Below are 1153433 nucleotides of genomic sequence, written 5' to 3'. Positions count from 1 at the left end.
TCGCAGCAATTTGTCTCCTTGGAGACTATTTCCACAAAATTCTTATCAGTGTGCTCCGTACACAACAGCTTGTTTGCACTCCGTGTACAGGGGTCGGAAATAGTTTCCATCGAGTAGGAACTGTGGAAACACATACCCATAGCAGACAGAATCACTGCCGAACGAGGGAAGTACTACTTGCGGAGGGGATACTTAACGGCGGGACGTACCTGGCAGCAAAGCTGAAATCAGTGGAAGCAGTGCGAGGGTGAGAGGGTCGACGCTTACACGTTGGCTGGGCACACCAGCGGCGGAAAAAACCCTTTTAATTAAGGACATTACGGACCAATTACATCCATCTTTGAGCGGCGGCGGTAGGCAGGGACACAGTCAAGGCGAATGGGTAATTGGGCCGGGCAATTAAGTGCCGAATATACTGGCGGCGGTTTATTTGCGTGTCGGCGGGCAATCGAAACAGCGGGGGTGGCGCCGCCCTGCCGCCGCAGGTGTGGGTGAGATGAGGTTCGGGGAGGGGAGGGGTGGGGTAGAAGCCAGGCGCTTGAAAACACGCCGAGCTGGCGCCTGCCGTAGTAAGAGGTGGGCTACTCGGCTGTCACCGTAGGCGAAAAGTCAAACCCCTAGATCTGCTTTGTGCTTGGCCCAACAGCTGCATTAAAATTCTACAAAGAATTTATTATTCTGCGTTAGAATCATTTTAATGGCTACACGTACGTACTACAATCAGCCACAGTGTTTAACGATTATTAATATTATCGATTACAAACGACGATTTTCGATACACCACTGCTCGCATTCAGGCAACAAGGCATACAGTCTCCATCTCCATATATACTCCGCAAGCCAGTTGGTCATGTCGGAGGGTAACATGTACCGCTACTGCTCATTTCCTTTCCTGTTCCGCTCGCAAACAGAGGAAGGGAAAAACCGCTATATGTATGTCCTACTTTCTCTTATCTTCGTGGTATTTGGGCTACATGTACGTCGGCGGCAGTAGAATTGTTCTGCGGTCAGCCTCAAATGCCGGTTGTCTAAATTTCCTAAATAGTGCCTCGCGAAACGGGTGTCGTCTTCCCTCCAGGTATTTCCACTGGAGTTGGCGGAGCATCCCCAGAATACACGTGTGCTGATCGAACCTGTCGGTAAAAAGTCTAGCAGCCCGCCTCTAAACTGCTTCGATGTCTTCCTTCAATCCGATCCGACGGGAACTCCAAACGTTCGAGCATTGCTCAAGAGTGGGTCGTACTAGTGTTTTATTCGCCGTCTCCTTTACCTAAGACCTATACTTTCCCAAAATTCTCCCAACAAATCAAAGTCGACCATTTGCCTTCCCTTCTACCGCCTGTACGTGATCGTTAGGCCTGGACAATCAATCAACGTGACTGTGTCAAACAGCGCACTACTAATGCTGTATGTTACCATTATCGAATTATTTTTCATACTCATCTACATTAACTTACATTTTTCCGCAATTAGAGCAAGCTGGCATTCATCACACCAACTAGAAATTTTGTCTAAATGATCTCGTACAGCCACTAAACGACGATACTTTCCCGTTCACCACATCACCACCGTCAAACAGCCGCAGATCGCTGCTCACCATCTTCGTCAAATCATTTATACATAGAGAGGGTATAAGAGGGGTCCTCTACTACACTTCTCCACGAATCAAATAAATATTTCTTAAATTGTTAGGGTTACTAAGTAGATTATCGCTATTTCGTTAGTAGAACTGGAGTCAAAAAATGGCTCTGAGTACTATGGGACTTAACATCGGAGGTCATCAGTCCCGTACACTTAGAACTACTTAAACCTAACTAACCTAAGGACGTCACACACATCCATGCCCGACGCAGGATTCGAACATGCGACCGTTGCAGCAGCGCGGCTCCAGACTGAAGCGCCTAGAACCGCTCAGCCACAGCGGCCGGCTAGAACTGGGTGTTCAACGGGTCTAGATCGTATGCCTCCCTAGACAGAAATAGAATAAGAAATGTATGGTGTGTTTCTTGCCAAAAAGACTTGCTGACGTATAATAATCAAGTTAATAGAGAAAGAGACCAAGAAAGGAATACACTAAACAGATTCAGAAGGATGTAGGGTGCAACACTAATTCGGAGATGAAGAGACTTGCTCAGGATACAGTAGCATGGAGAGCTGCATCAAACCAGTCTCTGGACTCAAGACCACAACAACAGACATCCTAAATTTGAGGCCCCATGTGTCTCAAATTACTTGTCTCAGCCTCATCTACGTCGCTTTTTGAACGTCAATAATAATCACCCTGTGCAAAGGAAATGGCGCTGACAAAACAAGATTCTGAAAAAAAGGCATTTTTAACACTGATTATAATTATAAGTTTGATAATACTAGAAAATGAAGAAATTAAGTGAAGTTTGTTCTACGGCTGGGACTTGAACGCCCGTCTCCTGCTTACTAGGCAGATGTGCTAACAGTTACATAACCATAGAAGTACGGTTAACACAGCTGTGCAGACTAACCTAGCCCGATGTCGTTCTTAACACAAACTTCAATTCACTCTTTCAGCCCATTTTTCCCTTCCTTAAATCGTCAGTATTGACAAGGCTGTCCAGTGTTGAATAGCACCCAAGCCTTGTACATGATAGGGAAATCCTGCCTGTACAAAGCTGGGGTGCTATTCCAATACCAGACAGCCTGGGCAGTCCTGACGAAATAAGAAGGGGATAAGGGCTGAAGGAGTGAACTGAAGTTCGTGTTGAGAACGACATCGGGGTAGGGTAGTCTGCGCGGCTGTGTTAGCCATACTTCTATGGTGATGTAATGATTAGCACATCTGCCAAATAAGCAGGAGACGGGGGTCCAAGTCCCACACAGAGCGCAAGTTTTAATTAATTTCTTCAGGTTCTATAATTTCTTTCTTTCGCTGGTGCCTTGTCCCGCGGTTTCGTAGGGTCGGCACGGTTAGGAACGGATATGGGGAGATAGTTTTAAGGGGTGGCCGGATGCCCTTCCTGCCGCCACCCCGTCACCCCGGGACGGAATTAGTGTACCCCAGCTGTCTCCGTCTAGTGTAATTCATGGAATAGTGCGAATGTGTTCAGATGTCTGCGAGCCGTGTAACTGAGGTGGAACGTGGGGACCAGCCCGGTATTCACCTAGCGGGATGTGGGAAACCGGCTAAAAACCACATCCAGGTTGGCCGACACACCGGCCGACGTCGTTAATCCGCCAGGCGGATTGGATCCGGGGCCGGCGCGCCTACCCGAGTCCAGGAAGCACCGCATTAGCGCTCTAGGCTAACCCGGAGGGTTTCTTCAGGTTCTCTCATTATCGAAGATAAAACTGAGACTCGTATGTCTCAAGGAAGATGCAATCCCAGCAGATCAATAAATTTAAGTATTGGGAAGTCATTTTTAAAGGTTTTTGTCGTATTTGTCTGGAGCGTCTGTAGTTTCCCCCGTAAGTGAAATGTGGTTAATAAATGGTTTAGGTTAGAAGAGAATAGAAGCTTTTGAAATGTGTTGCTACAGAAGAATTTTGAGGATTAGATAGGTAGAGGGGACAACGAATGAGAAAGTTCTGAATTGGCTCGGTAAAAAAATATGGCACAACTTGTCTAGAAACAGGGCTCGGTTGGTACGACACGTCGTGAGACATCAAGGAATACCAAATTTTGAAACGCACAGCCCGCAGTCGCGAACACAATTAATTTGTGACCTAGGTTTCGGTGTCACAAGGGACACTTTCTTCGGACGAAATTAAAACTAAATGTTACAGCATAACGCACCAAAAAATACGAAAGCTGCGGTCACACCTGACAGCGTCAGATAGTCAGAATTAAAATGAAATACAACAGAGGTGCAAACCACTAAGGGCTGCCATGTGTCCTCTGCTACAGTCAACACAAAAACTTTGTTGTCCGAAGAAAGTGTCGCTTGCGATACCGAAACCTAGGTCACAAATTAATTGTGTTTGCGACTGCGGGCTGTGCTTTTCAGAATTTTGTACTATACAACAGTCGCTGATTGACAGCCATGTTAAAAACCTTAACATCAAGGAATTCTCAGTTTGATAGTGGAAGGAAGCGTTGGAGAGACGGGGTTAATATTGTAGAGGGAGACTATGGATCGACTATGGTAAGCAGGTTCAAGTGGATGTGGATTCTAGAGGACGACAAACTTGCGCAAGATAGTCTACAACACACAGCTGCAACGTAACAGTAGTAAAACTAAAGGCTACAGCGAGAACTACAGGGTGGCGCACGAAATGTGTTACCAGTTGTTTCTTTCACAATTTACGACGCTCATTAGATATGCCGCTGAGGTCTCTACAGCACTACCAGCAGAGTTTGGAAAAGCAAATGAGTTACGAACTGACGTGTAATTCACGATACTGCCGCTAGGAGACTAGTGAGCAGCAATGGCTGACAATGGAAGACTGACGACACAGCAACGATAGGAAATTGTGTTACTTTTTCATGAAACGAAAAGCCTTGTTGTGACTCAGAGGCGTTTTCGACAACAGTTTAACACAAGATGGGTCCCTTGCAAGAAGACCATCCACAGGTTGTACGATAAATTTGTACAGGAAGGAACAGTTTTGGAAGCGAAGCGACCTCGGCCCAAGCCTGTTTGTTCGCCGGAGAATATTGATGCGGTACGAGTAGCTGTACAGAGAAGTCCCGGGAAATCGTGTAGAAAGGCAGCAGTGCGACTGGGAATATCCAGACGCATTCTTAAAAGTGACCTCCATATCTACCCATACAAGATGACCTGTGCACAGAACCTCACTGAAGAACACAAGCAGCAGAGACTACTGTTTGCTCAGTGGGCGGAGGATAGGGAAGAAATTCTCAACAACGTTTGGTTTTCAGACGAGGCACATTTTCATTTAGACGATATGGTTAACAACAAAACGAACGCTTTTGGGCCACTGAAAACTCACAAGTGCTTCATGAACGACAACATTATGCTCCGAGGATTACAGAGTGGGCAGCAATTTCCAGTCACGGACTTATTGGACCTTTTTTCTTTGAAGAAACTGTGAACAGCGAGCGTTATTCGAGCATGCTTCGCAATAGCTTTATTCCACAGCTTCTTGCTACTGGCTTGCCCTTCGACACGCAGTGGTTCATGCAAGGTGGAGCAAGGCCACATACTGCAAACACTGTGTTGGAGTTCTTACACGGGCATTTCGACATGCGGATCATTTCACTCAGGTTTCCAGGTCGCTTCAATAACGGACAAAATTGGCCCCCCCAACAGTCCAGACTTTTTTCTTTTGGGGTACCTAAAGGAAAAAATTTTCGCGAAACGTCCGCGTGATTTAATGGAGCTCAGAAGATTTATTCTTCAAGCTTGCAGTGAAATTACGGAAGACATGTGCCGTAGGGTAATCATTAACTTCAGTGTTCGTTTGAAGGAAGTTAGGAAACGAAATGGTGGACATATTGAGCATGTGCTGAGTTAGAACGAATCTCCATGCACGGCTCTTCATTGTAATATATGTTCCTTTCAGATTGTATTGACAATAAAGTTTATATTCAAAAAGAAAATGGTAACACATTTCGTGCGCCACCCTGTAGTTTGTTCCTGACTTCATTCAACTCCATTTTATTTTGGAATGCAACTTATTTTAAAATATTTTCAAAATTGTACGGGTCGGTGAGAATCGACAAGTTGGTGGTGTAAATGCTTCGGGCTGCCGCTGGAGCGTCAGAAACGCAGTTATTAGAAACGCTGCGGGAGTAAACGTTGTCGTTTGTCGGCGGCGGTATTGTGCCGGCTAAACGTTATAACGGCGGGACTGCTGGGCAAACCGCGAACGGCGCCGCGCCGCGAAACAGCACACAGCGCGTGCGCGGGGGCCGGCCGGCTACAAAGCCGAAGCGGCGCGTGGCGCCGGCCTGTGTCGTCTGCGTGTAAACAGGGCGGCCGAGCCGGCAGCCGTGATGACAAGGCGCAGGCGGGGCGGTGGGCGCGGACTGGTGGCCACTCGGCCCGGCTTAATTAACGAGGGGCCGCCCTGTAGCCCGCACACCCAGGGGCGCGCTTCTTGCTCTCGGGCCGGACCGAGACGCCGCGTCCTTCGCAAACACCGCTGCACTGTCCCCGCTCGGCCCAAAGCAAATACTTGTGTACTACATCACTCCGAGCTCGACCTTTCTTACCCGCTTTCGTGGTAGTACTAGCATCTTCTCCTTCTTCGCATGCACTTCATCTACATCTACATGATTACTCTGCAATTCACATTTAAGTGCTTGGCAGTGTGTTCATCGAACCACAGTCATACTATCTCTCTACCATTCCACTCCCGAACAGGGCGCGGGAAAAACGAACACCTAAACCTTTCTGTTCGAGCTCTGATTTCTCTTATTTTATTTTGATGATCATCCCTACCTATGTAGGTTGGGCTCAACAAAATATTTTCGCATTCGGAAGAGAAAGTTGGTGACTGAAATTTCGTAAATAGATCTCGCCGCGACGAAAAACGTCTTTGCTTTAATGACTTCCATCCCAACTCGCGTATCATATCTGCCACACTCTCTCCCCTATTACGTGATAATACAAAACGCGCTGCCCTTTTTTGCACCCTTTCGATGTCCTCCGTCAATCCCACCTGGTAACGATCCCACACCGCGCAGCAATATTCTAACGGAGGACGAACGAGTGTAGTGTAAGCTGTGATTGCGTTGGGAGTTGCCCGCGCCCTTTGGTTGTATCAAATTATTTTGTTATTATATTTATTGGTTGTGTGTTGCGCTTCTTTCATTTTATGCTGCCGAGCGCCATTATCATAAGTTTTTATTTAATCATTTTAAATTGTAATGCCAAGTTAACTTATTATTGGATTTTGTCTTTTGGATAAACTCTAAAAGCACCATTGTAAAAGGTTCCTGATTTTATGGTGGCAAGCTGCCGTTGTTGTTTTTTAAAGCTCACTCTTTAACCATTAAACTTTGTAAGTTATATGAATTTGTTGTTATTTAAAGGAGTTTAGTATTGGTAATTTAATAAATTGTGTTCAGAGTCTGCTGTTTGGATATTATTGGGTGGAACTCCTTGGATAGTTGTCCTATAAGAAAGCACATTTCAATGGTCTGTGACTTTTCACATGATATCTTACGAACCATGGATGAAGGGTATCAGACGGATGCAATATTCCTTGTCTTCTGGAAAGCGTTTGACTCGGTGCCCCACTGCAGACTCCTAACTAAGGGCCGGCCGTTGTGGCCAAGCGATTCTAGGCACTAGGCTGCTACAGTCAGGTTCGAATCCTGCCTCGGGCATGGCTGTGTGTGATGTCCTTAGGTTAGTTAGGTTTAAGTAGTTCTAAGTTCTAGGGGACTGATGACTTCAGAAGTTAAGTCCCATAGTGCTCAGAGCCATTTGAACCATTTTTTTTAACACGTCATCTGTGGTAACACAGAGGAGATCGCCGTACTAGTACATCTTTATCTCGAAAAGAAAGTGGTGGACTACGTCTTTTTTGTAGGCTTTCGTTTCTTCTTTGTGTTGTTTAACAATAAAAGCTCCTTTTTGTGGTGTTGGCTTTTGGTTCGTTATGTGGTTGGTTGAAATAGAAATTTCTTGCGTCTTGACTACACAACTTTATATGTTCCTGAATGCCTGCAAATTTCCCATAAGGTATCGCCAGGAGCTCTGAAAATGTACCACTAGAATTAGTTAATTGCGAAACACTCGCGGCTACCTTACAAAAAGGTTCGTATTACAAAACACCGTTAAATGCTCCATGAGGCCATAAGAATTTGTTAGGTTCCTGTGATTTATATCAGGCTCGACGTCAATTTGTAGACCATCAAGGTGCTCCAAATCAACTGGTGTCCTGCGTCCATTCGAACCCAACATGTATCTGAAAAGCTTACCTTCCTTTACAACCAGATCTCTGAACGGTCATGTTTTCAAATAATACTTCGGATTGTAACATGATTTTAGAGGGTCGCCCAATGTCGTACAATTTCATGTTGAACTGGAATGACTTTAAGAAGTCATTCCAGTTCAACACGGATTCACTTTCGCGGTTTGAGAAGCTCTAAACAAGTCTTTTGGTAAGTTGCAGTGTTAGTTGTCCTTTATCAAACGGAAGTTTTTATCGCATTCCATGTAAGAGTGCCCTCTTACCGCAAATACTATTTTGACAGTACCTAATCACGTAATGATACGGAGACAGTGAAGGTAGAAACACTATAGATCCCATTCTGTCCTGAGCACGAATATTACAAGAATCGTTGCTTTTGGATCAAGAATTTCACTCACAAGGGGAGGCCGCCAATTGTGAAATTCAACGGCTGAGAAGTGCATCTTGATGCTTTGCCACATTACACCTCTGGCCATGAGCTTTTATTATGCGCAGTATGAATCGAATCTGAATTTCACAATTGGCGGCCTCCCCTTGTCATACAAGTGTGCAAGAAACTAATAACTTCATTCGCTCCTTTATTCCCTATATCTTCAGTGTAAGTACAAAATATTACATCACTGTAGGACATTTGATGAATGTTGAAACAGCGAACGATAAATTCCACCGAAAGCAATGAAGACATTCTGGCAAACAGGAATTTCACTCATGATATCATTTAGTTTGATTATTAAGAGCCGGCCGTTGTGGCCGAGCGATTCTAAGCGCTTCAGCCCGGAACCGCGCTGCTGCTACGGTCGCAATCTACGTCGAGTTGGCCCTCCCTGCTGTTGCCATGGTCTCTCCCCCTTCATTACCAAATTAATAATTCATTGATGCTTCAGCATGTCTCATAACGAACCTCTCTGACGTTTTTTGTGAAGACACACCATACACTGTTCGCCACTGTAGCTGAGTGGACAGCGCGCCGGCTTATCAATACCGGCGGGCCCGGGTTCGATTCCCGTTTGGGTTGGAGATTTTCTCCGCTTAAGGACTGGGTGTTTGTGTCGTCTTTATCATCTTCGTTTGCTCCTCATCGACCTGCAAGTCGGTGAAGTGTCGTCACCTCAAAAGATTTCCACCAGGCGATAGGGCCTACCCGCCGGGAGGCGCTCGCCACACTATATTTCATTTCACCATACATTTCTTTTCTCTGCGACTCGATACAGTACTTCTTCATAAGTTATCCGATCTACCCGCCTAATCTTTAGTATTCTAGTGTAGCAACATTTCCAGAGGTTCCCATCTTCATTTGTCTACTGTTTATTGTCCACGCTTCGTTACCATATATAACTGCACTACAAACACTTTTAACTGACCTTTCTCTGTCTTCCCTTTTTGTCAGAAAGTCATGAATAACCCATACGGCTTTTATTATTTCTCCCGGAACTTTCAACTTCCTTTCCAAATTTGATATAGAGTTTGGTAATTGCTTATGTACAGGTTGAAGCATGTGGGTGACACTATTTCTTCCCTCTAAAGTTCAGCTTCCTTATCGTTTCCTTCGTCTCTCATAACTGCAGTCTGGTTTCGGTACACAAGTCTTACATAACCCTTCGCTAACTGAATTTTATGGTTGGTTGGTTGGTTTAAATATTAAGGGGACCAAACTGCAAAGGTCATCGGTCCTTTGTTTCATAAAAACACAGAGCATATTGAAACCATACAGCAGCCAGGCGAAGCACTAAAATAAAAATTCCGGGGTACGAAAAGCCCCGAGGTCAATGGTAAGACAACGTGGAAATCTGTGCACAGCAACAAAAACAACATGTAGAGGAAAGGATGAAGGAATTAAAACTGTACAGCAGAGGACCGTGGCTGGCTGATCACGAAAATAAAAGGATGAGCCAGCCACTCTGCAACACGTTAAAACCGCCAGCCTACAAGATTAGGGTGGAGTCGAATTACAACACAAAACTAATTAAAAGGTACAGCTGAAAAGAGGGTGATGTAATGAAATTAAATGGACCTATAAAAGCCGCTTCCGCGAATAAAGCTTAAAACCCGATCTGCCATAGAGACATTGTCACCTAAAAGAGATGATAAATCACCCTGGAGATTAAAAGTTAGCTTGAGAGCGGTTAAAAGAGGACATTCCAACAACTTATGGGCCACCGTCATGGTTGCACCACAGCGACAACGAGTGGGGGGGGGGGGGGGTTTCCTCTCGACGCAGCAGATGACCAGGCGTCGGCCAAGAGTAACCAATGCGGAGCCTACAGAGAAAAACAGAATCCCTGCGAGAGGCCCGCATGGAGGAACCCCACACAGTCGTGTTCTCTTTCACTCGCCGCAGCTTGTTGGGTACAGACACAGTGCGCCATTCCTCTCCCCACATCCCATCGTCTCCCCACATCCCAAAGACCCGACGGCGCACTGAATTTTATATCGGTAACTTGAGAATTCCGGAAATTGTATTCCGATAGATATTTTCGAACTGTTTTTCTGTATCTACAAATGTGGACTTGCCTTTGCTCTGCGTATCGTCCGTCGTATGTTGCAGGAATGGACATGTATCAAAGAAGAGAAATGCTTCTGTTGTGCCACCTCTGAACTCGATTCTGTCAAGTGGTGAGAGCGGTTCTCAGGGAGAGGGGCGGGCGTGCAGTCAGCAGCTGCTGCTACATGACACCAGTTGCGGCACAAAGGCCCTCTAGACAGCCTGACAGCACAGTCGAGGGCCGAGGGCTGAGGGCGGAGGGCGGGTCGCGCAATTTTCGCGCGCTCCCGCCCGGCGTCACGAAGCGTCAGCTGCAGGCAGCGCTAGGCTGGCAGGTACGTAGGTGAGAGGGGCGGGCGGGTGGCCGGCCTGGCAGGAGTGCGCCGCGTCGCCGCCGTATTGGCAACCCTGGCGCCGGGGGTTCCCCCGCCTCGCCGCGTGTTGTTTCCGGCAGGGTTCGCGCCAGCCGCGGGGCGTCGGCAGGGGAGCAACAGGCGCAGGCGGAACCCGTCTCTCTCTCTCTCTCACACACACACACACCAGCCTGGGGACCGAGCCCAACACCTGCTGCGCGCCGCCTGCCACTTCGCCCTCCTTGACAGGCGTCCCGCTCACGGCTACAAAGCCGCCTACCGCTCCGACTATTTTGTGACAGTAGTCTCTCTCTCTCTCTCTCTCTCTCTCTCTCTCTCTCTCTCTCTCTCTCTGAACACATGGAGAACTAAAGTTCGAGACCTTATACGAACATACAATGACAAATATCCTGTGTTTTATCTCAATTAGCAGTAGACTGATTTTCAACGTGTCGATACCGCAGTATCCCCACATGCCCTTCGGGACGCAAGTCAGCTGATGTATTATCGCGGTAAAACAGTAGTGAGATCTCGGGATTCGATTACAGATGTAACACCTCTTCCTCATTTACTTTCAATAAAGACATGACAATGAACAAAAGAGGTGAACAAAGAAAAACTGGAAGAGGAAGAAAGAAAGGAAAATACTCTGAAAAATTTTAGGACCACAAAAAAAAAAAAAAAAAAAAAAAAAAAAAAAAAAAAAAAGCAAGATAACAATTGGGAGAAAAGAAGATATGAATATCTATAGAGAGACGTAGAAACAATCACAGACACAATAAGGAAGAGGAGATCAAAGTTTCATGGTGATACGTAGAGAATGAATCACAATAGGCTACCGAATTTTTAATTTCATTTCCAACTTAAAAAACACCACAGGATAACTGGAAGAGACAAACGAGATTTGTATAAACTTAACATCACAGAAGACACCATACAGAACGGAACATTTCAAGACTCTGATCAATGCTGCAAAATTTCCTATCCAACAACAAAAACAACTTACGAGGGTGATGCCAAACGAACAGAAGCATGCCACCAACCATCGCATACGTGCGTGTATGTATGTATGTATGTATGTATGTGTGTGTGTGTGTGTGTGTGTGTGTGTAAAATAGGTGAGTAAGGAGTAGGAGATAATAGAAAAGATAACGAATACGAGCAGATTTTATTTATTTGTGGGTAAACGTATAACTGAAAAGCCAGTACCGTAGTCAACAACTTAGCATTAGGGAGGGCTGAGCGAATCATTTATTGTCGGCTCGAGCAAGGAGTTGGTTCCTGCGACCCACAGCCGAGCGTGCATCTACGTCGTTGGGATGACCGTGGTGGCTGTCTGTACAGCCTAATGTTGCGTCTGTGTTGAGAGGAGGATTAGAGGGAACGGGAAACACGGTACCGGAAAGAGGCCGACATTTCTCGAATAGCATCAAGGTGGCCGCCCACCTTCGCATCCGCATGCGAGTGCCCAACACTCCTTGGGTCACTGCGGAGAGACTGAGGATTTAATGACGACACTGGCGCAACATCTAATGACAGAGAACTTAAAGGCGCCACCTATCTCTCCTTGCTGGCTAAATATTGGAGTTAAAATTTTCTTTCGCCACCCACGATTCGAACCGGCTACCACGGGAAGCGAGCACCATCGGCGACCTTGCCGAAGGAAGGACATGGTCTCCGTTTCTTAAGAAATCAGCAATTAAACATGAGTAGTAACCACTCAAGCGAAAACCCACGTGTCTTAACTAACCCATGTAGGAATACAAGCAACACGTCAGGTATTTTTAGCTTGTGATATTCTCGAAAAAAACCTCATTCTCAACTGCAATGGATATAAGGGAGCAGGCAAAATGGGAGGGAAAAAAATAGAATATTAATAACCAGTCATCCAATCCCCTCCAAAAGTGAAATACGCTAGTGATATATTTTTGTATCGTAAAGTGATTACTGTGGTCAATTCAGTAATAAGAGATTAAGTATAATCCAAACAGACAAGTAAGTTTGTTATCCGGTGAATTTCTACTCATTAGTATTGTGAATTAGCCACACTATTCTAATTACTTTAAAATACAGAAAATGAGCATTTTCGCTTTAGGAAAAAAAGAGCGGCCAGAAACAAATAAGGCCTATCAGAAAATATCAAAATTTATTTTTGTAATAACATTTTCGGAGAGTAAAAATAATGTACCATCTGTGAACGTCATGGAATGCGGCCGTTCAATCCCATTTACCGATAGTCAATATTAAATCCTAAAGGAGAGTAGACCAAAGTTATGTCGTAATTTCCGGAAGTCGATAAGAAATTGTAGAACCCTCTTCGCCAGCATTTCGCAGGACACGCAAGATACCCAATACGGCTGAGAGCTTCCGATGCAAATCAAATAATTGTGGAGCCTCGCTAGGAAATCTCAGTTCCGGACAGATCTACAGCGTAATAATATCGCTAGAGCCTTGGTTGTTTCCTCGCTAAACGGCCGCCCCACTCACGCAAAGGTCGACCCTGCAGCGAGGCGAGCGCTCATGCAACACGAACACTCGCCTGCCACCAAAAGAAACCGCTCCAGTGCAACTCGCTGACCAAAGTTTGTCTGGAGCACCCTCTGCTACAGTCTGTTTAACATTACTTGATAACTGACGTCAGTCACGTGCGACTTGCCACATCGGCTGCCGCTCTGTTACAGACGCCGCGCGGGGTAGCCGTGCGGTCTAGGGCATCTTATCACGGTTCGCGCGGCTCTCCCCCGTTGGAGATTCGAGTCCTCCCTCGGGCATGGGTGTGTGTGTGTGTGTGTGTGTGTGTGTGTGTGTGTGTGTGTTAGATTAATTAGTGCGTAAGCCTAGCGACCGATGACCTCAGCAGTTTCGTCCCATAGACCCTACCACAACTTTCCTTTGTGACAGACGACATACGGCGCGTCATTTCACAAGTGCTGTTAACAGGCCTGCACACTTTCAGTATTTATTGACAATAACATACTTCAAAATATTAAAACGAACCTCACACCATCAAAAATACTGTCAATATTGTCAGTGGGCAACGCGATTTTACAAGGTTATGTATGCTTGACATTATTCCACTCTAGCGGGATCTACAATGATATGAAAGCAGAAGTAACAAATTTCAAACTGCCATGATAGTTTTTGTAGAAGGCTTATTCGGATCATCAGTTTCGGCAAATTGTGTAGCCAGAAGTACTAAGGGATGACGAGATACGCTTGTAGTTCTCGAAGGCTATACATAGAGCAATACGGAAACTCTCAGTAGGCAGTGGAGGAATGGACATCTCTCAAAAGGGCAATCACAGAAGTAATTGCGAAGAAACTATGGGTAACAGAAGTAGTACTTCATTTGATAATGAACGAAGGAAATACAAAAATGTTCAGGGAAATTCAAGAGCACAGAAATACAAGTCGCTGAGGAATGAAATAAATAGGAAGAGCAGCAGGGAAGCTAAGACGAAATGGCTGCATGAAAAATGTGAAGAAATCGAAAAAGGAATGATTGTCGGAAGGACAGACCCAGCATAGGAAAGTGGAAAACAATCGTTGGTAGAATTAAAAGCAAGGGTGGTAACATTGAGAGTGCAACGGGAGTTCCACTGTTAAATGCAGAGAAAGAGCGGATTGATGGAAAGGGTACACTGAAGGTCGGGGGAAGATTTGTCTGATGTGACAGCACAAGAAACAAGACTCGCTTTAGAGGAGATACGGGATCGAGTATTAGAATAGAGCTTTGGAGGACTTAAGAACTAATAAGGCAGAAGGGATAGATAACATGACATCAGAATTTCTAAATCATTGTGGGAAGTGGCAACAAAACGGTTATTCACGTTGGTGTGTAGAATGTACGAGTCTGGTGAAATAATATCTGAATGTTGGAAAAATATCCGAAGACTGCAAGAGTTGACTGGTGCAAGAATTACCACCCAATCAGCTTAACAGCTCATGCATCCAAGCTGCTGACAAGAATAATACACAGAAGAATGGAAAGGAAAATTGATGATGTTTTGGATGACTATGAGTTTGGCTTTAGGAAGAGTAAATGCACCAGTGAGGAAACTCTGACGTTCCGGTTGATAATGGAAGCAAGGCTAAAGAAAAACCGGGACACGTTCATAGGATTAGTCGCCCTGGAAAAAGCGTCCGACAATGTAAAATGGTGCAAGATGTTTGAAATTCTGAGAGAAACAGGTACAGAATATGTTCAAGAGCCAAGAGGGAATAATAAGAGTGGACGGCAAAGAACTAACTACTCGGATAAAAAAGTGTGTAACACAAAGACACAGCTATCGCCCCTGCTGTTCAATCTCTACATCGAAGAAGCAATGATGGAAATAAAAGAAAGATCCAGGAGCGGAATTAAAATTCACGGTGGAACGAAACCGATGATACGATTCGCTGATGACACTGTTATCCTCAGTAAAAGTGAACAGGAATTACATGATCTAATGAATGGAATGAACAGTCTATTTAAAACAGAATATGGATTGAGAGTAAATCGAAGAAAGACGAAGGTAATGAGAGGAATGAGAACAACGAGAAACTTAACATCCGCATTGATGGTCGCCAAGTAGATGTAGTTAAGGAATTCTGTTACCAAGGCAGTAAAATAACCTAAGACGGACGGAGCAAGAGGACTTCAAAAGCAGACTAGTACTGGCAAAAAGGGCATTCCTGGCCAAGAGTAGCAAACACAAGCCTTTATTTGAGGAAGAAATTTCTGAGAATGTACGTTTGGAGCACAGCATTGTATCGTAGTGAAACATGGACTGTGGGAAAAGCGGAATAAAAGAGAATCGAAGTATTTGAGAGGTGGTGCTATAGACGAATGATGAAAATTAGGTGGACTGATAAGGTACGGAATGAGGAGGTTCTGCGCAGAATCGGAAAGGAAAGGAATGTGTGGAAAACACTGATAAGGAGAAGGGACAGGATGGGAGGACATCTGTTACGACAACGTGGACTGACTTCCATGGTAATAGAGGAAGCTCTAAACCTGTAGAGGAAGACAGAGATTGGAATACCGGGTGATCAAAAAGTCAGTATACATTTGAAAACTTAATAAACCACGGAATAATGTAGATAGAGAGGTAAAAATTGACACACATGCTTGGAGTGACATGGGGTTTTATTAGAACAAAAAAAAAAAAAAAAACAAAGTTCACAAAATATCCGACACATGGCGCTGGACAGCAAAACGTCAGTGACTGCGGATGACAATCGTCATGCTTGGCCTCGCAGGTCCCCAGACCTCAGTCCGTGCGATTATTGGCTTTGGGGTTACCTGAAGTCGCAAATGTATCGTGATCGACCAACATGTCTAGGGATGCTGAAAGACAACATACGACGCCAATGCCTCACCATAACTCCGGCGATGCTTTACAGTGCTGTTCACAACATTATTCCTCGACTACAGCTATTGTTAAGGAATGATGGTGGACATATTGAGCATTTCCTGTAAAGAACATCATCTTTGCTTTGTCTTACTTTGTTATGCTAATTATTGCTATTCTGATCAGATGAAGCGCCATCTGTCGGACATTTTTTGAACTTTTGTATTTTTTTTTTTGTTCTAAAAAAAACCCCATGTCATTCCAAGCATGTGTGTCAATTTGTACCTCTCTATCTACATTATTCCGTGATTTATTCAGTTTTCAAATTTATACTTACTTTTTGATCACCCGGTGCATCCAGCAAGTAGTTGAGGACGTACGTTGCAGGTGCTACTCTAAGATGAAAACGTTAGCGCAGGAGAGGAATTCGTGACGGGCCGTATCAAACCACATAGGAGACTAATGACTAAAAAGAAAATGCAGCATTGTATGGTTAGCTCACTATGATTGTTCTCTCGTCCCCTTCCGTTCCCTGCAGTGTGAAAGTGCCTTGACAGGTGGAAGCGAATGGAAGACAGCACTGTCCGCTAATGCTCGGTCGCTTCCAATATTGTGTTGCAAACGAGGCCTAACAGAACTGAGAATGTGAAGCTGTAGTAATCTGAGCGACACGCATACCGAGACTGGAGGGTTGCTCAGCCGGTGCCGACACCTGCTGATGCACGGAGGCGTCCGGCCGATCGCGGTCTCGCGCATATCGATCACGCCAACTTTTAAGCGGATTTAATTATTTATTCAGGAGCGCGCAGGCAGAGGAGACCAGGGCGAGGACGAGTCTCTGGAAGCGATAAATTATCCACGGCGGCGGCGGCTGGGGACGGACGTGGAGCCGGCGGCGGCTCATTAACACGAAAGGAGACGCCGCCACGGCCGCCGACGCCGACGCCGACGCCACTTTTCACGGCTCGCGCGCCGCTGCCGGCTATATTCCCGCGGCCATCTCTTACATTACCGTCGTAAAGGCAATTAATTGCGGCTCTAAATAATGACGCGCAGCTGAGCAAAAGAGCCGGGGGGCAGCCATTTCTCGTGCCGGCGAAGCCCGCGCCCTGCGAATGCCTGCGACGCGTCGCCACGCGACTGTCGTCGCTCACGCTGGCGGCCTTCGAGATACGAACGGCTTAGGCTGGTTGCACATTACACGATTTCGCCTGTACGGGAAAAAACCGTCCGGTTTCAAATCGTATTCAGTTCATTTTCACACTGAACGATTTTTAAAAGTTAAACAAGAACATCAGTTCCCTTCAAAGTGTGACCTGGTACAGTTCTCATTGCGTTATGGATACTGTATCAAAAATGGTTCAAATGGCTCTGAGCACTATGGGACTTAACACCTGAGGTCATCAGTCCCCTTGACTTACAAGGGAACCTCTCCATCGCACCCCCCCTCAGATTTAGTTATAAGTTGGCATGGTGGATAAGCATTGAAAAACTGAACACAGATTAATCGAGAAAACAGGAAGAAGTTGTGTGGAACTATGAAAAAAATTAGTAAAATATGCAAACTGTGTAGACCATACGCAAGATAAGCAACATCTAGGAGAATGTGAGATCAGGAGCGCCGTGGTCCCGTGGTTAGCGTGAGTAGCTGCGGAACGAGAGGTCCTTGGTTCAAGTCTTCCCTCGACTGAAAATTTTACTTTCTTAATTTCCGCAAAGTTATGATCTGTCCGTTCGTTCATTGACGTCTCTGTTCACTGTAATAAGTTCAGTGTCTGTGTTTTGCGACCGCACCGCAAAACCGTGCGATTAGTAAAGGACGTGCCTCTCCAATGGGAACCGAAAACATTTGATCGCAAGGTCATAGGTCAACCTATTCCTCCACAGGAAAACATGTCCGATATATTCTATACGACACTGGTGACGGAATGTGCGTCACATGACAGGAATATGTTGTCGACCCACCTAACTTGTACAGCTAGCGGATGGGTAAAAAGATTGTTCTACCTTGCCCGATTTAGGTTTTCTTGTGGATGTGATAATCACTCCCAAAAAAGTGATGAAAACATAAGTGTGTCACATAAACTGAAAATAAAAAATTAAAATTTTCACTCGCGGGAAGACTTGAACCCAGGACCTCTCGTTCCGTAACTGCTCTCGCTAACCACGGGACCACGGCGCTCCTTGACTGCAATTGTCCTTGATGTTGCCTATGTTGCACATGGACTACTCAGTTTGTATATTTTACTAATTTTTTTTCATAGTGACACACAATTTCTTCCTGTTTTCTCGATTGATCTGTGTTCAGTTTTTCAAGGCCTATCCACTGTGCCAACTTATAACTAAATCTGAGGGGGGTGCGATGGGGAGGTTCCTTTGTTAGTCCTACTTAAACGTAACTAACCTAAGGACTTAACAATCATCCATGCCCGAGGCAGGATTCGAACCTGCGACCGTATCAGTAGCGCGTTTCCGGACTGAAGCGCCTAGAAGCGCTCGGTCACAGCGCCTCGCAACCGTTGACCACTTACGGGCATTTGGGGCCTTGGTCTGAGCACCACTCCAACTCCCTCGGTTCGAACGTAGTAGGACAGAGATCTAGTCCGTATGCAGTAGTTTTTCGGTGGCGTCAACAAGTCTCGAGCCGGCAGAGTAGGTAACGGTGAGAGGAGATTGGAGAGGGCGGCGTTACAAGCCGTGCCTGGCCGCTGCCGCTGCAGTCCCGCGAGGCGCGACAGCGACAGCCGCTGTGAAGGCGACGGCGCGCAAATTGACAAGCCCGCCGCCGCCCAGGAAGCGGACGTTTCTGCATTATTAAGTCGGACGCCTGCGACTAACCGAGCTCCGCCCCCACCCGCAGTCCACAGGGCGCCAGGGGGCTAAGCGCCTGCTACACTAGGACAGCCGCCTCTGAAACTCTTCTCACGACAAAACGTGCGACTGGAGACAAAAGAACAACACGCGTATTTTAACTAGGGCCGGGATTCTTCCACGGGATTCTTTCCCGGATGGAACGGTAGAAAAATGGTCTGAAAATGGTTTATGAATCTTTTGCTAACCTCTTTAAGCCTGATTTTCGGAACCAATAGGTAGATTTCTGTCGATCAGAATCGGACGTGCATTTATTACTCGCTTTAATAGCGTACTTCACGTTGACGCGACGGGGCATCTGAAGCCCGTACTTCCCGAATGCGAGTACGAAACCTTAACTACTGTACATCATCGCTCAAGCCGGCTAGTGTGGCCGAGCGGTTCTAGGCGCTTCAGTCTGGAACCGCGTGACCACTACGGTGGCAGGTTCGAATCCTGCCTCGGGCATGGATGTGTGTGATGTCCTTAGGTTAGTTAGGTTTACGTAGTTCAAAGTTCTAGGGGACTGATGCCTCAGATGTTAAGTCCCATAGTGCTCAGAGCCATTTGAACCATTTGAAACGAAATAGGAATGAATAGCGTGGCATTTTCATATTGGCGTCAGGCAACCGCACCCAAAGTTGCACATTGTGAATAAAATCTTCCGCACTCACTGTTAAAATATTTTTATTAAAATTTCTCGTCCAGTTTCGTGTCAGTGGAGATGAACGTTCAGGTGACAAATTTCTTTAGCTGTTAAACAGTCATGGTGTGGCAAAGTGAATCCTTCGAGCCAAATCCATCGTTCGTCGTCAAGATCAAACCAATAGCGCGATAAAAGCGGTTGTCTATGATCAAACTGACTGGGATCGCACCGCACCACGCCGCAGTTTTCATAGCAGTGGCCGCCGCGCCAGCCTTAACAGCACTGATCATAGACAATGACGTTTAGCCCGTGTAATATCTCTTTATATTCTACTAATTACCCTGCACAATTCTATGAGTGAATTACGTTTCCTACTTGACCATCTATATATTCGCAGAATCGATGCGAAAAGTAGTACAGTACTATTACTATTCCATGAGCGCATAATTACTCTTTGTAATATTCTCTCTGGTGTATGTTGAGAGGACTTCTAGGATTTCCCCGTGCCGAAAAGCCGCATTGAATAATTGTAATTTTGCTATCTAGATTACTGGAAGAAAGAGATTGGAAATATATTGTATGCTAATCAAGAGAATATATAGTGAGCATTTACATCAAAGGTCTGTAACGAATTTCCTTATATATTTATTCTCTAATTGGAAATTTGCACGGAGGTGTCATTTTATTTGGTAATCAGAAGGGAACTTCCGATGAATTGGAAACGAACCTGCAACTATTAGATCCAAGAGCTCCATTATCTAATCGGATAATTAAACTCTATCAAAGAAAACTTTCCGCTTGGTCTGAGGTTTCCCGACTGACTACCCATCGCAAGAAAACCAAGACATTTTATTTACACAGCATTGCAGATCGCTTCGAATCATCGAGACTGCGGACAAGGAGAGTCATCGTCCGATTCTGATTAAACAAGTAAAGCTTAATTATAACTTGAGCGACAGTGATGACTGTGATATGGTTCAAACGGCTCTGAGCGCTATGGGACTTAACAGCTGAGGTCATCAGTCCCCTAGAACTTAGAACTACTTGAACCTAACTAACCTAAGGACATCACACACATCCATGCCCGAGGCTGGAATCGAAACTGCGACCGTAGCGGTTGCGCGGTTCCAGACTGAAGCGCCTAGAACCGCTCGGCCACCAAGGCCGGCACTGTGATATGGCTGCTTATGAATGAGGTCATTAATAAAATACTGATAACTAAATTTCCTCCTCACCAGCAACCAGTATAAACACGATATTAATTAAAATTCTACCAGATCTTGGCTTAATCTTGAGGATGAACGATGGGACTTGGCTCTAGCATTTACTTTACTACGCCATGAAAGTTGAAAAAAAAAAAAAAAAAAAAAAAAAAAAATAAACCGTGTCATCTGAACCGGTCGTGACTTGTAATAAATTTCTTTTTAACAGCCACTGTAGTAGATTTTATTCACCATGTCACCATGTACGAGGCCTATTCAGAAAGTAAGGTCCGATCGGTAGAAAAATGGAAACCGCCGGGAAAATCAAAAATGGTTTATTTGCAACAGTTAGCTACGCGTTCCAGCTACTTCCCTACGTAGTCGCCTCTCCGATTTACACATTTATCGCACCGTTGTACCAACTTTCCAGTACCCTCGTCACAGAAGCAAGCCGCCTGTGTTTCCTGCCAATTCTCTATGTTGGCCTAAAGATCGCTGTCTGTGCCAGAACGTTGTCTTCATAGCTAGCGTTGATGTGACCAGAGATGAAACTCGGAGGCATCCGATTATGGACTGTGTTGTGGCTGATCAAACACTTCCCATCGAAAACGCTGCAGGAGCATCGTCATTGTCCCTTCAGAGTGTGGCCGAGAATTGTCAGGCAGAAGGAAACGTATGACAGTAATGTTATGTGGGCTGTATGACGTCACGCGAAGTCTCATACCAGGCCCTCGTAAATGGCGGGAGACACTACTGTTCTAAGCATCTTTATGTGCTTACTGTGCACTCAGAACTGAAAAGAGCGACCTGACGCAATCGACGAGCGTACTAGAAGCATATGTACAAAGCTCCATCGGATTTTCCTGATGTTTCCATTTCGCATCCCATCGGATCTTATTTTCCGAACAGCCCTGGTAGACCTTACTTTCCGAATAGCCCTGGTATATATTATAGACCAAGATCTGATAATTCGTTCGACAAGAGACGCAATAATATAGTTTTTTTATTTTAAGAGACGAATAACTCTGTAACTCCTGAATAACTAACGCCCATATTTGTGATGGAGCTCATTGATCGATATAAGTGGTTATGAAGTTTTTCATCCACGTCTAATTGTATCGCAAATAGTGTAAATCTGTTTTATACTTCCTCCACCTGTGGTTGGTGGGAACTGTACAGTAACAAGGAATATAGCGAACAGTTTTAGAGCAATACTGGTCTACAAAAATTTACTATGTCTGCGGCTGCACGTAAAACTAAAATTATTGACACTTCTGTTGTATGCGCGATTTATATTGAGTTCACGGAAGTTTCGAGATGTGGGATTGCGTCCACGAAAAATGCAGAAACAGCTTTCAAATATGTCATGTGAAGCGATGGGTGGTTCAAAACCGTGCGTCCTAGTGGTTCCAAAGTGAAACCACCTTCTTAAAACATTTCATTGTTTACTTTTTGCAAATATCTTATTGTATGCGTCTGATTGTTTACTGTTTGTCAGTTTGTCCTTTTATACGTTGGTTACTATGATAATAAAGCTCAATTTTTTGAAAAACTTGAAAATTATATATTTTTCATATTGTTGGGACATACGACCACCGCACACGTTCTCGTCTGGGATACAAGAACTGCATAGGTGCACAGCACTTGTACACGCCTACGTATTTGTCACAGCGAAGTGTCACCTCTGCGGTAGGCGCGGTGGCTCGGCTCGAAAAACGGCACGACCGTGTAGCGTCAGCTTTTTAAACTTTTTCGGGCCAGTGAGACGTTTATGCAGAGTCTGGTGGACGCACGACGCATCAGAGCTCGTGCCGACTTGGCAGCGCACGTTTTAGTGCGTGCTCCCGATGCGCCGTTCTGCGCAAAAACAGTGCACACGCAATGGCCCGCGTGTTTATCTCGGTGACAAATATGTTGCGCCGTATTAGGAACAAACTCGCCAGCGAAAATTTTGGCGTCGCTCCTGTACGGGAGCAAAATTTGTCATCCCGAGTCAAGTTCCCGGACGGCGCATCAGATGTAATGCTCTTCAGCAGTTTCACTCGTGCGTTGCAAGCAAATCTCGTAGCTATGATGTGAGAGAAAATACTCGTACGTAACTGGAATGGGCTACCAGGGTTACATTGTGCTGCGGGCTGGCGCTCTGATAAAACTTCATGTAAGTCAGAGCAGTGGGAGTCAGTACAAAACAGCAATGTCGTTGCGAGGGAGATAGGTACCCAACTAATTAGCCTCATTCAACAAAGCAGGATTCATTATTTATTACACTACTGGCCATTAAAATTGCTACACCAAGAAGAAATGCAGATGATAAACGGGGATTCATTGGACAAATATATTATACTAGAACTGACATGTGATTACATTTTAATGGAATTTGGGTGCAAAGATCCTGAGAAATCAGTACCGAGAAGAACCACCTCTGGCCGTAATAACGGCCTTGATACGCCTGGGCATTGAGTCAAACAGAGCTTGGATGGCGTGTACAGATACAGCTGCCCATGCAGCTTCAACACGATACCACAGTTCATCAAGAGTACTGACTGGCGTATTGTGACGAGCCAGTTGCTCAGCCACCATTGACCAGACGTTTTCAACTAGTGAGAGACCTGGAGAATGTGCTGGCCAGGGCAGCAGTCGAACATTTTCAGTATCCAGACCGCCCGTACAGGACCTGCAACGTGCGGTCGTGAATTTTCCTGCTGAAATGTAGGGTTTCGCAGGGATCGAATGAAGGGTAGGGTCACGGGTCGTAACACATCTGAAATGTAACGTCCACTGTTGAAAGTGCCGTCAATGCGAACAAGAGGTGACCGAGACGTGTAACCAATGGCACCACATACCATCACGCCGGGTGATATGCCAGTATGGCGATGACGAATACACGCTTCCAATGTGCGTTCACCGTGATGTCGCCAAATAAGGATGCGACCATCAAGATGCTGTAAACAGAACCTATATTCATCCGAAAAAAAAGACGTTTTGTTATTCGTGCACCCAGGTTCGTCGTTGAGTACACCATCGCAGGTGCTCCTGTCTGTGATGCAGCGTCAAGGGTAACCTCAGCCATGGTCTCCGAGCTGATAGTCCATGCTGCTGCAAACGTCGTCGAACTGTTCGTGCAGATGGTTGTTGTCTTGCAAACGTCCCCATCTGTTGACTGAGGGATCGAGACGTGGCTGCACGATCCGTTACAGCCATGCGGATAAGAGGCCTGTCATCTCGACTGCTAGTGATACGAGGCCGTTGGGATCCAGCACGGCGTTCCGTGTTACCCTCCTGAACCCATCGATTCCATATTCTGGTAACAGTCATTGGATCTCGACCAACGCGACCAGCAATGTCGCGATGCGATAAACCGCAATCGCGATAGGCTACAAACCGACCTTTATCAAAGTCGGAAACGTGATGGTAGGCATTTCTCCTCCTTACACGAGGCATCACAACAACGTTTCACCAGGCAACGCCGGTCAACTGCCGTTTGTGTATGAGAAATCGGTTGGAAACTTTCCTCATGCCAGCACGTTGTAGGTGTCGTCACCGTCGCCAACCTTGTGTGAATGCTCTGAAAAGCTAATCATTTGCATAACACATCATCTTCTTCCTGTCTAGAGCACGTCATCTTCGTGGTGTAGCAATTTTAATGGCCAGTAGTGTATTTAATCTGATGTTCTAGAAACATTTACCCGGGAATCAAGAGGGCGAGAAAACTAGGCAATAAACTCCTGTTACCCATACAAAATAACAACCTGACTGAAGAACCGCCTTGTAAGTTAAATAGAACAGTTCGTGAATCACGTATGCTGACCGAAAAGCGTCATCCAATAGGAGGCGAAAAGCTTCTAAATGCGGAATATTGTACCGAGGCTGCATAGCTTACATGTAGTGTGACGTCAAGTGGTTACACACAGTTCTGTCTGCAAATACAGCACAGTCTACAGAAGACTGCAATAGAGTATACCACTTAGAATACGGATTGCAGAAACTCAGGAACTTTTATTCATTAATTATAACTACGGAATGTGGGGCATTCAACAACAGAACAAGATCCAAAGTATAGGAATCTCGCCCTGAAGGTTTCTTTCGTTTTTTGCGAGGTACAGAACGGTGCAGTTATGTGGTCGCTTGTGCCTGAAATAATACTATGGACACGTGTCGCCGCATGTGTGTGTGTGTGTGTGTGTGTGTGTGTGTGTGTGTGTGTGTGTGTGTGTGTGTGTGTGTGCCCATTTTTTCTAGAAAATGCCACTCTAACCTTTCTTCCTCCTCCAATACTAGGATCAACCGAATCATATTAAAAATAGTAAAGATAACTATATTGGTACATTCATAGTTAACTGCTTCACTACTCCATTCTCGGCAAATTATGGGTGACGCACAGATACAGTATTCGACGTTTCAGACCAACTTACTAAAATGTTGAACCATTTAGCCGGCCGAAGTGGCCGTGCGGTTAAAGGCGCTGCACTCTGGAACCGCAAGACCGCTACGGTCGCAGGTTCGAATCCTGCCTCGGGCATGGATGTTTGTGATGTCCTTATGTTAGTTAGGTTTAACTAGTTCTAAGTTCTAGGGGACTAATGACCTCAGCAGTTGAGTCCCATAGTGCTCAGAGCCATTTTTTTGTTGAACCATTTAAAGCGAAAAATCTTGGCTACTGATAGCGACTGTCTCCTGTCATAAGCTGCAAAATAATTTTAAAGCACACGTTACCCGCGCCAGAATAAAGAGGCCAAGATTTGATTATTCGTTTGACAGTTCGTCCATATTTATATTTAAAAAGGCATCCGTTGGCAGAATACTGCTATGTACTTACTTGGCTGTTCTAGTTACGGTTAAGAGTAGTAAGAGCTTACGAGGGAAAAAAAGAGGACAAAGAAATGCGTCGCCCAACGTCCAGAATTGTCTGCATATTTGCAACAGAACGATACTCTCTGAATGTTTCTCGACATCAAACGATAGCCTCAAAAAGAAGCGCCCGTGAGATGAGAGGAACGAGTTATTTGGCGACCAAATTGAAGTCGCGCTGATGAAAGACTATAGCCGGTTTTTATGTGGAGAGGAGCGAAAATGAGGTGTAAGGAACAGGAAATTAGCTATTTGGTTGGTAGTTCGGACAGCGTGTCGAGCATCAAAGAATTACTGTTAGCCACGAGAGCCGGCGCGACATGAAGAGGAAGCACTGGACCACAAAGGAAGACCGGGAATCCTATGGCCGCAGGGAGCGGCGTAACTCGCTCCACCCTCTCTGGACCACTCGCGCGCTGCCTCCCCACTGGTCGCTTTGGTCCTCCAGAAACAAAGATCACGCTTCTCTCACGCGGTGTAATTTGTTATTTAATTTCTGGCATTTTGGCGTCTGGTAGGTTAGTAACTCGTGCACCTGGTCATCAGAAAAACGCTGATGCAAAAATTAGCGCGGAAGTCGGCGAAATTGCGCAACCGGGAGGTAAAATATACGTTCTGAGAATTCACGCTATGTGATGAAAAGTATCCGGTCAGCCCTAGAAACATATTAGGTGCATTGTGCTGCTAGCTGCTGCGAGGTACTCCATTTCATCATCCTCAGTAGACTTTAAACATCATGAGAGAGCAGAATGGGGCGCTCTGCGGAACTCACGGTCTTCGAACGTGGTCAGATGATTGCGTGTCACTTGCGTCATACGTCTGTACACGAGATTTCCAGAAGTCTAAACATCCCTAGGTCCACTGTTTCCTATGTGATAGTGAAGTGAAAACGTGAAGGGGCACGTACAGCACAAAAGCGTACAGGCAGACCTCGTCTGTTGACTGACAAAGACCGCCGGCAGTTGAACAGGGTCGTAATTTGTATTAGGCAGACATCTATCCAGACCATCACACAGGAATTCCCAACTGCATCAGAATCCAATGCAAGTACTATGACAGTTGGGCGGGTGGTGAGAAAATTTGGATTTCATGATCTAGCGGCTGCTCATAAGCCACACATCACGCCGGTAAAAGTCAAACGACGCTTCGCTTGCTGTAAGGAGCGTGGACGATTGAGCAGTGGAAAAACGTTGTGTGGTATGACAAATCACGGTACACAATGTGGCGATCCGATGGCAGAGTGTGGGTATGGCGAATGCCCGGTGAACGTCATCTGCCAGCTTGTGTAGTCTCAACAGTAAAATTCGGAGGTGGTGGTGTTATGGTGCGGTCGTTTTTTTCATGGAGGGGGCGTGCACCCCTTGTTTCGCGTGGCACTATCACAGCACAGGCCTACATTGATGTTTTAAGCACCTTCTTGCTTCCCACTGCTGAAGAGCAATTCGGGGATGGCGACTGCATCTTTCAACACGATCGAGCACCTGTTCATAATGCACGGTCTGTGGGGGAGTGGTTATACAACAATAACATCCCTGTCATTACAGGCCTGCACAGAATCCTGACCTGAATCCTATAGAACACATTAGGGATGTTTTGGAACACCGACTTCGTGCCAGGCCTCACCGACCGACAGTTATACCTCTCCTCAGTGCAACACTCCGTGAAGAATGGGCTGCCATTCCGCAAGAAACCTTCCAGAGCCTGAACGTATGCCTGTCCTCAAGGCTAAGGGTGGGCCAACACCGTGTTGAATTCCAGCAATACCGATGGAGGGTACCACGAACTTGTAAGTCATTTTCAACCAGGTGTCCGGATATTTTTGATCACATAATGTAATAGAATACAAAAGAAATACAGCTGCGCTACTTCTAGGATATCCTCCAGGACTTCCATTTTACAGTGAAAAGTTCCAGTAAACTTCAAAAATGCAATGAACAGTTTTATTATGTACGAGAAATTTGATTTCCCGCCAAATTGAGTTTCTCGCGTCGACATAGTAGTATACAAACCACAATTAATGAAACCTTTATTTCTTCTTTTTCCTAGCCTCTATCCCTCGTCATCATGTGGTCGCCATGTTAATCTGCGGTGGAGGGTGACTAAATGCTCTTGGTGTTACCAACCATACACTCCTCAGCCCCAGAAAACTGTGTACTCCATCTGTTTGCGACTAAAGCGTGAGAGCTTTTTCCCAATTTTTGCGAATCGTTTAAGGCGGTACGTGCGTACTACCCTACCATTCACCTAGTGACATGTGGGAAACCGGCTTAGAAGCCACATCGAGGCTGGCCGGCACACCACCGGCCCTTCTCGTTAATCCACCGGACGAATCCGATCCGCGGTCGCCGCTTCTCCCTGAATGTCAGAAGTAGCAGGCTGAGGCACGCCTGTCCAGGCGGGTCTTTACGGCTTAGTTTCTAACAAAGAAGCACACCAACTTGACGTCACACACTGAAGCGCCAATACAGTGATATGTAAACGGGCAGAATACGGCACTGTGGTCGGCGACGCCTACATAAAACAAGTGTCTGGCGCAGTTGTTAGATCGGTCACTGCCACTACAATGGCAGTTTATCAAGATTTAAGTGAGCTTCAACGTGGTGTTATAGATGACGCACGAACGATGGGACAAGCCACCTCCGAGGTAGCGATGAAGTGGGGATTCTACCGTACGACTATTTCAGGAGTGTACCATGAGTATCAGGAATCCAGTAACACATCAAATCTCCGATAACGCTGACGCCAGAAAAATATGCTGCAAAAATGGAATCAACGACGACTGAAGAGAATCGTTCAACACGGCAGAAGTGCAACCCTTCCGCAAATTGCTGCAGATTTCAATGCTGGGCCATCAACTAGTGTCAGCGTGCGAACCATTCAACGAAATATCATCGATTGGGCTCTCGCACCCTTGATAGCTGCACGACACAAAGCTTTACGCCTCGTCTGGGCCCTTCAACACCGACATTGGACTGTTGAGGAGTGGAATCATGTTGCCAGGTCGGACGAGTCTCGTTTAAAATTGTATCGTGCGGATGGACGTGTACGGGCATGGAGACAACCTCATGAATCCATGGACCCAACATATCAGCAGGGGACTGTTCAAGCTGGAGGACGCTCTGTCATGGTGTGGGGCGTGTGCAGTCGGAGTGATATGGAATCCCTATTAGTCTAGATACGACTCTGGCAGGTTACAAGTATGTAAGCATCCTGTCTGATCACCTGCATCCATTCACGTCCATTGGGTATTCCGACGGACATGGGCAATTCCAGCAGGACAATGCGACACCCCACACGTCCAGAGTTATTGCAGAGTGGCTACGGGAACACTTTTCTGCGTTTAAGCACTTCCGCTGGCCACCAAGCTCCCCAGACATGAACATTATTGAGCATATCTGGGATACCATGCAACGTGCAGTTCAGAAAAGATCTCCACACCTTCGTACTCATACGGATTTATGGACAGCCTTGAAGGATTCATGGTGTCAGTTCCCTCCAGCACTACTTCAGACATTAGTCGTGTTGCGACACTTCTGCGTGCTCGCCGGGGCCCTACACAACTTCAGGCAAGTGTACTAGTTTCTCTCGCTCTTCAGTGTATTTTAAGGAGGAAAAAAGGACACTTGGAAGATATTAGCCCCGGCAACCGATCTCGCACGAAAATTTGGGCCATAATAGTACACAGTTATGACCTTCTGAATGTATAGCTTTTAAACTTACGCGTACTCTGTTTGTTCGTCACTCGCTCCCTCCCACTGCAGCCGGCTAATGACCAAGAGTGAAGTACAATGGAGCGACAACCAGAGCCGTCCTATTCGGGAGATGTCGAAAGCGAGGGAAGTGGTGGATACATCTGCCCAATGTGTCTTGAAATCTTGTTCGAGAAGACTTGTTATTATACTCGAAAAATAGTAACATGAGTACGTAATATGGCAACCTCGCGTACGTATACGTTCAATATCATTCTAACAGTAATCTCATGTTGACATTCTGCTGCCATATATATGCCTCAAAATCAAAATGAATAAGACTTAGCAACTAAAGAATTATTATGAAATGATGTTAACGACTTTCCATTTACAATTTAAGCAGGTCAGTTACGTCAATCACAGATCTCTTACAAATATACTTCACTTTTACAGTGCCTGTTTCACGATACCACGAAAATAACGTATAACAGCGATGTTAATCATTAAAAAGCGCTTCGCCACTTGTTTAATGACATAGTCTTTCGTTTCATTCATTTACACTGCATTTGTGAACTGCTACACAAAAACTTTCACAGCAAAGAAATGTTTGGCACCATCTGCAGCTTAGAAACAGCGCATTTTGACACAATGAACAAACCGTGCCACCATTGTCAAAATGGCATTTCACGAACTTTTTACTAATTCCACTTCACAGTACTTCGCGCTCGGTCGTTAACATCTAGACAGATGTGATGGTTGCACACATTTGTCAGAATTTTATTAACAGCGTTGCACTCACCCTGCCCTACGAGCATTCCTCTGTGACCTCTAAGAAAATGCACAGTATTGGGGATTTTGTCTGAGTTTCTTTTTCGGAATACATTTAATGCACTGCTGGGATTCTGACTGCTAACGCCACTCGTTCCTACGAGCGTATTTTTCAAGCGGCAAGCGCGTGGTGTGGCGACTGCCCATCTCCACACCGCACTATCTGTCAAATGGTTCAAATGGCTCTGAGCAGTATGGGACTTAACATCTGAGGTCATGAGCCCCCTAGAACTTAGAAGTACTTAAACCTAACTAACCTAACGACATCACACACATCCATGCCCGAGGCAGGATTCGAACCTGCGACCGTTGCGGTCGCGCGGTTCCAGACTGAAGCGCCTAGAACTCCTGGGCCACAGCGGCCGTCCACTATCTGTCACTGCCGAGTTCACGACGTCAGTTTGTGGCCAGCGGCGGTCGCGTAAGCATGGGCGTCTCACTCGATTCTTCCCCATCAAGTGCGAACTGCGAAGCATTATTCGTTTCCTGCAAGCAGAACGGGATTGTGTATCTGGAATTCACCGAAGAATGAGCCGAGTGTGCGGCGAAAATTGTATGAATAATGGTGTTGTGTGATCCATGACAACGTCCGTCCTTACAGCTCTAGTGCAACCCAACGGCTCCTTGAGCAATTTCAATGCTTTTTCGATCGCCCGCCATATACTCCCCACGTAGCGCAGGATGACTTCGATCTTTTCCGTGAACTGACGAAGTGGCTATGATGGCAGCACTTCCCAACGAACGAGGTGTTTCCAGACATTGTCGAGACTCACTTCAGTACATTGGCAGTAACATTTTACGAAGAGCGTATAGAAAAAATTGTCAACAGGTACAACAAATGTCTCAATCGTTAGCGTGACTAAGTCTAAAAGCAACCATAGGTGGCCTTTCGACGAAAAACGTGTGGATAGTGGTCTGTTTATTACAGTAATAATAATAATAATAATAATAATAATAATAATAATTGTACATACATAACCCACTTCCTTAAATGATTAGTGGTTCCTAATTTTATCCAAACATTAATTGCAGCTAGATGCAGATTTGATTAATTTGTAAGCTACAGCTGCAACTAGATAACAATGGGCAACTAATTTGTCTATTATTATTTTTAATATTAAATGTATATTACCTACGCTTAACTAAACTCTATTGCCTGCAGCGTCACAGTTGTGTCAGTAGTTCATAAACCTACTTTTTAGAGCCTTGCCCATAGAGCTAATGCCGATGGGCATGCCCCTGACACTGTGCAGGCCAAGATGTTATTCGCTGAAGGTTCCTAATAGCTAATTTCCTAATCTAAGTCCTACTAACTAGTTCTAATCTAAGTCAAGTCCGGTGCTTTGTCCTGTATCGGTGATGATGTACTCCACTCCCCCTAATCCTGTACGCGGCGGATTCCAGACTATGAGTAAAGTCGGCCTGTCTGCGCGCAGGCGGTATGGGAATAGGGAGTCAGTATTTGGTAAGTCTCAAATTATTAAGTTAGTTTATGTACCTCAGGTATTCCTTTAGCACTTTTCGTGATACCTCATCTGCCATTTGGTTAAGAGTTTGAAAAGTGTCTTCTCGTCTTAGTAAGTGGTATGTGTCATGGTCAGGTAATTGGTCACGTAATGTGGATGCTACATCATTGAAAAGGGGGCACTCATAGACCACATGATCAGGGGTACCCTTTAATCCACCACATTCACACGCGGTTGTGGCCCTTTTCCCGAACCGACATAAATATGTCGGGTATGGCCCATGACCAGTGAGAAAATAGATCAGTCCTCGAGTAGGTTCAAAGTATCTCATGTTCAGTCGTTCCCTGACGCTAGGAAGAAATTCAAAAGTTCTTCTGCTTCCCATCATTCTCGCCACAGTTGCTCGCCTCTTTGCCTTATCACACCCTCATCCTCAATCCCAGTGCCTAATATCTCTTGTCTTCGCGGTATTCCCTTTCTAAACCCAGAACCACGCAGCCTGTTCTCGAATTTTCATGACCAGGGGGCAAAGCCCCACTATGACTAATAGAGCCCGATGACTAATACATACTGGATTGTTTGCAGCAATGATGTAGGCAAGTCTTTCGGAATACGTCTCGTACACGGCCTGAGATAACCGACAAACAGAGAAGCTCGGCAAAGAGTACGACTGGAACAGCCCACTTCACGAAAAGGATCTCCCTGGAGACGAGACGAGAGGCAGCCCAGGAGGCCGGAGCTGCGCAGAAATCCGGCCGCCGCGGTGTATCGGAGGGCCATCTTAACGCGCGGAACAACACACGCGGCGCTCATTTCACGCTCCGCCGGGCTGCCGCGACCGCTGGTCGGACAGCCCGTGGCATCTGGAGTCGCTGGCAGCTGAGACTCCAGCGAGGTGGTCACCAACGGGACGTTGTGTGTGTGTGTGTGTGTGTGTGTGTGTGTGTGTGTGTTCCAGCCAGCTCTCTTAGTTCACGAGACAAGAGAGCGCCGCATGCATTGACCCCCAGGCGGATGTTATGTTACATGACTTCAGGAAGACATATAGAACTGTCGTTCAGTGAAAAAATACGAGCTTACCGAGTACCGATGCAGGTTTGTGAGTGCAAAAAAAACTCATCGTTTTTAACGGAACAAAATCGACAGATGAACAGGCAATTTCAGGAGCACCCCAAGAATGCGTGTTAGGTCCGTTACTACTTACAGTACCACTGGAAACGGTAATATACACTACTGGCCATTAAAATTGCTACACCACGAAGATGACGTGCTACAGACGCAAAATTTAACCGACAGGAAGAAGGTGCTCTGATATGCAAATGATTAGCTTTTCGGAGCATTCACACAAGGCTGGCGCCCGTGGCGACACCTACAACGTGCTGACATGAGGAAAGTTTCCAACCGATTTCTCATACACAAACAGCAATTCCCTGGTGAAACGTTGTTGTGATGCCTCACGTAAGGAGGAGAAATGAGTACCATCGCGTTTCCGACTTTGATAAAGGTCGGGTTGTAGCCTATCGCGATTGCGGTTTATCGTATCGCGACATTGCTGCTCGCATTGGTCGAGATCCAATGACTTTAAGCAGAATATGGAATCGGTGGGTTCAGGAGGGTAATACGGAATGCCGTGCTGGATCCCAACGGCCTCGCATCACTAGCAGTCGAGATGACAGGCATCTTATCCGCATGGCTGCAACGGATCGTGCAACCATATCTCGATCCCTGAGTCAATAGATGGGGACATTTGCAAGACACCAACCATCTGTACGAACAGTTCGACGACGTTTGTAGCAGCATGGACTATCAGCTCGGAGACCGTGGCTGCGGTTACCCTTGACGCTGCATCCCAGACAGGAGCGCCTGCGATGGTGTATTCAACGACGAACCTGGCTGGACGAATGGCAAAACGTCATTTTTGCGGATGAAACTAGGTTCTGTTTACAGCATCATGATGGTCGCATCCTTGTTTGGCGCCATTGCGGTGAACGCCCATTGGAACCGTGTATTCGTCATCGCCATACTGGCGTATCACCCGGCGTGATGGTATGGGGTGCCATTGGTTACACGTCTCGGTCACTTCTTGTTCGCATTGACGGCACTTTGAACAGTGGACGTTACATTTAAGATGGGTTACGACCCGTGGCTCCACCCTTCATTCGATCCCTGCGAAACCCTACATTTCAGCATGTTGCAAGTCCTGTACGGGCCTTTCTGGATACAGAAGATTCTCCAGATCTCTCACCAATTGAAAACGTCTGGTCAATGGTGGCCGAACAACTGGATCGTCATAATATGCCAGTTACTACTCTTTATGAACTGTGGTATCCTGCTGCATGGGCAGCTGTACGTGTACACGCCATCCAAGCTCTGTTTGACTCAATGCCCAGGCGTATCGAGGGCTTTACTACGGCCAGAGGTGGTTGTTCTGGGCACTGATTTCTCAGAGTCTATGCACTCAAATTGTGTGAAAATGTAATCACATGTCAGTTGTAGTATATTATATTTGTCCAATGAATATCCGTTAATCATCTGCATTTCTTCTTGGTGTAGCAATTTTAATGGCCAGTAGTGTACCTACGGGCAACCATGCTGAGCGATCTAACATGGAATGGCTGCACAGGGTGTTCAAAACAAAAAGTGTAGAATACTTTGAGATGTGGTAGTACTCATAGAAACAGGAAAAATATGTCCAATAAACATGGGTCTGGAAACGCATACTTTCTACGATAAACACATGTTTACAGGAGGTGTTCAACGTGACGTCCATTCACGACAACGTACTCCTCTGCCCTCCGGCGTAAGGAATGACGCACCCTTTGAAGACGCGTCCCTGTAGTGTTAGCACATCGTTGATTGGCGTGGCGTAAACTAATTACCCATAAGCAAAATTCTAGGCGAGCAGGCCAAGGTGTGGGGACCACCTCACCCCCCCCCCCCCCCCCCACACACACACACACACCTCGGACCAATTCAGCGGTCTTGCAAGGTCTGCGTCAGATGTTCGCGCACATTGTGACCAAAGTGTGTTGTAAGCAATACATTAATGTCCTCCTGCTTAGTTGGGTGGTAACGTGCTTGCCTGCCATGCACTGGGTCCAGGTTCGATTCTCGGCCGGGTCGGAGATTTTCTCCGCTCGTGGACTGGGTGTTGTGTTGTCCTCATCATCGGCCGCAAGTCGCCAAATGCGGCGCCGAATCAGATAAGACCTGCACTTGGCGGCCAAACCCGAAAGGCACATCCTGGCCAAGAATGCCACACGACCATTTCATTTCAATACATTAATGACAGAGTCCAGACAATGCGCCTCAGTTAACTTTTGTGCTAGCACATAAGGCTCATTAGTCTATGGCCAAGTACGCCTGCCCATATGTTGATTGAGAATTGATCTTTACGCTCTCTTTCCTGAATTGCTTGGGGCTACATCTGACCATACAGGCTGGTTAGGCAAAATTAACAACACTATCTCTTGCGAAACCTGCCTCGACGGTAAAAAAATCTTGGATATGAAACAGATTTGCGGCACACTTCTGCAACAGCCACTGACAGAACCTTAGAAACCTGTATTTCTGGAGGAGGAAGTTTGGATAAAAACAAAAAACCAAAAACACGGTACTACCGGCTGCCGTGTCATCCTCGGCCCGTAGGCGTCATCCGACGCGAATACGGAGGGGCGTGTGGTTAGCACACAGCTCTCCCGGCTATTGTCAGTTTTCGTGACCGGTGCCGCTCCTTCTCAATCAAGTAGCTCCTCAACTGACTCCACAAGGGCAGAGTGCAGCCCGCTTGCCGACAGCACCCGGCAGGCCGTTGGCAGAAAGATTTGATATGTGACGCACAACTCCTGAACGCCTGGAGATTTCTTAACAGATGTTGGTATACGTGCAACATGCTATCTGGATAAATATACTGTGCGGCTAGGATGCCCCTACCACTCATAAGGATGTGGCTGGTGCTAGAGGAGAGAATGCGCGATATGTTAGAATAAATCTGCAACGTTTGAGAATTTCGAAGAATTTAGTACAGTATTAGTAAATAGACGATACGTAAAAATTAATGAAAGCGACTGATATTAGCGTGAAGGGGAAACAAAAATAATATATATAATGAAGTTTTGTGTTAACTGTTACTGCAATGAAGGTATAAAAGTTTTTTTAACACTGTAGACAAGACTGGGATGAATAAGTAAGCGGACAACACTGGGTAATGTCGTAGTCATTAAAATAACAGAGTAAATATCGTGTTATGTCCTAGAATTGAAAAGAGGCATTCTATACCCACAGGTATTCTGTGACCCGCGTGACGGAAATGTTGAATTGTTACTAAACGACATTGTTGCTTTATGTTCTTTATATTCATGTATGTGAATTGTCTTGTTCGTATCTAGGAAAGTATGTTTCTTTTCCAGACCGATGTTTGTCAACGGGGCTAGTTTATGTTCTACGAGATGTAATCAAAAAGTTTTACAGATCACCTCGAAAAAATAAAGTTACAAAATTAATTTTTAGTCTCTTTCCAGGTACGTATCTCCAGTCCTGGTGCACAGTGAAATCTCTGTTCCAGGACTATAGCACGCCGTTCGAGCAGACAAACGTAAATGGCGCATGAAGAGGAGATACACTGTAGCATTTTGTTTTGGCCTTCAGTGCCGCAACGTGGGCCGGCCGGAGTGGCCGAGGGGCTCTAGGCGCTACAGTCTGGAACCGCATGACCGCTACGGTAGCAGGTTCGAATCCTGCCTCGGGCATGGATGTATGTGATGTCCTTAGGTTAGTTAGGTTTAAGTAGTTCTAAGTTCTAGGGGACTGATGACCTAAGAAGTTAAGTCCCATAATGCTCAGAGCCATTTGAACCATTTGAACCTTCGGTGACGTGACGTGCTATTGTGGAGTGAATAAATTTCCTATCAGCACATCTTGACGCGTTATGGTGCGTAATATGACATTGTCGACCAGATGCCTGTCGAATAAAAAAATAAAGAAAGAAAAAGCCAACCCAGATCCTCTCTTCATGTCTCCAGTAGCTTAGTAGCTGGTGAAAGAATTCTGCTCGGTGTTTCAAGAGAAAAACTGCAGTTGTCTGGGTAACATAAATAACCGCGAAGAGAAACTCGATTTTTATCTCTTTTACGTCTAAACATGACCAGTTATCATACGCCGACGGTCAGTGGCAGCTGCGTTTGCGTCATGCAAAGTCCATACGTAGCGAAAAAAATGGGTAAAGCTACACTTACTCAAAATCTCTTTTGAAATTAAAACGTTTTGATGCAGCTTCAAAATGCAGCTAATAATGAAATCTGGAAAAGCGTGAAGGCTTCTTCACTGAAACGGAGCAGAGAAACACACAGCTGTGTTCTCCGGTCCGACCTCAGCACTTCCAGGTTTTCATAGAGAAAGTACGGCTAAACAGGCGGTGTTCTCGGAAGAGTGTGCAACGAAAATTACCGACGCAAAGAGAAACTGCTGTATTACCGCTGCACGGAAGGGAAAAAACACGCTGTGCTACACACTGGAACGCAGAAGTTTCCCTTCCGAGAAAGGTGTGGGGTGGCGCGGGCAGCGGGTAGTGGCGGCGCGGCCCGGGTCCTAGGGTGGGATGGGCGCGGCTGAGGAGAAGAGGCAGCCAAACAACTATTCATAAAGTGCTCCAGTTCTGTCACAAAACTTGACAATCAAGAGACGCCGGAAGGGCTTCGGTGGAAAAGTACTTTTCTCTCTGCGCGCACCCGTAAAAAGAACAAACTTCCTCCCGAGGAAGGAAGACCGCGCCGTGGCGGGGAACCCATAAGGGGTGCCAGGTGGCACAGGGCGCGGAGAGAAAGGGGGCGTGCGGACACGCACCGCCTGCGGACGCCACAAATTGCCGTCGAGGAAGCCAAGAACTGCGTGGTCCGGGAAAACCGTTACAACTGGAACACAATTCTGAAATTTATAAATGTAGCCGCTTTGCCAAAGCAGCTGGCCCGCTCTCCATCTGCATCTCCCACTCTCCAGTGCTCCCCCCCCCCCCCAAATTCCACCCCCGCTGCCCGCACTATTCCCCCAAAAAATCTTAAACACAAACACATCTTTTACGAATAATATTACGAGTATAATGCTTACTTCCCGTTACAATGTTATATAGTAGTATGCGTAACAGGATCAAACAGAACAATAAAAATGGCACTAAGCACTATGGGACTTAACATCTGTGGTTATTAGTCCGCCAGACTTAGAACTACTTAAAACTAACCAACCTAAGGACATCACACACATCCATGCCCGAGGCAGGATTCGAACCTGCGACCGTAGCAGCCGCGTGGTTCCGGAATGAAGCGCCTAGAACCGCTCAGCCACTGCGAGCGGCTCAAACAGAGCAGTGAGCTGTACCAATGCGCCGTCCGAAGTGGCTGTGCTTTTCTAGGCGCTGCAGTCTGGAACCGCGAGACCGCTATGGTCGCAGGTTCGAATCCTGCCTCGGGCATGGACGTGTGTGATGTCCTTAGGTTAGTTAGGTTTAACTAGTTCTAGCTTCTAGAGGACTAATGACCTCAGAAGTTGAGTCCCACAGTGCTCAGAGCCATTTGAATTATTTTGTACCATGTCCAAGAAGATATAATCATATCTTTGAAGGAAAGGACACCGGACTTCTACGGTCACCTGACCCATTGAACCCTTGCAGACTCATGAACACGATCTTCACCACGACAGACAGAAGAAAAGCATCCCACAACAAACGAATCACCACAGTAAAATCGGGCTTGAAGCTACTTTTAAATTCCCCTGGAAACCGTAGAGGTCCGGTGTAAATTCGACCATTTTACTCTGCAACGGATATTTCCATTGTTCTTCACCAGCAAAGAGAGCACAGGGACCAGCACACTGAAGTGGGCAAAGGAGAGGAAGCTCGTAAACTGCGAGAAAATAAAAAAATTCTGGAAGAGGATCAAACAGAGGACCCGTGGAAATTGCCAAAACGAACCTCGTGGTCCTAAGTACGTCCAAATGAAAAGAATAAGTATGTGATTTATATTTGGCAACAGCCCTGCCGCAGTGGATACACCGGTTCCCGTGAGATCACCGAAGTTAAGCGCTGTCGGGCGTGGCCGACACTTGGCTGGGTGACCATCCAGGCTGCCATGCGCTGTTGCCATTTTTCGGGGTGCACTCAGCCTCGGGATGCCAACTGAGGAGTTACTCGACCGAATAGTAGCGGCTTCGGTCAAGAATACTATCATGACGACCGGGAGAGCGGTGTGCTGACCACACGACCCTCCTATCCGCATCCTCCACTGAGGATGACACGGCGGTCGGATGGTCCCGATGGACCACTTGTGGCCTGTACACGGAGTGGTTTTATGTGATTTATATTTGGGAAGACACACACAATGATGAGTCAAAACATTACGACCAAACATCCTAATAGCGTGAAACTTCCTAACAGATTAAAACTGTGTGCCGGACCAAGACTCGAACGCGGGACCTTTGCCTTTCGCGGGCAAGTGCTCTAAAGCTGTGAGGACGGGGCATGAGTCATGCTTGGATAGCTCAGTTGGTAGAGCACTTGCCCGCGAAAGGCAAAGGCCCCGAGTTCGAGTGTCAGTCCGGCACATAGTTTTAATCTGCCAAGTTTCATATCAGCGCAAACTCCGCTGCACAGTGAAAATATCATTCTGGTCTAATAGCGTGTTGGTCCATCTCTGGAGCGCAGCACAGCGGCGATTTTCTGCAGCGCGGATTCAGCAAGCCCTTGGAAGGTTTCCGGAGGTATATGGCACCAGGTCACGCAATTCCTGTAAACTGCGGGCCGGTGGTTCGTCGGCACGGAGCTACCGTTCGATGGCGTCCAGATGTATTCCATCTGGCTGAGATCAGGCGAATTTGGTAGCCAATACATCAACGTGATAATCAATAATATGCTCCCTCAAATCACCGTAGCACGATTCTCGGCATGTGAGTGGAATATTTACTCCGTTGGAAGACGCCATCGCCGTCGGGAAAGGCATCTAGCGTGTGCTCCATGCATGTGACCTAATCATAGGAAACCTAATGGACTCGCAATGATGTTCACGTTGCCGACAGTTGTCATGATACTCTCGATCGCTACCACAGGTACCGTGGATGCCCTTGTGAATGTCCCCCAGAGCATAACACTGCTCCAATCGGCCTGCGTCAACGTCACGGAGCAGCGCTCGCCCGGACGACGTTTATCCGGGCACGACTATCGGCCTGATGTAACACGAAACAGACAAGTAGACATTGCTCTCAACGAAACCTGCAGGTTGATCACAGGTTGCTTAAGACCTACACCAACTGATAAACTCTACTGCCTGGCTGGAATAGCGCCACCATGGATACGCAGAACAGTGGCTGCCAACAAGGAGAGACTGAAAGTGGAACAGGACAGCGCCCATCCACTGCACGGACATAATCCACCACAGCAACGGCTGAGATCGCGAAAGAGCTTCCTGAGAACATCCGAGAAGCTCACCATTTCACCAGAGAAGGCAAGGCTGGAGTTGTGGAAGAAGTCGACGCCTCACCTGCAGACGCCAGAAGCTGAAGAACTATCACGTGGACACAACGAGAACTGGCTGGTGTGGAAATTTTTAAACAGATTACGTTCAGGAGTTGGACGATCCAGAGACAACCTGAAGAGATGGGGCTTTATAATAGAAGATACGTCCTGTGATTGTGGACAAGAACAAACCGCAAGCCACATGCCCCAGTGCCTTTTGTGCCCTACATCCTGCACGAAGATTAGTCTCCTGCAAGCAACTCCAAGCGCCTTGGAGGTTGCAAAGTACTGGGCACATGTAATATAAATACAATTTGTGTATGTATATGTACATATTTATTGATGTGTATGGCTACTGTAAATTTGTATGTTTCTGATTCGAGAATAATAACACGAAACTTGACTCATATGACCTAGCGTCACGTTTTCATTGATCTATGGTTCAATCTCAATACTTCCTGCAGTCGTTACTGACGACTAGTCAACACCGGAATATGCAGGGGTCGCCTGCAGCTGGCCCCCTGTTCTACAATGTGTGCTGTACAGTGTGCTATACGCCTCATGTGTTTCGCAAAGCGGGTCAGCCTCCAGTCCCCACGTTTCGTGATGAGAGCTGGAAGTTCAATATCACGTCACCCACTCGTGGTTGAATCACCTTCCATAGCTGCTCTCGAAAGTAGTACGCCAGCAGCCGGTCAAAATTGTCGTCGCCGAGGTGCTCGTTCTCACCCGCCCGGCAATAACAAAACGCTCTTTGTCATAGTCCTTATCTACTTTCATTACACCGTCGCGTTAGTGTAACACCACCAGGCGGTATTCAGTCCTGCGGTGAGCAGTGTCCTTAATGTTTCAGGTCAGGGTACAACCGCAAATAAATACTTGTTGAGGTACGGGCATCTTACTAGCTGAGATCACCGAAGTTAACCGCTGTCGGGCGTGGTCGGCAGTTGGTCGGGTGACCATCCAGGCCGCCATGCGTTGTTGCCATTTTTGGCCGGCCGGAGTGGCCGTGCGGTTATAGGCGCTTCAGTCTGGAACCGCGGGACCGCTACGGTCGCAGGTTCGAATCCTGCCTCGGGCATGGATGTGTGTGATGTCCTTAGGTTAGTTCGGTTTAGTAGTTCTAAGTTCTAGGGGCTTATGACCTCAGCAGTTGAGTCCCATAGTGCTCAGAGCCATTTGAACCATATCTTACTAGCCTTATCAACACTCTACCTCCATGTTACCGTTTATTTTTACGAATGGCGTCCAATACGTACTGAAACCATTTTTATCCTCGTACAATTTCGGTTGAAAAAAAAAAAGCGGAATTTGTTGTGGGACGTCGTGGAATATTGCCGCTTCAGGTCCAATAGTTGCATGAAGTTCCGATAGCTATACGCAGCCTTTAAAATGGCGTCTGTAACGGAGCTCCAATCCAAGAAGGGGGCTGTCGTTGAGTTTCTTTTGGCGGAAAACCAGAGCATCGCAGATTTTCATACTCGCTTGCAGAATGCCTATACAGACCTGGCAGTGAACAAAAGCACGGTGAATCGTTGGACGAGACGTCTGTCATCATGGCAACAAAGTCCGAGCTTCCGTGTACCGACCAGCCGCACACAGCTGTGACGCCACCAATGTTAGAACGTGCGGACACTCATTCGAGGTGATAGACGGATCACAATCATGCTGCTCAATTGGACGTCTATGTTCGTAGTGCTGACACGCTCGCCCTCTCGTTGGGGTGCTCAAAGGTGTGTGCCCGCTGAGTATCTCGCCGTCTAACACGAGACCATAAAGAGCAACGAAGGACCATCTGTGCGAAACTGACTGCGCATCAGGAGGCTGATCGCGGCAAATTTTGGCCGAAGTCGTAGTATGATGGCAAGTTCACTGATGCGGTAAGACGGTGGCTCCGACGTCGAGCAGTAGAGTGGTATCATGCGAGCATACAGGCCTGCCAGTATGGTAGCGTAAGGCCATAGCACTGAACGGAGGTTCTGTTGAAAAACAGGGTTTTGTAGCCAAAAGAACTGGCAACGATTTGGTGTTTTAAATCTCAGATAAAACCAACCTGTTTTCAGAAAAAAGACCGTGTTGTATTACTTATCGAACGCCCTTAGTAATTTCTTACTAGGTGCAGTTGGCTGCGAACTGAGTCTTACGGCTGAGATGCTTTACTCAGACGTAGCACTTACTACTGTCACGGGCATCAGCAGCCATTCCATAGGCGTCAGTTTGAGGTCGCGCTGCCATCAGGCAAAGAGTGCAGATTCTATGGAGTGTGAACAACGGAAACAAGGAAACGGAGGGCTATTACTCGACGCGTGAAATAGCAGATACAGTTTTCTGCTATGGATTACACAGCCCGGACAATAGGTTCAACGCCGCATTCTAACTAAAAAAAAAAAAAAAAAAAAACGCGAAGAAAGTTGTTTCACAGACATCCAGACATGAATTCAATTGCAAAGAGGAGAAGGACCTCATCAAGTTGGTACGTCGGATATGCAGGAGCTAATGTTACGACAAACTGGCGATGCTGAAACCTTAAGCAACGCTTTTGCAGCTCTGTCTTGTACGGCAGGCTCCCTAACCCCTATCACTATCACTATCACTATCAGAGTGCACAAGCATTCTCAATTCACAAGGCCAACGTACCAGATTACATTTCTGCCTACGTTTCCTATTCGAAGCGCTGAAGAAGCGCATTGTGTGTACGGACGAGGCGGTATACATACACAGTAGGATAATAAATTACCACAATAACCGCGTGTGGGCGGATGCAAATACTCAAGCGAAGCAACTTATCACGTTCCCTTTGGTATCAATGTGTGGGCGAGAATTGTGGCTGACAGGTTTCAAGGACATACAGTTTAGCGGATAAACTAAATGCTGGTGATTATCGCCGTGTTATTAGAGAACGATGTCCTTGCAAGGAAGACAACTGATACCGTTTATGCACGACGGCGCGCCACCCCATTTCCTACGGTGCTACGGCGGCACCGAACACAAACGTTTGAATGAAAGAAGTGTTGATCGAAGAGGTCCCGTAGAATGCCTTCCCCGTACACCTGACTTAGTGCGTCAGATTTCGCTGGTCTATTCTACACCGATAGACAATGCGCACCGATTACAGTAACGAGCGCTCCATGTACGTGACCTAATGGTAGGCAGCCTAAACGATTCGCTCGAATTCATTACCCTCGGGTGGGGGGGGGGGGGGGGAGGGGGGGCGGCGGTGCAGAAATTTATACCGTTTAAGGAAGTGTATTGGATACTAAAATACTTTAGTGAGGTTGTGTATCAGATTGTACAATACTGGTTGCAGCGCATCAGGTAAGAGACGACAAGTTTGCACCCTGAAACATCCACAAATAACACCCGTAGACGAAGGAATACGCATCGGAATAGTATCTCGAATATTTTTGTAAGTATATTACTTTAAATGGCAAGTTTATATTTCTGTGGGTTAGTAAGAGAAAGATAGGTACACGACTAACAGTAATTACATTTACTCCTACATTCCTAAAAAATATCCTGACAAGCAATTTAAGAGCGACTACTGCCTGATTTACTTTAACAATAACGACATCTCGCGCAAAAAACATAAAAACCAATCAAACTACGAAAGAATACAAATCGGCACAAATTATGAGGAATCATTTAGCTTCAAAATTTAAACATTTATAAAAATCATCACATTTCGATAATTTATAGCTCATGGGAAAGCTTGGAGGAGGTAATAAACACGATGCGCCTTAGACTGCATCAAAACAATTATGTTGGGTCAAAATTTAAGTACTGAAAACATAAAGCGCACCTCAGATCGGTTTAAAACACACTCAGTTCTCACATCTAACGATAAGAAAATCATATTTGAGTTTTTGTACCCCTCAACAATATAAATACTTCTAAAGATTTGTTCAGGTAAAAGTCAACATTAAACATAACTTTGGTTTGACGAGTCTCACAACAACTGCCATTGGAGTTGCATGATCTATTAAAGAAAAGGAACGGCAAATTATATATTTACAGAATACGACCATCTTAAAGATGTAAAAAAATATTACATAAATTATAATTTCCTACATCTGTTTAATGTTTAACATAATTTTGTGCGATGATTATTGGCCTGCATGAAGACACTAAAATGTGAAGGTTGAACTGATTTTGAACCAAATGCGCGATGTCTGGCACCGAAATTCAGAAACGCTCTTGTTGTGGAACTGCGCAGTGTTGGCGGTTATGTTGAAACGTTCATGATTTTGAGTTACATGTGAAATAAGAAGCTTGTATAAATTATGAAAATCATTTAAATTGACGGCTGGAATTTCATTTAACGCATTTAAATTTACTGTGACATTGTCTGCAACGCTGAGATTAAGAGCCTGGAGATAATAAATACGGACTTCTGACTTCTACGAGACCCTCGAGAACAAAGATAAGTACCCTGTACAAGCTTGTTTTGAACCACGTGGGAATTAAAAATGCTGAACTCACTACAGGCGTTATGGCGTATGCTAGATCCACAGTCATGAGTCGCAGTGACGGTCACAGTACGTAAGATTGAGTAGTAACCACACCGGGCACCTCCAGAACAGATAGATGGCTGTCATGGAACAGTACGGCCGATACCTGAATAAATATTTGTTTATGGACACATGTTTACAGGATATTCTTTTGATCAGTACTGCCTCCTTTGAGAATGTGGCACGCTTTTTGTGCCCGGAGCTCTCATATGGCAAAGCGGCAAAGGCAAGTTATGCTTGTTTCCCTAATTTAACTCACGATTTTTTATTTTAACGTCACCATCTTGCACAACCATATTAAAACATCTATAAATGACATAAAATCATTATAGGAGTCCGTTAACGTTGATCGCTATTTTGATCTTTTTTATAAATTATACACGTTAACGCGTTTCGGCCATATCCACCATCAGAATCTATCAGATTAGAAAAAGATGAGTGGTAGTACTTCTTACAAGTATTACAATAATACACATAAAGGATAAAATGTAGACATACCACATTTAAAATTACGATGCACTGTACATTGTCAGTTCTTATTTACAACTGAACCACAGGCTAGTGCTGTTTAGTAGGGCAGTCTACTTTAAAAACAATCTGTGGCCCTTAGGGTACTTCTAGAAATAATGTTCTGCTTGGTTCTATATCAAAGCGACAGATTATGATGATCGCTACGGCCGAACGCGTTAGTGTATAATTTTAAAAAACACAATAAAAATAGGGATGATAATGGTCACATTAACCCTGCTGTTCTGTTCGGGTCTATATGACCCGAAACGAATATGAACGTTATTTTACATTATGTAAATACCAATATATATTTATGAAACTTTGTGACTTTGTCTGAAAATGGATGAGCAGCATGTGTTTTAAAAGGTTTTAAAAAAGTTTAAGAAGTTTGGGCTTCAACTGTAATAGTTGCATATGTAATGTTCGGGTCATAATGACCCGACACAAATATGTTTAGTGTAACTCGTATTTATTTCTAAAATCTGGAAATGGCGAAAATTATTTTTGTTGTGTTGTGTGGGAATAGTGACTGCATCATTCCAACTTACTCTCAACAATCACCTAAAGCTCCATGCGTTCACAACAATGGGCTTGTTTGTTGCTTTCCCCAGGAAATAATAATTGGCAGTTCTCAATAATTGGAATGCTTTGTTTCTGCCCAGTTTGACTTGTGACACCATGGCGATGAGACCATTGAATGATCGTGAGTTGGAAGAAATAGTAAATGCCTCACCAGATGAAGGATCACTTTCTGAGTTTGAAGATCACATCAGCAATGCATCTGAAAGCGAGTGTTCCGATGACAGTTACGACAGTCCACAGCCCATACAAAATAGTGTAGAGACTTTTCTTTCTAAAAATGGGAATATAGAATGGCAGTTGCATCCACCAGCACAACATGGTCGCCTACCAGCTTCGAACATCATCAAGAGTACCCCAGGAGTTACCAGGTATGCAGTCAGCAGAATATCTGATGTAAAATGTTCATTTGAAGCAGTATTTCACACAGCGCTTCAAAATGAAATAATAGAGATGACAAATATTGAAGGGCAGCGAGTTTATGGTGAACAGTGGACAGATATTGATGGTTCTGTTTTCCATGCATACTTAGGACTCTTACTCCTAGCGGGTGTATATCGATCTCATGGGGAGTCTACAAAAAGTTTGTGGGATAAAGATACTGGGCGAAACATATTTCGAGCAACCATGTCTCATGAAACATTCTGTAAGATATCACGTGTCCTGCGATTTGACAAGAAATCTACTAGAGAGGAAAGACGACGTACTGACAAACTTGCCGCAATTCGTAGTATTTGGGAGAAGTGGGTAGAGGTCCTTCCTAAACTGTATAATCCAGGAGAAAATGTTACTGTTGACGAGCAGTTAGTAGCATTTAGAGGTCGCTGTCCATTCAAGCAGTATATCCCAAGTAAACCGGCAAAATATGGGATCAAAATATGGACCATGTGTGACAGCAAAACTTCATACGTACTGAAAGCCCAAATTTATACAGGAAAGGTGAGTGGAGCGGCACCAGAAAGAAATCAGGGAATGAGGGTGGTATCTGATCTCACTTCTGAGTTACGTGGTCAGAATATCACGTGTGACAACTTTTTTACGTCGTACAATTTGGGGCAGCTGCTTCTGAAAAGGAAATTGACTATGTTGGGAACTATACGGAAAAATAAGCCGGAGCTTCCACACAAAATGACCAACAAGGAGGTACACAGCTCTTCATTTTACTTCACAAATGACACTACTGTGGTTAATTATATTCCTAAGAGACACAAGAATGTTGTACTTATGAGCACTCTCCACCATGATGCGGAAATCAGTGACAGGGCTGATAAGAAGCCAAAAATGATTTTGGACTATAATTCAACCAAAGGTGCTGTAGACACGCTTGATCAGTTATTAGGTACATATACATGCAAACGAAAAAGTAATAGGTGGCCAATGATAGTTTTCTACAATATTCTTGATGTTTCTGCTTATAATGCATACGTTTTGTGGATTTCGGTTGACCCTAATTGGAATGCAAGCAAATTGACTAGAAGGAGAATATTCTTGGAGGAACTTGGAAAGTCACTGATAAAAGAACATATTGCATCAAGAACGCATTTCCCAAGAACAGAAGATTCTTTGAGAATGGTCACAAGCATCCAAAACCCGAATGATGTGGGTGGTGTGTCAGAATCGGTAACAACAAGAAAATCTACAAAACGTGCACGCTGTAAGTTCTGTCCATCAAGTAATGACAATAAAACAAACATGGTGTGTGGAAAATGTAGTAAACATATTTGCAAGAAACATGTAACCTACTTGTGTCCACAGTGCAAGCAGTAAGAAAAGAACTGTAGTATTTTATAAGATGATTGTATTGAAAATTCTGTTGTTTCAAATTTATGTGAATACTTGTGCCTAAACTACAATCAGTAAGAAGAGAGGATTCTAAAGTTGTAGTGCTTTCTATGTTGGAATGTAATAAAAAAACTGTAGTGTGTTCTGTACTGTAGTGTGCTCTAAGATGAATATCTGTAATGACAACTGTCTGTTGTTAGAAAATGTCAATACTTACGTCTAAACTGTCAACAATAAGAATAGAAGTATGGAAAAACTGTAGTGCTTTCTAAGTTGAATGCCTGTAATGGAAACTGTCTGTTGTTTCAAATTTATGTGCATATTTAAATGAAAAATATCCCTCAATAAAGTTGTATGCATTGTTATTATTATTATTATTACCATTATTATTATTATTATTATTATTATTATTATTACTAACAAGGTACTGGAATAGAACAACAATGTCGATAGCTAAAACTGTACCAAAATTTATGTTTCTAAAGCATTTTGATATGTCGGGTCATATTGACCCGAACAGTATATATGTCAAGTAAAAGTGAACAGAACAGCAGGGTTAAAACAACCACCCAATCCAACCAATGAAACTAAATGAGTGGTTGATTAATGCGATGCACGGATTCCAAAGGTCTAAATGGTTCAAATGGCTCTGAGCACTATGGGACTTAACATCTGAGGTCATTAGTCCCCTAGAACTTAGAACTACTTAAACCTAACTAACCTAAGGACATCACACACATCCATGCCCGAGGCAGAATTCGAACCTGCGACAGTAGCGGTCGTGCAGTTCCGGACTGAAACGCCTAGAACCGCTCGTCCACCGCGGCCGGCTCCAAAGGTCTACAACTAACTCATTTAGGGAACTAAGATTGCGGGTGAGCAGGGATACGGTGAGCAGAGGACTGGCACCGTTGTGTATGCTTTTCACTGTTGCAGGCTCCAGATTCACGTACATACAGCCCGTGAGCTTTCTTCTTTAGTACTAAGGTTGATGGACTCTCAAGCAGTCCATTACGATTCGCAAGGGGTTCGGATGTGTGTCGTAGCGACCCCGGACTCTTACAAGAAACGCGGACTTCCGGAGCATTTCTGCTGCTCGCCTCGGCGCAGAAGCCGCGCGGTATCACGCGCAAACCGCCCGCAAGCAAATCCCGGGGATTGAGTTCGTTCGTTCGTTTCCGGTGCGGCCAGCTCCTCGGTGATGAGGACTCTGCCTCCGAGTTAAATTAATAATTTTCCGCGGATTCTCCCGCGCCCCTCCCACGACCCAGGAAATGAACGTACTTCTCTCTCTATGCATAATACATGAAGGTGCGGTTTGAGTGTTTAATTACCGCGGCCCCCCGCCCCCGCACCGCCAGCCTGAAGAGCGGACAAAATAATTACGCCCAAAACAAGACAGAGAGAACGAGCAGCGCGATATTTTACTTGCTGGGCGCACTTTAAAGTTGTGTCGGAGAGCGCCTTGGGCTGCGGAACACTCCCACCGTATCCCAGCGGCAGTTAGGCAGGGGGCTTCTAAGCCTTCAGACAATGGACAGCACAATTGCGTTGTTGAGTTTATTAACGCGTTTGTGCTTTATAGTCCACGGGGAGAAATGGTCACCAGTATCCGTAAGTGATTTGCTGTACTGGACCTATTAATGCACAGACATTAAATGGAATAGCTTATCCATCCCACTGGAGGGTTCCTAACTTCATAACACTCGCAAGTGTTGCCAACTTTCGCGCGAATGATGCTCACGTCTTGGAACAAATGCAGTCAGTCAGTGATCCACACTGTTGTTTCCGCCTGGTAGTCTTTTTCCCCGCGCACACGTATGCCGTGCGGGCAGCCGCCACGCCAGGAGGACGTGCGTAAATGGTCTCCTCAAAACAGAGATTTTTTCCTGGGCTGCTTATCAGGGAGTTACACGTCATCTCCACACAGCAACCTCGCCGACAGGCAGCGTTCCTGTCACAGCAGGGTGTGCTGTCAGCAGTGCACTAGTTTCTTACGCCACGTCACATTGCTGGTCTGCGCCACGCAGATATCCATCCGCTCCCGACGATTTAGGCCACAGCTGGACCGTGCGAAGTCAGTTACGCCCCTCGCCTCAAGTCCGCAGTAGAATCAGTTGAGTCTCAGCACTACATGAAGGCAGTGCCAGCAGTTTCGTCTCAGCGATCGACACCGGCGGACATGGTGCACTAACGGCCCCGGTCTTCACTCCGCCACCTACTGCGGCTCTGAAGTTCGTCATGCCGGCACGTCACAGACAACGTCACAGGAGAGTCATTTCGGTTGTATGAAGTTGTGTGGATATTCATCCAATGACATTATAATTCAGTTTCCTTTTGTTAATAAACAGTTATTCTCTCAAACTGTCTGCGATCACTCGTCAGTACAAGGATACTTTACGTACCAAAGTACGTCACATGAACAAAATTAAGTTGAAGCAGAGAAGCTGATAACGAAAACACCCACTTCGGTATTCGTCTGTAAAATACGACAATACTCGCTCAGCCTTCACTAGTGAGAGTTCATCACCACAATACGGACAGCACAACACTCTTACAGAATTTAAAACAACCAGTGCATAGTTCCTATCCAGCATTCCCAGGATTAACGGAAGACATAAAGAGGAGATCCATAGAAGAACGGTCCGTTTCGTCAGGGGTTTACGAAGCTCCAGACACACCAGCAGACTCCTCTCGCATACGCTACACGACAGGCGTGATGCATCACGGACAAATTTACTACTAAAATTTCTAGACCGTATGTTCAACAATGCTAAAGCAACATATTACTTCTTACCACACATATCTCGTGAGACGACCATTGCGCGAAATAATCAAGGAAAACAGATCTCATTCGGGGATTCATTGACAGGTGTTCCTGCCACGAACTATTAGGGATTTTTCCAGAATGAATTTTTCACTCCGCAGGGGAGTGTGCACTGCTTCGAAACTTCTTGGCAGATTAAAGCTGTGTGTCGGACCGGGACTCGAAACCAGTACTTCTCCCATTCCTGGGCAAATGGTCTACCGACTGAGTTACTCAAGCACGACTAACGACCCGGAACTTGCATAAAGATGTAGAGCAGAATTGTAAGGCTCGTCATCTAAAATGCTCTCTGGTCTCATAGCCTACCACAGAGCCGATAATTCCAATGAACTGTTTCCAAAGTCATTTTGCCTAATCGACCTCTATACGTTACAGGATCAGTAGGAATAACAAAATAGAGGTGTGAATGTTTGTTGGCTAAATACTTCCGACGACCTGCTGTAGAAAGTTAATTGTTGAATGAATGGTATTCGACAGTGAAAGAAAGACATTTTGCTCACAAAAGCATATTTTTAAATTCACCGTCTCTTTACTATTTTTGGAAACAACCTATAAAAGTAAAACAACGAATGAATAAACGAAGCATAAACACACATGCGAAAGAAACAGTGCGCAACCGAATGCTACTTTCTCCTTATGATGTGGGCGCTTATTCAACGCAGATGAAGTTAATGCTTTTGAAATTTCCTCTCTTTTCAAGTTGTCCGCAGTCACTCAATGCAAAAGCTACTGCCTGTCGTAACGTTGTTTTTTTTTCAGTTTTTTAACAATTTAGTGGCCACAGAACAGATAAATAAAAACGACGATTTAACCCGTGGGATAGAATAATCTCGTCCTGTAACAGAGTCAGCGCTCGCGTATAACCCTACTGGCAGATAAAGTGAAAAAAATACACGCTTTTGGTTTCCCCAATTAGTTTCAAAAGTTAAAATTTACTTTGAAATAAACAGCAAATAGAAGCAGATGGATATGAAATTAATCGAGGGAGAATTCTTTACTTCTCTCTCTTTCTCTCTCTCTCTCTCTCTCTCTCTCTCTCTCTCTCACACACACACACACACACACACACACACACACACACACACACACACACTGCTCACTTAATATCAAAATACTCGAAGATATAATATGTACAAACAAATCACTTTGAGGAGTGTAAACCTTCAGTTCCTGTAATATTTGTTTTAAAGTTTACTGGAATAGTTTCTGCCATTACAATGCAAACACTATACAGTATCAAACGTTGAATGGCCTCTCAGATTTGAACGATTCTTCAGTAAATGACGTACAGCAGTGCTCCCAGACGCTAGTTACAGATTAAATCTTTGTATGTTCGTCCTTGTGTTAGATGGTTACAAGAGCTTCGGCTGTTCAGTATCAAGTGAAAATTAAAACACCTGCAGTATTCTCTTTTGCATTTAATTTACTTACGCACCCAGTTTCGGTGTTCCAGCGTAAATTGGGAGGAATCCAATCTCGTGTGCAGTGACAACAGGAGCCAGTATTACATGACCGGTGTCTGTACATCTCTGGTCTACACGATACTATCACTTCGTTTATCAACCGACGTCGAGCTGATAAAGGAAACTGAAGATGGTGCAATGGAACACCTAAACTGGTTGCGTAAATAAATTAAACGCAAGAGAGATGGCTGCAGGTGTTTTAATTTTCATTCCGTTACAGATTAACGTGGCAGGTAAAATCGCTAACTAGGACGCCCTGCGAAGAATGGCAAACAAAGGTCAATTAGTAGAACAACAGAACGAAGAATACACGAATGGATTAGACACATAATACGACATAACCAATTCCTTGTAAAAGCGCTAGAAGGAATATGGAGAAAGCAGCTTCTGATAAATCGAGGAGGAGAACTGTCAAGCAATCAAAAGATTGCTGATGAAGGAAATAAGGAAACATGGTCAACACGGTAAGGCCGGCGCACTGAACGGAGATTATGTCGAAAAACAGAGTTAATTGTATGGTGTATTGGAATTCCAAATAAAACGAAGCTGCTTTCAGAAAGAAAATGTGTTGCATTATTTATTGAACGCCTCTCGCACTGCCTGCAGATTTACTAATACACACTATGAACAGCGCGGGTCCCAACACACGTCCCTGAAGCACTCCCGAAGATACTTCTATCTGTCGATGATTCTTCATGCAAGATAATATGGTGTGCCTTTCCTACCAATAAATATTCAATACGTCACAGATTCCGGTTGATACTGCATACGATTATACTATAGGTAATAAGTGTTTCGAAATTCTTCCCCTGAACTATTCCTCAAACTTTTTATTGTTTGATGTTTCTCTAATAACTGCAGTATTTTGAGGTTCTGACATCTTTCCTTCAGGATGAAGAATTATCTTAACACTTTCACAACCAGTTTTAAGAGTGAACGACATTAAATGTACGGTTACTTTCATGTCGTAGTCATAAGTAACAATACGAAAAAAAAAATCACGTCGTTTCGCTTCCTATTTGAAGAGGTTTGCGACGACAAGGGTATTGATAAGTACGGCCTACCTTCGGAGTTTCAGGAGACGGCTGTACAAAAGCTATAAAACACACGGGAAACGCAGCTCAGAGGGTGCAGCGTCTCTTCACGTCCGTATCTTGTTGGTTGGTTGGTTGCGGAGGAGACCAAACAGCAAGGTCATCGATCCCTTCGGATTAGGGAAGAATGGGTAAGGAAATCTGACGTGCCCCTTTCAAATGAACCATTCCGGCATTTGCCTGGAGCGATTTAGGGAAATCATGGAAAACCTAAATCACGATGGCTGGACGCGGGTTTGAACCATCGTCCTCCCGAATGCGAGTCCAGGGTGCTAACCAATACGCCACCACGCTCGGTAGTTCGCATCTTAGATGATCGACATGGGAACCGTTCGTGACGCGGCAAACGTCAGTACGTGCGTAGATGGCGTAGATGGCTCTGAGCACTATGGGACTTAACAGCTGTGGTCATCAGTCCCCTAGAACTTAGAACTACCTAAACCTAACTAACCTAAGGACATCATACACATCCATGCCCGAGGCAGGATTCGAACCTGCGACCGTAGCAGTCGCGCGGTTCCGGACTGCGCGCCTAGAACCGCGAGACCACCGCGGCCGGCTCAGTACGTGCCTGCAGTTGATTGACACGAAGTGGTCTTGTTGTGAGTGTTGCTGACTGTCGCTCAAGGGGCCCCGGCTTCGATTCCCAGCCGGATCGGGGATTTTCTCCGCTCGAAACTGGGTGCTAGTGTGTTGTCCTCATCCTTTCATGATGATCGAAGCACAAGTAGCCGAAGCGGCGTCAAATAAAAAGACATGCACATGGCCGCCGAATTACCTAGAAGGCAACTGAATTTCAATGTAGACAATTGTAATGTGCTGCAAATACACACAAAGCAGTTAATTCCATAAATTATCTGGGAGTAGACATTAGGAGTGATTTAAAATGGAATGATCATATAAAATTAATCGTCGGTAAAGCAGATGCCAGACTGAGATTCATTGGAAGAATCCTAAGGAAATGCAGTCCGAAAACAAAGGAAGTAGGTTACAGTACACCGGTGTAGGATCCACACCACATAGGGTTGATAGAAGAGATAGAGAAGACCCAACAGAGAGCAGCGCGCTTCGTTACAGGATCACTTAGTAATCGCGAAAGCGTTACGGAGATGATAGATAAACTCCAGTGGAAGACTCTGCAAGAGAGACGCTCAGTAGGTTGGTACGGGCTTTTGTTGAAGTTTCGAGAACATACCTTCACAGAGGAGTCAAGCAGTATATTGCTCCCTCCTACGTATATCTCGCGAAGAGACCATGACGATAAAATCAGATCGATTAGAGCCCACACAGTGGTATACCGACAATCTTAATTTCCACGAACAATACGAGACTGGAATAGAAGCGAGAACCGACAGAGGTACTCAAGGTGACCTCCGCCACACACCGTCAGGTGGCTTGCGGATGATGGATGTAGATGTAGCTGGCGGATCCCGGCCACAAATGCAACACGCACATTTCGTTTCATTGGTGCGAATTGTCGGGGAAGGCTCGACAGCCACCCGCTTTGCAAATCTGGTCGTTGGGTTGCCTAGATGCAGGCGAGAAGTAATTCGATGCTACAATAGAGAGAGGAGCTTAACAGCGAAAGTACAAACTATATGAGGAAGCTGTAATTACAAGAATTCTGTAGACCATTAGCATATTTCCCTTTACCCATGGGACATTAATACGAGTACATAGCTAAAGCATACAGAAAATTCCCACTAGCTCGCTGATGGGATATACAGGATGTTACAAAAAGGTACGGCCAAACTTTCACGAAACATTCCTCACACACAAATAAAGAAAAGGTGTTATGTGGACATGTGTCCGGAAACGCTTAATTTCCATGTTAGAGCTCATTTTAGTTTCGTCAGTATGTACCGTACTTCCTCGATTCACCGCCATGATTTCATACGGGATACTGTACCTGTGCTGCTAGAACATGTGCCTTTACAAGTACGACACAACATGTGGTTCATGCACGATGGAGCTCCTGCACATTTCAGTCGAAGTGTTCGTACGCTTCTCAACAACAGATTCGGTGACCGATGGATTGGTAGAGGCGGACCAATTCCATGGCCTCCACGCTCTCCTGTCCTCAACCCTCTTGACTTTCATTTATGGGGGCATTTGAAAGCTCTTGTCTACGCAACCCCGGTACCAAATGTATTGTGGACGGCTGTGATACAATACGCCATTCTCCAGGACTGCATCAGCGCATCAGGCATTCCATGCGACGGAGGGTGGGTGCATGGTTCAAATGGCTCTGAGCACTATGGGACTCAACTGCTGAGGTCATTAGTCCCCTAGAACTTAGAACTAGTTAAACCTAACTAACCTAAGGACATCACAAACATCCATGCCCGAGGCAGGATTCGAACCTGCGACCGTAGCGGTTCGCGGTTCCAGACTGCAGCGCCTTTAACCGCACGGCCACTTCGGCCGGCGGTGGGTGCATGTATCCTCGCTAACGGAGGACATTTTGAACATTTCCTGTAACAATGTGTTTGAAGTCACGCTGGTACGTTCTGTTGCTGTGTGTTTCCATTCCATGATTAATGTGATTTGAAGAGAAGTAATAAAATGAGCTCTAACATGGAAAGTAAGCGTTTCCGGACACATGTCCACATAACATCTTTTCTTCATTTGTGTGTGAGGAATGTTTCCTGAAAGTTTGGCCGTACCTTTTTAAAACACCTTGTAGTGAGATACATACACGCCGATAGCCTTCCTGTTCCCCTGATCTCTCGCCTATCGAAAACATCTGGTCGATAATTGCAGAACGACTATCCCGCGGCAGACCACCCGCTACTACACCCCAACAACACATCCAGAGTCTCTTTGATTCATTGCGGAGGCGTGTAGCAACAGTTACAGCCAGAAATGGCGGCAAAAGTCAATTATGATTAAATCATTTTCCTCACTTCACATGGGGCTGTATGTTCAACCATTTGATCTTCGTACAACGTGTTATCTCCCAACTCAATTTGGCTGTGATATCTCCGGTCTTTGTTCGTGTTGCATTCTGGGTGGCCAGCAGTGTAATTTGGAGACAGCAGAACCTACAGTTGCAAGATGTAATTATAAGAATTCTGTAAACCGTTAGCAGTAGCAGTAACATGCAGAAAATTCCCATTGGTTCTCTGATAACATATGGCGGGACATAGGTCGTGAAAGGCTTAAAATACACTTAATAGTTAATTTGAATGTCGTAAATAAAAGTGAACACTTGAGAGTGTACGGTTCAGGAACTCAAGGGCAAATCAATAAAATTTCTCGGCTTCATGATTTGTCGTGCCACCGACGGCAGAGCAGAGTGTGTAGGCGGGCAGTCGGCGGAGGCGGCTGAAGCGAGTATCGGCAGCGGCGTTGGCGGCGCCGCACGTGATCAGCAAGCGGACGGCGGGGCTCATGAAAAATACACGGCGGCCGGTCGCCAGCCGCCTGTACACATTGCCGCCCACGACACGGCCGGCAAATCCGCTGCGAGTCGCACCAGCACTGCACTGCTCCGCCAATCGACCCTGTCGCACAGGAGCAGCGCTCTCTCCGAGAAACCACGTCGACTCCTCAAGCTGACGCCACTTTTTCAAATCAGACGTTCAGTACCGGCACACAACCTACGCAGCTAATGCCCAACGTCGAGGCCAACTGTCACACGGGAAAAAAGCATAGCGCACCAAGGATGATTTATCCGAATGGGACGGAAATCAGTAGATGTCATGGACATGTACAGACAAACAAGTGGTTACAATTTTAAAACAGTTAAATTATTTGCCGGCCGGAGTGGCCGAGCGGTTATAGGCGCCACAGTCTGGAACCGCGCGACCGCTACTGTCGCACGTTCGAATCCTGCCTCGGGCATGGATGTGTGTGATGTCCTTAGGTTAGTTAGGTTTAAGTAGTTCTAAGTTCTAGGGGACTGATGACCTAAGAAGTTAAGTCCCATAGTGCTCAGAGCCATTTGAACCATTTTTTAAATTATTTATCCAAATTAATATTCGGTTTGGCATCGATTGGATAGGATTCTTTTGTTTCAGGGCACAAAAACAACTGGGGTCACACGCGCCCAAGTAAAAACTATAGAACTTGAAGACAGAGAGGAGTGCAAAAACGACTATACGTCAGTCTCAGTCAGTAAGAGAAGACAGTTATAAACAAGGACGTGGAGAAACGTCTGTAAAATACACTATAGACAAGTGCAGGTCCAGAAGAAAAAATTAAACGGCCTTCGCCATACTGCTACGAGCGATAAAAACTAAAACGCGGTCGACAGGCCGCGCGTCGTTCGCTAAAGCGGCTGATAACTCAGACAGCAAACGCAAGAGGGAACGTAAAAGCTTAAACCTTGGGCATTCTGTCAGGAAATGGCGGACAGTTAAAACTAGGGTGCAATGTGCACAAAGTGTTGCGGGAGCGCCACTTGGTTCAAATGGTTCTGAACACTATGGGACTTAACATCTGAGGTCATCAGTCCCCTAGAACTAGTTAAACCTAACTAACCTAAGGACATCACACACATCCATGCCCGAGGCAGGAATCGAATCTGCGATCGTAGCGCTTGCGCGGTTCCAGACTGAAGCGCCTAGAACCGCTCGGCCACTCTGGCCGGCGCCACTTTGTTAAAATGACCTCCTCCAGGCGGAAGGAACGAGAGGAGGTCCTCCAAGCCGCTGGGAGAGGGTTAATAATATGGAGCTTGTTCTCATGAAGGGAGGACCAATGTCAATGCCAAAGTGACACCACCTCCTGACAGACGGGAACACAGAGATCATTGGAGGGAACATGGGAACTAGTGGGCTGATGTACCAGCCTTGGCAGCAGCGTCAGTAACCTCGTTTCCTGCCAGACCCAATGACCAGGAACCCACATAGACATCACAGTGGCTCGATCAAGCGTGAGCAAGTGACGGTTCTCCTGGACCCATTGCACTAGTGAAGAACTTTGAAGGGCGCTGAGAGAGTCTGAGCAGAGGACACAGTTGAGAAGGCTGGGCTAATGTAAAAGGCGCCAGTGGCCAAACGGAAGCCACGATGGCGGATAGTGTTGAGACGCCGTAAAAGGGATGGACGTGCAGATGCACAAACAAAGCACCCAGAGTTTACTTTCGAACGGACAATGGACCGGTACAAACAGAGGAGGGTGGTTTGATATGGTTGTCCTCCTGAGGGACACCAGGCCAAATTCTGTCCAATTGGGGCGTTCGCCCGTAAAATCCTGATATGATTGAAGGGCCCTGCCCATAATGCCCCAAATGTTCTCAGTTGGGGTGAGGTCCGTCAGCCTAGCACTCCGCTCACCCATCCCCCCGATTAGAGTTTTTCATGCATGAAAGCAAGCAGTAGAAACTCTCGCTGTCAGAAGGCGGGCATTATTTTGCTGAGTCCAGGATGGTTTGTTATAAAGGGCTACAAAATGGGACGTAGATTATCGTCGACGAACCGCTGTGCTGTAAGGGTGCCGTGGATGACAACCACCCAAAACGGTCACTCTTGGTTGTTGGGTCATGTGGCGGGCGACAGGTTGGTATCCCACCGTTGTCTGGGACGCTTACAGACATGGCTTCGGCCTCGAATCTCATTGACTGAAGTAGAATTCTCTTCAGTAACGAGTCTCGCTTCGAACTGAGCACCGATGACCAGCGTCAACTGGGCAGGATTTTGGCAGCATATCGCTCAGGATATTTTGTACTGCTACAGAAGAATGCTGAAGATTAGATGGGTAGATCACGTAACTAATGAGGAGGTATTGAATAGGATTGGGGAGAAGAGAAGTTTGTGGCACAACTTGACTTGAAGAAGGGATCGGTTGGTAGGACATGTTTTGAGGCATCAAGAGATCACAAATGTAGCATTGGAGGGCAGCGTGGAGGGTAAAAATCGTAGAGGGAGACCAACAGATGAATACACTAAGCAGATTCAGAAGGATGTAGGCTGCAGTAGGTACTGGGAGATGAAGAAGCTTGCACAGGATAGAGTAGCATGGAGAGCTGCATCAAAACAGACTCAGGACTGAAGACCACAACAACATCGCTCAGGATGATATCCAACAACTCAGTCAATGCCAAGCCGAATAACAGCTCGTATAAGCACCAGAGGTGGACCAATGCGTTACCGAGTTGCTCAATTTGTGAATCTCTTTATCTTGAATAAATCACCAAATTTTTCGGAAAACTTAACCATTTTGAATTCCCCAAAATTTTAAAAAAGGTTCGTCTAAACCTTTTTAGACTGGTGGCAATATTATGCAAAGCGCCATTTGCGTATTTTCAACATTTGATGAATTTCCTGCATCACTATCATCAAATAATTGATCACTGCTGTCATTTTCGTGTTCCTCAAATATCAATATCTTTGCCCGGTTACAAGATTTCTACGTCACAGCCATGTTGTATTCATACAAAGACAAGAACATTGCCGGCCACGGTGGTCTCGCGGTTCTAGGCGCGCAGTCCGGAACCGTGCGACTGCTACGGTCGCAGGTTCGAATCCTGCCTCGGGCATGGATGTGTGTGATGTCCTTAGGTTAGTTAGGTTTAAGTAGTTCTAAGTTCTAGGGGACTGATGACCACAGCAGTTGAGTCCCATAGTGCTCAGAGCCATTTGAACCATTTTTGAGCTACTGTGGAACACGTCCATTCACCTGAACAAGTGCTCCTATTAAGGTACACATTTTAGAGCTTTACTAAACTTTTTTTCCTTGTTTTGGTCCGTACTACCAAATGGTTCAAATGGCTCTGAGCACTATGGGACTTAACTGTGTTCAAATGTTCAAATGTGTGTGAAGTCCTATGTGACCAAACTGCTAACGTCATCGGTCCCTAAGCTTACACACTACTTAATCTAACGTAAACTAACTCACGTTAAGGACAACACACACACCCATGCCCGAGGGAGGACTCGAACCTCCGACGGGGCTAGCCTCGCGGACCGTGACAAGGTGCCTTAGACCACGCCGCTACGCCGCGCGGCTGGGACTTAAACTTCTGAGGTCATGAGTCTCCTAGAACTTAGAACTACTTAAACCTAACTAACCTAAGGACATCACACACATCCATGCCCGAGGCAGGATTCGAACCTGCGACAGTGGCGGTCGCGCGGTTCCAGACCGTAGCGCCTAGAACCGCTCGGCCAATCCGGCCGGCTCCGTACTACCATCTCTGACAGTTTTTTCGCTAGAATTCTGGTTAGACCTGCATTGCAGACAATTGCTTTCTGGTAGTTCACATGACGGCACTTGCTGCCAGCATATAGTGCAGTTGAAACCACGACATAGAGTGTGATCAGATTAATTCTCACTAACTTGAAGACTACCATTTCCTTCTGCTGACCCCTTCAAACATTCCCACCCCCTAAACCCACAAAGACGCATACTCTCTTGTCCCCGCCAACTGGAACGACTACGAAGCAAAGCGGACCCAACAAGTCCTTCCCACAATCCATCACGCCCCCCCCCCCCCCCCCCAGGCATCCGCAGCAAGTATTAGTTCCAGTACCACCCGCAGGCGACATCCGCGGCGCACCCAACATCGCGCCGGCTTTCTGTATTCAAGGAAACGGCCGCCATAACTTAGCGCATTTTTATCGAATCTAATTTCCAGATACGAATAACTCTTCCTGGCGAGAAAGAGATGAGACCGGCGGGACCAATCGTAATTCACTTTTCAATCATGTCGCGCTACACTTGGGCTGCGCGGCGCCCCGCCCCTCTTTCCAATCGCAAGGATGGAGATAATAAATACTCACCACTTCTTCTCTGCGGCGCCACCGGTAAATCACATCCTGCTCTATTATCGTAGCGGCGGCGGCGCGGCGCATTTATTTCAAATTAAACGACTCCCTCGCAGCGGATTCGTCACGCTCCAGGCGCTTCCCGCTAAGCGCCAATACGCATCGCCTCACTCTATGACCATTCCCCAGCCCACTTCGAGCCTGCAGAGGTTCGGTACCGACATGGCGCAAACACTGTTGAAGCACTCGCGGCCAGCATGTCTCGTCCTGCGGTTACACAGCAAGAAGTTATCTCCCCCATCACATACTAACTAACCTATTCATGGTGCTAATACAGCTATGACGCTGCTCTTTGAACACACGATGCCAAATTGCAGATACCGAGCAGGTATCAGTGGCTCCGGCGTCCATCTATTGCCTATAAATGTAAAATCCACGTAACTGTTATTGCAATATTCCGTCCCTCCCGGAAACAGGAACTGACACGATGTGCGAATATGCCTTCAAGTAAATAATATTCTGCGTCAGACACCACTTTTATTTACGATACACGACCTGGAAAAAAGTCCGTCTATAAATGTTGAAAATGCAGTCGAATTGCTATTTCGGGTTATACCCGGCGGAAGTTCGTACACTGGCAGAAAGAAAAATCGCTACACAAAGAAATAATCAATGCAGTGTAACGATATCTCGCGAATACATTTGTCTAGGTAACGTATTTAAATGATTAACATTTGAAGATCACTAGTTAATGTTGGCCGTAGATAAGCCATTGCAAATGTGAAATGCTGGTACACTAATAAGCGGTGGAACAGCCAGAATGGTGGATGCATCGTACTGTACAGTTGCCGGATGTCAGTTTGTGGGTTGGAGTTCGTTGCCTGTTGCATTTGGTCGATCAATACAGGGACGGTTAATGCTGGTTGTGGATGACGCTACAGTTGTCGTCCGATGATATCGCATACGCTCGATCAAAGACATACCCTGTTCTCCAATGAGCTCTCGCTTGACACCACTAAAGTCGCAAATGGCAGTGGTTTGGGCTCAGTCGAATGCAACGCTATAGCGTTTGGATCGGAGTTATTCTTGAAGTAACCGATTTGTAACAGTCCGTTGTGTCACTATGGTACCAACTGCTGCTCAAATTGCTGCTTCAGATTCAGTACGATGCGCCAGAGCCATACTTCGGTAGTGCCATGTGGCCGTCCGTCGTCTCGTCTTCTTGCGGCCGTACATTCTCGTGACCGCCGCTGCCAGCAACCGTGGACAGTGGCTACATTGCTGCCAAGTGTTTCTGCGATATCCCAGAAGGAATATCCAGCATCTCCTATTACACGATCATGTTCAAACTCAGTGAGGTACTGATATTGGCGTCTCCGTCTTCTTGACTAACATCAACCCACCATGCTCAATCTCAAAGATAGTTACAGTGTGTGTTTAAAACAATCTGATTTGCATCCTTATAGTGGCGCTACTAGGACCACTCTTATACGACTGGCGCGAAATTTGAACATACATCATCTCTCAGATGAAACACGCCAAACAACTTTCGTTTATGTTGCGATTTTTTTTTTCCGTCGGTGTATTTCGTATAATTCAAATGCATTTGTGAGGTGCGTACGAAACAGGTGTGCGCGTGTATGTGTGTATTGTGTGTGGGTGTGTGCGGACGGGGGCGGGGGAGAGAGAGAGACAGAGAGAGGGGAGGGAGGGAGAGAGGGGGGGAGGGAGGGAGAGAGAGGGAGAGATAGCGGGAGGGAGGGGGAGGGGGGAGGGGGGAGGGGGGAGGGGGGAGGGGGAGGGAGAGAGAGAGAGAGAGAGAGAGAGAGAGAGAGAGAGAGAGAGAGAGAGCGGTGGGAGGGAGAAAGGGAGAGGGGGTGAGGGGACAAAATCGAAATGACCACCTCACATGAATCTCTAACGTTGATTCTCTTTTGTGGATTCTCGGAACGTGAGACCGATACAAACCTTAACGAACTAGCAACAGAGGCATATGAAAAAAGGGGCTATGGCTATATCACGGGCTCTGATAGGTGAAGAAGATCAGGGTTTAATGTCCGTCGACAACTAGGTTATTCGAGACGGAGGACAGGCTTGGATCGGATTGGACGAGGACGGGAAAGCAAACTGGTAAGAGTTTCAAAGGATCTATCTTGCACTTTGGCTTAACGGGTTTGTAGGAACTACGAAGAAATGGGCAGTCGAGGATTTTAACTACGCTCCATCCGAATAACAGTCGAGTGTACTATGCTGTTTTGCTGTACTGACCTGACTCGCGGTCAAACTTGCCAGAGAGCAAACCACGACCAGATTCTGAATATCGGGCGGCACGAATTTCCCCACACAGTTTTTAGCTCTGACCTGGCTACTGGTGATATTTCCACGACAAAGTTATGAAGCTCGTCCGATCCTACGATACATCTCTTACAACAGACAAAAATGTATACCGACACATGTAGTTCCATATCCAAAAAATACCGTAAATACTAGTCCTTGTGAAAGATCTCTCCCTCTTTTCCTATATGCACTTTGTTCTAGTGGCATATACCTTTTCAGTTCACGCGCTGATCATCAAGGGCCCTTATTATTATATTTACATCTGTGTACTGGTTGTAATTGGATGTACACTCTGCGTTTTGCAGTCGTGAGGAGCAGTATGATGCAAACGAACACAGACTAGCTCAACAATTGCACCTTTATTTATAAGGGGACAAACATAACACCGCTGCAACTACCAAATGCTACAATAAATTACAGCTAGATGTGGAGGCCATTGTTTTCATTTAGTGTTATCTGAAAACAGCTATGAACACTACATTAACAAGAAATGCTGTTTCAGTGATACGAAAAGTTTGGAGAACAATACTGAGTCACCTTCAACTTTTCCTGCCTCGTGCTGAACACATGCTTCTGGAATTAGTACAAAGTATTTAGAATCTGTCAACTGAAATGTAGGAATTGCAACCATACAATCACGCTTATACAGCGTACAGTACCCCAAGACTTTTATAATTTTCATCGAGTGACTAGTTCCTGAATATTGTTAGTGTTTGCATACAATGTGTTTTTGGTACTAAATGCGTCTTCGTCTTAATTTTGAGATTTTATACAGTCTGCCAGGTATATAATGATTCATATGGGGATCAAGACAGTTTATAAAAGATTGCATTGCTATATACATTTGCGTCAGTTGTCATGTTACATTAATACGTCTGCAGTGTAGGATGGAGGGAACATTCAAAGCTTTGGGCTTAAGGTGTGACTTATCGCGACTAATAAACCGAGTACCTGTTAGGCACACGACTAACACACCGAGCATTTATTAGGCATGGTTATGGTACATAATTCACTCTGAATTAACATGGGTATCTGCTACAAGCAATTTTGCCTCTTTTATTGCATTAAGAAGTCTGTTACGATCGCTATAACAATGCCGACCTCATCTAAAAATTCAGATTCGTACCTTTCCGTCACCTGAGCAACGCCTTGAGTCATTATTGTCAGAGGTTCTGGCCTTGCAGTGTGTGTCTCGCAACACAGGTGAAAAAGAATCAATTGTAAATCGAGAGTTGTAGCAATAGGCATGAGCTAGCACGTGCGAAAACTTGGCACACGTGTAGAATCTTCGGCCGGCCCGGGGTAAGAGGGTTCGCCCTCCATCGCGACACGGCCCGCGAGGCAACGCTAGAGGACAGCACCGAAACTTCCGGAGCCGGCAGGGCTGCGGCAACGAAGGTGGGGTGCGTGCGACCCAACGCACTCGGGATGTTTGCGCAGCTCTCGAGTAATATTTCCCTTTGGCGACTACCTGCGCCGCTTCTCCGTTTGCCCAGTGCACACAGAAGCGCCCAGTACTGCGACTATTGAAATACGTGTGATTCAGTCTGTTACACGTAGCCAACAAATTCTGGTGACCTGCGCATCGCACGTCTAATTCAGAAGAGCCAGGAGGAGAAAAAAAAAGGCAGACGAGATCTATATTTTCTTTTCGGTCACCAACCCGACGGTTGATTCGGTACAATTCCCCGGCTCCTCTGTTTTCCTGACCATATCCTTCATTTTAACACATCTGCGTTGTGTAGTCATATACATACCTGCCCTGCTGTTCTCTCTTTCCTGCTACAGTTTTCGCCAGCTACTCATATAGTAACACTACCCAACTATTTAATTACGGAAATTAGGTTCCCCCTTGAGCAAACACGAATTCTTCTTCTGTAACACCCAAACATATTTCAGTGAAACTTCCTGGAAAATAAAAACTGTGTGCAGGATTGAGACTCGAGCTCGGAACTTTTGTCTTGCGCAAGCAAGTGCTCACCGACTGGGCTATCCTACTACGACTCACAATCTGTCCTCACATCGTTACTTCCGCCAGTACTTGATTTCCTATCTTCCACACTTCACAGAAGTTCTTCTACAAAAGGCAAAGGTCACGAGTTCGAGTCTCGGTCCGGCACACAGTTTTAAGGTACCACTCCGCTGCAGACTGGACAATTCATTCAATGTTTCTCTGAAGTTTCACCATTATTAGTAATTTATTTTCTATCAGTTAATGTATAAAAATTTCGCTTGTTATTTATAACGATAATTATAACGATATTTATATGCGCAACTTCCGTGCCAATAATGAAATTGTAAAACCATCGTGGGTCATCTGTTTGAACAGGCTAATCTCCAAAACTACTAGACGAATTTTCACAGAGTTTTCACAAAGCTTGGGGCAATGTATACGTTTTATTTCATCGATGTCGGAACACAGTTCAGTTTTATCTAAAACCGCCTGCTCAGCGTAGTAGTTCGGATGTTAAGCCATCATGGCGTAATACACAAAACGGCAATATTAGTTTCGTTGTACAACAAAGAGTCAATATAGGGCAGTGTTCGTCCTTTAAGTCAGTGACAGATGTATTTTAGGAAGTTTACTTCAGTTACAGAATTAAGAGCCGCAATCTTATCTTTACCAATACAAAGTAATAGCAAATTTACTTTAGCTGGGCATACGAATTTCCTGTTTTTGCTTTGTGTATTAAAAACCTAGGATATACGAATTTACTGATTTCGCTTTGTGTAATAAAAACTTAATGACACTTCTTCAACAGGTTTTATTTATACTGTTTGCTAGGAAAAATGAATTTATTAAGTTTGCTTTGTGATCTGGATGCCGACTCATTACATTTTGATTTCGTCTCGATTACGAATAAAAATGCCGAGAAAACAGTGTAGTTTTCGGAATCAACCAGAACGGCTAAAAGACTGAGGACTATACTGTCGCCAGAATCCAATGAAGATCGTGAGGCTAGACTTGCTGCGGCTCGAGAACATCAAGCTTTAACCCGCTCTTTGAAAACTCGTTCCTAAAGTGAGGCGCGACTTAATTCTGGTCGAGAGCAGTATGCATTATCTCGCTCCTCGGAACTCTTCACTCACAGAGGCTTAAAGTTACCTCTGGCCAACGTAACATCATAGAAGCGGAAATTTTGACGGGAAGTGGCTTTGAAGGGCGAGCTTTTACGCATCGAATCCCGCTTATTCCTAGCAACTTCCCATTTCGTACAGTCCCCGGTAAGACTGTGTTGCGCCGTGACCATAAACAAAGCACAAGACCAGAGGCTGCATGTTGCGGGTGTAGACCTGAGCGTTAGTCGCTTTCCGCACGGCCAGCTATACGTGGCTCTCCCCCGTGTTAGGGAAGCAAACAAGCTCTTCGTTCACGTCATCAATCATACTACTCAAAATATTGTGTACAAAGAAGCTTTGCAAGTCAAAAATACATTCTACGTTTACGAAGACTCGGGTACAGCTATAAATAAATACCCGGGCAGTGCTGGACTGGTCAGTTAATCAGGATTTCTCAACAGTGTGTTCTATGTCTACATGGATATTCTGCAAATCACAATTAAGTGCCTGGTACAGAGTTCATCGAACCACTTTCCCGATAATTCTCTATTTTTCCAATCTCGAACAGCGCGCGGAAGAAACGAACACTTGTATCTTTCCGTGGGAGTTCTGATTTCCCTTATTATCCTCCTATGTAGGTCGGCGTCAACAAAACATTTTCGCATTCGGAGTATGTTGGTGACTGAAATTTCGTGAGAAGATTCTGCCGCAACGAAAAACGCCTTTGTTTTAAAGATGTCCACCCCAAATGCTGTACCACGTCAGTGACACTCTTTCCCCATTTCGCGATAATACAAAAACGTGCTGCTCTTCTTTGAACTTTCTCATGTACTTCGTTAATCCTATTTGGTAAGAATACCAGATCGTGCAGCAGTACACCAAAAGAGTGTCTTTTCAGTAGATCTGTTACATTTTCTATGTGTTCTGCAAATAAGACGCAGTCTTTGATTTGCCTTCCCCACAACATTTTCTATGTGTTCTTTTCAATTTAAGTTGTTCGTAATTGTAATTCCTAGGTATTTAGTTGAATTTACGCCCTTTAGATTTGACTAATTCATTGTGTAACGGAAGTTTAACGGATTCCTTTCAGCACTCATGTGGATGACTCACTCTTTTTATTATTTAGGGTCAACTGCCAATTTTCGCACCATACAGATGTCTTTTCTACATCGTGTTGCAATTTGCTTCGATCTTCCGATGCCGACATCTTGTTCATTCGTAGTCAATTGTGCAGGTTGTAGGAAAAATGGGAACTTTCGCGTCGTGTATGGCGTCTTCTTTCGAGAGTCTGTTGTTTAAGATTTGCCAACATTTAAGGTCAGCTCTCTCGGCAGTCAAACAAGCCTCTGGCAATTTGCAATGCCTTCTTATCATACGCTCGATGTTCTCCTCTAGCACTAACTAATAAGGGTCTCCCGCTCTTGAGCAGTATTCAAGTATACGCCGTACGAGTGTTTGGAAAGGGATCTCTTTTGGGGACAAGATGCAGTTTCCCAGTATCCTAAAAATGGCATTTGCTTTATGTAGGTCTGAGCCATTATGATCATTCCACGTCACATGTCTACACGTTGTTACGTCCGTAATTGAGTACGGGGACAAGAGCAGTTCTCTGACAGGGATACTTCGGCAGACTGAATTCTGTCGACAGTTGTTTGCGGTAAGTCTTGTCGGGAGGAAACAGTCTCGGTACAAACAATTCTAAAGTCTCAGTGGCCTCGCTAGATGAGAAGACGTCGTAGTTAGCGTAAGCATCACTACCTTGGCTTACCACGAATGAATTCCTACAGCTGCCTATTGTGCGACCGCTTCAAGCAGTAAATCCGTCCATTTCGCCCAAACTTCGGGACAAGTTGCTGCAATTAAGTCGCCATTAACCGGCATGTTCTTAACCCTGGCTCACCGGATAATTTAGCCCGCACTCCCTGACTTTCCTTCCATTAGAAACACTTCCAAAGAACCGGCCATAAATCGCTACTTAGACAATCGTGCGCGGTCGCGGTAGACAGCTCACGGAAGGACCGAGGAACGGGAAAACCTCGCGCAGCCTCCGCAAAGTATGGAACAGCGACGAGACTTATCACTTGTACTGCGGAAGTGCCACAGCTTGTATCCGTGAGCCAAATGATAAACCAACGTACGAAAGGCATATGAATTATTAATGTACTAACTGAGTTTGTGTGTGTTATTCCCAGGTTGAACAAAGCTCGTGTATAAACTATTAATCAAACGAGAGCAGACAGTACTACTGTGCTCGCTGAGACGCCACTACTACAGAACAACTGCAAGCAGAAATCGCTGCACGAAAAAGAGAGGCTACTCCGCACCTTTGGGGCACAACACAGTCTAATTTTACAGCACCTTCCCTTCTGTCTAGTGACTTGCAAATGTTTATCCTTGTGTGCCCTCAAGTGCACGTCATATTTTTCAACGCAAGAAACATAAATCCAAGAACTTTACACTACAAGAACGACTCACTTCCCCTCTAACAGCATTCAGTGCCACCGCTGTCGACAATGTGAAGCGGCTACAACATGTAGGACTCAAGCAAAAGCCTGCAACCTGCAAAGGGAGTACCGATTTTCCGGTCAGAGACAAAGGCGAAGCGCTGCAGTGCACCCGAGAACTCGCGGCCACAATATACGCTACAGCGTAACATACGAAGGAACAAATGAAAATCCTATACACATCATGAGACAATACCAAGACAGGTTTGAATATTAAGAATTATCAACAATGTTCCGTGCAAGGAGTCTCCTTTATACTTACCAGTTATTTAAAAACTGACGCTCAGTATTGTTATCACTGTGGAATAGTTCACACAATAAATACGACGCGAATATTTTGGAAAACGAAAGACGACATCCTTATGTAACAGTTAATATGTGATTCAATCATCCTGATGATGTTTTTTGTTTTGTATTTTTAAACTCTGCCTTCTGCAAATCATAATGTATTTTTTTCCATTTACCGAAAAATATTTCAAAACCTATGTGTAACATTCCATGGGTCTCGATTCATTCCTGAAACAATATTTCTAAAACGTTCATGGTGTTTTCCCTACTTTTAAATGCTACAACACGTTTGCTTTTCTAATTTGTATTGATTGCTCACCTGAAATAACATTAATTGGATTTCTACATCTACATCCATACTCCGCAAGCCACCTGACGGTGTGTGGCGGAGGATACCTTGAGTACCTGTATCGGTTCTCCCTTCTATTCCAGTCTCGTATTGTTCGTGGAAAGATTGTCGGCATGCCTCTGTGTGGGATCTAATCTCTCTGATTATATCCTCATGGTCTCTTCGCGAGATATACGTAGGAGGCAGCAATATACTGCTTGACTCCTCGGTGGAGGTATGTTCTCGAAACTTTAACAAAAGCGCGTACCGAGCTACTGAGCGTCTCTCCTGCAGAGTCTTCCACTGGAGTTTATCTATCATCTCCGTAACGCTTTCGCGATTACTAAATGATCCTGTAACGAAGCGCGCTGCTCTCCGTTGGATCTTCTCTATCACTTCTATCAACCCTATCTGGTACGGATAGCAGTATTCAAGCAGTGGGCGAACAGGTGTACTGTAACCTACTTCCTTTGTTTTCGGACTGCATTTCCTTAGGATTCTTCCAATGAATCTCAGGTACAGGTTCGTTTCTTTGTGCCTTTCTTATGATTTGACAGCATGTCACAGTCAAAGTAGCCAGAATAATTTAGTTAGAAAGACACTAATTTCGAAATGCTATTTCCGAGAGTAGTAGTAATAGTAGTAGTAGTGTACGTCCTGTACTGTAATTAGGTTTTCTGCCGTGTAACGCATCTTTTGAGTGTTTTCTTTTTGACTGTGCTCACATGCACTACTTTTAACACATTGTTGATTCTTAGGATTTTCCCTTTAACCCTATAACCTGAACAGCACGACGCAAGACTCTGTAACAATTGCCAGTATAGTTCGGGCACAGTGTAAAGTAATCTGGAATCCACTCTGTAGCCATACCATTTAACTTGGCACAGTCGTAATATACGTACGCTGCAGGAAGAATCAGCAAAGACCACATGAGATGAAATCCTTGTCTTAGACAGTTGCTTCTACTCCGCTGTCAATGTGCGTAATGGTACCTGGGATACGATTAAGTTACAGATTCTAAAATCCACCTCTCAGTTGTGTTGTAAAACTCAGTTCCTGGAAAAGCAATAAAGTCAGAAATTAAAAATCGTGCTTGGCGAATCTGATACGTTGCTTCATAAATCAAAATATACCATCTGTATATTCATGTCTGCGTAAGCAACTTCCACGGTAAACCGCAAGCTACTGTTATTGAGAACGCAACGGTGAACCCAGGCCTACACATCGTTAAAGACCTAAAATTGAGAACTAACACAACAGGGTTTCTGACGCATATACTCGTACAAATAAGTGCTTCTGATAATGAGCGCATTTACTTTTTGAATACGTCCATTTTTTTTTTTTTTTTTTTTTTTTTTTTTTTTTTTTTTTTTTTGTTAAGTATCGTCCACTCATTCGTCTGCGGAGGTGCACTAATAGATTCACCCGTCCACTACAGGGAGCTGCGTACACTTCTGTTAACAGAGATACGAGCCCTTTGTACGGTACTTGTTGCTGTATTCTCTCTAAACGAGGCTGTAAATCTTTTCGGAAAAAATCTCTCTACACGATACCGCACATTGCTAACGCCAGGTCTATTCAGGAGGCGGCTAGGGTGCCCGTCAGACGTCATTACATAACGTACGGCAAGTGCAAATTATGCTCTGTCATCATACGAATGACCGTGGGTTGAGTTCGCCGTAGGCTTAGAAGCAAGAGTGTATATGTAACGGCGCAGTGCTTAAAGTGGATAGTGGCTGTTTTTCAATCGATGAAAAGCAGCATTATGGTGGGGTTAGGAAGATTCAAACCGAAGGTCAGACACATCAGCATCAATAGACAAGACATTAGCGCGCCTACCTAGAGTTAGAACTTATAGACCTACACTGTGGCAGGCAGTAGTATGATAAATTACGAAATTAAATAAGTCTTGCAGACTCATATAAAGGCCGGCCGGAGTGGCCGAGCGGTTCTAGGCCCTTCAGTCTGGAACCGCAACCGCTACGGTCGCAGGTTCGAATCCTGCCTCGGGCATGGATGTGTGTAATGTCCTTAGGTTAGTTAGGTTTAAGTAGTGCTAAGTTCTAGGGGACTGATGACCTCACCTGTTAAGTCTCATAGTGCTCAGTGCCATTTGAACCATTTGAACTCAAATAAAATTTTTCCTCAACAGAAATTCCCACTACTTCACATGATACGATTATGTCTATATTTGGAGCTACGTACTTCAGCGAGCAATATTTTCCGCACTGGTGAGAACGAAATCCACCCACAGAAGCTCACTCACAAACTGCGACTTAAGAGCTTATCTTAGAATTACTAGTGCTCAGACAGTGATACCAGACAATGATGCTTGAGTGAAAAGCAAAATATGTAGAATTCATCGACATCTAATATTTTTATGTTTAACATGTGTATAAATTAGTCGCGAAATACAAGTCGATGTCCGTTTAAACTTCGTCCGAAACGACATTCACCATCAGGCTGAATCAGTCGTAAATTTGCCACAAAATGCATTAATCTTCAACAGCAGAACGATACATCACCGTAGAACTGACATTAGTGACTCCAAAACAGACTCGTTCACAAGCCGACCGGTTGCTCACTGCTGAAGTGTGAGCGCGAGCCAGCTCGTGCAAGCATATCGGCGAACACGCCTCGTCTATGCAACCTCCGAGAAATAAGTTTCTGTGGGCTACTCCACGAGTCAGCTGACAATAGCTGCACAAATAGTTGAAAGCGGTGCTTACATAAAATCGGCACACGGGACGCATTCTATTGTCAATGGGATGACTTGACAATTGGTGATGTAAATCACAGCCTCTTTCAGTGCAAGCGCTATGAGAAAAGTCGATCAGTAGTTTAAATCGGCTTACAAGACCTTGTCACTGCCTGCCATTTCTTGGCGACACAATAAGCAACGCATATGACACCATAGCCAAGTTCGCACCAAGAGAAAAAGTAAAAGTAAAAATTTAAAAGTGATGATGGAAATTGAAATTAATACACGAGCTGAAGGAAATATTTTAATAGAAATAAGTGGTTAACTATCAATTTATATGTAATAGTGCAATTGTATATATGCAACGAATTTCAGTTGAAAAAAAAAGTGTGTCCTTTAAGTGCATGTATGAGGGGCATTCAATAAGTAATGCAACACATTTTTTTTTCTCCAGCAGTTTCCGTTGAAAAGAAATTTGTTGCGGAACATCGAAGAACATTCCCGCTTCATCCCCTATAGTTTCATGAAATTTCGACAGATGGCGCCACTATAAGTAGCCTTCAAAATAGTATCTGTAACGGAGGTATGTTCCAAAGAGAAAGTTCTCACTGAGTTTCTTTTGGGGGAAAACCAGAGCATTATGGATAGTTATAGGTGCTTGGAGAATGTCTAGGTAGACCTGGTGGTGAACAAAAGCACGGCGAGTCGCTGGGCGAAGGGACTGTCATAGCAATAAGGTTCGACCTACCCCACGCCCGACTCCTGCAATGTTGGAACCTGTAGACACTCTCATTCGCGGTGATCGACGGATCACAATCAGACACGTTGCTGCTCAAGTGGACGTCTCTACTGACAGTGCTGACACACTCGTCCACCAGTTGGAGTAGTCAATGGTGTGTGCCCTCCGTATTCCTCACCGCCTAATAGAAGACCATAAAGAGCAACGAAGGATCATCCGTCTGGAATCGTCCATGACAATGCAAGGCCCCACAGAACTCATCGGATCCGAGAGGAGCTCACGAACCTTCATTGGACTGTTCCTCCTCATCCACGCAAGAGCCCGGATCTCGCACCTTCCGACTTCCGTCTCTTTGGCACAATGACGGATGCACCCCGCGGGAACCAGTACGTGGACGATGGGGAGGTTATTGACGTAACAAGAGGTTCTCTCCGACGTCGATTAGTAGTGTCACACCATGCGGGCATAAAGGCCCTCCCAGTGAAATGGCGAAAGGCCGCCATATTGAAAGTAGATTGAGTTGAAAAATATAGTTTTCTACCCAAAAGAGTGGGAAAATAATGTGGTGTTTTGGAATCAAGAATAAAACGAACCTGTTTTCAGAAAAAATTGTTGCTATGCTTACTGAACGCCTCTTGCATGAAGATGGTTAAATGTTACTTTGACAACCGGCCGGAGTGGCTAAGCGGTTCTAGGTGCTCAGGCTGAAACCGTGCGACCACTACGGTCGCAGGTTCGAATCCTGCCTCGGGCATGGATGTGTGTGATGTCCTTAGGTTAGTTAAGTTTAAGTAGTTCTAAGTCCTGGGGGACTGATGACCTCAGAAGATAAGTCCCATAGTGCTCAGAGTCATTTGAACCATTTGTTCAAAAACGGCTCTGAGCACTATGGGACTTAACACCTGTGGTCATCAGTCCCCCAGGACTTAGAACTACTTAAACCTAACTAACCTAAGGACATCACACACATCCATGCCCGAGGCAGGATTCGAACCTGCGACCGTAGCAGTCGCGCGGTTCCGAACCATTTGTTACTTTGACATACTTGTAAAACCCATTAATCTGTGACGGCTAAAAAGATATGTACGCTAAAGGCAATAATAAACAACTAGAAAAAACAGTTGAAAATGCATTCAGCAAGTGTGTTCGAAAGCTGCACTACAGCTACGTTATGCACCGTGACTATCGACTCGACGTCCTATTTAAAACTGGGAATCAACGGCTCGATTATCGCACAGTAATGTAGCGAAATAGGGCTCGCCCGTCCTTGACCGGTGGATCTCATTTCATCCCGCGCTACACCCATTTATACACGCTCCGCACGCCCTAAATAAAATTCTGTTAATCAGTGTCGTAAATAAGGCCGCCAGATTGCAGAAATCGACAGGCTACGTAAACACTCGAGTGATGGGAAAAGAACGTTGCGTGGCGGTTAGCGGGGAAAAAAAGGGGAAGAAAAAAGACGGAATATCTTGCCTGTGTGCAACGCCAGTGGCGGTGCGGCGCCGGGCCGGAGATCGATCAGCGATATACGGCGGCGCAGCATGTTTTATCAGAAAGCAGACAATTTCCATTACGCTCGAAGCAGTGGCGGTAGTAATTTATTCGAGCGCTGCAGGCTGCGGCCCCGGGGACCGGGGGTGGAGGCGCAGAACCCCGGGGCTCGCTGATAGCGCCGGCGCCGCTCCAGACCGGGGGCCCCACCCTGGATGCTTGTTTTTGGGCCGTTCCGTTCGGTTCCGTTCCGTCCTATCGCCCGGGCGCTACCAATAACGGCGACAGGCTGCCGCTGGCGGGATGGGGGTGAATTGGCGCGCGGGGTGCGCCGCGTCACACAAAAGTGCTTGAATATTCATGACCGCCGGAACGAGGGCACGGCGCGGTCAGCTAGCTAGCGGGCGCCGGCGCCGTCTCATCCACTGCCCGGCCGATTACGGCCGCCGCAGACGCCGCCCGCCGCGGTCACCTCGCGTCGCGCGGCCACCGCTACCTGCTGCCGCCTTCAGCGCCAACTCGGCTGCGTAGTCTGACGACCAGACTCGCCCCGGACACAACCAGACCGCACGGGCAGCGCTACTTGCCATCACAAAAAAAGTCGGAACTTCTAATTCTCTAGAGTCTGACGTTTTATCTAAAGCTGAAGGATCAGTCGAGACTAGCGGCAAGGAAAACATTTACCGCAGTTCTCTCAGGCGTAAATAGTACCCGGGCTACCAGTTTAATACGCCTCGGTTGCGAAGTACTAACACGAATTCTTTACAGAAGAATGAAAAACCTCGGGGAAGATCAGTTTGGATTTCGAAGAAATGTAGAAACACGCGATGTAATACTGATCCTATGCCTACTCTCAGAAGCTACGTTAAAGAAAGGACAACTTACAGTATTTTTAAACTTGGAGAAAGCTTTTGACAATAGTGCCGTGTGCTCCTGCGATTTGATTGTTCCGGTATAGTGTGTTCGATCTCTTTCTATTCGCTTTGTGGTGGTGGTGCGCGGGTTGGTGCGCCCTCTGCGATTCCGTGCGCGAAGCCGAAACGGAGTCTCGGGCAGAGAGAGAGAGAGAGAGAGAGAGAGAGAGAGACGAGCGGGCCTGGGCGGAGCGACGCCGTAAGACCGCGGAAGTCGCGTTGGCAAGTGGCGTGAGTGTGGCAGCTGCATTGGGGCCGGCCGAGCGGAACTGGAGGTGCTGCAGTGACTCGCTGTCGTTAGTTCTGTTTACGAGTTGAACCTTCCTCACGCTGAGGCTACGGGCTGGTGTTATTCTGGCCATTAGCTTATTAGCGGCATTTGGATTAATATTGTTAAAGGTGAGCTGTTAGTTTGGTGCATCTTCATCTGGTGCAGTTACAGCGAGACTTCTTTCTGTCGTATTCTGGCTTGCGCTGCTGAGCAGTGAGTGTTCCCACGTCGTGTGTCGAAATACTGACTTGTCCCCTAGTTGATTTACGTATGAACTGGAGTGCCTATGTGGGCGTGTTTGCTTAAATTGTTGATGAAGTGTTTCACAATACTCTTACTTGAGTGTCTTTAAATTGCATTTCAGTTTGTTACTGAACTTACATCAGTTAAGGGACGCCCAAATTGTCACGCTAGTCAAGTAAAGTTTAAGTCTAATGTGACACCACTGTTTCTAGGAATAATTCAAGACTAATTTTAAGTGCCGTGTGTGTGGTTTTTTTTTTTTTTTGTCGTTTTCTCTTATTCACTACTGTTGAGTGTTAAACTGTTTTGGAAACCCCTTTGACGTCATTTCACGGTGTGGTTTTAGAAAGAGTTCTGTGCGTACTGTTGTTAACGGCTCCAGTTGCAACGGGATTTCTGGCCTACACAATACATCGCACGCCAGCGGTTTAGTGCCAACCGCCAACTGTGCGGTAACTTGTTATCAATCCTTTTCGAATCACCGTCTGGTCTACGACTATTGATAGATTTCTGCGGTAAAATTCAAATGGAAGCACTGTGTTGTTAACTTGTCTGAACTGAATGTGCTTGCCTTGTGAAACAGTTCATTACTGATTCTGAGTAGTTTAATCAGTGGTAGGGCACTCGTTATTCTGGACCAGACTGTACCTGCCATTAATTGCATTGTCTTGGTGAATCGGTGTGCTACGTAAGATTATAACGCAAGCGCCATTGTGGGTAATATTTACCATTTAACTACATGAGTTGGTTCTGTGAATCATTGTGGCACATAAGGTCACGTAAGACAGTGCTGTAGTGGGCAGATATTACTATACGTCTGTGCTATTATTTCCTGTAAACCATTGTGCCCCTTAAGTTATGTAAGACTTAAATACAGTGACCAGTTTGGTAATTTTCTGTGTTTCGTAATAACATTTTACAAGCATTAAATTTTTGGGAAAGGTTTAAATCTCATATTTGCAGATTGTTTGATGTTAGATAACTTGACGATTCATGTTAAATCAGCTGATGTACATTTAAACTGAACAAGTTATATATCAATATGTTGTTACCAGTACCTTGCATGAATTTCCTTGCGTAATGAATTTAAAAAAAAAATGGTTCAAATGGCTCTGAGCACTATGGGACTTAACTACTGAGGTCATCAGTCCCCTAGAACTTAGAACTACTTAAACCTAACTAACCTAAGGACATCACACACATCCATGCCCGAGGCAGGATTCGAACCTGCGACCGTAGCGGTCACGCGGTTCCAAACTGACGCGCTTAGAACCGCACGGCCACACCGGCCGGCAATGAATTAAAATTTATATTCTATCCTCAATTTGTTGCTCAGCCTTCCACTCCAGCAGCCCCTGTATCCTGCTCCCAACCATATCAACAATGTTTACTCGAACAATTTCTTTCCAATTCTGAAGGCAGCACGGGTAAAATACAGGGCGGCGCGAAACGAAATTTGCGACATATGCAGAAACCAAACGGCAGTTATAAGAGTCGACGGGCATGAAAGTGAAGCAGTGGTTGAAAAGGGAGTGAGACAGGGTTGCAACTTCTTATCGATGTTATTCAATCTGTTCAATGAGCAAGCAGTAAAAGAAAGAAAAGAAAAATTTGGAGTAAGAATTAAAGTTCAAGGAGAAGAAATGAAAACTTTGAGGTTTGCTGGTGACACTGTAATTTTCAGAGACAGCAAACGACTAGGAAGAGCATTTTAATGAAACGGACAGTATCTCGGACTGAGGATGTAAGATCAAAACTAACAAAAGCAAACAAGTACAATGGAATGTAACTTAATTAAATCAGGTATTGCTAAGGAGATTAGATTAGGAAAAGACATGGCTTTGCTGTATGAGCAGTAAAATAACTGATGATCGCGGAAGTAGAGAGGAAATAAAATGTAGGCTGGCAATAGCAATAAAACTGTTTCTGAAGAAGAGAAATTTGTTAATATCTAATGTAAAGTAGGATGACTTTCCTGAAGGCATTTTCTAGTCTGTAACCATGAAACATTTAAGGGAAAAACAGAGATGACGCTTTTAAAATGTGGTGCTACAGCAGAATTCTGGGTAACAAGATGCGTAGATCGAGTAACGAATGAGGTGCTGAATATAACTGGGAAGAAAAGAAATTCGTTATACAACTTGACTAGAGCGAGGTGTCAGTTGACAGGACACATTCTGAGACGCAAGGGGTCACCAATTTAGACTGAAAGGAAGTGTGGGACGTAAGAACTGTAGAGGACACCAAGAGATGAACACAGGAAGCAGATTCAAATCAATATAGATTGCGGTAGTTATTCGAAAATGAAAAGGCTTGTACAGGATAGAGCAGCAAGGAGAGCTGCATCAAACCAGTCTTCGAACTAAAGACGACAACAATAACAACAACGGCAGCAAAACATTTAGAGAAATGGGATCAATAGAACACAGAAGTTTCTGCAGTTTATATGAAAGCAGTGAAACAGATTTATAACTGTAATAAAAACGGAGTTATGGCACGCATCGAAAATTAATTTGCTGTAGAATCCTTGTTGATGAACCATCGCTCTACACCACTTGATAGGTACTCTGTCAGCTGACATCGTCAACAATATAGGTGCTCTCCATGAAAATGTCATCCTAGACATTAGAGTGCGAAGTGGGTGCAGCACGATGGTCACGCATACCAAATCCGGACGTGATGATGGGCAAGACCTTTACAACAGATTTCCTAGAACATGGTTAGCACGCCTTGTTACTCAGGAATGGCCCACATGGTCCCCGATTTAACACCAGATTTCTTTTTGTAGGGATATCTAAAAACTCCAGATTACTTCAAACAGGGCGTCGAGGAAATTCGTTGCTCCGTGACATCAGCAACTTTATGCACAGCGTGTTGAATACGTCCATAAAACTTTGAACGCTTTTAAGTCCCTGATTAAAACTGATGGAAATTTGATTTAAACTGATGTGCACACAGTTAGTTTAATTAAGTAATAACAAATCTAAGCAGCACGCCTCTGAATTCCTTCGATCTTCTCGTTTCATCCAACCTGTTGATGATTCCAAAGGTTAGAGCAGTACTACATAATAGGTCGCAGAGTAATATTGTGCTACATATGAAAATGCACACTTCCCTGTCATACTATACTGATGAAAACTTTTCAGGTTTTCTCCGACGAATGGCAAAGTCGTCTTGAAATAATGTTTCGGCGAGCTTCCCCGTCGTCATCTTCAGATGAAATGTTGTGTTCCTCTGGAATGAAATCGAACACTTCGTCTAGGGATCATAAGTAGGAACCTCACTAAAACAAAGCTTCCGGACGACTACGCTATTCGGCTAAAAACCCCAGAAGTTTTCGTCAACAATGTTCTCTGACTTCTCAGCAGATAAACTATTGTTCACTAGACTTTTCGTGCGTTGTCCCAATAGGTCCAAGTCGTCCATTTGCCTTCTCTTTAAACTTATTTTGTGTTAACCTCACATATCCCACCGTTACACATAGATATGTAACGGATGCGAGGAATTCCAGTATTTTTCGATGTGCTGAAAAGTTAACGATCTTATCTCACACATTATACTGTAATTATTCACAATTAAGGAAAGCTGCCATCCATAATGCGAAGTGGATATTTTCTCGAAACCGCTGTGAATCTGCTTACAGTTCCACTGAGTTACTATTTTCCTGCTCACAACTACGTCGTAGCAAACAGTCCCAAACTGGACTAGGTTCACCAAGCGTTTGAACCGAAAGCAACTACAGTTAATCGGTACTACTACCTTCACCACGTGCTGAATAGATTACATGTGCTAGAGCAGAGAGAGAGAGAGAGAGAGAGAGAGAGAGAGAGAGAGAGAGAGAGAGAGGGGGGGGGGGGGGGGACACAACAGGTTATAATGTGGCGATGAAATGCATGCTCACACAATGTCGAGCGACAGCAGTTTTTGGGCAAAAGATCAATGGCAATGATTTCGCATCACTTTTACAAAAAAAATGGTTCAAATGGCTCTGAGCACTATGGGACTTAACATCTGAGGTCATCAGTCCCCTAGAACTTAGAACTACTTAAACCTAACTAACCTAAGGACATCACACACATCCATGCCCGAGGCTGGATTCGAAACTGCGACCTTAGCGATCGCGCGGTTCCAGATTGAAGCGCCTGGAACCGCTCGGCCTCTCCGTCCGGCTCGCTTTTACACTCTGGATCAACGCCCAAATTAGATTTTATTATTTTCTAGAATGACAGATTTATAGGACGTTAAGATGGGAATCTAAACTGGAGGCATTATGTCACTTAACATAGGACTACTCTAAAAACAAATATTGTATCATTGTTTTACAGCTCTATCTTAACATCTCTGTAGACCTCTGAAGTGTATGACAAAGAGTCAGGAAGTGCTTCCTATTGTCCCTGGAATTAGGGTTTCTTCCCATTCCATTCCCCTTAAGGAGCGCCTCAGCGCGCACTGTGATTAGTCGTACATTTCCTGTCGATCCCTACGAGAGCGATTCATATGGCGTAGTAGTACATGTATAAATTCATCACTTAAAGCTGGTTGTTGAAACTTTGGACATTCAACATCTCCTATTCGTCATGTTTGGTACGGTTCCTACACACTTCAGCAGTGGGGTCGTACGAGCGTTTTGCAAGCAGTCTCCAAGTAGAGTGATTGCATTTCCCTTTCCACCAATGAAGCTGATGATACTCCGAGAATGCTTTGCTGCAGCTGAATCATACTGTATCCTTTCCATTCGCCGTTGCACTTTCTTTGTCCTCATATAAAGTGATAAAGCAATTCGGAACTGATTTTCCTGGGAGACCCTCAAGGGTTTCTTGCGTATGCGTATGTCGTTAGCGTTTTCCTGGAAAGAGAATGAGTGTTATGTCTGCAATATAACGTTCGCTGGTGATGACATGAGCGTGTGTGAAGCACGCAGAATTGTACACTACAGGCCATTAAAATTGCTACACCATGAAGATGACGTGCTACAGATGCGAAATTTAACCGACAGGAAGGAGATGCAGTGATATGCAAATGATTAGCTTTTCAGAGCATTCCCACAAGGTTGGCGCCGGTGGCGACACCTGCAACGTGCTGACATGAGGAAAGTTTCCAACCGATTTCTCACACACAAACATCAGCTGACCGGCGTTGCCGGTGAAACGTTGTTGTGGTGCCTCGTGTAAGGAGGAGAAATCCGTACCATCACGTTTCCGACTTTGATAAAGGTCGGAATGTAGCCTATGGCGATTGCGGTTTATCGTATCGCGACATTGCTGCTCGCGTTGGTCTAGATCCAATGACTGTTAGCAGAACATGGAATCGATGGGATCAGGAGGGTAACACGGAACGCCGCGCTGGATCTCAACGGCCTCATATCACTCACTAGCAGTCAAGATGACAGGCATCTTCTCCGCATGGCTGTAGCGGATCGTGCAGCCACGTCTCGATCCCTGCGTCAACAGATGGGAACGCTTGCAAGACAACGACCATCTGCACGAACAGTTCGACGACGTTTGCAGCAGCATGGACTATCAGCTCGGAGACCATGGCTGCGGTTACCCTTGACGCTGCATCATAGACAGGAGCGCCTGCGATGGTGTACTCAACGACGAACCTGGGTGCACGAATGGCAAAGCGTCATCTTTTCGGATGAATCCAGGTTCTGTTTATAGCATCATGATGGTCGCATCCGTGATTGGCGACATCGCGGTGAACGCACACTGGAAGTGTGCATTCGTCATCGCCATACTGGCGTATCATCCGGCGTGATGGTATGGGGTGTCATTGGTTACACGTCTCGGTCACCTCTCGTTCGCATTGACGGCACTTTGAACAGTGGACGTTACATTTCAGATGTGTTACGACCCGTGGCTCTGCCCTTCATTCGATCCCTGCGAAACCCTACATTTCAGCAGGATAATGCACGACCGCATGTTGTAGGTCCTGTACGGGCCTTTCTGGATACAGAAAATGTTCGACTGTTGCCCTGGCCAGCACATTCTCCAGATCTCTCACCAACTGAAAACGTCTGGTCAATGGTGGCTGAGCAACTAGCAGAGGTGATTGTTTTGGGTACTGACTTCTCAGGATCTATGCATCAAAACTGCGCGAAAATGTATTCACATGTCAGTTCTAGTATAATATGTTTATCCAATGAATACCTGATTATCGTCTGCATTTCTTCTTGGTGTAGCAATTTTAATGGCCAGTGGTGTATTTCTGTTGTCGATTATGGGCATATGTGATTCGAGAGGTCAAGTGCACTGCCGCCTCTCCGTCATAGGGACCCGACGACCTTGGCTAAGCTCTTTGCCACAGCAGTGTTGCACGCCGTCAGTCTGCAACACACTGTGGACATATTGCTAAACAGTCCCGACATTACGTGCTGTGTGCAGCTGCCTCCCCTGCAGGGAAAATTTCTTTCAGTGCCGGAATTCGAATCCGACACATCCAGAATCTAGTGCCAGCGTGTATTAGCATCAGCCACTAAGGCGGCAATCGCTGAGCACCACAAAACGCAGAGTGGGACTGCCCCGCGCTATTGGGTTCCAGCGCCGCGCGCCGCCCGGCACTTCCCGGCTGCAGCCACCGCGCCGCTGGGGCGTGCGATTTCATTTCCCGGGCAGCGTAGCATTTGCGCTCGGGCCACATTCCCGCGGCCAATATATTTCCACCGGTCCCGTGCTCGCCGATATCAATATCGATATGCGTCCACTTTTAATGGCACTGGCTCCGAATCCCTGCCGCCCGTCCACTTCTCTCTGCGACCATCTCCCTCCAGTAGGGGACAGACGATCGCTGCGCTCGTCACTGAAAGAGACAGGGTGGCGAACTACACTTCGCCAAGGCTCACTGCATCTCATGGCGAACAGCATGTACAACACTTCCACAAGAAACAAAAAATAAGAAAAAAAAAAGAAAACTGTAGTTAGCGTTACGGAGATGTTTAACAAACTCAAGTGGCAGACTCTGCAAGAGAGGCGCTCTGCATCACGGTGTAGCTTGCTCGCCAGGTTTCGAGAGGGTGCGTTTCTGGATGAGGTATCGAATATATTGCTTCCCCCTACTTATACCTCCCGAGGAGATCACGAATGTAAAATTAGAGAGATTAGAGCGCGCACGGAGGCTTTCAGACAGTCGTTCCTCCCGCGAACCATACGCGACTGGAACAGGAAGCGGAGGTAATGACAGTGGCACGTAAAGTGCCCTCCGCCACACACCGTTGGGTGGCTTGCGGAGTATAAATGTAGATGTACATGTAGAACCTATTACGTCTCCTCAAATAAAGAGGAACGTGAATGGCCTCAAATAACATCGCTACCACCAATGCTGTACGATCCCTTGTTATAGTAAGTGGTTCGAATGGCTTTTTCATATGCTGCTGTCTCTTAAACAGCAGGAGCCATTCCACAGTCGAAGGGTACATCATTTATACCTGAACAGCTTTTACAACTTTCATACCGACTTACTAGTTGTCGGTTTCTCTCTCTATTCTACAACTCCCGGTTCTTTTCAGTCAAATCGCAGAAGTTGCAACGGGGCGAGTGGGGTTCCTAACTGAGAATACTGTATTTGGGAAAAAGATTGCCATTTCCTTTGTCAGAGGTACAGCCACAGGAAACCACATTCGAAACTGGTAAATTGGGACAAGTTTTATTTTGTTTCTGAACATGCGTCCCAGACGTGCGGCGTGCACTGCAGCTGTAGCGGTTATAAGCTAAGTACTGACAAACTTATTTGTGCTCTGTAATACAGTTATTAAATTTAATAGATTTCAGCGGTGTTGCGTGGCGTTTGGGGCGAAATAACGACTTAATAAACTTTTGTAATCGTTCGCTCGCTGTGTTTTAGAGAGTTTTCAGTGTGTTGAAGTCGTTAGGAATTTTCGTGCTTTAGTTTTCAACTGACGTTTATTGTTCTTTCTAGTGAAATATTTCAGTAAAATTTTCATATAGTGTTTTAACTTCGCTTAGTGTTACAGTAGTAGTTTTAATTTATTTGTTGTAGCTAATAATTTTGTGAAGTTTTGCTGGTATTGGTATCGGCTGTGTTGTAGTAGTATTAACACAAGTAGCTGCTTTCTTAGTAGGCAGAGAATTTCGAGACCATTATTGTTAGTTCTTAAATAGTTATACTGGTGTAACTGAACTTTGGTAACGCAGACGTATAGTTTTTTTTCAGTAACTGTAAAATTTACCATTAGTGAAAAGTGTGGGCTCTGTCGTAGGTTTATGAGTTGTGGATTACGGTGTGGGATTTGTTCAAAGTATTTTCATTGGGGGGAATGCAGTGGGGAAACCAGTGGTCATTTTAGGAGATCCTCTCCTGGGAATGTAGAATCTGGAGTAGAAACAAGTTAATAGAGGAGCAGGAGCGTAAGATCTGTGCCCTTCAGGTGCAGTTACAATGCGCAAAGGAGGAACTAGATAGGTTGAGGAGGGTGAAGGGTAGTGGGGAATGGGAACTGGCAGTTGGCAAGAACGCAGCTAGGAAGAGGAGGTACTCAGACAGTTTTACTTTGCACACATGCAATAGATACGACCAACTGTCAGAGTTGAGTGGAGAGGAGCCTCGTGTAGCCGTAGATGTAGGTAACTTGCAGCAGTCCTCAGCAATTAGGAGGCCTAGGTTAGTTGCAAAGTCTAGCAAAAAGAAGGTTCTGTTGCTAGGTAGTTCCCACGGTAGAGGTGTGGGCCAGCAGTTGCAGGAAGTGTTGGGGAGTTAGTACCAGGTCACCAGCATTGTGAAGCCTAGTGCAGGGTTGGCTCAGGTGACTGAAAACGAAAGAGGATCAGGTAGTGATAGTGGGTGGAGCAGGGAACAGTCTCGATAGGGACGGGGAATATGATGTCAGTGGTGACTTGGTTAAGATAGCTACTCAAACTGGTGGTACTAATGTGCATTTCGTGCAACTGTTTCAGCGTCATGATCGGCCTCACCTTAATGCGGCTGTTAGGCGCGTTAATGTGGGGCTGGGGGGGGGGGGGGGGGCACTGATGGTGGAGGGCATGGATCACATCTCAGTGGTGCCAGTTGGGTCTATCAGTAGATCGGGTTTCACTACGCATGGCCTGCACCTCAATAGGTATGGGAAGGGGAGGCTGGCTAAGCTTATAGGTGACAGTGTAGTGGGTGGTGGTGGTATCACTCATGGAAAAATTCCTATAGTAGTTGGTGTTAGAGCTGCACCTTTTTTAGACTGAAGTCAGCTGATAGCTATACCTGCTTAAAGGAAGTGCCTCTAACTAAGGGCTCACCTCCAGAGGATGTAATGTTTCCAAGTAGAGAAGGAATTAGCATATTTCATCAAAATATAAGAGGTATTACTGATAAAGTTAGTGAACTGCTAATAGATGTTAACTCTGAAATTATTGGTATATCAGTGCACCACTTAAATAATTTGATAATTCAGAGGCTTCCTTTACCAGGCTACAGATTAGCTGGCTGTTTCTCAAGGAGTTCCTTGCGGGGTGGGGGAGTGGCTCTGTACGTAAAAAACAGTATTTCATTTGAGACCATAGACGTATCACGACACTGCACTGAACAGATATTTGAAAGTTGTGCAGCATTAGTTGAATTTAGTGAAACTAAACTTCTAATTGCTGTTGTTTATAGGTCCCCTAACTCCCGACTTCAGAGCATTTTTGCTTAAGCTAGAGAGGGTTCTTTATTCACTTTGTAAGAAGTACCAGAAAGTAGTTCTATGTGGTGACTTCAATATTAATTTTGTACCTGATTGTGCAAGAAAGCCGGCCGGAGTGGCCGTGCGGTTCAGGGCGCAACAGTCTGGAGCCGAGCGACCGCTCCGGTCGCAGGTTCGAATCCTGCCTCGGGCATGGATGTGTGTGATATCCTTAGGTTAGTTAGGTTTAATTAGTTCTAAGTTCTTGGCGACTGATGACCTTAGAAGTTAAGTCGCATAGTGCTCAGAGCCATTCGAACCATTTGTGCAAGAAAAAGGATGTTGGTAGATCTCCTAAATTCATATGATCTGATGCAAACTGTGTTTTTCCAACTAGGGTGCAGGGGAACAGTAACACAGTCATAGACAATATTTTTATTCATTCTTCATTACTAGATGGGCATTCTGTTAGTAAAAGGGTGAATGGCCTTTCAGACCATGATGCACAAATTTTAACACTAAAAGGTTTTTGTACTCTAACAAATGTCGTATTTAATTACAAACTACGTAGGAAACTTAATCCAACAGCAATAGAGAGTTTTTCAAAACTTGTCAAGGAACAAGAGTGGCAAGATGTTTATAGTGCCGATAATATAGATGATAAATACAATGCTTTCCATAACACATTTCTCATGCTCTTTGAGAGTTGCTTTCCATTAGAACATTCTAAACGGGGTACTATCAGTAATGGACAGCCCGGTTGGCTGACTAGTGGGATAAGGATATCATGTAGAACAAAGCGGGAATTATATCAAGATGTTAGAAGTAGTCACAATCAAGCTACTGTAACCCATTACAAACAGTATTGTAAGGTGCTTAAAAATGTTATTAGCAAGGCAAAAAGTATGTGGTAAGCAAATAGAATAGCTAATTCACAGGATAAAATTAAAGCCATATGGTCAGTTGTGAAGGAAGTGTCTGGTCAGCAGCACAAGGTTGACGATATAAAGTCAGTTCGCAGTAATAATATTTCTGTTACTGATAAATCAGATATATGTACAGTATTTAACAACCATTTTCTGAGCATTGCTGGTGAATTAAATAAAAATTTAGTATCTACAGGAAATAATATAAATTTCTTAGCAAATGCCTTTCCGAGATTGACGTCCGAAATACTCCTCTGTGATACAGACACGAGGGAGATTGAGACAATAATCAAATCACTGAAGACTAAGGACTCTCATGGTTATGATGGAGTGTCTAGTAGAACATTAAAGTACTGTGCTGCACATGTTAGCCCTGTATTTAGCCATATTTGTAATTTTTCCTTTAGGAATGGTCAGTTTCCTAAGCGATTAAAGTACCCAGCACTAAAGCCGCTTTATAAAAAGGGAGAAAGGAATAATGTAGATAATTTCAGACCTGTTTCTATGCCATCAGTGTTTGCAAAAGTTATCGAAAAGGCTTTGTATGTAAGGTTAATTGATCATTTTATATCACACGATTTGCTATCAAATGTACAGTTCGGGTTTAGAAGTCGTTTGACAACTTCAAATGCTATATTCTCTTTTCTCTGTGAGGTACTGGATGGGCTAAACAAAAAGTTTCGAACGCTTGGCGTATTTTTTGATTTAACAAAGGCATTTTGACTGTGTTGATCACACAATATTGCTCCAGAAGTTGGACCATTACGGAATAAGGGGAGTAGCTCACAATTGGTTCACCTCTTACTTTAGCATCAGGCAGCAAAAGGTCATTTTTCACAATGTTGATAACGGCTGTGATGTGGGATCTGAGTGGGGTACTGTCAAGTGGGGGGTGCCCCAGGGATCAGTGTTGGGGCCACTCGTGTTCCTTATTTATATAAATGATATGCTGTCTAGTATTATGGGTAACTCTAAAATATTTCTGTTTGCTGATGACACTAGCTTGGTAGTAAAGGATGTTGTGTGTAACATTGACTCGGTTTCAAGTAGAGCAGTACATGACATCAGTTCATGGCTTGTAGAAAATAAACTAACGTTAAATCAAAGTAAGACTCAGTTTTTACAGTTCCTAACACACAATTCAACAAAACCTGACGTTTTAATCTCACAGAACGGGCATATGATTAGTGAAACTGAACAGTTCAAATTCCTAGGTGTTCAGATAGATAGTAAGCTGTCGTGGAAAGCCCACGTTCAGGATCTTGTTCAAAGACTTAATACTGCCATTTTCACTATTCGAACGGTATCGAAAGTGAGTGATATTTCGCCACGAAAAGTAGTCTACTTTGCTTATTTTCATTCACTTATGTCGTATGGTATTATGTTTTGGGGTAACTCTTCCCATTCTAGAAGGATATTTTTGGCCCAGAAACGGGCGGTTCGGGCAATAAGTGATGTGAGTTCACGAACCTCTTGTCGACCTCTTTTCACGAGTCTGGGTATTTTGACATTGGCCTCTCAATATGTATATTCCTTGTTGTCGTTTCTTGTTACCAATATTAGTTTATTTCCAAGAATAAGCAGCTTTCACTCGGTTAATACTCGGCATAAATCAAACCTCCATTTGGATCGGGCTTCCTTAACTCTTGTGCAAAAAGGTGTGCAGTATACTGCTGCATCCATTTTCAATAAGCTGCCACTCGAATTCAAAAATCTTAGCAGTAATCCACGCGCTTTCAAATCGAAACTGAAGAGTTTCCTCATGGGTCACTTCTTCTATTCTGTCGAGGAGTTCCTTGAAAAATTAAGATGATTCTCATTGTATTGCTGATAGCGTTTGCTTAAACTTATGGACTGATTTTCTTTCAGGTTCATGAACATTTATTTTTATTTGTTATTACTTTTTATGTTTGTAAGTTCATGTACTGACACGTTCCATGACCTTGGAGATTTGCTCCTCAATTTGGTCCTACGGAACTTGACATTTAAATAAATAAATAAACAAAAAATGAAGGTATTTGTCAGTGTGTGTAACAGAGTTAAATTGTTGATCATGTCAGCATTGAACTACCAGCGTTTCTTGCGGGTGACTTTGCCCCCCCCCCTCCCCCCCTGCTGGAAGAAGTGCCATTGATGATTTGAAGGTTTATGTGGCTGCTACATGAAGGTGCTCCAGCCCACATCGCCGTTAACGTCCGCACGCATCTGAATCGTGTTTTCCCTGGTCGATGGATTGGACGAGGGCGTCCCGTTGCATGGCCCTCTCGATCACCGCATCTCAACCCGTGAGATTTCTGGTTACGGGGTCATCTCAAAAACATCGTGTACGCAGAGCTCATTCCGGATGCAGAGAGACTGGAGCAACGTATTGATGCTGCCTCTGACAATGTTCGGCTGTAGCCTGGTCGATGCTAAGACGCGCACACGCATTTGTTGAGGCACACAGAAACCGTTTTCAACACATACTGTAACTGTGACTGCATGGTACAGCGCGTATTGGACCGCAGTCCCTGTAACAATGTATGTCTGAATAAATGGTCTCTAGCATGGAAACCGGACATAAGTTCACAAGACCTTTTCTGTTTCGCATCCTCTCGTCGATCAATCCCAGAGTTTGTACACGATGGAAACAATCACCCAGTATTGGAGGGGCTTACGAGGTTCGGCATCCGCCATTAAGCTCAGAACAAAACGAAAACCTCCAAGAAATCTTAGTCAGAACCGAGAAATTAGAGCTGTTTTTAATTTGTTTCCGAATAATATGTCCCTAACAATAACACGGATACCAACAATGTGTGTGTGTGTGTGTGTGTAACAAACTAAAATAGATGACACGCACGAAATGTAATGAGACTGCTGGTTTTAACTTTTACATTCCAGTTCGTTCAGTCGTAAGTGCCCTAAAAAAGGAAGATTTTTCTTGCGCGGTGAAACCACAACGGAGTGTAAAGTTTCAAGTAACACACTTTTCTTGTTTCGATTACCAACCACGTCATATCCCACAGCTAAGAAATTCCCGCAACATGAGTACAGCGTGTGATCAGTTCCGTGGTAGTCTTTAATCTCTTGACTTACCGTCGTTCAAATGCTACTTCCTTCTTTACTTTGTGATAGCCTAACCGTCTATGCGCCGTCGTTACTGTCGTCAAACAAGCAACAACATTTCACTTACGAATCTTATTTTCGTCGTAATATTGCTCTAAAGCTTCTCTTCAAAATTAATGGAATTTCAGAGCAAAACATCCACACTGACGGTAAAAAGATCCAAAGCGTACTTCCTGTCATGTTTATCGCCAGACATTCAGTCTTAATCGTCTCAGAATTTTTAATGGTCTCCTACCATTTAAACGTACGAAGCTATCCTGAAGACATCAGCACAGACCACCCCCTACAACCATTTAAGTACAAGAGAAATATCCATCTTCGTCAGAATATTCTCCGCAGCCCTGGGAGAATCCTACGTACAAAGTAGCGGCTAATGTGTCGCCATTGGATAATAACAGATTTTATGAAGACTTACCTTTACCTGGTGACAGTGGCTCTTTCAGGACAAACATACAACGTTTATACGACCCCCAATCGGGTCGGTCTTAACTGATGGAAAACCGGCAAGACCTTCACCGAAAACTCCTCATCATACTGTGCGAGACCAGTTAACGCCATGACAGCTGGTGCTTGTGATACTTACCTGAAAGCAAATAAAATACATTGTTCAGTAAACAAATATGGACAGAGTATGGTTAGTATGGTTTTGAGGAAAATAAGAAAAAATATCAACCGGGAGCTCAGATTTTCTTGTTACTTCATGGTATCGCAAAAACTTTGACGTTTTCCTAGACAAAAATTTTAAAAAGAGCATTCTCCTTATTTACCCTTCCTAAAGTGAAAAAAAGAAAAAGAATTGGCCAGTGCGTTTTTGGCAATATCCAGTATGCCATGTTCTACCATTTTTGAAAATTTCTGACATTAAAACTGCGTATCAGACAGTTACTGCAACCAAGAACCTTGCAGTGCAATACCCTCAGCGACGGAGGTATCTAGGCACAAAATCGTGAGGTATCCACGCACAAACCACGACAAGAGCCCACAATTCTCTCATAATCTTTCTTTTAAAAGAACTCGTATATTCCTGAAGGCTACAAATATTTTTTTAAGTTCACTTTATACTCTTCCAACTCCATAAAAAATTACTGTATTTTGAACTGCAAGCTGTTATTTGGCACTTTATACTGGTGCCAAACACACTGACAACAAGACTTGCAATTAACCCACTACAGAATGACCGAGCGAGGTGGCGCAGTGGTTAGCACACTGGACTCGCATTCGGGAGGACGACGGTTCAATCCCGTCTCCAGCCATCCTGATTTAGGTTTTCCGTGATTTCCCTAAATCGTTTCAGGCAAATGCCGGGATGGTTCCTTTGAAAGGACACGGCCGATTTCCTTCCCCATCCTTCCCTAACCCGAGCTTGCGCGCCGTCTCTAATGACCTCGTTGTCGACGGGACGTTAAACACTAACCTCCTCCTCCTCCACTACAGAATGACAAATCTGCTGTCTTTTGTAATCAAGTATGAGTGTCGAATTTTACCAGATACTGTCTTACCAATACGTTCACATGGAAATGTTCCTAAAAAATCACAAGTGGTTCTTGCACGGGTCAGGCCATACTGTATATTGGTTTGTAAATGTAAGCGGCGTCCTTGTTCTGAACTCGATGCGACTCTCATTTTTTCTTCCTACTCACGAATTTCAGTGAGACATGCAACTGAATTAGGCCCTTCCAGGACTTACAACATCCGTATATTACTTCGTAATTAAGTTAACATTCACATGCAGTTACGTACACGGCGAACAGTGCACGATTGTAGCGCAGTTAAGCCTTTGTGACACTGACCATTACTTCCTGGAATCCACGGTCTTATACGTCCACATTACGAGCACACAGTATTCTTTCATATAGGAGGACAAAATTACTTTGTTTTTAAACTCAAATTGAGACAAACTGTGCCCAAGAATAGTCTTAACCACAGAAATCACGAAACTCAAAGACGGTGTACTTAACAATACATTTACGACCTTCCTTTTTCGCGATTAAGAGTTAAAAAAGGCTATGCAGTCAAAGAAAGCGTCCAAAAAAAGCCTGTCCGACCAGTTTAGCGCAGAGGATGAAGCCTTTATCGAGAACGAGAATCTGACGGAACTATGTCAGAGGAAGTACTGAAAGCACAAATTTTGTCGTATTACGTAAACCAGTAAGATGGATAAATAAATAACTTACAGATATCAGAAGCCAAAGAAAAACTACTGTTGCGACAAAGTAATGTTTCTGGCGGGGCTAACGAGAATAATAAGCGTAGGGTATATGCAGCGAATGTTATGAAGTTGTTATATAACGACTTGGGAAGTAATCGACCAATCTCTCGTGGAAAACTATGTCGTTGTTCAGCTAAAGGGGTCTAGGCAAAAAGACAGGAAGCAGAATTAATCGAAGTAGGATTTGAACATGTCTCCTCCCAAATGGAAATCCAATGTTTGAGCTTTGTGTTAGCTCGCTCGGTAAATCTCAATAGTTACATTATTACATGTACATTTTGTTGTTTCCCGCCAAATATTTACGCAGACGAGAAACTGAGTAATAACAGCGGCAGAGTTAGCTGACCTCAACAACTGATTCGTAAACTATCACTTACCGTTACCGTAACGATGCAAATACAAACAAACATACACATACGTATGTATAAATACACGTACTGGCAACTAAGTGGGACATATTTAATGAGATGCATCAGCAATTATTTACACAGTATTCCATCAAGCAGTCTAGGCTCCATCCATTAACGGAATTACCTGTGAGACCTTGGACGCGGAAGGTAACCAGGCTCGCGGTCATATAATTATGCCACGTGCCCATTAACATTTTGTAATTGGCGCATCTCTCGTAATTATGAGAAAACAAATAATGATGAAGCCAGAGCGCTACATTGTACTGCGGATGTTGTGTATTGTGTGCCAGTTCTAAGAAGCAGTTGAGGTAATATCAACTCTGGGTAACAATTACTCAGTAACTAATTAGTGCACCATCGATCGTACACTCAGATACGGCCTACACAACTACTCCTTAACTGATCCGACCACAGCAGTATAATACGAAGTTTCCTCGAGATCTGATACCGCGAGACGACGGAACCAAAGGCTTCTGTATTCAGCCAGAATAATAGGGTATAGGACGAGAAAAGTGTCGAAAAGCAGCGCAAACCCTACAGTTCCATGTCAACAAAACGAGTGCGAAGGATATTTCCCACAGGAGCTGAAAGTAGCGCCGTATATGTTTCAAAACTACCCTGACGCCGACATTACTCTAAAGTCTACATGGGTTAACTTCTTTGAAAAGAAAGCACTACGAAAGAAAAAACAATTCCTCTTTTTTGTTTGATTTTTCAGAAAAAAAGTCGTGTCTGGCCTCCACGGATGAAGACTGATAACAAATTGCTGCAAATGTATTACTTTTAGTTCAAAAGCAGTCATGACATTTTCACTGCGTACTGCAAAATTCTGAACACAAAAAACATAAATAAATAGACGAATAATGACAATTTCTGACTTCTCCATTGCACGTCATTCAAGATATGCACCACTAGCCACGTTTACATCTACCACCACAAATGAAATCACACTATAATTAGACAAGAAATAATTGCGTTCAAGGAGCTACTAACGCCCACAAAATCATAATATTATATCTTTGGGGTGGAGGGGAGGGAAAGCGTGAAAGTGGGGTGGGGTGCGGCGTGGGAGAGAGGCTACCACCAGGAACTACTTTGTCTGCGGTAGCTACTGTCTTCCACGAACGAGTATAAAAGAAGAACATTAATATTCACAGGCCGTAAGAATAAAGTTTTTGTGGGGAGACATTGAGAGGACGGAAATCTAAATAAACTCCTTTTCGAGCGGACCGCAAGAACTAAGACTTGATTACTCCGTTGCGTTGCCAGAGAGCATTTTTGTGGCAGGGTTGACTTATTTGCGTCTTAAAATCCAATTTACATTCCACGTAGCCAGCTGGGAGCGCCGAACAAGAAAGTAATTAAGCGACGGCGGGAGATCAATGTTTTCCATTAAATGTTTCGTGGTTTTTTTTTTTCCCGCCTGACGCGCACCACGATCGGAAATAAACGGATTGCGCGACTATTGAAAGGGGTCTTCGCAGAAAAGTCATCAAGTAAATACGCTCGTGAGATTATGCGCGCCAGATTAAAGTATGCAGTAACTGCGTATCGAATACTAGCGACTATATTTCAGCCGAAATCGAATTATGGACGGGTGAAAGTGATTACTTCGTCTCGCTGATAGCATTTATTAATTGATAAGGCAGAAATATGGATGAATCCAAAAGATTAAAGAAGAATGAGTTGTGGCGACAGAAGACGAAAATCCGTCCACAATCCGTATTTGCCTCTAGAAGTTATATGAACGTTTATATGACCGCAAGTCCATTTTTATTATCACACTAAGTTTTCTTAACAAACATCGTATTAAAACGGGACCATGACTTCAACGATCCATTTTTTTACATGATGCTTTAACACTAGCTGTATTTGCAGAAAAAATTATGTGAACTGGGTTTCGCTTGTTTATGCAGTATTAATGGCTCTGAGCACTATGCGACTTAACTTCTGAGGTCATTAGTCGCCTAGAACCTAGAACTAGTTAAACCTAACTAACCTAAGGACATCACACACATCCAAGCCCGAGGCAGGATTCGAACCTGCGACCGAACCGGTCGCGCCGGCCAAAGTGGCCGTGCGGTTCTAGGCGCTGCAGTCTGGAACCGCGAGACCGCTACGGTCGCAGGTTCGAATTCTGCCTCGGGCATGGATGTGTGTGATGTCCTTAGGTTGGTCAGGTTTAACTAGTTCTATGTTCTAGGGGGCTAATGACCTCAGCACTTGAGTCCCATAGAGCTCAGAGCCATTTGAACCATTTTGAACCGGTCGCGCGGTTCCAGACTGAAGCGCCTAGAACCGCTCGGCTACTCAGGCCGGCTGCAGACCACACAATCCTCTTCTATTACTTGTCTTGTCCAAACATGACATCGTCAGGGGAGTCTGTTTTCGTTATTGGTTAGGCAAAGAATAAATTAGTGACAATAGTTTATACCGTTTTCTCTGTTATGACAGCTACTGTGAGAGTCAGCACCAACACTAACAAGGAAGGAAAGAAGTTGTGATGACCGGTGGCATGAATATAAAATGACCTGTACATGAAGCTTTCTAATTAACAGGACACTTTATTTTTAAAAAGAGTTAGGTTAGGTTAGGATAGGTTAGGTTATTAAGCTTCCTTATTAAGAGGACACTTTATTTATAAAAATAACGCTGGCTAAGTATCGACTTACCATTACTCAGTACTTATGCTCTCTAAGCCTGTGACCGTACTGGGACGACCAGTGATGGGCGATTGATTAAATCAGAGGTGACAGGGGGCGTGGAACTCTCTGTCTTTTGGAGGCGTGGCGCTGCCCACTCTTTCCATTGGCACGGGGGTCAGCGCCTTCTCGATAAAGTTTAGTGTCGCTGCGGTCATCACTGTGCACTCGATGCTTTAGGACTACAGAGTCTCCACATTTGTTCATGTCTTGCGAGATGGAGGTGCATAAATAGTACACATATTTTCGTAACCCCACTCACATAGTTCTGCTACCTGGAACTTTCAGTGTAGCTGAAATGGACACTGCGAGAAATCCTGATACTCGTCAAATTGTCAAAAGAGATGAGAGAAATACACCGAAAATTTAACGTTGGTTAGCCAAAGTACCGGACCACCGGTCGCTGCCAAATCTCGTTCGAAGCATTGAGCACTGGGAAGGGCGCAGTTACACTACTGGCCACTAAAATTGCTACACCACTAAGATGACTTGCTAGATACGCGAAATTTAACCGACAAGAAGAAGATGCTGCGATATGCAAATTATTAGCTTTTCAGAGCATTCACACAAGGCTGGCGCCGGTGGCGATACCTACAACGTGCTGACATGAGGAAAGTTTTCAACCGATTTCTCATACACAAACAGCAGTTGACCGGCGTTACCTGGTGAAACGTTGTTGTGATGCCTCGTGTGACACGGAGAAATGCGTACCATCACGTTTCCGATTTTGATAAAGGTCGGATAGAAGCCTATCGCGATTGCGGTTTATCGTATCGCGACACTGCTGCTCGCTTTGGCCGAGATCCAATGACTGCTAGTGACTGCTAGCAGAATATGGAATCGGTGGGTTCCGGAGGGTAACACGGAACGCCGTGCTGGATCCCAACGGTCTCGTATCGCTAGCAGTCGAGATGACAGGCATTTATGGCTGTAACGGATCGTGCAGCGGCGTCTCGATCCCTGAGTCAACAGATGAGGACGTTTGTGAAACAACAACCATTTGCACGAACAGTTCGACGACGTCTGCAGCAGCATGGACAATCAGCTCGGGGACCATGGCTGCGGTTACCTTTGACGCTACATCAGAGACAGGAGCGCCTGCGATGGTGTACTCAACGACGATCCTGGGCGCACGAATGGCAAAACGTCATTTTTTTCGGATGAATCCAGGATCTGTTTACAGCATCACGATGGTCGCATCCGTGTTTGGCGACGTCGCGGTGAACGCACATTGGAATGGTGTATTCGTCATCGCCATACTGGCATATCACCCGGCGTGATGGTATGGGTGCCATTGGGTACACGTCTCGCTCACCTCTTGTTCGCATTGACGGCACTTTGAACAGTGGACATTACATTTTAGATGTGTTACGACCCGTGGCTCTACCCTTTATTCGATCCCTGCGAAACCCTACATTTCAGCAGGATAATGCACGACCGCATGTTGCAGGTCCTGTACGGGACTTTCTGGATACAGAACATGTTCGACTGCTGCCCTGGCCAGCACATTCTCCTCACCAATTGAAAACGTCTGGTCAATGGTGGCCGAGCAACTGGCTCGTCACAATACGCCAGTCGCTATTCTTGATGAACTGTGATGTCGTGTTGAAGCTGCATGGGCAGCTGTACCAGTACGCGCCATCCAAGCTCATACGCAATGCCCAGGCGTATCAAGGTGGTTGTTCTGGGTACTGATTCTCAGGATCTATGCACCCAAATTGGGCGAAAATGTAATCGCACGTCAGTTCTAGTATAATATATTTGTGTAATGAATACCCGTTTATCATCTGGATTGCTTCTTGGTGTAGCAATTTTAATGGCCAGTAGTGTGTACGACACAGCTCTCATATATCGATACGGAAAGGGGCGATTGTGCGCTGCGGAAAAAAGCCCTTTCCGACTCGGCGGCTGAAGCTACGCCTTGCATCTCCCGGCCAGTCACGCCACACGACTGTTCCTTACCTTACGTTATAAAAACAAAGTGAAGGCAAGGCAGTCAAGCATGGAGTAACAGCTATACTATGCCATCGCAGATACCGGGTAAGCAAGGAGCGTTGTCGGTTCGGCACGTGTTCCCAGACGGGCAGAGCCACTGAACCAGCTCCGCACGTTGGTGCTGTGCCGCTGGACAAGTAGCGGGTCGGCAGAACGCTAGAGCGCGCCACGTGTAAGCGGGGAGACCTGCGCAGCGCCACCCTCGCCCGCCACTGCGGCTCGCCGGCGCGTGGGCGTGTCCCGGACAGGCTAATGAATGCGTTTTATGCGGGGAGCGGTGGCGGCATTATGCAAGGAAATTATAAATATTAAAAGGCCTCGGGCGGCGTGGCCACGCACGGAACGCCATCTCCAGCAGGCAGGCGGGCAGACACGTCTCCCCGAAAAATCCGCGCCCGCACGCCTGCCGCGGCACCTCATCGCGCCAGTAAAAACCAGTGTCTGGCCTCGTGCAGAGTAGCTGACAGGTACACACGCCAGAGGACTCTAAAGCCGTCGGCACACGGGCCGTGCATCCGAACGTTGAGCGTGCCGAGTTTCTGACGTCATAGCGTGGAATAGCACATTCGGGAGTCTTTCCGAACGTGCAGAGCAATATCGGGCATGTCAGATATTCTGAGCGTGCGTCTGGGCGTTCACCAATGAGATGGCACAACGCCGCCTACGTCACACGCACGACGTCTCCCTTCAGCACAGAGTTGTGAGGCGCCATATTGGGGTTCATTTCAAGCCTATATGTATACAGGGTGATCAAAAAATCAGTACAAATTTGAAAACGGAATAAATCACGGAATAATGTAGATAGAGAGATACAAATTGACATACATGCTTGGACTGAAATGGGGTTTTATTAGAACCAAAAAACACAAAAGTTCAAAAAAGTCCGACAGATGGCGCTTCATCTGATCAGAATAGCAATAATTAGCATAACAAAGTAAGACAAAGTAAAGATGATGTTCTTTACAGGAAATGCTCAATATGTCCACCATCATTCCTCAACAATAGCTGTAGTCGAGAAATAATGTTGTGAACAGCATTGCAAAGCATGTCCGGAGTTATGGTGAGGCATTGGCGTCGGATGTTGTTTTTCAGCATCCCTAGAAATGTCGGTCAATCACGATACATTTGCGACTTCAGGTATCCCCAAAGCCAATAATCGCACGGACTGAGGTCTGGGGACCTGGGAGGCCAAGCATGACGAAAGTGGCGGCTGAGCACACGATCACCACCAAACGACGCGCACAAGAGATCTTTCACGCGTCTAGCAGTATGGGGTGGAGCGCCATCCTGCGTAAACATCGTACATTCTAGCAGGTGTTTATCAGCCAGGCTGGGGATGATGCGATTCTGTAACATATCGGCGTACCTCTCACCCGTCACGGTAGCAGTTTTGCTGTCCAGCGCCGTCTGTCGGACATTTTGTGAACTTTGCTTTTTCTTTTGTTCTAATAAAACCCCTTGTCATTCCAAGCATGTGTCTCAATTTTTACCTCTCTATCTACATTATTCCGTGGTTTATTAAGTTTTCAAATTTATACTGACATTTCGATCACCCGGTATATATGCCGTTTCTGAGCACCAGCAAATTGAGAATCACTGGAAAGTCCGTTGTTAGTTGTGTGATTCATTCCAATAAAATAATGAGAAGCATCATATTCGTGGCAAAAGAATTATTGTACCTTGCGTGTTATGAGAGTAGGCTATTTGAAGGCAGCGAAACACTGAAGATCCACCCAAAACGCATTGTTCTTGGTACAATTTGTTATAATTAAATTTCAAATAGTAACATAATTATCTACGATTAACGTTTTTAGCAAAGGGTAACACAATATGATTAAGTACGAGGAGCCTATTGTTGGTTTAGCGTAATGAGTAACATGTTACAATGATGTCGGCACGGTAGCTCAGCGTGTTCGGTCAGAGGGCTGCTCGCCCTCTGTAATAAAACAACTGAGTTAATGGATCAACGATGAACTGAAACGGGTGTCTTGCGACGTCCGCACCGACCAGATGCAACGAACGATAAAAAAAAAGGGTAGCGTCTCTGACTAATAACGAGTCTTTGTTGGGGCGGTGGTTCGCGTCTTAACACTTCCAATCTTTTTTCCTAACATTCGCATATTTATTAAGTTCTGATACTTTATTATTAGTTTAATGTAAGTATATGCTATAATATTTGATGAAATAAGTTCACCTTTTTTTAACTTTGTTCGATTGGCTTAATCCACAGGACAGCTTGCGCTACTTGTATAAAGATATTTTGCTCCTTTACCTTTTACGCTTCGTAATTCACATGTTACAATGATTCTGCTGCTGGGTAGGAACAGTGATCAAGTAGGACTGACTTTGGGGTTTTACTAGAATGTGGGAATGATGAAATAATGTTTATCTTATGCGGAAAAGCATTCCAAATATGTACCGCACTCTTTGTAATGGAACTTTTATCAGCCTGCGCCCTTATTGAATGGACATGGTACTTTCCTTTTCGTGGACGATGCAGGATATGTGCGTTTTAACAGAGCTAATGTGGGAATTTTACGCGCGCCTGTTGAGTAAACAGTGTGATTTACGAACTAGAAACATCCCTCAACTGCCGCTGGAGTGTGTTGCGATTGCGTATAGCACGTTGGGGCCCAAGTACCGTATGCACGAATCGCATCGTTCCTGAGCGTTCAGCAGCTCGTTGAACTTGGCACGGTCAACGTTAACGTTCGACAGCACGGTCCGTGCGCCGACGGCTTAAGGTAACCACTCTTAACTCTGAGAGGTTTATGCTCGTGTAACAGTTCCAGCGATTACTACACGTCAACTAAAAGATGCCACCTCTGTAACGTCTCATGTTATCGGTCGCTTATTCAAAAAAACAGAAAACACTAGTTCCCAAAATTTACTCAATAAAGTTTCACGAAAACGACATAGTCTTTCTTCCAGATATTCATACAAAATTAACCGAGCATCTGTGACGTCCTTTCTCTTTTAAAATACTGATTTTTTTACGATCCTATCAGCGACTCTCCGAATTTTTCCGATTCGGCTACGATGCCTACATGATAAGGACACAAAACGCTTTAACAATTCTTCTGAAGTGTCGCACAATACGATTTCCTTTACAGGTGCTCCGCTCTTACAGGTACTCTTCCAACACATGTAAGTTTTCCACTCGTCATCGTCCATAGGGTTTCTACACGTTCGTTCTACACTCCTGGAAATTGAAATAAGAACACCGTGAATTCATTGTCCCAGGAAGGGGAAACTTTATTGGCACATTCCTGGGGTCAGATACATCACATGATCACACTGACAGAACCACAGGCACATAGACACAGGCAACAGAGCATGCACAATGTCGCCACTAGTACAGTGTATATCCACCTTTCGCAGCAATGCAGGCTGCTATTCTCCCATGGAGACGATCGTAGAGATGCTGGATGTAGTCCTGCGGAACGGCTTGCCATGCCATTTCCACCTGGAGCCTCAGTTGGACCAGCGTTCGTGCTGGACGTGCAGACCGCGTGAGACGACGCTTCATCCAGTCCCAAACATGCTCAATGGGGGACAGATCCGGAGATCTTGCTGGCCAGGGTAGTTGACTTACACCTTCTAGAGCACGTTGGGTGGCACGGGATACATGCGGACGTGCATTGTCCTGTTGGAACAGCAAGTTCCCTTGCCGGTCTAGGAATGGTAGAACGATGGGTTCGATGACGGTTTGGATGTACCGTGCACTATTCAGTGTCCCCTCGACGATCACCAGTGGTGTACGACCAGTGTAGGAGATCGCTCCCCACACCATGATGCCGGGTGTTGGCCCTGTGTGCCTCGGTCGTATGCAGTCCTGCTTGTGGCGCTCACCTGCACGGCGCCAAACACGCATACGACCATCATTGGCACCAAGGCAGAAGCGACTCTCATCGCTGAAGACGACACGTCTCCATTCGTCCCTCCATTCACGCCTGTCGCGACACCACTGGAGGCGGGCTGCACGATGTTGGCGCGTGAGCGGAAGACGGCCTAACGGTGTGCGGGACCGTAGCCCAGCTTCATGGAGACGGTTGCGAATGGTCCTCGCCGATACCCCAGGAGCAACAGTGTCGCTAATTTGCTGGGAAGTGGCGGTGCGGTCCCCTACGGCACTGCGTAGGATCCTACGGTCTTGGCGTGCATCCGTGCGTCGCTGCGGTCCGGTCCCAGGTCGACGGGCACGTGCACCTTCCGCCGACCACTGGCGACAACATCGATGTACTGTGGAGACCTCACGCCCCACGTGTTGAGCAATTCGGCGGTACGTCCACCCGGCCTCCCGCATGCCCACTATACGCCCTCGCTCAAAGTCCGTCAACTGCACATACGGTTCACGTCCACGCTGTCGCGGCATGCTACCAGTGTTAAAGACTGCGATGGAGCTCCGTATGCCACGGCAAACTGGCTGACACTGACGGCGGCGGTGCACAAATGCTGCGCAGCTAGCGCCATTCGACGACCAACACCGCGGTTCCTGGCGTGTCCGCTGTGCCGTGCGTGTGATGATTGCTTGTACAGCCCTCTCGCAGTGTCCGGAGCAAGTATGGTGGGTCTGACACACCGCTGTCAATGTGTTCTTTTTTCCATTTCCAGGAGTGTATTTCATATTGCTTCTTGGTATTACCCCTAAATATTCTATACCGTGACGTAGTCCCAATGTTAGTGACGATTTTTGTAAACAGATATTGAAGGCTTCCCCTTTCCCTTACAGGCATTACAATGCGGTGACAAAAGTCATGGGACACCTCCAAATATCGTGTCGGACCTCCGTTTGCCTGAAGTGGTGCAGCAACTCGACGTGGCATGGAAACATAGAGCCACGCTGCCTCAGCAGTTGCCCATAACTGCGCAATTGTCGCCGTGTACGATTTGGACATCCATTCGACCATTTAGGGACATAATCGAGAGGTCAGTTCGTGCAGAACTTCCTGCCCGGCAACACTTTCGCAATTATGGACGGCTATAGAGGCGGGGTAAAATACAGGGAGCGAAAGGCTATTTACAATTTGTACAGAAACCAGATGGCAGTTATAAGAGTCGAGGTTCGCCGATGACATTGTAATTCTGTCAGAGACAGCAAAGGACCAGGAAGAGCGGCTGAACGGAATAGACAGTGTCTTGGAAGGAGGGTATAAGATGAACATCAACAAAAGCAAATCGAGGATAATGGAATGTAGTCGAATTAAGTCGGGTGATGCTGAGGGAATTAGATCAGAAAATGAGACACTTCAAGTAGTAAAGGAGTTTTGCTATTTGGGGAGCAAAATAACTGATGATGGTCGAAGTAGAGACGATATAAAATGTAGACTGGCAATGGCAAGGAAAGCGTTTCTGAAGAAGAGAAATTTCTTAACATCGAGTATAGACTTAAGTGTCAGGAAGTAGTTTCTGAAAGTATTTGTATGGAGTGTAGCCATGTATGGAAGCGAAACATGGACGATAAATAGTTTGGACAAGAAGAGAATAGAAGCTTTCGAAATGAGGTGCTACAGAAGAATGCTGAAGATTAGATGGGTAGATCGTATAATTATTGAGGAGGTATTGAATAGGATTGGGGAGAAGAGGAGCTTGTGGCACAACCTGACTAGAAGAAGGGATCGGTTTGTAGGACATGTTCTGAGGCATCAAGGGATCACCAATTTGCACTGGAGGGCAGCGTGGAGGGTAAAAATCGTAGAGGGAGACCAAGATATGAATACACTAAGCAGATTGAGAAGGATGTAGGTTGCAGTAAGTACTGGGAGATGAAGAAGCTTGCACAGGATAGAGTAGCATGGAGAGCTGCATCAAACCAGTCTCAGGACTGAAGACCACAACAACAACAACAACGACAACAACAACATGTCGATTTTGTGTCATCAAAAGCGACATGGTTGAGTTCTGCCTGTAAGGCAGTCAGGAACCCTGTCATTGCTCTGGTCCGATATATTAGGTAAGATCGAATTTGGTTGACTAAAGGAACTGTATCGATGCCTTCCGACAGTGAAGGAACACAGCATCAACCTGAGCGCTCAGTATGCACTCTCCAAACGATTCGATTAGAAGGCTAGGCAAAGTTAGTTGGTGTGACGTTAGCGACAACACTGCGCACACGCGCAGTGGTGTGAGGTGGAGGTGGACGTGGGTGGACAGGGGTCGCCGCTTCATTAGGCCCGGCTCCGGGCGCCAGGGCACGGCGCGGCGCGGCATCGCGTGGGGCGGGGCGGGAGGTTGTGGCGCCGACACGTGGGGCTGCCCGGCCCGGCCCGGCACAGCGAGCACTTTTAATCAGCCGGCGCTCTCAATTAGCGCCGGTAAACAAGGAGGGCGCGCATTGATCCGTCCCTCTCCGGCCGCGCAGCCTCGCCCATTGTCACGCCCCGCTGACCGCCCCAGCACGGATTGCCCGCCTCACTGTCTTGCGCTCGTCTCGTCACACTACTTCCCTTGACTGCCCCGCACTGCTTTCTCTATAGTATCGGCAAAGGAAAGCTAGCTATTTCTGTTGCACATATCTGCTATTTTTTATACGTTTCTACACTCATTGCCTCTTAAAAGACAAATACCTGAAGGTAACATTGGAGATATGACGCTGCCTGACGTGACAAAAGCACACCTACTACTATTGTGTCGCACCTCCTTTTTGCCCGGCGCAGAACACCAACTCAATCTGCTATGCACTCAACAAGTTACTCGAAGTCACTTCGCACGAAGTAATGGCCGCTATCGACAGGGGATCTCAAGTTGATTCCGTATTTCTAGATTTCCGAAAAAGCTTTTGACACCGTTCCTCACAAGCGACTTCTAATCAAGCTACGGGCCTATGGGGTATCGTCTCAGTTGTGCGACTGGATTCGTGATTTCTTGTCAGGAAGGTCGCAGTTCGTAGTAATAGACGGCAAATCATCGAGTAAAACTGAAGTGATATCAAGTGTTCCCCAGGGAAGCGTCCTGGGACCTCTGCTGTTCCTGATCTATATAAATGACCTGGGTGACAATCTGAGCAGTTCTCTTAGGTTGTTCGCAGATGATGTTGTAATTTACCGTCTAGTAAGGTCATCCGAAGACCAGTATCAGTTGCAAAGTGATTTAGAAAAGATTGCTGTATGGTGTGGCAGGTGGCAGTTGACGCTAAATAACGAAAGGTGTGAGGTGATCCACACGAGTTCCAAAAGAAATTCGTTAGAATTCGATTACTCGATAAATAGTACAATTCTCAAGGCTGTCAATTCAACTAAGTACCTGGTTGTTAAAATTACGAACAACGTCAGTTGGAAAGACCACATAGATAATATCGTGGGGAAGGCGAGCCGAAGGTTGCGTTTCATTGGCAGGACACTTAGAAGATGCAACAAGTCCACTAAAGAGACAGCTTACACTACACTCGTTCGTCCTCTGTTACAATATTGCTGCGCGGTGTGGGATCCTTACCAGGTGGCATTGACGGAGGACATCTAAAGGGTCCAAAAAAGGGCAGCTCGTTTTGTATTATCACGTAATAGGGGAGAGAGTGTGGCAGATATGATACGCGAGTTGGGATGGAAGTCATTAAACCAAAGACGTTTTTCGTCGCGGTGAGATCTATTTACGAAATTTCCGTCACCAACTTTGTCTTCCGAATGCGAAAATATTTTGTTGAGCTCCACCTACATAGGTAGGAATGATGATCAAAATAAAATAAGAGAAATCAGAGCTCGAACAGAAAGGTTTAGTTGTTCGTTTTTCCCGCGCCCTGTCCGGGAGTGGAATGGTTGAGAGATAGTATGACTGTGGTTCGATGAACACTCTGCCAAGCACTTAAATGTGAATTGCAGAGTAATCATGTAGATGTAGCTGGAGAAATGCCGTTCCATGGTGCATTTATAGCCGTCCGTAATTGCGGAAGTGTTGCCGATGCAGGATTTTGGGCACGAACCGATCTCTCGAATAGTCCCATAAATAATCGCGATGATTCATGACGGGAAATTCAAAAATGGTTCAAATGGATCTGAGCACTATGGGACTTAACTTCTGAGGTCATCAGTCGCCTAGAACTTGGAACTACTTAAACCTAACTAACCTAAAGACATCACACACATCCATGCCCGAGGCAGGATTCGAACCTAGTTTCAGACTGTAGCGCCTAGAACCGCTCGGTCACTCAGGCCGGCTGTCGGGAAATCTAGGTGGCCAAATCATTCGCTCGAATTATCCAGAATGTTCTTCAAACCAATAACAAACAACTGTGGTCCAGTGACAAGGCCCATTGTCATTTACAAAAATTACATCATTTTTTGGGGACATCACATGAATGAATAAATGGCTGCAAGCGGTCCCCAAATAGCCGAACATATCCACTACCAGGCAATCAACGGTTCAATTGGAACAATAGAGCCAGTCTATTCCATGTAAACAATGTCCACACCATTATGGAGCCACCACCATCTTGCTCAGTGCCTTGTTGAACACTTGGGTCCATGGCTTCATGGGCTCTGCGACACTCCTGAGCCCTACTATCAGCTTTTACCAACTGGAATCGGGCTCTTCTGAACAGACCACGGTTTTCCAGTACTCTAGGGTCCAAACGATATGGTCACGGCCCAGCAGAGGCGCTGCAGGCGATTTTGTGTTGCTAGTAAGGGCACTCGCGTCGGTCACCTAACCCCACAGCCCATTAATGCCAAATTTCGCCGCACTGTCCTAACGGATACGCTCGTCATAGGTCCCACATTGATCCCTACGGCTGTTTCGCGCAATGTTGCTTGTCTGTTAGCACTGCCAACTTTACGCAAACGGCGCTGTGCTGTACGTAGTGAGACGTAACGCCTTAAATTTGGTACTCTCGCAACACTCATGACACAGAGGATATCGGAATACTGAATTCCCTAACAATTTCCGTAATGGAATGTCCCTTGTGTAACACAGTTCCGCGTTCTGTTAATTCCCGTCGTGCGGCCACAATCCCGTCGGATGCTTTTTCACATGAATCACCTGAGTAGAGTCCGCTTCTCGTGGTCTCGCGGCAGCGTTCTCGTTTCCCGCGCACGGGGTCCCGGGTTCGATTCCCGGCGGGTCAGGGATTTTCTCTGCCCAGTGATGAGTGGATGTTGTGTGTTCATCGTCATTTCATCACCACTGACGCACGCAAGTCGCCGAAGTGGCGTCAACTAAAAAAGAACTTGCAATACGGCCGCAGAACTTCCTCGCATGGGGGCTCCCGGCCAACAATGCCATACGATCACTTCACTTCCACCTGAGTAGAAAAGACAGCTCCGACAATGCACCGCCGTTTTATACCTTACGTACGCTATACTGCCGCCATCTCTATATATCGATTTCGCTATCCAATGACTTACCACTTCAGTGTATTTCCCAAAGTTCTGAAAGACGATATACTTAGAGAATTATTGAGGCCCTTGCGAAAGACAACCATGACGAAATTATTCCGCCTGCTGTGCAAGATATATGATACTCCCAAAATATATTCACACTACAAGAAGAATGTAATAATCCCAATTCTAAAGAAGTTAGCTGCTGACAGGTGTGAATGCTAGCAGTTTAATAAGTCACAGTTAAAAAATACTGACAAGAATTATTTACAGGAAAATGAAAAAAAATGGGGAAACCGACTTAGGGGTGGGTTCCGTTGAAATCTTATTACGTGGCATGTGTGCTGATATTAACAGAGAATATAGCACTTGTTTGCCCAGCACTACATTTCTTCAGTGACGCGGTTCGATGCGTTGATAGTGCTAAGAACTCTGGTTATACAAAGTACGTAATATTCATACGAGGGTCACTCCAAAAGAAATGCAGACTATTTTTGTAAAAATACAGTTTTAATTTTGCATGTGCGAAAGTTTTACAGTGTGTAGATACATCCTTCCCGCTTGTTTTCAAACTTAGTTCAACCTGTTCCCGAGAGTGGCGCCGTCACAGCATGTCTTCAAGATGGCCGCTACACTTGACGATCGTTAGAAGGAACGTGCTGTCATAGATGTCCTGTGCTGTGAAAAAGAAACAGTGGTAAACATACACAAGAGGTTGAAAAAGATGTATGGAGATGCTGTTGTCGATCGCAGTACAGTTAGTCGGTAGGCAAGCGTGTTACGTGACGAAAGCGGGCACGGCAATATTGAGGATTGTCCTCGCAGCGGCAGGCCTCGTACTGCACACACTCCAGATAATGTGCAGAGAGTTAATGAATTGGTGACTGCTAACAGACGCATCACAGTGAACGAATTGTCACGCTACGTTGGGATAGGGGAAGGAAGTGTTTGCAGAATACTGAAAGTGTTGGCGTTAAAAAAGGTTTGTGCCAGGTGGGTTCCTAGGATGTTGACAGTGGCTCACAAAGAAACAAGAAAAACTTTATGCAGCGAACTTTTGGAACAGTGCGAGAATGGTGGAGATGAATTTGAATTTCTTGAAAGAACTGTGACAGGTGATGAAACATGGCTCCATCATTTTTCACAAGAGACGAGGAGGCAATCAATGGAGTGGCATCGTTGTGCACGCAGCCAAACAGTGGCTTCAACAGGTTGGTCCAGAATTTTACCGTGCGGGTATACAGGGGCTGGTTCCAAGATGGCGTAAGGCAGTTGAGAGGGATAGAAATTATGTGGAGAAATGAAAATATTGTTCCCGAAGGATGTGTCTACACACTGTAAAACTTTCAAACGTGTAGAATAAAAGATGGAATTTAAACAAAATAGTGTGCATTTCTTTTGGAGTGACCCTCGTATTAAAGGAAATGTAGTCAACCCGTATCGGGTCATAATATCCAAAATAACTGTATCTGTGATACGTGTAGTTTTAAGTTAGAAACAGTGGGTACTGCGTGTTGTCGTTTCCTTCTGCACCATGGGTTCAGGCACGCTGGAGCAACGGCGGCGAACTTCCTTCAACAAGGTTAGACGTCTTTGACTGTCGGTCACCAAACGCGCGAAGCTGAAAGACGTCGGCGTTGGGATAGCGGCCTTTGATTCTTATTAAAAAACATATTGTATTGCAATGTATTGTAGAAAGAAAAAAGACGGAAAGCTTTTTATGATCTTAACTCAGCTATCAGCTGTTGCCTGGTTGGGCTGGTTGTCTTCGCAGTATTAAGTCGCGCTCATACGCGTGAGCAACCAGATTTTGTGCTATTACAGTGACGATAGAAATGTACTATGAGTAACGAATAAAAACTGAACAGAAGATGCTGTCAATGGAAATTTAAAACCTGTGTTGAGAAGTTATTTGTTGCAAAAGTGTTTGTGCTAGACCCTCACCGTGTTAAATCTTAAAGCCGAATCATGAAATGAGTGAGAGTGACAGAAAGGGAAGCAGTCCATCTTCTAGACTGATGATATCCGATGAATTTACTTTGGGCGTTGGAGGTAGTAGTAACATACACGATCAATTCTTAAAGAGTATTATAAGTTCACCAAGTGACCTACAGTTTTCGAAAGTGAAAAGGTGCCATAACTTCTGACACAGCCGTAACGTTAGCTCACAGATACCAGTTAGATACTTGCGCTCATGAGTGAACTAATATCGGTGGTTGTCTTAGCAACGAACGACAACCAGTATAAGGTGAGCTGCAAAAAATACTTTATTCCTTGAGATTATGAGCAGATTTATTCACCATAGTTACGCAGTTAATGCCGAATAGTTCTATTAAACAAAAACCTGCTGCGATACAGTATTTCTGCGGAAGAGGCGACGGTGATATCGACCCAACCAGTACTTTCGGAACAGCGTGCAACTTTCTCATAGAGTTAAGGCCAGGCCTTAGCAGCTTACTAATCTTCACACAGGCTAATAAGACTATCCTGCAAAGAGCACTGGAAGCCAGAATCTGTGAACATGTAGCATCAGAGTTGTCAATATCGCTGGAAACATATTGTTATTAACGAATTAGATGGTCAAAACTATTGATAGACACGGTGAAGGAACAGTATGTGGACGTCGACCCGCCGCACAGGCGAAATTTGCAAAAAATGGCTCAAATGGCTCTGAGCACTATGGGACTTAACATCTGAGGTCATCAGTCTCCTAGAACGTAGAACTACTTAAACCTAACTAACCTAAGGACATCACATACATCCATGCCCGAGGCAGGATTCGAACCTGTGGTCGTAGCGGTTGCGAGGTTTCAGACTGAACCGCCTAGAACCGCTCGCCCACACCGGCCGGCTTGAAATGTGCAGATAAGCGATATGTTGTGTTACAGATGTGTTTGCAGGAAAACCCTCCATAGTCAAGATCGCAAATGTAATTTTATTGGTTACTATTTTCGGGTTATCTACAAGTCATCTTCAGCTCATAGCGAAATACGGTGATTAGTGGAGGACTGCTAAACGGCGGGACACTTCGTCTGGAGACGTGTAGGAAGACGCGAGGACATACTGACCATACGACATATCTTAGAAAATACACTGAAGAAAGACAAATCTACATTTGCATGATTTGCACATTTAAAGAAATATTTTGAGAGAGTTGATTGGAGGACATTCTTTGAAACTCTGATCGCAACAGAAACAAAATACACGAGTGAAAAATTATTTACAACTTGCACAGAAACAGAGGCAGTTATAAGGGCATAAAAATTCTCCTTGGTACTGTGCCACTACAACACATGAAACGTACATTCATGTCTCAATCAACGTCCGGTTAGGTATGTAAACTCTGTGTGACCGATGTACAGTACGAAATACAAGAATTTCAGCGGCATAATGCAGCATATGTGACTGGTCTTCTTGCACTGTAAATACCTTTAGTATCTTTACACTATCTGCTATGCCATGTACGTTCTGTGGTTAATTCACTTCATTATTGACAGTACAAGTGACAATCTAACTTCTCGGTCGCCCCATATGTCACTGCACAAAATCGTCAATGCTTACCACTAATAACAGCCACGCAAATGACGCCTTCCGCTTCATTCTCATTAACAGTCGCACGCTATAATGGATGTAACAGATAGGGAGTCACATGTTGACATAACAGTAACCGGGCAACGCATAGAAATTACACTACTGGCCATAAATATTGCTACACCAAGAAGAAATGCAGATTATAAACGGGTATTCATTGGACAAATATATTATACTAGAACTGACATGTGATTACATTTTCACGCAATTTGGGTGCATAGATCCTGAGAAATCAGTAATAACGGCCTTGACACGCCTGGGCATTGAATCAAACAGAGCTTGGATGGTGTGTACAGGTACAGCTGCCCATGCAGCTTCAACACGATACCACAGTTCATCAAGAGTAGTGACTGGCGTATTGTGACGAGCCAGTTGCTTGGCCACCATGGCCAGACGTTTCCAATTGGTGAGAGATCTGGAGAATGTGCTGACCAGGGCAGCAGTCGAACATTTTCTGTATCCAGAAAGGCCCGTACAGGACCTGCAACATGCGGTCGTGCATTATCCTGCTGAAATGTAGGGTTTCCCAGGGATCGAATGAAGAGTAGAGCCACGGGTCGTAACCCATCTGAAATGTAACGTCCACTGTTCAAAGTGCCGTCAAAGCGAACAAGAGGCGACCGAGGTGTAACCAATGGCATCCCGTACTATCACGCCGGGTGATACGCCAGTACGGCGATGACGAATACACGCTTCCAATGTGCGTTCACTGCTATGTCGCCAAACACGGATGCGACCATCATGATGCTGTAAACAGAACCGGGATTCATCCGAAAAAATGATGTTTTGCCATTCGTGCACCTAGGTTCGTCGTTGAGTACACCATCGCAGGCGCTCCTGTCTGTGATGCAGCGTCAAGGGTAACCGCAGGCTACAATACGACCTTTATTAAAGTCGGAAACGTGATGGTACGCATTTCTCCTCCTTACACGAGGCATCACAACAACGTTTCACCAGGCAAAGCCGGTCAAGTGCTGTTTGTGTATGAGTAATCGGTTGGAAACTTTCCTCATGTCAGCACGTTGTAGGTGCCGTCACCGGCGCCAACCTTGTGTGAATGCTCTGAACAGCTAATCACTTGCGTATCACAGCATCTTCTTCCCGTTGGTTGAATTTCGCGTCTGTAGCACGTCAGCTTTGTGGTGTAACAATTTTAATGGCCAGTAGTATAGTTAGTACCAGACAATTCTGATACAGATTCTGAAAATCTAGAGGCTACAAAAAGCACAGAAAACGATCTTAGCCAAGTACCGTATCAGATGACGCATGGTACCTCTAGTGTTTCTTCGAGACTCGCAGTATCTTTTTGTTTTTAGAGTACTATCCATAGCATAGTTGGTATCGGAAGCGTTTTGTTTTCCGCAGGCAACCACAGAGGAGTTGGCGAAATTAACGGCCAGCAGCGGCCAATACCTGTCTGACGCGACCCGTAATGCAGACAGCACGGGGCGTGACACAAGAACACGCCCCCATGCGTCAAAGCACTGTCAAAATAGAAGGGCTGTCCGCTTCGAAACATGTCCAAGAGCCGCTGCCGGCTGCCTCTGTTATTGAGTTGAAGAGAACTGAGTAATTAAATTGCGGGCCTTCGACCCTTCCTCTGACCTCCCTCCTTGCTCTCCTCTTCGCTGTGTGTGTGTGTGTGTGTGTGTGTGTGTGTGTGTGTGTATGCGCGAGCGCGCTGTAACGGTGTGCAGGTAACATTGATTTTCACCGCCATCGACCGTCGTGACTTCTGACTACCTCACGTGGCACGAAACAGCTTTGAGTAATTAGCCCCCCCCCTTCCCCCACAACCGTTCCCCTAGCTGAAATGCAAGGAACGTGAATAAATTCTCTATTTCAAGGGAAAGCATGGCAACTTCCTGTCGCCAAAATAATTCATTCTGCTCTCCTGTCTTCGTCTTTCTAAGAGGAAGAGCACTGCAATAGCAAAATCCACCAGCGGAGGAGGAGACAACAACACTCAAAAGGTATTGCGTTTTTTTTTCCATTCTGTTCGTTGGAAACGATCGCAAGCAGGTGAGTGAAGCTTTATATCTACTACCTCGGTGGTGTCGCACGCGGGGCTTTGCCGTCGAGCCCCATTTTCAGTCGTTAATTTGCGAATTAATTTATGCACGTGCGTCATCACTAGATATATTTGTTCGAGAAAGTAACACATAATTGTTTAAATGAAACTTTGTTTTTTATTCCCAAAAGTAATTTTAACAGTTTTTACAAACATAACTTTTCAAGAAAAAGGTACAATCCTGATTAAACAAACCAATCTTTTCCCGATAAATAACCGCTGTGGCGTTTCGCATTGACAAACACACAAAAATATAGGAAAGAATATAGATAAGACGAAAGAACACAAATGTCGACAAGGTCATGATGGCTGAGCATGGCAATAAATTATGCATAATCTCATCTAGAAGAGCAGAGTATTTGAAAAATCATTTAACACAAAAAATAAACATCCTATCTTCTGTTCGTGTTTTTCCAGAAGGGATAATGCACAATCAGGAATTTAAGAAAAATTGGATAAACAGGTTTAGGGAGTTTGATTTTGCACATTCCCACTACCGCTGTCTGATCGACAAATCATTCAGACACAGACCTGAAACCGCCGAGGTGTTGACGGAGCCGTTCCTGAAACAATTTTCCTTTTCTACGTGTAGAATGAACAACAACAACAACCAAGTGTAATGATAGCGACAGACAGAGCAGGATGGCTACATCACCAGTGTAATGATGGTGACACGTAGATGATTTACCTACCTCTTTCCACAGTGAAATATCCGCACTGTATTTCGTTATCTCAACTCATAGTGAAATTGGCCTCAAGCTAAATTTCATACGCCTCAGGCGTTTGTTATTACCATTTTTTTTTTAATTGTACGAAATTATATACATTTAAGTAAAGATAGACGACCTAAGCCGCAAACCATTTATGTCAATATATCTGATGCACGAGAACGTAGACGAGGATGAGATGTGAATACGATACTGTGAGAAAGTTTGACAGGACATTAAGGGACTTATGTCGAAACAAGGCGTAGGGAATAGACGACATTTTGCCAGAACTTGGTTGGCTCTGAGCACTATGAGACTTAACATCTATGGTCATCAGTCCCCTAGAACTTAGAACTACTTAAACCTAACTAACCTAAGGATATCACACAACATCTATCCATCACGAGGCAGAGAAAATCCCTGACCCCCTCGGGAATCGAACCCAGGAACCCGGCCGTGGGAAGCGAGAACGCTACCGCACGACCACGAGATGCGGGCAGAACTTGGTTCAAATGGCTCTGAGCGCTATTGGACTTAACATCTGAGGTCATCAGTCCCCTAGACTTAGAACTACTTAAACCTAACTAACCTAAGGACATCACACACATCCATGCCCGAGGCAGGATTCGAACCTGCGACCGTAGCAGCCGCGCGGTTCCGGACTGAAGCGCCTAGAACCGCTCGGCCACCGTGGCCTTGCCAGAACTACGATAGCCTTGGGAGAGCCACCGATGACAAAGCTCTTCATTTGGTGAGCAACATGTGTGAGACAGTTGAAAAGCCCTCAGACTTTAAGAAGAATCTAATAATTCTAATTCCAAAGAAAGCATTTGCTGGAAAGTGTGAAAATTACCGAAGTATAAGTCTAATACATCGTGGTTGCAAAATATTAACACGAACTCTTTACAGAAAAATGGAAAAACTGGTACAAAGCGGTCTCGGAGAAAATCAGTTTTGATTCCGGAGAAGTGTAGGAACACGCGAAGCAATACTGACCCTACGAGTTATCTTAGAAGATAGATTACGAAAAGGCTAACCTACATTTATTGCAGCTGCAGACTTACTGAAAGTTTTTGACAGATTTGAGTAGAGCACTATCTTTGAAATTCTGAAGTTAGCACGGGTAAAATACAGAGAATGAAAGGCTATTTACGACTTGTACAGAAACTAGACGGCAGTCAATGTGTCAAGGGACATGAAACGGAAGCATTGGTCGAGAAGGGATTGTGACGGAGTTGTAGCCTATCGACGATGTTATTCAGTTAGTAAACTGAGCAAGCAGGAAACGAAAATAAAAAAAAATAAAAAATAAAAAAAATTCCAGTAGGAATTAAAGCACAAAGAGAAGAAACAAAAACTTTGCATACAACAGAGTCACCCGTTGAGGGTGAAGAGACTTCCCGATCGCGAAATGCGAATTTTCAGTCCCCCAAATGCACCAGTTTTGTTTATTGACGAACCCATCGAAATGAAACCAGGCTTCGTCGCTACAAACAAACCATACACTGCATACTAACTCCCATCATGCCCTACGTCCAACTGTGCAGTTTGAACGTCCTAACGCAAACCGTTCAGAAGTTACGACAATTTTATTTCGTATAGTTCAATAATTGTCACCCTGTACTAAGTACCGTAAATACTTCTGAAGTAACTTGATCCTTTTGGAAACACCCCTGTATTTGGTTTACACGTGATCACCGCTAATCTGCATGCATTTTACGAGCGTCAATGACAGATTTCCACTCCAACGCCGCAGAAGTTCTCTCAACAACTTCGTTACCATCTCGTGTATCCCACTGCAGTCTTTGCACTAGGCGATTCAGTCAAAACAAACACGGCAACACTTTGGTCGCCATATTAGTCCAGAGGATTTACCAAAACTTCTTACCGGAAGAACTGCACGAGCATCATGCGGACTGGAATAATAGTGCAGTAATCAAATTTCCACTACAGCAATCCCAGAACTATTATCTGACGTATTAATAGTATGAAATACATGCGAGAATCAAGCGAGAATCGTCCCCAAAACTACTTGCACTGGTTCTCTGTCGTTTATTGAGGTTTCTAGGTTTATTTTTGACTCTCGAGGAGGGATGGGATGGACACCATTCTGTTGATTTTCAGGTGTGAACAGAGCTACCCAAGTCGCGACGCGTTTCTGAGCAGTCTTTGCTCGTTTCATCGCATCCTTAAGTTAACATTCAAATTCAGCAGGACCATTATCCGGCCTACGAATGCCACAGCTGCTGAGGTCCAGTGTAATATTTCACGCAGCACACAGAACAGTGGGAACGGCAGTGCAATATCAACAGTTGATTCTTTCTCATAAGTTTAAGGGATTATGCAAACTGTTGCAACTATTCTAAAGTCGTTCGCCCGAGGTAAACGTCCTATTACGATACATCAATGTGCAACGGGAAATTTTTCTGTTACTGTCAAAAGTCTCGTCGCAATTTTTATATTAGTAAGCCTTTTAAAATTCTGTTCCGATCCGCGCAAGCTATTGTTGCGTAGTAAGTTGCCTTTCACCCTTTCCATAATGCCCGATTTCATCATCTCTAACCTTCCACAATGACTGAAAGGAGAAACTGATGAAAATTAACGGGATCAGATGGTGAAAATTCCTCAGAGTTCGTATAGAAGTATGTTGACATATCATTTAGATAAAGAAGTCTGCATACTTGCTGCGTAGAATAATGCTTTCTGGCTTAGCTGCATTTACATTTTTTCCCCAATTCTTTTTATTCCCAAGAAAACTGGCTATGCCAGATGCTGCTACTGCGTTGTTCGACTACGGCGCCGTTGCGTAAAGAACACCCACGTTGTCTGCGCTGCCCTTTCGTTTGCCTTCCCTTCTGGGGCTTCATTTTATTGACCTCAATCTGCTGGTTGCGTGATGCGTCCACTGGGAGGCCTCGTTTCCACATAAAACTTGACAATAAGGATCCGAACCGTGGAAACCTAGTGACAGAGTCAACGCAAAAGAAAGTTACGATGTCACAAAAATATTTACGAAAATAATTCGACAAACACTGATTTGCAAGTTCTGTAATATTTTGTCTAGCATCCGCTCCAAGCTTAATGGCGTTCTGGGATAAGAAAAATCCAGTTCTTTGGTTGAGAATTATTAGACACATGGTGAAGAAAAACCAGACAGAGTTCTGCTCTTTCTAGTTATACGGGACACTACTTGTGCAGAAAATATTTTAAACGGCTTAATTTGTGAATGGAAAATGTGCAAAACGCCATGGAGAGCGGTGTGCCAACCACATGCGCCTCTGCTGCCGCATGACGCCGAAAGGCAGAGGATGACAGGGCGGCCGGCCTGGACAAGGAGCTCACTATTTTCATTATAACATACATTCAAGAGTAGTGCGTTAATGTTTCTTTTTTAAATCGTGAATCGTTGTAGAGCGAATTTTTATTGCTTTATCGGCATTTAACAGCTACGGAAGTTAATTCACTCCGAGTTTTAGATCAAAAGCGGACGAAAAGTCATTAGGAGTGTGTAGATCGGTGCCGAACACTTTGCCTTATTTGATAATACAAGAAAACGGTCCAGCTTTTTCTGATTTCTATCGTAAATTCAGCGAAGCTGAATACGCTCTCTTGATTTATAGATAAAAAAACCACTTGTTTCCGTATTTTATCTCCGAATCAGTCACGCAGATGCAATCAGTCACAGTGGAAGTAAGTTGGTAACCGAATGATCGACACTTACGTTAAAATGGACATCCGCACTAAAAGGTACCAAATCCCATTTTAATTTCCCAACATTATTTCGTGGCTCTGAAACGCTTTCCCAAGTAACAGGAAGCATTCGCGAAAAATCACAGCGGATTCGTCGTCCTGCAACTGCTGTCGGTCATTATCGATTATTCACAGACCGTCTAGATAGATATGTTGGTTATGAACATTATTAAAAATGACCATTAGGTTGTTACATAGAGCAGTTGTTGCGCGTCGAAAGATGTCTGCGAGTGTCCCAAGTACAGTAGTTATATTAGGACGTTTGAGTGGTGAATGCGAGTTTACTTAGCTTGATAACGGCGGCAGACACATCTCGGCTGTTAGGTGAAATTTGTTGTAATGCTGAGATTTGTGCACGGGAAGAACTGAGCTGCCTTACAGGCCACCCATTGTAGTGTGTCGCTGCAAACCGCTTCGTGGTTTGACGGGATCAGTGGCCCGTAGTAAGAGACATATTGTCCTCAAATATCGGGGCATCTGTTTGTAACGCAAACGATAAAAAACACCATTCACCAAACAGTTGCGGCATTCGTGACCACTTTCTGATGTCAGTTACCTAGAGGTGATATTTAGAAGCAGTACGAAGTGGGCATACAGAAAACTTCAATTTTTTGTGAGAATTTTGTGGGAGGGTGCCACTCCGGTCTGTAATATCCTCACCAAGTTAGTGCTGAAGGAATAGCTCGCGAAAAAGTAAATTAATTCTGTTGTGTTACAGGTGTGTTTTAAAGAAAAACCTTCAGTGTCAAGATAGCAAATGTAGTTTTATTGCTTACTAGTTTCGGGTTATCTACATGCCATCTTCAGCTCATAACAAAATACAGTGGACAAGTGCCAAACGGCGGGACACATCGTCTGGAGGCAGGGATGCTTAAATCGAAAACGGTAGAAAAGTTAAAATTCTCCACGTTTAGTTCTTGGATATACAGGGTGTTACAAAAAGGTACGGCCAAACTTTCAGGAAACATTCCTCACACACAAATAAAGAAAAGATGTTATGTGGACATGTGTCCGGAAACGCTTAATTTCCATGTTAGAGCTCATTTTAGTTTCGTCAGTAACCTGATCAAATTGTAAATTTTCACAATCAACATGTGTGGGCTGACGAGTATCCGCACGCAATTGCGCAATCACGTCATCAACAGATTTTCTCTGAACGTTTGGGCAGACATTGTTGGTGATGTCTTGTTTGGGCCCCATGTTCTTCCACCTACGCTCAATGGAGCACGTTATCATGATTTCATACGGGATACTCCACCTGTGGTGCTAGAACATTTGTCTTTACAAGTACGACACAACATCTGGTTCATGCACGATGGAGCTCCTGCACATTTCAGAGGAAGTGTTCGTACGCTTCTCAACAACAACAAAAAATGGTTCAAATGGCTCTGAGCACTATGGGACTTAACTACTGTGGTCATCAGTCCCCTAGAACTTAGAACTACTTAAACCTAACTAACCTAAGGACATCACACACATCCATGCCCGAGGCAGGATTCGAACCTGCGACCGTAGCGGTCACGCGGTTCCAGACTGTAGCGCCTATAACCGCACGGCCACTCCGGCCGGCTTCTCAACAACAGATTCGGTGACCGGTGGATTGGTAGAGTCTGATCAATTCCATGGCCTCCACGCCCTCCTGACCTCAACCCTCTTGAATTTCATTTATGGGGGCATTTGAAAGCTCTTGCCCACGCATGCCCGGTACCAAATGTAGAGACTCTTCGTGCTCGTATTGTGGACGGCTGTGATACGATACGCCATTCTCCAGGGCTGCATCAGGGATTCCATGCGACGGAGGGTGGATGCATGTATCCTCGCTAACGGAGGACATTTTGAACATTTCAAGTGTTTGAAGTCACGCTGGTACGTTCTGTTGCTGTGTGTTTCCATTCCATGATTAATGTGATTTGAAGAGATGTAATAAAATGAGCTCTTACATGGAAAGTAAGCGTTTCCGGACACATGTCTACATAACATATTTTCTTTCTTTGTGTGTGAGGAATGTTTCCTGAAAGTTTGGCCGTACCTTTTTGTGACACCCTGTATTGACAAAATCAGTGCGCCAGATAAACTGTAAAACTGTTCTGCGTACGGGGCGGACGGAGTAGCAGTCATACAGAATTTGTCATCTCTCCGATGCCATTTGATAGGGAGTACTAATTTAAAATAGATAAGGATGGACCAAGCAGTCGAGACCAAAAGCAACGTAAATTAAGCAAGAAATCACAAGGAACCCGAACAGTATGTCTGCTCTGATCCCGTCTCCACTTCCGCGATTGTGACTGCAGTATGTTAGTAGTTGCGCCAATTTATTCGGTAAGAAAGATAATACGCGTGGTGGCGCATGTAGTCAATCGCTTTTCAGCCCAGTTTAGGTGACTGGGCCATATTAACATGAACTGCCTTTGGATATTCCCATTGCAGTGGGTTCGAGAGAATATATGCAGCTGTAACGGTTGAGAGGCGGCTGGCCGAGGTCGATTGTTAATCAGAGAGTCCGTCTTGGGCAAATATGTAATCGATGTGCCAGAAACGGCAGTCGTGCGCCACACTGAATGTTGGATTAGCCCCTGGAACGCCGCCTGTGCGTCCGGTCTGCACTCTGATTGTGCTGCCATCGACCCGTTCCGGCCAGGCAAGAATACAAAGAAGCGAGCAGCAGCTGAAGTGAAGCCGCCGCCGCTGCCGCGTCCTCATGTCCCAATTTTCGGGCCACCGCCGTTTCTTAATATGACGGAACAATCTGATAAAGAGCGCCGGACGCTCGAAAAAGTTTTCAAATTTCCTGTTGGAGTTTCCTAGCAAAAACTTTTTACGCGTTAAGTATACTCAGACGGGATTTCCATTAGGGAGGACTCAGCACCCTTTCGGGCTTCCGCTTTTGCGAGAACTTTTTGGTATCTCCCCCTCACAGAACAGCGCGAATGAAAATAATTAACGACAGTCTGCCATGGGTTCGGGCTTTTTTCTTTTCTCTTTTTTTCCACGCCATGAACGCTGCTCCTTCGTTGGGACACGTGTGTCACGTGTTATCTGTCCGGGAGCATAAGCTTGAAATGGCAGTAATCAGACTTGTTGTTGTAGTCTTCAGCCCGAAGACTAGTTTGATGCAGCTCTCCATGCTACTCTACCCTGTGCCAGCCTCTTCATCACCGAATAACAACTGCAACCCACGTTCTTTTGAATCTGCATACTGGCACATATCTCTTGGACTCCCTCTACGACTTTTACCTTCAACATTTCCCTCCAGTACTAAATTGGTGATCCCTTGATGTCTTAGAATGTGTTCTTCTTTTACGGAATTTCCGCCACAAAATTCTTGTTTCCCCAGTTTAGTCAGTACCTCTTCACTGATTATATAGCCTACCCACCTAATCTTCGAAATGCTTCTGTAGCACAACATTTCACGTCTGAACTATTCCTCGTTCATCTTTCACTTCCATATGTGGCTACACTCCAGACAAATACTTTCAGAAAACATTTCCTAACACTTAGTCATAGGCCGGCCAGAGTGGCTGAACGGTTCTAGGCGCTACAGTCTGGAATCGCGCGACCGCTACGGTCGCAGGTTCGAATCCTATCTCGGGCATGGATGTGTGTGATGTCCTTAGGTTAGTTAGGTGTAATTAGTTCTAAGTTCTAGGGGACTGATGACCTCAGCAGATAAGTCCCATAGTGCTCAGAACCATTTGAACTTGGTCATAAAATCGATATTAACAAATTACTCTTCTTCAGAAACGCCTTTCTTGCCATTGTCCGTCTACATATTATATCCTCTTTACTTCGGCCATCATCAAATAGCAAAAGTGATCTAATACTTCATGTGTTTCGTTTCCTAACCTTACTTTGTCCGCAGCACCTTACTTAATTCGACTACATTCATTATCCTAGGTTTGCTTTTTTTAATATTCATCTTACATCCTCCTTTCAAGACGCCATCCATTCCGTTCGACTATTCTTCCAGCTCCTTTGCTGTCTTTCACAGAAATTGAGGTTTTGGGAAAGACACGAAATAATCGGTGCTATATTCCTTGATGACACGGCGACTACCGAACGGTACGTGAGGGTCATGGAAGTTGGTTTCATTCCCATTATCCAAAGTGACTCTGATTTCGATAAGATGTGGTTCATGCAAGACGGAGCTCGATGCAATGGAAACAGAAGAGTGTTTGGCTCTGAGCACTATGGGACAACTTCTGAGGTCATCAGTCCCCTAGAACTTAGAACTAACCTAAGGACATGACACGCATCCATGCCCCAGGCAGGATTCGAACCTGCGACCGTAGCGGTCGCGCGGTTCCAGACTGTAGCGCCTAGAACCGCTTGGTCACTCCGGCCGGCCATAAGAGTGTTTAATGTCCCGGTGGAGCACTCTGGGGACCGCATTCTGGCTCTGGGGTAACCAGAGGCCACTGGAATGGGTCTCGATTAGCCGCCACATTCACCGGATCTGAACACATGCGACTCCTTTTTGTGGGGCTACATTAAAGACAAGGTGTACAGCAATAATCTCAAAACCATTGCTGAGCTGAAAACAGCCATTCACAAGGTCATCGACAGCATCGATGCTCCGATACTTCAACGAGTCATGCAGAAATTCGCTATTCGTCTGTGCCACATCATCGCCAATGATGGCAGGAATATCGAACATGTCATAACCTAAATCTGAATATCTGTAGTGGCGTTTACAAGTTGAATAACTGTGTTCACGACCTAGTTTGTAACTAACGTACTTTTTTTTTCGTGTAGTTCAATAACTGTCAGCCTGTATCTTCATTCTGTTTTACAGATCGGGCAACCCAAGCCAAAATTCCACGTGGTGAGTGCAATATTCTGCTCTGGCTGTTAAAATACTTTTATTGAAAAGTCACTTCGGTTTCGCATCAATACTGGCGCGTCTTCAGGTGACAGATTTTTTAAATAGACACGGCACGACAAAGTGATTGCTTGGAGCCAAGTCCCATCGTTCATCGCCACACTTTTAGCGTGCTATCTTCTTTTATCTTGAAAATGAACGAGGGGACTTGGCTCTAAGCTGTCACTTTGTCGCGCGAAGACAGTTTAAAAAGCCTGTCACCTAAATACGTATCTCTACTGATGTGAAACCGGCAGTATTTTAACAGGAAACATTTCATTCACTAGTTTCAGAATAACATTTCGGAGTGAGATTAAACCGCTGGGTTCTTGCCTGCGTACCCGTCAGTTCGCGAAGCCAGCCAGCTACGTAATCGAGCACGCGCCCGGTCTACCAGACGAACTGAGCTCGGTTTATGGAACGGAACTGGAACCTTATGAGAGGCGCGGCAGCCTCGCGGCCACAAAAGCAATAAATTCGAAGCCCCGGCCGTCGCTCCTACAGACGCCCTCGCTTACACCGATTGTGTAATTAAATTACTTCTCCCGCCGGGGTTCACACACGGCCGCATTTCACTTCGCCCCGGCCTATACCCAGGCCGACCTGGCGAAGCCGCGTCAAAGAAACATCGGGCGCGCGAAAGCAAAACCGTGAGGGGGGAACCCCTGGAATTGCGCGCCAGACCGCAGCACACGCACCGGCAGCCGTATTGGAATTTAAGCCGAGCCGTCGGCGCAGCCACGCGCTGCAAGAGCTCCGGAAGGCACTAGGGCAGCCCCTGAAGACGCCGCGGAACTGCGTCGACGCGCTCCCCGCCCATTCTGAGGGCTGATACGACCCGCCGTGGTACTCAGTACCTGCGATTCCGATCATCGAAAGCTGCCATTCGTTGTAAATGTGAGCCACGGGATGCTGATAAAGTACACACAGAAACCCCTGCTTTTCCACGCCCCACGATGGCAAGGCTGACGGCACGTGGTAAGGTAACGACTTCTCAACCAGAGCTATCTCCAGATGCTAGAAGTGGAACGAACGATCCTCGACAGGATTTAGCTGCCAAGATAAAACCTAGCCACATGCAAGTCATCAACACCGGAATGGTACTAAGTACCGTTACTTCAGAATCACTACTGTGGCATAGAAAGTTAGGGTACGAAATGTTATGGACCACCACTACTGTATCAAGAAAATGAACAACTTCTGAGCGTACGACAGTCCGTTTTGCATCCGGAAGGGACCTAGACCTATTTTGCACACTCCTCGAGGGCCTCATGACCGAAACCCGGACTCTAGAGTAACTCATGAAACTGGTTGAAAATCCGGCCTTTTAGGCTGTACTAGACTGCCCCTCAAACGTTGATACCAGCTAATGGGAACTAAAAGAAATACTACTGTCAACGAAGGATGTCATTCCCAGCCGGCCGCGGTGGCCGAGCGGTTCTAGGCGCTTCAGTCCGGAACCGCGCGACTGCTGCGGTCGCAGGTTCGAATCCTGCCTCGGGCATGGATGTGGGTGATGTCCTTAGGTTAGTTAGGTTTAAGTAGTTCTAGGGGACTGATGACCCATAGTGCTCAGAGCCATTTTTTATTTTGTCATTCCCAGTCTCCCCACTCCTGTCAATCAAATAAAAAGTCAAAGGCGTTAGTGACAAACTAAATGTACGTTAGGTTGATTTTACCAAATGGCTACAAACTGTAGTAAGCACTCTATGTGAGGACAGGCATCAAAAAGGGTCACATGGACACATGGCCAGCAAGGCGCTCCAAGGAATGTACATCCTCTTCAAGGTAAAAGATCTTTTACAATTTAGGTTTAAATGATTGAAAGTGTGGTGTCACCGACAGACACCACACTTGCTAGGTGGTAGCCTTTAAATCGGCCGCGGTCCATTAGTATACGCCGGACCCGCGTGTCGCCACTGTCAGTGATTCCAGACCGAGCACCATCACACGGCAGGTCTAGAGAGACTTACTAGCACTCGCCCCAGTTGTACAGCCGACTTAGCCAGAGATGGATCACTGACAACTACGCTCTCAGTTGCCGAGACGATAGTTAGCATAGCCTTCAGCTACGTCATTTGCTACGACCTAGCAAGGCGCCGTAGCATTTGATATTGAGATTATAACATGTACCGTCAAGAGCGATGTACACCAATTGTGGATTAAAGTTAAATATTATATCAACTACGTACTTTATTTGCTACTATTAATTCCCTTAACTGTTCCAGACCTCGCGCCAGTCAGCGTGTAATTAAACGCGTGCATTTCGGCCTCCTCTAGCAACACAGTGTTGGCTCTTCTGCCAACACCTCAGAAAGCACACTTCAAAGCATACTAGACAAGTGGGGATGTTGTGTCAGTATTAAAGTTTTAGCTCCAAATTCAGGAGATCAGTCAGCTGGAGCATGTAGTAGCCACACCACTCCTCATACCGCACAGGCACGTCTTCCAGCAGGGGACGGAGGATCACCCGATTTAAGATGTTGTGGGAGGGTGTCTGGTTCCACGAAGTGGTAGCTAATAATCTCCGTTCACACACACAGGCTGAACCGGAGCTCATGCTTCGCTGGCGTTATATCACCGCCGGCCGCAGTGGCCGAGCGTTTCTAGGCGCTACAGTCTGGAACCGCGCGACCGCTACGGTCGCAGGTTCGAATCCTGCCTCGGGCATGGATGTGTGTGATGTCCTTATATTAGTTAGGTTTAAGTAGCTCTAAGTTCTAGGGGACTGATGCCCTCAGAAGTCCCATAGTGCTCAGAGCCATTTTAAGCATTTGAACTATATCACCGGAATTCTCCGCAACCAACAAGGGGATGTTGTGAAGATTGATGATAAGACCCTTCGTAGCTTCATCTGTTAGCAGAATGGATGACAGAAATCCCAACGCAGTTGCGGCCTATGCGACAAACTAATAACAAAAGCACAGCCACGGAGAAGGTAGGAGGGCTTTCACTAGTTTCAAGTGATATGGATAGTGACAGTCGTCGTGAGGAATGTTTCACAAGGTCATTTGGCTTACCCCACGCTGATGGGCCACTTGCCAGCTGCTAATACCGTATGACCTTTCATGTTCTTAAGGACCGTTTCCCGGTAGTTCGCTCCCATTTAGCAAAATCTCCCTTTATACAATCTGAACTACTAGTAAGAGCAAGAAATACGTGTTAAGAAGTGTGTAAGGTAGCTGTTCGGCTAGTACGTTGAATAAGTAATAAAATATGTCCAAGAGTAGTAAGGGCAATAACAATACTAGACGCCGATGCGAAGATTCGCAGAAAACGTAGATAGCCCCATTCAAAGGAATGGACAGTTCACTTAGCACATACTATTGATTAAAGATGAAAAAAGCGAAAGACCAAAGTGATGAAGAATAGCAGAAGAGCAGGTATCACTAGTAGGCAAACAAAGCTTTCTTCGGTAAAACAGCTCTACTGGTGAGAAAATCAAATTTTGATACGCGGTTGTGGTAGAGGGTCCAGGAATGTATGTCTTGCAAGAACGCCCCACTCGTACTATACCTCCCGAAAAGTCTCAGATTAGTCAGTGAGTCCGTAGAGGATGGTATAAGAGGCGCACAGTATGAATGGCCTTGCTTTTTCATCCGATTTCTGCGGAGATCAAGGCAATCCGTCCTTGGACTGTATTAGTCAGTCGGCGTGTAGCATTCTTTCCACCTGTTTTGTCTAGAAGCTCTCAAAGTTTATGTCCGTCGCAGCGCCGTCCGTTTCTCCGTAAAGTGCAATTCTACTTCTTGTGATTCTAAGCAATTAAGCGGGAAGCTACATTACTCGGAATAACGTACAAATGCGATGTAATTGTAATGTATTTATTCACTTAACACCATGAACTGATAATATCGACACAATTAATAATGATTAGTTGAGAACTAACAATTTCCACAACTGGATCCGACGATTATGGCGCGCAGCCTGATATTTCGTAGCCGTCCGTACATTTTAGTTAGCTTAAACATTATTAATATGATTAGATAGATGATATGATGACATTATGATAGATTTCGGGTGCTGTAATATTGTTATAAAATGGTTCAAATGGCTCTGAGCACTATGGGACTTAACTTCTAAGGTCATCAGTCCCCTAGAACTTAGAACTACTTAAACCTAACTAACCTAAGGACAACACACACATCCATGCCCGAGGCGGGATTCCAACCTGCGACCGTAGCGGACGCGCGGTTCCAGACTGTAGCGCCTAGAACCGCTCGGCCACTCCGGCCGGCTATTGTTATAAGAAAGTACTTATAACCTGTAGGGTTCTCCTATTACGTGTATTAGAAAAGTGACTTTTATTGGTCAATATTTATTAAGCAAGATTACTTGCTTTGCGCCAGAATAACTGTGGGTTTCCTACGTAGCTAGCTGCTGAGGTAAAGGGCGATCTCACGTCTGGCCACAGCGGCTCACACCACAGTCATCTGGCAAGGCAACGCCATACAGTCCACCGGCTACTTCAGGTAGTGTGGGAACTGAAATCTCACTCACGAAACTGTGCGTTCTCCAGTACCGCTTTACTCTCTGAATGCTACATGATACGTGCAGATGCGATACAACTGGTAAAACCGGAAAATAAGGAAATAAAATGTGGCGTGAACGGAAGGGTGTCTTACAGTCTTTAGAAATTTAAAGCATCGGAAAAGTGGAAAAGATGAAACTGGAAGCGTTACAATTGCGATGCTATTGAAGACTCTCACAAATTAAGTGGACAGATGAAGTATGAAACGGTTAAATACCATGCGGGGAAAAAAGCTAACATGGTGCTGGATGCAGGAGGGGGAAAATGGTAGGGGCAGGCCAAGAGTGGAATTTGCAAAACATATTTACAGATGGAGGTGGACATAAAAGTAACGGAAAAGTTAAAAGATTAGCACAACATACGATAAAAATGGAGGACAGCATCAACGCAGCAGTGGGGCGAAAGCTGGTCTATTAAATAACATGGCGATGTCACATGTCGGCAGAAAATTCTATTTAACAATACCTGTTCAAAAAACCGATTGCAAGTGAGGTCGCTAACACTACGCTATTCACCACGGGCTTCTTTCCCCCCACATTCCGTCCAACAGTTCTCGAGCCAGTCAAAGGGTACGTCCTCTGTACAGATTTGACGCTGGTGCGGCTGTCGAGCATCGCGCGTGCGCAGCAGCCTGTGACGCCCCCCCCCCTCCCCCCTTACCCCTTTAGCCATCCACTGGGCTGGCTCGACTCACACAAATAGCATCGCAATGATGTTCCAGCAGCGGCAGCGACCGAGTCCCTGCCCGTTCCCGCGTTTCTGTTCACGATTATCGCCTCGTTTCCCGGCGCAGTAAGCGAGCGGGTAATGGATTTAGGAGAGATGGAGACGGCCGCCCCGCCGGGAAAAGGTACCCTCTTAGAGGCGGTAACAGAAGCGTGAGCGACGAAAACAGCTTTTAACGAATTGGGCCTGCAGGCTGTTGCAGGTCCTCTGATGAGGAGAAGGGCGCAAGTACCGAGGGCAGCGCACAGGCACAATAGCAAGCTATTTGCGCCCTCCAAGGACCCACAAAAAACGCACCGAACAAAAATAAGAAATTCGCTTGAAAGGTGCATTTCACATTTAGCTACTACCCAATGTTCAGACTGTAGAATTAACGCTATGAGCGTATTTCGTCAGCCTTGCTTTTTCATAGAAAGCTGCCCTCAAGACGATGACTGGATTCAGCAGCGTAATTCTTCACTAGGCACGGTACTACACTACTGGCCATTAAAATTGCTACACCAAGAAGAAATGCAGATGATAAACGGGTATTCATTGGACAAATATATTATATTAGAACTGACTTGTGATTACATTTTCACGCAATTTGGGTGCATAGATAATGAGAAATCAGAACCCAGAACAACCACCTCTGGCCGTAATAACGGCCTTGATACGCCTGGTCATTGAGCCAAACAGAGCTTGGATGGCGTGTACAGGTGCAGCTGCCCATGCAGCTTCAACACGATACCACAGTTCACCAAGAGTAGTGACTGGCGTATTGTGACGAGCCAGTTGACCAGACGTTTTCAGTTGGTGAGAGATGTGGAGAATGTGCTGGCCAGGGCAGCAGTCGAACGTTTTCTGTATCGAGAAAGGCCCGTACAAGACCTGCAACATGCGGTCGTGCATTATCCTGCTGAAATGTAGGGTTTCGCAGGGATCGAATGAAGGGTAGAGCCACGGCCGTAAGACATCTCAAATGTAACATCCACTGTTCAAGGTGCCGTTAATGCGAACAAGAGGTGACCGAGACGTGTAACCAATGGCACCCCATATCATCACGCCCGGTGATACGCCAGTATGGTGATGACCCCAAACACGGATGAGACCATCATGATGCTGTACACAGAACCTAGATTTACACAAAAAAATGACGTTTTGGCAATCGTGCACCCAGGTTCGTCGTTGAGTATACCATCGCAGGCGTTCCTGCAGCGTCGAGGGTATCCGCAGCCATGGTCTCCGAGGTGACAGTCCATGCTGCTGTTCGTGCAGATGGTTGTTGTCTTGCAAACGTCCCCATCTGTTGACTAAGGGATCGAGACATGGCTCCACGATCCGTTACAGCCATGCGGATAAGATGCCTGTCATCTCGACTGCTAGTGATACGAGGCTGTTGGGATCGAGCACGGCGTTCCGTATTACCCTCCTGAACTCATCGATTCCATATTCTGGTAACAGTCATTGGATCTCGACCAACGCGAGCAGCAATGTCGCGATATGATAAACTGCAATCGCGATAGGATATGATGGTTTCCATACTCTCCAGCCCTAGGTCCCAGGTTAGGTGAGATATAAGTTTGTGCACAGGCTTTCGCTGTCAGTCCACATCTCCCCTATTGCGCAGTGACCGTTCACAGCACAGCCCCCACCACCTATGTCCTGCCCTCCCCTTACGTGCCGTGCCGTCTGCGCAGCTACAGTCCAGCTTCTTTACTGCCGACTCTACGTCTACTTACTTGTACCTACCCCACAAGAAACCACACATAGCATGGCGTAAGGTAATTTCTACTACTGCAGGTCATTCCGTTTCCTCTTTCACCTGCAAATGGAGTGAGGAAAAATCGACTGCATGCTTCCATGTGAGCCCTGATTTATCTTGCCTTCCCCTTCCAGTTCTTATTTTAGGTGTACTGTGGGTTTAAAAAAAAAATCTGGATACACCAAAATGCAGAGATATGTAAACACGCAGAAAATGGGGTTGCGATCGGCAACGCTCGTTAAGACAACAAGTGTCTGGCGCAGTTGTTAGATCGGTTACTGCTGCTACAATGGCAGGTTATCAAGATTTATGTGAGTTTAAACGTGGTGCTATAGTAGGCGCACGAGCGATAGGACACAGCATTTCCGAGATAGCGCTGAAGTGCGTATTTTCCAGTACGACCATTTCACGAGTGGTAGGTAAAACATTAAATCTCCGACATAGCTGCGGCCGGAAAAAGATCCTGCAAGAACGGGACCAACGACAACTGAATAGAATCGTTCACCGTGGCAGAAATGCAACCCTTCCGAAAACTGCTGGAAATTTCTAGGCTGGGTCATCAACAAGTGTCAGCGTGCGAACCATTCAACGAAACATCATCGATGCGGGCTTTCGGAACCGAAGTCCCACTCGTGTACTCTTGATGACTGCATGGCACAAAGTTTTACGCCTCGCCTGGGCTCGTAAACACCGAAATTGGACTGTTGATGACTGGAAACATGTTGCTTGGTCGGACGAGTCTCGTTTCAAATTGTATCGAGCGGATGGACGTGTATCGATATGGAGACAACCTCATGAATCCATCGAATCTGCATGTCAGCAGGGGGCTGTTCAAGCTGGGGAAGGCCCTGCAATCGTGTGGTGCGTATGCAGTTGGAATGATATGGGACCCCTCAAACGTCAAGATACGACTCTGACAAGTGACACGTATACAATCATTCTGTCTGATCATCTGCATCCATTCATGGCCATTGTGCATTTCGAAGGAATCGGGGAATTGCAGCAGAACAATGCGACACCCCACACATCCAGAATTGCTACAGAGTGGCTCCAGGAACAGAGTTTAAACACTTCCGCTGGCCACCAAACTCTCCAGACGCGAACATTATTGAGCATATCTGGGATGCCTTGCAACGTGCTGTTCAGAAGAGATCTCGACCTCCTCGTACTCTTACGGATTTATGGACAGCCCTGCAGGATTCATGGTATCAATTCCCTGCAGAAGTACTTCAGACATTAGTCGAGTCCATGCAACGTCGTGTTGCGGCACTTCTGCGTGCTCGCGGAGGCCCTACACTATATTGGGCAGGTGTACCAGTTTCTTTGGCATTTCAGTGCATGTTCAAGTATATATTACTCTGCGGTGTTTCCAGATTTTTGTCCAATCGAGGCATATTGTTCGTCGTAGGATCGTTCTGCAGTTCGTCGCAATGATCGTTTGTCTATTCTGAACAGGGTGTCGCGAAAAGAACGTCTTTCTTCCCACCAGGGATTTCCATTTGAGTTCACGAAGCATTTTCGCAATACACGCGAGTTCAACAAACCTATCGGCGGAGAGATGGAGATCTCGTGTGGCTAGGGCCCCCAGTCGGGTAGACCGTTCGCCTGGTGCAAGTCTTTCTAGTTGACGCCACTTCGGCGACTTGCGTGTCGATGGGGATGAAATGATGATGATAAAGACAACACAACACACAGTCCCTGAGCGGAGAAAATCTCCGACTCAGCCGGGAATCGAACCCGGGCCGTTAGGTATGACATTCCGGCGCGCTGACCTTTTTTCTTTTTTTTTTTTTTGTAATCTCATTTTGTTCGTTTTCGTTCGTTGCATCTGCTCGGGACAGACGTCGCAAGACACCCGTTTCAGTTCGTCGTTGATCCATTAACTCAGTTGTTTTTATTACAGGGGGCAGCTAACCCTCTGACTGAGGGTCAGAGTTACGGTGCCGGCTTAAAAAATGTTCAAATGTGTGTGAATTCCTAAGAGACCAAACTGCGGAGGTCGACAGTCCCTAGACTTACACACTACTTAAACCAACTTAGGCTAAGAACAACAGACACATCCACGCCCGAGGGAGGACTCGAACCTCCGGCGGGAGGGGAGACCACTCAGCTACGAGGGGCGGACAAAAAGAAGAATGTAAGAGTTATACATGAGTTTATTAATAGCATGTTTCTCTTTTTTACGACGCGCGAATTTGTGCTTTTCTTCCCAATTAAATACGTAAGACTTCTGTCCATGTTTACCTACGCTGAACCGCCAAAGAAACGTATAGGTATGCGTATTCGAATACGGAGATATGTAAATAGAATACGCCGCCGCTGTCGGCAATGTCTATATAAGACAACAAGTATCTGGCGCAGTTGTTAGATTGGTAACTGCTGATATAATGGCAGGTTATCAAAATTTAAGTGAGTCAGAACGTGGTGTTACAGTCGGCGCTCCAGCGATTGGACACAGCATCTTCGAGGTAGCGATGACATAGGGAACTTCCTGTACGACCATTTCACGAGCGTACCGTGAATATCAGGAATCGGTAAAACATCAAATCTCCGACATCGCTGCTGCCGTAAAAAGATCCTGCAAGACCGGGACTAACGACGACTGAAGAGAACCGCTAAACGTGACAGAAGTGGTAATAGATCCAGCAGCACGCCAAGTCCAGTCGTCCGTGTGCTCGCAGCTAAGCCGCTGCCGTTTCTGTCACTTCCGCCTTGGAGTGACTTCCCGGATAGTGCAGACACCACTTTTATTATCCGCTCAGGTCTCTGCGGGCCTTAGGAGGGTCGGCAGCAAGATGGTGTGCCGCCACGTAGCGGATACGTCAGCTGGCGGCGCGCGGACAGCGCAACGCAGAGCAGCGGGGCGGAGCGAAGGCTCGGGGCGCGATGGCGCGGAATGCCGCCAAGACGAATGCGGCGGCGGCGGCGCCGGCGCTGCCGGTTCCGCTGGCGTCGGCGTCGGCGTCCGAGCCGTGGGCCGGAAGGCGGGCCGCGGCCGGAATAAATCACTGCCGGGGGAGGGGGTGCCGAGTCGCGCGGCTCAAGTGGCTGCCTCGCCTCGCCTCCCGCTATCCCCTACCCTCTAGTCCGCGCGCCTCGACAGCTCCCCGCCGTCTGGAGTAAATCACGACCGCCCCACGAGGGCATCCAATGACCAACACACCATTCCTCACACTCTTCTAATAACTGGGACAGCGTCTCGAAGGAGAAAAAAATAGGGCCTTTGTCGGCTTACCCAGAAAACAAGCACAGGGGGGGAACATCAGGTTGCATCTACGATAGCTCCACAAAATAACACGCAGTTAATAAAGAAGATGTCGCGACACAAGACAGCGCGCTGTTAATAAAGATGACGTCGTGACAGTATTTGTATAATCTGTTGTTGTCTTCAGTCCTAAACGGCGCATGAACTCCCAGGTGGCGCCCCTTACTGACCCTACAACCGTAAGTCAGGAACTCAAGATGCACTAACCCATTGTTGTTGTTGTTGTTGTTGTTGTTGTGTTCTTCATTCAGTCCAGAGACTCGTTTGATGCAGCTCTCCATGCCACTCTATTCTGCGCAAGCTTCTTCATCTCCCAGTACCTACTGAAACCTACATCCTTCTGAATCTGCTTGGTGTCTTCATCTCTTGGTCTCCCTCTACGATTTTTACCCTCCACGCTGCCCTCCAATACTAAATTGGTGATCCCTTGATGCCTCAGAACATGTCCTACCAACCGATCCCTTCTTCTAGTCAAGTTGTGCCACAAACTTCTCTTCTCCCCAATCCTATTCAACATCTCCTCATTAGTTATATGATCTACCCATCTAATCTTCAGCATTCTTCTGTAGCACGACATTTCGAAAGCTTCTATTCTCCTCTTGTCCAAACTATTTATCGTCCATGTTTCACTTCCATACATGGCTACACTCCATACAAATACTTTCAGAAACGACTTCCTGACACTTAAATCTATACTCGATGTTAACAGATTTCTCTTCTTCAGAAACGCTTTCCCTCCCATTGCCAGTCTACATTTTATATCCTCTCTACTTCGACCATCATCAGTTATTTTGCTCCCCAAATAGCAAAACTCCTTTACTACTTTAAGTGTCTCATTTCCTAATCTAATTCCCTCGGCATCACCCGACTTAATTCGACTACATTCCATTATCCTCGTTTTGCTTTTGTTGATGTTCATCTTATATCCTCCCTTCAAGACACTATCCATTCCGTTCAACTGCTCTTCCAAGTCATTTGCTGTCTCTGACAGAATTACGTCATCGGCGAACCTCAAACTTTTTATTTCTTCTCCATGGATTTTACTACCTACTCCGAATTTTTCTTTTGTTTCCTTCACTGCTTGCTCAATATATAGATTGAATAACATCGGGGATACGCTACAACCCTGTCTCACTCCCTTCTCAACCACTGCTTCCCTTTCATGCCCCTCAACTCTTAAAACTGCCATTTGGTTTCTATACAAACTGTAAATAGCCTTTCGCTCCCTATATTTTGCCCCTGCCACCTTCAGAATAATCTACAACTAAGAAATGGAGCAAGGTAACTCTTAAACACACAGACGTACACACCTAATTTTTTTAATATTGGGAAAAATTTCGTCATGCGGCTTACTACACTTTCCCACTGTTCACGCCCCTGTCCCTAAAATATATGGAGAAGAGGTAGTTGGTAGACACATGCCTGCAGTAGGTATTCGACACAAACTAAAATACGAATATTAATGCTCATTATATAAATTATGTAATGTTTTATTATTATTGTAAACTACGATTTGTAGAGCTTGGCAACATAAAAAGGGTTAGTGCGTAGATGCAACTTTCGAATTTGCACGCAGTTGTAATTAGCCAGCAAAAAGTCTCTAAAGAGCGCATATTCCTCTGCAGTGTGAACCTTTCATTCTGGGATCTCTTCCCTATATATAAAAAACTATCAGCATCGATTTTGGTACTGAAACCAACCTTTACATAGGTTTCAGCCCAAGTAATTGAGCCTTCTTCAGAAGATAAACCTGATTCTATATTATGTCTACGAGGGCACGGTCTAGAAATAAAACTGAAACAGCCTGAATAGGCGTAGTCACATTTTAAAAAAGCGGTACATAGGTACGAAGTCACCGCATCGTGTCCATGGACGCCGTGCGTGGGCCTCCGGAGCTCACGTGAAAGTAAGTAGACCTAGATGACGCGCTGCATATCAACATGGTGACTTAGTACCTATGTACCGCATTTTTAAAATGTGACTACGCCTATTCAGGCTGTTTTATTTCTAGACCATGCCCTCGTAGACATAATATAGAATCAGGTTTATCTTCTGAAGAAGACTCAATTACTTGGGATGAAACCTAGGTAAAGGTTGGTTTCAGTACCGCAATCGACGCTGATAGTTTCCTATACATCAGATTATCACGATTGCTGACTGAGCTGCAATGCTGAAAGTACTAAAATCTCTTCCCAATGATTTTGCCAACCATCTTTGATATTAAAATTGTCAAAAGGTAGTTTCCTGACTTTTAGGTACCGATACGTTCTGAAACGAAATATATCGATACCCTAAAAGTAGGACAGTTGAAGAATGGAGAAAAAATGATTACATTGTATTTCATGGTCTACTGCGATAAAATTATTGTTTTGCCGTACTCGGGGGTGGGGTAATCTGGTTGAGTTCAGGAAGTTAGGCATAACCACTCCCCTCCTCCATCTTGTCTCATACTGGCCTCTCTCTCTTCTACCGTGTGCTACCCTTTCCATCTCTAGTTAACTCCTCCACCCAGCATATCCACGATACCCTGGACATAGCCTTATGCTATAGATAACGCCTGACGAAGATGGACGCGAAACTTCGAGCTAGGAACAAGTTACTCCAAAACGCTCTGTAGAGCAACGTGAAGACCCCCGGCTTCCCTCCAAATTTGAGCACTGAGTCTGCTGCGGAATATACTCCACCAGTTTGGCTCAGTAGCGCCTGTAGCATTGAAGTCTTGTGATCTTCACGTCAGTGGTTCGAATACCGCTAGCACCAAAATTGTTTTACTTTCTTTAAATTCCATATGTGCTAACAAATGGAAACGATAATTAGCAAATAATGAATCACAATAGTAAATAAAAGTAATACCTTTTAATTTTTAATTACTGAGCAGATGAAATGCCACAACGTTAATGAAATAGATTATATTAATAACACTGTTGAGTCTAGATGTTTCGCACTGATACAGCGAATTTTAATTTAATGTGAATATTCAAATTTTCATGGGTTAGTAATGAATAATAGAAAAGTTATATTAAAAATACCATTCAATATTTGTTAATTAACACTTGTAGTCGTTAACACAAATGTCGAATTTAAGGAAAAGTTAAAACAATAGTTGTTAGCAAGATTTCAATCAGTGACATTATTATTATAAGATTTTTACCTTTCGCACGCAGGTACCGACGACATTGTTGCTAATGTCGAAATATTTTGTAGTTAGGAGCGTACTGAGATCTTCTACTCTTCAAATGCGATTCTGTATTGCGTGGTACTGATAACGGAATTACGAGGGCTATTCGGAAAGTAAGGTCCTTTCGGTCGCGAAATGAAAACCACAGCGAATATAAAAAATGTTTTATTTTCAACAGTCTGCTGCACCTTCCAGCTACTTCTCTACAGGGTCGCCGCCCAGACTTGGATATTTGTCGTAGTGTTGTACCAACTTCCCAATACCCTCGTCCAGAAGGCATCCGCCTGTGCTTTCCGCCAGTTCTCTACGCAGCTCTGCAGTTCGTTGTCTGTGCCAAAATGATGTATTCACAGTCATCGGTTCATATGAGCAGAGATGAGCATCAGAGGGAGCCAAGTCCGTGCCGTGTGGTAGGAGATCAAACACTTCCTATTGAAAACGCTGCAGCGGAGACCTTATTGACCCTGCAGTACGCGGTCGAGAATTGTCACGAAGAAAGAAATGCAAGATGTACGTTGTGTGGGGTTGCCTGCAATCAGGCGCAACCGCACAGCTTGGCCGATGCTGCCGATGAACACTATTGTTTTAGGCATCTTTACGTGATCAGAACGGTAAAAAGCGACGCGCTGCGATCGACAGCCGTACTAGATACACTGCCCAACGCCATCTGTGCAAAGCTTCATCGGGATTTCACTGCCGTTTCCATTTAGCGATCTATCGTACTTTCCCAGTAGCTCTAGTATGTCTGTGCAGGGGTATTCAAATCCTGTCAAGTATGAAGTAAATCCAAGAGGGACAGTGTGGTGTGTGTACTGAAAGACCTTCAGTACACACACCATCAGATTATTTGACTTGTCGCTCTAACGAAGTAGGCGAGTGTCAACAATATGTCTCGTGGTCTTATTGTGGCGTGTTTATCTTCTGCCGTTAGATCAGACGATAGAAATGCCACTTGCACGCTTAGAGCATCAGATTGACAGTGACCAACTTTAAACAGAACTTGATTAATTTTCACACACATTTATTAAAATAATAACAAGCATAGAAATTACTTAACTTGGTTCTGTATGCTATTTACAATTGACAGTCTGAAGTTCCTTTGGTATTGGTGCGTTAATCTTATTCTCACATATATCTCTGATACCTGACACAAGTGTCTATACATTTATCTTCATGGCTCTGTACAGGAATATGGTACTCTTATTAGGCGCAGAATGAACCTTGGCTATAGACTGGTAAAGACAAATGTAGAACTCGTACAGAGTGGTACAGACAAATGCAGACTGACTAATAGGAGGTCTGTACACTGGTTATAATACCTCGCGCGTTCCTGTATCACTGCGCGAGTGTGATCGGCGAGGAGAAAAGGTTCTATGTTAGCAGCTATCTCATTGGCTGCGTTACATATTAATACGCGGATCGGCGGAAGCAGAATTTGGTCCGTCTTTATGGCAGCGCCATCTCGTAGTGCGGAGACGGACGAGCATTGCGCCTGCGCTGTTGTGCTTAGCGGGCCGCGCTCTAGTGGGAAAGTTGTGTACGCGCTGACTACGCGGAACTAAGTACACAACAGGCAGTTTCTGAGGTCGCCTCGTTAACTGACAAAAGTCAGGGTATTCTGTGACCTCACAGCTAACCAATGATGCCCGAGGTTTGTGTAATCCTGGTTGTCGACAGCTGGCCGTCGATGTGAAATTAGTGACGCTCCATCTTTCTGATGTTGCCTTCGAGTTGCACGTCAGTGAAAAGGCGACAGTGCAGAAAGCGGAATACGTGTTGGTCGGGCTCCGGCGTTGAAGAGGCAGAAGCAGGAGGAGTGCGCTGGTGGCAGAGCGAGCTCCGGATCGGAGCTGCGCGTAATTGAGTATTTCCTCGGCTCGCTTTCCCTGCGACTGCGGCAGTTCAAATAAATTACGGCGTTTCCTCGCGTCGGCAGAAACCACCCAGCCGGCGCCGGCGCCGGCGCGGCTGGTAATTAGGCAAAGCAGCTGAGTCGCGCGCCGTCCGCAACGTTTTCCGTATAACTTGCCCGCTGCGAAATTGAGCAGCGACGTGGGCAAACACTTGAGGCGGATATATCCGAGGTGTTCGATATGTGTAAGCAAGTACTCGCCCGGAGATTACTAAATTAATTGTGTTTGCGCACCGCGCCGAAGCGGCCGTTTTAAATTAAACAGCCCGTTATGCCCGGACAGGTGGGGGCGCGCCCGCTGTAAACACCGCGCTGCCTTTCTTGGCGTCCTGCTTAGGCTGTTCGTCCGCCTTTATAGTCGCCGTAACAGGAATTGTGCGAGCCACAATGGCCGTCATCTGCTTTACATAGGACCAGCTTAGTTTATCCCGCTAAACGATAAGAAAACAACGCTGGATCTTCCACTTTCGGCGAGTTTCACACAGAGTGGCTTTCAACAAACGCAGCGATGATAGTGTAAGCATCGCAAAGTAGGCACGAAAATGCAATCCGACTGTAATGCCGACTGTGCCATTCAAAATACAGTGTTATTCGCAGGTACACCTGGGCTTTTAGAAGACGACTGCGCGAATACTACAAGACATGCGAGGTGTGATCAAGAAGTAATGGGAATTCTTGTTGTTTCGTAAGTTATCTTTATTTATTCATCAACATCAACTTTGTCCGATTCAAAGTAATCCACTTCAGATTCAACACGCTTGTGCCAGCTCCTTTTCCATTCTTGGAAGCACCCTTGGAACTCAGTTTTCGTTGTGGTGTTCAGCTCCTTCGGCGATTCCGTTTTTATCTCATCAGAGCTGCTTCGGATTGCTTTACATAAACGGCGCATGAACTTCCAGGTGGCGCCCCTTACTGACCCTACAACCGTAAGTCAGGAACTCAAGATGCACTAACCCATTGTTGTTGTTGTTGTTGTGTTCTTCATTCGGTCCAGAGACTGGTTTGATGCAGCAGCTCTCCATGCTACTCTATCCTGTGCCAGCTTCTTCATCTCCCAGTACCTACTGCAACCTACATCCTTCTGAATCTGTTTAGTGTATTCATCTCTTGGTCTCCCTCTACGATTTTTGCCCTCCACGCTGCCCCTCAATACTAAATTGGTGATCCCTTGATGCCTCAGAATATTCCCTACCAACCGATCCCTTCTTCTAGTCAAGTTGTCCCATAAATTTCTCTCTCTAATTCTATTCAATACCTCCTCATTAGTTATGTGACCTACCCATCTAATCTTCAGCATTCTTCTGTAGCACCACGTTTCGAAAGCTTATATTCTCTTCTTGTCTAAACTATTTATCGTCCACATTTCACTTCCATACATGGCTACACTCCATACAAATACTTTCAGAAACGACTTCCTGACACCTAAATCTATACTCGATATTAACAAATTTCTCTTCTTCAGAAACGCTTTCCTTGCCATTGCCAGTCTACATTTTATATCGTCTCTACTTCGACCATTATCAGTTATTTTGCTCCCCAAACAGCAAAACTCATTTACTACTTTAAGCGTCTCATTTCCTAACCTAATTCCCGCAGCATCATACGATTTAATTCCCGTTGTAATAGAAGAAAACAGTGAGAAGAAGCTTGACATGTGATCGAATTTGTCGAAGTTTTTCGGTTTTCATAGGGAGGTTTGGGCCTTGGTTTCGACGACAAACCCGCACACCCATCTTTCGTCACCTGCCATAACCTTCTTTAGAAGTTCTGGATCGTTGCCGACTTCACTGAGCAATTCCTGGGCGTCGTTTTTGGTCGAAATTCAACAATTTCGTAACAAATTTAGCTGCTACAAATTCCATGCCCAAAACAACCGAAAAAATTGCTCGACATGTGCCAAACGATGTGCTGATATCATCAGCAACTTCTCTGATGATGATTTCGCGATTTTCCAGAACAACTTCTTTACTTTTTCCACGTTGTTGTTAGCAACTGATATACTAGGGTGGCCAAGGCGTCGTCGTCTTCAACGCCTTCTCGACGCTCTTTTGATACGTTTATACCTTCGTAAACCCTTGTCTAACTCGTAGCACATTCGTCAAAAGCCACAGTCAGCATGTCGAATGCTGCACATGTTTCAAGCAAAATTTAATGCAGATTGTTTGATCCATCTTTTCTGAAAGTAAGATTCCGCCGAGCACTCGAAAACTTGTATAACCTTCCGGTTTTTGTCAATAATAAACTAAATATGCAAAAATTGTTCAAATGACTCTAAGCACTATGGAACTTATCATCTGGGGTCATCAGACCCCTAGACTTAGAACTACTTAAACCTGATTAACCTAAGGACATCATACACATCCATGCCCGGGGCAGGATTCGAACCTGCGACCGTAGCGGTCGCGCGGTTCCAGACTGTAGTGCCTACAAAGAGGGTCTAAGATAAATTTTACACTCATTTTTCACTCACAATATAATTACTCTATGAAGCGTATTAAAGGTTGCTGACCATCGTAGTCAGTGAAAGGCTTTCTTCAGCATAAGCTAATTTAAATATTTACCTAGAATGTACAACCTCAAACTCCAGCCGTGTCTTTTACCGTCACTGGCTAAGTAGAAAACCCATACAGCACCAGTCCAGTACAATATAACTAAAGTAGCAGAATGAATTTGCTGTTGGAGGGATAGCAACTGAGAACCCGTCCTACTCCGATCGTGAATGTGTTCGTTTTATTTTTCTTCAACGAGGCTAACTAAGACGGTGACACCGTACGCCCGTAAGAAAACTGAGCATTGTTTTTTGTAATAAATTGAGTTTCATCGAAGTGTTCGGTAAATGGTGCAAAAAGATGAGAATTATAGATTTTTATTCGCCCTCTGCCGCAGTATTCTTAGTTGCCACTATACAGACCAGACACATCAGAGAAATTTGGGAGCAGTTAAAAGAGAACAATGTAACAGCCATACAGCGTGTGTAAAAGATTGCACTCATCCGCTAATATCATCTGGCCCCGCAGCGAAACACCGGACGCACGCTTTCATTAAATACAGTAATTTGGTCACCGTTATCTGTGGAACTAGTTACTGTCAGGCACTGCGCAGAACAACAGTAACAGCGAGTACACGCGGTGAGAATGTTATTCGTGCAGCTACATCGTAGCAGCAGAAATGTCGCACTTGTGAAAATTGTTTCCGGCACGCGATTTTCACTAGCGCAAACAGTCTACACACCGTGATAGACACAGCTGCATTATGGATGTGGACTCCCCACTAGATAACCATCTTTTATGCAGGAAAATTTAGTACCACTTCCCTGCAGACACGGTTACGCTGCCTACAGTGTGTTGTTCAAGCTGGAATAATCGGAACTGGCAGAAATAACGCTTCACGGGTCTCTAGAAGGAGTTCTGGTGATAGTACCGACCACGCTTTACTTCTAATGCAGCAATGCGGCGACTGCTATGTCCTCACCGTTACTGGCCTACTCCGGTGTGCAGAAAGAAAACTGATTATGACGTGAGATCAGGGTAGGAAACGTCGAACCAACTAAAATTTGTCATATGACCACGGATCGTAAAAGCGGCTTAAAACAGCGACGAGCGCCCGACTGTGTATATATGAACTAACTTTCACCAGCTAATAGCTGTCGTATGGAAATGTAGTTTCTGGTTAAACTAGCTCAAGGTAACTGTTTACGCTTAATAGTCAAAGTAGACAAACTTTAAACTCTGTCCATCTCCAATTTCCGCATGTACATTGGCTACAGCTTAACTACTAAACGGACTGCGTAAGAAGCATTGTAACGCGATCAATTTCTTAAGACAATAAGCTTCACTGGCGGTTATCTTGTGACGTTGTAAGATGCAACCATTTTAATTATGACATCTAAACGCCACGTGTTTTAAGTTTTTGCCTCCCCCTCCCACCCCACCCCCTGCCGACAGTCCTCGCAATTACTCGAAATTTCTGCCTCTGACATCTCTACAAAGTTGACATCCTCGAACAGATGTTCGATTGACCCTCAGGAAATGTCCTGGTGTGATGGTTAATGACTGACGCAGTCTCAATGAGTCCTGCGATCAGCTCTTCAGGCGTGGTGACTTCCGCGCGCTCACCACTGGCTGCCGCTGCCGGCCTGGGTGGTCGAGCGGTTCTAGGCGCTACAGTCTGGAACCGCGCGACCGGTACGGTCGCACGTTCGAATCCTGCCTCGGACATGGATGTGTGTGATGTCCTTAGGTTAGTTAGGTTTAAGTAGTTCTAGGTTCCAGGGACTGATGACCTCAGAAGTTAAGTCCGATAGTGCTCAGAGCCATTTGAACCATTTTTGGCTGCCGCTTTGTGGCCACAGCTCATCATCGCTACATTTGCGATACACCGTCATCTGGTAAATCCTGCTCGATTCGACGCCCTCTATATACTGCCGACCTCTATCGTTGGTTTTCTTTCCTGCTTGCTACACATTTAGTGGAACTCGCTAGTGGAACACCGGAGGCAGCTGACTGACTGAGACCGCGCGACTCGTTAAGCAACACGACAGGACTTTTCCCGAGGGTCAATCAAGCATTTCTTCGAGATGCCAACTTTGTAGCGCCGTCAGAGGCAAAAATATTGAGCATTTGCTACAACAACCCTTGTCAATTTCATGAATGTCTTCGAGACTACTGTAGACCTAGAAAACATACAAGGGCCATTCAGAAAGTAAAGTCCGATAGGGCGCGAAATGGAAACCATTGTGAAAATCCGATAAGGCTCTCCACAGATGTGTTGGGCAGTGCCTCTAGTATGTCCGTCGATCGCATGACGTCGTTCTTTTCAGTTCTGAGCGCACAGTGAGCACGTAGAGATGCCTAGAAAGTAGTGTCTCCCGGTGAGAAATTTCGCCTGACATCACACAGTCCACATAACTGTCACGCGTTTCCTTCTTCATGACAGTTGGGGGTCACACACTGCACGGGCAGTGAGGATACTCCGGCAGCGTTTTCGATGGGAAGCGTGTGATCACCCACGATACAGTCCGTACTTGGTTCACCCTGAGTTCCTTCTCTGCTCACATGAACCGTTGGCTATGAAGCCAACACTTTGGCACAGGCCGGCGCAGAGAATTGGCGTAAAGCGCAGGTGGTTGCCTTCTATGGCTTGGCTGTTGCAAAGTTGGTACAACGCTACGACAGATGTCTAAGTCGGAGCAGTGACTATGTAGAGAGGTAGCTCGAAGGCGTAGCTAACTACCGCAAACAATACATTTTTCTTTTTACATTTCGCGACCGATCGGATCTTACTTTCCGAATTCTGTTGACTCTCTACTAGAAATAGACGAAAGTCGCCAAAGGGTGTGGGATCTACCTTGAAAAATAGTTGGGATAGTAATCTCGAAAAGCTTGTGAATTGCCTGCGCGAAAAACCTGATGCATCGAGAGTAAACGCAAACGTTTTGCTTCTAGTCAACGTTAACAGAAGAAAACAACTAGATCGAAACATGAGATTCCCCGCATTTTTTCCGTGATACCTTCAAAATTTCAAAGATTGTAACGAAAAGGAAATCGAGGTAGGTAGGCCATGTAACAAGGTAAGCAGTAGATGAATCAAGGAAGCTCTTGGCCGGGACTGGGCAGAAAAGAGCAAACCAATGATATGAACCAACATAAGGCGGGCAAATGACAGAAAACATGCAGGGCAAACATGGATATGAAAGCCGCAGGCCTATATCCAGTAGTGAATGTCAAATGGCTCTTAATGATGGCATAACATCTCCGCATTCCAACTTTCCATCTATAAGAAACCACTGATGATGGTAGAATATAATAAATCACATCGGATAAACACGAATAACAGTGGTAAAAACGTAAACATATTTCCTATAGTCAATAGCTCTTTTTCTGCGTTTGTGACCGCATTGTCAATATGTAAAACGTTTCGGTCACTGTTCCAAGTGACCTTCTTTTTACACAAATACACTGTGAAGAATGTCACCTGCAACAGTGACCGAAACGTCGGTAGTTTTACATACTGACAATGCGGTCACAAACCTAGAAAAATTTTATTGACTGTGACAATGTCCGCGGAAGCCTACATTTATATATACAGGGTGTTTCAAAAATGACCGGTATATTTGAAACGGCAATAAAAACTAAACGAGCAGCGATAGAAATACACCGTTTGTTGCAATATGCTTGGGACAACAGTACATTTTCAGGCAGACAAACTTTCGAAATTACAGTAGTTACAATTTTCAACAACAGATGGCGCTGCGGTCTGGGAAACTCTATAGTACGATATTTTCCACATATCCACCATGCGTAGCAATAATATGGCGTAGTCTCTGAATGAAATTACCCGAAACCTTTGACAACGTGTCTGGCGGAATGGCTTCACATGCAGATGAGATGTACTGCTTCAGCTGTTCAATTGTTTCTGGATTCTGGCGGTACACCTGGTCTTTCAAGTGTCCCCACAGAAAGACGTCACAGGGGTTCATGTCTGGAGAATAGGGAGGCCAATCCACGCCGCCTCCTGTATGTTTCGGATAGCCCAAAGCAATCACACGATCATCGAAATATTCATTCACGAAATTAAAGACGTCGACCGTGCGATGTGGCCGGGCACCATCTTGCATAAACCACGAGGTGTTCGCAGTGTCGTCTAAGGCAGTTTGTACCGCCACAAATTCACGAAGAATGTCCAGATAGCGTGATGCAGTAATCGTATCGGATCTGAAAAATGGGCCAATGATTCCTTTGGAAGAAATGGCGGCCCAGACCAGTACTTTTTGAGGATGCAGAGATGATGGGACTGCAACATGGGGCTTTTCGGTTCCCCATATGCGCCAGTTCTGTTTATTGACGAAGCCGTCCAGGTAAAAATAAGCTTCGTCACTAAACCAAATGCTGCCCACATGCATATCGCCGTCATCAATCCTGTGCACTACATCGTTAGCGAATGTCTCTCGTGCAGCAACGGTAGCGGCGCTGAGGGGTTGCCGCGTTTGCATTTTGTATGGATAGAGGTGTAAATTCTGGCGCATGAGACGATACATGGACGTTGGCGTCATTTGGACCGCAGCTGCAACACGGCGAAAGGAAACCCGAGGCCGCTGTTGGATCACCTGCTGCACTAGCTGCGCGTTGCCCTCTGTGGTTGCCGTACGCGGTCGCCCTACCTTTCCAGCACGTTCATCCGTCACGTTCCCAGTCCGTTGCAATTTTTCAAACAGATCCTTTATTGTATCGCTTTTCGGTCCTTTGGTTACATTAAACCTCCGTTGAAAACTTCGTCTTGTTGCAACAACACTGTGTTCTAGGCGGTGGAATTCCAACACCAGAAAAATCCTCTGTTCTAAGGAATAAACCATGTTGTCTACAGCATACTTGCACGTTGTGAACAGCACACGCTTACAGCAGAAAGACGACATACAGAATGGCGCACCCACAGACTGTGTTGTCTTCTATATCTTTCACATCACTTGCAGCGCCATCTGTTGTTGAAAATTGTAACTACTGTAATTTCGAAAGTTTGTCCGCCTGAAAATGTACTGTTGTCCCAAGCATATTGCGACAAACGGTGTATTTCTATCGCTGCTCGTTTAGTTTTTATTGCCGTTTCAAATATACCGGTCATTTTTGAAACACCCTGTATATCTCCTATAGTCACTAACTGTTCTGGTACGAGTCGATAACCGTTGTCTTCCGAGGAGGCAAATGTTATGTCCTATTGCTACTTATAAATGGGTGAAAGGTTATCAAAGTGATCTGTTGCTGTAGGAAACTGGATAGCCAAGCAAAACATTAAGGACGTGCGTCCATATACACTGGTTGTTTGCACAGTTTGACGTTCGGTACCAACTATCGACACGGAAGTGGTCTCGACTAAAAATAATCTTGAACTATAAGACTGGTGCCCAGTTGCTCGCCGGCCGAAGTGGCCGCGCGGTTCTGGCGCTGCAGTCTGGAACCGCGAGACCGTAACGGTCGCAGGTTCGAATCCTGCCTCGGGCATGGATGTGTGTGATGTCCTTAGGTTAGTTAGGTTTAACTAGTTCTAAGTTCTAGGGGACTAATGACCTCAGCAGTTGAGTCCCATAGTGCTCAGAGCCATTTGAACCCAGTTGCTCACCGCTTGTAACATCTCCTGGTGGTCCTCACTGGTCGGCGGCCTGAAGGTGGCGATGTTCAAAAACTGCTCGTGGTGCCAGCAGGAATCTTCGAGGCATTGGATTTTTTATTTCAACGCACGATGCATTCCAGCGTTAGGGGCTCATCTTCAGGTGTTTTGACAGTTTGTTTCTTTTTTTTTTTTAACCAAGTTAGTACCAGTCTTGCTGAGAGGCCATAGATTTACACTATAAAGAGGATCAGCAGTAACTTGTTTTCAAGAAATGATGTTAACTGATCACACCTGAAGTGGAGTCCTTAGTGTTCGAAATGCACCGTGTATTGGACTAAAAATCACACAAAGTAATTTTTTACGGAAGCAATACAGTCACGGCAACACTGACAATGGACAAAAACAAGTAACAGTGTTTCACGGGAAGGCTGTGTTTGCAACATCTACTCTGAGTAAAATTTTGCAGTTACTAGATGGGGACGGAGCGAAGAGGTGCAGAAGTGCGAGCGCGGCCACAAGGCAGTGAAGGGATGGGAACCCCTGAAGGTGCCTCCCGCCTCCGCGGCGGCGGCGGTTATCGAGCGGTCACGCACGTGACGCCGCGGCCACCAACTGCGTGGCGTCCGCGTGAATGGCGCGCTCAACGGCGGCGGCTGCCGGCAGCGCACGCGACGGCGTGGGCGGCGGCGGCGGCATCGCCTCCGTTCCCCTGCATCCTCCAACTCTCTCCACAAGGCAGAGGTCGCGGCACTGGGAGCGAGGCAACCAATTACAAAATATACAAATGCGGCGTCTAGTCGGCTGTGCACAAGGACGTGCTAGAGAGCAGAAAGCGCGTGGTTCACGCCGTTCTGACAACGACACCTCACGGTTTGGCCCTCTTAGATTTTCTTCTACTTATAAGATTTGCTCAGGGACCAGCCAGCAGTACGGCGTATTTCTAAAATCAAATACCAGAAATAAGAAGCGTCGAAAAAATGGCATATCTGTTACATACACAAAGCAGAGTGCACGGATGTCTGTATATACGTCCGAGATCTCCTCCCAAACATCTGAATCTACTTCAACCAAATACGGCACAGAAACAGCAGGCCCCAAGAGTATCACCACCGGGGGGATGGGGGCGGGGCGGGGGGAGGGGATGTTATAACCGCCTTGCTCCAATAGAAGCGGCGATACGGACAAAAACACTGTTTTTCCAACCCCCGGATGCCCTGCAGAAGAGGCTTGTTGTCTGAGAACAGTATTGGCTTTGCAGGGCGGCCCACATGTCAGGGACTAAAAACAATTAAAAGTGCAATGTCGGTCTGCTATAATGAACTATATTCCTGGGTCTACACATGCGGATGAGCGTCGCTGGTGAAAGGTTGAGATACATAGAGGAGGGGATGGAGAGAGAGAGAGAGAGAGAGAGAGAGAGAGAGAGAGAGAGAGAGAGAGAGAGAGGAGGAGGAGGAGAGGACATGAACAGTGAAATGGGAGGTAGGGGAGAAGCATGAGGCAGGTTGAAGGTGTAGACGGGTAGTGAGCAAGTGGAAAATGAAAGGGGGGGGAGGTGGAGAGAGAGATGGGAGGGGGGTATGGTCAGAGGAAGGGTAGAGGAACATTTGGTTAGGAGGAGGAAGATTTGGTTAGAGAGAAGGTGTGGAAGATATGGTCAGACGCAGAGGGAGGTGCAAATGGTCAGTGAGAGAGAGAGAGAGAGAGAGAGAGAGAGAAAAGGAAATGGACAAAGGGAGGGGTTTGAGGAGATGGAGAGAGAGAGGAAATAGACAGACAGAAGTGGGAAGATGATGTGGACAGACAGAGGGAGGAAGAGGTGGTCAGGGGATTAGGAGGAGGTGAGTTCAATATATGTGTCAAATGCACACACAGGCAAAGCCTATGGGGAAAAGGCTAGTATACAATGCAATACTTTTTTATTCCTAGAGACTGAACTGTAGTATTTGTATGTACACTTTTTTCATTTAACAGTAAAGCATTTCCAAAGTCTGTATCAAATTTTAATTTACTGTCATACAACCAGCAATTAAAAATTAAAGTTTTTTATTAAAAAATGATTCAGTATTTATTAATAAAGATTACTATTTGTTAATAAAGCAAGACTAAAAAGAATGTAGCTATTTGTGAGATTTCGAACCAGTAAGTTTGTGATCACAGAAAAACTACGCTACACACTATCTACTGACAACTACATTAATAAGTTACCAATTTTTATAATTAACAGCGCTCAAATATTTTAACATTCAACGGTATTTTTCTGACATACTTTTTTTCAGATTTACGTCTTACGGCTCTATGAAATTTGTGTCGGAGCAGTGAATCTCAAATTCTGTAACTATAAATAAAAGTAGGCCAGTTCAGAAGGTTCCCCTAGAAGAGTTTTTTAGGAATGCAATCGGAACTATAACTAGAATTGATTAGGAATGCAATTTCCCTGAACATCCTGATTTTCTAAGTTTTCCAAGTAACAGCCTTTCCTGTAACTTATAAAAATTCCATAACATCACCCAAAGGAAAAGAAAGTTCAAATGGTTCAAATGGCTCTGAGCACTATGGGACTTAACTTCTGTGGTCATCAGTCCCCTAGAACTTAGAACTACTTAAACCTAACTCACCTAAGGACATCACATACACCCATGCCCGAGGCAGGATTCGAACCTGCGACCGTAGCAGTCGCGCGGTTCTGGACTGAGCGCCTTAACCGCGAGACCACCGCGGCCGGCAAGGAAAAGAAAGAATGAATGAAGACAAACAGTTTGAATTTAGGAATGGTAAAGGAGCAAGTGATGCAACTGGATTACTAAGAAGCATACAGAAGAGATATAAATAAGTATATCAATTTATACTGTGCTTCTTCGCTTTGAAAGGCTTTTGGCATAGAACGAAGGAACAAGTTAATGAGTATTTAGAAGAATAATGGAATTAATTGGAAGGAGACGAAACTAGTAAACAATTTATACACAGAACGGAATACAAGAGTAAAGTTCGAAATGAAATGTGTGAGGGAAATATGATCCGAAGGGCAGTGAGACAAGGCTCTTTCCCCATTGCTCTTTACCACAAATCTAACAGAAATGATTGAGAAATGGTCAGTTGTAAAAGTGTAGTGTGTTGGTGCAAGGACTATAGCAAGGGTACCATTTGTAGTCGATATGGTGTCATTAGCAGGAAGTGGTGGAGCAAACAATATGTTAGAAAATTGGATATTTGTGATAAGTTCTATGGGACCAAACTGCTGAGGTCATCGGTCCCTAGGCTTACACACTGCTTAATCTCACTTAAACTAACTTACGCTAAGGACAACACACACACCGATGCCCAAGGGAGGACTCGAACCTCCGACGGGAGGAGTCGCGAACCGTGGCAAGGCGCCTGCGACCGCACGAATACCCCGCGCGGCAACAATATGTTCAAATACCATAAGAGACCTTTGAAGCATACGATATGAATATCAGTAAGAGAAAAAAAAGTGCGTGGTAATTATCAAAGAACATAAAACACCTAATGTTGAGAGAGGAAAAAAAAATTAGATAAGTGACAGATTTCAAGTAATTAGAGAGCATACTATAAGAAATCTAGGGAACCACCACGACGTCAAAGCTCCAATTGCAGTAGCTGCGAAAGCTTTCAATGGTGGAAAGCTAGATACAAAACTGAGGAAGAAAATGGAAGGAAAGATTATCAGAGTTTAAGTTCCCGTCGACAGTAAGATCAGCAGAGACGCAGCATAAGCTCGGACTGAGAAAGAATAGGGAAGGAAGTCGGCCGGGCCCTTTTCAAAGGAATCATCCCGGAGCTCAGGAAGAGACTAGGCAAGTATTTTGTATGGGGTGTGGCACTCTATGGTAGTGTGACAAGGGCAGTGAGAACACTGGGCGAAAGGAAGTTGGAAACATTTCAGATATGGATGTGCAGGAGATGGAAAGGCTTAGCTGGGTATAAAGTGTGAGTACGAAGAGGTACTGGAAAGAACAGAGAAGAAAATACGACACCTGAAAGCAATAGGAAAAAAAAAAAAGAAATGGGCTTGCCCCACATGTTGAGACGGGACTACTTGACGGTGAGTGCACTAGAAGGAGTGAAGAAGTGTGTGGCAGGATGAAAGGCAGGAGAAGATGTAAGATGGTGGACGATAGCAAAGGAAGTGGACGTTATGTGGAAATGGAGAACAACAATGTCAAAAAATATGCAATAAAGTACTGCACGAGCAGCTTTGGAGTAGATCAAAGGCAAAACAGATAAAGAAAAAAAATCTGTTCTTGGTTGCCCAACGGTACCCTAAAGAAGAAAACTGAAGGACTGATTTCTGCTGCCACAAACAAGTCACAGCAACTGTGTCTTCCGCGAGGTACGATGTACAGTCGTACACTCAGAGGGCGCTATGCGGCAAGGCCAGTCTCCCGTGTCGCGCCACACTATTATTGTCGGGTGCCATAAACGGCGCACATAACGGATTGTACTGTTCTTCCGTCATCATTCAGATAGTCCTATTTATCCGCAATAATTACGGTCCGGCGACATAGAGAGCGTTCTAAACACGGTCTACATCCTTTTGCCGCCTAATTTCACACAAATAGTTCGCAAATGAACACCTGCCAACAGCGGATTTGAGCAAACGCACAGATACACTCAACCGTGTCTTTCAGTCTGTGCCTCCAGAGTCTCTCAACGTCCCAGTATCCGCCATGTGTTGCAGTGTGCGTCAATCAGCAGTGCAAGGACTTTTCTGTTAGTTTAGTCAGTCATCGTCCACTGGAATCAGAAACTGTAACAGTGTTCGAAGTTATAATTGTGATACAACTTTACCATACTTGTCACACCTCAGTATCATACTAAAGTCAAGTACTTATAAGGTTCTTTTAATAAATCATTGTTAATTGTCACTTATATGTGTTGCCATCATCACTTTCTCGCTTTTCGACTACTACATCAACTTTGCCTTGTGACACAGCTGATTAGTTGCTGCGTGTTTATTAAGTAATTTAAAATAAAGCAACTATTATCTGTTCAAATGGCTCTGAGCACTATGGGACTTAACATCTGTGGTCATCAGTCCCCTAGAACTTAGAACTACTTAAACCTAACTAACCTAAGGACATCACACACATCCATGCCCGAGGCAGGATTCGAACCTGCGACCGAAGCAGTCGCGCGGTTCCGGACTGAGCGCCTAGAACCGCTAGACCACCGCGGCCGGCAACTATTATCTGTGGTAGGGGGTTCTCTTCCTGCCACCTTTATGTCGGACACCAAACATATTTGGTTATCGCCAACAACAACTAATGCCATCAAAGTCAGAATCGAGAAATCAGCAGAAGACCAAAGATGAGGAAACGGAGGACCATATTTTGAGCTGTTGCAAAAAAGATCACTCAGACTGCTTACAATGCTGTGGCACGAATGATCCACTCGACCTTATACCAAAACTACCATTTGCCGGTGGGAAGGAACTGGTGGGACCAAAAGCCTGAAAAAGTTGTCGAAGATCAACACGCCAAATTACTGTGGGACCTCCGACTTCAAGACAGATGGAAAGCAGGCACAATACACCAGACATCAAAACTGAGGAGAAATCGTGTTTATTGAGATTGTCATCCCAAGCGATGGAATGGACAAGAAAAATCTTGAAAACATGCAAGTTATAAGAACTAGAAAATCAGTCTTTGATGTAGGGTAGTGAAAGTCGTCCCTATGGTTTTCTTGTCACTGTGAGCGGTGCAAGAGATCTTAGTGAGCACTTGAAAACAATTAACATCGACAAAATATCCACCTGTCAACTACAAGAAGCCGGTCACTAGGCGCTTTGGAAGTGTCGACTAGTGATAAAACACGAAATCCAGCAGAGTGATCTCCTCAACTGTCGTAAGAACAATAATAATAATAATAATAAGCTACTAACTCTGCGTACTAGACTTGCAAGTATTCGAAGCTCTCAAGGGAAGAAGACGGATGAGCTTGTACCGCCTGTAACAAAATACTGGCTCTTCTTCTGAAACTGCCAGTGTAAAGGAACTGCAGCCCCATCTGATAAAAATCTCCAGAATACTACGGGAGTGCCCTGGCACTATACGAGGTGCATTCAAGTTCTAAGGCCTCCGATTTTTTTCTCCGGACTGGAAAGAGACAGAAACATGCGCATTGTTTTAAAATGAGGCCGCGTTCAGTGTCAATACGTCCCAGAGATGGCAGCACCGTACGGCAGATGGAATTTTACCACCAGCGGCGAAAATGAGAACTGTTTTAAATACTTAAAATGGCGACGTTTTCCTTACTTGAACAGCGTGCAATCATTCGTTTTCTGAATTTGCGTGGTGTGAAACCAATTGAAATTCATCGACAGTTGAAGGAGATATGTGGTGATGGAGTGTTGAAAGTGCGTTCGTGGGTGCGACAGTTTAATGAAGGCAGAACATCGTGTGACAACAAACCGAAACAACCTCGGGCTCGCACAAGCCGGTCTGACATGATCGAGAAAGTGGAGAGAATTGTTTTGGGGGATCGCCGAATGACTGTTGAACAGATCGCCTCCAGAGTTGGCATTTCTGTGGGTTCTGTGCACACAATCCTGCATGACGACCTGAAAATGCGAAAAGTGTAATCCAGGTGTGTGCCACGAATGCTGACGGACGACCACATGGCTGCCCGTGTGGCATGTTGCCAAGCAATGTTGACGCGCAACGACAGCATGAATGGGACTTTCTTTTCGTCGGTTGTGATAGATGAGACGTGGATGCCTTTTTTCAATCAAGAAACAAAGCGCCAGTCAGCTCAATGGAAGCACACAGATTCATCGCCACCAAAAAAATTTCGTGTAACCGCCAGTGCTGAAAAAATGATGGTGTCCATGTTCTGGGACAGTGAGGGCGTAATCCTTACCCATTGCGTTCAAAAGGGCACTACGGTAACAGGTGCATCCTACGAAAATGTTTTGACGAACAAATTCCTTCCTGCACTGCAACAAAAACGTCCGGGGAGGGCTGCGCGTGTGCTGTTTCACCAAGACAACGCACCCGCACATCGAGCTAACGTTACGCAACAGTTTCTTCGTGATAACAACTTTGAAGTGATTCCTCATGCTCCCTACTCATCTGACCTGGCTCCTAGTGACTTTTGACTTTTTCCAACAATGAAAGACACTCTCCGTGGCCGCACATTCACCAGCCGTGCTGCTATTGCCTCAGCGATTTTCCAGTGGTCAAAACAGACTCCTAAAGAAGCCTTCGCCGCTGCCATAGAATCATGGCATCAGCGTTGTATAAAATGTTTACGTCTGCAGGGCGATTACGTCGAGAAGTAACGCCAGTTTCATCGATTTCGGGTGAGTAGTTAATTAGAAAAAAACCGGAGGCCTTAGAACTTGAATGCACCTCGTATAATCAGAGCTGCGCATGTCATAGCGCGTATTTAAAAACACAGGCGCTGCGATCACCGTACAGGCCGGCTCTGTGCAGTAACACGTCTAGATAGCGAAACAGCTATTGCAATGAACCAACTGGCCGCTAAACTCTCAACGCACACCAGACTTCGTTCTTCCCCTTCAAACTGTGAAACACACTTTACTCCGCTTAAAATCATCAAAACAATACGGACTCGGCAAGGTGCATGCGTCTATTGAGAGGTGAACTTTGCAAGCATTACTCTGCTCAATGGAAGCTTTTCATTCAGCCCAAACACGCGTTTCATTGCAATAGACGAGTCCCAACCTGTTAAAAAAAAAGTCGCTCTTCTAGTCCCACGCTGAGCCTCTTAGTAGATTGCTTTTCGCGCCGAGGAGTACTAATGTCCAGCCCCATTGCTTAGACTTTTGCAAATCTAAACTACTTCATCAGAAAGAAAATAGTTTGATAAATAACCTCAAACCGGACTCCGATATCGACATTAGGAGAATTTCAAGGTACTGAAAAGCAAAATGCAATGCAATAAAAGAGAGAAAAAAATGCAATCAGTCTTTAGTTTTTCCAACAGAGTACATGCACAGGCAATTTTCCTAAGTCGCTTACTACCGAACTGTCAGTTTCCTAACTATGATGCATTAACGTCGATCTGTGCTCCGCATACTCTCCTTGTCTACTAACAGGTAAGTAGCAGCCCGCCTACTGCTTTATTAGGAGTCCGTAACTGCTACTAATACTTCTAGACCACACTGCCATTACCGTCAACTATGCACGATGCAGAAGAGACTACTATAAAAAAAACAAAACAAATACACGTTAAAAAAATTGACCAGACTATGGGAACAAAGCAGCTGCTGAGAATTTCGCCGCTATATCACCGTAAAAATGGCAGTCCCCTTCAATACATCTCTATTGGTTATTAGAATGAAGAGTGCGCAAACTGAGGAAAGTTCTCGTCAAACTTTGTTATAACTTGGCGCACTTCCTCATCAACGAACGTATAACTTCCTACAAGCCCTCCTTTACCGAGCAGGCTGTATTTCGGTTGCACGTTGCACAAGCTGGGAGTCTTTTCAAAACAGGAACAGTTATACATAAAGTACTAAGAAAGTATAGCACGCTGAAACTGCAGGTAGATAAGCCACATCCATACTTTTATCAGCCCCACTTGCCGTCTAACGAAGACGAGATGCTTGAATGGAAAAATGAGCAGTTCTGAGATGTTAGTTCTTCTCGACAGCTGGTGGAGGATCACTGCTTTGAAAACAGTCTAACAGCGGGCAGCACGAGTGTGATTTAAAGTACTGTAACTCCCGCCCTGAAAATACTCCTCGCTCACTTCAGTATTCTTCTTCGCTCACTGATAGGATACTGATGCAATATTGAAACTTACAAAGAAACTGGGGTGATAGAAATATCCGACCATGTGTGCCTTGTCATCTTGTTTACAAAGCTAGACTAAAAAGTGGGAGCTTAGTCATCTTCGGAATCACATCCGTGTATAGATGGTAAAATCCACGTTTCGTAGTGTAAATACGAAAGTGGCTCATTTGCTATTTCAGGAGTATTGTTTCAGCCGCGGAACACGATCAGACGTCTGACTCTTCACACGAAGCATTTAAAGTCGAACATCTGACGAAATACTACGCAGTAGTCACCAGATAATTAAACAACAGCTGATCACTGTGTCATCAATGTTCCTACACCCTAAATATCGATATTCGAGAATTAATCACCTGTGACGTGAAGCGAGAATGCCTAGCTAGCGTGGCAGCCTGCATCTGTAGCTGCGAATCTCAGCGCATTAATCAGTGTCTCTGCCTAAATGGGTGCCCCACAATGGAGACATCCATCATTTCTTGTCCTCAATGACCCCGTTAATCTCTTCCGACTTGGGTATGCCGTTCAAGATGCCGAGGATTTTTATTTTTTTCGTCAGATGTAAGAGTTTCAGGATATGATGGTTATTTCTGAAACGTCGTCTGCATCGATTTCTTGCTATTGTTCGTATGTTCATAAAAATAATGAACCAAATTTATTCGAAGCTTTTGTTTGCATTTATAAAGTTAAAAGATCACCTCAAACATACATAGGAAGATGTGGATCTGTAACATTGGACAACGAACGATTACAAAATAAGTAAATCCACAGGAGTTGTGGATCTGACAATCTATAACATTAGTGAGGGCTAGAATAAATGTCATTTATAATAAATAATAGGCAGATCTCAAAACTGAAAACGTTACGACTGGAATGTGTGCAGCACAGATCAACAGATGACAAGAAAAATTATTAGTCTCATGTCGCAATGTGCGGACACCAGAAAGCAGTACCTGCATAAGAACGCATACAGGATAGTAACACTGCGTCACATCTGTACTGGTCTTTAGGGAAGTTTAACCACCTCCCCACGCACAGGCGAAACCGTCATAACTGACGTGCTACCTTTCCTTTTTCACATCTTATTACGTATAGCATATCTGTTTGTATGGTGTAACGCACTGGGCGTTAGATCGCGAAACGGGAGTTGAGTTACATTCGGATAGAAGCTGTTACGAGTGTAGCTTTTAAGAGTATTTCCATACACGTCTAAGTAAATACCCGGCAAGTTCATTATCACTGCCTAAGCACACAAACATGAAAAAACATGCTGGAAATATTTTCACTGACGTGTGGAAATGAATAAGGCAGCATCACTGAGACAGAAAGGTTACTCAACTGCTGAAACAGAGCGTTGTTCAATACCCTCTATCACATTTCGAACTCGAAAAGTTTGTTTCACGGATTCTTGTGACAGAGAAACCGACCGCACGGAAGGTTACATACATTAGCCAAGAAATAAATTGCTAGCCACTATATACATCTGGCGTACTGGGAAGTTTGTACTGAGAACCGTCAGCAGACGTTCTGCTTTACAACTATCGCGCAAGTAACAGAAATGACGAGAAGAGGGAGGGTAGTAAGGCTGGAGCAATATGTAGGTCAACTCTGAGCTAAACACACAGAAATACATTCTCCTGAGAAATTTTTAGAATGTGAAACTAATTTCTATTACTTTGACCTGCTTATTTTGTTTCTCTTTGACATAGTGGGAGACAATCAAATCTATTGTCAATTCTCAATGGTAAACATCTTCCCTTTCACGGAGGAAACTCTCTGAGGTTGCTATCCATACACCAATAGGGTTTGAAAGTTCCGAAGTAACTAATGCTAACTCGTACAGAAGAGAGGACGAGTGTGTATCCTGAAAAGGCGCAAATGGATACCACTGATCCGAGCCCTTTCCAACACAGATATAACCTGTCAAGAAAGTCCATATGAAAAACTTCTTCCCGTGAAATGCTATTATTTGACGAGTCGAATTAAGAAAAAAGTACTTGTGAAAGTATCTCAAAGACAAATAAGTCGCAGGTCACTGAGAAAACGCTAGCGTAGCAGTATCTGCACTAAAATTTGAGTCAGAATTATAAGCAAGTGGAAAAAACTGCATTCCAGTTTTTTTAAAGTTGACATCATCCGATTCCACTGGAGAAGCTGTTGTGTTCTGAACAACAAGCTTACGAGACTGCAGTGCTCCAACTTTCTATACATAGTGTCGCCCTCAATACAGAGATGTATATTCATTCCGTACAGAATGGCACACAGGACGACATAGAACATGAAAATAACACGCAACTCACCCTCTATCAAGGGGCAATTTTTAACAGTTGACCTGCGTTCCCATATGCTAATGCTGCTGGCGGAGATTTAAAAGGACGGTTCATTAAATATGCAAAATGCGCCTGGCTGCGAATTCACGAGTACAGTACATTTTGAACGAAAAAAGAATCTCAGTTGCCGCCAGCGACTGACAGTTTTCGCAAACAATACTTCCCTCTGCATCACACAAGAGCGATTCGAAACCCAGAACTCTACCAGAGGCTACTAATGAAATCTTAGAAAACACGAGCATCCAACTGAAGCATATAGCTCTATTTATTGTTTAATTTCTTTTTTTGCCAACAATGACATGAATGCCGCGTTTTGGCTGAAGCCGTTAGTGAAGTGCAAGGAAGCGTCACAGATACAGAAGGCTTTGAAATAGGCGTGGAATAGGCTAGTTTCAATCGTCCTGCGAAAGTAATGTTAGTGTACAGCATTGGGTACACATAAACAGAACTGAAAACTGCAAAGTGTTGGGTGAAGTGATACTTTTGAGTTGATGAATAAGCCCGCAGCGTTTTTCCATTTGTTTAACAAACTCAACAGATAAAAATAACAGAAACGTTAGTTATCAATAATACGAGGGCTGTCCAGAAAGTAAGTTCCGATTGATCGCGAAATGGAAACCACAGTGAAAATCAGAAATGTTAAATTTGTAACAGTTAGCTACACCTTCCTGCTACTTCTCTACGTAGTCACAGTTCTGATTTAGACATCTGTCTTAGTGTTGTACCAACTTTCCAATTCCCTCATCATAGAGGACAGCCACCAGTGCTTTCCGCCAATTCTCTACGCTGGCCTACAGCTCGTTGTCTGTACCACAATGTTGTAATCACAGCCATCGGCTCATATGAGCAGAGATGAAACTCAGAGGGAGACAATTACGGGCTGTATTGTAGGTAATCAAACATTTCAAACTGAAAACGATGCAGGAGCATCTTCAGTGCCCCTGCAGAATGCGGCTGCGAATTGCCTTGAAGACGAAACCGCACGATAGTTATGTAATGTTGGCTGCATAGCTTCAGGCGAAATTTCTCACCAGGCTCTCGTACTTGGCGGGAGACACTATTTTCTAGACATCTTTACGCGCTCACTGTGAGCTCAGAAATGACAAGAGCTACGTGATGCTATCTAGGGTCATACTAGAAACACTGTCTAACGCATCTGTGCAAAGCTTTATCGGATTTTCATAGTCATTTCCATTTCGCGACCAATCGGAACTTACTTTCTGGACACCCCTCGTATATTCTCCTTTAGTATTTACAACAGTTTGTCAACGCTGGAGTAACTTCACGATTCAGGGACTGCAGAAATCACGTGGTTTTGAGGCAAAGGCCTCGTCGAGCTATGTTCGAAGCGCATGTAAGATTGGTCGACAAAGAGCGGAAAACGTGATAATATGAGAGCGCAATATCAGGAGAATACGGAGCCGTGGACGGTAAATAATTTAGACAAGAGAGGAATAGAAGCTTTCGAAATTTGGTGCTACATAATAATGCTGAAGATTAGATGGGTAGATCACACAACTAATGCGGAGGTATTGAACAGAATTGGAGAGAAGAGAAATTTATGGTACAACTTGACTAGAAGAAGGGATCGGTTGGTAGGGCATATTCTGAGGCATCAAAGGATCACCAGTTTAGGGCAGCGTGGAGGGTAAAAATCGTAGAGGGAGACCAAGAGATGAATACACAGATTCAGAAAGATGTAGGTTGCAGTAGGTACTGGGAGATGAAGAAGCCTGCACAGGATTGAGTAGCACGGAGAGCTGCATCAAACCAGTATCTGGACTGAAGATCACAACAACAACAACGGAGCCGTGGAATGACTTCCCAACTAAACTCCTGTACAGTGTTCCTTGTTAGTCTAACAGAATGCGGGCGGGTGTTGCCTCACTTCAGGCAATCTTCCTGGTCGTTGTTCTTCGATTTCGTCTGCAAAGCGTCTCACTCGGTGACAGTAAGTGTCTGCTGTCACGGCTACATTTCGGGGAAGCAATTCGTAGTACGCCACCAAAATGCATACCATATCTTTTGTGGGCGCGCGCAGGTCTTTGTACGGTTAGTTGCTGCTTTGTATGGGGTCAACAGTTCCTTTCTTTCCCTTATGCTAGTATAAAGATATCATTTCTTGTGACCAATAACGATACAGGATGGGAATGGTCGGTGTTGTTACGGGCCAACTGATGACGAGCAAGCACAGATGTAAACATGGTCACCCGCTGATTTCTGTGACTTTAGCTTAAAGCGATACGCGTGATTTTTGAACCTTCCCCATTGCATGCAAACGTCGCACGATGGTGGAATGATCACAGTTCATCATATTTGCCAGTTCTCGAGTACACTGACATGAATCACTGTGGATTAATTCGTTTAAACGATCTTCATCTACCCCCGAAGCTATTCCCGAACGTGGAGAATCACCAATGTCAAAACAATTCTCCTTAAAGTCATTCTACTGTCGTGCTCTGTCCAATAGCACTATCCCCAACTACGACCTGCACTGCAGGAGCCGGCCGTTGTGGCCGAGCAGTTCTAGGCGCTTCAGTCTGGAACCGCGCGACCGCTACGGTCGCAAGTTCGAATCCTGCCTCGGGCATGGATGTGTCTGATGTCCTTAGCTTAGTTACATTTAAGTAGTTCTAAGTTCTAGGGGACTAATGACCTCATAAGTTAAGTCCCATAATGCTCAGACCCATTTTTTTCCAACGTTATCAACTAGATGATTTAGATATATTGTAAACATTTATACTCCACAACCCATCTTGCGGTGTGTGGCGGAGGATACTTTGTGAACCACTGCCATCCCCCCCCCCCCCTTTTCCTGTTCCACTCGCGTATCGTTTAAGGGAAGAACAAATTGTCGGTACGGCTCCGTGTGTGTTCGAATCTCTTTAACTTCACCTTCGTGGAATTTTCGCGAGATATACGTGGGAGGAAGCATTATATTGGTTGACTTTTGCAAGAACGTCCGCTCTCAGAATCATAACAGTGGCCCACACGTGAAGCAGAACGCCCCTCTTGCACGTCTGTGACCCCTTCGCGCTTACTGAATGAACCTGTCACGAAACGTGCTACTCTTCTTTGGATCTTCTCTATTTCCTCTATCAGCATATCTGGTACGGATGCGATACCGACGACCAATATTCAATTACCGGTCAAATGAAGGTTTTGCAAGCAACTTTCTTTGTTGATAGGCTACGTTTCTCGAGGATTCTTTCAACAAATCTAAGTTTCTCTCTTTCTTCGCACTCCACAAGTTACCTTTACATCTGTAGATTTCATGCAGTTAAGAACTACGTGTTATTTAGTACTTTATTCATCGTCAGCAACTGAAGTCGTATACAACGAAGTAATAAACAACCAATAGGTTTGTTTATAAATAAATAAATAAATCTTCTGCTACCAGTCACGATTTTTCTTTATTTTACTTTTCGAGAAATAATTCCCATTTTCAAGTGCGTTTTTTGTGTGTATTAAGCCATTTCTTTTGATGGTGTCACTGTGTGTGAGTCTGCTTCATTTAGTTGACTTTTGCTGTAATACATAAGAAACACACGATTTTTTAGTTGGGTATCAATTCTTTTTGTGAAGTTAGTGGCTAAATTTTAGAAGAATTTGTACTTGCAGTTTTCTGATGGTCCATTTGTGTAGAGTCTCACACACACGTAACATCACACACAATTTGTTGTACACTTTACGCATCGAAAATATCTTATATAAACAAAACAGTTCCAAAGATCTTCTTACAGGTAGTGTAAGGTAGTGCAAGAAGATCTTTGGAACTGTTTTCGATGTGTAAAGTGTACAACAAATTGTGTGTGATGTTAAGTGTGTGAGAGACTCTGCACAAATGGACCATCAGGAAACTGTAAGTACAAATTCTTCTAAATTTTAGCCACTAACTTCACAAAAAGAATTGATACCCAACTAAAAAGTCGCGTGTTTCTTATGTATTACAGAAAAAGTCAACTAAATGAAGCAGACTCACACACACTGATAACATCAAAAGAAATGGCTTAATACACACAAAAAACGCACTTGAAAATGGGAATTATTTCTCGAAAGGCGTCGTGCGAAAAGTAAAATAAAGAAAAATCGTGACTGATAGCAGAAGATTTAATTATTTATTATAAACAAACCTATTGTTTCTACAGTCGCACGCTTTCATAAACCATTTATAATGGATCAAATCAGAATAAACAACCAGTTGTGTAAAAGAAAGGTACATAGTTCTGAAGAAGGGTACTAAGTTCCCGAAACGTGTGAAAAAATCAAATTTATTTTATGCAAGTGTTTGCTCATTATTTCGTTATGACTACGTACTGTGTTCTCTTTCTTTGGACGTCTCGAATCCAGTCACAAATCTGCTCCGATACTCCAAAAGCCAACTTGTTGCTGAGAAGCCTGTGAGAAAAACGGGATTTCGGAAGACTGGATGTAGGTGGGGCCTCGCTGCGCTGCGGATTCAGGTCACAAGAGGCGCGCCGCGGAGCTGCGCTGCGGCTCGACTGGACAGGAAGCTGGCCGCAGTTGCGGCGCCCATTAGGCGAGCGGCCGCTCTCGTTACTCGTCCGTCAATTAATTTATGTGTAAATTATACTGACGAGCGACGGCCCGGCCCGGCCGGGCCACCACCCATCAAGTGAGGGCGGTGACTGCCTCGCGAGTCCATCACGGGCGCGCCGCCGCGTGCATTAACCGGCCGACAGGTGCTCCAGCTAAAAGGCCCTATAAATTCTACTTTGCCGCTACCGAACCGAACACACAGTGATACATTTCGCATCCCATCCACATGTAATATTTCATCCGCGCAGAGTCGCGATGCCGTAATTGCGGCGAGTCGTTAATTACGGCCCGCTGTCACGGCCCTAATGCTCCGCTCAAAGGCAAGTTGTAGTTGGTACAGGAAACACTGCGACCTCTACTGGTGGCGTACTGCCGAACGTAACACAGCCAAGCTTCCGCCGTCAAGATACAAGATACTGCGCTAGCAGAGACGTAAATAGCGTCCGAATAAAAGTCGCGAGGTGAAGAGTGCAACACAGCACGAAGGAACCATCCGTCAACAGCATTCATCCCACCGCACCACAATTTGCGAACAACGATTAAACATCCTCAAGCATTCATTTTTATCGGTAGCTCTTCTATGGCGACGTAGTTAATCGAATAAGCCGACGTATCGCTACATGAATACCTTTGTCAGTAACTATAATCTGTAAACGACTTATTTCTTATTCAGCGATTCTGTTCTTCGAAGCCACGCCTAACAGCACGAGCACCGGATCTTGCCTTTCTAAATATGGGGAAAAGAAATACGTGACAGCGCGACTGGACTGAAGAGTTACTAGCAAACTGGACACTGCATGCCGTTCTTAACTGAGATAAACATTCCGACGCAAAGTATCTTATTTCCTACGCCAAGCGAGTGTTACAGGACCATTGCTGTTCACAATACGTATAAACCATCTAGTGGACAAAGTCAGAGACTCTTCGTAAAGTACCGGGTGATCAAAAAGTCAGTATAAATTTGAAAACTGAATAAATCACGGAATAATGTAGATATAGAGGTACAAATTGACACACTTGCTTGGAATGACACGGGTTTTTATTAGAACCAAAAAAAAAAACGTTCAAAAAATGTCCGACAGATGGCGCTTCGTCTGGTCAGAACAGCAATAATTAGCATAACAAAGTAAGACAAAGCAAAGATGATGTTCTTTACAGGAAATTCTCAATATGTCCACCATCAATCCTCAACAATAACTGTACTCGAGGAATAATGCTGTGAACAGCACTGTAAAGCATGTCCGGAGTTATGGTGAGGCATTGGCGTCGGATTTTGTCTTTCAGCATCCCTAGAGATGTCGGTCGATCACGATACACTTGCGACTTCAGATAACCCCAAAGCCAATAAATCGCACGGACTGAGGTCTGGGGACCTGGGAGGCCTAGCATGACGAAAGTGGCGGCTGAGCACACGATCATCACCAAGAGATCTTTCACGCGTCTAGCAATACTTGTTTTTTTTTTTTTGTTCTAATAAAACCCCATGTCATTCCAAGCATGTGTGTCAATTTTTACCTCTCTATCTACATTATTCCGTGGTTTATTAAGTTTTCAAATTTATACTGACTTTTTGATCACCCGGTATGTCGTTCCATACAGATATATCGGTACGCTAGAATACTGTAACGAAATGCAGGAAAGCCTGCCGGCCGTTGTGACCGAATGGTTCTAGGCGGTTCAGTCCGGAACCGCGCCGCTGCTACTGTCGCAGGTTCGAATCCTGCCTCGGGCTTGGCTGTGTGTGATGTCCTTAGGTTAGTTAGGTTTAAGTACTTCTAAGTCTAGGGGACTGATGACCTCAGATAATAAGTCCCATAGTGCGTAGAGCCATTTCATTTCAGGAAAGTCTACTGGGCGTAAACCTATAAACAGAGAGAAACCCCAGCTATAGTTTGGGTACACGCTCCCGAACAGTCACGGGCTACATTCACATCTATTAAAAACGTGAGTGTAACCGAACAGAACCGAATGAAATGTCCACGTAAAACTAAACGCTGATAGATGCCAAACTGAGATTCGTTGGAACAAGGCTCAGGAAGTGCACACCACCTACGGAGAAAACATCTTGCGAAACATTCGTTCGAGCGCCATTTGAGTACTGTTATTCTGTCTGCGACCCTTACCACGCAGGATTCACACAGGAAACGAGAGAACCCGCAGAAAGAGCAGCGCGCTTTGTCACGGGTTCGATTAGTATGCGCGAACGTGTCACAGAAATGTCCATTAATCTTCGGTGCCATACTTTACAACATGGTGTGTTTTACTGTTATAATTTCGAGAGCATATGTTCCTAAAACAGCCCACCACTATACTGATATCTCGTGCGTGTATCTGGTGAAAAGTCCGTGTCGGTAAAATCAGAGAGAGTCGAGCTCGCAGTGGTTAGACACTGGACTCGCATTCGGGAGGACTACGGTTCAATCCCGCGTCCGGCCATCCTGATTTAGGTTTTCCGTGATTTCCCTAAATCACTCCAGGCAAATGCCGGGATGGTTCCTCTGAAAGGGCACGGCCGACTTCCTTCCCCATCCTTCCCTAATCCGATGAGACCGATGACCACGCTGTCTGGTCTCCTTCCCCAAACCAACCAACCAACCAACCAACCAAGAGTCGAGCTCACACAGTGGCTTACTGACAGCTGTGTTCCTTTGGCGATTGTAACAGGAGAAGGGCGGACATGACGCTCATACATGAACTACCCTCCACCACATACTGTAAGGACACCGAGCGAGGTGGCGCAGTGGTTACACACTGGACTCGCATTCGGAAGGACGACGGTTCAATCCCGCGTCCGGCCATCCTGATTTAGGTTTTCCGTGATTTCCCTAAATCGCTCCAGGCAAATGCCGGGATGGTTCCTCTGAAAGGGCACGGCCGACTTCCTTCCCCATCCTTCCCTAATCCGATGAGACCGATGACCACGCTGTCTGGTCTCCTTCCCCAAACCAACCAACCAACATACTGTAAGGTGGTTTGCGGAGTACAAATGCAGGTGTAAGTGATGGGGTCGAAAACGTGAGACCGTTCAGGAACTTGTACCATTTACTCTTCCAACTCTACTCACTGGCGTCATCTGCACGTGGACTGGGTGGATGGTTGACGAGGGGGAGGGGAACAAACAGCGAGATGATCGGTCCCATAGGATTAGGGAAGTATTGAGAAGGAAGTCAACCGTGCCCTTTCAAAGGAACCAACCCGCCATTTGTCTGAAGCGATTTAGGGAAACCACGGAAAACCTGATTCAGAATGGCCGGATGCGGGTTTGAACCGTCGTTCTCATCTGAATGTCAGACGATGTAATTACGCAGGAAATTTAAATTTACATAGTGCATCCAAAAGGTAGGCATGACACATGAATTACCAGTACCCACGTAAGCATCAGTATACTAACAATTAAGCTGTGATAACAATTGTAAGATTGTTATTAAATACATGGTAATTTTACTTCTGGGTGTTACTCTATACAGTATACGTAAATCAATAGCCATCTGTGCATGTATCCAGTGTAGTACCCAATTGCTAGGTGACGCTGCGAGTCATCATACATGCACTTGCTCATTTGTGTATCAGGTAAATCTGAGTGTTGGAGGGTTTATCACAGGCTGGTAGGCAGAGAAGCGTTAATACAGCCGGATGGGCGTTTCCACACTGGTCAGCCCCATCATTAGTCGCTTACAGCACCATGGGTGACAGATGAGGAAGAAACCTGGCATTCAAAAACACAGTACGGGGACGGCCACACATTCTACACCCAAAACGGATTTTTTTAATAAGCATCTACAGAAAAGCTATTACTGTAAATTACAAGGACAGAGGGAAGACCTAACCTGAGACTGTTAATGTTGCAGCACATTAAAATGCAATACTGTTGATGCAATCGCATTGTAGTGCTCTTTCAGAGAAGACTTCCGGAAATATAGGACGAGGTATTTGGCTGGCTGCAGTTCGCCAGAGCATAGTTCATTCGGGTGAATTCTCAGACTAGGTCATATCTTCATGTTACGTTTCGTAAAATGTGTCCTGAAATTTATTTATTGACAATGTGTTGAACAGCACAGTCTGCGTCACTGGTTTCTCTCTCTGTATCTTTGTAATTTCGCAGTGTTGAAAACTGTTCAGTTTAGTAAAACCACTACTCCAATTAAATTGCAGTCGAGGGGCCCTTATTTGTGATGTACACAATTACGAAAAATAAAAATGTCCCTGTTTCCTGATGACTTTGTAGGACAACGATGTGTGGACTGGAAATGTTTCTAGGAAAGCAAAAGTTGAGAAGATTGGCAGTATTTCCAACTACATTCCGTAATCCAATCAAGAGGATATATATTTAACAGATTTCATCAACAACTTTGTAATGGGAAAGCTTTATATTTTTGCAGCGCCAACCATTCAGAACCGACCATAAGGATAACATCTTATTACTTGCAGCTCGTAAGCAGGAATGAGTGCAGTGATTCTCGATATAATGAGATAATCATGAATAACATAATGTATGGTAAAAAGTTAAGTGTTACACTCTATTGTTATTGCAGGTTTTGCATGTGGTACATAAAGATATCATCTTCGTTCGGATATCATTTCGTCATATCCGCTAGACGCTGAACCGAGAAAATGCTAATCGTACGTCTCCAAGAGTCCATAAGAAATAACCCAGTGGTTACTGGCAGCACCGCAGCCGCGGATGGTCAGACCTACACAGAAGGAAGCAAATCAGAACGTCGATTACTGGCAAAAGCGGTCGTTAGACCTGATGCAGGCCTTCTGACACGTTTCTGATAGAATACACACAAAGAGACCTGCTGCTGAATTTCACAACGACGCTCGAAGGAAAGAAAACTTTCATAAATCTATTGGCCAAGTTCGGAACCCGCACTACCAAGCCAATCGAGCTAATGAAGGCAATTTCACGTAATTTGTAGGCGCACTCTCTCATTGCGGTGAGTCACGAACACTTTGTTGCTCTTCTAGTTGCATAGTTTCTTAAACATTCACGTAAAGAAAGGAACGTCTAAAGAGACACATATAAAGTTTTTTATTGGCAACAATTTGAACAAATGCACGTGGCTGTCACGCTTTTTGATAACCCTTAGCGTTTGTGATGACGATGATGATGATGTTTGGTTTGTGGGGCGCTTAACTGCACGGTCACCAGCGCCCGTACAAAGCCCCAATTTTTACACAGTCCAATTTTTTCATCCAATCCAGTCTACCCACTGTCACGAATAATGATGATGATGATGATGATGAGGACAACACAAACATCCAGTCCCCGGGCAGAGAAAATCCCAAACCCGGCCGGTTTAGCGTTTGTGTTAGTCATTCTGAGGACAGTGATAAAGTACTCACATTTATTACAGGATTTATTAGATAGGCGTACAGTGATGCAGTAACCGATAAGTAATCGGTGCTGTCCATAAAATGTAGATGTCCCGATAATACTGTTTAATATAATACATATTCGAAGAAGTTCCGGGCTTGCAGCAGAACACCGTTGGCTACGCTACACAATATTGAGAAGCTGCCATTCATCTTCAGGTGCGTCCTTCCCGCATTTCACCAGCGTGTTGTGTGTATTCGCGCATGCGTCACGATCACGGTGACATATCGAGTACACTACCCGGCGGGCAAAGATTGTATTTAGTGCATTTACTTACATAATAAATGCTCTATTGTTTCGAGTTTGTTTTTTGAAAATTAAACGTCATAACTGACTTTCCGCGAAATTATAAAGATATATGATAGCTGGAGCCGGAGATGTCAAAAATCTGTGTCAAAAACAATTTTACCGAGATCACACAAGTACGCGGAAATAACGTGATCATAACATAACAGAAAGACAACTGACACTTGCGCTCCAAGACGCAACACAGACCGCGTCATACCAGCTAGGAAGTAAGCAAAATGTGCCATACGTAGACGCAGAAACTAACAAAGATGTAACGAACAATATTATACCTAGACGTAAGGGACAATATTATACCTATTATACCATCTGCACTTGTACATAATGGTAAAAATGCCGAAACGAGCTCGTTGCGTAACTTTGTAATCACTACGAGTAAATAAATCAATACTGCAGCAAAAACCTGTACAAAAAATAGAAATCTTCCTTCACTGATTTCAGGAGGCCTGCAGTCTCAGATTGTGGGCGAAAAACCACTCTAACCCGAAATTTGCAAAGGGTTTTAGTTATATTGAATGAAATATTGCCCACAATGGGAAGAAACGCTAGGGATTTTGCCGGCGTATTTCTCCGCTTTGTCCACTTACTGATTTTTGGCTTTAAATGATAGTTTCTTGTCAATCTGCCGGGTAGAATAACCATTTTCTCGGCACACTGTCTTTACGTAGGCGAGTTATTTAGGCAAACTATCTGGATCCGAGACTGTGTGAGCTCTGTATGCAAACGTTTTAAGCGCAGTCAGTCTGCGACGGATGCTGACGACTCGACGATTTTACATACAAATTGTAAGTGGGCTGACAATGAACTCCACGCTCCAGAAAACTTAACATTCACGCAATATAATAACTGATTGTCACCTTCAAAGCAATTACCACACGAAAAGATGACGGAATGTGCAAGATATATGGAAACTAACTATGCAATTTAAGAATTATCTCACAGTTGCAGACAGTAACAAATAACAAAATGTTTTATTTCAAAAACCCATGCTTTCCATGTGAACCGAATAAAGTTTCACGTATCTACGGTAGTAAGACTTTTGTACCTGTATTGCAGATAAAGATTCAAATCAGCATTCGATGGTTCTAATTAAAAATTTCGAAGTTTTTTCCTAATTACCAACGACGGAATGGTTCGCCCAGAAATGAAACGACAGAATCTTAATCTGAACCCTCCCTTTAATTTTCGACAAAACTAGTTCCAAATGATCTCTCTATGAAACAGAGCGTTAAAAGCCGAGAAAAAATTAATTTAATGCGTTTATTTGTGTATCACAGAAGAAATAAATGGATCGGCAAACGGCTCGGAAGCGATAAACAGATTTTCCAATATTACGGCAGTTGTTCTCTACGACTACATCAAATCATAGCAGTTATTTCGGAATCTACGTTACACGTAATCCAGGGGGCTTCTGGCATGAAACATTGAAACATGTCGGGGCTGGTGTAAGCTTTGTGCACTCTCATTCGCTAGTATCAAACGTATTTATGCTGAATCACAGTACTTCTGCGACGGTTAATGCAGTTGGGTAATCTTCAAATCTTTACACGGCCGATAAAAATCCTCCTTTCTGTTACCATGGAGGCAGGAATTTTCGAGGGGTCTGATGGTGAACCTAGGAGATCCTGCGCAAACTGTTGCGAAGGGGATTGTCTGTGTTACACTGCAAGCATTATTCACACACACACACACACACACACACACACACACACACACAGAGAGAGAGAGAGAGAGAGAGAGAGAGGGGGGGGGGGGGGGGGAGCGGAAAAGGCAAGTTCCTGCACCTGAGTAGCACAAAGCCGGATATGTAAATTAATCTTTGTCAGATTTTTTCAACGAAGGAACAATAGTTGCGTTATGTACATACTTTAATACGGATGATGTGGTGGAGTAAACACAAAAGTAAGGTACATTCGCAAACGCACGATGCAAAGTATATTCCACACTGCGGAACGCAATATCTTTCCTAACTTGGGGCAAGAACTGGAATGAGTAAGTAAAGAACAGGTATGAAATCCTGCTGCCGGCCGAAGTGGCCGTGCGGCTACAGGCGCTGCAGTCTGGAACCGCAAGGCCGCTACGGTCGCAGGTTCGAATCCTGCCTCGGGCATGGATGTTTGTGATGTCCTTAGGTTAGTTAGGTTTAACTAGTTCTAAGTTCTAGGGGACTAATGACCTCAGCAGTTGAGTCCCATAGTGCTCAGAACCATTTGAACCATTATGAAATCCTGTTAACGACGGGATCATTAGAGACAGAGCAGAGCTAAGATTTAGGAAGGCTGTGGAAGAAATTCGGCTACATGAACTTTACGTTTAAAAACGACAAGAACAGACTTCAAATGATATGGTGTGTGATTTCCATGTTTTGTTTGTGTTTTTTTTTATGAAAAGTTCATGTACCTATAAAAAGCTGAAATTCTCCGCAAATATTATAACCTTATTTTATTTTACTTATTTATTTTTCAGCATTCATGTTCACGCAGTATTTACCCATACATCGACTGTATTACATGTAAACAAAAACAAATAATATCTCTAGCAAAGTGTGTTATATCTTCGTATGAAGATCTTTGTAACGAGCAACAGTTGCACAGCACATACCGGATACTGGCAAAGTTCGTAACTGCGGTGTATATACATACATATTATGTGAAATGTGAACGACGTGTTACCAGTTGCCAATCACATTGGAAGCTGATAGAAGGATACTGTCGAAGCAAGTACAGAATTCATTTTTGGATCAAATTACTCATGGCGACATATTAAAGCATATTCCATCTTCTTGTCGCAGAGCCTGCACCAAGTCATTTACCCTTCTGTGCACCGTCTGGAGGTGAGCCCGAAAAGTTTCGAAAACCGATTTAAGGATTGAAAAAGGTGACTGGTTGCAGTTGGCTATATCTGTGTTGTGTATAACCTTTCGCTCCCTGTATTTTAACCCAGCAATCTTCATAATTTCAGGCCGGCCGCGGTGGCGGAGAGGTTCTAGGCGCTTCAGTCCGGAACCGCACGACTGCTACGGTCGCAGGTTCGAATCCAGCATTGGGCACGGATGTGTGTGATGTCCTTAGGTTCGTTAGGTTTAAGTAGTTTTAGCTTCTAGGGGACTGATGACCCACAGTCCTCCGAGTCATTTGAACCTTTTTTTTTCATAATTTCAAAGAGTGTATTCCAGGCAATATTGTCAAAAGCTTCTTGTAAATCTACAAATTCTAGAAAGGCAGATTTGTCTTTCTTTAATCTAACTTTTAAGATTACTCGTAGGGTCAGTGTTATCTCGCGTGTTAGTACATTTTTCCGGAACGCAAAGCGATCTTCCCCGATGTCAGATTCTACCAGTTTTCCGTTCTTCCGTAAATTATTCGGCTAGGTGCATGTTTTAGAGGGAGGAGGGGGGGGGGGAATGAGTAATTTTCGTAGCTATAAATGTCATGTTCGCTAAAACCCAGATAACTGTGGAAATAGCACGTGACGGCCTTACCCTGGTGTTTACATTTCGCTGTTAGCACAGCGGCACGTTGAAACAGGTAATAAAGACAGCGGCGCGCTCTGATGGCAGGTAATGAAATGAAGTCGCGGCGATGCGCGCAGCAAAAACAATGGAGAGCGGCCAGCGGCCGCGAGGCGGCGGCCAGGAGCGCGAGAGAGCGCCGACGACAGCCGGGCCGCGCAATATTGAATCCGCAGACTTCATTAAACTCTAATTAGCTCCGCACTCCGGCGGACGGGCAAATTATATCGCGTCAAATTAGCACCGGAATGTGGACAGCGCGGACCAAACAAGCGTTATTACGCGTCTCCTGGGACGGCGGGGGGGCGCTTTGCGCCTGAATACCGAATGCTGCGCCGGCAACTTGCCGGCCGGGGGCTCTTGCTGACGCGGGCCGCCTGGGGACCGGCCGCTGACGTCACTGGTCGCGGCCAATGAAAAATGCAAACTGCAGCTCCGAGGAACGCGACGCGGCGGACAATTTGCTCGGCTCCACTGCGTTACAGAGGCAAAAGGTCGCGATTACGGTGGTAAGTAAATATGTACAATGAGGTGGCAAAAGTCATGATATGCACATATACAGATCGCGTACACAAGGTATAACACGGCAGCGCACTGCCGGAGTTGCCATTTGTACTCAGTTTCCGACCTGATTATGGCCGCACGACGGGAATTAACAGACTCTGAACGCGAAATAGTAGTTGGAGCTAGACGCGTGAGACGTTCCATTCCGAAATCGTTAGGGGAACAAATATTCCGAGAGCCCCAGTGTCAAAGACTGTACCAAATTTAAGGCATTAGCTCTTACCACAACCAACTTAGGGGCCCACGGCTTTCACTTAACTACCAAGAGCAGTGGCGTTTGCTTCTAGTTGTCAGTGGTACCAGACAAGCTAACACAGAAGATAATGTTAATGTGATACGTACGACGAACGTATCCGTTAGGAGAGTACGGCGAAATTTGGCGTTAATGGGCTACGGCACCGGGTGACCGACGCGAGTGCCTTCGCTAACAGCAGGACATCGCCTGCAGCACATCTCCTGGGCTCGTGACCACATCGGTTGCACCCCAATCGACTGGTAAACCGTGGCCTGGTCAGATGAGACCAGATTTAGTTGTTTCGAGTGTGGCGCCGACCGCACGAAGTCTTGGATCCAGGTTGTCAACGAGGCACTATGGAAGCTTGTGGTGGCTCCATAATGGATCCTTTGGTCTGTTCGGCTAGCCGGCCGGAGTGGCCGTGAGGTTCTAGGCGCTACAGTCTGGAGCCGAGCGACCGCTACGGTCGCAGGTTCGAATCCTGCCTCGGGCATGGATGTGTGTGATGTCCTTAGGTTAGTTAGGTTTAATTAGTTCTAAGTTCTAAGGGCCTGATGACCTGAACAGATAAGTCCCATAGTGCTCAGAGCCATTTGACCCAATTTTCTGTTCTGCTATTTGGAGACCATTTGTAGCTATTCATGAACTTCATGTTCCAAAACAAGGACGGAATCTTTATGGATGACAACGCACGATATCACCCGGCCACAATTGTTCACTGGTTTGAAGAACATTCTGGACAATTCGAGCGATTGATTTGGTCAGCCAGATCGCTGGACATGAATTCCATGGAACATTTATGTGACATAACCGAGAAGTGAGTTTATGCACGAAATCCTACACCGTCAACACTTTCGCAATTACGGATGGTTATTAGATGGGTAGATCACATAACTAATGAGGAGGTATTGAATAGAATTGGAGAGAAGAGAAATTTGTGGCACAACTTGACTAGAAGAAGGGATCGGTTAGTAGGCCATATTCTGAGGCATCAAGGGCTCATCAATTTAGTTTGAAGAGCACCGTGGAGGGTAAAATCATAGACGGAGACCAAGAGACGAATACACTAAACAGATTCAGAAGGATGTAGGTTGCAGTAGGTACTGGGAGATGATGAAGCTTGCGCAGGGTAGAGCATCATGGAGAGCTGCATCAAACCAGTCTGTGGACTGAAGACCACAACAACAACATAGAGGGGACGGGACTTCCAGCGACTTGTTGAGTCCATGCCACGTCGAGTTGTTGGTCTACGCTGAGCAAAAGGAGGTCTGACACGATATTAGGAAGTATCCCATGAGTTTTGTTGGCTCAAATGGCTCTGAGCACTACGGGACTTAACATCTGAGTTCATCAGTCCCCTAGAACTTAGAACTACTTAAACCTAACTAACCTAAGGACGTCACACACATCCATGCCCGAGACAGGATGGGAACCTGCGATCGTAGCGGATGCGCGGTTGCAGACTGAAGCGCCTAGAACCGCTCGGCCACTCCAGCCGGCCTTGAGTTTCGTCGCCTCAGTGTATTACGAAAGGACAGGTCAGTACAGCTACTAGAAGACCAACCGTCTGAAACATCAGTTACTGGACCTACTCTGCATACTGTGTACAGCAAACAACATTTGTCCCCCTTTCCTGACTGGAAGTGGTTTCTTGGAGTGGAAAGCCAATGTGCTAGAGCTCTTTTGGTTACTTCCCCCACGTAGGCTGCTGAAGAAGCCACCTACTAGTTTAACAGGCGGACCATAGCGCCGGCTTTTAAGATGTTTTCCTGGAATACGGATACATGGCTCAGTGACTGAATACTGTTCCAGTCTAAGAAGCGAGGAATCTAGACTATCAGGCTGTGTCCAGCTAATATGTGAATGACGGTGTGCACAACGGTTGGCTGCACTCTACCGGAATGCCGCAGAAAAACCGTAGCTTCAGTGGGCCAGAGGACGGGAAAGTGAAAAAGCAGACGTCTTCGGAACAGGTGAGCCTACGGACGCAGACCGAGCAACTCGGCGCGCAGGCGAGACCTGGAAGAATGCCGGGAAGCTGGGCGCAACATTCACCAAATTCCCGGTGCAGGCCTGGCGGGAACTCTGGAATACCGACGCGTGCGGCGCCGCGGCGATGGAGAAAGGAACGGAAGCCGACGCCAGCCGGCGACTGCGCGCGCAACCTCTCGCAAAGCTGGGCGTCCAAATCCGCGCGACGTAGTCTCACCGATCGGCTGTGTGCCTGGGCTGAACTTAGTCTTTTGACCACCAATGTGAATCTTTCTCTCCCTTTCGTAACCAAACATAGAAGAGACTAACAAAAATAAAAACAGAATCGTACAGCATTTAGGTCACCAGACTCTAAACCAGAAATACCCTTTCAGATAGCCAGGATGTCAGTGAAGCCCTTGGGAACTGGCCAAGTAGTGAATCTGAACTAAATATAAATACACTACTGGCCATTAAAACTGCTGCACCACGAAAATGACGTGCTACAGACGCGAAATTTAACCGACAGGAAGAAGATGCAGTCATATGCAAATGATTAGCTTTTCACAGCATTCACACAAGGTTGGCGCCGGTGGCGACACCTAGAACGTGCTGACATGAGAAAACTTTCCAACCGATTTCTCATACACAAATATCAGTTGCCCGGCGTTACCTGGTGAAACGTTGTTTGTGATGCCACGTGTAAGGAGGAGAAATGCGTACCATCACGTTTCCGACTTTGATAAAGGTCGGATTGTAGCCTATCGCGATTGCGGTTTATCGCATCGCGACTAGCTGCTCGCGTTGGTCGAGATCCAATGACTGTTAGCAGAATATGGAATCGGTGTGTTCAGGAGGGTAATACGGAACGCCGTGCTGGATCCCAACGGCCTCGTATCACTAGCAGTCGAGATGACAGGCATCTTATCCGCATGGCTGTAACGGATCGTGCAGCCACGTCTCGATCCATGACTCAACAGATGGGGACGTTTGCAAGACAACAACTATCTGCACGAACTGTTCGACGACGTTTGCAGCAGCATGGACTATTAGCTCGGAGACCACGGCTACGGTCACCCTTGACGCTGCATCACAGAAAGGAGCGCCTGCGATGGTGTACTCAAGGACGAACCTGGGTGCACGAATGGCATTTTTTCGAATGAATCCAGGTTCTGTTTACAGCATCATGATGGTCTCATCAGTGTTTGGGGACGTCGCGGTGAACGCACATTAGAAGCGTGTATTCGTCATCGCCATACTGGTGTATCACCCGACGTGATGGTATGGGGTGCCATTGGTTACACGTCTCGGTCAGCTCTTGTTTGCATTGACCGCACTTTGAACAATGGACGTTACATTTCAGATGTGTTACAACCCGTGGCTCCATCCTTCGTTCGATCCCTACGAAACCCTACATTTCAGCAGGATAATGCACGACCGCATGTAACAGGTGCTGTTCGACTGCTGCCCTGGCCAGCACATTCTCCAGATCTCTCACCAATTGAAACGTCTGATCAACGGTGGCCGAGCAACTGCCTCGTCACCGTACGCCAGTCACTACTCTTGATGAACTGCGGTATCGTGTTGAAGCTGGATGGGCAGCTGTACCTGTACACGCCATCCAAGCTCTTGTTTGACTCAATGCCCAGGCGTATCAAGGCCGTTATTACGGCCAGAGGTGGTTGTTCTGGGTACTGATTTCTCAGGATCTATGCACCCAAATTGCGTGAAAATGTAATCACATGTCAGTTCTAGTATAATATATTTGTCCAATGAATACCCGCTTATCATATGCATTTCTTCTTGGTGTAGCAATTCTACTGGCCAGTAGTGTACAATGGCGCCAGTTTTAAGGCCTCTTCTGTCGTGTGAAACGGGTGACGACGCCCTTCAGTGCGTGACGCCTAGGTGCAGGTATAATCTGTGTTCGCAAATGTGAGTGCTGTATTTCTGTTTCAGGATAAAAATCCAATAAAAACACTCTTGTTGCCTGAATAGTGGACTAAGGGCACCGAATATTATTATAATTAAGTTGCGCCTCGCCTACAGACGAATTGCTAGCGCTGTTGGCGTTCTGCCCCGTAATACAATAATCCGTGAAACAGCCGAAATCTACTCAAGAGCTAGAAAGAGTTCAAGGGATATGAAAAATGTTACATTATTTCACATTTTGTTATACAGATGCTAGGAATGATCGGAAACAGGTAGATGAGTGTCTGGCTACCTTCCCAGCGTATCAAAGATTAAAGAGTCTTTATCACTTGAAAGTAGTAATAAACTTCGTCGCGCAGATGGGCAACATCCGGTGTATTTACTCGACGCTGGAAAAAGACCAACTAACGACTATCTTCACTGTGTTACAGTGCGGACACGTGAGCACACTGTATACGAGTGTCACTATTAACTGTGGACAGGCAGCTATTAATAGAAGAAACATTCAGAAATTACTGCACGACTGGGATAAGTGGACGACATTCTCAAAGATTTTGCATAACATGGCTGACTTTACTCACTGGAACACAAGAGATAGAATTAACTATGAAAACATAGGAGTGAGAAGGCCCGTGAGGTTGTGCAGGTCTAGTGACAACACACTGAACAAGACATTACTAACATAGACCGTTCTGTTGGACTGGTGCGTTACAAACACCGGATTGTTTACGAGGTGTAGCAGATACTGAAAAAAATGAAGGTGACACATCCGTTTATTGAAAAATCGATTAGAAGTTGTAAATGAAAGCAGTAAATTGGTGGCTTCCGTCCATTCTGCAATTTAACCAAGAACATTTTGATGTTTATTTCACAGCGCTACCTAGAACGAGTCTTTAAATTATCACTGCAGACAGATGGCTTACAAGTAGTATCAGTTTCATTTATGTAGTAAAGATATTGATCGTAGACTATTTAAGTGGTTTCCTAGCCTCTTTGCCGGCTGGTGTGGCCGAGCGGTTCTAGGCGCTCCAGTCTGGAACCGCGCGACCGATACGGTCGCAGGTTTGAATCCTGCCTTGGGCATGGATGTGTGTGATGTCCTTAGTTTAGGTAGGTTTAAGTAGTTCTAAGTTCTAGGGGACTGATGATCTCAGACGTTGAGTCCCATAGTGCTCAGAGCCATTTGAACCAATTTTGGAAATACATTCAGTCGAATATGTGGGTACTATCTGTAAAATGTGTTGCGAATAGAATTAGTGTTATAAAGAACAAGTAAATTGAACGTCACGTCTGATGGTATGAACAGGGCAAATGGTAATCAGCAATAAACGTCTTTCCTGTTTATTTTGCGAGGTAACAGGGGGGAAAATTTCGAAAATCTCTGCATTGATATATCAAGCGCTCTCATCGTCAAGTAGTGATTGAATATGGTCTGGGTAATTTGTACGCCGTGAGTTACGCTGCCTCGAGACATACACACAGTATCTAACTGCAATACTTATATTAGTATGTGAAATCTTTAACGTATTATTGTGCCTTAACGAGTGGATAATGAAAGCTTTTTAATCAGATTTTTGTTGCCTCTGAAAGGCGTTAGATAGGCAACTTGCAACTGGGATTGTGTGACCGTTTTAGTCGTTTAATAATATAGACAGTCACTGTTTATGTTTATTGTTCTGTTCATTTGTGTACGTCTTCGTTGACGTCTGTGGTAAATTGTGATTTCTCTTCACTTTAAATGTTTTCTTGTCGGTGTGCTAAAATCACGTGTACGGCTAACGACAGGGTAGTGAGCTACGGCGGGATCAGAGACCAGAGCTAAGCCTCGACAAACTGTGTGAACGCTGCGCCGCGCCGGGCCGGGCCGTGGGTACATGGCCCGAATCCCCGCCGCCGTTGAACTCGCTCCCGCCCAAACTTTGGTTTGCGCAAAGGGCGCAGCAGCGGTTCCATTTGCATTTGTAAACACGCCGACAACGACACATCACGTCACAAGCAGCAGAGGCGGCGAAAGGGAGGGCGCGGCGAATCCGGCGCGCGGCTGCCCCAACTTCCAACTTTACGCACATTTCCTGTAATCCCCGTGTCACTGCTCCGCGATGGGCTTTCCGGGCGGACAGACGGCAAACGAGGTGCTGTGGCAGCGGCCGCCCGCGCCGCTCGTATTGCGTTACAAGGAGCGCGAGCGGCTCGCGGCTCTGCATTGGAAAACTGCTCGTGCGGCAAAAAGTTGTCTCGTTTCGCAGCGAGCGCTTTGTCCAACAGTCTGTCACATGTTTACACCGAAGCTCCCTCTGTTACGACGTTAGGACGAATTACACAATGGCCTTCTGCCGGGCGAGGTGTTTCCGTCCCCGTGATCTCAGAATTAACCCATTAACCATAAGCTTGTGCATGTGGCGAGCCAATGATTGTGTGACTTCACCGCGAAACCCATCATATGCCAAATCAGTGTCACTGTTATTTTCGGTGTAGTGCGACCTCCGTCGATTTCTGCCACTCTTAGTGGGGGCCAAATGTCAACCTCTCCTCAAAAGAGTCAGTTTCGAAACTTATCTAAAGGAAGTAGAGAAATGGAAATAACACCTTGGGTGGCTGCACAGTCTCTTCAGCATTTCAACTCGTTCCATTCCTCAGCAAACTTTAAGCGTTATTTCAGAACTTTTATAAACTTTTTCATTAGTACAAAGGTGAATAGTTCGAACACAATAAACAGACATAGAAGCGCTATTCTGGAAGCTTTGCACAGAACTGACGGGCAGTGTCTCTAGAATGGCCGTCGATCGCGGCACGTCGCTCTTTTCAATTCTGAGCGCACAGTGAGCTCGTAAAAACGCTTAGAAAATAGGAGTGGCTGTGAGAGAGTTCGCCTGATTTCATGCAGCCCACACAATGTAATTGTCATGCATGTGAAAGTTGCTGGATTTGGACGGGTTACTCCTCTAACTGAAATATCAGATCTGAAGATGGTTCTGAACGAACCAAAACCAGTCCTATTGTGATTCCCAATGCCCCACACCCACGCTCCTGGGAAATTTGGATGAAAGGTTCAAATGGTTCAAATGGCTCTAAGCACTATGCGACTTAACTTCTGTGGTCATCAGTCGCCTAGAACTTAGAACTAATTAAACCTAACTAACCTAAGGACATCACACACATCCATGCCCGAGGCAGGATTCGAACTTGCGACCGTAGCGGTCGCGCGGTTCCAGACTGTAGCGCCTAGAACCGCACGGCCACTCCGGACGGTTGGATGAAAGGAAGTGCAAATCTTTAATGGGCCAGCCGGTTTGTGTGGCCGAGCGGTTCTAGGCGCTTCAGTCTGGAACCGCGCGACCGCTACGGTCGCAGGTTCGAATCCTGCCTCGGGCATGGATGTGTGTGATCTCCTTAGGTTAGTTTTGAGTAGTTCTAAGTTCTAGGGAACTGATGACCTCAGATGTTAAGTCCCATAGTGCTCAGAGCTATTTGAACCATTTTTATGGGCCAGGTGTGAAACAACACGCTCTACTCCTTGGAGTAGAGCAGAGGAATCCAAAGTTTTAGCTTGCCTGGACCACACTGGAAGAAGATGAGTACTTCTGGGCAGCAGATAGTACACTTAACACTAAGCATCGAGGAAAAAAGAAAAGAAAAAAGAAGGTGGCTCGAAGAAACATAGTTAACACACTTAAGTAATAATGAATTTATGTTTCTTTCTATTAAATAGCAAGATGGAATTAATGTGATGTTTTATATATGAGATTTCATTAATAATTTTGTGTGTAAGTAACTACAAATTTTAGAATTAATGTGGCATTTGATTCTGGATTTGGGAAGCTAGCTTATCAGTATCAGGCTTTAATCTGAGATTCTGGTTCTACTTTTACACTTTAAAACAACTGTCATAAACATACGTGCTTCGAAAGAAAGGTGAGGTATATAAGGTTTGACAGTGCAGCAAAGGCTATTTGTCTCTGGGCACTAATGATTTGTGAATAGATATAGTATCAATTTTTTTCTTTTAGCTCGATGCTGGACTGAAACTCTACGTAAGGTACCGCATAAATAGAAAAATTGTATTTTTCCAAAATATTAAAATCGGTTTTCAAATAATTGCATCAGATCGAAAAGTACGACCGCGTGTTTCATCCTGTCTTTAGGATTACGGCCGGCCGGGGTGGCCGAACGGTTCTAGGCGATTCAGTCTGGAACCGCGCGATTGCTACAGTTGCAGGTTCGAATCCTGCCTCGGGCATGGATGTGTGTGATGTCCTTAAGTTAGTTAGGTTTAAGTAGTTCTACGTTCTAGGGGACTGATGACCTCAGAAGTTGTCCCATAGTGCTCAGAGCCATTTGAACCATTTAGGATTATGTTTCAGTTTATCATAACTTAACACAAACGGAATTTTGTGTGTTCTTTTTCTTTTTACCGATCGTGTGATAAATGCTCAATTCTTGGGCCGTGTTGCACCTTGCATTGGGTCGCATGCGGCCCGCGGGTTGGATACCCTGGAGCACAGACTGAAAACAAAATTTAAACGGGGGTAATAGTTTCGGATCTTCCTTTGGAAAGGAGCACTTGAAACTGGAGTCGAGCGTTCCTGCTTTAGCTTTTCTATAGTTCAATTCTTTTATCTTGACGGTTCGCGCATGGCCGCCCAGACGCGGGAGATTGCTGCGTTGCCAGTTGTACGCGTCAAGAGAAGCAGCGCCATATTATAGTGTAGTCCGCAAACTTACGTTTAGGGGAAGCGCGCAGTTTATGAAGTAAAGCCACCACGGCCGCATTAACCCTTTCGCTGCTACAGAGACGTGCTCCCCGCATTCCGCTTTGTGCGAGATTTTGTCATCACTGCACTGCTCGCCTGTGCAGACACATGGTGTTTCGACTGCTTTGAAACATTTTATCATTCGATTTCACAAAAACTATTTGGCTCAAAAATTTGATTTTTAGACATCTTCTTGACTGATGCCTTCCCCACACAAATGACTTAATTTTGTTTCGATGTTCAACACAGTTATTGTGCAGCATTAGATGTAGTAAACCACTGCACGAAATTTTGAAGAGTTTGCAGAGATAAAAGTCCATAGCGTATACTTTCCGTATGGTCGATTTTAGTTGCCACTAGAAATTTCAAAAAATTACATTGAAACGAATAAAATTCATGAAGTAAGACACTTCGATATTGTTTTAAAATAAAGAAAATATCAAGCACAGAATGAGGTTTGAACTCAGAACCTTTCGCTTAGTTGCCAAACTTTTTTTTTTTTTTTTGTAATCTCATTTTGTTCGTTACTGTTCGTTGCAACTGTTCGTGGCGGACGTCCCCTGACGCCCATTGAAGTTCGTTATTGATCCATTCACTCAGTTTTTTATTACAGAGGGCGGCTAACCCTCTGACCGAACACGCTGAGCTACCGTGCCGGCTGAACACATTAACCATTACGCTAACACAAGTCGTCGTTTCATAGACCTTCCAAAGGACTTTAACATAGCATGCAAAATACCGACAAACACTGTTGGTATGACTATGAATTACTCATCTTTCGTCGAAGTACAATAGGAAATAAACAATTACCGCTGTTCTTTATTGCGAAAAAGCGGTTAGTGAGAATGATACAAACACCTTTCCTTGCTATTGCCTGAATTAGGAGGCTTATTGCTTGTTTGGTTTAATGAATTAATAGAATATGAAGCAACTGGTATAAAGAATGCTTTTTCCAAACTTTCTATAAAAGAAAGTCTGCTATCAAGACATTGCTTTTGTTCAATTACTTTATTTATGACTGAACGTTTCTAAAACTGAAGACACTCGTCCATGCTCTGCACTGCAGTCGAGATCTGGCAACGTCGTTCTCTGTTCATTGGCTGACTGTGTTTTGTGACGTCAGATGCGCAGAACGAACCTAAACTCGGCCGCACTTTAGTATCTATGTTCGTGGGATCGTGGATCCCTTACAAGGTGCAACGTTCGACCCCCAGTGATTCGTAGGATCTTTTTCTGTTATTTACAGCTTCTTTCGCGTGTGCCGAATGATTTGTTAGTGTGAAAAGTGGTAAGTTGGACGGCGATGTAGGTGTGTGGTTAACTGGCAGAGTAAGCATCGCCGTAAACGAATTTCGATAGAGATAAAATTTTCCGCACTCGTCGAACTGAACGACAGTCCGTGCAGGAAGGAGCGTAGCGTGTCAAGTCCCCGTGTGTCGCTGGCGAGGCGCTCCGGCAGCACGACCGCCGCGGCAGGCGCCGTCTTAATTGGACGCATCACACAATCAGGGCGTGCGCCGCAGTATTGGTTCTGTTAATGAATATTTGTGTGCGGCCCTGCGCGCGCTGTTGACCCGGGGACCGCGGGCCCTGCCGGCGAACACGTGGCGGGCTCCCACGGCCGGTACCTGCGCTGCCGCAGCGACCCAGCCGAAGAGAAAGACGTACTACCGCCGTGTACTCGCAGGTTTCCCTGGCACTGACGGCGGGGCTAAAGTGCGCGTCATTTACGACGGCCGCCGAGTTTAGGTTCGTTCTGCGCATCTGACGTCACAGAACACAGTCAGCCAATGAACAGAGAACTATGTTGCCAGATCTCGGCTGCAGTGCAGAGCATGGACGAGTGTCTTCAGTTGTAGAAACGTTTAGTCATAAATAAAGTAATAGAACAAAAGCAATGTCTTGATAGCAGACTTTCTTTTATAGAAAGTTTGGAAAAAGCATTATTTATACCGACTGCTTCATATTCTATCAATTAATTAAACAAAACAAGCAATAAGACCCCTAATTCAGGCGATAGCAAGGAAAGGTGTTTGTATCAATCTCACGAACCGCTTTTCGCAATAAAGAACAGCGGTAATTGTTTATTTCCTATTGTACTTCGACGAAGCGTGAATATTCATAGTCGTACCAACGGTGTTTGTCAGTATTTTGCGTGACGTGTTATACTTCTCAAGGAGCAATGAACACGGACGAGCTGCGTTTGCGTAACGGTGAAGGTGTTCAATCCTTGTCAGGTGCATAATATTTTCTTTATTTAAAAACAATATTGAAGTGCCATACTTAACGAATTTTATTCGTTTGAATGCAGTTTTTCGAAATTTCTAGTGCTTTGTCTCTTCATTAACCCTTTCGCTGCTGCAGACACGTGCTCACCGCATTCTGCGCTGTGCGAGATTTTGTCATCGCTGCACTGCTTGCCTGTGCAGACACATGGTGTTCCCACTGCTTTGACACACTTATCATTCGATTTCACAAAAACTATTTGTCCAAAAATCTGATTTTTACGCGTCTTCTTGACTGATACCTTCCCCCCATAAATGACTTAATTTTGTTTCGATGTTCAACGCAGTTATTATGCAGCATTAAATGTAGTAAACCATTGCACGAAATTTTGAAGAGTTTGCAGAGGTAAAAGTCTATAGCGTATACTTTCCGTATGGTCGATTTTAGTTGCCACAGTGTTGAGAATGAAATGTGGACAAGATACCTAAATTTCATATCAAATTTACTGTATAACAACATCTCATTTAATTTAAGTACCACATAGGTGTCGTATGTAATATTGAGAAATATTCCGTCTTTCGCGACTGTAATAAAAGTTTTATTTACACCGGGCGCGTTTGGCTTTATTTAGTTGCCGCTTGGACACTAAAATCTAGCGAATAGATCAAGAAATGGGAAGAAACAATACCTGTGTCTTGTTGTCATTCGTAAACCAATATTTTGTCTCTCTAGAGACATAATGAATGATTAGTTTCTTGAATTTAATGAAGTTTCTTTTTAACCAATTACGTATAAAAGGCACGTGTATGATACACGATTTTCCAAAAACACCTCTCGTTAGTGAGTTTTGTATGTTCCAGTTTTATTTACTCTCACAATGAAACTAATATGATACATATTTTTGTTTATCATAAAAATTTAAGTTACTGTAAAATATTGCCACACGTCATAAAGAAGGTTGAATAGCGTAATTGTATGCCAAGATTTACGGAAGTAGTATGATTGAAAATGAAGTATACGAAAACCGAATGCAAGTCACTAGACAATGGCGAAAGAGATATAGAGAGGCACTAAACAGGAATTATGTCAGTGCAAGTTTCTAGATTGGTTCTCTCTCTCTCTCTCTCTCTCTCTCTCTCTCTCTCTCTCTCTCTCTCTCCACGCGCGCGCGTGTGTCCTGAAGAAAGCCTATTTTGTTTAAAGTTATGAAAAATGTCGTGCCACTTTAAAACTATGTTTCTGGTTAGTAAAGAGCAGGCGTCTGATTGTAAGTCCACTTATAGCGACGCCGTCACTCACATTATCGCGTTCGGCCTGAGGCTAGAGCACGTATCGTCCTTAGTCCAGATATTAACCGTAATCAGAGAGTGTTTGGGCGCGGGCCCTGGGCTGTATGATTTAATACGAACTTTGGCGCACATAGGTAACACCCTGTCGTTAACACGTTGCGCTGCAATTAAGCCCTTGCGGAACTCCGGCAGTCACTCCAGAGCAGAGCAGAGAAGAACGAGCTGAGGCTAAATTATGCACACCGACGCCAGGCGCAACCCGTTCCTTCGCTACGCACCGGCTTTCTGGGACGGAAAAGTTCACAACGGAAAGCAAACAAGGCGGGGATTATGCAGAATCATCACTTATACAGCAGCGGTAGCTTTCGACCACTTGCGACCGTAATCATTTAAGTGTACTACGAAACTTCTTCAGATGAACGTATTTTTCGAGTCATGATTCCTTGATATTGCTAAATTAAGAAAAAGGGGGATTTAATGACGACTTCCCGAAAAGTCGAATTAAATAATGCATCCTCTATACCAATGATAGCATTTTCACATTTAGTGCGTACTTAATAGCACGTACATTTTACTGAAATTAAAAAGAAAAAAAAAAGATACAAAATTTTGGACGACAGTGTTAAGAGCCCATGCTACAGGAAATGTGAAATTTAAAACAGTACGTAACGAAGAATGCAGTTTCAGATTAATGACATTATTCCCAAGAAAGCTACACTTATACTTGCAACATACTGTTTGCATAAAATCTAGCTAACAAATGACATATCAAGTTCACCTACGATTTTCAATCTTCATTTTAACTAAAGTTAAGCGATAGTAATGAACTCAATCAGTTAAGATGATCAAGCTGAGAAAAATTCCACAACTGTTCTTCGAAACAAACGCTCGACCTCGTCAGACGATTGCTGCCCGTATGTCGCTGAGTTAGACTGCGCGGAAACCACCCAGGAATTACTCTCGGGACACATTTTAGATGAAATGGCCACATGCAAAACTAGGCCGGTTCCAGACGCAGAGTCCTAATGCCTCTTATTAAAGCCTCGTTCGTTCAATTCTTTAATATTCTTAGTCGTTCTGGAACTCTATAGAGATAGATTAACGAAAGAGATAGAAAAGATACAAAGGACAGCTGCATGGTATTTTTGGTCGCCGACAGAGAGTCACAGAAATGCTCAACAAACACAAGCTACAAGAAATACGTTTGCATAGCGGAGAACGTTAAGGAAAAGTAATTAATCCACAAAAGAAATAGTTTACATAACATTTGTTCGACCGATTCTTTAGTATTTTAGCATCGTTCGTCAGTTTGGGATCCTGGCCAAGTAGGATTAACGAAAGGTATACAGACAGAAGTTGTAGCGACGAACATCGGGATCGATTAGTTAGTAAGTACGAGGGCGCTACAGAGGTGCTCTATAGACTCCAGTAGCAGTAGCTGCCAGAGAGGCGTCGTTCGTTGTGTATCACCGAAAAGGTACTGTTAAAATTTGACGAGCCTAAGTTACAAGTAGAGATGGGCAACACATTACATCCTCCCACCACGGGAAACACGACGCAGAAAAAAAAAGAGAGAAATCAGAGCTCGTACGGAAGTTTGCTGACAGTGATTACTCCAACGCACATTTCGAAAAGGGAACCGAGAAAGGGGCAAATGGTAGTCATACCAAAGATACCCTCCACCACACGCCATACGCTAGCTTGTGAAGTACAGAAGTGTATGTAGAGAGCTCAGCTCCAAAAGGTCCTGACAACCCACGTTCCGAAACGAGCGAGAGCGATACCACCAGTCTCTCTTCCCAAGTACCAGCGGCCAAAGATATACACCGAAGCGGCAAAGAAACTGGTATAGGCATGTCTATTCAAATACAGGCAAAACACAGCGCTGCGGTCGGCAACGCCTACATAAGACAAGTGTCTGGCGCAGTTGTTAGATCGGTTACTGCTGCTACAGTACCATGTTATCAAGATTTAAGTGAGTCTGAACATGTCGTTATAGTCGGCGCACAAGCGATGGGACACAGCATCTCCGAGGTAGCGATGAAGTGGGGATATTCCCGTACGACCTTTTCACAAATGCACCGTAAATATCAGGAATCCGGTAAAACATCAGATCTCCGACATCGCTGCGGACGGAGAGTGGTCCTGGAAGAACGGGACCAACGACGACTAAAGAGAATCGTTCAACGTGACAGAAGTGTAACCCTATCGCAAACTGCTGCAGATTTCATTGCTGGGCCATCAGCAAGTGTGAACCATTCAACGAAACATCATCCATATGGACTTTCGGAGCCGAAGCCCCACTTGTGTACCCTTGATGACAGCACGACACAAAGCTTTACGCCTCGCCTGAGCCCATCAGCGCCGACATTGGAAACATGTTGCCTGGTTGGACGAGTCTCGTTCCAAATGGTATCGAGCAGACAGACGTGTATGGGTATGGAGACAACTTCATGAATCCATCAGCCCTGACCGGCCGGAGTGGCCGAGCGGTTCTAGGCTCTACAGTCTGGAGACGTGCGACCGCTACGGTCGCAGGTTCGAATGCTGACTCGGGCATGGATGTGTGTGATGTCAAATGGCTCTGAGCACTATGGGACCTAACAGCTGAGATCATCAGTCCCCTAGACTTAGAACTACTTAAACCTAACTAAGCTAAGGACATCACACATATCCATGCCCGAGGCAGGATTGGAACCTGCGGCCGTAGCGGTCGCGCGGCTCCAGACTGAAGCGCCTAGACCCGCTCGTCCACCCCGGCCGGCTGTGTGATGTCCTTAGGTTAGTTAGGTTTAAGTAGTTCTAAGTTATAGGGGACTGATGACCTCAGAAGTTAAGTCCCATAGTCCACAGAGCCATTTTGAACCATGAGCCCTGCGTGTCAGCAAGGGACTGTTCAAGCTGGTGCAGGCTCTGTAATGGTGTGGCGCGTGTGCAGTTGGAGTGATATAGGACCCCTGGCACGTCTAGATACGACTCTGGCAATTGACACGTACGTAGGCATCCTAGCTGATGACCTGCATCCATTCACGTCCATTGCGCACTCCGACGGACTAGGGCAATTCCAGCAGGACAATGCGATACTCCACACGTGCAGAGTTGCTACAGAGTGGCTCCAGAAACACTCTTCTGCGTTTAAACACTTCCGCTGCCCACCAAACTCCCCATCAATGAACATTACTGAGCATATCTGGGGTGCTTTGCAACGTGCTGTTCAGAAGAGATATCCACCCTCTCGTACTCCTGCGGATTTACTGACAGCCCTGCAGGATTCCTGGTGTCAGTTCCTTCCAGCACTACTTCAGACATTAGTCGAGTCCATGCTAGTCATGCTGCGGCACTTCTGCTTGCTCGCTGTGGCCTCACACGGTATTAGGCAGATGTACCACTCTTTGGCTCTTCAGTGCAGGAAGGGGGCGAGGAGAGGGAGAGAAACTGGTTCACTGTGTACCTTTCGGTGTACAACAAACAGTGGCTTACGGATCAACGTGTATGTCTGTACTAGTAAGTGAGTGAAAACAGCCTCTAAGAACAGAGAGTTTAAGGGGCTTTCGGGACGCGGCACGTATGGAGAATAGCGACTGCAGTGTTCGGTGCCGGTGGGCGCAGTAGGGGGTGGCGGCTGGAATAATGTCACCGGCGACTAGGCGGCCGGCCTTGGTATTTAGCGCGCAATAAGTCACGGGCAATAAGCCGCGAATAGGGGGGGGGGGGGCTTCAGACAGCCACCTGGGGTGCGGCGCTATCGGTCAGCGCACGGTACAACGCCTTAAAAGCACAGCCGCTTCTCCCTGCCAACGGCGAGAGCAGACACCACCACATTTGTCTGGCCGCTGTCTGCCGCCGCCTCTGCTCGAACTCGCTGCCTTCTTGCTATATAACAAGCAGAGCAGGTTTCGAATTCACCACTCTGCCCATCACCAGTCTAAGGGCCCGTAAAAGTAAACAAGTGCTTTACTAGACAGCAGCTGTGCGTCCAGGGTCCAGTTCAAGGGAGGGGGTCACAGTTTTTTACTGTCTCTTCTCCTGTACCCACAAATTTTACCAGCAAACGATGACTACCATTTTAATAATGATAACAATAAAATATATAAAATGTTTGAATCCAATAATAATAATTTGTTTACTCAGGTACCGAGTACTTCACTTTAGCTTAACATCCAGGAAATTGCAGTTCGGACGAAAATAGCATTATAAAAGCACTCCGTCTTCAGGCCACGAGTGGCCTACCGGTACCATCCGACCGCGATGCGAATAGGAGGGGTGTGGGGTCAGCACACCGCTCTCCCGGTCGTTATAATAGTATTCTTGACCGAAGCCGCTACTTTTCGGTCTAGTAGCTCCTCAATTGGCATCACGAGGCTGCGTGCACCCCGAAAAATGGCAACAGCACATGGCAGCCTGGATAGTCACCCACCCAAGTAACGACCACGCCCGACAGCGGTGATCTCACGGGAACCGGTGTATCCACTGCGGCAAGGCCGCTGACAATTAGAAAAGCAATCGTTCGAAAATTTGAGATGATGATGTGTCACGTAATTAAGTTTAGGACTGTAACAGTTACAGATTCTCGCATGTCTGACGACGTGATAATTCATGCAATGTAAAATGAAAGTGTGTACTCACCATAAACAATATGTGACTGGGTATTATGACTGCAAACGCAGGTCGGAAGAACACTGCCATGGAGGGTGGAAATGAAAGGAACGTTGTTTCTTCTAAGTCGTTTCCGCTTACGTTCGAGAAGTTAGATGTCCTGGTTTTTCTCCCTTACGAGTGTCTTTCCCTTTCTGGTTTCCTTCACGCATGCACAGCTTCCTATGGTTTGTCGGTTCTGCCTGTGGGCTTACGAACCGTTTCGGATTGGTTGCTGATAGCAGGGACGGCCAGGCTGAGAATACGCGCCTTCAGTAACGCTATCCTCAAATCCCTCACTCAACCAAGTGCTAAGTGCCATGTGTTAAACGTACCTTGTAATTTGAGGAATTCCTCAGAAAGTTATCCTTGGAACTTGTAAACTGATGAATGTAAAAATATAAACATAATTCTATAAACCCCTGTCCCCCCCCCCCCCACCCCACACCCCCCGCCCCGATCCGCTTCTATAGTGGACGTGACTGTATTGAAGTATACGGTATATCCAATCAGTTCGTTTACACGGGATGCCGCCCTCTTTTTGTTAGCAGAACACGAGAATCTGCACAATTACATTCCATTTCTATTCTTCAAGAAATTAATAAACTGCGTATTTTCGTAATTACTGTCACTGTTCTCAACTGTATGTTCCAAATAACCATACATTACTAATAAAGCCTTAACTAACACCGACCGCGGCAGATAACATGTCTGTCCTCAGAGGCTACCCAACCGGCTCTGATCTTACAATCGAACCACTTAGCCCGCCATCCAAGTTAGGGGCGATGCGAAGATCACCTAAGTGCTTCGTCTGCCTTTTCGTTTAGCAGTTGTTTATTATTTTGCTGGTTAGTAATTCTTGTGAAATAATGGAATGATGGCACGTTATTGACAGATGCTTTAATTTGAAATTCAAGTAAATACGCTGTTTAGTTTTTGTAATATTAATAATGGGTTACCATGTGGTATATTTTCGCTTCCTACAACAGTTCAGTACTCCACCTCGTCTGATGGCTGGTTCAAATGGCTCTGAGCACTATGCGACTCAACTTCTGAGGTCATCAGTCGCCTAGAACTTATAACTAATTACACATAACTAACCTAAGGACATCACACACATCCATGCCCGGGGCAGGATTCGAACCTGCGACCGTAGCGGTCACGCGGTTCCAGACTGAAGCGCCTTTAACCGCACGGCCACACCGGCCGGCTCCACCTCGTCTGATTCCGTCCCTGGCAGGAACTCAACTTGCGCTCATTTGTGAAACTTTAAAAAATGTGAGACTTATGCTTCCATTTTCCCGATTACCGTCAGTACTGTTCCACCTCCCATCAAATATTGAACAGACATTTGACGACTCACGCACGCCTCTCTTCCTCCTGTGAGAATTTACCTTTGTCTTCTTTGCTCCCTTATTCTTTTCCTCCATTAATTTGCTTGTGCATATACTTAATACTCGTTTGCAGCGTTATAATTCGAATGAATACAGCCACATTTTCTACTACATTTCTCGAAGAATAATTGTCGTGTGTAATAAGTTTTCTGTTTCAGATACGCGTATTATCTGGAAATTATTCCGTGGTCCTGTGTCATAGCATGACATGTACTCTTCCCCACGAAGGTGGTAGAGCAATGCTCTGGGAACGTAAGTTAAAGTCCCTGGAAGAAAGACGACACTGTTAACGCGAGACCCTGATAATAGCGCTTGTCAGGGGAGCAGCGAAAACTGTGCTTTGTTTGCAAGTGCTAGCATTCAGTACCACAATAACACGGTCTAACCCGACGGCAACTGGCATTAGAAAGGATTCTAATTATTGTAGGCTTCAATTTGAATCACCTGAACGATTATATATGACACGTGTAACAGGTTCAAATATCATGATGATGAAAATTAGTCTAACTAGCGACTACGAAATTCCCTCCAGGTAACATCAAGAAACTGCATTAGAATTTTATGTTACTCGCTCTTTTTTATATTGTAATCCTTTTCCTCTCTTAAATAATTTACTGATAAGAATAAGTATATAATTCACACGTGTAGTTAATAACAATTATGTATAACTTTATTCGTAAGTATCGTTACCATAATGCATTCCTTATAGCTACATTGCAAAAACAAATTAAACTTATGAGCTGAAATAATTCTGAAGATACATGTGTACGGACTTCGAACAAAAACTTTTGATCGCATCTTATATACTCAGTCGCAAAAGTATTCGGACAGCACGTAACGGCGCATAATTTTGCAGTTTGCCGCATGAACAAATACAGAAATTACACTTTGTAATGTATTTGGGACTCTGGGTACGATGTCGCAATGTGAAACACGCGTCAAATACGAAGAATTGTTGTTCGAAATGTATCTGTTACGTAATATTTCCTGAAAACGGCATGGGAAGGTGCAATGAAAGTATTCGGACAAAGGCGGACAACGTGAGAGAATAGTTCAATCCGAGAGGCACAGAGGGTGAAGCGACTGCAGTGTGTCCGACATTTCCGCGAGATGATAGCGATGATTAGTAAACACGTATCGCGAGCCTGTGCAGGTCGACGATGGGACGCAGAGGGAAGTGTTCTACGTTAGAGCAAAGGCAACTTGTTTATCATCACGCGAAGGGGAAAACCTGCAGGGAAATTGCCGCAATAGTGAACATGAAGAAAAGTACAGTTCACGACATTATTAAACGGTTCGAGAAAGAAGACCGATTGGAATTCCGTTGCAGTAGAGGACGGCCACGGAAATTTTCACAGAGAGATGAACGCGAAAGGTACAACAGAATCCGAAAATATCTGCCACACGAATTGCAAGTGAGGTGGAGGGAGACCTTGGTATAAAAGCTCATCCCGAAACCGTGCGGAGAGTACTACGACGATCGCAGTACCATGGTCGAGTGGCACGGCGAAAGCCATTCATAAATGCACTGAACCAGAAGAAACGTATGCAGTTTGCGGGGGAATACGCCGAATACCATCAGGCTTGGTGGAATCGGGCGATATTTTGCGACGAATGTAAATTTACATTATGGCAAAGCGACCGAAAGACAAACGTGTGGCGAAAGACCAATGAAGAGCTGAATCCCAGGAACCTTAAACCAACAAACAGTAAAGTTTGGAGATGGGAGCATCCTGGTGTGAGGATGCATTTCCGGGAATGGTGTGGGTGATTTAGTGTTCATTGATGATACGATAAACAAGGAAGCGTATTTAAATATACTGCGAGGACATTTGAAGCAGAGTGCACGACATCTAGGTATTGCGAACAACTTTCATTTTTATCGGGATAATGATCCCAAGCATACAGCGCATATTGTACAAATGTGGTTGCTCTTCAGTTGCCCTAAAGTATTGCACCCCCCTCCCCAATCACCAGACCTTAACCCAATCGAGCATTTGCGGGATAAATTGAAACGGACCCTCCGCGCGGACAACATCTATACGAAGGAGACCTTGAAAGAGAAACTGCGCCAAGAATGGACAAATACAGGCCCAGATTTCACGAAAAAACTCGTGGAAAGTATGCCTAGCAGATTGGAGGAGGTACTGAAAATGAAAGGTGGACCCACAAGGTATTGAAATTTTCGTCGTAGAACTTCTGAACGTTTATCGGACAGTGTCCGAATACTTTTGTAGCAGCAGGGTGTGCAGGATGTTTCATTTTTGTTGTTAATTTTTCTGTTATTTATGTTTTGGAAACGAAATAATACAATAATTCTTTTATAATTAATGTTGTTACGCATATATATTGCTAATAAATATGTTTGGGTTTCACAGTCAGTGTTTCTCGAGTACTCATTGTGAAACTTCCCACTGTCCGAATACTTTTGCGATTGCGTGTAAACCGAAGAGTATTCTCGAAGCGGCCTGCAAATGTATGCTCCCAATACGCAGCTGATCGAGATTGGTCTCAGCATAACGACGTCATGCGCGGTATATATCACCTGTGAAACCTGCGGCAGAAGGCGCTGACCGCCGCGTCGTCCTAATAGCCGACGCGCCGGCCGCGACGGTAGCAATCGATACGGCCGCCACAGCGCGGCACGCACTCTCCGCCGCCGACGACAATCGATACACACACATACCACATACACACACACGAACACAAACACGAGGCGACGGCAACACTTCCCTCCGTGACCCGGTCACATCCATTAAACACGGCGCGCGCCCTCTGCTCGCGTACATCGGGTCCTCCCGTGGGGAAAAAGGCCGGAGTTGCAACATGGCTCCAGCGACACACTGGACGAACATTGTAATTCGACAGGAACGTTAACAGAGGCCATCGGACGAACTGCCGCCTCTTCGGTTACAACTCAAGGTTTTGGTAATATCAACACCTGCGTCTGCATTCTGCGAGCCTCAGTAACACTGCTAGGACGTTCCACATAGTACCAGAATCTTATACCTTCACCTTCAATTCATTGCATTGTGCACAGAATTAACAACTGATACCGACTGCTGTGCGCTCCTAGAAACATTTTCTGTGCAAGGGATTTCAGTGCAGGTGGTTGAAGAGGAAACCGTATGATAAAGGATTCAAGATAGTACTGGAAAGACGAAGGGACAAGATGTACATGACAGGAAACGGGGGGAGAGGATGGAGGGTGAGGGGGGTAGGGTTATTTCTGTCGTACTATCATACACGAATTTTTAGCACGAAGGTAATTTATTTCTTCAGTGTACTTTTGCCAAGAGCCGTAATAAGTTACGTCAGTACGTATTGAAAGATTACAAACGAAAATATATTGAAAACAGTGCAAAATTGTTAAGATGTAAATACGAGAATATTTAAAAAAAGCGTCTGCAATTTCCGCTCTAACCATAAGAGCAGAGTCTATCAGAACGCTTTCGGCGAATGTTGCGAACCGAGACTCGAATTCGAAACATTGCCTTTCGCGGCGTATGCTGTTACGGACCTAGCTATCTCGTAACGAATGACAACCCACACATATACACTACAGGCCAATAAAAGTGCTACACCAAGAAGAAATGCAAATGATAAACGGGTATTCATTGGACAAATATACCAGAACTGATATGTGATTATATTTTCACGCAATTTGGGTGCATAGATCCTGAATCAGTACCCAGAACAACCACCTCTAGCCGTAATGACGGCCTTGATACGCCTGGGCATTGAATCAAACAGAGCTTGGACGGCGATAACAGGGGCAGCTGCCCATGCAGCTTCAACACGATACCACAGTTCATCAAGAGTAGTGACTCACGTATTGTGACGATCCCGTTGCTCGGACACCATTGACCACACGTTTTCAATTGGTGAGAGATCTGGAGAATGTGCTGGCCAGGGCAATAGTCGAACATTTTCTGTATCCAGAAAGGCCCGTACAGGGCCTTCAACACGCGGTCATGCATTATCCTGCTAAAATGTACGGTTTGGCAGCGATCGAATGAACGTTAGAATCATGGGTCGTAACACATCCGAAATGAAACGTCCACTGTTCAAAGTGCCGTAAATGCAAACAAGAGGTAACTGAGACGTGTAACCAATTGTACCCCATTTTTTTGCCATTCGTGGACCCAGGTCCGTCTTTTTGTTGAGTACACCATCGCAGGCGCTCCTGTCTGTGATGCAGCGTCAAGGGTAACCGCAGCCATGGTCTCGAAGCTGATAGTCCATGCTGCTGGAAAAGTCGTCGAACTGTTCGTGCAGATGACTGTTGTCTTGCAAACGTCCCCATCTGTTGACGTGGTTGCACGATCCGTTACAACCATGCGGATAAGATGCCTGTCATCTCGACTGCTAGTGATAGGAGGCCGTTGGGACTCAGCACGGCGTTCCGTATTACCCTCCTGAACCCACCGATTCCATATTCTGCTAACTGTCATTGGATCTCGACCAACGCGAGCAGCAATGTCGCGATACGATAAACCGCAATCGCGACAGGCTACAATCCGACCTTTATCAAAGTCTGAAACGTGATGGTACGCATTCTCCTCCTTACACGAGGCATCACAACAACTTTTCTCCAGGCAACGCCGGTCAACTGCTGTTTGTGTACGAGAAATCGGCTGGAAACTTTCCTCATGTCAGCACGTTGTAGGTGTCGCCACCGGCGCCAACCATGTATGAATGCTATGAAAAGCTTATCATTTGCATATCACAGGATCTTCCTCCTGTCGGATAAATTTCGCGTCTGTAGCACGTCATCTTCGTGATGTAGCAATTTTAATGGCCAATAGAGTAATTCAGCCAATAAACTACCACTACTTCCTAAACTTCACAGACGCTCATCTATATACCTTTCGGGACTAGAACTCCTAAGCTATCGCGGTGAAATGGCTCAATCGCAGCCTATGTCTTTTCGCAGAATGAATTTTCCACTTTGCCGAGAAATGATACTCTGGATTTGCTGCTCATCTGTACCGCAGAGAGAAATCTAACTGCATACGATCAGGGATTTCGACTGCCAGAGAAGATAACGCTGAGAGCTACTGATCGTTTAAGTACGCTCTTTTATAATAAAAAATAAATAAATAAAAGTTACCGATAAAGATACAGGGCACAGACAAAAATATGGAGAAATGCATGCTGGAACATAAATGTACGAGGGTAAGTCAATTATTACCCGCAAAGTAGTTATAAATTGTTATTGTAATTAAATAGGAATGCACCGCTTCTTTCGCTGCTTCGTCCGGCGCAAATCGACGGTCCCCTTAATGCCTCCAGAATGAGATTTTCACTCTGTAGCGGAGTGTGCGCTGATATGAAACTTCCTGGCAGATTAAAACTGTGTGCCCGACCGAGACTCGAACTCGGGACCTTTGCCTTTCGCGGCCAAGTGCTCTACCAACTGAGCTACCCAAGCACGACTCACGCCCCGTCCTCGCAGCTTTACTTCTGCCAGTATCTCGTCTCCTACCTTCCAAACTTCACAGAAGTTCTCCTGAGAACCTTGCAGAACTAGCACTCCTGAAAGAAAGGATATTGCAGAGACATGGCAGGTTCGCAGGAGAGCTTCTGTAAAGTTTGGAAGGTAGGAGACGAGATACTGCCAGAAGTAAAGCTGTGAGGACCGGGCGTGATCGTGCTTCGGTAGCTCAGATGGTAGAGCACTTGCCCGCGAAAGGCAAAGGTCCCGAGTTCGAGTCTCGGTCGGGCACACAGTTTTAATCTGCCAGGAAGTTCCCTTAACGCCTGTTTGAGTGGACCAAACAAGCGATAGTCAAAAGTGGCAAGATCGGGACTATATGGAGGATGATCCAGTACTTCAAAATGAGTTTCTGGAGCGTTTCAGCGGTGTGGGCAGCAGTATATGGAAGGGCATTGTTGTGCAACAACGTAACACATTTTGACAGCAATCCCGACGTTTGCTTCGAATTGCAGGCTTTAGCCCGCCAGTAAGCATCTCACTGTAACGTACACTTTTTATTGTTGTGCCCCTTTCCCCATAACGTTCAAGCACTGGACCTTGTGCGTCCCAAAAACTGTAAACATCAGTTTTCCTGCGGACGGTTGGGTCTTGAACTTCTTGCACTGCGAATTTGGATGTTTCCATTCCATACTCTGCCGTTTACTCTCCGGCTCGTAATGATGAATCCATGTTTCGTCACCAGTAATGATCCTGTCTAAGAAGTTGTCCCCTTCGTTGCCATAGCGATCCAAATGTTTTTTGCACATGTCCAAGCGCGTTTGATTATGCAACTGTGTGAGTTGTTTTGGGACCCATCTTGTACAAACTTTATGGAACCCAAGTCCGTTTTGGATGATTTCGTAGGCAGAACCGTGACTAATTTGCAGACAATGTGTCACTCCGTCAATAGTTAATCGTCTGTCTAAGAGAATCATTTCACGTGAACGCTTAATGGTTTCTTCATTTGTGGCGGTAAACGGTCGTCCGGTTCCTTCATCTTGCGTAACACTTGTGCGACCATTGCGGAATTTTTCAATCCATTCGTAGACACTCTGTTGTGGCAAAACACCGTTCCTGTGCTGTACCGGAAGTCTTCGATGAATTTCGGCCCCTGATACGCCTTCTGACCACAAAAGACGTATCACTGAACGTGGCTCTTCTTTGGTGCAAATAGACAGCGGAGCAGCCATGATTAACAGCACGGCAGCGACAACGAAACTAATCTAGCAGCTTGAAAACTGCAAAGATACAACAACAAATTAGCAAAGCATGCGTCATCAACGTAAAACGACAGTACTACCAAAATAAACAAAAATATAAGTAAATTGCGGATAATAACTGACTTACCCTCGAATATGCTAGCGAAGCCTGCAAGTTGCGCTGTTGTACGTATTTGACCCCGATCGGCACCTGTGCAGTGACCTCAATACGCTGCATGTGTGAGTCGTGTTGTGTGAGTTTGTGAGTGCATTATGTCAGAGTTACGTGAATTCGAACTTCGGCGTTGTGGTGCTTGTTGGTGGCTGCTTCCATTATCAAAGGGAGCGAAAGTCTTTCGTGTTTCAACAGGCACCGTATGTAATAGTTATATCGCACGCAGGTAAAGCGGGAAATGTACTCCGCTGGTAAGTCACAACGCACACGACAGTGTGTGTTGAGTGGTCGTGACGAAGATTAAGAGGGAAACACCTCCAAAAGTCACTACAGAATGTGATGCAGCTCCATAAGCACAAACTGCAGAGCGAGCTGGAATGCCAAAAGCACTCGTCAGTTACGCAAATAGCCGTAAGCGGAGAACACTGAAGCCTGAACTACGGAGGAATGGAAGAAAGTCATTTGGTCGGACTTGTTTCCAAAGTTTCTAACTTCTGGCCGAGTTTATGTCTCTAGAGTGGAACATGTTGGGGATCGGTAATGACTTTGAGCAGCCATATTGTGGTGTTCCATATGCCCCACGTTTCCTCCACAAAATCGTATGACTGCCAACGATTGTGTGCCCATTTCGGATGATCATGTCCATTCTATGGTACGATGTTTCTTCCCCAATGGTGACGCTGTGTTCCCAGACCACAGGCCCCCTGTTCACACAGCTTACATCGTACAGGATTGGGTTTGTGAGCACGAGGATGAATTATCGCTTGTCCCCTGGCCACTAGAGTCACCGGATCTCAGCTTTGTTGAGCCTTTGTAGGCCACTTTGGAGAGGAAGGTGCGTGATCGCTGTCCATCTCCACATTGTTACCAGATGGTGGTGGTGGTGGTTAGTGTTTAATGTCCCGTCGACAACGAGGTCTTTAGAGACGGAGCGCAAGCTCGGGTTAGGGAAGGATTGGGAAGGAAATCGGCCGTGCCCTTTCAAAGGAACCATCCCGGCATTTATCTGAAACGATTTAGGGAAATCACGGAAAACCTAAATCAGGATGGCCGGAGACGGGATTGAACCGTCGTCCTCCCGAATGCGAGTCCAGTGTGCTAACCACTGCGCCACCTCGCTCGGTATTGTTACCAGAATTTTCCACTATGTTGCAGGAACAGTAGTACACCATTCTCTTGAAAACCATACGGGGCCATTATTTATCCATTCCGAAACTACTTGCAGTTGTTTTGAATGCCAGCTGGTTTCGTACACCGTATCAATGTACTGTGTTGTTTTTTGCCGTTTCCATATTTTTGCCCACCCCCTGTATCAAAAAAAAATGGCTCTGAGCACTATGGGACTTAACTTCTGAGGTCATCAGTCCCCTAGACTTAGAACTACTTAAACCTAACTAACCGAAGGACATCACACACATCAGCCGGCTGGAGTGGCCGAGCGGTTCTAGGCGCTACAGCCTGGAACCGCGCGACCGCTACGATCGCAGGTTCGAACCCTGCCTCGGGCATGGATGTGTGTGATATCCTTAGGTTAGTTACGTTTAAATAGTTCTAAGTCCTAGAGGACTTATGACCTCAGCAGTTGAGTCCCATAGTGGTCAGAGCCAGCCATCACACACATCCATGCCCTGTATCTCACTCCTTGGCGGTTAATTACAGTCACTTCTCAAATAATCACGTGAAATACGACGACTGAAATAACAAAGAGTTTATTTGTTGCTTCGTTCCACGTGCGCCTGCTTTCTCTTATGTCTCATACATAGTTTTGCTGATATTTGGAGAAATGAACAGCCGGCCGCGGTGGCCGTGCGGTTCTGGCGCTGCAGTCCGGAACCGCGAGGCTGCTACGGTCGCAGGTTCGAATCATGCCTCGGGCATGGGTGTGATGTCCTTAGGTTAGTTAGGTTTAAGTAGTTCTAAGTTCTAGGGGACTTATGACCTAAGATGTTGAGTCCCATAGTGCTCAGAGCCATTTGAACCATTTTTTGAGAAATAAACAGTTGCTCGTCCAGTGTATTTTCATCCATCTTTGACTGATAACTGTACAAATAAACTACAATGTCAACGCAGCTGAAAATAAATTCCTTAAGGAAGTGAAGGGGAGAACTCAACCGAAAGAATAGATGTAGATAATAGCGAAGTGCCTTGCTAGACGTCCAGGGCGAAAACCCGGGGCGCTCTGGAATAGATGCGGCTGCGTGCGCCTTCCGGCAACAGAGGAAGAGGAAGGATGCATTATCCGTCGGCCAGCCTTTTACCTCCTCTGCAGATATTAAACTCCCTCCAGCGACCTCCAGAGCAAACACGGGCAGGAGAGAGGCTCCCTTATATTTCCAGTTCGGAACGAGGCGCTCTATGTGAACTACTTGCGAACCCGTATGCTCAAGATAGACGGGGAAGTTCGTTACAGATTATGAGACGAGAAGCTAAACAGGTAATGGTGACTACAATTATAAAATGCCTGAGATTTTATAAAATTACTTTTATCTTAATAATATGAATATTTATATATGTGTTTGGAGAGAGAGAGAGAGAGAGAGAGAGAGAGAGAGAGAGAGAGAGAGAGATTTTTGATTGAGATTTTTACTTTAAGTCGTAACTGGTACCTTAATTTTGGTTGCTGCCCCCTTGAATGATCAGCTTCTGCACCAGTTGGTGACGTATTACAATTTGGAGGAATTTTATTGTTCTTTAAGGATTAAAATACGACTCTGTTAGTTACTTGGCCGTATTGCGGATAGCTTTGAGCCCAAGTTTTCGTAGCTTTTCATACCTAAGAAACCACTGTTGTAAGTAAATAAGATCAAACAGCAATCTGCTTTCCGTGAGAAAAGGAGATTGCTTGGGACACAAATTTCCTTCAAACTACACGTCCTGCTACATCAAAATTGGTCAGTGGAAATGGCTCTGAGCACTATGGGACTTAACATCTAAGGTCATCAGTCCCCTAGAACGTAGAACTAATTAAACCTAATTAACCTAAGGACATCACACACATCCATGCCCGAGGCAGGATTCGAACCTGCGACCGTAGCGGTCACGCGGTTCCAGGCGGAAGCGCCTAGAACCGCACGGCCACACCGGCCGGCTGGTCAGTGGAATTCAGCACCATACTATTGTGCAAGAACATAATCCGATTACCGTAATTAATCAGTTATGAGAGGTTGTTACTTACTGAATGGAAACTGTAGAGAATGCATTTCCTTGCCTGTATTTTAGTGAACTTTGTACACTTACAATTCTGTCGATTGATAGACGACGACGACAATGAAGTTCGCCTCCTTTTCCAAAAAAAAGATATTTCTATTCTTCACTACCAGAAAATTTGTATAAATAAACGTTTGGCAACTCTTACACATACTTTACTCGGTTTTATCACTAAAATATCAATTTTCATTAAATGTAACAATACGTTCTGAACGGCGGCCTCGTAGCACGCCCTCATTCCACAAGATACAGATTAAAAGTCCTCTTTCTTTGATAAATCAATTGTCTTTTTTTTTTAGAGTCAAAGATTCACAACTACTATCGTTGCGGGGATTGTGCGCTAAAGAGTTTCTTGCTGTGCAGCTGCGCTTCACTTCACTTCAAGTACTTTTCGAATCACATTTACATTTACGGTATTTACATACATTACTGAGCTTCTCAGAAAAAAATCAGGCACAAATTAGTTTAAAAAAAGCAGTAAGGCACACACAACTTTACAATGTTCACATAAAATGTTAACAACACGTCGCGTAAACTGTGAGTAGTAACTGATTTTTTTTTTCCAACAAACCGTTCATTCTAGGGTACTGTTCACACTACAATGTCTGACAAAAGGTGTGAAGCTCCCAGAAGACATGGTCGTATGTCAACATGACTTCATACATGTACACAACTCCGGCGGATACGTAAATGATTAAGAGGCCAGCAGTGTGCATTAGTGTTGAACGTGTTTAATGCTGTTACCAGGCCTGATAGCGTACATAACAGGCGTGAACGGCGTCACATGTTGAGCGATCGCGGTGAAGGACACGGAGATGCCGCGTACACGTGTGAGACAGCGTTATCAGAACCAGAGTTTGAAGGGGACCTCACTGTCGGTCTTCATTCCGCTGACTGGTCAAATCATGCAAAGTCGAGATTTGTGGAGCATTCGGATGTGACGCAGACCAAATGTTGGACTGCATGGGAACGTGAGGGTAGATATGTCCCTCGCCAACGTTCCGACCAACTACGTCTGACCACCGGTAGGGAGGATGGCCGTATTGTAGACCAAACACTATGTAACCCCTACACATCTGGGCTTGCTAGCGGGGAGCAACTAATTGGCACTCTGAACATTCTGTGTCCTCACGTTACGATGCGTAGCCTGCCGTTAACACCACAACAAATAGCTGCGTTGGGAGCGGTACCAGGAAGAATTTATTGCCGACGATTGGACCCACCCTGTCTTCAATGGAGCGCTATTCTGCGCAATCCCGGATGACCATCGTTGGTGGGTACAGCAACAGCCTGGGGCGAGGTCCCATTTTTTTTCAATATTTTAGAAGGCATAGGGGTGTCACTCTTGAAGTCACCGTGTGGGGAGCCATTGGACATGGCTGCTAGTGAATGAGGGAACTCTGGTGGCACAATGGTACGTCACCGACATGCTGCATCCTCACGTGTTACCTCTCACGTGACACTATCGTGGTGCTAATTTTCAACAAGACAATGCTCATGCACACACGGCACGTGTGTCTATGAACCGCCTGCGCCATGCTGAAATACTTCAGTGGGCAGCAAGATCCCCAGGTCTGTCCCAGATAGAACATGTGTGGCGCCATCTCGGACGTCAATTGCATCCCATCGCCGACATCAAGGACATATTACAACAGTTGTGGGCCCGTTTCTCTGAGCAGAAGGTACAACGATTATTTAAAGGTCTGGCAACTTAGTCCGTGCGTGCACGTAATATCCCACAGATAAGTCGTCTCATACTGCTAATTTCTTTAAAAATTTAACTTCATGTTGTAACCACTTAAATAACATCATATGCCCTCTCAATGTGTTTCATTGCATTTCCTCTCCTCTCTCTTGGTGCTTCACTTTTTTTGTCAGGTAGAGTAGAAATCTGGCATCAAGAAAAAAGTAAATTTTGTACTGTCCACAAGTAAATTCAATGTCAGTACTATTCACGATCGCTGTTTAAATGCAGTAGACACACTGAATACCTCTGGAGCTTCATTCTATGCGCTACAAACACTACAAGAAACAATGTGCTAACGAACCTTTCGAGAGATGACATAAAGGGGGCAGACGTACTGGAAGCAAAAATCAAGTGCAGCGAAGCAGGAAGCTTTTGCCAACACTTTTGCAAATCATTTGTTGTAAAACATTACGCCTATTACAGCTACGTTGTCTTCGCCTCTCTGAATTCGCTGCGATGACCGGTCAGAAAATGCGAGGAAGTGGGTTTCACTCGTCATTTCGGTCTACTGTATCGTAAGTTAAATTATTCATACATCTATAAACAGAATCACGAAAGTATAATGTCGTGAAGCAATGATTCCATAGTTTCATCCATAAGTGGGAGGTAGTTCGTGCAGAGACGATTTTAAGTACTGAAATAATGAAATAAATGTACTGTTATTTGGTAATTAGAGATAAATAAAAGGTAAATAACTGTAATAAAAAGAAGGAAAAGGAACTGGATTGGACATAAATTAGTAAAGATTAAGGGACTTATAAAAACAATCTCAGACGATTTGTGGATGGGAGGTGAGGGAGGAACAGATTCTAGATCTTCGATGATGTGCTCGACTGCTGCACGTAAATACCAAGACTAAGAAGGAAGCAATGGATTGCAAGAAATGAACATGCAAAGGACCTGCAAGTATAGCAGAAAACTTAGGATTATGATGAAATGTTCCAAGGTTCCACGAGAATGAATCCCCGATTGCTGGTGTTTCCTTCCACTGCAATTCTGCAATATGACGTGAAAGAACGGATAGAAAGGAAAGAGATCTCCTTGTATAGTCCTTATCACCCGGGCACTTATAATGACAAATGAACGCACGGAAGGAGCCGGTCTGGTACCGTCCTGAGATATTTTTCCGTTTGCCTCACATTTTTCCTATTCGTTAAGAAGTAAAAGGAGAAATTCTCTAGGCTTTTGCCACTGCCACCGAGAGGGGAAAAATGAAAGGCGTTTGCAAAACACTTAACGAATTTATGAAATAAATAGCAGAAGTACATAACGAGCTTATTGTAATACAATACAGTTTCCAGGTCAGCAATTACAATCTGTTCTTGCTCACTTGTACAGCAACGTTTTCACGTTTTATACACAATAATGGGAAAAGAAGGATCTGTTTGCAGAAAGAATCTACTGAATCTTGTCTCTACATTGCGTTCAAAATGCAGTAGTTCTACAGAAATATACCGTTATTATGGAGCGGCTCGTTCCGCTACGAGGCAAACAGCTTTAGAATCTGAAGCATGTCGACCACTTTTATTTGATTCGAGGAGTCTTTACGACAAGAGATTCGGATTTTTAGACCCTGATGTGTGACGGGAACAAAGAAAACGCAGGGATCATTAAAATATAATTACGACGGTGTAAAGCTGAGATTAACTTCTTTCACATTTAAATTACCCACGGAATCGTGTTCTGTGCTTGATTTAATAGCGCCGGTCACGAAAGGCCCAACGTCGCTTGAATACTGGAGCCATGTTTTTCTTCTCAACACGAGGCGAACCTGCTTGTTGGGTTTTTTATGCACTTATTCTTTACAGAAGGCCAAGTGCGAGAATCTTCTGCGAGACTGTTGCTATGCTCAAAATCGCATCTCTCTGAAATGCATCAGGTGCGTCACACACGAAATCAAAAGCCCCTTACCAAGTTTGCGAGTAATGCAACACCATGAAGCCAAGTAAAATATAAAAATATATGAGTATATCTTTTGTATTCTGGAGTTTACGCGACACAGGACAGGAAATTTCAAACATGAATCACCTCCAATGTATTTGACAATACGTATATAGTTTCTGTATCCAATACGTCAATTGGGAAGCTAGTAAAAATTAAAGCAAAAGTATACACGATTTTTACAATTCGTGGAGCTTTGTATAGAAGAGATAATAATGTAACTTCTGTGGTAGTTTATCATAACCCTGCGCGTCAAAGTGGTAAACAGCAGGAGCAAACCGCCTTACCACCACCGAAAGAGCTGAGAGATTTCTAAAAACATCACCAACAAAATGTTATATTTATGGACACTATATTGGTGGAATACTACATTATTTCAGTGGCGGCTACATTCTTCTACAATTTTTTATATTACTGCACAGTACAACACCAGTTTTCCTTTATGTATTACCTAATAAAAATATATCCTTAAAAGCTTCGAAATTTTGAGAACGATATATGTTTTGAGATCGATATATTTGTCCTTTTCACTTCTAAGCTTAGATTTTATGAATGAAAAGTTTATATCTATGATAAAAACATTTTTCTGGGGCAAAATATGATTAAAATACTAAATTAAAAAAAGGTGTCACTAATTAAAAGTTGGATCCTGTTCAAAGTGAATATTATTTATCTTAAAAATTTCCGAAACATTTGCAATACTCAGAAAACGTAATATTAAACAGTTAAAAATTATGAAAACAATGCAAATGGAAGGTGGAAATGTAAGTCGTTGACATCGAAAAAATAAAAATGAAAAAAAAACTGTCACTGTGTTGTTGTGATGCAATGAACAGTGACTTACTCGACAGCGCAGAGCATATATTGCAGCATGTTCGAAAAACATTATAGTTCAACGTTACTGAAATTAAACAGAATGTGCTTTTATTTCTCGAAGACTGCGACTGGCACTGCGATAAACAGCTTCCCCCCCCCCCCCCCCCCCCCCCCGAAAACAAGTGGTGAACTGAAGGCCCATTGTGAAAAGTATATGCTACAAACAATCACAGCGAGTTTAGTTTATTCCGTGAGCCAGAAAAAAATGGATGTAGCATTTATGATACGTAAGGAGTGACGAAGGCCGGGGTTTAGCGCTCATCGATGCGAAGTCATTACCGACGAAAGACAATCTAAAAAATCGTCGGTGGCGTTGTCAAATGAACCATTCTGACTAGCGAAATCGCGAGAAAAATCCGATGACCAGACGTGGATTCGCACCTGCTCATCCCGAAATCGAGACCAATTTCTATACCATTGCGTCATCACGACTGATCCATCCAGTTAAGAATGGTGAACGTTCTACACCACTGCACGAAAATAGTCTACGGTCACAGTTATAGTAACAACGTCCTTTTCAAGAACTTGCCAAAGCACCAACCACAAAGGAAAAAAAAAATGTTCTACTACTTTGGATTGTCCACCTTAGGTCTGCGGGTCGCCGTTGGCGCGAAGTTTCCCAGTTTTATTCTAAAACCGCTGCTAATGGCTTACTACTTAGCCGGTAAACAAAAATGATTAAAGTAATTGCCATAACGGCTTAACACATTGTCATAAAATTTTGACTGGCAACATACATATAGAATGTATAGGTGGAATAACTTGACATATCGTTCAATTAGAACCAAGATCAAGACAAAAGGGCTTATATTGTTAAAACTACTCACTGCAGTACTGGCCACATGTGTTTACTTGATGTGTATTTCGAATATCATATTACTTGTTACTGTATTCGTCGTTGTATCTTCGCATAACACGTCGTAGTGGCGAAGACTGCTATGAGACCATATAAGGGCGAATTAAATGTGTCAGTTATTACGTTTTAACGATATAATGCGTTAGTTTTATGACCTTGCTTCTGATTGTTTGTATACGAAAGATATGTCAAGTTATTCCATCTATACACTCTGTATTTATGCCATCGCTCCGCAGGAAGATCTGCAGCGGATAGGCACTTGGTGCAGGGAGTGGCAACTGACCCTTAACATAGACAAATGTAATGTATTGCGAATACATAGAAAGAAGGATCCTTTATTGTATGATTATATGATAGCGGAACAAACACTGGTAGCAGTTACTTCTGTAAAATATCTGGGAGTATGCGTGCGGAACGATTTGAAGTGGAATGATCATATAAAATTAATTGTTGGTAAGGCGGGTACCAGATTGAGATTCATTGGGAGAGTCCTTAGAAAATGTAGTCCATCAACAAAGGAGGTGGCTTACAAAGCACTCGTTCGGCCTATACTTGAGTATTGCTCATCAGTGTGGGATCCGTACCAGATCGGGTTGACGGAGGAGATAGAAAAGATCCAAAGAAGAGCGGCGCGTTTCGTCACAGGGTTATTTGGTAACCGTGATAGCGTTACGGAGATGTTTAACAAACTCAAGTGGCAGACTCTGCAAGAGAGGCGCTCTGCATCGCGGTGTAGCTTGCTCGCCAGGTTTCGAGAGGGTGCGTTTCTGGATGAGGTATCGAATATATTGCTTCGCCCTACTTATACCTCCCGAGGAGATCACGAATGTAAAATTAGAGAGATTAGAGCGCGCACGGAGGCTTTCAGACAGTCGTTCTTCCCGCGAACCATACGCGACTGGAACAGGAAAGGGAGGTAATGACAGTGGCACGTAAAGTGCCCTCCGCCACACACCGTTGGGTGGCTTGCGGAGTATCAATGTAGATGTAGAAATATTATGCCGTTATGGCAATTACATTAATCATGACTGCCAGGAAGTTTCATATCAGCGCACACTCCGCTGCAGAGTGAAAATCTTATTCTGGAAACATACCCCAGACTGTGGCTAAGCCATGTCTCCGCAATATTCTTTCTTTCAGGAGTGCTACTTCTGCAGGGTTCGCATGAGAACTTCTGTAAAGTTTAGAAGGTAGGAGACGAGATACTGGCAGAAGTAAAGCTGTGAGGACGGGGCGTGAGTCGTGCTTGGGTAGCTCAATTGGTACAGCACTTGCCCGCGAAAGGCAAAGTTCCCGAGTTCGAGTCTCGGTCCGGCACACAGTTTTAATCTGCCAGGAAGTTTCATATCAGCGCACACTCCGCTGCAGAGTGAAAATCTCATTCTGGAAACAATAAGATTTGTTTCCGATGTTGACCTCGAGGATTGTTAATCCATAATAATAATAATAATAATAATAATAATAAAAGGGCCCTTTGCTTTTCCAACCATGTCACGACACGGACGAAAACACTCAGAGCACACATGTCTACCGTAGCTTTTTTACCTTCAGCTTTACTTAGGCATCCTAGAATTCGGGCGTTTTGTGGTACTCTTTTTACGGTTCAATAAAATGAGGATAAACCAAACGTTGCACAGAAATAACCTCAAAATCATTAGTACAAATGAATGACGATAGACTGATTAGTAGCTATGCCCTAAATAGCATATAGAAGACTAAACCATTTGACGCTCTTAAGATAAGAAGTGAAAGAGGGGGGGAGAAACAGTTGGCAGACGACTGCTTATCTGCGGCAGCTACGATTAGTGGAGAGAATGTTTTCATGCGGTCGCCAGCACTACGCTAGAACGTGAGAAGAATCGTCTGGCCAAAAGGACCGCTGAGCGACAGCTGTGTAGTTTGCTGCTAAACTGCCTTCAGACCAGAGGATACGCGGCCGAGGCGGCGGCGTTGTAATTGCCGGGGGCGCGGGTCGATATTGTGGCGGCCCGGAGAACTCTTTTCGTTAGCGGCGAGCCGGCGGAGGGCACGCCAGGCGGAGGAAGCAGAGGGCGGAATAATAAGGGCAAAATAAAACGCGGCTGCGGCCGGCGCGACTCGCGCTGTCCGCGCCGCGCCGCGCCGGCGTGAACTCTGCCGCAGGGCTGCCAACTGACACTCGCCGGAGAGCTCAACAAGCAACGTCCATAATACAGAACAGCCTCACTGCCGTGTTTATGGCAGACGAGAAACACAGTGCCAGGTACAACTCTCCCACTTTAATGTCACTCTAGGGACTTCAACTCATTTAATTATCTGCGAGGGTTACTAGGAAAGCGAGGTCCGATCGTGCACGAAATGGAGAACACATGATGAAGCTTCGCACAGATGTGTTGGGCAGGGCTTCTAGTATGCCCGTCAATCGCGTCACGTCTCTCTTTTCAGTTTTGAGCCCACAGTGACCAAGCAAAATGCCTTTGGTTTAGCTCTCCCGCCCAATATGATGGCCTGGCGAGACATTTCCCGCGAAGTCAGGCAGCCCACATAACGTAACTGTCATGCGTTTCCTTCTTCATGACAACTCGGCTGTGCTCTGCAGGGGTAATGAAGATGCTCCTGCAGCACTTTCGATGGGAAGTGTTTGATCACCCACAGTACAACCAGACTTAGCTGTGACGTTCATCTCTCTTCACATGAACCACTAGCTACGAATACAACATTTAGGCACAGACAACGACCTGCAGACAAGCGTAGAGAAGTGGCGGGAAGCAAAGGAGGGTGCCTTCTATGACGAGGGTATCGGAGAGTTGGCGCAACGCTACGACAAGCGTCTAACTCGGAGCAGTGACTAGTAGAGAAGTAGCTGCAAGGTGCAGCTAACTGTTGTAAATAAAACATTTTTGATTTTGAGAGTGGCTCGCATTTCGCAACCGATCGGACCTTACTTTCCAAACAGCCTTTGTATAAAGGCTGCTTAACACCACTAGAGATAAATCTGAGGTATTTAGAAAGAACAGTACCAACTAGAACATTTAACCGCTAGACAAGTGCGATGCGGTCGTAAAACATGTGGCGATCCCACTGACACACTTACTACATCTTTCACAGTAACTCGGATAGGGGGCAAAACTATAGGAAAGAAATTTATGCAAACAATCAGTCCCTACTACTCGAAAGATGAACAAGCCGAGAGATACGGAAAATTTGTTCTCGCTATTTATGTTACCGGGCCGGAAAGATTAGAACATCATGTAGCTGTGAAAAGTAAAGACAATGATAAGTACATCTAAATACTGCAGCGATTGTCATAATGTTAATACTAAGCGGCCGAGAAGACAAACCTCTGATTAGAAAGGCGGTCACAGACGTATCAGCACAGAGGCGACTCGTATACCACACGTACATTATGTCAGTTACGTAATCGTGCAGTGACGGTAAGGATTGTTACTCACCAAGGATTGTTACTAACCCACAGCATTTGTAACTTCAATCTACATCATGAACTAAGGACACCTGTATATCTGTCGGATGTATCCAGCTTGGACGTAAAAAATCAATGAAGAAAAGCCACTTGAAAAGCGTCGACATTCAAGTTTGCCGCGTATCGTGCCGTGTAAACGAACATGTCCATTTCATTAACATGTACACTAGATCAAAATGATACTTTCCGCAGTCTGCGTCAGTTGGGGAGAGGAAGTGGAAGTTTTCCCTCCGCTTCCACTGAGGCTTCGAGAGAGAGAGAGAGAGAGAGAGAGAGAGAGAGAGAGAGAGAGACTACTAGAAGTTGTTTATGGGTGCACAATGACTGCTAAACTCTGACTATACAGCGTACAAATGCCTAAATGATCTGTATATTGTAGACGGGTGGTTAAGTGCCAATCTGTTTGAAATTATGATAAACTTCTAATTATAGATAGCGGATTTCCTTAAACTTGTTCTATTGTTTTATGCTACATATTGCAACCCGAAACTTCACTGTCGCTTAGTTGTCTTCATTGTTTAGGCTTTAGTGTAGGGCTGTGTGGCTCTTTGCATTCAGTATATCTACGCTATTCGTTAAAATATGCAGTAAAATGATAAATAAGATATTAATTCCTCTGAATTTGTTCTGAACATCATTTTCACGCCTCTGGGAGAAAATAAAAATGGGAATATCTAATACAGAAAGATCTAGTTAAAGTTACTGAAAATTTTCAATAAATTTACCTACTGACTTCATGACGTTGTAATAGCATACAGTTGTAACTATGCAGCAACAGTAACTATGCCTCAATAGTAACTAATATGTCGAATGTTAAGTTTAGTTGTATTTTAGGAGACATTTACATTCGGAGAAATGTTACCTCGTCAACAAGTCCTTTTCCACTGCAAGGTTTCTGAAATGATGCCCGTATCTGCCTCCCTACACATTCCGTCAACATCTATTCAGTATCGTCTGCGTTGAGCATAACGTTATTAAATATGTGAACAAACAACATCCACTAAATTCACCAATGCTGTTCCACATTGCATGTACGCACAAAAAATCTCTTTTGTTTATTCCGATTGCTCCGTCCAAGACTGCCCCTGAACTTCATGGAAAAACCGGAGAGCAACGATTAGGATACGGCGAAATGAAAGCACTGGTAAAGCAAGCCTGGGGCAGAAAATATCAAACAGAAAAGGACACACAAGAAGAATAAGAAGAGCTATTTCTCTGCATGGCAAATTCCTTCTTGCACCTGTAATAACGTGTTAACACAGCGCGCGATTTTCTGACGTATCGTCCGGCCCCGGTAGCTGAGTGGTCAGCGTGACGGAATGTCAATCCTAAGGTCCCGGGTTCGATTCCCGGCTGGCCGGAGATTTTCTCCGCTCAGGGACTGGGTGTTGTGTTGTCCTAATCATCATCATTTCATCCCCATCGACGCGCAGGTCGCCGACGTGGCGTCAAATCGAAAGACCTGCACCAGGCGAACGGTCTACCCGACGGGAGGCCTTAACCACACGACATTTCATTTCATTTCTGACGTATCGGACCTACCTTATGTAGAATTTTTTAATTTGTTCGGAAGAACTGTCCTGAATTGAACCCGATGAAACCTGTAAAATAACAACGTGATTTAATTAATTTCAAAAACGTAAAGCACACATCGTAATTATGAATCTGAACTGACATGTATAACGGCCCCCTTTCTGCGTTTACATTCGCATGATTTAGCTGGATAATTATCTGTCACGGCAGTTATGCCATTTAGCAGCTGGAAAAATTTCGCAGGGCAATAACACATGCACCGGCTGCAATTAGTCCACAAACGAGCGACGCTACACGTATAAGTAGCTTCCCATTGGACATTTTTGTGGACATGATAGAAATCTTGCATATTTTTTGAATACACTCATCGCGGAATCTCTCTTGACCGATTTAGGGAAAATCTAAATCTAGTTGGTCGAACGGGGATGTGAAGCCCAGTCCTCCCGAATCCGAGTCTAAAGTCTGGGATCTTAATCACTGCGCGAACGAAACTCCGTATTTTTTTTAAACAGAACAAGCTATGTACAGAATGTGACAAAAAGTTACTCTCCAACTTCGAGGAAAGTACGGGGTGACTTCAGGACAGAAACCTATATGAGGAAATGTCAGCCAGCAACGCTACAGAGGGTCGAAAACGTTAAAGAGGAAAACGCCCGCCGATAGGACATCGTTTCAGCACAAAAAGCTGGCGGACTGTAGGCCGAACTCCTCGCTACCGGACTTGATGTTAGCTCTAACAGCAAGCGCCTCCGCATTTATCGCAACACTGTAGCACAGTGACTGAAGGGCGTTAAAATTACAGCGCTTTCTTTGGGACCTTTTCAACCACCCAACCCAGACACCCTACCTCGCACCTAGCGATTACTATCTCTTCTTGCACCTGAAAACAGCTAGTGCACTGTCACGAAAACTGCTTGGGAATCAAAGGCGATCACTTGGGAAAACGAACTGGTTTTCTCGGAAGATAAAACAGCCAGTCAGTTTTTTCTAAAATATGTTGTCACTGAAGGGGCCTTCTACATCTACAGTTGCATATATTACTATTCGGATAACAATCCGAAACGTCTGACGGTTAGAACTACGAATTTAACATTGGAGTACGACAGCAACACGATCCCCATTCTGTATTTTTCCATATAGCGCAATTCACAACAACGGAACGATGAATTACAAGATATTTTGACGAAGAGTATTTTTGTTTTAAAAGTCAGCTCTGCAGTATACAAATTTGTATCTCTGTACCACTGGCACATTTAAAACTCACTAGCATGCCGGCTCTGATCCTAGAATTCAGCTTTAAAGGTAACCTCGAAGGTTGGTTTTGGACACGGCAGTGTTTTACTAGGGGTGCTCTTATCGTATGTTGTATGCGCCTGCCTTCTTCCGTAATCTAAACTTCCTTACCAAGAGCGTAATGAGTGAATGGCTCTGATCACTATGGGACTTAACATCTGAGGTCATCAGTCCCCTAGACTTAGAACTACTTAAACCTAACTAACCTAAGGACATCACACACATCCATGCCCGAGGCAGGATTCGAACCTGCGACCGTAGCAGTCGTGCGGTTCCGGACTGAAGCGCATAGAACCGCTCGGCCACCGCGGCCGGCCGTAATGAGTGAAGCTACAGCTTAACGCCGGCCGCTGTGGCCGAGCGGTTCTGGGGGCTTCAGTCTGGAACCGCGCGATTGCTACGGTCGCAAGTTCGAATCCTGCCTCGCGCATGGATGTGTATGATGTCCTTAGGTTAGTTAGGTTTAAGTAGTTCTAAGTTCTAGGGGACTGATGACTTTAGATGTTAAGTCCCATAGTGCTCAGAGCCATTTGAACTATTTTCTACAGCTTAACGTAGAGTCCGAACCACGACACCGCTCAGCATTTTTAACATACGTAAATCATTAACAGCGGTTAAAGAAGCAACAAGCGACACAAAAAAATTCTTTGGACCGACCGGAGACTGAACCCCGATCTCTTCAATTTGTAATTTGACACATGCGTTTTTAACGAAAATTTTATTTCCCTAATTACAGCCTTTTCACGTAATTACATCCAATTGCTAGAAAACAGACTCATTCACAAATAATTGTGCATACTGTAACACATTCACATATCAGTGCCGATACCGATGTGTACTATGTGTGACTAGCCTTTCTAATACTTCTGCAGCTTAATTGTCTTCTTTGAGACTGGAGTCTATTAACGTGGTTTCTTTCCATCAACGTTACGTTTGTATAGTTCCATTTCAGGGTTTTTCACTAATACTGAATTTATCTATAATTTGATAACTTAGAATACCATTATTAATATAAAAAAATCTTGCGAAATTTCGACAGTACTTCTTATGTTTCTGTATTTCCTTTATGTTCTGCGCTAATATAGTATCAATACACAGTGTTTCCCATCTCCATTAGGAAAAATAAAAGTCATGGATTATGTTCACAAAATAGCTGTACTTATTCAAAACAGTCTCCCCCGGAATCAATACACAGGTCAAATCGTTTCAATCGCGTTTTGAAATAGACACTACAGTCCTTTTTTTGAAGTACATTTAGTACTGCAGTACAGTTTTCTTGGATGTTCCCAGCTGCATCGCAATTGTGTCCTTTATTGCCAGCTTCAATTCGGTAACGAGCAGAAGTTGGTTGGGACCAAATCCGACGAATACGCCGGATACTCCAGGACGGTGATCTACTTGCTGGCCAAAAACTCGCACACAATCTTCACTTTGCAGGCTGGGTCATTGTCGCGGAGGAGCGGCCAGAAACCCACCTCTCGGTAGTCGGGTCGAACTCGATAAATTCACGACCACAAACAATGGAGGACTCCAAAAACTTGATGTTGCCTCACTGCTCCACCACAGTTTTTTGACGAGTGTCAAAACACGTACTGTTACATTCGCGGTCAGAGGATGCCTGCTGCAGCTTTGCTGTCGAAACTTCAAGGATCATATCGCCACAACTCGCCACGAGATAGCACTGCAGTCCTGACAGATCTGGGACACACTGCGTACGATAGGTCTGCCCCCTCTGTCCACCGTATCACGTTGCATGCACATTTGACCAGCAACCACTAGTACGCGTTCTCTGGTACAATGTCTTTGTCAGCAAGTAGTATACCTTCTCAAGTCATTCCTTCAAAAATCAGGCATTTTTTTGCCATACGTCACACGTAGTTCAAGCTGAGGTCCCCGAGCCCAAGGTTCTCCACAGCCGTAATTTTCGGAGGAAAACTATTGGCTGGTAGTTTTGGAAATGAGAATAACAACACCGTTAAGGATTATGCGGCTGTTATTGTAAAGTATTGTAGAAAATTGTTATAATCGCCAATTTTTTCCTAATTTCCACACCGCCGGTGTTTTGTTTTAGCCACCAAACTACAAGCATCAGGTTTACGAAATAGCAACGCTGTTGAGGAACGATGGAGGTCTATCCGTATAAACAGGGACGTTGAAGAGGAAACAATTCTTGCACCGTTTGTATTCGAAACGTTTAGTTGCAGGTCGAGTGCCTTCGTCCTCGCCAGTTCTAGAACACTAGCGGACGAAAGTTGGTACTTACGAAAGTAGCATACTGATATATCTATCACACTGCATTAATGACGGTATGGCGAATGCCCCAGATTGAAAACGCTTGTCTGATGTCAGCGTAAAATATTCTCATTTTTAGCAGGAAAGATTCCTGTCGAGAAGGCTGAGACTTCGTTAAAGTCCATCAGTAGTAATGCGCGAGATGGAGGAGAGTTTTCATGAGCAAGGGCTCCATTTCCAAGCGAGTTGATAAAGAGGCACAAGGCTGCAGGTTTCCGGGACCGTCGTCCTCGGCGAGTCTCGCGGAGCAGCAGCAATGGGGTGGGGGTGGGGGTGAGTGCGGGGGTGGTTCACGGTTGGCGGCGGCGGCAGAGGACGCGACGGCAGCCGCCTTTGACGTCAGCGATTAGATCTGGGCGGCCGGCCGCGCCGCGGGCAGGCGCCCCCTTTATGCCGCTGCGAGACACCGCCCCAAACGACATCACATGGATTTCGGAGACGAAATCGCTTCGCTCCGTCCGAGGCCCGAGTAAGAGCCGATGCCGGCCGCTCATTGTTTGTTCTCTACTCTCTGTGCAGATAAACCCAGACAATCCCATAAAACGAAATTACTTACAGGAACCAACCTGGCAAACAATGTTGTTGTTGTTGTTGTTGGTGGTGGTGGTGATAAAACTGTCTGGGCGCACAACATCGAAGTCTTTAAAGCACGTACTGTAGCCTGGTCAGAAGAGTGTGTTTACAATGAACAAAGGTGTTGAAAAATTGTACTAGAATAAAAATCAAATCTGTCCTAAAACTTAAAATCTTGCAGACGATTTTGTAACACTTTCAAATAATCCAACACAAGTAATTACTAAAATAAATCTTCTGGTAACAATAGCTAGTAGAAGTGGAATAAAAATTTCAGGCGACTGTGCTTAGTTAACAAAATGGATAGAATACATCATTTGACAAAAAAATACCTACAACAAGATATGCGTATTCCATGAAGTTTCGAGACTGCAGCCGGACGACGCAGACTTCTTGCCCACGAGAATTCGGCCGACAATCATTCGACCACCTTCAAGTGACCGTTTTGCACTGGAGATTGTTAGTTCACGTCGCTAACTTTACACCAGGAATTGGCTCGGAGCTTCATGCGTAAAGGCAACAGCTACCTGAGCGACCTCTGTCTAGTTTCGAGCACCTTTCAAATGACGTTCCATCTATGCGGCGCACGCACATCCGTAGTGGTGATACCACATGCACCCTCCCTGTCGAAATGTGCACTCGAGGAGTGCCCGAGTTGCCAGAGTTAACGAAATTAGCTGTCGCTAAACGTGTCATTGGCCATAAAATGTTTTGTTTCTAATGAAATTAAAGACATCACTGGGTCCTACGCCTCATCCAATTGAAAGCCGCCACCACGATTAAGAAGATTTTCCATAAGACCTTCCGCTGAATGTATTTCCACCGATTCCTTAATAACTGAGTCCCAGAAGAATCTCTTCGAAGCCAACATTTCCGTGGCAGAATAATCCATGGAATTTCCTGTGCTCCATTATGGCTGAATTACTGAGCAGCGAAAAGGAAGTCTGGCGATTGTGTCCAACGCGCTTTTCACACATTATGCGCGTTGTCTGACCAGTATACGCTTTGCAACACTGACAATGTATTTTGTAGATGGCCTTCCGCAATTCCAGATCGCCATTTGCGAACCGAGAAGAGCGCATGTCATTGTAGGTGGGCGGAAGATTACTTTGGCATATTATTTCCTTAAGATTCTGGCTAATTTCGACGAAATATTGGCGACGTGCTGAAGTAACGCCCTGGACTTCAACCGTTCGTTTTCCTCTTGATCTTGTGGATGTTCACGTTTCTTCTTCCTTAAAACTGCGCCAATCTGATGTGCAGAATATCCATTATCTTTGAACGCTGATTGCAGGTGCAAAACACTTACCTGAAAATGGCTGAAAAGTTGTCAGTCGAAATATCGTGGCAAGAAGGCGACGTAATCCGGTTGCAATTCCGAAACTTCATGAAATACTCTTTAGGTGGGGAAAATTTCAAGACTCACAAGACACGCGTATCTTGAAAAACAAATCTAAAGTAGTCTAACAATGTGTTAATATCAGAATTTTTATACGCATGTGAATCCTTAGCGGAGAACTATAAGCCGGGGAAAGCTGAGGTACGTATCTGAAAAAAATGGTTCAGATGACTCTGAGCACTATGGGACTTAACATCTGAGGTCATCAGTCCCCTAGAACTCAGAACTACTTAAGCCTAACTAACCTAAGGACATCACACACATTCATGCCGGAGGCAGCATTCGAACCTGCGACCGTAGCGGTCGCGCAGTTCCAGACTGAAGCGCCTAGAACCGCTCGGCCACACCGGTCGGCCGTACGTATCTGAAAGATGGATTATTAGAGAAATAATGGGAGCAATACAAACTTCATGACTGAAAAATCAGAAATAACGAGATGTACGAAAATATAGAGAAAATATCAGAGGTAGTGGACACCTCTATCGAATGAGTGGGAACAGGCTAACGAAACAACTGTTCTCGCAGTTCTGGAAAAATAACTACAAAGAAACAGCATCAAAGAATTGAAAGTGATAGAAAAAAATATTAAATTTAGAAGACATTTAAGGAGAAGAAATGAGAAATTTGCAACAACATTGGCAGAAGAAAGGAAAAGACAACACGGGAAAAAGATGAAGGAGTACTGCAAAAGCAGAAAAAAACAAAGAACAGGAATTGATGTTTTTACGTAATCCTTGTTGGTCAATACGGAGATAAAATTTTTATATGCCAAATACCTTTAAAAATTTGGAATTAAAGCAAGCACAGACCTCAAAGAATATACTACTATACATACTGTATATAAAATACTACAACACATACACATGGCAGGCTGATCATTACACCAATAACGAAAGAGCCAACACAACAAAACCCCCAACCTACCCTGCGACTCTAGATTGGACACCTGGCAATTTCCAAATTGTACGACGCGCACCGCTATCGGATTATCGGCAGGTAAAACAGCGAACAGATCTTCACTTGAATTTACTCACCTTCTCTCGTCAGAGAACACAGTTAGTCAAAAAGCGGCGTCATGGAATTCATAATCCACAAATTTGTGTAGCGGCTCGGAGTGGAAAGCCATAGTTAAGAGGGCAATGAACTCGATGACCTGTTAACGGAAAATTCGAAAGACACTACAAGAGGCGAAATAGGATACGTTCATGGCACCCTGGCAAAATAAAAACATACGAGTTACAACCAATATCACGATTATTCACGGAAAATTTATTGTTACTCGGAGACGACTTACTGCAGTCTTCCTTGTTGGAGGTGCTAAATATTACATCAAATACGATACTGTTGATTCGCTTGTAAAGTGATCATCAACCTCTTCTCTAGCTTTAATCAAAACCCACAAATAAAGTAACAAATTTTGCTCCACAAATAGCATTAGTAACAAGTTAGTTTGCGTGGCCATCCTCCGCAGCAAGTACAGAACTACTTGTCTTCGCAGACGCGTTTCGCCTTTTTCTTGACCTGGAAATGGAAATGAGCGTTTGGCGTCATTGGCCGGGAGGCCCCTCGCGGGGCAGGTCCGGCCGCCTTGGTGCAGGTCTTACGACATTCGACGCCACATTGGGCGACCTGCGCGCAGATGGGGATGAAATGATGATGAAGACAGCACAACACCCAGTCCCTGAGCGGAGAAAATCCCCGACCCAGCCAGGAATCGAACCCGGGCCTGTAGGACGGCAATCCTTTACGCTGACCACTCAGCTATCGGGGCGGACTTTCTTGTTCTAAGGCATCATCAGTGGGCTCTATAACGATACAGTTTTGTTAGTTTTCGATTATATTTACTGATTGCGGTTCCTCTCATCTTATTACTGAAATACAAGGACAACTTTTTAGGAGAAACGTGGTGAAAAGTGTGAAGACGGTCAGAACGCAAAGTTGTGCTTATGTGTCAGTAATAAAGTGGTAGTGCGACCGCCAGACCAGATGAGTGGAAACGCAGATCCGAAAATAGTAAGTAATTACTTTTCTACATAAAAATCGCGATGTGAACTGTTTAATAATCTAAAACTAACAAAACTGTATCGTTATAGATGCCATTGATGATGTCTTAGAACAAGAAAAACGCGAAACGCGTCTGGGATAAATAAAGTGGCAGCCGAAAAAGGCGATTTTATTTACGAAACAACTATTGAAATTAGTGTCAAATGGTTCTGAGCACTATGGGACTTCAGATCTGAGGTCATCAGTCCCCTAGAAAGAACTACTTAAACCAAACTAACCTAAGGACATCATACACATCCATGCCCCAGGCAGGATTCGAACCTGCGACCGTAGCGGTCGCGCGGTTCCAGACTGTAGCGCCTAGAACCGCTCGGCCACCCCGGCTGGCCGAAATTAGTGTCAATCAGCTCCGAAGCTCGATATGATCAAGATTATTTCTTTATAAAATAGTTACTGACGGGATAGTAGTCCCTCTTTGACACTACTCTAGCTGCTGATAACAAGAATGGTTCGTAAAATGCAACGTAGGAAGAATGAAATTTCCTCTTTTCGTCAGTTGTACGGAAGTAATCAGAGCCGTTCCACGACGAGGCCCGGAAACCATTAATCAAATGCTGTGGCGTCTGCAAGCTTTTACTGAAGCGCATAGAAAAGCGTGTGCCCGCGTTTGTGCTGTGGACAAATGCGCCAGTTCCTTGATTTGTTTTACACCAAACGGAGGGCACAAAGGCAGGCTTCCAACTTCCGCCGCTGGCAAGAAAGGGCAAACACGGGACGTGTAAAACGGCACAGTTCTGAAAAGCGGCGGGCCAGTGAACTGATTGCTCAGTAAACACCGCTCCCTGGCCGCTTCTCTTTGTTTATGAGCCACTCGGTCTGAAGCGGCCATCAGCCTTGCCTTTGCTCGCGACTATCGATCCAGAAGTAAAGCAAACTTCGAGAAAGCCTTCCGATTAACTTCTTTTGTAGCCATACAGTTGACCTTAGTTTTCCTTTTTTAACACCAGTTATTCCGAGCTATGCGAAAGTTGGTTACATCTTCGACGACGCCTTAGAGTCAACACGGTGGCTACAACTGTGGTTCCTTTGAATTATATGAGATTAAGGCTAATATTCCCTGATTCAAACCGTCACGTAGTGACACGGTACGTTTACGCAAGAATGGAAACACCAGCGTGTTTTGTGGGTTTTAAGCATTCCGAAGACCCCGCCCAAAGAGTGTACAGAATCCTGTTCAACTGTCTCACACATAGAATTCAACCTTGGCATGAACAGTAATGGTGAATGCCACGGTTGTTTCCAGCCAGGAAGATCAAAAGTAGATCACATCTTTCTTTTCCGTCAGTTCACTGAAAAGCTGGACGAACACGGCAAAGTACAGCAAATTTTGTCTCTTGATTTCAAGAGGGTCTATAATTGCATACACCGCAAGAGAGCTTGGGGTGCCGCAGGAACTCATAAACATAGCAAAGATCGACCTCATTGGAACAAGCGGTAGGGTAAAGATGGGACACCGAGAACAGATGACTTTCAAATTGGGACGGGTGTCAGGCAAGGAGATGGTTTATCTCCTACTTTGTTCACTTTTGCTCTTGAAAGGGATCCAATTCGAAGAGAAGAATCTGACATATCTGGCCTACGCAGATGATAACTGCACACACTACACTTCTTAAGAGGAACTGAAGTAAGTGACCAGGGCAATGGAGATGGTAGCCAAAACATTTGGGCTACTCATAAACGAAGCGAAGGAGGTTTCTCTTCACGAGTCGTGGACAAGGTCAAGATACTGGAAAATTACAGTCATTGCGGGCTGGAGACCAGTCGTACAAGAGAGTCCATGAATTTAAATGCCTGGGAACGCTTTTCACAGAGCACTCGTCATGCGAAATAGAAATCAACGCAAAGGCCCAGGCAGGAAATTGATCCTTCTACAGCCTACCACAACTGCTTCGGTCCAAATGTCTGTCGAGAGGGTTCAAGATTCAGCTATATAAAACCGTGATCATACCCGTAGTACAATAGGATTCCGAGACGTGGAGTATTCGAAAGCAAGACTTTCGTAAACTTCTTATATTTGAGGGAAACGTGCTGAAGACTTTTGGTCCATTCTTGAGTTCAAACACTGGTAAATCGGTAAAAACGGAACTCTTATAGGATCACTTGGTTGTCCGTGTCTGTCTGTCCGACTGTTAAGACCGTTTTTCCCCAGGAAAGGCTAGAGGTATGATGTTGAAATTTGGGTCACATACTAAGGTCTACGGTCTCTTGGCGATGCAAAAAACTTAATCTTCTAAATAAATGCAATCAAAAGACGAGGTCATTTATGTCAGATATTTTGATATCTTACATATATGTGTGGTGTGTGTTCCGACGGACAGAGTAGACACCATTTAAAGCGCGTATGTAGAATATCTACACGCATGACAGCCTTGATAACTTCATCGCGGATGCACAACAGAATTTGAACCTCTTTAGGTAATACGGGACTGGCTGCGAGCAAGTAAGTGAATCAACGCTACTAGCGTGTGACAAGTTGAGAATTTGGATCGGACGGAGGCGTGTCCGGATGGTCGACGCAGTTAAGGCAACTGCTCGCATTAATCCGGAGTTCCGCGTTCGAGTGCCAGTCCTGTACAAATATTTAAAAAAATTGTTCAAATGGCTCTGAACACTATGGGACTTAGCATCTGAGTTCATAAGTGCCCTAGAACATAGATCTACTTAAATCTAATTAACCTAAGGACATCACACACATCCATGCCCGAGGCGGTATTCGAACCTGCGGCCATAGCGGTCACGCGGTTCCAGACTGACTTCCGTGGTCATCAGTCCCCTAAAACTTAGAACTACATAAACCTAACTAATCCAAAGACACCACACACATCTATGCCCGAGGCAGAATTCGAACCTGCGACCGTAGCGGTCGCGCGGCTCCAGACAGTAGCGCCTAGAACCGCTCAGCCACTCCGGCCGGCAGTTGGTATCTCCTTTGAAACTATATATACCTTACTTCTTGCCAAAATTTATGATTCACCTCAAATAGACTACCGGCCGTTAAAATTACGACACGACGAAGATGACGTGCTACAGACGCGAAATTTAACCGACATGAAGAAGATGCTGTGATATGCAAATGATTAGCTTTTCAGAGAAATCACACAAGGTTGGCACCGGTGGCGACACCTACAACGTGCTGACATGAGGAAAGTTTCCAACCGATTTCTCATACACAAACAGCAGTTGACCGGCGTTGCCTGGTGAAACGTTGTTGTGATGCCTCGCGTAAGCGGGAGAAATGCGTACCATCACGTTTCCGACTTTGATAAAAGTCGGATTGCGCCCTCTCGCGATTGCGGTTTATCGTATCGCGACATTGCTGCTCGCGTTGGTCGAGATCCAATGACTGTTAGCAGAATATGGAATCGATGGGTTCAGGAGGGTAATACGGAACGCCGTGCTGGATCCCAATGGCCTCGTATCGCTTGCAGTCGAGATGACAGGCATCTTATCCGCAGGGCTGTAACGGATCGTGGAGGCACGTCTCGATCCCTGAGTCAACAGATGGGGACGTTTGCACGACAACAACCACCTGCACGAACAGTTCGACGATGTTTGCAGCAGCATCGACTTTCAGCTCCGACACCATGCCTGCGGTGACCCTTGACGCTGCATCACAGACAGGAGCTCCTACGATGGTGTACTCAACGACGAACCTGGGTGCGCGAATGGCAAAACGTCATTTTTTTCGGATGAATCCAGGTTCTGTTTACAGCATCATGTTGGTGGCATCCGTGTTTGGCAACATCGCGGTGAACGCACATTGGAAGCGTGGATACGTCATCGGCATACTGGCGTACCACCCGGCGTGATGGTATGGGGTGCCATTGGTTACACGTCTCGGTCACCTCTTGTTCGCATTTGACGGCAATTTGAACAGTGGACGTTACATTTCAGATGTGTTACGACCCGTGGCTCTACCCTTGATTCGATCCCTGCGAATCCCTACATTTCAACAGGATAATGCACGATCGCATGTTGCAGGTACTGTACGGGCCTTTCTGGATACAGAAAATGATCGACTGCTGCCCTGGCAAGCACATTCTCCAGATCTCCCACCAATTGAAAACGTCTCGTCAATGGTGACCAACTGGCTCGTCACAATACGCCAGTCACTACTCCTGATGAACTGTGGTATCGTGTTGAAGCTGCATGGGCAGCTGTACCTGTACACGCCATCCAAGCTCTGTCTGCCTCAATGCCCAGGCGTATCAAGACCGTTATTACGGCCAGAGGTGGTTGTTCTGGGTACTGATTTCTCAGGATCTATGCACCTAAATTGCGTGAAAATGTAATCATGTCAATTCTAGTATAATATTTTTGTCCAATAAATACCCGTTTATCATCCGCATTTCTTCTTGGTGTAGCAATTTTAATGGCCAGTAGTCTATTTGAGTACAAATTTGTAAGAGAGCGTGAGCCCCACAAGTTATGTCGCCACACATCATAGTCGTACTCTCACTGCGCCACACGTACGAGCTTCACTCGGCACACACCGAGTGTGCCGCAGCGAGTCTCGTTATGAGATAAGGCAAATGAATGTAAATAGCAGGATTATGGAAACCGTGCGACCGAGCGTCAGTGCGAGTAGTGAGCAGCTGCCGGCGGCTACTGACATGTCACAGCGCTTCGCACAACTCACGGATGCGGAGACGCCGGAGAGCAGTCGCAGTAGGCCACCGGGATTTATAGGTGCGCGACGAGACGCGGTAAATCTAAAGGCGGCGAGTCTGAATTTCTATGTATAATGCATGGCCACGGCCGGCCGAGCCTTTTACGAGCCGCCGCGGCTAACAAGCGACAGCTGAACAGCGAGCGTTGCCTGCAAGAAGCAGCCTGACGGACGGTCTACTTCCCAGGCGTGGCGCTGACAACGCCTGACGCACAGCTCCGTTCTCTTTCACCGGCTCTTGCCGGCTGCTTACCCTCGCCCCGTTTACACATTCACATATGCCTGACCAGTCGCCGTCTTCAGAGGCGCCAAGAACTTCATCTTCATTTTGAAGATTTGAATTTTTTTTAATCTGTTGAGTTTTACTTCTTTTGTTACTACATCACACTAGTTCAAAAATGGTTCAAATGGCTCTGAGCACTATGGGACTCAACTGCTGAGGTCATTAGTCCCCTAGAACTTAGAACTAGTTAAACCTAACTAACCTAAGGACATCACAAACATCCATGCCCGAGGCAGGATTCGAACCTGCGACCGTAGCGGCCTTGCGGTTCCAGACTGCAGCGCCTTTAACCGCACGGCCACTTCGGCCGGCTCCACATCACACTAGTAAACGTACCTCAAAGGAAATCAGAAAAATTAAACGCAATTTGTGAAAATATATAACAAACACATCGGAGCACAGCAGTGACTCACACACCATGCTTCGTTTGCAGAACACCTTCAACAACATTTACACAAGAACACGAATATGAACGAAGCCATTACCAACATACATTTCCTCTCCTTCCGGGAAAGTTACATCGCACTCAGAGACTTTACAAACGACAAACATCGTTTTAACGACCACTGCAAGTCAGACACTGTACAAAAGTACTGAACGCATACCAGAAAGAAAAACGGAAATACGATGAGTTATATTCTTGCCCTTTATCCCAGTGTAACACATGCACGAAAGAAACAATCACGTTTAAAATAAAAGTTGCCTTCGCCTCATGCATTCACTGGTTCCCGTCCGATCACCGAAGTTAAGCGCTGTCGGGCGTGGCAGGCACTTGGTTGGGTGACCATCCGGGCCACAATGGGCTGTTGCCATATCTCGGGGTGCACTCAGCCTCGTGATGCCAATTGTGGAGCTACTCGACCGAACAGTAGCGGCTCCGGTCAAAGAAAACCATCATAACGACCGGGAGAATGGAGTGCTGACCACACGCCTCTCGTATCCGCATCCTCCTCTGAGAATGACACGGCGGTAGAATGGACCCGATGGGCCACTTGTGGCCTGAAGATGGAGTGCTTTTGCCTCATGCTGTGTCAACCAGAGATACGAGATACAGCCACACACAGAAAATAGATCAAAACAAGAAAACACGTAACTAAACTAACATAGCTATGTGAATGTAATACAACATTTAAACGTCTGCATCATGTGGAATATATTTAGTACGCGACATAAAAAATCAGGCAACAGAAACAGGACTGAGAGTCATAATTCTCATGAAAGGTGCATGCACAAAAATAAAATTAAAATCCCCATGTAAGCAGAGACTCTTTTCAGACCAGTGACAATGTTTTAACTTATGAAACAAACAGCGCTTTGTGGCGTAAAAAAGTTAATTTAGTAGTTTCAATTGAAGGCATGATCAGCGATAACGTATTTAAGTCACTACGGATTACATACTTTGAAAAGTCGTGATTTAACGTTACGACAGGGCGTCTGCGAATACACAATCGGAGAACTTGTTAACAGGAGACGATGTTCGCGTATGATATAAGAATAAATTTGGATTATCCATTCAGCTTGTCTCTCCTGATAATTAAGTTCATATATAGTAGGAGTCGCACGAGATCATCGTATGTTTAAAATCAATAAATGTAAAGTAACTGAGAGGCAAACTCGGCAGTGTTCTGTTAAATTATTTTAAACTGTTTCAAGCAGCTAAGAATAATCGGGAGATGATCCGTGAAGATGAAAACCTACGAGACTTACGAAGCGCCAAAATAGCTGGGAAGCTTGGACAATTAAATTTAGAAAAATGTTAGGTTGGTGCATAAGTTTGTAGCGTTTTTGTTTTATACGCTTGTATTTCGTTTGCTAAGTGTTTATTTAGCTATTGCCATTTTTTATTTTTAGTTCACTATTGCTACTTGAGTTTACATATTGTCATTTTGTCATTTGCAGATAGTGCAGAGCTGTGAACGCTAGACAATGGATGGTTGGTTGGTTGTCTCGGGGAAGGAGACCAGACAGCGAGGTCATCGGTCTCATCGAATTAGGGAAGGACGGGGAAGGAAGTCGGCCGTGCCATTTGAAAGGAACCATCACGGCATTTGCCTGGAGCGATTTAGGGAAATCACGGAAAACCTACATCAGGAAGGCCGGACGCGGGATTGAACCGTCGTCCTCCCGAATGCGTAGACAATGGAGTGCCAAATGAATAAATCGGAACATTAAGGACGTATTCTTTAATTTTTCAATAGAGGGGTAACAGCAGTGGAGCTAGCCAGAAACATTTGCGCCCTGTATGGGGATAATACCATTGGTCAGAGCATGACAAGAAAATAGGTTTCGAGTTTTAAGAAGGATCGTTCTGACATTAGTGGTTCTCCACGTTCAGGAAGACTTTTGGGGTTTGATGGAGTTCGTTGAAACGCATTAATCCACATTGATCCACGTCACTGTACTCGAGAACTAGCAAATGTGATGAAGAGTGTCCATTCCAACATCGTGCGACATTTGCATGCAGTGGGGAAGGTTGAAATGTCGGGTGTATGGGGACGGAATCCAAAATAACAAAAATCAGCGAATGGCCGTATGCGCATCTCTGTTCTACATCTACATCTACCTCTACATGATAACTCTGCAATTCACATTTAAGTGCTTGGCAGAGGGTTCATCGAACCACTATCATACTATCTCGCTACCATTCCACTCCCGAACAGCGCGCGGGAAAAACGAACACCTAAACCTTTCTGTTCGAGCTCTGATTTCTCTTATTTTATTTTGATGATCATTCCTACCTATGTAGGCTGGGCTCAACAAAATATTTTCGCATTCGGAAGAGAAAGTTGGTGGCTGAAATTTCGTAAATAGATCGCGCCGCGACGAAAAACGTCTTTGCTTTAATGTCTTCCAACCCAACTCGCGTATCATATCTGCCACACTCTCTCCCCTATTACGTGATAATACAAAACGAGCTGCCCTTTTTTGCGCCCTTTCGATGTCCTCCGTCAATCCCACCTGGTAAGGATCCCACACCGCGCAGCAATATTCTAACAGAGGACGAACGAGTGTAGTGTAAGCTGTCTCTTTAGTGGACTTGTTGCATCTTCTAAGTGTCCTGCCAATGAAACGCAACCTTTGGCTCACCTTCCCCACAATATTATCCATGTGAACTGAAGTTGTTCCTAATTTTAACATCCAGGTACTTAGTTGAATTGACAGCCTTGAGAATTGTACTATTTATCGAGTAATCGAATGCCAACGGATATCTTTTGGAACTCATGTGGATCACCTCACACTTTTCGTTATTTAGCGTCAACTGCCACCTGCCACACCGTACAGCAATCTTTTCTAAACCGCTTTGCAACTGATACTGGTCTTCGGACCACCTTACTAGATGGTAAATTACAGCATCATCTGCGAACAACCTAAGAGAACTGCTCAGATTGTCACCCAGGTCATTTATATAGATCAGGAACAGCAGAGATCCCAGGACGCTTCCCTGCGGAACACCTGATATCACTTCAGATTTACTCGATGATTTGCCGTCTATTACTACGAACTGCGACCTTCCTGACAGGAAATCACGAATCCAGTCGCACAACTGAGACGATACCCCATAGGCCCGTAGCTTGACTAGAAGTCGCTTGTGATGATCGGTGTCAAAAGCTTTCCGGAAATCTAGAAATACGGAATCAACTTGAGATGTGAGAATGTGTAATAAAAAATGGAGGTTCCTATTTTCCAGAAACGCAGTTGATATCCGTTTGACGTATGACAGCGCCATCTAGCGGGCCAACCATAGCGCCATCTGGTTTCCCCCTTCAAGCTAGGCAAGTTTCGTACTTTGTAGTTTTTTCGTTTGACGCTTATTTCGTAAGATATTTGGCCCGGTCACGATCAATGGACCACCCTGTATTACTGATGTCTAAAGTCTCTGTGATGTGTATCTGATGTGTTTATTACACTTGGAAAAATGCTCCGAACTTAATGCACCACGCTAATAAGAAATAAACTGGAGACGTCAGAGGGCGTATTTGCACATTCGTTCACGGTAACATAATACAGACGAGTGTGGCAATTTGACCAGTGGTGTTCGTGCCGCTGCTGCTGCAATGCGCACCCCCCGCTCTATTTTAATCAACGACGACTCTTTCCGCGCGCAGACCTGCAGGCAAGGCGTGCCCCCCAAGATGAGGCGGTAAATCATGCCATCTGCAGTGTTTGCGCGGGGCCGGAAACAAGCGCTGGAAACACGCGGCTCATTTGCCGGCCGACGGCGCGTATTTATACCCGGCCGGGGCCAGAGCGGCCGCGGGGTAATATGGAAGGCTCCCAGCAGAGAGCGGCCTCCAGACGTGGAGTAATGCCGCTGCGGCAATTAGTTTGGCGCCGTCTGTTCGGTGGGGGAAGAGCCGCCGGCGCAACAGCGCCGACGCATAACCACATCTCTGCGCGCGGCTCGCGCCGCGCCGCGCCGGCCTTCGCCCCTCGGCTTTTTAATCTACATATACAAGAAAAATATAATGAAGTTTAATTCGCGCCAAGTAATGAATTCATGCGCGCCGAGGGCCGGGCAGGGAGCGCACACTGGAGTTCCATTAGCCCGGCCGCCGCCTTTGCAGATAACGCCCGCTTTAATAGGCTTCCGGGGGCGGCGCGATGCGCAGAGGCGGGTCTCTGCCGACACCTCGTCTTACCCGCCGGCAGGGACACTCCTCTGCAATGACGTTCCCCCTTTTTTAAAAAAATATTTCCGTTGATTAGGATTCATCCGGCTTTTGAAATGAAAATGGCAAGACATTCTTTTTGAGGCGCAGAACCAATTACGTTGTATTCGTTGAATACAAAGATAATGTCAAGAGTGCCCCCCTTCATACACTGAGGTGACAGTAGTCATGCGCATATGCAGATGGCGATAGTATGGAGTACACAAAGTATAAAACGGCTGTGCATTGGTTTTGGACGGATTAAATACAAGGTTGCGAACGCTAAGTGTTTTCTTTGATTTAACGAAGGCTTTTGACTGTGTTGACCACAAAATATTACTGCAGAAGTTGGACCATTATGGAGTAAGGGGAGTAGCTTACAACTGGTTCACCTCTTACTTTAAGAACAGAAAGCAGAAGGCAATTCTTCGCAATATTGAGAGTGGTAATGATGTTAAGTCCCAATGGGGCACTGTTAAGTGGGGCGTTCCCCAAGGGTCGGTGCTGGGGCCACTGCTGTTTCTTATTTATATAAATGATATGCCTTCTACTATTACAGGTGATTCAAAAATATTTCTGTTTGCTGATGACACCAGCTTGGTAGTGAAGGATATTGTGTGTAATATTGAAACAGTATCAAATAATGTAGTTCATGAAATAAGTTCGTGGCTTGTGGAAAACAATTTGATGCTAAATCACAGTAAGACTCAGTTTTTATAGTCTCTAACTCACAATTCAACAAGAACCGATATTTTGATCAGACAGAATGGGCTTATTATAAGCGAGACCGAACAGTTCAAGTTCCTAGGCGTTCCGATAGATAGTAAGTTGTTGTGGAAAGCCCATGTTCAGGATCTTGTTCAGAAACTAAATGCTGCTATTTTTACCATTAGAACAATATCTGAAATAAGTGACAGTTCAACACGAAAAGTAGTCTACTTCGCACATTTTCATACGCTTATGTCATATGGTATTATTTTTTGGGGTACTTCTTCTGATTCAAAAAGGGTATTCTTGGCTCAAAAACGGGGTGTTCGAGCTATGTGTGGTGTAAGTTCGAGAACCTCTTGTCGACCCCTATTCAATAGTCTGGGAATTCTGACATTGCCCTCACAGTATATATTTTCTCCAATGTCGTTTGCTGTTAGCAATATTAGCTTATTCCCAAGAGTTAGCAGCTTTCACTCACTTAATACTAGGCAGAAATCAAATCTGCATGTGGAATGTACATCCTTGACTCTTGTGCAGAAAGGAGTGCAGTATTATGCTGCATCCATTTTCAATAAGCTACCACAAGAACTCAAAAATATTAGCAGTAGCCCAAATACTTTTAAGTCTAAACTGAAGAGTTTCCTCAGGGCTCACTCCTTCTATTCTGTCGAGGAGCTCCCGGAAGAGCTGAAAAATTAAGCAAGTTCCAGTATTACATTATTGATTTTCTTTGTTCAAGCTTACGAATTGTTTCCTGAATATGTTACTTATATTTCATTTTATCTGTTTCTACTATCGTGTTATAATTTCCTGTATTGACTCGTTCCATGACCATGGAGACTTCTCCTAATAAATAAATAAATAAATAAAAAATAAAACTGATATTCGCACTCAGGTTAAATGGTTCAAATGGCTCTGAACACTGCGGGACTTAACTTCTGAGGTCATCAGTCCCCTAGAACGTAGAACTACTTAAACCCAACTAACCTAAGGACATCACACACATCCATGCCCGAGGCAGGATTCGAACCTGCGACCGTAGCGGTCGCTCGGTACCAGACTGAAGCGCCTACAGCCGCTCGGCCACACCGGCCGGCCCCCATGCTGAGTTTCGCCTATCTCGAGTAGCCGTTTTCGTTTACATGTGCGCACCAAAACTGTGGTGATAGTCCTGTGCAGCTTGGCATCTGAATGATGAAAGGGGAATTCTGAGGGACTATTAGTTTTACGAAAAAATCTAAATGTAGGAACGACCAACGTCAATTTAGTTATTTAGTCACATAAGCAGAATTCATGGTGGACCTTCTGCCAAAGGACGTGTAATAAATTATCTACACTCCTGAGAACTGAAATAATGGGAAACCAATCGTCCAAACATTTTGAAACATGCACGTCTATTTGCTCGAGAAAATATATACTTGCAAACACATAAATTAGTATCCAGAACGTAGTAAACAGCGCCTTGTTAACTTTATCCTTTGAATCTTGTTTCCCTGCCAAGTTCCAAATATAATGGAAAATCATTTTTCTTGTAAAATAATACTAACTTTTTCACTGTTGAAGTAATTTTCATTAAAACACATTTACCTTCTGACGTTCTTATTCATGCAGAGTGCTGACCTTTTCTCTGTAAAATGTATACACTTTTTTACTTTCAGATACTTCCTCTCTCTTGTTGGAGACTACTAGCAGGAGAAGTACCAGGTTTTCGTACATCATTTTCATTTTACAGGGTGAAAAGTATTTAAACCGACAAACTCTGGAAGGTTGTAGGGAACATCAAAACAAATATTTTTCCCTAATGTCATTTTTTCCTATGAGGAGTATTTAAACTGGTAGAAGAAGATTTCTCTGGCGGCAAATTAATTGAACCAACAAACACTTTTCCATTTTTTATGACCAAGAGACAACACATTGACACAACCCAGTTTCAATTACAGTAGATTTTCAAAAATGCCTCCATTGACACGTAAACAAAGGTTACACCGTCGGATCATGTTCTGTCTGACACGGGCAAAAATCCCAGGAGTATCCTGAATTGTTCTTGCAACTGCTACTATCCGAGCAACCAGATCCTGTTGTGATGCAATAAGAGTTGCGTAAACAAGGTTGCGCATCTCTCCCCACACAAAGTAGTCCAGAGAGGACATATCTGGGGATCGAGCAGGCCATGGTACAGGACCACCTCTGCCAATCCACGTTTCTGGGAACCGTCGATCCAGGAATCGTCACACACGACGACTGAAATGTGCCGGCGCCCCGTCATGTTGGAACCACATGCGTTGTCTTGTAGGGAGCGGGACGTCTTCCAGCAATTCTGGCAATGCTCTGGCGAGAAAATTGTAATAGTGCCTGTCATTTAATGGCCTAGGTAGCAGATACGGCCCAACTAAACAGTCCCCACCAACACAGACCCACGCATTAACGAAGAACAGCACTTGATGAGCGCTAGTAACTGTGGCATATGAGTTATCCTCACTCCAAACATGCGAATTGGCGAATTGTGCCTGTCGAAGACTCCATCATGTCCGAACGCTTCTTCATCGGTAAACAACACAGAGGCTGGAAATGTAGGATGCATTTCACACTGTTCACAGTACCACTGCAAAAACTGCGCTCTGGGTGGATAATCAACTGGTTCTGGGTTGTGGACACGCTTTAAGGGCAATGGACGTAACAATTGCTCTCGAAGGACTGTTCTTACATTCGTCTAATTCGTCTCCATGTTACGTGCAATTGCACGAGGGCTAATTGAAGGATCCCGCTCCACATGCTGCAAGACAGCTTCCTCAAATTGCAGCGTTCTTACCGTGCGACGGCGTCCCTGTCCAGGTAATCTGCTAAATGACGCAGACGTTGGCACACAGCAGCAAAGGTCGTATGGTGCGGGATACGGCGATTAGGAAGTTGTTGTTGATAAACCCGCTGTGCAGATCGTCCGTTGTGGTGCGCTACGTAGTACGCACCAACCGTATCAGTGTACTCACTTCAGGTGTATCACTCCATTAGTAAACAGAGACAATGCACTACTACACTGGTGGACAGCAGTTGCCTACAACTGAAGAGCGTAATACGCCCTCTAACAAGTGAAGATCTTAATATGGCCTCTAACGACTGAAGAGAGTAATACGGCCTCCACCGGTTTAAATAATCCTCATAGGAAAAAATATTTGTTTTAATGTCGCCTACAACCTCCCAGAGTTTGTCGGTTTAAATACTTTTCACACTGTATCACGAAAACAAACAACACAATAAAAATTAAGAAGACAAGAAAGCAGAAGATTCATTTCTATAATAGGAGTGAGATCGGCCAGAATAGGTTAACTTGCGATTCTAGCAGACTCCGGCATAGGCCCTATTTCTGCACCTGCTCAGTGTGCAGTATACTCATAAATATAGAACTCCACACTCGGCACAATCTATAGTTCACTGATGTCATAGACACACTCGTGACGTGGTTGACTTCTGGTTTAGGCACAGGCACGTAAGGCGGAAACTCTTCGAGTAGCCGATTTTGGCCCAAAGTCGTTCTTGCAAAACGGGTTTCACTTGAATAAACTGTACCGAAATATGTCGATAAATAGAAGGCAGCGATGAAACGTCATCGGTCGAATTCTGGCAATGCGTGTTGCGAACAATGCCGTGTCCACCACAACTGCACACTTACGCGGGAGCTTTGGTTCACTTTGCCCCAGCAGAAACCTATCCCCGTTAGTATGAACAACAACACTATCGCCGCTGCCGGTTCGCTTGTAGTCTTACAACGAGGCAGGGCTAGGCAGCTCTCTAACGGCCGTTCTGATTAATACCGGCGCTATATTTGTTATCTGCGGCCGTTATACTTGTTGTGGGCGCGCCTGCGCTTGCGCAGAAGATTTACGCAGTCCAGTTTTATCTGTCGGCCGCTGGCCATCAGATGTGGTGCGGCTGCCCCCACATTTCGCGCGTGAACGACCGCCAGAGATGGCAGATAACGATAGCGCCGGCGTGTTTCCAGATTGCCGATTAAATTAGTGGCGAGCGCGGCGCGCCAGAAGACTGCCCGCATCTGCTCTCCGGCGGCAATTACGCTCCTCAGCTCCGCCGCCGCGATAAGACTAAAGCCTCGTAAAGCGAAGCGCTCTATGGTGTGGCCCGCCTGCGGCAAATACGCAGCCGTAAGCATCCCCGTCGGAGTGTGTATTGCTATTGCTTGTCAGGGAAGCCACAAACGTTACTTTACTAATACAGTCAATCTCATCTAATGAATCTGGGAAGCTCTTGGAAGCCATCAAGCTGCGGCACTCCACTGACATCAAATGAGGGTTCTGCGAAGTTTAAGTTGCCTTACGAACAACATCAAGTCACGTCTACTGCTAAAATCAATTCATATCTTTATATATGTGGTGTCTCTTCTTTTGGAGATGTCCGAAAGAACACATATGCATCTAAGGCGAGGGCACCCAATTGAACACTTCAGTGCACATGCACACCATGTTCGAACGCTTACGGGAACTGGCGAAATGCTGCGAATAACGAGGTTCAAAATGGTTCAAATGGCTCTGAGCACTATGGGACTTAACTGCTGTGGTCATCAGTCCCCTAGAACCTAGAACTACTTAAACCTAACTAACCTAAGGACATCACACACATCCAGGCCCGTGGCAGGATTCGAACCTGCGACCGTAGCAGTCGCGCGGTTCCACCTACAACCGCTCGGCGAGTAACGAGGATAATGAGTAAGGGACACTACATCAGTAATGTGTGTACAAGCTGACAATTTGGGTCTGATGGGAGGCGTGTTAGGATTGTCAGTGCAGTTGCGATGACCACTGTGGTCAGCGCATCTGCGTAGTAAGCAGGAGACCTGGGTTCAAAAATGGTTCAATTGGCTCTGAGCACTATGGGACTTAACTTCTGAGTTCATCAGTCCCCTAGAACTTAGAACGACTTAAACCTAACTAACCTAAGGACATTACACACATCCATGCCCGAGGCAGGATTCGAACCTGCGACCGTTGTGGTCGCGCGGTTCCAGACTGTAGCGGCTACAACCGCTCGGCCACCCTCGCCGGCAGACCCGCGTTCGTATCCCGGTCTGGTACATACTTTTAACTATTTCCAGTGATCTAAATCAATGCCCACCCGCAGTTAATGTCAGTAATTCCTTTATGTTTTGAGGTAACTTCGAAGAATTAGAGACGTGTGTCTGCAAAGTCTTATTGCCACGATGTACCAGTGGAGGACTTTCATGCTGGTAGTAGAAACTTGGAATACAGGTAACTAAGATTTATTCTGTTTATTTTCCTTTTTATGGAGGAGGGGGGATGAGACTTTCATCGTAATATGCCGTCTTCGAAGTACGGGGTGCCCGAGACGAAACGCCCTAATATACAACAAACACTATACTGAACATAATAAACGACAGAGACAATTTTCTTAGGTGTTGGATGGTAGATTACCAGTGGAATTTTATTATTTATAATGTTATTTCATTTTTAATTTTATTCACTTTTCTCACTTCAGTAGCTGAAACTGAAGAAACAAAGATTTTCAAATAGTTGCAAATGACAACGAATTCTGAAAAGGCACAAACAGAGTGGTGCTATCAGAACTGGAGTCCATTATTGCAGTTCTACGATGTTTCTGAGCAGAATAACACAGAAATCTGCCCGATGTCAAGAAAATCAGAGAGTGGAAAGCAGCGTTCGTGGAGACGGGATGTGTCGCTAGGAGGCATAGTAGTGGACCATCGAGAACATTAGCGGAGACTGTTAATAGCATTTCAGATGCGTCTGCAAGCAATCCTACGAAGTCCGTTTGTATGGCGCCACGTGAGCTTTGTGTCTCAAAATCAAGTATCCACAACGTGCAACAAAGCGGCTAGAAGTTAACGCATTGCAATTGTTACATCAGGTGAAAGCCTACGATGAACCCAAACGAGCAAAGTTTGCCGAAGACATTCTTCCGCGCGTCGACATACACGACAGATCCTTGGCTAAGTTTACCTCCTCCAATGAGACAGCATTTCACCTCAGTGGATCGGTCAACAGACACAATGTGCGAATTTGGGGTGGTGAAGATCCTCAGGAGGCCATGGAGTATCACTGAGAGAGACTAAAAGTCAAGTTTTGGTGTGGCTTAATAGAGGCTGACATTATTGGACCATTTTTCTTAGCAGAGACATGTACCACTGATGTCTCGTACCTTCCATTGTTAGTTAATTTTCCGTTCCCTCGGATAAGATATAGACACCTACACTGCTGTTCTAGCAGGATAGAGCACCAACAAACTTGTATGTGAAAGTTCGTAACGCGCTGAGTGATAAATTCCCACAAAGATAGGTTGGCAGAGGTGCTCCAGTACCATGGGTATCCCGATCACCTGCCATTGCTATCCCGGACTTCTTTCCGCAGAAGTATGTTAGGGACAGGGTGTACTGCTAACATAGCTGCTAGAAACATCGACCCAAACGAAATTCCGTGAGAATCATGTTTGAAAGAAAGAACTTGAGAAATTCTGGGGACAGACGAAGAAAACGGTATCTGGAGGAATAGATTCAACTGTGAAAAGTATAATCTATATAATGAACCAGATATCGTCACATTCATTCAGATTAAAAGGCTGGAATTTGCAGGACATGTAGTATGAGATAATGACAGACTCGTTGGTAAGTTATTCAGCGCAGAGTCTGAAGGAACCAGGAGGGCTCGAAGGCCACAGCTAAGGTGCAAGGAAGGTGTCAGAGAGGGCATAAGGAAAATTGCAATGCTAAATTGGAGGAGTTCGGTACAAAATAGAAAAGAATGGAACAACCATCTACTCTAATGCATGGCTACCAAAGGGCTGTAGAGTCACTGATGATGATGACGAAGATGGAAGAAACAGTGCAAATACGTGTACAATCAGGAAGCGTGTTTCATCAGTACCAGGTCAAAATGGTTCAAATGGCTCTGAGCACTATGGGACTTAACTTCTGAGGTCATCAGTCCCCCAGAAAAGAACTACTTAAACCTAACTAACCTAAGAACACCACACACATCCATGCCCGAGGTAGGATTCACACCTGCGACCGTAGCGGTCGCGCGGTTCCAGACTGTAGCGCCTAGAACCGCTCGGCCACCCCGGCCGGCAGTAACAGATCATGATTCCAAAAGTTTCCAATTATGTCATTCATTTGAAGATTACCTGTACATCTAGTCCTTCCTGATTCAATGACTGACTTCAAAACTACATTCTAGTCTTCTTTTTCATTTCTTACTTGCTTCTCCCAATGGAAGAATACCGGGAACCATTTGGAATATGAGGCTACAGACGGACTGTTTAAGTACATACATGCAATGTAGCCAAAAGCTCAGGGTTTGCTCTACGAAACTGGTTAGGGTGAAACTGTCAGACCCTAACAACTCATCGACGTCGATAAAATTAGGGACGCCCAAAAAGCACAGACTGAACAGGGAAGGGACAAGAATTTGCCTGAAGTGAATTATAGAATTCGTAAGCATCCAAAATCTGGATGACCAGACAATAAATGCTACACAGTTCAGAGCCTTTAGGAGTGGCAGCTATTCAGTCATTCTAGAACAGTCGAGGTCTAATCGTGTACCAATTCATTTTCCCCAGATGACCCTAAGCGAGGAGAGACGAACGATTCCTTCCTTCATTTTTGATCAAATGTATTAGCACTAGCATCAAATCCCTGTGAAAATGACCGCAGAAAACAATGTGTGTTGATTTTACCTTATGGGCACTGTGGACTTCATTTCTACTTCTTCCTTTTCCAAGGGGTTACAACGAGACCTTTACATATTTCACAACAAGTGTCCGTGTCGGTTCGTGCGGCGCCTCCCAACACCAGGAAAGGGAGCAGGCGAGGCCACAACAAGCAGAATCTGCAGGATCCTCGTGCAAAACTCGCAACGCCCCGCAAGCGCTTTGCGATTTTCGCGGTAGGAGTTAATCCAGCAGCCCTTTTGTGGGAGCTTTCAGCAGAAGCCCTTAAATACTCAAGTTGGCGAAACCTGTGCATTCCAACTTTGTGCTAAGTATATTACCGTCCAGCGCAGAACTTGTAATCCACGTTAATGGCTTTGTTTGAGCAGCACACGCCGCGGCTATTAGAGGAACGGTGTCGGCCGCAAGTCACTTAAAAAGTAAAATTTCTCCTCATCCCTTTTCACTTTTCAACGTATCAGGCGCCAACATCCGCTGAAAATCCTTTTGCCGAAATTATGCAAACGACGCAAATGGTACGATGTATATAAGTACTCGGGTGCGAATTCTTCGGAAGCTATCACTGACGTTGCTCGTATTTTTTATTATTAATAGTGAACCATTATCGTGTTTAACGACAGTTCCTCACAGTTATTCCGTCAATAACATTTATGTTTCCAAAAACAACAAACGAGACAATTTCCCCTTATTGCTTGTTTTGCGCACGTAAGCATAACCTGTGATAAGTAAAAATTGTGTCCAACACTATACATAGAGGAAGGAGCTAACGAGGATTGATTTGTGGTTGAAAATAAATGCACTGATAGTACATATTTTCTTAACGTTAACAAACAATCCAAACTAAATTAATTTTTTACAAATCACAATGGCTTAATATGGAAGGCTAAAATTTGAACCTATGGTACTCATTGGCTAGAGATATGGTCATGAGCTTACGCCATGTTCGCCACCACATTTCTATACTGTCGTAAAAGGCCTTATGCTGCCTGTTGATCGAAGGATGGATTAGTCTCAATTAACAGGTAGCAGTGTTCACCTATCCAAAGGTTGGCCTAAATGGCACGGTGATATGTATGATCCCAGTGGACCTTGTGTGATCTTCCTTTCCTCCGACGTAGAACTGATGAATGCGATATTGCACTGCCTGTGTTGTTCAAAAGTAGAATGTAATGTTCCTTTGGACATATATGCATGTCTGAAGCAACAGGCACTGCGGTGAAAACAGCCATGACGACATACATGACATGTACTCACATATGCGAATGCGAACGACCAAAAGCTGTATAATAGAAAAACGACAATCTGCCGGATCGGGAGTCGAATACAGATTTCCCGGTTATACGAGCGGTCGCCTTACCTTCAGGCTGTCCGAACACGCCTCACAACTACACTACTGGCCATTAAAATTGCTACACCAAGAAGAAATGCAGATGATAAACGGGCATTCATTGGACAAATATATTATACCAGAACTGACATGTGATTACCTTTTCGTGCAATTTGGTTATATAGATCCTGAGAAATCAGTACCCAGAACAACCACCTCTGGCCGTAATAACGGCCTTGATACGCATGGACATAGAGGCAAACAGAGCTTGGATGGGGTGTACAGGTACAGCTGCCCATGCAGCTTCAACACGATACCACAGTTCATCAGGAGTAGTGACTGGCGTATTGTGGCGGACGAGCAAGTTGCCCGGCCGCTATTGACCAGACTTTTCAACTGGTGAGAGATCTGGAGAATGTGCTGGTCAGGGCAGCAGTCGAACATTTTCTGTATCCAGAAAGGCCAGTACAGGACCTGCAACATGCGGTCGTGCATTATCCTGCTGAAATGTAGGGTTTCGTAGGGATCGAATGAAGGGTAGAGCCACGGGTCGTAACACATCTGAAATGTAACGTCCACTGTTCAAAGTGCCGTCAATGCGAACAAGAGGTGACCGAGACGTGTAAGCAATGGCACACCATACCATCGTGCCGGGTGATACGCCAGTATGGCGATGACGATTACACGCTTCCAATGTGCGTCCACCGCAATGTCCAACACGGACGCGACCATCATGATGCTGTAAACAGAACCTGGATTCATCCGAAAAAATGACGTTTTGCCATTCGTGCACCCAGGTTCGTCACTGAGTACACCATCGAAGGCGCTCTGTGGTGCATCGGATAGGGTAACCGCAGCCACGGTCTCCGAGCTGATAGTCCATGCTGCTGCAAACGTCGTCGAACTGTTCGTGCAGATGTTTGTTGCCTTGCAGACGTCCCCATCTGTTGACTCAGGGATCGAGACGTGGCTGAACGATCCGTTACAGCCATGCGGATAAGATGCCTGTCATCTCGACTGCTAGTTGATACGAGGCCGTTCGGATCCAGCACGGCGTTCCGTATTACCCTCCTGAACCCACCGATTCCATATTCTGCTGGATCTCGACCAACGCGAGTAGCAATGTCGCGATACGATAAACCGCAATCGCGATAGGCTACATTCCGACCTTTACGAAAGTCGGAAACGTGATGGTACGCATTTCTCCTCCTTACACGAGGCATCACAACAACGTTTCACCAGGCATCGCCGGTCAACTGCTGTTTGTGTATGAGAAATCGGTTGGAAACTTTCCTAATGTTAGCACGTTGTAGGTGTCGCCACCGGCGCCAACCTTGTGTGAATGCTCTGCAAAGCTAATCATTTGCGTATCACAGCATCTTCTTCCTGTTGGTTTAATTTCGCGTCTGTAGCACGTCATCTTCGTGGTGTAGCAATTTTAATGGCCAGTAGTGTAGACCCAAGCTTCCATATGTCGTCAACCATGCGTCTACAGCCTGCACTTGCACATCCATTACGTATTTCACGTACACGGGTGGCATTTTTAATTGACAGTCGCTTGCCCGGTGATGGCGGATAAATTTGTTATTGCGTTGACTCAGATGTTCAGGAGTACGACACATCGTTCCTTCGGACACGCACGCATAAAAAACCCATGAAACTCCAAAGCAAAGTCTTATCTGCCCTTGTGAATGATATTTGACATCCTTACGCCGATAAAGTCGTCAAAAAGCCATTAACGATCAGTAGGCCAATTAGTGGGCGTCAGCCTCTGGTGGGACGAACCTTCATTTAGGCCACGTTTTAAAATTATTATTCGTAACTGGGTTCTTAGCATCTCACTTCGACCTTTACTTGGTAGGTATTTTGGTTTCGATGTGAATGGCTCTTCAAAGATTCCCCAAGGGGGTGTGATGCTTTCGAGGGACATCGCGTAATAACGCAGCTCATTATCTGCAGAATATACCTTTCCCTGTTAGCCAACGGATCGAAGCTCTCCGTTGTAACGAGAAATCAATGGCGCCTTCATTAATTCGCAACGGCCGCGTACCTTCTAATCGTGAAACAAGGTTCACAGCTCTGATGCTATAACGCATGCTCTGCGGTTTGCAGACGGTGAATTTTAAGACCGCACGAAGGCGCTGGGATGGGTCCAGACATAAGGAATGTACGACAGCGAAGAACAAACACATTCGTCACCGCAGAAGAGAGGTAAGTTTTAAATCGGAGCAAGGGTCTGGTCACTTTTTACACGTACGCCTGTGGGTATAAGACCGATATGGAACCAACCGGAACTCAAAACAATTTTTTAGTTAATAGTTCAACACTGCGAGGGGGACAAAATAAAAAAAAAAAAAACAAGGGGAAGCAGTCAGAATCGAACAGGAGCCGACGAACTGCAGTGGTTGCGCCAGACCACTGCGCCACGTCAGAGTGTTGCTCATGAATTCCACATACTCTACCCGTAAATCTTCAGAGAACGTCTCACCTTTCCCAAGGCGGACTCAGGCGAAACATTCTACGACCCTGAAAGAGTCATCTACCTGCTTGTATTCACATACCTTGAGTCAAATCGGTGAGTCCCAACCCACGCTCTCCCTTCGTTAGATTTCAGTTTGGAGTAGGTCTACCTAACTCTTTAACTCTCAGTTTCTCCTCCAAAGATCTACTGAAAATGTGTCTCTTAGCAGCTGATCTACGGAATTCGCCACCTTCACTGCACAATGATTTACAAGCTCTTTCATAGATAAACACTGACCTGGTGTTGTGACCAACGTAGCATCCTTAGTGCTGGTATGAATGACGTCACATCAGAGCATGCCCAGTCGAAAACTAATTGCGCCCCTTCTCTTGATTTTACCGTAGGGAGGACGATCATATTCTCAGTACTAGACACTGGTTTCTATTTATTGCAGGGAGAACACTACAAAACATGTTCTCGTCCATTTTATTTGCATACCATCACGCATTCGAACAGAAACTGCCGAATTTTAGTGTGATTTCGAGCACGTATTCGAAGAGAAATGGGTAATTTTGTGCAATATTTATACTGTGCTGTGGCACATAAGCACACGACAACCCGCTGCCATGCTTAATATAAAACTTAAATTTAAATGTTAGGACGTCTTTTCTGAAGGTAATTGTCTGGAGTGTAGCCTTTGTATTTTTAAAATAAAGTCGTAATGGCATGAACGTGGATTGAAAGCTCGTATAAATGAAATATATTTGGGCGTTTCCCTTGAGCTTGCAAGAAGAAGTGTAAAAAGGGACAAAGAAAAATTAGCTTTGGTACTCCACTTTCTTTCACTTTGTCCTTGGCGTTGTTCTAGTAATAAATAACTCTGATTTCAATTGATAACTTACCGACTCATTGTTGTTGTTGTTGTGGTCTTCAGTCCTGAGACTGGTTTGATGCAGCTCTCCATGCTACTCTATCCTGTGCAAGCTTTTTCATCTCCCAGTACTTACTGCAACCTACATCCTTCTGAATCTGCTTAGTGTATTCATCTCTTGGTCTCCCCCTACGATTTTTACCCTCCACGCTGCCCTCCAATACTAAATTGGTGATCCCTTGATGCCTCAGAACATGTCCTACCAACCGATCCCTTCTTCTGGTCAAGTTGTGCCACAAACTTCTCTTCTCCCCAATCCTATTCAATACTTCCTCATTAGTTATGTGATCTACCCATCTAATCTTCAGCATTCTTCTGTAGCACCACATTTCGAAAGCTTCTATTCTCTTCTTGTCCAAACTATTTATCGTCCATGTTTCACTTCCATACATGGCTACACTCCATACGAATACTTTCAGAAATGACTTCCTGACACTTAAATCAATACTGGATGTTAACAAATTTCTCTTCTTCAGAAACGCTTTCCTTGCCATTGTCAGCCTACATTTTATATCCTCTCTACTTCGACCATCACCGACTCATAATAAAAGATAATTTGAGATTTCCTTCCGAGTAGGGCTATGCTCAAATAATGATTATGGCCTCGACTCCTCCATAAGGAATTAAGAAGTAACCAACTACAGATTATTTTTCAGAATAAAATCTGCAGTGATGTTATAGCTCTCTTGTTCTTAGTACTGAGATCACATAAAATATAGGGTGCGGCGTAGGAACTACCTCTTTAGGAACGTGAACGACACAGCGGCCGTTACTGATGTTGTGTGGGGTTGAGCGCATTCGAAAAGGGGGACCTAAAGCTTTTAATTTTTTTTATAAAGATTAGCTTAGTAGTGAACTTGCAGTTATAGAGAGAGACGCGCACCTTCGGCATGGCCGTTCGGTTATAGCAACCCAGTGTGCATTCAGGGAACAGTTTAATATCGACCCTGCAGGTCGTGTTTCTGATCGGAAATCAATTGTTACGTGGGTGGATACGTTTATCGATACTGGTAGTGCGCACGAAAAGAAGAGAACTTCCAAGTACCACCATGACAACAGGTAACGTCGAGAAAGTAAGGCGGGCGATTTTGATCCCCCCCCCCCCCCCCAACCGATATGCAAGCAAACATGCAGTTGCTCTTGCAATTTCAGATCGCACAGTGAGACGAATTACCGTATTCATGAAGAGACAGAATTTCATCCACAGAAACTTAATCCACTCGATTTTGTTTCACGAAAAAATGCAGCCTTGATCGAAAACCTTCCTCATGACGGCCTTGTGTTCTTCAACGACGACGTAGATTTTCATTTGTGTGGATCACTGAATAAACAAAAAAAAAAAGGTGATACTAGAGTGGTACGAACCCCCGAGAACTTCAGGAGCAGCCCCTTCATACAGAACGTGAGACTCTTTGGTGTACATTATCTAAAATTGACATTATTGGCCCATGGGGTTTTCGAAGGAAACGATAGATGGTCACTTCTGAGCGTTGTGTCCAGGTTATTGAGGGTTTCTTTTCTTCACGAACTTGAAGAAATGGATGCGGGGGATGTCTGGTTCCAAAAAAAAACGACGCCACAGGTCACACGGCACGCACGTCAGTGACTCTTGGGTGGACATCTGTCCACCGTCTCATCTCCTTGGGGATTGGAAGGGGGGGATCTTCAGTGGCAGGAAGCTATCTTAAATTGTTGGTGTATAGCAATCGTTACGGACCCTGGGTGAGCTACATCTATCTACATCTACATTTATACTCAGCAAGCCACCCAACGGTGTGTGGCGGAGGGCACTTTACGTGCCACTGTCATTACCTCCCTTTTCTTTTCCAGTCGCGTATGGTTCGCGGGAAGAACGACTACCGGAAAGCCTCCGTGCGCGCTCGAATCTCTCTAATTTTACATTCGTGATCTCCTTGGGAGGTATAAGTAGGGGGAAGCAATATATTCGATAAGTTATCTAGAAAAGCACCCTATCGAAACCAGGACAGCAAGCTACACTGCGATGCAGAGAGCCTCTCTTGCAGAGTCTGCCACTTGAGTTTGCTAAACATCTCCGTAACGCTATTACGCTTACCAAATAACCCTGTGACGAAACGCGCCGCTCTTCTTTGGACCTTTTCTACCTCCTCTGTCAACGCGACCTGGTACGGATCCCACATGACGAGCAATACTCAAGTATAGGTCGAACGAGTGTTTTGTAAGCAACCTCCTTTGTTGATGGGCTACATTTTCTAAGGAGTCTCCCAATGAATCTCAACCTGGCACCCGCCTTACCAACAAATAATATTCGTGCTGCTAATGACAACACAGAGACATGCTGCACAAAGTGTGACCGAAACTTCCTATTTGGACTCTCCAAATGCACTGAGCAGAACGGAGACAACCTTCAACGTATAATTTTCAAAACCTACCGAAATAAAACTTTAAAAGTACTCCTATGTATAGGAAAGAGAACTAAATTGCTATCTCAATTACTTCCTGTTTTATTACTTTTTAAAATAAGGAAGTTCCCGAGTCACACTCTTTATATATTGTCGAGACCATGTAACGAGGAACGCTATACCTTTTACGGAGGGAAACGTTCAGGCGACGAAAGTTTCTGAAATGACTTGCAACAGAAGAATCCTGAAGACTCTATAGGTTGATCGAGTAACTAATGAGGTGGTACTGAAGCGAATTTATGGCACAAGTTGACTAAAAGAAGCAATCATTTGATAGGAACCAACCTGAGAAATCAAGGAATGGTCAGTTCGACAATGGAGAGAAGTGTGGCGTTGGGAGGGAGTTAAAAATTGTAGGAGCAGCCCGAGGGACGAATACAGTAAGAAGACTGAAACAGGTTAATGTTGCAGCAGTTACTCAAAGATGGAATGGTTTGCATATGCTAAGACTACTGTTTACAGCTTCACCAAATCATTCTTGGGACTGAAGACGACAAGAACAATTACAAATGTGATTAATATAAGTTAGCTTTCGAAGTTATCAACCGATCATTGATGATCGGCTTCTTACAAAGTGCTACCAACAAGTTATTGGCTACAGCAGCATCAAATAACCGTGAGCATCAAATCACATTATGTCCGTGGTAACACGAGTGTAGCAATGAGTGAACCAGATTATGAAACCCTCCCGTTGTTCAGTGTGAGTGTGAGTGCGCCGCGCAGCAGCCGCCGGATTCGAACCGAGCCGACCCGGAGCGTCGGTGTGGGCCGGGGGCAGACGGAGCGCGGTCGGCCATCCGTCAGGTCGGCGCCGGCGCTACATCACGGCCGCCCGCATTCATTTGTCTGCCCGCTGCTGGCGCTGCCGCTGCCCGGACCACAGCCGGCCGCCTGCCCGCTGCTTGTTATTAGGACAAACTGCTGATCGCGCGCCACAACAGCCCTCTCTACACGTGTAGGGCCGCCACCGCCGCCGCCCCCGCTGCTGCGCCACTAAAACACAGCACGCCCACTCTTATCGCGTCTGCTGACATCGCCCACAGTTCTCGTTTGATTTGTTTCTCTTAGCAAGTACCTCGATGACTGAAGTGAGCTCGTACATACACCACTGACCATCAAAATTGCTACACCAACAAGAAGCGCAAATGATAAACGGGTATTCATGGGACAAATATATTATACTAGACCTGACATGTGAGTACATTTTCATGCAATTTGGTTGCATAGATCCTGAGAAATCAGTACCCAGAACAACCACTTCTGGCCGTAATAACGGCCTTGATACGCCTGGGCATTGAGTCAAACAGAGCTTGGATGGCATGTAGAGGTACAGCTGCCCATGCAGCTTCAACACGATACCACAGTCCATCAAGAGTAGTGACTGGCGTATTGTGAGGAGCCAGTTGCTCGGCCACCATCGACCAGACGTTTTCAATTGGTGAGAGATCTGGAGAATGTGCTGGCCAGGGCAGCAGTCGAACATTTTCTGTACCCAGAAAGGCCCGTACAGAACATGCAACATGCGGTCGTGCATTGTCCTGCTGAAATATAGGATTTAACAGTGATCGAATGAAGTGTAGAGCCACGAATCGCAACACATCTGAAATGTAACGTCCACTGTTCAAAGTGCCGTCAATGCGAACAAGAGGTGACCGAGACGTGTAACCAATGGCACCCCTTAAGATCACGCCGGGTGATACGCCAGTATGGCGATGACGAATACACGCTTCCAATGTGCGTTTACCGCGATGTCGCCAAACAGAACCTGGATTCATCCGAAAAAATGACGTTTTGCCATTCGTGCACCTAGGTTCGTCATTGAGTACACCATCGCAGCCGCTCCGGTCTGTGATGCAGCGTCAAGGGTAACGCCAGCCGTGGTCTCCGAGCTGATACTCAATGCTGCTGCAAATGTCGTCGCACTGTTCGTCCAGATGGTTGTTGTCTTGCAAACGTACCCATCTGTTGACTCATGGATCGGGACGTGGCTGCACCATCCGTTACAGCCATGTGGATAAAATGCCTGTCATCTCAACTGCTAGTGACACGAAGCCGTTGGGATCCAGCACGGCGTTCCGTATTACCCTCCTGAACCCACCGATTCCATATTCTGCTAACAGTCATTGGATCACGAACAACGATAAACCGCAATCGCTATAGACTCCAATCCAACCTTTATCAAAGTCGGAAACGTGATGGTACAAATTTCTCCACCTTACACGAGGCATCACAAAAACGTTTCACCAGGCAACGCCGGTCAACTGCTGTCTGTCTAGGAGAAATCGGTTGGAAACTCTCCTAATGCCAGCACGTAGTGGGTGTCGCCACCGGTGCCAACCTTGTGTGAATGCTCTGAAAACCTAATCATTTGCATATCACAGCATCTTCTTCCTGTCGGTTAAATTTGGCGTCTTGAGCACGTCATCTTCGTGGTGTAGCAATTTTAATGGCCAGTAGTGTACGTTCATCCAAAGTAAATAAATATTACGTATCACTACCACTGCCACAGGCTACGTTATACACACGGTTCTGAGCTTTTCTTTCTTATCGATGCAACGTCCATTTAGACGTCTACGTTTCAGCATCCCACTATTCACTCTCACTCTGATGGACTTCACGGGAGACCGAAATCGCTGGGCGGCCACGTCTAACTAAAACTGCTCAGATGCTACTTGCATCGCACAGAAATGAGTCAGAGCTAGGTTCAGAACGCGTATTTCTCGTTCGATTACGTGTCAAGACGATCGAAGGCTCGTCGCCCTATGTGCCCCATACTTAGCATGCATTTGTCGCGGAACTTTCGCCCAGCGCAAAGTCCATGGCTACTGAAAAAAAGCGCAGGTGACTCCTGTATATGTTGTTGTTCTTGTTGTTGTTGTGGTCTTCAGCCCTGAGACTGGTTTGATGCAGCTCTCCATGCTACTCTATCCTGTGCAAGCTTCTTCATCTCCCAGTACCTACTGCAACCTACATCCTTCTGAATCTGCTTAGTGTATTCATCTCTTGGTCTCCCTCTACGATTTTTACCCTCCGCACTGTCCTCCAATACTAAATTGGTGATCCCTTGATGCCTCAGAACATGTCCTACCAACCGGTCCTTTATTCTTGTCAAGTTGTGCTACAAATTTCTCTTCTCCCCAATTCTATTCAATACCTCCTCAATAGTTATGTGATCTACCCATCTAATCTTCAGCATTCTTCTGCAGCACCACATTTCGAAAGCGTCTATTCTCTTCTTGTCCACACTATTTATCGTCCATGTTTCACTTCCATACATGGCTACACTCCATACAAATACTTTCAGAAAAGACTTCCTGATACGTAAATCTATACTCGATGTTAACAATGAGGGTAAAATTAAAGACCAATATCCTTAACATCAGCTTGCTGTAAAATTCTTGAAATTATTCTCAGTTCGAATAAAATAAGGTTCAATGAGACGGAACAGCTTCCGTCCACAAATCAGGACGGTTTTAGGAAGCATCGCTCGTGTTAAACCCAGCTTGCCCTTTTTACACACGATATCCTGCGAACACGGATGAAGGGCAACAAGCTCATCTCATATTCCTAGACTTCCGAAACGTGTTTGGCACTGTGTCGCACAGGAGAGTGTTAACGAAGCCACGAGTATACAGAATAGATGTGAGTGGCTCGAAGACTTCTGAAGTAGTGGGGCGCAGGACGTCGTCGACGGCGTGTCTTCATCACAAACAAGGTTATCGCCACGAGAGCCCCAGGGAAGTTTGGCAGGACCGCAATTATTCTCTACACACACAAATGATTTGGCCGGCACAGAGGGCAGAAATCTACGGTTGTTTGTTGATGATGCTGTTGTGTACGGTAAGTTGTTGTCGCTGAGTCACTGTAGGAGGACACAAGGTGACTTAGACAAAATTTATAACAGGTATGATAAATAACAGCTAGCTCTAAACGTAGAAAAATGTAAGTTAATACTGATAAGAAGGAAAAATATACCCGTACTGTTCGGATATAGCAGTAGTAGTGTCCTGCAAGACGCAATCACGTAGTTTAAATATCTGGGCGTAACGCTGCAAGGCGATTTAAAATGGAATGAGCATGTAACGAGTGTAGTTGGGAAGGCGAATAGTCGACATTGGTTTACTGGGAGAGTTTTAGGAAGTGTAGCTCATCTGTAAAGGAGACTGCATATACAGGGTGTTTCAAAAATGACCGGTATATTTGAAACGGCAATAAAAACTAAACGAGCAGCGATAGAAATACACCGTTTGTTGCAATATGCTTGGGACAACAGTACATTTTCAGGCAGACAAACTTTCGAAATTACAGTAGTTACAATTTTCAACAATAGATGGCGCTGCGGTCTGGGAAACTCTATAGTACGATATTTTCCACATATCCACCATGCGTAGCAATAATATGGCGTAGTCTCTGAATGAAATTACCCGAAACCTTTGACAACGTGTCTGGCGGAATGGCTTCACATGCAGATGAGATGTACTGCTTCAGCTGTTCAATTGTTTCTGGATTCTGGCAGTACACCTGGTCTTTCAAGTGTCCCCACAGAAGGAAGTCACAGGGGTTCATGTCTGGCGAATAGGGAGGCCAATCCACGCCGCCTCCTGTATGTTTCGGATAGCCCAAAGCAATCACACGATCATCGAAATATTCATTCAGGAAATTAAAGACGTCGGCCGTGCGATGTGGCCGGGCACCATCTTGCATAAACCACGAGGTGTTCGCAGTGTCGTCTAAGGCAGTTTGTACCGCCACAAATTTACGAAGAATGTCCAGATAGCGTGATGTAGTAATCGTTTCGGATCTGAAAAATGGGCCATTGATTCCTTTGGAAGAAATGGCGGCCCAGACCAGTACTTTTTGAGGATGCAGGGACGATGGGACTGCAACATGGGGCTTTTCGGTTCCCCACATGCGCCAGTTCTGTTTATTGACGAAGCCGTCCAGGTAAAAATAAGCTTCGTCAGTAAACCAAATGCTGCCCACATGCATATCGCCGTCATCAATCCTGTGCACTATATCGTTAGCGAATGTCTCTCGTGCAGCAATGGTAGCGGCGCTGAGGGGTTGCCGCGTTTGAATTTTGTATGGATAGAGGTGTAAACTCTGGCGCATGAGACGATACGTGGACGTTGGCGTCATTTGGACCGCAGCTGCAACACGGCGAACGGAAACCCGAGGCCGCTGTTGGATCACCTGCTGCACTAGCTGCGCGTTGCCCTCTGTGGTTGCCGTACGCGGTCGCCCTACCTTTCCAGCACGTTCGTCCGTCACGTTCCCAGTCCGTTGAAATTTTTCAAACAGATCCTTTATTGTATCGCTTTTCGGTCCTTTGGTTACATTAAACCTCCGTTGAAAACTTCGTCTTGTTGCAACAACACTGTGTTCTAGGCGGTGGAATTCCAACACCAGAAAAATCCTCTATTCTAAGGAATAAACCATGTTGTCTACAGCACACTTGCACGTTGTGAACAGCACACGCTTACAGCAGAAAGACGACGTACAGAATGGCGCACCCACAGACTGCGTTGTCTTCTATATCTTTCACACCACTTGCAGCGCCATCTGTTGTTGAAAATTGTAACTACTGTAATTTCGAAAGTTTGTCCGCCTGAAAATGTACTGTTGTCCCAAGCATATTGCAACAAACCGTGTATCTCTATCGCTGCTCGTTTAGTTTTTATTGCCGTTTCAAATATACCGGTCATTTTTGAAACACCCTGTATAACAATAGTGCGACCTTTCTTCGCCGCGCGGGATTAGCCGAGCGGTCTAGGGCGCTGCAGTCGTGGACTGTGCGGCTGGTCCCGGTGGTCCAGGCGGAGGTTCGAGTCCTCCCTCGGGCATGGGTGTGTGTGTTTGTCCTTAGGATAATTTAGGTTAAGTAGTGTGTAAGCTTAGGGACTGATGACCTTAGCAGTTAAGTCCCATAAAATTTCACACACATTGAGATTGACCTTTCTTCAGCACTGATCGAGTGTTTTGGATCCCCATAAAGTCCTATTAAAGGAAGACAAACGAAGCAATTCAGAGGCGGGCTGATACATTTCTTATCCGTACCTTCGACCATCACGCAAATATTGCGGAGATGCTTCACTAACGCAAATGGGAATCTCTGTACATAACGCGACGTTATTTTCGAGGACCGGCATCGATGCTGTTGCAGAACTATCCTACTGCCGCCAACGTGGTATTTCGTGTAAGCACCACGAACGTAAGATAAAAGATATTAGTGCTGGTACGGAAGTATACGAACAGCCGTTTCTCCCTCGCCCTATTTGTGACTGAAGCGAAATCACTACTACTGGCACAACGTGTCCGGCGCCACGCACCATGCGGTGGTTTGTAATGTACAAGTATATAGATCACCGCTAAGTGCCCGAGCATTGGAGTGCTGCATTATCTCGGTGATGAAGTCACACATCGTCGTAGATGCTGTATTGTTCACCAGTGAGAGACAGTGGCAAACGTATCACAACTGCCTGAGTGCGCACTATAGGTAGGTGAGAAGCATCGCCGCATGTGGTTTTCGTGGTACTGGGATCTGGCCAGTGGCGTGCGTCCTCTTGTACAGCAACCCACCAACCCAGGCTACATTTGGGTGGGACGGCTGTGGGAAGGTCGGCCCCCATCGCATGCACAGTCCCGGAGACATGGCTACCCCCACCCACCCAGTGACCCGATCATTTCTCTCACCTTATTTTATTATTGTCGTTCCAATCGATGTCTGTCACGTTTTTAGCCTTCTCACTTTCATTATTGCGAATCTCCCGGATAGAAGAAATTCTTTACCCTGTAGCCGTCTTCACCCCTTAATCGGGTTGATGGAGGGTTGGACGCGGGTGGGGTTTCTGTTTCTGCAGATGAGCCCAGGGAGACCCATAGTCTGTTCTAACCTACGTACCCGCCCGTCTCAGCTCTGGCATCAAAACTGATTTCAAGGTCTCGATTTTACCACTCGTACGCGCTATCATAACTCAGTTAACATTCCGATTGTCGTCACTAGGCAACGATTAAATCTCTCTTAGCCGAGGGAGTGATGATCTCGCTGTTTAGTCCTTTAACTCCCAAATAACCAAAAATGATATCTTTTTCGTGCTTCAGCGTTCCAGTGAATATGTTACAGCGCCAGTGTTAATCATTGTGCCCACTGAAGACAGACGACGGGAAGGCGATGCCTTCTGTAACCCAAGGCGAAGCGGTGGTAGCAGGTTGCGTGGGTAAACGCCATTTATTGGGTGTCAGCGTTGGATTAGAGGAACATTTTCATCACCGTGGCCTACCCGGCGTTGTTACAACTCACGACAGTAGCTAGAGCCCGTGCACGTAGCGACATTGGAATCGGTGGTCATCCTAGAGTCGAGGTACGCACGTTATAACCCTGTCGTGGTGGCACACGGAAAGGCCAGCGGCCGCAACACCTCGTGAACACAATTTCCGAGACCTGGCCACAACCAAACGAGCTACTGCGCACATTGCTCCTTCTGCGCTCTACGTCATGCCGTTGGCCAGTGCAAGGACCGGCGACATCGAAACCAAGTGAAACGGGGCGACAGGTGCGCTCACATTCTGATGCAGCAGCTATTTCCAATTCAACTGTTGATGAGTAAGAACAACATCGGTTTTGGGATAAATGAATTACTTAGCAATACAACGAAGTATCGGATGAGACAAGGTGAGCTAAAGTTTTGAACAGTTTATTTGACTCTGAGGAAGCGTAGCACCATTCGAAAGTCTGGCGCCAGTTCTAATCACAGTTGTGAGCTAACCACGTTTTAACGTGCGTCAAATGGATCAAAAACAGTAGCTCTCTCGTTCTTTTGTGAAATGTAGCAGGAAGTACACTTCCTGTTAGCATATGCAACATCGCTCTCCATGCAATATATTCTTAAATTTTCACTGTCAATAATTACATATGTCTTACGGCGGAGTAGGATTCGTTGCCGGCCGGAGTGGCCGAGCGGTTCTAGGCGCTACATCCTGGAACCGTGCGACCGTTACGGTCGCAGGTTCGAATCCTGCCTCGGACATGGATGTGTGTGTCCTTAAGTTACTTAGGTTTAAGTAGTTCTAAGTTCTAGGGGACTGATGACCTTAGATGTTAAGTCCCATAGTGCTCAGAACCATTTGAACCATTTTTAGGATTCGTTCCAGTTCAGTCGTAGACCCACACATCCTCCGGTTGTGAAGGAATCGTGGGAAAAATAAGTGTATTAAACTGACTGACTTCTGTTATCTGTCAGCAGTTTTAATACACATGGAAACAAAACTCTTCCGAAATTATCGCTATACGACGCCTTTCTGAAGAACAAAAGATAATTCCAGATACACAAGCCGACTGTAGGAGAGTGCATTCTGTCATTGGTCTTGTAAGTAGGCTGTTTAGGTTTTTATATTGGTAACGCCACATAGCGCTCTGTATGAAAATACCTGGCTGTGCTGTGTCCAGTCTGTGGCTAGTTTGCATTGTTGTCTGCCATTGTAGTGTTGGGCTGTTGGATGTTAACAGCGCGTAGCGTTGCACAGTTGGAGGTGAGCCGCCCACAGTGATGGATGTGGGGAAGTGAGATGGCGGATTTTTGAGAGCGGATGATCTGGACGCGTGTCCATCAGAGACAGTACATTTGTAAGACTGGATGTCATGAACTGCTATATATATTATGGCTTTTGAACACTATTAAGGTAAATACATTGTTTGTTCTCTATCAAAATCTTTCATTTGCTAACTATGTCTATCAGTAGTTAGTGCCTTCAGTAGTTTGAATCTTTTATTTAGCTGGCAGTAGTGGCGCTCGCAGTATTGCAGTAGTTCGAGTAACGAAGATTTTTGTGAGGTAAGTGATTTGTGAAATGTATAGGTTAATGTTAGTCAGGGCCATTCTTTTGTAGGGATTTTTGAAAGTCAGAGTGCGTTGCGCTAAAAATATTGTGTGTCAGTTTAGTGACGACCAGAATAGGTAAAGAGCGAAATGTCTGAGTACGTTCAGTTCTGCTCAGTTGTTTGAAAATCAAATAATGTAAGAGATTTATCAGCACAGTAATTCACTAATTTTTCTAAGGGGACGTTTCAGCCTTGTACTGAGAATATCGCAATAGCAATATAGGCTTACCTTACAGACTGCCCATCAGTTTTATATTTAGATACAGAGCAGGCATTCGACACGGTGTGGCACTCTGGACTATAATACAAACAAATCACTTTCGAAATTCTTGACCATAACGCGCAATTCTCAAGTCAGTCCTAGATGATAGGCCCACAACCGTCATAGTGGGCGACAAACATCATGAGATTTTTTTTCGCAGAAGCTAGAGTACCACCGAGAGTCATCTTGTCCCCATTAGCATACAGTATCCCAGACCATGTAACATCTGGGGTAGACTACAAGCTGACGATATACATCGCCCAACTCACTAGGACGGACTTTTAGCGTTATGCGCTATGACAACGCATATCAATGTCACGAAAGAGCAACAACAGGCATAAAACAAAAGAACATGTGATACATCAGCGAACTACAAAAATGGCTCTTATATAATCTATACAGCCAAAAAACGTCAACCTGGTATCTTCAAACAAAATAGTACAAGAAATATAACATAAACAACAGGAAGCATAAAGTCTTGGGGAGAAGAAATAACTGCATAAACGAAAGCTAAATGTCTCGGAGTGACTACTGGTACTACAATATATTGGAATCCTCACATGAGCAACCCCATAGATAAATGAAGACGACGACTCGGACTTTTCAAACTAATTAAAAGACGCATTAACGGCACATGAAACGAAACATTAGCTCACACATGCAAGATCTTCATTACATCAGTTCTCGAATATGCAGTGCCTGTCTAGATGGCTAACCCAAACCAACCAAAAAAACTGTTCAGCACAGAAAGACGAATCCCAGGAATAGGCACAAGGTCTATGCCACATACGAAATAGCCAATGTAAAAGTCTTAAAATTGACTCAGCCTAAAATTTCAGTACGATTACCCACCGCATACACCAGCCCGATACATAATAAAAACAAAAGACGGACAGCAAACATGATTAGCCATCAACATCAACCATCTCTTAAACAAAAGAAAAAAAAATATCGTTTAGGCATACTGTTCTCAAGACATTCCCAAGTGAGGCTTTAAAAGGGTATACCTCGCCTGTAAGACAAATGCCGGGATAGTACCACACTCCTTATTATTGCCGGCCGGAGTGGCCGAGCGGTTCTAGGCGCTACAGTCTGGAACCGCGCGACCACTACGGTCGCAGGTTCGAATCCTGCCTCGGGCATGGATGTGTGTGATGTCCTTAGGTTAGTTAGGTTTAAGTAGTTCTAAGTTGTAGGGGACTGATGACCTCAGAAGTTAAGTCCTATAGCGCTCAGAGCAATTTGAACCATTTTCTTGACACCATTAGTAGAGATAGTGGCCAAGAGTTCACAGTGCCGAGGGATTCAGCGATCGCGAAGCTGAAGCAGGCACATCGAATGCGGAATCAACGTATGCCATATATGTGGTTACCGCGGACACCAGTGACGTCACAGCCGGCAGCTCGAGGTCCACCAGAAAGATAGGTAGTGCACGTTACAATATAGGTGTTACGAGCTGCAGCAGAAAGCGAATTACTATTTGAGACCATTTTTAAACTTCGTAGCTGCGCGTTTAGACAGACTCGTGCTCTCAGTAACATGTGACAAAAGTTAAGGACTCCATTGCGTGCCTTTTCATTGCTACACTGATTGGCCCCGGACATAGCCGAGCTTTCGAGATGTATGTCGGGTAAGGCGACTAGTGTGACGTCACAACTTCGTTGCGGGGCCCGTATTTCCCGCGGCAGCAGGAGTACATAAGGGCGTACCAGCGGTCAACCAATAGTAATTCCTCTTGACAAACGCCAAAGAGTACTTGGCCGAAAGGTTGTGGAACAAAACCACTTGATATGGCTGGAAACCGGAGAATATATCATTCAACAGACAATAAATTCAAAATTTCCCTTTCTCCCAACCTAAAACCGAGTAAACAGTGCTGCCAAACCTGTAGTTGTGAAGTGCACAAGCTCCCTCGCGAGACAGCTCTGCCGGCCGGAGTGGCCGTGCGGTTCTAGGCGCTACAGTCTGGGACCGCGGGACCGCTACGGTCGCAGGTTCGAATCCTGCCTCGGGCAAGGATGTGTGTGATGTCCTTAGGTTAGTTAGTTTTAAGTAGTTCTAAGTTCTAGTGGACTGAACCATTTTTTTTTTTTAGACAGCTCTCTCCGTCTTAATAAATAAATAAAAAAGAGCTCCGGACAATAAAGACTCGGACGCCCATGTTCGGCTGGTGCCAAGGATATGGTACCCTCAACACAAGTTCAGTACGTAGAGTCCTCGAGGCAGTGGAGAGGGCGAAGCGGCGGTGTGGGGCTACGACCGCAGCGCGGAACAGGCGAGAAAAGCGCTGGGGATTACGGGCGGCTGTTCGCGGGGCCGTGTTTACCCCGGCCGGGAATCACTTTGGCCAGACAGTTTGGCGCGCCCTCGAGGGCGGCGTCCACTCGACCGCGGCCGGTTCAAGAGCCAGCCGGCCCGCCTTGGCGAATATCGACCGGCCGGCGCGGTGTAAACACTCAGCGCTCGGACAGCCGCCTCTGCTCTCGCCCGACAAGTGCTCGGCCGGAAACATTGCTCCGCTCACCCACTTGACCGACTCCAGCAACTCCCCACAGGCTTCTCTCCGGCCGCCATCCCAGTCCCACTGACGCCGAAACTCTAGCAGTGTGACTTTTCTCTTTGCTTTTGAGGTCGTCGCTCTTTCGACTGGTTTGTTCCTGTTCGTCTTTCCCTATCTTCAAAAAATTGTTCAAATGGCTCTGAGCACTATGGGACTTAACTTCTGAGGTCATCAGTCCCCTAGACATAGAAATACATACACCTAACCAACCTAAGGACATCATACACATCCATGCCCGAGGCAGGATTAGAACCTGCGACCGTAGCGGTCGCGCGGCTCCGGACTGTAGCGCCTAGAACCGCTCGGCCTCCCTATCTTCTGTTAATCTTTTCGTCCCTATGTAGCCGCAAATGTCCTCCACCAACTATTTTGCATTTTCTTGTTTCTGAATCCCCCTACTGTTTCACCTCCAAACTGCTTTCCTGCACCAGCAGAATGCAGTAGCAGATGCACCACTGTTTCTTCTTCTGCGTCTACATCCATATTCTGCAAACCATTGTGAAGTGCATGGCGGAGTGTCCATACCATCGTACCAGTCGTTAGGGTTCCCCTTTCCATTAACGAGTGGATCGCGAGAAGCATGATTCCAGAATGAGATTTTCACTCTGCAGCGGAGTGCGCGCTGATATGAAACTTCCTGGCAGATTAAACCTGTGTGCCGGACCGAGAAGGTAGGAGACGAGGTAACTGGCAGATGTAAAGCTGTGAGGACGGGGCATGAGTCGTGCTTGGGTAGCTCAGTTGGTAGAGCATTTGCCCGCGAAAGGCAAAGGTCCCGAGTTCGAGTCTCGGTCCGCACACAGTTTTAATCTGCCAGGAAGTTTCAGAAGCATGACTGTTTAAACGCCTCTGTGGGCTCTCAAATTTGTCTAATCCTGTACTCACGATCTCTACGGGGGCGATGGTTAGGGGTTTGTAGTATATACCTAGATTAATCATTTAAAATTGGCTCTTGTAAATTTCTAAACAAACTTCCTCGGGATAGTTTGCGGTTATCTCCAAGCGCCTGCCACTTTCTTCAGCATCTTCATGATCTCTTCCCATGGATCAAACAAACCTGTGGTCATTCGCACTGGCCTTCTTCGTGTACATTGTTCTGATGTTGCGAGATGCGATCCTCTTTTGTTTTGATGGTTGTAGAGGCCTCTGCTATTTTTCTGAGAGTGCGTTTATATTTTTCAACTGTTGTGTGTGTGTCTTTGGTCATTTATTATCTGTTTCATTTCTGTGATTGGCTTTCCTATTTGAAAATTTTATCGCAGTGCAAGTAGATGTTTTTTGTTACTGGGTCCGATTATTTTCATGCCTGCTTCCATGTACGTATTTTAGTACGGTGTGAATAGCTCGTGGCATCTATCCATGCTCTTTTATACTCAAAGCAAAACAAAAGACGGACTGCTGCACTGAGTATGCCTTAAAACAAAGGGAAACGCATATTATCTGAATAAGACCTTTATTACAGTAGCAAAAGGCTGTATATAACCTATATTAGTAGTGTAACTGCCATTGCGGAAAAAGACGCTTAAAAACAAAAAAACACAACCCGTAATTTCAAATGTTGCACTCACGTGCAATTATTATTAATAAATGTACGAGACTGAGTCTAAAAGTAAAGAACGTTTCGATCTGATGAGGCGCGTTATGTTTCATCACAACCGCCGTTATGTCACTCACAAGGGAACCTCCCCATCGCACCCCCCTCAGATTTAGTTATAACTTGGCACAGTGGATAGGCCTTGATAAACTGAACACAGATCAATTGAGAAAACAGGAAGAAGTTGTGTGGAACTGTGAAAAAATAAGCAAAATATACAAACTGGTCATCAGTCTTGGCCACATAAGCAACATAAAGGAGAACGTGAGCTCAGGAGCGCCGTGGTCCCGTGGTAGAGTGAGCAGCTGCAGAAGGAGAGGTCCTTGGTTCAAGTCTTCCCACGAGTGAAAATTTTACTTTCTTTATTTTTGCATAGTTATTATCTGTCCGTTCGTTCATTGACGTCTCTGTTCACTGTAATAAGTTGTGTGTCTGTGTTTTGCGACCGCATCGCAAAACCGTGCGATTAGTAGACGAAAGGACGTGCCTCTCCAATCGGAACCGAAAACATTTGATCGCAAGGTCATAGGTCAACCGATTCCTCCACAGGAAAACACATCTGATATATTCTATACGACACTGGTGACGGCATGTGCGTCATATGATAGGAATATGTTGTCGACCCACCTAACTTGTACACTTGGCAAATGGGTATTAAGATTCTTCTACCTTGCCCGATTTAGGTTTTCTTGTGGATGTGATAATCACTCCCAAAAAAGTGATGAAAACATAAGAGTTTGTCACATAAACTGAAAATAAAAAATTAAAGTTTTCACTCGATGGAAGATTTGAACCAAGGAACTGTCGTTCCGCAGCTGCTCACGTTACCACGAGACCACGGCGCTGCTGCGGTCCCAGAGTCCTTAATGTTGCCTATCTTGACATGAACTACTCAGTTTGTATATTTTGCTTATTTTTTCACAGTTCCACACAACTTCTTCCTGTTTTCTCGATTGATCTGTGTCCAGTTTTTCAAGGCCTATCCACTGTGCCAACTTATAACTAAATCTGAGGGGGGTGCGATGGGGAGGTTCCCTTGTCAGTATCCTGATCGTTGATACGAGTCTGGCGCTAACAGTGAGCAAGAAGTACGCTTTTTCCTGTTTATTTGTGCGATTTTAAAATTCTTGACAAAAATAAACATCCCGTCAAGTGTGAGGTTCTTAGTGTAATACGGTTTCTGAATACAAAAGAAAAGTCTAACCTAACAAAATTTAAAGACAGATAACCGAAGTTTACGCAAATGTGATGAATAAAGCTTCAGTTCAAAAATCGTGCGCCATGTTTAACGGCGAATAGTCATTATGCAGAACAAACAGGCCGATCTGCATCTGTTAGAAATAAGCTAGAAATATCTCGATACCGTTGTACCCGCGCCCGACGTGTGTCCGCTTCAATGCCAATTGTCGTGTGCGGTCGCTTAATAAGTATCTCCCAGATAAACATAGTTTAAATGTATACCGGTAATATACCGTTCCATATATATTTTATTTATCTTTCAATCTTGTGTCGTAGTTGCCTTTCCTTTTTATAGCTGCCGTGTGTGTTTTTTGTTATCAAGTTATAGCATTTTCGGATTTAATGATTTCATATTTGAAATTGTTTTCACATTACTGTTGTAACATTACTGTAAATCTACACAATAATGAGGAAGTTCTGTATTGAATCGTATTATTTTTTCTTTCTTTTCATGTCATATATATAAGCTAATGTAACTGAATGAGCTATAAACGAAAGACACCGCCAAAGGTAAATTAACGAGTTGTTTTGTGGCAAGGATAGTGTTTTGATACATCGTTAAATATCTGTATGATACAAAGTAAGAAATACGCTCTTCAATTTGCTAAATCAGGTATCTTCAGCCTTTTGTTTCGGAAAGTGGTGGCGAACGGACGTGGGCTTGGATCCGTTGTACCAGCACTGTTAAAAATATGTATTTCAACCGTTCATTAAAAGTATTATAAAAAGTTATTAGAAAAGGAATATTTATTCGCACGGTTATTAGGTCAGCTCCTACCAGTTCATCGTTTCACTCGCCGCCAAGATCGTGCATCAATATGTTCGGTGCAGACAAGAATAATTCACGCGGTATATGGAGGAGCGTTCCTGCGTCGACATTGCCCAAGACAAAACACAATGGAATGGGAAGGTAATCAAGAAATGGTTCAAATGGCTCTAAGCACTTAACATCTGAGGTCATCAGTCCCCTAGACTTGGAACTACTTAAACCTAACTAACCAAAGGACATCACACACATCCATGCCCTAGACTTGGAATTACTTAAACGTTACTAACGAAAGGACATCACACACATCCATGCCCGAGGCAGGATTCGAACCTGCGACTGTGGCAGTAGCGCGCTTCCGGACTGAAGCGCCTAGAACCGCTCGGCCACAGAATCGGCGGAAGGACTTGATAGGCACCTATTAAACTTGGTTTACTTATACTAAAAATGTGTGACAAATCGACAATTTCAGTGGTTTCGGTGATTATTTGGTACTGCACTGTGGGTGATGCAAATTATGTATATTGAGCTCGAATGTGATGATATTAAAGTTCTGTTGATACTGGTATCAGTTAAAGTCCAAACAAGATTGTGCACAGACTCATAAATTACCTTACAAATTTTTTCAACTATTCTTTCTAATCCTTTTTTCCAATTTCTCAAGCATTTATTAATCCATCTGGATTTCCATGTGCGAATGGAAAAAAAAAGAGAGAGAATCTGGTGAATGCACTGATTTTGTGCACCATGCATTGAGGATTTCGAAGAAAATACTTTTTCGACAAATATTGGTGCAGGGTAATAACGTACATTAAAAACGATAGAACGTCTATTTGAATTGTTTCATTATCTTATCTGTTACCGCTGCAACTGTATTGATTCAGAAATATTAAGTTAATTTTTTATTTTCCAAGGCGGTGTTTCACCCCCTTAGCGGCCGAATGGACACACACAAAAAAATTTGTCTCACACTTTGCTCTACATTACACGTTCAGAGCGGATCAATCTCTAAGTGTATGAATTGAGTAGGTTTATTCGTGAGTATGCTGCTGGACAGGAAAGCTCGTGGAGCACTGCTTCGAATGTGAAAAACTGAAGGACGACTATGCAGAAACACAGCTCAGATGTCACAATATGTTGTTTATAAGTTTTCTATCATTAAATCGATTAAAGATGTCAGTAGAAATAAACGTCCTTCACTTTGGGGGCCATAACTCTGGCAGAGTGCACCGCACTACATTAGACGGGGCGGGCCGGTGAATTTTTTAAGTGGGCGCCATGCCGGCTCGGGCCGCGGGTGGTAAACAGCGTCCCAGACAATGGGCGGGCAGAGGCCCGGGCGCACGTGGCGAGTATTACGGCGCCATTGTGGCGCCGCCAACATACTCCTCATTAGGGCCCACAATGGCGGCCGGCCGGCCATTGTGGCCTTCCCTTACCCCGCGCGCTACCGCGCCGGTAATTAAAGCGAATTTTCTTCTTCGTTATCGCCCGCCACGGCCCTCTGTTATGCCGGCGAGACACTTCCCGCACTGAATGCCGCTGCCCGGTCAAAAGCTTTGCTCTCTGTGCTCCACCTCGGCCCTGTCAACACCCACTGTCTTCACGGCCAGGTGGACACCGGGCAGTGACTCGTCGACAATAAGCGAGTTACTTCGCTCCGTCGAGGTGAATCCAGCGCAGGCAGCTACGTGTCGAGTGTAATAGGAGTGGAGTACGATATTATTGCACCTCCGAGTGAGGGGGTTTCGATCGGCTTACCGCGACTTCTTATCATGACATGTCACGAGAACGCACCGAGAAACACTTGATAGTGTATGCGCTTCCGTCTTGAAATCATTTACAGTGCCATGGGTTTACCTTCTTCACTATCGTACTTGTTCACTCTACAGTGGGGTGACAAAAGTCATGGGGTAGTTAAATACCCACACAAAAATGGCGATAGCATCACGTACACAAGGCACTAACGGGCACTGCGCTGACGCAGCTGCAATTTGTACTCAAGCGAGTCATGTGAGAAGATTGTTCAAATGGCTCTGAGCACTATGGGACTCAACTTCTGAGGTCGTCAGTCCCCTAGAACTTAGAACTACTTAAACCTAAGGACATCACACACATCCATGACCGAGGCAGGTTTCGAACCTGCGACCGTAGCGGCTACGCGGTTCCAGACTGTAGCGCCTAAAACCGCTCGGCCACTCCGGCCGGCTTGTGAGAAGATTTCCGAAGTGACTATTGCCGCACGACGGGAATTAACAGATTATGTACGCGGAATGGTAGGTGGAGCTACAAGGGCGAGATATTCCATTTCAGAAATCGTTACGGTATTCAATATTCCGAGATCCACAGTGTCAACAGAGAGCCGAGAATACCACATTTCAGAAATTACCTCCACCCATGGACAGTGCAGAGGCCAACGGCCTTCACGACCGAGAGCAGCAGCGTTTCCGTAGAGTTGTCAGTGCTAGCAGACAAGCAACAGTGCTTGAAATAACTGCAGAAATCAATGTAGGATGTAAGAAGAACGTGTTTACATCTACATCCATACTCTGCAAGCCACCTGACGGTGCGTGGCGGAGGGTACCTTGAGTGCCTCTATTGGTTCTCCCTTCTATCCGAGTCTCGTATTGTTCGTTGTCGGTATGCCTCTGTGTGGGCTCTAATCTCTCTGATTTCATCCTCATGGTCTCTTCGCGAGATATACGTACGAGGGAGCAATATACTGCTTGACTCTTCGGTGAAGTTATGTTCTCGAAACTTCAACAAAAGCTCGAACCGAGCTACTGAGCGTCTCTCTTGCAGACTCTTCCACTGGAGTTTATCTATCATCTTCGTAACGCTTTCGCGATTCTAAATGATCCTGTAACGAAGCGCGCTGCTCTCCGTTGAATCATCTCTTCTATCAACCCTATCTGGTACGGATCCCACACTGGTGAGCATTACACAAGCAGTGGGCGAACAAGTGTACTGTAACCTACTTCCTTTCTTTTCGGACTGCATTTCCTTAGGATTCTTCCAATGAATCTCAGACTGATATCTGCTTTACCGACGATTACTTTAATATGGTCATTCCATTTTAAATCACTCCTAATGCCTACTCCCAGATAATTTATGGAATTAACTGCTTCCAGTTGCTGACATGCTATATTGTAGCTAAATGATAAAGGATCTTTCTTTCTATGTATTCGCAGCACATTACATTTGTCTACATTGAGATTCAATTGCCACTCCCTGCACAATGCGTCAATTCGTTGCAGATCCTCCTGCATTTCAGTACAATTTACCATCGTTACAACCTCTCGATACACTACAGCATCATCCGCAAAAAGCCTCAGTGAACTTCCGGTGTTATCCACAAGGTCATTTTATATATATTGTGAATAGCAACGGTCCTACTACACTCCCCTGAGGCACACCGGAAATCACTCTTACTTCGGAAGACTTCTCTCCATTCTGTTATCGAGGAAATCTCCAATCCAATCACACAATTGGTGTGATAGTCCCTATTCTGTTACTTTGTGGGGAACTGTATCATACACCTTGCGCAAGACAAGAAACACGGCATCTATCTGGGAACCCGTGTTATGGCCCTCTGAGTCTCGTGTACAAATAGCGCGGGCTGGGTTTCACACGATCGTCTTTTCCGAAACCCATGCTGATTCCTACAGAGTACATTTCTAGTCTCCAGAAAAGTTATTACACTCGAACATAATATGTGTTCCAAAATTCTACAACTGATCGACGTTAGAGACACATCTGTTCGACATCCCTCCTTGAAAACGGGGATGACCTGTGCCCTTTTCCAATCTTTTGGAACGCTACGCTCTTCTAGAGACCTGCGGTACACCGCTGCAAGTAGGGGGACTAGTTCCTTCGCGTACTCTGTGTAAAATCGAACTGGTATTCCATCAGGCCCAGCGGCCTTTCCTCTTTTGACCGATTTTAATTGTTTTTCTATCCCTGTGTCATCTATTTCTATATCTACCATTTTGTCATCTGTGCGGCAATCTAGAGAAGGAACTACAGTGCAGTCTTCCTCTGTGAAACAGCTTTGGAAAAAGACATTTAGTATCCGTTTGACATGCGGCGAAATATGGCAGCAGACGAGCGACGCGACTGCCTCTGCTAACAGCACGACATTTCTTGCAGCGCCTCTCTTTAGCTCGTGACCATATCGGATGCACCCTAGAGGACTGAAAACCGTGGGGTGGAGAGATGAGTCCTGATTTCAGTTGCTAACAGCTGATGGTAGGGTTCGAGTGTGGCGCAGACCCCACGAAGCCATCGACCCGTGTTGTTAAGAAGGCATTGGGCAAGCTGGTGGTGGTTCCATAATGTTATGGGCTGTGTTTACAGGGAATGGATTGGGTCTTCTGATCAAGCTGAACTGACTGTTGACTGGAAATTTTTATGTTCAACTACATGGAGACCATTTGCTGCCATTCATGGATTTCATCTACCCAAACAATGAAGGAATTTGTATGGATGACAATGCGTCATGTCACACGGGCCACAATTGTTCGTAATTGTTTAATGAACACCCAGATCGCTCGACGTGAATGGCATCGAATATTAATGGGACATGATCAAGAGGTCATTTCGTGCACAAAACCCTGCACCGACAACACGTTCGGAACTACGGACGGCTAAACAGACAGCAAGGCTCAATATCTCTGCAGGGGACTTCCAGCGACTTGTTGAGTCCACGCCACGTCGAGTTTCTGCACTACTCCGGGAAAAAGGAGGTCCGACACGACAGTAGGAGGTACCCCGAGACTTTTGTCAGCTCAGTGTGAAGACACGCCACGTTTACGTTGACGGCCACGGGAGGCCAAGTGCTATACTATCGAGGTGGGGTAGTACCTATTCCTGGCATCGTTGCCGTGACACTTTTTCAAGCAGCTCTCCTTCCTAGTCTACCTTGCGTGTTTTTCTCTCTTCATACCTTCTGAAAATTACATCCACTTGAACCTGCTTATGGCAACGCAGCCGCCGGCCGGTGTGACCGAGCGATTCTAGGCGCTACAGTCTGAAATCGCGCGACCGCTAGGGTCGTAGGTTCGAATCGTGCCTTGGGCATGGATGTGTGTGATATCCTTAGGTTAGTTAGGTTTAAGTAGTTCTAAGTTCTAGGGCACTCATGACCTCAGAAGTTAACGGACTGGATACAGAAGCTCTTTGTCAAAGACTGCGAAAATTAAAACAGCTGATTCGTTGACACAAGTTACTTATAACACAAAAGTGCTCTTACCGTAACATCAAGCCACTTTTACTATTAAGACTCTCATACGCGGGTTGTGCATGAAGACGAAACCCTACTCCATAGCGCCAGTTAAGGACATCTCTGACAACTGAAAAAAGAGCGTTAACCAGACCAGATTTTACTTACAAAATACAACAAAAACAGTAAAACAAAGAAATAAAAGGAGGGCAGCTATATGCAACAGGAGGACACAATTTTACTGCCTGGTCAACCGACTGGGATGCAGAATGTGACTGAAAAATTGATGCCTTTTCGATACAAAATAAAATATGAATAAAAAAATATCACGATGCTCCAAAGAAAATCTCTGTACAACTGCAGCGAAACCGGGAGGTGAATCATACAGAGCTATAAACCTCAAAAGTTTATTGGCAAAGGTGGGAAACCTCGTCGAATAATCAACAATACTATGCGATACGCTTTGAACGGCGGAAAGCAATTATGGCTAATTAAAAGGAAGAAAAATGAAATTGTAAATCAAAAAGGGTGACGCTCACTACAAAATGTCATACCGTTTTAAAAAGAAAAGTTACCTCTCTCGCATGATATTGAATAACTTTATGTTTTAACCGGTGTCTCAGAGAGGCAGGTTGCATAACATTGCCACGACTTTGGAGAGAAGCAGAGCTATTTTCAGTTTGTTACAGGGTTGAGAGATCGCTTTATGCAATTCGCTGTAGTCGTCTCACGAGACAGCATCATAAAACGCGTGGTACTATAAATGCGCCGAAACGAACACAGCGGGAAAGGAGCTCACATTCGCGACGCAACGAGATTACGTCTACGGCCGGACGAGACTTGGTTCTGCAAGAGGTACGTAATAGCTCGGGCTAACGAGCTTTTCACGGGCAAGGGATGTGAACCACTACATTTTAAAGACTTGTTGGAGATAAAGGCTCGGAGCGCACGACGAACAGAACTTAGAACGGGAGGGCGCAGCGAGAGCCCCGCGCCGAAAGCGTTTGCTACAGAGAGCCGGGGGTGGCTACAAAATTGCTCCAAGACCGCTGCAGAGAAGAAAATCCGATTATCAGGCGAGCCACACGTTTGCACACTGAAGACGACGCAACGACAAAAGAAATGTTTTTGATACTTCGCTTCAAAGGCAGAACTGAAAGCACTAGTGGATTTGGCAAGCTATTTGCGAGACGGCGACTCAAAATGAAACACTGATTGGTGTCCTGTGAATGTTTATTCTCAAAATGTCCACACTCGGGTTGTCAGCAAACAGAGCTGATCACACCTACGGATTTGTTAAGTCGGCGTTTTTCATTTTTTGCTTGGTTTTTTTTTTTTTTTTTTTTTTTGCATGACCTTGCTTCTCATCGAGATATTTACAGGTGTGTGTGTGTGTGTGGGGGGGGGGGTGCGCTTTCCAGCATAGTTATCGAGTGCCTAGACTAGGAATTTCAATGCGACTTGATACACACCTGATGTACTACCTGGAAACATATACAGTTATGGTAGGACAACAGTAGTCATTTTCACACTCATGGATTAACTACGGTGATTTACCAGATATTTTTTGCGGCGCGGTCTTGGGCGCCTTGGCATGGTTCGCGCGGCTCCACCCGTCCGAGGTTCGAGTCCTAACCTCGGTCATGGGTTTATGTGTACCGTCCTTGGCGTAAGTTAGTTTAAGTTAGAGTAAGTATTGTGTAAGCCTAGGGACAGATGACATGAGCAGTTTGGTCCCATAGGAGCTTACCACCACCACCAGGTTTTTAGGATCGGCGACTGTACTTTATACTGCCTTACTCTAGCACTCGGGACGTGCCTTAGCTACTACTAATGTCATTCTGGCTAACTGACGTTTTCTGATTCAGCAACAGCTCCCAAACTGTGAAGGCAAAAAGGAAAACCCTGCCTCTCGTAAGCGAATCTTTTGAACTGACTTGTTTACCTAAAACGAAAAACCTACGCTGAAACAAAACGTTAGCTGTGAGGGGGTCAGGAAAGGAATGATCATGAAACTTTTGGCATTTCCCGTTACAAAATGTCCCCCCAAGAAAATTCGTTACGGGAGATATGCTAGAATATTCTGGACTACTTACATACGGTAAGTGGGAGACCAGGAAAATATGAAAATTTTGCTAAATTTTTCATGATATATGTACATAGTGTATCTGTGTCTGGTCGCTATTTTTTTGCTGCTATATCATAAACAAGTATGTATTTTCCATAGTACTTTACAGATGGTTCTGTTTTAACAGCTTATTAATTTAATCTAGGTGTACTATCTTTAAATTGTTGTTAACAACTTAAAACAAATAAACCTGGCCGAGGTTAATAAGCTGTAGAAAAAGAACCAACTGTAAAATATTGTGAAAAATACATACTTGTTCATGATAAGACAGGACGAAAGTAGAGACCAGGCACAGATGTAATACGCTACTAGGGTAGCAGAGTACGTGTGGCGTGCACACGGGGGTTTTTTAGGTTAGAGGGACCCCCCCTTGGGCGAAACGATAAAATACCTGACGGCTTACCAGAGAGGACATTATCATCGTTGATAAAGAACGTTCGTCCTCAGAGACCAAAAACAGGAAAAGTTAACGTAATATTGGTAAACTGCAGGAGTATCCAGGGCAAGGTTCCTGAATTAGTATCTCTTATTGAAGGAAATAGTGCACATATAGTATTAGGAACGGAAAGTTGGTTAAAACCGGAAGTGAACAGTAACGAAATCCTAGACACAGAATGGAATATATACCGCAAGGATAGGATAAACGCCAATGGTGGAGGAGTATTTATAGCAGTAAAGAATTCAATAATATCCAGTGAAGTTATTAGCGAATGCGAATGTGAAATAATCTGGGTTAAGTTAAGTATCAAAGGTGGGTCAGATATGATAGTCGGATGCTTCTATAGGCCACCTGCATCAGCAACCGTAGTAGTTGAGCGCCTCAGAGAGAACCTGCAGAACGTCGTGAAGAAGTTTCGTGATCATACTATTGTAATAGGGGGAGACTTCAATCTACCAGGTATAGAATGGGATAGTCACACAATCAGAACTGGAGCCAGGGACAGAGACTCTTGTGACATTATCCTGACTGCCTTGTCCGAGAATTACTTCGAGCAGATAGTTAGAGAACCAACTCGTGAAGCTAACGTTTTAGACCTCATAGCAACAAATAGACCGGAACTTTTCGACTCCGTGAATGTAGAAGAGGGTATCAGTGATCATAAGTCAGTGGTTGCATCAATGACTACAAGTGTAATAAGAAATGCCAAGAAAGGAAGGAAAATATATTTGCTTAACAAGAGTGATAGGGCACAAATCGCAGAATATCTGAGTGACCACCATCAAACGTTCATTTCTGAGGAAGAGGATGTGGAACAAAAATGGAAAAAATTCAGAAACATCGTCCAGTACGCCTTAGATAAGTTCGTACCGACTAAGGTCCAAAGCGAGGGGAAAGATCCACCGTGGTATAACAATCATGTACGAAAGGTACTACGGAAACAAAGAAAGCTTCATCATAGGTTTAAGAGTAGTCGAATCATAGCTGATAAGGAAAAGCTGAACGAAGCGAAAAAGAGCGTAAAGAGAGCAATGAGAGAAGCATTCAACGAATTCGAACATAAAACATTGGCAAACAATCTAAACAAGAACCCTAAAAAGTTTTGGTCATATGTAAAATCGGTAAGCGGATCTAAATCCCCTATTCAGTCACTCGTTGACCACGATGGCACCGAAACAGAGGACGACCGAAGAAAGGCAGAAATACTGAATTCAGTGTTCCGAAACTGTTTCACTGCGGAAAATCGTAACACGGTCCCTGACTTCAGCCGTCGCACGGACGCCAAAATGGAAAATATTGAAATAAACGATATCGGAATTGAAAAACAACTGCTATCACTTAGTAGCGGAAAAGCATCCGGACCAGACGAGATACCCTTAAGATTCTACAGTGATTATGCTAAAGAACTTGCCCCCTTTCTATCAGCAATTTATCGTAGATCGCTGGAAGAACGTAAAGTACCTAGCGACTGGAAGAAAGCGCAGGTCGTTCCCATTTTCAAGAAGGGTCGTAAATCAGATGCGAATAATTATAGGCCTATTTCGCTTACGTCAATCTGTTGTAGAATAATGGAACATGTTTTGTGTTCTCGTATTATGACGTTCTTAGATAATACAAATCTCCTTCATCATAACCAACATGGATTCCGCAAACAGAGATCATGTGAAACTCAGCTCGCCCTATTTGCCCAAGAAATTCACAGTGCCGTAGACACTGGCGAGCAGATTGATGCCGTATTCCTGGACTTCAGGAAGGCATTTGATACGGTTCCGCACTTACGTTTAGTGAAAAAAATACGAGCTTACGGAATATCGGACCAGGTTTGTGATTGGATTCAGGATTTCCTAGAAGAAAGAACACAACATGTCATTCTTAACGGTTCAAAATCTGCAGATGTAGAGGTAATTTCGGGAGTACCGCAGGGAAGCGTGATAGGACCTTTATTGTTTACAATATACATAAATGACTTAGTTGACAACATCGGTAGCTCCGTGAGGCTATTTGCAGATGACACGGTTGTCTACAAGAAAGTAGCAACATCAGAAGACTCGTACGTACTACAGGAGGACCTGCAGAGGATTAATGCATGGTGCGACAGCTGGCAGCTTTCCCTAAACGTAGATAAATGTAATATAATGCGCATACATAGGGGCAGAAATCCATTCCAGTACGACTATGCCATAGGTGGTAAATCATTGGAAGCGGTAACGACCGTAAAATACTTAGGAGTTACTATCCGGAGCGATCTGAAGTGGAATGATCACATAAAACAAATAGTGGGAAAAGCAGGCGCCAGGTTGAGATTCATAGGAAGAATTCTAAGAAAATGTGACTCATCGACGAAAGAAGTAGCTTACAAAACGCTTGTTCGTCCGATTCTTGAGTATTGCTCATCAGTATGGGACCCTTACCAGGTTGGATTAATAGAAGAGATAGACATGATCCAGCGAAAAGCAGCGCGATTCGTCATGGGGACATTTAGTCAGCGCGAGAGCGTTACGGAGATGCTGAACAAGCTCCAGTGGCGGACACTTCAAGAAAGGCGTTACGCAATACGGAGAGGTTTATTATCGAAATTACGAGAGAGCACATTCCGGGAAGAGATGGGCAACATATTACTACCGCCCACATATATCTCGCGTAATGATCACAACGAAAAGATCCGAGAAATTAGAGCAAATACGGAGACTTACAAGCAGTCGTTCTTCCCACGCACAATTCGTGAATGGAACAGGGAAGGGGGGATCAGATAGTGGTACAATAAGTACCCTCCGCCACACACCGTAAGGTGGCTCGCGGAGTATAGATGTAGATGTAGATATGTAATGAACAACGTTGTAACAGGAAATGGGAATAACGGAAATTTTGGAAATTTGTGGCAAGTTCTATGGGACGAAACTGCTGAAGTCATCGGTTCCTAGGCTTACACACTACTTAATCTACCTTAAACTAACTTACGCTAAGGACAAGACACACACCCATGCCCAAGGGAGGCCTCGAACCTCCGAAGGGGGGAGCCGCGCGAACCGTGGCAAGGCGCCTTGAACCGTGGCAAGGCGCCATAGACAGTGGCAATAACGACCACATAATATTACAGTACGAGAGAAAAATATGTTAAGCAGCTAACAGCAAAGAACTATTCATTAAAATGTCGTACTGTAACCTGCAATACAGTGCAGGCCCTACGGTCCGCACGAAAAAAGGACACTTTTTAATATTTATTCGTAATGCACAAAACTACAAAAATAATTTTCTGGTGCGTCATTCCCCTGCAGTGAGTGCGTGTTGGCTGTTCCTGGCACTAAACATTCCTGCGTTGAACATCGATCAAATAATTAATATTTTACTGTTAAGTAATACGGAAATAGTTGAAATCTGGCTTTTTTTCTTGTGTTCCATTGCTTATACCGAGGGAACTTGACTTCCTGCTTCATATGCAATATGACAATTGTTTACTGAGACGTAAACCTATTCCAGGGATACACTTCGATTTTGATCGACTTTGAATATGTGGTAGTGTAGATCAGAATAAGACACACATCTTTTATTATACGTGGTCATACAGCCGTTAAGGAGGTGAAACACCCCTAGAAACAAAACTTAAATATTTCGAAACGAATACCGTTGAAACGGCAACAGATATTTTAAAAAAAGCTTCAAATAAAAGTTCTATCTTTCTATTGTAAGTTACGGCGCTGCATCCACATCAGTCGAAAAAGTCACTTTTTTTTTTTTAAATCCCCTCCCCTACAGTATTTTGTTTTTCATTTCGACATTTGACTAATAGCAAAACGTGTAGCATCGTTAATAGCACATTCAATCTTGTATGATGTTCTACTCCAAAGATGCATTTGTCAGAAACAAGCTAAAATTTTTTCTGCATCGCTGCACGCATATTCTATATGTGAAGGGCTTATTTCAATAGTGGAACAAGTCCATTACTTCCACTTTTCAGTCTACAATGATTCTGAAAGTAACGAGCCAAACAAACAGAAAGAAAGGTTCATATCTAGCAAAAAGCCATATGCTTCAATATTTCTGGTATCTCAACTGCAGATTTTTTTAAACTGTAGGACTCTGTATCTCAATATGAAAAAAAATGGACTTGTACCACTATTGCAATACGCCCTTCGTGTGTCCGCTTCAGTGCCAGTTATCGTGGTCGGTTATTTTACAAGCCTTTCCCATATAAAAATACAAACACCAAAAAAAGTTTTGCATCACCCCGGTTCCCAAAACTCCTGAAGATAAACGTTGACGATATTGTATCACGGACACAGTCCCTTTGACCGTTCAGAGACGTCACTAAATCCGCCCAAAGATTTAAACAACCGTGCTTGAGCAGCGCCTATTAGACGGAGGGGGCCTGACAGCCGATCAGTTCCAGTCATTCCACCAGGAAGGATGTACACGGCGCGTGTTGTCTGCAGTTCAACCATTCCTAGACGGTCAATATCGCGGTTCGATCGCATCCGCATTGTTACTTTGTGCCAGGAAGATCTCTCAACGAGGGAAGTGTCCACGCGTCTCGGAGTGAACCAAAGCGATGTTGTTCGGACATGGAGGAGATACAGAGAGACAGGAACTGTCGATGGCATGCCTCGCTCAGGCCACCTACGGGTTATGGCTCAGACTAACCCTGACAGCAATGCCACCGTGTTGAATAATACTTTTCGTGCAGTCACAGGACGTCGTGGTACGACTCAAACTGTGTGCAATAGGCTGCATCATGCGCAACTTCACTCCCTACGTCCATGGCCAGGTCCATCTTTGCAACCACGACACCATGCAGCGCGGTACAGATGGGCCGAACAACATGCCGAACGGACCGTTCAGGAATGGCATCACGTTCTCTTCACCTATGAGTGTCGCATATGCCTTCAACCAGACAATCGTCGGAGACGTGTTTGGCGGGAACACGGTCAGGCTGAACGCCTTAGGCACACTGTCCAGCGAGTGCAGCAAGGTGGAGGTTCCCTGCTGTTTTGGGGTGGCATTATGTGGGGCCGACGTACGCCGCTGGTGGTTATGGGAGGCGCCGTAACGGTTGTAAGATACGTGAATGCCATCTTCCAACCGACGGAGCAACAATATCGGCAGCATATTGGTGACGCATTCTTCTTCATGGAAGACAATTTGCGCCCCCATCTTGCGACCCACCAACCACTCTGAAGGATCTACGCCGAATCGCCGTTGAGGAGTGGGACAATCTGGACCAACAGTGGCTTGATGAAGTTGTGGATAGTATGCCACGATGAATACAGGCATACATCAATGCAAGAGGACGTGCTACTGGGTATTAGAGGCAACAGTCTGGACCACCACCTCTGGCGGTCTCGCTGTATGGTGGTACGCAATGTATGGTTTTCATGAGCAATAAAAAGGTCGGAAATGATGTTAATGTTGATGTCTACTGCAGTTTTCTGTACAGGTTCCGGAACTTTCGGAACCGAGGAGATGCAAAACTTTCTTTGATGTGTGTAAATGTGTATTTCACCTATATCGTTTTGTATATCCATTTTACTTTTGTTCTATTGTATCGCTTGAGCCTTGTCCCGCAGATACGCAGCGTCAGCCATCGTTAATCGGATTCGGCATGTTAATGGTTAATGGGTGCCCGGGTGCCCTTTCTGCCACCAACCCGTACCTCCCGGGATGGAATTAGTGTACCCCAACTGTCTGCGTCGAGTGGAATCCACTGAATAGTGCGAAAGTGTTCAGATCTCTGCGAGCCGTGTAACTGAGGCGGAACATGGGGACCAGCCCGGTATTCACCTAGCGGGATGTGGAAAACCGCCTAAAAAGCACATCGAGACTGGCCGACACACCGGCCCTCGTCTTTAATCCGCCGTGCGGATTCGATCCGGGGCCAGCGCGGCTCCCGGAGTCCAGAAAGTAGCGCGTTAGCGCTCTCGGCTACCCTGGCCGGTTATTTTCCTTTAATTTTATGAAATATAAAAATATTTTCTGTTGTATTTCTGTTTTCTCTTTAAATTTTGCGCAATTTCTTTTTTATTTTCAAGTTGTAATCATTTCAGATTTAATTATGTTATATTTGAAACTGTCTGTACATGACTGTTGTAACGTTATTGTAATTCTGCACAGCAATAAGAAAGTGAAGAATTCATAAAGTCAAAAAATGCTGAGTGGGAGGAGATATTGAAAAACAGACTTTTTCGACAACCCTGGTTGCACAGTCGTCACGGACATTAAAAACCGTAGAACATTTATTTGAAGCTTTTTTATATCTTTTCTATATATGTTTCATTATGAAATTTTAGACTCAGGTTCATTTTTCCAAGTGGTGTTTCACTCGCTTAACAGCTGTATGGAGACGTATAGAAAATTGCTCTACATTACAACACATTCAGAGCCGATCTGAATCGAAGTGTATCCCTCGGTTAGGTTTGCTTGTTTGTCACACACCGTAAGGTATCTTGAGGAGTACAGATGTAGATGTGTATCAGAGACACAGGTGCGGAACCACACAAATTAGTCGGAACAGCGTTGTCGCCGCCCCGCTGCCCCGCCCCCACTGGCTAGACGCCCCGAGACACCGCCCGCAGCCCCTGGCTATCGGGCCACCCACTTGGGCCGGCGCCGCCCCCGCCTTAATGGTCCCCTGGTCCTCCTGCGCGTGCCTCAGCGCCGAGCCCCCGCCGTCGCCGTTTGAAAGGCCCGTTATTAATGACGGCGCAGAGACGGCCGGCATTGTTTCCGCGTCACTTCATTAATAAATTAGCCTCCGGAGGAGACGGTGACGCCCCTGGAGGCAGCTGTGCGGGTTCACTCCGCCATTATGCCCTGGCATTACCAGTCACAATCGTCTTTATGAGCGTCATTAACTCAGGATGCAAAAGACTCTTAAAAAATAAATGACGATGCTCACTCAAGCAACTGTGCATTCCAGTAAGTTTAACATTTAACACACGAAGGCATTATGCATTTAGTTAACTTACAATTGATACCAAAGTTACACTACTGGCCATTAAAGTTTATACACCACGAAGATAATGTGCTACAGACCACGAAGATAATATGCTACAGACGCGAAATTTAACCGACAGGAAGAAGATGCGATGATATGCAAATGATTATTCATACACTAATATAAGTTGACCGGCGTTGCCTGGTGAAACGTTGTTGTGATGTCTCGTGTAAGGAAGAGAAGTGCGTACCATCACGTTTCCGACTTTGATAAAGGTCAGATTTTAGCCTATCGCGATTGCGGTTTATCGTATCGCGACATTGCTCCTCGCGTTGGTCGAGATCCAATGACTGTTGGCAGAATATGGAATCGGTGGGTTCAGGAGGGTAATACGGAACGCCGTGCTGGATCCCAACGGCCTCGTATCACTAGCAGTCGAGATGACAGGCATCTTATCCGCATGGCTGTAATGGATCGTGCAGCCACATCGCGATCCCTGAGTCAACAGCTTGGGACGTTTGCAAGACAACAACCATCTGCACGAAAAGTTTGACGACGTTTGCAGCAGCACGGACTATCAGCTCGGACACCGTGGCTGCGGTTACCCTTGACGCTGCATCACAGACGGAAGCGCCTGCGATGGTGTACTCAATAACTGACGCGGGTGCACGAATAGCAAAACGTTATTTTTTCGGATGAATCCAGGTTCTGTTTACAGCATCATGATGGTCGCATCCGTGTTTGGCGACATCGCGGTGAACGCACATTGGAAGCGTGTACCGTCATCGCCATACTGGCGTATCACCCGACGTGATGGTATGGGGTGCCATTGGTTACACGTCTCGGTCACCTCTTGTTCGCATTGACGGCACTTCGAACAGTGGACGTTACATTTCAGATGTGTTAGGACCCCTGGCTCTACCCTTCATTCGATCCCTGCGAAACCCTACATTTCAGCAGGATAATGCACGATCGCATGTTGCAGGTCCTGTACGGGCCTTTCCGGATACAGAAAATGTTCGACTGCTGCCCTGGCCAGCACATTCTCCAGATCTCTCACCAATTGAAAACGTCTGGTCAATAGTGGCTGAGCAACTGGCTCGTCGCAATACGCCAGTCACTACTCTGGATGAAATGGTATCGTGTTGAAGCGGAATGGGCAACTGTACCTGTACACGCCATGCAAACTCTGTTTGACTCATTGCCCAGGCGTATCAAGGCCGTTATTACGGCCAGAGGTGGTTGTTCTGGGTACTGATTTGTCACGATCTATGCACCCAAATTGCGTGAAAATGTAATCACATGTCAGTTCTAGTATAATATATTTGTCCAATGAATACCCGTTTATCATCTGCATTTCTTCTTAGTGTAGGAATTTTAATGGTCAGTAGTATCTATTCATGACCAATAATCATCCCAACGCACAAGAAATACAGTAAAAAATGTTCTTTACAAAGAATAAAAAATTGTGACCATATCCGTCTTGCAAGACCGAATCACACAATATTAATAAACTATGAAATCAGAGTTCAAAAATATGAAACGCCAAAGTGAAATTTAAAACTGGAAAACCTTGTGACAGATGACGGTTGTCTGTGAAAATGGTAATTTATTTATATGGCAGGCGCCTATTCTATGTAGGAACGATTACTGTAAGGAGCGATCTAAAAGTTTCCGTTCGAACGCCGTACAGTCCAGAAGCGGTGTGCCGATCAGGCAAAATAGCTCCTCGAAGGCCTTTTTTGAGGGACCGAAGGCGTGATCGAATGGGAAGGAATCGAGGCGACTGGGCCGGTGCTCTAGTGCCTTCCATTTGAGTTAGAGTAATATCTGCGGTACGACATTTACGATACGGGGACGTGCGTATCATGGTGCACCACCGCTTCTCACCGTTTTCTCGGACGTTTCCACTTAATTGACCGATACACATTCTTCGACGGACGTCTTCCAATGTTTGCCCTTCGCGGTCACGATAACAATAACAGCACGTTGGTCATGCTTGGACGCATAGCTAATAACGTCGCCATAGTTCACTATTCCGCATTTACCGCACGCACACTGGAAATCCACGAATGCTACATGTCGGTGCTTATATACCCGCATCGTAGTCGCGCTACTTTGCACATACACTGTAGTAACACCCTTAAACGGAAACGGTTTGATCGCCCCTTATACAACAGAAAAGTAGTACAAAGGAAATAAGATTCTCATGTATTTAACCTACGAATTGCAGTGCAAATTAGACAGTAATTGCTCTGAATTTGACAACTGTCCACAAATTGCTGTTAATTGACGAAATGCAGTGACGAGGCAGCGAGAATTTCCAGTCCCTTTCGTTACGTCTTGATCGTCCCTTATACAACAGAAAAACAGTTCACGGACTACACTGCGATTCTATCGATGAGAAAAAGATCATGATGTCTCTTCTACAAGATGATTCTCTAAGCGATGTCTAACCACCTTAGGACCCGAAGGGAGACTGGCGTAAACAGCAGTAAACAAGTGATTCCATTTAGTTTGAATTAGTGCGCATCTGCTAGCACTGATGTCATTAGCCCTAGGGGGGACGACTGGAACTGGCAACAAAGAGAGACGCAGCGCCAGTAACGAGGCTTGCAACAGAATTCACTTCCGAAATCGGGCGAAAATCATTATGTATGTATGGGAAGACAAACACCAGGTAAATAAAAAACCAACGAAACCTCGGTTTCTTCAGTATTATCTGTTCCATTGCCAAGTACCGTGTCACGCGTCCATGCGGTCTACCGTTTCCGTCTACAAATGGCAACATTTTCTGCCATGTTACTGTTATATGGGAGCTGCATTTCACTATTTTGTCATCACAGTCCTTCTTTATGACAACGCAACGTCCACGCCTCTTGATCTCTCGGAGTCTCATGGTGTTCTACCTTCATGGTCCATAATCTGATCAAGCGAAAAGCCTAATCAGCAATCTCGATTTGAAACTACTTGAAGCGCTCCTTTCTTATTGTTCTGGAATTTCTCGTATATCAGAAGTTGGAAGGACGAAAAACTAGGACTGAGCGTACCGTCGACGACAAGAAACGGAGCACGGAAAGCTGGAGGAGGAAACTGTCCATCTGGTTGCGAACAGAAACCATTAGGCGATTACGGAAACCATCATGAGAGAAGAATCCGAGAGGCTCCAGTACGTTATCTTGGATTTCCTTGTTTTATTTGCGCTCACTAACGTTCAGCTGCACCCGTTTTGGTTCAAATGGTTCAAATGGCTCTGAGCACTATGGGACTCAACTGCTGAGGTCATTAGTCCCCTAGAACTTAGAACTACTTAAACCTAACTAACCTAAGGACATCACAAACATCCATGCCCGAGGCAGGATTCGAACCTGCGACCGTAGCGGTCTTGCGGTTCCAGACTGCAGCGCCTTTAACCGCACGGCCACTTCGGCCGGCCACACCCGTTTTCCTCCCACGAACAACACGGGAAATTACCGCCCTTGCTGTGTAGCACACACTTCGTTTGGTACAGCTACGTCTTGCTTCATGGCAAGACCGAAGCAAGCAAAAAGTGCGTCTCGTCGATTCTAATGTCATCGGGGAGGCTGTAGTGACCCCGTAGCACAAATAAGGCTATTTAAAAAACAGTGGCCCATTTCACGAACTGCCACAGAACTTCGTAAATCGCTTATGGCACATCCCAGTTTGATTATCTAAAAACTACGATTCGGTCCCCCATCCTTCCTCGACCCACACTCGTGCTCCGCCTGTAATGAGTCTGTCGTAGGCGATACATTAAAACCTAATGCTCCTTCTCTTTTTCCTGTGGAATAATGTGAATTAAATAGTGAAATAAGTTTATACGGAGAGAGAGAGATGCGATGTAGTTAAGACACTGTACTCGCATTTTGGAGGATGGCAGTTCGCATCTCCTTCTGGCCGTCCAGATTCAAGTTTACTATGATTTTTCTAATTTGCTTATTATGAACGCCTGGGTGCTCCGTTTGAAGGAGCAAAGCCGATTTCAGTTCTCAACTTCCACCACCCCGTGTATGTGTATCACCTGTAATGACCTCGAGCATTCTATCACGGAGAAATCCAAAGTAGCACTTTCTTGGAAAAGGGGGATTTTAAGGGAGACCTGAGGCATAGAAGGGACTGAATAACGGCACTCATCGGAAGGAGTGTGTCCGAGCGAAGTGGGACACAGGTTAAGGCACTGGAGTGACATGCAGGACGGCTGGTCCCGGCGGAGGTTCGAGTCCTGGATTTCTCCGTGATAAAATGCTCGAGGTCATTACAGGTGATACACATACACGGGGTGGTGGAAGTTGAGAACTGAAATCGGCTTTGCTCCTTCAAACGGAGCACCCAGGCGTTCATAATAAGCAAATTAGAAAAATCATAGAAAACTTGAATCTGGACGGCCAGAAGGAGATGCGAACCGCCATCCTCCAAAATGCGAGTACAGTGTCTTAACTACATCGCATCTCTCTCTCTCCGTATAAACTTATTTCACTATTTAATTCACATTATTCCACAGGAAAAAGAGGAGCAGCATTAGGTTTTAATGTATCGCCTACGACAGACTCATTACAGGCGGAGCACGAGTGTGGGTCGAGGAAGGATGGGGGACCGAATCGTAGTTTTTAGATAATCAAACTGGGATGTGCCATAAGCGATTTACGAAGTTCTGTGGCAGTTCGTGAAATGCCTCCCTCGGGCATGGGTGTGTGTGTTTGTCCTTAGGATAATTTAGCTTAAGTAGTGTGTAAGCTTAGGGACTGATGACCTTAGCAGTGAAGTCCCATAAGATTTCACACACATTTGAACATTTTTTGACATGCAGGAGAAACAGGGTTCAATTTCCCGTCCGTCCATCTCGCGAACCATGGATGAAGGACAACAAGCAGATTCCATATTCCTTGAATCCCGGAAAACGTCACTCACATTGTCTCACTGCAGACTGTTAACGAAGGCGCGAGCGTACGGAATAGGCCTGAGGTATGTACGTAGTAATAGTGCACTGTCCTGGACGGCGAGGGTTCATGAGAGACGAAGGTATCATCAGGAGGAGTGCCCCAGGAGACTGTGATAGGACCGTCCTTGTTCTCTGCAGACACAAACGATCTGACGGATGGGGTGGGCATCAATCAGCCATTGTTTGCTGATGATTCCGTAGCGTACGGACAGTGCCGTCTTTGAGTGATTGGAGGAGGATACAGGAGACTTGGAATTTGTTTTTATATGATGAATGTCAGCTTGCTAGAAATGTGGAAAAATTTAAGTTAATGCAGATGATTAGGAAAAACAATATTGTAATGTTCGAATACAGTATTAGAGGCCCGGACGGAGTGTCCGAGCGGTTCTAGGAGCTTCAGTCCGGAACCGCGCGACTGCTGCGGTCGCAGGTTCGAATCCTGCCTCGGGCATGGATGCGTGTGATGTCCTTAGGTTAGTTAGGTTTAACTAGTTCTACGTTCTTGAGGACTGATGACCCCGGATGTTAAGTCCCATAGTGCTCAGAGTCATTTGAACCAGTATTAGAGGTGTGCTGCTTCAAACAGTGACGTCGATTAAATATCTAAGCGTAACATTTCAAAGCGACAGGAAATGGAACAAGCATGTAGGGTCTATACCAAGGAAGGCGAATAGTCGACTTCGTTTATTGGGAGAATTCTTAGAAAATGTTGCTCATCTACAGAGGAGACCGGTTTGCAGATATGCGACCCATTATTTAGTACTGCTCGAGTGTTTTGTATCTCCACCGAGTCGGATTAAACGAACACATCGGATCAATTTAGAGGCGAGGTACTGACTAGTTAACGGTAGGTTCAATAAACACGCGAGGATTACGAAACTGCTGCACGAACTGAAATGGAAATCCCTGTTGTTTTCGTGAGACGCTATTGAGAATATTTAAAGAACTTGCATTTGAGACAGACTGGAGGATGATCCTAATGCCACCAACATACACCTCGGGTAATGTCCGAGAAGACAAGAGAAACCACAGCTCGGATAGAGGCATAAGACAGACGCTTTTCCCTCGCTCTGTTAACTGGGAGTGGAACAAGAAAGGGAATGATGAGCAGTGATACAATGGACACCGTGCCATGCGCCGTATGGTGGCTTGCACACTATGTACGTCGATGTAGGTTTTGGCTTTCCCTGATCTGTATTTAGATACCGTGGCCGACTTCCTGCGCAGTCCTTGTCGAATCCCAATGTCGTGCTCCGCCGTCAATAACCTCGCCATCGATGGGACTTAAAGCCCTTCCGCGCTTCCTCCAGAAGTGGGGCTGGGACGCGCAGACCGCGGCGGCAGGCAGGCAGGCCCCGCGATGAGGGGACAGGGGCTCTGAGAGCGCGGCCGGGCTCCGCGGCTAATGACGCGGCCTGCCCTGGGATCGATGTCCGGCGTGGCGGCCCTGTTTGGCCAGCACTCGGCTGCCCCGGCGACGGCCGGTCGCGGGGAACTTCCTAACTAGCCTTCATCGTCCCACACACTGAGACAGCCCTATCTCTGACGAGCCGGCTGGGCGAACTGCGGCTCGCAGCACGCAGCTAGCAAGCGCACTGTCGGCTAGCTGGAGCACTCGGCACACGGACCCATCAGAACGTTGACGGTTGAGCGTGCCGAGTTTCTGACGTCATAGCGTGCAATAGCACGTTCGGGAGTCTTTCCGAACGTGCGGAGCAATATCTGGCGTGTCCGATATTCTGAATGTGAGTCTGAGCGTTGACCAATGAGATGGCACAACGCCATCTACGTCATATGCACGTCATCTCCCTTCAGCACAAAGTTGTGAGGCGCCATATTAACATTCATTTCAAGCCTACACGTATATATGCCGTTTCTGAGCATCAGCAAATTGAGAATCACTGGAAAACCCGTTGCTAACTGTGTGATCCGTTGCAATAAAATAATGAGAAACATCATATTCGTGGCAAAACAATTATTGTAAGTTGAGTATTATGAGAGTATGCTATTTAAAGGCAGCAATACACTGAGGATGCACCCAAAACGCATTGTTCTTGCTACAGTTTCTTATAATTAAATTTCAGTTAGTAACATAGTTACCATTAAAGCTTTCATCAAGTGCTAAGATCAGTAAGATCCTAGGAATGGCAATTAATGTCAAATTGTTGGTTTAGCGGCCGGCACGGTAGCTCAGCGTGTTCGGTCAGAGAGACGGTTGGCCTCTGTAATAAAAAAGTGAGTTGAAGGATCAACAAACGAACTTGAACGGATGTCATGTAACGTCCGCAACGACTAAACACAACGACGGGAAAAAAAAAAAAAAAAAAAAAAAAAAAAATGTGTTCGGTCAGAGGGTTAGCTGCCCTCTGTAATAAAAAAACTGAGTTAACGGATCCACAACGAACTGAAACGGGTGTCTTTCGACGTCCGCCCGGAGCAAATACAACGAACGACAACGAACAAAACGAGATTTTAAAAAAAAAAAAAAAAAAAAAAAAAAAAAAAAAAAAAAAAAAAAAAAAAAAGCGTGGTGAGTACCGTCAGTGAATTGTGAAATTTTTATGTTTGGGCGGTGGTTCGCGACTCGCCAGTACTTAAATTATTTTTCCTAAGATTTGCGTTTTTATTTGTTTCTGTTACTTTATTATTAGTTTAATATAAGTATATACTATAATTTTTCATGTTATGTAAATATAAGTTCACCTTTCTTTGGGTGTTCTATTGGCTTGATCTACAGGACACCTTGCGCTACTTGTGTAAAGCTATTTTGCTCCTTTTTCTTTTACCCTTCGTAATTCATGTGTTGCAAAGATTCTGCTGCTGGGTAGGAACAGTGATCAAGTAAGACTGACCTTGGAGTTTTAGTAAAATGTGGAAATGATGAAATAATGTTTATCTTATGTGAAGAAGTATTGCAAATTTGTATCGCACTGTTTGTTATGGAATTTTTATAAGCCTGTGTCCTTAATGATTGGACATGGTACTTTCCTTTTTGTGGATAATGGAGGAAATGTGCATTTTAATAGAGCTAACGCGGGAATTTTACGCGTGCCCGTTTAGTAAACAGTGTGATTTACAAACTAGAAACTTCCCGCAACTGCCGCCGGAGTGTGTTGCGATCGCGTGTACCACGTTGGGGCTCACGTACCGTATGCACAAGTCGCATCGTTTCTGAGCGTTCAGCAGCACGTTGAACTTGGCACGCTCAACGTTGACGTTCGACAGCACAGTCCGTGTGCCGACGGCTTTACCACCTTTCCCTGTCCCTTCTCTGAAAAACTGTAAACTGTCCAGGAATTATCGTCCATTTCTGTTCTCGTGTCGAGGCAATAACACACCCGGTTTTGACTTTCACATGTCCGCTAACTTGGCCGAATACTAGTCATCAGGAACCTAGGTGCCAAATTTTGTTTCAGTACAAACATCCATCATGCACATCCGTTGCGGATGCCCAATTTTTGAGACCGCTGCAAGACGTGCAGGAACAGTGTCACCGGGATTCTGGAAGGTACCGACACGGACGTGGAGCGACGCCTACTCCAGTGGCCTCGCCACCTGTGCCGTGTTTCACGGTTGCGGATACGTGGCACGAACAGCCCGCGCGAGGTGATCCGGAAGATTCTCGATTGGATTAAAATCCGACGAGTTTCGTGGCCATGGGCGTACAGTAAGCTCATCCTGGTACTCTTAGAACCACGCGTTTACACTGCGAGCTGTGTGACAAGTTGCATAGTCTGATGATACGAGCGTCACTCCAAAAGAAATGCACACCTTTTTTTTTAAATCCATCTTTTATTCTACATGTTTGAAAGTTTTACAGTGTGTGGGTACATCCTTTAGAACAATATTTTCATTTCTCCACATAATTTCCACCCCTCTCAACTGCCTTACGCCATCTTGGAACCAGCGCCTGTATAACCGCACGGTAAAATTCTGGACCAACCTGTTGGAGCCACTGTTTGGCAGCGTGCACAAGGGAGTAATCATCTTCAAACCTTGTTCGACGAAGAGAGTTTTTCAGTTCCCCAAAGAGACGATAGTCACATGGAGCCAGGTCAGGACTGTAAGGCGGGTGTTTCAGTGTTGTCCATACGAGTTTTGTGATCGCTTCCATGGTTTTTTGACTGACATGTGGCCGTGCATTGTCGTGCAACAGCAAAACATCCTGCTTTTGCCGATGTGGTCGAACACGACTCAGTCGAGCCTGAAGTTTCTTCATTGTCGTCACATATGCATCAGAATTTATGGTGGTTCCACTTGGCACGATATCCACAAGCAAGAGTCCTTCAGAATCGAAAAACACCGTAGCCATAACTTTTCCAGCAGAAGGTGAGGTTTTGATTTTTTTTTTACCTTGGGTGAATTTGCATGATACCACTCCATTGATTGCCTCTTCGTCTCTGGTGAAAAATGATTGAGCCATGTTTCATCACCTGTCACAGTTCTTCCATGAAATTCATCTCTACCATTCTCGTACTATTTCAAAAGTTTGCTGCATACCGTTTTCCTTGTTTCTTTGTGAGCCACTGTCAACATCCTGGGAACCCACCTGGCACAAACCTTTTTTAATGCCAACACTTTCAGTATTCTGCAAACACTTCCTTCCCCTATCCTAACGTAGCGTGACAATTCGTTCACTGTGTTGCGTCTGTCAGCAGTCACCAATTCGTTAACTCTCTGCACATTGTCTGGAGTGTGTGCAGTACGAGGCCTGCCGCTACGAGGACAATCCTCAATATTGCCATGCCCGCTTTCATCACGTAACCTGATAGCCCACCGACTAACTGTACTGCGATCGAAAGCAGCATCTCCATACACCTTTTTCAACCTCTTGTGGATGTTTCCCACTGCCTCGTTTTCACAGCACAGGAATTCTATGACAGCACGTTGCTTCTGGCGAATGTCAAGTGTAGCAGCCATCTTGAAGACATAATGTGACACCGCCACTCGGGTGAACACGTTGAACTAAGTTTGAAAACAAGCGAGAAGGATGTATCTACACACTGTAAAACTTTCACACATGCAGAATGAAAACGGTATTTTTACAGAAATAGTGTGCATTTCTTTTGAGTGACCCTCGTAGATGGCATCGTGCCGAGAAAAATAAACTGCATGCACGGGTGGACAAGATCTGATTTTGGTTTGATTTGGTTCACTGCTCATATAGATATCTGTTGCCTTACATTTTATAACAGATCGTTCATTTTACAGCTCTTCATGTACATAACAAAACATCTTCCGTATCACAAACAACAATTATTTTTTTCAGCAATTACATTGGAATGTAATAATACAATATACAAAGAATACATATCCCAGACGCGGTCCCCAATAATAGATACATACTTGTGTATATCCACCGTTCCTTCCCAAAATGACGAGATCACCCAGAGAGTGGTCGAAAACATAACGTCCCCTCCTCCGGCCCGGTCCCTTTCGACAACTGTTGCATGGAGTTTGCTTTCAGACGTTTCACGCCGTACACGTCAACGGCCATCTGTCCGATAGAGCATAAAGCATGATTCGTCCGAAACGTCGCCTGTCCTGCCTCAATGGACGTCCAGTGGCGGTATTGGCGTGCAAATACCAGCATTCGTCGCCATGAACGACGAACAGCTTGGGCGCGTGAACCAGACACCTGCTGCAGAGGCCTATTCGCAGCAACGTTCCCTGAACGGTCGTTGAGGATCATAACGTTTGGGCTTTCAGGGCCGGCATCTTCATTACTTAAAACTTCCAGGATGAGAGGCCGGTCGATCTGTAAAACTACTTCTTCCTCACGTTTCGTTGCCACCTGTGGGCAACAAAACGTCAGGAAGAAGAAGTTTCACACATCGATCACAGAAGTTTCAACAAATGGGTTGATGAGGAGACACTCTTGCTAGCCACTTGGTTCATCTGGGCTGCCAGTTGCTGAAGAGTAGCACGTCTATTCGCCCGCACGCGTCTCCGCAGCCATCGTTCATCTATGTCAGGGGACTCCAAACTTTTTAGTCCGCGGGCCACATTGACTCCTCCACGAAGTCATAAGGGCCAAGATCTACCTAGTGGGATTAAAGCACCCTATTACTCCACGATCACCGTAATGTAAGGCTAAAGGAAAGATCAAATCGCAAAAATCTGAGGTTGTGGGCATATCTAGCACTGAAACCAACTACGATTATTATTTAATTACATAATTTTGATTGATGGACGTACCTGACCGAAATTCTGGCGTATTTTACTCTGGCGAGTTTCACCGACAAAAAAGTATGTCACTGCACAGTCTTCACGAAAGCGTATGCAAAGTTAACGAAATCTCAAAACCATTGTTAGCAACACCATTACTGCAAGACGTAACAGAGGTAGAGTATGTCAACGCATTGTTATTTCAAGCGGCGCACCAATAAGTTTAGTTATGTAGTCTTGTAGCGAGTAGCAGAGCCAATTTCGCAGTGTATTGGTCGCTCAAACTCAATAGTTGGCAGTATAGGTACCACCTCAAATATTTGGCGGGCCGGATACCGGGGATGTCCAGCCAGCTAACGCGGGCCGGTTTGCCGACCGTCGCGGGCCGGTTTCCGCCCGCGGGCCGTAGTTTGGAGACCCCTGATCTATGTCATCTATGGCCTGTAGTGCGCCACAGCTGCCTCAGGGCCAGTTTGGGATAGCGTCATTTTCCCTTGCGTGGTATACTTCAACCACGGTGACACATGAGAAGTTTACTTTTTCGGAAATGCTTCCATCCTTGGCCCGAGAGCTTTTTGGATGTGAGATATATCCCTCCGTTTCTGCATTAGGAATACGACTGCACTGTTTATCCCGTGAACCCCCCCCCCCCCCCCCCCCCCACACACACATGCTTTATACATGTTCCACCGCTAGTGCTGCCACCTCCCGTCTGTGAGTGGTCTTGCATGTTGACGTCTGATGCCTAACACAGGTAGTGGTCACAGTAAGATGGCTGAATCGTGAAGTCGAGCATGACAACAGAGCACCACCTTTCAATTCATGAACGGTTCCGGGTAATGAACCAAGGTTTTCCGTAAATTATAGCATGCAGAGGGCCACGTAACTCTGTTACGTGGTTAATACCCTTAACTTTGTATCAGCGTCTTATTCTCAGCATCCCTATGCCAGATACACAAAAAAGTGTCAACAGAACTTTCGTGACGACTCCCCAAACCCAAGGTCCTTGGCGGTACTTTTGGGGCAGCCACCACAAATTGTATAAAGCGTGGGTAGCGACCAGGATGTAGCTATGTCTGTTGGCCGAAATATAATTAATGACAAGAATTGCGCCAGTTAGAATGAAGAGATAACTTACCTTTATTTCTGACGAAACGTGCACCAGTATTACAAGTCCAAGTAATATCCAAGAGTAATCCGTGTACTGAGCCTGCCCGCATCTCGTGGTCGTGCGGTAGCGTTCTCGCTTCCCACGCCCGGGTTCCCGGGTTCGATTCCCGGCGGGGTCAGGGATTTTCTCTGCCTCGTGATGGCTGGGTGTTGTGTGATGTCCTTAGGTTAGTTAGGTTTAAGTAGTTCTAAGTTCTAGGGGGCTGATGACCATAGATGTTAAGTCCCATAGTGCTCAGAGCCATTTGAACCATTTTTGTACTGAGCCTAGTCGAATACAACAGCAAATATCACACTGCAATGGCTCCGCTATAAACTCCACGAAAGGCTAACAATAGACAATCGACAATAGACAGTCCGTGTCGGCGCCAGCGCTCCTCCTTAAATGCAAAAGGCAGAGGGCGCTGCGGATCCGAGCTCAGCCATGGCGCGACCTCTTCCGTCGGCGGTAACGCCCTGAGACGCCGACGGCCGCGACAGGAACTGTGGCCAGCGATGTCACGGTCAGGGCGCGCGTGCGCGAGTCGCTTGGTTGGTTGGTTGGTTGGGTCCGTGGATACAACAAGCACTGTGTCACTTTCTTCTCAGAACAACGGTTCTCTAAACTCTTCCAACAGGATTTCGCCATAACAGCATCGCCTATCATTCCAGAATTCTCACTTTACTTCTCTGGGCATCTCCATTCCACTCTCGTGTGGATTATGCTCGCCTAATACGATCGTAAGCAGCATGTTTCTAAATTCGTTCTGTGCCTGCCGTCGGGCTTGCTTGCAAACGCTGCAGGGGAACTTTATGCAGTTACAGGTACACTGTGCATTTCGTAAGGTATAAAAATAACTGATGTTTTCATCTATGATTACTTGACCAAATTTATGTTATTACTTGTCCAAATTTATGTTTCACCTGCCTCAGTGCATGGTTTTATGTGCACCATTCCCGAGATTTTATAGTGGCTGAAATGACTGCGTCCGTAATAAGAATTATATAGGCTGCACACGCGATGGCGAAAATTATTTACTTCTCCTGGCAAATCTTTACACATATTAGAAGTGATGCAGAAGTCGAAAATAAACCTGAGAGGCACACTGCATCATGCTGTCACTCAAGCAAGAGCATTTGCTTTGGGGAGCGAATTAATCAACGGAGCCACTATCAGTCCACACACGGAACGGCTGATTTACATTTCAGATTCGTGTGTACCATTCAATCGCAAGGATGAAAGCGTAGATAGATAGAATGCCGCCATGCACACACACACACACACACACACACACACACACACACACACACACACACACACACAGAGCGAGAGAGTGAGAGAGGGAGAGAGAGAGAGAGAGACTGCCGGTTCATCAGCAAGCCGTGCCCACCACTCGCCACTGGACTCGGTGGAGGAGCGGCCTTTGATGCGTGACGCCCCACTTTTTACGATGTATTAATCGACAGTTTTCAATAGCGCAAGGGTCAAATGACGTCCCGCAGAATAACCCTACCGGCAGCACGCGGCAGTATAAATTTCAAGCTGTAATGGGACGCGCTGATGGCGCATGCACTGCACTGCTGATGCTCGAAGCAAATTGGGCCGTTGCTTAATGCGACTGCTGCAGCTGACGTCAAAGTTTGCTACACCAATCTAAATTATTTTAACATGGCCATTCTGTTGTCGATAGGTCATATATAACATGTATTAAAAAAAATTCGATTGCCACTGGTAATGATCACGTGGCAAGGAAAAGAGGCGCATCCAACCAATCCACACGTTGACAGAATTTCTAATATCAGTCCTCCGCCTCTGTTTCACCAAACCTACAACCTGCAAATGTTACTTAATAACGAGTTCGCCTACAAATAATTAAAAGACGGTATAGCGTCCAACGTAACGCAAGGAAGACTAGGGTTTAACGTCCCGTCGGCGACGAGTTGATTGGAGACTAAGCCCAAATTCCGGTAGCGAAGAAACCCGGCCGCGTCCTATTCGAAGGGCCCATCACTGAATATGCCTAAACTGATTTAAGGAAATCATGGAAAAGCCAAACCCGGATGGCCAGACGGGGTTTTAACTGTCGCTCTCTCGCATGCGAGTCTAGTTAACAACGGTGCCATATCGCTCCATGATAAACGTAATGGAGCGAAGTTACTTTCATTGCGGCTTGGAACACAAATTACACTGAAGCGCCAGAGACACTGGTACAGGCATGTCTATTCAAATACAGAGATATGTAAATGGGCAGAATAAAGCGTTGCGGTCGGCAATGCCGCAGCCATCCTCTCCGAGCTGATAGCCCATGCTGCTGCAAACGTCGTCGAACTGTTCGTGCAGATGGTTGTTGTCTTGCAATCGTCCCCATCTGATGACTCAGGGACCGAGATGTGGCTGCACGATCCGTTACAGCCATGCGGATAAGATGCCTGTCATCTCGACTGCTAGTGATACGAGGCCGTTGGGATCCAGCACGGCGTTCCGTATTACCCTCCTGAACCCACCGATTTCATATTCTGCTAACAGTCATTGGATCTCGACCAACGCGAGCAACAATGTCGCGATACGATAAAAACCGCAATCGCGATAGGCTACAATCCGACCTTTATCAAACTCGGAAACGTCATTGTGCGCTTTTCTCCTCCTAACACGAGACATCACAAGAACGTTTCACCAGGCAACGCCGGTCAACTGCTGTTTGTGTATGAGAAATCGGTTGTGAACTTCCCTCATGTCAGCACGTTGTAGGTGTCGCCACCGGCACCAACCTTGTGTGAATGCTAATCATTTACATATCACAGCATCTTCTTCGTGTCGGTAAATTTCGCGCCTGTAGAATGTCATCTTCGTGGTGCAGCAATTTTAATGGCCAGTAGTGTACATTTCACTTATTAAGTAACTGTTGTAGTCGCCGAAACGCCTGTTTCTTCGGACATGCACGGATGTCTGAAGAAACATTACACCGTGATTCTGAACAACACAGGCACTGTAGTACTGTATTTAAAAATAGTCCGCCAAAAGCCAAGCAGCACATGAACTTCATTACGAGGTGAGCGCTATCAGCGTATCCACGCCAGTGCTACATCTTAACTACGGAAAACGTGACATGAGTGGAAACAACATTCGCGACGTGTGCCTGGAGTGTACAGCACCAACACCGACTCAAAGGAAGGGCTCGGCGCTTGTTGGTGACGTCACGTCGGCTAGGCATGGCGAACGCTAGGTCTGTTGCAGGCAGAAACGCCTGGGCGTGCTTATCACTATAAATCTCTTATTTTTGGACAAAATGGTTGGTATTGTTTAGGATTCTGCAGTTTTATTTAGATGAAAGATTTTCTTACTATCTTAAAGCTACAAATGAAGATCATAGTTCAGTATTACTGAATCCTGTCGAAACAAACGTAGATCAATGTGAGCAGATGCTTTGCCCCATTGCAAGCTTCGGAAATTTTAGATACAAGTAACTATATTTACTTGATCCATTTTGTTATCGAAACTTACCCCAACCCCCTTACAATGAACTCGTTTCTTTTATTTATTTATTTATTATTTTCGTTTGACATCGCCACTGGAAATGTGAACTAATTTACATGTGTAAATGTCCAATGTTGCCAGTCATTAGATTACAGTCGTTTTCAATGAAAGGAATTCTAAACAGGAAACAAAATAGCTTCATACATCGAAAATACTGCTGAACTTAAACTTTTTTAAACATGCACATTAGAAAAGATATGTTTTGGTTGCAGGAGAGACAACACCGTGTTACTAGAAGGAGGCCGAAAGGCACGCGTTTTAGCTCACGCAGGCTGGCGTGAGGTCTGGAACACGACAAGGAAATTAGAATTTAGAAAAACGTACGTAGCTGGTGGAATCCGAACTTTAATCCGTTAATGAAGAACGTCGGTCTTGACGGTACAATATCAATAGTAACTGATAATGGCGCCTTGCTAGGTCGTAGCAAATGACGTAGCTGAAGGCTATGCTAAACTATCGTCTCGGCAAATGAGAGCGTATGTTGTCAGTGAACCATCGCTAGCAAAGTCGGTTGTACAACTGGGGCGAGTGCTAGGAAGTCTCTCTAGACCTGCCGTGTGGCGGCGCTCGGTCTGCAATCACTGATAGTGGCGACACGCGGGTCCGACGTATACTAACGGACCGCGGTCGATTTAAAGGTTACCACCTAGCAACACCACAAGATAAATACTCCTCTCTTGCAACTGAAAGGAGAAACTTTATAAGATAAAAAAAATTCATTTGATAGAACAAGTATCTCTCTTTTGCCTCTTCTTCTGTCCCCCACCCCCTCCCCCAAAGTGTACAATCGCAAGATATTTCATTAACATTCAGTGCTCCTCACCCCATAGTCGACCAAGATACCTAAAGAAGAGCACCAATATGTTCACAGTTTCTTGTAAGAGCAACCCAGTACAAACGTAGCTTCCTCAGATTTACAAATAAGGTAAAGAAGCACGAATTCTGTTGCTGCTGGACCATGAAGTTGTTTTTGTACGTCAATCCTTAAAACAGATGGAAAATTAAATTCAGGGGTACACTATTTGTTTAGAAGTGTAATAAATTGCACAATTAATTGATTGCAGAAATCTCTCAGAACAATGTGAGTTGGTCAGCTACCGCCAATAATTTCACATTTTCCTGTGTCAGAGAGGGAGACCACCATTATGAGTATGCCTGCAACAGACCTGGCGTTCGCCGTGCCTAGCTGACGTGACGTCACGATCAAGCGCCGAGGCCTTCCTTCGAGTCGGCGTTGACAGCAGCCGCGTGAAGCGTCTGGCTGTTACAAGCAGCCCGGATCACCTCGCTTTCGCCAAGTAATCACGAGACGAGTAGTCGCCCAGGGTACAGTAACAGGCCAGCCCCGTGCCTTTTTCTCCCCACTAACAGGCCTCGCAGCCGGTTTCGGCAGTCGTAGCGGCCACCTACAAACGACAACCCTTGCGGTTTGTATGTTAATGTGCCAATTCAATCAGGGCGCAGCTGCGCTCTGCCGCCGCCCGGAGAGCCGCGGCCATTACAACAAGTTGGGAGGCCGGGCCCCGCCTCCTAGCGGCAATTAACTCGGCTTTAGTGTCCCCGCCAATAGCGCCGCACTCGTTCCCGCCAGCATTACCGATCCCTAATAAATACGCCGAGCGGCCAACTTTAGCGCCTTTTCCAGGTCGTTACACGCTGCGGTGAAATTATCCACGAACCGGGAGCATAAAGCTACCGGTTAATGTGATACATCTTCGCTATCAATACTTGTATGGCTTTTCGAAAAAACATTACGCGTACTAACCAATACTCCGCACGAATTCAATACAGGATTATTCGTAACTACATCCGGGGTTTCAGAAGACGATTGAGTGAAAATTACGAGACAAACAGAAAATACACCCGTATCAGTGGATCGGACATCTCTCAAAGTTTTTAGCTGATGTAACAGGTGCTCAGTGTTGGCACAGTTTGTGACTGCAAAAGTCAATACGGGCAGAAGAGCTCACGGAAGAGTTCACGGAAATCGCTGCTGCCTGCGATATTTTATTTATTTATTTCTTACGTAAAGACCTGCTGCTTGTTGTTATAGAGGGTTTAATTAAGTCCGGGTACTCTTCCAATTATTTACTGCACAAGAACCAAACATTGTACAGATATCAAACATACGTCATTTTGAAGAGAAACCCTGAAAGTTTTTTTTTTCATGTATACAACCAAAGCGTAGTTTGCTAATTTGCCAATAGCGATAATCGCAAACATGGCGAGTTCATTTGCGGAGCGAGATTTCTGTGTGTTGGAGTTCGACAAAAACAACGTGTGCTACAGTTGTTCAACGGATGTTTAGAACAAAGTACGGTAAGAAGCCACCAAAACAAGGAAGGCCATTTACCACTTGCACAACAAATTCGTAACGACGGGTTGCTTGAGCCGGCAAAGAGAATCGGACGTCCCAATGCAAGTGAAGCGAATGTGGAGCGCGTACGAGAGACATTCATAAGGAGTCCCAAGAAATCGGTGTCTCGTGCACCCCGTGAACTCGAAATGGCTCCAATGACAGTGTGGAAAGTCCTGCGGCAGAAGCTGTCTATGACACCATTCAAATTGGAGCTAGTGCAAGAAGCTCAATGACGACGACAAAGATAAGTTTTGTTCACAATTGCAACAATTGAATGAGGATGCGGATGGCATTGTTGATCGCTTAACTTTTAGCGACGAAGCCAGTTTTTATACTAATGGGAAAGTGAACAGGCATAATTGTCGCCACGTCGAAAACTGTACGGGCCATTCTTCTTCGCCGAGAGCACTGTCACTGGATATTCCTACTTGGACATGTTGCAGCAATGGCTGATGCCTCAAAAGCAATCGTGAAGTTCGTGGGTACCTGAACACGGAACTGCCGCATCGATGGATCGGCCGTGCTATGGAAGGGGACAGCTGTTTCATGAAACGGTCTCCCCGATCGCCAAATCTCACTCCGTGTGACTTTCTTCTGTGGGGACACAGACTCTGTGACTGCACATTTTGTGATTTCACACGTTATATCATACAAATTCAGTTTTATTACTAGTACATTTTTTTGAGAATTTTACAAAAGGATAAAATAAAAAGTAAAAAACAGGGGTAGTCGCAAAGGCAGAGTCGTTGTTGAGAATCTGTTCTCTGCGTTGGCCGGCTGCAAGAGCGAAATAATTTCGTGCAACGATACGGAGCGTATGATTTGTTTACATATTCCGACACGCTTGTCGCCTACAGATAAGCTCTGGAACTACGCCACAGCGCGGATTACGAACCGAATCTTCGAGAGATTCTCTATCCACTGACGTGAGTCATTTTTCATATCACTATTTCTTTTCGTACAGTCGTCTTCTGAAATCCCACAGGTATCTACGAATACCCTCGTATGAGGAAAGGTGTGTCTCTGTGACGGTTTCAGCAGGTAAAACTGAATCATGCAAACTCCGACGAATTAGTATGACCTACAACACTGTATTTACGAAGCTGCAGTAGGATGAAATATCCACCTCCGTACTGGAGTGGTACGCGTACACGGCTACCATGCGCAGGTCCCAAGTCCGACCGAGCGAGGTGGCGCAGTGGTTAGCACACTGGACTCGGATTCGGGAGGACGACGGTTCAATCCCGTCTCCGGCTATCCTGATTTAGGTTTTCCGTGATTTCCCTAAATCGCTTCAAGCAAATGCCGGGGCGGTTCCTTTGAAAGGGCACGGCCGATTTCCTTCCCCATCCTTCCCTCACCCGAGCTTGCGCTCCGTCTCTAATGACCTCGTTGTCGACGGGACGTTAAACACTAATCTCCTCCTCCTCCTCCCAGGTCCGTTTCCTGGTACTGGCAAGGATTTTCCTTAGTGGGAGGACTGGAGTCTGAAAAACGGCCGGAAGAGCGGTGCACGAAACTCATGTCCCTCCATACCGCAGCCGCATCATCCTGCAAGGCAGAAAATGACACGGCGGACGGTAGACGTCCTTGGGCTTTCACGTCTTGGATGAGGAGCTCTTTTAGTAGGATGAAACTGTATATTAACTTCATAATTTCCATCACCTAAGTAACGAATAAAGCGAAGATTAAGGACGTGAACGATCTAAACGGAATTTAATATCACCACTCTAGGATTTTACTACAGCCCAGTAATATCGCCGCTCACCCCGAAGATCAACAACAAACACTGTATAAAACTGTCATCAATTGGAAGATTGCGTTGAACGCCACAGGCCTTTACTTGTAATGGTCCTTTACCTAACTCTAACCTGACTTACTCAGGCCATGCAGTTAACGTGGACTCCGAACAAACCAATGTCAGGTCGAAAAAACAGTAAACAACGGAAAAAAAGTCCTGTGACCAACAAAGTATTGAACGCCGGAACTTTCGATCAATAGTCGGCCTCGTATCCACTGAACCACCTAGTGAACAATCTTGTCTTTAGTAACGAGGCCTTCACAAATAATATCCCAAAATCAACGAAAGTCGTATATAATATTCTTTATTTTTTTTCTTTAAAATGAAGTTGTTCTGTTTCACGGAAACGCATTTTAGACCAAAATTAGCGATGCTAACGTGTAATACCGGCACTCTATATTCTTTGACGTATGAGCAATATCAAAGAAAACTGTTTTGAGACTGAATTTTTTCAGAGGAATTGTAAGTTTAAGGCAGCTATGTTCGCGACACCTCTTGTTCCTTTTTTTTTCCAAAGTGCAACGGTTCAGAATGTTGACTGCGGCCATCGACTGAACAGAGCTACTGAAACATGTTTGTGTTTTTAAAAAGTAAAGAAATGTGTTACTGTGAGAAGACAGCTCCTCACTAGGGATGGATTCGACAAACGCGGGAATTATTTCGGTTGCCAAACACATTTTTTTAGTTTGATTAAATTTATCATGTCCCGTGGGACTTACGACGAATCTACTTGAGTTATCGAACGAGTCAATACATAATTCACACAAAGCTGATAGCAAAATTTGAATTCGAAAAAAACTAGGACACAAATTACTGAATGACACTTTTGTATATAAAAAGTATGTTACAGAGCAAGGTTCTAAAGCACTGTGAGGCACTTCTGTACAGAACAAAAGCTATTTACGCCAAGAAAGGCTTTCAACTTAGATTTCAAAAATCTTTAGTTTGCCGTTGAACATATATATTTACTTCTGCTGGAAGTCTCCTGAAAATAAATCGTTTAGAATAGTCAAACCTCTCCGTATAATGGCTAAATAATTGTTATACAAACATAATACGTGTTTCTGTATGTGTCGTTCAGTGAGACAAGTGGCAAGATCTCTTTCAATGAGTTCATATCATTACCTGCGAGTCCTCTGACGGAGTTAGTCTGCTGGAATGAGAGAATCAACTCTCAGAAACGGTCTACAGTGAGATTGCCTGCTTTCACAGAGATTTCGGTATCTCATCAGATAACGAATATTGACGAAACAAATGAGTCAACCTCTGACGTCAACTATGTGAAATCGCGATTCAAAGAACACACTGACTCAGACGCCAACAAACCGGGCATTTCATTCGCGATGTGGTTATGACCACGTCCAAACATAACAGCTCCTTTCTGTGATTCTGTCACGTCTCAATGTCGCCCCTTCTTACTGCTGCCAATGTCATATAAACTACTGGCGGGCACGCACGCACGCACACACAAATGGGTTCAAATGGCTCTGAGCACTATGGGACTTAACTTCTAAGGTGATCAGTCCCCTAGAACTTAGAACTACTAAAACCTAACTAACCTAAGGACATCACACACATCCATGCCCGAGGCAGGATTCGAACCTGCGACCGTAGAGATCGCGCGGCTCCAGACTGCAGCGCCTAGAACCGCTCGGCCACTCCGGGCTTCCCCCCACCCCCCCCCCCACCCCCCCACCCCAACACACACACACACACACACACACACACACACACACACACACACACACACACACACACACACACACACACACACTTCACCGCCATAACTTACAACAGCGGTCGAGCCTCAAGAGCCGGCCGCGGTGGTCTCGCGGTTCTAGGCGCGCAGTCCGGAACCGCGCGACTGCTGCGGCCGCAGGTTCGAATCCTGCCTCGGGCATGGATGTGTGTGATGTCCTTAGGTTAGTTAGGTTTAAGTAGTTCTAAGTTCTAGGGGACTGATGACCACAGCTGTTAAGTCCCATAGTGCTCAGAGCCATTTTTTTGAGCCTCAAGATGTACAGTGCTGTAAAGCATCCAGCGTGCACTTCTAAAGGACTAAAGGGATGGCTAATGTTATGTGCCATGGCAGAAGGCAACACATCGAATTGTATCGAAGCGTTCCCCTTTATTAGGAAAGATCGGGAAGTAGCTGGACCCGATGACGCGGGATAATGTTCAAAAAAATTGAATGCGAGGAATTCATGATGAAGTTATTTCAGTGGATCACTTATCTTGCGCCACCATACGTTAATCTGGCTGACTCGATGCCATCGTTATGCAAATAACCCGCAACCATTCATCGGCGTTGCCTCATTTCAGCGCTAAAACCTCATCGTAAATCAGGTAACGCAAAGTTACGAGAGGGTGGCTTAGCAGAGATTAACTAACAGAGCAACGATTGAAGGCCCGTGGCTGGTTGTCGCGGGTCTTTTAAACACGGTTCTGATAAATCTGTAAAGCAGTGTTCGCTGTCAGCTTTGGAATTAATAATGCACGGCCGCCATAAGTGAAATGGGCACGCGATACACGCGCCGCTGAAAATAAAAAAAAGAAGGGAATGTAGTGAAGGGAGGGGGGCGGCGGAGGGAGGAGTGGGGCCAGAGCCAGGGTGGGGTATATCATACCTGATAAATTATTAGCTGCTGATACAACAAAAAAAAAAGATAAACCAGCCCTATGTGACGTCACGAGAAGAGAACATGATTTTTAACGGCGCACGCTATTAAAAAAAAGCAGCCCAAAGGGGAGAGAGAAGTGCCACTGTTGTGGCAATGGTGGCTGTATGGTGGTGGCGACGGGGGAAGGGGGGGGGGTATATGGGAGCGCCCAGGAAAAACACTGCATAGGTATTTCGGTCGAAAATCCACCCAAGCCGTTGCCGTTGTTTTGACGAGCATATTGTGTACGAGGGCGTTCGCATTGTTGTCGGCGCTCGTGGGCAAAGTGCGCGCGGTGAGAGGCCGCTTTAGGACAAGCCGACGATTGCAGCAGCACAGGCAATGAGGGGGGGGGGGAGGGGGGTGGACAGTGCACGCCGGCCGCGAGTGGAAATGGCCACGCCGCCAGAGTAGGGGGGGAGCGGTGAGCTCGAGTGCAGAAATTTAAAATGCCAGCGGCGGGTGATGGCCCAGCCAGGCCGGGCCCGTTATGATGACCGTACGGCCGGGGTCCAGATTAGGCCGTTAAAAGCATTAACCCGGCCGCCGCGCTCTGCCCCTGACACTTGTCGGACCACCCCTCCAGCGGTAAACGCGCCGCTCCGGCGCGGATCCCAACCCCCTGCCACGCTGTCGCGCGCCACCGCTTGCGCAGCAGGCTTTTAATCATACTTTTCCACGCCGCCAATGGCTTAAGTGAACATCATCCGCGCCCCGATTGTTTAGGAGTCCACATCAAAGCAGCGTCACACGTACTCGTCAACTGCAGGTGCGATGAACTTTTTGGATGCCGGCTACGAGCCTCGTTCGCTATGTCGAATCAGCACAGGCCATCTAACCATCAACCGACAACGATCGGCACTTCTCTGTGTAGTTGTACAGGAAACGTGTACACTGACCCAAAAAAAAATTCCTAACACTAAGGCGTTGTGCGACATAAACGGAGGTTGGTAGGAGTGTTTCTACTTCACAATTTCACGCCAGTCGCTTAAACTGCCGTGCTGATAATAGCGCCTCTGGGGGGTGCAAACCAGGCTTGCTTGAAACACACGCTGTAACAGTCGCGAGTCTTACCTTTGAGAGCGGACGTGGTGAGATGATCTTAGCCAAGGAAACTTTTAAGGCGATAAAGACAGCATTATCAACACCTCGCTGAGATTGAACAAGATCGTGTATTAAGGCTACGAGAACTGGATGTTCCTTCTGCGGTACTACAGAAAGAGATGTCACGAATGTAGCCACTGTACGTAATTGCTGACACCGGTGATCACGAGAATTTCTACTACCCCCTACGTAATTCACTAGCAACAGTGATGTAGATTAAATACTTTTTTTCCATATTCAAACTGGCACCAGGTTAGTACATGTCGCATATCGCCTCAAATTCGACTTGCCTCGGGAAAATTGCTGCAGTGTCGGATTCTGTGAAATTTTCCTACAAAATATTTTTGTAATATACATACAAGGCGAGGTCACGATGTTGGGATCACAGATTTATTTCAAATTTTATACACCTTTGGTAGGCCATTGAAACAATATAATGTACAAGTCGTAAGGTGGAATACTCTGGCAATTCCGAGAAAATCGCAGAGGGAGTTTTAAGTGTCGATTATGTAGCTGATGTGTCTCTACGTAGCTGCTGGACGTTAATCGTACTCACTTGCCCGAGGCGACGGTCCGACACCCGCTCAAACCTTCATTTTTGTACTACAAGTGTAAATTCTGGGATATTCAAAGAAATTGCGCCCCTACACTATTCGTTCTTGCTAAATTAGCAACGTCTCAACGCTAAGCAGGTTAATTGCGAAATGGGGCCTGTCTCTGTCTGCAGCTCGAAGCTTTGAGGTGCAAAGTAGTTCCGCGTACCTTATCAGATAGCACGTATAAGGGATTTCGCAAATCACGACAGGCATACATTTTCAGGAAAACTCTATGCGTTTCTTCATTTACTCGTCGATAGTTATAACTCTGTTTGTTCTAATAACTAAATTTAATTAAAAATATGTAGTAGCCAAATAACACGAAATTCACTAAAATTTCATGCAAGTACACGAGTTTTTTTTTTCAAATTATGTTGTCTCTCAAATGCCATACAAACTAAGTAGTATGAGCAATGATGAGAAAAGTGTAGATTAAAAATTAAGTTTGAGTGAGAGTCGAACCGTTGCCTCAGGCACGTTCGCCTTACGGAACTCTTGTTAACCACTTGCCCAACATGAACTGTGACGTCCGGCACTTACGCACAGATATAATTCCAATCTCAAAGAAAGCAGGGGTTGACAGATGTGAGAATTACCGAACTATCAGTTTAATAAGCCACGGCCGCAAAATACTAACACGAATTATTTACAGACGAATGGAAAAACTGGTAGAAGTCTACTCGGGGAAGATCAGTTTGGATTCCGTAGACATGTTGGAACACGTGAGGCATTACTGACCCTACGACTTATCTTAAAAAACAGATTAAGCAAAGACAAACCTACGTTTCTAGCATTTGTAGACTTAGAGAAAGCTTTTGACAATGTTGACTGGAATACTCTCTTTCAAATTCTGAAGGTGGCCCGGGGTAAAATACAGGGAGCGAAAAGCTGTTTACAATTTGTACAGAAACCAGATGGCAGTTATAAGAGTCGAGGGGTATGAAAGGGAAGCAGTGGTTGGGAAGGGACTGAGACAGGGTTGTAGCCTCTCCCCGATGTTATTCAATGTGTATATTGAGCAAGCAGGAAAGGAAACAAAAGAAAAATTCGGAGTAGGAGTTAAAACCCATGGAGAAGAAATAAAAACTTTGAGGTTCGCCGATGACATTGTAATTCTGTCAAGATAGGAAAGGAAGTGGAAGAGCAGCTGAACGGAATGGACAGTGTCTTGAAAGGAGGATATAAGATGAACATCAACAAAAGCAAAACGAGGACAATGGAATGTAGTCGAGTTAATTCGGGTGATGCTGAGGGAATTAGATTAGGAAATTAGGCAGTTAAAGTAGTAAAGGAGTTTTGCTATTTGGGGTGCAAAATAACTGATGATGGTCGAAGTAGAGAGGATATAAAATGTAGACTGGCAATGGCAAGGAAAGGGTTTCTGAAGAAGAAAAATTTGTTAACATCGAGTATAGATTTAAGTGTCAGGTAGTCGTTTCTGAAAGTATTTGTATGGAGTGTAGCCATGTATGGAAGTGAAACATGGACAATAAATAGTTTGGACAAGAAGAGAATAGAATCTTTCGAAATGTGGTGCTACAGAAGAATGCTGAAGATTAGATGGGCTGATCACATAACTAATGAGGAGGTATTGAATAGAATTGGAGAGAAGAGAAATTTGTGGCACAACTTGACTAGAAGAAGGGATCGGTTGGTAGGGCATATTCTGAGGCATCAAGGCATCACCAATTTAGTATTGGGGGCCAGAGTGGTGGGTAAAAATCGTAGAGGGGACCAAGAGATGAATACAATAAACAGATTCAGAAAGATGTGGGTTGCAGTAGGTACTGTGAGATGAAGAAGCTTGCGCAGGATAGAGTAGCATGGAGAACTGCATCAAACCAGTCTCTGGACTGAAGACCACAACAAAAACATATCAGTTACAAAATGGACGCGTAAAACTTCTCTTGCAATTTTCTCGGAATTTCCAGGGTAGTGCACTTTACTACTTGCACAATATGTTGTTTTAATGGTCGACTAAAGATTTAAGTAAATCGGTGATCCCTATGACGTGTCCTCCCTTTGTTAGATACTTGCTCACTGTCACCTTTCCTTTCGCCCAAAATTGTCAGAAAACGCTTTTTTTAGGCCATTACAATGATGTTAATCGTTAGCTTTTTCAGTGTGCCCCACCTTACATGGGGTACAGTGAAAGGAATGCAGATTTAAGTTAGACCAAAACTATGCGAAGCATAATTTCTAAACTGTAAAAACGGTGTCCTGTGTTGTGCTACTAAGTACTCTGTCAAGCTGTGGGCTGACGTAGCATTACAGATAACTTTGTACTTTTCGTCTCACTGTGCCGCAGCCTCCTCTGGCAGCGGCTTGTCGCCTGGAGAGGCCCGCGGCCCGCGACGCGAGGTGTAACGAGCGCTGGCTGACCACGCCCGCCCCGTCGCGTCCCACTCGCATTAACAAGCCGGCCGAGCAGAGCGCGGCGCAGCGCGGCGCGGCGTCAAGTATCGAGCGGCCGGCGTCTTCCGTCCTAATGACGGCGGCTGGCACTAACAATACCCGATACACTTGACAGCCGCCGCGCCGTACAATCGACCTGCACCACTAGGCCGGCGTGGAGAGCCCGGGAAGGCATTCACTTCCCACGTCGAGCACGCCCTACACTTCTGCCGCGGCCGACCACTGACCGAGATACAGTAACGGCGGCCGAGTGGCCGTAACGGCGCCCCGTCACCACCTTACTCTTAACGACGTGTTTCACCAGAGATACTTTTGTTTCTACTAGAACATGTGCGACTGTCATGAGTTTACTTACAGCTCGAAGACTGGGAAAGAGCGGCGCAGGACAGATATGCAGACTTCTCTCATACGTATCAAACTGTATATCAATGAAGCAATGAAGAAAATAAAAGTTCAGAAGTGGGATTATACACTACTGGACATTAAAATTGTTACACCACGAAGATGACGTGCTACAGACCCGAAATTTCACCGACAGGAAGAAGATGCGGTGATATGCAAATTAATTATTAGCTTTTCAGAGCATTCACACAAGATTGGCGCCGGTGGTGACACCTACAACGTGATGACATGAGGAAAGTTTCGAACCGATTTCTCTTACACAAACAGCAGTTGACCGGCATTGCCTTGTGAAACGTTGTTGTGATGCCTCGTCTAAGGAGGAAAAATGCGTACCTTCATGTTTCCGACTTTGATGAAGGTCGGATTGTAGCCTATCGCGATGGCGGTTTATCGTATCGCGACATTGCTGCTCGCTTTGGTCGAGATCCAATGACTGTTAGCAGAATACGGAATCGGTGGGTTCAGGAGGGTAATACGGAACGCCGTGCTGGATCCCAACGGCCTCGTATCACTAGCAGTCGAGATGACAGGCATCTTATCCGCATGGCTATAACGGATCGTGCAGCCACGTCTCGATTCCTGAGTCAACAGATGGGGACGTTTGCAAGACAACAACCATCTGCACGAACAGTTCGACGACGTTTGCAGCAACATGGACTATCAGCTCGGAGACCATGGCTGCGGTTACCCTTGACGCTGCATCATAGATTGCGATGGTGTACTCAACGACGAACCTGGGTGTACGAATGGCAAAACCTCATTTTTTCGGTTGAATCCAGGTTCTGTTTACAGCATCGTGATGGTTTCATCCGTGTTTGGCAACATCGCGGTGAACGCACATTGGAACCTAGTATTCGTCATAGCCATACTGGCGTATCACGCGGCGTGATGGTATGGGGTGCATTTGTTTACACGTCCCAGTCACCTCTCGTTCGCATTCGCGGAACTTCGAACCGTGGACGTTACATTTCAGATGTGTTACGACCCGTGGCTCTACCCTTCATTCGATCTCTGCGAAACCCTACATTTCAGCTGAATAATGCACGACCGCATGTTGCAAATCCTGTACGGGCCTTTCTGGATACAGAAAATATTCGACTGCTGCCCTGGCCAATACATTCTCCAGATCTCTCACCAATTGAAAACGTCTGGTCAATGGCGGCCGAGCAACTGGCTCCTGACAATACGCCAGTCACTACTCTTGATGAACTGTGATATCGTGTTGAAGCTGCATGGGCAGCTGTACCTGTACACGCCATCCAAGCTCTGTTTGACTCAATGCCCAGGCGTATCAAGGCCGTTAGTACGGGCAGAGGTGGTTGTTCTACGTACTGACTGCCATACAGCGGGCACGGTTTCGATTCCCGGCTAAGGCGGAGATTTTCTTCGCTCGGGGACTGGGTGTTGTGGTGTCCTCATTACCATTTCATCATCACCGACACACAAGTCACCCAATGCGGCATCAGTTGAAAAGGCTTGCAACTAGGGGGCCGAACTTCCCCAGGTGGGGACTCGCGGCCGTCAATGCTTTACGATCTTTTTTTTTTTCAGTGATAAAAGTCGCCGATGACAGTGCTATCGACGGTAAAAGTGAGGATGATATGAGAACCTGTTGAATGAAGTGAACGACATCCTGAGACCAGAACACGGATTCAAAATAAACCCAAGAAAGGCCAAAGTCTTCAGGAGCATCAGAAATTAGAATATCTTTTGTCGCCCATGTTGAACTGTGATTTGGAAATTATTATTGTTTATGAGACAGAAGATAAAACATTGATTCGTGTTAGTCACTTCTCTTTTCTTCTTAGAGGGCTTATCTTCCGCTGGATCAGAGTGTAACGTTACAATTTCTCTTATTAGATGTAGCCAGTTGTGTGTTTTGAACTTCGTTTCAAGATCTTCCAGCAAAAAGAGCCCCGAGGGTTCGTCATGCGTATCGATACATTTTGATCATTAGATGACACACAAACACGGAACAACAACCCAAACAGTCCTGAGATGGGACTGATCTAGGAAATTCTTGCTCGAAAATCTTCGAAATTAAGTCCCAAATAGAAAACTGGCTACATCCAGGAAACTGATCCACCTGATGGTGACGGTGTAAGCCCTCGAAACGCGTCGTGGGTGATGATAATAGCTACTGCAAAAGAAAAATGTTTTAATTTACTTTTAGAAATAAATTTAACATCAAATCTCTGAACGTTGTACTACACGAAGTGGAACAGTTTTAGTGCATTGGACGTAAAATAACATATGACGAAAGAAGTTAATACAAGGTAATAATCAGACTATCACGGAAAAAGAGAGCATTCTCCAACCAAAGATTTATGTTACTGTCACCCATAGCCCCAAATTTAAGAAATTTCTGATAACGCAGCACAGAGTAGTGGCTATAATTAATGTGCTGCTACTCACGGAGGTTCCAGTGAGGAGTGTAATTATCGTACGGCAGCGAAACTTGGCAGATATTGTAATGCATGAATGTAGAACCGATTTACGTTGGAAAAAAATTCGTTCCAATTTCTGACACCAGGTGCAAATCTGACGCGGTATAGCATCCTGCCGACGTCTCCGGCATGTGTAAGACACCAGGGACTAACTTACAGCGTACACTGCGATCTGTAAGGACAGAAATTGCAGAGGAAAACAGAGGTCTGACTAAAAAAAAGTAATGCTGAGCTCAACCCTATGATTGGTTTAGCAGACAGCATCAAACCAATAGGATGACAATGTCCCCGCATTCACAAAAGAAAAAAAGAAGTAAGATGCATCTGCAGCTTTCTTCTTTGCGTAATCACCAAGGCAACTGAGGCACTTTTCGTGTCACGCCTACGCTCCAAAGCCAGTAAACATTGACAAAGACACGTATCTTGCATCAACTCTTCGGGGACAGGCGTGATACGCATCACCCCCATTTCCTAAAGACGTCAAAACATGTGGAGAAGACTTCCCGAACCAAAAGAATTCATAGGTACAGCAGCTATGGAATCAAAGGAGTGTTCCGGTCGTCGGTTTAGGGAAATGTGGACAACACTGCCATCACAGATTTGAAGTAACGTTTCAACCTTTCTTCTTAGTGCTATATGGCTGAGTGCAGAGCTAAAATCCTTCACTGTGAAAAATGGAGTTTGTCAGTCGAGGACAGGAGTCGCGGTTCAAAGTACGCACCGCTGCAGCTTTTGCACTGGAGTGGATGGAAAACGCAAAACAAATGAAATCTGTCCGCGGTATCCGGAACTCCCTAGACGGAGCCTAGTTCCCGCGTAACGCCGGCGAGGCGCATTTGTGTGGTTTCTGTTGTTGTTGCCGCAAGGGTTTCGCGCGCGTCGCAGCGCTTGAGGGAAACGGAGCCGAGCCGTGCTCGCAATCGATACGACCGCCGAAATCCTCTCAAGCACGCTGCCAACGCGACTACGAGCCACCAGCGAGCTTCCACGCGAGGTTCACAAAGGCCTGCCCACATGAAACAGTGCTACTCCCAGGGCAGCGCCTCTGGTGTCCGTAAGTCTGGTTTCTCTGGTACATGGCGCACCTCACCTGCTCACCATTATTATGTAATGAATAATGCAAAAAAATCCCGTCCTAGCTCCTTAGATTTACAGCATCTATTGTACTTTTAGTGGGTACGTATACAACGATTGTTTTGACGAATTAGTTGTTCGACAATATACCGGGTGATCAAAAAGTCAGTATTAAATTTGAAAACTGAATAAATCACGGAATAATGTAGATAGAGAGGTACAAAAAAAAATGGCTTTGAGCACTATGCGACTTAACTTCTCAGGTCATCAGTCGCCTAGAACTTAGAACTAATTAAACCTAACTAACCTAACTAACCTAACGACATCACACACATCCACGCCCGAGGCAGGATTCGAACCTGCGACCGTAGCGGTCGCTCGGTTCCAGACTGTAGCGCCCAGAACCGCACGGCCACTCCGGCCGGCTAGAGAGGTACAAATTGACACACATGCTTGGAATTACATGGGGTTTTATTAGAACGAAAAAAATACAAAAGTTCAAAAAATGTCCGACAGATGGCGCTTCATCTAATCAGAATAGCAATAATTATCATAACAAAGTAAGACAAAGCAAAGATGATGTTCTTTACAGGAAATGCTCAATATGTCCACCATCATTCCTCAACAATAACTATAGTCTAGGAATAACGTCGTGAACAGCACTGTAAAGCATGTCCTGAGTTATGGTGAGGCATTGGCGTCGGATGTTGGCTTTCAGCATCCCTAGAGATGTCGGTCGATCACTATACACTTGCGACTTCAGTTAACCCCAAAGCCAATAATCGCACGGACTGAGGTCTGCGGACCTGGGAGGCCAAGCATGACGAAAGTGGCGGCTGAGCACACGATCATCACCAAACGACGCGCGCAAGAGATCTTTCACGCGTCTAGCAGTATGGGGTGGAGCGCCATCCTGCATAAACATCGTACGTTCCAGCAGGTGTTCATCAGCCAGGCTGGGGATGATGCGATTCTGTAACATATCGGCGTACCTCTCACCCGTCACGGTAGCAGTTTTGCTGTCCAGCGCCATCGGTGGGTTCAGGAGGGTAATACGGAACGCCGTGCTGGATCCCAACGGCCTCGTATCACTAGCTGTCGACGTGACAGGCATCTTGTCCGCATGGCTGTAACGGATCGTGCAGCCGCATCGCGATCCCTGAGTCAACAGATGGGGACATTTGCATGACAACAACCATCTGCACGACCAGTTCGACGACGTTTGCACCAGCGTGGACTACCAGCTCGGAGACCATGGCTGCGTTACCTTTGACGCTGTATCACAGACAGGAGCGTCTCTGATGGTGTACTCAACGACGAACCTGGCTGCACGAATGGCAAAACGTCATTTTTTCGGGTGAATGCAGATACTGTTTACAGCATCATTATGGTCGCATTCGTGTTTGACTTCATCGCCACACTGGCGTATCACCCGGTGTGATGGTAAGGGGTGCCATTGGTTACACGTCTCGGTTACCTCTTGTTCGCATTGACGGTACTTTGAACAGTGGACGTTGCATTTCAAATGTCTTACCCCTCATTCGATCCCTGCGAAACCCTACATTTCAGCAGGATAATGCACGACCGCATGTTGCAGGTCCTGTACGGGGCCTTTCTGGATTCAGAAAATGTTCGGCTGCTGCCCTGGCCAGCACATTCTCCAGATCTCTCAGCAACTGAAAACGTCTGGTCAATGGTGACCGAGCAACTGGCTCGTCACAATACTCGTGATGAACTGTGGCATCGTGTTGAAGCTGCATGGGCAATTGTACCTGTACACGCCATCCAAGCTCTGTATGACTCAATGCCCAGGCCTATCAAGGCCGTTACTACAGCCAGGGGTGGTGGTTCTGGGCACTGATTTCTCAGTAGCTATGCACCTAAATTGCGTGAAAATGTAATCACATGCCAGTTCTAGTATAATATATTTGTCCAATGAGTACTCGTTTATCATCCGAATTTCTTCTTGGTGTAGCAATTTTAATGGCCAGTATAGTATATTTGGAATCACCACTAACTGGCAATGCTGTAGGACCGTGAGATGACTTTGGGGTGCCTATTTCCGTGGCGACCGCTGTAGCAAGTGCGGAGAGAGGTCCGCAGGCGGTGGACAGTCTGGGATCACAGTGTTGGCCAGGCCCTCGCGGCGACGCCATCCCTCACGTGGCGAACGAGGCGGGCGACGCGGCCAGCAATCACCGTCGTCATTAGCCGGCCGCAATAAAACACCCGCCCGCGGGCGCGCACTTTGTCCTCGCCACGCGTCGCAGCAGCCCGGCCGGGAGACACGTGCGGCCAAACAGCGGCGCGGCTACAGTGCACAGTGGGGACGTCTAGCCAGCGAGCGTCCTGACGCACAGCAGTTTTAACGCCAGCGTACACTACCTCCGAAACTGACGAGACTATGTAGCGAAGTAGGCTCTCCGGGTTTCGATTGGGATCATATTGTTAGTACAAAGAGATATCTTAGAACAGCGCCCTGAATTCTGAAGTGAACGTGTCCCGGAAAGCCATCGAATTCGGAGCAAATGTAGTGATTTACCACACGTTGAATTTTCACTATTGCCAAGATATTCGTCGCGAGAGATTCAGCAACTGTTTTGACATTTACAAACACATCGTTTACGTTGCCGTCTCAGTTGCATAGTTTAAATTAGGGTTCCATATCGGAATTGGCAAAACCGGAACCCTTTTAGGATCGCTTTGTTGTCTGTCTTTTTGTCTGTCCGTGTGACTGTTAAAAACCCTCTTCTCAAAAAATGGTCAAATTTAGGTTGCACACTGAGGTCTATGGACCCTTGGCGGTGTCAAGCATTCAAGCTTCTCAGCCGACAGAATCAAAAGATACGGTCATTTAGGTGAAAACTCACTCATCAAAACCTATAGAGTACTTCCCGTTTCCCTACAGTCATGAAAGTTGGTAAGAAACAAGGTTCCACAAAAAATGGTTCAAATGGCTCTGACCACTACGGGACTTAACATCTGTGGTCATCAGTTCCCTAGAACTTAGAACTACTTATACCTAACCAACCTAAGGACATCACACACATCCATGCCCGAGGCAGGATTCGAACCTGCGACCGTAGCAGTCGCGCGGTTCCGGACTGAGCGCCTAAAACCGCTAGACCACCACGGCCGCCAAGGTTCCACAGTACAAGCAAAGGAAAAGATCCGAAAATCTTGAATTTGTAATTGTATCGCATGAAAAATATTTCTTTTGCCATTTTTTATACGAGGTCAAACTTGAAATTAAAACGATCAGTAGTTTTGCATTCAACCTGAGTGGATCGCAGTGGTAGCAGTCACACATAGATAAGGAGAGCCTATATTGCTCATATGACGCGTTTCGGAATTCACCCATCATCAGCCCACACACTGCCCACGAAAATCAAAGTGCTCTGCACGATCTCTGGACTTGTCTCCAATCGAGCATCTATAGGATATGATGGGACGAGAAGTGACTCATGCGACTCGTCAACCAACAACTCCTACTGAACTAGGTGAACAGACGGTGCAGGCGTGGCATAAGTTATCCCAGTACAGCATTCGCCATGTGCAGGATTGATTGGACTGCTCTTCATAATAATATGGGTGTTTCAGCATGGGTCGACACCTGCTACCTCTGTGCCGCTGAAACAATAAATCTTGAGAGAATTGGAAATCTCTACAGGGATGTTCCATTTTTTTTTTCCAGCAGTGTAGTCTGTAACTTCATAAAGTGCCGAATGGGTTGCTGTGAGAACTTCAACACAACTGTTCGTTGTAACAGCAGGAAACAGCCAAATTCATAGAAACACGAGGCAAATTCTCTTGCAAGCAAAGAGGCAACAAACAGAAATTGGCATGTACTGAACTCCACTAAGACTGATTCTCTTGGCAACATTCATTAAATTTTAGAAAAGTCCAAGACTTCAGAATTTCGAAAAAATCATTCGTCGTCGTTAAGACGAACAGACGTACAGCAGCCAGAATTGACGCCCCACAATGACAGGTATGCCAGGTAGGGGGCTGGTGCAGAGGGGCGGGGGGGGGGGGGAGGGGGAGGCAGCTTCGCTTGTTAGGGCGGCGACCCGCGCCACGGTAACGAGACAGGTCTTTATGCGGACAGCGATTAGCAGGGGGCGCGGAAATCAGCGCCGTCATTACATCCCGCACCGGCCGACGTCATCGTCATTATCTGCCTCCAGCGTCGCATACGACTCAGTAGACTCGCGATAGGTGATCTTACTCATAATGACGGGTAAGTACGCCTAGTTTCCCTTTATTATCAATTATCACGCATAAATGTTACACAGTCCAACTTCTTTATATTAAGAAATATAAACTCCCCCTCCCCGAGACGTGGATTCGATTCTTTAAAGAATCGAATTCCTATATATAAAACAGCTTCAAAGGTTTGTTTCTTTACAATTGAGTTACTGTGTTAAATATCCGATGTTAAGCGTGTGAACCTTTTAAAACAAGACAATGTTTAGAAACTGAAGTTACGTTTAAAATTTGTTATATAATGGCGTGTGAGGAGGGCCTCCCGTCGGGTAGACCGCTCGCCTGGTGCAAGTCTTTCGATTTGACGCCACTTCGGCGACTTGCCCGTCGATGGGGATGAAATGATGATGATTAGGACAACACAACACCCAGCCCCTGAGCGGAGAAAAATCTCCGACCCAGCCTGGAATCGAACCCGGGCTGAAGTTTTGCAGCATGAACAGCGAAAATGTAGTAAATGACACATTTTTTTCGTGCTCCTTTCATTATTATGTGCGAGTGTCGAGAAAAAGTTACGAAAAACTTCGAAATTCTGTGTACGATTTGATGGAAGTAGCCAAGTGCACTAACGAGCAAATACAGAATGAATGAATGAAGTTTGGGTAATTTGCATGCAGTGAGTTACGCGCCCTCAATACAAGCACGCAGCTACTAATTGCAGTACTTGCCTTATTTTATTAACAGGTTTATAGCGGGATGATCCTGGAAAGAGCCGTTTGACATGTCTTGTGACAAAGCCATTTCAGCCAGGAGACCTTTGAGGTTATCTGGCTACCTCTGCTTCTTAGCAATAGCTATCAAACCCAAAACTTTCGAAACAAGTGCAGAAATCGGATCTTTTAATCTAGACATCATAATCCAATTCTTTCGTAAGTGGAGATCGCAACCTAACTGAAATAATGCAGAAGTTGCATGTTTTCATCTATCCATTACAATGGCAAACAGAACCCTTAATGGCTATTTTGAAGGAGACCAACTTAGTCGTTACATACACCCAAAATACCTTAGGATCACGTCAGACAAAATACTTTCCTTTACGGAACACTTGACCCCAACTTCTGCGTTCTCCACAAGATCCGTGGTACTAGTTGGCGACTGACAGCACTGTCCGGGTATCGACACTCGAATTGGTATACTCAGCAGCAGAGTACTGTGCGTCCGACTGGCTTAGCAGTCCATATGTGCAAAAGACGTATGTGCAACTTAACGAATCAGTGTGCAGTGATAGTGTGTCAATACGATCTACTCCCACATACTGATTACCTATCTTGAGTCACACTGTACTTCCTGATATCAGACGGAAGACTGCGCTTCCAGTATCGAATGGTTTATTCCTATAATAACAAGGATTCTCAGTGAAAACGAATTCAGTGTCATCGATGAATGGAAACGCTGTAGACGACAAAACTGTCCTCCGCAATATCTGAAACAGCTCTACATCCAGGACCAGCCCCGCGGATGTGACCAGCCACAGGCAATTTGTAGTACCCTGAACCGCATCCGAATGGGCCAGGAAAGATGTGCAGACACTCTCGACAAGTTGGACAAAACTTCATCAGCATCTCGTGACCGGTGCTGAACGACAGACAGTTATTAATGTTGTAAGTGAAAAATTTAGACACTTTACACGAGCTACGTGATGGTATTTAGCAACTGTAATCAGAATTCCTATTCGTTTTGTAGTTTGGAACATCCACCTCGTTTGTTTACAAATGTACTTACGAATCTATATTACTTAACGGCTATTTATTGTCACGTATCCCAGTTGCAGGTTGTCTGAAGGTTTCAGGGCCGACAAAAATTTGATCCCGAGTACTTGATGTAATCGTTGACTGTATTTAAAAAGGTAAAATGTTGGCATCACATACTTAATAAGAGGTATCAATTTACATCAAAGGTTGAGCACAATTATTAGCCTATTTATTTATCATATGGCATAAATTAACAATTTTTTAATCACAAGGATAGCTGACATTAAGGGCAAAAATTGGACGCTAAATACGAATAAATGTTCGGCAAATATGTTGGCCGTAGTAATGGAAGCACACAGAGACTCACGCCATTCTAACAACACAAAATAAAGTTATGATGGTTCAAATGGCTCTGAGCACTATGGGACTCAACTGCTGAGGTCATCAGTCCCCTAGAACTTAGAACTAGTTAAACCTAACTAACCTAAGGACATCACAAACATCCATGCCCGAGGCAGGATTCGAACCTGCGACCGTAGCGGTCTTGCGGTTCCAGACTGCAGCGCCTTTAACCGCACGGCCACTTCGGCCGGCAAAGTTATGATGTTTAAAAATTACAAACTAACATTTAATGTAGAAAAGTGCTCCAATTTTCTAATATCAGTGCATAAATTTTATCATTAAACTACACTCTGTCGAATAGTGAAAAGAATTGTGGCAAACCAAAGATTTCAAACCACAAGAGGAGGAGGATATTAGCGTTTAACGTCCCGTCGACAACGAGGTCATTAGAGACGGAGCGCAAGCTCGGGTGAGGGAAGGATGGGGAAGGAAATCGGCCGTGCCCTTTCAAATGAACCATCCCGGCATTTGCCTGAAGCGATTTAGGGAATTCACGGAAAACCTAAATCAGGATGGCCGGAGACGGGATTGAACCGTCGTCCTCCCGAATGCGATCAAACCACAAGAAACTGTGTTACATATGTAATATGGGTGGTAAATATGTCATAGATCAGATACTTCATAAGATACGAGAGGAAGATATCAATACAACTTACGATTAAATCATTTGTTCTTAATCGGCAGACAACTAATCGACTTCGACCAGTCCCAAATTCATAAAAATGGCTCTGAGCACTATGGGACTCAACTGCTGAGGTCATTAGTCCCCTAGAACTTAGAACTAGTTAAACCTAACTAACCTAAGGACATCACAAACATCCATGCCCGAGGCAGGATTCGAACCTGCGACCGTAGCGGTCTTGCGGTTCCAGACTGCAGCGCCTTTAACCGCATGGCCACTTCGGCCGGCCCCAAATTCATATTTCATATAATTTCTCTCAAATTTATCTACACGCTACCACCACATTTCGTTGCAAACATTATTCTCCAAACAGCCTCACGCATATCCATGATTTCGATTTGCAGCTCCTTGTGTTGACCGTGTTGGCAGTTAAAATTGTAGGATGTGAGGTCCGCCAGTTATGCAAAACACCGTTTTTTCTCAGTACCCAAACATGTTTCAGCACCACTGTGCCATCATCGGTGGGTTTCCGTTTTATTTACCCTTTACACTTGGTGTGCATGATTTTTCCGGATCACTTGTGTATTATTTACTACAGGTAGCTTGTCATGTTTTCGTGGGGCAAGGCGTTTTATTCTCCGCATCATGGTGAGGTGTCCTGATGCACACGTAAATATAACACGTATTTTCGACGAATAAGGTCGTAAAAGCACTTTTCACTTCACAAAAACGCAGGGTCAACAGATCGTTAGGCCAGCTGTGGAAGAGAGAGCAATGAATGTCATGGGTTTGCAAAAGTCTATCATCTTTGGAATGGAAAGTGTTCTAGGGAAAACGCTACCCAGCATTACTGCAGCTGTTCAATCTGCTGAATTTTATTCAAGAGGAAGATGTCACATCTGTTTGAAGACTAAAAACTCTAAAAAGGAAAAAGACAAGATGATAAAAGTGTCTATAGCTTGTTTCAGGTGTTCCTAGTATGTGTGTTCCATTCATTCTGCAAAAACAATCATATGCAAAGGTCCGCAGCTCGTGGTCGTGCGGTAGCGTTCTCGCTCCCCACGCCTGGGTTCGATTCCCGGTGGGGTCAGGGATTTTCTCTGCCTCGTGATGACTGGGTGTTGTGTGCTGTCCTTAGGTTAGTTAGGTTTAAGTAGTTCTAAGTTCTAGGGGACTGATGACCATAGATGTTAAGTCCCATAGTGCTCAGAGCCATTTGAACCATATGCAAAGGTTGTGACATTGAAAGCGAATAGGAATGAAAAACTCAACTGTAATTTCTGACCTTGATTTTCTGTTTTCTTATTTGTGCTTTGCTATTGTACGTTCTTTTATGATTTCTCAATATAAGTCTGATGTATATGGAAGTGTTAGTTTCATGATAAAAATATATTAATATTTCTCATATTCATTACTTTATTTATTATATTTGTACATGTTATAATGTTCCTGATAACTATGGAAAGTGTGTTGCAATCTAGTAAAGAAATTCCTAGTTCATTAATTAATCAAAACAAAACAAAAAATGTTAAAAAGTGAAAAGAATGCGAGCGCAATCCCCCCCCAGACGTACTTGTGACAGATCCGAGCTTAGTGAGCAGTTATTCAAGTGCATCAAAATTTCGTTGCCCTACACCGCCAATCTTTGACACTGGTGAACGTGTGTTCCCACTGAAAACCGATTTCAGTTATCTATATATCTTGTATAAGGTCGAGCTTAAGACCACTGTTGCCGAAGGAACGACAGCATTGCAACAAATAAAAACAGAGGAAGAATACTCCTGAGTATCAGTAAGTATCGTATTGGTGATATAGAGGAAGAATATAAGAGCACACGCAGCATCAAAACACAACAAACAGAGCTTCCTTCCATACAGTCCACTATTTCGAGCTCTGCAATACTGTTACTATGACTTAAAAGAAATATACATCATTTTTACTTATCCGTAGCGTAATTTACAAGAAAATTAAGAGGTCTGCAATCATCATTTAGAAGCTAGACGTATGACAGTCAAAATGAACTCAGGTATTTCGGAGGCTTTGAAGTAACTGCAACTGTCTCGTGTTATTTATCGGTAACATTTCCATCAAACAGTTTCTGCTTTGACAGAATTATACCCTCGTTTGACGATTAACGGCTTATCTCAGCGACATTTTTCAAAGCCATTCAGAGATGGCCTTAACCCTCTCAATCTGGTTATGTAGTGTGTGTGTGTGTGTGTGTGTGTGTGTGTGTGTGTGTGTGTGAGAGAGAGAGAGAGAGAGAGAGAGAGAGAGAGAGAGAGAGTGGGGGGGGGGGGGGGGGGAGACGTAGATGACGAGAGGTGCATGTAGGATTTGGAGGATCCACGATGCAGAGGGAAGCAATATTCGATTCGGTAATGGTTTCTCGTTTTTCTGCCTTTATTGTGCTTATTCAGCAGAATGCAATAGGTCTGGCGAGGCACAGAGAAAACACGAGTATCAGAACAGTTCTGAAAGGCGGAAATATTTACGGATATTTCATTTTTTTAAAAGGATCTGCCAGCGCAGCAGATGTTCCCCGTCCCGTTTTCAGTGAATCAAATGCCTGCAAATTTCACAGCGTTTTGTATCACGCAGTCTTTTAACGGGGCAGATAAAAGGAGATGGATGTGTGTGATGTCCTTAGGCTAGTTAGGTTTAAGTGGTTCTAAGTTCTAGGGGACTGATGACCTCAGAAGTTAAGTCGCATAGTGCTCACAGCCATTTGAACCATTTTTGTATTTCCTAAAGCCTCGGATAGCTCAAATGAGAAACACACACATTAAAACGTAATAAATTAAAAACTAACAGTTTGAACTCGGCTGTTATTCAGCAGCCACATATTAGTTTCAACATAGGATAAAACAGACAAACGGTTGCACATAAACGGTAGGTACATTGGCCTACGTTTTGACACCTACTACGGGTGTCTTCATCAGAATGAAATCTTGCTAAATCTCAAAATTGCTACAAAACAATAGCAGAATTTCGAGCAGATATGCTTATGTCAAAAGTAAAATATAACGTTCTAGCATTTGCCACGTGTGCCCAGCTGGGAACAACATCAGACTAACATTGGCTTAGGAAGTGGCGCACCGTCGGTGGTTTGATGCCGTGAGTGCAAAATGGCTCGGGGTGGCCGCTTAAGAGATGACGATGGCTGGGAAAGATTTGTAATATATGCAACTAGACCGTGAAAACAAAATTTCATGAAAAGTAGAGGTCCCGTGTCTTTCGCGATATGTCGTCAACTACCATATTAAATTTCGTTTTTTTAAAGTCAAATAACGATGCAGCATTTCTGCACCACAAAGCGTTACCTTCTTGTCGACAGTGGAATTCGGAGACGGAGCTCTACCTCACATTGGCTTGTGACCTGAATGGGGTAGGAACATGGTTTCTTGTAAGAGGTTGTGCCATTTTCGCCCGGAACGAATGTGGAGGAAACGAGAAACTGCTGGGAGCGGTTGCAACAAATGTAACCAATTGTCATCCCAGTAGTTAACGGCTGCGCCGCTTCGGTCGGCAGCTCGTGCGGCCGATCGCAAACACAGACAAGTACCCGGAAGGAAGGGGAGACCGATAGCCGCATTCCTGGAGCAAACGCGAGGAAGACGCCGCATAGCTGACCGGCGATAACGGGCCCGTTTGTCTGGCCCGGCCGGCAGAGCAACTCACATTAGAAGACATTACGGGGCGGCGAGATAACGTGCCCAGGGCGATCGGATACTCGGAGCGGGCAACCGGCCGCGCGGCCAGCTTCTTGTGCGACTGAACTAAGTCGGCCGCCGTTATCTTAGTAATTTATACGAGGCGCAGTTCCTTCCCATTGATTGGGAAGTTGGCGGAGGAGCTTATCACCGCGTGGTCGGCCGCTTACCGGCGGGAAGTCGACAAACTGCTGCTCGCGGGAGAGGCAAAAGGGGGGCACATCGCCTTCTGGCCGGTGACGCCGGAGACGGGAGAAGTTACCTACGACTACAGAAACAATACGGTGAGCACACGCGCGCTGTACGTGACTCCATAAGTGCACGCACCAAGCGAAGTGGCGCAGTAGCTAGCAACTGGACTCACATTCGGGACGACGACTGCTCAAACCCGCGTCCTACCGTCCATATTTAGGTCCTTCGTGATTTCCGTAAAGTCGCTCCACGCAAACACCAGGATGGTTCCTTTGACAGGGCACGGCCGATTTCCTTCCCCATCCCCGACACCATCCGATCTTGTGCTCCGTCTTTAATGACGACGGCACACACAAACACTAGATGATGATCTCCGGCGCGCGAAAGTTCACTATACGTGTACGAGTCCGGGGACCTGCCAAAAAGGGGGAAACGTGGGGGAGGAGGGAGAGGGGAGGGTGTAGAGGCCAGTGGCAGAGGAGATGGGAGAGGGAGGAGAGAAGGTAGGGGGAGTAGGGGAGGCCCTTGGGGAAAAACACAGCTGGTGGATGGGGAGGATCAAAGTTGGTAGGAGGGGTAGATGGAGGGGATGAGGGCACCATCAGGGAGGGGGAGTTGGTGGAAGCCACCTTAGGCGAGGGTATGGTGAGATGGAGAGCAGGTGGGATGTGGGAATGCAGGGGCGGCAGCAGACGGCGGTGGGAGAGGATGGGAGAGACAAGCAGGTGAGGGGGATCAAGTTTGCAGGAGATGTAGAGGATCCGTATCCGTTCGAGGAAAAGGACTAGATGCGGGAACGGGATGAGGTCATATAGGATCCGCGTGGGGGATGGGAGGCGGATGCAATAGGCGAGGCGGAGCTCATGACGTTCTAGGATTTGAAGGGATTTGTAAAATGTAGGAAAGGCGTAGAGCCAGGCGGGATGAGCATAGCAGAGGACAGGGCGGATGAGGGGTTTATAGGTGTGGAGGATGGTGGAGGGGTCCAGACCCCATGTGCGGCCAGAAAAGAGCTTGAGGAGACGGAGTCGGGAGTGTGCCTTGGCTTGGATAGTCCGGAGATTGGGGGTCCAGGAGAGGCGACGGTCAAGGGTGAGTTAAACACAATCTTCCTTCCTCCCTTTTATAAGCGCAAGCGCTCGCGCGCGCGCGAGAGAGAGAGAGAGAGAGAGAGAGAGAGAGAGAGAGAGAGAGAGAGAGAGAGAGAGAGAGAGGAAGAGAGAGTGGGGGAGAGGACGAGGAGGAGGATGTTATGACGTCATCCAGCCCGAAAGCCGGCCGCGGTGGCCGAGTGGTTCTAGGCGCTTCAGTACGGAACCGCGCGTCTGCTACGGTCGCAGGTTCGAATCCTGCCTCGGGCATGGATGTGTGTGATGTCTTAGGTTAGTTAGGTTTAAGTAGTTCTTAGGGGACTGATGACCTCAGATGTTGAGTCCCATAGTGCTCAGAGCCATTTCCAGCCCGAAACCAACCACTGTTCACTAAGGCGACAAGAGAAAACACCGTACTTCGTCTTAGCCAATCGTTGTAGTGGGATCATTCAGTGCAGAGAAACAGACGCCTCAGTACTTACAGAACGAAATTTTCACTCGGCGGCAGAGTGAAGGCTGATACGACACTTCCTGGCAGATTAAAACTGGGTGCCGTGTCGAGACTCGAACTCGTGACTTTTGCCTTTCGCGGGCAAGTTCTCTATCAACTGAGCTACCCAAGCACGACTCACGACCCGTCCTCACAGCTCTACTTCCGCCAGCACCTTGTCTCCTACCTAAGCAAAGCTGTGGGCGCGGGTCGTGAGACGCGCTTACATAGCTCAGTTGCCAGAGCACTTGCCCGCGAAAGGCAGACGGGCTAAGTTGGAGTCTCGGTCTTGCACATTTTTTAATATGCCGGGAAGTTTCGCCTCAGTACTTCATTCAAAGTGTGTGGCATTTGGAAATGAGACCACAATACGTGAAGTGAGTGACGGTCACCTCGTTCGCCGCGCCACTAGGAGGGGGAGAGTGGCTATGCCATGGCCCCGGTAGCCTTTCACCCCAGGAAAGACCTCTAGTCAGCATGTAGAGTGGACCCGGGTCGCTCCGGAAGGACTGGAACGTTGAAAATTACCCGCTCCTAAACATGATCTCCAAGCTGGAGTCCAGCGCTCTACCCGCTACACCAACACGGCCACAAATGAGACCCAGTTTCAGCAAAAGTAACAAGGGCAATGCAGTGTAGTCGAATTAAATCAGGCGTTACTGAAGGAGTCAGATTAGGAAATGAAATACTAAAAGAAATAACTGATAATGGCTGAAGCGGAGAGGATAAAAGACGCAGACTGACAACAGCAAAGCAAGCGTTCCTGAAAAACGGAAATTTGTTAACATCATCAAATACAAATTTAAATGTTAGGGAGTCTTTTCGGAAGGTATTGTGCGGAGTGTAGCATTATGCAGATATGAAACGTGGACGACAAGCAGTTCAGACGAGAAAAATATAATCTCTTGAAATGTGGCGTTACAGACGAATGCTGAAGATCAGATGTGTACATAGTGTGTAACTAATGAGGAGGTAGTGAATAGGACTGGGGAAAAAAGAAATTCGTGGCACAACTTGACTAAAAAAAGTGATCGGGTGCCACGATGCATCCTAAGACATCAAGGAATCACCAGTTTAGTATTGGAGGGAAGTGTGTGGAAGGTAAAAATCGTAGAGCGAGACCAAAAGATAAATACAGTAACCAGATTCAGAGGGATTTAACTTGCAGTAGTAATCAGGAGATGAAGAAGATGAAGAGGCTTGTACAGGATAAAACGAATCTTCGGAATGAAGACCACACCAACACTTATCGTCTCAGTATCAAAAGAAAAATACCTCCAACAGGCACGACAGGTGAGTGGCCCATCAACACCACGAATATTAAATCATTATCACGATTCTGTTTACTTTAAAATTAATTTTATTGCAAAAATGATTACTGCGCTGTGCAAATATCACTACCAACTGCATTGCAAACTGCGACATCTAAAAATCAAACAAGAATGAGATAAAATTCCCTGCAAGGTGCGGGAACAGAACAGAGTCTTCATGTCCAGGATGTGTGACACTGACGATTCGGCTACGAAGAACAAGCTACAGAAAAGGGTAATCGCCATGGTCTTGCTCTGAACATTTTCATAAGATGCTTTTCGGGGCTTACGGGTCTGGAAACACGTTTTGTGCTTACGGTTACTGCGCAGCGCACTCCGACGACGTTTTTTATAGCTTAATATGACATTTGCACATTGACAGGGTAGGCAGTATCTTAGGAATGTGCAGCTAACTTTGTTAGAAGGTATGTTCCGATTCAAAATATGTCTCTAATGGCTCTAAGCACTATGGGACTTAACATATGAGATCACCAGTCCCCTAGAACTACTTAAGCCTAACTAACCTAAGGATACCACACACATCCATGCCCGAGGCAGGATTCGAACATGCGACCGTAGCAGCAGCGCGGTTCCGGACTGAAGCGCCTCGAACCGCTCGGCCACAGCGGCCGGCTATGTCATGTTTGTTGCATACATTTATAACTTGTATTCGTTCAAATGGCTCTGAGCACTATGGGACTTGACTTCTGAGGTCATCAGTCCCCATCAGTCCCCTTGAACTTAGAACTACTTAAACCTAACTAACCTAAGAACATCACACACATCCATTCCCGAGGCAGGATTCGAACCTGCGACCGCAGCGGTCGCGCGGCTCCAGACTGTAGCGCCTAGAACCGCTCGGCCACCTGAGTTTTTCGACGCTTGCTGCGGTCGCTTGAACACTGGAATGTTTTAGGAGGTTGTCCCAAATTTCGTGTGTGTGTGTGTGTGTGTGTGTGTGTGTGTGTGTGTGTGTGTGTGTGTGTGTGTGTGTGTGTCGCAGATCAATAAGTCAGTTCAATCGAAGATTTAAGACATTGTCATTTATTTGCAAGAAACGTTCGTGTTTGTAACTAGCGGCTATCCATTTTTCTTCTTGAAGTCTTGAAATATCTCAAAACACGGAGTAAAACAGCTAAACATTTCAAAATTTCTGCAAGTGTTCCTCCCATGGACGAAAACTTCTCCTTCATTCTGTTTCTTTTAAATTGCTTCAAAATATCGTATGAAGCTCTTCTGGTAAATTTCTTGATTGTTTCAAAAGGGTCTATAACAGAATAAACTAGAAACTACTGTGTTCCAATACTTTAAGTAATTTAACTTTCGACTTAAGAAGAAGAAAAATCAAAATGGCAGATGAGGGCGTCGAATGTTACTGTGTTAAACAATTGTCATCGGTCTAAATTTCATGCCTGTAAAATGAAATATTGCTCGACAAAACTTGACATGCAACTAAAAACATTGAAACTCAAGATTCTGGAGTAACAAAAACACCCACAGAAATACTGTGTATAAATGTACAATTTAAACAATAAAGGTATAATGCAAGATAAAGGACATACCTTCCAGTTCCACATTCAGTACGGTAGGCGTTTTTATACAAATTTAACCACAAAGGCGAGAGAAATAAATTTCACAGTCAAGAGCGCACGGACAAGCACATGTATTTACCACGTGTCTGGTTTGCGAGTGACTTTGCGACAGTTGGCGTGAGCGAAGAGGCAGGTTCTGGTTGCCGAAAAACGGGGAGCTCGTCGTTCTTGAGGATTAACACATTTCGAAGGATTTAAAAATAACTCGGCCATTTTGATTTTCGACCATTTTTAGAGTGCATATACTCGCACGTGCAGCGTCGCAGTGTGCGGGAGTGACCCAGGACAGTCCGCCCGCCGCTAAGCACAATCGCCCCGTGTAAACACGGGGAGCCGATGTCGGCAGGCCTGCGATCGTCGCCAACCTTTCATTCGCTGCCACTTCCTTCATCTAACTTGCGAGTTTAAATTTAGTTTGCCGACTGTCAATTATACGCAGAACTCGCCTCTCCATTTAATTTACACTAGAAGCAATATTAAACTACTAACCGCGTCCAATGGCATCAATATTAATGTCTCTGAAACAGCCGACAGCGAGAGAAATTCTCTCAAAATTAAACGCCGTCATTATGTGCGAGAAACAGCAGTCGGAAAGCTAAACAAATTAGCTCCGACAGTCAGTGTGACCGATGTCTCGCGATCTGGCTTCCTCGCATATTTTTTTCATCGCACCAACCAAGAACGCGTTACACAGAATAAAAACACTATTGCTCGTCCAGGTTTTGAAAGCCACCGGCAGTTTGCAGACGTCCGTAGGGGTAAGCTCCTGTGTGTGGAAAAGTGCCGTATGTGTTCAAAATGGTTCAAATGGCTCTGAACACTATGGGACTCAACTGCTGTGGTCATAAGTCCCCTAGAACTTACAACTACTTAAACCTAACTAACCTAAGGACATCACACACATCCATGCCAGAGGCAGGATTCGAACCTGCGACCGTAGCGGTCGTGCGGTTCCAGACTGTAGCGCCTTTAACCGCTCGGCCACTCCGGCCGGCGCGCCGTATGTGTGAAAGGTCTAATAACCCTACCACAACAAGGTAAAATTTAATTATGATTGTAGTGTTGCTCACGCTGCTAAATATTGCATTTTCGGGCAACAACAAAGTTACATTATGTGGCAGGTGTCATTAGAGCACATTTAATAAAGTCATTTCATGAAATAATGGATAAACTAGGCACTCATCTTTTCGTGTTTCCCGCGCTGGTCTCGTTGTGAACTCATGGCTCACTCGTCTAAAATCTAGGTAGTGATGATTCCACGCTCGGATGCAAAGAGGCCTAGGTGTTATTCTGCGACATTCAAAAGTTTTATAGATGTGCTTCACAAATCATTCTTGAAGATTAAACTTCTGCAAGTTAGGACGATGGTGATGTAAAAAAGTAATCAGCACTTCGAATTTAAGTTACACTTCTTTTTTATTACTTTTGTTGCAATATCACGTAACTCACAAAACATCGCTTCACAATATAAAACATACTTCAAAAAATCTTCCTCGCTGTTGAAGTTCACATTTTATGAACTGACTACAATTTGAGTCTTTTCAACATGACGACCAAGACCTGACTCTCTAATAACCGCTTATGCGCCCAAAAATCAGAGTTACAAATACGTCAAAGATCATAGTGACAAAAGAAAGAATACACACAAGAATAATATCATTGCAATATAAACATATCGATGTATCAAAGTACCTCTACATTAATGAAATCAAATCTGAATGTTGTCTCAGAAATATGTTAGCTACTTTACATAAACACAGTAGAATATTGCTGGTATCGAGAGGTTGAGTTGAGGTGCTGTAATGGTTACGTAATTCAAGTACCATTACAACGGGTATGTATGACTTGCGCAATAATGTTACGAGTAGCCCCGCAAACAAAATTTTTATCTCCGAGAAAGTGCCATGCGAAACAACTTGTAAAAATATACAAATACATCCTGAAAAGATGTCGACTTGGAACAATTGGTCTTAAGCATACAGAAATATAAAGCTATACTACTGACGAAACGTAACATTAGTAATATTGGACTGCACATTAATGAGTCACAATTCGAGCAAATTGTCAGTTGGCGTCATATCTGGATTCTACATATATAAGTGGCAATGTTGATACCGTAACCCGGGTTCGATTCCCGACGGGGTCAGGGATTTTCTCTGCCTCGTGATGACTGGGTGTTGTGTGATGTCCTTGGGTTAGTTAGGTTTAAGTAGTTCTAAGTTCTAGGGGACTGATGACCATAGATGTTAAGTCCCATAGTGCTCAGAGCCATTTGAACCATTTGATACCGTAAAGTGATCCGAAATTAGGGTTTAGATTCTACGTATTGCGATATTCCTATGTAAATGTTTTTATATTTGTACCAAGTTGTGTGCGGTGTGGTTCAATAAAACCAGGTCCAATTACAAAGTTCGCAATACGCACCACGCAGTCCGGGTGTACAATCGCAAGCTGATAAAGAGTTCAGACTATCTGTCCGATTGCAATTATTTTTATTCCGTATTCGGTTTGTTTCGTTACTGCAGGTGACCACCATTCTTGTTCAGTAGCGTGATGAGTGCAAACACAAAATAGCTCGCTCGATACTCGCCACAGTTAACTGAGTAACGAAACAAGTTGAGCGTACCGCCGTATGCAACCCCCCGCACAGATAGTCGGCGCGGTGCAGGTAGTAAGCACCGCAGCGGTGTGGCTCTGCCGTGTCGTCACCGCCCACGCAGAGCGGCCAGCGGCTCCTGTACTGTGCTGTTTTACCCTGCGCAACTCGCCGTCGGCGACACGGGGTCGCATGTGCCTTTAACAATTCACGCGAGTTCTAAACAAGAACGCCTCGGGCGACACGCCCGGCTGCAGAATTTTTAAGTGTCCTTCCGCAACAGGGACACGCAAGCGTCCAGCTGCCGCAGCAAAGACAAAAGGCGGCTCTTGCAACAAGCTACGGGTGTACAGTCTTGGCAGAATTTTTCTACTTGTCCCTGCGAAATTTTCTCCAATCTGGAATATGATCAGACGCCGAAGGTTTGAAAATTTGGCTGCTGCAATTTCGTAACAGTTTTCCCGTACCAGGAGGTTGCGAGATCTCCTCGCTTCTAAACTGATACTGTTATCACTCAGCTTAGCCGCGAGTCCGTAGAGGGTGGTTTATGTGACGTACAGTATAACTGGTCAGCATCTCTACTCGAAATTTGCGAGTGTAAGTCGGACCTTCCTTGATCCGCCTTGGTGGGTTGTGTCGTCGGGTTTCCTCCTACCTGTGCGCGGTGCAGCTCTCGTAAATGTCGTCCCGTGCAGATTCTTCATTGGCGCATTGGATGTTTCTGTCGGTAGAAACTAATTATCTGAAATTGCTGTCGATCAACTTTGGGGTATCTATTTACTCGAAATTAACATTCAGAATGCCATAAAACCACTTTTATTCTTATTAGATCAATAATAAAACTCTCATGTCACAAACTACTCGTAACCGAGAGCATGGCTAAGATCGAACAAGACAGGAAGAGCTCTCAACGCCGACTGCCGACTTTGGCGCGCAGTCCGTATCTCTTACTAGTTTCGTCACAGTTTGTGGATTTCCGATCAAGTTCGTACCTGCTAAGATATGCATTTGTTAATGAACGGGTGTGAATTTTAACGAGGCAAAATTATGATAAATAGTTTTAAACATCCAGAGGCCCCTCCTAGTATTCAAGTTGTCATAAATGACTTTACTTATTAAATATAAATAAACAAAATCGGTGACCTTGACACCAAGATGGCGGTACTTCCCGTCATTTATATTTCCCAGGCTGACGCTTGTTGCTACGGTCCAGCGCCGAGCCCCACCCCACTACGCGCGACATATGGTCGCGTCGTCACCTAGCCAGCCAGCGTGGGAAATGCTCTCCGACTCATGGCCGGCTACGGACTACAGCACTTCCTAACTATCGTGAATACATCAATAAGAGACAATAATTTATTAAAACTGGTAAAAATGTCTTCCTCACGTAAGAGGCACCTTACAAGGTACATATGCGAAAAAGGGGGAATCGGTAAATAAAAATTTCGAAGTATAGGAATGAGCCAGAATCATACATATCTATGGTAGCTAAACGATATATGCTACGACGCGCAAACACCGTCCTGTCAAATGAATAATCTCAAATGTCGACCCTGTCCTTGACACTGCTGCCGAAACAAATCTAAACACACATCCATACAATGGAAACCACTATCAAGTCGATGAAAGAGGGTATTCCACTGTAGCATCTATTGGGTTTATTATCATTCCATTCGCATATGGAGCACGGTAACAATAACTGCTTGAATGTCTGCGTGCGCGCTGTAATTGATCAGATCTTGTCCTCACGGTCCCTATAGCAGCAACATGCACGGGTTTGTAGCATATTGCTAAGTTCATCACTCAATACTACTTCTTGAAAATTTGTTAGTAGCATACGGCGAAACAGTTGGCACCTGTCTTGAAACGTTCGCCAGTTCAGATTTTCCAGCTTTTCTGTGATGCTCTCTTGCGGATTACACAAACCTGAGACCATTCATGCTGTCCTTCACTGAATACGTCCAATGGCTCCTGTTAGTCCTACTTTGCGTGAATCTCATACAACTCAGAATATTCTAAGACTGGACGCACATGTGTTTTGTAAGTAGTCTGCTTCTTAGACCGACTGCGATTCCCCAGTATGCTACCAAAAAAAGTCTGTTACCGACTTTATTTGCCACTGAGCACATGTGATCATTACATTTAATATCCCCACAAACTGTTACACCTAGCAATTCGTTTGAGCTCACTGTTAATGGCCACTATTACGTAATAGGCCATCGATATTTCGATACACTTCTTCGATGAACCGATGACCGACTATGATCCTTTTTAAAAATCGATATATTGTATTTTCGATATTTTTAAAAATATCAACAAGTCCTATGCGGGACCTCTTGATGATATGTCAACACAATCCTAAAAACAGATTGCACCTTATATGTAAATAGTTACCAGCACCTCCATGTCTAGTAAGAGCTTAAAGCTAGGTACCTCTTCAAGGGACCTACGCCTTCCGTTAAGAGGCAGCGCACAGTCTGGATGAATGGATCTTAATTGTGGTCCCTCTCTTTTGAGCCCAACCCGACGGATATCTATGGTAGATCGGGGAAAACCACCGTTCAGGCTGTATTGCTGGCGGGGCCGGAATGTGCTAACTGCCACACCACGTATCATTGTAAGTCTCATTGGCTCAGTGTGAACTGTTTGTACAACCAACCTACACCTATACCTAAACCTCCACGACACTAATAACTTCCGATCTGAAGCTTGAAGTTAGGCACCTCTTCAAGCGACCTACGCCCCCTGGTAAGAGGCGGCGCACGGTCTGGATGGAAGGATCTTAATTGTGGTTCCTCTCTTTTGAGCCCAACCCGACGGATACCTATGGTAGATCGGGGAAAACCACCGTTCAGGTCGTGTTGTCGGCGGAGCCGGGAGGTGCTTGCGCCTGATGTACTCTACTAGGAGCCTTGTAGGCTCAACACAAACGGTTAGCGTCATTACGTTAATACTTTTACCACAAGTACCCTTTTATTAGCAACTTTGAGCCAACCACAAAATCAGTTGCCTCTCTATTGTATATCGTAAACAGTTTTGCAGGCAACATGGAGGTCTTAGTCTTAGTTTCTAGCTTTAACGTACCCTAATCTCTTCTAGTTAAGTTAGTTTTTAGGATGGTAGATGTTAAAGGCATGGTGAGCGACGGCCAGCGTCTTGAGGGTCATTCCAAGACCCGAGCCGCCGCCCACAATCATGTGACGGGCAATATTATACCTATCTCTTCTCTATTCAATTCTCTTCCTCCCTTCTTTCTAAATATTTAATTTCGTTTTGTTTACTAATACCTTACTTGATTTTGTATTAGTTATAAGTTTTTCTAATGCTGCACAAAAAAGATATCAAATGGATGTAAACAAATAGAGCCCGCCTCCACGTGGCGGGACACGGGCAACGGTGTGAGTGGGGACGGGAGCCGGGGTGGTGTTACCTCCAGTCACTCCGGACCCAGTCACAGCGGCCAAGTAGCAACATACGACCCACCATAAGAAATTAGACCGTGGGTCATAAAAATATAAGCAGCTAGTGAAAAAAAAAGTGTTACGTCGACGTGTTCATTTCTCTTTATCCCCGCCTGCCCATGTAACACATAAGAACAACTGGAAAAAAGTTGCGAGAGTACGACACTCTTAGCAACGATACGGTGGGAGTGAAGTTAGGGCCCGGGAGGGATCTAAGACTGGGGGAAACAACGAAGTGGACAACGCCGTATAATCAACAGACAGTCATCGAGTTCAGCTGGTGTACCCGCTAGTTTTCTTCCGCCGTGTGTATGAATGGCGGCCGGAGTGAGCCGCGCGCTGCTGACTCAGAGCCGGGGCGGGACCGCCGGCAGCCCGCATGCTACAGAAATCCCAGAGTAATTCCGGAAATGCCGCGCCAGGAATGCGGGCGCCGACGCCGGGACAACTTCTGGCGGGCGCGCCGCACCCACGAGTTGGTCGCGCCGCGCCGCGCCGCGCAGACTCCCTTTCAAAGCCGGCCTCGCCTCCCACTGCCCGGATGGCCCCGCCGCTTAATGGAGACACACCAGAATGTCGCCGCCACTTGCTGCGGCGCCACTCCACAGCCGTATCTGCACCCCACGGGCCACCACACGGCTCCTGGTGGAGGGTACCTCTGGTGCCACTACTATCCCCCTTCAATTTCTCTGTTCTATTAGCGAATGGTGCGTGGGAAGAACTACTCTCAAGAAACTTCAGTATAAGTTCCAACTTCTCTGACTTTTCCTCGCGGTCATTTAGAGAGACATCTGTGGAAGGAAATGGTAGGTTTCCCAACTCCTCTTCGACGCCCCCTTCGAATGTACGCTCTCACTGTGACTTTCTTAGTCGAACACGACGCCTCTCTCGTATGCGACTGCCGCTGAAGTTTATTAACCGTCCCTCTAACGCTCTCAGGCTTACCAAGCGACATAGTGACGATACATGCTCTTCCTCGTTGGATCTTTTCTGCATCTTATGTTAATCTTATTCAGTGACGGTCCCAGACTGATGAACAACACAACATTTTCGACAGCCACAGAGCATTCGTGTCAAATGACAACGCCGATGAACTCTGCCGAAAATCCATTAACATTTAATCAAATCTTAGGGCTACAAAATCAATAACATTTTGAATATTTCCTTTGAATTGTCGTTCACATCTGGTATAAAATCATCATGTCGACTCGATTTACACTACTGGCCATTAAAATTGCTACACCACGGAGATGATGTACTACAGACGCGAAATTTAACCGACAGGAAGAAGATGCTGTGATGTGCAAATGAATAGCTTTTCAGAGCATTTACACAAGGTTGGCGCCGGTGGCGACACCTACAACGTGCTGACATCAGGAAAATTTCCAACCGATTACTCATACACAAACAGCAGTTGACCGGCGTTGCCTGGTGAAACGTTCTTATGATCCCTAGTGTAAGGAGGAGAAATGCGTACCGTCACGTTTCCGACTTTGATAAAGGTCGGATTGTAGCCTATCGCGATTGCGGTTTATCGTATCGCGACATTGATGCTCGTGTTCGTCGAGATACAATGACTCTTAGCAGAATATGGAATCGGTGGGATCAGGAGGGTAATACGAAAAGCCGTGCTGGATCCCAACGGCCTCGTATCACTAGCAGTCGAGATGACAGGCATCTTATCCGCATCGCTGTAACGGATTGTGCAGCCACGTCTAGATCCCTGACTCAACAGATGGGGACGTTAGCAAGACAACAACCATCTGCACGAACAGTTGGACGACGTTTGCAGCATCATGGACTATCAGCTCGGAGACCATGGCTGCGGTTAACCTTGACGCTGCATCACAGACAGGAGCGCCTGCGATGGTGTACTCAACGACGAACCTGGGTGCACGAATGGCAAAACGTCATTTTGCGTATGAATACAGGTTCTGTGTGCAGCATCTTGATGGTCGCATCCGCGTTTGGCAACATCGCGGTGAACGCACATTGGAAGCGTGTATTCATCATCGCCATACTGGCGTATCACCCGGCGTGATGATACGGGGTGCCATTGGTTACACGTCTCGACCACCTCTTGGAACAATTGACGTTACATTTCAGATGTGTTACGACCCGTGGCTCTACGCTTCATTCGATCCCTGCGGGACCCTACATTTCAGCAGTATAATGCACGACCGCATGTTGCAGGTCCTGTACGGGCCTTTCTGGATACAGGAAGTGTTCGACTGTTGCCCTGGTCAGCACATTCTCCAGATCCGTCACCAATTGAAAATTTAAGGTCAATGGTGGCCGAGTAACTGGCTCGTCACAATACACCAGTCACTACTCTTGATGAACTGTGGTGTCGCCGGCCCCGGTGGTCTTGCGGTTCTAGGCGCTTCAGTCCGGAACCGCGGGACTGCTACGGTCGCAGGTTCGAATCCTGCCTCGGGCATGGATGTGTGTGATGTCCTTAGGTTAGTTAGGTTTAAGTAGTTCTAAGTTCTAGGGGACTGATGACCTAAGATGTTAAGTCCCATAGTGCTCAGAGCCATTTGAACTGTGGTATCGTGTTGAAGTTGCATGGGCAGCTGTGCCATGCCCAGGCGTATCAATGCCGTTATGACGGCCAGAGGTGGTTGTTCTGGGTACTGATTTCTCAGGAACTATGCACCCAAATTGCGTGAAAATGCAATCACATGTCAGTTCTAGTATAATATATTTGTCCAATTAAATGTAAATGTCGTGTGACAAGAGCCTCCTGTTGGGTAGACCGTTCGCCGGGTGCAAGTCTTTCGATTTGACGCCACTTCGGCGACTGCGCGTCGAATTTGTCCAATTAATACCCGTTTATCATCTGCATTTCCTGTTGGTGTAGCAATTTTAATGGCCAGTAGTGTTTTAAGGTATTATTTTAAGGTATTGAAAAACAAGCTGAGTTGTTTTCTCTTAAATTTGACATTTAAATCGCTTCATTATCTTGATCAGATTTTCGGTAGCGCTTGTTCAAAATCCTGGCACGCTTTTAGGAACACCCTGTATTGCCGGTTTTGGATTACAATATATCTCCAGATCTGTCTTGCGGGGGCGCGGACGTTCTTACGACAGTAGCACGTACAGAATATCCGAGTATTTTATTCGCCGCGGCCACGTTAAAAAACTCGTCGCCACGCAGCAGATTGCAGCCGAGATACCTGTACGCTTTCATAGTAACACGTCCCCCGTTCGGCCGGCCAGAACAGATTCGCCAATACCGCAGCGTGGCCGCGCCATTCCCCTTCGGTGCGAGATGAGTGGCAACCTTATCAGCGGGGGTACTTGTATCGAGTGGGGATTAATTATGGGTAGTGGGCGATGCGCTATCTGGCTGGCCGGCGGCGCGTTTGGCGCTCGCAACAGCGTGCGTAGCGCCGGCGCGGTACCTCGGTCGCCGATGCGAGGGCCCGTTAATCTGGGAGCAAGCTGCGCCGGATTTCGTGCCAACCAGCCGTCCTTTTTGCCCTTTTTGGCACACGCGCCCACACAGTCAAAAAAGCGCTAGGGGGACAAGGGGATAAAAAAAGGAAAATACAGCAGAAGGCATCGGGTGGGCGTGAAAAAAAAAACTAAAAAAAGAGAGAGAGAGGGACAGAGCGGCGGGGAGGGCAGTACAGAGATTTGGAAGCGCGCGCGAGTCTTTGATTTAGAGTTCACACGGTGGGCGCTGGTCGCGTAACGAGCTTGATAAGCTCGAAACAAAAGAGGGGTAAAATAGGCGGGCCAGCGAGCAGACGTTCCGGGATATACGGGCTGGGCGGCGCAGCCCTTATTAGCAGGGTCTCTCGCCCCAAAGCCCGTCTGCCTCACTCGTCCTCGCTGCAGTCAGAGCATTCACAGCGCACCTTCCCATTCTAACACGACCAAAATTATGTTTTTCCCCTCAACTCACCGACTTCCACTCCATACGTCGTGAAGAACACTCAGTACGTCCTGACCACTTATATCCCTACAGAAACGTCGGCACCTGTTCGACAGGTGTAAAAGCAACTTTGGATAGTGTTACAAGGCTGTTAATGCTTATGCCACATACATACGATGGTTTGCTGAAACGTAATACTTCCGAATGTTTTACGTGAAAACTGTTAAACCTTTTTTTTAATAAAACATACGTTATTAACATTCTACATCTTTACGGAAAATATGTAAATGTCATGTGACTAGGGCCTCCCGTCGGGTAGACCGTTTGCCGGGTGCAAGTCTTTCGATTTGACGCCACTTCCGCGACTTGCGCGTCGATGGGGATGAAATGATGATGATTAAGACAACACAACACCCAGTCCCTGAGCGGAGAAAATCTCCGACCCAGCCGGGAATCGAACCCGAGCCCTTAGGATTGACATTCTGTCGCGCTGTCAATCCTAAGGGCTCGGGTTCGATTCCCGGCTGGGTATTACAGTGCCTATGTTTGATTACGATGCTTCAGTGACAACTGTCATGTTGGATTGTTTCTTAAGTGTTTCCCAGATAAATATATTCTAAATGCATATATATATACAACACGACAATTGTCACTGAAGCAGACACATATCGGTAGCGCTTACAGCGATATAGAGATATTTCTAGCTAATTTCTGACTAATACTAATAATATGAAGAATAAAGTATTTTGTGTTGTATTTGCGTTTTCTTTTTACGTTTGATGTATTTTTTACTTTTCACGTTGTAATCTTCATCATACGTGGTTGAATTTGGCATTAAAGATCCTATATGTTTTGCTACTAGCCAAATGTCGAAATGAGAAACAAAACAGTGGAGAGGCTTTTTTCAGAAGTCTGGGCGCATCGTTGTAACGTGCACTAAAAACCACATAACGTTTAATTTCTTTCACGTGTTACCGTTTCAACGGTATTCATTCATAAATATTTAACTCAGTTTTTTCAAGCGGGTGTTTGGCATCCTTGATGGCCGTACGGGCACGTATAAACAAATGTGTGTCTTATTTTTCTTTACACTAAACATATTCAAAGACCATCAAAATCGAAGTGTATCTCTTGGGTAGGTTTACTTCGTCACTATTTGCTGTAAGGTACTTCTTGCTAACCCTCTCAGAAGTTTGAAAATACCGGCGATCCCCTGAATATCAGCGGGCATCCCCTGAAAACAACGCGGTCGGTCCAGACAACCATACACTTAGATGGATTAAGGAAGACGAGCTCGTGACCTCCATGCTAGAGAATAGCAAGCCCCTTGTCCCGTAAACCGGAAAACTGGCGTTCGTGTTCACAACAGGGATCACCAGGAGCTGACGGACGCAGCCGGGCAATGATACGTCACGAGCTGCATCAAACCAGTTTTAGATCTGAAGATCGCAACAACAACAACAACAACATCAGCAACAAAAACAACAACCAGAAAAATAACACAGATATTCTGGAAGTGATATTGTAAAAGGCGACGGCACAAATTCAGATGGAGTACTTTGCTCCATCTTCAGTGATCCGTGTACGCAACACATTACGGCGTGGCGACCGCTACCATGTTCGTCAGAGGTGAAGGGGTACGTCTAGCGGCAAACTCGCTGCCGCATAACCATCTCGCAGCCGCTAGAGAAAGCGGAGGCCAGGCCGCGGCGCAAAACGCAACGCGCGCGCTCCGTCCGCAAATACGGCGAAACCGCGAAACTGCAAATGTGCTCGCAGAATTCAAATGAGCCTCGGCGGCCGTTTCGGAAATGTCCCGGCAAGCGCGTTCCTGCAAAATACCGAGCGTGGCGTTCAAAATCGTCCACACAGACTACTCAATTTCACAGGGCCATATTCTCGCTTCTAACAAAAAGATAATTACTTGCAGCAACAGACTTTTATTTCTTGTTTGTGACCAGGTTCTGACTGCGTGACTCTTTCCCGTCATCCTAAACTGAAGGAAAATCAATGGCAGAACGGATCTCATTATCTTTTGCGGCCAGAGCAGTGATCTTTACGACGACATGGCTTTTACCAATTTTTAACCCAAAGTTTGCTTCGGGCGACCGCTCAAGGTTCTCTCAACCTCATCAACACTGATGATGCAGCCCCGCTGACACAATAAGGGTCATTTTAGAACACACTTGTGCATTTTTTTGTGAATTTCCTGTGAAAGAATAATCTGTGCGCTATTTAAAAACTTGAACGACTGCGTAAAATACGTTTTAATTACATATAATTAGGCAGCATAGTTAAGTGAAATTTGTAGTTTCAAATGATGGGAAAACCTAGTCTTTTTACTGCACTGACTTATTTTTTAAAGCGTAACTGCACAAGCGCTTACAGGAAAGTATATGATAGGTTTTAAAAATTTGGCAAGTATGGACCCAACGTACATGGGTATACACAAAAATCAAGCAGCACCGAAAAAAAAGAAAAAGCAAGAAATAATCATTTGGACTAAAATATTTGCCTGGTTTTAAAAATAAACAAATTCACTTGATTTCGATGTCTATCCAAACTAGCCGCACTTTGCTCCTATTATTATGCCTCCTGAAACAAAGGTAGCGTTACCCAAGTTGCACAGCGTTACCACTTTAGTTATTATTTATGACATAGGCGTAGCTGTGTACATGTTTTGAAGTGGAACAAATTTATGCCAATGGCTGTGATAGTATTAACTCTTGTCACTACGATGGTTGAAGTGTGTTTATCACACTTTTTTTCACTGGACAAATATACGAAAATTGTGCACCAAAAATGGCCATCATATACTGTTGAGTACGTAAGTTCACCGTCGCAAACAGAGACGCTGGCATCTACACGCAAAAACAATACTTGATGACTCCAGTTTTATAGCTCTGACCCATACACGCACGTGCTGGCAAACCCACCAAATCTGCCGAAAACTGTCCGACGGGTAATGAATGTAGGTGCAAGCATAGAATAAAGAAGCCAAAGTGGAAACCAAACACGATACATAAGATAAGCGACAAATCGATAAACCCGATGAAAACACAGAACTACGAAGGGAGGAAACGTGATTGGATGGTTCAAATGGCTCTGAGCACTATGGGACTCAACTGCTGAGGTCATTAGTCCCCTAGAACTTAGAACTAGTTAAACCTAACTAACCTAAGGACATCACAAACATCCATGCCCGAGGCAGGATTCGAACCTGCGACCGTAGCGGTCTTGCGCCTCCAGACTACAGCGCCTTTAACCGCACGGCCACTTCGGCCGGCAAACGTGATTGGATCCAAGGTCTGAAGGTTCATTTAATAGAACCATCAATGAAAATATTTTTGCAAAAATTCTAAAAAGAATGAGAAACGCCGTGATAACAGAAAAGCAAGAAATAGAAGAGGCAGCACAATTTGGTAGGAGCTGGAAGACATTACTACTTCATGCTACACATCAACAGTATTCCACGCCCTCTACAGCGATAATGAGTGAATGTAGTTAAAGTCAACTTGCAACTAATGCAATTAAAAGAAAACTGCCACGACTCCCTACGTCAGTTGTGTACGTGCATAAATGTTGTTTTTCCCAAATATTACATTTCATTTACACCGTCGACAGAATCGTATAATTTCATCTCTTCACCCACAAATGTCAGTTGTTTCAGATCAGCCTGTGTTCGGGCAGAAAACAGAATGGGAAATGCTAGTATCAAAAATAGCACTGCTGAATCAAACGCAGTGTTTTTAAAAGTCATTTTATTTATTGACAATCCAAAATAATTTAAAAAAATATCATTTCACAATAAGAAATTAAATGCACTCATCGGTGTTATTGGCAGAAAATACGTGTACAAGAAAGTCGTATATTTTGTTGATTCTTAAAACTTATTGGCCCTTTTTCTGTAGCTGGGACAGGTAATGGCTCACACTTGGGCTACAAAACACTGACAAGCACTCAACATCATTTTTTCATGTGCTCGGCGTTTTGGCGAAGTTAGACGCCACCTTAAGGCCCAGACGTCTCGGGAATCGAGTTTGTGACGTTTCTGATACTGAACGTTCCTCTTCTGATGCTGTAGCGACATCTTGAGTACGTTAACACATAGTTGAATATTATAAAATTCTTATTGAAGACAGAAATATGTTAATTTTCGAAATTTTGGTTCATCGCTATAGCGATGAACCAATATTTCAAATCCAGCAAGATATTCCGCACAGAAAAAACACATTATTGGTCGGTAAACCGCGCGCAAGACCGTCATGGTACGATCATGGATCAGTTACGAATTAATACATAAAATACAGGTTGAAACAAAGTTTTATATATCCCTTGACTGTCTTCATGCTATGGTCATGTATCAGAACTGCACTGCTATCGTTGTGGGGAATCTTGCTGCTACATTTGAAATTACAACTCACTGCCATTCAGATTAGTGTAAAGTTAATACCTTTTTAATTATGTATATTACATGAAACTATTGTGTATTAAAGGATACTGGAATTAATGTTCAATAGGTTTTAGTAACTTTAGTTTTAGACTTTACCTGTTTTACACACTACATCAGTTCAACGAAGCTGTTACCTAACGTACTAGTATGTATGACAACTCCTTTCTTCTATGCCACGAAAAAATGCGCCGGGATCGAGACCAATCAACATCACACGAAAGCAAAAACGTGTGAACAAAATGTGTAAACACTTATCGCGTCTGCTTGATTGGGTGTCTCCGGTACGGGATGTCGAAATGATGTGCGAAAACTCCACTCTAATTAAAACTCTGTGGGTTTTAAATTAAATAAGCTTCGATCACAAACTAAGTGAAAGACGTAACGCATACCCGGCTCATGACACATGATATACTTTAGAAACTGAAGATACTGTTTTCCGATCCATTCGCTGACAACTTCCAACCACAGGTGAGTTACATTTCTTTTTCCAACAGTAAACGAATTACGCCCACAGTAGGTCTCAATTTTTAGGCTTATTTACTTAGAACAAAACATGATGGATTAATTAATTTCATTGTCATATAATACTCCGTGCTGGAGCGGCGCAAAAAGTTGCCGGTACACCAACAAGAAAATACCATAGGAGATGGCAGAGAACGTTCACCAAACATTGATAGGCCTACAGTCGTAATAATTTTTAAAATTAAAAACTGTGTTCCCAGCCTTTCATTTCGCTACTGTAGGCAACTGAGGTGCAAGAGGTTATCTGAGTTATAGGAAAGGCTTTCTTTCCGTCCTATCTTCTGAAATGCATTTGATACATGTACATCCGTTTTCTATTCTTTTGCTTCACGAATTACAATTTCCTTCCCAACACAAAGCGCAGCTTCCTCTCCAATGCAAATAACTGTTTCGCTTATTAACGCTTCATTATATGTATCGAATACTGTTGAAAACGATGCGTGATGCCATACATACAACAAGATGAAAACTATTTATCCTGAAAGTAAAGATATAGATGGAACTGTGTGTTATCGAGTTCCACTTTTGGCAAACTGGTTTCGGAAAAGTTATTCTCATTTATGACGTAATTTTTGACATGCTTCATATTACTAAAATGGCTGGAACAAAAAGTATTTTTCGTCACGTTTGGCGTTAAGTTTTGGTTAGCATTTCAGATTTCACTCTTTCTTTCTCGCTTTATATTTCACACCCATTAATGCGCATAGTAGCGGAGCTTCGGAACACTGTCACCCAGAAGTAATCTATAACCAAGTTTCCACTAGGTCGCTGGTCAGCAGCAATGTTTCAGCGCTATTTATCAGGTAGTACTTGACCATCGCGACACTAACGCAGTAACGCACCGGTACATCATCCGAGCCGGATGTGACTGGGTGCGGTGTCATTACAAGACAAGTGACATGTACACGACAAGTTGCGAGAATACGCGACGTGCATCCATGTAGGATGTCGTGGGATACAACTGCAGTCGTCACTAACACAGTACACTTGAAAATAGTTGAGACCAACGAATAGCCGATTTGTTTCATTTCCGTCAAATTTATCATTCTTGCTTTTACAGCAATGAAGCGAACTTCGTGTTCAAGCTGACAGGTTTTCCTGACGTCACTTGAGCCATAAACACACATTTTCATACACAGGAGGCTGTCAAACATTAAAGCTATCAACTGTTCGTTGGTCGAAAAATATCAGCTTACGGCGCTTAGGCGGACGTATCAGTACTGCGTTCTAGATCTTAAATCGTATACAAGTAAACCTACTAGATGCAGTCTACAAGCTCCTCGTAACTGGTTGTTTCGCGTCATTTCCCCCGCGGTTCTCTCTGCAAATGAATTGAATGACTCTTCTTTACAGACGCACTCAAAATTCTAGTCACAGAAATTTCTCAACAATCCATCGCAACACAATTCAGTCGCAGCATTTTTTTACGTGCAATCTGCGAAACAACCAGCTACGAGGTGCAGACTATACTAGACGCCAAAGGCCGTCCGCACGCCTATTTTACAAAGACATGAAGTGAGCTCCAGCAAACGTCCCAAAAAGCCTTAGAATGAAAACATTGTGCTCTGAACCAAATAGTGAAGTATATTCTATCGTGCAACGCGAATCCCCAATATTTAATTATTATTATATTAAAATCAAGATTGAAAACCGCCACAAGCACTGCGTTTTCTGGGCCAGCATTAAAAAATGTTTCCACGAATCATGAAAAGAGTATTATGAGCTGTGCGATACGCCGCAGTACCTTGTAATTAATGCGGAAGCAATACGTATGGGATAATGAAGCAGAACTAGCACTCACTCTGTATCTTAGGTGGTATTTATGCCAATGCTTTTAGTTGTATGAAGATTAAGTTCATGTTCAACATTACCACCAATCGCTACGGAGCGAAAATCGCCTCCGACACAAAAAAATATTCTCCTCGACAGATCATCCTTGGCTAGTGACTAAGCTGCTTCATGTGCCTATGGATAATGTGTTTCTTTCAGTTCGCATTTATCGAAAAAATATTCTTCTTGAATTTATATTGCTTCTATACAAACACTAAGAAACAACACTAACTATATAAATTTATTTTGGATCTCTCACTGTGCTCACAATACCTACTTCACGCCCAGTGGAATTTTTTTTCATCTACATCTACATCTACGTGAATACTCTGCTATTCACAGTTAAGTGCCTGGTAGAGGATTCAATGAACCACCTCCAAGCTATCTCTCTACCGTTCCACTCTCGAACGGCGCGCGGGAAAAAAAAACGAGCACTTAAATTTTTCTGTGCGAGCCCTGATTTATCTTATTTTAACGAGATGATCCTTTCTCCCTATGTAGGTGGGTGCCAACAGAATGTTTTCGCAATCGGAGGAGAAAACTGGTGATTGAAATTTCACGAGAAGATCCCGTCGCAACGAAAAACGCCACGCCGCGTTACGAGTCACAAAACACCTTCTTTTCCAAACTGGTTTACACGAGCATGAATCTACATGCCCATTTTAAAATCCCGACTACCAAATGAAGAAGGGCACTGACAAAGTAGTACAGGGCGTTACAGTTGTGTAATACAATCCTATTTACTAACGAACGTTTTCAGGACGAATGCTCAAACTCACTTCATTTTCTAAAAGACTTTTTGAGTTATAAATGTTCCCGGTACAGTAGTCGTGGTAATTCATTATAAAATTCGAGCTTTCGACAATACGTATCACTGTCTTCGTGGGCAAAGCAAGTGTCTGGCGAAGGCTCGATATCACACAAATATAAAGCGCCCGAGTGCAACCGGGCACATCGTATCAGAAGGAGGGCCATGCTCCGCATTATTACGCTGACACCGACGGGGCGAATGACGTTTTATAGTTGGCGCAAATGTGCTCCCGTGTTGCAGTTAGCATTACTGCGTCAGTTAGATCTGATTGACTCCGTTACTTCTCGACAGTCAGTCGCTAGGTGAAGACAATGATACATAACGTCTAAAGCCCTAATTTGACGTGACCAGTGAACCTGTAACACGTAATACAACAAATCCGTCGAGAAACGCATCTTAAGTATCGAGTGCAAGCTGATAACAGCATGCGCTATCATAAGCATCTACAGATAATGTTGAGAGCAATAATGACAACCTGACGCGGCAACGACAGAAACAAGAAAACATCGCTCGAAAATAGGGTCAAAGTGCACTCATAATCTAAGACACAGCGCATGGATTGAGATTATCGTTACAACATGGCACCCATTCGAAAAGTGCCGTACCGCGAAAGGCGTGGCATCGTCGCCGTAGGCGCTGACCACCCAGCACAATCGGTCTCGAGAACAGCACACGCGGCATCGTTTCACGCCTGCAGACGGGGCCCGCTCCCAAATGGCCGAGCACGTACTCGGGGCTTATTTTTGCGCGTCGTGCTAAAGTAACACTAACAACGCCCTTTTTAATTCCTTTTATGAGAATGCCGTAAACGTAAGGCGCAATGGGGGAAAGGAGTTGTAATAGACCGAACGAGCGCGTTGCGGGTTCGTTATCGCCTCGTCGTGCGCCGGCCGGCAGGCAAATTTTCCTGGAAAAAGCGAGTTGTCCAGTGAAAGAGGAGTGGCTCTGGACAGGAGGCCCCACACGCGCGCAGAGCATCTGCAGGAATGCGGTCGCCCGCGTGCGTAAAACCGTGCCGCGCGTCTGCCATTCTCGAACGACTCGCACACAAACTTTCTGGATTCGCTACACCGTATACAGAGTAAAGAAGAAATAGCGCGGAGGAGATCTATGGGACAGAGAGCATTTGAAAAGATAAAGTAGTTATTAACATCTGGAAGAATTCGAACGGAGATGTGAAAAAGATTTGCTAAATGTTATGCCCGGACTGTGATGTTACACAGCATTGAATCATGGCCAGTTAAAACGAAGGAAAAAAGTTATTTAGAGCGTTTTAAAATACAGCTACAGAGAACAATGGTGAAGTGGACTAACCAACTTAACAATGAAGTAGTAATGAAAAATGTAAGGAAGAAGATTATTGCAAGCGACCAGAAAGAGGAAAAGTTCTTGGCTGGGACATATACTCCGCAGAAATTGTCTGCCATAAAGAATTATAGGGGGATAAGTGGAAGGAGTGAGAGAAGACGGAGGAAGAGAATTGCACTGATAGGTGACATTAGAAGAGGAAGAACATAGAATGAGATGAAGGAAGATGCTCACAAAAGGATACGATGGGGAGCCTTCATTTCAAAGCAGACACACAGGTATGCTAAAGAAGGAGATGTAAAGTTACCTTCGTGTTTCCTAGGCCTAGGGTTTTTACAAAATGACAAAATATACCATTATTCCGACACCACTCTTTAATGTGACTTACTTCATGAGATGTGATAAGCATAGCATTATTTTAAGTTGAAGTTGGTTCCTAGTGTCAAATGCCGAGAGTTTCATTTACTTTATTTGTTGACTTTCCCGTTCTCATGTGGTACGCTAAACTGTTCAAGCACGACCATCTCCTGAAGTATCGTTAGACGCGCAAAAGTCTCGTCTCGACGCCGCGTTTCTATCAGTTTCACCGACGTCGCCCTCTGGCAGTACTCTTAACTTGTTCAGGAGCATCTAAGCTAATTAACAATATTTTTCTGTCATGTGGACAATTCCTGTCTAGATTCACTAGCGATAGTTCTGGTACCTTAAAGGATGGGTAGTACCAGGTAAAAAAAAAATTTAAAAAAATGCGAACTCATTCCAGATTAGCGTTCATCATCTCGTTCTAGTAATAATGCTATCTGTTAGCGAATGTAACATTTCAGTGTTAGACTGAAATTTTTCGACTGTGCCCGTTACATTCATTGTCAGATGTTGTCTGACCATCGAATAAAAAGGGTTGAAACCATTTCAGAAACACTTAATACAGTTTTGTAGGGAATCCAGGAAGTTTGTGTTTAACCTACTCTTAAAATATATTTTCAATTTTACAGGCGGAATAATTCGAATAAATGAGGAATTAATCCCCGTGGGAAGTTTGTTCGTTTCGCCGAAGTTCGTGAAGAAAGCTACTACAAAATTTACTACCAAGGTACGTTGCAACGAACAATTAGATACTTCCGCATCATTTAGTAATAGCTGTCGTTTACGCCGGAACTAGTATGAGATTAGGTTGTTCTCCAGAATCGTGAGTCGAGCAGTACGAAGGCTGGACCAGACACTGTTCCGCAAGCAGTGTCTGGCGAGCAGAAACTGCGGCGGCCTTAGTAGCTAGGGAAGAAAGGCGCAGGCGGCGACACTTACCCTCGGCGGCGACCCGAGAAAAGGCAAACACGAGTAGCAAGGCAGTGACGCAGCGGATCTGGCAACGTGGCATGGTGAGGCGAGCGCCGGCCCAGCTCCACCTGTATCCGGGACAAGGAAAGAGAAAAAAATAGGAGAAAAGCATTGAAAAGGCTTAATGGGGAGGCATCTCCCCTGCGCTGCTTCCGCGTCGCTGGCGGGCCCTGGAGACTGCGAGGCGAGGTGACGACTTCACGTGGCGGCGGCTGCAGCGAGGACCATCTCCAGGTGCGGCGTCACGTCGCGTCCGTACGCTGCGCTACAGCTACCGTCGTCGGATTCACACGCGAAGCACTCGAATTTAAATGCACAGAATCTGAAACGGATGGCCCTAGTAAAGGACCGACGTTAGACGGCAGGCGATACTGCTAAGCGCTAAACATTACTAATGCCCTCGAGAAAAAGGGTAGACGAGACCTCAGTTTCACGGTATCGGAACTATACAGAAGTTATTCTACCTACGCCTAACACTCGTCAACAAGCGAAGTGGAACGGCACGGTATCTCGATCTATACTATCTGCGAGGGACGATTTCTTCCTATGATTCCAACAATAATTACTACGGTGTTGGTAGTCCCAAGGCAACATTCCAGACACCTTGCCAGTTCTCTCGGAACGGTAAGAATTTTGAAGAGCCCCCGAAAACCAGACTCGTGTCCCCCCCCTCTAGAACTTTAGTGGGACTAGACGGGAGATAGAAACGTCAACGTGGATCGGGAAAGTGCAGCACGTGTTCAGGTGGCCTAGTGTGGCTCGCTTGTTAAAACGGAGCGACCGCGCGGTTACTGCGGTCCAGTGCTTTCCGACATACACGGTGGCGAGGAACTGCCCGGATCGTACAGATCGGTGGGAGAGCGCTGGAGGCAAAACCGCGGCGTAGCCGGCAATCCATCGTCGGGGAAGTCAGCACGGCAGGCAGCGGCGAGTGCGGGCGCGTCGCTTCTACTAGCTGAGGCGACGGCGTCGGCGTCGAAGTCGTCGGCGGCGGCGGGGGCGGCATTAACACGCGGCGGCGAGCTGCGCCCAGAGGACGGCGTGGCGGCGGCGGCGGCGGCGGAGTCGGACGCAGGCGGCGGGGGCGGGCATGCTGCGCCTCCGGTCGGCGGCCGCTGGCGCCACGGGCGCTCGCAGAGGCGGGGGCGGCGGCAGAGGTGTGCGAGGGCGGCTCGGGGCCCGCCGGCGCCGCCGCCACGGGCTCGCTCGCGGCGCGGGCTCGCGCTCACGCGCACGCACTCACGCACGGCGGACGGCGGACGGCGCGGTGACGCAGGGGGGCACGCACGCAGCGCGGGGCTCCCGGGCCGTGGAGGGTCGCGTCGCGGACTGACTGCCGCCGGCCTCGGCCGGCGCCGCCGACGCCGCGCCGCGACGCCGACACCTGAGGCCTCTGGCGGGCGCCGGCGCAAGCTGCGCGCACAGGTGGTCGCACCGCGGCGGCCCGGACGCGTTCACTGCGGCGCCCGCCATACCGTACTACGCGCATCAGTAATTCACAGGCCCCGACACCGGGTGTGCACTCTTCGCCCGCTGCTTCCGCCTGCGGGGCCACTACCTACCGAGGGGATGACGCCGCCGCCACCGCCGCAGCCGCCGCCGCCGACGACGACGACCGTCCACTTGCGACGCGAGCCTCCCGCCACCGTGTCATCGATCTTCAAACAACAAGTTGACCCTCTTATCTGTGATGCGTTTTGCTCCTCACGCAGATAAAGTGCGCGGGAACTGTGCAGAACGTCTCATCTCATCGCAATTGCACTGTAAGTAATGATTGCTCATACGTACACGCTCTTGATAATTGACTTAGCAATTTGGTTGAATTTTCTCATGATGAGAAATTAGAAGGAGCGATCTCTTTTCCTTGGTAAAAATATTCTAGAGCCGAGATCGCATCAATATTTCTTTATATATACTAAGACTTTCATCTGTCCCCGTTGACGTATGTCAACGCCTGTATGCAGCTAAAGGGTGTTCATTTAATTGTAATTTCATTCTAACGACCTGCATGGTAACCGATGGTATCTGTTCTTTCGCACATGTCCGAAAGAACAGATACCATCTTAGTATACACAGGGTGTTACAAAAAGGTACGGCCAAACTTTCAGGAAACATTCCTCACACACAAATAAAGAAAAGAAACGCTTAATTTCCATGTTAGAGCTCATTTTAGTTTCGTCAGTATGTTCTTCCACCTACGCTCAATGGAGCACGTTATCATGATTTCATACGGGATACTCTACCTGTGCTGCTAGAACATGTGCCTTTACAAGTACGACACAACATGTGGTTCATGTACGATCGAGCTCCTGCACATTTCAGTCTATGTGTTCGTACGCTTCTCAAGAACAGATTCGGTGACCGATGGATTGGTAAAGGCGGATCAATTCCATAGCCTCCACGCTCTCCTGACCTCAACCCTCTTGACCTTCATTTATGGGGGCATTTGAAAGCTCTTGTCTACGCAACCCCGGTACCAAATGTAGAGACTCATCGTGCTCGTATTGTGGACGGCTGTGATACAATACGCTATTCTCCAGGGCTGCATCAGCGCATCAGGGATTCCGTGCGATGGAGGGTGGATGCACGTATCCTCGCTAACGGAGGACATTTTGAACATTTCCTGTAACAAAGTGTTTGAAGTCACGCTGGTACGTTCTGTTGCTGTGTGTTTCGATTCCAAGATTAATGTGATTTGAAGAGAATTAATAAAATGAGCTCTAACATGGAAAGTAAGCGTTTCCGGACACATGTCCACATAACATATTTTCTTTCTTTGTGTGTGAGGAATGTATCCTGAAAGTTTGGCCGTCCCTTTTTGTAACACCCTGTACATAGTTAAGGCTCACCGGCCACTGTCCGAACTCTTACGGCAATCGGCAACGCGCCGCGAGTAATGAGTATAATGGGCGGGGGCACTACGAACGTAGTGAGGGACAATACGTTGAGAATGTGGCTTTCGCGGGAGGCGTGCCAGAGATAAATCCTTGCAGTCGCGCTATCCTCTGTGTCCTCGGTGGCTCAGATGGATAGAGCGTCTGCCATGTAAGGAGGAGATCCCTGGTTCGAGTCTCGGTCGGGGCACACATTTTCATTTGTCCCCGTTGACGTATGTCAACGCCTGTAAGCAGCGAATTGTAATATTTCTTTAGTTACAAACAACTGGTTTGGACTTCGCTGTCATTGTCAGGTCTTAAAAAATTTATGTTATAAATTGTGTTTACTCTGTGTTGAACCTAACCTCACGTTGTAATGTGGATAAACTGTAGCACATAACTTAAGGGTATGTTATAAACAAAACATTTAAACTCAAGAAGTACCTTGTCAACATGGCCATGTCCGTATACGTAGCGCTCACAGATGATTGTTACTTCCGTATAGGCCGTCTAAGGTGGTTCAAAAATGGTTCAAATGGCTCTGAGCACTATGCGACTTAACTTCTGAGCTCATCAGTCCCCTAGAACTTAGAACTATTTAAACCTAACTAACCTAAGGACAGCACACACATCCATGCCCGAGGCAGGATTCGAACCTGCGACCGCAGCAGTCGCTCGGTTCCAGACTGTAGCGCCTAGAACCGCACGGCCACTCCGGCCGGCGTCTAAGATGGATCTTCAATGATTAGAATATGTCCATCTAACGTTAACAGATGTCCTACTGGGGGCTTTATTGTATAATGTGTTTTTATGATGGCTGTGCGGTTCTAGGCGCTTCAGTCCGGAACCGCGCGACCGCTACGGTCACAGGTTCGAACCCTGCCTGGGGCATGGATGTGTATGATGTCCTTAGGTTAGTTAGGTTTAAGTAGTTCTAAGTTCTATGGGACTGATGACCTCAGATGTTAAGTCCCATAGTGCTCACAGCCATTTGAACCATTTTTTGTTTTTATGACGTAACAATCATCTGTGACTGCAACGTATACGTACATGGCTATGTGCACAAGGTGCTTCATGGGTTTAAACGTTTTATTTACGACAAACCTTCATTTTATGTGCTGCATTTTATCTACAGGACAACTTGGCGTGAGGTCCAGCTCAAAAGGAACACATTTTATACCACAAAGTTTTGAAGACCTGAAGACAGCAGCAAAGTCTGTCGAAATAGGTAGTTTGTAAATAAAAAAATATATACGCAGTCTTGGCTTTAGCAAGTAATAAAGCAAACTCCCGTGTTAATGTAAGGCAGAGACTACACCGCGAACCATGATCCAAAATTACATTTTTTCAGGAAACTGCAACTCACCTTAAATACAGACCACGGTACATGTCACTTTTGAAAGCCCACTGCTTTACTTACATGTTAGTCAGCGGAAACGGACAACTTATTTACGAATTTATACTTCAAATACTTCGTACCGCTTGCTGTTAGTTCACTTTTGGGAAACAACAGTTTACTTTCTTTCCAGGTCCTGGTTTAGAATCACTTATTTCCTGACGACGTTCCTCATTCTCTAGAGAGCATTCGTTATATTCAAACGAATTTTGTCCTGCATACATTTCACTACGTGTGCGCAATAAAGGAGCATTCACGTACATACTGATACAATCTAAACTAAAATATTGATTCGAATTATAACGCAAAATTTCAGGTCTGGTTTCTTCCTTTTTTTCCCAAATGGCCGACCTATGCACGAGTAATCTGCAGAATCTGCAGGTCAAATAATCGGAAGCTTGCTGTACTTCATACAATTATTTCATGTGAATCATACCTGGTCTCTGGATGGTGTTAATTCCTCATGATGGATGTCAGGCATCCGAATTTGAGCTTTTGGTCCAGGTGCCTGTGATGAGAGCGAGTGTCTAGACGATCGTATATTCCCCGAGCCACTGCGCCGTGCCTACAAGATGGTATTTTTCTCTGTTCCATTCCTGTGTGAAATGAGGAAAAATCTGTCTTCTGCACCCTCCCATGTTTTGTTGGAATCTTCATGCCGAAAATCGGTTTGATGCAGTTCTCCATGCTATGCAGCTCTCCGTGCTACTCTGTCCTCTGCAAGCTTCATTATCTCTGCTTAACTACTTCAGCATGTTCGCTATAGTAAAGCCTTTGTCATCCTCGAAAATTTAACCCTTCATTCTTCCGTTCGCTACCAACTTAACTGTTGTTTGATGTCCCAGGACGCATCCTCTTCCCAAGTTATAGTATAAAGCTCTCTTATCTTAAATCCGTTTGAGTACCTCTACATCTGTCAACGGATGTACCCATTCATTCTTCTGCAGCACCATATTTCAGAAGTTTCTATTCTGTTCTTGTCTGTACCAACTATTTTCCAGCTTTTACTTGTACTAGCAGTACGCTCCTGACACATCCTCTCAGGGACGAGTCCTGACACGAATATATGACACTAAAGTAGTTTTATTTTCCAGAAAAATTGTCTTGCTACTGCCAGTTAGTCTTTTATAGCCTCTTAATTTCTGCCGTCGCTAGTTATTTTGCTGCCCAAATGGCGAAACCATCTGTTACATTCTTTCCTAGATTTATTCTTTCAGCGTCACCTGACTTAATTCAAATACAGTAATTACTCTTGTTTTACTTTTACTGATGTTCAGCGTAGAACTTCCCTTCAGGACACAGTTTATTTTGTTCATCTTACCTTTCATGTTCTTTGCCGTCTCGGAAAGAATTAAAATGTCTTCGGCGAACCTTGAAGTTTTTATTACTCCCCCAAGGACTTTTAATCGGTTTTTTTAATTTCTCCCTGTTTCCTTTACTGCTTGTTCTGTTTAGAGAATGAGTAATATGAGGCATTAGCTACATCCCTGTCTCGCTCCTTTCTCTCTACTGCGGCCTCCTTTCAGTCTCCTGAGACTCATATCACTACAGAAATTCTTAAGCGATGTACTTGATGTAGGTTCCAATGGCTCTAAGCACTATGGGACACTCTATGAGATGTGCAGAGCGGAGTGGAATTTAATCCACGACACTGGTTCAAAATGGCTCTAAGCACTATGGGACTTAACATCTGACGTCATGTCCCCTAGACTTAGAACTACGTAAACCTAACTAATCTAAGGACATCACACAGATCCATGTCCGTGGCAGGATTCGAACCTGCGACTGTAGCAGTCGCGTGGTTCCGGACTGAAGCGCCTAAACCGCTCGGCCACAGCGGCCGGCTCAGGACAATGGCAAACAACTTGATGATAAGAAAATGTACGCCGACGCCTTCAGTTTCTTCTTCTTGCCGACCAAATTTAAGTGATGAATATTTCTTCCACTTCTAGGATCCGAACTTCGAGAAGGATCCTGGATGTACCTCTCACCATATGAGTGTACGTCCAGCATTTTCGAACATGAGTGTACGTCCAGCATTTTCGAACATGCGTGTTTTGGTGATCCGTGAGTTACGGTGTGGGGAGGCATAATGTTTCTTTATTACATAGTAACATCATTTTGTCACGTAGTACTTCACGAGTTAGGTCTATTGCTATGTTCCGGTCCACAGTCCACATCATCTTTGCTCTACCCAAACATCTTTTGTCCATCGATCGGTATTCAGAAGGTTGTTTGGGTAGTACCTCACAGCCCTTTCGAAGGACATGGTTGTGCCATTTTTGCCTGTACTCAGAGGATCTTCAATTCACGTCTGATGTTTCCCTTGATGATGCCATGCAGTCTGGTTAAACCTCTGAGTCACCTGAAAAACTTCGTATTGACTTGGGTTTCCGCTATTGGTTTACAGGATCCTTGTTTCGCTGACGCAAAGATGAGCTGGGACTGACATTGCCTTGTAGAAATTGTTTTGAGTCCCTAGGCAGTAGATTTTGAGAGAGAGTTCTCGTGGTCGTATCGCTCCTCTGTGCCTCTGGATATCTCCTATGTGCCAAGCAAGATCGTAAGAGATGGAACAGATGTGCAGAACTATAGACCTATATCTCTAACGTCGATCAGCTGTAGAATTTTGGAACACGTATTATGTTCGAGTATAATGACTTTCCCGGAGACTAGAAATCTACTCTGTAGGAATCAGCATGGGTTTCGAAAAAGACGGTCGTGTGAAACCCAGCTCGCGCTATTCGTCCACGAGACTCAGAGGGCCATAGACACGGGTTCACAGGTAGATGCCGTGTTTCTTGACTTCCGCATGGCGTTCGATACAGTTCCCCACAGTCGTTTAATGAACAAAGTAAGAGCATATGGACTATCAGACCAATTGTGTGATTGGATTGAGGAGTTCCTAGATAACAGAACGCAGCATGTCATTCTCAACGGAGAGAAGTCTTCCGAAGTATAAGTGATTTCAAGTGTGCCACAGGGGAGTGTCATGGGACCGTTGCTGTTCACAATATACATAAATGACCTGGTGGATGGCATCGTAAGTTCACTGAGGCTTTTTGCAGATGATGCTGTGGTGTATCGAGAGGTTGTAACAATGGAAAATTGTACTGAAATGCAAGAGGATCTGCAGCGAATTGACGCATGGTGCAGGGAATGGCAATTGAATTTCAATGTAGACAAGTGTAATGTGCTGCGAATACATAGAAAGATAGATCCCTTATCATTTAGCTACAAGATAGCAGGTCAGCAACTGGAAGCAGTTAATTCCATAAATTATCTGGGGGTACGCATTAGGAGTGATTTAAAATGGAATGATCATATAAAGTTGATCGTCGGTAAAGCAGATGCCAGACTGAGATTCATTGGAAGAATCCTAAGGAAATGCAATCCGAAAACAAAGGAAGTAGGTTACAAAATGGTTCAAATGGCTCTGAGCACTATGGGACTTAACATCTTAGGTCATCAGTCCCCTAGAACTTAGAACTACTTAAACCTAACTAACCTAAGGACATCACACACATCCATGCCCGAGGCAGGATTCGAACCTGCGACTGTAGCAGTCCCGCGGTTCCGGACTGCAGCGCCTAGAACCGCAAGGCCACCGCGGCCGGCCAGGATCATTTAGTAATCGCGAAAGCGTTACGGAGATGATAGACAAACTCCAGTGGAAGACTCTGCAGGAGAGACGCTCAGTAGCTCGGTACAGCCTTTTGTTAAAGTTTTGAGAACATACCTTCACCGAAGAGTCCAGCAGTATATTACTCCCTCCTACGTATATCTCGCGAAGAGACCATGAGGATAAAATCAGAGAGATTAGAGCCCACACAGAAGCATAAAGACAATCCTTCTTTCCACAAACAATAAGAGACTGGAATACAAGGGAGAACCGATAGAGGTACTCAGGGTACCCTCCGCCACACACCGTCAGGTGGCTTGCGGAGTATGGATGTAGATGTAGATTCATGCGTGATATTGTACCCTAGGTAGTTACGCCGACACGCGTACCAGCTAAACATATTTTCGAGCTTATAATTTCTTCTCCTTTAGAGGCCATTTTGGTTTTAGTTTTTGAGACTTCGTCTAGACTACGTTACGCGACACGTAGACTGTTTTCTGTAAGTGACCTTGCGAGGCGAGGCGATAACAGTCTGCTCATCGGCAAAGAGTAGGCTTTTAACAGTTTTAAACTGTTGAATAAATATGTCTGACGAAGATACTGAAACGCTCCGTGCCTCGTAGCTTCCACTGCTATTATCTGTACTTCTACAGAAGTAAAATTAGTCTAGGTAAATGTCGCGAGCTTCGATTTGGTCCGCGAGATGGAGTTATACTTCCCAACACTCCAAAGTCTGAGACTGAAAGCCCGCAGTGGCCTAACCACTTTCAGAAAGATGCCGAGATCCGCCCACTGGACTGGAACAGTTCAAAACACGGCCTCCGACACTGTCCCTTAATCTTACACAGACAATCTGCACAACAACAAAACAAGAACACAGTTCAACGTCAACAAGGGCTGGGGGGGGGGGGGGGAGGGGGGGAAATCACACAAAACGCCAAACTTTCCACGGAAACAAACGTAATTTATTGGCTTCTGTTGAAACTCCGGAATTCAAGTTTGTTTTACATTTACACGGTTCATTTCTGGACATGGGACCCTTATCAAAACTGTATCTACTAAGTCCCCTCTACAACCCATGGAAATCTTTAATACGAGCGGTCAAACGCCCTCCAGAGCACTTGCACGCTAACTGAGATGCAACACACGCCAACAAAAATGGGGAAACGATATAACAGAGCTACTCACCTGCTAACGACTATTTCTCATAGTATTTCCGTATTTGAAAAATAACTGCGCTGATTTTAATTATTTGCGTTAAAATGTTGTAAATGAATTAGTATGATTTCTGTTGCCAACTTTCATATTAATAAATGTATTTTAATTTTAATTTTACCACTGTAGCCAACATAATTATTGCACTTACAGCTTGCAACATGTCATGTCATTATATAAACGAGTACGAAATTTAAGCTATATAAACCTGACAGAATCTGATTTATGTAGCACCTGAAATATTTATTCCAACGCATGTATTCGACACCTCAAAACACAGAACTCCAAAATCCTTTAAAACGTATTCCGTAATAATATTCTTATGATGTATATTCTTTTTACTTTGTGATAATGTTTCTCTTCTGCTATATGCTCCTTGAACCTAACAGTTTCCAGACGCCATCTTTGTTTGCAAAATATGACAGTATACAGTACTTCGTCTCCTACCTTCCAAAGTACTGGGCAAGTAAAGATGCGAGGACGGGTTGTGAATTGTGCTTGGGTAGCTGAGATGGTACAGCACGTGCCTGCGAAAGGAGAAGGTCCCGAGTTCGAGTCTCGGTCCGGCACACGGTTTTAATCCGCAAGGAAGTTTCGTATCAGAGTGAAAATTTCACCCTTCCCCCACCACTACGCCAAGCTGTCTGACCACGAGGAGCGGAAGAAGGGGAAGCAACGAACGCGCCACTTCACATTTATCACATCATAGATCAAAATAAAACAAATTTTCAGTATTTTTGGCACGCTGAAGACAAAATTCTACGTTTATCCGGTGAAAACTGCAGGCAAACTGAATTTCACAGATTTTCGCTCTCAGATTTCCACGTCATCGTAACTCATTTCGTTTCAAAATCGAAAAACGGTCTTTCACACAAATATGTCGACAGAAATACAGTAGCACTTTTGCAACCATTTTATTGAGACGGAAACTCTGCCTGAGGAAACCAACAATTTTAAAATAAAAGGAATATGTCTTTAAACCGAGAATTACTTTGCAGATCAATCAATTACAGCTGCACATGCTCAGTGGCGCTTTCATCTGAAACGGCAAACGGTCTCGAAAACAGATGCACAGTGTGACAATTATTGAGCATATAAAAAAAGACGTAAATCAGTTACAAACTACGGCGTGCACACACTTTATTCAACACGTAAGCGTCATTGCAGATATTCAGATTTAGGTTATGACATGTTCGATATAACTGCCGTCATTGGCGATGATCTGCCGCAGACGAATAGCGAAATCCAGCAAGACCCGCTGAGGTGTCGGAATATCGATGCTGTAGACGACCTCCTGAATGACTGTTTTCAGTTCAGCAATGGTTTTGCCGTCATTGCTGTACACCTTGTCTTTTATTTAGACCCACAAAAAGGCGTCGCATGTGTCTATACCCGGAGAATATGGCGGCCAATCGAAGCCCATACCAGTGGCTTCTGGGTATCTCAGAGCCAGAATGCAGTCCACAAAGTGCTTCTCCAGGACATCAAACACTCTCCTGCTTCGATGGGGTCGAGCCCCGTCTTGCACGAACCACGTCTCGTAGAAATCAGGGTCACTTCGGATAATGGGGATGAAATCATCTTCCAATACCTTCACGTACCGTTCGGTTCTCACCGTACCGTCAAGGAATATCGCACCGATCATTGCGTGACTGGACAATGCACACCACAAAGTAACACGTTGAGGGTGAAGAGACTTCTCGATCGCGAAATGCGGAGTCTCAGTCCCCAAAATGCGCCAATTTTACTTATTGACACATATCCAAATGGAAGTTGGCTCCGTCGCTAAACCAAACCAATTCCCGATATGCCCGCGGCAAACCGCGCAGTTTGAACATCCGGATGCAATCTGTTCAGAAATTAAGACAATTTTATTTCATATATTTCAATTGATGTCACCCTGTAAGATTGGCAGTGTCCTCAAAACGTGTAGGAAACTATCCTTGCAATGCTTCCAAAGCCACAACGAATTCTTAAAATCTCACGTATTCTTTAACACCAGTGAGCTTATGGAACTGGACTGTTTTTGTCAGCGTGTGTTTCTTCAACAAGCCAATTTTATTTTTAAATGCATCCCCATCAAATCAGAAATAAGTTGATTTGCACATGGCAAATGTCTTACTGGGGGTAGTTTGCTGTCAGGTCCACTTAAAATGCAATGTCGGCAATCCATTCAGGATGTTCTACTTTGCGTCCCTGTACTCCTTTTTCCATCATAAAGTCAACAACAGCGAGTTTTGAATCGAAAAATCGTTCCAGGCATGCCCCTTGACTTAACCAACGTTCTTTACAGTGACATATTAAGTCTCGATACTCTTCCTTCAGTTCCACCGAAAACTGTTCAAACTAACAGTGGAATGATGTATGCGACTTCAAAAAATTTACTTTTCGTATACCATCAACTTCTCCATACGTGCTGCACGGCTGCAGATTTAGCACTTCTTGATGTAGAGAACAATGAATCCCTTTTCACTATCTTGTAATTTTTTGTTATTTCATCGTCTTTAAATTCTTTCTGCACGGTATTGTAATATACACTACTGGTCATTAAAATTGCTACACCAAGAAAAAATGCAGACGATCAACGGGTATACATTGGACGAATATACTATACTAAAACTGACATGTAATTACATTTTCACGCAATTTGGATGCATAGATCCTGAGAAATCAGTACCCAGAACAACCACCTCTGGCCGTCATAACGGCCTTGATACGCCTGGGCATGGCACAGCTGCCCATGCAGCTTCAACACGATACAACAGTTCATCAGGAGTAGTGACTGGCGTATTGTGAAGAGCCAGCTGCTCGGCCACCATTGACCAGATGTTTTCAATTGGTGAGAGATCTGGAGAATGTGCTGGCCAGGGCAGCAGTCGAACATTTTCTGTATCCAGAAAGGGCCGTACAGGACCTGCAATATGCCGTCGTGCATTATCCTGCTGAAATGTAGGGTTTCGCAGGGATCGAATGAAGGGTAGAGCCACGGGTCGTAACACATCTGAAATGTAACGTCCACTGTTCAAAGTGCCGTCAATGCGAACAAGAGGTGACCGAGACGTGTAACCAATGGCACCCCATACCATCACGCCGGGTGATACGCCAGTATGGCGATGACGAATACACGCTTCCAATGTGCGTTCACCGCGATGTCGCCAAACTCGGATGCGACCATCATGCTGCTGTAAACAGAACCTGGATTCATCCGAAAAAAGGACGTTTTGCCATTCGCGCACCCAGGTTCTTCGTTGAGTACACCATCGCAGGCGCTCCTGTCTGTGATGCAGCGTCAAGGGTAACCGCAGCCACGGTCTCCGAGCTGATAGTCCATGTTGCTGCAAACGTCGTCGAACTGTTCGTGCTGATGGTTGTTGTCTTGCAAACGTCCCCATTTGTTGACTCAGGGATCGAGACGTGGCTGCACGATCCCGTACAGCCATGCAGATAAGATGCCTGTCATCTCGACTCCTAGTGATACGAGACCGTTGGGGTCCAGCACGGCGTTCCATATTACCCTCCTGAACCCACAGATTTCATACTCTGCTAACAGTCATTGGATCTCGACCAACGCGAGCAGCAATGTCGCGACACTATAAACCGCACTCGCGTTAGGCTACAGTCCGACCTTTATCAAAGTCGGAAACATGATGTAGGCATTTCTCCTCCTTACACGTGGCATCACAACAACGTTTCACCAGGCAACGACGGTCAACTGCTGTTTGTGTATGAAAAATCGGTTGAAAACTTTCCTCGTGTCAGCAAGTTGTAGGTGTCGCCACCGGCGCCAACCTTGTGTGAGTGCTCTGATAAGCTAATCATTTTCATATCACAGCATCTTCTTCCTGTCGGTTAAATTCAGCGTCTGTAGCACGTCATCTTCGTATTGTAGCAATTTTAATGGCCAGTAGTGTAGTTTGTTAGCGAATTTGCAGTACCCGTCGCTCATTCGACTGTACAATGTATTGAGAACTCCCATCGATCTCTTCCGTCTTTCCCACTCACTTCTACAGCCTTGTGACAGTAGATCCATAGAGTGTTTCTTTTTGTGCAAACAGTCACTGGACCTGAGAATTTTCTTTACGCCACGTACAAATTGCGAAGTTTAAACAGCGCTGACACCAGGATTCTGCCGAACTCAAGAGAGTCGCGCGCACCAAGGATTACCACACCGCGATACTCAACGAAATATCACGTTGTTCCAGGTACTTCTGAGAAGCACCGAACTAGCTTGAGAGAGACCGAGCCGCGGCCCGCACACCTTGCACGCGTGAAGTTTGCAACGCCTGGCAAGTCCTGGTGTAGAGAAAAGCAGAGATATACACTACTGGCCATTAAAATTGCTACACCACGAAGATGACGTGCTACAGACCCGAAATTTAACCGACAGAAAGAAGATGTTATGATATGCAAATGATTAGCTTCTCAGATCATTCACACAAAGTTGGCGCCGGTGGCGACACCTACACCGTGCTGACATGAGGAAAGTTTCCAACCGATTTCTCATACACAGACAGCAGTTGACCGGCTTTGCCTGGTGACACATTGTTTTGATGTCTCGTGTAAGGAGGAGAAATACGTACCATCACGTTTCCGACTTTGATAAAGGTCGCAATGTAGCCTATCGCGATTGCGGTTTATCGTATCGCGACATTGCTGCTCGCGTTGGCGAGATCCAATGACTGTTAGCAGAATATGGAATCGGTAGGTTCAGGAGGGTAATATGGAACGCCGTGCTGGACCCCAACGGCCTCGTATCACGAGCAGTCGAGATGACGGGCATCTTACCCGCATGGCTGTAACGGATCGTGCAGCCGAGCCTCGGTCCCTGAGTCAACAGATGGGGACGTTTGCAAGACGACAACCATCTGCACGAACAGTTCGACGACGTTTGCAGCAGCATGGACTATCAGCTCGAAGACAATGGCTGCGGTTACCCTTGACGCTGCATCACAGACAGGAGTGCCTGCGATGGTGTACTCAACGACGAACCTGGGTGCACGAATGGCAAAACGTCATTTTTTCGGATGAATCCATGTTCTGTTTACAGCATTTGATGGTCGCATCCGTGTTTGGTGACATCGCAGTGAACGCACATTAGAAGAGTGTATTTGTCATCGCCGTACTGGCATATTACCCGGCGTGATGGTATAGAGTGCCATTGGTTACACGTCACTTTGAATAGTGGACGTTACATCTCAGATATGTTACGACCCGTGGCTGTACCCTTCATTCGATCCCTGCGGAACCCTACATTTCAGCAGGATAATGTACGACCGCATGTTGCAGGTCCTGTACGGTCCTTTCTGGATACAGAAAATGTTCGACTGCTGCCCTGGCCAGCACATTCTGCAGATCTCTCACCAAACGAAAACGTCTGGTCAATGGTGGCCGAGCAACTGGCTCGTCACAATACGCCAGTTACTACTCTTGATGAACTGTGATGTCGTGTTGAAGCTGCATGGACAGCTGTACCTGTACACGCCATCCAAGCTCTGTTTGACGCAATGCCCAGGCGTATCAAGGCCGTTATTACGGCCAGAGGTGGTTGTCCTGGGTACTGATTTCTCATGATCTATGCACGAAATTGCGTGAAAATGTAATCACATGTCAGTTCTAGTATAATATATTTGTCCAATGAATACCCGTTTATCATCTGCATTTCATCATGGTGCAGCAATTTTAATGGACAGTAGCGTAATATGGATTACATGACCTTCGCTTATCTTTGTGACGATGTGAGAAGTTGAACTGCAGTAATTTCAGTATACCTAGCAAACGGTGAGTTGCAGAAAGTAAGAATTTTCACTTATGAAGAATCTGGGGATCGGAGTTAACCCAGAGAAGCGAGGACAGCGTCTGCAAAGACAGGGTGCGGGCGGAGGCGGCCATAAAGCGGAACAATACGGCCGCAGGCGACAAGTAGAGAGCGGCACGCCCCGCGCCGGCGGATGGCCAATCCCGCGCCACGGTTACGACGCCTCCCGCCAGTCGCGACCCCTCGCATCTCGTTAGCGCGTTTTATGAATACTCACGAGGCGTCGGGCGCCTGTGCTTCTTCTAAGAAACCGGATAACGATGCGCCGCGAATAGTTTTCTTCGTGGTTTGCAGCTTTCGCACTTCGTTTATTTGCCACTCGGTTTCGTACTCCTGACGGACACTCTGACAGGAATCCCAAGTATACCTTATTATGCAGTCTCTTCACTTTTACTGTTTAGATTCTGTTCTTTTTGGACTTTAACGTCATGCCAGTGACGAGTCTGTCAAAAACGGAGCAGCGGTTTGGTAGGTCACATAAGACAACATGAATCGATCGTACGTCTTCTCAATATGGTAAACATAGAACGGCCGCCGGTCGGTGTAGTCGAGTGGTTCTAGGCGCTTCAGTCTGGAACCGCGTGACCGCTACGGTCGCAAATGGTTCAAATGGCTCCGAGCACTATGAGACTTAACATCTGTGGTCATCAGTCCCCTAGAACTACTTAAACCTAACTAACCTAAGGCCATCACACACATCCATGCCCGAGGCAGGATTCGAACCTGCGACCGTAGCGGTCGCGCGGTTCCAGACTGTAGCGCCTAGAACCGCTCGGCCCTATGACAGAATGCCGGTAATCTATCGATGGCTGACCAACGTCAAAGAAGAGCGATACACTGCCTTCCTTTCCTTCATTTTGAAGTTCACGTCCCTGTATATGTTCGAATAGCTCTGTCGATGTCTCTGTCCAAAGGTGGTAACATGAATGGATCATCGATTTGGCAATAGAAATGTCTCGGCTTCAGACTCTTAGAACTCCTAATATTGCCATGACCAGAACAGATGTGAAGCAAAATATTGCATAGAATATATTATGTACAGCTAACTACGAGATTACAGTCGCTGTACGGACAGATAAAATGTTTTCTGTTTTCAGTAACTAGCTGTAATTACCTGTTATTTTAACTCAAAACTTCTTTTTTTTTTCGAAAAAGGTGAAGTGTATCATAAGGACCACAAGCTAAACTTTTTGACTGAGCAATGTATCGTAGCCAGAGAGACGCGTACTATGTGAGACATAAGCCTGACAATGCCTTGTAAGCTCGTAGTGCCTTGGAAAAATGCAACACCAAGGAGACGCCTGGAGGAAATTACCATAAAAAGGAATGAGGTCCCAGAATTAATCTGAGTTTATTGCTGCTCCGTGCTTCGTTTCAGTACTGGACGAAACCCGTACACGACTGTCGTTAAACAATGTTCTGTTGCACATCAGACGTTGAACGCGAAATCAGATAACCGTTTAAGTTAATGTCGAGAGAATGAAGTTGGTCGTACACAGAAATGTGGAACGTACCGAACTAGGTAATGAAAATTAAGTGCAAAAGTTCGTCTGAAATGTACTTATTTCCGCTAAACTGCGTCTAAATACAGAAGATAAATGCCCTCTCATTACTTACCACGTCTACAATAATGACAGAAGTTCTCAGGCTCCCGTGAGCAAATAATGTTTGTCAGTGGACTGCCGCTATTGCCACAATGCACATAAACAATCAGAGGACAAATTTTCTGTCGACAAGAACGGTCCAATCCCGGCCGGGCCGGAAATTTTCTCCGTTCGGGGATGAGTGTTGTGTTGCCCTGCGTATTGTTATAACTGACACGAACATCTCTTGCATAGCGTCACATGACAAGACTAATATTCTTCTGAATTGCCCAAGCACACTGTCGTATCGTCTATCCACTGTTGAGATAACTAAAAAAGACAGAGAGAGAGAGAGAGAGAGAGAGAGAGAGAGAGAGAGAGAAGAAAGGTCAAAGTGTTGCGTACGGAGTATTTATCTGCTCTTCAATGTGACACTTTCTGAGACACGGACTTTTTTTATACAGACGAAAACTTGGTCTCTTCCCTCTAGTCCCCAAGCTGTATTAGCCCAACAGAAGAGCATTATTACACTGACGTTAAATCTCACACGGCTGGTATTAACATCCTACACGACCATCTTTTTTGCTAAAACGGAAGACGTAATGAACCAGCCCACGAGAATTCCGAAACAAGCTCAGTGAGGGCTCTATGCAAACACTCGACTAATTCCTTCTTTTTGCTCATTTACTCCTCTTTTATTTTTATCTCTTGTCCAACGCTTGTAAGATTTTCGTTTATTTTTCTCCGTCTTGCGGAAGATATTCCCGTGCACACACCACACAAATCTACACATGTCCACTAACTAAACCGTGTTTCAACGAACACTCGACAACTTGTTTTCTCGTTTCTGTAATCCATCTTGAGTAACTGGTATGGGACGAGACTAGTCGAAGACATGAAGAAAAAATATACCAAAAGCAGTAATTTTATTTCATAATTTTATTTAGCTCCCAGTTTCGGTGCCTCACTCGCCCCATCTTCAGGCCCATATGTACGAGGCGTGTTTCTTAAGTAAGGTCCGTTTGAACATAAGTACACAACGAAATATTATTTCAAAAAAGTAAATTTATTTTCAGAAAGTACAAGCTTCATTCTATTTTTCGACATAGTTTCCAAGTTTGTTCAAACACGTATCATACCTCTAAACCAATTTTAAAATACTCTCTTCATAAAAACTTGCCGCCAGCTCCGATAACAAAGAGTTCACTGCAGTTTTCACGTCGTCATCATTGTAACGGTTGCCACTGAGGTGTTGTTTGAGGTGGAAGAACAGATGGTAATCGCCCGGCGCAAGATCAGGACTGTAGGGCGGGTGGTCTAAAACTTCCCAGCCAAAACTGTCCAATAAATCGCGGGTCTGACCTGCAGTGTGAGGTCTTGCATTGTCATGGAGAAGGACAATTACCTTTGTCAGCATGTCGCGTCTTTTGTTTTGAATCGCCCTGCGTAGCTTTCTCAGGATTTGGCAGGATGCTTCTTCATTGATAGTGGTTCATTGTTGCATGAAGTCGACCAACAAAACACCACGCCTATCCCAAAACACCGACGCCATGATTTTGCGCTGGGACAGAGTCTGTTTGGCCTTCACCTTTACAGGCGAGTGAGTGTGTGTCTCCATTCCATGCCCTGTTGCTTCGTTCGGGCATGAGATGCGAAACCCATGTTTCGTCTCTAGTTACGATCTTACTCAAGAAGCCGTCACCTTCTTCGGGATAACTAGTCAAGAACTTCATCGCACACTCAAATCTTTGCTTTTTGTGGTCGTCTGTTAGGAGTTTCGGGACCCAACCGGAGCCTAGTTTCCTAAACTCGACACGTGAGGAAATTCGTTTGAGAGACCTGTTCTCACGAATCCTCGCTTCAACTGAGGCCACCAAATCGTTTGTAATCAAAGAAGGGCGACCGGAGCGGTCCTCATCATGGACGTTGTTACGGCCATCTTTGAATTCTCGTACCCACTTACGCACTTTGCTTTCACCCGTAACAGTATCACCGCACACTTCGCAAATCTTCCGATGAATTTCTGCAGCAGACAGGTTCCTTGCTGACAAAAAGCGTATCACTGAGCGAACCTCACACGCGGCGGGCGAGCTGATAAGTCTTAAACAGTTTGAAAGCACAGAACAGAACCGTACACGTTAACTACAGAGCTGAAACTGAACACGGTTGCTCCTGAGGCATGCCGGTACACAACGCACACGCTCGTTGCGATATGCGCGCAAACTACTAGTGTCTAGAACAAAACGGACCTTATTTAAAAAAACACGCCTCGTACGTAGCTAGTTAAGTCATCCAAACGTTTGTGCTATTATTCAAACCGTTATATCCAATTGGATCCCGTTGACTTCTCGGTGGATGAGGGCTCTTGACAGCTCTACTACAGCGTTTGTTACTCAAAACCGAAAATATTTAACTGTAATTTCATAGTTAGGTTTACATAAATTATTTTACATAATTTTCTGCTTCACATCAGTTCTATTCATGGGACGCTTAAGCAAGACTAGGAGTTCGGGCGCTCTGTTTGAAGCTGAGTCAGTTCTTTTACCACAGCGATGATGCATTCATATTACAGCCTCCCGCGGGGAACTGTTTGAACTTACAAAAACGGGTAAATTTCAAAATGTAGGAAAAGAAGGCGGCGTACCGCCCTTCTTTGACGTTCTCGACCGCCAGAAGCTCAGAGGCATTGTGTCAAAGACTTACACAGTCTGACTCCTTAATGGGCACATTCGCCTTCATACACTATAGGAAAGTGTCTAGTTACGTGTATAAGGGCCTGAAGATGGTGCCAATGACGCACCGGAACTGGTAGTTAAACAGAATCGTGAAATAAAACTACGGCTGTTGGTATCTATTTTCTTCAAGACTTGTTTCCCGTTAAGTGAACTTCCTAAATCCCTCGCTACTACTCTATTATGAACTGGCCCTTTGTGGCTAGAACACGGCGTAACCAGGAAAATGGATGGCGTGCAGAAGCGGGCGGCAGGAAATAGATGCTATTTTGTGAGTCCAATCATATGCTCCATTATAGCGGCAGCACACAGTAAAACAATGCCGGGCTCGTAACTTGGTAGCGGCGCCGTTTACCACAGGTTTCGGCGGCCTCTGGTAGGGTAAGCGCCGGTGGGAGCCACGTGCTGCGTGAAGCGCAATGGCATGCTTTGGCACAATTGGCGCAGCGCGGCATTCCCGTGATTCGATTGCCGTGCCAACAACGCTTTTAAATTGGATGATAAACAATTGGTTTAAGCCGCCGTGGAAACACTGACCTGAATATTAAAAATGTCTTTAATACGCGTGGCCCGTATATCGCAGCTCGCAGTAATGTGGTACTTAGGCCCGTGAATGGGCGTGCCGTTATTACCGCTGCTCGTTGCCTCTCTCTCCTGTCGATACCAGCAGTAGGCAGCTCTCGAAGCTTCGAAAACCAACCGACCGCTCTACACTAAACGCCCCCACCAGGGTACTGGACAAAAAAGGAAAACACATAAAGTGCCAATTGATAACAAAGAAGCGTCAGCTGGACAACAACGTGACATCGTGTGTTTGGTGGCGATGTCTGAACTTCAGCAGCCCATGGCGTCGAATGCAGTTTATATACGCTGCATTCTTTATGTCTGCAAACAAGATTTATTCAGACTTCGCACTTCAATTATTATTTCGCAGCCCATCTCTACGACCCTCGGGACTACAGCTTATTAATTCCCTCGTCTTTTTAAAATCTTTCGCCCTTTCTCAAGTTTGTGTTCGAATGCAATGGAATTAATTAGTTCTGATTACCAAGCTTTCTGAAACTACTGGTAATTTCTGCTACTGATAACTTCTTTTTCCCAACTTCTGGGACGGCTGGTTATCAGTGATTTCGTAACAGAATTACGTACTTCTCCTGTACTTCCATTTCTCACAGCCGCGAAATGTTACCACTAACTTTGATCATTAATTTACGTTAGCCTTTACGGAAAGTAGATTTCAACAAGTATTGGACCTAATAAGGACAAACTTTTAACAAGAACACAGCTCTATCTGCCCTATCAGCGAGGGGTAGAAGGGGAGGGGGTGGTGGCAGTGGAGGACGGCGGATCAAACCCGTGTCCAACCATCCACATTTAAATTTTCCGTGATTTCCCAAAAGTCGCTAAAATAAAGGTGAATACTGAGACAGTTCTTTCGAAACGACCCGGCCGAGCTCCTTTCCAGTCCAAGCTAGCGAACCATTCCGTCGTCGACGGAAAATTCGACTCCGATCTGCCTTGCTTTGTTATACGCCCTGCCGCTAGCTTCTTTCCTTTTCGACAATTCCTTTTCATATTTTACTTTCAGTCACATACTTACACAACGCGGAATCGGCCAGAATATCGCTGCTTGTGCAAATGAAAATACATTTTCAGACTACAGCTATACACTTCAATCGCAGTTCTTTCTTTAATTGTATAAAATGTTTCCCGCGTTTTCATAAAGTGTTGATGATAGACATATCGATTGTGGTGTCACCGCCAGACACCACACTTGCTAGGTGGTAGCCTTTAAATCCGCCGCGGTCCGTTAGTATACGTCGGACCCGCGTGTCGCCACTGTCAGTGATTGCAGACCGAGCGCCGCCACACGGCAGGTCTAGAGAGACGTCCTAGCACTCGCCCCAGTTGTACGGCCGACTTTGCTAGCGATGGTTCACTGACAAATTACGCTCTCATTTGCCGAGACGATAGCATAGCCTTCAACTACGTCACTTGCTACGACCTAGCAAGGCGCCATTATCATTTGCTATTTATCTTGTGATGCATGTACCGTCAGACCGATGTTCACCAATTATGAATTAAAGTTAAGTATTACCGCAGCTACGTACGTTCTTTGCTGCTATAACTTCCTTTACCTGTTCCAGACCTCACGCCAGCCTGCGTGAGCTTAAACGCGTGCCTTTCGGCTACCCGTCACTGTGGATTGGCTGTCTTGTCAGTCCACAACATTGATCATACCTTTTCACACACGAGAAATACGTTTAAGTGATGACTTCGCCTTGTGATCAGTTTCTAGCAGAGTACAGCGTAATCTAACCTTGTCGAACTGCATTGAAATTTAGTAACAATCCCAGAAAGCTGGAGAAAGGTCTATGCGGCCGTTAACATAAGCCATGACTGGTACGAATAGGATTTGAACCCTGTGCCAACAAAGTAGTCTACCATAGCAACTCTACCACCTTGCTCGGTCAGTACAGTCGGAATAGTATTAAGTGAACGTTATCCTCACTTGTCTGTTTAAATTTATGTGTATTTTCTCACAACGATGAAGAAATTCCTTTCAAATGAACAGGGGAAAATAATGTTTTCTCAGTAAATATTTGTCGACGGAGATAGTCAAGTTACGTGATACTTGTCTCTTCTTCCGCAGTCGTCCCTACAGTCTTGGGTTTCTCGGAACAAGATCGTACCAAGGCGTCCTAGGAGCGCAAACAAAGACTTCAGTATTTTAATGAGGGGCATTCTTTCCACTACTAAGTAATGGAACTCAGTTTAACGCTTTTCCGCGGACAGTCAATGTTTTATGGGGCTCTCAAGTTTTCCTATTCTCTCTTATCCTCCCTTTCTTTTTCCGTGTATCTCTTGTCTTCCTTTTATAAAATCGCCGAGATATCTATTTACGATATCCAACAGTTTTAGCGCAGTAAAATAGCTCTTAGTAGACTTTAATTGTTTCAAATCTTTTTCACGCGTCAGAAGATGCAAGTCCATCATTTCAAGCTCCATGCATAAAAATTAGTTACAAGGCGGCCGAACTATTCGTTTCATTAAGAGCATTTCCTATTCCAAACGTTCTTTATACTTCACATATGCTTCTAGACGTTTTACTACCATTACTTCCTACAGTACGCAAAAAAGATCAAATGGTTCAATGGCTCTGAGCACTATGGGACCTTAACCTCTGAGGACATCAGTCCCCTAGAACTTAGAACTACTAAAACCTAACTAACCTAAGGACATCACACATATCCATGCCCGTGGCAGGATTCGAACCTGCGACCGTATCGGTTGCACGGTTCCATACTGAAGCGCCTAGACCCATAGGGCAATAGACACGGGTTCCCAGGTAGATGCCGTGTTTCTTGACTTCCGCAAGGCGTTCGATACAGTTCCCCAAAGTCGTTTAATGAACAAAGTAAGAGCATATGGACTATCAGACAAGTTGTGTGATTGGATTGAAGAGTTCCTAGATAACAGAACGCAGCATGTCATCCTCAATGGAGAGAAGTCTTCCGAAGTAAGAGTGATTTCAGGTGGGCCGCAGGGGAGTGTAGTAGGACCGTTGCTATTCACAATATACATAAATGACCTGGATAACATCGGAAGTTCACTGAGGCTTTTTGCGGATGATGCTGTAGCATATCGAGAGGTTGTAACAATGGAAAATTGTACTGAAATGCAAGAGGATCTGCAACGAACTGACGCGTGGTGCAGGGAATGGCAACTGAATCTCAGTGTAGACAAGTGTAATGTGCTGCGAATACATAGAAAGAAAGATCCTTCATCATTTAGCTACAATATAGTAAGTCAGCAACTGGAAGCAGTTAATTCCATAAATTATCTGGGAGTAGGCATTAGGAGTGATTTAAAATGGAATGATCATATAAAATTAATCGTCGGTAAAGCAGATGCCAGACTGAGATTCATTGGAAGAAACATAAAGAAATGCAGTCCGAAAACAAAGGAAGTAGGTTACAGTACACTTGTTCGCCCACTGCTTGAATACTGCTCACCAGTGTGGGATCCGTACCAGACAGGGTTGATAGAAGAGAGAGAGAAGATCCAACGGAGAGCAGCGCGCTTCGTTACAGGATCATTTAGTAATCGCGAAAGCGTTACGGAGATGACAGATACACTCCAGTGGAAGACTGCAAGAGAGACGCTCAGTAGCTCGGTACGGGCTTTTGTTGAAGTTTCGAGAACAGACCTTCACCGAGGAGTCAAGCAGTATATTGCTCCCCCTACGTATATCTCGCCAAGAGACCATGAGGATAAAATCAGAGAGACTAGAGCCCACACAGAGGCATACCGACAATCTTTCTTTCCACGAACAATACGAGACTGGAACAGAAGGGAGAACGGATAGAGGTACTCAAGGTACCCTTCGCCGCAAACCGTCTGGTGGCTTGCGGAGTATGGATATAGATGTAGATTGTGAGAGTAAGCCGTCCCAAAGAGAAAAGTACAAAAAAATTACTTAACTACTGGCGTTGGTAAGCTAGGGCTGTTAATTTTTTATTTGCACAATGAAAACCATACACATTATCACAAAGAACAAGGACCCTTCGCTAGCCTTATTCAGCGGCGGGACCAAAACCAGACGTCAACGGCTTGTGACATAAGAACGGTTTGCCCCCTAATTTATCAATGCTGACAAGGGGACCCTCCATACTGTAAATCACGGATTTTGATGCGCTTCAAATATGTTGTAGAGGCACTTACCCTGGGTACCTGGCTATCCGGTTTTTTTAGCGACGGGCCTTAGTTTTTGGTAAAATCGATTTTGAAGTTCATTGCGCGCTCTGTATACCTGTAACACTTCGCAAATTTCGAGCAAGTCAGCGTAGCGCAGTGGTAAAGGTTCGCGGGTACCGCGCTGGATGTACCGTGTTCGAATCCTGCTCGCGTACTTTTTTTTCCAAAATCGACCGAATATTTCAATTTTCTTTGAAAGAATATCAACAAACAGCGTAAGGTGTGCAAAATTATAAAGATATATTCAGTTATTAATTTTCTCAAATATTCATTCCGTTTGTGGTTCGCATCATATTCTCACAATTCATCTTCTTCGTTGAAATACATCAATTCATCATCAATAATGATCTGTCTTTCGGCCAAGAGATATGTATTGCGATATATATCTCATCGCCAATTGCAACGGAATTGGCAGAGATCACACTAGGCGGTGTATTCGTTACGAGGTTCAAATCGCGAAGTAGATTTTCGGCGTATTTAACGGCATTTGTGATTTCGCCGTTTGATTCTTCGTTCAACTCCTCTATTTGTGCATCTTCTTCTGGCTGCACTACTACAGAAACACTTGCTTCTTCCATTTCACAGAATTTTTCTAACACATTTTTCTAACACATGGCACTAGAGACGCTTTGCGAGCAACTGAAGCTGTAGTCGGATGCGAACATAAAGGACTGCAACTCGCATCGTCATTGGGCTAGGAGCTGGGGTTCCCGTTACGGCTAACGGTATTCATGGGAGAGGGGACGATAATGGGTGGAGATCGATTTCAGGTAATACAAGAAGCGACTGTTGTACGAACATTTGGAACTCCAACTGCGAACCACAAACGGAATGAATATTTGAAAAAATTAATAACTGAATGTATCTGTACAATTTCACACACCTTACACTGTTCGTTGATATTCTTTGAAATAAAACTGAATAATTTGGTCTATTTTTAAAACAAAAACAAAAAATTAGTACATGAGCAGGATTCGAACACAGTACCTCCAGAGCGGTAGCCGTGAACATTCACCGGTACGCTACGCTGACTTGCTGGAAATATAAGTAACTTTACGGGTATACAGAGCGCGCAATGAACATCAAAATCGATTTTCTCAATTTTCTCAAAAACAGGGCCCGTCGCTAAAAAACCGGATAGCCAGGTACTCAGGGTAAGTGCCTCTAGAACATATTTGAAGCGCATCAAAATCCGTGATTTACAGTATGGAGGGTCCCCTTGCGAGTCAGGGATGTCCGGCGCGCCGGTTCTCATGGGCAGGCGGTCACCTGCGTGCGCGAAACCCGAGCCGGGCCGAGGCGTGGTGTGTCTGCGAACAAGGAACGCTGCTGTGGTTCGGCGTGAGGCCGCACTGCCACCGGCGACAGCCGCAGGCACATTTCCTATTCGCCGCTGGCGCGAAATAAATAATAGAGGCGCGGGACCATTTCCGAGGGCGGCGCCGAGCGAGCCGTGATTGGCAAGGCCAGCGCGCCGTTTAAATAAACAGGTGGCGCCAGATGCGGGTGGGCGGAGAAAATGCCACAGTCGAGTCTCAGGCTCGTGCAGGCACGTCGTCTCTCTTCGCACTTCATCGCGTCTGAATCTTACAACAGCACTCTTGAAATTTCCGAATCTAAAACGAGGCATCGTCATCAGTTCCCTATTTCTGCAATTCTGCAGTCTTGTTTATTGTATAAAAGAGGCGTAAGGAATTTTAATACCACGTCAAAGATTAAGATCCAGAATGAGATTTTCACTCTGCAGCGGAGTGTGCGTTGATATGAAACTTCGTGGCAGATTAAAACTGTGTGCCGGACCGAGACTCGAACTCGGGACCTTTGCTTTTCGCGGGCAAGTGCTCTACCAACTGAGCTACCGAAGCACGACTCACACCCCGTCCTCACGGCTTTACTTCTGCCAGTACCTCGGCTAATACCTTCCAAACTTAAAAGAAGCTCTCCTGCGAACCTTGCATAACTAGCACTCCTGAAAAAAAAGGACATTACGGAGACATGGCTTAGCCACAGCCTGCGGGATATTTCCAGAATGAGATTTTCACTCTGCAGCGGAGTGTGCGCTGATATGAAACTTCGGGAGCTTTGAAAAAGTCCCGAGTTCGAGTCTCGGTCCGGCACACAGTTTTAATCTGCTAGGAAGTTTCAAAAATTAAGATGTTCACAACTCCGGCAACAATTGGCTTCTGCTATTCTCGACGGAATTCCAGTGCCATATTAGAAAACGAAAAGTGTACCTTAGGATGTGAACATCAATAATTTGGCAGAAAATACCGTCGCCACATACAGGAAGACTTGCCCTTCATTCTATATCCTCAAAACGGTTCGGAACACATTTACACAGGAAGTGAAACAAGCCGAGAGGTCTAGGGCGCTGCAGTAATGGACTGTGCGGCTGATCCCGACGGAGGTTCGAGTCCTCACTCGGGCATGGGTGTGCGTGTTTGTCCTTGGGTTAATTTAGGTTGAGTAGTGTGTTAGCTTAGGGACTGATGACCTTAGCAGTTCAGTCCCATAAGATTTCACACACATTTGAACTTTTTTTTTTGAAGTGAAACAAAGTTGCGCAATTACTCGTTTTACCGAAACTTCACTACAGCGATGTAATCCAATAAGGCGCGACTACTGAGAACACTACACGGTCAGAGATGACGCTGAATGAATGCTCGTGTGTATCACGTTCGTCTACTTGACCGTACGCCAAGTTAGTTCGGATGTGGCGGAACAAGTTACGCGATTACAACACGTTACGCCCATTTCAAAGCTCCTCCGTGCGCAAGCACCCCAGTATGTCGCATCACTCCACACTCCACGAGTGGCCTACCGAGACCATCCGACCGCCGTGTCATCCTCAGTGGAGGATGCGGATAGGAGGGTCGTGTGGTCAGCACACCGCTCTCCCAGTCGTTATGATGGTATTCTTAACCGAAGCCGCTACTATTCGGCCGAGTAGCTCCTCACCCGGCATCAGGAGGCTGAGTCACAGATTAAGTAATTTCATCATAATCGAAACAACGTTTCACTTGTCTAGCCCCCTAATTGTGGCCATTCATAAAAGAAAAACTTGCGCAAAGTACTCCTCTGTTGCTGCTGTCTGGCTCTGAAACAAGCTACTGTGTTACTCTGCGCACAGTTCAATGCACTACTGCATTCACAAAAAACTGAAGCACTTCTTTCTCTCACCGTCATAAAGTTTCTCAAGTTTCCCTCACTCACACTGTAAAACAAATGCTCCAATTACTCCCATTTACGCTTCCTTCTATTCTCATTTCTCAAACAGACACTGCACTAATCTCCATCAATGGTGTTTTATCACGTCCATTCTTCTCTTCTCTAGCTCTTCCACGACTCTCCTCTCACCTCCATTGCTGCTGGTTCTTACAGTTTAAATCTAACTGCCTGTAGTTTCTTTTTGATGTTAAGTTTCTCCTGAACGACTTTAAAGCGCGTTTTTCTGCAATATAGTAATTTCTAAATAACGTATTCTGTATCAGATATAACATATACTTTGTTTATAGCAATGAATGTAATGTACTATATGTAGAATATCCTGTTACAGCCGGCCGGAGTGGCCGAGCGGTTCTAGGCACAGGTTCGAATCCTGCCTCGGGCATGGATGTGTGTGATGTCCTTAGGTTAGTTAGGTTCTCGGGCACTGATGACCTCAGAAGTTAAGTCCCATAGTGCTCAGAGCCATTTAAACCATTTTTTACCCTGTCACATGTAAGAGAGGACTTGATGGGCCCCTTCCTGCAGCAATGAAAAAAAATCAATAACAATAAATAAAGTTCGCCGCATGCTATAGATGAAAAACATACGGGTTGAGAACCCCAAGATGAACACCACTTTTATTTCGTGAATAGTCAAATGTTCAAATGTGTGTGAATTCCTAAGGGACCAAACTGCTGAGGTCATCGGTCCCTAGACTACAGATTACTTAAAAACTAACTTATGCTAAGAAAACACATACACACACACACACACACACACACACACACACACACACACACACACACATGTACGAGGGAGGACTTGAACCTCCTGCGGGAGGGGCCGCGCAAACCCGTGACTTGGAGCTTCTAACCGCGCGGCCATTGCGCGCGGCCCGTGAATAGTCCTAGATATCGAAACGAGGTTTCTGCAACAAGATAGTACTCAGAAGCGCACTTGACTTTATTACGAATTTTTCCCTCTTTCGTCAACGGCAGAAAGCGCTCTTCGAGGATGACCCATGTTAGAGTCGTTAGGTATCTTGAAATAAATATCACGAGAGCTGGTTATGTGATGGAGGGAATCGAAACCTATGTTACTAAACAGGTGAAACACTCACTGCGCGACACCGTCCTTAGATATTTAAACAGAATAGTTGGGCCATAGCTCACTAGCTCTATCCGTACATTTCCAGACCCTCAAGATTTCCTCGTTTCCATTCCCGTAGCCTAGTTCTTTTTATTTCGTTGTACTCCATCCATTCTTCTGTTGCAAGGCCCGTAAAATACTTCTCCAACCATCAGACAGATAGTCGACAGCTCTGCTCTTTTTTTCAGCTCTATCCTCCGCCAAGCAACCATTTTCCACGTTGCCGCCAATTTTGTGCCCGCCATACCCCAACCAAGTTCCTCGCACTTACCCTGCCATATTTCATTTCTCCTTTTACAGATGTCCTTTTTTACTTCTCTATTCATTTTAACATACGTGGCTGTACCCTGTATGTCCCTTGTTCTCAACCAATTATTATACTTCGTTTTTAGGTTTATCTTTTCTTCATTGCTTTCTTTCTTCTTTTTGCTGTCCCAGTGCTTCAAATACTGCTTCATACGTGCACTTTTTAATTTCTTGGTACATATGCTCCGCCGTTCCTATTTAAAAGTTAAAACTCGTTGCTGTAACTCTCTGCAATTTAGATAGATAAGCTATGTTCGTGACTCTGCAGAAAGAGTAATTTTCCTTATGTTTTCCTTTCCAGATACAAATTGCTTTCACTTATTATCCTGTAAGTTAGAGAAATAAACAGCTCATTTAAAATATCCTGCGTATTACATTCGTAGTATCCTGGTCGCTTGGATCTCTTGTGTTTATTTTCCATGAATGAGGGGGGACAGAAAAGTGTAAAAATCAGCATCGATATACAGCAACAAAAACACCTTCGAATTTAGCATCCAAAAAGACGAAAGTGTCATCATCAACTGTCTCATATATTACTTCAGTCTATAGGACCCTTTTGGCAAAGCTGGATCTTTACACAAGAGCGCGGGCTTATAATGAGGTACGGCCCTAACTTCTCAGAAACAAACAATGCATATTTCCTTCACTACCAAGAATTTAACAGGGGGCCTCCAAGGCAAAACTATATTTAACAGCACTGTTACTTAGTCAATTCGTGTTACAGTGTACTTATCACCAAATGCAGGTATGTTAGTGAAAGCCGATAATGGCACGCAAGGCCATGATGATGAAAATTTCACTCAAAACCTCCCCTAGGAAAACGAATATGTCTTCTGACGTCACCTAAGCGCTCTTAAATTCACCAACATCCTAGAAATGAATCAAGCAGATGGACGAAAGGAATATCAATCCTGGTAAAAGCAGACGACGTCAAAACAGAGTAGTTACATGCATATTTCCACAGTTTCGGAACACTTTCTTTGCTTTTTTCTCGAACACTCCTCTATTATAATTCGCCGATTACTCTAGCTCCAACTATGCCACCTGTCATGAAATGACACAGTTGGAAGTCGCTGGCCAGTCAAAAACAGTTGAGGATTCCTCAAAATTTAATGAGCAACTGAAATTACTAATAGACAGTACCAACACCACAGAGCTTTTCCTGGAGCGCAGCTGCGATCGGCGACCTACATCTATCATCGGTGGGAACAAACGTAGCGAATCATCTAGAAATCTGGTGCAAAATCGGCTCCGTAAGCGCTGCGCTGTCTCCACTGGGCGCCAGGTGTGAGCAGAGTGCAGCCAGTAAAAAACTGGAAAAATAAAAAATTGGAGGGTAGAGTATGGCAGCAAAATCGACCGCCCCCAGCTAACCCGCTTCGCCCTTCATATGCGAGCTTCCCCACTCGAATTACGTGAGCGCCATTCCCCGTGTCGCAAATTCAGTTAAAAGCTACACGATGGCCTCGATCCCATTAGTTAGAGCGCGACCTTATTTTGGGGGTACGGTAAACAGGCTAAAAATAAGCCTCGTAATTCGCCAGAAGGGCGCCCGTCTAATGAACGAGTTCCGTCCAGCGTGGGCTCACCACATCAGCACCACATGCCGCGACGGGACGACACGTGCTATCAACATTGCCCCGTTATGGCGAAAGCTAAGAGCCAGCGGGACGACATATTTTCCAATCCCGCATAGGTGTCGTACTCCAATCGCTACTTGCTGCTGCAAGAAACGCCAGAGAAACTAGGATACCAAATGACTAAAACGAACACTTCTTACCAACTGACCATTACTTGAGTAATGTGTGGGGACGACAGCCTCTCAGAATAATATGGGACAAAAGATGCATGGGACAAGGGAGGCCATAATATGACGTTGGCTTTTTGTTGCTAGGTGGGGTCGAGTCAGAGGTAAGGCAGTCAACCTTTTTTTTTTTTTTATAAATGGGATGTTATAGTTTGGTACTTATTTTCTGATACCGGCTATCGAGACGAATCCAATCATGTGTAACAGTAAGGTCTTTGAAGGTCAAAGAAGGTAAAAAAGGTGGCATGAACGTTCATTTACAGAAGGCGTTCAAAGTGACGACCATTGGTATCAATGCAGAGTTGCAATTTTCTTATCATGGACTGCGTGGTATTCCTTATCACATCGGCACTTATCGATACACATGCTCTGACAATTCTCTCTCGCATATCTTCACGTGTAGTTGAAACGTCTTTATAAAGAATGTCTTTTACGAATCCCCACAAGAAAAAAACCAGAGGTGTCAAGTCTGGCGAACGAGCGGCCACGACACATCTCCTCCGCGTCCAATCCAAATATTTGGGAATTGTCTCTCCAACTCATTTCTATCGATCAGCGAAAAATGTGCCGGACACCCATAGTGTGCATACCACATTCTGTTCTTTGTTCCTAAAGGTATTTCTTCCAATAACAGACCTAATGTTTCTTTCTTCCTACCATTAAGAATTGCTTTGATGAAATAGGGGCCTATAATTCTGTCCTCCAGAATCCCACACCATAGTTTTATTAATCAATTAATGATCTGCTCACACGGAAACAACACATCATCATGCAGTTACAGTGCCTCAACTTTGGGGTCACTGAGTGGTGGCAGCAATCTGAAACAGAGAACGGGCGGCACGGAGTGTTCCGAATGATGGCCACTTTGAACAACCAATACATGGGGATTGGCGTCCTACTTTCCGCATCCTTTTTATAACTACTCTACTGGGAGTTTATTATACAGTAATTAATGTAGGTTGCTAATTAATAACGAGATCGGTACAAGAGTGGCCTTAGGTATCTCCCCGCCATGTCAGTATTGGCTCTTGAACAAAACACAACTTTACGACCACTGTCTTAAGTTACGCACGTTGGAGCCCATACTTACTAGACTTTCTTGTTTTTGTTTGGTCCACACTATCACCTCTGAATGTGGGCTACCCTATAATATTAGCAACAACATTATCGGTATATGCATTCCGCTATCAGACGCATCAGATCGATTTTCGCTCATAACTTTCGACTCAGTCTCATTTCCTGACCAGGGTCTTTTACCTCAAATTGATACACTACTGGCCACTAAAATTGCTACACCAAGAAGAGATGCAGATGATAAACGGGTATTCATTGGATACATATCTTATACTAGAAGTGACATGTGATAACATTTTCAAGCAATTTGGGTGCATAGATCCTGAGAAATCAGTACCCAGAACAACCACCTCTGGCCGTAATAATGGCCTTGATACGCCTGGGCATTGAGTCAAAGCTTGGATGGTGTGTATAGATACAGCTGCCCATGCAGCTTCAACACGATACCACAGTTCATCAAGAGTAGTGACTGGCGTATTGCGACAAGCCAGTTGCTCGGCCACCATTGACAGGACAATTTCAATTTGTGAGAGATCTGGAGAATGTGCCGGCCAGGTCAGCAGTCGAACATTTTCTGTATCCAGAAAGGCCCGTACAGGATCTGCAACATGCGGTCGTGCATTATCCTGCTGAAATGTAGGGTTTCACAGGGATCGAATGAAGGGTAGAGCCACGGGTCGAAACACATCTTAAATGTAACGTCCACTGTTCAAAGTGCCGTCAATGCGAACAAGAGGTGACCGAGACGTGTAACCAATGGCACCCCATACCATCACCCCGATTGATACGCCAGTATGGCGATGACGAATACATGCTTCCAATGTGCGTTCACCGCGATGTCGCCAAACACGGATGCGACCATCATGATTCTGAGAACAGAACATGGATTCATCCGAAAAAATGACGTTTTGCCATTCGTGCACCCAGGTTCGTCGTTGAGTGCACCATCGCCGGCGCTCCTGTCTCTGATACAGCCTCAAGGGTAGCCGCAGCCACGGTCTCCGAGCTGATAGTCCATGCTGCTGCAAACGTCGTCCAACTGTTCGTGCAGATGGTTGTCGTCTCGCAAACATTCCCATCTGTTGACTCAGGGATCGAGACGTAGCTGCACGATCCGTTACAGCCATGAGGATAAGATGCCTGTCATCTTGACTGCTAGTGATACGAGGCCGTTGGTATACAGCACGGCGTTCCGTATTACCCTCCGGAACCCACCGTTTCCATATTCTGGTAACAGTCATTGGATCTCGACCAACGCGAGCAGCAATGTCGCGATACGATAAACCGCAATCGCGATAGGCTACAATCCGACCTTTAGCAAAGTCGAAAACGTGATGGTATGCATTTCTCCTCCTTACACGAGGCATCACAACAACGTTTCACCAGGCAACGCCGGTCAACTGCTGTTTGTGTATGAGAAATCGGTTGGCAAATTTCCTCATGTCAGCACGTTGTAGGTGTCGACACCGGCGCCAACCTTGTGTGAATGTTCTGAAAAGCTAATCATTTGCATATCACAGCATCTTCTTCCTGTCGGTTAAATTTCGCGTCTGTAGCACGTCATCTTCGTGGTGTAGCAATTTTAATGGCCAGTAGTGTACAATTACTCTTCTCCACCACCCCTGAAAGTTGTAACATCATCACGGAATTGCCCGGTATGAAAATAATGTCGTGCAGTACCCCGTAAAATAGCTTCTCCTTCCACACTGAAACTGATTTTACGGTGGATGCTGTTAAGATAGCTGCGTAAATATTGCAACTTAACCACTTGATGAAGGCGCGAGCCTCCTCAATGTCCTCCCCTCCATCTTCACCTAAATGGAACCCTACTCCTCTGGTGCAGAACCGCCAAGTATCTTGGCGTAACCTTGGACTCTCGTCTCACGTGGAAACCCCACATAGACGAGGTCCACAGGAAGGTCTGCGCCAGAATGTCCATCCTACACCCTATCCTGAGCTCAACCAGCTCCCTTCCATGCCCAGTAGCAGTAAACGTGTACCTGGCCCTGATCCGGCCAGTCATGGAGTAGGCAAGCCCTGTCTGGGGATACGCGGCAAAGCTGCACCTGGACAAACTCCAGAGGCTGCAGAACCGCGCCCTCAGGAGGGCATTGCATTTGCCCCTTGGATTCCTCATAGATGATCTGGACGCCGCAGCTGAAATCCCACTCCTAAGAGAGCGGTCCCAAGATCTGGCAAGGGCTTACTATGAAGGTTCTTCCAGATCAGGAAACGCCCTCGTCCACTCCCTAGGTCGGTATGACATGTCCCGCAATAAGCACAAGCGCCCTATGACGATCTTCGACGATTAAGTCGAAGAGAAAATCCCAACACCCAATCCCTAATCCTGTTCCTTCCTAAATAACACCAATCATTCGCCTACCTCAGGCAAGTACCAGACACATACAGAACAATCATCACATATCACAGACACCAAAAAACTATAGAAAAATCACACACACACGTTCACAGGGGAGTAAAAGCCGAAAGGCTACAAACTCCCCACTCACACTGCCCCAAAAAGGGAAAGTAAGAGATGAGAGCAGCAGCACTTGATGTACCCAGACGAATGTAGTATCTCTCTCTCTCTCTCTCTCTCTCTCTCTCTCTCTCTCACACACACACAAGCAGTCGCACAGAGAGGGGGTAGAGAGGGAGTGCCCGTGAGTAGGGGGTGGGCAGAGGGGGAGATCGTGTATCGCTCCTTGCTCTTGTGCACCACAATAGTTCGATTGGACGAACATTTGGGACAGGAGCACGATCGAAAGGAGGCAGAGCAGCGTTTGGGAAGGCTAGTGTGCGGCAGCAATTAAGCGGCGCGGTTCGACCTACCACGTCGCGACTCTCCCCCACCCACCCCACCGTACAGGATCCTCCTCCCCCCTCCCCAACACACACACACACACACACACACACACACACACACACACACACACAGAGTCGCCAACGCTGGCAGGTGCGGAGCGCGCGTTCCTCACACAGGCGGAAAAAACGGTCGCCAGGGGACGCGGCGCAGCCCAAAGAATGGATGAACTCTGCAAGGGAGCGGCAGAATAAATTTGACCACGGCGGGCCAGGACAGGTGGCGGGCGCGGGTGGTAATTGGAATGAAATTATCCCGGCCCTGGCGGCGCGCTTTTTTCCCTCCCTCCCTCCCTCCCTGCCTTGCTGCGGTGCCTGACACTGGCGCCCTGCGAGGCCCACTAATTACGGAACACCCTCCCCCACCCCCCACCGGCCCTCATCAGACGCAGTCTCCGGGGTAGAAGCGGCCTCGTCGCACAGACATCTGCTCCGCTGGCACTGGCGAAACTAATTCACAGGCCGCAGTTCGTTCGTCCCGATTTTCTTTCTTGTGATTTTTAGTAAACAATTAAAGGTAAATTCCGGCCAAACTTTTTAACGAATGCGGAGGCCTAGTCCTTTATTGAACCACCGGAACGGAAATTTAGTACTTTTACTTACACTGTTAGAAGAATAAAGTCTCGTCTTGCCTCAAGTACAGCATTGTATTGAAGTGCTGTTGGAAAATAAGCCAACTGGTACTACTTGGATCTCTTTGTTGTACAGGGTGCCACACGGGAGACAGACGGTTTTTAATGAAATAATACTCAACCACCTTTAAAAGAAATGAATGTTATTTACACAAAATCAGAGCCCATTATTTGCCATTTTAGTTAACAAAGTAATTTGTGAAAAATAATGTCGTCAAGGTGATGTCCATCATTTCGAATGCAGGACTCAAGTCTCTTCTCAAAATCCTCCATCACACGGACTAAAATCTCTGCAGGGATGGCAGCAATTTCTTGAATGATTGCATTCATCGACTCGCCTAAATTTCGTGATTTGTGGTTATGGACACAGTTCTTAAGGTACCCCTACAGAAAAAAGTCGCATACTAACAAGTCGGGAGACCTGGGAGGCCAAGGAACATTGCCAAAAAGTGAGATAATCGGGCCAGGAAACATGTGCGTAAGAACTGTCATTGAAGTGTTTGCGGTGTGCAATGTTGCCCCATCCAGCTGGAAACAAACGCGTTTTAAAGGGATTCGTCGTCTTCTTAGTTCTGGTTTTAAGAATGTTTCAAGCATATGAATGTAACGAACCGAATTAACAGTAACTGTGGCCCCGTTCTCTTCAAAAAAATAAGGTCCAATAATGCCAACAGAGCCAAGAGCACACCAGACTTACTTTTTCTGAGTGTAGAGGACGCTGGTGGATAAGGTGTGGATGCTCTGGACACCAGTAACGTAGGTTTGGCTTATTCACGGTCCCGTTTAAATGAAAATGAGCTTCATCGCTCATCAATAAAATTTCATTTTCATTCGATCCCAAAATCACTTGCATTCTGTAAGCGAAGTCTTCTCGTACAGCAAAATCAGTTTCCGTAAGTTGTTGGACAATGAGCATCTTGTAGGGATGGAATTTTAATTCTTTATGCAAAATTCGTCTAACCGATTCACGATTGATTCGTAACTCACTAGCATGACGTCTAGCTGACCGTCCTGGGCTTCTGACTGGCGCTTGCCTGACCCTTTCAACATTTTCTGGTGTCGTTTCTCTGCGTCTCGGGCCAGGATGCTTCTTATCCAGTATGTTTCCAGTTGATCTGAAGTTTTCCACCCATCTGAGGATTGTGTTACGTCTCGGAACAGCTCCATGTCGACCGACACTAAACCGCGCACGAAACAATCGCTGCGTAGCAATAATAGACTCACCACTTTTCACGAAACTGTCATAGACAAACACTCGACGTTGCAAGTCCCACTGCTCCATAAAGACTGAGTAAATGAAATGGCGTCTTGTGAGGATCATAACTATCCCCACCACGACCACCTCCCACCACCGCGCCCTCAGTACTACGCAGTTTAAGACCGTCCGTCTCCCGTGTGACACCCTGTACTATCAGAGCTACAAGATCAACATCAGCTCACAAGGCGTACTTTTGGCCTATGGATGTGAAATCCGTCATGATTTCGATAATGATCATTCAGTCTCGAGTTTAAAATACGTAATGTCAAATCTGCCTATAAACTAGAGTAATACACTCCTGGAAATGGAAAAAAGAACACATTGACACCGGTGTGTCAGACCCACCATACTTGCTCCGGACACTGCGAGAGGGCTGTACAAGCAATGATCACACGCACGGCACAGCGGACACACCAGGAACCACGGTGTTGGCCGTCGAATGGCGCTAGCTGCGCAGCATTTGTGCACCGCCGCCGTCAGTGTCAGCCAGTTTGCCGTGGCATACGGAGCTCCATCGCAGTCTTTAACACTGGTAGCATGCCGTGACAGCGTGGACGTGAACCGTATGTGCAGTTGACGGACTTTGAGCGAGGGCGTATAGTGGGCATGCGGGAGGCCGGGTGGACGTACCGCCGAATTGCTCAACACGTGGGGCGTGAGGTCTCCACAGTACATCGATGTTGTCGCCAGTGGTCGGGGGAAGGTGTACGTGCCCGTCGACCTGGGACCGGACCGCAGCGACGCACGGATGCACGCCAAGACCGTAGGATCCTACGCAGTGCCGTAGGGGACCGCACCGCCACTTCCCAGCAAATTAGGGACACTGTTGCTCCTGGGGTATCGGCGAGGACCATTCGCAACCGTCTCCATGAAGCTGGGCTACGGTCCCGCACACCGTTAGGCCGTCTTCCGCTCACGCCCCAACATCGTGCAGCCCGCCTCCAGTGGTGTCGCGACAGGCGTGAATGGAGGGACGAATGGAGACGTGTCGTCTTCAGCGATGAGAGTCGCTTCTGCCTTGGTGCCAATGATGGTCGTGTGCGTGTTTGGCGCCGTGCAGGTGAGCGCCACAATCAGGACTGCATACGACCGAGGCACACAGGGCCAACACCCGGCATCATGGTGTGGGGAGCGATCTCCTACACTGGCCGTACACCACTGGTGATCGTCGAGGGGACACTGAATAGTGCACGGTACATCCAATCCGTCATCGAACCCATCGTTCTACCATTCCTAGACCGGCAAGGGAACTTGCTGTTCCAACAGGACAATGCACGTCCGCATGTATCCCGTGCCACCCAACGTGCTCTAGAAGGTGTAAGTCAACTACCCTGGCCAGCAAGATCTCCGGATCTGTCCCCCATTGAGCATGTTTGGGACTGGATGAAGCGTCGTCTCACGCGGTCTGCACGTCCAGCACGAACGCTGGTCCAACTGAGGCGCCAGGTGGAAATGGCATGGCAAGCCGTTCCACAGGACTACATCCAGCATCTCTACGATCGTCTCCATGGGAGAATAGCAGCCTGCATTGCTGCGAAAGGTGGATATACACTGTACTAGTGCCGACATTGTGCATGCTCTGTTGCCTGTGTCTATGTGCCTGTGGTTCTGTCAGTGTGATCATGTGATGTATCTGACCCCAGGAATGTGTCAATAAAGTTTCCCCTTCCTGGGACAATGAATTTACGGTGTTCTTATTTCAATTTCCAGGAGTGTAGTTTGAAAGTTTGCCATGGATGTCACTATGTAGCGACTGATCTGTAGATCATGACTCATATTGAATGAAACTGAGGAAATCACTGTTTCGCTACCAGACCTCGCCTCTCAAGATGCTGTCCCTGCACCTCGGAGACTTCTTCACTGAGCACGTGTTTCACCACCTCACTGATTAATTTAAAGAAAAAGAGACAGAATAATAGCTACTGAACAGTTATGGCCAGTAAAAGCGACTGAATTTTAGTATATGCGATGGCAATTTTTTTTCAACCATCGAACAAAAAAATGGTTCAACCTAAGGACATCACACACATCCATGCCCGAGGCAGGATTCGAACCTGCGACCTTAGGAGCAGCGCGGTTGCGGACTGAAGCGCCTAGAACTGCTTGGCCACGCCAGCCGGCCAACCTTCGAACAGTCGCGAAATAGAAATCACAGCGAAAATCAAAAATTAATCTTTATCATATTGAGCACAGCAGCTGAAACTAATGCTGATGATTAATAAAATCCATCTCAACTTTATTATTACACATTTATTGTGCTACGAATGGTTTCGTTCGTTGAACACCTTCAGGTTGCCGAGCTGTCATGGCTTTAGCACAACGTGGCAACCTGAACGTGTTCAAGAAAGGAAACGGATCGTAACACAATAAATGTGTAATAATACAGTTGAGGTGGTTTTTATTAACAATTAAAAACAAAAATGCTTCATTTGCAACAGTTTGCTGCACCTCCCAGCTACTTCCCTACATGCTCGCCACTCCGACTTAAGACTTTTACCATGGGCAGTACCAACTTTCCAATATCTTCGTCATAGAAGGCAGCCGCCTGTGATTTCCACCAGTTCCTTGCGCTGGTCTGCAGCTCGTTGTACGTGTCAAAATGCTGCCCTCATAGCCAGCGGTTAATGTCAGAGAAGAAATGAAAATCAGAGGCAGCCAAGTCCGGGCTCTATGGTGGGTGATCAAATACTTCCCATCGAAGACGCTGCAGGCGCGTCTTCGTTGTGCTTGCAGTGAGAGGACATGAGTTGTCACGAATAACGAAACCCATCACTGTTAGGTTATGGGCTCAATCTATCGATGGGCTCTGCATGAAATCGAGCGAAATCCCTCAGCTGGAGACACTATTTTCTAGTCATCTTTACGTGGTCACGGAGCGCTCAGAACAGAAAAGTGTCAGACGGAGCGGTAGACGAGCATACTAGAGGCTCTGTGCAGCTACGGGTACACAGGCTGGTTCGAACTTAACTTACCACATTGTGATCAGTGGAGTAGAGGTGCCGGATTCTCACCACACCTCTCTGTTGTCGTTGCAAGGGAACAAATATCGATACCGTTCAATTTACATCGTCAGATGTTCATAACTAGCCGGCAGGTGCGGCAGAGAGGTTCTAGGCGCTTCAGTCAGGAACCGCACGACCGCTACGGCCGCAGTTTCGAATCCTGCCTCGGGCATGGATGTGTGTGATGTCCTTAGGTTAGTTAGGTTTAAGTAGTTCTAGGTGCTAGGGGACTGATAACCTCAGAAGTACCATAGTGCTCAGAGCCATTTGAACCATTTTTTTGTTCGTAACTATTGAAGAGCAAGATGTACCTATTACCTCTGCTGTTATTTGGAAAGTCTTACGTTCAAATCAAATAACCACTTTCACAGTACAATTAAGAGATTCACTTAGCAGCTGTCAGTTCAAATGGTTCAAATGGCTCTGAGCACTATGGGACTTAACAGCTGAGGTCATCAGTCCCCTAGAACTTAGAACTACTTAAACCTAACTAACCTAAGGACATCACACACATCCATGCCCGAGGCAGGATTCGAACCTGCGACCCTAGCGGTCGCGCGGTTCCAGACTGAAGCGCCTAGAACCGCTCGGCCACGCCGGCCGGCGCAGCTGTCGGTGTGTGTTCCAAATTGACTTTCATAAAATGCACGTACGCTACAAATGCTTATCGAAAACATTGCTCCTTGTGACTCTTCATTGTTCCCGCTATAGCAGACAATCAAAGCATTACAGCACTCTGACATAAAAAAGGAATGGAAGAAGATGCGCGACACATCTAAACATAGGAATCGTAACATTGTAACAGATTTGTACGACAGAAGGCTTCTACCTCACCAGAAAATTGTAGATGGTGTTGACTCGAAGGAGAACTGCGATGGACAGATGCAAGAAAATGAGTACGGCGTGTGGGACCTACAACACGACCCACTATGTGACTTATGATAAGTGCAATCGAGGGAACACTTACTAGAGTACAAGGTGCACGGGTTCGACAGAGACATACCAGATTTGCGCAGATGCCTAAGTAAAACGCTGAAATGGCTGAAGAAAGTTGCAGTACAGAATTTTTATTTCCATTTTTACACTATTTATTTTACACTGTGCCTTTGTGATGCGGGATCAGTAAATAAGTAGATAAGTAAACCAAATTAAAACTGTTACTCCCAACGTTCCTTACTGGGTACTCGTAATGAAGAGAGAAATACGTCACAAGAAGAGACGAAGACACTGCAGTACAACGAAGCGAAGTAAGGCAATTAGCAACGTCCTTCTCAAACAATGGAAACCGATTTTCACGCCGCTGTTGGGCTGCGGTCTGTGGCACGGCCTGGCAGCTTTCCATTCTTTGGCCACGTTCCCGAGCAGAGGAGGCCCTGCAAATGAAGAGGCTTTAGCACCGGACTCCATCCAGACCTCGGCTCCCAGTTTCGCTTTGTGTTATTACGGTCTTATTAAGGCCCAATTAATTCTTGTTTCTGACGGGCTCTGATGACGGAGAAACAGTGGGACTTCAAGGCTGTCGTTCAAAAACGGCGTGTGTTCCGACTTCAAGAATTTACTGCAAAACACAAGACGCGTCATAATTGAAATTCATACATTTAATGTAGAGGAATTGATATACCTATTACAATACACAGTTTAACATTCGTTAAAGCTTCAGCTATACTGTAATTCTGTGTGTAGTCGTGTTATCTTACAGCCTTCGTATTTTTACACCAAAAGACATTACACTCACGTACATTACCGATTAAAAAATGCAGGCCACACAGCTCTTTCCTCTACACTGCTCTCTCTTATGGTATTCCCGCAGCACGGTTCCAACGCATGAGTTTCTCTGCAGATCCTTGTTAGGATCGCTGTGATGTTTACCATCTACTGGTTTTCAACGCTCTAATGTTGCGGTTACCTCCCCAGTCTATCGGGCTGTTGCAGGCAATAATGCTGAGAGGTTTCCTTTCTTTTTAACGGGAATTACGGAACAAGTAACCTCCTTCACAAAAATATCAATTCTATCCCAGTCCCAACTATCTGGGATTTGGTTACAATGAACCAAGCATTATCACTGACACGCTCTAACTGTCGGGTTGCAGAATAAAGGCTAAATAAAAAACATACGTAACAGTAAAATCAAGCAAACTACGCACAGCTTTGCTGTTTTTGTGGAGGGCAACGTTATTCCATAAACATATTCGAAACAGTCCCTATCAATCAGTCCCGAGCAACGCTTTCGGGGTGTTTCCTTTAATTACTAGGCAAACACCGAAACCGGTAACCGCGTCCCAAGTCTGCCCAACTGGAAACCACTTTCTCCGACTTCCAGTACACTTTTTTTGGTTGTTGAAAAGAAACAAAATCTTTATACCAGTTTTTATCAGTAACCAATTACATGTGCTACGAAATTCAGGAGATCAATGGGACTGCATAATGCGTGTATTTTATTACATTTCATGCTACCTAGAGATGGAGGACTGCATTCTACTTTGGCGATTGGTGTACCTTTTTCAGCGACTGGGGTAGATTTCAAGTTTTATGATTATTAGTATTAAGCCATCTCCTGTGGCATTACCCAAACAAGAGTTCGGGAGCGGTAATGGATCCACTATATGTAGAATGAAAATCATGCGAGGCACTGGACAGCACTGTATATCGAGGTTTCGTTGGTGACTCCGTCACGTCGAGGTATGCCTTCTGACTCGACTGCACTTGGGCTGCGACGGCTAACAAGCTATCGATCATACTTGTGATGCCCCTTATTTACAGTACGGTAACAGCTACTAATTTCGTGTTAGCAGACTGTCCTGTCACATAGCTTCTACTTTCACTTCCTGATTTTGAAGTTTCTAGAGCTGGAGTGATTTCCAAATATCGGGTAGTTCACAGAGAGAGAACACATTTCAATTGTTTATTACCGACAATTTATAAGGGATACAAACACAATGCGAGTCACTGGAGAGAGGAAGGTTCAAAGTTTTCGCGCAGCTACGATCGATAGGGAAGACCGTCGTGTTACGCGTATGGCAGTGGCGCATCGTAATGGGTCTGCAACAGAAATTCGAGCAGCACTTGGCACCGCAGCGCCACAACGAACTGTTAGAAACCGAATACTTCAAGGACAGCTCTCAGCCAGATGGCCTGTAGCATGCATACCACCGGAGTCAAGAGAGCGCTCACTGGAGGGCAGGATGAAGGTCTGTTGTGTTTTCTAATGAAGCCTGCTCCTGCCTCGATGCCGCTGATAACTGTGTATTTGTTAAAAAGAGGCCAGTTGAGGGCCCGATCTGTGACGCGATTTAGTATGGCAGCAGAAGCACTCTCGTGGGTTATTTCACGCACCTGCGATGGTGTACTCAACGACGGACCTGTGTGCACGAATGGCAAAACGTCATTTTTTCGGATGAATCCAGGTTCTGTTTACAGCATCATGATGGTCGCATCCGTGTTTGGCGACATCGCGATGAACGCACATTGGAAGCGTGTATTCGTCATCGCCATACTGGCGTATCACCCGGCGTGATTGTATGGGGTGCCACTGGTTACACGTCTCGGTCACATCCTGTTCGCATTGACGGGACTTTGAACAGTGGACATTACATTTCAGATGTGTTACGACCCGTGGCTCTACCCTTCATTCGATTCCTGCGAAACCCTACATTTCAGCAGGATAATGCACGACCGTATGTTGCAGGTCCTGTACGGGCCTTTCTGGATACAGAAAATATTCGACTGCTGCCCTGGCCAGCACATTCTCCAGATCTCTCACCAATTAAATACGTCTGGTCAATGGTGGCCGAGCAACTGGCTCGTCACAATACGCCAGTCACTGCTCTTGATGAACTGTGGTATCGTGTTGGAGATGCATGGGCAGCTGTACCTGTATACGCCATCCGAGCTCTGTTTGACTCAATGCCCAGGCGTATCAAGGCCGTTATTACGGCCAGAGGTGGTTGTTCTAGGTACTGATTTCTCAGGATCTATGAACCCGAATTACGTGCAAATGTAATCACATGTCAGTTCTAGTATAATATATTTGTCCAATGTACACCCGTTTATCATCTGCATTTCTTCTTTGTGTAGCAATGTTGATGGCCAGAGGTGTATATACTACCAATGAAATGTGACAGCCGTGACAAACCTGCGCCGCCTGGAAAGAGCCTCAAACATCGTAATGTGGACCACCTGGCGGAGAAGAATAGGCGCGGCCCGGGCAGGAGGAAGAGTAGGGGGTGGGGTGGGGGGGCAGGGGGTTGCGCTGCGGCAGCACGCGGCTGATTGCCGGCGTGTACGTATGCGCCTGCTGAGGCTGGCCGCGCGCCTCGCTGAGTAATCACGGCCGGGCGTCGCCCACGCGGGCCATCCATCTCGTGAGGGGGACGGGGCGAGGGCGAGGGAGGGTGTGGGGCAGAGGGCGCTTAACTCGCCCGGCCCGCGCTGACATCCGTAATTATCGACACACAGCCCAACTCACCACCGCCTCAACTGCCATTAAAGAAAGCCGGGGCCTGCTCTTGGAAAATAACAATTCGGCTAATGGCAACATTAAGAGACTTTAGGGAGTGCCTAATTCTTCTTCTTCCTTCTTATCCGCATGCCCCCTCCCTTTCCCCTGAAGCTTACTCAAAGTCGCCTGTATTAATCCTTACCCAGTTTCTTCTCAGGAACTAAAAACAATCACCCGTTATTATGAAACCTCGGTCACGCCATGCGAGGAAAGGGAGTAACAACAGAAGGAAAACTGCTACACAAACGAAGGACCTCCCGGTAACGTATGATATCGATAGCCCAGTCACACACAACACGGATACGGTCATGCTAAGAAAGTTACCATTCTGAAACCATTGAATACAGAGCTTATACAGCGCATTCTGAAACCATTGAATACAGAGCTTATACAGCGCCTGGAGAAATATTTTACCTACTCTGGACACTGGTAGGTTGGTAGCATGGCAATTTGTATCTTATACTGCAGTAAAATAGTTTCCTTTAGTTACTTAAAGCTGAGTAGTTTGTGTAAAAGTGAAGATTGTTCTGCGGTCTGTAGTTCATGTCTGACAGTTACAGTGGGCAGGGCGCGGCATCTTCGCGCGTCTACCTAAAGCAATAGCGTGACGTGATTTCATGAACGTCTCTATGGCGACGCCACAATGTTGTCGCACCTCGTCAGAACCCGTAACAAACTTCTAGGACTTGTAGATAGGAGTGAGTAGATAAAGAAATTTCTCGTGTACTCGTTGACGGGTTCTTTTCAGCGTGATGGAGTACGGCCTCTTTCAGTTCGTTGGTGTACCACAGTGACGCTTGCTGAGGGTGAAGGTACGCCTTCTCGAAGCTGTTGTGTGATTGTGGCGAAAAGGGTTTGCGGTGGAATGGGACGTTGTGGAGGACGATCCTCATAAAGCCGACGAGCAGCTCTTCCATTACCGCCATTCAGAAGGATCATGTTGGCGAATGTCCGCGGCTCGTGGTCTTGCGGTAGCGTTCTCACTTCCCGCGCACGGGGTCCCAGGTTCGATTCCCGGCGGGGTCAGGGATTTTTTCTACCTCGAGATAACTGGGTGTTGTGTGTCTTTCATCGTCATTTCATCCTCATTCACTCGCAAGTCGCCGTAGTGGCTTTAAAGAACTTGTGGAGCGGCGGTAGAACCGCCCCGCGAGGGGTCTCCCGGCCACCAATGCCATACGCTCATTCATTCATGTCGATGAATTCTGCAAACGTGTACTCAATTATGTTCCTCTAACACTCACAGATCCGAACCACGCCAGAGAGGTAGGGCAGACGTCAAAAGGCATCAGCCGCCACCCCTCACGACTGGGCCAATAAGATATACGGCCCTTCAACGAACTTGTTACGTCACGCTAGTCGGCTTCTCCGCCATACCTCGTGAACGCCCGGCACTGTGCAGGCCCCATAGGAAATCAATCTGTGATTGAAAAGGTACCCACTAAAGGCTTTAATTTTAACGCGTGTTATCGAGAACTTGAATGCAGTTAAACACGCATTCAGGAATTATTAAATTCATCTTAAGTAGTTACGCGCTCCCCGCCGGAGATGGCTGCCGGCATTCGTAAGACTTACCATGGCTACCCCTTTGCATATTTGCCCAACAAAGAGCTGTAGCACGGAAACGGTACGTTTCCGGACATGGGTTCCTATTCAAAATATTATGTACTTACTCCCCCCTACAAGTCCTAGACTTTTGTAGCGGCAATTTCTGAAAACCCCCGCATAGACGCTGCCGTTAGCGCTTCGCAGCTGGAGTCTGGCAACAGCGCTGCGTGCTCTCAGGGATTACCTTACGCAGTCTCGGCTAGAGCTTTTCCTTACGCAGTCCAGGCTAGAGCTGTTCCTAATTTTTTTCATACAGACGACGTTGATAATGTAAGAAGGTGAGGGCGAAGTCCGTGTTAACACACAGGACCACGTCTCGAAAAGTACCAAGGGATTCCCATCCGAAGGATAGGTCATCATTACTTACTGCCACATGCCGTCTCTACATGAGAGACTTCAGAGAACTTCGGAAATTAAATCACAGTATCGGCGCAGAGTCCGCTGATCAGAAATTTTACGCCGTCACTGCCTCTATCCCTGCGCTGAAAATGTGTTCACAACCACGACTCGAAGCGGCTTCCTCCGAATCATGAGGCCATTCACAAGTGAGAAGTAGCGATCTCTGCTACAGGAGAGTATTATAGTCTAATAATTAGCTTCCAGAAATTCCCCCCCCCCCCCTCTCTCTCTCTCTCTCTCTCTCTCTCTCTCTCTCTCTCTCTCTCTCTCTCTGTGTGTGTGTGTGTGTGTGTGTGTGTGTGTGTGTGTGTGTGTAAAGTGAAGCACGGAGATGTTGAAGCGGGAAAATTCGACCGTGAGGAAGATAAAACTTTGATTTTATGACACAATGAATATCACTCGACTGGTGTCGATTAATCTCACGGCAAGACCAATTTACACAACTGAATCACCTATTTTGATTTTTTCCTCCGGATAATAAATTCTGGATACACATTAGTCTCCGAAGAGCTTGAACAGTGGTTACCCAGCAGCCTCCCTCGTCTTGGAAATAACTAATTCGAATTAGTGGCTGGAATGATCTAGTGATTTTCGCACGTCAGAACTTGTAAGGCTACTACCATCGATAGTGTTACGACGTGGTCAATCGTAGCCCTCACGCATCGCTGATTCTCTGGGACATTCGGAGCTGAGCGCGCCTTTTCCGGCTGAAGGCACTGTGTGTCTGTTCCGTTCAACAACGTCAAGCGCTACGACTCACGAGCCTTTACGCGACACGTGACACTCACGGTGAGATTCGTTCACATTTCGCGTTGAACGGTCGCATGCCGTCGAGTCCCGTGACTGAGTAACTAAATTTAACTGTTACTACGAACATGGGTGAGTCTAGCCATTGTTAGGGAGTGTGTTCCGTGTCTACATTTACATATATACCCCGCAAACGACCGTATAGTGCGTAGCGGAGGGTACATTGTACTACTAATAATCATTTTCTTTCGCAAATGATATGAGTGAGAAACTATGTGTCTATATTCTTCCGTACAAGCCCTAATTTCTCTGATCGTGCTCCTTCTTCGAAACGTACGTTGGCGGCAGTAGAATCGATCTGCAGTGAGCTTCAAATGCCAGTTCTCTACATTTTTTGAATAGTGTTGCTCGAAAACAACTTTGCCTTCCCTCCAATAATTCCCATTTCAGTTCCTGAAACATCTTCGTAATGCTTGCTTGCTGATTAAACCTAGCGGTAACAAACCTAATGCAGTCCGCCTCTAAATTGCTTCTAAGTGTTCCTTTAATCTGAACTGGTGGGGATCCGACATACGGGGCCAGTATCCAAGAATGTGTCGCACTAGTGTTCTATATGCACTCTTTTTTACAGATGAACCACACTTTCCTAAAATTCTCCCAATAAACCGAAAAGCAAACAATGGAAAGCAGGAAGGTGGAAGGAGTATATAGAGGGTCTATACAGGGCCGATGTTCTTGAGGACAATATTATGGAAATGGAAGAGGAGGTAGATGAAGATGAAATGGGGGATATGATACTGCGTGAAGAGTTTGACAGAGCACTGAAAGACCTAAGTCGAAACAAGGACCCGGGAGTAGACAACATTCCATTAGAACTACTGACAGCCTTGGGAGAGCCAGGCCTAACAAAACTCTGCCATCTGGTGAGTAAGATGTATGAGACAGGCGAAATTCCCTCAGACTTGAAGAAGAATGTAGTAATTCCAATCCCAAAGAAAGCACGTGTCGACAGATGTGAAAATTACCGAACTATCAGTTTAATAAGTCACAGCTGCAAAATACTAACGCGAATTCTTTACAGACGAATGGAAAAACTGGTAGAAGCTGGCCTAGGGGGAAGATCAGTTTGGATTCCGTATAAATATGGGAACACGTGAAGCAATACTGACCCTACGACTTATCTTAGAAGAAAGATTAAGGAAAGGCAAACCTACGTTTCTAGCATTTGTAGACTTAGAGAAAGCTTTTGACAATGTTGACTGGAATACTCTCTTTCAAATTCTAAAGGTGGCAGGGGTAAAATACAGGGAGCGAAAGGCTATTTACAATTTGTATAGAAACCAAATGGCAGTTATAAGAGTCGAGGGGCATGAAAGGGAAGCAGTGGTTGGGAAGGGAGTGAGACAGGGTTGTAGCCTCTCCCCGATGCTATTCAATCTGTATATTGAGGAAGCAGTAAAGGAAACAAAAGAAAAATTCGGAGTAGGTATTAAAATCCATGGAGAAAAAATAAAAACTTTGAGGTTCGCCGATGACATTGTAATTTTGTCAGAGACACCAAAGGACTTGGAAGAGCAGTTGAACGGAATGCACAGTATCATGAAAGGAGGGTATAAGATGAACATCAACAAAAGCAAAACGAGGATAATGGAATGTAGTCGAATTAAATCGGGTGATGCTGAGGGAATTAGATTAGGAAATGAGACACTTAAAGTAGTAAAGGAGTTTTGCTATTTGGGGAGAAAAATAACTGATGATGGTCGAAGTAGAGAGGATATAAAATGTACACTGGCAATGGCAAGGAAAGCGTCTCTGAAGAAGAGAAATTTGTTAACATCGACCTCGCTTGCCACGCCCGGGTTCCCGGGTTCGATTCCCGGCGGGGTCAGAGATTTTCTCTGCCTCGTGATGGCTGGGTGTTGTGTGCTGTCCTTCGGTTAGTTAGGTTTAAGTAGTTCTAAGTTCTCGGGGATTGATGACCATAGATGTTAAGTCCCATAGTGCTCAGAGCCATTTGAACATTTTTTTGTTAACATCGAGTATGGATTTAAGTGTCAGGAAGTCATTTCTGAAAGTATTTGTATGGAGTGTAGCCATGTATGGAAGTGAAGCATGGACGATAAATTGTTTAGACAAGAAGAGAATAGAAGCTTTCGAAATGTGGTGCTATAGAAGAATGCTGAAGATTAGATGGGTAGATCTCATAACTATTGAGGAGGTATTGAATAGAATTGGGGAGAAGAGGAGCTTGAGGCACAACTTGACTAGAAGAAGGGATCGGTTGGTAGGACATGTTCTGAGGCATCAAGGGATCACCAATTTAGTACTGGAGGGCAGCGTGGAGGATAAAAATCGTAGAGGGAGACCAAGAGATGAATACACTAAGCAGATTCAGAAAGATGTAGGCTGCAGTAGGTACTGGGAGATGAAGAAGCTTGCACAGGATAGAGTAGTATGGAGATCTGCATCAAACCAGTCTCAGGACTGAAGACCACAACAACAACAACAACAACAACAACAAACCGAATTCCATCATTCGCCTTCCCTGTTACATGTCTGGCATGCTTGTTCAATTTCACAGCGCTTTGCAACGTTACCCCTAGATATTTTATCGACGTGACTGCGCCAAGTGGACACTACTAATGCCGTATTCGAACGTAAGTGTCCGCAGCTCGTGGTCTAGTGGCTAGCGTCGGTGCCTCTGGATCACGGGTGCCGGTTTCCATTCCCGGCCGGGTCGGGGATTTTCTCCGCCCGGGGACTGGGTGTTTCTGTTGTCCTCATCATCTCATCATCATTTTGGTAGTGGCGAGACTGGAGATGGAAAGACTGGAACTTGGACGTGCACTGATGACCACGATGTTGAGAGCCCCACAAACCAACATTATCATATTCGAACTTTATGTGATTGTTATTCCTACTCATCCTCATTAACTTAGCTTTTTCTACATTTACGGCTAGCTGCCATTCATCACACCAACTGGAAATTTTCCCAAAGTCGTCTTGCACACTCCTACAGTCACTCGACACCTTGCCGTACACCCCAGCATCATCAGCAAACGGCAGCAGATAGCTGCTTACGCAGTTCGTCAGATCATTTACGTAAACAAAGAATAACAGCAGTCCTGTCACACTTCGCTGGAATAGTCCTAACGATACCCTTGTCTCTGATGAACACTCGCCGTGGAGGACAACGTAATAGTTTCTATTAGTTAAGACTTCGAGCTACTCACATATCTGGAACCTATTCCGTATTCTGGGAAGCTGTTCGTATCTTCGTTAAGAGTCTGCATTGGGGAACCATGTCAAACGTTTTTCGGAAATGTAGAAATATGGAATTATCCTGTTACCCTTCATCCATAGATGTTCAACAATTCTCCAGCAAATCGACGTTAAGGAGATTGGTCTATAATTTTGCAGGGCCGTTCTTTTACCCTTCTTATACACAGCAGTCACCTGCGCTTTGTTCCAGTCGCTTGGGCCACATTCAATAAACGAATTAAATGGTATGAACTGTTATTGTTTCAATGCAATCTTTTGCGCTTAAAACTGAATAACTTAAATATTTTAGCAACACGGTCAGATTTTGTACCAAGCGAGTTCTCTCTTTTATCCATACTCCTACACTACCCATGTCCGACCGCCGCTAAGAAAACTGTTTCGATTAAGAATCAGCAAATTATAGCGGCAGGGAGGTTATAAACTGAATAGAAAATGAAAGGCAATGGTACTAACTCGTACCTGCTAACTGTAGTTAATCTCAAATATTTACCCAGTGTATTAGCGATGCATCAGTACAATGGGAGTCCTCACCCCTGTAACTCCATTATTCATTCCTTTCCTCTAGTTCCAATACGGTGTGCCATATTATACCATTTGATCAGACACCCTTACGACGGTTGCAATGATCGTTTTCTGTACCATCATAGTGTTTCTGCTGGATACGGATAAGCCATGTCACACGCATTTTATTATTGTTCAGTAAACTTAAGCACAAGATTGACAATGTATATAATTATGAACTGGGGTTAAAAACAGTCACGTTCATGACATCAGACCCTCATGGTAAAAAGACACGTGTTTCCCATCTGACTTTGCATGGTCTGCTTCGATCATAATTTTTGTGCGAAAAATGTCCCGCCTGGTGCTGCAAAGCCACCTTAATTCAAAGGAGGAACAGATGCGTAGGCCGTTAGACTGGAAATCGAATTACTCTTCCCTAAGTGTATTCGTGTTCACTGTGTGTGTGTGTGTGTGTGTGTGAGTAGAGAAAGGTGCAGCTGCCATCAACCTGCAGGTTCGTTTGAACACCACAGTACTTTATCAGCCACTGTCTTTTGGAGTTGGTACGCCGTTGCCTTGCTCCATCCGATATGTGCACTGACCTACCCTGCTAGATATAGAGGATGCTACAATTCAACGTACTCTCCGAACAATGGCGGAATGGGGCGTTTTATACAGTGCGAGAAGTGACAGACTATTATCCTTGGAGTGGCTGGAGATCCAACCTGTGACTTCTGCATTTTTGGTATGGCACATTCTACTGAGCTACCGAGACCCTCTTGTGCGCTGAGTATTAAGCAGAAAAGAACTATTTCCACATTTATCAAAATGAGGGCGAGGAAATCGTCACAAATCATCCTCTATGCAAACCATTGATGGTTAATCCGCAGACTACCTCTCAATGATCACTCACAAAAGACGACTTTAAACAGAACATCATTCTTTAATTTCAAGGCACTGCCGAAAATTTGTATTAATTATAATGCACATACTAAGAGGCGAAATACGTTGTAAAGCATTAGGTGATATATGTCTTTTGTAGTCCGTTCCTGCATATATCCTCCTAAGAGTGACTACTTACCCGATTATATCTATATCTCCGTGAGAGGTACTTTCCGGATTTGATAGACCGCAAGTGTCCTGTATCAAACTGTTCCATCTCGACTTCTTCCACACCACCACGTACGTTGTGAACAGTTGTCGTACACACGCTGTATACTGTTTTTAATTTGGGGAACATGAACTTTATTTCCATGGTGAACAGAAAAGAAGGTACAGTATTCTCATTTTGTCGCGATAATTTAGTGCACTGTCCCGTTACTTGATTGCTGCATGAAGCTGTGACAAATAATGACACTCTGACTTGTCATCTGGTAGTCTTTGGTTGTTAGCGGCATTTGTAGCAGCGGAGCCGGCCGCTGTGGCCGAGCGGTTCTAGGCGCTTCAGTCCGGAACCGCGCGACCGCTGCGGTCGCAGGTTCGAATCCTGCCTCGGGCATGGATGTGTGTGATGTCCTTAGGTTAGTTAGGTTTAAGTAGTTCTACGTGACTTACGATCTCAGATGTTAAGTCCCATAGTGCTCAGAGCCATTTGAACGTTTTTTCAACACAGTCAGATAATAATTCTAGGGCCCCGAATTCTTGTACTAGTAAATTAAATTTTCCAGGTATTCTTACTTTAGGTCCCTTATTGCGGTGGTTCACCACATCAAAATTATTACGGTGCGGAACTTACAGCGCTTGAGGCACTAATTAACTTTTACATTCCATTTTTAAGGGTGGGCGCCGCCACACACTGGAAGAAATAGATGGTGGTTAGAATTAAACTTTCGCCACTTTAACCAGCGTAGACGGAAAACAGTGTGTAGCAAGGGTCCCAGCTTTACAGCAATGATGTTCAGACGTGCGCTGTAGTACTTGCATTGTTAATAGTGTAACGTGAGTTGCCATTAGGCGCTGGTACTGGTACGCCGACGTAGGACCGAAATGCAACCATGAGTTTGCATTACAGTTGCAGACAATGAAGATGCGTCTGGACAAGGTGGGCACGGCTGTTTGATCAAAACAACAGCGAACAATGCTGCTGCTCCTCGCGAATTTTGACACATTAAAGAAGTACGGAGAGGGCCTTCTTCCCCACGGGGATTGGAGAACATGCTTCGGAAATCCGCATTGACAATCTGGGAACTTCTCCTGGCAGAAAATGGCTCTGAGCACTATGCGACTTAACTTCTGAGGTCATCAGTCGCCTAGAACTTCGAACTAATTAAACCTAACTAACCTAAGGACATCACACACAACCATGCCCGAGGCAGGATTCGAACCTGCGACCGTAGCGGTCACGCGGTTCCAGACTGAAGCGCCTTTCACCGCACGGCCACACCGGCCGGCTCTCCTGGCAGAGGCCGACGGCCAGCTGCGCCACAAACTGCTGAAGAAGCTATTTTGCTATGGCTGAGAGTGCTATACGCAATGTGCCTTCTTCGAGCAGTGCAGCAACTCGGACCCCAAGGACAAGCAGCGTGAACGGCACCCGTTACTGCGATCTCCTTCGCCAACATGTGATCCCTGCTCTACGGGAGAGAGATACTTTGGACTCAACTGTTTTCATGCACCTCATATTCCTCATGAGGTCATTTGCTACTCCGTAACACATTTGGAGGAAGCGGAATCAGTGACCATCGATCAAATACTGCATGGCCACCAGGATCACTATATTTGAACCAGTATGATGTCTCGCTGTGGGGTTACCCGAAGGAAAGGGTTCATCAACGGGACAGTAACACATGTTGGAGGTCGAACATCAACGTAGCAAGGTAGGTAACGAACATCCCATGTTTCAGGCAGCCGTAAAATGGTTCAAATGGCTCTGAGCACTATGGGACTTAACATCTGTGGTCATCAGTCCCCTAGAACTTAGAACTACTTAAACGTAACTAACCTAAGGACATCACACACATCCATGCCCGAGGCAGGATTCGAACCTGCGACCGTAGCAGTCCCGCGGTTCCGGACTGAGCGCCTAGAACCGCTCGGTCACAGCGGCCGGCTCAGGCAGCCGTACAGCAATGTCTAGTGCGGTTCCAGGCTGTCGCGGATGCAGAAGGTCGTCACGTTGAGCAAAATTTGTAACTTGGAGCGTAAACATGGTACACAATTAACAAATTTTACCCCCTCAGTTGGAAATTGCTTATTTTAATGGTTTACTCATTATTTCTGTCCCGTGTGTTCCTACAAATGTTTCCACGAAGTTACTTTTCCTACGATCCTTTCAAGCAGCAAAAGGTCAATTAAGGCCAATATGTTGAGTATATCCACTTTGGAAAGTACGAGAACTGACTGTTAAACTGGAAACTACTCTTATGTATACTGTTCAGTCCTTTACGTTACCGCCGGCCGGGGTGGCCGAGTGGTTTTAGGCGCTACAGTCTGGAACCGTGCGACCGCTACGGTCGCAGGTTCGAAGCTTGCCTCGGGCATGGATGTGTGTGATGTCCTTAGGTTAGTTAGGTTTAAGTAGTTTGAAGTTCTAGGGGGCTGATGACCTCAGAAGTTAAGTCCCATAGTGCTGAGAGCCATTTGAACCTTCACGTTACCGTTCCCGTCACGGCTGTAAAGATAAAATAAGACAAACAACTGGCAAAGAGGCGTAAAGCCATTACTGTTCCCAGGTTTCATCCGTAAATGAAACAGGAGAAGTCTTCAAACAGGAATACCCTTCAATAAAGACAAAGAACTACCACAGCTCGATCATCAAAGAAATTAATTTCAGACGACCAGTTTAAGCGCAACACTTACGCCATCTTCAGGTCTCCTACAAACCAAAACAGTATTTTCACTCCTTGACGCATGTATCGCAGAATGCTTATAATACTAGGAATGAAAGTTAATTTTAATAATGAACTGCCTCCGTTGCACCGTTTACCTACAGCACTCGTGGCTGCCGCATCGAGGTCGCGAAGTGGGGCCGAGGCAGTGCCAGATAAGTTTTACAGTCTGACGATAATTTGTGGATTTGTAGTTTTAGCTTGACGATGTCCACTATGGACAAACGGTAGATACTGTTATTCTAAAGAAGGTTGGATTATCCCGACTGAAACCTAGGTAAATTCTAGAAAACGGTGCAACTGAGGCTGTTCATTATTAAAATTAAAATTAATATTTATACAGTTGCTGACAGGGCCGCAAAATGTTGAAGATATTTAGGAATGAAAGTACTTTTCTGGTTTCGAGCTGAAGAAGACATAAGTTTTACGCCGAAACTAGTCATTTGAAATAAATTTCTTTGGTTATACGGCTGTGGTGGTACGTTTTCTTTCTTTATGTCATCGGCCTCTGTCCCACGTCCGCGAGAACGATGGACTTCCACAAAAAGTACTCTTTGTCACACACTGAAATCTAAGACGCCCACTCTAAACGTTGACCCCTCACACTACAGCGACAAATAAGCACGTGACCTCAGAACGAAATTCGCTCGCTCTGGACTGTCAGTCACGCCAGGAGCGCCGCCATCCAAAAAGCACGAGAGAAACGCGAGCGGCTGACATTCGCGCCGCGACAGAAATCGCACAGTAGCAGCGCGCGCTGCGCGGCGTGGCGCTCTGACGTCACGCGGGCAGGCATCTATTATGCAGCGGCCGGCATCGTTAGCCGCGAATCTGTCGCTCACCGTCGCCTGAATCTTTCAGCCGCAGCGCGCCACACCGCGCCGCGACAGCCAGCCAATCTCTGCTCGCGCGGACGCCCGCTCGCCCCCGCTATTGACCGATGCTCCCTGTTGAAATATTACAGCGACGCTGACACCTGACAGCTAGGGTCACATTATTATGACCGTCTCTAGCAGCGTCACGCTCGTTCGGTACGTCACAACACATGAACTGGTCTTCGTCACACTTAGCACTCGTCGATCCATCGGCAAAACGGGTCATTTAAACAATTTAAACTTCTGATACAAAAAAAACAACATTATCGGAAAAAGGTAGTTTATGACATACAATGACGAGGAAAAAAATCGCAACACCAAGGAAGAAGTTGTGGGTCACAAACGAAAGTTGGTGGGCGCGTTTCTACATCTGTAACATGACGTCTATTCATATTTCGCACCAATCGGAGGGGAGTGGCGCTAATAGCGCCACCTAGACGACGTGAATCAGGTTTGCTTTAAGCACACGCTGTGACGATCGTGAGCATTAGTTACCTTTGAGATTGGACGTGGTGAGATGGTGTCAGTCAAGAATACCTTTAAGGCCACAAAGACGCCTATATCAACACCTCACTACTGGCACACCAATTCCAGGCACGAGAATATTAAGTTCACCATGGAGATAGAAGCGGATGGGATGCTCCCTTTCCTAGATGTTTTCATTAGAAGACGAGCTGACGGCACTTTGGGCCACAGCGTATATAGGAAGAAGACGCACACCGATTTGTACCTACATGCGGATAGTTGCCACCACCCGGCACAAAAGAATGGCGTGCTCAAAACTCTTGTACCATCTCCGATAGGGACAGTTTCCAACAAGAACTGGACCATGTGAAGACCATGTTTCGGAGGAACGGTTACAAGGAAGGGCAAATTCGGAAAGTTCTACATCCCACTCCTGCAGCACCGGCGGAAACTGAGGATGAATCTCAGGAGGCGGCGGCCTTGGCTATTATTCCATTTTGTGGGCCTTATCCGGAAAAATTGGACGCATTTTACGTAAACACCAAGTGAAAACCATCTTCCGTCCTCCAAGCAAAACCAAGAGCCTTCTTGGTAGTGTCAAGGACAACCTCGGTCTACGTAAATCAGGCGTTTACCAGATACCTTGCCAATGCGGGAGTGTATACATAGGTCAGACCATTCGTACCACTGAGGACCGATGCCGAGAACATAAACGGCACACTGGACTACAACAGCCCAGTAAGTCGGCAATCGCTGAGCATTGCGCCGTTTACAGCAGAGTGGTCTGTCCGCAAGACGTCCATTGCTTCGTTTACCATTGACGCAGAACCACAGACGTCTCCGTCGCCAATGGTGTGATGACAGACGGATGTGGACGGCAGAATGGAATGACGTTGTCTTTACTGACGAGGCACGCTTCTGTCTGCAGCATTGCCTGTCGGAACTCCACACCATGGATTATGACCAAACCAGTCCTGACACAGACTTCCAAATACTGGGACTGTGTCATCAAAGAAGCCATAGAGATCAGAGTAAGGGAGCCACATCTAAACCGTGACAGCGGTTACATCCTTGGCAAGGCGTGGGAACCCGCGATCACCCGGATTAAGAAGAAAAACTGTGCCGACTTCGGGGGAGGAGGGAAGAATAACGAGAGCGGTGTCGGCAGACCCTCCTGAACGAGAAGACCTAGGACGCAGCGCCCAGACGGCGGGAGAACGGACGCTGTACCTGGACCGCGTGTGGTGCGCCGACCGCACCGACTCGTAGGAAGCGCCTGAGGGAGGAGCGGGAGGGGGATTGTCCTATATACACCTGGCGCCGGCCCACCTGATGGTGGCAACGTGATCGATTGCTAAAATATTGTATCTTAAGCACACTCAAACCAGGCTGTTCACCCGAGATTTATTTCGTCAACACCTCACTCAGTTTGACCGAGGTCGAGTAACAGGGCTTCAAGAAGTTGAATGTTCCTTCTGTGATATTGCAGAAACACTTGGGTGGAATGTAGCCATTGTACGTGACCGCTAGCAGCGCTGGTCATGAGAATGTACGGTTTATAGGACTCCGGACGGTCACGTGGCACTACCGAGAGGGAAGACCATTGTGTTCGGTGCATGGTTCTGGTGCATCTGCAGCAGCGATTTGAGCAGCGGCTGGCACCACAATGACACAACTAACTATTAGGAGGCGACCTGAAGGCCTGCAACCAACCTGTCTGCGTACCAGACACACTGAGTGGACTTACACCTGGAGTTATGGTATGGTGTGCGATTTCGTATGTCAGCAGGAGCACTCTCATGGTTATCTCACGCACTCTGACTGTAAATCTGTTCACTCTACCTGTTGTGCTGCCATTCAGCAACAGCATTTCAAGGGCTGTTTTCCAACAGGACACCGCTCGCTCTCATACTACTGGTGTAACCCAACATGCTCTAAGAGTGTCAACATGTAGCCTTAGCCTGCTCGATCCCCAGGAATGTCTCCAATCGGGAACATATGGGACATTATCGGCCGCCATCTCCTGCGTCATCCACAAGTGTCTGTGTGCTTGTTTATAACGTATTTGTTGTGCTTGTTTACACAGAAGCGTATCGTGAAACGAACAATGGAATCAAGGCGTATAATTCATGTAATGCGATATCGAAAGAGGAGAACACTGCTTACAGATTCCTGCATTGATCGACCAAGTACAACAGGCAAGCCAAACTGACATTCGGTAACTGTACAACATAATGCATGCACATTTGCACGGCAGCATTCAACTTTCTTGTTGAAGTACCACCATTTAACATTTGCAATGGTTTATCTCGCGGCCGGCCGGAGTGGCCGAGCGGTTAAAGGCGCTACAGTCTGGAACCGCACGACCACTGCGGTCGCAGGTTCGAATCCTGCCTCGGGCATGGATGTGTGTGATGTCCTTAGGTTAGTTAGGTTTAAGTAGTTCTAAGTTCTAGGGGACTAATGACCACAGCAGTTGAGTCCCATAGTGCTCAGAGCCATTTTGTTTATCAAGCGCTTGCATTAATCCGTGATCTTGCAATATTAATTACTTAAGTATGTTACCTAGGTAAACGTATTACCAAAATTTCATTACACTACATTAATTATTTTTTGGTGTTGCGATTTTTTTCCAACAGAATATATGTGTGCTTGTTTATGACGTATTTGTTGTGCTTGTTTACACAGTAGTGTATCGTGAAACGAACAATGGAATCAAAGCGTATAATTCATGTAATTCGATGTCGAAAGAGGAGAACACTGCTTACAGATACGTGGAAGGACCACCTAGAATATTACAAAAGATCAGCGCACAACTGAAATGAACCACGAGCGGATCCAAATGAACATCTGCACTGTTCAAAAGCCACACTGGTGTTCCTATTCCTTCGACGTAATGGTCACTTGAGACTGAAGGTGGAGTAGAACCGGTATTTGGACAAGGAAAGGAAACGGGGCGTGGTCTTCTGATAGCAGACGACCAAATCTCAGCAAAAGTCATTTTAGGCAAACGACGAAAATCTGAATCAGGAAGGTCGGCTCCCTATTTAACACTGTTCCTCGCGAAACTGATATGAGAAGTGCAGCACGAATGATCACAGGTTTGTCTGAGGCTTGAGAGAGTGTCTGGAGATGATGCAGAATACCAACTGGCAGACACATGAAGACAAATTCAAACTATCCCGTGCAAGCCTACTTACAAAGTTTCAAGAACCAGCTTTATATCACAAATCAAGGAGTATAATGAACCCCCTACGTATCGATACCGTAGAGAACGCGAGGACAAGATTACACTACTTACAGGCGTTTAAACAATCATTCTTCCCGGTCTCCAAACGTGAAAGGAACGGGTAGAAGCCGAAACAACTGGTACAATGGGAATTATCTTTTGCCATGCACTTCACAGTGGTTTGTAAAGTACGGATGTAGATGTAGATAACATGTGCAGTGCCCGAACCGCAGTGCCATCTAGCTTGGTAATACTGCGAAGCCATATTTTCTTACAGGAGTATAGGCAGGAATATCCTTCTGCCTGTACACCTGTAAGAACATATGGTGGCATGAACAGCCGCGAGTCTGTCGAATTGTAACGAAAATGCACTGAAGAGGTTATTTATAGCCGAAATATAGGATTGCAAGAATAAACAAAACTAATGGGATTGCCTTTATAGTCTACGCTCGCTGTGCACAATGGTTCCTGATGGAATCAAACTTGCTTTATGTCTTCACAGAGCGCATGCTGTTATTTGAGGACACAACTGTGTGTTGCAAAGAGGCACCGACTTCCTCCTCCGACTCATTAGTCATCATGTTCTGGTGAACATAATCTTCGTACACGGGAACACTGCCGGCCGGTGTGGCCTAGCGGTTCTAGGCGCTTCAGTCTGGAGCCGCGCGACCGCTACGGACGCAGGTACGAATCCTGCCTCGGGCATGGATGTGTGTGATGTCCTTACGTTAGTTAGGTTTAAGTATTTCTACGTTCTAGAGGACCGATGACCTCAGATGTTAAGTCCCATAGTGCTCGGAGCCATTTGAACCATTTTTTGAACCATCTGAACGGAACCACTCTGAAGTCGGTCAAGAGTGGCTTTTAGGTGGGCTGGACCGACGATTCTAGAGAACGTGAGGCAAAAATTTCTCTTCAGACCACAATGCTGTTCCATCCACCTTGCTGACATCCACCAGTAGTTACTAAATTTTCCGACGTTTGTCGGTGAAATCGCCGAAAAAAGGAACTCCGATACCTAGTCAATCACACAGATGGTGAAAAGGAAAATACGCTACTACGCCGTCGATTTGCTACGGATTCACGCGGTTTCTGAAGCTAGTGTGAAAAATAAGCTGGACGTAAAGTATCCTGAACACTGAGGCTAGTTACGATTACTTAAAAATACACATAGTAATACTCGCGTAATAACAGTGACAAAAAATCTCTTTCTTATTGTGTTTTTTTCCTATTCTTTTTTCCTATATGCCCTCTCTATCTCACTTTATGTTAGTGTTAGTTTTCTTCTTTAATATTGCTATCAATTTTTTCTATTGTAATTGTAGATTATCAGTAGTTATGAAGGGTAAATTAGTAACAACTACATCAAGTAAACAGCTTTTCTTGGTAGTAACTAGTGTAACAATGTAAAAAGGTTTTCTTACCAGAAACGAGTGTAACATGTCATTCCCAGCTACGACTTGGGATCTTTCTCTCGGCTCCTAGTGACACCAAGAGCTGGCATCTGGCACAATCCAGAATCCGCCTAATGGGTTGCTATACCCTAATCCATCTACACACATCAAAAAAAAGTTTTGCATCATACCGGTTCCCAGAACTCCTGAAGATAGACGTTGCCTGTGGATATTGTATGGTTCAAATGGCTCTGAGCACTATGGGACTTAACATCTATGGTCATCAGTCCCCTAGAACTTAGAACTACTTAAACCTAACTAACCTAAGGACATCACACAACACCCAGCCATCACGAGGCAGAGAAAATCCCTGACCCCGCCGGGAATCGAACCCCGGAACCCGGGCGTGGGAAGCGAGAACGCTACCGCACGACCACGAGATGCGGGCGAATATTGTATCAAAGACACAGTCCCTTTGGCTGATCTGAGATGTCACTAAACCCGCTCACAGACGTAAACAACCATGCATGAGGAGCGCCTATTAGACGGAGGGGGTCCGACAGACGATCAGTTCCAGTCATTCCACCAGGAAGGAGATGCACGGACCATGTTGTCTGTAGTTCAACCATGCCTAGACGGCCGGTACCGCGGTTCGATCGCGTCCGCATGGTTACTTTGTTCAAGGCCGAACTCTCAACAAGCGAAGTGTCCAGACGTCTCGGAGTGAACCAAAGCGATGTTGTTCGGACATGGAGGAGATACAGAGACACATTAACTGTCGATGACATGCCTCGCTCAGGCCGCCCAAGGGCTACTACTGCAGTGGATGACCGCTACCTACGGATTATAGCTCGGGGAACACTGACAGCAACGCCACCATGTTGAGTAATGCTTTTCGTGCAGCCACAGGATGTCGTGTTACGATTCAAACAGTGGGCAATAGGCTGCATGATGCGCAACTTCATTCCCTACGTCCATGGCGAGGTCCATCTTTGCAACCATGACACCATGCAGCGCGGTACAGATGGGCCCGCTCAGGACTGGAATGACGTTCTCTTCACCGATGAGCGTCGCGTATGCCTTCGACCAGACAATCGTCGGAAACGTGTTTGTAGGCAAGCCTGTCAGGCTGAACGCTTTAGACATACTGTCCAGCGAGTGCCGTAGGCCGACGTACGCCGCTGGTGGTCATGGAAGGTACGGCACGACTGTACGACACGTGAATCCCATCCTCAGGCCGATAGTGCAACCATAGCGGCAGCATATTGGCCTGGGATTCGTCTTCATGGACGACAATTCGCGCCCCCTCATGCACATCTTGTGAATGACTTCCTTCAGGACAACGACATCGCTCGACTAGAGTGGCTAGCCACACATGAACCCTATAGTACATGCCTAGGATGGATTGAACGGACGTGATGCACCGACCACTCTATGGGACTGACGCCGAAACGCCGTCGAGGAGTCGGACAATCTGGCCCAACAATGCCTTGATAGGATAGTATGCCACGACGAATACAGGCATGCGACAATGCAAGAGGACGTGCTACTGTGTATTAGAGGTACCGGTGTGTACAGCAATCTGAACCACCACCTCTGAAGGTCTCGCTGTATGGTGGTACAACATGCAATGTGTGGCTTTCAAGAGCAATAAAAAGGGCGTAAATGATGCTTATGTTGACCTCTATTGCAATTTTATGTACGGGTAACGAACCTCTCGGAACCGAAGTTATGCAAAACTTTCCTTCGGAACCCGAGCCGATCTTCCTCGAGATCAGATTTTACCAATTTTTCCGTTCTTCTGTAAATAATTCGTCGTAATATTTTGAGGCTATAACTTATTACACTGAGGGTTCGGCAGTATTCATACTTGTCTATACCTGCCTCCTTCCGAATTGGAATAATTACATTCTTCTTGAAATCTGAGGGTATGTCACCTATCTCATATACACTACTGGCCATTAAAATTGCAACACCAAGAAGAAATACAGATGATAAACGGGTATTCATTGGACAAATATATTATACCAGAACTGACATGTGATTACATTTTCACACAATTTGGGTGCATAGATCAAGAAGAATCAGTACCCAGAACAACAACCTCTGGCCCTAATAACGGCCTTGATACGCCTCGGCATTGAGTCAAACAGAGCTTGGATGGCGTGTACAGGTACAACTACCCAAGCAGCTTCAACACGATACCACAGTTCATCAAGAGTAGTGACTAGCGTATTGTGACGAGCCAGTTGCTCTGGCACCATTGGCCACACGTTTTTAATTGGTGAGAGATCTGGAGAATGTGCTGGCCAGGGCAGCAGTCGAACATTTTCTGTACTCAGAAAGGCCCGTACTGGACCTGCAACATGCTGTCGTGCATTATCCTGCTGAAATGTAGGGTTTCGCAGGGACCGAATGAAGGGTAGAGCCACGAGTCGTAACACATCTGAAATGTAACGGCCACTGTTCAAAGTGCCGTCAATGCGAACAAGAGGTGACCGAGACGTGTAACCGATGGCATCCCATACCATTACGCCAGGTGATACGCCAGTATGGCGTTGACGAATACACGCTTCCAATGTGCGTTCACCGCGATGTCGCCAAACACGGATGTAACCATCAAGATGCTGCAAACAGAACGTGGATTCATCCGAAAAAATGACGTTTTGCCATTCGTGCACCCAGGTTCGTCGTTGAGTACACCATCGCAGCAGCTCCTGTCAGCGATGGAGCGTCAAGGGTAACCGCAGCCACGGTCTCCGAGCTGATAGTCCATGCTGCTGCAAACGTCGTCGACTGTTGGTGCAGATGGTTGTTCTCTTGCAAACGTCCCCATCTGTTGACTCAGGGATCGAGAAGTGGCTGCACGATCCGTTACGGCCATGCGTATAATATCCTTTTCATCTTGACTCCTGGTGATACGAGGTCGTTGGGATCCAGCACGGCGTTCCGTATTACCCTCCTGAACCCACCGATTCCATATTCTGCTAACAGTCATTGGATCTCGACCAACGCGAGCAGCAATGTCGCGATACGATAAACCGCAATCGCGATAGGCTACAATCCGACCTTTATCAAAATCGGAAACGTGATGGTACGCATTTCTCCTCCTTACACGAGGCATCACAACAACGTTTCATCAGGCAACGCCCGTCAACTGCTGTTTGTGTATGAGAAATCGGTTGGAATCTTTCCTCATGTCAGCACGCCGTAGGTGTCGCCACCGGCGGCAAACTTGCGTGAATGCTCTGAAAAGCTAATCATTTGCATATCACAGCATCTTCTTCCTGTCGATTAAATGTCACGTCTGTAGCACTTCATCTTCGTGGTGTAGCAATTTTAATGGCCAATAGTGTACATTCTTCTTGAAATCTAATGGTATGTCACCTGTCTCATATATCTTGCACGTCCTGCCTGGTTCTCCCACTATTTCAGTATTTCTGAGGCAGTATCGTCTGCTCCAAGTACCTTGTTTCCACTTAGGTTTTATTAACGTAAAAGTAAATACCTCTGCCCAAGATGGCAGTAAAATGATTGGACTGTGCAGTCATGTTTTTGCTGCGATTCGTGCTCCTTTTTGAAGACGTCGGAGCAGGTCTGGCGTGATGGGCAGAGCCCCCGCTGAAGGGACCCCGGCGCCCAGAGTGGGGCCATATCACAGGAGAGAGACGCCGCGCCCGGCCAAAGGCGGGGCTCCCTCGCCAAGAGGCGAAGCGTGGCCGGGAACTCCCCCCGTCCCTCTGAACACCGCTCGGCTCCTCCTCGGTATACATTTGCATTAGCGGTAATTAAGTTAGGAAAGAAAGCCGTCCCAGCTCATCCGAAAGCTCTTAGGGCCGGCAGCAGGTAAAAATCTCATTACGGGCCGCTCTCAGACGCGCTAACGCCGCCCCGTCCCTGCTCTGCACGCTTTAATGGCCGGCTACTTGCAGAACGCGACCCGCCGCCTCCTGCATAAGCTACGCCGCTATGCGTACGTGCGCCACGCAGGGAAACGGACAAGTTGGGAAAACGCCGGGGTGTGCTATCCGAAAGTTTCACCGCGCTAATTCACAAATAAGATGTGCTCACGAGAAAGCTTTGCTGAGGTCGCAAAAAACTTCCCCCCGTTCACTGTCTCGCTTCAGCTTTTGTGTTTTCTTGTGAGATAATTTAACGCTAGGCGGCACAAATGTATCGGCTCGTTACATGTCTAACGTCTCAGAATGGATTATCAACTAAAGCCGGACGCACAAAAAAAGATTGTAAGTAGGCTGTTTAGGTTTTTATGTTGGTAACGCCACGTAGCGCTCTGTATGAAAATCACTGGCTGTGCTGTGTGACGTCTGTGGCTGGTTTGCATTGTTGGAATTAGCTATTGTAGTGTTGGGCAGTTGGCTGTTAACAGCGCGTAGCGTTGCGCAGTTGGAGGTGAGCCGCCAGCAGTGGTGGATGTGGGGAGAGAGATGGCAGAGTTTTGAGAGCGGATGATCTGGACGTGTGTCCATCAGAGACACTAAATTTGTAAGACTGGATGCCATGAACTGATATATATATATATATTATGACTTTTGAACACTATGAACGTAATTACATTGTTTGTTCTCTATCAAAATCTTTCATTTGCTAACTATGCCTATCGGTAGTTAGTGACTTCAGTAGTTTGAATCTTTTATTTAGCTGGCAGTATTGGCGCTCGCTGTATTGCAGTAGTTGGGGTAATGAAGATTTTTGTGAGGTAAGTGATTCATGAAAGGTATACGTTATTGTTAGTCAGGGCCATTCTTTTGTAGGGATTTTTGAAAGTCAGATTGCGTTGCGCTAAAAATATTGTGTGTCAGTTTAGTGATGATCAGAGTGAGTAAAGAGAGAAACGTCTGAGTACGTTCAGTTCTGCTTAGCTGTTTGAAAATCAAATAACGTAAGGGGTTTACCAGCACAGTAATTTAATAATTTTTCTAAGGAGACGTTTCAAGATCAACACCAACAATACATTTGGCGTCTGCCTCGAACTGATGATAACTCATCGTTGTATTTTTCTGGTACTAGATATTACATTGACCTTTACTTGAATAAAATACATGATCGATAGGAAAATTTCTAGTGCAACTATTACGCAGTGAACGACACATAAGGCAATGGTTCAGCATAATAGACAAAGGGCATAAACCAGTAATATTTAATGTTAATAAGAAACAGCGTACTGAAGGAAGCAAGCTCACCAGACGAACAATGAGACACCTTATCGTGAGGAAGAGGAAAATTTCGCGAAAGAGTTAACGTGAAAAATAACGCGAAATTTGTGGTTTTTAGTGCGATTATTACGAAATATTGTGAACTTTGTCATTCTCCCGCACAAAAAATTTACTAAATCTGAGATCAAGAGTACAGCAATATTTGTAAATCATAGTTACTAAATGGTGGAACTCATTTTGCCTTCATTTTCCTTCAGGCTGAGGTTCATGTATTCCTATAATCTGAAAATTACGATTCATTTCCCACGTAACCAACTGTGAAATGATGTGAAAAATAGCACCAAAAGTGTCCAAAAATGAACACCAAAGTTTGAGGCCGGCCGAAGTGGCCGAGCGGTTCTAGCCGCTACAGTCTGGAACCGCTCGACCGCTACGGTCGCAGGTTCGAATCCTCCCTCGGGCATGGATGTGTGTGATGTCCTTCGGTTAGTTAGATTTAAGTAGTTCTAAGTTCTAGGGGACTGATAACCTCGGAAGTTAAGTCCCATAGTGTTCAGAGCCATTGGATCCAAAATTTGGCACAAATTACATCGAATTTGGTAAAAGAATCACTGAATCTGGCAAAAAAGCAAGGCACAATATGGTAAAACAGTAACACCGAATCTGGCCCAAAATAACACGGAAAGTGGGACCAAAAAATAGCCCCGAAATTAGAGAAAATAAACACCTAAGAGGGAAAAAACGTAACACTGTAATGGGAAAAAACAGCGACATTGACAAAAACACCAAATGTGTCAAAAATAGCACATAAAGTAACAAAAAATTACTCTAAATTGGCAAAAGATAAAATCAAAATAGACAAAAGTAACACCGAAGGTCAAAATAGGCAAAAATAACACCGAACTAGCCAAAAAATAACTCCGAACATGGGCAAAAATAACACCGAACATGGCCAAAAATAGCACCGAATTTGTTGCGGAAATTTAGCAAGGGACACCGTAATTGGAAAAAAAGGTCATTCAGAAACAACGAAATTGGCAACAAAATAGTACTGAATTTAGCAAAAGATAGCACCAAAATTGGCTAAAAACCACCCGAAATCGGCAAAAAGGAAAGCCGAATTAGTCAAAATATAACGACGTGTTTGGGCATAAAATAAAACAACTTTTTCCTGTCCCTACCTATCGCACATCGATTGGCCCCCTAAATCTCACTGTTTTAACTCTATAGTAAATGTTTATGGCTATCTGGAACAAAAGGTGAATCGTAGTCATCAACATCTAGTCAGCAATAAGCGACTTCAGCTGTATATGGTATACCTGAAGAACCATGTGGCCCTCTTCCTTGCCGAATTGAAGCCGTTATGAAGGCTAGAGGTGGTGTGGCGCACGATGTCCCTGAGGAGTATGGTTATACTCCACACAGCGACAACATATCCCCTAAAGCAGAACTGTCGCCAGCTTTCAACTGCGAACAGCAAAGGGCTACCACAACACTGACTGAAGACCACAGACAACTGCCTAACGATGCGGCAACAGTGAAGCGTTGCCACAGAAACATAAACAAAACGGCGTTACATGGTTGGTCTTGGGAGACGAGCGAATTATCCGCGCCAGGCCCACTTTAACCGTCAGGGGTCTTCTCTTGCCCCAGGACTACACGTGTTTCTCTCTATCAGGTTAAGTACGAGTTGACAGCCCTTAAAACACATACGCAGCGCTTAACGTTTCTTATTCTCTCTCCAATTAGTGGAAAACTCCCTTGCTATACAATAGGCTATCCCCGCAACGGTGAACATAACATGTCATGTAAGAATGTGCTGCATCAGCAAGCACACGCCACATCTATTGCCTACTGGTGGTCCTCTCGATGTCGTAGCTAGGCGCTTGTTTGAGGTGGAGGTTCATAAGGAATGCTTCGACGAATGTATTACGTTTGAAGGAGGTGAACCATGGTCCGATAGTCGATTTCACTGACAGTAATTGTTTGCCCCTAATTTCTGCCTCCGCTCATCACTCCTGATTAACAGGGACATAACGCGCAGAGAGACGTTACATTGTTTCGTGGACTATGTCCTTGGTAAAGACGTGCGAAAACGACCGAGTAGCTAAAACTACCCCACTTACTTTGGCCGTTTAATACACACAATTTCTTGTCTGTATGCGTTGCTTGGTGGGCAACTGGGTAAGAACCAAATCACAAATTCATGGGTCTGACGGTTTATCTATAGTCAGTGTACTATTCATCAGTCATTTATCGCTCCCCTGACCCCTGAAAATGATTTGTAAATGTGGAAAATGCACAGCTGCACCATCGCTCGGAGTACACGGTACACTGTATGTCCCTACGTCCCTCTGTTGCCGGCCGCTTTGGCCGAGCGCTTCTAGGCGCTTCAATCTGGAACCGCGTGACCGCTACGGTCGCAGGTTCGAATCGTGCCTCGGGCATGGATGTGTGTGATGTCTTTAGGTTAGTTAGGTTTAAGTAGTTCTAAGTTCTACGGGACTGATGACCAGGGATGTTAGGTCCCATAGTGCTCAGAACCATTTGAACCATTTTGAAACCTCTGGTACTGAGCAAATCAGTTTATAAGTTGGTCTTTCCCCAGGGAACCAATGCCATGTTCAAACGAACCTTGGAATTGAAAACAACTTTGTTTTTAAAAGCATGTATTTGTAATGGTTTTAGAAAATACATTCCAGAAAAAGGCACACGTGTTTCTGAACACAGCATTCGTCGCATCCTGCTTTGGGTGTTGCGTTGGTATCAGTTGGGCATAGCATTAAGGGGTGTGAAATGCTGTTACATACTTGTGCTAGTGCGTGCAGATTCCGTCAGCTGTGGAATCCAGTGGACGAAATCATATCTGTTCCTGACCTATATTTTCAACTCTGTATACTGGATGCACAGAGCACTGCACACAGCAGGGTGCAATAACATCAGGAGGAAGTTGTAATGCCAAGTTAACCAACGCGTCCCAACCCGAAATAAACAACGCTACGTCATTTATGTAATAAACTTCGTGTGGTCTAGTTTGATGAGTCTTCTCCCACAGAAATCAAAGAACCTACAGTTGCGGCCGGACGAAAGTAGTTTCATCTGGTCACAACACTAACCTCCCTTTTTTATTTTTACTGCGCTTATTTAGAAACATAGAAAAGATAGCCACGGACAGGACAGCGGTGTTCTGAGAATACATGAGGATCCCGTCGAAATTTCAGACGTGAAATGTGTAGCTGCATGGAAAACAGGAAATAAAAGCAGGGGCAGTACGTTATGAGACGGGGCAGAGCAAAGAAAACGTCGTACGGATGGAAATGAAGCTGAAATATAGGCGGAGTAATGCAGGGAAGTGGATGTCCTCCACGGCGCAGACCTTTGCCAGTACAGCCAGATATATTAGAGCGGCCTGGAGCACCTAGAAGGATTGCTGAGTGGGCGTCTCCCGCTCTTTACAGCCGTTATCGACACGCGGCAGGTCGCCCAGATAGCGAGTCCATTCGTCATACCCAGGGCGCCCTTCTCTTCTCTCTCCTCTCTCTCTCTCTCTCTCTCTCTCTCTCTCTCTGTCTCTCTCTTTCTCTCTCTCCCTCCCTCTCCCTCTTCCTCGTTTCGCGAAACCTTCGATGACACATAGTCGATAGAGCTTAAAAGGCATTTTTAATATAAAAATCAATGTTGTACCGATGGCGTGTTGGCCTGACGGAGAGGCTATTTTGCGAGCTTACTTATTCATAACGGAGGCGATCTATCAAGGGGGAGTCAGAAACAAAGTGAGCCGAGAGGCGCCTTGAAGGGCCTTTCATCATGGTGCAGTGCGCGCCCTCTGCGCTACGTGCCCAGGTGCGGGCCGAACTGAATTACGGTGGTGCTCCAGCCGAAGCCGAGTCCCCCGGGAGATCGCAGCGCGCTCTCCAAATTCCAAACGCGGCTCAATATGTCCGCTGGAACCCCTGTGCCCTTCCATAAACGTTATCGTGAAACGAGAAACATCAATCTACACAGGCGGTTGTGTAGTATGTGCAACGAACTGGTCCATACATCACGGTGGCAGTCACGATGCTAGGAGGGTCAAGGTCACTACAGCACTGGCAGTTAGTGACAATTTCAAATGGTACTAAAAAATTCGAAAAAAATATTCGAGCTCTGTACAAGCACTACTCACAGTCACCCACACGACACAGATGCAATGCACTCTTCACCCTTCATAACAGGTCGGAGAAAGGCAACTGTAAACCCCCTCCACTAGCACCTGACCATGAGCGGTGGCGCACGGTTCCTGCATCTCCTCCCTCTACGCTCAATCGATAAGTAAGGGACTTTTTATTACTACATATGACGGAGTAATTCCAAAATACAAATCTTGTCACTGGGTACGAAGAGAAACTAATGCGACAAGAAATTTTCAAGCAAAATACTTTTTTATTTCAATTTGTGGAAAAGGCGAGAATCACAAGTGTATTCTGGCTGAAAAATTGTGTACAGTCGCGCCATAAATTTTTGTTCGTGAGATTTTGGGAAATCCAAGTTTGGTCCAGATAAACCACAGGCCTACTGTTCTCCGTAGGTAATAACTAATAAACATACAGCCGTCAGTCTAGCTCTCGAGGCAGCACCATCGCTCCGATCCCTAAGCAGGATGGGTCCACGGTTATATTTTCTGATCTTCAAACCAAAGTATTTGAGTAGGCGAAGAACGGACGTTTCCGAGCCTTCACACTCAATTTTATGTTATAGTTGGGAACGGATGTTAGAGACCCGTACGATACTCTCCTCCACTGTATTACTATAACTCAGTCCTGTGGACCAATTATTTATTAAAATCGACCGTCTGAGTAAGTCTAGGTTCCCGTTGACATGCTTCGGCTGGCGAATTGAAGACAGCACTCACTCTTGCAGCCCATGAAGACGTTATGATTCCGCTAACACGTTGTACCGTCTTTCCTACGCCACATGCTTCTGTCGTCGGTTTTTGTGCTTGCGAAATGTTATCGCTCTGTCTAGCTGCTTCTTCACGAGAAAGTTTATTTTGTTACAAATCCAGTCACAGATCACAAATGTTTATCAAACAGGTTCTTAATTTCCGTCAACGATGACCATTTCAGACATGAGAAGGTGCTGCATACTACTAATATCGCAATCATTACGTATGCTGATGGCGCAGTCATAATATTAGCAACACAAGCTCATTTAAAAAGTTAAAACTTTAAGTATTCAGTACAATTTTTATACTCCTCAGAATATTTGCGACTTATATATATATTTGTCGTATATTGTATCTACTCGGGTCTGAAGACGGTCATCACTGAGAGAAATTAATCTGTGGTCTGTGATTGGAACTATAATAAATAACTAGACTCGTCTCCAAAATTGAAACAACAAACCGCTATTTTCCCGTCCTGTATCTAATTCACTATGTAATCATGCAGACCCGCTGCGTAGACAGACACAAGACGGTGCATTATGGCACAGAGAAGACGCCTACCAGACTCTCTGCAGTGAAAGGCCATAGGAAGAATGGATGCAGGACAGTCGCAACCTGATGTAGCCCAATGACTTAATGTGGATCGTTCTGTTGATTCTCGGATGTGGCGACAGATTACAGTGACCGAAACAGTATTCCGAAGACCAGGACAGGGCTGACCACTTGTGACATCAGAAAGAGAGGACCGTTATTTGGGTGTAAGGGCACGACGGTACCGCCTTAGAACTGCACGGCAACTCGTATCTGACCTCGCAGCATCCACTGGACGTGTTGTATCGAGGCAAACGGTGTACAGAAGGCATTTGCAGAGTGTCCTCCATTGTCAGAGACCTGGTGTATCCGTACCTATCTCGCGTCTTTTCAGAAGGGGACGTCTAGAGTGAAGCCGTCAACATGCTATCTGGACGGTCGAGCAGTTGGCCAACGTTCTTTTTCACAGATGAGTCCCGATTCTGTCTGGAGAGAAATTCTCGACGAATTCACGTCTGGAGGGAACGTGGAACACGATTTCGGGAGCCAAACCATGTGAAAAGAGATCGATATCGTGGAGGATCCTTAACTGTGTGGGCAGGGATTATGTTGACCACACCAACTCCTCTTCATGATATTGTACAGGTTAATCGGCAATATTTAACTGGTGTTAAGTATGGTGACGATGTCTTGGGACCTCATGTGCGGTTGCTGCGAAGTGCTGTGAGCCGAGACTTTGTTTTGATGGACGATAATGCTCGACCTCATACAGCACGGGTGGTTGATGTTTTCTTGGGAACGGAAGATACTGCACGTATAGCGTGGCTTGCTAGTTCTCCCACTTTGAATCCCATAGAGCATGTCTGGGATGCACTAGAGACGAGGTTGCACCACATCAGCATCCACTAACCACTCTCCAAAACTTGCGAACAGCTCTGGAGGAAGATCGCTCGATGTTGCCTCAACGTGAGATTGATGACACCCGACCTTGTCAGACATGTACTGCTGCCAGACGTGGGCATACCCCATAGTGAGCACATTAACCAGTTGTCGGAATGTGTGCAAATTCGATAAGTTGGAAAAGAAGAAGAATATTTTCGTCTACATTTATGCATGTTGCAGTTGTTTACGTTCTGAATTCTTAATATTGTTTCTACTTTACTATCACCTTTTTAAATTGTTGATGACACCTTCGTTATTTGGCTACATGGCGAAGAAGAGCCACGAAATTTCCACCACCATCTGAAACAGCAGCATAGCAGAATACAATTCATTACGGAGGCAGAAAAGAGTGGCGTGCTGCCTTTCCTCAAGGTGGAAGTTTGCAGAAAGCCTGATGGTAAACTGAGCCATAGAGTATATAGGATGCCAACCAGAACTGACAGGTACCTACATGCCTCCTCTCATCAAAGTCCGCTCCGCACACTTTAACCAAGAGGGCTCACAGGATCAGCGATGAGGGACATCTAAAGGGTGAACTACAAAACCTCAAGTCCATTCTTGGTACCAGTGGTTATAGGATGAAACCACTAAATATAACTTTGGCGACAAAGAATGAAGGCAATAGAGGAGAGCAGAAGGAAGCACAAAACAGCTCTAATACCGTATGTTCAACGTGTCACTGAACGGATGGGCAAAATTATCTGCTGAGCAGGCGTCCAGCCGATTTTCCGAAACGGCAACAGAACAAAAGATATTCTTCGTACAACGAAAGATACAGTTGACAAACTACATGCTGCTGGAGTTTACGACATCAAGTGCGATTGTGGATTAGTGTATATAGGCGACACGAGGCGACCCAACAGCACATGAATATCTGAACACGAAAAATATATCCGACTAAGACAACACACCACGGCAACGGTGGCACAACACCAGGATGAGTGCGGCAAACAGATTGATTTTGGTGAAGCTCGCGTGCTGGCGAAACAGCCTCTTACTTTCAGGAGGGAGACTAGAGAGGCAATAGAAATAGCCTAACCACCCGCCAACATGAACAGAGAACACGGGTACCGACTTCCGACGTCCCAACAGCGTTACGGGACGACAGCTCACGAGAAGCGAGGAGACCGCAGGTACATAGAGTAATGGCGCGTCACAGCCGGCACTAGAAAGCAGGAAAACAACGCTACGGCACAAATGCCGCCTGGTTTTCCATTCGCCGATATCCACGAATCACAAGCAATAATACAAACACGAATCAAAACGTCGGGCTTCCAGCAAAGAAAAGAAATAGTAAAAACTTCTAACATCCCTCCCCTTCATCCTTAACAGCCTATCAGATTTAGATAACAGCCGCGTCATGCAGGAATATAAGAAACAAAGATTTCTCACTCCGCAGTAAACAAAAACATCGTGTAGGTCACTTGCATCAGTGACCGAAACGTCGGTAGTTTTACATACTGACAATGCGGTCACAATGCGGTGCGGTTTTGAAGCTTGGGCAACGTTATTGCTCCGTCTAGCTTCTTCGTCATGAGCAAGTTCACTGTATTACAAATCCAGTCACACACCACAAATGTGTATCAATTAGGCCCGTAATTTCCGTCAACGATGACCATCTTCCGACCTGAGTAGATGCAGCATATATAGATGGCAAAGGCATAATATCAGAAATACAAGCTCCATTAAGAAGTTACAGTTTTAAATATTCAGAACAAGTATTTTAGTACTCAAAATTGTGATTTACGACTGTACCATATATATATGTAATTATACGATATTTGTAGTACACTGCATCTACTCGGGTGTGAAGACGGTCATCACTGAGCAAAATTAATCTGTGGTCTGTGATTGGACTTACAATAAATAACTGTTTTCTAGATGACTGGAATATCGCAACGTGTGGATGAGCATGTTTGTTGAAAAAGTTAAAGGCGTTATTTATTTAGTATGTTTTCTGAAAGTGCATTCGATCCCTGCATACACCACGAAGACGTTGATTAGTAACTATGCTATGCACAGAACACCGTTCTTTAGCGCCACACACAAATATCTGTACAGCAGAACGAGTTCCCGGAAAAAAGCGAAACGAGTCACACGGAAGTGGCGTACTGTGACGACTGATCAGCCGGTACCTGACACTGCGTTAGTGAAGGGCTGGGGGCGAAGAGAGACCGACAGCCCAACTTTGAGCGGTGGCTACAGCTTTACACTGTGAAATAAATTCTTCGAGGTAATGTATAAAGAAGGCAGTATTGTATACTGCTCTTAAAGACTGGCATTGTATTCAGTGACATGGAGGCTCTAATGACCATCCAGTCATCCTGATTCAGATTACTTAAGGTTTCCCCAAAGTGCTTCAGACAACATGTCGAAACGGCTCCTAATGTAACGACGGGGCCGACTACCGGCCCCATCCTTTCAAAACTATCCTGCAACTATGTAAATCCCTGTATATATGAATAAGTTTTCTTGTGCTGAGCGTACGATACGTTCAGTATCCCTTTAAAAGGGTTCCGCAGATGAACAAAGCTGGTACTACTACGCTGTAATCCCAGGTTTACCAAAGCCGTTTAAAATTGTACAGTTCTTGACTGACAGAACCACGGAGTTTTTAACATGGGAATGCTCGCCAGAAATAAAGCTCATTTCTGCCGCGCTTCCCGCTCCATACAGTCCACATAAACAACCAGTCGAACAGCGTGAACAATGAACTCTGATTACTGTTGACGACAACCACGCCTACAATTTCGGTCTTTGATCATTTTCAAGCAAAATATTGCGACCGCAGAGTGTACGCATAAAATTATAGTACTTCTCCGATGTACTGTCATCTCAAATGGCGGTTACATTTCCGAAAGGCATGTTACATTTCGTCCTTCCACGCGAGTCAAAATTCAAAAATATCAATGTATAACGAGTCATGGTCACATGGTTCATTGATGTTTTCATTTCACTGTTATTTACATTTCCTCCCCTAGGCGTGAAAGAGCCGCCGGCGCCCTTCACATTTTTAATAAAGTAGGCGAAAAGAGATTGGCCACGAGTAAGAAGGACTCACGCTCTGACTGTTCAGTAGAAACTGAATTTTGTATATAAATAGCAGTTCAACCATGCCGGGAATCGAGGATCTAGACGATTTTTGCATGTTAGCGACATTGATATTGGCAATATATAGGTCCCGGAAATTCGAAGACTTTCGAAAATGTTTTAAGTCTGAAGCTGGCTAAAAAAGACAGAAGAAATATTTTTTTCTTGTGATACAATTACAAATTTACAATTTTCTGATTTCTTTAATTTTACTGTGAAACTTTGCTTCATGTTAAATATGTCGCGTTTCTAGACCAACACAAAAATGGTTCAAATGGCTCTGAGCACTATGAGACTTAACATCTGAGGTCATCAGTCCCCTAGAACTTAGATCTACTTAAACCTAACTAACCTAAGGACATCATACACATCCATGCCCGGGGCAGGATACGAACCGGCCACCGTAGCAGTCGCGCGGTTCCGGACTGAAGCGCCTAGAACCGCTCGGCCACCGTGGCCGGCTAGACCAACACAAATTACCCTATACGTTATGATGAGTCAGCTTGCGTGTATCAAAACACGTGACGCAAATCGCCGTATATTCTGACTACACTGACAAGCTCAAGTTTTTTACACCGCCAAGGGACTGTAGATTTTAGTATGCGACATAAATTTAAGTTCGATACATCTACTCGTTCCTGAGAAACAGGCTTTTTTAACTGTCGAACAGACAAAAGACCGGAACCCTAAAACCGCTGACTTGGCTAAAAAACGATTATTTTAATTCGATAAGCTGGTGATACGTATGGCTTGAATTTGAAAGCATGGTGTTGTGCATGATTCATCTCCATACGCTGTGTATATAACTGAAAGAATGTGAATGAGGTAGGCGAAAACGAGAACGTGTGTAATAAAAGTGGCGAACACTGCACGCATAAAATCTATAGTGTCCTTCATACAAATAACAGCAAACACTGGACATATTTTCCATCCGATAGTAAATGACGCTGTTGGTTATTCAAAGACCATATTCTGTCTCCATCGTTAGAGAACATATGCTACAGAGAATACATTCGCTGAATGCTTTGACAACTTACAATATTACTCTAGTTCACAGAAATAGTTAAGTCAGCGTACTGTATTCCAGTGCAACTACGTAACTCCGGGAAAGGAACGGGTAATTTATTTGACATGCTATCAGATAGCAGAATACAAGTCGCTACAATTAAAAGATCTTACCAAAGCTACAGAGCTTGCAACTTACAGCAAACCTGACACTAATGATAGCCTATACAGCTTCGCCCTTGCATAAACTGTAACAGAAAATTTATGCAACAGTAACGCTGTATGGAGTGTCGTTACTGCCAGGTCTTTTCATGCCAGTTAAAACTTTTATATGACTGAGAAACCTCACGCAAGGAATGATAATCAGATAGTCACTGAATATAATGTACTTCAAATGTGGATAAACAAAATACAATGTTCACTTGTAGGACGATTAACTCGTTAAGTTGTTCACAACACAAAGCTTGGTTTCAACGCCACAAGTGCTACACCACACATGGTCCGCCTTTGAACTAGCTTACTCGTTCTGTCATGGGGGGCCTACAGCTTAACACGGATCCAAACCACGAGTCGATTAAATCAGGGATAATATTAGGCAGCCAGAGGAAACTGGGACGGACAGAAAAAGTCAGCTGCTGGAAGGGCAAACTGACAGCGTAGATTTACTCTCAAAATTCTAGGGAGGTATAGCGCAGATGAGTAGGAAGTCGCGGTCACGATTATTGTGCATCCTATTAGTGAGTAATGCTCAGGTATTTAGAATCCTCATCATGTCTGACCAATTTAGTAAGCTGAAGATACTCAGAAGAGTTTGGCATGTTTAACCGTTTTGTATACCCAGCACGAAAACGTTACGTATACGCTCGAATTATTCTTGGAAATCCACAGAACAAACTGCATCGCAAGCACTTTACGCCCTCCGCTAGACGTAAGTGAAGAACGAAAAATTATCTCTATACCTAAACCGCTTGGATAGTTCGTAACGGGCGAATACTAGAGGCCAGACGGTGACGTGAACCAATTGACCATGAAGTTGAATCAACTCCTACAACGATCTCTGTGCACAACAAGAACGTTTACCAAGTTGGCCATAGACACATTTGGAGCCCAGTTACTTTCCACATACTAACTTAGGCAAAGCAGTGTGATGACTACTCCATTAACGATATAAATGCTCATTCGTTTTACGGTTGTGGTGCCTCCATATAATCGACCACAAAGCCTGAGGTTTACTATTTCGGATGGAGTAAAATAAATATTTCGATGCAAGCACAAATGTTTGTGGACCAGCTGTGTTCAGCTTTACCTGTATTTCGGCGAAACAATGAGCAGCACTGCAGCTACCTCGGGAGCATTTACTTCAACAATTTGTTTGCCGTTCCAATTGAAATATTAGGCTCAATGCGATTTATTATCCGCAGGCGCACAAGAGCTAAAACAACGGGCTCCTTTCAAAATTCGGAGCGCATAAACATTTACTGCTATTCATTCAATAAATTCCTGCGCAGATATAGCTAATAATAATACTGCAAATTTTAGTGAACTGTGTTCTCGTTAACGTAGAAACATAAAAGCATCGTTTTTCCCCGTATAACCGTATAATTTGCAGGCGGCGAGCGGTAACGTGCGAACTACTTATGCCTCACAGATCGACAGCAAAATATGTGACTAACTCTCCAGATGACACAGATACATTTCAGGATACGACGGCATCGGAGATTAGAAATCTCAAGAGCAGTTTTAAAATTGTGTGTGTAAAATACACACACACACACACACACACACACACAAATACTACGGTCGTGGCAATCAATTAGCACTTGACCAACAAGGATATGAGTATTTTCAGAAGCTCCAGTACAACAGGCAGGGCCTGCACGACAAAAAAATTTCAGATTCGCTTTCCTCCCTTTTTTTCTTTAAGGGCTGATAGAAAAAATTGTAAAACATGGGAATCGTCTACGAGGAAAACGAACAAGATATGTTTGTGAATGTTAGAAGTGGCTTCAGTATGAAGGTGACGGGAAACATATAAGGTCTGTCCAGGTTCACCGAGCGAGGTGGCGCAGTGGTTAGCACACTGGACTCGCATTCGGGAGGACGACGGTTCAATCCCGTCTCCGGCCATCCTGATTTAGGTTTTTCGTGATTTCCCTAAATCGCTTCAGGCAAATGCCGGGATGGTTCCTTTGAAAGGTCACGGCCGATTTCCTTCTCCATCCTTCCCTCACCCGAGCTTGCGCTCCGTCTCTAATGACCTCGCTGTCGACGGGACGTTAAACACTAATCTCCTCCTCCTGTCCAGGTTCAAGAAAATTAACCCTTTGCATACATGCGGTGCCCGTAACTTCCCCATCCGATTTCACTCCCTTAGCTTTCTTTCCTTGATGGCGAAACCAAATGGTGACTTCCAAAATTTCGGCATTATGATTCACGAAAATAATGATGCAAACACATATGTGCCACGTGTCACAATACTGTAGTATCTCAATTTCTGGACCGCATCTGTGTGGTTCTTCATGCGCCTATTGTCTACGGCGGGATCGGTTTCTGGGGCAAGGGGTTTTCTTCAGCCGGCAGCTGATAGGTCGCTCTTTCCCTAATCCTCGTAAATGGTTCAAATGGCTCTGAGCACTGTGAGATTTAACTTCTGAGGTCATCAGTCCCCTAGAACTTAGAACTAATTAAACCTAACTAACCTAAGGACATCACACAAATCCATGTCCGAGGCAGGATTCGAACCTGCGACCGTAGCGCTCGCTCGGCTCCAGACTGTAGCGCCTAGAACCGCTTGGCCACTCCGGGCGGCCCTCCTAAATGGATTGGCTGGCTTATAGGGAAAGTAATTTTCCCTATGACAACCAGTGTTTCCAGCATCTGTTGCGGAAAAAGTTCTAAAAGTCCTGTCAGCAGACACCATCTTACAGAAGCAGTGTAAGCAGGAACAGGAAATGTGCCTAAATTCTGCTCCAGATTCTAATAGGCTGGAATGCTAAAAAATTAAATGAATTCGTGGAGTGTTTTGAGGGCTCCCGAAATTGGGGAGTCGCCCGCAAGCCGTGGACGCTGTTTTCCTCGGCTAATGTTGTGGGTTATCGAGCGTGCTCTTGTTCGGTAAAGAGAGGCCGCTAGAGCGTCGAGTCACTGGCTAGATGGAGGTGGTGTTGGATAAAAGTGATGGGCTTGCCGCAGGTCAATTCGTGCCAATAAATTTCATTTGTTGCCGTGAACATTTGAGAGTGGCGCTTATGTGGGAGTTTTTTTTATTTATTGCGATTGAAATGTATTCCTGTTTTGTTGTACTGAGCCGGCCGAAGTGGCCGTGCGGTTAAAGGCGCTGCAGTCTGGAACCGCAAGACCACTACGGTCGCAGGTTCGAATCCTGCCTCGGGCATGGATGTTTGTGATGTCCTTAGGTTAGTTAGGTTTAACTAGTTCTAAGTTCTAGGGGACTAATGACCTCAGCAGTTGAGTCCCATAGTGCTCAGAGCCATTTGAACCATTTGTTGTACTGAAGAAAATCGGCAAGAGTGGTTAGCATCCATCAGGAGGCAGTGTACGAATTACTTGCAGTGTACATATTCCAGTCCAGTAGTCACATTTCGGAATCTTTCGGTTAGTACAGAGTATGCAGCGGAGTGCCTCATCTCAAAATTAAATATCTCGAAAATTATGACCGATAGGCGAGTGCAACAAAAGGCATGTTTATTCTGAACGCGGTAAGAATTTTACAGAAAAGTTACAAAAATTTTTCGAAATAATTCGAAAAGCAGCAAACAGATTGAGCCGTGGCTAGCTGATGCTATGCGTTGGATTAAACCTTGGTTGCTATTCTGTGTTTAGTCTCCCACGGTTATCTCGATTATGCTGTTATCCTCCCTTTCCGCGGGTGGCAGCAGTGGTGTGTATCGATATTCGCACCTTTGGCTATCTTTGGCCTGGCGCTTATAGCCGGCCGGAGTGGACAAGCGGATCTAGGCGCTACAGTCTGGAACCGCGTGGCCGCTACGCTCGCAGGTTCGAATCCTGCCTCGGGCATTGATGTGTGTGATGTCCTTAGGTTGGTTAGGCTTAAGTAGTTCTAAGTTCTAGGGGACTAATGACCTCAGAAGTTAAGTCCCATAGTGCTCAGAGCCATTTTTTTGGCGCTTATAGTTTCCGGCTGGGCTGTGTGCGGGCAGTTGGTCTGTTGGCGTGGAGCAGCGAGGAAATCTCTGCGGCGGTAGCCTCTATGCGGTGTCGGAGTGTGTAGTGCTGTCCCCATTGCTACGAGGTTCGTGGCTCACCGATACTGGATATGAAAGTTGAGTTTTGACTTATTCTACCAGCAAGTCACGACTGTTTACATTGTGTCGTTTGGAGTTTGTTCTCGGCTGATGGGATATTCCCGCGAGCAACAACGTGTGTTTTCAAGTTGGCAAATTTTAGCCACCCTTCGGTGGAGTTTAACTTACTGTACTTGGTTATTTGAATTGAAGTGCACCAGCGGAATCTTCTGCCTTGTGGCCGTTAACGTTCCGGTTACCTGCCCTGGCCATTGACGTAAATTCAGGCAGTGTATTTCCAAATTAATGTGTGTTGTTTTTTTTTTAATTTCTTGGCTCTTGTAATGTTTGATCAAATAAAAGGTTGTATGTTCGAGTGTAGCTGACAGCCGCTTATTTTGGCCCCTTTCCACAACTTAAACTACCTGTCCTGTCCTGCGGTTTTAGCAGGGCGTCTCAAAGATGATCAGCTAGTACAGTATCAGCGTGCGTAATTAAACTCGTCCTCTCAACTAACTAATCTTTAACAATCAGGTCACAGCCTTTTCGATATGTCCACGACTCGCATTAAGGAGTTCGCGCAAAGGAGTTCGCGCAAAGGAGTTCGCGCAAACGAGCAATGAAATTTGCCATCACATCCCGTAGTGTCTGAACGGAAATGGATTCATATGCCACACACATCACCGATTCACGCTGGTACACCGTTGTGGGGCGGTTCCATTAGTGTCTTTCAACGTACACCACATAAGGTAGTCACAAGGAGTGACATCGGCGAATATGGAGGCCAATCCATCCTTGCACTAGAAAATTTGCAACACTCGAATGCAACGACTCTATTGCCTAAGTACTCATGAAGATAACTAAACATCTGTTCGGCGTGTTGTGGTTTGGTCCTGTCTTGTGTAAACCACTCGGTGCCCGGTCGATCTTCCAACGCTGTTGGCGACAAACTGCTCCAAAATTGCAACGTAACGTTTACTAGTGATCGTTTCTCGCATGAAAAAGGGTCAATAATGCCTTTGCTCCGTACCGTAGACCAAACAGTAACTTTGGGAGAATACAGTAGTTTCGCTTCACACAAATGGGGATTTTGGGAAGCCCAAAATCAACAGTTTTGTTTATTCACGACTCTATTAACGTGGAAGTGTGCTTCATCTGAAAACCAGACACAGACAACATCAAATCCTTTATTATCAATCTCCGTGAGGATCTAGTTCGCAAAGTTAGCCCTCTGTCGCACAGCCGGTGCACATATGGTCTGACGGCTTTGGATGTTGTATCGAAACATGTGCAGGCTCTGTCTCAGTGTTTTACGCATGTTTGAACGCTTCAGAACAGTCTCTACTGCAATTCTTCGGACAGATCTCCTTGGATTTTGCTGAATAATTCCAGAAACTGTGGCGACATTTCCAAGAGTAACTACATTTGTCTCGGGCAACCATTCGCCACTAGATCATCAGCCACGCTACATGTACGTTGAAATTTGGCGAAAAGCTTCCGAAAGGTTGTCGCAACGCGTACTTTCGGGACATTAAATCGTGTCCAAAAACTGCGTCTTGTTGCCGTAAGACTGTTCTAACCTGTGATATCATTGTTCCAGAAAATCACGTTGTTCAGTGCAATACATATCACTCTCTTCATTCGGTACGCTAATTCCCTTTCATGTTTGGCCGGTGGAACTGACCACTCTGGGCTGCGGCGCATTATTTACAGGAACTACGTATTGCGATTGCAGCCACATCTGTTAACAGCTTTTCGAACTATTTCGAAAATTCTGTAAAACGCGTGTATATCATTGTTACAGCTTTCACAATAAACAAACCGTTTGTTGCACTCGTCTATCGATCTCAGTTTTCGAGACATTTAATTTTGAAACCTGGGACTCCTTCACCGGACACCCTGTATTTGGACTACTGTACAGCATTAATTTATGACTTTGGAGAAGTGAGAAGCTTAATCTTGTCTCGCGGGTGAAAGCAAGACCGGTGGCTCTTGCCGTGCAGCAGTGCACTGAATTAAGCCAGGCCCGACAGTAAATGTGTCCAATTATATCTGCGGTGCAGTACACCGCGTTCTTTTTCTCGCACGTTGCACAAAGCCAAGAGTGCGTTGATTGAAGCGGCGGCAGCGACTAGGACTTTGTGCGACGCCGCGAAAGCTCCGAAGCAGGACGAAAGAAACTTAACAATCCTCATAAGAGAATGTTCACTTACATTTCGAAGCCTCAGAAGAAAGAGTTGGGTAATGGTTCTTCTCTGAACTCTACTGGTCTTCGGTCAATCAGTGCAGAACTCAACTTTTCTAGAACGAAAGACCCAAATTACTTCCTGCGGTGTTGCCATTTCAACCACACGTTTGCCTTTTGTAATGAAGTAGCCAACTTTTTTCTCGGTCCTTACAGGACAGGCATTTCGAATGCTTGCTGTAATAGGCTGATCTTGGATGCTAACGTTCCCAACTATTAAGTGTTTTAAGTGATCTACTAACAGAGCTGTTGCCCCTGTGCCCCTATAAGTATGCACGCTGAAGTCTGAGGTGGATTTCAGCAGCAGACTTTTCTTCTGTAACAAGGAATTCAATGACATCCTGTTGTCGAAACGAAACATCGATATCGGCGGTTACGTAAACCGCCTGTCGTCCCTTTGAAACACTCCCGTTTAAATTCCGTCGATTGCTAATAACCGAATAGCAGCCTACTTTTAATTCTGATGTGAAATTGACCTGAAATGCAAGTGCTAATCAGATTTAGTTGCTTCGGGAGTCGTTGCTCTTCAGAATGCTGCTCCTCAACAATGTTAAACACAACGAAGAGTGGCTTTTTCAATTTAAAAAAAAAAAAAATCAAGATTTTTGCACTATTTGATCGATATATTCTGTTTGGACACAATTAATTTGACGCAGACACTACTTTCGTCTTACGGTTCTGATTACGATTAATCTCGTCGCAGGTCAATACTTCGGTATATGTCACAATGGTTAATACTCATTACCCTGACTGTGATCCAACCTCTGGTCGGAGCGGTTGACGCGAGTGCGACCATTCGACACACTGTAAATTGTTGAACACTTATGAATATTACTTGTCAAGTTTCAGTATAATGTTTTACTGAGGGTAAACAGCCGGCCGAAGTGGCCGTGCGGTTAAAGGCGCTGCAGTCTGGAACCGCAAGACCGCTACGGTCGCAGGTTCGAATCCTGCCTCGGGCATGGATGTGTGTGATGTCCTTAGGTTAGTTAGGTTTAAGTAGTTCTAAGTTCTAGGGGACTGATGACCTCAGATGTTGAGTCCCATAGTGCTCAGAGCCATTTGAACCATTTGAACTGAGGGTAAACACACGGCGGTGTGGGGGACACTCAGCTGATACGACACCACGGCTTACGGCTCCGCCCAGACTACTGTAACATCCATTCGCTTAGCGCTCGAGGCGTTTGACATTTGTTTCTGCCTACCATGGACCCGTGTAAGATAAAATCTGTTTATCTCACAACTTGATATGTTGCTGAGGTAATGATGTCTTAACACAGTGTAATGTCTGTCGATTACGATAATGCAGTCGTATTTATTACATTTTGGTTCAAATGGTTCAAATGGCTCTGAGCACTATGGGACTTCTGAGGTCATCAGTCTCCTAGATTTAGAACTAACTAACCTAAGGACATCACACACATCCATGCCCGACGCAGGATTCGAACCTGTGACCGCTGTGGTCGCGCGTTTCCAGACTGTAGCGCCTAGAACCACTCGGCCACTCCGGCCGGCTACATTTTGGTATCGATGTCGCTCAGAGCGTTGTTCACAACTTTCAGTATGACCCCTGTAACAGCACCGACGTCGTCAGCTTATGATTTTTCTTCAGCCAACGCGTGGCGTGTGACGTTCTCGATGCTTGACTGATCCAAGAACTTATTTTTTTTCTGCGATCTCATCGAAGTTATTAATGGGATATGGCACGCAAATGGGAAAAAAGCTTGGGGAAAGCCTGTGGGGTTCGCGGGCCACACGGAAGAATTTTTATAATTTACAGCCTTCTGCTTTTTGTGGCTTACAACATTTGTCCATTACGCGCCACCTTGGCCGCGCAGATATTTTCGCAGCGTCACGGGCTGTTTCCAGCGAGAGCTTAGCGATAACACGAGCCGCCCATCACGCGTGTGCGCCAGGCATACGTTCCCACGCAGGGGTTGCCGCCCAGCACAGTCGCCCTGTCAGTGTCGGGCTGCCAGCGAAAACTACGCACCAAACTGTCAGTAGTTCAAAGACAGTGACAGTTTATTTGCAGATGTCTGGGACAGGAATGCTGCAGAGTATGCGGTCAGGTCGAAACTGCGATCAGCAAAGGATGGTTCGACCAACATGCCTCTGCAGCCATCGCAGTCGAGGCCAGCTGCAATGGGAGCCGTCGTCTGCAAAGCAGCCAATACGAGCCCTGGTTCCAGTACATGGTCGGCCACAGGAGGCGGCGTTAACGCACCTCACGACCAGAATAAGCCACAACATCCTGGATTACAATACAAACTACTCCGAACTGTCTGATTAAGCGAGGACATTTGATAATGTTGACGATGATCTTGCGTCGGGTAGGGAAGTTAGATTCAGTTTACCTCACGGTGCTATTCCGAGAGAAGATTGCAAAGCGAACACACCTTGGCGTGTTTTACGGACTAGAAGACGCATTTTTGTCTCCGAAAAATTGCATCCAAAATTCATGTGTGTGTTATACTCGAAATTAATACAAAAATTAATTACATTTGAATACATTATGCGAGTATACAGTGATCAATGTGTTACAAATATTTACTACCAAAAACAATCTTGATCACAATTTATTTATTACGGTGACCGGTTTCGGCCACTACTGTGATCATCTTCAGACCAATGAGTAGTGATTCTCCAGCAGAAGGAGGTTCTTCCTCACTGGTCTGAAGATGATCACAGTAGTGGCCGAAACCGGTCACCGTAATAAATAAATTGTGATCAAGACTGTTTTAGATAGTCAATAATATAAAAATGTATAGTGTTTGATTTAAAATTCCCGCCCGTCTTAAAAATGGCCGCGGGTTCTGGCAATATTGGATTAAACTGCCAGCACCCACGCACCGAGGCGACGGACGTGAGTTGCGGGAATTCACAAGCTTGCTGACACTGTCTCCCTCACGCCGCGCCATACCACTGTCTAACCTACGATGCGTTATTGCAGTCTACGGTGTCAGTCAACTTGAACTGAAATGGTTTTTGTTAGCGGTAACAGAACAATATTTATGTTAGTAGCTAGGTTCGTAATGATGACGACTATAAATTGAAAGTAATAGCATACGCAAAAACCAGCAGCTGAGCGGAATTTCGGCCCTTCACCAACAGAAAAAACCATTCGAGATTGGCGGGCTAGTAAAGAAGAACTAGAAAAAAAACATGGAAGACTAATTGTACAAATAGAGGACTGAATGCAAAAGGGCCAAAACTAGAAGATGACGATTTTCAGGGATTTTAAAGGTCAGGTCGGTTTTATAAAAAACGAACATTTTTTTAGTCCGACTTTGCAATCTAATAATGAAAATAGTAAAAATGTTATTTAAAAAAATGCTTAAAATTTAAGGTGCGTCTTATAGTCCGTAGCGCCTTATAGACCGTAAAATACGGTAATTCACCCTCAACATAACTTCCACTTTACCACTCAATTATAACAACACTAAACTGCGCAATTAATCTTTACAGTCATCAACATAACACGGTTAGTCCTGACGGTCCAGAGGCAAAGGGTGTGCCAGGAAACCTAGAGGTCGTGGGATCAAACCTGGCCGGAGCATGGATTTCTCAGTCTGACATTTATTTTGCTGTCCAAATAGCGAAACTCTTCTTCAACTTCTAGCTCACCATTTCCTAATGTAGCTATCCCAGTACCACTTGATTTAATATGACTTTACTTCATTAGCCTTGATTCATTGTTTTACGATCACCTGACAGCCTATTTTTCAACACGCTATCCATTGCGTTCAACTTTATCTTCCAAAACATATGCCGTCTCTGACAGAGTTACTATGCCATCAGCATGCAACGTTTTTATTTCCGATCTCAGACTGTAATTCATTTTCCCAATTTCTGTTTGGTTGCATTTACCGCTTGTTCAGTGTAGAGATTGAATATAATCTGGGACAGGCTACAACCCTGTGTTACATTTTGCTCTAGTAATGCTTCCCTATTAAAACTACAGCCCGATTTCTGCATACGTTGTAGATAACGTTGTCATACCTTTATTCTATTTCCGAAAACTTCCAGAATTCGACAGGACAGACTGTCTGAAACGAAAGAATGAAGGGTTTCTGAGAGGAGAAGATAATAACGCGTTTGCGGTTCATTGTTGGTCAAATTCAGATTTTCTTAAAATAACTGTCTTGTTGTTTGGAAACCAGCAAATAACTTATTTTTCCATCTTCCATCCATTCTTCTGGCACCATGTTTCGCTCACATTCTTGTACTATTACGTCTACCTGTCCATTCTGTCATCTGATTAATTTGTGTGTTTTCCCGCCTCTCCTACTAGGTCTCAAGATGCAGTAAGTCTACAGTGCTCGCGAGTCACCCACAGAGTTTAAAAACGTTTCTAGCGATTAAATTTCATGTCCTATTCTTACAAATTAATTGCTCTAAATAGAAGATGTCAACAACTGGTTCTGTGCCTTCATTGTTAATCTGTATTATCTTCTTCTCGATGTCTCGAGTATTCATTATTTTAGCGTAATTATTATTGTTTTTCGGTCATACTTTCAAGCGTTCTCTGTCAAGATCTCCATTTTGTTACTGCAGAACGGACAAACAATGTCGCTAATACCATGCCGTAACACAAGACTAGTATATTAACTACACCACTGGCCATTAAAATTGCTACACCACGAAGATGCTGTGATATGCAAATGATTAGCTTCTCAGAGCATTCACACAAGGTTGGCGCCGTTGGCGACACCTACAACGTGCTGACATGAGGAAAGTTTCCAACCGATTTCTCATACACGAACAGCAGATGATCGGCGTTGCCTGGTGAAACGTTGTTGTGATGTCTCGTGTAAGGAGGAGAAACGCGTACCATGTTTCCCGACTTTGATAAAGGTCGGATTGTAGCCTATCGCGATTGCAGTTTATCGTATCGCGACATTGCTGTTAGCGTTGGTCGAGATCCAATGACTGTTAGCAGAATATGGAATCGGTGGGTTCAGGAGGGTAATACGGAACGCCGTGCTGGATCCCAACGGCCACGTATCACTAACAATCGAGATGACAGGCATCTTATTCGCATGGCTGTAACGGATCCAGTCAACACATGGGAACGTTTGCAAGACAACACCCATCTGCACGAATAGTTCGACGACGTTTGTAGCAGCACGGACTGTCAGCTCGGAGACCATGGCTGCGCTTACCCTTGATGCTACATCACAGACAGGAGCGCCCGCGATGGTGTACTCAACGACGAACCTGGGTGCACGAATGGCAAAACGTCATTTTTTCGGATGAATCCAGGTTCTGTTTGCACCATCTTGATGGTCACATCCGTGTTTGGCGACATCGCGGTGAACGCACATTGGAAGCATGTATTCGTCATCGCCATACTGGCGTATCAATCGGGGTGATGGTATGGGGTGCCATTGGTTACACGTCTCGGTCACCTCTTGTTCGCATTGACGGCACTTTGAACAGGGGACGTTACATTTCAGATATGTTACGACCCGTGGCTCTACCCTTCATTCGATCCCTGCGAAACCCTACATTTCAGCAGGATAATGCACGACCGCATGTTTCAGGTCCTGTACGGGCCTTTCTGGATACAGAAAATGTTCGACTTCTGCCCTGGCCAGCACATTCTCCAGATCTCTCAACAATTGATAGCGTCTGGTCAATGGTGGCCGAGCAACTGGCTCGTCACAATACGCCAGTCACTAATCTTGATGAAGCTGAATGGGCAGTTGTACCTGTACACGCCATCCAAGCTCCGTTTTACTCAATGCCCAGGCGTATCCAGGCCGTTATTACGACCACAGGTGGTTGTTCTGGGTACTGATTTCTCAGGACCTATTCACCCAAATTGCGTGAAAATGTAATCACATGTCAGTTCTAGTATAATATATTTGTCCAGTGAATACCCGTTTATTATCTGCATTTCTTATTGGTGTAGCAATTTGAATGGCCAGTAGTGTACAAGAAAATAGAAGAGCGGATCGGAGATGATGAAGAGCGAATACGTTTTTACGTAAACGTTGACGCAAAGTTAGAGGAACTTACTTTAAGAACTAGACCATTAACCACTTCCTGTTGAGGATCTGCTGTATGAGGGTACTTTTCTGAGCCTGGAAGAAAATAACAGCGCGCCCGCATCTCGTGGTCGTGCGGTAGCGTTCTCGCTTCCCACGCCCGGGTTCCCGGGTTCGATTCCCGGCCGGGTCAGGGATTTTCTCTGCCTCGTGATGGCTGGGTGTTGTGTGATGTCCTTAGGTTAGTTAGGTTTAAGTAGTTCTAAGTTCTAGGGGACTTATGACCACAGCAGTTGAGTCCCATAGTGCTCAGAGCCATTTGAACCATTTGAACCAAAATAACAGCGCGTCTGTCCGTAAAAGTATTTAGTATCCTCGAGATAACGAAACACGCGCAGTCTTCGACGCCACTATGAAGTAGTAGTTAGCCATCTTCGCTACAGGAAACTACACGCAGTTTTGTAACGTCGCCAACACAGCATCACGCAGTGGTGTTTCGGAATGTCTTCGCCACATAGTGGCATTTCACCTTAGCAAGATCGTCGAGTACAAACTTCACGGCCTGGCTGTGGCGCTGTCCCAGTGGTCCTGCAGGAGCGAACGGGTCGCGGTGGGGCGCGCGACTTGTTGGGCAGTGTGTGGCGGCAGCAAGTGTCGCAGCGGCCGGACAGGCAATCCGGCCTGTCTCGCTGAATCCCTCCGCGTCCCACCGCCCGCATCAGCTCACCGTACCAACCCGATAACAGCTTTCACTGTTACCCCTTTGAATTCGTCTTTTGCAGCACCCGTGCGATCAGATCGTGGCTGAAAAATTTCCGCTCTTCTTGCTTACCTATCGCTTCGTGTACCCTGTAACTTTCAGGTTCAAATGGCTCTGACCACTATGGGACTTAACCTCTGAGGTCATCAGTCCCCTAGAACTTAGAACTACTTAAACCTAACTAACCTAAGGACATCACATACATCCATGCTCGAGGCAGGTTCCGGACTGAAGTGCCTAGAACCACTCGACCACCTCGGCCGGCAACTTTCAGGCTAATACACAACTTCTTAATGATCTTATTAATTACCACGAGAGTATCTTGCTGGAGTATTGCTAACCGATTATCGTCACTTATTCCTTATTTGGCGTGTTTTGCTTTTAAATACGCGTTGAATTTACCAGACCTGAAGAAAATTTGTGCTATATACGTGCAAAAGACGACATAGAATATCAATTCGGAAAACGAGAAAGAAAACAATTAGGTCAGTGTCTAATTTCGTAGCGGTTATGTTTCGCATGCTGGTATTCCGGTTGCTATGGGTTCATTCATCGACTGTCATTTTTTATTTGTAGTTTAGTGTTCCTACTTGAGCTCACATATTGTCATTGTCGTATGGAAATAGTGAGTAGATCTGTGGACTATAAAATGGAATGGCAACCGCTTGTTGGTTTTTGGTGCTGCAATACGTACGTCTCTTAAGCGCATCCCGCACGTGCTCTGTGTGTGTGTGTGTGGGGGGGGAGAGGGAGGGAGGGGGGGGGGAGTCAGGCCAGTCCAACCCACAAATACCTTCTCGTTCCAAGTGCTCCTCCCAACGACGCAGTTCGATGCGGTCGCACAAAGGAAGTGTGTGTGTGTGTGGGGGGGGGGGGGGGGGGGGGGGAGGGAGGGGGGGGGGGGTCAGGCCAGTCCAACCCACAAATACCTTCTCGTTCCAAGTGCTCCTCCCAACGACGCAGTTCGATGCGGTCGCACAAAGGAAGTGTGTGTGTGTGTGGGGGGGGGGGGGGGGGGGTCAGGCCAGTCCAACCCACAAATACCTTCTCGTTCCAAGTGCTCCTCCAAACGACGCAGTTCGATGCGGTAGCACAAAGGAAGTCAGACCCGAATGTACACCTGAAATGACGCGAATCGGATAAGGAGTAGAGTGTGACAACAGCGTTGACCATTGAATGTAATGTCAGTGCGCCCATGCAACATTATGCCTCCACACATCATAAAACCTGGGCCAACAGGACGATCATCTCCGACAATGACCGACGTAACCACATACGGAAAGAGGTGGGAACAAGTAATGCACCCTGGAATCCGTTAAATAATTGTAGGACGGTGTTTCGGAGCGAAAAGAATCAAGACAAGACAGCACGCAGTAAAAATGTTAAACTGGAGTCCCTGGGCCCACCCTGCCGGCTCTATGCATCCTCCTCAATTTCGTACATCGGCTGGAAGGGAAGTGTGCAGCGTGTCACAATACCGGCTGGAGGTCACCGTCACTGCCACATAGACTTGGCCACTGTTTCTATGTTTCGATACAGTGTATCGATACGTGGAACTGTTTCAGTGTTTCGGAACGGCTACGGTTCACTGTTTCGAAACAGTGGTGTTTCATTCCACCCCTGTCTCAGATAACTGGACCAGATTCGGTCTCGAGCCAGACACAGAAACTGTATCATTGTTTCAAAATAAGGCTGTTTCAGTCCACCAGTGCTTTGAAAGGACTAATTGTATCGAAACAGTGATTTCATTCCCCTCTGTGTCGGACGAGATTCGGGCTCGGCACAGGTACTGAAACACACTTAACATACCTCTTCATACAACACTTTCAAGAGTGTCGAAATCTTCTTGACAAGCAATAGCATGAAGCTTAAGATATCCGAAAATAAAGCTTCGTTTCTAGCTGACTGTCATATTCCGAAATGGCGTAACATGCTTTATAAACACTAACAAAGCAATAAAACAACGCATACTATTCACATTCAAAATAATAAATATGTGAAAATCATTCAGTTAAATTACACTTTTTGATAACATACGCTTGTCTGTTCATGTACAGTAATCATATTAAGAAACGTAAGTAAGCCTACAACATTTTGAATAAAAAAAGGCGTAGAGTGACAGTTATTAGACATATACATAAATTTGATGTAGGTATAATTGCAAGCAATCTGTCTGACATATCACTGATAGTGCAGTGGTGAACGGGAAGGACTAGGAAGCATGGTGAATTTATAGTAACGGTTCGAAACACCTTGAAAGACAAAATTTTTTTCTGTTATATTTTGTTATTTATTCGAATTATTTGGCGTTATTTGTGAGTCTATAGTCACTGTGCCTATTATCCCCAATGATTCCCTTTGTGTGCATGGAAATTAGCAAGATGGGTATATTACCCATGCTAACGGAATGTGGGAATCCCAGTAGCATATCCGTTGTTTCTGCAGTTTTCTCCCACCTCCAGTTCCGTTCGTGGTGGCTCTTCTGTCTTCAGCTATGGCTGTCCTCAGCCAACTGAAAAGTATGAAAGTCACACGACACGAAAGCAGCGCATTTGCTACAGAAATACGAAACTGCCAAGACGCCTAAGTGATAATTTCATACTTTCTGCGATATGATTAGCGCTCTCGCACCTCATTTATGTTTATGTGGACATACTTATACAGTAGACAGTCAAGATGACAAAATGTGTAGGTTTATTAGACTACAAAATACAAACTGTTTCACTGTTTCGAAACAGCGTATCGAAACATTACATTGTACTGTTTCATTTGCTTCGAAACAGTTACGTGTTTCAGTTTGCCCATCTCTACTGCCACACCTTCTTCCTCCCACACGTTTAATCCAGTTGTGGCGCAAGTCCGTTACACGGAGAAACGCCCTGATCTAAGAGTTTGTGGTGCACATGAACGTACGGCTCATTGCTGAACAACACAGCGCCGTGTAATGGATGAAGGTCGACTGTATTTAAAAGTAATTGGTCGACGTTACCATTAAAAAGAACTGACAAAAGTTGAAACGCTTGCGTTTTAAATAAATAATGTCGCTTTTTGTGACTATTGTAGGTTTTGATTTTTTGTTGCTCTTTCCAGATGTTGGAGCTATTTTTGTCGCAGAGTGTGGAAACCGATGGAGCAACGCTACGAGAGATCTGCGTTTCGGTACAAAATACGGGGAGGTGGGCCGTTTCACTGCTAAATACCTTCCAGTGCGGATGCACGGAAAGGTTTGCGCAGTCGGAAACTTCATTACGCAGAGAGAAGACGAGGCGCGCGCCTCAGTGCAAAAGCCCGCGGGACCATGAGCGCGGGAAGTTACATTAGCGGTATTGAATTTCCCTTCATGTATAAGCATATTACTGCGCCAGAACCGTCTCTGTCTGAGAAATGTTTCCAACGCTGTCGGAATTCTGTGTTTCCCGCCACAGAAGAAGGTAAGTATGATTAATGTCTGGCGGTGTTCAAAAGGCCTGTCTTGTACGCCAGTGTTACAAAAGACTTTTTTTTTATTTTTTCACACTCCAGTTTCCCCTTTGAGTATCAGTAAAAAAATTTAAATGTCGATTCCTACATTTCAGTTGAAAACTTTGGCAAAGTCGCTAAATCTTACTCGAAGGAAAACAGGCGCAGTATCATATAATAAGTCGAAAACGCTGTTCGTCAGAATTGTGGATGGCGAAATGTGAAACTCGAATTAGAGCTAAAACATAGCCAGGAAACGCTTTATGTATCTCATGTTCACTCGCCATGAGTTTGTGTTTAAATCAAATCTTGTCATATGCGGCTAAGCTGTAGTGTAAAACACCTAACTGGGCCATAGTTATGCATATTCACGCCGGTCCTAACTTAACAGTGCTGGAGTATTTATACCACAGTAAAGCACAGGTGTTCTCCAACCAAAAGTCTGTTGCAACACCGCGTTGCTTTACTACATGTGGTTTTCATTTATTTGTTTGTTTATTTATAGCCTCGCGGGATTAGCCGAGCGGTCTGGGGCGCTGCAGTTGTGGACTGTGCGGCTGGTTCAAATGGTTCAAATGGCTCTGAGCACTATGGGACTCAACTGCTGAGGTTATTAGTCCCCTAGAACTTAGAACTACTAAAACCTAACTAACCTAAGGACATCACAAACATCCATGCCCGAGGCAGGATTCGAACCTGCGACCGTAGCGGTCTTGCGGTTCCAGACTGCAGCGCCTTTAACCGCACGGCCACTTCGGCCAGCCTGTGCGGCTGGTCCCGGCGGAGGTTCGAGTCCTCCCTCGGGCATTGGTGTGTGTGTTTGTCCTTAGGATGATTTAGGTTAAGTAGTGTGTAAGCTTAGGGACTGATGACCGCAGCAGTTAAGTCCCATAAGATTTCACACACACACATTTATTTATAAATAAATAAAATAAGTAAATAATTAATAAAGATTTACTACATGTGGTCCTACTGGAACTGGTACGACTTTTCCTGCCACCGGTTACGCGACTGGACTAATCCAGCAAGTTATTCGCGGTCCCTCAATTTAATGTAACAATAGTACCAAAAGGCATGGAGAAAAGCGTCCGGTTAAAATTCATACCGGAATTTTAGTTCTGAATAACCGGTATTTTTCGCTGTTTGTTTGGACTCAATTATAACAGGCGTTTTCTTTATTTTTTACTAATAACCGAGTAAAAAAAAACGATGCATCAATTAGCCATAGTACCAGTGCTAAAATTTATCGTTTTTAAGTAAACTTTTTTTTAAAATGAGTAATTTATATTCAGAACATTCGTATTGGTTTGAAATATTGCATTATTATAAAAAATGACAACAGCGATCAGTGCTATTTTAAAAGCAATGCCGACAGGAACGAGCAACAAACATATGGCGTAAGAACTGTTACAACACTACTCAGAAAATAATGTGCCCGCTGCCGTGTGTCGAGGCATAACCCTAGCAATAATACCGCATTTCGCATAACGTGTAGTACCAAGGGGCGGGGGGTGTTGATTTAATGTGTGCCCAGCACCAAAAGATCTAAAAAAAAATTCGTTAAATGTGTTTAAGTTTTATTAACAACATAAGTTTTAAATAGATATGGTATGGTAAAGAACCTAAAAATATCTTTTAGCATATGATTAGCAACACCAACGCATTTTCCGTAGTGTTAACACCGAGTGGAGCGGTACTTTATGACCACAAAACAAAAAAAAAATCAATAAGAGAATAATGGTGAGATTTTTTTTTAAGAGAATACCATTTATCGGTTTTCGAGAAAACTAGCGAATGGTGGACAAACTAAGTTTTCCTTTATTTGCCTTTCTAGTTTAGTATTTTGATTATATGTATCTGGAAACAGAGAATAAAAATTTTTCAAGCTTCTTTCGAATTCTAAGTTTATTACAGCAAATAATAGAAATAAAAAAAACAGAAAATAGTTATTCCAGAAAGCGGTTATTATGAGCGGTTTTAACAAACTGGTGTGAAAAAACCGATATAACAACAACCGATTGTTTCAGCGATAACCGCCATCCCTGGTCCACAGTGCAACTCGGGGTTTCTCACATTAACAAATAATTTCCAGATGTGAAAGACGCAAAAACCGACAAAACAGTAGTAGGGACGACTGGAGATTAAACCCTGGATCTTTGCCTCATCATCTTTTTCTTACATTTGTTAGCAGCAGCTCGCCACACTTTTCTGTCCTCAGCCTTCCTCTAGAGAGCGATATAGGTAGTGCACACAGCTGGTATCCTCCGTGATCCAGTTGATGTATTCCAATAAGTTGCCTTTAATTTACGTCTATGGTCACAATCTTTTTTGTTTAACAGATTACCGGTTTCGGTCTTTAATGAGCATCATCAGATCTGTTTCATAAAAACAAAGTCCTAATGTACTGCAGCCATTAGGACTTTGTTTTTATGAAACAGATATTATGATGGTCATTAAAGACCGAAACCGGTAATCTGTTAAACAAAAAAAAGTGTGACCACAGACGTAAATTAAAGGAAACTTATTACATACACGGGTCACTGTGTTTTTTCGCGACGATGTCGCAGCTTGTGATGTATTCTAGTCTCAGTGTGCCCCCTGTGGTCTTCCCTTCACTGTCCGTTCAATGATAAAAAATCTTTGCAGCAAAAGTAGAAATTCACAGAGATCCAACTCAGAAGTTCCAGACTGACCTGCGTAAAAACACACGCTCCCAGTTTCTTGTTACCGATTATGAACAGAAATCGCTTAAAATAATGAATGCTAAACTTCGCCATCTCAAGTTAAGATACATAAAGATGGAAATCCTGTTCGTACCATTGTGAACAACAAGCCATCACCATGCTATAAACTAAACACGTTTATTAACAATAAACTTAAAACAGTTTACACGTTCGATACGTATTATGGGGTTAAATACATTTCGGAGCTTGAAAATTTAATCAGCGGTACACATATACCAAATAAGGCGGCATTAGCATCCCCTGATGTAAGAAAACCTTAACAGTAATACCCAGAAAAAAGAAATTATTGGACGTAATCTGTTAACAACCACAAGCCCGTACTACACAATGTACAGAACTAATAGAATTTTTAGATTTTGTTTTTAAAATAGAATTTTTACCTTCAGTGACAAAATATATTTTTAAAAAGATGATCTTGGAATGGGCAATAGTCTGGCTGGTACTTTATCAGATATTTTTGTAAGCGAATTAGAATGTAAATTTTATGCCAATTTTCCGCAGCTAAAAGTGCTTAGTATAATGGTATGTTGACGATATTTCATTATTCACAGAGGGTTAACATCAGTGAGGTTAACGCAAGCAATAGGCAGCACGCACCCAACCATAACTTTTACTGCGGAAGTAGAAGAAGCGAATTCCATTAACTGCATTGACCTTACTATTAAGAAAGTCGACACCAAGCATACATTTTTGATTTTCAGAAAACCTACATTAGAAAACGCCACTTCCTGTCAGCCTCTTTCGCCACAGTGATTCACTGGTTCTTTCGTTTCGTGGCCGAAAGTGAAATACGTCAAGAACTCAGTATTTTACAGCAAATTCCGATAGCTAACGGTTTTTCTATCAGCGATGTCATGCGCCTTTACAATACGTTAAAGGAACGAAAAATGAACAGAGGGCAAACGCCCACTTACCGAGGAAACAGGGCTAATAAAGAAAAACTCAAAACCATTCCAATGAAATTTCACGGCAATATTTCCCAGAAAAAAGAAACGATTCAGAAAATCTAATGTTAGATGTGGCTTTCAAGTTAAAAACACACTAAAACTTCGATCAAAATATAAATTGAAAAGTGCGTATGCCAAATTTGATGGCTCTGGAGTATACAGAATTGATTGTAGTAACTGTGATAAATGTTATATCAGCAAACCCTGCTGCTCTTTTAATGTACGCTTTAAGCTGCATTTATCAGAAACTGATCATGCTATAGAAATTATTGACATGCAAAACGACGAAGCTCTCAACTTGGTGGAAGAGCTTGAAGTTTATGAAGCTTAGAAACAAGAGCCAGCAAGAGCGTTCTATGGGCAAAACGGTTTTGTACCCAATGCCTACTTCGATTTATTTTTTTGATAGGACACGTACTGCGATATCAAGATATCGTCAACATGGTAATGGAAGGAAGTATGTAGGTAAAAGCTGTATGATGTGACAAGTGCTTCATACAGTAAGCAGGTTCAAATTCAACGATGAATAGGCTTGCACAGGATAGTGTAGTGGGCTGCAGCACACTAGTCTTCTGAATGGAGACCTCACAACAACATTATCGTTTACGCTATTTAGAACAATAAACAACATTAGAGCAAACATCGGTCTCATGCATAGGGCTCCTATAGCAACAATGAAGATAAAAATTGTTCAGTAGTTCACACGGCAGCAGATAACTTTTTGTTAAGTGTATGCTCCACTCATGAAGAGAATGGGAGGAAGGCTTTAACATTCAACAACCTCTAGTAGTTTTCTTAGTGCATAAACATGTTTGGATAACACACATACATAAATACTACAACGGCAAACTTTCCTACATTCGCCCATATTTCGTCATCTATGGGGCAAATGAGACTTGCGGTTCGGATGGTGTATTATAAACTAAAACCTTTCGTTTAGAAGACAATTAATGGAATTACAACAAAGAATACGTCGCGCAATTTCAACAATTCGATGTAATCTACCAGTAATCCTGGAATAACTGCACAGAAATGTGAAAGTCCACAATACACTTACCGGACCTCCCTTTGGATTCTGTTCGTTTCCGCACATGGGACAGTCGATTCCATCAGTAATTGTCCACGGCGGACGTTCAAACAGGACATTCCCACTCCAAATTCATATCAGCTTCCACCGTGCATCACGCACGCAAAGCAACAATTTACCGCCAAGTAATTAACATCATACTGTCTCCACATATCCTCGCGTATCGTGCTTTGTCTCGTCTAAACAAACGCTGCTCATATTTCGAAGCTACAATTCTGTAGAAAATTGCTGCACTCATAAATTTAACTTTTATGTTGTATGTAAGAACAATCCATTGCAGCTTCTAAAAATTCTTACGTCAATAACAACGAGAAATTCACAGATATAGTTTTAGCACATCCTTCTTTTATTTCGTTGGCAGCGATATTATAACATGCCACCGCGCGAGCCACAGAGGTTGCTATTCCCTCTACATATTAGACTTGCCCAACATACATTTATCGTTTAGTCTCATCAAACTCTTTTCAACCTCAAACTTATTTCCCCTGTTCCCTACAGCAAATGGAACGGTAAGGACATATAATAAGGGACACATTACACCGCTCTGTGTAAAAGCTTACAGGGACCGTGTTTTACTTGACAGTTTGCGTCTTGGGCTGCGTGGCACGATCTATCGAAAAATTCTTTCAAACTTTCCAGGACTAATATGAAAATTAAAAAAAGCCTTCTCAGTACCAACAGACAAGCAACACTGCGGGAATAACTGCAGGAATCAATGTGGGACGTACGGCGAACGTATGCTTTAGGACAGTGCGGCCAAGTTTCGCGTTACTGGGCTGTGGCAGCAGACGACCAACGCGAGTGCCTTTGCCAAAAGCTTTATATCGCCTGCTGCGCCTCTCCTGGGAGCGTGACCATATCAGTTGGGCCACGGACGACTGGAAAACCGCGGCCTTGTCAGATGAGCCCTCAATATCAGTTGGTGATGGTAGGGTTCCAGTATGGCGCAGATCCCAAAAACCCATGGACCAAAATTATCCACAAGACACTGTGCCAACTGTTGGTGGCTAATGGTTGGGCTGTCTCTACATGGAATTCACTGGTCCTCTGGTCCTGGTAAACCGATCATTGACTAGAAATGGTTACGCCCGACTACTTGGAGACCACATGCAGCCACTGCTGAAATTGAATGTTATGGATAACAATGCGCCATGTAAGCGGGCAGTGGCCGAGCGGTTCTAGGCGCTTCAGTTTGGAGCCGCGTGACCGCTACGGTCGCAGGTTCGAATCCTGCCTAGGGCATGGACGTGTGTGATGTCCTTTAGGGGACTGATGACCTCAGATGTTAAGTCCCATAGTGCCCAGAGCCATCTGATTCATTTTTTTCGCCAGGCCACAAGTTTTTGCAGCTGCTTCTGAACAATTCGAGCGAAAGATCTGGCCCCCAAGACCGCCCGACTTGAAGCGCGTCAAACATTTATGGGACATAATCGAGGGGTGAGTTCGTGCACAAAATCCTGCACCGGCAACACTTTCACAATTATGGACGGCCATAGAAACAGCGTGGCTCAACGTTTCTGCAGGGGACTTCTAACGACTTGTTGAGTCCACGCCACGTCGAGTAGCTGCACTACCCCGGGCGAAATGAGGTCCGACACGGTATTAGGAGGCATCCCATGACTTTTGCCACGTCAGTGTATGTATTGGCACATAAGAATAGGAATCTCTAGGTTTGTGAAGAGGCTTCTGCAAATGTCTGCTCATCAACGAAACATAATTTTCTTACTGCATGCTTCTACAGGGTGGTCCATTGATCGTGACCGGGCCAAATGTTTTGCTTGGACCACTTTTTTCGCTTTGTGACAGGTGGCGCTGCAATAGTCACAAACATATGGCTCACAATTGTAGACGCACAGTTGGTAACAGGTAGGTTCTTTAAATTAAAATAGAGAACGTAGGTACGTTTGAACATTTTATTTCGGTTGTTCCAATGTGATACATGTACCTTTGTGAACTTATCATTTCTGAGAACGCATGATGTTACAGCGTGATTAACTGTAAATACCACATTAATGCAATAAATGCTCAAAACGATGTCCGTCAACCTCAATGCATTTGGCAATACGTGTAACGACATTCCTCTCAACACCGAGTAGTTCGCCTTCCGAATGTTCGCACATGCATTGACAATGCGCTGACGCATGTTGTCAGGGGTTGTCGGTGGATCACGATAGCAAATATCCTTCAACTTTCCCCACAGAAAGAAATCCGGGGACGTCAGATCTGGTGAAGGTGCGGGCCATGGTATGGTGCTTCGACGACCAATCCACCAGTCATGAAATATGGTTCAAATGGCTCTGAGCACTATGGGACTCAACTGCTGAGGTTATTAGTCCCCTAGAACTTAGAACTAGTTAAACCTAACTAACCTAAGGACATCACAAACATCCATGGCCGAGGCAGAATTCGAACCTGCGACCGTAGCGGTCGTGCGGTTCAAGACTGCAGCGCCTTTAACCGCACGGCCACTTCGGCCGGCTCCACCAGTCATGAAATATGCTATTCAATGCTGCTTCAAACGCACGCGAGCTATGTGCCGGACATCCATCATGTTGGAAGTACATCGCCATTCTGTCATGCAGTGAAACATCTTGTAGTAACATCGGCAGAATATTACGTAGGAAATCAGCATACACTGCACCATTTAGATTCCCATCGATAAAACGGGGGCCAATTATCCTTCCTACCATAATGCCGCAGATGTTCCACTTGTCGCAGCCATCGTGGATTTTCCGTTGCCCAATAGTGCGTGTTATGCCGGTTTGCGTTACCGCTGTTGGCGAATGACGCTTCGTCGTTAAATAGAACGTGTGCAAAAAATCTGTCATCGTCCCGTAATTTCTCTTGTGCCCAGTAGCGGAACTGTACATGATGATCAAAGTCGTCGCCATGCAATTCCCGGTGCTTAGAAATACGGTACGGGTGCAATCGATGTTGATGTAACATTCTCAACACCGACGTTTTTGAGATTCCCGATTATTGCGCAATTTGTCTGCTACTGATGTGCGGATTAGCCGCGACAGCAGCTAAAACACCTACTTGGCCATCATCATTTGTTGCAGGTCGTGGGTGACGTTTCACATGTGGCTGAACACTTCCTGTTTCCTTAAATAACGTAACTATCCAGCGAACGGTCCGGACACTTGGATGATGTCGTCCAGCAGCATACACAGCACACGCCCGTTGGGCATTTTGATTACAACAGCCATACATCAACACGATATCGACCTTTTCCGCAATTGGCAAACGGTCCATTTTAACACGGCTAATGTATCATGTAGCAAATACCGTCCGCACTGGCGGAATGTTACGTGATACCACGTGCTTATACGTTAGTGACTATTATAGCGCCATCTATCACAAAGCGAAAAAAGTGGTCCAACTAAAATATTCAAATTTCCATACGCACTACACGAATATGTAATAAAAATGAAGGTTCCTATCTAAAAAAAAAAAAAAAAAAAAAAAAAACGCAGTTGACATCCGTTTGACCTATGGCAGCGCCATCTAGCGGGTCAACCATAGCGCCATTTGGTTTCCCCGTTCCAGCTAGACAAGTTTCGTCCTTTGTAGTTTTTTCGTTTGACGCTTATTTCGTGAGATATTTGGCCCGGTCACGACCAATGGACCACCCTGTATATAACAAATACTTTCCCAGTTTAGCTGAACTGTCCCAGAAGGTTATGGCACAAGATAAGCGTGCGAGTCTGGAGGTGAACACAACGAGACACATTTGCATGTGCAAAGCAGACGTACGGCACATTCAGTCCGTCACACGAGTGTTCGGCTGTGTCGGCTGCTGCGGAATCTAGGAGCGTGCCGCCTTCAGCAGCTCGTCCTCGCTGCCGGGACGACGTTATTCCGGTTCTCCAGCCGCCGGCAGGAGCCGAACACGAGACGGGCCTGCTTTGTGGGCGCCGGGGAGAGGACAGGTGGACAGAGGGAGCGAGCGGGCTGCCGGCCGGTGTTGTGTTAGCCGCGCCGGGTCAGTTGGCGCACAGAGAAAACACTTTGCGAGGCGAGAGCTGCCGCGCAATGCGACGCCGGCGTGGAGTGGGCGGAGCCCGCAGCCTCGCAGACGACGCCGCGTTCCACGTCGCCCAAGAACCCCCCTGTGACACCCGAGGTCCGCCGCTTCCGCGGGCTCCGTCTGCGCTCTACCAGTCAGCGCCACGTAGTCTTCATTCAGAAAAGCAGTTTGCTAACCTACCCAGTGTAAACATTAGGACCACTTGCTTCACAGGGATCGGTTAAAACAAATACCGGTATTTCAGTTCTGAATAACCGGTAATTTTCGGTATTTCTTTGATCAACGTTATCACAGCTATTTTCTATTTCTTACTAATAATCGAGTAAAAAAACTGAAACACACTACTGGCCATTAAAATTGCTACACCACGAAGATGACGTATAACAGACGCGAAATTTAACCGAAAAAAATGGTTCAAATGGCTCTGAGCACTATGGGACTCAACTTCTGAGGTCATTAGTCCCCTAGAACTTAGAACTACTTAAACCTAACTAACCTAAGGACATCACAAACATCCATGCCCGAGTCAGGATTCGAACCTGCGACCGTGGCGGTCTTGCGGTTCCAGACTGCAGCGCCTTTAACCGCACGGCCACTTCGGCCGGCAAATTGAACCGACAGGAAGAAGATGTTGTGATATGCAAATGATTAGTTTTTCAGAGCATTCAGACAAGGTTGGCGCCGGTGGCGACACCTACAACGTGCTGAGATGACTAAAGTTTCCAACCGATTTCTCATACACAAACAGCAGTTGACAGGCATTGCCTGGTGAAACGTTGTTGTGATGCCTCGTGTAAGGAGGAGAAATGCGTACCATCACGTTTCCGACTTTGATAAAGGTCGGATTGTAAGCTACTGCGATTGGGGTTTATCGTATCGCGACATTGCTGCTCGCGTTGGTCGAGATCCAATGACTGTTAGCAGAATATGGAATCGGTGGGTTCAGGAGGGTAATACGGAACGCCGTGCTGGATCCCAACGGCCTCGTATCACTAGCAGTCGAGATGACAGGCATCTTATCCGTATGGCTGTAACGGATCGTGCAGCCACGTCTCGATCCCTGAGTCAACAGATGGGGACCTTTGCAAGACAACAACCATCTGCACGAACAGTTCGACGACGTTTGCAGCAGCATGGACTATCAGCTCGGAGACCATGGCTGCGGCTACCCCTGACGCTGCACCACAGACAGGAGCGCCTGCGATGGTGTACTCAACGACGAACCTGGGTGCACGAATGGCAAAACGTCATTTTTTCGGATGAATTCAGGTTCTGTTCTCAGAATCATGATGGTCGCATCCGTGTTTGGTGACATCACGGTGAACGCACATTGGAAGCATGTATTCGTCGTCGCCATACTGGCGTATCACCCGGCGTGATGCTACGGGAGGTCATTCGTTACACGTCTCGGTCACCTCTTGTTCGCATTGACGGCACTTTGAACAATGGACGTTACATTTCAGATGTGTTACGACCCGTGGCTCTACCCTTCATTCGATCCCTGCGAAACCCTACATTTCAGCAGGAAAATGCACGACCACATGTTGCAGGTCCTGTACGGGGTTTTCTGGATACAGAAAACGACTGCTGCCCTGGCCAGCACATTCTCTAGATCTCTCACCAACTGAAAATGTTTGATCGATGGTGGCCGAGCAACTAGCTCGTCACAATACGCCAGTCACTACTCTCGATGAACTGTGGTATCGTGATGAAACTCCATGGGCAGCTGTACCTGTACACGCCATGCAAACTCTGTTTGACTCAATGCCCAGGCGTATCAAGGCCGTTATTACGGCCAGAGGTAGTTGTTCTGGGTACTAATTTCTCAGGATCTATGCACCAAAATTGCGTGAAAATGTAATCACATGTGAGTTCTAGAATAATATATCTGTCCAATGAATACCCGTTTATCATCTGCATTTCTTCTTGGTGTAGCAATTTTAATGCCAGTAGTGTATATAGTTACTTGACCGGTGTCAACTTCTCTAGGCGGGCCAATCACGTGCCTCCAGAAAAGGGTGCCGAGACGCGCGGCCGTTTGTGGGGGATCCCAGCTCGGCTCTGGTACTGGCGTCGAATCCTGGTCGTCGTCACCTTCAGAGCGGAGCATTCCTGACGTATCTTCTCAACCGCGTAATCCGCTATCCGGAAGCAAGTGACTGGCCCGCCTGCAGAAATGGACGTCAGTCAAGTAACTATATAGATATGTGCTGCACAGCAAACCGACACCCCGCTTGTGGATTGTGGGTATGAAAGTCATCGAAACGTTGTGACAAGACGACGCCATCACTGGGCTGATCACGCAAGAAGAGTTCATAAGCAAAAATACTGTCAAATCCTGTAAGTCTAATGATACATCTACATCTACATTTATACTCAGCAAGCCACCCAACGGTGTGTGGCGGAGGGCAGCCTCCGTCCGCGCTCGATTCTCTCTAATTTTACATTCGTGATCTCCTCGGGAGGTATAAGTAGGGTGAAGCAATATATTCGATACCTCATCCAGAAACGCACCTTCTTGAAACCTGGACAGCAAGCTACACCGCGATGTAGAGCGCCTCTCTTGCAGAGTCTGCCACTTGAGTTAGCTAAGCATCTCCGTAACGCTGTCACGCTTACCAAATAACCCTGTGACGAAACGCGCCGCTCTTCTTTGGATCTCCTCTATCTCCTGTGTCAACCCAACCTGGTACGGATCCCACACTGATGAGCAATACCCAAGTATAGGTCGAAGACGTTGGTTTTTAGAAGTTCTCTGTATTTTTATAGAAACTGCAATATAAATGTTGGTCTATTCGGTGAGCAAGTAATTATCATCCTTACTGGCGTTAAATTTTCCCTCTGTGGTAAATAAACATGTTAAAAACATTACTTTCTTTCTGCTCAGCAGCTTAACACACCCAAATCCTAGCTCCCTATTCTTAAAAAATGGTTCAAATGGCTCTGAGCACTATGGGACTCAACTGCTGTGGTGATCAGTCCCCTAGAACTTAGAACTACTTAAACCTAACTAACCTAAGGACACCACACACATCCATACCCGAGGCAGGATTCGAACCTGCGACCGTAGCAGTCGCACGGTTCCGGACTGCGCCCCTAGAGGCACGTGACCACCGCGGCCGGCCCCCTATTCTTAAGCTGTGAGCAGGTCTCGAACCTTGGGACCAGTGGAGCACCGAGGAGTCCCGGGGCGGCGGCCCGGCTGACCGAAGTGGGAACGAAGCGGCGGGGGGCCCCGACGCGGCGCGGCTGGCGTGGGTGCGCCGGGCCGGTGCGGCACCTGGCCGTAATCCCCGGCAGATAAATCACGCCGCAGGGCACAGATGTAATAACTAAGGGATGAGCGGCCGCAAAATGAAGTTGGCAATAACCGGCGGCGGGCGCGAGATTGAAGGCGCCGGGGCCGAAGGGCAAACAGGCGCGCCGTAGCTCAGGGAGGCGCCGGGGGCCCGCGCCGGCTGGCTGGCTGGCTGGCTGGCGCGGCGCTAATCCCAGCCAGCCTCGCAGCCCGCCCGCGCGACTCCGCTCGCTTTGTTCTCTAATTTCGCCGCAACTGCGTTAGGACGGCGCCCCGGGAGCGTGGGTGCGGCGCCTCCGCTGCGAAGCGCTGACAGGGCGACGAGATGAGGGCGGACAAAAAAAAAAGAGAGACAGAGGGAGGCAGAGCACACACAACAGCAGTCTGCTTGAGATACGCGGCAAACAAAATTCACTTGCGGCCCGGCCTCGCGACGAGTCGATAGCATCGGGCGCTGCTGTGCCGGCCTCTGCGTAACGAACGCTGCTTTCTATTCCGCGCCGGCGCCGACAGCGGCGGCTATTTCACGGGAAATCGCTTAGGGACGAAAGAGGCGTAGCAACGTAAATGACGCAAAGGCGACTGCACACAGTCGTCGCGTGGCGATGCTTCCTGTGTGGTGATTCTCCGTGCAGACCGTGCGAATAAATGCCTGATCTGGTTGTGGGCGCACTGCTCTGCAGCTGTCGTTTTCCAGTCCGGGGAACCTCCATTCGCAGCCCCCTCATATTTAGTTATAACTTGGCACAGTGGATAGGCCTTGAAAAACGGAACACAGATCAATCGAGAAAACAGGAAGAAGTTGTTCAAATGGCTCTGAGCACTATGCGACTTAACTTCTGAGGTCATCAGTCACCTAGAACTTAGAACTAATTAAACCTAACTAACCTAAGGACATCACACACATTCATGCCCGAGGCAGGATTCGAACCTGCGACCGTAGCGGTCGCTCGGCTCCAGACTGTAGAGCCTAGAACCGCACGGCCACTCCGGCCGGCGAAGAAGTTGTGTGGAACTACGAAAAAAATAAGCAAAATATACAAACTGAGTACTCCATGCGCAAGATAGACAACATCAAAGATAATGTGAGCTCAGGAGCGCCGCGGTCCCGTGGTTAGCGTGAGCAGCTGCGGAACGTGAGGTCCTTAGTTCAAGTCCTCCCTCGAGTGAAAAGTTTATTTCTTTATTTTCGCAAAGTTCTGTCCGTTCGTTCACTGACGTCTCTGATCACTGTAATAAGTTTAGTGTCTGTGTTTTGCGACCGCACCGCAAAACCGTGCGATTAGTAGACGAAAGAACGTGTCTCTCCAATGGGAACCGAAAACATTTGATAGCAAGGTCATAGGTCAACCGTTTTCTCCACAGGAAAACACGTCTGATAAATTCTATACGACACTGGTGACGCCATGTGCATCACATGACAGGAATATGTTGTCGACTCACCTAACTTGTACACTTGGCGAACGGGTAAAAAGATTCTTCTACCTTGCCCGATTTAGGTTCTCTTGTGGATGTGATAATCACTCCCAAAAAAGAGATGAAAACGTAAGAGTTTGTCACATAAACTGAAAATAAGGATAGTAAACTTTTCCCTCGAGGGAAGACTTCAACCAAGAACCTCTCGTTCCGCAGCTGCTCACGCTAACCACGGGAGCACGGCGCTCCTGAGCTCACGCTATTCTTGATGCTGCCTATCTTGCGCGTGGACTATTCAGTCTGTATATTTTGCTTATTCTTTTCATAGTTCCACACAACTTCTTCCTGTTTTATCGATTGATCTGTGTTCAGCTTTTCAAGGACTATCCACTGTGCCAACTTATTATAACTAAATCTGAGCGGGGGGGGGGGGGGGGGGGGTGATGGGGAGAGAAGAACAGTCTTGTCCATACCTACAGCACCAGAGGAAAAAGTGGCCTTCATTACGTATTATTAAACACGTTAGTGGTTCAGAGAGAAGTTCAATACTGCAGCAACAATTTTTTGTTATTATTTACACAATAACAAACGTCTCACACATAGCAAAACGAATTTTAAATCTGACGTAAATTCATAGCTCCCAGACAACTCCTTCTATTCCATGGATGAATTTCTATTTACAAACTGGTCGCCTGTAAAAGCAAAAAATAAAATCTTGTTTCAAATGTACTTGCATGAGTATGAATAAAAATAATTTTTTCATTAGTCTTAACACTAATAGTGTAAAAATATCCTGTGAACTGACTCGCTCCACATCATTTCGATAAAATAATCGTTCAGATCACCTACGCAACATGTAACCAACCAACTCGTTTTGCACAATCAAAATCGATGGTGACCACCTCTAGCGACTGAGTAATTACAACGGTAAGAGAGATTAGCACATCGAGAGGAACACCAGCACCTTCAGTAAACTGCACGCAAGCGGTCTTTCGGCTGTATATTCTTTTGCAGCGTCAAAAATTTGTTAGCAGAACGAGATCCTACAATGTAAGTTAAAACCTGGAGAGAAGCTCTTTCCTCTGATATGTGTCTACTGTCCGTATGTTTTCGTGCAAAATTACGCTGTAAACATCTCGTATTCTACTGAACATCCTTTCGGGAAAATAAATTTTTCGTTTTGGTTCAAATGGTTCAAATAGCTCTGAGCACTATGGGACAACTTCTGAGGTCATTAGTCCCCTAAAACTTAGAACTAGTTAAACCTAACTTACCTAAGGACATCACACACATCCATGCCCGAGGCAGGATTCGAACCTGCGACCGTAGCGGTCTCACGGTTCCAAACTGCAGCGCCTAGAAGCGCACGGCCACACCGGCCGGCCTTTTCGTTTTGGCTCGCCGTTCCCTTATTAGTAACCGCACATGTTAATAGTCACTGCAAGGAGCTGAAGAGGGCAGAAAACTTGTCAACAGAAAAGTAGTAAGCTTGAAATACAGCGTGCAGAAAAGGATGTGTCAGGAACTTCTGGGATTTATTCTTGGCATCAAAACATTACAAAACGTTCACGTGAATATAGGTTCGCAAATCCTCCATTAGGGACATACCAAAGAAATTCCCTGTCGTCACTTCTGGTTGAGCAATTTACCTCAAATATGCTTTTTTTACTTGACCCGCCCCGAACGCTAATACGCTGCTTCCTGGACTCGAGTAGGCGCGCCGGCCGCAGATCGAATCCGCCCGGCGGATTACAGCCTGGATGTGGTGTTTAGGCGGTTTTCCACGTCCCAATAGGTGAGTACCGGGTTGGTCCCCACGTCCTGCCTCACATACACGACTTGCAGACATCTGAACCCGTTCGCACTACTCCATGCATTACACTAGATGCAGATAGCTGAGGTACACCAATTCCATCCCGCGGGGTTCGGGGTGGTGGCAGGAAGGGCATCCGGCCACCCCTTAAATAACCTTACCAAATCCGACCCTAACCTTGCTGACCTTGCGCAACTGCGGGACAAAGACACAAGCAAAAGAAGATGATTTTTTTTACTTGCTTTTTTCAATTTGATCATGCCATTTGCTTTGATTTGCCCGACTGTCATTTGTTGTGTTTTACCATAATTTCTATCGGAACACGTCATACCGATGTATTCAGTGACTGAAATGACTCATACGCTGATGAGCCAAAATACACTCCTGGAAATTGAAAATGGGGTCAGATACATCACATGATCACACTGACAGAACCACAGGCACATAGACACAGGCAACAGAGCATGCACAATGTCGGCACTAGTGCAGTGTATATCCACCTTTCGCAGCAATGCAGGCTGCTATTCTCCCATGGAGACGATCGTAGAGATGCTGGATGTAGTCCTGTGGAACGGCTTGCCATGCCATTTCCACCTGGCGCCTCAGTTGGACCAGCGTTCGTGCTGGACGTGCAGACCGCGTGAGACGACGCTTCATCCAGTCCCAAACATACTCAATGGGGGACAGATCCGGAGATCTTGCTGGCCAGGGTAGTTGACTTACACCTTCTAGAGCACGTTGGGTGGCACGGGATACATGCGGACGTGCATTGTCCTGTTGGATCAGCAAGTTCCCTTGCCGGCCTAGGAATGGTAGAACGATGGGTTCGATGACGGTTTGGATGTACCGTGCACTATTCAGTGTCCCCTCGACGATCACCAGTGGTGTACGGCCAGTGTAGGAGATCGCTCCCCACACCATGATGCCGGGTGTTGGCCCTGTGTGCCTCGGTCGTATGCAGTCCTGATTGTGGCGCTCACCTGCACGGCGCCAAACACGCATACGACCATCATTGGCACCAAGGCAGAAGCGACTCTCATCGCTGAAGACGACACGTCTCCATTCGTCCCTCCATTCACGCCTGTCGCGACACCACTGGAGGCGGGCTGCACGATATTGGGGCGTGAGCGGAAGACGGCCTAACGGTGTGCGGGACCGTAGCCCAGCTTCATGGGGACGGTTGCGAATGGTCCTCGCCGATACCCCAGGAGCAACAGTGTCCCTAATTTGCTGGGAAGTGGCGGTGCGGTCCCCTACGGCACTGCGTAGGATCCTACGGTCTTGGCGTGCATCCGTGCGTCGCTGCGGTCCGGTCCCAGGTCGACGGGCACGTGCACCTTCCGCCGACCACTGGCGACAACATCGATGTACTGTGGAGACCTCACGCCCCACGTGTTGAGCAATTCGGCGGTACGTCCACCCGGCCTCCCGCATGCCCACTATACGCCCTCGCTCAAAGTCCATCAACTGCACATACGGTTCACGTCCACGCTGTCGCGGCATGCTACCAGTGTTAAAGACTGCGATGGAGCTCCGTATGCCACGGCAAACTGGCTGACACTGACGGCGGCGGTGCACAAATGCTGCGCAGCTAGCGCCATTCCACGGCCAACACCGCGGTTCCTGGTGTGTCCGCTGTGCCGTGCGTGTGATCATTTCTTGTACAGCCCTCTCGCAGTGTCCGGAGCAAGTATGGTGGGTCTGACACACCGGTGTCAATGTGCTCTTTTTTCCATTTCCAGGAGTGTATTATGACCACTCGCTTAATAGCTTGCTGGTCCGTCTTTGGAACGAAATGCATCAATGATTCTGCGTATCAGGAATCCGACAGTTTTTTGGTAGCTTTGTGGAGGTATGTGGCATTAGATGTCTACGCACAGGTCATGCAATTCGTAAAAATAACGCGCCGCTATTTACGTACGCGGTGATGGCGCCCGATAGCGACCCAGAGAGGTTCCATAGGATTTACATCAGGCGAATTTGGTAGCCGAGACGTAAACGTGAGTTCACTATAACGCTTCTCAAACCACTGCAGCATGGTTTAGGCTCCGAGACACCGACAATTATACTGCTGAAAAATGACATCGCCGTCGGGCGAGAAATCAATCATGAACGGATGCAGATGGCTCGCAGCTGTCAGTGTGTTTTGGATTACTACCACAGATCGCACGCATGCCCAAGAGAATGTGTCCCATTGAATAATACTGCTCCTACCTCCGTGGCGCGTTGTACGTTACGAGCCGACGTTCACCTCGATGACGGAGTTTGTGGAGACGACCATCGACCTGTTGTTGCAAAAATGTGAATCACCCGCAGAGTCGACACGTTTCCGTTGATCAATCCCGATGGCCCAATGCCCAGTTGAATCGTAAGTGACGATGTCGTTGGGTCAACATCTGACCAGGTTGGGGTGGTCTGCTGTGAAGCTCAATGTTCAACAATTTACGATGTACGGTGCGCTCCGAAACACAGGCGCCGGCATTGTGTTCTTTCAGCAGAGATACCACAGACTACCATCTATCCCATTTTACAGAGAAGGCATGCCTCCGAACTGCACGTTCTTTGAAGAGTCGTGAACGTCCGACTATTTAGCGCCTAGCGGTAGTTTCACTGTACTTCTACCTCACGTGAACATTCAACCAGCTTCGCCGATTTGAGATACTAGTTCACAGGGTTTCTGTGTAATAATAATCTGCCATTTATGAAAGTCGCTTATCTCAATGGACTTCCCAATTTGCAGCCCATAGCTTCGCCAGGATGTCTGCTCCGCTTCCATACTTTCGTTACCGCGTCAAGTCCCACAACGCCACCCAGTAGAATCCAAGTTTGCGGTGGGTAGTCGGCATAATGCTCTGACTAATCAGTATATATATATATATATATATATATATATATATATATATATATATATATATATATATATATGACCTAGCAGATGGCAATGAGAACGCAGCAAGTCAACTTTCTACTAGATGTAACCCTCGGAGGCAGTAACCTTGTGCAAGAACATTGGTACGACTCAACGCTTGTGAGGGACAAGCTGGCTTGAGAACAAAGTTGTAGGTAGTGAAAGACCACACGACGTATAAACGCCTAAGCTTGAACAACGGAGTTCTTCGTACTGTGCATCAAACCTCACGAACTAGTACAAAGAGAATTGTGAGAAGCGAGGGCGTAATTGACATGATGATAAGGAACATTCTGCATGAAACTTCCTAGCTGATTAAAACTGTGTGCCGAACCGAGACTCGAACTCGGGACCTTTGCCTTTCACGGGCAAGTGCTCCACCAACTGAGCAACCCAAGCACGACTCACGCCCCGTCCTCACAGCTTCACTTCTGCCAGTACCTCGTCTCCTACCTTCCAAACTTAACAGAAGCTCTCCTGCGAACCTTGCAGAACTAGCACTCCTGAAAGAAAGAATATTGCGGAGACATGGCTTAGCCACAGCCTGGGGGATGTTTCCAGAATGAGATTTTCACTCTGCAGCGGAGTGTGCGCTGATATGAAACTTCCTGGCAGATTAAAACTGTGTGCCGGACCGACACTCGAACTCGAGACCTTTGCCTTTCGCGGGAAAGTGCTCTACCAATTGAGCTACCCAAGTACGACTCACGCCCCGTCCTCACAGCTTTACTTCTGCCTGTAGGAGACGAGGTACTGGCATTGTGAAAATGGCTATCCCGGACGCACACTGTAATCTTACTAGCAGTGCGCGCCGTCCGGGAAGGACCCATCAACCCGACCCCCTATACCGCCCTCCGTGTTCATACACATACACAATGCTGTTGCTATACAGGGTGTTACAAAAACGTACGGCCAAACTTTCAGGAAACATTCCTCACACACAAAGAAAGAAAATATGTTATGTGGACATGTGTCCGGAAACGCTTACTTTCCATGTTAGAGCTCATTTTCTTACTTCTCTTCAAATCACATTAATCAGGGAATGGAAACACACAGCAACAGAACGTAGCAGCGTGACTTCAAACACTTTGTTACAGGAAATGTTCAAAATGTCCTCCGTTAGCGAGAATACATGCATCCACCCTCCGTCGCATGGAATCCCTGATGCGCTGATGCAGCCCTGGAGAATGGCGTATTGTGTCACAGCCGTCCACAATACGAGCACGAAGAGTCTCTACATTTGGTTCAAATGGTTCAAATGGCTCTGAGCACTATGGGACTCAACTTCTGAGATCATCAGTCCCCTAGACTTAGAACTACTTAAACCTAACTAACCTAAGGACATCACACACATCCATGCCCGAGGCAGGATTCGAACCTGCGACCGTAGCGATCTTGCGGTTCCAGACTGTAGCGCCTAGAATCGAACGGCCACTCCGGCCGGCTTTACATTTGGTACCGGGGTTGCGTAGACAAGAGCTTTCAAATGCCCCCATAAATGAAAGTCAAGAGGGTTGAGGTCAGGAGAGCGTGGAGGCCATGGAATTGGTCCGCCTCTACCAATCCATCGGTCACAGAATCTGTTGTTGAGAAGCGTACGAACACTTCGACTGAAATGTGCAGGAGCTCCATAGTGCATGAACCACATGTTGTGTCGTACTTGTAAAGGCACATGTTCTAGCAGCACAGGTACAGTATCCCGTATGAAATCATGGCGGTGAATCGAGGAAGTACAGTACATACTGACGAAACTAAAATGAGCTCTAACATGGAAATTAAGCGTTTCCGGACACATGTCCAGGTAACATCTTTTCTGTATCTGTGTGTGAGGAACGTTTCCTGAAAGTTTGGCCGTACCTTTTTGTAACACCCTGTATACAGTAATTCTAATAAAAATGATAACAATGAAAGACTTTGTAGCAGCACGTGACGTAGAAGCTCGCACTAGTCGTTGCGGAAGAGTCGGGCAGTGAGGAGCGGCGACGTGCACGGTGAAGTCCTGGTGGTGGGGGCCGGATATTAGCATCCGCCTGTCAAGACGGCCATTACAAATTCAATTCAATTCATTCCGAGTCGATACGGCGCGGCCGAACAAACAGGCAGGCAGCCGCCTAGAGCCGGCCGGCACCTGTTCGATTTGCTACGGCAGGGACGGCGCGCTACACGTGGATCCCACGCGCCGCCGGGTCAGGGCCTGCTGCGCTGCGCTGGGAATTGACCGACGCCGACGCCGCCCCCGCCGCTGCCGCCGCGGCGCCGTGTCGCGCCAATCAGCAGCGGGCCCGGCGCGCTCCCCAGGCGGCCGTAACGCCGCCTCGTCACGCCGCTACACGACACACCACTGTGCGCCGACGACCATTAGTCCGAATGTGGTCGCGGCGCGCGCCGCGTCGAGCCGCGCCCGCTGTCTCTTTCACTAAGTCATCGTCCCGGCGCACACGACTCTGCCATCCCTCCCCGTCAAACAAAAAAAAAAAAAAGGTTCAAATTGCTCTAAGCACTATGGGACTTAACATCTGAGGTCATCAGTCCCCTAGACTTAGAACTACTTAAACCTAACTAACCTAAGAACATCACACATATCCATGCCCGAGGCAGGATTCGAACCTGCGACCGTAGCAGCAGCGCGGTTCCAGACTGAAGCGCCTAGAACCGCTCGGCCACAGCGGCCGGCCCCGTCCAACATCCTCGGCACACACGGCGTTCTCCAACTGTCACTAATAACTGGTTTAACGAGCGAGTCGATAGGCGGCCGTTTCTATCAAATACACCACGCTTCATAAGTCCATTAAACTAATAAATACATCTAACCTAAATTACTGATAAAATTTCCTCGGGCTTCCAGCCACGTCCACTGGTTTAAAATGCACGAGCTTTCGGCCGAGCTCTCCTCGGCCATTACCAAGTGGTGACTGTCGAATGGCTGCTGCTGCCGTCCCTATATAGCCGCGCTGTCTCCAGTGACGTCACTCGTGCTCGTTCCAGCGCCATAATGGTAATGTTTTCATTTGTATCCGTTATAACTATCCGGACTGTTATGCCGTGGTCGGTTGATGAATTCTGTGTCAGTTCCCAACGTTTCGTCCCCGTCTGCGGAGGACATCTTCACGGGGTCTGTAGCACGATGGAAGGTCCAACACACCCACTGGCTCGCTACTGACTGCTGCTAAATTCCGTTTCCGCGCGCTCCGCGCCGAGGCGTGACGTCACGCATTTTGAAAACGTCAATGCAATTGGCCGCTGCCCGCTGCCGTCGATCGCCGTTGCCATCACCCAGTGGTGGACGGGTGGTACACACCTTCTTCGACTCCGGCATCCATACACCGTTTAATTTCACGCCCAGCTCCTTTTAACTGAAATTATTAGGGTGTTTGGCGATTTAGATTGCCTCCCTGTAGAGCCTTTCGTAATATCCGCTTGTGGCCGCTAGTACTTGCGTCTCCTCGAAACGAGTATGGTGGTTACCTGGCTGGAAACCATGCTCCGCAACAGCGGATGGTTCCGTTTCTCCGCTTCTACAATTGCCCTTGTGCTCTTCCAAACGTTTTGAAACCGTTCTTTTAGTGGTACCCATGTTTTCATTGCACGCTTGCCGCCCACTTCAACTTTCCGATGGTTGGGTTTCAAGCTCTGCTTAGCTGCAGACCTCCTTCTTCATTGACGGTGTTGTCAGAAACGTTTAACTAGATCGCTTCTTTTATAACACTGTCCAAAAAACTAGTGGCCGGCGTAATAATGGAAAATTTTTTCAGTATACTGGGTGATCAAAATGTCAGTATAAATTTGAAAACTTAATAAACCACGGAATAATGCAGATAGAGAGGTAAAAATTGACACACATGCTTGGAATGACATGAGGTTTTATTAGAACAAAAAAAAAAACAAAGTTCACAAAATGTCCGAGAGATCTCTTGCGCTCCTCGTTTCGTGACGATCGTGTGCTCAGCCGCCACTTTCGTCATGCTTGGCCTCCCAGGTCCCCAGACCTCAGTCTGCGCGATTGTTGACTTTGGGGTTACCTGAAGTCGCAAGTGTATCGTGATCGACCGACATCTCTAGGGATGCTGAAAGACAACATCCGACGCCAATGCCTCACCATAACTCCGGACATGGTTTACAGTGCTGTTCACAACATTATTCCTCGACTACAGCTATTTTTGAGGAATGATAGTGGACATATTGAGCATTTCGTGTAAAGAACACCATCTTTGCTTTGTCTTACTTTGTCATGCTAATTATTTCTATTCTGTTCAGGTGAAGCGCCATCTGTCGGACATTTCTTGAGTTTATACTGACTTTTTGATCACCCGGTATATCGCCGCGAAACTATGCATTTGTATAATCTAAATTAATTTCCATCGAGAAATTTAGGTACGACTGTTGATAAAGTTAATGTCACTGCTCAAATTCCACGCTAATTTCTTCTTCTGAAAGATTACTTAACTGAGTACTTGAGAGTCTCTTTGAATGCACGTTGAGTGAAGCGTGCTGGAGCAGAGACGGCAGAGCCAGTGTGGGGCCATTAATCGCGAGGGGGCCACAGGTCCTTCTCAGAAAATGGCACAATTCGATTTTGCAATTACTGAAGTAACATCATTTACCCTCTCACGCGGTAAATTTCCATTGTGTGTCCCGCTCTCCTTGCGTGCGCTTTCCTTTTCTGTCTAACAGTGTATATGAAAATGCCGTGTGGCTAGGGCCACCCGTCGGGCAGACCGTTAGCCTAGTCCTTTTCGAGTTGACGCAACGTCGGCAACTTGCGTGACGATGGGGATGAAATGATGATGATAAGGACAACAAAACACCGAGTCCCTGAGAGGAGATAATCTCCGACCCAGTCGGGAATCGAATCCGAGCCGTTAGGTATGGCATTCCGTCGCGCTGACAACTCAGCTACCAGGGGCGGACAGAGAGTATATGGTGAGTGTGCTCTGATTGGACTACTTCTCATTTGTTTCTTTCTTACCTGACAGACTTGTGATGATAGCTTAAGCCAAAAGGCGTTAAGTTTTCAGTTCATAAAATTAAAAAAGCGATCAAAGATGATATAACTATTTTGTTAATTACATTAACTACAACTTTCTTGAGCCCATATTATCATCTCTGCCGTTTGTTCAGTACGGTGTTCCAAATACAAATCGCAACTATCAGGGATCTTAACACAGATAATGGTAAGCGATTAGGAGACGGTGATGTTCCTGAACGAAACCTACATCCTATTTTGTTACGCTGATGCTAACCACATGAACAGAAGATACTCGTTTGCTTGTCACCTAGCTAAATGTGAAGATAGAATGAGAGCTTTTTATATATATATATATATATAAAAAAAAAAAAGAAATCGGTAGACTGCTACACCTCGCCAACGAATCAATAGGTTTCACACCTTCACTACGCAAAAACCGAATAACAGAACGCTGTTCTTCCCTGGTGCAAGTCGCAAGTGGGGCGACCATCTTTATACTCATACCGCGACGGTATGTGTGCATCTGCACCATGCTGCCACCCACATGCTATTCTGCACGCTGTTTGTAGCACGCTTACCAACTTACAGGATAACGGCGCGAAATTTCGATTTGTTATTACAAATTTAGGTTTTCACTTGACTCACCGTCGTATTTCTTTGTACTCAGGTCTCAACCTTGTTGTTGCGATATTCATAAACAGTAGAGTATATTCGTATATTCAAGGTTTCTCTGAACACTTTTTGTTGATCTTCTTTCAAACTGTGAACGCTGTTTCGTTTTTGAACTTGCCGACAGTTCAATCCACAATATTAAGGGTGTTCGGAAAGTTCTATTACAAAATGGTTCAAATGGCTCTGAGCACTATGGGACTTAACATCTGAGGTCATCAGTCCTCTAGAACTTAGAACTACTTAAACCTGACTAACCTAAGGACATCACACACATCCATGCCCGAGGCAGGATTCGAACCTGCGATCGTAGCGGTCGTGCGGTTCCAGACTGCAGCGCCTAGAAGCGCTCGGCCACACCGGCCGGCAGTTCTATTACAAACTTGTAGGACTTGTAGAGAGAAAGAGTACAGTACATAATATTCTGAAGAGGAACCCAAGTCCACAAACGTACTGTTTCGGTTCTACGACGGTTTCAGTTCAGATGTTGAACTCATCCACTTCTGCTTGGGGAACTGAATTAGACGTGACGCAGCGTACTTATTAGGTAACAATTTGAAAGGAAACATAACGAAACATCCATTATCACTTAAGCACATTTGTTTCTATTAACACTTGAACATTACGTCTTTACATTACAATATTCCAAAACAAGAAACAACCCAGCGTACTGCACGTACAGAACACTACTGATGCATTACGAAAGCTGCTCGATGTGGCGACCACCAACATAGTTACAGTGTAATGTACAGTGCTACACACTCTATATCTCACCTGCTGTCTCTTCAGTTTCTGGCGCAGCTGCCAGAACTTGACAGGAGATGTTTCTGTGTCTCTACAGGTGTCTAGTAAATTAAACTTGGCATACATGTGACATCAAGTGACCGTCTGACATACTGTGGTACACGTCATTCTGTGTGCCCTACTGCATACCTGAACAAGCAATTCCGAGACTTTTCTCTTTTCCTCAGCAGACCTGGACGCATTACACATCAGAATTGAAACCGTCGTATAACGGAACGGTAAATTTCCGGACATGGGTTCCTATTGAAAATGTTACGTATTCACTCACCCCTACAAGTCTTAGAAGTTTGTAACGAGTATTTCCGAACACTCTGTATTGCGTCGGCTCTCTGCCTTTAGCAGGACGTTACGAATGTTGAGGGGCTTTGGTCTCGGTAACACTCATTGTTATACAGGCCTATACAAAGGAACGAAAGCCTGTAAAGGAGGAGGAATGGAATGGGGCGCAGCGGAAAGGAAGGGTAGCCGTGTTCTCGGCCCTCCGCGGTCCTCATTAACTGAGGCAACAATATCAGTTTCTCCGCCAGCTGAGGGCCTCTTCCTACCACCGTCCGACCGCCACTCCGCACGCGTTCGCTGCCTGCTGCCGTTTCGCTATTTCTTTTTTCCGCGAGCGACTCCTTTCGCAAAAGAATTGTTTTGTCGAGACACTAAAGATTTAACTGTGTTGGCCGATGAAAGAGACGGAACTTGTCCTCCTGACGATAAAGACATGGAGATAGCCAGCGGCGAGGTTTGGAGGCGGAGACAAAAGCCCATTGTGCTGCCACTGGCGGAGCAGGCGGCGGCGGAGTAGAAACGCCACCGTGTCCCACTTGCCAGCCTCACTCCAGCAGGAATGTAAAGATGTTCCTCCTGGACAAGCTCTCCAAAGTAAAAACGAGAAAGACAACCAGATGCCACTACCATTAACGGGCGCGGGGAACAATGGCCTTACGTGGTATTGTTGTCGCTGCAGGAGATGAGTCTCCCACACTCAGGCAAACCTCATATAAGAATGCTTACACATTAGTTAACAAAATAACTGAATACGGAGTCCAGTATTTATTTATTTCGAGAGCTGTGTTACGATTCTTGTACGAAATTTGCTTGAGTAGTTAATCTCCTGAAGTAAGTCTTTCATTTCTCATGCTGAATAGTATTTACAAGCATATTAGTTGAAGCTGACTGAAAAAACTTTAATACATCTCCCATACACGTCGTTCGGTTGATAAGCTAAACAGAATTTCACAGCACTGTAGTTGAGGCAGTCAGAAATAACAGTAATACATCATCTCCATCCTCGGGCAACACCTCTTTCACTAGTATTCACTAGCACACCAAACCTTCCTAAAAGCATGTACGACACCTACAACCGTGTTCCAGAATTGTGTGTATGGTGTACCAGCATCGTTTCACTGCGCCGGCCGGAGTGGCCGAGCGGTTCTAGGCGCTTCAGTCTGGAACTGCGAGACCGCTACGGTCGGAGGTTCGAATCCTGCCACGGGCATGGATGTGTGTGATGTCCTTCAGTTAGTTAGGTTTAAGTAGTTCTAAGTTCTAGGGGACTGATGACCTCAGCAGTTAAGTCCCATAGTGCTCAGAGCCATTTTTCGTTTCACTGCCTTCTTATCCGAACTGCGGATAGCACACGGGAAGAAATGTCAGCACAATTCCATAATAGCAAAAACTTCTGTAATTATATTATCGTCGTTATTATGTGAGATGTATACGGAGGAAAACAAAGTTTCTTAGCTCGTCCAAGAACTTGTACTGATATATTTATTTAAAGGCCCATACTGGGAAGTCTAATTAGTGTTGATTTACTAACTGTAAAATAATAACGCCTGAGCTTCACAGTTGCTGCGCCAACTGCACGAACGTAAATACACTGAACTGCAGTCATCTTATTTGCATTAAGCGTTCTGTTCTGGACCTCAGCTAATTAATTTCAGTTATGTTAACTGCTCTTTCGTCGCTTCTTGGTAGAACAACATAACTATAAATGAAAAAACAAAAGCGCGTATTTTTTTTAAAAAAAACGAATCAAAGCATTAAATTAAGTATTACCATTGTCAAGACAAAATATGTAACATGTAATCGTAAACGCAGAAGGTATAATGGGAAGAACTTTCACACGACATCTAAGTCAAATTGCCATCTACTGTTTCTTCCATTAAATACACTTTTACTTTTAATTTAAAATACATCCACATCTATCTCTTTTGTTATCATTACGTAAGTTAGCAACAAGTTTAAACAAAATTGTCTATATGCATTTGTTTGCCTTTCTTAATTTATCCTTTCGCAAAATTTTCAACAAAAAATACTACTAATAAAACTGAATTTGTATGATATAACATGTAAAGTCACACAATGTACGACCTGTTATATAATAACAGGCAGCAGGTCTTTACTTGAGAAATAAATAAATGAAATTTCTTCTTAAAATGACATCATATTAGCCGTTGATTGTAAAAATTATTTATTTCACAATATTGCAACTTCAGTCTCAGCGCCATGTTCAAGTAGTACTGAAAAATATTTTGTTTCAGCACATGTCACGCTTTAAAATCCTCCGACACGTATACATGTCATCGTCAAAAATGAGCCCTTTCACAATCCTTCACATAAATCACTACAAATCAGTGTTCTAACACACTGTTTACAATGACCTTAGTTCACAAGCCATTCTTTGCTAATCTTGCAAAGTAGGCCTACTAATTTTATTTTATTGGGACTCTTAATTTAAATTGTTATATAGGCACTGTTTTCGAGATATTGTTAAAGTTATACCCAGTTTTTGATAAACTTTCACCTTTTTAAATTGTGTTACCGTCCTACTGTCAAAGATGACATCTGCTGTGTGTTAGTGCCTCAATCTATATGAGTAACATATTTTCGAATGTTGTTTCCAAGTATTGTAACTTCTTTGATTACGATAGCCAGTTACAACCTGTAAGCTGAAAAATGGTTAACTAAATGAATAAACCTGTAGCACACACATAATATTGTGCTTTTCATTTATAATTTACATAACAAAAATACCAAAGGATTAATATCTTCTCATCAATATGATTACAATTAAAAAACTTAGTAAGCCTATTATACCGGGTGATTCCGCTACGAGATACCGGTATTGTAATTCTGTTTCCACCTAAATGAATTGTGAAAAAATCACAAAATGGCATATAGTCCCTCGTCATACTTATCTTAATTACAGAGAAATTAGTATGAACTTTGTTTGCTTAAATGGAACCATGGTAATTTCCGTTGGTAGCATCTTAGCGCTGAAACACGTTTCACTCATCAAAATCCATTTAGCAGTGCCAAAGAAATTACAATATTTAGAACTTACGATTAATTGTTTCGGACATGAAACCACTGCTCTTTTATGCGAAGTTCGTGTTGCTCTACGTAACTGTCGCGTCGGGATGACGCAGCTAAGGGAGTCTGCCTAAAAAAGCGGAATAGTGGAGGAAAGTTTAATTTCAAGGTGAAATGAGCACACTCGACTGTATGTGATTAGATCGACACACCAACCGGAAGGTAACGGGCGTAGCATCTAATGAAGACTCACGCGCTAACTACGGGAACAGTTACGCTCTTCTTTCTCGTAAAACCTTGAAAGTAAGGTAAACGTCAAATATTGAATGAATCTGTGGAGCAGGGAACTGAACAATAAAGATGTGGATCCGGCCGAGGTGTCTGAGCGGTTCTAGGCGCTACAGTTTGGAACCGCGCGACCGCTACGGTCGCAGGTTCGAATCCTGCCTCGGGCATGGATGTGTGTGATGTCCTTAGGTTAGTTAGGTTTAAGTAGTTCTGAGTTCTAGGGGACTGATGAGCATAGAAGTCCCATAGTGCTCAGAGCCATTTGAACCATTTGAATAAAGACTGTGGACTAACAACTTCGCTCCATCAGTTTTTAATGTCAAGATACACGCACTGCAGTGTCCCAATAACAAGTTTTTCCATAATCCCTGAATTGTCATTCTTGCTGGGCACTGTCTGTCGGGATACCTTCGTGCGTGAAACTCAGCTGTTTTTTTCGCGTTCCCTCAGCGTTCTTAGTAAAGAAGCACTCGTAGTGTCTTTCGGTTTGTGAAAGCCATTTATTTTTTCAAACTGACCAGCGATACAGACAGAACAGATGTCACATTTAGTACTGAGACAGTGCAATACTGTTTCCTCCTTGTCCAAGGTCGCCTATTTCAAATGTTCAAATGTGTGTGAGGGACCAAACTGCAGAGGTCATCGGTCCCTAGACTTACACACTACTTAACGTAACATACGTTAAGAACATCATAAATCACCTGCCGTCGGCATGGAGCTCTCTCTGATTGAGGAACAGCGCGTCAACATCAAGTTTCTTGAAAAGGTAGGCAAGAATGGCCGTGAGATTTTTCAGTGTTTGGAACAGGTTTACGGAGACAATTATCTAAAGGAACCAACCGTGAACAAGTGGTTAAAAAGGTTCCGGGATGGCCGAGAAGAGGTGAACGATGACCCTCGCCCAGGACGCTCGTCGACAGCGAGATCCGATGCAAATGTTGAACGAATTCGGGCTTGTGTTCTTAAAGACCGCAGATTGACAGTCAGAATGATTGCTGACGAGCTGTCAAACCCCAAAACAATCGTTCACGAAATCCTGACACAAAAACTTGAAATGAAGAAATTGTGTGCGAAAATTGTACCGAAGCTTCTGACGCCAGAACAGAAAGCAAAGAGGGTTGAGTGCTGTGAGGATTGGTTGGAAGCTGAGGAACGAGGGGACTTTCTCAACCGAGTCATCACTGGAGACGAGTCCTGGTTTTACCAATTCGATGTGGAGCTCAAATCTCAAAGCAAGGAATGGAAACTAGCAGGAGAACCGAGAACAAAAAAGTCGCGAAAATCAAGGTCCAATGTGAGGACAATGTTGATTGTTTTCTTTGATTCTAGGGGCATTGTTCACAAGGAATTTGTCCCTCCCGGCCAGAGAGTGAACGGAAATTTTTACATTGAAGTTCTGACACGTCTGAGAGCTCGTGTGGCTCGTGTGACCGGAGTTGGCAAAAGGGGGCAGGTGGATCCTTCAAAAATGGTTCAAATGGCTCTGAGCACTATGAGACTTAACATCTATGGTCATCAGTCCCCTAGAACTTAGAACTACTTAAACCTAACTATCCTAAGGACATCACACAACACCCAGTCACACGAGGCAGAGAAAATCCCTGACCCCGTCGGGAATCGAACCCGGGAGCCCGGGCGCGGGAAGCGAGAACGCTACCGCACGACCACGAGCTGCGGACGTGGATCCTTCATCACGACAATGCGCCCGCTCACACGTCGCTCGTTGTGCGCGAGTTTTTGGCCCGAAGCTCAATCACCGTGACAGACCACCCGCCTTATTCATCCGATTTAGCCCCATGTGACTTCTTCATGTTCCCGAAATGCAAAATGGTGCTTTGGGGCGGCACTTGGGAGATGTGGAAGCCAAGGCGGAAACGACACGACAACTGAACAACATCACAACTGAAGAGTTTCAGCAATGTTATCAACAGTGGAAACGGCGTTGGCAGAAGTGAATCGCGTCTCAGGGCGAGTACTTTGAAGGAGACCATATTCTAATACCTGAATAAGTGTAAAATAAAGTTATTATTCAACTTTTATGCGTATTTTCCGGACAAACCTCGTATAAGTCCGATCGGCAAAGAGAACGTGGGTACGGGCCCGGGACGCTGTCAAGTGCTGGACGGCCTGGGCTACCGCAGCGCTTGTGCCCGTCAGTGCCACTCAGCCCCCTAGATTAAGTGCGCGCCCTATTTCTTATTCTGTTTACGTTGGCCCCGCTCGTGCATTTATAATGAGCAGCTCTCCGGCCGGCCGGCGCGGCGTTAAGTGAAAGTGGAATTGTTTGAAGTGAGCCGCTAACTTGGCGGCCGGCACGCGCTCTTGCCAAAATAAACTCGCCGCCTTTGCTTTTCGCCGGCGCACCTCGGCCCAACCGGCTCGACTATGAAGCCGTCCGCGGCTGTTAGCATATCCTCGCTCCCATTGTGCGCTGCGGGTTTCATTTCGTATCGCCGCGTGAGCGGGACGAGGCCGGGCCAGCTAGTACGCGCCACCACTGTGCGCTGCAGGTTTCTGTTTAATTTCGCGGCGCCGCGGCTGAATTGTGGGACTGATTTATTTCGGGTTTTCTTGCGTTCGCAGCTCGGAATAATGGAATGAAGCGTAACACAGCGACTCTTCCCCACTCCCCCTAGCCCCCCTCCCTCTCTCTCACTCTCTCTCTCTCTCTCTCTCCGAGCAAATACTATTTTTCGAGCGTAAGCCGCCGACTGGCGTACGTTTCGCATCTGCAAGCAGACGAGCTTCCGAAACTGTTGTGGAGTTTGCTTGGCTGCCTGCCGCTTCCTGTATGCAGCTTACGAAATTTAAAGTGCTCCGCTCCGAGCATCGTCCGATCCCTTGGGGTTAGCACGGGAATAATGTGTGCTGCCGCATTCTCAACATGTGCATCCATTCATCCTGTCGCTTGGCCTAAATTCAGTTGAAGTTCATGCGGAAGCGTGCGGGCTGCGATATCTGTCTCTAAGTACACACCTTTTTAGATGGACAATGCTTGCAAACTCCACGCAAAGATTTTATTTTTATTTGAATATCCGTCGGCGTCGAGATCACTGCAAGTCGGACACTAGACTGGGTCAGTCAGAAAATTGGATGATATGGCGCCTTGTCTAGGTCCGTGCGGCTCCCCCCGTCCGAAGTTCGAGTCCTCCCTTGGGCAATGTCTGTGTTGTCCGTAGCGTACGATAGTTTAAGTTACATTAAGTAGTGTGTAGGCTTAGGGACCGATCACCTCAGCAGTTTGGTCGCATAAGACCTTACCACAAATTTCCAAAATTTGATATGGTTCGTAGAAAAGACGGCTCCGTGGGTCACAGTGTATTTCGGAAACTGATGTGTTCCTGAGAGCGTCAAGCTGTCCTCGCGCATCCCAGCACAGCGGTGTATCATGGAGGGCTCGAGCTAACTTCGATACGGAGAGCTTGTAAGCAGAGCTTAGAAAATTCTGGTCTGTGTTCGTCCATTTCAGAACGGGTACTGCGGTAAGCAGACTCGAAATGCATTTCGACCAGCACGCGTCAGACCTCACGACACGCTGAAAGGAAAGGAAAACTCCACTAGAATGGTTTTCCTACCATATGTTGGCAGTGTGTACTTCATGATCGGCAAGCTCTTCAACCAAAACTCTGGCTCGAGTACAAATGATGTTTTCCGTAAAGGACGACCGTAAATCTAAGGTAACCGAGAACATACGAGACCCGTGTCAGTGTGGGAAATACTGCTCTGATCAGATGTGTTGCAGTTTTCGAAGGAGATTAGAATTTCATGCGCCCACGTTGCTACAAGAGAAATATACAGAAGAGTGGAAAAGAAAATTGAAGATCTGTTAGATGACGTCAGTTTGGCTTTATGAAAGGTAATGGCACGGAGAGGCAGCTCTAACGTTGCGTCCCGTAATGGGAGCAAGACGAGAGAAGGATCAGGATACGTTCATACAATTTGTTGACCTAGAAAAGGCGTCCGACAATGTGAAACTGTGCAATATGCTCGAATTCTCAGAAAAATACTGTTCGGACTTCTGATAAAATCATGATTAAGTTATAAGGAAAAAAGGACAATACAATATGTACAGGAAACAAGAGGTAACAATAGGAATGGAGGACCAAGAACGAAGTTCTCGGATTAGGAAGGGTGTAAGAGAGCGATGCAGCCTTTCGCCCCTGCTGTTCAGTTTATATATCGAGGAGGGAATGACGGAAATAAGATAAAGGTTCAAGACTGGGATTAAGACACAGGGTGAAAGGATATCAAATGACAAGACTACAGATTGAGAGTGTGCCGAAGAAAGACAGAAGTAATGACGAGCAGCAGAAATGAAATTACTCATAAACTTAACAACAAATAGGGGTTCAAGAAGTAGACGAAGTTAAAGGACTGCTACATTGGAAGTAAAACAACACGTAACGGACTGACATAAAAAGTAGAGTAGCGCCCAGTATCAAACGTAGGCCTCAACTTGCGGGAGAAATTTCTGAGAACGTACGTTTGGAGCACAGTATTGTGGTTAGCCACGGACTGTGTAAAGGGTGAACACTGTGGAGACAGACAGAGGAAGGAATACATCCAGCAAATAATTGAGAACGTAGGGTGTAAATGCTTCTCTGAAATGAAGAGGCTGTCATAAGGGAGGAATTCGTGGCGGTCGGCATCAAACCAGTCAGGAGACTGATGACGCGAAAAAGTCGACTTAACTAACAGTGACGGAGGTTTTCAATTCAGGAAAGCATGGGAGTCGACACCCTGGCGGCACCACGGCATCGTCGGCCGCAGACAGACGAATTCAGCGAGATAACGTCAATAGAGAGTCGAAGCCAGGACGGCAAAGCCGGGCAACAAATTGTCAGCAGCAGGGTTTTGCCGTGCCGCGCATGCGGCTATCCTCGCCGACAGAGGGCCCTGTGTGACAACGACCCCTCCGATGACAGTCCCGCCACTCGGCACCTGAGCTTTTCCAGGGTACCGATGTATAAATTGGCGAGCCGCGACAGACAGCCGCAGTTGAACCTGTAAATGACGACTAGCTGCCTTATGGAGGTATTGCGCAGGATAGACAATACGATCCGGTGCTATGCCAGAGAAAGCTTCAAGCACGTATTACGTTCGGAAAGCCTCAAACAGCATATGGCGAATAAAGGCGGCTGTTTCCTTTTTCAGGCATTCGTCGTACTGGAATCGGGGACTGTGAGCAAAATCTCTACCTGCAAGCCTGGAGCCGCGCGGTCTTGGGCACCTTGCCACGGTTCGCGAGGATCCCCCCGTCGGAGGTTCGAGTCGTCCCTCGGGCGTGTGTGTGTGTGTGTGTGTGTGTGTGTCTTGCCCTTAGCGTAAGTTATATTAAGTAGTGTGTAAGCCAAGGGATCGATGACCTCAGCAGTTTGGTCCCATAGGAACGTACCACAAATTTCCAAATTTGGAAGCCTGGACGGGGAACCGAACTCCGCCCCTCACGAATGTGAAGAGTCCCGCATCTTACGAACTGACCCTCCTTGTTCTGTTGGCTAGGATTTAATAAGTGTTCAACATTCTGGAAAAATTTCGGCGGGGTATATTGTCATAAAGAAATAGTTTAATGATGTTACAGTGTTCTGTTTTTCGTATTTCAGGGATATACTCACAACTTGAGTGCTTGAAGAAAACTTATTACCAAAGAAATTTCGCAGATCAAACTGACGCTTGAGTTACTTTATTGGGTAACATGCCAAACGTGCTGTCTCTGTGGAAGGCGAAAAACCGTGATCTCGTTCCTACTTTTTCTTAGTTGCTAATGGAATAAAAAAAAAACAAAAAACAAAAAAAAATAAACAAAAAAGCCACGAGCGCCCGCAGCAAATTATCTTGGGAAGGGGGAGGGGAGTAAATTATCATTTTTTATATAAATGACTTGGTCAGTTTCGAAACGTGTCATGCCACAACAACTACATTTTATAAGTGACACAAAACAACTTACTAAATCCTTTAGAACTTGTCCCCTCGACAACTATGCCATTAGAGGCGGAGCACAAGCTCTAGAACTGATGGTTACCCACTCAGTTCTAGAAGTGTATGAGAATTCAGTAATGAATAAAAGCTCTGAACTTCAGATTCCAGGGAAAAGGGACAAATGCCCCGTCTATTGCGAACGGGCTACGTGTAGCACAGTGTTTTTTTTTCCGTGACAGTAATGCGAGTAGATCAGGGGTAAACGTTAGACATGCAAGACATCATTTTGAGAAGGAATCACTGACAATGTGATACTGTGGCTAGTGTGTGGGGCATTTCGAACCGTTTTACAAGCCAATTAATTTTGCTGAAAGTATTATTTAAAAAGAGAATAACACGTAAAACACAGGACAGCTATCCATGGACATTGTTACGTCTTAACGACGGACAAAAAAAAAATGAGGATCACTCACGTAAAGTGCTGCAAATTAATAGTGTTATTCTTCAAGAATTTTCCTTTACCCACAGATCAGTACAGAAAATGAAAACTAATACTGAGTGAGCTACAGTCGCCTAACCTGTTAAGTGTGACAAGTGAACACGGCACAGCCGGCCGCTGTGGCCGAGCGGTTCTAGGCGATTCAGTCCGGAACTGCGCCGCCGCTACGGTCGCAGGTTCGAATGCTGCCGCGGGTATGGATGTGTGTGGTGTCCTTAGGTTAGTTAGGTTTAAGTAGTTCTAAGTCTAGGGGACTGATGACCTCAGATGTTAAGTCCCATAGCGCTTAGAGCCATTTGAACACGGCACATCTCATCTAAGTACCGCCTCATGAGCTGAATGTGTAAACAAGTCACATGCAAAGAAAGGATTTTGTGGGTCAGAGAAAAATGCTTAGTATACGTTAGCTGAAACAGACTGGAGTTTTAGTACATCGATAATAACGAAAATTGTATGAAACGACGCAGGGAGTTGCCTTTTCACCGAAAGTAAAATGGTCTTACTTCACGCAGCTATTAAACTTTCGGAAATTAAAGAAGTTTCTCGCCTCAGACCATAAATTCCTTGTCAGGAAGACTAATAATCAAATGTCATTTTTAGGTAGGAAAAATACTGTTTTAGGACTGCAAACGTGCAAAACGTAATAACTGAAAGTATTTGGTGCAATTAATTCCGTGCTGTATCACATTAACACTGTTGCAATGGCTTTTGTATTAATTTATTCGATACTTCGTTTTGCGAATAACTGCACAAATTTACATTCTAATATTCGACGTCGGGACCACGGAACCTGCTCTTAGTTGTGTTACAATATACGATCCGTTACCACATAATCCTTTCCTAGCATAACAAATATTTTGTCCTCTCAGTTAGCCGTGACACATTGATATTCAGACTTGTGTAATATGAAAGTCTTTCTTTTTAATTTTGATTTGTAAAATACAGAAACAGGAAAACGAAAAAAGTGCGGGTGACAGTGAAAGTCGACATTACATCGGATTTAGAGGATTGTCTTTGTGTGGATTTCACATTGCGACACAGGTACCTTTACGACTTCCATTTAATACAGTATTAAAGCAAATAAACGACGCACCACGACGGAACTATCCGAATGGGACGGAAAAAGATAGGTATTATGTACATGTACAGACAAATAAGTGATTACAATGTAAGAAAAATTGGATGGTTTACGCAAGAGAAAGAGCTTCACATACTGAGCAGGTGAATAACGCGTTGGTACACCCCTGCATTTATTAGGCTCGGACGTCCTCCTACCAGTAAAATGTGAAAGCGACTCTGGTAGTAATGGATTAGTGCGACTGGAGCAGACGTGCAGGATGCCTCGTAGACGTATGTGTGAATCTTACCGTCAGATCAGTGAGTTTGAAAGAGAGCGCATTGTTGCCATATTGCCATGAGACAATGTGATGCATCCATCTGGGAGATTGCTGCTCGTGTGGCACAAAGCATTTCAGCAGTGCAACGGGTGTGTGCATAATGGTTCACGGAAGGCCGTAGAACAAGACGAGATGGGTCAGGTCGCACCACCCAAACACCCCTCGAGAAGATGGACACCTACTCAGAATGGCATTACAGGACAGATCTGCGTCCTCCTCAGCTCTGGCACAACAGTGGATCATTGTAACACATCGTACACAGTCTGTCGCCGTTTATCACGGCGTGCGTTACGCGCGCGTCGTCCACTCCTCCGCCTACCTTTGACGAATGTGCAGAAACGTGCTAGACGGCAATGATGTGAGGAACGATGACACTGGGGACAGGCATGGCACCAGACTATGTCTTCAGACGAATCGAGTTTCTGTTTGTTTGAAAATGATGACCGCATTTTGGTGCGCCGCAGACAGGGGGAGCGGCGTTACAGTGACAGCATTCGCACAAGACGTACTGCGTCAAGTCAAGGCCTTGTGGTGTGGGATGCTAATGGGCACAACCTCAAGTCCAGTTGGCGCAGGTTCGAATCCTGCCTCGGGATTGGATGTGTGTGACGTCCTTAGGTTAGTTAGGTTTAAGTAGTTCTAAGTTCTAGGGGACTGATGACCACAGAAGTTAAGTCCCATAGTGCTCAGAGCCATTTGAACCATTTGAACCAGTTGGCGCATGTCAGGGCATTGTGACCAGTGTGAACTACGTGAATGACATCCTACGACCTGTAGCCATACCCTTTCTGCGCAACACCTTACAGGAGAGGCCATTTTTCGGCAAGACAATGCACGACCACACGTTCCTGCATGGACACATGCCTTCTTGGTGTACAGGATATCACCCTTTTGCCCTGGCTCGCCAGATCACCAGACTGGTCGCCAGTCGAAAATGTGTGGGATATGGTGAAATGACGGGTGCAGCGCTGTGGCCCAATGCCTTACCAGCACAGGTGAGCAATGTAATGCAGCATGGACGACTGTACTACAGGACACCATTCGCGCCTTATACGCGTCGATGCTATCACGCATGGAACAAGTAATCAGGGCCCATGGCGGACCCTGTGTCTACTAGACAACAGGACACATACTGAACTGAGGTGACTGAAACGGCAATCATTTCTGCAGAACATACTGTTGCAGCCACATGTAGTAACCATTGCTTCACGCAGTGGAGAATGGTAAAACAGAGGCACGCCGGCGACCGAGACGTTGCGAAGTAGGCAAACACAGATAGCCTTGCTGACGGCAGCAGTCTACCAACAGGCTGACGCAAGGACGCACACAGACCGATCGCCGAGCGAAGCCTGGAGAGTGCTGAGTAAGGGGAGGTGAGGCGAGCACGCTAAGTTACGCTGCAATATACTGCGGGAGTAATAACAAAAAGCTACCACCGAGGGTAAAAAAAAAGTCCTCCTGCCGGATATAAATAGTGGAGCGCAGGCAGCAACAGACAGAAGCCATTAGGAAGCAGTTCGGATCTGAGGACGGCCGTGGTCCGTGTCTGAATGTTCAATCTTCGTAGGTGACGATTCCGGAAGTCTGTTCCAGCTCGCAGGAGTCATACGTTCGCCGCCAGATGTCAACTGTAGCTCTGGAGGTCGGCCTCAGTTCGGTCGGCACCATGGCTGACTAACTATAGCGCCGCCGGGGACTGACGCCCGGACTTCACGGCAACCCGGCCCCACGGCGCGTGGTCCGTCCATGACGGGAGCTCGCGCACATCGCGACTGACGGCTTCCCAACCGCCAGTGCAGCAGGAGGCGGCAGCTGACCTCACGTCGACGCGGCTCCGTGGGCGTGCCCGTACTGGGGCGCCGAGCGGCGACGAGTTCATCTCTACCACAGGGCATCGTGGCTTCGGCGGAGCACTGGTGGCCTGAAGCTCCAGAGTGCGATCAGCGGCGCGCGTTGCGCGCATTGTCGGAGAATCTACACAGCAGCAGCCAGGCGGAGGGATCCGCAGGGCTGGGCAGCGACGACGAGGGAGAAATTGTAAACAAAGTTCAATAAATAATTGTAAAACTCCACGCCGTCTCAGTCTTTGGCGCAGCTACTGTGTCTGCTGCTAACAAGTGGTGCAGAAGTCGTAACAATACTAATGTGAATATGAACATCCCATCTCTAACCGTTCAAGGAGTTCTGGTTTTTGAATACGAGTGTATATACAAAATAATATAACTCCTAATCGATCATTCATTGTACTGGCGTTGGTACATTATAATCGTCATGCCCAACAGTTGCTTACGTAGCGGCCACGGCGCGAGTCCGCGGCAATGCTTGCGAACTCGTGTACCCGCTCTCCTTCCTACGCGCACAGAGTCCGCTTGCACCCGACAACGGACTCACGTGACGAGTTTCCAGTTAAATGGGCAGGGTAGGAGACCGGCAATTCCAGTCTACGAACACAAGGGGATGGCGACTTCGGGGCTGACGTCGTAAGATTCGCTGGCGAGTTCAGAGAGAGTGTACGGAGCTCGTTTCTTACTATGGAACGTCTTGGAGAGATCTCTGAACGTAAGCCCCAAGCCATTTATCATTGGGGAATTTGAGAAAAAAGTGCGTATGAGTATTATTCAAAAATACAAGACTGTAATTTACTATTTACTTTTATGTCTCTTACGCTTTATATGCGTCCACTAGATCTCGGGTGAGTGCTTCACGACTCAAACGTCTTTGATAATGTTTCAATTAACTGTACGTCACAACTTTTCAGTTCACTGCACTTAGGCTTCCTGCTAGGTTAACTGAGGCATCGAGGAAACTGGAGAGGATAGCATTGAGTGGGATGTTGGGATAGGAATGTAATCGAAATTGCTGCTGTGAAATACTACAAAATATTTAAAAACAAAATACTTGCAGTTAAGTACACAACCCTCTCTTTCCTTAATTCTTTTTAGACCACTGAAGACTGCTGAGGCTATCAAGTGAAACACGTTAACTTAAAAACAATAACATTCACTCGCGAAAGACGATTAGTAGCTATTGTTATCTGCAAGATATATAGCGTTAAAATAGCAGCATAGCAAGAATGGCTGAAAATATTAACAATATGAATAAGTAGTGTAGCAGCATTTTTCTTGCGATAGTGTATTATCTTTATAAACATGTATCCACAAAAAAAGTGTTGTACATATCATTTAAGTCCTTTGTCAGATAATCCTACCATTAATAATATCATTGAACGTATGAATTAATGAAATGTTTTAATTTTTATCTCATTTTATTATGGTTACTTGTCAATAACCAAGGAGTAAATGGTCTGTGAATGTCACTCTGGCCGGCCGCGGTGGCCAAGCGGTTCTAGGCGCTTCAGTCCGGAACCGCGCGACTGCTACGGTCGCAGGTTCGAATCCTGCCTCGGGCATGGATGTGTGTGATGTCCGTAGGTTAGTTAGGTTTAAGTAGTTCTAAGTTCTAGGGGACTGATGACCTCAGATGTTAAGTCCCATAGTGCTCAGAGCCATTTGAACCAATGTCGCTCTGTTTTGCCTCGTTATCTATAGTGTGCAGTGGCGGAACGTAACCATCCTGAAAATTTAAAGCTTTAAGATACATAACATCGCACAAACTGTATATCCGTGTGCTTTACTCACATAATTATCCTGTTTGAAATAGCGTATTCATTTTTTGAATACCGGGTAGGTACCATGTTTCATACATACAGTATGCTGAAAATGGGCAAACGAGGACCTACCTTCACAACCTTTCAAGGGGTAGGGCGATTGTGCCTATCCACAAGCTCACGTGATTGAAAATATGGGTCTATTTTCACAGAAGCCACAAAACACTGTATCTCCTGGACGCCAAGTCTGTTACTTCGCTCTAGCGATTTTGTTTTATGTTCTCCAGTCCGTTTTCTCACAGTTACCAAACATGCCATTCTTCTGTATAGCGCAACAAGCTAAAAATTTCCCTCTGAAACAAACTTTCACCTGTCGGATCAGTGAAATGTAAAGAGCCCAGAAACCGATTTCCAGCGCCGTATTAACGCACGAATCACACGGTCTTTGCACCAAGTTCATACGGAGAGCTACACATAACGAGTCTTCTGCAATAGTGGAGCCACCAACCGCTCAAAAACGTACTCAATGAAGAGCTGAAAAGCGAGCGAATCGCTTTGGATTGTACAGTCGAATTCTGCGCTAAACAGAGAAATAATATCCATTGCTCGAGCATATTATCCGCTCAGACGGAGCAAACAAATCTGTGAACAAAGATGTGAAATATTTTTCTGTGGTTATGAAAGTGATGTTCTCGAAAAACGCAAAGAACGATTTTTAAAAAATCAGCAATATTTTGCTATACCACACTCTGGGTGGTTTTTTACGCACACTTGAGGCGTAATGGGCACTCACTTGTTAGTATATAAAAATTTTAACACATTGCTTACATCCCTTTCTGGACAGAGTATGTGTGTGTGTGTGTGTGTGAGAGAGAGAGAGAGAGAGAGAGAGAGAGAGAGAGAGAGAGGAGAGAGAGAGAGAGAGAGAGGAAGGAAGGCACCCTTTGACTCTTTTCTTTTGACATTAACACAGTTTCTCTGCATGTTTCTCAAGCACTTTACCCAATCTTTCTGAAGCCGTCTCCGATTAGTATTGTAAGAGAGCAACTCCTCTCAAATCACACTGCCTAATGTGGTCTAAATATAGGCGCATCATAACGTCCTGTTAAGCATTTTCGAAGAACATAAATTTTACGAACTAACTGTCCGAAATTTCGCCTCGGTAAATGGCGGAAAGCATCAAATCCCACAGTGTACTTTAAGAACAGCATTCATTCTGTGGTATAATTCAGACTGTGATGCCATACCAAAGTCAGAAATATGCATCGATAACACAGGCATTAGCGACGTCTCACTGCAATCCACTGCGGCGAATGGGAGGCACACCTGACGACACGTCACATAGCACCGCAGCGCCACCACACAGAGGTAGATATAGAGCCGAGTATGCAGACCTAAAGCATCGACTGCACACACAGCAGCGAAGCGCCACGGAACGGTATCAAGAAGGCGCTGACCCGCGCACCAATGGAACGAGCGGGCAGAGCCAAACCTCCAGGAAGCCAAGAGTTCAGCTCCTCTATCAACGCTGATTTAACCAGCCGCCTATCGCTGGTCACCCGGTTCGGTCGCAGTCTTCAAGAGCATCACTACTGAGTAATAGGAAGACAATACTTAGCCAGCGGCCTGCGAGTAGTAATACACTGTCAAGTACTTACACATAGGAGACACAACAAGTTAAGTAACAGTTCACTTCTTTGTAGAAATAAAACGTTATACACTGAAGGGCTAAAGAAACTGGCATAGGCATACGTATTCAGACAGACATATGTAAACAGGAAGAATACGGCGCTGCGGTCGGCACCGCCTATATAAGACGATAAGTGTCTTGCGCATTTGTTAGGTGCTACAATGGCAGGTTATCAAGATTTAAATGAGTTTCAACGTGGTGTAATAGACGGCAGACGAGCGATGGGACACAGCATCTCCGAGGTAGCGATGACGTGGCAATTTTCCCGTACGACCATTTCACGAGTGGTACCGTGATTATCAGGAATCAGATAAAACATCAAATCTCACAATCCGCTACGGCCGGAAAAAGATCCTGCAAGAACGGGAACAATGTGACAGAAGTGCAATCCTGCCGCAAGTTGCTGCAGATTTCATGCTCGGCCATCAGCAAGTGCCAGCGCGCGAACCAGTCAACAAAACATCATAAAAACGGGCTTTCGGAGCGGAAGGCCCACTCGTGTACCCTTGTTGACTGGAGGACACAAAGCTTTACGCCTCGCTTAGGCCAGTCAACGCCGAAATTGGACTGTTGATTACCGGAAACATGTTGCCTGGTCGGACGAGTCTCGTTTCAAATTGTATCGAGAGGATGGACGTGTATGGGTATGCAGACAACCTCCTGAATCCATGGACCCTGCATGTCAGCAGCGGACTGTTCAACCTGGTGGAGGCTCTGTAATGGTGTGCGGCGTGTGCAGTTGGAGTCATATAATACCCCTGACACGTTTAGATGTGACTCTGACAAGTGACACGTACGCAAGCATCCTGTCTGATCATCTGCATCCATTCATATCCGTTGTGCATTCCGACGAACTTGAGCTATTACAGCAGGACAATGCGAGATCCCACACATCCTGAATTGCTACAGAGTGGCTCTCTTCTGAGTTTAAACACTTCCGTTAGCCACCAAATTCCCCAGACATGAACATTATTGAGCATATCTGGGATGTCTTGCTATGTTTTTTGACAGCACTGCAGGATTCGGGGTTTCAGTTCCCTCCAGCCCTACTTCAGACGTTAGTGGAGTCCATGCCACGTCATGTTGCGGCACTTCTGCGTGCTCGCGGGGGCCCTACTCGATATTAGGCAGGTGTACCAGTTCCTGTGGCTCTTCAGTGTATTAATGAACGTGTTACGTAGAGATAATTTTGGATTCCCGCTACCGGCCACTGCAACTTCTCTCTCTCTCTCTCTCTTTCTCTCCCCCTTGTTTGAGTCGGTGTTGACTCGCGCAGTAGCCTACACAACATCGACCATCGACTCACTCAGTTCGTGACCTTGATGAAGTAGTCGGCATCATCTAGTTAGGAAAGCAGTCCTATTGAAGTCTCAGACGGAATTGTACTACTGTAAGTGTTGAATTTCTACTATAAGAGAACTACAAGAGAAGTGTTTCTAGTTGTGTGCATCAAGTGATGCTTTACTGTTCAAAGTCAGTGGTAAATATTCGACACACTCCTGTGGCAATGGACTGTATAAAGTTAGGTAAATCTTTTTATCGTTCATTAATACAGTCAATTAATAGATCATATGTTGTAGTTCGGATCAAACATCTCCAAGAGCAATCAAAGAACCCACTATTATGACCAGACGACTGTAGTTTGGTCAGGTCATAACATGTACCATAAAGTCATACCAATTACCATAACTGTGATTATCTGAAGTGCAGTAACTATAAAGTGTTATCACTGGATGATTACTGTTAGCGTCTGCATAGCCTGTCAAACTGTTATTACTCAGCCAGCAGTACTAGTCTCTCTGAGCTATTTCCCAAGTCAGCTGGAAACTCGAGCACTTTCTGTTAGTTCAACTGGCCGAGAAAGCCAATGCGATAGCATGAAGTTGGATATAAGTACTGGCTATTGTGATGAATTTCTAAAGTAGTATCTGCAGCTCGTTGTCTAGTGGCTAACGGAATTGCCTCTACATCGCGTGGTTCCGGAGTCGATTCCCGGCAGGATCAGCGATTTTATTCACTGAGTGTCTTTGCTGTCCTAATCATTTCAACTCATCTTCATCGACGCGTAAGTCACCGAATTGGCGTCAAACAGAAATACTTGCACCAGACGGCAGAACAGCCTGTTAGGTCTCTGACTAACAATACCATATGATCATTTCATTTCTAAAATAATGTTACCTATTTAAATCGCAAATATGGGCTGAATGACAGTACCTACTGTAAGAAAAGGAACTAAAATACTGAAAGAGCAATGCACTTGTTATGTAAAGCAACCACACACTGCAAGAATTAGTAGTAAGCAAGATTTGCTAGAAGGAGCTACAAGTAGAGGAAGAAAATGCAGGAAAATCAGGTAGAACGATTCAGCAGCAGCCTCAATACACGATAATTTACAAGGATACAGACATTGCGTTAGTGGCTATGACCCCTGCCGAACGCACCGACAGCGAAATAAATGGGTCTTCCCGTGATAAGTGGGCAAGTGTTGTTGTACGAACCTCAGAGGACGACCCTGACCTTAAAGTTGCGATGCAAAGCGTCTTCATCAGAGCTATAAGGCTTTACAATATTCTACGGCACAGTAAGTTGTGCGAATTAGTACGCTGGCATGAGAAATGGCAGTGAAACGAAGGCTGCTTGCCTGTCAACGCATGTCTGGTACTGATCGGATGTCAACGATATTTAAGAGGAAACAACACTCTTAAATTGACAGCTGCCAAGCAACATTGAAGATAGTTACATCACATATTAACGACTATTGAGGCGGCAGCTGTAATCATGTGGATAGTACAGAGTGGTAAGGTTTATAGCAATCACTGTCAAATACATACATATTCATCTTAATTCTAAATATTACAGTAGTAACGAACGGTGAAGATAATGAATGATACCGTCAAGGCAGTAAGCTCTTCACTCCCCAGTACCGGGAGAGCCCGTACAGGCTGCAAACGCTAATACTGCTGTGATGCATCAGTTTCTGTATTTGTTACAAGCACGAAATATAAAAGTTTATTTCTGTTACGACAGATAGTTAGACTGAAAGAAAAATAAGAATTTTTCAGAAATATCTACCGTTTCATATAAAAGCCTACATTCCGCTTGAGAATGAAAAAATGATTTTGGAAACAGCCGTGGCTGAACCACTGCGATATATTTTCTCCCTGGGGTGCATCTCCTACAAGGTATGCAGGAGAACCGTTGAGCAGTTTAATAGGTTTTATTTATTTCTCGTTCGATCTGCCATATACATTTTACAAACAACAGATAAGATTAATATAAATCACAATAAACGTTTGGAACTTACAATGTGGAAACAAATTATATCAGTTATTACATTACAATTATGTCAGGGAATCTACATTATTTCATTAAATGGAACAATAAATTGAAGACAATTAATTACACAGTAACATTAAGATTATGGAGCCATTTCCTGGCATTGTCCGTCAACTTGTGGAGCGACATCAGAGAACCGTCTCTGAAAGCATGAATGTTACAAACCACAAGATGGTCCATTGTATCTCGCCACAGTCACAACACGAATCGTCTGTATAGCCCCATTTGGTTGTTTGCTGTCTGCATCGTCCAACTCCCGTGCGAAACCTGTTTAGAGCCGACCAGTGTTTCCTGTTGAGATTGAAGCCTTCAACCCTTTTGGTTGGGTCGTGGATTAGGTGATGGTTTCCCACGACGCCTCCTCTCCGACCCTGCCATGCACTCTTCCATTCAGCATCGAGACCCTCTGTTCCCAATGTTCTGCTCCAGAGGATAGGTTTCCTGGACTTGAGTCTCGTGGGTCCTCCCATGTCGGCATGTATGGGTAGCCTCGGGTTTGCTTGTTTTTTTCTACTACGTCCTGGGTTGCTTTCTCTCTACGTATGGAAGCAGGAGCGATGTCTGCCAGCACCGGAAGCCACTCAACGGGGGTTGGCCTGAGAGTGCCGGTAACGGTTCTCAGAGTGGCATTCACTTTTTTGGCGTGCGGGCGTCTGCTGCAGACTGGGTCACAGTATTCTGCAGCGCTATACACCAGTGCCAGTGCAGCAGTTCGTAGAGTGGCAGCATCACAACGCCAAGTGGTGCCTGCCAGTCTGTTGAGCAGGTTATATCTCGTCTTTAGCTTTTGGACAGTATCAGTTAGGTGTTGTCTGAAAGTCATGCTGCGATCTAGCTTAAAACCGAGATGTTTTGGGAAACTCTCGTGGCTGACAGCTTTACCATTTATAACCAGGCGCAGTTCCCTTCTCGGTTCCTTGTTGTTCAGATGCATGACTGTCCTTACTGTTTTTGTCACATTGATTTTTAGATGCCATGTGTCATAGTATTTTTTCAGTGTAGCTACATCTTCATTTGGTGTTGACTCTAGGTTTTCAAACTAGTTACTTTGCGCTGTAATAGCTAAATCATCTGCGTAGGCAAATTTAAGTGAGCGCAGATCAGGCGAGTCTGCTATACAGATGTTGAAGAGCCAGGGAGCCAAGACTGATCCTTGCGGAAGACCATTTTTTAGGGTATGGCACTTGCTGGTTTCACCATTTAATTTGACCCTGAACTTCCTTTCGCTCAGCACGTTGTTCATTAGCTTCAACGTTGTTTTGCAGTTTAATAGGTAAAGGGAGAGGTACTGACACATTGAAGCTGTGAGGTTATCTACGACGCATGCCTCAACAGCTCTGAAAGTAATGGCGACAGTGCAAAGCGAAAGGAAGTTTAAGCTTCGTGTTGAGCATTCGTTACTTTTCTCTTCAATTAAGTATGGGAGCTATTTTACAGAAGAGCAGGAATTATCCGAGTATGCGACGAAATATTGTGTGAGAATAAAAAACATGTATACCACAGAAAGGAATAGCACAACTTGGCGACCGTGACAGGACTTCGATTCTTCATACTTCCTCCTTCAAACTTCCACTCAACTTCTAGCAAATAATTAATTAGAGAATATGATACGGCGTACAAGTGCCGCAGCTGAACTAGTGCAAAACCGAAGTGTAACACAGTGAATCCTTACATCAAATAAAGTGACTCTTCCGCCTGCAAATTTCACGCCCTATGTGATAATTGAAGGTAACCTCGGCGTCAGCGATCTTCCTCTTCAAGAGCAGCATCACTTACTGGCGACAAGATCGCAATACGTCGTTCTAATTATTTATGAATTTGAACGGACTGATTACTGTCGCGGTCAGGAGCGCTGTGATAATATAAGGGCTTCGAGTGACGTCGAGTGATTGACCGAAACCGCCCGCCAAAGTAGCGTCGCCATAAAACCGCAGAGCCGTTAAGGGGCCTCCCACTGACTCGCAATTAAAGGAGGCCCCCACCCACGCGTCCCCCGCGGCGTGATCCCCGCGGGCGTGCCAGTTTATTGCGACCCATTTGCCTCTCAAAGTGGGAGGTTAGCGTCTGCAATCACAGCCAACGCCGGCGCCGACGCCGTGGGCCTCCAGGCGCCGAGTTTCTGCCCAAACTTGGACCAGTGTGTTTTCCCTTTGTGTAGCGCCGGCGCAGGCTCCGTACTGTGCAGCAGAGAGTTTTCTCCCGCTCGCTGAGAACTTGAAACTGACATGTTGCCAACACGAGAGCCGCCACCCCTCTCAGACCGCATCGCTACACAAGAAACGACGACGACGCTAGGAAGAGTCACAAATCACCTGTCGTAATATCTGCGTCTAGTCGCCCCTGGATTCTTGGGGAGGGAAATGAAAGTCATTTATTCGCAGAAAGAAGTTCTACTTGTGCACAGGACATTGTACGGGTATTTCCACGAACTTGACAGGCCCAAGCATTTCCGTGTACGTTATAGTGAACTGGCTATTACTTTCATTCTTCACCCTTTATCACTACACAGACGGTTGCAAAAAGAGCATCAGACTTCCTCCAAAAGCTGTTGTTTAAGATGTCGCTAATGTCACCCCACGCCTTTGTCTTGTCTACTTAAGTTTGTAAGACAGCAGATCTAGCACACAGGATGACTCACGAGAAGGTCATTTCCTGGTTGCGCCTTTGATCTCCTGCTCTCACTACTGTATAGACTGAAAAGAAGGAAGTAATCATACAATGAAGGCTTTCACGACCGGATGGTACTGTTGTTGATAATTTTTCCGGGTTATATGGCCGTGGTCCATGGAATTCTTCTATTCCTAACGTTTCGTCCAATACTACGTTGGACATCCTCAGAGGTATGGCTGGTCCTGCTGAGTCCTGCCGGCTGACGAGTCGGGCGTCGGAGAGCTGTCCACATATTCCAGTCCATTTTTCAGACCTCGAAATCTTCTAGAAATTAGAGAGAGCAACATGGCTTATAATTATTGACTTTGCAAAAATGACAATTTTAACCCTGCGCCGACAAAACGAGGATGGCGACCCTTATTTTGACTCATCTGATAGAACAACAATGAAGATGATTAATTCGGATCTGCCGATAAACATTTCTGAGAAAACCTGCTGAGCAAACGCATCGAGTCACGTGTCCTGCGCGCCGCACATTGCAAAGACAGTGGATTCTGGCCATGCAGATGATGAGATATTGCACGAGCCTGCGGACACTCCATGGACCATAAGGAAGGTTCATTTCACAAGTTCATCAGTTCGCTATGCTTTTCATTAATAATAGATGTAACGCGAGTGAAAGAGGCCATTTAATACATTGATCTGTTATTTGTACTTCCGCACAGTTACTATACATTAGTTTGAAATATGTACACTCATAAAATTGTACAATTCTGCCGCTCTATCTGTTGGGGGAAACCACTATTTATTGCTATTAACGTTTTTGTTAAATGCAGTTCAGATAATTTGCGCGGCGCTATTACATAAATTAGCGCGTCTGCATCACGCTCTAAAAGCAGTAAATATTGTTTACTACACGTTACTGAATTGCCTATAAGCTATTCAATGCCAAGCATCCAATATTAATGAATATTACTCCTCCGCGTCACCCCCAAGGTACTCTCCATAGCATACAAAGAATAAAATGACGTCATCACGTTTCGCGGTCTCCGCCTGCGTCATCTTTTCTTCTATTGGATAACCTAACTCTCCTCTGCCTAGCGCAGTACTACTTTTTTTGACCCCCCTCGATAACGTCCAGTTTCACTGAAACGTGAAGAATTTCCACGGAACACTTAGTACCCGTAATAGCCAATTCGCTTCACACAATATCAACGGCAGAGACATGGAACCCTCATACTAGGTTCGACCACCAATCACAAGAGAGGAAATAAAATCTCTGAAAATGTTGATACCGCTAGGAAGAATCGAGATAATTTTGTATCTAGCTTTGTTATGGACTTTGGAAAAAGGGATATGGAGAACGTCTGTACCACCATCTGTTGAAAAGTGTGTGAATCGTGGCGACACGTAAACCACAGCTTATTACAAGGGCTAAAATGAGGCAGAGTGAAGTGCGCGTTCTACTCAAAATTACGAAGACATCAAAAACCACGAAGACATTCTTTTCACTATCAGCCAGAACTACACTAAAACGAGATTTTTCTAAAACAGTAAGGGCAATATTTTGAGAAAAATTGGTGTTGGGTGTCCATTATTTCTAGAAAACGTCTGAAGAGTACTTTTTCCTTCGACACGATTTGTAAGGGTGCAAGTAGCTTTTCGTGTACAATTGCGCGGAAAGCAACCGCCGCTTGCTTCAGAATGAAATACTAGTGTATTTACCACAAAAGTATTAGTAACGTAAAGTTTTCGGTTAAGTCCCCATCTACGTGGGCTCACATTTGAGACATAGCCAACCCTAACAAGGAATATCATACTACTTTCCATTAATATGCAAAACTGCACTCGCCTCTGTAGTGGATTACGGAGGTTGTACAATTCGCCGCTACAGTTCTTCCAGTGTATCAATGGAGATGCTGTACACTTCACTTTCGAGAGGGTTGGAGTGCTTCTTGCCGAATTTCATGATACTAGGTCAACGGGAAGCACCCTACAGTATGTGATAAGTGAGTTTACGAGAGTCAAATTGCGCGACATAAATGACCGCACCTATTGATTGAAGGGACAACAGACGTGACGTAAATTAAAACTAGATACACCAAGTAACTGCTGGCCGCAGTGGCCGTACGGTTCTAGGCGCTGCAGTCCGGAACCGCGGAACTGCTACGGTCGCAGGTTCGAATCCTGCCTCGGGCATGGATGTGTGTGATGTCCATAGGTTAGTTAGGTTTAAGTAGATCTAAGCTCTAGGGGACTGATGACCTCAGATGTTAAGTCACATAGTGCTCAGAGCCATTTTTGAACCAACTACTTCCTGAGAAGAAGGGCTCTTAACAGTCGGACAGACACACAGCAAATTGAGCCTGTAAAGGTTCCGTTTTCACAGATTGAGACTGGGCGGTTAAAAAATTGCATGTATCAGTGGAGAGAGAATTTCTCGAAGTTTGTGCTCGTAACACGCGCCATCGTGAAGTTGCTCTCGGGGACACGCGTATCAGAACTGGAGAGCAAACTATCCACTCGAATCGCACTGAATTAGTTCACGTCTGCAGATGCTAAGCAAACCAACGGATTTCGGGAGCAGCTGCTGTTGTCCCTTTCCAGGCAATTACTGTCAGTGGCTTCAATGAATTTCGCGCATCTATTGACGTTGGCTGTGTTGCCAACGGAGCACACACTGAGTGTGGCGTCACCGCCAGACACCACACTTGCTAGGTGGTAGTTTTAAATCGGCCGCGGTCCATTAGTACATGTCGGACCCGCGTGTCGCCACTGTGTGATCGCAGACCGAGCGCCACCACAAGGCAGGTCTCGAGATACGGAATAGCACTCGCCCAGTTGTACGGACGACATTGCTAGCGACTACACTGACGAAGCCTCGCTCCTTTGCCGAGCAGATAGTTAGAATAGCCTTCAGCTAAGTCCATGGCTACGACCTAGCAAGGCGCCATTAGCCTTACATAGCAATTGATACTTATCGTATAAAGCATGTCTCATCAACAGCGATGTATACAACAAGGATGGATTAAAGTTAAGTATTCCAAAAGCTACGTACTTTTCTTTATAGCATTCATTACGTATCCTGTTTCAGACCTCACGCCATCCTTCGTGTGTTTATAGCGTACATTGCGGTCCCCTCAAATCACACTGTGTCGGCACTTCTGTCGACACATCACTGAGCAACGTGACTTTAAAACTTGGAGAGATTCTCTATCCACTGATGTGTGTGTGCTTTCTGTATGTCTCGTAGTTTTCGCACAGTCATCTTCTGGAAACCCGCAGGTAGGCTATCTGTGAATAATCATATACGAGGGCTATTGGGAAAGTAAGGTCCGGTAGGTTGCGAATTGGAAACGGCAGTGAAAATCCGATGAAGATTTGCACAAATGTTCTGGGCAGTGTCTCTAGTATGTATGTCGATCACGTCACGTCGCTCTTTACAGTTCTGAGCCCACAGTGAGCAAGTAAAGATGCCTAGAACAGTAGTGTCTCCAGCTAAGTATGGATGCCCGCTGAGAGGTTTCGCCTGATTTCATGCAACCCAACACAACGCACCTGTCTCGCATTTCCTTCTTCATGACAATTCACGGCCGCGCACTGCAGGAGCATGGACGACGCCCCTGCAGCTTTTTGGATGGGAAGTGTTCCATCATCCACTGTACAGTCCGAACTAGGCTCCCTCTGATGTTCATCTCTGCTAACACGAACCGCTGCCTACGAAGACGCCATTTAGGCACAGACGAGCTGCCGTAGAGTGATGGTGGAAGGCACAGGCGGCTGCTTTCTGCGACGAGGGTATTGGAAAGTTGGTACAGCGCTACGACAAATGTCTAAGTAGGAGCGGCGGCTATGGAAGAAAGTACACTACTGCCCATTAAAACTGTTACACCACGAAGATGACGTGCTACAGTCGCGAAATTTAACCGACAGGAAGAAGATAAATGGTTAGCTTTTCAGAGCATTCACACAAGGTTGGCGCCGGTGGCGACACATACAACGTGATGACATGAGGAAAGTTTCGAACCGATTTCTCTTACACAAACAGCAGTTGACCGGCATTACCTGGTGAAACGTTGATGTGATGCCTCGTTTAAGGGGGACAAATGCGTACCATCACGTTTCCGACTTTGATAAAGGTCGGATTGTAGCATATCGCGATTGCGGTTTATCGTATCGCGACATTGCTGCTCGCGTTGGTCGAGATCCAATGACTGTTAGCAGAATATGGAATCGGTGGGTTCAGGAGGGTAATACGGAACGCCGTGCTGGATCCCAACGGCCTCGTATCACTAGCAGTCGAGATGACAGGCATCTTATCCGCATGGCTGTAACGGATCGTGCAACCACGTCTCGATTCCTGAGTCAACAGATGGGGACGTTTGCAAGACAACAACCATCTGCACGAACAGTTCGACGACGTTTGCAGCAGCATGGACTATCAGCTCGGAGACCATGGCTGCGGTTACCCTTGACGCTGCATCATAGACAGCAGCTCCTGCGATGGTATACTCAACGACGAACCTGGGTGCACGAATGGCAAAACGTCATATTTCGGATGAATCCAGGTTCTGTTTACAGCATCATGATGGCATGGCGTCACCCGGCGTGATGATATGGGGTACCATTGGTTACACGTCTCGGTCACCTCTTGTTCGCATAGACCAGGGCTTAACAACTGGCCGGTTTTGAGCGCGAGTACTCGCGTCTGCTCAGGCACGTGCTCGCGAGCAGGTGCAAGGTCGCGGAGTAGGGAGGGAGGGGAAATGCGCGCGCACGTTTGAATGTGATCTCGCGTTCTTAGCAGATTTAACTAGCCATCTGAATGCTTTGAACATTTCACTACAAGGTAAAGATCTGCTAATTACTCATTTCATAGATCGAATACGAGCTTTTAAAATGAAATTCACTTTGGGTGAGTCAGCTGGAAACAGGAAACCTAGCTCATTTTCCTAAATTATCATCCATGCAAGATGTTCACAAAGACTGTGAACGTTATACACATAGCTTAGTTGATCAGCGCTTTCAAGATCTGACAGCACTAGACAGTGATTTTGATCTGTTCTCTCCATATTCAGCGAATATTTAAGAGATTCGTCCTGAGCTGCAGCAAGAAATTATTGACCTGCAGTGTGACAGACAATACAGAGACAAATTTCAGAACAAGAAAAACATTTTGGAATTTTACAGACACTTCCCTCAGGATAGATTTCCTCATTTGCACAAACTGGCGGCTACAATAATATCAATGTTCGGTTCCACGTATATTTGTGAACAACTGTTCTCTGCAATGACATGTAGCAAGACGCGCCTGAGAAACGCATTGTCTGATCGAAATTTAAACTGCACGCTGCGCCTAAAATGCACAAGAACAATTACTCCGAACATAGACGCAAAAGTACAAGATAATCGAGAATCCCACACTTCAGTGACACCTTTTATTGTGTAACAGTTCAAAACTTAATGCGAATGTAGAGGCATACACTAAGCTAATAAAATTATGTGGCATGTGTACATTCACCTTTATTTGTTTCATTTGTCGCAGTAATAATTCGTGAGTGATATCCCTGCAGGTGGCCGCGGATTTACATTTACTGGCGGCAGCTGTTGTGTGCCCCACGTCACTTTCCCCACTCTCCGCTCTGATCCGGTAGTGGGGGTAGCATGCTCGCGCTGCTCCGTGCTCGCGCCTTGCTGCTCACAGCTTGCTCCGCGAGCACGTATGTTGTGAAGCCCTGGCATAGACGGCACTTTGAACAGTGGACGTTACATTTCAAATGTGTTACAACCCGTGGTTCTACCCTTCATTCGATCACTGCGAAACCCTACATTTCAGCAGGATAATGCACGACCGCATGTTGCATGTCCTGTACGGGCCTTTCTGGATACAGAAAATGTTCGACTGCTGCCATGGCCAGCACATTCTCCAGATCTCTCACCAATTGAAAACGTCTGGTAAATGGTGGCCTAGCAACTGGCTCGTGACAATACGCCAGTCACTACTCTTGACGAACTGTGGTATCGTGTTGAAGCCGCATGGGCAGCTGTACCTATACACGCCATCCAAGCTCTTTTTGACTCAATGCCCAGGCGTATCAAGGCCGTTATTACGGCCAGAGGTGGTTGTTCTGGGTACTGATTTCTCATGATCTATGCAGCCAAATTGCGTGAAAATGTAATCACATGTCAGTTCTAGTATAATATATTTCTCCAATGAATACCCGTTTATCATCTGCATTTCTTCTTGGTGTAGCAATTTTAATGGCCAGTAGTGTATTTGGAACGTGTGGCAAACTGCTGCGATTAAAATATTTTCGACTTTTCACTGTGGTTTCCATTTCGCGACGAATCGGGCCTTACTTTCCGAATAGCCATCGTACATAGTACCTTTGAATAGAGTCAATATTCTTGTTTTTGATCAGGACATTGTTGGGAGTTGTCGTTAATAGCTGACCCAGGTGTCGATCTCTGGAACTCTGGGCACCTCCGCCCTTCTTAAGACTGCGGCCGCATACCCTACGGGTTTCGCATTCAGACGACGGCGCCCTTCGCGCTGAGCGACGCTGCGGCAGACGAAGCGGATTCTGGCAGCAGCAGTTGGCACACACTACCCTTGACGCGGGCCCGCTAAATCACCCCGCCGTATCGACACCCTAAACAAACTGCCGCCGCCGCCAAGATACATAACGCGACAGTGGGAGGACCGCCGCCAGCCGGGAAGGGCGCAATTACTAACTGCCGCCGGCGTGATATATTATAAACACTCGCCGACCTATTTCTCTACTCTTATTTTCAATAAAACGCGTGACAAATGCCCCAGGTGGCGCGGCGCGCTCCATCGCCGTTTAGCGTCAGCCCCCGCTGGCTCCCATATACAGTCATGTGTCAAAGCCGGGGGGAAGACGCGGAAGCGATAAAGAGATGAAAAATACCCCTGGGCGGCCGCCTTCTCGGATACAGGCGTCCTCGCGGTCGCGGCGCCACTGCGTAAACTGCAGACCGCCCGCAGGGGGGAGGGGGGGGGGGCTATAAGCGCCATAATGCGCGGAGAGGCCGCAGCGCAAAGTGAGGCACTTTTTAAAGCCCGCCAATGCCTGCGTTCTTTGGCCATACACTTGCCAAGGTTCGTGATGCCTTCAAAACAACACTCTGTATTGGCTGGAAGCTCTGTCCCGAAGTCTGCTATTCTTTTCGCACACAGGTTTATTTTCCTCGCGTTGAAGAACGTTCTTTTGTGTGGCTCTTGGTGGCTTTTCGCAAGCTGCAGGTAAGAACTCCAATGATTCGGTGTTTTATCTGGAACATTTATGCAAGTTCTGTGTATGTAAAACGCTCAAAGGCCCATCTGTTTAGACAGGGTGCCTACTCAAACTTGAAAATAAAATTATATAAATTCCCTGAGAATTTCTAGCTTTTCCAGGTAAGTATTACGAACTTCCACAAAGAAATGTATAAGTAACAATTTTATGGTCCTTGTCAACAAGGGAATGGAACTTTAAAGCATAAAAAAAAATTTCACCAACTGCGATATGGTCTGAGGTGCATCAATTCATGGACTGTGCGGCTGATCCCGGCGGAGGATCGAGTCCTCCCTCGGGCATGGGCGTGTGTGTTTGTTCTTAGGATAATTTAGATTAAGTAGTGTGTAAGCTTAGGGATTGATGACCTTAGCAGTTAAGTCCCATAAGATTTCACACAATTTTTTTTGCGACATGGTCGCGTATACAAACAGTGATCCAATACTGTCAAATATTTTTTATTCCACTCTTTGACCACAATATGAATTCTTTAGACGATGACCGGTTTCAGTCCGTAATGACCATCCTCAGATCTTTTTTACACCATGTCCTAAAGTGATAAGGCCATAATGGCACCGTCAAAACATATAAATATAATCAGCATAGCATCTTCAGATAGATCTAAAATAAGGTGTAGAATAGGCCGCACCGTCCACACAGTCATTATTGCAACTGGCTACTCATCCTGTTGCAATAATGATTGTGTGGACGATGCGGCCTATTCTACACCTTATTTTAGATCTATATGACGATGCTATGCTGATTATATTTATATGTTTTGACGATACCATTATCGCCTTATCACTTTAGGACATGGTGTAAAAAAGATCTGAGGATGGTCATTATGGACTGAAACCGGTCATCGTCTAAAGAATTCATATTGTGGTCAAAGACTGGAATAAAAAACATTTGATTAAAAAAATTTGTAAGAGCTACGAATTCCTATAAAACAGTACAAAGACAATAGGTTTATAATGTTGTGACAGCTGATACAAGCCACTCAAAACAAAAGAAAAATTATTCAACTGAGAGCAATCTAAACTTAAGCAGGCATACAACATAACAGAATTTTCTGCTAAAAATCAAAGAGTTTAAATAATTTACAAAACGAGTTTTAGATATTATTTTTTAATGTTTCGTTTATGCAAGCCCCAATGATTTATTGAAACATCAAAGACCCAACTCGAAACACGCAATACGTGTAGGAATTTGGCACAGGCAGAAAAGTTTAATTTTTCGAGTAATTTCACTATACCAGTAGTTTAACCGAGGTATTTAATCATCGATAGTTCACAAGCAATAATATTCATATGATCAACATTGTCTTGAAGATTAAGTATGGTCTCCCCTCCATGTGGGGTCTAGGAAACCTGCGTACTCGGTTCGCTAGACAAACATTTCAAACAAATCGTATTAATGAGGTTTATTACAAAAAGTGAATGACAATTCTTAACTTTGCCAATTACACAGATGTGTCGCAAGCAAAGGGCGACATACACAATAACGAATCTTCTTCAGTAAAAACAATTCCATATCTGAACTACATAAAGTGTACAAGCGAAGTAACGATAGGTGTCGCTGTTATACAAGTGCCTAATCTTGAGGTTGCTATTCAGCCGGGCCATGACCACTCGGTTGCGGCGCTTATGTCCTTTTCACATGCGGGCCGCTGTTGTCGCGTTGTCGTCCTGGAGAGGGGTATGTCAGCTTGCGATTGACTGACGTCTTGTCACAGTCTTCTCTCCCCTGTCGTTCTCGATTTGGCGTGCCGGCGCTGACTTTACGTCGTAACAATGAGTGCTTTATAATTTGTGGTTTATAAAGCTACATAAAAAAATGCTAGGTTTAAAAGTATAGAATTCCAGACATTTTATGACATTCCAAGAGATTTTCCTCATTTTTCAGGTAAAATGTAATATCCTGAGAATTCTAGGTTTTCCAGCAAAATCACCACCTGTTAGAATTCTGCGTTTAGCTGTAAGCCATCCCCCCCTCCACCCCCTCCCCTTGTAATTGTCTGGGTCACCATGTACTCTAATCAGAGGCAAAATACACTCCTGGAAATTGAAATAAGAACACCGTGAATTCATTGTCCCAGGAAGGGGAAACTTTATTGACACATTCCTGGGGTCAGATACATCACATGATCACACTGACAGAACCACAGGCACATAGACACAGGCAACAGAGCATGCACAATGTCGGCACTAGTACAGTGTATATCCACCTTTCGCACCAATGCAGGCTGCTATTCTCCCATGGAGGCGATCGTAGAGATGCTGGATGTAGTCCTGTGGAACGGCTTGCCATGCCATTTCCACCTGGCGCCTCAGTTGGACCAGCGTTCGTGCTGGACGTGCAGACCGCGTGAGACGACGCTTCATCCAGTCCCAAACATGCTCAATGGGGGACAGATCCGGAGATCTTGCTGGCCAGGGTAGTTGACTTACACCTTCTAGAGCACGTTGGGTGGCACGGGATACATGCGGACGTGCATTGTCCTGTTGGAACAGCAAGTTCCCTTGCCGGTCTAGGAATGGTAGAACGATGGGTTCGATGACGGTTTGGATGTACCGTGCACTATTCAGTGTCCCCTCGACGATCACCAGTGGTGTACGGCCAGTGTAGGAGATCGCTCCCCACACCATGATGCCGGGTGTTGGCCCTGTGTGCCTCGGTCGTATGCAGTCCTGATTGTGGCGCTCACCTGCACGGCGCCAAACACGCATACGACCATCATTGGCACCAAGGCAGAAGCGACTCTCATCGCTGAAGACGACACGTCTCCATTCGTCCCTCCATTCACGCCTGTCGCGACACCACTGGAGGCGGGCTGCACGATGTTGGGGCGTGAGCGGAAGACGGCCTAACGGTGTGCGGGACCGTAGCCCAGCTTCATGGAGACGGTTGCGAATGGTCCTCGCCGATACCCCAGGAGCAACAGTGTCCCTAATTTGCTGGGAAGTGGCGGTGCGGTCCCCTACGGCACTGCGTAGGATCCTACGGTCTTGGCGTGCATCCGTGCGTCGCTGCGGTCCGGTCCCAGGTCGACGGGCACGTGCACCTTCCGCCGACCACTGGTGACAACATCGATGTACTGTGGAGACCTCACGCCCCACGTGTTGAGCAATTCGGCGGTACGTCCACCCGGCCTCCCGCATGCCCACTATACGCCCTAGCTCAAAGTCCGTCAACTGCACATACGGTTCACGTCCACGCTGTCGCGGCATGCTACCAGTGTTAAAGACTGCGATGGAGCTCCGTATGCCACGGCAAGCTGGCTGACACTGACGGCGGCGGTGCACAAATGCTGCGCAGCTAGCGCCATTCGACGGCCAACACCGCGGTTCCTGGTGTGTCCGCTGTGCCGTGCGTGTGATCATTGCTTGTACAGCCCTCTCGCAGTGTCCGGAGCAAGTATGGTGGGTCTGACACACCGGTGTCAATGTGTTCTTTTTTCCATTTCCAGGAGTGTATCAGTCCCATGAAGCACTACATTATTCACCATGGGCAGCAAGACTCAAGAGTACCATAAAGTCCGACGCGATGAGTCAATTCTATTAAGTGTAGTTGACATACATGAGCACTTAACACATACACGACTGAAAATTACTATATTTTTTTGAACACGTCGCTGAAGCTTTTCTTGTGCTACTCGTGTCTCTAAATTTCTCGCTATCAAAATTTTAGTGTGGGGCTGAGATGATTTCAATCTCTGACGATGATTAATTTTAATACAGCAGCTACAGAGCTTTCCAACTGTACAAAATTAACTATCTGGGTAGTACTTTGCGTAGTCAGATACATTAGGCGTTTCGGCAGGACATCATCGGATCAAAACACAAAGGGGAAAACAATACAGTGTACCAAGTCAGAAAAATGGTACGAGCAGACTGAGCTGTTTCAGAATTTGGGGAATCCATGTTGATTGTCACAGAGATGTTTTTCGTTCTCCAAAATGAGAAAAACTTGTTACTTAATTTTACAACTGATAGACGTCTGTATAAGCATAAAACCTCCTACATTCGTAAGATATGTTGGAGAAAACTAAGTATCCAAATAGAGGAATACGAACAAGACACATAAGAATACGAATTTTAAGTGGATTTGCTCATAAATATGGATGTCGTTTTATCACAAAAGTCACGTCCTCTCACGGCTGGGGGACTTCATTCATGCAGCCAGTAGCGACCGCAGGTTTCCTGTCCGCCTCATTTTTTTTCGTGAAAGAAGGAACGCTGTGGGCATATTGATCGTTTTTACAGCTTTCGTCACGCAAAAATCTGTTAAGGAATGACGATCGAGATGCACGGCAGACGGCAGTTAAGGAGGGCGTAATTGCAAACAGTGTTATCTGGATTCGCGCGCCGCACGTCACACGCTCCCGGTAGGGCGGGCACGACACCGCCGCCGCCGCCGCTGCCGCTGCCACCGGCCGCGCCTGGACGCTGTTCTGGTCCCCTCTGGCGCCGATAAAGGCCGCTGCACTGGCCGGCGTGCGAAGGGTCACGGCCGGGGCGCCCTGCCACCGCCAGCAGTCAGTTTGAAGGCTCACAGCGCAGGTGCCGCATCGGAACTGGCAACGTCCCTTTGCACTCCCTCATGCTAACTTCTTCTTACGCAGGGCCGTATTTAGGATCTATAGACGCCTAGGCTGAACCTGTGCTGAAGGCCATACCAGCACAAACTGTAGTAAGAACGCCCCAGATACAGAGTGTCCCGCCGGCCGCGGTGGCCGAGCGGTTCTAGGCGCTACTGTCGGGAACCGCGCGACTGCTACGGTCGCAGGTTAGAATCCTGCCTCGGGCATGGGTGTGTGTGATGTCCTTAGGTAAGTTAGGGTTAAGTAGTTCTAAGTTCTAGGGGACTAATGACCTCAGATGTTAAGTCCCATAGTGCTCAGAGCCATCTGAGCCATTTTTGAACAGATTGTCCCGGGAGGAATGGTTCATTCATAGATACGACATGAACCACCATTCGAAGCAAAACAGTATAGGAAACATGTGTTCTAAAATACATACCTTGACAGCTAAAAGCACTTGCTCATCTTCGATAGTGTAAAACACGTCTCTTCTGCTCAGTGGTCGCCAAACTTTTTTGTTGAAGAGCCAATACTGACATGGAAGGCCGACGCCTCGGGTCGCATACCTACCGATCCCATTGCCAACTGGTAACCTACATAAGTTCCGTTAGAACTACTGGGAAATCCAGCCGTGACAAAAGTCTTCCATCTGGTGAGCAAGATGTATGGGACAGGCAAAATACACTCAGACTTCAAGAAGAATATGATAATTCCAACCCCAAAGAAAACAGGGTGTTGACAGATGTGAAAATTACCGAACTATCAGTTTAACGCCGGCGACTGCTACGGTCGCAGGTTCGACTCCTGCCTTGGGCATGGATGTCTGTGACGTCCTTAGCTTAGTTAGGTTCAAGTAGTTCTAAGTTCTAGGTGACTGATGACCTCAGATGTTCCGATAGTGCTCAGAGCCATTTGAACCATTTATATCAGTTTAACAAGTCACGGCTGCAAAATACTAACACGAATTCTTTGCAGAAGAATGGAAAAACACGTAGAAGAAGATCTCCGGGAAGATCTGTTTGGATTCCGCAAAAATTTAGGAACACGCGAGGCAATATTGACCCTACGACTTATCTTAAAAGATAGGCTAAGGAGATAGCTTTTGACAATTTCGACTGGAATACTCTTTTTCGAATTCTGAAGGCGGCATTCATACAATACAGGGAGCGAAAGGCTATTTACAAATTATACAGAAACCAGATAGCTGTTAGATGAGTCGAGGGACACGAAAGGGAAGCAGTGGTTGAGAAGGGAGTCGGTCTAGGGCGCTGCAGTCATGGACTGTGCAGCTGGTTCCGGCGGAGGTTCGATTCCTTCCTCGGGCATGGGTGTTTGTGTTTGTCCTTAGGATAATTGAGGTTAAGTAGTGTGTAAGCTTAGGGACTGATGACCTTAGCAGTTAAGTCCCATAAGATTTCACACACATTTGAACATTTTTTTTTTTTTGAGAAGGGAGTGAGACAGGATTGTTATTCAATCTGTGTACTGAGAGGCATTGAACGGAATGGACGGTGTCTTGAAAGGAGGATATAAGATAAACATCAACAAAGGCGAAACAAGGATAATGGAACGTAGTCGAATTAAATCATGTGATGCTGAGGTAATCAGATTAGGAAATGAGACAGTTAAAGCAGTAGACGAGTTTTGCTATATGAAAAGCGAAATAACTGATGGTCGAAGTAGAGAGGATATAAAATGTAGACTGGCTATGGCAAGGAAAGCTGTTCTGAAGAAGAGAAATTTGTTAACATCGAATATAGAATTAACTGTCAGGAATTTTTCTGACGGTATTTGGAGTGTAGCCATGTATGACAATGAAACATGGATAGTAAGTAGTTTAGACGAGAAGAGAATACAAGCTTTCGAAACGTGGTGCTACAGAAGAATTCTAAAGATTAGATGGGTAGATCACGTAACTAATGAGGACGTACTGAATGGAATTGGGGAGATGAGGAATCTGTGGCACAACTTGACTAGAAGAATGGATCGGTTGGTAGGACACGTTCTGAGGCATCAAAGGATCACATATTTCGTATTGGAGGGAAGCGTGGAAGGAAAAAATCGTAGAGGGAGACCAGGAGATGAATACACTTAGCAGATTAAGAAGAATGTAGGTTGCAGTAGGTACTGGGAGATGAAGAGGCTCGGACAAAATAGAGTAGCGCGGAAGCCGCATCAGACCAGTGTCTGGACTGAAGACCACAAGAACATCATCATCATCAACAACAACAACAACAACAACATAAATAAGTTTTCTGTGATCCCTCAACGACTAGCTGTGGTAACGGTGCGATAAGGTGGTCGCCGGTCTCCAAGCACTGATTGTTGAAAGTCGGAACCTTTCGGAACACTTTGTATCGGCTGCTCTGTTATCCCGATTGCTGCTACCGTCAACGATCCAAAAGTTGTTACACTGTAACTGTCTGGCGATGTGGTGTTAGACAGCGTCTGTGAGCAGATGATTAACTGATTCATAACAGTAACCGTACTTACATTTTAATGTGCTACGCAATATGAGACACGAAGAATAGAGGTTTGTGGCCTTTGAGCAAAAGTAATCCTTCCTATATCTCAGATAATTTTCTACTTTCCCCTTATTTTCCGTTCTGTCCTTATCGTGTGCACAATCTAACTAAATTACCAATCAAGTATACGAGAACAGTTGAAATTCTTGACGATTAGGGAGTTCCTTTTTTGTTGTACCCCCGATTTTCAGTTTCTCATCTCATGAAAACTGTTTTCTGCGTGGTATTGTCACAATCGTGGTTTATGTACACAAGCCACACTGTCGCTAGGGGTGCCAGTTTCCTATGTGCAGTATAGGCACGTACGCACACACGAACACCGACTGCCTGTATACCGAGATCCACTCTACCACCAGAATTGTTGATGTCTTGTACATGCTTTACTACAGCAATCGAATGCGATACTATTTGACTGCAGTTGTCGGTATAATGGATTTCACACTACTGTGGATACACTGTGCGCAACTATTCCAACCGACAATGCTAATTTTCCTGCAAGTACGCACCCCTTTATACTGATTGCCACTACCGTAGATGCAGATGCAAGGAGCGCCTGAGCAGCCGAGCGCCCCGTCGCAGGTCTGGTATGCAGTCCGGCAGACTGGCCCGGAGGTCTCTGCCGACAAAGCCATTCTGGATGGAGGGGAGCTCATTAAGGGCGCGTCCTGGGGAACGCCGCGCTACAATGGCTGGCTACTGTGCGGCTTAACTGGGAGGGGGGCGTTGCCTTCGCCGGCGTGTCCCAGGCACCCGCTGTACCGGCTCCAGCCCCCGGCACCGCCTCTCCCAACAGATCGAGGCGCCGCCGGGATAAAAGCTGGAACGACGCCTTATTTATGAGGGACTCAGTATGATCATCGCTGGCCAGTTTGCTGTCAGACACAACTCTCGTCTCTAGTGTTAATGGAACCGAAGTTACCAATACAGAACATCGAGTGTCGCGAGATTAGTTTCTGAGAAACGAACTTTCGTGTAAACAATTACAGACTTGGATTAAAATTTTAAGTCATTTTCGTCTTCACACAAACCACCCGTCTCTTCTTAGCTCCCTCGACCATTCGCCTCACATACACTTTATAATCTAAAGTTAATTTGAGAAGCCTTCTGTTATTCATCCCTTGTACGTATCAGTAATCGTTCCGGTGCTTATTTTCTCTTGTGCTGCCTCCATTTATTATGCACTACTGGCAATTAAACTTGCTACACCACGAAGATGACGTGCTACAGACGCCAAATTTAACCGACAGGAAGAAGATGCTGTGACATGCAAATGATTAGTTTTTCAGAGCATTCACACAAGGTTGGTGCCGGTGGCGACACCTACAACGTGCTGACATGACGAAAGTCTCCAAACAATATGGAATCGGTGGGTTCAGGAGGGTAATACGGAACGCCGTGCTGGATCCCAAAGGCATCACCAACAGTCGAGATGCATCTTATCCGCATGGCTGTAACGGATCGTGCAGCCACGTCGCGATCCCTGAGTCAACAGATGGGGACGTTTGCAAGACAACAACCATCTGCACGAACAATTCGACGACGTTTGCAGCAGCATGGACTATCAACCACAAGACCATGGCTCCGGTTACCTTTGACGCTGCATCACAGACAGGAGCGCCTGCGATGGCGTACTCACGACGAACCTGGCTGCACGAATGGCAAAACGTCATTTTTTCTGATGAATCCAGGTTCTGTTTACAGCATCATGATAGTCGCATCCGTGTTTGGCGATATCGCGGTGAACGCACGTTGGAAACGTGTATTCGTCATCGCCATACTGGCGTATCACCCAGCGTGATGGTATGGGGTGCCAGTGGTTACAAGTCTCGGTCACCTCTTGTTCGCATTGACGGCACTTTGAAAAGTGGACGTTGCATTTCAGATGTGTCACGACCCGTGGCTCTACCCTTGATTCGATCCCTGCGAAACCCTACATTTCAGCAGGGTAATGCACGACCGCATGTTGCAGGTCCTGTACGGGCCTTTCTGGACACAGAAAATGTTCGACTGCTGCCCTGGCCAACACATTCACCAATTGAAAACGTCTGGTCAATGGTGGCCGAGCAACTGGCTCGTCACAATACTCCAGTCACTACTCTTGATGAACTGTGATATCGTGTTGAAGCTGTATGGGCAGCTGTATTTGTACACGCCATCCAAGCTCAGTTTGACTCAATGCCCAGGCGTATCAAGACCGTTATTACGGCCAGAGGTGGTTGTTCTGGGTACTGATTTCTCAGGATCGATGCACCCAAACTGCGTAAAAATGTATCATATGTCAGTTCTAGTATCATATATTTGTCCAATGAATACCCGTTTATCATCTGCATTTCTTCTAGGTGTAGCAATTTTCATGGCCGGTAGTGTACGTTTTACCAAGATTAATTTCGGCTATTATACAGGCTGATTCAAAAGGAAATGCAAACACCTCGTGGGTGTAGCGTATGCATCAAAATATCCAGAAGCGCCAATCAAACTGGGATACATATACAAATACAAACTTATCTAAACAGGCAGAATATGGTACTGCGGTGAGCAACGCCTATATAAGACAAGTATCTGACGCACTTGTTAGATCGCTTACTGCTGCTACAATGGCAGGTTATCAAGATATGAGTCGGCGCACGAGTGATAGGACACAGCATCTCCGAGGTAGCGATGAGGTGGCAATTTTCCCGTACGACCATTTCGCGAGTGTACCGTGAGAATCAGCAATCCGGAAAAACATCCAATCTCCGACATCGCTGCGGTAGGAAAAAGACCCTGCAAGAGCGGCAACAACGACGACTGAAGAGAATCGTTCAACGTGACAGAAGTGTAACTCTTCCGGAAATTGTTTCAGATTTCAATGCTGAGCCTTCAAGAAGTATCAGCGTGCGAACCATTCAACGAAACATCATCGATATGGGCTTTCGGAGCCGAAGGCTCATTCGTGTACCCTTCATGACTGCATGACACATTGCTTTACGCCTCTTGAGCCCGTCAACAACAACATTGGATTTTTGATGACTGTAAACATGTTGACTGGTCGGACGAGTCTCGTTTCAACTTATATACAGAGGATTATGGAGACAACATCATGGGTCCATGAACCCAGCATGTCCATGAACCCAGCATGTTCACGCTGGTGGAGGCTGTGTAATGGTGTGTAGTGTCTGCCGCTGGAGTGATACGGGACCCTAGATACGTCTAGATACGACTCTGACATCTGACACGTACGTAAGCATCCTATCTGATCACCTGCATCCATTCACGTCCACTGTGCATTCCAACGGACTTGGCCAATTCCAGTAGGACAGAGACACCCTACAGGACCAGAATTGCTACGGAGTAGCACCACGGACATTCTTCTGAATGTAAATGTTTTCCCTGGCCAAAAAACTCCCCAGGCAAGAACACTCTTGAGTATATATGGGATGCCTTGCAACGTGATGTGCAGAAGAGATATCCACCCCCACCCCCCCTTGTACTCTTACGGATTTATGGACAGCCCTGCAGGATTCATGGTGTCAATTCCTTCCAGCACTACTTCAGACATTAGTCGATTCCATGCCCCGTCGTGGTGCGGCCTTCTGCGTGCTCGTTTTGACCCTACACGATATTAGGCAGGTGAACATTTTCTTTGACTCTTTAGTGCAAGAGTAAGATGTTACATAAAGTTTTGTCTGAAATTTATATATTTCCGAGCTGTGATGCATAATTTAATTTGAGGTCGGCACTACATCTTAGGAGATTGCAGACTTCAGGCGTGTCGTGCTCGCCTGCACGTCGACTGATGACGCTTTGTACACCCCTGATCGGTTGCTTCTGGCACGAAACGCCTTTGTTTACGTGGCTTGGGTGTGGTTCGTTGTACCTGACGTGGTGTAGCGGCACCAGATTGTCGTCGGCAGTTCACTGACGGCAGTCGTTGTGTATGGTACGTTGGCGAACTCAAACGCTGAATGCGTGGTTATGCGTCTCCTTTACGGAGTAGCAGAGGGCAACACCCGAGCAGCATGACGGTGGTGTATGGAAACGTTTCCAAACAGGAGAGTACCACCAAACCATCAGACTTTCACAGCTGTGGACAGGCGATTAAGGGAATACGGCTTTCGTGATGCGCCACGGTCAGGTCGTGCTCATCTGGATGGAGTGGGTGTTCAGAGCAACTTGGAAATGGTAGATGAAGATCGAACAATAAATACCCGCTATAGAAGTGCCACTGTAGGGCGTCCTCAATTGACTGTATGGCGTCTGCATCGGAGACAGCAGTCCCACCCACTTCACCTGCAGAAAATACAGGATCTGGTACCTGTGGGCTATCACTGTCGTCAGAATTTCTGTCAGTGGTTACTGGAGCACCTTGCTGCCGATTCAATGTTCAGTCGTCGGGTACTGTTTACGGATGACGTAGCGTTAACGTCTGCAACACGCACTTGTGGAGTATCAGAATACTCGTGTAACTACAATACGAGAATATCAACATCGTTTTACAGTGAACATCTGATGTGGTATAGTGGACAATCAGTTACTCGGAACAGTTTTTGGAACATGAATTGGGTAGTCTACTATTTGGTGTCCCACTCGCTACACGAACTAACATACAGTTTATGCACGACTGTGCCTCTGGATATTTCAATCGGGAGGCAAGCTACTGCTTATCCTGATAAGTGGCTTCTCCGGACCTTAAGCCCCGGACATTTACCGTTCGGGCAGTCTCAAGGAGCTCGTGTATGGTGTTGCAGTTGAGAATGTTTCACAACTACTGCAGCATACTGAATGAGGCCGCGCAGATGTGCAGAATGAGATAAACGGAGCCAGCAACATTGCTGGAGCGGCAAGACGCAGGGCATGTCACTGTCTTCATCTACGTGGACATCATTTTGAACAAGTTCTGGGGCAAATGTACAGTACGTAGTTATGTGGAATTTCGGATACCTTAGTATAGTTGCTTTGTGAAAAGAATTATTTTTGTGTTGTTTGTGTTGCACTTGTGATCCCTACTCTACTGCATAACTCTGAAGTAAAGGAATGCCACATAACACTTTATCTAGCATTTTACTCTTATTTTGATGCATGCATTACAGACACGATGTGTCTACAGTTACTTCTAAATCACCCTCTAGAGACACACGGGGACAATTCAGCTTCCGCACCGAGTGAAGTGGCTCTGAGCACTATGGGACTCAACTGCTGAGGTCATTAGTCCCCTAGAACTTAGAACTAGTTAAACCTAACTAACCTAAGGACATCACAAACATCCATGCCCGAGGCAGGATTCGAACCTGCGACCGTAGCGGTCTTGCGGTTCCAGAGTGCAGCGCCTTTAACCGCACGGCCACTTCGGCCGGCTACCGAGTGAAAAAAATGACTCTAAGCACTGTGGGGCTTAACATCTGAGGTCATCAGTCCTCTACACATAAAAGTACTTACACCTAACTAACGTAAGGACATCACACACATCCATGCCCGAGGCAGGATTCGTACCTGCGACCGTAGCAGCAGCGCGGTTCCGGACTGAAGCGCCTAGAACCGCTAGGCCACAACGGCCAGCTGCGAGAGAGTAGAGTTGCAGCCTCCAACCTATTGCTTCCGTAGACACCTCGTAGATAAGATTACACTGATAACAACGCGCACAGACGCCGATGTTCCCGCGCTCCGCTCGCTAACGGAACGGGAAGAGACGCTAACTCGTGGGACAGCTGGAATAACCGTGCACCGTGCATGTTTAGCCCCACAGTGCTCAGAGCCATTTGAACCTTACTCAGTTGCTGTTGGCGTACTGGTTATTCTTACTGTTTTACTCTTTCTGTTAACACAAGTCGTTAGTAACATTCTGTTTGCAACGAAAAGTAAGCCAATGATACATGTCGACACTGGGCGTTGCATGAAAGACGTGATGGGCACTATTAGATTACAATGAAATGAACACCATTAGTTGCTTGCAGGCGTTGACACACGTCAACGGGGACAGATGAAAATGTGTGCCCCGACCGGGACTCGAACCCGGGATATCCTGCTTACATGGCAGACACTCTATCCATCTGAGCCACCGAGGACACAGAGGATAGCGGGACTGCAGCGATTTGTCTCTGGCACGCCTCCCGCGAAACCCACATTCTCAACGTATTGTCCCGCACTACATTCGTAGTGCCCCCGCCCATTATACTCATTACTCGCGGCGCGTTGCCGATTCCCGTAAGAGTTCGGGCCCTGTTTGTGCATTCGCACAGAAGAAGAAGATGGTGAAGTGGCCGGTGAGCCTTAACTATATATACACTGCTGGCCACCGTAAATGCAACACCAAGAAAGACAAGAGGTAGCACAACAAAATTTATTTTGTAGATAACATGTTGACCAAGTATCAAATAATTACGTTTACAGACGTCTGTGACATGTGGTTCCTGGCAGAATCAGTAGCCAGACTAGCTGCCATTGTTGGAGATCACCGCTGCCACATGTCTCGGCATTGAGTCAAAGAGACGTTGGATGTGTTCCTGGGGGTACAGCAGCCCAAGCAGCTTCCACACGTCGCCAAAGATCATCTGGTGTGGCAGCTGGGGATGTAATCTAGGTCACTCGTTGAGCAACCATGGACCACATGTTTTCTATCGGCGAAAGATCCGGAGAGCGAGCCGGCCAGGGAAGCAATTCAATCTGGTTATTGACGAAGAACCTTTGGACAATGCGTGCCACGTGTGGTCGCGCATTATCCTGTTGAAATATGGCTGTGGCCGAGCCCTGAAGGTAAGGAAGGACAACTGGCTCCAGCACCTCGGATATGTAGCGCCGGCTATTTAAAGTACCGGCAATGCGTACTAGAGGCGTGCGAGAGTAATATCCAATACCGCCCCATACCATAATACCCGGTGCAAGACCAGTGTGGCGGTGCATAATGCAGCTGTTCAGCATCCTCTCTCCACGGTGTCTCCACACTCGAATCCGACCATCGTGGTGCTGCAGACAGAAGCGTGCCTCGTCAGTAAAGACAACGTCATTCCATTCTGCCGTCCACATCCGTCTGTCATCACACCATTGGCGACGGAGACGTCTGTGGTTCTGCGTCAATGGTAGACGAAGCAATGGACGTCTTGCGGACAGACCACTCTGCTGTAAACGGCGTCGAATGGTACGCGCAGACACTGGATGATGCGTTACAGACGCAATGTGCTGTGCTATGGTTCGGGATGTCACTGAGCGATCCGTCACTGCCATGCGCACAATTTGCCTATCAGCACGTGCAGTGGTGCACCGAGGTGAATGCGATCGACCACGTCGGTCCGTCGTACCCTCCTGCATCCAACGGTCACATATCCGCATTACAGTTGTTTGGTTTCGTCCAACACGACTAGCGATTTCTCTGTATGATAATCCACAATCTTGGTAAGCCACTATCCTTCCTCTGTCGAACTCGGATACTTGATCAAAAGATGTTCGCTGTTGTCTACGAGGCATAACTGATCGTCTTGTGAAACAACCACAAGGTAAACACACGTGCCGAACGTACACTCGTCGAAATCGCCAAGCCTTAAATGCCGCTATGAGGTGGCGCCACAGACGCGCGTGATGTGCGTCTGCGCTGAAATTCTAATCAGTTGCATATCTAATCGCTGCAAAACCATGGTGTAAATTTCACTTGATTCGGATGCTTCCTTCAGGGTGTTGCATTTACGGTGGCCAGCAGTGTATATACTAAGATGGTATCTGTTCTTTCAGACATGTCCGTAAGAACAGATACCATCTTAGTATATATACTATTAGTTTGCATTGACACGATTCAAACAATCCAAACACGACATTGAAGATACATGCCGAAACATTTTGAAAAATAAATGATTTCTGAAATTTTCGCATGGGATTACAGTAGGCGCAGAAGATGGGCTACACAAAACCCTCACGAGAGCGGTGGGGGGAAGACATACGACCAACCTCTATCACTAACATTGCTAAATCCAGATTAACATGCCGACGCTGATCCCGTGAGGACACGGGATAGGGCAGCAAAAAGGAGAATTAAGGTTCACCCTGTATACAGACTGCCACGTTTGGCTTTTATGAAGCGCATGTGAAGTATTCTGCACGTCGACATAACATTTGGCAGCAAGTGCGTACCACGCTGCAGGCTATATCGCCTCCTAGGGAACCGCCCAGTAGCAGGATTCGCTTTCGGCTAGAGACGGTTTGCGGCCCGCGGCCCGGCCTACAGCGAAGATGCTCCAGCAGGCTCTGGCTTTGGTTCTCATAAACACAAAGTGGGTCGCGCTGATTCCCGGCGCCGGGGCTGCGGACACGTTCCGCGGCTCCTCAGCCCCTCCAAGCTGAAACCCAGCCGTCGTGGGCGCCTCCTGTGTTTCCCTAAGGCGTCCTACTTACCCTCCGCCGTCTCTCACCTTAGCCCTCTTTCTTCCATTCTGCGTAGCAGCGAATCCAGAAATCAAACGCTATACATTCCTGTACTGTGAACTGACCTAAAGGGGAGGTATAAGGCGGAGAATATTAGCACAGCGTCTTTTGAAGATCACTGTGAACTGTGCGCCTGAGGATACCTCTTACTATGGCGTATACCGCGCTGTAGGCAACGCCTACACAAGACAATAAGTGTCTGCCGCAGTTGTTAGATCGGTTATTGCTGCTACAATGGCATGTTGTCATGATTTGCCGGCAGGTGTGGCCGAGCGGTTCTAGGCGCTACAGCCTGGTACCGCGCAACCGCTACGATCGCAGGTTCGAATCCAGCCTCGGGCATGGATGTGTGTGATGTCCTTAGGTTAGTTAGGTTTAAGTAGTTCTAAGTTCTAGGGGACTGATGACCTCAGAAGTTAAGTCCCATAGTGCTCATAGCCATTTGAACCATTCTTTTGTCAAGGTTTAAGTGAGTTTCAACGTGGTGTTATAGTCGGCGCACGAGCGATAGGATACAGCCTTTCTGACGTAGCGAAGAAGTGGGGATTTCCCTCTACGACCATTTCACGAGTGTACCGTGAATATCTGGAATCCGGTAGAACATCAAATTTGACATCGCTGCGGCCGGAAAAAAAAATCCTGCAAGAATGGGACCAACGACGACTTAAGAGAATCGATCAACGAGACGGAAGTGCAACCCTTCTGCAAACTGCTGCAGATTTCAAAAAATGATTGAAATGGCTCTGAGCACTATGGGACTTACCATCTGAGGTTATCAGTCCCCTAGACTTAGAACTACTTAAACCTAACTAACATAAGGACATCTCATACATCCCTGCCAGAGGCAGGATTCGAACCTGCGACCGTAGCAGCAGCGCGGTTCCAGACTGAAGCGGCTAGAACCGCTCGGTCACAGCGGCCGGCTTCAGATTTCATTGCTGGACCTGCAACAAGTGTCGGCGTGCGAACCATTCAACGAAATATCATCGATATGGGCTTTCGGAGCCGAAAGCCCACTCGTCTACCGTTGATGACTATACGACATAAAGCTTTACGCCTCGCCTGGGCCCGTCAACACCGACATTGGACTGGAGATGATTGGAAACATGTTGCCTGGTCGGACGTGTCTAGTTTCAAATTGTATCGAGCGGGTGGACGTGTACGGGTATGGAGACAACCTCATGAATCCATGAACTCTGCATGTCAAGATTCTGACAGGTGACACGCACGTAAGCATCGTGTCCGATCACCTCCATCCATTCATATCCCGTGTGCATTCCGACGGACTTGGGCAATTCCAGCAGGACAACGAACACCTCACACGTCCAGAATTGCTACAGAGTGGCTCCAGGAACTCTCTTCTCAGTTTAAACACTTCCGCTGGCCACCAAATTCCCCAGACATGAAAATTATTGAGCAGATCTGGGAAGCCTTGCAACGTGCTGTTCAAAAGAGATCTCCACCCCCTAGTACTCTTACGGATTTATGGACAGCCCTGCTGGATTCATGGCGTCAGTTCCCTCCAGCACTACTTATTAGTCGAGTCCATATCACGTTCGTGTTGCCGCACTTCTGCGTGCTCGCGTGGGGCCCTACACGATATTAGGCAGTTGTACCAGTTTCTTTGACTCTTCATTGTATAAAGGTATCTTCACGTCCCAGTCCCAGATGGAGCGTGAGAAGGGAGCATACTTCTGTGCTATAGTGATACAGAGAAACGGCGCTAAGCCCCTAAATCAGGGTGGCTCACCTGGCAGTTCAAGTCTCACGTAATCTACATCTGTGACCAGTCTCCTGTAACCTACACCCATAACCTCCTACATCTTACTCGTCAAATTTTATATGCTCGGTCTCTGCAGGAGAGGTGCAAATGGAGCTTAAGAGCATCAGCAGTTTCTGCTCTGAAAGACTGTTCTTGGAGTTTCCTAAACGATATGTCCGGCTTCTTTCTTCGAGTGTCTGCCACGTAAGATTTTCAATATTTCTGTTAATCTCTCTCCAAGGTGAAACAAAGCTGTGACCATTCGATGGGTACGTGTTCGCGTTCTCTCAATATTTGCTGTTAGTTCGAGGTGATACAGATCTCATACACTTTAGTAGCATACAAGTGTACGGTGAACAAAGTCTTTTAGTGGACAAACTGCAGTTAAAAGGAACCTATCAATGAACTGTAAGGAACCACTTGCATTTTCTACATTTGAACCTGTGTAATCTTTCTTCCTCATATCTCCGCACACTGCCATTGTGATTCATTAATGGGTTTTGTTATCAATGCTGTGACTGGTTTACTGGTTTCTTGCGGTTTGCCACCAGTTCCCTTCTTACATTTTCCCTTAGCTTACATGTAGGGAAATCTCTGGGGAATGAATAGAGGACTTTAAAAAAAGCAGAAAGTTAATATATACATACGAACAAATTTTTTTTATTTTCTTATTTGCAGAAACGTTTGTACTGTTACGTGTTTCCGTTCTGTCTTTTTGTTTTCAAATTTGCTGCTTGGTTCTAGAGATATCTGTATTTTTCGTTTCAAATGTTGTTTGTGCAGGGAAGTGTTAAGTCAAAGTCTTCTTCTGTTTACCTTACTTGTCATGATACTAATAAATAAACAAACCCTTTTATCATGGAGAACACGATCAGTAGTGGAAGCTTCCTCTACACTTCTTCTTCGACTGGTATTCAGCACGTACTGAACAGCCTTCCCCTACCACGCATCGAACGGCTATTTTCGAGACAGGCGCCAAAGGACAAGCGTGCTTTAGCGCCGTCAACTCGAGAGCGACATGTTGTATATGACGCGTGACGCCCGCTTGGCCGTATTCTTACTGGACTAGTGTGTACTTTTCATTTCTGGGTAAAGTGTATTGTAATCAGCAGAGGCCGAACAATAACACGTTTCACAGGATACATGAACGTCTTGAAGAGACCAGCTCTCCTGAAAACATTTCACTGTGGAAGACCCAACAGTGTCAGAATAGCTGATTCAGAACATTGAGTACCTCGTCAGATTGAGGACAATGATAGCCGCAGTACCAGGCAAACAACAGCAACTGAGAATGTGACTCACGTGACAGTGTGGAAAGTGTTAGCAGAACAACTCCTTTATCTGGGCTATCTTCATAGACTGCAACGTCATACTGAAACAGATTTTAAGTCCAGACAACCTTTTTGTTGTTGGTTACTGGGAATGCGTGACCAGGACCAACACTTTCTGAACACCATGTCATTTATTGATGAAGCGAAGTTTACCAGAAATGGAGTGCCGAATTTATTCACGTACGGGCGGATTAGAATCCTTTTGCAGTTTTGGAAACGAGACAACAACGGTTTAGCGTTAATGTATGGGCTGACATAACTGGAAACGGATTAACTGTAACATTTCATTTTCCGTGGAGCACTGGCTGGAGGATCATATGATGAAATTTTAATGAAGCTTTTAAATGTTTTGCTGAAAGACATCCCACTACACTTACATCAGAACATGTGGTTATGAACGACTGGGCGTGTGACCTCACTTTACCCTGCAGACGAGAACAATTTTAAATCAGCTCCTTCGAAATAAATGGGTAGGTCATGAGGCAATAACATCCTTGCCTGCTCGATTTACTGATCTCAAGCCATTGGACTTTTATTTTCGGGCGCAGACACTGTGTATGTAAGACATACTGCAAACGTTGACGTTCTTCGCCAGCTAGTTCGAGAAGGATTTCAGCAGATACAGAAGACGCCTGGAATGTGGGAGGGAGTAGGCATATCAATGACATGGCGTTTAGAAGCTTGTGTCAGAACTAATGATAGACATTTTGAGCACTTCGTTTAGCCATTAGAAGACTAAATTTGAAAAGAAAAAGTGCTTGTAGAAGCAAGCCGAAAACCTGAAAACAAAAATATAGAAACGAAGCAAACGTGTAACAACAAAAAAGTGTCTGTAACTACGAAAATAAATAAAAATTGACCATACGAACTTTTTTGATGCTTTGTGAGTCCTCTATCCATTCGCCAGAGCATTCCCGCACATAAGTTAACACACTGTATACTTTACTCTCTGTCATCCTCTTCACTGCTCCCTGCTGCATATTGTAACATACGTCCTACCATACCGTCCTGACTAGTCAGTGCTTCCCACACATTCCTTTCCTCGCCAATATTGAGGAGAATCTCCTCATTTATTATCTTTCCATTTCATTTTAAGTACTCCACCTAGCAGCATACTCTATTCTCTTCTTTCCCAATTTTTGCACATTCCTTGATTCACCTCCATACAATGGTACACTACACGGCCGGAGTGGCCGTGCGGTTCTAGGCGCTACAGTCTGGAGCGGAGCGACCGCTACGGTCGCAGGTTCGAATCCTGTCTCGGCATGGATGTGTGTGATGTCCTTACGTTACTTACGTTCAATTAGTTCTAAGTTATAGGGGGCTGATGACCTCAGATGTTAAATCCCATAGCGCTCAGAGCCATTTGAACCATTTAAGCGGTACACTACAGAAGTACATTCTCAGAGGTTTCTTTCTCAAATTAAGACTTATGTTTACACAGGGTGCTCCGAATAAAAATGGCTCAGAAAGTATTTCATGCACCGTTAGATAGGCAAGCGAACTTACTTCATCCTTACCTGGGGCAGATTATGTAAGTTAAGTTGCCTACCTTAAAGTGCATGGATGGGCCGGTTTTGTTACGCCTACCCTGTAGCAACAGGCTTAATTTGACGAGGAATGCTCCGTTTGTTTGATCTCCTCTGTATGTCTTCCATGTTTGGTCCAGCATGCGTTGTTTTGCTTCCATTTGTTTGCACAATCTGCTTATTACGATGGGCGTTCAATAAGTAATGTAACACATTTTTTTCTGAAAGTTGGTTTTACTTAGGATTTCAATGCACTATAGTAGTTTCCATTCTTTTGGCTACAAAACCCAATTTTTCGGCATAACCTCCGTCCAGTGTGACGCCCGCCACTTCACTAAGAAGGTTTGTATGGCCATATGTTATCACTATGCTGGTCGACGTAAGAGCCAACCTCTTGTATCAATAATCATCCAAACAACCACGAACTGCTTCCCACAGTATGCATCCTTCACTGGGATTAACAGATGGAAGTCAGGGAAGTGCGAGATCCGGGCTGTAGGATGGATGAGGAAGAACAGACCAATGAAGCTGCGATGACAGACGTTTCGGCCAACGACTCATCGTGCTTTTGTTCACTGCCAGATCTCTGTGCACATTCTGCAAGCGCCTGTGGATATCTGCGTCGCTCTGGTTTTCCGCCAAAAGAAACTCAATGGCAGCTCTCTGCTTGGAACACACTTCCGTTACAGAGGACATTTTGGAGGCAACATATAGGGCTGCGATCTATCGGAACTTCGCGAAGCGCGAATTGTAGAGTCTTGTACCGTAAGGAAGAGGATGTTGTTATGGGTGGCCGGTATCCACTTTCTACAACATAAAGGCACACTTGGGTTGATACAGTTCTTTTATTTACATGAGTCCATGTGTTTTGGTACAAACTCTTCAGTATTAGTCTTCACATCGGCCGTGGTGGCCGAGTGGTTCTAGGCGCTTCAGTCCGGAACCGCGCTGCTGCTACGGTCGCAGGTTCGAATCCAGCCTCGGGCATGGATGTGTGTAATGTCCTTAGGTTAGTTAGGTTTAAGTAGTTCTAAGTTCTAGGGTACTGATAACCTAAGAAGTTAAGTCCCATAGTGCTGAGAGCCATTTGAACCATTTTATTAGTCTTCTTGCAGACAATATTGGTAACCCTGCTGTTACAAGCTTTAGTCTCGCTATAGTCACTAATCTGGTCACTATGCACTGTCATAGCCTGTCACGAAGTCAGCCCGCTCTGCGATTGAATGACAGACGCAAAACTGAAATGTGTGAGTCAGTGAGGCCCTCCGGTCACCGGCCTTGGCGTAAATACTTGCTGTCGAGAAGGCGTTGGCGGCATGTTGCTTGTCGGTGTGTCTCTGGCCTCTCTCGTGGGAGGCGCGCTTGATCCAGAGCCTACTATCGATCTTCGCGCTACATCTTTGCCAACTGGTGTGTTGGCGACAGCTTACGCCAGCACAAGAATATTTCACGATCTCCCACAACAAACTCCGCATTTTGCAACTGAAATTGGCCTTGAAAAAAATGTGCTGCACTACTTATTGAACGCCCTCGTACGCACCAACATGAATTTCTTATTATTTCATGCAGCAATAGTCCCTTGTGTTAGCATAAGAATCGTAGCTGTTTCGCCAAGTATTCAATAACTTCCGTGCTTATTGAGTCATTGGAAGAAAGCTGGTAAGATGAGGGTGATGGTGATATTTAGCTGTCTCATTTATCGGCGGTCTGCCAGAGTGACTAGCGCTACTTCATCCCCGGTAACACACGGCTTCTCCTGAGAAGCGACCGCTGCCTGCGGAGGTTCCGGCTGAGGGCTCTCCCGGCAACTGCCGCGCAGATTATCTCCGTTCGTTTCCTCGCTGCGCTCAACTTGGTACCCTGGGGTGGGTTGTAGTGGGCGAGTGGGGGGAAGAGGTTGGAGGGGGGGTGGGAGGGAGAGTTGGGCGTAATCCCGCGCCGGCCCGCCGCCGGTTCCACCGGAAGGCTGCGTCGCCCCTCAGTTGTAATTAATTGCGGAAGAAAGCAGCTCTAATTAGTTGGAGTCATTCCTGCTGCCGCCGCCCGACCAACCCCCCACCCGGCGTCACCTCTTCCCTTCCGGAGCTAGTGAACCGCGGCCCGGGCACCTACGAGCAGCCGAGGCTGCGAGCAGCGCGGTGGTGTTGGTTGTACTGCGTATAAGGATATCAGAGGCGTCCGAGGACCGGAACTCCGCCACACTATGGCCGACAATTGTACCATAAATCCTGTTACGTTGTCATTTATACTCATCAGCAATCGGATGAGAGATAATGTCGGTAACAGAGCGTCCCCGTTACAGCGACGAAACGAATACTTGAGCATCTCGCACTCAGTCGCCAATAAGAGGCCGTCGGCGTGATACCAGAGTACGATACCAGCTCGCCTGACGGCGACCACATCGCGGCTGTCTGGAGCACAGCACACGCCCATAACAGAGCTCGTGCGAGCTCTGGGCGTTTTGCGAGACACCCGGCCAAGCGTAAAGAGTGAATGTCACGATACGCCACATCCACCAGAGACAGTCGCTGTGGCTAGAATAGTGGGTCCGGTAAACTGGCGAACAAGTCTAGGTGCGGATGAACGATTTTTCAGTCGGCAGATCACAAATTTTTTACTTTGCGTCTTCTGCTTTGGTAGCTGGTGAAATGGACTCTGCCTGAAACCGAATAAAATAAATGAAAGAAAGTCTTGCGCCTGGTCTGAATGGCCACCCATGTGCCAACCTATTCTTTTCAGAACAGCTCTTGCACCCCACGTTCTGTTACTTGTTGAATCTCTCCTAATCTCTGCCTTCCCCTACAGTTTTTACCTTCTTCAGCTTCCTCTAGTACCATGGATGTTATTCAGTGATGTGTTAACACATGTTCCACATCAACATGGCCCCGCTTCCTGTTAATGTTTAGCATATGTTCTTTTCTTCGCCGTTTCTGCAGAAAACCTCTTCATTTCGTATCTTACCAGTCCACCTAACTGTCAACATCTCAAACCCTTCGATTCTCTTATTTTCCGTTTTTCTCACAGTCTGTGAGTCAGTAGCATACAATACTATGCTCCAGAAGTACATTCTCAGAACTTTCTTCCTCAAATTAAGGTCAATATCGGATAGTACAAGATATCTTTCTGCTAGGAGCACCCTCTTTGCCCGTGCTAGACCACTTCTTATATCCTATTTACTTCTTCTGTTTTGCATAACTTGTCTTCGAAGGTAAGACAATTCCTTAACTTCGTCTATTTCGTGGTCCTCAATCTTCAATTTAAGTATATCGCTGATCTCATTTCTGGTAATTCTCATTACTTTCCATACTCTTTCTTCGGTTTTTGTCTCAATCCATATTCTGCACTCACTAGACTGTTCATTCAATTCGACAGAGTCTGTAATTCTTCTTCGCATTCACTGAGGATAGTAATGTTATCATAGAATCTTATCATTGATATCCTTTCACCCAGAACTTCAGTCCCACACCAGGACCTCTCTTTTACTTTACTGCTCCTCTGAAGTACAGCCTGGAGGGTTGGGTTCCTCCTGTTTCTTATACATGTTATATATTTCCCTGTAGCTTAGACCTATTTTCGTAAGGATTTTGAACACGCACCATTTTACATCGCCAAACACTTTTAATAGGTCCACGATTCCTACGAAAACGTCTTGATTCCTCTCAAGTCTTGCCTCCAATATCAAGTGCAACCTCAGACTGGCTGTCTTGGGCTTCCCTGAATCCGAAGTCATCGTCATCTAAGAGATTCCCAGGTTTTTCCATTCTCCTGTATATTGTTCTCATGAGCAAATTGCGTGCGTGTGATGCTAAAATGGTTGTGTAATAGTTCTCGCCCTTATCTGCCCTTGCTATCTTTGGGATTCTGTGGAAGACGTTTTACCGATAGTCTGACTGTATATCCCCAAACACAAAGACTCTTCAAACCGAATTTAATAATCGTTTGCCTGCCACTCTCTCAAAAATGGCTCTGAGCACTATGGGACTTAACTTCTCAGGTCATCAGTCGCCTAGAACTTAGAACTACTTAAACCCAACTAACCTAAGGACATCACACACATCCATGCCCGAGGCAGGATTCGAACCTGCGACCGTAGCGGTCGCGCGGTTCCAGACTGATCTCCACCCCCTTACGGATTTACATGCACAGTCATGGTGTCAATTCCCTCCAGCACTACTTCAGACATTAGTCGAGTCCATGACACGCCGTGTTGCGGTACTTAATGCGTGTTCGCGGGGGCCCTACACGATATTACTCAAGTTTACCAGTTTCTTTTGCTCATCAGTACAAATATTGCTTAATTTTGTACTCAACAGGATATTCTTCATAATAATCAAAGGCAAGAGTTTCTTGGTATTATTGATAAATGCGAAAGTTGTTTATGAATAACACAAACACACAGTATGACGAAGTATGTAAGCCATGCTTGATATATTTTTGTTTTGCGTTTTCTAGCGCTGCGTGATAAATCTGTATCGTTTTCTTTATTTTTGATATAACACCCCTCTGTTTCACGTTACAAATCAACAATTTTCGAATAAAATCTGAATCAAACGTTAACAATCTCAATTTTGCTATGAATACTATTTACTTTTAACTACCAGACAGGAGATAACTACGAAGAAAAAATTGTTCTGTATGTTACCTGGCACTTTATACATCCCTACTCAGTTTCTCGACAGCTCACCACTCCCAGTTTCGAGGTGAGCCCAGTGAGACACTCTTCGCATACGTAAAGAAAGTGATCGTTATGAGGTAATGCCCGATAGGTATGCAACACACCTGACGTACAGGTAATGCGTGTACTAGGTGTACGTTTGTGTTACTACTCTAGTGTCCTGCATCGTGACTTTTGGTCAGCTCCTCTCCAACCGACCGCCGCCTCTCCCCCCACCCCTCCATTTCCTCTCCAGGACACCTGCTGAATGGGCAGCACGAGCCTACTCTCAACAGGAAAGGAGAGCCGGGTGCGACCTTGGCCACCCACGCGTCCCGAGGCCGCGACCGTTCGCAGCGCAGCGCGGGCGGCGTGCGTTGCTCCGGCAGGCGGCGGCGGCTGTGGGTGGCGGCGCCGCAATTACTGCCGCGGTGGTCGGTAATGAATGCGGGCCGCGACCACGGCCAGGGCCGCCGCGGCCAGACGTTTAAATTAACGCCGGCATTCCCCGCATAACACCGCTGCCGGATTAACATACAATTCGTTACGCCCTGATTGCGAAAACACCGCCGCGGAATTAGGTCCGGCTTTGCCATTTACGCCGAGGTGAGGTGCGGTACGGTGCGATGTGGCGCGTCCGGCCGAAACGGAGTCAGCCTGCAGTCGTCATAGCCGATCTGCAAACCTGCGCGGTGCGGTGCGATGCCACGCAAGGACTTGACACCGTTCTGACCCTCGTACGAGAACCAGTATGCACGAGAATAAAAAAATTAAATAAACAGACTTGCAGCCATCGTGTAAAGAGAAATACTGTTTCTATGAGCGCAGTGCCTGACAAGGAAAGTTTACAGCCAACGGATCATCCATTCGGCTTTTCTTTCATATGATTGTAGTACACACAATGGCACCTGATAGATTTGTCTAGACTCATGGATTATCTTTACTTACTAAACTAAAAATCTTTCCAGATAGTCCCTCGAAGGCCCGGCGGTGTCATCCCCAGCCAGCAGGCGTCACTGGATGCTGATATGGAGGGGCATGTGGTCAGCATACCACTCTACCGTCCCTTGTCATCTTTCGTAACCAGAGCTCCTCAATTGCACTCACCAAACGCTGACATCCAGACCTCCAGGTGTCAGACTCTCAGATGTTACAACTAACACCAAAACTACGAAGCAGAGAAAAAGCGTGTCTGTGAACAAATAGTTCGCAAATCTCGTGTCGGTGAGTGGGTAGAGCCTGAGATCTTCGTAATAAAGGTCCTGCGTTCAAAACCCATTGATTTCAATTTTTTTTTTACTGTTTACGCGTGAAACTGGTATATGGGAGAACATTTTCCTGGCGTGTAAAAGTACTTTCGGAGTTTGTAGCAATGATATTTTTGCAGTTAGCTTTCGCATCGTTAGTTGAAGGTAGCAAACGTATAGAGTACACTTGTATAAATAGATATGATGTTCTGTCGGACATGTGCGACAGAACAGACACGACTCGTCATGAAGCAGATAGTGCATTTGTAGTTTCACAGAATAAACGAACCCGGCGGGGTCAGGGATTTTCTCTGCCTCGTGATGGCTGGGTGTTGTGTGCTATCCTTAGGTTAGTTAGGTTTAAGTAGTTCTAAGTTCTAGGGGACTGATGACCATAGATGTTAAGTCGCATAGTGCTCAGAGCCATTTTTAGAATAAACAAAAACAATTGGAACTGCAGAGTAAAGAAACAACTGCATCACACGTGCCGAAGTAAAAATGTGTGTGTGAATTCCTAAGGGACGAAACTGCTGACGTCCCTAGATTACACAACTACTTAAACTAACTTATGCTAAAACCAACACACACACCCACGCCCGAGGGAGGACTCGAATCTCCGGCGGGAGGAGCCAAGCAATCCGTGACATAACGCCTTAGACGGGGCGGCCACTCCGCGCGGCCCTAACGAAATATTAATGCGTTAGAGTGAAGAGTCCAGATCGCAAAAATATTTCTTTATTGACCGGTTCCAGCTTATATACAATACATCTTCAGAATTTCTTGGCCCCCTATGGTTGGTGCTGACGGCCCCTAGGATTTCTCGTGGTACCACGATCGTACACTCCATGGTACCACAAGAAATGCTAGGGGCCGTCAGCACCAACCATAGGGGGCCAAGAAATTCTGAAGATGGCTTGCATATAAGGTGAAACCGGTCAATAAAGAAATATTTTTGCGATCTCGACTGTTCATTCTAACACAGATATAAATCAGGTCGCTGCTCTCCGTAGACTATGTCGTTAAAATTATTAATACTCTCATGTAACACTTTAACGCATAATACAGTAAAACCATTGGCACAATTGGGATTTGAACCCCAGACCATGGGTACGACAATCTAACGCTCTACAAATTTCGCCACGGAATCTATATTTTTCAGTTACTCACAGTTATACTTTTCCCTTTGCTCCGGAGTCCTGGTGTTATTTTTGTTTAACGTTTACGCCTGTTCAGCTGGACGACAGCTCATAGCACGAACTAAATCCGAGTTTTGGTTGATACCCTATCGACATACAACGTTCGATACCGATCTGAGTGACTGACGTCTGGAGGTTTCGGTGTGAGTGCACCCCGCTTGCCAACAGCGCTCGGCACATCGGGACAATCACTCATCAAAATCCCAGCCAAGCTCGACAGCGCTTAATTTTGGTGATCTGACAGGAACATGTGCTACTTCCGTGGCAAGGCGACTGGCGAATCCCTTTATACTTACAGCATTTGAAGGTCAGTCCATGACCACCAATATACCAAAGAAGTACGTCGCAATTATTAAAAACACTCGAAAAATCGCTTTTGCAGGTTAGATTTCCGGCCGCTTTTAAGTACAAAACGTTTCAGGATTATTTACACAGTCGAAGGTAGCCCAATGCCACACCTTATTCTAATGTGAAAAGAAATGCTGCAAATTAGCTAAAAAAAGGTCATACGATTAACAACACTCCACAAGTAGAACATTAGAGAAGGTAAGACTTCTGGATGTACCTGACAACGCTTCATCATAAGTTACAGAAAATAAAAAAATTACAAGGAAAGATACGTTAAGTTTTTAAATAAAACTGCTGTTACGACAAACGCAGAGTGCTGTAATTAGCGCCAAAAATGTAGGGGAGAGTAGCCTGCATCGTACAGCCTCCTAATTTGTACCACTACTACAAAATGCGTACCTCTTGTACTGCCCGACAGTGAGATAAGTGTGAATTACGACTTTCTTGTAGCCATATTACCGGCTATGAGCTCTTGTGTGTTCAGCAGCAGGTCGTACGAACACAGCGCTGATTTTGTTGCAGTTTTCATCTGACGAAAGGGAATTACTGTTTTAAGATCTGTGACAACGCAATGTTTTATTTATGAGTGCATATGCTGTGTTGTCCGAAGAACTAAGTGCCATGTCAAAGATGGTGCCTCACGACGGAACCACAAGTTAAGGACAGTCGCTGCCAGACGCAGCAGCGAATGAGAGACGCCGACGTAGGCACGCAGTCAAGTTCCCGTACGCCGCCGCTGCCGCTGCCGAACAGTCAGTTACAGCAGAGCACAGCGCCGCTCAGCCCAAAAGTAACTTCATTTGCATACATTACACCCACGGAGAGTGTACAGTGAGTTTTGAATCGTATTGTATAATGAGCACTAAAAGGGAAAACTGGAGTATAACGTAAAAGTCTCATAAAGTCGCTGGTTCGAATCTTGCTAGCAACAAGTTTAAACCAGATATTAAACAATGGAAATATTAATTAAAAAATACTGATTTACAGTTTTATAAATAAAATTAACATCATTCTATTTTTAATTATTAACTGCTTGAAAATGCGAGTATTCACAATACATTAAAATTTGGTTAAAAATGCGAAACATCGAATAAAAAGTAAAAGTTTTTTATTGTTAGAAACTGAATAGAATCGCGGACATACAAAAAAAAAATTTCCACCAATAAGGCAGTTTGCATGTTTGTAATAAATTTTAATTTCTTTTCATGTGAATAGTAACTAAAAATCGTTTTATTTTTTAAAATATTATTTAATAGTTGTAGATTAACATTTAAATTTGGTAAGAAATAAAGAATTCAAGAATTTCACGTTGTGCTCTCCGCTAGCTACGACTGTGTAAATAAGCTTGACATGTTTTGTACTTAACAGCGCTCGAAAATCTAACCTCCAAAAGCGTTTTTCTCTAGTTTTTCTGAGAACTGAATCGCTCTGCTATAGGACACTGACGTTCGAATTGTACGAGTGAGAAAGAAATAGAAAAGGGCCTGTGCCTGCCATCCCCTCGTCAGATGTAACAAGTGCTGCCCTCGTACGATGCCCGTCTAACAAGTTTTCGAGAAATCTTGGTTCACAGTGTCACGAGCCGTCTGAATACAACAGGAGAGCAGCGGTGTTAGCACAACCGACTGAGGCGGCTTTCGAGTCACGTCATTTTTTTTCCCACTCCTCCATTAAACAAATGGTTTAAATGGCTCTGAGCACTATGGGACTTAACATCTGAGGTCATCAGTCCCCTAGAAAGTAGAACTACTTAAACCTAACTAACCTAAGGACATCACACACATCCATGCCCGAGGCAGGATTCGCACCTGCGACCGTAGGTGCAGCTAGGTTCCGGACTGAAGCGCCTAGAACCACTCGGCCACAGCGCCCGGCCCTCCATCAAACACTTGCACCGCTACAGCGAATCATATTTCTTCTGAAATGAACAACATCAACAACAACAATAAGAATTCAAGAGCGTTTGAGTGCTATTGTAAGGCAGAAACGATATCCCACGCTGTACCGACATCCAATATTATTCCGGGATGCAAAATCAATTATGCTGTGACCCGATATTAACGACGCTGTAGTGTGAAGATGTGATTTACGCCGCCAGAAAAAAATTAGTACACCTGCAAAGACAAAGCAGTTTTTCATCCGATGCCATCATACGCCACCTGGGAGATAGTAGATGTACTGATAATGGTTTCAACGTCGACCGCCCACAGATAGCGCAGTGGGATAGCTACCAGTTCGCCGTCTGTGTCTACCGTTTAATAGGGAATGCTCACAACCAGAGGGACCAGTGCGGTGCAAACGTGTGAAGCAAGTAGCCAATAATCACGCGTGTTTCCTATAGCCAAGTGAGCGAGTTTGAAAGGGGCCATTTTGTGTGGTCTTCCGAGCGGGGGAATGGTCCTTTCGGAGAACTGAGTCTGTTGTGCTACGATGCTGGTATCAGTGGATCACATAAACTTTCTCCCACCCGTAGAAGATGTTCTGGACGTCCACGCAGCACGGACGCCCGCCAGGGTCGTATTGTAAGGGCAGCAGTGGCAGATCGTACAGCTACCACAGCACAGACGTATCAACACGAAATGTTGCGAATCGGTTATTAGCACAGGGACTACGGGCACGCACATCTCTTCCACTCAAGTCATAGCATCGACGTGCAGGGCTCGACTGGTGCCGTCAGCCAATCACTCAGAACATGGAATGCCGCGCCGTGGTCTTCAGCGTAAACCTGGTGAGCGCTGTGTCGTGGAATGCATTCGTCCAAGACAAACAGGCTGCATCGTCTGGGGCGCGAAGAGCTACATATCTCGTTATCGTTCGGTGTTTCTGGAGGGGATGCTGAACAGCACTCCGTACGTGCAAAATGTTGTTAAGATTCGTTGTTTTGCCATCCTCGCAACAGAAGATGACATGCTGTTACACACTTCTCGTGGAACTCAACGTGGTGCGCAAGACGTTCAGCAATTTCCTTGGGTAGCGCGATCTCCGCACCTGTCTCTAGTCGAACATGTATGGGGGATATGATGGGACGAGAAGTGACTCATGTGACTCGTCAGCCAAGGACAGTATTTGCCGTCTGTACGATCGACTGGATACCAGAGTCAGCGCCTGCGTTGCCGCCCGCGTAGGCTACACAACGTACTAGTATGGGAGTATCAGCATGGGTCGATACCTGGTACCACAGAATCGCTTTTGCTGTTGATCTGTAAATGTTATCATTTCATGTACTCCATATGCACTTTTGCAACAATAGATCTTGAGTGAACTGGAAACTTTTATAAGGGTATTATTTACAAAATTATTGTCTCATTATGTTACGTTATCACTTATGGGCCTTAGTTTACATTTATTAAGAAAATTCATTTTTTTTATTGAAATTTCATTTGTCTGGTAAATGTGGGTACCAAAGAAGACATATACTAGTAGAAATAGTTGAGTGGCCGAATGTTAATGGCAGGCCCTGTATGTAATTGTTTGAGTGTGATAATATCCAAACAGTTACACGCACGCTTGAAAGAACACACATTGTTGGCGACACATAACTATACGAAATATTTCGAAATTAATTAGCTAACTGCAAATTCCTCGGTGTCAGCTGTTTTAGGTATAGATGTCCTACTCAACAATGCAGTACGATACATGGAATTGCAAATTTGTGGTAAGGTCTTATGGGACCAAACTGCACGTCATCGGTCCCTAAGCCTACACACTACTTAATCTAACATAAACTTACACTATGGACAACACACACACCCATGGCCGAGGGAGGACTCGAACCTCCACGAGGGAGGGGGGGGGGGGGGGGGGCGCAGGGACCGTGACAAAGCGCCTAAGACCGCGCAGCTACCCTGCGCGGCACGATATATGGATGTATTAAAAAGCTAAAAACCCGCCTCGATTGCGAAAAAAGCACCTAGTGCTAAGTGTTAACCCAGGTTTCGGCGTAGATAACTTCAGCTTCTTCAGAACAACAATAAAACCCACAAGTGCCTAAGAAGACCTTTGTCAATGTTTAAAAGAACACCATAGCTATACATTTATAAAAGAAAAAGAAAAGGAAAACACAAACAGTATATATGTACAAAGTCAAAACCATTACTTAACTTAATGGTGTACGCTCCACCTCACACTGGTCACCATTAAGTTAAGTAGTGGTTTTGACTTTGTACATATGTACTGCTCGTGTTTTCCTTTCTTTTTCGTTTATAAATGTATAGCTTTGGCGTTCTTTTAATCATTGACAAAGGCCTTCTTAGGCACTTGTGGGTTTTATTGTTGTTCTGAAGAAGCTGTAGTTATCTACGCCGAAACCTGGGTTAACACTTAACACTAGGTGCTTTTTTCGCAATCGAGGCGGGTTTTTAGTTTTTTAATATATTAACCAACGATTGCTGACGCGCTGCGATGTTGAAGGTTCGTATATGGATGTGGGCATTGTGACATATGCAAGTCTGGGAAGGTCAGTGAAGCGTGTATAGACAGCCGAAGTGGTGAAGGCGACCGCTCGGAATACGCGGGAAATCGGGGTTCGAGTACCGGTCTGGCACAAATTTTCTTGTGACACCACAGTGTATTAGATCTAACACCGCTGATGTCAACGAACTCGCAGTCAGCGAATTAATTTAGAAATATACAAATTGCTAGACATCTAGAAGTCAAAATAAAACTTGCATAATAAGTGAGATGACGGAGCCGCCGGCGCGGCTCCCCTACCCTGCACAGAGGCCTCTTGCATTCCATTGCGATGCGAGGGCCTGCGCGGTGGGTCATCGATTGGGCGAAATGCGACCGCATCGCTGAAATTTACATCCCCGCGCCTCGCGCCGCCCGCAAACGCCACACCGCAGCCCTCTCCACTTCCGAACGCCAGCAAACACTGGGGGGCCGGCCTACCGCGCCGACCGTGTGTTTCCATTTATTTACCCGCTTAATTCATTTATCTTATTAAATGGTGTAGCGGGGTAATTGTGAAAGGTTGGCGAGCCGCGTAGATTTTATGGAATTAGCGAGGGAGGCGCATTTCTATGCGCGGCGGCACAAAAGCGGCCTGGCTTGCGGACAAAAGGCCGGTCTCGCTGGGTGGCGCGCCGGGGAATTACCGCAGGTGTCCGCCACCGCTGCTTACAGTGCCGCCAACCGCTGCTACACTGACTGTTGGCTGGCGGGGTTTTGACGCCGTCCGCATTACACGCCTTCTGACCAATTACACCTGGCCACCATTGCCGTTCACGCTTACAAGAATAGCGACTTCCGAGAGGTACTGATCCAATCCGAGCACAGGATCATCAACTTATGAAGCGCCAACAGATGGAAAGAAAGCTAAGCTACAAGTAATTTCGGGAATTTTTCTTATTTTTTGGCGGTAAAAACCTTATTGGACCACACGCGTTGAGAATTACTTTTAAAATCTTCAGTGGTCACTGTAACAATTTCGGTTTTGTTTACAAGTCTTTTTAGCGACATCATAAACATTTGCTGCATTGGCAGACTGTGCCGTTGGTTCTTGGTAATATATTCTATGCATTACGAATGAAAACATACAAGACGCTGGTGTAATATTCTGCAATATTTATTATTTATTTCGCAAACAGGTTGTCGGCCAATTAGCCTTCATTAGGTACAAAGATAAATGTGCAGTGAAATTTTTGTAGGATCAAAGATTTTAAATCATTGCAGCTACAGAGTATCTCCGTTTCCAATGATGTAAATTCTTAACGTTATATTTAGGAATACACTTTCACTGAAATAATTCCTTTCATTTTATTCCTAAATCTAACATTAACAATTGTCATCTTCGGAAACGGAGACACTCTGTGATGCAGTACTTTAAAATCTTTGATTCTACAAAAGTTTGGCTGCGCAGCATATTTATCTTTGTACCTGATGACGGCATAACGTGCGAAAACAGGTTTGTGAAATAAATAATAAATATTGTAGAATATTACACAATGTCGTAAGTGTTTGCATTCATAACAATTAGTAATTTTAATATTATTTTTTACCTTGTTATTCACGTTCTTTGTCTCCTGCCTTATTTTCACGCGTTCTTTTACATACATGTGTGTACTGTACTGACACGCAATATTTTCTCGTTCGCATGTGGTGATACATCGTGTACTCTGTTTTATTGTTGCGAAATTCGACTGTATTTTGTATCGTTTTAGTGGCTGTGGCAGCGTTTGCTATTCTATTTTGGGTGTTATATATTTACATACACCGCACACTGATTAGGGTGTTGTCTTCTTTCGATTGGCTGAGTGCTGCTTACAAGGCAGTGCGAGGAGCGATGTATGGTCGTGGGACATGTGATCAGCACGTCACCAATCCTTCCAGTTGTTATTGCCAGTAGGTGAATCCTGACGTCACCGCTGCTTCTTCAGTCAAGCAGCCTGCCTGTCTCTTGGCCTCACTTGGGCTGAGTGGATCCCGTACTAGACCTCTCTAACGCAAAAAAAAAAAAATAAATAAATAAATAAATAAAAAAGAGAGAGATATGAGTTACCAGGAATCAAACCGGCTCCTTCCGCATCAAAGACAGCGACGCTAACCGTATATGACTTTGTGTTGTGGAGATACATACATACGAGGCAGGCATACAATACCCAGCGGAACAGCAGATGTTGCCACAGCCACAAAAATAAAACAAAAGACGGTCGCATTCGGCGCGGTCAAAACAAACTACAACATGCCACTGTGGATATACGAGTACGGCGTGTGTAGGATGTCCATAGTCGAGACGATCACTTCGATGTAGGACAGTTGCGGTCTATCAAGCAGGGAAGCAACCTGAAAGTGCGTAACAAAATCGCCTAAAGCTACAGCGCACGCACGCCGCAAGAGATTTTCAATATCCCTTGCTGTATAAGCGTGTACACACTACCCTAACGAAGGCAAACGAACGACAGCCAGTGGATTCGGCCTAACGTTGGTCGCCAAGGCATTTGCGGTCGGCCTGTCATCGTCACCGAAGCAAGAGGTTGAGACCAAGAGATTCGGTCATGTGGAATCGCATACGGCTTTGATAACTTGCCGAGGTTTCTCCCATTTTGTTATTATTACGAAGTAGCGTTTTGATAACAGTTTCACCGGCTGGTATTACGAGGGGAGAAGAGGATTTATCAGTCGTCGCATGTGCAGCATTTATTTTGCTGCAAGAAGCTGATCATCATCAGAAAAAGAAGTAGAAGAAAAAACGATACCGTTGGACAACCTCTCTTTCAAACGAAATAAAATGAATGTCTCACCTTAAAACAGTTTTGGAGAATAGGCTATTTCATAATTTTTTCCCAATGAAAGCTACAGACTTCGAATTGTTATTGCATTATGTAGGCCCTAAAATTACGAAGGATGACACCTCTTTTAGGAGAGCTACACCTGCAGCAAAAAGATATCCATAAAATTTCAATTTTCTTTTTTTTTTTAACATCGTGCACGTTATTTTCTAACAGCTCACTTATTTCTCTCCAAGCAACTGATCTTTTCAATTTCTTTTTACAGCCGCAGTTCGTAGGGTCCCACACACATTCCAGTTCGGATAAAACTATCAGCTTTAATGCTGTCTCCGCATTCCACTGAATACCCCAGTGTTCTTAGATAGAATAAAAACATGCCCGCTCAACCGACACAGCAAATAGTGAACTAACGAACACCAGATCCAGAGTCCGAATTAGAATGTAGGTCCCAAGCCTTTCGCGGGCAAGTGCTCTACCACTCTACTGGCAGAAGTAAAGCTGTGAGGACGGGTCGTGAGTCGTGCTTGGGTAGCTCACTTGGTAGAGCACTTTCCCGCGATAGGCGAAGGTCCCGAGTTCGAGTCTCGGTGCGGCACACAGTTTTAATCTGCCAGGAAGTTTCATATCAGCGCACACTTCGCTGCAGAGTGAAAATCTCACTCTGGAAACGTTAAACTTCTTCTAATCATTGAAAATTAATTTGTACCATTCTACGTTCTTCCGCAAACTGCAGTCGAGCCTGCTTACGCGCATTGTTTAAAGTTGTCTTAAGGAGCCGTTTCTGGAATGTCAGATTCGTTTCTTGCGCCGGAATCTGTCTTACACATCTGGGAGTGACTGATAACCGCAAACCAGTCATGATTTCAGAGGAACACAAACTATTGCCTTATGCTTTACGGAGAATCAAACTCGTGTCTGATACTGACAATTCTCGTGTCTGGCCGTATAAACCGTTTGTGCCGTACGGTGCAATCAGACAAAATTATCACTAACACAACTGGAACGTCCTAATTTCTTAGCAGTCTGGCGCTTAAGACAGGCCCATTTCTTTGTGACGCCGTAATACTTGCTTGCTCTTCACCCGATAGTGTCTTTCGACTGCGCTACGACATTAGCAGACATGCCTCCACACTGTAATTGTAGTGAACTATTGACATTTACTACTGGGCGCGGCATCTAACGGACCTGTCTTTATACCAGCTTCGGATCCGTTTTGCTTTGTTGTAAACCGTACTGGAAAAATGCGTGCAGTACCAAATACCTAATAAACGCGTTTCTGCCACAAACAGACGAGCCGTGGCTGGCTCGTGTTATGCTTTGCATTAAACCTTGGCTGCTATTCTGTGATTAGTCTCCCGTAGTTATCGCGATTATGCTGTTATCCTCTCTCTCCGCGAGTCGCAGCAGCACCGTGTATCGATATTCGCACCCTTGTACTATCTTTGTCCTCGCGCTTATACGAGGGCAGTTCAACAAGTAATGCAACATATTTTTTTCTGAAACAGGGGTTGTTTTATTCAGCATTGAAATACACCAGGTTATTCCCCAATCTTTTAGCTACACAACACTATTTTTCAACGCAATCTCCATTCAATGCTACGGCCTTACGCCACCTTGAAATGAGGGCCTGTATGCCTGCACGGTACCATTCCACTGGTCGATGTCGGAGCCAACGTCGTACTGCATCAATAACTTCTTCATCATCCGCGTAGTGCCTCCCACGGATTGCGTCCTTCATTGGGCCAAACATATGGAAATCCGACGGTGCGAGATCGGAGCTGTAGGGTGCATGAGGAACAACAGTCCACTGAAGTTTTGTGAGCTCCTCTCGGGTGCGAAGACTTGTGTGAGGTCTTGCGTTGTCATGAAGAAGGAGAAGTTCGTTCAGATTTTTGTGCCTACGAACACGCTGAAGTCGTTTCTTCAATTTCTGAAGAGTAGCACAATACACTTCAGAGTTGATCGTTTGACCATGGGGAAGGACATCGAACAGAATAACCCCTTCAGCGTCCCAGAAGACTGTAACCATGACTTTACCGGCTGAGGGTATGCCTTAAAACTTTTTCTTGGTAGGGGAGTGGGTGTGGCGCCACTCCATTGATTGCCGTTTTGTTTCAGGTTCGAAGTGATGAACCCATGTTTCATCGCCTGTAACAATCTTTGACAAGAAATTGTCACCCTCAGCCACATGACGAGCAAGCAATTCCGCACAGATGGTTCTCCTTTGCTCTTTATGGTGTTCGGTTAGACAACGAGGGACCCAGCGGGAACAAACCTTTGAATATCCCAACTGGTGAACAATTGTGGCAGCACTACCAACGGAGATGTCAAGTTGAGCACTGAGTTGTTTGATGGTGATCCGTCGATCATCTCGAACGAGTGTGTTCGCACGCTCCGCCATTGCAGGAGTCACAGCTGTGCACGGCCGGCCCGCACGCGGGAGATCAGACAGTCTTGCTTGACCTTGCGGCGATGATGACACACGCTTTGCCCAACGACTCACCGTGCTTTTGTCTACTGCCAGATCACCGTAGACATTCTGCAAGCGCCTATGAATATCTGAGATGCCCTGGTTGTCCGCCAAAAGAAACTCGATCACTGCCCGTTGTTTGCAACGCACATCCGTTACAGACGCCATTTTAACAGCTCCGTACAGCGCTGCCACCTGTCGAAAGTCAATGAAACTATACGAGACGAAGCGGGAATGTTTGAAAATATTCCACAAGAAATTTCCGGTTTTTTCAACCAAAATTGGCCGAGAAAAAAAATGTGTTGTATTACTTATTGAACTGCCCTCGTACTTTCCAGCCGTGCCGTCTGCGGGCAGTTGGTCGGTTGGCTTGGAGCAGCGAGGCAGTTTCCGTGGCGCGTGTCTGGCCGGCACCGCTGGCGGCGTCCAAGCGCGGTTTGAGTGTGAGGGGCTGTTCCCATTGCTACGAGGTCCGTGGCTCACTCATCCCCGACACGAAAGTTGAGTCTTTACTCAATCTACCAGCCAGCCCCAACTGTTCACGCTGTGTCGTTTGAATTTCGTTGTGGGCTGTTGGGACATTCCCGCGAGCAACAACGTGTGTTTTCAAGTTGGCGAAATTCCAGCCGCCCTCCTGTGGAGTTTAACGTGACTTGATTATTTTTTAATTGAAGTGCACCAGCGGAATCTTCTGCCTTGTGGCTGTTAACGTTCCGGTTACCTCCCCTGGGCGTTGACGTAAATTCAGGCAGTGCATTTCCCTCGTCGTGTTGTGGCTGTCCAGCACGGCGTGTAGTTTGACAGCTGAATGTGTAATTCGTTGTCTGCGCCGATAGTTTCTGCGTTGTTCCACTGAACTCCCTGTTGTGTGCTGGTCGGGTGGAGCGGAAGTCATCCTGTCGCTTGGTCCGTCGACTGTCTGGCGGTTGGGTTGCCGTCGGATTGAGAATTGTTGGGCCGACTGCCTGTCTCACCTAAGCGAGCGTTAGTGTTTGAATTCCAGGCAGACCGTTGGAAACTTCTGGGCGCCGTTTGATGTGCTGCCTTTTCTTATTTGTCCTTGTTGTTTGTTTATGTATGGCTTCTAGCCGATTTTAAATTAAAGTTGTTTTGCACTTAAGGCGTGAGATAGTTTGGGCCTTCAGCGTGATTTAAAAAAAAAAAAAAAAATAGGAATGGGCCTTCTGCCTTTTAAAATTCAAATTCTTGTTTTTGAGTCTTAAGTGATTGGACTTCAGCCGGTTTTAAATTAAAGTTGTTTTGCCCTTGAGGCTTGAGATTGAATGGCGCATTTAGCTGGGAATTCTCAAATTAATGTTTGGCTTGCTGTGTTTTTAATGTTTTCTTTACTCTTGTAATGTTTGTCAAATGAATAAAGTAGTATGTTCGAGTGCAACTGACAGCCGCTCATTTTGGCTCCATTCCAGAAATTAAACTATCTGTCCTGTCCTGCGGGTATAGCAGGGATCTCAATAGACATGTGCCTTTATATTTATTTTCACCAATGTGTAGTGCCTGTCATCTCCTTAGTCTGATAGACGGATTTGTAGTTCGCCAATCATCAGTAGATTGTGGTAGAACAAAGAAAAGTGAGCTGCCAGCGACAGTCGAGATCACCGATACGTCAGAGGGATACGATGGCGGAAACTGCGAGGAAACCAGTAAAGATGCAGAGGAAGAGCTGAAAACATGCAGGAAAACAGCCGGGAGAGTTCATGTCAAATTAGGGGGCTGACGCAGGGAAATGAGCGTCGCATCCGCGTCAGCCGGCTCCCGACTCAATGGGCGTGCGGGACATTCGCCGAATTAGACCGCGTCACTCGTCAGCGGCCAATCGCGAGCGACGGCGCGTGCCGTGGGTATTCATTAGGCCGCCCCCGCGTAAAGAGCTTAGCAGGCCGGCGCTGCGCTGTTGGTCTTGGCGATTACTCTGACGTATTATCCCCGCCGTTTTGATTTACTGCGCGCCTAATCGGATAACTGGGCCCGGCCGCACACGCGCGTTTCGATAAATCTAATGACGCCGCGCAGCAGCGACGCCGGCGCGCCGACGCGGTCCTCGCCCGCCTCTGTCGCAGGCGTTGACGTTCTGGCCTGGTAATTACATCGAGTGTCGCTAAGCCCGAGCGCGACTCCCGTCTTACGGCCCGTTCATCACTCGCGGCTGCGGCAAGATGCACTGCTGGCTGAGCTTCGTTATCCACATATCACTGGCAGCCCCAGTACAGCCGCCGGCGCCACCGCGCAGAGCCGAGTTTCACATACGGTGCAAATGTCAAAGCCTGTTGAGAGGCCCCCGTCAAATGTCACGTTGGTAGCCCTGTTTACGACCTCTGCCGTACACAACAGCGCCGCAGCGTCATTTTTCGCCGAAGAATGGAAGAGGAAGGGCGGTACATCGATACGTACCCCCGCTACAGGCCGCACAGTGGCGTCTTTGGATTAAAATCCAAGAAAATTAAGGTCCCGCGCGAAGAACTGTAGCCTTTCGCCCTATTACACAGGGTGTTACAAAGAAAATATGTTATGTGGACATGTGTCCGGAAACGCTTACTTTCCATGTTAGAGCTCATTTTATTACATCTCTTCAAATCACATTAATCATGGAATGGAAACACACAGCAACAGAACGTAACAGCGTGACTTCAAACACTTGAAATGTTCAAAATGTCCTCCGTTAGCGAGGATACATGCATCCACCCTCCGTCGCATGGAATCCCTGATGCGCTGATGCAGCCCTGGAGAATGGCGTATCGTATCACAGCCGTTCACAATACGAGCACGAAGAGTCTCTACATTTGGTACCGGGGTTGCGTGGACAAGAGCTTTCAAATGCCCCCATAAATGAAATTCAAGAGGGTTGAGGTCAGGAGAGCGTGGAGGCCATGGAATTGGTCCGCCTCTACCAATCCACCGGTCACCGAATCTGTTGTTGAGAAGCCGGCCGGAGTGGCCGTGCGGTTATAGGGGCTACAGTCTGGAACCGCGTGACCGCTACGGTCGCAGGTTCGAATCCTGCCTCGGGCATGGGTGTGTGTCATGTCCTTAGGTTAGTTAGGTTTAAGTAGTTCTAAGTTCTAGGGGACTGATGACCACCCCATAGTGCTCAGAGCCATTTGAACCATTTTTTGTTGTTGTTGAGAAGCGTACGAACACTTCGACTGAAATGTGCAGGAGCTCCGTCGTGCATGAACCACATGTTGAGTCGTACTTGTAAAGGCACATGTTCTAGCAACACAGGTAGAGTATCCCGTATGAAATCATGATAACGTGCTCCATTGAGCATAGGTGGAAGAACATGGGGCCCAATCGAGACATCACCAGCAATGCCTGCCCAAACGTTCACAGAAAATCTGTGTTGATGACGTGATTGCACAATTGCGTGCGGATTCTCGTCAGCCCACACATGTTGATTGTGAAAATTTACCATTTGATCACGTTGGAGTGAAGCCTCATCCGTAAAGAGAACATTTGCACTGAAATGGGGATTGACACATTGTTGGATGAACCATTCGCAGAAGTGTACCCGTGGAGGCCAATCAGCTGGTGATAGTGCCTGCACACGCTGTACACGGTACGGAAACAACTGGTTCTCCGGTAGCACTCTCCATACAGTGACGTGGTCAACGTTACCTTGTACAGCAGCAACTTCTCTGACGCTGACATTAGGGTTATCGTCAACTGCACGAAGAATTGCTTCGTCCATTGCAGGTGTCCTCGTCATTCTAGGCATTCCCCAGTCGCGAGTCATAGGCTGGAATGTTCCGTGCTCCCTAAGACGCCGACCAATTGCTTCGAACGTCTTCCTGTCGGGACACCTTCGTTCTGGAAATCTGTCTCGATACAAACGTACCGCGCCACGGCTATTACCCCGTGCTAATCCATACATCAAATGGGCATCTGCCAACTCCGCATTTGTAAACATTGCACTGACTGCAAAACCACGTTCGTGATGAACAGTAACCTGTTGATGCTTTCCCATCTTTATTTGTGCTTGATGCTAGTACTGTAGAGCAATGAGGCGCACGTCAACACAAGCACCTAAGTCAACATTACCTTTCTTCAATTGGGCCAACTGGCGGTGAATCGAGGGAGTACAGTAAATACTGACGAAACTAAAATGAGCTCTAACATGGAAATTACGCGTTTCCGGACACATGTCCACATAACATCTTTTCTTTAGTTGTGTGTGAGGAATGTTTCCTGAAAGTTTGGCCACACCTTTTTGTAACACCCTGTATAATTACGCTGGTGACTTAAGCGATGGAAGATACACTGATGAGCGAAAATATCAGTAATCACGCGCCAGTTGACATCAGTGGTACACAACTACGAGGCGTGTTTTTTAATTAAGTACCGTTTTGAAATTAAAAAAAGACGTGCTAAAATATCCCAATAATTTTATTTTTACATGAAAGCCTGTACCTTAATCTACTTTTCTACATAATTTCCATCAATATTGAGGCACTTGTCATACCGTTGTACCAGGTTTTGAATACCCTCCTCATAGAAGTCTGCCGCCTGACTTGTTAACCACTGCATCACCACTGTTTTGAAAAAAAAAAATGTTCAAATGTGTGTGAAATCTTACGGGACTTAGCTGCTAAGCTCATCAGTACCTAAGCTTACACACTACTTAACCTAAATGACCCTAAGGACCAACACACACACCCATGCCCAAGGGAGGACTCGAACCTCCGCTGGGACCAGCCGCACAGTCCATGACTGCAGCGGCCTAGACCGCTCGGCTCACTGTTTCGACTTCGTCATCGTCTTGAAGGCGCTGACCGCCCAGGTGTTTCTTCAAGTGCAGGAACAGATGGTAGTCACTGCGCGCAAGATCGGGGCTGTACGGAGGATGATCTAGAGTTTCCCATCGAAAAGATGTGATGAGATCTTTGGTCTGATTCGCCACATGAGGACGGGAGTTGTCTCGCAGCAAAACGATGCTCTTGCTCAACTTCCATGGACTGTTGTTTTGATTCTGGTGTGACGTAGGGTACCCATGTTTCATCGCCCGTAACAATTTGAATTAAGAAATCATCACCGTCGTTGTGGTGTTACCGCTCAAGGAAAGTCTAAACGTGTGGAGAAAATGGCTCTGAACACTATGGGACTTAACATCTATGGTCATCAGTCCCCTAGAACTTAGAACTACTTAACCCTAACTAACCTAAGGACATCACACAACACCCAGGCATCACGAGGCAGAGAAAATCTCTGACCCCGCCGGGAATCGAACCCGGGAACCCGGGCGTGGGAAGCGAGAACGCTACCGTCTAAACGTGTGGTTTTGTGCACATGTGTCAACATTTTCGGTACCCAACGTGCTCACAATTTTTGGTAATTAGAGTGCTCGGTCACAATGCCATACAAAACACTACGAGAAACATAAGGAAAGTCATCCCGCAAGGAGGAAATCGTAAAGCGTCTGTTTTCTATCACCTTATTCACTTCCTGCACCAAACTTCCATTAACGACCGAAGGACGCCCACTCCGTTGTTCATCATGCACATTTGTGCGACCATCTTTCTTACCATTACATCACTCATAATGTTTTCTTCGTAAACTGCACAGATCTCACAATGAATATTGATCGCTTTTAGGCCTTTAACACTAAGAAATCTTATAACAGCCCGTACTTCACAGTCGGCGGGACTCACGATTATCGGAGGCATCTTAAATACTCAGTACACAACGTAAATAAGGAAGAATCAGACTTTAATGGCGTCAGTGCGTAGATGAAAGTACAGCCTTTCATGTAAAAATACAATTATTGAGGTATCTTAGCACATTTTTTTAATTTCAAAACGGTACTTAATTAAAAAACACGCCTCGTACATCTACATCCCAGGGTACAAAGATGAACTACAACCTGTCCACTGTCCACCGTGAGATCGAATGCAGTGTGGCAGTGTTGTCGACTCGTGACCCAGTAAGGAAACTATACAGTGGGGTGGCAAAAGTCATGGCATAGCGGTATGCACATATACAGGTGACGACAATATCGCAAGGTACAGTATATAAAAGCGCGGTGCATCACTCATTTGTACGCAGCTCATTCGTGTGGAAAGGCTTCCAACGTGATTATTGCCGCACGACGAGCGTTAACACACTCTGAACGCGGAATGGTAGTTGGAGATGGATACGTGAGACATTCCATTCCGGAAATCTTTAGGAAACTCACAAACTCCAGAGTGTCAAGAGTGTGCCGAGAATATGAAATTCGAGGCTTTACTACTGACCACGAGCAACGCACTGAACTTAACAATCGAGAGCACAGGCTTTTGCGTATTGTTGTCAGTGTTAACAGACAAGCAACAATAACCGCAGAAATCAAATGTGGGATGTACGACGAACGTATCCGTTAGGACGGTGCGGCGAAATTTGGCTTTAATGGGCTGTGGCAGCAGGCGAGCGACGCGAGTGCCTTTGCTAACAGCACGGCATCGCCTGCAGTCTCTGCCGGGCTCTTGACCGTTGGAGCCAAGACGACTGGAAAATCGTGGCCTGGTCTCATGAGTCCCGATTTCAGTCGGTAAAAGCCTATGGCAGGGTTCCCAGTATGACGCACACACCACGAAGCTATGGACCCAGGTTGTCAACAAGTCACTGTGCAAGCTGGTGATGGCTCCGTAATGGTGTGGGCTGTGTTTACATGGAATGGGTTGGGTCGTCTGGTCCAGCTGTAACTATCATTGAATGGAAATGGATATGTTAGGCTAACTGGAGACCACTTGCAGCCATTCACAGACCTCATGTTCCCAAAGAACGATGTCATGTCACTGGGCCACAATCGTTCGCGACAGATTTGAAGAACATTCTGGACAATTCGACTGAATGATTTGGCCACGTCCGCAGCTCGTGGTCGTGCGGTAGCGTTCTCGCTTCCCGCGCCCGGGTTCGATTCTCGGCGGGGTCAGGGATTTTCTCTGCCTCGTGATGACTGGGTAATGTGTGATGTCCTTAGGTTAGTTAGGGTTAAGTAGTTCTAAGTTCTAGGGGACTGATGACCATAGGTGTTAAGTCCCATAGTGCTCAGAGCCATTTGAACCATTTTTGATTTGGCCACACATCAACATTTATGGGACATAATCGACAGGTCAGTTCGCGCACAAAATCCTGCGCCGGTAACACATTCGCAATTACGGACGGCTACAAAGGCAGTATGGTTCAGTATTTCTGCAGGGGACTTCAGCAATTTGTTGAGTCCATGCGACTTCGATTTGCTGCACTACGCAGGGCAAATGGAGATCCGACAGGGTATTAGGAAATATTCCTTGGCTTTTTTCACCTTAGTTTATAAGCGGAGCAGAGACGAATGAGGAATCGTTGTACGGAAAATACGGACTGAAAATGAGGAAATCCACTGCCCTCTATCAGAGGACAGGTTGTTATGGACCGACGCCTGGAAACGACTTGCAATCCGGCGGCCGAACTCCCCCAGTTGGGGCCTCCCGGCCATCAATGCCACGCAATCCCTTCCCGATTTTTTTTTTAATTTTTTCATGCCCCCCCCCCCCTTTCCTGGTAACGTCGGAAGAAGGAAAGGGTATACCAACTCCACAGCAGTGCATTGGGATGTGCAAAGCAACATATGAATTGATATCACCTCTGTCTTTTTATTTATTTACTTTTTTTATTTTAATTTTTTTAAGTACACTGCAGATAATAATTCTGATAACTCCACACTGTCGCGATCATTCGGCAGTTCTAAGGGTCCTACAAGCGAAAAGTAACACACTCCCCACCCCTTTCCATTCCTCCCTAGCTGTTTGCTAGGCACCGACTGTACATTACATCAAATAATTTTAAATGTGTTATTTATTACAATCTCTGAAGCCTGTGACGTTCATTGGTGAAGGCGAATGGGAACCATTGTCCAGTCCCAAGCAAAAAACAAATTAATAATGATTTTATTAAGCAATGCTTGTCAGATAAAATGAGCGGAGAACGATTGTCACTTCATGAAGTTAGAAGCCTCCGAATTTAAGCATTGAGAAACCCTAGTGGAGGATATTTGTGAAGGAGAGAGACCTAAGAACGCATACGATCAAAACACGCACATTAAGACATTATCTGAACAGCAGTTGGACGACAACAGAAGTTTTCCATATGTTATGTAAAGTAGGGACCTCCAGTAGCCCGTCAGATCACGGACTAAACACGTGATGGAACTATTTGAGACTGCGCCAAGGGATACAAGCCCTAACTTCAACGGAAGCTTTCCAGTGTACGTAAGTGGTAACATCGAGCGGAAACCTCTAGGAGGAATCAAATCGAGGATCAGCCGCCACTTAAACGGTATATAAGCAAGAGATAAAATGAGAAGAGCCAGTCTGATGGAGGAGTCCGAAAGCAGTTGTACGCCAGTCCGCCGCGCAACATGAGTATGCAGAAGTAATATTCGCAGCGAGAAGTCGGTGATCAGATCTGGAGACAAACACAGCAACAGCAAGATAAGTAATCATTATCTATTCTGGGGAATAGCTCTAAACAGAGACAATCTGTATTTGTCTCAAGGAACAGCTAGCATTTTATTTATTTATTTATTTATTTATTTATTTATTACCAAATTATAGACTTGTTACCTGAAGTTTTAAACAGGTCGTACATCTTACAATTTTCGTTTTTCATCTTTTTACAGTTTTCTTTCCTTTTGTTTTATCTGCAACATTTACAAAGAATGATACTTTTCAAATTAACAATAATTTAAGGTCGAAATATAATTAAAATTTTGTTGTTTTTTAAGAATATAAAAAGAAGATAGGATAGATGAGAGATTTGTTAGTACCATCACCGAGTGTGATTGGCGGTGAATACCTTGGAATGGTTTCATCGAGCCGTTGACCGCCAGTCACTCTCTCTCTCTCTCTCTCTCTCTCTCTCTCTCTCTCACACACACACACACACACACACACACACACACACACACACAAATGGTTATTAGTAGTATTTGTAAATTCGTAATTAACCAGAACGATTTATGGAAGAGTAATTGTCTCTTGGAAGCTTAGGCGAGTGGCCTGCTGATAAGAGCCGGCCGGTGTGGCCGAGCGGTTCCAGGCGCTTCAGTCTGGAACCGCGTGACCGCTACGGTCGCAGGTTCGAATCCTGTCTCGGGCATGGATGTGTGTGATGTCCTTAGGTTAGTTAGGTTTAAGTAGTTCTAAGTTATAGGGGACTGATGACCACAGATGTTAAGTCCCATAGTGCTCAGAGCCATTTGAACTTTTTTTTCTGATAAGAGTAAACTGAGTGTGACAAGTAGTACAGAAAGGGGTTAGGAACTGGCACCTCTTTTATAAGTTGTCAAAGAGAATAAAGATATTACTTAAATGAATACTGAATTCTTCAGCATACCCAGCCTGCCGTTAATTCTAAAAGATTACCACTGTATCCAATAACCACTCAGTCTACCTTGGAAAGCATTCTCCCTCTCATCTCCGTCAATAAAGGTGGGCACTCCAACAACCCCCAGATTGTCGTCAACGTTCCGATCGCACTAAAAAACTGTGCTGGGACGCGACGCCATAACACATCACTATAGCAGCGCTTTGGTTGCTTGAGAACAGATAGCCGTCCTCTGGTGCAAGACATAACCAACTGAAATGCTGCGCCTCCTTTAGGAGAGCCACGTGGCTGCTTGCGTACGCTGAGGAGTCACCGCAATGGAAAGCGAGTAGCCAGATGGGTGGCAGCGGCCTCTCTTAGCGGCTGTGGCGCGGCACGCGTGCCAAGTTGACACCTCTTCCCCTCCCCCTGCCATCCTTCCTTCCTCCCCCGCTTCCTTCCTCCGCTCCTCCGGCTTCGCCTCGCATTTCCGCCGCCACCCTCAGGAAGCCGCTCCAAATCGCCTCGCCCTGTTCGCGTTTCCTCTGCCTTTCACATTCATTCCGATATTTTTTTTCGCTACCGCCGTTGTACTGAGCCCGGTGCGCTTTTGTTACCGCTGAAATATACAGCTCCGTTTCTTCTTCCTTCTCCTTCTTTTTTTTTCGTTATTTTCGCCCCCCTTCCCTACTTTTTGGCGCGCCCTTTCCCCAGAGGTCTAGTAGAGCTGCCGGATTGCGTGGCCACTGCCAGACACATACACACGGCCCGCGCGTTTTGCCTCTGCTGTCCCCTGCAGTCTGCTTTTATGTTAAAAAATATGGAATACACTTCGACAAAGAGCACAATGCGCGAGGCGGCGCGCTTCGTATTTCTGAAGTGGTATGCACACAAACAGCCGGGCAGGCATAAATATGAAACGGCACATCGTCAGCTGCGCTTCCCGCGCGGCTGTCGCTGCCGCCCGCTCGCCACGTGCGCGACTTTCTCGTTATATTCTGTTGCGCTCACCTTTTCAAGGCTCGCCGGAGGTTAAATCGTGTCTAACCGCGACGCGACAACCGTAACGCTTTAACACAGACAGCACCACTGCGTACTGGTCTGATGCCGCGTTAAGGCACAAAGGCTGCGCGGTCCGCCTCCCCTCAGCCGTTTGCGTCCTGGCAGGGTCGCCAAATTCCTCTTAGATTTTCTGCACTTGCTCCTCTCGTGGGGGTACAGTAATTGCCCTTCGTTCCGCTCATCGTCACATTTCGATGTCCTCGGCATGCCGTAATCATCTACTTGTATCTGTTCACACCCAGTCTCTTCCATTGAAAAAGATCAAAATAAGCAATCTTCCTGCCATGATACATTACCGCATGCAAGTACGGTATTACCGTAAGTTGTCTATGAAGTTGGATATGGAGGACTGCAAGATGCTACCAGTCTGCACTCATTCGCTGATTGAGAAAAGAAGCCTACTTACCTCATTTCTTCTAAAGCTGTCTCGTTGTCCCCTTGCAATTCTTCAGCTATTTTTGACAGCAGAATTCGGTATCGCTTTTGGGATTGCTACTAGTATACTACAATAATGTAGGAAGCCTTAACTTTCAGAAATAGGGACTGCATCTTGTTTACTTGCCCAAGTGAAATAAGACGCCACTTATATCTGCCAATATAACAAAATTAGTGCTACATGAGAAACAGTCGAAATCCATAAATCAATGAAAAGCTCTGCAAGTCAGTTAACGTGAAAGTTTCCTGGGGATAAGGTAATGCCATACTGTAAAACAACTGTCACGAACGTTTTGGGCACAGGTGGGACTTTGTTCCTATTAGTTTAGAATTATTCATCCACGGACTAACGAAAAAGTGAAAACCAAATTAGGTAATAAAGTAAAACGTCATGCTTTACGCTGAACTTTTACCACATGATCAACGAACATTTAGTGTGCCATGAAGTGTTTTCCTTTTCTAATTTTGTGGGGCTGTGAGAAAAAGAAAATTAGAAAATGTTTCCAATTATGTGTCAAGTACACTTGAACTAACTACATGCTCTTATTATCATACACTCGATGAATATGGTCTGGGTAATTTGCGTTACCTCAGGACATATATACAAAATCTCTAACTTGACTACATCATTTATTTCGTTCAACCTTTAACGTAAGATTATACCCCTTAAAAAGTAATTTTTGACAGCATATGACATTCTTGAATTCGGTCGGTAGTTATGTGGAGCACTGAAAATGAAATTTTTGTAGCCCCTGCAAGCTGTTAGACTGCAACCTACAATTGGGTGATCATTTTAGCCTGTTAGTAATATAGATGTGTGTCGACAGTGTTGGAGGTCATCAGTGGAAGATCACAGGCGCATATTATTTCAGCACCCTTCAGCACAATTTAAAGAGGACTAAAACCTACCTCTAAGCTTCCTCACTACTCTTGCACGGAACAACTTACAGTGGCATAGCCGATATTTGGGAAAAATGGAAAACATCGTCGGACTGGGAAGCGAAGGTGAAAGGAATAAACCGTGTCCTTTTCTAAGGAACCTTTCCGGAAAGCTTGCTTCAGGTGGAAACCTTTAAAGGGACAAGATCAGACTGAAGATGACAGAGGACTGTGTTCCCATCAAGTGCCACCAACACCTTTTGCAGTTCATGTCATTCAGAGAACTGTGCTACGTCTCCAGGATACAGTTTGGGTCAGCCTTATATATTTTGCTCGCTGTGTTTTAGTGTACGTAATATTTACTTACTAAGAACTCACAGCCTATACTACAAAGATTGCAACCAGCATGTGATAGCGTCACACACCTTGTGCGCTTTGTGTCTAGCAGTTTTATCTTACACATGTGTTACTGCCTGACATGAACAACCGCTGTTCTCTCCACAGAACACGCGAGACCACCGCAAGGTAGAGTTGCCTCGTGCTGCGCAGAATGCCTGCCACGTACGGCCCACAGAGGTGGGAGCTACGCCGCGGGCCCCGTGGCTTTTATTCTCATTTTTGCGGGGCGCCACGCCAGACAGCAGAACAATTACATATTATAATCTCCTTAAATGTAAACACAGGGCGCATAATTTGCGCTGGTGTAGCACGTACACCCGGATTAGCGCTCGCAGCAGTCTAAGTGGATCTCATTTCGCCCGGTAACAAACGACAAAAAAGATTAATTTTTCCGCGTTTTGAATGACAAAGGCAGAAACACAAACCGGGAAAATACTTTAATACCGCACAAATGAACTTGGTGCGGATTGTAAGTGAGTGGCAGCGAATATGAAACACTTGGACGTCATAGAAATGTATACCCATTCATTTAATAGTCCATCCATGATTCAGAAAGATGTTACAATGACATATTGCTATGCGAAGTGAGGCTATATCTACGTAGGTTGTTGAAGAGATAGTGTTTCAACGTAGTGCTTCATCTAGTTATCATACAAACACAGTTAAATACGTACATTAACATTGTACGATATATTTTGTGCGGGTGCTGCTCCATAGCTTTTAAGTGTTTGAAAAAGGACGACGTAACCGCCGGAAAGCTGCAATATGGCTTTACAAACTACACTGTCCACTCACATTAATATGACCACCTGTCAAGACCCTGAAAAACCGCCTTTTGGCCGGCCGAAGTGGCCGTGCGGTTAAAGGCGCTGCAGTCTGGAACCGCAAGACCGCTACGGTCGCAGGTTCGAATCCTGCCTCGGGCATGGATGTTTGTGATGTCCTTAGGTTAGTTAGGTTTAACTAGTTCTAAGTTCTAGGGGACTAATGACCTCAGCAGTTGAGTCCCATAGTGCTCAGAGCCATTTTTGAACCGCCTTTTACACCGCGGAAAATCACTTTATATTCCGTAGAAATGTTGGAACACGTGAGGCAATACTGACCCTACGACTTATCTTAGAAAATAGATTAAGGAAAGGCAAACCCACGTTTCTAGCATTTGTAGACTTAGAGAAAGCTTTTGACAATGTTGACTCGAATACTCTCTTTCAAATTCTGAAGGTGGCAGGGGCAAAATACAGGGAGCGAAAGGCTATTTACAATTTTTAAAGAAACCAGATGGCAGTTAAAAGAGTCGAGGGGCATGAAAGGGAAGCAGTGGTTGGGAAGGGAGTGTGACAGGGTTGTAGCCTAATCCCCATTTTTATTCAATCTGTATATTAAGCAAGCAGTAAACGAAACAAAAGAAAAATTTGGAGTAGAAATTAAAATCGGTGGAGAAGAAATAAAAACTTTGCCGTTTGCCGATGACATTGTAATTCCGACAGCAAGGGACTTGGAAGAGCACTTGAACGGAATGGACAGTGTCTTGAAAGGAGGATATGAGGTGAATATCAATGAAAGCAAAACGACGATAATGGAATGTAGTCGAATTAAATCAGGTGATGCTGAGGGAATCAGGTCACGAAATGATACACTGAAAGTGGGAGATGAGTTTTGCTATATGGGAAGCCACGTAACTGATGATGGTCGAATTAGACAGGATATAAAATGTAGACTGGCAATGGCAAGGAAAGCGTTTCTGAAGAAGAGAAATTTGTTAACACCGAATATAGAATTAAGTGTCAGGAATTTTTCTGAAAGTATTTGTATGGAGTGTAGCCATGTTTGGCGGTGAAACATGGACGATAAATAGTTTATACGAGAACAGCGGCTTTCGCAAGGTGGTGCTACAGAAGAATTCTAAAGATTAGACGGGTAGATCACGCAACTGATGAGGAGGTATTGAATGGAATTGGGGAAAAGAGAAAGACTCAAGAGTCTTGTTGCAACCCTTGTTAACAGTACGAACAGCCCTTCGCGGCTTGCCATCTCACAACTATTCATGACGTCGCCTTTCCGGCTTAGATTTTTGTTAATATCTGACTTGTAAGTAGTGCATCTTTTTCCAGTCAGTACAAACTTTAATTTTATTAATGTATTATATACCTAATATGTTTTAGGACAGTTAGTCTAATTCTGAAGACGACGCTAATAGTAGTTTCGAAACCTGGTCAATTCTGACTTAATATTTGTGACCGAGGGCTTATTTGTTCTAATATAATTGTGGAGAAAGTTCTATAAGGCTATGGCTACACCTGCATTGCGCTATGGATGCAAACACTAAATGCTTAAGAAGCGAAATGAAAGGAGAATAGAAGTATGCCAGAAGCAAGACTCGCTAAAACATTACAGGGCGTATCACAATTAATCGCATAACCGCATATAGTTGAATGTCCACGATACTAGAAGCTAAAACGTCTCCGTAAAAATAGGTCCAAAGACGAAATGTTTGCGAGATAACTGCGACTTTGTGGTTACCAGTCACCGCTGACTTGATTCCATGTTAACGTCAATCCAAGTTAGGAAACGGTAACGGTAAGAAAAGTTATTAGAGATACTTTGGTAGAAGTCTCCAATGAACACCACAGAAGTTACATGGCTGTACGCATAGTTAAAAGAGATGTTCAAAGTGTCAACCTTGCACCCGGATGAAGGTCTTCACCAGTCGCCACAATGACTTTCGAATCCTTTCAAAATCGCCTGCATCTTTTCGAAAAGTACTGATAAGTCTCTGCCTCAAGTCTTCAACCGAGTTAACCGGAGTTGCGTACACTACATCTTCAAGATGGCCCCAAACACAGAGACCCATGAGGTTCAGATCAGGTGGACTTGGAGGCCGCAGTACAGGTCATCCTCTCCCAAACCATCTGTGGCCATATCGGCTGTGCTCTATCACGCATGTACCGCGTCCTCTGGCGTTGCTCAAAGCGAACGTCCTCAAGAAACCCTGCAAGATGGTGCCGCAGAAGCCATACATGAAATGCATATCCGCACACTGCTCGTTACAGTAATGTTGCCGGCCGGGGTGGCCGAGCGGTTCTAGGCGCTTCAAAATGGTTCAAATGGCTCTGAGCACTATGGGACTTAACATCTGCGGTCATCAGTCCCCTAGAACTTAGAACTACTTAAACCTAACTAACCTAAAGACATCACACACATCCATGCCCGAGGCAGGATTCGAACCTGCGACCGTAGCAGTCGCGCGGTTCCGGACTGAAGCGCCTAGAACCACGAGACCACCGCGGCCGGCCTAGGCGCTTCAGTCCGGAACCGCGCGACTGCTACGGTCGCTGGTTCGAATCCTGCCTCGGGCATGGATGTGTGTGATGTCCTTAGGTTAATTAGGTTAAACGTCGTTCTAAGTTCTAGGGGACTGATGAGAGATGTTAAGTCCCACAGTGCACAGAGCCATTTGAACCATTTGAACAGTAACGTTCCGTGTTAACACCAACACTCGTACAACACAACTGACGCTCTGTAAACACATGACATAACACGCACTGACTATGTACTTTATTGTCGTATCCATTCTGTTTACAATTTCATGCCTCGTGATTGTAAATAAAGACCACACCATGGACCGGCAAGCTGTATTTACACATAATCAAGTTAGTAATGGCAGGTTACCACAAAGTCGCAATTACGTGACTAACGATTCGTTTGCGGACCCATATTTACTTATTTACTTGCGGACCTATATTTACTAAGACTTTTTTGCTTCTAGTATCGTGTACTTCAACTGTATGCGTTTACGTCATTAATTATGACACAACCTGTATAAACCAAAAGGAAAAAGGTCTTCAGGAATTACAATGAAAAGATGATTTGACCAATTTTTAAGGAGCCATGAGGCAGAACAGATCAAAAGGCTCAGGCCCTGATGTAGATGATGGCAGTAGTGATGACGATCCTCGCGAATTGTAAGGCTCTCCAAAGGAACTACATGCTGGTAACAATACAGAGGCTTAGAAAAAGATAAAAAAATAAACTTCGGAAGGTGGTATTTATTAATCTTCACGTCATGTGCAGAGTATGAGCTGTGATTATACACGTCGTGAGATCGGAAGAGACCATATATTCGAGTAGTTCGATCGAGTACACAAAAACGTAACAATCGAAGGAAGACGAGAATGAAGAGAGAGCTATAAGATTCTATTCGGTGATCCACAAAGCTGAACTGCCCCAAAGCTTCAAAAATCAGACGTTGGAGAAGTTTAGAGGGCTTCAGGAACTAGAAAAACTGAAAAAGAAAAGAAATTATGTTTGGCAAAGTTTATTGTGCCTTAGAAGTCGACAAAGACTCCACAAAGTCTATTTATTCACAAGTAAGCCAAGAACAACAATTTATCGTTGCCACAAAGAGCGATTCGTATATATTTTAAAAGATTTTACATTTTACATTGTGTACTGTATGCTAATCGGTCCGTATTCGCGCAGTCAGCCATAATTACACTCCTGGAAATTGAAATAAGAACACCGTGAATTCATTGTCCCAGGAAGGGGAAACTTTATTGACACATTCCTGGGGTCAGATACATCACATGATCACACTGACAGAACCACAGGCACATAGACACAGGCAACAGAGCATGCACAATGTCGGCACTAGTACAGTGTATATCCACCTTTCGCAGCAATGCAGGCTGCTATTCTCCCATGGAGACGATCGTAGAGATGCTGGATGTAGTCCTGTGAAACGGCTTGCCATGCCATTTCCACCTGGCGCCTCAGTTGGACCAGCGTTCGTGCTGGACGTGCAGACCGCGTGAGACGACGCTTCATCCAGTCCCAAACATGCTCAATGGGGGACAGATCCGGAGATCTTGCTGGCCAGGGTAGTTGACTTACACCTTCTAGAGCACGTTGGGTGGCACGGGATACATGCGGACGTGCATTGTTCTGTTGGAACAGCAAGTTCCCTTGCCGGTCTAGGAATGGTAGAACGATGGGTTCGATGACGGTTTGGATGTACCGTGCACTATTCAGTGTCCCCCCGACGATCACCAGTGGTGTACGGCCAGTGTAGGAGATCGCTCCCCACACCATGATGCCGGGTGTTGGCCCTGTGTGCCTCGGTCGTATGCAGTCCTGATTGTGGCGCTCACCTGCACGGCGCCAAACACGCATACGACCATCATTGGCACCAAGGCAGAAGCGACTCTCATCGCTGAAGACGACACGTCTCCATTCGTCCCTCCATTCACGCCTGTCGTGACACCACTGGAGGCGGGCTGCACGATGTTGGGGCGTGAGCGGAAGACGGCCTAACGGTGTGCGGGACCGTAGCCCAGCTTCATGGAGACGGTTGCGAATGGTCCTCGCCGATACCCCAGGAGCAACAGTGTCCCTAATTTGCTGGGAAGTGGCGGTGCGGTCCCCTACGGCACTGCGTAGGATCCTACGGTCTTGGCGTGCATCCGTGCGTCGCTGCGGTCCGGTCCCAGGTCGACGGGCACGTGCACCTTCCGCCGACCACTGGCGACAACATCGATGTACTGTGGAGACCTCACGCCCCACGTGTTGAGCAATTCGGCGGTACGTCCACCCGGCCTCCCGCATGCCCACTATACGCCCTCGCTCAAAGTCCGTCAACTGCACATACGGTTCACGTCCACGCTGTCGCGGCATGCTACCAGTGTTAAAGACTGCGTTGGAGCTCCGTATGCCACGGCAAACTGGCTGACACTGACGGCGGCGGTGCACAAACGCTGCGCAGCTAGCGCCATTCGACGGCCAACACCGCGGTTCCTGGTGTGTCCGCTGTGCCGTGCGTGTGATCATTGCTTGTACAGCCCTCTCGCAGTGTCCGGAGCAAGTATGGTGGGTCTGACACACCGGTGTCAATGTGTTCTTTTTTCCATTTCCAGGAGTGTATACAAGTGTGATGTAGAAACGTCAAAATGTAATTACAGTGTAACATACAGCTTCAGGGGAAACAGATTTAATGAATGCATTGTTAATATGTAAACAGTGCAGACACTTCTACAATATTCGTATATCCTCATGGCGTCGCAGAAAATACTACTGTAGTAAGCCAACAAAACCGATTTGTCCACATGTAATATAACAATAATATAGTTACGAGTCCGGACTCGTAACAAAGTTCCACTGGGCTTGTAATTATGATAGCAGTAATACTTGCCCCAATATTAACTAAGTACAATACATCCTGACGCCTATTGTAAAACAGTATCACAGTGCAAGCACAGAAACGTGAAACAGAAACACAGTTGTAACTAGTATCAAAGTAAAATTTAACTTGACTGTTTCTTTCACGTACCAGAAGGAAGGTAAGAAACAAGCTACGACAGGGATCTTGTATAAGCTTCATCTCCGTATAACTACTACTGGGACTTAAATCCATTTGAAGCTGCTTATTGTCGCCTTGGTATATCGCTCTACTAATCCTCCCCCCCCCCCCCCAATCCCCTACAGACACACACACACACACACACACACACACACACACACACACACACACACACGCACACAGACACACACACACAAGCGCGCACTTCCATTACCAAACCAATGATTCCTTGATACATCACGATGTGTCCTACCAAACGACTTCTTTTCCTGTGCCACAAATCTTTTTTTTTTTTTTTCGCCGATTCGATTCAGCACCCCTTCAACAGTTAAACGATCTAGCCATCTGATCTTCAGTATTCTTCTGTTGCACCACATTTCAAAAGCTTCGCTACTCTATTGGTCTGAACCGGGTACTGGCCACATTTCGCTTCATTATATGGCTAGGCTCTAAATATCTTCAGATAAGACATCCTAACAGTTCAATTTATATTCCGTGTTAGCAAATTTCTCATTTTGTGCAACGCTTTTTTGGCGATCGTCGGTTATTTCCCTGCACAAGTAACAAAACTGACCTTCCACTTTTAGTGCGTCAGTCCCTAATGTAACTCCCTCGCCATATCTTGATACAATATTTCTGTTGATGTCCATTGTTTTGTGTCCCGCCTGAAGTCGGCGCGTGGGTCTTCTCCCGTAAACTGAAGGGTAGGCCGAATGTAGGGAGTGAGTAGGGACAGGAAAAGGTGAAATGCTTGGTACTGCAATTAGGTTTTACCTCTTTTACATAACTTTGCGTACAGATGAGCACGTAGGTGCGAAGCCGTTCATCCATCAAATCTAACAGCTACTAGTAGTTGGACAAACTATCGCCGAAGTAACACAGTCTGTAATTGTTAGCCCCCTATGAAGTAGAAACAATGTTGCTAGGTCGTCTCCTCGGAATCAAATGGGCTGAATCTGGAGTGGCGCTCGTAGAGCTCCACAGCGCCGGCTAGAGGGCGCTGTCGTCGATGTCTGTGTCGTAGTGCCAACCCAAGAACTTGCACCTACGCCGTGGCATCGTAGCTATCGACACGACACATTTCATATCCTCTCCCTTGAACTGATCTTCCAGGTCCTTTGGGCCTCTGACAAAATTACATTGGGAAACCTCACTCTACTCAAAATTCCCATCACATACGTTCTGTTAATAGCACAATGGACCAAATGCGCAGCTAAGAACGTGTCTTCTCACTTCAGAATGACACTATGGTGGGGAACCTCTGAAAGGGTAAGTTTCGTTCCACGAACAGGGGGGGAAAACTGTACAGTTGGAACGTAGAGGAAACAGAAGAAGGCAAACAGCAAAGGAGAAGAATATGACAAACGTTTAGAACACTGTATGCGAGAGCCACGCGCGCATCACTGCGGAGGTTTAGTCTTCCCGACCAGGCCGCCGCCGCAGCCGCTACCGGTATCAGATGCCGCTTTAATATATACAAATCGATTTTCGATGGAAAATGACAGCGATGCTAATAATATTGACTGCCTGTGTGGGGCCGCGCGGCAGAGTTGCCGATCTACCCGCCATTCCACCACACGTCTTTCCTCGCCATTTTATTCACAAAGCATCCGCCGTTATGAAAGAGAATACTAATTACGTTTATGACTTGCCTTTTGTGCCACGCGTACAATACTCCCACAAAGTGGAATCTTTTGATAATGGGAACTCTTGTAAGATACTCCGCTGAAACGAATGCGCCAGAGCTCCACAATTCAGAGCACATAATATTCGAAACCAGTAGCTTCTATCCCTGTGGGAGGGTAAATGCTCCAAAGCAATCAAATTAACAACGTTACGGAGAGAATGGACAGCTTAATTTTCTCCTAATGTTTACTACAAAAATATTACCCCGTGAAAGGCTTCAAAATGATACCCGCTTACATTCCTCGCACATAAAACAACCGGGACGGTAAACGAATCGTCGAGGATCATTAATAGAAACTGGAGGAAAATTTTCCACTGTCGTAGTAAGCGCCTTAAACAAAAATGATCTTAAAAATACCGTACGTAATTTTGTAATGTCAGCTACTGCATTTATTTGTAGACCGATAATTACCTCACATATTACGATTTTACCTGTGCAGTTCTCTTGCGTCGCTACTGTTTACGTCACGTTCACAAATAAACGAAAACTCCAGCTTTGTGCCGACGGCTAGAGGTCTGTGCAAGTGTAACCTCGAATATCCACAATTAAAGTTGCTTTGAGGGTGCCGGCCGCTGTGGCCGAGTTGTTCTAGGCGCTTCAGTCCGGAACCGCGCTGCTGCTACGGTCGCGGGTTCGAATCCTGCCTCGGGCATGGATGTGTGTGATTTGCTTACGTTAGTTAGGTTTAAGCAGTTCTAAGTCTAGGGAACTGATGACCTCAAATGTTAAGACCCATGCTTAGAGCCATTTTTTGCTTTGAGGGTGAAAGCATGCACTGTTGTGGATACCCGTAATAATAACTACTTTTAGGTAAAATGTTAAAGGGCGCTTGTATTATCCAGATTTTAGTTAATTTCCATCACATGCAGATACATAATGTTTGGCATAAAATCAGCTAATCTATCAAAATATATTTACACTAGCGCCCTACCCCGGGTTCGCACAGGTAGCTGTTACGTATCTACGACCGAACTACTTGTCTGGCGTATGGTAATAAATTATACACACAACCATTCTTCTGGAAACAGTCCACCTGTTAGTGACAACCGTATCAAAATCCCTAAAGAAGTCCCTGATATTAGCCTTCACATGTAGGCAGAAAAACGCGGCGGAGAACTTTTATTTGTAATACGTACGGAAGTAGAGAGCACAACGCTTGCTACACTGAAAAGGGGTGGCACGTTAAAATGATTTAACGTTAGGACGAATTAACGTGAATTTTACAACTGAACTACAGGACTAAAATACGTCAACCAAGGTGTTACGACTACTTGTAATATGATTTCATCTGACTTCTTGGAACTGCAAAATTTGTCAAGAAAATTTCGTGAAATCTTTTTGAGTAATTACGACAGAGAGTTGTAACACCTGGGGAACGGCGCAGCACGATGTGTATACACGCATATAGCAGCGAAATGAGTTTTAAGAGGGTTGCAACCATTAAAATTCGCAGATGCGGATAAAAGACTTGCGGTTGCAGATGTACGCTGATGAGTTGAAAGATTATGACGACTGCCCATCGCGCCTGGTGCGTTGCGGTCACGTGACGCGGTAACCAAAGTACGCACGCGAAGGACACGTGGACTGGGGATCAGCCTAGCGAAGATATGGTCTGCAACTGGGTGATCCACTGAGAGAGCGACTTTGTCAAAGGGCAGATTATGATTACGCACAGCCTGTGACCCAGTACCAGCAAACGGCGAAGCTGGTCGAATGTTCACGAGCTACTGTCGTGAGCACGTACGGAAAGGGGTAGGAGGACAGTGAAACTACCACTAGGCGCTAAATGGCTGGAGGTCTACGACTCTTCACAGAATGTGGATTTTGGAGAGTTGTCCGCTCTGTAAAGCAGGATAGCTGGACCATAGAGATTCGACCATCGACCAATGGAAACATATCTGTTCTTAAATCACATTTTTCCTACACTTGGTCGATGGTCGTCTCCACAAACGCCGTCATCGAGAAGAACGGCGACTCTAAACGTGATGGCTGGTAGTAATCGAAAACATCCTGACAGTTGCGAACCAACTGCATCCCTTCATGCTTGACGTCTTACCTGCTTTCAGCAGTATAGCTGTCCGTGCCTCGGAGTCGGAACGGTGCTACAGTGATTTGAGCTGCATTATAGTGGACCCACGTTGATGGCTCGGCACCCCAGTTCGCCTGATGTACCGGGTGATCAAAGAGTCAGTACAAATTTGCAAACTTAATAAACCACGGAATAATGTAGATAGAGAGGTAAAAATTGACATACTTGGAATGACATGGGGTTTTATTAGAACCACCCCATATTGCTAGACGCGTGAAAGATCTCTCTAGGCTTTGGGGTTACTTGAAGTCGCAAGCGTATCGTGATCGACCGACATCTCTAGGGATGCTGAAAGACAACATCCGACGCCAATGCCTCACCATAACTCCGGACGTGCTTTACAGTGCTGTTCACAACATTATTCCTCGACTACAGCTATTGTTGAGGAATGATGGTGGACATATTGAGCATTTCCTGTAAAGAACATCATCTTTGCTTTGTCTTACTTTGTTATGCTAATTATTGCTATTCTGATGAGATGAAGCGCCATCTGTCGGACATTTTTTGAACTTTTGTATTTTTGGTTCTAATAAAACCCCATGTAATTCCAAGTATGTGTGTCAATTTGTACCTCTCTACCTACATTATTCCGTGATTTATTCAGTTTTCAAATTTATACTGACTTTTTGATCACCCAGTAAATGCTTTGGAACCCACCTTGGTCGGTACCGGGCGCCATCGACGCGTACGCGAATCAGCGGCCCGTTATTTACGCTAATTACATGTCCTGTGCGAAGACATGTAATGCCACATACCTCCAAAACCTACCCACAAACTGTTGGATCCCTGATAACGCAGAATCAGTGATGTACTTCGTTCCAAAGGCGGACAAACAAGCTGTTAAGCAGGTAGTCATAATGTTTGGTTCATCAGTGTTTCATCTCTCTTGTCTGCGCAGTCCTCAGCTGATGGCTCCATGTCAATTGAGTCGAACACCGTTATGACAACGCTAGAAACATGGGCTCTATGACACCCTCTTAAAACACATTATCTGGTAATACTGGAGTTTCGCAGCGGTGTCTGTCACAGCCGGCACGTACTACGGAATGCAGCAATTTGTTACGTGCGTTTGGCACACTTGCGTTGGTCCGGCTCCAGAAATGCAGACAAGCGGCCGCCCCCCGCTGAGTTTGAGTTGGGCAGCTCGCCTGCACGCACAGTGCGTGCAAGTAGCAGCGGCGCTGGCGGACAGCCGGGGATCCCGGCCGCTGATAAATCGCCAGATTAAGACGGCCCAGGAAGACGGCGCGGCGCACCTGCCGAAGCGCGTCAGCTAATCCGCGCTAATCTACGGCGCCCTCCGTAACGTAACGTAACGTAACGCCCCAACGATGGCGCGCCGCGCCGGCCTTCTCGCCTTACCGGATTAAAGAAATTACTACGCATAATTTAACGCGCACGAATTACTGAACTGCCGCTGCCCCTCCCGGGTCTCCGTTTCGCTGGAAGCTGAGCTGCGGTCGACGTGGTTCTTGGTCAGTGGGGACCTTCGGGGCTACAAGGCGAGCTGACAACGCCGCGAAGTAGCGGCAATAATACAACAATGGAAGCCACGTACATGAATGTTTTCGAAACGTACAGTTTGAGGCATTGAGTTATCGAGAACTCATGGTGCAAGGTGCTCTAACTGCCTTGATTACCACCACTGCCGCATTCAGTAAATCATTTTGGAACTTTCAAGTACTTGACCATGTGAAGATTCATTATGTTTCGAAATGTTGGCTGTGCCTAAAAGTCGGGATATCTGGCGACACGCGTAAGGCTAACGCGGGACGGGTTGCTTTCCACCAGAACTACGGTTCCGCAGTTTTGGAAACTACATAAATGACGTAGTAAATGATATGATAACCGGCAGTACTGGTAAAACTGCTATAGAAAAAAACATAAATTAACGTGTAAATGAGAAAATGGGAGACGACGAATACTCCAGGTTTGTTTGGCGGTTTGTTTTGGGGAAAAAAAAAATTACAAAGACATAGCAGCCCTGTTAGCCCACAGTGCACAGCGTACTTTACATTCTTACAGGAAATAAACTGAATTTCAGAAGTAATAAAAATTAGCTGATCACGTAACTTCTGCGCTGTTATATATCCAAAGCAATATTTTTGATGCAAGTGCAGTTTACATGCACAGACATAAAGAAATACATATAATTATTATTGTTATTTTGCACTCAGTATAACTTCGTTCATCATGATCTAAGTCAACAATTTGCTGTTATTACAGAAACATGCGAAGGTTGTTAATAAATAACAGAAACATTTTTGATGCAATTTTGAGGAAGTATTGAAGCGATGTTTGATATACGCGAAGTTACAAAATGAATGTCCGGATTTTAAGGCTTTGTAGTACGTATTACATTCACCTCACAACTATAAATAATATACCAAATGAAAGAGAAACACAAACAGTTTTTCGTACAATTATTCAGTGTGAAAAGCAATCACACATCGAATCGATAGGCGAGTTGTTCCGAAACCTTGGTCAATGTGACAGGAGTAACTGTTGCAATAACACAGTTCCTAAAGTCGGACAGATCAGCTGGTATCGGAGGCACATACACATGATCGCGTCAGATCGTGTGTGAACGTGGAGGTCACGCATAAAATGCTGTGTCAACCGGCCCCTTGCACCCAATCCACCTGTCGGATACAACATCGTTTAACCAGTCGCGTACTGAGTTATGCCAGTTAAGCGGCGCACTCTCTTGCTCTCAAATAAAGATGATTTGTTCAGTTTCTTCTCACTGAGGCACGAAGCTGTAGCACATCACGATAAGAAACATCAGTTACAGTTGATACACCGAAAAAGAAAGACCCATAAAGTTTCCGCGGGAGTATTTCTTGGGGCTACGCGTGGAAGACTCGCACTCGTTCAACACGTTTGTCAGTTACTCTGTCATTCCATACTCTTCCCATTGCGCACAGGTATGCAAACAAAACTGTTTCAGCTGCTTTTTTATTTGGTGTATTATTTACGATTATCAGTTGACCGTAATAAATGCTACAAAGCCTTAAAAAAGGTATGTTCATTTTGGCACACGCTCTATTTTTGTTTTGCGGTTTTTTATTTTACCTTTTGGTGCGGAAATTGCGTTTTCTAGCGCTGTATGATAAATCTGTTTTCTTTATTTTTACTGCAATATCGATCTGTTTTACGTTACAAATCTACATAGTTCGAATAAAACCTGAATTAAACATCGACAACTGCGTTTTGCTATAAATACTACACTCCTGGAAATGGAGAAAAGAACACATTGACACCGGTGTGTCAGACCCACCATACTTGCTCCGGACACTGCGAGAGGGCTGTACAAGCAATGATCACACGCACGGCACAGTGGACACACCAGGAACCGCGGTGTTGGCCGTCGAATGGCGCTAGCTGCGCAGCATTTGTGCAACGCCGCCGTCAGTGTCTGCCAGTTTGCCGTGGCATACGGACCTCCATCGCAGTCTTTAACACTGGTAGCATGCCGCGACAGCGTGGACGTGAACCGTAAGTGCAGTTGTCGGAATTTGAGCGAGGGCGTATAGTGGGCATGCGGGAGGGCGGGTGGACGTACCGCCGATTTGCTCAACACGTGGGGCGTGAGGTCTCCACAGTACATCGATGTTGTCGCCAGTGGTCGGCGGAAGGTGCACGTGCCCGTCGACCTGGGACCGGACCGCAGCGACCCACGGATGCACGCCAAGACCGTAGGATCCTACGCAGTGCCGTAGGGGACCGCACCGCCAATTCCCAGCAAATTAGGGACACTGTTGCTCCTGGGGTATCGGCGAGGACCATTCGCAACCGTCTCCATGAAGCTGGGCTACGGTCCCGCACACCATTAGGCCGTCTTCCGCTCACGCCCCAACATCGTGCAGCCCGCCTCCAGTGGTGTCGCGACAGGCGTGAATGGAGGGACGAATGGAGACGTGTCGTCTTCAGCGATGAGAGTCGCTTCTGCCTTGGTGCCAATGATGGTCGTATGCGTGTTTGGCGCCGTGCAGGTTAGCGCCACAATCAGGACCGCATACGACCGAGGCACACAGTGCCAACACCCGGCATCATGGTGTGGGGAGCGATCTCCTACACTGGCCGTACACCACTGGTGATCGTCGAGGGGACACTGAATAGTGCACGGTACATCCAAACCGTCATCGAACCCATCGTTCTACCATTCCTAGACCGGCAAGGGAACTTGCTGTTCCAACAGGACAATGCACGTCCGCAAGTATCCCGTGCCACCCAACGTGCTCTAGAAGGTGTAAGTCAACTACCCTGGCCAGCAAGATCTCCGGATCTGTCCCCCATTGAGCATGTTTGGGACTGGATGAAGCGTCGTCTCACGCGGTCTGCACGTCCAGCACGAACGCTGGTCCAACTGAGGCGCCAGGTGGAAATGGCATGGCAAGCCGTTCCACAGGACTGCATCCAGCATCTCTACGATCGTCTCCATGGGAGAATAGTAGCATGCATTGCTGCGAAAGGTGGATATACACTGTACTAGTGCCGACATTGTGCATGCTCTGTTGCCTGTGTCTATGTGCCTGTGGTTCTGTCAGTGTGATCATGTGATGTATCTGACCCCTGGAATGTGTCAATAAAGTTTCCCCTTCCTGGGACAATGAATTCACGGTGTTCTTATTTCAATTTCCAGGAGTGTATTTATTCTTAAGTGACATACAGGAGGATTATGTAGAACAAAAATGTTCCATAGGTTACCCGCCTTACTCAGTTTCTAGAACGTTAACTGCTTCTGGTATTGAGGGGAATGTAGAAAGACACTTGTCGCATACATGTTGTTGTTGTCTTCAGTCCTGATACTGGTTTGATGCAGCTCTCCATGCTCCTCTATCCTGTGCAAGCTTCATCATCTCCCAGTACTTACTGCAACCTACATCCTTCTCAATCGGCTTACTGTATTCATCTCTTGGTCTCCCTCTACGATTTTTACCCTCCACGCTGCCCTCCAATACTAAATTGGTGATCCCTTGATGCCTCAGAACATGTCCTACCAACCGGTCCCTTCTTCTCGTCAAGTTGTGCCACAAACTCGTCTTCTCCCCAATTCTGTTCAATACCTCCTCATTAGTTATGTGATCTACCCATATAATCTTCGGCATTCTTCTGTAGCACCACATTTCGAAAGCTTCTATTCTCTTCTTGTCTAAACTATTTATCGTCCATGTTTCACTTCCATACATGGCTACATTCCATACAAATACTTTCAGAAACGACTTCCTGACACTTAAATCTATACTCGATGTTAACAAATTTCTCTTCTTCAGAAACGCTTTCCTTGCCATTGCCAGTCTACATTTTATATCCTCTCTACTTTGACCATCGTCAGTTATTTTGCTCCCCAAATAGCAAAACTCCTTTACTACTTTAAGTGTCTCATTGCCTAATCTAATTCCCTCAGCATCACCCGATTTAATTCGACTACATTCCATTATCCTCGTTTTGCTTTTGTTGATGTTAATCTCATATCCTCCTTTTAAGACACTGTCCATTCCGTACAACTGCTCTTCCAAGTCCTTTGCTGTCTCTGACAGAATTACAATGTCATCGGCGAACCTCAACGTTTTTATTTCTTCTCCATGGACTTTAATACCTACTCCGAATTCTTCTTTTGTTTCCTTTACTGCTTGCTGAATAAACAGATTGAATAACATCGGGGACAGGCTACAACCCTGTCTCACTCCCTTCCCAACCACTGCTTCCCTTTCATGCCCCTCGACTCTTATAACTGCCATCTGGTTTCTGTACAAATTGTAAATAGCGTTTCGCTCCCTGTATTTTACCCCTGCCACCTTTAGAATTTGAAAGAGAGTATTCCAGCCAACATTGTTAAAAGCTTTCTCTAAGTCTACAAATGCTAGAAATGTAGGTTTGCCTTTCCTTAATCTATTTTCTAAGATAAGTCGTAAGGTCAGTATTGCCTTACGTGATCCAACATTTCCGCTGAATCCAAACTGATCTTCGCCGAGGTCGGCTTCTATCACTTTTTCCATTCGTCTGTAAAGAATTCGCATTAATATTTTGCAGCCGTGACTTATTAAACTGATAGTCCGGTAATTTTCACATTTTTCAACACCTGCTTTCTTTGAGATTGGAATTATTATATTCTTCTTAAAGTCTGTGGGTATTTCGCCTGTCTCATACATCTTGCTCACCAGATGGTAGAGTTTTGTCGCATACATAAAGTAAGCGATCTCTGTGACGCCCGACAAGTATGCAACACACTTAACATACAGATAACGCTGGTACGACCTTAACTGACAAAGCTACTAGGGGAACTACCGAAGTCTACGGTTACTTAATGGTAGTGTACGGCAGCTTACAGTAGTTTCACAGCTCTACTCACGATATCACTAAAAAATCAGGATAGCCTGCGAAATGTGGTACATATGGCAGTACTATTCAAGCATGGGCAGCAGCCGCATGAAGAATTGCGTCAAACGAAAATTGTTGGCGCTACGGAATCACGCGAATTCTTTACAGACGAATATAAAAACTGGTAGAAGCCGACATCGGGGAAGATCAGTTTGGATTCCGTAGAAATATTGGAACACGTGAGGCAATACTGCCCCTACGACTTATCTTAGAAGAAAGATTAAGGAAAGGCAAACCTACGTTTCTAGCATTTGTAGACTTAGAGAAAGCTTTTGACAATGTTGACTGGAATACTCTCTTCCAAATTCTAAAGGTGGCAGGGGTAAAATACAGGGATCGAAAGGCTATTTACAATTTGTACAGAAACCAGATGGCAGTTATAAGAGTCGAGGGGCATGAAAGGGAAGCAGTGATTGGGAAGGGAGTGAGACAGAGTTGTAGCCTCTCCCCAATGTTATTCAATCTGTATATTGAGCAAGCAGTAAAGGAAACAAAAGAAAAACTCGTAGGTATTAAAATTCATGGAAAAGAAATAAAAACTTTGAGGTTCGCCGATGACACTGTAATCCTGTCAGATACAGCATAGGACTTGGAAGAGCAGTTGAACGGAATGGACAGTGACTTGAAAGGAGGTTATATGATGAACATCAACAAAAGCAAAACGAGGATAATGGAATGTAGTCGAATTAAGTCGGGTGATGCTGAGGGAATTAGATTAGGCAATGAGACACTTAAAGTAGTAAAGGAGTTTTGCTATTTGGGGAGAAAAATAACTGACGATGGTCGAAGTAGAGAGGATATAAAATGTAGACTGGCAATGGCAAGGAAAGCGTTTCTGAAGAAGAGAAATTTGTTAACATCGAGTATAGATTTAAGTGTCAGGAAGTCGTTTCTGAAAGTATTTGTATGGAGTGTAGCCATGTATGGAAGTGAAACATGGACGATAAATAGTTCGGACAGGAGGAGAATAGAAGCTTTCGAAATGTGGTGCTACAGAAGAATGCTGAAGATTAGATGGGTAGATCACGTTACTAATGAGGAAGTATTGAATAGGATTGGGGAGAAGAGAAGTTTGTGGCACAACTTGACATGAAGAAGGGACCGGTTGGTAGGACATGTTCTGAGGCATCAAGGGATCACAAATTTAGCATTGGAGGGCAGCGTGGAGGGTAAAAATCGTAGAGGGAGACCAACAGATGAATACACTAAGTGGTCTAGCGGTTCTAGGCGCTCAGTCCGGAACGGCGCGACTGCTACGGTCGCAGGCTCGAATCCTGCCTCGGGCATGGGTGTGTGTGATGTCCTTAGGTTAGTTAGGTTTAAGTAGTTCTAAGTTCTAGGGGACTGATGACCACAGACGTTAAGTCCCATAGTGCTCAGAGCCATTTGAATACACTAAGCAGATTGAGAAGGATGTAGGTTGCAGTAAGTACTGGAAGATGAAGAAACTTGCACAGGATAGGGTACCATGGAGAGCTGCATCAAACCAGTGTCAGGACTGAAGACCACAAAAAAAAAAAAAAAACCGGAATCACGAATCTCACGCAGTGATAGTTTGTTAGGAAGGACTAACGTCCGTAGAACTGCACGGACGCCGACTGACTGAGGTGGCCCTGACAGCAGTAGTAGCTGTTCTGCTCGTACGGCCCGTATTGCCCGGCCCCGCCTCGGCAGTCCTAAGTCACCGCAGTCTCGCCACAGTCTGCCGCTTATCGGAGGACGGCGACGGCTGGGGGGCACTTCGAGCAGAAATGGCGGCTGGAGGCTTGGATAGCCGGCCAGGTGGAGGGAGACACTGTGGGCCGACGCTCGTTACACGGCCGATAGCCGCCTCTTATCTGGGCGCACGGCCCGCAGCCGCCACTTGGCAGCTACCTGCGCCTGCGAGCTCTCAACGCGAGTGCCACTGTGTCTTGCGGCTTCTGTACCAAGGCGTCCAGATACGTCACGGTCTACACCGTCGTAACAGTAAAGTCGTCGGCACATGGACCGTGCTTTCGAGCGTCGAGCGTGGCGAGTTTCTAACGTGGTTAAGCACGATAGGGAGTCTTTCCGAACGTCCGCATCAATATCTAGCACGACAGATGTTCTGAATGTGCGTTTGAAGGTTGACCACTGAGACGAAGAACGCCCTCTACGTCATATGCACGCCATCTCTCTTCAGTACAGAGTCCAGAGACGCCATATTGGTTTTCAGTGTAAGCCCATATGTATGTATGCTGTTTCTAAGCATTAGCAAATTGAGGATCTCTCAAAAACCAGTCCCCGTTTCAAAGTAACGGTACACTGAAGACGCATAAGAAACGCAATGTGCTTGGTACAGTTTGTCATAATTACATATCAGTAAATAACACATCTACGATTAAAGTTTTCATGATAAGATGCAACTTCCGGTTGTACGACACTTATGCTCGGTATAGTGCAATGGACAGAGTCGCAGACTTGGGAAGTATTGGGCGATGTGTTGCAGACTCGTTTCTCGCTGGATAAAAAATTTTTTTTTATTAGCCTTCGCGTTTTCTGGTAGGTTCTGATACTCTCTTATTAGTTTAATAAAAGTATATTCTATAATATTTGATGTTATGCAAATATAAGTGCGCTCTTTCTGGGATCCGACTGTTCGGTTGGCTTTATCTACACAACTTCTACCAATCGCAGTAAGATACTTTACCCAGCTTTGTATTTCACATATTCTTAAGATTCTGTTGGTGATCATGAATAGTGATCAGGTTAAGAATGACCTTAGGATTTGACTGAAAAGTGAGCATGATGAAATAATTTTTATCTTACTTGGAGAACTATTGTAAATTTGTATCGTGCTATTCGTAAGGAACGTTTATAAGCCGCTTTCCTTATTGACTGGACATGGTACTTTCCTCTTTGCCATATAACATATCAATCGATATTGAAGCTTTTATTCATGTGTACAACATACAGAACAATATGTGTAGCATATGGACAAGGGGGCTAACGCAGGAATTTTACGACCGTCCATTTCGTTCACAACGTTGTGTGCAGGCCAGATACAATCGACAACTGCCGCTGGAGAGCGCTGCGATCGTGTATGCCACGTTGAGAAAGCGTATCGTACGCAGAGATCGCATCGCTTTTGAGCTGAACATTGAACTCGGTATCCTCAACGTTGGCGTTCTGAGTACCCATGTGGTGGAAGCAATCAAGTCCGTAACTGCAAGGTTCACTGTACAAGCAACTACATTTGTAAATTTGTGGCAAGTTCCTATGGGACCGAACTGCTGAGGTCCCTAGGCTTACACACTACTTACAGAGTCAAAAGCACAGTGATTGGTTGGGCGAGGCGTCCGTCAGCATAGCTACAAGGTTGTGCAAACCTGTTAGATCACCTGTGTGCCTTCTGCAATTTTGGAACGTGTGGATACTCTCATTCGAGGCGACCGACTCAACACAATTAAACACATCACTGCTCAACTGGAACTCTCTGTTGAGACTGCTGACGCACTCTTCCACCACTTGCGGTACTCAAAGGTATGTACCCGCTGGGTTCCTCGCTGCCTAAAAGAAGGTCCCATCTGTGCGAAGTCGCTTCCGTGTTTCGGGGCTGACCGTGACACATTTTTTCTAAACGTCAGAGGCCATGGAACATCGGTTCATCACTTCGACCCGGAAACAAAACGGCAATCTATGGAGTGGTGCCACACCACATCTCTGAAGAAAAAGTTCAAAGCCGCACCCTCAGCCGGTGAGGTCATGAAGATGGTGTCCTGGGGCTCTGAAGGGGTTATTCTGTTTTATGTCTTCCCTCATGGTGCAAGTACCAACTCTGAAGTGTACTGTGCTACCCTCAGGGAACTGAAGGAAGGACTTGGCGTGTTCGTCGCCACTAAAATGCAAACGCACTTCTGCTTCTCCATGACAACGCAAGGCCTCACACACATCTGTGCACCCGAGAGGATTTCACTGGACTGTTCTTGTTGTGTCTAAGAATCGTGTATAGTCGATCCGCTAGACAATGAAACAACTCATATTAAAAAGTTTTATTACAACAAGCACTCCGTCTTCAGGCCACGAGTGCACTACCGGGACCATCCGACCGCCGTGTCATCCTCAGTGGAGGATGTGGATAGGAGGGGCGTGGGGTCAACACACCGCTCTCCCGGTCGTTATGATGGTATTCTTGATCGAAGCCGCTACTATTCGGTCGAGTAGCTCCTCAATTGGCACCACGAGGCTGAGTGCACCCCGAAAAATGGCAACAGCGCATGGCAGCCCGAATGGTCACCCATCCAAGCGCCGGCCACGCCCGACAGTGCTTAACTTCGGTGATCTCACGGGAACCGGTGTAACCACTGTGACAAGGCCGTTGCCTTATTACAACAAGACAAGTACAAATAGTTAACTTCGATCTGAGAATTCTTTTAAGTTTATACATGACAATCCACAAGAGCAATTACACAAACGTGTCGAAAGCAAAGGGTGACATACAAATTAATCGGTCTTCTACAGAATAGACAAACACAAGTAACGCTTCTGGTCCTAGCGACCGCTTCTAACAAAGCTTGTCAACTGAACTGCAGCGACTGCTAATCTCTAACCGTGCTACGTAGAGACTGTTAATGAAGAGGCTACAATGCGTCGGCTAACGAAGTGGATAACGTTGAAGTTGCCATCGAAGTGGGCGGCCACCAGTAGGGCGCGGCGCTTATGTCGCCTTCACGTAGGGGCCACTGCTGTCCCGTCGTCGAGGTCGGTCACCGTGCGATTGGCTGATCTCTTCTCACAGCCTTCTCTTCTCTGTCGTACCCGACTGGCGTGCCGGCGTTGACTTTACGCCGTAAGAGTTCTTCCTCGTCCACCCAGCAGCTCGGATCTCGCACCTTCCGACTTCAACCTGTTTGGGCCAATAAAGGATGCACTCTGCGGGGAAGCAATGCGTGGAAAATGCGGAGGTTACAAGTGCAACAAGACGTTGGCTGCGACGTCGACCAGTAGAATGGTACCAAATGGTTCAAATGGCTCTGAGCACTATGCGACTTAACATCTGAGGTCATCAGTGCCTAGAACTTAGAACTTCTTCAACCTAAGGACATCACACGCATCCATGCCCGAGGCAGGATTAGAACCTGCGACCGCAGCGGTCGCGCGGTTCCAGACTAAAGCGCCTAGAACCGCTCGTCCACACCGGCCGGCAGAGTGGTACCATACGGGCATAAAGACCCTCCCAGTACGGTGGCCTAAGGCCGTCGCATTAAACGGAAATTATATTGAAAAAGTGGTTTTGTATCCGAAAGAGTGGGGAATAAAATAGTGTATTGGAATCGTGAAAAACTAAAAAAAAAAGACAGCCTGCTTTCAGAAAAAAAAAGTGTTGCATTACTGGCTGAACGCCCCCTCCTATAACTGCAGTCTGATTTCTGTACAAGTTGTTGGTACCTTTTTCGCTCTAGGTGTTTTACCCCCGCCATCTTCCCAATTTCAATATGTGTATTCCAGTTATCAATGTGAAAAGCTTTCTCTACATCTGCAAATGGTATAAATGAAGATCTGCCTTCTTTTGATCTGTCTCCTACGATACCTAGGGTCAGTCCAATACCTGACAGAAATATCGTTTATGATGATGCGGCCTGCGCTGTACGGGAAATCGCCACAGTAGACACGTAGTATGTTTCTGTCCCGAGTACTGAAGCAGCGCTGACAACTGATGGCCACAGTGAAGGTGCGCCCTTGCGGCGGCCGCCACAGACTGTTTGCTGGGAGCGCTGCTCGGCGCTCTTTCGGCCGGCAATGCGACGCGCTGCAGTGGGCGTAATCCCGCGTGACGCAGCGCCGCTGCGCCCTCGCGGCTGCCCATTCCGAACGACGTGCTCGGCCGCAGATACGGCCGTCCGCGGCTAACGGCGGCCCAAACGCCGCCTAACGGCCCTGGAGCGTGTCTTCGACGGCGCCTACAGCCGTTCGCCGCAGTAACAGCACCGCGGCACGCCTGTCTTCGTGGATCCCATTCTCCTTTTCTGCTTCTACGTCCGATCTATTCGACGCCCACTAAGTGAATAGGATGTTCGGTCTGTATGACTAGTTCAATACGAGGCTAATCCCAAAAGTAAGGTCTCCTATTTTTTTTTATAAATACATAGACCTGTTTTATGACATTATGATGAAATGAACACCCTTAGCTGCTTACAGGCGCTGACATACGTCAACGGAGACAGATGAAAATGTGTGCCCCGACCGGGACTCGAACCCGGGATCTCCTGCTTACATGGCAGGCGCTCTATCCATTTTTTTTTTTTTTTTGACCGAGACTCGAACTCGGGACCTTTGCCCTTCGCGGGCAAGTGCTCTACCAACTCCCCCCCCCCCCCCCCACCCCCAATGTCAGGCTTATCACCTTTGCTGACATACATTTTGTTGTACTACCGCATAAATTGTGTCTACAATGTCCATATGTTGAGAAATAGTGGCTAATTAGAAAATGAATTAATTAAGGAAATGAAGAAAACTGAAAATGCCCAAATGAAAGACAGGAAGACATTGCGGATAGTACAGATACAAAAGAAACATGCTCCTGTAGCAATGAAATGAAATTTGTGTCGGGGGCGACACCTGCTCACGACCCGACGTTCGATAGAGCAAGAGAGCCATCTATCGACTCGTTCTCCAGACGTTGGTGTAAGACTGGGTCGTCTTCTCGAAATTAACTAATGGTCCGTAAGTGTGATCGATGTCTATCTCGGCTTCTTCGTCTATCTCATCTCTCACCCGTCACACCCCATCTGGCCGGCGGGTCGGTAAATGTAAGTCGCAAGTAATTAGCGAAGTCTTGCCCATATTTCTTATGCTGTTGCAGCTTCGTGTGTCCATCCAGGAGAAAATGCCAAAAATCAATTTTATCATTTTCCGATTCGTTATACACGTAGCCCAACACCATTCCCCGTACCCACGTCACTGCATTGGTTCTTTGGGCCGGAAAATAAGATTCTTGGGGAAAAAAAGTGTGTCTGACGAAATTGTGTGAGGGGCGGAGCGTAACAGGAACGCCAATATCTGTTGTGCCAAGTGCCACACTGGAGCCGTCCCACTACATACTAAACGATGTTCATCAGTGTCCACTGTTGCGCAGCCTAAACATAGTGGAGTGTCTGCCAAATGAATCGCGTGCCGCCGTTGATTCGTTGCGAACTTCCTATTTACCACCACATACCATGTTGAGCGTACCGACGTTGGGAGGTAAACGTTCCGTATAACGCGCCATATCTGTCGCCAGTTCTTGTCTGGGTACTTCTTTTCCAGGGTATTCCTGGGGCACCGGCGCAGTAAGAGTTGGTATACATCTCGCGTCGTCGGTAGTCGTGTTGTTGGGAAGTAATCTCTGACATAGCTAAGCTCCAAAAAAAAAGATACTTGAAATGTGACAGCTTCGGTGAAATATGTCCCACATTGACTGGGGGCAGCATTGAAGTGGGCGCTAGTACATCGGCCAACGCACCCGAGATATTGCGAAATTGACCGCGCCACTGTCGGAAAATCGTAGTGACGAATAAGACCCGTGCCTTTTCATATACGTTCACTAGACCAAGTCCACCCTCTCCAGGTGGTAGCGTAAGCGTTGTGTATTGGATCTTAAACAGGTGTCCCACACTCACGTAGGTTCCGAAAGTTGCTTGTATCCGTGATGCCATTGTGCGCGTTAAAGGCAGGACATGCGCGACGTGAGTGAGTCTCGGTGCTAGGTATACGTTAACATAGGTCACCCTTTGAATCATATCCAACGCTCTTAATTTTTGTAACATCACCATTGTCCGCATCAGCTTCAATATGCGTCGGTAGTTATCCGCTGCTGTCCGCTGCACATCCGTGTGGAATGTAACACCTAGACATTTTATGGTCTTAACTAACATGAGCGGGCCTTCCTCCCCCGGTTGTAATCCTCGACCGACATTCATGCAGCGCGATTTCTGTAGATTAAGCACACTTCCTGCCGCCATCCCGTATCGCTGTATCCATGCCAACGCCGTTCGTCTCCTGTCCTTGCCACCAGCATCACATCGTCAGCATAAGCGCGGCAATGAAAGGTCATTTGTGGCAACGGCACCCCCTCCAACCGTCTTCGGAGACCATATAGACAGGGTTCCAAAGCCCTTGCATACAAAAATATCGAAAGGGGGCAACCTTGACGAACTGACCTTGAAATAACAATGTAGTCAGTGCCCCGTCCATTCACCGAGACCTTTGATCGCACGCCGTGTAACAGTCGCATGATCACTAGAATGAAGGCCTGTTGGATTCCCAATCTGCCCATCACCGCATGCAAAAAGGTATGACCCACTCTGTCGAACGCATGATCGAAGTCAATAGCGACGAGTGCTCCACGCACTCGGCATGCCGCTGCTAATGCGATGATATCTCGGTAGTCACCGAGCGCCGTATGTACGTTACTCTTACCGCCGGGGCAAGTTTGATCTATGAGGAGTCTATCAGAAATTGAAGACCGTAGGCGAGCCCCAAGGATGCGCGCGAAAAACTTATAGTCGCAGTTCAAGAGAGTGAGTGGTCTATAATCTCCTGGCCTTCTGCCACCGCGTGGTTTGGGTATTGGGATGATGATACCCTCCGTGAATTCGGCAGGTATCTCAGTCTGTGGTAACAGGAGTTCGTTGTACATCTGAATCCAGGTCCGCCCCATGAGGTATGCAAAGGCGCGGTAAAATTCAATTGGGAAGCCGTCCTGTCCTGGGGACTTGTTCGGAGCCCCCCTGGCAATTGCATCTGTCAGCTCGCCCTCTGTTATCGCTGTGATGAAAGTCTCTGCATCCAGTGGTGGTCCTCTATCTGGCATTTCCGAGATGACATCATGTAGTGTCTCGTGGTTCAGTTGTACAGGTCCATATAACTGGCGGAAATAGTCAGTAAACACATGAGCAATATCACGCTGGTTCACAACTTGCTGGCCAGTTTAAGAGATTAGTTCCCTGATCAATGTACTGCGTCGTCGTTGGCGCTCACGTACTACGTGGTGCATGGAAGGGGTTTCGGCAATCTCGGCCGGACCATTATACCTTCCATTCTTAGTCTCGTCAGCTGTAATAACTTGCCTTTTATGCTGCGCATGGCCGTGTGCCTTTCCGGCGATGGTTGTTGGGTCATCAGCTCCCTCAGGGTTGTAAAATAAAAATCAGCCGTCGTGCGGTTCCACTGCGATTTGTCCTGCCCGTATCGTATCAACGTTCTCCGTAACGTTGGTTTTGCGCATTTGATCCACCACTGGAGAACTGAGGTGTATGCTCGTTGGCGGCGAACGCAGGTCTCCCAGGCCGCCTCTATCGACCGGTGACATTCAGTGTCACGTAAAAGTGCACAATTCATTTTCCAGGGACCCTTACTCCGCCATATCTTCTGACGCGTTAGTGAAATCGTACAGACGTACGCCATATGATCCGTAAAAGCCGCTGGCCAGATTTCGGCATCCAGTATCGCCGTCCGTAGAGCTCGTGTCACATACACTCTATCAAGTCTACTCGCCGAGTGTCCCGTTACAAACGTATAACCCGGTCTGTCGCCATGCTGCAGTTCCCAGGTATCCAGAAGCGCCATTTCGGTAATCAACGCACGCAGTTCCATGCATGGCACGTAGTGAGGTACTTGGTCCTTTCTGTCGACTACACAAAGTCGCCGCCCACTATGTAGTTATTATAGTGTCCAGCGAACAACGGTGCTATCTCTTCGGTGTAAAATGTCGCCCTTTCTCTTCGTTTTGTGGAGCCAGAAGGCGCGTATAAATTGATGAAACGAACGCCGTCGACAGTGATCGCTATGCCACGTGCCGAAGGGAGAGACATGGCGTCCTCCAGTCCTATTCCTTCCCTGGTGAGAATCGCCACACCGCATCCACTTTCATCGTGCACTGAATAATGTGCCTCGTAGCCGTAGAACTCTGGCGGCGATGTGAAACGCACTTCTTGTAGGAGTACAATATCCACGTCCGCAGCGCGCAACATATCTTTCAGCATTTGAATTTTAAGCGGTGTCCGAATGTCATTAATGTTTATCGTCGCAATGCGGTACGCCTGGCGTGTGTTCATCAGTTGGAGAGCGGTGTCATTAAGCGTCTATCTGCACCCCCGGCGCTCCTCGCCACACTAAGTTGTTCAACATTTCCCGACCCCTCCCGGCCTCTGGCCAGGACTACCCTCAATCGTCGCGTTCGCATTTTCATTCTGTTCCTGTTGGGCCATTTCTTGCGCCCAGTCCCCCAGCATATTTCCGGAACTAGTCGAAGGATGGGAGGCAACGTTGTCACCGCTCTGATGTTGGACAATTGTCATCTCCACTTCTGCCTTCCGGTCACCAGAAGGAGAATTCAAGTTATCGTCGCTGTGTAATTCCTGCACCGTCATCTCGGTATCTGTTGAATCCACGGGTCTCAGGTCGATACTGTCGTTGTCGTCCACTGTCCCCTCGGGACTATGGCTATCGTCAGCAGAAGTCAGTCGACGCTTCTTTCTTCTCTTCGGCGAACGCTGTTTCCGTTGCCTTGCTTCCGCATCGTCTGTTTGGGTTGCGTATCCTCCGTCTTGGTCCTGGCCTATCACGCTCTCGGTGGAAGCACTGGCAGCCACCACGGATGAGCCTGGAGCGGCCGTCAGCTGCATCTCTTGTGTGGTGTCCTGTGTCTGCTGAGGTGGAACCGGTGGTCTGAGTTCCAGTCCGTTGGTGTCCGTAGGGGGCAGCTGCTGGTGCCCATCGGAAATCTCCCTCACGTCGCTTCTCAGGGCTTCCACAAAGGTCATTTCATCATCATTTCATTCTAACGAGCTGCATAGTCACCGATGGTATCTTGTTCCTTCGGACATGTCCGAAAGGACAGATACCATCTTAGTATATATATAGTTAAAGCTCACCGGCCACTTGACCATCTTCTTCTTCTTCTGTGCGGATGCACCAACAGTGCCCGAACTCTTACGGGAATCGGCAACGCGCCGCGAGTAATGAGTATAATGGGCGGGGGCACTACGAATGTAGTGCGGGACAACACGTTGAGAATGTGGGTTTCGCGGGAGGCGTGCCAGAGATAAATCCCTGCAGTCGCGCTTTCCCCTGTGTCCTCAGTGGCTCAGATGGATAGAGCGTCTGCCATATAAGCAGGAGATCCCGGGTTCGAGTCCCGGTCGGGCCACACATTTTCATCTGTCCCCGTTGACGTATGTCAGCGCCTGTAAGCAGCTAAGGGTGTTCATTTCATCATAATTACATTCTAACGAGCTGCATGGTCATGTCCGTTCTTTCGGACATTTCCGAAAGAACAGATACCATCTTGGTATATATATATATATATATATATATATATATATATATATAGACCTGTTTATTTCTACACTGGTTTACATAACTTTACAACTTGAACAGTTAGCTGCTTTTCGACATAATCACCATTTCTGTCGATGCATTTTTGTAGACGCTGTGGCAGTTTTTGTATGCCCGTGTCATACCAGCTCGCCGGCATGCTGTTCAGAAAGTTATGAACCTCTTCTTTTCACCTCGTCGTCGGAGCTGAACCGCTGGGACCACAATTAACGCTGACAGGTACTGTGAGACTCTGAAAAAACTCAACCGGCCATTCAGAACCGGAGAAGAGGAATGCTGAGCAAGAGCGTACACATCGCTCGGCAAACCGTTGCTCTCCAGCAACAGTTTCACTAGAACATAATCATCCACCCACCCTATAGTCCTGACTTGGCGCCCAGTGAGTATTACCTGTTCCCTCGGTCATAAGAACAGTTGGCCAGAAAGCGATTCTGCTCCGACGACGAGGCGAAAGAACAGGTTCATAACTTTCTGAACAGCATGGCGGCGAGCTGGTATGATATGCGAACACAAAAACTGCCATAGCGTCTACAAAAATGCATCGACAGAAATGGTGATTATGTAGAAAAATAGATAAATATTCAAGCTGTAAACTGATGTAAACCATTGTAGAAATAAACAGGTCTAAGTACTTATACAAAACAGGAGACCTTACTTTTGAGATTACCCTAGTGCGTCAAGACAACAATAATTTACAGCCGCACCACGTAAAGTGAGTGCACATATTCATGAGAGAATACAGCACATCCTTGGTCAGCACTACCTTCCTTCAGCAACACCGTTCGCTGCATAGTTTGTAGTAAAAACTTCGGATACGCAAAGTATGTAATTCTCACATTAAAGGAAACGTAGTTAAGCTCTATCGGATCATAAGACGAGTATATCTGTGATATGTGTAGTTTTATGTTATAAATAGCGTGTACTGTGCGTTTTTGTTCCCTTCTGTTACATGGGTTCGAGGACCCAGAAGGAACGGCGGCGGATTTGCTGTAACAAGGTACGGCGTCTTTGAATGCTGGTCACCATACGAGCGAAGCCGACGGCCATGCCAAGCTGAAAGACATCATCGTTGGGGCAACGGCCTTTGATTATTATTAAAAAAGATAGCGCATTCTGTTGTAGATAGAAAAGAAGATATATCAATATCAGTTGTTGCCTGGTTGTCTTCACGGCATTAAGTCGCACTCACACGTGTGAGCAATCAGAGTTTCTGTTATTACACTGACGATACAAATGTGTTATGAAAAACGAATAAAAACTGAACAGAAGATGATCTTCATGGAAATTTAAAACCAGTATTGAGAGATTATTTGTTATATGCTCATCGTGTTAAAACTTAACCAAATCATATTACTGAACAGACGACGCATCAAAAATTGAGTGAGGCTAGGAAATAGGGAAGTGGACAGTCTTCGAGACTGACGATTTTCGGTGAGCTGAGTTTGCGCGCTGGAGGCAATAGTAACATCCATGATCAATTTTGAATGGCTATTACAAGTTCTTTAAGTGATTTAGAGTTTTTAAAAGAGAAAAGATGCAGTAATTTTTGAAACCGACGTACCATTAGCTTCGAGATATGAGTTACACAGCTACGCTCATCACATTAGTTGCATGTGCTAATATCACTAGTTGTCTTGGCAACGAACGACAACAGCTATATGCTGAGGTGTGAAAAATACGTAATTGCCTGCGATTATACGTTGATTTATTTATCACAGTTACGCAATTAATGCCCGCTAGTCGCATTAAACAAGAACCTGCTCGGACAAAGTATTTCTTTGGAAGAGGTGACTGTGATATAGACCCAATTAGTACTGGTGAAACAGTTTCCGACATTCTCGTAAAACTAAGGCCTTAGCAGTATGGTCTTGGTTCAAATGGCTCTGAGCACTATGGGACTTAACATCTATGGTCATCAGTCCCCTAGAACTTAGAACTACTTAAACCTAACTAACCTAAGGACAGCACACAACACCCAGCCATCACGAGGCAGAGAAAATCCCTGACCCCGCCGGGAATCGAACCCGGGAACCCGGGCGTGGGAAGCGAGAACGCTACCGCACGACCACGAGATGCGGGCAGTATGGTCTTATTAGCCACTGTGAAGACTAGTAATCTGCTAAGACCACTGAAAGACCGAACAGTTCAGCACACCGCATGAGTTGCTAATATCGCTGGGAACGTATTGCTATTGACAAATAACACGGTCAGGTCGATCAACGGAAACGGTGAAGAGATAGTATGCGCCCGTCGACCCACCGCAAGTGTGTACCTGAAAGGACAACTGTTATTCTGATTTTATTTCAGTAGCTTAACCACAATCTTTTTTTTCGGGAGATTTGTCGTATTAAATCTTTTCGGAGCATTTGTTCCGTTAACACTCGAAGAAAATCTGAGCTTTCGACAATGTCCACTGTTGTCATCGTCAGAAAAGCAACTAACTGTCGAAGAATAAGTAAAAGAATTCCACAGATGTAGTTGATGTAATGACCACACAGCACTTGAAAAGTCACTCGCAGAAAGTTGTTTTCTGTAACTACATACAGGGTGGTCGGAAACAGTCTGAAAAGTTTGTAAGGGCGTTGCAGGAGAGGTTGGGCTGAGAAAAAAAAATCGATGCTTTGCGCGGTTTCCGAGTTAATAAGAATTGAAAATTAGCCAATCAGGACGTTGCGCGCACAAGTTCAAGCGGCCCGCTATAGACGTTGGTGTCAAACGAATTCTTCGTTTGGTTTCCTAAAACCGAACAAGAGAGCGATAAAAAAATTGGACATGGGGCGGTAGTAAGGATCGAACCCAAGCCAAGGGCTGAGCAGTCTCGTGAGCTGTCATCTACGGACAAGGGCTACGGTTACCCACTCGTTACCATGCTGCAGGGTATCACTGTTGCTAATAGTTAAGTTCAAAACTCCACCACAGAACACTGATGGACCATGAAGGACGACTTGTGCACCGACGCAGTTCTCTGCTGCCTCCTTCAGTCCCTGGTTCTCGATGTACGCTTGGCGGTTGTTGGGTGACGCGGCTCGTCAGAAAGCGGTAAAATCGGACATTTCACATCGCAGAGGTCTACAGTAGAGATACAGGTAAATCATATTACCTGTCGACAGTGCCTTTCGATCTCAGGACCAGGAATCATCGTAAAATAAATGAATTCGAATCTGTGTCAGTGTGTGTTAAAGATGCTGACAATTGTAAAAAAATTAAACTCGTCGGTGACCTTACCCATTATTACAGAAATGAAGTGAAATATTCCCTTTCCCTTACCCTAACCAAAAAAATAATAATATTAAACAAAGAAACCATATACGAGATACTCTGTGTCGTTACGCAACCGCTTATCTCTCTGTGTTTACAAGCATGACGCACCAAGAGACGCGTGCTGCTAGTGCGACTACTGCACGCGTCCGGGATATCCACACTTCTGACCAGCCGCGTCAGACAGCAACCGCCAAGCGTACATCGAAAACCAGGGACTCAAGGAGGCAACAGTCAATGGTCACCGAGCAACTGGCTCGTCACAATACCCCAGTCACTACTCTTGATGAACTGCGGTATGGTGTTGAAGCCGCATGGGCAGCTGTACCTGTACACGCCATCCGAGCTCTGTTTGACTCAATGCCCAGGCGTATCAAGGCCGTTATTACGGCCAGAGGTGGTTGTTCTGGGTACTGATTTCTCAGGATCTATGCACCCAAATTGCGCGAAAATGTAATCACATGTGAGTTCTATCATAATATATTTGTCCAATGAATACCCGTTTATCATCTGCATTTCTTCTTGGTGTAGCAATTTTAATGGCCAGTAGTGTAGTAGCTGGACACGGAGGGTGAGGTCATCAGAAGGCGTTTCGGCGGAGCTCCACTGTTTGCAGCGGCCGGGGAGACCATCCACGGCTGTCCCATCTGACACACCTGACCTAGCGCTCTCGAACTTCCACTCTTTTACGCCATTGAAAGATGCCATTCGTAGAAGACATTTTGAGGATGATGAGGAGGTGATTCACGGAGATTACGTGGAAAAATAGTGTGTGTAGATAAAATACCATTCTCTAGTGTGTGTAATTCTCATTATGTTCAATAAATAATTGTTGAAGAAAAAAATGCGAATGTGTTAGTCAAGACTAGTGAAGATGTAAGTCAAAGGACAAGTGAAGACAAAACTAAATATCTGGTTACTACCGGAATGCCCACGGCAGTAGATCAGGAAATGTTAAGAGTTGGAGACATGCAGTTTGATAAAGTGAACACACTTAAATATCTAGGCGTGGACATCACTTCGAGAAATGAGATTGAATCCGAACTGAAGAAGAGATTACGGGCGGGAAATGGGTGCTACTTCTCACTGAATAGATTACTTTCATCACGGATATTGTCTAGGAATTTAAAAATTGGAATATAGAAAACTATTATTCTAACAGTTATGCTGTATAGGTGTGAGACTTGGTCTCTCACTGTGCAAAATGAAAAGCCGTTTCGAGCACATGAAAAAAAAATTTTGAGGAAAATTTTTGTAGCAAAATGGGATGACATTAGCGGAGAGTGGCGAAAACTGCATAACGAAGAGGTTCACGAACTCTATTCAAACCCTTGACATAATCAGTATTCACCTAGGCTGCGATGGGCGGGTCACGTAGCTCGAACGGATGAGGGCAGGGCAGCGCGCAGAGTACTGGTAGGGCACCTAGAGGGAAAACGTCCTGTGGGGAGACCGAGGCGTAGATGGGAGGACAATGTGAAGGCTGATTTGAGGAGCCTAGGTATCATCTGGTGAGCAAGATGTATGAGACAGGCGAAATACCCTCAGACTTCAAGAAGAATATAATAATTCCAATCCCAAAGAAAGTAGGTGTTGACAGATGTGAAAATTACCGAACTATCAGTTTAATACGTCACAGCTGCAAAATAATAACGCTAATTCTTTACAGACGAATGGAAAAACTGGTAGAAGCCGACCTCGGCGAAGATCAGTTTGGATTCCGCAGACATGTTGGAACACGTGAGGTAATACTGCCCTTATCTTAGAAAACAGATTAAGGAAAGGCGAACCTACATTTCTAGCATTTGTAGACTTAGAGAGAGCTTTTGACGATGTTGACTGCCATACTCTCTTTCAAATTCTAAAGGTGGCAGGGGTAAAATACAGGGAGCGAAACGCTATTTACAATTTGTACAGAAACCAGATGGCAGTTATAAGAGTCGAGGGGCATGAAAGGGAAGCAGTGGTTGGGAAAGGAGTGAGACAGGGTGGTAGCCCATCCCCGATGTTATTCAATCTGTATACTGAGCAAGCAGTAAAGGAAACAAAAGAAAAATTCGGAGTAGGTATTAAAGTCCATGGAGAATAAATAAAAACGTTGAGGTTCGCCGATGACATTGTAATTCTGTCAGAGACAGCAAAGGACTGGGAAAAACAGTTGAACGGAATGGACAGTCTCTTGAAAGGAGGATATAAGATGAACATCAACAAAAGCAAAACGAGCATAATGGAATGTAGTCGAATTAAGTCGGGTGATGCTGAGGGAATTAGATCAGGAAATGAGACACTTAAAGTAGTAACGGAGTTTTGCTATTTGGGGAGCAAAATAACTGATGATGGTCGAAGTATAGAGGATATAAAATGTAGACTGGTAATGGCAAGGAAAGCGTTTCTGAAGACGAGAAATTTGGTAACATCGAGTATTGATTTAAGTGTCAGGAAGTCGTTTCTGAAAGTATTTGTATGGAGTGTAGCCATGTATGGAAGTGAAAAATGGACGATAAATAGTTTAGACAAGAAGAGATTGGTTCAAATGGCTCTGAGCACTATGGGACTCAACTGCTGTGGTCATTAGTCTCCTAGAACTTAGAACTACTTAAACCTAACTAACGTAAGGACATCACACATACCCATGCCCGAGGCAGGATTCGAACCTGCGACCGTAGCAGCAGCGCGACTCCGGACGGGAGCGCCTAGAACCTCACGGCCACCGAGGCCGGCAGACAAGAAGAGAAGAGAAGTTTTCGAAATGTGGTGCTACAGAAGAATGCTGAAGATTAGATGGGTAGATCACATAACTAATGAGGAGGTATTGAATAGAATTGGGGAGAAGAGGAGTTTGTGGCACAACTTGATTAGAAGAAGGGATCGGTTGGTAGGACATGTTCTGAGGCATCAAGGGATCACAAATTTAGCATTGGAGGGCAGCGTGAAGGGTAAAAATCGCAGAGGGAGACCAAGAGATGAATACACTAAGCAGATTCAAAAGGATATAGGTTGCAGTAAGTACTGGGAGATGAATAAGCTTGCACAGGATAGAGTAGCATGGAGAGCTGCATCAAAGCAGTCTCAGGACTGAAGACAACAACAACAGCAGGTATTGAAGGTGAAGGGAAGGAAATAGCCCAAGACAGGGACAGATGGCGAAAATACGTTGCTGCGGTAATGGACTCTCGAGTCCGGTATGACCAGTGAGTGAGTGTGTGTGTGTGTGTGTGTGTGTGTGTGTGTGTGTGAAGAAAAAAATGCGGTGCATTACTTTCTGTGCAGCCCTCGTACAATAGACGACGGTTTGTAAATGTATTGAAGAAAGACATGAAGCTGAGCACCGCAATCGACTTCCTTCTGGTTTCTTCACCAGTGAGCAGAGCAAGCCGGGTTTCACGCGATCGGAGCTTGCTCGATTCCTCCGCAAGTGGAAACTGTTTAGTCTTCGGAGTGTTTGTTTACCAGACTCCGACCGCGCTGCTCTACGCCTACGCCTCGCTGTGGCGCCCACTGTGGGCGGCGGCTGACCGCTGCCCGCTGCAAGCGCGGTCGGAGGTCGGAGGCCGGCCCGGCCCGGCAGCCGCCGCGGCGCTCATTTCCTGGTCCTGACGCCCGCTGTCACGGCGCGCATCCATCACGCATCGCTCCCGACCGCCAAGACCCCCACGTAATTACGGCCGGCCTTATCTGCAAACCAGAAATATCGGCTGCCGGCCGGCGCCGCGCGCCCCAGCCGCACCCGCGGCCCACCCACGCCACGCCTACGCGTCCTAACACTCCGCCCTACCGTGCGACAGCGCCGCCCGTGCCTGCGACCGAGCGGGGAACGTGTCTCGTGATCCGTTTGTGCTGCAGAATCAGCCGAAACGCCGATCAGCGCGTGAGTCTGGTATACGGCGGAATTACATCGCCGTCTGCCTATCGTTATCTCTCTGTGCTTTCCCAAAACGCTTCCATCTATTGTAATGCTGCCCGGAGGCCAGACGTTTCGAATCATTTCTGTCCTCCGACTAAACGGTGAGACGAAGCGTTATGTAGGTGGCTCGAGATGACCCCCTTCTGTTTCCGTCTATTTTTGATACATTATGGAACAAAAACCTTTGGAAATGCAAAGAAGGATAAACTTGTTCTTCCTTGGGTTGGATCGGGTTGGTTGGGGGAAGAGACCAAACAGCTAGGTCATCGGTCTCATTGGATTAGGGAAGGACGGGGCAGGAAGTCGGCCATTCCCTTTCAAAGGAACCGTCCCGGCATTTGCCTGGAGCGATTTTGGGAAATCACAGGAAACCTAAATCAGGATGGCCGGATGCGGGATTGGACCGTCGTCCTCCCGAATGCGACTCCAGTGTGCTAACCACTGCGCCACCTCGCTTGGTTGTTCTTCCTTGGCAATATCAGTGCGGAAGGAGGGTGGGGGGGGAGGGGGGAAAGGGGGAGGGGAGAGAGAGAGAGAGAGAGAGAGAGACGCTATCTGTTGATTGAAAACATGTTTGGATAAAAATCCTATGTCAAGATCGCTTACTTTCTTTGCTGATTAGCTGTTTCGGCTCATCCAGAATGAGATTTTCAAAAATGGTTCAAACGGCTCTGAGCACTATGCGACTTAACTTCTCAGGTCATCAGTCGCCTAGAACTTAGAACTACTTAAACCTAACTAACCTAAGGACATCACACACATCCATGCACGAGGCAGGATTCGAACCGGGGACCGTAGCGGTCGCTCGGTTCCACACTGTAGCGCCTAGAACAGCACGGCCACTCCGGCCGGCTGAGATTTTCCCTCTGCAGCGGAGTGTGCGCTGATATGAAACTTCCTGGCAGATTAAAACTGCGTGCCGGACCGAGATTAGAACTCGGGACCTTCGCCTTTCGCTGGCGCTTCAGTCCAGAACCGCGCGACTGCTACGGTCGCAGGTTCGAATCCTGCATTTGGGCATGGATGTGTGTGATGCTCTTAGGTTAGTTAGGTTTAAGTAGTTCTAAGTTCTTGGGGACTGATGACCTCAGATGGTAAGTCCCATAGCGCTCAGAGCCATTTCAACCATTTTTTGAACTTTCGCGGGCAAGCGCTCTACCATCTGATCTCATTATCGAGACATCTTCAGATCAATCTAAAACGTTGTTCATTGTATGACGCTCATTACACATGGTCATATTTTTAGAGCTAAGTCGCCCTACTTAAATAATAAAAATCCTAAGTAAAAATCTTACTCGGTTATGTAAACTGAGAGCTGTCAGCTGTCTCAAAGACACTTCCTTGTTCCTGACACGAATGTTAGAAATGCGATGTGTTGTTTACATCCACTCATGGGCGATACAACCTTGCTGTCAATCGTCTGTACATTCGTGGGGCAAAATGGGGACTGTAACAACTTTTGATTAGTGATTAATGTTATCAGTTTACGTAACAAACTAAAATTTTTATACAACAAATTAAAATTTTCACTTCAGGATTTTTTTTATTTAACTAGTGCGTCTTAACCCTAAAAAATGCGATGCTGTTTAATGATTATCCCACATTGAGCAGCATTCCAGATTAATCTGAAGATAGCTCGGTAATCAGCTCAAATCGGTTGTCAGTAAAGAAAATTTGGGATCTTCACGTACGATTTTTTGCCGAAGATGATTGAAAGATAAACTGTGTGCCGGATTGCGACTATAATCTCTGAGACTTGCCTTCTGCGAGCAAGTGCTGTACCAACTGAGCTACATCGAGCACAACTCACGCGCGACGCGTCCTGACATCTTTACTTCCGCCAGTACCTCGTCTCCTACCTGCCAGACTTCACTGAAGTTATCCAGCGCAGGAGATGAAGTACTGGCGGAACTAAAGCCGTGATGTCGGTCCCGAGTCGTGCTACGGTAGCTCAGTTGGTAGAGCACTCCCCCGCGAAAGGCAAATGCCGCAGGCTCGAGTCGCAGTTAGGGACACAGTTTTAATCTATCAGCTATCACTTCAACGGATGAGCAGTCGGCAGATGAGGGCTGAAGTGATCGCTGTAACAAGCGGAAATCTACTAATACCAGTACTGCTGACCCATGTCTTGACGAGAACCGAGGTGGAGTCTTCCTACAGGTCGGTCAGGGGCCTGAAGATGGTGCAGTGAATCGCCGTTACTGGTATGCAAATAAAATAAGTTTGGAAACTACACGGCTGAAAGGTGTCCCGCAACCTTGGACATATAGAGAAAACTGACAACTGCTCGGAGATGGGGGTGTGCTGACTCCCCTCCCCGCCGTTATGTGCATCCGGTGACATCTAAGGGCTGAGGATGACACGGCGGTCGTAAGTACCGTAGAGCCTTCAAGGCGTGTTCGGACGTTTTTTAAGAACTGGTTCAAATGGGTCTGAGCACTATGGGACTTAACATCTATGGTCATCAGTCCCCTAGAACTTAGAACTACTTAAACCTAACTAACCTAAGGACATCACACAACATCCATTCATCACGAGGCAGAGAAAATACCTGACCCCGCCGGGAATCGAACCCGGGAACTCGGGCGTGGGAAGCGAGAACGCTACCGCACGACCACGAGCTGCGGACGAAGAACTGGTCTAGACCGCTATAGAGACATCGAAGCGTAATTTAAACGTCTCTGGAAAGTGAGGGCTATAAGGGAATAGTGGTTACAGTTCAAGTTTGTTTTTGTCATAAGACTGTGTAATGATAATAATGAGCGTATGGCATTGGTGGCTGGGAGACCCCTCGCAGGGCGGTTCGGCCGCCGCTCCACAAGTTCTTTAACGCCACTACGGCGACTTGCTTGTGAAATGATGATGAAAGACACACAACACCCAACATCTCGAGACAGAGAAAATCCCTGACCCCGCCGGGAATCGAACCGGGGACCCCGTGCGCGGGAAGCGAGAACGCTACCGCAAGACCACGAGCCGCGGACTGTGTTACGATGATTATGGTCATCAGTCCCCTAGAACTTAGAACTACTTAAACCTAACTAACCTAAGGACATCACACAACATCCATTCATCACGAGGCAGAGAAAATACCTGACCCCGCCGGGAATCGAACCCGGGAACTCGGGCGTGGGAAGCGAGAACGCTACCGCACGACCACGAGCTGCGGACGAAGAACTGGTCTAGACCGCTATAGAGACATCGAAGCGTAATTTAAACGTCTCTGGAAAGTGAGGGCTATAAGGGAATAGTGGTTACAGTTCAAGTTTGTTTTTGTCATAAGACTGTGTAATGATAATAATGAGCGTATGGCATTGGTGGCTGGGAGACCCCTCGCAGGGCGGTTCGGCCGCCGCTCCACAAGTTCTTTAACGCCACTACGGCGACTTGCTTGTGAAATGATGATGAAAGACACACAACACCCAACATCTCGAGACAGAGAAAATCCCTGACCCCGCCGGGAATCGAACCGGGGACCCCGTGCGCGGGAAGCGAGAACGCTACCGCAAGACCACGAGCCGCGGACTGTGTTACGATGATTAGCTGGCATTGTCAGCTACACCGGAGGCCGCTCAGATCGTATGAAAATACACTATGATAACTATATTCAGCGAAATTAAAACGCTATCTTCTCATCAATCATTTAGTTTTTTAATGGAAAATTCATTTCGTCGACTGTTCACATTAACCTCATGCTACTGTCTCTCGTTATCATGCAATAAGAGATCAGCTGTGTGAACAGCTCCCCATTTTTGACGACTGTGCACTGTTTGCGCACCTATTCTCTTATTATATGACGAGAGACAGTATGGGATATTGTCTCTGTAACTTGTATCCTATTAATGTGAACAGTCGACGAAATGGACTGCAAAAAAACCTATACAAATGACCTGAAGATGGTGATTTAATTTCGCTGAAACTAGTAATCATTGAGTATTTGTGTATTTTTACGCGACCTGGGCAAATAAACTTCTATAATAAGAAGAATAACTGTCTTTCAAGTTGTGTTATCTAGGAAAGGACACTCACGCCCCAACAAGTCCCACTTCTTCTACTTCACAGCTCCAGTACTGTTGCACTCCTGTCACGCCTCTGCTTGTTCCTGGCAGAGCTTTTGACAAATTAATTTTTAACGGGAGCTGGGAAACATTTGCTATTCTAGGTAAACTGGAAAATCACAAGGCTGGAGGAATCATCATTTATGGGAAACGTACTTAGGATACAAAGAACAGACACTGAGGCGCAGCGCCGTATACCGATCCTGCCTCGGAGAAGGGTTAAGTGGGAGATGTGTCTCAGAGCTGGATAGTGACAGAAGGTCACGCGAGACTGGACGCGCACGTAGTTTATGTATCAGCCGATGGAGCACAATATTGGATAGGGGACTGATTTAGTTTCGATTGTGAGCACTAGAGTCCACTAAAGTAATAGAATTTTTTCATAAACTGTTCTAGTATTTTCATGAAGTGTTATTATGTCTTTTTGTGTAGGTAAAATGTTATAAATGTGTTTTAGGTGTATGAATTATGCGTGACTGTGGTTTAAGGTTAATGTGAAGATAATTGTTTAACGAATTACGTAGTGCGATTTAGTGTGGGAACATTTCGAAAAAAGTATGGATGTGGACAAAGGGGATTTTTGTTGAATAGATTTGTAAAGTAATTTTATGGTAAAGGGAAAGTTAATTCAGGTATAAATAACAATAGTAAATAACTTTATGCACAAACAAAACTTCAGTATGCTAGATAATTACGTCGGTAAAAAGTGCCGTCGTTAGGTTTACTATTTTGCGATTGGTCATTGATGAAAAGCGCGGAGTGACGCGGGAGAATGTTGTTTTGCTATTGGCTGTTGAGTAAAGCAATATTCTTCGCGACCTTTTTCTGCTGGTAAAGAAGACTTAGAGTATTCTAGGGAAGAGTCGGAGCCTAGCCATGAAACAGTTCGGACGTGTGTAGTAGTAGCTCGGATGGAAATGATAAGTTGCCGGATCTAGCAGTGTTTCATACATCAAAAGTGTTGTAAAGTAACGGTATAACTATTCCGATGGGTGTGTAGAAATTTCGGAATTTTTAAGTGAATTTTGTGACGACAAAAGACATATATTCCGCGTGGCGTATTGAGCACGTCGGTGGCTAAAAACTGTGACTGCATTAGGTACCGACACACTTAGTATTTGGCGAGGATTCTCAATCAAAAAACAATCTGTATTTTTGTGGCTATTACGTTTTCGGGAAATGCAACACCATGAACTTGCTAACGTGAGTGAAAGGGATTGTGAGTGACTGTGTTAAGACTAGCACGGGCTTGGCAGTGATACTTGTTCACCTAAGTTTCAGAATATATTAAGGACAAAATTTCCAACCTTTCATTTCGTGTGAAATCTTTCTCCCGAAACATAGATTAGTGACTTTAATTGCAGCCTGGTTCACGTCTAACAAGGGGAGGCCGCCAATTGTGAAATTCAGATTCGATTCATACTGCGCATAATAAAAGCTCATGGCCAGAGGTGTAATGTGGCAAAGCACCAAGATGCACTTCTCAGCCGTTGTCGAGAAAATCGACAGTTAAAAGAAACCGTTGCGGTGAAATACTCTCTACGATTATTAGCTTTCTACAGCGTCGTGGCATAGCGGTAAGCGCTCTGGTTCGTAATCCGAAGGTCGCCGGATCGGATCCTGCGCCATGCAACTTTTTTTTTATTATTTGTTTTTTGTAATTCAAATATACATATATATATATATATATATATATAATTCCCAGCAATCAGTTGCAACAATTATGCATATAATAAGTTGTTGAAAGTCGTTTGGCGTGGAAAAATAAAACTTGAAATAAAACACAATATCACAAATAATATTCAAGTGGATACAACTTACTGATAAGTTCGGTATACACTCGCACATAATTGACAATTAGTGACCAGAGGTAGCTGGAGTATCGCACGAACCAGAGTGATAGTTATCATAGAAACATGGAAAGCAGAAAGCAGCACGACATCGAGCACATCTGATAAACGATGCGTTTTTACAAGAACAAATGTTTTTTAAATTATCTGTTGGGGAACACGCCTGATTGACATTCTGAAAAATTGTTCTATCGTTCATCAGGTTTGGTGCATACCACGCGTATCGTATCATATCGGCAAAAATTGGAGAAGAGAATTGGTGGTGGACGATGGATTGGATTTATTTCAAGTATATATATATATATATATATGTGTGTGTGTGTGTGTACATTTGAATTAAAAAAAAAACAAATAATAAAAAAAAGTTGCATGGCGCGAGAATCGATCCGGCGACCTTCGGATTACGAACCAGAGCGCTTACCGCTGCGCCACGACGCTGTAGAAAGCTAATAATCGTAGAGAGTATTTCACCGCAACGGTTTCTTTTAACTGTCGATTTTCTCGACAACGGCTGAGAAGTGCGTCTTGGTGCTTTGCCACATTACACCTCTGGCCATGAGCTTTTATTATGCGCAGTATGAATCGAATCTGAATTTCACAACTGGCGGCCTCCCCTTGTAAGTACAGTAGGTTTCACTCGGCTTCCCTACTGATGATATGCTGAGACAATGTCCACAGGTAGGTGCAGGGTTGTCGTAAAGGGACGGAAGGAACCGCGCCGCCGCAACACGTCCAATATGGACAAAAATGGCTCCGATTTTATATCGGAAAGAGTAGTGCCACCGAGGCCCTCAGTGGAGCAGGCCAGAGCTGTATAATACGGCCTGTGCGTGCTTTATAACGCTGCTGTGGCAGACAAATGCGTCAGTGGGCAACCCAGGCGCGCACTGCCGCCAGGGAACGCGTCAGCACAGCAGGGGCTGACCGGCTGGCTGCGTGGGGGGGAGAGTTGGGGGGGGGGGGGGAGGGGAGATCGCCATTCGGGACGGCGCGCCAGGCTCGGCTAATGTGCCGAGCGGTAAAAGCTCCTTTACTAAATAATGAACGCCGGGCCGTCCGCATCGCGCAGTGCTGCCGCTGCCGCCGCAGCTGCAGCTGCGAGGCCAACTAGCTGCTCCCCGCGGGCCGGCCGGCCGCTGGGGACAACCTGCCGCCGCCGATCGCGTCCAAACTTAGCCCCGGCTGCCCTGCACTCTCGCCCTACCGCACCAGATTTATGCGGCGGAAACCTTAGCTGCGCCACTGCCCGCTTATCTGCCCCGTCCGTCCGGAACTGGTGTCGGCCGACAGGATTCGGAAATTTCATCAAGACCAAGCCATCGTTTCCACCTCTGATAAACAGCCACGTTATATTCGAAACACTATAGGAGCCCGCCAGAGGCAGGATAGACGAGTGGCGGTAGACTCCTGTGGAATGCCGGGGTGCTAATCAAACATGATTCAGTTACCAACCATAATTAGCGAGAGTCTTACATTCAGTATGCCTTGTTGTCAGCGCTGCCTAGCAGCGGACGTCCAGAGCCCGCGCTGCACGAAGGCGCAGAGTTGCGCTCAGAGCCAGGCGAGGAATTTGCTGGCGCAGGCTCTGTGATTTTTGTCATAGGTCACAGCTGCGGCCCCGTCGCATCCCCCTCAGGTTTAGTTATAAGTTGGCATAGTGGATGGGCCTTGAAAAACTCAACACAGATCAATCGAGAAAACGGGAAGAGGTTGTGTGGAACTATGAAAAAAAATAAGCAAAATATACAAACTGAGTAGGCTGGCTCTGAGCAATATGGGACTTAACATCTGAGGTCATCAGTCCCCTAGAACTCAGAACTACTTAAGCCTAACCAACCTAAGGACATCACACGCATCCATGCCCGAGGCAGGATTCGAACCTGCGACCGTAGCAGTCGCACGGTTCCGGACTGAGCGCCTAGAACCGCTCGGCCACCACGGCCGGCTACAAACTGAGTAGCCCATGGCAAGATAGGCAACATCAAGGATAGAATGAGTTCAGGAGCGCCGTGGTCCCGTTGTTGGCGTGAGCAGCTGCGGAACGAGAGGTCCTTGCTTCAAGTCTTCCGTCGAGCGAAAAATTTAATTTTTTATTTTCAGAAAATTACTATCTGACAAACTCTTATGTTTTCATCACTTTTTTGGGAGTGATTATCACATCCAGAAGAAAACCTAAATCGGGCAAGGTAGAAGAATCTTTTTACCCATTCGCCAAGTGTAGAACTTAGGTGAGTCGACAACATATTCCTGTCATGTGACGCACATGCCGTCACCAGTGTCGTATAGAATATATCAGACGTGTTTACCTGTGGACGGATCGGTTGACCTACGACCTTGCGATCAAATGTTTTCGGTTCCCATTGGAGAGGCACGTCCTTTCGTCTACTAACGCACGGTTGTGCGGTGCGGTCGCAGAACACAGACACTAAACTTATTACAGTGAACAGGGACGTCAATGAACGAACGGACAGATCATAACTTTGCGAAAATAAAGAAAGTAAAAGGAAGACTTGAATCAAGGACCTCTCGTTCCACAGCTGCTCACGCTAACCACGGGACCACGGCGCTCCTGACCTCACACTGTCTTTGATGTTGGCTATCTTGCGCATGGACTACTCAGTTTGTATATTTTGCTTATTTTTCTCATAGTTCCACACAACTTCTTCCTGTTTTCTTAATTGATCTGTGTTCAGTTTTTCAAGGCCCATCCACTGTGCCAACTTATAACTAAATCTGAGGGGGGTGCGATGGGGAGGTTCCCTTGTTAGAAGGGATCGTCGGCCGCCACATCGCTACAGCCCGGTGTGGCGCTGGACATCTGTCGGAGCCTCAGCGCTCTCACTGAGTGAAGTTGCGCTCAGGCTCGGCCCCAGAAATCTGCACGCCCCTGATGGAAAAACCAGAACAGAAGAGAGTCGAAGCATTTGAGCTGCTGAGAAGCATTTGAGATGTAGTGCTACAAACGAATATTGAAAATTAGGTGGGCTGATAAGGTAAGGAATGAGGTTCTGCGCAGAATCGGAGTATGTGGAAAACGCAAGGAGAAGGGACAGGGTAAAAGGACATCTGTTAAGACACCAGGGAGTGTCAACAAATAAATGATGAAAGCGTATGGCATTGGTGGCCGGGAGACCCCTTCCGGGGCGGTTCGAAGTTCTTTAACGCCACTACGGCGACTTGCGAGTGAGTGAGGATGATATGATGATGAAAGACACACAACACCCAGTCATCTCGAGGCAGAGAAAATACCTGACCCCGTCGGGAATCGAACCCGGGACCCCGTGCGCGGGAAGCGAGAACGCTGCCGCAAGACCACGAGCCGTCGACAATAAATAAATGAATATTCCCCTATGGCCATTTATCAAACCTCGTGCGCAGGCCTTGTCCAACGACCCCTGTCCACTTTGCCCCCGAAACCATTCGTGTTGGTAAAAAACAAAATGAAAGTAGACCCGGGTTCGAGTCCCGCCGTGGCACAAATTTTAATTCATTTCCTCAGCTTCCAGCATTATGGTAGATAAAGATGAGACTTAAATGTCTCGGAGAAAATTTAATTACAACATCGTTACTCAGTTACGTGTACAAGCACGTAGTGCAGCTGACGGCAGGGTGAGGTTTCTGGCATGCCGCCGCCTAGGTGTCGTAATGTTACCGGCCAGCAGCGCAGAAGTGCGGCGAGTCGAACAGAGGACGCGCTGCACGCGGGGCAGGGGGCAGAGTGGAGCGCAGCGGACGAGCTCCCGGCCGGCCGGCCTTGGCGGCGCGGCCTGGCTTTTACTGGGACTGGGGTGGCGGAAGGCCTTTAAAAGCGGCCGGCGGCGCATCCTTTACTGCGGCTTTTCCAGCCCATTAGCCGGCGTGGCGTGGCGGGCGCGGCCGCTGAGTGCGCCATTCCCGCCCGGGTCCAGCCAGCCAGCTCCAGGCTGGAGCCGCGCGCCGCGCTCCTAGCACTGCCGGGCCACGCCCCCGCTGCTGCGCCGCTCCGAAATCCGGCGCTTCACAGGCGGCCAGACCGCACCGCACCGCACCACACCACGGTACGTGCCGACCCTCCCACACACAGCCGGCCACCGTGCTGCACATCGCACTCTGCGCCCCCCCCCCCCCTCCCCCAGATTTCACGCCCAACTCGGCGGCTTAGCGGTCAGCGCCAGCGCCGGCACAGCACACGGGCGCCGGCTGCTCTCTACCCGCGAGCGACGTTAGCGTCGAGGTTTATCCTGATGGGAACTTGTCATCATCATCAGTTATCTGCTATATTAGCAGGTCCTTTGCCTCTCCATTTTCTGCGATCCATTGCTTCCTTCTTAAGGCTGCTGTATGTTGTACCGTCCATCATGTCATCCAGTATCTGGAATCTCTTCCTTCCTCGCTTCCTTTTCCCTTCTACATAACCTTCTAAAACTGTTTTTATCAGTCCGTCATTCTTTCTTAATATATGCCCAATCCAATTACTTTTTCTTCTCTTTATTACATCTAGTAACTGTCTTTTCTCTCCCACTCTTCTCAGTACCTCTTCATTTTTTACTCTGTCCATCCAACTTATTCTTTCCATCTTCCGCCATGTCCAGAGCTCAAAAGCCTCCAGCCTTCCTCTGTCTTTCTTCCTCATAGTCCATGTTTCAGCACAATATAGAAGGACACTCCATACAAGAGATTTTATGGTTCGCTTTCTGAGTTCTCGGTCCAGACCGCTGCAGAAAATTCTCCTTTTCTTATAAAACGCCTCTTTTGCCATTGCTATCCTTGTTTTAATTTCTGTGGTGCACTTCCAGTCGGTGTCTATCCTGCTTCGAAGATACTTAAAATTTTGCACCTGTTCTAGTATTTCTCGATTCAGCATAATTTTTATTCCCTTATTTCCTCCTAGTGCCAATACTTTTATTTTATTTGTGTCAATTTTCATTCCATATTTTTTTCCGTTAGTTGCAATGGTGTCCACCAAATCCTGTAATTCTTTTTACCCTGTGGCTAGAAGGACCATGTCATCAGCAAATCTCAAACAGCCTACTCTTCTTCCTCCAATTTCTACTCCTTTGTCATCTAATGAGCATTGGTGACTCGTATTTTCCAAGTAGAGGTTGAAAAGAGTAAGTGATAAACAGCATCCTTGTCTTACTCCTTTTCCTAGTCTGATGCAGTTTGTACTTTCTCCTCTCACTTTAACTGAAACTTTTTGATTAAAATATAATGAGTTTATAAGTCTTCTGGTTTTCCAGTCCACTCTCTTTTCCCTCACTATAGTCGCCAGCTTGTACCAAACCACATTGTCAAATGCCTTTTCTACATCGATGAAGCACATATATGGGTCTCTTTCTTTTTCAATAAACCTTTCTCCCAAGATTCGTAGGAGCCCTATTGCATCTTTGGTACCCGTATTCCATTTAAAGCCAAACTGCTCCTCGCCAAGATTCTCCTCCATTACTTTTTCAACTCTTTTTTTAATTATTCTAAACATCACTTTGGCTGCATGTGAAATGAGGCTGATTGTCCTGTGCTCGCTGCATTTCTTGGTTCCTTATTTTTTCGGTAATGGAATCATTACTGTTGTCAGAAAGTCCTCAGGCCATTCACCACATCATATATTTTATTACATAACCTCAATATTTCTTATTCCATCATGGTTCAAGCATTTTAGTATTTCTCCCGGTATTGGAACTTGTAATGGTTCTTTATTTACATGACCATTACGGCACTCCAACCCCAGTTCTCGACACCAGTAATATTGTACTACTTTTCTGCGAAGTAACAGACATATTTTTGTCACAATATTCACATTTGGTTTTATTAATGAATATGTACTCTGATGTATCGATATATTACAGTGATATGGCTCGTGTGTGTATTCATTTCTGTGAAACTGTCATAATGTTTGACTTATTTGTAACCGTTTTGGCGCGAATGCGCACAGAGCACTATTTGTTTCACTTTGCAGAAGTTAAGTGGTTATTTCGCTTTGTAAAAGAACAGTCAGGTCTTGTGTTTGGTTAAAGTGGAAATTAAATATATGAAGATTGACACAAAACAGTTTTCTTGATGATGTGACAATTAAGAAGAAGTATATGTGAATTTACAAGAAGTTTAATAAAAATGTGGATCGTTAACACCACGTCAAAAATTATTTCTACCATACCATTGTTCTGATCTGGGATTGTTTGATCATCTAGAATTTCCTGAAAAACGCATTTTTTAGGTCTTCAAATATTGCTGAAATACAGATCTGGACCTTCTAGCAGTCAAAGTGGAATCACCCTAGAATCAACAAAATGAGCCATAAAACTTCGACGAAATCTACGTGGGAATCCATTCAAGATAAGTACCAAAACTAATGACTTCACTATTTCCATTCTGACGATACCATCCACAGTCAATAACCTTGTTGTTGCCCGATAAAGCGAACATATGCTACGTGAGCAACATTATTTATCTGATTTCTAACCTACTTTGCAAGTGGTGGTATTGTTAGAAACTGAAGTACCATTTTCATGTTATCTCATTCTAATCAGCACCTACTTTTACGACCAATCGCAGCGCAGATGTTCGGGAGTTTGTTCTCTTTCTACATTACAACTCGAAACCAGCAGTCTCGCGTCCCGGCACAGTTCCCCCACACCACTTATTACTTCTTTTTCTTCTCTGCTTGGTGCTTGAAACATTCCCTACGGACATAATCATTTGTGTTGGACTGCAACGTACTGGCTGAAGAGGGGGAGACATCCGGAGAAGCGCCCACACGTTAAACGTCGGGTGAGTAACTGGCAAATGGAATGGCAACCAAGCGATAAGGGCCGTAGGGTATATCATTTCTTCCCGGAAATCAAGGCGCGTCTGAGACTGAGCCATATCAATCTCCGAGGGGGTACGGTTCACTTTCTAACAGGTAAAGGCCCTTACCCTGCGCACTTGCTCCGCCCAGGCCGCAGCCAGAGTGCTACTCGTACGTGTGGAGAACATGGATCCCCAAAACACGTACTTTTTCACTGTCACCGAGACAGAACAGCACACCAGACACCGGCGCAGCACGACAATGAGCTGCCACGGGGAATAAGAAACAAAGACCAGTTGGAGATGATAAAATCGCAAATGATGTCTCAAGGGCATTACATGACGAATACAGACAGACAGGGCCGTGTAGCAGAACACTACATCTCATACGAAGCCTGATACGACAGTAGTGCCAATGCCTGGACCAACACAGGCAGCAGTACTGAAATACACACTCAAACAGCGAACACTTTCATTAACACTTGTCGCTGGCTACCTTACACAACGTCTAGAATAATTAAACACTATTAGAATAAACAGTGTAATACAATCACCCCTGTAAACTTGTTCTAGCTTTAGTACAAATAGCAGGCATATCCGTCCCGCGGTCATAATACCGCTGTTGTGATGTAACACTTGTAACTCAACATTTGGTATATAAGCAACATAACAGCCAAAATTCATGATACAAAATATAGCAACTGAAGGTTAATTAATAACCTCACGAAATACAACCCTTCACACTAACACACCACTGCGCTTTCCACAATGAACATGATAGTTATATTGTTTTTCTAAGTAGTGTTTTTTTTTTTAAATATTAATCCGTAAATGAAACTGTAGCGAACCGGGACTGCAAGGCTCGAAGTAGTTCCGAGGCTTTCACAACACGCTGTTTCACCAACGGAAACATTTCTCTCTCTCTCTCTCTCTCTCTCTCTCTCTCTCTCTATCCACGTTACCACATCTTCTTAAAATTTGAATATTTTTGATTTTTCTCTCAATTTCTAATCTACTTTTAATTAATTATTACTTCCATTGTAATTGCTGAAAACTATCATTGCTGTTTGTAATATGGAATCTGTTTTGTAATCTACATGAGAAGCTGCAAAATGAACGATCTATTATAAAATGTAAGTCAACAAGTCTAGCCGGCCGCGGTGGCCGAGCGGTTCTAGGCGCTTCAGGCCGGAACCGCGCGACTGCTACGGTCGCAGGTTCGAATCCTGCCTCGGGCATGGATGTGTGAGATGTCCTTAGGTTCGTTAGGTTTAAGTAGTTCTAAAGTCTAGGGAACTGATGACCTCAGATGTTGTCCCATAGTGCTCAGAGCCAATTTTAACCAAGCAACAGGTCTCTAAACGAGCAATAAGTCAAATTCAAAAACTCAAATTCTTCTTTAGCCTTCGGTGTTACCTGCGTGGCGCAATCAGGACGTTAACGACAATATGAGTTAGCTTGTATGTCAACACTTTATAGCAGAGATGAGAGGTAGGAGCTCTCCCTGGTTGAGCTGCATTTTACACTACAACAGGTTAGTAATTCTCGTGCAGTTGGTATGTTGATTTGCTGATGTATCAGGTATTTACTGTGAGTCAATTCATTTACTGTTCTAACGAACACTTTTGTTTATTGACGTGTCAGACCAAACCCCTAACAGAATGTCAGATGCTTTCAATAATAACTAGGGAGGACCTTTATCAGAGACGAGCGCTACTCACTACTGGCCTCTTGGCCTAAATCATAAATCAACAACACTCTGAAACAGTTCACTATCAATCAAGGCTCACGTGACCTACAGTACAAGAGACAAGTATCAATGAGTAACTTCTTCCTGCTATTCGCTAAAAAAGTTTCTCTAACTCGCTTCATTGACACAGAGAGGCAGTATATGTTCAGTGCTGTTCCGACGAATACTGAAAAATTGCTACTTAGCCTGTAGATGCCGTAGGCCAACCTGAGTCCATCAACGTCTTCTCCTATTTGAAGTGTCTACTGCTCCATCAAGTGCAGGTTAAGAAGCGTCACTGCATTCCGGCTGCTCCGATTACCCGCTGAATCTCTACTCTCCTTTCATGTGCCCCCTCTGAGCTTTTATTCCTTTCCACGTTGATTCTGGTGCACACGGCCCTCTACAATATCTATCGCTTATATTCCCTAGAAAGATGTCCTCGACATGTGGTCGTCTTAACGATTGACTATCACTTAACTCCCACCAGATTTTCGTCCATTGTATGCATCAGAATGTTCCCACTGAAGCCTTCGTCTTGGCGAACCGTCTAGGATTTTATCCTCACTGGCGTGTTTGGTCAGTAGCTGAGCAGAAAACAGCTTTGGACTGCCTGGGTTCTCGTTACCTCATCCTGTTTGTCACCGGTCTGTTCCATGCGCCTGAGAGCCCGAGTATGCTGCATACAGTTAAAATTATTAACGTTTTCTGAGCTGACACGTAATTAAAATTATTAACATATTCTACAGTGATGACAGCAGTTCGACAAACAAAACCAATATTACAACAAGTTTATTTTCAGTTACATAAAACAGGAAACACATCATTTATTTTTACATTGAAACCTGGGAGTTAACCTTTCGACGTAACTGCCACCTATATTACGGCACCCATCATATTATAAATCGGCTTCTGAGATCCACCCTCCTAGAATTCTGCCGCCTGATTTTTTAAAACCAGTCCCATGTTGTAAGCCTTTTGTCACAATTCCATACAGAGCACTTACTGAAACGTGAGGAAAGGCACGAGCTAATGATGAAACCGTGTAGCATCTGCTTCGTGGACTTTTTTTTGTTGACTTTGTGCACTAGGTCGTCATTAAGGAAGGACGGTTGCACACTTAGTTTCTCGTCTTGCACATTTGTGCGGTTACCTTTAAATGCTGTACTGTATCTATCTAATCATTCCAGCGCTCATGGTGCTCTCTAACACACTTCTTGAATTTTTCGAGCAATTTCGGTAGCACTCAAGTCTATTGTATTTAATTGTAAACACGAAATCGCCGGCCGGAGTGGCCGAGCGGTTCTAGGCGCTACAGTCTGGAACCGCGCCACCGCTACGGTCGCATGTTCGAATCCTGCCTCCGGCATGGATGTGTGTGATGTCCTTAGGTTAGTTAGGTTTAAGTAGCTCTGTTCTAGGGGAGTGATGACCTCAGAAGTTTAGTCCCATAGTGCTCAGAGCCATTTGAACCAAAAACGAATTAAAAAACGCATATGCCACAGAAACGCTACAGAAATGGCGTTTGTGGATAGCCTGCTACGTTTGCGAACACTTGTCGTACGGCGGACTCGAAGCTCTAAGAGCCATACTTCAAAACGGTACTTAATGTAAAAACTAGACTAGTATAATTTATTTAATCCTTAATAATTCTATCAGCCAGGAAAAAAGTTCAATTATAAATAAGCAAATAAACGAATTGTCACTTTATTGTCAAATATAACGAATAAGAGAATTTAATGCAAGCAGCAGGAATATTATGATGGTTCCTTATGAAGTCATATCAGTTGGTTTCACCAAATCGCAACCAAATTATCATCTTCCAAATCAAACGAGGCTTCGGATTACGCATCAAATGTCATTCCACAAAACACTAAAAACTGGAGAAAATTTCCGCCTCTTGCAGGACGCAATAAATTTTTCTTTTACTTATACGTGGTAAAACAGTATCCTCAATGGATCCTTTCATTACTGTCCTCAGATTATGCTGTAAGTTATTTTGTGCTAGAAACGGCGTATGTGATGCAGTCATTACAGTTTGTCAACGAGCCTGATGATGCCCTCTACAGCGCAGAGTAACCGGTAGCGTTGTGTGTGGCAGAAAAAAGAAAAAGAAACGCTGCACACTCAACATAAAGTGGTGTACCGTGTCTTGCACGAGGTGCAAATCTACTCCTGTTTTTTGGAAGAGGCAAAATTTAAAAAAGCTAATAAACACCGGCTTAAGCACTGGCACTGCAGTATCCTGAAACTACCTGCCAGATTAAAACTGGGACCAGAATCCCGTATCTTCTTTCCAGGAGAGCTAGTCGAGCAAGGTGAACATGGTCTTCTGTGCAGCTTCGAGAAAAGGAGAGAACGAGAAGACTGCTTAAAAAATAGGTAATATTGTCGAAATAAATAGTGGTAACAGCTACGAACCCGTAGCACAGAGCAGAAATAATACAGTTCTAAGATGATCTAATGGTGACTGTGCACCGTACGACGTAAATTTTTGCATATCCGTCGCTAGAACAAATTTCCGAAACGCTTATCGTAACAAGAGTAAAATCGTGTTTGGCGTGCTGTCCATTGAAACAAAAAAAAGTAATTTAGTCATGGATATGAACGGGACAATACAGGGTCAGACATCTTCCAGACGGAAATTTTTGACTTTGTTGTAAATTGTTAACTCCGATGAGACACTGTAGTAAATTGAAACTTCCTGGCAGATTAAAACTGTGTGCCGGACCGAGACTCGAACTCGAGTTCCACTCTCGGTCGGGCACACACTTTTAATCTGCCAGGAAGTTTCATGTCAGCGCACACTCCGCTGCAGAGTGAAAAATCTCATTCTACTGTAGAAAACTGTATGACATACAAAGCTTTGTTTTGTGTAAGACATTCGCGGCCTCCTTTCCGCGTCAGTTCAGAGTAAAACCTCGAGCTTTCGACAGTTACCTTCATCGTCTTCGTCAGGAGCAACTGGCTGTCAAAACTACTGATGTGATAGCCTTACATAGCCCACAGACCGATTCTGATTGGTCGGTAATCACGCAGTGCTGTCGTAGGTGGTCTCAACATCTCCGCTGATGGCGCCACCGCTCCCGTAGCACTGTAAACATTGCGACGAGTATATGTGGCTCTTCTTTGCATCGAGAGCTCGCTTCCACGCACCGCTAAGATTATATCCGCTGTCACAATTGAATTTCTTCTCACACACTGCAAATAACTACAGCCTCTTTAATTACAGAACACCAGTACTTAGGGGCCTGCAACAACACTTATGTTTCATCAAACAATATTCTATAGAGGATTATTACAAATGATTGAAGCGATTTCACAGCTCTACAATAACTTTATTATTTGAGATATTTTCACAATTCTTTGCACACACACACAAAAACTCAAAAAGTTTTTTTAGGCATTCACAAATGTTCGATATGTGCCCCGTTAGTGATTCGGCAGACATCAAGCCGATAATCAAGTTCCTCCCACACTCGGCGCAGCATGTCCCCATCAATGAGTTCGAAAGCATCGTTGATGCGAGCTCGCAGTTCTGGCACGTTTCTTGGTAGAGGAGGTTTAAACACTGAATCTTTCACATAACCTCACAGAAAGAAATCGCATGGGGTTAAGTCGGGAGAGCGTGGAGGCCATGACACGAATTGCTGATCATGATCTCCACCACGACCGATCCATCGGTTTTCCAGTCTCCTGTTTAAGAAATGCCGAACATCATGATGGAAGTGCGGTGGAGCACCATCCTGTTGAAAGATGAAGTCGGCGCTGTCGGTCTCCAGTTGTGGCATGAGCCAATTTTCCAGCATGTACAGATACACGTGTCCTGTAAAGTTTTTTTTTTTTCGCAGAAGAAAAAGGGGCCGTAAACTTTAAACCGTGAGATTGCACAAAACACGTTAACTTTTGGTGAATTGCGAATTTGCTGCACGAATGCGTGAGGATTCTCTACCGCCCAGATTCGCACATTGTGTCTGTTCACTTCACCATTAAGAAAAAAATGTTGCTTCATCACTGAAAACAAGTTTCGCACTGAACGCATCCTCTTCCATGAGCTGTTGCAACCACGCCGAAAATTCAAAGCGTTTGACTTTGTCATCGGGTGTCAGGGCTTGTAGCAATTGTAAACGGTAAGGCTTCTGCTTTAGCCTTTTCCGTAAGATTTTCCAAACCGTCGGCTGTGGTACGTTTAGCTCCCTGCTTGCTTTATTCGTCGACTTCCGCGGGCTACGCGTGAAACTTGCCCGCACGCGTTCAACCATTTCTTCGCTCACTGCAGGCCGACCCGTTGATTTCCCCTTACAGAGGCATCCAGAAGCGTTAAACTGCGCATACCACCGCCGAATGGAGTTAGCAGTTGGTGGATCTTTGTTTAACTTCGTCCTGAAGTGTCGTTGCACTGTTATGACTGACTGATGTGAGTGCATTCAAGCACGACATACGCTTTCTCGGCTCCTGTCGCCATTTTGTCTCACTGCGCTCTCGAGCGCTCTGGCGGCAGAAACCTGAAGTGCGGCTTCAGCCGAACAAAACTTTATGAGTTTTTCTACGTATCTGTAGTGTGTCGTGACCATATGTCAATGAATAGAGCTACAGTGAATTTATGAAATCGCTTCAATCATTTGTAATAGCCCTGTATTTGTTTGTGACACCGTGTTCTGCGGCTGCAGATTTCTCCAGCTCTCAATTTTTATTATGCTGTCGATGTCCTGCACAAACGGTATCGATGGACCGACTAATACAATTGCTTCCGAACTGACGTGGGATGTTATAAATCACAGGGATCCTGAGGCCAAGACTGTCCTTAACAGAGCGTAGCATCTCCTCTACCTTCTTAGGTCGGAAAACAGATCTTCAACCTTGTCTCCCCATGACTCTACCCATTTTGCTGGATGTAGCGCCTCAGAAAGAAAGAAATGCAATCGGTGGCTCATCACGTGAATGTACAATCTTTTCATGGTTCCTTTCCTTGGAGAAAGCTGAATTCACATCATGCGACCCCTAGCCTTTCTTTCGGAACACTTACTTCAGAGGATTAAATTCGGAAGCCAAGTGGTCCTCGTCAGCAACTGTTTTTTCTCTGTGTATTAGTGTATTCAAAACTGCCCTCTTCTGCGCTGGATGGTGAAAACTCTGGGCGCTAATACATAAATCAGTGTGCATCGGCTTGCGAGGTGCAGTGAGTGACATCCAATTTTCGATGTATCAAAACATCTAAAAATAACAGCCGTCCTTCTTTCTCTGCTTCGACAGTGAACTACTCGTAGATGTTCGGGTGCATATTGTTCAGATGGTCTCATGGAAGTACTCAGAAGGTTCTACGCCGTATGACCAGACCATAATCGTGTCGTGAACATAACGAGAAAATGAAGACAGCACTACGTAATTACCCACCTATCAGAAACGGTCATCAAATGGTTGAAGTGGCTCTGAGCACTATGGGACTGAGGTCATCAGTCCCCTAGAACTTAGAACTACTTAAACCTAACTAACCTAGGGACATCACATACATCCATGCCCGAGGCAGGATTCGAACTTGCGACCGCAGCCGTCGCGCGGTTCCAGACTGTAGCGCCTAGCACTGCTCGGCCACACCGGCCGGCAGAAATGGCCTATGGGCTATATAAGACCCCAACAGCAGCAATTTTGGCAGTCAGTTGCTTCTGACGAAGACGATGGAGGTAACCGTCAAATGCTCGAGGATGTACCCTGAACTGACGAGGCAAGAAGTCCGAACAAGCTGTACACAACAGTGCCGTCGCGACAGACTTTGTTCTCAAGGTTTTCTATTGTTTATTAAATAATCATTAATACCCCGGACCCCTAAGGTTTGGATGATAGTTAGAACTGCGTTATGCTTGTACAACAAGACGCCGGAATAAGCAGCGATCTACGGAGATTACCTGTAACTGGGAAATGCGTGACTCTGCGACGCGCTGCAGCCGCCACCTCGCGGACCGCGCTACGGAGGCGTTCGCATTCCTCCAGGCGCGCGGACAGGAAACGACTGACTACCTGCGGGACAAAGGGCGCTCTCCCACGGCAGGCCCGTGCCGGACACGCGGGAAACAGCTGCCCTCATGCAGGGACGCTGCAAACCATTCTCAATCGCGTGCGCGGCTGAGAATCAACTACTAGGGGCATCCAACAGCCGGCAGGCGCGAAAGGCTTAATAATTTTACCATTCCAATGTATACACAATAACGTTTTGCGTTATTGTAAAGTCCGTTTATCATCTCGCTGCGGTTGAAAATAACTGTTACCGTTTTTTCGGTTGGTAAATTAAATCCGGGATTTTTTTCACTTTATTTAAAAGGCCCGTCTTGATCACACAAAATTTTACACTTCACTATAAAAACAGTGTGTAACGAATTAAATTCAGTTTGCTGTCCGCTCGAGGTAGCTGAGTGATCAGCGCGACAGAATGTCAATCCTAAGAGCCCAGGTTCGATTCCCGGCTGGGTCGGAAATTTTTTCCGCTTAGGAACTGGGTGTTGTGTTGTCCTAATCATCATCATTTCATCCCCATCGACGCGCAAGTCGCCGAAGCGGCGTCAAATCGATAGACTTGCACCCGGCGAACGGTCTACCCGACGGGAGGCCCTAGTCACAAGACATTTATTTATTTTAGTTCAGTTGGCTGACGTTAAATCTATAAGAAGGCAAGGTGCTACGTAAGAGAGATGAAAAGTGTTTACATGATTAACAGCCATGTACACCAATATACCAGCGATGTTGTTGTTGTTGTTGTTGTTGTTGTGGTCTTCAGTCCTGAGACTGGTTTGATGCAGCTCTCCATGCAAATCTATCCTGTGTAAGCTCCTTCATCTCCCAGTACCTACTGCAACCTACATCCTTCTGAATCCGCTTAGTGTATTCATCTCTTGGTCTCCCTCTACGATTTTTACCCTCCACACTGCCCTCCAATGCTAAATTTGTGATCCCTTGATGCCTCAGAACATGTCCTACCAACCGATCCCTTCTTCTACTCAAGTTGTGCCACAAACTTCTCTTCTCCCCAATCCTATTCAATACTTCCTCATTAGTTACGTGATCTACCCACCTAACCTTCAACATTTTTCTGTAGCACCACATTTCGAAAGCTTCTATTCTCTTCTTGTCCAAACTATTTATCGTCCATGTTTCACTTCCATACATGGCTACACACTATACAAATACTTTCAGAAACGACTTCCTGACACTTAAATCTATACTCGATGTTAACAAATTTCTCTTCTTCAGAAACGCTTTCCTTACCATTGCCAGTCTACATTTTATATCCTCTCTACTTCGTCCATCATCAGTTATTTTGCTCCCCAAATAGCAAAACTGCTTTACTACTTTAAGTGTCTCATTTCCTAATCTAATTCCCTCAGCATCACCCGACTTAATTCGACTACATTCCATTATCCTCGTTTTGCTTTTGTTGATGTTCATTTTATATCCTCCTTTCCAGACACTGTCCATTCCGTTCAACTGCTCTTCCAAGTCCTTTGCAGTCTCTGACACAATTACAATACCAGCCATACATACCATAAAATATTCTGATGTAGTATCAACGACAAACTAAACATGTAGGTACATAGTAAGTGCTGGTGATGGTGAGAATGGGTTTTGTATTTATATAAGGAAACTGACGCCAGCAGTGGGCACAATAGCTAGGCTACATGATTCACCAGTATCGCAAATGTAATGGTTAAAATGCGGTATGCGTAGTCCTTAATTTAAATTACTTCACATGACAAAACACGCGTCTGACAATAAAACATGTACTGACATAATGCACGTGGAATTACATACATACTTAAAATCCATATAAAAAGCAAATACTAATAATGTGAAGCTCCAAGCCTGGCAAGGTAAAACATAAAATTATATAAAAGCGAGTGTAAAAACTATAACATTAAAAACACCTATAAAATAAAAACTTACAGCTTGACAGATCAGATACCGTAAACATAACTGTTAGGTAATTAATGAAGCAGTGACTATTAAATAAAAATTAAAATATCGGTAGGAGATCCGGAGTGTGGTCTCAATGGCGGCACGTCGTGGCTCCCCTGTATGACGTACTTGTTTTGTATTCAGAAACCTGCTGGTTTGAGCAGCGTCGAGCGCCTCAGCGGATTGGCATGCGGTTGTGTGGGCCTTCCTCCCCTCCCCACGAAAACAAGGACGTCGTACAGAGAAGCCACGAGTTTTCGTATACCAAGTTACAACGAGCATGGATCGGTCCTGCATCAGACAGCAGTCTGCTGATGCCAGCATGGCCCCTACGTTCATCGGACCTGATATGGAGTGACTTTTTAGCTGTGCGGTTTAGGTTAAAGAGACTGTTTTCGCACCTCATCTTCCCCAAAAACATCATTCATTGACGAGGATGCATATAGGGAAGTTGCGACAGACATCGGTGTGGGACACTGGGGCGAGTGTGGGCCGAATAGAATTATAGATTGGAAGTGGGCCACGTGGCTAACGATTCACACACGGAATATTCGTGAACATGGGAGAAAAAAAACTTATTCAGTTGCTGTTGCCATAAATATAAATATATAGCACCTTATTTCAACACAAAAATTTACTAACGATCACTTGAAAGCGTCTATGTCATTTTGAAATGTAACGCGCGTAAACGGACGATAACATCTGATGTAATCTGACTACACGACTCACTATCAATGAATCCAGAAGTTTCTTCCCGTAGTGACTTAATACGAATCCCTGCACAAAACCTAGACGTGAGGGGAATTGATGCCAGACTCGGCTTCACACTTATTCCATCAGTTCACGGGTATTGTTCACCAGGGTGGGACCCTTATGAAACTGAATTAAGAGGCAGAAAAGATTCAAAGAAGAGCTGCACGATATGTCATGTATTTGTTTAGTCAGCACTACAGCGTCAGGCAAACCGGCAACGACCTTGCACTGGAAGACGTGACAAGAAAGACGTGCACGCGGAGAACCTCCTTCACTAAATTACAAGGGCCGACGGTCCAAACTGAACCAAAACAAGTATGAATTCCTCCAAAACACTTCGTAAATCTCGCCTAATGGCCACGATCCTGAAACAGAGGAAATTCCAGCTGGCAGAGTACCGAAGATCTTACTTCCCGCGTAGCATCCGCGAATGTAACTGGGCGGGCTGATACTGTTACGGAATGTATACCCACGTGTACACACCATAAAGTGGCTTGCGGCGTAAAGCCCGGTTTACACGAGTGACTTTCGAAGTAAAATCGATTACTAAAGAATGTTCAAATGTGTCTGAATTCCTAAGGGACGAACCTGCTGAGGTCATCGATAGCTAGAATTAATTACTACACTCCTGGAAATTGAAATACGAACACCGTGAATGCATTGTCCCAGGAAGAGGAAACTTTATTGACACATTCCTGGGGTCAGATACATCACATGATCACACTGACAGAACCACAGGCACATAGACACAGGCAACAGAGCATGCACAATTTCGGCACTAGTACAGTGTATATCCACCTTTCGCAGCAATGCAGGCTGCTATTCTCCATGGAGAGGATCATAGAGATGCTGGATGTAGTCCTGTGGAACGGCTTGCCATGCCATTTCCACCTGGCGCCTCAGTTGGACCAGCGTTCGTGCTGGACGTGCAGACCGCGTGAGACGACGCTTCATCCAGTCCCAAACATGCTAAATGGGGGACAGATCCGGAGATCTTGCTGGCCAGGGTAGTTGACTTACACCTTCCAGAGCACGTTGGGTGGCACGGGATACATGCGGACGTGCATTGTCCTGTTGGAACAGCAAGTTCCCTTGCCGGTCTAGGAATGGTAGAACGATGGGTTCGATGACGGGTTGGATGTACCGTGCACTATTCAGTGTCCCCTCGACGATCACCAGTGGTGTACGGCCAGTGTAGGAGATCGCTCCCCACACCATGATGCCGGGTGTTGGCCCTGTGTGCCTCGGTCGTATGCAGTCCTGATTGTGGCGCTCACCTGCACGGCGCCAAACACGCATACGACCATCATTGGCACCAAGGCAGAAGCGACTCTCATCGCTGAAGACGACACGTCTCCATTCGTCCCTCCATTCACGCCTGTCGCGACACCACTGGAGGCGGGCTGCACGATGTTGGGGCGTGAGCGGAAGACGGCCTAACGGTGTGCGGGACCGTAGCCCAGCTTCATTGAGACGGTTGCGAATGGTCCTCGCCGATACCCCAGGAGCAACAGTGTCCCTAATTTGCTGGGAAGTGGCGGTGCGGTCCCCTACGGCACTGCGTAGGATCCTACGGTCTTGGCGTGCATCCGTGCGTCGCTGCGGTCCGGTCCCAGGTCGACGGGCACGTGCACCTTCCGCCGACCACTGGCGACAACATCGATGTACTGTGGAGACCTCACGCCCCACGTGTTGAGCAATTCGGCGGTACGTCCACCCGGCCTCCCGCATGCCCACTATACGCCCTCGCTCAAAGTCCGTCAACTGCACATACGGTTCACGTCCACGCTGTCGCGGCATGCTACCAGTGTTAAAGACTGCGATGGAGCTCCGTATGCCACGGCAAACTGGCTGACACTGACGGCAGCGGTGCACAAATGCTGCGCAGCTAGCGCCATTCGACGGCCAACACCGCGGTTCCTGGTGTGTCCGCTGTGCCATGCGTGTGATCATTGCTTGTACAGCCCTCTCGCAGTGTCCGGAGCAAGTATGGTGGGTCTGACACACCGGTGTCAATGTGTTCTTTTTTCCATTTCCAGGAGTGTACTTAAAGTAACTTATGGTAATAACAATACACACACCCATGCTCGAAGGAGGACTCGAACCTCCGGCGGAAGGGGCAGCGCAATCCGTGACATGGCGCCTCAAACAGCGGGGCCACTCCGCGCGGCAATCGAGTACTACCTGTGGGTGCCCGTCACCTGCTTGCGTGTAAGTCAATAACAAACCACGTCTCGTGTGGGACAATCAATAATCAACTGACTATGCCGAGTGTGGAGTTATAGTCTTGAGTATGCTGCAGATTGCGCATGCGCAGAAATAGGTGACTACAGCGTCGACTGCTGACATTGGAAGTTAACCTATTCTCGCCCAGCTGACACGTATTACAGTAATGCATTTTGTGACTCCTTAATCTTCACTTTGTTGTTTCCTTTATGTTCGTTGCACACTGAAAAGCTTGCACTTGGGTCCGACATTTTTCCTACTAATGTCGCCGGCCGCGGTGGCCGAACGGTTCTAGGCGCTTCAGTCCTGAACCACGCGGCTGCTACGGTCGCAGGTTCGAATCCTGCCTCGGGCATGGATGTGTGTGATGTTCAAATGATTCAAATGGCTCTGTGCACTATGCGACTTAACTTCTCAGGTCATCAGTCCCCTAGAACTTAGAACTACTTAAACCTAACTAACCTAAGGACATCACACACATCCATGCCCGAGGCAGGATTCAAACCTGCGACCGTAGCGGTCTCGCGGTTCCAGACTGTAGCGTCTAGAACCACACGGCCACTCCGGCGGCTTGTGTGTGATGTCCTTAAGTTAGTTAGGTTTAAGCAGTTCTATGTCTAGGGGACTGATGACCTCAGATGTTAAGTCCCACAGTGCTTAGAGCCATTTGAACCATTTTGAACCTACTTGTGTTCTCGAACAACCGAGAAACGAAATATCGGAAGGCGAAAATGTTCCGTATTGACGTTCTGCCATATCGGTACGTGGACTAAGAAAAAACCTATATTATGCATAAATAATAAAGTAAATAGATGAAAGCTTCTTTTTAATGAAAGTAATTTCAGCAGTGAAAAAAATCAGAGCTATTTAACAAGAAAATAATTTTCGACGTTATTTGCCAGAAAGAAAAGAAGATAGAAAGGTTAATACAAATAGATGGTATTATACCATCTTGTAAATATTATTTGACGTGTCTGCAAGTATCTGTTTTCTAGAACAGATAAATGTAGATATTTCAACGTTTGGACAACACTTTCGTATTCTTTCAGTTTTGAGGAATGTGGAGAATTTATTAAATGACTTTTGTCAATAACATTCAGCACGACTTTTGTTTTCGTCAAAAATTATCACTGGTTGTACCTATGTACCGTTACTAAATTTAGATCTTCTCGTAAAAAGGGTAGTCCCTTATCAGGTAACTTTCACCGTTCAGATGCCAAACGGCACGGCAAGCAGATGACGCAACATACGCAATTTTGGCGCTGACGTGTACACGATAGGCGACCACTCGTGACAGAGCGAGGCTAACGAGGAGAACACGGCAAGTGCCATTACCCAATTTCCCACAAATTTCGTTCACTGGAAGAGGGGTCAAAACATTTGTGTAGTTATCTTCTACAGAGATGAGCATATAACGAAAGTGAAATAGTCGGGTTTAGAACATGGGGCCCAAAATTAAGAAACCGCGACCCTAACCACTTAGTCACGATATATGTTAGGATATCGCGTGGTAAAGCGGACATAAAGTACCTCTACGAAATTACGATCTTCGTTTTTTCAGAAACGGTAGAGTATCTACAGATAAGCCTAGACACATGTTCGCGTATTTTGACTCGTCTACCACTGAGTGGCGTTATTGGGAAATTGGCTGATGGCACTTGCCGTGATGACGAGGTCTGGTTCTACATCTACATCTACATCTACATTTACATTTATACTCCGCAAGCCACCAAACGGTGTGTGGCGGAGGGCATTTTACGTGCCACTGTCATTACCTCCCTTTCCTGTTCCAGTCGCGTATGATCGATCGATGTCAGAGATATAGGCCTATAACTTTGCCCATCTGCTCGACGACTCTTCTTGAAAACTGGAACCACCTGTGCTCTTTTCCAGTCATTTGGAGCCTACCGTTCCGCTAGATACTTGCGGTACACTGCTGTTAGAAGGGGGCAAGTTCTTTCGTGTACTCTGTGTAGAATGGAATTGGTATCCCGTGAGATCCAGTGGACCTTTCTCTGTTGACTGATTTCAGTTGCTTTCCTCCTCCTTGGACACTTATTTCGATGTCAGCCATTTTTTCGTTCATGCGAGGATTTATAGAAGGAACTGCAGTGCGGTCTTCCTCTGTGAAACAGCTTTGGAAAAAGGTGTTCAGTATTTCAGCTTTACGCGTGTCATCCTCTGTTTCAATGCCATTATCATCCGAGAGTGTCTGGATACGATGTTTCGATCCACTTACTGATTTAACGTAAGACCAGAACTTCCTAGGATTTTCTCTTAAGTCGGTACATAGAATTTTACTTTCGAATTCACTGAACGTTTCACGCATAGCCCTCCTTACGCTAACTTTGACATCGTTTGCCTTCTGTTTGTCTGAGTTTAAATTTGCAGTGAAGCTCTCTTTCCTTTCGCAGTAGTTTCCTACCTTTGTTGTTGAACCACGGTGGGCTTTTTCCCGTCCCTCACAGTTTTCCTCGGCACGTACCTGTCTAAAACGCATTTTACGATTGCCAGTTTTTGAGGCGCTCAGCTGCACGGTCATCAGCGCCCGTGAAAACTCCCAATTTTTACACAGTCCATTCTAGCCACAGTCACGAATGATGATGATGATGAAGAAGAAGAAGAAGAAAAGATGAGAACAACACCAACACCCAGTCCCAGGCCAGAGAAAATCCCCAAGCCGACCAGGTATCGAACTCGGGGCCCCGTGATCCAGAGGCAGCAACGCTAGCCACTTTTTTTTTTAAAAAAATTATTTCTTTAAATTTTTTTATTTGTAAATTATTTCTCTAACAACTTTTTTTTATATGGGAAAAGGCGTCTTTCATTTACGACAAACAAAATTAGAATGTACATCCGTAGCAACAAACAGAACAAGAGTTCCTTCTAAACTAGGAAATAGAATTTGAAACTAATAGTATGATGATAGATAATAAAGAAAGAAAACTGTAACCAAATCCCGCACGCCATTCCACGTGCATGGCCCATCTTCGTACCGATTCCATGTTCCAAATTGATAAAACATTTCGCAGCGTGTGGAGCTCCATGACGGCGGTCATCCTCTGCCCGGTACTCCGCAACTGTGAGGGGGGTTATCGAAGACACTGCGCAAATAGTTGTCGGTATCGGGGTGTACACTCAAGTGTGCTATGACTGTCCTGGAGAAATTGCCAGTAATCAAGTACCGTCTTCTCATCATCTCGAAAGAGGTAGTTTATGGACATGCCTTTAAACCATGTGAGAGCGTGAGTCTTCGCAGGTGTGATATAAGTATCCTTTGGACAAAGAAGGAGCCGTGGCTCAATTGCGCGAGGCGCGATACGTAGGTAGCAGGCGAGGATCTTCTGCACTAGCAGCCATACCTCTAACGCCGATCCACATGTTAAACGGTGTTCGTCAGTATCCACGAGGTGGCAACGTGGGCAAAGGGGGGAATCCGTCATCCCAATAGCGTGCAGCCTTTGTCGTGTTACAACCTTCCCGTTCACCACCTGGTACAACGCGGCTCGTACCCGCGTGGGGAGGAACGGCTTCGCTTCTCGCTTCCCACGCCCGGGTTCCCGGGTTCGATTCCCGGCGGGGTCAAGGATTTTCTCTGCCTCGTGATGACTGGGTGTTGTGTGCTGTCCTTAGGTTAGTTAGGTTTAAGTAGTTCTAAGTTCTAGGGGACTGATGACCACTGATGTTAAGTCCCATAGTGCTCAGAGCCATTTTTTGAGGAACGGCTTCTGGACCGCTCTCCACACTGCAGGCCATAGGGTCGTAGGGCTCTTCCTCTCAATCACATTGCGAGGGATGGACCTCAGCAGCAGGTTGTAAACGTCTCTCGCCTTGGGAGTGGGAGTTTTGAGGAGGTCTGGATGCACGTAACTATACTCAAGAATAAATGCCGAGAGGTGCTAGAGTGAGGGTGTACTGTGCGCAATCGTGACAGGTGGCAGAAGAGACGCCGGTGGCGATCAGCGATTCCTCTAACAGACGTCCCGTAGGGGAAGCATCTTTGTGGGTCCACAATTTCATCATTGTGCGCAAGTATAACGCTGTAGCTCTCGCTCGCTCGTACATTTATAAATCCCAGTCCGCCATCACGCGGAGGAAGGGTGAGTGTTTCGTAGCGGACTTTGAATAGGTGTCCGGCGGTAAGGTAATATCCAAGCGCTGCTTGCAGTCTGTATGCCATCGCTGTCGATATCGGTAGGACCTGACCCATGTGTATCATCTTAGTCGCCACCACTAGGCCACAAGCTAAGGACGTGGCACTTGTCGTGTTCTCCTCGTCGGTACAGGAATAAAATAGCAGGGGAGTTCCTGTAGCCTCACTTGTCACGATTAGTCAACTGACACGAGAAAGTCGATCTTGTAAAACGGGCTCACAGTCCAAAAGGCTGCTACACGAGACGCGAGTAACACGGTAGGAATGTCTGGCTATTCGCAACGGTATATCAGGTGTCGGTGGAGGAGGGTGTCGAGAGGAGGCAGTGAGGGTGCCGTGGCGCGGAATAAGCGAGAGGTCGGCAGCGGCAGGTAAGTGGCCGTGCGGTGAGGACGGGAGCGGGCGGGCCGCTGAATCTGGCGAGCACTCGCAGAGGGATTTGCCGCCGGGGACATCTCATTCGCGGCGGCGGTGCTGTAATAAGGCGCGGCGGAGCACGTCCTGGCGTCATGGCGTCACGTGCGCCGGCCGGCCGCGGCGCGGCGCGGCTCAGGTGTGCGCCTGCGGCTGCGGCTGCCCGCCTCACCGCACCCCACCACACCACACCACACCACACCACACCAGGGCCGCTGCAGCCGTCTTTTTAACTTGGCCTCCTCGCCGCGGGATTGCTGTTCTCCTCTCGCGCGGAAAAAGGCCGCCCTCACCTCTGGATCGCCAACCGTCCCTTTTTATGGCCTAAACGTCGGCGGCGCTCAGATCTCTGCAGCTCTCAACTCCTCTGGAGGGTGTTTGTATTGTCGTCCGATCTACCTGCAACTGTCCAGCTGGATTGCACTACATACCACTATAACTGCGGACGACCACTAAATTAAAATAGTGGCTTCCATTCTGATGTCCCTAACTACCCTGCCCTTTTTAAGTACACACTGAAGTGATATCAGGTGTTCCCCAGGGAAGCGTCCTGGGACCTTGAGAGGTGGCAGAAGCCCCCTCTCATATTTCTATCTTACTATGAGTAATTCGATTTTCCTCTCTAATTGCATGCGCCGAAAAGTTGCTATTCCTTCACACGAGGACTTCCCACGCAGCGTCTCTCGTCACCCGGGTGGTCCGGTGACAGGCAGGATCTGCTGATCTTGAGAGGGTTAAGCCGACGGGTGTGAGGGAGTGAATGCTTTCCAGACGCCGACATTGTCATAATAGCGGCGGAGACACGCCCGCAGGAGCCTGAAGGAGCGGCTGGGCTAGAGATTCCGTTACTTCGCAGAAACTTAGCGAAAACACTTTCTGGCGGGCTACCAGCGAGGCGTGGGACAGACTTGTGTTCCCAGGCAGTCTGGGCGGGCAAATTCCCGCGTTTTCTGCAAAATCGTAACTGTGATTGGCTTGCTCAGCGCATAGCTCCGTGACGTAGCAAAATCGACGCAGAAATTGCCGCCAAGAATCTCCATTGGTGGAATGGTAGTGCTCCGGCAATAGAGTGGAATTCTCCGCCGGTTTTCGAGTAGCTGATTGGAACGTTTAACCACGGCCACTGCCGTGGGGTCGGGAATGTTCTGTGTTCGGCTTGAGAGTGGGTTCTCGCCTTTCGGTCGCAGTAGGTTACAAGACTGAGCTCTCGCTGCTCTGGACAGCCTGCCTTCCGTTGGCTGTCTAATATACTTTTATTTGATAGTAACTGTTTAATGAAGTTGCTGAAGTTTCGACTTCAACGTAACTTTCCAAGTACAGTTGGCAATAGGGCGTTCTGCGTACAAGCGGCCCATGTTGTCTGTCTTGAGCAGTTTTGGCTAAAGTTGACTGTATCGGAGTTACTGTGTGACTTCGCTTGTTAAAATCAATCACTGTACCGTCAGTGATTGTGTAGCGAGCCTTCTTCGTCTCCCTCAGAGGCGAATTTCTATTGGTAGGAAGTCTTTAGTCTGGAACAACCAGACCAGGACAATTTGTTTCGGGCTATACTCGCGACATTATCATCACCACGAAGGGACGTCGAAGCAACCAGCCATCGCTTCCGGTACGCCAGATCGTGTCCTTGCAGTTAAGAAGACAGCTTGGTAATGTATGTCCGCAGCACCGGCAGATTAGGGAATTTGCACTGTGATAATCAGAGCTCAGCAGAGCGCGCCTGTTCGTCTTTTCTAACTTTGTTCTGTCTTGGGTGTTCATTGTCTGAGTTATCACTACCGCAGCAGCAATTAATGTTGAGTTGGCTGGGTGTTTCTCTTAAGATTCGAGTTGCAAGGAATTGGCTCCACATACCACTTCGTCATAAATGTCACAATCTAGTTTATGGACAACCTCACCCGCATTTATTTGAATATCCAATTTGATGTATTGTAAATGTTTCATGTGTTTTGTTTATGATTTTGAGTTTAGTCATAATAAAGCATATTGTTATTTTGGACAGAACTTTCATTCTGTTAATCGGTAGAGCAACCCTTTCATTTCTCACTACGTTACTGAAGCTTTCCTTTATTTAATTAATGTCTATCAAATTAAATTATTGCAGGTGCCAAACTCTTTTCTACTCCACTTGCAGGGTCCATTGCAGTCAGTTCGCCTTTCTTCTTAATCCATGTGCAACAGCGAAAGTAGGAGTTAGAAAGGGGGGGGGGGCTTAGAGCATCATTTCCATATGAAGATTCGAGAAGAATTTAGTGTTAAATACACTGCTAGCCCCGGCACCTCGCAACCTCTGCTGTTCCTGATCTATATAAATGACCTGGGTGACAATCTGAGCAGTTCTCTTAGGTTGTTCGCAGATGATGCTGTAATTTACCGTCTACTAAGGTCATCCGAAGACCAGTATCAGTTGCAAAGCGATTTAGAAAAGATTGCTGTATAGTGTGGCAGGTGGCAGTTGACGCTAAATAACGAAAAGTGTGAGGTGATCCACATGAGTTCCAAAAGAAATCCGTTGGAATTCGATTACTCGATAAATAGTACAATTCTCAAGGCTGTCAATTCAACTAAGTACCTGGATGTTAAAATTACGAACAACTTCAGTTCACATAGATAATATTGTGGGGAAGGCGAGCCAAAGGTTGCGTTTCACTGGCAGGACACTTAGAAGATGCAACAAGTCCACTAAAGAGACAGCTTACACTACACTCGTTCGTCCTCTGTTAGAATATTGCTGCGCGGTGTGGGATCCTTACCAGGTGGGATTGAGGGAGGACATCGAAAGGGTGCAAAAAAGGGCAGCTCGTTTTGTATTACACGTAATAGGGGAGAGAGTGTGGCAGATATGATACGCCAGCTGGGATGGAAGTCATTAAAGCAAAGACGTTTTTCGTCGCGGCGAGATCCATTTACGAAATTTCCGTCACCAGCTTTCTCTTCCGAATGCGAAAAATTTTTGTTGAGCTCAACCTACATAGGTAGGAATGATCATCAAAATAAAATAAGAGAAATCAGAGCTCGAACGGACGGGTTTAGATGTTCGTTTTTCCCGTGCGCTGTTCGGGAGTGGAATGGTAGAGAGATAGTATGATTGTGGTTCGATGAACCCTCTGCCAAGCACTTAAATGTGAATTGTAGAGTAATCATGTAGATGTAGATGTAGTTCCCAACCTTTCTTAGACATTACCCCCGTACCCCCTGTCACGTCCCGGTACGGCCTCACTGTACCAGAATGAAGTAAGTGCGAACTGCGTAGCGCAATCGGGACGTTAACGACAATGGGTTGGTTATAAATTGCTGTCAACCTTTATATCAGAGATGAGAGGGAGAGAATCTCCTTGGCTTGAAGCAAATAAGTTTCCTGAAAATAGGTTACAGAATTGCAACAGGCAGACAAGATTGGTTAGTTTCTATCAGGTTTATTCTCACATTTACTTATGTGAGGTGTTGGACCATAAATCCCTTAGTAAGATTCAGTCTATTTATTCAGACTTGCTACTGTAATTTTTCCTCCTATCTATGTAATTATGTAGTTCTCAATTCGTTCGAGCAATCAATCATTCATAATAGCAAACACAGTCATAACTCAGTCAGTCAAAATTATTCAGAAATTTTACTTGTTAGAATGAAATCAGGCGATGATTCTTCTTCTCTGCAGGCTCGTGCTTTGCGGCAGTCTGCTAATCTGTACAAATAAAATGCCTCGTATTTTTAAGAGCGTTGTATAATCAGTCGGGAAATATCAGATCAAGCGGATTTTTGGCTTTGATGAAGTTTAACCTTCCGAAGAAGTAATGGAGCTCTTGGATTATTAAACGCAGGTTCGTATCCAGCCTTTCGGAAGTTCCCTTCTGATTAACAACTACGCAATATGTCGATGAATATCATTAATTCTCAAATGTCAAATAATGTAAATTGTTACACACCTTTTGTATGAAGGAGCAATATATATATTTCCCTTTTTATCATACACTTTCGTATCAGTTATCTTTTGTCATAAATCTCAAAATTCAGATTACAATTCTTCAAACAATGCTCAGGCTAATCAGCACGAAGACAATCTCGGAAGCTTTTTTCTAACAAACACCAGAGAAAATCCTACAAAGAATAATTATGCGCTCATGGAATAGCTATTGTATAAAACTACTTTGCGCATGGATTCTGCGAGTATGAAGATACAAAATTAGTAAACGTCATTCAAGGGTAGAATTGTATCAGAATAAATCACCGAATATAAAGAGATATTATACTACTTCAAAGCTACTTGCCAGTACATATAAGAAACAAGTACAAAGCAATCACTTGTTCTTGGTTAGCACTGAGGCAAATACTGACAGCCTCTGTTCAACACTATTCCAATGAAACTCTAAAAATCCTACTTGACCTGCAGTTCCTGAGTGTCCACCAGAGTCTATCATCGTCTTCCCGTAGTTGAAGTCTTTATCAGCTGTATCGGCTGCTATGGGCCTACTCGGCCCCGCTGGCGTCTCGCTGCGGAATCTCCAAACTGCCGGCACTGGCTCTGAATCTGCATCTGAATCTCTGCCTCTAGCTATTCCGCTGCCTGGCCTTTTATTTCGTTTCTCATTTATTTGGGTGTACGCGAGTTAATTTTTTTCACACGACCCTTTCATTTCTAAGTGATCGGATTGCATAAGAATGCCTTCGGTTCCACACGACACTTTCGTTTCTAGCTGTACACAATTTGGTTCCACACGAGTCTTTTCCGCACGTGACTCGCACTCTCTCTTGCTGTATTATCGCCCTGGTGTTTGCGTCTTCCACTGCGAATGTTTGACTCATGCTGCTTCCTCTGGCAGGAAATCAAACAGTAAGTTATTTGATCAACAAGCCATACTTGGCAGCCTCCGCCACTTATCTTGTCCCTATGTCCCTACTATTTCTTAATGTCGGCTGGCTGTTTCCCTATGAAGCCTGGACTCTTATTATGGTCACAAAAGCAAGAAAAAAAATTAATTTTCTACGGTCACAACAACCCCCCCCCCCCCCCCCCCAAGTGCAATTACACATTAGCTAGTACTCTTGCCTCCCCCCTTGCCATTATAATCTACTTTAGCACCGAACTAAACTGTGGAATGAGATACTTTTCTTGGAACACTTTTAGTTTTAAAATGATGAAAGATGAATGTCATTTAGTTTGTGTGTGTGCTAGAACGAATGACGAAGGAATTCGTGGTGCATCGCAAGTGCTCCCCACAACTCCTTCTAAGAAAAGAAAGCTAACTATCCACAGTGAGGGTAGACACTTGTTACAAAACATACTTCCCCTGCATTACTCCTCTCCACTGCGGCACTTGCTTGATCTGCACACTGCAACCCCATTTAAAATCACACAATTTCAGATGTGTGAACTACACTTACTGTTCGTAAATCACTTCATTGCTGCACTCCTTACTTGGACGACTTCAGGCTTATAAGTGTGTGAAATCTTATGGGATTTAACTGCTAAGGTCATCAGTCCCTAAGCTTGCACACTACTTAACCTAAATTATCCTAAGAACAAACACACACACCCATGCGCGAAAGAAGACTCGCACCTCCGCTGGGATCAGCTGCACAGTCCATGACTGCAGGCTGTTAAGTGTTAATGCTTCGTATCTAACCACTCCAATAACAATAATCAAACTGTCCACCGCACTATAGTGGCCCTTATGTATGTGATCGGAGACTTTCCCGGCGTATGCGTTGTTTCCAGGGCTCTCGGGTGTGCAGCCGGATGCATCGTTGAAGTCCCACGATATTTCGGCGAATAACCTTTCCGCCATCATCAGGTGGTTCTGATGGAATGGTCTGTCTGCTCATTGTAGGTGTTATTTATGTCCGTCAGTCGGGCTTCGATTCCCTGCGCAGACAGACCATTCCATCAGAACCACCTGACGATGGCGGAAAGGTTATTCGCCGAAATGTCGCGGGACTTCAACGATCGCATCTGGCTGGACACCCGAGAGCCCTGGAAACAGACTTTATGTAGTTACTGCTGAGCTGTGCTGTCAACTAATTCATTTTTCTGGACTACTGCAGATACTATCTACAAGCTGGAGAAGACATTTTCTTGAGATATTCCTCATTTGTTATATACTAATATTGAATTTGATTTCAAGAATAAGGTCTACTGCAAGAGAACTTATATAGAATAACAATAAGGACCTTTGGTACGGGTTACTCGACATTTACTTTTTTCATCTAATGGCTCATGCTATATTTAAGATCTCGTCATTTGTCTGTGCACAAACTGTATTTTACAATTTAAAGAATTATTAGAATATTGAGTTCCTACTATTCAACTGTTAATTTTATATCATTTACTCCTTATTTCTGAAATGGTTTGCCTGAGATGAATTAAATGTTTAGTTTTTCCTCACATTCCATTCTACATGCCTTAATATTTCTTGCTCAGTACACGATTACATCTGTTACTTCAAATTTTTCACTTCATCATACAGGTTATTATATTATTTCTGATATAATTGTTTTAATTACTGTTATAGTATCTGAAGATACTCTTTTGTCATAACTGATATTCTCTACTGTTAATAACATTACTTTCTCTTATTGTCTGAGGTAGGTCACACTTGCTAGAGCTATTTTAATGTATCTAATTTTGACATCTGTTATAATATGTTTTCTTTAAATATGTTGTCTTTTGTTTCGTTTGCTGGTTAGGTACGATTTATACCATCATTGCTTTCAACTAAATACGTAAGATACTGACCATGGAAAAAATGTTATTACTAATCAGTCTTCTAAGTATTGTTCTGGTAAATTGTTAGGTGATCAGGGTGTATAGACTTTATTTATTTGCATAATATTTATATAATAATGTTGCATAATTGGTTCTATTTTTAGCAAACTTTGACTAGAAAAAGTTACAAGAGTAGAATTGCTATGATTCTAACTTTACGATTAATCTTTTAACTTTTACTTTTTGTACAGTTATTTTAGTTATTTCTCTTGTGGTTACAAAAACAGATACTGAGAGTGTGACAAAACAGATACTGAGAGTGTGACAAAACAGATACTGAGAGTGTGACACTCACGATTTTAATGTTTTATTTCAAGTATAGTAATAAGATTTAATTTGTTATGTTGACAGTGAAAATGCCTTATTAATTAAAATGCCCTAATTAATGGAAATGTGTATGGAATTTCAAATGGTTCTATGGCTCTGAGCACTATGGGACTCAACATCTTAGGTCATAAGTCCCCTAGAACTTAGAACTACTTAAACCTAACTAACCTAAGGACATCACACACACCCACGCCCGAGGCAGGATTCGAACCTGCGACCGTAGGAGTGCCGCGGTTCCAGACTGCAGCGCCAGAACCGCTAGACCACCGCGGCCGGCATGGAATTTCACCCCTCATATACAATGTTATCAGCTGTATTTTGACTTCACATTTCCTTAGTTGGCACGTTATGGTTCAATTGTATTAACAGCAGAACACTTCTCCTTTGGCTTCAATTAAATTTTTATGCAATGTGGGTAAATTTGTAAAACTTCCAGCTAAAACGCGACTGCTGTAATTCGCTTCTTACTGATTTAAATAGAGACTTTTCGACGTAACAGAAATGCTATACTTTATTACAACGCTATTCCGCTCACTGCAAAGTTCCTTGGGGAAATTCACGATTTACCCCCTGTACTCTGTAGGAATCAACATGGATTCCGGAAACAGCGATCGTGTGAGACCCAACTCGCTTTATTTGTTCATGAGACCCAGAAAATATTAGATACAGGCACCCAGGTAGATGCCATTTTCCTTGACTTCCGGAAGGCGTTCGATACAGTTCCGCACTGTCGCCTGATAAACAAACTAAGAGCCTACGGAATATCAGACCAGCTCTGTGGCTGGACTGAAGAGTTTTTAGCAAACAGAACCCAGCATGTCGTTCTCAATGGAGAGACGTCTACTGACGTTAAAGTAACCTCTGGCGTGCCACAGGGGAGTGTTATGGGACCGTTGGTTTTCACAATATATATAAATGACCTAGTAGATAGTGTCGGAGGTTCCATGCGGCTTTTCGCGGATGATCCTGTAGTACACAGAGAAGTTGCAGCATTAGAAAATTTCAGCGAAATGCAGGAAGATCTGCAGCGGATAGGCACTTGGTGCAGGGAGTGGCAACTGACCCTTAACTTAGACAAATGTAATGTATTGCGAATACATAGAAAGAAGGATTCTTTATTGTATGATTATATGATAGCGGAACAAACACTGGTAGCAGTTACTATTGTAAAATACCTGGGAGTATGCGTGCGGAACGATTTGAAGTGGAATCATCATATAAAATTAATTGTTGGGAAGGCGTGTGCCAGGTTGAGATTCATTGGGAGAGTCCTTGGAAAATGTTGTCCATCAACAAAGGAGGTAGCTTACAAAACACTCGTTCGACCTATACACGAGTATTGCTCATCAGTGTGGGATCCGTGCCAGGTCGGATTGACACAGGAGATAGAGAAGATCCAAAGAAGAGCGGCGCGTTTCGTCACAGGGTTATTTGGTAAGCGTGATAGTGTTACGGAGATGTTTAGCAAACTCAAATGGCAGACTCTGCAAGACAGGCGCTCTGCATCGCGGTGAAGCTTGCTGTACAGGTTTCGAGAGGGTGCGTTTCTGGACGAGGTATCGAATATATTGCTTCCCTCTACTTATACCTCCCGAGGATCTCGAATGTAAAATTAGAGATCCGAGCGCGCACGGAGGCTTTCCGGCAGTCGTTCTTCCCGCGTACCATACGCGACTGGAACAGGAAAGGGAGGTAACGAAGGCCGGCCGCAGTGGCCGTGCGGTTCTAGGCGCTACAGTCTGGAACCGAGCGACCGTCGCAGGTTCCAATTCTGCCTCGGACATGGATGTGTGTGATGTCCTTAGGTTAGTTACGTTTAAGTAGTTGTAAGTTCTAGGCGACTGATGACCTCAGAAGTTAAGTCGCATAGTGCTCAGAGCCATTTGGAGGTAATGACAGTGGCACGTAAAGTGCCCTCCGCCACACACCGTTTCGTGGCTTGCGGAGTATAAATGTAGTTGTAGACGTAAAAGCGGTATATGAGAAATATTGTGGCTACTGTCCAACTTGCAGTTCTCTGGTAAGCAGCGAGATCAAGCTACCGTGGGGGGAAGCTAGCCGTTCTCAGAAGCAGCGATCTGCCCAAGGGGAGGTCCGAGTGACGGAAATTGCCGGCACGCGAAGGCCACAATGGGAGTGAGGGGCCACAATGCCCCCGCATGGCGAGGCTCCCAGCCGCATACGTCAGCCGCCGCTCGCCGCTGGCCCCCTAAATCATGCGAGGGCGCCTTCCCGGCCGCTTGCCGCCGCCAATCGACTGTCATTAGGCGCGTGCCGGCCGACCCGCGCGCGTCACTTCAGCGCGCAGGCACGCGTGCTGCATTTCGCTACATACGTTAATGGCTGCCACAACAGCAGTGCGGACAGCACAAACTCATATTTTCTTTGTCCTCTTCTAACTTCGACGCTACAGCGTGCGCTCGTTCTGAGTTTCAGACAAAAATTAATTCTCAACTATTCTCTTACATATTGGGTTTTCTAGTAATTCTATGGTAAGTAGTTCGTCCATTCGCCTACGGCGCAGGTAAGTAGGAAGGGTATCTAAAATTCAAATTACAGGCTTCTGGGCGATGTAGAGGGCATTTAGTGGATAAAGTTTTGATAAGGAACCATAAGGTCCCTTTACGACCCTCAGGGACCTGTGCTAGGAGCTCCGAGCACGCTGTGTAAGTAAATTTCACTAGTCCAGAAAGAATTTAAAACTTCGAGGCACTTCTAGTACCTTCATCCACATTAAGGCACTAGATAAAATTCCTTTTATTATGCTGGACATTCTGAGGAACGCCCAGAACCCGCAGGTCTCCTCACATTGTTATAAGCGGCACAGTCGTCTGTTCGTGCCTGCCGCGTACAAAATAAAATGTTGGCCCTCTCTGTGTGGATTACTGTCTATGATTAAGCTGTTCCGAGCACGCCTCGTTAAGAGAAAGACACCAGACAAATTAAGGAGGCAAATTAACATTTACTTCTGGAGGCAGTCTAGCGTTCCTCGGCCCGCGATTAGCGCCGATCAAGTTAACACCAGCCCGGCGCAGAACCTGTGGGAGCCAGTGGACGCGGCGAACAAAGCAGCCACGACGCCAACAGACTAATTCAAATTAGATACGCGCAGCGAATGTGATGATATGTAAAAAGGGCGCTAATTAAAGATTAAATCGGCCCACTAAATTTAATTTGCCGGCTGATGAACAAAGATACCTGAATAATTCAGCCACGTATTAAAATTTGTTTTCAACCGGTGCTTTCTACGATAAACCTCGCTTTATATGGCGAACGTAGATGAATTATTACAGCTCACCAAAAAACCGTCTGTGCACCCCAGAGAGAGGGGGGGGGAGGGGGGAGTTTGGACTTCCCTTAGTGACAACGAAGTACAAATAATAAACACGGCAGTGCGGAATCACCCCTTACCGCTTCACTCCTACTTGCGGGTTGGAGCAAAACACCAGTGGGTCGCAGCGCATTTTTCACTGTGCGCTTCGTGTGACAAAAAAAGTGACAGTAAACTTCCACCAAACAATAAACACTAATTAGCCTTACGCTTTGTAACGGTCCTATTATATACGATGTTTTATTCAATGATAAGGTGTTAATTTCAAATGTGTTAAAAAGTTTTAATCCCAAACTGTTGCTGAGCGGGGCGAGAAGGGCGACAACAGAGGAAGAACCCTTTTATTAATATGTGGAAAAAATCTGTTTCATATTGTCGTCAACCAGGGACTTGGGGCGCTACCCTGATCGAGTTACGAGTAATGCAGCACCCAGAACACTGATGAACGTGCGGTGGTGGTACTGAAAAGTGTGCGCAACAACATCGAGAACACAACACCCTGTTCTGGTACAGAAACAAGAAAACCCTTTCTTTAAAGTCAGTACCGCCATTTGACTGTTTTTTATTTGCAGTGTTACATTACACGATCTTGATTTCGGCTTTAAAGTGCTATTATTATGTGTTTTAATGTTATCTAAGATGGCATACTGTCATATTTAAAATACACTATTAGACATATTGTCTAAGGGTCAATATTTCTGCCGGCCATTGTGGCCGAGAGGTTCCAGACGCTTCAGTCCGGAACCGCACTGCTGCTACGATCGCAGGTTCTAATCCTGCCTCGGGCATGGATGTGTGTACTGTCCTTAGGTTAGTTAGGTTTAAGTAGTTTTAAGTCTAGGGGACTGATGACCTCAGATGTTAAGTCCAATCGTGCTTAGAGCCATTTGGTCAATATTTCTGCTAAAAGCCTACTGCTTTGAGTGATAAAACAGAAATATAACATTGAAACACTTGATAATGGCACTTTAAAGCCGAAATCATGATCGTGTAATGTAACACTGCAAATAAAAAAGTCAAATGGCGGTACTGACTTTAATGAAATATATTATTACTGTGCCCCACATTATGAAAAAATTATTAAAGAAAAGCCTTTGTAAAATGTATTCGTCACTTGTTGTTTTGTATCTATTTTAGCCTGAGGTAAATATGATTACACCAAGCTACTACTAGTCAAGCACAAAGTTAAAAAGTTTAATATTACGATACGCAGTTGCTATAACTTCCTTCTAAGAATATATCACGTTATTTGCTCTCCGTAGCTCGCCGTTTATACTTACAAACCAAATGGAGAGAGACAGATAATTTTGTTTTCAATTAATTGCAGCGTGTGCATTTCTTTTCACTGGCAACTGCTGCGTGCAGCTGGGACCAGACTTTATTCTTAGCTTTTATTTTTACTGATAAATTAGTATTTTCGGGGATTTTTATCTGACGCCGCTAATAGCTACGGCTAACCTTGTCGAACTATATAAAAGACTTAACTTGGAACTCGTGTTATAAACCGTTTTCCAAACTTCTTAGAAAAGGGGAGCCGCCAGAACTTTAGCTTAAGAACACTGAAACGTTCTAAAAAATTAATTTATGCCAACGCTTACCTTTAGTAATAGAACAGAACGACCACACAAATTTAATGTTGAGGAGGAAGGCAGGTAACAGCCCAGATTTACTGAAAGAATATTGACAATATGTAGCTCACAAAATCGATGTTCGACGATATGTTGAATATTGCTCGTCGCTCTGGTACACTTTGTGACAAGAGCACCTGCTCGACTCGTCATAGGTTAATTTACTCCACGTCTAATGGAGCTCAAGTTATTACTGCTGGAGCAAACGGAGTGCTGACAAAGGCGAATCGTTTCAGCGATGATACAAGTCGCAAACGAGGAAATTCGGTGGCATAGCTGTTTCCACAAAGGGTAGATTGTTACGACCCAGAGCTTGCAAAGATGTGACTCGAAAATTACGATGCTGGTATGCTGGTCAGCTGATGGGCTGCTAATTTCGTGAGCACGTATGGAAAAGGTTTGAATAGCTAAGAAACCACGAGTACGTGACCAGCATTACAGAACGTGAAGGGAGGAGCATTGCCGGCTCTGTAAAGTAGGATATGTGACGATCTACCGCTGCTATGACGACAGAGTACAATGCTGGTGCAGTCACATGTATTTCGGAGCAAACTGTTGGAAGTGGAACTTTGCATCAGACGGGTTGCCTTGTCAATCGAACAACATCGACAATTGCGGGCATCGAGACTGGCTCGTCTATCAGTGGAAACGCGTCGCGTTGTCGGATGAGTCACGTTTCTTTTTACGCAAACGCCACGCCACGGACGCCGGCCAGGGGGAGAGACATTGGTGTTATGGGGAACTCTTACCTTGGATTCCAAGGGACCTGTGGCAGTAACTAAACGTACCACGGCAGCTGTGGACTGCGTGAACATTACTGCGGACAACCTGCATCCCTTCGTACTTGTACATAATTGTTTAACCGATTTATACAGTAAAACAGGTGTTTCCATACTGGTGCTAAGACTATTAAAATATAAAACCGAATGAAAAGTTCAACTGTCCGCTGTCGCTGTATTTATTTAAGTCAATTAGAGACTCATACAACCGGTTTCGCAACTTTTAAGTTGTATCTTCAGGTGCATATAATGCTGTGTCATGTAGTATAGGTAGTTATTACAGAATGTAGCAGAGTAACAGCTGGCGTGGCTAGGCAAAGTTCTCAGCCGTCTTCAAGTGATAAAAACCATCATCCGTGATGAATGTCCACTTTGTGTTAAAATCACGAACTGTCACCACTCTACCGATTAAAATATGTTCCTGTGAGCCCATGTCAAGCAACAGACGCTGCCCCTCGTAAATCCTGTTATCCAGGAAAAAATTGGGTCCGGAAGCCGACACGCTTGATGTCTTCCTCGATAACATGGTCATCTTCCAACAGTGCGAGTCACCATGTCACAAGGCCACAGTCGTGGTGTAATGGTTCCAGGAGGACAGTAGTGAACCAAGGTCGATGTCCTGGCCACGAAATACGCCCGATCTGAAGTTGACGGAACACTGCTGGGACGCTATCGACGCCACCTATGCTTCCACAAACCACCGGCCCACAGTTTACGGGAAATTGCGTGACCTGTGTGTACACATCTGGTGCCACATACCTTCGGAAACCTATCAAGGAGTTCTTGATGCAATAATTTACGAACAGTCGTATGATTTGTAGAAGTTTATTTTATTTTATGAACTTCTATGCGCTGCTACCAGTTTCGGCATTACATTGATGCCATCTTCAGGCCCGTGTACAATGAGTAGAAGAAATGTACTAATACAAAAAATTTATAAAAAATACAGAATATACGTTAACAATTTACAGGTATCATGTTAACTATGTAAGTGGCTCAAATAGATATATTGTATATCATTAAAACTATAGGTAACATTAGGGAACATATGTTTCTGCCTATGTCATGCTGTTGTTAGTGGTTTTCCCTGTTTTACTCAAATGGCGCATGATATATGAACATATGTGTAAGCTATTATTAACAAAACCGTAACACACAGTTGTAGTAGGCCATGCAACACATCATACGTACTGCATACATTCATACGTCCAGTGGAACAGTGGAAGAATTATTCTTTTAATAAAAATTAACTAATATAAATAACAATAAAGTAAATTAAAATACAAGGACATGTGACAACCATGTCAGAATACATAGTGTGGTCTAGGTCGTATTATGTGTAGTACGACAAACAGCTGCTGCAATATTAACGATAAAAAGCATAAAAGCGTCTGTCTTAAAAACCAACTGCATTCCCGAAGTAAACCAATGCAATCGTATTATAAAATCATCAAACACCTGGTCATCGAAGACACTTCATTAGGACCCTTATGTAGGACAACCCCACATTGTGTTGAGTGGATTAATGTAATGCCAGTAGCTGCCTCATGTAGTCATGGTTACAAAGAAGTTTCTCAATCTCTGTATATCAAGAAATGTCTATCTCCCTACATATAAGTCCTATACAATTATGCAGTATTATACCAAGTGGAATGGATTGAATAAAAAGGAAAGTAAGAAAAAGAGAAATATAGGAGGCCGTCTATATGTACGAAGATAAATCTCAAACTGAAATGTATACAATCTCTAAGACTAAGGGTATGACGTATAACCATGTCAAATCATTCTGAGGTTGCATTAAGGGCAGGTGTAGTAGCGTATGAGATGACTGTCCGGATCTTAAGTACATCATCCAGTGTCATCATATTCTGTCTAAGGACCTTGATGAGTCAGAAACTCACTGCATGGGTCGAAATGCCACGGTACCCAAAAACTGGTCAAAGTATTTGACTAGTTAAAGTCAGACAATAACGGACTTATACCCATTGGCTGAGTGTCAGGAAATGCAATGTTGCATCAAGTATAAAATTGGTTAAGTGGCAACTCAAGACTGCAACGATAGTTGGACAGTACAGTAATCCAAAAGGGTTAGAAAATGATATGGGGCACATTTGTAAGTTATGGCAGTGGACAACTTCCATCGGAGGGGAAAAATATAGTATTGACCATAAGTGCCTTATATTGGCAAATATCAAAATAGTATCAAAGTATAGTACACAAAATTCGAAAGTATTATACTACAATCCCCATGATCATCAGTACTCAAGGATTATAAGTATCTCATTTGAAGATGTATGGCAACATTGAGCTAACAATATATATGAGAATATAAGTAATTTTGCTGGTACATCACTGATGACCTCGACCAAAGTTGAAATATAAGTCACTGCCTATTTATGCATATCGATATCATTAAATCTAGAGAGGGTAACACCTATAACGCTGTGTCTGTAAAACTGTTCATCCAGCCTAGGTACCAGCTAACCGCATACACACTGTGGTAAACATCCCCTTATAACTAAATTGCAGTAAGGTTATATGAATATATAACCGGGGAATGTTATCAGAAGTAAGTCTAAAACAACTGTAACGTCACGAAATAGGTCTAAAAACTCAATGGCTTCAAATGTACCAGTGTCCAAGTAATTCGATGGGGACGCAGTGTTTCGATTAAGTGCAAATAATACAGACCTGATGTGAACCAAGCACAAACACTCAACATATACGAGTCAAAATTAAAATATAAAATATGTGAACTTCGGATAGAAACCCCTTGCCTTAGGTGTCGATGGCTACCTACACCTTAGTCTAAACTAACATATTTTTTTTTTTTTTCAAACATGTAACTCTTTTCAGAATGAGATTTTCGCTCTGCAGCGGAATGTGCGCTGACATGAAACTTCCTGGCACATTAAAACTGTGTGCCGGTCTGAGACTCGAAATGTGGACCTTTGCCTTTCGCGGGCAAGTGCTCCACCATCTGAGATACCGAAGCACGACTCACGCCCCGTCCTCACAGCTTCACTTCTGCCAGTACCTCCTCTCCTACCTTCCAAACTTTGCAGAAACTCTCCTGCGAACCTTGCACTTGCCCACGAAAGGCAAAGGTCCATAGTTCGAGTCTCGGTCCGGCATACAGTTTTAATCTGCCAGGAAGTTTCATGTAACTCTTTTGTTTCGATTGTGGATAAATAGTTGCCACTATTTAAGTTCCAACCCTCGTACTTCGGAACATGTTGCGCTGTGATTTGTTATATTCCTTGTATAGTGAGAGCAAGTTGCAGATGTATGTTGAAAAAATTTTTGATTATTAATTATAAAATAAGTTTCAAGAAAATGCAAACAAAAGAAGCAAATGGTGAACAGCAACATAACGTTCCGGCGATTTGTGATTTAAATGAACCCTGGACACACTATATGCAAAAACAAAGGAAGCAGCCCTGGAACTGAGACCAACTTAAGCAAGGCAAATATAACGAATTTTGTGCTGCATGGAAATTTACGCTTTGACTGAACTATGAGATAGTTCTTACAACGTAAACAAAAATATTTGAATTCTTCATAATATATGGACATACAGTAACGGATTGTATTATGTCCTGATCTGGACGTCTCTATGAGAGTAGAATGGAACGCAATGATACTGCTCGCCTGCACAAACCTACGAAAAGAGGACTACAATGCGCACATTTCTCTAGGATCTAGATGTCGAGAGGGTAAGGGGAGGTAAGAGGCGGGGCGAAAGCAGCCGCAGAACGGACGCAGGGACTCGAGCGATTAAGAGGGCGCGAAAGAGGGAGTGGTGGTGACGGCGGCGGGTGCATAAAAGGGCGGTTTGCGCGCGGAGCGAGGGCCTGTGTGTGTGTGTGTGTGTGTGTGTGTGTGTGTGTGTGTGTGAGGAGGGGAGTCCCCGAGCCGGGCTCCGGGATTCCCCCGCTGGCCGGGCCGGGCCAGCTGGCAGCGGGGCGGGCGCAGCTGGCGCGCCGCCAGCGCCGCGTGTTCCGCGACGGGCCGTGCACCTGCGGCTCCCAGCCGGTCACGTGACGTGTTGGCGCGTCCGCCCGGCCGCCTCTACACCCACTGCTGTCTGCCTCCCTCTGCGGCGCGGCTGCGGCATTCACAGCGGTGCTTCACCCTGGGCTCGCTCACTCGCGCGCTACCTCACCTCCTTCCTGCCGAGTCCGTCTCACACGGAATGAAGCCCGTTTCAAACGAGCTACTTTCCGGTAAAAATAAACTACTCGTCGTGGGTGCGCGTCGCGTGCTTGCGCATCGATTGGGCGACAACCACGTAGCGAGTGGGACAGTCACGTCAATGAGCAACTTAAGGCGCCGAGTGTGGAGTTCTAAAATCTTGATTACGCTGCAGACTGCGTATTCGCAGCCTCCGAGCTCTCTCTCTGTATACCAGTAGTTTTTGAGCCTTTGTGGCTTCTTAATCTTGTTGTTTGCTTTGTTTTCGTGGCACATTGCAAATATTGCACGAACATCTTTTTATTTTTCCTACTAGTGTTCGCCCTCAAGGGAGATGAAACATCTGAACATATTTACTTTTTAATATACCCACACAAAGACAGAACCTACACCACGCATAAATAAAACGTAATTAGACAAGGTTTTTTTTTGTCAATGAAAACTGTTCATCGCTGAAAAGGTCAGAACTGTATAACGAGAAAAATTATTTTCGACGTTAGTTGGCACTTACAAATAAAACGAGATATGAAACATCAAGTGAAAAGGCACTGTTTCCTGCCTTCTAAATACTGTTTAATGAGTTTGTTTTCACGAGAAGATAAATGTAGCTGTTATGAAATGTTTGGATGACACGTTTCCTGTTCTTTCAGTTCTCATCAGTGTCGAGAATTAACCATACCGCCGCCGCGCCGTTTAAGGCGTTGCAGTCATGGACTGTGCGGCTGATCCCGGCGGAGGTTCGAGTCCTCCCTCGGGCATGGGTGTGTGTGTTTGTCCTTAGGATAGTTTAGGTTAAGTAGTGTGTAAGCTTAGGGACTGATGACCTTAGCAGTTAAGTCCCATAAGATTTCACACACATTTGAACAATTAACCATACGGCCTTTGTCAACAACATCCGCTATGAATTTTGCTTTCGTAATTAATAAACTATTACCACCCCTTCCTCCTACAGTCTGTTATCGCGTTTCGATTTTCTTCTAGAAAGGATGGTCTGCCCTAATCTCGTTTTCAGCTTTCAGGCGACTAACAGCTCAGCAGACTGCTCTCACACAACCCAAGCACCTTTGCCGTCTTCGTGTAAGTGAAAATGAGCACTCGCGATACACAAGACTCAGTCCACAAATAAAACGCTGGCAGCGCTACGGTAGACCTGCTTGCAACCAGTAGTCCATTGTGACAACAAAGTCGCCCGTGTAAAAGTGACTTCAAACGTACTGAAGTTACGTTCCAGTGGAGCCCTGTCTAGCGTGGATGCTGTGCAGCAGTCAACGATGCCAGCTTGGGAGATGTCACGCGAACCAGAAAGTAACCTTACAGGGTATCTTACTCTGAGTGAGAGGGACTAGCAAATTTTTCACAACTTGTACTTGGAGGGCGATCAAATAAGTTTCCCTGTTTCACGAGGCGCATCGTTGCCTGTATGTCAAACTACGGTAAAATGAAACCGAAATCGTGCTGATACAAGGTTGGTTGGGATCTGGCGGCCATACCAGTACGTTGTGGTTCGCGGATTTTCGAAGAGCTGGAAAAAGTGCCGTATCATTCAACGATTCACATTTTGCTCTTGGATAAAAAAGCGTGTGGTGAGATTCACCCGATTATGGATGGTTATAGTGGCGACTCTCCGCTTCCCTCGCCCGCAACCCCCCCCCCCCGTCCCCCCTCTCTCTCTCTCTCTCTCTCTCTCTCTCTCTCTCTCTCTCTCTCTCTCTCTCACACACACACACACACACACAAACACACACACACACAAACACACACACAAGAAAACAGCTGTTTGTTCACTCTGTCCCCACAGCTAAGTAGTACCGTTTCTGACTACTATGCGGTGGGCATGGGTTCGGTTCCCAGTAGTTCTGTGAGTTTACAAACCTGGCTGACTCTTTGCTTGGCAGGCAAAAGAGGAAAGCAAACGAAGCAGCGAAGTGCATCTTGGTGTGCCTCGTCAGACCTGAGCGTCGAGTACAAAATGTGGGCGACTGCAGTTAAAAAGTATCTTACCTATCATTGAGAGACTCAGCCCTTTGTCGCGCAGTGGGAACGGATTTTGAGTGGAAACATGTGTGGACTGTTAGTCAGTATTGTATACCCGGTGGAATGCCTCAAACCAGTCTCTGGTATAGTTCTTCGGATGCTGTTAAGTCCAGAAACTGTGGCGACATTTTAAAGTCGGCGTAGGACCAACATTCCCCATTACATCAGCAGTGGCGCTGCCAGTCTGTTCGACACCTTGCGAATTGTTTTCACATAGTCCTTTTTGAACATTAAAGCCCGTGTGAAAACTGCGCCTAGTTGCAGAAATACTGCAGTACCTGGAACACTCTTGTTCAAGCAAATGCATGGTTTCAACCACTTCCTTCGGTACGGCCGGCCGCGGTGGCCAAGCGGTTCTAGGCGCTTTAGTCTGGAACCATGCGACCGCTACGGTGGCAGGTTCTAATCCTGCCTCGGGCATGGATGTGTGTGATCTCCTTAGGTTAGTTAGGTTTAAGTAGATCTAAGTTGTAGGGGACCGATGACCTCTGCAGTTAAGTCCCGTAGTGCACAGAGCCATTTGAACCTTCGGTACGCCAACCTCCTTTCACGTTTCACTGGTGGAGCAGATAGCTTTGGGCTGCGTAGTACTATTCTTAAGCGTTACATATTGCGATTGCAGCGTCATCTGTCAGCGACTTTTCTAACTACTACTTCGAAACTACTGAATAAGGGACAGTCAAATCAAAAGAACAGAGTCTATATAAAGAGCATGGCGCGGACGTTGGTAACGCAGGTAGGTTTGTGTACAGATGTGGGAGACAGGAAGGAACAGCGAGGACGTTCACTGCTGCGCCCTTTGTATGTTAGAAGTGCTCGACTTGAGGTCCGCGGGTCGCGTGTCAGTCCGACTTCACTAAGGAGGGCGGGAAACAGGAACAGCGAGTTTTTGTGCGTTTTTGACTACGGAACATGTGTCATGAAGTTCATGCCCGAATGTCTGCTGAGTGCCGCGCGGGATTAGCCGGGCGGTCTACGGCGTTGCAGTGATGGGCTGTGCCGCTGACCCCGGTGGAGGTTCGAGTCCTCCATCGGGCATGGGTGTGTGTGTTTGCCCTTAGGATAATTTAGGTTAAGTAGTGTGTAAGCTTAGGGATGATGACCTTAGCAGTTAAGTCCCACAACATTTCACACACATTTGAACATTTTGAACTAGACTTCTCCGAAAACAACATCGTCGTCACTGACAGTCTCATTCTATCAGATAAGTCGTTTATTTGCACATTACGTAAGTCAAAACATCTTGGGGAAAGTCACATATTTACGAACCTATTCTATAATTAATTGTGCACGGTACGGCGGCGAGAGTCAGTTTACATAAAAGTTTTCTGAGTTTGGTACCGCGACATAACGCGAACGACTACAGTGGAGAAACCAACGTGTCGGCCACGGTCGCAGTGGCATTCTGCTGGGCCTACTTGGTCTTCTAGAGCTAGATGAAGACCACAGAAGCCGTTATTTCTACAGTACAGTTCTTTACATTATGACGCGGCACCATACCCAGAAAACTTTTATGTAAACTATTCCATACACTCGGATCATGACAGCCTGCAGTGTGGTACATTGTACATTTATGAAGATGAGCAGAAATGCGCTAAACGCGAGAAAAATTTACCAAAAAAGATAGGAAAATTCGTCAAGACGGTTCATTTCCCTCAGTAAGCACTTTCTTTTTAAGTTCCGACCAAAGATGTCTGTGGATTAATTTGTTCAGTTCACATTGAGCACAAAGGTGAGTTGTTGTCCTCTCCTGTCCTTACGTTTCCAGTGTTTCACATTTTCCAACATTTCACATGTTACATTTTCACAGTAGGCTCTGAGCACTATGGGACTTAACTGCTGAGGTCATCAATCCCCTAGAACTTAGAACTACTTAAACCTAACTAACCTAAGGACGTCACACACATCCATGCCCGAGGCAGGATTCGAACCTGCGACCGTAGCGGTCGCGCGGTTCCAGACTGTAGCACCTAGAACCGCTCGGCCACCTCGGCCGGTTTTTCACAGTAGGAATGCAGTTTACTACGATTTCACCTCATTCATGAAACAGCAGGAAATTTTCAAAAAATGTTCAAATGTGTGTGAAATCTTATGGGACTTAACTGCTAAGGTCATCAGTCCCTAAGGTTACACACTACTTATCCTAAACTATCCTAAGGACAAACACTCACACCCATGCCCGAGGGAGGATTCGAACCTCCGCCGGGACCAGCCGCACAGTCCATGACTGCAGCGCCCTAGACCGCTCGGCTAATCCCGCGCGGCCAGGAAATTTTACAAGATGCCTAATATCACAAGAAGATGAGCTTATGTTGCACGAAAGGTGGAACTAAATGTATTAAAGTGCCCCCGTATATACATTTCTTACCGTTTGTTGCATTCTTCAACCGATCTTTGTTGTTAAATTTGAAAATCAGGGGGGCATTTGTTGGACAGCCTGCACAGTGTTCTGCATTACACAGGTATTTCGGAATTACGCGCAGAACGTTTAATTAATTTCCGGCATTAGGCAGCTCGCTCTTGGCTTCACGGCCCAGGACGGCCCGGCGAGCGTAAACATCAATCACGAGTTCATTTGCCAGCCAGTACGTCAGTCATTGTGAACGAGGTAACGAGAAGCATTTTCCGGTCATCCCGCGCGCGCACGTCGAGAGATGGAGCGCTTGCATTTGATCCGCGCGGCGCGGTTCGACTCCCGCTGCCTTTTCGCTTTGTGCCGGCGTGGCGGGGGAATCCCCGCGGCAGCCAGGCTGCCGGTGTGGCGCAGCGCCGCGCAGAGGCTGTCTCGCTTTGTGCGAGTGCGCGGCAGCGGCCGGCATTGTTCCGCCCGCTGCAGACAGTAATGCCGATGGCACCTGCTCTATCTGGCCGCCCGCTCCCTATACAGTGATAAACTGCCCGGCGGGGCCCACCGTCCGCATTGTTGGCCGGCAAAACGCGCCGTTATTATATGGCCATAAAGTCGGCCGGCGGATAGATTTAATCCGCGCAGGAATGGCCGCCGCGCGTTTGCATGTTGTGCGTGAGTTACGCGCGCGCATATGTCCGTGTACGCACTCGTCCGCGGCCGTATTAATGGCAACAAAAAATGGGAATTTGCGGTCTGAAGAGGTCAATATTTATCCCGAACAATAATTCAATCCATTGTCACGCCGGAACCGTTTCATTTCGTACACAGCTTTTTATCAAACGAAAGTGTCGAAACGACAGGACTGATATTCTACCTGTAACAAAGATCTTTTGTCGAATATTTTCCGCAGCATTGCTTCAGAATGGCGATCACTGAACACGTCTGTTTCCGCAACCTGTTTTCGACGTAACGTTTTTTTTCCGTCTAGGCATCTTGTACCAACAAATCTACATCTATCTGTACGACCAAATCAGATTTTCGATTTTACATTCTGTTATGTATATTTCATACGCATAAAAGTCCTAATGGAGGTTTTTTTTTTTCATAACTGTCAATGGCTGCCATTTACTTACATACAGTCGCCAACCTGCCTATTGTGACGAGAGGTAAGAAAAAGCTATTTCTCTATGGGAATAGTATACAAGACATAGCGAGTAGAATGATATTTTAGTCCGCAGTTTCCACGGCCAGTGTCAATTCGAATAAAGGGTCAGGCCGCGCCAACGTGATACACTGAAAACAACTGTGCAAGCGACGATCGTCTTTACAGCGGTTCGCCCTGAAAAGAAACGCAGCAAAGACGGTGGAAACGTAGTTATCCACCGTGTGGAGGTTTTTCTCCTAAATGCCCCTGGGGTTTCAGAAGTCGACTGCTCAAATATTACAAGACGGAGAGAAAAAGGAGCCATATCAGTGCGTAGAGCATATTTCCAAGTTTAGAAACCTTGAGCTCCGAGTTTCGGTCAATGACCATTATCAAGCTTAGCGTCACAAACGGCAAGAAAGTTATTCCACGATTTGAACAAAAGTAATTTGCTCTTTTAAGTCCACCATAGAACGAAAAAAATTCTCGCAACAATAACCGTGTACTATAATTTTCGTCAAGAAGCAAGGCTTCATCGATAGCTAGTAACACACTTAGTCTGTTACTGTTATGAGAAATCTCTTACGTACTATGGTGGGCTTAAAAGAGCAAATTACTTTTATTCAAATTACGGTTAGCTTACCTGCCGTTTTTGTCAGCTAAGCTTGATAGTAGTCACTGACCGAAACTAGTAGCGAATTGTGCAAAATAACTGACAGCTGAAGGATTCACCATGATTTTTGACAAGTGCTCTATATTACTGCATCGAATTAGCTCGACCCTGAAGATTGGCAACCCGACGGATTCTCTAGGCGCGTTGCTGTCGTTGATACCGCAGCTGCGGTTTCAATGAACTGTGGGCACGTGCTCTTCTGGCCGTATTGACTAACAGTGCCCATATTGACCACCAACATCGTGAGTTAAAATCTTGGAGAAATGATCTATCCCTCAATCTCTCTCTGAAATTCTTGCACAGTTTGTTGTGAAACCCGAGAGCTACTTACGAATGTAATAACCCTGTATTGTCAATGTAAGTCCAGCAAGTTTCCTGCATGACTGCTTGTGACGAAATATGGACACGTCTGCAACTTCCGACCACAGACTTTTTCCGGAGTTCCATGTTATAAGCAAAAAACCGGAGCCGCGCCACGAATGTCTCTGGCAGTCGATATCAGAGAGCCTTGCAGCGAGTGTGATGTGGATCACGTCACCTGTGACCACGACCGAAGTGAAGCAACGTCGGCTACTCTGGCGTCTCAGTGGCTAGTCTTAATTAGGAACAAGCAAGTCAGCAAACGGTCGAACCAGCCTGTGTACTGGAGTCATGTACGGGGTGACAATTATTGAACTATACGAAAAAACGTAAATTAGTTACAAATTACGGCGTGCACAGACTCTACTCAAGATGTAAACTATACATATTCGGGTTTAGGTTACGATATGATCGATATGCCTGCCATCATTGGCGATGATGTGACACAGACAAATAGCGAATTTCTTCATTACCCGCTGAAGTGTCGCAACATTGATGCTGTCGATGACATCCTGAATGGCTGTTCCCGGAGTCACATGTATTCAGATCCGGAGAATATAGCGGCCAACCGAGGCCCATGCCAGCGGCCTCTGGGTACCCCAAAGTGCTCCTCCAGAACATCGAACACTCTCTTGCTTCGATGGGGTCGAGCTCCGTCTAGCATGAACCACATCTTGTCGAAATCAGGGTCACTTTGGATAATGGGGACGAAGTCAACTTCCAGAACCTTCACGTACCTTTTGGCAGTCACCGTGCCATCAAGTAATATCGCACCGATTACTCTGTGACTGGACGTTGCACACCATACAATCACCCGTTGAGGGTGAAGAGATTTTTCGATCGCGAAATGCGGATTCTCAGCCCCCCAAATGAGCCAATTTTTCTTATTGACGAACCCACCCAAATGAAAGTGGGTTTCGTCACAAAACCAAACCATATTCACATCATATTCATCAGTTCCGTGGACAATAGTGTTCGCGAAACACAACCGCTGTTCCATGGCCCTGGCGCTTAATGGGTTTGAATTCTGTATGGGAAGAGATGCAGGTCGGCAACAACAATTTGTCGCAATGTCTACCGGTTGGCTCCCATCTGTTGTGCAGCTCGTCTGACCTATTTCCTGCGGCTGGTTTGAAACACAGCACGTGACTTCTCGATGTCTTCAGGCGTCTTCACCCTTCTTGGACGACCGACATTACCAACACTGTGGTCACGAAAACTGCCCGTTCTCTCAAAGTTGCGAATCAAATTCTTGATTGTTAGCACACTTGGACCGGTTGTCTTCTGCTTGAACTCGTTCGCAAACTTCTCTGAGCCGCAGTTGGTATGTTACAGCTGGCATAGCACACCACAAGCGCTATACGCTCAGGCACGCAGTACCGTGAAATTTTCACGTGCATGTGGCCGACAAAAAAAGGGCGCGTGCGCATGCGCTTACTTATTTCCGTCATGCCTCGCGGCCAACCGTGCAGTTCGAACGCCCTAACGCAAATCGTTCAGAAGTTATGACGATTTATTTTATATAGTTCCGTTAACAGTCACCCTGTTGCTGCGAGCGGTGAGTTACGAAGGCAGGGCCGAGGTTGGGAAATCGAGTGCAGGCTGTTTTTCTGCCACTTTTCGCTGCTGTGTACAGAGTATGACGACCCGATGGATGTTGTGGAGTTACGGGCATCGAGTGGTGACTGACTGCCTACCATTTTCTTGGTGCCATGTACAGGATACGGCGCGCGCGCGCGCGCGCACACACACACACACACACACACACACACACACGTACATGTCTGCGGCCTGCCTGCCTGCCTGCCTGCCATAGCTCCGCTGCTGTGAATGGAGTACGGAGGCCGCACAGTTGCTAAACCTGTCCCGTCCTCACAAGTGTGCACGCGGAAGTCACAGGACAATTTTAGCATGTTGCTCAGCTGAGGCTGCAAGAGGCTGATCATATGTACGAGCGACGTTCTTAGCCTTTCACTGTGGATCGTTAGCTATCGTCTTTTTAGTTGGTTATGGTTCAAATGACTGTGAGCACTATGGGACTTCACATCTGAGGTTATCAGTCCCCTAGACTTAGAACTACTTAAACCTAACTAACCTAAGGACATCACACACACCCATTCCCGAGGCTGGATTCGAACCTGCGACTGTAGCAGCAGCGAGATTCCGGACTGAAGCGCCTAGAACCGCTCGGCCACAGCGGCCGGAAGCTATGAATAACAGAAACATGTTCAACGTAAGCTCGACGAAGTACTGAAGTGATGTTTGATATGTTTTTGTTTTGTGGCTTTTTATTTTACCTGTTTTGAGTAAATTGCGTTTTCCAGAGCTATATGATGCATATGTATTTTTTTTTTTTTTTTTTTTTTTTACTTTTAGTACGACATTTCTCTGTTCTCCATCATAAATCAACAATTTTGGAATAAAACCAGAATCAAGCATCAACAATTTAAATTTTACTACACTGCTTATTTTTAAGTAACAGACAGAAGGATAACGAAAAAAATGTTCCGTAGGTTCTGCGGTCCTTTATATATCCTCATTCAGTTTCTAAATGGTTCACCGCTGCTGGTTTCTAGGAGAAAGTAAGATGTTGATAGCGTACGCGACCAAGGTGATCTAAATGAGGCAACGCCCGATAGGTATGCAACACACCTAGCGTACAGGCAACAGGGTTACCACCTTAACTGACCAGAGACACTAGGGAAACTACCGTAGCCTAAGATAACATACGGTAGCCTACGGTACTTTCACAGCTCACCAGAAATCCGACGGTGAGGATCAGGGGGCTCACCAGTAATTCGGCGTCGTGAGGCCTGGTATCTGGGCGTGACCACTGATGAGAACTGGAGCTTTGCTAAGCATATCGAAGCAGCAACACGAAGGTCATTAGTAGTTTTGAACAACCTCATCTTGATAGAACACAGAAGACTTCACCTTCCAACAGAACTCATAAAGTTATATCATTACACCATTCTTGCCTCCATAGTAGGTTAGTGATCCGGAGTCTGGGCACACAGACTCACAAGGGTCGTGCCTGCCATGGCCGTGGGGAGGCTGCAGCAGAACATGCTTCTACGTTCCACTGGAGCATACAGAACATCTACAGGGAGGGGGGGGGGGGGCACTACTGATTCACATGGGGGTGTGTCCCCTGGATATGAAAATTCAGGAACTGGCGGCTTGGTATTGGGTAAAAAGAAGAGAAGTAAAAAAAACTGAAAGTATTTTAGGGGTGTGGGTGGGGGATAAGTTCGCAATTAAAAGGAGGAGAATTGTGGCAGGAACTCTGGGACAGAGACGAAACAGGCAGGACTCGCCAACTGCTGCCAAACATTAAAGAACGGCTCCAACTCTCGCCCTTGCAACCTAGCAAGGGACTGCTGCACTTCTTCACAGGTCATGGACCGTACCCGACATATCTTTGCCGGTTCGGGTAATGGGTTAACCCCTCGTGTGACGGTGGAGCTGAATGGGCACTCTGGATAATGTGATCTACGAGTGTCCCATTTTCGATAATGTAGCCACTGACCTTGACATCAGCAACCAAATAATGACACTCATCACCTAATTAGGAACCCGACCACATTCAAGATGATAAACAGTCTTGCCAGCGAGGTATCGGCAAAGGTCTTGTGGGAATATCGTATGGAAATTATATGAACTATTGATCACTATATGACACACTGCGACCTATCCCATTTCGCCAGGGAGTGGATTGGCTAATCGCAGTAACGGTAGGAATACGCCACGTCCTGGAAGAGGGGGGAAGGTGCGTAAATATCTCGGACTTGACAATTGCACACCGATAATGACTCAGTAGATGGACACTTTTTAAGTAGAAAGTAGATTAGGATACCCTTGAACAGTACCCGCAGCGGTTTTCTGTAAAGGCCAGCGCGGTGCCAGGGGCACACCCACTGGGATTAGCTCGGTGGGCACGGCCAAAAAGCAGGTTTATACATTCACCGGCACGCCTGTAACGCTGCAAGAGTAGCTTCTAGAGTAGTTAGATTATAGAGACTAGTTCTTACCCATTGAATAACTAACATCTCATATCTACATCTACATCTACATCCACATCTGCATCTACATCCATACTCCGCAAGCCACCTGACGGTGTGTGGCGGAGGGTACCTTGAGTACCTCTATCGGTTCTCCCTTCTATTCCAGTCTCGTATTGTTCGTGATAGAAAGATTGTCGGTATGCCTCTGTGTGGGCTATAATCTCTCTGATTTTATCCTCATGGTCTCTTCGCGAGATATACGTAGGAGGGAGCAATATACTGTTTGACTCCTCGGTGAAGGTATGTTCTCGAAACTTCAACAAAAGCCCGTACCGAGCTACCTCCTGCAGAGTCTTCCACTGGAGTTTATCTATCATCTCCGTAACGCTTTCGCGATTACTAAATGATCCTGTAACGAAAAGCGCTGCTCTCCGTTGGATCTTCTCTATCTCTTCTATCAACCCTATCTGGTACAGATCCCACACTGCTGAGCAGCAGTGGGCGAACAAGCGTACTGTAACCTACTTCCTTTGTTTTCTGATTGCATTTCCTTAGGACTCTTCCAATGAATCTCAATCTAGCATCTGCTTTACCGACGATCAACTTTATATGATCATTCCATTTTAAATCACTCCTAATGCGTACTCCCAGATAATTTATGGAATTAACTGCTTCCAGTTGCTGCCCTGCTATTTTGTAGCTAAATGATAAGGGATCTTTCTTTCTATGTATTCGAAGCACATTACACTTGTCTACATTGAGATTCAATTGCCATTACCTGCACCAGGCGTCAATTCGCTGCAGATCCTCCTGCATTTCAGTACAATTTTTCATTGTTACAACCTCTCTATGTACTACAGCATCATCCGCAAAAAGCCTCAGTGAACTTCCGATGTCATCCACAATGTCGTTTATGTATATTGTGAACAGCAACGGTCCAACGACACTCCCCTGCGGCACACCTGAAATCACTCTTACTTCGGAAGTCTTCTCTCCATTGAGAATGACATGCTGCGTTCTGTTATCTAGAAACTCTTCAATTCAATCACACAATTGGTCTGATAGTCCATATGCTCTTACTTTGTTCATTAAACGACTGTGGGGAACTGTATCGAACGCCTTGCGGAAGTCAAGAAACACGGCATCTACCTGGGAACCCGTGTCTATGGCCCTCTGAGTCTCGTGGACGAATAGCGCGAGCTGGGTTTCACACGATCGTCTTTTTCTAGTTTCCAGAAAAGTCATTATACTCAAACATAATGCGTGTTCCAAAATTCTACAACTGATCGACGTTAGAGATATGGGTCTATAGCAGGTAATAAGGTTAAAATTAGAATTAGTAATGCTGCTAAATATTATTGAATGTATTGTAGATCTCAAGACCCACTAATGTATCAGGTGGTGGGTTATCATGTATGACATTATTGGTTTGAAACAAGATTTTTTTTTTTAAGAACAAGGCGTTCGAGGTAACGCCCGATAGGTATGCAACACACATAGCGTACAGGCAACAGTGTTACCACCTTAACTGACCAGAGACGCTAGAGAAACTACCGTAGTCTAAGCTAACGTACGGTAGCCTACGGTACTTTCACAGCTCTAGTACCGATTAAACCTTTGGCCAAAAAGAAAAAAGTGGAAGACAAATTTTTCACCTGCAAGCTACCTGTAGTTTCTGCAGGATACGTTTCCATACACCTCGAAATGTAAAACGTTGGTCCGCGGTTTCACACTTGCCGGTATAGGATTTTTGCAGTGCCGTCCAGTACGGGCTGACGTGTTTGACACGTGGCCGTGACCGCGGAGCGGTGTTAGAGTGCCGGTGGACCGGGAAGCAGGTTGGCTGGCGCGGACGGCCCGAGTGTCCGGCACAGGAGAGAAGCCCTCCAGCTGAAAGCGTGCCCAGCGCTGAGCGCAGAGCGGCCAGCGGCGGACAAAGGCGGCCCTCGATGCGGCGCCGCTTCTGCACGCGCCCACAATACCGGCCTGTCACCGCCAAAACAACTGCCCCGCTATGACCCTCCAACCGGTTGTCCCACACTGGTGGCCGGCTAGTTCGCACGCTATTCTGCAAGCGTCAAAACGTCCCGCGCAGCGTGCACCCCCGAAATCCAGCTGTTTAATCAGAGCGTCCAACCTCTCCTTGGTTCGAATGTCGAATCAACAGCTCACCACACACACGACCAACTAATGAACTGGGCATGGAGCTAACTGAGATAGCAGTGCGACACTGCAATATATCTACATCTACATCCATACTCCGCATACCACCTGACGGTGTGTGGCGGAGGGTACCTTGAGTACCTCTATCGGTTCTCCCTTCTATTCCAGTCTCGTATTGTTCGTGGAAAGAAGGATTGTCGGTATGCCTCTGTGTGGGCCCTAATCTCTCTGATTTTATCCTCATGGTCTCTTCGCGAGATATACGTAGGAGGGAGCAATAGGCCTATACTGCTTGACTCCACGGTGAAGGTATGTTCTCGAAACTTCAACAAAAGCCCGTACCGAGCTACTTAGCGTCTCTCCTGCAGAGTCTTCCACTGGAGTTTATCTATCATCTCCGTAACGCTTTCGTGATTACTAAATGATCCTGTAACGAAGCGCGCTGCTCTCTGTTGGATCTTCTCTATCTCTTCTATCAACCCTATCTGGTACGGATCCCATACTACTGAGCAATATTCAAGCAGTGGGCGAACAAGCGTACTGTAACCTACTTCCTTTGTTTTCGGATTGCATTTCCTTAGGATTCTTCCAATGAATGTCAGTCTTGGATCTGTTTTACCGACGATCAACTTTATATGATCATTCCATTTTAAATCACTCCTAATGCGTACTCCCAGATAATTTATGGAATTAACTGCTTCCAGTTGCTGACCCGCTTTATTGTAGCTAAATGATAAGGGATCTTTCTTTCTTTCTATGTATTAGCAGCACATTACACTTGTCTACATTGAAATTCAATTGCCATTCCCTGCACCATGCGTCAATTCGCTGCAGATCCTCCTGCATTCCAGTACAATTTTCCATTGTTGCAACCTCTCGATATACCACAGCATCATCCGCAAAAAGCCTCAGTGAACTTCCGATGTCATCCACAAGGTCATTTATGTATATTGTGAATAGCTACGGTCCTACGACACTCCCCTGCGGCACACCTGAAATCACTCTTACTTCGGAATGGTTGAAAACTTATCAGCGATTTTCATCTAGCACTTCATCTAACGAACATAGACATCCAGTCCACGATTTCAAGAGTATCATGGTGTAATAAGACACAAACATCGAAGAGCTTTGCGACTGTTACAGCACGACTGAAATTTAACCGCTGGAAGTTCAATATATGCATCTATCGGCTCAGCTTAAGCGCTATCCCTGTGTGTGTCTGCGGAGAGGAAGACGATCGAAACCATATATTTCCAAGGTGTCCTCGGAACACGAGTCATATAAACGTTCTTGCACGTAATCGTCGGCCTTTTGGTCGTCAGTTACCAAGCAGCCTCCAAACCTTGTTAGCATCCAATAATACAGCAACTTATAAGCTACTGTATGAGATCGCCAACAGTGTCAACATGATGCTGCTAATGTAAAGCCAGTGAAAGACCAAAAAAGCCGGCCTCGGTGGCCGAGCGGTTCTAGGCGCTTCAATCCGGAACCGCGCGACTGCTACTGTCGCAGGTTCGAATCCTGCCTCAGGCATGGATGTTTGTGTTGTCCTTACGTTAGTTAGGTTTAAGCAGTTCTAAATTCTAGGGGACTGATGACCTCAGATGTTAAGTCCCATAGTGCTCAGAGCCGTTTTAGTCATTTTGAAAGAACAAAACCTCAATTAAACCACTATACTTCCATATGGTGCTCTGCAGAATATGGAAAGCTCAGCCTCTTAATGTAACTCGTATATGTATGTATCTGAATACTGACGTATCTACACGTGTGGCTGTAATGCAAAAATCCGGTATTTTTTAACTGTTCTTCTGTTCTGTCTAGATGGTACTCATAGACCTGCACAAATATTTCTTTTCGCTACCCGAAACTATGAAAAAATTCTCACATTCGAAGATTTTACTGTCAATTTAGACACACAACCACCAGTACGGACTGGACTGGGAATATCACATGTGTACCAACGACGACTTATCGTTTCTTATTGTGTCATCGGTAGGATATTATAATATACTACCACTATCTATCTTGTGTTTCATTTCCGTCTTATCTATTTGTTTTAGTGTACTCTGTAAATCTTGCTTTTGTTGAATCACTTCTTTGTTAAGCCTGTGTCACTACGTATGACTAAAAATAAAGTCTACAATGAATCATCAAGACAAATTGTAATATAACGATTGCTGTGTTGAGACGGCCGTACGGGCAAGTTCCGAAGGCCAATAAAACAAAATAAAAAAGAAAACGCAACTACACTCCTGGAAATGGAAAAAAGAACACATTGACACCGGTGTGTCAGACCCACCATACTTGCTCCGGACACTGCGAGAGGGCTGTACAAGCAATGATCACACGCACGGCACAGCGGACACACCAGGAACCGCGGTGTTGGCCGTCGAATGGCGCTAGCTGCGCAGCATTTGTGCACCGCCGCCGTCAGTGTCAGCCAGTTTGCCGTGGCATACGGAGCTCCATCGCAGTCTGTAACATTGGTAGCATGCCGCGACAGCGTGGACGTGAACCGTATGTGCAGTTGACGGACTTTGAGCGAGGGCGTATAGTGGGCATGCGGGAGGCCGGGTGGACGTACCGCCGAATTGCTCAACACGTGGGGCGTGAGGTCTCCACAGTACACCGATGTTGTCGCCAGTGGTCGGCGGAAGGTGCACGTGCCCGTCGACCTGGGACTGGACCGCAGCGACGCACGGATGCACGCCAAGACCGTAGGATCCTACGCAGTGCCGTAGGGGACCGCACCGCCACTTCCCAGCAAATTAGGGACACTGTTGCTCCTGGGGTATCGGCGAGGACCATTCGCAACCGTCTCCATGAAGCTGGGCTACGGTCCCACACACCGTTAGGCCGTCTTCCGCTCACGCCCCAACATCGTGCAGCCCGCCTCCAGTGGTGTCGCGACAGGCGTGAATGGAGGGACGAATGGAGACGTGTCGTCTTCAGCGATGAGAGTCGCTTCTGGCTTGGTGCCAATGATGGTCGTATGCGTGTTTGGCGCCGTGCAGGTGAGCGCCACAATCAGGACTGCATACGACCGAGGCACACAGGGCCAACACCCGGCATCATGGTGTGGGGAGCGATCTCCTACACTGGCCGTACACCACTGGTGATCGTCGAGGGGACACTGAATAGTGCACGGTACATCCAAACCGTCATCGAACCCATCGTTCTACCATTCCTAGACCGGCGAGGGAACTTGCTGTTCCAACAGGACAATGCACGTCCGCATGTATCCCGTGCCACCCAACGTGCTCTAGAAGGTGTAAGTCAACTACCCTGGCCAGCAAGATCTCCGGATCTGTCCCCCATTGAGCATGTTTGGGACTGGATGAAGCGTCGTCTCACGCGGTCTGCACGTCCAGCACGAACGCTGGTCCAACTGAGGCGCCAGGTGGAAATGGCATGGCAAGCCGTTCCACAGGACTACATCCAGCATCTCTACGATCGTCTCCATGGGAGAATAGCAGCCTGCATTGCTGCGAATGGTGGATATACACTGTACTAGTGCCGACATTGTGCATGCTCTGTTGCCTGTGTCTATGTGCCTGTGGTTCTGTCAGTGTGATCATGTGATGTATCTGACCCCAGGAATGTGTCAATAAAGTTTCCCCTTCCTGGGACAATGAATTCACGGTGTTCTTATTTCAATTTCCAGGAGTGTATATGCCTAAGCCGATGCATATATCCGCAGTAATTACTACTTTCAGTTGAAAGCCTGGCCCGATGCGGATATCCGCGGGAAAATTAGAGGATAATCTTATTAATAATTATTTTGTACTTGAAAGAGACACAATATCGAAATTCATATACCGCAAGCTTAGGGTGTGTGGTGCAAGGTGCTTCTCCTACCACCACGACTTCCCAGTCTTGTTTGTTGCATTCGCGAATGACTGTCCATAATCTTAAACACGAGTTCAAATTTCTCCGATTTTTTCGTCGTGGTCATTTCCAAAGGAACATGTGTGGTAGAAAGTAATATGTTGTTCAACTTTTCTTTGAACAAATGGTCCACTGATTTCAACAGGAACCTTCTCCGCTGTACACAACATCTCTCCGGTAAGTTTGCCACTGGAGTTCGCGGAGCATCTCCGTAACGCTGCCGTACTTACTACACGATCCCTTCACGAAACGTGCCACTCTTCGTTGGATCTTTTTAAGTTACTTCTTTCGTGGATGATCTACGTTTCCTTAAGATTCTTCGAATGAAACTCATCCTGGCACCTGCATCCCGTACGGCTTGTTTTACGTGGTCATTCCACTTTGCCAGGCGCTGTGGCCCTGCGGTTCTAGGCGCTTCAGTCTGGAAACGCGCGACCGCTACGGTCGCTGGTTCGAATCCTGCCTCAGTCATGGTTGTGTGTGATGTCCTTAGGTTAGTCAGGTTTAAGTAGTTCTACGTTCTAGGGGACTGATGACCTCGCATGTTAAGTCCCATAGTGCTCACAGCCATTTGAACCGATTCACCTTACGTCGGGCCAAACGGTTACTCCTATAAATTTTAGAGCGGTTAATGTTTCCAGTGATTTTTCGCAAGTAGCATAATAAGAGTGAAAGACAAAGAACGAAGTGCTTGGATTACGAAAGGTGTAAAATACCGGAATGCTGGCTTTGACCCCTACTGTTCAATCCGTACATCGAACAAGCAACGACAGAAATAAAAAAAAGGTTCAAGAATGGGATTAGAATTCAAGACGAAAGGATATCAATCATAAAATTCGCTGGTGACATTATTATCGTCAGTGACCGTGAAGAACTAATACAGGATCTGCTGAATGGCATAAAGAGTATAATGAGTATAGAATACAGATTGGGAGTAAGTAAAAGAAACACGAAAGCAATGAGAAGTACAAAAAATGAGAATACTGACGAACTTTACATCAGAATTGGTGATCACGAAGTAGATGAAGTTAAGAAATTCTGCGACCCAGGCAGCAAACTAACCCATGACGGACGGAGCAAGGAGGACGTAACAAGCAGATTAGCACCGCAAAAAAGGGCACTCCAGGCGACGAGAATTCTACTAGTATCAAACACAGACCTTAATCTGAGAAAGAAATTTCTTCGAATGTACGTTTGGAGTACAGTATTGTGTGGTAGTTAAACATGAACTGTGGAAAAACCGGAGTAGAAGAGAATCGAAGCATTAAAAATTAGATGTACTGGTAAGGTTAGGACTGAGGATGTTCTCCGTATAATCAAAGGCGATAGGAATATAGCCCGCATCTCGTGGTCGTGCGGTAGCGTTCTCGCTTCCCACGCCCGGGTTCCCGGGTTCGATTCCCGGCGGGGTCAGGGATTTTCTCTGCCTCGTGATGGCTGGGTGTTGTGTGCTGTCCTTAGGTTAGTTAGGTTTAAGTAGTTCTAAGTTCTAGGGGACTGATGACCATAGATGTTAAGTCCCATAGTGTTCAGAGCCATTTGATAGGAATATATTTTCATTTATTTATTTATTGCCAAATTATAGACCTGTTGCCTGATGTTTAAAACAGGTCGTACATCTTACAATTTTCGTTTTTCATCTTTTTAAAGTTTTCTTTCCTTTTGTTTTATCTACAACATTTACAAAGAATGATACTTTTCAAAATAACAATAATTTAAGGTTGAAATATACATAAAATTTTGTTGTTTTTTAAGAAGAATATAAAAAGAAGATAGGATAGGTGAGAGATTTGTTAGTATCATGACCGAGTGGGACTAACGGTGAATACCTCGGAATGGTTTCTTCGTGCCGTTGACCGCCAGTCACACACACACACACACACACACACACACACACACACACACACACACACACACACACACAAAAATGGTTATTAGTAGTATTAGTAGGAATATATGGAAAACACTGAGAAGAAGCAGCGACAGGATGACAGCGCATCTGTTAAGACATCGTGGAATAACTTCCATGACCGGCCGATGTGGCCAAGCAGTTCTAGTCGCTTCAGTCTGGAACCGCGCTACCACTACGGTCGCAGGTTCGAATCCTGCCTCGCGCATGGATGCATGTGGTGTCCGTAGGTTACTTAGGTTTAAGTAGTTCTAAGTCTAGAGGACTGATTACCTCAGATGTTAAGTCCCATAGTGCTCAGAGCCATTTGAACCATTTTTTGAATAACTTCGATGGTACAAGAGGGAGCTTGAGAGGGTAAAAACTGTAGATGAAGACATAGATTGGAATGCACCCAGCAAATAACTGAGGATGTAGGCTGCAAGTGCTACTCTGCGACGAAGAGGCTGGCACAGGAGACAAATTTGTAGAGGGACGCCGCAGTCAGACGACTGATGACTCAAAAGCATAATCGAACAGTAATGGATCTTTCTTCTCCTATTTGTGAGCAATAACTTACATTTATTTACGTTCAGGATGAATTGCCCGTCTCTGCGCTAGTCAGCGATTCTCTGCTCAAGTGATGCGTAAATTTAGAATTTACCAGGTCATTTATTTCACAAAAAGTAAGCGTATGAGTACGATGCACTCAAGGAAGAACGGGAGACAAGATAGTTGGTTTTCCTCCTGAGTGAGGCCTGAGGGTAATTTGGAGGTTCAGCCAGAGATTTCTTTCTGGTCGACCGTCGAGTGCCGGTATACGTATCGAAAATAATAAGGAGCATTTACCCGGAGCGAGCCCCCTCGAGAAGAAAAGGCGCAGCAAACGGCGGTTCTAATGGATGCTCCGCAGCGTCTTTGAGGGCGCAGCTAAACGAAACCACGGCGGCCGCGCATTATTCCGGGACGCAGGGGATAGGCGAGGCCGGGCCGGCGCTCTTCCCCGCCACTCGGCAGGTAATGAGCCACTTCATTACCCGCGCGTCCCTCTGTGTCGAGCTGGGCTGCTCGCAGTCGGCTGCTTCTGGGTCCGCTGCTGAATGATCTCCTCGTTCTCCCTGGCAGCGGCCCACGTACGCACCGAGTGGCGCTGTCGAGTCTTCATTTATACGACAGGAGCAACCAGAAGAACAGCTACTTATTGCCTGCTTCCTCCTCTAGCTACTTGCTACTACTCAACTCCCCTGTTCTCCAATCTTGAAGAATCTTTCCATTCCGTTGCAAATCGGTCGTTTGCAGTTAAATTGGAATTTTCATTGCTTAAAAACTCTCTAAGACGAAGCTTTTCTTCAGCTTAAGAGAAAGAGGACTCAACAGTTGTGAATATTCTCCAACAGTTACAACAAACCAATGAATATGTGCGCGTTACGACCATATATAGAGTACCCCTACAATGGACGTCCGAAAAAGTCTGTAACTGATTGTTGTTGTTGCTGTGGTCTTCAGTCCTGAGACTGGTTTGATGCAGCTCTCCATGCTGTTCTATCCTGTGCAAGCTTCTTCATCTCCCAGTACCTACTGCAACCTACATCCTTCTGAATCTGCCTACTGTATTCATCTCTTGGTCTCCCTCTGCGATTTTTTAAAAAAATGGCTCTGAGCACTATGAGACTCAACTGTTGAGGTCATTAGTCCCCTAGAACTTAGAACTAGTTAAACCTAAGTAACATAAGGACATCACAAACATCCATGCCCGAGGCAGGATTCAAACCTACGACCGTAGCGGTCTTGCGGTTCCAGACTGCAGCGCCTTTAACCGCACGGCCACTTCGGCCGGCTACGATTTTTCCCTTCCACACTGCCTCCTGTACTAAACTGGTGATCCCTTGATGCCTCAGAACATGTCCTACCAACCGATCCCTTCTTCTAGTCAAAGTCAGTTTATCCAGGTCCCATCTCCTTAAATTCCCACCTTTATGCAGGTTCTTCAGTTTTAATCTATACTTCATAACCAATAGATTGTGGTCAGAGTCCACATCCGCCCCTTTAAATGTCTTACAATTTAAAACCTGGTTCCTAAATCTATGTCGTACCATTATATAATCTTCTGTTACCTTCTAGTATCTCCAGGCTTCTTCCATGCATACAAACTTCTTTTATGATTCTTGAACCAAGTGTTATCTATGATTAAGTTATGCTCTGTGCAAAATTCTACCAGGCGGCATCCTCTTTCATTTCTTACCCCCAATCCATATTCACCTACTACGTTTCCTTCTCTTTCTTTCCCTACTATCGAATTCCAGTCACCCACGACTATTAAATTTTCGTCTCCCTTCACTATCTGAATAATTTCTTTTATCTCATCATACATTTCATCAATCTATTCGTCATCTGCGGAGGTAGTTGGCATATAAACTTGTACTGCTGTAGTATGCGTGGGCTTCGTGTCTATCTTGATCAGCCGGCCACAGTGCCCGAGCGGTTCTAGGCGCTACAGTCGGGGTTTCTCCGGTACAGTTCTTTACATTTTGACGCGGCAACATACTCAGAAAACTTTTATGTAAACTATACCATACTCTCGGATCATGACAGCAGGCAATGAGATACACTGTAGTACATTAATCAAGATGAGCAGAAATGCGCTAAACGGGAGAAAAACTTACCAGAAAAGATAGGAAAATTCGTCAAGACGGTTCATTTCCCTCAGTAAGCACTTTCTTTTTAAGTTCCGACCAAAGATGTCTTCGGATTAATTTGTTCAGTTCACGTTGAGCACAAAGGTGAGTTGTTGTCCTCTCCTGTCCTCACGTTTCCAGTGTTTCACATTTTCCAACATTTCACATGTTACATTTTCACAGTAGGCTCTGAGCACTATGGGACTTAAATGCTGAGGTCATCAATCCCCTAGAACTTAGAACTACTTAAACCTAACTAACCTAAGGACATCACACACATCCATGCCCAAGGCAGGATTCGAACCTGCAACCGTAGCGGTCGCGCGGTTCCAGACTGTAGCGCCTAGAACAGCTCGGCCACCCCGGCCGGCCTGCAAGCTTTAGGGTGAATGGTAGTGTGGACATTAGTGTTGCCAACTGCAAGTACAGTCAATCAGTGAGCCAAATTTTTCCAAAAAGACACAAAACGCATACTATAGACGTCTACACTGCTGTGCGTACATTTTCGATGGAATGCAGAAAAAAGATAAACTTGGGTAAGAAATCAAACGTGATGCAGTTCTTCTGTAACTAGTCATCGGAGACCAAAGGTTTCTGATACCAATTTTTTACGCAGTCAGATAATATCGGTGAAAACCTCCGAAACCTTGTCAGTGGAGTTCGGCTTCCCCCAGTACATTCTGGTAGACGATCAGTACGCTATTTTCGACAAATTCCAGTTCGTGATGCGTTAAAAGACTCGAATGTAGTACTCCATGTACAGCACTGAATGTATGGTAAGCCAGTACACCGTGAGAAGACAGCAGAAGACTGGATGCTTTCGATATACGAACACGACAGTCATTTAAAAAAATAAATTGTTAAACATACCGAAAAAGAAGACAAGAAATCATTGCTGGAAGCGATTGTATTCTGTTTACTTGAGTCCACAACCCAGTAACAATTTCAGAAGTGACGATACGTTTCGCCTGGAGCATCAGTGGCTTTATTTACTCGTATTTGTTCCACAATCACGATTTCGGCGTGTGCGCCATTCTCAAGTGATAACTCGCCGTGAAGAGCGTCAATACACATTCTTTACCGTTAAGAGGACATCGTCCCCGTGTCCAACTACATCTTTCATATCATCTGCTTCGGACAAACGCGATTGCTCGTTCTCCGTTGACACATGTCATATCCGGTGTACCCACGGTGATTGAAGGAACACTGCGATTAAGTCTAGAGGACCGTGCGATACCGACTGTCCGCCGCGTCATCTTGGGCCTTATGACGTCGCGCGAATGCGATGTGGAGAGCTACGGGGTCAGCACAATGCTGTCCCGGCAGTCGTCTGCTTTCCAAACCTCGGAGCCGCTATTTCTCAATCAAGAAGCTCCTCAGCTGGGATCACGAGACTGACTGCACCCCGTTCCAGTCCTCCAACCGAGAGAAAATCCCTGGCGGAAGAGAGAATTGGACCCGCCTCCACAACATGACAGTCAACGACGCTCGTCGCTCAGATACGGTGGTGCACACACTGGTAAAAAGGGAGCCAGACTTACACTGAATTCATTAGTAATTATTAACTGACATGTTGTGTCCCATCGTTTCATTGTTGACGAGGAACCTTGTTTATTTTTATGGACATGAAGTAAATATGAAAATATCGGCCGGCCTTGGTGGCCGAGCGGCTCTAGGCGCTTCAGTCTGGAACCGCGCGACCGCTACGGTCGCAGGTTCGAATCCTGCCTCGGGCAAGGATGTGTGTGCTGTCCTTAGGTTAGTTAGGTTTAAGTAGTTCTAAGTTCTAGGGGACTGATGACCTCAAAAGTTAAGTCCAATAGTGCTCAGAGCCATTTTTTTGAAAATATCGTTGGACACTCGGACGACGTCCTCTTACCTCAATTTTGTGTATTCTGAGAAGCAGCTTTTGTTAAAAATGTCTTTCGTATGTCTAAAGGCTGTTTCAATTCTGTGGAAACTAGTTTCATAAGGAATTACAAGTCATCCGTCATTCGACTTGTATGATGCTGTCGTCAGTCTTTCCCTACGATCTACTCGTCTTTTCATATATACCCTCTATAATCTAATTTCACATTCTTCTCTTAATCTGCTTCTACTACTTTTTTTCGTCTATAGCTGTTTTCCAACGACAGGTTGACTATCCCGATTGCCGCACAGGTGTTCCACTAACCTGTTGTTTCTTCCGTTAAGTTCCTTCCATAGAGTCCTGACCGTACCTTTTTTTTAGTATTTCATTTCGTATCTTGCTTGTTGACTTACTTTTTTTAAAACATTTCGGGCAGCATCACGTTTCAAATACTCGTACTCTGTTTACATAGCTGAAAAAAGTATTTGTTCTCGGTGCGACCAGTGAGGTCTTTGGCTCAAGCTGTTGCAGGAATTTGTCGCAAGTACGACGGTCGTTTGACGATTTTATAATCCCGTTGTTTGTCGTAGTATTCAAATGGCTCTGAGCACTATGGAACGTAACTTCTGAGGTCATCAGTCCCCTAGAACTTAGAACTACTTAAACCTGACTAACCTAAGGACATCACACACAGCCATGCCCGAGGCAGGATTCGAACCTGCGACCGTAGCGGTCGCGCGGTTCCAGACTGTAGCGCCTAGAGCCGCTCGGCCACATCGTCCCGCTGTCGTAGTATTGATTCGCCATCGGACTATTTGTAGACAACATTACCGGGCAACTTACTCCCAAGGTAACGTATCGCTGTAATAATTTCGATAACCGTGTGCTTAGTGGACACGCGCCTTCGCAATCCGCTACTGCCACGCATCAATATGACTGATTAGATGAATATATTACGATGAAAAAGTATCTTGAAATTAGTTTATGATTATCACGGAGTTTACGATTCCATAAGTTCATGAAAGGTCACTACATCAAAGTGAAATCCACGCACACTGTTCACATTTTCGGTTAAATTAGCCATTACCTTTTTTTTTATTTCGTTTGGTCACCGCAAAGAAAAAAATATATTACCCGTCGAAATAGCCGCGCGTGTTAGCACGCCACATTTGGGCTTCAGGGAGGCGCTGGCCCCGGTTCGACTACGCCTGGTGGATTAACGACAACAGCCGGTTCGCCGGCCAGCCTGGATGTGGTTTTAGGTGTTTCCCACAGCCGACTAGATGAATATCGGACTGGCACCCACGCCCCGCCTCAGTTATACAATTCGCAGACATTTCGAAAACGACATCACCATTTTACTTGGATAAATCTAAACGCACACAGATAAGGTGCACGACTTCGATACAGCGGCGGCGGCGGCGGCAGCAATAGGAAGGGCATCCGGCCACCATCTACCACTGACACTGGCAAATCCAGATTAACACGCAGATACCGCAAAGGTATGGTATGTGGGGGGAATAAACACAGAAGATACCGTAAATAAAAATATGTTGTTCCATACATCACAACGCTAACCGCAAAATAATAACTTCGTGCCACTACTGGCATCACCTTTCTCGCGTTCCGACTCGTTCACTCCATGAGAACATCTTGCAGAGACTGTCTACGTGCCTTTTTTTCTGCACCCTCCAAAAGCTCACCGCACTCCTTAGCCGTCGGGACTTCCCCGCGCCACCTGTTATCTTGAATTCCGCAGAGATAGGTACAGCGTTATTACAAATGATTGAAGCGATTTCACAGCTCTACAATAACTTTATTATTTGAGATATTTCCACAATTCTTTGCACGCACATACAAAAACTCAAAAAGTTTTTTAGGCATTCACAAATGTTCGATATGTGCCCCTTTAGTGATTCGGCAGACATCAAGTCGATAATCAAGTTCCTCCCACACTCGGCGCAGCATGTCCCCATCAATGAGTTAGAAAGCATCGTTGATGCAAGCTCGCAGTTCTGGCACATTGTGTCTGTTCACTTCACCATGTTGCTTCATCACTGAAAACAAGTTTCGCACAGAACGCAACCTCTTCCATGAGCTGTTTCAACCGCGTCGAAAATTCAAAGCGTTTGACTTTGTCATCGGGTGTCAGGGCTTGTAGCAACTGTAAACGGTAAGGCTTCTGCTTTAACTTTTTCCGTAAAATTTTCCAAACCGTCGGCTGTGGTACGTTTAGCTCCCTGCTTGCTTTATCCGTCGACTTCCGCGGGCTACGCGTGAAACTCGCCCGCACGCGTTCAACCGTTTCTTCGCTCACTGCAGGCCGACCCGTTGATTTCCCCTTACAGAGGCATCCAGAAGCTTTAAACTGCGCATACCATCGCCGAATGGAGTTAGCAGTTGGTGGATCTTTGTCCTGAAGTGTCGTTGCACTGTTATGACTGACTGATGTGAGTGCATTTCAAGCACGACATACGCTTTCTCGGCTCCTGTCGCCATTTTGTCTCACTGCGCTCTCGAGCGCTCTGGCGGCAGAAACCTGAAGTGCGGCTTCAGCCGAACAAAACTTTATGAGTTTTTCTACGTATCTGTAGTGTGTCGTGACCATATGTCAATGAATGGAGCTACAGTGAATTTATGAAATCGCTTCAATCATTTGTAATAGCCCTGTAACTGTAAGATGCTACATATCGTAGCGGTGGTAATACCGGTATACGTAACCCTGCAACATCCACGCACGCCGGCCGCGGCCTAAGACTTCCGTCCAGAGGTGACTTCCGTCTCTCACGCCAGGACAAGTCCACACAGCACAGACCACCTGCGCGGTCTTTCCCAGCCTGACCGGTGGAAGTCGCTGAAAAGAACACGGTCTACTCTGCGAGAGGCCGCCCCTCGCAGCTCGGACTGGCAATCAAACACGGAAAACAAAGTCTCCGCACTCGGCCACGGCGCAGCGTGGCGCCTTAAACTTTTATCAGCGGTGAAGCCAGTTCCGCGGAGTGGATAATCTTAAGGCGGTGGGGGCCCCGGAGTAAATTCCGAGGCGGCGAACCGGCGAATAAAAAGCGCGCGCAGCGGCGCGCCGCGGCGCCCGGTATTTACGACGGTGTCACGTGACGGCGCGTCGTAACGGCGCCGGCGCTCCAGTTTTGTGTACGGCGCACCTGTTGCCCCCTCCATCGCCATCGCCGTAATGACGGAGGCACGCGCGGCTGCCGCGACTTACACGCTAAGTGCAAAGTTTGCTGCGCCGCACACGCCGCTTTCGGCGAGCGCCTGCCAACTTTGTTCAAAACTCGTAAAAGGTCGCCGCGATCGCACCTCCGCCGGCACCCACTACGCCCGTAAATAGCGCTTCCGCCTTCTTTTGCAGTAACACCACGTGCGTTCCCATTATTTATTTAATCGAACGACGCACAAGAACTTGGGATATACACTACTGGCCAGTAAAATTGCTACACCAGGAACAAATGCAGATGACAAACGGGTATTCATTGGACAAACATATCATATTAGAACTGATATGTGATTACATTCTCACGCAATTTCGGTACATAGATCCTGAGAAAACAAGTACCCAGAACAACCACCTCTGGCCGTAATAACGGCCCTGATACGCCTGGACATGGAGTCAAACAGAGCTTGGATAGCGTGTAGAGGTACAGCTTCCCATGCAGCGTCAACACGATACCACAGTTCGTCAAGAGTAGTGATTGGCGTATTGTGACGAGCCAGTTGCTCGGCCACCACTGACCAGACGTTTTCAGTTGGTGAGAGATCTGGAGGGCAGCAGTCGAACATTTTCTGTATCCAGAAAGGCCCGTACAGGACCAGCATTATCTTGCTGAAATGTAGGGTTTCGCAGGGATCGAATGAAGGGCAGAGCGACGGGTCGTAACACATCTGAAATGTAACGTCCACTGTTCAAAGTGCCGTCAATGCGAACAAGAGGTGACCGAGACGTGTAACCAATGACACCCGATACCATCACGCCGGGTGGTACGCCAGTATGGCGATGACGAATACACGCTTCCAATGTGCGTTCACCGCGGTGTCGCCAAAGACGGATGCGACCATCATGATGCTGTAAAAAAGAACCTGGATTCATCCGAAAAATGTTTTGCCATTCGTGCACACAGGTTGTCGTTGAGTACACCACCGCAGGTGCTCCTGTCTGTGATACAGCGTCAAGGGTAACCGCAGCCATGGTCTCCGAGCTGATAGTCCATGCTGCTGCAAACGTCGTCCAACTCTTCGTGCAGATAGTAGTTGTCTTGGAAACGTCCCCATCTGTTGACTCATGGATCGAGACGTGGCTGCACGATCCGTTACAGCCATGCGGATAAGTTGCCTCGACTGCTAGTGATACGAGGCTGTTGGGATCCAGCACGGCCTTCCGTATTACCCTCCTGAACCCTCCGATTCCATATTCTGCTAACAGTCGTTGGATCTCGACCAACGCGAGCAGCAGCGTCGCGATACAATATACCGCAATCGCGATAGGCTACAATCCGACCTTTATCAAAGTCGGAAACGTGATGGTATGCATTTCTCCTCCTTACACGAGGCATCACAACAACGTTTCACCAGGCAACGCCGGTCAACTGCTGTTTGTGTATGAGAAATCGGTTGGAAACCTTCCTCATTTCTGCACGTTGTAGGTGTCGCCACCGGCGCCAACGTTGTGTGAATGTTCTGAAAAGCTAATCATTTGCATATCACAGCATCTTCTTCCTGTCGGTTAAATTTCGCGTCTGTAGCACGTCATCTTCGTGGTGCAGCAATTTTAATGGCCTTTAGTGTACGTAGTAGAGATCCGCTCCGGATCAGACGCGTCCCCCTGATTCACTATAGTATGATTACGCTGTAAACAACAACAACTGTAAAATATTTAGTATGACGGACGTTCAATAATCAATGCAACACCTATTTTTTCGTGTAAGCAGATTGTTTTTATTCGGACTCCAATAAACCATATGATTCCCCACTCTACTGGCTGATGACGGGGCCAATGTCTAGCTGCCATCACCCACGTACTGCTTCCCCTTCATTGGGCTAAACAGACGGAATTCATAAGGTGCGAGATCCGGACTGTAGGGTGGAACCCAGCAGGCAGACACCTTTGGGTACCTCAACTGGTGGATGAACGTGTCAGCAGCACCAACAGAGACCTCCAGTAGTGCATCGAGGTGTTAAGACTGTGATCCGTCGATCATCTCCAATGAGAGTGTCCGCAAGTTCCAACACTGCACAAGTCACGGCAGTGGGTGGTCGGCCGGCACACGGGAGATCGACCAGGTTTGCGCGACCTTGTTCCGGTGATGGCAGACGCCTCGCCTACCGACTCACCGTGCATTTGTTCGCTGCGAGGTCTCCATAGACATTCGGCAAGCGTCTATGAATATCTGCGATGCTATGTTTTTCTGCCAGAGGAAAGTCAATGACAGCTCTCTGCTTGGAACGCACCTGCGTTACAGAAACCCCGTTGAAGGCTACGTATAGCACCGACACCTATCGAAAACTGAAGGGGCTGAAGCGGGAATATGTCCGACAACAAATTACGCATTTTTTACCCCAAATCAGCCTAGATGTTCCACATTATTGAACACTCCTCTTAGCAACTGTCTAGAGCGACCAACGGCTTGCCAAGTACATACTAATAGTACTAGGCTGACATTAACTGGAAAATATCGTAAGAGTAACTGTGGAGTAACTGTGCCCCTTGCTCCTAGCCACTGCGTGCACGCCTCTTTCTCGACAAGTGTCCATGCGTGGTATCTCTCTCATCTACTTCCAGTGATGAATCCGTCTGCTTGGCTAGGAGCAGCTGTGGCCATAGTCAGAAATCGTAGAAAAAAAGCGCAAGTGCTGCGTTAATGAATACCTTAAAACTGCGTCGTAGTGGCTGGAAGAAGCGAGAGATTTTGAAGTGCGGCGATATTTGTACCAACGTCTGGTGCTTTTTACGCCAAACATGTGCTTCTGTAGTGTCCAAACAACAATGGAACAAGCTATTTCAATTTATTTATTTATTGTCCATCTAATTCATTATATACAAGATGTAGCCTCTTTAAGTTATCAACTACATTTTAAGAGGTTTTTCTATGCATCTCTGTCCGCCGCTGTCTTCTGCCAGTTGAAGCCCACGACTTTCTGAGTTCCTTATACCAGAGATCAGGTGGTCTCCCTGGTGGTGTTCGTTTTTCTCTGGGACTCGACTCTAAAACTGATTTTGTCCATCTTCCATGCTTCGTTCGTGCAATATGTCCTGCCCACTGTCAGTTTAGAGTCTTAAGCTGTTCTGTAGTATCTTTTACTCCTGTTATTGCTCGAATGTCTTCACTTTTCTGTCGATCTTTCTTAGTGGGACCCAACATTGACCTTTCCATAGCTCTCTGAGCAGTTCTAAGTTTCCTTTTGAAAAATTAATTTAAAGTCCAAATTTCACACCATACGTTAAAACCGGTAGGACACACTGATCAAAACTGTCTTCTTTAAGTAAACCGGCATGTTAGATTTGAAAACTGTTGCATTCCTTCCGCCTCCAACCCAGTTTAATTCGACGAAAAATTTCAGGTTTCAAATCCCCTTTTGTGTGAATTTATTGCCCCAGATAAAAGTATCCTGAACATTATTTAGGATGTTGCCGTTCAGTGTTACTTGTCCTGCAGCTACCCACTTATTATGCATAACCTTAGTTTTAGAGTGATTTATTTTAAGTCCAACTTCCTGTCAGCGATCTGTTAAGTCTTCTATAGAGGACTGCATTTCCATCTTACTCTTAGCTAGGACCACTATATCGTCAGCAAATCTCAGGTTGGTGAGCCTTTCACCATTTATCCTTATTCCTCTGTTGTTCCAAATAATTCTGGACAGAGCCATCTCGAGAACTGCTATAAATAACTTCGGGGATATAGGATCGCCCTGCTTTACTCCTTTTCCAATGAGAAATTCGCACTTGCTTTTTCCTATGTTGACAGCTGCTACAGATGTGTCATAAATGTTGCACAATATGTTTATATCTTTTGTTTCCACTACTTGTTCAGCCTGTGCTTGTATGACTGCAGTGTGGCTGACAGAATCAAAGGTTTTTTCTAAGTCAATGATGGCTATGCATAGTGGCATTTCATACTCATTAGTCCCACTAATTACCTCACACAGTGTGTTTATACGGTCAATTGTACTGAAACCACTGCGGAATCCAGCTTGTTCTATGGACTGTGTAGTCTCCACAACCCTTTTAATGCGACTTATCGGGACTTTAGTTAACACTTTATACGTAACAGAAAGAAAGCAAATGGGGCGGTAGTTCTTCAGATCGTGAATACTTCCTACTTATGTAGGAAGATTATGTTTGCTTTGTTCCAGCAGGTTGGGATACTGCCATTCTGTACACACGAAGTAAAGACTTTAGCCAGATGTTTTTCTGTTTCCTCCCCTTCAGTATGTCAATTTTCAGACTGTCATGACCCCCCCCCCCCTCCCCCCTGCTTTGCCATTCTGCATCTCGTTTATAGCTTTTCGTATTTCTTCGGGGAGGATTATTTCAATTATCAGCACTACTTCGGTGTTATTTGCTCTCGCCGATGCAGATTGTAATGAATCGAAGCAACTCGCCGAGGACCAAATCCGCTTCGGAAACTCGAGAGCTCTCGAAGCACTCTTCTTGCTCCACATGTGTTACCTGAGTACGCGCCAGATGTAAGAACGAAGGCTTTTCATTCTGTGCAGAGTAGCCACTTTTGTTTCCAGGTTGTACGTATTTATGAGGCGCTGCAGACAGTCACTTCGTTTCACGCTTCCTTTACAGTGCGCGGAATTACCAAACATCAAACAAGGGGATGCCCGACAATACTGTTCAAACACTATCATGTGTTTCAAAGACCTCGGCAGATTTCCTTCCTCATCCTTGAACCAATCCTAATTTATCCTCCATCTGCAACGACCTAGTTGTCGACGGGACGTTAAACCCTGATCTGATATTCCTCGCTTCCTTTCTTCTTTCCCCGTGTTTCGCATTTGACTACTCTAACGCAAAGGCAAATTTGATCGTTTGCGAGAAACTTAACTTTTCGGCAGTCAACGTTTCTTTGCCCGCTGGAACAGCCACTCCGACACCTGCACACGGTGGCGCATGCGCGCAAAGCAGAGGCACGCGTGACTTTAAACCGTTTCATGCGCCTCCTCGTATCTTCGTGCAACGCCTACCTACGCGTAGTGCCCGCGGAAAGTTGTACAGCTGTAAATGCACCTTAAGGAAATGTAACTCAGACTTGCAAGAAATGGTTTACGAAAAGTTTGTATGACCAGTTCTTGAGCAGTACTCGTCAGACACGAATCCTTACCAGGGAAGGTCAGTAGACGAGATAGACAGGATCGAATAAGAGCAGTTCGTCTCGTGATGGGTTCGTTTACTGAGCGCGGGAGCAATGAGGAGATGCTGATTTATCTCCAGTGCCAGAGGCTACAAAACACGCAATGTGCATCAAGGAGGAATTAAATGTTAACATTCAGAGAATGCACCGTTGTTTGAAGTGTTACATACTATTTGTTTCCTGCATGTAGCCTCTGGTATCACGGAAAGTATATACCTCAGTATCTATAAGCTTAATATCCTCTGCAAGCATACATCTCTAAATGTAACACACTTAATTTTACGCAAACGCTTGATATTTGTTTTGCTGATACGTGAAATTCATATGGTACTGCGTCCTTAAACGTTGTGATTTTACTACGTTACCTGATGCTATGACGGTTGGCACTACCATTTTTTTTTCTTTACGAATGCGAAACGTTACGATGTATTATTTGAATTAGAGATCGCGCAAAGTTTCCATAATTTTCGACAGGTAGCGTAGCTGCAGGACAGTTTCAAAATGGCGTCTGTAGGTATGTACGTTACAACCAACGCGCAGTCATTGAATTTCTCACTGCAGAGAAAAAAACTGCGGGGCATATTTCCAAACACTCGTGCAAAGTCGACGGACGATCTGATGTCGACAGAATCACAGTTAGTCGCTGGTCACAGAGCGTGAGATCATCAGAAGGCGGTTCGGCAGAGCTCCATGATTTGCAGCGGTCGAGGAGACCATCCACGGCTGTCACACTTGACCTAGCCCCCTCGGACTTCCACTTGTTTGCGCCATTGAAGGATGCCATTTGTGGAAGACATTTTTAGGATGATGAGGAAGTTATTCACACAGTGAAGCACTGGCTCCGCCACCAGGATAAGGATTGATACCGACAGAGCATACACGCCTTCGTTTCGAGCTGGAGGGCCACAGAACGGGATGGAGATTACGTGGAAAAATATTGTGTATAGATAAAACACCATTCCTTCGTGTGTGTAATTCTCATTATGTTCAATAAAGAATTGTTGAAGAAAAAAATACTGTGCAATACTTTCTGGGCAACCCTCGTATTTTCTGTTGTCTGGAGTTACACTACTTTGTTTCTATTCATAACGCTAAAAACTACTGAACTATTTCAATCGCAGTATTGTTTGTGTGAACAACAAATGGTGGTCAGAAACAGTCTGAAAAGCTTGAAAGGATACTGCAGGGTAGGTTGTACTGAGAAATAATTGCTAAGAAAAAAATCTATATGCTGTGCCATTTCCAAGTAAATTAGCCTGAAATTAGCCAAGCAGGCCGTCGCGCATGAAAATTCAAGCGGCCCACCACATACAATAATTTCAGTTGTTCTCGTAGCGTACATGATAACGAACGAGACTGTTCAGCCTTCAGCTCAGGTTCAGTCCTTACTGTGCAGGCATAAGCTGACGCCAACACTCCGGGCGGCAAAGAGGTTGCGAGAAGATCGATAATGGACACCGGAGCAAGCGAGCCTATCGGGAGAGAGGGCAACGACAGACTCGCAAGAAACGGGCCGCCAACGCCGTCTTGATCGCCAGTATTTTGTTCGGCGACACGGACCGGACAGCTCAGTCGGTCATCCAGTGAGTCAGCGAGTTATGAGTAGCAGCACAGTGGGAGTCGCAGTCGCAGTTAGCTCAGTCTCGGCCTCAGAGTCGGTAAGTGCCTAGCGACTAGAGTTGCGTTACAGCGGGACTTGCACTTCACCAACAGTGAGGCTAACGTGGACTAGAACGGTAGAGCTTGTAGCACACCACCTGGACTATCGAAAGTAACTTGTTGTTCTTATGAATAATGAACCCAGTTAATACCTGCGTGACGTTTATGTTATAGAAGGAGGATACAAGCCACCAAACAACATCCTCTCCTTGCTCCCCATGGCACAAGCCAACAGTGACAAAGAGACGACACAAAAATAACTACCGTCCCATGTTCAGTTTTTGTATCTCTCTCTTGATCGGTTATAGCAAACCAAACGAAGAACACGTTTGGCCACACAGTCTCCGGTGGGACGCTTGAATTTGCACGGGTGACGGCCTGATTGGCTAACTTCAATGCCAATTACCGCGGAAACGGCGCAATCTATCGAATTTTTTCTTAACAATTATTTCTTCGTACAACCTACCCTGCAACATCCTTACTATCTTTTCAGACTGTTTGTAACCACCCTCTATCTTAATGTTTCAGGTAAGGTGTTTTTCTCTATAACTTACAAAGTAATAAGTAAAGCTATGTTTATTTTGATACGTATATGTAAGAAACGCTCTTCCTGCGGTGTCCTGAACATAGTTGATTTATGTGGTGTGCGTACTGTAAGACCTTCAGTACACACACCATCAGATTATTTGACTTGTCACTCTAACGAAGTAGGCGAGTGTCAGCAATATGTCTCATGGTCTTATCGTGGCGTGTTTATCTTCCGCCGTTAGGTCAGACGATAGAAATGCCACTTGCACGCTTAGAGTAGCAGATTGACGGTGACCAACTTTAAGCAGAACTTGATTAATTTTCACACACATTTATTAAAATAATAACAAGCATAAAAATTACTTGACTTGGTTCTGGATGCCATTTACAATTGACAATCTGAAGTTCCTTTGGTATTGGTACATTAATCTTATTCTCACATACATCTCTGATACTGACAAAAGTGTCTACACATTTATCTTCATGGCTATGTACAGGAATATGGTAATCTTATTAGGCGCAGACTGAAACTTGACTATAGAGTGGTACAGACTGATGCAGACTGGTACAGACTGATACAGACTGACTAATCGGAGGTCTGTACACTTGTTATAACACCTCGCCCGTTCATGTATCACTGCGCGAGTGTGATTTGCGAGGAGAAAAGGTTCTACGTTAGCAGCAATCTCATTGGCTGCGTTACATATTAATAAGCGGATCGGCGGAAGCAGAATTTGGTCCGTCTCTATGGCAGCGCCATCTCGTAGTGCGGAGACGCACAAGCGCTGCGCCTGCGCTGTTGTGCTTAGCGGGGCGCGCTCTAGTGGGAAAGTTGTGTACGCGCTGACTACGCGGAACTATGTACACAACAATTTATTCATTCCCCAGAGTGCTACAGTTTAGGGGTCAAGGCAACAAGCTGTACGTAAAGTGGCAGTATCCCCTTTCAAGTGAGGTGTTTTAACTAGTACCCATTTTCCTGGCTGCATAACTGAGTGCCACTTGTAAACGACCTGCGGGCCCAGTGAGACGGCTCTCGCTCACCCGTGACTGGGTGCAAACGCGTAGATGAGATGTTACAGGAGGCGGGTGTTCGGGCGCGCTACCTGCTGGCTGCGACGCCGGCGACCCCGTGCGGCAGACCGCCGCGTGGGGAGTGCCGCCCCTGTCCCCAGGGAGGGTCCCACCCTGCCGTGCCGTGCCGGGCCCAGGCAGCATAAACTGCCGCACGCGACGGCCTCCAGGGGGCGCCACAGCGGCCGCAAGGTACTTTACTGCCCGACGCTGCTCGTGCGCCCGCCGGCTGAATATGCCGTCCGCCTAAGTAACCACTGGCCGCCGACGTTCGTTTGTTGCCCCACACCTTTCACCGGCTCTGTCAACACTTCACGGCAAGTGAACTCGCCCACCTTCCCTTTCTGCCTATAAACGTCTGGCAGTTGGGTGTTGTTTTAGTCTTCAGACCGAAGACAGGACACGCAACTCTCCTCGCTCGTCTACCCAGTGCTATTCTCTTAATCTCTGCAGAACTACAATCCATATGAAACTGCTACTTGTAGACAAGCTCTTTAGGTCTTCATCTCTAACTAACACCCAGACTGTTTCATATATTCCAACATCTGACTTCCTTTACAGTAACATACACATTCCGCAAGCCACAGTACGGTGCGTCGTGGAGGGTACATTCTATCACTAGTCGTCATTTTCCTTCCTGTTCCACTCGCAAAGAGAGCGAGATAAAAACGGCTACCTGTATTTCTCCTACCTTCGTCCTCCTCACACAAAATGTACTTTGGTTGCAGCACAAACGTTCTGCAGTAAGCTCCAAATACCGGTTCTCGAAATTTTCTCAATACGACAGCATCATCACCTTCACTCCAGAAATACGCATTTCAGTTCCCGAAATTTCTCCGTAATAATTCCGTGCTGACTGAACCTACCGGTAACAAATTTAGCAGCCCGCCTTTGAGCTGTTCCGTAGTCAGCCTTTCATCCGACCTGGTGCGGATTCCCAAACACTCGAGCAGTACTCAAGAATAGGCCGCACTAGCGGTCTATATGAGGTCTCCTTTACAGGGGAACCACTCTTTTCTAAAATTCTCCCGAAAACCGAAGACTACTATTCGCCTTACCTACTGCAATCATTACATGCTTGTTCCATTTCATATCGCTTTGCAACGCTACGCCTAGGAATTTAATCCACCTGTGTCAACCAGCATACCATAATAATATATTCCAACACTACGGGATTCTTTGTCCTACTCATCCCCATTAACTTGCAGTTTTCTACATTCAGAGCTAGCTGCCATTCATCACACCAACTAAGTCATCTTGTATCCTCTTTACGATCAGTAGACTGTGACACTTTCCCGTACACCACAGCATCACTAGCAAACAGCGGCAGACTGACGCCCTCTCTGTCCGCCCGATCACTTATGTACGTAGAAAACAACAGCGGTCCAGTCACACTTCCGTGGGCATTGCTGACGATACCTTTGTCTCGCCATCGAGAACATCGTACTCGGATCCGTTCCTTAAGAAGCCTTCGAGGCACTCACATGTCTGGGAACCTACTCCGTATGCTCGTACCTTCGTCAACGGTCTGCAGTGGGGCACCGTGTCAAATGCTTTCCGGAAATCTAGGAATTTGGAATCTGCTCCTTGTCCTTCAAAATGGTTCAAATGGCTCTAAGCACTATGGGACTTATCATCTGAGATCATCAGTCCCCTAGACTTAGAACTACTTAAACCTAACTAACCTAAGGACATCACACACATCCATGCCCGAGGCAGGATTCGAACCTGCGACTGTAACAGCAACTCGGTTCCGGACTGAAGCGCCTAGAACCGCTCGGCCACAGCGGCCGGCTTACCGATGTCCTTGATCCGTGGTTCACAGGATAAGGGCGGAGAAAGGGGCGAGCTAAATTTCGTACGTGCGTTGCTTTCTTAAACCATGCTGATTTGTGGCGAGAAGTTTTCTCAGCTTAAGGAAATTTATTATATTCGAACTCAGGATATGTTGAAGAATTCTGCAGCAAACCGATGATAGGAATATTAGTCGGTAATTTTGCGGATCCGTTCTTTTGCCCTTCTTTTATACAGGTGTCACCCGCCCCCTTTTTTCCCATCGTTTGGGCTTTGCGCTGGGGAAGAGATTAGCAACATATGCAAGCTAAGTAAGCGGCCAATGCCGCAGATAGCTCTCTGTAAAACGGAACTGCGATTCCATGTCGTACCATGCTATTGTTCCTTCTTGTCAGTTTTTTGCACATATTATATTCATGACAGATTCTGCGCAGGGCGTCATTTCTTATCCTACCAGTCACTAGACTTTCAGCATCCTTACCTAACAAGACATCTCACACGCCTCGATTCTATTTTTGCCGGCCGGTGTGGCCGAGCGGTTCTACGTGCTTCAGTCTGGAACCGCGCGACCGCTACGGTCGCAGGTTCGAATCCTGCCTCGGGCATGGATGTGTGTGATGTCCTTAGGTTAGTTAGGTTTAAGTAGTTGTAAGTTCTAGGGGACTGGTGACCTCAGAAATATCTTGCACATAGTAAGGCCTGTGTTGACACTAGCAAACTTCTTTTAAAGAGGAATGCCCTACTTGCACGTTCTGATCGATTCTTACGTCCTTCCTGCTCCGTCCACTATGAGTTCTTTCCCCAGAATTCCTTCAGTACGTATACTACGTCCATGCCCGTTTTGATGTAAGTTCATCGCTAACTCCTCATTAATTTCACCTTTCCTTGGCTTGCTCTCGATCCATATTCTGTGTTCATTAGCCTATTCATGCGATTTAATCTTGTCTTTCACTATGTTTATGATAAATGTTTTCTCACTCACTTTCTTATAGATCACTCAGCCTGACAAATATGGCGTTAATGATTTCAATACTCATCATACCTAAAGAGCGTCTGTAACCAATCCCAGTTACAACAGGACTGTGTGAGAGTCATTCCCCAGTCTTCTTCCTCCTCTTACCTTCACATGTGAAACTGAATTAGCAGCGGAGGTTACGATGAAACGATCTTCTTGGTCGATTGTATATGAGAAACAAATAGGATCGCCCAACACGTCCCCTCCTTTTTCTCTGCTAACCCGTGTTGTTCGAGGGAGCAAACCTTTACATACAACGGTTTTACGGTCGTACCGTCTGATGCCAATGTTGTCTATAATCTTCATTTATATTGTAAGTAGGCTGTTTAGGTTTTATATTTGTAACGCCACGTAGCGCTCTGTATGAAAATCACTGGCTGTGCTGTGTGCAGTCCGTGGCTGGTTTGCATTGTTGTTGGCTATTGTAGTGTTGGGCAGCTGGATGTTAAGAGCGCGTAGCGCTGCGCAGTTGGAGGTGAGCCGCCAGCAGTGGTGGATGTGGGGGGAGAAATCGCGGAGTTTTGAGAGCGGATGATCTGGACGTGTGTCCATCAGAGACAGTAAATTTGTAAGACTGGATGTCATGAACTGATATATATTATGACTTTTGAACACTATTAAGGTAAATACATTGTTTGTTATTTATCAAAATTTTTCATTTGCTAACTATGCCTGTCAGTAATTAGTGCCTTCAGTAGTTTGAATCTTTTATTTAGCTGGCAGTATTGGCGGTCGCTGTATTGCAGTAGTTCCAATAACGAAGATTTTTGTGAGGTAAGTGATTTGTGAAAGGTATAGGTTAACGTTAGTCAGGGCCATTCTTTTGTAGGGATTATTGAAAGTCAGATTGCGTTGCGCTAAAAATATTGTGTGTCAGTTTAAGCACAGTCATTTATAATTTTTCTAAGGTGATGTTTCAATATTATTCACATCAAATGTCGTTTTCATTTATCAGTAACACTACGTCTGCATGACTTTTTCATCTTCCTCAGATGTATTCTCCATGATACTGAAAATTCGAAAGGACGTCACATCCTTTTTGAAGCTTCTTAATTTTAGTCCGTTCGTGCTGCTTTCGGACGCTTGTTGAGTAATTATTTCTTACTTGCGCCCACCATTAGCGGATTAGTCTCGCTAAGACGTTGGGTAAGCAGCCAGTTTATTTGTAACGTAAGAAAAAGCTGACTGTGAAACACGCCGTATACAAGTGACTTGGCTGGTCTCAGACATCACAGCAAACGAATGCTCGCTCGGGCAGTAGGCGAGATATTTTTTCTATGCTAGCGCTGAATGGCGGGATTACGGCGGTAGAGCAGACGTGTAATATTTTGGTCCGCTTTCACTTTGTACCCAGTGCGCCGTGGAGGACGGATTCGCGAATTCATTCCGGTAAAAGATCAGGAGCGGGCGAGGGCGCGGCGGGCGCAGTCCTTTAAACGCATTCGCGAGCGCTGAAGAACAAAACGGCGAGCCGCCTGAGGGCCGCAGAAAGAGCGGGGCGCGAATGACGTAGTCGGCGTCCGGGTCTGCCAAAGCGGCGAGGGCGCAGGCCGGCCACGCCGCGCAGCTGATGACGAGGTCCTCTCAGCAGCCGGCGGACGCGATGCGGCGCGCCCTGCCTTCTGTTCTGTTCTGTTCCGCTTCTCCTCGCTTCTCGCAACACTCTTCGCCAGGGCCTTTCCTTCCTTCCTACCTCCCGGCAGAGAGCAAATCCGCGCATTACACGCGCTCGTGGATCTCAGACCTCTCATGCAGCTCTGCATCCGTTTATGGTGGACGCCGCCGTCTGTGGTCGGTACTCGCCGCTGTGACAGAAGGAACATTCGCTCTCGCCTCACTGGCCGTCAGAAGGCAGTTAACTGCTCACCAGCAGGAGCGTGCTGGCTTTCCACTGCTCTCGTCCACATAGAGGTAGGTGTGTGTGTGTGTGTGTGTGTGTGTGTGTGTGTGTGTGTCAGAGAGAGAGAGAGAGGGAGAGGGAGAGAGAAATTGTTCAAATGGCTCTGAGCATTATGGGACTTAACTTCTGCGGTCATCGGTCCCCTAGAACTTAGAACTACTTAAACCTAACTAACTTAAGGACATCACACACACCCATGCCCGAGGCAGGATTCGAACCTGCGACCGTAGCGGTCGCGCGGTTCCAGACAGTAGCGCCTAGAACCGCTCGGTCACCCAGGCCGGCAGGAGAGAGAGGGAGAGAGAGAGTCAGTGAGAGAGAGAGAGAGAGAGAGAGAGAGAGCGCACTGCTAACGGCTCATGTTTGCCTAAAATAAAATAAACAAGATGTACACTACTTATTTACACTCTCGATCGCAATAGCAAACTTCACAATTGTTAGTTTTATCTGTTTATCAGCCATCTGCAGATCCAAGATTAGATAACGAGCCATTTTCTTCTTCACTCCATGGAGTAGGCTTGCAGCCCATTCCGTCTTCAATGAAGCCATCTGACCCTCGATCTCCCTTTCCTATTACTTTATAACTGACTACTTGTTCAACTAATCCGTCTTTCCTTATTCTTTTGATATGTTGTCTCCATTTTATGCGCCCTTGCTCTGTTCTTTTCAGTTCATACAGTATATACTAAGTTTTAATTCACTTTTGATTGGTAAACATTTTTATTGTATGTCTATCAGTCTAAATTCCGATATAATTGTCGTAAAGTAGTGTGGCTTACAGTTAAATGATTATTTGACACTACAATAGTGAAGCCATAGTCATAGTACATAAAATTTTTCTTTCAAAAAAGGGATTACATTACCGGTTTCAACGAACTACGGCGTCATTTTCAAATGTAAAATGTGTGTGTGGTTTGAGGTTTTCGGGCGCTAAACAGCGTGGTCATCAGCGCCCATCAAATGTAAAACATCAGTTGGAGAATATGTAATGGGAATTGTGACCATACATCTGACAATTACGAAAAATAACGAGACAGGCAAGCGAGGCAATGGTGGCACAACCAAGTCACTACAAGTTATGCCAATGCTTGCCCAACTGTTCATTCCGTGTCCTAACGTAGAATAGATAGAAACTACCCCAGGGTCAAATTGCCAAAGATTCTTGCCATGTGTCCTGCCGTGACACAACGATCGGGTCACTGATATAAATTCACAAGTCGTACGTGTATCAAGCACAGCAAACTTCCATGTGGAATGCAGCACATAATGTCAGTACTACATGAGAGTACAGCGAGTTTTTGGGATTCCTTTTTCGGAACATAGTAAAATTATGTACTGCATTCCATATGGAAGCTCGCTGTGATTGATACACTACGGCTTGTGAATTTATATCAGCCATCAGATGGTTGTGTCACAGCAAGACACGTTGCAAGAATCTTCGGCAATTTTTACCTTGGTGAAGATTTTATCTATTCTTCATTAGGACATGGCCAAAACATGTAGTGACTTGGTTGTGCCACCTTTGCCTCAGTTGCCTGGTCTCATTATTTTTCGTAATTGTTGTCAGATGTATCCTCACAATTCCCATTATATATTCTGCGACTGATGTTTTACATTTGAAAATAACGACGCAGTTCGTTGAAACCGGTAATTTAACCCGCTTGTTTTAAGAAAAAAATTATGTACTGTGACTATAACTTCACCATTGTAGTGTCAAACAAACAGTACGTCTATCAATCAAAAATAAAGTATGACAAGATGACATACGGAAGTGAACCTGGTTTCAAAGTCACTCAGAAAAACAAAATCGACAAAATCCCAATAGTTAAGGAAAGAATACCTAGGCTATGCATAAATAAGAAACATCAAAAAGGTGGAAAATGACGGATAGTGCCCAATGAAGTGCTGTACAATGAACTGGAGCCCATTACATATACGATACGGAAAAGAGGATCTCTTTTCTGTTCACATTAAGAGGACAACGGAAAACAGGTTATCAACAAAAAAATATAGAGAAACTCTGGAACATAGAGCAACAATTAGGATAAAGGTCATCGGGGAGAATGTGAAACAGCTACAATTAACACTGGACTATTTGCAAAACAAAAGACAAAATTTAAAGAAATTGAAAAACATAAAGATAAGCTTCAAACCAAAAATAGATATCGACACGCAGTAAAACGGTATTTAAAGACGAGAAACGACGAAAAATATCAAATGGTGCAAATGGCTCTATGCAGTACGTGACTTAACATCTGAGGTCATCCGTCCCCTAGAACTTAGAACTACTGAAACCTAACTAACCTAAGGACACCACACACATCCATACCAGAGGCAGGATTCGAACCTACGACCGTAGCGGTCGCACGGTTCCAGACTGAAACGCCTAGAAAAAGATCATAACGAATGAAAAGATACCGGGAAATTCGGAAAGAGAACCTACCGAAGCAGATGACCAGAAAATGATTGAAGTACGTGGACCAATCAGGCCATAAAAGCCGAACAAGAGGAATATATACGTTCTTCTTTTATAATTGTATTTTATATTTGATAACTCTAACTCTCGTTAAACATTTCATTTCAGTAGACTGTATTCGTCTTTTCCCTTTCTTAAAGTCAAACATTCCATGTATTAGAACAGGGTGGTCATTACTTTATAAAATAAATTTTAACTCTGGATCCTTTCTTGTGTTGCATCCTAGTGTTTTGTGTATTCTGCCGCATTTAAAACCTATTTAACTTACAGGTGACAACGTTTTAATATCCACAGCTAATATCAACAACCTAACAAATGCAAAAGAAGGTAAAATATGTGCACGTGTTTAATATTTCTAAAACAAGCTGTTGTAAACTGAGGAAATATTTTGTTGGCGTCCATCAACAAAGGAAGAATCACCATAATAAAATCAGAGGAATCAAGAGCTCGCACGGAACGACTTAAGTCTTCGATTTTCACGAGTGCTGTTCGAGAGTGGAACGGTAGAGAGGTAGCGTTAAAGTGGTTCGATAAATCCTCTGCTACGTACTTAATTGCGAATTCAAGAGCAATCATGATGTAGATGAGTTTTAAGTAAAAGATTTTTGCCTTTTTAAAATAAAAAAATTGAAAAAGTACATCTGTCAAATGTTTTGTGAAACCATTTGTCTGAAAGTAACAAATGAAACAGATTAGAGAAACATTCTGACGCACCTAATTTGCTGTACATGATTTCGAACATCATTCAGCCGTCAGATATTTCTGTAACATATTTTATTTCTTACTTTTAGACAAATCACTTCACAAAACATTTGACCGATTGTTCATTTTTTTAAATTTTCAAGTTTTGTTCACAAAGCATCATCTTTTTGATACCTAATTTGACGTCCAAGCGTCTTCTGTTCTGGAAAAGTTCTAAATTTAGAACTAGATTCAATTCTCACAATTAAATATCACACTTTTATGCACAAAATAGCTACGCCTTGAAGAGCTGAACTGCTTGACGATTCATTTACATAGCAAGCAGGTTCATTCCTCAAATCACTAATTAAGTTTTCCTTAATAGCCCTGGTAACTCTCAAAAAATTAAATATGTTTTTTGCAAATCTTGGCTCTCAGAATACAAGTACACACTGGTTACACATGTACAACGTCAAAAACCTGTTGCTCTCTTGAGTCGTCATAAGTAGCCTCTCTTGAGTAGTCATGAGTAGCCCAACGAATAACTTCGAATGTTAGATTGTAAATGAATTTCATAAATGATTAGAAAATATCAGCTACGATCTTCCAACTGAACTTAATCACAATGTTTATGTAGGCGAGCATGGTTGGTTGCTCTTTTCATTTCAGTGAAAAATAGCCGATATTTATGAAAATCATCTGGCTCCTCAAATCAGTCTTCGACAAGGCTGCGTTCCCTCTAAGCGTTTCACCTAAAGAGCATCCTCCCATCGCAGGTTGAAAACAAGGATTACGGGAAGCTTACACTGCATTACTGATAAATACGGTTCTTCACCAATTCTAGTTACATTCCCTCCTACAGCAAAACTCAGTCCGCTTTAAGCTATAGCAAAAGGTGATTTCCTGAAAACCACTCACTTCCCAAATAGAACCACTTACGATGATGAAAATCTGGAGTTCTCACTCCTAAAACACACACACTTGGCAAGAGAGGCACACGTGACTTGTTTACCACCATTTTTTCGTTGCGTAAGGCGACACGTCTGTAATGCGCAGCCACGTAGAGGGAACAAGACTGTCCGATGCTCGTGCACAGAATGGATCAGGAATGTTTCTCAAGTGAAAACAGATTTCCTTGGGTTATTCTTTACATGCAGTGTTCACTCTAGGTCTGACATTGCGTCGTTCGACCGTCTACCGTTATACACCATACCAAGCTGCTTTTTCCATTTAATTGGTGATTCAGGCGCAACAAATACCTATAATAATTAAAAAGAAGATTCAAAAATTTTTAACAAATACTTAAATGAATTAAAAATATGATTAAATTTGTCATAATTCTTTATTTCGGCGAAACGAGTTTCACTTTACTTCGCTGCATCACCAGTAGTCTGTCATTGTCGCACCTAAGTCAAATGTATTCTCAAATTCACTGACGACAATTATTTTGTTATTCCTAATAATGTGCTACCGTACTGTGCAATATGTATACAGTGAGTTATTTAGCCGTATTAAGCTCGTTAATTACGTACATCAAAGCCGAAATTATACTTATTATTTTATTCGGGACTTCACAGTCTCATGCACACTATTCTAACGTACTTCCCCCTTGAGCTAAAACTATGGCAAAAATTACACAGCGAAGACTACGCCGAAGCTCAACATGTTTCGAACAGAGGTCTTCTGATTCTTTAGGGAAAGAAAACAAAAAAACAAAAATAATAAATAAATAAATAAATAAAAAAAATTAAAAAAATCTGTTATTTTGCAAGACCCAGCCATTTGATCAGATATGATAATCAGACGAAAGTGGCTTTCCGCCGGCAGTATTTCAATGTCTACAACGCCGGTGACTTGATTTACTGCCAGTGTGTTTTTCCCGCCTGTCATTCGCGACTGCAAAACAACCGGAAAAAATAAGGCCTCTGTTAAATGAGTCATGTAAATGGGAGTCAAGCTTTGAACAAGATTTATTTGGTCCCGCAGTGAAGTTAAATTTAAAACGTTGCGCCAACAAGAACTGTTATTCACTGTTTAATGCCAAAGCGAACGATGTTTTAACAAATACGCTCCAGCCCGGGAAACGGACTATAGAATAAATTATTCAGACCGGTAACACTGTGAATCAGAAAGTCGACTTTTAATTTTCAGTCGATTACTACCGTCAGATAAATTTGTCATGGCAGATGAAGAAAAGTGCTTGTTATTTACCCTCGTTTGCCTTAATACCGTCATGTGTAATAGAAGACTGGATCGCTATTCACGCGAAATACGGAAGAAAGAGGGCTATTCACTGCCAGACAATGACTTACAGTCTCATCACTGTAAGTACGTGGACACGGGGGCTACTGAACAGCGAAATAACTGACCAAATTGAGGTAACATTATTTTCATTGTGTTACTGAATATACGAATATCACAAATCGACATTCCACCAACTAACTGTAAGACCAAAATCAAGCTAACCTCCAGTGCACACTTGTCTACGGATAAGCCCTGCCCTCGAAAACGCCTCCAGAAGAATTCGAACGTTAAAACCCGCTAGCAACGGCTCTTAAAATTGACGAGTTTGTCGGTCTGTGAGGTCTTCGTGCGAAGTCATTTCCAAATTCTCTTCAAAACTGCGAGGTACAGCCTACAAAAAGCGGAAAAATTTTAGGACTCGAGTAAATAATACAGCAGAGCGCAGCACAGTTTGAAACTACTGCTCACAAAGAAACAAGAAAAACGGTATGCAGCGAATTTTTGGAACAGTACGAGAATGGTGGAGATGAATTTCTTGGAAGAATTGTGACAGGTGATGAAACATGGCTCCATCATCTTTCACCAGAGACGAAGAGGCAATCAATGGAGTGGCATCATGCAAATTCACCCAAGAAAAAAAATTCAAAACTACTGCTGGAAAAGTTATGGCTACGGTGTTTTTCGATTCCGAAGGACTCTTGCTTGTGGACGTCATGCCAAGTGGAACCACCATAAATTCTGATGCATATGTGACGACACTGAAGAAACTTCAAGCTCGACTGAGTCGTGTTCGACCACTTAGGCAAAAGCAGGATGTTTTGCTGTTGCACGACAATGCACGGCCACGTGTCAGTCAAAAAACCATGGAAGCGATCACAAAACTCGGATGGACAACACTGAAACACCCGCTTTACAGTCCTGACCTGGCTCCATGTGACTATCATCTCTTTGGGAAACTGAAAAACTCTCTTCGTGGAACAAGGTTTGTGGATGATGACTCCCTTGTGCACGCTGCCAAACAGTGGCTCCAACAGGTTGGTCCAGAATTTTACCGTGCGGGCATACAGGCGCTGGTTCCAAGATGGCGTAAGGCAGTTGAGAGGGATGGAAATTATGTGGAGAAGTGAAAATATTGTTCCTAAAGGATATATCTACACACTGTAAAACTTTCAAACATGTAGAATTGCTTATAGCAATTTGGGCTATAGCGTACCAGGCAGACGCAATGTTAAGCAGCCAATTTAGCCAGCCAGCTGACGGTCGATCGTGACCGATTAGCTGAGCGAGAAGGGCGTAGACTATGTTATACCTTTTCTCTCATGACAAACGTACTTAACTATTATTAAAAAACTATTTTTCCGTCGTTTTACTTGCTTTATACGCTGCGGTTTATAAGTTCACTTACATAAATGTTGGGGCAAACGAAAGAAACGGTGACTCATCTATTTTTATGTAGTTAATGTTAAATGAAAATCTCGTTGGTAAAAATTTACGAACATCAGACACCAACTCCATATCAAACACGGGAGCTCCGATGCCGTGCGTCATCATAGAAGACGAGGTACTTGGTATATCCGAAAATTAAATCGTCTTTATGGAAGAAGGAATTTAAGAAACAAAAAAATGAGCGTATTGAATTGTTGGCAGGGAGGCCCCATGCATGGGAGTTCGGCCACCGTATTGCAAGTCCTTACGTCACTTCGGCGACTTGTGGGTCAATAATGATGAATATGATGATGAAGGACACACAACACCCAGTCGAAACCTGGCCCCCTGTCTGATTGGCGGAAACGCTACCTCTACGCTACGGAGGCGGACTTTAACGAACAATAAAAGAACCTTTCAAGACCGACTGTCTCGGACTAGACGGTTTATAGAATGTACAGTTGGGACTCATAAATAAATGGTGAACGGAAATTTTTTTATCGCCCAATGGATGTTCGAGATGAATTTGCATGATAAACACATGCTGTGTTTTACAAAATAATGTGCCAGAAAGAGATGGCTAAACATTTGAAGACATACTGTACCTCCCCCGAGAAATGGAAATTCTCCCAGGTCCCACAAGCCATCGAAAGTCATCCTGAACTTTGTTTCAGGATGCGTGCCTCCTGTAACTGTCTCGGCACCTGCCAATACGTCTCTCCCACCGAATATCGCGTAAGAAGTCCACCTAAGCAGCCAACGATGAGAATGCAGCCGACAAAAACTTATTCGTCAACACTTTCCTCAGATTGCTAACACTATCAGATATGTGTGTCTCCTTGATATATATAAGTAATTACGCAATTCGTGATTGCAGTGTTACAAAACGAGAGAATCAAGCAAAAACTCAGTGGTTCCTAACGATTAACATAACCAGACTTCTAACCTTAGTTCTCCAAAAACGTTTACGGAATCCTGCTGAACTTGCAGAGCATTCCAGAGAGTTTTATGATTAACAATGAGTGAGCTTGCTGTTAGAATATGGAATAGTTTTTCGACTCGATATCCATCTATCCAGTTATGTAGACCTCTGAGATTCAAGAAGTTCGGAAGAGACACTGGGCTCGAGTATATAAAGGAGTTAGTAATACTGCAGCACAATTGCAACCTGCTTATCATGAAAGTGTCAAAAGATGACTAGAAGACTTTATCAGTTTTCTATACCAAGTGCAATTATTGAAGGAAAGTCTTACCCACTATTTAAAAACAAGCAGTTCACCACTATTGCAGTCCATGACCAAGGGAGGCTTACAACAAACTTCAGACATACAACAGCCAAATAAATGGGTCACGAGTTTCGAATGACATGATGATGTAAAAAGAAGATTTTACTTGGAATCTAATTTGAGAATTGAAGTTAAAGTGGAATCACAACGAATTATTTGCAAAAAGCTACTGCACAATTTATGATTTCTAAATTTCTGCTGAAAAAGATGGTGAGCTGAAAGTTATGCATCGAAGCCATGATTAAAGGCAAATTTAGGAGTGCACTGCTTGTGTTGAACATATTTTCTTTAGTGTCAGAACGGTAAAGCTCCATAAATCAAATAAAGTTTCTGACGAGACAATTAAAAAAAGAAGACTTCTGAAAACTAATATAAAATAAACGAAAAGTTCAGTCGTTTACTAAATGACAAAGAATTGGAGCTATAAATGCAATTGGATTTTAAATTTACCTAGTATTCTTAACACTTCTAATTCACAGATGACAAATAAGTGTTTTTATGCTTGTAAGTGAGTAATGTTTCAAATAATATTTGTTATTCACGAATGATGAACAGTAATTTATATCAGTATTCGTTACTCGCCGTTCACATAAATTTCGCCCAAGCCTATTACTAAGTGAAGAGCATCGTGCATGAGCATGCAATCCGCGTGGTTGCAGGCGAGTCCTCACGCTCCTGTGCCAGCCGCGTGGCCGGCTGTACGTACGCTCACGCGGCTGTCATTAGCATCGGTGACATTCGGCAACTTCCGCCAACGTTCGCGAAGCGTATTCGCGCTCTCTGTCGCACACAACAGGCACGTTGGGGCCACGCGGTTGCAGGGCTCCAATTTGACTACGTTAACGTGCTGTCAAAGCTACAGCTTGGATTTCTAAATGGTCTAATACTGGAAAGGCTCGTTGCACATGTAATTAGCATCTACTTAATTCATTAGGAACTAAATTACCGCTGCATTTCGTGATCTTTCAATGGCATTCGACCGTGTAAATCACACTATCCTTTTTAGAATATAAGAGTGTTATTATGTAACAGCTCACACTCTATCCAACAGAAAACAAAAAGTGTTAGTAGGAAGAGATTGTACGCAGTTATCTATTTATCTAAATGGGAATGCAGTTTCGTAGAAGATGCTCATATGAGGGGCACTTACGGTGACTCACTTTAGTTCAGAAATGTGTCCGCACCATTTTCAACTAGTTCGCAGCAACTACAAAAATACGTTTAGCCATTAATAAATTTGAGTTTAAGAGCAGCCTAAGCGATTTATTGGCAGGCAATGACTTTGTTGGCAGAAACAATGGATGTCTATATTGTTCATGATATTACATTTCGTGGATGCTACATAATACCTGAATGTGACACAGCTTCAATAGAGAAAGATAATACCTGTAAGTAACCTTTGTGAACTGTTTATGTTCTTACGATTGTAGAATACAGCCTACGAATTATCTTGCTATGAACATTTAAATGTACACAGGATGAAGTTAGTACGTGCAGTTTTAAACGTTTGGAGTAAGCTTTTAATTAACATGTAAATGAAAAACCGTGTATGAAGTTTTTGGTCTTTTCCTCGTCTTTGAGAACCTTATTTTGATGTGTCGAAGCACCATTAGCATTTAAGTTCCTTTGAAAATACGTATTTTTTTTCTTTTTGGCATATTCAGTACGTACTCACTGTGGGTGCATGGAATGTACAGTGCATATAATGCAGCCTAATCTGTCTTATAGTCTGATTAGCGTTAGCGATCTCGGATGCTGCCAATATCTTCTTTTGATTTAGTGGAAATGAACTCCGAAAATTATTAAACAGAATGTGAATAGAAACGAGTAATTTGTATGTAAGTATACAATGTGCTTGGACAATTTTGTGACTAAGTATTAGCGAGATGTGAGCGAATGTTAGTTTGAAAAAAGCTCTCGTCAACAAGGCAGCGTGGATAATGCACGGGACCCTCATACGAAACCACGCGTTTCCGGATGGTGGTAACGAGCAACGAGATAACGTGAGATAAAGCAAGTGGCAGCAAGCCAACAGGAAAAGCAGTCTGCGTGCGACTGCCGTGGAGAGCTGCGGGAACGCTACAACCTCTCCGGTTACCAGGTAGGAAAAGAGACATCTCGTTCACGGTCGCTTTACGCAGCAGAACTAACCTATTTTCATTAACAAAAGATCGCTTTCTTGCTCCATTTGTCGTGCTAGTATACAAGGTAACCTGACGCTTACGAAACCGCAGTGTCCCACGTGTTCCGCTGGGGGACTCCAAAGGCAACAAACGTATGACGTGTCAGGAAATTCGCATACAAGCAACTAAAAACACGTGACACAGTTCAAAGCCAGGCCTCTGAGTTTTGTTTTACTTCCCCAGTTATTATTCTAGCCTTCGAGCCGTGAGCGAAGTTGCTGTTTTGCTCGCGTATCGCCTTCTGGCTTTCGTCTCGGAATCTTCGGATGACGTTTTTGACATTTCGCTAGCACGAGTGGCTGGCATTCTCGAAGACTCGCCGTTCACAGCGGGCGAGGGGGCGACCAGGCCGTTCCTCGAGGGCTGTGCTTCCTGTTCGTGTGTAAAATCTGCTTGCTAACAACGGCCGTATAAAAGGACAGTGTCCTTCTGAGGCACTGCCACTTATCTTACCGCGAATTAGGTCTCCACTTTGCGAAGTATTTCACGCAAACTTTTCGTAATGTGCCCGTAGTACGCAGAATTGACAGACCTTCGGGAACCATTCTATGTCACTATTCCATAAGAGTAAAAACTAAAAAAATATCAGAATGGCCTTTGTTGTTTTATTTTGAAAATCTGGCTCGTTTATGTCCGCTAGTCACCACCTTTCTACACTCTATGCTCTACCTCTTCGTCTCAAGACCATACTCGTGTATCGAAGCACATGTCTGCATTTCTGTCAAACTCACAGATGATGTTCCATTTTTTTTAAGTTGTCAGTTTTTCTGGTAACCATCTTCGTGCAATTTTGATTACTTAATTCTGGTACGCGTATGACACGGGCGGTGTCTCGGTGAACTATGGTTAAAAACGGAGCGGCAGTGAGGCATCGATCAGAGTTGACTCCTGGTTTCCAGTCTTCAGCGCTGATGAGCTTTCCTGCTCTCTGATCCTATTCACTCTATTTAAGTATAAACTTAACATTTACACGAAATTCTTCGTAAAGCGGTTAAATTATTTCAAGAATTTTGTCACGACTAGTTGATCTTCCAGACAACAATTAGTAGAACCACCATCAAAATTACAAAGCACACACATGTGAAAAAAGAACGGTACGCAACACGATCACGACTACGAAAATCGTCAGTAATTTTTCTGCACTAGGTGAACATGCACAGAATCACCGTTACCAGCCCCCCCAATGTTACCACAGCGCTTCCCATATAATCAGATCGCCAACTTAACTGTCAAACATCTACTGAGTCCAAAATGAATGAAAAAAATTGTCCACGGCGTACTTTTTAAAAGAGTAGACTTTCAACACTGCGTTCGTGGAAGTTCGCAAAGATTCACCACTGTGAACCGATACTTACCAACCTCGCTTCAGTTCGATGCCGATTGTTTCTAAAGTGGTTGTTCATTTCCACTTAGTCCTGGTCTATCCGATATTTTAATCTGCTTGCCAAAAATGGCTCTTTTGACCGTTCACACGTTACGCTACCGTATAAAATATACCACACATGTCTTCATAAAGGCTAGCAATAAATCGTTGTCTCTTTAAGTAACCTGATTCAGTGCGGAGCACTACTGCGCAGCACAATAAGGATGTACCTGACAAGGGAAACTCCCATCAGATTTAGTGGTAAGATGGCCCTGTGGGTAATCGTCAAAAACTGAACACAGATCAAGCATGAAAACAGGAAAAAGGCGTACTGAACTGTGTAAAAAAGAAGCAAAATCGAAACAGTGAACGGCCCAAGCTCAAGATGAGCAACAATGGGCGCAGTTGCATAGCGGCGGCGTCGTGGTTACGTGGTCGGCGTGTTGGATTGCGAAGGGTGGGATCCGAGTTCAACTCTCCGTCGTTCCCCCATTTTATTTATTTATTTTTTACACGAAATTATGAACTGTCCGGTTATGAATTCTCTGTCCGGTCACTGACGTGACTGCTCGCTGTATTCATATTTGTGTCTGTGTCGTGGTTTAACGTCCGTTTACAACAGCGAGGTGTAGAGAAGGAACCTCCACATGTAGGTACCTCCTATTTGTTCGCCTCAAGTATCACATGTCACGACTCTTGCGTTCCGTTTTGGAAGTTTTGACTCTAGAATTACTTTGTTGTAACATAATTCACACCCGCTTATTTGTTGTCATTTCTGTGAGAGGTGTATGCGGCACCTCAGCTGCTCTCACTATTCATCACATATACTTGTGACCGTAATATCTTCTTACCAGACGACTCACACACTATTACCAATGTATAATGTAACTACAGGAGGAGAACAGACACGTCACTTAGACGGGAAGTTGACAATTTTGTGAAAAAATTGGGGCAGAAGGGAGATTTGAACACAGATCCCCTGCTTCGCTGTCCAACAATGTGACCACACAGCCACGATGCTGTGGTTCTTCACAATTGCTCGATGTAGCTAGCATACGTTGAGTTTTTCGCAGTTCAGTACCCTTCTTCCGCCGGCCGGTGTGGCCAAGCGGTTCTAGGCGCTTCAGTCCGGAACCGCGCGACCGCTACGGTCGCAGGTTCGAATCCTGCCTCGGGCATGGATGTGTGTGATGTCCTTAGGTTAGTTAGGTTTAAGTAGTTCTAAGTTCTAGGGGACTGATGACCTCAGATGTTAAGACCCATAGTGCTCAGAGCCATTTTTGAACCCTTCTTCCTGTTTTCTCTCTTGATTTGTGTTCAGTTTTTGACAGGCTATCCACTAAGCCATTTTACCACTAAATCTGAGAGGGGTGCGATGTGGAGTTCCCTTTGTGAGTAACGAAAGAGCACACTTGTGACGTTATTCGAATAATTCTAGCTTCGCTCCCTTGACATACTAAGGATGTGGTGTAATAAAGAAAAGATGTGCTCAGGTTCGTTATCTGAATCAGGAAGCGATGGTAGCAATGATCTTCAGTGCTTTTTTGTTCTGCAAGTTCGGTTTCCTGGGATTTAGGCTGTTTACATTGTTGGCACTGGATAGTTATACTACTGACATTCCCTAACATCTCGTAACTTCTAATTACCTAAATTACTGTCACCAATAGGTACAGGACGAATTTCTGTACATTTACTCTTCAAAAATGCAATCATATGAGTAAGTGTTAAACATTGCGTGCAGCTCTGGAACATTACTGTCGTATTATTTTTTATTTCAATGTGTAACTAATAAACAGCCCATAACAAACTGTTGTTAACTCATTGGACTTAGTACTCCATTATTTAGTGCTACAAAACTGAATCTCTGAGGTTGTCCGTATTGCATCCTTTGATGGCTCACTGTGCAGAACGTTCCCGCGAGAATGAAACATCTACCTGCGAAAGAGTCTCCGACGCAGAATTCCACGGTATCTTCGGGTGTTATTAACGACGGTAGCTGTAGCACCTCATGCCTGAGTCAGTAAAAACAAGTATACCTTCAGGTATTCTAAATCACTTTGGAAGAGTTGCAAACGTGCATATAAAAGATGTATAACACAACACACTATACAACCACAGGATTTTAAAAGCCCTGAAAATCAAAGAGACACCATCTCTGCATGTACACTCCTGGAAATTGAAATAAGAACACCGTGAATTCATTGTCCCAGGAAGGGGAAACTTTATTGACACATTCCTGGGGTCAGATACATCACATGATCACACTGACAGAACCACAGGCACATAGACACAGGCAACAGAGCATGCACAATGTCGGCACTAGTACAGTGTATATCCACCTTTCGCAGCAATGCACGCTGCTATTCTCCCATGGAGACGATCGTAGAGATGCTGGATGTAGTCCTGTGGAACGGCTTGCCATGCCATTTCCACCTGGCGCCTCAGTTGGACCAGCGTTCGTGCTGGACGTGCAGACCGCGTGAGACGACGCTTCATCCAGTCCCAAACATGCTCAATGGGGGACAGATCCGGAGATCTTGCTGGCCAGGGTAGTTGACTTACACCTTCTAGAGCACGTTGGGTGGCACGGGATACATGCGGACGTGCATTGTCCTGTTGGAACAGCAAGTTCCCTTGCCGGTCTAGGAATGGTAGAACGATGGGTTCGATGACGGTTTGGATGTACCGTGCACTATTCAGTGTCCCCTCGACGATCACCAGTGGTGTACGGCCAGTGTAGGAGATCGCTCCCCACACCATGATGCCGGGTGTTGGCCCTGTGTGCCTCGGTCGTATGCAGTCCTGATTGTGGCGCTCACCTGCACGGCGCCAAACACGCATACGACCATCATTGGCACCAAGGCAGAAGCGACTCTCATCGCTGAAGACGACACGTCTCCATTCGTCCCTCCATTCACGCCTGTCGCGACACCACTGGAGGCGGGCTGCACGATGTTGGGGCGTGAGCGGAAGACGGCCTAACGGTGTGCGGGACCGTAGCCCAGCTTCATGGAGACGGTTGCGAATGGTCCTCGCCGATACCCCAGGAGCAACAGTGTCCCTAATTTGCTGGGAAGTGGCGGTGCGGTCCCCTACGGCACTGCGTAGGATCCTACGGTCTTGGCGTGCATCCGTGCGTCGCTGCGGTCCGGTCCTAGGTCGACGGGCACGTGCACCTTCCGCCGACCACTGGCGACAACATCGATGTACTGTGGAGACCTCACGCCCCACGTGTTGAGCAATTCGGCGGTACGTCCACCCGGCCTCCCGCATGCCCACTATACGCCCTCGCTCAAAGTCCGTCAACTGCACATACGGTTCACGTCCACGCTGTCGCGGCATGCTACCAGTGTTAAAGACTGCGATGGAGCTCCGTATGCCACGGCAAACTGGCTGACACTGACGGCGGCGGTGCACAAATGCTGCGCAGCTAGCGCCATTCGACGGCCAACACCGCGGTTCCTGGTGTGTACGCTGTGCCGTGCGTGTGATCATTGCTTGTACAGCCCTCTCGCAGTGTCCGGAGCAAGTATGGTGGGTCTGACACACCGGTGTCAATGTGTTCTTTTTTCCATTTCCAGGAGTGTATATGGTATAAAATGTATGACGTCTTTTCTTGGAAACTCTCGTCCTGAAAAGGAATTACATGATGTAAATGACATATAAATCTGTATGAAGAACACTGTGACAGAGGTTTTCCTCGTAAATCCTACGTCATTACAATCAGTTAATTCGTAGACAGTAACTGTAACACTTCACGTACGACATCTCATTGTCTTCAGATACTACACACGGAAACGGTAACAGCTGAAACAAAACACATATTTGTTTAACTTAGACAAACATGGAAACATATTGACACATATGTATTGATACAATGTGAGACGCTTGGAAGATGTATCTGATACTGGATTTGTTCTTACCTCCAATTAGCTACCAACGCGCCGAGGTTCCTAAAACAAAAGAAAAAAACACTTTTAGTAAAGTGAATGGAAATCAAATATATTTCTTTTTACAAATATTTATTTTTAAATAACATAATAAGTAATACAATGTTTATTATATAAGACATATCAGAAAAAAAGAGTACAGATTAAATAATAAAGACTTTTTCTCGAAAAAAGGTTTGTTCTACAGTTAGCAGAGCAGAATTTTCACATAGGCGGAAATGTGGATCTGTGTTGCTTCGTTGAATTATATTGTCATTCCATATTAACCAGTGACCAACTACTTTCCGTACAAGTATCGGTAGTGGCTGTCGTGTGGACTTCTTTCTGCCAGCTTACCGTCGCCCCACAGACGACACGAAACACTTGTTCGCTGCAGATGTGATTTGCTGCCATAGTTGATGAATACAAATAAAATAGTTTTCTGCGTCAGTCATTTGTTTATTTTGCCACTGCGCGTTTCGATGGTTTACACCATCATCTTCAAGTAGATAACTGTTTACTTACATAGCTGGTTTTGGTGAAGAGTACAGACTTCTTTTCAATATAGCAGACCAGGGGTAGTGTGGATTATGCTGCGTCTTTTGCTAGTGATAAAAACTTTATTTAGAAAAGGTGTTTTTGAGGTTAAAGAAATGAATTTTTTTTAAAAATTGTTCAACTTGTTCTGAGCACTATGGGACTTAACATCTGAGGTCATCAGTCCCCTAGAACTTAGAACTATTTAAACCTAACTAACCGAAGGACATCACACACATCCATGCCCGAGGCTGGATTCGAACCTGCGACCGTAGCAGTCGAGCGGTTCCGGACTGAAGCGCCTAGAACCGCTGGGCCCCTATGGCCGGCGAAATGAATTTCCGACAGTGAATTGTACTTACAGGGACGACAGAGTCGTAAAAATTCTGCATACTACTGCTTGTTTTATGTTCTCGCCACTGTACATTGTGTTTACATCGTCAATTTAAAGATGTAAATGTTACAGATATGCTTACTTACATTTGATACAAAGATAACAGACTGAATGACTTCTACACAAATACGTTTACCTTTTAAAAAAATAAGAATGGCTGCAGCAGGATATGGGCATTTGTCTAAGTTAGTTCAAAATGGCTTTGAACACTATGGGACTCAACTTCTGAGGTCATTAGTCCCCTAGAACTTAGAACTAGTTAAACCTAACTATCCTAAGGACATCACACACGTCCATGCCCGAGGCAGGATTCGAACCTGCGACCGTAGCTGTCTCGCGGTTCCCCAGACGCAAGCGCCTAGAACCGCACGGCCACTTCGGCCGGCCCTAAGTTAGTTAATACATTAGGCAGGTGCATATACCGAAATATGTATTTAAAAAAAAAAGAGTGCTTAAATGGTTCGTGTTAGAAAATGTGAATAGGCTGCACCAGAATATAGACATGTGCACAATTTAATTACTCTGTTAATTTCTTATATATAAAATGATTACACCACATCATACATACATACATATATTGTAGGGTGAACTTATTGAGAAACTGGTGTGCACTGAAATAGTAATGAGAATGACTAAAGGGCTTTGGCAAAGCTTATGAAAAGTTGGATGAGCCTGTCTGTTTCACTATGGTTGTTGAGTAGATGCTCCCCAAGATTCTCTCTGTGGATATAGATTTCTAGTTGTTTATACAGAGATTTTCCGAGTCCTTTGTTCAGTTTATCTATATTTTAAGGTGGCTTTCTACATTCTCAAATGGGTGTCCTGTATCTTTTGGATGGGAGGCTATTGCAGGTTTGTGTGATGTGTTGAATCAGAAGGCGTTGATGTGTTCAAGAATCTTGGTGTAGAAGTTACGGCCTGTTTAACCTATGTATTGAGCGGGGCATTTACTGTGTATGATTTTATATGTGCCAAAGGAAGGATCAATGTTGACTGCATTTTGTGACATGAGGTTGTATTTGGAAAATTTTATTGTTCCTTCGAAAAGCCAGTCTTATTTTGTGTCGCTTGAAGATTTGGCAATTTTTTTGCGAGGTATTACCGAGGAAGTGGATGTAAGCAGTTAGTGTTACTAGCTTCTTGACACTCACTTGGTTCATTTACTTTTTTTAACTATATTGTCTATTAGTGAGGGCTTTTACTCATTATCTGCTGCTACTTGTTTTATGATTTCGTTTCATTCAGGAGGCTCTTGACACTCAGTGGGATTTTTAGAGCTCTACGAATCACTGAGCAGCATGCTGCTAGTCTGTGCATGTTGGGGTGACAGAAGGGAGATGTATGTTTATGTCTGTGGTGGCTGGTTTCCTGTAAAACTGGAAGACATGTTGGTAATCTTTGCATGCTCACAGGTGAATTTAATATTCCTGTGCATTTTGTTAAACGTTTGCAGGACGTCTTGGACAAAATCTTTGTTTCCCCATCAAAGATCAGAAATGTAAAGCCTGCATATATTCTTTAGAACTGAAATTTTTGAACGCGTGTTGGCTTTTCGTGAAACCTTCTGTGCTCTAGGTGGTTGAGGAACATTCCTGCTGGCACCCGTAGCTAGTCCATTTGTTCGTTTGCGGATTTTTCCACTGAAAGAGAAATAATTGTATTTCATTATCAGCTCGAGAAGAGTAATGAAATCTGTGATTTAAGCCAGGGAGATGTTCTTGTATTTTATTAGGTTTTGTTTAATAACAGCTGAAGCATCGTGAATGGAGGTGTTAGTACACAGATTTGTTACATCTAGAGGGATCATTCGGCGGTTGTTAGTACTTTGTATGTCTTTCGGATCAGTGGCAAATGAGAAGCTATATTTTATTGAGTAGTTACTTCCAAAAACAAAGTTATCCTGTGGGATCTTGTTGGGTTTCTCAGGGACAGTCCGGAAAAACGTGGGACTTTTTTCATCTGAGAAAAACCCTGAAGAAAACCGGGAATTTTTCATTGTTTTAGTTTTCAGTTAAATTAATGTAGTTTTGACTGGCGAGAATTGATGCTTTAACACAGAATTTTACTTTAACCCACAAGTGCAGAATAATATTGCAGCAATAAAACTTATCGTGAGAATAACACCAACATAAAATTTTTGGACAACATGATTGTGGAGATGCAGCAGCGATTAGTATGATTAATCAATTATTCAAAAACAGTCTTAATCGCATTTATTAGTATTATACCGCCAACCGGTTTCAACCAAACGTAGGGACCATCTTCTGGGCGTTTACACTGTGAAATTATAGATATCCGTCAGAAAGACTCCATTATACAACAGCTAAAATTGCGTAAATTTGAAATATGTTACCCACTGGTCACTGCTGGTGGTGTCACTCCTGTCTACATAACGGCAGGAAACTATACGAACGCCGTGGCCTGGGCAAAGATAACACCATACGAACACACCAGCTGCTACCATGACCACGGCGTCCTCGCTACACAGACGAGAGGGCGCCTGATATACGCTTTATGATCCATCGACACTGCTCCTGACTTTAGTCACGGTGCCTGTGATAGGATCCTGTTCCGTATCTTATAATATACCTACAATATTAAAGTTTTTCCTGACTAAGACTGTTAAGAGATTAGCAATTGCTTGTAAGACAATTTATCGAATGAGCAAACACTCAAAAAATTCGTGCAATATTGAAGTAAAATTTAAACTTCATAAACAGGTAATGATTGTTTTGAAAATAAGTTGATTCTGACAGCACTATTCAAGCAAATATTTAAGATGAATGTTTAAATTTTGTTCAGCATTTCACTATTTTGTGATAGACAAGTGTGCATCCATCCATGTGTACTTGTGGTAAGAGAATATTTAACATAAAGAAAGTAGACCTGCAGACTAATTTCTACTTTAGTTGTTGCTTTATTCAGAACCATCCCGATATTTTCGTAACAGTTAATGGGAGGGAGCGTTTGTCTTCTTAATTAGCGTCACATAGCGAAGTGCAAAATTAATACTGCAGTGGAAAAACGATTTTGTGAAACAGTTTTCTCAACAAAAAGTTACTATAGAAAATCCAATTTTCCTACTGAAATTTGAAGTTTAAAGTTTGCAATTTCTTTGGTTATTAAAACACACGTGCGATTTGCATTGGCCGTTGGCTATTGTACAAAAAAAGTACAAAACGTTTATTTTTATGTATTCTGATTATCGTGTGTTCCAGAGACAAGTAAATAATTCCTAAGCAAACTATCAAAAACATCATCACAGTCAAAATTTAGTAAAATAACACGCAAGCTATAGGACGTTAATTTTTCACACTCTTCTATAAGGTCACATGTCGAATGCTTGCAGTTTTTTCTTCTCTGGATTTCCGATGATCCACTCTCCACTCACATGCAGTGGTATACGCCTGACATAGACGTGCAGCAACTTCCTCAGTCCTATTCAATATGCGACTTCACTAGAACTCTGTTAGTGAAAAAAATTTCCTCGCCTGTGCTTATCTACTTCTGGCATCTTCCTTTGTTTCGGCCATCCTGCGCAGTCTAGTTTCCTAGATACAACAATTCTTTCACTTCTTTCACCACTTTCTTGTTTCCAGTTTTGATGTGTTGAGAAGTCAATATTCTCCTTCCAACTCCTCTTCGTCTCCTCCATCTTCGTCTTATTTATTTTTACAGTATAGAATCAAAATAATTTTCCGAACGTAACGCAGTTTTTTCTGGAATTTGTAACGAGACATTTGCCAAGCCTTGAATACAGCGAAAAGGTTTAAACAGATATGCATTGCAGCAGTGATGCAGAGATAGAGAGGCCTGCACACTGCAGACTGCTGTGGAGAGCTGCATCGAACGAATCTTTGGACCGAGGACCGCGACAATGCCAATAACAGCAACTAATTTTCTGACAATAACGTTCTGGTGCGGGACATTGTCACGTCGAACTATATGGTTGTACATCCATCCTGATTTAGCTTCTGGCAAATACACTTAAGATCCAAAGCTACTGATACACATGCCTAATATTGTTAGAGCACCAGCGAGCAAGCAGCAGTGTTGCAACACGACGTGACATGGACTCGACAAATGTCTGAAGTAGTGCTGGAGGGAATCGACACCATGAATCCTACACGGCTCTCCATAAATCCGTAAGAGTCCGAGGGGGTGGAGATCTCTCCTGAACAGCACGTTGCAAGGCATCCCAGATATGCTCAATACATGTCTGGGGAGTTTGGTGGCCAGTGGAAGTGATGAAATCCGTAAGTGTGATCCTGGATCTAATCTGTAGCAATTCTGGACGTATGGGGTGTCGCACTGTCCTGCTGGAATTGCCCAAGTCTGTCGGAATGCACAATGTATACGAATGGATGCGGATCATCAGACAGAATGCTTACGTACGCGTCACTTGTCAGAGTCGTATCTAGAAGTAGCACTCCGTATCACTCCATATCATACGTCCCACAGAGCCTCCACCAGCTTCAACAGTCTCTTGCTGACATGCAGAGTCCATGTATTCATAAGACTGTGTCCAAATCCGTACACGTCCATCAAATGGTTCAAATGGCGCTAACCACTATGAGACTCAACATCGGAGGTCATCAGTCCCCTAGACTTAGAACTACTTAAACCTAACTAACCTAAGGACATCACACACATCCATGCCCGAGGCAGGATTCGATCCTGTGACCGTAGCGGTCGCGCGGTTCCAGACTGTAGCGCCCAGAACTGCTCGGTCACACCGGCCGGCTTTGTGTACTCAGCAGCATCCCATTTATATACGTTATAGAAAGGAGAGTGGCCACGTGGCAGCATGGGTCAGAATGTGTGACCAATCCTCCTTTACTGGATACAAGATTGGTTCTTGAATTTTTTGCTGGCAATTTACGTAATATTATATTTGCTGTGGTCTGAGAAACACCAAAGTGCGAAATGAATTTGTAGAGCTTCTTGTAACTGGCTGGTAGAGCCGAATTTCAGGACGCATTTTAAGTCAACAACGTAATCCTCTCCAATATGACCATGACTAGCGCGGCATTATGCTGTTAAAAACAACCTTTAGGAAGGTTATAATTGTATGTTACGGAGAGAGCAGTTTTTTCGCTCAGTTTCGGAGCAACATGTGACGTACATGATACTTCTGCAATGTCAACAAGTATATTTTATTTCGCCCAATTCTGCGCACACTTCTCACGCGTCCATGCACTTTCGCGCTCGAACTGAGCTAGTTGCGCAAATGCGTTTTAAGCAAAAATGTGGCGAATTTAATTTTCTGTCCCGATGACCTACGAGCAGTGAGACGTGCCTGATGAGGACTTTTCATCTCAGCGAATAGCGCAGCGAGTGCTCGAATGTCCGGTGAAAAGGTCAACAGTGAATTAACGTCGGCACACAGCGGAAAAGTTGGCAAGAGTCGTTCACAGCCGAGCTGGGAGTCCCATTCTAACGAGCCAGCCGAATCAGTTCCTGTACCGTGTGTCGATCGTCGCCATGTGTTTACTTCAGCCCCGGTTCGTGGCGGGGAATTCAGCTGAGGAACAGCTTCCGCGCGAACTGGTATCCGTCTGTTGGCTTATGACACGATGCAGGCGGTATATAGCCGCGGCCGCTTAATATCTAGTGCAGCATTTCAGCGTTATGCTCGAGTCCAAAAAGTGCAGTGCGTAGGAATCGAGTTACTCACCTCACTGCTTGAATCACCTGTGGATGAAAATTGCTCGCAGAGATCCACGAGCTGTTGGTGATTCATTCGTGCATGCATGCGCAGGAACGACGGCGCTTTCCTGAAGATTCGAGATGCTAGTAACTTTAAATCCACTGCTGCAACTAACATTTGAACTATGAATGAAGTTTGTAATTTTGTGTGCCGGCCGCGGTGGTCTCGCGGTTCTAGGCGCTCAGTCCGGAACCGCGCGAGCGCTACGGTCGCAGGTTCGAATCCTGCCTCGGGCATGGGTGTGTGTGATGTCCTTAGGTTAGTTAGGTTTAAGTAGTCCTAAGTTCTAGGAGACTGATGACCGCAGATGTTAAGTCCCATAGTGCTCAGAGCCATTTCTGTAATTTTGTATGAATATTTGCTGTCACGTGATACAGGCTAACAATATTTTCTAGAGCTTCCAGCCGTGACAAGATGCTAAATATCCATGGCGTTTTCACCGTTCTGCGATTTGTAAAGTATCCTGAAGACGACACGAAGATGCTCGACTTTTTGCCACTACACGGTTCAGTAAGAGTAACCGGCGACTAAAGAAGCACAAATCGATTCCGTTTTGAGGCCTCAAGAAACATTGCGAATACCCTACTGCCTACCAGACTGTAGCGCCTAGAACCGCTCGGCCTAGTGACATAAAAAAGGCGATCGAGACAGTAATAGCCGGCCGCGGTGGCCAAGCGGTTCTAGGCGCTTCAGTCCGGAACCGCGCGACTGTTACGGTCGCAGGTTCGAATCTTGCCTCGGGCAAGGATGTGTGTGATGTCCTTAGGTTAGTTAGGTTTAAGTAGTTCTAAGTTCTAGGGGACTGATGTCCTCAGATGTTAAGTCCCATAGTGCTCAGAGCCATTTGAACCATTTTCGAGACAGTAATATCTGACAGCATCCTCAATACAGACAGCAGTCAAACACAGCTTGCAACCCAGCAGTTGGAAGACTGAAGCGGGCTTGAACCGGAAACATTATCTAATATGGCGCTGAGCTGTGGTGGAGGGGGGGATGGGGACGGACGCTGTAGACATAGACAGTAGAAAGCGTATGTAGGGACGGCGGCAGTAACCAACCTTCACCCGAAAGTCCAATGGTATGCCTTCAGTGTCATATTGTCAACGCGCCAAGTACAATATTCGTTCGGCTGTCATTACCGCTAATTATATGAGAAATTGTGAAAGAATGTTATCGACGCCTTCCGTCTCATTTGACTGAAAGCTTTGTTAAACTGCGACTTTAACACTGGATCCCCTATGTCTTCCATACGCACTCTAATTTCTTCTTCTATGATGACAGTTTATTACCGTCGTAGAGCCTTTAATGTGCTCTTCCTATCAATCTGCTCTCTCCCCTGCATTTAACAATGATACTGATCCTACACTCTTAAGCTTGATGCCATTGATTTTAATTTCGCCACAGGCTGTTTTGATTTTTCTATATGATGAATCTGTCATTCTCATAAGCATTTCTTTTTGATTTCTCTGGCACATATTAATGACGAAAAACTTCTCTAGCCACCCACACTCAACCTCATGGTCATTAACACAGCACTAGCATACCAGCACAATCTTGGCGACCGACTGCGATACTTCATCACTGACCTTGAGTCTTCTGACATATATGCAGGGTGAACATTAATAAAGCCGACAAACTGTAGCGACAACACTGCATTTCCACAGGACTTTTTTTTCCTCCATATCCATTAAGGAATCAATCCTTGCAGTTTGTCAGTTTTATTAATGTTCACCATATATATTAGACTGTATGTCCAAGATCTCCTCACAAACTTCTGGACTGCTTTCAGCCACATTTGGCACCCTAACAGCAAACTTCATGCATATCAGCTGCGTGAAGTAAATAACCTCCTGGCTCCAATAGGAAAAGAGATACAGGAAAAAACGTGGTTATACCATTTTTTTAAGCCCATGTCACATGGACTGCCTTGCATGACACTCGTGTTGTGTGGTAATCGTTTCAACCTGCCTTTACGACCAGCTTTAAAGGTCAGCTTACACATCTGAGGCAAAAATGTTTTACCAACCCCAGACTGTACGCTGCCCTGCACAATAGACATGTTGTGTTGGAGTATTATCATCCTGCTTTATCGACTTGCTTTTACAGGGTACGCTACATGTCAGGGACAAGAAACAGTTTCCAAGCCCTTTATGTGTAGTGTGTCCTGCACGAAAGGCATCTTGTGGGAGTAGTATCAGTCTGTTTTATCGACCAGTTGTGGAGGGGCTATACACATCGATAGAGAGAGGGGAGGAGGATCGTGAGGGAGGATGAGGTGGAGAGAAGAAGGGGGAAGGGAAGATGGGCAGGGAGGGTGTAGTAGTGGACGAGATGGACATAGAAAGAGAAACTAAGGAGAGGGACAGACAAGGGCCATGGAGGGGACAGACATATCTACATTTATATTCCGCAAGCCACCCAACGGTGTGTGGCGGAGGGCGCTTTACGTGCCGCTGTCTTTACCTCCCTTTCCTGTTCCAGACGCATATGGTTCGTGGGAAGAACGACTGCCGGAAAGCCTCCGTGGACGCTCGTATCTCTCCAATTTTACATTCGTGATCTCCTCTGGAGGTATAAGTAGGGCGAAGCAATATATTCGATACCTCATCCAGAAACGCACCCTCTCGAAACCTGGACAGCAAGCTAGACCGCCATGCAGAACGCCTCTCTCGCAGAGTCTGTCAGTTGAGTTTGCTAAACATCTCCGTAACGCTATCACGCTTACCAGATAACCCTGTGACGAAACGCGCTGCTCTTCTTTGGATCTTGTCTATCTCCTCTGTCAACCCGACCTGGTACGGATCCCACACTGATGAGCAATACTCAATAATAGGTCGAACGAGTGTTTTGTTAGCCACCTCCTTTGTTGATGGACTACATTTTCTAAGGACTCTCCCAATGAATCTCAACCTGGCACCCGCCTTACCAACAATTTATTTTATATGATTATTCCACTTCAAATCGTTCCGTACGCATACTCCCAGATATTTTAGAGAAGTAACTGCTACCAGTGTTTGTCCCCCTATCATATAATCATACAATAAAGGATCCTTCTTTCTATGTATTCGCAATACATTACATTTGTCTATGTTAAGGGTCGGTTGCCACTCCCTGCACCAAGTGCCTATCCGCTGCAGATCTTCCCGCATTTCGCTGCAATTTTCTAATGCTGCAACTTCTCTGTATACTACAGCATCATCCGCGAAAAGCCGCATGGAACTTCCGACACTATCTACTAGGTCATTTATAAATATTGTGAAATGTAATGGTCCCATAACACTCCACTGTGGGACGCCAGAGGCTACTTTAACGACTGTAGACGACTCTGCATTGAGAACAATATGCTGTGTTCTGTTTGCTAAAAACTCTTCATTCCAGCCACACAGCTGGTCTGATATTCCGTAGGCTCTTACTTTGTTTATCAGGCGACAGTGCGGAACTGTATCGAATGCCTTCCGGAAGTGGTTCAAATGGCTCTGAGCACTATGGGACTTAACTTCTGAGGTCATCAGTCCCCTAGAACTTAGAACTACTTAAACCTAACTAACCTATGGACATCACACACATCCACGCCCGAGGCAGGATTCGAACCTGCGACCGTAGTAGTCGCCTTCCGGAAGTCCAGAAAGGGAGGGGGAGCAGGAGATCAGAGGGCGAGGAGGGGGAGGTGCAGGAAACAGGCAGACTGCATGTAGTAGTGAGCAAGTGGAATGCCTGAGAGGTATGGGGAGATAATGGTAGGAGGTAACGTGCATAGAGAGGTGGGTGGAGGAAGAGGTGGACAGAGGATGTAAGAAGACAGGAGTGCAATGTGTCGAAAGTGTACACGATGCAGCCATGCAAAAAAGGCAAGTAGTCATGCTGTGGCATGTATCCCTTTCAGACTAGGTGCAGCATCCCTGTCGGATTTGGTGCCTTTTGCACAATCCGGCTCTCTGTGCCTGTACAGAGGATCGGTTGTTTGTGACAGCAGCTGCCGATTTTCCGCGGATCCAGTGGGGCCGGGCACGCTGGGTGGCTACCAGCGGCCGCCAGCAGGGTTGCGGCGCGGCGCGGCGCGGCACGGCAGAGCACAACGCGGTAATCCGGCGGTGATGCCGGCGCGGGCCGTCATCTTTAATGCAGCCGCGTGAATTATTCGCCAGCGCCGCGCGGCGCCGCCGCCGAGACGGACGGACAAGCAATTTCTGGCGCTAATGCCGCATTAGCAGGCGGCAGGTGGCTGACAGCGCGTCGCCGGGCAAGCCAGCGCTAGTGCTAGGCCGCGCTGCCGGCCCCGGCTCCCGCTGCCGGCTCCCGCCGCCCGCAACCTGACCGCCGCGCCGCGTCGCACCGGCCACGCATGCACAGCGAGGATGCAACTGTTCACAGTCAAACGTAACACTCTGTAAACGACCTTCTTATAGCGGCTTCACACTTGTATGGATTGGATTGGATTGGATTGTTTGGGGGAAGAGACCGATCAGCGAGGTTATCGGTCTCATCGGATTAGGGAAGGATGGGGAAGGAAGTCGGCCGTGCCCTTTCAGAGGAACCATCCCAGCATTTGCCTGGAGCGATTTAGGGAAATCATGTAAAACCTAAATCAGGTTGGCCGGACGCGGGATAGAACTGTCGTCCTCCCGAACGCGAGTCCAGTGTGCTACCACTGCGCCACCTCGCACGGTTTCACACTTGTACTTGACACTATTGTTGTGGTGTGCTGTCAGACTGCTGTTTTCACGTTATTCTAATCTACGATATTATCTTAATTTGAGCGTCGCTGCTGTAAGCTACATTCACTTCAAACCCTCTAGCTCTACCTAAGACTTGGTCTCCCTCTATAATTCCCCCCCTACCCCCACACAAACTTCTCTTCGTTAACACAATAACTATTCCTAAAACCTTTAGGACGTGTACTATCAATTTACCACTTCTGTTAATCAAGTGATGCATTATGCTCTTTTCCACACAAGTCCTTGCAGTACCTCTTCGTTAGTTACTAGTTCAGTCCATCTTCTTCTTCTTCTTCTTCTTCTTTTCCTTGTGCCCTTGTCCCGCATCGGCGCAGGGTCATCATAGTTACTAACGGAATCAGCATGATGAAGTTAAAGTGTGGCAGGATGCCTCCCTGTTGCCAACCCGTTATTCCTGGAAAGGAATATACGAAGTGGTACCCAAAAAACCGGAATTATTTTCAAACTGTTTACAAAACAACCTAATCCCCTTCAAAATACACTACTGGCCATTAAAATTGCTACACCACCAAGATGACGTGCTACAGACGCGAAATTTAACACACAAGAAGAAAATGCTGTGATATGCAAATCATTAGCTTTCCAGAGCATTCACACAAGCTTGGAGCCGGTGGCGACACCTACAACGTGCTGACATGAGGAAAGTTTCCAACCGATTTCTCATGCACAAACAGCAGTTCACCGGGGTTGCCTGGTGAAACGTTGTTGTCATGCCTCGTGTAAGGGGGAGAAATGCGTACCATCACGTTTCCGACTTTGATAAAGGTCGGATTGACCCTATCGCGATTGCGGTTTATCGTATAGCGACATTGCTGCTGGCGTTGGTCGACATCCAGTGACTGTTAGCAGAATATGGAATCGGTGCGTTCAGGAGGGTAATACGGAACGGCATGCTGGATCACAACGGCCTCATATCACAAGCAGTCGAGATGACAGGCATCTTATACGTATGGTTGTAACGAATCGTGCAGCCACGTCTCGATCCCTGAGTCAACAGATGGGGACGTTTGCAAGACGACAACCATTTGCGCGACAGTTCGACGACGTTTGCAGCAGCATGGACTATCAGCTCCGAGACCGTGGCTGCGGTTACCCTTGACGTTGCATCACAGGCAGGAGCGCCTGCGATCGTGTACTCAACGACAAACCTGGGTGCACGAATGGCAAAACGTCATTTTTTCGGATGAATCCAGGTTCTGTTTACAGCATCATGATGGGCGCACCCGTGTTTGGCGACATCGCGGTGAACGCACATTGGAAGTGTGTATTCGTCATCGCCATACTGGCGTATCACCCGGCGTGATGGTATGGAGTGCCATTGCTTACACGTCTCGGTCACATCTTGTTCGCATTGACGGCACTCTGAACAGTGGACGTTACATTTCATATGTGTTACGACCCGTGGCTCTACCCTTCATTCGATCCCTGCGAAACCCTACATTTCAGCAGGATAATGCACGACCTAATGTTGCAGGTCCTGTACGGGCCTTTCTGAATACAGAAAATGTTCGACTGCTGCCCTGGCCAGCACATTCTCCAGATCTCTCACCAATTGAAAACGTCTGGTCAATGGTGGCCGAGCAACTGGCTCGTCACAATACGCCAGTCACTACTCGTGATGAACTGTGGTATCGTGTTGCAGCTGCATGGGCAGCTGTACCAATACACGCCATCCAAGCTCTGTTCGACTCATTGCCCAGGCGTATCAAGGCCGTTATTACGGCCTTAGGTGGGTGTTCCGGGTACTGATTTCTCAGGATCTATGCACCCAATTTGCGTGAAAATGTAGTTCCATGTCAGTTCTAGTATAATATATTTGTCCAATGAATACCGGTTTATCATATGCATGTCTTCATGGTGCAGCAATTTTAATAGCCAGTAGTGTAATTACTAATATAGGCAGCCAGTATACAAGCAGGCCCTACAACGTATTCCCGCATGTGTCGGTTTGTATCGTTCCCGAGCAATGACTCTCCGTCGATGCAAAGGGCGCTGTATCAGCATGTCTGTTCGAGCGGGTCACGATGACTGAAAATGTATAAACTGCCGCGCGGGATTAGCCGAGCGGTATAGGGCGCTGCAGTCACGGTCTGTGCGGCTGGTTCCGGGGGAGGTTCGAGTCTCCCTCGGGCATAGGTGTGTGTGTGTGTGTGTGTGTGTGTGTGTGTGTGTGTGTGTGTGTGTTTGTCCTTAGGATAATTTAGGTTAAGTAGTGTGTAAGCTCAGGGCCTGATGACCTTTAGCAGTTAAGGCCCATAGGATTTCTCACACATTTGAACATTTTTTTGGTGTAAAATGACCTTGGTGTTCAAGCAGTATTATGTGTATGGTTGTAACGGATCGTGCAGCCACGTCTCGATCCTCAAGCTTTCGCAGTTATTCGCCTTCGACATCTAAGGCGGCGACTGACTGTACGGACAGATCGTTGTGCCCTGTGTAGAAATTGACTGACTTCCTACTGTGATGTGATGTCGCTTCAGTCGGTAATTCCAAATGGAGAATTGACAGTTAAGAGAGAACGTGTGATAACAGCGTTAGAAGATCATTTGTGGAAACTTCAGTAAAAATGATTGCTTGAACTCAGCATGCAGGCGTGCTCAGATATCTTAACGGTTAAGGTGACTGCTTGCGGAAAGCAGGAAATTCGGGTTCGATTCCAGATCTGCCACAAATTTTTATCGCAACACATTCATTACATTGCGCGTTCAGCACGTCTGGCCAGCTTTCTGTTTTATCCTTTTATGCCAATCCATCATCACTGATTTCATCCTCGTTTTTTTCGCTTCATTTCAATACTGCAATTCGACTGAAATTTAGGAACTAACAGGTCTTGGTGTTACTGAAATAGTCATTCGTCTCTCGCGTGAAGTGATTAAGGACAGCTACAGGGAATCCAAATCGGAAGAGCCAAACTCACATTTGACGCAATATCTTCTCAGATACGATCTCCTCGCTCGACAGAAATTCTGAGAATTACGAAAACCAACTGTTGACTCTGTCACCGGAGTGGCCGAGCGGTTCTAGGCGCTACAGTCTGGAACCGTACGACTGCTACGGTCGCAGGTTCGAATCCTGCCTCGGGCATGGATGTGTGTGATGTCCTTAGGTTAGTTAGGTTTAAGTAGTTCTATGTTCTGGGGGACTGATGACCTTAGAAGGTAAGTCCCATAGTGCTCAGAGCCATTTTTTTCACTCTGTCATTTCAGAGTAGTCAGCCACAAACCAAACACGAGGCACGAGACAATTAACTTCGCGCTGCTGACAGTTAGCCTCGTCTAGGTGAGCCCACTACAGTTTCAAGACACACTTGCGAAAGCCACTCCAGCTAATCCCCCTATCTGATGCACTGCGACGATCTACCTAATGTAATCAAGCATCAGGCACTAAGCGAAAATATATTACCCGGCGCTGGAAGCGGGCCATCTAACTTGTGCGGAGGAGATTACGGCTGACAGCCGCGCCTGACCATTCGGAGTAACTAATGCCTCCCGCTGCCGAGTCGCTACAGCAACGTCGTCTGCGAGATTGGACGGAATCATCGGCGACGAATACGAAAGCTGTCAACACGGAAAAAGCTCCCAGATGGAGAGTGATTGATGCGACAATCGCTGGAGTTTGCACCAACGTTTTCGTTCGGGCAAAGCGATTAAGCCTCTCGTTCGTATTGTCTCAAATCCTGTTTCGACTCTCACTTTCAGCTTCACAGAGACTACGTGTCGTTCAACTATACAAGGTGACAACTAATATCTTCCATAAAGTCCGTCTGCAACAGGGCTTGTGCGAGCGAAAAAAGGAAACTAATTAACCTATCCTAATACCTCACTGGTCATTATACCTTTTGTGAAGGTCGTACAGGAGCTATTTCTACGTATGGGTCAGCTGCTTTCAGGGAACAGTTAACACAGCAAAATGTAACCTCTTTCGAGTTTGATCGCATGCAGAGCTACCGTAAAGGAAACACGCCAGAGCGTACTAACGATGCTGTTTTAAATTTTAATCTTCATTAACTAGTTTCTTCACAAAACGTGTCTGCAGCATTTCTTGCATGGACGATTGGACGTTAAACCTTGTGCTGCCCTTTGTTTCTTCTTTTCTCGCATGGAAGTTAACTGAGAACTAAGTAACCTACCCTTGCTTTCGAAAACGCTGATTAGTTCATTAGAAAAACTGATCTGAGAAGTCACTCATGAATATTATTTTCAATGGTTGAAACATTTGTTATGTTATGGAAGAGACACCACTGTGAAATATAAACTTTTTCGAGCTACAGGGATTTAAAGCTAGTGTAGAAGAAATACACAAAGGACATATTTGCTACTTTACATTACAATTACTGATACATAGTAATCTCATATAAAAAGTTAGTTATTAATATACAGATGGGTCTCACTTAAAGAGTCACCAGGCGCATTTTCTCTGGTGTTACGGCAGATATTTAGAAATTCGTATTTGCACTGTGCAGCTGTAGTTAATTTTGTGGACTGGCGGTTCGCTGCCGCTGAAATAAACTAATGAAGGTGACCTGGTAGGACGGATGCTTGGCTTCTAGGACAGCACACAAAAACAGTGAAAGTAACCCTGAATAGTGAAATACATTGTATTGTATGTTAACCGGGGTCTAGAAACGACGAAGAGGCTCCGTGCCCGCCGCAGCCGCAGTGGTCCACAACCCCACGACGACTACCGCAGTCCATTTCACCCCTCCGCCGCCCCACACCGAACCACTCTTTCACGGTTATTGTGCGGTTCGGTCCCCCTTGAACCTCCCCTCCCCCCCCCCCCCTCCAGGAAACGTCTCTCACCAGACGAGTGTAGCCCCTATGTTTGCGTTGTAGAGTAATGGTGGTCTACGCGTACGTGGAGAACTTGTTTGCGCAGCAATCGCCGACATAGTGTAGCTGAGGCGGAATAAGGGGAACCAGCCAGCATTCGCTGAGGCAGATGGAAAACCGCCTAAAAACCACCCACAGACTGGCCAGCTAACCGGACCTCGACACAAGTCCGCAGGGTGGATTCGTGCCGGGGACCTGGCGCTCCTTGCCGCCCGGAAAGCCCTGCGTTAGACCGCACGGCTAACCGGGCGGACAGTAAAATACATTACTCAACTTTGGTAACGCTGGTTACAACACATGTAGAATGCACCTTTAGCCTATGTGTCCTGTGCTGACTACAGTTCCATAAACGCAAACTAAATGATGTTCTCTGAAGTAAAGACGGAAGAAAATTAGTCTTAATGTACTATTCTAACTAATCTTGATGTACCACTCGAAGAACAGCTCCAAACAAAAACACACAGTTTAAATCTCTAGGTAGGCGGTTTCTGTCCATACACGATAATTCTCTCCACTCTACTATTTCTACTGCAGACTGTCTCACTCAACGACTTGAAGACACTGGAAATATCCCCCAGGCTGTGGCTAATCCATGTCCCCGCAGTATCCTTTCTTTCAGGAGTGCTAGTTCTGCTTGGTTCGCAGGAGAGCTTCTGTATAGTTTGGAAGGTAGGAGACGAGGTACTGGCAGAAGTAAAGCTGTGAGGACGGGGCGTAAGTCGTGCTTCGGTAGCTCAGATGGTAGAGCACTTGCCCGCGAAAGCCAAAGGTCCCGAGTTCGAGTCTCGGTCCGGCACACAGTTTTAATCTGCCAGGAAGTTTCACACGATGAATTTTCTGCAAGAACTACCTAACAAGACTAGGACTGACTTACAACTTGCAACTGACAACTTCTGCTCGCGCAAGATTACGTGAGAGCGCGTCTCTCTTCCTGGTGACGCTGCCGCTCCAGGGTGCGTCATTCTCGCGGGGAGTGTGACTGGTTTAGGTTCAGCCATGTTCTACTGCTGAGGACGGACATTCTCAGTACTTCTGGTACCAATTGTCGAAAACTCCTCTCGCGTGTTGTCTCAGTACACCGTAGTCAGCACAAACAAGTACTGGTCATCACGTCCGTCGTGCGACGCAGAGTGCCAACAGAAACCGTCGCGTTGTTTCCCGTTTTATACAAAATCGTTGCGTTGTTTCCCGTTTTAAACAAAATTATTTTTAAAGTGGATTGTTACGTGCTCATCCCATAGAGCGGTCCCGGATTAGTGCGAAATTCGTTTTGCTAGTATGTTTTAACAGGGACAGTGAAACACGACGAATACACAGTGCTCCAACAGCGACTGAGTAGCGCCGCTCCACGGCGGCAGCAGCCAGCGCTGTGTTGTCCCTGCTTATTCTTCGGGTTTTACTGTCACAGATATCAATTAAACGAGTATCGCACTAGGTTAATCTGGGACTGCTCTGTTGAATGAGCACGTAACATTCCACTTTAAAAATAGTTTTGTTTACAAGGCAAAACAAACCGACGGTTTCTGTCGACACTGGACGTAAAAGGCGTGATGAATGCTATTTGTTTGGCCTGACCCTAACTACACATTGTAAAAATGAAATTGCAATTATCTAGCGAAACACCATGTGCCTGATGGTTCTTAGGAGAGACAACAGGTATTCACTTGGATACGACTACTCTTAAACTACGATACGATACTGCAGTGCCTGTGTTAACGGGACGTCGTACGTGAAATTCGTTGAAATTTGCCATTTTCTGTATTCTACTCCATAATGTACTTTGGACTTTCCAGAACATTTTGGTACTTAATACAATAAAATCAGACAATTGTGAGACCTTCCAATAATACTTTGAATGCTGACGTGTGACTGTCAAATTTCGCGGCTACGCTTATACTGCCACAGTTGAGCAGTCGTATCTTGGGAATTACACAGTCTAGAATCTGTGAATTGCTTTGTTTTGTGCCTACTGCTACGTCTCAGAAGTTGGCATTACGAATACACAAATCAGTCCTTTGTTTCTGATACTAGTTTTCGTTGAAAGTAGTGTGATTATCGGCTATTTTTGTAGTGAGCTAACTTCTATTGCTTTTTATACGTAAATAACATGACTAGGAAAGATGAAGATGAAAAGAAGACGAAAAGAGCAGTGTGGAGCACTTTCTTTCATCGAATATCAACCGATGAAAAGCCATGTCATGCTTTGTGGCCACCTCCACCAAACACTTGGTGTAAATATAGGCAAGGTGAATTTTCTGGCACCCTGCATGAATTTACACATAAACATTCTCTTCCTTTGGCAGTAATGGAGGCAATCAAACATATTTACAGAGATTTGGCAAATCCTGAGATACTAAAGAAGTGTTTTCATGGCAAGACCCAGAATGTGAATGAGTCTTTCAATAATGTTGTGTGGTGCCCTGCGCCTAAAAATTTATTTGTTGGCCTTATGACTATAACTTTAATGGTGGAAACTATGAAAGACGTATGGTTTTGGAGAAGTTAGGGGTACGAACTGGACAGAACACAGCTAAATGACTGCGAGAACTGGATGAGCTTCGTGTACTTGAAGCAATGTTAGCTGTTCAGCAAATGACAAAAGAAGCAAGAAAGAAAAGGAGGAGGGAAGCACTGGGCTGTTGTGACACTGAAGAAGACACAGACTACGGGCCAGGGCAATTCTAGTGCATAAAAGACGCGCAAATGTAAGTCTGTATAAGAATTTGTAATAAAAAATGTTTTAAACCTCAATATCTCTGAACCACATTTTTTACAATAAATGAACCGTTTTCTAAAAAAGTACTAATGGTAGAGACACGAAATTTTCACAGCATGCCAAGTGTGAGATTCAACACATATGGAACTAGAATAATTAAAATGTCCTGAGTTGTTTTGTTTTTATGTTCATTCACTTACAAAATTCTGTCAAAAAATTGAGTCTTTGAAAAAAAATTATGGAAAATTGTAAGTTGGTGTCTTAACAGGTTTCCAAGATAATAGGTCACAAAATTTGATAATCATAAGAGATAGAATGTCTCCTTAATCGGATTTACGATACAAAGTTCCTTCGGACATGTATTCTTGTTCAAAAGAACTTTGCGTGGTAATTCAGAATAACAAAGGCACTGTAATCGTACTTATCCGCCGATACCGGGCAAGCGGCTTTCAAGTAAAGTGCCCCACCTGTACGGGAATATACGTAACGGATGTACGATTACTGGTTGTAGATCCACGATTAACGACATACGGAACTTTGAGTCTGCCCGTGGGTCGTGCACGCATAGCCAAATGGTAAGGCGACCACTCGCGAAAGCGAGAAACCCGGGTTCGAGTCCCGGTCCCAAACAAAATGTCATTCTCGTCATTCCGTTAAACACCTGATGGTTGTCCACATTTTCAATTGCAAATACATTTAATGTACTCTTAAGCGGCATTTCTTTCAAAGTAGCGACTTGTTAATTTGCAAAATTGCACCTACTTAAACCTAACTAACCTAAGGACTCACACAACACCCAGTCATCACGAAGCTGAGAAAATGCGGTATTCAAGCCAACCTTCGGGTTCACGACAGCTTTACTTACGTGGAAAGATTTTTCATTTAATAGTGAAGCACCCTTATCAGATTACGGTGAAATGGATTTGAACGCGGCCTTTTTAATTTGCGAACAGCGCTGTAACAAGCAGTTATTGAAAGAAGGCTCTGTTTCTATTCACGGTCTCCACTGCGGTAACGGTTTTAATCCGTTAAAACTAGCGTGACGTGTCAACGGAACAGAGGATGTTTTAATATTCAAATTTGGTGACGGTTTCGAAGAGAATATGGGACGACAAAAGCTTTGTTCTCGCCTAAGTCGAGTAGCTGCTTCCAAGGACAGACAACTGTAACTCATCACGTTTCTCCTATTGTCGTTTCTCCTATTGCCTCTGCTGAAACTGTAGTATGACTTCGTAACTCGGCAACACTACCGTTTTCCTCTGACATGTCAGTGTGTCAACAAGGAAGTACACGCTGATGAAATCAGGCACAGCAAAATACAAAAAAATATATATTCGCTGGGCTTTTTCTGTAAGGGTCTGCGACATTAGGTATTCATTTATCTAGACTATTTTGAGTTTTTGAACTTCGACCATACATCATAGGGTTTTTGGCTGGTGCAACCGAGCGAGGTGGCGCCGTGGTTAGCAACCGGATTCGCATTCGGGAAGGCGACGGTTGAAACACGCGTTCGGCTGTCCTGATTTAGGTTCCCCTTGTTTTCCCTAAAACCCTTCAGGCAAATACCTTGATGGTTCCTTTGAAAGAGCATGGCCTATTTCCTTCCCCATCCTCCCCTGATCCGCGTTTGTGCCCTGTCTCTAATGACCTCGATGTCGACGGACGTTTAACAGTTATCTACTCCTCCATCCTCCAACACGGTGCAGAATGTGTGTGTGTGTGTGTGTGTGTGTGTGTGTGTGTGTGTGTTCTTCCATACAGCTCACTTAGATCCGTTGGCTGTGCGTTTACTGTTTAAAAGTGTAATTCTTTCAGAGCATGTTATGAAGAGAATAAAACGCTGAGGTCAGCTTACTTACGGCGGCAAGTTTTAACGCCGACGTTATCTCCAACGCAGTAGTAATTACCCAACAAAAATGCACATCGTAAAGTAAGATAAGCAAGCACGGCTTTAAATTTAAACGTCAAATAACTGTTCCACAACAAAGGTTACAGAGTAGATCACTAATTAAGAATAAGTGAGCTTTTTCCAAGTTTTCGGCGATAGTCCAAAACACCGTATATGAGCAGATAATGAAAACGTGCGAGATCTTTGGGGTACGACTGAGGCGAAGAACTATGGTAACAGGGATAGTTCTTCAACTGTTATCTATCCTATCGCCTCTCCTTCTTAGTACTGATATCAACATTAGGACGTTGATAAATCAGTTAGAATTATAAGCAATATTTCTATCCTTAAATCCCATTCACTTTTTGTATATGCTTTAGTCTAAAATTTTTATAGAAGCTAACGAATGAGTTCCAAAATAATTGCTATCTACGAAGTGGTTAACTCCGTACTAAGTACAGTGTAACTCAATGCTCTCTTTAATTATAAGGTGAAGGATCATAACGTGAAATAAAGCAATGAGTAAATATACTCTAAGACAAAATAAAGAAGGATGCACCACCAAGTAATTATCCGAATGGGATGAAAATCGGTAGATGTGATGCACATGTACGAAGAAGCAAGTGATTACAATTCCAGAAAAATTCGATGATTTATTCAAGAAAAATTCCTGGCAAAGGTCGCACGAAGAAAACCAGGAGAGACTCTCGCTATGTGCAGGCGGGCATTATCTTGCTGAAATGTACGTCCAGGTTGGCTTGCCATGAAGAGCAACAAAACAGGGTGTAGAATATCGTCGACGTCAGGCCGTTTGGCGGGCGACTGTCAGGTTGGTATACCACAGCTATCTGGAGCATATCCAGATTCATCTTCAGCCTGGACGCTCATTGGGCCGGAGTAGAATTGTTTTCAGCGATGAGTCCAGCTTTGAATTGAGCCCCGACGACCAGCGAAGACGTGTCTGGAGGCTCTTCGAACACTGGTGGGATCCCAATCTGTCCACCACCATATGGCCCGACGTCAAGGAGAGATGCTCCGGGACGTCGTTTCATTTTACAGTAGCACCCATTTGGTTGTCGTACGCGATCCATACTTGCCTTACATTTCAGCAAGATAATGCCTGCTCACACAGGGAGAGAGTTTCTATGCTTACTTTGGTGCTTGCCAAACCCTACCTCTGCCAGAAAGGTCTCCGGATCTCTCCCCAATTGCGAACGACTGGAGCATTATGGGCAGGGCCCTCCAACCCGTTCGGGATTTTGACAATCTAACGCTGCACTTGGACAGAATATCGCACTACATCCCTCAGGAGACCATCCAACAACTCTGTCACTCAATGCCAAGCCGAATAACTGCCTCCATGAGGGGCAGAGGTGCCGCTTTATTGCCTCGGTCAATGTGTGAAGCTCTTTTTCTGGAATTAATCATCCAATTTACCTGAAATTATAGCAATTTTTTTGTCTGTGCATGTACATAATATCTGTCGATGTTCATCCCATTCTGGTAATTCCATCCTAGTGCGTCCTTTTTTTGTTTTAGAGTGCATAACAAAATAAAAATTTTGCGACGAATGCTTCTCGTGGTCTGATAAAAAGTATCAGTCTTGTTTTGTTCTTCTGGTCTCCAGTTTTAGCGGAGGAAGATCCTTTTCTGGTTCCAGCTGCCCACTGATCGAAAGTTTATAAAACTTTATAATACCTAGCAAATCTGCTGTGGTGTCACTGATATAAGTAAATAAAACAAAGTTTGACTTATTTCCATACGTTATCGAAATATTTTATTTTTCCGTTAATTTTAGGGCCGCTGGAAACAACAGCTACGGAGTAATTTTCAGAACGTGTGTTCCAGAGAAAAACATTGGCCACAGGCTTATTTATGAATGTTTAGATTGTATTTCGAGTTGTAGAGAGAATGTAAAACCTGTTATAAACCCTAAAAGCATAGTATATCGACTAACCTTTAAAGTCTGAATATAACCTAGATATTTCAGCACCATTTTTAGCTGACCAAGTCACAAATCTGTACCAATACTTGTAGCAACCGGCCGCTGTGGCAGACGGGTTCTAGGCGCTTCAGTCCGAAACCGCGCTCCTGCTACGGTCGCAGGTTCGAATCCTGCCTCGGGCATGGATGTGTGTGATGTCCTTGGGTTGATTAGGTTTAAGTAGTTCTAAGTCTAGGAGACTGATGACCTCGGATGTTAAGTCCCATAGTGCGTTGGATGTGAAGGGGTTTTTTTCACTACCAGTTACATTTTGCATTAGAAAGGTTTGTGGAAGGAGAGGGAATCCTACTTCTCCAATGTCACTGGGGAATTGGCCTCTGCCGTAAATAAAATACCTCTCTCAACAAACTTCCCAAATGGGAAAGCTATGAGCGACTAAACGAAGAAGTAGATGAATTCCGTAGGCGCTAGCCCAGATTTAGTCGAGGTTGCAACAGGCGCTGACTATGCTGTCCGACACACAAACCATCCTCAAAAACGCCGCACAGAACCATAACGGTCTCTGCTATAGAGTCCTGTCAGCAAAAATATGAGAGAGGGACGCGGTCCTCGGAGGCCGCTGATAGTGAATCGATTTGTAAGGAAAATTTTGGAGTGACATAACTGAGCTGTACTAAGTCAAGAACTGTTTATTTCTGCGTCGCAAAGGAACCGTTAGCAGATGCTTCGTATGTGTCACCGTTAAGGAGATGTGAAGTAATTGCAACTAGCTTTAGCAAATTCCTACTGTTACCTGTGTGTACCCTGCATTACATACTGCTTGGCAAGTCGAACTTCAGCAGGATATGAGAGGGCCGTTCTGAAAGTAAGGTCCGACCGGTCACGAAATGGAAACCACAGAGAAAATAAATAATGTTTTATTTGTAACAGTTAGTCACACCTTCTAGCTACCTCTAAATACACTACTGGCTATTAAAATTGCTACACCACGAAGTTGACGTGCTACAGGCGCGAAATTTAACCGACAGGAAGAAGATGCTGTGATATGCAAATGATTAGCTTTTCAGAGCATTCACACAAGGTTGGCGCCGGAGGCGACACCTACAACGTGCTGACATGAGGAAAGTTTCCAAACGATTTCTCATACACAAACAGCAGTTGATCGGCGTTGCCTAGTCAAACGCTGTTGTGATGCCTCGTGTAAGGAGGAGAAATGCGTACCATCACGTTTCCGACTTTGATAAAGGTCGGATTGTAGCCTATCGCGATTGCGGTTTATCGTGTCGCGACATTGGTGCTTGCGTTGGTCGGGATCCAATGACTGTTAGCAGAATATGCAATCGGTGGGTTCAGGAGGGTAATACGGAACGCCGTGCTGGATCCCAACGGCCTCGTATCAATAGCAGTCGAGATGACAGTCATTTTATCCGCATGGCTGTAATGGATCGTGCAGCCACGTCTCCATCCCCGAGTCAACAGATGGGGACGTTTGCAAGACAACAATCATCTGCACTAACAGTTAGACGACGTTTGCAGCAGCATGAACTATCAGCTCGGAGACCATGGCTGCGGTTACCCTTGACGCCGTATCACAGACAGGAGCGCCTGCGATGGTGAACTCGACGACGAACCTGGCTGCACGAATGGCAAAACGCCATTTTTTCGGATGAATCCAGGTTCTGTTTACAGCATCGTGATGGTTGCATCCGTGTTTGGCGATATCGCGGTGAACGCACATTGGGAGCGTGTATTCGTTCGTCATCGCCATACTGGCGTATCACCCGGCGTGATGGTATGGGGTGCCATTGGTTACACGTCTCGGTCACCTCATGTTCGCATTGACGGCACTTTGAACAGTGGACGTTACATTTCAGATGTGTTACGACCCTTGGCTCTACCCTTCATTCGATCCCTGCGAAACCCTGCATTTCAGCAGGATAATGCACGACCGCATGTTGCAGGTCCTGTACGGGCCTTTCTGGATACAGAAAATTTTCGATTGCTGCCCTGACCAGCACATGCTCCAGATCTCTCACCAACTGAAAACTTTTGCTCAATGATGGTCGAGCACCTGGCTCGTCACAATACGCCAGTCACTAATCTTGATGAACTGTGGTATCATGTTGGAGCTGCATGGAGAACTGTACCTGTACACGTCATCCAAGCTCTGTTTGACTCAATGCCCAGAGGTGGTTGTTCTCGCTACTGATTTCTCAGGATCTATGCACCCAAATTGCGTGAAAATGTAATCACATGTCAGTTCTAGTAGAAATTGTATTTGTCCAATGAATACCCGTTTATCGTCTGCATTTATTCTTGGTGTAGCAATTTTAATGGCCAGTAGTGTAGTTAGTGGCGTTGTAAAAACTTGTCAGTACCCTCGTCGTGGAAAGCAGCCGCATGTGCTTTCTGTCAATTCTCTACGCTGGTCTGCCTTTCGTTGTTTGTGCCAAAATATAGTCTTCGTAGCCAGCAGCTGATGTGAGCAGAGATGAAGATCGGAGGGAGCGAATTACAGGCTGTATTGTGGGTGATCAAACACTTCCCATCGCAAACGCTGCAGGAGCGTCTTCGTTTCACCTGCAGAATGTGACACAGAATTGTCTTGAAGAAAGAAACGCATGACGTTTATGTAATGTGGGCTGCATAGCTTGAGGCGAAATTTCTCACCAGGCTCCTGTACTTTGGCTGGATACATGGTTGTTGTACTCATCTCTATGCGCTCACTGTGACCCCAGAACTGAAAAAAGCGACGTGATGCCATCGATGGGCATATTAGAGACACTGCCCAACACATCTGTGCAAAGCTTCATCGGATTTCCGAAGGGTTTTCCATTTCGCGCCAAATCGGACCTTACTTTCCGATTACGCCTTGTACTATGCACTGTATGGCGACCCTACTTTTTCTGAAATTGCCTGCCAATAATTTACAATTACATGCGCTGTGCTAGTGAAACATCACAATCTTCTCAATTCCAAAATGTGCATGGTACTGTTAAAGTGTTCGTTGTGTAAAAGAAACCGTTAGGTGAAATCTGCAAATGCCTTGCTTGGGTGTGGATTATTTTGAATCAGTACACAGTTACAGACGCGGAATTCTTTATTAACTCACAATAGGCTCTTAACAGTGTGGCTCTGTTCGGCTTTTTCATAAGCTACTTATGGTATTTGAAGTAAGTACCCGAACATTAATTTCTTAAAAACACTCGACATAAATTACTTCCATGATTTCAACATAAGAGCGCTGTGAAGCATGGAGAGTTTAAAGCTATATTTTAACAGAGCAGAATAATTCGTCGTGTCTTAGTGCTGTATGAAGAAATTATATTTTTTGTAATATTATGTTTATTTATATTAAGTTTATTTTTATGCTTTTAGTGTTATGTTCAATACGTTTAATTATAAAATGTTATTTCGTTTTCTATTTGATGTTTCACTCATTTTCCCTCAATTTTAATACATTATTAGTACTTAAATTTATTTGCAATTGGTAATTCAAAATAAAACGTCATTTTTATTATAAAACTGCGATTTAACAGTTGTTAATTAACACTTAGATTTCATAATAAATATAGATTTCGAATAAAGTCAAAATAAAAACACTTGTAGCTCTGTGTAAAAATAGGTCAACATTTTCTGTACTTCGTATCTTAAAATCTTTCAATTCAGTTTTTTCGAGTGTTTTTGAGAAGTGGTTCATCTTACTGCTCTACGAAACTGAAGGGGCTGATCTTGAAATTCTTCAAGTATGAAACGAAGAGAAGACGGACAGTGCCTAAGAATTCCGTCTCGAATGTAAAATAAGAGGAATCAGGGCTTGCACAGAAACATTTAAGTTCTCGTTTTGCCGGTGCGCCGTTCGAGAGTGGAACGGGAGGGAGACAGCTTGAAGTGCCAGACACTTAATTGTGAATAGCACAGTAATTACGTAGATGTAGATGTGTTAGTTGCCTTACAAGACTAGTGCTATTCGAGTCACAGAAGAAACAGTTATTTTTCAGCACGGGGACAACAAATCGGAAGTAATAAGTTTTCACTGTTTGCAAATTACCAACCAAAGTGTCCCAAGGACCGTTCTGGAATGAGCAAGGAAGAGAAAAACTCACCCCCGCCTACACTGCCCCATATACTGCCACCATTTCTCAACTTCTTTCCCTATTCCGCTGAGAGCTTCTGTGTAAACTCACCACGTGTTTTCCTTTTTCCAACTTAATGGTCGGTATGTCTTTTCGTCGGCGGCAGAATAATGAGCCACGATCTATGATAAAATTGGGGAAATATATGACCGAAGCGTGGCTCTGGGCAGAGATAAGCAGACGGGGCTGCGGAAGGTGTGGGTTTTTACGGCGGCCTCGCGGCCCAAAACGAATACACTCCCTGGATAATCACCACGCGACCCTTCCGGAAAGGGGTGGGAGGTGGATATTTATAGTGCTGCAGGCACGCCGTGGGGGCTGTGGCTGGGGCAGGGATCTCACGTTGTTCCCCCACCGCCCAGAATGCGGGCGCGCTGTACTTCACTGCCCTGCCTAATTCTGCCCGACGTATTAAAATGGCGGCGCGCAACGATTGCGGCGGTCGTAAATAAAATTATAGCGATAACCTATAGCGGGCGCTAAGGAAGCAGCCGCCTATAAATTAGGCCCAACCTGCCAGGACCCGGGGCAATAAATATGGAGATGATGTTGCACCGGCGCTAACAAAGGGGAACGGCTCACCGACTGCGTGCACGCCGGCATCCAGCGGTGCGTTTACAACGGCTGTCATGAGTGATGAGATTAAACGCAAATAAACATTCCGGCAACGAATCACTGCAGCTAGCGGCCAGTGGAACACTTCTGCGGTGGTTCTTTCCCTCCGGTCCAGTCAAAACGAATTCTCCCGTTTTAATATTCGTTCACGCACAGCCTAAACACTTCGCTTTCTCTTTAGTGGGTTTTTCCGTCTCGGCAACATCGTGACACATTTATGGTCGAAGGAATTCCTATAATAGATTTTTATCACAGTAGCAGTTGCGATGTAATGCTCATTATTACTGGGTTTCGGCTTGAGGTAGCAAAAGATGGCGACAGAGTCTTTTTTCTTCTTTTTTTCCCCAGAATGTGCCCACACAGACGTCTCAACATAGAGAATGTTATATTACAACTGGTTTCGAGAATCCATACTCCGCAATCCACCTGACGGTGTGTGGCGGAGTCATACACTGGTACGATGTAACACATGATTAACAAAGCACTGGTTCGACACAAAACAAGACGTAAAAACAGAGTATACGAAAACGTGTAAACAGGACTAAAATGGAACACACGATACACAGTGATACTGCACTACACTGAAGAGCCAAAGAAACTGGTACACCCGCCTGATACCGTGTAGGGACCCCGAGAGCACGCAGAAGTGCTGCAACTTGATGTGGCGTGGACTCGACTAATGTCTGAAGTATTGCTGGAGGGAACTGACACCATGAATCCTGTAGGGCTGACCATAAATCCGTATCGGTACGAGGGGGTGAAGGTCTCCTCTGAACACCACGTTACAAGGCATCCCAGATACGCTCAACAATGATCAGGGGTCCCATACCGCTCCAATTGCACACGCACCCCACCATTACAGAGCCTCCATCAGCTTGAACGGTTCCCAGCTGGCATGCAGGGTCCATGGATTCATGAGGTAGTCTCCATGCCCGTAAACATCCATCCGCTCGATGCAATTTTAAACGGGACTCGTCCGACCAGTCAACATGTTTCCAGTCATCTACAGTCCAGTGTCGGCGTTGACAGGCCCAGGCGAGGCGTAAAGCTTTGTGTCGTGCAGTCATCAAGGGTACATAAGTGGGCCTTCAGCTCCGAAATCCCATATCGACGATGTTTGGAATGATTCGCACACTGACACTTGTTGATGCCCCAGCATTGAAATCTGCAGCAATTTGCGGAAGAGTTGCACTTTTGTCATGTTGAACGATTCTCGAAGTCGTCGTCGGTCGCGTTCTTGCAGGTTCTTTTTCCAGGAGCATCAATGTCGGAGATTTGATGTTTTACCGGATTCCTGATATTCACGACGGCACACGCGTGAAATGATCGTACGGGAAAATCCCCACTTCATCGCTATCTCGGAGATGCTGTATCCCATCGCTCGTGCGCCGACTGTAACACCACGTTCACACGCACTTAAATCTTGATAATCTGCCATTTCAGAGGCAGATGCCTATATCAGATTCTTTTGCGCTTCAGTGCATAAAAATCCTACTGATATCACAATAAGAAACGACAGATCGCCGTCGGTACACATTTTGGATAGTCTCAGTTCAGTCCTATTAACGACTACACATCTAAATTAACAATACAATGTTCTTTTTATGTCCTGGAAAAACTGATTCCTAAGCTGTGCAGGTCTGTAAGTACCATCTAGAAAGAACGGAAGAGTGTACAAGAACCAGACTTTGCATTACAGCCACACTTATAGACCAGTATTCAGACGCGTACGTATAGGAGGTACGTAGTTGGCATACATTCAGAGGATGAGCGTTCCAAATTCTGCACGGAAGCAAGTGGGGATATAATCAGTTAATTGACCTTTAATCTTCCACTGGCATTCTCAGTACCAGGAGCATTAGATTAGGAGCTCAGCGAGTTATATATTTTTGTTGGAACTGTCGACGAACTCGTACAGTTGCTTATATGTTGCTACATCGTTGGATGCTAACCAGTTTTGTAGGCTGGTTGGGAACTGATGACCGAGACCCCAAAGATTACTTGAAAGGACCTTTATGTGATACGTGTTCCGTGGGCATTGTAAAAATAAATGGTTTGGATCTTCTTCCTCTCCGCAAAAACATAAAGCGATGACGCTTAGGTTGACCCGATAGAAATCTTTCTTGAACTTTCAATGATTAAATTTCAACTGTCCTGTAATAGTCGTGAAGCTCTTTGATGTTTGTGTCTTTTTATACCATGGTACTCTTGAAATGATGTCCGCGAACATTCCTCTTGCCAGTCCGTGAACAACCGCTCTCAATCCGTGACAGGGAGTTTATCATCTTTAATTAGTCCAAGCAGAGATGCCTGCTTTGCCATGGCATCTCCTTCGTCATTTCTAGTATCCAAGCGTGGCCCTTCATCCATACCATCACGATGCTGCGACAGTTCCTCTGAACCCGAAACATACGTCGACAATTGCCGAAACTACAGTGTTGGTACAACTACGGCCACAAAGTTGACATGTTACACTGTAGCCACGCAGGTAGCCTGAATATGGCCCATGACAACCAAAGCCCATAATCATCTACAGTACAAACGTGACTTCAATAAACAATCGGTTACGAACTTGGAACAATTGCTGTAGCTCTCTACAGAAATTATGCTAGTTCTTGTGAAACAACTCCTGCTCGAACAGTAGAACAATGTGAATACTACCAACGACCTCGTACTGATAAATAGAATGGTTACGATCATGAAGATGTCTAAAAGGAAATGCCCTACATCCGTATTTCTTAGGATCATACCGCAAACCAAGTAATCCTTTAGGGTTGGGCGCGGCAATACTTTTACTTTCCTTTCCCTCTCTTCCGTTTATGGACGTGTAGCTCAGTTAAAGTATTTGAAGTTTTTATCGGATGACTTTTATCCAATAGATATACACAACCACGAACTGCAATTTTCACGGGCGCAGGACGGTAAGTTTGCGACACTGCATGTCTAGAATGAAATAAATTAAAACCATTTTATAACATACTGCTTTTATCTATTATACACATTTGTTACATTAAGCAATTAATAAATTTTAAACGTCATACGAGCAACTGAGTTCAACTGGAAAACAAGATTTTATACAGGATGGTGTCAAAAACTGCTTAATGTTTTGGGAGTTTTTATCAAGCAACTGGCATAGGTTGAATTCAGAGATGGTAAGACGAACTGTATAGTCCATATGAGAGTGTAACAAAAATTTTGAGGGAATTTGAAAGGGAATCACTGGAAGAAAGACGACGTAGTCTACGTGGAGAACTGTTGCGGAACTTTGCAGAACCTATATGGCTCTGAGCACTATGGGACTCAACTGCTGAGGTCATTAGTCCCCTAGAACTTAGAACTAGTTAAACCTAACTAACCTAAGGACATCACAAACATCCATGCCCGAGGCAGGATTCGAACCTGCGACCGCAGCGGTCTTGCGGTTCCAGACTGCAGCGCCTTTAACCGCACGGCCACTTCGGCCGGCGCAGAACCTATATTGGATGATATCTGTGGAAGCATTATGCTGCCATCATTATACGTCTCGCGTCTTATGATTGGCACTTGCTTTGACATGCAACAACTTTGCACGAAGTCCAAAGATTTGCTCACTGTTGCAGTATTTCGACTTTCCAACCCACAAACACCTGTTCAATATAATTACTACTTCTTCAAAAGACAACAGAGTTGAAAAGCTCCGGAATGCTCTAATGTAGTAACAATTGCGGAATTGGTTTCTTTTTAATCACTTCATTATCATGTCTATGTGGCGTTTTCAGCTACAGTTGCGGTTGCTTGTGTGGCATCTTAAGTAACTTACGTACTGCATTCGACACAAATATCCTTATCATCCATTCATAAATTGGTTTGCTTGGAAGTGTATTAAACAAAATCATCACTTTATTGAATAATGTACGACATCTTTCTGCAGTTCATCATCTTTTCTGCTGTTCACTATTTTTCATTCTTAAAAACAAAGGTTATACTTCAGTAAATGGTTGCAGTACAAGAAAATCGTCACTAAACAGTCTGTAATATGTTTTTTGATATCTCTTGTGGTTTTAATATCTCTTTTGGTCTGTCATCATCATCATCATCATCATCATCATCATCATTACCACACCAACACCACACCACCAGCCATTTCTACTATTAAATGGAGTGCTGAGTTTTGGTACTGCTACAATTTCTTCTTCGATGAGCACCGGTTTTGGACTATATTCAGCGAGTTAACTTGACAACGATCTTCTGCAGGTCTTAGTCCCATCGGTCTCCCGATCTTCCTCATGGTCACGCTCTATCTTTTGTCGCCTCCCCTTTTTTTTTCCCTTGAAAATCCCAACATACACCTTTCCATGCCTCGTCCTGCAGTTCGAAGTTGCCCTCTTGTCTACGAAGTGTGTAAGAAAAGTAATGAGACTGATTTGTTCAAAATGGTTCAAATGGCTCTGAGCACTATGGGGCTTAACATCTGTGGTCATCAATACCCTAGAACTTAGATCTAATTAAACCTAACTAACCTAAGGACATCACACACATCCATGCCCGAGGCAGGATTCTAACCTGCGACCGTAGCGGTCACGCGGTTCCAGACTGAAGCGCCTAGAACCGCACGGCCACACAGCCGGCCTGATTTGTTACTCACCGAAGTTTTTATTTATTTATTTATTTTTTTTTTGTCAAACAACAATACCGTCCCCTTCAAACAATACCGTCCCCTTCAAAGAAAATCCCTTCAGCAGCTATACACCGGCGGAGTTGCTGTTCCCAGTCTTGATACGCACATCAAAAAAAGTTTTGCATCACCTCGGCCCCGAGAGTTCCAGAACCTGTACATAAAATTGGAACAGAGATCAACATAAACATCATTTCCGCCCTTTTTACTGTTCATGAAAACCACACTTTGCATGTTGTACCACCATACAGAGAGACCTTCAGAGGCGGTGGTCCAGACTGCTGTGCACACCGGTACCTGTAATATCCAGTAGGAGGTGCTCTTGCATTGATGCGTGCCTGTATTCGTCGTGGCATAGTAACCCACAAGTTCATCAAGGCACTGTTGGTCCAGATTGTCCCACTCCTCAACGGCAATTCGGCGTAGATCCTTCAGAGTGGTTGGTGTGTTACGTCGCCCACGAACAGCGCTTCTCAATCTATCCCAGACATGTTCGAGAGCGTACATGATTGGAGAACATGCTGGACACTCTAGTAGAGCGATGTCGTTAAGCTGAAGGAAGTCATTCACAAGATGTGCACGATGGGGCCGCGAAGTGTCGTCCATGAAGACGAATGCCTCGCCAATATGCTGCCGATATGGTTGCACTATCGGTCGGAGGATAGCATTCACGTCGTTACGGCGCCTTCCATTACCACCAGCGGCGTACGTCGGCTCCACATAATGCCACCCCAAAACAGCAGGGAACCTCCACCTTGCTGCATTCGCTGGACAGTGTGTCCAAGACGGTCAGCGTGACCGGGTTGCCGCCAAACACGTATCCGACGATTGTCTGGTTGAAGGAATATGGTTGGTTGCTCTTTGCACACTGAGTCTGGAGTTCGATCCGATGACCGTGTCTACCGCATATATGTAGGTTTTAAAATTAGTTTAAAAGTTACTCAAAAAGTTAACTTCGTTAATTAACGATTAATAGATTAACGGTCACGTCACGAATCAATATGATACTATTAGCATTCGTAGGATATCGTATTTAACAGTGTAGCTTCCTCTCCACATGGAGCGCTGCCGTCGCAGTGTATAACTGAAAACGAGCAGGAGTGCCGCGACTGTACATGTTGTGGACTGCGATATAACGTAGCGACTGCGAGTGTATCGTGGTGTGCCTGTTTACGCTCGCGGACGAAGAAGTGTCGGGCGGGCCCAGTGAGAGAGAGTTGGTGCAGCGTGGCGCTGAAACAATGGGCGGGCGACTTCCTGCGGCGCTGGACCGGTCCAGCCGGGGGGCCGGACGCCGCCGCCCTAATCCGGCCTTATATATAGCGCTCCGACTGCCCGCTGAGCCCATTCTGCGGGCGATGATGAAATGATAACCAAGTTAGCGCGAGTTATGCTGATGGCGCGGCGCGCCCGTGAGTAACGCTGCCGGGCTTTTGTTCGCGCCAGGAAGTCCGTCCGCCCCCTTAATGGCGGCCCGGCTTGTGTTTCTAATGGGCGAGCGGCCGCGGCAATTGATTGGGCACCTGGGACGGCCAGTGAATAAACTTGGCCGGCCGGCCGGGCGGGCAGCCGCGTCTCTGCAGAACTATGCGAGCCGCCGGGTGTCGGCTTCGGCGGCAGCTACGCCGCCGCTTCATCTCATGCATATTAATCCCTCCCTGCCGGCGCCAGCCCCTAACTGCTGCGCGGTATAACCGCTTTTCAAGCGATTCCCCACACTACACGCTCTCCAGGATCGCAGTACATCCACACGTCGTTTTCTAGATCGTAGACTTTTCCGGTACAAGTCAACCATTACGTCAAATCGATACAAAGAAAGATCGCGTTCTACGTCAATACAACTAAATTCCTAACATGGATATTAACATCTGACAAAATTACGAACCGAATGACCACAATCACGGGTCGATTACATGTGTATTAACACATCAACTGCCAATTTTTTCCCCCCTTTAATCTAGCAGGGTCGTTCCGAAAGTAGTGCCTCCCTTTTTTGTGGTGATTTTGGATGTCCGTGACAGACGTCGTTGTTTTAGTGCTAATGCTTGAACCTTCCGCTTTCATTTACAGGTGGTCCCCCTTTCTGCGATAGTTGGTGCCAGCAGAGGACTGTTCCAAAATGGAGTCTGATACAGGCGCGCGTATAAAACAGCGATTTAATTCCTCCGCGCTGAAGAAGTTGCGCCGACTGAAATCCATCGACGCTTGCTACAGGTGTATGGAGATGTGACCAATGTGAGGCGATGGGTGCGGCATTTTCAAGGTGGTGGAAAAGTTGTGCATGCCAAGTCACGGCCCGGTCGACCCTACAAAGCTGTCATCCCTCGCAATGAAGTGCATCTTGATCAACTCATCCGTGTTGATCGGCGGATAGCGACCAGAGACTTGTGAGCATGGCTGAACGTCGGCTGTAATGCCTTGGAAACAATGATGGAACATCTCGGGTATCGCAAAGTGTGTACGAGATGGGTCCCGCGGATGCTTACAGAAGAATAAAAATAATCAAATGGAAATTTGTTGGGACCTGCTGGACCAGTATGAAGCTGAACCCGACAATTTTCTGAATAGCATCGTCACCGGAGATAAAACGTAGTGTCACCAGTACGAGCCAGAATCCAAAAGACAGTCAATCGAATGGTGACATGTGGATTCTCTGTCAAAGAAGAAATTGAAGACACAGCCGTCTGCAGGCAAAGTGATGTGTGCACTCTTCTGGGATAACTAGGGTGTGGTTCTTATGGATGTCCTGGAGCCTGGAGAAACTGTCAGTTCAGCACGCTACAAGACGACAGTAACTAAGCTCAAAACCAGAATTTCCTGAATCATAATAGCGCCAAGCCCCACACCAGTTTTGTGACGGCGCAACTCATTGTAAAATTCCGCTGGACTGTCTTGCCACATCCGCCTTCAGAATTCCATCTCTTTGGGCCTCTGAAAGATGGACTACGTGACGAACATTTTCAAGCCTCGGATGCTGTTGTCAAAGCTGTAAGGAAGTGATCAGCCTCAATTAGTTCCGATTTTTACAAGCGTCGCATCGTCGGCAAAGTGCATAACTAATGGTGATGACTATGTGGAAAAATGACAATCTGCAGCTGAAATATTGCTCTATTTAGTTGCGCCCTTGTGATTTATGTATATCCTTTAGATTCTATGAATAAAAATAGACGCTGGGAAAAGGAATGTAAAATAAGAAATGATACAACCTTGAAATAAACGCTGTATTTTAGTCGATCCCCAAATGGGGGTAATGGCATATGCCACTCTCTTTTTACAGTTTCTTTTACTTTTTGTGCCAGACAACAGAACATTCAGCATGGAGTCCTTCACTGCACACAGAGCACTGCCTCCTTGGATTTTTCCTGCAAATTCCACATTTTCTTTCTTTCCCCAATATTGTGCGTTGAGTCACGTGTCCCGTTCGAGAAGTCCAGAGTTCAACTGGAACCGAGTTAAGTGAATGCCTTCGGTTATGATGGACGTCCTGCCCGTTTTGGATGAGAAGCAGCGGATTATTGAGCACAATATGCCCTTGTTTTCTGAACTGGAGCACTGGAATATTTTTATTCCTGACGGGAACAATACGTGATCCACTATTTGAATCTGAATCTCACTCGTTTCCCGCGAATGAATTGTTTTAGATAATGGTGTCCATAACATCGAACCATTTTCTCATCAGTAGTCAGGCTGTCAGAAAAAAACTTGAAATTTCATGAAATTCTTATTCAGCAAGTTCATCACGAGATGAATTTTGAAAAATTTAGGGTCTAGACACCAACGCAAATAGTAACAATTGCTACCAGCACAATGACAAATACAAATGGGGATTACCGGCAGTTAATGGGTTAAGCAATTGCATACACAATTTTATTCTGGGTTGCATTACAGCTTAAATAAATTTGAAGAACGACACTGTTCCGTAAGGTTTTTTCATCGAAGTTACTTTAGTGTGAGCCTCCGGTTTCCGAGACGGCCTATTCTCAACTGCATCTCAGGACGTAACAACACACCACAATGAAACGAGAAAACTACAAGATCAAAAATTATAGAGCCACAATCGGTGTAGCGCTACAAGCACATAGTAATTACTTATGGCAACAAATGTGAATACGTTGTCAGCATATAGTCAAAAAATCATGTGCCAAGCGTCTTTGTGCATAGCACGGTCGTCAACGTTCATCATCTAAAATGTAAGGTGTACGAAACCATAGTGGTTACGAGAACAGCAGTATTCCCACACTATTAAACCGCCGCATTTAACCAAAACTAATACGAAGACAAACCTTGAAAAGAGGAGCTACAGATCGCAATTACATACACTTGTTGAAACTCGTACGCATATGACTGTGCGCGGGATATTGTAACTGTCAGAGAGTACATTAAAAGAATTTTACAGTACTATCGATACGATTTCTAAATACATACTTATCTTCTACTGATGATTACGTGGAAGGCATTGTGACTTATCATTTTAATATTTACGAATCGGCGCCATACGTAAGCACCGATACAAAGAACTGTTTGTACAACGGTCAATATGTAATTCACAAACAGCAAAAGAATATTTAAGCCACATCTATTATTTACACTTTTAGTAATCTTGGTACATGAAACTGAAGTATGGCTGAAATTATCCACGAGTCTTTGGTGCAAAACAAAGCGTTCACAATCACACTAAAAATAACGTGACAACAACACACAGTACACCACAACATGTTGGACAGACGCCAGAAGCTAGGTAGGGGTAAAACAATATTTACTATGTCTCATAAAATAACACTTCCGCAGTACAAAGAACAACTGAGGCAAAATAAGCACAGTCGATTCAGGATAAAACGAATAACACACAAACGCCAATACGTACACAGTGATTAACATGATATATATACCGTTATATTGTAAAATCTATTTACGTGGCTGGCGTTAGGACAACAAATATACTTTACACAACGTAATTGTTCTTCACAAGACTGTTAAAAATCGAAACGAGATACTTTTTGTAATTGCATAAGATTATAAGCTCACTAGACAAGAAATTAGCTCACCCCAGTGCGCACGCGCAGATGAATCGCTTTGTATTTACAAATGGCGCAGCGATAGAGTCACATACTCAATCGTGCGCGCAGCATTTCTACGTTGGCATACGGCAGTAGCAACCAGTGAGACATATACTGTACGTAATCAAGGGTAAATATGAGAACATAACAGAGTGGCAGACAGGGGCAGTCGTGTCTGCCTGTACCCATGGCCATGCGGTGTATAAAGTTGCTGGATCTCTTGGCGTTTCTTGGCGGACTGCTCAAGGTGCCTACAGGCAGTTGTATAACACACATGGCCACTAAACAGGGCGTCAGAATTGCGGTCGGAAAAAGATGCTGTCCTAGAGGGACCAGAGACGTTTCTCACGGCTTGAGACTCCAAATCGCTTCCAAACCCGAAAGTAATCGCTGCACACAGTGAATGAAAGTCCACACAGATGCATTTAAGACGAAAACAGGGAACAGCATAGTTCAACATGCTGGAAGAATATGTAATCTGTTTTCTGAACACACCCCTACCCTTTTACATCTTGAATGGATTGCAAAATCACGTAACACGAACCCCATAGAAATCTTTGGGACGCGTTGGAACACCGTAGAATCCCCCTAATTGCTTGATCAAACGCCCAGCGAGTGGCTTGATCTATATGCGACGTACCTCACTTCCAACCAGAATCCAAACGCTTATCAAGTCCAGGGACGGAATTACACGGTATTAAATGATGCTTGTAACGATTTCTCTAGGAGTGACTTCATTTTTTCCGACTGCGCTTACAATGAACCAAAAATTGCCCACCTGGTGAACACTGTCCCCGAAACCGGTAGCGGACAAAACAGTAATGTAGTATAGCAATTTGAAATACAGCTTGGTCGAACAAAGTTCTTTTCTACGCGCATGTATTTATTTAATATGCGAATCTACTCCAATCTAGTTGTAAAAGTACCAATGTTGGTTGGTTGGTTTGGGGAAGGAGACCAGACATCGTGGTCATCGACCTCATCGGATTAGGGAAGGATGGGGAAGGAAGTCGGCCGTGCCCTTTCAGAGGAACCATCCCGGCATTTGCCTAGAGTGATTTAGGGAAATCACGGAAAACCTAAATCAGGATAGCCGGACGCGGGATTGAACCGTCGTCCTCCCGAATGCGAGTCCAGTGTCTAACCACTGCGCCACCTCGCTCGGTAAAGAACCAATGTGTTGTGCAAGGATGTGATTACCATAACCACCTTTACAAAAAAACAATGTTGGCTATTAGGAAAAGCTATTTCCGTACAATTCGTTTTCGTGGCCCATGCGATCGCGGAAGGAGACATTATCTGCTGGCCGTCGCGTTGTCGCCACGTAAGACGGCAGCCCTGGAGCTAAAACTGTGTTCGCTTCCGCCATAAAGACGTAAGAAGAATAGGTTAGTACAGCTTCCTTAGAGGTTGCCAACGCGGAGTGCATTTTTATCAGTGGATAGAAACTACCTAGGTTATCAAACATCCGGAAACTCCGAGCTCTGCCTCATTCGTTTCTCGTTTGTTAGCAGCTGCTTATTCTTTCTTTGCTAACTTCAATATTGCCGAAGCAGTACGTCCCCATGTTAGATAATGGAATGCCCTGACCTCCATTACGAGGGAGTCAGACTTGCAGGTTCCAGCCTTGCAATTAACTCAGCCGCGTCGCGAGAGTATGTAAGACGGACGCCAGAGTTGCGGCCACGAACGCCTGGCTGGCGTCGATGATGCAATTTCTCGACCAACTACGTTCTGTTGCTAAGCTGGTAAGCGCTACAGTCTACCTCGCCCTTAGCAACGCATTTCTGGAACTCAGCTTCTTTCTCTCTCTGTGTTGTTGTCCCCCCCGAGTGCATTTGAAATTCGAACCATTTTCTTGATTTCCCACGCAAGCATGATCGGCACTTCGGTTGCTGCCATCTTGTTGTTCCGTTTTTGCGTGCCACGGGTAGGAGTAAGCGAACATCTCTATAGTTTTAGTATTTTTTCTATTCAGACGTTTTCCCATGTGAAACGCGGCTATTTACACTGATAATTCAACAGTTGATTATTGGCTCCCCTACTTGAAAGGCTGTTTCAAAATTTCACTTGGCCTGAAAAATATATCTATATCACATTGTAAATCTTCTAATTGTTTCTTATCTGTAACCGGCCCTCCTAATCCAGTTCTTCACAAAAGCAAATTTCGGCAGAAACTCCCACACTGTGATTAGGGTTCCAACGCTGTCACGGGTACGGTGACAGAAGAATTTCGGTGGAGGTAATGAACTGCTTATCTGATAAAAGAGAAGGAAGCGATAGTTACGGAATGACAGAGCCCAAGAATCACAATGTGTGTCATCATTCGATAACCAATCTGCTCGTACCACATATGCTCGTCACAGCATGCCTTTAACTAAATGTGGTTATCTATGTTGTGCCAAATGATATGAAGCTCGTTGTAGCGAGTAAAGTTTGTCAGCTGTCGAAAGCGTGGAATAAGATAGGCAGCCTCCACATCACGTGTATGATATTTGGCTTGTCTGATGGTGCCATTAGTTGAGGGGTATCGTTTAGAGTTATAGATGCGCTAAACGTAATTGTAAGATAAAGACCCGTAACTCAGGCATAATTTGTACTGCATTTACGAATTATTTATAACAATAATTTTATCTTTAAACTCTTCTACTGGTCCGTGTTTGCATAAAAACAACAATAGGGGATTAAGGGTCAGCCTTGATCCAAATCACTTTTGTTATTAATTTATTAATTTGTATATAACCAAACTAGTTTCAGCGACAGTATCGTCACCATCAGTGGGTTCTTTAATGCAAAAGTAGCATACTTAAAATTTATAAACTCTAAAACAGTTTTACCTGTGTACTGTTTGGTTCCAAATATTGTTTTCTGTGGTAGTTCCAGAATATCTAATTTACTTTACGTCACAGCATGGTTTTTACGATTGTTGCCGCCGTTTCCGGCATATTTTCTGTTTTTAACTGATAATTTATTTAAGAAAAAACTGTGATTTAACAGTCGCTATTACCGTCTCTGCCGTTAACACCCACTTCAGTCTTTAAAGTTCAGTTGGAGTGTAACGCGCCAACTTCCTTGTCGTGGGCCGGCCGAAGTGGCCATGCGGTTAAAGGCGCTGCAGTCTGGAACCGCAAGACCGCTACGGTCGCAGGTTCGAATCCTGCCACGGGCATGGATGTTTGTGATGTCCTTAGGTTAGTTAGGTTTAACTAGTTCTAAGTTCTAGGGGACTAATGACCTCAGCAGTTGAGTCCCATAGTGCTCAGAGCCATTTTTCCTTGTCGTGTATGGCTGTCTCTACACAAAAACATTTTAAATTTCACGCAGCCACACACGACAACAAGGTTGACGCGTTACAATGTGAACTGAAATGATATGAAGACAGCGATAGCCGCCGAAACGGTAAACGTTTCTGTTAAATCGCCGCTATGACTGCCACATATAGCTAGTTTGTAAGTTTCTGCGTCTCTCCAAAAACATTATATCTGCAGTTTAATTGTCGGCGAGATGGAACGAGGGAGAAAAATTGCATGTAAACCACAATAATTGTTGTGATCAGTAAATACAGGATGTATCAAAACTAATACCGAAATCCAACGAGCGTGATTGTAAGGGATATTAGAAAGAAAAAAGTTTCGGTAAACATGGATCCGCAAACAAGATTTTTGCGAGATAATTGCGAACGTTTGATTACCAGCTGCCACAGATGTCAATAGTAAATATTGTCCTAGTTATTAAAATATTTGAAACACAAACTTTTCGATAAAGTTTCATTCTGAAGTTATATCTTCCAGGTTGTTATGTCGTGTGATATTTCTTGAACCAATCGACGTTTCGACCCCTCTGCTGGGATCTTCTTCAGGATCTTGTGGTGTCCACTGCTCAACCTATAGTGGGCACCGCAAGATCCTGAAGAAGGTCCCATCAGAGAGGTCGAAACGTCGATTGTTTGAAGAAATATGACACGGCTTACAAACCCACAAGATTTTAATACCAGCGACAACTGCCACGAAAGCCTCCAGACTTATATGATCTCATTGTAAATGTGTTCATATTTCACCCATGACCTACTTTAACGAGAAAAAGACTACTACTCCACCACGTTAAATATTACGATTTACTGTACTCTCGTATCTGCTAGAAGTAGTTGTTCCACCCGTCGTACTAAAATCTAGATGCGATACTACACTGGTCTCTCCAGTGAGTTATAAATTCTTTCAAACACGTCCGGATCACCTTGTGCAATTGACTGATCCAGTCCTTCAACCGCATGCCACACACTTCACTACTGGGGTGAAATCCAGGCAGAAGAATCCAGTGGACTGAGGTCACGTTCAGGCCCTGCTCGACCTACCCGTCTTGGACTATAATGCAGAGTTAGGTGTGTTCTTACATCAGCAGAAAAATGTGTCGGTGCCCCATCATTCATGTACCGCGTTCCCTAACAATGTCACATGGGCGCGATTTAAGCCCAACTAAAGAGAAACTTAATCGAAAAGTTTATCTTTTAAATACATTTTCTTAATTAGAACAACTCCATACCGATGTTAGTGGCAGCTCGTAACAACATGTATTCATTTTTCTCGCCTACGGTGTGAACCCATGTCTAGTGGAATAGTTGTGCTTCTATTATCACCGATGGTACGCGACAGTACGGGGATACGTTCTGCAGGGCACCGCAGTTTCAGTCAACGCGTACGCGCGGTTCGAGTCAGTAGCTCCGACAGTGGAGATAATAACGTCTGTTATAATTTGACAACAATGTTAAAGCGTCCACCTTATCTCTGGATTTTCTTGAGTTGTCATCCTGTCACGTGAAACTATAAAACTGATTCATAATAACTAAGAGATTAACTGTGGGGCATCCACACTGAGGTGACAAAGTCATAGCCGGCCGGAGTGGCCAAGCGGTTCTAGGCGCTACAGTCTGGAACCGCGCGACCGCTACAGTCGCAGGTTCGAATCCTGGCTCGGGCATGGATGTGTGTGATGTCCTTAGGTTAGTTAGGTTTAAGTAGTTCTAAGTTCTAGGGGACTGATGACCACAGCAGTTGAGTCCCATACTGCTCAGAGCCATTTGACAAAGTCATATGATAGCGATACGCACATATACAGATGGCGGTCGTATCGCGTATACAAGGTACAAAAGGGCAGTGCATTGCCGGAGCTGTCATTTGTACTCAGGTGACTGACATGAAAAGGTTCTCGATGTGATTATGGCCACACGTCGAGAATTAACAGACTTTCAACGCGGAATGGTAGTCGGAGCTGGACGTATGGGACGTCCCATTACGGAGAGTGTGTCGAGAACACAAAAGTACTGGCATTACCTCTCACAACGGACAACGCAGGGCCCGATAGCCTTCACTTAACGACTGAAAGCAGCGGAGCTGTCAGTGCTAACAGACAAACAAGACTGTGTGAAATAAGCGCAGAAATCAATGTGGGAAGTACGACGAACATATATCCGTTAGGACAGTGCGGTGAAATTTAGCGTTACTGGGCTGTGGCAGCAGACGACCGACGCGAGTGTCTTTCCCAGCAGCAAGACATCGGCTGCAGCGCCTCTTTTGGGCTCGTGACCATATCGGATGGACCCTAGACGGATAGGAATCAGCGGCCTGGTCGGGTGAGTCCTGATTTTAATTCGTCAGAGATGATGGTAGGGTTCGATTGTGGCGCAAACCCCATCAAGCCGTGGACACAACTTGTCAACAAGGCTGTGTGAACGCTGAGGGTTGCTCCATAATGGTGTGGGCTGTGTTTACATGGAATGGACTGGATTCTCTGGTCCAGCTGAACCGATCACTGACCGTATGCAGCCACTCATGGAATTCATGTTCCCAAACAACGGCTCTGAGCACTATGGGACTTAACATCTGAGGCCATCAGTCCCCTAGAACGAATGGTTCAAATGGCTCTGAGCACTATGGGACTCAACTGCTGAGGTCATTAGTCCCCTAGAACTTAGAACGACTTAAACCTAACTAACCTAAGGACATCACACACATCCATGCCCGAGGCAGGATTCGAACCTGCGACCGTAGCGGTCGCTCGGTTCCAGACTGTAGCGCCCAGAACCGCACGGCCACTCCGGCTGGCTCCCAAACAACGATGGACTTTTTATGGATGACAAGGGGCCACGTCACAGGGCGACAACTTTTCGCGATGGGTTCGAAGAACATTCTGAACAATTCGAGCGACTGTTTTAGCGACCCGGCATGAATTCCATAGAGCATTTATGAGACATAAACGAGAGGACAGTCCGTGCACAAAATCCTGCACCCGCAACAGTCTCACAGTTACGGACAGCTATAGAGGCAGCATGGCTCAATATTTCTGCAGGGGACTTCCAGTGACTTGTTGAGTCCATGTCACATCGAGTTGATGTACTATGCCGGGGAAAAGGAGATCCGACCCGAAATTAGGAGGTATTCCATGACTTTTGTCACTTCAGAGTATACGAGCGATGTTGGTGGTTCGTCTCATCCAAAGCACACGATATGCTTGAGGTAGCAACAGCTGTGAATTTCCGTTCCCAATTAACGTGCAGTACTGCGGTTGCTCAGTGGTATGGTCGCAACTCTTTTCTGCGCAGTTTTGCGATTATTACCTTCTTCATAAAGACTGATACCTGGCTCCGAGCTCCTCTTATAGCTCTATCATATGACGAACATCGTCTTGCTATATTTGATGTTTGGTTGCGATTTTACAGAAGATTCCTAACTAAGTGAATGTAATTCATCCACAAAAAAGTGCCTTGCAAAACAGTCCTTGCGCACATTTTTTAGCACTGTTAATGAGGCGGGGCTCTTACCACTTACAATTAATAGAGGACATTGAAAAAAATCCAAAGAAGATCGTCACGTTTCTTCAACAGTCAGTTTAGCTCGAGAGCGTTACCTAGATGCCCATCGAAATCCAGTGGCAGTCGTTAGAGGCGGCGTTGCGCGCCAGGGAGAGGCTTACCGCTCAAATTACGAGAGACTACGTTTCAAGATGTGTCGTGCAAAATATTATTCCCTTCCACAAGTATCTCGCGAAATGTCGACATCAAAATCTGATAAATTGGAGCTCACAAAGCCGTTCTTTCCACGCACCATTCGCGAATGGAACCAGAAAGGGATGAGTAAATAGTGTCATCAGTGTTACCCCCACCACACGCCATAAGGAGGCTGGCGTTAGTATGGACGTAGGTGGCGTACGATATTGTAGGTCGTGACCCGTCCGACAGTCGAAGCGTTATGCTGGAGGGAGTCCCTTTGGTTATCGTCGATATGAGTAGACGAAATCTGCCGACTCATTTATTCCAGCATTATTCTTACTTTCATAATCAAGACCATAAAAGCATACGAGACTCATCACAGTTCTCTGTTGCAAATATATTGAGATGAAACACTGACTAACACAGTCTAGCTACGGTCGCAGGTTCGAATCCTGCCTCGGGCATGGATGTGTGTGATGTCCTTAGGTTAGTCAGGTTTAAGTAGTTCTAAGTTCTAGGGGACTGATGACCTTAGAAGTTAAGTCCCATAGTGCTCAGAGCCATTTTGAACATATTCTACAGAATGGTCCAGCGGTTAATTTCATTATTGTATTAGCTTGAATTGTGAAGTGCATCTACATTTCCCTTTCCTTTACACCGTTATTAACCATTATTAACGAACAACCTAAATCAAGTACCTTTTTTAAGGGGCAATTTATTCAGTTGGCCGGACGATTTATTCCACTTCCAGGAACGATATTTCAGTAGCGACTATGACACTGAATCAGGGGCAAATCTGCTATCGATCATAAGAACCGGTACGTCGGTTAGCGAGTGGCACACTACAATACAGTCGGACAGCCGTACTGAGGTGATCCTGAGAAGTGTCAAAATTAACCCCCCCCCCCTCCCTCCACCCGTTCGTAAAACTAACCTTCTAAAACTCCTAACACGAAGATTCAGCAAAACTTATAATTTTGTAAGTAGATTTAATAAAAATGAGACATTATTGAAGAGAATTAGTGTAAGTATTATCATAAGTACTGCTATGAATTACATTATAGAAAAATATAGCAAATAAAGAAATTACCTGTATAATTGTAGTAAATGTATTAAAAATTGTTAAAGTTTATAAAGCAATTAGAACTAAAACGAAATCTGTATCTTATTGTATGTTACAGACACTGCACATACATTTTAGTGAGTTGTATATTAAACAACTGATCGTATTTGCTTCTCGCAAATTATTACCAAAGTGTAGAGTATTAATTAGAAATAAAAGAAAAAGGGCTATATTTAAGAGTTGAGAAAATATATCTTACCAGGAAATGTGATTTCATTGTAATTTTTGTTTGCATTTCCTTGTCTTGAGCTGACCATGCCCAGTGTCAGAGTATGTGTTTCTCTACACGAGGGTTGAGCTTCGATGAACAGTGTACAGCTGTCAATCGGTACGTAGACTAGCAACCCCGTAACATTATGTTTCAGCCATTTTATTCTTGAATTCTTTTTGTTTATTCAGACGGTGGATCGTTCCAACTAGCTCTTGGGAGCAGCAAGAAGTACTGGCCGGAGAAGCAAGTAAATTAAAATCTCATCCACCTGTTTTGCTTCATCTTCCATATCATGTCTCTCTGCAATTCTCATTCGGTAGAAATCGGCAAAAGACGGAAGTCTTCGATCATATAGGACCCGCCGTCCTTTGAGATTCTACAATGCCTTAGGGACATCTCCGTAGCTAAACCTGTGGGAGCTGTGTAGGCGGCACTTGCGTGAATCACGCGCGCTTGTTTCCAAATGAACCGTGGGAGCGACAGATGCCTGATCGGGGTACAAGGAGTAAGGGAACTTACGTACCTCTCCCGGTAAATTCTCAAACCGAATATCTATCTTTTTCTTCCGTCACTTTTCCGCTCCCTCTGGGCCTGCGCCTCGGCGGGGGCATACCTCGCCATCCCCTCGGAACACATCCGCCGTTGCTCCAATATGCCTATCATCAAGGGTCATATAATACATGACCAACGATGCTGCTTCACGATGGATTTGATTTTTAGTTGTTATCGGCTTTAGACGATTTTCACTTGGTACCCAGTTTACTTCTGCAACTGATACTTCCCCCAGCCATTCGTCTGCGAATTAAATGCTTGAACCGAATACTTAGTCACACAGACCAAAGTGGATAGGCAGTGTTATCGTGGTACTGGATACACAGTACCGATGATGTAACGCCTACGTGATCCGCTGTTCCGACAATCAGAGACGGCGCCAGAGCCCGGTGTGTAGGCCGGGCAGCTGGAACTCGCGGCCCAATTTGTTCGGCGGTCTGGCCGGAAATTCCACTCTGTTCCCGGGCCAGCGCCACGGCACCTGCTGATTTATCGTCCCCGTGGCAGGTGACAGAGTGTGCGATGTGCAGCCGTCAGCCGCAAGGAGCGGCCCGATGAGAAAATTCCATCTCCGGCGGCGCAGCTTTCTGCCGGTGTAGCGACGATTACCCGCGGCGGAGGGATGGGCAATCTGCTGTCAGTCAAGGGTTCGCACTTCCGTCGCTGCGATGTAGAGTACCACCCCGACAAATTTAAACACTACACACGTGGACACTAATAAAACCGAACGAGTGCAAGGTCGGATTAGTTACTGGAAATGGAGGAAAAAAGGTCCCATGTGAACCGTATCATCATCATCTTTGCCTAGGTGTGGTGTGTCGTCTTCCGGAGCCTTGGCTTTGCTCTGCCGCGATTGGTCCGTTTGATTTTAAATTTCGGAGGGCGCTGCGTTCTGGGGAGAGACATGCTGACGACGAGAGTATCGAGTGCAGCTGCCGGAGTGAGACGGGGAGTTTAGTTTCCGGTTGTGTGGCAGCGCAATGTTGCGGGAAAGGTGGTATAACTTCCTGTGAACGCACGTGATTCCTACGAGCATGTGTACTCGGGACGGCGGCAGTCGTTCTGGACGGGCTGTGTGATAAGGAAGCTCGGCGTTGCAACTGTTGACGCGGCGTGTCCGCGTTGCTATGGCGGAACTGGGGCGATTGACATCTCGAGCTGGTGCTGGTTGCAACCTGTCGCCGAATGCTTGTCTGCCTTCGGGACTAACGGTGAGAATTTCTGCCCGTGTCGTCGGGTGTGTTTTGCTCTAAGGTCGTGTGCCATGGTGTTTCGCAATTTTAGCAGGCTCAGGTGTGCCCGAAATCCCGGTTCAATGATCTCAAAAATGGCTCTGAGCACTATGGGACTTAACTTCTGAGGTCATCAGTCCCCTAGAACTTGGAACTACTTAAACCTAACTAACCTAAGGATATCACACACACATCCACACAGGATTCGAACCTGCGACCGTAGCGGTCGTGCGGTTCCAGACTGTAGCGCCTAGAACCGCTCGGCCACTCTGGCCGGCGATTCAATGATCTGCTGTTATATTGTCAAGTGTAACTATCACTAGAAAAGAGTGTTAACTCTCTGTGCCTTAATAACTGAACCTAAAATATTATCTGTGGTTGAAATTTTATTCTGACCCAAGTGCAATAACGATCTTCTATTTAACAATTTGTTGAGCGGTATTATTATTTAGTACTGGCCGTCACATTTACTAAGTCGAAGATTTACGAAGGCCAGTGGGCGTCATTAACAGCTCCTGCCTAGATAGGCGTTATATTTTGAACCATGTGTTTGAATGTTTAGTAATTTTTATTTTGTGTGTTATAGAGTGTTGCTGTCATGCCCTATGTGGACGATTCGCCACGTCGGTGAAGTTTCTAGATGTTCTGCTGGTCTGTGCCATATTGCTAAAGTTTTCCCATACCACGACGTTTCACCACGAACAGGTGTCCAGAAATGCATCACTGCCACGGTGGGTGGCGCTGAGAAATGGCAGTTCCTCTGACCACGTGCCGTGTGTCCCTTGTGTGTTTCAGGTTGTGCGATTGGCGCAGCGTACTGTAAGCACCAGAGTTGTCCGGTATGCACGTCGGGAACAAGCCGATATGGTGTTTGCGTGCGGCCAAACAAATGGATACGGTCGAGAGGCAGCCCTTTTTGGGCGTTTGTGTGTAGTCATGGGTCCTTTCAGACAGACGAACATGCAGGGAGGCGGGGAACTGTGCGTACACCGGATTTGGAGGACCAGTTTCTACTGGATATTGAGACGAAACCTAGTACAAGCTCCAGGTAAGTGGCCCACCAATATGATCTATGCCAAATTACGATTATGTGTATCCTGCATGACAAACGCTAATATCCCTATGACCTACAGTCCCAGGGAGGCAACTCTGAACATCTGTTGCGAAGTGGATGCGATGCAGCTCTGCACTGTGTTCTCGGACAGTTTGTTGTCGCTGCACGCACACCGTCCATTTCCGGACACATGCTCATGGGACCTTTTTTCCCCCGTTTCCAGTAAGGAATCCGTCCTTGCAGTTTTCGGTTTCATTGATGTTAACCCTCTATATATCGTATAGGCACAGATACCGGTATTGCCACGAAGTATCTGCTGGACCCAAGACCACAGGAGGCGCGAGAATGTCCCGTGAGGTAGACAATGAGTTCAGCTTTTGGCGCCTGCAGAAAAGGCGCGCACGTAGTAAGTCTACGAAAGTGGCGTGAATAGTGGTGCGAAGTATTTATTCTACGATTAGTATAGTCCAATATGGAACAGCATGCTTTCCTTTGCGGTGACAGAACGAAATCTTTGAAGGTCAATGGATCACTGAGTAAAAAATTGAATAGTGTGTACTGTATTGTGAGTGAATTTTAGATCGTCGTAGAGACGTCTCATAAACGCATCACACAATAAACTCTTACAGAAGCACGTGAACAGGTCGAGAAGGGGTGGCGTAACGTAACCCAGGACAGTATTCACGCACTGTACGATCGACAGGACGCCAGAGTCAGCTCCTAAACTGCCGCCTGGGAAGGTTACACCACGTACTAATATCAATGTTTCAGCATGAGTCGATAACTGATACCTCTGAACCGCTTTTGCTATTGTCTGTAAATGTATTCATTTCATGTATTCCACATGCTCTGTCGCAACAATACATCTTGAGTGAAATGGAAGTCTCTAAAAGGATGTACTAATTTTACCTGGCAGTGTAGTTCGATGCCGAATCAGTACGAAAACAAACAACAGGCCAGCAGCCAATTAACAGCTTGTAAAATAGTCAAACGGCTGGGAATCTAGATTACTAAACGACAACCTAGTTCCAGCTGTATGTTTTATATCTAACGGCTTCCAGGGGAAAAAAGAATTTGATGTTAAGTATTTTACATAATTAATTATCACGTTTTAGAATTTAAGAAGCTGTCATAATTTATTCATTAAAAGATATAATTTTACGTTGAAGGTTTAACGCAATAAGTCAATTATTAAATTCACAAACTGTCTCTAGAAGCAGCGCAACACACGGCGTGCAAATTAACCCGATTATATTCATTCCGTTTTTGAGCACGAGAGAACTTTGTGACTTCGAACAAATTTTGCATATAATTTCAAATCTTTTCTATATTTATTCACGCTTACAGCCCCACAGAATAATTACCTTTTAGCGTCTTCAACCATGAAAGTTTTACACGTATAATGGCAAATATTAAACACATAAGGTATCTGTAGACGTAATTACAGCTTCGTAGAGTGCCTCTAAAGTATGAGCAGACGAGCATTTTATTGAACATACCTTCTAAATTACCCGCATCTCGTTCTACAATTCTGTTCTGCGCTACCGACTCAACGCGCTGGAAACATATTCCACTGAGAAGAAGTATGGTACATAAGTATGTTGCTATATGCCGTGCAATTTATGTAACTCCTGGCCTGTTGAACGCTCGGAAGCGTTTCTCACAGATCCCATTGCGTTGGGCAACTGTAATTTGCAAACTATCGGAAAGACTTCAAATTTATTTGTGGTTCTTATGAGAGCCCTGAAGAAATATGCGGTCCAACCCCATTCCGTCACGCCTGCCGAGCGCCACGGAAACATGTCGTATGTCCGCCAAACACATTTCCGACGTAATGCGGACAGTGTGCAGTTTTATCGTTTTCAATCTAGCTACGTAACTAAACTTCGTGCGACATAAGTAATTACGAAATAAATTACGACAATTTATTTCCAATGAGCAATGTTGTGATTTCGCGTGATGCTCTGTTTGCCAATATGTGCAGTCCAATAAACGATTTAATTATAATAGCACGGCCAAAAATTACGAGTTATCGCCTGTGCTCTGTTGCGTAGCACGGTATCTGGAGACCGGAACAGGCACGCAATCGAGGTGGCCGCTGTTGACGGACCCGAAGGACGTAAATTCGACACCCGTCAGTGTTTTTGGACAATTTTTCAAAGGAATGTCAGCAAATCGTGGTTCCCACACTCTTCCGTGTGTAAACTACCTGAAATACTTAGAAATCCTGTTACTTTCAGCAATTTTCGTCAGCATCCTGTGTCGATTACAGAGGAAGGACATGGTTCGAATGGCTCTGAGCACTATAGGACTTAACTTCTGAGGTCATCAGTCCCCGGGAACTTAGAACTACTTAAACCTAACTAACCTAAGGACATCACGAACATCCATGCCCGAGGCAGGATTCGAACCTGCGATCGTAGCGGTCGCGCGGTTCCAGACTGTAGCGCCTAGAACCGCTCAGCCACCCCGGCCGGCGGAAGAACATGTAGTAATTCTACAATCGCGGATCTAGCAGTGTTATGCAACAGGTATCAGGTGAAAAACGGCAGCGTATGTTCTGTACCGCACTGCACTGCCGTAAGTACTGGAGGAGGTAGGATATTTCGGCATGCAACTGTGTACCATAAGTATACTTCTGTGTCCAGCAAACTGCATAGTCAATGGGCAGAAGTGATATATTAGAAGAGTTCTGCAAAAGTGTAGTGCATCGGTAAAAGAAATTGCATTTAAGAGAAAATACGACCCTTTCTCGAGTATTAGGTATAAGAGCTGATAACAAGTAACTTCGTTACTTGCTCACACAAAAGTGCAGATGAGATGCCACGAAATTTTGAATAGGAGTTTATGGAAGAAAAGCGACATAGTTTTCGCAATTTCGTGTTGAGCAAATTTTGAGATCTGTGTAGCATTTTTGCCCATCACTATCTCGCGTACGTATAAAGAAAATAGAAGAAAAGAGATACACATAAACACTCATTCACCCGGCGATTGGAACAGGGCAGCAAGTCGGTAATACTGGTTATGTTGGGAAGTATATATGCCGATATCGGTGACTGCCTTCCAGCTTCACACTTCGATGATCAACGTTGTCCCTCTCTAGATTCCTCTTCTGCACCGGATGGCAGAACGTCACATTCTCAAATCATTTTCTACCGGTTCGTTTCTAAAGAGTTGCATATCATGTTGACTGGGTTCCTGTTTCATATTTTAACTATTCTGTTCATAATTTGTAGTAAAATCTTTGGCTCTCCACCACATCTCATATTTCCTTTTGAATGATTCATATTTCCTAATCGTAGATTACTGAAAGTTTCCTTCGTCTAACGGAATTATAGTAATCTGACATTTCTAGCATTATAAGTAAGTATTCGGTGTACTGTACTACATACAAGGTGTTTCAAAAATGACCGGTATATTTGAAACGGCAATAAAAACTAAACGAGCAGCGATAGAAATACACCGTTTGTTGCAATATGCTTGAGACAACAGTACATTTTCAGGCGGACAAACTTTCGAAATTACAGTAGTTACAATTTTCAACAACAGATGGCGCTGCAAGTGATGTGAAAGATATAGAAGACAACGCAGTCTGTGGGTGCGCCATTCTGTACGTCGTCTTTCTGCTGTAAGCGTGTGCTGTTCACAACGTGCAAGTGTGCTGTGGACAACATGGTTTATTCCTTAGAACAGAGGATTTTTCTGGTGTTGGAATTCCACCGTCTAGAACACAGTGTTGTTGCAACAAGACGAAGTTTTCAACGGAGGTTTAATGTAACCAAAGGACCGAAAAGCGATACAATAAAGGATCTGTTTGAAAAATTTCAACGGACTGGGAACGTGACGGATGAACGTGCTAGAAAGGTAGGGCGACCGCGTACGGCAACCACAGAGGGCAACGCGCAGCTAGTGCAGCAGGTGATCCAACAGCGGCCTCGGGTTTCCGTTCGCCGTGTTGCAGCTGCGGTCCAAATGACGCCAACGTCCACGTATCGTCTCATGCGCCAGAGTTTACACCTCTATCCATACAAAATTCAAACGCGGCAACCCCTCAGCACCACTACCATTGCTGCACGAGAGACATTCGCTAACGATATAGTGCACAGGATTGATGACGGCGATATGCATGTGGGCAGCATTTGGTTTACTGACGAAGCTTATTTTTACCTGGACGGCTTCGTCAATAAACAGAACTGGCGCATATGGGGAACCGAAAAGCCCCATGTTGCAGTCCCATCGTCCCTGCATCCTCAAAAAGTACTGGTCTGGGCCGCCATTTCTTCCAAAGGAATCATTGGCCCATTTTTCAGATCCGAAACGATTACTGCATCACGCTATCTGGACATTCTTCGTGAATTTGTGGCGGTACAAACTGCCTTAGACGACACTGCGAACACCTCGTGGTTTATGCAAGATGGTGCCCAGCCACATCGCACGGCCGACGTCTTTAATTTCCTGAATGAATATTTCGATGATCGTGTGATTGCTTTGGGCTATCCGAAACATACAGGAGGCGGCGTGGATTGGCCTCCCTATTCGCCAGACATGAACCCCTGAGACTTCTTTCTGTGGGGACACTTGAAAGACCAGGTGTACCGCCAGAATCCAGAAACAATTGAACAGCTGAAGCAGTACATCTCATCTGCATGTGAAGCCATTCCGCCAGACACGTTGTCAAAGGTTTCGGGTAATTTCATTCAGAGACTACGCCATATTATTGCTACGCATGGTGGATATGTTTCCCAGACCGCAGCGCCATCTGTTGTTGACAATTGTAACTACTGTAATTTCGAAAGTTTGTCTGCCTGAAAATGTACTGTTGTCCCAAGCATATTGCAACAAACGGTGTATTTCTATCGCTGCTCGTTTAGTTTTTATTACCGTTTCAAATATACCGGTCATTTTTGAAACACCCTGTATATGTTAATATTGAGTTTTTTATGCAGTTCTGCCGTAGGTCAGTTAGTACCCTATACAGATGAAACGTGACACCTGTTCTGTGGACTGGTTATTAAACAATACACTGAAGCGCCAAAGACAATGGTATAGGCATGCGTATTTAAATCCAGAGATATACAAACAGGCAGAATACGGAGCTGCGGTCGGAAATTCCTATATAAGACCACAAGTGTCTAGCGCAGCTGTTAAATCAGTTACCGATGTTACAATGGCAGGTTATCAAGAATTCAGTGAGTTTAAACGTGATGTTACAATCGGCGCACAAGCGATGGGGCACAGCATCTCCAAAGTAGCGATGATGTGGGGACTTTACTGTACGATCATTTCACGAGTGTGCCGTGAATATCAGGAATCCGATAAAACATCAAATCTCGGACACAGCTACGGCCGGAAAAAGATTCTGCAAGAACGACGACTAAAGAGAATCGTTCAACGCGACGAAAGTGCAACCCTTCCGCAAATTGCCGCAGATTTCAATGCTGGGCCATCAAGTGTTAGCGTAAGAACCATTCAACGAAACGTGATCGATATGAGCTTTCAGAGCCGAATACCCACTCGTGTACCCTTGATGACTGCACGACACAAAGCTTTAAGCCTCGCCTGGAGCCGTCAACACCGACATTACTGGAAACATGCTGCCTCGTCGGACGAGCCTCGTTTCCAACTCTATCGAGCGGATCGACGTGTACGGGTAGGAAGACAACCTCATGAATCCATGGACCCTGCATGTCAGCAGGGGCTGTTCAAGCTGGTGGAGGCTCTGTAATGGTGTGGGGCGTGTGCAGTTGGAGTGATACGGGACCCCTAATACGTCTAGATACAACACTGACAGGTGACACGTACGTAAGCATTCTGTCTGATCACCTGCATCCATTCATGCCCATTGTGCATTCCGACGGACTTTGGCAATTCCAGCAGCACAACGCGACATCCCGCGCGTATACAATTGCTAGAGTGGCTCCAAGAACACTCTTCTGAGGTTAAACATTCAGCTGGCTACCAAACTCCCCAGACATGAACATTATTGAGAGTATCCGGGATGCCTTGCAAAGTGCTGTTTAGAAGAGATCTCCACCCCCTTGCACTCTTACGGATTTATGGACAGCACTGCACGATTCATGGTGTCATTCCCTCCAGCATTGCAACATAGATTAATCGAGTCGATGCAACGTCGTGTAGCGGCACGTCTTCGTGCTCGTGGGGGTCCTACACGATATTAGGCATGTGTACCATTTCTTTTGCTCTTCAGTGTGTAATTATCGTAATATACACTCCATTGGAAGCCATGACTTCTACCTTTTGGAAATAATATGTGTTTTCATATAGCACTTCCTAAAAATTAGAATCCGTTGGCGGAGCATCACTATAGGCAAGGGAAAGCTCCAGAGGCAATAGGAAATTAACCTCTCTAGAAATGAAAACAGTCCATCAAATCATGCCAGCTCAAAGTTTCAGTTTCCAGTGACATACCAAATAGCGTGTGGGCTAAAGACAGGAGAGACTTCAACATCTACTTTATACTCACGTCGTTAGGGATGGGGAATGAGTTCAGTTCAATCGAGCTGAGAACTAAACACGTTCTTTACGAGCAATCTGATCGGATATAAAAGTAAATTAGGGAGTACCCCAAAAATAGTGCTAGGAGTACCGTAAATGCGCGTGATGGAAATAAATGATATGATGGCTACCGTTGGATGTTCCATAAGACTGCGCGAAGATGATACTGTCGTATGCAGCAAACTCTCAACGCCAGAATACTACAGAAATGCAGGAGCGCTTACAGCGGACGCACGATTTGTGTCAGTACTGGGAGCTGCGCATAAACAAGCGGAAAGACACAGTACTGGCCGGTTACGCTATTGCCGATCAATCACTGGAAGCAGTAAAACGGTAAAATATTTAGTAGTTCCCGTCCCCACCAACAGGAAGTGGAACGATCACAAAAACTAAATGTAAAAAACGCTAATGGCCATCCGAGGTTTACTGAAAAGAATCCTAAGGAAAGAGGCGGCTTGCAAAACAGTCGTTCAATCAATATTGAGTACTGGTTATCAGTGTGAGCCTACCGTGAGTTAACAGAGGAGACAGAGAAGGTACAAGACAGCAGCGTGTTTACACAACGTTTTGTTCAGTATGCTCACGGGAGTTCAGCAAGCACAAGTGGCAGACACAACAAGAGAGGCGTTGTGCATCACGGAAGGGTTTAATGTTAAAATTCCGACAGCATACATTCGAACAAGAATCTGGCAACGTACAAGGTGGAGAGGCAATCTAATAATGTCAATGCAGGTTAGGGCAGGTCGAAACGATCAAAATTTGCCAAATAACCGTTGTGAAGTTATGCCCATGAAATGACAACCAATCAGCGAAGAGTGTGCATTTAATCTAACTTGCCAACACTCATACGCGTTACGCTAGGTAACGGAATTATTAATTAACTTAGTTCGGGGTAATAGTTTCAGCTGAACAGCCAAAGTAAGGCAAACTTTAAATTCCTGGCCACGGCTAGCTGTGTTAAGACTTCAATTTTCTGTTTTGCTCTGCAAACTTTGACTATTTAATCAACTATCTACACGTACCATAATGTCATTAATTCGTTAAGATAATAAACTATACTGCAGAAATAGCAGTGCAGTAAGATGGCCAAACTGTAGTACTGTAGGGTGCATGTTATTAAAAGTTAAATCTAAAGGTCAAGCATTTTAATTTTTGCTAACATACAGAGTGGGAGAATAAACTTTTATTCTGACAAATACAGTAGATAAGCAAGTACGAGGGTTGCCCAGAAAGTAATGCACCGCATTTTTTTTTCCTCAGCCTGAAACAATGCTACGAATGCGAAATGTTACGTATGTGAGAGCTTATTAACAGATAACACATGTATTCAGAATGAGATTTTCACTCTGCAGCGGAGTGTGCGCTGATATGAAACTTCCTGGCAGATTAAAACTGTGTGCCCGACCGAGACTCGAACTCGGGACCTTTGCCTTTCGCGGGCAAGTGCTCTACCAACTGAGCTACCGAAGCACGACTCACGTCCGGTACCCACAGCTTTACTTCTGCCAGTATCTCGTCTCCTACCTTCCAAACTTTACAGAAGCTCTTCTGCGAACCATGCAGAACTAGCACTCCTGAAAGAAAGGATATTGCGGAGACATGGCTTAGCCACAGCCTGGGGGATGTTTCCAGAATGAGATTTTCACTCTGCAGCGGAGTGTGCGCTGATATGAAACACATGTATTATCCCCTATTATGTTATAAACAAATATTCCCATCCTATCCTACTGCTCATTACAATCACAGCACTATTTAGTAAGCTGTATGATGTCGACAGATGAAAAGACTTTACGATATAAAGCTTATAATTTGTATCCTTGGTGTGCGCTATCTTTGCTACGTGCACAGGCAATAAATGAATTTTCGCGCCAGCTGACTTAACTCCACATCTTGTCAGTGCACCTGAACTTGTATGTGTGATAGATCATTAAAACGATGGTAGCATAGACAGTTCAGTATATAATTAACAACATATTACGATGTAGTACGTGTCGTACTCATCGGATCTTGTGAGACTCTCGCAGTCAAAAGGTTGCATTTTGACGACGACATGTACTCGTGTCAGTTTTATATTTTGACAGAATGTAAGTAGTGAAACGTTTATCTCCAATTTTTATAATTGAGCTACTTTCTTAATGAAATGTTTGCTTAATTATGTATATACACCCCGTGCTTCACTTTTGTATTTTTGTGTTAGATAACTTTACAGTGTTACTTGAAAATGGCCATAAGGTCGAAATGGCAATAGTAACAATAAATATTCTATACAGTCAACGGCGATTATGATGTCTTTTAAGAAACGTTACGTATGTATTATTTGGATTCTCCTGAGTGAGCGCGTCAAGTTTCCGTCTCTTTGGACAAACAGCGTAGCTGCAGGACAGCTTCAAAATGGCGCCAGTAGGTGATGTACGTTACAAGCAACGTGCTGTCATTGAATTTTTCATTGCAGAGAAAGAAACTGTGGGGAATATTCACAAACGCTTGTGCATTCACAAACGCTTGTGCATTCACAAACGCTTGTGCAAAGTCTATGGAGAGAAGTACAGTTACACGGAGGGCATTGTCATCAGAAGACGGTTCGGCGGAGCTCCACGATTTGCAGCGGCCGGGGACATCATGGCAGAAGCATTAGGACCTGGCAGTTGGCGCTGCTTCTTCTGTCAGCAAAGGAAGTGTGCATGCAATTATTCGCACTCTTGAATATTCAAAAGTGTGTGCAAGATGGTTACTGCACCGTCTAACGGTCGATCACAAATCGTACAGAAAACATTTGTCTCGATTTGTTGCTACATTTTGAAGCTGAGGGGGAGGCCTTCTTGTCCCCGATGGTTCCTGGGTTCACCATTTTGAGGCCGAAACAAGACGACAGTCGATGGAATGGCGCCATTCCCAGTCCCGGCAGAAGAAAAAATTCAAATCAACTGCTTCCGCCGGGAAGGTCATGATCACCGTGTTCTGGGACTGTGAAGGTGTCATTCTAATTCATGTCATGCTAAGAAGCGGTACCATTAATTCAGAACCATATGTCAACAGATTCCGGCGACTTCGGCGCCACAGCACCCCAGAAGATGTTTTGCTGCAACACGAAAACGCTCGGCCCCACACAAGTCTGAGGACTGCTGAACGTATCGCAAAACAGGGTTGCACAGTGTTACTGCATCCAACCCTACAGCCCTGACCTAGCGCCCCCCACCCCTCCCCCCCCCCCCCCCCCGGACTTCAACTTGTTTGGGCCATTTAAGGATGCCATTCGTGGAAGACATTTTGAGAGCCTCGAGGAGGTGATTCACACAGTGAAGCACTGGCTCCGCCACCAGGACAAGGATTGGTACAGGCAAGGTATACATGCCCTTGTTTCGCACTGGAAGGAGGCCATAGAACGGGATAGAGATTACGTGGAAAAATAGGGTGTGTAGATAAAACACCATTCCTTCGTGTATGTCATTTTCATTATCTTCAATAAAGAACTGTTGAAGAAGAAGAAAAAATGCGGTGCATTACTTTCTGGGCAAACCTCATATGATCTAAGATAACTGTGGAAAAGAAACCATAAATTAAATTTTAACACTTTCTCTCCAATAACACATTTTATACCAAATGATACAACTTCCTGCCACCACCATTGTTACATAGCTGACACCGACGATGAAATGACTGGCGTAACCTCTCAGAAATTGCTAACATGTTGCTCATCAATCGACACAAGCAAACACCCGAGCGGTCCTCGCAGATTGGCTGTTTCCCAATTTTTAAAGAGGAATTTCAAGATTAGAAAGAGAGGTTTAAATTCTGTCGGGAATGTACCAGATTTGGAAATTTGTGGTAAGTACCTATGGGACCAAAAAGCTGTGGTCATCGGTTCCTAGGCTTACACACTACTTAACTTAACTTTAACTTACGGTAAGGACAACACACACACCCACGCCCGAGGGAGGGGAGCTGCGCGAACCGCGGCAAGACGTCCCAGACCGTGCGGCTACCCAGCGCGGCTGTACCAGATTATGAGAACCCGAAGACTTCACGTGTAAAGGAAGCTATTGGGACGACCTAGAATTCTGGCACTAGTAAGGAGATTCATCTTAGTGAAGACATTTGGAAATTAACTGAAGGTAATAGTGTTTTTTTTTTTTTTTTTTTTTTTTTTAATGGGCCATTTCACAGTTGTTCAAAACAATTCAAATAACTGTACAACACACTCGATTACATCGGAAAAACAGAAGAAGAGACGAAACTATTTTCTGATTTTCTTCGGTCCCACACAGAAGTCAAAATACATAGGAAAGACTGTATTCCGGATTAAAAGATAAGATGCCTGTGTGGCCACCAAAACTGCAGTGTTAAACTTTTAAATTGCTACAATTGAAGCTATGAAAAAAGTCTTTTCCGAAACATCCCTTTTCTGTTGCAGTTTTCACTCCAATCAGTGTATGTGGAGGAAAATACAAGAACTGGGATGAACGGTGGAACACACTGATCTAGAAGAAGTCTTATTGTATTGCCACATGTGTGCTACTGTGGTACGTCTTCCCCTTTACAGAGCCGATGAAGAGTGGATGGTAATAAGGGATAGAATGCCCAATGGATGAAAGATTACGGAATTCTCAGACTACGTGGTCAATCAATGAATGGAAAATCCCAGTATACCAATTGCAATGTGGATGTTTTTAACCAGAGGAACAGAAGCACGAATGTTGTCGAAGGTTGGCTTAGGGAACTTAACTCCTAAATAAACCTAAAACCTCCGAACGTACACTTTCAGATAAATAAGATAAAGCAGGAAGCGCTAAATCCTGCATCTGTAATTAGAAAGGATTCCACTGGCCTGCCTCTTCAAAAACGAAGAAAAAGACAAATAGATCTTGACAAAAGGCTGAAAGGCACTATAAGAATTTATGACTCGAAGCATTTATGAAGATATTTCAAAACTCTGGCTTTATTAAGAAAAACTGAGAGATTAAGAAAAGTATCACAAAGTTAAGAAGTTTAATCACTCGCTGCAGTAATATTGTAGAAAGAAAAGAGGGTTAAAAATTAAACTAAAAATGTACACACAAAAAAATCAAACCTGCCTATGTAGGCTACAGACCTTAGACTGGATAAAATGTGAAGGGAAAAATGTATATCTGTGGTCGGAAACACGACGTTGACGTCACGAATAGCAAAGCCCACGGTTAGGAAGCCCAGGGCACCAAACTTGAGGTCATACAGACGCTAACCTATTGTTTCTTCGCGCCAAGTGCAGTGACAAATAAACTACAAGAAGTATTGATACTTTTAGACATATCAGTTTCTAAATTTCACAGAGAACTTTCTGACAGTAAGCTAGGTAAAGGCGCCCATTCACAGTCTGACCTCTTGTCAACAAGGAATACCTTTCACTGAGGACAGAAAATACTGGTTTTCCGAATGTAGGCGTAAACGAGTAAAAGAAACAGCATATTGGGTAAATTATGACAGTATCGAAATCGTCAGAATATGTTGGTTTTTAAACGAATTGCACGACACATTTACTTCTCTAATATTTTGGACGCATACTTCAGAATTTTTCTGAACTGCAATTTCTTGTACATTATGCTAAGGCAATGCACTATTCGCTAATGTAAAAAATAATTATTATTATTACATTAAAATATTTTATACATATCTTCGACTAACCTAATTACAAAATTATTATTATTGCATACAAAATATTTTACTGTTATTATTATTAAAATCGTAAAGAATTGTCACACGTCGTAAGTGAGGGTGATGGAGATTTGTATTATTTCTATATTGGGGGATGGGGAGGGAGGAGGGTGGGGAGAGGAACAGTAGCAAATTGTGTTTACCCACTCCAGAAGAGAACGCTTCACCCCCCTGCTTCTTACACGCTATTAACTAATGGGATAGAAAAAGAGGTAGATGATTGTGATCTCCCCCCTCCTTCCTGAATCCATCTATAGTTCACATTAAACTATGTTCGGTCCAAGTAATTAACAGGCAAAATCTTTTATGAAGATTTGAGAGGAGCGAAGATTACAATAAACTTTCAAGAGATGGCTCCAGCTCTTCTTGTCTAGGGGTCTTGTAGGGAAGCAGCCTACTCACGCCGTAATAAATTCACATCAGTCTTTCCACTGCGTGCCAGCCAGTCCGCTGTAACTAGCTCTGACGTCATAAATGTTGCGCAATACTTTAAAAATTAAGCAAATTACCTAAAATGTTTCTAGCATGTCAGGAGTAATATTAAATCAACATGTGTTGAATATCAGTTCGATAACTTTAACCATTTTCGAAATTTGGACGTTTTCTGTAAAAATCATTGGCGCAACAGAAAAGAGCTAGAGAATTCAAAATTTATAATTAGATTCCTTTTTCATAATTATTTAATAAAAACAGTACTTTGGATTTCACAAATTAAAATTTTAGTTGAAATTCATGATTTTCTGGTTTTTGTCTTAAAAACTAAGGAAGGAAGATAGATTACGTAGGCTAATAAATAAGGCTAGGATGTTTATGTTTAAGTAGAATGGAGATCCGCTATAACCATAAAGATGTGAGAAGTTTCATTTGAATGACTATAAAACTATAGCGATAGCGTATCTCCAAAGGGCCAGTTCAGAGCTCGTCTACTGCGTGCAGTGTAATTAAATTAATTCTCTCGCCCAAAATATTTAACTTAGCCGCGTCAAACTTTTATTATGTTTACTTACCTGTGTGTTGAATGCACATTTAAATTGAGAGCTTCATCGGCCATCAGCAAAAGAAGCTATGATTTATTCAATAACTTAAAGTGGTGCATTACTAGTCCAGCGGCTAGTCGGGAGAGCCAATTTGATCAGGCGTTCCCTTAGCCGTCCGCACCGCGGCTTTATATATAAGAACGCTGCGCGAGGAAAAAAGGTCATGGCTGGGTGTTGTGTGCTGTCCTTAGGTTAGTTAGGTTTAAGTAGTTCTGAGTTCTAGGGGACTTATGACCACAGCAGTTGAGTCCCATAGTGCTCAGAGCCATTTGAACCATTTTTTGAAAAAAGGTCCCAGTTCTCTCCAGACGCTGAATAGCACGCCATCTGTGTCGGGAGTCGCGTCGCGTCGGTATCATTGCTACAAACAGCCTCGGATGCCGTATTAAGTTACTCGGGATACGCGTAACCATGAAATCATTTTCGAGTGAAGTGTTAATTCTGGGATGACTTTAATTATCGATCTTCAGTTTGCATATTGTCGTATTTTCACGTGCCGCCGCGGGACAAACATTCTACCACTATTTAGCGTGGCGTTTGATGAACCTAATCATCAAATTATGGCGAGCATTCATTTAAACATTTAATTTGGACATTTATAGTTGCATCAGCGCATTAGACTCTGAACTGCTCTGTTAGTTAGATTGTGTGGATTCTTTTGTTTTCATCTGTGACTTTCAGAATACAGAACGTTTTTTCACGACCGTTTTTGATTACAAATCCCAGACAATCTCCTAATTCATCAGAGCTATAAGCTGTAACTATAAGTGTATTCTCAGATGAAGTGGGCACTAGGAATTCTAATTACAGGCTTCACGTTTTGCTAATCACTTTCTGGTTGCCAATATTGTAGTTAGAGAGCCAGTGTTGAGAACGGCGAAAGACAGCATAAATAACATTCTAAATAATAGGAACTGGTTTAACATTCTACAAACCTAACATTTATATAAACAACATAAAAATTGACGTAATTTCCACCGCCGCCCCACATATGGTGCATCGGCCGGGAAGTGTTTCAACATTCAAACATTATTAATAACAACTATTCCACCCGCCGCCCCACAGTCTGATTCGTGAAGCTGAAAATCTCACATCAGGTCCTCAAGGTTGGTTTGAACTAAATAAATGTGAAGATTGTTGTTGCAGTATTTTCTACGTAAATATATTTCCTCACATTCTTATATATCATACAGAATTTTGATTTTTCAGATTAACGAAGTCGAAATTACACTGTTCGCACAAAAATACAAAAACACGTCCGATCACATGAGAGGCAAGCTTACGACTCCCAGTCTGCGGAAATAACTATATTCCCAAGGGTTTACAATTTTTGTTAACAAATTAATTTCTACTAGTTTTCGTTACATTATTAATTTCGATTATTATTTCATTAATGAGTCCAGAAGTAAACATAGTAAACAGTACGGGATTGCGTAGTTAATAATAGAAATTTTAAGTTGTCAATAATTCGTAATTTCAAATGTTTCTAAAAAATAACTTTAACTGTACATTCAGAACTAGTACTTACCGATTACAACATCTAGACCAAACTATTTTATAAAGCAGTTCCTTTCCATACATTTTAGCTTGAAAAATAACATTCCTTCCGCTACAAGACTGCTTGTGTCACAATTATAGTCATATGTTATTGGACACTTTCTTTGAATTGTCAAGGCTGTGCGCCTGATTGGTTAGGAAGGCGTTGAAGTTTGTGATGTCTGAAGATGGGTGTAATCCCGAAACGAGTAACATATTCTAATAAAAGAGTCAATGGAACATCTCATGACTTCATTGCGATTGTACAGCATAGTTTGCCAATTATCTTCCTCCTCCCGAACAGGCCATGAAGGCCCAACGGTACCGACCTGCCGCCGTGTCGTCCTCAGCTCATAGGCGTCACTGCATGCGGATATGGAGGGGCATGTGGTCAGCACACCGCTCTGCCGGCCGTATGTCAGTTTCACAGACCGGAGCCGCTACTTCTCAATCAAGTAGCTCCTCAGTTTTGCTTCACACGGGCTGAGTGCACCCCGCTTGCCAACAGCGCTCGGCAGACCGGATGGCCACCCATCCAAGTGCTAGCCCAGGCCGACAGCGCTTAACGTCCGTGATCTGACGGGAACCTTTGTTATCACTGCGGCAATGCCGTTGGCGAAATATAACATACTATGTTTAAAATTATATTAAAGTTTTCAGAAAAGCGGCTGAGATAATACTGACCCGTCCAAAATTCGAAAAATAATACTGGTATCGACATCTACTGTTGAAGAACAGTAATGCTAGAGAAGGATGTCCCGTTACAGAGTGTAATGATAGCGGTGTAAGAAGTATCCTCTGCCATATACCACAAGGTAGCTTGCGGAGCGTAATGTAAAGGTAACTTCAAGGAGTCGCCCATTCCACCCCTGCTGTTTAAAGTGTCTGAGATGGACACCGAAAATTATTTCAGCTAAGCGTAGTACTCGAGTACGTTGGCTATAAGTACGCCTGCCTGTATTTACACTACACGCGACATCTCATACTGAGGACAAAACCAGTAATACGACGCATCTGCAGCCATGCACCCGACTGCGGCAAGGGCAGAGCTGACCGTATCGTACATTCCGGGAAGACAACTTGGACTGGCACGGTGTAGCGAATCGTTAAGTACGGCACCGGCACAGGCAGAGTACAGCAGAACTCTGTTATGGCAGTGCTGCGGAGTAGGCGTCGCCCTGTGGGCTGCTGCAACGTAATCAACATTTCATCAGCGCCGCCGGACGCAAGAAGCCGCTCTCGCCCACGGCGCCAGCTATGTAGGCAACCCAGCAAGCCGCTCTGCCGGATATTGCGAACAAGCGATACAGCGCTGCCATAGGAACAAGAATACATCAAGAAAGACTGATGGCAGGATTCGTCTGTTGAAGTATACTCACGAGAGTAGTTTGATTACATAATATTTAATACCTACACTGTAAAACCACTCGACAGAAGTGCGTAAGTGCACAAAGGTCTACTAAATGAGTACTAACCATATCTTTCATGTTTCTTTATTATATTCTTCTTTTCACTGATGAACCAACAAGTCGACGACCATGCAGTACTTCATTCTGACAGTTTTCCAGTGTCCACACAACCTTACAATTAACTCATGTATCACACGAATACTTTCTGGAGTACGTCTAATTATTGCGAAATAATATTTTGCCGTTATTGGCATCGCACTTTCGCGCAGTATACTGAGACTGGTGTGTGAGGCCTCGCCGGCCGCTGTGGCCGACCGGTTCTAGGCGCTTCAGTCCGGAACCACGCGGCTGCTACGGTCGCAGGTTCGAATCCTGCCTCGGGCATGGATGTGTGTGATGTCCTTAGGTTAGTTAGGTTTATGTAGTTCTAAGTCTAGGGGTAAAGTAGTAAACGAGTTTTGCTATTTCGGGAGCAAAATAACTGATGATGGTCGAAGTAGAGAGAACATAAAATTTAGACTGGCAATGGCAAGAAAAGCGTTTCTGAAGAAGAGAAATTTGTTAACATCGAGTATAGATTTAAGTGTCAGGAAGTGGCTTCTGAATGTATTTGTATGGAGTGTAGCCATGTATGGAAGTGAAACGTGGACGATAAATAGTTTAGACAAGAAGAGAATAGAAGCTTTCGAAATGTGTTGCTACAAAGGAATGCTGAAGATTAGATGGGTAGATCACATAACTAATGATGAGGTATTGAATAGAATTGGAGAGAAGAGAAACTTGTAGCACAAATTGACTAGAAGAAGGGATCGGTTGGTAGGGCATATTCTGAGACATCAAGGGATCACCAATTTAGTATTCGAGGGCAGCGTGGAGGGTGAAATTCGTAGAGGGAGAGCAAGAGATGAATACACTAAGCAGATTCAGAAGGATGTAGGTTGCAGTAGGTACTGGGAGATGAAGAAGCTTGCAGAGTAGCATGGAGAGCTGCATCAAACCAGTCTCTGGACTGAAGACCACAACAACAACAAGTCTAGGGAACTAATGACCTCAGATGATAAGTCCTATAGTGGTTAGAGGCATTAAAACTATTTTTTGTGAGGCCTCCTCAACCTAAAAAATAATCGCTTGCTTGACAACCACACGCGCACGAGTGTGCTTGCGCAAACACGCGAATCCACAAAAGACAATGTTATGCGTCTGGTGGTGCGGCGATGGTGTGTTGTACTACGAGCTGCTTTCCCGAGGTATAACTATCACAGCCGTATTTGTTGTCAACAACTGAGCCATTTTGCAGACGCAATCCACGAACAACGACCAGGAAGACTGCGTGAAATCAAGCTGCGCCCGCGTTCTGCTAGACTGACAAAAAACACTATACGGGAGTTGAGAGTTGAGATCGGACATCAGTCCGCACCCACTTTATTCCCCTGATCTTGAATGCTCTCAGGTTTTCACATTTTCTACTCCCTAGCTAACAACTTTCCAGGAACTTCCTTTCCGGGAAAAGATGCGCTGCAAAGACGTCTCCACCAGTTCTTCGCCTCAAAACCACGTGATTTCTACACTTGCGGAATGGAAAAGTTACTCCAGCGTTGGCAGACTGTTGTAGATAGTGAAGGAGAATGTATTACTGATGACTAAAGTCTCTCTTATGTGTATCTGTTGTGTTTATTAACCGCATGGGAAAACATGACGACGGCTGGTCCCGGCAGAGGTTCGAGTCCTTCCTTGGGCATGGCTCTGTGTGTTTGTACTTAGGATAATTTAGTTTAAGTAGTGTGTAAGCTTAGGGACTCACGACCTTATCAGTTAAGTCTCGTAAGATTCACACACATTTGAACAAAACATGACGAACTTATGCACTAACCCAACAGGTGGCTAAAATGCAATACCGCATATTGTTATCTGGACTGCCGCGCCGTGGGGCTGCCTGCCACGTAGCGCGTCGAATAATCCCAGCCCTAGAGTGCGCGGGCGGCAGCAGGTGCACCGCCTACAGTGGGCGTGGCCTGTCGCGGGAGGGGGTGGGCGTGGGGGACATGTCAGCCCGCCGGCGGTGGCGGCGCCCCGGCAATCGCCGCGATTGCGTCACTCGGCCTGTCAAGTGACAGCATTGTTTTGCCGTCAGGCGCCGGGGGCGGGTCGCAGCGGGGGAACCCCCTCCCCCCCCTCGACCCCCTCCCACGTCTCGCTTCACCCGAGCCGCTTGTTAATTAAACGCTGTGCCCGCCGCCTTGGTGCCTTCCTGCCTGTTGCCTGTCGGGATAATCTACTCAGCATAATGCTGCCACTCGTGTTACGCTAAGCCCCCCGACACAGAGATTAACTTGCCGAGCGCAGGGCGTCTACGTCTGTAGTACAGCTGCTGCTGCTGCTGCCGCCGCCGCCGCCGCCGCCACCCTGTCTCCGCCTCTCCAGTTCGGAGGCGGGCGTCATGTGCTGCGGCGTCGCGTTGCAAATACTCAGGCGCCACCTCACCTCACGGCGGACGCCTCGCAGCGCGCGATCTGCTCTTTCGGGAAGGTGTCTGCCGACTGCCGAAAGGGTGGCACAATGCTGAAACCTGAACGCCTCTCCTGGGGCAGACGCTAGTCCAGTTCAGCTCCTTCGTGTTCTCTGAAGTTACTTCCAAACAGGCGCTTTCTGCATCCAAGCGCACTCGACAAACATTAGTCACCCGCAAGACCGTCGCCCGGCAGTACCATAAAACACCGCCTCTAACCCTGTCAGAGGCCTCAAATCGGCGACCAAAAGTGTCGACAAGTTTATTCGAATATGTCATATACAAACGAAGCCTCTCACTGTTAAAGCTACCGCTTCTGTTTTGCTCTTCTCTGCTGATAGGTAAGCCTGCGAGCCGTACGTATAAGTGAAAAATTTTGCACAAGGGATTTTATAACGCTAATTTGTCGCCCTGACACTTACACGACCTCCAGAAGGGTAAGCTTATCCTTTGCTCTATATGTGACGTTAACTAGTCGTATGCAAATCTGGTTGGTTTCTAACCATATCCTCAGTATATGCTACAATGTTCAGATGTGCTGACCTACAAACACTGCCTCCACCAGGTGGTTGCAAACATTAAATACACAAATAAGGAGATAATAAAATGACAAAGGAAGGTACTAGCTATGAAATGATACACTCAGTAGTGTTAAATTCTTTACTTCTCTGCAATTTACTGTATACAAGATTACACAGTTCTGCCTATTCACATTTGGTAATCGCTCTCTGTCTGGCACTGTCCTTTGATACGAGGGTTGCCCAGTAAATAATGCCCCGTATTTTTTTTCTCCGAAATAAAAAATATTAGAAATGTGACACTTCAGGTGCGAGTTATTTGAAGTTTCCCGCGTGTGTACGCAAAGTTTCAATTTCCTCCGACAGAGAGCGGTGGTGTAGGAATGTTCTAAAATGGCGTCTGCAGGTGACATCCGTCAGAAACAACGTGCAGTGATTGAATTTCTCGTAGCAGAGGAAGAAACCGTGGACAATATTCATAAACGCTTGTGCAAAGTCTACGGAACATCTGCAGTCGATAGGAGTACTGTTGGTCGCTGGGCACAGAGGGTGAAAGCATCAGAGGGCGGTGCTGCGGAGCTCCGAGATTTGCCGCGGTCGGGAAGGCCTCCCACGGCTGTCACGCCTGACATGTTGCAGCGGGCTGATGTTCTCATTCGACGGGATCGACGCATTACGACTCGACAGAGGCTTATGTCAAAACATTAGACAAACTTAAGCAGCGCTTCCGGCGCCTTGGGCGTCATGTTAACCCACAGGATGTTTTGATTCAGCATGATAACGCTCGTCCTCACACAAGTTTGAGGACTTGTGAACACATCGCGAAAGTGGGTTGGATAGTGTTACCCCATCCACCCTACAGCCCCGATTTGGCTCCTTCAGACTTTCACTTGTTTGGGCCAATGAAGAATTTCATTCGTGGAAGACGTTTTGCCGATGACGAAGAAGTGATTCACGAAGTGACAACCTGGCTCCGTAGGCAGAGTACAGATTTTTACCGGCAGGGAATACACGCTCTTGTGTCTCGCTGGAAAAAGGCCGTCGAACTTGAAAGAGATTATGTGGAAAAATAAAGCAAGTAGACAAAACATCAGTCTTTCACATATGTAAATTTGATTGTTGTGGAATAAATACTTCTGGAGAAAAAAAATATGGGGCATTATTTACTGGGCAACCCTCGTATATTCGCGGTCGTTAATTCAAGCGCGGAATACTGACATCAGCTATGGAAATTGCAATTATGTTTAGAACCACACTCGCTTCTAGCAACGTGAAGCCTCAGCATAGAACGAAAAAGACACGTGATCAGCAATTTACTTTACTTCCCTAACCGCCATTGCGAATGTATGACCACTACAGTGATCTAACGGTTATCGCTGCAAAGGTTCTCGCCTCAGCGAGATAACATAAATTCTATCTCACCAAAAGCTTCCGTAGGCACCTCCACGGCTGCCGTGGAACACCAGACGATCCTCAGGCTCTCGCTACAAGTACTCTGTCCCAGTAACGAGGTCGCACACCTCGCCAGGACCAACCTCTCTCCTCGACGCCCCAGGAACAAGTGTTTCCTAATCGCTACGCTTTTTCGTCGCTCCTGTTCTTTTTTCTTCCCCCCTTTAATGTTCGTGGCCAATCATGTTGCTGGAAGGCGTTCGTTTCCGAGCGCCGACCAATCTCAGTTTTGCAACCGACCGAAGCTTCTAGAAGCTTCCAGACTGTTCTAGAAGCTTCCGCTCCGGCCGTTGGGAAAACCACCTACACGCCGCCACGCGTTTTATGAGCGAGCCCCTGTGTCTTCTCCTTGTCCTCGGCCACGTGGCTCCCGCTAAGCCGCGGTCCACCCGCCTGGGGTTTCCAGTAGCTTAAGGGCGCTGTTGTCTTCAGCTCTCAGGCCTGCCTGCCTCGCTTGTGTCTTTCTCGTTCTCCTGCCAGCCTCCCGTCTCCGTCCGCTTCACTATCGCCCAACGTGCAGATATTCTGCTACAAATTAAGATCCCTAGCCGATGTCAGTGTCGTTAATGGTTTCCTATCTCGATGTTTATATTATTAAAGGGTCTCCTTTCCGGAGTCGTAGTTGTAATGTGGCTCAAAATGATGCCACCTTACAACTGATTATCATATCCAGCAGAGATGATGAGATGCAGATTTTGCTGGTTTGTGTTTGACCAGCTGCTTGAAGTAGTCTCAAGACATTTCCTATGCCATTAAGAGTTGGTGGCAAGGGCATTGCCGCAGTGGCTACACCGGTTCCCGTGAGGTCACCGAAGTAAAGCGCTGTCGGGTGTGGTCGGCACTTGGATGGGTGACCACGCAGGCCGCCATGCGCTGTTGCCATTTTTCGGGGTGTACTCAGCCTCGTGATGCCAACTAAGGAGCTACTCGATCGAATAGTAGCGGCTTCGGTCAAGAATACCATCATAACGACCGGGAGAGCGGTGTGCTGACCCCACGCCCCTCCTATCCGCATCCTCCACGGAGGATGATATGGCGGTCGGATGGTCCCGGAGGCCACTCGTGGCCTGAAGACGGACTGCTAAATAAATTAAGAGTTGGTGATTTAGCGGGCCAGTCGAAGCCCAATGCGGTACCCGGGTGTCCGTCAAACCAAGAGCATGTGTACGGCTACTATAAAGTTGAAAGACATAAGTGTTCACACATGAAGATGCAGGATGCACATAAATACGGAAACTCAAAAAATACAAGAAATAACCATCCGTAATGTGGTGTAGGAAACCCACTCGAATTCAAGACAGCTTTCAGTCTTCCCGGAAGAATTAAATACACGTTCTGCACGGTTTTCAACGGAATCTTGTACCATGCTTCCCCCAAAAATATTGGCAGGACCAGGTAACGGAGATGGACAGCGATCGCGCACCCTTCTCTCCGAAGCAGACTACAAAGGGTCAATAACAGCGAGATATGGTGGCACTGTGCTAGGCAAGACATATGCGACACTTCAACCTCCCTCTTTCAAAAATGTTCAAATGTGTGTGAAATCCTATGGGACTGCTAAGGTCATCAGTCTCTAAGCTTACACACTACTTAACCTAAATTATCCTAAGGACAAACGCACACACCCATGCCTGAGGGAGGACTCGAACCTCCGCCGGAATCAGCCGCACAGTCCATGACTGCAGCGCCCTAGACCGCTCGGCTAATCCCACGCGGCCTCCCTCTTTCAAAACCAGTCCTGGATTATCTGAGCTATGTCACCAGAGAGAACAGTTCAACTGGAAGCAAACATTGTACCATGAGAGGGGCCTGATCAGCCAAAATGGTCACAGGATCCTTGGCAGTAATGCGACCTTGCACGGTACCCATGGCGCCCCATGCAATACCACGATAGGGCTGCCCAAATCATCACCGAACCGCCACCAGTTTTTAGTCTTGGGACGTAAACACGGCCAGAAGTTGGAAATAGTGTGAAACAAGGCTCACCTGACCAATTATCTTTCTTCCATTGCTCTACATTCCAAGTTTTATTGCCTCGGAGCACTTTTTTCCTGTTATAGACATCTGCATCACTGACGGGTGGTTTTGGAGTTACAGCTCGCCTTGCAGTTCCTCGCCTATGGAGCTCCACTGGTGTTGTTTCGGTGCTGACAGAGTTCGCAAGTGCGATATTCAGTTTAGCAGTGACTTTTGTGGCTATCGCCTTCTTATTCTTGATGAAAATGCTCTTCAATGACCGTCTATCACAATCACACAACACATACTCTCGTCCACCATATGCCTTCGCAAACATCTTTCCGATTTCCCTGTATGTGGTATAAATCTTCGATACGGTGAATCTTGATACACAGAGTACGTGCCCTATTTTAGTTCACTTAGCTCCAACATAATGCGCTTGAAACCACACAGTTCACTGTTTGGACCACGATTATCGCTTTCAACGTGTTGAGGTCACTGAACGGGTATTGTTCGTGACCAAATGCAACAGCGCAATCCCCAGCCTTGGTCAGTAACTGGATTTATGCTCAAGCGTATATTTCTCACGATGTTTCCATAGTCCTGTACAGACCCCGTAGCTAAAAGGGCGACTCTTGGGGCTATGAATGTTGAAATAAACATACTGCTTCATGTTCACGGTAACCTGAACGAGTGAGTCAAGGTATAAAAAGCACCTCGAAAACATCAGAGAATCACTCCTCTGGCCTGGATAACAACCTGCACACACACACACACACACACACACACACACACACACACACACACACACACAAACACACACTGTAGTTTAAACGCCTCATTGTGGACGAGGACCGCGACTCGGCAGACCACGCTACATACCTCCACTCACTCACTGTCGAGTTTCTGTGTTGTTTAGCCGACAGAAGACGTGCAGCCTTATGCGCTGCTGTAAGCAATGTTCTTCGTTCTTTTCGTGCGAGGTAATCGACTTTAAAACGTTCACTGCGTGTTGTTCCCATTGCAGGGTTCACTCGAAAACTGGATGAGATGGACCTCCATTCACTACAACAGCAATTCCTGCGACTGAAACCAGCTGTCAGTGGCAGGACGGTGACTGTCATGAGCACTTTTTAACGACCACTGTTCTGATGCTGTGTTACGACGACTACGATGGGTATATCATTCCTTGTACACGCGCTGGACAGTGCGCGTTGATACACCAAAAAATGGGTAACTTCATTCACGCCGTACACAAGGGCACGTCCAAACGTGACATACGTCTTCCTGTCATTCTGTCACGTCATAACTTCGACACATCTTACGACGTCGATGCTGTACAACCGGCTGGCAGATACATACTATTACACTGCCACGATTTCCCACAGTATTAATCTAGAGTGAAATCACTGACTGGTACAAATTTGTACACTGCCTTGCGGAGTCATGCAGCTGCCGGTTGGAGGGTCTGCACACCATTCTCCTGAGCGTAGAACCGCTACTGCTCAGTCAAATAGCTCCTCGTGAGGCTGAATGCATCCTGTACCAGTCTTCGCAGCAAGTAACAACCCTTAGCAGTAGCGGGAATAGAATCTGGGTCCTCTACAGGGCAACCATCTGCGCTAACCGCTCAGCTATGGACACGGAATGCACAGGGTCTAAAGCGATTCGAAGCGAGCACCGTGTTCTTTACGGAAGTGTTTAATACTTTGTCCGCTGAGCAGATTCAGACGAGCTCCACCCGCGAATGACTGCATAAATGCTTCTCCACTTATTTACTTCTCGTGATCATTAAGGGAGGAGGCAATAGAATCTTCCTGAGCTCCGTCGAAAATGCTGATTCTCCATGTCCGTGATTGCTCCGGTATTTTTCATTAATTCGGACCGCAAACACACCAGGACTACACAAAAGTTCATTGTAGTAGGCCCGCCAGAGTGGCCGTGCGGTTCTAGGCGCTACAGTCTGGAACCAAGCGACCGCTACGGTCGCAGGTTCGAATCCTGCCTCGGGCATGGATGTGTGTGATTTCCTTAGGTTAGTTAGGTTTAATTAGTTCTAAGTTCTAGGCGACTGATGACCTCAGAAGTTAAGTCGCATAGTGCTCAGAGCCATTGAATGTAGCGTGCTTCACAGAAACAGTATAGTTTCGTGAACTTGGCCAATAAACCATAATCAGCCATGGGCATACCCCATAGCTGGACTTCAATATGCAGTGGATTTCACGTTACTTCACGCCCAGCTGTTTAATCACCATGACTCCGTCAAGGAGCATAGCACTAGTACTGCATTAGACGATACAGTAACATTCTCGCTAGGCATCTGTATTAACTTACATTTGTGAAATGCGCGCTGAAAGTTAATTATCGTTGACTGCATCTGACAGAAATTACGTCCACGCCATCTTGACTCCCGCTACTGTCACTCATCCACGACACGTTCCACTATACCACAACGTCACCAACAAACGGTCTCAGACTTCCGCCCACCGACGACTTTCGGAAACTCTACGACTAATCTGGCTGGAGTGAGCTGTGTTTCGCACGAACGACGCTTCCTACACCCACGCTGCTTTATCACGCTTTTCTCTCTCTGGGAAACTCATTATATCCTGGGTTTGAACTCGCTTAGGATTCTGCAGCAGACAGATGATAAAGGATAACGGTGAATAATCGTACATTGGACAGCACTCATCGAGTGATAACCAGCCTTTAAGAAGTGCGTCATTATTGCTTATATACTGAAGAGCCAAAGGAACTGGCTGGTTCAAATGGCTCTGAACACTATGGGACTTAACATCTGTGGTCATCAGTCACCTAGAACTTAGAACTACTTAAACGTAACTAACCTAAGGACATCATATACATCCATCCCCAAAGCAGGATTCGAACCTGCGACCGTACCAGTCGTGCAGTTCCAGACTGAAGCGCCTAGAACCACTCGGTCATAACGGCCCGCAACTGGTTGGTATACCCGCATAATACATAGTGTAGGGTCCCCGTCGACACGCTGAAGTGCCGCAACACAACACGACGTAGCAGTGACTCGACTAACGTCTGAAGTAGGACTGGAGGGAATGGACACCATGAATCCTGCAGTGTTGTCCATAAATCCGTAAGAGTACGAGGGGGTGGAGATCTCTTCTGAACAGTACGTTTCAAGGCATCCCAGATATGCCCAATAATGTTCGTTTCTGGGGAGTAGCCAGCGGAAGTGTATAAACCCAGAAGACTGTTCCTGGAGCCAATCTGTAGCAATTCTGGACGTGTGGGGTGCCGTATTGTCCTGATGGAATTGCCCAAGTCCGTCGGAATGAACAATGGACATGAATAGATCAGACAGGATGCTTAAATACCCGTCACCTGTCAGAGTCGTATCTAGACGTATCAGGGGTCCCATATCACACCGACTGCATGCGCCCCAAACCACTACAGAGCCTCCACCGACTTGAAAAGTCCCGTGGTGACATGCAGGAACCATGCCAGTACACGTCCATCCGCTCGATACAATTTGAAACGAGACTCTTACGACCAGGCAACATGTTTCCAGTCAGTCCAATGTCGGTTTAACGGGCCCAGGCGACACGTAAACCTCTGTATCGCGCAGTTATCAAGGGTACACGAGTAGGCCTTCGGCATCAAAAGCCCATATGGATGATGTTTCGTTGAATGGTTCGCACGCTAACACTTGTTGACGGCTCAGCATTGAAATTTGCAACAATTTGCGGGAAGAGCCGCAGATTTGTCAAGTTGAACGATTCTCTTTAGTAGTCGTTGTAGCCGTTCATGCAGGATCATTATCCGGCCGCAGCGATATCGGAGATTTGATGTTTTACCGGATTCCTGATATTCACGGTGCTCTCGTGAAATGGTCGTAGGGGAAAATCCCCACTTCATCGCTACCTCGCAGATGCTGTGTTCCACCTCTCGTGCGCCGACTGTAACACCACGATTGAACTCCCTTAAATCTTGATAATCAGCCATTGTAGCAGCAGTAACCGATCTGACAACTGCGCCAGACACTTGTTGTCTTATATAGGCGTTGCCGACTGCAGCCCCGCATTCTGGCCGTTTACATATCTTTCTATTTGAATACGCATGCCTGTACCTATTTCTTTGGCGCTTCAGTGCATAATGTGGACGTGGATGTCGGAGAGGTGGGAAGCGGCAGCACGTACCTATCTTCGGTATTCAGACTTCGGGTAACGTCCAGCCTGCTGCTTCCAGGAACGGACACGTCTAACGTGTCTTCCGGTTGCCGCTAACTACTTTACCCGGTAACCTCCCTCTCATTTCGTCATCAGCCACTCCCTAAATGTGTGGCCCACTCTACCTGCTGCAGTACCTGGAAACGACTTCGGCGCTGTTGCCGCAATGATGTCACGTTTCGCGGAAAATTACGCGCGCTTTAAGCTAGAATGTGTAGTATAATTAGAGCGCCGCGAAACATGTATCTCGCACGGGACGCGTAGTTGGCCTTCATTATCGCTGGGGATGGAATGTGTCGCATGTTTACGGTCACGTCTCTGGCTTCAGTGGTAATTAGCTACTGCTTTATCCATTCCGTCAGCCCGTGAAGCGACCACAGCACTGCGCATATGTTGTCCTAGAAAGGCGCAGTCGTAACGACAGGTATTCTCGATAGCCCATCCAACCGACGATATGATTGGTTGAAAAACGTGTGAGAGTACCACACTAACAAATCAGAAGGCATGGCATTTCGTAACGCTACTGAAACAGATGTTTTATACGGCTATACAGGGCGTGAAGATCAAGCGTAAAATCGTTTTATTTTCTGATCATTTCAAGATACCGAGATGCGGTTTTCGGAAAATAATCGTACGCAGACGGAAACTAGATTCCAAGATAGGTTCCCAGTGAACGTCTGGTGTGGTATGACTGATAACCTGGTGATAGGGCCTGTGTTCCAGCCAAACCGCATGCTATCCGCAGCATAAGGGCACTTCTTGATATAACACCTACCTGCACTTTTGGAAGACGTGACGTCAGAACAACGACGGAAAATGTACCGCAATATGATGCAGCAGACAAGCATCCCAGTATGCGAAGAACACATTTGCTCAACGGTGGATTGCCCTTGTCGGATCCAGATTACCAGACCCAATCCCATTACACTTCTGTTTATGGGTCTGGTTAAAGGGGGACGTTTACTTGTCGCTCGCATCGCCGACCCTGTTGCCCGCATTAACGCCCGCCGTGGTGATGTTCGACGTGCAACACAAGACACCCTCCAACGCGTTGACAAATGCATTCAGATAGGTGAGGGACTTTTTGAACAGCTCTTGCACGATGGACCAGTCATCCGTCTCACCATTATACTGTCCACCACAGCGTCTACACAGCATTTCGGTAAGTAACATTCACACTTTTCTTAATCATCATCGAAGGATGTGTGTAGTCTTCAACCCGCTCCAGTTGCGTAACGATCGAAAATCGGACACATGTTCATACGGATTTTTCCGTTTATTTTCATACGTACCATCACCTCACAAACTGTGTGACATTCCTCCTCAGTCACCCTGCATATATTTTTAAAAATTGTATACGCAACTATGTGTAATTTTACATTCTACCTCGCAACTGGTTTTCACAAAAAAAATAAAAAGTTGTATACACGGCTTATTGGCTTATGACTAGCGTAGTACTAGAAAATGCGAATTTATAATAACGATAAATGAGGATCAGTATCAGTAAGAGAAGAGTGAATACGAGATGGACAGGGAGGTTGGGAGGAAATAGATGTAGAGAGTGGGACGGAGGTAATGGACAAAGAGAAGTGAGAGGAGGAGATGCAGAGAGACAGGGCAGGAGGAGATAAGGCAGGGAGACAGCAAAGGAGGTGATGGACAAAGAGAATGAAAGAGATCAGGATGTATATCCAATTTCCATACACATTTAGCATTTGCGAAGCACTGATGGGTTTTCTGTAATATAAAGAAATGCATTAGTCGGAGACATGGCGAATGCTACGCAGCGTCAGTCCATACGTTTGTGCTACGCATGTACAGGCGGAAAAGCGAACCGGAAAGGAAGTATTAATTAAATAGACAACACGATAAAGAAGGTGTCTCAACAAAAAGTTATTTTGCACTTGGCAGTTGTAAGTTCAATATGCAATCGATAATAAAAGCATTGTGCTAATGAAGACATAAATGTATAACGCCAGTCGAAAATGGGTGAAAGTCCAAAAAGAGTTGGTTGGTTGGTTGGTTGGTTGGTTGGTTTGGGGGAGGGGACCAAACAGCGAGATCATCGGCCGCATCGGATAAGGGAAAGATGGGGAAGGAAGTCGGCCGCACCCTTCCAAAGGAACCATGCCGCCATTTGCCCGATGCGATTTAGGGAAATCATGGAAAACCTAAATCAGTATGGTCGGACGCGGGTCTGAACCGTCTTCCTCCCGAATGCGAGTCCAGCTTCCTAAACACTGCGCCACCTCGTTCGGTCCGAAAAGGTATTTGTATAAATAAAGCAATTATATCTTCAGGAGTGCTCGAGGGAATTTTGATAGGACCACTATTAGTTTCTATATACATAAATGAACTGGCGGCAGCAATTTGCTGTTGTCCGCTGATGACGGTACGAGAAGGTGTCGAAGTCGAGTGATTGTACAGGAGGATACAAGATGACTTAGACAAAATTTATACTTGGCTATAGACAGCTAGCTCTAAATATGCAAAACTGTAACTTAAAGCAGATGGTTAGAAAAAAAAAAAAAATGTTCGGATAAAATTGTTCAAATGGCTCTGAGCACTATGGGACTTAACAGCTGAACTTAGAACTACTTAAACCTAACTAACTTCAGGACATCACACAGATCCATGCCCGAGGCAGGATTCGAACCTGCGACCGCAGCGATCGCGCAGTTCCACACTGAAGCGCCTAGAACGGCTCGGCCCCCGCTGCCGGCTATGTTCGGATACAGCATTAGTTGTGTGAAATGTTCGGATACAGCATTAGAAGTGTGAAACGTTTGGATACAGTATTAGTACTGTCCTGCTTCACACAGTTAGACTGTTTAAATACCTGGGCATAACATTGCAAAGTGATATGAAATGGAACGAGCATGTGAGGACTGTGGTAGGGAGGGCGAATGGTCGACTTTGGTTTATTGGGAGAATTTTAGGAAAGTGTGCTTCATCTCCAAAGAAGACCACTTATAGGTTGCTAGTGTAACCTATTCTTGAGTACTGCTCGAATGCTTGGGATCAGTACTAGGTCGAATTAATGATAGATGTCGAAGCAATTCAGAGGCAGGCTGCTAGACTTGTTACCGGTAGGTTCGAACAACAAACAAGTGGCACACAGATGATTGGGGAACTCAAATGAGCATTACTAGAGGAAAGGCGATGTACATTTCGACAAACTCAAATGAGAAAATTTAAAGAGCCGGAATCTGAAGTTGACAACAGAATGATTTTAATTCCGCCAATATAATTTCGCTTACGGACCACGAAGATAAGATACGAAAAATTAGGACCATACGGAGGCATACAGACAGTCGTTTTTCCATCGCTCTACTTGCAGGTGAAACAGGAAAGGAAATGACTGCTTATAGTACGTGGCTTGCAGGGTATAGACACTGATGAGCCAAAACATTATGACCACCCGCTTAATACCTTGTTTGTCCGTCCTTGGAGCGAAATTTCTGCTTGTCTGGGATCCGACAGTTTGTTGGTAGATTTGTAGAGGTATGTGGCGCTAGATGTCTACGCAGAAATCACGCAATTCGCTTAAATAACGGGCCGCTGATTTCCGTACACGGTGATGGCGCTCGAGAGCGACCCAGGTGGGTTCCATAGGATTTACATCAGGCGAATCTCATCGCCGAGACATCAGCCCGAGTGCACGATAGCCGGCCGAAGTGGACGAGAGGTTCTAGGCGCTACAGTGTGGAACCGAGCGACTGCTACTGTCGCAGGTTCGAATCCTGCCTCGGGCATGGATGTGTGTGATGTCCTTAGGTTAGTTAGGTTTAAGTAGTTCTAAGTTCTAGGGGACTGATGACCTCAGAAGTTTAGTGGTCAGAGCCATTTGAACCATTTGAGTGCACGATAATGCTCCACCAAGCACTGTTCTACGGTTCTGACTCCGAGACACGGACAGTAATACTGGTGAAAGCATCAAACATGAAGGGTTGCAGGTGGTTCGCAACTGTCAGCATGTCTTCGTTACTATCACAGGTCCCATGGAAGAGCAGGAGAATGTCTTCCACAGCATGATACTGCTCCCACCAACCTGCGTCCGTGGCGCGCTGCACGTTTCGAGCCGCCGTTAAGCTCGATGACGGCGTTTGTGGAGACGACATGTGTCATGTGTCATGCACAGTGTAACAAAAATGTGATTCACCCGAAGAGCCGGCACATTTCCGTTGATCGACGGTCTAATCCCTATGGTCCCGTACCCACTGCAATCGTAATTGACGATGCCGTTGGTGAACAAGTGAACACGTAGGGCTGGTCTTCCGCGGAGCCTCACGTTCGACAACGTACGATGAATGGTGTGCTCCGAAACGCTTTTGCGCGCTCCAGCATTGTGTCCTTTCGCCTACTTTACAGAGCAGACAAGCCTTCGAACCCCACGTTCTGTGAAGGGTAGTGAATATTCTACGTCTTTCTGTAGATGCTCACGACAGTAGCACGTGGACAGTCGACCAACTTCGCCGTTTTTGAGGTATTCTTTCACAGGCTATGCGTAATAATACTCTGCCCTTTGTCACAGTCGCTTACCTCAGTGGATTTACCCATTTGGAGCTCACATCTTCGCTAGAGTGGTTCCCGTCAGGGTCTGCTCCGCTACACACTTTTGTTACCGAGTCACGTGCCCGCAACGCCAACAGGCGGCATACCCCGTCGCTGTGGGTAGTCGTCATAATGTTTTGGCTCATGGGTGTATGTACACGCAGACAGCTACACAAAGAATGGAAGGTTGCTGTATCGCTACAAATAATTCAATTCACAGCCACGGAGCTCAACACCGTTAACATGTAAAATTACCGACAGACCGCAGTAGTCTACTCCGAGGCAACAGCACTGTCGCTCGTGTACGTCGCTGTTGCAGGCGCTTTTCTTGCGGAATTTTTTTCGAAGCGAAACAGGCTGCTAGTACCCGGTTCGTGTTTCGGACCCATCAGTCAACGTCGCGAAGCTTCGTCGCCTCGACGGCCACACGTTTACGGTGTTAAATTCATAATGTAAGCACGATTTACTTTGGGCGGCGGGAAATGTTGCCCGTGCGTCGCTGGCCGCCGACTGGAGTGTGGGGTGACGTATTAAATTAGGCGCCACACACGTCACACGCCGCGGCCGCGGCGGTGGGAGCGGCCTACTTCCCAGGATTACCCCGCAGTCCGCCGGAATAAAACCGATGATATACGACTCGCACGTAGGTATATCAGCCCCGAAAAATAAACCATAACGGATATTTATATACCCGGCGGCAGCGGCGGGAAAGGGGCGTGGCGGAAGGAGAAGAACCGCGCAGCCGGCCCTAACTGCCTGATATAGCGGCGTCTTTACTTGCTGAGCGCTTCCCGCAGGGCTCCACTCTCCCCCCTACCTTTTTTTTTTTTTTATTTTGCTCCTGCCCCTCCCTGCCGCAGTCTGCATCAGTGTGTGTGTGTGTGTGTGTGTGTGTGTGTGTGTGTGTGTGTGTGGGAAGAAGGAGGAAGAGAATTTATCTGTCCGTGGCGTATAATTTGGAAGACAGCATCCGTAGCGCTAGCTAAGTCAATGTGATGGGAAAGCACACGCTACTACAGACTAACACAAACGTCAGTTTACTGCTTCAGCCACCTTTTATTTTACAGTGTAATAGGCGTTTTGATGGTCGGACTATCATCACGATCAGGTGGATGTTGGTGTTTCTGTACCAAGGAGCGGGCCGCGGTGGCCGAGCGGTTCTAGGCGCTCAGTCCGGAACCGCGCAGATGCTACGGTCGCAGGTTCGAATCCTACCTCGGGCATGGATGTGTTCAAAAAACTCAAATGGCTCTGAGCACTATGGGACTTAACATCTGTGGTCATCAGTCCCCTAGAACTTAGAACTACTTAAACCTAACTAACCTAAGGACATCACACACATCCATGCCCGAGGCAGGACTCGAAACTGCGACCGTAGCAGTCGCGCGGTTCCGGACTGAAGCGCCTAGAACCGCTCGGCCACCGCCGCCGGCTAAACGACCTAATAAGACAACGCTTCAGGGATCCCACTGACTGGGGGAGGCAAAAGCGGAGCCCATTTGATTCTTTGAAGTAATTTGTCTTACTGTTATATATGGAAAGAGAACAAAAGTAAGGAATATAAAAGGTAGACGGCCGGTGTGGCCAAGCGGTTCTAGGCGCTACAGTCTGGAATAGCGCATCGGGCATGGATGTGTGTGATGTCCTTAGGTTAGTTAGGTTTAGGTAGTTCTAAGTCTAGGGGACTGATGACCTCAGATGTTAAGTCCCATAGTGCTCAGAGCCATTTTTTTGCACCACGGAATCTATTTGTGACTAGTAGGACGTTCCCTGGGATGTTTAATATCTGCCACACGAAGTGATTGGCCCTGTGCCTAGTTGATATTCATGGCGAATGCAAGCCGCGAGGGAAACTGCTATCGCTTTAAATCGAAGGGCATATCTGAATCACTGGGTGTCAATGGAAAAAGACGAATGAATACGGCTTCACCTTTGGCATCCATAAAAATCAGCTTCTAGGCTTCCGTTCCGACTTCTGCAGCTATAAACCAATTTAAATCGAAAGTGTAGTAATAACAATTACACCACAGATGAAGCTTTGATTCCTTTTTAAATTACAAATTAAAGTAATACATCTGTAACACATAATGTAGCTACATTCCAACTGTAAAACACATACTTTTATCATTTCAATACACTTAATTCCCGCAAGAAATATTTTGACACTAAAAATATGTGTATATGCTTAATGAATAAATATTTCACATGTTTGTTAATATTTTGAACCATTTAAATATATATTTACTGTCAGCAAGGGTGAAGTAACCACTATTTACATAAAGACATACCTATTCATTTCTACATTGGCAGCTGCGAACGTTTCATTTCGCGAGAACATAACGAAAGCCTATTTACCGTCAACAAAATTATAATTTTAACAATCTCGAACAAAACTGTAAAATAAAACTCTTTTTGCGAAGCTTTATGGTAAACAATGTTATTCACTTGTTAAGTCTGAAGTGTAAACAAACTATCCGGCGTGCCAACTCTTTATGTTTAATTGGCCATGTGAAAAACACGGCGTATCCAAGTTAATGCCTGTCACACACAGTCATAGCAAATGCTACTGGGATGGGAAACTCCAATCGCTTGAAATCAAAGGCCACTGGGTATTAACGGAATACGAGGAATGAATACGTCTTCACCTGCGGCACATATCGTGACGACGGTGGTCTCTATTACGTTCGGCAATAGGTTCTTCACGGCCAGCCTTGTTTCGTTGCACAGTGAAGGAGGCTCGATGTTGCGTAATAATATGATAGGGATGAATTTATATCTACCATGGTTAAACTTATCTTTTTCTTGTTCTAGCTAAAATGAACAAATCAGAACTTAATAGTACTAAAAACCTGCGTAAAGCAAGCAAATGATTTATATGGTAACTCCAGCTAAGAGCCACCCTTTCTAACGGCCACACTACGCAGCCCTCAAATAAGAATGGCGCTGCAAACGAGTTTAAAACTTTCGTTTCAGGAGAAAGCACAGTTTGCTTTGTTATCAGTATTCGATAAACAGAACTTCTATATTTCAGTTGAACTCTGATAGGAACTTAATGAGTTTCTATTAGTATTTTTAATTTATGTATTCAAGCTCGTTTTCGCATACTTTATATTTTTCCTGTATGAAAAGACGATTACTTGCGCCTGTTGTTACATTTTGCGACAAGTATCTACCTGTGTATTTGGAGAATTCGTCTTCTGTTGTTCCAGCTCAGTTTTCACAGTTTCAACTTGGTTGGTTGATTGATTTGAAAGAGGGAAGCAGACAGCGAGGTCATCAGTCCCGTCGGATTAGGGAAGGATGGGGAAAGAAGTTGGCCGTGCCCTTTCAGAGGAACCATCCCGGCATTTGCCTGAGGCAGTTAAGGGATATCTTCGAAAACCTAGATCAGGATGGCCGTACGAGGATTTGAACCGTCGTCCTCCCGAATGCGAATCCAGTGTGCTAACCATTGCGCCAACTCGCTCGGACTGTTTCAAGCACGGCGGTGTTTGAGCGCGACTCCATATGTACGAACAGTTTATGTCTCTGTTCGGCAAATATCAGGTTGTGTTCGAACTTCTGATCGGCCCGTTATCTAGTGATTTTTGTTGGTACTACATCCACGACCTGCCTTAGCGGTTGTATGGCACTGTGGATTTTAATGCTAGAAATAACTGTGCAAAACGGACTGAAGTATCTTATAGGTCATTTGTCACATATAACAACGGCAACTAAACAATAAATAAGGATTTACAATCAAACTTCTGTCAAATTTCAAAGCTTTCGTCCGTCCTTCGCTCTAGTGACACCAGATGGTACTACCTCCAAGATGAGTACTGCAGCTGTAATTTACTCTCGCGATATGAATTACCGTCACTTTACCACGATATAATTCGTTTGTTAAGCATTTATTTTTTCATTCATTTTCTTAATTTTTTCTCCTCAATGTAGAAATTTGAAGTAAATCGGCCAAGAACTTTGAGGTAACTACGCCAAGTACTTTCGACGTGTTTGATAACAACGTTTCTGATTTATACAGAGTAGTCCATTGACAGTGACCCAGCCAAGTGTCTCACGAAATAAGCGTCAAACGAAAAAGCTACAAAGAAGGAAACTTGTCTAGTTTGAAGGGGGAAACCAGCGCCATCTATCACAAAGCGAAAAAAGTGGTCAAACTAAAACATTCATATTTCTTTACGTACTACACGAATATGTAATAAAAATGGGGGTTCTTATTTTAAGAAACGCAGTTGATATCCGTTTGACCTTTGGCAGCGCCATCTAGCGGGCCAACTATAGCGCCATCTGGTTTCCGCCATCAAGCTAGACGAGTTTCGTTCTTTGTAGCCATTTCGTCTGACGCTTATTTCCCGAGATATTTGGCCCGGTCACGATCAATGGACCACCCTGTAAATATATACACTGATCAGCAAGGATATTATCATCAGCTACTACGAGTAAATTGCGAGCATGTCCACCTTTGGCACGGGTAACAACGGCGACGCGTCTTGACACGGAAGCAATGAAGTCTTGGTAGGTCGCTGGCACCACGTCTGCGTAAAGCTTTGTGTCGTGGAGTCATCAAGGGTACACGAGTCGGCCTTCGGCTCCGAAATGCCAATATCGATGATGGCCCAGCACTGAAATCTGCAGCCGGCCGAAGTGGCCGTGCGGTTAAAGGCGCTGCAGTCTGGAACCGCAAGACCGCTACGGTCGGAGGTTCGAATCCTGCCTCGGACATGGATGTTTGTGATGTCCTTAGGTTAGTTAGGTTTAACTAGTTCTAAGTTCTAGGGGACTAATGACCTCAGCAGTTGAGTCCCATAGTGCTCAGAGCCATTTGACCCATTTGAACCGAAATCTGCAACAAGCAATACTGTCACGCTGAGCCATTCTCGTCAGTCGTCGTTGGTCCCGTTCTTGCAAGATCTTTTCCCGGCCGCAGAGATTTGATGTTTTACCGGATTCCTGATATTCACGGTACACTCGTGAAGTGGTCGTACGGGAAAAATCTCCACTTGAACACTACCTTGGAGATGCTGTGTCCTATCGTTCGTGCAACGACTGTAACACCACATTCAAACTCACTTAAATCTTGGTAATCTGTCATTGTAGCAGCAGTAACCGATCTAACAACTGCGCCAGATACTTATTGCCTTATATAGGCGTTGCCGACGGCAGCGCCGTATTCTGCCTGTCTGTATTTGAATACGCAAGCTGATAACCAGTTTCTTCGGCGTTTCTGTATTATTTCAAGTATCCACTGGTGCTAGAAGACTTTCTTGCGGAAAATGCCACAACTGTCTTACTCACTCTGCTGAAGTCGTAACAACGTTTGATAAACGCCGCAAGCGTTGCTTTTGTTGGAGCGGCAGGCCTCCTGCTCGAACCTGCGGGGCTGAAGTCAACAGGACCGCAAGTGCTGCCAAGTGCGTACTCAGGCAGGTAGGCCGCCTGCGTACGGGCGGGCGGGCGGCGGGGTCGTTGGGCGCAGCTGCGGCCGCGGCCGTCCTCGCGCGGCGCGCCTCTTATTAACCCCCGCCGTGTAATTACGCCGGCCAGCACGCGATATATGGCGGCCCGCCGGCCCGGGGCCGCCACCTGCGCGCGTGCGCGTGGCCGGACCGGCGCCGGTTTTCAGGAATCGCCGGCGCATCCCGGCACGTTAATGTGCTGCGCGCAGGCGGCGCCGAGCACGCGGTCCGCTGCCAGAAATTAGCCGGGCGGCTCTTCCCGATACGTGACACACGGCCAGCACTAAAGGTTGATCACCCGCTATTACAGCTATCAGCCACCTGCATCCAGCTGCAGGTCCTCTCCGGCGCGTAAGCAACACGGAGGGTTAGTCGTACACTTGTGATTATCCCACCACAAATCCAGCCGTGTCCGTGATTAATGGTCGCGGCATCACGCCTTATCTACATATTCTCTTCGAGAAATATACTACTGGCCACTAAAACTGCTACACCACGAAGATGACGTGCTACAGACGCGAAATTTGACCGACAGGAAGAAGATGCTGTGATATGCAAATGATTAGCTTCTCTGATCATTTACACAAGGTTGGCGCCGGTGGCAACACCTACAACGTGCTGACATGACGAAAATTTCCAACCGATTTCTCATACACAAACAGCAGTTGACCGGCGTAGTGAAACGTTGTTGTGATGCCTTGTGTAAGGAGGAGAAATGCATCACGTTTCCGACTATGATAAAGGTCGGATTGTAGCCTATCGCGACTGCGGTTTATCGTATCGCGACATTGCTGCTCGCGTTGGTCGAGCTCCAATGACTGTTAGCAGAATATGGAATCGGTAGGTTCAGGAGGGTAACACGGAACGCCGTGATGAATCCCAACGGCCTCGTATCACTAGCAGTGATGACAGGCATCTTATCCGCATGGCTGTACCGGATCGTGCAGCCACGTCTCAATCCCTGAGACAACAGATGAGGAGGTTTGCAAGACAACAACCATCTGCACGAACAGTTCGACGACGTTTGCAGCAGCATGGACTATCAGCTCGGAGACCGTGACTGCGGTTACCCTTGACGCTGCATCACAGACTGGAGCGCCTGCGATGGTGTACTCAACGACGAACCTGGGTGCACGAATGGCAAAACTTCATTTTCTCGGATGAATCCAGGTTCTGTTTACAGCATCATCATGGTCGCATCCGCGTTTGGCGACATCGCGGTGAACGCACATTGGAAGCGTGTATTCGTCATCGCCATACTGGCGTATCACTCGGCGTGATGGTATGGGGTGCCATAGGTTACACGTCTCGGTCACTTCTTGTTAGCATTGACGGCACTGAACAGTGGACGTTACATTTCAGATGTGTTACGACCCATGGCTCTACTCTTCATTCGATCCCTGCGAAACCCTACATTTCAGCGGGATAATGCACGACCGCATGTTGCAGGTCCTGTACGGGCCTTTCTTGAAACAGAAAATGTTCTATCGCTGCCCTGGCCAGCACATTCTCCAGATCTCTCACCAATTGAAAACGTCTAGTCAATGGTGGCCGAGCAACTGGCTCGTCACAATACGCCAGTCACTACTCTTGATGAACTGTGGTATCGTGTTGAAGCTGCATGGGCAGCTGTACCTGTACACGCCACCCAAGCTCTGATTCAATGCCCAGGCGTATCGAGGCCGTTATTACGGCCAGAGGTGGTTCTTCCGGGTAGTGATTTCTCAGGATCTATGCACCCAAATTGCGTGAAAATGTAATCTCATGTCAGTTCTAGTATAATATATTTGTCCAATAAATATCCGTCTATCATCAGCATTTCTTCTTGGTGTAGCATTTTTTAATGGCCAGTAGTGTATTTTTATCCCCCTATACAAGGGGCGTTCAATAAGGAATGCGACATTTTTTTTTTACGGCAGATTGGTTTTATTCAGGATTCCAATACACAATATTATGCCCCACTCTTTTCGCTAAAAATCCCGATTTTCCAACGTGATCTGCGTTCAGTGCGACGGCCTTACACCACCTTGTACTGGGACGGTCTGTATGCCGGCAAGCTTACCACTATACATGTCCTCGTCGAAACCAACGGACTGTTGCGTCAGTAACCTTGAAAGTGTCCTGTAGCCACCTTTCATTATTCCGGTAGCCTATTTTCACTAGCATTTCTCTTTCTTTTCCTTGTTTCTCTTTTCTCATAGCTCTCATAGTGGTGTGATTGAATGAATCTGGTTGTGTGTCACGTTGCTAGACGGTGGCGTAGTCTGCTGCTGGAAGTCTGCGATAGTCGTACAGATTCAGCAGTAGTTGTACAGAATAGCCAACTCTCGTAGTGGTCAAGTAGGCAAAGAGGTTTGCGCTACTTGTGAGAAATCTACCTGCGTTAGGTTGCTGCCGGAAATGGCATCTTTGGGGTTTCCGGGCCACGCGGAGAGTGGAAGAGGCTGGAGGAGAAAAAGCAAGGCAGTCTGCCGCCGGTACGGGAAGCGTCCACAGCTGTGCTCCAGTCGAAGAAGGGTGACGTAGATTGACCACGTGGCGCGTTGTTACTTGGCGAGAGGAGAGCTGTTAGCTTTTGGTTCAAATGGCTCTGAGCACTTAACTACTGAGGTCATCAGTCGCCTAGAACTTAGAACTAATTAAACCTAACTAATCTAAGGACAGCACACACATCCATGCCCGAGGCAGGATTCGAACCTACGACCGTATCGGTCGCTCGGTTCCAGACTGTAGCGCCTAGAACCGCCGGCTTGTTAGCTTTTGGTCTCGCTTTTCAACTCTGAAGGATTGCTTTGCCTTGTCGCAGCATGGAACGCAAAACTGTGGCAGATTTTTCTTTCTGTAAATTTCTATATCAGACTTGGATCCGCCGGAAGAGCGCTACACAAAGGTGTCGATAACAAGTGAGCACTCGCTCCTGTATGATTGTCTGCTTGCCTTCAGCTGTGCCAACCACGTGGTTGAACATTAGAGTTCGTTGGGCTACCGTCATCACTAACTGTCCGATCTCATGTTTGCTTCAAAGAATGTAAACCGTTCATGATAGCGTGATGTGATGTTGTTGCAACTCGGCCACGATACCTAGAGATTGCGTCTCCACAAACCACGTAGGCACGCGGGTGTACTGCGAAACGTGTACCGTTTCACGAGTTATTGCGATCAGTTATCAGGCAACAGCAGTTGTATTAATGATTCACACCAGTGCTTTTAGGTGTAGATTATAACGGTGAATGTATCGATGCTTTTCTTTAATGTTTTAGGAATTAATGTTATCAGGAATTGTGTACATGCCTCACGTTCATATCTTAGGAATAAATGATTTTATCCACAATTTTCTCTTGTATTCCGAGATTACGTTTTTGCACGTAAGCCACTCACATCATAGCTTTCCCGTTAGCACATCCAACGCGTTTCCTTACGCACAGGTCCAATGATTAGTTTCGCCTTTTATTTTAAAACAATTGCTTTAGATTAAGTCTTATTTTCACGTGTGTTGCAGGGAGTTGATCTTATGCACAGTGTTCATGCATTTTCTATTTTATTTTAAATGGTTGATTCTCTTGAACAGTGCACGGGAAATACTATTAATTACATCGCATCCCCTATGAGCGATATCACGACGTATGCATTTTTGTGAGTTTTTGTTCTGTGATCAAATTAATTTGTTTTCCGACTCGGCCAAACCTTTCATTAGTTGTTTGGTTAGAGTCGATGGCGACCCTAATCTTAACGTAATAACCCGTAGAAACAGGTTAGTTACAACCTCATCATCATGCACGTACTGCTTCCCGTGGTGTGCATTCTTCATTGGGCCAAACAGACGGGAGTCGGAATGTGCGAGATTCGAGCAGTAGAGTGGATTGGGAAGAACAGTTCAATGAGGTTTTATGAGCTCTCGGGCAGGCAGTCTCGTGTGACACCTTGCGTTGTCACGGACACGGACGAACACGCTGAAGTCGTTTCTCCAATTTCTTGAACATAGCAGTACGGAGTTGAGAGATGATCGATGCACCATGAGGGATGACCTAACACACAATAACCCCTTCAGAGTACCCGAAGACCGTCGCCATGACTTTATCCGCTGAGGGGTGAGGCTTTGAATGTTTTCATTGGTGGAGAGGTGCTGAGGTGCCACTCCATGGATTCCCGTTTTGTTTCCGGTTCGAAGTGATGAACCCATGTTCCATCGCCTGTGACGATGCTCGACAAAAAAATTGTCACGATCGGCCTCGTAACGCGCAAGCAAATCCACACAAATATGGCCTTCTTTGCTCACTACGGTCTTCAGTTAGGCGGCCAGTACCCAAAGTGGTGACGGGTGTGTCAGCACTACACGTCCCATCGTGAAAGGAGTCATAGCTGCGTGTGGCCACCCTGCACACGCGGGAGATCGGACAGGTTTGAGCGACCTTGTTGCGATGATGACAGAGGCCTCACCCAACGACTCACCATGCTTTCGTTCATTTCCAGGTCTTTGTAGACGGTGTGCGGACATTTGCCACGCCGGACATTTGCCACGGCGGACATTTGCCACGATTTAACCTGTTTCGCCTCCTCCTCCTCCTCCTCACTCGCCGCCCGACCCGCAGTAAAGGTACTTACTGAGCCTTTCCGCTGCTTTTCTTAACATAGGATCAGAATCTCTACGGATTTTTCGCCACATTTCTAAAGACGGTTTCGTTGTGGAAACTATTAAATGCATATCGCATTGAAATCCGCACCAAAATTCGAGCCACAGTAAAACTTCACCAATCTTGGAGATTTTGCGCTCGTCTAAATCATACGTACCTTTTTCGGTGCTCCTGCAGCAGCTTTCTGTCGTGTTTTGTGTACCATGGGGGATCAGTTCCGTCTGATATTATAATTTATTTGGTATGAAACTCTCGAGCGCTGTTGATCCCATTTCTTTGAACTTAAGCCACATATGGTCTTCACTTACATAGTTTGGAAGAATAGGAGAATGTCTCTTAGAAAGACGTCAACCGAAGTTTTAGTTGCTTTTATAAACATATATATTTCGCATTTAGTTTTGGTGAATTTCTTGGTTACGGAATTGAGCCTCGCTACGACTGTGTGTTCACTAATTCCTGTACCCGTCATGATGCTAAGGATTATTTGTGGCTAAGAGGTCAAGTGTGTTTTCGTAACCATTTACAATTTGGATGGCCTCGTGAACTAATTGTTCAAAATAATTTTATACTAAGCATTTAGAACAATCTTGGAAATTGTTTTCTATCTACAGTAGGGTCTGAAAATGTATTTTTGTCGACATACGGAAGGTAGATTGAAGTCACTGCCAACTATAATTGTGTGAGTAGCGTACCTATTTGTGATGAGACTCAAATTTTTTTTGAACTGTTCAGCAACTGTTTCATCTGAGACCAGGGGTCGGTAAAAGGAGTCACTTATTAATTTATTCCTGTTGTCGAATATAACCTCTGTCCATACTAAGTCATAGGAACTAACGGCTTCAATGTCGCTTGTGAGCTGGAACACATATTACATTATTTTTCCTTAAGTTGTGCTTCTTGTTTCTTTTGTAGTGGAGATCATACAATTACGGCTTTTCCCTCCAAAACCTAGATGCTTACTCTGTGACCCTGTAAATACCAGAGCTAAACAATGTAGAACAACAACGTACGTTACAAGCATAGCATTCTGCATTACTTCATTTACTTATTTCTAACATTTTAAAATTGTACGTCGACTTTAGATGGTATGTCAATAACAGATGTCCTTATCTCTATTTAGTGAACGTATTTTCAGTCATGTTTTGAACATTGTCCCGGTACACTTTATTAACTAATGTTTCGCCGCAAGGCATATCGGATTTTAGAGTAAATTAATATTAAGTATGTCGTCCTTGTTTTCAAACATTCACATACCCATTTCTTCTTTCCTTATTGTCTTTTGGGCATGCAGTTGTAGCAATTAAAGTAGGCACAAATCCAGCGATCAAAAAGAAATGATTAGCGTACATTTGCATTCTGTTTACATCGTTCCTTTCTTGTTGTTCCCATGGCGATGGACTGTTTCTATCGCAATCAGTAAGCGCGAAAGGAAGCTACCGCCCAGACAGAGCGATCTATATTTATACTTGGCAGAACTAATTACATACTGACATAATCGTCGGAATTGCTTTCGTTTACCAAAAGATACAAATATTTCGATTTCGGAAAAGAAGCTCTCTATTTCGCCAAGATGTGGAAGAAGAAGGTCCCTTAAGTACTGGTTGTATCGAGTAAGATGTGGAGACGGCGGTATGAAAGCGGACAGAAGTAGTACGAGGAAGGGCGTCCCTTACCTGAGGGATCGCTACCTGGCGAAGGGGCAGGTGTGGCAAATGTCCGGCATTCTTGTAGACATTCTGCAAGCACCCATGGATATCTGCGATGCTCTGGTTTTCCGCCAAAGGAAACTCAATGACAGTTTTCTGCTCGGAACACACCTCTGTTACAGATGCCGTTCCGAAGGCTTCGTTCAGCGCCACCGCTTACTGGAACTTCATGAAACTATAGGGGCTGAAGGAGAATATTCCACGATATCTCACTACAAGTTCCTCCTTTCTCCAACCGCAACTGGTTGAGAATAAAAAGGGTTTCATTGCTTATTGGACGGCCTCGTATTTCTGTTGCGTGTAACTGACCATACTAGAGTCCTGAAACCTGATTCAGTAGGCAATGACACATTGTGGAATGTGAGCAAAGTACTGCCTCAAGCATCTTTGGCGTTACGTGAGTTCTGTTCGAAAATAAAAGTGACTAGTTTCGTGTGGCGTACACGACAGGCATGGTGCGAAGATACTATTCAGCCCACAATTGGCCACACTGTTTTCAACGGTAGATGAGCTGGTGGAAACCTCCATTGTGAAACACTGGATTTTGCCTATTCACTAAAACGTTCCCTCTGGAAAAACGCCTGTCGTCGCCATTCTAGAATGTTTATCATAAAATGGTTTTGCGACGTTCTTTTCACGAACGTTTCTCGGCGCCAGTCATTTTTTCTAAAATACGTGTCAGCGTAATCGCGGCGGACTGGGCATCGTTTACGTTCCATAAGAACGCAGCATTCGCGGAGATCCGAATAAAAAATCTATATCGTCCGACTATACGAGTGTGTTGAGTTCTGTCATATTACCGAATATGGTTATGAATCTACGAAATATGTCATTGGAGCGCTTTTCGGAATTTCATTAATTACAAGGACTGAAGCACTATTTAATTCCTAAATCCTGTGAGTAAACTGCTCACGCTAACATTTCTCATTCTAGTAACTCTTTTGTAACTAATGATTAATTGGTAACAACCTTTATTTTTTCCCTTTTCTTTATTTTACTGTAACCGAAGGAGGAGAAGTGGCTAAATTTCACCTAAAATCATCTGATTTCTTCACGTTAAAATTAATCTTCAAGTACTCACTTTGCCAACGTGGTACACTGAATGTCGATTTTTTTGCCTTCACAAAACGGAAACTTTACTTCCTTCTCTTCTTTTGCAGTTAGTGACTCAATTACCATATTTATGTGTTTGTTGTTTTGCGAAGGGAAACTCAGAATTTAAAGGGAGAAAAGATAATCATTCCATCATTGCATACAAAAAATGTCGTGGTGAAAATATAGCACTGGAGCATTACCTCTGAGTACTATTTTTGGTCCCTTTTACTGCGATAGAAGCCTTTGCCTGTCAGGTATGATATGGAAGTGGCCGACAAATACGAACCCACTTACCAGCCAGTAAAAATAGCGGTACTGCTATATACGCTGACTGAACCAATCTTAGTATTTAACCATTAGTGTTAGTTACATTGGTTTTGGTACCGTCTGTTGACTATAATTACATTTATTACGAAATTCATCTCTCCTTTTTTAGTTGTTACCATCTGGCGCCCGGCGTTCTCTTGCGGCCTGCTTTGGGTTTAAACATTAATACCACCGCAGCTTTACCTCCCAGTACTGTCTTCGGCTTCTTGATTGCAATATATGTCCTTGCCTCTCAGGGACGAAATGGACATGATCCACAAATAAATACTCACTTTATAGCGAAATGAGAACAGCAACACTGCTACAATTGCCGAGTGGGGCGATCGTAAAATTTAACGATCAGTGTTACATATACTGGTTACGGCATATGTTGTTACTGTGAGTACTTCAAGAAAGTCGTCTTCGCTACTTCCAGCCTATTCATACGAAGAACAACGAAGAGGACACCGGGTGCAATGTCGGGAGATTACGGGGACTGAGCGGACATTTGATACCCCAAGACACCCTTATTCCATAAAAAAGAAGAAGAAGAAGAAGCTTATAACATTTCGTTTTCATTCTGCAGCATCGTCTAACGATTACTGCTAAATAACTATGGAACATGCTGTGGGGACACATCCGGACAACAACGTGGGGAAGTAACAGAAAGGCAGTACGTTCGCTTAGTCCTATGATGCTTGTACAGTGATATACTATATTGCAATAAAACGTTCAATCGATAGACAGAATATTATTCTGCGACCAGTCCATGTCATGTAGTAAAAAAATATGACGCTACATCATAGGTATGGAAAGATATTTGTAAAAATATCCGTCGTAAATACATCATGTGCTTAATTTCGTAAACAAGGTACAATCCGGCTCTGCATTAAATATTATACGTTCAGACATTCACGAGGACACAAGTAACTCCAAACACATTTACCTCTCTGTGTATTATACATACCGCTGGTTTTATCCGATAGTTAAGCATACTGGAGTAAATTCAAGTTTACGCAGTAACAAAAATTAATTCTCACTTGCGTCCAATCCGCTTATGCTGTATGACGTAGCGTATGACATCCGAAAGCACTCTCCCAGGATCATCAACGGCCGCAGCCTCTCCGCGCACAATGGTGACGAAGCGGTTAATATTCTGAATTACACATTCATTAAAAAAGGAGTATCGCAGCCTATATTATTCAGTAATAACATATACTTTACCGCTTCAAAATAACGTTTTAATAACGCGGCTCACTCCAATATAACTTGACCTCATTGTTCAGTTATTATCACTCCGCGAAATACCGACAGGGAACAAAGTGTAATTTTAGGTAAGCGGTTTACGATGCGGCTAGCGTACAAAATAGCTCTCCACTCGCCAAATAGGGTATCGTTCCGGTGAACCATTTCAGTAAACACTTTGCAGTATTTTACTTTGCTGCTGTAAAACAATAACGATGCAGCTGACAACATTCGACTAGAGTGTTTTTTCTGCACAGCCTTCCGTTGCATCTCTGCTTGTTACGAAGGCAATGGAGTACATATCGGCAATATCTTAGTTTTGTTACATTGGCACACGTTGCAAAAGAACGTAAATTAACTGTCGGCTGAAGTTACAGGACGGTTGAATTACTACGATAGTATAAGGTAAGGGTTGTACCTGTATTTCGATCAAATGAATGAGCTGCAACACTGTGCCCGAAATAAAATTCTTTTTTGTGGACTGTTTATCACCTAGTCCACCGAATTAAAGCGTCGCAGTACTTCACATGTAGGGATCTGTCTGAAGCACGTTCCGATCTTCCCTCGAGCAAGTTATTAGACATAACTGTATAAAATCTTTTTGGATGTTGGGCGACGCCATTATTAAACTTTGCCTCGGTTCTCTTCTGGGCGAGCAAACATTAATTTGGCTGCAAGCAACAGGGCTTTCTGTGTTTCTTTGTCCTTTTTGTGCCTTTTAAAGACGAGGCCCAACACCCAAAAGGATCTGATTCAAACTGCCACTGCTCGTAGAAACCTACAAACTCTGTAATTGTTTTTAACACATAATTCTTTAGAATACATCGTGCGGCTCCTGTTGTTCTTTTTTCTCTTCACTGCTCCTTACAGCGCCACGTTAACTATCGCTGAATGCCGTAGATGATGCCCCACTAACCTGCCCCTTCTTTTTAAAAGCGTCTTTTCTCACTTTAGTCTTTCTAATACTGCTTCAATCCGTACCTCGTCTATCCATTTTTTTTTTTTTTCACATTCTCCGATTTCGATAGCTTCACCTTTCAAATGCTTTGAGGTTCTTCTTTCGCGGTTTTCCGGTAGTTCGCGGCAACGTTGTCCTCCGCGTGCACGTTTTGAGGAACTTCTTTCCTATTTCCAAATCAATGTCTGGTAGCTAGAGAACTCTATCTCCGGAAAAAGCTTTCCCCGCCTGTGTAAATATCGTTCTGATTGTTCCCTTGCCTCAAGCTATCCAATGTAATCTCGCTACGTAGACAGAAACATTCGTTTACTCCTTAGAATTCGTGCAATCCGAAGTGAAACTCTTCTGAATTATCGCACATTCATCAGCTTAGCTAATGTGTCACAAGCGATGTAAAATGTAAATTACCTTGAGACGAACCTGTTTAAAATATCTAAAATGAAATCAACAATAAAACAGTATTCTACTTCTGTTCGCACTCCCTTCCTCTCAGCCTCCCTTAAATCACACGAAAGCATATAAAATATAGATACGTAGTCCTTAGTTAAAAATGCACTTTTAAAAGCAAATAAATCTTAGGGACTCATGCGTCACAGAGCCATGCCGTATTTGGATTAGGGATGTTGGATGGTTATCCATATTTACAAAATATCGATATCTGGAGCTTGAAAATCGAAACTTAAGTCCTTTAATCTTCGCAAAATCGATGTTAAAGACGAAACACCGACCTCTGATGCTGGCAGAAAACCAGGCGGCTCGTTACCACCGTTACAGGTGTGGCTTCTGGACCTGTCATCCGCGAGCGATACCCGGCACATGTGCAGAGCGGTAGCCGAACGCAATAGCGGCACTACGACTATATGGGTGCAGTATTTGGTTCAAATGGCTCTGAGCACTATGGGACTCAACTGCTGAGGTCATTAGTCCCCTAGAACTTAGAACTAGTTAAACCTAACTAACCTAAGGACATCACAAACATCCATGCCCGAGGCAGGATTCGAACCTGCGACCGTAGCGGTCTTGCGGTTCCAGACTGCAGCGCCTTTAACCGCACGGCCACTTCAGCCGGCCATGATGGATTCAAATAGATTAATACAAAATTAGATTAAATGGCTGGCCTATAACTATCACACACATTTTGTCTCTTTTTAATAATGAACTGCCAAGTCCATCAAAAACTGAAAATGCATGAATTGCTAAGTCTCTCCAACACAGTGACAATAAATGTACGAGGATCATTCGGAAAGTAAGGTCTGATTTCTTTATTTCAAAAAACAGCTTTTATTTAAGTCCTTTCAGGTTCCTCTATTTACCTACATACTCTCCACACGTGTTTTAACATTTGTATTACGTACTACAAGCTTTTGTATCTTTAAGTTACAGACATCTGGCGTCTATGTGGATAATCAGTTTTTAACTGCTTTTTTCACCTCGTCATCTACTGAAAAGCGTTTGCCACCGTGAAAATCCCTTAGGTAGCAGAAAAAGTGAAAATCGCTCGGCTTCAGGTCTGGACTGTACGGTAGGTGGACAATCTGTTCCCATCCAACAGATCTGATCAGATTTTTGGTCCGACTGGCAGAATGGGGTCTGGCATTGTCATGCAGCAACAAAACTCCAGACGTCAGAAGGGCACATCGCTTATTGTGTATTGCTTGTCGAAGTTTAGTCAGGATAGCGCAGTAAGTGACTGCGTTTTCGTTGTCCCTTGCTGCATACACTCGTCTAACACCAAACCATGTCCATCCCAGCACACGGTTGCCATAACCTTATGTGTTGAGACTGGCTTTGATGTCATGTGACGCCATTCAATTGACTGACTTTTAGACTCCGGAGTCATCTGAGAAACCTACGTCTCCTCCCCCGCAACAGAATTCTCTAAAAACTGATCCCCTTCCTTACGATATCGGTCTAAAAAAAAATCAAGCGCACAAGCCATTCTTTCCATTTTCTGTTTCTCAGTAAGCAGCATGTGAACACAAAGTGCGCACAATTTTATGGACATTCTCCCGCCACTCCTTGATAGTTCTCACCTACTTACGCACTTCGCGGTCATTCACTGCATTGGTACCATACACATCACGTATCTGTCGATGGATTTCTGCTGCTGCCGCCGCCAAGTTCCTGGTTGTCAAAAACCGAATCATGACCTACGTCACAGTCGGCGGGCTGCTCAATCTATTTAAACACTTTGAACTGATACTGTAAGCAGCACACAGCGACAGTACTAATGCAAATGGCGTCGTTTGACGAGCAAGGCATACTAGCAGTCGGCGTCTCTCTCTCTCTCTCTCTCTCTCTCTCTCTCTCTCTCTAGGTGTAGACTTATGCTTTTACGAAAATTATGCTGTAGTCGCTGTTTCTTTTGAAGATTCTTTAGACTGACTGTATACAAGGTTATTATAGCCGAAGCACAAGCACGGATTAAGGAATGACGTGGAAAGAAAATCAGTTGTGTCCTTTTGAAAGGAACCACACCGGCATACGTCTTCAGTGATTTACGAAAATCATTGAATCTGGATACTCTGTCAAATGAGGGTCTGGGGTCTCAACTACGACATATCTCGTCGAAGATCAACCCACCCCCAAGGTGCGGGTTGGGTTGATTTGGAGGAGGAGACCAAAATGGTTCAAATGGCTCTGAGCACTATGGGACTTAACATCTATGGTCATCAGTCCCCTAGAACTTAGAACTACTTAAACCTAACTAACATAAGGACAGCACACAACAGCCAGTCATCACGAGGCAGAGAAAATCCCTGACCCCGCCGGGAATCGAACCCGGGAACCCGGGCGCGGGAAGCGAGAACGCTACCGGACGACCACGAGCTGCGGACGAGGAGACCAAACTGTGAGGTCATCGGTCTCATCGGACTAGGGAAGGAAGTCGGCCGTGGCCTTTCAAAGAAACCATCCCGGCATTTGCCTGAAGCGATGTACGGAAATCACGGGAAACCTAAATCAGGATGGCCGGAAGCGGGATTGAACCGTCTCCTCCCGAATGCGAGTCCAGTGTGCTAACCACTGCGCCACCTCGCTCGGTGGCTAAGATGTCAGTGGATGCGAAGGTGGGAGAGAGCAAGCATTGTGATCTGACATTCAGTTTACTTCGACCAAGACTACAACTACTCCAGCATTTGGCCCTCGTTCTTACAACTACTGATGCTGCCAACCGCAGGAAAAGTTTCCACTGAGGTAGTATCGCTGTGAACTTATTGAAAGGTTAGGTTACGATATTTAATGTCCGCCCCCGGTAGCTGAATGGTCAGCGTGACGGATTGTCGATCCTCTGGGCCCGGATTCGATTCCCTGCTGGGTCGGGGAATTGTCTCCACCCAGGGTCTGGGTGCTGTACTGTCCTCATAATCATCATCATCATCATCCTATCATCCTCATCGACTGCAGGTCGCCGAAGTGGCGTTAAATTGAAAGACCGGCACCCGGCGAACGGCCTACCCGACGGGGGGCCGTAACCACACCATTAAATTAAATAATAAAAACTGTATTTAATAATATAAAAAATGTAAAGCTGTTGCCTTCCAGAATGTTCATTTGACACCATAGTCCTATTCAAAGTCCCCCGTCTCCTTAGGTCAAACTTCCCCAACAAATTATATGGGAATGTACAGTTAAACGTAGACTCTGAACCAAGGACGTTTTTACATATTTCGTGATAGGAGTTGTAAACTACAGTGAGCCATACTATTGAATAATAATGATAACAGTAGTAATAATAATAATAATAAACAGTTCCAGTCGCTAATTGTTTCTATATTAATATGTATCGAAACTAAACTCCATTTTCATGGGGTACAATTCGAGTTTTCTGGTTTTGGCTTTCGTTCTGCCACTACATCACACCTTAGGGTGTGTGGCAGAGGGTACTACTGGTACCACTGTCATTTGTCCCCATATCCGCTTCATTCTCGTGAGCTGTAATATCCGTGATTTTCTTAGTCGTGATTATTTCTCGACACATACGTGCAAAGAAGTATTACGTTTCCCGACTGCTGTTGGAACGGAAGGCCTTCGAATTTTAATAATAAGCTTCTCTGTGAAGCGAAAGGCTTCTGTTGTATCTCGGACTGGAGTTTGTTGAGCATATCCGCAATGCATGAACCACACCGCTCTCTGTTGGATCCTCTCTATGGGGTGTAGCGAACAGGTATGGGCCAACTTCCAAGATATCAGCGTAGGCATCGTTGGCCGGGAGGCCCCATCCGGGGAATGATGATGAGGACAACACAACACACAGTCCCCGAGCGGAGAAAATCTCCAACCCGGCCGGGAATCGAACACGGACCCGCTTGCATGGGAAGCGAGCACGCTACTACCCAGCTAAGCAGGCGGATTTCCAGGCAATATTCCTCACACATAGAGGAATAAAATGTGTCGTAAGGGTATGGACTCGCCTTATTTCCATGTTTTCCATGTTAAAGGATGTTTTCTACCATCTCTTTACAATCACATTAATCATTAATCATGGGGAACACAAATTCTTTGAATCACACTTAACAAACAGAACGCAAATAACGAGTTTGTTTGCGTGGCCATTCTCTGCAGCAAGCACAGAAATATTTTAAAAAATAAATAAAAACTGCCTGTTCTTGCTGCGTGAATTTCATTTCTCCTAGACGCTTTTCGCCTTTTTCGCTTTACGGTATCATCAGTGGGCTCTAGAATGATACAGTTTTTTTGTAATATGTGTGATATTTGAAGACTATAAAAAATTCACGTCTATTTTTTATGTAAATAGTGAGTGCATAAAGTTCTTCGCGTTTAGGAATCACAATGGGGGTCCCATGAAGTTCAATCTCTGGTCCGCTACTATTCCTTATTAACGTTTATCGAGAGTCCTCATGTCATCAACAATGATTTTCTGTCAATGTATGCGGAGGAATAACTGGTGGCTTTTTGCCATGCTCAGGGGAGAAACTTAGCATGCTTTCTTAGATAATATTCCACCTGTTCTGCGGAACATGTACCTTCACGAGTGCGTCAAAACATGTACTTCATGCACGATCGAACTCCTCCTCGTTTCAGTGGTAATGTCCGTACGCTTCTAAGTAACAGACTCTGTGACAGATGGTTAGGTAGAGGTGGACCACTTGTTGGCCTCCACGCGCTGCGGATGTCAACGCACTGGATTTTTATTTGTGGAGGCTTATAAAAGATCCTGTGCACGGAATCCCAGAACAAGGTGTGCATGAGTCTTACTGAGAAAGGTTGTGAGACAATATGCAGTTCTCCGAGAATACATCAGCACATCAGAGATTTAACGCGACGTCGGGCTGTTGCACGTATCCTTGCTTTTTGAAGATATCATTTAGGAATGTGTTTCATACTGTGCTGACACTTTCTTTTCCTGTGTGTTACTGATGTGTTGAAGAGTTGTAGAAACTGAGCTCTAACGTAGAAATACGGCATTTCCAGGTCCGGATTCACATAACAGACCACCTAAGCCTCGGCAGCTTCGCTAATGTGACTCTGTGGTCTCCACAGATTTTTTTTTGTTCCTTTAATCGAATTTTTACGTTGTTCGCCAACTGAAACCTCCTCTAAACTTTTCACGCTCAATAAGGTCACAGAGGCATGGTCTTCGAAATGTACTTTGATCAAAAAGCGATTCTGGTAGCTGGAATACACGGTTTTTATTAATCATGCGTTCTATGTTCTTGTGGTGGTATTTCCGTATTTCCACAGAAAGTTCATCCCCTAACACCGAGAAGTGAAATATCAGTTTTGATAGATCACCTTTCAAAACTTTTTAATACAGCGAAATACGTTTTTAGAAACTTTCATTCCCTATTTTACCCCCTTCGTAGTTGAATATCTAGTACACGAATGTCGAGAAATACTGAAACATGTGTTTTTTATTTCTGACTGAGAAAGTAGATACCAATTTTCGTCATTCTAGCTTCGAAATTGCCTTAATAGCGAAATATTTTCAAAACACCTTTCATCCCTTACTCCGTCTCTCTAGGCGTGGAATTTAGAAAAATCTCTTGTGAAATAATGCTTACAGAGTAAGATTCACACCCTGTCCAAACGTCAAGTTTCTGTTCCGGCTAGGCGATGATAATCCAGTGAATCAGTCTGGCCCTATTCCATTCCCTTAATGGTTGGTCCTCCAAAAACGGCGAGACACGTATTTTTTTCACTTCTAACTGAGAAGCCAAATACAAATTGTCATAAATACAGCTTAAAAGTGCTTTCACAATGAAATATTTTCATAAAACACTGCCCCCTATTTCACTCCCTTAGGTGTTAAGTATCCAAAAACAGTGAAATACATGAAACTTCCTGGCAGATTAAAACTGTGTGTCGGACCGAGACTCGAACTCGGAACCTTTGCCTTTCGCGGGCAAGTGCTCCACTAACTGAGCTACCCAAGCACGACACACGACCCGTCCTCACAATTTAATTCCGCCAGTGCCTCGTCTCCTACCTTCCAAACTTCATTCAGTGAAATACATGCTTTTTTCTTTTTTTTTTTTAACAGGTTTGCCACGTAAAAATCTTCATAGATTTATCTTCAAAAATGCTTGCATAACGAAATATTTCCATAAAAATTTTCATCTCCTATTTGACCAACAAAGGGGTTCAATTTCGAAAAAGAGGGTAACGAATTTTTTTCGTTTCTAATCAAGAAGCAAAATTCATATTTTCATAGATTTAGTTTTAAAAATGTTTCCACAGTAAAATTTTTCATAAAACAACATAAATGTTGAATTTACTAAAACAATAAAACACGTACTTACTTCTAATCGAGAAGTCAAATAAGTCCATACCGATTTTCATAAATGCAGCTTTAAAAATGTTCTTTAATAATGATTAATTTTATACAAATTTCACCCACTATTCCACCCCCAACGGGGTTAAATTTCTTGAAATGCCAAAACACGTATTTCTTTTTTCACACCGAGAAATAAAATGCCGATTTTCGAAGTTCCAGTTTAAAAATTGCCTTAATAGACACAAGTTTTTAAAAGGCGTTTCATCCCATATTTTACCCCCTTATGAGTGGGGTTTAGAAAAATCGTTTGTTAAAACGATGCCTGCAGTGTAACGTCAAACCATCTGCTAATTTCAAGTTTTTACCGTTAGTAGTTTGGGCTGGACGATGATGAGAGAGTGACTGAGTCAGTCAGTCAGGACACTGTCTTTTATATACGGAGAAGTTTTTCTTCGTCTACGCGTGAGGAGTTTCTCCTGAAAGTTTTGCCATATATTTTTATTACACCCTGACAAGGGCCCCAGATAGACGTACAGTGTTCTAGAGACGGTTGAACCAGTATTTTGAGAGCCATTTCTTTCACGGATGGCTTATATTACTTAAAGACTTAAGGATTCACTGGACTATGTACTTGCTGGCAAGCAAAAATGTCAGTTAACAGTATGGGGAAAACTTCTGTGTCAGTACTATAGATATACGTAGAGTAGTCTCAGTACCGTTGCACTAGAATTTGGATGAAGCACATTCTACATCTACATCTACATCCATACTCAGCAAATCACCTGACGTTGTGTGGCGGAGGGTACTTTGAGTACCTCTATCGGTTGTCCCTTCTATTCCAGTCTCGTATTGTTCGTGGAAAGGAAGATTGTCGGTATGCCTCTGTGTGGGCTCTAATCTCTCTGATTTTATCCTCGTGGTCTCGTAGGAGGCAGCAATATACTGCTTGACTCCTCGGTGAAGGTACGTTCTCGAAACTTCAACAAAAGCCCGTACCGAGCTACTGAGCGTCTTCCACTGGAGTTTATCTATAATCTCCGTAACGCTTTCGCGATTACTAAATGATCCTGTAACGAAGCGCGCTGCTCTCCGTAGGATCTTCTCTATCAACCCTATCTGGTACGGATCCCACACCGCTGAGCAGTATTCAAGCAGTGGGAGAACAAGTGTACTGTAACCTACTTCCTTTGTTTTCCGACTGCATTTCCTTGGGATTCTTCCAATGAATCTCAGTCTGGCATCTGCTTTACCGACAATTAATTTTATATGGTCATTCCATTTTAAATCACTCCTAATGCCTACTCCCAGATGATTTACGGAATTAACTGCTTCCAGTTGCTGACCTGCTATATTTTAGCTAAATGATAAAGGATCTTTCTTTCTATGTATTCGCAGCACATTACACTCGTCTACATTGAGATTCAATTGCCATTGCCTGCACCATGCGTCAAATCGTTGCAGATCCTCCTGCATTTCAGTACAATTTTCCATTGCTACAATCTCTCGATTCGTACAAACTGCATGCTCGTTATTGAATTTTTCCATAACTGGAAAAAATAATTTTGCTCTGGGCGTTCTACGTATTAGTTTTTCTACTTTTACGGAGCAGTCGGGCGTATTACGCTGCCAGATATATCATTTGTAGAGGCACGCCAACGAAAACTGCAAACGGAAGCATACGTGGTGGCGCCTGGAATCTAGTGGGCCCGCCTTTTTCGACCCGGCACGGATCGTGTTTGCACAGTGCTCGGGCGACCGCCGCGGCAGATAAAAGCAAGAAGCGCCCAGAGCCGGCGGACGTGATGGTCCGGCACGTAGCCCCGCGCCGGCACACAAAAACAAAGGCCGCAAAGGCGGAATGGTAACGTAACGTAACGCGACGCGACGCGGCGCGGTTCTAATTAGGCCGCGCGGACCGAAGATGGCCATTACATTTCATTCGCAGTTTTTGCCGCAGCGCCACAGTACTTGCATATGCGAGGCGCGCCGCCGGCCGCGCGGGTCGTCGCATGCGAGATAGCGGCACGGCGCGGCGCCGCGTTAACCTTTCGGCGTGGGCCGCGCCTGCGTGACTCCGGCCAGGCTCCAGGCCGCCGGCCGCTCGATATTCTTACTGTACGCGAGGCGCGGCCAACTGTTTATTCGGCTGCCACCCGAGGGGCGCTAGTGTTCTCCACTGGCCGGCGCAGCGCGAGCGAGAGTGAGCACAGGCAATGGTGTGAGGCCAACGAGAAAGGGAGCTCGCCACTGTCTCTAGTGACGTCACATCCCGAGTGCTACGCTTCAAACGGCAAGGTGTCGGACAAACGCGAAAAACAGGCAACCACATCCAACGGGTGCGGAACGGGTTGCCTGACGTCAGGCGCTAGAGTAGCCGGAGCACCACCGACACCCAGACCTCGTGACTCAGTCGGTACCGAACATTGTATGTCGATGGAGTACAAACCAAAACACCACCGTTCTGGCTGTGTTGCTGGCGGGGCCGGAAGGTGCTAACTGCCACACCACGTATCATTGTAAGTCTCATTGCCTCAGCATGAATTGTTTGTACAACCAACCTACACAGCCTATACATCAACCCCCACTACAATAATAAATTCTGATCTGAAGCTTAAAGTTAGGCACCTCTTCAAGGGACCTACGCCTCCTGGTAAGAGGTGGCGCACGGCCTGGATGGAAGGATCTTAATTGTGGTCCCTCTCTTTTGAGCCCAACCCGACGGATACCTATGGTACATCGGGGAAAACCACCGTTCAGGTCGTGTTGTCGACGGGGCCGGGAGGTGCTTGCGCCTGATGTACTCTACTAGGAGCCTTGTAGGCTCAACACAAACCGTTAGCGTCATTACGTTAATACTTTTACCACAAGTACCCTTTTATTAGCAACTTTGAGCCAACCACAAAATCAGTTACCTCTCTATTGTATATCGTAAATAGTTTTGCAGGCTGGACATGGAGGTCTTAGCTTTAACGTACCCTAATCTCTTCTAGTTAAGTTAGTTTTTAGAATGGTAGATGTTAAAGACATGGTGAGCGACGGCCAGCGTCTTGAGGGTCATTCCAAGACCCGGGCCGCCGCCCACAACCAGGTGACGGGCAATATTATACCTATCTCTTCTCTATTCAATTCTCTTCCTTCCTTCTTTCTAAATATTTAATTTCGTTTTGTTTATTAATATCTCACTTGTTTGTGTATTAGTTATAAGTTTCCGTAATGCTGCACAAAAAAGATATCAAATGGATGTAAACAAATACAGCCCGCCTCCACGTGGCGGGACACTGGCAACGGTGTGAGTGGGGACGGGAGCCGGGGTGGTGTTACCTCCAGTCACTCCGGACCCAGTCACAGCGGCCAAGTAGCAACATACGACCCACCATAAGAAATTAGACGGTGAGTCATAAAAAATAAGCTGCTAGTGAAAAAAAACCAAAACATCAATTTAGTTCGTACTGTATGCTATCGTCCAGCAGAACATGCGCAAACGGTAATTAAAAGTATCGCTGCCGCTACGGAGGACAGGAAGAGCACATCTGTGAGGGATGGTATTGTAGATCTGTGACGAGGTACAGCGCGCGGTCGTCGCACCATAGATCCCGCGTTCAAATCCCACTTATGATTTTTTTAACTGTTTACGCGTGGAACTGTTGTATGGGAGAAAATATTCCTGACATGTAAAATGATTTTTCGGAGTTTGCAGCAATGTTCTTTTGGCAATTTGCTTTCGCTTCGTTAGTTGAACGTTACGTACTTAATACTGATATTATTTTGTTTATTGTTAGTTATTATTACTACTATTAGTTCCCCACGTGTGACGCAATTTTTTCTTTATTTTTCTGTTCTGACTGTATATTCTGTGCAAGTACTAATTTAACAAATGAAAAACGCGTAAAACAAATGATAAAACAATATACCAGCAAACTTAGAAAAATGGAAAAATGTGACTAAAGCTTTATCGCTTGATATTTATTATTATACGTGAAATGCAAGTACTGTTTCTTTTTGTACTGCTAGTCATTACTTAGACTTAAAATTTTTTTCCTATAATTTTGTGCTTGTGTCATAGACCAGTTTGAGTGTTTTACTTCTCATGAAGGCACTCATAGTAGCGCCGAAACCTAGGTCAAAACATTTCTTTATGCGACCGCGGGCTGTTATTGCTTTAATTTTACTTTGTGAACGGTAGCTGACCACACAGCCATGTTCAAAAGTTTAGAGAAATGGCTCAGCTCGTGGCGCATTAAAGCCAACACCCGCAAAAGTCTATTTGTTATCTTCAGACACAAAAACTGTACAAGAAATACAGAGCAAACACTAAAAGATGTGAAGTTCCAGTTATGGCGATAATAAATAATGCCAGAAATGCAAGCTAAGTATCTCATCTAAGATGTTCTAAACTTCCTTACAGTCATCCGGCAATGAGATTTTCTTTTAGGAAACAGCATAGCCAGCATACAGCAGGCCTACACAAGGAGCAGTCAAATGAAAACGAGACAGATGGAAAAAAGTAAGTAAACTGTAAAGTAATCGCCATATCTGTTAATACATTTGTGAGATATGCCGGTCAGTGCCTTCATGGAGCTATGTTTGTGGTTGCCTACGGAACCATAATTATACCTAGATGTTCGGAAAAAAACAATCGACGGCCACGAATGCTTTCCTTCAGGGCTCCAAATATGGGAATCGCAAGATGACTGTGTGGAGGTTATGGGCGGGCCCTCATGTTGCCAAGGTTGTTTCAGACTACGCTGCAAAAGTTTCGCTGGGAAGCCCTTAAATATCTTCCATACAGTCCCGATCTCTCCCCATGCGATTTCCATATTTTTTGGAGCCCTGAAGAAAGACATTCGTGGGCGTCGATTTGCTTCGGGCGAAGAGTGCTCACCTGGGTACAGTCATGGTTCCGTAGGCAACAGCAAACATTTTTTCATGAAGGCACTCACCGGGTTGTCTCAAAGTGAGACAGATGTATTAACAGATATGGCGATTACTTTCGAAGTAATGAACAGTTTACTTACTTTTTTCCATCCGGCTAGTTTTCATTCGAGTGACTCTTTTAGCTGATGCTGACCGTATTTGATCAAATCACTAACTTTTATTGAGAACATTTCCAGATTTACTGTCACGTCAGCCGAACATTCGCAGTCCAGTACAGGTATTGTAATTGTAAACTGTTGAAGCTCCGTTGGTGAAGTAACGGAACTTCAAGCGCTGATAGAAAGCACCGAAGCTGAAATTGTTATAGGTACGGAAAGCTGGCTGAAGCCAGAGATAAAATTCTGCCGAAATTTTTACAAAGGCACAGACGGTGTTTAGAAAGGATAGATTGCATGCAACCGGGCGTGGAGTGTTCGTCGCTGTTAGTAGTAGTTTATCTTGTAGTGAAGTAGAAGTGGATAGTTCCTGTGAATTATTATGGGTGGAGGTTACACTCAACAACCGAACTAGGTTACTAATTGGCTCCTTTTACCGACCTCCCGACTCAGCAGCATTAGTGGCAGAACAACTGAGAGAAAATCTGGAATACATTTCACATAAATTTCCTCAGCATGTTATAGTCTTAGGTGGAGATTTCAATTTACCAGATATAGACTGTGACACTCAGATGTTTGGTTGGTTGGTTGGTTGGTTGTTTTGGGGAAGGAGACCAGACAGCGTAGTCATCGGCCTCATCGGATTAGGGAAGGATGGGGAAGGAAGTCCGCCGTGCCCTTTCAGAGGAACCATCCCGGCATTTGCCTGGAGTGATTTAGGGAAAACACGGAAAACCTAAATCAGGATGGCCGGACGCGTGATTGAACCGTCGTCCTCCCCAAATGCGAGTCCAGTGTCTAACCACTGCGCCACCTCGCTCGGTCACTCAGATGTTTAGGACGGGTGGTAGGAACAGAGCATCGAGTGACATTATACTGAGTGCACTATCCGAAAATTACCTCGAGCAATTAAACAGAGAACCGACTCGTGGAGATAACATCTTGGACCGACTGATAACAAACAGACCCGAACTTTTCGACTCTGTAAGCGCAGAACAGGGAATCAGTAATCATAAGGCCGTTGCAGCATCCCTGAATATGGAAGTAAATATAAAGAAAGGGAGGAAGAATTGTCCGTTTAGCAAGCGTAATAGAAGGCAGATTTCAGACTACCTCACAGATCAAAACGAAAATTTCTGTTACGACACTGACAATGTTAAGTGTTTATGGAAAAGGTTCAAGGCAATCGTAAAATGCGTTTTAGACAGGTACGTGCCGAGTAAAACTTTGAGGACGGGAAAATCCCACCGTGGTTCAACAAAAAAGTTAGGAAACTACTGCGAAAGCAAAAGAGAGCTCCACTCCAAGTTTAAACGCAGCCAAAACCTCTCAGACAAACAGAAGCTACACGATGTCAAAGTTAGCGTAAGGAGGGCTATGCGTGAAGCGTTCAGTGAATTCGAAAGTAAAATTCTATGTACCCACTTGAGAGAAAATCCTAGGAAGTTCTGATCTTACGTTAAATCAGTAAGTGGCTCGAAACAGCATATCCAGACACTACGGGATGATGATGGCATTGAAACAGAGGATGACACGCGTAAAGCTGAAATACTAAACACCTTTTTCCAAAGCAGTTTCACAGAGAAAGACCGCACTGCAGTTCCTTCTCTAAATCCTCGCACAAACGAAAAAATGGCTGACATCAAAATAAGTGTCCAAGGAATAGAAAAGCAACTGGAATCACTCAACAGAGGAAAGTCCACTGGACCTGACGGGATACCAATTCGATTCTACACAGAGTACGCGAAAGAACTTGCCCCCCTTCTAACAGCCGTGTACCGCAAGTCTCTAGAGGAACGGAAGGTTCCAAATGATTGGAAAAGATCACAGGTAGTTCCAGTTTTCAAGAAGGGTGGTCGAGCAGATGAGCAAAACTATAGGCCTATATCTCTGACATCGATCTGTTGTAGAATTTTAGAGCATCTTTTATGCTCGCGTATCATGTCATTTCTGGAAACCCAGAATCTACTCTGTAGGAATCAACATGGATTCCGGAAACAGCGATCGTGTGAGACCCAACTAGCTTTATTTGTTCATGAGACCCAGAAAATATTAGATACAGGCTCCCAGGTAGATGCCATTTTCCTTAACTTCCGGAAGGCGTTCGATACAGTCCCGCACTGTCGCCTCATAAACAAAGTAAGAGCCTACGGAATATCAGACCAGCTGTGTGGCTGCATTGAAGAGTTTTTAGCAAATAGAACACAGCATGTTGTTATCAATGGAGAGACGTCTACAGACGTTAAAGTAACCTCTGGCGTGCCACAGGGGAGTGTTATGGGACCATTGCTTTTCACAATATATATAAATGACCTAGTACATAGTGGCGGAAGTTCCATGCGGCTGTTCGCGGATGATGCTGTAGTATACAGAGAAGTTGCAGCATTAGAAAATTGTAGCGAAATGCAGGAAGATCTGCAGCGGATAGGCACTTGGTGCAGGGAGTGGCAACTGACCCTTAACATAGACAAATGTAATGTATTGCGAATACATAGAAAGAAGGATCCTTTATTGTATGATTATATGATAGCGGAACAAACACTGGTAGCAGTTACTTCTGTAAAATATCTGGGAGTATGCGTGCGGAACGATTTGAAGTGGAATGATCATATAAAATTAATTGTTGGTAAGGCGGGTACCAGGTTGAGATTCATTGGGAGAGTGCTTAGAAAATGTAGTCCATCAACAAAGGAGGTGGCTTACAAAACACTCGTTCGACCTATACTTGAGTATTGCTCATCAGTGTGGGATGCGTACCAGGTCGGGTTGACAGAGGAGATAGAGAACATCCAGAGAAGAGCAGCGCGTTCGTCACAGGGTTATTTGGTAAGCGTGATAGCGTTACGGAGATGTTTAGCAAACTCAAGTGGCAGACTCTGCAAGAGAGGCGCTCTGCATCGCGGTGTAGCTTGCTATCCAGGTTTCGAGAGGGTGCGTTTCTGGATGAGGTATCGAATATACTGCTTCCCCTACTTATACCTCCCGAGGAGATCACGAAGGTAAAATGAGAGAGATTCGGGAGCGCACGGAGCCTTCCGGCAGTCGTTCTTCCCGCGAACCATTCGCGTCTGGAACAGGAAAGGGAGGTAATGACAGTGGCACGTAAAGTCCCCTCCGCTACACACCATTGGGTGGCTTGCGGAGCATAAATGTAGATGTACCACAGGCTTCAAAGATTCTTCGAACCAATCATACTTTGTCTCATCGAACCTCGGTTATGAGACGGCAGTGGAATACATGCGTCGTAAGCCTTTTGGAAGTTTAGAAAGAGGGAATCAATAGGTTTATCAGCATCCAGTAATCAGCATGACAACGCGTGGGAAGCCGCGAGCTGTGCTGTGCTGTGCTGTGTTGACTTATCGAGAAGGTGTTTTCCCCCCTGAGAACGAAATTACGTTCGAGCTTAGGATATGCTCTGTTGTTGTTGTTGTTGTGGTCTTCGGTCCTGAGACTGGTTTGATGCAGCTCTCCATGCTACTCTATCCTGTGCAAGCTTCTGCATCTCCCAGTACCTACTGCAACCTACATCCTTCTGAATCTGCTTAGTGTATTGATCTCTTGGTCTCCCTCTACGATTTTTACCCTCCACGCTGCCCTCCAATGCCAAATTTGTGATCCCTTGATGCCTCAAAACATGTCCTACCAACCGATCCCTTCTTCTAGTCAGGTTGTGCCACAAACTTCTCTTCTCCCCAATCCTATTCAATACCTCCTCATTAGTTACGTGATCTAACCACCTTATCTTCAGCATTCTTCTGTAGCACCACATTTCGAAAGCTTCTATTCTCTTCTTGTCCAAACTGGTTATCGTCCATGTTTCACTTCCATACATGGCTACACTCCATACAAATACTTTCAGTAATGACTTCCTGACACTTAAATCTATACTCGATGTTAACAAATTTCTCTTCTTCAGAAACGATTTCATTGCCATTGCCAGTCTACATTTTATATCCTCTCTACTTCGACCATCATCAGTTATTTTACTCCCTAAATAGCAAAACTCCTTTACTCCCTTAAGTGTCTCATTTCCTAATCTAATCCCCTCAGCATCACCCGATTTAATTTGACTACATTCCATTATCCTCGTTTTGCTTTTGTTGATGTTCATCTTATATCCTCCTTTCAAGACACTGTCCATTCCGTTCAACTGCTCTTCCAAGTCCTTTGCTGTCTCTGACAGAATTACAATGTCATCGGCGAACCTCAAAGTTTTTACTACTTCTCCATGAATTTTAATACCTACTCCGAATTTTTCTTTTCTTTCCTTTACTGCTTGCTCAATATACAGATCGAATAATATCTGGGAGAGGCTACAACCCTGTCTCACTCCTTTCCCAACCACTGCTTCCCTTTCATGCCCCTCGACTCTTATAACTGCCATCTGGTTTCTGTACAAATTGTAAATAGCCTTTCGCTCCTTGTATTTTACCCCTGCCACCTTCAGAATTTGAAAGAGAGTATTCCAGTTAACGTTGTCAAAAGCTTTCTCTAAGTCTACAAATGCTAGAAACGTAGGTTTGCCTTTTCTTAATCCTTCTTCCAAGGTAAGTCGTAAGGTTAGTATTGCCTCACGTGTTCCAACATTTCTACGGAATCCAAACTGATCTTCCCCGAGGTCCGCTTCTACCAGTTTTTCCATTCGTCTGTAAAGAATTCGCGTTAGTATTTTGCAGCTGTGACTTATTAAACTGATAGTTCGGTAATTTTCACATCTGTCAACACCTGCTTTCTTTGGGATTGGAATTATTATATTCTTCTTGAAGTCTGTGGGTATTTCGCCTGTCTCATACATCTTACTCACCAGATGGTAGAGTTTTGTTAGGCCTGGCTCTCCCAAGGCCATCAGTAGTTCTAATGGAATGTTGTCTACTCCCGGGACCTTGTTTCGACTTAGGTCTTTCAGTGCTCTGTCAAACTCTTCACGCAGTATCTTATCTCCCATTTCATCTTCATCTACATCCTCTTCCATTTCCATAATATTGTCCTCAAGTACATCGCCCTTGTATAAACCCTCTATATACTCCTTCCACCTTTCTGCCTTCCCTTCTTTGCTTAGAACTGGGTTGCCATCTGAGCTCTTGATATTCATACAAGTGGTTCTCTTCTCTCCAAAGGTCTCTTTAATTTTCCTGTAGGCAGTATCTATCTTACCCCTAGTGAGACAAGCCTCTACACCCTTACATTTGTCCTCTAGCCATCCCTGCTTAGCCATTTTGCACTTCCTGTCGATCTCATTTTTGAGACGTTTGTATTCCTTTTTGCCTGCTTCATTTACTGCATTTTTATATTTTCTCCTTTCATCAATTAAATTCAATATTTCTTCTGTTACCCAAGGATTTCTATTAGCCCTCGTCTTTTTACCTACTTGATCCTCTGCTGCCTTCACTACTTCATCCCTCAGAGCTACACATTCTTCTTCTACTGTATTTCTTTCCCCCTTTCCTGTCAATTGTTCCCTTATGCTCTCCCTGAAACTCTCTACAACCTCTGGTTCTTTCAGTTTATCCAGGTCCCATCTCCTTAAATTCCCACCTTTTTGCAGTTTCTTCAGTTTCAATCTGCAGTTCATAGCCAATAGATTGTGGTCAGAATCCACATCTGCCCCTGGAAATGTCTTACAATTTAAAACCTGGTTCCTAAATCTCTGTCTTATCATTATATAATCTATCTGATACCTTTTAGTATCTCCAGGAGTCTTCCAGGTATACAACCTTCTTTTATGATTCTTGATATGCTCTAGTCTCCAATAATAAAGGGACATTATGGACGTCGATCATGTGCGGCTTCCATGTATGGTTAAGACATTGTACCAGTTCCTTCCGGCGACACTAATTCAAATAACTTTAGGAACATGTTGGGATGATTAATTAGGCCTCATTCTTGTCCAGGAGAGGCAGTAGATGTAGTGTCGCTTGACCCCAGTATCAGTCTTACTTTTCTTCCTTGCTAGCGCCTTATGTTTCCGAAAGAAAATTCTCATTCTAAAGACGGCACAATCATAGCGAGAGATACTAAAATAAAGTGCACTGAACTGAAGACAAGAACCCCAATAGGCCTACGCGCGGATGATAGCCACATCTCCCGCAGAGTTGTGTGGTGGCTTCCCTCTGGGACCCCTTAACAAATTTTCTGTTCCGCTTTTGTCTGGTACTGATGGAGTCATCCCACATAAAGTCTGCCAATGCGACTTCTTAGTACAGTGACTGCTGGTGGATCTGGATGGTCAGACAATGATCCTACAGTATCCAGATTAACAGTTCTCGCTCGTCTCTTATTTCTTGGGGAAACATGACAATTTAACAGTTATCCACGGGAAGATTTTTGGAGTGAGAACGCCTTCGTCTGTTCTTCCGAATGCCTCAAGTTACACTGGCGCAATGATCAACGCGCTTCCATGGCACTCGACTTCCACATTTAGGAGAAAGTGACTCTCTAATAGTAAAATACGACAGACGCACAGTAATCCAAAAGTAATAAGTAGACAATAAAAGTAGCGCTTGCTGCTCTACTTTACCGATGAAATGGAACAGCGCCTTACCTTGGAGTACTTTTGCCACCGGTTATCTGAAACAAAACAAACGAAAGTGGTTAGAAAAAGTTGAGGACTTATTGAACTGCGTACCAACTGACACACAAACAGAATCCATAAACTGAACGTGAAATCGTACAGCGGCACTATGTTTTTCTGGAACGACTTAAACGCTAAAGCGAAAAACAATTCCTGGAGCAATACAACTTTATAAACTAGGACACGAAGTGTCTCACAAATTCAGGAGATAAAAGAGTAAAACTACTGCATCTAGGTGTATAATTAAAGTGAGTTTCATCTTCAGAGTTTTTAGATAGAGCAGAAACGCACTCTAGTTTATCTGGCGTTTAGGAGTAGAAATTTACATAGCACGACACATCAAAGTAACGTCAACGCAGCGATTCTAGCTGATTTAAAAAAAAAAAAATTAAGTGCAAGCGGCTGCATTAGAGTGCGCCAGAAGATAGCAGTAATAGCGACCCACACTTTCCACACGAACATCGTAAAGGCGAATGTGTTGGGAGACACAGTCTTACGAGCACTTTCATTTCACGCACTGCGGAACATCGTTTTCTGTTCTTGGCAGTATTAATAAGTTGTCAGTATTCTGATAAATAAGTCACACTCTCGTGTCAGCCTGGGTTAACTATAGCTATGATTTCGTCCTGTGTATATGCGAACCGAACATAATATTCAATGTAGTCATCAAGACCAGAGTAGTGATGTCAATTTTGCGATCGGTTCGGGGCTTGAGCCCGCTCTTCACGAACACGAATGCTGTGCCTCAAAACAGTCTGCCATCTAGCTCGTTCACATCAACAGGGACCGGAAGCTTACCTACACTCCTTTTGGGGAAAGGCAAATGTTATAATCACTATCGGATTACCAGTCAATGCATGTACGCATGCCGTTGTATCTCCTTTACCATCTCTGTGTCTTATGTCTTTCAGAAGGGCACAAATTTCTCTTCTCTAAATGCAGCTTCGACGAGATATTTATTTATTTTTTATTTATTTATTGCCAAATTATAGACCAGTCACCTGATGTTTAAAACAGGTCGTACATCTTACAATTTTTGTTCTTCATTTTTTACAGTTTTCTTTTCTTTTGTTTTATCTACAACATTTACAAAGAGTGATACTTTTCACAATAACTATAATTTAAGGTTGAAACATAAATAAAATTTTGTTTTTTTTAAGAAGAATATAAAAAGAAGATAGGATACAGGAGAGGTTTGTTAGTACCATCACCGAATGTGACTGACGGTTTGTTCGAGCCGTTAACCGCCAGTCACACACACACACACACACACACACACACACACACACACACACACACACACAAATGGTTATTAGTAGAGAAATAATTTTGCTTATCCTATTTATCCGACGAGATATACAAGCAGATTTCGCTTTTATTTCGTTAACGAATGACGATTAAGCTCGAAAATCTCTCAACTTGGTAAGCTCGCGGTAAATTGTTGCCGATTGCTGTCACGTGCACCGGCCACCAATTTGACTGAAACAGCTCGCAATGTACAGTGTTGATCAGTCCTTCGACACCCACGCAATGGAATGCAAAACAGTCACTTTTGCGAGTATACATTAAAGAACAGTAAAAGCATAGAGAAAAAGAAGCCCGTGTGTGTGTGTGTCATTTTTATTAAATTCATTGATTTATTTTTCTTGCAATATCCGAAAGGCCTTCTCTTTCAACTTGTTTTATTAATAGACCAATCATGAAACAGAGTCGCTGCCACAAGATACGATCGATCGATCGTTTGATAGATGACGAATGTTGCTTAATCTAACTATGTTACAATGCTCGTAGCATGGAATCTAAAAGGACTCATAACAGTAAAAGCTACAACAAAAATAAATATCGTTCTGCTTGTTTTGCGAAGAGGAAGGTGATATAAATAACTTAGACAAGTCGGTAGATATTTTTACCTTGGCAGCAATCAAAATGAGAAGAGACAGAAATATAAATAACAGAAGATGAGAACGAGGACGAATGCGACTAAAGGAGAGACGAGAAAAAGCAAGATAGGATTAATGACTTAAGGAGGGAAAAAATGGCTGGGAAAAGAAGGAGTAAAAGGGCATTTGCTTCACTGTTGAACAAGAGGGAATGGCCATTATGTTAATTGTTGAAAGAAAAATTACTGCAGCGACAAAAGGAAGTTACTTAGCTCTTGCTCAAATGCAAACTGGAGCCGGTTTTTGCATAGACCACGGGGTAGCTTGTTCAATAGGCAGGAAGAAGCAGTGGATACGAAGATTTAGAATGTTTTCGTTTTACATACGGGTACAGCAAGGATGCGAGTGAAGTCAGTTCTTGTGTTACTATTATAAAGCAACGCGAGGTGTTTGGAAGTCAGAATCGGACGACGTATCGACAGCATGTAGCAGTCAGGTAATTCGACTGGTTACAGCTGTCCTAACTAGGTAAATGCGGCACTGACAAAATCGAACAAGCGATTTGCCTCTCCGGTTGGCGAACGTATATTTTTGATGACCGATTTCAACAGGCCAGGGAATTCCTTGAGACAGTACAACATTGTCTACATGCATCGTTAACGCTGACACGTCTGTTTCCGTTCTGGGTGTAATGTGCGTTAGCAGCCAGGTGAGGTATTCATTACGGTTGTGCGGTTGTCTTCGCACAAATTTATAACAATTCATCTCACTGTCAATTTATCGCCCACTCGGGTGGAAGTATCCCAAGCTACTACCCAGGGCCTCACGTAGACGGAGAAACAAGCGCACAGGACAAAAATGCTTCATCGCGCCGTCGTGCACTTGACGCCTTGCATAATTTGGAGGGAAAAAAAAAAAAACTGCGACTCGTCGAACCACATAATATGCGTATAATCGCTACCACCTCTGTTCTTTTCTTTACAGACATGGAGATTTACATACCGCTGTGAGCAACGACCTTTTGGTAGGTATCCGAATCCAAATGCCCATTGGACGCAATGTTCCCAACGATACTGGTTGAGACGCGCTTGTACTTTCACTGACACTGAAACCGACCGTCACTGACGAGGTGTGGCAGCCGTCTCTGGTCTCTGTCTGTTAGCATCGTTCTACGACCATTGTGTTTAGGCCATATTCATAGCCGCGAGCCGGCCGCGGTGGTCTAGCGGTACTAGGCGCTCAGTCCGGAACCGCGCGACTGCTACGGTCGCAGGTTCGAATCCTGCCTCGGGCATGGATGTGTGTGATGTCCTTAGGTTAGTTAGGTTTAAGTAGTTCTAAGTTCTAGGGGACTGATGACCACAGATGTTAAGTCCCATAGTGCTCAGAGCCATTTTTCAGAGCCGCGAGTTGCACACAGTTCCTTGGAGGTTCTCTGGACAGTCCGTTTCGATACGCCAAAGAATTGAACAAGTTCATTCACGCGTTCGTCGTGGGCACGTCCAAACATGCTCGCTCGCTCGCTCCTAGTATTGTCACCTCTTCACGCCGACCCACAGTACCATTCCCCATTGCTCTGGCTACAAAACCGAATTTTTCAACTGAATCCGCATCGAATGCGGCAGCCTTACGTGACCTTACCGGGAGGGCGTGTATTCCTACATGGTACCAAACTACTAGTTGACAACGGATCCAACGTCTTGCTGCCTCAATAACCTCACCCCAAGTGTTCAGTTCTTCTATTACTCGCACTCTTTGACTTCACTATCATTACGTTTTAAGAACATGTGCTCATCTTTTATTCACCAACGTAAGCCTGTTTTTACTAAATACAACGTGATCCCCCGATTATTTACTGATCTGTTTCGTCTGGAGTTTCTTGGGGGGGGGGGGGGGGGGGGGGGGGAGCCAATATTTTTCTTAATTTATTGCCAAGTTTGGGCTTGACAACATCTTAAGTGTCCTGCAATATATGTTAAACACATAAAATCAAATACTTGAAAATGGCATATACGGCCGGAACACGTCTTGTACTTAAATAAACAATACATCGCTCAAATGGCGGTGTGTTCTTTTTAAAAATATTGTATGACTGTTACCGAGCAAAATCAAAAACAGTTTCCTAGACGTTTGTAACCGGAATTTCCGAACATCCTGTATATGCCATCTTTCGGGCATATCCGAAAGAACAGATACCATCGGCGACCATGCAGCTCGTTAGAATGAAATTACAATGAAATCAATCCCCCTAGCTGGATACAGGCGTTGATATAAGTCAACGGGGATAGCTGAAAATGTGTGTCCTGACCGGGACTCGAACCCGGAATGCCCTGCTTACATGGCAGTCGCTCTCTCCATCCACCTGAGCCACCGAGGACACAGAGGATAGTGCGACTGGACGGACTTATCTCTGGCACGCCTCCCGTGAGACCCACATTCCCAACTTATTGTTCCGCAATATATTCATAGTGCCCCTGCCCATCACGCTCATTACGTACTCGCGGCTTTTTACTGACTCCCGTGAGATTCAAATGTTCAAATGTGTGTGAAATCTTATGGGACTTAACCGCTAAGATCATCAGTCCCTAAGCTTACACATTGCTTAACCTAAATTATCCTAAGGACAAACACACACACCCATGCCCGAGGGAGGACTCGAACCTCCCCGGGACCAGCCGCACATATCATGACTGCAGCGCCTCAGACCGCTCGGCTAATCCCGCACGGCCTCCCGTAAGAGTTCAGGCACTGTTTGTGCATCCGCACAGAAGAAGGTGGTCAAATGGCCGGTGAGCCTTAGCTATATATGTAGATGAAGATGGTATCTGTTCTTTCGGACATGAGTGTAATGGGCAGAGGCACTATGAATATAGTGCGGGATAATAAGTTGGGAATGTGGGCCTCACGGGAGGCGTGCCAGATGGATGCCGACACGGTAGCTCAGCGTGTACGGTCAGTGGGTTAGCTACCCTCTGTAACAAAAAAAACTGAGTTAATGGTTCAACGACGAACTGAAACGGATGTCTTGCGACGTCCGCCCCGAGCACATATAACGAACGAAAACGAACCAAATGAGATTTAAAAAATAGGTGAATTGAGCGTCTGCCATGTAAGCAGGAGATCCCGTGTTCGAGTCCCGGTCGGGACACACATTTCCAACTGTCCCCGTTGACTTACATCAGCGCCTGTATGCAGCTAGGGGTATTCATTTATTCATTTCATTGTAATTTCTTTTTATTACAGTGCGTATTTCCTCCAATGAGAAGTCTATCTGTCTGCCATTTTCTGTGATTTAGTGACTAGTTTCAATTTCCACTTATGCTACGTTCTTATGCCGTAATTTAAAATAATGTTTCTTACATTGCGTAAGCCGGCCGGGGTGGCCGAGCGGTTCTAGGCGCTACAGTCGGGAACTGCGCGACCGCTACGGTCGCAGATTCGAATCCTGCCTCGGGCATGGATGTGTGTGATGTCCTTAGGTTAGTTAGGTTTAAGTAGTTGTAAGTTCTAGGAGACTAATGACCTCAGCAATTCTTTCTTACATTGCGTTTCTGAATGTGTGCATTACTATCCTTCTTTTGCCTCTGGAGTATTCACCACACTTTCTCTTGCGGTTCATAAAAGTCTCGTTGCATACCTTTCGTATATCGCTCCCAATACCGGTCTTTTAATTTCCGCATATCCTTGTTCATCCGATTGCGAATGATGTTACACTCCGTATAATTGCTTAGATGTTATGCTCCGTGTAGTCGGTTACTGCGTGTGCCAAACTGTGACTGGCTGTGCTAATGGTTTGCTAATGAAACACCCCGCCTTCGCCGGGCAGCGGCTGCTCGCTGCCGGCGACAGGGAGTAGCCGGAGGCGCCGCCGCTACGCCTCCACAGTCCTCGGTCCGCATCGACCCCGGCCGCACAGCAAGGAGCCGGGCCGCGCGATATTTCGCCGGCGGGCGGCCAAGTGCGCGCGCGTTGTCCCCGGATAATGCGGCAGGTGGCGCGCTGGTGCGACGTCGGGCTCCCGCGGGAGCCCTCCGCTACAGGAGCAGCGAGGGAAAGCACCCCGCAGGCGCAGTCGATATTCGGCCCCTCGCTCCAGCGGCAGGTTAATACCGGGCCGGCGGCTCGGCTCGGCTCGGCCCTCCACCGCCACCGCGCGCAACAATCAATCACTGGGGCTTTCACAGCCGTTCCGGCGCTCATTACTTAAAGGGAGAGCGCGCGGCGCCTGACGTCTGCGCCGGAGGACTAAGCCGCAATAACGCCAGTAATGTGTGTGTGTATGCGTGTGTGTGTGTGCGCGCGCGCGAGTGCCCGGAGCTGGCGGATCGAAACAACGCCGCGCGCCCGGTGGCTGCTCCACTCGGCGTCGCCGGCGGGGCTTCCCCGGATTCTGCCCAGGCGCGCCAAGGCAGACAGGCCACCTGCGTGCTGACAGGCTAACAAGTAATTCCCAACCGCGCCAGTCGTCCTCGTAATTGCTCGGGACGCGAGAGCCATCGTGCAATTGGGATGATGGGTTAGTCTTTCCCTACCCTGACTCAATAGTATTGTTGGCGGGTTAGTGATTCCCAGGACGGCAGCTGTTTTCTAGCACTTGCTCGAAATAAACTTGCTAAAAATCCTTGCAAGAGGCAATAATTTCTAGTATTTAGCGGCCAATGGGAACGACCAATGAGAATGGCTGCGTTCTGCTCTGAAGACTGAATGTGTGGACGGCCCGTATAATTAAAAATCTGGAAGCAAGAATATGGGCACAACCACTCACAATGCAAAAAGTTACGCCTCTCGAATGGACACGCCGTCATCATCAGAAATACCTTAACATAACAATACACTCAGGTGACGAATGTCGCGGGATATACGCACATATACAATGGCTGTAGCATCGCGTACGCAACGTATGAGAACGGCAGATGTCATATTTATTCAGACGATTCACGTTAAAAGTTTTCCGACACGATTACAGCCGCACTGAGCCAGATCGCTGGTCAATCATCAGCGATCGGCTTGTTATCTTTGGCGCGTCCCCTGGCATGAGCATCTTTGCGTTTTCGGCTGGGGCGCGCGGGACGGCGAGAGGCAGTCGGTTTGGGGCGGCCGGTGAGACTGGCGGAGTTGTGGCTCGGGCGTAAGCACATGTGTGATGTCTGTTACGCTGCGGCGGCTACTGGTTGCCTGGAAGGCATTTGATATAAACTGTGCCAAGCCTCGCAGTGAGAGGGGAGTCCGGAGTTGGTGTTGGCCCAGATGTTTGTACAAATTGAGGTGCCTGTGTGAGAAACACGGCGTGGGCCTGTTGGTTGCTTCGGCCTTCTGGCAGCCACCGCAAGCGGATGTTCGGCCGGAATGTCTACAGTTTGTGGTGAGCATAGTGTGAACAAGTTCTCGTAGGATGTGCTCCCAGCCTGACTCGTTGCCTGCGTTATTTGTGGGTGCCGACCCCTTGTCTGTAACTGCTTCCGGGAGCCCTGGAAGATTTCACAGCAAAACTGTGTTTTGGTGGTATTCTGTGTTTCTGGTTCAGCCTCCGCCTAGAAAGGGGAAAGATTTGTGCCTCAACTGAAAGGGGGGGGGGGGTTCGATTGGACATCTTTTGGAATTCCTTAATGCTGTAATTTAAACATATAAAAAAATTGTTCTTTCGGAATAAGCGCCTGCTTCTTTAGGACACTGCAGTTCAAACAGGAGAGGCGTAATGTTAATGAGTATTTGTTATTCGCCAAATGAAGTGTATTTAATGTCTTGCAGTTTTCTGGGGCACGCAGCTGTGTTACTGAACTCATTTTGAAGTGTTCTGTCGGGTGAATGACTGCTCCCACTTCAGTGTATTCTTTTGAGTAGTATTGTAAGGTTTTTTGGATATTTGTCAGTGGGGTGTGTTGATTCAATTTAGTTTTTCTCTTTCTTTTGAATTGCGGAGAACTGTTTAGTTTATCTGGTTATTGGCTTAACTCGCGCTTCACACACTAAATCAGCTGATAATGAAATTCTTTTTTTAAATTCCTGTTTAATGTCAGACAGATTCAAATGTAACTTCATTTATGTTATTTGAAATAAATGTGTTGGATTGACCTTAATGAATTAAGTGCAATCGAAGTAAGGGACCCAGTCCTTCGTTAGTGCTTAACAGTGGCGTGTGGTTCGGGTTGTGAGCCCCGTGCTGGGACCAGGCACGACGGGAATTAACAGACTGTGAACGCGGAGTGGTACTTGGGGCTAGAGGTATGGGACAATCCATTCCGGAAACCGTTTGGGGATTCAGCATTCCGAGATACACAGTGTCCAGAGTGCGCCGAGAATACCAAATTCTTGGCACTGCCTGTCACCACGGACAATGAAGTGAGCGACAGCTTTCACTAGACGACTTACAGCAGCCGAGTTTGCGTAGAGATGTCAGTGTTAACAGACAAGCAACACTGCGAGAAGTAACCGCGGACGTCAGTGTGGGGTGTACGACGAATGTATTCGTCTGGACAGCGCGGCGAAATCTGGCGTTAATTGACTAGTAGACGACTGACGCGAGATCGCGTCTCCTGGGCTCGTGACCGCATCAGTTGGATCCTAGACGACTAGAAAACAATGGCCTGGTCAGATAAGTCCCGTTCTCAGTTCGTAAGATCCGATGGTAGCGTTCGAGTAAGGCGGAGACCCCACGAAGCCATGAACCCAAGTTGTCAACGCACTGTGCAGGCTGGTGGTAGCTCCATAATGCTGTGGGCTGTGTTCGCGTGGAATGGAGTGGGTCCTCTGGTCCAACTTAACTGATCATTGACAGAAAATGTTTATGTTCGGATACACGAAGATCATTTGCAGTCATTTATGGACTTAAAGTTCCCAAACAACCGCAGATTTTTTGTGGGTGATACTCTATCATATCGCCGGGCCCGATAATTCGATCGTGCAATAGCGCGCACCAAACATTACCTTTGGACTGCCTCTGGTGCACTCCATGACCTCGTCAGGGGGTTGTGAACCCCAAACGCGCACATTATGGCGATTCACTACTCCACTGACAAAAACGGTCGCTTCGTCGGAAAAGGCAAATCGTCTGAGATAATCATCATCGTCCTCAATACATGATAGCATTTCGACCGCAAAGTCATATCGACGTCTACTGTCATTGGGCAACAATGGAAGTTTACTGATGTGTGAAAAAAACTTATTTTGTAAACAACTAGACACCAGTTTCATATTTGTACCATACTTCTAGCCTGAGTTATCAATTTATGCAATCAGGGAAAGACTTTTCGGACACCCTGTATCTCGCGAAGCTGACAAATCTTTAAGTCGGGATTTTACGCTGCCATCACTTATTAATCCTTGTTTTGTTTTTGCTTTGTTCTCTTGGCATTCTGCGAAGGTTACAAGAGGTCATTATAGAGACTCAGTATCTGAGGGAAGATACGGAATCCTGTTGATTTTAGCTCCGCTGTATTTAACTTTGTTGGTTGCACATGTTGGGGTAACGTACTTGATAAGTTGTACCGTTTCCATTTAAAGAATCAGTTGGTCTTTGTCACTGTGGTTTGTACGCTGATGGCAGATTACGCTGGCGGCCTGAAGATGACGCTTTTTGGCGCCTAAACTGGTAGCATGTTTTGAATAAACGACGTCGGATTACAATACAGCTGTTGCTTTCAATTATCATTATTCAAGTACTTTGAGCCTTCACGACTATTAGTCGGCCACAATCGTGATTCTTGAAGTTTTCCTGGCGTACTGAATTTTCGATGAGATTTCGGGATTGCAGCCGGATCATGTTGACTTCTTACTACGATATTTCGGCTGGCACTCTTCCAACCATCTTCAGGTGAGTGTCCGTCACCGCAGACTTCAAGTTCCCGGCGTCACGAACGACACACTCGCCTTTCGCAGCGCAGTAAGTCGGCCGTAGCTGAGCACTGTATTACCACAGGACACGCTATGGATTTTTCTGCCACGAAAATCTTGGTCCCAGCGAAAACTCTCTGCGATTCAGTAATTAAAGAATCTGTGGAGATACGCCTAGCGCAAAATCTTACAAATCGTGTTGGCGGTTTTCAACTGGACAAGGCTTGGGACGCGGTGATCTCTGTAATTTCCTCTAAGAGGAGACAATTTATTGATAATGGCACGTCTGGCGACATCTGACGTCTATTTTTAGCAACGCGGCGCGCATTCCGACAGAGCGCGGACATGTAATTTTCATCTTACGCATGCGCCTGTGCGCCACAGATAGAACAGTAGCTCCAGAGGGCGCGCATTTCGATAGAGGACGCTCCTGTGACGGAGGCCAATGAGCATGCCTTTTAGAGCAAATTTTTTGCTATAAAGTTGACTCCGGGAACTTGCAGTTTCCAGTGACGGACACTCACCTGAAGATGGCTGGACGATTGCCAGCCGAAATATCGTGGCAAGAAGTCAACATGATCCGGCTGCAATCCCGAAATCTCATCGAACAGTCTTGAAAACATCTGCAATGCGATGCCGTTACGTCTTCACTTCACAGTGCTTGTTTACTGCAACGCCACGGCGTTTTTCCTTTAACGGCCACGGGAGGCCAAGTGTCATTATATCGTGGTCGGGCAGTACCGGGCTGGAATGTTTGCAGCAGTCGGTCAGGCCGCAAGATTAATCCACGTGAGCTGATTCTCGAGCAGGTAGCTGAGAAGCATCCTTCTCGGCTTCGGCACTTTTGAGTTTTCACACTACTTTATTTTCCCTATCCTGCCTGGAAAATATAAACGTCTTCAGTAAAGCTATTTTGAGGAGGGGGAGCGCATGACCCCCTTCCCCCACCACCAACTCCTCGACTGTATTCACCGCTAGTTTCTTCCTGCTGATATCGTATTTGGAAATTTTGCAAGGTGGTCTGTCCCTAGTAAACTCGCTTTCACCTTTCAAAACTGGGCTGACCTAGGTAGACCTTCCCTCTTTTGTAGACACATTATGATTCTGGGGTGCCGCTCCGTTGCTTTGACGTCCAGTGTGATTTATTCATTTATTTATTGCCAAATTATGGACCTGTACTACCTGTTTTAAAACATCAGGTAACATCTTACACTTCTCATTTTACATCTTTTTTGTAGTTTTCATTTGTTTTCCTCTTCAACATTTTACAAAGAGTAATACCTTTTTCAAAATAACAATAATTTAAGGTTGATATATAAACAAAATTTCCTTGTTTTAAGAAAAATATAAAAATACGACAGAGTACAGGAGATATTTCTTAGTGCCATCACCGATTGTGACTGGCGCTGAATGCCTCGGAATGGTTTCTTCGACCGCCAAGGTGTTCATCCGAGTACAAGAGTTGGTGCTTTCTTGGCTAGATCGCAAATACCTTACGCTTATTTAATGTTACATATCGTCTTCCTCCTCCGGTTCTTTTTCATTGTCACTGTGAGTGTCGCTGTCCACCCTCTGGAGGTTGTTGTTACGATGCATATACACGGAGGAGCCAAAGAAACTGGTACACCTGCCTAATATTGCGTAGGGCCCCCGCGAGCACGCAGAAGTGCTGCATGGTTGTCCATAAATCCGTAAGAGTGCGAGGGGGTAGATATCTATTCTGAACAGCACGTTGCAAGGCGTCCCAGATATATTCAATAATGTTAACGTCTGGGGAGTTTGGTGGGGAGCAACTCTGTGGCAATTCTGGACGTGTGGGGTGTGGCATTATCCTGCCGGAATTGCCTAAGTCCGTCGGAACGCACAACGGCGATGAATGGATGCAGCTGATCACACAGGATGCTTACGTATGTGTCACCCGTCAGAGTAGTATCTGGACGTATCAGGGGCCCAATATCACTCCAACTGCACACACCCCACACCATTACAGAGCCTCCACCAGCTTGGACAGTCCCCTGCTGACATGCAGGGTCCATGGATTCATGAGGTTGTCTCCATACCCGTACACGTCCATCCGCTGGAAACTACTTGAAACGAGACTCGTCCGACCAGGCAACATGTTCCCAGTCATCAACAGTCCAATGTCGGTGATGACGGGCCCGGGCTAGGCGTGTAGCTTTGTGTCGTGTAGTCATCAAGGATGCACGAGTGGACCTTTGGCTCCGAAAGCCCATATCGATGACGTTTGCTTGAATGGTTCGCATGCCGAGACTAGTTGATGGGCCAGCAATGAAATCTGCAGCAATTTGCGGAAGGGCTGTAACTCTGTCAGGGTGAACGATTCTCTTCAGTCGTCGTCGGTCCCATTCTTGCACCGATATTTTACCGGATTCCTGATATACTCGTGAAATGATCGGTTGGGAAAATCCCCACTTATAAAATGACTTTTATCTTAATAATATGAATATTTATGTATGTGTTTGGAGAGAGAGAAAGAGATTGATTTTTGATTGATATTTTTACTTTAAGTCGTCACTCATACCTGGATTTTTGGTTGCAGCCTCCTTCAATAATCAGCTTCTGCACCAGTTGGTGACGTATTACAATTTGGAGGAAGTTATTGTTCTTTAAGGTTTAAAATAGGACTGTGTAAGTTACTTGGTCGTATCGCGGATAGCTTTGAGCCCAAGTTTTCGTAGCTTTTCATACTTAAGAGACCACTGTTCAAAAATGGTTCAAATGGCTCTGAGCACTATGCGACTTAACTTCTGAGGTCATCAGTCGCCTAGAACTTAGAACTAATTAAACCTAACTAACCTAAGGACATCACACACATCCATGCCCGAGGCAGGATTCGAACCTGCGACCGTAGCGGCCCTCGGCTCCAGACTGTAGCGCCCAGAACCGCACGGCCACTCCGGCCGGCAAGAGACCACTGTTGAAGTAAATAAGATCAAACAGCAATCCGCTTTTCGTGAGAAAAGGAGAGTGCTTGGCACACAAACTTCCTTCAAAGTACACGTCCTGCTACATCAAAATTGGTCAGTGGAGTTCAGCACCGTACTATTGTACAACAACATAATCCAATTGCTGTAATTAAGAAATTATGAGAGGTTGTTACTAATTGAATGAAAACTATAGAGAATGCATTTCTTTTCTTGTATTTTAGTGAACTTTATACACTTACAGTTCTGTCGATTGATAGACGGCGACTATATTGAAGTTCACCTCCTTTTCCAAAAACAAGATATTTCTGTTCTTCATTTTCAGAAAATTTGTATACATAAATGTTTGGATACTGTTACACATACTTTACTCGGTTTTATCACTAAAATATCAATTTTCATTAAATGTAACAATACGTTCTGAGCGACGGCCTAACAGCACGTCCTCTTTCCACAAGATACAGATTAACAGTTCTATTTTTTTATATAAATCAATTGAGTCCATACTCAAAGATTCACAACTACTATCGTTGCAGGGATTGCGTGCTAAAGAGTTTGTTGCTGTGCAGCTGCGCTTCACATCACTTCAAGTACTTTTTGAATCAAATTTACATTTACGGTATTTACATACATTACTGAGCTTCTCAGAATAAAATCAGAGACAAATTAGTTAAAAAAAGGGGGCAGTGAGGCTCAGATACCATTACACACTTCATCGCTACCTCGGAGATACTGTGCCTCATCGCTCGTGCGCCGACTATAACACCACGTTGAAACTCAATTAAAACTTGATAACCTGCCATTTCAGTAGCAGTAACAGATCTAACAATTGCGCCAGACACTTGCTGTCTTATATTGGCGTTGCCGACGGCATCGCCGTATACTGCCTGTTTACGTATCTCTATATTTGAATACGCATGCCTATATCAGTTATCAGTTCCTTTGGCTCTTTAGTCTAGGTATGATCTCGAATCGGGATTTAGGCACGAGGGACTTCCTGCTTCAAGCCACTGCGTCGGCTCACCGTGCGTCTTGCGACGGGCCGGTAAATAAGAAGTGCGGTTGCAGAGTGTTCACACGAATGTGCGTATACAAATGTTGCTTAAAATGTTATTGCAAATTTTGGTTCTCACGTAAATCTCAGGGGATGATTTCCATACTTGGTGAATTAGTACACTGTTCCACACCCGCGCATTTGTTATAGTTTTTGAATTAATTATTCACTCATACATGAGTATAGTTTGTGCTAGGGAACAAAATTAGGCGATTATTATAGCAAAACCAGTTTTTCACGAGACAGTTCAATCACTATTTCTTGGCGTTGTCCTTTTCTTTCACACAATGAAATTAGCACTGGTGAGACAATTTACAGTTTTACTTTAATAATAATCTGACTCCGAGCCCCGAATAGCAGTAGTGTAGGCTGCTATGAACGAAAATCACTCAATCAATTCGAACAGAACCACAATTCCCAATGTCCTCTTTGTGCTAGCAGTTTTGGCGCGAAATCACAGATCGCCACATGTTCACTTACGGCGATGTATACCTCGTAATTCGTACTCACACAAATAATCGTAGCACCTCCAGTTCAACAAATATATGCTTGTACACTTGCACTACTACACAATACTCTCTGTCGAAATAAATCGGCACTCGATCCGCTGTGACGAAACGTTTTTAATGAGTGCTCGCTCATCCCTGTAAGTTGTTATTTACTATTCTTATTAATCTTTCAGTATTCGTGATACTAGCCGATTTTGAGGCTGCTATAACTTTTGCGTCTCGTGACTGGAAATAAAGATCGATCCCTCAGAAGGTGCATATTGCTGACCACAATGCACTTCCGCATCGCTCTTCACCGTAAGTTAACAGTTTTAGACGTAATCTATAGCCATCTACACATTGCGCTGCTCAAAATCTTCATATCTATAATAATTAATTAATTATGGGCGATATTTTGCAAATAATGAAAACCATTGCAAGTTAAGTGTATAGTACAGCTTAACTAGTTAACTAGTTTAAAATGAAATGCGCGAAAAACCAAGCAATGCCCCAAGCTGCGGGCCACGTGGCAGCCCGGCGGCTGAGACCATCCCACCGACCGTCGCAAATCTCGCCCGACCGTGCCACGCGTTTCCGCGAATCGCGCACCATGTCGCGCGCTCGGTCTCCGCAAAGCAATCCTTGCACACTAGAAATATTCATCTAGTAACGGGGGTTTGTACCGTCACAGTCTCGACGTCCGCCGTCGGTGTCAGCGCGAAAACTCTGAGGGCACGCGTGAGAAATTCTGCACGAGGCAGGAACTCGGCCGGCCCCTCCGCCAGTGTCGCTCGCCTATGCTAGGCATTCTGGGACAGGATTGGACGTTATTAATGAAAAGCGGCGGCACCGGAGGTCGCGGCAGCTTGTATCCTTAGAAGTAGCGGCAGCCAAGTTCCGAAGCTAATTTAGGCGAGGTGTCTGTTAAGAGAGCCGGCTACAGGTCGTGGCTGCACAAAGCCCCCTAAGTGGCGCACCGGCTAACAAGGTAAGAAGCCGGGGAAGCGGGGAGAGCGAGCAGAGCAGCGCGCGCGATGGATGGCGGCAGGTCGGCCCGGCGCGCGGCGCGCCCTCTCCCGCTCCGGGCCCCGCACCAACTTGCCGCCGGCGGCAGAGGCAGAGGCCAACTCCGGGGCTCAAGTTGGGCGCGGACGCTACGCTTGATGGATTACAGCGCCGCCGCTGGCCAAGTTGGCGATCCGCGGGCGGACACGGCGCCTGTAATTGGTGTCGCTCTTCCGCCTGCCGCCGCCGCTGCAGCCGCAGGGCGCGCTGGCTTCGTTATGCACCTGCAGTCGGTACCCCGCGCTAGCTTTATCCAGCACCTCCGGCTAGTGCTGCTGCTCCAGGAGCACTACAGATCTGACTCAACAAATAAAAAAACAAAAAAATACTAATATCTAGGGTGCTAGAGCATGTGCAGTTAACAAGATAGTTTACTAAGCAGAAGTGAAACTTATACAACAATCTCGACAGGGGATGTGAAACCTATTTCACAGTTTTACATTGACACAGCACTTAAAGACCTGAGTCGAAACAAGGCCCCGGGAGTAGACAACATTCCATTAGAACTACTGACAGCCTTGGGAGAGCCAGCCCTGACAAAACTCTACTATATGGTGAGCAAGATGTATGAGACAATACTCACACTTCAAGAAGAATATAATAATTCCAGTCCCAAAGAAAGCAGGTGTTGACAGATGTGAAAATTACCGATCTATCAGTTTAATAAGTCACAGCTGCAAAATACTGACGCGAATTTCTTACAGACGAATGGAAAAACTGGTAGAAGCCGACCTCGAGAAAGATCAGTTTAGATTCCGTAGAAATATTGGAACACGTGACGCAATACTGACCCTACGCGTTATCTAAGAAAATAGATTAAGGAAAGGCAAACCTACGTTTCTAGCATTGGTAGAGAAAGCTTTTGACAGTGTTGACTGGAATAAGTCTCTTTCAAATCCTAAAGTTGACAGGGGTAAAATACAGGGAGCGAAAGGCTATTTACAATTTGTACAGAAACCAGATGGCAGTTATAAGAGTCGAGGGGTATGAAAGGGAAGCAGTGGTTGGGAAGGGAGTAAGACAGGGTTGTAGCCTCTCCCCAGTGTTATTCAATCTGTATATTGAGCAAGCAGTAAAGGAAACGAAAGAAAAATTCGGAGCAGGTATTAAAATCCATGGAGAAGAAATAAAAACTTTAAGGTTCGCCGATGACATTGTAATTCTGTCAGAGACAGCAAAGGACTTGAAAGAGCACTTGAACGGAATGGACACTGTCATGAAAGGAGGATATAAGATGAACATCAACAAAAACAAAACGAGGATAATGGAATGTAGTCGAATTAAATCGGGTGATGCTGAGAGAATTAGATTAGGAAATGAGACACTTACAGTAGTTTAGGAGTTCTGCTATTTGGGGAGCAAAATAACTGATGATGGTCGAAGTAGAGAGGATATAAAATGTAGACTGGCAATGGCAAGTAAAACGTTTCTGAAGAAGAGAAATTTGCTAACATCGAGTATAGATTCAAATGTCAGGAAGTCGTTTCTTAAAGTATTTGTATGGAGTGTAGCCATGTATGGAAGTGAAACGTGGATGATAAATAGTTTAGACAAGAAGAGAATAGAAGCTTTCGAATTGTGGTGCTACAAAACAATGCCGAAGATTAGATCACAGAACTAATGAGGAGGTATTCAATAGAATTGGTGAGAAGAGGAGTTTGTGGCACAAATGACAAGAAGAAGGGACCGTTTGGTAGGACATGTTCTCAGGCATCAAGGGATCACAAATTAAGCATTGGAGGGCAGCGTGGAGGGTAATAATCGTAGAGGGAGTCCAAGAGATGAATACACTAAGCAGATTCAGAAGGATGTAGGATGCAGTAAGTACTGGGAGATGAAGAAGCTTGCACAGGATAGAGTAGCATGGAGAGCTGAATCAAACCAGTCTCACGGCTGACCACCACCACAACAACAACAACAACAAGAACAACAACAACAGATGTCCAGAAGACTTTCGACACATTTCCTGACAACCGTCTTCTAATCAAATTGCGTGCCAACTGGATTCGTGAGTTTCTATCAGAAAGGTAACAGTTCGTAGTAATTGACGGAAAGTCACTGAGTTGTTATGGTCTTCAGTCCAGAGACTGTTTTGATTCAGCTCTCCATGCTACCCTATCATCTGCAAGCTTCTTCATCTCCCTGTACCTACTGCAGCCTACATCCTTCTGAATCTGCTTAGTGTATTCATCTCTTGGTCTCCCTCTACGATTTTTACCCTCCACGCTGCCCTCCAATACTAAATTGGAGATCCCTTGATGCCTCAGAACGTGTCCTACCAACCAATCCCTTCTTCTACTCAAGTTGTGCCACAACTTTCTCTTCTCTCCAATTCTATTCAATACCTCCTCATCAGGTATGTGATCTGCCCATCTAATCTTCAGCATTCTTCTGTAGCACCACATTTAGAAAGCTTCTATCCTCTTCTTGTCCAAACGGTTTATCGTCCATGTTTCACTTCCATACATGGCTACACTCCAAACAAATACTTTCAGAAACGACTTCCTGACACTTAAATCTCTACTCGATGTTAACAAATTTCTCTTCTTCAGAAACGCTTTCCTTGCCATTGCCAGTCTACATTTTATATCCTCTCTACTTCGACCATCATCAGTTATTTTGCTCCCCAAATAGCAGAACTCCTAAACTACTGTAAGTGTCTCATTTCCTAATCTAATTCTCTCAGCATCACCCGATTTAATTCGACTACAGTCCATTATCCTCGTTTTGTTTTTGTTGATGTTCGTCTTATATCCTCCTTTCAAGACATGTCCATTCCGTTCAGCTGCTCTTCCAGGTCCTTTGCTGTCTCTGACAGAATTACAATGTCATCGGCGAACCTTAAAGTTTTTATTTCTTCTTCATGGATTTTAATTCCTACTCCGAATTTTTCTTTTGTTTCCTTCATGGCTTGCTCAATATACAGATTGAGAAACATCGGGGAAAGGCTACAATCCTGTCTCACTTCCTTCCCAAGCACTGCTTCCCTTTCATGTCCGTCGACTCTTATAACTGCCATCTGGTTTCTGTACAAATTGTAAATAGCCTTTCGCTCCCTGTATTTTACCCCTGTCAACTTTAGGATTTGAAAGAGACTTATTCCAGTCAACACTGTCAAAAGCTTTCTCTAAGTCTACCAATGCTAGAAACGTAGGTTTGCCTTTCCTTAATCTATTTTCTTAGATAAGTCGTAGGGTCAGTATTGCGTCACGTGTTCCAATATTTCTACGGAATCTAAACTGATCTTTCTCGAGGTCGGCTTCTACCAGTTTTTCCATTCGTCTGTAAGAAATTCGCGTCAGTATTTTGCAGCTGTGACTTATTAAACTGATAGATCGGTAATTTTCACATCTGTCAACACCTGCTTTCTTTGGGATTGAAATTATTATATTAGTCACTGAGTAATACAGAAGTAATTTTCGGCAATCCTCATTCCTCAAGAAAGTGTTACAGGCCCTTTACTGTACTTACCTATATAAACGGTTTAGAAAACGTTCTGAGCAGGCCTTCTATATTCCTTACAGGAGATACCGTCATTAACTCTCAAGCTATCAGATGATCAAAACCAACTGCAAACTGATTTTTTGCAAAAAGCGACAATTGACTCTAAATCATGAATAGTGTGAAGTGACATAAGTACTAAAAGGAATTACTTAAGTTTCGGTTACACAATAAATCACACAAATCAATTTATCTAAACACACAGGCATCACATTTATGAATGACTTAAACTGGAACGACCACACAGAGAATGTTGCGGGTAAAGCAAACCAAAGACTTCGATTTATTGGCAGAACACTGAGAAACTGCAACATGTCTTCTAAAACGACCGCCTGCACTACACTTGTGCGTCCTTTTCTGGAGTGTTGCTCAACGGTGTGTGATCCGTATCAGATAGGGTCGACGGAGGACATCGAAAGAGTTCAATGAAGGGCAGCTCGTTTTGTATTATACCGAAATAAGGGAGAGAGTACCATGGACATGATACGCGAATTGAGGTGGCTGACATTAAAACAAAGGTGACAGGATCTTCTCAAAAAATTTCGATCACCAATTTTCTCCTCACAGTGTGAAAATAGTTTGTTGGCGTTCTACTACATAGGGAGAAAATAAATTACCCTACGACGCTCCACTTCATCAATGGGCTCCTATAGCCGTGTGCCACCATACTGTGGCGGGGGCGGGGGGATTTCAATGTATAGCAGAGCTACAGAAATGTAGCTGGGAACGAAGTAAGAATTAATTAGATAGCTCTAATTTTTCTAAGAGACAATTACACGAGCACGAGTAATAGTCATACAGTTATAATTATTAAAATGGTAATAAATACAATAAACACACGTATGAGAACAGTGCTCTGGCTCAATCAACAGAGTTCAAAGGCTTTTTATGACGAGCACAATAAACAAAAGAAAGACAAAAAAACTGTGGGTACAGTAGCACAAACGTTGGACAGCACGTTACACAAAGTTACCTGCAGTCTGAGATTGTAATCTAATAGGTGCCCATTAAAGTTGCTAACGAACGACCGTTTGCATAAATTCTGCTTGGTTTAAATAAGAGACTCGCGCAGACGTTTCTGGTTACAACGGCGCGTCTAACAAAACAGAGCCATTCGGGCGAGCGCTGCGCTGCGCGGCGGGCAAACACTCGGACCCCCCCATACACTGACTGCTCCGCGTATCGCAACTTGCTGCGCCGCCGGGCCGCCTCTTGTTTATCTTTTCCGCTGTGTGTACATCTGCGCAATGCATTAGTTTCCCCTCATTTAGGCGAGCCGCGTCATTTTTAATTCTGCTTCCCGACTCGGGGGAGCGTTCAGTATTTACATCATCAGGTTACGCTCTGCCGTCCATATAATGTGTTCCGTATCGCGTAACTTTCGCAGTTCTCTCCCGGCGGCAGCTGAAACAAGTACAACGGTTTTTAGGAAAGGCGCTTCGGGAAAGCAAAATACCGTACCAGAGAATAAGCAGCTAATACGCAAGGGAAGTCTGTTGCGAATTGATTCTGAATATTTTTGGAAAGTAGGCAAACTGTAGAAGATTCGAGAATCCTTCCATTTCCTCATTAACAATCTACACACATTACTAATGTACCGGGTGATCAAAAAGTCAGTATAAATTTGGAAACTTAATAAACCACGGAATAATGTAGATAGAGAGGTTAAAGTTAACACACACGCTTGGAATGACATGGGGTTTTATTAGAACCAAAAAAATAAAGTATTGCTAGACGCGTGAAAGACCTCTCGCGCGGGTCGTTTGGTGATGATCGTGTGCTCAGCCGCCACTTTCGTCATGCTTGGCCTCCCAGGTCCCCATACCTCAGTCTGTGCGATTATTGGCTTTGGGGTTACCTGAACTCGCAAGTGTATCGTGATCGACCGACATCTCTAGGGATGCTGAAAGACAACATCCGACGCCAATGCCTCACCATAACTCCGGACGTGCTTTACAGTGCTGTTCACAACATTATTCCTCGACTACAGCTATTGTTGGGGAATGATGGTGGACATACTGAGCATTTCCTGTAAAGAACATCGTCTTTGCTTTGTCTTACTTTGTTATGCTAATAATTGCTGTTCTGATCAGATGAAGCGCCATCTGTTGGACATTTTTTGAACGTTTGTATTTTTTTAGTTCTGATAAAACCCCATGTCAATCCAAGCAAGTGTCTCAATTTGTATCTCTCTATCTACATTATTCCGCGATTTATTCAGTTTTCAAATTTATACCGACTTTTTGATCACCCGGTATATGATGTAACCAGAATATCTTTACTAAATGTAAACAACTCTGCTTACAAGGAAACCTCCCCATTCGTACCCCCCTCAGATTTAGTTATAAGTTGGCACAGTGGATAGGCCTTGAAAAACTGAACACAAATCAATCGAGAAAACAGGAAGAAGTTGTGTGGAACTATGAAAAAAATAAGTAAAATATACAAACTGAGTAGTCCATGCGTAAGATAAGCAACATCAAGGACAGTATGAGCTCAGGAGCGCCGTGGTCCCGTGGTTAGCGTGAGCAGCTGCGGAATGAGAGGTCCTTGGTTCAAGTCTTCCCTCCACTGAAACGTTTAATTTTTTATTTTCAGTTTATGTGTCAAACTCTTATGTTTTCATCACTTTTTTGGGAGTGATTATCACATCCACAAGAAAACCTAAATCGGGCAAGGTAGAAGAATCTTTTTACCCATTCGCCAAGTGTACAAGTTAGGTGGGTCGACAACATATTCCTGTCATGTGACGCACATGCCGTCACCAGTGTCGTATAGAATGTATCAGACGTGTTTTCCTGTGGAGGAATCGGTTGACCTATGACCTTGCGATCAAATGTTTTCGGTTCCCATTGGAGAGGCCCGTCCTTTCGTCTACTAATCGCACGGTTTTGCGGTGCGGTCGCAAAACACAGACACTAAACTTATTACAGTGAACAGAGACGTCAATGAACGAACGGACAGATCATAACTTTGCGAAAATCAAGAAAGTAAACTTCTCACTCGAGGGAACACTTGAACCATGGACCTCTCGTTCCGCAGCTACTCACGCTAACCACGGCTCTTCTGAGCTTACATTGTCCATGATGTTGCCTATCTTGCGCATGGACTACTCAGTTTGTATATTTTCCTTATTTTTTTCACACAACTTCTTCCTGTTTTCTCGATTGATCTGTGTTCAGTTTTTGAAGGCCTATCCACTGTGCCAACTTATAACTAAATCTGAGGGGGTTGCGATGGCGAGGTTCCCTTGTTAGATTTTTACACACACACACACACACACACACACACACACACACACACACACACACACGCGCACATGCACACCACGTCATGCGCGGAAACACCTACCGAGATTGGGGATCATGACTGAGAGAGGTACCCTTCCTCAAAGTAGTTATGTTGAGAGTTCCCACCGCTCAGTCTATAAATATCAAATTCGTCCCTTCATATATGAAATGCGTCCTTTGCTTACGAACAAAATTACTTCCACGGCGAACAATGCCGAAAAGTTATTTTAGTTTTTCGTCTCTCACAGTGTTTCGAAGAGTAATTTTTACCCGTCCTATTGAAGTAAAATTCGTAACCTTATATGCGATAGAATCGCCATTGCTGTACAGCATATTCTAGGGAGTGTAGTAGATACTTCTCATCGAAGCAAATCATTTGTCGCTTCAGTTGCTAGCCTATACGTTCGTCCTTCAAATTAGCCAACCATGACGGAGCATCAACTATCATCAGTTATATAAGTTTTATTTTTGGCCAAAATCGCGAACAACTTTTATAGCCATTACTGGTTTCGACATCGAGAGGTAGCCAGCCGTATAGCGGCTCCTGCGGGGGTTGGTCCCTCAAGTGTACGGGATAGGGTTTCTTACTGGGGACTCCATTTTTTTTTTCATAAGTTGGGGCACCGATGTAAGGTTTTGAGAGCCTTTGAACACTGATTTAGGTCCTTTAGGCACTCACTCCTGGTAGGGCTAAAAGTGTTATCTTGTAGATTTTTGTTGAGCGTCGGTTGGGAACTCCTACTTTATGCCAGGGTGCAGGTTCAACTGTTGCTAGGTCTTGCTGTTGGTTGCGACTAGATCTGAGCCAATCTATCTTGTCGAAAAGTTTTCCACATTTGGCATTAGGAGTTCTGCATGGATGAGGTCTACGTTTGTCCACCATGGTACGTTTAGAACGAATTTTAGACACCGCTTTTGTAGTACTTGCAGCAGTCCTTTGTTTGATTGGCTCGTGATTACCCGTGATAAGCATCCATACAATATAATGGGTTGGATGATAGCCTTGTGTATATGAAGTGAATCCCTCAAATCCATAGTTTTCTGTCCGAAACAAACCTACAACTAATTGCTCCGTGATTACAAATCAAATGATATTAATTTTTCGTTTATTTTCTTTTATCGTTGGTGTTAGTAACAGTACTACATTCAACAAAATGTTCAAATGTGTGTGAAATCTTATGGGACTTAACTGCTAAGGTCATCAGTCCTTAAGCTTACACACTACTTCACCTGAATTATCCTAAGGACAAACACACACACCCATGCCCGAGGGAGGACTCGAACCTCCGCCGGGACCAGCCGCACAGTCTATGACTATAGCGCCTGAGACCGCTCGGCTAATCCCGCGCGGCTACATTTAACAGTCACCAGTAGTAATTGCAATTGATTTCTACATATCACAGTCCGCAGCTCGTGGTAGTGCGGTAGCGTTCTCGCTTCCCGCGCCCGGGTTCCCGGGTTCGATTGCCGGCGGGGTCAGGGATTTTCTCTGCCTCGTGATGACTGGGTGTTGTGTGATGTCCTTAGGTTAGTTAGGTTTAAGTAGTCCTAAGTTCTAGGGACTGATGACCATAGATGTTACGTCCCACAGCGCTCAGAGCTATTTGAACCATTTCTACATATCATATCTATGTGAGCAAAGATTTGTTGTGTTTTCCCAGGTCCCTGAGGCGTCACTTCTGGAAACAATTCCATAGAGTTCTGCAGAAGTGAACCGTCGTATGGCGCATCCGAACAAGATAGTTCCTCAGCAACGCCTATTCATCAGGTAATTATCTATGAGCGAGTACAACTACAGTTCGTCTTGCAGCTGTCATCATCAATTGTACATTCCGTGCTTCAGTAATTGGCCGAGCACGAGCAACCAATTTTACCTCCTCTTGATATTAACTACTCGTGTACTAGTCATTAGAGGGCTAAGTACTTCCTGTTGGGCGCCCTACGTCCGCAAACACACTGTACTAGTCAGCACTCTGGCAACTGGGTCGTTATTGTTTTGCCTCCTCAAAACGCATTCTTTCTACACATCACCTCATGAGGGCTAACTGTACTTGCTGCTCCAGACGACCATTTCCCGTTGACCGTTTTCCTACTATTTTCAGCTATGCTGTACGAGATTTCTCCTTATTGTAGTTGTGGACTTCAGTTCGAAGACTGGTTTGATGCAGTTCTCCATGATACTTTACCCCGGGCAAGCATCTTCATCTCCGAGGAAGTACAATCTACATACTTCTGAATCTGCTTACTGTATTCTCTCTCAACGATTTTTACTCCCCACGCTTCCCTCCAGTACTAAATTGAATTTTTAATTTAAATTTAATAAAGCTCTGTCTCTTCCCGCCGGTTTGCATCCACCACCGGTAATTCGCTTTTGGTAGATACTGATGTAACGTGAACACGGAGCATAAAATACACGTTTTTTTTTCAGATTTGCTTCGTAAGTACCGGGTGATCAAAAAGTCAGTATAAATTTGAAAACTTAATAAACCACGGAATAATGTAGATAGAGAGGCAGAAATTGACACACATGCTTGAAATGACGTGGGGTTTTATTAGAAGCAAAAAAAAAAAAAAAGTATTGCTAGACGCGTGAAAGATCTCTTACGCGCGTCGTTTGGTGATGATCGTGTGCTCAGCCGCCACTTTCGTCATGCTTGTCCTCCCAGGTCCCCATACCTCAGTCCGTGCGATTATTGGCTTTGGGGTTACCTGAAGTCGCAAGTGTATCGTGATCGACCGACATCTCTAGGGATGCTGAAAGACAACATCCGACGCCAATGCCTCACCATAACACCGGAGATGCCTTACAGTGCTGTTCACAACATTATTCCTCGACTACAGCTATTGTTGAGGAATGATGGTGGACATATTGAGCATTTCCTGTAAAGAACATCATCTTTGCTTTGTCTTACTTTGTTATGCTAATTATTGCTATTCTGATCAGATGAAGAGCCATCTGTCGGACATTTTTTGAACTTTTGTATTTATTTTTGGTTCTAATAAAACCCCATGTCATTCCAAGCACGTGTGTCAATCTGTACCTCTCTATCTACATTATTCCGTGATTTATTCAGTTTTCAAATTTATAATGACTTTTTGATTACCCGGTATATACCGCCAGTAGTCGGAAGTATTTTTTCGCGAGAAATATTTGTCATCATTCGTAAATATCTTTGACTGGTTAATTAGCCCAGTATTCACCGAGACGAGTGTGAAAAAGCCGCCGGAAAATCACACTGGAAGTTGCCGGCAGAAGACTACAGAATGGTTTCACTTGAAAATAAAGATAAAATAATTCAATCTATGTCAAAAACTACAGAAGACTGAACCGACCGTCTTCATTCGGTTGTTCCGATGCTTAGAAGCAGCAGCCAGGCGGTAGTTCTTGTTCCGGTGACCAAGCGCTCGTTGTGTTGCCTGTTTTGTGGGTACAAGAAGAGCTTTGTCAAGTGTAGCTGGCTGCACACGGTCAACACTTCGCTCCGCTACTGCGGACCCAGTCACAAAGCTAGACTAATTTCCTATCGACTGTTAATCCATTTGGGACAGGAACAATGCTGACTGTAAGACGAAGAAATACGTTGGCCTTACCGAGGATCAGGTCGACAGAACATTGGTTCGAATTGGGAAAGAGTTGGGTAGGGAATCGATCTCTCCTTTTCAAGAAATTGACCCAGCACTTGACTAAAGTATCGCGAAACCGCAGAAATCGTAGATACGGATGGCTGGAGAGGACTTTGACCTGTCGTTCTCCGAATGTGTTTCCACTGCTTACAACTGTTCCAATTCGTTCGGTGGGGTCTGAAGTCTGTTTCTAGTAAGTACATAAGTACATCAATGAAACACAAAACTTTCATGCAGATGCAGAACTCGTCTGCCAGAGATGCATTAAAATGCTGAACAAAAGAGCATAAATTGGCCGAAGAACTTTTCAGCTGCCACTACGCGCAATAAGAAAGTACCACAACGCAGTTTTTGGCTCAAATGGTTCAAATGGCTCTGAGTACTATGCGACTTAACTTCTGAGGTCATCAGTCGCCTAGAACTTAGAATTAATTAAACCTAACTAACCTAAGGACAGCACACACATCCATGCCCGAGTCAGGATTCGAACCTGCGACCGTAGCAGTCGCGCGGTTCCGGACTGAGCGCCTTAACCGCGAGACCACCGCACAACGCAGTTTTAATCGCTATTGTGGTCCACAGGTCGAGCGTTTGGACTCATGGGGCTAGAAAGGTGAGGACAGCACAGGCCTTACGGCGAGCGCAGAGAAGAGTACTCCTGCACCCGACAGGCGAGTACAGACCAGCACCTACTGAGGCGCTGCTAGTGACACCGGGCCTGCTACTGGACCTAACCGTAAGAAAGAGAGGCGCACAGTGTTTGCTCAGAATGATAAGGTAAAGGAGAGACTAGGCACAAAGGCCACATCGAATAAGGAAATAAAGGCACGCATTGATAGAGAATGGTAAGAAATGTGGGACGGGCTGGAACAGGGAGGAAAACTTACCAGCTCCTTCCTAACATGAAAGAAAGGCAAGAATGTAATGCTTCCTTTCTACCGTTCGGAACACGGTCCACATCGCAGCTATTTGCAGAAAATACGACAACGCACCATAGACAATTCATGTGAGAAACTGGCATCCTGGAGCACATCGTCTGGAAATGTGGCATTTGACGTTACACGTGATGACAGGAATGTCATTGATTATACGAAAGTCTTTACACAATAAGGAATGAGGAACTGTGGTATAAGCTGAACTTGAGAACTAAAATAAAACTTATGAATTGCAAGTCTACATTGTTGAGAAACAACCAAGAGGGGAGGTCCTAAATCATGACAATGAGACGCATCACGGCAGAACATCCACCTGCAACAGCCTTTCCGAGTCAGTGAGGAACTGCACGTCTACATGGCTAAGAGACAACCAACTGGAGGCCCTTCATCACGCAATGAGATGCGTCACGGCAGAACATCCACCTGCAACAGCCTTTCCCAAGTCAGTGAGGATACGATGATGTTTGGTTTGTGCGGCGCTCAACTGCGCGGTTATCAGCGCCAATACAAATTCCCAACCTTTGCTCAGTCCAATCTCGCCACTTTCATGTATGATGACGAAATGAAGAGGATAACACAAACACCCAGCCATCTCGAGGCAGGGGAAAATCCATGACCCGCCGGGAATCGAACCCGGGACCCCCAGCTAGATAGATAGTGTCGGAAGTGACCTAGTAGATAGTGTCGGAAGTTCCATGCGGCTTTTCGCGGATGATGCTGTAGTATACAGAGAAGTTGCAGCATTAGAAAATTGTAGCGAAATGCAGGAAGATCTGCAGCGGATAGGCACTTGGTGCAGGGAGTGGCAACTGTCCCTTAACATAGACAAATGTAATGTACTGCGAATACATAGAAAGAAGGATCCTTTATTGTATGATTATATGATAGCGGAACAAACAGTGGTAGCAGTTACTTCCGTAAAATATCTGGGAGTATGCATGCGGAACGATTTGAAGTGGAATGATCATATAAAATTAATTGTTGGTAAGGCGGGTACCAGGTTGAGATTCATTGGGAGAGTGCTTAGAAAATGTAGTCCATCAACAAAGGAGGTGGCTTACAAAACACTCGTTCGACCTATACTTGAGTATTGCTCATCAGTGTGGGATCCGTACCAGATCAGTTTGACGGAGGAGATAGAGAAGATCCAAAGAAGAGCGGCGCGTTTCGTCACAGGGTTATTTGGTAACCGTGATAGCGTTACGGAGATGTTTAATAAACTCAAGTGGCAGACTCTGCAAGAGAGGCGCTCTGCATCGCGGTGTAGATTGCTCGCCAGGTTTCGAGAGGGTGCGTTTCTGGATGAGGTATCGAATATATTGCTTCCCCCTACTTATACCTCCCGAGGAGATCACGAATGTAAAATTAGAGATATTAGAGCGCGCACGGAGGCTTTCCGGCAGTCGTTCTTCCCGCGAATCATTCGCGACTGGAACAGGAAAGGGAGGTAATGACGGTGGCACGTAAAGTGCCCTCCGCCACACACCGTTGGGTGGCTTGCGGAGTATAGATGTAGATGTAGATGTAGAAGCGAGAACGCGACCGCGAGACCACGAGCTGCCGACCCGAGTCAGTGAGGAACTGCAAGCCTACATGGCTAAGAGACAACCAACTGGACGCCCTTCATCACGCAATGAGATGCATCAAGGCAAAACATCCACAACCTTTCCGAATCAGAGAGGAGATGAGCCTCAGGGACAACCAGGAAGGACTTCCTGAGGCCCTCACAGCCATCTCCCAATCTCTACACCTTGGGTGGCACAGCTCCTGGGAGTCCTATATTGTACCTCAGCACACTAGGGGCTAACCATCCAGACAAAGGAGGACTCTAGCACGGTTCTCATACCAATTACAGTAGAGCAGTGTAGTAATCAGTAGTGTAGTGCTGAACAGTAATGTAGTAAAGAACTATAAAATAAAAAATCTGTTGTGAAGTAATGCAGTACAGTACACTAGGCCAGTAGCATGTGCCTTCTGGATTCCGGGTGAACACAGATCTCTGCGCCACATGGTCGAAGGGTAGAACGTAGATTTGTTGAAATTATTTTTAAGTAGATATCAATTCTAGGTTCGCTACGTCAGTGGCCATTAGCACATTCCTTAAAGCGCACATTTATTCGAAAGGTTAAAATCGCGTATGGTTAGAGACGCCACAAAGCTCACGCCAGCAGACCCTACTGCACGTACAGAAAGCAAGCTGTTATGGCGTGGACTGCTCAAAGGAAACCAGCAATTCTAGCTTTCTCTGCAGCCGCTGTATTATATGCAGTGGCAGTGAACAATACGGGAAGAAGAAAACCGTCATTATCAGAATGAGAGGGTAAGCTTGACTTTTGTTTTTTTACAGCACGAATATTCGTTTGGAAATTCAGGTTGAGCGAGGATAATTATGTGTTCCTACTGCACCTTGTGCAACAGAAGTTAAGGTTACAGGATACTGTGATGAGACAGGAAATTACTTCTTCCGAGAAGCTGTCGGCTACACTTAAGATTCCATGTCATTGGCGAATCGAAGTCTGTCAAAAAACTGGTAGCGCCAATTCTCTTCGAGATCTCAATGGCATGTCTTTCTCGGCAGAGTTCTTACTTTCTTTCCAGTTTCCATCTGCTGTTGTCTGCTGCCTAAGTTCTTTTAATGCACTGCATATTTCGTTCGCTTAATGCTGTATCACATTTCTTCCTGCTGTAATGATCTTTATTTCTGACGTCAAAAAGACACGGGTTAAAGTCCATAGGGTTCAATTAAAACAGGTTTTCTTTGCTCCACACTGCCGAATTTTATGTTCCTTGTTCTCGAAATTCCTTTGTCAGCGCACCTCGGGAGCTGTGAAGTTCATATCTACTGACGTCTTCCCCGCTTGAAAATACCCGTGTGAGTGAACGCTTCGGCTCCTGTCGGCAACATTCGTGTACCATCGTGTGCGTCTTTACGCGCGGATATAAACTTGAGTACGGGTCCGTGCAACACGCAGCAGAAGGATGGGAGTAGCTAGTTTATACGGTCTGCCAACTTCGCGGGCCAAAATGAACGTGCGAGAGGTCTTTTCAGCGCTAGGCTGGCTCCGATGAGACCACGTGTCGCCTAAGCGCCTAGCGGCTGCGCCCATCCGAGACCTCTGGAATAACTGCGGCTCTGTAACAGGTTATTCAGGTGAGAGACAGTGCCGACAGCCGCCCAGTTCGCGGTCACAAGAAGGGCGGGTTCGGTCGCCGGCCAACAGAGCGTGTGAGCGGCTGTGTTAATGGTCCGGCCCAACCCTGTGATCATAGTGTCGGGACGTTGCGGACTGTGGCGGGCCCGTCCAGCAATGGCACAGCCACCCACGCGTAATTAGGGCGTAATGAGGACAAATTATCGCATCCGTGCGGAACAATTGGATCACGGCCGCGTCTCTAGCGAGGACGACGCGCGCGTGCGGGGGTTGGCAAACGCAGGCGTCGCCCGGCCCGTGACAGACGCCTGCAAAGTGGAGAGTAGACAATGGCACCATCTGCAGCCTTTACTAGTGCTTGTTTACACGTAAGGAACTGAGTTTGATAGTAGTGGAAGAAACACGATTTGCAGACTTTTGTGAACAAGTACAAGAGTATAAGAATAAGGCAGTGTCTCGCCACGGAAACAAGTGCGGCTTCTCTTGAACTCCTTAGAGCTGTTCTCCGCCGATATTCTGATTATGATAATACCTCAAACAATCTGTCTCTCTTATGTTATTCACAAGTAGCAGATTACCCGTCGCTGTCCGATTACCCAGATCCCTGCTATGACCAAATCTACACTTTGCAAATTAACCGTACGGCGTGTGGCGGAAGACACTTTGCGTACCAGCACAAATCTGTTTCCCCCTGTTATCTGAATACGGTACGCGAGAAGAACATTTTCGGTATCTTTCTGTATAAACCAGCATTTCTCTAATCCTGTCGTGATGCTCATTCCGCGAGATATGCACTGACGGAAATGGAAACTTTTATACCACCTTGACCGAACACATCCTCATGTCTGTGAGAAATTTTGATTAAAATGTTATACACAGTATCGCAGGAGAAATGGTCAGTATTGAGGAATATGACAGGAACGATCACTCGAAGCAAGAAAGTCCAGTAAACAAAGTCCATAACTTAAAAACTACGATGTTGTGAAATAAACGTCTTCTATTGGGAACTCTTTGCATTCCATATTTTGGGAAGAGATAGTACGGATCAAAAGATGAAATGTGTAGTAAATATGGACTCTAAAATGCATACTTTAAGAGCTGGGAGCACTTGATCATCTTCCGCTACCGAGAAACCATCTCTTCGACTGAACAAGTGTTCATAGCTCTTACGGTATGCACTTTGGACCCCACGTTAACTGAATATCATTCTTTTGCTTTGTTTGGGCCCATACGCTCAAAATGCTGAAAGCAAAGAATTTTTAGTAGGAGAGATATGCTTCATAATATCGAAGATGAAGAAGTGCTCACAGCTCTGACTGTATACGTTTCTGAACCCATGTCCAGTGGACTTTTTTGCTTCTAATGATCATTCCCGTCATATCCCTGAATACTGACCATTCCTGCTGCGACATCCTGTATTTATGTGAAATTATTTTCAATGATTTTAAATGCAGGCGAAGAACGAGGTGAATACATGATGGCTATCGGCAGTATCTAGCGTTGCTCTAAGGTTTCAGATGTCGATCCCAACATAGTACCCCGGGAGGAAGTCCACGTGCAGCGATAGGCTGTCTTTAGGACTCTGAGGAACGTCAGTTTACGAAGAGCATGGGAGCATTAACAGACCGCAAAGACAGCTGGGTGTAACGAGATAATTTCAGAACGAGTGATGACAAGATAGACCGAGAACACAGTTGTGGCACAAATAGGTACGGGTGTTTTCAGAGAGACAACCACTACAAAATCGTACGACTAATCCACTGGCCCTGACGACTAGACAGATGATAACAACAGAAATACGGCGGAGATTATCAGAAACTGGGTTGATATCACGAGTTGCTATGAGGCGTTCTCCGCTGAAACAGTACTAAAGACAAGAAGGAGCCAAAGTCAATTGCGTCACTGAGTGACACTCTGTAGCGATGAGTCTCGTTTCCGACTGCGGCTGTCGGATCGACTCCGGAGTGTCCATTGCCGACTTGGCGTGCAATTGTATTACCAATGGAGCATACTTATATTCTCAGAGTTCAATTGAAATACCTCATTACTGAAGCGCTCGCCTAGAAAGACGACAACAACTCTTAAGTTGTGTGCCCATTTCAGACAGAACAGCTCCGTCTATCAGCAAAACTGAGAAGGAGGACTAACCAAAAAGGGTTACGCGAGCAAGAGAAGACAATCTTATTCAACTGATGGCGTTCGTGAAGTACTTAAGAAGGTTAGGGAGGAAAAGTCGTCGATATACAATCGGATAATATATTAACCAATGTACTACAACAAAATCAGTAAGGGAAAACAGAAATAAGAACAAAAGAAATGATGACATATGCACCACTTGTAAAAAGAGCTACAGTTGTGGAAAGATTAAAAGTGCTTGGATTCAGCTTTGTTTTTGTCAGTGATGGTTCCACGAAAGTTGTCAGTCAATCAATTGCCGCGCGGGATTAGCCGAGCGGTCTTAGGCGCTACAGTCATGGACTGTGCGGCTGGTCCCGGCGGAGATTCGAGTCCTCCCTCGTGCATGGATGTGTGTGTTTGTCCTTAGGATAATTTAGGTTAAGTAGTGTGTATGCTTAGGGACTGATGACCTTAGCAGTTAAGTCCCATAAGATTTCAGACACATTTGAACATTTGAGTCAATCAATTCAAGTGATGCTACGGTATATATGAGCAATATCTGTGCAAATGTTAGTGCAGTGACACCGATGATGAAAGTGAAAGTATGTTAAGTGAACTTCAACAAAAGCACATTATCACGAAGTATATTGTGTCACAGAATTATTTACGCTATAACGAAAGTAGGTAGCACGGCCACTTTGTTTACTACATTTTATAGCTTCAGTACTTTTTCGTTCTTTAAATGTTCTTTATCATGGGTTAGTAGATGAATGTAGTGTTCTCTTACATGTGAAATACACAGTTCCTAGACTGAATATTTGTTTTGATTTTTCAAAAAAATGTTCAAATGTGTGTGAAATCTTATGGGACTTAACTGCTAAGGTCATCAGTACCTAAGCTTACAAACTACTTAACCAAAATTATGCTAAGGACAAACACACACACGCATGCCCGAACGAGGACTCCAACCTCCGCCGGGACCAGCCGTACAGTCCACGACTGCAGCGCCCTAGACCGCTCCGCTAATCCAGCGCGGCTTGATTTTTCACTTACAATCCTTAAACCACGATGTTAGGTAGGTTTACCCTATACAACCTTTCGTGTAGCGTCAGCCACTACATTTTGATGCCCATCTTTGTGACATTCTCACGCTGACTACACAAACCCGTGACGAAACGTGCAACTCTCCTTCATCTCTTCTTTATTATTTCCGTTAATCCAAATTGGTGATATTTGAATATTTTCTTACACTTCCGTTAATCCGAAGTGGCAAGGCTCCTAGATCGATGAACGACAGTAGGGAAGACTTGTAATTGACCTCTCTCGTGTGTATTAACTGGCTTCCTGTGATATTTGCATGGCTGCGCCCCTGCATACTCGGCTACCACACTTACGTGCGAGCTTCGCAGGCCAGGTACGGCCCCTGCGTCATGTCGCACGTTGTTTGTCCATAGAAGAGCCACTGAACTGTTCACCGTCAAACCTCCTGCAGCCGCCACACCGTCAGATGGCGTGCAGGTCGCGGTTAACAGCGCTGCAGTCGCAGGCACCTATTACGTCTCCGCGGTCACGTGTCCACGTGACGCCGCGCTTGTAACCTTCCGCTGAAGCGTACGTAGGCGGCGAGTCGGCCCTTCGAGAGCCAGTTAACACTTCGGGCTCCGAACGAACATAAGCTGCCACGGCCGTCCGCTACACACCCTAAGCCTTCGCTGCCTGCCAAGTCGTTTTCTCGCCCTCGCTGTCAGCCGCTCCCGAGGGCACCGCTTCGCAGGATCTGCAAGTGCCTGCCTCGTGGGGCCGTGTCCTTACTATCCTCCCTGCTCCACGCTGCTGCGACGTTCATGGCCATTCGTGTGCAGAAGCTGTACTTCGTGTAGTTCCTGTTAATAAACAAACAGTTGCTACTGCATTGTGTGTACGAGGTATTGCAATACTGTCAGTTAAATCACTCAGCCAAAGGGCGCAATGCCTCCCTAAGACGGTCGGCCGGTGTGGCCGTAAGGTTCTAGGCGCTTCAGTCTGGAACCGCGTGACCGCTCCGGTCGGAGGTTCGAATCCTGCCTCGGGCATGGATGTGTGTGATGTCCTTAGGTTAGTTAGGTTTAAGCAGTTCTAAGTTCTAGGGGACTGATGACCACAGATGTTAAGTCCCATAGTGCTCAGAGCCATTTGAACCATTTTTGAACATCCCTAAGATTCTTACAACAAAACTGAACGTGGCATTTACCTTTCTCACGACTACAAAAAGACAGTACAACTAAGAAGACACGGAAGGTGCTGGCAGATGGTTGTCCTGCAACGAAAATTATTAAATTCGGACAAAAAGTGTTACACAAAGAATTTGCACAATTATTTACAAACTGTTTTCGAACTACAATAATTCCCCTAAACTGGACGAACACTGTAACCACTCAAGAAAGGAGACTCACAAGATAAAAATATAATGATCTATCAACTTTCTATCCGTAATGTACAGCATACTCATTAAAAATGCCACAAAACACACAGAAAAAAAACTTGGATTTTAAGAAGGCACACAAGCAAGATGACCAAGTGGATCAGTACAGCACGACAAATCATTTGCGAGTCCTGAACGAAATTAACACTTTATCTGGGACTCATAGGTTTTTGGAGGCTTTCGACTCCCTTTCAACAAAATATGTATTAACCGCCAGCCCCTGAGAAATGCAGCATTCCTTGAAACTATGTTAATATACTGAAGAAGAAGTAGTAGCATGTGTTAACGCAACCTATCTGAACGTCATTCGTTTTGCTGATGACACGGTCCTGTTTGTTAGAAGTGTCGATAAACTTCAGCAACGAATGCAACAACTTTACAAATCAACTTTGAAAGTAAATAGTATAAATTATCAATGAAATCTCAGAACCAGTGGTTGAGGTTTCATGTATAGGACAGTTAAGGCATGGATAGATGACATAGGAAGAAATTAAGAAGAGGTACAACTGTCCTGGAGCGTTTTTGATACACTAAATAGTGGGAGACAAGAAGACAAACACGGATCAGGACACAGCCTTGAACATAAGACGTAATTATGACGTTTAAGGGACATGATGATCGAAATTGTCACAGAAGCAGGTGTAAGCTGTAAGGAAAGACGGCTAATACATACAGAAAACAAGAGTGAGCAGTAAGAGAGGAAGACCAAGAACGAAATGCTCGGATTAAAAAGATCGTAACAAAAGGGACGCAGTCTTTCGCCCCTACTGCTCCATCCATAAATCGAAAAAGCAATTACGGAAATGAAAGAGAAGTTGGGAATGGAAAATTCTGCGTTAAAGGATATCTGTGATAAGATTCGCGATGACACTGCTATCCTCAACGAAAGTGAGAAAGAGCCGCAGCACTTGTTCTGTGAAATGAATAGTCTCAAAATTATAGGTTATGGATTGAAGATAAACATAAGAAAGAGAATTTTATCCATAGTAGATGCTGCTTAACTCCGTGACTGTTCCTTTATAGGGTGCAGAAAAATTTCCGCTACCAGTTACAACAGAAGATTATTTACCCGTCACACGGCCGGTTTCGGGCTTGTGCCCATCCTCAGGTATTTATACATTCATGTACATATTTATATTGCTGGAGGTCGCTGTTTAAATACGAAGAAAATTATTTGCTTTTGACTAAACAGATACGAGTGGAACAACTGTCAGTGGCAAGGCAGTATTTGTCGAAAATATATCTGTACGTACATAAAGACGAAGCATCCTTGTTATAAATGTGCTGTGGTGACAGTTTTTCTACTCAGTTGCTCATAATTATATGTTCAGCATAATTATAATAAGCAACAGCCCTGCCGCAGTGGATACACCGGTTCCCGTCACATCACCGAAGTTAAGCGCTGTCGGTAGTGGGCGACACTTGGATGGATTACTATCCGGGCCGCCATGCGCTGTTGCCATTTTTCGGGGTGCACTCAACCTCGTGATGCCAACTGAGGAGCTACTCGACCGAATAGTAGCGGCTTCGGTCAAGAATACCATCATAACGACCGGGAGAGCGGTGTGCTGACCACACGCCCCTCCGATCCACATCCTCAGCTGAGCATGACACGGCGGTCGGATGGTCCCGATGGACCACTTGTGGCCTGAAGACGGAATGATTTATAATTATAATGAAGATGCTTCATCTTTTTGAAAGTAGAGGCGTAGCAGCAATGAGATTAGCGATAAACCTAACATCAAAATTACTACACAGTGGATGAAGTGAAGGAACAGTGTTTCTTTGGAAACAAAGTAACACATTAAGGACGAAGCAAGGAGGATATCAACGGCAGACTAACAAAGACACAGAGCGTATTATTGACGAAGAAAAGCTTGAAGGTTGAAGATTAGGTGGACTGATAAGGAATAAGATTCTCAAAAAAATGGCTCTGAGCACTATGGGACTTAACTTCTGAGGTCATCAGTCCCCTAGACTTAGAACTACTCAAACCTAACTAACCTACGGAGGGCACACACATCCGTGCCCGAGGCAGGATTCGAACCTGCGACCGCAGCAGGAGCGCGGAAATAAGATTCTTCGCAGAAATGGCGAGAAAAGGAACATCTCTAGGATACTGGCAGGTTGACAGGTCATGTGTTACATAAGGGTGCAATATCCATGATACTAGAGGAAGACGTATAGAATAAAAACTGTACAGAGTAAAAATTGTAGGGCGAGACAAGGACCGGAATATACCTAACCAACGATTGAAAACGTTCCGTGGAAGTGTTACTGTGTGCTGAAGACGTGGAGCGCCATATTGAACCAGTCAAAGCACTCCGTATTCAGGCCACAAGTGGCCCATCGGGACAATCCGACCGCCGTGTCATCATCAGTTAAGGACGCGGATAGAAGGGGCGTGTGGTCAGCACACCGCTCTACCGGTCGTTATGATAGTTTACTTTGGCCGGAGCCGCTACTATTCGGTCGAGTAGCTCCTCAATTGGCATCACGAGGCTGAGTGCACCCCGAAAAATGGCAACAGCACATGGCGGCCTGGGTGGTCACCCATCCAAGTGCCGGCCACGCCCGATAGCGCTTAACCTCGGTGCTCTCACGGGAACCAGTGTATCCACTGCGGCAAGGCCGTTGCTAAACCAGTCAGAAGACTGATAACAATAAAAAAGGAGACATGTAAGTAGGTAATTTGATAGCAGGTGGACGGAAGAAGTTTTCTGGTGGCTAGCAAGAGATAGGAAATCACCGAGACGTGAATATAAGGGAAAGCCGGTAGGTGACCTTGAGAATCCCTCAGGAACGACACGGATGTCTATAGCCGACAACCGCAATTCACAGAAAAAATGTAACGGGCTCCTTCATCCAGTATCGGGTCTCAATTAGCTGTCGAAGCAAACAATATTCTGAGGAGGAGCGCTGGTTAACTTATTCTTGTGATGAAGTCTTATGTTAAAGAGAGCGAACCCAGCGCCTGACGTCGACGCAAGTGCGGCAGACTTTCAAACGAAATATCGCCTTCTGTTGGCAAAGTAACGTTTCGAGGGCGTAACTAAACCCGAGGTAAAAAAGGGCAGTCTGGCTTTGCGCTGCGAGGCTGCCGGTGAAACCAATCGCACTCGCGGGGAGAGGCAGGCGTGCTAACGACGTGGCCCGCACGCCTAATTAACCGCTCGCAGGGAGAAAGGCTGGCCGGGCCCGTCTTGCGGAGCGCCACCTAAGCCCGGCCGAGCGGCCAGAAACACTTGCTCGTGTTGCGCGGTCGTTAATTAAAAATCTCCGCCGGTCGGCCACACTACGCCCCGGAGTAGTTTAGCCGCCGCGGCCGAGGACGGGCCTTCTAATTATCTGCCGGAGAGCGGAGACGCCGCTACCGCCTGCCGCACACCCCTCGAGATACAGGGGACGCGACCTGTTGTCCCTCACGGCACAGTGGAAGGACAGCGCCCGTGCCACAGTACTGAAGTTCTGGTCCCGACGATGGTCAGCCGCGAGTACAGATCTCTACATGGTGACGCACGGGAGACGGACGGTTTTGAACTGCGTAGTACTGAGGGCGCAATGGTGGGAGGTGGTCGTGGTGGGGATAGTTCTGGTCCACACAAGGCGCCATTTCATTTACTCAGTGCTCTAAAATGCGTACCTTAAAAGTTACGAGCACTTTTTCATTAGAAGCGTTGCGTTTCAAAGTAGCGAAGATGAACAAGTGCTCATAGCTCTTAACGTTCGCATTTTAGAGCACATGTTTACTGGACTTTTTTTTTTCTTGTTTTGGTTCATACTACCATGAACCAAAATACGGAAAGCAAAGAGCTTGCAGTAGAAGAGATCTGTTTCACAGTAGCGAAGATCAAGAATTGCTCATAGCTCTTAAGGTATGCGTTTTACAGCCCACGTTTACTTGACTTTTTTGTTTCGAATGATCATTCCTGTCATATTCCTGAATACTGACCATCGCTTCTGAAACACCGCGTATAGTGAAGAGACGATGAGCAGCCTCACGAGTGAGGCAGTTTAGTTGGGGGGGGGGGGGTCCATTAATTATGTGAAATGCTTACTGGGGGGGGGGGGGGGAAGCGAGAAGGGGGTTGAGCAGATACTCATCTAACCTCACGTGGGAGAGAGGAGGTCTCGGCAAATACCACGTAATTTCTCTTTTCCGCAAAAAAACAGAGCAAAACTGTGAGAAAACTGGGTGAAATTGAGTGAAACTAAAATATTGCTAAATCCTACACAATAATATTTATCGCGGTTACGCAAGCGCCACAAAGTAGCAGAGTACCGTCTGGATTGTTTAGCCGCCACCGGCCAGCGTAATGTGCGACTCAACGACCGCTGCGGTGTAGGAGCCGGGTGGCAGCGACGCGCGGATGGGTCCCCCCTCCCCCACCTGCTGGTGTGTTTACGCCCATAAATGTTCCATTACTCAACGGCCCAGTGAACGGAAAGTCATTTGCTCCCTTCTTGATCCGCCATTGTCTACCGATTCAACCTTTGCATGCCCTCCTCAGCATGCCCCCTACGGCCCAAATGTAAGTGATGATCTAGAAAAGAGATGTTGAGTGCATGCGGTATCTACTTTCCATCCATCACAAGAGCTACAGAGCACCGGCGTGCCGTCCACAGTGCACCACCGCGCAAAGTGCGAGCCCCACAAATTGTCACACGTCGAGGTACTGAGTTTCTGTGTGCAAGCGACAACGGTTTAGGATGGCTACACCACAGCAGAGTCGAGTGAGCAGATGATTTTACTAAAAATCACATGGACATCTTGGTTCCAATAGTCATTGTTTGAGACCACACATGAGTTCCCGTGGACTCAATTAGAATAATATTCGTTTACGGACTTCAGTAGTTCATTTTATTTAAGCTATTTATTGTTCGATTTTCTCACTGCGATTCTAGATTATAAGGAAATTTGGTTTTTTAAAAATAAATCCAACGCAATCAAGCACAGATTAACGTATTTACACCAGAAATACGCATCATGAAAAATCTCACATGAGATTGGGGGGGGGGGGGGGGGGCAGATGCCAGACTGAGATTCATTAGAAGAATCCTAAGGAAATGTAGTCCTAAAACAAAGGAAGTAGGTTACAGTACACTTGAAACTTCCTGGCAGATTAAAACTGTGTGCCCGACCGAGACTCGAACTCGGGACCTTTGCCTTTCGCGGGCAAGTGCTCTACCAACTGAGCTACCGAAGCACGACTCACGTCCGGTACTCACAGCTTTACTTCTGCCAGTACCTCGTCTCCTACCTTCCAAACTTTACAGAAGCTCTCCTGCGAACCTTGCAGAACTAGCACTCCTGAAAGAAAGGATATTGCGGAGACATGGCTTAGCCACAGCCTGGGGGATGTTTCCAGAATGAGATTTTCACTCTGCAGCGGAGTGTGCGCTGATATGAAACTTCCTGGCAGATTAAAACTGTGTGCCCGACCGAGACTCGAACTCGGGACCTTTGCCCACTGCTTGAATACTGCTCACCGGTGTGAGATCCTTACCAGATACGGTTGATAGAAGAGATAGAGAAGATGCAAAAGAGAGCATCACGCTTCATTACAGGATCGTTTAGTAATCGCGAAAGTGTTACGGAGATGATAGATAAACTCCAGTGGAAGACTCTGCAAGAGAGACGCTTAGTAGCTCGGTACGGGCTTTTGTTGAAGCTTCGAGAACATACCTTCACCGAGGAGTCAAATGGTTCAAATGGCTCTGAGCACTATGGGACTTAACATCTTAGGTCATCAGTCCCCTAGAACTTAGAACTACTTAAACCTAACTAACCTAAGGACATCACACACATCCATGCCCGAGGCAGGATTCGAACCTGCGACCGTAGCAGTCCCGCGGTTCCGGACTGCAGCGCCTAGAACCGCACGGCCACCGCGGCCGGCACCGAGGAGTCAAGCAGTATATTGCTCCCTCCTACGTATATCTCGCGAAGAGACCATGAGGATAAAATCAGAGAGATTAGAGCCCAAACAGAGGCATACCGACAATCTTTCTTTCCACGAACAATACGAGATACTCAAGATACCCTCCGCCATACACCGTCAGGTGGCTTGCGGAGTATGGATGTAGATGTAGATACAACTGCAGCATGCCGAGATAAATGCCAGAAAAGGACAAGCAAGGAGACCAGTCATGAGACAAGACCACTGGCCTTACGTCGACTTCAAGTAAGAACCATGGTAAAAAAGCGATCGTGTATTCTCTGTTGGATCTGTGAATATTAGCTTTTCCGCAATAGATCATAGGCAGTGTTAGTCTTGTCAGTGATGCGGTTTCGCGTCGTTTGTAACGGTGACGCCGGTCGTGTGTGACGCGTTGGCCCGGTATCTGTTTACCGTACTCGTTAAGGCCCGCTGCAGAACATTTATTTAATTACGAACTGGCCTCCTACCGCTGCAGCCCATCATCAAGCGGCCAAGCGCTAACAAGCCGAAAATCGCTTCGCAATTAAATTCGGCAGCAAGGCTGCGCCTGTGCGTTGCGTTTCAGTTTATCAGCACGCTCCGCCGAACACCGCCGGAAAAGTCTATTAATGCAACATTTATCAGTTACACGTATTAAAAAAAATAAACGAGTTCCCTTTTAAAGCGTTTCCATATAAATATTAAAATTTTCATTAATCTGCGGTGCTTTTGTCTGAGACTGTTTAATTTTTCATCGTTGACAGTTTTCCCCCTAATTGACCATGCGATATTGTAGTGCTGAATATCGCCGCTGTTAATATTATCCTGTGGTTTCGGCGAACCGGTGGGCGGCGGAAAATTCAGCGCACGGTGTTTACACGCTAAAATGTCAGGGCGCGTGGTGTTCTTCTATTGACTCGGCTCTCGGTAATAATGTTGATTTGGTTTCTGCTCTTTGCATTATTAGGTTTGCTAATTTGTTTGTCTATTAATTGCTGTTGTGTTGAGTGTTCTTTGAGCCAAGGGTGACGCGGAATATTCCATGGGAAAGCGTTCCCCGTGCTGACCCAACGCACTGTCAAAGCACGGCACTCGCCGATTTAGCGGGGACCGCCCGTGTTACCAGAGCAGTTCGCCGCGCCGCCATTAATTCTGTTTTACTCGGTATCGGCTGGTGCGGCAATCGCTAATACACTGGACTCCTGGCTGGAAGGGCCTGTGTTAAAATCATCTGGGCGGCCTTTGAGCTGGCCTATCCGTGCATCTCCTAAATCGCATCGGTGAACGCGAGTATGGTCTCCCTAAAACGGCGGTGATAATTTCAATGCTTGTCCTTTATCCTCTGTTAGAACAAGTGGCCCGTCTGTGATGATCTCGTTGCGTACAGGACTTAAACTTAAGTTAATGATTTGTCTGTCTAGTACAGATTCTCCGTCGAATCTGTCGCTTCTGTTGCGCGATTTTAGGTGTTTTTTCCGTGATTATACTCCCCCCTACGGCACGGATATTTGTGACTGCTGAGAGTTTTTTTACGTGTGTTATCGTGTTCAGCCTGTAATACTGTTGTCTAGCAGTAGTATGTGAATTGGTCTTGGTTAAAAACAGTCTTGGTTGCAATTTTAGTTTTTTTTATTTTTCAACGACGCGTTTCGCCTTATTTAGGCATTTCACATCCGAAATGTTGTTATTCCATTCACGCCGCCACCTCCATTGCAATCGGACTTCTTCTTTGTGCCATAAATACTTCCTCCACATAGTCAAGGAGAAAGACTGGACGTGATTAAAGATCAAAAAGTAGTCATAAGTCAATAAATAAAGCAAATAAATACGAGAGGCTTTCTGGGCTGCAATGCTATCACCTGATAGGCCTATATCGTTTGTTCAAATCGCAAGAAGTAGTTAAAAGCTGTTAATTCAGAGGCTCACTGTGAAAATATTTATTCAATACGAAATATTAACTTCTGTAGTTTTGAAGATATTGAAATAGTGCTGTTAATATTTGACTTCGAATTATCGTAGATATTTGTAGAGGTGTAAGAAGCCATCTTTCAGCTTGTCTGGCACTCCGTCGCTTCTAGGAGCATTGCCTGTCCCGCACAAAGGCTATGTGATCAACAGCCGTCCAAACTACCCGCTTTGAGATTTACCCATATCGAGCCACGCGCTCCCTGAGCTCAACTGGGACGGCACCGTGACGTCACGTACTCATCCCGCTGACTCGCACACGGCCAAGCACGCAAACTCTGCTCTCCTCTATGTTACTTGAAAGTCAGAGCAGTTTCCATCTGAAGCAATCTGTTTCGATATCGATCGAGTGGTCGCAGTTGACCTCAGATTTATGAAAAGAGCTGCGAGTTTAACCCAGTCATATCATATCACACCTTGGATTCTTTTCTGCGGTGCAAAGGAGGTGGTCATCGATGTTTTCGAAACGCCTCCTAACGATGTACAAGATGCGTTTGAAAAGTTCGGCGCATGGCCTCAGAATTTAAAGGAAGATGGAGTTAGAAACAAAATCCCTTTACTGGCCTTTAGTCACCATTAGACAAAACACGCGTCTTACATCGGTTGTAAGGCAGTAGGAAACTGTTGGCACACGCTTCTTGCGGATTCGCTCGAAGCACCGTGGTCACATGCTGCTGAATATTCGCAATGGCTGTGCGCTCAACTTTCTTGCTCAACGCAAGGTGACTTTCTTCAACATCCTCTTTACTCCCCAGATCTGGCGCAGCAGACTTATTTTCTTTTCGCACCTTCAAAAATAGTTCAAATGGCTCTGAGCACTTTGGGACTTATTATTTTTCAGCCCAACCTCTGCTGCAACGCCCTTACAAACTTCCCAGACTGTTTCCAACCACCCTGTATATCGTTACAGAAAGCAACATGCTGCGAGTCACTTTTCAAGTAATGTGTCATTACATCAACTACATCTGTGGAATTCTTTTACTTACTCTTCGACAGTTAGTTGCTTTTCTGACGTTGACAACAATGGATATTGTCGAAAGCTCAGATTTTCTTCGAGTGTTAGCCGAACAAATGTACCGAAAACATTTAATACGACAAATCTCCCGCGAAAAAGATCGTGGTTAAGCTACTGAAATAAAATCAGAACAACAGTTGCCTTTCCGGTACACACTTGCGGCGGGTCGACGGGCGCATACTAATTTTCCACCGTTTCCGTTGATCGACCTGACAGTCTAATTTGTTAATAGCAATACGTTTACAACGATATTAGCAACTCATGCTATGTGCTGAACTGTTCGGTCTTTCAGTGCTCATAGCAGATTCCTAGTCTTCGCAGTAGCTAATAAGATCACACTGCTAAGGCCTTAATTTTACGAGAATGTCGGAAGCTCCTCCACCAGTACTAATTGGGTCTATATCACAGTCACCTCTTCCAAAGAAATACTTTACCCGACCAGGTTCTTGTTTAATATGACTAGCGGGGATTAATTGCGTAACTGTGATGAATAAATCTGCTCATAATTGCAGACAACTGCGTATTTTTCGCCCCCCGCGTGTAGCTGTTGTCGTTCGTTGCCAAGACAACTAGCGATATTAGCACATGCAACTAATGTCATGGTCGTAACTATGTAACTCATATCTCTAAGCTAACAGTACGTCAGTTCCAAAACTTACAGCACCTTTTCAATTTTGAAAACTCAAAAAAAAAAGTCTCTGAGCACTATGGGACTTAACATCTGAAGTCATCAGTCCCCTAGAACTACTTAAACCTAACTAACCTAAGGCATCATACACATGCATGTCCGAGGCAGGATTCGAACCTGCGATCGTAGCGGTCGTGGTGTTCCAGACTGAAGCGCCTAGAACCGCTCGGGCACTGCTTCGCACCTTCAATTAGCCCTGAAAGGCGTACGCTTCATAGGCGTTGCGCGTGAACATGGTCCTTCAAGCGATTCCTTAAGATGATAGTTTCCATCAATTTTACAACCGATGTCAGAAGTGTGCACTGCAGCTAACTGTGATTAATCTGAAGGCCAGTAGAGGTATTTTGTCCGTAATTCTTCTTTCCTTCGTTTTATGAGGCCATTCACGAAACTTTTCAGATGCACCTTGTTTATAATTTGAATAACTGATGCCACCAACGAAGTTCATATAGACATGTTGGAGAGAGTTGGAATACAGCTCAGGAGAGGTCTGCGCGGGTTGGAATATACACGGATATATCAGGGGGTATCCGCAGTAATAATTTCTTTGCAGGTCAAATACTGCGCCCATGCGGTTAGGTGCGGTTACAGCTGCTGATACCGCAACAATAATTCTTGCGTTTGATAGTTAAAGTCCAGAGTTGTTTACTTGCACAAAACTCCTGTCGATATACACGAATGTACGAAGAGGCACTGCACTTGATTGTAAAGACACGCTGAAATCTGTCAGTCGGCAGATCCACTATATGCACAGTTTCTAGGAGAGGTTAGATGCCTTCTTGACATCTTCGGGGGCTGCAGATCGTCCCACAAAGCATTCTTCGCGGTTATACGTACAATTAACGTGTATCCAAAACCCGCGACGCTCGTAGTTGCCATTTGAGTCATTCCTGTTTCATTTACGACAACACAACTCAGTTATGAAATTTACCCTATATAAAACGGTTGTAACTTTCGTAAAAGAACCGGAGTGTTCACGTGACAGTTAAGACTTTCACAGTATATTCCAACGCCGCAGATAGTCAACTAGACATGTCCCAAAATCATGCGCCTGCCTGCCTGCCCCCCCCCCCCCCAAGACGACGGCGCGAGCTATGATGCTTGGAAACACGTCAATCATTGCTGCAGCGCCCTGTGGAATCTTTCCCTCTTTCCTGGCAGGTGTTCCAGAACGGCCGGGGGAGGGTTGCCGACACGGATGGGCGCAACGTAGCGATGCAAGTCACGAAGATTCAGCCCGCCGTGCAGTCGGCAAGTGGGCGCCAGCAGGGGGGTAGCGAGATCAAAGCGCACACACACACACACACACACACACACACACACACACACACACACACACACCGCTGCCTCCTGGAATTCTTACTGCATTACTGAAAGTGGACGCCAGTGAGACGTCCTCCAAGTTTAGTCTCCAGCTACCTTCCGGAGCACCGTCTACCAAAACTCAGAGTTCTAACACTCCTTTTAGGCATTATCAGATATTCCTAGAACTTACCTCGCTTCCATGACGATAAAGACGCAGTAATTCCTCTCTCTTCTGCCTATTCTGAATTCACCGTATCGTTCTATTTGACAATACCACGTCGACAGAAAAGTAACGGGGCTGTCGGAAAGAATTTGTATTTGCCACTGCATGTTAACGCAGTATTGTTTTCCAAACTTCAACACAAGAACACATCTGCTCGTCGACGGCCACTAAGTTGCTGGATCTTGGTGGAGCATGTCACAATGTAAGATGACAGTTAGGTCACATGGATATTTTTTTTTCATTACAAAATTACATATTTCAGGTCAGACAGATTGATACCTGTAACGGCTAAGAGAGGCACCAGGTACTATAGATAATGGTGCAATAAAGTCACTCGTACCCCTTATGCATTGCTGTTTGTCTGGAGCGTTCGCAGTTGAGCACGCTTCCTCCAGCAGGAGGCGTTGTCTTGCCGTTTCGTTCAACAAACCCCCAGCGCTACCGTTCTCGCTCCTTTACGTGAGGCGGGGGCGGGCGTTTAGGTTTCGTGTGGAACGGCTGCATGGCGTCTAGTAGAATCGAAAAAGTCTGCAGATAGTGAGAATAGATTCGTCTGGAAGTTTTTCCATCAAACGGTAGGGCAACAATGAGTGATTAATCGGTTCATTCGCGGATGGTTACACACGAAAAAATCCCGTCGACATCAAGGTCGTTAGAGGCGGAGCATAAGCTCGGAGTGTTTGAAAGATGGGGAAAGAAATCCGCCGTGCTCTTCCAAAGGAATCATCCCGGCATTTGCCTGGAGCCATTTTGGGAAACCACAGAAAACTTACATCAGGATGATCCGACGCTTATTTGAACTGTCTTCCTCCAGAATGCGACACGGTAATTACAAACGAAACCAGCAGCCAAATCTGTATTGTCATCACTCAGTAGAATCCGTTGCCAGGCTCTATTATTTGTTTAATCATTATTAAGGATATCGTAATTTGTTCTACCGTGACGATTAAAATTTGAACTTCAAAGTGAAAGTGAGGCTTGTTGCGTCTAGCCATTATTCAAAATTGTTCAAATGGCTCTGAGCACTATGGGACTTAACATCTGAGGACATCGGTCCCATAGAACTTAGAACTACTTGAACCTGACTAACCTAAGGACATCACACACATCCATGTCCGAGGCAGGATTCGAAACTGCGACCGTAGCAGTCGCGCGGTTCCGGACTGAAGCGCCTAGAACCGCTCGGCCACAGCGGCCGCATAGCCATTATTAATAAGTATGTTAGTTAAGAACCATAAACGAAGTAAATGGTATTTCTTCAGGGCAATCTTTTTTACTTGACAGTGAAAAATTTTAATAAAGAAAAGAGACACATTTTTGTAGAGCTACAAGGTCAGGCTTTCGAACAAAAGGAGTTTTCTCTGTGTTAACCATCGCGTACAAATATCCGATCGGATCGCCGCAAAAGAAAAAAAAAGCAGAAAAACATAGCGGAGTGACGTAACACGCTTTTGAATTCTTAGCAAGTCATCCTCAGATGATGTGTTTAAAAGGAAATAAAAGGGGAGCAGAAAGCGTTAGGAAACTAAAATACAGAATCAAATTAACTAAAGGTCCATCCCAGCATTTGCCTTAAGCGATTTACTAAAACCGCAGAAAGTCTCAATCTGGTTGACGACAGATCTAAGCCATCGTCCCCACTGGCTTATCACAACGCCATCCAATGTTTGGTGGAGGTTGGATGAGCGTAGACAGAGCTACTCGTGACCATCTGTTGTCTAGTAGAGTTCAGAAGTGAGATCTTTATACACGCTTTAAAATCGCCAGCGGATCCTATCAACCCATCCACCTCCGAATTCGCTGTCTCCGTACACGCAGACACTCGACTCGCCAGTCTACGCCGCTCCCTACTTAACTGGAAACTCGCCGCTTGAGTCAGTTTGCGGGTACAAGTGGGCAGTACCAGCGTAGAAAAGAGAACGAGAACACGAATTCGCAAGTATAACCGATGCACGCTGCATTGCGACTATAGACGCAACTGTTAGGCATAACGATTATTATATACCAATATACTGAGTATTTGGCGTTCCCAGGTATTTATTTATTCCACACATCCTCCCCCCCCCCCTAATTCCATCGTCTCCTCCCCCCTCTGTCAACCACCTTCTCCCCCTTCTCTGTCCACCTGTTCCTCCCACTCTCTCTGCTCACCTCCTATTCCCCTCTCCCTAGTCATCTCCCTCTCCATGTCCATTTCCTCATCTCCCTCTCTCTGTTCTCCACCTTTCTCTTACCCTCCCCTCTGTCTGCCATTTCCCTCTTCTCCTCTCTCTGTCCACCTTCCCCCCTCGCTGTCTATCCACCTCCTCCTCCCAAGTTCTCTCTCCTCGTTTTCACGCTCACCCTAATGGGAGGCTGGTGGTTCTCACGCTCGCAGTATTTGCTTCCAGAGCGCAACTAATATGCGAAACAAATTTGATTGAAATCGCTCCAGGGATATAGAATGAGCTTTTTACTCACGTCAAATATATTTCACATATGTTTAACACGTCACACATATTTGTACGCATATTTCACCTTTTATCTCTAACGAATTTCGCCGTACAGTTTCATTTTCACGCAACTCAATGTTCGTATCACCTGAACTACGTGCTCTATAATTATATGATTTTGCAGGTACATCCAGTGGCACACGTGGCTACTATCTGCGAAACGTATTGTGAATAGAGTTAGTTGCAAAGAAGTAATATATTAAACATCATGCATGATGCGGCAGTTTGTCACGCATCACAGTATTTGACGTCATATCTCCAGAACTTTGTGTCGTACCATGATATACTCGTGTAGGTACATTCAGCGGCATGTGTGGATACTGTCTCCGAAGAGTGTTGCGAATAGAGCTAGAAGTCTTTCGTGACGCGACAGTTTTCCACGCATCTCAGTGTTTGTGACGTGGAACAACTGTGCATCGTACAATGGTATAATTTTGGTGGTACATTCAGTGGTATACTTGAATACTGCCTGCAAAGTCTGTCGCGAAAATAGTTAACAGTAAAGCAGACATAAATTAGAACGTCATGCTTCGTGCGTTAGTTTTTCTACAAGACGAGCCGAAATGTAGTAAGGGATAAACCTTTTTCCTTTCATCATTTTGTGGAGGCCTTCAGCGAGAAGTAGTTTTGTTAAAGTTTGAAATTACTTGTTAAGTTTGCTACCAGTCGCTGATTGCTCACATTCTCAAATACTAGATCACAGAAGTGTGGGTATTAGCGGGTTGTGAGGTACACTCCTTTCCCAATACTAACTCTACCCCTCTGATATGTAAGTAATTCTCACCAGCACAGCGGGGTTTCGAGACAGTAAGCGATATGTGTACCAAGATTGGTTGAAATCGGTCTGAGATGTTGGCCATACATAAATGTATACTTACATTCATTTTTATACTGAGCGAGTCGGCGCAGTGGTTAGCACAATGGACTCGCATTCAGGAGGACGACGGTTCAAACACGTCTCCGGGCATCCTGATTTAGGTTTTCCATGATTTCCCTAAATCGCTTTAGGCAAATGCCAGCAAGGATCCTTTGAAAGGGCACGGCCGACTTCCTTCTACATCCTTTCCTAATTCGATGGGACCGATGACCTCGCTGTTTTGTCCCCTTCCGCGAATCAATCAACTAACCTTACAGTAAAGAAAGTAGTCCAAATTGTGCAACTTGCTTGCACCATACAAGGAATATAACTAATCACAGCAGAACATCTGCCAGACTATACAGATGCTAATCCCACTCTGGCGCGCTTGGCGCAAAATATAATGTGTGTGTTCCGATCCCTGCCCTGCTTCTAGTACCTTACAGGACACCGAGCGAAGTGGCGCAGTGGTTAGCACACTGGACTGGCATTCGGGAGGAAGATGGTTCAAACCCGCGTCCGGCCTTGCTGATTTCCCTAAAGCGCTCCGGGCAAATGCCGGGATGGTTCCTTTGAAAGGGCACAGCCGATTTCCTTCCCCGTCCTTTCCCAATTCGATGGGACCGATGACCTTGCGGTTTGGTCCCCTCCCCGAAAGTCAACGAACCAAACATTTTTATAATGTTTATAGATTTATGAATTAGAGGGTGTCCCAGGAGGAATTGTCAATATTAAGGAACATCACAGCAACGCTCATTTGAAGCCAAAAAGTCTAGCAATATGGGCTCTAAAATGCACACCAGAAGACCTATGAGTCGTCCGTCTTCGATACTGTGAAACAAATCTCCTCTACTATATCCCTTAGCTTTCCATATATTGGGAGGAGGTAGTATGGACCAAAATAAGGAAAATGGGCTCTAAATTGCATACCTTGTTCAGGATATGAGATGTCTTTCATAGTAGCGACGATGAATAAGTGCGCATTGCTCTTCAGGCATACAGTTCAGATCTCATGTTTAGCGGACAATTTTTTTTCTTGCTTTGGTCCACACTACTGCCTCTCAAAACATGGAAAGCGAAGCGCCTGCAGATGAAGAGATTTGTTTCACAGTATCGAAGACGAAGTGTTATGGCTGTCAAGGTACACAAATTAGAGTCCACAGAGTCCACGTTTAATGGACTTCTTTGCTTTAAATGATCATTCTTGTCACGTCTCTGAATATCTGACCATTCCTCCCACAGGATATCCTAGAGAGAGAGAGAGAGAGAGAGAGAGAGAGAGAGAGAGAGAGAGAGCGTTTTGAAGACAGAAGCGAGAGGGTGCCGGCACATAGCCTAATGCAGGAGAATGACGCTAAGTGTGGTGATCAGGAATTACCGTTCCGCTTGCTGGCCAAATACTACAGGTGAAAATTTCTTCCGTCGACAGGATTCCAATCAACTTACCTCGCAAGTACAGTGCCACCGCAGAGGCGTCCGTTAACACCGTTTGCTACAGAGAGGGATTATGTATTCCTGTGTTCCAATAGGCATTCTTGTTTGCATTTTTACAGGTGCTAAAATCGTTTCTGTTAAGAATGTGCTTCACATTTCGTACTACTAATACTTTTAAAAAAAGGAGTAATACGATATGCAGCAGAACTCTGTATAATTATTTATGAAGTATGTGTATCGCTCATTTCCACAAAAGACGACGAAAGGAAGATTTTCCATTTTATCTACAATTTCAAATTAGACCATACAGATCAGAAACGGAGCAAGTACAACTGTAATGTTGAGGGTTGCATACATAAGAAATTAAGGCGCCGCTTTTACGGCAATGTTAGGCTGGCTTTCTTCCTATTTTCCTCTTACTGAAACTTGCATGACTGTGAGGCTAGTCCTGCTTTAGTACGCAAGTTGAATGAACGATCTTGCCGTGACGGTGTAGCACTGAAAGGGCTAAAATGACCGACTCCCAGGATCACACGACCTCTGATGAAGACGTGATTCTTGAGACTGTTGGGCCTGTAAGAGGCAAATTAAGAGATGCAGTGCATACAGTTGCAGATGTGCTGCACAAGATGAAGAGTGGTGCTTGGAAAAAGTTAGATGCCGCAGTCCACAGCTCATAAGGATAACGTACTTGTTCAATACAAACAAAATGGTTGTATTCTTGTTTAAACTCTTTTACAGCAGTCTTCGAATATTTTACATATACACACCAATACAGTCACCAATAGTGAACAAATAACACAACACGCAACGCAGTTCTCACACTATGCGAAGGAAATGTGCCGTAGTACGCGAAGGACGACGAACGTTTCTTTGGGAGCAGAACCCACCCTTCATCGTCTTCCAGTCAACGATGCCATATGATTTGGTTGCTCCAGGTCATTTTCATGATCACCAGTCGTTTGGACGACTTTTATACAACAGGTATGGTTGGCATCCAGGCCTAAATTATTCTCCTAAGCTTAAAGTGGCGTTTCGTGTGAGGGGTTTGGTTTGCCGAGCAAATCCAGCCGTTAATGCGGTGACCCAGACAATCAAGACGTACTCGAGAGGCAGCGTGCAGAAAATTGGAGGGGGAGGTTGGCGGTCCTGGCGACAGGTGAGGGCGCTGCGGTTGGCAGTATCCATGAATAAAGATGACCGGCCCCAAGTGGCGCCGCTCCACCGCTTGCCCTGCGGCTCGGCCGCGCCGCGGCAGGGAACAGAAGGCTGCAGCCGGCACCGTGGCTGCGGGAGTCACCTGCCGGACTGCATGGACGCAACTCGTGTACCCCACTCGTTACACCAAAGATGAGAACAATTCCTTTGAATCGAGAACGAGTTTTTACGAATTTCCTGGCACTGTACATGGAGGACTACAATGCAACAAGGAAATGTTTTAAATGCTGTGGGATAGGTCACACAAGCAAATATTGTGATGATGAATGAATAACCAGCGCTAAGTGTGGGGAGAAGGGACATAAAAAAGCTGGTTGCCTGTCAAGGCAACCCCCAGTAGCATGTTTCCATGTAAAAGAATTGTGTACAATGGTCGAGAAGCTCTTCTTCATAAGCCACACATCTCTGCACTCAATGCTAAGCGATGGCTTCCAATGGTGTAAGGAGCAACGCCACTCAACAGAGGAGTGATGCGGAGTGGACAGTCACAATACAGGAGACGAGTGACGTGGTGAATCACAACACAGGAGATGAGTGATGCGGAGAGGGGAGTCACAATACAGAAGACAAGTGATGCGGAAAGGAGAGTCACAATACAGGAGACGAGTGATGCAGAGTGGAGAGTCACAATACAGGAGACGAGTGACACGGTGAATCACAACACAGGAGACGAGTGATGCGGAGAGGAGAGTCACAACACAGGAGACGCATGATGTGGAGAGGAGAGTCACAACACAGGAGACGAGTGATGCGGAGTGGAGAGTCACAACAGAGGAGAAGAGTGATGGGGAGTGGAGAGTCACAACACAGGAGGCGAGTGATGGGGAGTGGAGAGTCACAACAGAGGAGAAGAGTGATGGGGAGTGGAGAGTCACAACACAGGAGACAGGTGATGCGGAGTGGAGAGTCACGCTATAACATGCAGCAGTCCGATGGAAGAGTTTGGGTTTGGTGAATACCTGGAGAACGTTACCTGTCATCATGTGTAGTGCGAATAGGGAAGTACGGAGGAAGTGGTGTTACAGTAAGGGGATGTTTTCGTGGATAGGGTATGGACCCCTTACTGTGCTTAAGAAAATGCTAAATGTGGAAGGGTATGAACTCATTTAACAGCACTGTGTACTGTGTAGAAGAGAGGGACAATTAGGAAACGATGACTGATTGTTTCAGCACGACAATACACCCCTTCATAAAGCAGCGTACGTAAAGCAATGGTATGTGAAAAATATGCATTCCTCAACGGAATGACCTGCCTACAGTCCCGACCTTAACCCAACAAAACACCTCTGGAATGAATCAGAACGTGGACATCACTCCAGACCCAAGCGTCCAACATCACAACATTTTCTAGTATCAGCTCTTGAGGAAGAATGGGCTACCATTACTCCCGAGATACCCCGCTGCAATTGTCGCCAGAATAGTTCAAAACGTCATGACGGCGAAGGGATATTTTTGATCAGATGTACTGTTTCTTTAGTGTATCTATGTCCAGGATCCAAAATGTTGAACCTATCACGATTCTTCTGAACCAAAGAGCAAGTGTTCCATGAACAAGTGCTCCAATATGTCCTGAAGTGCGTCCATTCTGATCCGAGGAGAAAATTATTCTGATGGCGTCACATATGATTGGAACTCCAGCAAGCTAATGCCTCTCTTACGTTGAATCCGCCAAACTATGGATAATGTAAAATGATTTGCTGAGAAACGTGGTTCTTTCGAGTGGCTTTTTTCTTCCTATATTCCTATTATTTTCTCTCTTGTTATGCTTGTATTTTTGTTCCTGGGTGAAGATTTTCTGTCTTTTTCTCGAAAACCTTTAAAGTTTTTTGTTCTGGTTCGTATTTTTCTCTGTTTTGAACGACTTGTTAAGTTCATCTCTATTTCACATGCTTTTAGTTGATCTTTCGTCCTCCATTCTTTTCACATGTCCAAAGAAACTGACCCGCCTTCTCGATGACTGTGTGTGAGTGTGAATTTTTTGATAGATTTCTTTGGTGCTTCTTAATTTCCAGTGAACATATTCGTCTATGGTGCGTGCCAGGATTTTTCGGAGCTCGCTCCTCTCTTTTTTTCTTCATTTCTCCTGTTTGCCCAAGTTCAAGTGTGACAAATCTCTCAGCTCCATAATGCGTTCCGATTTTTTTGCAGGTGCCCTTGAAAAGTTGATAACGCCGACACCATCATCTGGGATCTAGTGGTGTTTGCTTCTTTGGTCGTTCCACTGGTTTGAATGATTTCTCCGAGATACTCATATTTTTGAAGTTTGTTACTTTTTTCAAAGTTGATTCTAACGTAAAAAACAAGAGAAAACCACGACAATATGTAATACAGCAGCATATTATATCTATCACATAATACGTTTATTGTATGTATAAAAGGAGACAAGTATTACAGACCAATGATGATGCTTCCCAAATAAAAGAATCGAAGCCCATATGGCAATAACCAAAGTGCCTTCAATTAGTTGCATAGACGGTACATACTTCCACGAATTTAAAGCAACTAATGTAAAGACGGAAAACAGGAAAATGATGATTTTCCAAATGTTTTCAACGATTTTGCGGCACCTACGATAATTGTGACAGTCACTACATTTTGGATGTTGGTATCTGTAGCTGCCTTCCTCTGATATTCTTCCGAAGAGGTTTATTTGGGTGAGAGCTGATTCCATACGTCTGGCAAAAGACTGCAAGATCATACACAAAGACCATGCAGTTGATTTTGATTCCTTTATGTTCCGTTCCTAGTTTTATTTGATGATTTATTCCTATTTTTTTGAAGAGAATTTTCCTATTCTTCAATGATTTTTTTCAGAAAGGCAATTAAAGAGTACAGGAAACAATCCATCCCCTTGTAGGACTCCTATTCTGATTTCAAATGATTCAGAAATTTAGCCTTGGAATTTAACTTTCGATTTATCATTCGTATGAGATTGTGCGAACAAATTAAACAGTTTATTGCCTACCCCAATTTTTTATATTGTGGAGAATACGATTATCACTTTTTATTTAAAAATCATAAAAAATACGTAGAGAACTAATGATGAACTACTCTATTACATAATGACAAGGAATTGTAATACAGATATCACTTTTTTGCATTCTAAGAAGCTGGTTGCATTCTTTATCATTTATCTTTTAAAACAGAAAAGGCTACTGTTCTTCTGTCCCGACAAGATTTGTGTCACTTGATTCTCTGACTATTTCTTGGATGGTAGTATACTGTGAGTGTAGCTCATGTAAAAGGATATTGTGAAAAATTAGTTAACCGATTGTGTAGAGGTGTTTTATTTAGTAGAAATATGGGAAGTACACGTTTTTATACATCTTGAACTAATCAAAATTGTAAGTCACTATTTCACAGGACGCCGATTTCAACAGGATTACAATCGCCACTGTTAAGTGACGAAACGATCTGAGAACCACGAACATTTACAATCAGCTCGACGAAAAAATGTGTACGCCGCTATCTGTATGAAATAAAAGACATATTTATAGGCAAGATGTTTGATACATATGTTTACATGAAAACGCATTTTATTACTAATTGCACAATTACCTAGTAGTTAATCCACTCGCCGCCATTATCGATTATAGCTTGGCACCTCCGGTGAATAGTCCATGTTTCCAACCTCTAAACATTGTCTGACCCACTTTGAGTGTTTTTGACCTTCAAGTAATTCAGCACCAGCTCCATATGAAAACTTCGATCCCTTTGGATGATTTACAAGGAACACTGCCTCATGACGCTTCAGATATGTTGCACTCATTTTCAACTGCAACTGACACAACGAAACGTTCAACTCTCATACTGTTTACACACTGTGCAAAGACGCATTGATTACAGATTCGAGACCACTACAACAGATATCGCTGCGGACGTTGCATTTAAAATTATGGCGTACATTTTCTTGTGGAACTGACTGCAGCATCAAAGACAGAACCTATCTTCGCAGAGACGATGTCCAATAATTTAATTTTCTTTTTTTCGCTACACTTTCGCACGGTGGGAATTGTATCGAAATTTCGCGGTCAAAAAAGTCAATAAACAATGACGGTAGTGCCGGCCGGAGTGGCCGAGCGGTTCTAGGCGCTACAGTCTGGAACCGCGCGACCGCTACGGTCGCAGGTTCGAATCCTACCTCGGGCATGGATGTGTGTGATGTCCGTAGGTTAGTTAGATTTAAGTAGTTCTAAGTTCTAGGGGACTGATGACCAAAGAAGTTAAGTCCCATAGTACTCAGAGCCATTTGAACCAGCCAATGACGGAAGCCAACCACAACGTATTGGCCAGAACATCCAGCGATGGGAGAAAAGGAATGGAGTTATTAAGTTTTTTCATCAGCAACTACGCAGACGTTAGAAGGCACACCATCGCTGTTGGAATGTGCTTTTATAACGCGGCGAAATATACATGCGATACTTTTGTATTACTCAGATCTTTAAATGTCGCATAACGGGAGGATCTTTACACTGATGTAATTTGCTCCATTTCACTGTAGCGTCTTATTATTGAATCAAGGTCAAAGATTTGTTCCGCACATGACCTTCCTGTGAGGTAACCACCTTGATATTCCCCCATGTGTTTATCGAGTTGCTATTCCAGCGTTATTAGTACTGCACCACAAACATTCTTTTAAGTTACTGTGAGGAGTGAGGGCCCCCTGGAACTACCGGAATCTGTTACGTCTCATTTTTGTTCAGGGGAGTGTGGATTACTGCACACTAAGCAGACTTTTTTTCCAGTCGCGACTAAGCATTTCTAGAGGTAAGAAACGATTCCGTTCCTTTCGGCAGGAAGATGCGTGACTCGACGTGGAGGAGTTGGGACTGGCTGTTGCGGCCGGCGTCTTCCGCGCGTCCGCGCCGGCGAGCAGCAGGTGTTGCGGCGTAAACCAAATTAGCAAAGAAAAAGGCCCGCTGGGAGCGCTAACAGGTGGGAACGTTTCTGCCGCTGCCGCTGCTACCACTGCCCGGTCGCTGAGTGACGCGCGCCCGCCGCCCGGCAAATTGGGGCGACTACCCCGGCGGTGGCCACAGCTGCAGCTGCGACTGAAAAGCGCTTGAAAGACGCGCCCGTAATTGCCTGCGCCTCGAGCGGCGACAGGAAATAGCCGCGTGAATAGACCGCATCAGGCCGACGCCGGCCGGACCCGACGCCGCTAAAAGCTTGCAGCCCTATCCGTTTCACCACAGCCCCGTCTTTTCACCCAGCCCGAAAGAGGAGTTTTCCGGTACCTACTTCGGTCTGAAAACAGGAGAGATACCGCACATTTACTTTTCAAAACTCGCTGTTTCTACATCACCACAGTAAGACGCATCTTGTCGTCACGTGTTTGTAATTGGAATACCGCGGAGAAATTATCGGAAAGCTGTGATATGACAGAGGCGTACGTCGTTAATGTTATTACGAATGCAGCACCCTACAGACGTTAATCTTCGAAACTACTACACTACTCTCCTAGGTTATATCCATAAGCTGTACATAACTGGCACATGTTGATGTATGTACAGTCATGTTCAGAAAAAGAAGAACACCTTGAACGACTACAGTCAGGACGTTCATATTCGTCGAGCAGATGCGCAAAACTATAGACCTGTATCTCTGACATCGATCTGTTGTAGAATTTTAAAACATGTTTTTCGCTCGCGTATCATGTCATCTTTGGAAACCCAGAATCTGCTCTGTAGGAATCAACACGGATTCCGGAAACAGCGATCGTGTGAGACGCAACTCGCTTTATTTGGTCACGAGACCCAGAAAATATTATATACAGGCTCCCAGGTAGATGCCATTTTCCTTGACTTCCGGAAGGCATTCGATGCAGTTCCGCACTGTCGCCTGATCAACAAAGTAAGAGCCTACGGAATATCAGACCAGCTGTGTGGCTGGATTGAAGAGTTTTTAGCAAACAGAACACAGCATGTTGTTGTCAAATGGAGAGACGTCTACAGACGTTAAAGTAACCTCTGGCGTGCGATAGGGGAGTGTTATGGGACCATTGCTTTTCACAATATATATAAATGACCTAGTAGATAGTGTCGGAGGTTCCATGCGGCTTTTCGCGGATGATGCTGTAGTATACAGAGAAGTTGCAGCATTAGAAAATTTCAGCGAAAAGCAGGAAGATCTGCAGCGGATAGGCACTTGGCGCAGGGAGTGGCAACTGACCCTTAACATAGACAAATGTAATGTCTTGCGAATACATAGAAAAAAGGATCCTTTATTGTATGATTATATGATAGGGGAACAAACACTGGTAGCAGTTACTTTTGTAAAATATCTGGGAGTATGCGTACGGAACGATTTGAAGTGGAATGATCATATAAAATTACTTGTTGGTAAGGCATGTGCCAGCTTAAGATTCATTGGGAGAGTCCTTAGAAAATGTAGTCCATCAACAAAGGAGGTGGCTTACAAAACACTCATTCGACCTATACTTGAGTATTGCTCATCAGTGTGGGATCCGTACCAGATCGGTCTGACGGAGGAGATAGAGAAGATCCAAAGAAGAGCGGCGCGTTTCGCCACAGGGTTATTTGGTAAGCGTGATAGCGTTACGGAGATGTTTAGCAAACTCAAGTGGCAGACTCTACAAGAGAGGCGCTCTGCATCGCGATGTAGCTTGCTGTCCAGGTTTCGAGAGGGTGCGTTTCTGGATGAGGTATCGAATATATTGCTTCTACCTACTTACACCTCCCGAGGAGATCACGAATGTAAAATTAGAGAGATTCGAGCGCGTACGGAGGCTTTCCGGCAGTCGTTCTTCCCGCGAACCATAAACGACCGGAACAGGAAAGGGAGGTAATGACAGTGGCACGTAAAGAGTCCTTCGCCACACACAGTTGGGTGGCTTGCGGAGTATAAATGTAGATGTACATGTAGATGTAGATATTTACAGGACATGTACATTACTATATTCTGCAGAAATGATTAGCTTTTCAGCCATACGCGGTTCAGCATGCTCCTATTCCCTGCTATGCACAGGGTCCACCATGGGACCTGATAACTTGTTCCACGCGTGACGTGATCGACGCGTATAAGGCGCGAATGTCTTCCTGTGGTACAACCATCCATGCTGCATTCACCTGGTTCCAAAGTTCATCTGTGGTGATTGGCATTGGGTCGCAGCGCTGCGCCCGTCGTTTCACCATATCCCACACATTTTCGATTGGCGACAAGTCTGGTGATCTGGCGAGCCAGGGAAAAAGGGTGATATCCTGTGACACCAAGAAGGCACGTGTTCGTGCAGCAAAATGTAGTCGTGCATTGCCTTGCTGAAAAGTGGCGTCTGGTGTGTTGTGCAGAAAGGGTAGAGCTACGGGTGGCACGGTGTAATTCACGTACGTGACACTGGTCACAGAGCCCTGGAACCGCACCAGCTGTGATTTGCGGCTGTGCCGAATAGCATCCCACACCATGAGGCCTTGAGCTGGCGCTGTATGTCTTGTGCGAATGCAGTCACTGTGGTACTGCTCCTCGTGTCCACAGCGAATCAAAATCCGGATATCATTTCAAACATAACCTAGATTCGCGTTAAAACACTATCTGATGCCATTCCTGTCCCCAGTGTCGTCGTTCCATTCACCACTGCCGTCGAATACGTTTCTGCACATTTGTCAAAGGTAGACGGAGAAGTTGACGACGCGCGTCTAATCCTTCCTGTAATAAATGGCCACGGACTGTCACCCCCTACAGTGTACGATAGTTACACTCTTGCCCCAGAGCCAGGCAAGGCGCAGATCTGTCCTGCAATGCCATTCGGGTGAGGTGTCCATCTTCACGAGCGGGGGTCTGTATGGTGCGACCTGAGCTATTTCGTTGTCTTCCACGGCCTTTGCACACACTTGCCGCACTGCCGAAATACCTTGTCCCACACGAGCAGCAATTTCGCGGATGGATGCATCACATACTCTCTTGCCAATAATGAGCCATCTGTAAAACTCACTGATTTGACTGTACGGTTCACGCACACGTGTCTGAGGAGCCGCGCGGGGTAGTCGCCTGGTCTCAGGCGCCCTGCCACGGTTCGCGCCCCCCTCGGAGCTTCAAGTCTTCCCTCGGGCATGGATGGGTGTGTTGTTCTTAGCATAAGTTAGTTTAACTAGTGTGTAAGCCTGGGGACTGATGACCTCAGCAGTTTGGTCCCATAGGAACTGACAACTACCACGTCCGTGAGGCACCCTGGAAGTTTGCTCCGCTTATAGCAACAACCAGAGCCGCAAGCACCAGCCAGTCGCCCGTAAACGTGAGCTTGTACGTTCTCTAATGTTGCTAGGACTAGTGTGGACGCCCCGATTAAGGTCTACGAATGTAACACACGAGAAATTAGGGTTCAAACGGAGGCATATAGAAAGTCAGTTTTCCCTCGCTCTATTTGCGAGTGGAGCAGAAAAGAAAATGGCTAGTAGTGGTACGGGGAACCATTCGCCACGCACCGTTCAGTGGCTTTCGGAGCATGGACGTAGATTTAGAATAGCCCTGTTGCACCCTCAACTAAAACACACAGTTTTGAATGGACCAAAGTATTTTATTCCGTTTGTAACTGGTAGACGCAACAAAGCTGTTGTCTAGAACGAAAAATAACAACAATAATAATAATATCATTATAAATAAACTGGTACTTTTGGTTGACTATGAGGTGAATTATTTAGACAAACATCGAAAATGTAGGATTTCGCAACCTGACTTTGTCAACTAATAGAGGAAAAAAGAACGGGAACTTACGATTTTCAGTTCCGTCGACGACGAGGTCATTAGAGACGGAGCACAATCTCGGATTAGGGAAGGCAGTGCCCTTCCAAAGGAACCATTCCGGAATTCCCCATAAGAGATTTTGAGAATAAAATGGGGTATCTATATCTGAATTACTTCTCCACTGCCCCAGTAGCTGAATGGTTTCATTTAACTGCTTTTATTCTTCACCATTTTGTTATGGCTGTAAAACACTCGAACGCCGTTTAATTCCCACCACTAACTACTGTACAAAGTTAATTCCCACCACTAACTACTGTACAAAGTCGCCACATTGATCGTCCCAATGCTAGTTTGCGCCACAGTCTTTTTGGTTATCTGTCAACTCTCTTAACACACGGGAAAAGCCACGTTCCGATGGAATAATCTTTACGCAAACAGTTGATAATAATAACAAACAACAACAGTCCGTGATATTTGTACACAGACTGTTGGTAAACTACGAGAGACAGACCTCTGCTAAGGGGATTAGCAGTATTGATAGGCAGCGTGACTGCCACCGTGTAAGCACGACACGGCCCAGAATGATGCCTGTCACGCTACTCGACGCTTAGCTTACATTGCTGCCAACCTCCCTTAACCATTCCAAACGCATCTTTTCTGGTCAAGTGGAGCTCACTAGCCATCACACGAACCTTCCAGCAAGTAGTGATCTAAAATTGAAACATTCTCCAAAACCACTCGTGTTATCAAATAGTATGGCTCTTTTGAGGTGGAATTAATCGTCACGACGTAAAGGAAACATGCTGCAATTCTGATTTTAACGATTAATACCGCAAGTGCTAATTTAACTGGCTTTCGAACGGAGAAATCGGCGAACAGAGAGTGGATATAAGCACTTCCTTGCGGTGCATCCGAAACTAATTTTACGCCTGAAGAACTCTCTCCGTTAAAAATGACATGTGCTTTATTTGCTCGGAACTGTTCGAGCCCATTCTGAAAGTTGTGCTAATATTCACTCCATTTGTATTTTGTACATTAGGCGGCTGTATTGTACGTCTTTCGAAAGTCAAAGAACATGGCATCAACATGGGCACCGGTGTTTACTGTTTTCTATCCCGTTAGGACTGAATTTTATTAAATTATTATTATAGATTTCCTTAACATTGAAGAACTGAGTTTAAAGATTGCCACGGGGCAAAGAACGACACGCGAATCACATACATCCAATTTAATTAACATTGATTGATTGATTGATTTTAACAGGAGAGCTAAAACAGCATAGGTCTGACCCGCCACTACCCGCACAAAAACTAGGATTATTGTGCGGTATCGCTCCCTATATAGGCTACCTAGTAAAGCCAACCAATGCCCTTAAATAGTGCAAGGAGTCCCTCTACCAGTTTTTTGTTACACACAATTTCTTCAGGTCTAGTTGTCCCAAAGATTCTGTATCTCTTACTCTCCAATGCCAAGCATTCAAAGATTAGGTGTGGTGCAGTTTCTTCACCCTCATCACAGATCCTACATTTAGGGTCCTCTCCCGTTATGCCCATTGTGTGTAGGTGTTTTTTGAAGTTCCCATGGCCGGTCATCAGTCCAGTCATGAGTTTGATCTCTTTCCTGTTCTATTCCAGGATTACAGAGCTTCTTTTAAAACATGGCTTGGGCATCATTGCCTTACATTGTTTTTGTTTATGGACCTTGGTCCAATATCCTACGTGCTGTTTCCTAAGCCAGTTTCGTAGTTCTAATTTGATCATAGCCTTGGCGATTGTCAAGACAGGTTCCGGTCCAATAAATGGAGTTGTTGCCCCCATCCTAGTCAATCTATCGGCTTGTTCACTGTCACAGATCCATGAGTGGTCAGGGACCCACACTAGGTACACACTATTGCTTCCCCCTAGCTCCACCAGAGCCCTGTGGCAATCTGCAACAATCTTAGCTGCCAATGATTTCAGGGCTGCCTGTCTGTCTGAATAGATGTAGCTGCTACAGACATTGTAGCACCTACTCATATTCTCTTCCACACATGCCCCCTGACTGCAGTAATTTCGGCTTGGAATACAGAGGCCAGTTTCCCTAAAGAGATGCTGCTCTCCAGTCTTGGCTGAACCCCGTACAACCCTGCCCCAACGCCTTGATCCAACATCTCGTATAGTTACGGACTTTGTCATTACAGTTCAGTAAGGTGGAACAACTCAAGCGGAAACATGTTCCTGAAAAATAGGGCCTCCTGTTATTAGCCACGAACATTTTGTTTCTCAGTCCTTTTAGTATCCACACAGGGCAAGTCTCACAGAACAATCAGAGTACTGAAAACACATGGACCAACTATTTCTTTTTGTTTACTGCTCCCCGAAACTAGAACTACGACAGCGAAAAATCGCTGGTAATTGGTATTGTGTTTTCACGGGGTCGAAACAAACTTATCACCCGGAATTCTGTGGCAGAATGAAGTTTGCTTGCACAGGTTAACAAACAAACAGTGACAGTAGTAGGACGACCTCGGCACATAACAGCCTCGTGAGAACTTTTCTACCTGGGTCACCGCTATGCTGCAGGCGAAGCTCACGCCTGATTGAATAGATTTGGCGATACTTCGCCTCCGACTGGAATTTCATTTTTACATTTGAACGCGGTCGCTGTTTCGACAATCGCAGCAATTTCTGTAATTTCACGGTGAGACGAGTTTATATTCCGTGGCCGAACATTACGAATTCATATGTAAATACTGCTGTTTCTACCTTTCATTTGCTACTTTGTTTCGACATCTGTGAACCGTGGCCTGCTGTTATCCTCAGGTGTAGCACGCAGATACACCTGCTGTCCGCTACTGTGGAAAAAAAGAGAGAATAGATCAGTTGCCACGACTCTCGTAGGAAAATGGTACACTGTGGCGCTGACACAATGAATTTGGAAAATATGGCGCTTGGTGCCGCTAGGGCATGTTTTGCAGCGATAGTCTTTTCATAACCCGGGCCATTCGAGCGTGAACAACCTGCACAAAGGAAATGTAACGCTCCACAAGATTCAGTTACTCTTCTGGTTAGCAAAACGACCAGTAATGCTCCCAGAAACAGGGCCACATTGACATCTCAAGTCCTTGGTAATTAGACTTGAGTACCACTTCTGTCTTGCGTAAGGTATTGTAGCAAACACCGATAGCAGGCGTACGAGCGTAATAACGTTCCCTATAACGGAGTTGCCTGCGAGATCAAGAAGAAGTGCTAGTGTGAGACAGAATTAGCAGACAAATTTCTGTCTTATTATAAACTTTAGTATCACGTACCGTATATATATACCATCATTCTAGCCGTCTTCTGGCCAGATTTAGACATTTATAGTCACTAAGTTTCCCTTTTATTAATTCTGAACACTACAAACAGAGGTTCTCCCATGGTGGTATGTGGCAGTAGCGCCACTGGGGGAACTCAAATGGTTCAAATGGCTCTGAGCACTGTGGGACTTAGCATCTGAGGTCATCAGTCCCCTAGAACTTAGTACTACTTAAACCTAACTAACCTAAGGACATCACACACATCCCTGCCCGAGGCAGGGTCCGAACCTGCGACCGTAGCGGTCGCGCGATTCCACACTGTAGCGCCAAGAGCCGCTTGGCCACACCGGCTGGCCTGGGGAAACTGATCTGGTGGAAAACAGTGGCGCACTCTGGCATATGGATGTATACAACCTGATTCAAATCACGGAAATGAAACAAAGGAAGATTTAACAACATGAAAACATACACTCAATGACTGGATCAAGTTCGTATGGGTGATGAGATAGCCTCTAGGATAAGGAGACAGACCGCGAAACGCAGGAAACCCGGCTTCGACTCTGGATCTTCTTCAGATCGAAGTAGTTGCGTTAGCAAGTCGTCCTGTCTACTCAGAAGCACGTATAAGAGCAATGCACATTTTAATTAGATTACATGTTTCGATCCCACTGGAAGATGATCCAGAGGGATCGAAAAATGTAATCTAATCAATAATGTTCAACTGAGACGGAACAATAACTAGGAATTATCTTAAATATCAATGCAGTCGCTGAATCTCTCAAGATGAATCAGTCGGCTGCACTGGGAGTTTTACTACTTTACCACATGTTCGTTACGTTTCCGATTCAGAGCTACTGAGCGATTTTCAGTGCCGTCGTCTCATGTTACCCACTTGTACATTCCTTTTATCCCCGTTGACTAGTTTCATTTCAAAAGCGGCATCCAGAGCTCATTCCGTTTCTTCGTATGCTGATAAACATTCAGTACGTTGCGTAAAGGATTGCTATCATCTGAAAAATTTCACAAATGTGTACACAACAGTTTGTACATAAAGAGTTTTGTGGAACATTTGTTCAGGAGAAACCGTAATAGTGTGTCCAGATTTCCAGTGTTCATACGAGCAAGTTTTAATCCGTTAATCCGGTAATAAACAGAGTCCATGAAATTCCAGCGAGCAAATCTGTCATTTTTCACATGTTTTTTTTTCCTCTGTATCCTGGCCGAGTCCACCTTGAAAAATTTAAAGTTTTAATCACTCCGCGGCACCCATCTGACTGAATTTTGATGAAGACTTTGACACTTACCAGTCAAAGCAGGGGCTAAAAACAAACTATACGTTGCACCTTCATGTAAGATTGCAGAATATCGCCACCAAAATTTCGCCTATCGTCATTTATGCTGCTTAGCAAAAACCTACCGCTATTTCGTAGGTTATTACCAGATTTTTCTGTCTACCCTCGTAACTCGTTTTATATTGCCTCTTATTTTTACAATGACACGGCCATCTCCAATCAAAGGCAAATACTCTAGTTTACACTTACACTTTCATAATCATATATTCAAGCTATATCTGCGCCACACGGAGCATTCCGTTTGCAAATTCACAAAGGGAGTTTGCCAGGACGTACAATACTAGCTACAGTGTCGTTTATACAGGCTGTTACAAAAAGGTACGGCCAAACTTTCAGGAAACATTCCTCACACACAAATAAAGAAAATATGTTATGTGGACATGTGTCCGGAAACGCTTACTTTCCATGTTAGAGCTCATTTTATTACTTCTCTTCAAATCACATTAATCATGGAATGGAAACACACAGCAACAGAACGTACCAGCGTGACTTCAAACACTTTGTTACAGGAAATGTTCAATACGTCTTCCGTTAGCGAGGATACATGCATCCACCCTCCGTCGCATGGAATCCCTGATGCGCTGACGCAGCCCTGGAGAATGGCATATTATATCACAGCCGTCCACAATACGAGCACGAAGAGTCTCTACATTTGGTGCCGGGGTTACGTAGACAAGAGCTTTCAAGGCCATGGAATTGGTCCGCCTCTACCAATCCATCGGTCACCGAATCTGTTGTTGAGAAGCGTACGAACACTTCGACTGAAATGTGCAGGAGCTCCATCGTGCATGAACCACATGTTGTGTCGTACTTGTAAAGGTACATGTTCTAGCAGAACAGGTAGAGTATCTCGTATGAAATCATGATAACGTGCTCCATTGAGCGTAGGTGGAAGAACATGGGGCCCAATCAAGACATCACCAACAATGCCTGCCCAAACGTTCACAGAAAATCTGTGTTGTAATACGTGATTGCACAATTGCGTGCGGATTCTCGTCAGCGCACACATGTTGATTGTGAAAATTTACAATTTGATCACGTTGGAATGAAGCCTCATCCGTAAAGAGAACATTTGCACTGAAATGAGGATTGACACATTGTTGGATGAACCTTTCGCAGAAGTGTACCCGTGGAGGCCAATCAGCTGCTGATAGTGCCTGCACACGCTGTACATGGTACGGAAACAACTGGTTCTCCCGTAGCAAATGGTTCAAATGGCTCTGAGCACTATGGGACTTAACATCTTAGGTCATCAGTCCCCTAGAACTTAGAACTACTTAAACCTAACTAACCTAAGGACATCACACACATCCATGCCCGAGGCAGGATTCGAACCTGCGACCGTAGCAGCCCCGCGGTTCCGGACTGCAGCGCTAGAACCGCACGGCCACCGCGGCCGGCTCTCCCGTAGCACTCTCCATACAGTGACGTGGTCAACGTTACCTTGTACAGCAGCAACTTCTGTGACGCTGACATTAGGGTTATCGTCTACTGCACGAAGAATTGCCTCGTTCATTGCAGGTGTCCTCGTCGTTCTAGGTCTTCCCCAGTCGCAAGTCATAGACTGGAATGTTCCGTGCTCCCTAAGACGCCGATCAATTGCTTCGAACGTCTTCCTGTCGGGACACCGTTCTGGATATCTGTCTCGATACAAACGTACCGCGCCACGGCTATTGCCGCGTGCTAATCCATACATCAAATGGGCATCTGCCAACTCCGCATTTGTAAACACTGCACTGACTGCAAAACCACGTTCGTGATGAACACTAACCTGTTGATGCCACGTACTGATGTGCTTGATGCTAGTACTGTAGAGCAATGAGTCGCATGTCACCACAAGCACCGAAGTCAACATTACCTTCCTTCAATTGGGCCAACTGGCGGTGAATCGAGGAAGTACAGTACATACTGACGAAACTAAAATGAGCTCTAACATGGAAATTAAGTGTTTCCGGACACATGTCCACATAACATCTTTTCTTTATTTGTGTGTGAGGAATGTTTCCTGAAAGTTTGGCCATACCTTTTTGTAACATGATGTGTAAAAGTCTCTCTCTCTCTGCAGGTGGGATTGCTGGATAGCACCAGAGCCGCAAATTCTCAAGAATATTCCACGATAATATACATACTTTATTTATCTATTCAGCCTGATCTGCTTACATCGGACTGCGGTTTCACACTTACAGCATCTTTTTTACATCATAGTTACCTAAGAAATAACAATTTTAATATGAAAAATAGTATTAAAATGATGTGTTCATCATGATAACGTGAGTAAATACTACTACTACTACTACTACTACTACTACTACTAATAATAATAATAATAATAATAATAATAATAATAATGACAATAATAATGATAAAAATAACGACAATGATAGTGGCACATAAAAAGCATTTATAGGTGTACCAAATAGATACTTTCTGATATAGCGAATTCTCAAAGAAAATCTAAGGATATTGTAGCAGTAAGAATAATGCGAAATGTGGAAGATTTGGTCTGAAAGAGGGAGGTACAAGGGTAACCAGTGTGTACAGGGACAGTGGTAATCATATGTGATCGGAGGCTTTCCCGGCGTATGTGTTGTTTCCATGGGCTCTCGGATGTCCAGCCGGATGCGATCGGTGAAGTCCCACGATATTTCGGCGAATAACCTTTCCTCTATCACCAGGTGGTTCTGATGGAATGGTCTGTCTGCTCATTGTCGGGGTTATTTATGTCCGTCAGTCGGGCTTCGATTCCCTGCGCCGAAGGTCCGATTGCGGTCGCCGACAATCCGTTTGCTGGCGCCGGCCCCCGTCCGCGCCGGGTGCTGGAAGATGCAAAATCCCGTGGAGAGTCCCTGGCGGCCGTCGTGGAAGGATCTTGTGTTCGCTTGAGGCGTGACTCCTTGATGGAGCTAAGTAAGGGTTTCCATGCCTTGCTCAGTTGAAAACCTGTGTCTCGGTTTATGAGATTGTCCGAACGCTGTGTTGTTCAGTCAAGAGCGAGGAGACATATGAGGAACAGTGTACGGTGATAAGAAAGGAGAAAGTAGAGGGCCTGGAAATATCTGCGCTTATCTGCACACAGAAAGGATAGCTGTGGAAGCGATGGTGAAATATGATCAGCGAGTCGAACATCACCGATACAACGAACCAGTTCCAAGTGCCATGAACTTCCCTGAGAAGCGCATTGCAGGATAACGTTGCTGTAAACAATAACTGGAAGTATAAGTGTTAGTACAAGTTTCTGTTTCAGATCAAGAGGTAAGAGTTTTTTTTATATTTCCGTAGGGCACGGAGAGATGCTGATGCCTTCTTGCAAACTGTTTACTTGCTCAGTCCAAATTAGATTTTCATGTATTGCTAGTCCTAGACTCTTTGTTCAGGAAGAGAAGTTAGGGCTACAGATGGTGGGGATTCTCGATATATTGGGCTAAAGAGCCTAGAAGCATCTATCAGTACCGCTGGGGTTTTGGACGGACTGAGCTTTAACCCTATATCTACGCCCATGTTGATAGTTCATACAGATAGGTACTCTTTCGCTGTCTCCTGGTTTATTGGTTTTGCTCTTAGCTACAACTGTAGGCCATCAGTGTACGCGTGGCATTTGCTGAAGGACTAAACTACTGAGACATCTTTGCCACAGGGTGAAAAGAGTACAGGGCCTAAAACTTAACGCTGGGGGACGGGTGATACTACTTGCGTCCATTGTGACTTTACGGTGACCCACATGACGCACTGCTGGGGAATCCTCAAGTATGAGCGAAACCACTGCACTGCACTTTGCGAGATATTTAAGCTGTTAACTTTGGCAAGTAAAATGTCGAAGTCGACAGTGTCAAAAGCTTTGCTGAAGTCGCCTCTTTTGCATCAGTGGCAAGCTTCAAGCCATCTGTTACCTTTATTACAGCAGATGGTGTGCTCCGATGTTAATGGAAACCTTACCGGTATTCGTCTGCAAGGTTCTTTGCAGTTAGGTAGTTTGTTAGCTGGCCATGGGCTATATATTCTAAGGCCTTGGACTGTGCAGGAAGAACGCGAACAGGTCGGTAATCAGAGGGTGCTGTGGCAACGTCCTTTTTTTGTGGCGCCTTAACTGGTTTCTGTTTCCAGGCCACAAGGAAAGAAATTACGATTAAGGAGTTCAAAATGGTTCAAATGGCTCTGAGCACTATGGGACTTAACTTCTGAGGTCGTCAGTCCCCTAGAACTTAGAACTACTTAAACCTAACTAACCTAAGCACATCACACACATCCATGCCCGAGGCAGGATTCGAACCTGAGACCGCAGCGGTCGCGCGGTCCCAGACTGAAGCGGCTAGAACCGCTCGGCCACACCGGCCGGCGATTACGGAGTAATTGAAGGTATATGTTATAATGGGCAGTACGAGATCAGTAGGCATCATAATGGCCGCTGACATCAGGTGGGTTTTCACACTCAATGGATATGCGAGACCCACGTTCCTCTTCTGGGGGGACGTATGTCGCTTTCGTCGTTGCGACCCAAGTACCGTCATTTCGTCTAGGGGCTGCCCATTGTAACAAATTAATGAAATTTTTTTTTTTTTTTTTTTTTTTTTTTTTTTTTTTTTTTTTTTTTTTTTTTGTAGCTTTCGTGGTTAAATTACAGACGTATCACTGCAGTCATTTAGAACCTATTGGGGTCCCGGCGGGGTCAGGGATTTTCTCTGCCTCGTGATGGCTGGGTGTTGTGTGCTGTCCTTAGGTTAGTTAGGTTTAAGTAGTTCTAAGTTCTAGGGGACTTATGACCACAGCAGTTGAGTCCCATAGTGCTCAGAGCCATTTGAACCATTTGAACCTATTGGGGGACAGGGACAAAGGGATAGTTCGGTACAGGACCGCCCCAGAAGAGGCGCTTGCTATTTTCCATTCATTCTTCTACGGCGTTCTTCGTGATTCCTTCAAATGCGCAACGATGTCTAAGTTTGCCGCTTTGTCACATCCTCGCAATATACTGCGCATTTAACCGGAGCTGACTACAACGAGGAAAAATGAGCAATACTAGGCGGATAGCTTTGACCTTTTCTTCTACAATCGAGTTCCTTTGGAGCAATATGGAAGAGATAACAAGGCACGAAGGACTGTAGCGTCTTGGGACGAGCATAGCGTCTTGGAGCTGCGCACAGTTGCGGCGCGCGGCGCAGAAGAGATGGCCGGCCTGCGAAGTGATTACCCGTGAGACGTGCTGGACGAGGGGTGGGGAAGCGTGGGGTGGGGTTAGCGGAGCGGGGGGGGGGGGGGGGGGGGAGGCCGCTGGGTTCGAACGACAATACCCCGAGAAGAGGGCGAGGAACGCGGCCGCCGCAGACGAGACGGAAGCCGCCCAGGAATGCAATAAGCGCCCCTCCGCCTCCATCCAGCTTCCAGCCGCGGCCCGCCCCCGCAAATAAAAGCGCCGGATAAATAGAGAAAAATGAGCGCCGCGGCATCCGCCGGCGCTCTCCTTACATTAAGATAAACACGCCGCCACTGAGGGCACGTGCCCATTACGGCCCCTCGATATTTCCCCTTGCATATTCTAAGTGCGCGCACAGTTCCATGTCGACCTGGCATCGCAGGAAGAGGGCTCATCCAACACTTTTGAAATGTCACTTGGATATGTGCAGGCCATGTTAAAGGAGAAAATTTGTGACGATGCCTGCCACATCAACATCTCGCGTCACATTTCCGACTGACGTGATTTTTTTTTCGTTGTTGTTACAATGGACCACTGCCCCTTAGACTAAGAATACGCGAAAGGTAAGCAGTTATCGGCTGAAACAAAAACGCACACAAAGCCATGAGGAAATAATGGGTCGCGTATGATTAACCCTGCGCCGGCCGTTGTGGCCGAGCGGTTCTAGGCGCTTCAGTCCGGAACCGCGCGACCGCTACGGTCGCAGGTTCGAATCCTGCCTCGGGCTTGGATGTGTGTGATGTGCTTAGGTTAGTTACGTACGTTTAAGTAGTTCTAAGTTCTAGGGGACTGACGACCTCAGAAGTTAAGTCCCATAGTGCTCAGAGCCATTTGAACCATTAACCCTGCTTGACAGTGTCAAGTCGCTTAAATATGTGGGCGTAATGTTGCAAAGCGACATGAAATGTAATGAGCATTTGAGGACTGCGGTAGAAAAGGCAATGGTCGACAGCGGCTCATTGGGAGAATTTTAGGAAACTTTGGTACACCTGTAAAGGAGACCGCATATAGGATGCTAGTTCAAAATGGTTCAAATGGCTCTGAGCACTACGCGACTTAACTTCTGAGGTCATCAATCGCCTAGAACTTAGAACTAATTAAATCTAACTAACCTAAGGACATCACACACATCCATGCCCGAGGCAGGATTCGAACCTCCGACCGTGGCGGTCACGCGGTTCCAGACTGAAGCGCCTAGAACCGCACGGCCACACCGGCCAGCAGGACGCTAGTGCTGCCAGAATATTTGGGATTCGCACCAAGTCGGATTAAAGGAAGACATCGAAGCAATTCAGAGGCGGGCTACTAGATTTGTCACTGGTAGGTTCGAACAACACGCAAGTCTTAAGGAGATCGTTTGGGAAATGAAATGGGGATCCCTGGAGGGAAGGCGACGTTCTTTTCGAGAATCACTACTGAGGAAATTTAGAGAACCGGCATTTGAAGCTGGCTGCCACAGGATTTATACTGCCGCCAACAAACATTTCACGTAAGGACCACGAAGATAAGACACGAGAAATTAGGGCTCATACGGGGGCATGTAGACAGTAGTTTTGTCCTCGCTCTGTCTGCGAGTGGAAGCAACTAGCAGTGGCACATGGTTCTCTTCGCCACACACTCTACAGTGACTTGCAGTGTATGTTTGCAAAGTACATGCAGGGGGAATGTTATATAGTTTCTAAACCATCGTAAATTTTACTACGTACTCCTTATTCAATTCATAGAAAGTCATTTGTGTCGTTTATGCACTAGTTAATTATAACTGCAAGGTCTCCAATGGTAGGTAACATACAATAGTAAGTAGAAAATGTCCTGTTCTGCAGCCTATACAGACAATACCAGATTGGTGGTAACCGCGAATTGCTGCCAACAACAATCATAAATTTTACGAGGGTTAACTGAGAGATAATATGCCTAACACTAGAGAAACGTAGATAGAATTGAATGCATGTGAAATGGATACGCGTGTACAATAAAATTCAGACTGTACACTTTTCTACTGGTCGTGGCCCGTATCCGTCATGTTTACACCTCATAGCCGAACGTCGCTGTGCTACAACGAAGGTCACACCCGACCACGCTTAACGGTAAGAATTCTGTAACTAAAGTTTAAGGAATCGGTGAGGAATCTACGAATACAGCATAGCCCACAGTTGGCACAACGAAGGCAAAATTAGAGTAATTACAGCGCGCACAGAGATACACTGAAGAGCCAAAGCGACTGGTACAGCTGCCTAATATCGTGTAGGGTCCCCGCCAGCATGCAGAAGTGCCGCAACACGACATGGCATGGACTCGACTAATGTCTGAAGTAGTGCCGTAAAGAATTGATACCTTCAATCCTGCAGGGTTGTCCATCAATCCGTAAGAGTACGAGGGGGTGGAGATTTCCTTTGTGGAGCGCGTTCCAAGGCATCCCAGATAACGTTCATGTCTGGGGAGTTTGCTGGCCAGCACAAGTGTTTAAACTCAGAAGAGTGTTCTGGACGTGTGGGGTGTCGCACTGTCCTGCTGCAATTGCCAAAGTCCGTCAGAATGCACAATGGACACGAATGGATGCAGGTGATCAGACAGGATGCTTACGTACGTGTCACCTGTCAGAATCATGTCAGGCGCATCAGGGGTCCCATCTCACTCCAGCTGCACACGCCCCACACCATTACAGAGCCTCCACCAGCTTGAAGAGTCCCCTGTTGACATGCAGGGTCCGTGGATTGATGAGGTTGTCTCCATACCCGTACACATCCATCCGCTCCATGCAACTTGAAACGAGACTCATCCGACCAGGCAACTTGTTTCCAGTCATCAACAGTCCAATGACGGTGTTGACGGGCCCAGGCGAGGCGCAAAGGTTTGTGTCGCGCGTTATCTACGGTACACAATGGGCCTTCGGGTCCGAAAGCCCATATCGATGTCTGGCTGAATGGTTCGTACACTAACACTTGCTGATGGCCCAGCATTTAAATCTGCAGCAACTTACGGAGGGGTTGTACTTCTGTCACGTTGAACGATTCTCTTCGGTAGTCGTTATTCCCGCTTTTGCAGGGTCTTTTTCTGTCGCAGCGATGTCGGAGATTTGATGTTTTACCGGTTTCCTGATATTCACGGTACACTCGTTAAGTGGTCTTGTCTTCGACAAGGTCACAGAGATGGAGAGGAAGTTCGGATTAGGGAAGAAAATTAGCCATACCTAGAGTTGTAAAACTAGCCCGACTATCATTAAGCAAGCCGTAGACTACGGTAGTTTTCCTGGTAGCTTTGGTCAGGTAAGATCGTGACTGCGTTACCCGTACGTTAGATGTGTTGCATACCAACCGGGGGTTACCTTATTTCGACCACTTCTTTTGCGTATGCGATCAGTAGATTCCTCTAGAAACGGAGTGAGTATATATACAAGCCAGCGTAACCTATGCATTGTTCTACACAGTCACATCCCTGTCTGTTAATTAAAAATAACAATACTTACAGCGAAACTGAATTTGTCAATGCTTATTTCGGTTTTATTCGAAAATTGTTGATTTGTAACGTGAGACAGAGGGACGTTGTAGTACAAATAAAAGAGAGAGTACCAGTTTATAATACAGCGCTAGAAAACGCAATTTCCTTAAAGGAAAAGTAAAAATAAAGAAAACGCAAAACGGAAACGTATCAAACATCGCTTCAGTACTTAGCCGAGCATACATGAAACGTTTCTCTGTTATTCATAAACAATTTGCAGACTTACCAATAATAACAAGAAACTTTTGTCTTCCTGTTCAATTGAGTGCAAAATAACAACAATAATTATATATATTTTTATGTTTGTTCATTTAGACCGTATTTGCACCAAAAGTGTTACACAAAGGCGCAGAAGGTATTCGATCAACTAATTTTTTACTTATTAAATACAATCCATATTTCATAAGGATGTAAAATACACAACGGACTAACACTGAACGATGTGCGGTTCTAATTACGTGCAAAACAAACAAATAATAAACAAAGAGAAGTCGTCGGCTTCCAGTTTCTCACACAAAGTCATTTATGTTTCGTTCACTTTCAATTCTACCAGAACTACCCGCTATCCCACCATTTGGTATGTCACTTATGTACCGTACCAAAACTACGGAACTGTAGTTTTGGTAGAGCGCAACGCTAGCCGTACGCTTTCAAAGGAACAATCCTGGCATTCACCTTAATCGACCTAGGCATAACCAAAATTTAGATGGCCGGGTGGGATCTGGAGTGACGTCCTCCAGAATATACACTGGCGCTTCAGTGCATAACGCTAATGTATTGTCACACCACTCCGCCACCTCGCTCTGTGTCAAGCTTGAGAAACATCCAAAGATTCTTATACCTTATTATACTTCGATTAAAGTGATGCGAAGGCATAAGACCTCAGCATTGTACTCTCTTCTTTCTTCTTTAAGTAAATTAACGACCCATATTTGATGACCAGCAGTTATCGAGAAGTTAAACCTCAGTCAAAACAAACGAAGTGTTAGAAATAGTTGCAAATAAAGCTATGCTTATTGACGTCCTGGTCTGGTCTCGAGAACAGGCTTTACTATCCACTAGTGTAAGAGTGATCGCTGAGCACACGTTACGTAACAGAACTTATAAAGGAATTACATTGGAGTAAAAGTCCGCAAACATGTTTCTATTCCGCGACTGGAATAAAGAAGTTTTTATCAAACGCATCATCTCGAACAGCCCTCATTCTTTCACTTTACCGAATAACCAAATTCGGGTAAGAATTCCGAACCGGCAAACTAGCAAAAGAATTGCGATATGAAATTAACCGACAATCGTTTGCGGAATATAATGCACAACAGACGTGATTTGATTCTGTACGGAGTGGATATTATTAGCTTGTGAGTGTTATTTGTGCTGCGTGGCGTTATATTCATTCCGACAGATGTCATCAATGTGTTGTGCCACAGCACGTAATCGAATGAGCGGCACATCAGCGAAACGCATTAATGCTACAAGATGCAAAGTGGAAGCGGGGGTGCCTGGCAGTTGCAATCAAAGCTGGCAGCATACCTCTCTCTCTCTCTCTCTCTCTCTCTCTCTCTCTCTCTCTCTCTCTCCCTCTCTCTCATACATACAAACACACACACACACACACACACACACACACACACACACACACACACACACTACACTACACCGCTATGTACAGAGACGTCACCGCAATGACACGCAATCTACAACGCGACAACATTTACACGTGTTCCTTTCCATCGTGGCTAACAGCAACATTCATCCAACGGCTGCTTCGCTACATCTGAATCCACATCACTTTCGCTGCACGCATAACACAGTGGCGTTGCCAACATGCTCTGCGATGCCTGAAATTTCTCTAAATCCTTAGCTTCCAGGAAAGTGTGTATTAAATGCAGAGGAGTTGCTGTTCAGATGACTTTAGGTACTTAGGTCACCGAATACTACCCACCATCAACCTTTACACTCTACACCGAAAATCTAATACCCTGCTCATGTTAGGGATTTTAAACATATTTTCTCCGATTTTTTTCCGAAAAGTTAGAACAAGCTACACCTGTTTGTAATCGCCTTTTCTACAGCTTTGGAATGTGACGGCCAAATATCTCACGAAATAAGCGGCAAACGAAAAAACTACAAAGTCCGAAACTTGTCTAGTTTGAAAGGGGAAACCAAATGGCGCTATGGTTGGCTCGCTATATGGCGCTGCCAGAGGTCAAACGGATATCAACAGCGTTTTTTTAAAATAGGAACCGTCATCTTTTATTACATATTCGTGTAGTACTAAGGAAATATGAATGTTTTAGTTGGACCACATTTTTCGCTTTGTGATAGATGGCACTGTAATATTCACAAACATATGGTTCACAATTTTAGACGAACAGTTGGTAACAGGTAGGTTTTTTTAAATTAAAATACAAAACGTAGATACGTTTGAACATTTTATTTCGATTGTTCTAATGTGATACATGTACCTTTGTGAACTTATCATTTCTGAGAACGCATGCTGTTACATCGTGATTACCTGCAAATACCACATTAATGCAATAAATGCTCAAAACGATGTACGTCAACCTCAATGCATTTGGCAATACGTGTAACGATATTCCTTTCAACAGTGAGTAGTTTGCCTGACGTAATGTTCGCACATGCATTGACAATGCCCTGACGCATGTTGTCAGGCGTAGTCGATGGATCACGATAGCAAATACCCTTCAACTTTTCCCACAGAAAGAAATCCGGGGACGTCAGATCCGGTGAAAGTGCGGGCCTTGGTATGGTGCTTCCACGACCAATCCACCTGTCATGAAATACGGTATTCAATACCGCTTCAATCGCACGCGAGCTATGTGCCGGACATTCACCATATTGGAAGTACATTGCCATTTTCTCGTGCAGTGAAACATCTTGTAATAACATCGGCAGAACATTACGTAGGAAATCAGAGTACATTGCACCATTTAGATTGCCGTCGATAAAATGGGGGCCAATTATCCTTCCTCCCATAATGCCGCACCGTACATTAACACCTCGTCGCTAAATAGAACGCGTGCAAAAAATCTGTCATCGTCCCGTAATTTCTCTTGTGCCCAGTAGCAGAACTGTACACGACGTTCAAACTCGTCGCCATTCAATTCCTGGTGCATAGAAATATGATACGGGTGCGATCGATGTTGATGTAGAATTCTCAACAACGACGTTTTTGAGATTCCCGATTATCGCGCAATTTGTCTGCCACTGATGTGCGGATTAGCCGCGACAGCAGCCAAAACACCTACTTGGGCATCATTTTTTGCAAGTCGTGGTTGACGTTTCACATGTGGCTGAACACTTCCTGTTTCCTTAAATATCGTAACTATCCGGCGAACGGTCCGGACACTTAGATGATATCGTCCAGGATGCCGAGCAGCATACATAGCACACGTCCGTTGGGCCTTTTGATCACAATAGCCATACATCAACACGATATCGACCTTCTCTGCAATAGGTAAACGGTCCAATTTGACACGGGTAATGTATTACGAAGCAAATACCGTCCGCACTGGCGGAATGTTACGTGATACCACGTACTTATTTATACGTTTGTCACTATTACAGCGCCATCTATCACAAAGCGAAAAAAGTGGTCCAACTAAAACATTCGTATGTCTTTACGTACTACACGAATATGTAATTAAAAATGGGGGTTCCTATTTAAAAAAAACCAGTTGATATTAGTTTGACCTTCGGCAGCGCCATCTAACGGACCAACCATAGCGCCATCTGGTTTCCCCCTTCAAGCTAGACGAGTTTCGTTCTTTGTAGTTTTTTAGTTTGATGCTTATTTCGTGAGATATTTGGCCCGGTCACTGTCAATGGACCACCTAAGACGACAATGAGTGACAAAAACCATCATCGCTAAAAGCAAACGAAATCAACAGCGAATCATAGTACTGTAAAAGACCTCTATTCCAATATTGCTTTGATTATCAAAAACATCAGTAATTAATTAATAAAAATGAGGAAATTCTAAAAAAAAGTCTACCGTCTAAGTTATAAGCAAACTAAAAAATGACAGTACTGTGTGGTTAAAACAGGTAGTGAGGAACGCAAGATGTGGGATTAACGACCCGTCTACGTCGAGAGCATCAGAGACTGAGCCGAAGATCGGACTGGGATATGCAGTTTGCAGCATCCTTTTCAAAGGAAACCTTTTGGCATTTTCGATTCACGGAAACCCTGTAAAACCTACACGGTCAAACGGGGACTTGAACCACGACATTCCCGAATGCCAATCTCGTCTGCTTATCACTTCGCCAAGTAGGCCAATGTGTAGTGATGACGAAGAATCGTCTATATCTCCGAACTTTTAGAGGCGACCGCTCTCGAGGATAAGCGCCGAGAGGGTGGATTTTCGGACGGACGGCGCGCACACCGGCGCACCCGAGAACGAAATATTAAACAAACCGGACCGCGGCGGGGAGGCAGCCGCGCCATTAACATATTGATTCTCCCGTGCTCGGCTCTCGGGCCGCCGGGGCTGGCTTTGCTGGCGCCAGAAAAATAGCCCCCGAAGAGGCGCGCCGGCCGGACGCCCGCGGATATTGAAAGAGCGGGCAGTGTGCCAGGCGGGAGGGGGGGGGGGGGGGCGGCGAGCCGAGCGTCCGCGGGGGCGGATGATTGAATGTAAACACGTGGCCCGCCGCCGGTGAATACCAAGGAGGCCGCGCGCCGCGCCGGCCGGCGGAAGGCTACACGCCGCGCGTATCGATTGTGCCGCGGATAAGATGAGGCGCGACAGCCGGCCGCAGCCAGGTGCCAAGCTTTCACGCCGCGCCCGACCCGCGGCTGCTGGCGGTACAGGCGCTGCCAGTGTTCCTACCCGAGTCCGCCGGCCACCGTACTCTCCAAGATCCAGAGACGAAGTTTCGCAGAACGCATTACAATCATGTACACGACAGCTACAAAAATTCAGGACCTTTAATCTGTCTTATCGCGTCGCTCGAGTACTTTACTGATAATCATATATGCGGTTTTGGGTCAGACTATAATTTAATTTTTTGGTAAGCTGGTACACTATACACTAGACTTCTCACATAACGGACTATTGTCAGATAGGAGTGTTTGCTTTATGAATTTTTAGTTGAAATCGCTATTAAAGTGCACGTGGGTTCATCATGGTTTCATCTCTTGTCGAGTAAAAATATAGGGTGTTTCAAAATGAATATACGAGTTTAAAGACTTCGTTGTATTTGTTACTTAAACGTCCGCTAATCCCGCTGGGCAGAACAGGTAATAGGATTGTGGAAAGGGCCAAGGGCTGAAGTCAGTTTCTGCTTCTAATTGTCATTTATTGTAATTTAGCAACTCCTTCACGGCTGAAGGCCTCCAAAAAGAAATCTTAACAAGATAAAAAACCAATTAAGAAAGCAATAAAATAATTCAAAAAACAACATACACAAAGTTCATTACAAATGGCTGAGGGCCACAATTAATTTCCAAAATTTTAGAATATATTACCCTACACCTTTGAAGGCAGAAGGCCAACAACAAATCAAAAAAAAAATCAAAAATTGAATTAAGATAGCAATAAAATAATTAAAAACCCAAAAGGCAACATATACAATGTGCAACACACATGGCTGAGGGACACAATTAAATTTCAGAACTTCAGAATATACTACTATAGACCTTTAAAGGCAGAAGGCCAGCATGTGTAACAACAAGAAATCTTAAAAATCAACAACATAAAAATCCAATTAAGATAGCAATAAAATAATTTAAAGAAACAAGATATGCAAGGTGCAATACCAATGGCTGAGTGGCACAATCAAACTTAAAAATTTAAAAACATATTACCATAATCTTTAAGGGCAGAAAACCGAAGAGTTTAAGCTTGAAAGATAAATTTAAAATTAATTTTGCAAAATTTTAAGAAACAAACAATAACCATAAGCTAGAAATTTAAAATAGCTGATAACAGATAATTAAACACCGGTGGCACTCAGAAGTCCTCCAGGGAGGTCGGTCTCCCTCGTTCACTTAGGTGAGACATTAGTGAGTCCAACTACAATTGATCCGTTGGTAAACGAACCAAGGGACCGCCACGGACCGACCGACAAACGACTTGCTTGTGACCAATCGCTGTATGAGAACTCAAGCCGGAAAGGTTACCAACGTGATAATCCACAATGGAGTATGTATTAGCTATCAAAATTACACACCATGTTGGACAGCGACAACAGGTGAGGAATGGACGCTGCCTGAAATTACGTTAGTGGCCAGGTCAGGTACCCGGAACAGTACAGGGACTAGGCAGAAAATTCCACTGGTGCACTCGAATTGTAGTCGCCGAAAATAGATAATTGCACCGGATGGCGGCTAAATCTCAGCAGTAGGACCACCCGGTGTTCCTCACTTAAAACCTCCCCAACGACAAACCACCGAAGCGAACCACCAGAACATGAACGCACGTAGCTTGGGTAGTTGAGGCCGGCCGCTGTGGCCGTGCGGTTCTAGGCGCTCCAGTCCGGAGCCGCGCTGCTGCTACGGTCGCAGTTTCGAATCCTGCCTCGGGGATGGGTGTGTTTAAGTAGTTCTAAGTTCTAGGGGACTGATGACCACAGCAGTTGAGTCCCATAGTGCTCAGAGCCATTTGAACCATTTTTTTGGGTAGTTGAAATCACTACTCAAATTTGACGTCCTGAGTCGGTGAGCCACGAAGCTCGTAGCGATCGGACAGCTCCACATACGCTCCGACACTGCGCAGGGACTGCCAGCGGCCCCAGCCGACTGCACCGCGCGGAGAGCTTCCCTGGTCCGCAACAACCGACCGACTCCTCTCAGAATGCCGACATATCTAAAATAGTCGTAAATGGAACATAACACCAACTACACACACAACCTAACAAACACTTGCACGAAGACCTGAACGATACCCAACAGTAACTAAGCACATACGAAGACAACTCGGGAGTCGATGCACGCACCCACACAGCCGACTCACGAACGATGGGCAAGGCAAAACGCGTCGTCCGGTAGGACGACGGACCGACGATCCACCAAGACCGTGGCCCGGCTCAAGTGATGCGTGGCGGCAGTGGTCGGGAGAGCCATGTCGACGCAGACCTCACTGCTCCAACCCGACTGCGCTAGTACCGCATTACAACTCCGTGACTGGGAGGCCCGGACTGCGCTCCAGACGCGTTCCAAACTGACCGACAGACTCGAACTCGCAACCCGAACTGCGAGCAACTCTCTCTCGTTACGACAGACAGCGACCGGGAAGTAACAGCAGTCCAGCAAAGATACAACGACAGGGAATATATCGATACGCGCTGCTAGCACCGCCCACGGTCAGGCAAAGCAGCAACTCAGTGACAGTAGTAATTTAAATTAACGTAATGAGGTGGAAGTACGTTAAAAACAGGGTGTAAAATACATGATGGCGGGAACACGAGCCACGCACGGATCAGTTACATTCATCTTATAATTACAAATAACACATCAAATCAAAGAGCAACTCAAACAGTTTTTCCTACGAGTGTTCAATGTAAGCATCATTCGTCACACATCGAATCGATAGGCGAGTTCTTCCCAAACCTTGATCAGTGTGTCTGGAGTAACTGTTGCGACAACGCTGTCTCTAATGTCGGGTAGTTTGGCTGGTAGCGGAGGCACATACACGTCATGCCTTATAAACACCCAAAGGTAAAAATCGCATGGTCGGGTACGACGTTGTTTAGCCAATCGCTTACTGAGTTACGTCAGTGAGGCGGTGCACCACCTCGCTGACAAATGAAGTTGTGTGGTTCAGCTTCTTGCAGCTGAGAAAGACCCATAGTTCTAGCGTATCAAGATAAGAAACATAACTCACAGTTGCTTCACAGGAAAAGAAACGCCGATAAACTTTCCGCCGCGATAGGAAACAAAAAACATTCAATTTAGGGGTCTCTCTTCCGAATGTACCATCTAGTTGGGATTTGCTGACCCCCAGATCCGCAAATTATGTATGTTCACATTTCCACTTAAGTGAAATGTCGATTTATCACTGAAGGCGACGCTACCCAGAAAAATCTTCGTCGTCATACAGCAACATTTGGTTTGCAAAATTGGCGTGTAAACCGGAGTCTGCAGGTTTTAGAATTTGTAACGGCTGTAAACAGTAAGGATGTAGTCGTAAGCCTCTCCTTAAAAGTCTCCACACACAAGTCACTGGAACTGCTAATTCACGACTAGCCTTCCCAACTGATTTCCTGGGGCCACGTGCGAAAGACTCGCTCGTTCAACATGTTCTTCCGTCACTCTTGGTCGTTCCATAGTCTTCCCTTTGTGCACAGGTATGCAAACAAAACTGTTTGGGTTGCTCTTTCATTTGAGGTTTTGTTTATAGTTGTCAGCTGAGTGGAACAAATAGTACAGAGCCTTAAAGCACGTACATTCATTTTGAAACCCCCTGTACAGTTTTATTTGGAGCTTTGCTGTTGAGGCCTGGAATCCGTTGGTCAGGTCTTTTTCTGTGAGTGATTATTTTTTTCTTAAAAATTCTCTGGTTTTATTTATTTAGTCCGCTTGGGACATGATTAGTACAGTACTCTTCAGCTTTAAATACGTGGATATTTTCGTTATCTTTTTTATTTTTATTGTCATAACTGTGATTGCTAATCATTTTCGTGATTTTTCTAGTAATGTAATTTCGATGGAAAGCTTAACTGTGTCAGCTGCTATTTTTACATTTACAGTAATGTTTGCGTATTAATATGGTACTATGAGTTGGTTTATTGGACAAATTATATACCAGGCCTTTCTGTTCCATCGGAATTGGCATGGTTAATGTAAGGGGTGGCCGAATACCCATCCTGTACCCCCCCCCCCCCCACGCGCTCAAATGTCTGTGTGTTGTATAATTCATGTGAAAATGTGCAAGCGTTTTATAAATACCTGCGAATCGTGTAACTAAAGCGCGACTTGAGAACTTGTATACTATCCCATTACTCACCTAATCAGATGTGGGAAACCGCCTAAAAACGTACATGAAGGCCGACAGGCCGGTGCTCGTCGTTAATCCGCCGGGAGGATTCGCTGAGCTTTGTGGGCGTGTTGTAATAAATCTTTGTACTGATATTAAATTCTGTTTCTGACATTTTTTTTGCTCTACCGAAAAATTTAAATTTCTCGTTTTTTTTTTACACGTCTGCCTACCTCTACCGCTGTTTTTATATTCGCAAGTGGATACTTCGGAGTAACTTCATTTTTAAATTTCGCCAGTTTCCAAGTTCCACCGCTATCGACCCAGTACCAACGAATCCCGAATCAGATAGTGAGAGCTCTACTCACGACTTGAGACTGTGCACTGATAGCAGTAATTTTGATTTAATGTCCTACCCTGGAAAAAAATATTTGGACGAAGCATTATCAGGCAGTTTTGGTATAGATTACCGAACGAGGCGACACAGTAAGATGTGTGAGAGAAGTCATGAGACTGACAACACTACGACCGATCTGGCAGCACTGTATTGTTCCACTTGTGCAGACCGGTGTGTTCATCCCTTCGAGGAGTGGCCAAGCGGTTCTAGGCGCTACAGTCCGGAACCGCGCGACCGCTACGGTCGCAGGTTCGAATCCTGCCTCGGGCATGGATGTGTGTGATGTCCTTAGGTTAGTTAGGTTTAAGTAGTTCTAAGTTCTAGGGGACTTATGACCTCAGCAGTTGAGTTCCATAGTCCTCAGAGCCATTTGAGCCAATCATTCCTTCCAGATGCTCAGTCCGAGTTTCAGCTTCGTACGGCCAACACATGATTTCTTTTACGGCCTCATAAGTGAAGTTGCGTTTTTGCTGTGTGTTACAAAAATGGAACAACGCAATTTAGAGCAAAATTATGCCATCAAGTTTTGTGTTACATTTGGGAAATCCACCATTGTGACCCTTAAAAAGTTGAAACAGGCCAATGAGGAAGATTCCTTAGGAAGAGCAAAAGTTTTTCGCCGGAACAAATCATTTTTGGACCGCCGAGAACACGTTGAAGACGAACTTTGCTCAGAAAGACCTTCAGTTTCAGAAAGCGAGAAAGACGACGAACGTGTGCGTGGTCTTTTGAGATTCGACCGACGTTCAACAATAAGGATGATGATTGAACTGTTAAATACTTTCATCGTATATCACATTTTGACCGAAGTTCTGCATATGTGAATGGTTTGACCCAAAGGGTGCCGAAAAATCTCGGAACTGAACAGAAAGACAATCGAAGAAACGTGATCTTCTTGAGAGACTTGCCAGTGACCACGAATCGTTTGGTGGTGTGATAACAGGCGAGACTCCTGGATTTCTGAGCACGATCCTGAGGCAAAACGGCAATGTGAAGAGTGGCACGCTGAGACAGCTCCTCGACCGAAAAAAGCTCGAGTGAGCGCATCAAAGATCAAAACAATGCTGATTTCCTTTTTTAACAGCAGGGGTATCGCGCATAAAGAATTGTTCGAGGACAAACAGTCAGCTAAATGTTTTACAAAGATGTCCTTGAAAGGAACAGGAAAAAGGTGAATGGTGTGAGACTGGGCATTGCAGATAAGTGGGTGCTGCATAATGACAACGCCCCTTGTCCCACGACCTCTTCCGTCACGGAATGTTTAGCCTCAGAAGGCATTCCTGTTGTTCCACAGACCCGACCCCCCCCCCCCCTCCTCCCCCGCCCTATTTACCTGAACTGAGTACTTGTGACGTTTTTCTCTGCCCTAAATTCTAGGACTCTGAGGAACATTCAAAAGAATGTGACCGACATGTTGAAGGCACTACCAGTTGAATCCTTTCAGCGGTGCTTCCAAGATTGGGAACAACGATTCCGCCCGTGTATAGTTGCCGAAGGAAACTATTCTGAAAAAGATAATATTGTTGTTTAAAAAAAATACGAACTTCGGTAGATAAAAAAATCAATGCCATTACTTTTATCGCACACCTTGTATGTCAGCGACACATTTTGGACGCAGGAGAGGTTAGTGGGGCATGCGCAGTGTTCAGTTGGTGTCTGTCGGCCGCAGTGAGGGCCATCTGTCTGGAAACGGCCGAAAGGGCCGGTTGCGCACCGCTGTAACAGTATTTCAAACCGGACGCGCAGCTTAATCACCCAACGGCCATCTGCTCTCCCATGATAAATGCATGCGGGGCTTTTAGCGCAAGCCGAATTATTACGGTAACGCTCCGCACTTCGTTCGCATTCAGGCTGGCGCAGGATTATTGTCATTTTAGTCGGTCACTGATGATAAAAATGAGGCAGTATCGCGGACATGGGTCACCAGAGATACAGCAGGAAAGAACAGGAGGGAGAAGTGTCAACCCAAAGCGCCAAATGGTTAAACCTGCAACCGGGAGCAGATTTTCTTGCTTTATTGTTCCCATTCTAAGCTAGAACAGAGTTTTAGAATCTACTGTTCAGAAAAATTGTTTTATTTGCTTTTAAGGCGTACCCAATTGATGGCCGTGTCGTATGGTCTTGATACTGACCGTTAGCGAGACAAGAATTTTTGACGGGCGGTGTTTTCTGTACCACTGCGGCCCTGACCTATTGGGCTTCAGTAATCCGACGTTAGGGAAGACCCACATTGCACACTCAACGCTGTGGTCGGCGTTTTGTAGGTTCGTTTGGATATTAGAAACTTTGCCATGATGTAAAGTAGCGATGTCTGGTTTCCACTCCAGTGGCCGAATCTCTGAATGTGTATACTGTGGTTTAGGTTGGCATGGGGCAATTATTATTTGTGCTGGAATAGTGACAATTTTAATCGTATCTCGCTAATCTAAACGGCCTAGGTGTCCCTTATTCAAGAGTTTTTTTTTATACATATAGGTTGCAGTGGCGATAATTGTTCCGTGGCCACCTGCAAACGTTTCTTGGTTAATCGGACGTACAATATGTCGTGTATATTTCCTCGCGAAGCCAAGGCAACCCTCGCAAAGCCAAGGCATATCTGAAAAGTTACTCAGTTTCTCGAAACAAAATTCGAACCATAAAGAATGTTCACCTGTATTCGGCTGTATGAGCCATGTCTCAGATCTGACAAACAAATCACCAACAAATTACCAATCAGTCTAGATTTCAAATTCAACGAAATGCTGACCTGTGTGACCAACTCATTCCCGATAGCCAGTCACCTGAAACTGTTCATAGATACACGTGGTGAATGCCTATCATCGCCAGCAAGCGATCTGGCCTTCACTACGGTCCACTGCAAGGTTAACAAAGCGACAGGAATACGATGTTTCCGCACACGCACTACGGAAGTCATCAGAAATATCTTTTCTACTAATTGCATACTCGGTCATCAATTACCCACGGGATCGACGATACTCGCCCTCCGCAAAGATCCGTAATGGCCTTACGCTCTCGAATGCACTACACAAGCGCCGAGCAATGGAACACGCACCATCGCCGCACGGTTGGCGCAGATAAAATCGATAGCTATAACTAGATTCCCTCCCCCTTCTCCTACTCGACTGTTATGTCTCCCATTTACGCGAGTCGTCCTAAAACGAATTCAAAGGGGGAAAACGAGCTCGCCAGCTCCCACACACAGAGACACAGAGAAAAGCAAATATTGTTTTTCCCGTTCCTGTGCAACGGAAATGGCAAAAGCGTAGCATGTAGCCGCCGCAAACCGACGATGTTTAACTTCTCTGAGGCCAGAAAACTGAGACGGAACGTAGCAGCTGGTGCGATTCAATTAGTTACCTGAAAATATGAACTCCGATACTGCTGCCAAGATAGGCTCTCACGTGGCCAAGGAAAAAAGTATCGGAAACAATACCTCCTCCCTCCCTCTCTCTCTCTCTCTCTCTCTCTCTCTCTCTCTCTCTCTCTCTCTCTCTCTCTCTCTCCCTCTCCCCCCCCCCCCCCTCTGTCTCCCTCTCTCGCTCTGACCTACAACTAGCTTCAAACACAAACATTTGCACCAAGAAAAAGTTGCAGACAGAACTCAATAACCAACTTTTTCACTTCTGCGTAATTTTCTACATTCCCGTCCTTACCGCGACACCTTCTTTATTTCTCTCCTTTGTAAGTGAGCCGTTTGCGTGATATTATTCATCGCATCGAAGTACCGATTTGTGATGAGGATATGCTCATTGCTCAGAACATTTAATTGACCCTAGAAATGACTACGGAAAAGTAAGGTGGAAAACGATATTCACAAAGATGTGCTAGACATCGAAATGGTGATTTTAAATTACAGTCTCCCATAAGTGTTTGACTGAACAGCTTCAATTGGTTAGAGGCTGTGAGGAGTACAGCATCAGGGTCTACATCGAATACTCATGACGGGTATCATATATCTTTCCACATTGCTGCTTACTGGTAAAGACTAAATTTTGTTCTTTAGATAAGAAAAAAAAACTGAGCCTGCACTGTCACATATATTAGCTGCCCTGTAAGTATGATAATAGTAGTACCTAAATGAAATGCTAGCGATCGAATACGATTACACTGCAACACAATGTGCTACCATTAATTTCCAAACACTAGCGATACTGTTACCCCATTTCTCAGCTAAGGAACGAACACTATTTACAGGGCGGCGCAGTGAAGTCGCACCCTAAAACTTTTTGTGGCCGAATTATGAGGGGAAAAAGTGCGGCTTATTTTCCCACCAATGCCATAGTTCGATGCTAGACATCTTCACATTGCAGTGTATCTCGTTGAACAGTTTTGTCACGTAGATTATTTTGTCACTGCTGTCCATTTCGTTCTTCCGCAAGAAATGTTCCGACGGAGCTTAGCTTACAAGCCTGCTGAGTACCGAGCTACACCGTTTTCGTTTATTTAAGGGGCTCCGGAAAGGCTCAAAATCATGAAAAGTTCCATTTTTACTTTTTTGCGTTTTCTGAATCTGCAGACTATTGCCTTTTAATAGATATATAATTTATTCAATTCCGAAGACTACAACTATTTTTTAATTTTTTTTGAAATGTGTTCTACATGGGCGTGACCCACTGTGACGCTGTTAAACTGCTGTCAAATGGTGTTATTATTAACGTCCGTGTTCATCAGGTACATTTTAGTGATGTGAGATAAATTATGTGTTGTGGCTAACCTGTGATGGTTCAATATATATCGCTGGTGTGATTGTCGATTGTTTCATGTTTATTTACTCTGTCGTTATCTCGAAAATATTTGTAATTAATTCTGTTTCTTGGGTCTCTGTTTTGGTGAAGTATAATAATGAGTAAAAGTAAAGTTATTAGAAATCCTCTGAAGGCTTTTAAGAAAAGGAGAAATGTTGGAAAGCCAAAGGTATGTGTTATTACTGTAAACAATAAAGACGATAACCAAGTGAGTGAACCTAACCTCTCAAGTACACCTGCCCATAGCAGTCAAAGTGGGAAAGAAAATACTTCACAGAAGAAGCTTGGTTCAATGAGTGAAAACTATGAATGTTTTATGGGCGAATCGGATGTGAATGAAATATTTGATATGTCGGTTCTCAAAGGAATTTTTTCAAACTGTGTAAGATGTATTCATTGTAGTGAAGTTGGTCTGGAACTCTCCATAATAAAGCACGTAGGACTTGCTAGTGAAACACAACTGAAATGTGATAAGTGTTCATACATGACCACCTTTTGGAACAGTGTTGCAGTAACTGCAACTGAAGAAAATGGTAGCAAAATCTACGAACACAACAACGAGCGATGCTTGCTTTAGACAAGGAACGCCTTCGGGATGCAGACAGGGCTGTAAAGAGTCTAGAAATACAAGCTAGAGTAAACAGGAGGAGGAACAAGAGGAAGCTGGAGGAGGAGTTTGCAGAGGATGAAGATAATCCATCCCATGGACCTGGAATGCACTAAAAAGTTAATCCAATCTTTGTCGCTCGATTCCCAAAACTTTTATTTTCTCATACTAATTACATGTTTTCTAAGGATCTTCCAAACATATTTGTTTCAAACTTTCAGTAAATGTTACACAGTACCTTCTGCATAATTTAACACAGCCTTTTTCCAAAAAAACTGTATATTTTTGAATATATAAATAAAAAATTGCAAAAAAATGTTGTGAATTTTCATTACAATTGAAAAAAAAATCATCTTTAATAACTGAACTAAAATTTTGTAAAATCCCTGTGTTGAGTTGTAGCCCATATTCCAATAAGTAATCTGTAAAAAGTTCAACTTCCTACCTCAAATACTTTGTGAGGAAAGATGTAATTTATAAGCGTTATTTTAACATTGCAAGTATAGGGCGTTCCGGAGCCCCTTAAACGTAATAGGTTACGTGAATAAAAATGCAGTATTATTCTTTGTAAATATGTGGAAAATATGTACAGAAGACGGAAAGCTGTTTGATCATTTTTCACAGTCTCCTCTGACAGTGTCGGAAATGCCCGTTGGGAGTGTCCAAGTCAGTAATTTCGCGTCATCTGTTAAGCCGCATTTCCACCCGCAACTAAAGTGAAGCCACAGAGAGTGGCATGCAGACTGGTAACAGCAGTGGCGCCGTGATCTGTTGTTTCGACACGCTCCTCTCAAAATTCTAGTGGCACTGTCTACATTATGGCGCCAACTGAGATTATTCGGACGATGTTGTTCAGGTTACGGCATCAGAACTGAGTCAAGAATCCAGTAAGAAGAAAAGAAAGTATAAAAGTTGGATTTGTGGATTTAGCGCAGAAATAACAGGCGGCCATTATACTTCTAAAGAAAGTATAACTGGTAAACGAACGTTAATTGTGGAACCAATTTCGAACGACAGAAGTAATTTCGGGGAGTTGTTTAGCTGCGCACAGAGCTCTATATAAATGTGATTCATCAGAGATGCAGTACTAGCCCGAGTGGTATAACAAGTGGCACTTCGATATTTGAAATCTGACGATTACCTGTCGTCTCTCCATTACAACGCATGTACCACGTCACGCGAAGTACAACTATTTACGATACTCTGAAGACTCATTTGGAGGCTAATATTTACACTGTTCACCTCATATCGATTAGTTACACGAAACATCACAGATCTTGCGAATGTTATTCTGTACCGAATACTAGAGTTGAACTTTGTGCAAGTGCAATAAAAGACAATATACAATATGGGAATTGTGGGTCTCCCTTGATGCAAAACACTTTTCTTATTCATCGATTGATTTATTTACTCTACAAATTAGCTTCAGCGACATATATTGCCATCTTCATTGGGTTCTTTAATTCTAAAACATACAGAAACAGCACAGTTATAAAACATTGTAAAAATTATAACACATTTACTGTTTGTTTTTTAACTATTGCTCTCTGTGAATACTTTCACAATACCCTACTTACTATAGGTTACAGCATGGCTTTAAGATTGCTTTCTGTTTCTCCGGCATATTTTCTGCGTTTTTGTGTTGCCGGTTTTCTCGGCATACATCATGTCATCTGCAATTGTGTGACCGACTGTTAGTAAACAAACACAGGAAACGTGAACTTACGTATGTCAGCGTCATACAATTGGCATTGCGGTAGTACTGTGGATACAGTTTTGGTGTGTACTGTGTTGTTACTTAGCTTGTCATGTACTCACGTTTACTGGGCAGCTTGTAGCTACTTTTATACTCAGAAAAGCATATCTTTCGGACTTCGTTCATAGTGCAAAACAAAACGCCATCTTGTTGTTCGCGTGTATCGCGAGAAATATATCACATGGTTGTGATCATTGTAGCGGGAGTTCTGACGACATTTGTTCCTTATTTTTGTCTCTGCGTGTGATGGGAGAGTGATTCTTTTGTGTGTTTGTGCTTTCTGCTCTGTGTCCTGGATCGGTCCTCTCATAGCGGTGAAGAGTGCTTTGTTGCAAAGAGTTGTGTTTTCGTTTATTGAGGTTTGCCCTTCCAATACAGCCTTTTGTATGTAATAATTTTCCTCTGTTGTTGGTTGTCGGTATAAGATATTGCTCTGTTTCAGGATGTGCAGATCACTTTCGATTTCGGTGGGGTTATGGTTTTTTGTTCTTTAGGCTGTTCTGCGAAAGTGGAATGTGCGCTGTCACTCTTTAGAGTTCTCATGCGCTCTGTGTATCTCGTTCGGAAATTTCTGCTTGTTCATCTAATATATTGGGCCTGACAAGCGTTACACGTGAATTGCTATACTCTAGCATTGCTGAATCAAGACAGATCCACAATTCCCATACTGTTCCGTTTGTAGAGGAAAGGTGCCTATTATGCTATAGTTCCCTAATATGAGACACCCCAACTGTGCTCGTGTTAGGGGTTGCACTCTGGTGGAGAGTTTCGTAAACACGTCTATTGCGTGCCAGACGACAACACAGAGAGTAGGACGCCATAGCTGAACCGGACACAGTACGTACAGGTTCATACAAAATTTCTTGTGTTTGGAGTTTTTGCGACATCGGTGTTAAGACAATAGTTCAGCTTACAGGTAGGTGGATATTGCTGCACTCTTTTATTGTTGTTATTTGTGACGGTATTACCTATAATTATTGACAATTAGGTTCATTTTCCAACGAACGTTAGCAAGTGCGTGATTCTTTGTGTAAGATGGCGAAATTCCTAACATGCGATAGTATGGGGATCCAAATACGCGACAGTGTCGCATATTACGATACGTATCGCATATTGGGGGAACTCGTTCTCTCACGATTTGTTATATGTAATTTACGCAATACTATCACGACATAACAATATTTTATCATTTATTGTAGTTAAATTTTGGCAACTGCGTTAATTTAAATTCGATTAAGTTATCATCAACAGGGATTACTTTGACTAGTCTTATGATCAGAAATTGGAATGTTTTCTGGAACTTTCTTTCAAGGCAGTATTTTGCTCAAAAGCTGATTAATATTACTCCAGATTCAAAGTACTCCGTTCACAGTACTTATAAAAAACAATCTAACAAATAAAATCATAGAAGTTGAAGTCTTTTAAGAAGTATGTCAGATTACTGTATTTATTCTTTGTAGATGGCATTGGCACCTAAAAGGAAAACATGGGATAAAGACGCCATGGTTCGTGCCATTACATGTGTGAGAAACAGCGAGATGGGGTACTTAAAGGCCTCAAAAATTTTTGCTGTACCAAAACGTAGTTTGTAAAGGTACGTGCAATGGAAGAGCGATTTTATGCTCTTAAACGTAAGGACATACGAAGCATAGCCTTCCAGTTAGCTGTCAGGAATTGGCTGAAGAATCCAGAAAAGGCTTCAGCAGGAAAGAAATGGCTCCGAGCTTTCCTTAAGAGACACCCCATTTTATCAATGAGAACTCCTCAGGGCCTTGCAGCAGCAAGAGTGAAAGCTTTCACTCCAGAAAATGTGGGGAGATGTTTTCGTATTTACGAATCTGTGCTACCTTAAGTCAACCATAACCCGCATCGAGTCTTCAATGTTGACGAAACTGGGGTGACGTCAGTGAAGCAAAAACACAGCAAGGTTATTGCTATGAAAGGGAAGAGAAGTTGCTGCCTTTATTTCAGCAGAAAGGGGAAATTTAATCACAGTTGTAACATGTATGAACGCAGCTGGCACTTATGTTCCAGCACTAATAGTCTTCCCAAAAAAGAATATGAAGCAGGAATTGATGGACGGTGCACCTGCAGGATCAGTATCAGATTGTCATCCCAGTGGCTGGATACAAACTCACATTTTTACTCAGTGGTTTGACCATTTTGTGAGTCATGCAAAGCCCTCTTCAAATGACCCTATCATTTTGATTCTTGATGGGCATTATTCCCACACAAAGAATCTCGATGTGTTAGATAAAGCACGTGAAAACAATGCTCATATTGTATGTTTGCCACCTCACTCAACGCATAAAATGCAGCCACTTGATGTCGGATTTACGGGGCCTTTGAAAACCTACTATGCTCAAGATATAAAAACGTGGTTGGCAAGTAACCCAGGTCGTGTTATCACCCCATTATTAATAGCCAGGTTATTTGGAGCAGCTTACAACCGAGCAGCAACAATGGAAGCATTTGTGAATGCCTTCAGAAAAACAGGTCTCATCCCACGCAACAGAAACATCTTTAGGGAACATGAATTATCAGTTCATCGCCATGCTGACGCTCTTAAAGAAAAAGATGTCAAAAACGAAATGATGATGGTCAAGCTGTCAGCCCGGCAGACATCAGACCTCACCCACACATCGAAAAACCACCTGGAGATATTCAAATAGGTCAAACATCGCGTTCGTGCTCTGCTGCGTTACTAACTTCAACTCCCTATGTGAAGCAATTGCAAGAATCTAAACAGAAGAAATCAGAGGCTGAAGCTAAGAAAGCAGCCAGAAAGTTATTTGGGGAGAAGAGTGGAAAATCTTCAAATGGTAGACCTAAAGCAGAAGAATCGTCTAGTGACTCGGCATCCGATGTCAATCTTGATGACAGTGGGGATTCAGACAGCAGTGTTGACGATGACACAGAGTGTCTGTTCTGTACTGGGCGCTTTTCTGAAGACAAGCACGGGGAGAAATGGGCACAGTGCACAAAATGTTATCGCTGGGCTCATGAAACCCAGCTCGCGCTATTCGTCCACGAGACTCAGAGGGCCATAGACACGGGTTCACAGGTAGATGCCGTGTTTCTTGACTTCCGCAAGGCGTTCGATACAGTTCCCCACAGTCGTTTAATGAACAAAGTAAGAGCATATGGACTATCAGACCAATTGTGTGATTGGATTGAGGAGTTCCTAGATAACAGGATGCAGCATGTCATTCTCAATGGAGAGAAGTCTTCCGAAGTAAGAGTGATATCAGGTGTGCCACAGGGGAGTGTCGTAGGACCGTTGCTATTCACAATATACATAAATGACCTTGTGGATGACATCGGAAGTTCACTGAGGCTTTTTGCAGATGATGCTGTGGTGTATCGAGAGGTTGTAACAATGGAAAATTGTACTGAAACGCAGGAGGATCTGCAGCGAATTGACGCATGGTGCAGGGAATGGCAATTGAATCTCAATGTAGACAAGTGTAATGTGCTGCGAATACACAGAAAGATAGATCCTTTATCATTTAGCTACAAAATAGCAGGTCAGCAACTGGAAGCAGTTAATTCCATAAATTATCTGGGAGTACGCATTAGGAGTGATTTAAAATGGAATGATCATATAATGTTGATCGTCGGTAAAGCAGATGCCAGACTGAGATTCATTGGAAGAATCCTAAGGAAATGCAATCCGAAAACAAAGGAAGTAGGTTGCAGTACGCTTGTTCGCCCACTGCTTGAATACTGCTCAGCAGTGTGGGATCCGTACCAGATAGGGTTGATAGAAGATATAGAGAAGATCCAAGGGAGAGCAGCGCGCTTCGTTACAGGATCATTTAGTAATCGCGAAAGCGTTACGGAGATGATAGATAAACTCCAGTGGAAGACTCTGCAGGAGAGATGCTCAGTAGCTCGGTACGGGCTTTTGTCGAAGTTTCGAGAACATACCTTCACCGAAGAGTCAAGCAGTATATTGCTCCCTCCTACGTATATCTCGCTAAGAGACCATGAGGATAAAATCAGAGAGATTAGAGCCCACACAGAGGCATACCGACAATCCTTCTTTCCACGAACAATACGAGACTGGAATAGAAGGGAGAACCGATAGAGGTACTCAAGGTACCCTCCGCCACACACCGTCAGGTGGCTTGCGGAGTATGGATGTAGATGTAGATGTAGAACATGTAAAAATTGTATATTCATACGTCATTATCTGGAATAAAATAATTAAAGCAAAATATTCCTGTCTCATATTAGGAAACCTTGATCTCATTTCTACGAAATGCCTTGTTTGTGAAGATTTAATAACTACTCTGAAAGATTGTTTATTATTGCAAATACGATAATTGTATGATAAAATTAAATAATACAAGATATTATTACCATCATAAAAAATACAATTGCCCTTACTCTTAGGTCTTTCAAATGGGTTTACAAAAGTGTGTCTCACATTAGGCACCTTTCCTCTATGCAAACACAGACCAATGGAAGAACTCCAAGATAAAAAAAAAATATGACACGTAATTTCGTTTATGACTGAATATTCATGCTGCTTTATTAGAAGGGAGAGTGAAGCTGAAATTATACTCTCACCAGAAGGCTCGTTACTTCCTTTCTCAAACTGACTGGAGACGAGTTTAAGTAACACCAAAACCAGAATACAGCGGGGCTGCTTCGCAATTGCCGGCCGCTGTGGCCGAGCGGTTCTACGCGCTTCAGCCCGCAACCGCGCGACTGCTACGGACGCAGGTTCGAATCCTGCCTCGGGCATGGATGTGTGTGATGTCCTTAGCTTAGTTAGGTTTAAGTAGTTCTAAGTTCTAGGGGACTTATGACCTCAGGTGTTAAGTCCCATAGTGCTCAGAGCCATTTTTGAGCTTCGCAGTTTGGCCACGAGATGGCAGTCAAATGAGACTAGGCAGTGGTGTGGGAAGGATGTGGGAAGGAAACTGACATCGCAAAGTTAAAGTGACGTCAACTTGCGGTGACGCCTCCCGAGTGGGGGCGGAGTCGCGTCGCACTTGTTGCATATAGAAACCTGTGTTCAGCTCGGGCAGGCCTCCGAATCTATTCTAACCACCTTGGGCGGGCTGGATGCTACGTAGCCTCCGTGCATGTATAAGAGTGCTACTAAAACAACACCGAAAGCACATGAAAGAGCTATACCCGTTCCGCAGAAAATTACGTGGCGAGTACTGGATACACTTTCCTCGGTTTACTGGAAAAATCAGGCAAGCTTTACAAATATACCAGGTCAAGAGAGAAACATTCTATTACATATTTTAGTGATGACACTGAAAAGCGAGCTTACAAACACTTTACATTATTTCAAATAAATTCAGCAAAACAGACATATGTCAATTGCTCTTCAATGACTGTCATTCAGAATACGTATGTTTTGCGTGTAGGAATGTCGCCCGATTCGCTCAAAGAAAACAAATTACTGTAATTTGAATTCCACCGACTGTCGCCGGAAGTCGGTAAGTCCGGGCGCTAAGACTGGCTGCACTGACGAGGAGAACACGTCAAGTGCCAATTCTCGATTTCCCAGAAACTTTTCTCAGTGGAAGAGGGGTAGATACTCGACCGTTTCTGAGAAAAAACGGTTAGAGTTTTCGTGGTATTTTATGGCTTTTAGCGGTGGTACAGTGGCAGGCGTAGCGACTTGACAGTTTTGTGCCCCGTTTCCCAAACCCGATGATTACATTAATTTTTGTTGTTATTTATTACCCACGTCCAGAGAAGATTACTCCACGAATGTTTTCAAATGTACATTGAAATAATGATGTTCTTATTCGCCTAATAATTTTATGTTTCGTGAATGAATTAAATAATAATAATAATAATAATAATAATAATAATAATAAATGAACAAGAAAATTATTTGAAGTTGCTTTAGGTGAAGTTCCAATACTGCACCTTGCTCATAAGCAATTGCAAGCGTCAGTTTACGGAGAAGTGATGCATTATGCGTGATTTGCCGCGTAATCTTCAGCAGTGTTAACTATGTTTCTTTCCCGAGTGAGATTCGTACGAAGAAATGCCAATGTGGCAAATCTGTCTTTGCGCTAAACTCGTGATGTTCGGAATTTTTATGTTTCGAGTTTCTACTATGGGTATCTTCCTGAAGAATAAACATAAAATAAAACAGAAGAACTAATATAAGAATGAAATATAAGAATACGAGCATTTAAAAAGATTGTAGCCCCTGAAAACATCTTAACCCCCCCCCCCCCCCAACACACACACATGTGCACACATATATATGACATTGTGAAACGCAGTTTTAATTTTACTCTCTCTCTATCTCTCTTGACACTCACTCGCGCACACACACACACACACACACACACACACACACACACACACACACACCACACAAAATCCTAAAACCTACCGTCACATTCATTCATTCTCTCTCTCTGTCTCTTTCTCTCTCTCTCTCTCTACACACACACACACACACACACACACACACACACACACACATAAATTCACAGACACCTCTGAAAGATTCAGAACAACCACCAGGAAGACCTTCAACTGTTCCACTGTCAGCCATCTTGTTTTTACACCTTCAATTGTTCTACTGCCCGCCATGTTTGTTTTTACAGCTGGTAAACTGTGGAATAGTGACAGTGGCAGTGGCAACTCAATATATAGTGTTTGACAGTGATGAAGATGAGGAAAAAGAAAACGTAAGTGAAACATTATGTAAATACACACACACACACACACACACACACACACACACACACACACACACAGAATTAATTAATTTCACAGATAGAAATAACTATTTCAAATCGTAAATTTAGCTTAAACAATTTATCTACTTTAAGGTGTAACTGGTTGCAGATGACAAACTGTGGAACAAAAGAGTCACTGTAAAAACACATCAGAAAAACCACACCATGTAGTAAAAAGGTATGAATTCATAATTTGTGTGTTTTTTCAAATATCTGTAATTACGATTTAAAAACCAACAGTTAAATGTACACAAACAGTAAAGAACTTTCTTTATCTTTAACAGATGAGAAATAAAAGCGCACTGAAGATGCTGGAACTGGAGTGAAACATGTTTGGGTTAAAAAACAAAACTGTGTTTTGCTAAAGGCGGATCCTATCCAAAAACATACGTAATATAACTCCCTTTTATCCCCTAACTTGATAAGAAAGATTCCTATACTAACATTCCGCGGACGTGGATGGCTTCATAAATGAAAAAATTAAAGTAAAATAAATAAAAACAACAATCGGGTTCGAAGCGCAAAAGTGAAAGTCCGCGACGCTACCCGCTAGGACACCATTTTCGCTGAGATCAGCGCGCTCTAAAAGGAATCTCAGGTACGTCGAAACATGGCTCGTCGTTTTGTCAGAAAAGGTCGACTATCTAAGGATAAGCCGAGACACGTGTTCGCTTATTTTGACCCCTCTTCCACCGAGCGCAGTTCCTGGGAAATCGAGTTATGGCGCTTGCCGTGTTCTCCTCGTAAGACTGCTCACGCGTACTGGCGTACTGATTTGAAAGATCAACCGTCGTCGGGCGAAGTCGGTCGTCGGCGGAATGCGCCGACTTCGGCGACAGTGGCTGACCGCACGCAGACTTGCTCTCCGGTCAGGCGGACCAGCCGCCCAGCTGTGGCCGCCGTGTACACAGCCGAGCCGAGACGACGCCGGCGCGGCCTCCCTCCAGGGCTGCGCATATTTCCGGCGACGGGTGCGCCATTTGTCAGCGCAGCCCAGCGCCGCGACGCCCCGATACCTGGCTGCCACGCTGGCGCGCCGTCCCCCGCCCACTCCGCCGCGACGCCGTGATAAATGACGGCCCGCGCGTGAAACATTTCGCGTATTACCCGCGCGCGCCGGAAAACTCCAGCCCGACAGAGCTGCATTATACGCCGATCAGCCGCTCAACGGCCGTGCGCCAGCTCTGTTTTCCAATAGCCCACTTGGCACAAGCCGGTTCAGCGCTCCCCTTACTGTCAACAATTATCTCTACGCGTTGAAATTCATTGTGGTCAAGTACGGCAAACAGAGTAAGAAAATACGATAGTTCTCGACGAATTTCATTGACGAAATTTTCTCCAGTTACGAGGGATATTCAGATGTTGAACGGAGTGCTAGCTCACACGAGCGTGTTTTCAGTTACTGCGTGTTAAATGCATGGTTAAATTTAAAGACATGACCATATATGGAATTACTTGTTACTACCTTGTGGTCCATACACATTTACAATACTGCCCATTAAAATTGCTACACCAAGAAGAAATGCACATGATAAACGGGTATTCACTGGACAAATATATTATACTACAACTGACATGTGATTACATTTTCACGCAATTTGGGTGCATAGATCCTGAGAAATCAGTACCCACAATAATCACCTCTGGCCGTAATAACGGCCTTGATACGCCTGGGCATTGAGTCAAACAGAGCTTGGATGGCCTGTACATGTGTAGCTGCCCATGAAGCTTCAACACGATACAACAGTTCATCAAGAGTAGTCACTGGCGTATTTTGACGAGCCAGTTGCTCGGCCACCATTGACCAAACGTTTTCAGTTGGTGAGAGATCTGGAGAATGTGCTGGCCAGGGCAGCAGTCGAACATTTTCTGTATCCAGAAAGGCCCGAACAGGACCTGCAACATGCGGTCGTGCATTACCCTGCTGAAATGTAGGGTTTCGCAGGGATCGAATGAAGGGTAGAGCCACGGCTCGTAACACATCTGAAATGTAACGTCCACTGTTCAAAGAGCCGTCACTGCGAACAAGAGGTGACCGAGACGCGTAACCAATGACACCCCATACCATGACGCCGGGTGATACGCCAGTATGGCGATGACGAATACACGCTTCCAATATGCGTTCACCGCCATGTCGCCAAACACGGATGCGACCATCATGATGCTGTAAACAGAACCTGGACGAAAAAATGATGTTGTGCCATTCGTGCACCCAGGTTCGTCCTTGAGTACAACATCTTGTCTGTGATGCAGCGTCAAGGGTAACCGCAGCCATGGTCTCCGAGATGATAGTCCATGCTGCTGCAAACTTCGTCGAACTGTTCGTGAAGATGGTTGTTGTCTTGCAAACGTCCCCATCTGTTGACTCAGGAATCGAGAAGTGGTTGCACGATCCGTTACAGCCATGCGGATAATGTGCCTGTCATCTCGACTGCTAGTGATACGAGGCCGTTGGGATCCAGCACGGCGTTCAGTATTACCCTCCTGCACCCACCGATTCCATGTTCTGCTAACAGTCATTGGATCTCGACCAAAGCGAGCTGCAATGTCGCGATGCGATAAACCGCAATCGCAATAGGCTACAATCCGACCATTATCAAAGTCGGATACGTCATGGTACGCATTTCTTCTCCTTACACGAGGCATCGCAACGTTTCACCAGGCAACGGCGGTCAACTCCTGTTTGTGTATAAGAAATCGGTTGGAAACTTTCCCCATTGCAGCACGTTGTAGGTGTCGCCACCGGCGCCAACCTTGTGTGAATGCACTGAAAAGCTAACCATTTGCATAGCACAGCATCTTCTTCCTGTCGGTTAAATTTCGCGTCTGTAGCACGTCATCTTCGTGGTGTAGCAATTTTAATGGCAAATATAGTGTAACAGATAACGTGATCAAGCCAATCGTTATTAAATTGAGGGTTGGCACTTTTTTACGTCGGGCCCTATAATTAACCTCCGATTGGCTATTAAAAATAAACTAATACTTGTAACTTCATGGCGCTTGTATAGTTGTAAAAGGAGACTTTGAAGGTCAGTTAGCATCAGATACGTCTTGTTGCATTCGTCAGTGTGTGAGCAGCAAGCGATTGGAATGGTCAGTGATAATGTGTCTCCCGCCAGCTCAGAAACTGTCATTCGCTTCCCGAAAATGCCTCGTGGCACATCATCGACTGTGTGCTGTGTAAGGGGACCGAGTTATTTGTAATGATGCTGTGAGAAAGTGATGCGGAAAATTCAAAGCTTGCCGCACAGAAATGTATGATGAAAGTGGTCGAGGAAGACATACGTATATGACTGATGAACTTTGACCACATGTTGACGAAACTGCGGCCGCTGAGACGTCGGTTATAATTTGCGAACGTTCTGCTGTGCTAGCCCTGTTCAATACTGTCACAGAAAGGATATGTTACCGAATTTTTGTGCACGGTGGGTGCCAAAGTGTCTAACCGATGTTGACAAAACTGGAAGAATGGGTTCGGCCTAGACATTCCTTCACCGCTACCAGGACTTTCTGAACAGAATGGCGACTGGAGACAACTAGAGTCGTAAAGCTAAGGCAGAATACAATAAGTAAGGTAGGTTTCCTGGTAGCCTTGTACGTTGTGTGTGTAGCACAACTACCAGGCGTAATCTCACCTCGATCGCATTGTTTGCTTATCCCCCTAGTGTCTTACTGAAGTCCCCTAGAAACCGGAAGAGGTGAACCGTCTAGAAACCGACTGGGGATATACTTAGGGCCGCGTAATCTACGGAATATTTTTGATCTATTTAGTGATCCTCTTCTCTGTTACTTACAAATAAACAGTATCTGTAGCAAAACTGAAACCGTCGAAGTTTAATTTCGTTTTTTTTTCCGAAAATTGTTGATGTGTAACGTGAAACAGAGGGATGTTGCAGTAAAAATAAAAAAAAACAATACAGATTTATCATATAGAGCTAGAAAAAGCAATTTCCTAAAAAAAGATCAAATAAAAAACGCAAAGCAAAAACATATCCAACATCGCTTCACTACTTTGTGGAGCTTACATAAAACACGTTTCCGTTATTTACAACCAACTTGCACACTGATCAATAAGAACGGGAAATGATCAAGATGATGAACAATCCATTGAGTACAAATTATCAACAACAGTTATAGAGATTTTTACGTTAGTGCATTTAAATTGTATTTGCATCAAAAGTACTTGCTTTGGTTACATAAAAGCGCCGAAGTTACGAGATCATCTAATTTTTATTGCTTATAAATTGAAGTTTATATGGACTAAGACTAACGCTGTGGGGTTTTAATTATGTAGAAGGAAAAAAAAAAAAAAAAAGAAGAGCGGAGAGCAGTCGGCTCCCAGTTTCTCTCTCTCACACACATTGATTTATGTTTGTTTTCCTACCAATGTTACCAATCCTACCATTTACTATGCCATTTATGTACTGTACAAAAACCACCGAACTGTAGTTTTGGTATACCGCAACTCTACAGACTGCTCGTAAGGGCAGTACGTGAACTCTGAAACAAAGGAACAGTCCGAACAGTGAATGCACATTCAGTCTCCCACTGAAGCAAAAGCTGTGAAGCAGCAAAATGACGGCTGAAGTTTTTTGCGATCGCGAAGGAATTTTGACAACGGATTTCATTACAGTAACGCTGGATAATATCCTCAAGGCACAGGTTTATTGTGACACTCTTATGAAACTCCGAAGAGCAACCCAAAGCGAAAGGAGCGGCGATGATTACCAAAAGGTCCTTTATGACAATATGCGACTCCATACTGCGAATGGAACGACCGAAAAATTGAAATGTTTTGGATGAGAGTTTTCCAACAGCCTCCCTGTAGAGCGGACTTGGCACGTAGCGGTTTTCTGTCTTCACCAAAACGAACTCAAGAATGCTGTCAACAACCACGCGGCATATAAAATTTCTTAACTGTTAAAAAAGAAAAGCGAGCGGACGTTAATTTATGAATAGCCCTCGTATCATAATTGCGACAAACTCGCTCTGAAGCGACGTTTCGACAAATTTCGTATTATTTTCTGGTGAATACGACCCGACAGTGACGACTAGAAGACTTGCTGATACATTTGAGCAGAACAATTACTATGTTGCTGTTTTGGGAGGATTTCCTCAATTTTGAAAACTTTTTACTGGAAGTCTGTGATGCGATGCTGTTTCAGACACCATTAAATGCATCAACAGTGCATCATTCTGATCTGAGATGCTCGCCTTGTCATTAATTTTGCTTCTCCATCCTGCATGTATTTTTTCATATGCATATGCAATAATAATTAACGTAGGCATTTTTATCACATTCCAGACTGGCAACAACACGAAGGAAGCCCACACAAATGAGTTTCTTGGAATTTTCTTCGGCTTGAGAAGTGCAATGCAATGAACCCGACATTCGCCTTAATAAGAAAACCTATTTCTTACTGGCCGGTCACAACGCGCTAATCAATACTTCATTTATACGTGTATATGGGTCCTGAATGTGCAAGGCTCAGGACATGCATTTATATACAAGACTGTAAAGAAGACCAGTATGGCAATACTGACCACCACGGATATCGCGGTACCGCATCATCCTTTACATACAGTGCATCTAAAAACGAGCTAAGGCTCTAAGCACTATGCGACTTAACTTCTGACGTCATCAGTCGCCTAGAACTTAGAACTAATTAAACGTAACTAACCTAAGGAATCACACACATCCATGCCCGAGGCAGGATTCGAACCTCCGACCGTAGCGGTCGCTCGGCTCCAGACTGTAGCGCCTAGAACCGCACGGCCACTCCGGCCGGCACGAGCTAAGGACGAAAATGTATAGTGGTATTTAGAATCAGTGAAGAACACGGGGAGTTGCACACAGTCACATGGGGAGTTGCACATAGTCATGTAATCATTAAAAAAATGCAGGAAGACCAAAGAAAATTACCACTGGCGATTAATCAATTCAGTCTCGATTGGGGCCTGTAACTAGGATCGAATGCGATGGTTCCGAAGTTACACTTGACGAAACCACTTTCCTTGAGTTCCACTTCTTACAGGGACTGGTGGGAAAATGAGGTTTGTCGCCACAAATTCAGAAGACAATAAATGAATTAATGTTATCGCACTTTTAATAACTGCAATGCAACTGTCCCAGGCATACAGGTATAATGGGTACGAACAGTTCAAACAAGCTCTTTGATCAATACAACAGTATGTGCTTCGTATCAAGTATGAAGGAAAATAAAATTTTCGGCCGCTTTCAAATGCACCCTCACATTGGGCGACTGAGAGGTAATACATTCCGTAGCCATACCTGCAAGTTGGCTGCAGAACTGAACAGTTGAATACAAATAACAAATTACTGCTCTAACATACTTATCTTCGTTTTAGATATTTTCTTTTGTCGCCTATTCCTGTAAGTATTACCAAAGTTTTTCACTGTAAAACACCCGTTCATAAATAGAACACACTTTTGGTTGCTCATTCATTAACAGTTTTATTAACTGTTACGACTTCGTGTACGGTGCAATGACAATACCGCCAGCTCTGGCCAGTTCACAATCATCTCCACACCCAACTCGTCGTGCATTCAATCTTCAACTAACATCCAAAACTTACGCATGACGTAAGATTTTGAGACGGCACTCTCTAATAACTTCATGTTGCACGTACTGCTACTTTTTCATACAATTTTTTTAAGACAACGAAGGATTTTATAATGCCTTATGTTTAAATAAGTTTTTACATATCTTCATTTAGGTACTTTTCATGCATATTACATAAAAACAAGTATTCCTGTTTTCACTCAGAGCAATTTTCATAATTACACAAGTTTTAATTATTTTGTCTACAAGCAGTAATTAGACATAACAGCTTCCAATTGGTATAAAACAACAGTTCTGAGGTTACGTTGCTTTAATTTCCCAAATTATTCTTTTTTTTTTTAATATATGATAAATTATGTGGTTATGAAAACAGATAATTACTGGTACATTCAAGTTCAAATGGTCACTAAATTTGAAGAAAAGGAAAGTTCTCTCTCTTTAATTAAAAAAAAAAAGAAAAAAAGAAGGCATATAAAATCGTTATAGATGTAATATCAAAGCATAGTTCAAATGGCGATTATTGTTAAACTGCTTAAACTGGATTGTTACTTGGGTGTCATTTTGACGTCAGATGAATAATCTGTGTGCGAATAAATAGGCGTAGGGGAATAGCATATGCAAGTGGAGGGAGTTACGACAACGACACAAACCTAACGCGGTGGGTCGTGTTCTTCACTGGAACGTGTGTGGTACAATACCCAATTTCGCCTCACAGTGGACAGGACAGTCTGTTCACATGTGGGAGGAGTCTGTTTGCAGGGCAGCCGACGGTACCGTGGCGTCGGCGGCGGCACAATGAGTCCATAGAGAGGATGTAGCGCCGGGTTATAGCCGCGGACGGATTCAATTTTCAATCCAAACAGCGGCGCCGCTCGGCCGAGCACACACGGCCCTCCTACGCGCTGCGCTGCCTCCCCTAATCCGTCCCAGCTCGTGTGTGTGTGAGCCTCTGCCCACAATAATACTTCACAAAACACGCCAAACTGGAAACTGTCAGCGGCGAGGGGCACATAAAAAAGGAGCAGATATAATCAGATCAACAGCGGACGGGGTTTACGGATAGCGACGCCCGGTGTTCCGTGTGGGTCGGGGTGAGGCGAAAGAACGGCAGGGAGCGGAGCGCAGGGTGCGGCCCGTTAACGTAATTGCCACTTTTCTCCAGGGCGATGGCCGCGGTGGCAATGCTGGAGGGGCGGGAGAAAGGGGAGAGGTGGGGGTGGGAGGGGGTGGGGGTGGTGGGAGCGATGCCGCAACGGCAAGTGGTCGCGCCCAGTAACCGCTAAGCCGCTAATTCTCCGCGCGACGCGTGCCATTTCGATCGCACTCCCCCACGTCAGTCGATCGCCCCGGCACAAAGCAGATCGGCGCAGCCTCGACGCGAGGCCGTATTTACGAACATTTATCTGTAGACGGAAGTGTAGGAAGGGGGAGGGGGTGAGGGTGGAAGATGATGGAAGGACGGCGAGAAAAAGTACCGCGGAGTGCAGTGGGCGGAAAATTAAATTAAAAAACATAATAACCGTGGCCGCGGCGGGGTTTTGCCGGCCGTGCCGTTAGCTGAGGGCGGCCGCGCGGCGCCCTGGCGGTGATAGGGCCGAGTCCGCGGCATTACCATACAAATAAGGATTCCCGCGCCCCTCGTCTGCCGAGGAGCGGATCGGACGGGTTATAATCCCTTATTTGTATGCCCCCTATCGGTATTTATTACGGGGGCCGCGGCGCTGGCTGCGAGAGATGACGAGACAAAACAGGTAATACGCGAACAGTCGGCAGCGAGTGTCACAAAACAGTGCCGCCACTATCTGTTTCTCCACCAGGTGGGCGTCATGTAGCACACAGTTAATTACGTGTATATTTCGCTGACCGTAATGATGGTACATGTAAGAAGGTGACACATACAAAAATTCCTTAACATCAACCAAGATATTCTATGTGTTGATTAATTTCTTATCGCCGTGCACCGCAGCTGCAACACAACATTTCCGCACAGTTTTTTCAGTTCGCATATTTTTATTTTAATCTGCATTACCGATCGGTTTCAGCATTAGCGGCATTACAAAGTGCAGCGACCACGTAAGATTTCTCAAGACAAAACATCAGTCATGTTCCCTATCTCTCTCCTCTAAATTTTATTCAGTGCCTCGTTATATTTATTTATTCAATTAATTAATTGTTTATTTATTTTGAGATTCCGTACCCCAGTCGGTAGAAACGCCGAAAACTTACACGATCACTTCGTTGTCCCGCCTGTCTGTCCGACAAAAAACAAAACCCATTTTCTCAGGAGCGGTAGATGTATCGAATTGAAATTAATGTCACGTACTAAGACCTACGGTTCCTCGACGCTGCAAAAAAAGCTTCTAGGTCAATGCAAACAAAAGACATATTTTGATACTAGCAAATTCACTCATCAAAACCAATAGGTTACTTCCCGCTAGCGTAGAAATTTTATGGTAAGGGCTATGGGAGCAAACTGCTGAGGTCATCGATCACTAGGCTTACGCACTACGTAATCTAACTTAAACTAACTTACGCTAAGGACAACACACACACCCCTGCCCGAGGGAGGACTCGAACCTCCGACGGGGGAAGCCGCGCGAACCGTGACAAGACGCCTCAAACCGCACGGCTACCCCGCGCGGCCCCGCTAGCTTAGACTCTAGACATTTGGCAAGAAGAAAGGTTTCACAGTACATGTACACGAAAAAATGTCATAAAAGTATTAATTTGTAGTTATACCACACTAAAAAAATATTCGTTTTGTCGTTTATAATTCGGCTTCCAAATTAAAATGTTGTGGACAGGCTTGGAACTTTCAGGACCGATATCTCGCCAGTATCAATCTCGACAACAGGCAAAGATGATCGAGACTGTCGGTTCCCTGGATAGATGAACTGTCTATATACATAATTAAGTTCGTACGGAACCATCAGTACGTAAGTAATACTCCCACCTGGCCAATTTTTCTTTACGAACACTGTCGTAAATCGACATCACATCTGCAAGCTGTAAGCGACAGAATCACTTTACTTAAGGCATCTTCCGATAGGTTGCTATCGAATATCTGGTGCGTGACCAACCATGTTTTAACACAACTGTTTTCCGAGTGTTGTCTTTACGGAAAACAGGAAAACTGCATTAGAATCCAAGTTTTTTTTTTTTTTTTTTTTTTTTTTGTCTACTGACTGGTTTGATGCGGCCCGCCACGAATTCCTTTCCTGTGCTAACCTCTTCATCTTCAGACGTTTCAGATTGAGGGACCAAACTGATCCTCCGAATGGGTGGAGCATTCGCAAATGGTATCGACAGTTTCTAGAGACAGGATGTGTATGTAAAGGAAAGAGTCCTGGCCGCCCTCGTGTTCCTGAAGAAAATGTTGCACGAATTCAAACTGCTTTCGGACGTAGTCCTTCAAAATCAACTCGTCGTGCCAGTGGGGCCTACAACAACAATTTGGCGTGTTTTGAGACGTCGGTTGGTTATTAAGCCTACAAGTTACAGCTGTTACAAGCTGTGCGTCCTGATAACAAACGCAAACATGTGGCATTTTGTAACGAGATTCTTGATGCTATTGACAGTGGTAACACTTTCGCACAACGCATGATGTTCAGTGATGATGCGACTTTCCATGTTAGTGATCAGGTAAACTAACACAATGTTAGAATTTGGTGCCTACAGAACCCACATGCAGCCACTGAACATGTACGAGATTCGCCCAACGTCAGTGTGTTTTGTGCGATATACCGATCATCTGTTTACGGCCCGTTCTTCTTCGATGGAAACACGGTTAACGGTCAGCAGTATCTTGCTATGTTACAAAACTGGTTGTTTCCGAGGTTGCAAGAAGCCTACTTTTTCAATAAGACGGGGCACCCCCTCACTGTAGTCGCCATCTGCCAGAATATCTGAATGAAACTCTACCAAACCGTTGGATTGGCCGTCAAGGAGCTGGCGACTTAGCGTGTCTCAGCTGGGCTCCACGGTCACCAGATTTGACACCCTCTGACCTCTGTCTGTGGGGTTTCGTTAAAGACAACGTTTATGCACCATCACTCCCACAGAACCTGGAGAAGAACCAGATCCGTTCTGCCATAACATCAGTGACGAAGGACATTCTTGCCCGAATATGCGAAGAATTTGAGTATCGATGTGATATTGATCGTGTCGCAGATGGCGGACATATTGAACATCTGTAATCTAAGAGGTTCGTAAATATGTGTGTAAATTTTCATATTCGTATGTCTTAAAGTTTAATAAATATATACATTCGAAATATGTATATTCTTTTTGAAACACCCTGTAAATAGAATTTTCAAAATTAAGTTTCCAGTTTGTCTTAAACTGAAAGCTGATAATCGGTGCTTATTACCAGTTTTGACATAAGTCGATGAGACATGGACTTTTCGTGAGAAGTCGATTAAACAGTGACGGGAGACATCCACGTCGGCAAACAAACGAATACATCGGCGAACAGGGTGGAGCAGTACGTGTATCCAGCGAGTATATGGCAGATGTTTCAAGGAATTGTTTGTTGTATTCCAAGAGATAAGAAAAGTTCAAGACGAGAACCTAATGGTACGTGGTTATATGCCATTAAAAACGTGGATGCGTATATTTGGAGACCACAGTGTACAGAAAGGGTTAAAGAAGGCCTTTATCCAGGTGGGATGTTTAACGGCTGATGCTTTTTGACAATGATACTTTTTGACGATGGTATTACGTTGCTGTTGTCGACTTCAGTCGGAGGAAGGGTTTGATGTAGTTCTCCACGATAACCTATCATGCGCAAACATCTTCTCTGCCTATCCTGCGCAAACATCTTCTCTGCATAACTACCTCCGGTCTGTCTCTACAATTTTTACCTCCCTCCCCCCTCCAACTTCCCTTCACTACCATATTTTCGATTCCTTGCCTCAAGATATGACCTATCAACCGATCGGTTTTCTACTCAAGATGTGCCATAACGGATGATGATCTAATAAATATCATATTCAAACGTAATAATGTTAGTAGAAATTTTCCAAAAAAGTAATTTAGAGCCGTGACTAACCATTAATCACCGATTATTTTTTGTTTTTATACCCCTCCCCCGAGAAAGTCTAATATTACCCAAAAGGTTTAATTACCCTAGATAGAGAATGTTTATATTACTTCTCACTCTTTTCTCCTAGAGGCAGACGGGCTGTTGTAGAGTTGGGGCGTTTTCAGTCAAATACCAGGCACTCGCAGTTGGTATTTCCAGTTCCGGCATTGCCTTACAATCTGAGGAAAGCTGCCGAAAATATTGGCCACAACCGGGTGACGGTAACTACGAGAGCTATTCGGAAAGTTCCAATCAGTCGCGAAATGGAAACCACAGTGAAAATCCGATGAAGGTTTGCACAGGTGTGTTGGGCAGTGTCTCTAGTACGCCCGTCGATCGCGTCACGTCGCTCTTTTCAGTTCTGAGCGCACAATCAGCACGTAAAAATACTAGAAAACTGTGTGTCTCTCGCCAAGTACGAGGACCTGGTGAGAAATTTCGGCTGCAGGCCACATAACATAACCGTGCGTTTCCTTCTTCAAGGCAATTTGATCACTCACAATACAGCTTCTATTAACAAATGGCTCTGAGCACTATGGGGCTTAACATCTATGGTCATCAGTCACCTAGAACTTAGAACTACTTAAACCTAACTAACCTAAGGACATCACACACACACACACACACACACACACACACACACACACACACACACACACACACGGTGTTTCAAAAATGACCGGTATATTTGAAACGGCAATAAAAACTAAACGAGCAGCGATAGAAATACACCGTTTGTTGCAATATGCTTGGGACAACAGTACATTTTCAGGCAGACAAACTTTCGAAATTACAGTAGTTACAATTTTCAACAACAGATGGCGCTGCGGTCTGGGAAACTCTATAGTACGATATTTTCCACACATCCACCATGCGTAGCAATAATATGGCGTAGTCTCTGAATGAAATTACCCGAAACCTTTGACAACGTGTCTGGTGGAATGGCTTCACATGCAGATGAGATGTACTGCTTCAGCTGTTCAATTGTTTCTGGATTCTGGCGGTACACCTGGTCTTTCAAGTGTCCCCACAGAAAGAAGTCACAGGGGTTCATGTCTGGCGAATAGGGAGGCCAATCCACGCCGCCTCCCGTATGTTTCGGATAGCCCAAAGCAATCACACGATCATCGAAATATTCATTCAGGAAATTAAAGACGTCGGCCGTGCGATGTAGCCGGGCACCATCTTGCATAAACCACGAGGTGTTCGCAGGGTCGTCTAAGGCAGTTTGTACCGCCACAAATTCACGAACAATGTCCAGATAGCGTGATGCAGTAATCGTTTCGGATCTGAAAAATGGGCCAATGATTTCTTTGGAAGAAATGGCGGCCCAGACCAGTACTTTTTGAGGATGCAGGGACGATGGGACTGCAACATGGGGCTTTTCGGTTCCCCATATGCGCCAGTTCTGTTTATTGACGAAGCCGTCCAGGTAAAAATAAGCTTCGTCAGTAAACCAAATGCTGCCCACATGCATATCGCCGTCATCAATCCTGTGCACTATATCCTTAGCGAATGTCTCTTGTGCAGCAATGGTAGCGGCGCTGAGGGGTTGCCGCGTTTGGATTTTGTATGGATAGAGGTGTAAACTCTGGCGCATGAGACGATACGTGGACGTTGGCGTCATTTGGACCGCAGCTGCAACACGGCGAACGGAAACCCGAGGCCGCTGTTGGATCACCTGCTGCACTAGCTGCGCGTTGCCCTCTGTGGTTGCCGTACGCGGTCGCCCTACCTTTCCAGCACATTCATCCGTCACGTTCCCAGTCCGTTGAAATTTTTCAAACAGATCCTTTATTGTATCGCTGTTCGGTCCTTTGGTTACATTAAACCTCCGTTGAAAACTTCGTCTTGTTGCAACAACACTGTGTTCTAGGCGGTGGAATTCCAACACCAGAAAAATCCTCTGTTCTAAGGAATAAACCATGTTGTCCACAGCACACTTGCACGTTGTGAACAGCACACGCTTATAGCAGAAAGACGACGTACAGAATGGCGCACCCACAGACTGCGTTGTCTTCTATATCTTTCACATCACTTGCAGCGCCATCTGTTGTTGAAAATTGTAACTACTGTAATTTCGAAAGTTTGTCCGCCTGAAAATGTACTGTTGTCCCAAGCATATTGCAACAAACGGTGTATTTCTATCGCTGCTCGTTTAGTTTTTATTGCCGTTTCAAATATACCGGTCATTTTTGAAACACCCTATATATATATATATATATACTTTTTTAAGTGTCGGATAATTACGTTTTTTACTGCCTTTTTTTTGTAACTTCCAAATTATGATAGTTATTGACTTCAGATTTTGACAGATTGTTCGTTTACACATCAGAAGGTTAAGTATCTAATATGAAGTTCCTCAGGCTATTTCTAGATCAGTTATTAATATCTATAGTTCCAGAGAATGTAACTACTCTGTAAGCGCCTCTCCGCCACTTTCACACGCTGCAGTCACGCCATATGGTCACGACGCACGTTTGCAGGGCACAACTCGCCCGTTGCAGATCGTATAAGTTTCTGACTATTTACACTGGAGCCCACATATATTCATACAAGAAAGCTTTAATAGACAAACTGGCGATCGCGCCCTAGCTGCGACGCCTCACGCAGGTAGTCCCTTTCGTTCTAGCCCTTTTTTTTCTGTGTACACCGCAACACTAAGCCACTGCAGTTGCTGTAGGGTTGCTTTTTCTGCGATGCTTTAGCTCAATTCTGTTATCTTGGCGGTTCGCGCATGCCCGCCCAGACGCGGGAGATTGCTGCGTTGCCAGTTGCACGCGCCAAGAGAAGCAGCGCCATAGTATAGTTCGCAAAATTACGTTTAGGGGGGAGCGCGCAGTTTATGAAGTAAAGCCACCACGGCAGCATTAACCCTTTCGCTGCTACAGAGACGTGCTCCCCGCATTCCGCTCTGTGCGCGATTTTGCATCACTGCACTGCTTGCCTGTGCAGACACATGGTGTTTCGACTGCTTTGACACACTTTATCATTCGATTTCAAAAAAACTATTTGGCCCAATAATTTGATTTTTATACATCTTCTTGACTGATACCTTCCTCCCATAAATGACTTAATTTTGTTTCGATGTTCAACGCAGTTATTGTGCAGCATTAGATGTAGTAAACCATTGCACGAAATTTTGAAGAGTTTGCAGAGGTAAAAGTCCATAGCGTATACTTCCCGTATGGTCGATTTTAGTTTCCACTAGAAATTTCAAAAAACTACATTCAAACGAATAAAATTCATGAAGTAAGACACTTCCATATTGTTTTAAAATAAATAAAATATTAAGCACCGAACAAAGTTTGAACTCAGAACCTTTCGCTTAGTAGCCAAACACTTTAACCATTACGCTAACGCAACTCGTCGTTTCATAGACCTTCCAAAGGAGTCTAAACTAGCACGCAAAATACCGACAACACTGTTGGTATCTACAATGAAATTTTCACTCTACAGCGGCGTCTGCGCTGATATGAAACATCCTGGCAGACTAAAACTGTGTGACGGACCGAGACTCGAACTCTGGACCTTTGCCTTTCGGGGGCAAGTGCTTTGTTGGTATGACTATGAATTACTCACGTTTCGTCGAAGTACAATAGGAAAGAAACAATTGCCGCTGTTCTTTATTGGGAAAAAGCGGTTAGTGAGAATGATACAAACACCTTTCCTTGCTATCGCTTGAATTAGGAGGCTTCTTGCTTGTTTGGTTTAATTCATTAATAGAATATGAAGCAGTTGGTATAAAGAATGGTTTTTCCAAACTTTTTATAAATTGCACAAAAGCAATGTCTTGATAGGAGACTTTCTTTAGTCTGCTATCAAGACATTGCTTTTGTGCAATTACTTTATTTATGACTGAACATTTCTAAAACTGAAGACACTGGTCCGTGCTCTGCACTGCAGTCGAGCTCTGGCAACGTCCTTCTATGTTCATTGGCTGACTGTGTATTGTGACGTCAGATGCGCAGAACGAACCTAAAGTCGCCCGCCGTCGTAAAAGACGCGCACTTTAGTGTTCTGATCATACGGACGTCGAGGAAACTGTGAACTACGGGCAGATTGTCATCCTTCGGACGACTGGCAGTGCCAGCAGATTAGAACGCTACGTGGGCGCTGCGGCTGGACGCGGCCCGCGCCAATATGAAGTGCCCGGCCGGGCAGCCCCCGCTGCCGGACACGCCCCCGCGGCGCTGGAGGCAGCGGAGGTGGCGGCAGGGCGGCGCTGGGCCGGCGCCAGCGCGCGCCGCCGGCAATTAAAAGCAGCTCTCCGCTGCCAGGTCGTAATCGCGCGGCCCGCATTAAGCGCACGCTCTCCTGGTCTGCTGGAGGACCGCCGCGGCCTTCGCCCGCAGGCGCCACCGCCAGAAATACTGTCGCCCTCTAGACGCTCGCATTCGTCCTCCCACCGCCTAATAGAATTTGCCCGCGGGATCTAGTTTCTCAACACGCAGTTATAATGTAGCGTATAATACTGTCGCTGTGTAACGATCCTACCACTACAACTCTTGATTGCTTCCATGTCTTCCTAACAATCTACTTGCAAAGGTCTTGGAACACAATGGCAGTAACACACTTTTCCATGCCTGGTTTCACAAACGGTGCAAATATCTTGAAATACATCGTTTCTTTCCTTCAGGCTGCATTTTCTTTAATTTCATTTAGCGATGACCTAACTTCGCCGCCACGGGCATTGTCAAGCTACCAGATGATAGCATTTGATTGTCTTGATCACAAAATATTGCTCCAGAAGTTGGATCATTACGGAATACGGGGAGTAGCTCACAATTCGTTTACCTCTTACTTTAGCAACATGCAGCAAAAGGTCATTATACACAATGTTGAAAACGGCTGTGATGTGGGATCTGAGTGGGGTACTGTCAAGTAGTGGGGTACCCCAGGGATCAGTGTTGTGGCCACTCCTGTTCCTTATTTATATAAATGATATGCCCTCTAATATTACGTGTAACTCTAAAATATTTCTGTTTGCTGATGACACTAGCTTGGTAGTAAAGGATGTTGTGTGCAACATTGGCTCGGTTTCAAATAGTGCAGTACATGACCTCAGTTCATGGCTTGTAGAAAATGAACTAACGCTATATCACAGTAAGACTCAGTTTTTACAGTTTCTAACACACAATTCAACAAAACCTGACGTTTTAATTTCACAGAATGGGCATACGATTACGCAACAGTTCAAATTTCTAGGTGTTCAGATAGATAGTGGCTAAATGGCTCTGAGCACTATGGGACCTAACTTCTGAGGTCATTAGCACTTAGAACTACTTAACCCTAACTAACCTAAGGACATCACACACATCCATGCCCGAGGCACGATTCGAACCTGCGACCGTAGCGGTAGCGCGGTACCAGACTGTAGCGCCTAGAACCAATCGGGCACCCCGGCCGGCAGATAGATAGTAAGCTGTCGTGGAAATCCCACCTTCAGGATTTTGTTCAAAGACTTAATACTGCCATTTTTTACTATTCGAACGGTATCAGAAGTGAGTGATCGTTCGACTCGAAAATTAGTCTACTTTGCTTATTTTCATTCGCTATTGTCGTATGGTATTATATTTTGGGGTAACTCTTTTCATTCTAAAAGGATATTTTTGGCTCATAAACGGGCGGTTCGGGCAACAAGTGGTGTTGGTTCACGAACCTCTTGTCGACCTCTGTTCACGAGTTTGGGCATTTTGACATTGGCCTCTCAATACGTATATTCCTTATTGTCGTTTCCTGTTACCAATATTAGTTTACTCACAAGAATAAGCAGCTTTCACTCGGTTAATATTCGGCAGAAATCAAACATACATTTGAATCGGTCTTCCTTAACTCTTGTGCAAAAACGTGTGCAGTACACTGCTGCATCCATTTTCTATAAGCTGCCACTCGAATTCAAAAATCTTAGCAGTAATCCACGCGCTTTCAAATCGAAACTGAAGAGTCTCCTCATGGGTTACTCCTTCTATTCTGTCGAGGACCTCCTTGAAAAATTAAGCTGACTTTTATTGTATTGTTGATAGGGTTTACTTAAAATTATGGACTGACTTTCTTAAGGTTCATGAACATTTATTTTTATCTGTTATTACGTTTATGTTGTAATTTCATGTACTGACACGTTCCATGACCTTGGTCCTACGGAACTTTACGAGTAAATAAAAAATAGTAAAACAACAACAAAAGTCATTAGATCATCACGTTTGACAAAAAATAAAAAACGCAGATTAAAAATAAAATAATACATGTTTCAGTTATCTATGTCACACACAAATTAAATTATGCTTACAGCACACAGGATTTGAAAATGAAAACTGAATGCATTACCCAACTATTCCTGATACCTCTCTCTCTCTCTCTCTCTCTCTCTCTCTCTCTCTCTCTCCCTCCCTCCCTCCCTCCCTCCCTCTGTTTCTCAAAGTCTTACTTTTTATCTGTTGCAAAACATTTTGTGGGTAAAAATTACACAAAAAAAATACAAAAAACGTACAGCCCGGCCCGATGATCAAAGATGTCTCTCCAAATGAGTAGTCACGTATTGTGTTCGCTATTTTACTTATTTTGTTTCAAATAACAACATATACAGGGCGTCCTACGCAGCTGTGCCACTTCATGTGTAACCCAAACGATGTAAAATGTGAGAAATGCAACTGGCCAGTAATCCACTTACGCTGGGGCTCCACACAATGGGCAGCAATGCATAATCCACAAACGTAAACAAACATCACTTTCCACACAAAGTTACATTTTTAAAAGCCACATGTACGTTTTTCTCCGCGGAAATGAAAATTAGACGTAAAATTTTCACTGTTCCAAACCGTATACCTTCTCACATACGTCGACTTTTAGGATGATTACAGCGCCACAGTTTCTGCAGCCTTGCGCAGAGCAACGTTTGGCTACAGCACAGTGCAGGCAACCCGCATTACTGCACCGCAGCAGAACTGTGGCATCGTTTACAACATTTAAACCCTAAGTATTCCAGAAGGTATAAGGTTTAGAGCAGTGACACAAAGTCTGCCAACCACTACCTGTACCTCCAGTTTTCACTGCGGTAGAAAAAACATACGAGTACATGTGCTATTAAAAAAAAAAAAAAAAAAAAAAAAAAAAAAAAAAAAAAAAAAAAAAAAAATGTAACTTTGTGCTGAAAGTGATGTTTGTTTACTTGTAATGATTGTGTATTCCTGCCCTTTGTAAGAGCCCACGACATAGGGTGCATCCCTCGCCAACAACATTTTTTACATTTTGTTTCATTTCGGAAATATATGATGCGGCCAATTATGGGGGAAGGCCTATATATCACGTGAACGTTTTCATTCGCCAGACGTTAAAAATTAGGCAAAATGTACGTTTCTAATATACACACATGGAAGTAACATGTGATAAGAAGACACGCCTTATCCACCATTCCACTTATCACAAAGTTTCAGTCCTCAAGTGTATCTGCTATGAATCGAAATAATTAACTCTCCGATTTCTCGAAAACTACTAGGTTTTGGGCCTAATAATTACATAAATAAATTTCCATTAATTTCGACTGTTATATAGATCCTACCAGAACTGGAACGGAACTTGCTTCCTCATCTTCGACAATGATTTCATTTTTCAAAAACGCAGTCGTTATAAGCTGAATCCTTCCAGAGTAGTTAATTTTCAACGGCGCCACCTAGAACGCAGAAACTAGTCGACGTTGCAGGTCTGCCCGTTTCGTGGTAGCGTGAAGAGACCCCACACAAAGTGCGTAGTGCACCACGCTGTAACGCCTTCCTAAAACTAAAATTGTCCTCGCCATCTGTGAACGACGGTGCTGCTGGTGTCTGCTGCACGCAGCGACTCACACAGCAAGATTTATTCACACTCTCCCACGACCGCCGGCCCCAAACGCATGCAGCAGGCAGCGAGCGTTCCTCTCTCTTGTCACGTCTCCGGAGCGATATAAAGCTCACCGCGTTGCGACAAGATGCCCGGACGCCACGGCTGCTTGTTGTACGACTAACAAGGTTATAATTTCATTTGGGTAAGACGGTGGCTACCTAGTTTAGTAGGAAACGGCATTTACTTCCTGGCAATTTGAGATTACATGGGCGAAACATCCCTTGGAATCTGGTGGTAATGTATCTGGGGGTCATTTTGGAGAAACTGTTTTTCGTCCATAAACATACTGAAGCACTTCGGCACAAAGCGTATGGAATGGCCAAACAACTCGTCCCATTTTTACGAGGACTGAATTGTGCAGCACAGCGATATTTCCAAAATGAGATTTTCACTCTGCAGCGGAGCTGTGACACTGGGGCGTGAGTCGTGCTTGGGTAGGTCCGACGGTACGGTGGAGCACTTGCCCGCGACAGGCAAAGGTCCTGAGTTCGAGGCCGGCCGGGGTGGCCGTGCGGTTCTAGGAGCTACAGTCTGGAACCGCGTGACCGCTACGGTCGCAGGTTCGAATCCTGCCTCGGGCATGGATGTGGGTGATGTCCTTAGGTTAGTTAGGTTTAAGTAGTTCTAAGTTCTAGGGGACTGATGACCTTAGCAGTTAAGTCCCTTAGTGCTCAGAGCCATTTGAAACCGAGTTCGAGTCTCGGTCCGTCACACGGTTTTAATCTGGCAGGAAGTTTCAGCACAGCGATACTTGGGCTATCCAAAACGACGGTGCTCTCCGCGATCCTGTGCGGTACCTTGGTCAAGGCGTTAGCTATCGCAACACAAATCGGCCATGCGCACATTCTTCAAAATAAGGTCCCTAGGTGGTTACCGGGTGCCAGACGGTAGACGCACATCGTCGATTTACATGCAGAATTCCGTCTGGATACGATCACGAAAGCAGTATATACACTGACGACAAAATTGCACCGCAAGAGTGATGTCCTGCGAGGCTCTGTACGTACCACACAAACGCTAGGCCGGACTGTTTCCCTCGCACGACATAGATATAAGGTGCCACGCTCTTTGGTACAACAACAATATGACGCCATTCCACCGGTTGAAGGTATCTTATCGACGGACGTATGAGCCCTGACAAGTTGACGCCAAAAATGTATTAGTAAAATGACTCCCTGCATCTGCTTACCTACACTTTGAAGTCACAATCGCCTGCGTAGTCAAAAAATACGTGCCACTGTCGTGTTGAGCCTATACGCTTACAACACATGCGCCACCTGCTCCTTCTTGATGACCTATGCTGCGAATTTGGACAACGTACCATGTTTGGCTTTCGCTGGATGTTTCCAGGATTACGAGAGACTTGGGGGTTTATGGACGGACTGACACTATTTCACAGCATCCATTCTTTTCTAACTGCAGTCAGTTAGAAGCTTGTCGATCTCTCAACCCGCACAGTACTAGTAATGGTGCCACCGTCCAAGTTAAATTTGAGTTTGTTAACTTACCCTTCGTCATGAGATTCTCATTATCCACATTATAATACTCGAAGACGAAGTATTAACCCTACGAAACTGGAAGCATTTAGTAAAGGATATTGTGGCAGGGGCAGGATTTTATTTACTGTGCGCAAATTATGTAAAAGTTTCACAACTGTGTATATTTATTGGACTGCGAACGGCTGAGACGCTACATGATTTCCGTGAAAAAACACTGGGGGAGGGGAGGTTGAAGGAGTAGACGAAGTCGGCGGCAAAGGGAATTGGAGCTTCAATCGTTTTTCAGCCGATGGCAATCACGCAAGCATCGACGAGACGCTCGCGTACGGCGAGGGCCGCGGAGATATATATCACGCCGAAGGCGAAAGCAATATATCTCCGGAAGGCGGGCACGTGTTTAGCGAGGCATCTCCCTAAAGGAAATAAAACAAACGCCGGCGCCGGCTGCTGAGGTCCAGGGGAAAGGCAGCGGGCGCCGCGGCGCGGCGAGATAACAAACGCCGTTATCTGCGCGCTGGAGGTCGCGCTCTTCTAAAAAGCCCATTCTGGGCGTTTCATGTTAAAGCGTACGTACAAACTGGGCTTTGTCTTGCGGGCGCTCTGAAAAGAAAACAAGAGCGCGCTATCAGCGGTCGGCCGCCACAAAGGGCCGGGGCGCGCCATTGTGGTGGCAGGGAGCGAGCCGGCCGCGCGCCGAATACGGACGTGGGGCGGCCTTGCCGGATTCGCGGTCTTTAGGCGCCGGGGCTCATTAGCACAAAGCCAAAGTTTCATTTCCTGCCGTCCGCGGAACAAGACGGGCCCACGTCAAAAACACCGTGTACGCTCGATGCCGCAGAAGGCGCCAAGAACAAGAGTACAAAACGCGACCACTCCCACGGCCGTAATTAATATTCCCGAATCGTAGCGAAGGAGTCCGTGAAAAGAACTCGCTACCTGCTGGCGCGCTTCTCGCCAAGCCTGTGACGTACCCTGACGGAAATTATTCCAGAAGAAATGACGCTGTAGTGGTCTCAACAGGTAGTTCACCATAAGGTTCCAGCTGTCTTCATTTTCTGCATGGGGGGGGGGGGGGGGGGGGGGGGGGGGAGTCATGACCTCCATAAAACACATTTCAGCATTTTACGTATTGTATCGATCTCCAAGCTTCTGAACAATAAAGTAGCGTGACAAGTAAGGATCTACAAAATGACCAGGCATTGTACAAATTACAAGCTACAAAATTTTAAACATGGCTGAAACAGCAACTGTTGAAATTCTTCACGGTAAATGACAGCCAAAACAGTTGCAGGATAAAGATTTAATAAAATTCTCAACCAAGGTTTCTGTATATATAAATATACCTTCATCAGAAGTAAAGTATCTAAAATTACATCCTGCAATGGAGATTAATAAAACAATTGTGCCAAAGGCGTCGTCAGTAGTTAAGATATCATCTCCATTTATAAAACTGTGTTCGCATCGACAACGTGTCCATAATCATGTTGTATAATATATATCGAAACCTTGGTCAAGAATTTTAATAAATCTTTATCCTGCAACTGTTTTGGCTGTCATCATTTACCGTGAAGAATTACAAGCTACATTTTCAGTTCCTTGCGTGAGGGACTGCCCACGAGGATGGGCTCACGGCCCGGCCGGTCACATTCTAACCGGGCAAAGGCGCATATTCCCAGGATGACACCACCTGCTATCAACAACAAATACGACTTCCCGAACGTGGGTGGAAACGATTGTAAGGAACAGTAAATGGCTCTGAGCACTATGGGACTTAACATCTGAGGTCATCAGTCCCCTAGAACTCAGAACTACTTAAACCTAACTACCCTAAAGACATCACACACATACATGCCCTAGGCAGGATTCGAACCTGCGACCGTAGCAGTCGCAGCAGGGCTGTGTCCTTAGGTTAGTTACGTTTAAGTAGTTATGAGTTCTAGGGGACTGTTGACCTCAGATGTTAAATCCCATAGTGCTCAGAGCCATCTGAACCATTTTTGAGCAGCGGCGGCAGAACAGGCTCAGCAGAGCAAGACGCTGCCCTATTCTGTTTGTTTTTTTTCGGCCATAAGGACGACTTGCAATTATTGTACGTGACTAACGTGTTTGATTTAATCAATAAATTCAGTGTTTGCGAAATTTTTACGATGTAACGAGAGTTATATATATGATAATGTTTACCAGTTTTCATTTTTAAAAAAATGGCTCTGAGCACTATGGGACTCAACTGCTGTGGTCATCAGTCCTCTAGAACTTAGAACTACTTAAACCTAACTAACCTAAGGACATCACACACATCCATGCCCGAGGCAGGATTCGAACCTGCGACCGTAGTAGTCGCACGGTTCCGGACAGCGCGCCTAGAACCGCGAGACCACCGCGGCCGGCTTCATTTTTAAAAATGATATTGATCACAACAGAGTAACAGGCGAATATTTTGTTCTCACTGTATGTATTTTACTTACAGCTGTTTTCTTTGTCATTTTATTCGTTTCATAGTAGTATCTTTTTTGGGGTCATATGAGTAACATAATGGAATGTAGTCGAATTAAGTCAGGTGATGCTGAGGTAATTAGATTAGGAAATGAGACACTAAAAATAGTAAAGGAGTTTTGCTATTTGGGGAGCAAAATAACTGATGATGACCGACATAGAGACGTTATAAAATGTAGAGTGACTATGGCAAGGAAATCGTTTCTGAAGAAGAGAAATTTGTTAATATCGAGTATAGATTTAAGTGTCAGGAAGTCGTTTCTGAAAGTATTTATATGGAGTGTAGCCATGTATGGAAGTGAAACACGGACGACAAATAGTTTGGACAAGAAGATAATAGAAGCTTTCGAAATGTGGTGCCAGAAGAATGCTGAAGATTAGATGGGTGGATTATATGAGGAGGTACTGAACACAATTGGGGAGAAGAGGAATTTGTGGCACAACTTGACTAGAAGAAAGGATCGGTTGGTAGGACACGTTCTGAGGCATCAAGGGATCACCAATTTAGTATTGGAGGGAAGCGTGGAGGGTAAAAATCGTAGATGGAGACCAAGAGATGAATACACTAAGCAGATTCAGAAGGATGTGGATTGCAGTAGTTATTCGGAGATGAAGAAGCTTGCACAGGATAGACTAACATGGGGAGCTGCATCAAACCAGTCTCTGGTCTAAAGACTACAACACCAACATGAGTAACTTTGAGTCAACTGCTAGAGATCCATGGTATAACCAACTTTTGTAAGTTCTCTAGCTGTCGGTTGAACACAGGGTCGTAAGAGCCCCCAACAGATGCCTTTATCTGATCAACAAAAAGATGAAGAGCCAACGTGTACATCACGATAAATACGCCGCAAACCAGCGAACAGTAGACGTCTGAAGGTACCCCGAACCACTCCTAGCCATTCTCTTTCCTGTCCCAGTCGCAAATGGATGTACGTCTTCCGCGAGATGTAGAGCGTTGGCAGTAAAATTGTTCTGCAGTGTATCTCAGATGCTGGATCTCCAATCATTCTCGAACAGCGTTTTTGCGAGAAGAAATTGTCCGTCCACTGACTCCCACTTCACGGAATATTTCTTTTATACTCGCGTGTTGTTCGAACCTAGTAGTACATCTCTAATTTACCAAGCGAGGTGGCGCACTTGTTAGTACACTGGACTCGCATTCCGGAGGACGACAGTTCAAACCCGCGTCCGGCCGTCCTGATTCAGGTTTTCCGTGATTTAGGGCAAATGCCGGGATGGTTCCTTTGAAAGGGCAAGGCTGTCTTCCCTCCCATCCTTCCTTAATCCGAGGGGGCCAATGACCCCGCAGCTTGGTCCCCTCCCTCAAATCAACCAACCAACATCTCTAATTTCCTTCGATGTCTTCCTTTGATCAGGACTTGGGACTTGGTTGGGGTCCCAAACACTCGAGCAGTACTCAAGAATGGGTACCACAAGTGTTCTGTAGCTGAGCTTAACTTTCCAAGAATACTCCCTATAAACCGAAGTCGATCATTCGCCTTGTCTACAGGCGTGTCGCGAAACTCATCAAGCGCCGACGCCACCCTGCAACATATCTCTGCCAGGCGAGCTGCACCAAGTACAGATCCTGTGACTGCACAGTCCAGCGAGCCAAGAAACTTGCAACCCGGCCCGCAGAGGGTCTTCGCCTTCACCAGACACGAAGAACAGGTGGCGCGCACAACCGCGAACGGGATCGTTCCTGCTGCGGACCTTTTGCTGCATTCGCCGTGTCACAGCGGCCAGTCGAATGCAAATATATCTCCACCATGCGAGTATTCAGGACCACGTCGATCCCGACCCACACAGTTCCCTTGAAACCCCGTCAACTAATGTCATCTGCTACGGACCCAGCAAGGCTTCCGACCGCAGGCCGCCTTCGCGTCCAGTGAACAGTGCTAAGTTCGACGGAACCTTAAGGTTCATTCTGTTCTGACTTAGCTTCCCAGTGGGAGCGTGTACTTAGTTTCCACAGTGTTCGGGCAAGTGAAAAGGTTGTATCGTATCGTAGAGAATATCTTTGGGTGTCCAGTTAAAAGACGGGTCGCGTTATCAAACATTCAGTGAACTTACCGTTTAGCCTAAGATTTTCTACCAGAACACTGACATTTTTGCACTTTGCCTGTGTTGAGCTTCAACCCGCCAGGATAGCCGAGAGCGCGAACGCGCTGCTTCCTGGACTCGGGTAAGCGCGCCAGCCCCGGATCGAATCCGCCCGGCGGATTAACGACGACGGCCGGTGTGTCGGCCGGCCTGGATGTGGTTTTTAGGCGGTTTTCCACATCCTACTAGGTGAATACCGGGCTGGTCCCCACGTCCCGCCTCAGTTACACGGCTCACTGACATTTGAAACACATTCACACTATTTCACGATTTACACTAGACGCAGACAGCTGGGGTACGCTAATTCCGTCCTGAGGGGTACGGGGTGGCGGCAGGACAGGCATCTGCCCCCCCCCCCCCTACAATTAACATGCCAAATCCGGTTAACCGTGGCCGACCCTGCGTAACTGCGGGACAAGGCGCAAGCTCGCTTCCCACGCCCGGGTTCCCGGGTTCGATTCCCGGCGGGGTCAGGGATTTTCTCTGCCTCGTGATGGCTGGGTGTTGTGTGTTGTCCTTAGGTTAGTTAGGTTTAAGTAGTTCTAAGTTCTAGGGGACTGATGACCATAGATGTTAAGTCCCATAGTGCTCAGAGCCAACCAAGGCGCAAGCGATAGAAATAGCCTGTGTTGAGCTTCAGTGTTAGTCAAAGGATACCATTTTTGTACTAAGTTGAGGAAAACCATTTTATTAATAAATGGAGACATAGTTCTGTTACCTTGTTGTTCTGAGCCCCGAATACTTCACCTAAAACCGGCTTTACGTTAAGTATTGATATTTAGTCGACTTGCTGTGTCAAGAAGCAAAACATATTAATACTGTATTATAACATAACGGAATCGATTTCCCTACTCATTTTCCCACATTCAGAGCAAGGTCACATAAGTAACATCACAGAGAAGTAACTATATCCACGACAACCTTTTCCTCGTACAGTCAGTCGAAGGCGACACTTGCCCGTACACTAGTGCGTCATCAGCGAACAGTCGCAGACTGCTGCTCAGCCTATCTGTCACACTGTTTATGTATGGGTACAGAGAGCAAGCACACACATTTGGGAAAATTGTTTTCACAGTGAAATAGCCAGTAGCTGATAACCTCCACAATGGAGCATAGTAAACTACCCGTGTGCCTTGCCGGTGAGGATATTTTGTTCGTAATTTCTTGTGAGCAGCGACAAAATATTTGATGGAAGCTGAACATGAAGACGTAACAGGAAGCAAGTGAATTTTGCGAAGTTTTATTCTTCCGTAGATTACAGGAGACGGAACACCGAAGTCATTAAGTTGTGGGAGCTAAATTTTTGCCGGAGCGGCAGACTTTTTCTCCGTATACAAACTGGAGGAATCTATCAGCCCACGTATAATTAAAGGCGCAGAATGAAAAGCGGCCGGCAGGGCGTGGGCGGGGTGCCTGGCGGGGTCGCCAGTGGCAGACTTGGGCGGCGAGACGAGAGGATTCTCATCCGGCGGGGAGACCAAACACAAACAGCGGTGGGCGCCGCCCCCCCCCTCCTGCCTCCCGCGCACTAATTAATTAAAATAACAGACAAGGGTCCTCAGCTGGTTGTTTTTTAATCAACGTCTTTTTTCACCATTCCCCAAGAGAACGAGCTAACAGGTAAGAAGTGCCCCGCGGGATAACAAGCGTAGGGGGGAGAACTTGTTTCAAGTCGAGCAGTGGCAGTGGCAGTGCGAGCAACGGCGGACGAGTCAACGAAACGAGGAAATATTTGCGATTGGTTTCCACTGTGGCACAGATGCGAAAACACGGTGTTGAATCAACACCAACTGCGCAAGTTGCGAAATGCAAAGAAATAGCACTTCGCTACCAGAATGTGAGCATCTCTTTTATGCTATAGTAAACAGAAAGAGCATCGAAAGACCATTAAAAACGCATTCTAAAAATGAAACCGACGAAAAACATTAAAAGAGCAATTAGAAACAGAAAAACGTAAAGTTGTGAGAAAAATCTAAGGACCAGGAATAAAACATGGAATACATCACCCACAACCCAACGCAGAAATATAGAGACGAAATCTCTAAATCACGGTAACAATACATCTGAGAAGAATCTAACTCACGGTGTACGCAGAAAAAATGGACTCAAAATTGGTTGAAAAACAAGATCACTAGATGCAACTGCTACCAACGAAAAGAAGAAGACCTTACGGAATTAGAATCACCAAATTTACACGAGCGAGATGCATTTTCGACTGATACAACGAATAACTCTCCACATCACACAACAGGTTCGAAGTTTGTTCTTCACGTAGTTAGTTTGGTCTTCCTTCGGGGTGTCGCTGGATCTAGTCTTCTGCCGGTAATACTGGTAGCGTTGGTGGGCAGAGAGTGAGGTTGAGGGAGACATTTGTCAGATGAAGAACGCAACCGCGAAGGCACAGAAGCACGAGACCCTTAAAAAAGCAGTCAGTGCCAGAAGGTAAGTCGTGAAAGATGCCACAGATCGAAGAAAAGATTAAGAACGATTTGTCTGAAGCGCGGTAGGAGAAACTGAAAGCTACGGCGTATCTTAATTTTTTGAACAACTTCTTGATGGGAAAACCCGACACAGAACGAAATGAGGTGCTTTGTTCGCCAGCGTCCAGAAATCAGCACGTTACTAGGTACTGTAAATGGTGGGTGATAGAAGTCTTGTTGTGGACATCGCCCGCCTTATACCGCTACTTTATCTCGCTCAATAAAGACAAAGATTTGGGTTTAACGTCCAGTCGACGATAAAGACACCAGAGAGGGTGCACAAGTCTGGGCTGGAGTAACAGGGGGCAGGAAACTTGCCACAGCTTTTTCTTATGAGGTAACTTCCATTTGCGATTTATGGAAATAGGAAAAACTGAACACGGGACATCTCAACCTCTGGACTCCGAATGCGAGTGCTGTGCCTTAACCAGTAGGTCTTCTCGCTTAATTTCAAAACACAAAATCTGCGCGGAGTGCCAAAGACAAACTGAATTAAGATGCACATTAATCGATAACACCGACACTCAGTGCGTCCAGAAGCAGTCTCCTCTTGATAATATTGAGTCCTCTGTAACCAGTTCGATTTATCAGTGTCGTTACGAACGAAAATAAAATACCAACAAAGGAAGCGAACAGTGCATACCGCATTGTCGCTGTTTGGTTAGGGTGGGTCTTTAAAAAAGACGCTGTTTTGATTCGTTATTTGAGAAAGCGTTTGTGGCATTAAAATTTTTATATCCAACTTACTTTCATCACATGACACCTTGTAATTAAAAGTCATTTAATTACAACAATATATCTTTTGTTTAGAAATAATATGTGCCTCGAAGGCTGATTGGACAAGTATCAGACTTCAAGTCATACGATCCAGGATTGTAATCCTCAGCGGGTGTACTACTTCTCATTTCTTCCGTCTCTGTCAATGATTTATGCACGTGAAAAACGTGAAGGTTTCACCAGGGTTAGAAGTTCACATCAAACTACGCGTCTCACCCAAGTGACTAGCTAAGGTGAACAAAGTGAGGGTACTACACCTCCAATAGGGTGATGCCTAGTATAGCTCTCTGCCCTTCAAAACCAGCATTCGGATAGACGGCACCTTTAGTTTTAGATTGAGACAATATTCCTCAACTATTAACCACGACAGCATGCAAAACGTATTGATAGCAAAGTGCTTTATAGTGAACAGATGCCGGTAATGTCCTTTCTTCCTCCAACACAGGATTATAGATCCTATCCTAACCACAGAAGAACTCTGTTTTTCCACATGCATGACTAGCCATTCTCGGCCAGTACATAATTGTAGACAAGTGCATCATCTGCGGAAAGTCCCCCCCCCCCCCTCTCTCTCTCTCTCTCTCTCTCTCTCTCTCTCTCTCTCTCTCTCTCTCTCTCTCTCTCTCGTGACCCGTTTAAGGTTTTGAATTAGATCTGATGCCAAAAGAACTCCACTACTGGTCAGTTACTAGACAATCTGTAAACAATACATAGGGTTTAACAGTTTTGAATGCTCGCTCCATTATACGCAAATCAACACTTTTGGACTCTGAAAGTTTGCAATTATGACTGCACAGCGAGACCAGAATTTTTACCCTCCAAAAGTAAGTATCGTTTATCACTAAAAAATACGAAATTTCCGTGGACGTCATTCACGAATTATCGTAAACTTTTATCGATAAATCCAATTCTACTAAAACAGTGTACAGTATGTGATCTAAAGTATCTGGACACCTCCAAAAGCATACGTTTTCCATATTACGTGCATTGTGCTGCCACCTACTGCCAGGTACTCCATATCAGCGACGTCAGTAGTCATTAGACATGGTGAGTGAGCAGATTGGGCGCTCCGTTGAACTCATGGACTTTGAACGTGGTCAGGTGATTGGGTGTCACTTGTGTCATACGTCTGTACGCGAGATTTCCATTCTTCTAAATATCCCTATGCCCACTGTTTCCGATGTGATAGTAAAGTGAAAAACGTGAAGGGACACGTACAGCACAAAAGCGTACAGGCCGACCTCGTCTGTTGACTGTCAGAGAGACCGCCGACAGTTGAAGAAGGTCGTAATGTGTAATAGGCAGACATCTATCCGACCATCACACAGGATTTCCAAACTGCATTAGGATCCACTGCAAGTACTATGACAGGCGGGAGGTGAGAAAACTTGGAATTTCATGGTCGAGAGGCTGCTGATAAGCCGCACATGACGCCAGTAAATGCCAAATGATGCCTCTCTTGGTGTAAGGAGCGTAAACATTGGACGACTGAACAGTGGAGAAACGTTGTGTGGAGTGACGAATCACGGTACACAATGTGGCGATCCGATGGCAAGGTGTGGGCATGGGGAATGCCCGGTGAACGTCATCTGCCAGCGTATGTAGTGCCAACAGTAAAATTCGCAGTCAGTGGTGTTATGGTGTGGTCGTGTTTTTCATGCAGGGGGCTTGCACCCCTTTTTCTTTTGCGTGGCACTATCATAGCACAGGCCTACATTTATGTTTTAAGCATCTTCTTGCTTCCCACTGTTGGAGACCTATTTGGGGATGGTGATTGCATCTTTCAACACGCTCGAGCACCTGTTCATAATGCACGGCCTGTGGCGGAGTGGTTACACGACAGTAACATCCCTGTAATAGACTGGCCTGCACAGAATCCTGACCTGAATCCTATACGACACCTCTGTGATGTTTTGGAACGCCGACATCGTGCCAGGCCTCACCGATCGACATCGATACGTCTCTACAGTGCAGCACTACGTGAAGAATGGGCTGCCATTCCTCAAGAAACCTTCCAGCATCTGATTGAACATATGCCTGCGAGAGTGGAAGCTGTCATCAAGGTTACGGGTGGACCAATACCATACTGAATTTCAGCATTACCGATGGAGGGCGCCACGAACATCAGCCAGGTGTCCGGATACTTTTGATCACATTGCGTAACTCAATGTTACCGAATCTGCCTAGCTCCAGGGTCGGTGACCTTTCGTCTCAAGATCTGACCACAGATTCTTCTCGAGTCGTGCGCGGAACTTCTGTCGCAGCGCCAAATGGCGCGAAAGATCTCTGCTACGCTTGGCCGGAAAACGATTTATCCAATCAGCTTCATATTTCGATTTACACAAATCGGTGCTCCACATTCCGAACCCGACCCCATTACGAAATAAATTTATATGAAATTACAGAATAACACATACCTAAGACGCAAAAAAAAAAAAAAAAAAAATAAATAAATAAATAAATAAATAAATAAATAAATAAAATATGAAATAACCGCATCTTTAATCTTCTGAAGGACGGAAGTAAGTTTTACATTTCTGCGCTACCGAAAACTGGCTGCTTTACAACACCATTTTGTACCATATAAGTGACACACCAGGACTGTACAATCTGATACCCACGCTCACTCACACTAAGTTACTCAGAATATCAGTTGTGCAAATTTCGCATACACGACGCGGTTGTACCCTCATTCGCCATTAGCAGTCGCGTGGGGTAGCCGCGCGGTTTTGGGCGCCTTGCCACGGTTCGCACGCCTCCCCCCGTCGGAGGTTCGAGTCCTTCCTCGGGTATGGGTCTGTGTGTTGTCCTCAGCGTAAGTTAGTTTAAGTTAGATTACGTAGTGTGTAAGCCTAGGGACCGATGACCTCCGCAGTTTGGTCTCATAGGAACTTACCACCACACATCAACACAAATGACAATAATATCACCCAGCAAATAAAATAATAACAACACTCCATAAAACTGAAACTATTACGTAAATTTTTAATAAGGATCTGATATAGTAAGAGTTTCTCCCGCTTCTACACAAATCATATTAACACGTCAGGAATTTATTTACCGCGACAATACATAAATTCTGTGCTTTCAGTCCATTTTTTATGGGCGATCTACACTGTTACTCCTCAAGAGGTTACTATTGTCTGCAGGGTCATCAATACGCAACATGAACAGCAGAGGTAGCAACACTCTTCCCTGGTGCACACTTGAAGCTACATCGACAATGGGCAATGAGTGTCTATTATAATTGCGATGTAGCACGGTTGGGGAAAGAAACATAAAAGAATGTGTAAGAGAGAATCTGGTAGTCGACGACTTATCTTTGTTTCTTTTGTTTGGTTGCTTTCGACATAATTACAACAGCACGGAATCCAGTGTTACTCCACTGTGTCTTTTTTACCTCCTTACAAAATATAAACGGTCTTTTATAAGTAATAAAAATTAGTTGCCTGCGCAACTTCTCGGCTTTTATATTACCAAATCAATTATTTTTGATGTAAGTGCAGTTCACATATACAAATATAAAAAAGATACATGTGTATATTAGTGTTACTTTGTACTCGACAGAACGTTCTTCATCGTGAAAGTGTTTCCTGTTATTACTGATAAATGCGTAAGTTCTTTATGAATAACACAAACATATTTCACATAAATTCAACGACGATTTGAAGCGGTGTGTGTTGTTTTTGTCGAGGAAATTGCGTCTTCTATAGCTACATGGTAAATCTTTATTGCTTTCTTTATTTTTTCTACAATATATCTCTGTTTCACGTAACAAATCAACAATTTTCGAATAAAACGTGAATTAAAGTTTTACAATTTTTGTTTTGCTATAAATACTGCTTCTTTTTAAGTAACAGACAGGAGGACGACCATGTAGAAAAAAATGTTCTATAGGTTAACAGGCCTTTTATATATCCTCACTTAGTTTCTAGACGGTTCACTGCTTCCGTTTTTTAGGGGAATATATTAAGACACTGATCGCAAAAGGAAAGAAAGCGGTCGATATGAATCGATGCCCTATAGGTATGCAACACATCTAACGTACAGGTAACGAGGGTCAGACCTTAACTGACGAAAAGTACTAGGAGAACTACCGTAGTCTACGCTTATTTACGTTAGTCAACGGTAGTTTTACTACTCTTACTCTACGTTCAAGATAACAAGCTGCGTCCTCTTTGCCAAGAAACCTCAGTGCAGTTATAAATTTTGTCTGCTACTCTATACGCCCGTACGTCGTACGGTGGTGAGGCAGGAAATACTGTACATACCAGACTGCCTTCTTCCACAACGAAAACGCGAGTTGGGTTTTCCATGAGCGATGTTTTCGGTGTTCATGCTGATTGGGTTACGTCTGCATTTTTAGTCAGGTGTGTGTTACGACATATTAACAAATAACCAGTAATACAGACAGAGTATACGGAAAAGAGAAAGCGTGAATGCGGCAGTGGTAGAGGGAAGGCACGGCCTGGGCGACGGCAAGAGTAGGCGAGAGACCTTAACGGCGTCACATACTCCGCACAGGCAGTCTTGCGAGAAAACCGAGCCGCCCGGGATGGGATGGGACGGGATGGCGCACGAAAACACCTGCGCCGAAACAGCGGCAGAAATTCTTGGCGCGTGACTTCTCCACTTCCGAGTGCGCTTCCCTCTCCGAGAGGTCGCGGCAGCCGCACATTCGCGACTTCCCCCTCCTGGAGAATGCGCGGAGGAGGACGGCGGAGGGGGCAGGGGAATGGGGGGAAGGGTGGCTAAAAAGAAACAGGTCGAGGTAGATGGGTAGCGAGCGGGGAAAGAGCGCGCTGTGTGGAGAGGGGCGGTGATAAACAGCCGCGCGGGGTCTGCGCAGCAGGCGAGGCGAGTGTAAATTCCTTTTGTTGTCGCTCTTAAGGAGGCTCGCAAACAGCGCGGCGTGGCTCGGCGCGGGGCGGCGGCCGCTTGTTTATTCTGCAATCTGGCGCTATTTACACGAGATATTCCGGCCGCAGTTAGGCCCCGTTTACGGCAGTGTCACACTGCAGGCGCCCCGGGGCCCGGCGGCGGACGACTCCGCCATTTGTTGGCGGTGGCGGCGGGGCCGCGCAGCCGCTAAACACCCGAGAACAACAGCTCCTACTGCTCCTTACCCTCTGCTTCCGCGGTCGGGGCGCTGGCTGTGAGCGCGTGCGAATTGTGCACTCCCGGATTCTCCTTTGCCTTTCCCTTCACGAAAATGTTAATGAATCCAATAAACAACATAATTTCGATTTATCTGCACTGTAAATAACGGAAAAAAAAGTTTCCGCAGAGGGACTCGACCACACGACCCCTGCATTACAATATTGCACTCTTTGCGCTGCGCCAGTCGCTGCTTGGAAAATATGCTAACACACAGGGGATAGGCAAAACAATGTGAACACCCGTAATTGCATGGGAATGGGTGATTAATGAGACGTTGGACCCCATTTGCCCGTAATACAGCTGTGATTCTTTTTGGAATACTGGCATATAATGATTATACTCTCCAGTGGAATGTTATGCCACTCTTCGATGCGAACCTCTTTTCCGAGGGTCACTCCAAAAGAAATGCACACTATTTTTGTAAAAATACAATTTTCAGTTTGCATCATCATTATCATTTAAGACTGATTATGCCTTTCAGCGTTCAGTCTGGAGCATAGTCCCCCTTATAAAATTCCTCCATGATCCCCTATTCAGTGCTAACATTGGTGCCTCTTCTGATGTTAAGCCTATTACTTCAAAATCATTCTTAACCGAATCATGGTACCTTCTCCTTGGTATACCCCGACTCGTCCTACCCTCTACTGAACCTATGAGTCTCTTGGGTAACCTTGCTTCTCCCATGCGTGTAACATGACCCCACCATCTAGGCCTGTTCGCCATGACTGCTACATCTATAGAGTTCATTCCCAGTTTTTCTTTGATTTCCTCATTGTGGACACCCTCCTGCCATTGTTCCCATCTACTAGTACCTGCAATCATCCTAGCTACTTCCATATCCGTAACCTCAACCTTATTGATAACGTAATGTGAGTCCATCCAGTTTTCGCTCCCATACAACAAAGTTGGTCGAAAGATCGAACGGTGCACAGATAACTTAGTCTTGGTACTGACTTCCTCCTCGCAGAAGAGAGTAGATCGTAGCTGAGCGCTCACTGAATTAGCTTTGCTACACCTCGCTTCCAATTCTTTCACTATGTTGCCATCCTGTGAGAATATGTACTTGAAACCGTCCACCTGTTCTAACTTTGTTCCTCCTATTTGCCACTCAATCCGTTTATACCTCTTTCCCACTGACATTACTTTTGTTTTGGAGACGCTAATCTTCATACCATAGTCCTTACATTTCTGATCTAGCTCTGAAATATTACTTTGCAAATTTTCAATCGAATCTGCCATCACAACTCAATCATCCGCATATGCCAGACTGCTTATTTTGTGTTCACATATCTTAATCTCACCCAGCCAGTCTATTGTTTTCAACATATGATCCATAAATAATATGAACAACAGTGGAGACAGGTTGCAGCCTTGTCTTACCCCTGAAACTACTCTGAACCATGAACTCAATTTACCGTCAACTCTAACTGCTGCCTGACTGTCTATGTAAAGACCTTTAATTGCTTGCAAAAGTTTGCCTCGTAATCCACAATCTCGTAGAACAGACAATAACTTCCTCCTAGAAACCCGGTCATATGCCTTTTCTAGATCTACAAAGCATAGATACAATTCCCTGTTCCACTCGTAACACTTCTCCATTATTTGCCGTAAGATAAAGATCTGGTCCTGACAACCTATATGAGGCCTAAACCCACACTGATTTTCATCCAATTTGTCCTCAACTAATACTCATTTCACAGTGTGAAAGTTTTGTAGATACATCCTTCCAGCTTGTTTTCAAACTTAGGTCAACCTGTTCCCGTGACTGGCGCCGTCACAGCATGTCTTCAAGATGGCTGCTACACTTGACGTTCGTCAGAAGCAACGTGCTGTCATAGCATTCCTGTGCTGTGAAAACGAGACAGCGGAAAACATCCACAAGAGGTTGAAAAATCTGTACGGAGATGCTGCTGTCAATCGCAGTAAAGTTAGTCGGTGGGCAAGCAGGTTACGTGATGAGAGACGGCACGGCAATATTGAGGATTGTCCTCGCAGCGGCAGGCCTCGTACTGCACACACTCCAGACAATGTGCAGAGAGTTAACGAATTGGTGACTGCTGACAGACGCATCACAGTGAACGAACTGTCACGCTACGTTGGGATAGGGGAAGGAAGTGTTTGCAGAATACTGAAAGTGTTGGCGTTAAAATAGGTTTGTGCCAGGTGGGTTCCCAGGATGTTGACAGTGTCTCACAAAGAAGTAAGAAAAACGGCATGCAGCGAACTTTTGGAACAGTACGAAAGTGGTGGAGATGAATTTCTTGGAAGAATTGTGACAGGTGATGAAACATGACACCATCATTTTTCACCAGAGACGAAGCGGCAATCAATGGAGTGGCATTATGCAAATTCACCCAAGAAGGAAAAAAAAATTCAAAACCACACCTTCTGCTGGAAAAGTTATGGCAACGGTGTTTTTCGATTGCTTGCTTGTGAAAGCACCGTAAATTCTGATGCATGTGTCACGACACTGAAGAAACATCAAGCTCGACGTGTTCAACCACATCGGCAAAAGCAGGATGTTTAGCTGTTGCACGACAATGCACATATCAGTCAAAAAACCATGGAAGCGATCACAAAACTCTGATGGACAACACTGAAACACCCGCCTTACAGTCCTGACCTGGCTCCGTGTGACTATCATCTCTTTGGGAAACTGAAAGACTCTCTTCGTGGAACAAGGTTTGAAGATGATGAATCCCTTGTGCACGTTCCCAAACAGTGGCTCCAACAGGTTGGTCCAGAATTTTACCGTGCGGGTATACAGGCGCTGGTTCCAAGATGGCGTAAGGCAGATGAGAGGGATGGAAATTATATGGAGAAATGAAAATATTGTTCTTAAAGGATGTATCTACACACTGTAAAACTTTCAAACACGTAGAATAAAAGATGGATTTAAGAAAATAGTGTGCATTTCTTTTGGAGTGACCCTCGTAGTTCCTGTGATAACGAGGTAGGCGGAAATCTGCTCCGGTCTGCGCTCCTATACCACCCACAAGGGTTCGATAATGTTAAAGTTCAGGGACTGTGCTGGCCAGGGAAGACGCTGCAGTTCAGTTGCATGCTCCTCACACCACGATGTACTGTCCTGGCTGTGTGAATGGGTGCATTATCATCCTGAAATATGGCATCATTGTTGGGAAACAACATTTGATCATGGGGAGCACCTGGCCACCTAAAATGTTTACATAATCGTTGACTGTACCACGGCCTTTGAGAGTAATGATAGGACCTGCAGAATGCCATGATATGGCTGTCGACACCATCTCACTTCCACCTCCATGCTTAATCGCTGCAATCAAGCAATTGGGTTTGTAGGCTTGTTTTCGCGTTCTCCAGACGTAAACCCAGCCCGATGTTGGAAATAACGAAAACGTTGACTCGTCGGACCATATGACGTGTTTCCACTGATCAGCCGCCCAGGATTTATGCTCCTGACACCATCTTTTACGCTTCTTTCCGTTGGTTGTCATCACTAATGGTTAGCAACTCGTCCATGAATTTTCGCTTTATGGAGCTCTCGGCGGACAGTATTGATAGATAAGACGTGTCGAAGATGGCTATTCAGCTCTGCACTCACTTTCAGCCGCCGTAGTTTTGTGTTGTTTTAACACAATTCGTGTATCTCTGTCACTTAGTTTTGATTTGCGCCCACTGTTACATTTACACGATGATGTGTTTCCATGTGTTGTGTAGGCTGTCATGACTGCTGAAACAGATGCTCTTGAAACATTCAATAGTTTCGCTGTCTTGGTTATTGAAGCTCCAGCTAGTGGGACACCCCCTCTTTGGAGCTCTGTTACGTCTTCATTGCACTTCGACCTCGGCCTCTGAATGTAAGTACGAAGTGTGCACTACTCGTAAACAACCTGCACTGATGCCTAGTTCGTACTGAACGCGCACAGACCAGCGCCACACCTGCCTTACCTGCGTTGTTGACCGTCAAACACAACCATCCCATTACTACCACTGTTCACATTATTTTGTCATGTTCAAATGTGTGTGACGTCCTAAGGAACGCAACTGATGAGGTCATCGGTCGCTATACTTACACACTACTTGAAGTAACCTATGCTAAGATCAACACACACGCCCATGCCCGAGGGACGACACGAACCTCCAGCGGGAGGGGCAGCGCAATCCGTGACATGGCGCCTCAAACCGCGCGGCCACTCCGCGCGGCTATTTTGCCCTGTAAATTGCTCAGGTCTCGCCCGACCCCCTCCAAAACAACTACTCTTTTTCCACGCGATTGACCATCTGGAGCTCCCACTTTCGCCATTTTCATTTCTGGCCAAGCCCTGCAGATACCTGAACTTGTAAAACTACCGTTGGTTATCGCAGACTATCGTTAAGCGTACGATAGTTTCCGTAGTAGCCTTGGTCACTTAAGATCGGAACCGCATTACCTGTACGTTAGGTGGGTTGCATACCTATCGCGCGTTACCTCATTTCGATCGCTTTGTTTGCGTCTGGGGTCTGTCTCTCACCAGATGCCCCTAGAAATCGGAAGCGGTGGATCGTCCAAAAACTCAGTGAGGACATATAAAGGGCTGCACAGTCTGCAGAACGTTTTTGTTGTACATAGTTATCCCCCTGTCTTCTACTTAAAAACAAACTGTGTTTATAGCAAAACTGAAATTATTAATGTTTAATTTATCTTTTATTTGAAAGATGTTGATTTGTAACGTGGGACTGAGGGATGATGCAATAAAAATGTAGGAAACAATACCGATTTATCATATAGCACTAGAAAACGGAATATCCTCTACAATGAAAAAAAAAAAAATCAAACATCGCTTCAATAGTTCGTCGGACTTATATAAAACAAGTTTCTCTTACTCATAAACAAGTTTCGCATCTATTAGTGATAACAAGAAACTTTTCCATTTGAGAAGATGAAGAAAGTTCTTATTTATTTGTAATTTCTGCTACCAGTCACTTTTTTATTTGTTTTATGCTTAACGTAACCCTTTCCGGACATGTTCTGCTCATCAGGCGTTTATACATGATGATGAACAGGATATGTTCGAAACGCGCTGTACTAGATTAAACATAAAACAAATAAAAAAGTGACTGGTAGCAGAAACTATAAATAAATAATTATCCCACACAATCACTGCTCACAAACGAAGACACTATGGCCGAAAATAATTAAGAAGAAAGTTCTACTGAGTACAAAATAACAACAATAATTATATATATTTTTTACGTTTGTGTATGTAAAATGAACTTTCATCACCAGTAATTGCTTTGGTTTCAAAAACTAACACTACTTGAAAAATGAACCGGAGACGGAACCGACGCGTAGTGAATGCCAGCTTAACGGCGAAAAGTAAAGCGTTTCTAGAAAACGTCAGCAAGTACCACAAAGGTGTCTACCTAGTTCGTTTCAGAACGCGATAGTGTCAACATTGCACTGTTATACAGATATTTTCAGTGCACTACAGATATAAAGACAAATTGGGGTAAGCAGTCAAACGAAATGCAATTACTCTGCTGCGAGTCACCGGAGAGATAGATCTCTTACACAAAGTACTCAGAAAATATTCCCGAACAACTTTCGAATTTTTGTCGGCAGTGATCGGATTTACCATGTATATTACTCTTCCGCGCACTAAGCCAGAGCGTTTCAGACACAAGTGACGAATTAATACTTTCCTCGTCTTTATCGTTCTTCATGCATCGACTATCTGTCAAACTAGCGTGAATAGTATCATCTGTGAACCATCAAGAACAATTTAATTCTTTACCGCAAAACACACACACACACACACACACACACACACACACACACAAGGAAACCGTCCGAAGACTATACGATACAACTCTCCACACTACAGAATCTCTGTACTGCTAACTTTTGTAAAATACGGAAGATACGCGTTACACTTCCACAATAAACGTGCGGTATAATGGCTACGTTCTGTTTTGTCTTTTATAACTCAGCTTCAGACAATGTATATACACTTCTGAAGTTGCCCATCGCGGGAGATGTCGTCATGCTATTAATACTCCACATAAAATAGCTGGCGCCTATCCGAAGTCGACATATGAAGCCAAAAGTATTCACAGCAATACACACTGATCAGACAAAACATTATGCCGCCTTTGGCGTTGCGGGCACGTGACGCGGTAACAGAAGTATGTAAGCGGAGCAGACAAAGACGGGGGATCACCCTAGCGAAGATATGCACTGAAAATGGGGAAATCCATTTAGATAAGCGACTCTGACAAAGGGCAGATTATTATTACGCAGAGCCTGTGAACGAGTATCTCGAGAACTACAAAGCTCGTCGAATGTTCACGTCTCATGTCACAAGTATCTACGGTGAAAGGCAGGACAGGGGACCAGCTACCAGGTGCTAAACTGTTGGTCGTCCACGACTCTTCACGCAACGTGGGGTACGGAGGCTTGTCTGCACTGTGAAATAGGACAGGTGGTGACCTGTGGCATCTCTGCCGAAAGAGCTCAATGCTGGTGCACGCACAGGTGTTTTGGAGCACGCCGTTCATCGTACATTGTTGAACACTGAGCCTCGCTACAGACCACCCCTATGTGTTCCTATGTTCACCCAACGACGTCGTCAGTTACTACTGCAGTAGGTACAGGACCACTGGGATCCGACCGAAGGTCACTGGGAACGTGTCGGCTATTCGGGTGAATCATTTTTGCTGCACTAAGGGGACGGCCGTCTCTACAAACACCGACATCGAGGTGAACGGCGGCTCGAAACGTGCAGCGCGCTACGAACGCTGACTGGTGGGATCAGTATTATACTCTGGCAGACATTCTCCTGCACTTGCATGGGACCTGTTCAAAAGTGGTTCAAATGGCTCTGAGCACTATGGGACTTAACATCAGAAGTCATCAGTCCCCTAGAACTTAGAACTACTTAAACCTAACTAACCTAAGGATATCACACACATCCATGGCCGAGGCAGGATTCGAACCTGCGACCGTAGCGGTCGCGCGGTTCCAGACTGTAGCGCCTAGAACCTGGGACCTGTGGTAGTACTCGAAGACACGCCGATAGCTGCGAACCATCTGCATCCCTTCATGCCTGATGTTTTCCCCAACGGCGATGTCATCTTTGAACAGTGCAATTGCCCGTCACTCAGGAGTCAGAACCGTGCTACAGTGGTTTGAGAAGCATTATAGTGAACTCGTGTTGATGTCTCGGTGACCAAATTCGCCCGATGTAAATCCCATGGAACCCATCTGGGTCGCTATTGGGCACCATCAACGCGTACGCAAATCAGCGGCCCGTTATTTATACGAATTACATTATCTGTGCGTAGACATCTAATGCCACATACCTCCACCTACCAACAAACTGTCCGATTCCTGACACGGAGAATCAGTATTTCTCTCCAATGACGGATAAAGAAGCTATCAGGCAGGCGATCATAGTTTACTGCCCCATCAGTGTATTTACTGTTATAGTTTTCGCCAACAGTGGCTAAAACGAGCTAAGATTTGGGTTATTTCAAAGAACTGTCTTTGGCACATGCTGGGAACGATAACTTAGCTGACATTTGTATTCATTCTTATTTACTTTCAATCCGTTTGTTCTATTCTAATGGTTTTATGCCTACCAACATCTCTGCATTAATTATTAGCTTGTACAACATCAAAAACCAGTTGTAGATATTATAAACTCCCAATGAACTAATGGCTTTTCTCTCTACGCCCGTTCCAAGACGCAAATTTTTGCAAACACTAGCGCATGCGGCACACGTCTGTCACTACTTGTGACAACACTTTGGTTTCACCTTGGAGTGATACCATTATCGACACCCTAATAAAAACATTTAGGTATCAGCACCTCATTTTCTGGGAGGCCGCGATGTTACAATTATGCGCCGCCTCTAGGGGAACCCCTAGGAGGCTAGCGCAGTTCTATATCGTGAGGGTGAGTCAGTCGGTGGTGAGCAGGAAGGTGGATGGTCGGGCTGACGTCCACGCGCATAAATAGAAGTACAGTTTTCAGTATATCGAGTCTAAAAGCGAAAACAAAGGGCACAGTAGTTGTGTACATCATTAAATATTAAAAAAAAGTAATTTTGTGAAATTGAAGTGAAGCAGTCGAAAGTAACCGACATCTGTGGCGAAGAGAGTGAGAGAATCGGACGAATAATAAACATTCTGCCAGTTAATTAATAATTTTGCTGTAAACACAGTTTGTTTTTAAGTAGAAGACAGGAGAATAACTATGTACAACAAAAACGTTCTGCAGACTGCGCAGCCCTGTTTATATGTCCTTACTGTTCCCTATATCTATGCCTATAATAAAAGTTTATATATGGATGTGTGTACGTTCCACATCTCCTCCTAAAACACAGGATAAATTTTAACCAGATTTGGTACGTATGTCAGTTATTGTCTCGAAAGAAGTACTGCGGAGGTAATAACCATCTACCTCCCATTGGGAGGGGGTGAAAACGGGATGACATCGTAAATGGGCAGTGAGAGGGGGAGGAGAAGATGGACAATAGAGGGGGGAGGAGGAGGAGGAGGAGATGGACAAGGAGCAGGAAAGAAGGAGAGCTGTAGGAAGCAGGTGGAAGATGGAGAGGGGTAGCCGGGAAGTGGAAAACGGAGAGGGGGTGAGGTGGAAGGGGGAGGGAATGTGAGGAGGCAGGTGGAAGTGGGACAGGTGATGAAGGAGGTGGAAGAGCGTGGAAGGTCGAAGGAAGATTAGGGGAGGGATCGGACACATATGTGACACACACTCACTGCGAGTAGAAAGCTAGAGTAAAAAGAGTAGTTAGGCGCAATTTCTCTAGTGTTCGGCAGATATTCGCAAGTTCGTTTTTGAAATGTGTAGCCGGAGTCAGTACGAACAAATACCGCTTATCATGTCTTTCATGCGACGCCCAGCGTCGATGAAAGCCTCGCATTGTTTCCCGTTACAAACAAGCGGAATTTTGCGTGTCCATTCGATAAAGCGGTCACACTTTAGTAGTGCGATACTCATTTTATTGATGTGTTTTAACAGGGCAGTAAAACAAGAAGGATAACCAGTACTCCAGCAGCGAGTGAGCAGCGCCCTGGCGCACGCTGACTGCTAACGCCATGCAGCAGCGCTGCTCGGTAGCTGCTGGAATACTGTTTATTCTACGTGTTTTACTGCCCCTGTTAATACATATCAATAAAATGAGTATCGCACAAGTCTTATGAGCACGCAAAATTCCGCTTTACAATCATCTTGTCTGTAACGGGAATCAATCCTAGGCATTCGGTCGAAGCTGAGCGTCGCATAAAACGCGCTATAACTTTTTTTTTTTTTGCTTGGGGACGGACTCCTGCTACACATTGCAAAAACAAACCTGGGAGCACCAGAGAACTTGCGTCTGGCGACTCTTAGGAGAGACTTGCAATACAGAGAAAGCAACACGCAGGTAGGTCGATGAACGTGGATCAAACAGTAACCGCCTGTGGGTAAAATTCAGTATTCAGTGAACCTCTTCTATAAACAAAGTAAGAGGTTGTTACAATATGTCATCCACGGCGTCTATTGTGAAGGGCTGTGTAGGTGTAGGTGTAGGTAGGAAAGAAATGGGGGTGGTAGAAAGAAGAATAAGTGAAGAGCTGATTCTATGCTGCGATACTCCTTTAGGACGCCAGAAAAAAAGGAGAAGGAACCTGTCGGACGATCACGAGGTTCTCAGCCCAATAAATCTGCATAACTGCAACGACGTGGATTCCATCGCTGGGCGCAGAGAAGAGGGAGGGACGGAAACGCTGAAAGGAAATAAACCGGCGGGTCGGAGCGCGCGATTACTCGCTCATCCCGCATCCGTAATGCGCGCCGTCCCAACACGGAACACTCTCCGCCGTCCAGAATGTATGTTTTTGGGTCTCAGACATGAAATACAGTCTCGGGCTGGCCGTAGTTCATGTATATTTCATAGGGCGGGTCTTTAACTTTTCGTGCCATTTGCCTCCTCCCACCGCACCACCCGCGGCGAAATACCGCCCCCTCCCACACCGCCCCCACTCGAGCTAATGCGAATTCATGGCGCCTGCGGTGGCGGTGAGGCATGTATTTGAATGGCCTGCCGCAGAAGCTATCAAATCAATAAAGCGACACTTGAGGGAGAGGGAGAGGGAGAGGGAGAGAGAGAGAGAGAGAGAGAGAGAGTGAGGTGAAGTGGAGGGGGGAGGGGGGGGAAGAAGTGGAGTTGGGTACGAGATGACTGGCTCCGCGATGTATTAAAGAGTCTGCCCGCCATCGGCACTCGGGACACGTATCGGGAATTAATTCTAAACGGGCGGCTCGGTCTCTGTCGCCGCCAGCCACTGGAGGAGGACGGAAGAAGGAACGGGCGGCCGTGGCGGCGCGCCGAGGGCGAGAATAATTTTAAAAACTGTGCCGGCCGGCGGGGACGTACGACTTAAATGCAGCGACAGCGCAGGCGCCATTCAGGCGGGCGAGCGGGCGCTGAAAGGAAGACCGGCCGAGCGCCGCTACTTTGCCAGGCAGCGCTCCGTTACACCGTGGCTACAGCACCGAGTCAAAGGCCGCGCGGGGACGCCGAGTGAAAAGATTGGGGGAGGGGAGAAAAGAGGAGAGCAGCCAAGAGAGAGAGAGAGAGAGAGAGAGAGAGAGAGAGAGAGAGAGAGAGAGAGAGGGGGGGGGCACTGTCGTGCTGCTTCCTCCCCTCCACTGGCGGGCGGTTTCACGCCCTCTTTGCACCGCCAGGTCGGTAAACAAAAGCGAACGTGCGCCCTGCGACCCCGCTCGCGTCTCGAGTGGACTGCACTCCACGGCGCTGCGAGACTGCAGTTTCTTCCCGCCTCGGAGGTGGTGCGAATTTGGGGCTGCGCGAAGTCGCCAGAGTTACCGCGTGGGCGTCATTACAGACAAAGGACTTTTCCCTTTCCGTAACTGACAAGAGCGCGAGAGAAAGGAATCCGGAGAAATCTTACTCGTGCAGCCGTCGAAAAGAACACAAAAGTTTGTGGTAAGGTCTTATATTTGCAACGTGGCTCTGTATGATTTTATACACTTCAAATATGGTAGCTGAGAATGGTACATTTCTTCGGCTATCCCTTCGGCCATTCACCAGTCCTGTAAGCTGTGTAGCCGTACGTCGTCCGGATTGCTTTTATTAAATTTTTCTGCGATGGTTGTGCTGCTGACCTAACTTCTTGGAAAATTCGAATGTTATCTCGAAATCTTCCTGTCAGATTTCTTGTGCGGAGAACGGGAGGTTATGTGGGGTCCGTGCGCGTTGCCATGGGGTTCTCTTCGAGATTGTCGCCATGGGTTCTGTGTTGGCGCTTCGCGCAGTCCAGCCAGAGGTATGCAATGACTGCTTCCGGAAGTGGAAACGGCAATGGGAGCGGTAAATCAATTGTGGAGGACAGTATTTCGAAGGAGAGCATGCACAACAAGTAAAAGGTACGCGTAGAATAATTTTGTGGACAAAGTTCCGGAATTTTTAGTAAAGACCTCGTAGTGTCTTGCCATGTAACCAAGTCCAACAGGCACAGCCCCAGAGTAATAATATAGTGATGCGCCCACTGGAACGGTTCCAAACGCCTCATTGCCCCTGGAGACGATTTTTCCTTTGAATCCTTACAAAGACCATAGATTTCTCGAAATCTGTAGGCCCATGAGCGTAAGCCATACCTACTGAAGCAATTGAACTATTATAATAATGTTGTGTTGTCAATAGAGCACAATTTATTTGTACGTCGCCCACAGATAGAAGATTCGAAGTTGAGAGTCCGAAGTCATAACTACGTCTAGTCCAAAAGGCAGATATTCAGATCAGCACACACACACACACACACACACACACACACACACACACAGACATACATGTCTTACTGAGAAGGCACATGGTGTGACGTGGAACCGCTTCTGTGGGAGGCTTCCTGCTTGGTGCAACACCCTGTTTCACATCAGGGCCTCAGGGAAAGAGTAGCCGAAGAAGGAAAGAAAACAGAGACGGGCACAGAACAGCTGAAGGAACAGCCTATACGGCTTAGCCTACACCGTAGATCAGGAATTCTCCTGAAAGGTGCGTACACACTAGACCAACGAAGGACTACAAAACCGCTTCGTTGGTCTATATTTGCTCGGTGTGTACGGGCGGAAAATCGAAGCCAACGAAGCAGCTGGCCGTGATTGCGGTTCGGGCTGCAGACGGTACAATTAAAACGTTCGTGGTGGATTTTTCTTGCGACCCTCCCCAATGTGGGTGCCGCATCGAGTGTTCGCTGGTTCAACAGCGATTTACTGCGTCTGTCGAACAGGTGAGCATACATTATGTTTAATAGTATCGGAGTGTGGAGTGGAGCACAGAGACAGTATTAAAAGCCGAGGGAGCTTTATCGTGAATGGGAAAGTTGATGGGATCCTACGAATTGCGATTACAAAAAGAAATCGAAAAGATTATGTGCTTGGAGGGAAAGACGTGAGCTCTTACAAAGTGATGTACTCGATGTGAAAAAGAAAATGGAGGCTTTATTGACATCTCTTCGCCGTGATCTTACCTTAATATACCCCTGTACTCTTTGAATTACAGCCGAACAAACTTCAGGTACAATCTTGAAAATGAACTGTTTTGGTATTTTAAAGGTACACATTATGTTGACATATGAGAATGTTCCGCAGCTAAATGCTACGGGAGTTCAATAAGTAATGCAGCACATTTATTCTGAAAGCAGGTTGGTTTTATTCCGGATCCCATACAAAACCTTATTTTTCACCAGAATCTGCCTTCAATACGACGGCCTTACGCCACCTTACTAGGAGGGCCTGTACGTCTGCATGTTATCACTGTATTGGTCGACGTCGGAGCCAACGCCTTACTGCATCAATAACCTCTCCATCACCCACGTACTGATTGCCGCGCAGTGCGCCCTTCACTGGGCCACACATGTGGAAATCTTAAGGTGCGTGGTCCGGACTGTAGGGTGGATGAGGAAGAACAGCCCAGTGGCGTTTTGTCAAGTGTTCTCAGGTGTGCATACATCTATGAGACCGTCCGTTGTGATGAAGAAGTAGTTGGTTCGCATTTTTTGTGGCGACGAACGCATTACAGGTATCACAGGTCTGTGGGGCCGGCCAGCACGCGGGACATCAGACAGGTCTACGCTACCTTGTTGCGATGATGGCAGACACCTCGCCCAACGACTCACCATGCTTTTGTTTACTGCCACGTCTCCGAAAATGCTCTATTTTTCCGCCAAAAGAAACTCAAAGACAGCTCTCTGCTCGGAACGCACTTCCGTTGGAGACGCCATTTTGAAGACTACGTATTGCGCCGTCACCAATCAGAATTTCACGAAACTATAGGGGCTGAAGCGGAAATATTACGCGATATCCCACAACAAATTCCGCATTTTTTTGTGGGATCCTGCCCACTCGTCTCTTAGAGAGTGCCTAGGAAGCTGTTTTCTCGGATACCTAGACAACATACAAACAAATCATTTTAATGGAGTTCAGTGTAGTAATTGAATTGACAATACTTAACTTTCGTTTCTACATGACGGGTCGCAAGCAACTGTCGACATGCACATAATCAATGTCCTTTGATATATACGACATCCATGCAAGCTAATCACATAAGTCATTGCTATCGTTAATATCACTGCGGCTCTTCTAGTCCTCTCTTCTTGTACAGGTGAATCCGAGGCTAGGCGGCGCATCGCTTTTTTTCTCTTCGCGCAGATGCCGCTGCTGTCGTGGTGACGTCCTAGTCAGCGTGCTATTGGCTGACGTCGTCTCACGGCCCTCTCTGCTGTGTCGTTGTTGATCTTTATGCCGGCGCTTGTCGTTGGACCGGAACATTTTCAACCGAAATTGGCGGAGAAAAGAAAACGTACTTAATGAACGTTCCTCGCATCTCAGAGTAACCATTAATCTTTCTGCTGCTGGTATATTCCTCACCTTTCGAAATTTAGGGCCTACACAATTCTATAACGATGCGAAATTTGTAGCTTTCATTCCCAAAAAATTTGAAATAGCTCATATTCCAGTTCAGCTTTTCAAGTAAGAGAGGAATTTTGTCCCACCACGCTGCTCCCACAGAAACTTCGTCCAGAAGAATTTTATCATCATCTTTTTCTGATGATCAGCTCTTTGCAGTAAAATAAATGCAACGACTGCTAAACAGTTTTCTTCCTTCACAGTATCAGCCGGTTAAAACCCGCCAGGGTAGCCGAGAGCGCGAACGCGCTGCTTCCTGGACTCGGGTAGGCTCGCCGGCCCCGGATCGAATCCGCCCAGCGGATTAACATCATCAGCCGGTTGCCGGCCAGCCTTGAAGTAGTTTTTAGGCGGTTTTCCACATCCTCCTAAGTGAATACCGCGCTGGTCCCCACGTCCCGCCTCAGTTACACGACTCGCAGACATTTGACACACATTCACACTATTTCACGATTTACACTAGACGCAGACAGATGGGGTACACTACTTCCGTCCCAGGGGGTTTGGGATGGCGGCAGGAAGGGCATCCGGCCACCCCTTAAAATTAACCATGCCACTTCCGTACTTAACCCTTCCGACCCTGCGCACAATGCGGGATACAGGCAGTAGCGAAAGAAAGAAAGAAAGAATCAGCCGGTGAACCTGTAATTAAAACGATACTTTATAACATCAAAATGGGAGCAACCTCTACAAGTTACCAGAACCAGCTGCGATTCCAGATGCCAGATCCCATCGCCCCAATCCGCAGCTCGTGGTAGTGCGGTAGCGTTCTCGCTTCCCGCGCCCGGGTTCCCGGGTTCGATTCCCGGCGGGGTAAGGGATTTTCCCTGCCTCGTGATGACTGGGTGTCGTGTGATGTCCTTAGGTTAGTTAGGTGTAAGTAGTTCTAAGTGCTAGGGGACTGATTACCATAGATGTTAAGTCCCATAGTGCTCAGAGGCAGCCCATCGCCCCAACCCCTTGGCTAAATGACGATGAGAGGCCGAACGCAAATGCGTTGCCTACGAACATTCGGCCGAATCAGTTGCTTGTGATTCGTTGGCCTTCAATGACAACCGGACAGATCTCTTCCATAATGCCACCCATTTCCCTGTTCGGGTCAGCAATAAAGCTTCGTAACAGCAGATGGCAGGTGAAAAGTTCGTAAATGTTCCGCTGTCACTCCAGGCACACACTTCGCTTCGGCGGCCTGTGCCGAAAATATTTTGTTAGCGTCCGTGTGATTAGGGGTAATTCCGGCAGGCGTCAGCGTTACAGCCAGAAGCAACTACAGCTAGAACTAAATTTTCACTCTACAGCGTAGTGTGCGCTGATCTGAAAGGCTCGCAGGAGAGCCTCTGTGAAGTTTGGAAGGTAGGAGACGAGGTATTGGCGGAATTAAAGCTGTGAGGACGGGGCGTGAGTCGTGGTTGGGTAGGTCAGTCGGTAGAGCACTTGCCCGCGAAAGGCAAAGGTCCCGAGTTCGAGTCTCGGTCCGGGACACAGTTTCAACCAACTATAGCTAGATTGCGCGGTAAGTCAAGCGTCATACCGCCCGCCACAGCGAGCAGACCGCGGAACCACGCACCCCCGATGCCTCCGCCGCCACATTGTTCTTTCGCCAAAGTTGAGCGCGCACGCCTCATCCGACTGCCCCTCTCCGACAGCGCGGAAGGCAATCGGAAACGCTCGGGGCGCACTTTCCGGTCGAAAGATTCGGTAGCGTTTAGCGGCGAGACGCGGATGTGCTTCACTGCTCGCGAAAATTACTTTTTGCGGTGGCGCGTGGCAGATGAGAATGGACCGTTCGTTCCCAGAAAGATCTTAACACGAGGCGGACCGCATGGCACATCTGGCACGCTCTACGGTGTCCTCAGCACGGAGTAAAATGCATCCCGAACAGTGATATTGCTCATACTACATTTATAGTTCCGATTACAGGAAGAACACTGCACGAACTAATAGCAACAGGTTTTTTGGTCCACAGAAAGACGGTAAGAGCATCAACGAATGAGTAGGGTGACATGGTCATGAACAAGGTAGAGCGATCCAGTGTTTGACATTGTAGAACTTGTACGAGGGTGAGTCAAATGAAAACCTTAAATTTTTTTTTTTAAATATTATTTATTGTGCAGAAGTGGTACAAAGCTGCATCACTTTTCAATATAATCTCCCTCACGCTCAATGCAAGTCCTCCAGCGCTTACAAAGTGTATAAATTCCTTTAGAAAAAAATTCTTTTGGTAGTCCGCGCAACCACTCATGCACCGTGTGGCGTACCTCTTCATCAGAACGGAACTTCTTTCCTCCCATTGCGTGTTTGAGTGGTCCAAACATAGGGAAATCACTTGGGGCAAGGTCTGGTGAGCATGCTGGATGAGGAAGACACTCGAAATGCATTCTCATGTTGCACAAGGACACCTGCTGACAGCAATCCACTTCGCTTTGATTTGATTGCAGGCCGCAGACGATTTTTTAGGAGGTCCGTGTATGATGCACCGGTGACAGTGGCCCCTCTAGGCACGCCTTTTTCGTCCCCTGCTGATGGTTCTGTTCGAAACTTCTTTGGTTTTGCTGATGAGGAATGGCGCCAGTCCTTGCTCGCTCTCTTCGTTTCCGGTTGGTGGAAGTGAACCCAAGTTTCGTCCCCAGTAACGATTATTGCAAGGAAGCCATACCCTTCTCGTTGAAAGCGCCGAATAAGTTCTTCACAAGCATCAACACGTCGTTCTCTCACTTCAGGAGTCAGCTGCCGTGGCATCCACCTTGCAGACACTTTGTGAAACTGGAGCACATCACGCACAATGTGGTGTGCTGACCCATGACTAATCTGTAAACATGCTGCAATGTCGTTCAGTGTCACTCGGCGGTTTTCCTTCACTATGGCTTCAACCGCTGCAATGTTCTGTGGAGTCACTACTCGTTGTGCCTGACCTGGACGAGGAGCATCTTCCACTGAAGTTACGCCATTTGCGAACTTCCTACTCCGTTTGTAGACTTGCTGCTTTGACAAACATGCATCACCGTACTGAACTTTCATTCGTCGATGAATTTCAATAGGTTTCACACCTTCACTGCGCAAAAACCGAATAACAGAACGCTGTTCTTCCCTGGTGCAAGTCGCAAGTGGAGCGCCCATCCTTATACTGATACTGCGACGGTATGTGTGCATCTGCACTATGCTGCCACCTACAGTCCATTCTGCACGCTGTCTGTAGCACGCTTACCAACTTACAGGATAACAGCGCGAAATTTCGATTTGTTATTACAAATTTAAGGTTTTCATTTGACTCACGCTCGTATTAGCCTTTGATCGCATGGAATTTTGTGCCTTATTTTAAGTTTCGATCAATTACGATCATGTTCAGATAGGTCTCTGATAGTAAAATAACAGCAGGAATCTTCTAGGTCAATTTTTTTTCTTTTAAAGCCATTTTATTAACTCGGACTGACCTGGATATGATCATAATTTATCGAAATGGCAATCATGTACAACAATAGGCAATTCCACAATAAATTATGCGGAATTCGTGCTTTTACAGTCTCATCCAGTGCAAATTAGGAGAAAAGAAGGCGACAGTAGTAACGTGCTTATACCACTGTGAATTGTGTCCTGTCACTATTTCGTGCCTGGGACAATATATCAGTTATTGCAAATGTGTGGTGACTACGAAGAACATAACATAGAGAGAAACGACCGTCTATATTGGATTGACGCTGTAAAACTGGGACACTGATAAATATGTATGCCACTGGTCTTAAAGGCTGTTTAATATTTTACTTACAACAGACAGTCGTTTAACTGGTATTGATATATTCCTAATAGTTTCTTTGATATGTATGAATACTATTTTTACGTTCCTAACTCAGTCGTACGCCCGAGATATCATCGAAGAATTGAGAAATGGCATGAATATTTACCGATGGCCTCCTGAGTCACTAGTCTGCGGAGCTGGTTTTTATTCAGCTAGCATTTGTCCTCTGTGGATTTACTCTTCTGATATCTTCTGACATGAAAGACTGCATGTTACATCACAGTAACAGATCTTGATTCGGGGGCCGTGTGTATGCTTTTTTTACTACTTGTTTTCTTCTGTGCCGTACATGACAACAAATAGATTGAATTCTCTTTACATCCAATTTGACTTATGGTGTGAAATGCTACTTCTAATGAAGAATGAACATTGGGGATAATATCGTTTCACAAATTATCTCGGATATGTTAGACGCTGAGATGATGTAAATTATTTCCGCTACCGGTGCATCTGTAGGATGAACGCTGAAAATATGCAACATGACGAAGACAGTTTCCGCAAACATTTGAATGTAATAGGCATATTATTTGCTCGGTTTTGATTGGTTTTTACAGTTACAGAGTTCATCCGGACATTCGTGAATATTTCTTTCGGATCTATAGGAATGACTTCATGGAGGTAGCAACGTCCCTTAACGTTGCCTACTGTCACTTGGGTCTCGGTAACAATGATACAGGGTCGCCAAAGTATCAACGTCTGTATGATTGAGTACCTTTTTCGCTGTAATTAAATGACGCTAAAGATTGACATGCTGCTGAAAAACGAACAGCATGGATGTCTCTCGTGTACCGTACTTTTCGTAAAAGTGCGTAGCGAAACAACATACGGGTGAGTCTTTCTGCTACCAGCGAACTACATAACATAGAGAGAGAGAGAGAGAGAGAGAGAGAGAGAGAGAGAGAGAGAGAGAGAGAGAGAGAGGAGGGAGAGGGAGAGGGTGATGGAGAGGGAGATAGGAGATGGGGAGGGGGGGGGGGGGGTAGGCGTAAATATGCAAGCGTCTTAGTAAAATTCAGTGAGATGGAGACAAATGGCAAGAAAGATTATGTATTCGAAAAGATGAATAATAGCATACAAGCCTTCCGGAAAGAAAGAAAAGAATAAAATTAAGAAATAAATCCATACGCGCCTGCTGACAGCATATGCCAACCGAAACTGTAATACGTTAGCCAAGTGTTAAACATTTTACTGTCTCTCGATTTGTCTCGATATCGCTTTCTGATTGTTGTATTTTTGGTCCTAGTTAACAGGGATAAATGGCTGCTGGCATAGCTGTTGATTACCTATTTTCCGTAATAAACTATGTGAACAATGAAGTAGACGAAAGTAGCCACCTTCTTCTTCATCTTCTTCTTCTTCTTCTTCTTCTTCTTCTTCTTCTTCAGTAGCGCTACAGCCCTTGGTGAGCCTTGGCTTCTTCAACAATCTCCCTCCACACTTCTCGGGTGCTGCTCTTTTCAACCCCCGGACTCCCATATTAGTGATATCCATTATTACCTAGTCCATCCATCTTCTTCTAGGTCTCCCTTTTCGCCTAACTGAATGGATCACACCTTTCATCATTTTCTTTGGAATTCTATTCTCTGCCATTCTCTCCAAGTGTCCTAACCATCGTATTCGCTGTGATTTCACAAATTTTACTATGTCCCTGCCTTGTTTTAACTCTTGTAATTCGGCATTGTAGCGTATTCTCCAGCCTTCTTCCTCCCTTATTGGCCCATAGATTTTGCGTAGTATTTTCCGCTCAATAGTTCTTAGTGTATTTTTATCGTGTTATGTCAACGTCCATACTTCTGAGCCGTATGTGATAACTGGGCGGACTAGGGAATTATATATATTAGCAGTTTAGTTTTTCTTGTAACAAGGCTATTTTTGGAAATTTGCATATTTGCAAAGTAAGCTCTGTTTCCTGCTTGTATTCTTTCCCTTATAGCATTTCCAATACTGTTTATCATTTGTTACTAGGGCTCCCAAGTAGTTAAAAGAGGACACTCCATTGAAGCATCTTCATCCATCCCTACTAATTCTGAAATATTGGGGAAGTGGTTTTCAGTTGTGAAAAAAGATTAGTTGGGAGACTTTTCTGCCTTCAATAGCCACAGATCGCTCGATAATACTACTCTGGCACTTTTCTCGCTTATTTAGCACAGGCCACGAACAGACAGCCGGCAGCGACTAAAATGTCTTCATCCAATGTGGACATTACACCTCATACAAGAGAGAAAATGTTGAACGTATCTTCCTGCCACCGGCCTGAAAATTCATACATAGCGGGGTGTCTGTACGGATGTCGACGCCTCAAGGAACTACTTCGGCAACCGCATAGAATGAATCAGAGGAACCGAGGAAAACATAAATCCGGACGATGGTTGTCTGGCGTTTTTAACCCACAGTGTTCCGTCTCTCGGTGTCACAGGAAGGAAACGTTTCGTTTTCTGACGACGGCAGGTGTGAATAGCGGGATCGGCGCAGCGCCGCGCAGGGGAGAGTGTGTGTGTGTGTGTGTGTGTGTGGCAAGAGGCGGGTCGTTTGAGGAGGCAGCACACAAAGCGCTAACGGGCAGGGCAGGGATCGACCCCACAGCTGCCGCCACTCGACGGCGAGGCCGCAGCGGTACGCGGGTTTCCACTCAGTACACGTCAAGCACTCGCCGCCTCAAACGGCCGGTCACCCGGCACGGTCGTCACCTCGTCGTAATTCTACATCCAATCTACGTCTGTGGCTCCGCGAGTCTCCTTTCGGCTAATGGCAGAGTGTACTTTTATCACCACTCTCATTTTCCCCCTTTCCCTTATCCATTCGCGCATGGTGCAACATGTGAAGAACGAGTAGCAGTGTTGCAAGGCTTCCGCTGGCAGGGCCTTTAACATGTCGGTCACATCATTTTGAATGCCCTTCAGAGTCTCTAAACGACCTTCTTTCAAGGTGGGTAGGACGTAAAACAGGCCGACTTGGAACAGTCTATACTTTTACAAATAAATTCATAAAACTTTGTCAGCATGACCAGGAAGGATTCAGGATTCACACTAATAGCAGTGTAAGTTCAAAAATATAATACAATAATTTTTTTACATGCGAAATGTCACCATTTTTTCATTTGCTATTGGCTGCACTTGATGGTATAGTTTCACTTTTCTTCATAAGTAAGAGAGATTCTTCGATGAATTTTGCACAGCATACAAACCATGCCTACATGTGTATGAAACTATAGAATTTATCTAATTTATGAAAAAATGAATGAGCTGTTACATTTTAAGCTTCATGCTTAGAAAAAACTCAAAATTTATAGTTAATTATCTCAAATTTTACGACAGTTTTAACAGATTTGGAAAGTTCCAGAGTTTCATTTTTCGGTTTTGTACACGCGACCAGCCAATATAAGCCGAATCGGTTGGTCGTGTCTGAGGCGCGTACCACTGGAATTTGAAGAGCATCTCCGCGCTTACTCTACGAAGTCCTGCGTTTGTAAGGTTGCATAATTATTTGCATTAAAATTTTATTTTAACGCACATTTATTCGTTTATTCGGATCAATGTGCAGTGTTACACTCGACCACGCTTCGCCGTCAGTTGTAACAGGCATGTCGGACTGTTGTAACACAATATTTTAAGTTCTAAAAACAATATCTGATCAATAAGAATGTAATAATTTTTATGAAAATCCAGGTGTTAGACGACAAAATAATAACTGTGACTAATAGATATAGTCAAATACAGGGTGATTCAAAAAGAATACCACAACTTTAAAAATGTGTATTTCATGAAAGAAACATAATATAACCTTCTGTTATACATCATTACAAAGAGTATTTAAAAAGGTTTTTTTTCACTCAAAAACAAGTTCAGAGATGTTCAATATGGCCCCCTCCAGACACTCGAGCAATATCAACCCGATACTCCAACTCGTTCCACATTCTCTGTAGCATATCAGGCGTAACAGTTTGGATAGCTGCTGTTATTTCTCGTTTCAAATCATCAATGGTGGCTGGGAGAGGTGGCCGAAACACCATATCCTTAACATACCCCCATAAGAAAAAATCGCAGGGGGTAAGATCAGGGCTTCTTGGAGGCCAGTGATGAAGTGCTCTGTCACGGGCTGCCTGGCGGCCGATCCATCGCCTCGGGTAGTTGACGTTCAGGTTTCATAACTAACCTTTTTCGTAGGACTCTCCATACAGTTGACTGTGGAATTTGCAGCTCTCTGCTAGCTCTGCGAGTCGATTTTCCTGGGCTGCGAACAAATGCTTGCTGGATGCGTGCTACATTTTCATCACTCGTTCTCGGCCGTCCAGAACTTTTCCCTTTGCACAAACACCCATTCTCTGTAAACTGTTTATACCAACGTTTAATACACCACCTATCAGGGGGTTTAACACCATACTTCGTTCGAAATGCACGCTGAACAACTGTCGTCGAGTCACTTCTGCCGTACTCAATAACACAAAAAGCTTTCTGTTGAGCGGTCGCCATCCTAGCATCAACTGACGCTGACGCCTAGTCAACAGCGCCTCAAGCGAACAAATGTACAACTAAATGAAACTTTATAGCTCCCTTAATTCGCCGACAGATAGTGCTTAGCTCTGCCTTTTGTCGTTGCAGAGTTTTAAATTCCTAAAGTTGTGGTATTCTTTTTGAATCACCCTGTATAATTGAAATGATGCGTTACAACACAAAACTAATGAAGTGAACAAACACATTCTTACATTATTATTTCCTCCGTCTAATCACACCGTAATTACATTAAAACATGCAATAACATTTCAAGGTTACACAAATTTTACCGCACTAATTACATTGTAACAAACCAATTAATTATTAATATTATCATTTTTAACACTTTCATATTTTTAAATAAACAAAACTTCATTAAATGTATCACTCGCTGTACATAAAGATTACAAATAAAAAAAATCTACCAACAAATCCGATAAACAACTGCGCCCACTGCTCGTTCGGTAATGTTTGAAAATTTATCCATACGAAAGACAACGAAAATAATGGTCGCCTTCCGAAGAGGAACTTATCACAATTTTGAAATTCAAGTTTTCTTTAAGTCGCTCTAACCTTTCTAGTAATTTTATTGTTCCTTATATCATTTTAAGGCTTCTCTTCCTTGTATTGTTCTGCTTTGCCTGCTTCTTCTGCTGTAGATCTAACAGGATTTCTTTCTCAGTGGTGCTTGTTAGGATAGAACTTTTTAACTTCCGCCTTCCTTGGCGCTTGTGCAATGGCTGCTAAAAACTGCATTTTATTCGCTGCACTTGAACCACCAAATACGACATACAAACTTCAGAATTATGAAATCAAATACGGCGTTTGCTCCGTGTGCTCCCTGTCAGGCGACCATAGCACAGATATCTACAAATTATCTGCAATCGATAAAAATAATTTAGAGAGACATAAATGTTGTTGAAATAACTGGTATCGCAAAATAACCCTTTTGGTTTGCCATTGCAGACGCCGACAGGCGTACGACAGAATTACCGTGTCTGGGTGTGGAGTTGCGCGAGGTAGTGGCATGGTGGCTCAAATAGTAATTATTTTAATATGATAACATTTACCTCCAGCAGTTACCATTAACTCTATTGGTGACTGACCAGCAGTATGTAAAAGAGATAAACCTTTTCAGCAAAGACATCCCACTCTAATGGCGCTTTCACGATCATGGTAATACCCAAAACTTTATAGGTTACAAAAATAGTATTTATTTGTAATCGCTACAGTAGTAACAACGTCCAGTAGCCCAAGTAACGAGCAAAAATACTTTGGAACGGAAATTGTCTCGAAAATATCGAAATTCAGTCGGTAAATTTACAACCCCTACTTAACGACTAAGTGGCAAGCCCTCTACCGTCTTCCGCTGACCAGTCAACTGAACGAAAATGGTTGCAGAGTACGACCAGAGCAAAAGTCGAAATAGGTATGGTTTTTCTTTCACGAACGAGAGAGAACTTTCTTTCTTTCTTTCTTGGGCCTTTCTCCCGCTCCAACGCGGGGCCGGCTTTGTTATGACGGATTTGGCAGTGTTAATTGCAGAGGGTGGCCGGATGCCCTTCCTGCCGCCACCCCGAACCCCCCGGGACGGAAGTAGTGTACCCCAACTGTCTGCGTCTAGTGTAAGTCATGAAATAGTGCGAACGTTTTCAAATGTCTGTGAGTCGTGTAACTGAGGCGGAACTTGCGGACCAGGCCGCTATTCACCTAGCGGGATGTGGAAAACCGCCTAAAAATCACATCCAGGCTGGCCGGCATACCGGCCCTCGTCGTTAATCCGCTGGGCGGATTCGATCCGGGGCCGACGCGCCAACCCGAGTCCAGGAAGCAGTACATTAGCGTTCTCGGCTACCCTGGCGGGCGAACGAGAGAGAACTTACGAAGGCAAATTTCGAACAAGAACGGATTCAGAGGTGCATCTAGCAAAGCAAGTAGACAACGCGGTATTTTGTATCGTCGATAATAACACCAAAGCCTCTGTGCTCTTACAGCAAGGACTTCGCGATATTCGAAAGAGAAATACACAACGCTGGAAATTACTGAGGGATCGATTCGGTAACCGGCGGTAACAGCTTCCCCACTTGGCGAGCGACTGCGCCTACACACGCCTGAGGCGGTGGTGGTTCCCGGAGCTCGGGTTAGACGGCTGCGCGCCAAGGCCGCTACCAGACTTTGCGCAAGAGTAAGCAGGCACCAGGAGTCCTCATCCCGACGTTCATTAGAAAGCAACGCACCAATTAGTTTGGATTACCCTGATTCCAGAGCGGGTGATTACGCCGTATTATAGTTAAACACGGCTTAATACTCTCGCGTGTGTATACGAGTACAGTTCGTCAAGAATGCAGATATACACAGCACAGAATCTGTTCTCTCATATATAAAAAAAATGAATTGTAGGCAATGCGCATTACCAACAGAAAGCACTGCGATAATACAAAATGTTGTTCACGATTACATCAATACGAATACCCATTCCAAAGCTCGTTGCCTGGTGCGAGGATTTTGTAACGCTGAAGAGATGATGCATTGAGGGTTAAATGGTCATTAAAAACACGAATGTTTAAAAAACAAATCGGCATCGGGCAACAAAGTTTCCAATACACACATAGCTGATGGAAGGCAATCGACACAAAGAAACACAGATTTAAGGACTGTTACGAGTGAATGTTGGATAAGCTCAACGAACCTAGCCATTCTCCGCGTTCAGTTAATTAAACGTTGTATATTCTGCTAAATTATTTGGCGAATTTACATTGTCTTATGCTTTTAGAGGTTTAATAAGCTCATATCTATGCAGTAGGAGCTATACAGAGAATGCGTAGTGGTGGTGGTGGTCGTGGTTTTTGGGGGAAGGAGACCAGAAAGCGTGGTCATCGGTCTCATCGGATTAGGGATAGACGGGGAAGGAAGTCGGCCGTCCCCTTTGAAAGGAACCATCCCGGTATTTGCCTGGAGCGATTTAGGGAAATCACGGAAAACCTAAATCAGGGTGGCCGGACGCGGGAATTGAACCGTCGTCCTCCCGAATGCGAGTCCAATGTCTAACCACTGCGCCACCTCGCTCGGAGTAGTTATTACCCTACATAGAAGTGAAGAACAGAATAACACCCGCCATAACTTTTGTAAAAACAGATACAGTGCCTTTCATAAGTTTTGGGACAAACAGAATTGTTTTGTATTTACTTTGGGAAATAACAGACAAACAAGTAAACGCATTATGTTTGTTATTCCAACAGACAGAATGATATTCACAGAGCAATAAACTGAACATTTTACTTCATTTAATGACTCATAAAATAGAAATAATTTCATATTTATATGAAAAAACATAGATTTGCCTTCGCAAATGTCCTGGGACGAACTGCGGAAATAAACCAAAAAACTAGGAAATAATGTGGAATTAGTACTTTGCACTTCCACTCCGACGTTGAAACACCTGTGTCAGTCGTTTTGGCATACTTTGTGCAGTTCTTGAGATTTTCACATTTTTCTTGCAGTCGTCTTCTGACGTCTCGTTTGAATGTAGGGTGACTTTTCGAATATATGTTTCAAACGCATCCCATAAATTCTCTATGGGACATTGTGGAGGGGGACTGACAACTTTTGGACAGTTGTACAGGAGCTACAACCGTACTATATATGCGGTACGTTTGGTGTCGTTGTCCTGACAAAATTTGAAACAGTCTCCAATTCCTACATTTTCTGCGCTCTTCTTCAAATTGTTCCTTAGAATCTGCAGGTATACATTTTTATCCATTGTTTCGTCAATGAAGACCAGCTCTCCCACTCCCTGCGCCGACATACAAACCCGAACCGTAACATGGTCCCTGTCACGTTTCACTGTAGCTTCCATTTTTTTTTCTTCCAGCTCTTTGTTGAGCTGCCGCCAGACCGTTACTCGTCCATCAGGTGCTGATATGTTAAATTTTGATTCATCCGAAAAAATTACTTGATGCCACCACTCCGTGTTCTTGTTTATGTGTTCCCTTGCGATTAGCAGCATTTTCTTCCTATTGGCAGGGCTGAACTCAGGCTTCCATCTTGCAGTTCGCCCATGGTAATCCTCTCTGTACAGTAATTGTGTGATTGTGCTTCTTCCCAAACGCTTCGTCAGACTCAATGGAAATTCGTGTAGCTGTGATTCGCGGACCTTTCTTGAGCTTTTGTACTATTGCCCTCTCTTCTCTCCTCAGAAATGTCCTTGGACGGCCTGTCTGTGGTAAATTTTCTATCCTGTCTTTATATTTACCGGGTGATCATTAAGTCAGTATAAATTTGAAAACTTAATAAACCACGGAATAATGTAGACAGAGAGGTAAAAATTGACACCCATGTTTGGAATGACATGGGGTTTTATTAGAACAAAAAAAAAAAAGTATTGCTAGACGCATGAAAGATATCTTGCGCACGTCGTTTGGTGATGATCGTGTGCTCAGCCGCCACTTTCATCATGCTTGGCCCCCCCAGGTCCCCAGACCTCAGTCCGTCCGAATATTGGCTTTGGGGTTACCTGAAGTCGCCTCACCATAACTCCGGACGTGCTTTACAGTGCTGTTCACAACATTATTCCTCGACTACAGCTATTGTTGACGAATGATGGTGGACATATTGAGCATTTCCTGTAAAGAACATCATCTTTGCTTTGTCTCACTTTGTTATGCTAATTATAGCTATTCTGATCAGATGAAGTGCCATCTGTCGGACATTTTTTGAACGTTTGTATTTTTTTGGCTCCAATAAAACCCCATGTCATTCCAAGCATGTGTGTCAATTTGTGCCTCTCTATCTACATTATACCGTGGTTTATTCAGTTTTCAAATTTATATTGACTTTTTGATCACCCGGTATATCGACGGAGGATGTTCCCTACAGCACTTTTCTTCATATTCAGTAACGTTGCTATCTCTCAGCATGTTCTTCGCTTTTCGTGGTGGAATATTACTAACTGCCTCTGTTCAAAAGTACTTTTTTTTACCTCTACGTACCATTGTAGACACACACACACACACACACACACACACACACACACACACACACACACACACACTTGTGTTTCCTTTGAGCTCTCAACAAGTAATGACTGACACCGCAGGAAGTAACGAATAACAGATATGCACACTGATAATTTGCAGACGTACATCTTTGCTTCCGTGTTAACCATCATAAATTCTATCATACCCAAACATACTGTGCAGAATTTTTGTTTCAAAACTTATGAGAGGCACTGTGTAACGTTTATGAGAAATTTAGCTATAGTCTAAATATTGTTCGTGCTGCTGCTAGTGGATACAGAGAGCATTTGTAATGGCATAGCTAAAACTTTTCAAGATTTTGTGAGTATTCTGCAATTCATTCCATGTTTGTAGTATGTTTTTATCAATAAGTATAGAATTTCGAAATCAGGTATTTCTTTCGAAACACCCTGTACATTAACTTATTGCAGCTAGTTTTGGAGCTCTCATTTTCATTAAATCACATGTTACACAGCTGGTTTGATCGAGTAGCACTGCGGTAACCTCGTGGGACGAGAAACTGTCCCTTCAGTCCGTCGGCAGTGTGCACGGCGACGTGACGTCACTGACAGCGATACAGGTACACAGCGGAACATCGTCAACAGGTCGGCGGGCGGCGCTCAATGGGAGGCGGCTCGCGGCTGTTGTACAAGGGCCGCCATTGTTCGCCTGCGTGTGCTGCGGTCCCGAGTATTAGCTACGCCTTGCTTAACCCGCCGGAATAGCTGAGCAGCCCTACGCGCCGCCTGTTTGCGTTCCGCCTCAGATCGTATCAGGCGCCGAGTTTGCCAGTGTAATCAGCTCTAAGTACGTTCCCGCCTCCTCCTACATAAACGTTACGAATAGTTCCTTCTTCAAAAAAATTTCGTATGTCGGCCAAGCTCCAAAGACCAACTACAGTGCTGAAATGCCTGTTGCCTAGCGAATAAATGCGGGCTTACGGAATATCGGACCAGCTTAGCTACTGAACTCGGAAGTTCCTAATGTCGTTCTTAATGACGCGTAATCGACGGATCTAAAAGTAACATCTCAAATGCCGTAAAACGGGTATACTTTGACCGCCGTGATTACTTTGACCACTCATACGCCAAAAGATTTACAGCTCTCTGCTGAGTCTCAGTTCGGTGTTTCGTATTGTATACTCTTTGGCGGTAAAGTTCCAATGCTAAATAGAGTGATTTAGTGGTGATTGTCTTGCGCAACATCTGTCGAAACCGTTGATATATATATATATACATAATTATGTGCGATTGGACCCATACGGATCACGCAAAGCTTTCCGATTCAATTTTTTAATTCTCCAAACTTCTCTCATTCTTTCCCCATGAATTCTCTTTCTTTCCTCTGTCCATTTTGTCCCCTGTCTCTTGCAAACTTCATTCTCGGGTTGTACTTTCCAACTATTGATTTTTTGCCTGTATACATTTCTGTTTATAACTTCTGAAGAATTTATTTGTGCATTTGCTAGATCTGTTTTGGTTTCTTGTATCCAGGGTATGGTTTTCAATTTTTCAATGTATATTAAAATTTTGTGGGAGAGTCTGGGTGTTGGGAGTAAAATTTTAGTCTTCTTTTCCGGATGTCTGCGGCGAGGTTAGATAATTTTTCTGTAGTTTTCCGAGACTGTAACCTGTATCCATCTTCCGTTCTTTTTGGGCCAAGAATCTTTCTGATAATTTTGCGTTCCTCTTTCAGGATGCCTTCCAGGTCGCCTTTTCTATGGAGTGTGAGTGTTTCGCTGGCATCAGTTGCTAATTTTCGCAACACCACACACACACACACACACACACACACACACACACACACACACAATTAGCAACTGATCCCTAATAACGGAAAGTGTGAGGTCATCCACGTGAGTGCTAAAAGGAATCCGTTAAAACTTCCGTTACACGATTCATCAGTCAAATCTAAAGGCCGTAAATTCAGCTAAACATCTGGGGATTACAATTACGAACAACTTAAATTGGAAAGAACACATAAAAAGTGTTGTGGGGAAGGCTGACCAAAGACTGCGTTTTATTGGCAAGACACTTACGAAATGGAACAGATGTCTACTAAGGAAACTGCCTAAACTACGCTTGTTCGTCCTCTATTAGATTACTGCTGCGCAGTGTGGGATCCTTACCAGGTACGATTGAGGGAGTATATCGAGAAAGTTCAAAGAAGCGCAGCACGTTTTGTATCATCGCGAAATGTGGGAGAGAGTGTCACAGGAATGATACAGGATTTGGGCTGGACATCATTAAAAGGAAGGCGTTTTTCGTTGCGCAGGAATCTTCTCACGAAATTCCAGTCACCAACTTTCTCCTCCGAATATGAAAATATTTTGCTGACGCCGACCTACATGGGGAGAAACGATCACCATGATAAAATAAGGGAAATCAGAGCTCGTAAGGAAAGATATAGATGTTCGTTCTTTCCGCGCGCTATACGAAATTGGAATAATAGAGAATTCTGAAGGCGGTTCGATGAACCCTCTGCCAGGCACTTAAATGAGGTCATCAGTCCCCTAGAACTTGGAACTACTTAAACCTAACTAACCTAAGGACATCACACACATCCATGCCCGAGACAGGATTCGAACCTGCGACCATAGCGGTCAAACAATGTTTATGCCAACGACAATGTGGAACTAAGGAACACATAACCATTAGTATATAAAGAAGGCTCATTTGTAATTGTCAACGTGCTTACAAATAAGAAAAACAAATGTCAGTCACATGCTGTTGTCGTTCAGATAGTGATTCAGATGTAACATATACTGTCAAATACCTCCGGAAACGAGGAATTAATTTTGTTTGGCCACATGAGCCAGATATTGTCTCGATAAAAATAAGAACAGATAACCTTAATTATAACTGCAATGGATGCTTTGAAACGAGGATTTAGATCTAAGATGGATGAAATTCAATGTATTAAGCTCAGCTCAGTTTGGAGCTAAGGGTATGGTACTCCATCCCAGTACCTTTCATTGTATCTATAATCTTGATGACTGATCACACAAAGTTTGATTTATGTACCACACTAGGTGTTTTCTTTTATGAGGCTTAATAAAGCACTTAACGAAACTTTAGATCAATGCACTTATTTCAGGCCGGCCGAGGTGGCCGAGCGGTTCTAGGCGCTACAGTCTGGAACCGCGCGACCACTACGGTCGCAGGTTCGAATCCTGCCTCGTGCATGGATGTGTGTGATGTCCTTAGGTTAGTTAGGTTTAAGTTGTTCTAAGTTCTAGGGGACTGATGACCTTAGCAGTTAAGTCCCATAGTGCTCAGAGCCATTTGAACCACTTATTTCTGGGTGGTCAAAGTGCCATTCTGTTTTCAAAATATTGACGACAAATGGAATGCTACCTGACAGACGTGGTGGAAGTACAGGCCGATCAATGGACCCCCAAATCCATGCTAACTTTGACCACCTGCATTTTTTTCCGATTACTCCCTCTGCATTTTATAAAATGTACTGTACATGTAATCCTTTCATACAAGCCTTATGTCCATAAACACAAATATCACAGAAGTTAAAAAACAGTCATGGAATCACTTCTGAATCTGAAAATCGGTCAAAGTATACGCGGTTTCCGGTAATGCAAAGGTGTGTGAGGCGCTCGTTACTGTTCACTAAACAGGACCAATCAAAATTCCCGGAATCGGACACCACAATGCAATTCCGTGCATACTCATAGTACACAAATGTCTCTAACAAAATTTCCCCCCGTACATATTCTCGGTAAAAAAAGGGCTTCAAAGTCAATTTGGCAAAACTAATTAAATATACAAATGTCTTCATTTAATACTCCGTAGCTCTGCTGCCCAGTTGGTGCAGTGGGTTAAGTTTTGCAGTAGAACACTCGAGTTCAATTCGCGATCTACGTTCAATTTTTTAAATTTTTTTAATTTTGATTTGCTGCACAATGGTATAGAATACCCTGTTTCTTAAACGATACATACCTCCTACGACTTTTATTTTAACGCTGAACTTAACAATTAGTCGTCAGATATGTGAGAAATACAGGGTCAGCTAGAAGTTACATGTTCCTAAAAAAATAAATAATAATAATAATAATAATAGTGTTGTGGGAAATGGAGTTTCTTGGTTGCGGGAATGTTTGTTGTCGGCAATGGATGATCTTGCGGAAGACGCATAGAACGTGTTATCCATGTACTTTCCAGTCAGTTTTATGTCAGTGTTGAGGTACCTGCATACGAACAAAAATGTGTTTTTCACAGGCTGAACGTGTGCTGATTCTTGAAAAATATTTCAACTCGCAATCTTTCTTAAAATGTCAGGAATACTTCACGGCAGCTTTTCCTGAAACAAGGTTGCTTAACAAATCAACGATTTCACGCATAGCCGCTAGTTTAAAAAAAAAAGCTAATAGTACGGTGTTAAGTTATACCTCACTGGAAAATAACTGCGCATCGTTGCTAGGTACACCTAGAAAGTCGATACGAAAACTGGAATGTCTTGCAGGAATGTTCAGAGGCACGGAGAAGCTGAATCCGTCCGTATCATATTTGCTTTGTGCATGAGCTTCGAGAACCTGATAGAGGAAAAAAGACTACGTTACTGTCAATGGTTTTCGCGTTTGGGTCTTGGACTATGTTTCCTACTCTTATGAAGCAGGGTTTCATCAAGTGGCTACGTAAACAGTCAGAACGACAGACAATAAAGTTCAGAAAACCATCAAGTTTTCCAGGAGCCACCATTACATTAACAGCGGGTTGCTGTTTGGTGTGCAATTTTGCTCAAACGAATTGTAGGCCTTTTTTTTTCTCGGGAACGGTAACATCTGAACGCCCAAGGACATCAACATGAAATTCGCAGTACTGTTAGAGGCTGATAAAAGACTATGATCGCTGCAGCAAGACGGCAGAACAGCGTACATGACGAATAGCACCATGATAATGCTGCACGAGTTCTTTAGGGAACACCATTTCACGTGACCTCTGGCCGCCTAAATCCCCCGATTATCTTTTGTAGACTTTTTTTTCTTTGGAGACATCTGAAGGATGACGACTACAAGGGCATCCCTCACACAACAGACTAAATGAACGAAGGAGTAATATACTGCGTAAGTTCAGTGCCAAAAAGTACCAGCTATCGTAAAGATACGTGTTGAGGCGGGCGTTGAAGTTGACGGTAGGCATTTCGAGAAAATACATATTGTGATTGTATACATTATTAATAAATATTTTAATTTTTTGAATTTAGGGTTGCATAATTTCTCGATCATGCTCTATTTATAACCAGTTAACAAAATGATCTGTCAGAGGACAGAAATAACTACAAGATTTATCAATTTGGTGGTGTTAAAAACACATACTAATTCAGCAAGAATGGGTAGTTCTCCGGAAAGGCGGATAACTAAAATGTCCTCTCGTTTCTGTGTTAGTATTAAATAATTGCACGTGTTTTGCATAAGACTTGCTGTAGTGGCTGTATAACGACTAAGAAGCCAGATACTATATCATGCAGTCTGAAACCAGAAAATAAAAATTACATCCAGGCTCGGAATCGGACTCGAGTATTCTAACGCAGAATCCTATCCACCGCACTAAGTGGATAGCACAGTTAACTGTATCATATGAAGATACTTGCCACATGTGATATTACACTGTCGCCACACTGCCTGTCGCTGACGTCCTTTTTCTTTCGAAAATATGTGAAGACTGAAAAGCAGTGATCAGGAGCTCAAGACCACGCGATCTCATCTGCTGCCGTGTGGTGCCATGCGAATGCGGTATAGAGGGACATGAGATCAGCAAACCGCACTGCCGACCTTTGTCGACATTATACGAGTAGATCCTGGGGCCGCCACCTCTCTATCAGCTGGTTCCTCAACTGGCGGCACGTGGCTGAGTGCACCGCGGTCCAGTCCTCCCATCAAGGAAGAATCCTTGGCAGTACCGGGAATCGAACCCGGGTCATCCGCATGGCAGCCACTTACTCTCTCCATTCAAATTTGTCTGAGACACATTTTTGTACTGTTCAGCCGGTGGCACAGGGGACGAGTTGGTTAACATTTATGTTGGGCTCTACGAGTTTTCTAATGTCACTTCCTCTTACTTCACGCTGAAAAGCCATTTCTGGGATATTTCGGCGAGTCCCGTAAAGGAGAACCAACGTCACAAGCAGAAAACTACAGGCTCGTAAAAAGCAAGACGTCATATTGTACTTGTCTTGTTCAGCAGAAGCCCATATTTGGTTGATTTTATGTTATATCTTACACCCGACGAATACATGCTGTTGCTACACACCAGCACATTGAATGTCTCGAGAATGGATCGTTAGTGGTACGACATGCAGCAGTAAACACCACGCGACAAGTCATACTGGTGGTTAATGAATTTTCGTACTTCGTTAATATCGCGTGTTGTGAGAGCAAGCCGCTTTAAAGCAACGGCACATTAAAGATTAATGAAAGACGTGTCGTTCTTGTTAAGATTTGTTATAATTAAACGCAAATTAATAACATATTGGCGATAAAAGCCTGTAGAAGACTCTTGTGATGAAGCTACAGCCTAGCGTTCTGTGTAAACACACTATGTTACAGTACGAAGGTTAGGTCGGTATAAAGTTCGAGCCCTCCCGTATCTAATTTTTTTTCTTCCCCTTCACGCTTTCCAAACGGTTGTGTGACTTTCTTACGAAATTTATAGAAATAATTGTTGTACTACTTAATGTTACGTAAATACAATTGTGTTCTCTGCGTTCTGTGTCAGGAGTTAGTTTGTTCTATTTGGTCAACTTTTATAAAGTGATGTCATCACTGACAAGGACATGTGGCTTTCCTTTTTCGTATTATTAAATCCTCATAGATACTGAATTTTTCGTTTAAGTATACCTCAGATGGAACAACACGACTAGCATATTGATAAGAGAGGAAATGTGCGTTTTAACGTAATTTCACGCCCGTCCATTTTCGCGAACAAAGTCTCTTGTCTGCGAGCCAAATAAAGCCGACAACTCCGCTGCAGAGCGCCAAGTCACGTTAACCAGATCGTCCCGTCAGCTGACGCCGCTTTGTCTCGTGTGGCTGGATATTCCATCTACGTGCGCGTCGACGTTAGCTGTCTCGTACCGTGTGCCGATGGCCGTCCGATCCAAGGGATCATGCTGCAGCGTCCGAGGGCGCGAATGTTGGGTCAGCCTGTATATGACGTAATGGATAATACATGGAGCTCCGAGAGACTGTCTACAACAAATGCCATCGTACACAGCACTAAAAATCAAATAAAAGCAGTCTCGACAGCGTTTTCAGATTTTTATTCCTTAGCAACCGGTTTCGGTCCTTTCCTCAGACCATCTTCAGGCTTTTTCCCGCCATTATGGCTGCTGTTGGCGGCAGAGGGAGCGAGATCCGTAGAAGGAAGAATGTCACAGTACAGTCAAAACCGTGCGGTTCTAGGCACTACAGTCTGGAGCCGAGCGACCGCTACGGTCGCAGGTTCGAATCCTGCCTCGGGCATGGGTGTGTGTGATGTCCTTAGGTTAGTTAGGTTTAATTAGTTCTACGTTCTAGGCGACTGATGACCTCAGAAGTTAAGTCGCATAGTGGTCAGAGCCATTTGAACCATGTTGAACTGTCAAAACGATAGAGAATTGTAAGGAAATACAAGACCCGCAGCAAATCGACGGTTAGTGCTGGGATTGGCGGTTCACCCTCAATATTGACAAATCTAACACTTTGCGTACAAACAGGCACGAACCTACATTTTTGTTAGGTTGTTTCGCACGTAACATCATTCTCCGATTTTGTTACCAGACTCTCCATTGGTTCATAATGACCTCTCGTCAGTTTTGTGCAGATTTCTTCCGCAGGTTAGTGCTTCGGCACTTGACAGTACCTTCCCTCAAGAGTTTAAGCAACCACAATCGCCATCTCTGTATCACGCAGAATTCCCTGCGTGTAAGTGAACAACGTTTACATTGCTTTCTTTGACAGCTCCGCGAAGTATGCAGGAGAACTTCTGTTAAGTTTGGAGGACAGCAGAGAGATACTGGAAGAAGTATGGCAGTGAGAGTGGGTCACTAGCAGCGCCAGGATGGCTCATTTACCCGGGAAAGGCAAAGTTCCCGACTTCGAGTCTCGGTCCAACATAAAGTTTTGGTCTGCCAGGAAGTTTCAAATGGCTCTGAGCACTATGGAACTTAACATCGGAGGTCATCAGTCCCCTAGAACCTAGAACTACTTAAACCTAACTAACCTAAGGACATCACACACATCCATGCCCGAGGCAGGATTCGAACCTGCGACCGTAGCGGTCTCGCGGTTAAAGACTGTATCGCCTAGAACCGCTCGGCCACCCCAGCCGCCAGGAAGTTTCAACATACCTTTTGAGTTTTGAATGTAGGAGCGAGATATCTGCAATGAAGCTGCAAAGATATGCCAGTTCTGCCCGGGTAGATCTCCCTGCGAAAGGTGAGCGTCCGGGTTCGTCTCCCGGGGCCGCATTTAATTTTTTAACGTGTGAGCAAGTTTCACACAAACGCACACTCTGCCGCCGAGTGAGAGATTAATTTGCTGTGATATCAATTTACTGCATAAGGACTCCAACGCATGCATTTGGCACGAATGACTAAAATGGCGAGGTCTAATATAGCAACAGAATTAAAATGCCTGTGCGATAGTGATTCTGTGCAGGGCAAATGTCGCTACGGTTATGGCCGGCATCCCGAACAGCGTCACTACTCGTGTTGCACACGCCACGCACATGATGCCACAGGCGAGTAACAGGAGTGGAGCACTTGAAATTTCACAAACACGAGCCGGGTCTAACTTTTTTTTCATTATTATTTTCAGATGTGTAATGCAACCGGAGTACTGTACCACGAGTAAAAACAGGAATTAAAAAAATGTGACATCATGCATGTGAACAAAAGGAGAAAAAAATGCTTGTTGTTGGCGGGGATCACAAACAGTTTTGCAGCCGTTACTGTGTGTTGCAGTGGTGTGAAAAGACTTCGCAGCATAGGTCGATACTGCATCCCTCTCCTAACATCAAACGAAAGAAATTACTGTCAGCGGGTTGTGTCGGCTACAAGAGCAGGGAAGCGGCTAAAAGGCGTAGTGCGACCTGTTATGACCCTGCACCGTTTCCCACCTATGGCCTGCATCTCGCGCTTTGCTCGCACATTATACACGGACGAAAAAAAACAAAAATCGCAACACCAAAAAATAATTAATGGAGAGTAATGAAATTTCAGGAATACATCTGTCTAGGTAAAATATTTAAGTGATTAACATCGCAAAATCACAGGTTAATGCAAGCGCGAAATAAGTCATTACGCATGTGAAATGCTGGTACATCATCTTTCAGATGTAGGAAGCCGCCTACCAACTTTCTTTTATGTCGCACGATTCGTTCTTGGTGCGAGTTTTGTTTTAGGCTGTGTATTAGCTCACGAATGCGATAAACGTCCACTTCCCCCTAATCTTAAGTTTTTCTGCAGCTTTGAACTTGGGCTGCATTTCTTTCAGTCCTCTCCCCTTCTTCTGTACAGCAGCTTTTGTCCGCTCACCCCTCTACTTTCCTACCATTGCTTCACATTGGAGATTTAAGTTTCGTCTCACTTAAGGATTAATCAGAACTTACAGTAAGAAATTAATTTTAGCAGGGCCATCAACAGCCGTCTGACATCCGTAAGAGTACACAAGAGCAAAATCGGCTGGGCGTGTCTGGCAAACTAAAATAACCTTCTGCTGCGTCTGAAAAGGAAAGTTTACAACCAGTAGATATGAAAAATCTTGACTTACAAAAGTGAGACTGGATTGATAATAGGAAAACAATTCGAACACTAAGAGCTGAACAGCGAGGAAGGGTACATGTTGAATATTACTAGGATGGAGGTGGGCGGGACATGAAGGCAAGATGCCAGGCGGACTAAGACATCGTCTGTTGGATTCCAAAACACGGTGACGAGAACCTAACAGAAAGTAAGGAAATGACACCGGCAAATATACGGGACTCACGTGGATGTGTAGAAAAAACCATAGTACGTGGAACATTCAAGAGAAAGTCTTTATCCAGCCAATGAATAGTTGATAAAAACCCTTTAACAACCTTCAAATTTTGTAGGTGGAGCTCGTGCTCATTCTGTAAAAGAATTTGGCAACGCCAGAAAACTGTAGCGAAATGCAGAGGATCGACAACTGGTGCATGGACAGGCAGAAGGCACAAAAGAGAGCAGTGAGAATAATTAGTGGTGTTCACCCAAGGACGTCATGTAGGCACCTATTCAAGGAGTTAGGTATTTCAACTGCACCACCAGAGCAAATATATTCACTAATGAAATTCGTTATAAATAATGCGTCTCAATTCGCGAAGAACAGTGATGTTCATACGTACAACACTAGAGGGAAAAATGACCTACTATCCGTTATTGAAGCTGTCAGTAGCTTAAAAAGGAGTACATTGTTCAGCAACAAAAATCTTCGATCATTTGCCCAACAACATAAAGTGTCTGGCAGGTAGCAGATCAAGTTTTAAATCTAGCCTAAAATCATTTCTTTTGGACAACTCCTATTCCATGGACGAGTTTCTGCATCAAAACTGGTAAAAAAAATTGTGCCTCTAAATGTAGTTGCATGTGTAGAAATAAATATTTCAGTAATATTAATGTTACCACTATTCATGTATGTATATACAGGGTGGTCCATTGATCGTGACCGGGTCAAATATCTCACGAAATAAGCGTCAAACGAAAAAAACTACAAAGAACGAAGCTTATCTAGCTTGAAGGGGGAAACCAGATGGCGCTATGGTTGGCCCGCTAGATGACGCTGCCATAAGTCAAACTGATATCAACTGCCTTTTTTTTGTTTTTTTTACATAGGAACCCCCATTTTTATTACATATTCGTGTAGTACGTAAGGAAATATGAATGTTTTAGTTGGACCACTTTTTTCGCTTTGTGATAGATGGCGCTGTAATAGTCACAAACATATAGCTCACAATTTTAGCAAACAGTTGGTAACAGGGAGGTTTTTTAAATTAAAATACAGAACGTAGGTACGTTTGAACATTTTATTTCGGTTGTTCCAATGTGATACATGTACCTTTGTGAACTTATCATTTCTGAGAACGCATGCTGTTACAGCGTGATTACCTATAAATACCACATTAATGAAATAAATGCGCAAAATGATGTCCGTCGACCTCAATGCATTTGGCACTACGTGTAACGACATTTCTCTCAACAGCGAGTAGTTCGCCTTCCGTAATGTTCGCACTTGTATTGACAATGCGCTGACGCATGTTGTAAGGCGTTGTCGGTGGATCACGATAGCAAATATCCTTCAACTTTCCACACACAAAGAAATCGGTGGACGTCAGATAAGGTGAAAGTGCGGGCCATGGTATGGTGCTTCGATGACCAATCCACCTGTCATGAAATATGCTACTCAATACCGCTTCAACCGCACGCGAGCTATGTGCTGGACATCCATCAGGTTGGAAGTACATCGCCATTCTGTCATGCAGTGAAACGTCTTGTAGTAACATCGGTAGAACATACATTGCACCATTTAGATTGTCATCGATAAAATGGGGGCCAATTATCCTTCCTCCCGTAATCCCGCCCCATACATTAACCCGCCAAGGTCGCTGATGTTCCACTTGTCGCAGCCATCGTGGGTTTTCCGTTGCCCAATAGTGCATATTATGCCGGTTAACGTTACGCCTGTTGGTGAATGACGCTTCGTCGCTAAATAGAACGCGTGCAAAAAATCTGTCATCGTCCCGTACCTTCTCTTGTGCCCAGTAGCAGAACTGTACACGACGTTCAAAGTCGTCGCCGTGCAATTCCTGGTGCATGGAAATATGGTACGGGCGCAATCGATGTTGATGTAGCATTCTCAACACCGACGTTTTTGAGATTCCCGATTATCGCGCAATTTGTCTGCTACTGATGTGCGGATTAGCCGCGACAGCAGCTAAAACACCTAGTTGGCCATCATCATTTGTTGCAGGTCGTGGTTGACGTTTCACATGTGGCTGAACACTTCCTGTTTCCTTTAATAACATAACTATCTGGCGAACGGTCCGGACACTTCGATGATATCGTCCAAGATACCGAACAGCATACATAGCACACGCCCGTTGGGCATTTTGATCACAATAGCCATACATCAACACGATATCGACCTTTTCCGCAATTGGTAAACGGTCCATTTTAACACGGGTAATGTATCACGAAGCAAACGCCGTCCGCACTGGCGGAATGTTACGTGATACCACGTACTTATACGTTTGTGACTATTAGAGCGTCATCTATCACAAAGCAAAAAAGTGGTCCAACTAAAACATTCGTATTTCTTTACGTACTACAGGAATAGGTAACAAAAAATGGGGGGGTCCTATATCAATGGACCACGCTGTATATCTTGTAATCTGACTTGTTCCACATCATATCGATAAAATAATCGTGAAAATAATCTACGGTACATGACATTACTAAATATAAATGTAATGTACTGGGCATGATGGAAACACCCATTACTTTTCCATTATACCACTAGCTGTACCCAGCCACGCGTTGTTGTGGCTCAGTCTGGTTAAATGGAAAAGAAAGAAAAGAGAATGCACACGTTTCTAGTATGTATGGGAACTAGGTACACGTCCTAATCTCCTCCTCTCCCTTGTCCCAGTCGATCTCCTCCTCCTCCTCTCTTTGTCAATCGTACCTCCCCCTCCTCACCGTTTCCTCCTACTCCCCTCCCCTCTCCCCTTCCTTCCGGATCTCTATGCCCACTTCCTCCCACCCCTCTTTCTATCTCCTCTCCTCTCCCACTCTGACTCTGAGCCTCGTTTCTTGTTATTGCAAATTCAGATTTTATAGTAGCATTGCAATCACAAGCAGATAAGCCAGAAATACAACTTTCCTGTTTTATGTAGAAACCGTCTGTGGGGAATGAAAGAAAATAGCACCTTTGATATGTATATAATGAGAGACATTACCCCATCTGAAGTACTTGGCTGAGTCTGTAGTCTTTATTTTCAGATATTTTGTAGCACTGGTAAGATCTTTAATGCTCTTCTGTTATCTTGTTTTGTGGGTTGCGTTAGGTCAATTGGGCCTGAGACATGCGTATGAATTCATTTGCAATGTGTCCAGATAATCAGATAAAAAACAAACATTTTTGAACGACAAAATAGTCTGCTTCGCAGGGGGGAGAGGGTTCGCAGCACTTACGAGTGACGTCAATACATGGTGGAACGTCCCCCTGCTTGGATCCGTCGTGTTATTCCATCGATGAGACCATCTGGCCAGTTCTGGTCCAAACTGCCCCATTCTCCAATGGTGATTCTTCATAGGTTTCGCAGAGTACGGGCTCCTTGACAATGTCCAAAAACATCTCACTTATATCGATCCCACCCACGTTCGATTGGGTTCATGCCTGGGCAACTGGCAGTCCACTCCATTCTGGTGATCCTAGCGTGCTAAGGGAGCATGTTTTTGAGAACGGCACAACGAGCACGAGAGTTATCATCCATTAAAATGAAATTGTCACCAAAATGTTGGCGATACAATCCCACTACTGCTTGCAGAATATCGTTGCCATATCGAAAGTCAATGATACTGCCCTCAACAACGACGAGCGGCGTACTATACCCGCAAACTAAATTGACACTCGGCGTGGCGGCTGATGGGAACGACCGTAAATACATTTCCTCTTTACAGTCACTCCCATCAGACACCGCGCCGAGTGTCAATTTAGTTAGCTCGTGTAATACGGTGCCCCTATGTAATGCCACTCCAGAGCATCACTACACCACCGCATTGTTGCCCACGTCAGTGTTTGAGTCGTTCATATTCTCCAAACACGTTGACTGAGATTACTAGGGTACACAAATTAGTTTCGTTCGTTAACAACGCCCGATGACGCGGGGAGTCCATTCTGCATGATTCCTTGACCATCTATAACGGAGTATTTGGTGTAGTGGTGTACTTTGCGCTCGCCACGTTCATCGGTAACGGAGAATGCAATCGTCTCCTAACACTTTGATGCGATGCATGCTGTTCTGTAGCCTCTTCGAAAACTGAATTCGGTTCCGCAGCAGTCAACCCACGTTTCCTTTGACTCAAACGTTGTAAATAACGATCATCTGTCAAGAGTGGACGGCATGTGCTGTTTTTGTGGCATGCCGGATTTTCACTCACCCGTTCCATGCACTCTAACGCGTCCTACTAGCGTTTTACTTTCAACTGAAATGCTGCAATCCATTCGAGTGCGGCGTTCTACTCATAAGTAGCGTTCATGGTGGTTGTTTGTATGTCAGGGATGACCTTCATATCGCTACGGGAACTGTCACAATAGCAACAAACCTGCACGACACAACGGAGTGAGACAGCACCTTCGTTCACGCGTGTACATTAAAAATACTACGCCTCCGTAAGGGTAATGTAATGTAATCGCGTTAAATAAGGTGTTACTGAGGGAATTTTATGGAGCAAAATAGCTGATGGTGGCGCGAAGTGGAGAACATAAAACGCAGACCTGAAACAGCAACGGAACGGTTTCTTTAATAGAGAAACGTGTTAACAACGAATAAAAATTTTAAGTGTTTGGAAGTATTTTCCGACATTATTATTCTGGACCGTAGCGTTATACGAAAGTCAAAATGCGGATTATAAGCTGTAAGGAGAAGAACGGAATATAAGCTTTTCATATGCGGTGCTACAAAAGAATGCTGAAGGTTAGATGATTGGATCGGAAACTAATGAACTGGTACTGAATGCAATCGGAGAGATAAAAAATAAATGTCATAACTTGAACAAAAGATGGAATCGGTTGATGGGATACAACCTGAGTCATTAAAAAATAGTTCATTTGATACGTGTGGGCCAAAAATGCAATTAAATTAGCGTCCACGTATGAGACTTGATTTCATCTGGTCTTCATTAGGAAAAAAAAAATACTTCGAGTGATACCGAACGACATTAACTTGAAAGTATCTGATCACAACCGTTTCCAGCAAGGATTAGCGAAAACAATGCGAAACATCTGACATTTAACTGTTGTCGGAGATCACTATCAGTAACAGAAATGCAGTGTTATAAGCCACCAAATTCGTCGAGAGAGGCTGAAGCATTATATTGCATTCCTATGTTTCTCGGTAATCTTTTCGTAAATTAGATTTAGAAACAAATTTTAACGACAGTCAATAATTAACTTATGGTGCGAGCGCCTGGCAATGTAAAAGCATTAGGTTAGACGTTAGAACAACAAGGATCAACGACTATCCACAATAACCCAATACAATCATTCCAAACTTCTAAATGCATTCCTTCGAAATCTGTTTGCGAAGACTTCGCCGTATTTCGCAAAATGGAAAAAAAATCAAAGTGAACTACACGCAGTTGATCTTCGAAATACGTACAGCACTATAAAGAGGGAAAAACACTACAAATTAAAAAGCAGTTAACACAATTATTTTTAGCCTATACAGGAGGAAAAATGTTGATTAATTGTGCCCACTGCGCTATAAAACCACAAGGCAACTTCGCGACGACGTTTTGCGACTCAAACTGCTACTTCATGAAACGAACTTTACGACTACTGAGCCTTAAAATGAATATACTGTTGTTAATTCATAATAAGACGAAGTACTTTTGAGCACCGTATATCGTGTACGTGTCTGTGGGCAGCTTAAGCAATGGTATGAAAATCTCCTTTTTATTGATTCCCGCTCTCTGCAGTAGCCTCGTCACTTCCCCACGCTCTAAGTGAAACACAAGAGAACAAAAAACTCAAAGGCATCATGATACAGCAAGCAGTTCGTGGACGCTCCGCCAGTTGGTGCTACAATACGCGTCAGGCACCATTTCTCAATGCTTGCCAGAGTCGCCACCAGAGCGCTGCTGTCCCAGCAGTTCGCAGCGCCGCCACAGATGGCTCCAGTCCGCGGGGTCACTAGAGATCGATCTGTTAACGGCCTTGATACACAGGAATTTTGTTTTCTAACGGTTGTGTCGGCTAAGACGTTAAATATATATTCAACTAATACTCTAAATGAATTACGGCCATCTAAAAACAAACGTAAACTGAACTGTTCCATATAAAGATATATGAAGTGCTAGAGATGACGCTTTATGTTGACATCATTACTTGTGGGGAAAAAAAGACATGAATATTGCGCTCCAAGTTATTTTAAAAGTTGACTGGATCCTAGTTTACCTGCGAAGACACTCTCTAAATAACAATAATAACAGTGCAAGCTAATTCACCGGTTACACGGCAATTAATACGAACGTTTGTCAGACTAGGAGACAGAAAACTACAAACATTATTACAAGCTGTCAACAGAACTATATTATCTGAAAATAGTTTATATTTTCAAATGCCTCACTACTTCCAGCACTAAGAGCTTGTTTTATGAGTATTTACACCATTATCTGAAATGCACCCCGAATCATCGCATGGATAACTTTTTCGTTCTAAAGGCGGACCATATGCAAAAACACACGTATTATTAAAGCAAACACGGAGAAAAAAAAAAAAGCTTCAACCCCAAGATGAAACGGACACAAAGCCTATACTATTATACGAAACAGCTCATTTTTTATTTTTCTCTTTCACGAAACCCAAACTGCGGTGAGGTCCTTTCCGTTTGAAGCAAACAATTAGGAACAGATCCAACGACTAACTGGGAAAATCCTAACACAAAAGTATGTGTACGATAAAACGGGTAAGTGGCACTGCAGGAAATAAATTGGTTACATATGAATCACCACTGTGAGACGTTGAAAATACGCGAGACTGTTTGCTTAATGCTCGAATTTGGTAACCCCACATCAGGTTTCCCGTCGCTTTTTTACGGCATATATTGAGGCAGTGTAATGAGCTACTCACGCCAAGCCTGATTTTTTATTTTCTGGTGTTGGTGTCCGACTAGGCGCTTAACATAATTAACCCCTCCTGAAAGACCTCGAAACTGACAGCCTGTAGCCAATAGCTGAACCGAGGAGTTCAGAGAGGAAACAGTTGGCGTGATGAGACATGGCAACTAGCCGGAATCGCGAGCTCAGCAGAGGACAATGTGCCGAATGCAATTCGCGTTCAGCCATTGATTTCATTCTGCTATAAGCAATGCGCTTCCCTGAGATTTTTTGCGGATCACTTACCAGTGATTTGGATCATTTTGAGGAAGCGCAAATTACGTACGATCCGGCCATTGTCTCCGAACTGTGAATCTGCTGCTCTCGCTTCTGTCAGATACAAACTATACAGAAACGGTGGTAAAAACTTCAAGAGCCAAGTCATTTTGAAATGTATCACATGAAGTAAGAGGAATGCGCATCACCATCATTGATGACCGTTGCTCCACTGCTCCCCCTCGTAAGAGAGAAATTAAGTTAGTCTGACAACTTCAGTTTTACAAATCTTGCTACTTTATTGAAATACGCGTCACGGTGAGAGATTATTATTTTCTCCATCTGTATTCGATACTTCTGATTAGCTACTCTGACATTTATTACGCTACCGATATCCATAGGTACCTAAAGGAAGTGGCGGTAATATCCGTACGCCCTGTATCACCGCATGCGAGATTACAGAAGCACAAATAGGTTTCGCTTTTTAAACGACACTCGCTGCGCAAATGTCTGACGTCAAGTTTCTGCCGGAGCTGGGTGTGACGGTAAACGTTTTTCGCAACTGACGGCACTCGCTGGCCTTTGTGCATCCGCCTACGCTGCAACGAGAGCACGGGTCACAGTGAAGGTCAGCAGGGTACTGCGGCATCTGTCCGTCCCCTCTGCCTTCCGTTCCCGGTCACAACCGAATGAAGCACTTCCACACTTGCATCAAACTGTCAAACACAAGTACCATCTCATTTGCATCAAACGAGATGACGCAGTAATTACGACGCAAAATAAACTATGCCTCTACGTACATCGTGTTACAGCTTGCAGTAACACATAGTTTACTCCACGTCTAAGTAGATAAGAACTTAGGATGTTGGTAACACAGCAAAAACTCACTGAAGACCCAAAAAAACCGATACACTCGCGAGCGCACAGAAGTGTCGCAACATGACGTGGCGTGGACTCGTTTAATTTCTGAAGTAGTGCGGGAGGGAAATGGCGCCATGAATCCTGCAGGGCTGTCCATAAATCGACAAGAGTAAGAGGGAGTGGAGATCTCTTCTGAACAGCACGTTGCAAGGCATCCCAGATATGCTCAATGTTCATGTCTGAGGAGTCTGGAGGCCAGCGGAAGTGTTTGAACTCGGAAGAGTGTTCCTGGAGCCACTCTGTAGCAACTCTGGACGTGCGGGGTGTCGCATTGTCATGCTGGAATTGCCCAAGTCTATCGGAATGCACAATGTGATCAGACAGGATGCTTACGGACACGTCACCTGTCAGAGTCTTGACATGGAGGGTCCATGTATTCATGAGGTTGTCTCCATAACCCTACCCGTCCATCCAATTTGAACTACGGCTCGTCCGACCAGGCAACATGTTGCCAGTCATCAACGATCCAAGTCGGTGTTGACGGCCCAGGCGAGGCGTAAAGCTTTGTGTCACGCAATCATCAAGGGTACACGAGCAGGCTTTCAGCTCAGGAAGACCTTATCAAAAAATTTTCGTTGAATGGTTCGCATGCTGAGAATTGTTGAGGGGCCAGCACTGAAATCTGCAGCAATTTGCGGAATGGTTGCTCTTCTGTCACGCTGAACGATTTTTTCAGGTGTCGTTGGTCCCGTTCTTGCAGGATATTTTTCCGGTTGCAGCGATGTCAGAGATTTGACGTTTTACCGAGTCCTGATATTCACGGTATACTCGTGAAATGGTTGTACGGGAAAATCCCCACTTCATCGCTACCTCAGAGATGCTGCATCCTGTCGCTCTTGCGTCAACTACAGCACCACGTTCAAACTCAGTTAAATCTTGATAATCTACCATTGTAGTAGCACTAACCGATCTAACAACTGCTCAAAATGGCTCTGAGCACTATGACACTTAACATCTGAAGTCATCAGTCCCCTAGAACTTAGAACTACTTAAACCTAACAAACCTAAGGACATCACGCACAGCCATGCCCGAGGCAGGATTCGAACCTGCGACTGTATCGGTCGCGCGGTTCCAGACTGAAGCGCCTAACAACTGCAGTGGACACTTGTCTTACATAGGAGTTGCCAACCGCAGCGCCGTATTCTTCCCGTTTACTTATCTGTATATTTGAATATGCATTCCTATACCAGTTTCTTTGGCGCTTCAGTGTCTATCGCAGTTTCACTCAATTTGCAGGTTTTGCGTTCCAAGTGCTCTCGTATATTGTTAAGATGTAATTCGTAAGTTACCGCAAGTGACAGATGGAAAAGCAGAGGTGAATCAATCCCCTAGCCTACGCATTGTCTGCACCTGGTCCAGCAGACTTTCCTTGTGAGGACATTTAAAAGATCTCGTTTATATAGCTTCGGTAAAAGACGCAGAGTACTTTCTTGCAAGTATCGCACTCCGGCAATAAAAGCGACAACACTAAAAATGGCCATTTTTAGTTAATCACTGAAAAATAAGTGTGGACTGCCCCAAAGAGCATGTAAAACACACCAGAATTTACTGGCAACAGTACTTCCTTGAAATTTAACGGAAACTTACACTATTTCAATAAGTTTCAAACAATTAATTCTTAACATCGAGTTTCCTCAAGTATTGCATTTTGAGTTGTGTCACTGTTCTTACCGGTTTCCGATACTGTACAAGGCTGTGAAACATACCTCCGGGAAAAATTGGTGCATACTGGAATCCACACGACGACGGGTTGGTGTACGAATCAATCCTGGTGGATGCTATTTGAATACTTTCATGAGGGGAAAAAGATTCATACCATATGCAGGTACGTTACCATCTGCTGTATTTCCCATTATAATGTTGTTGTCTCTCTCTCCCTCTGTCTCTCTGCTTTCCTCTCTTGTACTTCCACATGATTCATTTAAACTTCGTGAGCATGGCTTCATGGACAAGGAACACTAGAACATCTAATTGCACACATTTTAAGTTGGAATAACCGACCTGGGAAACAGCCTTTGAAGTAGTTTTGTTCAAATGGGTAAACAGGAATACCATTTTGTCATAAAACACTATTCTGTGTGGCTTACTGCCAACTGCAATTCATGTTTATTTCTTAATGGTTTGAGGAGTCTGCTGCTTCATTTTCTCACATAAGATACGGACAGCCAAATTAAACATTGTCATACTTCTCTTCAATAAAGATCACACAAAGAATGTCCCACATCTTCAATCACGCATGGATACATTGTGAAAATACACAATAGCCTATTGGAAAATCAACATTTAAAAAAAAAAAAAAAAAAACAGAGAAAAGTTCTCCATTCATTGTCACAATACTACACACTGGCCAATTAATCATTTGGTGATATCTTAAGGAATCTCTCACAATGTTAGTTTCTTCTTATTATCTTATAGAGTTTCATGAAAATAAATACAGAATGAATAAAATACTATTGCTATGATATTCTTGAGGTCTCCTTGCAATAATAGAGAAAGTGATAGATGTTACATAACAGAAAGTATGATCAAAAAAGTACCACACTTGCACACAAGCAGATATGAAGGTAAATTTTTGCTTTGCAGTTGTCACAAAGAAGCAAAGAGAAGAATAAGGGGATTTCCTATCAATCAGTTTTGTTACTTTTTTCACAAATTACTGACATGAATAGTTTATACAAGAATGGAAAAATTGGGTGAAACTGATCTTAGGAAAGATTAGTTTGGGTTATGAAGAAATGTAGGAATAAGCAAGGCACTAATGATCCTAAAGCAAACCTACAGTTATAGCATATGTAGATTTACAGAAAGCTGTTGACAATGCTTACTGGAATACACTCTTTGAAATTCTGGAGGGAGTATGAACAAAGTGCAAGGAGCCAGAGTTTACTAATGACTTTCACAGAAACCAGACTGCAATTATAAGATTCAAAGAACAAGAAAGGGAAGTAGTGGTCAAGAAGAGAGCGAGACAGAATTCTAGCCCATCCTCGATTTTATTCAATCTGTACACAGAACAAGCTGTAATGGGAACAAAAGAGAAATTTGGATAGGGAATTACAGTTTAGGGAGAAGAAATAAAAACTCTGAAGTTTGCTGATGATATTGTAACTGTGTCAGAGATAGCAAAAGACTTAAAAGAATAACTGAACAAAACAGGTAGTGTCTTGAAGTAAGTTATAAGATGACCATCAACAAAAGTAATTCAAAGGTAATGGAATGTAACTCAATTAACCTGGTGATGCAGAAAAAATTAGATTAGGTAATGAGACACTAGAAGCAAATGAAGCGATTTTCTATCTGGGAACCAAAATAACTGACGATGGTCGAAGTAGAGAGGACCTAGTAGATAGCGTCGGAAGTTCCATGCGGCTTTTCGCGGATGATGCTGTAGTATACAGAGAAGATGCAGCATTAGAAAATTGTAGCGAAATGCAGGAAGATCTGCAGCGGATAGGCACCTGGTGCAGTGAGTGGCAACTGACCCTTAACATAGACAAATGTAATGTATTGCGAATACATAGAAAGAAGGACCCTTTATTGTACGATTATATGATAGGGGAACAAATACTGGTAGCAGTTACTTCTGTAAAATATCTGGGAGTATGCGTGCGGAACGATTTGAAGTGGAATGATCATATAAAATTAATTGTTGGTAAGACGGGTACCAGGTTGAGATTCATTGCGAGAGTGCTTAGAAAATGTAGTCCATCAACAAAGGAGGTGGCTTACAAAACACGCGTTCGACCTATACTTGAGTATTGCTCATCAGTGTGGGATCTGTACCAGGTCGGGTTGACAGAGGAGATAGAGAAGATCCAAAGAAGAGCAGCGCGTTTTGTCACAGGGTTATTCTGTAAGCGTGATAGCGTTACGGAGATGTTTAGCAAACTCAAGTGGCAGACTCTGCAAGAGAGGCACTCTGCATCGCAGGGTAGCTTGCTGTCCAGGTTTTGAGAGGGTGCGTTTTTGGATGAGGTATCGAATATATTGCTTCCCACTACTTATACCTCCCGAAGAGATCACGAATGTAAAATTAGAGAGATTCGAGCGTGCACGGAGGCTTTCTGGCAGTTGTTGTTCCCGTGAACCATGTGCGACTGGAAGAGGAAAGGGAGGTAACGACAGTGACACGTAAAGTGCCGTCTGCCACACACCATTGGGTGGCTTGCGGAGTATAAATGTAGATGTAGAGTAGCTATAGCAAGAAAAGCATTTTGGCAAAGGAGGAATTTGTTAACACTGAATATAAATTTGAGTGTTACAGAGCCTTTCCTGAAGTATTTGCTGAATGGAAGTGAAATGCAGACAAGGAGCCCACACAAGAAAAGAACTGAAGCTTCTGAAATTTAGTTTTAAAAAAATGCATAAGATTAGATGGGTAGATGGAATAACTAACAAGTTAATGATTTGAACTGGAGAAAATAATAAATTTACCACAGAACTTCACTAAGAAAAGAGAATGGTCGGTAGGATACAGCCTGAGGCATCAATGATCATCAATTTGGTATTGGGAGCAGTGTGGAGGACAGGGGTGAAAACTGTAGAAAGAGGCAAAGGGATAAACACAGTAAGCTGGTTCAAATAGATGTAGGTTGCAGTAGTTACGTAGACAAGAAGAGGCCTGCAAAGGATGCAGTAGCACGAGAGCTGCAACAGACCAGTCTTTGTAATGAAGAGGATAACGATTATCAGGACAACAAAAAATTTTTTGTCAGTTGGTAAAGTTTTTCCCATTTTTAAGAGTAATTGATAAAATTAAATCTGCCTTCAACCTGGGGGTTTGTGTGAACAATGGAATGCATTTTCTGACATGTATCTTTTGGAGATAGTATTCTCTTGGCTTCCTCTAACCTCTGATCTGGCTTACCCAGTCTACAATGTACCTCAGACAGTTAAGTGATCAGAAACACCCTTCAGACTAGCTAAGGATGGCAGTTTGGCACTTACTCATTTAGCCACTGAGATACTAATAAAAAGACGAGATGTGCCTGAATATTCACTGTAACATGTGACAAAGTAATCTGGGCACCAAAATCTAAGTTTTCTACAGTTTCCTAAAACACTGAAGGCAAACTGCAAGAATGCTCTGAAATCCAGGAGTAGCCGTTTTCTTACTCAGATCTCGCCAGTCTGGCAGTTCTTCACGCTTAATGAGCATAATAAGAAGGGATGGGTAATAGGACTAGGAACAAGAAGATATGATTTTGAAATGGGTTTATTCTATGAGAACTATGGTAACATTAATTACTTTGCCGTGAACTAAAATACTTCTACAGGCACACAAGTTGATTACAAGCCATTTCCATTGCTGAGATGCTTATTTTGTGTGATATAGAGTGCTGAACAGGTTCTCAGATATGTAAGTGGCTCGAAGACTTGACAAGCACGCTGTCCTCGATCACGAGTGTTCATCATAGACATAGGTAATGTTAGGAGTGCTCTAGAAGTGCAATAGGACCACTGTTATTTTCCATATACATAAATGATCTGGCAGACAGGGTAAGCAGCAATCTGTGGCTGTTTGCTGATGATGCGGTGGTTTGTGGGAAGGTGTCATCACTGAGTGACTATAGGATGATACATGATGACTTAGACAAAATTTCTAGTTAGTGTGATGAAAGACAGCTAGTTCTAAATGTAGAAAAGTGTAAGTTAATGCAGTTGAGTATGAACAACAAACCATCATGTTCAAACACAGCATTAGAAATGTGCTGCTTGACACAGCCATGTCAATTAAATGCCTAGACGTAACGTTTCAATGACATATGAAACAGAATGAGCGTGAAACGATTTTAGGAGGGAAGGCAAACGATTGACTTCACTTCGGTTTATTGGGAGAATTTTACAGAAATTATGGTTTATCTGTAAAGGAAACCACATGTAGGACACAGTGCGACCTATTCTTGAGTACTGCTTCAGCATTTGGGATTTGCAGCAGGTCAGATTAAAGAAAGACATCGAAGCAATTCAGAAGTGGGCAGCTAGATCTGTTACCAGTAGGTTCGTACAACACATAAATATTATGGAGATGCTTCAGAAACTCAAATGGGAATCACTGGAGAGAAGGTGACATTCTTCTCGGGGAGCATATTCAGGAGGTTAGGAAACTGGCAATTGAAGCCAACTGCAGAATGATTCTACTACCACTGATGTACATTTCACATAAGGACATAAATATAAGATCAGAGAGATTAGGGGTCGTATGGAAACATACAGGTGAACATTTTTCCCTAGCTCTATTCACAAGTGGAACAGGAAAGGAAACGACTAGTAATGGTACAAGGTGCCTTCCGCCACACACCCAAAATATGGCTTGCAAAGTATGTGGTATCTAATGTTCATTGTCACACAAAATCCGCAGCTCATGGTCTAGTGGCTAGATTTGCTGTGTCTGGATCACAGGGTCCCAGGTTCGATTCCCAGCCGAGTTGGGGATTTTCTCTGTCCAGGGACTGGGTGTTTGTGTTTTTCTCATCATTTCATCCTCATCATCATTCATGACAGTGGCTAGATCGGACTATGTAAAAATTGGGACATTGTACAGGTGCTGATGACCGTGCAGTTGAGCGCCCCACAAACCAATCATCATCATCATCATTGTTGTTGAAATCAAAGGGGACAAAATGAAAGTGAAATATTAAGAATTTAGCTATCATTTCTGTTTAATTTTGGTACATCTCTGTCTAACTCACTGTGCGCACTTCAAAAACCAGATATCACTTCTCTTTACTTCTGTTCAAAGTTTATATTTTAAGTTAAGACAAGAGAACCATCTTTTCTCTTTCGGTCATAACTTACATAAATGTATTATTTTTGACTACCTATGATATGGAGTGACTGGAATAAGTTTCAGGGATGATAGGCAAATATAAAATTAGTAAAATTAAAGAAGAAACTTCAGTTTGGAAATACCACTGCCACTAGCGAAAATAGTTGCTGTGGTTAGTAGGAGACAGAAGAATTTTGAGGATTATCAGTATAAAAGATAAGAAATGGTGGAAGATCAGGATTCATGGGAAGACAATGGCCAAGGACAAGAACCTGTTTTTAGTATAAAACAAACTGCGACACTTAGGAGCACGATGTGCTAAATTATGGGATGATGTCCCACTACATTCATCTCGCATACAAAGACAAACCACTAGAGGAACTTACGACAATTTAGAAAGTTTGAGGTCCAGATATGCACAACATACTGCAGCATTTAACCTGCTCGACAGGCCTAATATGTAGCCATTCTTCATGACTACTCACATGTTCTGACACAGTCTTTTATGATGGTTTCTCATCACTGTGGGACAGAGAACTACTTCAGACAATTCACAACCATCAGAGTAATAAGCATCCTGTCTCTAATTAAATAGGCTCCATAAGAAATGTTAGTATGATGGCATGAAAAAGAAGTATGATCAATAACTAAAAATATAATGGGGATCAAAGTTAATGGGATTCAAAGTGTAACAGAACACCAATTTCAACACTGCATGATCAGTTTCCCTTTTCTACTCTGTAAACAAACTGTGGGAACACAGATGAATGCACAGAACAATGATCAATGCCCCCAGCTTTAGCAACACTATCAGATTGTTCGCAGTTGATGCTAATGTTGACAGGAAAGTATTATCGTTTGAGAATCTTAAAACAGCTCTCCTTGAATGTGGGTAAATGTTTGGCAATGTCTATAGCAAAGAGAAATAACCTGACAGTAGTCATCACAATGTTAGTGGCAAACAGCTAGACCAATGTTCCCTAAACTGTGTTCTGTGGAACTCGGGGTTTCCATGGAAACAACTAAACGATTCCACAAAACTTGTGTGTCTCTTAATTGTAACTTTCAAGAAAGTAGCTGGAACGAAAAGCATTAGAATATTTCATCTCCATGTGAAAAAACAACTAATGCCTTCTATTTAACAATTTGGATAGTCAGTACAAATATGATACACATTGATAGTAAACAAGGCTGCAGATGGCCAAATCAACAATGAGCAAACGATTGCACAAGGCTTGAGTGTAGCAGGTCATCCAAAGTGCATGCGTCATCCATCTAGAAGTGCATCTGCAACCACAACAGTCTGTATCACTGTGTCGTCTGTCACCACTACTCTCCAAATGAACAGTACATTACATATCAATATGAACTGTGGTTTGAAAACCCACTTACTGTTGATGCATTGCCTCTGAGGATGCCAGAAGAATACAAAACTTTTGTCAAACTGATATCTGATTCACTGTTGGAAGAAAATTTTAAATTAATGCCAATAGTGGAATTTTGGTGCAGTTTAAAAGACGAATAACCTCAATTATCACTTAAGGCCTTTATGGTACTTTTACCATTTGCTGCCACAGATACATGTGAAAAAGTGTTCTCAGCTAATGTGTTGACAAAAAAATTACTGCCCAACAAGTTGATAACAAACCTGCCATGAGAAGTCTATTTTGATACATAAAGTCTAATTCGATACGTGCAACAAAGAACTAATATCACTCATGTCATTAAAATAGTGATATCAATGTGCTTTTGTAGCATGTTGTTTTAAGCTTGAGTTATTTAAGAACTCTTGGGTTAACTGTGGAAATAGTTTTTGAAGCAAATAAATATTAACTAAAATAACTGTCATTTTTGTTGCAAATAATCCATTTATAAAATGCAGCACTGAGAAAATAGTACAGAAATCACTAGGCTTTCTGCAACAGAAATGGGCATTAAAAAAGGTTCCAATTATTGGGAAGATTAGCAACATTGATCCAGACTAATACCGAGAAACAATATTAAACGAGACGAACATGTGAAATCAATATTAGCAAAGGCAGACTTAGATTTGCTTCAAGGCTTCTGTGAAAGTGTGGTGCATTTGTAAAGAAAATCGTATACAAAATGGTAGCGTGAGCAACTTTTAGAGACCGGTTCCAGCATTTGGATTTTTTGGAAGTTAAATAGCAATATTTTGAAGAATAGAGATACAGTTACTGTGAAATCCTGTTGGATAAATTTAGTGACCAGTATTGGATAAAAAGTGTGAGGCAATTCTGGTGCCAACATTGGATAATTTGTTTAGCAGTAATGAGAATAATTGACAGAGATTAAAGAACATACAGGTACATACACACAGACATTCCCCCCCCCCCCCCCCTCCAATCAATATGTAAATGGAACAGGACAGAAAATTGCTAATACTGGTACAACGTACCCTCAGGCATGCACTGTGCACTGACTATGATACACTGACTTACGATGTATTTAATTACACCTAGATCAGTTCATTTGCCTACTATCATCCCATGGTAGTGCCCCCTCTGATGGTCTCCAGCTAAGATTAATTAATTGCCCACGACTCACTGCTTACTCAGACAGACCGAGACCGTACGGTTAGCGAAGAAACAGACTGAAATAGGGTTGCCAGATTAATCTTACTGCATGATTCATCTGAGTGAGGAACAAATAATCGAAACAGAAATGCTCTGTATCAAAGGGCATCAGTTTACTTGCACAGTTTAACAGCAATACTGTGAAAGACAACCGATTCCAGAGCTTGAGAGATGGGTGGGGTAGCAACATGCAGTTTATTATTTCGGCTGGTCATGTAAAGAACTTGGAATTCTCGTAAGTATGGCATATATTCTTAATGCATTGCAGTGCCCAAACTACAATCAAAAAATCATATAGAAATCCGATAAGCGCAGGAGAAATCAGAGGAACAACTGAGCCAAATTGTTTTGCTCCACACGAAGAATTTAGCATTATACTGCAAGATGTATTACTTCAATGGCATGAACCTCATTGCTGCATGGAAGCAAAGGCTCCATCTTCCGTGTAGACTGTCATGCAACATGTCTCCTCTCTAACATTGCTCATTTAGAGGTTATGTTAGCCCATGCTGGGTAGTGGGTGGCTACCATATTGCCAATCCAACTGGTGCTGTAGGCATGCTCTTCCCACAGAACTGAGAGAAGAATTTGTCTCTGGTAGGTTTTGTGGTAAGATGGATTTTACACGAGGCATTAGATTGTCAATATCTTTGCCTTCCACACTGAGTTTGAAATTATTAGTCTCACTCTCACTACCCATCCCAATAAGAGGCTACTGTACAACATTCTCTCCAATATCCAACCTAGAGGCATGTGTCACCAAATGTGCATCATGTACACAGTTTTGTCGTATATAATGTGTCCCTCCTAAACATCGCCAGGCACATTTTCTCTGGGATTTCGGCAGATATTTGCAGTTTTGCTTTTGCAATGTGCAGCTGAAGTCAGCCCCAACAAATAATGATTTTTAAAATGGAAATTTATGCATCCATCTGATATAGCAGCCCCAAATTAATCCAGTGCAATAATATTTTTTTCAATACGTACTAATAGAAACAGAAAAAACACAAAGAATAACGAGTACTCCAGTAGCAACTGAGCAGCACTTCTGCATGGTGGTAGCAGTCAGTGCGGGTCATGACAGTGCTGTCGCTTCTGGAGTATGATATATTCTTCTGTGTTTTACTGCCCTCTTAATACAGATAGATAAAATGAATGTCAGACTAGATCAATTTGGGACCACTTTGAACATAATTTTATTTTTACTGTGAAACAAACTGCTGCACTCCATAGACACCGGCCATCACATGAAAGATGTCACGAGCAGTAGTTGCTTAGGCTGACTCTAGCTACACACTGCAAAACCAAAATTGCAAAAATCTGTCAAACATCAGAAAAAAATGTGTTGGGCGACTCTTAGATGGGACCCCTTATATACAACTAAAACATATATATCTAAATATTTATTTCTAAAAATGCCTCATTGCCTCAATATTACACATCCAGTTTTGTGGACACTAATCAAAATATTTGTATCTCTGGAATCTAATTTGAATGTTACTACCTATTAGTTGCTGGTATAAATGGAAATGTCGTGTGGCTAGGGCCTCCCATCGGGTAGACAGTTCGCCTGGTGCAGGTCTTTTGATTTGACGCCACTTCGGCGACCTGCACGTCGATGGGGATGAAATGATGATGATCAGGACAACACAACACCCAGTCCCTGCGCGGAGAAAATCTCCGACCCAGCCGGGAATCGAACCCGGGCCCTTAGGATTGACAGTCTGTCACGCTGACCACTCAGCTACCGGGGCGGACCAGTTGCTGGTAACTACAGGACAGCACACAAATGGACTCCAGGTTTATTTTATTCTTAACAACTGTGGTATCAGCTTTAAAATTAGGCAAAATGAATTCACAGAATACAGATTATCGCATCAGTTTGTAATAATTGTGAACCATGAATGGAAAGTGTTTCAAAGAGGGCAAAAGATGTGTTGCAACTCTCAAAAACAAAGAGTGCCACATAAAAATTTTGATGCTTCTTCGGTGCATGGCTGGGATTGTGTACACAGACAATATGTAGGATATCTTGCCAAACTAAGCATAGTGGGGGTATTTCATAGAATAAATGGCCACATGTTGCTAGTATTCCCACACCAGAAGCACAGCCAGTGGCTTTGTCATGATGTCATAGAAATTCAACTTAATTTGTTACTCAAAAAGAGTTTAACTTGCTTCTGACATGATGACAGCCGTACATAAGCTTGAGGCAGGATGCATAGAGTACAGATTACAGTTTTCAAACTGGTGAATCAGCAAATAGAACATTCCACAACAAAGGGTTCCCCGTGAATGATTTTGCAGACTAATAGGATGTTTGGTAAAGGGAGAAAGAACATTAATAAAATGTGTGCATGAGAAAAATGTTTGAGGCATAATCAAAAATTAAGGTCATTTTTTAAATTTAACATTAAAAAAAAAAATCGTGGTTTTGAGTGCTTGGTGAATACTGACTTTTGAAAGACATGGATCATTTTGCTTGAAAAATGGAATAAAGTGCAGCGTCACATTTAAAATGTTGACTGTGCTTTCTGGTAAATCTACTATGAGTAAGACAGGAGTTTACGAGGGCTATAAATTTTTCAAATAGGGTTGAGGAGACATTGAAGACCACGACCACCCTGGACATCCTAGCACATCAATTACAGATGATAATGTGGAAGACCTAAAGAAAATAGTTCTGGAAAACTGACAAAGCATCATCAGAGAGGTTGCTGATGTCAGCATATCCTTTGGCTCATGCTAAGCAATTTTTTTGGATCATTTGAGCATGAAACTTGTAGCAGCACAGTTTGTTGCAAAATTGTTGAATTTCAACCAGAAACAAGATCACACAAACATCACTCAGGAATAGCCGAATGAGGTTGGTAACAACCCAAAAACTTCTATAACAGGTGACAAAACATGGTTATACAGGTATGACATTGAAACCAAGGCCCAATTGTCCCCATGGAAACTGCCTGAAGAGCAAAGACTAAAAAAAATTTAACAATGTTGATCTCATGTGAATGTTGTTCTCACTGTTTTATTTGATTACAATGAGATAGTGAATCATGAGTACCTACTTTATGCTCATACATTCAATAAAGAATACTACCTGCAAGTTTCATGCACCATTTGTGTGAAGCAATCTGATGAAAATGGCCAGAATTGTAAACGAGTCCATTTGCAACCTGTAACCGCGTAAGTAACAAGCAGCCCTTAGTGGCTCGCCATCACAATTTTTTATGTTAAATATCTTTGTGAGCAATGACCTTTTGGCATATTTATTATTTTATAAATGACATATAGGTACTGCCAGTCTTTAACGATGATTTTGTACTTATACTCTGAATCATATGTTTTTATTCATAATTCTGTGACCATGTTATAAACCATTCTTTGATTTAAATTCGGAGGAAGACACTCCTAGCAGTGTTGAAACCCGGTTAATTCGTTAAAAATAGTGACCGAGGGCTGTTTTCTTTCACTTGTAACGATTCATGGTCTCTGAACATGCAGCCATGTACAAAATTTTGGCCAGAATTGCGGCAAAACCACTCGTGGAAATTGCATCATGATAATACTCTCACTCACACCTCAATGCTTGTTCATAATTTTTTTGTCAAAAAACAGAACTGTTATGATGCCTCAGCCACCCTATTCGTTGGACATGGCCCCCTCAGACTTCTTTCTACTCCCTGGGCTGCAGAGAACCATGAAAGGTTTTGCCACCTTTGATGGGATAAAAACAGAACTGTTGAAGAAGCCAAACTCCATAATGAAAAGTGAGTTCCAGAAGTACTTACAAGATCGGAAAAAGCATTGGTAGTAGTGAATTATATCTATGGGGGATTACTTCGAAAGGGACAAAGTTCAGAGGATGGTAAAAAACGAATCTTAAAAAAAAAAAAACCTGCTACTTTTTGATCATGCCTTGTACCAGGAAAAACTTAGTGTGTCAGTAAAGCGACAAATTAGGGAATATGTGGTTCCAGTTTTCTTTGATGCCACTGTAATCAGTTAACAGAACGTAGCCATGGTGTGGAAACACTTTTGTCGCCAACTTACAGCAACATTTGTAGCAACAGTGGACACAGTGTTTAGTGCAGGATGGCATTCACTGACACACCACCGATTTTGTGCTTGGTATTGTGTGTGTGTGAATTCCTAAAGGACCAAACTGCTGAGGTCATCGGTCACATGGTATTCAACACATTATCACACAACACATTTGGCATTCACGTCACAATGAATGGATTACCAGAATGTCAGGAAGATGGGCATATTCGGCTGTATCACAGCACTGACATATGACTTTTCTCCTGACGATTTCTGACAAAAAATATTTCACAAAAAAGTTATATATAAAACAAAATAAATGTACTTGCACTATTTGTGTAAAAGAATCCTCACCGTAAAGCAGATGTGACTTCAAGAATTTGTAAGGTAAATAAGTGACCATGCGGAACACGTTATTCATTAGGAGGTTTAAATTCTGTACAGACCTCGTTCAATTTAAAGGTATAACTCATAAAATAAATAAAGTTACATATTGTGTGCCACCTCATGGTGTAATGGTTAGCATCGATGGCTACTAACGCTGAAATCCAGTGGGTGCTTCAGATTTCCGTGTAGTGGGAAGGTCGGGAATGGGGTCCACGCAGTTTCGTGAGGCCAAATGAGCCACCCCTTGGTAAAATGAACAGAGAATCTGACATGTAAGTCTCCAAAGCAGTGTCACATTTCCCCTTCACATTAATCAATTTTATTTTGTTACTTTTGTACTTCTGTATCACCTCCTGACAGAATCACGTTGCATAGGGCATTTCCTAGTGTTAAACGTCGCTTCTTAAGTGCACTGAAAGCTGCGATCTCTCAAGACTTTCTAAGTGTGTTTGAGTAATGGTATGCTTTTGAGTATTCAGTCAACAATGTTTTGACAACAGACCATGTTTCTTTTTCTTCAGGTGCTGTGGACTATCAGAGAATGAGAGCCTCAACGAAGAATTGCTACACCTAAAAATACTGTTCTGAAGGAGTGGTTACCCAGCTCAACATACTGAGAGGGCACTGCAATGTCTGAGGAAGAGGCTGAGACTGAAAAAGAAAAGACAAGAATTGCTCATCTGCCTTATACTGGTCCCGTGTTCAGAAAGATCAGTAAACCACCACAGAAATATAGCATGCAGTGCATTTTGCTCCCGTCAAGATAAAAAGCACTGTTCGACATTTTGAAGACAATCTAGATCTCTCAAAACCAGGCAACCAGAGTGAAAGTGATATGTCTTACGTTGGGCAGACTATTGCAACAGGGGAAGGAAAGAAAAAAGATTAGGATTTAATATCACACCAACAATGATGGATCAGACACAGAGCACAAGCTTGAATCATTTTAAGATGGAGAAGGAAATTGGCCATGCCCTTTCAAAGGAATCATTCTGGAATTTGCTTGGAGTGATTTGGGGAAATCATTTTCAACCAAAATCTGGATTGTCAGTTTGAACTGTCATCCTCCTGAATTCAAATTCAGTGTGCTAACCACTGCACCACCTCAACTGGTAGGGAACAGTTGCTGAGGGGTGCAATGAACATCAGCAATACACTTGACTAAAAGAACCATGCAAATTAGCTGTTGATGGGCAATGCTTCAGATATAATCATGAAATGAAATACAAAGAACCCAGTATTGTACAACAGCATAATTAAGGAGCATATCAAAATTACAATGTCAGAAAGCATTACAAACCGAGACAGAAGTGGCAAATTAAACAATGCTTAAGATCTCGCAATCAACTTTTTACAATCTAGCCAGCCATCTCGTCTATCAGAGCTAAAAAAAGCTGAGAGAATGTGCATTTCACAGGATAACAAATGAGCATTAAAGGGCATAGAAGATGCAAGATGTTGAACCCTGCTAGTGGTGTGGCACCTACAGGCAGTGAGTGTACATAAAAACACAGCTCACAGCATCTGAAGATGATGACTGTGCAAGTCACTGAAATATTGTGCACAAAAGTGGAATCAAGTACTTGGCTGAATATCCACAAGCACACTGTTAACACAATTCTCAGAAGATTAAACAATGAATTAAGGTGCAAAAGTGAGCCAAACAATAGTGCTTCAGTGGTACGTTGCCCCTTGGTGTTACGGAGTTAATTTTGATACTAGGGTTAATGTTTTAGCATACGAATCTAACCGCAAGTTTTGAGGAGATAACTCATCACGCATCCATAAAGGATGAATTGTTAAGAGTTCAACATCTCACTGGTACTAACAAAGATGCAGTAGTTGCTTGGTTGTAGAAGTACTGGAGAAATAAAGCAGGCATTACTCATTTTAACAGTCATTGCTTGGGTGAAAGCAAGCAAAACCTAAACCGGGATGGTAATTTAGATGCACCTGAATGAAACTTCAGTATGTCTTGCATGGTACAAGAAAACACAGAGAATAGTAACCACATGAGAAAACTTGTTGCTTTATGTACACCTGAGTTCAAGATTTCTAACATCACCGGAAAAATTTATGAAACACACTGATCAAGAAAAAAGCCTCAAAGAACTAGGGCAAGGCTCGTAAGCTATTAAACTTCACAACATTCTTCAACAAGATGTGCTTTTTATCATGTTATACAATGCATAAACATAAACTGCTGAAGAAACATTTAGAATCTTCTGACAGAACAGCCACGCACATCAATAGATTGTAGTGCCTCAAGAATTTCGGTGTAAATTCTGGAAACACTCAGCCTTCCACCATATCGAACACCCGATATTTTAGGCACGAGTTCGGGAGAGTGAGAACGTTTCTATCGATCCACCCGTTTCTATGTGCAGGTTGGAAGTTTGTTATTAGAAGACTGTAAGAGGGGCGAGTCAAAGACGACGACAAGTGTTTACTGCCAGCGCCACAGAAGACTTGATGAAAACTCAAGGAATAATTATGGAATATTCTTTGATGTGTTAGTGAAAGTGATTATTGTAGAAAAAGAAAAGAAAACAACTGACTATATACTTACAACTTACTTCATGTCTTAGCTCTGCATGAGGCAGGGCACATGTGATGTCTATAAATTATTGGATTGTTACAATCTATGATATTGTACTTGTGTTTTATCGAGTCTGATGTTTAAAGACACCAGTTGGCTTGCCAGAGCTTACATACTTATGTGAAAAAGAGTAAATGTTGCTTTGTGTTGAGAGTTAAAAATATACCATGAATGGGTTGAAATTGTTCCACGAGTACACAAATTATTTCAAGAATAGAGAAGTAGCTTAATAAATTCCTGGAACCTGCTATAGTCTTCGGAGAAGAAGCTTTTAGAGATTGATGTAGCTGATTACCCAGAGAAGAGGATCGGCTGCACACAATATGCAAGTCAACTGCGAGAGACATGTGTCTCTTTCACACCACTACCACACTGTCTCATGTCGTCCGAAAAATGTTAGAAGATCTGAATATACTGTCTCTTGTATCGAAAACATTAATTTTTTCAATGTTTGTGTGAAATTGTTTTCCAAATAGTGGTGGAAGAGGAGCAATCTTTTCAGGTACTTGGAAAACATTTATCATTTCGATACAATCCTCAAGAAGCTCTCTCAGTGTCTAATGCTTGAGACAACCGCCAAATGCATTTCTTAGCAACAATTACATGTGAGCTGACAGACCTCCTCCTTCTCTGTCTAGTTTTTATGACTATTATACAGTTTCATTTCTGTCGGAAGAAAAAGAAAGGTAGATAACATGTATAAAGGTAAGACACACAAGTGTTGTCTGCAAGGCGTAGCTGTCAATGGTCACATTAATGAAATGGACTGTTGCCAACTTTTGGGTCTTAAATTATTTATATCCCACCAAGGGCTTTCATCAACACTGCTGTCTTCCACTTTGCACTGAATAGTTGACACATAATGACAACAATGACGGATTAGTAGAAAGGTTATTGAGCCTGAACTACTTAATGCGGCAGGAAGCACAAAATGATTTCTTTACTGCAGATGAACTTGTCTTCCAGAAGTGCACTTTGTGCCGAAGAAATTGAGTCTACTTTATAGATAACTGCATCATCTGTGAAGTGTCTCATGTTAATACTATATCTGAAACGAGACAGACAATAGTTCGTTACTTATTCTCGTATTTTTAACTAACTGGTACATGAGTATTCAATTCATTTCTAATACAAATAAATAGCTTCTACATTAGTTGCCTTGCTATTTTAAACTAATGCTGTATGAAGAGGAGAATGAAGAGATTATGAGAGTACAGAAAACAGGCCTATTGCAGTTTTTTATTGGTTGCAATGACACTTAGGCTGTCCAAATTCAGCATTCCACAACTTGCCTTTGTAAATGTTTCACAAATGAGTATTTACTTATATCCTGGAAAATGCATCTGACAGAACAGTTTCTTAACAACTATTGATATTCTTGTAAACAAAGATGAGTGTGTTTTACCCCAGACTGGAGTAGAAACTGGCTACTGTTTGAACCAACCCTGTTCATATGTCATCTTAGTGAGCAAGTGTGACCACATTCATTTGCCACTTTGGCAATGGTAACTTGTGACAACAATACTTCAGACACCCAGCAGTATGGTCTTGGCTCAATTCACTTGTTCCTTACTTCCCTTTCCACACTATTCGCGGATTACTCTGAGTCCATCATTGCCCTGTCACTGCGGTGTCATCATGAGTCAGCTTGTATAAGGAGATCCCTGAATGGACTAACTTAGGCAACACAATTATGAGAAAGAAAATGGAGATGGGTGAGGGGCAGATATGTTACAATTTGTGATAGGTTAATATGTTTTTCCTCACCAATGTGTAGGCTGATGTTTTGAAATACTTGTGTATTTGTGGCAGCACTTTAAACTTCTCACTGGCTTAATGACAATACAAATCAATGATTGAAACTGCAATAGATCATTACACACTTACCATGTATGGGCAGAGGGTGAGAGTTCAGTGGCGCCGTTGTCAAGAAGTTATGGTGGCTCCCCCTCCACTCCGTTAATGCCCCTGAAATGATGTGGCCCAAGTTAGCAGGGTTTAATTTTAATGCAATTAAAAGTCAAAAACACCTTTTTTGTAAAACTCAGAAAAATATTTGACTTATCAAAGATTTAGTTGTGCACTTGCAGGGATGACATACACTACTGAAAGGGACATCCACACATGTACTTCTTCAGGTAGCCAAAGAGTTGAAAACCAAATGGTGAAAGATCTGGAGGATGCTGCAGTGTTTCCCAACCAAATTGACGAAGTGCAGCCTTTTTCTGATTGATTGTGGGGGCGGGCATTATTGTGCAACAAGATTATTCTGTCCAACAGAATTTCTGGGCGTTTTGACTTAATGGCAGTTTCTGCAAAGTGTATTCATAGCACTGCCCACTGATTGTGATTCCATACTCAAGGAACTCGACGAGCACAGGGGCCCCGAAGTCAAAGGAGGAAATCATCAGGAGCTTACCGGAACCTGTGTGATGAGCTTTGGATTTCCTTGGTAGTGGAGATGTGGGATGTTTCTGCCACTGACTTTGTTGTTTGCCTTCAGGCTGTCGGAATATTGTCAAATGGAATCATCCTGTTGCATGATAATGCCTGCTCCTCACTACCAACTGTACAACAGCTACACTTCAGTGATATGGTCGGGAAACACTGTAACATCCTACATAAAGCTCAGATTGTTCACCATGTGATTTTTATGTCTTTGGTGACCCAAAAAATGTATATGTGGACATCGTTTTTAGTCAAACATGGAAATGCATGATTGGGTGTGATTTTGAATCCGTCAGTGGCCCAATCATGTTCTATGAAACACGAATTGATCATCTCATCTCCCAATGGAATAATGTCTTAAAGCATGCATTGATTACTTTGAAAGAAACCATTTGATGGTCCCATCGTGGCAGGTGTTCTGTTTTCATTTGACTGCCCTCATAAATAAAACACAATAAGCTTCAAAAACAAAGACTATATCATTATAATTTGCTGCCTGCTAAAAAAAAAAAAAAAAAAAAAAAAAAAAACCCAGCAGAGAATTATCTTGCACACAAACTGAGGCATCTGCAAAATATCACAGTCGTGATTTCATTTCATTTTGTCGGAAACTAAAACTTGAAGGAAAAAAAAAACTGTCGATTACTTATGAGTATTTGTCTTTTCAAAATGCTAAAAACATTTAATTTTTACAGTCTACTTGTATTTTTTCCTCTGGTTTCCTGTCTTCATAATTGCTTTCTAGCTTCTTTATCACACTGTTCCCAATACAAGCTGTCTTGCCTCGAAGTAGCAACACAGTAGCTCATGTAAGACAAGCATAAGTGTTGAAGAACTGTGCAATATGAAACCGAAGATGAATCCTCTAAACAGAAGTGCTATCTCTCAGCATTAGGACAAGTAGCAGGTATCAAATACAGAAAACAATGTTGCACTTTTATTAAAATTTCTCCAGGTACGTCATCACATAGTCATGCTGTTTTGTAGGCCACAGTTTCTGTTACATAACTGGAAAGTTTTAGTTACGGCAACAATGACCGTGGAAAACTACGCTGACTCAATGTTGCTCATCATTATTGACATATTTAGAGATGTTCATATGCAAATTATTTTTATGATGCTTTTTTTCCTGTTTCAGATTTAATGCCCTGTGGAAAACAAGCCCTGTGGACAGTTACAGTACTTGATGTGATGTTTAAAGCTTTCCCGGCATACTGATTGTTCCATAAAAACACAGGAGAACTGCCAGATATCAGTAACGTCCTGCCACGATATTTCGGCGCAGAGTGGCAGGACGTTACTGATATTCGGCAGTTCTCGCATGTTTTTATGGAACAGTTACAGTACTATTTTAATTCTGAGAGAAATGCAGAAAATGAATAAGTGTAACTCAATCACAATATAACCTAAATACTCAGAAGTAGTAGCTTATGAAATCCATTTAAAGATGACCATCAAATGCATATAGGTGAAATCTGTTACACATACAATTTTGTGGAAATAATGAGGTGAAAGTCACATAAGTGAAAAAACGGGTGGATAAAAATAATTTTTATTTTATGTATAACATTCCACACAAACAAAATATCATCCAGCTAATGTCTCAGAACCACCTAAGTTGGAAAAAAAAACCTTAAATCTTTTAAATTGTATGCCCTAACTATGCAGCAACGTGTACATCATAGCAAAAGCTACATCTGCTAAACAACATACAAAATGAGAACATTGTACAAGTAGGCATAAGAAATTCCTAATACACTTTATTTAAATAACATTGCACAAAGCAAGGAGCAACACTCTATAAAGCTCCATTACCCTCCAAAGCCCGAAGAACAGTATACAACATTTCTAAATCAATGTTTTAAATTTTATTAAATCCAGTAACACTGTCACATAATGACACAATATAACTGCAACACCCAAAACAAAAATAGACAAGAACCAACATAAGCGAAACTGACTAGTACATTTGGCCTGAGACCAATGGGGTGAACGCAAGTGTCCGATTCCACCTGTCTGCTTTGACCCATGGCGTAAGGGTGTTATGGTGTGCGATGTCATTAAGGCGCGGAGTTTTCTTGTTGTGTATGATGGCGCCCTCTGTGTGTGTGTGTGTGTGTGTGTGTGTGTGGTTTTAGTTTTGTTTTTCGTAGTTGTAGGTGTTTGTTTTTTTGTATCAATAGCTATGGATGACCTATGTAGGTCAAGTGAAATGAGCGATTCTAATATTCGTAGTTTTACGCATAAGTATTGGTGTTTGGTATTGTCAGCTGTGGTCAAGGGAAATATCTGATTCCAATTTCCATAGTGTTTGCTGTAGGCATTGGTGTTTTGGTATCGTCAGCTGCGGTTGACCTACACAGGTCAAGGGAAGTGTCCAATTCCTGTAGATTTTGTAATAATCTTTTTTGTTCATCATTTTGTGTGTTTTGGGATTGTGTTTGTTATCGTTTGTATGTAGTGACATCGTTGGTGCCATATTGGAGATGCTTAGAATAGCCATTTCCGCCATACGTCATGGTCAAAGCAGATGGGTGGAACCTGACACTTCCGTAATCCCAACCAATGCATCTGATTGCACGTAATAAGAACACAAAAAATATGGGTTAACTAAATTGTTCACTTTCAATATAACCTAGACTTGGAGCTACACTACAGATTATTAAATCACCACAACTAATATTTTATATTCACATTTCTTGGATTCACCAACTTAAAACCAAACCATCACCAATCAACGTAACCTAGACCTTGGACTACAATACAGATATGCCTGGTACCGTATGCTACATTCCAAATAATAATGGACACAAAGCAAATATCCTCAGTATTATGTTCTGTTGTGTTACTACATATGACAAAATACAACAACACACATATTAATATCTCACAGGTCAAATACGAAGTAGAGTGTCAGTAGGTTCAATTGACCAAGTACATCACAATACATGAAGTAATGGAATAAGACATAAAGAACTTCTGACACATTTATTGGATACCAAACATCATCGAAATAACAGCCTAACTTACTTTAAATAAGGCACAACTATGTCAATTACAGACAATACTTTCAACAGATTTTAGACTATAATAAGAAATATTTTACATACTTAAAAATAAAATATGCTTCATTGCTCCTGTCAAGCCTGCCCAATCTTGCATCAATGCTATGTACATCTGAACATGTGTTCAGTTCCCAGCAAAATATTTGTTGAGAAGCAAGTAAAACTAACAAACCATGTTCGTGGCAATATAGGCATAAAATTGTAAAAGTCTGTCATATGATAATAAAGCTGATGCTGAGCAATTTCAGATTAATTAATACAAAAGCAGTTAGCAGGTATCTAAAATTGGACAAACCCACAAAATGCTAATTGTAAAAAGTAAGGACGGTAACACTGTGGTACATACATGACAGCTAACTAATATTCTGTATGAATTGTCAAGACTAAAAGGAGAGTATGACCTGAGCACAGAGATCATGCTCTTTCTTTTTTCCTAAAGAAAGATATGGCAAATACAGTACTGTTCTTGCACATTTAATGTAAGCAGCTCAGAGGTTTAACTGATGCACTGTACTCTGACTTAAAACCACTTGATAACAGTGAAATGTTTCACATAAAACTCTAATAGAACTTGTGTGCAATGAATGGTAAACAACAGTGTACAAATAAAGGTAATGAAATTACTTGACACTGAATTTTGATCACAACACTACATTAACCCAGTAATGAAGCAGCATTATTCTACAATAGATATACAATAAAAATAACTGGTGCTGCAATCAAAAATATTAATTTCAAGTACTCCATGATTACAGGGATAACAAATGTTTCACAGGTGAAGTCATTTACCGTTAGTACCAACAGGAAGAAACAAAACTCAAAATGTATGTAATAAACTGTAGGAGGTTTTTAGGCAATGTGCCATGTGACATTATTTCTTGTGTCAGGAAAACCTTAAGCAACACATACTTAACTACATTTTGCATGATTGTTTACAGATGAGCAAGTTGTAACATAGTTAAGCAATACCAACGTAGAGTAAATGTCAGTATTAATACTCCTAATTTTTTTTTCATATATGAAATTAAGCACTGGTTGATAATACAGCTCATTGGAATCTAGCAATGAAGTCAATAAACAAAAATCCACAAAGAAGAAATTTCAAAGTTGACAAATAGGTCTACTAAAGACTAATTCTGTTTGAACGGTTAGAAAGATGGAGACAAATACAGTGACACTGTCACACAATATTGTTACAACACTACACAGGAAATAAATTTTCAAGTACTGTTCATAAACCAAAATATTTACCAGAAACATGAGAAACAAACATCACAAATATATTATTCACTGCACGAGTGGAAAACTTTTTCACATTCAGAATGTTTTCGGAAGGCTAACCCGTATCAGTTACTCTAGATGGAAATTTTCACACTCATAGGCTCAATATAACAGAATTCATGTTTCAGGTAACAGTAGAACAACTAGATTCCTGTGATTACTGCAGCTCATTATGAAATGGGCAGACCTACAGTGCAATGTGCAACCATTATGTAAAAACCGTTGTGTAAAATACACCATTCTAGATGTAATTTACCACAAATTTTCTACTGAAGGTTTTAGTAACTCAAGAATCCAAACATGTCCCTCTCTCCCATATAGGTCTATTCTCATTATAACATGTTTAACTTATGTGTGTTACCTGCACACAATAAACCAATAAGTCACAGCGAACTGTCTGCAATGTCAGTTCGTTGCTCTGCAAAATAAAACCTGTGTTTTCACTAATACTGAAATGACAAAACAGAAAATAGAATTACAGCCCTTGTGCCCAAGAGTTTGTTTATTTCTGCACGCCAATACAGCTTTTCTGTATCATTAAATTTTTGATAGTTTTCATTATGAAACTTGCACATAATGAAGGCTGTTGTTTAGATCTTTTTCCTGTATGTATTAGCTGCACAAAGTGCCGGCTGCCACCACACATTTAAGATCCGAATAATAAGTAACTCTCAAGTTGTTGACTGTGAATTATACACGTTTATGCCTTCTGTGGAAAGCATATATTCAAATGTGTGTTGCATACTTTGGCTTTCTAAGTGCTGAAATAATTTTTAAGTAGTTTAAGGCAGGCCTTGAGCAACATATTGGCCAACTTTTGTTACAGAATGTATGGTTACTTCAGACGAGAACTGTTTACATGATGTAAACAGAACCTGTAGTAAACTACAAAAGCCACTGAATGAACATAAACGTGTTTAATTAACAACACCGGCAACAGTGCACCATGAAAACATTCAGATGCTGTAGTATTGGAAAAAGATTCTAATGCAAACATCATTCGCTTGTTTTCCGAAATCATAAAATAAAGAAAAGTAAAGATTTTCCTGCCTGCAGAAAATCAGAGTATAAATGGAAATCGTAACAATCTCTTATCTAGGGACTGAGGCCGACAGATTCCATTAGAATATGTAATTATGGTCTATATTTCTTAACGATAGTAGGAAACACACTACTGCAACGTCGGCTGCAAACTGGAGGTATTCTTTGACAAATGCGAGTCTGTTTATCAAAACACACTTCTACATGCAACGCTTCCACAGTGGCATTATGACTTTCTTCCGTTTGTTTGGGTAACAAAATCGCTTCAAATCATAAGGAAACTATCATAAACCCACTTCCAAGAGTAATAATGTGGAAAAAGGAGATGCAAGTGACAGAGGCAGTGGTAACATCGAGTGCATGACTACAAACGTAAACAAATGTTACTTCTATACGTAGGCACACTGTACTAAAATTCTACTGTTACGAAGCGATTTCGAGTTTCAACAAGTCTTTGACGTCCTTTCAAAAGTCTTTTACATCACTGGGCTATTAATTTCAACTAAACTACGGAAATCTGAAAATATTACTCGAAAATTACGAACTAAGGAGGTTTATTAATTTATTTCAGGTCTCAATAGTCAGTGGTCGGGACACTGTACGTTTATGTTGTCTTCATTTGTCACAAAAACAAAGAATACATACATATGCGTTGAACATGTGTACTACTACATAGTACTGCATTCCAAACTCTTACCAGTCAACGAATCTTCACTCTTCAAAACATCTTTTCTTTATCATTCTGACACACACAACACACGCATTTAAGGCACATCATATAAAATTAATAAAGTAAGTCCACTGTCAAAAATACATTTATAAAATTTAAGTATCTATTTTGTCACTGTTTATGTATAAACAAAGCTAGATCGACAAACGACGAAGCGCTGAAAGTACATTTACTGCCCTCGAGCGGCAACGCGCTGAACTACATGCGAGATGTGAGCGCTGCTGCTCTTAACGGCCACTGCGTGAACTATATAGGACGCAAGTCCTGCGTGGTCGATATAACAACTCCGAGATTGTAGTCGGCAATAGAGTTTAACAAGGTATGGAATTTGGGATATTGTTAATTTACTCTTTCTCGAGGAGTGAATTAACCATCGTAAATATCAATGCATGATCTTTCACTGTGACTTAAGGCTTGTAACGTACCTTCTTCCGATGTAAACACTTGCAGTTCATCGTAAAAGTGAGCGGGGCTTCAAATCCCCGTGCCTGGCTATCCTTAGGTTTTCGTCTTGTTTTGTTTTGATTTCCTTAAATATTTTGGTGAATGCCGGGATGAATTCTTAAGAACGGCCGTGGGTGATTTGCTTATCCATCACATTTCTACTGAGTGTGTATCCGTCTCACTTAAGATCGACTTGATGTTACGTCCGACATACTTTCTCGTTCGGAAAAGAGCAAACTGTGTTAGTACTACTTCACTTAATTTTAATATTCTGAGTAGCCATATACGCAGGAGACATTGTGTGTTTCGCACAGTTTGTTGTACTCTCCTTTGCATAGGCTTCACCAATTCCCATCCTAGATTCTGTGTGCGTAATGTGATTCACGTTTCCACACAGTGATACCTTCAATGGTTTCCTTCGCAGATAAGAGGCAGTTTCAATAGTGAGTTTAACGTACAATAGCTTCCTTTTGTTAACATCTATCATTTTAATATTCTAAAACCAACTTGGTTACTCTTGGGAGGTGAAAAGCTGTCGAACCTTCCTAAATGATTTTCGAAACCCACAGAAAATCAAGATGTCTGTACCTGGGCTTGAACCCAGTTCCCGCCGAAACTCCGACTGTAGTGTTTCATACATTTGCATTCGATTTCGCCTTCCGCTCTGATCAAATAAAATAAGTGAACGAGAAAATCCTCAACTTCAGAGATGTGGCGCAGTTCTTTCGTTGACTATTGTGGTTGAGGGACTAAGAGAGAATTGATCATGCCTGGAACCTTGTTTATTAAATGCAGTGTTTTTTCTTGAATGAAGTAAAAATTTATTTAATATAATTACTTTTTGCACGGAACCTGTTGCAACAGAAGTAGTTGGTGCACTATACTTTTCAGAAGATTTCACGTTTTTCAGCAAGTCTTTTTTTCCCTTTCATATATTTCTAAACCTCAGTGCAAGTCAGCTTGTTATTAAAGGGGCACTGTATGATTGATTCCACAGTCCATAGCAGCAGTCTGTTTGGAAACTATTTTATACAACGGGCAACCGCAGATGTTGGAAGGCGTGATGCTAGGAAGAACTCCGCTAACCTCTGGTAAAATTATTGTTTTTTAAAGCACAACCGGTTTCGCGGCCTAAAGCCGCATCATCAGGTGCAACACCTTTAAAAGATCATAGGCGTACCTATAGTAGTCAAAATCTACTGTTACATTCAATGAATAGTAAATTTTGACTGGGAGCGATGCGTATCCCTATGGCCTCTTACCATTGTTGCATCTGATGGTGCGGCTTTAGGCCGCGAAAGCAGTTGTGTTTTAAAACAACAATTTTGCCAGCTGTTAACAGAGTTCTTCCTAACATCGTTCTTTCAGCAGTCCATTGGGCCGACGTCACGTTTCCACAGTGGCGTTGTGTCCGGTAATAGAAAACTGATACTCACGTAATTTTAGCAGTTGGCATTTACGTTTCCTTAAGAAAGTAAAGCCACCTTTCTTCCACGAGGTGTTTATACTTCCAGTCTTCCGAGTTTCTAAAAAGCTCTTCAGATACATATATTCCGGAAAACAATTGTCGCCTGGAATCTTTGCACTATTTTTGATCAGGCGTGTTTTCAATCATCACACAGTTTGGAGTTTCAGATAGCATCATCCAATCAAATACTTGATATTTATTAAAAGAAATAGCCCATTTCTCTAAGTAATCGAATGCCATAATATAGAAAGCCATTGTCTCTTCCCCAAATTTCAAAATCGAATTAATTATTTTTTGGTTAGGATTCTCATATTTTAATTTGTTCAGACTCATCTTGGTTTCAATGTCGATAAAACTGGCCGTCTTCCTTTCATTCAGACATCTTTGAGTGTCGGTCAATATATTTCTTATTTCAGTTATCGAGACTTTCTTCTTCTCCACGCTTTTTACATTTTTTTTTTTTTTCAAACAGCGAAGTTTCACTGCAGAAAAGGAAGTAAATTTCATTGATCGGAGTACTGAAAAAATCATTAATTATTTTAGGTGGTCTGTCCTCGGCATCGAAAAATTGTTTTAATGGAATCAAAAGCTTCTCTTAACTGCGGCCATTAACGATAGCCATCCTGTTTTTGAGTGAAATACAAGAGTCTGATGATTGACAATCAACGTAAAGGCAGAACTCTTTCAGCTTCTCTGTCCTTACAGTGTATATTGAAAAACAATTCAATACTTCATGTCGATTGTTTCAGTGATGTTAGGAAGAACTCTACAAACAGCTGGTAAAATTGTTGTTTATTAAAACACCACCGGTTTCGCGGGCTGAATTCGCATCATCGGGTGGACAACGTTAAAGGATCATAGGCATACGCATCGCTCCTAGTCAACATTTACTATTCAGTGAATATCTACAATACTTCGGTGAGCGAAAGGTAAAGAAGACGTGCTCAATTCTTCAAAATTTTGAAGACTGGAGCACGTCTTCTTTACTTTTCGGTCGCTGTAGTACCGACAATAGTCACTGAATAGCAAATTTTGATTAGGAGCGATGGGTGTGTCTATGATCTTTTAACGTTATTCCACCCGATGATGCGGCTTTAGACCGCGAAACCGATTGTGTTTTAATAAACAACAATTTTACAAGCTTTTAGCGGAGTCCTTCGTAACATCGATATGTTGGAAAAATTATACGTTTAAAGCCGGCGGCGGGCATAGAACGTCATCCGAAATTGTACTGAATGCTTTCTCAGAAAATTATTTTGAACAGTTAGTTCATAAGCCCACTCGAAGCGTGAATGGTTGCTAAAGCATACTTGACCTCTTAGCAACAAATAATCCTGGACAAATAGTGAGTATCGTGACGAATACAGGGATTAGCGACCACAAGGCAGTTGCTGTTATGCTGAATGCCGTTAACACCTACAACCATCAAAAAGAAACGCAAAGTACTCGTATATCTATTTAAAAAAGCTTATAAAATGCTCTTAACGCCGTTTTAAGAGACAGTCTTCACTCCTCCCGATCTGATCACGTAAGCGTAGAAAAGTTGTGGAATGATTTCAGAGAGATAGTATCGACAGCAGATAAATTAATAAGTAATGGTACTGATCCCCCATGGTACACAAAACGGGTCAGATCGCTGTTGCAGAAGCAGCGAAAAAAGCGTGCCAAATTTAAAATAACGCAAAATCCCCCAGGCTGGCAACGTTTTACAGAAGTTCGAAATATAGCCCGTACTTCAATGTGAGATAGTTTCAATAATTTCCATAACGAAACTCTGTCTCGAATTCTGGCAGAAAACCCGAAGAGATTCTGGTCATACATAAAGCACACCAGTGGTAAGACGCAATCAATACCTTCACTGCGCGATAACAACGGTGAAGTCACTGATGACAGTGCCACTAAAGCAGAGTTAAACACGGTTTTCCGAAATTCCTTCACCAAAGAAGACGAAGTAAATATTCCTCAATTCCAATCAAGAATAACTGCCAAGATGAGGAACACAGGAGTAGATATCTTCGGGGTAGCAAAGCAGCTTAAATCAATTAATGAAGGCAAGGCTTCCGGTCCAGACTGTCCACCAGTCAGGTTCCTCTCAGAGTATGCTGATACAATATCTCCATATTTAGCAATTGTATAGAACTTCTCGCTCACAGACTGGAAAATTGCTCAAGTCACACCAATACCGCAAAAGGGAAGTAGGAGTAATCCGTTGAATTAAACGCCCATATCACTAACGTCTATTTACAGTAGGGTTTTGAGACATATACTGTATTCGAACATTATGAAGTACCTAGAAGAAAACGATTTATTGGCACATACCACGGATTCAGAAAATATCACTCTTGTGAAACACAACTAGCTCTTTATACTCATGAAATAATGAGTGCTATCGACAGGGGATGTCAAATTGATTCTGTATTTTTAGATTTCCAGAAGGCTTTCGACACCGTTCCTCACAAGCGTCTTCTAACCAAACTGTGTGCCTATGGAATATCGCCTCAGTTGTGCGATTGGATTCGTGATTTCCTGTCAGAAAGGCCATACAGTTCTTAGTAACAGACGGCAAGTCATCGAGTAAAACAGAAGTAATATCCGGCATTTCCCAAGGAAGTGTTACAGGATCTCTATTGTTCCCTATCTATATTAACGATATGGGAGACAATCTTAGTAGCCGTCTTAGTTTGTTTGCAGATGATGGTGTCATTTACAGTCTTATAAATTCACATGAGTACTAAAAGAAACCCACTAAACTTCGATTACGCAATAAATCGTACACATCAAAGGGCTGTAAATTCAACTAAATACTTAGGGATTACAATTACAAATAACCTAATTTGGAGCGATCACATAGATAATGTTGTGGGTAGAGCAAACCAAAGACTGCGATTCATTGGCAGAACACTTAGAAGGTGCAACAGGACTACTAAAGAGACTGCATACACCACTCTTGTCCGCCCTATTCTCGGGTATTGCTGTGCGGTGTGGGATCCGCATCAGGTGGGATTGAAGGATGATATCGAAAAAGTACAAAGAAGGGCGGCTCGTTTTGTATTATCGCGAAATAGGGGAGATAGTGCCACAGACATGATACGTGAACTGGAGTGGCAATCATTAAAACAAAGGCGTTTTTCGTTGCGACGAGATCTTCTCATGAAAATTCAATCACCAGTTTTCTCCTCCGATTGCGAAAGCATTTTGTTGGCACCCACCTACATAGGGGGAAATGATCATCACGATAAAATAAGAGAAATCAGGGCTCGCACAGAAAAATTTAAGTACTCGTTTTTGCCGCGCGCCGTTCGAGAGTAGAACGAGAGACAGCTCGAAGGTGGTTCATGGAACCTTCTGCCAGGCACTTTATTGTGAATTGCAGAGTAATCACGTAGATGTAAATGTAGAGCATGGCTTTCGACAGCTGCAGTTGCCCATAATATACACTAGTTTGCAATTATTTCAATGTCGAATGTTAAGACTCCAGCAGCGCTTGAAATAGTATTATGGAGAATACGGGCTTGCACAGTTCTTCTTTAATTTGGTGAATACATTCCGTTGGCCACGTCGATGAAGCCTTCCGAAGTTGGTATTGGTAATGTCCCCCCAAAAACCGATTAATTTATCTAATGGAATTTGCAGTTGTCCTAATGTGTCTAGGAAAAACTTTGCAATTGTCTCCGATGTTTCGTTATTGAGCAAATCAAACTTCAACGGCTTCTGTTGGATTCCGTCAGTTTCGGTAAAGTATTGAACAACTAAGAGAAACATCTTTTCAGCCTTGTGGTTCGATGCGTCGGTGCCTATGACGTAAAATGAAACTTCTTGCAATTGTTTTATGTATTCGGACACGGTGTAGCTTTGGTCCTGGCTGTAGACCGCTTTGAAGCGACTTTGGAGTCAGGATACATTGCGGCATTCTGTTTTACGGCACAGTCAAGAGAACTGAAAGACTGATGATGCTTGACAGCTTTATAAGCTGTTGTTAGTTCTGCAGAAGCAAGTAGCGATTCTTCTCGGATGTCTTATTTAACCATAAATGTAGAAATAGGCCTGGATGTCGAGGCTACCGCGTATCTGTTTGTATAGTTGTGCGTAGAAATGTGATCTGCCTTACCTCCATGTTTTAGTGAGGTGAAACAGCTACAAATTACTCTTTTGTGTAATCAATCGCAAATGTCACTTTCTCTTTCCATCCTTAGGCATTTTTGTAAGCTACGGTAAGTTTATTAGACGGTAAACAGTCAACAAAAACACTTTAGTCATCGATGTACACGTCACTACACACTTCACGCCCTATATAACTGCAGTAAACACTACAAACATTACTAACTTGACCGAGTGAGGTGGCGGAGTGGTTAGCACACTGGACTCGCATTCGGGAGGACGACGACGGTTCACACCAGCGTCCGGCCATCCTAATACAGGTTTTCCGTGATTTCCCTAAATCGCTCCAGGCAAATGGCGGGATGGTTGCTTTGAAAAGGCACGGCCGATTTCTTACCCCATCCTTCCCTAATCCGATGAGGCCGATCACCTCGCTGTTTGGTCTCATCTCCCAAACATTCCAACCTAACCCATTACTAACTTGCATTTGCAGTTCGTATTAAGTTTAGAAAGAATCGTGTGATCAGGTCGCTATTCAAATGGAAACTGTCCGATTCTTCGGCGCGGCGCTGCTTAAATAGTTCCAGCCCCTCCCTACTGGAGGAGACTGGTATTTTCAGAATGATGGCGCTAGACCTAGAAGGTGGTTGTATCGCCGATTCGTCGATACAGGACACGCAACATGCAACGCCATCTGTCAGACGACTTGTAAATAAAACTGAGGCCGCATTTACATGTTGTGCTAACAGATGGCGCTACTTCAGTACTTGAGACAAGCTCTTACAGTACTTACAAGGGAACCTCCCCATCGCACCACCCTCAGATTTAGTTATAAGTTGGCACAGTGGATAGGCCTTGAAAAACTAAACACAGATCATTCGAGAAAACAGGAAGAAGTTGTGTGGAACTATGAAAAAAATTAGTAAAATATACAAACTGAGTAGTCCATGCGAAGATATGCAACATCAATGACTGATGGACTCAAGTAGCGCCATGGTCCCGTGGTTAGCGTGAGTAGCCGCGAAATGAGAGGTCCTAGGTTCAAGTCTTCTCTCGACTGAAAATTTTAGTATCTTTACTTTCGCAAAGTTATGGTCTGTCCGTTCGTTCATTGACGTCTCTGTTCACTGTAATAAGTTTAGTGTCTGTGTTTTGCGACCATACCGGAAAACCGTGCGATTAGTAGACGAAAGGACGTGCCTCTCCAATGGGAACCGAAAACATTTGATCGCAAGGTTATAGGTCACCCGATTCCTCCACAGGAAAACACGTCTGATATATTCTATACGACACTGGTGACGGCATGTGTGTCACATGACAGGAATATGTTGTCTACCCACCTAACTTGTACACTTGGCGAATGGGTAAAAAGATTCTTCTACCTTGCCCGATTTAGATTTTCTTGTGGATGTGATAATCACTCCCAAAAATTGATGAAAATATAAGCGTTTGTTACATAAACTGAAAATAAAAAGTTAAACTTTTCACCCGAGGGTAGGATTGAACCAAGAACCTCTCGTTCCGCAGCTGCTCACGCTAACCACGGGACCACGGCGCTCCTGAACTCGCGGGAGCCTTGATGTTGCATATCATAACAATGGACTACTCAGTTGTATATTTTGTTTATTTTTTCATAGTTCCACACAATTTCTTCCAGTTTTCTCGATTGATCTGTGTTCAGTTTTTCAAGGCATATCCACTGTGCCAACTTATAACTAAATCTGAGGGGAGTGCGATGGGGAGGTTCCCTTGTTAGCAAAATCGGGACAAAACTGGCTCATGTCGATACAAGAAGTTCCATAACGGTGAGCCAATGTAAGTTCACGCCTGTGCTAATGCCTTCAGCGATCAAATTGTAAAGTACTTGTCTTTCGCTTCAGCTGCAATGGCTGATTTCCAGCTCGTTACGATGCCTGATGAAAATAAGTGTGGACTTGGTAATTATTCCTCTGACAGCTACATGTTTTTTGATAATCCTATTATCGGATGTCCGTAACTACTAAGTCTTCTGTTCTTTGATACTTCGTTGCAATAATAAAACATCTGTCTCATAAATATGTAATATCGTGCAGGATTTTATATCACGATTGAAAATGAATGCAACTTAAGAAAAGCTGGACAGAAATGTTTCAGTAGTCCGCAGAATATCCTGTGACGTTTGCACAGAGGACCGTGGACATAAAAGATGTCTCGAAAAATGCACCGTGAAGTACAGGTTTGTTTCATAGTCGGGCATACAAACCACACTTTTAAAGTATTGCGGAATGCACAACAAACTATTTGGGTATTCCTTGTTCAAGGAGAGAGGGTACACTGCACTCTTCTGGGCTATAGCGATGCTTAGGAAGTGCGAGGGCGATAACTAGCATTCTTTTTGAGCACAACACGTACTTAATATCTTGATCCAAATTTTGAGAAGCAGTACATATAATCACTTCAAACCCAATGTCTCTGTTAAAAGAGGCAACGGGGTTTAGGACTGCGGAACTCGAGGCCATACTAGAACTGCGTACCCAGTGATTGACTATCTGATCTAAAAGTGACGAGGAATTTTGGTGGCAGCGGGACAAAAAATACTATTGCACATAGTATAATTGAAATGTTAGTATCCATGCGAAAAGGCAAATCTATTACCTTCGATCAGGAGAACCTAGGGGTAATGAAGCTGATCACTGTCAAGGGCGGGGAACATAACTTGCACAGAGGTCTCCACTTTTGGAGTAGACATTATTTATTTAAAGGTATAATAGAAGACTGGTGGTATGAATGGCAGCATACAAGACACTGAGACAAGAACTGTGCAGTAATTCAGCTGGCGATTCTCTAGTCCATAAATCCCATCCATGCTCAGTCTCTAGGAGGCTGATATCTTTAATAGCTGGACTCAGATTTAACCACAGGCGTTTTCACAAACAGCCGCATACCATGAATAATTCTTCCCGTTTCGGAGAAGAGGAGGACGCAGATTATCTTATAACCGAGAGAAGTAGCGCAGTATTTAGCACGATGGACTCGCAGTCAGGATGAAAACGGTTCAATTTCGCGTCCAGTCATCGTGATTGAGATTTTCTGTGATTTATTTCAATCACTTAAGTCAAATACCGTAATGGTTCCTTTGAAGGGACACGGGCGACTTCCTTTCTCATAATTTCTTAATCCGAGCTTTTGCTCCGTCTATGTCGACATCGTTCTAGACGGGACGTTAGATATTAATCTTGCTTCCTTCTTTCTTTGGCTATTCCAGGCGACGTGATATTACGGTAGTCCTTTTACTTGAACTTGTGAAGTTTGGACATAAGATCCCAGCCAGTGTGGCGGCGCTGCTAACAACGCAGGGTCACAACAACTTAGATGTTCTGAAAATATACTGTCGCTGCAAACATCTACATCTAACACCAACACGCTGCAGCGCAGATGTGTAAAAATACATTCCGTGACGTAACACTCTGTACCAGCTGTATATTATACGGACTGTACGCAGGAACTAGGCGTATAGCGCAATCCAGGAAATAAAGAAAATAAATAGAGCGTACATGTGGTACGGCCGCTATTGAACATCATCTCATTACGTGTTCTGTAACTGTAAAGGTAGGAGTGTGCGGACTGGATGATGATACTCAAAACCCTGTAAGAAGTTGGAATGGAAAAGACACTACAGGAGGTTCTACTAGAAACGCGAACAAATGCAGAGTCTAAAATCTAAACTAAAATGTCACAGTCATTTGATATTAAAACCCTGAGCAGGAACGAGGAAGCAATATTGGGTTTAACGTCCTGTCAACATCGAGGTCATTAGAGTCGGAGCACGAACTTAGATTGAGTCAAGGGTGAGGAAGGAAATCGGCCGTGCCCTTTCAAAGGAACTATCCCGGCATTTGCCTGGAGCGATGCAGGGAAATCGCTGAAAACCTGAATCTGGTTGGCCGGACGGGGTCTGAATCTTCATCCTCCCGAAAGCGAGTTCAGTGTGCTAACGACTGCGTCACATTGGTCAGTTGTCTTGAGCAACTTCACATAAACGTGATCAGAGAGTGGAGAAAGAAACACAAAGAAAAAATTGGAATACAAAATGGCTTAGAAATGGATAAAGTCAAAATTGAGCGTGTACCATTTGTAGATGGTTCAAATGGCTCTGAGCGCTATGGGACTTAACTTCTGAGGTCATCAGTCCCTTGAACTTAGAACTACTTAAACCTAACTAACCTAAAGACAGCACACACATCCATGCCCGAGGCAGGATTCGAACCTGCGACCGTAGCGGTCGCGCGGTTCCAGACTGTAGCGCCTAGAACCGCTCGGCCACTCCGGCCGGCCACTTGTAGATGATTTAGCAGCTGTGACAAAGGAAAACATTTAATCAGCAGGAGAAGCGGCACTACAAAAATATTTTTCGCAAAATTAAAAAAGATAGAGAATGACGAGCAACATTGCCAGAGTTAGCACATAATGTGGTAAAATCAGAACATCAGACCAGTTTAACTATACAGGGTGATAAGTATTTAAACCGACAGACTCTGGGAGGATATAGGGGACATCAAAACAAATATTTTTTCCTAATGTCATTTTTTCCTATGAGGATTATTTAAAGCGGTGGAGGCCGTGTTACGCTCTTCAGTTGTTACAGGCCGTATTACGATCTTCAAGGCCGGCCGGTGTAGCCGTGCGGTTAAAGGCGCTTCAGTCTGGAACCGCGTGACCGCTACGGTCGCAGGTTCGAATCCTGCTTCAGGCATGGATGTGTGTGATGTCCTTAGGTTAGTTAGGTTTAAGTAGTTCTAAGTTCTAGGGGACTGATGACCTCAGCAGTTAAGTCCCATAGTGCTCAGAGCCATTTGAACGATCTTCAATTGTTAGAGGGGGTATTGCGCTCTTCAGTTGTAGGCAACTGCTGTCCACCAGTGTAGTAGTGCATTGTCTCTGTTTACTAATGGAGCGATACACCTGGAGTGAGTACACTGATATGGTTGGTGCGTACTACGTAGCGCAGCACAACGGACGAGCTCCACAGCGGGTTTATCAACAACAATGTCCTAATTGCCGTCTCCCTCATCATACGACCTTTGCTGCTGTGTACCAGCGTCTGCTTGAGACTGGGTCATTAAGCAGATTACCTAGACAGGAAACCCTTTGCACGGTAAGAACGCTGCAATTTGAGGAAGCTGTCTTGCAGCATGTGGAGCGGGACCCTTCAATCAGCACTCGTGCAATTGCACGTAACATGGGGACGAATCAGATGAATGTAAAAACAGTCCTTCGAGAGCAATTGTTACGTCCATTTCACTTACAGCGTGTCCACAACCTGGAACCAGTTGATTATCCACCCAGAGCACAGTTTTCGCAATGGTACCTGGAACAGTGTGAAATGCATCCTACATTTCCATCCTCTGTGTTGTTTACCGATGAAGCAATGTTCGGGCGTCATGGAGTCTTCGCCATGCATAATTCGCATGTTTGAAGTGAGGATAACCCACGTGCCACAGTTACTAGCGCTCATCAACTGCGGTTCTTCGTTAATGTGTGGGTCGGTGTTGTTGGGGACTGTTTAATTGGGCCGTATCTGCTGCCTAGGCCATTAAATGGCAGGTACTATTACAATTTTCTCGCCAGAGCGTTGCCAGAATTGCTGGAAGACATCCCGCTCCCTACAAGACAACGCATGTGGTTCCAACATGACGGGGCGCCGGCACATTTCAGTCATCGTGTGCGTGGATTCCTGGACCGACGGTTCCCAGAAACATGGATTGGCAGAGGTGGTCCTGTACCATGGCCTGCTCGATCCCCAGATATGTCGCCTCTGGACTTCTTGTGTGGGGAGAGATTCACAACCTCTTTTACGCAACTCCTGTTGCATCAGAAGAGGATCTGGTTGCCCGGATAGTAGCAGCAGCAGGAACAACTCAGGATACTCCTGGGGTTTTTGCCCCTGACAGATAGAACGTGATCCGACGGTGTAACCTTTGTTTACGTGTCAATGGAGGCATTTTTGAAAATCTACTGTAATTGAAATTGGGTTGTGTTAATGTGTTGTCTCTTGGCCATAAAAAATGGAAAAGTGTTTGTTGGTTTAATTAATTTGCCGCCAGAGAAATCTTCCTCTACCGGTTTAAATACTCCTCATAGGAAAAGCTGACATCGGGGAAAACTATTTGCTTTGATGCCCCCTACAACCTCCCAGGGTTTGTCGGTTTAAATACTTTTCACCCTGTATAGGGGAAATCACCAGTCTTAATATATGCATTATCAGACGACGATTACGAAATATGGACCTAACATTCCACCCGACAAGAGATTCTCTTAATATAAAAAAAGGAAACGCTATAAATGAAGAAATTCATCATTACGAGTCTGTTATGCACGCGAAAAATTAAAAAAAAACACGAATCGGGAAAAAGGAAAGACGGAGTGTGACGAAGATACTACAATACGGAACAGCAGTAGAAACATTTAAACTGAGAAGTAACTCAGAGGTATACAAACGTGCAGAAAAAATGGATTGAATTTGGAAAAGAACATTATGCATGGGCATATTCAAAGAAGCTGTCGTAGAATAACAAGAAAACTATGTAACATTTTGACATATACGGGAAATTTCAACTGGTATAGGAAAATGCCAAAAGTCTAGGAGAAATAAATATAGATAAGAAACTGATGACAGAGCAAAATGAAATGGGAATGCTTACAAAGCAAAAAGTTTCAAGAAGGCACGAAAGAAAATAGAAAGCAGATGAGAGGACTGAAAAGTGATAGATGAAGGAATATTGGAGAAAACATGAATCTAACTCAGAGGTTTTGAACGTCGTCCTTAGCTGGTCTACAACGAAAGATGAAAATAAAAAGCAATTTGAGGGGCAGCAAGTTTCAATCGACCTGTGCAATACCCGAGCACACACTACTACAATACAAATACGAGGTAAAATCACATTTTTCGCCGGTGAGAGGCTGCTAAAATAGTTCGAGATTCTGAAATCTAAGCAAGCAGCGCCGGGGGGAAACCACAATGCGACTGATGCCGCGTCACGCACTTCACACTTAATACGAACGACAGTGACATATTTAAAGTCTGCAGAAGGGCACAACGTCTTGATCAGAGATGCAACTGAAAAGTTTGAGAGAGTACAGTACGCGCTGGTAGACAACTGACAAAATACTTACACACGCCTCGATATGGCCATGGCCGCAAGCACAAGATAATAGGCCGAATGTAGCTGAGCAGAACGAGTTCCCACAACTGACAATAAATTCGGAACCGAAGAAGGTAACAAGCTATGCGGAAAGGTATACACCAGAGTCGCAGTGAACGCCGAGCCGTAAAGAGTCAACACAAATTCTTACGAGAGTGTATCGTAGAGTCGTCTTCCCGGTAGCTGAATGGTGCCGGCACGGTAGCTCAGCGTGTTCCGTCAGAGGGTTAGCAGCCCTCTCTAATGAAAAAAACTGAGTTAATCGATCAACAACGAACTTAAACGGATGTCTTACGACGTCCGCCCCGAGCAGATGCAACGAACGAAAGCGAACAAACTGAGATTTAAAAAAAATGGTCAGCGTTACAGACTGCTGTTGTAAGGGGCCAGCGATCGATTCCCACTGGATCGGTGATTTTTCCCTGCTAGGGACTGCGTGTTGTCTTTTCATTTCATCGGAATCCGGCGCACAGGTCGCCCATTGTCGCGTCGAATGTATTTTCCATTTACCATAGAGTTTACAAACCTGTTGGTAGGAATACGCAGTTTCACAATAAAAAAAATACGTACCCTCAATATCTCAGTCTAAACGATCTTGGAAGCTTAAGAGGGACGACAGTTACTGAGGGCCCTCGCTGTGCCACACATGTAAAGAAACCAACTTGGTGCAATAATTTTACTCTAACCGACAAAAAGATTCGCGGTAACGTGTAAATATTTGAAGTAAATAGGACAGATACATTTTGATATACACGGCATTAAGTATCTGAAAATACGCCCATATTAGGATTCAACAGTGTGCCAGTATTTCAAAGCAGTCGTCCAAGAACTTTCGGAGATTAACGATTTTGAACAAACCAACGTTTACATTTTTACATTGTTTCCCCTTTTATTACATGTATATTACAAATGCACCAGATGGCGTTCCAGCAGATATATAAAAACTCTTGAGTATTCGTATGCAACGCTGTGTCAAAAGTTCAAAGCAGTCGGTCAAGAACTTTCGGAGATACACGATTTTGAACAAAAGAACATTTACATTTTTGTTTATCTAGTTTTGGAGAATTTAGTGACTGAAATTTTGTGAAAAGATCGTATATCAACGAAAAAACTTTAGTCTTAATGATTGTCACCACAGTTCACGTATCATGTCTGTGACATTCTCTCATCTATTTCGAGGTAGTACAGAAAGAGTTGCCTTCGTCTGAACTTTTTCGATGTCCCTCGTCAAATCTATCTGGTAAGGATTCAATATCGGCCAACAGTATTCCAGAAGATGACGGATAAGTGCAATGTGGGGAGTTTCTTTAGTAAATGTGTTGCAACTTCTAAGTGTTCTGCCAATTAAGCGCAGTCTTTGATTAACCTTAACCACAGCATTTTCTATGTGATAGTTCTAATGTAAGCTGTTCCTTATGTGATCTTTTAAGTACTTAGTCGAATCGACAACATTTAAATGTATGTGATTCATCGTGTAACCGAAATTTCACGGAATTTTTGTAATACTCATGTGTAAGACTTCACACTTGTTACTGTTCAGGATCAACTGCCGTTTTTCACATCACGTAGATATCATGCCTAAATCATTTTGTAATTCATTTTTATCTTCTGATAAGTTTGATAGACGGTAAATGACAGCACCATCCGTAAACAATCCAAGGGAGCTGCTCAGATTGTCTCGCAAATCGTTTACGTGGAGTAAGAGAGGCGGCAGAGAGCCTATAACGCTTCCTTGAGGCGCCCCAGATATAACTTTTGTTTCAGTAGATGACTTACCGTCAGTTACTATGAGCAGAAACCTTCCTGTATACCCACGTACAGTGTGTATCATAATTAACAGCACAAACTGTAACGGGTGAAAAACACGATAAGTAGGAAAAACAAGCCAGGGAATATGGTTCCCCGAGCGAAGTAATCAACTACTGTGCTGATAAGTGCACACATATTTTAAATGTTAACTTTTCGATTAACTCCCCATGTAACTGGGCTCAAATTTCGCCCATGGCCTAACTCAATATACGGTATATTTCACATGTTACAATTTACAATAGGGTAAATCTAAATAACTCCGTGACGTACTTTATTTCGTTACAGCTGACACATTCTTCCTTCTTAAGTAAGGCAGCCCTTGTAATCACAGTTCCAACCGTCCTCAACAAATGGCAGGAATATCTTAATGGCAGGAATATCTTCTTCACACGGGAAAGACATCCTGGGCGGGAATGAACGCTGTGTGCGGAACAGGTTTTTATTGTTTTGTGTGGAAAGAAAAACACGTCTTTTGCTACCCTGATCTTGTAATACAGTTTCATTAAGGTAAGTTGTTCTAGTAATTAGTCAGACACTTACATGTAGTTGTATTGGCAATGAAACATGATAATAATCTTAGTCACCACAGTTGGACTTAAATTCCTTATTGCTGACTCATTCGCTTAGGAAAACGGCCACAACTCTTAAGGTATGTGCCCATTTCAGAAACATTGGCTCCATGTCGAAGCAACTGTGCGAAGGAGGAGAAGCCAAAATCGACTTATGCAAGCAAGAGAAGACAATCCTATACTGATGAGTTCGTGGAGCACTTCATAAGGTTTTGGGAGATAAGTGATCGATATGCAAAGGTGCTAAACATTTCCCCATTCCATGGAGCACTTTAAAGTACTATGTAGACCTCAGTGATGATGGGAAAGACAATGCGATCGTTGGCAAAATGGATAGACTGTTTGCCCTTACGAGTGAAATGGAAGTTAAGTTGGTCAATTTCCAATACAAATGCAGGAAATGGTGCTCAGTCTGAACTTTATCCGAACAAAGCAGAAAAGAAATGATGGCATCTGCGCCACTTGTAAAGAGAGCTACAGCTGTGGAAAGAATAAAGGTGCTTGTATTCAGTGTTGCTTTCGTCTGCGATGGTCCCGTGAAAGTCGTCAGTCCATAGGTTTACCTAATTTTTAATTAGGTATGCTGTAACGAAATTAGGTAGCATACCCATTTTGTTTACTATAATTTTTAACAGTTTTTCAACCCGCCAGGGTAGCCGAGAGCGCTAACGCGCTGCTTCCTAGACTCGGGTAGACGCGCCGGCCCCGGATCGAATCCGCCCGGCGTAGGGCCGGTGTGCCGGCCAGCCTTGATGTGGTTTTTAGGCGGTTTTCCACATCCCCCTAGGTGAATACCGGGCTGGTCCCCACGTTCCGCCCCAGTTACACGATTCACAGACATTTGCAACACATTCGCACTCTTCCATGGCTTACATTAGACGCAGACAACTGGGGTACACTAATTACTTCCCAGGGGGTATGGGGTGGCAGCAGGAAGGGCATTCGGCCACCCCTTACACTTAACATGCCACATCCGATAAACCATGGCTGACCCAGCGAAACTGCCGGACGAGGCTCAGGAAAAGAAAGATTTGTTAACAGTTTTTCATTTCTTAAATGTTCTTTATCACGGGTTAGTAGGGCAATGTAAAGGTCTCTTATATGTAAAATATACAATTTCTAGATAGAATATTTCTTTTTCATTTACAATCCTTAATATCTCAAAGTTACGTAGATTTACCTTACACCGGCATGTGTGCATTTGGATGCAATTCTGCAGTCGTCTCTATAGCGAATAAGAATTGTTTCAAACACCCACAGACTGTCTGGCAAAGCTTGACAAGACTAAAATTCGCCTTATCAACGGGAGTGCTGAAAACTTCATTTCTGTGATGACCTCAGACGGAAAAATCCAGAGGACTGAGAGGTCAGGCGATCTTGAAAGCTTGCCGGTGTTGCATCATCACGACAAGAAGATAAGACACATTACAGCGCGCTCAGAAGCATTTCATGATTCTTTCCGCGCTCTGTATGCGAACTGAATGGGTGTAAGCACTAACCACTAGTTCAACGGGAGTACCCTGTGTCATGCACTTCACAGAGTATGGATGTATCTGGAGATGCAGAATATGCGAGCTGTTTGCTGCATACGAATTTTTGTACACAAATGACGTATAATACACTCCTGGAAATTGAAATAAGAACACCGTGAATTCATTGTCCCAGGAAGGGGAAACTTTATTGACACATTCCTGGGGTCAGATACATCACATGATCACACTGACAGAACCACAGGCACATAGACACAGGCAATAGAGCATGCACAATGTCGGCACTAGTACAGTGTATATCCACCTTTCGCAGCAATGCAGGCTGCTATTCTCCCATGGAGACGATCGTAGAGATGCTGGATGTAGTCCTGTGGAACGGCTTGCCATGCCATTTCCACCTGGCGCCTCAGTTGGACCAGCGTTCGTGCTGGACGTGCAGACCGCGTGAGACGACGCTTCATCCAGTCCCAAACATGCTCAATGAGGGACAGATCCGGAGATCTTGCTGGCCAGGGTAGTTGACTTACACCTTCTAGAGCACGTTGGTGGCACGGGATACATGCGGACGTGCATTGTCCTGTTGGAACAGCAAGTTCCCTTGCCGGTCTAGGAATGGTAGAACGATGGGTTCGATGACGGTTTGGATGTACCGTGCACTATTCAGTGTCCCCTCGACGATCACCAGTGGTGTACGGCCAGTGTAGGAGATCGCTCCCCACACCATGATGCCGGGTGTTGGCCCTGTGTGCCTCGGTCGTATGCAGTCCTGATTGTGGCGCTCACCTGCACGGCGCCAAACACGCATACGACCATCATTGGCACTAAGGCAGAAGCGACTCTCATCGCTGAAGACGACACGTCTCCATTCGTCCCTCCATTCACGCCTGTCGCGACACCACTGGAGGCGGGCTGCACGATGTTGGGGCGTGAGCGGAAGACGGCCTAACGGTGTGCGGGACCGTAGCCCAGCTTCATGGAGACGGTTGCGAATGGTCCTCGCCGATACCCCAGGAGCAACAGTGTCCCTAATTTGCTGGGAAGTGGCGGTGCGGCCCCCTACGGCACTGCGTAGGATCCTACGGTCTTGGCGTGCATCCGTGCGTCGCTGCGGTCCGGTCCCAGGTCGACGGGCACGTGCACCTTCCGCCGACCACTGGCGACAACATCGATGTACTGTGGAGACCTCACGCCCCACGTGTTGAGCAATTCGGCGGTACGTCCACCCGGCCTCCCGCATGCCCACTATACGCCCTCGCTCAAAGTCCGTCAACTGCACATACGGTTCACGTCCACGCTGTCGCGGCATGCTGCCAGTGTTAAAGACTGCGATGGAGCTCCGTATGCCACGGCAAACTGGCTGACACTGACGGCGGTGGTGCACAAATGCTGCGCAGCTAGCGCCATTCGACGGCCAACACCGCGGTTCCTGGTGTGTCCGCTGTGCCGTGCGTGTGATCATTGCTTGTACAGCCCTCTCGCAGTGTCCGGAGCAAGTATGGTGGGTCTGACACACCGGTGTCAATGTGTTCTTTTTTCCATTTCCAGGAGTGTATAATAAAACGGAGCTTACTCCGTCACATTTGCAATAGCTTATATTGCGCTTACTTTAACCTTTGATCTTGTAATGTTAATCACTGGAATGTGTTACCTAGACGAATGTATTCCTGGAATTTCACTACTCTACATTAATTGTTTTTCGGTTTTGCGATATTTTTTTTTTCCAGTCAGTGTATTAAATCTACTGAAGGTACCTTATTATGAAAAGTGATATGAGTTTGGTGCGTTAATAAATATTTGATTGCGGTAAGAAAAAGGCGTTTGAATTTGTAGGAGGTTTACGGCGCTCTTGGAATTATGGCAGGTATCTGGCTGCATGCCTCGAGCGGGTTTACGCGCTGCCGCTCGTTCGCTGCCGTCCACCGCAAGCACCGCGTCGGAGGGGTGTGGGAGGAACAGAAGAGAACAGAGCAGGACTGCGGTATTTCCGTCACACGGCGCGCCGGCCCAGCTGCTGAGATCGATGTACTACCGCCCAGGTCGATCTGCGGCGCCGTTCCGGACCACTAGCAGTTAGCACCGCCACTCCACGCCACCGCCGTCTTCACAGGCACTCACTCCACCAAAGCGTGCGCGCCAAACTGCTGCCGCCCTGAAAGAAGCAAAACGGAAAACCAGTAAACGGGACACGCAGCGTGCAAACTATGTCCTGACACAAACTTCTACCGCGTGCGCGACTCAATGGCAAGCGTGTCTCACTGCCACAGGGAGGGAAAACGCTCTCAACTGAAATTCTTCATTCGTAGGTCATAATGGCCATAGCTATTTTGCTGTTATTAAAGGTATTTAAAGTCATTGTAAGACCTAAAAAAAGCGCATTTCTACACTACTGGCCATTAAAATTGCTACTCCAAGAAGAAATGCAGATGATAAACGGGTATTCATTGGACAAATATATTATACTAGAACTGACATGTGATTACATTTTTACGCAATTTGGGTGCATAGATCCTGAGAAATCAGTACCCAGAACAACCACCGATGGCCATAATAACGGCCTTGATACGCCTGGGAATTGAGTCAGAGTCGGGATGGCGTGTACACGTACAGTTCCCCATGCAGCTTCAACACGATACCACTGTTCATCAAGAGTAGTGACTGGTGTATTGTGACGAGCTAGTTGCTCGGCCACCATTGACCAGACGTTTTCAGTTGGTGAGAGATCTGGAGAATGTGCTGGCCAGGGCAGCAGTCGAACATTTTCTGTATCCAGAAAGGCCCGTACAGGACCTGCAACATGCGGTCGTGCATTATCCTGCTGAAATGTAGGGTTTCGCAGGGATCGAATGAGGCGTAGAGCCACGGCTCGTAACACATTTGCAATGTAACGTCCACTGTTCAAAGTGCCGTCAATGCGAACAAGAGGTGACCGAGACGTGTAACCAATGGCACCCCATACCATCACGCCGGGTGATACGCCAGTATGGCGATGACGAATACACGCTTCCACTGTGCTTTCACCGCGATTTCGCCAAACACGGATGCGACCATCATGATGCTGTAAACATAACCTGGATTCGCCAGAAAAAATGACGTTTTGCCATTCGTGCACCCAGGTTCGTCGTTGAGTACACCATCGCACGCGCTCCTGTCTGTGATGCAGCGTCAAGGGTAACCGCAGCCATGGTCTCCGAGCTGATAGTCCGTGCTGCTGCAAACGTCGTCGAACTGTTCGCGCAGTTGGTTGTAGTCTTGCAAACGTCCCGATCTGTTGTCTCAGGGATCGAGACGTGGCTGCACGAACCGTTACAGCCATGCGGATAAGATGCCTGTCATCTCGACTGCTAGTGATACGAGGCCTTTGGGATCCAGCACGGCGTTCCGTATTACCCTCCTGAAGCCATCGATTCCATATTCTGCTCACAGTCATTGGATCTCGACCAACGCGAGCAGCAATGTCGCGATACGATAAATCGCAATCGCGATAGGCTACATTCCGATCTTTATCGAAGTCGGAAACGTGATGGTACGCATTTCTCCTCCTTACACGAGGCATCACAGCAACGTTTCACCAGGCAACGCCAGTCAACTGCTGTTTTAGTATGAGATATCGGTTGGAAACTTTCCTCATGTCAGCACGTTACAGGTGTCGCTATCGGCACCAACCTTGTGTGAATGCTCTGAAAAGCTAATCATTTGCATATCACAGCATCTTCTTCCTGTCGGTTAAATTTCGCGTCTGTAGCACGTCATCTTCGTGGTGTAGCAATTTTAATGGCCAGTAGTGTATTATATGCACTGCGTTTTATTTACATGAACTATCTTCAGCGGCAACGTTTCTTCCTGATCTCTATTTACATCTGGCAACGACGTGTGCTTGCATTTTCCCGGGTATTCCGGGCTTAATTTCACGCTGGTTCGCAGCACAACACATTTCATGACGTGAAATACTACGAGATGTAGAACCAATGATGTTCACCTGGAAAAAAAATTGTGGCCCTGTACCTGGTGATCGTCACTATAGTCCGATTAAAATTACTTGATAGTTGGAACTTGTTGTAGCTGGTTTCGTCCAACCGGAATGTCAACGGCACGCCCGAACAGTTGCCTAACTGCCATAACAATTAGTTCCAATTCCTTCCACGACTTTCTTTCTTGATGTGTTTGAACCCCGAACACTAGCTCTGGCCTTTTTATTTTGTATTGCATCACACATGATATCCATACTAAAAACAACAACAACAACACCACACACACACACACACACACACACACACACACACACAACGATACTAACGAAATACACACGTTTCGTACAAAGCACTAACCAAATCCTACTGAATCCTTCCACACAAGACATTTAAACAGTTATTATAATCACAGAGATCCGCTTACATTACATAATTTTCTTGATGCAATAATTTACCAACGGCCGTATGTATTGTAGAAATTTATTTTATGAACTTCTTATGTGCTACCAGTTTCGGCATTACATTGATGCCATCTCCATGCCCCACGCGTCATAGCCGTAAAAACGCTATGGACGGACGGAGCCATATAACTGGATCCGTGAATCAAATCGTTATACAACAGCTCTTCGTGGCCAGGCGACACAGACTGAGGCGATTTACAAACATCGTGTATAGCGTTTTTACGATTATGACGTGTGGGGCCTCAAGATGGCATCAACGTAATGCCGAAACTGGTAGTACATAAGAAGTTCCTAAAATAAATTTCTACAATACATACGGCTGTTGGTAAATTATTGCATGAAGAAATACATGCGAGCCGTTGCCCCAGGGTCCGTAATGGACCAACGAAGATCACATTGCATAAGCTTCGCACGACATTGCGTGAAGTTGAATTTTTGAAGACTGTCAATTAATAGTTGCGACTGCGTCACCGGAGTTAGAAGTACAAGAGCTTATTCCAGTGAAATGGCATAGCATAGTTGTTACGGTATAAACCTGCCGTGTAGAAGGCACAAGGTTGAAATCTCGTCAAATGCAGCGGCATCTTTATTCTTCTAAAACTCGCAAAAGACTCTGATTACCATTTTTATTCAGTTAGTTGGTTTAAATGTAATTTTCTTATTTCTAATACTTTACCGCGTCATTTCCATCATCGTATTGACTTTTTTGTTTGCTCTTATTTTTCTTCCTGCCATCCTTTTTTCGTTTGCGTAGCCTATAATCTGCAACCAAGTGCCAATCAGAACAGCCCATCGGTTGGCAGAGCCGCTTTCCTTGTAGCCAGTTGAGGAAAATTTCAGCCAACTGATGACAGCGAGAAATTGTAGTTTACTTTTACCGCTAAAATTGAAATTTTGCCACGGAAGATAGCAATAGAAACGATCATATTATGGAATTTTGCTCGTAGAGGTTAACGTTAAACGCCATGAACAAAGCGACCGTGATTTTAGTTCTGCTGCAGATTGTTGATTGCCGTTTTCTCGAATACACTGCACATCACGAGGTTGTGGTTAGGTTACGACACGAGTTTAAATTCAGGGTTATAAAACACGCTATCTGTCGCAGTTCAGACATTGGTAACTTGATTATCTGTGGACAGAGGGTCTCTCATTTCAGTTATACGTCGTGTCAGCCGCTTCCAACATTGCTCCGCGTTGCACTTCACTTCAAGAGCATTTGTGAAGCGACCCACCGTGTTTGTGTGTCGCTTATAACCGAACGGTAGCTGGCAGTGGATGTGGCAACACTGTAGCGTCAAGTGACAGACGTCAGCTATCAAGTAATTTTAATCGGACTGTGGTGGTCATGTATTTCTTCGTACTGCATGTAAAGATATGTGTTGTGTTGCAAACGAAATTACGTCGAAACAATCAGTGCCTAACGTAGGAACACCTGGAAAATGTGCAATGAGACGACGCTACCAGCTGAAAGCAGATATTGGGACAAATGCTACCACTGAAGATGTCTTCAATCAATAAAATGGAGCTCAGAGGGCGATATAAATATGCATTTTTTAATAGTTGGAAGGATGGAGCATATAAACCTTTCATAATTAAAGCAAAAGAATGAATGGTTTGCTAACATACAGGGTGTTTCGCAATCTCTATTACAGGCTTCTAGGGGCTGTAGAGGAGACTTAGTAGGTAAAGTTTTGACAGAGAACCAATGCCAGGAAATGTACAGTTTGGATACAAAATAAGATTGATGATCGGGCCACTTTCAAATACCCCACTTCACGCACACACAGAAATTGGGAAGAAGGCGCCATAGTCAGTCCTTGTTGTAATTATGACATCACATACCATTTTGGTCCGACTGCAACAGGGAATACAGATCGCCACCCGCCATTTTTCTGACGACGGCTCGCCCTTCATCGTTCGTTCGTATATATAGAGCCAAACATAGAAGCGATTGTGAAATCAGTGGAGCGTCATGTTTCAAATTGAACTGTGTAAATAATGTTTCTCTAAATTTACGCTGTTGTAGTTATATTTCTTAAATATAATAAATATTCATGCAACAGATTAAGTGAAATAATAATTTAATTTTTCTTTTATTTTGCTTGCAGCCTTTAAATAGCCACAGTTACGAGCTTGTGGACCGCAGTAATCGCAAGTCTTTATTTACACTTCTGCGAGTACAACGACGACTGCAAGAAACTGGTACGTTTGCGACTAGGACAGTTGACTGTGGTGCTCCACGGACGTTCAAGGCTGTTTGCAATGAGGACGTCCTCACTCACACAGAAGAGAACCCAGTGACGAGTGCTCGGAACATAGCTCCTGTAGAGCACAGTGTGAAATACAGACGGTAGCGGAGTCAGGATGGGGAAGGTGTAGGCACATTTATTTGGTCCAAGCCTTGTTGACACAAATTTATTATTTAACAATAATTGGTTATACATCCAAGTTAATACAATTAACAGTTTAAAAGGAAATTTTAGCAATAACAAAAAAAATTTTAAAACATTCTCTAGAAGAACATGCAACCCCACTCTGAAACATTACATAAAGGTATTGTTAGTAAAGGGTATATTATATCGTACAATAGTGCAACATGTACACATATTAACAATTACACCAGAAAAATATTGAACTCGCGATTTGTACTACATGTAAATCAAACCTTAAAAAACCCAATTTGGCAAGAGTGCAACAAATTCCCTACTGCCTGCTAAAAAAAATGTGGCAATGATAATCAGTTTTCCTTTTTTTTTAACCTCGTGATTTCACTTAAGCTTACGTAAATCCTACACAAATGTCAATGTCATGTGACATCAGCTCACCTTTCGTGGCAAATACACAAAATTTCTAAATTATTTTATGTCAGTTAAGTAAGCTACAAGACAGAAATAACATTAACGACTGGTGACATGAGTAAACATTGTCAAGTTTTCAATTTCACAACGGTTGTGTTATCTAGCAAATTTTCAATTAAATATAACCCCCCCCCCCCCCTCCCCATGTGTTCCAAAATCAATTCAGTCAGTCTCGAGAAGAAACACAACTTAATACACGAATATGGCAATGTCAAGAAATAGTTGGGTTTATCCCAAGCAATATTAGTAGAATTAGGAAATTTGCAATTTAAATGCACCAATTTTAACAATTTGGGCAGAACTTTGAAGGTGGCTACACTGAGCCACAGCGCCAGAGATTGCGCCAAGGAATATTATTCAGCCGCCTCCACTGGCAGTGCTTGTCGAGAACTCGTAGTAGAGTGCTTGCTGAGATGTCGTAGTGAAAAGTTCTTGTCGAGAAGTCGTAGTGGAGAGTGCTTGTTCCATGTTTTATGCAGTTGTTTGATGGCCTAGACAGCAGATGTTGTTCGAATGCAGATATTGTAATGATCAGAGTGCTTTTCGTCAATATATATGAAGGTAAAATAATCCCTGTTTTTTCATTATTTCAGTGTCTTAAATAATGCGTCATTACAGGTTCAGTCAACAAAGCATCTGGCTTGTGTTCTTGTATTAGAGTGTAATTCTGGTTTCCTTGCGCAATTACAGTATTTCTATTTTTTTAAATTACTTCAGTATAAATGGTATTTAAAATTTCTTGTCTTATTGAAGAAGAACCGTGCCAGATGTGTACGTTGAATCACACTTCCACACACAGAACAATTACACTTGTGTTTTGGTTTCGTAGGTTTTATAGTTGCTGGGGACTTAATTAATTAATTAATTGTGTTAACGGAAAATTTCATTTCATTCTTTGTTGTTATTCTATGCAGTCAGATTGCGTACAAATACTAGTCAGGGCCAACCGTTTACGAGACTGCGTAGCCGGACAGACAACTACTTAAAATTAAAAAGAATTTGCATTCATAATATTTAATTAAGCCCCCATGCACGTGGCGACCGCTGCTTCGGATCGTCCCTTGGAATTCTTCTGATTGTAAAAATAGTAGACAGTAGTATTGTTGTAGTAATTTGTAGTTTAGTAATTGTAGTCTATATTGCATGTGTAGATTTGGTAATTGTCATTCTTCTAATGGTATTTTTTGTTTGTTTGTAGAATTTAATTTTTGTTGTTTTGTCTACGGGTTTGATAATTTAGTGCAATTATTCCAATTGTTCATTAATTGTGTTTGAGGGAAGCACTTCGTGTGAATGGTACTGTTGGTGATAACGTGTTATATTCTCTGTAATTTTCGTATTGTGACGAGTTTTGTATGTTTTGTAAATGATTACGCGATCGATAAAAAAGTCTAAAATGATGGATAGTGAGAATGACGAAATTGTTAACATGGCGAACTCGCCAACACAGGAGAACAGTGTGATGAATAATGAAGTTGAAAACAATTTAATAAGTCGGGAAAATAGTCCGGAACCACTTCAAAATTTTTCTCAATCAGAAAATTCACAGAATACGAGATTAACGATAGAAGATTCTGAAATAGTATCGAACGCAGATAGCTTTACAGCTATGACGAAAGAAGTTGATTTTGCGGGAATTTGTTAGGGGTGAAAAGAATTTCGAATCAATTAACATGGAGCAGTTGATGGGTGCTATATTACATTTGGGATCACAGATGGGAACTTTGCGATCTGAATCAAAAACAGCGATGGAAGCAATGGCTTTTAGTTGTTTTCTGCACCGCTGCCTACTCTTTTACTATTCTTTGCATCTGTCAAAACAACTCTTCGACTATCGATCTATCTACAGAGTCGTTAAACAATAACCGGATATGACTATTTTACCCAAAAGTGATTTCGGAAATTACCATTTGGGCTTACTGTACCTTCAGCAGCATTCATTCGTAGTTTAAACGAAATTTTACCTGTTTATCTTCGTGACAATATTACTTCATATGTTGACGATATTCTTATTGCTAAACATTCTTGGAGTGAGCACAACAAAATTTTGGATTCATTATTACGTATTTTTGCAAGAGTTGGCATTACAGTGAACTTAGAAAAATCTGAATTTGGTCGTTCTCAGGTGAAATTTCTTGGTCACATTATTTCTACAGAAGGTATTCTCCCTGATCGAGAGAAGCTAGACGCTATTCGTAATTATGCTGTTCCTACCACAAAACGTGATGTTCGTAGTTTCCTTGGTGTCTGTAATTTTCTTAGACGCTTTGTTAGATTGGACAATTTGGCCACACCTCGTTTTTGCGAACTATCTGGAAAGTTCTTTTTAAATGAAAATCGGTTGACAACTCTGTTTGGTTAGTTTGTATTCCTGATGAGTGGGTTAAAAAATTGATTTGGTACACACATTTCAGTTATGCGCACTTTGGTCCCAGAAAATGCTTTCATAAATTACGAGAAAATTGTTACTTCAGTAATATGGAAAAACGTATTCGATCTGTTCTTGCCAAATGCAAATTATGTCAAAAGGCTAAGCCACCAACTATTTCTCACAGAGCACCGTTGTTTCCTATCATTCCAACGAAATTAAAGGAGATGGCTGCAGTCGATTTGTTCGGTCCAGTGGTTCGTTCTACTAATGGTTTTGCGTACATTTTAGTAGCAGTGGAATTGACATCAAAATATGTTTGTTTTACACCGTTACGCAAAGCAACAGCTCGTTCAGTATCTAATGCTTTCATCAAACATTTTCTTAAAGAAGTGGGTCATGTTGATAAGGTTATATCAGATAATGGATCACAGTTTCGCTCTAAAATTTGGCTTCGTACTCTACGGCGTCGTAACATTAAACCAATCTTCATTTCACTCTTTCACCCTCAATCTAACGCTTCAGAGAGACGGATGAAGGAAATCAATAAATTGTGTCGTCTTTATTGTCATCAGAATCACAGAACTTGGGATCAGTATCTTCATATTTTTCAAAACATTCTGAATGAACTTCCTAATGACTCAACTTCTTTTCCGCCAAAACTGATATTAAAAAACAAAGCACCGACAAATCGCATTTCTGAAATCGTTCCTTTTCCGCCTACACGGAAACTGCGGCATTCTGAAGTTGTGAACCTGGCTCTGCAAAATATTGCATCTGCGGCTGCTAGAAGAGAGAAATCATCTAAGCGTCCTGGTCGTTTAAAAATCTTGTCAGTTGGTCAAAAGGTGTTAATTAAGTCTCATCGTTTGTCTCACAAAGGAAAAGACTTGTGTCGCAAATTTTTTCTGCTTTATAACGGTCCATACAGAGTTCGCAAAATTATTCATAATAACACTGTCGAAGTAGAAACTCTTAAATCTCGACGCTCTAAAGGAGTACATCATATATCTAACGTTAAAATATTTGTGGAATGATATACTTTTGAAAAATTTTTGTGGAATGACATACTCTTGAGAAACTAACAGCTACATGTAAACACACGGAGAATGCAAGGATACCGCGCCGTGTTCCGGCGGCGGCACATACTCAAAGCAACAGTCAAGTCTGCTCGCCGCACAAGGCAGTCATTGACCGCAAACAATTACTTCCTACGTCACGCGCCTACAGCTGATCGAGCGCTCAGTGCGAATGCACTGACAGCCGTAAACAAATACACAGTCTAATTTCTCCGATTAAATTCAGTATAAAGCTATAGTGACTTGATGAATTATGTTATTTTACGTCCGCCCCGGTAGCTGAGTGGCAGTCCGCCTTTAGCCGCGGAGCAGCTCGGACTTGTTTACGTCCCGGCTGCGAACATTCGCGGAAGAAGCGGTGTTTACACCGTCGTCACTCGCGTGTGTTACTGTTTGAATCGAACGCAATGGCACACAATTTCCGAAAAACCACGATACAGTTCACGTTCTGTAACGAGTATGCACGACCGAAGGCATTCGAAATCGAACGTTTCTTGAGGGACGAAGTGCAACTTAATTACACTGAGGTTATTGGAATTCATTTATCGATCGTGAGCAGCACTCTTTACGTAAAGATGATTGACGACGCAGCATGCGATAAGATCATTGAAGCTGCCAAACGAGGATTCCAGTTCCGACACTCCGATGGTCATATTGGCGAAGTGTTAGTCGCTCATTCGGGCCTGGGCGTGCGTACGATTCGAGTCTTTGAGCTGCCATTCGAGTTACCAGAATCCTTGGTCACTGAATCGCTCCAGCCATATGGCAGAGTTATCAGTCATACGGCCGAACGTTGGGCAAGTTTTAGCACGTATCCAGTGCTCAATGGTGTCCGACAGGTGCGAATTGCACTTACGAAACATGTGCCATCGTACATCAACATCGGCGGCTGTCGAGCTATTGTCATCTATGATGGACAGCCCCGGACATGCTCCGGGTGTGGTGGTGAAGGACATCTTCGATCTGCGTGTATGCAGAGGAGACTCGTGCAACTCCCCAGCGGAGACCTCCAGAATCCGACTACACCAACGTCACTGCCGATGACTTACGTGGCGGCGCTTCGCGGGGAGGTGACGCAGAGGTCGGAGCGCACTATTGAACCGACGCCGCAGTTGATTGAGGCGCCTTCGGACCCCACTGAAGAAGGAACAGCTCCCACCAACCCTCAGTGCCAGACATTACAGGTGGTGCAGAAAGAGGATGAGAGCATCACAACAGGCATGGAAGCTGAAGTGGAACGGCCCCAGGGCGTTGTAGCGGCGGCGAGAGCGCAGGTGATGCAAGATTTGCCAACACCAGAGGCCGAGGTTAGGGCCCGCAAACAACACTCGCCAAAGCGCCGCAAGAAGCGCCGACTAAACTCTGCGGAGACGCTCCCTTCTCTTCTTGGAAGCCCAGATGAGTCTAACACTATAGAACTGTCTGACTTGGAACCACAAGCTTCGGATGTCGCAGATCATATGAATTCGGACAGTGAAAAGATGTCATGTCGCTCGGAAGACGCATCCGCTCCGGGGCCTGCTACCCCTTCTGCGGTGGAGTCTAATGCTGCGAAAGAACAACAGATGTCACACATCAATGCCGCACAGGAAAATTTGGAGCACCCCAATAGTATCAGCTGGTATGAACAGGACGACGAAATCACCGATGCGGACCATTCTACTGGTGGGGACTCGCATCCGTCCGCATCTCAAGAAACCTAATGCCGCAGGGACACGTCCGTCGGGCGACCCTCTGCGGATGTGCAAAGGGACTATCGATACGGTGAAACTTTGTCATTTTAACATCATGTGGAGATGACAGCTACTCGACCCCAGGCATACAGAATAGGGACAGTGAATGTAAATACCATTAGATCGCCCGTGAAACAGCAGTTGTTTAGGGACATGATATACGCGTCGGATGTGGATATACTTATGGTGCAGGAAATTTACATTCCTGAGTTCCAGGAAGTCCATGGATACATCTCCTACACCTCGCCGCACTCGAACAACGACAGTGGAACGGCGATATTGGTCCGGGACGGGATTCCGGTCCGAGACCTGGCTTATCTACCTTCGGCACGAGGACTGGCGATAACTGTTAATGGAATTCGCATTCTCACTGTTTATGCCCCTTCCGGCACAGACAACAGACGGGCGCGTGCGAGATATTATTCGGAAGAGATTGTGCCCTTATTTACCGGCAGATTCGATCATTTCATTATAGGTGGTGACTTCAATTGTGTTTTAGCGCAAAAAGACCAGACTCCACATTACAATACCTGTCGTGAATTGCATGTGCTATGCCGGGATCTAGAGTTAAGCGACACCTGGGACATGATTCATAGGAACCGTGAGGGCTATACTTTTTATACCAGTCACTCGGCGAGCAGACTCGATCGAATATATGTTTCGGTTGGCCTACAGGATAAGGTGGTCGACGCGGAACGATGGCCTGCGGCATTTACTGATCATCTGGCTTACATTTGTACCATATCACTCCCTAGGCAAAGTGTGTGGAGAAGCCGCGGGACATGGAAGCTCAATTCGTCACTTTTGGCGGACCCCGAATGTCGTCGGAGAGTCGAGGAGGTATGGGTCACATGTCAACGCCGTCTACCAACATATACCTCCGTGCTTCAATGGTGGCTCGAGTGTACTAAGCCGGCATTAAGAAGAGCTCTCATACAGTATGGTCGGGATAAGACGAGATGGCAACGAGACACTCTTGATTATTATTACACCATGCTTCGTGAGCTGTCCTTCCAGGTGCCGTCTGCAGAACATCATGCGGAAGTTCATCGTGTCAAGGCACAAATCCTATCGATCACGCGACGACGACTGGGTGGCATCCCAATACGGGCAAGATGTCTCGATACCATCACTGGGGAACGTACCTCGATGCACCATGTGTCGCGGGAACATAAACGTTACCGCCGGGCATTGGTAACAGTGCTCCACGGTTTAGATGGCCGTCAACTGACAACACAACAGGACATTGCAAATGAATTTTTAGAGCATTTCCGCCACCTCTATGCCGGTACACCGACGGACCGTCTGGTGGGGGAAGAGATACTGCAACATCTGCAAACGACACTGACAGAGACGGATAAGGCAGCGCTTATGGAGCCACTCACAGAAGACGATATAAAGGTGGCACTCACAAAAGGAGCGGCCAATAAATCACCAGGATCAGATGGGATTACGCTAGAGTTTTATCGAGAATTCGTGGACATGATGATGCCACAGTTGGTGTCGATGTACAATGAGGCGATGCGTCCGGACATGCGCCTACCGTCGGATTTTATGACGGGCTTTCTTCTTCCTATCCCGAAGATGGCGGAGAGTCGTAGTGTTAATCAATATCGGCCTCTCACTATGCTAAACACCGACTATAAAATCTTTGCACGACTACTAGCGTCTCGTCTCAAGCTGGCGATTTCCAGGACAATATCCCCTGATCAGGCTTGCCTAGGGGTGCGAAGCAACATCTCCTCGGCGTTAAGTGAATACCGTGACGTTATCGCCCTTGCGGAAACGTGTAAAATGCGAGCAGCGATGATATCTGTGGACTTCGATCGTGCGTTCGACAGGATAAACCATGACTTCTTGGTGTCAGTCATGAGTCGAATGGCGATTCCTCCAGTTTTCATCTCCATCGTTATGAGGCTAATACGAGGGGCTACATCGAAGGTGATTGTAAACGGTCGGGAAGCGGGCTCGATTCCTATTAACAGCTCAGTCCGACAAGGGTGCCCACTCTCCATGATGCTGTTTGCGATAGCGCTTGAGCCGCTGATGTGTGTTATGAGGCGCTCACTTACTGGGATAGCGCTTAATGAGAACTCTTTCATTTGTCGCGCATATGCGGACGACCTGATCCTTCTTGTCAGATCAGGACATGAAGTTCGTCAGGCTGTTGAACAGCTAGACTCTTACGGGACGGCGGCAGGCAGTGTCGTTAACATGACGAAATCCAAAATTATGCACATTGGAGGGGGTCTGGTAGACGTACCGGGACCGTTCCAGACGGTGGAATCGCTGAGATGTCTGGGGATTACATTTACCCGTTCACTACGGCGGTCAGCGGCGGCGAGTTCTCGGCGGCTTCTGCAGAATGTTCGTCTGACGATACGCAACAACTCACTGAGAGCCTTTGACATGATCCAACGTGTGGCATACACCAACGTTCACATAGCGTCACGAATGCCCCATTTAGCGCAGATCCTACCAATACCGAAGGGTATCGCCGACCGCCTCATGGCTGCCTTTGGTTACTATGTTAGTACTGGGATGTTATTTAAGATCAAAGATGATACGTTAACGCTACAGTTCCGGAACGGTGGCCTCAACCTCACAAACGTGCGAAACAAAGCTCTGGCGCTTTACATGCGAGCGATGATACGAAATTGGCAACAAAGAAAGCATACCATAACGTCAGCTCTGATAGAAGCACTTGTTCCGCCTTCGTACGAACCCCCTATTGCGGTGGGCAATATTTCGCCTTCTCTTGCACACATTGCCTCATTTCTTGTTGATTACAGTTATGTTCGTCTGAAAGTCCCTTCAACGAGAATACCCACGACTCGGGAGATCTATAGATGCTTGATGGATCACCATGGCCGCAACATAATGGAATTCAAATACCCGTCGAGAACGTGGAAACACATTTGGTGTGCAGTGCATACTCCATTACTGTCAACAGCAGCGAGATCGATGTGGTATATTCTTATAAACCGTAAACTTGTGACCAGGAGTCGATTACATACAATTCATATGGTCGATTCTCCTCTTTGCACCAACTGTGGACTGTTAGCCACGGAAGAACATGGTTTAGTGTGTAGCGCAGCGAGGGACGTCTGGATGCTGACGCGTCGAATATTGGCCTTCCTTCGGCGCACTAACTACACAGAAATCACATCGGATGTACTTTTTCTACCGGACAAGACCTTTTTTCCGAATCAAAAGACGCATGCGGTCAATTGGATCGCTGGACATGCGGCGAAATATTTGTATTCGTACGATATTAAGTCCGTGATGGATTATTGGTTGTATTTACAAGAACAACACGAGCTCATACGAAGTCATACGAAATACAGGACTTACTTTTCCAATTTTTTAGGAAGTGTTTTTCACAATCCGCCCGACAGCTGGGGTGTCCCAGAACTGGGAAGACTCCTGCAGCAGAACGACTAGAGACACTGGCAGAAATGGTCAAGATTATATGGCTTTCTGCCAGGTTTATGATGCGACACCGCGTGCTGCAGGGATTTTAATGCAGATGATAACTTCATTTTCACTCCCGCCCGTGACTAGGATTGTCATTTACTTTATTCCTGTTAAAAAAAAAAAAAAAAAAAAAAAAAAAGAGGGCGGCCTTTGTGTTGATTTTATGGTTTTCAAATTGTTTTTGCTGTCTCGATACTTTACTTATCCCTAGGACAGCACAATTGTACGAATAAAGATTGTTTGTTTACCCTGACTTCCTGTTCCCAAAAAAAACAAAAAAAAGTGGTCGCGTTGTTGGATCATAAAGCGGAGGAACCGCGTTTTTATTTTTATTAAAAAAAAAAAAGAGAGATTTTGAGTTCAAACCAAAAAAAAAAAAAAAAAAGTGGTAGAGCACTTACCCGCGAAAGAAAAAAAAAAAAAAAAAAAGTGGTCAGCGTGACAGACTGTCAATCTTAAGGGCCCGGGTTCGATTCCCGGCTGGGTCGGAGATTTTCTCCGCTCAGGGACTGGGTGTTGTGTTGTCCTAATCATCATCATTTCATCCCCATCGACGCGCAGGTCGCCGAAGTGGCGTCAAATCGAAAGACCTGCAACAGGCGAACGGTCTACCCGACGGGAGGCCCTAGCCACACGACATTTCCATTTCAACGTTCAGTATTTTTCAGGATACGGTTGTATAAAATATTTAAGACCTTCAGGTAAATTCTGTGTGTGTCCGACGTTAAGACGACTTGCTATCGAGAAAATTTCAGGAAGAATGTAATTTCGAAGAAGAAACTAATATACTAAAAAGGTAACTATTAATTGAGTTTATTTTTCAGGTAACATATTTCCACTTAGGTACGTTCTTTAGACGTAATTTTCTGCTCGCGATTATGTGATTCATACTTTGTGCTAAATTTCATGTTCTACGAATTTACTTGTGAAGCGACGTGCTTGCGTACATTAACTGATTTTGACAATGATTGATTAATGAATAGGGTTGTTATTTGTATATATTATGCATCGCTTGGCTGCTATGCTTTTTCACTGATGTCACACTTTTTTTTATTATGTGCCTGCTGTGCTTATTTATTTAAACTATAATTGTCACCTGATTGATTGTGCTGACTATGGTTATGTATGTAAGATATACTTTGTGATTTATCTGCTTGCGCCTTCATGTTTACTTATTTAGATGACATATGAACATTTATTTGCTTATGCTGATATGATGCTAATGACTTGTTTATTACATAAGATATATGTTTGCTGCTGTGCGTATGGATTGCATATTTATACATTTCTGTTTGTTGTCATAACTACTATTTAATTTGGTATATAGAAATGCTGATATACGGTGTACAAACATACGAGGTGTGGCTAGAAAAAAACCGGACTAGTACTGGTGAAACAATAAAACGAATGCAATAAGGCTGAAAGTCGCGTGGCCTGTCACGTGACTCTCGCTCCGCCTACTGCTCGAGTTTCATCTGCCTCCTGCACTCAGTCTGCCCGTGGCGTCTGTTTTAAGTAGTTGACGTTTTGTCTGTGCGTCGGAAAATGTTGAATGTGCAGAAAGAACAGCGTGTTAACATCAAATTTTGTTTCAAACTGGAAAATCTGCAAGTGAAACGTTTGTAATTTTACAACAAGTGTACGGCGATGATTGTTTATCGCGAACACAAGTGTTTGAGTGGTTTAAACGATTTAAAGATGGCCGCGAAGACACCAGTGATGACACTCGCACTGGCAGACCATTGTCAGCAAAAACTGATGCAAACATTGAAAAAATCGGTAAACTAGTTCGACAAGATCGCCGTTTAACAATCAGAGCAGTGTCTGAGTTAATAGGAGTTGACAAGGAAGTGTTAGGCAGATTCTTCATGAAAGTTTCAACATGAACAAAGTGTGTTCAAAAATGGTTCCAAAGTGTCTCACAATTGAACAGAAGGAACGCCGAAGAATGATTTGTTCTGACATCCTGGAAAACATTGAAAGTGATCCCACCTTCTTACAAAATGTCATTACTTGCGATGAATCGTGGTTTTTTTACTTACGATCCCGAAACTAAACGCCAATCGATGCATGGAAAACTCCTGGTTCTCCACGACAAAAAAAAGCACGATGTCAAAATCGAAATGCAAGGCAATGATGATTGTTTTTTTTTTGACATCAGTGGGATTGTGCACATTGATTGGGTACCAGAGGGACAAACAATGAATCAGCATTACTGCATTAGCGTCCTGGCTACCCTACGTGAGCGAGTACGGAGAAAACGGAACGATTTATGGAGAAAAAAGTCATGGATCCTTCACCAAGACAATGCCCCAGCTCACAGTGCGTTGTCAGTGAAGACGTTTTTGGCAAAACACAACATTCCCATCTTAGATCATCCACCCTACTCACCTGATTTGGCCCCCTGTGACTTTTTTCTTTTCCCTAAAGTCAAGTCAGCTTTGAAAGGAACTAGATTTGAGACTGTTGAAGCAGTAAAAGAAAAAGCGACGGAAGTAATGTATGGACTTACCGAAAATGATCTGCAGCATTGCTATGAACAGTGGAAAATTCGTATGGAGCGGTGTAGAAACAAAGGAGGAGAGTACATTGAAGGAGATAACATGAGATTGTAAATAATTGTAAATAAATGTTTTTTCCAGCATCAGTCCGGTTTTTTTCTAGCCGCACCTCGTAGAGTTTAGGTCACACTATGGTATTAATTATAGATTGTTCACTTGGCAGAACCTCGTTGTAAGAATTGTGCTGCATCCACTTGTTGACATTCTGTTCTCCACTGGTATATTTACTCGCTATTGCATGTTTTCCTTACGCTCAGTGCCTTATATTCTTAAGATAAGAAAATGAACTGCTATAATTCGACGAACGACATTAGTACAAGAAACTTCATAGAAGTCACATGAGCTGGAGGTTTTGTGGAAGCTGTAGAAATTTATGCTAATAGGAAGGAAGCTAACGACATGACATACCAACACTAGGGTTAGACCATTGACAGTTATTACACTGCATTCTTCGTGAGCAATTGAAATAGGAAGTGACACTTGACACAAAAAATATTCCACATGTTTGCTTCTGCTATGATTCTTGAAGTGGTGTACACACTGTGAAATATTATGGTCATTCACACTCCGTAATCGTACTTAATTACTGAGAGTTATTCGAACTAAAGGCTGTTAGAGGTCATGTATGCATTTCTTTTGCTTAATGATGGACAAGGTAACCAAAATGTATTTTATAATTCATAATGAGTAGAAGAATTGGCTCAGGTGGACTACACAGAGGTTGTGTGTGGACATCGTGTCTTCGGATTGTATGGGATGATGAACTGAAGTTTGCACTAGGATTTTATCTGTACTTGTTCGAGGAGACTGACTAGAGGAAAGAGTTGTTATGGAAGTGAAATGATATTGGTGCTAAGGTTTATATGTATCGACGTATTGAAGAGATATTATTGAGGTATTGAGATTATGTGAAGTTGATGATTATTGGAGTTTTGGTGGACAAGAGGTAAGGTAAATGATATTGATGATAAGGTTTATATGTATCGACGTAAGAGGTATTATTGAAGTATTGAGATTATGCGATGCTGATGATTATTGGAGTTTTGGTGGATAAGAGGTAAAGTAAGTGAGGAGCATATTTTTTTTTTTTTTTTTTTTTTGTTGGTCTATATGGAACAAGGAAGATGAAGTGGCAGAATAGAACACTCAAGTAGAAGGAAGATAGTCTATACACACACTTTGTTAAATCACTAAGCAGTATATACTTTTTTTGAGAGAGGAAGTATTTGCATATCTTGGCACACTGGCAGTTGTTCAGAAACCGTACATTTTGATCTGGCTTGGCAAACATTGGTCTTGACATGATGACTATGACGTTGACTAACTATTATTGACTGTTATACACTATGCCACTACTACTTGATACACATGATGAACATCAAATTTTGACAGAATTGCATTTACACAATTAACACTATTTAATTACACAGTAGTACTTAATGTGGATGAAAGATGAGTGAGTGTGTTTTGTGTGTTTTCCCTTCCTAATCCCAGAAAAGTGGTACCGACTTACCTCCTAAACATTATTTTACTTGTTTGTTGTGGCTTGCACTGACACCCATAAATATTATAGGTTTACTGATATTTGTGTATTCGTAATAGTTAATATGACAATTATCTGATATCATTTGTGTGTTTCTTATAATTTGTATGTTTAGTGTAAGAGCATTGAGAATAATTTTGTAAAAGCAATTGTGTGTGCATTCAAACTGTTGTTCATGCCTGCACCTGTTCAACATTAGTGGGTGCCACTTGGAGATGTTTAATTTCTGCTGATAAACTCTGATGAACTGTCTGATTAGTGATAGTGAATATTATGGACTGTTACCTGCACTTGTTCAACATAATGCGTGCCACTTAGAAATGTTTAATTCCTCCTGATGAACTGTGTGATCAGTGATAGTGAATATTATGGACTGTTACTTGTACTTTTTCTACATAATTGGTGCCACTAGGACATGTTTAATTTCTGCTTATAAACTCTGATGAACAGTGTGATTAGTGATAGTGAATATTATGGACTGCTGTCTGCACCTGCTTAACATTACTGGGTGCCACTGATGAAACTGCTTCTACTGAAATGTCACTTGTTGGTGTCTGCACCTACTCAACATTGCTGGGTGCCACTAATGGAACTGTTTCTGCTGAATGATGTCACTTGTTGGTGTCTGCACCTGTTCAACATTGCTGGGTGCCACTGATGGACTGCTTCTACTGAGATAATGTCACTTGTTGGTGTCTGCACCTGTTCCATTAATGGAACTGCTTCTACTGAAATGATGTCACTTGTTGGTGTCTGCACCTGTTCAACATTGCTGGGTGCCACTGATGGAACTATCAACTACTTGTTTTTTTGTTTTTTTTTTAATCATTCAAAGCATTTTATGTGAACATTTGTATAAGCTGATTTTTTGTGTACTGTGTAAACTATTATGTAAAGTCACATGTATGAAGGAATTTGTATTGCTTACTGTATTTTATATATTAGGTTATTGAAAGGTCAGTGGAAAGCCAAAATTTTATCTAATTATGTGATATTTATGTATTAATATTATCTTTTATTTTTGTCTGTATTTTTGTGGACGAATTTGGTGGTATTTTCACCACCAATGCTGGCAAAAATACGATCAAATTCTGGCCCGTGGAGGAGGGGCATATGAAAGGTGGCTACACTGAGCCACAGCGCCAGAGATTGCGCCAAAGAGTATTATTCAGCCGCCTCCACTGGCAGTGCTTGTCGAGAACTCGTAGTAGAGTGCTTGCTGAGATGTCGTAGTGAAAAGTTCTTGTCGAGAAGTCGTAGTGAGGAGTGCTTGTTCCATGTTTTATGCAGTTGTTTGATGGGCTAGACAGCAGATGTTGTTCGAATGGAGATATTGTAATGATCAGAGTGCTTTTCGTCAATATATATGAAGGTAAAATATTCCCTGTTTTTTCATTATTTCAGTGTCTTAAATAATGCGTCATTACAGGTTCAGTCAACAAAGCATCTGGCTTGTGTTCTTGTATTAGAGTGTAATTCTGGTTTCCTTGCGCAATTACAGTATTTCTATTTTTTTAAATTACTTCAGTATAAATGGTATTTAAAATTTCTTGTCTTATTGAAGAAGAACCGTGCCAGATGTGTACGTTGAATCACACTTCCACACACAGAACAATTACACTTGTGTTTTGGTTTCGTAGGTTTTATAGTTGCTGGGGACTTAATTAATTAATTAATTGTGTTAACGGAAAATTTCATTTCATTCTTTGTTGTCATTCTATGCAGTCAGATTGCGTACAAATACTAGTCAGGGCCAACCGTTTACGAGACTTCGTAACCGAACAGACAGTTACTAAATCAAAAAATTAAAAGTATTTGCATTTCATATATTTATATAATTAAGCCCCCATGCAACTTTCATAAAATGATCGATGATAATGGATATCGTGCAACACTATGAAACAAATTAAGAATTATTCACAGTAGACACCTGGCACATGATGATATTCTCTTTTTTTTGGTCATCAGTCTACTGACTGGTTTGATGCGGTCCGCCACGAATTCCTTTCCTGTGCTAACCTCTTCATCTCAGAGTAACACTTGCAACTTACGCCCTCAATTATTTGCTTGACGTATTCCAATCTCTGTCTTCCTCTACAGTTTTTGCCCTCTACAGCTCCCTCTAGTACCATGGAAGTCATTCCCTCATGTCTTAGCAGATGTCCTATCATCCTGTCCCTTCTCCTTATCCGTGTTTTCCACATATTCCTTTCCTCTCCGATTCTGCGTAGAACCTCCTCATTCCTTACCTTATCAGTCCACCTAATTTTCAACATTCGTCTATAGCACCACACCTCAAATGCTTCGATTCTCTTCTGTTCCGGTTTTCCCACAGTCCATGTTTCACTACCATACAATGATGTACTCCAGACGTACATCCTTAGAAATTTCTTCCTCAAATTAAGGCCGGTATTTGATATTAGTAGACTTCTCTTGGCCAGAAATGCCTTTTTTGCCATAGCGAGTCTGCTTTTGATGTCCTCCTTGCTCCGTCCGTCATTTCCGTCATTGGTGCTTTTACTGCCTAGGTAGCAGAATTATTTAACTTCATTGACTTCGTGACCATCAATCCTGATGTTAAGTTTCTCGCTGTTCTCATTTCTACTACTTCTCATTACCTTCGTCTTTCTCCGATTTACTCTCAAACCATACTGTGTACTCATTAGACTGTTCATTCCATTCAGCAAATCATTTAATTCTTCTTCACTTTCACTCAGGATAGCAATGTCATCAGCAAATCGTATCATTGATATCCTTTCACCTTGTATTTTAATTCCACTCCTGAACCTTTATTTTATTTCCATCATTGCTTCCTCGATGTACAGATTGAAGAGTAGGGCCGAAAGGCTACAGCCTTGTCTTACACCCTTCTTAATACGAGCACTTCGTTCTTGATCGTCCACTCTTATTATTCCCTCTTGGTTGTTGTACATATTGTAGATGACCCGTCTCTCCCTATAGCTTACCCCTACTTTTTTCAGAATCTCGAACAGCTTGCACCATTTTATATTGTCGAACGCTTTTTCCGAGTCGACAAATCCTATGAAAGTGTCTTGATTTTTCTTTAGCCTTGCTTCCATTATTAGCCATAACGTCAGAATTGCCTCTCTCGTCCCTTTACTTTTCCTAAAGCCAAACTGATCGTCACCTAGCGCATTCTCAATTTTCTTTTCCATTCTTCTGTATATTATTCTTGTAAGCAGCTTCGATGCATGAGCTGTTAAGCTGATTGTGCGATAATTCTCGCACTTCTCTGAAGTATTTCAAATCACAAAATGTTGGCTACAAGTACCAACCCCATAATAAGGTAATGATCATGAAATATAATAAAAGTATATGAAAATTTCGGCCTTAGGCTGGTGACGAGAACCACACCAATCCAGTTTCCTGTTACACTCGAGTGCTAGGCCCAACAAACAACAGCTGGTCATGGAGAACCACGCTAAGCAAGCGAGCATTCCGTCCTCCGCACGTGCTCGCAAACAGCCACACTCATCGCAGTCCTTAATCGGCAGGCACCAGTTGGCTTCCCGCAGCTTCTGTCCTGTCGCCTTCCCAAAACTCTAGCTTCACGCACCGGCGCCCACAGCGCTCGGCGACCACGCCCCCTATCGTTGGGGCGAAAACAAGTGAAATAATCTCACGGGTAAATCAAAAATGCTGAGCCGTAACACGGCTCACACAGGTCAGATGATACCTCCGCTGTGGGAGTACGGTGATGTGGGAGATTTGAAAATGTTCCGATCTGCAAACATATTTTATGTCCAAATGCTACATTTACGAACATGGGTTTCTTATGACAACTTTATCCTCTCTACAACCCCTAGAAGCTCATCATAGGCACTGTGAAACACCTTGACCCAGAATAACAAGCTTTGTTTACTCTGAAATGACAAAAGTCATGGGACAGCGATACACACATAAACAGATGGTAGCCGTATCACGTAATCTGACCTGATATGAATCCCAAACACTCAAGTAGTACTCAAGAATAGGTCGCACTAGCGACCTACATGCCGTCTCCTTTACAGATGAACCACACTTTCCTAGAATTCTCTCAATAAACAGAAATCGACCATTCGCCTTTCCTTCCACATTCCTTAGGTTCCATTTCATATCGCTTTGCATCGTTACATCCAGATATTTAAACGACGTGGTTGTGTCAAGCGGGACACTATTAACACTATTGCCTAACATTACGGGTTTGTTTTTCCTACTCATTCGCATTGTATTACATTTTTTTTAATATTTAGTGCTAGCTGCCATTCATTACACCCGCTAGAAATTGTGTCTAAGTCATCTTGTATCCTCCTACAGTCACTCAACTTCGACACCTTACCGTACGCCACAGCACATCATCAGCAAACAGCCGTAGATTGCTGCCCACCCTGTCCGCCAACTCATTTGTGTATTTAGAGAATAATAGCGCTGCTATCCCACTTCCAAGGGGGCACTCCTGATGATATCCGAGGACGACGTACTGGATTTACCACTTAAGAAGTCTTCGAGCCACTCGCACAACTGTAAACCTATTCCATATTTCCAGAATGAGATTTTCATTCTGCAGCGGAGTGTGCGCTGATATGAAACTTCCTGGCAGCTTACTACTGTGTGCCGGTACGAGACTCGAACTCGGGACCTTCGCCTTTCGCGAGCAAGTGCTCTACCAACTGAGCTACCCAAGCACGACTCACGCCCCGTCCTCACAGCTTTACTTCTGCCAGTACCTCGTCTCCTACCTTCCAAACTTTACAGAAGCTCTCCTGCGAACCTTGCAGAACTAGCACTCCTGAAAGAAAATATATTGCGGAGACATGGGTTAGCCACAGCCACGAGTCTCGTCCCGGCACACAGTTTTAGTCTGCCAGAAAGTTTCCTATTCCATATGCTCGTACTTCCTTTAACAGGCTGTGGCGGGGTACCTTGTGAAACACTTTCCGGAAATCCTTAAATGTGGAATCTGCCCGTTGCCCTTCATCTCTAGTGCGCAGTGTATCACGTGATAAAAGGGCAAGCTGAGATTCGTACTAGCGATGCTCTCTAAAACCATGCTGATCCGTGGACATAACTTCTCAGTCTTGTGAAAATTTGTTGTATTCGAGCTCAGAATATGTTCAAGGATTCCGCAGCAAATCTATGTTAGGTATGTCTGCGTTTTTTTCCAGTTGCTCAGGACTTCGCGCTGGTCGAGAGATTCGCCATAAATGGAAGCTAATAAGTAAAGGGCCAATACGTAAAGTACTATTTGAGAGACCGATTTGGGATTCCCTCCGGGCCTGTTGACTTACTTGTTTTCAATTCCTTCAGTTGTTTCTCTACGCCAGGGGTGCTTATTACTAGGGAGTCCGTTCGACGATCAAACAATGATATGTTTGTACGATTCTCCTGCGCGAACGATTTCTTGAACGTGAAATTTCGAACATCGGCTTTCGTTTTACTATCTTCACCAGACCACACCAGACTGGTTAAAAAGTGGTCGGATGGAAGCCTTAGAACCAATTAGCGTTTTTATGTAAGACCAGAATTTTCTCGGTTCCTCTACCATATCTTTTACTAAAGTATGACGGTGGTAGTAGTTATATGCTTCGAGCATAGATCTTTTCACAGGCGCACAAATCACTCTTAAGCTTTGCTTGTCATCATTTGCGCCTTCTCTTTTGAAGCCTCTCAATCCTCAGCATTTTCTGAATCTCGTGGGTCTTTTCCGTCCTTAATCCACTTACTGGATATATAATCCTCCAGACCAAGACTTATAATCTGCTTAAACTTTGCCCACAATTCCTCTACGTCTATCTTACTGGAATTAAGTAAAGTAAATTCGCTGGCTAAGTGAGATGCTACAACTGCTCTTTCCAGCGAAAACGCTCTTTCAGCCTTCTTAACTGATTTATTAACTTCCGTAACCATCGTTGACATATAAGGACATCATGATCGCTAATCCCCGTTTCTCCGGCCTATTTTAGCTACAAAGATCTAAGATATTTTCTTTGTGTTTGGGCTGCCGAACTAGCGGCTCAAGACAGTTTATCAGGAAACGTGTTCGAAAGTACTTCGCATGACTGTCTGTTTGTTCCCCGGCAACGAATCCATAGGAATTTCAGTCTATACTCAGTAGGTTCAAGTCGCCTCCAGCTAGTAATGCATGATCTGGGTATTTACGCGCTACTGACCGTAGACATTCTTTGAATGACTCTAGAACTGTATCCAAGGTTCTCAGGTGTCCAGCCGGATCCGATCGTCGAAGTTCCACGATATTTCGCGGAATAGCCGTTCCGCCATCATCAGGTGGTACTGATGGAATGATCTGTCTGCCGCTGCAGAATATATTGGGGCATCAAGGGTTGCCCAGTCTGAGAATAGAAGTTCAAGCCATGCGGCTACGCCTTCAATAATAATATTTGACATTAAAACAATAGCTTTTTGGTTGTCATGTTTTTTTCTGCTTTTAAATGATTTAAAAATACATTAGCTTTATGGTAGATTTTTATTTTTTTATTTTATTATTATTTTTTTATTTTCTTTTTTCCATTTTTTCCATTTTTTTCCGTTCGCTCGCATATTCACACGATATATACATTGTACACACACATACGTATTACAGTTAACACATTCTCACACTCATTCATTGACCTTTTTATATAAAACAATAAGTAAATAAATAATAAATACAATAAAATAGGATTAAAATATAATTAAAATAAAATAAAATTAAGATTAAAATTAAAAAAAATTAGAATTAAAAATTAAAATTATTGAAATTGTTAAAATTATATAAAAATATATACACAAGATGTGTAGTCTTGTTATTCACGTAGATCATCGGGCCATCTGGTGGAGGCCAGGTAGTGCACCCTGTGTCCAAGTTCTTGTACAAGTTCGTTATCTGACTGTTGTGTGTTTTCGTAAAAAGTTTTGGCAGTGGTTCTGAATCGGTCTTTCAAATAGGGTTGGGAACCAGTATGGCAGAAGGAGTGCCCTTTTCAGAGCACGATTCTGAATTCTTTATAGCCGTTGTATGTGGGTTGGAGCAGCATTGCCCCACACAACAGCGACGTAGTCTAAGATTGGTCGCACCAGCGTAAGGTACAATATCACCCCCAGTCTTGATGGAAGTGTTGACGCTGGATTTAATAATGGGTACAGCTGTACCATTCTTCGCCTGGCTTTCTCTCGAACATTTTCTATATGAGGTTGCCATGTCAATCGCCTATCAAGGGTCACACCCAAGTATTTTGCTGTTTTTGACCACGGGACTGGGGTGCCCCTTATCTCTATGGGCTGGTTGTTAGGTGGAAGTGGTCTTCTACAAATTGCTATTGCCTGCGTCTTTGTGGCGTTGAAAGCTAGTCGCCATTTCGTTGCCCATTCACTCAGCTTATTGCATGCTTGTTGCAGTCTTGCCTGGAGGTGTGAAGCATTCATACTTCGGGAGTAGATGGCTGTATCATCGGCGTAAAAAGATAGGTGTGTTCTGGCCGTCGATGGTAGGTCGTATGTATACAAGATGTATAATAGTGGTCCCAGTACACTGCCCTGAGGTACTCCAGCTTTGATTGGTCTGGTGGACGATGTACCATCTTGAGTGCGGACATGAAATGTCAGGTTTTCTAGATAGCTCTTCAGGAGTGTTGCGTGTGACACGGGGACGCCTATATCTAGGAGTTTATACAGGAGTCCCTCGTGCCACACGCAATGAAAGGCACGAGAGACATCCAGAAATACAGCCCCGAAGAATTCTTTCCTTCCCATGGCGCCGAATGCTTCCTCAACTAGGCGTAGTAGCTGCTGGGTGGTGGAAAGGCCTCGGTGAAAGCCGAATTGGACGTCTGGTATCAGGTGCTCTGCTTCCACATGCTGTTGGAGTCTCTTTATATATAAACGTTCAAAAAGTTTCTATATGGCACGTAAAAGACTGATTGGTCTGTAGCTAGCAGGTGATCGAGGGTCCTTTCCTGCCTTCGGTACGGCGACGACCTCAGTATGTTTCCATGTGAAGGGGAAGTCGCCAGTTGCCAGAATCCCATTGAAAGCGGCCGCTACTAATGGTACAGCGGTAGGTGGTAATTGCTTCAACAGCTCATTTGTTGGAAGGTCTGGTCTTCCAGCCCTCTTTCCATTTAGTTCTTCGAGCTGTTTTGTAACTTGAAGAACTGTCTGCGCTATGTCCGTAGTATTTGTGTCCGCGGGGTCCCGAGTCGTACCCCGGCGCGGACGGCCGGCGGAGCGCCGCGTTGTGGGAGGAGTGGGGATAGCTGCAGCCACGCCCGGTGGTAGGCGCAGTTCATCTCCGTCCGCCGTGGCGGAAGGATCTCGCGTCCGCTCTCGCCGTTGCTCTTTGATGGTGTTTAATAATGGTTTCCAGGCCTTGCTAAGCTGAAACCCGGTGTCCCTGTTGATGAGGTAATCTGTTACGCGAATTTCTATGGCCTCCTTGTAGATACTGTCCCAGTACGCACTTGTGGCCGTCAGGATTTTTGTCTCTTCGAATTTCGCTATGTGTCCGGTTTCAATGCAGTGTTCTGCTAGGGCCGAATGGCTGGATTGGCGTAAGCGGGTGTAGTAGCTACAAGGAGGCCATATAAATTCGCGTAACAGATAACCTCATCAACAGGGAAACGGCGGACGGAGATGAACTGCGCCTACCACCGGGCGTGGCTGCAGCTACCCCCACCCCTCCCACCACGCGACGCTCCGCCGGCCTTCCGCGCCGGGAACGGCTCGGGACCCCGTCGACATAAATAACAAGGACACAACGCAGACAGATCATTTTATCAGCACCACCTGATGACAGCGGAACGGTTATTCGCCGAAATATCATGGAACTTCGACGATCGGATCCGGCTGGACACCCGAGAACCTTGGATACAGCACATTCGCCGGGAAAGCCTCAGATCACAGACTCTAGAAATGTCACAACAGAATTGTGTGGCCGATAAAAACATCCAACAATTAGCTTAGTTTCACCTAGACCTGTTATACATGACCAAGTAACTTCACTGTACACTCAACTTCCACCTCAATAGAGACAATATTTTTATCAACTGCATTAAACACTCCTTCTCCTATGGCCTCTAATCTGACTTTCCGGTGTACTATGAATCGGTAAATAACTCAGAGCTTCTTCGAGTTTCAGCCAGCTCTCGGTCCCGAGAATAATTTGAGCGCGAGAAATATCCTCGGAGGCCGATAATTCAGGAACTTTGTTACGAATACTTAGATAATTTACTGTTAAGTTTTTGTCAATCGAAGTGTCTTTACTCTGAACGCGGTCTGACTTTCCTTGCTGCATATCGACTGGCGAGGCATTACCTCTCACCATGGACAAAGCAGTGGTCGACAGCCTAGACTTAACGACCGAGAGCATCGGCGTTTGCGTAGAGTTGTCAGTGCTAACAGACAAGTAACACTGCGTGAAATAACCGTTGGAATCAATGTGGGACGTACGACAAATGTATTAGTTAGGACAGTGCGGCGAAATTTGGCGTTAATGTGCTATGGCACCAAACAAACAACGCGAGTGCCTTTGCTAACAGCACGACATCGTCTGCAGCGCCTCTCCTGGGCTCGTGAACCATGTTGATTGGACCCTAGACGATTGGAAAACCTTGGCCTGTTCAGATGAGTCCCGATTTCAGTTGGTAAGTGCTGATGGTAGGGTTCGAGTGCGGCGCAGATCCCACGTAACCATGGACCCAAGTTGTTAATAAGGCACTGTCCAAGGTGATGGTGACTCCATAATGGTGTGGGCAGTGTTTATAAGGCATGGACTGGGTCCTCTGGTCCAACTGAACCGATTATTGACTGTAAATCGTTATGTTTGGCTTCTTGGAGTCCATTTGCAGCCGTTCATGGTCTTCGTGTTCCCAAACAATGATGTCATGTCACCGGGTCTCAATTGTTCGCGACTGGTTTGAAGAACACACTGGACAATTCGAGCGGATGGTTTAGCCACCCAGATTGCTAAACATAAATCCCATCCAACATTTATGGAACATAACCGAGATGTCAGTTCGTGCACAAAATCCAGCATTGGCAACACTTTCGCAGTTATGGACGGCTATACAGTTATCATGGCCCAGTATTTCTGCAGACACTCCAACGCCTTGTTGAGTTCGTGCCACACTGAGTCCCTGCACTACGCCAGGCAAAAGAAGGTCCGACACGCTATTAGCAGGTACCCCTTAAGTCTCGTCACCTCAGCGTAAAGTACAGTACAGTACCATATCAACAACCAATCAGGAAATGAGCCCGGTCTCGCCTTCTATTCTGTCAACGTTATCATATCCATCTGCTATCTCAAGCGCCAGTCAGCGCTCTCACAGGAGTGCGTTCTCGTCGTGAGCGCTGCGTGGATCCATCCCTCTGTTCTGAAGGGATGGTCATCTCTGTTGACTGCCGTCGTACACTATGGTTCAGGAAAAGTTTTTCATAATCAGGCACGTGTGATTATATGCAGTGCTGTTAAATTTTTGTCAACAGTCACAAATGAGGAAGCTAAAATCTTCTTATGAGGGTCACTCCAAAAGAAATGCACACTATTTTTGTAAAAATACAGTTTTCATTCTGCATGTGTGAAAGTTTTACAGTGTTTAGATACATCCTTCCCGCTTGTTTTCAAACTTAGTTCAACCTGTTCCCGTGAGTGGCGCCGTCACAGCATGTCTTCAAGATGGCTGCTACACTTGACGTTCGTCAGAAGCAACGTGCTGTCATAGAATTCCTGTGCTGTGAAAACGAGACAGTGGGAAACATCCACAAGAGGTTGAAAAAGGTGTATGGAGATGCTGCTGTCGATCGCAGTACAGGTAGTCGGTGGGCAAGCAGGTTACGTGATGAAAGCGGGCACGGAAATATTGAGGATTGTCCTCGCAGCGGCAGGCCTCGTACTGCACACACTGCAGACAATGTGCAGAGAGTTAACGAATTTATTGGTGACTGCTGACAGACGCATCACAGTGAACGAATTGTCACGCTACGTTGGGATAGGGGAAGGAAGTGTTTGCAGAATACTGAAAGTGTTGGCGTTAAAAAAGCTTTGTGCCAGGTGGCTCACAAAGAAACAAGAAAAACGGTATGCAGCGAACTTCTGGAACAGTACGAGAAGGATGGAGATGAATTTCTTGGGAGAATTGTGACATGTGATGAAACATGTCTCCATCATTTTTCACCAGAGACGAAGAGGCAGTCAATGGAGTAGCATCATGTGAATTCACCCAAGAAAAAAAAAATTCAAAACCACACCTTCTGCTGGAAAAGTTATGGCTACGGTGTTATTCGATTCTGAAGGACTCTTGCTTGTGGACGCCATGCCAAGTGGAACCACCATAAATTCTGATACATATGTGACGACACTGAAGAAACTTCAAGCTCGATTGAGTCGTGTTCGATCACATCGGCAAAAGCAGGATGTTTTGCTGTTGCACGACAATGCACGGCCACATGTCAGTCAAAAACCATGGAAGCGATCACAAAACTCGGATGGACAACACTCAAACACCTGCCTTGCAGTCCTGACCTGGGTCCATGTGACTATCATCTCTTTGGGAAACTGAAAGACTCTCTTCCTGGAACAAGGTTTAAAGATGATGACTTCCTTGCGCACGCTGCCAAACAGTGGCTCCAATAGGTTGGTCCAGAATTTTACCATGTAGTTATACAGGCCCTGGTTCCAAGATGGGGTAAGGCAGTTGAGAGGTATGGAAATTATGTGGAGAAATGAAAATATTGTTCCTAAAGAATGTATCTACACACTGAAAAACTTTCAAGCATGCAAAATAAAAGATGGATTTAAAAAAATATAGTGTGCATTTCTTTTGGAGTGATCCTCGTGGATATTGTGCTTGAGAGAATTACAGGAACCACTAGCTGTTCCTGTCGCTCAGTTAAGAGAACAAAGCATAGCTACAAGTACTTCCCAATGTTTCACTGCGTACTTCGGTCACGTGCAGAAGAAGAAATTTTATTTTCAGGGTAATATTGGCCAGTATGTTGTCAGGGGACTCACACATAGTTTCCACATGACGCATGCTCTTTTATTTTACACTGTCAGTATCGTAGTAAGATTATTCGTCTGTTACGTTACATTTTTTCATGTTTTTTGTGTTATGAGATTTTCTTCTGCTAGCTTGTACAGGTTTGCGCACAAAACACTGTCTCGAGTACATACTGCTCGCCAGTTACGTACGAGTTGTTGTCCGCCACGAGCAGATACAACAACAAATAACTAAACGTGTAATAATTATATAACAAAGAAATAACAAATAAACTAATGCAACGGCCTTTATTTACTGAACTGATCATGTGTTTCACGTTACGTTACATTAGGTGTTGAAAATAACCTCTTCGTGCTTCAGTGCACTTTTGCGCGCACACAAACATGTTAACTGAAATGGTAGGAGCGGGAGTGGAGTGGTAAGGTTGTAAGAGGTCCATGGCTAAGGAATTTATTGCTAGCGAACTCGAGCAGATGTAATTTCGATGGATTGCTCACGCGCTCCCTGCGATATGTAAGCTACAATAGAATCGCAGACCAGAGAGCAGTAGTGGTAGTAGCTCCAGTCGAGAGGTTGGGTCAGGTCTCTCTTAGCGACCAGTTGTCTAGTTGTATAGCTCACAGAGAGCACTTGTGTCCTGTATGGAATTACCAAGGCCGGTCGTGGAGAACGATGGCGGTGCCTGAGTGTTGTAGTATAAGGCAAAAGCGAAAATTATTAATTATTGCCACGCGCATATGTAATTTGCAACAACTCATTTTGTACTACTGTTATATCAAAGTCACATGTAAATAATTTCAATAATAATCTTTCTTATAAAGATAAATTTTGACAGTCATTCATCTGAAAAGGGGAGGCCGCCAATTGTGAAATTCAGATTCGATTCATACTGCGAATAATAAAAGCTCATGGCCAGAGGTGTAATGTGGCAAAGCACCAAGATGCACTTCTCAGCCGTTGTCGAGAAAATCGACAGTTAAAAGAAACCGTTGAGGTGAAATACTCTCTACGATTAGTAATTTTCTACAGCGTGGTGGTGCAGCGGTAAGCGCTCGGGTTCGTAATCCGAAGGTCGCCGGATCGAATCTCGCTCCATGCAACTTAATTTTTTTTTAGTATTTGTTTGTTTTTTGTAATTCATATATATATATATATATATATATATATATATATATATATATATATATAATTCCCGGCAATCAGTTGCAACAATTATGCATATAATAAGTTGTTGAAAGTCGTTTGTCGTGGAAAAACTGGCGACTTCGAACATCATTATGTTTTCCGCAAACAAAGTTGTATTTCATAAATGTTATTAATTGTCTTCATAATGTTAACCACGTATAGTTAACGGAAGACGTAGAAACGAATACATAGAGCGTAAGCCAAACGTTCGAATTAGAATAGAGACCCCACGAACACAAACTTGCAATGGCAGGTATGAAATATAAACTCCGTTACTCGCTCGTTACACTTGAAGGACAGATGTTGAATGGGCCGAAACGAGCTGCCCCATAACAGCGTAGTTGCCTGCTAACTTCGAAAGAAGGTAGATGCGGTCCCTAGCGCAACTTATAAAATCGTCGAAAATCAGTGCGGACGGGACAGCTTTGGTACACCCTGTTAAACAAACGGAAAAATGGAGGCGGTACAATTGGAGAGCGATCCGCCTTCACCAACATGTATAAGCAATTCATTAATAGTTATATATATATATATATATATATATATATATATATATATATATATATATATATTTGAATTGCAAAAAACTAATAATAAACAAATATTGCATGGCGCGAGATTCGATCCGGCGACCTTTTTTTTTTTTTTTTTTTTTTTTTTTGAAAATTACCTCTTTCACTTCAGGTGTTGGCCCCTATCACCCATACTACCCCCAAAAACCTATCTAGCCTAAAAACAAAAACAAAGCTAGTGCCACCGCCACTTTCATCCTGAAGCTAACTAGGACGGCCGTTCGCCGCCACTTCAGGTTCCGCCAACGAACAAAAATTAAATATGCCTCTGAACTTTGTATAAAAAAATAAAATAAAAGAAGAAAGGAAAGGGTATAATACTTTATTAAATTTTATTTGTTGTTCATTTGGTTCTTATTTTGGTCTTGTGTATTTATTTGGATTTGAAAGCAGGTCTCCTGCCCACGTTTTTTTTTTTTTTTTTTTTTTTTTTTTTTACAATGTGCGAACAGTCACCGTTAACCAAGCCTGGAAAACTAAAACAGAATGAAGACGCCATCGAAGATATGAGACATAAATAGCGTGAAAAGAAAGCTACCACGTCGTAGTGAGGCTTCCCAGCGACTGCGCCCACTGATAAGATTGTTCAATATATGGTCGTTTGCAGTTCGTTCTGACCTCATCTGCCACTGCCTGGAACATTCCAGCTACACGGCGGGCTGTGAAAGGCACTCCATAGGTAATTTGCGAAGCACTGTCGATATCTGGTATGCCCGGAAATAGCATGATGTCTTTCTTGCAAATAGAGCCAGAAGTCAAGGAAATCCTTGTGTCCGTCACGACAGAGGTAATGGACGGCATGTCCACGTATCCAGGTGACGGAGTTGGTTCGAGTCTTGGGGTAAAATGTCTCATCCGGAAACAATAACGTGCGTGCAGATATATGCTCCGGCCTAACTCGCAAGAGATAAGCCAGCATCTGCCGCACTAGGTGCCAAACCGGTTCCGCCTCTCCACAGCTGAGGCGGTGCTCGTCAGAATCTACTGTATTACAACCCACACAATTGGGAGATTCTGTCATGTGGATATTGTAGAGACGTTCTTGCGTCACGAGCTTCCCATTAACGACGACGTACCATTGAGAAACAACATCGGAATCAAGCATGGCATCGTGTACAGTCTTCCACACCACGCGCCACCGTACGTCAGGATATTTTAGTTCGACCACATTTAGGGGGCGGCGTTGCAGCATGTCATGATATAGGCGTCGAGTTGTGGCCATTTGTGGTGTCGTGAGCGCTACACTGCAATAACTTTGTTCTAAATAGAAACGTCCTATATAAAAGAGGGGCGCCGGGATGTCCTGTAGTGGCACCGGCGCTCTTAGTGAAGCAGGTCGTAGTGCCGTCAGAAGCAGACTCGTGAGGCTCGTAGGACAACGGCGCAGCAGACATAAATGTGAGCTAACATAGAGGGCAATGGCCCTATCATGGACGTTAACTAGGCCGAGACCACCTTTGTCCTTGGGGAGGGTAAGAGATACGTATCTGATCTTCAGTAACATACCAGTGGTGACGAAGTATCCCAGCGCTGCCATAATGCTACGAGCCAAGGGCTTCGGAATGGGTAGCGTTTGGGCGACATGCGGTATGCGGGACGCAAGGTATACATTGGCATAATACGCCCGCTGAACGATGTTGAGGGATCGCAACCGCTGATTTGCAATTCCGGCCCTAATTTGGTTAAGAAGGCGTCGATAATTGAGCGTCGTCGCGCGTCGCATGTCGTTCATGAAATCTAAGCCCAAGCAGCGTACAGTATCACTGAAACGTAAGGGGGCAATGTGTTCCTGCGGTAGCCCAATCCCGATGCTCAAGGCGACGGACTTGTCAACGTTGATTTGGCTACCAGAAGCTGTACCGTAGGTTCCAATCCAGTCCAAAGCTGCGGCCATATCGTCAGCTCCTCGTATGACGATCATCAAATCATCCGCATATGCGGTGCAGCGATAGATGGAGCCGCCGAACTGTATCCCAGTGAGCCTGTCTCGGAGACCACACAACAAGGGTTCTAAGGCCAATGCAAATAACAATGTTGATAATGGACATCCCTGTCGCACTGATCGGCGGATCGGCATGGGTGCCGTCAGTCTTCCATTGACAAGAACTCGAGAAGTTGCACCATGTAGTAGGCGTGTCAACACTGTGATAAAGGGGTCGGGGTATTCCATGCGCCGTAGAACGGCCGTGAGGAAAGTGTGGCCCACACGGTCAAAAGCCTGGCTAAAGTCGATAGACACGAGGGCTGCCGGCAAACGTCTCACCCGTGCAAGGGAGATGAGATCTCTGTAACGACATAACGCAGTTCTGATGTTGTTGGGTCCCCCCAAGGACGTCTGATCGCCGGACAAGACGTGCAATAGTGTGCCGCGAATACGTTCTGATAGCAGCCTCGAAAAGATCTTGAAGTCGCTGTTCAATAACGTTAAGGGACGATAGTCGCGGACATGATTCCGTCCCTTCGGCTTATGGATGGGGACAATCAGACCTTCCAAGAATGGTGCAGGCAATGTTATACCCGGGGACATCAATTCCTGGCAAATTTCAATCAAACACGGTAGCAACAGTTGTTTAAAGGCTCGATAGAACTCTAATGGTAACCCATCGATTCCTGGTGATTTATGGGGAGCACCTTTACCAATGGCGTGGAGCACTTCCTCTTCTGTCACTTCTCCCAGTAAAGTCGGTACCATGTCTGGTGGAACTGTACCGTGGACATGTGCTGAAACGGTGTCTACCGTCGCCATATCAGGGAGCACTGCTGAATAAAGTTGAGCGTAATGCCCATAGAAGGCTTCTGCTATATCTGCTTGTTCTACCACATGTCGACCGTCGTCGGTTATCATGTCGGTTACCAGTGCCCTACGGCGCCTCCTGCGTTCTATGAGCACGTGGTGCATAGATGGCCTTTCTGATTGTATCATGTCTGGAGCACGCGACCGTATAACAGCGCCTTGTAAATGATGGCGTGCTAAGGAGACGAGCTGCGCTTTCGCGCGATTGACTGTGATCTGCCTGTCAGGTGAGGGCTCCATAGCAAGACATTCCCGTAGGACGGTGTAATAAAAGTTTTCCGTGCTCCTCCTCCATGCCGCTGCTTCCCGGCCGTAAGTCATGAAGGTGCGTCTAAGAGCAGGCTTCGCACACTCAATCCACCAACTGAGGGTCGATCGGTACCGACCACGACGCCGTAAGGACGCGTTCCACGACTCTTCGACAGCACCTTTACATGCCGGCTCGTCCAGATGGGCGACGTTCAGTTTCCAGGGAGGCCTACTGCGCCACACACGTGCAGGTTTGAGGGCAATGGTGCAAATATAGGCTGTGTGGTCGGTGAATGCAGCGGGCCAGAGCTCTGCTCCTCTCGTCGCCGTCGAAAGGGTGCTTGTGACGTAAATCCTGTCCAACCGACTTGATGAATGGCTTGTATAATGGGTGTAACCAGGAGCTGGGCCATGGATGTGGCGCCACGTGTCAATCAGGTGGAGGTCACGCACTAGCATTTCCAATTCCGCACACGGGACGTGATGTGGCTGCTGATCAGATGGAGATAATGTACAGTTAAAATCTCCTCCGATCACCATATCGTCTATGTGGCCCATAAATAGACGCGTAATATCTTCCGAAAAAAAGCGGGCCCGATCTCTCCGTCTCCCTGATCCTGAAGGGGCATATACATTGATGAGTCGTACACCGTTGACAGTTACTGCCATGGCTCTTGCACTCGGTAGGTACAGTTCGTCCGTAGCCGCCAAACCGTCCCGTAGCAGAACAGCCACACCACAATCGGTAGAAGAGGCGTGGGAGATGTGGGCGGTATATCCGTAGAAGTCAGGGAAACTAGCGACACATACTTCCTGTAAGAGGGCCACGTCGATGTCCGCCGCATCAAGCATGCGATGTAGCATTGTCAGTTTGTGTGGTGCCCTTATCGCGTTGATATTGATTGTGGCAAGGCGAAAGGTGTGCTGCCTAGCCTCTTCACCTAGGGTAGACGCCATGGCAATAAAAGCTAACCGCAAGAGATGCCGGACCCACCAAACCCGTTGCAAATTATGAGTCTTTCACGCTAGTAGTGGCATCCCCAATGCCGCCCCCTCCCCTGTCACCCGTGCCCTCGTCAGGAAGTTCCTCAACATCGTCCGACCACAGTGGGTGCAACACGATGCTGTGTGGCTGATCGGCACCTAAATCTCTCTCACGTACGTCGTCTTTGGTAGAGGTAGACGGATCGCCATCCATCGACGCGACCTGTCGCGTTTGTGGTGCAAGAAGTAACTGGGCACTCGTAGTATGGGCAAGTGAACCGTCTACACCACTTAGATCCTCAGCAGGCGCAGCATCCATGCTGTCTGATGAGATGTCACCTTCTTGACCGGCCGTGTGTAGGAGGCAATCGTCAGACGGGGTCCGCCGACGTCGCTTGCGTCGTCGGGGCGAACGTTGCTTTCGAACGTGGACATCCGTATCCGAATGTGGGAGGCAATCCAGCGTCGTATCACCTTCCGCTAGGAAAGCCGCGGTCGGGACAATGTTCGCGTCCACGTCCATCGCGTTCTGAATGTTATGTTGCGTCTGGAGTCCGTGGGACTGTTGCTGCTGTTGTTGCTGTGGAGGGGGCAACATATGGGTTGGCACCGAGGGTCCTTCCTCTTCCTCCCGTGGTACTTCTGGCGTCGATGGATGTGTCTGATCGCCCGTTTCGTCCTCAACTATGGTGCGCATCGTCGTCTGAGCGTACGTGAGGGGCAGGATTGTCGTCCCCGTCGGGGAAACGGAGTCTCCCACTGGTATCTGCGTAATTCTACGTTGTAAGCAGCTCGATCGAACATGGCCTTCCTGCCCACATCCGGAACAGGTACGCGGTTGACCGTCGTACATGATGATTGCACGGCAGCCACCGATGTTCAAATAGGACGGCACATGTTTCTTGAGCTCAAGTTTAATTTGGCGCACACCATTGTAGACCTTATACGTCGAGAAAGTGTGCCACTTTTCTGCAACGTGGCTGATAACATTGCCATATGGTCGGAAGGCGTCCTTGACAACTTCCTCTGGGACCTCGAAGGGGAGCTCAAAAACTCTTACAGTCCTTAGGCCCATGCCTGCATGATCCACCGTCACTGCACCGATATGCCCGTCAGCATGTTTGAATCGGAGACAGTTCGAGTATTTAGAAACCACTGTCGCGCAGACCTCTGCACTGGTCATTTTAACATAAACCACGCTCGCCGTTATAGAAAAATGTATTCCGACGACAGTCGCCGGATCTAAACGTAGATCGTCGCGTATGAACTGTTCGATTTCATAGGCTCGAGGACGCGCGTGATCTGGTTGGAAAGTAATTTTGATCGTATCGTGGCGCCATGTGTGTGCCATAATCGCACTGAACTTGGAACAAATACAACTCGCGCCGCGAGAAGGTAAACACAAGCAAGCGCTCACGGTCGCGCACGGCGAGGCGCAGCGGACGTCCTCGCCCCACCGCAGCCGAAAGCAGACTGCTCGGATTACGAACCCCAGCGCTTACCGCTGCGCTATGACGCTGTAGAAAAATCATAAATCGTAGAGAGTATTTCACCGCAACGGTTTCTTTTAACGTCGATTTTCTCAACAACGGCTGAGAAGTGCATCTTGGTGCTTTGCCACATTACACCTCTGGCCATGAGCTTTTATTATGCGCAGTATTAATCGAATCTGAATTTCACAATTGGCGGCCTCCCCTTGTGAATTTAAAGTTTTTACTAATTTCTTCTATCCATAGTCATGCCAATTATCGTAAGTAAAATCATTTGTTTTTCATACATAACAGTATCTAGTGGCCAGCACTGCACTGGGCTGTGTCAGAAAAATTTCTTATAAGAGCAGGTATATACGCGTTATCCGGCGACATAAATGAGGTAAGAATTTTCAGTTTATTCAGAATGACTTTTCAGGGCCATGACGCAGCACTGCTGACGTCCAGATTTACCAGTTTAGATTCACAGTCAGTTAATTATTGAAAGGTTATACATGAGTCACAGTTTTATTGAGAGGTTAGTCACCATTTTTTATTGCGAGGTTATGGAAATAAATAAACTTTTGAGAGGTGACAAGGTGCCAACCACTTTACAAACGTACCTTAAAAACAGATTTATTGTTAGTCTCTTCAAAACTTTAAACACATGAATACAAATGGTCGGTTCAGAAAACCTTAATCAAACTGTGACAGCCAGCATTAAAGAACATTATCAACTTTACAACTCTGATTGCTGACAGTTAAATAAAATTGACAATAAACAATATGTACAAAGAATTCCAAGAATCTTCCAGTACGACCTTTCTCTTTAAAAATTAATTACAACTCATAAATTCACAAACGGCTGACTTGACAAATCATTCAAGACAATCAGTTGAACAACTGATACAATCCTTGTTAGTGCATTGACAACCAAGGGCTAAACATCTGTACTAACTTGCGAGGTCAGGGGGACGGGGGTTGTTTATGCGTCACAATATTGGTATTAGTTTTACAAATGGTAGGTCCTTCACTGGACTTGCAATACAACAAAAAATATTTACTTGTTACTACAAACACTAAGAATGAGACTCCCTATCCCTTAAGTAAATTTTTTTCTAAAAAATGGTTCAAATGACTCTGAGCACTACTGGACTCAACTTCTGAGGTCATCAGTTCCCTAGAACTTAGAACTACTTAAACCTAACTAACCTAAGGACATCACACACACCCATGCCCGAGGCAGGATTCGAACCTGCGACCGTAGTGGTCGCGCGGTTCCAGACTGTAGCGCCTAGAACCGCTCGGCCAAACCGGAAGGCAATTTTTTCTAAAATAGAATGTTTACCACGCTATTTCATATAAGAAATTGATATATCTTTCAGACGACGCCTACTGTACGTATGACGAGTATGCATGTGCAATACTAATAGAATCAACCTGTGGGTCAGAAAACTACTAAGTCGTTCTTCGATTCTTGTTTAGGACATTGTTTTCTAAAGCTTTGCATAGTAATTCTGCCAAACGAACACTAACTATTACCTAAACAGTAAGTGGTTTGCTTGTTTTACCGCTCATCGACCGCTTTTACAGAGCTGCGCTTCCGCTGTTAATTTGTTTTCGTTGTATCCGACCGCAGGACAGTCCAGCTCAGAGCAGAACTGTGCGTTCTCACTCTCCCCGCAGCTGTCTCTCTCACTTCTATGCCAACACTAGCGACACGCGACCGCGTGCGGGGCCCTGAACTACAATTGCCCTGCGCCCGCGGAGGCGGCTATTCTTGGATGGGCCTTTTAGTCACCAAATCAATCAAATATCACCGCTGTCTGTGACCGTCAATACAAATTGGCCCCACAGACTCGAGTACAGTACCCTTCTCTGACTTGTTCTCAGCGACCACGCCGGCTCCACACAATCATAAACACGCCCATCACTGCACTTTCTTCCCCCCCCCCCCCCCCCCCCTCCGCCTCCCATCCTATTTTCTCCCTGCCTAACTTCTCTCTGCGTCCCTTCTCCCCCCCTCAGAGTCCTTTTGCATTCCCCTCCTCTGCCTTTCCCCATTCCCTGTTGCGTCTGCCAGGCTCCCCCCACCTCCCCCCCCCCCCCCATCTTATGGGTCCTGGTCCACCGTCGGCTCCTTTACCCCCTCCCCTTCACTTCGTTTATCCTCTCCTTCCCCCCTTTTCCTTCCCATCTTCTGTCCAGATTCCCCCCCCCCCCCCCCCCCCCCGTCGGCCCTCTGCTGTTGTAATATTTGTGCCAACTCTTTAGTGCAGTGTTCAAGTGAGTGTTCAGCGTTCTGCATCTGTCCAAAATGTTGCGAACAGAAATCATGCTGTCGCTGGGTGTGAATTTTATATATCTTGTGAACAGAAATCAGACTGTCGCCATGTTTTTTAATTGTCTGTCTATTATTTTACCTGTCTGATTCCTGTGCATTTTATTAGCATCATCAACCCTTTCTTTTATGTTTTAAGCTCCACAATTTTCCACCATTTTACATTTAAGAAATGGTTCAAATGGCTCTGAGCACTATGGGACTGAACTGCCGTGGTCATCAGTCCCCTAGAACTTAGAACTACTTAAACCTAACTGCCTGAGGCAGGATTCGAACGTGCGACCGTAGCGGTCGCGCGGCTCCAGACTGTAGCGCCTAGAACCGCTCGGCCACATTTTACCATTTAAATCACCGATTTTATCACCTGCTTTTGTTGTTTATTATCTTCATCTTTTTAAAACAAATTCTGTAGGCTGAAGAGCGGCGTACTAAGCTGCTGCCAGCCCGCCCCCTTGTGGGTGGGTGGGGAGGGGGGGGGGGGTGAATCGCAGCTCAATAAAGAAAAAAAATCACTGCACCCTTCCTCTCCCCCTCTCCTCCATTTACCTCCAGAGCTCTCTCTCTCTTCTTTCTTACCATCCTTTCTTCCTTCTCTCCCCTCTCCCTGAGCCCCCACACCTAAGCCTACCCTCTCCCCTCCCCTCCCCTCTCCCTTCTTTACTCCAACTGGTTGCTTCCCCCCTCTTTCCCCCCCTTGCCTGTCCCCTACACCCAGTGGCAGGCCCCACCCCCCACACAATCTCATCACGTAGGTTCAGTGTTTTCTGTGCCAAAGATCGTCACCAGTGTTTAGTGCAACGGTGTTTTCTTCTTTTCTGTGCCTCAGTGTTATCTTCGGTGTGCTCCTGCTTTCGAGTGTACAACTGATTACCCTCATTTGTGAGCACTGTGGACCTTGTGTAGGTAGGCTGTTTAGGTTTTTATGTTGGTAATGCCACGTAGCGCTCTGTATGAAACTCACTGACTGTGCTGTGGGCAGTCTGTGGCTGGTTGGACTCATTATTGGAATATTCGCTTGTGTAGTGTTGGGCAGTTGGATGTGAATAGCACGTAGGGTTGGGCTGTTGGAGGTGAGCCGCCAGCAGTGGTGGATGTGGAGAGAGACTTGCCAGAGGTTTGAGAGGTTACTTACAAGCAGACGATCTGCACTTGTGTACACCAGAAAAAGGAAATTTGTAAATATGGCTGTCATGAATTGTTAGATATATATGATGACCTTTGAACATTATTAAGGTAAATGCATTGTTTGTTCTCTATCAAAATCTTTCGTTTGCTAACTATGCCTATCAGTAGTTAGAATCTTTTATTTAGCTGGCAGTATTGGCGCTCGCTGTGTTGCAGTAGTTGGAGGAACGAAAATTTTTGTGAGATACGTGATTAATGAAAGGTATAGGTTATTGTTAGTCAGGGCCATTCTTTTGTAGGGATTATTGAAAGTCAGATTGCGTTGCGCTAAAAATATTGTGTGTCAGTTTAGTGATGATCAGAATAAGTAAAGAGAAAACTGTTTGAGTACGTTGAGTTTTGTTCAGCTGTTTGAAAATCAAATAACGAAAAGTTTACCAGAACAGTCATTCATAATTTTGCTAAGGGGACGTATCATACTTCTTTATGAACCCAGAGCATTCCGACGAACGCCTTCGTTCTTATTTTTGTGTGGGTCTTCTGTTTTTAACTTTCATGTATTTCTGTTTCTATGCCTCCATGTTAGATATATGTTTTCTCTGTTGGCTGAAGAGTAGCATCTGTACGCCGCTGTCGGCCAACCTTTGTATAAAGGGAAAATACAATAAAGAAAAAAAAAACATCACTACACCGCCCACTCGCTCTTTCACTGTGCCAGCAGCCGCGTGATCCGTCACCTTGCGGAGTATCCTCGCACCTCCTCGGAAAATAGCTTGAAGGTCTCGAGAAACCTAAAGACTCGAGATCAACCGACGCGCTGCACCAGCTTAAATAGTCTTCCAGTCAAAGACCCTCAGACCAGCGTCTCTGATCGGAAGACTAAACCACGGACGACCATCGACAATCAGACAGGCACTACTCTGGCCGCCGAAGCCAGCGCACACAGTTCACTAATATACATGTTGCGCTACTCTGACGAATCAGAGCTCAAAATTTCGTTACGAATATTGTCCTTCAAGTCTTCAAACGTTTGGGTTATTCCCGTACACTACTCCCTTTAGACTGCCCAACATACAAAGGTCACACAAGTGGTTAGGTCCAGCGAACGTGGTGACCGGCCGGCCGGAGTGGCCGACCGGTTCTAGGCGCTTCAGTCTGGAACCGTGCGACCGCTACGGTCGCAGGTTCGAATCCTGCCTCGGGCATGGATATGTGTGGTGTCCTTAGATAGTTAGCTTTCAGTAGTTCTAAGTTCTAGGGGACTGATGACCTCAGCTGTTAAGTCCCATAGTGCTCAGAGCCATTTGAGCCATGGTGGCCACAATACTTTGCTGACAGGCCTTTCTTCTGTGAATTTTTCAGGAATTCGTGAGATTCGCTCACTGGAAGTGCGACAGGTAGCTTCATCCGGCTGAAGGACGCAACGACTGGGGGGGGGGGGGGGGGGGGGGGAAGGCAATTCGTCAAAGATTCAAATATAGGCTATAATCAGTGTTTACTGTTGTTTCAAAACGTACGGGACCCACAATCTGACTTGCTGATATGGCACACCCCACACCAATTCCTCATCGTGAAGTTGTTCCTCGTTAATCGTATAGGATTGGTCAGAATCTGATATTCTGGGAGTTCACATGTCCTGTCAGCGGAACCAGGCTTCATCACTCATAAAACACAGCAGCGGATCCAAAATTCCATTGTAAGACGTTTGTTATAGCCACATACAGTAATTCACACGTTTTGCCGTATCTTCCTCCTTCAGTTCTTGGACATACGTCATTTTGATCCGCTTCATCCCTATATGATGGTAATCACGTTCACAAGAACTACGCGAAACGTTCACTCGTTGCCACAATTGACATTCCGGCTCCTCTGGACGCTGAATTGTTCGAGCACGAGTATCGACGATCACAGCAGGTGTACGAATCGACGGGGCTCAGTTCCGTTTTGCGTTTGCAGCTGCCCCTGTAGTCGCCACTTTGTCACCGAATCCTGTATATAGCTCTTCGCTGGTATGGAAACGCCAGGAAACGTCTTTGCAAAAACGTCCCGTGTTTCCTTAAATGAACTGGTAGACAACGGACGCCTCTACTATTGCAATTCTTTCTTGAAGAGGATACATCTCGCTGAGGTATTTGCTTCAGATTTCTTAACCAAGTCGCAACGACTTTCGTACTGACAGCGCAAAACAACTTCAAAACAATGGGAGGACGACAATGAGTACCCGGGGCGATTTTTTCGTGTAGTTGGACTTGTTCTGCTTTGGTCGGTCCTTTCTTGATGCAATTATTCATTTTTCGGTACACTAGTGAGAAACTCCTCACTTTGAAGGCCTATATTTGTCGAATTGTTGATCTTACTGAGATAACCTGTTAGTACGATTACGTGTAGACTCGTTAGCCGTGGCTTACAAGTTACGTGAGACATGTTTGCGCATAGGCTTCACCTGTCAAAAGACCGCACCGGCCGTTTACCCCGCCCTAGCGCGCCATCTGTGCAACTACGTGAATATTTATTTTGTGCGCACTCCTGCACAGTCAGTTTCGACGCTTAAGCCAGTAACGAAAATGTGGATTTTGTTTTCGTTGTTTGTATTGCTTCTTTATTCAGCATGTTTCTTGCGCGTGCCAGAATGTATAAAAACTATGCAGGATATTGATAAGGCTATTACCATTCCGCTGACGAAACCCAGTACTGCCGATTAACGAGGAGCGTATGAACGTATCCAGAACCCGTGTGTTGGCCAACAACGCGTCCTTCCATGCTTGGCTGTCACATTTTGATCGAGACATAGGCGGCATCGCAGTCAGGCGTATAGGGAGAGACACTGTAACGTATTATAGCGTCCCCATACCAATATGTAGTAATAATGTTTTTTGCAGGTGAAATGAGACGTAAAAAAATTATGAAAAGTTCGTATGGCTATGAAACGCGAAAACAGTGTTTTGTGCAAACAATTACGAAAATTATTAGCTTAAAAAACAAAGACAATAATGAAGTACGAGGGTAAGTCAATTATTATCCATCATGTAGTTATATTTTTGTTTATTTTGGTAGTACCGTCGTTTTACGTTGACGACGCATGCTTTGTTTATTTGTTGTTATATCTTTGTCTTTTTCAAGCTGCTGGGTTAGTTTCGTTATCGCTGCAGTGCTGTTAATCATGGCTGCTCCGCTGTCTATTTGCACCAAAGAAGAGCAACGTTCAGTGATCGGTTTTTTGTGGTCGGAAGGCGTATCAGGGGCCGAAATTCATCGAAGACTTTCGGTACAGTGTTTTGCCACAGCGGAGTGTCTACGAATGGGTTGAAAAATTCCGAAATGCTCGCATTAAGTGTTGCGCACGATGAATGAGCCCGACGACCCTGACCGCCACAAATGAAGAAACCATGGAGCGTTCGCGTGAAGTGATTCTCTTTGACAGACTATTAACTATTGAAGAAGTGGCATATCGTCTGCAAATTAATCACGGTTCTGCCTACGGAAACATCCACAACAGACTTGGGTTTCATAAAGTTTGTGCAAGATGGGTCCCAAAACATCTCACACAGTTGCATAGACAAACGCGCTTGGACATGTGCAAAAAAAACATTTGGATCGCTATGGTAACGCAGGGGACAACTTCTTGGTCCGGATCATTACTGGTGACGAAAAATGGATCCATCATTATGAGCCGGAGAGTAAACGGCAGAGTATGGAATGGAAACATCCAAATTTGCCGTGCAAGAAAAAGTTCAAGACCCAACCGTCCGCAGGAAAACTGATGCTTACAGTTTTTTGGGACGCACAAGGTCCAGTGCTTGAACGTTATGGGGAACGGGGCAAAACAATAAAAAGTGTACGCTACACTGAGATACTTACTGCCAGGCTAAAGCCTGCAATTCGAAGCAAACACCAAGGACTGTGTGTCAAAAGGTGTTGTGTTGTTGCACGACAATGCCCGTCCGCATACTGTTGCCCACACTGCTGAAACGCTCCATAAACTCAATTTTGAAGTACTGGATCATCCTCCATATAGTCACGATCTTGCACCTTCTGACTATCACTTGTTTTGTACACTCAAACAGGCATTAATGAGCCGCCGATTTGCTTCGGACGAATCAGTGAAAGAAGCGATGCATTCCTGGCTCGCAACTCAACCGAGAACCTTTTATGAGGGTATCAGGAAGCTTGTACAACGATGGACCAAGTGCGTTGAAAATGCAAGGAGACAATGTCGAACAATGATGTCTTTGTAAGTTTCCTCTTTGATTACAATAAAATTTTGTAGCTACTTTGCGGATAATAATTGAGTTACCATCGTATTTGAAAAATAAACGGTATCATTGTACTGATAAGTGGTCTTCAACCGATTTAGGTACGTAAAGGCCTTCTCGCTTCCGAAGCGTTATCACATACACTGCTGGGTTGATCCGGTGGAAGAGACCAAACGGCGAGGTCATCGGTCTCATCGGATTAGGGAAGGACGGGGAGGGAAGTTGGCCGTGCCCTTTCAAATTAACCATCCCGGCATTTGCCTGAAGCGATTTAGGGAAATCACGGAAAACCTAAATTAGGATGACCGGACGCGGGATTGAACCGTCGTCCTCCGGAATGCGAGTCCAACGCATATACTGCTTATTCAGGTCTGTAATGTAATGTAATTTACTGGGATGATGTCAAATAGATAATAAGTTAATAAGCTGAGTTTTATTTACAGAAGTGTTAACTTGTGTCAAATAATCCGTTTTCAGAATTACACCACTGTCTACAGCGGAGGGAAAATAGCTTCGCTGGAATGCTGCAGTCCGCCGACATTACGCGGCGTATTTAAAATTTACAGTATTGCCTTACAGGCGCTTTACTATCAGCCCAGATTGTTCAATAATTTTCCTTCTAGCAAAGCTGAAGACCTGGACTGGGCAGTTTTATTCATGAATCTGCCAGTCATTTTAAGGTGTTGTGTGGAATTAGGTCGTCCAAAGGACGACGACTTTCATTACAAAGAATGACCTAGCACGTTGAAAATCAGTGTGGTAACTAAAAAGCATTTTTATTTGCATGAATAATTATCAAGATGCGTTTGGTTTTGTTTTAAAATGTTCGTAAGATATCTATCATATGTGGCTTACAATTTGCATAACGTTGCTAGATTGTTTTTACTGATTTATCAATGGTAGCAATATTATATCATGTACAGACAATTTCACTGAAATAGTAATATTTAATTAACGTAATAATAGCAGTTTCCAGGAATATATAAAACATGATTTAATCAGGGTACGGGCACATTAAAGGGTGCAAGAAGCCTTGGGAAGGGGAAGACACGCTTTCTACTACGCACAGGTTTATTTCTCTACAGTACATCGCTTCAAATGTTCAGATACATGATATGATTCGAATTTTAAGATTCACATTTTAACTTTTATTTTCTGAATATTTATTTTAGTAATGTTATTTTTCTTATATCTAAATAAAGAGCAAATGTTGTGGCCGGTTTTGATCAGTTTGTCAGACAATCGCTTTCTTGAGAAACATCATACTTTATGGTAAAGAGAGACGCTCCCATCGACACCAGACAAGAGATGCAGAGTGGCTAAGAAACCTCTTGAAGCCAACAAGAACAATTTTTCTCAAGAAGGGTTTTCGCCGACGACAAGACCATCAAAACCAGTTCCAATATTTGTCAATTTAGTTCGATTCGGACTGTGTTGCAAATTAAATATAAATACACAGTCGCTTATCGATACGAATATGAACTGGAAATCACGTATTATGTATCATCTTACGCACGTAACCGTATTCTCTGTAATTTTTCCATTATGGTTAATAGTAGACTTCGGAGAGTTGCTGCATTATCGCAGTTTGGATGCTTTCGTGCGACACGAAACCAAATCTTCGTAACCTTTCTACAACTTTGGTATTTCGTTCACAATTCTCTACACAGTTCTTTCACGAACACAACATGCTCTTACAATCCCGTTATTCTGTATTTAAAATTTTAACAATAGGAGTAGTGTTTGCAGAGCCGCGTTTGTTTGTAAACGTTGCAAACGTGGTAAATAGCCCCTGCGTCTGCCGGTGAAGCATTTTGCGTTTCCTGCCGTCACATGACGTATTTATTTACAAATCTGGTAGCATGGTTACACACACAGACACACACACACATTCACATTCACAAGCAATGCCGATAATCACAATGCAGCATCGACAGTTCATCTGCAATGAATAATTCAGTCGCTGAATGAATGAAGTTGTATCTTCGCTAAATATGGCAACAGCGTAGAGCAATTAGCGTCGCCTAGCGTTAACTAACGGCTAATGGCTCGGAAGCAGCATAAATCTAATTGGCTGCTAGCAGTTAGTGGAGGGGGATGCGTGGAGCTGCTGAAAACTGGGCCGCCTTCCGACGGGCCGTACTGACAATTAACTTAGTTACAACGAGTTCGGCAGCCGTGATAACCATCTTGAAGCAAATAACTTCCCTGCATCGGCTGCTGTTCATTCCTGTTTCATTTTAATTTTACGTGGCACGACGTTTCGGCTGTGTAGCCATTCTCAAGTAACTGGACATATGTCAGAAAAAAAGATAATTAGAATGCAAATTCCAAAGCAACCATTGGTTACAGCCACCAGAATGAAATCGGAATACAAAGATCATTTATAAAGTTACAGCTCTTAACTACATATGTTTTGGGTTACAGCCATTTTCGTGGGCACTCCGTACTGCGCCCGATGTACAATAAAATAAATAAAAATTGAACACTGTGTAAGTACAATGGAAAATAGTCGTAGGCAATAACTGAAAACGTTACATAACAAAATGGTTCATTACATTACCGGGCTTATCTGTATCGATTATATTCTGTTTAGTATGAACAGCCACGCCATTTACTGTTGTCACTGAGCAATGAACTGTATGCAGCGACCCTCGTAACAAACAAGTCAGATACGTATAATACTGTATGGACAGGTATATGTGTCGTCTGCGTTATCTAAAATATTAATATGAGTGTTAGAAAGGGAAGGATTATTTTCTTTTTATTCTATGTACAAGGATCGTAACCGATACTATCGAAAAATTAATTGTTCCGATAACACCATTATAACCATTGTTGTACACAATTTGCAACAATACAATGAAGCGAGGTAATGTAGGCATTTAAATCTTCCTTCTTTAAAATGACAGAGCTATTAGGAAGACTAGGATAAAATGATGAACTATGCAACTATAAGTGACACTACTTTCGTGACAGTTTAGTTTGAATTGGTATGTAATGACAAATACAGTCCACGTTCATCGTCCTCCTCAACAGAGAATCTCTGGATAACAGGATCAAAACTGCAAGAACAGAAATGTAAAAGTACAAAAATCTAAAAATTATGAAAAATGTAAAACTACATAAATATAAAACTGGATACTTATGACCCTAACGACTTGGGCACATTATTTTGACATGATGAACGAGCCTTCATGTCCACATTCACTGCTCTTAAGTCTTAGTAGCTCTAGAAATAGAAGCACCGCTATCAGATAAAAGATGAGAAATGATTAAGATGATTAAAGTAAATGGTAGGAGGTTGGTGGCTGCACACTTTAGTAAAAGACCTATTATTAGATCGAGAATGCCACAGATTCACAGGACAAGAGGATCCGAGGTGAGGAAACAGTAATCATCACGAGCATTGATTGCGTAATCAGTAAAACCTCAGGTGCACAAAAATCGTTAGACCATGAATGAAAAATTTCTGCCAGCAAAGCAAATTACTTGATACTACTTTAAAGGCACTAATTAGTTTCTGATTTTAAGATTCAAGAGCTTTGTAAGTACTCTAATTGCTGAGCCAGAAATTTAATTTTCACTTACCGCAAACTTCACCAGTATTAAATACAAATTTAACGACTCAATTTGGTACTAATGCTATGGGTTATTTAACTAATACTACGATGCTAGGTTGTAATTAGGAATAGGGAGAGCTGATAATAACGTGAGGACAATTTTGTGTTCTAACTACACTATTACATGAAGATTTTGCTGCAGTGAGAAACCACGGCCTCTAAGTATTTAATAAAAGAATGCATTGACAGTTGTAGGTTGTACTGTGTTTTATTAAAATCGTGATATTAGCTAATTTCGGCCGTGAGCCATTATCAAGCACATTTGCTATGTCAAGCTGCAGCACGTAAGAGTATATTACGATGGTGTACGATTTCTGGTTTTATGTATGTGATATAGAAGAATGTGATGAGCATGATATGTGATATACGACGTAGCACAGGAAATTACTTAATATTTCTTTAAAGGCACTAATTACTTTCTGATTTTAAGACAGAAGATCTTTATATGTACTTTTATTCCTGAGACAGTTTAATCAGGAAGAAATTTAATTTCACTTACTGCAAAATTTATCAGTATTAAAAACAAATTTAATGGCTAAATTTGGCACTAATTTTACGGTTATTTAACAAATACTACGATGATAGGTTGTAATTAAGAATAGGGAGAGCTAATAATAACACGATGACAATTATGGGCTGTAACTACAATATTACATGAAAAGTTTGCTTCAGTGGTGATCCACAGCCTCTATGTGTTTAATAAAAGAATACATTGTCCGTTGTACACAGCATTGTGCTTCATTAAAAGTCTGCTGTTAGCTAACTTCGGCCGTGAGCTATTATTAAGGACATTCGCTAAATCATGTACTACATATCTGGTGTGGCCGCAGCACTTAGAGTAAGTTACGATGGAGTACGACTTATGGTTTTATCTATGTGATAAAAGAATGCGATGAGCACGGTATGTAATAAATACATGACATAGCAAATGTGCTTGATAATGGCTCACGACCGAAATTAGCTAACAGCACGATTTTAATAAAGCACAATACAGCCTGCAACGGAAAATGTATTCCTTTATTGTACAATATTACAGTTACAATGACACAGCTATATAGTCATTATTTAACCAACACATAAGCTACGCTTCCCATTGCGTTCTATAACAGTCTAAACAGCGCCACGAACAGTTCGTTAAGGTGGCATCGGATGATGATCATGCTCCACAATCCACCGGGCTCCCATGTGCATCTCTGTGCTCGAGGATCACGCCAGTGCTGGCTGCAACTTCTGCCACGCACCACCCGGCTCGCTGCTACTCACGAAAGTGCCATTTAACGCAAATCGTGACTAATTCGCAACTATTCCAGCGCGCGTCGCTGTCGGTGGTCAGCTCTACGTGTCTCCAACGTAAGTTCTCTGAATCAACAAGGGAGGAGCGTTGTGGTACGTCCTGTACAGCTATTTGTTTGGTTTCCAAAGAACTCTGGAAGGCTACCTACTCTTAACGGTATTACGTTACTGTTCTGTACTCTGACAAGTCCCAGTGTATACACATATTTACAAGTTTTAGGCAGAATAAAGTTTCCGCTATGCTGTGGAGTGTGTGCCGATGTGAAACTTCCTGGTAGATTAAAACTACTAGGTACAGCTGCCCATGCAGCTTCAACACGATACCATAGTTCATCAAGAGTAGTGACTGGCGTATTGTGACGAGCCAGTTGCTCGGCCACCATTGACCACCGTTTTCAGTTGGTGAGATATCTGGAGAATGTGCTGGCCAGGGCAGCAGTCGAACGTTTTCTGTATCCAGAAAGGCCCGTACAGGACCTGCGTCGTGCGGTCGTGCATTATCCTGTTGAAATGTAGAGTTTCGCATGGGTCGAATGAAGGGTAGAGCCACTGGTCGTAACACATTTGCAATGTAACATCCACTGTTCAAAGTGCCGTCAATGCGAACAAGAGGTGACCGAGACGTGTAACCAATGGCACCCCATACCATTGCGCCATGTGATACGCCGGTATGGCGATGACTAATATACGCTTCCAATGTGCGTTCAACGCGATGTCGCCAAACACGGATGCGACCATCACGATGCTGTAAACAGAACCTGGATCCATCCCAAAAAATGACGTTTTGCCATTCGTGCACCCAGGTTCGTCGTTGAGTACACCACCGCAGGCGCTCCTGTCTGTGATGCAGCGTCAAGGGTAACCTCAGCCATGGTCTCCGAGTTAATAGTCCATGCTGCTGCAAACGTCGTCGAGCTGTTCGTGCAGATGGTTGTTGTCTTGCAAACGTCCCCATCTGTTGATTCAGGGATCGAGACGTGGCTCCACGATCCGTTACAGCCATGCGGATAAGATGCCTGTCGTCTCGACTGCTAGTGATAAGAGGCCGTTGGGGTCCAGCACGGCGTTCCGTATTAGCCTCCTGAACCCACCAATTCCATATTCTGCTAACAGTCATTGGTTCTCGACCAACGCGAGTAGCAATGTCGCGATACAATAAACCGCAATCGCGATAGGCTACAATCCGACCTTTATCAAAGTCGGAAACGTGATAGTACGCATTTCATCTCCTTACACGAGGCATCACAAAAACGTTTCACCAGGCAACGCCGGTTAACTGCTGTTTGTGTATGAGAAATCGGTTGGAAACTTTCCTCATGTCAGCAGGTTGTAGGTGTCGCCACCGGCGCCAACCTTGTGTGAATGCTCTGAAAAGCTAATCATTTGCATATCACAGCATCTTCTTCCTGTCGGTTAAATTTCGCGTCTGTAGCACGTCATCTTCGTGGTGTAGCAATAATGGCCAGTAGTGTATATATCAATTTAAAGCCATTCCCGATTCAAGCACGGTTCCCAGTGCATCTTCTGCCTTTTCTCCAGTACCCTCCCTTCCGCGACTGCATGTTTTGGAGAATAACTTGTGAGCCGGTCGCGGTGGCGAGCGGTTCCAGGCGCTTCAGTCCAGAACCACGCGGCTGCTACGGTCGCAGGTTCGAATCCTGCCTCGGTCATTGATGTGTGTCATGTCCTTAGGTTAGTTAGGTTTAAGTAGTTCTAAGTCTACGGGACTGTAGACCTCAGATGTTAAGTCCCATAGTGCTTAGAGGCTTTTGAACCATTTTTGAATAACTTCTGTAAAGTTTCTAAGATAGAAGATTGGAGTCCCGGTCCGGCACACAGTTTTAATCAGTCACGAAGTGTCAGACTTGAGAACAGAGTATAATCCAGGTGCAGGCGCAAATGTTAAGGATCACGCTATTCAGCGCACGCTGTTGAACGCGGAGCCCCGTAGGAGACGATACAAACTTTCTACAAGCTTTTGTCTGACTACAGGAAAACTGAATACACTGATTTCGAAAAATTTCTCCTCATTGAACGCGTGCATTAGGTACAGTATTCAATTGCCTAACAAAACCACTGTTGGATGGCCCCGTATTGCACATGTGAACAGCGTCGTAAAATAGAACGTCATGAAATACAAAATTTGAAATAAATAAAATGAAACTAATTAAATGCCAAAAGAAACTAACTGTGTGCTCTGTGAAAACTATACAACTAACACTCAGTACCGTAAACACATTATGAACAATGTGTAATATGAATTGCAATGTTAGGCTAAGAATATTCTCAGATACTAAGTGCTGCTAGACACGGAAGGAAATAAGTGATGTTAGCAAAACTGTTCACTCATGATTAACGTACTTGCTAGCACGACTCCTGACAAGCCTCACTACACACTGCACAAGAATGCTAGGTAAGATCTGCACTGAAATGAAAAAAAATGCTCAGCCTTGTGTTAATTTTTTTTGTGTCTGGAGTACATTTTCGAAAGCAAATACAAATCAGAAGATGCAGCAGCTGAACATAAATAATCTTCCTTTTGTCAGAAACGATCTCCCGCTTCGTGTGCCGTAACGTGCAACGTACACACAATAAAAATTCAAAACTTTACTATGAATCGTGAAGGTAGGTTTTACGTTAGAGTAAATCTTTTTTTAAGAAATTAAACTCTGATTATTGAGAAGAAGACAGCACAACATAAAAACCTCTAAATTAGAAAATTCTCTTATTACAAAAATTACAAACAACTTTAAAATTTCTCCAAATTTTTCTCCATCAATATAAAAAACAAGAAAGCATTATAAATGTGTTTTCATCAGGATAATAAAGTATTCCAGATAATTTCTCCCCGATTCACAAATAACGGATCTATTTCTCTGAAAAACTCAACTGCACGCTACTATGCCTCAAATAAGAATGCCCCAGCGTTGCATAATTGACTGAATAACACATCAGTCACACTGGACTCGCATTCGGGAGGACGACGGTTCAATCCCGCGTCCGGCCATCCTGATTTAGGTTTTCCGTGATTTCCCTAAATCACTCCAGGCAAATGTTGGTATGGTTCTTCTGAAAGGGCACGGCCGACTTCCTTCCCCATCCTTCCCCAATCCGATGAGACCGATGACCACGCTGTCTGATCTCCGTCCCCAAAACAACCAACCAACACATCAGTCACAGATAAAATTAAACACGGCGTCAAGGATCTTATTCACTACTATTACAGTACGCTCATTCATCTTCGTTCCAGTAAAGTAATGATGAATTATTTACGATAGCGGAAAAGATATGAGAACCTTACGACACTTACGTCTACCCATCGAGATCATTAATTATGATTAAAGCTAGTACGGTATCATCGAGATTGGACTGTTCAATCTGTGTAAAGGTGTCGACATGAGTCGTGCTTGGGTAGCTCAGCTGGTGGAGCACTTGCCCGCGAAAGGCAAAGGTCCCGAGTTCGAGTCTCGGTATGGCACACTGTTTTAATCCGCCAGGAAGTTTCAGATCAGCGCACACTCCGCTGCAGAGTGAAAAACTCATTCTGAATGGATCTTTCGTTCACGGTTCAAAATTTCGCTGTGGCACCTAATTAGACAACGGGAATGGCTGCCCAATAAGATTGACAGCAGTATGACAGCGTCTAGGAAACATACTCCATAGCGGCCAGTTACAGGCGTACCATAACAGAGCTACGAATTCTAAGCTATACGAAGCGTTCCCGATTCTCCGAAAAACTTTACGACTGTAACACACGGAAATAAACCTGGCGCTTCGTTCGCCGGATTCTGAGAAAGTCATTTCCGGATTTCCGTGAAGCGTCGCTGGCGATACTGCTTGGCAGCTTCTCAGAGGCGGGTACATGCCAAGCCACTTTGCTGCCAAGTACTGACACCCTGTCAAGTTCAAAGTGGCAGAAATAAAAAAAAAAAAAAGAAATGTACCGGAGGCAGGCAAAGTGGACGAAAAAAAAAACCTAAAGGGTGAGGGCACGAGGAGGTGGAGAAGCCTGTTGCTAAACTTGTCTGCAGAGAACAATTCCTGAACACGCGATCTACGTCTCTACAGTGCACAAGGCGAACCATCTGTTCGTAGACGTGATAATATATGCAACTGCTTGTCGCTAAAGAATGAGACTCATCGTAGATAATGCTAACTTATACACACATCAAAAAAAGTTTTGCATCACCCCGGTTCCCAGAACTCCTGAAGATAGACATTGACTAAGGCTATTGTATCACACAGGCTGTTCAGAGATGTCACTAAACCCGCCCAAAGATGTAAACAACAATGCATGAGCAGCGCCTATTAGGCGGAGTGGGTCCGACAGCCGATCAGTTCCAGTCATTCCACCAGGAAGGAGGTACACGGCCCGTGTTGCCTGTAGTTCAACCGTGCCTAGACGGTCAACACCGCTGTTCGATCGAGTCCGCATTGTTACTTTGTGCCAGGAAGGGCTCTCAACAAGGGAAGTGACCAGGCGTCTCGGAGTGAACCAAAGTGATGTTGTTCGGACATGCAGGAGATACAGAGAGGAACTGTCGATGACATGCCTAGCTCAGGACACCCAAGGGCTACCTATGGATTATGCCTCGGAGGAACCCTGACAGCAACGCCACCGTGTTGAATAATGCTTTTCGTGCAGCCACAGGATGTCGTGTTATAACTCAAATCGTTCGCAATAGGCTGCATGATGCGCAACTTCACTCCCGACGTCCATGGTCAGGTCCATCTTTGCAACCACGACACCATGCAGCGCACGCAGTACGGATGGGCCAAACAACATGCCGAACGGACCGCTCAGGATTGGCATCACGTTCTCTTCACCGATGAGTGTCGCATATGCCTTCAACCACATAATCGTCGGAGACGTGTTTGGTGGCAACCCTGTCAGGCTGAACGCCTCACACTCACTGTCCAGCTGCTGTTTTGGGGTAGCATTACGTGGGGCCGACGTACGTCGCTGGTGGTCATGGAAGGCGCCGTAACGGCTGTGTGACACGTGAATGTCATCCTCCGACCGACAGTGCAACCATATCGGCAGCAAATTGGCGAGGCATTCGTCTTCATGGTCGACAATTCGCGCCCCCATCTTGCACATCTTGTGAATGACTTTCTTCGGGATAACGACATCGCTCGACTAGAGTGGCCAGCATGTTCTCCAGAAATGAACCGTATCGAACATGCCTGGGATAGACTGAAAAGGGCTGTTTATGGACGACGTGACCCACCAACCACTCTGAAGGATCTACACCGAATCGCCGTTGAGGAATGGTACAATCTGGACCAACAATGCCTTGATGAACTTGTGAATAGTATGCCACGCCGAATACAGGCATCCATCAATGCAAGAAGACGTGCTACTGGTTATGTTGATCTCTATTCCAATTTTCTGTACAGGTTCCGCAACTCTCGCACCTGAGGTGACGCAAAACTTTTTTGATGTGTGTATTTTACAGTAAACTGTATGTAACAGTCGCCTATGTTCTCTTGTTCTAGACTTTAAAAAAATTCTCCATCTTTTTTTGTAGGTTCCCTTCCTTCTTTACCGTTATTTAACCGGACGCCAGTCACAGGTTTTACTTACGCAATTACCAGTTTCAAATATGATCTATTGCCGTTTAAAAATCCATTGTTGCAACATAAAAAGTCTCATTTGCTCCTCGCACACACATCCCCCCCTCCCCCCCCCCCTCCATCGCACGCAAACACACACACATCCCCAGTGCCACGATGGAGTTAGCCACGTCGATTCGATATTTATTTACACGTTCGTCAACTTTCGAATGTCGTATCCAGTGATATTCGCGATTGGATTGAAGATTTCTCAACAGGTACGAAGCAGCATTGCAGACGATGTGTCCCAAGAAAATTTGTAAGTCCATTGCTATCCATGGCATATGTTAATGAAATTTCATTTGCTTCTAATGATCTGAGGGAATCATGGGGAACCTGTCAGGATTGGCCGGAAGAAATTTCGATATGTAAACTCCTGTATACGAGTACAATATACCGGCTTATTCAATCAAAACAGTGGACGGTTTAAAAAAGCCATTTGCCGACCTGGTCTGCGTTTTAGACCACTGCATGAGAATCTTGCGATGTTTCCTTCCAAGGACATAGCCAGGATTTTGTCAACGAGGGGGGGGTCTCCGATTTGTTAAAGAGGACCTTAAATAGATTCATGTTTTTAATTTTATTCTTAAAACATACTTATTTATTTATTAACCACGTGTACATAAATTGCTTTTGGGAGGCGTTCATACAAATGGTCTGTAGAATTAACCAAGAAAAGCTTTCTTTAAAAAATATAACACATATTCTCAACAGCGCATATACAGAGTAATTCACGAAGATACGCAAATATTTTATATTCTTATTCTGCAAGTAAAACTAAAGAAAAAAGTTCATACAAATTATAGAGTGCAACAATCGGTCATAGATTTTTAGATTTTATTACGCAATTCCAGATTTCGGGTAGTAGCTAGCCATTCTCAATGCACTATTTTCTATTGTCAGTGCATGTGTAAGTTCCTGTTGTTCGGGCGTCAGCCACAGTTATTTGAATAAAATCTAAAAAAGGACGACTGATTGCTGCACTCTATAATTTATAAGTCATATAACAGTCGCAGAGCGCAATCACTTTCCGAATGGAAGGTAACCTGCTGAAAAAGTTCATGTAAAGACAGGTCCGCAAATGTTTAGTTACGGCTAATAAAAGATTTTGACAAATTTAGCAACTTCGCTGATATGAAGCCATCGCAAAACTGTACAACGTTACTTTAAAGCACGATTTCCATTTATTTTGTTGGTATTTTCGGGCGAATCTAATAAAACGTGCCCCAGACGTGTATCTGCAGTAGTTTTCCAGGACATCCAGAGAAGCAAAGAAGTAATTTTGTAAAATTTTTACTTTATTAACTACCTGGTCCAATTTGTTTTTGAAATCCCAGACAGTTGCAACAAAGTTTTCAACATGAGTTTTAGAGAATTTAACTTTGGAAAAATGATGGTAATGACGTTAACAGAAATTGTATGTGTCAGATGATCTGCTTTTATTAATACCATAGCACAAGTGAATTCATGTTAAACCGGAAAAAACAAAGCTCAGTGTTAAAGAAGTTGTACAGTGTACATACAGTTTCACAATACATTCACAATAAATGTTCAAAAATGTCTCCACCGAGCTCAATGCATTTTGCTGCACGTGTATGAACAGATTTTGTTGCTCGTTGCAGTTTCACATTGTTGTTCTTAATTTCGTCTATTGCACTCATAGTGCGAGTAGGTAATGCCTCACGTGTATTGACTTTGCCCTCATAAACGATGTTAGGAAACTACTGAAGCAACTCACTAACGGCTGTCAACAATGACATAAACGATTCTACATTTGTAATGGAAAGTAAACAAATTTACTGGCATAATAATCTTTGCTTCTCTGGATGTTCTGCAAAACTGCTGCAGATACACGTTTGGGACAGGTTTTATTAGATTCACCAGACCAATAACAAGAAGATACATGCTTTACTTTAACGTCGTACAGTTTTGTGGTTGCTTCATACTAGCGAAGTTGCTAAATTTCAGACAAAATATTGTATTAGCCGTAACTCAGTAACTTAACATTTGCGGATCTTTGTTTATGCGAACATTTTTCTTTAGTTTTACTTGTAGAATAATATATTAAAATATTTGTATATCTTTGCGAATCACCCTGTATATAAGATGCCCAGTTGTGGAATTAAATATTTCTTTATTTGGCACTGCCAAACGAATTAAAATTCGTTGCTAACAAAACACAGCTGACTTTTCTAATATAAGTAAAGATATGGGCTATAGTCGACAGTACTATCGATAGTTTAAATCTTTCCGACGGCATTGTTGACTATCGATAGTGCGTTCACCTTTTTCATCGTATGATTGAAAATCAGAATGTAAGGGACGATCAAAAAGGTTCCCTTCGACGGCCGTAGAATCCAGATTCGGTATGTCACTCAGAGAAAGTCGTCGCGGGTATTGAGACAATCACTTTGAAGATACCCGTTTGGTGAAACACGTCGACTGTGTGAAGTCCGTGACTGCCTGCTCACATCCTCGTCCGACAGCAATAGTTGACCCTTCAAGGCCTTTTTTTAAGGAACTATAAGCGTGATAAACGCATGGGGAGAGATCAGGACTGTAGGTTGAGTGCTCGGGTGTCTCCCACTTTAAGTTGACGTGACTTCAGCGTTACAACGTTTGCAGTGTGGGGACGGACGTTATAATGAAGCAGCAGCAAGCAGTCTTTGTCACACTATTCCACGACGTCAGTCTTATACAGACATGCTGCCCCATACGCATTCTTCATTCTGCGATGGACGTCTATCGGTGTTTGCCCTTCGGCAGTCAAGAAAAGAATAATGGCACGCTCGTTTCGTTTCGACGCGTTCGGTAACAACGTCGCCATAGTTCACGCTTTCGCATTTACCGCACTCCCTTCGGAAAGACACGAATTCCACACCAATCCCTTACCTTCATGTCAATGCTTATACGCCAGCAATGAATCGGAGTCGCACTACATTGCTTATACGTTGCAGTAACGACCGCATACAAAAACTTTTTGGTCGTCCCTTGTATCTTTCAGTTTCTCTACACGGCAACCACATTGCGTGTAATTTAGTTCAGTTGATAGGGGGTGGTGGGGGGGGAGGCGTCTACTCCCTCCTCACCCTTTGGCTACGTCCTTGTTTCTGTACCATAGCAGCAACCCATCTCCTTCTCGCCGTGAAAGAATTCCTTCCGCCAGTGGCCACAAGCAAACTGTTGTGGACATGAGTGGACACTCGCAAATCTGTTAAGGATAGATCAGAATCCATGCAGTTCCCGGTAAAATGTGGCATACCGCTTAGTCAATATGAGAATAAGCCAATATGTTTAAGTTGTATTAAGATTATGTTTATATACAGACATTAATTCATTCCATGAAACCAGTCGCCCACATTCGCCAGATTTCACATTTGTTTCCTTCTCGATAACCATCTTAAACAAAGGTCAACGAACCTATCCAGGGAGCTGTGAGTTCGTATACGTTTTCGCAAGTCCTTGGACATATAGCTTTCGCGATAAGATGGCGCTCGGAAACTTAATTATGCAAAGCGAGTCTTTCCATATTCTTAGTCGAAACAGAGGCGTATCAGTGTCTCCTCACAGTTTTTCTTTTGGCGTTTGAAACTGAGTTTGGTGGCAAAGATTGATAGTCAAATGAGCTTCCTAGTCCTGTGATTATAAGGAAGATCGTGTAAACAAAAATGAAGTTAAATAAAATCGCGTTGCTGTAGGGAATGATTTACTTCGAAAGCCGAGATGGGTGTATCAATAGACACCCGTCTCCCCGTCATTCCTTTTCTATCTCAACTTAGCGCTTTCTGTCATACAGTCTCTGTGTTCAATTAAGTGTCTACATGAGGGGACTTTAAATTTGAAATTTGAATGGCATGTGGGCTGATAACCCCTGGGCCCAAACTCCGTGCTGCCAACGAAGTGACTGGTTTTGGTGAAATCTTTTTGCAATAACGACTGATCGAATCGACGGTATCTCGTACGGAGAGATAGAGCTAATCATGCTACTGAGAACTCGCACGCGAGCATTTTCTTTCACCACTTAAGCTCTTACTCGTGATGGCATTCAGACTGCCAAAGGTGTTGTCGATTGTTGCAGACGAGTGGAAGTACTTGCACGGTGCGTTTCCGCAAAGTGACTTTTACGGCAAAACAGCGATTTTCCTACGAGTTCAATCTGAGGTGCAGCACAGAGGGTAGCAGTTTCCGTGGTGTAGCGGTTATCACGTGTGCCTAACACGCAAAAGGTCCCCAGTTTGATTCCGGGCGGAAACACTTTATATTAAAACTGTCACAGACCTTAATTTTTTCCGCTACCGTCCACGTCTTTGTGGTTTAGTGGTACATTACCCCAACGCTTCAGTTTCCGCACACCAGGCAGAAATTCAAATAAGAATGCTGCCAAGTCGAACAGAGTACAGAAACACGCGTGAAATTATATTGCAGCGGTGTACACGGAAGTAATAAACGTATGCCTTTCCCAGATGGGCGAAATTTGAATAGCCAAGTGCGGTATTCCAGACGCGGGTGTGACGAAATGCAGCTGGCCCGGTATGAGCGCTGCGCCGGCCGTACGTAACGAGCTGGCGCCAGCCAAGTTGGCGCCAACGTTGCCCGAGTTGCCGAGTGCTGGAACAGCCGCGAAGTTGCGTGCGGTCGATAGCAGTCTCTGGCGCCAGACCACACTGGCACGCGGGAGCTCAACATCCAGCTGCGTGCGTGCGTGTGTGTGTGTTTGTGTGTGTGTAAGTCAGTGTCGATCATGTTAGCACTGTCTGGTGTTTCGTGCCTTCACTTTTACGTACTGATTGTTTCTAAACGGCCAAGCGAAGAGCGTAGTTGTTAATTATGCTGTGCTTTGTTGGACCTAGATCGGGAAGAGAGACTATTCGTAAGCGCAGAACCAGTGGAAGACGTAGGATCAAAATAAAAAAAAGATGTAATGTAGCGGCCGGCCGCGGTGGCCGAGCGGTTCTAGGCGCTTCAGTCCGGAACCGCGCGACTGCTACGGTCGCAGGTTCGAATCCTACCTCGGGCAAGGGTGTGTATGATATCCTTAGGTTAGTTAGGTTTAAGTAGTTCTAAGTTCTAGGGGACTAATGACCTCAGATGTTCAGTCCCATAGAGCTCAGATCCATTGGCACCATTTTCGTAATGTAACGGCGAAACTGGTTGGTCAACAAATATAACATCTCGAAATTTAGACGGCTGACGTTGTTTCGATTCGACATTTCATATTCAACAAACGAGGTCCATCAACCACCTTGTAAGATGATGATGGACTTACAGAGACTTGACATAGGATCAAATTGTGAGCGGGTGGCCATAATGTATCCTAGTGCCATGAACAGAAATATGTTTGCTGTGATAGGAAAAGAACAGTGGACCACATTTCATTAATTATGTACAGTAGATTAAAACTAAAGAAATTTCAAAAAGGGACTGAACCTACATTAGTTGAAAGAACCAGAAATTGCTGGGAGTTTCAGAGGGGGCATTAGGCAATGATTCACAGTAACAGGGGAAATTAATACAGTATACGACGAATAGGTAACTTTGACAGATGAAATAGTGAAGGTCGCAGAGGATCAAATAGGTAAGAGGACAGGGCCTAGCAGAAATCCTTGGTCAACACAGGAGATACTGAACTAAATTGATGAAATAAGAAAATATAAAAATGCATAAAATAAATTAGGTGAAAGGGAATGCAAACATCTAAAAAATGAAATGGACGGGATTTGGAATATGACTAAGGCAGATGGCTAGAGGACAAATGTAAGAATTTAGAAGAATATTTCACCAGGGGAAAAAGAGATACTGCCTGTGAAAAATCAGGTCACAAAGCGTAGTCAAATATAGAAAGAGAGAAATGTGTAGAGAGCTACATTCATTTCGCCATTTGCATCTTATCAGTCCAGTAGCTAAAGGAATAAATATGAACAAAGTTATGATAATTAACATTAATTCAGACCAACATTCATTGAGAGTGTTAGTCACTAATTTAATTGATAGAAACGAATGTGTACTACAAGTTCTGATTATGGAATCTGTGACTGTAAAACATTGGTGTTTTCATGAAGTCTGCTATGTCCACTTATCCTAAATATTTTGAAACTAGTTATCCCTGAAGACGTTAAAATGCTACAATTGGAAGACTGGATTCGACGAGCGAGCTGCTGCTACTGCTGAGACTGACACTGCTGATGTATTCTTCTTGTTTGTTTGCATCAAATCGAAAAATGTTTGCAAACTGATTTGTGAAATTTATGGTAAATTTGTAGCAGGATCTAAAAATTTGAATGGAATTGATTATTATCTGTTTCCTAAGCAATTGTTACCCTCTTTATGTGACATTTCATACAACTTTAACAGGTTACCATAAATATTTCAGAATGATGATATTATTTCTAAGTATTAAAATTGCTATAAACATTATGATTTGAATGCACATTGTCAGATTGATGGATCACCTCCATTTAAAATGAACTGTAAAGGTTGTAGAAAGGAACTTTCAGATAAAATAAAATGAAGTAATTATTGAATTATGTTTAATTATTTATTTTTTCCACAAAATCAAACAGTTACAAACTCACATTTATGTAATATATGTTTTTATTTTTCGACAAATTAAATCACTTAAAAAATTTTTACTTTTTGATATTTAACTTTTACAAATAATATTTCTTGTGTTTATTTTTACACATCACCATCACCACCACCACCACCACCACCATTATTATTATTATTATTATTATTATTATTATTATTGTTTTTCTAGTGATAGTGACCCCATGCTAAGGTATTCATTTTATCTGACAGTATAAAACTTTTATCATCTTGTGCTGATGAACCTAGCTTATATTGCTTAACAGTGGAAACTACATGGCCTTTGCATTGATTAATACACTGTACAGTTGATTTAACATTAGATTTCAAAACACATTGTCGATAATGATCAATGGTTAGCTGATTAACAGCAGACTGTTTCACTCCTTTTGCTCTGCGCATTACACGCTGTGATTCAGTCACGAGAGCATACATTTTAGCTTGTAGACCGATAAATTCAACAATATGATCACCACTTCACTCATCTTTCAATAATCCAACTTTCTTTTTATTTACAAGTGAAATCTGATATTTATTATTTACAGGGAAACTTGAAGTATCAAACCATTTTGGCAAATCACTCTTTATATTCTTATAAAGGTCTGAAGTTTTAATATGATGTATTAAACTATCAGTATCAGTGTAACACAGTTTTACAGGGTTTAGTGGAAACTTTTTTAGCATATATTCATAATGAAATTCACAATGAAATTTTACAAGAAGAGTCTTTGAAATATCTAAAATCGCTATTCCTACTGCTAATGGGTTATCAAACACTATGTTAAGTTTCCTTAATTCAACAGCAACTAGTTTTTAAAAAAATATAACACTCCTTTTGAAATTAAGTTTCGAAATTAATGCAGATGCTAAATATCTACCTTTCCAGGATGTTGCTATTCTTATGTCACTCATCTTTCATATATTCTGCATAGTTTTGCCTTAGACTCTGTTATTCATGAGCCTGAAGAAATTTTTTTCAAAATCATTGTTGGCTTCATACGTTCCTTTGCATTAATTTCAATGTATAATTTCATCCATGGTGCTTGTCTAAACAACAGTATTCTGTGAAATTTTTTCAACACCATATTGTGCTTCAGGCACTGTTTTAGATTTCTGAAGTGTATCACATAATTTTTCTTATCATGCAAAGAAGAAAACTATTTTTTTTGTAACACTAGGATTGTTGCTGGTGCGCCTAGCTGGTGGTAGCAATTTCTCAGCGCATAATGGTAAATCAGAATGTAGATCATGAATACTTTCAGGGTATTCAAGATCAATCTCTAAAATGTAGCCCACATCAGGATCATCCGGTATGTTTCTCACATCAAAAGTATTCAAACTCTTTCCCTTTGAGTCAACCGATGCAAATTCTGAGACAGGAAGGTGTTGCATCATTGCCCAACTGTAGAGGCTATTAACATCGCAATATATAATGTAAGATTCATCAATGTTTTCGTTATAACGAGATATGAACCTGTTGTTTGCAGTAGTATGTCGACATGAGCAATGAACAATTCTACCTCTGATACCACGTTAGATAGACTGATGTTGTTCAGTGTCGGTAACGACCTGCAACTCTACTGTAGCAGTTTTCAGTAAAGCGTCCCATGCCAAACCAGGTGCAGTAATATGATGAGCGTCATCCAGTTCACATGTCGTAAGGCAAAGACTGCGAAAGTTCTCAAACGCATCTGCAATGAGTAAAACATCGACCTTTAAATATATACATCTGAGTATTCTCCAAGTGTCTTATAATTGAATGCATTCCAAACACTGCACACTCTTTGGTATTCTGTCTCTGTTATCGTTTCATTAGTTGGTAAACTTTTAAGTTTCTTAAACTGTACCAGGTATGTTGATGGGGTAAAAAGCTTATTTTGCAACAGTTTTATTTTCTTAATATCGGTCTCTCTCTCTCTAAGCGAACATGCAGATGCAGTAACAAAAAACGTTTTGGCACCTGTAAGGATAGTATAAAGCTCTCTGGAAGTGTGTCAGAGGTTTCCGGTTTGCGAGAGTGTCGAGTACGAGGCAGTACCTAAAACATGATGAATTGGCGATAATGAAGACATATTTTCCCGACGATCGATAGTTTCGTCTTGTTAATTAGTATTTACATAAACAGTTTCGAAGTCAATTACACACTCCTGGAAATGGAAAAAAGAACACATTGACACCGGTGTGTCAGACCCACCATACTTGCTCCGGACACTGCGAGAGGGCTGTACAAGCAATGATCACACGCACGGCACAGCGGACACACCAGGAACCGCGGTGTTGGCCGTCGAATGGCGCTAGCTGCGCAGCATTTGTGCACCGCCGCCGTCAGTGTCAGCCAGTTTGCCGTGGCATACGGAGCTCCATCGCAGTCTTTAACACTGGTAGCACGCCGCGACAGCGTGGACGTGAACCGTATGTGCAGTTGACGGACTTTGAGCGAGGGCGTATAGTGGGCATGCGGGAGGCCGGGTGGACGTACCGCCGAATTGCTCAACACGTGGGGCGTGAGGTCTCCACAGTACATCGATGTTGTCGCCAGTGGTCGCCGGAAGGTGCACGTGCCCGTCGACCTGGGACCGGACCGCAGCGACGCACGGATGCACGCCAAGACCGTAGGATCCTACCCAGTGCCGTAGGGGACCGCACCGCCACTTCCCAGCAAATTAGGGACACTGTTGCTCCTGGGGTATCGGCGAGGACCATTCGCAACCGTCTCCATGAAGCTGGGCTACGGTCCCGCACACCGTTAGGCCGTCTTCCGCTCACGCCCCAACATCGTGCAGCCCGCCTCCAGTGGTGTCGCGACAGGCGTGAATGGAGGGACGAATGGAGACGTGTCGTCTTCAGCGATGAGAGTCGCTTCTGCCTTGGTGCCAATGATGGTCGTATGCGTGTTTGGCGCCGTGCAGGTGAGCGCCACAATCAGGACTGCATACGACCGAGGCACACAGGGCCAACACCCGGCATCATGGTGTGGGGAGCGATCTCCTACACTGGCCGTACACCACTGGTGATCGTCGAGGGGACACTGAATAGTGCACGGTACATCCAAACCGTCGTCGAACCCATCGTTCTACCATTCCTAGACCGGCAAGGGAACTTGCTGTTCCAACAGGACAATGCACGTCCGCATGTATCCCGTGCCACCCAACGTGCTCTAGAAGGTGTAAGTCAACTACCCTGGCCAGCAAGATCTCCGGATCTGTCCCCCATTGAGCATGTTTGGGACTGGATGAAGCGTCGTCTCACGCGGTCTGCACGTCCAGCACGAACGCTGGTCCAACTGAGGCGCCAGGTGGAAATGGCATGGCAAGCCGTTCCACAGGACTACATCCAGCATCTGTACGATCGTCTCCATGGGAGAATAGCAGCCTGCATTGCTGCGAAAGGTGGATATACACTGTACTAGTGCCGACATTGTGCATGCTCTGTTGCCTGTGTCTATGTGCCTGTTGTTCTGTCAGTGTGATCATGTGATGTATCTGACCCCAGGAATGTGTCAATAAAGTTTCCCCTTCCTGGGCCAATGAATTCACGGTGTTCTTATTTCAATTTCCAGGAGTGTATATGCACTGTTTGTCCTCCCGCGATGTAAACAGAGTTTAAAACCTCAAGTTCTTCTTCGGTGAGAACGGAAAAGCGTGCCGGAAGATACACTTTGCAGTCCTGCACGTGAACAACGACAGCTGCTCCGTATTTCGTTGTTGTGCGCCTCGCACTCGCTATTGGCTACTTTTCGCCCAGTTCTAAAGCAGGCAACCGCTGCGTAAGTTTCGCGCTTCCTTCCTTGCCTAGCTGCTTCACATTCTGTAAAATTGAACGAGACGCATCCCTTGTTCCCTTGAGTCAAGTAATCATAGGAAAAATATATGATGATAATTAGTAGTTACTGTAAGCTATATATGAATAATATCGATGATGATAGTGTTGAGATCGATGGTGCTAGTAGTAACAGCAGAGGTGATGTCAGTACTGGCTCGTACTCGACACTCTCGCAAACCGGAAACCTCTGACACACTTTTAGAGGATTTTATACTATCCTTACATGTGCTAAAACGTTTTTTGTTACTGCATGTTAGCATAGAGAGAGAGAGAGAGAGAGAGAGAGAGAGAGAGAGAGAGAGACCGATATTAAGAAAATAAAACAGTGTTGCAAAGTAAACTTTTTACCCCTATCAGCATACTTGGTACAGGTTAAGAAACTCAAACGCTTGTCATCTAGCACATTCTAAAAAGCAAAACAGATTGTTTTTTGTGCTCATCTGAGGATTTCTTGTGCAATTTAAGAACTCGGATGATTGCCAGCTAGTATATCTGATGCGTTGGCCATGAACTTGGAGGCGTCTTACAGTGAGCTTTAAAGAGGTGGGAGAACAAAAGTCGGTCCCCATGCCAGCCTCTGGGGGACCAGATGTTTGCGTATCTTCTACAGTTTAAGAACTCGGAGCATTGCCAGCTAGTACATTCGATGCATTGGCCATGAACCTGGAGGAGAGCGCAAAAAATAGAAAATAAAGTCAGTCCCTGCCAGCCTCTGGGAGACCATACGTTTTGCGATATGAATATTGCGAGGGCCTTTCTGATGCTAACCTCCTGGGGAAGCGATGTCGCCAAACACGGATGTGACTATCATGATGCTGTAAACAGAACCCGGATTCATCCGAAACAATGACGTTTTGCCATTCGTGCACCCAGGTTCGTCGTTGAGTACACCATCGCAGGCGCTCCTGTCTGTGATGCAGCGTCAAGGGTAACCGCAGCCACGGTCTCCGAGCTGATAGTCCATGCTGCTGCAAACGTCGTCGAACTGTTCGTGCAGATGGTTGTTGTCTTGCGAATGCCCCCATCTGTTGACTCAGGGATCGAGACATGGCTGCACGATCCGTTACAGCTATGCGGATAAGATGCCTGTCATCTTGACTGCTAGTGATACGAGGCCGTTGGGATCCAGCACGGCGTTCCGTATTACCTTCCTGAACCCACCGATTTCATATTCTGCTAACAGTCATTGGATCTCGACCAACGCGATCAGCAATGTCGCGATACAATAAACCGCAATCGCGATAGGCTACAGTCCGATCTTTATCAAAGTGGGAAACGTGATGGTACGCATTTCTGCTCCTTACACGAGGCATCACAACAACGTTTCACCAGGCAACGCTGGTCAACTGCTGTCTGTGTACGAGAAATCGGTTGGAAACTTTCGTCATGTCAGCACGTTGTAGGTGTCACCGCCGGTGCCAACCTTGTGTGAATGCTCTGAAAAGCTAATCAATTGCATATCACAGCATCTTGTTACTGTCGGTTAAATTTCGCGTCTGTAGCACGTCATCTTCGTGGTGTAGCAATTTTAATGGCCAGCAGTGTATATATAACTATTTCTTTGCTTTCATTCCGTCCTCTCCCCTCTATTCCTTTTTTATCTTTTCCCTCCACCGCCCGCCCCCCCCCCCCACCCCCACACACACACAGTTCATATAAGTAAACATTTTATCACAGTGTTCGCATTTCAAAATCATATTGTTTTCAATAAGCATCTAGTTAAAGAGAGATGCAAGCTGGGCTTGCTGATGAGCTTCATCGTCCTGCTCGCCGAACGCATCCTAGGCGGGCAGTTATCACAAAAGGATTTGACGATCTCCAGACTTAACTCTCATGATTACATATTCTAAATGGAAATCTGGATGTAAATATTTATTAACAGTGGTTGATGTTTATTCCAACAACTCATGGGTTACTGCTTTGAAGACTAGAAGCGGCGTTGCAGCTGCAAAGCAGCTTAAAAAAAATTTACACAGAAAGCAGAGGTGGGCTCCAGTACACTTACAAACTGATCAAGGGAACAAAGCTCTGGTAAAATGACTTGGATTCAGCAATGCACAATATATTGTAAGTAGGTTGTTTATTTTTTCTTATTGGCAATGTTACGTAGCGCTCTGTATGAAAATCACTGGCTGTGCTGTGTGCAGTCTGTGGCTAGTTTGCATTGTTGTCTGCCATTGTAGTGTTGGGCAGCTGGATGTGAACAGCGCGTAGCGTTGCGCAGTTGGAGGTGAGCCGCCAGCAGTGGTGGATGTGGGGAGAGAGATGGCGGAGTTTTGAAATTTGTAAGACTGGATGTCATGAACTGCTATATATATTATGACTATTAAGGTAAATACATTGTTTGTTCTCTATTAAAATCTTTCATTTGCTAACTATGCCTATCAGTAGTTAGTGCCTGCAGTAGTTTGAATCTTTTATTTAGCTGGCAGTAGTGGCGCTCGCTGTATTGCAGTAGCTTGAGTAACGAAGATTTTTGTGAGGTAAGTGATTTGTGAAAGGTATAGTTTAATGTTAGTCAGGGCCATTTTTTGTAGGGATTTTTGAAAGTCGGATTGCGTTGCGCTAAAAATATTGTGTGTCAGTTTAAGCACAGTCTTGTATAATTGTTCTAAGTGGACGTTTCATAATATATATATATATATATATATATATATATATATATATATATATATATTCCTGGAAATTGAAATAAGAACACTGTGAATTCATTGTCCCAGGAAGGGGAAACTTTATTGACACATTCCTGGGGTCAGATACATCACATGATCACACTGACAGAACCACAGGCACATAGACACAGGCAACAGAGCATGCACAATGTCGGCACTAGTACAGTGTATATCCACCTTTCGCAGCAATGCAGGCTGCTATTCTCCCATGGAGACGATCGTACAGATGCTGGATGTATTCCTGTGGAACGGCTTGCCATGCCATTTCCACCTGGCGCCTCAGTTGGACCAGCGTTCGTGCTGGACGTGCAGACCGCGTGAGACGACGCTTCATCCAGTCCCAAACATGCTCAATGGGGGACAGATCCGGAGATCTTGCTGGCCAGGGTAGTTGACTTACACCTTCTAGAGCACGTTGGGTGGCACGGGATACATGCGGACGTGCATTGTCCTGTTGGAACAGCAAGTTCCCTTGCCGGTCTAGGAATGGTAGAACGATGGGTTCGATGACGGTTTGGATGTACCGTGCACTATTCAGTGTCCCCTCGACGATCACCAGTGGTGTACGGCCAGTGTAGGAGATCGCTCCCCACACCATGATGTCGGGTGTTGGCCCTGTGTGCCTCGGTTGTATGCAGTCCTGATTGTGGCGCTCACCTGCACGGCGCCAAACACGCATACGACCATCATTGGCACCAAGGCAGAAGCGACTCTCATCGCTGAAGACGACACGTCTCCATTCGTCCCTCCATTCACGCCTGTCGCGACACCACTGGAGGCGGGCTGCACGATGTTGGGGCGTGAGCGGAAGACGGCCTAACGGTGTGGGGGACCGTAGCCCAGCTTCATGGAGACGGTTGCGAATGGTCCTCGCCGATACCCCAGGAGCAACAGTGTCCCTAATTTGCTGGGAAGTGGCGGTGCGGTCCCCTACGGCAGTGCGTAGGATCCTACGGTCTTGGCGTGCATCCGTGCGTCGCTGCGGTCCGGTCCCAGGTCGACGGGCACGTGCACCTTCCGCCGACCACTGGCGACAACATCGATGTACTGTGGAGACCTCACGCCCCACGTGTTGAGCAATTCGGCGGTACGTCCACCCGGCCTCCCGCATGCCCACTATGCGCCCTCGCTCCAAGTCCACGCTGTCGCGGCATGCCACCAGTGTTAAAGACTGCGATGGAGCTCCGTATGCCACGGCAAACTGGCTGACACTGACGGCGGCGGTGCACAAATGCTGCGCAGCTAGTGCCATTCGACGGCCAACACCGCGGTTCCTGGTGTGTCCGCTGTGCCGTGCGTGTGATCATTGCTTGTACAGCCCTCTCGCAGTGTCCGGAGCAAGTATGGTGGGTCTGACACACCGGTGTCAATGTGTTCCTTTTTCCATTTCCAGGAGTATATATATATATGTGTGTGTGTGTGTGTGTGTGTGTGTGTGTGTGTGTATGTGTATGGGTGGGTGCCTACATAGATGTTGTGGATGGATAGCTGCTTTACACCTGTTGGAGTAAGGCGAGGTAAGAATATCAAGAATCGTGACGTCACTTCGGTACGGTGCGAGCCCTACGAGAAAGATAGGCTGCGCACGGTGCGCTCGCTCACTCAAATCAGCAGACAAACTACGTTTATACACCTGTTAACTAGTAACTAGGCGTGTCCGTACAAACGAAAACTGAATCTTCTGCTGGAACCCGCTATTATGGAATCTTACTGTCATTAATCCTATAATGAAGGGAAGTCTATGGGCCTACATACAATTTATTACGGCTGTACTGGCGTACAATAAAACAAAATTATGCTAAAATTATTATCAGTTGCATAAGGCACCACTTCCAGCATGTAATGAGTACTGTTAAGCGGAAGAGACTAAATGCTATAAACTAGCCGTTATACGATTTATATGGAGTATTGATCTTAAATTTAGTTTTGGTGTAGTACTGTTAATCAGTAAGACTTCATAATAGCAGATTCCAGTGGAAGATGCAATTCTCGTTAGTACTTACACGCCCAGCTGCGAGTTAACAGGTTTAGAAACGCATTTTGTCTGCTGAGCTGAGCGAGCGAGCGAGTGAGTTCAGGACTACCTTCGTGACGTACGCGCCGCGTCCTATCTTTCTCGTGGGCCTCGGTTACGGTGCGGTGCGACGCGCTGAGTTGCGGTGCTAAGACGTATACCTAGGTATATACGTCCCCAAAGTGCGCCAGAACATACTTAATACACCTTCTTATCTGTATCCTGCGAAAAGTGACAATTGACTCTAAATAATGAAAAGTGTGAAGTCGTCCACACGTTTGCTGAAAGGAATCCGCTGAATTTCGGTTACACGATAAATGACAGAAATCTAAAGGCTCACACAGTTCTTAGTAACAGACGGCAAGTCATCGAGTAAAACAGAAGTAATATCCGGCGTTCTCCAAGGAAGTGTTACAGGCTCTCTATTGTTCCCGATCTATATTAACAATATAGGAGACAATCTTAGTAGCCGTCTTAGTTTGTTTGCAGATGATGCTGTCATTTACAGTCTTATAAAATCATCAGATGACCAAAACGAATTGCAAAATGATTTAGATAAGATATCTGTACGGCGTGAAAAGTGGCAACTGACCCTGAATAAAGAAAAGTGTGAAGTTATTCACATGAGTACTAAAAGAAATCCACTAAACTTCGATTACGCGATAAGTCGTACATATCAGAGGGCTGTAAATTCAACTAAATACTTAGGAATTGCAATCACGAATAACTTCAACTGGGGCGATCACGTGGATAATGTTGTGGGTAAAGCAAACCAAAGACGGCGATTTATTGGCAGAACGCTTAGAAAATGTAACAGGGTTACTAAAGAGACTGCTTACAATGGCCTAGTCCTTCCTCTTCTGGGGTATTGCAGAGCGATGTGGGATCCACGTTAGATAGAGTCGGCGGAGGACATCCAAAAAGTTCAGAAAGGGCAGCTCGTTTTGTACTAGCGCGAAATAGGGAAGAGACTGCCACGGATATGACACGCGAACTGCGGTAGCAATCATTAAAAGGAAGGAGGTTTCCGTTGCGGCAGCGTTTTCTCGTGAAATTTCGATCACCAGTTTTTTTCTCAGAGTCTGAAAATATTTTGTTGGGGTCCACCTATATAGGGAGAAATGATCATCATAATAAAGGAAGAGAAATCAGGGCTAACACGGAAAAATTTAAGTGTTCGTTTTTCCCGGGCTGTTCGAGAATGGAACGGTAGAGACATCGCTTGAAGATGGAGCGATGAACCCTCTGCCAGGCATTTAATTGTGGGTTGCAGAGTAATCATGTAGATGTAGACGTAGATCCCAGTCGCGATACAGAAGAATTCTAATTCATTGCGGTATCAGTCAGTGTTACACAATTTTATCTACTCATCTGCCCAGCTGCCTCTGATGAAGCCCGATAACTTCTTCATCACGCCGATGAGAGGGTGCGGATCCGCCATCTTGCAGGGGAACATCTCCTTGACACCTGTACTGCGGGACAGAGACAAGCTGGCTGCGGCTCCATTATGCTCTGGGGACCAATCACGTTGGCATACAACGGTCCAGTGGAGATAGTGCAAGGCACCACGATGGCCAAGGAGTATCGTATATTGGTTGCAGACCACGTACACCCCTTCATGACGATCTTGTTTCCCGATGGCATTGGCATTTTTCAACAAGATAATGTGACATGTCACAAGACCAGGAGAGTTGTGGAATGGTACGAGGAACACAGTGTCGAGTTCCAGTTGATGTGCTGGCCTCCCAGCTCACCAGATCAGAGCTCGAACGAACACATCTGGGACGTGATTGAAGGTGGTGTCAGAGCGTCAGAGCTCACCGCCCCCTCCCTGGAATTTACGGGAATTTGGTGATTTGTGGGATCAGGTGCGGTGCCAACTCCAACCAGCGACCTACTAAGCCCTCATTGCTTCCATATCACGACGCGTCACCGCGTATTAGGCAGGTGGTCACAATGTTCTATGTTCTATGTTCTGGGGCTCCCTTAAACAGTTTAAGGCAAACTGCGAAACTGCTACTTCGAGAAGTACACGACCTAACTCCTTCCCAAACCTCTCCCAATTCGAGCTTGTGCTCTCTCTCTCTGATGACTTCGTTGACGACGAGATATTAATCCTTATTCTATTGATTGGCGACTCCACAGAGTGCTTTGTGCACAACGACCATATACGTGAAACTAGAAAGAAAGTCAGCGTGCCCGCATCTCGTGGTCGTGCGGTAGCGTTCTCGCTTCCCACGCCCGGGTTCCCGGGTTCGATTCCCGGCGGGGTCAGGGATTTTCTCTGCCTCGTGATGGCTGGGTGTTGTGTGCTGTTCTTAGGTTAGTTCGGTTTAAGTAGTTCTAAGTTCTAGGGGACTGATGACCATAGATGTTAAGTCCCATAGTGCTCAGAACCATTTGAAAGTCAGCGTTGGTCGTATTATTGATGGTTTATTGAGAGCAAAATCGATTTAGCCGGCCGGAGTGGCCGACCGGTTCTAGGCGCTACAGTCTGGAACCGCGCGACCGCTACGGTCACAGGTTCGAATCCTGCCTCGGGCATGGATGTTTGTGATGTCCGTAGGTTAGTTAGGTTTAAGCAGTTCTAAGTTCTAGGGGACTGATGACCTCAGAAGTTAAGTCCCATAGTGCTCAGAGCCAAAATCGATTTTCAATCACATAGTGATCATCTTCAGTGCTGTGGTGTACAAATTAAACTCATAGGCAGTGGTGTCAAGTTATTATCAGTAACCTAAGTTCATAGCTTTGTTTACTGATAAATAACTTGACACCAGTGCCTATGAGTTTAATTTGTACACCACAGCACTGAAGATGATCATTATGTGATTGAAAATCGATTTTGCTCTCAATAAACCATCAATATTACGGCCAATGCTGACCTTCTCTCTAATCCTTATTCTTCTTCTTTATTCCTACTGTTATTACTATCGTCTGTGGTATAGGCGCACATCGGTACAATAATGCCGATGTTAGAGGACTGTCAAATATCTGTGATATACCGTGCTCAGTACTATTATCATGCGTCGTAGGATGATATTAATGAACGAATTGGGGTTTTTTTTTCGAGCGCCGTGTCAACTCTCAGGAACATTTAATGGCTCGGAAATTAATTTTCGGAGACTCGATTGTTCCTGGTACACAAATAAAGCGCTGATTACCTTTGACAGTTTCCACTTTAATAGCAGAAATCCACGAGGGAAATTTAGATCTGTCGGATTAAATTTATGTGTAGGAAAAGCTCTGTATGACTGGATGGCATTCCGCCCCGCCCACTGCAGCAAACAATTAGGTAGAATCCAAAATAATTGGCTGAAGGTCGTCAACTGTACTCTGAACTAGAAGAGATGTACAGCAGCCGCGTTCCCGTAACTATCTACTCAGTTCAAACGATGGAGTAACGAAATACCACGAGACACACTAAACGCTGACAAATTACATGAATTCGTTTCCCCGCACATCAGCCGTAACATTGCAACCGTCCCTGTATCGTCGCACTAGAGCACGTGAACGACTGATGATATGACGCGACAAATATACAGCTGTAAAAAAGAGAAACAGCGAAATTTTCAGGACAAAATTATCACACCAGAAAAAAAAATATTTACTGCTATATAAAGAAGTCGTTATTTTAAGCAGTTACCCAAACACTTGAGAAGTTCTTGACCGATTTACTTCAGATTTTTACACGTCACTCTAACGAACATTCAGATGGACTTGGGCTACGTATTTTTTAAATAAGTATATATGGTATTCAAATATATATACAGGGTGGTCAGAAACAGGCTGGAAAGAGCTTGTAAGGGTGTTGCAGGATGAGGTTGGGCTGGGATACAGTTGTTAAGAAAATATTCGATAAGTTCCGCCGTTTCCCAGTTATTTAGAATTGAAATTACTATCACGTCGCTACGTGCGCAAACTCAAACACTTACACGCCCTAAAATGCGATGATGTACAGATATCTGTGGGTCCCTGAGCTACTACTAGTTTAGATGCTCATTACCAGTTAAAATGTCCCTCTTTTGGAGTGAGAAAAATATGCGTTTGTTCGCTTTGAGGAAACCAAAAGAATAACACGTTTGGTGACTCTTTGGTTCCTTAAATTTGCGCCGGCCGTGGTGGCCGAGCGGTTCTAGGCGCTTCAGTCTGCAACCGCGCGACCGCTACGGTCGCAGGTTCGAATCCTGCCTCGGGCATGGATGTGTGTGATGTCCTTCGGTTAGTTAAGTTTAAGTAGTGCTAAGTTATAGGGGACTGATGACCTCATTTGTTAAGTCCCATAGTGCTCAGAGCCATTTGAACCATTTCAACCTTAAATTTGCGTGAGTGAAGAGCTGATTGGCTAACTTCAATGCTAAGTCGGAAACGGCGCAACGTATCGAAATTTTTTTCTGAACAGTTATTTCTCAGTATAATTTTCTCTTTAACACCCTTTGAAGCTTTTCAGACAGTTTCTGACAGATCTCTGTATACCACATAAACGGGAAACGTTTTCAGCAAAAATCCCGAAAAGTTCTTGACCCATTTTCTTTGAAATTTTAAACAATAAACATATCGACGGAGATAGGGTGTATTTTTAATATAGAACTGTATATAGCACATAATAGAGAAAAGTTGTTAGCAAAAATCTCGAACAGTTCAATAAACTTTCGGACAGACATAGACTATATTTTTCTAAACAACAATGTACAGCTTTTCTGTTAAAATAAACTGTCAGAAAGAAAATATTGTGCCATACTGTGGTGTGAAAATGTGCAGTTTCATCTTCTTTCTCGCAGTCAGTTTTAATTCGGTACCCGCGTATTTAAACTATTAGACAAATTGTTTTTCCCTTATAGTTATAGTCTTTCTCCTTACGTGTAATTTTAAACACGAATCGTATGCACAACGATCTGATGTCTTCTTTTTTTTCTCTCGCAGTTGGCTTTAACATAAAGTAGGAAAGCTGTATTTCTTATGAAGATGGCATCTATGCTTTCGGACATGTCCGAAAGAACAGATGCCCGTGCAGCTCTTTAGAATGAAATTACAGTTAAATCAATACCATTAGCTGCTGACGGGCGTTGATATACATCAACGGAGACAGTTGAAAAATGTGCCCCCACCGAGACTCGAACCCCGGATCTCCTGCTTACACGGCACACGCTGTATCCATCTGAGCCACCGAGGACACAGATGACAGTGCGACTGCAGGGATTTATCGCCGGCACGCTCCCCGTGAGACCCACATTCTCAGCTTATAGTCCACACACTAACGCATAGTGCCCCTGCCATTATATCCATTACTGGCGGCATACAATCCACCGAGTCCCGTAAGAGTTCAGGCAAATTGTGTGCATCCGCACTGAAGAAGGTCATAAGCCGGTTAGCCTTAAACGATATGACGATGGCATCTGTTCGGACATGTCCGAAAGAACAGACACCCATACCGCGTCGCCGGAGACGGTTCAGATGGTTCTGAGCATTATGGGACTTAACTGCTGAGGTCATCAGTCCCCTAGAACTTAGAACTACTTAAACCTAACTAACCTAAGGACATCACAAACATCCATGCCCGAGGCAGGATTCGAACCTGCGACCGTAGCGGTCGCGTGGATCCAGACTGTAGCGCCTAGAACCGCTCGGGTCGCCGGAGAACATCTTGATAGTACTCTTTTGTCACTGTTTGTCCTTCCGGTGCTTATTCGTGACGCACAATTCCGTGGACACCAAAGAAGACAGTCAGCATCACCTTGATTTTGCTTCGCACCTGCCTCACTTTCTTCGGGCTTGGAGACACGGAAAGCTTCCATTGCGACGACTGTCTCTTAGTTTCTGGGTCGTACCCGACCGTATACCCATGACTCATCTCCAGTTATCATGGTGTTCAGAAGCCCAGGATCAGTGTTGGTGGTGTCGAGAAGGTCCTGTGCAAAATCAAAACGGAGGTCTTTCTGTTCCAGCGACAACATGTTGGGCACAAATTTCTCAGCCACTCGGTGCATGTTCAAATCATCACGCAAAATTGCATGTGCAGACTCTTTACTCACTCCAACCTCTTGGGCAATCTCCCACAAGGTAAAACGACGATCTGCCATCACCAAATGTTGCACCCTCTCAACAACAGCTGCACTCCGAGTAGTTTGGGGCCTGCCAGAGCGCTGGTCACTCTCCGCTGATGTGCGACCATTTTTGAATCGGTTGAACCACTCCTTAATTTGTATTACACCCATCGCATCTTCTCCAAACACCTGATGAATCTTACGAATTGTTTCGATTTCAGAATCACCAAGCTTTAGACAAAATTTGATGCAGTATCTTTGCTCAACACATTCAGTTATCTTGAGAGAATCGGTAATCCGATGAACACGTTGCGTCGCACCTCACTCATCGACTGACGACCTGGAAGGCAGGGACAAAATTCACGCCTGCACATAAAGGTCTCTTACTTTACTGTGTACGGTGGCGCCGCGCAATCTTCTCCATTTTCCGCGGGAAAATCGAAGGTCGGATACTTTTTAGACAGACTTCGTATTTTTTACTTCCCTCTTACGTACTCTATTCGCAATACATTTTTCGGACGTTATTCAAGCCCAATACTGAATGAATAAGCAAAAGTATATTATTATACGATGTTGTTGTTGTTGTGGTCTTCAGTCCTGAGACTGGTTTGATGCAGCTCTCCATGCTACTCTATCCTGTGCAAGCTTCTTCACCTCCCAGTACCTACTGCAGCCTACATCCTTCTGAATCCGCTTAGTGTATTCATCTCTTGGTCTCCCTCTACGATTTTTACTCTCCACGCTGCCCTCCAGTATTAAATTGGTGATCCCTTGATGCCTCAGAACATGTCCTACAAACCGATCCCTTCTTCCAGTCAAGTTCTGCCACAAACTCCTCTTCTCCCCAATTCCATTCAATACCTCCTCCTTAGTTATGTGATCCACCCAACTAATCTTCAGCATTCTTCTGTAGCACCACATTTCGAAAGCTTCTATTCTCTTCTTGTCTAAACTATTTATCGTCCATGTTTCACTTCCATACATGGCTACACTCCATACAAATACTTTCAGAAACGACTTCCTGACACTTAAATCAATACTCGATGTTAACAAATTTCTCTTCTTCAGAAACGCTTTTCTTTGCCATTATACGATATATAGACCTAAGCATTGATGTGCGTGAACAAACTAGCTTTTCTTAGAACAGAAGTCTTTTTTTTTTTAAGATTCGGGGCTTTGGAGGTTCGTGGTATGTGTGAAATGAATTAAATTATACTGAGATAAAATGGCTAGAGAGATGGGGATGAAATCAATGAAGGTGTGATGACATCAAATGGTATCAGTACAGTAGGTTAAATATTACATTCATTACACTACAGCTTCAGGATATCTGAACGATTGACAGCGACGTCTTCGCACGCCATTGCATCTTCACGTTATCCCAATCGATTAAACATTTAATTTCAGTGCACTTTAATCCTCTTCATAAGAATACCACTGGCAAGGTAGCGGGAAAGTAGGAATACTCTGTGTAAAGGGCTAGCCGACCTGGCGAGATAATTTAATAGTACATCAATATCTGCTAAACAAGATGCTGGCGTAAAAAGATGACGCTTCTCAGGTGTCATCCGATGATGTTGAGAGGTCTGCAAAATTTGAATGAACTTTAATCATTATTTCCGAGTGACTAAGCATGGAAACACAAAAACACGTGACTTCATGAGGTAGGGTTAGTAGATAGTAATATTAATACAGCTTCGGATGCGTGGATTTATATGCTTTAGATATAATAACGGACTTCAGAAGCATATTTTAAATGATAACTAATCTACGAAAATTAGGTTGTCATTAACTGTAATTTTACATTATAGCTTCATGCTGGACCCTCTGAGCATTATCGGATACTGGTAGCTTCATATCAACAACTAAATACAGTTAATGACGATTTGACTGGCGAGTTACACATTACTTTATATCTAAACGTAATTTTGCTGTGTAAACATTCGAGGGTGGTTTGAAAAGTTCCAGGAACGGAATAGAAAAAAAGTTCTTACATCACTGAAACTTTTTAATTTTTCAATATAGTGTCCCTGTAGATTAATGCACTTAGTCCAATGATGTTCCAGTGCCCTGATCCCATTTCGAAAATTTCCTCCAGGCCTGCAAAATAGTTGTCGACTGCGGCCATGAATTCTGCATTTGAAGTGAATCTTCGTCCACCAAGAAAAATTTTCATTTTTGGGAAGAGATGAAAGTCTGAAGGAGCCATATCAGGTGAATAAGGCGTGTGTGGCAACAATTCTTACCTTATTTCATGTAATTTTGCCACCGCGACGGCATGTGTGTGCGGGCGCGCATGATCTTGATGGAAGATGACTTTCTTCCTTGCTAAACCTGGCCTTTTTCCCGTATCTTTCGTTGCAATTTGTCCAGGAGGTTAGCATGGTATTTTCCAGTAATTGTTTGCCCAGTGGGGAGATAATCTACAAACAGAATCTCCTTCGCATCCCAGAACACTGATGCCATGACCTTTCGCACCGAAGGAATTGTCTTTGGTTGCTTTGGTGGCGGAGAATCAGCATGTTTCCATTGCTTTCACTATTGTTTTGTCTCTGAACCAGAACACCATCGACAAACTTTTAGAGGTGAGAGTATGGACCACAACAAGGAAAGAAAGTCTAGTAATCTTTGGCTGTAAAAACGGTACCTTCGACGAACGCTTTTTCATCTTCGCTAGTGTGACACACTTCTCTTCTACTGAAAATTCTTTGTTTTCAATATTTTGACTGGTAATAGTATGTACCAAAACAGAAAAATACGTCTAGTGGAAATGGACTTTATCTGAAGAGCTTTTACTCAAGAGATGTTAATAGCTCTTAAGGTACGGTTTTTAGAGCCGACGTTTACTGGACATTTTTTTCTTTTTTTTTGCGACCTCTGGAAGTTTGTCGATGGAGTTATGGTTTACCCTGTATATAATTTATAGTTTCCCGTCGACAAGTGCAGTAGCAGCAACACTCTTAACAGGTATGCGGTTCTTCTTGTCGCCTGCTGTTGTGGCGAACTCGATGTTCTCGATGGGTTTATAAACTGTCTGCTTAGAACGACGGAGAATTCGTCGCCGTTCTAAGCAGACAGTTTATTAAACCATCGAGAACATCGAGTTCGCCACAACAGCAGGCGACAAGAAGAACCGCATACCTGTTAAGAATGTTGCTGCTACTGCACTTGTCGACGGACCTTGTGTTTTCTGTGGCTGTAGACTTAATTTTAGTATTGACATTAATGATACATTCTCTCATGGTAATGGTTGGCTCACTGTAGCCATAGTACGTGGTGGTACGGGAGTTCCTAATGTACCCGGACTTGAAAGTTTTGTTGATAGAGACATTATTGCCTATCGTACCTATCATATGGCAGAACTTGCTAGTAAAGACTTTGGTAAATCTGCTTACATGTCCCCTTCAGCATTGTCTTTGTATACTCGTAATAAGAAAAAATATCTTTAAATGAGTCTGTATTCATTTGGGTTAAAGGCAAAGGAGTATGTGAATATGTAAAGTTTGTTGGTGACTGTACTTTGTATTTTTTTTTTTTTTTTTTTTTTTTTTTTTTTTTTTTTTTTTTTTTTTTTGCGACCTCTGAAAGTTTGTCGATGGAGTTCTGGTTTACCCTGTATATAATTTATAGTTTCCCGGCGCAGTTTCTGTCTGTGTGCGAAGGCAATCTCAGGAACTACTGTAGGGATTTTGATGCAGGTTTCACAGATAGATTGACAGATTTATGAGGGAGTTTGTGTACACAATTTATGACCGCTACGCTAGACAAGTCGCCCGGACGTAGATATTTGGTGGAGCCAGTGCTAGCCGAGGCGGGTCGCTAGTAGCATATAAATTCAAGTAAAAAAGACGCCGCTCTAGTTGCTAATGAGAACTTTATTAAGTCTACGAGGCCAATATGAATATCGTGCTGCACAGGAACAATGTCGACTGATCATTTGACGTTGCTTTTCCACAGACCGAAACCGGTCGTGTACCTAATAAAGTTCTCATTAGCAGCTGGGAGCGGGTCTTGATTAACTGAACATACAGGTGCGGAGTCAGCACCATCAGAACATGGAGACACTAATAATTACTTCAAGTCTTAGCTAGTCGTTACTGAAGGTGGATTTATATCACTGGTCATCAAACTACGGCCCGATTCAAGTATTCGTGCGGTAAATAATTCTCAGCCGTTTTTTACAATAATATGCAACTAGTGACTAACAGCCAAAGCCAATAGCTTCAACTAACCTTAAGAGCATCTTTCTTGCTCAGTAACAAAGAAAACGACTTACAGAGAAAGTAATATTTTAAGATCCGCTTAATTGTAATCGATATTGGTGAATTTCACTGTGAGATAAATAAATTTGGCCCCTTACCTCAGTGGCAGAGGGGCACGTAGCGTGGTCGCTGACGGGTTAGAGGGTGTGGGAGGGGTACTGTTGTATTTTTTGTCTTCCGGTACTGACAACACACCGGCGTGCGCATGCTATGATATAGATTTTGACAGAAAAGTAACGTACATGCGCAAATGCGCGTGACAGAGACAGTCGCCCTCAAATGCTGTAATTAAGCTTATTTATAGAAAGGAACATAAAATTAGTTATGGGTGTTGTGATTCAACACAATGAGTAGAAGACTGTCATCGAAACGTTTAGTAAACATAGATCTGATATAATTAAATTTTCCTTGAGACATATCAGTTTCAACTTCATCTACCATAATGATGGAAGCTAAAAAAGAATGAATTAATTTTGTTCCATGGCGAGGACTCGAACGCGGGTCTCCTTACTTCCTAGGCAGGTGTGCTAGTCACTAAACCACCGTAGCAGCAGTGGTAACACAGCTGCACAGTAGTCTGTGCAGGTTTGTTACATACCGGATGTAGAAGTATGAAACCGGAATTTCCCTATAGATGGTGCTAGCGGTCACTATAGGGCCCGTGAGACCGCGTCTGCAGCGCCATCTGCTCCCTGTAACGGCTGACGACAGATGACAACAAACAGTAACGCAAGTTCCATACATCGGTATCTGTTTCAAACCTGTAAACATGTCGAGTTTTGTGCGATTTGCGGATCTGTTATCGTTTGAAGAAAACTGCTGCAGAATCAAATCTGATGCTTGTCGAAACTTTCGGCGAACATGCTCTTGGGAAAACATAGTGTTTCTATTGGTTCAGAAAATTCAAAAGTGTTGATTTTGAAGTGAGAAACGAGGAGCGCGGGAAACCACCGAAAAAGTTCAAAGACAACGAATTGCAGGCGTTATTGGGCGAAGAGGATACTCGAACTCGCGGAACAACTGAATGTGACGCAGAAAGCTATTTCTCTTCGTTTGGAAGCTATGGGAAAGGTGCAGAAAGTGGGAAAATGGGTTCCTCATGTACTGAATGAAAGACAGCAAGCAAATCGAATGACCACTTGTGAAATGCTGCTCGCCAGATACAAAAGAAAGTCGTTTCTCCATCGAATAGTGACAAGTGATGAAAAATGGATATATTTTGAGAATCCTAAGCGTCGCAAATCATTGATGAATCCAGGCAAACCATCGACATCCACTGCAAGACCAAATCGCTTTGGAAAGAAGACAATGCTCTGTGTTTGGTGAGATCAGTGAGGTGTCATCTATTAAGAACTGCTAAAATCCAATGAAACCGTTAACACTGATCGGTAACAACAGCGAATGATGAATTTAAATCGAGCATTACATGAAAAACAACAGGAATATGGAAAAGGGCTCCATGATAACGACCCATCAAACACAGCAAAACGGGCCAGGGAAATATTAGGGCATGCCGCTTATTCTCCAGATTTGGTTCCGTCCGACTATCATCTATTTGCACCACTGGGACACGCTCTAGCTGAACAACGCTTCAACTCGTATGAAAATGTACGAAGATGGCTCGCGGACTGGTTCGCCTCGAAAGAACAACTATTCTTTTGGCGTGGCTTTCATAGCCTACCGGAGAAGTGGGAGAAAGATGTAAATAGCAATGGAGATTATTTTGAATAACATATTCCTTATCAGTTTTAAACAACATACCTGTAATAACAGACCTGTAATCATTGCAACAAAATTCCGGTTTCATACTCCTACACCTGTACTGCAATGGTGGTGTGATGACCATACAACCGAACAGAGCCTTGTTCTGGCCACAGCTCGCATTTGCAACGCACTGAGGCAATTGAACAGGTGCCACCCGTGGTTGAAGACAACAGCGCAACCTGCATTTATATCCAAAAATGGATTTCTCGCAGTGTTTCCGTTAATTTGTCCAACCCCTAAGTCGTTCGCACCGAGTAAACATTAAAGACCAGCTGAGTACCATAATCTGACGTCGTACAGTCACGATGAGTCAATGAAGAGGTAAGTAGAGAAGTAATTACTGGGGGAGTTCGCGACAGGAAGGAAGATGCCCGCCGCGAGACTCTGACCTTCATCCACGCCAGAGTAATGCCTAAATTTTTTACGGCTACTTTCAGATTCTTTTTGATCACGCCCGGCACTTTACAAAGCCGTTAATTAAAAATCCTCGCAGATACAAGGAGAGTCTCTGAGAGAGGAGCCGCTTCGCGTCAGCTCATCTCCTGCCCTGGCGCCAGGGTTGGCTACTTTGCTCTGTCGGGATCCCTGGGCTCGGAGCGGTAACTACGTAACAACCCTTTCAGGGCGCTCTCCAAGACCTTCTCTCCGAGATCCTGCATCATCAAAGCAGCCCATCTCTTTCCTACGAAGAATACCGGAAGGAGATTGGTACCTTACCTTCCCTCTCATCGCTTGTAATACAGCATACTGTTATCGTGCAGATGAATAATGGAAGAACCATAACTGTCAGCGTAGGTGAAGGTATGAGTTATTCCATAAATAATTTTTTTTATCCTGCTCCAGCGATGCCGTCGTTTACCGTCGACTAAACGCATTGGAAGATTAAAAAGAATCGGAAAATAGTTTAGACAAGATGTCTCCACAGTGCGAAAAGTGACAGTTAACTGTAAGCAACAGAAAGTGTGAGGTATTTCGCTTGATAGCTCAAAACAATTCCGCCAAATTTCTGTTACACGATAAATCACATAGACTTAAAGGTTATCGATTCAGCCAAATACCTAGGCATTACATTTAAGAAACACTTGAAATCTCAACCATCACATAAAAATGCTCCTGGATGTGTTACGTGTTCCCACCTCTCGCCTCTCGCGAACCTAATTGATTTGCTGTCCCAAGTGTTACACTGCAGGCCATTAAAATTGCTACACCAAGAAGAAATGCAGATGATAAACGGGTATTCATTGCACAAATATATTATACTAGAACTGACATGTGATTACAGTTTCACGCAATTTGGGTGCATAGATCCTGAGAAATCAGTACCCAGAACAACCACCTCTGGCCTTGATACGCCTGGGCATTGAGTCAAACAGAGCTTGGATGGCGTGTACAGGTACAGCTGCCCATGCAGCTTCAACACGATACCATAGTTCATCAAGAGTAGTGACTGGTGTACTGTGACGACCCAGTTGCTCGGCCACCATTGACCAGGCGTGCCCGTCCCCACGACTTTAATCCCGTCGAGCAAATGTGGGATGCGTTGGAGAGACGTATTACAATATGTCCGCATGCATCAATGACCGCCAGCAGTTGCCAACCTTGTGGTCAGCATTGGACCACGTTGCAGAGGATGCAGTGCCGTCGGCCGTGATCACACTGCCTACTAAGAACCATGTCCCACTTTCATTACTGTCCAGGCAACAATCATAAATCACGGCGAATTAAGTGTAATCATTGTCTTTGAAAAAAGTTTCTGTTGCTTTCATGGCGTATCTTTTTATGCTGTACTATGCTGTAGCAGTTCCTTCTACGTATGGTCCATGTTTCATCGAGCTACGTTCCTGCCAGTTATACATCGTGCGAAAATTAATTTCGTCCTGAAGTTTTGCACACCAGTGTATTAGCTCCATTCTGTGTGGCGGACTGTGTACCTCGTAAGAATGTGACATGCTTATATTGTCGTAAAAACGGCCAAAGGACTTTTTATTCGCGTCAGAAACGCTAAATATATAACTGGTCATTGACCAGATAACTTCTCCAAAATTGAGCCAAAGCAGTCGCTGACAAGTAATAAATGCTATTCAGAGCGTGAAAGTGGACAGAGAGATCTCAGGCACAAATGTATGACTGTTTTTGGGCATGCACGCAGTTCCTGTCCAGTGGTTTAAAGCCTCATGACATAATCGGTGACTTAGTGCTGCCGACAGCAATTGTCATTAAGTAAAGGGACCTCCAAACATCCCAGCTCGCGTTGTAACCAGCCAGAAGACGTTCACGTGGCTCCAACCAGTCTTGGGGATTAGATTTTCACATAAAAGTCTTGCCTTATCTGGAGGTACTTCCAAAGTTTTCCTTGATTTTCAACCTACGTTGAGGCTACTGATGGCCAAACAGTGGATGAGCGTCAACACTCTTCAGTTTGTTCGTGGCGGCCAGGATATTGTCCCACCACGTCCAATCCAAATCGGAGATACGCGACGTGTGATGGCCCGCCATCTCGCTGGAAAATAAATTCTGTGCTCATATCCTGTTGTAATTGAGGCATTACATAATGTTCAGGCATTCCAGCAACGATAGGCTTGTTACAGTTGACTCGGCAAATAGAAAAGGACCGTAAATCTTGTTACAGCGTACAGCACAAGAAACATTTACCTTAGGCGAGTACCGTACATCTTCGATTACGTGACGTGATTTCTGCTCACTCCATATCCGAACGTTATGACGACTCACACTACCATAGGTGCGGAAAATGGCTTCATCAGTGAACACAATTTTATTAAGAAAATAATCTTCATTTTGCTTTTTAAAAACATTTCTACACTTAGCTCGTTTTTCTTTGTCACTTTCTCTGTTAAAGCTTGCAACAGTTTAAAATCGTAGGGTTTGAATGACAGGCGTTTGCGTAATACGCTTCACACTGTTAACACTAGGTATATTCAACTCTAAGTTGGCACGTCTCGTTGATTTCCCGAGGCTATGTAAGACTGCTGAACTTGTTTAACACTGCGTCGAAGACTGCTGTCCCGGCGTCCTATCTGATACTCGGCCAGTTTCGGTGAAACGATTATACCAATTAACAACAGTTTGCCTTTGAAGTTGTGGCTTGTGATATTTCGCCCTGAATTGTTTCTGAACAATGGTAGCGGATTTGGATTCATGAAACCCTAAACGGCGCTGCTCACGTCCTGCACTTTTGTAAGACTCCATAATGACTTCTGGAGTAACTCATTCGCCTATGCCACCTAGCGGGAACGTCGGGAACTAACAATGTTGCGCGGGAATGGAAGTGAGGGTACAGTGCATTCAGTGCTTTATCAAACATTTCCGTAAGTTATTTACCGTTTTCACAATTAAAGGTTGCTTTTGTATAACTAATTTATAAGCTCTCAGTAGCAGCTTCGAAGCAGTAAACTGAACTGCGTAACTGTGTTTATGTATTCTGTTTCATGTCACCGAGCGAGACAGAGAAGACCAGCATAACTTGCTTTGTGACGTATCCAGTCGCACCGGTCATGGAGGATCTTCCAGCCTACGACCAGCCCACAAGTGAAGATGTTGCTGCATAGCTGTTTTTCAATTGTTGTACATTATTTAAAAAGAGGATTGTCTTATTTTAACAATATCAAACATCATGATATTGTAAATGAGACCACGGCGCTCATCAGCTGATACTGTCCATTATGTTGCCTATCTTCCACATGGACTACTCAGTTTGTATATTTTGCTTATTTTTTCATAGTTCCACACAACTTCTTCCTATTTTCTCGATTGATCTGTGTTCAGTTTTTCAAGGCCTATCCACTGTGTCAATTTATAACTAAATCTGAGGGGGGTGCGATGGGGAGGTTCCCTTGTAAGTAGGATGTTCTCGGTCATTCCATCATTGTCTTCCCTACGATCTTGCCTTCGAAAATGTTTTGTAAAAGAATATTGTAAGACGTCGTGGTCTCCTGACCTTTATTGCTTACATATTCCGCCCTCACAATCATATTCCTCACATCAAGACGCTTCATTCGAACCCAAACTCGATAACATAAAGTCAATGTTGTATGAATTCATGTAAACGATATGCAAATAACAAGTGCGCACTGGGTTTGAAATACTCGAGGCTGGCGTACACACATACATTCCAGACACGACGGTCACAGGAGCTTTTAGTTCGAGAGGGGCAGGCCACACACCGGGAGGCTGGTCCCTTCAGAGGACGAGTCAACCTCGGCCGCCTGTGGAGCAGACAGCGTGTACCCGAGTGAAAGGGGGAACGACCCCATGTTCAGCGTAAAAGCAAATTCCGCTACATTGTGTGGGAGCATCCAGCCTACGCATTCTTTACACATAGCACGCAGTTTCAGAGATTTTCACAGGGAGACAGCAAACGCCAAACGCCGATACTACAGATTTCCGGATTGGTCGCCTTAAACGAAGAGCAATACTGATTGGCAGACGATATTTCTGACACCTTGAGCTGAAGGAGTAATGGAAGAGACCGAAAGATATACCCCTTCACGTCTGGCGTGGAGAGGCGCAGTACTTCACTGGGAGAGCACCTCTGTCGAGAGCAAATCGAAGTGTGACTCTATATTGAGTCCTTGCGATTAAGCGTTGTTCACTGTGTTGGCCGACACACTTATTGTGCGGTGTGAACAGACAGAGTTATAGTTAAACGCCTGCGAGCGAATTTTTCAGTGGCATCGCGGTGGACTGGTTATCTGACTGGTGTACCACGCCAATAGTTAGACTAGGACCGAATAGGAATCCTTGACTTCATCAAGGCGTAGGGAGAGTTTGATCGGCGAAGGTCAATCCAGATAGAACCAGGGTTATCTTATTTGTCAGCAGCGAGCGGCGCAGACAGCAGTCATCGCAGCTTACGGTATTGTGCGCTGCAGCTATTGTGCGCTACATATTTCCTCCACAGCAGTACACTTCACTGCATTTCACACGCTACAGCCTCGACCGTACCTAGCAACATTCTAAAGGATAATTATTCAAATTGAGTAGGCGCGCCTCTCAGCAATTCTGCCAAGTCAATAACAAGCTTAAACTCTGTATAGAAATTTCATTAGCGAATCCTATCCTTGCGAGGTACCTTCACATTCCGAAAAGAACCAGGATATAACTTGTTCAATTCATAACTAAAAGTGCCATTGTGATTTCTCAGAATTTTTGCAAAATAAATAATAATTTTCGTTAGTTTCATGTTTTTCTTACACTAACTAGCACTACTCCAGTACCCAAGTATCCCACTAGTTACGTAAGAAATTTTGTGTCATTTCCTTACAGTGGACGACTCCAGAAGATATTTATTGCTGAAAGTTTTTCAGGCATTTCTCTTTAGAACGTTAGGAGCGGCTGTCTGACTTCTGTAGTAGTGTGAGGGTGGAAATTGCAACTTGCAGGAGCCACAGGGTAAAGGGTACATCTCAGATTAATCCGTTGCGCAGAATTACAGAATAGCAGATCAACCCCACGTTCACCACAGAATATCATATCTATAATCCGTTCATCATAAGAATAAACCTGCTGCAAACAAACACAAACGCAATGATTGGTCGGAAGCCGTAGCACACGTACTCTGGTGTTGTTACGCTCTTGGACGTAGGTCCTACTTATGTATTAGATATCTTATTACTAAATTACGTAAAATGAAACTTCAAGATATTCAAATGTATTAACAGCCATCAATGTTTTTTTTAAGCACGCTTAAGTTACGTAGTTTTTAATTTCAAAAATCGTGTATAGTCACTGCCTCTGCAATGTTGCTCTGATTGTCGCGCTGTTAATGTGCAGTATGAAAATGGCTGAGGCTGCTTTCTGTTCCGTAGTAAAACACGCGCGTGGAACACGGTAGAAAGTGCCGAGAAATAGGTTGTTCTTAATGTTTTTCATAAATTCACGGAGATAATCGGCTTTGAAGTTTTCCTAGCTTTTATACACTGCAATTGATACACAAACTCGCAATGGACGTGTAGCGGAGTCAGTAGCCTAATAAAATGTAAAACAAATCTGGGTATTCGTGCGTTGGTTCAGATCTTCTCAGTATCGTTTTTTTCTCGTTCAATTTGAAATACCTACAGCTCGTAATTATAAAACATAATTGTTTATGAATAATGCACGTCTTCTTGTTTCTAATTACATTCGGACGCTGATTTCCTGTTTCCAATTCAAATACAAATTCTTAATTATCGATGTTTTATGAAATACTGTTCATAAAAGTTGTTTAAATTAAGAAAACATAACAATTTAATTTTTAAGGCAAAAATGAAAAACCACCTCCTCTTTATTTGGACTATGTCCATCGTTTTATACCACAGAGGTTGATAAGTGTCTTAGAAACATGAAAAACAATAATTTTCACAGCATCGAGCACATCATAAAAATGCTGCATTTTTACATTTGCTACTTTACCACTACAATATGAACCCAACAGAACTGATCTGGAGCCAAGCTGCGGGATTTGGCCCGAGAAGTAACAACATTCTTATCTGCCAGACGTACTGGAACTAGCGCACGCAGCTTTTTCACATGTCACTGCCGAACGCTGGCGGGATATAGAACGGAACGTCATAAAAGAAGAAGAGAAAATGCTGCGCTTTGTTGGCTTCGTGGATTCTGTTGTTGATAGGCTCGTTATCAACGTAGTAGGTGACACTCCCAGAACTGAAATGTATTTCTCGGATTCGGATAAGGAAGGAGCTAAGAGATTACCAGGCGAATGACTATAATTAATACATTCTGTGGCTTCAGTATTTAACTATAAGGTGAAATCCTTCAATACTCTCTTACGTTACACACAGCATGTTGTTGTTGTTCTGGTCTTGAGTCCTGAGACTGGTATGCAGAAACATTACCCTGTGGTTAAGTCAGGAATTTTCATCGTTCTTGTTTTTAATTACAATAGTCCGTTAGCTAAAAACGATAACAAGTTGCGGTTTTCGTCTAGTCGTCAACGGAGCGTATTGTGGGAGATCTGCAGCATTCTCCTTAAAAATTAATGACATTCTAAGCTGTATTGCTCCTCTGCTCTTCTCTATGTTTGAACTGCAGGCTAACTGTACCAGCTGACTGGCCAGTGCTGTCCAAGCTAAATGCGCCGATACAGCTGTTGTCCCGTATTATCGATCAATCGATGTGCGCGTAACGCACAGCACAAAACGTACCCTTATTATCGTCCTTGACAGTACTCGAGACGGCTTGGCTGCAGTCCCACGTGAAACGGAAATCCAATGAGGTTCTAGAAAACCCGGAAGAATACATAGTGCAATGTTTACATCAGGTTTATTCTTATGATGAACGGATTATAACGAATTGTCCAATGTGTTTTCCTTTGCTTTGGCCTATAACGTTCATTAGTTTTGTATTCTCTCCTATTTGTTGTAGAACCATCTCATTCGTTTTTCTGTCAGTTCGGCCAATTATTGTAATTCTCCTTCAGAATCACATTTCCACAACTCGAGAAGAGATTTCTCCTGTTTTGCTAGCCTACAGTATTCACATCCTCATGTCAAGACACTTCATACAAAGATCTTTACAAATCTTTCGTTAGTGACGAAGCTGATATGCTTCTTCAGCAGAAGGTTCTTCTTTTTTTGGAATGCGGTCAGTCCTCTTTTTCTCTTGATTTACTGAAGACATCTATTGTTTTCCTCCTTTGCTTTGGCAAACCTCCTTGGGTTGTTCATTGTTTGATCTTACGTCAGTCTTGACTTCAACTTCCATTCTTGTCTATAACGATGATTTTTGTATTCTTCATATTTATTTTTAGTTTTGTTATCTCTTGATTTAAAATTATATCATCGGCAAACCTGATGCGGTGACTATATATACTACTAATACTATTAATTTAGATTCCAGACGTCTTCTGTTTCACTGTTGTTATTGCCTCCTAAATGAACATATTAAAAACTGTGTTGATTGAGGCCACCCCCCCCCCCCCCCCCCCCCCACCAGTCTCACTGCTATATAACTATAGTAAAATGATGCGAAGAAAATAATTTTCTGCAGTGACAGGGAGGTTCTCTTCTTATTACCCCAATTCTTCTTATGTCCACAAAGAAGCATTTAATAATTGGTGAGGATCACATACATTAACCTTCCTGCTACAAGGGGACACAAGGTCGTGTCTTATACGACAGTTAGTTAAAGAACTGTTTTTCCCCTTATTAATCAGGTCAATTTTGTTTACACACATAACACACACTAGTGTGTTGTTTGTCTTCAGATAACAGCCACAGTCTCCAACCACGTCATCATATGACAAAATTACATACTAGCGTCGTTTCCTGTGCAAGCGAAAACAAATACGACGTGTCGGATCCGACACCGTCTTGTGGTGGGAAGGTTAATTATGGCAGATGTTTACCGTACAAATATGTCTATGAATAGTGGCCACACTGGGTCAACGTTGGGGATAAGCGAAGAGAGTTTACCACCCATGCCCACTACACTGTGGCACCTGAGAGCAACGTAAAAGAACCACTGCATCAGACTGAAGAAATTAAGCATTCGATAGATTACTTGAATTTTCCAAATTCATCGAATAGTTTTATGGTTGTTTCTTGAAACACTAATTTACTCGCTTCGAAATTACATTCGTTCAAAAAAAGATAGGAAAAGATGACGATTATTTCTATCTTCTGTTTTCTAGTTATCTAGGATATGCGGAGAGTATATTAAATTCAAATAATTAAATAACAGTGTAAAAGTTTTTGATATTAACAATTTCTCGTAAAACTTTTTTTCGACCCGTGTTGGATAGCTCTGCCTGGAATGCAAAACAGAATGCAGTCGTTCTAGAGTCAAACGGGCTCTACTACGGAATCGCTAGCGCTAATTCAACGTCTTTGATAAGCACACACCCGTCTCGATTATTTTGCAGCAGTTGATGTACACAACACTTTTCTGCGGAGAGTGAAAACACGTCTATGGTACATTGCAAGAATACTGTCGCTTAGTCGATCTATTTTCGCAAAACTAGAAGAAGACAGACACAGTTGGAGACCGAGGAACAGTCACGTACTAATACGTCACAAGAAAGGCAGTATGGCAAACAGACCCGTTGCTCTTTTTTTGGCCCTTTGTATGTTACGCGCTTTGACATTTTGAAGTCCCTTACAGTGCGAACTAATTTGAAAGTTAGTGCTGGGTAAGGGCTTCTTATCAATGAATATACTTTTTGTCTAGACACCAAAGTCTAAACGCTCTGCATTGATTTCCATCGAGGTCGGCGCTATATTCAGAAACTTCCACAAAAGGTTACGGGTTCAGCTAAATACGCCACTTAATGTTTGTTCGACATATAGCGGCATCACTATAATCGGCTTTACGAATGAGTTATTGGGCAGAGGAGTATAAATACGTAGAACTGCTGCTCACTGCAACACAATTCATTATAGAAGGACGACGACGGATACCTTGTACAACATTAAAGCTATGTCATTGGCAAGCCCATGTTATCAAATGTATCTTCAACGAGCTATTCTCGGAAGCACTCCCTGTATGAGATTACCATTGTAATGCGAGAGCATATTATATCAAGATCCTGTCCGACAACGACAGTATTAGATTCAGTGACGGAATATTGGGACGCCAGAATCATGTACGTCATACATCTACGCTCTGGTGCAAGGTACGACAAAATTTCATGGAAAACGACGGAATTATGAGCAATTATACTGCACATTTCAGTGACATACAAGGAAAAGTGAGATATGAGTGGAATTACCTTCCGAATGAGTGCCGTTCATTCACGAAATACAGGATGTCAATAAATGTTTACCCTGGTAACAAAATAACGTAGGTCTATATTGGATACAGTAAATGAAACATGCTATGTACCACATATGCCTCTACTCATAATGTAGTTTTAAATATTACATATACTTTTGATGCATGTAATACACATCAGCATTTAAGGGGCGTAGGACATCAAACGGGCCGTCTTGGAGCAGGAGAGACACCACAGGACATTTTAATTTCCACTGTCTATACTTTTACGAATAAATTCATAAAACATTGTCAGCATGACCAGGAAGGATTCAGGATTCACAATCATAGCAGTAGACGTTCAAAAAAATAACGAAATAAATTTTTTTACATGTGAAAATTCATCATTTTTTCACTTCTATTGGCTGCGTTTGTTGCTATAGATACACGTTTCTTCATAAGTAAGTGAGATGCTTCGATGAATTTTGCATAGCATACAAACCATACTTACAGGTGTATGAAACTCTATAAATTATTTAATTTATGAAAAAATGAATGTGCTGTTACATTTTAAACTTCACGTTTAGAAAAAACTCAAATTTTATAGTTAATTATCTCAATTTTTACCACAGTTTTTAATAGATTTGGAAAATTCTGAGTTTCATACACCTCTAAGTATGGTTTGTATGCTGTGCAAAATTCATCGAAGAATTTCCCTTACTTATGAAGAAAAGCGTACCTATAGCAACAAATGCAGCCAATGGTAAGTGAAATACAAATGTAAAAAAGTAAATTATTTTCTTATATTTTTGAACTTCCACCACTATAAGTGTAAATCCTGAATCCTTTCTGGTCATTCTGACAAAGTTTTATGAATTTATTTTTAAAAGTATAGACAGTGGAAATTAAAAATTCCTGTGGTGTCTCTGCTGGTCCCCTTAAATCACTTCAACGTGTGCCGCTCCCCTACATCCTCGGGGCAACACGCAAAATATCAAGCCGGTATTCAATATCTTTGCCACACATTTTGCAATATGCCTGGTGTGATTATACCAACGGCACCTCTGATGCGTTGTTGCAATGTCACTACGTCAGGAACTGCCGTTTTGTACACAATATCTTTCACGTACCCCAAAAGAAAGAAATCTAAGTGGGTAATGTCGGGTACTATGGAACTGGTCAGTCTCTACTAATCCACCTGTTGGAGAAAGTTTCATTTTGGGGAGGGGTTCATTAAGAAACTTACGGACTTCGAGAGCCCAATGAGGCAGAGCGAAATCTTGCTGAAAGACGGTAGTGTATTTTACATGCTATACCTGGGGAACGGCGTAGTTCACCAATATTTCTAGATAATCATATTCACTTCCATTATTTTCAAGAACGAAAAATGGACCAATCACTCGATCACACATTAACTCTCAACACACATTAACCTTTGGACTGTCCTGAATGTGTTCTCGTACGACGTGAGGACTTTCTGATCCCCAGATCCGGGCGTTATAGCTGTCAACTGAGCCACAACATGAAATGTTGCCTCATCGGAAAAAAACACACACGCTACAAGAAATCATTGCCCTCAACCAAACAGTTCAGCACGTCAAATTGTTCACGTTTTGGGCGATCATCTGGTTGTAAGGCCTGAACAACTCGGCCTTGCACGCGTACAATTTAAGACGTTTACGAAGCACTTTATGCAACTCCTACGAAACTTGTCTATACTATTTTTGTGGCGACCTCGGGAATGCGGTTCGAACTGCCTGCAGAGTCTCCTCCGAAACACTCAGTCTGCCGCAGCTCGTTCGTTTCTTAACCGATTCCGTTGCTAAAAAAAGTTGTCATCCATGTTCTGATTAACTCGGCATCAGGTGCTTTCTTTCCGTAATGGCAGAAAAACTTTCACTGCACAACAGGCGGTGATTTGGTTTCTGCTAGCCACACAACACACTGACCTTTCTTCTGGGGAGAAATCATTTGACGGATTGTCAATCCTCTGAGCCCGAGTTCGATTCCCGGCTGGGTCGAGGAATTTTCTCCGCCCAGGGACTGGGTGCTGTGCTGTCCTCCTCGTCATCAACCCCATTGACTGCAGGTCGCCGAAGTGGCGTCAAATGGAAAGACCGGCACCCGGCGAACGGTCTGCCTGACGGGGGGCCCTAGCCATACGACTAAATAAAATATAATTGCTATTTAATATTGAAATCAGGGTAAACACATGTGGACACTCTGTAATATGCAAAATTTTAGCTTTAGATTACACACATTTTCCGACTATTTTTAAGAAAAGTTCACTCAGTATGTTGGCATGTGCTTTTCACTGTCCTATTGCCGCGAGCTGTCGAGTGTCGTTAAAAAAGAACATGGTTCCATTAAAAAACACATAATTACTAGCATTGGATGAAATTTTTCGGGTTTCACATAGTCGACAAAGTCGTCATGAAGCATCGTTTCAATGAGTTTCCTACTCATGTTCTTCAGGTAAAATCTTTCCGGACTTCGCTAAATGCGACGCGTGAGGAACATGTTGAAACGTTGCCACAAAACTACGCTGCCGCTAGACTGATAACCCAAGACTTCATCAGAACAGTTCGCCAAGAAGCCTGCTTCCTCATATAGCTGCTAACACTAGCCGCATATTAGCTGCGGAAAATCACGATTTCATTTATGAACTTTTACGTTTGTCTATGTTACGAACGACATTTCCAAGAGTTTTCCTAAACCAATAAGACGAATACTTGCACAGCAGCTTTGAAAACTTTCACGCCAGATGTCTTTAGTCCAATTTTCAGATGGAAGTTTTTCTTCCAGTTTTTTGTTTGTCTGACGGTTTAGTCAATAGCCTTTCTTCATTTCATTCCTTGAAGGTACCAGTTGGAGAAACCTCCTACGCAAGCAACATGCAAGGAGATACCGCAACAAGCAGCAAAGTGGGAGACTTGTGGTTCGTGCTGACAATACGTGGAGGATGCGTACTGGCGAACTTGTGACACTAATCAGACTTTCTACATATTTTGCACTATTTTCATTACGATAAATATGTAATAAGTTACATATAGTCTTTCTTTCTTTCTTTTACTTGTGCCGTTTCTCCCGCGGATACGCAGGGTCGGCATGGTTAATCGGATGTGGCAATGTTAGTTGAAGGGGTGGCCGGATGCCCTTCATGCCGCCACCCCGTAGCCCCCGGGAAGGAATCAGTGTACCCTAACTGTCTGCGACTAGTGTAATCCATGGGATAGTGCGAAAGTGTTCAGATGTTTGCGAGCCGTGTAACTGAGGCGGGGCGTGGGAACCAGCCCGATATTCACCTAGGGGATGTGGAAAACCGCCTAAAAACCACATCCTCGTCGTTGGTCAGCTTGGGGGGGGGAGAGGGGGGGTTCGATCTGGGGCCGGCGCGTACCCGAGTCCAGGAAGCAGGGAGTTAGCGCGCTCGGTTAACCTGGCGGGTTTATAAGTTACATATAGTATACGACATTAAAGAGAATTTGTTGTTGTGGTCTTCAGTCCTGAGACTGGTTTGATGCAGCTCTCCATGCTACTCTATCCTGTGCAAGCTCCTTCAACTCCCAGTACCTACTGCAACCTACATCCTTCTGAATCTGCTTAGTGTATCCATCTATTGGTCTCCCTCTACAATTTTTACCCTCCATGCTGCCCTCCAATGCTAAATTTGTGATCCCTTGATGCCTCAGAACATGTTCTACCAACCGATCCCTTCTTCTAGTCAAGTTGTGCCACAAACTTCTCTTCTCCCCAATCCTATTCAATACCTCCTCATTAGTTACGTGATCTACCCACCTAATCTTCAACATTCTTCTGTAGCACCACATTTCGAAAGCTTCTATTTTCTTCTTGTCCAAACTATTTATCGTCCATGTTTCACTTCCATACATGGCTACACTCCATACAAGTACTTTCAGAAACGACTTCCTGACACTTAAATCTATACTCGATGTTAACAAATTTCAATTCTTCAGAAACGCTTTCCTTGCCATTGCCAGTCTACATTTTATATCCTCTCTACTTCGACCATCATCAGTTATTTTGCTCCCCAAATAGCAAAACTCCTTTACTACTTTGTCTCATTTCCTAATCTAATTCCCTCAGCATCACCCGACTTAATTCGACTACATTCCATTATCCTCGTTTTGCTTTTGTTGATGTTCATCTTATATCCTCGTTTCAAGACACTTTCCGTTCCGTTCAACTGCTCTTCCAAGTCCTTTGCCATCTCTGACAGAATTACAATGTCATCAGCGAACCTCAAAGTTTTTATTTCTCCTCCTTGGATTTTAATGCCTACTCCAAATTTTTCTTTTGTTTCCTTTACTGCTTGCTCAATATACAGATTGAATAACATCAGGGACAACCCTGTCTCACTCCCTTCCCAACCACTGCTTCCTTTTCATGTCCCTCGACTCTTATAACTGCCATCTGGTTTCTGTACAAATTGTAAATAGCCTTTCGCTCCCTGAGAATTTAGTAACTAGTATAGTTCAGAAAAAAATAAACACAGTTTACATTCCTTAATGAATGTTACAGGAAGATAGTTGGAAAGGTGCCTGTTAAATGGCCACTTCAATTTTTCCTTTGCATTGAAGTGGTAAAATTCATGCGATGCCGACATGCGCGTATAAAAATGGCTGCAGTATCGCCTAGACAAACTACGAAAGGGAAGTGCATTGGCGTAGCTGTCATTTATATCAAGGTGATTCACGTGAAAAGGCTTCGGAAGTGATTATGGTCGCACGGCGGGAATTAACACACTTTGAATGCGGAATAGTAGTTGGAGCCGAACGCATGGGACAGCCCCATTTCGGAAATCGTCAGAGAATTCAATATTCCGCGACACACAGTGTCAAGAGCAGTCATGGACTGTGCGGCTGATCCCGGCGGAGGTTCGAGTCCTCCCTCGGGCTTGGATGTGTGTGTTTGTCCTTAGGATAATTTAGGTTAAGTAGTGTGTAAGCTTAGGGACTGATGACCGTAGCAGTTAAGTCCGATAAGATTTCACGCACATTTGATCATTTTGAACCGAATTTCAGATATTACCTCTCACACCACCACGGACAACACAGTGACCGACGGCCTGCACTAAACGACACGAAGCAGCGGCGTTTGTGTAGAGTTGTCAGTGCTAACAGACAAGCAACCACGGAAATCAATGTGGCTCTTACGAGGAACGCACCCGTTGGGACAGTGAGGCGAAGTATGGCGTTAATGAGCTATGGCAGCAGACAACCGAAGAGATTGCTTTTGCTAACAGCACGACACCGCCTCAGCTGCTCCCCTGGGCCCGTGACCATATAGGCTGGACCCTAGACGACTGGAAAACCGTGGTCTGATCGGATGGTTCCCGATTCCAGTTGTTAAGAGCTGATGCCAGGGCTCGAGCTTGGCGCACATCGCACGAAGCCGTACCCAACTTGTCAACAAGGCACTGTGCATGCTGGCAGTGCCTCCATAATGGTGTGGGCTGTGTTTACATGAAATGCACTCCGTCCTCTCGATGATTGGCTAATAAGAAACCATTTGCAGCAATTCATGGACGTCCCTAAACAACAATAGAATTTTTATGCATGACAGCGTCCGGTCACAGCTCTTCGCGATTGGCTTGAAGAACATTCTGGACAGTCCGAGCGAATGGTGTGGCCAGCCAGATCGTCCGATGTGAGTCCCATCGAACATACAGGGTTATTACAAATGATTGAAGCGATTTCACAGCTCTACAATAACTTTATTATTTGAGATATTTTCACAATGCTTTGCACACACATACAAAAACTCAAAACGTTTTTTTAGGCATTCACAAATGTTCGATATGTGCCCCTTTAGTGATTCGGCAGACATCAAGCCGATAATCAAGTTCCTCCCACATTCGGCGCAGCATGTCGTCATCAATGAGTTCGAAAGCATCGTTGATGCGAGCTCGCAGTTCTGGCACGTTTCTTGGTAGAGGAGGTTTAAACACTGAATCTTTCACATAACCCCACAGAAAGAAATCGCATGGGGTTAAGTCGGGAGAGCGTGGAGGCCATGACATGAACTGCTGATCATGATCTCCACCACGACCGATCCATCGGTTTTCCAATCTCCTGTTTAAGAAATGCCGAACACCATGATGGAAGTGCGGTGGAGCACCATCCTGTTGAAAGATGAAGTCGGCGCTGTCTCCAATTGTGGCATGAGCCAATTTTCCAGCATGTCCAGATACACGTGTCCTGTAACGCTTTTTTCTCAGAAGAAAAAGGGGCCGTAAACTTTAAACCGTGAGATTGCACAAAACACGTTAACTTTTGGTGAATTGCGAATTTGCTGCACGAATGCGTGAGGATTCTCTACCGCCCAGATTCGCACATTGTGTCTGTTCACTTCACCATTAAGAAGAAATGTTGCCTCATCACTGAAAACAAGTTTCGCACTGAACGCATCCTCTTCCAAGAGCTGTTGCATCCGCGCCGAAAATTCAAAGCGTTTGACTTTGTCATCAGGTGTCAGGGCTTGTAGCAATTGTAAACGGTAAGGCTTCTGCTTTAGCCTTTTCCGTAAGATTTTCCAAACCGTCGGCTGTGGTACGTTTAGCTCCCTGCTTGCTTTATTCGTCGACTTCCGCGGGCTACGCGTGAAACTTGCCCGCACGCGTTCAACCGTTTCTTCGCTCACTGCAGGCCGACCCGTTGATTTCCCCTTACAGAGGCATCCAGAAGCTTTAAACTGCGCATACCATCGCCGAATGGAGTTAGCAGTTGGTGGATCTTTGTTGAACTTCGTCCTGAAGTGTCGTTGCACTGTTATGACTGACTGATGTGAGTGCATTTCAAGCACGACATACGCTTTCTCGGCTCCTGTCGCCATTTTGTCTCACTGCGCTCTCGAGCGCTCTGGCGGCAGAAACCTGAAGTGCGGCTTCAGCCGAACAAAACTTTATGAGTTTTCCTACGTATCTGTAGTGTGTCGTGACCATATGTCAATGAATGGAGCTACAGTGAATTTATGAAATCGCTTCAATCATTTGTAATAGCCCTGTATATGGGAGATGATAGAGAGACCTGTTCGTGCACGATATCCCGCACCGGCAACAGTTTCTCAATAGACGCAGCACGGACCGATGGCCCTAGTAGTCTGGTCCCTTCAATCCCACAAACCATCCCATCAACCAACCAGATGCCGCGTGGTTCAATATTTTTGCAGGTGACATCCAACGACTTGTTGAATCCATGCCAAGTCGAGTTACTGCACGACACGGGGCACTTCAGTGTATTTTCTTTATCTCGCGAGCTAGGCATTGCAGAAACCTTCTAAAGATATTATTGTTACCAGTATCGACTACTGACAGTCAAGATCTATGAAGTGTTTCTTCTGTGGTGTTTGACTGAAGCTTTGGTCATAAGTTTCCGGTGTATTGACCAACGAGCGCTTGGTCGGTTTGTATGCATGCCGGCGAGTTGTTTCTCAAACAACACATGGCTCCTGGTGCTTCACAGAGGGGACTGCGGTTGTAGCGGCTGTGCAGTGTTGGTGAGACTGTTTAACTTACTGCGGTTATCCGAATGAATTTTTCATATGCAAAATCATTCTGTTATATCATTCGTGAGGTGTTCACATTGCTAGGCTAAATTTTTCACTGATTTCGTGCTGCTAAACTGGCTATTAACTGCGGGTATGAAGAACTGTTCTGCGAGGTGTTTACGTCATTAACACTGTAGACCGCTTCAGTTTAGTTTATTGAATGATTTGCTTCGTGTCGCGTATGCAACTGAGCTCATGTGATGCTGGTAAATTCGACTTGTGTCCACGTGTCTTTGTGGTGGCAAGTGGTCATGTGTTAATACCCTTTGTTCATCTGGTTTCGAACCAATTATACAGGGTGTTACAAAAAGGTACGGCCAAACTTTCAGGAAACATTCCTCACACACAAAGAAAGAAAATATGTTTTGTGGACATGTGTCCGGAAACGCTTACTTTCCATGTTAGAGCTCATTTTATTACTTCAAATCACATTAATCATGGAATGGAAACACACAGCAACAGAACGTACCAGTGTGACTTCAAACACTTTGTTACAGGAAATGTTCAAAATGTCCTCCGTTAGCGAGGATACATGCATCCACCCTCCGTCGCATGGAATCCCTGATGCGCTGATGCAGCCCTGGAGAATGGCGTATTGTGTCACAGCCGTTCACAATACGAGCACGAAGAGTCTCTACATTTGGTACCGGGGTTGCGTAGACAAGAGCTTTCAAATGCCCCCATAAATGAAAGTCGAGACGGTTGAGGTCAGGAGAGCGTGGAGGCCATGGAATTGGTCCGCCTCTACCAATCCATCGGTCACCGAATCTGTCGTTGAGAAGCGTACGAACACTTCGACTGAAATGTGCAGGAGCTCCATCGTGCATGAACCACATGTTGTGTCGTACTTGTAAAGGCACATGTTCTAGCAGCACAGGTAGAGTATCCCGTATGAAATCATGATAACGTGCTCCATTGAGCGTAGATGGAAGAACATACTGACGAAACTAAAATGAGCTCTAACATGGCAATTAAGGGTTTCCGGACACATGTCCACATAACATCTTTTCTTTATTTGTGTGTGAGGAATGTTTCCTGAAAGTTTGGCCGTACCTTTTTGTAACACCCTGTATAATCTGATTTCTAATACTATTTCTGCTGAGGAGGAAGCGGTGAGAAAGGAAGAAGGATCACTCTTGTACAAGTCTCTTGTAGTGGCGCTTCGCTAGTAAAGAACTGCAGGTCTCTATCTAAATGGTGAGACTTGTGTCCTTTGCGCTAGTGTGCGACTTAGAGCCTGTGCCAGTCACCTTCTGAACAATCAGAGGTACTGCTCATATCATCACGGTCACGAGTGACGCGTGGGTGTACTTATTTGTCTTGAGTCTGCCGTCTAAACATTTGACGTATTCCAACACGCACAGTTATGGCACGGAGTCAAATTGGTTTGGCAGACCAGCAAACAGGTCCACCTGCACACTGGAATCCATCGGGGTTCCAAAGGCTCATAGGGAAGTGACTGCGTTCTGAATTAAGCGAACGCGACACCGCGTAGTTGCATTTTTCGGGAACATGCATTTCATAACAGATTGCGTCCGTCCGTGACTTCAGTCACCGAACGCATCGTGGTGTGCCGCCTTGACCAGCAGGAGGGTAAAGTATTCACTGCTGTGATGTAGGGCTATATCTCTCAGCACCCTGTTCTTTCGAACCATATTTTTCTTTTTTTTGTGTGGTAGAATATAGATGCTTGGTAGTGGCGTAGTTTGGTGCCATAACCTGGATTCACGTGTATGAAGTGAGATAGAGCGATTAGTGTTCTGGTTAGTGTCGTGTGGCGATCCCCAGCAGACCACTTTGTCCACCATAGATCCCATGTTAGTAAGGCCTTTGTTAAATAAAAATGTCTCTGTGATGTTTCTTTCATAATTTTGTTGCCTTGTCACGTTTAAGATGAATAAATAGAATGTCAATTAGACTACAACTTCTCCCTGAGTTCTAATTAACAGTTCCTTCTCATTTTATTATTGCAGTCTAGATCTGAAACGTAAGGAATAGCTTTTCACTTGGTCTCCACTGCGTGGATCATTTACTTCATTAACGATAATTGTCCTTCACCCATGCACACATTTCAGCCAACAACGTAGGTTTTGGCGACGGACAGTTCCTGGAGAGACGCTGTGCTTGAGCCTGAAAAGTGCATTAAACCATTTCCCACAAGCCATATCAGATATTATCTCGAGGTATCTAGCACGATTTGGCAAACCATGCATATCAAAAATCTTTCAAACAGCAACTGCTGTGTATGACTTCATACACAACGGTAAGGAGAAGTGGGCTGCAGGGCGGTGCGATAACTGTCGTAGTGTGGGAGCTGTACAGGAAAAGAAATAATTAACGAACAAATTAACACAACAAACAGAAGATTTACTTAACTTGTTCTTCTCCAAGCACGCGAAGACTCATTACAAACAATGCAGCTATAGGCCGAGTCCAGCTTATCAATGTCAACAAGGAACAGCCTCTCTGTACCAAAGCACGAACGACGGTGTTGGGGCTATGAATAGACGGCGTCCGCATAGCGTCACGTGGCGAAGTGGCTCCGAGCGCAAGTGCCGGCCGGTGTGGCCGAGCGGTTCTCGGCGCTTCAATCTGGAACCACGCGACCGCTACGGTCGCAGGTTCGAATCCTGCCTCGGGCATGGATGTGTGTGGTGTCCTTAGGTTGGTTAGGTTTAAGTAGTTGTAAGTTCTAAGGGACTGGTGACCACAGAAGTCTCATAGTGCTCAGAGCCACTTATTCCGAGCGCAGGTGGGCCGTGTTTCTGCCGCCGGCCGTGCCATATCGCGGCAGCAGAGCGCGCTCGTAGCCCAGAGCTGTTGGAGAGATGGCTCAGCAGGCGCGTACCATTGGGTCCACCAGTTCCCGTGTGACCACTGTTGGCACCTAACGGGGACTTGCAGCTCCGTTACCAACTGTAGAACGCCAGTGGGGTGGTATCGATACATGATACCACAGCAACATCTTTCAACCGACTTTAAGTCGTATTGCTAGGAGTTATTCAGCGGTCCATATTTGAATAGTGTGATTAAAGTATGGATTCTACATCGCCACAGCACGGTGATCAACTGTAAGTAGCTCACTGTAACATGTTAGTTCTTGTTAGGATCTTTTAAGTGATTTTTCTTCTTTACCACTATTCAATTTCTCGTACTGTGCTTGCCATATATAAGGACTATCTTTTTTTTCAACCTCTAATCGGTCGTGAAATTAACACCAGCAAGCACAGTGTCTCTACTATGCCCGTCTATCACACCGAGTTCAAATGTCCCCAAGCACTATGGGACTTAACATGTGAGGTCATCAGTCCCCTAGACTTAGCTAAAGACACCACACACATCCATGCCCGAGGCAGGATTCGAATCTGCGACCGTAACAGCAGCGCGGTTCTGGACTGAAGCGTCTAGAACCGCTTGGGCATAGCGGCCGGCTATCGCTCCAAGTCCTGCTTTTCAGTTCTGAGCGCACAATGATCACGAAAGTAGTGTCTCTCGCTAACTGTGAAGTCCTGCTGATAGGTTTCGCCTGATTTTATGCAACCCACTTAACTAACTATCAAACATTCTTTATTCAGTACAGTTCTCGGCCACATACTGCAGCTTCTATGTAGACACTCCTACAACATATACGATGGATTGTGTTTGATGATCCGCCATACAGCCTGGACTTGGCACCCTCTGATTTTCATCTCTTCGCCCACATGAACCGCTGGCTATAAAGACAACATTTTGGCACAGCCAACGAGCTGCTGACCAATGTAGGGAAGAGGCGGATATTGCAGGCGGCTTCCTTCTATGACGAGGCTATTGGAAAGCTGGTTCCACGCTACATCGCATATCTAAGTCGGAGCAGTGACTATGAAGGCAAGTAGCTGGAAGCTGTACCTAAATGTTGCATGTATAACATATTTGATTTTCACTGTGATTTGCGTTTCACAACAAATTAGAGGTTAAAAAAAGTAGCCTTCGGTATTACTATTTTATGTATATAGATTGAAGCGGTGAGTGAAAATTTGTACCAAGGCCGGGAATCGAACCCAGGTCCACTGCTTACTAGGCAGGCCACTAAGCCATCTTGGCACAGTAGTTCATACAACTTCACTGACTACCATGGCACGCCTCCCTCCTCGATCCAAAGTCTCACTGCCATCCCAGTCTACTTTAAGTTCCTCCTGACACACGAATTGCCAAGGTTCTCCATGTTCTGGAACAGCATCTCAGCATCAAATATAAATGAGGGATCCAGGCTGAAACCCAGGTGCAGGTACTCATAAAAATGAAATGACACAATTTCAGATATTTTATTCGTCTCATACAGCTAAGAACTTGGATCGAGAAGAGAGGCATGCCAGGGTAATCCGTGCAGTTGTGTAAATGCTGTGCCAAAGTGGCTTAGTGGCATACGATCCTGCCTAGTAAGAAGGAGACCCGGGTTTAATTCCTGCCCTTGGTACAAAGTTTTACTCGTTGCTTCAGTCTATATACATGAAATCATATCTGTATGAGACCAGTAAAATCTGTAAATTTGTGTCATTCCTTCGTTATTACGTTGCACGGATATTCTGTTCAATTGCATTGTTACTTAGCCTCAGACTGCATTTCTTAATGTGCATATTTACACTCCTGGAAATTGAAATAAGAACACCGTGAATTCATTGTCCCAGGAAGGGGAAACTTTATTGACACATCCCTGGGGTCAGATACATCACATGATCACAATGACAGAACCACAGGCACATAGACACAGGCAACAGAGCATGCACAATGTCGGCACTAGTACAGTGTATATCCACCTTTCGCAGCAATGCAGGCTGCTATTCTCCCATGGAGACGATCGTACAGATGCTGGATGTAGTCCTGTGGAACGGCTTGCCATGCCATTTCCACCTGGCGCCTCAGTTGGACCAGCGTTCGTGCTGGACGTGCAGACCGCGTGAGACGACGCTTCATCCAGTCCCAAACATGCTCAATGGGGGACAGATCCGGAGATCTTGCTGGCCAGGGTAGTTGACTTACACCTTCTAGAGCACGTTGGGTGGCACGGGATACATGCGGACGTGCATTGTCCTGTTGGAACAGCAAGTTCCCTTGCCGGTCTAGGAATGGTAGAACGATGGGTTCGATGACGGTTTGGATGTACCGTGCACTATTCAGTGTCCCCTCGACGATCACCAGTGGTGTACGGCCAGTGTAGGAGATCGCTCCCCACACCATGATGCCGGGTGTTGGCCCTGTGTGCCTCGGTCGTATGCAGTCCTGATTGTGGCGCTCACCTGCACGGCGCCAAACACGCATACGACCATCATTGGCACCAAGGCAGAAGCGACTCTCATCGCTGAAGACGACACGTCTCCATTCGTCCCTCCATTCACGCCTGTCGCGACACCACTGGAGGCGGGCTGCACGATGTTGGGACGTGAGCGGAAGACGGCCTAACGGTGTGCGGGACCGTAGCCCATGGAGACGGTTGCGAATGGTCCTCGCCGATACCCCAGGAGCAACAGTGTCCCTAATTTGCTGGGTAGTGGCGGTGCGGTCCCCTACGGCACTGCGTAGGATCCTACGGTCTTGGCGTGCATCCGTGCGTCGCTGCGGTCCGGTCCCAGGTCGACGGGCACGTGCACCTTCCGCCGACCACTGGCGACATCGATGTACTGTGGAGACCTCACGCCCCACGTGTTGAGCAATTCGGCGGTACGTCCACCCGGCCTCCCGCATGCCCGCTATACGCCCTCGCTCAAAGTCCGTCAACTGCACATACGGTTCACGTCCACGCTGTCGCGGCATGCTACCAGTGTTAAAGACTGCGATGGAGCTCCGTATGCCACGGCAAACTGGCTGACACTGACGGCGGCGGTGCACAAATGCTGCGCAGCTAGCGCCATTCGACGGCCAACACCGCGGTTCCTGGTGTGTCCGCTGTGCCGTGCGTGTGATCATTGCTTGTACAGCCCTCTCGCAGTGTCCGGAGCAAGTATGGTGGGTCTGACACACCGGTGTCAATGTGTTCTTTTTTCCATTTCCAGGAGTGTATTTATTCGTGTCAGAAGTAACAGGACACAGACTGTGGTCATTTAAAAATATACATATTTGAATATATGAGTAACTCAGAGACGTATAAACGTAATAAAATGAACACATAGGGAAAAAAGAGTAAGAAATCAATATTTACATAATACGCACAGGAGTAAGAAATCAATTTTTACATAATAAACACATTTACTCTCGTTGTATCCAGTATTTGGCAAAGTTGACTGCGTTGCTATAAGCCAGTTCCAGTCTTGTACAAGAGTATGGACAGAGATGACACTTCAGGAGATGGCTTGGTGTTTGTTCATCTCCACACTCACACAATGTGTCTCCGCATTGTACGGTGCACAATTTCTTCTAGTTGTCCATCGTTCTTGCAACGCTGCAGCGCAGTGAGCTGTGCGTGGCTCTTTTTCCTGCCATCATGTATTTTACACCCTGTTTTTAACGTACTTCCACCTCACTACGTTATTTAAATTACTACTGTCACTGAGGTGCTGCTTTGCCTGACCGTGTGCGGCATTAGCAGCGCTTATCGATATATCCCCTCTTGTACTATCTTTGCTCGACTGGTGGCAGTTCGGGTTGCGAGTTCGTGTTGGCCAGTCAGTTGGAACGCGTCTGGAGCGCAGTCCGAACCTGCCAGTCGGGGAGTTGCAATGCGGCACTAGAGCAGTCGGATTGAAGCAGCAGTGAGGTCTGCGTCGACATGGCTCGCCCGGCCATTGCCGCCACGCATCACTTGAGCCGGGCCACGGTCTTGGTGGATCGTCGGTCGGTCGTCCTACCGGACGACGCGTTTGGGCTCGACGATCGTTCATGAGTAGGCTATGTATGTGTGCATCGACTCCCGATTTGTCTTCGTGTGTGTTAAGTTACTGTTGGGTATCGTTCAGGTCTTCGTGCAAGTGTTTGTCAGGTTGTGTGAGTATTTGGCCTTATTTCCACTGGCGACGATTTTAGGCATTGTCGGCACTCTGAGAGGAGTCGGTCGGTTGTTGCGGACGAGGGAAGTTATCTCCGCGCGGTGCAGTCGGCTGGGGCCGCTGGCAGCCCCTGTGCAGTGTCGGAGCGTGCGTGGAGCTGTACGATCGCTACGAGCTTCGTGGTTCACCGACTCAGGACGTCAAAGTTGAGTAGTGGTTTCAACTACCCAAGCGACGTTTATTCGTGTTGTGGTGGTTCGCTGTTGGGGAGGTTTTCCCGTGAGCAACATCGAGTGGTTCTACTGCTGAGATTTGGCCGCCATGCGGTGCAATTCAGTATTTTGGTCGACTTCGATTTGAGTGCAGCAGTGGAATTTTCTGTTTTGTGGCGGGTAGTGTTCTGGTTACCTGCCCTGTGCACTGACGTAAATTCAGGCAGTGTTCTTTTGAGCGGGTTAACTGTTATCGTGTTTCAAATTCAAGTGTACCAGTGGAATTTTCTGCCTAGTGGCCGTTAGTGTTCCGGTTACCTGCCCTGGCCACTAACGTAATTTCAGGCACCGTCATTTCCTCACCTGTTGTCGCTGTCCAACATGGTGTGTAATTTTGACAGCTAATACGTACTCCATTATGAATTATCACGCTTGTAACTTTGCCGGTTGAGGTTCTCATGTACTGATTGACGGGAAGCAAGTTGTTGTGTCGGTCGGTCCGTGGCTGTCCCCGGGTTGGGTTCCGACAGATCAAGTATAGTTGGGCTCACCACCTGTCTCACCTTACAAGGGAACCTCCCCATCGCACCCCCCTCAGATTTAGTTATAAGTTGGCACAATGGATAGGCCTTGATAAACTGAACACAGATCAATTGAGAAAACTGGAACAAGTTGTGTGGAACTGTGAAAAAATAAGCAAAATATACAAACTGAGTAGTCCATGGGCGACATAGGCAACATCATTGAGACCGTCAGCTTAGGAGCGCCGTGGTCCCGTGGTAGCGTGAGCAGCTGCAGGTGGAGAGGTCCTTGGTTCAATTCCTCCCTCGAGTGAAAATTTTACTTTCTTAATTTTTGCATAGTTATTATCTGTCCGTTCGTACATTGACGTCTCTGTTCACTGTAATAAGTTTAGTGTCTGTGTTTTCGACCGCATCGCAAAACCGTGCGATTAGTAGACGAAAGGACGTGCCTCTCCAATGGGAACCGAAAACTTTTGATCGCGAGGTCATAGCGTGAGCAGCTGCAGATGGAGAAGTCCTTGGTTCAGTTCCTCCCTCGAGTGAAAATTTTACTTTCTTAATTTTTGCATAGTTATTATCTGTCCGTTCGTACATTTACGTCTCTGTTCACTGTAATAAGTTTAGTGTCTGTGTTTTGCGACCGCATCGCAAAACCGTGCGATTAGTAGACGAAAGGACGTGCCTCTCCAATGGGAACCGAAAACTTGATCGCGAGGTCATAGCGTGAGCAGCTGCAGATGGAGAAGTCCTTGGTTCAATTCCTTCCTCGAGTGAAAATTTTACTTTCTTAATTTTTGCATAGTTATTATCTGTCCGTTCGTACATTGACGTCTCTGTTCACTGTAATAAGTTTAGTGTCTGCGTTTTGCGACCGCATCGCAAAACCGTGCGATTAGTAGACGAAAGGACGTGCCTCTCCAATGGGAACCGAAAACTTTTGATCGCAAGGTCATAGGTCAACCGATTCCTCCACAGGAAAACACATCTGATATATTCTATACGACACTGGTGGCGGCGTGTGCGTCACATGACAGGAATATGTTGTCGATCCACCTAACTTGTACACTTGGCGAATGGGTAAAAAGATTCTTCTACCTTGCCCGATTTAGATTTTCTTGTGAATGTGATAATCACTCCCAAAAAAGTGATGAAAACATAAGAGTTTGTCATATAAACTGAAAATAAAAAATTAAACTTTTCAGTCGATGGAAGATTAGAACCAAGGACCTTTCGTTCTGTAGCTGCTCACGTTACCACGAGACCACGGTGCTCCTTCGTTCTCAGCGTCCTTGATGTTACTTATCTTCCCATAAACTACTCAGTTTGTATATTTTGCTTATTTTTTCACGGTTCCACACAACTTCTTCCTGTTTTCTCAATTGATCTGTGTCCAGTTTTTGATGGGCTATCCACTGTGCGAAATAATAACTAAATCTGAGGGGGGTGCGATGGGGAGGTTCCCTTGTAAGAACGAGGGCAGACCGACCTCCCTGGAGGCCTTCTGAGTGCCATCGGTGTTTAATTACCTGTTGTCAGCTATTTTAACTTTTAGGCTTATGGTTATTGTTTGTTTCTTAAAATTTTGCAAAATTAATTTTAAATCTAGCTTTCAAGGTTAAACACTGGGACCTTCTGCCTTTAAAGATTATGGTAATGTATTTTGAAATTTTGAAGTTTGATTGTGGCCCTCAGCCATTGGTATTGCACCTTGCTTATGTTGTTTCTTTAAAGTATTTTATTGCTATCTTAATTGGATTCTTATCTTATTAAGATTTCTTGTTAGAGGCCTTGAGCCGTGAAAGAGTTACTACAATTAGAAGCAGAAACTGACCTCAACCCTTGACCCTTTCCACAACTCTATTACCTGTTCTGCCCAGCGAGTTTAACGGGTGTATCACGCAGTCTGTTCAAGGACTTCCATGTGCTCCATCCTTTTTGGTGACCAAGTGGCAGAGTTTCTTCAACTACGTCTCGCTCTGGATGGACAGGATGTCTTTTTTTCCACAGTTCAACCTTGGCTATACTTTGCTCTCTGTCAATGGGAACAGAAGACTGTAGAAAGTTCTTCCTGGACTTCAGTCGAAGTGGTGGTGGGTCATGTTCGTGCAAGGGGTGCGCCGGGTTATTGCAGACCTTTTGCCTCACGTTGCTAGCCACTATCTCGCGTCTAATATCGGATGAGGCTATACGTGCAAGTGTATACAGCTTCTGTATTGGCATTTGCTTCAAGCAGCCTGTGATCGGCCTGCAGGTTTCATTCAGGGCGGTGGCCACTTTTTTTTGCATGTGCAAATGTATATTGGGCAAGGCAACTACTGTGACGTCACACACTTGTTGCGAGGCCTATATTTACTTACATCAGAGCGTAGCGCAGGTCAGCCCACTCGTTAACCATCGCTTGCGACACCAGCGTCATCTTGCTTCGGATCCAGCAGCGCGAATTCTATTAGAACGCAGAACTGTGTATCGAAGTTTATCGACAATTTTACATTGAGATATGACTACCATTCTGTATCGAACCTAGTGGTAATTTTTACGGTTCACCGACAGTAACTTATACAGGGCTATTACAAATGATTGAAGCGATTTCATAAATTCACTGTAGCTCCATTCATTGACATATGGTCACGACACACTACAGATACGTAGAAAAACTCATAAAGTTTTGTTCGGCTGAAGCCGCACTTCAGGTTTCTGCCGCCAGAGCGCTCGAGAGCGCAGTGAGACAAAATGGCGACAGGAGCCGAGAAAGCGTATGTCGTGCTTGAAATGCACTCACATCAGTCAGTCATAACAGTGCAACGACACTTGAGGACGAAGTTCAACAAAGATCCACCAACTGCTAACTCCATTCGGCGATGGTATGCGCAGTTTAAAGCTTCTGGATTCCTCTGTAAGGGGAAATCAACGGGTCGGCCTGCAGTGAGCGAAGAAACGGTTGAACGCGTGCGGGCAAGTTTCACGCCTAGCCCGCGGAAGTCGACGAATAAAGCAAGCAGGGAGCTAAACGTACCACAGCCGACGGTTTGGAAAATCTTACGGAAAAGGCTAAAGCAGAAGCATTACCGTTTACAATTGCTACAAGCCCTGACACCCGATGACAAAGTCAAACGCTTTGAATTTTCGGCGCGGTTGCAACAGCTCATGGAAGAGGATGCGTTCAGTGCGAAACTTGTTTTCAGTGATGAAGCAACATTTTTTCATAATGGTGAAGTGAACAGACACAATGTGCGAATCTGGGCGGTAGAGAATCCTCACGCATTCGTGCAGCAAATTCGCAATTCACCAAAAGTTAACGTGTTTTGTGCAATCTCACAGTTTAAAGTTTACGGCCCCTTTTTCTTCTGAGAAAAAAGCGTTACAGGACACGTGTATCTGGACATGCTGGAAAATTGGCTCATGCCACAATTGGAGACAGCGCCGACTTCATCTTTCAACAGGATGGTGCTCCACCGCACTTCCATCATGATGTTCGGCATTTCTTAAATAGGAGATTGGAAAACCGATGGATCGTTCGTGGTGGAGATCATGATCAGCAATTCATGTCATGGCCTCCACGCTCTCCCGACTTAACCCCATGCGATTTCTTTCTGTGGGGTTATGTGAAAGATTCCGTGTTTAAACCTCCTCTACCAAGAAACGTGCCAGAACTGCGAGCTCGCATCAACGATGCTTTCGAACTCATTGAAGGGGACATGCTGCGCCGAGTGTGGGAGGAACTTGATTATCGCCTTGATGTCTGCCGAATCAATAAAGGGGCACATATCGAACATTTGTGAATGTCTAAAAAAACTTTTTGAGTTTTTGTATGTGTGTGCAAAGCATTGTGAAAATATCTCAAATAATAAAGTTATTGCTGAGCTGTGAAATCGCTTCAATCATTTGTAATAACCCTGTATATAGCGACATTCCTGTGGACCTGGATTGTTTCGAAATTAAGTAATTTATCTTGTTCAATTTTTAATAAAGTGATCTAATATTTTGTGTGCGTTGTAATACCCCTTCGGGCTCTTCCAGGAGTAAATCTGTAGAGGCTAAGAACTACACAGGAATACAGAGATTGGAATACATCCAACAAATAACTGCGGACGTAGAATGCAAGTGTTACTGTGAGGAGAAGCGATTGGAAAAACAGCGTTTCAAAAGCACGCATTTTAATAAGAAATTTATTCAAATTAACATTCAACTACGGTTTCCACTTCTGCCTTGACCTAGATGTTCTGGTGGCAAGTAAGATGCAGTCCTCGATATTGTCGCCGATTATTTGTACAGTCCTTGCGGAGACTGTGCGCCACTCTTTAAAACAGAGTTCCATTACAGGCCGTATTTGTTACGGATTCCGTTCACTTTGATTCTTATATTTCTGCCAGGATCAGTAGGAGGAGAATTAACAGTCGTACTGTGCAAATCAAACAAAGCATTTCTTCGAACACGTGGTACATCCTCGAAAAAGGACGCTGTATTCCAGAAATTGGCGTTTAAGTCACTATACGAAAACAATAGTACATTTATGTGGCTAGGACTGTCGGCCGCTGTGTGTGAGTACTGTAACTGGAAGGTAGGGTCGCTGACCCCGGCCTTTCTGTTTACAAAACTCCTTTCTTGCGTATCAGCCTACACTGGTTACTTGTATGTTAGTCCCAACTCTGGTTACAACGCACTTGTTCCCGAGGTGCCTCGTGGAACCATTACTGTTTGCAGGATCACCTGCTTAATTTATGTTATACTGGGGAGTATCGCAAAATATACAATATCTCGTATTAGCCTTCTCTCCCCTAAATTAAAATTTTTGTTTTAAACAACATTCTAGACTCAACTGAACGTCTAAATTCAAACATTTCCTTTACTAAGAGGAAGCGTTTTGTTTTATTGACGTAAAATAATTTACGTCATCCCAAACTAAACTGTTGGAGAGTCAATTGCAGTAATATTAACACTAGCAGCTGTTGATTTATTTACACACAAATCATGTGAACCAATATACTTCATAAATCAACTTAATACAAAGAGATAACAAATTCATACATGTAGACATAATTACGTGCAGGTTTAGTTTGAGTAGAATTTATACACTGTGCGCATTGATTTTTTTGTGCGTGCAAACTTCCAAACAAGTTAGCTAGTTACGCCAGAACGAATGTTACATTATTTATTCATTTACACACACAAGTGGCAGGCTGCACTCATCTCGCATGCATACACAGATACTAACAGGAGTTCGATTTACATTACGTCCCAAATTCATTCCCATTTGTTCGTCTCCACAATTTAGTCGACATCCTCCAGTACGAAAGAAGTCTTATCCTGGGCGTTGGATTTAGCAGGTGATGTGTTGAACTGCAGAAGAACGTTTCGGAATTTCGAAGAAGTTTTACTACTAGTTTATGTTACAGTTTTATATATCACACGCTGCAGTGGCGTAACATACATTTACACGCTGATTTTCACTTACGGCATATCATCTGCTACTACAATGTTTTTAATGATATATCGACTTCAACTGCAGAAGAACGTTTCGGAATTTCGGAGAAGTTTTACTACTAGTTTATGTTACAGTTTTAATATCACACGCTGCAGTGGCGTGACACACATTTACACGCTAATTTACACTTACAGCATGTCACCTGCTACTACAATGTTTTTAATGATATATCGACTTTAATTCGACTACGAGAGCGCGGTACATGTCCTGTAACCTTAGCACTTCTCCTAGGAGAGCAAATCTTGTAATGAAAGTATGCAACGATTGTGACTTACTTTGGTTAGGAGACTTAACGAGTACGGACCTTTCTATTGATTAGGAGCAACTTGTACTATTTTTGACCCCATTACAACTTGTATTCGTGCAGGGTCAATTTTTCGACACAAATAGTGTTCAATTAATGTTATCTCGGTTTACAGTAGTGTAATATTTTCAGTAAAATAACAAAGCAAAAGTTTAAGGTACACAGCTTTTATATATTTATCCAACAGTGACTAATCTAACCGGGCACGTTTAATACCGCCGTAGGATTTTCTGACTTTGTTTTTTGGACGTTTCCTGGCGAGGCTGCAAGCGCGGTCACTTCAGCGGGAGAATTTAAAACCCGTTGTTGTTGTGTGGAAATCTATGTATCCGGCTAAGACATTCATGCCTCATCTGAGTCCTGTAATTCACTAGTACAGGCTCCGAAGATTCTTTGTGTGAGAGTAAGTACAATATCGAGTTTCAGGCGATCATGTATTAATTAGCAGAGTTGTAGCTAATCGGCGAGATCTTTTCAGACCAGCACATGGATCTCTGGAAATTCTCTGAAATTTTTTGAGCTATTCAAAATCCACTGAAGTCACGGAATTACTAATTAAGTAAATGAACAATGGCTAAATAGCAAAACTAAATAAACTAGTGCTTTCCTGAGACGAACTAAAAATAATAATTATAATAATTCTAGAACAAACATTTTAATATAGAACTTAAAATAAATTTCTTAGATGAAACTCAGTGACGCCACATAGCTCACGTAGTTTAAGTAGTCATTTGCCGAAAAATTCCCTAATCAAGTTCGTAGACTTATTGAGAAACTTCGAGAGACAGGCTCAGTATTAGATGCCGAACGAACTGGTAAACGGGCTAAACTAGACGAACAGAAGTTGTTCCATATTGCTGACTATGCAGCAGAGCCCAGCTAATCACTGAGCAAGTTGGCACAAGAAAAAGCTATCAGGCTTGCAACCACGCACAAAGCGGTTGGGCAGACATTGAAATTATTTCCGTATAAAGCGATAGCAGTGCATGAATTGAAAGATGCGAATCAGCAAAAGCGAATCCAATAACTACAAATGGTTTTCATCTTGATACTGACATCCTTGATGCCGCATTTTATACAGACGGGACCGGGTTCCAGCACTCTGGTCGTGTTAACACACAAAACACACGATTATGGTCGAAGTAGACTCCTCGTCCTGTACTTGAAACGCCGTTGTATGATCAGAAATTTGGGTTTTGGGTGCAACATCCAGCCGGCACGTTAGTGGGCCTTTATTTTTGAAGAAACCGCGAACAGTGAACAGTGAACGTTACTATTTAAGGACCCACGATTTCATTGGTCTGCTAGAGGAAGACCAGATCAGGAACTCATAATTTCAATAAGCTGCCGCTACTGCACAAACAGGTAATAACACCATGTATCTTCCGTAAGTTTATGGGGCACGTGTCACATCAAAATACACTACTGGCCATTAAAATTACTACACCAAGAAGAAAAGCAGATGATAAACGGGTATTCATTGGACAAATATATTATACTAGAACTGACATGTGATTACATTTTCACGCAATTTGGGTGCATAGATCCTGAGAAATCAGTACCCAGAAGAACCACCTCTGGCCGTAATAACGGCCTTGATACGCCTGGGCATTGAGTCAAACAGAGCTTGGATGGCGTGTACAGGTACAGCTGCCCATGCAGCTTCAACAAGATACCACAGTTCATCAAGAGTAGTGAATGGCGTATTGTGACGAGCCAGTTACTCGGCTACCATTGACCAGACTTTTCAGTTGGTGAGAGATTTGGAGAATGTGCTCGCCAGGGCAGCAGTCGAACATTTTCTGTATCCAGAAAGGCCATACAGGACCTGCAACATGCGGTCCTGCAGGGATCGAACGAAAGAGCCACGGGTCGTAACACATCTGAAATGTAACGTCCACTGTTCAAAGTGCCGTCGATGCGAACAAGAGGTGATCGACACGTGTAACCAGTGGCACCCCATACCATCACGCCGGACGATACGCCAGTATGGGGAGGACGAATACACGCTTCCAATGTGCGTTCACCGCATGTCGCCAAACACGGATGCGACCATCATGATGCTGTAAACAGAACCTGGATTCATCCGAAAAAATGACGTTTTGCTATTCGTGCACCCAGATTCGTCGTTGAGTACACCATCGCAGGCGCTCCTGTCTGTGAACAGCGTCAAGGGTAACCGCAACCATGGTCTCCGAGCTGATAGTCAATGATGGTGCTTACGTCGTCGAACTGTTCGTGCAGATGGTTGATGTCTTGCAAACGTCCCCATCTGTTGACTCAGGGATCGAGATGTGGCTGCACGGCCCCATTAAGGCCATGCGGATAAGGTGCCTGTCATCTCGACTGCTAGTGATACGATCCAGCACGGCGCTCTGTTTACCCTCCTGAACCCACCGACTCCATATTCTACTAACAGTCATTGGATCTCGACCAACGTGAGCAGCAATGTCGCGATACGATAAACCGCAATCGCGATAGGCTACAATCTGACCTTTATCAAAGTCGGAAACGTGATGATACGCATTTCTTCTCCTTACACGAGGCCTCACAACAACGTTTCACCAGGCAACACCGGTCAACTGCTGTTTGTGTATGAGAAATCGGTTGGAAACTTTCCTCATGTCAGCACGTTGTAGGCGTCGCCACCGGCACCAACCTTGTGTGAATGCTCTGAAAACCTAATCATTTGCATATAACAGCATTTTCTTCCTGTCGGTTCGAATTTCGCGTCTGTAGCACGTCATCTTCGTGGTGTAGCAATTTTAATGGCCAGTAGTGTATCTATGACCCCCCGGACCTTACTGCACCAGACTTTTTTTCTTTGGGCAGCAGCAATATCTGAGTGTATCACAATAGCCCACGCACGCTTTGTGACTTAAGAACTTCCATAACTGCGTAGGTGAGAAGCATTGTACAGCCGCCCTGTGGACGTTATTTCCAAATAATTATGTTGTTAACTGCACAGCAACTTTCCGAATACTGTGTATGAGGCTCTGTTAAAAATAGTAGTTTATCTCATACTTCAGCTGTTATAAACCTTAAAATTTGTGTACGTCAAAACATCTGCTACATTGTCCACTGTAATTCAGCAAAAGACGCGAGTCGATAAATTTACTTGTTTGGGTACCCCTTGGGTGGTTTGTGTTGGCTGTTTCAACGTGAATAAAAGGACGGAAGATAGGGTGTAACGTGCCGTCGACAACTATATCATTCGCAATTTAGCCGCGCGGAGTGGCCACGCGGTTTGAGGCGCCTTGTTACGAACTGCGCGGCCGCTCCCGCCGGAGGTTCAAGTTCTCCCTCGGGCATGGGTGTGTGTGCTGTTCTTAGTTAAGTTAGTTTAAGTAGTGCGTAAGTCTATGGACCGATGACCTCAGCAGTCTGGTCCCATAGGAATTCACACAATGTAAAATGACAACGAGATCACTAGCGACGGAGCACAAATTTTAATTGAGAAAGGAAAGAGAAAGAAGTCGGCCGAGATCTTTCAAAAGGGCACTAGATCTGCGTATTTATCGCCTTGTCGAATAACACATTCTACAAGAAAAATAAGTATCTCATTTGACGGTAGCGTTATTTAAAAAACAAGCTTAACATCTAAACACTACAATTCGCGTTAAATAGCTTTCATCAACTGAATAAACAGATAAGTGGTACGCAGAAGTTACACGAATTAAAACTCAGTCGCCTATCTATGAGTAAACAAATTTTCGCAACTTATGTTCTGCCAACTTTATTTCGAACTTCTACGGCCGTAACTCTTATTCCAGTGTACAGCGACTTTTTTTGCGAATGAAGCATCGTTTAGAAACGAAGGACAAATCAGTCTTCAAGATATGCACAACTGGTCAGCTGAAAGTCCACGGTGGACAAACATCAATGCTGGTTTGTCAGACCTCAGCCTTTTCAGTGATCCCTGTGTTATAGCTGGAATTGTAAATAGGCACACGTATCTGTAGTTGCTAAACGCGTAGTTGTTGGAAGATTTCCCACTGGACATAAAACGGTAGATGTATCAACAAGACCGATGGCCTGGGCCAAAGAACTATAAGCCTTAATAGAAAATTTTGAGATCACTGCATCAATTGTTTGGGAAGCACATACTGGTCTGCATGCTTATTAGACGTAGTATCTGTAGACGTATCTGGGGTACAACAAGAGAGCTACAAGGAAACACCGACGACTCCCGAGGACATGAAATGCCATATTAGACACGCCCATGCTGTGATTGGTCCAGACGATATTCAGCGTGGTGTTGTCTGTCCCGAATCGCTTTATAGATCACTATCAGTGCTTAAGGTCATCATTTAGAAAAAAAATGGTTCAAATGGCTCTAAGCACTATCTGAGGTCATCAGTCCCCTAGAACTTAGAACTACTTAAACCTAACTAACCTAAGGACATCACACACATCCACGCCCGAGGCAGGATTCGAACCTGCGACCATAGCGGTTGCGCGGCATCGTTTAGACCCTTGATATAAGAGTCATAACAATAAACTGGCGAGCCGTATAAGGTCCAAATGTTTGATTAGATTTGGCATTCTTGTCAGGAGAGGACACATGACAAAAATAGAGGAAAGCATCAGGAATCACAGTGTTTCATTTTTTGAAATTTCTTTCACGTAAAAATTATATTCTCTCCCTCTTTTTTTAAAAAAATAAGAAAGCCATCGCACTACTAAGGAATTTTGTAAGTTGGTCACGAACTGATATTTGTCTAAGTATCGACGGAATGTGCAAAATTGTAAACTTTGGCGGCCGACGGATGAATGTGTAATGCTGCAGTTCAGTTTCACCGCAAGGGGAGTAAAAGGGGGACATGTCAGCACCAGGGCAGATGGCAATATTCGACGATGCTCCCAGGAATGGCTGAACCATGGCCGAACACAGTGTCGAGAAGGAAACAGTCGACCAAGAGAGACGACAGAAGGTGAGGACCGAGCAATCGTCAGAGAGGCACTCAGAGCCCCGGATTCACCATTATCATCGATCAGACGCTCAATTGGTGCTTCAGCGAGCACAAGGACCACTAACACGCAGCTCAAAAAGTGGGGACTGAGATCACGGTGTCCCTTGCGTCGATAACCATTGACAACAAGCCCGTTTGCTGTGGTTTTGCGCGCATTTGATCTGAAATCTCATTGACTGGAGGAGAATTGTGTTGAGCCCCGCTTCGAACTGGACCCCGAAGACAAGAGAAGAAGTGCCTGGAGATGCTCTGGACAGCAGTCGATATCAACCTAACGACCACCTGATGTACGGCATAGCAGGACCCCTATGGCTGCCATCAGTGGCACAGTCGCACCTCAGCGTTCCGTCGACGATATTCTACACCCCTTTTTGTTGCCCTTCATGGTATGCCATCCTGGGCTTACATCGGCAAGACAATGCCCACCAGCACACGGAGAGAGTTTCTACTGGAGATGGGTTGTTCGCGAACTAACGGGTCCAAAGGAACCGTTCACCTAGATGAACGGAAGGTGCGAGAAACGAATTCTAAGGAACGGTCTTTCATAGCTCACATCGGTCGCGGCTTTCTACTTATACGAGGGGCGTTTAAAAAGTCCGTGCAAAAATTAAAACTACTTACGTGTCTGGGATAAACCCTTTTTACTTTTCGACATAGCCTCCTCTTAGACTTATACACTTCATCCAACGCTGTTCTAATTTGTTGATCCCTTCTGAATAATAGGAATTGTCCAAGTCTGCAATACAGCTATTAGTTGCTGCTCGTTTGAATAAAATTTTTGTCCCGCCAGCCATTTCTTCAAATTGGGGAACAAATAGTAGTCCGAGGGAGCCAATTCTGGAGAACAGGGGGGATTGTGAAAAAGAGTTGGAATCCTATTTCCATTAATTTTGCGACCACAACTGCTGAGGTGTGTGCTGGTGCATTGTCATGATGGAAAATGCCATTTTTGCGGTCCAGTCGCCGGCGTTTTTCTTGCAGCTCGGTTTTCAAACGGTCCAGTAGCGATGAATAGTATGTGCTTGTAATAGTTTTACCATTTTCCAGATAGTCGATGAGAATTATCCCTTGCGAATCTCAAAACAGTCGCCATAGCCTTTCCTTCCGAAGGAAAGGTCTTCGCCCTTTTTTTTTTTTTGGTAACCCATTGTTTAGATTGTTCTTTGGTATCAGGAGTATAGTAATGTATCCATGTTTCATCCACAGTGACGAAACGACTCTTAAAGTCCTGCAGATTCTTCCTGAACAGCTGCAAACCATCCTTGCAACACTTCACACAATTCCGTTTTGGTCAAGCGTGAGCAATCGCAGAACCGATCTTGCGGATAGCTTTCTCATGTGCAAATGCTTATGCAAAATATTAAGTACCCGTTCATTCGAGCACTAACAATCTCACGCGCCTTAACTCTTCTGTCATCCATCACCGTATCATGGATTTTATCAATGGTTTCTGGAGTCGTAACGCCCACAAGGCGTCCAGAACGTTCAGCATCACTTGTGCCCATATGGTCACACCGAAAATTTTGAAACCACTTATAAACTATTCTAATCGAAGATGCAAAGTCACCGTAATGTTTATCAAGCTTCTCTTTATGCTCCTCATCCGTTTTGCCTTTCATAAAGTAATGTTTAATCACCACACGGAATTCTATTTCGTCCATTTTTTTACAATCACTCGACTTCCTTGGTGCACACGAATGCCAAACACGAAGAAATAGCCCAATATGGCTGAAACTTGGTGTGCGCTCTTTCCAAAGATGCTACTAACTAAACATGACCTCGATACGCGCCGGTGGTGCCATCTCTCGGACTTTGCACGGACTTTTCAAACGCCCCTTGTGGTTCCCGGGAGTGGGAAACGGTCGGTCTCGTTCCGGCAGCGTCACTTAGGCCGGTCTCGTTCCCGTCTCTATCTCGGTCTCCGTCGGCCGGACTCGTCCTTCTTCGCGTGGCCTCTCGTCGCAGTTCCACTGCCGACTGCGCCCAGTTAGTTCAGTATAGAGTTGTCGGTACGCTCGCGGCGCACGCCCATTCTAGATCTGCTTCAAGCGTTTCTTGAACTCTGGACTTCTGGTTCTTTTCGTATTCTGTTCAGCGTCCACGACCGGTAATAAAAATGTATTTTGTAATTACGTAAACTACATAAAAATTACATTGTATGTAATACATAAATCTTTCTAGGTAGCAAAAGGGCATATCAGCTTACTTCGTTATTTCGATGTACTTACAAAAAGGCAAGTTTTTCGTCATTACACGTGCAAAGAAAGTCGGCACGGAACACACGAGTGGCCATTTTCCATCTTTTTTTGATCCAGGGTAAAACAGCGTGGGCTGGGCCCCCAAGATACGAGATATGTTGCGCCGTGTTAGAGACGACATTGCTCTTCGAGTGTCCGGTGTGTATGGTGTACCGTGTGAATACGGCAGAATCTACAGGGTGTTTCAAAAATTACCGGTATATGTGAAATGGCAATAAAAACTAAACGAGCAGCGATAGAAATACACCGTTTGTTGCAATATGCTTGGGACAACCGTACATTTTCAGGCGGACAAACTTTCGAAATTACAGTAGTTACAATTTTCAACAACAGATGGCGCTGCAAGTGATGTGAAAGATATAGAAGACAACGCAGTCTGTGGGTACGCCATTCTGTACGTCGTCTTTCTGCTGTAAGCGTGTGCTGTTCACAACGTGCAAGTGTGCTGTAGACAACATGGTTTATTCCTTAGAACAGAGGATTTTTCTGGTGTTGGAATTCCACCGCCTAGAACACAGTGTTGTTGCAACAAGACGAAGTTTTCAACGGAGGTTTAATGTAACCAAAGGACCGAAAAGCAATACAATAAAGGATCTGTTTGAAAAATTTCAACGGACTGGGAACGTGATGGATGAACGTGCTGGAAAGGTAGGGCGACCGCGTACGGCAACCACAGAGGGCAACGCGCAGCTAGTGCAGCAGGTGATCCAACAGTGGCCTCGGGTTTCCGTTCGCCGTGTTGCAGCTGCGGTCCAAATGACGCCAACGTCCACGTATCGTCTCATGCGCCAGAGTTTACACCTCTATCCATACAAAATTCAAACGCGGCAACCCCTCAGCGCCGCTACCATTGCTGCACGAGAGACATTCGCTAACGATATAGTGCACAGGATTGATGACGGCGATATGCATGTGGGCAGCATTTGGTTTACTGACGAAGCTTATTTTTACCTGGACGGCTTCGTCAATAAACAGAACTGGCGCATATGGGGAACCGAAAAGCCCCATGTTGCAGTCCCATCGTCCCTGCATCCTCAAAAAGTACTGGTCTGGGCCGCCATTTCTTCCAAAGGAATCATTGGCCCATTTTTCAGATCCGAAACGATTACTGCATCACGCTATCTGGAAATTCTTCGTGAATTTGTGGCGGTACAAACTGCCTTAGACGACACTGCAAACACCTCGTGGTTTATGCAAGATGGTGCCCGGCCACATCGCACGGCCGACGTCTTTAATTTCCTGAATGAATATTTCGATGATCGTGTGATTGCTTTGGGCTATCCGAAACATACAGGAGGCGGCGTGGATTGGCCTCCCTATTCGCCAGACATGAACCCCTGTGACTTCTTTCTGTGGGGACACTTGAAAGACCAGGTGTACCGCCAGAATCCAGAAACAATTGAACAGCTGAAGCAGTATATCTCATCTGCATGTGAAGCCATTCCGCCAGACACGTTGTCAAAGGTTTTGGGTAATTTCATTCAGAGACTACGCCATATTATTGCTACGCATGGTGGATATGTGGAAAATATCGTACTATAGAGTTTCCCAGACCGCAGCGCCATCTGTTGTTGAAAATTGTAACTACTGTAATTTCGAAAGTTTGTCTGCCTGAAAATGTACTGTTGTCCCAAGCATATTGCAACAAACGGTGTATTTCTATCGCTGCTCGTTTAGTTTTTATTGCCGTTTCAAATATACCGGTCATTTTTGAAACACCCTGTATAACGGACAAACAATTCGCACGGATCGTTGTGCTGAACACAAGCGCCATATAAAACAAAGCGAGCTTGACGAGTCGGCCATAGCGGAGCATTGCCTAGACAACGGACATAAAATACAGTTCGAAAATAGAAAAGTGTTGGATCATGCATCTACATATTGGGACTCCGTTATAAAGGAAGCGGCCGAGATTCGTTGAAACAACAATTTCAACAGAGAGCAGGGGTGCACACTCAGCAGGTCATGGGGATGGGCGCTGGACATCGACAGAAAGCAGAGACAGATGCGCGACGCGGGAGCGGCAGTTTCAAATATGGCGCCTGCCCCCGGCGCCACCTGGCGTCACCGGTGCTGCCCGGGTCGACTTACGCACGCGCGCCACATTGGATCTATCTGATTGGCCGCTGATGACGTCATCATGCCTATATAAGGGCTCCTTCAGTCAGTGAACTCATGACGACGATGGCGGAAATGGTCATCGAAAGCTCGAGGATTTTATTCGAATTGACGCTGCTTGAAAACCGAGAACGTTTTATTCAGGATATGGTAACTTCACAGTATTATTTCCGTGGTACAGGGTGGCGCACGAAAAGTCGGCCCGAGTACTAGACTGCTCATTGTCGCCCACCAATCGTCATCTGTTGTTTCGAAGTCGTTGTTTGCATTAGCTTGTTTTGCTATTTCTTTACTGCGTAATTGTTACGTGTTTATCTACTCTGCTCGTAGCGGTCAACAAATCGTGCGTAATTGGCAAGCAGTCTGTACTCGGGGCCGGTTTCTCGTGGGCCACATATTATTTCACTGCAATCAGCCACATAACGCTACAGGTGGCTAAACGAGAGGTTTTGCAGAATCACGGAAATTACTTCTGTAAGTGTGTGAGAGTTCCATAATGAATAAAAACTCTGTACTGCAGGGGGAATTCTAGGAGCCTTCCATCCTTCAGTCACATATGCTACTAATTTTCAATTTTTCGTAAGAATCGTATAGCATGCACAAATGAACGGTGAACGAGTAAAAATGAACGGTGAACTAGTAAAAATGAACGGTTCCCAAAAAAAGAGCGATCACCAGTGAACTAGTTCCCAAAGGTGAAAGAGTTTGCCCATCTCTAGTTTCCACCGCTTGTCTTCGTGCTTGCCAGACCCTACCTTGGGCGGCCTGATCGACCGATCTCTCCCCAGCTGAGAACGTTTGGAGCGTTATGGGCAGGGCCCTCCAATCAGCTCGGGATTTTGACGACTTAACGCGTCAGTTGGACAGAACTTGGTGAACCATGATTTATTTTCAAAGAATATACTTAAGAATTTATTTTATTTACAAAGAGATTCATCAAGAACATTAACACAGTTAATCACACTATGTAAGCGTAGAAGTAGTTGCCAGGGAGTATCTGATGAAATCACAACTAAATTCCTTTTAACAAATGGGAATTTTATTCACTTTAATAGTGCCTAAAAGCATTTTTTTTAAGAAACAGATTTAAAATTATAATCAGAAAGCACCCTCTAAAAATATCAAATTTATTCCAAGGCAGAAAAAAACAAGTTTTGACTGTATGTGCTCCCTTTTGACACGGCCGTAGTTACGACCGCTCACAACAGCCTCTGAAAGACTACACTGGTGCAAATCTGAAACACACCAGATTAATTTAAACTAAAAGTTTTAACAATTTACACAAGCACACAAACTATGCACCCCCGTAGGAGGGATGGAAATGGTAGTAAACACTAACAATTAAAATATTAATTTTGCCACCGAAGGTGCAACTTGATTTTAACTTCTAAGAAAAGTCTTACAGTGAAAGAGTGGCAACTTTATATACCAAAATGATCATTTAAATAAAAGCCCATGAAATGGAATCTTACATAAAATTATACAAGGTTGGCCAAACAAGTTAAGATGCTCTACAGTACACAGGTACCGCCTCTCAAGATCATAGGCAGGATGAAAACATATTTCAGGTATTTGGCCGTTACACTCCATGCAATAAATTCGTTAACACACCAAATCCGACAAACATGACACAGGCAGCTCCGAACGACAGACAGATACTAACTACCTAACAAATGCGGACGAGAGACAGACCAGCAAGCTGGGGACGAGAGACTGACCCAGACTGACCCCTGGCGAGCTGATAGCGCCCCTTAAATGCACGTGAACAGGCAACCATCCCCCTTTCCCACCAGAGGGGGACACCAAAGGTGCGATTGCCACAGCGGCGCCACCGCCAGAAACGGAGGGCGACTGCTTCACACTACGCGCTGCGGCGCGCTCTTCAAAACAGCAATTTTTACCACGGATCACTTGGCACGATATCCCTCAGGAGGACATGCAACAACTCCATGAATCAATGCCAAACCGAATAACTGTTTGCACAAGGGCAAGAGATGGGCTAACGCGTTACTGACTTGCTCAATTTGTGGAGCTCTTTCTGTAGAATAGAGCATCCAGCTTTCTTTAAATTGTAATCGTTTGTTCGTCTGTACATGTATATCAGTTCTCCTGATTTCCGTCCCATACGGATAGTTCCTTCGCGGTGGGTCATCTTTTTTTCTGTCTTAGAGTGTACAAACATATATCTCCGTTTTGTGCTGTGGTCTTCATTTGTAGAGCGCGACTGGCATTCTGCAGTTAGTCCTGTCCCCACAGAGAGCGGTGCAAAGACACCTCGGCAGGCTTCGAGACGCCGGCGCCGGCCGGGGTGGCCGAGCGGTTCTAGGCGCTACAGTCTGGAACCGCGCGACCGCTACGGTCGCAGGTTCGAATCCTGCCTCGGGCATGGGTGTGTGTGATGTCCTTAGGTTAGTTAGGTTTAGGTAGTTCTAAGTTCTAGGGGACTGATAACCTCAGCAGTTGAGTCCCATAGTGCTCAGAGCCATTTTTTGAGACGCCGGCGTTATCTGAGACGCAGATACGGCTCGGCGTGACGCGGGTCGTGGCCCCAGCCGATAGGGCCTGGTGCGAGCGCCGGTTGCGTACACCTGGCTGGCGGATACACGGCTACTGAATGCGCTATCTCGCTGTGGCACAGAAACCCCCTCCGTTGTGCTTTCCTAAGGAGCGCGTATCGCATATCGCCAACCCACAGCACAGGAGATTGCGTGCCGCACAATGGTCACACATAAAACCCGGCAGCGAGTACCGGTTGCACTTTTGCTCCCTACTTCACTCTTTTCATAATCTAGATGTGAGAACCCGCCAACTTCCCACACAATACTAATAAACAGTCACGTAATACAGTGCTCTCTTAAATTTCTGTAATTGCGATAAACCCACGAAACCTACATACAAATCCCGCCTTAATTCACGAATAGCTTTCCTTCTTAAATTACGCACAATAAAATTTCCGTGCAGGTCACAACATCATTACTGTTCTCAGTGTACAGTGCTCGGGCAAAAATATAAAAATGGTTCAAATGGCTCTGAACAGTATGGGGCTTAACGTCTGAGGTCATCAGTCCCCTAGAACTTAGAACTACTTAAACCTAACTAACCTAAGGACATCACACACACCCATGCTCGAGGCAGAATTCGAACCTGGGACCGTAGCAGCAGCGCGGTTCCGGACTGAAGCGCCTAGAACCGCTCGGCCACACCGGCCGGCACAAAAATATACAAGCAACAAAAATACAACACATTATCTACAAGGGTTGGAACTTTAATGTGGCATCTATTTATTTACAGCTCGTACAACATAGATATCTGTTTCAAAATTTTACTGACCTTCAAAGTAGTCACCAGCACTGTGTATAACCCGTTGCCAGCGATGTGGAAGTCGTAAGATACTCTTAGCAGTGCCAGTTGTGTTGACAGTTCGAGCGGCGCAGTCTATTGCCCGACGAATTTGTGGCAGTTCTGAAGTGAATGCCGTGCAGTGTTTCCTTCAGTTTAGAAATCGAGTTGAACTTACGAGGGCGTAAGTCAGGGGAGTGCAGTAGGTGGTATAGCACTTAGCAGCCCCATCAGTCAAACAAATCAGTAACAGTTTGCACTGTACGTGCTTCAGCATTGTCCTGCAAAATGATGATCAGGTCCTGCAGTAAGTGTCATCACTTCTGTCTCTATGCTGTTTATTTTTGGAGCACAACCTACGACCCTGGTTCGAGTCTCGGTCCGGCACACACTTTTAATCTGCCAGGAAGTTTCAAACTCTGATCGTTGAGAAAAAGATAGCACAACATAAGAAGACCTTTATAAAAAAAAGTACAAACATATCTCTACAGTTCCTCCAAGTACAAAACAAGAAAATATTATATATCACTTTTCTTCTCCATATTAAAATATTCCAGATGGTTTTTCGCAGATTTACAAATACAGATATCTTGTCGGAAGAACTCAACTGCTCTCTACCATGCCTCAAATACGAATGCGCAGAGTTGCACAACAGACAGACCAGCAAGTCAACCACAGATAAAACTAAACTCAGAGTCAAGGATGTTATTCGCTACACATGCAGTGCGCTCATTCATCTTTGTCCCAGTACAGCATAGGCAAATTATTTACAACAGCACAAAACAACTTACACATCCTACTCGACAGCTCTGTCAGAATGGTTACGTCACGGACTGAGCTTGGCATTGATTGCTGTTTACTCAACTAATTGCTCATACACCTGTGCTCTTTGAAAATTTATTAAATCACGTGCAACACGATTTCGGAATTCTTAAATTTTATGTTGAGGCACCTTCTAGAGTCTGCCAACAAACGAACTGGCAAGCACAGTGCCGGAACCTCAACCTACGTGGTGCACGAGGGCGTAAGAGGTGACAGTGAGCAAAGCTGACAGCAAATCAATCAAGCAAGTTGTACATTGGAGTCAGAGTGCGTATCCAACGAATGTCTGGGAAAGGCAGCTGCAGCTCCTTCTCAGTCGCCCCCAAAACTAGATAAAAAATGGTATTCGCATTCCGTACTCACACAATGCCCTGGCGAGTGTCAGTTCTGTATCTGTCTGAAGAAAGCCAGAACACGGAGCGGCTGTTAATCTCTGCTACTGTCAAAATAATTGAAAACCTGTTATAATATACGTGCACCATAAAATCATCGGACAACTGTAAACGTTACTGAAAAATATTGCATAGAACAACTACAGACAACAGCAAAAGTTGAAATATATCCGTTTAGAACATCAGGACGTGAGTCAAGATCCAGTGTAAAAAACCTTTACAAATTATTTATTATGTAAAAATGAATAAATGCGACTGTTTGCAGATGTACTGATGAAGGCAATAAAGCCGAAAGAAACTTATATGTTGTCGTTGTTGTGGTCTTCACTCCAGAGACTGGTTTGATGCAGCTCTCCATGCTACTCTACCCTGCGCAAGCTTCTTCGTCTCCCAGTGCCTACTGCAACCTACATCGTTCTGAATCTGCTTAGTGTATTTATCTCTTGGTCTCCCTCTACGATTTTTACCCTCCACACTGCCTTCCAATACTAAATTGGTGATCCCTAGATGCCCCAGAACATGGCCTACCAACCGATGCCTTCTTCTAGTCAAGTTGTGCTACAAGTTTCTCTTCTCCCCAATTCTATTCAGTACCTCGTCATTAGTTATGTGGTGTACCCATCCAATCTTCGGCGTTCTTCTGTAGCATCACATTTCGAAAGCTTCTATTCTCTTCTTGTTCAAACTATTTATCGTCAATGTTTCACTTCCATACAAATACTTTCGGAAACGACTTCCTGACTCTTAAATCTATACTCGATGTTAACAAATTTCTCTTCTTCAGAAACGCTTTTCTTGCCATTGCCAGTCTACATTTTATATCCTCTCTACTCCATACTTCGACCATCATCAGTTATTTTGCTATCCAAATAGCAAAACTCATCAACTACTTTAAGTGTCTCATTTCCTAATCTAATTCCCTCAGTATCACCCAATTTAATTCGACTACATTCCATTAGCCTTGTTTTGCTTTTGTTGGTATTAATCCCATGTCCTCCTTTCAAGTCACTGTCAAAAAAAATGCTTCAAATGGCTCTGAGCACTACGGGACTTAATATCTATGGTCATCAGTCCCCTAGAACTTAGAACTACTTAAACCTAACTAACCTAAGGACAGCACACAACACCCAGCCATCACGAGGCAGAGAAAATCCCTCACCCCGCCGGGAATCGAACCCGGCAACCCGGGCGTGGGAAGCGAGAACGCTACCGCACGACCACGAGATGCGGGCCCAAGTCACTGTCCATTCCGTTCAACTGCTCTTCCAAGTCCTTTGCTGTCTCTGAAAGAATTACAATGTCATCGGCAAACAGCAAAGCTTTTATTTCTTCTCCATGGATTTTAATTCCTTTACTGCTAGCTCAATATACAGATAGAATAACATCGGGGAGAGGCTACAACGCTGTCTCACTCCCTTCCCAACCACTGCTTCCCTTTCGTGCCCCTCGACTCTTATAATTGCCATGTGGTTTCTGTGCAAATTGTAAATAGCCTTTCGCATCCTGTATTTTTCCCCTGCCACCTTCAGAATTTGAAAGAGAGTATTCCAGTCAACATTGTCTACAAATGCTAGAAACGTAGGTTTGCTTTTTCTTAATCTATCTTCTAAGATAAGTCGTAGGGATGTATTGCCTCACATGTTCCAACATTTCTACGGAATCCAAACTGATCTTCCCCGAGGTCGGCTTCTACCAGTTTTTCCATTCGTCTATATAGAATTCGCGTTAGTATTTTGCAGCCGTGACTTATTAAACTGATAGTTCGGTAATTTTCAGATCTGTCAACACCTGCTCTCTTTGAGTTGGAATTGTTATATTCTTCTTGAAGTCTGAGGGTATTTCGCCTGTCTGATACATCTTGCTCACCGGATGGTAGAGTTTTGGCAGGGCTGGCTCTCCAAAGGCTGTCAGTAGTTGTAATGGAATGTTGTCTACTCATGGGGCCTTGTTTCGACTTGAATCTTATATAGAAGAATAAAATATTAAACAGCGTACTGCCTACCAATTCTCTGCATAATGTCCTACTGTGACTAAAGTAAGACCATTGCGTGGAGAGGGTGGAGAACTGCATCAAACCAGTCTTCTGACTGAAGACCACTAAAAAATATTTAAACTTTACTTGACTGGAAGCAAAATAATATGTACAAATCTCGTACCATATCTTGTCAGCTAAGTACATAGCAGAGATCAGGTACCTACTGTGAAGTGTCAGCATTACCACTGGTGCTGCATCGGTAGCAGGCGGACTGCAGCAGACAGCCAACATGTATGTGGATCAGTCACCTGCGTAATTCTGCAGCTGCATTAATCGTGGCACAGTGTTCTGCAGTGTAGTGGTCTACCGTAGCGATGGCATAGATTGCTACGTGCTGTGGTGTAAAGCAACGTTTCACAGCCGGGTACGTGACGGGAACTGAGCTCCTGTCACAATACACCTGGCCAGGGCACGTATAATGCCGCCAGTTCATCCGGTAGCTTTACTTCATCGGCGTCGTGTATTTGTCTGGCGCATTCTCTGTGCCGGTCATCAGCCACATGAGCAGCCAAGCAGTTACAGCTTCATTAAGCAGCTCCACAAACTTGGCAAAGCCGCTGGTCTAGGAGCAGTCGGCTACCTCCGACAGTTCCAGCTTCCGATCTGGTAGTGCCAGGGTGAGGCCTCTCATTGGCTGTCGTTGCCTGGTACCCCAGCCAGGGTCCGAGACTCAGGGATTCGACTCTGGACGCCTGCACCCGCATGCGAGCCATATTGTGCCACGGTCATAGTGTGTTGCGGAGCGGAAAAACGTCTCAAGGCCGTCGTAGCCGCCAAATGCTGTTACGCCGTCTCAGCAGATCCACTCACTGCTGCCAGCCACGGTCAGTACCTGGACTGCAGCTGTCGACCTGCAGCATGGAAAATAAAAAAAATGTGTTATTGCATAATTGCGTAGGCTTCCGCGGCCAGAGTCAGGTGACATAAAAGTTTTTTCTGACAAGGCAAGGCCACGACGCTGGGATAATGGATTTACTTCAAGCTTTGACACTTTTAGTAGGCCATTGAAAGTACATGCCGAGCAAGTATTAAGGTGCCCTACCCTGGCAATTCCGAGAAAATCGCAAGAGAAGTTTTACGCATCTATTATGTACACAATGTGTCTGTGCGGAAGTGCCACCCGCAAGATGGCAGTGTGGTCACGCGGTTAGTTTTCGCACTCAGCGAGAGGGTCGCGGACGAGAGGACGGTTCGAATCCCGTGAACACTTATCAGCTGGCAGGGTAGCTCATCGTGTTCAGAGGGTTAGCTGTCCTCTGTATTAAAAAAAACTGAGTGAATGGAGCAACAAAGAACTTGATCGGGTGTCATGGGACGTCCACCCCGAGCAAACGCAACGAAAAAAAACCGTCAACACTTATTTTTTAATCTATATTGTTTTCATCACTGCTCATGTCATTTAATTTATATGTCATTTGAGAAGTAATGTAACTAAAAAACACCCATGTGCATTTACAGGAAGTTGTAGTGAATTTCATACGCTACTTGACTATTTAATATTTTTAATTAATTTTTCAAGGGCGAGGCAAAGTCCAAGTAAAACCTCCAAAAATATTGATGCGAACGACGTTTTTCAGTAATATAGCAAGTCACAATGTGCCAGACCACGAGATTACTCGTCACTTGAGCTCTCGACGTCACACATTGCAGGTTAGTATTTGTCATACAGACATGGAAAAAAATGAACTGACACGGTATCTAGCTACATCGAATCAACGCAGTTTTCCCGCATTTACAGTGAATGTTCAGAGTTTCTAAGGAACACATCCTCGTTGACATTTTGAAAAAAAATTCTCTTTTCTCCGCTAGTTTGGATGCAAACCATATATGATCAGTGATGAAGAAACTGTAGATTAAAAATTGAGTGAGAATCGAACCGTCGCCTCATACACGTTCGTCTTATAACGTTCAGACGCTAACCATTTGATCATTATGACTTCAGTAATTTTAAAAAGGCTCGTTGTTATGACTGGTCAGTTAATGCGGGGACCGAGAACTTTATTATACACTGAAGAGCCAAAGAAACTGGTACAACTGCCTAATTTCGTGCAGGTCCCTCGCAGACACGCAGAAGTGCCGCAACACAACGTGGCGTGGACTCGACTAATGTCCAAAGTAGTGCTGAAGGGAACTGACACCATGAATCCTGCGGGCTGTCCATGAAAACGTAAGATTACGAAGGGTTGGAGATTTCTTCTTAACAGCACGTGGGAAGGCATATCAGATATGCTCAATAATGTTTATGTCTGGGGATGATGATTACCAGCGGAAGTGTTTAAACTCAGAAGTGTTCCTGCACCCACTCTGTAGGAGTTCTGGACATGTGGCGTGTCGCATTGTCCTGCTGGAATTGCCCAAGTCTGCTGGAATGCACAATGGACATGAATGGATGCAGGTGATCAGACACGAAGCTTAGGTACGTGTCACGTGTCAGAGTCTAGACGTATCAGGGGTTCCATACCACTCCAACTGCATACGGCCCACACCATTACTGATCCTCCACCAATTTGAACACTCATCTACTGACATACAGGGTCCATGTATTCATTAGGTTGTTTCTATACCCGTACACGTCCATCCGCTCGTTACAATGTGAAACGAGACTCGTCCGACCAGGCAACATGTTTCCAGTCATCAACAGACCAATGTCAGTGTTGACGGGCCCAGGCGAGGCGTAAAGTTTTGTGTCGTGCAGTTATGGATAAACGAGTGGGCCGTCGGCTCCGAACTCCCATATCGATGATGTTTCTTTGACTGTTTCGCACCCTCACACTTGTTGAGGGTGCAGCATTAAAATCTGACCAATTTGCGGATGGGTGCACTTCTGTCACGTTGAACGGTTTCCTTTAGTCGTCGTTGGTCCCGTTCTTACAGGATCTTTTTCCGGCCACAGCGACGTCCGAGATTTGATGTCTCACCGGATTCCTGATATTCAAGGTACACTCGTGAAATGGTCGTACGGGAAAATCCTCACTTCATTGGTACATCGGAGATACTGTGTCCCACCGCTGGTGCGCCGACTATAACTCCACGTTGAAACTCACTTAAATCTTGATACCTGCCATTGTAGCAGCAGTGACCGACCTAACAACTACGCCAGGCACTTGTCATCTTATATAGACGTAACCGGCCACAGAGCCGCAATCTGCCTATTTACATATCTCTGTATTTGAATACGCATGCCCATGCCAGTTTCCTTAGTGGTTAAGTGTAGTGGTTGCTACGCTGGAGGTAGTGGAGATCTATCGTCTGTTGCTTCTTGAATTGTTTGTTATGACTGATTCTCATCGGCGAACGAGGCATGAGCTCCTGTTTTCCTCCTGCTGGGCCGGCCGAAGTGGCCGTGCGGTTAAAGGCGCTGCAGTCTGGAACCGCAAGACCGCTACGTCGCAGGTTCGAATCCTGCCTCGGGCATGGATGTTTGTGATGTCCTTAGGTTAGTTAGGTTTAACTAGTTCTAAGTTCTAGGGGACTAATGACCTCAGCAGTTGAGTCCCATAGTGCTCAGAGCCATTTGAACCATTTGAACCTCCTGCTGGAAGCAGGCCGCGCGGCTGCAGCAACTCGCCAGTAGCTCTACGTCACGTGTAGTTGTTGGTGGGGCCTGTTGGACTCTAAGGGCTGGCAGCCAGGATGGGGCTAGCTTGTATCCATCCTGTCCATTTTATTAGGACGTTTTATTATTTTTATGACTTTTCTCATCTTGAATTTCGTCAAACCCATCTGCTCAACCAGCACGTGGGTTTCGCTAAATTTGACTTCCTTGCCGCCGTCTTGCCGTTGTTCGGTCACTGCAGATTTGCCGTGCTGCTCCAGACGAATGTAGTGCTTATGTTCTCGTACGCGGATAGCTATCGGCCTACCTGTCTCATCGATGTATACTTCTCCATACTGGCGTTCCACCTCGTACGCATCTGCAGTGTATAAAGCATCTATCCTTTCTTTTGTGGAGCCTGGCACATGCGGGTACCGAAGGGCCAAACCGGCGAAGGAGTTTACCGATCCGGTCAGTGACATTTTTCACTTAAGGGGCTCTGGAAAGGCTCAAAATCATGAAAAGTTCAATTTTTACCTTTTTGCGTTTTCTGAATCTGCAGTCTATTACCTTTTAATAGATATATAATTTATTCAATTCCGAAGACTACAACTATTTTTAAATTTTTTTTGAAATGTGTTCTACATGGGCGTGACCCACTGCGGCGCTGTTAAACTGCTGTCAAATGGTGTTATTATTAACGTCCGTGTTCATCAGGTACATTTTAGTGATGTGAGATAAAGTATGTGTTGTGGCTAACCTGTGATGGTTCAATATATATCGCTGGTGTGATTGTCGATTGTTTCATGTTTATTTACTCTGTCGTTATCTCGAAAATATTCGTAATTAATTCTGTTTCTTGAGTCTCTGTTTTGTTGAAGTATAATAATGAGTAGAAGTAAAGTTATTAGAAATCCTCTGAAGGCTTTTAAGAAAAGGAGAAATGTTGGAAAGCCAAAGGTATGTGTTATTACTGTAAACAATAAAGACGATAACCAAGTGAGTGAACCTAACCTCTCAAGTACACCTGCCCATAGCAGTCAAAGTGGGAAAGAAAATACTTCACAGAAGAAGCTTGGTTCAATGAGTGAAAACTATGAATGTTTTATGGGCGAATCGGATGTGAATGAAATATTTGATATGTCGGTTCTCAAAGGAATTTTTTCAAACTGTGTAAGATGTATTCATTGTAGTGAAGTTGGTCTGGAACTCTCCATAACAAAGCACGTAGGACTTGCTAGTGAAACACAACTGAAATGTGATAAGTGTTCATACATGACCACCTTTTGGAACAGTGTTGCGGTAACTGCAACTGAAGAAAATGGTAGCAAAATCTACGAACACAACAACGAGCGATGCTTGCTTTAGACAAGGAACGCCTTCGGGCTGCAGGCAGGGCTGTAAAGAGTCTAGAAATACAAGCAAGAGTAAACAGGAGGAGGAACAAGAGGAAGCTGGAGGAGGAGTTTGCAGAGGATGAAGATAATCCATCCTATGGACCTGAAATGCACTAAAAAGTTAACTCAATCTTTGTCGCTCGATTCCCAAAACTTTTATTTTCTCATACTAATTACATGTTTTCTAAGGATCTTCCAAACACATTTGTTTCAAACTTTCAGTAACTGTTACACAGTACCTTCTGCATGATTTAACACAGCCTTTTTCCAAAAAACTGTATATTTTTGAATATATAAATAAAAAATTGGAAAAAAAATGTTGTGAATTTTCATTACAATTGAAAAAAAAATCATCTTTAAAAACTGAACTAAAATTTTGTAAAATCCCTGTGTTAAGTTGTAGCCCATATTCCAATAAATAATCTGTAAAAAGTTCAACTTCCTACCTCAGATACTTTGTGAGGAAAGATGTAATTTATAAGCGTTATTTTAACATTGCAAGTATAGGGCGTTCCGGAGCCCCTTAAGGTAAACGCGCTGTGGTTGCAGTGTGTTAATTTCTTGCCTACCTCGCTTCCATTGTCATGGCTGCTTGGAACGATTTATGGTTGTAGCCATTGGCATCGAACGTTGTGCGTAGCCTTTTGCGCTCATGTGTTATGTTTTGGACATCGCTTAGACGCTGCGCACGGATGGCCAAAGAGCGGGTAACTGGTTTCTGCTGCGCTCAGTGGCAGTCGGACTGGGGATGCAAATATTTGTCAGTACGTGTAGTTTCCCGATACACTCTGTGTCCTAGACTGTCATCGGTTGTCCTGTATTCTTCCATGTTCAGTAATGGAATTACTCCATTCTTCTCTTCCTATCGCGCGAACACTTTCCCGTGTATTTCATTCGAATGTTCGTGAAATCCGTGTAACTCCGTTTCATCATGAGAGCATGTAGAGAGCGCATCGCCCGCGTATTTGAACCAGCACTGTGGGGATTAAAGAGGAGAACAAAGTGTCGTTGCTGCAAAGGCCTCCATGAATTCATTTGATGCTAAAGGGGATAGGGGAGGCCCCACTGCTGTGCCGTCTGTTTGCTCATGGCATTTTCGCTGCCATTTGAAATATGCTGAAGACAAACATAGCTCAACGACGTCACATGTATTGTTGTACTCAACCAACATTCTTGACACCGCGGAGTGGTACTGGGAAATACCAGCCTGACGGCCACACGTTATTCTGGGGGCAGAAGTGCCCATCCCGCAACATTGGTGTAAGTGTAGCGGTCAAAACAAACACGATACCATTACAGTACCCATGATGATTAATAAGCCTTTTTTATCAATAGTTTTTGGGTTTTATTTTTTAAGTAGTTGGGCTTCGTTTCCTCCAGCTCTCTCCCCTTCTAGGAAACTATATTCCCCACCCCGTAGTTCAGAACCTAGCTATTATATCTCTTCCGATTGCACAGTTATTCCTTTTCTGAAACATGACTTTCTTCATGGTATCCTCACCCGACAGCAGTGCAGATAGGTTCCAGCTCTATCTTAAATGCTCCTTAGCACTATCTCGTCTTTGTTGTTTAAAACATTTAGTACGTTCACTTTGCACTTGCAGACATTGTATGTCGGTTACAGCAGCAATATCGGCAGACAGGATGGGAACCAATCTGCGATGGTTCGCTGGCGATGCTGTGGAGTACAGGAAGGTATCGAAGATACAGGGTGTTTCAAAAATGACCGGTATATTTGAAACGACAATAAAAACTAAACGAGCAGCGATAGAAATACACCGTTTGTTGCAATATGCTTGGGACAACAGTACATTTTCAGGCAGACAAACTTTCGAAATTACAGTAGTTACAATTTTCAACAACAGATGGCGCTGCGGTCTGGGAAACTCTATAGTACGATATTTTCCACATATCCACGATGTGTAGCAATAATATGGCGTAGTCTCTGAATGAAATTACTCGAAACCTTTGACAACGTGTCTGGCGGAATGGCTTCACATGCAGATGAGATGTACTGCTTCAGCTGTTCAATTCTTTCTGCGTTCTGGCGGTACATCTGGTCTTTCAAGTGTCCCGACAGAAAGAAGTCACAGGGGTTCATGTCTGGCGAATAGGGAGGCCAATCCACGCCGCCTCCTGTATGTTTCGGATAGCCCAAAGCAATCACACGATCATCGAAATATTCATTCAGGACATTAAAGACGTCGGCCGTGCGATGTGGCCGGGCACCATCTTGCATAAACCACGAGGTGTTCGCAGTGTCGTCTAAGGCAGTTTGTACCACCACAAATTCACGAAGAATGTCCAGATAGCGTGATGCAGTAATCGTTTCGGATCTGAATAATGAGCCAATGATTCCTTTGGAAGAAATGGCGGCCCAGACCAGTACTTTTTGAGGATGCAGGGACGATGGGACTGCAACATGGGGCTTTTCGGTTCCCCATATGCGCCAGTTCTGTTTATTGACGAAGCCGTCCAGGTAAAAATAAGCTTCGTCAGTAAACCAAATGCTGCCCACGTGCATATCGCCGTCATCAATCCTGTGCACTATATCATTAGCGAATGTCTCTCGTGCAGCAATGGTAGCGGCGCTGAGGGGTTGCCGCGTTTGAATTTTGTATGGATAGAGGTGTAAACTCTGGCGCATGAGACGATACGTGGACGTTGGCGTCATTTGGACCGCAGCTGCAACGCGGCGAACGGAAACCCGAGGCCGCTGTTGGATCACTAGCTGCGCGTTGCCCTCTGTGGTTGCCGTACGCGGTCGCCCTACCTTTCCAGCACGTTCATCCGTCACGTTCCCAGTCCGTTGAAATTTTTCAAACAGATCCTTTATTGTATCGCTTTTCGGTCCTTTGGTTACATTAAACCTCCGTTGAAAACTTAGTCTTGTTGCAACAACACTGTGTTCTAGGCGGTGGAATTCCAACACCAGAAAAATCCTCTGTTCTAAGGAATAAACCATGTTGTCTACAGCACACTTGCACGTTGTGAACAGCACACGCTTACAGCAGAAAGACGACGTACAGAATGGCGCACCCACAGACTGCGTTGTCTTCTATATCTTTCACACCACTTGCAGCGCCATCTGTTGTTGAAAATTGTAACTACTGTAATTTCGAAAGTTTGTCCGCCTGAAAATGTACTGTTGTCCCAAGCATATTGCAACAAACGGTGTATTTCTATCGCTGCTCGTTTAGTTTTTATTGCCGTTTCAAATATACCGGTCATTTTTGAAACACCCTGTAAGTGACTGTAGGTTGATACAAATTAACCTAGACAAAATTTCTTCTTGGTGTGATGAATGGCAGCTGGCTCTTAAGGCACAAAATGTTGAGTAGATGAGGATGAGGAGAAAAAACAAACCCCTAAAGTTCGGATACAGCATTAGTAGTATCCTGCCTGACACAGTCACGTCTCACAAGCTGCGACATCGTCGCGAAAAAACAGTGACCCGTAAATGTAACAAGTTTCTTTTAATTTACGTCTATGGTCACAAACTGTTTGATAAAAGATTACCGGTTTCGGTCTTTAATGACCATCATCAGATCTGTAGCAAATGGGAAAAACATAAATACACTCGCAAATGGGAAAAACATAAATACACTCGCAAACTGTATACAGCTTAAGAACAATACATAGACACTAATGAAAAGTAGTACTGACAAAATTTACATTTGTGCGCTTTAAATATGAAGAGGCATACCTGTTTCATAAACGACGGGGGCCGGCCGAAGTGGTCGTGCGGTTAAAGGCGCTACAGTCTGGAACCGCAAGACCACTACGGTCGCAGGTTCGAATCCTGCCTCGGGCATGGATGTGTGTGATGTCCTTAGGTTAGTTAGGTTTAACTAGTTCTAAGTTCTAGGGGACTAATGACCTCAGCAGTTGAGTCCCATAGTGCTCAGAGCCATTTGAACCATTTGAACCATAAACGACGGGCCCTCTGCCGGTCACGTTCCTCCAACCACTTCCCGCCTGTGCGAAATTCTGGCGTTAGCGCTAACAGAGGGCGCTAATTATGTGCAGCACTATGTTTTCTTTCATTTGTGTCTCCTTTAGTGATTTATTTTATGGTTGTTTAATATTACCCGGTACACTATCAAAAGTGTTTAATATTTTTGTCATTATCTAGAATATTGGCGCTAGAGCACATGTCAACCACTGTTTTCTTAACTCTTCTTCCTTTTAACAGTATTACTTTTGTCGTGTTCTTCTTTTTATTGCTTTCTATTACTGTAATGCCTTTTATACGTTATTGTATCCCCCTTTATTTTCGCTGTTTCCATTAATTATTGAAAACTAGTGCATGCCGACATTAGCGACATCTGGTGAACTTACAACACAAACAACTTGTGGCTACTGTACGGCAGCTTGTTTTACAGTAGTGCTACTGACAACATGAGTCGTGCATGTGATGTTATCTATAGGTACTTGACGATGCTGGTGCTGATTCCGCTTTTAACATTTGACGATGCCACTATGGCTGCAGTACATTAGAACTTTGTTTTTATGAAACAGGTATGCCTCTTCATATTTAAAGCGCACAAATGTAAATTTTGTCAATACTACTTTTCGATATCGTCTATGTATTGTTCTTAAGCTGTATACAGTTTGCGAGTGTGTTTATGTTTTTCCCATTTGCTGCAGGTCTGATGATGGTCATTAAAGACCGAAACCGGTAATCTGTTATCCAACAGTTTGTGACCATAGACGTAAATTAAAGGAAACAGTCACGTCTTTTAAGTATCTGAGCGTAGCGATATGAAATGGAAGGAGCATGTGAGGATTGTGGTAAGGAAGGCAAGTAGTCGACTTCGGTATTTGGAAGAATTCTAGGAAAGTGTAGTTCATCTATAAAGGAGACCACATATAGCACGCTAGTGCGACCTATTCTTGAATACTACTAGAGTGTTTGGCATCCGCACCAGGTCGGACCGAAAGAAGACATCGAGGCAATTCAGAGGCGAGGTAGTAGATTTGTTACCGGTAGGTTCAATCACCATGCAACTGTTACCTATACTCTTCGGGGTCTCAAGTGGAAATTCCTGGAGTGAAGAAGACATTCATTTCGAAGAACGCTACTGAGAAAGTTTAGAGAACGGGCATTTAAAACTGGCTGCAGAACGATCCTACTACCGTCTTCATAGATTTCGCATAGGGACCACGAAGGTAAGATACGAGAAACTGGGGCTCATACGGAGGCATACAGACAGTCGTTTTCCCGTTGCTCTGTCGGCGAGTGGAACAGGGAAGGAAACGGCTTGTTATTGTACAGGGTGCCCTCCGCCACGCACCGTACGGTGGCTTGCTGAGTATGTATGTATATGCAGATGTAGAACCTTATAGCACCAACGTGACGATGAATCAGTCTAACGGAGTCGTTATCACTGAGTAACTCTGAATGGGAGAAAAATGAATTCGACCATTTGTTCCGGACAGGTGGAAAATGCAACGAATTTTTAAAAAATATTTCAACCGCGTATAATGACGCATTTGAAAGCGATGTATACTCACAGTTTTGGGGGAAAGCGGGTGGGGGTTGCAGGGAGGTACTGTTTACCTGTCACTTTTTATTCGCCAGTTAATTATTCTGCATGATAAGTGGCAGGTTGTTAATTGACAGGCGTATGAATCATTGCTGCTGCGAGTGTGGTGAGTATAGCAGGATGGGGGTGGGGGTGGGGCTGGGAGAGATGTGTGCCGGACACAGGACAGTGCCAGGGACAACAGAACGCAGCGAGAGAGCAGCATCGAGGGCGGTTTGCGCCGCGCCGGCGCTGGAACCTCAGAGAACCCGGTTCGTGGTTCGTTTGCCTGCGGCCATCTGCTACTGCCTGCCCTCAGTAATCAGCCGTCACATCACATCACATCACATGGCGTCACGGATGGGCGCTAACACAGCAAAGCGAATGCCACGCCGCGCTGCCCGCCGGGCGCTATCGAGTTTTGCCGGAAAAAGCCCCTACTACAGCGGGCCCTTACTGTTCTGTGCACGCCGGAGCGGCGCGTAATGAGGTGCTAATTGCCGTTTTCATTTGAATGCTCGACAGGACAGTCGGTGCGGCGCGTGGGCGCGGCAAAAACGTGGCGCGGCCGACAAACCTAGGCCGTGTAATTAGTTTTCAGTCATGTTTATGTAAATACTGCTCTCTGCGCGTAATACACGCGAAAGAGAAATTGAATCGATGAGCTGTGAAGTTAATTACCCTGCTGTTCTCACGGCATCTGGTGTTATTACTCGAATCTCATGTCTTGGGGGTTGAGATTCAACAGTAATTGCTGTAAAAGGAAGCTGTTGTTTAGTTTTTCTTGACTGCTCACTGTAGTCTGAATTCACTAACGTCCTATCCTGTGGAGAACTGCTTAAGGAACTGCGAATACTAACCACCCCTGCTTCCCAACGTATTTATTCCTTAATCAAACTGGTAATAAATACCTTTCAATACCTGAAATAAGAATAACTAATGTAAAGATTTAAAACCAATAACATCGATCGCGAAAAGTGTCATTTTCAGGAACATAGGTTTGCAGTAACTTGTCACGACCCATAAAAAATACCTGTTACTCACAAGTTAATACTTGAACTAAATGAAATAAAATTTTAAATTAAATTTTCCCCCTCGACTTCGGTAATTCGTGCAGCTCTGTTGACCGAAATGCTGTGGTGGCGTAATGGTCAGCATATCTACCTAATAAGCCAGACATTTCACTACCCTCTTGCTAAGCACCATACCCTAATCTGGTTTCGAGGACAGGCTTTAGAATACCTCTTTCAGAGTGGTCCGCATACAGTCCTTGACTTCTGGTTCAAAGTTGTGACCGCGCGTAGCACCCTCACCCGAAAACCATCTTACCGACGAACTTTTGCCGGTTATCTCCGCAGCGTCTTCCTTGACCCCCCTCACAGTTGGGGTGTGCCATGCCTACCTGTCACATGATGCAACACCCTTATCCACGTTGTCATGCATCGAACAAAAACAAAAAAAGGAAGGAGGCAGAATGTGTTATATTTTGTTGTATTTAATGTTTTTCTAGTATTTTTTGTTTAACTAACAGTCGTTTATATATATGTTTAAATGGTACCTTGAAGAACTCTTGCATAGTGTATATATATGTACTGTTAGTTTGTTCAATAAAGATTATTGAAAAAAAAAGGGAAGAAGACAGAATAAGTTAAAAAAAAAATAAGCAAGAAGACTCGGGTACGAGTCCCGGCCACAGCACAAATTTCAACTAACTTCTTGAGCCTCCAACGTTATGAAATAAAATCGCCATAACTTCTCAACGGTTTGCGTTCAAACTGGACGGTTGAGCGCGGGGCATGATGGGAATTAGTTTAGCGACCAAGCCCACTTTCATTTGGATGGGTTCGCCAATAAGTAAAATTGGCGCATTTGGGGGCTGAGAATCCGCATTTCGCGATCGAGGAGTCTCTTCACCCTCGACGGGTGACCTGGAGGTGTGCAGTGTCCAGGCACGGAGTAATCGGTGCGATATTCATTGATGGAACGGTGATTACCGAAAAGTACGCAAAGGTTTTGGGAGATGATTTCATTCCCATTATCCAAAGTGATCCTGATTTCGACAAGATGACAGAGCTCGACCCCTTCGAAGCAGGTTAGTAATGCTAATGCTGTGGCTAAGCCATGTCTCCGCAATATCCTTTCTTTCGGGAGTGCTAGTTCTGCAAGGTTCGCCGGCCGCGGTGGTCTAGCGGTTCTAGGCGCTCAGTCCGGAACCGCGAGACTGCTACGGTCGCAGGTTCGAATCCTGCCTCGGGCATGGATGTGTGTGATGTCCTTAGGTTAGTTAGGTTTAAGTAGTTCTAAGTTCTAGGGGACTGATGACCACAGATGTTCAGTCCCATAGTGCTCAGAGCCATTTTCTGCAAGGTTCGCAGGAGAGCTTCTGTAAAGTTTGGAAGGTAGGAGACGAGGTACTGGCAGAAGTAAAGCCGTGAGGACGGGGCGTGAGTCGTGCTTGGGTAGCTCAGATGGTAGAGCACTTGCCCGCGAAAGGCAAAGGTCCCGAGTTCGAGTCTCGGTCCGGCACACAGTTTTAATCTGCCAGGAAGTTTCAGGTTAGTAATGTCCTGGAGGAGCACTTTGATGACTGCATTCTGGCTCTGTGGTACCCAGAGGTCACTGGTATGGGCCTCGACTGGCCGCCATATTCTCTGGATCTGAACACATGTGGCTCCTTTTTGCGGGGCTATGTTAAAGACAAGGTGTACAGCAATAACCCCAAAGCCATTGCTGAGCTGAAAACAGCCATTCACAAAGTCATCGACAGCATCGATGTTCCGACACTTCAGCGGGCCATGCAGAATTTCGCTATCCGTCAGCGCCACATCATCGCAAATGACGACAGGCATATCGAACATATCGTAACCAAAATCCGAAAATCTGTAGTGACGTTTGCATGTTGAATAAAGTTAGCTAATTTACGTTTTTTTTTTATACCTCAGTAACTGCCACCCCGTACATTCCGAAAGGATTTAATGGGTTGTCATCTCTTTCTACTTCATTGGTGTATTTCGTAGTAGAACTAATTGATGTACACATTATTAATAACATAAAATAACTGAATATTACATAAAATCTAAGTTTCGCACATCTTCAGTGCAGTTATCAGGTCTTTTGTACTAAGCGTTTCTTACAGGAGTGCTAGTCCCGCAAGGTATGCAGAAGACCTTCTGTGTAATTCGGAACGTAGATGAGATACTGGTGTAAGCACAGCTGTGAGCTCGGCTCATGAGTCGTACTTGTATAGCTCAGTCTGTAGAGCACTTGCTCACGTCATTCCATGGTCTGCAACGCTGCGTTACACGTCGCTCTCCTGAAAAACTTGTTTACCGTAAGTTTATTTCTCACCTTAGACATGGGTGGCCACCTACACTCGTGGCACATTCTGGGATGACTAAATGTAGTCGTCTCAGTTTTGAGGGGAGAAAACATTAGTAAATTATCCAGTGCAAAAATGGCCGGTTGCAACGGAACTGGATCCTGTGCAGGCTCTAACTAACACTTAACAGCCGCCGATGTACATGTAAACTTGAAGCACAAATTTCCAAAACAGTTAAAATGATGAAATTGGTCACCTTCGAACAAATATTTATTTAGACGATAGTTATCTTTAACAAAACAACCACTTTGGTATTTTTATTCACAATATATTACGCCTCAGTGTAAAAAAAGTTAATTCTGTAACTAATACCGTAATGGTTGCCTTGCGACAATATAATTAGATCCGCTCCGACCACACATCTTTCTGTTCCAGTATCTCAAGCCATACTAAAAAGTATAATAAGTCCAGCGTAAGGATGTTGTAACAGCAAAGAGTAGCATCGATAAGGAGGTAAAAAAGAGAAGGTAAGTGGCACTATAGACTTACGCCGTATGTTGTTTTGAAGCCAGAGTGAGTAGGGCCTGTCGCCATTTTAAGTAGCCCAAAACTTTAGCAGACTACTGTTTACGATAGCTTCTTGCTCATTATTTGTGTCGTGTGTATGCAACACCTGTTTTAAATACTAAGGCCGGCCGATGTGGCCGAGCGGTTCTAGGCGCTTGAGTCTGGAACCGCATGACCGCTACGGTCGCTGGTTCCAATCCTGCCTCGGTCATGGATGTGTGTGATGTCCATAGGTAAGTTAGGTTTAAGTAGTTCGCAGTTCTAGGGTACTAATGACCTCATATGTTAAGTCCCATAGTGCTCAGAGCCATTTGAACCATTTTAAATACTGAAGATTACAATGCTTACATGAATAACTTAGAGTCAGGAAGGCTATTTCGGACGTCTTTCTGTTCTTGAATGCGTACTTGCTCTCGTAATACGACACATTTGGCCTTGTTAATGTAACTTGTTTTTGTTGATGCACTTCGAATAACGGAGAAGAGAAGGACGTGATGTGAAAAGGAAGCTTTCGCAATGCACTTTATTCCACTTTTACAGTATTTGTAGCTATAGCAAATGACGCTGGAACTCCGAAACTAGTACTCGTTTGCTTACTGGTAATGCTTCTTGTTCGTTACATTTTCAGCTTTCAACTCGTATGCACAACATTTCTAATGTTCACGTTTCCAAAGAACTTACCTACGTATTGTTTGTCAGACCATAAACGTGTGTAATGAATAAAGAAGCAAGGATTTCTGTCATATCTTATGCATGTGAACTAAGTGAACGATTATTGAAATGCCAAAGGAACAGAACTGCATAGAGGTAGGCCCACTTGCATGGGAGGCGAGCACATTACCTCGCAGCTAAGCAGGCGGACATGAAGAATAGAGTTCCTCTTTCTATTAGATTGTCAGTGCATTACTTTCTCTGTAGCTTACACATATTCTCTCTGAAATCTTATCTATGACGCGTCAGTCAGTGTATGTCCAATAATAGCAGTACAGGCTAAAAAAAAAGATATAATTCTTTAAACATCTTCCAGCGTTGCGGAGCTATGAATGTGACTAAGGGAATGGTCTCAAAAGCTTAAAACCCCATAAAATGGATATTTTTCTTTAACGTGTATGTAAGAAATTTGTTTAGTAATGATTGCCTAACCTGTGTGAGGTGTAGGGCTAACCAAACAAAACACAACTGCAATGGACATCTGCTTTGATCATCTGCTTGAGTCGACTTTTTAATGTCATTTTGAGGTTTCCAAAATATATAAGCCTATACCATGCTTTGTGATATACTAATAATTACTGTGTTAGTTTAATGTTCCATGTATCATTTACACGATAAATCATAATGATGTGGAACGAGTCACTATATATTGACATCAATTTTTTTTTGTAAATATGCCTCCATGATTATTATTTACTGGTCTTTTTTCGATTTTTGGTTAAAGACTGATGTTAGTAGTTTCTACCCATCACCATTTATACATTAGAGTAATAGATAATATTTCGCAGAATAGAAGGAGTTATCAAAGAGAAACGTTTCCAGTTTAGCTCGAAAATTTATGTTGCTGTCTGCCAAGCATTTTATATCAATGTATAAGTGATCAAAACATTTTACTGAAGCATTTTGAACCCATGTTTGTGCTACAGACAGGCACCTTGTCGTGGCGTAATGAATGTCTTTTTTTTTCTTCTGATATTGTAACTATATACAACATTGTTACTGTTGAAGTGCAGTGGATTATTTACAACAAACTTATTGATGGAATAAATATAGTGTGAAACGGATAGATCGCTACACGGCGCAAACAGTGTTCACATAAAATTTCAGCCAAAGCCTTCTTCAGAAAGGAAACAAAGCGCACGTACACATTCATACAATGTTACACAAAACTCACACACATATGACTGGTGTCTCCGTATTTTCTAGCCAGTATCTTTTTAAAAGGGTAGGAAATGTGGACAATGAATAATTATCAGCGGGAGGAACTTAGGGCATGAGATGCAGCCGCAACCATCGTGGCAGTTACATAATCGTGTGTTGTGTGGGGACGTGGCCGTTGATACAGTGTGGCTCGGATGTCGGAGCGTTGCGGCTTCGAAGACAATGAAAAACACAGGAAAGAAGAGGAAGAACGGACACTGAGTAAAGTACGGCAAATCTAAACTCAAATGACAGAAATAAAACCATTACGATAAAAGTAAATAGTGCAACCATAATTCATGTACATGAAAGAATATATTGCTTGAACGGCTCTAGTTAAGAATCAAATGTTTGGACTACGATCGTATTGATTACAGCCGTGAACAACGCAAGCTGGCATTTTTGATGAACCAACTAAGTCTCCACATAATCAAAGCACCCCACACGGTCGAAACTGGGCACAGGCTAGTCAGAGTGACGTCAGGGGAAAGTATCACTGCGGTGAACCATGGATGTACAAATGTGGTGAACACAATGTTTTGGGCTACTTATGATGGCGGACATCGGTTGCAAGTTTGTGACGTAATGACAACTCCTTTCTTTTCTTCTTTTACCTCCATGAGCATCCCCTACACAGAGTTTATTTTCGCAGTCACTTTCTTCAAATGGTTCAAATGGCTCTAAGCACTGTGGGACTTAACATCTGAGGTAATCAGTCCCCTAGAACTTAGAGCTACTTAAACCAAACTAACCTAAGGACATCACACACATCCATGCCCGAGGCAGGATTCGAACCTGTGACCATAGCAGCAGAGCGGTTCCGGACTGAAGCGCCTAGAACCGCTCGATCACAGCGGCTGGCTCATTTTCTTCTGCTGCTGTAAATACGTTAATTCGCAGGCGCTTATATCGCGAAGCATGTTCAACAAAAGTCTCTGCTGTAAAGCACTGTCAGCACAGCCGGTATGTAGAATCCATTTCAGAATTAGCGTATTTCTTATGGCCTAAGTTGATTTGTGTTATTCTCAGCACAGTTAGCTGGTTCCGTTGCCTTGGAAATTGGGACGTCAGTTGTGAAATATTCTCATTCTACTCTTATCCCATTTATTGTTTTAAATTACTTGCAATCAATTTCGCAGCAACTACAGCCTCATCTACAATCCCAAGTATATACCATGAACAGTCCTATAGGGGACGATGGGGTGCGTGGACCGGGTGTACTACTTGTCTTTGTGCTGGTACATTGCCTGAAGATGAAGCCGCAGTTGCTTGAAAAACAGTAGCAAATGAATTAAAACAGTAAACACAGCTGAGTGGAAGAAAATTTTTAAGACAGTTGCCTTTGTTCTCACTAACAACCCAATAAGTGTTTTCCTATCCCTATTATCTCATCCGGTGTAATCTCATGTCAGCAACCGATAATCCAAATGCAGCTAACATCGCCCGTTTCCGTACCAAACTACCATACTTAATACGTTCTGTTTTGTAATATATTGAAGTACCATAAGTGTACAACAGTTCTCTTCCTATACTTGTACTTCTTTTCTCTTGTTTTAAATTTTTCGGATGCTTCTGTCACGAATTAAAGAAATGTAATTAAAACTTCCGCGCTAAGAGGCCGTGGTCCAATAGTAGAAATACTTCTCCCTGACGTTTCGTTGCCAGCTGCGGGCAACATCATCTGAGGTGAGTCTACGACTCTCTTAGCACGGAGGTTTTAATAACTGAAGACGCCGGCCGTGAAAGCCTACACGCTATGAATAAAGAAATGTAATTCCTGGGTCAGAATCCGGTGTCACCAAGGGACTGGCGTTTATTTAGCCTCGTGAAGACAGCTGGTGAACTGCCTGAAGGAGCGCCATGAGACCCATTTCGACAGCATTGGCTAATACCCGGGAGAGGACTGATTTGATCACAACCCACCACAGCCACAATTACGTTGACTTCGCTGTACTTAAAAGAGAAGAGCTTAACAGACGGTTTGACTATGACGCTATCTTGGTGCATGCTTTACCCATAAAAAGACTATCACACTTTCAGTTACAATAACTAGCTTGCTCAATAACATGTAGCTTGACATGCAGTATGCGACTTGTATTTATTAAGATATCCACATATCTTCCCCCTTACATTGCTCGATGAGGCAGCCTTAAACTCCCCCATCGAGCTCCATATTGCTTCCTCGATATCTGTCTATCCATACGACTTTGTGAAATCAAAGAGATTCGCAACGTCTTCTGCAACTTGGTCTGCTGTCTCACCCCCCTCGCTCTGCTTTCATGCTATTTCAGTTACCAACTTCTCAAAATCTGTTTTACGTCTTGCACGTATTGGGTGCTTGAAATAATTCTCGCTGTTTGTTGGACAGAAAACACACGTTTATTGTAATAGAATGATGTAAGACACCGTTCCACACTCGGTTATAAAAAGGAACGCTCAAATGATGGCAGTCAAAACATAGCAGAAATTTGTGCGTCCGTAAGGAGATCAAAGTGTGAAGCGTGCGTCTACTACTGCCATTATACCTTAGAAGAGGATATAGCCGAGACTCCGAGAAAATTCTGTCCTCCGCAAAATCTCTAAGCGTGTTGAAAGTTCCTATGCAGCCACTCGTTGACCAGTCTGGTGTGGCAATAGAAGACAGCAGAAAGAAAGCTGAAGTCTCAAATTTCACGTTTAACGAATCATTCACGGAGGAGAATCGTACGAACATAGTGTTGCTTGACTGTAGCACAGACTACTGTATGGAAGACGTAGTAACAGGCACCCCTGGCGCGGAGGGGCAAACGGAAGAGTTGAAAACAAACACGTCTAGTGGTACGGATGGAACGCCAGTTCGGTTTTACAAAGAGTACTCTGCTGCACGGATGCGTTACTTAGCTTTCATTTGTTTCGGATCTCTCAGCCAGCGCAAAATCCTAAGCGGTTGGAAAAAAAAGCACAGGTAACTCTTGTATACAGAGTGGTCCTATGATCGTGACCGGGCCAAACATCTCCCGAAATAAGCGTCAAACGAAAAAATTACAAAGAACGAAACTCGTCTAGCTTGAAGGGGGAAACCAGATGTTACTATGGTTGGCCCGCTACATGGCGCATGGCGCTATCATAGGTCAAATGGTTATCAACTGGTTTTTTTTTTAGATAGGAACCAACATTTTTATTACATATTCGTGTAGTACCTAAAGAAATATGAATGTTTTAGTTGGACCACTTTTTTCGCTTTATGATAGATGACGCTGTAATAGTCATAAACGTATAAGTACGTAGTAGCACGTAACATTCCGCCAGTGCGGACGGTATTTGCTTCGTGATACATTACCCGTGTTAAAATGGACCGTTTACCAATTGCGGAAAAGGTCGATATCGTGTTGATGTATGGCTATAGTGATCAAAATGTCCAACGGGCGTGTGCTATGTATGCT

The 1153433-nt window shown here is 44.9% G+C and overlaps 1 long non-coding RNA gene, 3 other non-coding genes and 2 pseudogenes across 4 annotated transcripts; 4 read left to right on the top strand and 2 right to left on the bottom strand.

Annotated features, from left to right (window-relative positions):
* Positions 1–38568: 38568 nt before the first annotated feature.
* Positions 38569–38686, top strand: LOC124607636 (annotated as a pseudogene).
* A 214981-nt stretch (positions 38687–253667) lies between these two features.
* On the top strand, positions 253668–253743 carry Trnas-cga. The gene has a single exon. It is a non-coding gene; the product is annotated as a tRNA-Ser (tRNA).
* Positions 253744–337506: 83763 nt separating this feature from the next.
* LOC124606801 lies at positions 337507–985451 on the bottom strand. The gene is made up of 5 exons (XR_006978729.1): positions 985269–985451; positions 978624–978704; positions 784336–784361; positions 670875–670904; positions 337507–337564 (listed from the first exon to the last, which is right to left on the bottom strand). It is a non-coding gene; the product is annotated as an uncharacterized LOC124606801 (long non-coding RNA).
* Trnas-gga lies at positions 395311–395394 on the top strand. The gene is given in 2 exon segments: positions 395311–395350; positions 395360–395394. It is a non-coding gene; the product is annotated as a tRNA-Ser (tRNA).
* On the bottom strand, positions 554740–554857 carry LOC124608870 (annotated as a pseudogene).
* Positions 985452–1064086: 78635 nt separating the features above from the next.
* On the top strand, positions 1064087–1064159 carry Trnav-aac. Its single transcript has one exon. It is a non-coding gene; the product is annotated as a tRNA-Val (tRNA).
* The last annotated feature ends 89274 nt before the right edge of the window (positions 1064160–1153433 follow it).

This window comes from Schistocerca americana, chromosome 3 (genome assembly GCF_021461395.2).
Source record: "Schistocerca americana isolate TAMUIC-IGC-003095 chromosome 3, iqSchAmer2.1, whole genome shotgun sequence".
NCBI classification, from domain to species: Eukaryota; Metazoa; Arthropoda; class Insecta; order Orthoptera; family Acrididae; genus Schistocerca; species Schistocerca americana.
Note: the sequence above shows the minus strand (reverse complement) of the source record. Positions and strands in the feature narration are given on the sequence as shown.